The 923,180-nt window shown below is 42.0% G+C and overlaps 47 protein-coding genes, 8 long non-coding RNA genes and 5 other non-coding genes across 123 annotated transcripts; 32 read left to right on the top strand and 28 right to left on the bottom strand.

Moving 5' to 3' along the window:
- The first annotated feature begins 11,555 nt into the window (after nt 1-11,555).
- Nucleotides 11,556-21,161, top strand: LOC135488605 (nascent polypeptide-associated complex subunit alpha, muscle-specific form-like). Its single transcript, XM_064773250.1, has 12 exons — nt 11,556-11,606; nt 14,106-14,162; nt 14,998-15,243; nt 16,580-16,816; nt 16,971-16,988; nt 17,347-17,565; nt 18,037-18,285; nt 18,792-18,866; nt 19,215-19,454; nt 19,799-19,816; nt 20,442-20,678; nt 21,097-21,161. Exons 3-12 carry the CDS (start codon nt 15,021-15,023, stop codon nt 21,159-21,161), a joined length of 1,581 nt encoding a protein of 526 aa, XP_064629320.1. The 5' UTR covers nt 11,556-11,606; nt 14,106-14,162; nt 14,998-15,020.
- Nucleotides 21,162-28,760: 7,599 nt separating this feature from the next.
- On the top strand, nt 28,761-37,853 carry LOC135488604 (collagen alpha-1(I) chain-like). Its single transcript, XM_064773248.1, has 16 exons — nt 28,761-28,994; nt 29,799-30,062; nt 30,622-30,639; nt 31,052-31,288; nt 31,738-31,974; nt 32,353-32,367; nt 32,713-32,931; nt 33,282-33,305; nt 33,482-33,511; nt 33,893-34,217; nt 34,479-34,729; nt 35,092-35,514; nt 35,786-35,804; nt 36,137-36,201; nt 36,379-36,403; nt 37,833-37,853. Exons 1-12 carry the CDS (start codon nt 28,889-28,891, stop codon nt 35,316-35,318), a joined length of 1,953 nt encoding a protein of 650 aa, XP_064629318.1. The 5' UTR covers nt 28,761-28,888; the 3' UTR covers nt 35,319-35,514; nt 35,786-35,804; nt 36,137-36,201; nt 36,379-36,403; nt 37,833-37,853.
- A 188-nt stretch (nt 37,854-38,041) lies between these two features.
- LOC135488849 (uncharacterized) lies at nt 38,042-38,954 on the top strand. Its single transcript, XR_010447055.1, has 3 exons — nt 38,042-38,132; nt 38,389-38,472; nt 38,709-38,954. It is a non-coding gene; the product is annotated as an uncharacterized LOC135488849 (long non-coding RNA).
- Nucleotides 38,955-42,898: 3,944 nt separating this feature from the next.
- LOC135488603 (FMRFamide receptor-like) lies at nt 42,899-44,960 on the bottom strand. The gene has a single exon (XM_064773247.1). It carries the CDS (start codon nt 44,958-44,960, stop codon nt 43,854-43,856), a length of 1,107 nt encoding a protein of 368 aa, XP_064629317.1. The 3' UTR covers nt 42,899-43,853.
- Nucleotides 44,961-60,793: 15,833 nt separating this feature from the next.
- On the top strand, nt 60,794-67,325 carry LOC135487832 (uncharacterized). Of its 2 annotated transcripts, XM_064771927.1 has the most exons (8): nt 60,794-61,075; nt 61,307-61,901; nt 62,164-62,338; nt 62,639-62,827; nt 63,845-64,089; nt 64,369-64,584; nt 65,957-66,146; nt 66,980-67,325. In XM_064771927.1, exons 2-8 carry the CDS (start codon nt 61,694-61,696, stop codon nt 67,137-67,139), a joined length of 1,383 nt encoding a protein of 460 aa, XP_064627997.1. In that variant the 5' UTR covers nt 60,794-61,075; nt 61,307-61,693; the 3' UTR covers nt 67,140-67,325. The 2 variants fall into 2 exon arrangements, with proteins under 2 accessions (XP_064627997.1, XP_064627998.1); XM_064771928.1 differs by having other exon boundaries at nt 60,794-61,901.
- A 50,000-nt stretch (nt 67,326-117,325) lies between these two features.
- Nucleotides 117,326-140,312, bottom strand: LOC135488602 (zonadhesin-like). The gene is made up of 45 exons (XM_064773246.1): nt 140,302-140,312; nt 138,597-138,715; nt 137,948-138,058; nt 137,388-137,609; nt 137,025-137,171; nt 136,490-136,661; nt 136,224-136,369; nt 135,658-135,919; nt 135,174-135,358; nt 134,764-135,000; nt 134,083-134,394; nt 133,685-133,891; nt 133,131-133,433; nt 132,632-132,781; nt 132,285-132,383; nt 131,739-132,020; nt 131,233-131,465; nt 130,714-130,906; nt 130,223-130,405; nt 129,446-129,857; nt 128,937-129,286; nt 128,488-128,718; nt 128,068-128,088; nt 127,690-127,858; nt 127,227-127,402; nt 126,621-126,882; nt 126,151-126,434; nt 125,528-125,767; nt 125,009-125,161; nt 124,119-124,287; nt 123,613-123,791; nt 123,120-123,275; nt 122,551-122,723; nt 122,166-122,346; nt 121,565-121,801; nt 121,212-121,376; nt 120,721-120,975; nt 120,238-120,477; nt 119,765-119,926; nt 119,249-119,416; nt 118,745-118,978; nt 118,401-118,583; nt 117,962-118,234; nt 117,529-117,675; nt 117,326-117,339 (listed from the first exon to the last, which is right to left on the bottom strand). The coding sequence occupies exons 1-45, from the start codon at nt 140,310-140,312 to the stop codon at nt 117,326-117,328; spliced, it is 8,808 nt and encodes a 2,935-aa protein (XP_064629316.1).
- Nucleotides 140,313-153,657: 13,345 nt separating this feature from the next.
- LOC135488689 (uncharacterized) lies at nt 153,658-158,909 on the top strand. Its single transcript, XM_064773366.1, has 4 exons — nt 153,658-153,808; nt 154,900-155,174; nt 155,590-157,144; nt 157,400-158,909. Exons 1-4 carry the CDS (start codon nt 153,733-153,735, stop codon nt 157,807-157,809), a joined length of 2,316 nt encoding a protein of 771 aa, XP_064629436.1. The 5' UTR covers nt 153,658-153,732; the 3' UTR covers nt 157,810-158,909.
- On the bottom strand, nt 158,858-189,549 carry LOC135488688 (mediator of RNA polymerase II transcription subunit 14-like). The gene is made up of 28 exons (XM_064773364.1): nt 189,477-189,549; nt 188,516-188,669; nt 188,066-188,092; nt 187,714-187,914; nt 186,780-186,858; nt 186,127-186,385; nt 185,556-185,663; nt 184,894-185,026; nt 184,361-184,529; nt 183,817-183,925; nt 183,381-183,509; nt 182,701-182,942; nt 182,125-182,364; nt 181,308-181,513; nt 180,983-181,094; nt 180,698-180,746; nt 180,190-180,330; nt 164,125-164,216; nt 163,677-163,904; nt 163,193-163,387; nt 162,857-163,084; nt 162,183-162,429; nt 161,831-162,031; nt 161,319-161,545; nt 160,981-161,104; nt 160,681-160,850; nt 160,425-160,547; nt 158,858-160,212 (listed from the first exon to the last, which is right to left on the bottom strand). Exons 2-28 carry the CDS (start codon nt 188,650-188,652, stop codon nt 159,958-159,960), a joined length of 4,431 nt encoding a protein of 1,476 aa, XP_064629434.1. The 5' UTR covers nt 188,653-188,669; nt 189,477-189,549; the 3' UTR covers nt 158,858-159,957.
- Nucleotides 165,577-178,157, top strand: LOC135488690 (FMRFamide receptor-like). 6 transcript variants are annotated; one of them, XM_064773371.1, is made up of 3 exons: nt 165,577-165,601; nt 166,523-166,621; nt 174,623-178,157. In XM_064773371.1, the coding sequence occupies exon 3, from the start codon at nt 174,972-174,974 to the stop codon at nt 176,565-176,567; it is 1,596 nt and encodes a 531-aa protein (XP_064629441.1). In that variant the 5' UTR covers nt 165,577-165,601; nt 166,523-166,621; nt 174,623-174,971; the 3' UTR covers nt 176,568-178,157. The 6 variants fall into 6 exon arrangements, with proteins under 6 accessions (XP_064629441.1, XP_064629438.1, XP_064629437.1 ...); XM_064773368.1 differs by having other exon boundaries at nt 165,577-165,854; XM_064773367.1 differs by having other exon boundaries at nt 165,577-166,168.
- A 6,008-nt stretch (nt 189,550-195,557) lies between the features above and the next one.
- On the top strand, nt 195,558-199,516 carry LOC135488691 (ATP synthase subunit O, mitochondrial-like). Its single transcript, XM_064773373.1, has 8 exons — nt 195,558-195,604; nt 196,291-196,335; nt 196,758-196,868; nt 197,233-197,305; nt 197,648-197,707; nt 198,120-198,232; nt 198,555-198,641; nt 198,827-199,516. The coding sequence occupies exons 1-8, from the start codon at nt 195,578-195,580 to the stop codon at nt 198,938-198,940; spliced, it is 630 nt and encodes a 209-aa protein (XP_064629443.1). The 5' UTR covers nt 195,558-195,577; the 3' UTR covers nt 198,941-199,516.
- Nucleotides 199,517-200,575: 1,059 nt separating this feature from the next.
- On the bottom strand, nt 200,576-203,739 carry LOC135488190 (quinone oxidoreductase-like protein 1). The gene is made up of 7 exons (XM_064772680.1): nt 203,608-203,739; nt 202,894-203,095; nt 202,559-202,627; nt 202,132-202,377; nt 201,865-201,963; nt 201,407-201,540; nt 200,576-201,207 (listed from the first exon to the last, which is right to left on the bottom strand). The coding sequence occupies exons 1-7, from the start codon at nt 203,671-203,673 to the stop codon at nt 200,959-200,961; spliced, it is 1,065 nt and encodes a 354-aa protein (XP_064628750.1). The 5' UTR covers nt 203,674-203,739; the 3' UTR covers nt 200,576-200,958.
- A 220-nt stretch (nt 203,740-203,959) lies between these two features.
- LOC135487533 (intersectin-1-like) lies at nt 203,960-352,202 on the top strand. Of its 15 annotated transcripts, none has more exons than XR_010446869.1 (46): nt 203,960-204,348; nt 205,684-205,737; nt 205,981-206,137; nt 206,416-206,603; nt 207,398-207,505; nt 208,721-208,817; nt 209,252-209,364; nt 209,730-209,793; nt 210,065-210,288; nt 210,569-210,667; nt 211,424-211,438; nt 213,267-213,529; nt 214,333-214,482; nt 216,629-216,769; nt 217,022-217,109; nt 217,684-217,823; nt 218,055-218,241; nt 218,709-218,999; nt 219,510-219,622; nt 219,832-220,103; nt 220,457-220,637; nt 220,959-221,105; nt 221,478-221,504; nt 221,962-222,017; nt 222,308-222,411; nt 223,031-223,200; nt 223,531-223,776; nt 226,359-226,436; nt 227,243-227,270; nt 227,620-227,741; nt 228,129-228,242; nt 228,423-228,486; nt 228,770-228,967; nt 237,289-237,410; nt 238,131-238,237; nt 238,548-238,623; nt 238,894-239,001; nt 239,203-239,301; nt 239,520-239,759; nt 240,264-240,389; nt 240,508-240,632; nt 240,858-240,940; nt 243,600-243,686; nt 246,952-247,125; nt 247,562-250,273; nt 352,119-352,202. XR_010446869.1 is itself a non-coding variant. In XM_064771301.1 (45 exons), exons 2-45 carry the CDS (start codon nt 205,731-205,733, stop codon nt 247,744-247,746), a joined length of 5,577 nt encoding a protein of 1,858 aa, XP_064627371.1. In that variant the 5' UTR covers nt 203,960-204,348; nt 205,684-205,730; the 3' UTR covers nt 247,747-251,338. The 15 variants fall into 15 exon arrangements, 13 of the variants coding, with proteins under 13 accessions (XP_064627371.1, XP_064627364.1, XP_064627362.1 ...); XR_010446870.1 differs by lacking the exon at nt 352,119-352,202 and having other exon boundaries at nt 247,562-249,636; nt 249,884-251,338; XM_064771301.1 differs by lacking the exons at nt 223,531-223,776; nt 352,119-352,202 and adding an exon at nt 224,477-224,515 and having other exon boundaries at nt 247,562-251,338.
- On the bottom strand, nt 257,334-262,916 carry LOC135488402 (uncharacterized). The gene is made up of 10 exons (XM_064773003.1): nt 262,790-262,916; nt 262,312-262,494; nt 261,875-262,055; nt 261,430-261,499; nt 260,977-261,239; nt 260,145-260,467; nt 259,764-259,910; nt 258,900-259,339; nt 258,475-258,599; nt 257,334-257,985 (listed from the first exon to the last, which is right to left on the bottom strand). The coding sequence occupies exons 2-10, from the start codon at nt 262,489-262,491 to the stop codon at nt 257,843-257,845; spliced, it is 1,872 nt and encodes a 623-aa protein (XP_064629073.1). The 5' UTR covers nt 262,492-262,494; nt 262,790-262,916; the 3' UTR covers nt 257,334-257,842.
- LOC135488830 (uncharacterized) lies at nt 263,549-265,318 on the bottom strand. The gene is made up of 4 exons (XM_064773720.1): nt 265,264-265,318; nt 264,875-265,051; nt 264,580-264,684; nt 263,549-264,389 (listed from the first exon to the last, which is right to left on the bottom strand). The coding sequence occupies exons 1-4, from the start codon at nt 265,273-265,275 to the stop codon at nt 264,216-264,218; spliced, it is 468 nt and encodes a 155-aa protein (XP_064629790.1). The 5' UTR covers nt 265,276-265,318; the 3' UTR covers nt 263,549-264,215.
- LOC135488601 (neurofilament heavy polypeptide-like) lies at nt 265,585-267,280 on the bottom strand. Its single transcript, XM_064773245.1, has 6 exons — nt 267,269-267,280; nt 266,928-267,125; nt 266,529-266,603; nt 266,158-266,229; nt 265,700-265,885; nt 265,585-265,593 (listed from the first exon to the last, which is right to left on the bottom strand). The coding sequence occupies exons 1-6, from the start codon at nt 267,278-267,280 to the stop codon at nt 265,585-265,587; spliced, it is 552 nt and encodes a 183-aa protein (XP_064629315.1).
- Nucleotides 267,393-268,622, bottom strand: LOC135487449 (uncharacterized). Its single transcript, XR_010446851.1, has 4 exons — nt 268,481-268,622; nt 268,193-268,274; nt 267,852-267,977; nt 267,393-267,457 (listed from the first exon to the last, which is right to left on the bottom strand). It is a non-coding gene; the product is annotated as an uncharacterized LOC135487449 (long non-coding RNA).
- On the bottom strand, nt 270,667-271,450 carry LOC135488225 (uncharacterized). Its single transcript, XR_010446943.1, has 3 exons — nt 271,410-271,450; nt 271,096-271,190; nt 270,667-270,731 (listed from the first exon to the last, which is right to left on the bottom strand). It is a non-coding gene; the product is annotated as an uncharacterized LOC135488225 (long non-coding RNA).
- Nucleotides 276,992-281,051, bottom strand: LOC135488094 (uncharacterized). 2 transcript variants are annotated; one of them, XM_064772531.1, is made up of 4 exons: nt 281,023-281,051; nt 279,740-280,301; nt 279,132-279,464; nt 276,992-278,243 (listed from the first exon to the last, which is right to left on the bottom strand). In XM_064772531.1, exons 2-4 carry the CDS (start codon nt 280,208-280,210, stop codon nt 277,827-277,829), a joined length of 1,221 nt encoding a protein of 406 aa, XP_064628601.1. In that variant the 5' UTR covers nt 280,211-280,301; nt 281,023-281,051; the 3' UTR covers nt 276,992-277,826. The 2 variants fall into 2 exon arrangements, with proteins under 2 accessions (XP_064628601.1, XP_064628602.1); XM_064772532.1 differs by lacking the exon at nt 281,023-281,051 and adding an exon at nt 280,839-280,857.
- On the top strand, nt 282,125-311,262 carry LOC135488680 (uncharacterized). Of its 15 annotated transcripts, none has more exons than XM_064773346.1 (5): nt 282,125-282,213; nt 282,536-284,335; nt 284,606-285,085; nt 299,144-299,475; nt 300,319-300,406. In XM_064773346.1, exons 2-4 carry the CDS (start codon nt 282,566-282,568, stop codon nt 299,441-299,443), a joined length of 2,550 nt encoding a protein of 849 aa, XP_064629416.1. In that variant the 5' UTR covers nt 282,125-282,213; nt 282,536-282,565; the 3' UTR covers nt 299,444-299,475; nt 300,319-300,406. The 15 variants fall into 15 exon arrangements, with proteins under 15 accessions (XP_064629416.1, XP_064629425.1, XP_064629424.1 ...); XM_064773355.1 differs by lacking the exons at nt 299,144-299,475; nt 300,319-300,406 and adding exons at nt 296,176-296,357; nt 297,972-298,453; XM_064773354.1 differs by lacking the exons at nt 299,144-299,475; nt 300,319-300,406 and adding exons at nt 296,176-296,357; nt 297,969-298,453.
- Nucleotides 304,348-310,090, top strand: LOC135487677 (zinc finger protein 660-like). The gene is made up of 5 exons (XM_064771714.1): nt 304,348-305,307; nt 306,503-306,521; nt 306,901-307,029; nt 309,489-309,826; nt 309,968-310,090. The coding sequence occupies exons 1-4, from the start codon at nt 304,829-304,831 to the stop codon at nt 309,795-309,797; spliced, it is 936 nt and encodes a 311-aa protein (XP_064627784.1). The 5' UTR covers nt 304,348-304,828; the 3' UTR covers nt 309,798-309,826; nt 309,968-310,090.
- LOC135488048 (ankyrin repeat domain-containing protein 29-like) lies at nt 312,755-323,121 on the top strand. Its single transcript, XM_064772433.1, has 16 exons — nt 312,755-312,977; nt 313,958-314,175; nt 314,689-314,787; nt 314,903-315,001; nt 315,486-315,584; nt 316,060-316,158; nt 316,582-316,680; nt 317,897-317,995; nt 318,659-318,757; nt 319,324-319,422; nt 319,683-319,781; nt 320,591-320,689; nt 320,995-321,093; nt 321,871-321,960; nt 322,304-322,371; nt 322,643-323,121. The coding sequence occupies exons 1-16, from the start codon at nt 312,968-312,970 to the stop codon at nt 322,650-322,652; spliced, it is 1,485 nt and encodes a 494-aa protein (XP_064628503.1). The 5' UTR covers nt 312,755-312,967; the 3' UTR covers nt 322,653-323,121.
- On the bottom strand, nt 327,696-338,558 carry LOC135488032 (low density lipoprotein receptor adapter protein 1-B-like). The gene is made up of 8 exons (XM_064772401.1): nt 338,149-338,558; nt 334,208-334,368; nt 331,475-331,587; nt 331,021-331,135; nt 329,972-330,076; nt 329,548-329,716; nt 329,187-329,332; nt 327,696-328,785 (listed from the first exon to the last, which is right to left on the bottom strand). Exons 1-8 carry the CDS (start codon nt 338,222-338,224, stop codon nt 328,600-328,602), a joined length of 1,071 nt encoding a protein of 356 aa, XP_064628471.1. The 5' UTR covers nt 338,225-338,558; the 3' UTR covers nt 327,696-328,599.
- Nucleotides 339,201-347,774, bottom strand: LOC135488070 (kinesin-like protein KIF25). Its single transcript, XM_064772468.1, has 13 exons — nt 347,648-347,774; nt 346,468-346,710; nt 345,953-346,141; nt 345,427-345,565; nt 344,859-344,962; nt 344,437-344,568; nt 344,004-344,131; nt 343,532-343,681; nt 342,953-343,114; nt 342,349-342,539; nt 341,355-341,558; nt 340,473-340,628; nt 339,201-340,021 (listed from the first exon to the last, which is right to left on the bottom strand). Exons 2-13 carry the CDS (start codon nt 346,537-346,539, stop codon nt 339,777-339,779), a joined length of 1,872 nt encoding a protein of 623 aa, XP_064628538.1. The 5' UTR covers nt 346,540-346,710; nt 347,648-347,774; the 3' UTR covers nt 339,201-339,776.
- On the bottom strand, nt 351,051-354,118 carry LOC135487534 (cystatin-A-like). The gene is made up of 3 exons (XM_064771306.1): nt 353,906-354,118; nt 353,362-353,463; nt 351,051-352,734 (listed from the first exon to the last, which is right to left on the bottom strand). The coding sequence occupies exons 1-3, from the start codon at nt 354,047-354,049 to the stop codon at nt 352,615-352,617; spliced, it is 366 nt and encodes a 121-aa protein (XP_064627376.1). The 5' UTR covers nt 354,050-354,118; the 3' UTR covers nt 351,051-352,614.
- A 10,747-nt stretch (nt 354,119-364,865) lies between these two features.
- On the top strand, nt 364,866-403,751 carry LOC135488768 (uncharacterized). Its single transcript, XM_064773564.1, has 9 exons — nt 364,866-364,921; nt 373,972-374,144; nt 374,685-374,843; nt 375,353-375,544; nt 396,387-396,530; nt 397,249-397,389; nt 397,585-397,737; nt 398,040-398,206; nt 400,299-403,751. The coding sequence occupies exons 2-8, from the start codon at nt 373,979-373,981 to the stop codon at nt 398,198-398,200; spliced, it is 1,116 nt and encodes a 371-aa protein (XP_064629634.1). The 5' UTR covers nt 364,866-364,921; nt 373,972-373,978; the 3' UTR covers nt 398,201-398,206; nt 400,299-403,751.
- A 1,215-nt stretch (nt 403,752-404,966) lies between these two features.
- On the top strand, nt 404,967-410,360 carry LOC135488766 (uncharacterized). Its single transcript, XM_064773563.1, has 7 exons — nt 404,967-405,004; nt 405,352-406,121; nt 406,470-406,595; nt 406,929-407,113; nt 407,556-407,811; nt 408,251-408,366; nt 409,104-410,360. The coding sequence occupies exons 2-7, from the start codon at nt 405,426-405,428 to the stop codon at nt 409,288-409,290; spliced, it is 1,566 nt and encodes a 521-aa protein (XP_064629633.1). The 5' UTR covers nt 404,967-405,004; nt 405,352-405,425; the 3' UTR covers nt 409,291-410,360.
- Nucleotides 410,311-412,171, bottom strand: LOC135488769 (transcription initiation factor TFIID subunit 13-like). The gene is made up of 4 exons (XM_064773565.1): nt 412,136-412,171; nt 411,674-411,740; nt 411,267-411,364; nt 410,311-411,029 (listed from the first exon to the last, which is right to left on the bottom strand). The coding sequence occupies exons 1-4, from the start codon at nt 412,163-412,165 to the stop codon at nt 410,853-410,855; spliced, it is 372 nt and encodes a 123-aa protein (XP_064629635.1). The 5' UTR covers nt 412,166-412,171; the 3' UTR covers nt 410,311-410,852.
- A 2,922-nt stretch (nt 412,172-415,093) lies between these two features.
- Nucleotides 415,094-419,352, bottom strand: LOC135488015 (dnaJ homolog subfamily B member 13-like). Its single transcript, XM_064772376.1, has 7 exons — nt 419,218-419,352; nt 418,301-418,407; nt 417,811-417,972; nt 417,400-417,557; nt 416,518-416,650; nt 416,043-416,214; nt 415,094-415,754 (listed from the first exon to the last, which is right to left on the bottom strand). The coding sequence occupies exons 1-7, from the start codon at nt 419,283-419,285 to the stop codon at nt 415,601-415,603; spliced, it is 954 nt and encodes a 317-aa protein (XP_064628446.1). The 5' UTR covers nt 419,286-419,352; the 3' UTR covers nt 415,094-415,600.
- A 290-nt stretch (nt 419,353-419,642) lies between these two features.
- Nucleotides 419,643-448,596, top strand: LOC135487496 (cilia- and flagella-associated protein 47-like). 2 transcript variants are annotated; one of them, XM_064771211.1, is made up of 47 exons: nt 419,643-419,889; nt 420,419-420,573; nt 420,824-421,078; nt 421,394-421,622; nt 421,930-422,096; nt 422,347-422,492; nt 424,659-424,919; nt 425,081-425,239; nt 425,513-425,735; nt 426,019-426,171; nt 426,371-426,474; nt 426,876-427,159; nt 427,587-427,944; nt 428,200-428,453; nt 428,686-428,895; nt 428,987-429,235; nt 429,449-429,730; nt 430,287-430,485; nt 430,724-430,922; nt 431,386-431,477; nt 431,894-432,123; nt 432,450-432,621; nt 434,160-434,406; nt 434,628-434,828; nt 434,976-435,198; nt 435,371-435,664; nt 435,854-436,102; nt 436,374-436,637; nt 436,850-437,138; nt 437,398-437,912; nt 438,142-438,247; nt 438,450-438,652; nt 438,911-439,054; nt 439,560-439,678; nt 440,278-440,332; nt 440,785-440,933; nt 441,457-441,601; nt 441,910-442,085; nt 442,308-442,415; nt 442,705-442,921; nt 444,899-445,055; nt 445,294-445,525; nt 445,836-446,104; nt 446,438-446,609; nt 446,921-447,082; nt 447,277-447,445; nt 447,616-448,596. In XM_064771211.1, the coding sequence occupies exons 1-47, from the start codon at nt 419,740-419,742 to the stop codon at nt 447,835-447,837; spliced, it is 9,618 nt and encodes a 3,205-aa protein (XP_064627281.1). In that variant the 5' UTR covers nt 419,643-419,739; the 3' UTR covers nt 447,838-448,596. The 2 variants fall into 2 exon arrangements, with proteins under 2 accessions (XP_064627281.1, XP_064627283.1); XM_064771213.1 differs by lacking the exon at nt 438,911-439,054.
- A 680-nt stretch (nt 448,597-449,276) lies between these two features.
- Nucleotides 449,277-451,971, bottom strand: LOC135488244 (ankyrin repeat and SOCS box protein 9-like). Its single transcript, XM_064772770.1, has 4 exons — nt 451,823-451,971; nt 451,491-451,649; nt 451,123-451,223; nt 449,277-450,777 (listed from the first exon to the last, which is right to left on the bottom strand). The coding sequence occupies exons 1-4, from the start codon at nt 451,823-451,825 to the stop codon at nt 449,823-449,825; spliced, it is 1,218 nt and encodes a 405-aa protein (XP_064628840.1). The 5' UTR covers nt 451,826-451,971; the 3' UTR covers nt 449,277-449,822.
- Nucleotides 451,972-452,045: 74 nt separating this feature from the next.
- On the top strand, nt 452,046-460,990 carry LOC135488030 (nucleolar protein dao-5-like). Its single transcript, XM_064772399.1, has 6 exons — nt 452,046-452,168; nt 454,928-455,061; nt 455,647-455,828; nt 456,122-458,868; nt 459,143-459,226; nt 459,432-460,990. The coding sequence occupies exons 1-6, from the start codon at nt 452,061-452,063 to the stop codon at nt 459,585-459,587; spliced, it is 3,411 nt and encodes a 1,136-aa protein (XP_064628469.1). The 5' UTR covers nt 452,046-452,060; the 3' UTR covers nt 459,588-460,990.
- On the top strand, nt 452,995-454,089 carry LOC135487676 (uncharacterized). Its single transcript, XM_064771713.1, has 2 exons — nt 452,995-453,746; nt 453,798-454,089. The coding sequence occupies exons 1-2, from the start codon at nt 453,122-453,124 to the stop codon at nt 453,977-453,979; spliced, it is 807 nt and encodes a 268-aa protein (XP_064627783.1). The 5' UTR covers nt 452,995-453,121; the 3' UTR covers nt 453,980-454,089.
- A 4,343-nt stretch (nt 460,991-465,333) lies between the features above and the next one.
- Nucleotides 465,334-501,767, top strand: LOC135488780 (AT-rich interactive domain-containing protein 1B-like). 9 transcript variants are annotated; one of them, XM_064773607.1, is made up of 20 exons: nt 465,334-465,609; nt 465,929-466,415; nt 471,256-471,489; nt 472,329-472,607; nt 473,704-473,769; nt 480,495-480,554; nt 484,367-484,541; nt 486,494-486,586; nt 487,552-487,686; nt 487,992-489,278; nt 489,567-489,745; nt 491,107-491,262; nt 492,686-492,883; nt 493,069-493,291; nt 493,864-494,500; nt 494,697-495,118; nt 496,132-496,212; nt 497,313-497,506; nt 497,617-497,740; nt 498,084-501,767. In XM_064773607.1, exons 2-20 carry the CDS (start codon nt 465,948-465,950, stop codon nt 500,489-500,491), a joined length of 7,419 nt encoding a protein of 2,472 aa, XP_064629677.1. In that variant the 5' UTR covers nt 465,334-465,609; nt 465,929-465,947; the 3' UTR covers nt 500,492-501,767. The 9 variants fall into 9 exon arrangements, with proteins under 9 accessions (XP_064629677.1, XP_064629676.1, XP_064629669.1 ...); XM_064773606.1 differs by having other exon boundaries at nt 465,926-466,415; XM_064773599.1 differs by having other exon boundaries at nt 465,334-466,415; nt 471,256-471,477.
- A 1,986-nt stretch (nt 501,768-503,753) lies between these two features.
- Nucleotides 503,754-503,872, top strand: LOC135488861 (5S ribosomal RNA). The gene has a single exon (XR_010447070.1). It is a non-coding gene; the product is annotated as a 5S ribosomal RNA (ribosomal RNA).
- A 422-nt stretch (nt 503,873-504,294) lies between these two features.
- LOC135488852 (U5 spliceosomal RNA) lies at nt 504,295-504,416 on the top strand. The gene has a single exon (XR_010447059.1). It is a non-coding gene; the product is annotated as a U5 spliceosomal RNA (small nuclear RNA).
- An 849-nt stretch (nt 504,417-505,265) lies between these two features.
- Nucleotides 505,266-505,384, top strand: LOC135488860 (5S ribosomal RNA). The gene has a single exon (XR_010447069.1). It is a non-coding gene; the product is annotated as a 5S ribosomal RNA (ribosomal RNA).
- A 422-nt stretch (nt 505,385-505,806) lies between these two features.
- On the top strand, nt 505,807-505,926 carry LOC135488853 (U5 spliceosomal RNA). Its single transcript, XR_010447060.1, has one exon. It is a non-coding gene; the product is annotated as a U5 spliceosomal RNA (small nuclear RNA).
- Nucleotides 505,927-506,440: 514 nt separating this feature from the next.
- On the top strand, nt 506,441-506,559 carry LOC135488851 (5S ribosomal RNA). The gene has a single exon (XR_010447058.1). It is a non-coding gene; the product is annotated as a 5S ribosomal RNA (ribosomal RNA).
- A 3,074-nt stretch (nt 506,560-509,633) lies between these two features.
- LOC135487853 (uncharacterized) lies at nt 509,634-513,265 on the top strand. The gene is made up of 2 exons (XR_010446894.1): nt 509,634-510,052; nt 510,250-513,265. It is a non-coding gene; the product is annotated as an uncharacterized LOC135487853 (long non-coding RNA).
- A 2,483-nt stretch (nt 513,266-515,748) lies between these two features.
- On the bottom strand, nt 515,749-522,780 carry LOC135487852 (uncharacterized). The gene is made up of 3 exons (XR_010446893.1): nt 522,240-522,780; nt 520,420-520,560; nt 515,749-516,366 (listed from the first exon to the last, which is right to left on the bottom strand). It is a non-coding gene; the product is annotated as an uncharacterized LOC135487852 (long non-coding RNA).
- Nucleotides 522,781-531,379: 8,599 nt separating this feature from the next.
- On the bottom strand, nt 531,380-636,825 carry LOC135487789 (potassium voltage-gated channel subfamily KQT member 1-like). 2 transcript variants are annotated; one of them, XR_010446887.1, is made up of 16 exons: nt 636,736-636,825; nt 634,893-635,383; nt 593,950-594,040; nt 592,454-592,580; nt 582,984-583,062; nt 578,794-578,890; nt 574,977-575,120; nt 565,442-565,552; nt 561,744-561,839; nt 558,873-559,110; nt 558,472-558,607; nt 555,899-555,974; nt 555,607-555,701; nt 555,004-555,106; nt 533,632-536,727; nt 531,380-533,548 (listed from the first exon to the last, which is right to left on the bottom strand). XR_010446887.1 is itself a non-coding variant. In XM_064771871.1 (15 exons), the coding sequence occupies exons 2-15, from the start codon at nt 635,252-635,254 to the stop codon at nt 536,608-536,610; spliced, it is 1,875 nt and encodes a 624-aa protein (XP_064627941.1). In that variant the 5' UTR covers nt 635,255-635,383; nt 636,736-636,825; the 3' UTR covers nt 531,380-536,607. The 2 variants fall into 2 exon arrangements, 1 of the variants encoding a protein (XP_064627941.1); XM_064771871.1 differs by having other exon boundaries at nt 531,380-536,727.
- An 899-nt stretch (nt 636,826-637,724) lies between these two features.
- LOC135488483 (uncharacterized) lies at nt 637,725-640,785 on the bottom strand. Its single transcript, XR_010446988.1, has 2 exons — nt 640,583-640,785; nt 637,725-638,286 (listed from the first exon to the last, which is right to left on the bottom strand). It is a non-coding gene; the product is annotated as an uncharacterized LOC135488483 (long non-coding RNA).
- A 4,519-nt stretch (nt 640,786-645,304) lies between these two features.
- On the bottom strand, nt 645,305-659,336 carry LOC135487515 (src substrate cortactin-like). Of its 3 annotated transcripts, none has more exons than XM_064771267.1 (16): nt 659,307-659,336; nt 657,549-657,629; nt 657,149-657,222; nt 656,877-657,006; nt 655,495-655,605; nt 654,505-654,559; nt 653,390-653,500; nt 652,969-653,079; nt 652,490-652,600; nt 651,320-651,430; nt 650,838-650,948; nt 650,230-650,463; nt 649,826-649,974; nt 648,983-649,346; nt 648,488-648,543; nt 645,305-648,026 (listed from the first exon to the last, which is right to left on the bottom strand). In XM_064771267.1, the coding sequence occupies exons 2-16, from the start codon at nt 657,627-657,629 to the stop codon at nt 647,946-647,948; spliced, it is 1,890 nt and encodes a 629-aa protein (XP_064627337.1). In that variant the 5' UTR covers nt 659,307-659,336; the 3' UTR covers nt 645,305-647,945. The 3 variants fall into 3 exon arrangements, with proteins under 3 accessions (XP_064627337.1, XP_064627336.1, XP_064627338.1); XM_064771266.1 differs by having other exon boundaries at nt 659,281-659,322; XM_064771268.1 differs by lacking the exon at nt 652,490-652,600 and having other exon boundaries at nt 659,281-659,322.
- Nucleotides 659,337-662,503: 3,167 nt separating this feature from the next.
- LOC135488332 (CTP synthase 1-like) lies at nt 662,504-670,620 on the bottom strand. Of its 2 annotated transcripts, none has more exons than XM_064772904.1 (11): nt 670,555-670,620; nt 668,879-669,076; nt 668,303-668,473; nt 667,889-668,106; nt 667,386-667,708; nt 666,635-666,767; nt 666,387-666,475; nt 666,097-666,191; nt 665,621-665,827; nt 665,143-665,295; nt 662,504-663,241 (listed from the first exon to the last, which is right to left on the bottom strand). In XM_064772904.1, the coding sequence occupies exons 2-11, from the start codon at nt 669,042-669,044 to the stop codon at nt 663,033-663,035; spliced, it is 1,764 nt and encodes a 587-aa protein (XP_064628974.1). In that variant the 5' UTR covers nt 669,045-669,076; nt 670,555-670,620; the 3' UTR covers nt 662,504-663,032. The 2 variants fall into 2 exon arrangements, with proteins under 2 accessions (XP_064628974.1, XP_064628975.1); XM_064772905.1 differs by lacking the exon at nt 670,555-670,620 and adding an exon at nt 670,488-670,548.
- A 2,064-nt stretch (nt 670,621-672,684) lies between these two features.
- LOC135488410 (cystatin-B-like) lies at nt 672,685-675,909 on the top strand. Its single transcript, XM_064773015.1, has 3 exons — nt 672,685-673,053; nt 673,474-673,575; nt 674,319-675,909. The coding sequence occupies exons 1-3, from the start codon at nt 672,985-672,987 to the stop codon at nt 674,463-674,465; spliced, it is 318 nt and encodes a 105-aa protein (XP_064629085.1). The 5' UTR covers nt 672,685-672,984; the 3' UTR covers nt 674,466-675,909.
- A 1,855-nt stretch (nt 675,910-677,764) lies between these two features.
- LOC135488600 (uncharacterized) lies at nt 677,765-682,421 on the bottom strand. The gene is made up of 7 exons (XM_064773244.1): nt 682,193-682,421; nt 681,522-681,653; nt 680,968-681,096; nt 680,665-680,784; nt 679,676-680,338; nt 679,039-679,185; nt 677,765-678,235 (listed from the first exon to the last, which is right to left on the bottom strand). The coding sequence occupies exons 1-7, from the start codon at nt 682,419-682,421 to the stop codon at nt 678,198-678,200; spliced, it is 1,458 nt and encodes a 485-aa protein (XP_064629314.1). The 3' UTR covers nt 677,765-678,197.
- A 1,076-nt stretch (nt 682,422-683,497) lies between these two features.
- LOC135488652 (ras-related and estrogen-regulated growth inhibitor-like) lies at nt 683,498-697,252 on the top strand. Its single transcript, XM_064773306.1, has 5 exons — nt 683,498-683,616; nt 688,587-688,643; nt 690,414-690,490; nt 692,702-693,541; nt 694,903-697,252. The coding sequence occupies exons 1-4, from the start codon at nt 683,556-683,558 to the stop codon at nt 693,140-693,142; spliced, it is 636 nt and encodes a 211-aa protein (XP_064629376.1). The 5' UTR covers nt 683,498-683,555; the 3' UTR covers nt 693,143-693,541; nt 694,903-697,252.
- Nucleotides 697,253-699,383: 2,131 nt separating this feature from the next.
- LOC135488712 (ensconsin-like) lies at nt 699,384-749,888 on the top strand. Its single transcript, XM_064773420.1, has 18 exons — nt 699,384-699,429; nt 709,622-709,885; nt 711,585-711,656; nt 713,795-713,830; nt 717,101-717,336; nt 718,459-718,732; nt 728,519-728,674; nt 729,392-729,571; nt 734,029-734,202; nt 735,993-736,177; nt 736,652-736,693; nt 738,598-738,636; nt 741,031-741,368; nt 741,841-742,021; nt 742,381-742,542; nt 743,871-744,529; nt 744,731-745,031; nt 746,663-749,888. Exons 1-18 carry the CDS (start codon nt 699,384-699,386, stop codon nt 747,002-747,004), a joined length of 3,687 nt encoding a protein of 1,228 aa, XP_064629490.1. The 3' UTR covers nt 747,005-749,888.
- Nucleotides 749,889-776,077: 26,189 nt separating this feature from the next.
- LOC135487426 (transmembrane protein 216-like) lies at nt 776,078-778,941 on the bottom strand. The gene is made up of 6 exons (XM_064771064.1): nt 778,923-778,941; nt 778,298-778,314; nt 777,840-777,933; nt 777,401-777,493; nt 776,932-777,133; nt 776,078-776,656 (listed from the first exon to the last, which is right to left on the bottom strand). Exons 1-6 carry the CDS (start codon nt 778,939-778,941, stop codon nt 776,641-776,643), a joined length of 441 nt encoding a protein of 146 aa, XP_064627134.1. The 3' UTR covers nt 776,078-776,640.
- Nucleotides 778,942-779,291: 350 nt separating this feature from the next.
- On the top strand, nt 779,292-792,506 carry LOC135487425 (staphylococcal nuclease domain-containing protein 1-like). The gene is made up of 19 exons (XM_064771063.1): nt 779,292-779,429; nt 779,964-780,122; nt 780,684-780,807; nt 781,042-781,123; nt 781,540-781,703; nt 781,973-782,070; nt 782,530-782,685; nt 783,067-783,173; nt 783,386-783,565; nt 784,025-784,133; nt 784,315-784,397; nt 785,054-785,237; nt 785,489-785,743; nt 786,440-786,628; nt 786,837-787,096; nt 787,301-787,367; nt 787,713-787,820; nt 788,160-788,408; nt 788,623-792,506. Exons 1-19 carry the CDS (start codon nt 779,376-779,378, stop codon nt 788,686-788,688), a joined length of 2,694 nt encoding a protein of 897 aa, XP_064627133.1. The 5' UTR covers nt 779,292-779,375; the 3' UTR covers nt 788,689-792,506.
- A 2,362-nt stretch (nt 792,507-794,868) lies between these two features.
- LOC135488031 (methylosome protein WDR77-like) lies at nt 794,869-800,150 on the bottom strand. Its single transcript, XM_064772400.1, has 9 exons — nt 799,985-800,150; nt 799,391-799,576; nt 798,755-798,896; nt 798,453-798,502; nt 798,103-798,173; nt 797,248-797,302; nt 796,926-797,106; nt 796,545-796,616; nt 794,869-796,219 (listed from the first exon to the last, which is right to left on the bottom strand). The coding sequence occupies exons 1-9, from the start codon at nt 800,064-800,066 to the stop codon at nt 795,988-795,990; spliced, it is 1,071 nt and encodes a 356-aa protein (XP_064628470.1). The 5' UTR covers nt 800,067-800,150; the 3' UTR covers nt 794,869-795,987.
- Nucleotides 800,151-800,359: 209 nt separating this feature from the next.
- On the top strand, nt 800,360-805,042 carry LOC135488647 (proton-transporting V-type ATPase complex assembly regulator TMEM9-like). Of its 4 annotated transcripts, none has more exons than XM_064773297.1 (6): nt 800,360-800,514; nt 801,188-801,318; nt 801,658-801,757; nt 801,849-801,971; nt 803,214-803,252; nt 804,268-805,042. In XM_064773297.1, the coding sequence occupies exons 1-6, from the start codon at nt 800,449-800,451 to the stop codon at nt 804,436-804,438; spliced, it is 630 nt and encodes a 209-aa protein (XP_064629367.1). In that variant the 5' UTR covers nt 800,360-800,448; the 3' UTR covers nt 804,439-805,042. The 4 variants fall into 4 exon arrangements, with proteins under 4 accessions (XP_064629367.1, XP_064629366.1, XP_064629369.1 ...); XM_064773296.1 differs by having other exon boundaries at nt 801,849-801,980; XM_064773299.1 differs by lacking the exon at nt 803,214-803,252 and having other exon boundaries at nt 800,361-800,514.
- A 1,141-nt stretch (nt 805,043-806,183) lies between these two features.
- LOC135488286 (guanine nucleotide-binding protein subunit beta-like protein 1) lies at nt 806,184-808,239 on the bottom strand. Its single transcript, XM_064772830.1, has 3 exons — nt 808,052-808,239; nt 807,445-807,607; nt 806,184-807,176 (listed from the first exon to the last, which is right to left on the bottom strand). Exons 1-3 carry the CDS (start codon nt 808,169-808,171, stop codon nt 806,518-806,520), a joined length of 942 nt encoding a protein of 313 aa, XP_064628900.1. The 5' UTR covers nt 808,172-808,239; the 3' UTR covers nt 806,184-806,517.
- A 1,212-nt stretch (nt 808,240-809,451) lies between these two features.
- Nucleotides 809,452-812,492, top strand: LOC135488284 (uncharacterized). Its single transcript, XM_064772829.1, has 7 exons — nt 809,452-809,850; nt 810,191-810,231; nt 810,738-810,881; nt 811,387-811,499; nt 811,874-811,964; nt 812,166-812,222; nt 812,410-812,492. Coding segments are annotated over exons 1-7 (528 nt in total). The 5' UTR covers nt 809,452-809,848; the 3' UTR covers nt 812,490-812,492.
- A 6-nt stretch (nt 812,493-812,498) lies between these two features.
- LOC135488285 (uncharacterized) lies at nt 812,499-817,248 on the bottom strand. Its single transcript, XR_010446945.1, has 3 exons — nt 817,072-817,248; nt 814,356-814,548; nt 812,499-813,366 (listed from the first exon to the last, which is right to left on the bottom strand). It is a non-coding gene; the product is annotated as an uncharacterized LOC135488285 (long non-coding RNA).
- A 1,016-nt stretch (nt 817,249-818,264) lies between these two features.
- Nucleotides 818,265-820,484, bottom strand: LOC135488836 (uncharacterized). Its single transcript, XR_010447052.1, has 3 exons — nt 820,427-820,484; nt 819,130-819,192; nt 818,265-818,573 (listed from the first exon to the last, which is right to left on the bottom strand). It is a non-coding gene; the product is annotated as an uncharacterized LOC135488836 (long non-coding RNA).
- Nucleotides 820,485-822,476: 1,992 nt separating this feature from the next.
- LOC135488179 (cysteine and histidine-rich domain-containing protein 1-like) lies at nt 822,477-826,996 on the bottom strand. The gene is made up of 9 exons (XM_064772665.1): nt 826,878-826,996; nt 826,248-826,354; nt 825,769-825,849; nt 825,312-825,468; nt 824,988-825,040; nt 824,443-824,513; nt 824,076-824,178; nt 823,549-823,743; nt 822,477-823,015 (listed from the first exon to the last, which is right to left on the bottom strand). Exons 1-9 carry the CDS (start codon nt 826,945-826,947, stop codon nt 822,908-822,910), a joined length of 945 nt encoding a protein of 314 aa, XP_064628735.1. The 5' UTR covers nt 826,948-826,996; the 3' UTR covers nt 822,477-822,907.
- Nucleotides 826,997-827,134: 138 nt separating this feature from the next.
- On the top strand, nt 827,135-833,432 carry LOC135487652 (ATPase family gene 2 protein homolog A-like). The gene is made up of 12 exons (XM_064771681.1): nt 827,135-827,497; nt 828,047-828,979; nt 829,162-829,291; nt 829,554-829,610; nt 829,860-829,983; nt 830,562-830,696; nt 830,940-831,191; nt 831,431-831,640; nt 831,915-832,048; nt 832,197-832,323; nt 832,637-832,801; nt 833,126-833,432. The coding sequence occupies exons 1-12, from the start codon at nt 827,218-827,220 to the stop codon at nt 833,300-833,302; spliced, it is 2,724 nt and encodes a 907-aa protein (XP_064627751.1). The 5' UTR covers nt 827,135-827,217; the 3' UTR covers nt 833,303-833,432.
- A 7,078-nt stretch (nt 833,433-840,510) lies between these two features.
- LOC135487591 (protein quaking-A-like) lies at nt 840,511-917,508 on the top strand. 13 transcript variants are annotated; one of them, XM_064771513.1, is made up of 10 exons: nt 840,511-840,856; nt 846,528-846,664; nt 852,014-852,130; nt 855,762-855,905; nt 885,848-885,980; nt 886,621-886,755; nt 891,541-891,840; nt 893,746-893,801; nt 895,496-895,584; nt 899,741-917,508. In XM_064771513.1, the coding sequence occupies exons 1-9, from the start codon at nt 840,565-840,567 to the stop codon at nt 895,535-895,537; spliced, it is 1,356 nt and encodes a 451-aa protein (XP_064627583.1). In that variant the 5' UTR covers nt 840,511-840,564; the 3' UTR covers nt 895,538-895,584; nt 899,741-917,508. The 13 variants fall into 13 exon arrangements, with proteins under 13 accessions (XP_064627583.1, XP_064627579.1, XP_064627584.1 ...); XM_064771509.1 differs by lacking the exon at nt 893,746-893,801 and adding an exon at nt 892,314-892,370; XM_064771514.1 differs by lacking the exon at nt 899,741-917,508 and adding an exon at nt 896,121-896,209.
- Nucleotides 917,509-919,423: 1,915 nt separating this feature from the next.
- Nucleotides 919,424-922,536, top strand: LOC135487970 (uncharacterized). The gene is made up of 7 exons (XM_064772294.1): nt 919,424-919,500; nt 920,056-920,189; nt 920,468-920,532; nt 921,073-921,110; nt 921,448-921,527; nt 921,731-921,793; nt 921,982-922,536. The coding sequence occupies exons 1-7, from the start codon at nt 919,437-919,439 to the stop codon at nt 922,084-922,086; spliced, it is 549 nt and encodes a 182-aa protein (XP_064628364.1). The 5' UTR covers nt 919,424-919,436; the 3' UTR covers nt 922,087-922,536.
- The last annotated feature ends 644 nt before the right edge of the window (nt 922,537-923,180 follow it).

The following is a 923,180-nucleotide window of genomic DNA, read 5'->3' as shown; positions in this document are numbered from 1 at the left end:
CCTCGTTTATAGAGACAGCTGGATTAATTATCGAGGACAAATTCGTAGCAAACATCAGCATGTTAACAAGAGATAAGTTGGCATAGTTGATTTCATTTAGAAGAGATAGTAGATGAGATGTACCTGTTAATTATCACCAAAATATGCTTATGCATTTTCAAGATTTTTAGCAGTCGTTTGCTATTGTATAGAAAAAGGTCTGTCCACGATATTGTATTGAAACATGATTGTCTTTCGTTTTTACATGACACAGACCCCATTTTCGGATATCAACTTTCAATTTACAATCATTTTACAGGTGTGAAAACTACGAAGACACCTGGGGGATCAAAAACAACCAAGAAACCTCCACCAGGTATGTGCTGTGAAGAAAATAATGTTTCTGCTTCAATCAACGGCCATTTTAATAACTGCCTCACACCTGTATCTGAAATGTTCCAGATAGTGCTAATCAGTTCAAGCCCAAAGTTAGACACTGTTACATTTTAGTCAATTTATACCTTTAATTATGTACCTCGTTTATAGAGACAGCTGGATTAATTATCGAGGACAAATTCGTAGCAAACATCAGCACGTTAACAAGAGATAAGTTGGCATAGTTGATTTCATTTAGAAGAGATAGTAGATGAGATGTACCTGTTAATTATCACCAAAATATGCTTATGCATTTTCAAGATTTTTAGCAGTCGTTTGCTATTGTATAGAAAAAGGTCTGTCCACGATATTGTATTGAAACATGATTGTCTTTCGTTTTTACATGACACAGACCCCATTTTCGGATATCAACTTTCAATTTACAATCATTTTACAGGTGTGAAAACTACGAAGACACCTGGGGGATCAAAAACAACCACGAAACCTCCACCAGGTATGTGCTGTGAAGAAAATAATGTTTCTGCTTCAATCAACGGCCATTTTAATAACTGCCTCACACCTGTATCTGAAATGTTCCAGATAGTGCTAATCAGTTCAAGCCGAAAGTTAGACACTGTTACATTTTAGTCAATTGATACCTTTAATTATGTACCTCGTTTATAGAGACAGCTGGATTAATTTTCGAGGACAAATTCGTAGCAAACATCAGCATGTTAACAAGAGATAAGTTGGCATAGTTGATTTCATTTAGAAGAGATAGTAGATGAGATGTACCTGTTAATTATCACCAAAATATGCTTATGCATTTTCAAGATTTTTAGCAGTCGTTTGCTATTGTATAGAAAAAGGTCTGTCCACGATATTGTATTGAAACATGATTGTCTTTCGTTTTTACATGACACAGACCCCATTTTCGGATATCAACTTTCAATTTACAATCATTTTACAGGTGTGAAAACTACGAAGACACCTGGGGGATCAAAAACAACCACGAAACCTCCACCAGGTATGTGCTGTGAAGAAAATAATGTTTCTGCTTCAATCAACGGCCATTTTAATAACTGCCTCACACCTGTATCTGAAATGTTCCAGATAGTGCTAATCAGTTCAAGCCCAAAGTTAGACACTGTTACATTTTAGTCAATTTATACCTTTAATTATGTACCTCGTTTATAGAGACAGCTGGATTAATTATCGAGGACAAATTCGTAGCAAACATCAGCACGTTAACAAGAGATAAGTTGGCATAGTTGATTTCATTTAGAAGAGATAGTATATGAGATGTACCTGTTAATTATCACCAAAATATGCTTATGCATTTTCAAGATTTTTAGCAGTCGTTTGCTATTGTATAGAAAAAGGTCTGTCCGCGATATTGTATTGAAACATGATTGTCTTTCGTTTTTACATGACAAAGACCCCATTTTCGGATCTCAACTTTCAATTTACAATCATTTTACAGGTGTGAAAACTACGAAGACACCTGGGGGATCAAAAACAACCAAGAAACCTCCACCAGGTATGTGCTATGAAGAAAATAATGTTTCTGCTTCAATCAACGGCCATTTTAATAACTGCCTCACACCTGTATCTGAAATGTTCCAGATAGTGCAAATTAGTTCAAGCCGAAAGTTAAACACTGTTACATTTTAGTCAATTTATACCTTTAATTATGTACCTCGTTTATAGAGACAGCTGGATTAATTATCGAGGACAAATTCGTAGCAAACATCAGCACGTTAACAAGAGATAAGTTGGCATAGTTGATTTCATTTAGAAGAGATAGTAGATGAGATGTACCTGTTAATTATCACCAAAATATGCTTATACATTTTCAAGATTTTTAGCAGTCGTTTGCTATTGTATAGAAAAAGGTCTGTCAACGATATTGTATTGAAACATGCTTGTCTTTCGTTTTTACATGACACAGACCCCATTTTCGGATATCAACTTTCAATTTACAATCATTTTACAGGCGTGAAAACTACGAAGACACCTGGGCTACCAACAACCAAGAAACCTCCACCAGGTATGTGCTGTGAAGAAAATAATGTTTCTGCTTCAATCAACGGCCATTTTAATAACTGCCTCACACCTGTATCTGAAATGTTCCAGATAGTGTAAATTAGTTCAAGACGAAAGTTAAACACTGTTACATTTTAGTCAATTTATACCTTTAATTATGTACCTCGTTTATAGAGACAGCTGGATTAATTATCGAGGACAAATTCGTAGCAAACATCAGCATGTTAACAAGAGATAAGTTGGCATAGTTGATTTCATTTAGAAGGGATAGTAGATGAGATGTACCTGTTAATTATCACCAAAATATGCTTATGCATTTTCAAGATTTTTAGCAGTCGTTTGCTATTGTATAGAAAAAGGTCTGTCCACGATATTGTATTGAAACATGATTGTCTTTCGTTTTTACATGACACAGACCCCATTTTCGGATATCAACTTTCAATTTACAATCATTTTACAGGTGTGAAAACTACGAAGACACCTGGGGGATCAAAAACAACCACGAAACCTCCACCAGGTATGTGCTGTGAAGAAAATAATGTTTCTGCTTCAATCAACGGCCATTTTAATAACTGCCTCACACCTGTATCTGAAATGTTCCAGATAGTGCTAATCAGTTCAAGCCCAAAGTTAGACACTGTTACATTTTAGTCAATTGATACCTTTAATTATGTACCTCGTTTATAGAGACAGCTGGATTAATTTTCGAGGACAAATTCGTAGCAAACATCAGCATGTTAACAAGAGATAAGTTGGCATAGTTGATTTCATTTAGAAGAGATAGTAGATGAGATGTACCTGTTAATTATCACCAAAATATGCTTATGCATTTTCAAGATTTTTAGCAGTCGTTTGCTATTGTATAGAAAAAGGTCTGTCCACGATATTGTATTGAAACATGATTGTCTTTCGTTTTTACATGACACAGACCCCATTTTCGGATATCAACTTTCAATTTACAATCATTTTACAGGTGTGAAAACTACGAAGACACCTGGGGGATCAAAAACAACCACGAAACCTCCACCAGGTATGTGCTGTGAAGAAAATAATGTTTCTGCTTCAATCAACGGCCATTTTAATAACTGCCTCACACCTGTATCTGAAATGTTCCAGATAGTGCTAATCAGTTCAAGCCCAAAGTTAGACACTGTTACATTTTAGTCAATTTATACCTTTAATTATGTACCTCGTTTATAGAGACAGCTGGATTAATTATCGAGGACAAATTCGTAGCAAACATCAGCACGTTAACAAGAGATAAGTTGGCATAGTTGATTTCATTTAGAAGAGATAGTATATGAGATGTACCTGTTAATTATCACCAAAATATGCTTATGCATTTTCAAGATTTTTAGCAGTCGTTTGCTATTGTATAGAAAAAGGTCTGTCCGCGATATTGTATTGAAACATGATTGTCTTTCGTTTTTACATGACAAAGACCCCATTTTCGGATCTCAACTTTCAATTTACAATCATTTTACAGGTGTGAAAACTACGAAGACACCTGGGGGATCAAAAACAACCAAGAAACCTCCACCAGGTATGTGCTATGAAGAAAATAATGTTTCTGCTTCAATCAACGGCCATTTTAATAACTGCCTCACACCTGTATCTGAAATGTTCCAGATAGTGCAAATTAGTTCAAGCCGAAAGTTAAACACTGTTACATTTTAGTCAATTTATACCTTTAATTATGTACCTCGTTTATAGAGACAGCTGGATTAATTATCGAGGACAAATTCGTAGCAAACATCAGCACGTTAACAAGAGATAAGTTGGCATAGTTGATTTCATTTAGAAGAGATAGTAGATGAGATGTACCTGTTAATTATCACCAAAATATGCTTATACATTTTCAAGATTTTTAGCAGTCGTTTGCTATTGTATAGAAAAAGGTCTGTCAACGATATTGTATTGAAACATGCTTGTCTTTCGTTTTTACATGACACAGACCCCATTTTCGGATATCAACTTTCAATTTACAATCATTTTACAGGCGTGAAAACTACGAAGACACCTGGGCTACCAACAACCAAGAAACCTCCACCAGGTATGTGCTGTGAAGAAAATAATGTTTCTGCTTCAATCAACGGCCATTTTAATAACTGCCTCACACCTGTATCTGAAATGTTCCAGATAGTGTAAATTAGTTCAAGACGAAAGTTAAACACTGTTACATTTTAGTCAATTTATACCTTTAATTATGTACCTCGTTTATAGAGACAGCTGGATTAATTATCGAGGACAAATTCGTAGCAAACATCAGCATGTTAACAAGAGATAAGTTGGCATAGTTGATTTCATTTAGAAGGGATAGTAGATGAGATGTACCTGTTAATTATCACCAAAATATGCTTATGCATTTTCAAGATTTTTAGCAGTCGTTTGCTATTGTATAGAAAAAGGTCTGTCCACGATATTGTATTGAAACATGATTGTCTTTCGTTTTTACATGACACAGACCCCATTTTCGGATATCAACTTTCAATTTACAATCATTTTACAGGTGTGAAAACTACGAAGACACCTGGGGGATCAAAAACAACCACGAAACCTCCACCAGGTATGTGCTGTGAAGAAAATAATGTTTCTGCTTCAATCAACGGCCATTTTAATAACTGCCTCACACCTGTATCTGAAATGTTCCAGATAGTGCAAATTAGTTCAAGCCGAAAGTTAAACACTGTTACATTTTAGTCAATTTATACCTTTAATTATGTACCTCGTTTATAGAGACAGCTGGATTAATTATCGAGGACAACTTCGTAGCAAACATCAGCACGTTAACAAGAGATAAGAGGGCATAGTTGATTTCATTTAGAAGAGATAGTAGATGAGATGTACCTGTTAATTATCACCAAAATATGCTTATGCATTTTCAAGATTTTTAGCAGTCGTTTGCTATTGTATAGAAAAGGTCTGTCCACGATATTGTATTGAAACATGATTGTCTTTTGTTTTTACATGACACAGACCCCATTTTCGGATATCAACTTTCAATTTACAATCATTTTACAGGTGTGAAAACTACGAAGACACCTGGGCTACCAACAACCAAGAAACCTCCACCAGGTATGTGCTGTGAAGAAAATAATGTTTCTGCTTCAATCAACGGCCATTTTAATAACTGCCTCACACCTGTATGTGAAATGTTCCAGATATTGCAAATTAGTTGAAGACGAAAGTTAAACACTGTTACATTTTAGTCAATTTATACCTTTAATTATGAACCTCGTTTATAGAAACAGCTGGATTAATTATCGAGGACAAATTCGTAGCAAACATCAGCTCGTTAACAAGAGATAAGTTGGCATAGTTGATTTCATTTAGAAGAGATAGTAGATGAGATGTACCTGTTAATTATCACCAAAATATGCTTATGCATTTTCAAGATTTTTAGCAGTCGTTTGCTATTGTATAGAAAAAGGTCTGTCCACGATATTGTATTGAAACATGATTGTCTTTCGTTTTTACATGACACAGACCCCATTTTCGGATATCAACTTTCAATTTACAATCATTTTACAGGCGTGAAAACTACGAAGACACCTGGGCTACCAACAACCAAGAAACCTCCACCAGGTATGTGCTGTGAAGAAAATAATGTTTCTGCTTCAATCAACGGCCATTTTAATAACTGCCTCACACCTGTATCTGAAATGTTCCAGATAGTGCTAATCAGTTCAAGCCCAAAGTTAGACACTGTTACATTTTAGTCAATTTATACCTTTAATTATGTACCTCGTTTATAGAGACAGCTGGATTAATTATCGAGGACAAATTCGTAGCAAACATCAGCACGTTAACAAGAGATAAGTTGGCATAGTTGATTTCATTTAGAAGAGATAGTAGATGAGATGTACCTGTTAAATATCACCAAAATATGCTTATGCATTTTCAAGATTTTTAGCAGTCGTTTGCTATTGTATAGAAAAAGGTCTGTCCACGATATTGTATTGAAACATGATTGTCTTTCGTTTTTACATGACACAGACCCCATTTTCGGATATCAACTTTCAATTTACAATCATTTTACAGGCGGGAAAACTACGGGGACACCTGGACTACCAACAACCAAGAAACCTCCACCAGGTATGTGCTGTGAAGAAAATAATGTTTCTGCTTCAATCAACGGCCATTTTAATAACTGCCTCACACCGGTATCTGAAATGTTCCAGATAGTGCAAATTAGTTGAAGACGAAAGTTAAACACTGTTACATTTTAGTCAATTTATACCTTTAATTATGTACCTCGTTTATAGAGACAGCTGGATTAATTATCGAGGACAAATTCGTAGCAAACATCAGCACGTTAACAAGAGATAAGAGGGCATAGTTGATTTCATTTAGAAGAGATAGTAGATGAGATGTACCTGTTAATTATCACCAAAATATGCTTATGCATTTTCAAGATTTTTAGCAGTCGTTTGCTATTGTATAGAAAAAGGTCTGTCCACGATATTGTATTGAAACATGAATGTCTTTCGTTTTTACATGACACAGACCCCATTTTCGGATATCAACTTTCAATTTACAATCATTTTACAGGTGTGAAAACTACGAAGACACCTGGGGGATCAAAAACAACCACGAAACCTCCACCAGGTATGTGCTGTGAAGAAAATAATGTTTCTGCTTCAATCAACGGCCATTTTAATAACTGCCTCACACCTGTATCTGAAATGTTCCAGATAGTGCTAATCAGTTCAAGCCGAAATTTAGACACTGTTACATTTTAGTCAATTTATACCTTTAATTATGTACCTCGTTTATAGAGACAGCTGGATTAATTATCGAGGACAAATTCGTAGCAAACATCAGCACGTTAACAAGAGATAAGTTGGCATAGTTGATTTCATTTAGAAGAGATAGAAGATGAGATGTACCTGTTAAATATCACCAAAATATGCTTATGCATTTTCAAGATTTTTAGCAGTCGTTTGCTATTGTATAGAAAAAGGTCTGTCCACGATATTGTATTGAAACATGATTGTCTTTCGTTTTTACATGACACAGACCCCATTTTCGGATATCAACTTTTAATTTACAATCATTTTACAGGTGTGAAAACTACGAAGACACCTGGGCTACCAACAACCAAGAAACCTCCACCAGGTATGTGCTGTGAAGAAAATAATGTTTCTGCTTCAATCAACGGCCATTTTAATAACTGCCTCACACCTGTATCTGAAATGTTCCAGATAGTGCTAATCAGTTCAAGCCGAAAGTTAGACACTGTTACATTTCAGTCAATTTATACCTTTAATTATGTACCTCGTTTATAGAGACAGCTGGATTAATTATCGAGGACAAATTCGTAGCAAACATCAGCACGTTAACAAGAGATAAGTTGGCATAGTTGATTTCATTTAGAAGAGATAGTAGATGAGATGTACCTGTTAATTATCACCAAAATATGCTTATGCATTTTCAAGATTTTTAGCAGTCGTTTGCTATTGTATAGAAAAAGGTCTGTCCACGATATTGTATTGAAACATGATTGTCTTTCGTTTTTACATGAAACTGACCTCATTTTCGGATATCAACTTTCAATTTACAATCATTTTACAGGTGTGAAAACTACGAAGACACCTGGGGGATCAAAAACAACCAAGAAACCTCCACCAGGTATGTGCTGTGAAGAAAATAATGTTTCTGCTTCAATCAACGGCCATTTTAATAACTGCCTCACACCTGTATCTGAAATGTTCCAGATAATGCTAATCAGTTCAAGCCGAAAGCTAGACACTGTTACATTTTAGTCAATTGATACCTTTAATTATGTACCTCGTTTATAGAGACAGCTGGATTAATTATCGAGGACAAATTCGTAGCAAACATCAGCATGTTAACAAGAGATAAGTTGGCATAGTTGATTTCATTTAGAAGGGATAGTAGATGAGATGTTCCTGTTAATTATCACCAAAATATGCTTATGCAGTTTCAAGATTTTTAGCAGTCGTTTGCTATTGTATAGAAAAAGGTCTGTCCACGATATTGTATTGAAACATGATTGTCTTTCGTTTTTACATGACACAGACCCCATTTTCGGATATCAACTTTCAATTTACAATCATTTTACAGGCGTGAAAACTACGAAGACACCTGGGCTACCAACAACCAAGAAACCTCCACCAGGTATGTGCTGTGAAGAAAATAATGTTTCTGCTTAAATCAACGGCCATTTTAATAACTGCCTCACACCTGTATCTGAAATGTTCTAGATAGTGCTAATCAGTTCAAGCCGAAAGTTAGACACTGTTACATTTAAGTCAATTTATACCTTTAATTATGTATCTCGTTTATAGAGACAGCTGGATTAATTATCGAGGACAAATTCGTAGCAAACATCAGCTCGTTAACAAGCGATAAGTTGGCGTAGTTGATTTCATTTAGAAGAGATAGTAGATGAGATGTACCTGTTAATTATCACCAAAATATGCTTATGCATTTTCAAGATTTTTAGCAGTCGTTTGCTATTGTATAGAAAAAGGTCTGTCCACGATATTGTATTGAAACATGATTGTCTTTCGTTTTTACATGACACAGACCCCATTTTCGGATATCAACTTTCAATTTACAATCATTTTACAGGTGTGAAAACTACGAAGACACCTGGGCTACCAACAACCAAGAAACCTCCACCAGGTATGTGCTGTGAAGAAAATAATGTGTCTGCTTCAATCAACGGCCATTTTAATAACTGCCTCACACCTGTATCTGAAATGGTCCAGATAGTGCTAATCAGTTCAAGCCGAAAGTTAAACACTGTTACATTTTAGTCAATTTATACCTTTAATTATGTACCTCGTTTATAGAGACAGCTGGATTAATTATCGAGGACAAATTCGTAGCAAACATCAGCACGTTAACAAGAGATAAGAGGGCATAGTTGATTTCATTTAGAAGAGATAGTAGATGAGATGTACCTGTTAATTATCACCAAAATATGCTTATGCATTTTCAAGATTTTTAGCAGTCGTTTGCTATTGTATAGAAAAGGTCTGTCCACTATATTGTATTGAAACATGATTGTCTTTTGTTTTTACATGACACAGACCCCATTTTCGGATATCAACTTTCAATTTACAATCATTTTACAGGTGTGAAAACTACGAAGACACCTGGGGGATCAAAAACAACCAAGAAACCTCCACCAGGTATGTGCTGTGAAGAAAATAATGTTTCTGCTTCAATCAACGGCCATTTTAATAACTGCCTCACACCTGTATCTGAAATGTTCCAGATAGTGCTAATCAGTTCAAGCCGAAAGCTAGACACTGTTACATTTTAGTCAATTTATACCTTTAATTATGTACCTCGTTTATAGAGACAGCTGGATTAAGTATCGAGGACAAATTCGTAGCAAACATCAGCATGTTAACAAGAGATAAGTTGGCATAGTTGATTTCATTTAGAAGGGATAGTAGATGAGATGTTCCTGTTAATTATCACCAAAAAATGCTTATGCAGTTTCAAGATTTTTAGCAGTCGTTTGCTATTGTATAGAAAAAGGTCTGTCCACGATATTGTATTGAAACATGATTGTCTTTCGTTTTTACATGACACAGACCCCATTTTCGGATATCAACTTTCAATTTACAATCATTTTACAGGCGTGAAAACTACGAAGACACCTGGGCTACCAACAACCAAGAAACCCCCACCAGGTATGTGCTGTGAAGAAAATAATGTTTCTGCTTCAATCAACGGCCATTTTAATAACTGCCTCACACCTGTATCTGAAATGTTCCAGATAGTGCTAATCAGTTCAAGCCCAAAGTTAGACACTGTTACATTTTAGTCAATTTATACCTTTAATTATGTACCTCGTTTATAGAGACAGCTGGATTAATTATCGAGGACAAATTCGTAGCAAACATCAGCACGTTAACAAGAGATAAGTTGGCATAGTTGATTTCATTTAGAAGAGATAGTAGATGAGATGTACCTGTTAATTATCACCAAAATATGCTTATGCATTTTCAAGATTTTTAGCAGTCGTTTGCTATTGTATAGAAAAAGGTCTGTCCACGATATTGTATTGAAACATGATTGTCTTTCGTTTTTACATGACACAGACCCCATTTTCGGATATCAACTTTCAATTTACAATCATTTTACAGGCGTGAAAACTACGAAGACACCTGGGCTACCAACAACCAAGAAACCTCCACCAGGTATGTGCTGTGAAGAAAAAAATGTTTCTGCTTCACTCAACGGCCATTTTAATAACTGCCTCACACCTGTATCTGAAATGTTCCAGATAGTGCAAATTAGTTCAAGCCGAAGGTTAAACACTGTTACATTTTAGTCAATTTATACCTTTAATTATGTACCTCGTTTATAGAGACAGCTGGATTAATTATCGAGGACAAATTCGTAGCAAACATCAGCATGTTAACAAGAGATAAGTTGGCATAGTTGATTTCATTTAGAAGGGATAGTAGATGAGATGTACCTGTTAATTATCACCAAAATATGCTTATGCAGTTTCAAGATTTTTAGCAGTCGTTTGCTATTGTATAGAAAAAGGTCTGTCCACGATATTGTATTGAAACATGATTGTCTTTCGTTTTTACATGACACTGACCTCATTTTCGGATATCAACTTTCAATTTACAATCATTTTACAGGCGTGAAAACTACGAAGACACCTGGGCTACCAACAACCAAGAAACCTCCACAAGGTATGTGCTGTGAAGAAAATAATGTTTCTGCTTCAATCAACGGCCATTTTAATAACTGCCTCACACCTGTATCTGAAATGTTCCAGATAGTGCTAATCAGTTCAAGCCTAAAGTTAGACACTGTTACATTTTAGTCAATTTATACCTTTAATTATGTACCTCGTTTATAGAGACAGCTGGATTAATTATCGAGGACAAATTCGTAGCAAACATCAGCATGTTAACAAGAGATAAGTTGGCATAGTTGATTTCATTTAGAAGAGATAGTAGATGAGATGTACCTGTTAATTATCACCAAAATATGCTTATGCATTTTCAAGATTTTTAGCAGTCGTTTGCTATTGTATAGAAAAAGGTCTGTCCACGATATTGTATTGAAACATGAATGTCTTTCGTTTTTACATGACACAGACCCCATTTTCGGATATCAACTTTCAATTTACAATCATTTTACAGGTGTGAAAACTACGAAGACACCTGGGGGATCAAAAACAACCACGAAACCTCCACCAGGTATGTGCTGTGAAGAAAATAATGTTTCTGCTTCAATCAACGGCCATTTTGATAACTGCCTCACACCTGTATCTGAAATGTTCCAGATAGTGCAAATTAGTTCAAGCCGAAAGTTAAACACTGTTACATTTTAGTCAATTTATACCTTTAATTATGTACCTCGTTTATAGAGACAGCTGGATTAATTATCGAGGACAAATTCGTAGCAAACATCAGCACGTTAACAAGAGATATGTTGGCATAGTTGATTTCATTTAGAAGAGATAGTAGATGAGATGTACCTGTTAATTATCACCAAAATATGCTTATGCATTTTCAAGATTTTTAGCAGTCGTTTGCTATTGTATAGAAAAAGGTCTGTCCACGATATTGTATTGAAACATGATTGTCTTTCGTTTTTACATGACACAGACCCCATTTTCGGATATCAACTTTCAATTTACAATCATTTTACAGGCGTGAAAACTACGAAGACACCTGGGCTACCAACAACCAAGAAACCTCCACCAGGTATGTGCTGTGAAGAAAATAATGTTTCTGCTTAAATCAACGGCCATTTTAATAACTGCCTCACACCTGTATCTGAAATGTTCCAGATAGTGCTAATCAGTTCAAGCCGAAAGTTAGACACTGTTACATTTAAGTCAATTTATACCTTTAATTATGTATCTCGTTTATAGAGACAGCTGGATTAATTATCGAGGACAAATTCGTAGCAAACATCAGCTCGTTAACAAGCGATAAGTTGGCGTAGTTGATTTCATTTAGAAGAGATAGTAGATGAGATGTACCTGTTAATTATCACCAAAATATGCTTATGCAGTTTCAAGATTTTTAGCAGTCGTTTGCTATTGTATAGAAAAAGGTCTGTCCACGATATTGTATTGAAACATGATTGTCTTTCGTTTTTACATGACACAGACCCCATTTTCGGATATCAACTTTCAATTTACAATCATTTTACAGGCGTGAAAACTACGAAGACACCTGGGGGATCAAAAACAACCAAGAAACCTCCACAAGGTATGTGCTGTGAAGAAAATAATGTTTCTGCTTCAATCAACGGCCATTTTAATAACTGCCTCACACCTGTATCTGAAATGTTCCAGATAGTGCTAATCAGTTCAAGCCGAAAGTTAGACACTGTTACATTTTAGTCAATTTATACCTTTAATTATGTACCTCGTTTATAGAGACAGCTGGATTAATTATCGAGGACAAATTCGTAGCAAACATCAGCATGTTAACAAGAGATAAGTTGGCATAGTTGATTTCATTTAGAAGGGATAGTAGATGAGATGTACCTGTTAGTTATCACCAAAATATGCTTATGCAGTTTCAAGATTTTTAGCAGTCGTTTGCTATTGTATAGAAAAAGGTCTGTCCACGATATTGTATTGAAACATGATTGTCTTTCGTTTTTACATGACACAGACCCCATTTTCGGATATCAACTTTCAATTTACAATCATTTTACAGGCGGGAAAACTACGAAGACACCTGGGCTACCAACAACCAAGAAACCTCCACCAGGTATGTGCTGTGAAGAAAATAATGTTTCTGCTTCAATCAACGGCCATTTTAATAACTGCCTCACACCTGTATCTGAAATGTTCCAGATGGTGCAAATAAGTTCAAGCCGAAAGTTAAACACTGTTACATTTTAGTCAATTTATACCTTTAATTATGTACCTCGTTTATAGAGACAGCTGGATTAATTATCGAGGACAAATTCGTAGCAAACATCAGCACGTTAACAAGAGATAAGTTGGCATAGTTGATTTCATTTAGAAGAGATAGTAGATGAGATGTACCTGTTAATTATCACCAAAATATGCTTATGCAGTTTCAAGATTTTTAGCAGTCGTTTGCTATTGTATAGAAAAAGGTCTGTCCACGATATTGTATTGAAACATGATTGTCTTTCGTTTTTACATGACACAGACCCCATTTTCGGATATCAACTTTCAATTTACAATCATTTTACAGGTGTGAAAACTACGAAGACACCTGGGCTACCAACAACCAAGAAACCTCCACCAGGTATGTGCTGTGAAGAAAATAATGTTTCTGCTTCAATCAACGGCCATTTTAATAACTGCCTCACACCTGTATCTGAAATGTTCCAGATAGTGCAAATTAGTTCAAGCCGAAAGTTAAACACTGTTACATTTTAGTCAATTTATACCTTTAATTATGTACCTCGTTTTTAGAGACAGCTGGATTAATTATCGAGGACAAATTCGTAGCAAACATCAGCACGTTAACAAGAGATAAGTTGGCATAGTTGATTTCATTTAGAAGAGATAGTAGATGAGATGTACCTGTTAATTATCACCAAAATATGCTTATGCAGTTTCAAGATTTTTAGCAGTCGTTTGCTATTGTATAGAAAAAGGTCTGTCCACGATATTGTATTGAAACATGAATGTCTTTCGTTTTTACATGACACAGACCCCATTTTCGGATATCAACTTTCAATTTACAATCATTTTACAGGTGTGAAAACTACGAAGACACCTGGGGGATCAAAAACAACCACGAAACCTCCACCAGGTATGTGCTGTGAAGAAAATAATGTTTCTGCTTCAATCAACGGCCATTTTAATAACTGCCTCACACCTGTATCTGAAATGTTCCAGATAGTGCTAATCAGTTCAAGCCGAAAGTTAAACACTGTTACATTTTAGTCAATTTATACCTTTAATTATGTACCTCGTTTATAGAGACAGCTGGATTAATTATCGAGGACAAATTCGTAGCAAACATCAGCACGTTAACAAGAGATAAGTTGGCATAGTTGATTTCATTTAGAAGAGATAGTAGATGAGATGTACCTGTTAATTATCACCAAAATATGCTTATGCATTTTCAAGATTTTTAGCAGTCGTTTGCTATTGTATAGAAAAAGGTCTGTCCACGATATTGTATTGAAACATGATTGTCTTTCGTTTTTACATGACACAGACCCCATTTTCGGATATCAACTTTCAATTTACAATCATTTTACAGGTGTGAAAACTACGAAGACACCTGGGCTACCAACAACCAAGAAACCTCCACCAGGTATGTGCTGTGAAGAAAATAATGTTTCTGCTTCAATCAACGGCCATTTTAATAACTGCCTCACACCTGTATCTGAAATGTTCCAGATAGTGCTAATCAGTTCAAGCCGAAAGTTAGACACTGTTACATTATAGTCAATTTATACCTTTAATTATGTACCTCGTTTATAGAGACAGCTGGATTAATTATCGAGGACAAATTCGTAGCAAACATCAGCATGTTAACAAGAGATAAGTTGGCATAGTTGATTTCATTTAGAAGAGATAGTAGATGAGATGTACCTGTTAATTGTCACCAAAATATGCTTATGCATTTTCTCTTTTAGTTCAATGTCCGAAAGGCTCCTACATGACACCAGGTGGCAAATGTTGCGAGAATGGGAAGGTTCTCGTAAAGGGGACATGCTGTCAACCTGGTACTGAACCGACTGCAGATGGAAAGAAGTGCTGTCCAAAGGGACAAAAGATCGTGGAAGGGAAATGTTGTCCACCTGGTAATGAAGTAGCAAATGGGAAATGTATGCCTCCGGGAACGCCGAAACCACCAAGACCAACCACGACACCAACACCTGGTAAATATTGGGTTGATCGTTGATAGTATGTTCCTTATAAAGTTGGTTTTATATACGGATACATTTAGGAAGGACTAATAATTCCCGAACATTTTCTCAACAGGGCCCGGTTGTTCAAAAGAAGAAATACATTTTTAAAGATAACTTAACGTTAAAATTCCTAACTTGGCGTTAAGATAACGTCAAGTTTTATTTTGAGTTGTTCAAACAATATTAGCCTAACATTGGCGTTATCTTTAACGTTAGATTTAACTTACCTAAAACCCTAAGTTAAATCTAATGTTATCTTTAACTTGGCGTTAGCACTGCGCTTCTTTGCTTCGGGTGCCTTCCTAGAGGTTATAGGAGATACATTTGGTGTTGACAAGGCAACAGTTTCAAGGGTGGTTCACCATGTGGCTGATCTTCTCCACAACATGTCTGCTGACTTCATCAGGTGGCCTGACCATGAGGAAATGAAGCGTATAAAGAGGGTTTTTTTGAGATTGCCCATTTTCCAAAAGTCCTTGGATGCATTGATGGCACCCTTCTTGCACAAACACCAATTGCAGAGATGGTAGCTGCAATCTCGACCCACTTTGCATCTTTGATCCTCTTTGTTACATCCTGGCTGAACCTGGCGCGAAGCAGGCCAATCTCACCTAGCACCAAGTCAGCCAATACGGTTTTCTCTTGAGTGGAAAAGTTCGGTCCTCTTGTCTTTCGGTCTTTTTTTATGTTTTGCCCTTGAGCAAGAATTTCTGCTGGACTGAATGGAAGCCATCTTGGATTTGCAGTGATCCCAATGAATTGTGGGTGATTACCTATACCTACCATAGCAACTAACATCAGTGAACCAAAATGCAATATTTGCTAACATTAGCGTTAGTTTACCCTAACGTTGTTTTGAACAACCCAAATTTAACGCCAAGTTAGCTAACGCCAAGTTAAGGAATTTAACGTTGATATTTAACTTAACATCAATGAAATTTAACTTCTTTTGAACAACCGGGCCCAGGTCTAAGATCCCTCACGAACCAACATTAAGATCGAGGCATAGATCATATTCTGAGGGTGCTAATAAAATGCATCAGGACATGCACACACATTTTCTACAGGTATCTGTGCGAACCTATTGCCTTTCTTTGCTACAGGAACTGTGCCTCGGTACTGGTGCAACAATAATTCCTTCTACTCACTCTAAAAACTGACAGGTAGCGGTAACCGTGAGGTAAACTGCAAGATGCACCAAGCTTGTTTAATCTTTCTCAGTTGAACTCGCAAGAAAAATGTAAATGTAAAAAACTACCAGGCTTTCATAAAAATAGTCAACTAACGTCCACTCATCTTTTTTCAGTGTGTCCAAAGGGTGAATACAAAACACCTTCCGGTAAATGCTGCCCGAGTGGGACTGAGCTAAGTAAGGGAAAGTGTTGTCCACCAAATACTGAGCCCGTGTCAGGGAACAAGTGTTGCCCAAAGGGGAATGAGTTGATACAAGGGCAATGTTGTCAACCAGGAATGAAGGTGGAAGGTGGAAAGTGTGTCAAACCACCCGGAACACCAAGGCCACCCGTCACTCCCAAACCTCCAAGTAAGTACATTTGTTTGCATTGGTAAAAATCATTCAAAGAAAGATATAACTGTATAACGCATTTGTGCACAACAGATTGGTTTTATTTTAAATTCATATTAATCAATAATTTCTAATTTGTGAATTAAGACCATTTCTCTTTCACTATTTGCAGCCACACTTCCACCAAAGCGTAAGTTTAAAGCGGCCTTTTTTTATCCATTTTTCATCACCATGACCACAACACTGAACTTCGAACAATTCTATTCAGAAAAAGGAACCGAATTTTAAAAGAAAGCTTAGATCAGAAAATGTGATTTGTCAGTGAACACCAGAAAGATGGCAAAGGCACACCATACTAAACAAAAATCATGTTCGAGATCCTCAAGCGGAGTTAAGTCATTGAAACAATACATTGAAATTGATGTAGACGTCCCTGTTTTTTCTGAGTGAACGAAATGTCAATACCTTTTGCTTTGAGATTTTGATATTGTGTTGTTCCGCGTGCATTACTAACCTGTACGCCAACCCTCTGGTATTACATTGTTTAGCATGTGCAAAGGGCTCATACAAGACAAAGCAAGGGAAATGTTGCAAAGATGGACAAGAATTCACCAATGGTTTGTGTTGCAAGAAGGGGCAAGTAGGATCGGGCAACACATGTTGTCCAAAGGGAACTGTCGCACAGCAGGGAAAGTGCTGTAAAGCTGGTCAAAGCGGATCGTGCACCACCGGGCATACACCTGCACCAACCACTACGACTAGGGAACGTAAGTTACATTCGGTAAAAGAGACTTGCAGCAAGTTAACAATTGATGCCTGTATTGCATATCCGTATCATTATTACGTTAATGGTATTTTCACATCTTAATTGCACATTTCCGATCCGTCATATGCGATAGGGACAGTGATTAACATGCAAGTGAGTTTCGTGTAAGAATCATTCATTTCACCATTCAACGTTGTGCAGGATGTGAACATGTCATTCGTAAAATCGATAGGGATACGTAACATGGGTGTGAATTTTGAACTTGCTAAAAGTCCATATGTCCAGGTTTTACTCCTTAACGTCTACACAAGGTCATGTTTTATCACATGTTTCCATACCCAGCATGAGACAGCAACGATTTATTGAGAACTGGTCTTGATCATATTAATCATCAGAAGCGACTATCTTTAGCCAACAATGTCACTTCGCTCAGACTTAAAACATCGATGATAAAAACAAAAATTTTCTGCAGCCGGCTGCGGGAAGGGAAACTACAAAACAGAGGAAGGAATTTGCTGCAAAGAAGGAACGTTCTTTTCCAATGGGAGGTGTTGTCCTAAAGGCCAAGTGTCGACTGGAAACAAATGCTGTCCATCAGGGACGATTCTGGTGCAGGGGCAATGCTGTCAGCCTGGGCAAACTGTCGCTGGAGGAAAGTGCTCAAAACCGTCAACTCCCGCCCCAACCACCACAAGCAAACCCACTCCACCACCAATAAAAAGTAAGTAGGATGAATATAGAACGTTTTGTGTCTGATATAAAAACTTCGCTGGTTAATGAACATACTTTTGCCATTGCTTGTTCGAGACATTGGTGCAGCAGTTTTCTTATTTATCAACTCTTTCCCACACCATTATAACGAAACGTAGTCCACAACCTATAACAAACAAGTAAACTAGAGAATATTAATTTGTGGGTTTAAAGTCGTAGTTTGTGGGAGTATGACGCCAGTCGTTCAAGAAATTGATATCGCACCTTTATTAAAGTAACCTTTAAAGGACGGCTCTGCTAAGACGGCCCATTTGATTTGTCATTTCATCCTTAACGAAAACTTGGCTCGATAGTTGAAGATGAAGATATAGTTTTTTATGACCTAACACTATGATTTTGTAGTGGATTTTGTGAATAACCTCGATTTGTTTTATTGGAAAGGAAGCTTCGTTGTGACTATTAGTTTAAAATGCTGTACGTCATATCAACCCCCGTACCCAACTTTTGTAATTGCAGCAACACCTAGAGAGAACATCCCCACAGGAAAGCCACCTCCGACTACATCAGCGCCAACAAAACCAGTTCCAACTCGTAAGAACTTTGAATCTTTCAATTTTAGATCCCTATATTGTTACAGGCTACAGAATAAGTCGTCATCAGCTTGATCTTCCTTTATGCTCTCAATTAGATACTACAATGAACGATGTTTCGCAATATCTAATTCAACGAATAGTGTTTCGCTACTTATACTTCAGCCAATAACTCCTTCGCTATTTTTAGTCACATCAAAATTAGCTCTAGGCTGCTGAGGTTTCGCAAAACGTAAAGAGACTTATTTTACTATCTCAGGGTGAACAAGTTTAAAGGTACAATGTACATGTACTTTCATCAAATCGCTACTAGCGTATCTTGTTGATAACTAGTTCCTTCAATTTTCAGAATGTCCAAAGAGTCATTACAAAACCGGAGGTATATGTTGCCCAACCGGTATGGAGTCAATACAGGGGAAATGCTGCCCACCGAACACGTTACCGACAACCGATAAGAACAAGTGTTGTCCAAAGGGGACCAAGCTGACACAAGGGAAATGCTGTCCACCTGGGAACAAGGTGTCCGGCGGGAAATGTGAGGTACCGCCAACTCAAGCGCCAGTAGTGACACCCAAACCAACTCCCCCAAGTGAGTTAGAATTCCTCTGCAACACACTCCGTAACCAAAACAATCCAAAGGAAGAACTAACTTCGGCTCTGGCGACTTTGTCGTTTCATAATTCACGAAAGGTGAAAGGATAAAGGGCTCGTGGGTCAAATTGCGTGCATGTTCACATCACCACCGATATTATTGGTTGATAAGTAAAAGCTTACCAGATTACAGTGTCTGTGTTTAAATCGAAATCAGTTGAAAAATACCCCGTCAAATATAGTTTATTAGAATATGAACATTTTTCGATTTGTCACATATTTTGTTACATTAAGTATGACATGAAGTACACAAATCATAGAGAAGTTTATTTTCATCCACAGTTCCACCACCCACGCCAAGTAAGTAATATATATTTGATAGAGTTAAGTGCCAGACGTTCCTTTATCCATCGCAAGACGTTTATTTTCCAGGGACTCTCAGAACCCTTGTGACATATATCGGCCAAAAGTCATAAACCACTAAGAAAGGCACTCTGCGAAACAACCATCAAGCCTTGGCTACTTTCTAACATATATTTATTCCTTGATAACACAGCAGTCCAAAACCCTATCAAGGTTTCACACAAGACCAGGAAGGTACAGCTTTGTTGTAACATATATTGTGTGCGGCTCAACTGCAAATGTTCTCAATTCTCGGGCTTCCCATCCTTGTTAATAGAAACCCTAGCAAGACTAACTAACTCCATCACATGCGTGTCCACTTTGTTATGTGACCTCATGGCTTATTCCCATTATTAGCACAGGGGGCATTACAATGGCGTGCAGTCTAAAACTACACAATTATCTACCTGACTGAAATAGTTTAGAGTAAAACAAATGAGATGAAAAAAAGTATATCAAACCGACTTGCTGGCGACATTACTACTGCGTCTGCAAAGCCGCACAGCACTTATACACAACTCTGCTGACAAATGTTAAATCGGGAAGGTTCGAATCAGCAATCTCCAATTTGCTGTCCTTTTAGCATGTCGAAAGGGATACTATAGAACCAAAGGAATATGTTGCCCAGAGGGTACAGTTGTAACGAAGGGAATATGCTGCCAACCAAATTACTACAAGGCTGCTGATAACAAGTGTTGTCCAAAGGGAACCAAACTGACCAGCGGACAGTGTTGTCAACCCGGTCAAACGGTATCAAGTGGAAAATGTGTAACTCCACCAACTCCAAAACCAACGGAAAAGCCAAAGCCACCTCCACCAGGTATGCATACTTTGAATCAACACCAAATTACATAAGGGTAGATGGTTTTTGTTTGAATCAATATCGCCAATATATTATATTGCTCAGAGCTATTGGTTCTGCTGTAGAAGTAGAAAATGTCCCCTTAGGAAAAGTACCCAGCCCGATTGTTTTCGGACGGATTATGGTAATTGTTCTACAGAGGCAATCACTGTCAGAGATTTAAAGTGTGTACCCTAATCCTTTGTTCCCGGGACATTCTATCTTTGGACTTTCCAAAATTCTACACCGGTAACACACAAATACTTGCTACCAAAACCACTGACCAAAGCCACCAGTCACTATTACCATGTATACAATGATATGATATGGCAGGCTTACCCCGACTGTTATTTGAAACATATGACCTGATTTTCGTTTGTCTATTTTAACTTTGTAGTTACGACACCTGGTGAGTACGAATTTTATCTATTGAAGTATGTCAGACACGACCTCTTCTCATAAATCTATGTCTCACTTTAAGTCAATTCAGAGTTTATTTTCGGCTGATTTTGCCTACATTTCTTTCACTTACAGCATGCGCCAGTGGAACCTATAAAACAAATGGAATTTGCTGTAAGACGGGCACTGTGTTCTCAAACGGCAAATGTTGTCCCAAGGGCACGGTTGCCACCGGGAACAAGTGCTGCGCTACGGGTATGGTCCTGATTCAAGGGAAATGTTGCAAACCTGGCCAAGTCGTTTCTAAAGGAACGTGCACAAGTGGGACTCCCCCGCCCTGCTATACTGGAAAACCACCGACACGTAAGTTGGTACACTTTATGTCACGATAGGTATCTGTTTACTAGGAATAAGGAACAGCTAATAACGTACCGAATAATAGAGAGAAATAAAAGAGGAGGGAACATGTAGAGAGAAGGAGGGGACCTTTATTTCATGTCCACGTCTAGTCAGACGGTTGAGTAAGCAGAAGGGTACATGTAGAGAGAAGGAGGGGACCTTTATTTCATGTCCACGTCTAGTCAGACGGTTGAGTAAGCAGAAGGGTACATGTAGAGAGAAGGAGGGGACCTTTATTTCATGTCCACGTCTAGTCAGACGGTTGAGTAAGCAGAAGGGTACATGTAGAGAGGAGGGGACCCTTATTTCATGTCCACGTCTAGTCAGACGGTTGAGTAAGCAGAAGGGTACATGTAGAGAGAAGGGGGGGACCTTTATTTCATGTCCACGTCTAGTCAGATGGTTGAGTAAGCAGAAGGGTACATATAGAGAGAAGGAGGGGACCTTTATTTCATGTCCTCGTCTAATCAGTGAATTGAGTAAGCAGGAGGGAACATGTAGAGAGAAGGAGGGGACCTTTATTTCATGTCCACGTCTAGTCAGACGGTTGAGTAAGCAGAAGGGTACATGTAGAGAGAAGGAGGGGACCCTTATTTCATGTCCATGTCTAGTCAGACGGTTGAGTAAGCAGAAGGGTACATGTAGAGAGAAGGAGGGGACCCTTATTTCATGTCCACGTCTAGTCAGACGGTTGAGTAAGCAGAAGGGTACATGTAGAGAGAAGGGGGGACCTTTATTTCATGTCAACGTCTAATCAGTGAATTGAGTAAGCAGAAGGGTACATGTAGAGAGAAGGAGGGGACCTTTATTTCATGTCCACGTCTAGTCAGATGGTTGAGTAAGCAGAAGGGTACATGTAGAGAGAAGGAGGGGACCCTTATTTCATGTCCACGTCTAGTCAGACGGTTGAGTAAGCAGAAGGGTACATGTAGAGAGAAGGAGGGGACCTTTATTTCATGTCCACGTCTAGTCAGACGGTTGAGTAAGCAGAAGGGTACATGTAGAGAGAAGGAGGGGACCTTTATTTCATGTCCACGTCTAGTCAGACGGTTGAGTAAGCAGAAGGGTACATGTAGAGAGAAGGAGGGGACCCTTATTTCATGTCCACGTCTAGTCAGACGGTTGAGTAAGCAGAAGGGTACATGTAGAGAGAAGGAGGGGACCTTTATTTCATGTCCACGTCTAGTCAGACGGTTGAGTAAGCAGAAGGGTACATGTAGAGAGAAGGAGGGGACCCTTATTTCATGTTAACGTCTAGTCAGACGGTTGAGTAATCAGGAGGGAACATGTAGAGAGAAGGAAGGGATCTTTATTTCATGTCCACGTCTAGTCAGACGGTTGAGTAAGCAGAAGGGAACTTGTAGAGAGAAGGAGGGGACCTTTATTTCATGTCCACGTCTAGTCAGATGGTTAAGTAAGCAGAAGGGAACTTGTAGAGAGAAGGAGGGGGACCCTTATTTCATGTCCACGTCTAGTCAGACGGTTGAGTAAGCAGAAGGGTACATGTAGAGAGAAGGAGGGGACCTTTATTTCATGTTAACGTCTAGTCAGACGGTTGAGTAAGCAGAAGGGTACATGTAGAGAGAAGGAGGGGACCTTTATTTCATGTCAACGTCTAGTCAGACGGTTGAGTAAGCAGAAGGGTACATGTAGAGAGAAGGATGGGACCTTTATTTCATGTCCATGTCTAGTCAGACGGTTGAGTAAGCAGAAGGGTACATGTAGAGAGAAGGAGGGGACCCTTATTTCATGTCCACGTCTAGTCAGACGGTTGAGTAAGCAGAAGGGTACATGTAGAGAGAAGGAGGGGACCCTTATTTCATGTCCACGTCTAGTCAGACGGTTGAGTAAGCAGAAGGGTACATGTAGAGAGAAGGAGGGGACCTTTATTTCATGTTAACGTCTAGTCAGACGGTTGAGTAAGCAGGAGGGAACATGTAGAGAGAAGGAGGGGACCTTTATTTCATATCCATGTCTAGTCAGACGGTTGAGTAAGCAGAAGGGTACATGTAGAGAGAAGGAGGGGACCTTTATTTCATGTCCATGTCTAGTCAGACGGTTGAGTAAGCAGAAGGGTACATGTAGAGAGAAGGAGGGGACCCTTATTTCATGTTAACGTCTAGTCAGACGGTTGAGTAAGCAGGAGGGAACATGTAGAGAGAAGGAAGGGATCTTTATTTCATGTCCACGTCTAGTCAGACGGTTGAGTAAGCAGAAGGGAACTTGTAGAGATGAAATGGCCAGGGCCATTGTGCTCACCTCATGTGGAGGAAAGATGGATAAAGAGCATGGTCTTGTGTCATGTAGTGTTAGGTTTGATGTAGGTCCAAGCAATTACAATTTCCCCAAAATGGCCAATTTACAGTACATTCGACCTCTGTGACCTTGAAAAGTAGGTCAAATCAAAGAAGACCCGGGTGACACATTGAATGGTTGTTAGAATTAGATGTACCTATGATATAAAATTGGTGCCAATCAGGCAAGTCATTACTAGGAATAATGGCATTTTGAAGAATTTAGGATTTGGCCCCCTCCCTGGAGGCCAAACGGCAAATCAGATCGCACCAAACTTCGGTACCTGAGATCACCTGACCAAGGGGTACATGTGTACTTAATTTGTGATCAATAGTTATTGCAGTTAAGAAACGTGCCATAGTTACGGCCCGACGGCGAATTTACGCCATTTGACCCCTGTGACCTTGACAAGAAGGTCAAATTAAAAACCTGTGTGACATATACTGTATGGTGGTTAGATGTACCCATGATATTAAATTGGTGGCAATCGGGCAAGAAGTTAAGGAATAATCACATTTTTAAGGTTTTTGGATTTTGCCCCCTGGTGGTCAAGTGGTGAATCATATTGGACCAAACTTCGGTCCCTGAGATCACCTGACTAAGGGGTAAATGTGTACCAAATTTGGTATCAATAGTCATTGCAGTTTAGAAACGTGCCATCATTACATCCTAACGGCCAATTTACACCATTTGACCTCTGTGACCTTGAAAAGGAGGTCAAATCAAAAACCCGGAGGATATATGATGCACCTTTGCTAGAAGTACCTACCATATTTTTTTCAAAATTTCCCGACTACTATTAAGGGAGATATTGCATATTTTCACTTTTAACGTTTGGCCCCCTGGTGGCCAAACCATGAAACGAATCGGACCGAAACTTGGTCTCCCAGGTGTCATTACATAAGGGTACATGTGTACCAAGTTTCAACTCAATAGCTCTAACAGTTACGAAACGTGCCCTGCTAACGGACGACGGACGACGACGACGACGACGACGACGACGACGACGCCGACGACGACGACGACGCCGACGACGACGGACGACGGACGCCACGGTATGGGATAAGCTCACCTCTGCTAAGAGGTGAGCTAAAAAGGAGGGGACCTTTATTTCATGTCCACGTCTAGTCAGATGGTTAAGTAAGCAGAAGGGAACTTGTAGAGAAAAGGAGGGGACCTTTATTTCATGTCCACGTCTAGGCAGATGGTTGAGTAAGCGGAAGGGAACATGTAGAGAGAAGGAGGGGACCTTTATTTCATGTCCACGTCTAGTCAGACGGTTGAGTAAGCAGAAGGGAACTTGTAGAGAGAAGGATGGGACCTTTATTTCATGTTAACATCTAATCAGTCAATTGAGTAAGCAGGAGAGAACATGTAGAGAGAAGGATGGGACCTTTATTTCATGTCCACGTCTAGTCAGACGGTTGAGTAAGCAGAAGGGTACATGTAGAGAGAAGGAGGGGACCCTTATTTCATGTCCATGTCTAGTCAGACGGTTGAGTAAGCAGAAGGGTACATGTAGAGAAAAGGAGGGGACCTTTATTTCATGTCCACGTCTAGTCAGACGGTTGAGTAAGCAGAAGGGTACATGTAGAGAGAAGGAGGGGACCCTTATTTCATGTCCATGTCTAGTCAGACGGTTGAGTAAGCAGAAGGGTACATGTAGAGAGAAGGAGGGGACCTTTATTTCATGTTAACGTCTAGTCAGACGGTTGAGTAAGCAGAAGGGTACATGTAGAGAGAAGGATGGGACCTTTATTTCATGTCCATGTCTAGTCAGACGGTTGAGTAAGCAGAAGGGTACATGTAGAGAGTAGGAGGAGACCTTTATTTCATGTCCATGTCTAGTCAGACGGTTGAGTAAGCAGAAGGGTACATGTAGAGAGAAGGATGGGACCTTTATTTCATGTCCACGTCTAGTCAGACGGTTGAGTAAGCAGAAGGGTACATGTAGAGAGTAGGAGGAGACCTTTATTTCATGTCCATGTCTAGTCAGACGGTTGAGTAAGCAGAAGGGTACATGTAGAGAGAAGGAGGGGACCCTTATTTCATGTCCATGTCTAGTCAGACGGTTGAGTAAGCAGAAGGGTACATGTAGAGAGAAGGAGGGGACCTTTATTTCATGTCCACGTCTAGTCAGACGGTTGAGTAAGCAGAAGGGTACATGTAGAGAGAAGGAGGGGACCCTTATTTCATGTCCATGTCTAGTCAGACGGTTGAGTAAGCAGAAGGGTACATGTAGAGAGAAGGAGGGGACCTTTATTTCATGTCCACGTCTAGTCAGACGGTTGAGTAAGCAGAAGGGTACATGTAGAGAAAAGGAGGGGACCTTTATTTCATGTCAACGTCTAGTCAGACGGTTGAGTAAGCAGAAGGGTACATGTAGAGAGAAGGAGGGGACCTTTATTTCATGTCCACGTCTAGTCAGACGGTTGAGTAAGCAGAAGGGTACATGTAGAGAGAAGGAGGGGACCCTTATTTCATGTCCATGTCTAGTCAGACATTCGAGTAAGCAGGAGGGAACATGTAGAGAGTAGGAGGAGACCTTTATTTCATGTCCACGTCTAGTCAGACGGTTGAGTAAGCAGGAGGGAACATGTAGAGAGAAGGAGGGGACCTTTATTTCATGTCCACGTCTAGTCAGACGGTTGAGTAAGCAGAAGGGTACATGTAGAGAGGAGGGGACCCTTATTTCATGTCCATGTCTAGTCAGACGGTTGAGTAAGCAGAAGGGTACATGTAGAGAAAAGGAGGGGACCTTTATTTCATGTCAACGTCTATTCAGACGGTTGAGTAAGCAGAAGGGTACATGTAGAGAGAAGGAGGGGACCTTTATTTCATGTCCACGTCTAGTCAGACGGTTGAGTAAGCAGAAGGGAACTTGTAGAGAGAAGGAGGGGACCTTTATTTCATGTCAACGTCTTGTCAGACGGCTGAGTAAGCAGAAGGGTACATGTAGAGAAAATGAAATGGCCAGGGCCATTGTGCTCACCTCATGTGGAGGAAAGATGGATAAAGAGCATGGTATTGTGTCATGTAGTGTTAGGTTTGATGTAGGTCCAAGCAATTATAATTTCCCCAAAATGGCCAATTTACATAACATTCGACCTCTGTGACCTTGAAAAGTAGGTCAAATCAAAGAAGACCCGGGTGACACATTGAATGGTTGTTAGAATTAGATGTACCTATGATATAAAATTGGTGCCAATCGGGCAAGTCATTACTAGGAATAATGGCATTTTGAAGAATTTAGGATTTGGCCCCCTCCCTGGAGGCCAAACGGCAAATCAGATCGCACCAAACTTCGGTACCTGAGATCACCTGACCAAGGGGTACATGTGTACTTAATTTTTGATCAATAGTCATTGCAGTTAAGAAACGTGCCATAGTTACGGCCTGACGGCGAATTTACGCCATTTGACCTTTGTGACCTTGACAAGAAGGTCAAATTAAAAACCTGTGTGACATATACTGTATGGTGGTTAGATGTGCCCATGATATCAAATTGGTGGCAATCGGGCAAGAAGTTAAGGAATAATCACATTTTTAAGGTTTTTGGATTTTGCCCCCTGGTGGTCAAGTGGTGAATCATATTGGACCAAACTTCGGTCCCTGAGATCACCTGACTAAGGGGTAAATGTGTACCAAATTTGGTATCAATAGTCATTGCAGTTTAGAAACGTGCCATCGTTACATCCTAACGGCCAATTTACACCATTTGACCTCTGTGACCTTGAAAAGGAGGTCAAATCAAAAACCCGGAGGATATATGATGCACCTTTGCTAGAAGTACCTACCATATTTTTTTCAAAATTTCCCGACTACTATTAAGGGAGATATTGCATATTTTCACTTTTAACGTTTGGCCCCCTGGTGGCCAAACCATGAAACGAATCGGACCGAAACTTGGTCTCCAAGGTGTCATTACATAAGGGTACATGTGCACCAAGTTTCAACTCAATAGCTCTAACAGTTACGAAACGTGCCCTGCTAACGGACGACGGACGACGACGGACGACGACGACGACGACGACGACGACGACGACGACGACGACGACGACGACGACGGACGACGGACGCCACGGTATGGGATAAGCTCACCTCTGCTAAGAGGTGAGCTAAAAAGGAGGGGACCTTTATTTCATGTCAACGTCTATTCAGACATTCGAGTAAGCAGGAGGGAACATGTAGAGAGTAGGAGGGGACCTTTATTTCATGTTAACGTCTAGTCAGACGGTTGAGTAAGCAGAAGGGTACATGTAGAGAGAAGGATGGGACCTTTATTTCATGTCAACGTCTATTCAGACATTCGAGTAAGCAGGAGGGAACATGTAGAGAGAAGGAGGGGACCTTTATTTCATGTCAACGTCTAGTCAGACATTCGAGTAAGCAGAAGGGTACATGTAGAGAGAAGGAGGGGACCTTTATTTCATGTCAACGTCTAGTCAGACATTCGAGTAAGCAGAAGGGTACATGTAGAGAGAAGGAGGGGACCTTTATTTCATGTCAACGTCTTGTCAGACGGTCGAGTAAGCAGAAGGGTACATGTTTGAGGGTTCAGACATGACAGACAGATTTGGATATACATGTATACTCCGAAAGTGATTGAAATTGCAATGTCCATACCTAAAATTGTAGTTATCTGTCGACGATATTTAATGACCAGTAATTCAATTTTACAGCCAAACCAACTCGTAAGTATGATATTCGAAAAAACGAATCATTCCTATTGAAAATTCATTCAAGTTAATATAGGATGCCTGCTGCCTTTCGCAGTGAACTGGATCTCAATAAATCACACTGATTATGTCTTAACATAGGCAGTGCTGATACAGACAATCCAATGTACACTTACCAGGTCCTGAAGAACGAATTTTCAAAATATTTTTTTTTAAATCAAAGACCAGAATAAATTCGTACAATGTCTGTGCATGTCTAACTCTTTCATCTTTATCCTTGTAGCCGGTTGTCCCAAGGGTACATACAAGACAAAGGAAGGAAAGTGCTGCAAGACTGGCGAAGTATTTTCAAATGGAAGATGCTGCCCCAAGGGCCAAGTGGCTTCTGGTAATAAATGCTGTCCTCTAGGGACTACAATGATCGAAGGGAAATGCTGCAAACCAGGACAGGTTGTCAAGGATGGAAAGTGCGGTCCGTCGACTCCCTCTAACGTTGGTTCCACTCCCGGTCCTACAGAAACACGTGAGTTGCATACAAAACTAACAACCCAGAAAAGAAGCCATGAAGAAAACATTGTTGGCACTTTAACATCTGTGACATGATCTGTAGTGTATTGAACATAATGTATGTTCGCCGATTTTTTAAATATCACAGAGATCAAAGACGATAATTGATGAATGCGGTTTACAGCAGAGTATGGTATATCTAGTTGGTCATGTATCTGTTACATTTCGGTGCACCCCTTCATTATGTAACAGACATTTCAAAAAACGTTCAAGTGTTCCTTTTTTTATTTCATGTGCCTTTAAAAAATATTCACATGAGCCGATGGATTGTGCTTTCTTAATGTCCAACCGTATAAACCGCATTTTGGAAATGTCAATCGCGAGCTGTTGCCCACCCAAAGTATGTCTCATGCCGACTTACCGGCAGTGAACATCGGTCCTGAAGTCTCATTTATTGCTGGCATAGGTCCTCCATCAAAGTGGCAACCACACAAATTCTCATAAGGTTCAGATCGCCATAGCCTGACTATCAGATGCGCCGGAAATCTCCACCGTAACATGAAAGCCTCGGTGGTTCACCGGTTAGTATGCTGGACTTATGATCTGATGGTCACGGGTTCGACTCCCCGTGAATCCACTACATTTTTCTCTTTTTTCTCTTCATTTTCTTGTCATTTATTTATTCATGTGTCCATGAAGTTCATAACGTTTTCGCGATTATTATTTTCGTGAATCAAGGTCATCTGTGAAATAAGCGAGAATATGACACCCGTGAAATTAGCATGGTAGTTTACAGTATCAAAAGCCTTTTCTTCTTCAGCAAGGAAAACAACCACCAAGATACCTGGTTGTCCAAAGGGTCTTTACAAGATTGGCGGGACCTGTTGTCCACAAGGAATGGTGCCAGTAAAAGGAGGGTGTTGCCTACCAGCTCATTTCAAGGCCTCGGCTACAAAATGCTGCCCAGATGGAACCAAGCTGATTGAAGGCCAATGCTGTCCGCCTGGTATGAAGGTATCTGGAGGAAAATGTTCACAACCACCGATACCAGCGCCTACAGTGACAGCAGCACCAACACCCATAAGTGAGTACATTGTATAGTGACAAGTTTGACATTTCCACTTGCTCTCTTTTGACATATTTATGTTTCATGCCCCTGTCATTGCCTTTCGAAGTAAACAAATTCTTCGGAGAAGTACGATGATCGTCGCTAACGAACTAACCAATCGTTCAACAGTGTTTATGTCCAATGCAGTGCATACTTCGTGTTTATGACTAAAAAACATGGAGTATCAGATTTGTATATTGATCTTTACGAGACTTTGACAACCGCTATCAACATTCTAATCGTAAAGGATCTGCCCATACTAAAGGTGCTTTTTATTTGTATAAATTTATGTAAAGACAATGTTATCCCATGCGTGAGTCGAGTGCATTCAAAATAAATTGATTTATGCATTAACATGTGTGCAGTAATGATGCCGGTATTGTTTACTTTATATGAAAAAATTTTATTCACAAAACGACATTTGTTTACCACAGTAAACAAAACAGTGGTAAGGGCTTAGGTCAACAGGAAGGCAGCCCTCGGCCAGTATCGTAAGCGAGTTGATCTTATGACCCCCGTTTTTTCCTGATTCCAGCCACTCCGAGTCAGCCTGGTATGTACAGATTGTCAGCATTATACTTAATACTTTCATCTTAATGTGAAACGGAAGGAGGGCGATTATGACACAAAATCGTGTGTTCGGTATTTCAAAAAGGAGAGGCAACAACTTGGTTCACATCGTGTCAGATGGATTTTTTAAGCTACCTCATGGACTACTGCAAATCGCCCAATTTGCGTTATCAATGTATTTCTACAACCAGGCTGAAAATTATTCATTTTTGTGATGACAGGCCATAATGAACACACCAGAATCTCTTAATGCAGGGTGGGAAGGAAAAGTACTTTTCAATCAAATACGCTTCTAATCTAACGTTTATAACGGTTTTGTCTCAATACAACCGATGTACTCATTCGAACTACCACTAGGGCAATCATCATGTCTACAGATATTTCCTCTTTTTCAGAATGTCCTACGGGACAGTACAAAATTGGCAATACCTGCTGTCCAAAGGGACAGGTACTCAATCAAGGAAAGTGCTGCCCTCCAGATCACTTCGTTGCCTCTAGTACAAAGTGCTGCCCAAAGGGAACCAAGTTCATGAGTGGAAAATGCTGCCCGCAAGGCCAAAAAGTATCTGGCGGAAAATGTGTCACACCACCAGACCGCGTAACAACAGTGAAACCAACAATACCGTCAAACGGTACGTTGACAATCTGTCATTGAGTCCTAACTCTTTGGATTTTACTACAGTAATATCAACGGTTTCACGATCGTGCCCAGATCGTTTAGAATTAATCGTTTCTTGTAAATCAAGTGCTCAACAGGCGTTATCAATATTGACACTGTGAAGGCCTGCTGCTAGGGTACTTCCCCGCTGCGCTGTGATTACAGCAAAAGGGAAATTACGGTCGGTCCAAGTGGGGTTTTCTTCGTTACAGAAGTATCACCAAAATAAAGCTATTCATAACCGCTGCATAGCCAGTCCCAGCGGAAGAGGATTTGGCGTAAGGCTAGCAACCTCAACGCGTAAAACGAATTCTTGCAACAGACATTCTGCAAACAACAACAATCTGATAGTGTGTCTGGTGAGAAGGCTCATGATGCTCCGTGAACAAGGCTTTACCAAACATATACACCAATTCTCTGCAGAATGTCCACCTGGCCATAAGAAGGCACCTGGTACTACCACCTGCTGCAAGATAGGCACAGTGTTCAGCAATGGAAGATGTTGCCCAAAAGGCTATATCGCGAGTGGCAACAAATGCTGTCCAACGGGAATGATACTTGTCCAAGGGAAATGCTGCAAGAAGGGACAGGTTGTCTCCGGTGGGAAGTGCACTGTGCCTCCGACGCCAGCGCCTCCCCCGGTAACAACTACAAAAAAAGGTAAATTAACATGCGTGCTCTTTTTAAATCAGGTCAAGAAGAACATAAGCAGTAAACTTCTCTAGACTACTTTCCGGGTTCTTCATCAGTCGTCTCCGATGCACCAAGTGGTAACTGAACTCAAGTTTAATCAGACAGACAACTCCATCAGTGATGCTGAAGCGCTTTCAAACAGACCCTTGAAGAGTTGTGACGGAGTCGCATTCAACCGATAGACGACCAACCAACAGGCATAAACAGGCAGAATCGGATCAACTCCGAGGACAACGAGTAGATAAAGAGCATCAGCATATAGTTGCTCAGTTCCAAGCAAATCCAACACGTGTTCCATAATTGAAGCTTTTTTCTTGACTTAGTACCTTTATTCTATTATTTCAGTGGAACCACCAAACGGTAAGCGAATTGGTATCTACAGCCATGCACCATAATCCTTCAGCAAATGTTTGCTTGGAATGGGAACTCAGGGCACAATAATCATGCTACAGCTGGTGTAATCTTTATATCATGTAGTCGGAAGCCATTATTTTACTCTTCCTGGCCGATTTTTAGGTATAAATGTGCCGATGCCATTCTATCCTGCATTGAGCATCGCCATTAACGCAGACCGATGGCACCACAACATTGGGACGATCTTTCTTATCGGCCTGCCGAATTTTAGCAAATTTTGATACGCAGTGGTTATCAAAACTCTGATATCCATTTAAATTTAAACCAATGATTGTGTGTTTGCCTGTTCAGAATGCCCAAAGGGCACACAAAAGTCAAATGGACAGTGCTGCCCACGAGGTTTTATTGGTGCAGGAAGCAAGTGCTGTCCAAAAGGGAAGATCCTGGTTCAGGGAAAATGTTGTTCGCCAGGTCAAGTCGTGTCGAGTGGGAAGTGTTCAGCACCACCTACACCAGCACCTGAAGTGCCAAAGACTACCAATCCAGCGCGAAGGACTACTCCGCCTAGAGGTAAAATCAGCCCACGATTACTGCGTGCGAGTTCTTTCAAAATTGTGGCCCCTGCCGCAAGTAATGATATGCTCCTACCTTTGGCTTCAGGTAACCTTGAACTGTTCATTGCTGCCAGCAGAAATGATTGTACCGAGATCTGGTTGTTTTAAAACAATGGCAAGATGTCTATCTATAAAGCCTCACTGCAAAAATTGCTATCCGGAACTGGGATGGCATGCTCGCAACGTAAAGAATAATTGATCCCCTTACATGTAGAAAGGCAGTATGGTTTTGCCCTATTGGGAATATTATTGCGGTACAATAACATCAAGCATTACTTTCTTTTTTTGTCCTTTCACGTCTTGTAGGAGGAGGAGTAACAACTCGGCCAGGTAAGTTAAGAAAGACTTAGGTAGTCTTTAACTCATACAGTAACAGTAACTAACAGACTATGCGGCTCACTAATATTGAAATATAATTTTAATATTTTTATGCTAATGACAGCAGTCTCAATACGCCCTACAAAAACTGTCACTATCTGTCTACAACGATTTTTCATGTATTTCAGCCTGTCCCAGTGGTCCAGGTGGTCCAATTAGTAAGTTATAAACACGAGTATTATGCCTTCGCCATCTCTTGATTAAGATAAAAACTTCAAATTCATTGTTAGTAACAAAACGCAATATGATGCTATTGCCGTGTAGTTGCCAAAACAAGCAATCGAACTTATCTAGGAACCGGTGTAAAAGTAAAAAGTGTCCCCCCTGGAAAAAGTGTCCGGCCCTATTGTATTCTGCAATATGGTTCTATAGAGACCCTGACAGTCAATAGCTCAGAGATTGAAGCGCATAATAGAATCCTTTGTTCCCGGACATTTTATCCTAGGACATTTTAAACTTCTACACCGGCAGTGAGGCAAAGTTCTTTGCGTTTAGTATCTTAGTCTTTGCATGTTCTTACATTTGGTGTTTTTTTTTAGATGGCGGTAAACGCACCGTGCGTCTTGACCTGATATTTATCCTGGACACATCATCATCAAACGGACAATCCGGCTTTGGCCGGTCCCGCCAGTATATCTTGATGCTCTTACGTTTGTTTATCCTGGGACCCTCCGGCCTCAGACTTAAGGTCATCTACTACACCAAGCACGTGCATGTGTTGACCTTCGACGTGGAGACCAAGGTTAAAATGTACATGAACGAGGTCATGTCTATACCGTATATGGGAGGAAGGATTGACATCTTAAAGATCTTTCTGAAGGTCAAGGTTGAATTCACTACATTCTTTAGGAAGGACATAAAGAGGTTGGTAATATCAAATTAATGAGTCTTGTTATTGTCAACTAATATTGTCAATATGGCTGCAGCCTATACATCAAACGCCAGGTACGTTCGTCTATAATTTGAAATTTAAACTTGAATGTTCAACTTATATGAATAGTTAATGAATGAAAAAGCAACAGCTTCTGATAGAGTATTGTTCACGCCATTTGTCACCATGCTCCCTTGCAATGTTTCTCTATCACAAGATACATCATGTAACCTCGTAAACACTGACCATTGTAGGTTTCTATTCTTGTGTGGAGGATTCAAGGTGGAGAAGTCCCAACAGAGCCAGCTGACAATCATAATCAAGACTGAACTCATCCTCAAGTTCAAGATTCAGGTGCACTACTTTGCCGTGGGAGTGACTGCAAAGACTGATATGGTGTTCTGGAAGACCGTCATCAGTGTCAAGCACGTGGTTACCTTCATCAAGATTGAGTTGTCGTGGGTCATACATTGGTTTGTGACCCATTCCCTCAAGATCACCGGAGGTATGGGTTGGGTCAGTTCAATGAAGTGAAAGCATCAAGTTTTACTATCATTTCATACGTATTGATAACCTCTATTACAACATGTGGATAGAATAATGAATATCATGATAGTTTTATTCCAATTTAAATGCAGTATAATTATTTCATTTCAACTCTATATATGGCGACTCAACCAGGAAGCCACGAACTCTCCGTTTTTTCATCAGCGGAAAAAGTGCCACTAAAAGTAACTCTTAATTTGATTAAAACGAATGATGACACCAACTTTTGTTGGCATTATCAACTGTAGTGATGACCCTTAGTTAGTTTCATAGCCTGATCAACTGGTAACATAAACTCTAATCATCTTCCTCATTTTACAGGCGCGGCAGGAGTTGGTAAGATAAAAAGACAACACAACCATGAAGCTCCTGTCCTATCTGCTTCATGGTTCCTTGCAGCGCCGTATGCTTGTACGGTGCTGCTTCTCACCGACTGTATCGAAAATTCTGCGTATCTCGCGAGTGTATCGAAAATACTGCGTAAACGCGTAATAAACAACCGCGTGATTTTTCGCGTAGGATTTCGGAAGGCTTGGCGAAGAAGATGACCCACCAATATCGCAAGGAATTACAAATGTAGGTGAGTTGTAGCCCAATTGAGATTTGTAACTACGACTGAGATGTGATTAAGATATGATTTTTTTCAGATCATTTGGTTACCAGTCTGCATCTAATTTGAAGTGTTTGTAATACTTTTTGTTCCAGACCCATTGATCCTAAAAACCGAACAGCAGTTTCCTTGAGGTAAATACTGACACACAAAGAATACAGACGATAGCAATAAAAACATTCAATGCTTTGCCTGATTGAGTTGACGATAAACTGAGTTATCACATCTGTATCACTTTTTTCATTTTGCGCCCCGAATGTTGATACAAAGTCGTTGCTGCTTCGTGAATGAAGAAACTTAAGGAATATTGTCAATTCCAAAATATCACCGCTCTCGATACCGAAAAGAGCTGAGTCAACGTGACAACTAGATGTTGCTTATTTTTTATTTTGATTCATTTTACAGTGAAATACAGGACAGAACTGTAAGTTTTTATATTGGATGCATGGTGACAATATTAAAAATCTTTCAATCGTCTTTACTTGAATATGTTGAAGCAGACTTAATTAATTCACCCAAGCGGCTGGACTATATATTGTACTGCGTTGCCATATTGATTAGGGTTTAGTAATATTTTCTTGATAGGATTGATCAGAGACCCTCGATATTATTTAAAACAACAGAGAATGTGGGATGAAAAAATAATCTTCCTTTGTTATCTATGATCCAACGGACTTTCATAGTTATACATGCTTAAATGAGTCGCCTAAGTACGACAAAAACTATATTGTCACTTCATTTATTGCACTTTTGCAGTATTATACGTTAAGGAGATTGTATAGGATTCAAGTTTCGTTACCAAAATCGAACACGTTATACATGTAAGTAAAATTCCCAACAGACTATCTACCAGTGCGACTGAAATATAATCCCTCCTCCATAAACACAAGTACAACTATTTCATAATTCTTCGTTATTTATTCTGGGGTTCATAATTCGAAAGAGAAAATGCCCGTAGATTACGATAATATAGAAACGTTGTATGCATTTACTTGCAGGGGGTTCTCTATTGAGAAGGATTTTGTAAGTACATCTATCACATATGACGTATATACGAAAGCCCAGAAGGCTCATTCGACAAAACTTACTTCGACAAAACTCACTTCAACAAAGACTTCAACAAAATTGATTTCGACAAAACTCACTTCGACAAAATCGACCAATCAAATCGTGTTTTACATACCTACCTATGTGTTTTACATAGGTAGGCCAGAGGTCGGTATTTAGGTCATAGTTGCTATTATGGCGGTCAAGGATCCACCCAACACGAGGGTATCAATCTCTGATGAGCAAAACTCGTTCGTATTTATTTTCTGCTATACTACATTTCTTGTAGACATGTATCTTATATAGACGGATGCTTTATGTGTATGGTAGCATATCATGATACATACAAACAGATATCCGTGCCGTGATTTTACAGTAATGACAGCGTCTTACAATTACCGCAGGCCGTTTGGCCAGGCCCTTACTCATAAAACTCATTTATAAGTAGTGTACTTAACAAGCTCTTCTACCTTTAGTGACTCGCGGTTTCGGAAAATAAATACGAACGAGTTTTGCTCATCAGAGATTCATACCCTCGTGTTGGGTGGATCCTTGACCGCCATGATAGCTACTATGACCTAGATACCCACCTCTGGCCTACCTATGTAAAACACATAGGTAGGTATGTAAAACACGATTTGATTGGTCGATTTTGTCGAAGTGAGTTTTGTCGACATCAATTTTGTCGAAGTGAATTTTGGCGAAGTCAATTTTGTCGAAGTGAGTTTTGTCGAAGTGAGTTTTGTCGAAATCAATTTTGTCGAAGTGAATTTTGGCGAAGTCAATTTTGTCGAAGTGAGTTTTGTCGAAGTGAGTTTTGTCGAAGTGAGTTTTGTCGAAATCAATTTTGTCGAAGTGAATTTTGGCGAAGTCAATTTTGTCGAAGTGAGTTTTGTCGAAGTGAGTTTTGTCGAAGTGAGTTTTGTCGAAGTGAGTTTTGTCGAAATCAATTTTGTCGAAGTCTTTGTTGAAGTGAGTTTTGTCGAAGTCAATTTTGTCGAAGTAAGTTTTGTCGAATGAGCCTTCTGGGCTTTCGTACGTATATCACGTATAACAAGTGAAACAATAACTTCATTTAATGAGCGCTCACTGGCCAGCCCCTGAAGTTGGATGCCTAAGCATCAGCAAGTAATTCAGAGTACGTATCCCCACGACTTACACACAATCAAATATTTTTTGGCCTCATCACCCTGCCTTAAATATCTATGTCTAAGCATAGTAAAAAAACGAATGGCACTAACAGAGAGGACATGTGTAGAGGTGTCACAAAATAAATGAGAACATTTCTAATTTACATTCTGTCCCTATTTTGCCCAATTTCTAAAGACGAAGACACAATGGTACTTTGTATATCAAGCTAAATCGAAACCATATGCACGCATGTTTGTATATTTTATTTTAATAGGACATGGTATTCGGACATTAGTGTAAGTTAGGCTGACCATATTCAATCTGTTTGAGTCAGAATCAAAGACATGAACTGCTAACAACCAAATCAATGAGAAGTGCTAAATTTTAGGATTCAATTCAAAGAGATGATGGCAAATATCTTTCAAATGATTTGACACTTATTGGTCTTGACTCTTATCGAATCAATATTTTTCTTTCTTTCAGAACATCTTCGTAACAAAGATGCATTCTATGATCGGCCTATAATCGGATCGGGATTGGAATCGTTCAATTAGATACTGTGCATACGTAGTTGGTAAGCATTTCATACCATACTCTGTAACGTTTACTTGATAAGCATTTGGTGCTTATATAAACACAAAATAAATCTGAAAACGGGTAGTTTATTTCACCGCTCTTCGTGTTTTTATTTCACCAACCTTAATAGGATGAAAAGATGCCAAAGGCTTTTCAAGATTCGATTCAAAGAGTCTGAGGTCATGTAAATCTTAAATGAGCTGAAACGTTCACGTGGGCTTCCTTCCCTGCTTCACGTTTTATCCTTTTTACAGCACGGTTTCTTTATTATGATGCACTTGATCAGGATATCAGCATCAGAATCAGATCTTTAAATCAAATACTGTTAGAAACAGTTGGTAAGTTATCATAATTCAACCATTCCCTCGACCTATGAGAAAACCATTGAACAGTCATCTGTGTCGCGAAGAAATGAAATGCCGACGAATCTGAAGCCATATGTCCGTGCTCAAGTGGGGAGGAAGAAAAAAGTAGATTTCGTGGAAGGAGAACAGCCTAAATTCAACTTAACCCACCAGAAACCCAGCAATACACAAAGTAGATTGATGTGATGAAACATGTGTTTGCATTTCAGATCTGGACTGACGTTCACCATACAAGAGATGTCGGTCGGCACTGTGGTCGAGATCGATGGTCTTGGCATTGCTGCCACTGGATCATTTTGTGTGCGAGTCAGGACCAGCTGTGTACTGATCTATCTTGGCATCGGTTCCATCGGCAAGTTGTGTGCTGGTCTCTGCCGTGGCATTGCTGCCTCCGAATCCTGCTGTCCGACGGAACGAATTGATTCGAACTGCTATAACATATAATTTCGTATAAACTGTTTGTATTGTACTGTTTGTTTGTTCTAAAATACATTGTTCAAATTACACTTGCAGCGTTATTTTTACTTTTGTGTTTCTTACGAGACCCGTGTAGTATAGCCCCAAATCTCACCGCGTCACACTATTGCTGTGAAGATTTCGATTGAAGAAGTAGCCTGGGCCCGGCTGTTCAAAACGAAGCTTTGCCACCAACTTGACACTAACTTCAACTTGGTGTTACCATTTCAGTTAAGTCCATTGGACTGAACACGTTACATTTGGCTAACTTGTTTTGAACAACTGAACCGAGGCTCGCTGGTGAAATGCGCATGTAACGATGGGGAAAATGGTAAAACCCGTCAGTACAGTAGTCTTATAGGTCGATTTGGCGAAGGTGGGTACTACACGGGTTGTATTCAGAAATTGGAATTTGGGTTTTCGCTTCAATTTAGGGTCCTAACTTGAGTATCCCTTCAAACATTATTCGATCATTCCTCACAGTCATGGGGTTGGTTCATGAATGGAACAGTTCCAGAACTGTTTGGGCCTAGAAGTGTTCAACTGTACTGATAGATCTAGACACTTCCAACAATACAATATGAAATGGCCAGGGCCATTGTGCTCACCTCATGTGGAGGAAAGATGGATAAAGAGCATGGTATTGTGTCATGTAGTGTTAGGTTTGATGTAGGTCCAAGCAATTACAATTTCCCCAAAATGGCCAATTTACAGTACATTCGACCTCTGTGACCTTGAAAAGTAGGTCAAATCAAAGAAGACCCGGGTGACACATTGAATGGTTGTTAGAATTAGATGTACCTATGATATAAAATTGGTGCCAATCGGGCAAGTCATTACTAGGAATAATGGCATTTTGAAGAATTTAGGATTTGGCCCCCTCCCTGGCTCAGGCCAAACGGCAAATCAGATCGCACCAAACTTCGGTACCTGAGATCACCTGACCAAGGGGTACATGTGTACTTAATTTGTGATCAATAGTCATTGCAGTTAAGAAATGTGCCATAGTTACGGCCTGACGGCGAATTTACGCCATTTGACCTCTGTGACCTTGACAAGAAGGTCAAATTAAAAACCTGTGTGACATATACTGTATGGTGGTTAGATGTACCCATGATATCAAATTGGTGGCAATCGGGCAAGAAGTTAAGGAATAATCACATTTTTAAGGTTTTTGGATTTTGCCCCCTGGTGGTCAAGTGGTGAATCATATTGGACCAAACTTCGGTCCCTGAGATCACCTGACTAAGGGGTAGATGTGTACCAAATTTGGTATCAATAGTCATTGCAGTTTAGAAACGTGCCATCGTTACATCCTAACGGCCAATTTACACCATTTGACCTCTGTGACCTTGAAAAGGAGGTCAAATCAAAAACCCGGAGGATATATGATGCACCTTTGCTAGAAGTACCTACCATATTTTTTTCAAAATTTCCCGACTACTATCAAGGGAGATATTGCATATTTTCACTTTTAACGTTTGGCCCCCTGGTGGCCAAACCATGAAACGAATTGGACCGAAACTTGGTCTCCAAGGTGTCATTACATAAGGGTACATGTGTACCAAGTTTCAACTCAATAGCTCTAACAGTTACGAAACGTGCCCTGCTAACGGACGACGGACGACGACGGACGACGACGACGACGACGACGACGACGACGACGACGGACGACGGACGCCACGGTATGGGATAAGCTCACCTCTGCTAAGAGGTGAGCTAAAAAGGGAATGTTCTGTCACTGTTCCAACCAACATCCCATTTTGATGGAACCTTACCTAAAATGATTACATGACGGTTATTAGCAGACACACACTCGTCAAATGGGGATTATCCACCAAATACATAATGAAAAAAAATAATAATCCCTATTTAACTGATTAACTCCCCTGCCAAAGTCAATGATACAACATCTGGCACTTTCGGAATTTTAGAACTGTTCTGTTCAGAGGACAACTTTATTAGGGACAGTTCCATACAATTTGACCTCCGTAATCAGGACACTTCTCTATTAAGGACAGCATAAGTCAGTCCCAAGGGTGTCCGTAATAGAGATGTTTTTCTGAACTAGTCATATCGATACATCAGTCTGGTGGTTTAGGCCATCTAATGTCTCCTGCCTTCAGTAGGTTTTGACCGGCAGAATAGTTGGAAAACCTCGCGTCTAAACTGCGTCCCACTCACGCAATAGAGGAGAAAGTTTATTGAATTATTAACAAAACTTAGTAAGCTTGTGATCGTATAGCCAAGTACGTATCGGGCAAAAAGTTTGTTTGAGGAGAGAAGCGAATTTTTTATCAGACTATAAACTATGAAATTCAGAGAAATTGGCAAAGTAAGAAGAATGAACATTACACTGACTGTGATCAACATGCGCGTCATACTAGTCAACTTGGCTGAAGAGGCAGACAAATCTTTGCCTTTGTTCTGAAGCTGCTTGCGCCTTTTCTGTCCTCCGACGATATGGTATAAAATAGCACAGTTACTGAGAATGATACCTGCAAACGGTAGACCTGAGTAAACTGAAAGGTCCATCCAATACCAAATATTAAAAAAGAACCAGGCATGAGTTTCGGTTTTAGAGACACACTGTGCTATGGATTCGTTATAATGTAGACTACTGAGTGTATGCGAATTCAGGATGGATAATAGTGATATCAATACTGCGAGCACAATACAAGTATTTCTGCCGGTGCAAATGAGCTTAGCCTTTAGGGGATAAGACACAGATATCCACCTCTCAATAGTTAAAAGAGTAATATTCCAACTCGCAGAGTGGCGAAATAAGTACGTGAAGAAGTTAACCCCTGGACAGGATGATGGTGTCATGTTTGATACGTTGATACCGAAGGTTTTCCTCACCCACCAACCAAGTGCTCCTACCCATAAGACGCCAGTATCTACGAGAGCTAGACTAACCAGTAATATTCTGGTTGACGAATTCCCAAAGTGCCTCAGAAGCAAAACCAATATAATTAATGCGTTGAAGGTTGTCCCTGCGATGATTATAATAGGTGTGACATATATCCAGAGAAGATCTTGAAGCCTCCATTCCCAGAAATTATGCAGCATGAAGTCTTCGAACGATGTTGTGGCGAAGGTTGTGCCATTAGTGGATTCAAGTAATTGGTCGCCAGCAGTGACACTGGCATGACTTAACGTCGTCATCACTTTTATAGAGCAGATCCGAATCACCAGTTTGGCTTAACGAATTGAGACTTGAAGAAAAATTAACATATCCTAACCTAACTTATCAAATTATCATAACTTGTTCACACTCTTGAGAGAATAAAAGGTCGAATCCATGTGTTCTGTGGGCATGACGTGCTTTCAGTCATAAATACTATGCTTATCACAGGGTACTTGACTGCTTGCAGGTAGGCCAAACTACATTACACTGCATCACTGATTTTTGAACGATTTCATCAAAACTTATGATATTTACCACGTTAAGACCCTCTCGATAACAACCTCGTACTCAAGTTCTATTTAATGAAGCGAAATGTGCTGTTCCGATCAGCGTGACTACACTGATTCATGATTTAAATTTCAGGAGTGCTAGAGTAATCACCGATAAAAATGTGCACATGCCAAATTGCAGAATACGATATCATCCACATAAAAATGCCTGCGGTAACGTCATGTAAAGCGTTTGTGTTTGCCTTGATATTAATGGTTAACAAATTATGAAGGTAATAGGATACTTAGAGGTAAACATGCCCAACACAAATCATATGATTGGTAACGATGAGTTTTATGAGATAATGATACGGTTCTGATGTTCTGATGCTCAAATATATAAATGCATACAACGTGTTGATGCACTGATACAACTACAACACTATACTCCACTTTTCGAAATGGACATAGGAACCAATGAACATCATGATTAAATCCTGTCAACTTTATTTTAGAAACATAAAAACAAATATTACACGATCGAATGGATATTAAACATTCTCCGAATAGGTACAAATTATAGACATTGTTAGGCAGTGCATTTATCCCTGTCTATCCAGAATGAACTAGATCCCAACTGTTTCAAAAAATATTCACAAAGATCAACAGTTTCCTTTTTCAAAACTATGATACAGGTTTTAAAGCCGGCGGCATCCTGGAGATTCAAGTCCCTGGCCACAGCCACCATGTAGCAAGTCAAAAAAATCGTCAGCGTGAAGGGCCGAAAAAAGTGGTAGAACGCTATGGACTAAAAGAGCCAGCAGTTGCATACCAAACGAGTCATTGTAACTCAACTAGCTGATATGCACCGAGTTGCAATGAACGCTTTGTGGTAAGCCCTCGTTGCACAAGACATGTAGTGCCTTTATTCGAGTTTTTGCGTTCCATATTTCTCCATCTAGTCATCAGTAGAAAAACGAATGTGCGATAATAGTGGATATGAGACCAGTTTTAATTAAACTTAGTTAGTTGTTATGTCGAAGGTTTGTGAGTGTTAGACTGTTATCTTGGCTAACAAATAACCAAATAAACCATTGAACTTTTACAATTTCACTCTTGCACGACACTCAATCCATTTGTAATCCATGAGTATCAATTTTCCTAGTTGTTCGCTGGTCAAAGGAACGTTGGCTCTCCACTCCACCCCTTCGACCAAAGAACATTCGGAAAACCTTGCGACGACTTGCAAGATCAGAAAGGCTCCCTTAGTCCGATTATTCGTCTAGAATGGCAGCTCAGTATTTGGTACTGGGACTATCTTGCCAAACTTCGCATCGTATTAATTCCCTTTTTTATCTCGAACGCCATCACGGAGGAGGTGACTGATATAATTATCATCATGTCAAGATCTAGCTAAAGATCTAGCCTGCCGAAACAAACCTTCTTTTCTATTCGAGATACAATAATGTCACTGTTAACAGCGAGGTACACATCATATACTAGTCACTTCTTGTTTGCAAACGGCTGGACCTGCTATGGGTTTGCGAACTCTTTCTGCCATTACCACTTTTTCGACATCGGAACATTTGGAAAACCTCGCGACGAAATTGTGTACCACTTAAGCAATAAAGTAGGAAATTTATAGTGTTATTAACGTAACTAAGTAAGTTTGTAACCGTATAGCTAAGGACATATTGGGCAATCTGCTTCTGTGTAACAAATGAAACTATGAGCTGACCATAAACGATGAAATGTACAGAGACGGGCAAGGTTAGAAGAATGAATACGACACTAACTATGGTCAACATGCGCGTCATACTTGTCAATTTGGCTGCACTGGCAACAGAATGGTCGCCCGAATTCTGTAGCTTGTTGCGCATTTTTTGTCCTTGGAGAACCTGATATAGAATAGAACAATTGCAGTAAGATATGGCAAGGAAAGGCAGGCCCGAAAACGCCATCAAGTCGATCCAGTACCATTTCATTAGCCAGAAGCTTTTGTATAATGTCCCATCTCTGATATAACATTCAACATTCTTTGTGTCAAGTATTTCATAAAAGAAGAGAATATGAGAGTTGAGGGCGGATATAACTACAACTGATATAGAGAGGGCTATGTAAGTGTTTTTCCTTGTACACAACATCTTTGCTCTTAGGGGATGGGTCACCGATATCCACCTCTCTATCGTTATTAAGGTTATGCCCCAGCTGGAAAAGTGACGGAAGAAGTAAATGAAGAACACATCAATAGGGCAGAATACCGACAGCGCATATGGAAAGTCTAAATTGAACGTCTTTTCCCCCCACCTACGAACAAGTTTTGTTAGTAATACACCAGTATCTGCCACCGCAAGAGAGATTAATAAAATTCTCGTGGATGATTTTCCAAACTGTCTCTGAATCACGACCACTATTGTCATTCCATTAAACATGGTTCCTAATATGACTAAAACAGGCGGGGCAAACTTCCAGAGAATTAATTGAAGCTTCCATTCCCAAAAATCAAAGTAAAATAAAGACTGGCCTCGTCTTGTTGCCGAGAAGGTTGTTGTGCCAGGACGGATTTCTGGCAGTCCCAAGGCGGTGCCGGGAACAATGGTCTCCATGATGATGACAATTTACAATGTATGTGTTGAGCTTTCCCCAACTGACTTCCAGTGAATGTTCAAAAGAGACTTATAAGCCAGGTGAGACAGAAGAAATCTGAAGAAGAACTTCATCATATGAATTACGAAGGTAAACCAAATTCCCTAAAGATGACAAAAACAAAACTCATCATGTTCAAGTGTTTTGTGAGTTGACTGACTTTTGAGTGAGATATTCGAACCTACTAAAACCCACCAGAAGTGTTGAAGGTGCACCATCGCGATTCATCGTGTCCTGCTGGCACTTCTGGACAAGCACTGATTGGTGACTGACGTGGGTGGGTTGGAGTATGATCCGCTCTTGATCCAATGCCTCTCTGATGACTGCCGATGACGATGAGTGTTCAACAGCTGACATTTACGTCACAAGCGTTTCCTGTAGGCCAGCGCCCGCCCGCCACACATCAGGCCACTCACAGCAACCCAACGATTAACCCTTTTAACTGCATCATTGAGTTGCAATGAATCACATTTGTGCGACTGGCATTTGAATCCATGGCAAGTCTTCCTTTATATTTTAGTGCATTTAGTTCAAAAGACGGCTGTGGCTAAATTGAAATATGGAAAATAACAAAATACGGATAATGACAGGGCTGTCAATTGTCCATGCAGAAAAGACTACGGTTTGGCCTTCGGAAAGCTGAATACCCTGCAATATATGTACATGAATTTCCATTTCCTGTGGAAATGTCATTTTATTAGTTCATACCTACCCAGGTCAGACTTTTGCATGTGTACTCCATTCGGACACACCCGAGGAAGAAATAATCTATTTATAATAGAAATCTCTTAGCTAGTTCGCTTAGCTACACCTAGGCGGCGCCCCTATACAGCCTCTGCCTCGTGTGAGCCTCCAACACGAGTACTTATTACTCGAGCGCACCGAGTAAGTCCCGTTGCTGTGGGGACAGGCAGGGCGGGTACTCTGACCTGGGTAGGTATGAACTAATAAAATGACATTTCCACAGGAAATGGAAATTTTATGTCGTTCATACTCTACCCAGGTCAAACTTTTGCATCGAATACCAACAACCAAAGGAAGGAGGGTAAACGGTGACTTACCATGTAGTGAAGTGAACTGTCTCCAAGCTGCGCAGCAGAACCCAACGGGTGAGACCAGGGGACCCAGAGAAAGAATGCTTGGGGAAAACCCGGGCTCGAGGTCAACAGGCCCTTTGAGAACAAAGGGAAGCATAATGGGAAAACCCATCCCCTCCTAGACGGGGACAAAACCACCTCAATGCGGTAGAAGCTCAGCACATATCGTCAAGAGACACAATGTGGAAAAAAATTTATTATTATTATTTTTTTCACAAGAAGGAGAGCACGCCCCAGAATAACATGGAGCGGCCTCACTGACTAACTCTCAAAAGTCCTAGGCGGCTGAACCCTAGGACAGCTGGACGGGGCGAACGCGCGGGCCCGAAGACCCGGCGACAGTCTATAGAACAACCCCCCCCCCCCCCCCGCTTAAAAAGGAGGGAGGACAAGACAGCCAGCAGGAGAGAAAATCGACGAGTGGTCTAGGCAGGGAAACACCTAGACCACGTGCTGAGCAGCGACAACTGGACCAAGAGACAGCATACCGTCTGTTAACCTGGAACAATCGCGCATATAATACTGGGAGAATGTAGAGTGAGAACTCCACGTAGCCGCATCTAAAACCTCGTTCAGCGCCACTCCCTTATACTCGGCCCACGAAGTAGAAATGGCCCGAATCTCGTGGGCCGTAGTGGCGCCTAGGCGACGAAGCTCTGGAGAAACGAGTGTCATAGAATAAGCCATCCGGATGGTGGCCAACAACCATCTGGCGACCGTGGCTGCAGCTATCTCCCTAGTAAACCCCTCTCTATAAGACAAAAAGAGGCGCTTCCTGCCTAGGCGAACAGCAGGCTCCTTTGTCTTATTAGAATAGAACTTCAATGCCCGAACAGGACAGAGAGTTCTGTCCGGGAGGTCTCTAGAGACCGTAGCGGATAACGAGGGGATAAAAACCGGGCGCCTGGAGGTGTGCGGCGCCTGGTTTTTAGCCAGAAAGCCTGGGACAAATTCTAGGACCGCGCCCCTCTCAGTGAAAGCCAATTTATCAAAGGCTAAAGCATGGAGCTCAGACTGCCGCTGTGCCGTGGCCAAAGCCACCAGGAAAACGGTCTTAAAGGTCAGATGTTTAAAATCTGCCTGATGCATGGGTTCAAATTGAAATTTCATGAGAGCCCTTAAGACCACCGAGAGGTCCCACTTGGGAGAGAGCTGAATGGAGCGAGGACGCTCCAAAGACATATTGCGAAGCAACGATGAAACAGCGTCATCCCAAGACGGTTGCCACGATTCAGTCAGCTTTAAGGTGACCGAAACGGCGGAGCGATAACCCTTCACTCCCTGAACCGAAAACTTCCGGACCGAGAATAGAAAATTCAAAAAGTCGAGGAAGTTGGGAAGAGAGGGAGCGACCGGAGAAACTCCGTGCTCCCGACACCAGTCTCGAAAGACAGCCCACTTGCTATTGTATGAATCAAGGGTAGACTGTCTCTGAGGTTGGGCGACTTTACGGATAACGTCTTCCGAAAAGCCTCTCTCTCGGAGGAAATACCCGACAGCCTCCAGGCGTGAAGCCTGTAAAAAGAAGGGTCTTGATGATAGACCCGGCCGATCGGGTGATAAAGCAGACGGTCCCACGCCGGCAGGCGGCGGGGGTGATCCGTCAGCAGCTCAAGCAGAACCGGGAACCAGGCCTGGTTCGGCCAGCACGGTGCTATCAGACAAAGTCTGACCCGTGAACTGGCCACCTTGTTGAGTACCGGTAGCAACAGAGGGGTTGGCGGGTATGCATAAGCATTGAGGCCGTCCCAGGAGGCCAACAGGCTGTCCACTCCCAAGGCCTCCCCGTCCGGGAGGGGTGAGTAGTACAGGGGGAACCTCTTGTTCAACCGAGTCGCAAACAAGTCCACGACCGGAGCATCCCACAGGGCCCCCAGACGAGAGACCACCTCGCGATGGAGGGTCCACTCTGTCTGGACCAGACGGTCCGACCTGGAAAGGGCGTCGGCCAAGATATTTCTCTTGCCGGGGATGTGACGGGGAAGGAGCTGGATATCCAAGCGGCGAAGAAGCTGCAGGAGCTCCCAAGTGAGACGGCACAATGTGTCGGATCTCGTCCCCCCTGTCTCCGAATATAAGCGACCACCGTCGAATTGTCGGAGAAAAGAGAAACCCTGTGACCCCTCAGATGAGACGTGAAGGCCCTCACGGCCAGGATGACAGCCTGCATCTCGAGGATATTGATCGAGAGACGCGCATCCTCCTCTGACCACGTGCCCTTGGTGGTCAGATCCCCTTCGTTCAAATGGGCGCCCCAACCATAAAGGGAAGCGTCCGTGAACAGGGACATCTGGGGCGACGGAGGGCTGAGCTGCACTCCGCGGAGGAGCTCCGTCTCCGAACCCCAGAAACTCCACACCTCCCCCAGGAGAGACCCCGGGATAAATATCCGCTGGTCGAGGGAGTCCGTGAATGGACGAGGGAGTCCGTGAATGGACGCCAACTCGACAGCAGGAGGAGCTGGAGTGGGCGCATATACAGGCGGCCGAAAGGAACCTGGTCCGCTGCCGAATTGAGCAGCCCCAGCAGCGACAGAAACTGTCCGGCTGTGGCGCTGTCCTGACGGCGAAAAATCCCGACCAAGGACCGAATCTTGCGAATTCGGTCCGGAGGGGGGGACATCAGGCCCTCTCGTGTGCGAAATCGCACCCCCACGAAGACATAATCCTGAGCTGCGTCCAGCTCGGATTTGTCCCAATTTATCAACCACCCTGCCTGTCCGGTTGTGACGAGCAGAAACTTTGCCTGCTTTCCCAGACGGCGATGAGCCTGGTGCCGTAGCAGCCAGTCGTCGAGATAGCAATGGAGCTTTAAGCCCATGGCGTGAAAAGGCGCGGCAAACGCCTTGACGACTGTTGTGAAAATCAGCGGAGCAGAAGCCAGGCCGAAAGGAAGGGCCTGAAACTGATAAACCTTTCCTTCGAAGAAAAAACGAAGGAAAGGCTGAAACTCTGGATGGACCGGGACGTGTAAATACGCAACCTGAAGGTCCAGAGAGATAGCCCAATCGTTGGGCTGCACCGCGACCGCTACTGACCTGGTTGTCTCCATCTTGAAGCTGGGGACCCGGAGGAACCGATTCAAGGTGGACAGGTCGATGACCAGTCTCCACTTCCCCGACTTCTTGGGGACCAAGAAGACGTGGCTGTAAAAGCCCGGGGACGAATGGTTGTCCACCAGCCTCACTGCCTGCTTCTTGAGAAGAGACAGGACCTCCGATCGAAGGGCAAGCGCCCTGATGGGGTCTACTGGCGGGGACACCGGGGTGGGGGTCGACCTCATAGGGGGGGGGACGGGAAAAGTCCAATCGGACACCGTGTCGGAGCATATCCGGCACGGGGGAGTCTTTTTGACACCACCGGTCCCAAAAGTCTGCGAAGTGTCGCAGTCTGCCACACACGACGCCAACTGTGGGGGCGCCACCTGGAGGCGCAGGAGGAAGGACTAAAGAGTCACTTGCGCTTGCCCCCGCGACCCTTCTCTTGGAAGGGATGCTTGGGCTGCCCGCCGCCCCCGCCCCTGCCTGAGGAGCGGTGGCGCTTATTGGAGCGGCGAGAGGGAGCCGCAGCTTCTGCCTGCCCTTGGGGACGAAAGGAGGAGGAGCCACGTGAGGACGAGGGCCCACGAGGAGCCGACGAACCTCGGGGGCGTCGAGACCCCACCTGTTGTCCCCTGCCCGCGGCCTGTGAATAGGAACGCGGACGGGGGGGGCAGCCTGGGGAGTCGAGACTGACTCCATCAGGCGATCAGACTGTGCCTGAGCACCCATGGTGTCAGGCAGGGAGTCATGAAACAAGAAAGGGCCGCTCAATGGAGCGGTCCTTAATGCCCCCCGCAGAAACTGTGACCTGACCGTGCTCAACCCCCCCCCCCCCCCCCCCCCCCCGATGAGCAGGTTGCGGCGTTTTAGCACGCCGTTAGCCGCCTGCTTAGCAGCCAGATCACAGGCATGCTGCAGGGACTGCTGGAGGGACATCGCGAGAATACGCTGTTCCTCCGAGGCATCCGTGGCTAGAGACCTGGTAAGGGCACACAGAGTCAGGTCGGCGTAGGATAACACCGCCTGGGTCTCCTTAGCCAGGGCCTCGTCATTCTTCGCATCCTTTAAGGCCGAAGAAGAGAGGACTTTAGGGGGTACCAAACCCGAAAGTTGGATGTCGTCCTTGAGGGGCGACAGTGAAACCGGGTCGGTTCCCGACGGTGAGACCCGATAATAATCGGATCTATAGGACAGGCTTGGAGGGGAAGCGGTCGTGAATCGCTTCCCAGCCTGAGTCCAGGCACCCGGTCCCGTAGACGGGAGCGTCGAGACCAGGGCGCGCTGGTGACCCCCGAAAGAAGGTGCTGTATCCCTGAGAGCCGTATCCAACCATGTGGAGGCTCTAATCAGGGCCGGAGACGCGGGCAATTCCTGGAAAGCCCGGTCAGGGACCGCATCCGACTCCTGCTCGGAGGCGTCGCCGAACAAGTCGAACGGCACCTTACCGAGGGCGGGGTTGACCGTCGGGAGAGGACATGTGTCTTGCGGCACAAATTGCCGAACAAGAGCGCGCAAGTCGCGCATACCCGCGACAATGGCGGAGTCCTCACCCCCAGAGGGGGGGTCAGCCTGAGAGGCCGAAAAAGACTGTGAGTCGCTAAACTCACAGTCCATTGGCTGATGACTCAAATCAAAAGCCACCGGCCTCTCGGCCGGGCGAGCCGAGGACCTGTCATGGAGGTTGGAAACCTCCATGCGGTCCGTCAGGCACCTAAGCAACTGCCGTTGATCCTCCGTGAGAGAGGAAGCAAGAGGCAGAGGCTCAGAGCTCAAATCGGACTCCCGTGGGGCAGACACGGGAGGGGGGGAGGGGGGCATGCCTGACCGGCAGCCACACCCGTCAACCCCGACATACCCGACAGAGCAGGGTGGGGTCGGACCGGGGAAATAGTCGGTCTGACGGCACCCATAACGGGGGGGGGGCACCAAGGCCCCTCGCCCGTGAATAGTGGTCGATCACTGACCCCCTGCCCACACCGGGCAGGACACCTCCGGATGCGGTGAACGGCGGCAAAGACGGGAAGGTAAAAAACCGGTCTTGCCCCGCCAGGGGACATCCGAAGAGACGACCGACTCACAGAGTGAGGGTCGGACGGACGAGCCCGCCCCAAAGCGAAGGGGTGGCGGATCCCCGGAGTGGCCGTGGACTCAACCGTGGCGCTGGCAGAGCCGCTGGCAAGGGCAGCGGCCGCAACCCCGTCGCAAACCTAGGAGAGGGACGGGGGAGCACACCTGAAATTACAGGCGGCTCACCGGGGGCGACGCTGCTCACCAACCCATGACAGGAGGGGGCGTCGGCGGGGGGATCGGGACGTAAAATGTCCAGAGTCCCACCCGGAGCCCTGGAAAGGGGGCAGGGCTAACCCTGAGGAGTGTCCCTGAATCAGGGTCACCAACACTCAAACCCAAGGCCTCCCCAGGGGGCACACCCCCAAAAGAGGGGTGCCCGGCCTGGGGGGAGGGGTCGGGAGGGGTCGAAACCCCCCCAGAGCCCCGTGGACCTCGCCGCTTAGCGGGGGTCCGTGAGGAGGGCGAGGGAGAGGGAGTCAAAGACCCCCTTCCCTTTGAGGGCCGTGCTCCTCTCCTCACCTTCTTCATCTTCTTGCCGGCGGTGCCGGGAGAAGAGGAAGGCATCCCGGGGGCGAAAGGGTCCGGCCCAATGGGGCGGAACTACCCGCACCCCGACACGGGGAAGAACCGGGCCGGGGACTATGAATCCCCGATACACCCGTAAACGGACCTCGGAAACCCGCCCTGAAGGGCAGGAGGTCCAAAACAAAGGGAGGAACACCCAAAGAAGAAAGAAAGGACGGCAATAACGATGTCATTACGCCGAAATTTCTAACAGAAAAACCACAAAAGTATAAAAACGAACGGTCACGTGACCAACAGCCCGGGAAAACGGAGAAAAAATTTCTTGGGAGACGGCAGAAAAAGCACGCTCCAAAAGCAGAAATCGAGGGAGGATGGTAAAAGAACGATCTCACCCGTCTCCTAGAGATAATAAGCTTCCCGAAGGTGTCCCGGGGTGTCCTTCTCGAACGTAGGATCGACCAAAATTTGGTGAAAACAACGTAGAAAAACTCGGAACAGTGTGCAACAATGTGCCGAGGAAAAAGTACTGATTATGGCGGCTCACACGAGGCAGAGGCTGTATAGGGGCGCCGCCTAGGTGTAGCTAAGCGAACTAGCTAAGAGATTTCTATTGTAAATAGATTATTTCTTCCTCGGGTGTGTCCGAATGGAGTACACATGCAAAAGTCTGACCTGGGTAGAGTATGAACGACATAAAATGTCACCATAGATACCGTTCTGTAGAGAATGACCTGCGAGTCTACCTTCCGATTGCAGTAATATGTCCGAATCATCCGAGCCATCTCCAGCTAGCGTCACCGGTCATTAACACCATATCATCATCATAGCTAATGAGAATAAAATATGACAACTTTTTAATCTGAGCACTTATCTTTCTCAAATTTCTCTTGCTGCGAGATTAGGCCCTACGGCGATGTTAGTTCAAATGTAAAATATACATTGATGCTAATAAAAAAACCTGTTTGTGTAATGTTGTGAAGGTAACAAATCGTCATGCTTCTAAAAAAATTGCCTAACTCAATTTTTGGAGTTAGATATCTGCCTATCTCAACTCCCAACCACGTGATACACCTTCTGTAAAAATGCAATCTCATTGGCAATATATTGGTGTCCAAAATACATTGAACGTAAATCTGCCTGACTCAGAATCTGAGTTAGACAATTTTACCTGGCAGAGGCAATTTGAGCAGGTTCCAATTCTCTGACAGTCTGCCTCATGCTGGAGCTGAATTACCGTGGTTACTGGCAATGCGTGTGATACCCATTATCAACAGCAAATTTAGCATTTTTGCATTTGATTCACTGTGTCACAAATGAATTAAGTTACTTTGTCAAAGAGGGGAAAAATGCCTAAGTCACTGATTCTGACAATAATTTTGCCTATCTCAGGCTGTGATATTGCCTAAGTCATATGAAAATTGCCTGAAAGTCACTAGGGGCTGTTATGTAATAAAAGTTCATGTTCATTACATTTGCCTTTTTATTGTATTCATATAAAATATTCACGAATAAATATTGATTTATTAGTATATGGGATTGCTTTTTTCGTTTTTCTCAAAACATGGACAAATGTGAAAGGCAATTTGTTTATGAGTGGAATTTGACATCAGTCATGTTTGCATCAATCACGCTACTGCAATGAATACTTTTCGCTGCAGTGCAGTTTGGCCGAATGAAACACTGCACTTGGAAACATTCGCCCACATGTCAAGGGAAAAAATGAGCAGGGGACTGATGGCTATCGATATGCGTACAGACGCAGATGGCAATTGGGGCTCTGGCGTACGTGTGTACGAGGGGAGAGAAGTACTGATAAATCAGAAAATCGCGCGTAGGTATACCTGATGAACAACCACTAACCCAAACATATTGTAACAAAATGTTTTGTGCTGGAACTTGTTGAATGGATCCCAAGGAACATTGCATCAAGAGTTTAATAAAATCTATGAGCAGGGGAAATGCCCTAAAACTGTCTATTGCGTTTTTCAAGACCTTCTATTACAAATTCAAATATACATGTACTGCTAACTTTTTTTCCCAGTGACTTTAGACCCTTTAAACATATTACCAATAGATAGAAATATGACAGCTGCTATTCCGATAGGTCTGTTTTGAAAAGCGTATGACGCGGCTGTTAAGTTCAAATGACGTATGTCAAAATTGTACAAAATCCATCAAATTTGGCGTTTTGATACCAAGTAATGTAGTCTTTCTGGCACTTTCACCCAGCCTATCTGACTAAGAGACGCCATATTCCTTACTATCTGTAATACATTTATAGGGACTAAAACCTTAAGATCTCAAGATCGGAATGCACAATGAGACGTAAGGACTACAGGCCGTATTGGAGTACTGCACTGGACAACCTACACAAGCAACTGTGTGAAGCAAGAGAGATAATGGAGAATCACCCATCAGACCAAAATGTTGCCAAACATAACCAAGCTAAAGCACTTTTCAACCGGGAAATGTTGCAGCAAATGCGCACTAGCTGGAGTGAGAAAACTGCTTCCCTAAACATGGAGAAAGACTAACAAAAACTTTGGCAACTAACCAAAACTCTGAATGATGACAACTGGAAAAGAGCCAAAATCACTCTACAAACTGAGCGAGGCCTAGTGACTGGTAAAGCAGCTGCAAACGCCCTCGTTCACAGCTATCAACAGGAGAGTGAAACCAAAGTCACCAGGGAGAGAACAAAAGAGGTGAGAGAGAAAACGGAAGAAATCAAAAGGAAAACATCTAAGCCAGACGCATGCATGACTGAATCCATTTCCCTCCAAGAACTGGAATCAGCCCTAGGAAAACTAAAGATGAAGAAAGCCCCAGGCCCTGATGAGATTACCAATGATATGCTAAAAAACCTCGGATCCGGAGCCAAGAACGTACTCCTCCAGATATTCAATCACAGCTGGAAGACTGGTCGAGTACCAACCAAATGGAAAGAGGCCAACATCACTCCTATACACAAGAAAGGCAAAGACAAGAAAAGCCCGAAGAGCTACAGACCTATAAGCCTACTTAGTTGTGTCAGTAAGCTGATGGAGCGAATCGTCAACAAAAGACTTATTTGGTATCTAGAGAGCAAATCACTCCTTAACCACACCCAGTCTGGATACAGGCAACACAGAAGCACTGAAGACCAGCTCGCCTACCTAGAACAAGACATCGAAAATGCCTTCCAAGAGAAGAAACACGTCATTGCTGTCTTCTTCGATCTTTCGAAGGCTATTGACAAGGTCTGGAAAGAAGGGCTTCTCCTGAAGTTACTTGAGATAGGAATCCAAGGGAAAATGCACAACTGGCTACGAAACTTCCTACACAACCGCAGCGCAAGAGTGAAAATTGATGGTACCACCAGCAACCTCGTGAATTTGAGAGAAGGCGTTCCACAAGGAGGAGGTATCTCACCCACCCTTTTTTTGGTGTACATAGATACCATCACAGCATCCTTTGAAGAACACATTGGCAACACACTCCATGCAGACAACCTTGCAGCTTGGACTGCCTGCCGATATGTATCAACAGCCATCAAGAGATCTCAGACCATGGTAAACCAAGTGGAACTCTGGGCGAAAAAGTGGTTCGTTGATGTCAACATTGCTAAGATGGCCAGCATCCTTTTCTCATTATCAACCAAGAAGGAAGAAATCAACCTTCACATGGGAACACAACCAATACCCCAAGTGGAATCAACTGTCTTCCTAGGAGGAACCATAGACAAGCGCCTGACATGGAACCCACACATCCAAGGAATCCAGGAAAAGGCTATCAAGAAATTATCACTGGTGAAAAAGCTGGCAGGAACGACTTGGGGAGCCACGACCAAAATCCTCAGACAAGTATATATAGGGGCAGTAAGACCAATCATGGAGTACGCCTCTGCCACATGGGTAACTGCATCTGACACTACCAAAGCAAAGCTGGACAAAGTGCAAAATATGGGCCTTAGAATCATCCTTGGAGGAATGCGAAGCACACCAATTAGGGACATGGAGAAAACAGCTGCCATTCAACCCCTAGAGTTAAGAAGAGAATACAGGACTCTGACACAGGGAGCAAAAAGTAACCGGTTGAAGACCCATTCCCTAAACCACGTGCTCCGAAAAGAACCGATGACGAGGCTGAAACGCAAGAGCATCAACACCATCACGAAGGCCCTGCAAAAGGAACACCAGGACATACTGGAAAGCGAACCTGATCTATTCGAAGACCTCACAATCTCCAACTGGTCAAGGGAACGTAATCTTCCAGAGATAGAGCTCCATGTTCCAAGCCTCGAGCAAAAAGGATCCGCAAGGCCAGAAGTCCAGAAGGCATTCACCCTCGAGATGATAGACAGAAAGTATCCCCATAGTACCTGGACACACGTCTATACAGATGGCTCATCTCAGAATGCAGTTAGCAATGGAGGAAGTGGTGTTTTTATCAACTTTAAAGACAGAAGCTCCCACTCCATATCCGTACCATCCGGCATTCTCTGCTCAAACTACAGAGCTGAGAAGCAAGTCCTAACCTCTGATCACCACCCAAGAAGATGTAGGAGACAATCTCGTCCTGCTGACCGACTCTCTGTCCGCATTACAGACCCTTATGGCTGCAACATCAGACCAACTGACGGAGAATCTACTGAAGAACCTAAGTAGTCTTCTTCAAGAAAGAAGAGTAGTCCTCCAATGGATACCAGCTCACGTAGGAGTACCAGGAAATGAACGAGCAGATCAATTGGCGAAGGAAGGTAGCAAGCAGCACCAAACAAAAACCAGAATGGCCTACCGGGAATCAAAAACATTACTCAAGACGAAGCTGAAAAACCAATGGAGAGACGACACTGACGGGTACCAGCCATGGAAAGACAGCATCCACCAACTCTCCATCTATCGACTCCGTACAGGGCACTGCAAACTCTACCAGCACCTGAAGAGACTTGGGCTCCATCCAACTGCTTCCTGCAAATGTGGACTCGGCGACCAAACGCCAAGGCACATTCTGCAGGACTGTCCCTTGATGAAAAGAAGACAGGAATTTTGGCCGGAGCCATTGTCACTGAAGACTAAGCTATGGGGAACAGCCGAAGACCTGCAACAAACAGCCGATTTTATTGGGCGCACGACTTGAGGTTATAATGGTTATGAAAATCTGAACGCAGAAGAAGAAGAAGGAATGCACAATGAAAATTAGAACGTCTTTGAAGGACGAGAGCGCTATTTCCCAGACGCATGATCAAGGAATACGAGACTCGGAACCTGGATTTGGCACGTACGGCCCAGAGTTCAGGATCTGGGGTTGATAAGAGGACTCATGTCAAATGTGTTACAAACATGATTTTTATTAGCTTCCATGTATTTTTGATATGACGTAATCGCGTTAATGGCATTGCCGCCCAGGGCCAGATCTCGCAGCCATAGCAATTTGGGGGTAAATAAGAGCTCAGCTCGCGATTTAAAACTTGGCATATCATATTCCCACCAGCAGTGTGATGATGACATGTATTGATGGCTCGTCATGCTAGGTGGATGCGGCTGAGAGGACATCGTTTCTGCAAGGAAGACTTGCAGGCCTTTCTCTACAGTATGATCCCATGGTGACATTCATGTACAACTGATCACTGGTATCTAGAGGCTGTTCATCTTAGGCATACAGTAGTCTTTACTGCAAGGACAACCAACAGCCCTGTCAAGTCTCCATGTTCTCGTTTACTTTTTTTTCATACTTCGATTTAGCCACAGCCGTCTTTTGAAGTAAATGCACAATCATATTTAAGGAAGACTGCGTATGAATTCAGATGCCAGTCGCACACATGTGATTCATTGCAACTCAATGATGCAGCTTAAAGAGTTAATCATTGGGTTGGAGTGAGTGGCTTGATATGTGACGGGACTAGGCCTACAGGAACAAATATTGACGTCAGCTGTAGAATAGTCATCGTCAACAGAGGGGCTGATCATATCCTCCTCAGCCACAACAGTCGCCGAAGGAGAGTTTGTCCAGAAGTGTCAGCAAGACGTGATGAATCACTTGGAATATACCTTCGGGACTTCTGTTGGAATTTAAGTATCAAAGCAGGCTCAAATATCTAACCCAAAAGTCTATCAACACACAAAAGACTTGTCTTGAGCGTTGAGACTGTTTTGTTCTTGTCAGTTTTACGAGGATTGTTGGGACTACTTCAGTAATCCATGATAAAGACAGTTCTAAGATTTCAATCTGTTAATTTGGGAAATTCGTGGCTCGTTCTCGGTACGCTTTATGTCCAGGAGGTAAGACTTCTGATATAGTTTGGGTCTGATAAACAAGGAGGTTCGTGGTTTTCTTTAAATAATTAGGTTTATAGCGCGGCCCTTCCATTAACAGGCGTTTTAGCCTCTTTTGAACATCGATCACTACTGAGATATATCGTATTTACAAGACAACATGCTTAAAAACTCAGTCACGGAAATACAATGCATACACTGTCTATCGAGTTTACACATTTCTTGGACCACAAAAAATCAGAACCATCGCACTTGATCGGGACTTTTAAACGCACGATTCAAAGGCTTTATTATAAACCATCCGACAAATGTTTAAAGCAGTTATTTTAATCTTTCCTTAAACATAGCGGGAGTATGGTCACACTCATGACATCCATTTTTCCTTCAGTGCCAAATGCCTCTTTTTCGGAGGAGGCTTTTGAACCACCGGAAATTTTTCATGGGCCCACTGTCGAAACAATAAGAGGAGATTCCATATCGTTCAATGATTTCATGACCAGCAACTTTTGGGAATGGTGGCTACAGGCTGTTCTCTGGAAATACATCCCCCCAATTTTGCTCGTCTTGGGGATTATCTTTAATGGATTAACAATTCTGGTCTTGATTCGGAGGCAATTCGGGAACGCATCGACACGAATTTTGCTAATTGTTCTTGCTTTGGCAGATACTGCGGTACTTTTAACCTGGCTGGTTCTGAGATGGGTGGAAAAAATATTGGACAACCGAAAACTTCCATATCTGATTCCTGAACTCTGCCCACTACACAGATTTCTGATGAATTTTTCGCGTCAGTTTGCAAGCTGGACTGTCACCTTATTAACATCCGAGAGATGGATATCTGTGTCTTACCCTATAAAAGCGAGGGTTATATGTACAAGGAAATATGTGTACATCGTTCTATCTGTATTAATTTTAATCCTTTCCGCTTTGAATTCACACATTCTCTTTTTCTTCCAATTTCCTGTTGGAGAATATGGAGTTTGCGAGTTTGATGCTGAATCGTCCCCTATGTATGCGACATTCTGGCGGCATATTTGGTACTGGTTGGATTTTTTCTTCTATTCAGGGCTACCTTTCGCTGTCATAGCTTACTGTAACTGTTCAATTCTATACCAAGTCATCCAAGGCCACAGCGCACGGAAAAAGCTTCAAAGTCAAGTTGAAAGTCAAGATTGCCGCACAGCCCAGCTGACAGGTATGACCCGCATGTTAACGACAGTCAGTGTTGTGTTCGTTCTTCTAACCTTGCCCGTTTCTGTACATTTTATCGTGTATGGTCAGCTCATACGTACATTTACCACAAAGAAACAGACAGCACAATACGTACTTAGTTATACTGTCACAAACTTACTAAGTTACGTTAATAACACAATTAATTTCCTTCTTTATTGCGTGAGTGGAACACGGTTTCGACGCGAGGTTTTCCGAATGTTCTTTGGTCGAAGGGGTGGAGAAGACAGCCAAAGTTCCTTGGGCCAACGAACGTCGAGCAAAACTAATGCTTTTTCACAAAGGGATTGAGTGTGGTCTTCATACTCCTTGAAAGAGCAAGATGACAAAATATCTGAGATGAATTGCTTGTTTGCTGGTTTGGTTGCCACGTGAGCGACTTACACACACAAACCACTGATATAACAACCAAAAAGTTTATATCTGGTATCATACAGACTACTTAAGTTAGCACATTCAGTTTTGCTACTGATGACCAGATGGAGAAAGTAAACAGCACAAATCTAGAACGAAATCACACTCACAAACGAGCATGTTACATTTTGTTTTCATTCTAAAATGTTATTCTAAACAACAACAATAACAACAAAGGCAATATGTGTTGTGTAAACAATAGCTGTCCACGAAGTAGGTTACGTCATTGCAATCAGTGACTCGCTTGGTGTGTAACTGTGGGCTCTCTTATGTCACACCGTTCCACAATCTGGCCCAACATACTGGCGATTTGTGTGACTTGCCACATTGTGTTTGTTGCCAGAGACAGAAATCACCAGTATGCCGCTGGCTTTACAATGTTCTTCGGCCGAATGGGTTGAAGAGGAGAACTAATGTTCCTTGGGGAAGCGAACATCCAGGAAAACTTTCTTCGTCATGCTAGCAAGAGTGAGATGTTAAAAAGCCAATTAAGGTATCAATGAAACCTAATGCATGATGGATGGTGGTTTTCGTTGGGAGATGCTCAGAGATCAAATGTATCTCATGCCAGGATCTAATGTGGTTTGCCTACGGCTCACAAACACCTTGGGCATAACAACCAACTAACTTTCAAATTAAATCTCACGATCACTTTATTCCTCAAGAAGTCCGCTGGGACCTTAACTCAGTTTGGGTGTCTGTTTCAAGCTCAAAGCCTCGCCATGTTTGAGTAAAGGGCTTCTGGATGGCCAACATGCCACAATGCTGCTTGGGGAAAGCGGCGATTGGTGAAAATGATCAGCGGAAAAGGGCTTGTTGTGCCGTCCTTGTCGAACATCCATCGATAAATAATTCTAAATTTGTCGATGGACATTACACAAGAATAGTGCCAGCCCAAAATAAAGAAGATGATGAGAGAGACGAGCAGCAGAATATCCATCCCGAGATCAGGTTATTATCACTCCAATCAATCGTTGTTTGAAACAAATAAGGAAGGTTGCGTGAACTCTGCAAACCTGAACAATCTATGACATTTTGCCTAAAGGCCTATTATAGAAAGTCGGCCAATACAGTTCGTTATGTGGGTCATCCGAGCCTTTTTAGCTTTGTACAGTATATGTCTTTTCTACTGGCTATATTCCAAGGGGACCCATGACTAAATACCAATCAACTATATTGGCCCAGATATTTTCAATCAATATGCAAGCTCTAATTATTTGAATTTTCAGGGTTGTACAGGATATCACAACTTTGCTCCAAGATTGGGCACGGATATTTCAGAGGCTAAGGAAATACATGAAGTCTTCAAAGTATGATGTCTATGTTCCCAGGATAAATACTTGAGGTGAAGCACTAAATGCTCAATGTGTTCAAGGCGACTGGTTGGATCTGGATATTTCACTGATTATGAATGGAAGTGTCAAATGGCAGGACTTGATATCGAGGTGAAGAGATTTTGGGATTTTTACGTCTGATGACATGATAAACTCTCTCGACATGCAAATGCGCATTGTTTAACAAAAGGCATGTCATCAGTCTCCAACTGGAACATACGGTCAATAATTATTTCACTCGTGTTTGCTCAAGACGAAATGACCCGTTTTAATGTAATATATAAGAGCGAACAGTCAACATTGAAAAACAATGGCTAATTCTCTTTATATGTTATTTTCCAGAGTGACTCTGCTAAATCCCAAATAAGGACACCTAGCCATATAGTGACAAGTTTAAAGGAGAGAAAGGTTCAGAAAGTAGTGGCAATTTTTTAGTTCAGTCATGAAGGCCTAGTTCCAGAGGCCTAATTATATGTTGGTGAACTTTCAGGTCATCACGTGAGAGGAAAGTCCTACAATCTCACAGTACATCGGCGCTATTACTGTTTATACTTGTAATATTGTTCTGCGAAGTCAGGCCTGCTCCTGAATCCTTAGTCCAATATAGTAACTATTTCAACCCATGAACTGGTAATGAATAAATCAAGCTTTTAAGAGACCTCGGATGTCCAACACATCATTTGTTACACTCATTACTTTCAAAGCCTTGGAAATTCATAAAACGTCCCAATGGCAAAAAGAGCATATGAAACATTTGGAGTAAAGGACACATCTCTGTCTAATGAGAAAGATAAACTATTGGATTCGAAAGGAGATGCACTTTCTGGTTCTTTGAAGACAGCTCAAGGCCTGACGATATGGACGGCAGTGATGTTCGTCGTTGGGGATATTGCTGGTACTGGTATTCTAGCGTTGCCAAAAGCCATTGTGGATTGTGGTAAGAAACTTCACGGATTAAGTTCGCTAGTGCTGAAGAAATAACAATTTTAAAACTGAAAACTTTAGAATTATATGAAGCTTGAACAACCTGTATTTGTCAATGGACAATTTAATACTAGCAGTCAAACATCATCTCCGCGAACCGATATCTGTGGGTATTCGAGGAAACATCATAGGTACAACCCTGCAGAGTACTGAGATCGAGTGCAAAGAATATGACCTCTTGTTGCTGATAATCATGTGAACATCTGCCATTTCAGGGGGTCCACTTGGTATAGTAATGTTGTTCAGTATGTGCACTGTAGCAGCGTACACCGGGGTCACACTGGGGTGGAGCTGGGAGATGCTGGAGGATCGATATGAGGAGTACCGTCTTTTACACGTCCAAGACCCCTTCGCAGCAATTGGTTATAGGGCTATGGGAAACTTTGGAAGGTGAGAACTTACTAGGCCTGTGTTTGGATTGTGGTATTCTCAGGCCTTACTGATTTATCCTTGTTTTGAAAGATTTTGTGAGCGTCAGCAGCTTCTCATCAAAGCTTGGAGGGGGTGTTTTGAGCTGATATGGTGAAAGTGCCCCACTTCCTAATATCACATTCTGTATTCGGATTCTGTTGGCAGCAGCCACCTTGGTACCGATATAGTGGCTGGGAAGCCCAAGTAAGAAGTGGTATTAACATTAATAGTAATATACATTTTCTATCACCTGCCCCTACAGTTCATGATTACTTTCAGATATTTGGTGAGGGTCGCTAACTACATGTCAATTTTTGGATGTGGAGTCATTTTCCTCTTACTATCAGCGGAGATGGTGGAGGGCCTCCTGAGTGTTCCACTCCCTAATATCACTTTCTGTGTTTGGATGTTGGTGGTGGCAGCCATACTGGTTCCAATCTCATGGTTGGGGACGCCGAAGGACATGTGGTAGGCTCTTTTTGCAACATCTGTTTTAATGACACTCTCAAAAGGGTTAAAATTTAAATGTTATATGTACGTGTTGACTAGCCTAGGCATAAAAGTCTCCTTCTCCACACGTGTTCCCATTTGCTCACCTAACTATTATCATAGAACGGACTACACGTACACATTGAATAAACTTCACTCCTTTTCTATAAATGTTGCCCCCTACTTACTCAACTGACACAACAAACGTTAACAGGGGATAAAGGTCCCCTACTTCTCTATGCATTTTCCCCACTGCTAATGCAACTGACTGACTTTACTAACCCATGGAATATATGTGAACCCCTTCTCGATACATGTCCCCCTCTGCTTACTGAACTGACAGACTAGACGTCTACATGGAATTAAGGTCCCCATCCGTCTCCATACATGTTCTCCTCCGCTTACTCAACTGACGTAACATGCAGGCGAAATAAAAGACCGATCCTTCTCCATACACAGACTCTTCCTCTTGCTCAACTGACAAACCAGATGTGCACATGGAAATAATGTGCGACTTTTATTCTAAGTGCACGTCTTGTGTGTCAGTTGAGCAGGCTGAGGGGAACACGTATGAAGAAGGTGGGGACATTAGTTCTATGAGAACATCTACTCCCTCTGCTAGGTAAGCAGAGAAGAACATATGTAGAGAAGGAAGGGACCCTTTTCTGCATGTGAATGACTAGTCTGTCAGTTGCGTAAGCAGAAGATGTGTGGAGAAGTTGGAGAAAGTCAAGACTGTCAGTTGAGTAAGCAGAGAATGTGTGAAGAAGGCAGATAACTTTATTCCATTGGAATGTCTAGTCAGTCAGTTAAGGAAACAGAAGGGAACCGGCTTGGAGAAGGCAGACCTTTATTCTATGGAAACGTCTAATACGTCAGTTGAGTAAACTGAAGGGAACATGTGGGGAGAAGGTGGAGGCTTTATTCCCGGTGCTTGTTTGAAAAGGCCCCATCTTCCCTGGAGTAAGTCTGATCTAACAAAACCCTCTTTTCCAGGCCTGTTGCGATTGGAGCCACGATGTCGTCTGGTATTGCATGCATCCTAATATTTGCCAACCTTGTGATACTGATACCAGAAACTGTCCCCAACATCAAACACAGTCCAATCAAAGTGGAGGGAGTCTTCATGGCATTTGGGACAATCACCTTTGCATTTTGTGGACACACAGTCTTTCCCACAATTCAACATGACATGCTGGATAGAAGTAAATTTGCAAATGTAATTATACTGGGGTATGTAGGTAAGTATGATTTTTCCAACCGAACAGTTAGAGTCGAGTCGATGATGTTAACGGTCGTTCTCTCTCTCTCTTTCTCATGAGAGAGTAGAGGCTGAATTCATTTTCAGCGATGTAATAGGTACATGATACAGCTATACTAAAACCAAATATAAGTCACAAAATCACAACTGGAAAGCTTTTCACAACCACTTGGTCAATGTTATAATTCAAACCTTTTGATTTGAAATACTGACGAGGTCCATATCAGTAGCCCACACATCAGAACCAATATTTTTCCAGGAATGATGACCATGTTCGCACCAATGGTAATATCGGCCTTTTATATCCTCGGAGACTTAACAAGTGATAACGTACTCGTCACAATTGAAGCAATAGACAAGAGCTGGATCACATACACAGTGCAAGTCCTCTTCCTATTTCATTTACTGTCAGCATTCAATATCGTGCTCAACCCCCTGTGGCAGGGACTGGAACACATTTGTCATTTTAAAAATGGTGAGTACAATAGGTTATTTGCATTTCTTCCTAAAGAAACCAGCCAAGCAAACTCTGGTTATCTTTACATCAGTCACATATAGTGCCATTAAAAGTCATTATTGTCTGTAAAAAAATATTTCAATGTGACTACCATATACGTTTTTTGCAGAGCTTCAGGTATTTGCAAACTATATTTTAAGTTTAAGAGGCCTATAGGGAACCAGATAGATTTGGTATTAAAAGAATCATCCTACGAACCCTGATGATTGGAGTCATACTGTATATCTGTTCCACGTTTCGGCCTGATCTTGTCTCAAAGACATAGCATTTATGAGATGTGTTTTGCATATGGACAGACGAACTGACAATGGACATGACGTGATTGTTAACACTCCTTACCCTAAAATTTGTTACCTTTCAGAATTCGGTATCAAAAGAATCATCCTACGAACCCTGATGATTGGAGTCGTACAGTATATACGTTCTACGTTTCGGCCTGATCTTGTCTCGAAGACATAGCATTTATGAGATGTGTTTTGCATATGGACAGACGAACTGACAATGGACATGACGTGATTGTTAACACTCCTTACCCTAAAATTTGTTACCTTTCAGAATTCGGAATCAAAATAATCATCCTACGAACCCTGATGATTGGAGTCGTACAGCATATACATTCTACGTTTCGGCCTGATCTTGTCTCGAAGACATTGCATTTATGAGATGTGTTTTGCATATAGACAGACGAACTGACAATGGACATGACGTGATTGTTAACACTCCTTACCCTAACATTTGTTACCTTTCAGAATTCGGTATCAAAATAGTCATCCTACGAACCCTGATGATTGGAGTCGTACAGTAAATACATTCTACGTTTCGGCCTGATCTTGTCTCGAAGACATTGCATTCATGAGATGTGTTTTGCATATGGACAGATGAACTGACAATGGACATGACGTGATTGTTGACACTCCTTACCCTGAAAATTGTTACCTTTCAGAATTCGGTATTAAAAGAATCATCCTACGAACCCTGATGATTGGAGTCGTACAGTATATACATTCTACGTTTCGGCCTGATCTTGTCTCGAAGACATAGCATTCATGAGATGTGTTTTGCATATGGACAGACGAACTGACAATGGACAAGCCGGATTGTTAACACTCCTTACCCTGAAAATTGTTACTTTTCAGAATTTGGTATCAAAAGAATCATTCTGCGAACCCTGATGATTGGAGTCGTACAGTATATACATTCTACGTTTCGGCCTGATCTTGTCTCGAAGACATTGCATTCATGAGATGTGTTTTGCATATGGACAGACGAACTGACAATGGACATGACGCGATTGTTAACACTCCTTACCCTGAAAATTGTTACCTTTCAGAATTTGGTATTAAAAGAATCATCCTACGAACTCTGATGATTGGAGTCGTACTGTTTGTAGCAGAATCCGTCCCACGATTCGGCCCGATCATGTCCCTAGTGGGTGGAACTTGCCTGAACCTTATGGTCTTTATACTTCCACCAATATTTTACGAGCTGCTGTGTAGAGGAGATGGGGAGTTCCCAAAAGTGTAAGTAGCATTTTTATGAATGAAGCTCAAAATTTAGCATTCTAGATTTGATATGATTTGGCAGAATTGAAATGATAAAAGCTTAGTTTTTTAAAGAATTTAAACCTAATTTTTAAAACGCTTACATCTGTTTTTGGGGACATTTAAGTAAGACTAGTGTGTAGATTTTTCAAATGGCTAGACTGATTTGGTCACACATAGGTCCATCGGCCAGTTTTGATATAGAGCTAATAATTGAAAATCTATTGAACAGAGTGTACACCTTTTTTTAACCATTTTAACCCTGTTGAATCAATTCCCCCGACTGATGATGAATCAGGCCTGTCCTGGGAAAGGAAAAAGTTATTAATCTTTAAAGTTGGGAAAACTGTGTGGTTGGAGTCCCTCAACGAAATTGTGTTGCGTTAATCTGGCAATAAGGTTCTTGATGTATGATTTGCATCAAATATAGTAGAATGATATAGAAAAAGTGCACTCAGTGCTGATATGTCTATGGATTGCGAACAAATAGACAAATATGCATTGGTTGATTTTAAGCCTGCACCACAGAGTAACCTATGATTTTAGGGCATATTAGGTCATATCATCCACATCACCAGACGGACAAAGTTCATTTCAAAAAGTTACCAAGGAGTGCACATTTTGGCTATTTTCTCGTGACGCTGCCAGGTCCCAGGACTCGGGTAACACTATCCAGAGCAGGCGGCTCCATCAGTTGGAAGGCCTGGTAAGATTATCAGCAATCTCAGGAATTGATTCTCCAGGGTGATCTTGACTATTTGAATGTATTTGAATTTGAATATTTGAATTTAGTTCTTTTATAACCATTTCAGGAATATCCCACTCCACATGCATGTCATCCATATAGAGATTATAGTGGTAGGAATCATCGCTGGTGCAGCTTCATGCTATTCAGCCATCAATGAGATCGTTGCGCCAGGAACATTTATACCACCGTGTTATCTCAATGCAACTGCTGCAAAGGAGTTATAGCCCAGAGGAGCCGACTACCACAGTGCAAATTGGTTCCTGTTCAGACATGTGTCTGTTATACATCATTTTGTTTAATAGTGTTAACTTCCTCATGTGACATGTATTAAGTGAACTTTATTTCTTGAAAAGAGGAATTCAATTACCGATTTATTTTAGTGGTTCAATCCTTCTGCCAAATCAACTGAACTTTCATTGTTTGTGTGTTTTCTTATTAGATGTTCGGGATCATCTTATTTTACCAAAAAAAATTGAATCTGGGCTCACTCCTCAATAAAAAATCGGATATCCTATGCTGATTATACCGTTTCAGGATATCACAGTGGACAAGCTTACAACTTGTAGCAGAGAAAACAAACAATAAAACGAAAACATTTTACACAAACTTGTCAACATTCATTTTTATTTACTATGGAACAAGCCTCCGCGAAAAAATTACATTCGGATTCTGGACTAGCCCGACACTGCCAGCAGTTTCAGGCTAGCTAAACAAAATAGATGTACTCGTAACAAAAGACTTGCATTCTTGCTTTACACTAATACAAACGTTCACCCACCTAGATGTATCAATTTAAATTTTGTGAATGGACTTTTGAATAACTGTATTAACACTGATTTTATGTGGCTGTGAATGTGAATTAGGTGAAACATCCAAGATGGGATTAAGGTGAGCAGGTGAAGCTCAGTTTGAATCCCCATAACATCACAATGTCCTTGGTTGCAATCCGACTTTGTTTAATTTTCAAGATGGCCACCTGGCGGCCATATTGGTAGATGGATTTGACTGAAAATCAGGGATGTTGTAGAGAGTACATAGATATACAATCACATGAAATTTGGTTGCAATCCGACTTTGTTTAATTTTCAAGATGGCCACCTGGCGGCCATATTTGAAGTCTGAGCGGGACACATTTTTGGGGTAGGATAGTCCCTAGATACAAGTCCTCACAAGTTTAGAGGCTTCTAGCTCAAATAGAAACAAAATATGCCACCTATCGGCGATTTAGTGAACTTTGACCTCTGTGACCTTGAAAAGTAGGTCAAATCAAAAACCCGGGTGATATGTCATTTACCTTAATATTAGATACACCCACCATAAAAATTTCGTCGCTCTACGTACAACCATTAGCTTCAAAAAGGCAAAAAACCAATTTCAAAGATGGCCGCCTGGAGGCCAGAAAGTAATGAGGTCATATCGCGAAAATAAGAAAAATATGTGTGGGCATATTGCCCAAAGCTACCATCACACCAAGTTTTAGCCATATAGCCCTAGCGATGACGAAACGTGCTCCACTAACGGACGACGAAGGACACTGACAGCGACGACGACGGACGACGGACGCCACGGTATTGTATCAGCTCACCAGAGGTGAGCTAAAAAGCGACCACTAACTGAAAGCATAAAGTGCACAGCAGCAACGATTTGGAACTTATGTAGAACATGCAATCTGAAACTGTTTGTACATGCTGTTATTCTTAAGCTGATTATACAAGGAATCTGTCCGTGTTGTTATTCACAGAAAAGTCAAATCCGACCTTCACACTTGACAGTTGTTCTTGAAATGATTCACAATTACGTAATGAATCCTTGAAATCCTTTCGTAGTATTTTCAAATCTGCTTATGTCTTTGACTTCAGTGATATACCTGAAAGGAGAGAGAAGTAGGCCAACATCAAGTTGTTTGATAGAAGATCTTGAAAATTGGTTCACTCTATCCAGTGTTAAGATATGTTTTTAAGAGATGGGACTTGGGACTTTGGACTTGGAACATGGTTCACTAACCACCTGTTCACTGTAAAAGTGTCAATTTAGTGCCTTGCACAGTCTTACATTGATGGCACCATTAATGCACTGATGGTTCTTTGGGGAGGGGAGTTGCTGGCTTCTGTGGCTTTATTTAAGAAAATGTTCTGTCAGAAACTCAAGGTTAGTTCTGCATGGAAATGGTTCATGCTAATGAAGTAGGCCACCCACCCTTGCATTAATGAGGTCGGTGATGGAATCTTTCGGGTGTTGATTGGTCACCAGGCCATCACATTTTGATGTGGTGCTGATGAAGAACATTTCCTTTGTCAACAGCCTTAGGAACTGAAATTAAACAAAGAATACTTTAAGGCATACACTGTTCTTGTACATTGTATTTACTTGTGCACAGAAATAAACAGTGCCCCTGTGCCGTAACCAGAAATGTTGAAATGTCAAAACTCAGCAATCAATTGTGGAAAAAACCGAGACAAGGCTTTCAAAACAGACATTTCTCTGCCAAGTCAGACACCATGATTAGTAGAGGGTTTATGTTGGTAATGATCAGAATACCTTGTAGAAATACTTGATGAATTCCGTCTTGGTATCATCTCTGAGGTCACCAGTGATGATATGCCCATAGCAGTGGAGCAACAGAAGCATGAAGTTCCCAATGTTCTCCAACCTGTCAAGACGAATCCACAAAATCTTACTCTCGAACTGATAGAAAAATGAATTCCTGAAAGCATTGTTGGTGAAGTCATTTAATGGAATGTCAGAGGCAAGAAGCAGAGTGATGTCTGGTCCATGGAATGTCTTTCGAAGCAGTTGTAAGATGTGGAGGCCATAGTTGTACTTCAGAGCGTCCTCTCGAGACAGCTGTTCAAGTCTGATTGGAGTCAACTGGCCACCATTCGTGGACCATTGGGCGTCTTTTACATCCATGAATGGTTTTGTATTATCAGCACCTGCGTGAAAAAAGGAAACTTCGATAAAATAACCAGTGTCATTGCATGTTTCCATGCTTGTTTTTCAATCAGCTTGCTCAAATTAATTGAACTGTATTTGAATGTTTACATTTTTGCAAAATCAAAAACTCTTAAGACATAATAAATATTTGGCTTTGCAGCCATATTTCATACCTACCCTAGGTAAAAAATGTCGAAGTGTGAAGAATAATACAGAAAACAGTTGAGAAGATTATCAGAAAATCTATGTGATTCTTCTATTCAAAGCAATGATATTTTGGCCAGAACCTCGTTAAGCAGGCAACTTAGACAGCCGCTCACTCATTCATGCACCCCAAACCCAATCAAAGGTCATACGGGAGCAACTTTTTTGATTTGCCAATACTCGCTCTAGATATTTTATACCTAGGACTGCATTTGGCAGGCATCCTCCTGTCACCTCCAGAAGATGTTCAATAGCCTTGGTCTGTTTCAAACAGTGTGAGCTGGCAAGCGTGTCTGCTACGGTAAGCTGGGCTAGAAATTGGCTCTGGAATAAGATAAGTACCTCGTTTTCAACTTTTTGTCTATGGTATTGTGTTGAAAGTTGAAATAAAAAACTTAATTTTGATTGAAAGTAAGATTATTAAAGTAAGCCCACCTGTGTCCAACTGCAAGTCAAAAATATCACATCACGTTACTTTCATCAGCAATGTATGTCATATTATCACGGCAAGAAATCAACAGAAGCATGACGGTAGTATATTACCCTTTAATTCATGTGGAATCTAATAGATGGCCGTTTGGCCATAAAATCCTCAACCACTAACAGAATAATTTACGATAGGGCAGAAGTTAAAGCCAATCGCACCTCATCTGAGAATTCTGCCAAATCTTCTGCCAACTCCTCTCTTAGCTGAGCCTCATTGTGAAGGATCACGTCTCGCACGATCCCAAGCTTATCCCGCCAGAACTTCTTGTAATACTCTGCCTCGATCCTATGCTGGGTTTCCATCTGTTCCTTCTCGACTTCTTTCTCCATCCTCTTATCAAAAGTCTGAAACTCTTTCTCCAATTTTTCCAGAATTTTCTGATCAGAAATCATAGCTTTTTTTGCTTCCTGCGAATCCTTGAACACTTTTCTCTGTTTCTCCAACTTTGCCTCTAATCTTTTCAACTCTTGCTCCACATGTCTGGTCTTTTCTTCCTCTAGGTCAGCTTTCATGAATCTGGAAAAAAGATAAGAAAAAAGATTTGACACAGGTAGTAACCTATGTACATTTGTTGTACATCACCAACCCAATCTCTAAACATCTCCTAACGCAAGTTTAGATTCACAGAGAAGTCCTATTTGAGTCTTTACCCAAGTTTCTCCAGTAGTCTGTCCTTGATACTGGTCTCACGTTGTAGAAACTTCTCCTGCTTTATCTCGAAGTCACCTTCCAGACCTTGGATGTGGTCTTGGTAATAAGCAGCACATTTTTCATGCGAATCTTGTGCCATTTCTTGATAATTCTGAAAAGATGATCAAAACAACCACGTAAGTTACTGGTTTCAAGGCCTTATCCCCAAGTTACCCCACCCGCAACCCAGGACTCCAAACATCGGCATCACCACAAAGGGTAAAGTGACAAACATAAAACATGTAGCTCAAAATATCTTTTTTTAAATCGGGGAAGGGTCTTAATGCCAAAATTATAATGGCGATAACGACTTGCAACCACCCATACAGAAAAGTATGGCCCTACCTTAAGTAGCTCCTTGGGTATCTTCATTCCCTTCATCACATCGAAAAGCTGTCTCAGTTGTTTAGAATGTAATGACAAGTGCGCATACTCCTGTCTTGAATCTGTCTCCTTCTTCAAGTCCCGGTCGAACTGACGACGCAAACATTCCGACATCATATCAAAATTCTGAAGACATTCTAGTTTCTTTGCGACCAAAGCCGCTGTTCTTTTCTCATTTTTATCAGCATCTTGAGGAGAAGTCAAGATCTCCAACATCTCCTGCAATGCAAAAAAGTTTGTTCAAATTGAATATTCATCAGACATATTTGCCAAGCAATCCACTACAATAAATCAAGAATTCTCTCATAAATCAAATCAGAATCCGTAAATATTCATCTACAGACCTCCTCAAATGCTGTGTTCAGTTTATTCCGGTCCAACTGCCTGACTGTCGCCAGCTTAGCAAGTCCATCAGCACTGAGTAAGCGACGCTCCTCAGCAATCTTGGCATCAACCAGCATGGCCTCATGGGCATGAAACAGACGAAGAACGGTGGTGGTGCTACTTTCTGCGATATCAACTGGCAAGGTCTGAAATAAGTAGAATTCTGTATTTGAAGAGCATCTGTTCAATTCAGAGGCTATACTGTTTTGCAAAGTGCAGTCACCACCAAATAGTATATTCAGTAATGTTTGATTAAAGTGGGCTTGATTGTACAGAACACAATAAATTTTGAACAATTCCTATCAAATAGCTATCTCCTATTTGAAATGGTACTATTTACACTACTTTTATTTAGCCATTTGTCATACGTCAACTAACTTTCATAGCTTCTTTGAGGAGGTCTGCCGCAATCTGCGTGGTGGTATCAAGAGTCTGTATCTCAAGGGGCTGGAGGAACTTGCTCAGGGAGACTTCACAGCTTGTCTCATGCTGTCTCAGTTGGAGTTTGTGGAGAAGCTCACACTAAGACGAAAAGAAAGCTCACATGAACCTTTTACTTTTAAGGAAATCAAACTTTATTTATCTCTGTTCTCATTCTAAATTCAGCGCAGGTTATGTGCTATACATCATGATATGAGAAGGACACCATTGCATCCTTCACAGATCTCAACAATCTTAATTTTAAAACGTCTTGTAGAGATCATTAGTGCATCATGTACGGAATGGTGGTTCATTCATTCCATCAAATGAAATGAAACAGCCAGAATAAAATGAAATCAGGAAAAAAAAATTGGGGAAATGAAAGTCAGCTCATCATGTTCACTGGAAATATCCACAGCACAACTCACTTTCTCGAGCACACTTTGCTTCTGTAGCTGTTTCTGTTGGTTCAGATTCTCTCGTATTGTGTTCATCATGTTGCGATGGGTCTGCTTCAGCCGGTTCAAGTCCTCCTCACTCATGCCAGTGCCCTCGAGCGACAGTATTCTGTCATATCTGGCTTGATGCTCATTTATCAACTGAAAACAGTAACACCAGTTGTACCAAGAATCACTAGAGATTGGTCTTTATCAGTTCTGATTGTATTGGCTATCCGTTATGGCTTGGCACAGGCATCATCACATGATGGTCCCAAAGCCAGGGAATTGTTAAACCTCTTTGCGCCAGCAAAGCATTCAAGGGATCCTGTAAGAATGGTCAGTGGTATTTTATATTTAGCCAACATCTTAAAGTCTTCTACAGAAAATATAAACTGCCTTGCATCAGTCTGTTATATTCATTACACCAAGTCACGAACTCAGGGAACCCCCACCACCATCCGTGGAATTAAGCAGTGTTATTTTTCTTAGGAAGTGACTATTTGGCAAGCCCGGCTTACCAAACAGCGACTTTTTCTTGTCCTGAATGGAAAGCCGAACTCATTAATATTAAAGTAAAGTCTCCAGCTCGCCAAACAGGGTAGATTTTTTACCTGTTTGGCAAGCCCAACTATCCGAACAGGGTGGCTTTTTAGTACTGTTTGGCAAGCGGCTCTCCAAACAGATCAAAAAAAGATGCCTGTTCGGCGAGCGGCTTGCCAAATAGACTCGGTCTTTTTCTTAATCAATTCCAGAAGGAACAATACCACAGCAGTATGGATGAGATCTGCACCATTTGACCTGTAAATATGGCTCCATTCCGGCAACAAACCCCAATAAGTCCAAGTTAAACAACGGTACAATTGTTAATGATGGCTATCTCATGATTCTCCCACAGGTAATTACACCATGTTGACTTAAGTCAGGTCAGGAGTGGTTACGATGCCAGCTCAGAAATCCATGACATTGTTTACATAAGAGATTGACGACATCATCAGTTGCACCGCTGAGGGCAAATTCCTTCCACCAAAATATCCCTAAAATACAGGACCCAGCCCGGCCGAAATTGCTACAAGCGTTTTCTTCCAAGCACATCCACTTAGTTCCACGACAGACAACCATTTTTTATTGCAAAGATGAGTGATATTCATCATGTGATATTTTATCTTTTTTTGTAGTTGTATCAGTTATGAGAAGATGGCTTCACTGCTACGTTTGATATTATCTAACATTCCAGCGACAACCTCTGCAGACAAGCCATTTTCGCACAATAAACATTTCAAGTCTCCACTAAAAATGCTTGCGTGCAGCACACTTCAGAAGTTCCTCACATCACCTGACAACTCCAGCCGTCATCAAATAAACTACCCAATTTACAGGTTGTTTGCAAAGCAAATGACACATAATTTCCTTAATAAAAACTGCTATTAATGTTTGGAACACATCATTATCATATTCTACCCTCTCCTAGCAACGGATAATTAAATGGGCACATGTGCAATTAATCTAGCCATAGGATACTAGTAGGTCAAATGTGACCGGCTCTTTTGAATGTAGGATCATAGACTGATCCAGATGGCCTAGTGGTTCAGGCATCCCGCCTCGTGAGCGGAAGGTCGAAGATTCGAGTCCTGCTGCAGCCTCTTTCTGATGCAGCTGATTGGTTGGCCGTCAGCTAGTTTACATACTGCCTTCTAGCCAGGCGCCTGACATTGGAGATAGGAGTGAGGTGTCTCATAAGCCAAAGCTGGCTGGCCCTTTCATTAGGGGTGACACTCTAATAAACAAACTTTACTTTAGGGTCAAAGACAGACAATGAATTATGTATGGGCCGACTCTGCACAAAATTAAAATGATGCGAGATACATGACATTCGTTCAAGTACTGGCTGTAATAAAGACTTCAATTCAGAACCCAGCATTCTACACAGGCGTCACACAAATCCCACATTAAAAATTAAAAACTACAGTAGTAGTAAACGAAGATACTTAATTTATATAGTGCTCTTTTCAGAAGAATGATTTCCGTTTAAGTGCACTTATAACAGTAACTATTTATACTAAATTATTCAACACATTTGTCAAAAAATCACCAATGCATCCGACATCAGCTTGTTGATTGGGTACACTGTTAGGATCATAACATCCACCTAGAATGAAAGTAATTTGGAACGATATAATATCAATATCATTAAAAAACCATAAGCATATTATCAACGTACGACGGCGGTTTAGAGCCTGAAATGATTACCTTTTTGATTTGAAAGCTTTTTAGGTTACATGACAACATCTCTTTATGAGTCACTGACGTGAAATATTGCAATTTTCATAATGCATCCACCGTTACATCTAAAAGCGATAACACATTATCTGATTATAAAACCAGTAACTCTAATCACTCGGTTACTAAGCTCTGGCAACTTGCCTGTTACTAACAGAATGAGTAAATACAGTTTTGGTCCCAGTTTACATGTGTATACACTTATAATGAACAAGTCACCATGAATGAAAAATCCACCATCATTTGGACTTCATCAACAGTCAGGGCTGTTTACTCTATTAGAAGCCACTCGTAATGTCCATATCAATTTACGTCTGCACACAGAACAGATCGCATGACGTGAAGGGGGAGTTCTGACCATCGTGAGAGGCCAAGTTAGTATAAAGGTTTAGAAAAATCGACACACTTTTGCTTAAGTATTGGATACTTTTATTTCAATGTTTGTTCCAGTGACTTTCTAAATGAAGGAGAGTATTTATTTTGAATAGAAAAGTTACACTTGTAAACTGGTGAATGACTTTAAACTTTGGATGACACATTATAACTTTCATTGGAAGAGGATTTGAATTTTTGAATAGCACAGAGACACATTCATTGGGAAAGGACTTTCAAGTGTCCATCACCAAAGTGACACTTTCATTTATAGGAGCACTTATGTACAATGTTCGATGTGAAAGGACTTATTATTTGAATTTTGATAACATTGTGACAATTTCTAATGGAGAGCACATTGAAGTTTGAATAACACAAGAACATTTCAAAAGCGGAGAGAGTTTTAGGGTGAATACAGGTTACATTTTCATTGGGCGAAGGCATTGATCTTCAAATACCTCTGCAATGAGAGACTGGTGCCTTTATATCAGAATCACAGGAGTTTTAATTTCCATCTCGACTCATTCAGTGCGACAGGGTTTCCGAGTTTGGTAAGCAGTGGACACTTTATTTAGAACTTGGGGCGTAATCAGGACTCAGGGAGTGAGCTTTTAAGTTGAGGTATTCTTTCAAATACTTGTAAAACAAAATACTTTCAATGGAGATGTTTCACTGTCGAAGCACCACCATGATGTTAGAAAACCTTGACGAGGACTCTTCAGTCATCACAGAAGATGGGATACCAAAGGAAAACCTTGTGGGTATTAAACATGATGATTATTATGACGCCATCATCAACGATGACGCAGAAACTGTAGAATCTGTTCTTAGCTCCGCATCAGGGGAAAACTTGGACACGTTTCTCAATGGAAAATTCAAGTATAACCGTTCAGATTTAAAGAAAACTTCATATTACAGAGGTCAGCCTTCTGACATTCTCCTCACACAGATAATCGTTCTTCGTCCTCTAAGTTTGGCTGTAGTATATAAATCAAAGAAAGTCGTCAACGTTCTGCTCCAACATGGAGTTGACCTCTTCCTCAGGGATTCCTTCAGAAACAGCATTATACATGTGATAATAACAACCTGCTACCTTTATCGCGATAGCACAGACACCTGCCTCGAAATCTACAACACCATACTAAACAAGTTACAAAATGATTCCGAGAGGAAAAAACTTCTATCGATGGAGAATGTGCGCTCATTGACACCGCTAGAGGTCGCAATGAAATTACGCTGCTATGAACTTTTCAAAGCAATACTTTACACAGACGGCGTCTACAGGAAGCTCATTGCCAGGGAAGGGAAGGTGATTTACAACAGATTTGACTTTTCCGAGTATGCATCAACGAGTGAAAAGTTCATGATGAGCCCTATTCGATTCCTAAACTATATTCAAGTGGACGAATTAGAAGAACTAGAGAATCATGGGATACTTCAGCTGCCGCCGATGCAAATTTGGATTCGTCATACGATTTCTCAGCAGTTTCTTTGCCTAATAGGCTGGATGCTGTTCCGGTTGATTTTACCCATCGCATTCGTTGTCATCGATATAAAATTTGAGCAATTGTTTGGCCGGGACCGTTGTCTCGGTAACAACACGACACCCATACAGCTACAAATATTAGCAGATAATCATAACGCACCACTCTTGTTGCAACAACGGATTGCTTACGGGGTGATAAATGGGATCAATTCATTTGGGGTTATATTCATGGATATCATGGAATTGATCAGCAACGTGAGACTGCCTGAACATCTCAAACAAATGTTGCACCCGGTCAAAAAGGATTCCGTAGCTGCAGTGACCACGAGCTCCTTTCGGTTCAGTCAATTTTTTCTAGCAATGCTCGGCATTGTCATAGTAGTGGCCCAAGCCTTCCCGGACATGTTTGAGCTATACACAACCATGAGTATCGTCATAACAATCCAACGCTTCTTCATCTTCTATTCAATACTTTACTTCACACAAGGAATACCCTATATTGGATTCTTTATAATCGGCCTCCAGAAGATGTTGTACGCCATGAGTACATTTCTCCTGCTGTTCGTCGCATTCCTACTCCTCTTCTGGTCCATGTTCAAGGGAGTCACTTACGCCTTCTGTACGAGTGGGCCGTTCCTCGAATGCCGCAGCCAAGGATTCCAAACTTTCTATCTTAACTTCTTAGTCATGTTGAACATGGTTGCGATAAATGACCATACGTGTTCACAAACAGGCTACGTTATGTTATACGTCGTCCACATCTCTTACATCTTCCTGATCAGTATCCTAATGTTGAACTACCTAATAGCTGTCATGAGTTCCGTCTACAGTAACTTAGCACAACATTCGTGTGTTCTAACGCTACTCTACCAGTTACACTATGCTAATATAATAAACGTGCGCTTGAGGATGCTTGCAAGCTTCTTCCATTGGAAGAAATTATACAAAAGAAGTGACAAACTGATCATTAACGTAAAGGAGTTTGAACCAACATTTAAAACAGTTGAAACAAAGTGTGCCTGTAGCAGAGTGCAGCTGACAGCAAGGACAACACAAAATTCTACGGCTAAGGAAACGTGAGAAAATTTGAGACTTTAAGAGTTCAAAGCTGACTGGCTAAGTGATAAACCCTACTAGCTGGGAAGACTTAAGGATGCCAAAGCTCTTCAAGAACATTCTTTGGAAATGATAAACCCTACCAGCTGGGAAGACTTAAGGATGCCAAAGCTCTTCAAGAACATTCTTTGGAAATGATAAACCCTACCAGCTGGGAAGACTTAAGGATGCCAAAGCTCTTCAAGAACATTCTTTGGAAATGATAAACCCTACTAGCTGGGAAGACTTAAGGATGCCAAAGCTCTTCAAGAACATTCTTTGGAAATGATAAACCCTACTAGCTGGGAAGACTTAAGGATGCCAAAGCTCTTCAAGAACATTCTTTGGAAATGATAAACCCTACTAGCTGGGAAGACTTAAGGATGCCAAAGCTCTTCAAGAACATTCTTTGGAAATGATAAACCCTACTAGCTGGGAAGACTTAAGGATGCCAAAGCTCTTCAAGAACATTCTTTGGAAATGATAAACCCTACTAGCTGGGAAGACTTAAGGATGCCAAAGCTCTTCAAGAACATTCTTTGGAAATGATAAACCCTACTAGCTGGGAAGACTTAAGGATGCCAAAGCTCTTCAAGAACATTCTTTGGAAATGATAAACCCTACTAGCTGGGAAGACATAAGGATGCCAAAGCTCTTCAAGAACATTCTTTGGAAATGATAAACCCTACTAGCTGAGAAGACTTAAGGATGCCAAAGCTCTTCAAGAACATTCTTTGGAAATGATAAACCCTACCAGCTGGGAAGACTTAAGGATGCAAAAGCTCTTCAAGAACATTCTTTGGAAATGATAAACCCTACCAGCTGGGAAGACTTAAGGATGCCAAAGCTCTTCAAGAACATTCTTTGGAAATGATAAACCCTACTAGCTGGGAAGACTTAAGGATGCCAAAGCTCTTCAAGAACATTCTTTGGAAATGATAAACCCTACTAGCTGGGAAGACTTAAGGATGCCAAAGCTCTTCAAGAACATTCTTTGGAAATGATAAACCCTACCAGCTGGGAAGACTTAAGGATGCCAAAGCTCTTCAAGAACATTCTTTGGAAATGATAAACCCTACCAGCTGGGAAGACTTAAGGATGCCAAAGCTCTTCAAGAACATTCTTTGGAAATGATAAACCCTACTAGCTGGGAAGACTTAAGGATGCCAAAGCTCTTCAAGAACATTCTTTGGAAATGATAAACCCTACTAGCTGGGAAGACTTAAGGATGCCAAAGCTCTTCAAGAACATTCTTTGGAAATGATAAACCCTACTAGCTGGGAAGACTTAAGGATGCCAAAGCTCTTCAAGAACATTCTTTGGAAATGATAAACCCTACTAGCTGGGAAGACTTAAGGATGCCAAAGCTCTTCAAGAACATTCTTTGGAAATGATAAACCCTACTAGCTGGGAAGACTTAAGGATGCCAAAGCTATTCAAGAACATTCTTTGGAAATTCTTTCTGCTGCTTACTTAACAGTGCTGGGGTTAGGGATCAGAATTGGAATGACTGCATTTGCACCATTTGTTAAAATGAAAATCTCTATACCATAAACCCACAACGCCCAAAGCCGTAAGACTAATGGACATGATTATTATGATGATGGTGATGATGATGAAATCAAACTGGTTGGGCAGTGGGCACTGCAATATCAGTTGAGACTTTGGTTGTCAACAGGACCATTGAAACAGGATTCAGCTGTATTCCTGAATAAATATTTACCATCCAGATAGTACCCGATGCCTGTGTTTATTCAGCTCGATATCTGTTGTCAAGGGGATACCGATATTTTCCACTGAAAGGGTACATTTTGATTACACGTACTATGTCGCTGCGACATGTGTCGAACCCTTGATTGATGAGAATAGTTAGGCAAACACACTGCCTTTTCTTATGGAGGGTGTGTTCATGAGGACATGATTAATCCACGATATTAGGCGCAACGCATTATTTTGTTCACCAGCCTCTTTTTGTGTCATTTGGAACTACTTTACAACTGGGGAGCATCATTATACATACACACAACACTACTTGATCATGCCTTGTAGGACACATTGTAAAACAGGCACGGTTCTCCTGAAGAAATCAGCCAAAATCTGTTTTCTTTCAACATGTTTGTCTATGTACTCAATGTTTATTGTGGAAAAGTAGTACTTCATGCTTCCTGCTGTGATAGTCATAGTGGACTGGTCATACTCTAGACAGCCAGTACAGTAAACCACCAAATATTTTGAAGTATTTCATTTTTCAAATATATTTATGCAAACAATATCCATTCAGGTAAATTAAAATTGCGAAAACTTACCTTTTGATTTGAAGAGAACAAAACATATGTTGTAGTCGGCCAAAGTTTGAATTGTGAAAATTAGATTCTTTGGACAAAGGCATGAAAATTTTAAGATTTCCAGTAAATGATTAAATGGGAAGCCAATTGACATTTGCTCACCACTTTGCTATGAGCATGGAAGACATTCTCTATCTCCTCCTGCTGGGTCTGAATCTCATCCTTCATCTCCGCCACCAACTTTTCACGTGCAGACGTCTGACTCTGAAGTAACTCCTTCAACTTAGGTCTCGCCGTGTCCAGGACCTCATCTTGGCGCTTTCTTGCCCGTCTCAAGATGGCGGTGAATATGTGTGTAAGTTTGTCTGGGATCTCAGAGCTGGTGCCCACCTGAGGAAAGGAAGTAAGACTCGGACTTAGTGGGAGACCTTTTGATTTGAAGAGGGAATGTAGATGGTGCAAAGTTCATGAAAATAAAACGTTTTCAAAGATTTGAATGATGAGGACTGAAAAGACGAAATGCTGCCATGATTTCTGTTAAGAAATTGATTGCGGCAAATTTGTCACGCTACAGATGAAAAAATTTCTAAGTCCAAATATTTTTTTCACTTCTTTTTTTCTGCTCAAAATGAAGAAAGTACATCATCAGCCCCCAAAAAAATTTGGCTTTGAAAATTTTTCAGAATTTTGAACTTTTGAAAAAGTTGTGAGTGGGCGTGTTACCGGGGTTCCACGTTATACAGTAATCCCTAACCTTGATATCAAGAACAGTTCTGAGAATTTCCTCAATCTGATGAAGAGTTGCCCTGACTCCCATCAGGTGGCTCTGGGCATCTTGATCAGCCTGCGATCCAAGATTCCACTCCGACTTCTTCACATCCCACTTCTTCCAAACTTTCTGGACATCCGCATGGTAATTCTTCAACACTGATGCCTTGTCTTCATACGGTAGTGGCACAGTCTTCAGAATCTGCCTGCCAATGTCTTCTAACTCTTCCTAAATGTAAAGATGATTAAATGTCAATAATTTTAAAATGTCACTCTTCTATAAAAACAAGACATAACTTTTTAGTGTCAGCACTGTATTTTGCATATTTTTTTATTATTTCACTGTCCAAAATCAGGTGCTCTGAAAGATAGCTTTGAACGACCTTATATATATGCAAAGTTTGCATTCCCCTCAAACATTTTGAACATTTCTGATGCATACATACACTTCTTCCTGTAAATAGATCAGAAAGCCTATTGTCTTATAACAGACATAAATTTGGAGAAAAATCTGTTAAAATTGACGAAAGATGAAAATGACCAAAACATTTTTTGTGGAAACACGACCAAGACGTGTGGACCTTAAAGTTGGTGATGTTGGTTTCTTACCCTGTAAAGCTTCCTGACGCTCTGCATAAGGATATTCTCCACAGCGACTCCATCATTCTGTAACATCAGCCTCTTGACCTTCTCAAGGTCAATGAACTCATCACCAGTCTCAACTGTGCCGTCAGTGGTGATCGTCAGCTCTTTAATCTCACTCAAGTCAGATGACGACGCCAGGCAGAGCTCCTCACCCTCATACACGGTATCCAATCGGCTGATAGGTTTGCTTGGCGGAGGTTGGGAGGAAACTCCCTGGAGATAGTTCTCACATGTCTTGGTGATGTCTGAGGCATCAGGACAAGGGAAACCTGCTACTCTCATAGATTCCATCCCACTTTCTGGAATTCCATCAGCAAGGGACACTTCTACATTTCCACTATCATCACCTCCCTGGGAGACATTTGGACTAGCATCCTCATCTCGTGGTTCAGGATTTTCTGGCCGTTCCTCCGGGCATATCGTCCACGTATCCTCCATCTTCTTCTGCAACATCTCACGTAGGCGGTCGCTCAGCGCAGCATACCTAACACTGATAATATTCACATCGTTTGTTTTGCTTTCATCACAACCATGCTGGTTCAGTAAGGCTACTAACTCCGCTTCTTCCTCTTTTAGAGACAATGGCAAATCAGATGCCAGCATTTTCCATTCCAATTGTTGGTAGAGCAAGTTTGAGATCTTCTTATCCAAATCAGCATATAACGGTATTGGCATCGCCACAGCACTTTCGGCAGGCAACTTTAACTGTTTAGCTTGCGCAATGTGAAGATTCCTCATCGCTTTCTTCTCCTTTCGTCTCGTATTAATCATCCATTTGTGAAGCTTTTCTAACGCCCCCTGCTGGCGTGTCTGGAACTCAACAAGATCGCTCCACAGTTTGCCCAACACCTCTTTATATGCCTTCACCTTTTCCTCATCACTTGTCAAACCGCTCAGTTTCTGGTCCATCATCTCTAAAGTATTCACACAATCTTGAATCAGTGCCAATTTCTGCCGCTCGTAATTCTGGAAGTACCGGTCGACCAGTTTTGTTTCGTGTTTTTGCAGTTCATGCTCAGCTCTGACAGCCTCAAAGACCTGCTTCTCAGCAAGTGCCTGAGCTATGGCTTTTTTGTCCTTCATAATCTTTTTCTCCTTTCCCAACTGGTCGGGATGGAGCAAGAACCAGGATGGATTGGAATCATCACCGCGCAGTAACTTCTTCATAGCTTCTTCAGAAGTTTTCACTGATCTATCCAACTGCTCTGTTTCCTTTGTGATGGACACTTCAAACAGTGAATCAGACTCAAGCAACTCGATTACATGCCTCATCAGTGGAATCAGCTCCTGTCGGTCCTCACCTCCAACCATTTTAACAACTCCTTTGTAAAAATCCCTCATATAAACAGCCGAATCGGACATCAAAGACCTCGCAAAGTCCTTCCAGAGCTTTGCTTCAAGTCTCGCACTATTCAAAAGAGCATTCGCTTTCTTAATTCGCTCCAGACAACGAAGGACCTCTTCCAACATACGACTGTGAATTTTCTCAAGGGCATCAGCTCGCATTTTCTCCCGACGCTCTGTCTCTTCTGTTTTCTCTCCTTCTGTAGGGACCAGATCATCATTAAACCAACGCCCTAATTTTACCTCATACTTCTCAAAGACCTCCACCAGGTGGCAATGTGCATCAACAAGACCTTGCGTCTCTTCCTCCACTCGGTCATCATGCTCAGTAAACAAACTCAATACGTCTGCCGGTAACATGACAACAAGGTCCTCTAAAACTTCCCGATACTCATCTCTGTCTTTCAGTGCTAGGTCCTTGAGGACTGCGATCTTCCTTGCCAGACCACCGCACTCCAACCCCAGCCAAAGGGGTGTAATGGACTCCTGTTGATACATCACACTCAGCGACAACTCAAATTCGAAACTCAGCAACTTTGCCTGAATATCTATAAGCTCTTCTCCGATCTTCCCATTTCTCATGACTTCATCCTCCAAAGCATCCTGGACCCCAGGTGACGGTTTGTGCCGGCTGAGGTCAGACGAACTGATGGTGACTGGCACCACTGTCTTGAACTTCTTGTCCCATTCTACGCCAACCACTGGACTCAACTCCCCAGATTTCAAATCTACCACTTTCTCACCAATCATAATTGGGATCAAACCTGAAGAGAAAGGATTCATGAGTGACAAAGGCACGCGTTCCTGCTAGAAAGATTGGGAATTTGTAGCAGAAAGGTCTTACCAAATAACATTCAACAACACAAGTTTCTTGGATGCTAGAACACATACTATTTCAAAATGCCGCTCTGGACTCCTTGCTCCTCAAGACCCCTTCAGTGGCTCAAAACAAATGGAAGGTGACCAGAGCTCAGGACAAAACAATCAAACTCAGGCAGTCTTAGGCACCCTTCCGACAAAGATATCTACCATGTCCATTAGTAACTACTACTAAGAATAAGACAACAGCGGTAAGGAACAGCGCTCCACAGATCAGTCTCAGAGAATTGAATTTACTGGCCAATCTAACCCAGCGGCCTCTTACACATACCTCTACCCTCAGGGTCCTCCACAGTACCCCCAAGCGGTTTCATGTCCTCCCCATCCTCAGTTGCCATCACACCAAGGATTGGCACTGCCTGACCAGAACCAGTCGTGTCTACCATCCAACTGCCCAGCAGCACTGGGAGACTCTCTCCTGAATCTGGGCACTCATAATATCCTGGGGGAAAAAATGTCGATATACATGGTAATAGTATGTCACTATAGTCAAGACCATATAGATTTCAATCACCCGATCGAGAAGACGCTCTATTACATTGTTGGCAGCCTTGAAAGTTTTACCATGATATTGCTGCCTGGGAGGTCCTAGTTGATGGTGAGGATTCTGAGGAAGCGAAATTCCTATTTCTTCAGCCTTATGATCAATTCCTTATTTGGGGTTCTCTGTACAAGAGTGCCCAAGCTCGGGCAGGCTTACTATATCCCAATTGTGCAACAAACATATCAGGGGACTAGAAACCTGAAACAAAGTGGCTGGCATTGGAAGTTTTGGCCCTACTTGGCGCCAAGGTAGAAACTGAAGTGACACCTCAGAGTAAGAACGACCGCGATTGCTCTTTAAATGTGAGACATATACCTGGTGAGCCTCCATTCTGTGCGATGCCAGTGAACTCCTCCACTTGTGTTTTGACATGATAATCCATCTGGATCAACTCTTTCCATGACAAGGCCCAAGCTTGCTGCCAATCATCAACAGCTTGGTTCAGGGCGTGCAGGTTCAGTTTCGGGTTTGTGGCTGTGAAAGAAACAATGCAAATTGTGGAACTGGGCAGATGTCATCTTGAATGCTAAGTCAAGCACCAATTCCTCATGGTTTTCTTAGGCAGCATAGACTTTCACGAGTAGAGTCTATTTACCACTTTACAAATATGTAATAATGACACAATACTACACGCTTGAGCTTGTAGGGAAGTTCCCCTAAGCTCAGTCGGTCCAGTGCTTGCTGTGTCAACCTCAGGGTTGTGCGTTCGAATCCTTTACAGACCTAGTTGTTCTCAAATGTTACAAAGAGCTAATAAGTAAGTTGACACCTAACAATCAGTATTAATCAACAAGGGCTATCCAGATGCTAAAAGTCACTCAGATCATAACCTAAGGCAGATAACATACCCAGTGTCTCCTGGTAAGTGAGCCTCATTTTCTCCAACAAGTCTGTCTCGCGAGACATGACCGTAGAGTCCAGTAGTGTCTGATAACCACCACTAGATGGCTTCACCTTGCCGTCTCGTAGAACCGCTCCTCTGATCAAGTGATGTTGGTCGGATGGAGAGCTGATGTATCTGTCACCGAGGAGCAGAGGACAGCGCTGTCTCACACCACAGAGAGGAATTACTTCACCTGTGAAACAAAGAAATATAAATCGTGAATGGAATTCGAAAGTTTTTACATTTCTTTACATTACAAAATGTTTCAACGTGTTCAAGGTGGGTTGCTTCTTCTGAAGTCTAAGAATGATGAAGGGAAGTTTTGGATTGCTAATGAATAAATGCGCACAATGTCTGCAGTTGCTAGCTGAATCAAGCACGGTCAATACGGATCATGCCCAACCTCACAAGCTCCCCTCACCTAACCCGTCAAGAAAGATAACTAATCCGCAAACTATCCTCCAGTTAATGTAGGAAACTAGTGTTTTTGACAAATTCCTTCTTCTATAATCACGCACCAGTTTTGTTATCAATAGTAACACCAATGATCGGAGCAGGCTGCTTGGTCACAGGGTCAATCATCATCGACCCAATGTCAATATTCGTAGGAAGACCAATGACAGGATCGTTGTAGCATCTGCCAATGGCGTACTTGACTCCAGTCTCGGGATGAATCGTCACAGCCAGTAGCGGTACGGGGAGGTTTGAGGTTGGGTCGTAGAATGGTTGCCTGTATTTGATTTGTTCCTTGTCTTTTAGGGGTTGCAGCCTCACAGGAACCAAACGCTTGGATTTCGGGTGTCGCGGATAAGGCACAAAAGGTAGTAATGGTTCTTGGTATGGAACATCTGGAATCAACAGGAAAGGCACAAAAGGTATTAATGGTTCTTGGTATAGAACATCTGGAATCAACAGGAAAGGCACAAAAGGTATTAATGGTTCTTGGTATAGAACATCTGGAATCAACAGGAAAGGCACAAAAGGTATTAATGCTTCTTGGTATAGAACATCTGGAATCAACAGGAAAGGCACAAAAGGTATTAATGCTTCTTGGTATAGAACATCTGGAATCAACAGGAAAGGCACAAAAGGTAGTAATGCTTCTTGGTATAGAACATCTGGAATCAACAGGAAAGGCACAAAAGGTATTAATGGTTCTTGGTATAGAACATCTGGAATCAACAGGAAAGGCACAAAAGGTATTAATGCTTCTTGGTATAGAACATCTGGAATCAACAGAAAAGGCACAGAAGGTATTAATGGTTCTTGGTATAGAACATCTGGAATCAACAGGAAAGGCACAAAAGGTATTAATGGTTCTTGGTATAGAACATCTGGAATCAACAGGAAAGGCACAAAAGGTAGTAATGCTTCTTGGTATAGAACATCTGGAATCAACAGGAAAGGCGCAGAAGGTATTAATGGTTCTTGGTATAGAACATCTGGAATCAACAGGAAAGGCACAAAAGGTATTAATGGTTCTTGGTATAGAACATCTGGAATCAACAGGAAAGGCACAAAAGGTAGTAATGCTTCTTGGTATAGAACATCTGGAATCAACAGGAAAGGCACAGAAGGTATTAATGCTTCTCAATATTAAAACACAAGAAATCAACAGATAAGTAGCTAAACTGGCTTAAACACGTTGACACAGTATCGGTTGCAATTTCTTGAGATGAACACACCTGTTTTACATGGAATATGTGGCACCAGCTTGCCCGTCTGGGGATCATATGCGACACTGCCCTGCAGCTGATGAAGGAAACCCGTCCCAGTGTGGAAGAAGTAGTCATCAGGAACATCAACTATCTGGCCTTCACCTGCTCTCATCTTAGTCCCTGGCAGTGGAATGATCAGCCCGGTCCTTGGGTCCAGTTTTAAAAGGTCTGGGGCTATGATGTGGTCATCAGGAGCTGGAAAATCAATTACTTCACAAATGAAACTCGTGAGTACAAGACTTGTGACCTTAGACAAGTCACTATGTTATGCCGGTTTAAATGAGTTGAAAACTGACATTCCATGAAACTGGCACCAATGCCAAGGCTAGCAAAATATCTTCCTACCAAGGGAGAAATATGAAGCCTGTGGTCAACTCTCCACTCTGAATAGTAGAAGTAAAACTGGATACCGTCACTGTAGTTTACAACAATGTCCATCGGTCCCTATTGTCTGGCATTAGGCGCAGCCACTCGACTTATTACCCCAACTGGCAACCAACCTCTGTGACATGCAAAGACAAAAGACAGGTGCAAGGTATTCCAGTTTATGTACAGCTCTTACCTAGCATATCATTCTTTCCCATAGCTCGCCCGTCAGTCGGATCTACCATCATGTTACCCTCCTCCTTGTCCAAGACCGCCCACTGCCCAAGCCTCCTGCACTCCTCCACCACCTCAACCTCCATCTGCTCAAGTAGCAGGCCAATCCTCCCCTCCATCGTCTTCATCATATCTGACTCAGTCTCCCCAGAGCGCCTCTTGTTTTCTGTGTAAGCTTTCACAAGCTGCTTTATCTCTGTCAGTTTGGTTTCAAACGTGACCTAATAGATTGAAATCCAAATAGTATGTGTCAAGACAACAAGCCAAATTAGGATGCGGCGGAGTTGGTTTCTTTGATTTTTGTTTCTGATCGTTTTCACCTTCACATTCAAATACCATGGGACTTAACCAGTGCAATTGGAAATGAAATGTACAAGCAACGTAATACAGGGCATAGGCAATAAAGGCAAAGAGAAACGTCATCAAAGCTCTGTTCAAACCTACCTTATGCTGCCTCCTCTTCACCCTCTCCTGTTCCACAATCTTGGCCCAGTTCTCCACCATCCCCAAGTACTTCCTCCCCAGGGCCTTCCTTCTCTCTAATTCCTGTTGCTCATCCTGCGTTGGGTCCAATCCACCAGAATCTGACCCATCCGTAGCTTCAAAGACTGGTTCCTCCTCTCGTTCTTTGGTGAGAACATCATGCTTCTTGGCAGTTACTTTTTTCAAAAAATTTGCCGACTGCAGAATCTTCTCATAGGTTGCTTTCATCTAAAATTAAAAGAACAAACTTATGACCTACTCAGGATGCGGGCTGAGACTTAACCGACGAGCTGCTCTTCCAACCCACACTCCTTCAACCCGCACGTAGACTCTTCCAACCCACACATATTGATCCAAGAACAAAAGTTACCAGTACATGTACATCAAGCTTGAACGTGGTATTCAAAGAAATGTACTGACCTCATAATTTAGGAGTTGCACAGTCTGGGTGACGCCACAAGATTGCTGCATCAGTGTCTTATGAACAGGAGTAGGGTCAAATGATACCAGATCAACCACATCATCATAATCCCATTGCCTGCCAGTTGTGTCATCAACTACAAAGAATGGGGGAAAAGTTAGGACATCATATACTTTAAACCATACATACTGCTATAAACTCATAATTATACAGATTGACAGTAGCTTTGATATGATGTCAGTTAGTGATGCTCAGATGAACTATATAACACATGGTCTAAATGTGGATGGTCATTCATAAAACTGATCACCTTACCATTATTTCCTGACCCAGTAGCTGTGCTTTGTCCATAGAGTTTCGGGTGATATTTCTTCACCGCATGAACTGTTGATCCCATTCCAGTGTGACTTGTGATGTCAGAAGATAGGGGCCTCTTTCTGAAGGATGGCGTACCACGTGATGACTTGGTCCAGCCGAACAGGTGCATGAGAGTCTGTGGAAATGATATACAGTGGAACCTGGTCAGCGACAACCCCAGTAATGCGACCACTCCGCTAGGTCGACCAAGAATCGTCGGTCTCGAATGGCTTCCTCGCCAACTAGCATTACAAGGCCCCCGGTAACACGACCAGCCTGGTACCCAGACCACGACCACTGGATTGGGCGGTCCCAATGACCAAATTCACCCCTCTAACCCGACCAATGGGCCTAACTGCCGTAATCGGTCGCAACCACATCTCCAAATAACCTGGCAATTAACACCTCGGCGCAAAGCTCCCTCTTGATTATAATAACACCACAGACAGTGAAAATTTTTCAGGGATTGGGAGTTGGGAAAGTGCGTAACCTCTCTATCAGCGGGGTGATCCCATCTTTGGCCAAGATGAGTCATTCACAAGCTAAACATGTTGCCTACTTGGATGTGTTTTCAGCTTTCCCTGGCACTGGCACTAGGCACATATACACTCATTCGCAGATTGTGCCAGTCAGAGTTAAGTGTTTTCCCCATGTCACAAGGAATGATCAACCCCACACGAGAGTGACAGCCATGATAGAATATCTAACATCGACTCACATATCCCATGACAATTGCAGCAAAGGCCCCTACAAAGGCAATGGTAAGACGAGCGATGAACTTCCAGTCAGGAGACCTGACAATGTCCTCTCTGATGTGGATGCCCAGCTGGATGAGGTTACCCCTGGTAAGCGGGAAGAACGGTCCTACTGCTGGACACCGGCCACCTCGGGGTGTGACAACTACATACTGAAAAGATTCAACAAGAGGGTTGAATATTAGAGGGTTTGTACATCATTCTGCATACCTTTGATAAAATCCCTGCAAAAATAAGTCACACATGTATCTCAACTGACTAACATTGGGTATTTCATCATCATCATCATCATCATCATCATCATCATCATCATCATCATCATTATCATCATTGGGACAGCACAACATATCAACTTCTCTTCCCTTGTTTAATCATGCAACAAAAACAAATCCTACAAAACTTCTGGAAAAAACTTACCAGTTTCTTTGCCTTGTTATCATTCATATGGAAGACATACGTGCCAGCCGCGATGAACCTGTAGGCAAACAACGAGGGTGGATCATCATCCTTGGTCAGGATATCAGCGAGCATCTTGAAGCTGCCGTCATCGAAGCCTGGACCGGTGTTATACAAGCTACCTCTGTCATAGACAGGGAAGTGATCCTTCGTCACAGAAAACAACAACGAATCTCCTAACTTCAGGCAGACGCACGGCGACTGAATCCCAAGACTGATATCTGTGTCATCCTTCGCCAAAAGATGTCGCTGGGAACCTGTTTCATTCCTATCGTCTGCTTCGAATTCATTCCAAACTCCACTTGAACTATTTTGAGTTTTTGAGTTGCTCTGGAGATAACCTTTGACCTTCTGAGGGTCAGGGTTGTATACACCAATGAAGTATGATGAAGTTGCGTCAACGAGGTAGACTGGGGACGAGGTATTGTCATGCTGTTTGCAATGCTTGCCAGAGATGGATAATGGAGAATTAACCACTGGAAGCAGGTCACTCACGCTGATCACAAACTGTAAGAAACAAATGTTTTAGTAATAGAATGATTCCACTGGCCGCAAAAATCTCATTTTACCTTAGTTTCCACTGCAACTGGAAGCCACAGCGGTTGCACAAGCATTGGATTAATTTCAACGTTAGTTTCTGCCAATTGTAACCGACCATGCTTGAGGAAACCCCGTACCCAACCCTTAAAGATGGAGCCAATGCTCACCTTATTTGAAGCATCATGTTCGTTGACCCTGATGATAGGTTCCTCTGGTACCTCCCCACAGTGGAAAGTGATGGCGTCTCGCTGGTTCCACTGACAATCGTCGTCACATATGTCTTCCAGAGACTGCGCCTTGCACAGACAGATACCAAGGTCAGTGTCGTAGCTCAGGAAGTCTTCGGCTGAGTCACAAGACTGGAAAGAAAGACAACATATTGAGAAATGAGGCACTTTTATGCCAAAAGATTTGTGAAATTCTACTCTGCTACTTTTTCTGTACAAACAAGCAATTATCTTTTGCTTTGATGAGGCCAATGCTTTAAACTTCCAGGTTTTTGCGGTCTCTTATTTTCACGAATCATACCTTTGTTTGACAATATTGTATCATCTGCTCCGATGAGAGACACAGTCCATCCTCAACCCTGACCGTGCCATCATCACAGTGGTCATAGATGATCCGGATGCAGTCTTTTCCATCTTCAGATGCAGGCTCCTCATATCCAGGTTTGCAGGGGCACTTCCGATCGCTGAGCTAAAAACAGCAATACTGGTCAATTCAAGTCAAAAAGCTACCTAGAATCCCAACGCCCAAGAAATTAGGAAGTCCTTTCCAAAAGAGGAATGGTCTTTTTGGGACACCAGGATTGCCCCAAAAAGAAACAGGATGCAAGAATGACCAAACCACCGGCATTCGCTTCTTTCAGTGACAATAGTGTTTTATTTGACTACACTGATATCAAAACCGAACTCAGCACCTTCAATGTTTGTTCTTAAACCAAAATTTCAAAGAACTTTCAATTCCCAACTTGGAAACTTACATTGTCACCTCAAACATTCCTCACCTGGAAATACCTGCCAGCTCCCACACACAGACAGGTCATCGATCCGTAACCTGGTTGTTCAGCCTCCTCCCCACAGAGGAGACAGGACGTCTGCCCCTCTAGAGGATTGAAATACTCATCCAGGCATGGTATACAGGACTCTATACTCTCAGCGTAGCTTTTGACGTTGAACGTCCCTGCTGGGCAAGGCTGGGGAACGAGGGTCTTCTCAACGCAGAAGGAACCTACAACAAAATGATGGCAGGAAATAGGAGTATCAGTTCAGAGGAGTTCTGCCTCTCTGGAGAACTCGAGCTACTCATCCAGGCATGGCTTTTGCCGACGGTCAGGTTCATCATGGAATGAACTTATGAGAGACCTCAACAAACTCTCTGGGAAGACATTTTCGATCAGCACTAATCAGTAAACTAGTGACTACCAGGGCTCACGGGTCGTTGCCTCTTGGTGAAAGAACACATTTGAAGAGCAGGAAGGCAAAAGGGGAGAACACAAAGGCAATTGCCTTCATTGCTTCCATGATCCATGAATTTCAAACCCTAGACTTGATGAAAGTGAACAAAACTTTCAACCAAGATATTCAAACAGGACTTCAATACCTACCAGGAGGGCAAGGATAAGCGTTGGTTGAACTGACACCGCCCGTCTCATTCAATATCGGCACATCACTCGTAGCCCTTGCCCGGCACAACCGTCCTGCTCGGCATGGACGACACTGCTGTCTGTCCGTGTCATTTCCATAGAAACCGGCCTGACATGGGTCGCATGTGTTGTCAAATGTCGACCGCGGTGAGCCGTCGTATTCTTTGTAACCGAGTGGACAGATCACAGGAGATATGGACCCTGAGGAGACAAGGACATGGTAAAGTAGCCAAGTATCGTGATCATGTAAGCTTCGTACTTCAAACCAAATACAGAATTCACCCCCATGAGTTCACCCGAGCAGAAAATTCTAACTGCATGTACTTCAAACGTAGAGGGATAATTATTCCTGTTATCAAGTGTAAACCAAATGTCCAAAATGTGCTTTACCTGGACGAGTGGCACCGCATGGTGGACCAACACAGAAATGTCCAGGTGGACAAGGAGTGGGATAACTTGATCCAACCTGACAGTAATATCCTGGGGGACACGGCTCCTGCGTCTTTGATCTGTTACAGTAGTATCCGGCGAGACAAATGGTTTGATTTGCTGACCCTAGGGGGCAGTATTGACCTTCCTCACACTGTATCCCAGCCACGGTAAAGTTCGTATCCGGACAGTAGTATCCAGGTGGGCAGATGTGACAGTCAGTTACATTACGAGCTTCAATTGTGTCCCTGAAATATAAAGAATATTTGGTTGAAGACATGTATCTGAAAGAGAGCTTAAACAATGACTGACAGGCTCCTTTTAGTGCCAAACATCAAATAGACTTTCAGTCTGTAGCTTCTCATTTGACAAGGTATAGAGCTGTAAATCACCTCAGTGGAACCCAGCCAGACAGGGCTCTGTACAATGTGTCAAATGTAAGACCAACCTACCTGTAGGTTCCTGGTGGACAGGGTATAGGGCTATAAGCTGCCACAGGGCAGTAAAACCCAGCCGGACACGGGCTAACATTGAACTCAGACATGGCATCGCTATGGCACCAGAACCCAGCAGGACACGGCCGACACCATGTGGCATTCTCGGCCCCTTCATAATGATTGTAGCTAGTCTCCCGGCAAGGCTCAACGGTACTGTTGCCAGGGCAATAGTGGCCAGGGTAACACATCTTCGGTACAATGACCCCATCGGGACAGATACGTCCTGGTGGGCAGTAGATACATTCATCAATGGACATGGCGCCCTCTATATCGATGACCTTGATTCCAGTGCAGGTCATGGGGACGATAGTTCCTAGGTGGAGATACAATGAAGAATACCATTCCATGATACAAATGTATGACTCAAATTCCCTAAACTGATTCTAATACACATACACTTGCCTATGGGCCAATTTACATTCTGAGAGGTTGTTCTACAGCATATCTGCCAACATCCACAAAAATACTGAACCCTTTCAGCATTACTTAACTCATACTACATGTCTTCCTGCACCCTTCACAGGGATTCATCGAAAATCCACTTCCTCACTCTTACCTACGGGGCAGTAGAACCCTCTTGGACAGAGTCCTCCAATCGTGCGACTGATACCATACGGCTCTGGTACCGAGTTCATCCTAAGGCACCAGTATCCCGCAGAGCAGTTGGCGATCACCTGTCCATCCATGCAAAACCGACCTAAAATAGTGAGAGGGCTGAAGATAAAGTGCACGGGTAAAGTGCACGGTCTTTTAAAGAATATTACTTTACAGAAAGTGTACGTCTTCAAACACTATCAAATCAATGACATCCTGTGCATTACATTTGTAGGCCACTGAGTGGCATCAAATGCCATTACTGAGAATGACACAGTAGAATCAAGATAAGATTATCGTGTGGTGAAACTTGCACTGGTCAAAGGAATAAGGGCTTCTGCCTGAATTTTGGAGTGAATGGTGCTTGACCAGCTGCATGGTGGCATTTCTGGCCATGGGTGATGTGACATGTGTGGAGCCATCATCAGATTCACATGGAAGGTACATGGAATAATAAACAGAAACCTCGGCCGCAGACTTTACCTGTGGGACACTCCTCACACTGTGAAGCTGCCTGCAACCCATATGTTGTCTCCTTGGTATAGGTACCGTTCGGACAATAGGTTGGCTCAGGCGAACCGTCCGGGCAGTACGAGTGGGCCGGACATGGGACAGGTTCTAGGATATTTGCGGGGCAGTGATAGCCTGCTGGGCAGGGGAGGCACATGTCACCACCTTCACTAGGCTGGAATGTCCCTAGAATTGAAGTTGTGAAAGAAGATTCATTGGAAACTCTTAAAATGTTTGGGTATGATATTGCTCTGAGCAAATGGAGAAAATGCAAAATACTACATGTACGAGTGGTTCAGTTGAGCTTACCTGGTCGACAAGGTGTAGGCCTCTCAGATCCCTTGGTGCAGAAATGACCAGCAGGACAAGGGAAGCCTTTAGGATCAGGCATAGCAACTCTAGCCAGCACTGGACAGTAAAAGCGTTCATCGCATTTGCCAGATGATGTCTGCAGGCCTTCTCCGTAGCAGTAATAACCACCGAGGCACGGTTTACAGTCGCGTTCCTCAGCGCCACCTGTCAGAGGTTGCTGGGTTCCTCGAGGACACACGGTGGCATTCACGGATCCTTCAATATGTGAAAAGATTGTATTATATTTATAGTTAGACACATACACTGCAGATTATCAACATGATGGAAGAAGAAAGTGCATCAGAGTTAATTGTTCTAGTATCAGAGTTGTCTCAAAGTCTATCCAGAGCTGAAGGGCACTTTCCCTACACACGGTTTACAGTTGCGTTCCTCAGTGCCACCTGTCAGATGTTGCTGGGTTCCTCGAGGACATGCGGTGGCATTCACGGATCCTTCCATATGTGAAAAGATTGTATTATATTTATAGTTAGACACATACACTGCAGATTATCAACATGATGAAAGAGAAAGTGCATCAGAGTTAATTGTTCCAGTATCAGAGTTGTATCAAAGTCTATCCGTGCTGAAGGGTACTGTCCCAACTTTTAAGATGCACACTCCAGTTTTAAAGACAGTACACTCTTACCTTGTAAGCAGTAGTGGCCAGCAGGACAAGGCATGTTGACCCCATCATTCGGATCTGCTTCAGTAGCTGCCTGCACACAGAGAAAGCCAGCTTTACACTCGCCACTGGGATCAGTCAGGCCAGTCTGGCCGCAGTAGTGACCGGCCGGGCAAGGGAGGCACTGCTCTGAGAAGCGGAGGCCCTCTCTTGGGTTGTAGGAACCTGGGATGCAAAGTCAAACAATGGAATTAACACAGAACTGGAGAGTCTCTGTACTAAAATCGAGACTGGCAGGATGAGCTCAAAAGGCAGTCGCAAACTGAAGACACTTTATGTATCATAGATCATTACTGACCCAAGAGATGCTGCAAGAACTTACCAATAGGGCATGGTGCCCCAAGATCCTGCGTGCCGGGTGGGCAATAGTGCCCCGTTGGACAAGGTAGAGATGCATTCATGGCCAAGTCGGGGCATGTCTGGCCAATGGGACATACCAGACAAGAAGCTGCAAGGGAAGACAGGAAAGATTCTGTACACATTGGACACCCAGGCATTATTAAGTTTCTAGCCCGTTGGTCAGAGAACAGCAAGAGTATTACTGTAAGAATATTTAAATCACTGTGGTCGAGTCTCTGGACACACCAATGAACCTAGGGCAGCCCAAACCTCAGACTTGGAACTTAAAGCAAGTGGTAAAACAACAAGCTGTCAGGTTTGCTCAATTTTAGACAGATAACAGCCGATATTTCACTTGAGTACACATCCTGTCAAGAACCTGAACACATGATATCTAAGACAAGTAACTCACAGTATCCAAGAGAGGGTGCATATCTGCCCTTCGGACAAGGTAAAGCCTCTACTCCTCCGGCGAGACAGTAGTGCCCCTTGGGACAGATGAATCCCTTCCTGCCGTCAGTGGGCTTGGGGACGTCTGATCCATTCAGACAGATATAGCCAGCATGACATGGAAGGCTGTAACCTGAAGAAAAATGTGGCAACAAATACTTCTTCATAGCAGAACATGAAACGATTGCAGTCATCTGACACGTAACACTGCAAAATTTGTTGCTGAATAGAAGCTGTTCACTTGCTCAATGAATAAGTTTAAATTCATCACATTCACAGGCGGCTTAGTCACTTTGATGGCCATTATTCCAAGGATATGCCAGCAGCCAGTCACAGAGAGTTGTCAACCATTGATTTCAAAATGATGGTGAATGAAATAAGAACCAAGGTTATACCTAATCTGGAGGTTTCCGCAGTGCAGTACCTCCCGGGCCGACACAGGTCACAGTCTGTTTCATTCTTGGCCCCCTTGCCCAGGGTCATGGTACCATCAGGGCAGGCAATAGGGAGAGGACTGCCTGTTGGGCAGTAGCTGCCTGCTGGGCAGAGAGTGGACATGGGGCGGGAGGTTTCATCACCACCTGGGCAGTAGTACCTAGATGGAGGATATTTTCACATTATCCCAAGATTTGACTGGAATTTGAATCCTTGGGTCAATCACTGAGCCAAATGTAACACTCAAAACACGCAAGATTGCATGTTGCAGAGCAACCATAGAATGTGTGACCTCTCCATCTTCACTTCTTTTATTAACCTGAATTCCAAGGACCTTAATCTCCAAACATTCCTCAAAGCATTGCTCAACCTTCAACATAGCTCAGAAGATTAGGGTTGACAACTCAAATGGTCTCCAGCAAACAAATGTAATAGCTCACCCTGCATCACAAAGCCCTTCTGGCTCTTCCAATCCCGGGGAACCACAGTAGTATCCAGGCAAACATGGCTGGCAAGCATAGCGATGGTACTGGCCAGTCTTGGGGTTGAATGTACCAGGCCAGCAGGGAAATTCCTGAGCCTCCTTGGTGCCTTCTGGACAATAAAAGCCCTTGGGACAGGAGTTGTTCCGGAGGGAGGATACAGGTACCAATGAATTGTCACAAAAATAACCTGAAGAAGAAGAGAACAACTTTCACTTCTGCGAAAAGACTGTGAACAAACTTACCGTACCTTGCAGCAGCGGTAGTCGTATGACATCCCTTGCACAGCCCACATCAGCCATTTGTCACAAGCATGTTATCTTTGACGGCCTCGAGGTCAGCACGTAAGATGTCCAGCAGATTTGTGTAGCGAGATCTTGTCAGGTTCCTATTCCGTGTGTGTATTGGTTAGATTTTGGATACTCTTCCTGCCAATGTGCCACAAACATGCACGCATGTCCCCGGCACTTTCCCTCATTCCAAATACCGATCGTAACATACCTGTCATAAAACAGGAGACGCACTCACCCATTGGGCAAATCTTGCACTGAAACGACCCTTGTTCATTCTGATAGAAGCCATTGTTGCATGTCTCTGGTAGGGCGCTTCCCTCAAGGCAGTAGTGTCCAGTGGGACAAATGTGCTCAAATGGGATGGATGAGTTTTGACCAGGTGGACAGAAGAAGCCTGAAAGAGACAATAAACTAGTCACAGAGAGAAGAAAAGTGTCATACAAACAGGTTACTTTAGTTGCTGTGATCAGCAACGCAGTCACAACATGACGAATAATAATGTAACCAATCAGCGGCCGCATTCCAACCACAATCGCTGGAACAAAAGACACTAGTTTGTGTGCCGCTTTAGAGGAGCAAATGCAGTATGAGAAGGAGCTCTTACCACCACCAACTTGCTCGCTCCAAAAGGTTACACATTAAACAAGATGGTTTTCCAGTACATCTTTTCTACTCACCTCTTTTACACTTTCCAGTAACACGCGATGCTCCAAGAACCTCACAATAAAACCCAGCATCACATATACTGCATTCTTGTTGTGACCTCAAGCCCTCTCTTGGTCCATAGGTCCCCGACAAACAAGCACTTGGGTGTGGACTTACTTCAATACAGTGGTGACCCCTGGGACAACGTATCTGTCTTGGGGACGTGGACCCTAAGGGACAGTACCAGCCAGGCTCACATGGCCCAGCAACTGCTGCCAGGCCCGATACATCACAGTAGTAACCTGGAGTACACTTGAGTGGGGTGTGTGACCCCGATGGGCAGTACGTCCCAGGACCACATTTACCACCAGTACCATCCGATGGCTGCAAAGGAACACGAACACATGTTATCATATCATTTCAAAAAACAAAAAAGTTAACATGTATTACAGATCTGTCTGTGATTATCTTTATTGACCAGTCTCCTTTGGCTCTGGTAGCATAGTAGTATTTACCCAGGCTGATGAGGTCCAATCACCATTGGATGCTAGCGCCTAGGAAGAGGAAAAACTGATATAATGCCATGGGCAGACTGGACTCTTCAAGCAATTGACAATTTGGCTGCAAGTTTTCAAAAGAAGTTGAATCAAACTAACCTCAGGAGAAAAAGCACCCAATTTGCAATACCATCCGCCAGAGCAGTTAGCTGTTGGGACAACAGCCCCAGGTCCGACGCAGTATGTTCCAGGGTCACATGGCAAGCATGAGGCGACATTCGGTTGCCTGAATCTGTCGTTGTAAGTCCCCGGAGTACAAGGTGTCTGCCTTGGTTCTCTTGTACCAATTAGACAGTAATGACCTTCTGGACATGGAAACTCCGTGAAATCGGACGTGTTGGCATAACAGAAGTACCCAGATGGGCACCGAAGGCAATGACCTTGACCTGTCAAGTTTTGGTAACTCCCAGCTGGACATTTCAATGGTAGCGGTGATCCTTGAGGGCAGTAGTGGCCAACAGGGCAGACGTCAGCTTTTGTCTCATTTGTTCCATCAATGCTGCAACCTGTGATGTTTGCTGCGAGTGGGTTGGCTTTTTTTGCACCAGAGATGCAGAAGTATCCAACACTGCAATCACCAGTGGTTGCTGTCAAACCAGGCCCTGAAGAAAAACATGATCTTATACTTCAATAAATTCTGAGAAAAAGCATATCTATGAACCACTCTCCCATACCATTGCTCCCATTCGGATTCACCAGTTCTACGCCTTTGACACTACTTTTTGAAACATTCCATGTACATTTATGTGTTTGATAAAACCTGGTCAACATCAGCTCAAATTTCCTCAAACCTTGACCCAAGCCGACCATTCAACTTACTTTCACAAAACTTTCCCCCATCACATTCAGTGCATTCCTCTCTTGTGACCAGACGCCGCTTGGCACCATAGGTGCCCCTTGGGCAAGGCCGCCAGTTGTAACCAGTCTCATCCGGGCACCAATACCCCTGCGGGCACAACCGAGTCGTAGTTTCATGTTTGCCGGCGACGACGAAATCAGGGAGGCAGTAGTAGCCAGCAGGACAGGTATGGCAGATGTCTTCTCCGGTATCGTTCGTGAAGAAGCCAGGCAAGCAGGCCTTTGGGATGTGGGAACCTTGTGGGCAGTGTCTACCAACTGGGCAGATGATTTTAGAAGAGGAGTCGGACCCAAGGGGGCAGTAGAAACCTTGAAGGGATATAAGACACATCAGACAACACTTTTGTCAACATATCTGCATCTATTTCCTGAAATCTTTACCCTTTCCCACATGACATTCTCGAATGATGGCTCCTGCATTCAAATTCAATCTCTAGCAGGAGCAGATGAGAAGACAGAGTCACAGCAGAGGGTTTGAATTCTCCATACCTGGTTGACAAGATCCAACTGGTTCCACCAGTCCGCTATCATTACAGAACAGCCCAGGGGCACACTTCTCACACTGCTCCACCCTGTAGAGACCACGCCTATAGCTGAAAGTTCCAGGCAAGCAAGGGTGCGGATCAGCACTTCCGGTCGGGCAGAAATGACCCTGAGGACAGATGATCTCCTCCTGTCTCTTGGAGCCCACAGGGCAGTAGAAACGTTGGTGGCACTTCCCAACGACACTCGTCAAGGCTGAAAATGGAATGATGTGCTTGACATCAGATGCGCATTCATGGTGCCAGTCAACCAGAGGGTAGACATCTTTTTCTAGCTGGTTCCTGACCAATCCCCACTTTCGGTCACCTTGAAGATTCGGCCGAGGTGGCTAATTTTGATGTGGTCTGACATCATGGACTGCCCCCCTCCCCCCGCACCTGGCAATCATCTCTGCCTGTGGTGTAACGTCCTTCTTGACTTCTTTTTGCAATTACGACCCTGAATCTCATCTATTAGTAGCACACCTTGCTGACACTAAGGAGCTTCTATGTACAGAGCATTTTGGCTCAAGCCCCAATTGGACTTGAGCCACAACTACAAGCTTAACGACACAGGCCTTTTAACTGTAGCACCCTACTACTTGGACAGAGGCATAACTGGCCAGACAAGAAATGGAATTCTCCACATCAAAGGTGTTCATGATAGTTGCTCCCCTTCAATAAAGTTATCATCAAACGTTACATACCTGTCTTGTTACAGAAATATCCTGCAGTGCAATTGTTACATTGGCGGCCGTCTGAGAGTCCTTTCTCATTACTGAATGTGCCTTCAGGACAGGGGACTGGCCAGGCAGTTCTCTGGGGGCAGAAGAAACCGGCAGGGCAGACATCTCCAAGGTACGGCCCTGAAGAGCAAGAGAGAAATTCCTGTTCCACTCTATGTGTCTAAGGTAAAGGTGTCTCCCAGCTGGATCTCACTCCAGGAGATCAACAGCAAAATAGGGAGGGCACCAGTTTTCCTGGGAGGGTCGGCATCTATGCTTCTCACAACTTGATTCAGATGTGGTCAAAGATGGCAAAGGCAGGCCATTGGAGCCAACTGTCATGACACACAACAAACCTCACAGTCACAAGAGCAAACGCTGTGGAAGAAATACTGAAATACCTTGTTTAGGTTTCAGGGACTTGACTCCTTGGCGACAGTAGAATCCAGGGGGACATTCCTTGTAAGGTGCAACCAAGCCAAGTTCGTCGCAGACCAGGCCTCCTGGGCAAGGAATACAGTCTGTACGCTTCTGAGCACCTGTGAAAACACAAACAATTCAGAGCTGACACCTGTCGTTTCGACACAAGGAGCAATGCAAGAAGCAGGACTTCATTGGCACAGATAACGACAGGCAAATTTAATCAACCTACCTGTAATGTTGTAGAAAGTCCCAAGAGGACACGGGAACTGCTGAGCGTGTTGGGTTTTCTCTAGACAGTAGTACCCCATTGGACAAGAGTAATTCCCATAGAATGACACAGGCACCAAAGTAGCATTACAGGAGAAGCCGCGAGGACAGTTTTTACACTGTGAGCTGGTCATGGTATCCTGAAAATATGAGGTGAAGTTTACTTTTAGAAAACAAGTTATATTAAAGATTTCACCCGCAGCTGGTTCATGATATCCATTGAAATTAACACTGAAGCAACACTAAGCTCAAGGTCATTATAAATGTGACTTTATCTGATTGGACTTCACTACTAGCTCTCCTACATCACTTGCTGTGGCCTTACCTGATAAAATCCTGAAAGACATGCTTTAGGCTCTGCACTTCCAACGGGGCAGTGGTGAGCTAATGGACACGAGTAGTTGCTCGGCTTATGATCTTGCTGTCCTGGAGGGCAGTAGTAACCTTTGGAACACTTCCCAGTGGGCCGTGTCAGGCCCTCACCATCGCAGTATTTGCCTGTGAAGGAGAAGATGGACAACAATCCACTCATAACCTTTTGGAGACCCTTCTTAATCGACATGGCCAAATTCTATTCCAGTTCAAGACTGATAAGTGTTTTGGTTCTCATCCTATAGCATGTTGGGTTGCTTAGACACACTGATTGCTGCTACCTACCAAAGTTTCAAATACTTGGATTTGCCTCAGCAGACAACCCTCAAAATAAAGCAACAAAATTTGAAAGATCTCCAACTCACCTTTTGTGCAAATCTTACAGTTTGTTGCAACGCTTGCACCTGTATAATCAAGATAGTACCCAGGAGGGCAGGCGATGCCAACCTTACTTCCCTTGGGACAATAGAAGCCGTGTGGACAAATGTTTCCCGTTTTCCCATCTGTTGGGTTGTTGACGGTGGCACTTCCAAGACAGAAATAACCTGGAAAGGAACAAGTTATCTTAAGACCAGAAGTTTCAAGTACTAGATGACTTGCAAGACTTAATGGCAGACCACTCGGGAAAATCTTTCCTAGTCATGATTTTCTTGGTTTGTCAAGTATGTGTTCAACTTACCAAAATCATATCTAAAATTTGCACCTTACCTTGGCTGCATAGAGCTGTAGGCTTACTCAGACCATCTCTATCACAGTACCAGCCCCCATCACAGGGCACAGGCCTCTCACTCCCAACAGGACAGTAGAACCCACTAGGACATTCACCACCTTGAGTTGGGTCAGTTGGCATTGGGCCCATGGCACCTTTACTGCAGTACCACCCAGCACTGAAAAGAGTCGAGAATATCATACCAGACATCAATGTCATCAAATGTGATCCAATTCCAAGCGATGCTACTGATCGAAGCTAATTTTCAAATGCTGATTTTGCCATGAGAGGTAATTTGGAGTTGTATTTCATGAAGTTTTGGTGATGGCCCTCACTTCCTAATTGGCAGAAACCTGCTCACCTGCAGTTCCCAGTCACAGAAGACAAGCCAGTTCCTTGGCAGTACTTCCCCGGCGCACAAGACAAGCAGCTCGTGACATTCAATTGTGTCGTGATCGGATTGAAAGTCCCTGCAGGGCATGGATACTGATGAGCTTCACTGGTCCCAACAGGACAGTAGAAACCACTAGGGCAAGGGCTGCGGAGGTACTGGGTGCTGTTACCCTGGCAGTAGAACCCTGGGACGCAAGGCTTGCAATGGCCGTGACCTTCCTGGTCTTGATAGGTTCCCGGCGAGCAGCCGACCGGTGCCGAGCTGCCTTCTGGGCACATGGAACCTTGGGGACATATACCGCCAAAACCTGGAAATAGCAATAGCTTTTGTGATGATACAAATCCACATTCAACCATGAAGTTCAAAGTCAGGAATGCCCTCGACTAGCACTGCCATTATCAGATGTTAAAATGACAAAAGAAATGATAGACATCGAAACCACCAGACTACCAAAGAGACTCGACCTGAGCCCTAGCTGGCTTTGACTGGTGTCATATGGATGTAACTCACAGAAACAAACCTACCCGAATGCTGCCCTTTCACATGGCAGATCCTCTCACTCATATTCCAGTTCCTCTTCTGATCTTGCAGAACATGAGGTGTTGGCGTATCGACTCCTGTCTCACAGAAATATCCCTCCCGGCACTTCCCAGACATAGCAGTAGCGCCCTCTTTGATGCAGTAGTAACCACCGTCACATTGGGTACACTGCTTGGACTGAAACAAAATTCATGGGATACTTTGAGGAAAATGACGACAAAAATTATGTTACGGCATGTCTACAATATGTGTGACATGAAAAAAGAACATGAGTGACGACCTTTACTCTTTTTTAAAACTTACCATATGACATCCACTACGTGTGCCATAGGTTCCCTTTGGACAAGGTTGAATGTTCAACCCTGTGCCCAGTGGACAGTAATAACCACGTGGACAGGTAAATTTCCCAATAACGGCGGTTGAATTCACTGGCAAGCAGTAAAACCTGAAAATGTCAAATTGTAACAATCATGCAAAAGTTAAAAAAGTGCTCATTTTTTAGTCCTTCATTCTCAATAAAACCAGTTGCACTTGCACAGTCCTCTTCCTAGGTGTAGTCCTGTATTCCTATAAAGTTCTGCACACTCACCCCATTGGACATGTCAAGCACTGCCAGAGGCCTGTCGCATTAGTGTAAGACCCTGGAGGACACGACTTTGGCCAGTCGGAGCCTTCTGGACAGTGGAACCAGGCTGGGCAGACAACAGATGCTGGCTTGAATGAACCTAGAGAAAACAGAGACAGAAAGTTGACAAACTGGTTCCAAGAGCTTCTTTGACACCACTCTGCATTACCACTAAGTCATCAAGCAATGACTGTTCATATGACAGAAAACCTACACATCATAATCATATCAGCTGACTGCAGTAGCAGTCTGATACTAAGAAACAAGCTGATTTTATAACTTTACCTTGAGGGCAGTAGTAACCTTGTTGACAGAGACCCTCCGGCTGTCTGAGCCCTGTCTTCTGGCAGTACCACCCACGTGGGCATGGCTTGCATTGTCTAGATGTATATAACCTTGTAGTGTTCGACCACGTTCCTCTTGGACAAGGACTGCCAACTTGACTTCCAACCGGGCAGTAACTCCCAGCAGGACAAGGTTTGTCGTATGGTACAACAGAGCCAGTCGGACAGAAGAAGCCTGCCTTACATCTTGTGAGAGGAACAGTCATTGCCAAGTCATTGCAGTACCAACCTAAAATCGAAAATGAACGACAAAGTACCTAAACAAACAATGAGATATCAAGTCTCGGAATGTTCTTTTAGAAGTCATCAATGCTTACCCTTGGTACACGGCTTGCATTCTGCTGGTCTCTCAAGCCCTGTGAGGTTAGAGAATGACCCTCTAGGACAAGGGACCGGTTCTGATGTTTGTTGAGGACAATAATACCCAGCTGGGCATATATCAGCCATGGCACCTTGTCTTGGCTTTGATGTCTTTGCACCTGATCGACAGTAGAAGCCAGCATCACAGGGAAGAGAGGGGAACTTCACTCCTCCTTGGGGGCAGTAGTAGCCACCTGAATGGAAAATCTTACATTAGTAAAGGCCTGAATTCTCCAATATGTGTTAATTTATCCATTGGACTAATGCTTTTATCAACTTAATCAGCAGAATTTGATGAAGGATCATCCATAGTTTTTCTTGAAACTCTGTGGTACAATCAACGCCTCTCACATCTCACATCAGGGCAACTCCAACCACATTTCTTATGTTCTTGTCTAAATTTACTTAGATGCAAGGATCTTGCAATGTCGCAACTGATTTGCACCAAATCCTACATTCATTAGTATGGTTCTGTGGCGGATTTCTGCTCACCTAAGCAAGAAAGACACTCCCTCTCCTCCCGAATCCCTCTCCCGTTGTAATAAGTGCCAGCAGGACATGGGTAATCATCTGGAGACTTGGTACCATTCAGGCAGTAATGACCTTGAGGACATGGCGCCATTGTAACATTCACCACGTTACCATAGTAACTATGACAGGTATAACCAGCCGGGCAGAATTTGCATGATTCTTGTCGCACTTCATCTTGGTACGTTCCACCTGAACAACTTTTAGGAGCGCTGGATCCAGCAACACAGACCTTCCAGATTGGACACTCATATTTGCTAGGATTGGCAACAACTTGGTTTGGTGGGCAGAAATAACCTGGAAATAAAAAGTTCATTTAGTTTGATGAGTCAAAGTCAAAAATAGCAATAATTATAAACATTGAAGTCAGAGACTAGGCTGGGTGCACACAAACACTCCAAGGGGAAGTGTAGGCAGAGGGAAACACAGCAAGGAGTATGTACAACATCACTTACCAGCCTGACAGTATCCCACAGGTCGAGCCAACCCAGAGTCATTGCAGTATTTCCCCGCAGGGCATACCAGACACCAAGTTTGGTTCTGGCCACCCCTGCTGGGCTGGTAGGTACCAGGAGGGCAAGCTATCTCTGCACCACTGCCTTCTGGACAGTAATAACCAGGTCTACAAATATCACCTGAAAAATACAAAGTCAAATGACAAAGCCTTTTTGCGAGGACTTGCTGAGAATATGCAGTTTATTGGCAACATTGACGACTGTTCGACGAAGTGGTCCAAAAGGAGTACGATATGAAACGTTAACCAACCTCCAGTTCCAGTAGGTCTCTTTGCTGTTGAGTTCCAGGTACAGTAGTAGCCAGCAGAGCATTCTCCAGTGGGCACAGCAAGTCCGGGCTTGTCACAGTATTTACCAGGTTCACATGGTAGAGGGCGTGGGCTTCCTTGAGGACAGTACTGGCCTAGAATGAAGCACACATTGAAAGTTCAAGGGTACCGAAAACGATAGGGAGATGGTATTCAGGAACTGATCCAGAGTGGGTTAAAAACATGTTTTTGAAATATGAGAGCAGCCTGATCACAATATAGGCAATATTACCTGGTTGACATTTGCCACCTGTTGGTGAGGTCGGTCTTTGAGAATCGGCAGCTAACGTGCAGTACCACCCTTGGTCACAGGGGCCAGTGGTGTTGACATTGCCCAGGCCAGCACAGTATAACCCAGGTGGACACTGCATGCATGCAGTGACAGTATACTGGCCTGAAACAGGAAAATATTACTTGAAAATGTGATGTGTCAACATACTGACATGTAAATTGGACATATGTTGTAAGGGGGGAGACGGAAAGCAAAATAATTCAAGGCAAAGAAAGCTACCATTTAGTCAGAGTAGTTTTTAGTACAAAGTCCCCCAAACAAAACTCATCAGCTTATGAACTTGTTGCACATACCGGTTAGGTTGTTGAATGACCCCTTCGGACATTTATACTGCTTGCCATACTCTGTTCCATTAGGGCAAAAGTGCCCTTCAGGGCAATAGTTCGGCAGATATTCTGTGGAGTTTTCTAGACAGAAGTAACCTGGTGGGCAGGTCTTGCAAGCCACTTGACCAATCTCATCCTGAAAGACATATTTTTTTACTCATTGGAGCGAAAAAATGTAAAAGAAATACAAGTTCTTATTTTGCACTTTTGTACTCTACTGAGGACAGTTGTACTGTCTCAAAGCCCCTTTACAATCATTCCCCAGCTTTATTCAGAAACATTTCAGCAGAAACCAGGGAGCCCGCATTCGGTGCAAACCTGGGCTTTTTCTGGTCAGCTAAAAGTACCGAGTGGCACTGGCTGAGCCTAATTGAACCAAGTCTCTTCAGTCTCTATTTAGGTTCTCAAGCAACTCCGAATGTAAACTGGCGCACAACAGGGTTGTTAGTCTCACTCAAATTTACCTGGTAGGTTCCTGCTGGACAACACTGTGGCCTCCCACTACCTCGAGGACAGAAATACCCCACAGGGCAAACAGCACCTTCTCTAGAATGGTTGCCAGTTGGGGACGAGACATCTACGCCCAGTGTACAAAAAAAGCCAGGGGCACATTCACCAACTGGAGCGGTCAGGTTCGTCCCATCACAAAACATCCCAGCGGTACACTGTTGGCACTGCGAGGCTTGGCTCAGGCTCACGGCATTGCTGAATGTTCCCTGCGGACATGGCGACCAGTTGCGGCCTGTGCCGTCGGGGCAGAAATAGCCCGGAGGACAGGGGAAGAATCCTGGCACTCGTTTCCCTATAAGAAATTAATACAAACTTATTAGAAGAGGAGATAGCAGTCATAGAAATGGAGTGCATGCAAGCTGCAAGAAGACGAGCGTAGACCCCGAGGACAGCTCCTAGCAGTCATAGAGGAAATCAAGTCAAGGGAGCTGTCCTCAGGGTCTACGCTCATCTTCTTGCAGTTTGCATGCACTCCATTTCTATGACTGCTTTAGAGGAAATCCCCTCCAAGCAAGAGCAAACGCAGAGAGAGAGAGTTCACATTCATTTACAAGTTTGTTGGAAGACATTTTCTGAAATGACTGTTGAAATAGCACTCACCTTTGAATTCTTGAGGTACACAGTAAAATCCTTCTGGGCAGGTGACACAGACATGACTGCCAGTGGAGTTGGTGAAGGTGCCAGGCTTGCAGGGCAATGGCTCCTGGCTACCACTTGGGCAGTGGAAGCCAAGGGGACAGACGGTGTTGTTGGGGTTTGGCAGGACATCTCCTCCAGGGCAGTAGTAGCCTGGATGACAATCAGCACTGGGCCAAATCAAACCTAACGACAGAAAGAACAAACATGGGCAATCCTAGCAGATGTGAATAAGAGTGAGCCATTTTTTATCTTCGGTGAAAGGTAAACAGACTAAGGGCTGGCGGAATATAGTCTTCACCACAATCAGTCAGAGTTTACCATCATTCCTTAATGGTAAAGATTCTGTTGCTCAACGAATGTACCAAAGGTTACTCCAGAAGTCCTTGAGAATGGTGTAAGATCCACCGAAAACAACCTACAGAGATCACATCCCACAGTAAAGGAAATGAAGAGGCCAAGATATGGTTTGAAGGGTAGGGAGTGACAGAAGGCAAGGCCAGCTGATTATCAAAGGGCCCTCATGCTCTGGATACAATAGCCCAAGAGTGGGCACTGCCCAAACATGTTCGAGATAGTTCCCACTCACCTGAATCGTTGCAGTATTTTCCAGGATCACATGAGACGCAAAGCGACTGGTTGTACCTTCCTGTAGTATTACTGTACGTGCCCACAGGACAGGGGAGAGGTCGTGGTGAGGCACGTGGACAATATTGCCCAGCGGGACAAATCACAGCAGTGGTAGTGTGGGAGCCTATCAGGCAGTAGTAGCTGAAAGTATAAACATCATATTGCTATTTGCAGCCAAATGTAGCCGCATGGCTGAATTTGAACGCCTTCCACGATCTCGTTTTTTGTACAGACTCAACTAAAGCGGTGTTAGATTGTCCCACCTCATTATTTGCTTGTTCAAGAAAAAAACTTTGCCTTCCCAAAAAAGCAATGTATACGCAAAATATCTTACCCAAGTCCGCAGTATTCATCAGGCAATGCCAGCCCTGCCCTGGTACAAACAAGTCCAGCCAAACAACGAGTACACTCTGACAGGTTGCTTAGTCCTGTCATGTTGTTGAAGGTGCCTTTCGGACAAGGTCTTGGTGAGGTCGTTCCAACGGGGCAATAGTGACCTGTGGGGCAGATATCAGCATCTTCACCTGAAAAGGGTAGTGGGAAATGGATGAGTTTGTGAATACATCTGTTCTAGTATATCATTCTAGCTAGTTTGATTCACATATTGCACTTCCAAGCCAATAGCTCTGGTAGATTCTCTGTAGATACATGTGCATGATGCCAAAAGCTTGGGTTAACAACTTTGCTACGAGACATTCCTAGAAGTTATTTATTTGGCTACAGCTTTCTACAGCTTTCTACAGCTTCATTGACAGCAACAACGCAGCAATACCATACATCATATTACATTATGTCATAAGACCAGTGCGCCAGTCAGCAGATGTATTTGTCTAACATCCATTTACCTTGATATGGAGTCGAGGAATTGGCCGATATTCTACAGAAGTATCCTGGAGCACACTTCCCTTTTGGTTCAAGCATGCCTTCCTCAGGACAATAAAAGCCACCAAGGCACAGAGTGCAGTCTTCAGATTTCTGAACACCTGTCCTGTTATTGAATGAGCCAACAGGACATGGGTACTCCTCTGCGAATTGAGTTCCATTCGGACAAAAGTAACCACGAGGACAGATTATCAACAACCTGTTTGGTTCAACATTGCCAGTGTTATCACAGTAGTAGCCAGCTTGGCATATCACGCAAGATGACTTTAACTCGTGTGGTTGGTACGTTCCATTCGGACAGCGTATTGGGGTGGCGCTACCGGGAAGACACATGTGGCCAATAGGACACCTGAAATTCAATAGAAGTGATGCCTTCAGCTTTGAAACAACTCTTGGATCTATACTGCTCTTCAAGGTCTGCTAGTGTTAGACACCAGCAACAAATTCTGAGGTCTGTTGATGTGACAATCTGAGCCGCCACTCTCAAGTTGGCAAGTGTGGTCTAGGCATCAAAGTCCACTAGTCAAGTATCTTCGCACTTGGCATAAACAGAAGCAGTTTGACAGACCAAATCTACTATAAATGTAACTCACCTAAATCTGTAAGGAGTTGAGATGTTCTGCCCCGCAGGGCAGTAATATCCTTCCACACACAGACTCTCAGGCTCCACCCGTCCTGTCCCTGGACAGTACATCCCTGGGGTGCACTGAATACAATCGGACTGGCTCGTCTTTCCAGATTCATTCAGGAATGTGCCTGTTGGACATGGGATTCCAGCTTGGCTTCCCCTAGGACAGTAGTGACCTTGCGGGCAGATGTCTCCTGTTGTCTTGTCTTGTGGGTTTGGTTGTGATGCATTTAGAGCGCAGAAATATCCTAGAATATGAAATGGCCAGGGCCATTGTGCTCACCTCATGTGGAGGAAAGATGGATGAAGAGCATGGTATTTGTCATGTAGTGTTAGGTTTGATGTAGGTCCAAGCAATTACAATTTCCCCAAAATGGCCAATTTACAGTACATTTGACCTCTGTGACCTTGAAAAGTAGGTCAATCAAAAAGACCCGGGTGACACATTGAATGGTTGTTAGAATTAGAGTTAGCAGGGGAGAACGGAGAATTATAAGAAGACCGTGGGAATTTTCCAAGATTTCCCACCAGTATCTTATCTGAACCCAATTCCAATAATCCCGCACACCTAATTCCAAGAATTACACATTACAGTGCCACTCATAAGAAAGGTTTTACAATTACTATACAACAGTACACACAATTGATCAAATTTAAAGGAAGTGATGTACAGAAAAAGTGAAGGACTTTTTAGTAGAATGAAATATTCAGGGCAGTATTCAACTTCAACTTCTTAGCCTAGGGGACAAAAGGCTCTCGGAGGGGAGCACCACCTTGCATCCCAAATCTGCATGAAAACACATTCATCTGAGGGGGGAATGGGAGGCTCTCGCAGGGGAGCACCACCTTGCACCCCAAATATGCATGAAACATTCATCTGAGGGGAATGGGAAAGATCAGTAAGGGTGATGTAAAGGTAAGGGTGATGATGGAAAGAGTGATGATGGCAAGGGTGACGTAAAGGGTAATGTCGTGTTGATGCTGGTGATGGTAAGGGGGGGGCATTGGTACGTTAGGGTCATTATGAGAGGTGAGCTAACAAAATAAAGATAAGACTACAGTGGGTAGCTCAAAAATATGGAATCGGAAAATAATTGGTTTTCATCAAGGAAGGTTAAGAGGGAGCTCAGGGTTTCAGCAAGTATTACGTTACCTAGGGGGTCATGTGTACAAAGTTTCAAGTTCTTAGCACTAGCGGTTAAGAAACGTACCACAGGATACGACGACGGACGACGAACACAGGGCTATTATATAGACTCCCCTAACGGTCAGCCAATAAAATGTGGTCATGAATATATTGAGAATACGAAACGAAACGTGCCCTGCTAACGGACGACGACGGACGACGACGACGAAGGACAACGCACGCCACGCCAAAGCAAAACGAGAGGTGAGCTAAAATGAAATAATTCAGTTTTAAGGCTTATCAAGTGCAATGTTAATGTAGTGGTCCCTTATAAGTGACCTCTTCTTCTTCTGAGTTTTCTCTCATATAAAATCTATCACCAAATGTGCACACTATATAGACCCAGAACCTCTGATCTGGTTCATGTGGCTGAAACACAACTTTCGTCCCTCTAGGTTTTCAATAGGTTACACACATGCACAGCGTGTCATGGTGGGCCCAATCATTTCAACCAAGATGGGTGGAAACTACCAGCGGCGGTTACAGACCTTTGTGGCAGAGAGATTCGATAAAGTTTAAATGGATTCACGTACCTGGTTCACAGAGACCAGTTGGTCGCGATAGGCCAGTAGTGTTACAGTACTTCCCAGGGTCACACGAGATAGGCTTGCGAGACCCCTTGGGACAGAATAATCCTTGATGACATCTGCCTCCCATGGTCGTTGGCTTGCCACTGCTGGTGTTACCAGAACAAAACCAACCTAAAAGAACAGCATAGAACAACTTTACAATGTTCTCACGAAGTCATTTTATACATCATTCAGTAATAACACTATGACACTCCGAACTCAAAGGCTTTACAATTACATATAAGTTAAAGTTTCAACGATCTGTGTTTATAGTCTGATATCAACTATGGAAGAGGTTATATGATCTAACCACTTTAACCAAAGTCTACTCTGAAAACCTTCAGTGGAATTCAGACGAGTTGTTCTTTCAGTGATACAACCTGAGCATTTCTGACTGGTTACCATTCATACACCTGGGTGGAGTGTGGCAAGATAGGAAAACTGAACTATCTGGTGTCTCATGCGGCTGGGGGATCCAGCCATGGACCGCCAGACCACTAGCCAGAGACCTGAGCCACTGGACTACTGTGGCTCCTTCAAATAGGCAACACAGGTAATCAATCAGGCTCTATCATTGACCAAACCAATAGCATTTCAGAATCAAACCTTACCTGGGTCACATAGTCCAGTTGGTGAATCAAGCCCTGCTTGGGCACAGTACATCCCTGGTGTACATGGTATACAATCCTCCACACTCCGACCCCTTGTATCATTCAAGTACGTTCCTTTAGGACATGGGAACTCATTCCAAAATCTCGTGCCAACCGGGCAAAAATACCCAGGAGGGCAAGGAAGGTATCCAGTTGACCCATTTGGACAGTGGAATCCGGTCGGGCAATTTAAACACTCTGCAAGCCCTGTCTGGTTGCTGTAGGTTCCATGCTCACAAGGGATAGGTTTATCGCTGCCCTGAGGACAGGCATGACCCAGCGGGCAGATACCTCCATGTCCAGAGAGTCCACCTGAAAAAGACAGATGCTTGGCATCAATTATGACTGAAGTCTGCCTTGGTAGATACATAATCTGATGGATGTTAAAGCAAATTTTTTATATCAATGCTGGTTTGGCAGTAATTATTCAATTATCAACATTTTTTGAAAATTGTCTCATTGACATGGGAGACAATGTCCCAAAGCTACCATCACACCAAGTTTTAGCCATCTAGCCCGAGCGGTGACGAAACAGGCTCCGCTAACGGATGATGACGACGGACGATGGACGTCACGGTATCGTACAAGCTCCCCAGAGGTGAGCTAAAAAGCAAGTTTCATAGGACCCTCTGTACATTCTCCAACAAAGACTTTAGCGCCAACTTCAATCTCACCTTTTGCCACACAAGTTGCCTCATCACCACTATAGTACCCTGGTGCTGGTCGGTCAACTCCGTACACAGAAAAATGTCCCTCCGAGCAGACGGCATACGGTTTAATTGCTGCCAACTCCTCACAGTACATTCCTCCTGGGCATTGTTGGCACTCTGTCACGTTGCCGAGGCCAGTCTCATTGTTGAAGGTCCCTCGAGGGCAGGGCTGCCAGTCTGTCTCTGTACCACCGGGGCAGTAGTATCCAACTGGGCACGGTCCCGTCAGCTCTCCTTTTACACAATACCTATTTAATAGAACATGTACATGTGCAAGTGCAAATGACAAGGTACAGTAGCAGAGGAAATGCACACAAGAACCTCTCTATAGATTCATGCACTTGATTGGGAACAACGTTTACATGACGTAGTGTTGGCCGTCGTCACGTCACCATACATTTTACATTACTGTAACGTGACGAGACGCGACGTTTTCGTAAACGTTGGTCCCAATCAAGTGCATGGATCTATAGTAAAGCCACCATTTGGGCAGAAGATGCAATCCTTCTAATCCTTCTAATGGTTTCAGAAGTCAATGGTAACTGAATTTATCAATTCTCGACCAAAAGCAGAGTCCTCTTTCAATGGTCTCCTCCTAAAAGATGTGTACTGTATACTTACATGCCAACGGGACAAGCCGTGCAATTCTCAGCTCTAGTATAATTCGTGTACGTCCCAAGTCCGCAAGGGTAAGGCAACGGTGAACCCTCTGGACAGTGGTGGTATAGGGGACAGACGTAGCCCACAGGATTGGATTGATTCTGACCAGGGGGGCAGTAGAACCCTGGGCTGCATGGTCCGCTGGTTTCATTAAGCCCCTCAACATCGCAATACATGCCCTCCATGCAAGGTACACACTGGCTCTTGTTTTCCATCCCAATGTACGAATTGTATGTGCTCTGAAAATAAAATTGACAACACAGTTATCATTGAGCAGAGAACTAAAGTCTGTATTCATCTCAAATGCACCTGACTTGACTCTTTTGATTAGTTCAATTGACAATCGAGAGGAGTCGTCATCCAAAAAAGGTTGATGCCATTCGTTTGATGCCATTCTTGATCAACAGCATGACGCCCTTTACCAAATGATACCAGCCTTGCTGCACTGCACTCGATTGTAACATAATTGTTGTAAAATATGGTGGCATCTCACATCATCTATGAAGGTGTTGAAAGTTGATGTAGGAGAAAAACTGCATAACTTACAACAGGGCAAGGGACTGGGGTCGAAGATCCAACGGGACAGTAATGCCCAACAGGACAGAAATGTTGTCTTCTTGAAGCGGATCCATTGCCACAATAATACCCAGCGGAACACAACCCCTCATTGTCTTCCAGGCCAAACTGCTCACAGTAGTGTCCAGCATCACAGGGATGGCAGTCTGACTGCCGCTTCAGGCCCAGTGTGGGCCCATAGCTTCCTGGGGGACACTTCAGAGGCTCCGATGTTCCTCTACGGCAGTAGTGACCTGTTGAAGATGACAGATGGTTCATGTAAGAATCAAACTGTTAAATGCTTTGAATCATATCATATGTTTTTGTGATTGATACTCTTAGCTGCCAATACAACAGATATGAGATATGATTCAAAGTTTAAGTGCAAGGGTGTGATAAAATAACTGACCTTTTGGGCAAATATCCGCCAAATCTGTCTGATTTGGTGTGATAGACTCGGCATAACTCTTGCAAAAGTATCCCTTTGAGCAGTACTGATCTGGGGCAGTAAGTCCTGGCTTCGTGCAGGCCCGACCCCCAAGGCAAGGACTGCACTCGTCGGGGGAACTAAGCCCGGTAAGATTACTGTAGGTTCCTTCAGGACATGGATATTGGTCCATGAACTCTGTACCTGTAAATATGATTTTTTAAGATTCTTCTACAAAATACATGAATTTTTCCAACTTTTCCCATGGTATCTTTCACTGTGCTCAAAGTGCTTTTAGGGAATTCTTTTTATCCGGGTCTCCACAGAAATCAATCTTGGGTTTTAAGGAGCTGCTATATACAAAGCACTCATTCGAACTCGACCAGTAGGGGAACCAAGCGGCCACTCGGCCAGGAGTAGAACCTACAACTAGTGATCATGAGGCTGACACTCTTCTGTTGTCACAATCATTGTAAGAATCAAAGTTAACACACACTTACCGTTAGGGCAATAATATCCAGGAGGACATAGGACAGTATCATTTATGATGACAATTCCAGACCCGTTATCGCAAAAATAGCCCTGAGGACATACATCACATCCAGCTTCCCCTGTCCTGTCCTGGAAGCTGCCGCTGGGACAGAGGATGGGCTTGCTTGAGTGTCCAGGGCAGAAATGACCTCTTGGACATTGGCGCTCCACTGGATGAACTTTACCCTCTGGACAGTAGGAGCCAGCGCTGCAGTTACCTGTTCAAAAAATAGAATCAGAAAACCTACATGCTTAGAAACTAATACTTTATTATATTCTCTCCCGTCTCCAATGAAAATCTGATGGATTCCACTTTCTGATGTTCCATGATGTTCTGAGTAAGAGCTCTTAACATTAGCATTGAATTGGTACATGTACATCTGTAGGCAAGAGGCAACATTTATCAAAGATCTAAGAACTTAGACACAATCTGCACACATCAGCATTTTGTTACGCTGCTCGTATTTTGAAAATGATGACATGCAGCAGAAAATGATATTGTTCTTCTTTTCATACTGATTTGCATTTTACAGTACTCGAGATGAAGGAGTCCTCCTCCTACCTGAAGGTTGCGACATGTTGTAGGCAACACAATATTCTCCTCCAGGACACGGAAGGCAATCAACCCTCTCGTCATGACCATCCCCATTGGTATATGTCCCCGGCAAACAAGGCACAGGCAGTTGGGTTCCGGAGGGGCAGAAATAACCAGCAGGGCAGATAAAACCAGTGTCACCATCAGTGGGAGTCATGTTATAGGCTCTGCCTGTGCAGTAGAAGCCAGCGCTGCAGTTGCCTGTCGGTGCAGCAAGTCCAGTTGTGTTGCAGTAGTTGCCTGGTGGGCAAGGCAAGGGGCCTGACGAACCTATCATGAAATAATGTGTAGATAGTTTCTGCCAACTCGGAGAAAGTATTGATACATATTATAACAGGATGCATTTAAGAAGTCACTACAACAATTGACCTTATTGGGTGTGAATTTGGTCAAATTAGTAGAGGATCTAAAGAGATGCAAACAAAATTACATCATCATCAGTATTGTTTCGTTTTGGCCTGAACATGGCCTCCGCCAATTTAGGAAGAGATAGTCAATTGAAAGTATGTTTCTGTACGGAAACCAGGTCATTAATGAAACCAAACTGAAAAGTGAACAACTTTTGACAAGACAGAATATCTCACCCTCGGGACAGAAGTGGCCAATAGGGCAGACAGCTCCATGGTGCGTATCATTAGGTTCCAGCGCTCCGCCAGTGCAGTACCATCCCACGCTACAGTTCCCAGTAGGCGATGTGCTAGCATTCTGACCACAGTAAGCACCAGCTGGGCAGGCAAGGCAGGAGCTGTCCATCATGCCGTAGGGAAGAGGGTTATACGTTCCAGGCAGACAGGGATATTCAGTGCCGTATTTTGTTCCAGCAGGACAGAAGTACCCAGGTGGGCAACCAAACTTGATGAAGTCGGAAGTATTCCTCGGACAGTAATAACTTTGCGGGCAAGTCAGGCAGCGCCACATTCCCTCGATTGGTGCGTATGTCCCTGGTTCACAAGGCAGAGGGGCAGCAGTACCACTTGGGCAATAGTGACCAACAGGACAGATGTCACCTCCACCCTTGTAAGTTGGATACTCTGGACAGTCGCATGAAGCTGATGTCACGTTATGTTGTACATTAGCCTTAACTGACTGTGGTTTCTCCAAAACAGAGGCATCCGTGTTCAATACTAGAGGTGCCTCAGTGGTAGTTGAATGATGTGCCAAACTAGGTACGTCGGGAACGATGACCTTAACTGGATTTGGACGATCCACTCCCGAAGTGCAAAAATGACCTGTAATGTAAAAGTGATGCTTTGCGTTTGAGCAAAACTTACAACCCAAGACAGCGGTTACTTACTTACCTAAGAGAATCTTGGAAAGAACCGTAACTCAACCGATCTGACGATAAAAAAAGCTATCCCTAGCCCAACTCACGATTTACCAAACATCATCTGGAAAAGAACCCACATGATTGCTGATCTCCTTGTTTTTCCCACACACCAGGGCCTGGTTGGTCAAAACCAGTCTTGTCAGTAAGACTGGTGTTAAACTTGGCATCAAGTCTAATGACCTTATCTGATGAAGATAACGCCAAGTTAAATTATTGTTTTGAACAGCCAGCCCCAGCTTTGAAAACTCACCTTTTGTACAGTTTCCAGTTGGTCTGATGAGGTGTTCACCTTCGCAGTACTTTCCACCAGGACAGGGTGTGCACTGTGTGATGCTTGATGCCATCGGCTGGTCATTGTAGGTACCACTGGGACACGCTTTCCAATCACGACCAGTGCCTGAAACACCTCGGACAATTAAACAACAGAAGATGGCAAGTCAAGGCATCTCTTTCATTACTCATTTCTCATGTCTCATGTCTCATGTCTTTCACTGAATACTAGCATTGGGCAACCCGATTAGACAAACTTGTTTGTAAAGACACACAGCATATTTTGTTGCGATTCTTAATGTTCCTTGCCTCTATGCAGAGAACACCAGAAGAAGCCGCACACCATCAAGTTTAAGTTATCAAACGAAACCATATGTTTGGGACTTTACTTTTACCAGGAGGAAGAAGCTCACCTGGTGGACAATAGTACCCTCGAGGACAGGGCAAGGCATTACGCGAGGCATTCTGTAGAACAACTGGCAAACAGTAATACCCAGCTGGACATGTCTCACAATCTGAAGCTCCTGTCTCATTGGTAAACATCCCTGATTGACATGGCTGGTAGATGTGACTGCCGTTTGGACAATGCATGGCTCCAGGGCAGAGAAACTCTTCAGGGTTTGGGACAGATGCTCCACTTGGGCAGTAGTAGCCGCCCCAACACTGGGCACTGAAGTGGGTCATTCCTGCAACAAAATTGAAATGAAAGAAATCCAAACTCTGTTCTTGAAACTGCAAGGGACCGTCCATTAAGTACATAGACAGCTGTACCACCATGACATGAACCAAGACCAACAACTCTTTTAAACAACATATATCAAAAGACTAACACAAGGATTTTATGATACCAACCTTCGTTTGGACAATAGAATCCCGGTGTACAACTCTTGCACTCTTTACTGTCCTTCAAGTTCACAGCATTCGAGAAAGTCCCGTTTGGACATGGAGTAGGTGAAGGACTTCCTTCGGGGCAGTATGATCCAGGCGAACATCGGACATGGTCTGGATGCTTTGAGCCACTTGGACAGTAGTAACCTGGAAAGGATGTAATCAACGTTTTCACTTGTGCAGGAGTCTTAACAACTCGATTACAAACAATACTGGGGACATTACCGCAAGACAAATTTACGTATAAAAGAAAACTTCCAATTTAGAACCTGGCACTCAAACCACTTAATGCCACTGATCATACTGACCTGGTTGGCATAATGGGCCTGGGCTTTCCATCCCAACATCAGGACAATAATGTCCACCAATACAACTGTAGCAGTCCTCTCTCCCCTTGGCCCTTGTCTCATTCCTGTATGACCCGGGTGGGCAGGGGTATGGGTTGATGGTCCCCTCAGGGCAGAAGTGGCCTCGTGGACAAGTGTCAGCCATCTCTCCCATAGCTGGCCGAGAATCATTGGCTCCCTGCTTGCAGTAGAAGCCTGGAAGAGTGAAGCAAAATACATGGTTGCGGCTCCTTACTTGTTGACACCAATGACAGATGAACAGGCTTAGGATTCTGGGCAAGCGACTCTGCGTAGCTGTCCCATACTCTCTTCAACAACTATCTTGCTCTCTTAGCAACAGCTTACTACTTATGCCAATGTCACATGAACATTTTGGTACAAATAATAGCTGGTAGATATTGGTTAGACTTGTGTATCATATGTCTTATACACTTTAATCAGACGACAACAAACTCCTTTACTGACCTGGCTCACACTTTTCCATGGGCTGATCAAGTCCCGGCATACCACAGGAGAAGCCTGCTGGACAAGGCAGACAGTCATGGAGACTAGACCTCCTGGTCATGTTACTGTACGTTCCGTTCGGACATGGGAAGTTGTAGGCGTAGCCTGTACCAGCAGGACAGTAATGACCTGAAACATGCAAAGTAAATCACGTAATAGTACCATAAGTGTTACACCCATTACCTTTGCTGCCCTTCATTTCAGCTGGTATATACTCTTAATGGGTTTTAATTGAAAAAACAAGATGAGGAACAGCTTGGATTGTTTAAATTACAATGCAAAAACACTGACCAGTTCCCATGACGCTTGAGACCTATGATTCCTTCTGAAATCCTGCAAGTCAATCCCACACACAAAGCACTGATGCACCACCCTCCATGACAAGGAAAAGAGAATTCTGCCTTTATTTGAGGTAGGTAGGCATAGCTGCGGAGAGTGAACTCAAAGGAGAAACTGACCAAATTTCTTCCCACTCACCCGATGGGCACTCGGCATTCTCATACAGAACTACTGGTTCATTGGTTGGGTCGCACACAAAGCCAGGTGGACAGGTCTTACACTGACGCTGACTCGTCTCATCCTGGTAAGTGCCGGCAGGACAGCGCTTCGGAGCAGCGCTACCTTTTGGGCAGAAGTAGCCTGGAACAGAAGATTAAGAGGTGATTATGCTATAACTGACTGGCTGTGAGAATGGTGCCCTGGATAATGGAAATTATCCGGTGTGGGGACAATAGCTGAAAGAGTAAAACATCACGTACATAGCACCTCTGAGCTTGTTTCATCAATTCCTGGTTAAATGTTCCTCATCTCACAGAGAGGGTCTTTCTCTTTGATAGCAAAGGCTGTTTATAATTATGAGTTCCTTATTCCAACTCAAATTTCAAAATCAAATCAATAACTCTATAGTCCATTATCGGGAGACGTAATGACTAAAACCTTTGACCACATACCATGTTCGCATGCAAACACATTTGGCATAGGACTCGCCTGACCTGATGGGCAGTAATGACCTTCTTGACACAACCCAGTAGGTTGAACATTGCCAAGACCAGAGCAGTAAGACCCCGGCTCACATGGCAGGCAATCTGACACGTTTCCTTTGCTGGTTTCGTTGTTGTAGGTTCCAGCTGGGCAGAGGGTAGGGTGGTAACTTGCTTCAGGACAGTAGGCGCCAGCTGGACAGGGAAACTCTGTAAAACATGAGACTATTAAAAACTCCGAGTCTCAAATTGCTTCAGTTCCTATAACTAAGAACAAATATTTCCAAATATTGTTTTGAATGCACAAGATTGATAGGACAGCTGTAGCACTACTGGTTCCCTTCCTGAACCTGAGTGTTACGAAATGACTGGGGTCCGAGGCCTGTTGTCAGCCTGCAGAATGGTCCCAGGCTTCTGTGTGGAACTTGTACTAAACCCAGTTTCTGTACTCACTTCTACTCCCAGTGCAGTAATAGCCCTCCTCACACTGTCCCGAGGGTTCCTTGAGATAGTCTGCCTCACAGTGATACCCTGGCGTACATGGGACCGGATGACCTGATCCGGTCGGGCAGAAGAAACCCTTCTCACAGTGACCACCCATGGTCTTGTTATTAGGAGTGTCTATGGTGGAGCCTTGGGTACAGTAATAGCCACCAGCACAGTCACCAGTTGGGGCAGAGAGGCTAGGTTTTTCACAGTATTTTCCAGCTGAAAAAAGATATATTTTCTGCTTGAAAACACACAGGTGTGGTGAAGTGGAATCGGATCACGATGTGTTCAATATCTGACAGAGATAACTTATAACATTGAGCAAGTCATGATGATGACTATGATACTGTTGATATTTAACTGAGCAAGGTCAGGCCCAGGTTGCCTCACGTGGTCCGAGCCAGTGAGGATGATGAATATGCAGGCATGAGCAGGACAACACATCCGGCACTAACCAGGACAGGCCTGACAGTCCTCCACACTCTTTCTCATTGTGAGGTCACTGAACGTGCCAGGGGGACATGGGTACTCGCGTGGGTCCTTTGTCCCTATTGGGCAATAGTATCCCACCTCACATGGATTCTCCTCATAGTCTAACACATCACCATCACAGAAATAACCTGAAAAAAATACACTGGTTTAGGGTATAGCAGGGCAAATTCATCGCATCACAAGTGGATACAGTTGAGTTGTAAATGTACAAGAGCTTTTATCCTCCTACCCAGTCTACCCAGGAGCAAAACTGAATGCACTACATGGAGAAGTCAAAGCAACCTCAAAAGTGACTTCAAAACCTGTACCAACTTACCTGCAGGGCAAGTTTTACACTCTGCGAATCCTAGGTCATTGGCGTATGTCCCTGGAGGACATCCCTCCATTTCTGTGTTGTTGGCTGAATTAGGGCAGTAGTTCCCTTTGAAACAGAGCACGCTTTTACCAGTCAGCATCATTTGACGGCAATGTTTTGGGAGCTGTTTGAGAACCTGGCTGACGGGGTATTTGGTATCGTCATGCCCGAGGCAGGCGTGCCCTGGTCCACACAAACCTGGATAGAAAGAAATTGGTATAATCCTTGAAGAAGGCCCACCATGCTCTTCATAATACCCAGGACTGAACACACTGGGCGAATCATGAACGCAACTGTCCAATTGCAAAACTCAACATCAACTTGCCGAGTTCCAAGCAGACTTTCAGGACTTGGAGATGTAACAATCACTCAATCCTCGAGGAGTCTCAACCCTATTCCTTGCACCAACTCATCAGGTAAGTCACACCACTTTTACTCCCAAGTTCCTGAGTACCTGTACAGAGAAAATCAGATTGCCACCAAAAAGAAGCGCTGTTCTAAATACCTGAAGGTTCCGAAAGATGTACGCCGTCACAGTACATCCCAGGAGTACACCGCCTACAGTCTTTCTCCTTCACCAAGCCCGTCTCGTTACCAAATGTCCCCGGTGGGCACGGCCGAATGTCGATGCCAGTTGCCTTAGGGCAGTAGAAGCCTATTGGACAGATTTCACTCTCACCGATTTTGACACAGAAGTGACCTGCTGGGCAAGAGTGGCACTCGACCGAGTGGGTGGTGTTGGCCTGGAACAAGATTCTCAATTCGTAATTGGGATTATTTATGTTTCTCTACTACAGGTAATTGCGAAAATATATGGCTGCCCAAACAGCACTACACTCGAGCTCCAAATGAAAGGACGAAATGGGAACTGGCTGCCCAAACAGCATTACACTCGAGCTTCCAATGGAAGGAAGAATAGTTCACCAGACATAATCAGCTTCACTTACATAACTGTTGTTTCTGCATGGTACTGGCAAGGCTGCTCCTTTCGGACAGAAATGGCCTGTCGGACATGAAGTATTCTTAGGTTTCTCCTTGACAGTCCCCTCGGGACAGAAGTAGCCAGGATGACATGGGCCACTTGGACGAGAGGCTCCGGATTCATTGCAGTAGCTACCCGCTGGGCAGAGGTAGCATTGGTCTTGAGTGGTTAGTCGCAATTGGTTGGACCATGTACCTGGGTATTATAAAGAAAGAGGAGTAATTGGTGTACAATATTTTTAGGCATCTTCGAGCAAGTCTCAAAACACATCCAAACATATATCCACTACCCCATTGAGAGATCGTTCATTGTATTTGTAAGCTGATTGATATGTAATCAAGCAACAACCAAGTTCACAAGCTTTCCTCCTCTACAACAGGCACGCACCTAATCTCAACACTTAGTTTCAATCGATTTCATAAATTCATACATTTTCTATCTCGACAGACTATAAATATACACTACATAAAATGTAAGGTATCTCAGTCCTCATCCATGATGTCCCTCATGACAACATGATCATAACATCCTTACCTGCAGAGCAATTCTTTGGTTCATAACTTCCAGCAGGGCAGTAGCTTCCCCGCGGACATGGCTTCTCGTCTGGTTGAGTAGAGCGGGCAGGGCAGTAGAACCCAGGCCAACATGGACCACTTGGAGCAGATAAGGCAGCAGCACCGCAGTAGTAACCTGGAGAAGATCGTTTGATGGAACAGTGGGGAACTATAATAGACTCTCAAAGCTACAGTAAGACAACATGGACAAACCACCTGAACTTTTTTGTAGTCACACGAGAATGACAGCCTTGATGGACTGCCACAAAAGTTCTGAATATCACTTTGAAACCCATGCTGTGCAACTATTTGCTCATGTCAACTGCCTCCCTTATAGTGTATATCAAGTTTTGACCAATCATTACGCCTCTTCTTATCTAGGATGTCGCTCCTTGAGCTTTGTCAGCAGGGCCCATTACTTCAACTAACCATAAAAAAGATAAAGTGAAGCCACATACTTCATGTCTGCCTACCTTTTGGACATTCCAAACAGTCCATCAAGGCTGTCATTCTCGTGTAATTAGAGAAGAAACCCTTGGGACATTTCACTGGTGCAGTTGACTGGCGTGGACAGAAGAACCCCATTGGACATTCACCTCCAGTCGCACCATCTTTAGGCTGAGGAACTGTGGCACCTCCAGTGCAATAGAAACTGCAAAAACAAAATGACACTGAACTCTTGAAGGAAAATAACATCCACACTATTTAAACAAGGGAGGCAGCTTGGCTGGGAGGCCTCTAGGTGCACAAAAGGCTCAAGTGATTTTGATGGCCACTATCTTAGATTCTTTATGGCATAAAATCTTAGCAACGCTTTTATTTCTGCACTTGGAACGAAAGAAAACTTCAACCTGAATCCATCAACCTTTAAATTCTGGCACCAAAAGCAGAATTTTTTTATCGCCAATAAATGAAAATGAGCAAATTTGCAAACGTTCAGCTTCAAAAATGTCAAGATCAACAGAAGGTAGATGCTTACCCTTCATCGCATGAGGTGTTGACATTCGACTGCCCCGTCTCATTACAGTAGAATCCTCCAGGGCAGATTGTACACTGCGACTTAGAGCGGAGACCAACGTGAGGGTTAAACGTTCCTGGCGGGCATTTATACTGATACGGCCTCCTGGTCTTGGCTGGGCAGTAGTGGCCTACAATCATGAGCAATGAGATAAAACTGATGATACGTTTAGAATTGCAGATTCGTGATTGATATATACAGGGCTACAGCCTTACATGTAGGTAACATCTCATAGTCTTCATCAACTTCACCACAAAAGCTCTGAATATCACTTTGAAACCCATGCTGTGCAACTATTTGCTCATGTCCCCTGCCTCCTTTATAGTGTATATCAAGTTTAGACACATCATTGCCCCTCTTCTAATCTAGGATTTCGCTCCTTGAGCTTTGTCAGCAGGGCTCGGTTCTTCAACTAAGTTGTGTCACTTACGCTGGCATTAACGTAACTTGGCATTAAGTATAAGGACTTAACTGAAGGAGATAACGGCAAATAAAGTTAACACCAACGTTAGAGACAAAACTTATTTTGAATAACTAGGCCCTGTTCTTTTCCTAGTTATAATAAATAACTGAGTCACTTATAAAGCGCTGTTCCATGGTAGTCCTTGCTCACAGCGCTCCCTCCCCAAAAGCTCTCACAAACAGCCATGTCTTTATAGCTCGTTTGAATTGTTCAGTGTCCTCAGAGTCTCGAATGTGGCATGGAAGAGTGTTCCATAACCGCGGTCCATAGGTTTTGAAACTGCGGTCACCAAATAACTTTTTTGGTTCTCGGAACCTCTAGTTCTATGAAGGAAGTGGACCGGGTCCTGCGAGGAGCAGGAGTTATCACTCTACAAAATGTGACAGACCTGGAGGACATATGGTGTTGTTGGACAGATGTAGATGTCTTCCACAGTAGTAACCAGGAGGACACCGTTTGCATCCCCTTTGACCCATCTCATCTTGGTAATATCCCGCTGAACAGCGCCAGGGATGAGCCTTGCCACGCGGACAACCATTCCCTGAAATGATGACAACAAATCTTGAAATCTTAGATGGAAGTAACAAATGTTAGAAACGTTTTGAAATGAGCAATGAGAGGAATAGGTGTTGTTCTACCCACAACATCCTCAGAATCAGAAAAAAAAGACTCATTCTGGCTCACCTTGTGCCTGTCAGGTCATGCAAAAGGACAAATCTAAGTGAGAAATAAGAGTACCATTTGATCGAATCTTCCTCCTTTTAATGGACTCCTCCTCTCTGGCAAGAAGCTGCGTTACCAGGCAAAAGAACTTACATCAAATTGTCCCAGAGTGCAACAAAAATTGACGAAGACAAACAGAGAAAAGTACATCCACACATTGCCCACTTCTAGGGTTAACACTTACCAATGGGGCAAATGAATTTCAAGGGATCTTTCTGCACCATGGATGCTGGACAATAGTATCCCATCTGACACAGCCCCGATGTCTCCACATTACCGTATCCTTCACAATAGTGTCCCTTTGGGCAAGTCACACACTCTGCTGGACTCTGCGCCCCGGTGTAGTTGAGGAAGGTCCCAGCCGGGCAGAGGTGACCGACAGATTCTTTCTTCCCGCAGAACTTCCCAGCAGGACATGGAAACGCTAAACATGAATAGGAACCGGAGCAGATTTTAAAGGTGACAATCAGGCATGTCAAGAGAGCCAGGGCCCTTCCTGTGAAGAGTAAACCTGTGAATGCACAGAAGGACCCAGTGCCATGGTGTCGCGTGAGAAGATGCTAGCTGGGTCGATTTCTTTTTCAATTACAGTACAGACAATGCAGTAGCCGGGTATGACTACAAAGAAATAAGATCAGGAATATTCAGCTCCCGTGATTCGTGAAAGCTTGACCTCCCATCTTCGGTTAAAGTATCACAACTATCAGTGATATTGGCATGGTAAAATCCTGCGACCACCAAGGCACACTTGCTTTTTGTCAGAAACCACAAAAACTGACTGCAAAGATCAACGAGTTACAATGTTACCTGTTGAATTTCCACGACTCCCGTTAACATTCCATGAGCCGAGCTGACAGTTATATCCAGGAAGGCACTCATCCTTAGGACTCTGCATAGCGGAGGTCGAACATGCCCAGCCAGGGGTGCAGGGGAATGGCTTCGAGCTGCCTCGTGGACAGTAACTGCCTGGCTCACATTGGCTCCCCGTTTTCGTTTTGTTTGGGAAAGCCGATGTTGCTGCTAGGTGACAGTAGTGGCCGGCTTCACACTCGCCTGTAGGCTTGATGGCTGCTTCTTTATCACAATAGTGACTGAAAGAAAGAATTCTACATACAGGAACCTCTCAAAGTGGACAACACATTCTCTATAAGAGACAGTGGGTTTGGTCCAAAATGGGTCATGTCTATGCAATTTGACCTCTATAATAAGGACAACCCTTTTAACGACTCTATCTGTTGTAAATACTCATGAGTGAATGACAGTTCTAATATACTAACCCAGGGGGACAATCCAGACAGTACTGCCACTGGTGCATCCCAGTGAGGTTGTTAAACGTGCCAGGAACACAGGGTTCATGCTCCCCTCCTTTAGTTCCCTGAGGGCAGTAATGACCTACAGGGCAGATCACAGGGCTGGTGGTGTTCTCCCCGCAGTGGAAACCCTTCAGGCACGTCTTACATTCAGACTGACCACAGAGGTCCTGGTACGTCCCAGGCGGACAGGGGTCCGGGGAACTGGAAGCTGTGAGACATTTGTGACCTAGGAATATAACACAATAGGTATTGAGATCAACCAACAGAAACAAGTGAGAAATCAGAATTAACACTGGACATAACTCAACTCTCGGGAGATGTGCAAGGTTGAGGCTCTCTCTTGCAACGGATGAAAATCAATCTATTTTTGTCGCAAATCAATCTACATATAACATTAGCGAATAGGGTGACGGTATCCTAGCACTATGGTGTCTTCATCACAACAGGAGTAATGTTGGGCACAGCTAGGCATATCATATAAGGAACAGGGGTGGGGTGTATCATTTCACAGGCCACAGAATCGGACAATCGAGGAATACTTGTATTGCAGGAAGATATCACTTAACAAACCTGAAGGACAAATGTCGCCATACGAAGCATTGGAAGGTTTGACGCTTGGTGATCTCCCGGTGCAGTAGTATCCCTGCAGACAATCAGGGCCTGGCCCGGTCATATTCTTCCAAGGACAGGCTTTACCAGGTGGACAAGCCTCACATTTATCTAGGCTGCCATAACCTTTACGGAAACTGAAACGAACAAGGTGAGAAGCTTGCAATGAACGAAAAATGAAGGACATTTTTATCATGGAGACCATACCTGTCTATCCTGCCCTAAAAAGCACAAGCTTCTCAAGATCTACCCTCACAACACATCTGTGCAAATTTGGTACCGATTTTCTCTAAGGGCAAGACAGATGTTCCAGTAACAGACACAGAGTCACGAGGCCAATCAAGCCAATTCCCACCTAACAGTAGTATCACACAATAAATTTAAACTACCTGCATAGACGTGATGATATGAGCTTATTCCTTACCCATAAGTTCCATGTGGACAGGGTATTGGTGCCCGACTTCCCTCCGGACAGTAGAAGCCCTTCGGACAGATTCCATAGTCAGGGTTATCATCGTCTCCAGGAGTGGGGATCGTAGACCTCCGTCTCGACCAGTAGCCAGCATGCATTAGTCCAGTCGCATTGACCAAACCTGGAATAGTAGCAAATACGTTTACGGTGTCAAAACACCATACATTGGACCGCCTGGTCAATCAGAGTCACACCAGAAGTTACAGCATGAACCATCCTTCTCTGGTCTCACTTTCTTGTGCTTAGATACACTTGCTTTTAACAGTCCGACCTGACCGAATTGTTTTCAGTACCCAATACCCCCGTGAAAAAGAATTCAATCCATCTTACCTGGCCCCTGGCAGTACCACCCTGTTGGACAAGGTACACATTCTGAGCCATAAACAAGGCCAAGGCTTCTGCCAAGAGTTCCAGAGGGACATGGTGATGGCGATCTGGTTGGGATGTTCTTGGTACTTGCAGGGCAAAAATGACCTAGATTGTAGAAGATAGAGGGGTGAGAGAGGAATATGTATATTGAGGGGTGGATTAAATCCCAGTGAACCCAGGAACTATGTCTAAGGCCTAGTTTCAAAACCATTCAGCCTCAAGAGTATCCCCATGATTAAGTGTCTCACGCAAGGACACAGAGACACAACATAGGCCGTCTGTCCCACGCCCTTAGGGTTCAGTGCCTGGTACCCCTAAACTCTGCTCTCCAATGAAGTGTGGTAATCAAGTACTGAGAGACACAGTCATGTGTTCACTTACCTCGAGGACAGATCACTGGATCCCTCCCAGGATAACACAAGAATCGAGCAGGACACAGGATACAGTTCTTCAAGCCTGTGTAATTGGCATGGTAGCCAGCTGAGCAGGGCCTTGGTTTGGTCGTTCCCAGCGGGCAGTAGTACTTCTTTGGGCACACGTCTCCAGTTGTGTCGTTGATAGGGTTGGGTCGCCATGCTCCCTCTTTGCAGAAGTAACCAGCATCACACAGACCTGAAAAGACAACGATATTACCTAAAGATTTAGATAAAATGCAAATACAATGCCACATGAGACCAGGTAGTCCAGTAGCAAACCAACCAGGCTATGAGGCATTCCAGTGAGCCAATATAGCAGTTGTAGACATTGATGTGGCCAACAGTCTAAATCTGAGAGGATGGTGCTAAGAAAAGTTTATCAGCCTCTTAGAACTTCAAGGGGTTTTCACTCACCAGTGGGTCTTTCCAATCCTGTTGTGTTACAGTATTGTCCAGGATTACACACCTTACAGCTATTCTCCTCCGAAACGCCTCTGAAGTATGCATTGTAGGTCCCCTTCGGACACGGTATCATCATCAGCGCCCCCTCTGGGCAGAAGTGACCAGGTTGGCACTGATCACCCCAAAGGATCAGCGTGCGGTTGCCCTCAGTGTTGTTGTTGAATACAGGTTCATCCGCCAAAGCATTGAGGAAGCAGATATGGCCAGCGAGACATTTCCCGGTTGGAGCAGTGGCCCCGCGGTCACGACAGAAGTGGCCACGTGGGCAGGCGGTGCAGTTATCGAGTGAGGTTGCATGAGATCTGGATGAAAATAAATCAGAGCTGATGAAACAACCTCGAAACTCTGACATAACGGTGCTTGATACTCAACAGATATCAGACCATTAACCGCAACCCTTACCTTTGTTTTCTTCCCCAAAATCCTACAGGAAACAACCATCAATCATATTGACAACTTACATGCCAGAGAAAGTACCAGGAGGACAGTCACTCGCCACCACGCTACCATTCCCGCAGTACTTTCCCTTCGGACACGGAAAGTGATCAGACATCATCATCGTGGGGCAGTAGTACCCTGGCTCACACGTGAGGCATGCCGATGCTGTGTCATACGGCATGTAAGTCCCCTGCTCACACTCCTTGGGTTCCTTGGATCCGTTGGGACTGTAGAAGCCTGGCTGCGTCACCATCTGTCGCAGAGTCTTGGCGCCCCCGGGGCAATAGTATCCACCCCAACACTTGCCACTCGGCTCCCCGCCGGCTATCTTATTGCAAAAGTACCCCGGATCACACTCCATGCAGTCATAGTGATTGGTGGCACCGGTTCTGTTGCCATACGTTCCTGGAGGACATGGGCGTACATATGCTGCTCCTAAAAGATGGAGGGACACACATATTAACTGTGATGTGCTATGGAGCCAAAGTTTGTCTATTTGAGCTACAATCATTACCTAGATTATCTCTTCAAAGGAAAATATTTGTTTTGAATCATTTTCACAGGACAAGAGAGAAGAGCAAGATACATTTATAATCCAAGAAACTTCAAGTGGATCTTTTGTCTATGCCTGATTTCAATTCAGACATATTGGGAACCAGCAGGTGGGAGACTGGCTGTCATCAATCGAAAGCCCAACGCTGCTTAACTTCCCGCTCTGGGGCCAATGCCACAAAAGAAATCATCTAGGGCCAGCAGGTCAAACCGTGCCTACAGCAGGGGGAACAGGACAATCTACACACCTGCAGTACAGAATCCACCAGCCGGACAAGGTTCTCCAGTCACACCGTCATCAGGTCTCGAGTTATTTGCACCTTTATAGCAGACATAGCCAGGGTTGCAGAGGCCACGGGGCTGGAGGAGGCCGGGGGAGTCACAGTACCATCCACCATCACAAGGGGTACATGTGTCTGCACTGATGATATCTGGAAGAGAGGTATTCAAGTGTCACTTCAGGGCTACATAAAAGGTGATTACCAACTATATTATTTGGAATGCCCAGTCACCTTGGTTTTGACCTGCATTTTAGCTCCTCTCTCGACACTATTTGGACTGAGATCCAGGGACTGAAATATTGTTCAGTGTTAATTTCATCATGACTAGTAGACTGGTACAGCCTTTACAAACTGTGAACACCAAGCCGTGAGACAACCCTGTCGTGCATACGTGATGCTCCCAGACAAGGGAAGTAAAGAAATTACGAAATTTCCGACAAATCAGCTAGAGTACTCACTGGACCTATTTCCATAGCTCCCGGGCAAACAAGGCATAGGTTTAGGTGATCCATCTGAGCAGTAAAACCCTCTTGGACAATTGTGTGGGTCGGCTGTACCAAGTGGACAATAGTAACCTCTTGGGCACACTTTGCAATCTGTGACCTTTTGGGTGCCTGTCATGTCTGTGTACGTCCCATTAGGACAAGGCACCTGAAATGAGAATGCAGTAGAACTCAAAGAGCATTCCAAAGTGCTCAAAACAGCAAGTCGACCCTACTTTTCTGGTATCTTTTCATAACAATATAAACCACTCGCAACAGTATCAGGAAGCTGCTCATACAGTGCTCTCTAATCAGTTGAGCTTGATCTGAAAGACTAATGCCACCATCAGACCAGGGATTAACCCGCGCCCCTCACATCGTAAGTCAGACACTGGCAATAGGGATGGTACAACAAATACACAATCCTTGTGAAATGCCACCATGGTGATGACGACAGTCTTTCTTTTGTCATAACCAAATTGGTTTTAAATCTACCTGTCTTGGCCCATAAGATCCAATCATCAAGTTTCCATATCCAGTGGTTGCGTTCCTGTATGGGCTCAGGAAGGGACTGGGGCAGTAGAAGCCCTTCTCACAGAGACCCGAGATGTACCAGGACTTCTCCAGGCAGTAGGCCCCTTGCGGACAGGGATGGCAGTCTTCCATGTCCCCTGCTCCAGGCTCAGGTCTGATTGTACCCAGGGGGCATGCAAGCTCTATGGCAGATCCTGAAGAAGAAATTTTCCAAATAACATAATGAAAGCTCATGCTGAAGCACAGAAAGATAGGCCTACCGTCAAGTTGCTACTGTGAACATCTCATGTATTATGACTAAGATAACCCTGACATCACAAGAATTTACAGTCTAAAGAAATGAATCGAATCAAAATGTCAAGTTAGTTATTTTGAAGAAATTGGAGAAAAGGGACCACCTACATCAACTTTCTAAAGTCTATTTGCTGTCAACCATTCTCAGTTTTAAACTTTCCATCACACCTTACCATTTGGACAGAACCGGCCCTTCTGACACAGTCTCGACTCATTCAGCCACCGCAGTCCCTCTCGACAATAGCTCCCTTTCGGACAATACATCTTCGCCCTCATGATAGCATCAGAGGTCTGATTACTCTCACAGTAATAACCCGGTGGACAAGGGAAGCACGTCTTCTGGCCGATGGGGGAGTAGAACCGATATCCACATGGTGTGGGGTCATAGGTGCCCTCAGCACACCAGTGCCCCCCTAGACAGTCAAAACAACTGGACTCCCGTTTCCCAGATTGACCTGAAACAGATGCGCATGATACAATGTGATGGACTCGACATTTCAGAGGCATAACTTAACAAGTTCTTGAATCAAGAACCCATTTGGTCCAACTTCCCAAAGGAAAGTGTGGTGGCTCAATGGAACTGGAAAAGTGTTGGACTTATGTTCAAAAGGTCACGTGGTTAAGTTACTGTCATTCACCTAGCCTCAAATGGCCAAGTTGAGCACAGTATGTGCTTAATGGTTAATCTTCTCCATCAATCCTTGTAAGATTCAACTTACCTGGTCCTATCAAAGACCCATTGGGTGCTACACCGAATGGCATGTAGGTCCCAGCCGGACAGGGGGCAGGCTTCACCACTCCAACTTCACAGAACTGACCTGAAACAACAGAGGCAAAACATAAATTTACAGCTGAACAAATCTAGAAAACCAAACACGTATATTGTGATGCTTTATTTATTGGTTTTTACAATTCGTCGAAAGCTTTTCCAACGATTGAAGATTGAAAACTACAACCAAACCCATCTGCACAGAAGATCAAAGTCAGTGAAGACAAAAGCATTAATGTTGAATATCTTCAAAGACCATACCGAAAATCCCCAATTACTTCCATACGCATACCTTACCTATTTTACATATCTTGCAATCTGAATCGTTCTTCATACTGAACTCGTCATTGTAAGTGCCATTCGGACAAGGGAACTCGTACGCCAGCTTGGTGCCTGGGGGACAGTAGTAACCGGGTGGACAAGGACCGGATGGAGCACCGCCACCGCCTGGAAGGAAGAGGAAGGATCAGTGTTGGATATTCCAACGGTATCTTGCTTTATCTAGCGGAATCAAATCCAAAGGAGTCCACCACAAACTCACAGACACTCAACCAAACCAATCAATACAGAGCAGAGACTAATCCCAATGGGCTAATGGTTGAGGCATCCACCTCATGAACGGAAGGTCAAAGGTTCGAGGCCCCCCTGGAAACCTCTTAGGGTACAAACTGCCTCCAGGTGCCTGGCATTAGACATAGGAGTTTGGAAGTAAAGAGTGTCTCATAAGCCAAAGCTGGTTGGCCCTTTCATTAGAGGTGACACTATAATAAACAAACTTTACTTTTTTATAACTTACCTTCGCAAAAGAACCTCTCATCACAGATGGTGCACTGCTCCGCCTTCCAAAGATTCGACTTTCGAGTATAGGTTCCGGCAGGACAAGGGAATCGATTAGGGGAGGGCGAGCCTTCAGGGCAGTAGTGGCCGGTCGCACAGGGTTGGGGACCGTTGTAGTTCAGACCAGTGCCCCATGAGCAGTACGTGCCAGGGGGGCATGGATCACAGTCCTCCGAGCTCGTGGCGTTAGTAGATTCTGTGTACGCTCCGGGCGGACATTTATACTGCCAAGGGACTATCGTGCCGGGTGGACAGAAATGACCTAAAATAACAAAGAAGTATTTTCAAGGGTGAACAAACAGGTTTGGCCATATTTAAGTTGACAATACTAATATCAATAAATGCTATAATCAAGAATTTCACTGTAGTTCTAATATCACACCTAGTGCCGGGCCGATCGCAGGGCATCATGAAACATACTGCACCAGATTTGTCCTTGTAACACATTGCAGAAACTTTTTCTTGAATGAATAATTTGACGTTACGCAAACAACTTCAAATCACACATCTCACCTTCAATACAAGGCTCCGTCACTTCGTCCAACCCGACTTCTGGGCAAGCCCATCCCGCCGTACACTGGAGACAACTGAGAGGGTGGCCCATGGCCTCAAAGGGGTTGAACGTGCCCGGGACGCAGGGAATCGGTTTCACACTGGGTTGATTCGGGAAACCCCAAGGGCAGAAGTGGCCGGAAGGACAAACTTCGCACTGTGAATCATCTGTAAGAAAACATGGTTAGTCATGACAAAGATCTGTAATTTTTTGCGTTTATTTCTGCAAAGGTCTTATTTCTAAACTTGAACAAGACCTGACTGAACTCACTGAATTCTAAGGTAGACTGGGCGGGAAGCATTGATTTCACAAATTCATAACTACTTGGTAGCAAATATGGAAATTCTAATGAACTTACTAACGAGTCCTACTCTGTCGCTCCATGTTCCCAGTGGACATGAATGAACAAAGCCACTTGGTTGACCCTCCTTGCAATAGAAGCCTGGGGGACATTTGATACCCTCGTCGGATGTCCCCTCGAGGCAGTAATGTCCCTCCAGGCAGTCCTCGCAATCATCCTCATTTGTCAGGCCCTCACTGGTGTTGTAGGTTCCAGCAGGACAGGGGTGCTGGTAGGCCGAGGCTGTGCCATTTGGACAATAGAAGCCTGCCGGGCACAGGAATGTGTCGTTCTTGTAATCAATCATTCCACGGATCGGGCAGAAGTAACCTAAAAGAAAACAGAAGTGTTGGATTTGTTTCTATACCAGCTGCCGTAACCCTCCTCCATCCATCAATCGTTTTAACGCCCTTGGCTGAGCACTCCCAGTTCTATCTGGTTGTGAAGTGCCCTGTCAATGCCTCTCTCACTTAAGGCTCACCACTGAAGTAGTCTCATCCTCTGTCCAAGAGTCTCACTAATGACTAAAGCTCATCCCGCTTCTCAACCAACAGGTGTATTTGCACAGCCTCCAAATCTCCCAGAACATCTCCTGACAAAACCAACCAGTCCATGTACAGTCAACTGGAAACGAGGAGTGATTACAAGTGGGTTATAAATATACACAGAACGTCGCAAAAGCAGAAGCGTGTAACCTACCTTCAGGACACTCGAGACAAAACTCTGGATCAGCCGAGCCATTGTAAGGATTGTATGTGCCAGCAGGACAAGGGATCCACTCCTTCCCATCACACCAGCCTCCCATCATACACTCCCCATCGATTGGCTCGCTCTCGTTGGAGCCACCCGCACAAATAAAACCGGGGTTGCACCACTCGCAGATTACAGAAGAACCGTTGGAGAAGGCTCCAGGTGGACACTCTTGTTTCCGACTTCCTTTAAAAGAGAACAATATCGAGCGTGACTTTATGACATCCTGTGTCACTGATCATTCCAACAATTCATCGGCATCAGCGTCACTTTCCTGAAATTTGGGTACGGGACATCATGTCTTGGCCATCAAGTACTCACAGAATGCAGAATTAGGATTGAAGGAAATCGAAACGAACCTTCAGGGGAGGGACAGAAATATCCACTCTCGCACTCTGTACACTCCTGGGACCCTGCATCACTGTACGTCCCCAACGGGCAGTTGAGGGGACTCGAGGCGGTCGTGGTGCAATAATACCCAGCTGGACACTGCTTACAGTACTTCTGGTTGCCGAGGGAATAGTAGCCAACCCCGCACGGTTTACTGAAGTTGAATAAGACATTACATGATTGGAAATTAAGCTGTTTGCAAAACAAATCATTTACTTGCAACTTTCAAACAAAATGCATCAAAAAACAACTTTAAAACCAAGTGCATTAAAAACCAAGGCCTAAAAAAGATGCAATGTAGTATGTCCCAAAGATGATGCCGACCTATTACATACATGTATTTGAAATTTCAACTAAAGTTGGTTTCCTTTATCATCAAACAAATGTCCCAGGTTTTATAAGACGATACACATAATAAAAGGAACCAATAGCTATCCCAGCATTCGCTCTCACCTGCTGTTAGTGAATTTGTCTGGACATTCATATCCAGCCAAACACGGGGTACATCTGGTCGCATTCCCGGGGGAGTATGTCCCATCTGGGCAAAGATACTTGAGGGCACTTGCGGTGTCTGGGCAAGCGTATCCTGGTGGGCAGGGGGTACATGCCAGTGCTTCAGCTTCAGCAAATGATCCATTCTCACACTTCTTCGGCTTGGCACTCTTGGAATCTGCGCAGGAATAGCCAGCTGGGCAGCTGATACATTTCTTATAACCTGGAACAGAACTTACAGAAATACTAAACCGTTTTATGTCTGCAAAACAAAAATCCTGTTTGCGTTTGCCTCCAGAACTGTGGTGACCATTAAACTTAAGTAACCCAATCCCTTCCACCAACTCTCTGCATAAGATCACCTCACCCAGCAGAGAGGACTTGAGCCTGGCTTACATCACTCCTCAAACTGATGGATTCACTTGGTAAAAGCTGACTCTGAAGAGGAACTGGTCAACTAGGATGTCAGGTTCAATCAAAACTCTTAATACAGTAAGGGAGTTCTCCTGGAACAGTAAACACCTTACCTGGCATAGAGTACTGGCCCGGCTTGCATGCAACGATACCTGATCCATCCTTACTCTTACACACCTTCCCAGCAGGACAGACAGTACACTCTGTCTGGTTACCAGCCGAGTAGGACCCATCTTTACAATCAACTTCCTTCGGAATCCTGACATGGAAAGGGAAAGTGATATCAACAAGTTACCTGAAAGTTCAACACTTCTCTGAAATTATTTTCAAGACTTGGAGCAATCAAGCTTACCAGAAGTCGACAGAGGATATCACTTACGTTATGTTAGGACAGAATTTTCCGGCAGGACAACTTGTGCAGATGACCGCCCCGTATTTAGAATACGACCCAGGCAGACATCTTGTTTTCTTGCTTGGATCAGTCCGGCTGTGACATTCATATCCAGCTGGGCAAGTGGTACATTCCCTCTGGCCGGCTTTAGCCGAGGACCCTGCAATCAACGTCGATGTCAGTGGTGCTTTGTATAAGTCAAATTCAGTTTTATTTTCTCAGTAGCATCTCTCTGAAGTGGCTGATTTACTTTCTTTGACTCAAAACCAATCCAAACATCATATCAGGATTGAAAGGTCAGGGAGGCTTTCCTTCACCTTGCTCCCCTTTGAAACCAATTCAAACATTACCTCAGGATTGAAAGGTCAGGGAGGCTTTCCTTCACCTTGCTCCCCTTTGAAACCAATTCAAACATTACCTCAGGATTGAAAGGTCAGGGAGGCTTTCCTTCACCTTGTTCTCCTTAGAACAGCATACGAATTGGTTTGCAACTCAGGCAAGAAAACCTTATGATTTCACAAACCTGGAGAGCAAAGTATCGGTTCCATTGACGTAGATGGACAGCCATGTCCTGCAGGACACTGCTTGCACTCTGTGGCAGTTGGGTCAGTGTTGTACCAGCCCTCCTTACAAGGCTTAGGGAGACTGCTCTTGTCCTTGCAGACATGGCCTGGAAGGAGTGAAAGGAGTGGGAGCAGCATGACAGTTTTAGATCATGATCGTCTATTGTGATCAGAGATTTTAGTTCTAAATTGGTTGTTTCTATTCAATTTGACCTCAGTTATCATGACACCTCTCTAATTCAAAGGAAAGCAATGGTTATTCCCGAGGGTCTCTGTAATTGCGAATGTAAGAGAAGTTTCACTGAATTTTCCTCATTTCTTACCTGGTGGACAGCGTCTACAAGCCGAGTTCGGATCATTCTTCAATGAGTAGGTCCCATCCGGACAAGCGACTGCTTCTTTCTTATTGGCGCAGAGCTTACCGGCTGGGCAGTCAAGACATTTGTCCTCTCCCGCAGGAGCATAGTTACCATCAAGACAGGGGCGGGGCACCGTGGATTCCTTGGGACAGAAGTGGCCAGCAGGACATTTCTGACAGATTGTCACTGGAATAGCATCAATAATTGCACATATGACAATGAAATATCACCCCATTTCTAAATCTCCTTCAAAAGGATTAAATATGCTTGAATTCTCATCAAACTATAGCTCAACTTCCAGCGTTGTCTGATATCGATGAAGTGCATGATATTCCTTATTTAGCAACAAAACAAATGAATCACATGGTCTGCTCCCAGCCTCAAATAGTTTGTGAAAAAGCTTATAACCTAACAGTGGAACTTTAGAAGTATTCTGGAGCCAGCCTTTCCAGATATCCTGACGCAGTTTAGGCCTTGTCTCCTTTATCTGTCTGAACTATTTGAATCATGAAGGATCCACTTACCACCCAACGGACTGAATTCCCCCGGTCCACAAGGCTCTGGCGCCCCCGAGATGCACTTCTTCCCGCCAGGACATGGCAAACACTTAGCGCCATCTTTGTCAGCAGTATGACCTGAAAATATCACAAGTTAGTGGCTTGATTGAAACCATTGATCTAGTAGATTCGATTGTTTCAGGTTTGTCAAAGGCAGCAATCTGAGGACAGGTAAGATAATTTATTTGAGCTGATGATGGTAGCATGATTGCTGGTATCATCAAATAACAGCATGGTTAGGCAAATGAAACCATAATATCATGATAAGAAGGTTTTCATCAACAAATTCAGGGCTCAAGATAACCAGGAAAAGTGTGTTTTGAAGCATGAAGTATGGCCCAGGATCCTCAAATTGAAAATCGATACGAGTTAAAAACCGTTATAGGACTTTTGAGAGTTTGTCATAGTTCAGTTTGACTTCCCATCTGGAAAGTTTAGCTCAAGTCTTGCAGACTCAAGTGAGGATATTCAGTTCACCTTGATCTTTGATCATAAAATCTTCCAACAGAAAACACTCGACAAGCTTCCTCGACTTCCAATTTGGCATTCTCTATTTCTTTCTAAAGAAGTCCCCATCCATTAAAGCTTGTGGTGTAATTGTAAGCTGTTTCCCTACCTGCTGGACAGTCAAAAGCATCCTTGCCATCCGGACAGATCTTCCCAATGGGACATGGTTTACACTCTGACCAGCCTTCTAGGGAATAAGTGTGTTTCTTGCAGGGCTCAGGGTCTTTCCTGTGTGAGAATGTAACTTTTTTTAAATCAGACTTTTAAATGCATTATCTTATCTTCCACAGAATTGTTGATTTTATATTGAGATCAACACATCTATTTCAGCAAGTTAGACCTGAACAGACACTTAACTAAGTGATAATCAGGGTGCCTTTTTGGGCAATTCTAGGCCTTGTCAGTAAAGCCTATTAACAAAAAGTGGGGAGAAAGTGAAAGATAACATTTTATAAGCTTGCATTTGACGTCCTAACTTCAAATCAATCATAAAGATAAGGGAGGTCGGGTTGTTTTCAATTGCAACATGCCCTCTTAAGTTATTCCAATACACAATACCACTGCTGCAGAGCATCTAAACAAGTTGAAAGTATTCCATTGACTAAATCTGATGGTTATGTAGTGGTGGCATCATTCCTACTAGCCCAGGCTAGAGGGAAATTCCCTTTAGCTCAGTCGGTAGAGTGATGGCCTTATAAGCGAGAGGTCCCCGGTTCAATCCCTGGTTGGACCTTGATGTTTTTCCTCTGTTACATTTGGCGCCCAACGTGGTAAAAGGGTACTAATAATTTGTTTAGATGCTGGTGTGTCTTTGGATAATGAATTAACCCTTTGAATCACGGAAGAACCCGGTTGTGAGGACACAACTCTCCCGAACAGGGGGAGTATGTAGTGGTGGCATCATTCCTACTAGCCCAGGCTAGAGGGAAATTCCCTTTAGCTCAGTCGGTAGAGTGATGGCCTTATAAGCAAGAGGTCCCGGGTTCAATCCCCGGTTGGACCTTGATGTTTTTCCTGTTATGAGAAATTTCTTGACAAATTGCTGAGGATTTCAAGCTTACTGTTGATCTGTGCAACTCTGGCCAGCAGGACAAGGCAGACAAGTTGTGCGGGAGTAGTCTGTGAATTGACCTGAAATATAGAAAACTAGTCAGCTGCAGTGGAACGTCCCTTAGCTGACACCTCAGCATGCTCAGTCTGTATTTTAAAATGAAATGGTCCAGGAACCATGTGCTCAACTCTGGTAATGTTATTGCATGTCATTTGCAGTGGATTTGGGGAGAACAGTTTTGGTCATTGATATCAATTTTGCGATCTTGGAGGAAGTGATGTGGTAGGGCAGCTTTCTTTCCTGGGGCAGTTTATATCAATATTCCATCACAAAACTGAGCTAAAAATGGTTTCCAAGATGGCCGCTTGCCAAATTAAAAGAAAAAGAGGAGCTTTGCTCGGTCCATCTGATTGAAAAAACATCAGGGTTGCCCGTGAATCAAACATTGGCCTCCTTAATCTCATCACTCTTATCCTTGGTTAGTAACAGAGTGCCGATGCGAGCGAATAATTGAATGGTCACTGTTTTGGGACTGATGATATTGCTTCATTTTGAGCAGAAAAAAAACAAGTGAAAAAAATCTTTGGATCCCAAATTGGTCATTTCAGTTGAATTGGATCACTGCAATCAGAACACCTCTCAATTAAGGACAACATTTTTCAGTCACTTGTTGGTCTCCAGTTTCCTCCTCCGGTAGGCCTACTTACATTTCAATCGCCTATACTGAATAGAGAGATTTCCCTCAACTTTTCTGCTTACTTACCCTGTTTGCATGGTGTACACTTTTCTGATTTGGGCTTACTAAATTGCCCCCTGGCACAAGGGCGGGGCAATTGCTTGGAGCTCGGACAATATCTTCCAGGTGGGCAGTCTTGGCAGAAGGTAGCTCCTGAAGTGGAAAACTACTAATGAGCAAGAGTATATTCCCACCGATATATCAGCGACTATCGTACAGACTTCATCTTCATTGCCGATCCGATGCAGTGGGAAAGGATGCAGACACACAGCACCACTTTATCAGCATCGATATTTTGTCACTACGAGTATGAAATAGACTTTGTAGCCAAAATAGCCCAGGATAATTCGGGAAACCCCAATATCTATCTTATTGTCATTTTTTCATACCGTTTCGTCATTTTCTTTTAAAACGTATCCAGAGGCTGCCCTATATTCGTAATTTATCAGAGGCAAATATTTTCATTTTCATAATTTATTAAAAATAAATATCTGAATTATTCAATTATCGCACGACTTCCACATATTTCACATGACATAGGCCGGTGGACATGCCTGGGCCAGGACACACCATGTTGTTTGATGTCAAGACATGCTCATATGGGAATACTAATTAGCCACAGTAATTTTTACTTTTATTCTTTAATTGACTAAATTTTATTAGATTTGATAAGAACTCAATTAAAACCATTCCCTAAATTAGTTTTCATCAGGGACTTTGAATAAAAAGCTCTAGTAATTCTTACTAAAACATTATCATGCAAATAATATTGGGATCACAATCAATCAACTAGTTGTGATTTTATTCCAATCTAAGACTATTGTGTCCGTTGATTGAATAGGACCCGAGTATGACAAGTAATTGCTGTCAATTACCTTAATTGAGTAATCGACACGTGGACAATGAGGGTGGTTTGAACTGGTTCGTCCAGGTAACCTCGACCCTATCCGCCGCGCAGCGGAGGGTCGAGGAGGCCTCGTTGATTTACCCGAGGCGAGCCGTGCATAGTGGATGGACTGTTAATACCGAGCGCGCTGCGGGTATTCCTTGGCTCGAGGTTGCCCATCTTTTGTGAGAAACAGCTGACCAGACACCGGAAGCCGACGCCCCCAAATTGAGTTCATGACGAACAAAATGCCGTCGAGCACCAGTCTCTGTTATGAGTTATGAGTTATGAGTGAATGGAGGAGACATGTGGCGTTACATATGATGGGAATTGATTGGCAGAGATCGATACACACTGACAGGGTGTGCTGAGTTAATCCGTATAAAAAAATATAATCCAAACATGCCAATGATATCAAACTATCACTAGTGTAATATTTATTATCATAGGTACCTTTATGACCTGGTTTCATTTTCATTGTTGTGAAAAACTGAATGAACGGCTATATCAAGTTGTACATAGGTCTCACTCCACAGTTTTATTTTAAAATCCATCAGACGTGACGTCAAACCAGCGTCTGGTGTGACCAGCAGGGAATCACCTAGATGTATGATGAGACCGAACTACTGGCACCAGATACCCATACCTGCACCGGGATGGAGGCATAATTTAGCCTTCTAAAGCACGTTCAGTGCATTTAGTTTCATTATCAGTAGGTGGTGCCACCTTTGATACTCCCATAATTCCTGCTAGGTGCCCAAGAATGTGGCCAAAAATTTCTCGAGTTCAAGTTCGCGCCACATATTATATACTCCGTGGGAAAAATTTTCTGGCACATACACTAACCACCATGAGATAGGCATACATTTAAATTTTAGAAAAAAAACACTGATGTCAAAACTGCGCAAAGCGGTGTTCATCCGTTGAACCAGGAATACCCCAAAACGCACGAGTCATTTTGACGGGACAACGCACCCTGTGCCACGCTCTGTGTCATCAGTGACATCACTACACGCCCCAGTCGCATCATGATATCATTGCCCCAACACATTTTGGTTGATAGGAGGCAAGTATCTGTTGCTCAGTCTACCTCACTAAAGCTGTTCTGCATAATAAACTGACTCGATTGGTAGACATAACACGGCCAATTCAAAGGAACCTTAGAGTAACCAGACTGAAATGACAGACGGTAGACACACCAGGCACGTTGATTATGTAAAACCCCTCCTTTTCCATACATGTTCCCCTCTGCTAACTTAACTCGTGAACTGACAGCGCATTAGCGCCACACATTTTACCAAGAGAAAGGGGTGAAAGTGGCAACGGGAATAGGGCCTTCGGGTTTGCCGTGTCGTGTGGCAAAAAAGGCTTGTCTCCTACCTCGTCTTGCCGCAAATGTTCCACGTGGACAGATAGAACATTTTTCTTTCCCGCCTGAACTGTATTTACCAGCTTGACAAGGCTTCGCAGTTCCTTGGGGACATTCAAATCCGGCAGGGCATCTGTCACACACCGTGCGCCCTGAAAAGTAGGATCGCGACGGTCAGACGAAAATATATTTTCCTATCGACCGACCTCATTTTAATTACATTCATCAAACGCCCGGTCCAAACGTCCGAAAAAAATCATTCCACTTTTAGCCGGGTAGAGACTATCATAAATCATGCCAAGACATCGGCCAACTGTTCATCATGGCCCAGGTGTTTTCCAACCAAGCTAGAAGCCAAACAACGTATATATAACTTATCGAAGGTTGGTCTACTCATCGCCGACGTAAAGACGGTGAATGTCTTCCGTCGTAACGTCTCCTGGTCTATTTTACAGTAAGCCTGACTGGTTGAGGTCAGATCTCCTTGTCCAATGACGTGACTAAAGTAATCCATGACTTCATATCAGAGTCGTGATCATCTGCACCCGGATTTTTCATCCACAGGACAGAATCACTTCTTCACTTACCCACTTGAACTGTGTAATACCCGTCCTCACACTTGATCTTATCGCCCCTCCCGGGATGAGGACAGTAGCGTCCCCTGGGACAGATCAAGCAACCCACTGCGGACCCCTCACTGGAGTAGAACCCATCTGGGCACTCGGTCGGTGCAGAGGATCCCTTGTATTTACATGCATATCCAGACGGACACTTCTGACATTGTTTGCTGCCACTTTTTCGCTCGAATTCTCCACTGCTGCAGACCTGATGAAGTAAAAGTTATGCGAGGTATAAAAAATACAGTAATGAAGCTAAGTGCGCTTCGAGGGGAACATGTGTAGCGCATGAGGAACGGTGACTTTTACTCCATGTGGACGTTTGGTCTGTCAGTTGAGTAAGCAGAAGGGAACATGTATGGAGAATGCGATGGGACCTCAGACTATCTGCATACGTCTAGTCTGTCAGAAGAATAAGCATCGGACCCAAGGCATGGGACCTTTATTCCATGTGGACATCTAGTTGTCCGTTGAGTAAGCAGAGGTGAACATGTATGGAGAAGGAGGGGACTCGGCATCCATTTTCGACATGGAAACCAATGACCAACAATTACTGTACCACGTCCATGCAAAAGGAGAGAGTCTTGCGAGTACGCGGCTTTTCTCTTGGCCCATTGGTTTCTCTCGCCATGCACCTTAAACCGCCAACGAGCAAGTGTGGGACTAACTCAAGTGGGGACTATATCTTCTTTCTTTCATTCAAGTAAGTATCATATGCGTCTTTATGTTAAACGTTGTACCTTGCAGTCTGAAGATGTCTTTGAAGATGGTTTGTTGTTGAAATGTCCTGGAGAACATTGAGCTGGTGGGGAATCGCCACCTCTGCAACTGAAGAATAAGACAACCTGTTTCCCTCGCATTTTGCATAAATTTGTTGTAAAATTGAAATGTGTACAATGTACATTTCGGTTAAGTGTCAAAAGAGTGGAACCAAGATTTATAAGACGAGCTTAATTTCTGTTACAACATATTATTTCTATTTTTGTTGTTTCCAGCGTTTTTGTAACAGATGATTGCCAAAATGGTTGACGCACCGGCAATTTGGGAGGTGTTTTGTTGGAATATTGGAAACGATGATGTGGACACCCGTCAAATCTTGGTCGGCCAATAAAGCGGAATATCACGAGTTGAAAGTTAAAATAACAAAATGAGAATTGCAAATTGAATGAAAACACGCCAGGCTTATTTACTCGTGGTATTAGCTAACTATGACAACAGTGTATGCCATTTTACTATCAAATCATGAAATAGTTCTCAGCCAGTTGTTTTTGTGGAGCTGATAATCACAGCACTAGTACAAAAAAGACTTAAACGTGTGGGTCTAACCACCCAGTCGGGAGAGTAACAGGCTGGTGACGCCATCACGGTTATTGGCAATAAAATTCGCGGAGACGAAGTAGTTTTCTGTTCTTTCCAGGGCCCTGTTGCTCAATCGGCCTTAGAAGTAACGTTGGTGTAAAGTCCAAACGCAACTATTGTGAATGGAATTTACTGAACAAGGTAACGCTCAGTTGAGCTAACGCTGGCGTTGGTCTCTAACGCCGATTGAGCACCTGGTTCCAGGATACTTACTAATGTCCTTCCTTGCAATCTTGGCAAGTCCTGTCCCAGTATTTCCCCGGAGGACACGTCCTACTGCAGTCACTGGCACAGTCGCAGAAAGAATCTGATTAAACAAGAAAAAAGGATGACCCTCATGGTCTAACGTGTACTCAATGTTCAGCAACTGTACAGAGCTCTACTCGATTCGCATTTGATCCGACTCACATATCGTTACCCTAGCTTGAGGCCTGTACATTCCTTCTCAAGCCCAACTCCTTGGGGAGCTGCCTATCTGGACAGAGGTGGCATGACGCCCTCCTGGATATGGGAAAAAAACGGCAGGGTATTTTTTTTCGTCCAAAGCCCATGAGTTTTTTCAAGACCAGTGTTTTACATGCATATACATGTAGACATTCGTCTACCAACATAGGCTTGAGATTCACAATCATGAGTCGCTTGTGCTGTGCCAACAGCAGCATGCGTTGGCAATGTGTCTTGTCCGTCCACCTTCGAGAGAACAGCCGCAACACCCCACAGTCTTTTAAAGGTATTACATATATTGGCAATCTGGTCTCGCCGATTTAGTTAGTCTCTATAAACCTACCTTCCGCTGTCGAAATCCCAGAAGTCGCCAGAATGATGACAACCACACAAACAATCATCTCGAATCACACACGAATTCGGTCAGTGGCCATCATCTTGGGGAAAGCGGTCGTCAAATAAATTACTTATCACGGACACAGTTTTCAACAAGATGTTCAAGAGCACTTTAGCACGAAGGTCCCGGGTGAACGTCTTGTGCATTTCTCTGCCTGTTTCTTAGCAACGTTTTAACAGAAACGTTTGGTCTCCTGTTCGATTTTTCAGGATGTTATTCTTTGCCTCCGGTTTGTGTGCAGTTTGATTTAGTCCATCAACTAACATTGGCACAGGTAAAACAAGTAGGTTTTGGCTCGCGAATTGAGATATGTTAAAGACACATGAAAACGGCATAATAGATAAAGGCAATGTTTTTGTAGTTTGTGAGGTGTGGCGGGTATGTGCGTGCGTGTGTGGAGAGGGGAGGGGCTATTGAATAATCAAAGTAGGTGTTTTGGTATTTTCGGGATCATGCTCGAAATAAGACCTCTCCCTTGTATGCCGTGCTTCAATCAATTGATCAATGAAGAGAACAAAACGTGGGTCTTAAGAAGTGTATATTCTTGATGACGAACCCGAGCCATCACTGATGCTTTCAGAACACAACCAAAATAACTGAAATGAAACCTGTTTGTCGAATCAAGTCAACGTAAACACGGAACGGAATGTACAAAAAATTTCTAACTTTGAAAGTGAAATAAAAACTTGTAACAAAATGCATAACATAAAAATGAACTTGGCCCAAAAATAAAGAATGCAATTTTAGCAGCTTAACATTGTCTCTAACACGGTCACCTCCTCCCTTCTTTTAAATCACGAAAGGACTTCATTGTGTGACTGTGACAACTCTGATCGGGAAACAAAACCCGTTGCCATAACCACAACTTGGTTGGCTACACTTGTACAATCGAGTCCTTGTAATCACCATCATCATAATAATCATAATCATCATCATCAGTAACATGTCCAAGGGGCACAATGTCACACTGTTGGCTAACGTCCTTGACCAGAATCCGAGTCGGGCCAGTAAGACCCTTGGCTAAGGCATCAGTGAGACCCTGGAGAGCGCCCACCAATGTTGCAATGGCCGGCTGATTCGCAAAGTTCAATGTCAAATCTCCTGTCTCTGGCTGGTCTGGTGGTGCAGTGCTTCGTCCATCCATACCCAGGGGGTCAGGACAATGCTGCACCTCTGCGTCCTTGGTCTGGAGCGAAGAAACCACCTCGGTTCTGCAGGTTGGTTGGTTTTCGCCAGAATTTCGCAGAACAACGGAGCCATCTTTGAATATGACCCAGTCTAAGTCAACTTGGCCAGCAGTCCGAGGTGTATCTATAAACTTTCCGGGGAGTCGCGGATTTCGTTTTGTGCTGAACAGTTTTAAAGGGGTGGGGTCAGGCAGAAAAACGGAGTTATCTTCCTCAAGGAAAAGGTTGGCTTGGTCTGCATTGAACGGTGTGTCTTCTTGATGAGTTAGCACGCCCAGCCTCTTTGTCGTCAAAGCGAACGGAGTATGATTGCATAACGAGATTGCAGGACTTCGGGTTGGGAAACTGGCACCGTACCAACCTAACTCCAGGCCAAGGTCGAACGTCGTTTCAAGTTGTTTAGTGTCCTTGCAAGTAAGGACTTGAAATGGTTCTCTTTTCGGCTGCGGACTACTTTTCGTATCGATGCGGAGAGTTGGCGCGCTGCCGGCGCACGCCCTGGTACTCCAGTTCTTCATGCTAGAACTGCTCATCATTTTATCAACCAAAATGGCTGATCCAACAGATGCCTCCAAGTTACAAAGACTTCCTGCCAAACCCATGGTGCTCAACTTATCAAAGATGCTACCCGCACTACCAAAAGGCCGTTCGGACTTTACTGTTGACGTCTTAGAAATGTCCGAATCGGAAGCAGACGACAACCCAAGAATGACCTTCTTCGCCAATGCATTGTCATGGGTCAACTTAAACTTCGCCACCTTCCGGTCCATGCTGGCCTTGCCGTCTTGATTGTTATTTATTTCTTTGGCCAATGTCTCGGACGCGGATTTTGTTGTGCCTGTTTCGACAGATCCTGCAGTTGTACCGAATGGTGACGTCTTCGACGAAAGTTTGTTATTTGGTGTTGATTGTGTTATGTTTGTATCCTTTGTAATGATCTTCTGCCAAGAGCCATCATCAAAGTACGCCGCCATCATGGAATCTGCCTGGTCAGCTGACGCCATCTTGGATTCCTCTGTTTGTTCGTCTGCGTTGTTGTCGGCCATGTTGGTTTCCGCATTTTCAGAGGATGCGTGCACTTGAATAGTTTCATTCAGGTCCACTTCGTGGTCGGGACTTGTGATAATAATCTCTGGAATGAGCGTGCGTGTTTCACTTTCACTGGAGCATGTGGAGTTGTTGTTGACGTTTCGTGACTGAAAACGGAAAGCACAAGTTTGGGTGAATCCTGATGTCGTAACTGTAATTGCACTTTTAATTAATTGACCGTGTGATCGCCACAAGGAATGCCCCTCCTCATGCGCACATGTGGACATTCACACAATCCTATAAAGAGGAGCCCTATCAATTGCTCACTGAACACGTCCACCATAACTCTGATTCATAGAACGAATGTTCAGTCAGATCGACTGACTACTCACCAATGACCGTGGATGAAGCGCAGCCATGACCCTTGCCCTTTCGAGAGCATCTCCTTCATTCCTGATTTCCACTACCGATGTCCTAAAAGGTGAAAGATGACGAAATTATTAACAAGCAAATACAAAATGTAATGTTGTGAACAACCGGCTGAGATAAAAACTAAAATCTTTCGACGGTCAAAGGCTGTGGAGCTTAAATGGATGGACCAGGTTCTCTCAAAACACGAAGGATGAAACGTGAAGACAACAAGTCACGTAGTTATATTCTGTGGCCGTCTGTGACCATACCGTCTCGGCGATTTTTGTATCTGAGCGCTTAAGTTCGGTAGGGGGAGAATAGACCACTTCCTCTCAGGGAGAGGCGTCAGGGTGGAGAGTTTCCTGGTGGGGAGAGGTGTGATGACGCCAGTGGTTGCGGCCTTGGCCTTGAGGGGCATGATGGGAGAGCACACGCGCAGGTAATCCTCGTTCGTGTACTTCATCAAGTAGGAAGCTGGCACGTATCCTACTTCGCCGTCATATCTGAAATTACAAGTGAAACATTGATTACGGCCATTTTACATCAAATTTTACATCCCAGAAGACAGTTAATTACCAGGGTCGACTCCCAACAACGACCATAACCTCGTATTTACCAAGGGACGCACGACGAATTCAGGTAGACTTACCGAACTTTACCTTCCTAGTTAAGGTGGACTCAAAGCATCTAAACGAAGATAGACTCACGAACTCTGTTAATTACCACGGACGGTTAACTCCCAAACGACCAATCCGGACCCAGTGAATTCCCTCGGCATCTTATAGAAGGTGTCGCCAATGCTGCTAAGAGATGGAGACAGATAGTGCTGACGCCACACCAATTGAGGACCTGGCCCAGGATAGTGTAAGCTGGAGGAAGTTTGTGGCCATCTGTAGGTTGCATAGTCGACTAATGATGATGAACAAGACAATATGGTGCTCACCTTGCAATCCACCATCCGGTCATCCGTTTCTGCATGACCATCAGCGTCACCCCAGCCTCAAAACTCAACTCATCATCGTTCTGACTCGTATAGCACTGCACCGAGATGAACAGATCGCCTGACGAAACAACAAAATATCACAGTCAGGTCATTCTATCTTCCAGGGCCAATCGGGGTTGATTGATACGAGAATGGGAGGTGGGCGTGTACATCTTGGGAAGAAGATATCTCAATTGCAGACTTTTCTAAAGAAGCAGACCCATACGTCCCTGTCGTGTGACCATTGATATTGAAGGGAGACTAAGAGAGGTAAGAAATATACAAGTATGAGAAGCACTTAACAGCGACTTCGAGACACAGTAGGACACCTGGTTCCTGCCTATAGTCTCCCTTTAATGATAAATTCCCACCTACCATCCACATTGATACACTCCTCATACTCCTTCACGTCGTCGAGCTGTTCCAAAAAAGAACCCGGTACCCAACCCGTCTGTCCGCTTGGTACCTCGGCAATCCACCAACCACACGAATTCTTCTCCACGACCTTGAGAATGTCACCTTCTTCGAAGGTCACCTGCCCGTCAAGGTCAGCTGTGAACCCGTTCAGTGCCTTGTATTGCTGGGCAATCATCCCTTGCGGTAGTTCTGGAGGCGGGTCAAATATTGCTGCAAATGCAAAGTTGATATCATCAGACCTTTTCTATGATAATCAACAAAGAGGAGATCACGTTATGGGATCGACGGATTGTAAAGACTTACTTAATCGCCGAGCCGTCCTTTTCTTCCGTGAGAATTTCTGTATCATCTTTTTCAACTTGTTTACTCTCTCTGGTTTCTTACTGAAATAAAGAATAAAAATACAGCAGGGCCGGGAATTGACCAGTGAAACCTTATGGAGTGCTGCGCAAGTTAGAAGGACGAGCCGTTTGTGGATCGAGTCCGTCGTGGTATGTGCAGCCTCGCGTCGGATCATTTCTTCCTCGTTTGAAACAAGGAGAAGCATGCTGATGACCCGTGTAGGCCTCTGCAGAATGGAAATAACGAGAAGTCTCTGACTTACAGAAGGCACTGCGGGGGTTCGATGTCTTCAAACTTGGGTTGGAAGAAGAATAGTAGGAATGGATGCTTGGTGATGGGATTCTTCATGCTAATAAGCTGGTTGCAGTATTGCTCAAAATGAACCTGCTGCTGCATCGCGAATTGCCGCAGCTCATTTCTTTCGAAAAACTTTCGACCTGAAAGGGAAGGGTCATCTTATACCAGCTGTCTGGTTGTGACTTTGTCCTCATTTGACGGGTTAAGCATCACATCTATGTCTAACGCATAGATTTAAATATGAGTTGGTTGCTGTGCATTTATCACAACAGGGTTCATGATTGGCTTAGTAGGGGGATCATTTCCACCGCCAACAAAAAGTATAGTTTTCTGTTTGAAAAGAACTCTTTATATTTCTCATACATGTAATTGAACGATTTTATGAGGCTAATTCTCTAGCGGGTTGATATACTTTTATGCTGGTCCTGGTAGAGGCATTTTAAATTCGCTTGCAGTGGGAGGCAAATATCTCCAACGTGCATAAAACTTGAATGGTATCTGGAGTATCTTTGCCCAAGCAAAACCTACTTGGAAAGTTCGGTATAACTCGGTCTTTCCCTCTTAGAAGTCCGGCTTCAAGTGGAAATAGGTCCACAAGTTCCGTCTGCAAATTGAAAAAAAAGTGCACACAGGGTAGTTTGATAGCGGAATAAAGAGCTACTACATGTAGATACTAATTTGCTCTCAAAATCGTTTATGTTTCGCTAGTCATAGTGTTGCTAAACCTCTCTCTTTTCCCCTGTTCGTTAATGCATTTGGGCGTTATACACGTACAAGTTAAAGCTGTCCTTGTGGCTTTCATATAAAATCCTACATATCGCTCCTAGTTTTCATTGCAAGCAGTCTTTTGGGAAGGAAACACTTTATAAGAGACTGTCACCAGCACGGTCCTCCAAGTGCTCGTAATCTTTACGCAAATTAACACTCACATGGAATTCAAAGAAATCTGAATATGACCTATAAATGATGTGACCAGTTCCATCAGACCACTTGACTTTGAACATGTACACCTGCAAGATAGCATACGGCATCTAAAGTGAATGATAGCCCGACTTACGCCAACATTTCGGCATCTCGATCCTTTTCAAATAAGCTTATAAATACTCTAGAATACTTTTCGATGGTATTGTTACGTCTTTAAAGTTTACGGTTGTCACGCTCTAAATTGACGACTTGGGCATTACATGTTACAGTGTTTCGTTTATCACATGGCATCGTTGCCACTGAGCAAGTAACAGAAGGAAAAATAATCTAAACGTGTATATTGTCTGACTTACGTAATGTTTGTTGGGGAGGTATCTCTTCTGGATTCCAGTAAGCGTCACGGACCGAATGAACCGATCAGGCCGGTCCCTCCGGGGCGGCATGTCCAGTGATAGGACTCCCTTGTCTGTGTGAGTTAGAAAGAGGGAAACGATGAAAACGCATGGTATAGTGACACTCGGCTTGACGTATACGTAAATGTTGCACGTTCCGATTCGAAACGTTCCTAATCTAGCGCGCTGTTGAAAACACCGACGAAAAAGCGATAAATGAGACACACTAAGCTGTCGTTCAGGCTTCTTTTTGGACTTCGAAAATACTGAAATGACGAATTCTGCTAACTCAATGGCTCTCCTTGTAGAAGTTGCAAGTTACACTGTAATTGGTAAAACATACCCAAATGCATAGATGCAAGATCTGCGGAAGTGCTGAAATCTTGCCATGTGTGGGAGGTGGATTTTTCACGCGTATTCAATTTAAGTCACCCTGTCGTTATTGGAACTGATCATTTATTTTTAAAAGTGTAACTAGAATCACTTATAACCTATAAATGAACTGAAACTTGACATGAGTTTTGAATTTTAACTTCAAAGTGAGACTTAAGATCAGCCGTCAGGTCAGCGAATGGGTTCACAATAGAGAGTGGACACCCTGGGCGGTGCATTGCGTCATCCATTGCGTCATCCTATATAATATTTATTTTAGTTTATACTATTCTGTAAGTGCAAGCTCTAGTGAGCTCGCACAACTGTTTGACAGTCCTGGCTGCTCCACCGTGCTGACAATATGATGAGCGAGATGAGACAGTCACAGCCAGGTCGAATCAGTCCTGGCTGCTCCATCGTGTTGACAATATCGTGAGAGAGATGAGTTGGTCACAGCCAGGCCAAATCAGTCTTTGCGGCACCACCGTGTTGACAACATGGTGAGAGAGATGAGACAGTCACAGCCAGGCCAAATCAGCCTTTGCGGCACCACCGTGTTGGCAACATGATGAGAGAGATGAGACGGTCACAGCCAGGCCGAATCAGCCCATGCTGCTCCACCGTGTTGACAGCATGGTGAGAGAGACGAGACAGTCACAGCCAGGCCAAGTCAGTTTTTGCTGCTCTGCCAAGTTGTCAGCATGGTGAGAGAGATGAGACGGTCACAGCCAGGCCAAATCAGTCCGAGCTGCTCCACTGTGTTGACATTATGGTAAGAGAGAGATGAGACGGTCACAGCTAGGCAAAATCAGTCCTGGCTGCTCCACCGTGTTGCCAACATGGTGAGAGAGATGAGACCGTCACAGCCAGGCCGAATCAACCCTTGCTGCTCCACCGTGTTGGCAACATAATGAGAGAGATGAGACAGTCACAGCCAGGCCGAATCAGTCCTGGCTGCTCCACCGTGTTTGCAACATGATGAGAGAGATGAGACAGTCACAGCCAGGCCACATCAGTCTTGGCTGCTCTGCCAAGTTGTCAACATGGTGAGAGAGATGAGACAGTCACAGCCAGGCCGAATCAGTCCTGGCTGCTCCACCGTGTTTGCAACATGATGAGAGAGATGAGACGGTCACAGGCAGGCCACATCAGTCTTGGCTGCTCTGCCAAGTTGTCAACATGATGAGAGAGATGTGACGGTCACAGCCAGGCCACATCAGTCTTGGCTGCTCTGCCAAGTTGTCAACATGATGAGAGAGATGAGAGAGTCACAGCCAGGCCGAATCAGTCCTGGCTGCTCCACCGTGTTGACAACATGATGAGAGAGATGAGAACACGTCTTCTTGACGTTGTGATAAAAAGATCACTCATACAGGCATGAAATGTGCTGATGTAATGTTTGAAATAAGGGTGTCTTCAGGATGAATTTCCAACTTGGAGGAGACTGTCTTTATGTGGGTGTTGTCTCAGGACTGGGTTGGCTGTTCTCTTCATAATATTCGGTCATTGTCTTCCCATTACTTGGGAGAGATTGTCCTCATTTTGGATGGAGAAATGTGTCTACAGGAAGGATTCACAACATGGAGGTGACTGTCCTCACCTGAGCCTTTTCTCCGGCCTGGGTTAGTGGTGCTCACAATAGCTGAAGACAGGAGTCTTCGTATTCCTCGGGAGAGATTGTCCTCGTCCATATTAGATAAAGATGTCTTAAAGCAGGATTGATAACTTGGATGAGAGTCTCCCACTCCATGTTGTCTCAAGATCTGGAGGAGCCGACACATGAGGTTTTTCTGCTAGGAGAGGTTCTACTGGTATTGACTCTTCCAGCTGGTTATCAATCAATAACTAAGCACGACACTCAGAGATGGCCTTAATACAGGTTCACCCATTATCAAGTTAACGAGAGCAAGATAGGTATATATATATTAGTACCTGACCTGAACCGAGTCCAGGTTGGAGTATGTGTGTAGGAGTGCCAGTGATTTCTCCAGAGAATCACACTCCATCCGATCCTGTTGCAATTGTATAAGCAAATGATGGTTTCTATAGATGTATATTCGGCCAATAGCTGCACGGAGAGTGAGGAGGACGACACAGCAGAAGCAAGAGGTATGTACTGAAACTTTGATTATCAAAACGTAAGTAGCTTTCCCCTCACTGTGTTCGTTAAAGAATGTCTCATGCTAACTGGACTGGGTTGGTGGTGCTCTCAGTAATGGAGTACAGCGGGCCTTGTCTTCATTTGGAGAGATTGTCCTCATTCTGGCGATCGGTGTCTTCAGGATGAATTTTCAACTTGGAGGAGACTGTCTTTATGTGGGTGTTGTCTCAGGACTGGGTTGGCTGTGCTGTTCATGATATTCGGTCATTGTCTTCCCATTAATGCCTGTCCTCACTTGAGTGTTGTCTCTATATTGGACTGGTGACAGGAGTCCTCATATTCATTGGGGGAGACTGTCATCTGTCGTATTTGAGGCTGCCTTTGGGAAGGATTCCCAACATGGTGGTGCCTGTCCTAACCTGAGAGTGTTGTCTCATGATTTGGTTGGTGGTGCTCTCAATGGAGGACATGAGTTTTTGTCTTCCTTGGGAGTGGGAGAGATTATCTTAGGTGTCTTCAAACAGGGTTAACCTTTGGAGAAGACTGTCGTCTTTTCATGTTTGAGGCAGGTAATTCAGGTAGGATTTCCAACAGTAGCTGCCTATCCTAACCTGAGAGATTAGCTTAGGTGTCTTCAAGCAGGGTTGACATTTGGAGGAGACTGTCCTCTCTCATAAAATAAACATAATATATATATAGGCAGGTGTCTTCAGGAAGGATTCACATTTTGGAGGTGACTGTGCTTACTTGAGAGAGTTGTCTCAGGCTTGGGTTGGTGGTGCTCTCAATGATGGAGGAAAGTAGTCCTCAACATTGGGAGACTGTCCTTATGGAGGCTGGAGACAGGTGTCTTCAGGAAAGATTCCCAGCTTAGAGGTGACTGTCCTCATGTTGTCTGAGGCTTGGGCTGATGGTGCTTTCAATAATGGAGGAGAAAAGTCCTCATATTCCCGGGCTTATAACTGCTTGATGCGGATGTGGAGAAGTGGCAGGAAGTAGTTTAGCAATATTTCACAGCCCAGAAAAGGTACATTTTTGTGCAATACATGTAACTGAATGAGGGAGAAGGAACCTTTTAACAGAATGATCTTCACTCCAGAACTCAATAACATGGCACTGTACCAAAAGTCAGAGAAGCCAGGCAAACTCACAATAAGATGTGATGAGCTCCAAGGGTTGACCCTCAAAGAAATCATTTCCGAGCTGACAACATGTGTCCACTGCAGTGACCACTCCTCACACATCTTCCTGCTTCCGTGTGGCCACAGCATGTGTAGCGATTGTCTGGAGGATTTCAAGACGACGGACCAGTCGAGAGATGCAGAGATATGGGTGCCTTGCCCTGGGATGTGTGACTACACTATTGTAGTGAAGGTACATTTGTTCAATGAGTCTTCTTTCATATCATCTCTCAACATTCCGATACGAACACAAGTGATGAGTAATACCAGATCAGAGACAGTGACCGTATGAGGGAAGTCCGAGTCTTCTTTTCTGTTACAGTATTTACCTAATCCATGATAGTCCGTCAGACAACCTTTACCCTGTTTATTGATATGATGGGAGATGGTACGTTAAAACTCGTACAAGCCAAAGATTACCATGTACCATCCAATGAACTGAAAGGCTTTCGTAGTCCTAGAAACCCCCCAATAACACACCCTATATGCACCTAGCAATCTGGGCATGGAACAGGCCAAGGACGAAAGACAACACTTTGTCCAGCTCATATTTTTCTTTGATCGACTGAAAAAATCTTATTTTAAAAACCTCTCCTTCCTTGTTTCAGGGAGGCCATCTCGACCAGGCCATCCACAAGCTCAAGGGAGTGGGACTGCTGACTATGCTCTCTCAGAATGAACGGTCATGTGAAGAACACAGCAGAGCAGACTATGCTTCTCCCACCTCACCACGATCGTCTGCTTCAAATAAATCACCCGCACAATTCATCTGCAGCAACTGCGACGTCAGTTTGTGCCGCTCATGTGCCCAGCAGCACTGCATCCCACATCCCTGGGAACACAGGATACAAAGGTTGGATGATTATCTTGCCGAGTCCACACGAGAAGCTTTCAGGTGTCCGAAACATGGAGAGAGGTTTTCCATATATTGTACGGTTTGTGAGCAGCCTGTGTGCCATGTCTGTTGTGCAATGAGCCACGCAGGACACAAGCTGAAGGAGTTGTCAAGCGGGGTTGACATCAGAGGAGCTGTCAAGAATACGCTGGGTCTGTTAGAGGAGATTGTGACGTCTGCTGACAGGGTGAGGGAGGTGGTGAAGGATGCAAAGATGGCTTGGGAGGAGCAGCAAGTTGAGGCCGTAAACACCATCAGAGCAGAGGAACAGAGAGTGGTAGACGCAGTGGAGAAAACTGCAGATCGTCTTGTCGAGGTAGTCACAAAGGTTTCATCAGGTGCCATGGAAACCATTGATAACACAGACAACAACATCACAGGGAAGCAGAAGATGGCCAAATTAATGGAAAACATCCTGTCGTCTGCTCTGGAGTCAGATTCAGACGACATCATGTCAATATTCAAATTTTACATCGAGAATGAGAAGGTTTTTGAAAGTGGGGTGCCAGTGCTGGAAAAAGGGAAAGCAACAATTTGTTTTGTTCCAGCGAACACTGATGGGCAGAATATATTAGGGCATGTTGAGCACGAGAATGGCAAAACTGACACAGCAAGTATCGCGACGAAGGAGCGGCTCAATTCTGATACTGCGAGACGTATCTCCATGACATCAGGGAGCGAGGCACCAGAGTTACCCGAGTTTGAAGAAGCCGATGAGGACACCAGGGAACAGGGCCAACAATTCACCTTACGTGAAGTCCACAAAGTACCACTCTTGATCGACTATGTGAAGACATCGGAGCTGGTGGTCAGTCCATGCCCATCCAGAGTCATAGCAGCAGGGGACGGTTGCTTTATAATTCGAGAACGCTGCTCGAACACAATCATCGAACTCTCCCCAAACAAATGGGAACCAAACGCATACAGCATCACAAAGGTGTTTCGTGGATGTGATAAATATTTCCTCCAAGACCCCATAGACATTGCGCTCCATGGCGGTCATATCTTCGCACTCGATCGAGCCGTTACCCGGCAATGTTTGGTTGTTTTTGACAGAACAGGGCGAGGCAAGCAAGTGTTGAAATTTGACCGGAAACCCAACACGATATGCTGTAGCGGGGGGACTCTCTATGTCGGCTTCTTTAGTAAGGTCTGCTGCTACACGATCAAGCCTAAACCAGATGGTCCAGGGTTGTTTGACTTCACCTTGTTTCGTACTGTCAGAGTTGATGGGAAGTGGCCGTGGCATATTACAGCAAACAGTGATGGTAAGTTTGACAGTTTCTAGGCTAACGCCAAGTGAATTTGGTAAAAGTACAGCTTGTTTAAGGCGAGTTCCTGAGAGTGCATTAGCATGATGAGCAAATTTTTCCAACAGGTATTCAGATATCAGATCCAATATTCAGGTGCAAATATAGTTCTGTTGGTTCAGCTTTATTTTCTCAACACAACAATTTGACACCAGCCATCAGGATAATCATGAAAAAATTGTCAATTTTGAAAACTCTGCGCTCTTTTTTCAGGGATGGTCGTGGTCAACCTCCAAGGTAGAGAACTAGCCTGCCTACACAACGTCAAAAAGGACCATATTCAAACAGTCAAGGAAACACAAATGGAGATGCGAGGAATAAGTTTCCGGGGATCAACACTCCTCGTGACGGACAGAACTGGTTCCCGGATCCTTTCATTAGAGATTAAAGACGACGTGCCTGGGCTTGACGGGGCAAGGGTGGTTCTGGATCGTGGAGACGGTGTGAAGAATCCTGTTGGTCTGGCGACAGGTATGAACGGTCAGGTCATGGTCGGCCAGGAGAACGGGGAGCTCCGCATGTACAATACAACCTCTCTATTGCGGACACCCATGGAACTGGGCCAAGGTGTCCCCAATAGAGAGGTGTCCGCAATAGAGAGGTTATGCCAAATCGTCCAATAGGTGGATTTGAAGTTCCCGCCTTGCAGGTCTTGGTTTTCTCTGTGTGGACATCTAGCGTAGAAACTTTAAACCTGTTGGCTGATCGGTATTTGCTTGTGATGTTGCGTTGAATGACGTGAGCTACTTTGGAACTCAGAGAGTGAATAATCTCTCTAGTAAAAGGTGCCCCTTTTATTGCAAAATCTCCTTGACATGTAATAATGTGTGAAAAAACACCATAATTTCTGTCCATCAGCCACCTTTAACTAATGATAAATTTTTTCTAATTTCTCTACTAACGCATATTCGCCGTAACACTGACAAAACCGTGTGGATTTATGACCCGTTGACACAATAGGCCTATGTGATTAGTTGAAAAGATGAGTAAACAAATGCCGCGGCTTTATTAGGATACAAAAACACAATGCCATGGGGTAATTACGTTGATTAATTACGCAAATATCACACCTGTCGGGCCTACTTGACTCTCCAAGCGCACGTGGGAAACCATTGTTTTTGCCTACTCTCCGTAATTGGGAGGAAATTGGACCAAAAATTGGCCATCGCCCTGTCCGCAATTCGGAGTAGAGAGGTGTCCGCCGTACAGAGGTTTTTGTTATTGGAAATGACTTAGAAAAAAATCGATACTGGCCGGACGTGTCCGTAATGTAGAGGTGTCCGCCTGGCAGAGGTGTCCGAGAAGGGAGGTTCTACTGTATGTGGCTCGATAGAGACACGCACAAACCAGCTCACTGAACATTTTCGAAACATGCAACCAATTCCTAGATCAGTCAATTGTGATCTTTTGTCAACTTTTTAAGTACGCTCCAAACTATGTGTCGTAATATCGGGTTGACCACTAAAATTGAGTAAACTATTGACATGAAATTACAAATATTCAAGAGTCACTGTCACCGAGTTATCATATGAATCTTTGCCGCATAGAGTATTAATCTGTAATGCATTCCTCACATATTTAGACATAATACTTTCCAAATTTCATGTCAGAAAAAGCAATGTCAGACAGAATAGGATGTTGGAAAATGATAAGAACTTGTATTCTTCATGATTTGTATACTTTAATTTAGCATTATGCTACAGCAACTGTAAAATTCCATTTATAGTAATGCATACAAAAATATTTACAAACACTTGACATTATTTACAAGTTTTTAACATGAAGGAGCCAAAGGTGTAACCAGTTGAGGTCAGAGGGGAAACGTCTCTTATTTCAAATTGTCAAGGATAAACCTTCCAATTTGACAAGACGCAGCCAAAGATGGTCAGGATGCAAATGGCTACCCTTTAGGAAAAAACCTCTGAACCCGACCAGGAAAAGTCCTTAAAACTCAAATTCACTTTTAAGACCATCAATTGATTTGTTTTTTATTTGGAAAATGACACCTCTCTGGATATCCCAGATACACCTACCAATGAGGGGCTGAGCCATCTCTCCCTGCATAGCCCCAGGCTGCACCTGGAATTCTGAACTGACACAAAGTATTTATCAAATTCATCAGCGGTCCACCATCTTGCTTACCTTGGTTATCATCAACAGAGACCTGGTTGAAATTTGATGCAGATGTAGGCAGCAATGTGCACAGCAATGTACAAATTGCTGTGTGCTCTGCTGGACAAACAAGATGGCCGCCAACTGCTGAATACAATTACAATGAGCAGAAAACCATCTTCATGCACAGATCTGTCTTGAATACATTTAGAATTAATCCCTGGTGCAGCTCACATCACCAGAATGTCTTTGAATTCACATCACTGGCTTTATGAGAAATCCTAATTCCATCCAATGTATTTATATGGTTTGTGACAGAAGACTCATGCTGTATGGTTTGATTCTGGCGCCTAACCCTTCAAAGACTGAGGACCTTCGTCATTTAAACAGACTGGGCCACTCGACATGGACTTTTGCCTAAAATGGCTTTAGCAACTGGCTTCTCAGAGAGAGAAATAAGTCTATTTTGGTCCCTATGTCCTGAATACTGCTACATGCAGATAACAGTATACTTGTCAGGACAAGAACCTCCACAAATTCGTTCATACATCAGTTACATCATCATTCAAAGGACCTCATGGATCAGTATAAATCTGGGCCAACATTGAGTAAATGACCTTGTCATCATGTCCTCGGTCGTTAAAGGGTTGATACTACGTTCACATGGGTATGACCAGGTTTGCTAACAGTTCTCGCACAGAAGGGTAAAGTGAACATTCGTTGGGTTGGACGTTGTACTCGGAGAATCTCTTCAGCATGTTACTGATGGCCTGGTTGGCTGGTGGTTGTGCTTGGACCGAGCGATGTTCCGCCAGTGTAGTCGTATTGGTGTTTGTGTCGTAGAGTAGTGGTACGATCACCGATTGGGCTTCGCCAGTTTGCATCATGGGGCCTCCAAGTCGGGTCAACTGGATCTGAAAGATTCAGTCAAGTGATGACATAACGTAGATACATCACAATGTAGCATGGTAATGCAAATGTAAACAATAGATAGGATAACGTCTGCTCACATTTCATCGGAGATATATGACTCAATGCCTTCAGCAGTGCCAAGAGCACATGAAATTCTGCTTGAAGAGGCAACCCTGCCTATCACTTTCAAACTTTACGACAGCTTGCTACTTACCATGATGAGTATCTTGTTCATCTTGGTGAGGATGGCGGGCGTGCCGGGAGGTGCGATCAACGTTGAAGCTGGGGAGATAGTCAGACACCACTGCAGCGTCCACTTGAGAGTGTGGTCAGGCCCCTGGCAAACACAACAATATCAAACATTACTACTTAAACTATCAAATGTGACCAGTTACAGCAAAGCCGGGCATATGTCACTCTTGGACAGAGGAAAAAGCACTTTGGCAGAAATGGTTTTCTCCTAAACTTACCAGTTCAAGCCTGAGCAGTTGCACACAATCCTTGAGGGTCCTGTAGGGTGCCGCGAGCAGACGACAGAATGCACTCAATGCATTGATCTTGTACGGAGGACAGACGACACGATTCTCGAAGAACTGCTCAATGGCACGGAGCTCTTCAGGGGTCCACTGGTCGTTGAAATCTGAAAAGAAAATGTTTTCGTAATGGAGCTAGGAAAACTACGAGGTTTTCCCCCCATACATGTGGTACATAAACCCAACAAATCCATCAAGTATTGGTCTAGTGGTCAATATGCTTTTGATAATTCTTACCTGGCATTGGTGAGACCTTGAAGTGCAACATCTGGAAAGTGTTCGTGTTGAGACTTGCTCTGAACTGGAGACTCTCGCCCTTAAACATGATGACACCAGGCTCATTACATGGCAAGGATTGCAGCTGAAACGAAAGGAGTCTTGCCATCAGATTATTCAAGCATAACCCAAACCCAGTGGGCTGGGGCAGCGATGGAGTTGTTTTCTCATGCGGATTCCAAAACACTTGTTTTTCACAAATTACTGTATGACAGAGTTCTCACTAGAGAACACAAGATTCTGGATAAATCACCTTAAAATGATTTTGTGATTAAACACTACGAGATGATAATTCTCACCCCATCTTCTGTTTGTATATTACGCTGTATATGTCTCCTCATGAACACGCATCCCATGAACTTCTCCAGCGGGCAGCAGATCGGTGGGCCAGTGCCAGGGCTGCCCGGCAGCATCGCAGGCGACAGGATCTTGTTAAGAGCGTCATGGGAGAGTAATGTTGGAAACGATGCTGCCCATGAACGCTGTGGTAGGACCCTGGAGGGCGTTTGGTGACTGGGCATACTGACTGAAAGAAACACATCAAAATATTGACACAACTGCTTCATGTTTGATCAAATTCTAAACCATTCCCTGGGGCAGGTACAATGAACTATCGAGTGAAACATGACTGTGAAAAAGACTCGAACAGACATAGAATAAAACTTCCACTATTCAGCTTTGGCCGATTACAAATTTGTTTATTTTTGAGATTTTTATATCGCTAATCAAATCAAACTTATTTATCCATGAAAGTAAAATATTTGCAAAATGTTGGCAGTTTATGTACGACAACGTATATTTGTTCACTTACACGGTGGCCTCACACTCTCGCCGTCCTTATTCTGTGGGTTTAGTGGCGAATGGAGAGCTGGGTGTCCTGGAGACATGGCGTTGTACTTAGAGGCGGGCGATGGGTGGGGCACTGAGGCCGGTGAACCAGGCCATGTACGCTGACCTGGGCTGGGCATGGTCAGGTTGGAACTTGGGTATGGTGATCCACTCTCTGCCATACCTAGAAGGAAAGAGAATTTTTAGGGACCAGTTGAAATCTGATTACCTTCTCCTTCAGTCATGTCCATTGGACTTAACGCCGGGTCAAGTTAACGCAAGCGTTGATGAAGAAACATTTTTTGATCAACCGAGCGCTGATAATCAGTACTTACCTCCATGTGATGGTGGATTCATGAAAGGATTAGCTGGCGATTGCATATGATACATCTGAGGCGATGGTGTTGGCACGAACCCAGGTGACGGTACATGGAGGTTGGCGGTACCGGGCGAGCCTGAGGTCAGGATGTTGCCAGGAGATGGCGTTCCCATCATGGCCGGGGAGGGTGTGGGAGCGACGCCGGCCATGGAGGGAGGAGACGCCAGCGGGAAGCCAGCTGCGGCAGGAGAGTTGGCGTAACCCTGCAAGTAGACGGATAAGGGATCAAAATCAGCAGGTACATGTACATTATAGAAAGCAAAAAAGTCTGCAATTGTAAAATGTGGACCATCCATCCCCCTTACTTGGGCAATGAACACGTTTTGAATGTGAGCAGGTGACATCAAGCCACAATGATTACAAGCCTCATTCTTCTGCTACTTCTGCAGCTTTCGCTCTGCACCTGGAGCTGATTTTCTCCTGGGAGTATTCCTCCGCCAAGACGGGATGAGCGTTTTTGCATGCCACTACGGTTCAGGCGCCAATTGGGTTTGCTGGCCGAGTGACTCCGACTTAGGCCAGAGGTAGAGTCAATGCTAGCTGCTCATGTTTCTCACTGATTGGTACCGACATATATATCGCTTTGAGGGTTCCAATGACGAGGGTGACACTCTTGCGGTAAGCACCTACCTGTGAGATCCTGGTGGAACTAGCAGGAGAAGCTGGAGTATGTGGGTTAGATGGGGGAGTCATGGGACTATGGAACTTCCGCGATGCCGGTGACCCAAGGTGAGGCTGCGGCATGAAATCGATAGCGTCCATACCGATGGGCGATGGTGGGTTGTCATCTTCGACTGTTGATCTCCGGCGGGCGAGGGCAGCTGTGACCGTCTCGTCGACAAACATATTGAGGAAAGTCTGTAATAATAACAAAACAAATCTTGATCATTTCAGCCATATCTTCAAGCACCTCATCTAGAGTAAACCCGTTAACTTCTACCGCACTACGCTTACAGTTTTTCTTACCTTCAAGCCTGGAGTCGGGCCGAACCCCTCGACAACTTTACTGGTGTCAAAGAGACTGTAGGCGCCATCTCTGATTGCCACAATCTTGCTCCCGCGACAGTGAACATCGATGCAATAACAGTTCCTAAATGCGATCCTGATATGAGTTGGTGACTGTGGGATGATGGTGAAACTTGGAACTGGCTGGTTCAATTTCTGAACAGAAAGAAGAAACATGACAGTACAGTGGATTCTCCCTTTGCGGACACCTCTCTAATAAGGACACCTCCTCTATCAAGGATATTAGTTTTGGTCCCAAATTAATCATTTCCAGTCAACTTGACCGTGTCTATAATTTGAATGCCTCTTTAGGGACAGCACTTCTCAGTCCAGAGGCTGTCATTTATTTTAGAGTTGAGCTCCACTGGCCAGGCCAATGAGGCAGTTGTCTCTACAATAAAGACCCACGGGTTTAAGAGGTGTGAGTGGCTGAAGGATTACTTACTGGTCCTAGGCCTAACATCGGTACGGAGCTCAGCTTGGATATGGCAGTGAGAGGCGCAACAGTGTCACTAAGGACCTGCACCAGTTGGGTGATGGAGTGATGACAGTTGAAGTCATCCTGATGATGAGTGGTCACCATGGAGTGGCAGTTGCTGCTGATTGGCATTGGGCCGTGGGTTCCAAAGGAGAGTTGGAACTGGTTGTCGGTGGACTTCCATTGTATTGACACCTGAAATATTACGAAAACAATCAGATTTGAGAGGAATGGATGAATTACAATGTCAGAATATAAATTTTATGGAAGTGAATAAGATTTAAAATCAACACTGGCAGGTACGCAGATATACAGAGAGTGAATCACCCCTGAGGGAGAAAATAAATGTCTAGACGTTTCCCAAAGACACATCTGCTGGAAAGTGGAGAGGGGTTTGTAGGAAATGCACCCATACCGTGTGTGACTTATTTGGTCCATAACCAATCACGATTCTCTTAAACGTGTACGATTTGACTTCGATGAGATTTGCTAATCCAGACTTTGAATCTGAAAGTAGATGATTGAGAAGACAATGAAAAAGCAAGTCAAAATTATGTGCCTTTAAAAATAAGTTCACCAATCTAAGCATTTTACTTTTGTTTCTGAAATTTAAAAGATGAAAAAAGACAAACAATACAAAAGTCCCTGTTGGTCTTTTTTTCAAGGAAGGATTTTAAGGTCATTGTTATATATACATTTGTAAGTCTCCAAATTCAGGCACCCAATGTAATTTGCACAACTCCAGGTCATCTTAAGGTCAAACACCACATGAATCTCAATACACCAGTTTATGATCAAATTAGGCTTACACTCTGTTAAATTGATCGTGTTTGTGCCATGGATGTTCCTGGTGATTTAGTGGTCTAATTTGAATGATAATATTATGATCGAGTGTTAAAGGTGTTGGAACATTATTTTGTATTCAGAAGGAGTCTCTTTGGTGACATTATCTTCTAACATTTTGATTCCTCGGCATACAAATTGGCATCCTCGAGGTAATTTTAAGGGGAGGTTATGCTGGCAGCCATGAAGTGTTTTGGTGACGGCAGAATTTGAACAGTTCAAGATTAGCTCACCTCCCTTTCACCCCTAACCCTATGAAAAGCCAACCCTTTGAAACAAATCTGGAAAACCCCGCTGTAAACCTGGATTTGACTAGTGGTTTCCAACTTGGAGGTGTTTGGCGGTAATGGTTAACCCCTTGGGGTTATGCATATTATGCCACAGCATGATTATAAGTGAATTCATCATTCATGAGATTGATATTTAATCAGGTGCTACATGTAGTGATGCAGCAACACATTCATGGTAAATATCAGCATAAATGGCAATCTCTCTCCACATTACACTCCAAATGATGAGCAAACTGCTCATTTCAATAAGTTCATTCACTCTTCTTATTCAAGATTTGATATGAAGTCTGTTCAATCACATTCTATCTCAGACATAATAATAATGATAATAATAATACGAGTCTTATATAGCGCAGTATCCAACCATTAACTGGCCGCTCAAAGCGCTTGATAGGCCTCTTTAAAAAGGTCAGACATCACACCAGTTTCCTGGTCTGCTTCATCACATGAATAAAGAATCACTTCTGGGATCATTACCACTGCTACATTTGTGTATTTCAAGCCTCGATCAAGTTACACTCTTATACATCACCAGATCTGTCTGGTGCCATGCTACGCGGTAAAACAGGAATAATCAAAAGTCAGAGTGAATTCTGCGCTGCCACGTGGGGAACCTTAATTCCAAATTCTCCCTCTGATGATACATCATTTATTCATGTCCCGGGAGTAAAATTCAGGAATAATTGGACGAGGATTCGGATGAGTGAACAAGTGCTGTTCGAACTGTTCATGAACTGGTCTCTGCGTCAACAAGTACAAGTAAGTTGTGATGTAGTCATGCCAACGTGATGTTGGTGACGCGGCCACTGATTGGTTCATCGCAATCATTCATCATGTTGTCATGGCTACGTCACTGGTCGCAGCGACTGATATTGGTTGTTTGCAAAGTGTTTTGAAATGAAATAAGGAATTTGTTATCGTACAAGTTTCTTTTCGTTTTTTTGCACCGACTTCCATAGAACATCATTCTATTCAGGAATGTTCTGGGAAGCCAGAACAGGCCAAAAGTCAGGTGGGATTTTCTGGATAAACGCCCTAAAGCCAAAATTGCTAATCGGTAAAAGGGATGGGGCTCTTTAACAGGACGTCATGACGAGGTACCGGTTCATTCAGAGCCCAGGAGGAGAATTCATTATTGATTGGAGCAGGATGAATCAGCTTCATGGATCATTTCTCTCACTGCAACACTTGGCACCGGTAGCTCAAGTGGATTAACATCGTCTCGTCTGATGACATCACGTGTGGGTGGCGTGGGATTAATACTGTAAATCATGCCAACTTTGCTACTTGTGAAAAATAAAATGTCTTTCAATAGACCAATAAGAGGTATCAATCATCAACAATTTTTCCATTGTGATGAAAGGACTTCTTTCCAAATGTAAATCATCTTTCTCTGTCTCGGTGGTAAAGTCACCCAAAGGTGGCAGAGTCAGCATGTTATGTAGTATTGTAGCATCAGTGTGGAGGCAGCCAACAAGTAATTGGATGAAACAACCATTAATTTTTTTCTTCACATTCACATTTTACGGCGTGCGGAGTTCACACAAACGTCAGCTTTACAATGTGTCTAATTAGAAACTTCGGTTGGCTGGTGCTGACACGTGGGTCCCTTATGCTCTCCATACCGCTATGAGCTTATGTTGATGAATTACAAGTTTCAATTTCGACTTGTTATTTCAGATTAGATTTATGATCAGCAGGATCTAGACACAATTCTCCTCATTGTTCGCGGCTAACGTCAAAGTGAAGGTTATGGACTGACATCAGTTTGATTATGCAGTAAGTTGAAAGTGTTTTCTTTTTTTAGTGTGATACCTGGTTCATTTCCAAATTTGCAGCTTATACATGCTTCCCGAAATTGGTGGCTTGCATTGGCACTAACTTTTTCCCCCTTGTCCGTCATTAAACGCATTCAAGTGTGTTGGTCAACCATGACTATCTCCTTTGTCCCTCCACCATAAGGCCTAGTTTCCCCTTATGACATTGGACACTCAGCGCCCCATTTCTGGAAAGGTGTTTACCCTCATGTATGCTCCGGTCCACAGGCATTCCACTTGTTCAAAACAAGAAGAAAGTTTGAACTATTGGCTAAAGTGTAATGCCTGTGGAAGGCAAAAACTGCAAATGTGGAGATGAACAGTCAAATTGAGTTCATTTTTGGTTGCCCTTTTGGCAGAAACCTGGTATTCTAAGAACAGTTTTAAGTACTGTGACTGTGGGAATGAATGTGTTATGTTTTAGTTCACCGGTGAGGTAAGCAAGCAGTACAGTAGCCAGGCAATAAGAATCAGTGCATCGCCTAGAATGCCAATATTTCATAGAAATTCTAAGATATGTAAAAATAACCTCAGCAAACGTCGTAAATTAACAATCTATTGAACGGATCTGTGCATCAATCAATCTCTGTGAAAGCATTAAGAAAACCCCATGAATTCTCAATTTTAATTGCCAATCGACATTTAATTTACCAAGTGTTTAACCCTCTTTCTACCGAACTAGCCGAAGGGCGTCACATTTGCACCCAAATCTTTCCAAATTCATGTTGAGTGCCACTCTCCTTGTGCAACACCCTCAATGGCTTCACATGGTTCAAGCCATATACCTCCAATATGCCCTGTGCAAGACTCATCGTATAAATCTTGTCGCAACGCTAAAATTGTCACGTCACATCACTCTGCTGAGAGACCTTATGTCCCGGAAGCTGGCCACGAACGTTTTGCGTGATGCAGATGGCATCATTTTGAAAACAAATACAGTAGAACCTCTCTATTAAGGACACCCTTGGGACTGACGAGTGCTGTCCTTGATAGAGAGGTATCCTGATTAGAGAGGTCAAATTGAATGGAAACCGCCAATTTGGAACCAAACCTAGTGTCCTTAATTGAGAGGTTGTCCTTAATAGAGAGGTGTCCGCTAAGGGAGGTTCCACTGTACAGTAGAACCTCTCTATTAAGGACACCCTCGGGACTGACAAGTGCTGTCCTTGATAGAGAGGTGTCCTGATTAGAGAGGTCAAATTGAATGGAAACCGCCAATTTGGAACCAAACCTAGTGTCCTTAATTGAGAGGTTGTCCTTAATAGAGAGGTGTCCGCTAAGGGAGGTTCCACTGTACATGCATCCACTAGATACGGCTCAGTAACAAGAGGGTTGAGAGTACCACCATCATCTTGTCAATCGTGGTAATATTATTCAGTTCATTCAGTTGAGATGTAAATTTTATTCTAGTAGCTGAATACATCTCCATTTCTGACAAAAGGTTGGATCAGGTTGATGTTGTTGTCGTTGTCCTTAGAAATCAGATCATCTTCTCCTGAAGAGGAGGTCTGGGGGATATAATATTCTACCATACACTCCAAATGATTTTAGTCTCCATAGCCAAACTCCTCAATTTGTCAAAGAACAACAGTGTAACTGTAAGACTCGTTTTTCTCTCTCATCCTGACCTCATGGTCTTATAATCCCGTCAATTGTAGTGAGTTGGACTAAATTATCAAATACTCTTACTATTGAATTTTTGTATAAGCCTAATGATGGTAATGTATTTAGGACGTCATATGTTTTGCTGCCTATAAACTAATGAATTACTCAGCTCATCAGCAAACAACTATATTATGTAATATAAATAATTCCAACAACCACTGTCAATAACTTGCTTGTGCTAATTGTCATCGGATATTGGATAATCATACTGAACCAGACCGAATCGATTAAAAACAGTCATTGTCATACAGAGGTATAGATTCCACAAAACAGGTTCATGTTCTGTAGACTATGAAATAGCAGTGAAGCCAGAAGTTGGTTAATTTGCTAAGCTCTCACTGGCAACAGATAAAATAATTTCCAATGCAAAAATGGTTAATGCAATAGTTGGAATTTTCACACTTTTTTAGGTTCACGTTGACTGGAAAAAAAATGCTAACCCAAATTTTGTTGGCAAATTTCATGACCTGTGATCAAAACTTGAAAAAAAACGGTGCCAAAATCATTGAAAGTTAACAGCTTTAACATCAGGTAGTCCAATATAAGTTTATGTGAAATCATTAAAGTCGGATGTACTTGATTAATACCTCAGCTAGACAAAAGAGGGAGTACATGATAGATAACAGCTTGTTGACGCTGATAATTTTAGAGCCAATGATTGAAGAGAATGCTTATTTGGTACCACTTGTTGACTTGAAGGTGCTCCTTAATTCCTTATAAGCACGTCATTAGTATATGTGTAAACCATGTTATTATGCAGTAAACAAGCAAGGGATACCTCATCTGTCACTTGGGAAACCGAATGCCAAAAAAAACAAAACATAAGATAGATGATGATCAATCCGACAGGCTTTGTTTATGTATTCCCTCCAGTTCCTTACCATTGCTTAATTTGTCTGGTTAGTAATCAGTGCTCATCAACACCACAAAGGTTTCAGACTTTCCAAGTTAGCAAGTAGGAAATTTGGGGCAATACCGTGCCTCGCAAAAGGACATCAGTGTTTTCCCTCCTGTTTTCAAAGCAGCGTGTTAAACTTTTTTTGAAATGACTGGGTTTATGGACATATTCATGATTATTGGATGAGTTATTTATTAGGTACATGGGTTTACCATTAGCAACAACGCATACCCATTGACCGTTTGACATTTCGACAGAAACTACCTGAGAATCGATTGACCGATAAGTCAATAGTTTTCTAAGATGTTAGAAAATCATTGATCACCCAAAAGGCACCAACCAAATCAGTGACCAAATTTTGATAATGTCTCAAAGAGAGACACTGAAAGTCTTATAATAATGAAATGGGCCATTTCTTCTTCAAAATCAACATGTCTATTGCACTGGTAAAGTCAATGCATCTTCCTGTGGAAATATCATGATATTTTACCTAATCCCCAAAATGATTTTGAAATTACATCCTAAATCATACTGATAAAACCTCCATCCAATAGTAGAGCCTCCCAAATAACACCCCAGATACCACTGAACGGAACCAACAAGGCATGAACGTTAGTTGCTACAGCACTTACCGCAGCTGTCCCAAGTGTGTGGAAGTAATTCATTCCAAGTTGATTACAGCAAATAATGTCGATTTGGTATGGTTAAAACAGCCCATTTCGAAGGCGAACAGCACGCTCGGATCATTGTGCAGATTGTGCAAATAATTCGAGGAAAATAAGGTCGTGGTGTCCACGGTCTGTCCAGGTAATTGAAAGGACACCACCCTGGCAAGGATGGATCTGTGATGACAGTGACAGTCGCTGTGGTCTTGTTGCTTAGACTCTTGGCTAGTGGTCAGGTAGACCCCGGTTCAAGCCACTGCACAGGACCTAGGATCTGGCCACTCACTGCAGGAGTAGGATGTTGCCTAATAGAGTTTTGCAAAAGCATCATTTTCAGATTTTGCATCCATATTTTCTGCGAATGGGCAAATTTTCCGATGATCAAACATGTTCATGCTCCAAAAAAAAAAATTTGCAAGTGTATTTCCTTCGATGAAAAAATCTCAGGCTTACAAAATAAAGGGGTTTACAGTATGCTATGCTTAGGCAAGTATACTGGGGGTTGTTAATAGCCGATGAACAGATTGTATTCCAATTAGTCATCTAGACTTCATAACTTTGGTATAGCCATCAGAAAACTCTGGTTTAGAAGCAACAGTTGTTATCATGCATAGTCCTGTCAGAATAAATAATGTTCTATGTTAACCCTCAGCCACCAAAGCTTTTTGGCGCTTGTGAATTCACTTCATGAAACCCAACACTTCATATTTTGTGCCATCTAAAATCTCTTTTTGTCATGCTTATTTTTTCATTCAATTCAATGATGGGAACAACTACTTACAGAGGAAGCTATCTGGGCAGTGGACAGCTTTGTTTTAATGGTCTCCTTTTAATGCATGAGGGTTGGAAATTTTGCAGAAATATATTGAATGGAAGTAAAGGGTGTGTCTCATGAGCCGAGGCTGGCTTGCCCCTTTAATTTCATTTTAGTTAGGAGGGACACTGGTATAGACAAACTTCACTTCTCCTTGTACATTGGTGTGGCAAGCTCTTTTAATTCGTGTCAAGAAGTGACCTGTCTATTGAAGACATAAAAGTTCACTGCAGGGTCATAATCTCTTCACTATCAAAGTTATGAACCCTTGGCCAAAGCCAAACCTAATCCATCATGCATCTTATAAGGCAAGCAAGCAGGTGCAACAAGAGGCCCAATGGTCTCCCGCTCAGCTGAAACGCGTTGAATATGCCATTTTCCAACACAGAGTCCAGTATTAGTGTGACGAGGTCTTTCAAAGGAGAGGGAGTGGGGGAGTGATCATGTCTACAGTGAAGTCATGAAAGTTCACCTTATCCCTGCAGGGTCATCAGCTTTTCACAATCAAGTTGATGAACCCTCGACCGACGCCAATCAGCTGCTCACCTAATGATCTTGATGGCAACCATCAGCCACAACAAAGAGGAGTTGAGCATAATACGTGATGAGCTTGGTAAGGTTTAACGTGATTGCCCTTGGCTTTGACTATGATTAGGCCAATCACTTTCAATTACTAGTCATTTCTTGTCAGCGCAAAGTATCCATCTTACATGCGTATTGCTTTCAAGTGCATGCTTTTGTTTAGGCCCAACAAGCTACGTGTGTAAAGGCCTGACGTCCTGTGGGGCAGAGGCCACGCTGCAAAATGTGCCTTCATGTGGTCATTTAAACCGCTGACAAGAAACATGCAATGCAATTTCATTGGCCTAAAGCCGTGTTGCGCTCTCTGAATCTTTGGTAGGTGTAAAAACATGTTTTCCTCATCAATAGGCATTGGCATTTAGCTCATCATTCATGCAACTCTCCGATGTTTACCTCATCAATGCACTCTTATGAGAGCCGCTAAATATCTCAATCCTAGGTGAGAGGGGTTTGGCATAACAAGAATTGTAGCTTAGCTGAAACATGAGGATAAACACATTTGTTGAGGATATTGGGCAGCAAGATATTGGAGGATGAAGTAGGAAAGTTTAAAGCTCTCCCTATTGGGGAATTGGGGAAAATGTTGTCAAGCAGTGCAAACTTTATGTTTTTAACACTCATAACAGCAGAGACTGTTCGTGGTGCAAACAATAGTTATGTTTTTAATGTGATTAGCAATCTTTATGCAAAAATTCATTTTTCATAAACAGTTTGATAAGCCTCAGCGCATACTACACCACAAGTGTAATGACCGACATCCGAAAGCTTGACGTATCCATGGCAACAACAGGACAGAGGATGATTGGCACCTTTGGTGGTCATTGGTCTAAATTGACATAATTGCTATTCATTATTCATACAGGTATGACTGACACAATCTCTTTGTTACTGCCTAAGTCTTTACCGCAGAACAATAACAACAACACTGACAGGCTGGTCCTTATAAAACATTAGCAGACAAGCTAGCGACCTACAGTAATTGTGTCACATTTTACTTGTTTATCATCATTGCTAGCATCAAATTAATTTTCTTGAAAGCTTTTCACACTTGTTTAGCCAAGCGAAAACATATTGGCATTATTATCAACACATTCAAATTCTTGGGAATGAAATTTTTTCCCCCTTCCATACGAAAACAATGGGTGTTATGAATAAAGACTAGCAAATGCTTTTACTCCGGTTTTGTACAGGAAGGCCTAGTGTAAATGTACATGGAGATTTAGATAAAAGCATTTGCTAGTCTTTATTCATATCAGTATCACCCAATGTCACAGATATCCATAAACTATGAAAGTATTTTTACTTTCCCTTGCATCAGATAACAAGAGGGCTGGTAGACCGAAACTCAGCTGATATTGGAAGCAGTTTAAGGTGCATGACAGGTTTGGGTGTGGACGTGGCCTCATCATAATGAAAATTGGTTTCATCAGGAAAATGGGACAGATTCCGAGGGGTAATTTACGTGGCCTGCAAATAAGCCATTGCTGCAATCTGTGATCATGGTCGCATGTGGCAAAAATCACTCATTAGTGGTGGTCATCGCACGTGACTGCAACAAGGATTGGTGATCACAGTGATCTGCAATCAATACCAAAGTCAGCGTTTACAAATTTTACCCGCAAGTGAGGGATCTTTCTGTTGCACAGACAGCAGCAGTTACAAGCTTTGCATGGTGCTTTATGTTCCATTTTTCTTTTATTTTGTGATTTACTGGATTACCTGTTAGCTGATGGCATTCAAAATCAGACGAAGATGAGCTAAAAATATCTTGACTATCTACGTTAAAATCTGAGTTTCCTTCTCCCCATCTTTCTTTTCTTTCCTCTCGTTAGCTACAAATGTCCAAATCAAAACTATTACCAGACATAATAGCACTCTAATAAATCTTTCATGAACTCATTTCCCCCAATCATATTGACCTGTCGCCCTTGGCGAGGTGCATCGTCTGATGATTGAGCTTGCGTGACTTAATATCATTATAACTGTCCTGCCTCATGGTACACAACAGAAGTCAAAACAACAAAAGTCAAAACAATACAAACAAGACAGTCATACCTTACTATCAATTAGCCACAGACAATCAGAGGCGCTAACTCAACCCTTTCATTTAGACGACCCAGCACAACATTACCCTGATTGCACGCTAATTGTCCGATACCATTAAAATATTTACCCTTACTATGAACACTCCCCTTGTGATGAGCTCATTCTAGGGACATCTGTCAGAATACAGGAGCAGACATAACAAGCGTGATAGACGACAGGAACCATACAGATCAGTCCACAAATGTCCATTGAATCGACACATGTCACCGAGTCAACAAACAACCACGAGCTGATCCACAGACTTCGGATTCATTCGGTCCAGTGAAAGCGGAATTAGTGTCGATCATTTGGTGACTGTTGGTTCAATTCAGATTAGCTGGTAGATTTAATACCACTTTTTTATGTAGTCGGCCATTTCTGCCAATCTTTTTTAGCAGGGGATTTATATTTGTACAGTCATCAGAGCAGTTTTTTTGATGGACTAAACGTGTTTAGCTGGTGCCTGGATGAAAGTGGATGAAAGTGAAGTTTATTTGACTGTGAAGTTACAAACATAACGTGACGTCACTTTCCTGAGTCATGTGGACTGAGCCTGGACTTGGTGTGTACATGTACAATGTCAAATGTTTTAGACCACTTTGTCATTTTGGATTCGCTTTTTGAAGGATTGAAGTGAAAAAATGGTGTGCAAATAAAAATTCAGCAAAACCACCAGATTATCCATTTGGTGCCAGCTGACTGACTTGTGATCGCGATCTATTATATAAATCAACCGAATTAAATTTGATTGTAACTTGTTTTGACAGATTATGAAATTTTCACTATAAAAATCAATAAACAATTTTAGATTGTATAATTATAAAATATTGCGGCATCTGGCATGCTGAGTCTGAGCAGAGTCAGACCATCCAAATATCATCAGCCAAACTTAATTTGGACATTTTGAAGCAATACTGTCCATGACTTGCAGAATTGAAAGGATTTAATTTGTGCTATATTTCATCTTTCAGAGTATTCCAACATCCCAATCTCAAGGAATATATCCATAATCTTCCAGATACTAAACACCGCAGGCACTCAAGACATTCCTAAACAGTACTACCAATAGTAGATATCCTGCTAAAAGTTGGACAATCCTGTTGGACAATCGAACATTCAGTGATCAGCACCTCTGCTTTATTACAGAACAATCTTTTTTCAGATTTCATTTTTCAGAGAGGTTATTCAAATTAAAATCAGTTACATGTATCATTCCAAAGATTATAGGCATATTTTTATGCTTTATCATTTCAGAAAGTAACTGAAGAAGAAGAAGAAGAAGGCACTGACAAGACTGGCAACTGACCAGTCACAGAACTGATAAGTTTGGCAGTGTGGCGATCACACCTTCCATTAGTGAGATATAGTCAGACAGGAAAGATAGATCACATTCTCTCACAGACTGGCAAAACAGGACACCATATCGGCAATCAACTGGCCATCAACTTGCAGACAGCTGTTGCTCAAGTCATCTGACTATTGGCATTCAGATAGCTTTTATTGATGCAAAGTACTTGATCAATGTTTGTGACAAATGGCGCGGTTTATGTGACGATTCTCACTTTTGTTGAGATTTTTGTGTTCGATTTAGATTGCAGCCACGATGACTAGCTTAACATCGGCGGGATATGAACAGGGCTTTGGGAACTACACCATGCTCGGCATGGCGGATACAGACACAACAGTTACGCCTGTTGTGTTCAGTGAATATGATGGTGGAACCAACCCAGGTGACCTTACCACCACAGGAATACCAAAGCCCCAAGGGAACCCGACCGCCAGAGCTCGATTCATTGAATTTGTGGTAGTAGGCATAATACAAACGATATTCTGTTGCATTGGACTGATACTGAACACACTGTCGTCCATCGTGTGGTGGAGGGAAGGTGCAAGAAACGTCACCATTTATCTCCTAAGGATCCTATCGCTTGTCGATAACTGCTTTCTTCTCATTGTCTTGCTGTACCATAGCATACCGGTTATTTTCAACTACTTTCAAATCCTACCAGACCACTTCAAGGCCCTGATGGCGGCCATCCCCTATACTTGGCCGCTTCTATGGACAACAAAAACTCTTGCTGTTTGGTGTATTGTCGTCATGTCCATAGTGCGCTATAATATTGTCTGCAAACCACTCAACACGTCTGTTCGTTTCTCAATGCGACGTGTCACACAGTACTTGGTCGGTCTATTCCTTGTGCTCATTCTATGGAACGTGCCTCGCTGGTTTGAAATTAAAATTTTGAAAGTGACGATCACAACCAATGTGACTCTAACCAATGAAACACAACTCAATGAGACACAATTCAAAGAGATGCAAACCAACTACACGATAGAACGCCCGGAATGGACCGACATGGCCAATGATGCAGTTTATCAGATTGTGTACCACTCTATCCTGACCATCTTCATCATCTACGCCCTCCCAATGACCATCATCTTGTACTGTAGCATACGCCTCATCCGTATCCTAAGAGAGGCCGACATGTATCGAAAAAAACTCGTTGTCAACTCGGTGCAGATATCTCACAATGTCACGAAAATGTTACTAACTGTCATTGTGTTGTTTGTGATCTGTGAGACACCAGAATTTATCAATTCCATGCTTTACTTAATTGTGACAGTTGATCCAAATGGGGCGCTGAGTGCATTAGAGAAATCAGAACCTCACCACTTTGAAATTCTCAGGGCATTCAGTGATCTTGCATTTACTGTCAATTCATCTGTTAACTTCTTCATATATTACTTGATGGCCAGGAAATTCCGTAAACTTGTGAAAGAAGTGATATGCTGTGAGCCTAAGAATAATCCTAGACGTACAACAAGCTTTACAACACAGCGTACCATGAGTGTCTCGTGCAATAGTAGCGTAGGCAGTTTCAGCATCGCTGCAGAAAGCCCAATGCCTCCCAGGAACACAGGGCACTCGTCCACACAATCGTCCACCGAACAAGTGACCAAACTCGGCAATGATAACAGCGACGGCAATGACGAACGGCAATACAAAGGGACAAACCAACTCACTATTCCTAAAGCAAGTCAGCCGAAGATGTCGCTGACAGCTGGAAACGGAGACGTTCTTCCTCGGCCGCCCTTGACGAGGAATCATACGATAGATGAAACAGAAATGGGGGTGCTGATCAACGAAAACTACACCAACGTCGAAGTCGAAATGAACACTAATAGTTTAAGCGAGTGAGACTGTTTTAACATGTACCTACAGTGGCTGCTTTTACCCTGTTTTTACAGTTTCATAAAAAAATATAACTATTTTTGACAATATAGTCGCATGTAACATCTCATCACTTCACTGTGTACGATAAGGAAAGGGAGAACAATGAGGAACAGGCGCGATTTATCCGCCGCGTGGCGCTGCAATCGATCATACCAAAACTCTCCATTTCCAATGCATTATCATGTTATTTCTGAGCCCGAAAACGATCGCTTATTTTTTCGACCGATTTCGGCGACGTTTGCATCTTCCTTTTTGAAATCTATTGAGCTATCAGTTTCTTAAGATAATTTTGCGGAAACTATGCGCGATGCCAGTTATTGGGCACGTTTTCTGTTGTTGAAATCCTGTGCAAAAATGTACGCAATGGTTTCCCGTGATTGACCTCATGCGACGTCAACAGACCAGAAAATGACGTCATGGCGTCAGAAGGTACGATCGATTGTGGCGCCGCCACTGGCATTTATCTTAACGCCGGTTCCTCATTATTAGGAAGAACAGCCATCCTTATACGTACACGGATTAAACTCTGTAGAAAGAAAGAGGACGAACTTTGTGTACATTTCTATCCGCATACTGAAAGGATCCGTGACAAGTCCTTGATCTTAACCTCCCTATTGCTTCGATACGGACTGATCCGCAGGAAGGGCATTGCACACATGTAAGTCTATAACTCATGCAAAATGACGAATGCACCATGTTAATGACATTTGACTTCTGGTCTCATTTTATTGTTCCCCACAAACAAGCCTCAATATCGAATGGCATGACAGGAAAGGTTCACAGGGGAGAAGGGGTAATCTGATTTTGGTCATTTGAATGGTGAAGTTCCCATCAGGCTAATGAAATAGAAACGAGGCCGTAATTGACTTCTAGTCAATCAGATGGATTCCAGCTAAGAGAATAAAATAGATCAAGTGATGACAAGTGACGGTTGAAGAGATCAGCAGATGTCAAGCACAGAAGTCAACAGGTTTTCTGCTGTTCACAGTGTTATTACAGATTTGGCCTCCGGCAAATAGATCAAATAAACAACATACAACTGCGCAGTATTTTTTAGATAATTGGGAGATTTGCAAATTTGCAAAGAGCACAAATTCTATTCCGGAGCTGCATGTCCAGCAGCATGGACAAATAATGGCTAGTCTTTTTCTTGTAAGTGCACATTACTGTTAAGTGGTGGAATGGACAACATCACTTCCATGCTTTGAATGTTTATATTTATTCTAACATGGTCATCTTGGTTGTGGCGTAGCTGGTATTTACTTTGCATCCATACATTTTTCTCAATGCTAATGTCGTAAAGATCGTGTAGAGATGAGTAATTCGTTTGTCCTTGTCTTGAAACAAAGCAAGATGACATCAGTTCGTTGTAAGATTGATTTGGCATGAAACGGATGCCGTGTACACTTAGAGTTAGATATTATATAAAAATATTAAATGTGAATACCTATGCTGTGTAACTCTCAGGTTACAAACTATGTGTTTTAATATTGTTTACATGTAACTCTATAACGAGTTTTATTGTCCCGGTAAACTATACACACTACAAAGATATACTGAATGAATAAATTATTTTCATCATATTCACAACATTGTTGATTATCATTTATAAACAAAAACCAATTATCTTAATCAATCAGCAGACTAATTCTGCTGATCAAAAAGTCAAGTTAGCCGTGCATCATTTCACTCTGCCAGAAATAGCCTGAAATTATGCTAGATCACTTTCAGGATAATGAGGCAAGTCAATCGGATTAATCATATGGTGAGACAACAATAAGGGTCATGTAAGATGGGGATGGAATATCCGGGAAACCATTATTAGCACCTAGCACGAGAGATAAGTGTTGACGTGTGGGTTCTAAGCCTTCCTGAACCCAATATTCCAAGCGAGGTGCAAACAAGAGGCTGATGACTTTACATCCTAGTCTACATCTAATGATGAGGAGAGTGAAACACTAACTGAATACTCCGACTCCGTTGAGTACTCCGAATCGTCACTCACGTCATCACGTCTTTTCAATGAAAATACGACAAGTTGTTGCTAATAATATGACCTATGGCAACAATTACAGCTTGATCGGAGTATCTAAGCAAGTTTCCGGTTCTAAGGTATCTAAGCAAGTTTTTTCAGTTCGTTATGACCAAATGACCCCTTTCATTTTAATAGTTCTTGCACAACCAAGGTTTAAGGCCACACAATCTAATTACAAGTTCTCTTGTTGGACCAGAAACACACAATCATTTGGTTTGGACTTACAGAATATGCTACTTTGCAGGCTGCCATGTTAAGAGTTAACCTGTCATCCCCTGGTAATCTGTTTCTGCAAGGGGACACGACCCTTTCACTACCAGGGCCGTTAACATGGCTGTATTGGAATCAGCCAAACAGGATGTGAGACTGAGAGGTCAGCATATTTCATGTATCTACTGTGGAACTACTGGACTGACAGGGCCAGCAGGGACTGCGAAGTCTACTGTGGAACTACTGGACTGACAGGGTCAGCAGGGACAGCGAAGTCTACTGTGGAACTACTGGACTGACAGGGTCAGCAGGGACTGCGAAGTCTACTGTGGAACTACTGGACTGACAGGGTCAGCAGGGACAGCGAAGTCTACTGTGGAACTACTGGACTGACAGGGTCAGCAGGGACAGCGAAGTCTACTGTGGAACTACTGGACTGACAGGGTCAGCAGGGGCAGCGAAGTCTACTGTGGAACTACTGGACTGACAGGGTCAGCAGGGACTGCGAAGTCTACTGTGGAACTACTGGACTGACAGGGTCAGCAGGGACAGTGAAGTCTACTGTGGAACTACTGGACTGACAGGGTCAGCAGGGACAGCGAAGTCTACTGTGGAACTACTGGACTGACAGGGTCAGCAGGGACAGCGAAGTCACCCAGACATTCAAAAGGGGACCACAGGAAGTTTATTATTCATAGGTTGACAAATTGGTTATCTTCGGGTGACAAATTAGCAGCCTATCTAGGGGAGCATGTCAAAATTAGGGAGGAGGTTGACGAAAATGGCATCATCTGTTGGTCTCTTTGATAAAAAACCTGTTGATGCTAGAACACTTCTAGAGGGAGAGTCCAGGTAGTGACAAACTGTGTTTTTTTTTTTGCCTTCAATACAATTTTGACATGGTCCCGTGGGAGCATTGGATAGCTTTTATGCAAATATATCAAAGGACACTAGCCGATTTATGCTAATGGTATTAGCCATTGTGAATAATGGTGTTTACTGGCAGCCCGAGTCATAATAGCTTACTCCGCTAGCGCTAGCTACTACAACTCATCTACCACGTTTCATGTGTACCCAGTAATGTGTCACGTGGGGCATTGTTGTATTGTGGAAGATTCCACTTTCCTTCATGCATGCACTGCCCCTATTGGCTCCACATATAACTACACCTTGTAATGTATGAACAATAGGCAACAATGCATCAGTCAGAGGAAGCCATTGAGAGCCACAATGAACCAACAACAAAAAACGTTTCAGTCAAATTTCAAATTTTGGCTCCTTCCTCGAATGAATAGACAGGCAAGCAGGCAGCTTCAGGCAATAACAAAGTGCGGGACTTACCCCTGAGGATGTCAGCAAACTCTGTGACGACACCATAGAGATGACCGATTGCCGTCCAGTCATCCTGGAAGTCCTGTACGACCTTGTTGAGGTTGTCCGAGCCCGTCAGCTCGTACTGGAGGTAAACTCGGTGCACTGCACCTGGAAGCAAAACCACATAAAGTGAAAATTAGGGGCGCTTCTTCTGAAAGCACTAAACAACTACTGTAACAAACATCTATACTCTCCACAGAGGGACTCAACAGTCTCAGTAACGAAGAGTTGTTTGTACAGTATTACCGTTTATCTTTTATACCCTAAACATTTTGAAAAAACATCCTCCACAGATTTTGCATGCATTTATTTCTTCGAAAGGGTGCATTTTTCAACGATAAAACAAGGGTCACAATACTAACAGACCGTCTACCTGTACTGCAGTCTTATTGAGAACCAGGATGACCCACTCAAAGACAGCCAGATCCCAGTAGATAAAGACAGAATGAACCAACATGATAACAAGTCTTCTTACCTTGCTCCTTGAAGTTAGTGCTCTGGATCGGCGATGAGCTGAAGATGAGCTGAAATTAGGAAAACAACATGTGAGGAGTCGGGGAAGATGGAGAAAATTGTTTCAAATGTAACTTTCTCGAGTGATCTTCTTAGGCCTGGGCACTCAAATTCTACATTGTGTACCTGGCACTACACCAATGTGAGGAGCACTGCTCTCACGGTACTTTAGGTATGAGGCACTCAAAGACAAAAACAACTTTCATATCACGAAGTGTTTTTCTGTCCGAATTGTTATAATACATACCTCCACCATCCAAACTCGAATTCCTTTCCGCTGTACCCGGAATTTACATGAGAGTAAGTTGCGCCGTAATTTTCTGTTAGTTGCGAGATCAATATCAGTGCACGCTGGCATACTGCAAAAGAGTGGTGATGACATATCAAAGCTGACATCAGTTGTATTACAGGAGGTAACTCCAGATACATACGTGGGAGAGAAGAATTTATTTTTGCACATCAATATTATCAGGGTTTTTATCTTCAACTTGAAGTTATATCATTCAGTTAAGCCCATTATATTCAACAGCAAGCTCAAGGTAGCACCAGACTAGGCCCAATAATCCACTTACTCTAATAAAGTTAGTGCAAGACAAGCTCCCTCTCCATCCACCTGGATGCCTTGGTGCGAGAGGCCCTTGTTCCCGAGCTCCTTCGTCAGCGCAATAAATGGAATCCTCTCCTCACAAAGAGCCAAGATGTGAGTCAACTCTGGCACGAAGCATGACGTGAACTTCATCTGCTTGACATGTGGTTCACCAGCACCACCAAGATACAACTGAAAACACGAAGCATGAATTGTTTATTACCTTCAGTAAGAAAGCATTTAGAGTCTGATCGCTAACATTGGCTTCCTGTGCAACAGCGCATCAAGTACAAGGTTCTCCTTCTTACTTACAAGTGTCTTCACCAACTTGCTCCCCAATACCTTTCAGAACTTCTCTCCGTTCATACCGTTTCTCGAACTCTGCGCTCTTCATCGGCCATTCTTCTGTCTATCCCAAAGGCCAATGTCATGTCAGTCGGTGGTAGAGCATTTTCAATTGGAGCCCCTCAGCTGTGGAACAAACTTCCTTCAACTGTTAGGAACTGCAGCTCTCTGTTATCTTTCAAGGGACAACTTAAACATTTGCTTTTTAAAGAGGCCTATCAAGCGCTTTGAGCGGCCAGTTAATGGTTGGATACTGCGCTATATAAGACTCGTATTATTATTATTATTATAACAGAAGGGTTGACCAAAGGCACCACCATTTTGGCCAAGACTGGAAATCCTTAAGCAATAAGAACACTTTTAAATCGCAGCGAGTCTCAATTGGTTCTTTGATTTCCAGAGAACAGACTCCCACCATGAACTAGGCATCCACTTCATTCTGAAACATTGTGACACACCTTTCTTTTCCTGAGCACCAAACTGTTACTTGGACTTTCCACCTCTTCTTGTATTTTGGTATAAGGTCCGTGTGTCAAGGCGTACGTGTCCATCTCGACCATGTGACCAGCACGCAGGTACATCTGGGGAAGAGTATCGAGATTCTCCCCCTGGGCACCCTCAAAGAGAGTTGGGTGCACCTCAAGAAGAAAATACCGGAATCTGACTGACTTGTTCTCCCCCTGAGAGGCCTCAACAACCTGTAGGAAAAAGAAGAGGAAAAAGAATTTAGAACCGCATGCAAGTTAGAGATACCAATAGGATATTAGACATGAATTATACATGACTGTATAAATCTGCAGACAAGGGTATATGTAACCCCATGTGCTCTCTGGGCCACCAGGGGGTCCTCAGTAAGGAGGATAAGTGCAAGTGTGATAAACATTTTGGGCCTCGGGGCACCTAAGGATCATTGTCACCTCCATAGAGAGCTGAGACAGAGGCACACTTAAGAGTCACTGTGACAGAAGGATATCCTGACTGCATTTGGTGAACTAGAAATTTAACAAATAGAGCCCAAACCTCTTCCAACCTACCACATAATACTCTGTCTGCTTGCCAAGCCTCACAAACAGTTTACACCTGCCCAGCTTCTCAAGTGGATGCCCCTGCTCCATCGAGGTGATAGGAAGCGTCTCAGAACACGTCGCAGGAAGATGCTGGACTGCTTTTTCACAGCGGCGTATTGCCAGCCACAGCCGTAGCTGGGTGATTAACCCTGGCAGCTCTCTCTTGTCTGTGTTAAGGCAGTCTTCTATGTCCAAAGCATAGGGACAGTCTACAAAGACAGAAAGTGGATAAAGGTGTTACAAAAGTCTTAACATCTCCTGCTGCATTTAACTCTAGATAGAAGTGGACCTAGCACAGCACCTTGCCAAACACATGCCGGCCCATACTCTTAGTTAAAGCAGTTGGTCCCCTATTGTAAGGTTTGAGTTGATGGAGGATCGCTGTCAAAGAATGCTGGTAGAGCTTGGCCTGTTCTTGGCACACAAGCTGGCATGGTGCCCTCAGGTGGTCAAGTGACATTTAAACACAACCATGCCACTGGCAAAACCACTCACCCCTTGGTCAAGTCACCTCAAACAGAGAATCTTAGTCGACATTGGTATTGCAATACTTTTGGTACTTTTCTACATATTTTGATCAAATGACCTTAAACCAGTTGCTACAAGCAGAAACCCACCACGAGGTGAATCATTCATTAACTGCGTACCTGGGTACTGTCCGACCGAGGCGAGATATGTGCCTCTTTGTATGTCAACAGCAATGCGGAGCATCTCCGAGGAAACGACAGGCTGAAGGAATGGAATGTACATCACACATGGGATCTCTTTGATTTCACCTGAAACATTTGAATCAACATTTGAAAGGAAATCGCTCACAGAGCACAATTTGATCCAACTCTTTGACCTCTGTAGTCAAGATACAGCTCACCAGAGGACTGGCTGGCTATTCCCGAAGTTGGTTCTCATTGAGCCTGAATAGGCCTTCTGATGTTACCTCAAAAAGGCAAAAAGAAAATGATTGATCATCTTGTATTTCTGACATGACAGATTAACGTTTGGGTAAAATGACACATATTGTGGAAATTTACTGCACGTTTCGAGTCCTTAATGAAAGGTTAATGAAGTAACTCCACCAATACTCACAGGTTCCGTCAATGAGATCTTTAAAATCTTTCAGCAGATCTTTCAACCTCGCCTGACTTCGCACCTCTATCGTCTGAATCAGTAACTTCTCAATTGACAAATGGTCACTCTGAAAAAGGTTTCACGAACATAAAATAAGGATGTCATTGAGCATACAAGCAATATTGTGCGACATGCAATTATCTGAAGTTCTTCTTCTTCAGTGTTCGCTCTGCACCTGGAGGTGATTTTCTCCAGGGAGGATTCCTCCTACAACTTACAAGACGGGATGAGCGTTTTACGCGTGTCTATGCAAAGGCACCAACTGGGTTTACTGGCCGAGTGCCTCTTGCCTTCGGTCAGAGGGTCAGAGAGTCCATTGCAAGCGGTCATATTTCTCACTTGGAGGGGTCTTTTGTTTGCCCCGATACAAGGAACCTCAGTTTAAAGTCTCTAATTCCTTGAAAGCACAGTGCAGGATGGAAACCAGGGCCTAATGCTTGGTGGTCACCGGACGAAGAAAAGGAGGTTCTACGTATCCTTAAAAGAACCAAGAGGCACTTACCTTAATAGCTTTATTCACCCTAACACTGTCCTCTTCCAGAAGACTAGGCATATGTGTGGCCTGCAGTGGCTTAGTTGGGTCGTGATCGTCCATGTGCACCTGCAATTTATGAACTTTCGGGACTTGTTCAAAAGGCTTCGCATCTCGATTCTTCCCTCCACTCATATCCCTGAAAATAACACCAGGATTTCTAGCTGTAGCAGACCAAAAAGAGACTGAGCCAGGATGTCTCAATGTGTTCAAATATTTGCCAGTTGTAAATTTTGAGATGGAACCAAAGTTACTTATGCATCTTCTGGTGGTTAAAAAATGGTCAAATAAGCCCCGAAACAACTTAAAAGTACATCTGACATCAAGTTAGCCTCATGATTGTGCAAAAATAGGCCGTTTTTTGGCGCAAGAGACCAATGTTTGACACGAACGTCATGAAATCACAGTAAAATGAGCCCAATTTAAGGAAAGTATTCTGTTACCCAAATTATTTCATTGAGAGACCTGAATCGAAGAAGCTGTTTGGATATGCTCAAACTTACCTCCAGTATGAAAGCACAAGACTTCGTCCCGCTGAATAGTCATCTATCCTGACGTATTCGCCAAGTCGTTCCCGCAGTAACCGCTGGGCCTGGGAGTGTAGCACCTCTAGTTGCAGGGATTGGCAAAAGGAATCTTGGAAATAGTCAAGGATGTAACAGTCGTTTTGGATGAAAGATCTGATGGAATGAGTTTACAATCCCAGATAATGGCCCCTAAAGAGGTCTTCCATTGACAATATAATGCTTCATTTCCGGTTGGGGATTGTAAATTTTAACCGATCCGTTCAGCGAAGCACCAAGATTGAGCAACATAAGATAGGATAGGAAAAATCTATTCAATATTGCTGCCTTGGTGGTCATCTTGGGGAGATGGGATGGAATACTGGTTATTGAAAACTCCATCCCAAGCTGGGCACAGCCCACCAGGTACATTTCAGTCAGCCTTAGCACTTGTGAGATTAAGAAATGGAAACCAAAGTTAAAAGTACATTGCAACAGCTATGCCGGCCACACTGCATGATAACTTTGTGATAATAAGCCCAGAGCAAAACAAGGACAAGCATTACAGCTCTTGTCTTGGTGAAACATTTCGTTCTTTGCCTAAAACAAGTGTATGAAGTCATTTGCCATCGAGACTGAATGTACTGACAGTAAAAGGATACGTAGGCAGTTGTACATGTCGTGAAGTGGTTTGTCACACTCTAGAAGTCTTGACTGAACAAGCTGGTGGATGTAGTGGACTTGAAGCGAATGCACCAAGGCTTTACCATCTGAAGAAAGAAGATTATAAAAGTTTTAAACCCCCGACTCTTGAACCCTGGGTTCAAGGAATGATGCAACCAGGTAGCTTCCAGTTCTATTGCATACTACCATCATGATAATGCATGGCATATGTACTATGGAATCTCTCACTGTGACACTCGAACAGCAAATGACAAGGTGACCTCTTTATCTCTGGACCTTATATACCCAGGTGGGGGTCAAGATTAGCTAAGCATTCAATACCATTTGGTCAGAGGTCAGGGAAAGGAGCATCAATGACCTCAGACAATTGTCCGAAATCTTGGAGAGCTGGTGTCTCCCCTGTCCACGCTGAGGGATAGCTGTCAGGCTATTAAGGTGGAAAATCCCTTTAGTTTCTACTTGGCTTGAGAACTGTATGGTGAGTACTGTTTTTTCAGAAATTTCAAAGAATCACGAAAATAAAACAGCTGTCTTTTGTACCATCCTCACCTCCAGTTTCATGATCCTCTACAAGTATATCAATATCTAACAGTCTCCATGGTATCGACGGTCCATCCCCCATCAACGTCAAGGTCACCTCAAACTCGTGATTCACATGGAATTTCACACGGCCATTCTCGATTTTCAAGCGACTGAGTTGTGGAGGGAGGTCAGTCGTGACAAGTCGATGCTGGATGATCTGGCCCAGACGTTTCAGCGTCTGCCATTTCTCAGAGGGCGTGATCGGGTCGGGCGGCACAATCCTTTCCTGGCGATGAAAATAACAAGAAAATGAATGAAATACATTGTACAACCTTAAAGCAACAAACTTTGACATGTCACAATTTTAGGTTGATTTTGTATTGAATGATATTGGGGAAGAGCAATCGAAAACAAACGGCTGCAAGTTCTTTTTTTATCCATATCAAGGGCTCAATCAATGGGGTACCAGCTAAACTATGATCGCCACTAGGTGGCAGTGACATTACATCAATTTTGTTTGAGGTTTGACATCATTTTTCAAAACCCACATAACCAGGTAAAATTCAGCGCTACCTATGGCCTATGGGGATGCCAATACCCTACACACCATGCATGAAATAAATCACAGCTTCTTCTCATTTATGAGACCACAAATTGGGCCTGAGATTTGAAATACTTACCCTGATACAGGTCGGTAGTCTTGGATACGTTCCCGTGGTGAGCACATCAATAGCACAAGGCAGTGAGAAATTAGGAAGTCTACAAGGGATGAAGTATAAAACTAGATATCAGAACAGGTGTGGAAAGAGGTGTCTACAGATTTTAATGAAACTGGGGGAGAATTTGATTAGCCCAACAGGACAAGGTGAGGTAGACTGATACAGCAGATTGGCCAAATACATACATGTATATCCACAGCTTGCACCATAAAACTACTCCAAAGTTGCTGACTAAATAGAAGAGATGTTTACCAGCTCAACAAAACGACAGGACAATTCAGACAGCCAGAACACCAGAAAACCACTCGCAAAATTTGATTTCACAGAGTCGATACTGGGTATTACTGTGAGAGTGAATAGGACTGACCTCATTTTTGGCCGAATATGATGGCCTCATTGTAAAGCATGTCAAAACATGATGTCTACAATCGGGGAATCCCCATTTAATTGAGAATAGATGGGAAAACCTTCACATGTAGGAAGTATTTCTATCAATATGATTTCTTTTAACAATGTTCAATGTTTAAGACAAAGAAGCCAATAAAAAAAAAAGTGTTTTGGAGAGATGTTATTTCAGATATAGATCTGTCACAATTTAACAGAAACAAGAAATGTTCCCAATTGTACAAGACATATTATAATGATTAGGTAATAATTGGGATACATATGGCCAATGGTCGCAACTCAAAGACTTCGAACCAAAGGACGAAATTGAAAAAGAAACATTTATACACTGTACCTCATTGATACTTTCAAAAAGATCTGAAAAGCTGGGATTTTTTAACTGGCATTAAACTAAAGGATTAGATTGTGATGCTCACAAGACTAAATGTTGCTTATTTATTCAAAAAAGATAATGCATTTTAAACTAACAAATTCATTTTATCGATCATACCTTCCATGAACAAGAGTCTCCCTAGCCATTTTAGCAAACATGTCGGCAGTATCCACGAACAACATGGCCTGTTGGTCGAGGAAGGCGGAAATTGCTCCACATTTGTCAACCTTCCCAGCACTGTTGGCCCACTTCACCAGTCCGAGCAATCGCACAAAGAGCTGCCTGGTTCGACTCGCAAACTGAACAATCTCAATTTTCCTGAAAGAGAATTCAAGCAATTTTGAATACACATAATATTGATATTCATAGATATCATATTCATTACAGACATAACATCCTCGCCAACTGTAGTTTGATATTCAAAGAAATACTGGTTATTAATGACAACGATTATAAAACGAAGACTTACCTTTCCATATCTGTTTTTCTTGGCAGGCTGGAAGTATGACAAAAATAGATTCTTAAAATTTCAAACTAACTTGTCACAAGACAATGATGCATTGATGACCGAAATTATCACTTCTATTAGAAGGCAACTTCCAGGTCCTAAAAATGTGTCATATCAGTGAAACGTGGTCTCCTTTTTTAGCAGGAAAAGAGCATTTTTTAGCAAAGCATCCCCTTTTAAAGGTATCACTATCGGCAATAATCAAACTAAGTTGTTTGTGTGGAACAATTACATTTTTTTTGTATTCTGATAAAGATTTATCCACCAATGAAACATAACTGTCAACAGTCCAACCTTAGCAGGCTTACATTAACAAATTTGGCTGTTCAAAGGCAGTTTGTTGCAATAACAATGTTCTTTCATAACCATCAACGTTCAAAATGTTCTTGAAGAGGGTGAGCATCTACTTACAGTTCTGACAAAACAGACAACTCATGGTACGTCCTCTGAACAATGTAATCGATGAGGGTGGAGAGCGGTAGAGTGTTAGCCCCCTGCATCGGGGCTGCAGGCACCATGGCCATCTGGTGATTATCAATAGGAGCCATTTTCAAAGCTGCTTTACCTGAAAAGAAAACCCTCATTAGTTTTAGAGATCTTACTCGAAATGGATTTTGACAAAGACAAACTGGAACCCCCAACAAAACAAATACGCACACGCAGAACACTTCAGAAGGTCAAAGCGAAGATAACTTTACTTTGACCATTAAGCCAATGGCATTATCATGATGTGATCCTGTATCCTATCCTTCTCGGAAAGCCTCGAGGAGGATACAGAATCTCGGGGGAAGATACAGGGAAGGATACAGAAAAAAACATGTAAATTAAATAGCCTCTACTGCCTAGCCCTTCCATGTAGGGGCTGGGCTGTTCACGATTACAGAATACAGTACAGACAGAGTAGAGTGGGCCTACAGTACACCCGGCACACTGTCCATCTCATCTGCATGAGGCTACCAGTACGGGATCTGGAACTGGTTCTGCTGGAGTGCTGGCTGCTTCTATCGCATGAGCTCCATCAATCAATCATTCACATGATCCAGTCACCTGGGCTAACCAGCATCCGCTTTTGGTAACAGAAAAAGCGTGTTCGTTCAAGGACTAAGGAGCTAATGGTTTCAGTTTCTTTCGAGTGGAACTAAACATCGACCCCAGACAAAAAACCCGTCAACTCAAGACATTGAAAGTGAAAAGGATACCATACAAAAATGTACACTTTCATGCACAGCAAAATGTACATTGAAAATGGAAAATGAAGTATGCAAATTCAATCGAGAATAAGACATATTATACAGCTTTTACGTCCTAAAATACAAATAGCCATAATCAACAAACTAAACTTTACTATGTGTATCAACAAAGTTGAACTTACCCCAATAATAGCGCCGTAAAGCTACATCTTGTGAAGAAAAAAATTCAGATATGATACTCCTCCACCATCTTTGATTACATGGATCATGATTGGTCACTTTCCGATAGGTGGCGCTGGCCAAAATCAAAGACCATACAAGGAAGACCATACAATGAAGACCATACAACAAAGACCAATTACTGACAGAATATACTTTAGCTTGGGACCAATTCCGCCACATAAAATCAACTACCTTGTGTACTCTTTACGTTCATAGCTGATGGAATGTAAAATTGACAATTAGGGTGAGGCTAGATCAATAGCTCGTTCGATTTCTAGCGCCGCGCCACGGTAAGCACCAGATCTTGGGCCTTGAAGCGCATGCCCAGTATGAATCGAACCCGAATTCCCTGGCGCCAGGCCCCATTCAATAGCAAACAAGTACTGACAATGAATTTGAGGGCTCCTTTTCAAAATTACGCTGTAGACGGATTGATCAAATAAAGCATTGTTATATAGATATTGATGTCTTTTTGGTGGCACGTTCTGCATGAGAGAAAGGACTTTGGGATGCTTCACCAGGCTTCTAATTAAATATGACTGTGGTCCCAAGTAGTACTCAAGTTGTACTAAAAGAGTTGTCTGGTAGATATTGGGAACTACCACACTTGTTTCCCAGAAGTAGTGTCTCACTGCTTGAAGGGATTTGGGTCATATTTTCCCTAAACAGCTTCTCTTCATAGGGTTCTGCGACTCTTTACACTGGGCTAGGAAATTATTCCAGGCCTAACTCTGGTCCCCGAAGTTGCTATTAGGCTGCTTGCAGGGGGATTTCTGCTCAGGCATCATGCAGTAAAAACAAAAAAATCGCTGTATGGTGGGAGAGATGAGAGTCACAGCCAGGGCGAATCAGTCCTGTTCATCATGCCCGGAATCAGTATGTGCTTCAGTTTGAAAAGATTGGGTGCCGGGTATGATAATGATAACGATGAAAATGTTGACATCTGCACATGGATGATTAGAAAACAAGATACGGAAGAAGGAAAAAGAAAAAAACTGGGCCAGATTCACCGGGAGTCGAACCCGTGACCAGCCGATCCACAGTCAAACACTCTTAGCGCGGAACCGTAAAGGCTTTCATGGTAAAATGGCGATTTTATTTGCCTCTTACTAGCATTGTACCCGTGGCGCAGGCAGGTTCAAATGGGCTATACCTTGAATAGATTGAATTGCAATGAAAATATAATGCAATATTAAAGGAGCAATATCGAAGAGACAAATTAAACCAACCATTTGTCCACAGACTCGGACCCTGTGGCGTGCTGTATGCGTGCATATAAAAGTAAATCAATTGGTCCGAATGAGATGATGAGGCAATGTGAATATACCTCGTTCCTTAGTCAGCAATATGCCCCTTTTTATACGGAGATGAAGGAGAACCCAGATAGGCCTTCACATGTCGGCCTCCAAATGGCTCGGACCAATTGCACTATCACTACTAAAACTTTAAAATGCGTGCTCCTCCTACATGTAGCATGATCTCGGGCAAGGCACTTAGTCGACAGGCAAGCTAGAAGTTCAGCACCGTGAGCAGCTCCTTGATAAGGCCATGCCAAGTTCAGAGTGCCTCTTCAGATACATCAAGTTATGAAAGCTGTGGTGAGCACATAAACATACCATTGTAACCTTAATTTGAAAATCCCTTCATAATCAAGGGCTAGCTCTGGCTAATACAGTACCAATATACGATAGACCATCAATTTGACCCCAGCTCCTTACTGCGGGAAAACCCAAGTCCAGCAACCAAAAGTATCAAAATACATTTTTGTTTACATTTGAACTGCACACATGCGTTTGTTTACAATTTCTTTCCCGCGAAATCTCGAAGATCAGGTGACCTACAATCGTGGATTGAAAATAACATTAACCTTGGTTCAGCAGGTCAACACGTGTACAGGCTGTTCCAATCATCCCCCTACAGCCAGCCGTTCAACAGGTAGTGTTAGTCACCCCACAGGGAGTGCAGGTGATTCATTAATCCCCTGCATAACTGAACATCAATGGCTTGGCTTCCGTGAGTGATAAGGAGAATTGACCGTGTCCGATTAAAAATCCCTCATTACTGCTCCGCTGAAGTAAATTTCCGAAAATAAACATGACGTTGCATCAGGATAACATATCACCTGCAAACGTGCAAAATTTCGAGACGAAACACGACCCCCAAATGGCACTTTAGCGAGCCGCCTTATAGTATTATGATATAGATATGCGGTATGCAAACGAGCGCGCCGCAATTGTGACAAGGTCGCGCAGGTGGCAAAGTGATTTGCCGAAATAGTTCCAAGTTATCGTATATCTCGATAGTTGTACAGATTTTTCTCAGCATATCATGTTTATATACCTCAGTGATATAAAACATTATCTTTGCAGTTGATTTAACCTTTGAATTGCCTTTTTTAAAAGTTTTTGAAAATCGAGGTCAGCAGGGTCAGAGTCAATCTATTTTAAAAGACTCGGGCAGGGTCAAAAGAAATAGTTGTTGGCGCCGATGATGTGAGCAATATGTCGGATTTCCGCTCCACCCGTGAGATTTGCTCTCGTCACTTCACGAGCACATTGAACTGCTAGTGAACCGTGCTCTCAGTGAATATGTACCGGCTACCGCTCTCTCCGATTGGCGTTAGAAGTTGGAACTAGATATGATTGGACCAGCAGTAGATATACGTCAACGACTGGCTATCCCTTTAACCATCCAGCTAGACACCAGTGGTTTTCAATATCCTCCGCCTCTCGATATGTCGAAGGAGTAATATGTTAAGAGCAAGCTCTAGTGAACTCGCACAACTGTATGTCCTAGCAGACGATTTTTAAATACATGATCTCCGCTCCCACACCTGCACTTCAGTGGCGCCGGTGTGAATAAATCTACTTGTGTGAATGGTCAATGGCTCATGACGTCACGAGGAAGGAAACAATCATGTCGTAACTGTGGGTGCGGCGCGTCATGAATGCAGGATCGGCCAACGCGCGGCCCATATGGAATGCGACAAAACTGTACCGGAACCAGAATTGTCATGGGCCTGCACAAATTTTTTCAGATTCGATGGACATGATGGCTATATGAATTTTGTTTACACTTTACATACAGTGTATACATACTTCACCGTTGTGTGAGTGATTAAACATTTTTAACATGTACTGTTTTGTCTGCGGCTTGCACAATAGTTTAGCTCTCGCAAGTTTATTTGACTTCACCTACTCATTCTGCATTATTACATGATTTACGGTAAATAAACTTATTTTGAATTCAATTGAATTGCTGGAGCATTTTTTACCCCCCCCCCCCCCCCCCCCCATAAGTCCTGCTGATACATTGGTTCTAGTTCTTCGATATGCCGCTAGGGTTCCGTCCTTGGATGTCAGCCTAACGGCCGCGTCGGAAGCAATGAAAAATCACTATACGGATCTCATGTTCTTTTCAAGAAAACAAAAAAAATTCTGATTGCCGGCCAGAGTCCTCTATTAAAACTTGTGTACATTACTTGTACATTGTTGTGCATATGTTTTGGTAAAAAAAGTACACCTTGGACCAATCAATCTGCACAAAATTTTATATATGTCAAGAAGAACCCTTTGCCAATAGCATAGCATAATATGTAAAGAGCAATCTCTAGTGAACTCACACAACTGTTTGACATGGGGGAGCCCCCAAACCCCCGTCCTTCTGACATATATAGCCAGTACATTGGGGGATGAGTCCCCCAAACCCCCTCCCCGTTCTCTGAAAGTGACAGGTTTTAGTCAGTACATTGGGGGGAAGGCCCCCCCCCAACCCCCCCCCCCATTGGACTCTAAAAATAGAATTCCTTGGAGACGCTGAACAATAAGGCCCCATAAAGAAATAGTCCCCGCCCCGGTAGCTGTCTCATATCTGCTGAAAGAAGCAGCTCTTTGTGGTGAAATAATAATTGAATGCATGTCATGACACCCAGGAGCTTTTTCTCATTTCTGAAACAGTTGCATGGTTGGAATGAATTGCCAAATCAGTCCGTCAAATCTCTATGCAATGAAAATTGAAATGTCACAACTGTCTCCACCGACGTTGTCCTGTATGTCCTAGCAGACGATTTTTAAATAAATGATGGGATTGATATACCATTGAAATGAATTATTTCTTCAATGATATGAAAGTTGAAAACCCTCTGACATGTCTGAGAACAAAAATGCAGAGGCAAGACACATCATGCATGTCATGACAACCAGGAGCTTTTTCTCATTTCTGAAACAGTTGCATGGTTGGAATGAATTTCCAAATCAGTCCGTCAAATCTCTATCCAAATGGAACTTTAAGACCACTCTATAATTGTGCAGTAGTGTTAAAACTGACTTTTTTGAAGTAAAGTACGTAAATCGAGAAGAAGAGGACGTTTGCTTTGGTCTGCAATAAAATGTCACATCTGTCTCCGCCGACGTTGTCCTGTACATATGTCCTAGCAGACGATTTTTAAAATCATGATGTCCCACACCCGCACTACAGTGGCGCCGGTGTGAATAAATCTACTTGCGTGAATGGTCAATGGCTCATGACGTCATGAAATAATTGCGTCACGAGGAAGGAAACAATGGGAATCATGGTAACTGTGGTTGCGGTGCGTCGTGAAAGCAGGATCGGCAAGCGCGGCCCGTATGGAATGCAACAAACTGTACCGGAACCGGAACTGTCATGGGTCTGCACAAATTTTTTCAGATTCGATGGACATGATGGATATATGAATTTTGTTTACACTTTATACATACACGTAACCATTACACTCACTACGTTGTGTGAGTTAATAAAGTTTTTAAAAATTCCAATACCGATTGCCTGAGAAAAAAAGATTTCCGTACACCATATCCATCAAAACGTCACTGGCGCATTGATATGGCCCTGTCAAAGTACAAGTTCTAAACTGACCAGTGAGACCACATTTTCTTAAATATATATTATCAAAAAGCATATTTCTGTGATAGCCTGACTCTGTAGATTAAGAATCAACCACAGATTGAGAATTAATTCCACTTTGGTCCATCCCGGCCATGTATTTACCACAACTTCACATCAAAATGTCAGGGTCTCATCTCTCTCACGATCCGGGACCATGCATCCTGAGATTCCGTTTTTTGATACCTCCTATATCGAGAGGCGGCCGAGTATATATATACAAAACCACTGGTGGATGGGGACCGTGATGCGCAGTCTTCCTCAGCTAAAGTCTCGTGTAGCCTATAACGCTCGCCGAGAAAAAGGAATATATAGGGCCTAGGCACCATGTCAAACACCGTTGGTGAAGTTATAGGAATGAGGCGATGATCGGCCACGCACGTATATATTTGTACCTGCCCGGCAGCCCACGAGTCCATTATCTTGGCCGCGGGATCTCCTTTTCCAAACACGTTCCCTTCCGTTTCTTGGCTTACTAACCAGCCCCCTCCCGTCATATCGCACCTACGCATCTCATTAAAAAGCTTTTCTGCGAAGCGCTACTATAGTTAACGTGTATACGTATCGAATGTGTCAACAATGTTTCTCATGTCCATGGATTCGATTCAAATGGCTTAAATTTGACTTAAAATGACCGCCAAAAGAGACCAACGCGCGACTGTTTTTTAATCAAACTTCAATTTGAGGGGGCCGTGGAACCCGAAGACACATTATTGAGGAATGTATGCTTTTATGGGGTACCAGTGTCTACCTCTTGGCAGTCAATATCATGCCAGTTAAAAAGGAAGGGTAATGATGGTTGAGGGTTGGGGTTAGGGTACCATCAAAGGGGTACCTCCCCCCACCCCCCAACCTAAAGGCGCTGCGCGCTTACTCCTGCACTGATAATAATATGGGAATAGCTCCGTCAGCATAGGCCATGCCCCCCCCCCTCCAGCTCTCGAATACCAGGGTCACCAAAGTCTCAAACTCGCCCCAGTGCCGAAATTGAAATTGTAAGGAACGAAATCAGCGCCTCTAGTGTCAAGATTGCCAAAGTGTAACATTCCCGCGCAATCTTTCTCCGCCACGTGCTGGTTTGTTATTTTGACGAAAGGTGGCCGGTTTGGCAAATCCATCATCCGGGTAGTTTGTGGTCAAGATGGCTTCGTTTCGATATGCCCAGGCTGTAAGCTCTAATTTTGTTAGAAATTTGCACATTAGGCGCAGAAAATTCACGACTTACTCTGTTGATCCAATTATTCAATATATACAGATTATGTCCTATCCATCGATTTGCTATGACTGAAGCAATAGGTCATACAATGAATGATGACTGAAACTTCGGGTCCCTCTGGCCGTGTACAAAATGTACATGATGTACATGATGTACATGCAGTGCATATCACAATGTTGACATGTGAAAAATTCCAAGGTCAAATCATGAAATCGAGTGAACCATTATCTTTTATCCATGATTAGGCCTATGCGAATGTAGACATAATTCAGGGTCCAACATATGGCTTCCTGCACCTGGGCCTGGCCCTGCATCAGTTCAGTCACTGGGTGATATGAATAAAGGCTAGCAAATGCTTTTACTTCAATTTGTACAGAAAGGCCAAGTGTAAATGTACATGGAGTTTTAGATAAAAGCATTCACTACTCTTTATTCATATCACCCACTGAGTGAAGACGTCTGGTCGCGGTGATTCATTTTGATCATGAATAAAATCATCTCACCGAATCATTTCATGCTGACCAGCTACACTTCTGACTGGTACATGGTACGATGTAAATTATTTTTGTCATCAATGATTGACATGTCACTTGTCAGCAAAAATGATGTCTCTCTTTAATAATGATTATCATTTTTAGGTCCGCCAGCTCAGTACATCGTCCGTACGGAACAAACTCGCTTCAGTAAGTATGATTAACAGATTTTGAAAGAGGCATGATGGCAATTTGGAATTGTAAGTTATCAGAGCTGACCATCAGTAGGACACAAGAATTCTGTAATATCTTGCAGTTGGCAGTGTTACTGAAGGTGGAGACCAGAGTCCCTTGAAGAAACTTGGGGTATCGCTGTCTTTAGAGAGGGCACCTTATCAGGTTACATCAGAAAGGGGTACAACACCCAATCTCCAACAGTCCAAGAGGACATGTGCACCTGCTGATGCTAATTTAACATTGTTCCATTGCTCATCTCTGACACTACACTACAGCTAAATTTCCACCCGTTGCAGTATCATCTATAAAAGCCCTCCCAAAGGGATCAGTGTAGCATCATTCATAGCATGCAATATACATGTAGGACTGATTAAAATTCTTAACTTTCTACATAGGCTCCAATTCAACTGTTTGGTCTGGAGGGACGATATGCCCATGCGTTGTATTCAGCTGCGTCGAAGGAAAAGAAGCTAGATGTAGTGGAAAAGGATTTGAAAAATATTCAGGTTTGTAATATGCTTGTCATGCTGTACTCACAACTCAATGTACTCTTCTAGTACTACTTTCTACATCTTAAGTTCTTTTCCTCGGTGTATTTGATATTAGTGAGTAATATGCCTGTTGATATATTTGACTCTACTTCAATTCTTCTGTTTGTGGTTTGCTAACAAAGTGAGTGACTTGTTATCATATTTTTTACATTGGGTCTTGTACATTAAGAAAATTTGACCTTATTATTGTCCATGCAGCGTGCGTGTCCACAGGTAAAGGAGATTGATTCATTTGCTAGGGTGGTCAACATTTCCTGGTTGCCAAATTATAATCAATTGGGTCCCCTATGGTAAAGATATTTTCATGTTTTTTTTCCAGGGCTTGCTGATGACCAAACCCCAAATTAAAGACTTTCTTCTTGATCCAACTCTCAAGAAACAAGAAAAAATTAGTAAATATGAAAGCCAAAAAGATTGCAGATGATATTTAGTATTCTTTTATGCTTGGTGCAATGGAAGAGCTCTTCTCCATTTGTTCTATAAATCTTGGGTTGAAAAGCTAGTCTCTCGTTTGGTCAATAAAACGCTTGGAGCTTATATATTGAATGAGTAATGTCCTGTAAGCTATTTAGTTGTGAATATTATGAAAATAGATAACGTCAACAGCACCTGTGTAAGGAATGAATCTGATCTGTTTCTGATTGTAACACTAAAGAAGTATAGAAACCTTTTAAAATATCACAAATTTGTTTGTTGGTGTTTTTTTCTTCAAAGTTAGCATTCATCTTTTTTAGGTGCGCTTGGTGAAATCCTCAAATCGCAGAACAGCAGCAATCTAACTGTTAACTTCTTTGGTAAGTATTTTCATGATGGAGTATGCTAGCGAGATCAACTTGGACCACTAAGACTGCAAATTCATTCCGACAAAATCTACTGTGAGTCTCTAAAATTGTATTAATTTCTGAAGGTTTGAACTTATATTGCTCATACAACTCCTTCTCAGTTCATGTCCTTGAAAAAATTTTTGATCTTGATCCTCTTGGGCCGAAGTTACATAGACCTCATTCGTTCATTTACCACGAGTCACTTTCCGGGTTTTTCTTTCATTCCTCGGTGAATGCACACCACAAGGCCGTGCTTTTACAGGGGAACGAAAGCAAAAGCGGGAAAATGAGTCCTGGGAAATGAACGAATGAGGTCTATGTAACTTCAGCCTTGTGTGTTGATACATCATTCTTGATGAAGTTTAATTGCTTGATTTTCCAGGAGCCCTGACCGAGAATGGCAGGTTACTGAAAATGAACAGCATGATCAATGCATTCAGCAAACTCATGGGTGCACACAGGGGAGAGGTCTTCGCTACGGTCACCACCGCTAAGGTACGTTCTCAGTCAACTGACAAATGTTGTATATCATTTTGAATGTTATTTTGTGCGCTATCAGCCCATGCAAGTAACTCGGTATCTGTTTTTTCACCCCAAGTTTTGTTAAAGCAGGTCACAATTTGTATATTAAATGACAGCTAAACAACTTTGCGATAGTTGTCTGAATTCCTAATGCAGATTTTGAAAACAGATTTGGCCATTCAAGAATGATTTGAATTTCACTGATGTTTGCCTTGAAATTATCAAATGAATGGTTCCATGCTTTATGAACGTTGATGATTTTCTATTCATTCTGTCATTCTTCTCTTATTTTCAGGCTTTGGATGCTAAGCAGGTGAAGGAATTGGAAACGTCTCTCCAGGGATTCCTTAGTAAAGGTCAATCACTGCAAATGGAAACAAAAGTAAGAAACCTCTGTGATTTTGTTTAATCAAAGAAGAACATTTCAAACTTGTAGCAGAAAAAGCCTGTGTCGCAGTGTGAAAAGCCTGTGCTGGGAATAGAAGAGCCCACATTTCGAAATGAAATTGAAAGCACTGCATGTTCGATTTCTGAAAAGTCTAAGCTGATAAATTTTCTCTTTTCCAGGTTGATGCATCAATCATTGGTGGTATGGTGGTTAGCATCGGTGATAAATACATCGACATGTCCATGCAGTCCAAGATCAAGACTTACACCAACCTCATCAAGGAGGCGGTTTAATTACTATGGACATTAGGAAATATTTATCAGTTTGTAAAAAAAGTGTGGAATTTACTTGTACATAGAATTAGATGAAAATGTGCTTGATTAAGACCAACTAGAACTTTGCCACATACATCATTCAATATGGGAAAACTTTGCTGTTGGACAGGGCCAATGCGACAGGAATCCATGTTGCACACTCCCAAATCTCTCGGGACAGATTAAACACATCAATATTCCGTGTATACGAGACTTGACGTTTACTCTGTGTTGTCTTTCCTCGGTTTGTGCATGTGGGAAATCAAACTGACCTCGGACTTATTAGATTTAAGGATGTTCTAATTGCAGAAATCTGTTTGATATGCTGTAAGTTATCTGACTTAGGTTGTATCAATTACAGATCAAGCGAGGGATCGTCCTTATAAATTTGCTTGTGTGCAATCTGGATCCCCGATGTATGGTTTCAAGTTCACCACAATGGGCTGATGCACAAGCCATCATTTGAAACAACAGTGTACCATCAACATCAAGCCTACTAAATGTATCACAGTTAAAATAACTTTATTTCTAACAATAAAGATTTGTGGAAAAAATGTTGGCCTTTGCTTTTGTATCTCACTCCATCTTGCCTGATAAAATTGAATGATTGCTTTTTTGGTCGGATGCAGTAAATCTTTGTAAGTTTCGACCCACTGTCATATTGTGCTTTTTAACCTATTCGATTCTTCTTTGCCATTTACTCTGCACTTGGAGGCACTATTCTCCTCTGAGAATTTCCTCCTCCAAGGCAGGACGAGCGTATTTTACGTGACACTACAGTCAGTTGCCAGTTGGGTTTATTGGCCTGGCGACTCCAGCTTCGTCCCGTTGTAGAGTCTTTTGCCTGCCCTGGCATAGACACCAAGTACAGGGAACGTGGGTCATACGTTTCGATCTTAGGGCTGCGAAGAACTAGGTTGTGCTGGTGGTTTGAAAGAGGGAGGATTCTCCAAGAAGTCCACCTCTGATTTGTAAAGTGATGATCTTATTTCCCGCATTAACAGTGATTTGCTTGGATATGCAACTGGCATTTTGGAAGAGGAGACAAGGAAAGAAAGACGTGTCAAAAACTATGAAGAACCCACTGGAATAACTTCAAACGCCCCATCAGTAGTCACAAAATTGTCGAGACATCCAATCCTCAATCAACAGCCCAAGAGAGATGAGAATTGAGATGTGTTCTTGTACTGTTGACATCATAGGCATCAAGTTACAGGAGTGAGCATCAATCTCACTTTTACTCCTGGTTGTCAATCCTGTTGGTTGCATGTACTGGGTTGTCCTCTGCATTTGCACCACGTCTCTGTGCAATAGTTGGTCATCGTTCGGGCAGTGGGCATGTCCTGAAGAACATGGCTTGTTGTCTCATCCCATGAAAGAGCACGAGTCAGTGTTTCCTGTTCGGTATGATCAAAAACTCATAACTTCAAAGTAAGTATATGTAATGAGTTTTTGGTATGATGGAATAGGTGTTGGCACAATCTGTTGAATCAATCAGACGGTTGTACCTAGCCAACATCATGATGTACGAAGACAGGACAGTCACTAGACTCTTCGGGAAGGCAATGACAAGAAGTGCAGAATATAGATAAAGAGAAAACTGAGATTGGATATCATATTTATATTTATATTTACATTGTGTAAAGCTATACAAATGCAACATTACAAGTAACAATGGTTCTGTAAACTCTCCAGAGCCGACACAGTACATTGGCAAGTTATCTGACAGTGACTTCTACAGGGAATGATGTGAACTTTATTGCAATACAGAAATTACTAATACGAAGATGTCAAACTAGAATAAGTCCTGGATACAAATTTCATGTCATCAATGTAGATTTGATAGGATCAAGACAGGCAACACTTAAGCAAACTTTTACCTCAAAATACATGTACATGCAAAGAATTAGCATAATCATTCCTGCTTTCTTTCATATCCATATTTAGAGAATCATCACGAATACAGCACCGTCAATATATGAAATCTGTCTTTTGTCTTAAATTTCCATGACGACCTTCCCCACTCGAATATCCGACAGTCTCTTCAACTCCTCCACAGCAAATTCCATTGACACTGTCCTAACAATATTAGGCCTCAGCGTCCCCTTCTCTAATCTGTTCATGATGTCCTTGAGGATATGTTGATAGCGCCCTTGTTGCCCCAGTGATAACGTCCACGCCTGATGGAACAGGTAAGAGATGTTGGCGCTCTTCAAGTAGAGGAGCTGGGAATCAGGTGGGTCAATCTAAAAGACAAAGAATTCAATTTCAAGAATATGAAACACTGGCTTGTTCCACGAGACGATACATAAATCATCAGCAATAATCACGTTGTTACAATGTTTGCCCGAGCCATGAAAAGGTACACTCCTTGCTGTGCCATCTACAGGGATTATTGAAAAAAATCTGCTACCTCATTGATTAGTCTCCTGCTGTTCAAGTTACCTGTAAATCTGCCTGAGAAGTGACCCATCTTCCTCCAACCGCAAGACTAGATATCACCTCGTGTTTGAGTGGGACAGGGAAATCATGGGTCTCCACGTCGATGTTCTCATCCTCTTCATTAGTAAACAGTTTTACTAAAAAGACAAACAGAGAGACATCATTTATAGCTGTCCACGTCGCCTCCAGAGTCACTTTTCTTTAGAAGGCACATCCTTTGAGAGATGTGTAATCAAGATTCTGTGTACCTGGTGCCTATGCAGCGGCAGGCTGATAACCTCATACAAGTGCGTAAAAAATTAGTAGCCAGAGACGAAGTCCTTCACCCTGCTCGAAGACAGAGTCACTGTGTCCATGAGCCTAACCAGAGTGGCATGCAATAATAACTATTCACAATTAAGAGAGAACAAAGAAATAGGGTTGATAGAAAAAGAGGCTTGGTAGTGTCCTGTTGTTCTCACCTCCATTGTCGATGATACAATCGACACCAATGCCACCAGTTTCCTCCATTACTCCACTCAATATCACACCACCTTTAGCACTTGTTTCTATAACTTGAGCTGAAACAAGGGACAATTAGCAGAATAAGAAAAGTTGTAAGAAACAATGGGGGCGATAGGCTTTCTGTACTGCATATTGATAATGATATGTCAAGCAAAAGAGTTGTTCTCATTCCAGGAAAAAAGGTTCTACAAGAACTTAACCTAGAACCTAACGAACTATCTTACCCAATGGTGGTTGGATACCCTCAAGGTACAGCCTCTCCTCTGCAGTGCTTGCTGTTGACAACACCTTGGCTCCCCAACTCTGGGCCAGCTGGATGGCCACGCTTGAAGATGACGACGCACCATCTAGGATGAGGATAGTGTCACCACTGCAGATACGTGCCATGTAATGAAGAGCTGTGTAGGCCTTCACAGCATCACCAACACAGGCTGCTGCATCCAGGTAGCTTACACCAGAGGACTTTTTTACTGAAAGACATCAATGAAATCAGTTGTACAAGCAGTATTAGGCTTTCAATGACATATTTTTAGGAAAAAGTTTATTTTTCTTGAGGTCATTAGCATCTTCACGAAAACACAACCCAAAAATACAAATAAAACTCAACTATCACCAGGCAATTTGAAAAGACATTTCTGCAAGTTTACTTACTGACATTGTATTCATTGATAGCTACAAAATCCGCACAGCCAGGATAGGGAGAGTCCAAGGGAAGTATACCTGAAAAAGACACTGTCAGGTTAGAATTAGGAAATCCAGATCTATATCAATCAAGACATTTTAAAGTGTACAATGATTAGCCTATGCTTCCTAATTCACTCTCTAGCACCCCCAATGGATTGAATTGAAGGGAACTCTTGATTACTTTCAGTACTATTTACATGTATTGACAAATTCCAAGACCAGGTACAGAAAGTACTCACGAGTTGACAGCCCTGTCAAAATAACACTGTCAAAATGTCAACGAGTTTTATGACACAACGTACCCACAACATCATCTCCAGTCTTCAGTGACGTCACCGCCTCACCAACATGAGTGACAATTCCAGCGACTTCATGACCAACGGGGTGCTGTGATCTGGGCGCCTTCTTGAATAGACTTGATAGCACTTTACCACTGACCAGGGAGAGGCCACAGGCTTTCACTTGTACCAAGACACTGTTGTCATCAAGAGTGGGCATTGGCAGCTGAAAGTCAAAATACAATATGCATACATTTCATAGCTGAGCATTTATTTTATGAGTGCACAAGTGTTTGTGTTAGGGTTTAAGTCCAGGTTTTAAAAGATATAGTCATCATCGTCAACGACCTCTGTCTCATACCATCGCCAAATTTTCAGACTGACCTCCCTAATATTGGACCCTTGAACATATTTCCAGTTATGCTCTGGATGGTGGACAGACAGCTGTGGTCATGTGGAATGAGACTGTTGACCGCGAGCTGTCAGTCAATTGCAAGTAACGTCAGAAGGCAAATTATTGTTGCATCCTGAATCATCCTGCTTATTGTCGCCATTTACATTGCGACGTTATTCCTAATGAAATTTTTACAATATGTCGTTACTTTTGGCAAGTTGTGTTTTAGTATTTTGACTTTTTTTGTTTTGAGCAATTTTCTCACTGTCTTCTCTTTGCATATCCACACAGAATTTCATATTTGTTTTTGCAATGATTGAGCCTAAATGAATATAGTTCATTACATCTTCATGCATAGTAATGTTTCCTTCTTCTCCATTGTGAGAAAGTTCTCTAAATATCCCCCTCATCCTCAAAATTTGGGAAGAAATTATCAGCTGGGTTGAGTTAACATCCTAAACTAACCCAAACCATGTCAGGACATGGTTTGGGTTGTAAATAAATCAAGATGCGTAACTTCGGATAACTCACTAAAGTTGATCGATGTATTTTAAGGCTTCAAACTCAATAGTGTGTTATATTTGATTAAATTTAATATTTTAAGGTTGTTTATTTTGAGATAAAAACGATTATTAGAACTTTTAAAATATACGAAACTGGGGTTTGCGTTACACGCCCCTTTCCCACAATGCACCGCTGACAGCAAATTTCCTGCCAAATTTTTATCGATTTCGAATCACAAAGTGCTTTTATTAACACATTTAGCATTAATAAATTAATATCATAATTTGAGATATAAAAGAGCATATTTCAAGGCATCTACTTATCATCAGTTCATCTTCTGTGCCATCCCATAGACACTGAACTTCGACAAACAAGGGACCCATTTCACAGACAGATTTTTTTGCAGCCCAGGAATCAGGATCTGTGTGTATATTATGTAGGCCTACATGCTTATGTACATTGGGCGGATTGACAGGACCTCTTTTTCTTGAGCATGTGACTGGATTCAAGCAAAAATGAAGATGATTCACTTGAGAGCGCTTGCGATGATGTTGTACTGATCCAGTTTTAGTCACAAACAGGTTAGTTTGAGTGTTGTTTTTGTGATGGATACGTCATCAGTCATCATACATTACATGGATAACCGGCACCAACCAGACTACGGTACAGGCTATGGCCTATACAGTTCGGAAAAACCAGAAGGGGCAGAAGATACCCCTCTACCTTCTTTTACTTACCGTACTGTTTTACACAATAACAGACCTGTTTTTCCTACCCAACCACAATGCCAAAAGAAGTGTGATCTTGCAGTGGCCAATGTATTCTGCCATGGCAACTTTGAGGTTTCTGAATTGAGCAATGTTGCTACATTCTGCAATTTGCAGGACGCACTTGTCAGATGTGGCAACATTGCTGGATAACCCGGTTTTGTCTAATGACTTGGACATCCGTCTTCTGAAACTTTCGTCAGTTTTGTAGCCATTATTGCAGACAACAAGGTCATGGTTGGAGCACCAAAGTCTTAATCAGTAGGTTGTGGGTTCAACTGTTCCACCAGGTATGTTTGCCACTGCCAGGGCAAGCAAAAGATCTCACCAAATAGCGAGAAACCTGACGAGTTTGCAATGTACACCCATGGTCAACCCTTTAACATAACTGATTTCTAAATCTAATGCTGTGCGATCGAAATGAGGGATGTATCGGTTCTAAGATTATTCAGCATTGTGGAAACTTGAATATATTGTTCTTCACTCTTGAAATAGCTGTATCATTTTCATATTTGGTGATGCTGTTTTATCAGACAGACAAGTATCTTCAGTAAAGTCCAGTAGAAATTCTTTAGTTCTCATATAAAAGCTATTGTGAAAGGTCAATTGTCCTACAGAGAACCAGGCATCTTTTTCTTGGGAGTACTTGCCCTTCTTGCAATTGTGTAGAAAACCTCAGGTCAACCTCAGATATAGTAACTTAGCCTTGATTCTTTGCCACACACTTCAAACCTGGGCAGGAAATTTATCGGGATAATGTACATGGTAGCAGCTGTTGACCTATTTCTGATATCAGTATGACAAGAAAACACTTCCGGTTGTCCTGCAGTGGATGGCCTTTATTAACCTTGTTTACTGCTACAGAGTGCATCAGCTTGGTAAATGTAAATGTAACCAGGCACTGAAAAAAAATCAATTTATACGGAACTTTGCCATCCTGACTCTTTTGGTTTTAAAACCTCTTTAAATACAGAGCGTAAACCCATGAATTTGTTGGATACACTTTCTGTTGGCAGTCTTTAGTCTATTTCAAGCAAACTTTGACTAAGGATAAGGTAAGCTTGTGTGTTTCTGTCACTACTCATGAACTCGCTCATGAAATGGTAGGTTTTTGACTGCACTTGTATACAAGGAATATTACTTTTTCAGATACGCATACATTATTCTGTAAAGTGTCACAAGATATCCAAACTACAATGTCAGGTAAGTTTTTACCGAGTTAGTTTCTTGTATGTGGTCAATACTTTGTTTGCTTAATTTTGATGGAGTATGATGCAATCCCGAAAAAAATTTGTATACATGTACAAGAAGCGATTAAATGATAAAATTTGCCTCACAGTGCAGCCATGTAAATGCCATATTGCTAATAATGATAAAGTGGGGTTACTGGATTTGAAAGAATAGTTCAAAACTACGTTTCTCAAAAAGTGTTTGTCCATTTTTCAGGTGGGCCGAATTCTTGGCATATTACGCCAGAGGAGCGGGCGAAATTCGATGGCGAGTTCCTCCAACTGAAGCCTGTGAATGGAGTCATCAGAGGAGACCAAGCAAAAGGATTTCTGCTGCAGTCGAAGCTACCGCCTCAAATTCTTGGACAGATATGGTAAGTTCAAAGTTGGAAGATCCCTCGTGGTCTTCAAGTTGGTTTTCTGTTTACTCGTGAAAATTGTATAGAAGTCATTGGTCATGAAGTCAGGCCAGGGCAATTTACGAAAACAGAGAAATGTGTCCGGCGTCTAATTTGGACTTTTACTCTATGCTCATGACCTGATTAGCTCGATATACCTGCCTGAAAAATGCAATAAGAGCTGTCACTGGTTCCAAGTGCTGTGGTAAATTTGGGTCAATGTTGTCAAAAGTGTAATCATTTCCATATTACAGGGGCCTTGCTGATTTAAATGCTGATGGTATGATGGACAAGAAGGAGTTCTCAATTGCCATGTATCTCATTCAAAAGAAGCTGCAGGGATACGAAATCCCTAAAGTCTTGCCGGCAAGTCTCAAGGCTGATCCTTCACCCCCTATGGGCAACTTCAGAACCACTTCTCCAGCACAACAGCAAGCATTTGGTAAGTATTGTTAAGAAATTCTTGAGAAGGAAATCTGGTAGTGGTTTCAAGACTAAATTCCTGTGTTCAATTGAGCCCAACCCAAGTTACCATATTTAGTGTGATTTTTTGCAATCTTTTTTGAATCTATAACTTGGTGTAATTCTTTCTTGATTTTTTTAACAATTTTTTTGTAATGTTGTGTAAACCAGGTGTAATTCTTGATGCACATTCTTATTTGAATGTGGTATTATAGTGTTACACGCAGTCATACTAAATGAGAACCAACTGAGAGCCCTTGTTGAGGGGCTGAGAGTTGTGTGTGCTTGTAACTTCTTCCCATCACAAATTCTTTGAATGATGTTAACATAATGTGTCCTAAATTTAAGTTAAAATATCGTGGTCATCTTCCTTCCTAAAGTATATTGGGCTGCGATCTATTAAGGACACCCTCAGGACAGACAAATGCTGTCCTTAGTAGAGTGATGTCCTGATTAGAGAGGTCAAAGTAAGAAATAAGTGATTTGGGACTGAAACTAGTGTCCCTAATAGAGACGGTGTCCTTAATAGAGAGGTATCCGCTGAGGGAGATTCCACAGTATAGGAAGAGAAACACATTACCGGTACTCAACCAGGGCTCGGGTACTCAATCGATGTTAATGATAACGTGGCGTTTGGAACCCAGTACTGTCAAATATTGTTTGAGAAAAATGGGTTGGTCGTTTTCTTCTGGTTTGTAGATTCTGTCGTATTTCTTTACACATTCATGTAGCTCGCTTCACACTTGTTTACATAATGTTTGTCACCATCACTAGGATCTCCGTCAAACTGGGTCAACGACTTCTCGGCTGTTGGCCCGCCAGTTTCACGTAGACGGGGTAACTCTCACAGCCCTATGGCTCGTGAACGCCCTGCCACAATTTGTAAGTAGCACTTACCAATCTCTCTTGGTAACTCCATGCTTATAATTCCTATTGTTTATTTGCAGTTATTCTGGATGGAAATTGAGTATAGTTGCAGTTGTCTCAGTCCTCTAATGAATTTCGATGGTGAAAATGCTAATTTTATGCAGGTTCTGTCCATGAGGTAGCAGAATACCGTTAACATAAAAAGCCCGGTGGCGCAGTGGAAGAGACTTGTGATCCGAAGGTCATTGGTTCAAAGCTCGGAAAGTGCCACTCTAGTGTTTCAGCTGAAGAGTTTTGCCATTTCAACTGCAAGTACACTCAGTTTTCGATCCGATAAAGAGTCCATAATTTTCTACCATTCATCATGTTCATTCCAGTTATTCGCTTTCACTTCAATTATTTTTGAAGCTTTTTCATCCAGTTCGTCTGCTGCCTCTTTATTCCTTTGTAAATTCAGCTGCAGATTTCATTTGTTCCGTGTCGTTTCCTCTAGTGCTCCATCTGTTGTGTTTCACTGATTCATACAGACGCAGACACACATACAGATGTACAGCACTGAACACAACATCCTTGTACATGACTCACAGCAACCCTCAGAGTTGCAGAAATGCTACTTACTCATTTCCACCTTTGATTTGATACCTATTATTCCAAGCAGTGTGTTTTGCTGTAATGACATGCTTATACCTATCATTACCAACAAGAAAATCCAGTATCTTTGTGTATATCACTAAAAAAAACCTTTTTACTCTGTACAATGTATGTATTTCTAGTTTGAGTTATCCTGTTAAAAAGTCTAATCAAATCTAACTTTCCACTCTGTTGGTTCGTTGCTCAGCACTGTCAGCAGGAAATTACTGACAGTAAAAATTTCATGTGTAAGTTCTGGAAAATGTCTAAAATTAAATTTGAAAGGCTCAGTTTCTGTTTGTTAGATGCAAACTTTTGCATTGTTGTATGATTTGGTGTTCAAATTTGCGATGCTGTTTGATATTGATAAGCCTTGTTTTAAACTTTTAACTTCCATAAAGGATATATATGTCACTTTTGAAATCTTTTCTTCTTTCAAAATATGGCAAAATATTGGAAAGAATTTTCATGCTGATTTATTTTAGATTTCAGATATTTTCCACTGATTGGCCAATGTATATGTAACTGCATGTACTGCAACATGTATGAACTATTTTTTCTGTTCTATCAGTTCTCAGTTCTTGTCTTTGCGTCTTACAGGTTCGATGCAAGGTGGCGCATTTAATGCAGTTCCTGCTGCCGATGTGAAGGCTCGGGCCGGTTCATTCAACACACCGATACCAGTCTCTACTGCACAGTAAGCGATTTCGATTTGAGTTGACAGTATTCTCTTCGTATTGCTGTTAAAAAGTGCTGTAAAGATCTTGGCATGAAATAGCTCGGCGTGCAGACCTGTATTGTTTATTGCTGCAATGAGCGATAAAGAGATTGCTGGTGTGCCAAGTCTGCAGGAAAAATTGGTTGTCACTGTGACGTACAAATAAAATCAAACTGATTCGATATTTGCATGCTGTCGTTGTGGTAATAAATGATTTGTTTGCTGACACCTTGCAGACCAGCAAGTCAGAAATGTGATGTCATTTGCTGGCTCAGTGAGCAGTTAGGGTTTGAGTTTGGAATCTTGAGCAGTTCCTGATCTGATTCATCGGGGGTACAGGTGTAAAACTCTCAAGTAAAGTTCCTTACTATCTTCCCCACAGTTAACAAATATTATGACATCTTATTTTTCAGGTCGATTTCGTCGGCTTCTAGTGATGCGGCTTGGGCCATTCCCCAGCAAACACGGTTGAGGTACATCCAGATATTCAATACTCACGATCCGATGCGGAGAGGATTCATTCTTGGTAAGTCAATCAATTTCAAAGATGTGCATGTACTGTTACTGTAAGTGTAAATGTACCTTTTATTTTGGCATTTTTCAACCCTTGATGATATTCTTTATGGCCACCCGACTGATTTTGAGGTATATTCAATTTCGGAGATTTTTAGATCTGCTGCAGAATTTCAGGAAAATGTTTACTTTGCAGTGTTCTAAACCCTACTTACTGTATGAAGGAGCTATCAGTCATCTCTGACGTCGACACTTGAAAAGTTCAATCCTCTTTACTTATTCTTGGTTTTCACCTGGTCTTTGATTTAGATCGATATGGGGAAGGCCAAGGGGGCCAGGGTGAGACTAAAGGGTTTATGGTTCTGCTTGTATTTCCAGGTGCTGAAGCTCGAGGTTTCTTGTTGCAGTCACGGTTACCTCAACAGGTGTTGGCACAGATCTGGTAAGTGGCTGGAACCTTAATTAACAAATCAATTTAGATAATTAATAGGCCTGATGGTAATTCACCTCTTTCCTGATCAGCACTCTTGGGGGTGGAGATCTGCTGTGGAGAAACAAAATGGCCAACTCTTTTGGTCTGCCTTTGATGTTCCAACATCATGTTCTGAAATTTGTAAACTAGCACAACAAATGATCAAAATCATTTTCTAACACAGATAATTCAAGTGCTAATATATAGTACTGCCATGCTGAACTTTCTGTCATCTTTCCAGGAATCTCTCGGATATTGACAATGATGGCAAGCTTACAACAGACGAGTTCTGTGTAGCAATGTACCTAGTAGAGCTGGCCAAGGCAGGTCAGCCGTTGCCTGCGACTCTTCCCCCGAACATTGTACCCCCTGCCTACAGACGGGAGCGCAAGGTCAGCCTGACAAGTCCTGGACCTGGAGGAGTGGGAATGATGGCCATGCCTGCACAGTCAGCACCCCAGATGAGTAAGTTGGTGTCATTACACTTCATTTTTCATGCACAGGGAAGTCCCTGACAACTTTGATATCGTACCCCTTGCCAGGTGTGGGGATAGTGTTTCTGACCAGTGCCCATCAGTTTCCACCTAGGTGGAGTTTGTCAAGAGAACTCCCTAAGGTCTCCCTGTGAGGTTTGAGCCAGGGACCTTTGACCGCTAGCCGGGATTCCGAGTCACTCGTCCACAGCGGCTCCTTGCCCTCACTCCAGTGACAATCCTGTTGTAATTCCCACGCTTTCTTCTTCCAGTTCCAGGCGCCCAACAGAAAGATGCATTTGGTGACCTGGTGGGAGGAGGGTTCGGCAGCAGTCCTCAGCAACAGCAGGAGCCAACGAAAGAGGAAATAGGTCAGTGACTCCGCTGCTGAGTGAAAGTATACTGGGCAGTGACAGTTGTGCCTTTCCTCGGCATGGCATGGGAGCATCTATCAATACTAATTACAGCAGCCTGGTTAATCTTATCCTTTGTCTATAGACCACTCCAATTTGGTGTCCCTCAAAAAAGCACACTCATGCTGGTATGGTCGCTATGCCAGGTTTGGTTTGGTCAGACATTGGGAGCAGAAGGTCATATATAGAAACCTCTGGGTTGCATTCGTCAGACAAGCTACTTTCTGGTTAGAAATCATTTCCCCTGGCTATACATATACATGCATGTCTTTTGAAAATTCTTTTCGGCGCTCCACTTATCATACGCATCGTCATGTGGCTTGGATCCAGTTATTAGAAAAGTTAGAATATGTTTTAAACAGATAAGTTGCTGTTAGCTCACTCTAATCAGTTACTCACTGACACATTAGTGCTCAATGTTGCCTGACTTTATTTTGAATGTACTATTTACCCCTTTTATTTAAAGAGGTTTTTCTTTACAAACTTGCATGAAAAATATCTTGTCTACTGGAATAACATAGGTGATCTAGTTCAGTTGAGGGATATTGATGCCCTGCTTGTCAGACTAATGTAAGAGGGCCTTGATTATACCATGATTGGTTAGCAAAATGAGGTATGAATGAAAAAGATTTCGGCCAAAAAGGGAGAGGCACGGCCTCATGAAGATGCGGTTGGTATCAGTGCATGTTATCTGAAGCTTTATTCTGTTTCTAGGTGGTGCAATGCAATGTGAGTATGGAGATAGGAGATAAAGTCCTGTCAAGCAGGCACATCAAGTTTTACCAAAAGATCGTATTCTTCTATTAGAGTGCAGCACTTGACAAGTTCAAAAGATACGACACAGAAAACAAAAAGTGTTTTCATTTTTTACGTCGGATTCCCTTACTGAATTTGTGTGACTTTGCGTGCGTGAAGTGGCTTGATGCTATCAAGTGCTACACTCTCATGGGGGAATAACGGCCATTCAATAATCCTCCCACCATTGTACGTGCGTAGATGAGTTCCAAATTTTGAACGAGGAGAAAAATATGGGCTTCATCCTACCAAGGCCTGTAAGTGTAAAAACTGCACAGTTTTCTACTAATGAAACCAATTAATGTCTGAGCCTTACTTCATTTCTGATTTGGGATTCATCTACGGTTCGTTAACCGTTTGTCATAATAACAGTCGTGATTGTGGGTGGTCTTTTTCAGCTCTTGTTATACACCTTTTGGCACTGACCTCCCACTCTCGTGTTTTCTAGCCTTCTCTTCCCCGTGTGTGCACTGTTTTCTAGTCTTATTACATTTTCATTGTAGTCTGATCATCATATTAGCCTGCTTTATATCCATCTGGTTCAAAAGTGTCGTTCCGATGACTAAGTCTTATTTCCATAGAATAGAATGGCTCTTGGTAATATGGCATAGAAAACCATTTATACACTTATTTATGGCTGGCTGTCACATACAACATATCAGATTCTTTCTTTGATGTCGTTGTTCATCACTTATCAAATAATGGTCGCCTTCGGTGTGGCAGACTTCACAAATTCACAAGTTACTGACCGATGGTTAATAAGATATTATCGCACCAAGTCTAACTGTTATTTGCTCTCTTGTTAAGGCACTTCCAACTTTACTGTGTTTTTGTACTTTTTGTTGAGTACCCTGTATATGGCACACATAATCAATTAGGCAATTGCACAATTAGGCAATTGCACAATTAGGCAATTGCACAATTAGGCAATTGCACAATTAGGCAATTGCACCATTGGGCAATTGCGAGGATTTCCCTTACAGTCATTACATGCTTGTTGTTCAAACACATGACCAGTAGGTTTGATCCGTTGATTAACAGACACCAAAGATGTATAACCCTTGCTGACATTCTGTGAGAATGTTGCGCTGCACAGCGGTGATCCTTGAATCCGTGTAATACCTGGATGAGCCTGCTTTGTCTGAAGTGAGAATGATTCAGTTTAACTCTATGACACGTACAATACTCAACCAAGTAGGCTATTGGGAATTTGCCCTTTGGTCTTGCCGATACATGCTCCTTTTCAATGCGGGCTAAAGGAATGTAGTACACAACCCTCTTTCCCCTTGACGGGCTCTCTGTAGTGAGTGAGTGATGCATGATTAACTTGTAGTGTAGTAATAGTTTTGTCTGGTGTAGATAGGTTTTACCCATTCTGGGTCATGCTAGTTACCGACCACTGCTGACTATACCGACAACTGCAGACAACTGAAAATTTATGTTAGACGGGAATTTATGTGTTTTTGCAGGATGCAGATTCTTGAATTGAAGCAATTTCCTTAATGACCTCCAGTACCACACATGATTTTCAGGTTGGCTCAAGGCCAGCTGCCATGTTTTGTTGCCACAGCTGTTCGACCTCGGTGGTTAATTTTGACGTGAATGCTTGATCGTCTGATGTCATTGAATTAGGCCCCCACCTGGTACCCAAAACTGTTGTGACATGATATCTTTCTAGATGTCGTTCCGCCGTTTCATCCCCTGAAATCCTTAATAGGACTGCTAGTACCACTAAGTAACTTTATAAATTGTTTCTTTTCAGTCACTTTTGAGGACAAACGTCGCGAAAACTTTGCAAAAGGCCAAGCCGAGTTAGAAAAGCGTCAGGCAATGCTCCGTGAACAGCAGAAAGCTGAATCGGAAGCGCGGTTGGCGGCCGAACGTGCTGAGCAAGAGAAACGCGAGAGATTACGGCAAGACCAGGAGCGGAAGAAACAGCAGGAGTTAGAGAAGCAACTCCAGAGGCAACGAGAGATTGAGCAGGAGCGTGAGGAGCATCGGAGGAAGGCCTTGGAGCAGAGAGAGGTGAGAGCTTTGCTCAAACATCTTGCTAAAGAACGGTTGTGGTCGAAAGGGTCTGCTATCACACACACGAACCCGTATTTGATACCTGACTTTGACCTTGGGCAAGTCTGAATGAGACATGAAACAATAGTTATAGACCCCACATACAATAGTTATAGACCCCAAATGTGGGGTCTATATTGAGATTACTAGGAGAAGGTACTAGGCTTCTGCATTCTTCCCAGGTTATATTATGGAGGTAGTCCAGCAAAACTGCTATTTCAACGGAAAAACTGTCAACCCTGTCCCATCAAACTAAACTCGATCTAGTGCACCTGGCAAAGATTTTTTCGAAATTCGGATAATTTTGATGACTTTGAAGCGTTTTTATGTGCCGATTTTCTGATTTGCTTTCAAATCTCCGACGCGATTCTGTCAATCACACGTACATTAGCATAAGCTCCGCCCCGTCATATCCTCATGCATCATGGCGGCGGTATCTCTTTGTCGAAGTGGCGAGCTGTCGAGTATTTTGAGCAAAGAACGACGGTTGAATGTAGGAATAAAATAAAGGAATAGCCTTAAATGCTTATCGATGATCCATCCTGCCCATCTGAAAAGGTTAGGGTGCCGTTTAAATGTTATTGAGCGTGTGATTTTGAGAAAGCGCGAGCGTGTTTGCCGGGAAATAGATCATCCGCGAAACGGAATAGACTTCACTCCTCCATACGTGTACTGTGTGGGCCCGTGGGGGCTATCAAATTTGCTGACAAGCAAATTTCAAATTTCTAGTTCTTTATGTCTTAACAAATTTTTCTCCTCAGGCTGCCCGTAGGGAATTGGAGCGTCAACGTCAAATGGAATGGGAGCGACAGCGTCTGGAGCAGCTTGTCGCAGAAAGGAATCGTGAACAAGAACAGGTTTCTCAGCTCAAGAACTTGTTGTCAAACTACTCATGTGAGATGGAAACCATGGTATGTACTCGGGCAAAAGTCTCCGTCCACGGATAGCTGATGGTGATTAATCATGAACGTCCCGTCCATGGGCCGTCCACGGATAGCTGATGGAGAATCTCCATCAGATATCCGTGGATGGGCGTCCGTGGATGGAACGTCCATGGGCCGTCAGTGGATAGTTGAATAGTAGAATCTATCATGTTCCATCATAGATTCTATGACGGAAGAAAGTTAAGCTTGGTCAGTTTTTCTCCTTATTTTCCGTAAGTTTGATTAGTGACGCTGTATCTTGTTAATGCTCCAATGCTTTACATATCGTTTTTTGCCAATCCTGTGAGTTCCGTTTGGGGATTGGTTCTATGGGCCGTCCATGGATAGCTGATGGAGAATCTCCATCAGATATCCGTGGATGGGCGTCCGTGGATGGAACGTCCATGGGCCGTCAGTGGATAGTTGAATAGTAGAATCTATCATGTTCCATCATAGATTCTATGACGGAAGAAAGTTAAGCTTGGTCAATTTTTCTCCTTATTTTCCGTAAGTTTGATTAGTGACGCTGTATCTTGTTAATGCTCCAATGCTTTACATATCGTTTTTTGCCAATCCTGCGAGTTCCGTTTGGGGGTTAGTATTCAGATTCTTTGCGGGGATATCAGTCATTTGTCTGGGGCACGGATAGCTGTAGCTATGTAGGGGGTGGGGGGAGGTGGCAGTCATCAGTTTCATCTCCCCCTGACGAATCAACTTGGAGTCCTCCTGATCGCATCCACTCAAATAGTCAGTTTGATAATAATGCATATAGTCGATAATTAAGAAGTAACATAACATGGTATGTAAGGTTGTTGTTTTTTTATTACTATTTCAGACATGGCATACATGTATGTTTGAGAACATCGAATCATGTACACTGTCACATTTAAGCCAATATAATCAGCTCTTCCGCATTATAATCAATGTTACGAATTCAAAATGCTTCTTCTTCGTCATAACATTTATGCCTAACCAATTCGTTCAGTTCTAGTTCACTTTCTATTATGGTTGGCTTTGGTCTCACTGACCACCTGATGACCTGAACCGTAATAGGTTTGGCTTTGCTAGACAATTGGTAAGTTTGTCTGAATGCAAAACCAAAGGACCTAGTGAGGCACGCCCCCTAACACTATTACTGCATGAAAATGGTCCGTAACTAATTCCAAGTCTCGATTACTGTAGTCTCATTAAATCTTAACATGTTATTGTGTTCAAACATTTTATAACTATGTACATGCAAAAGCAAATGTATGAGGATAATGCAGCAACCATGAATTAGAAAATTGGAAGCTGGAGTTGTAAAAGTTATTGTGTCTCAGAGACTATTGCTTGACTTGGAATTAGTCGTGGTCTCAATAGTGTTACTTATAAGTTAGCAATATCAAATACATGTACATGCAAGTGTTTATGCAAATATGAGTACGGAGTAGTTAACACCTGGTGCCAAAATGAAGAAATGTACAACTCTCACAGCTAATTTTAAACTGATGAACTGCAAAAAATTAGGCAGATAATCAAAATAAAATCAGTTGTGAAACGATGCCATTCACTAAGTATGTCTCAGGTGGTAATGAAATACACAGGACAAGGACAAAGTATACTTATAAGGGATGTTTAAGTGATCACATTTCATCCAATCAGGAGGGAGCAATATTGTTTCACTCTGACACTAGTGGAACTATGATGGAACTCACAGCATAGAATCTACCACGGAAGTCCCATGAACGTTCCATCCATGGAAGCCCCATGAACGTTCCACCCATGGCCCATCAGTGGATAGACCAGTTGTTAAACGTTGTTTGCGATAATCATGAACTATCCATCCATGGGCTCCATGGATGGAACGTTCATGGGCCATCAGCTATCCGTGGACGGAAACTTTTGCCTGTGACACCTCGTGGCTTGTAAAGTAACAGCTTCTTCGTTGCTATGGTGTAAAGGTTGTGATTTTTGTCAGTAATCTTGAGAGTTTCATGCCTAATTTAGTTGGGAAACTGTTAGCGAAGAAGTAAACTTCCCCACAAACGGGTGATTTTTCAGGAGAAGAGTAAGAAACCCATGAAACACCCTCAGACTCTGAAATAGTGTTAGAAACCAATAAACACTTTCGAAATACATTTGATTGTTATTTCAGGAGGACAAGAAAAAGGATATTGGTATCAAAGCAAACCAAGCAAGAACTAGTGTGACAGAAATCACATCGGCAATCGAGAGGATGCGACAATCACGAGATATCAAGCTGTCAGACATTGAGAGGTTACAGTTAGAAATACAGGTAGGTTGGACAAACCTTGTGCGTAAAAGGACTTGAGCTCAGCTCAGTCAAGACTTTGGTGGTACCACTATCAAAGAATGGCGATGAAATTCTTTCCAAAGAAAGGTCAGTGGTTTTCAGTCCTATCAAATATTTGTCATCCTTGGGCCCATTTACAGCAGATTCACCATGTAACGCCAGATTCACTATGTAACACTAAGTGCTTGTAGCAGCTGACAATTGGGGAGAATTTGTCAAAATTTGTCCTTTCAGGAATACAATCAGAAGTTGATAAAACACCAACAGGAGAAGGAAGAGCTGACCATCAAGGCACAGACACAGACACAGAGTAACCCCATCAGTAAGTAGGCTCAGATGCAGAGTAACCCCATCAGTAAGTAGGCTCAGATGCAGAGTAACCCCATCAGTAAGTAGGCTCAGATGCAGAGTAACCCATCAGTAAGTAGGCTCAGATGCAGAGTAACCCCATCAGTAAGTAGGCTCAGATGCAGAGTAACCCCATCAGTAAGTAGGCTCAGATGCAGAGTAACCCCATCAGTAAGTAGGCTCAGATGCAGAGTAACCCCATCAGTAAGTAGGCTCAGATGCAGAGTAATCCCATCAGTAAGTAGGCTCAGATGCAGAGTAATCCCATCAGTAAGTAGGCTCAGACACAGACACAGAGTAACCCCATCAGTAAGTAGGCTCAGATGCAGAGTAACCCCATCAGTAAGTAGGCTCAGATGCAGAGTAACCCCATCAGTAAGTAGGCTCAGATGCATAGTAACCCCATCAGTAAGTAGGCTCAGACACAGAGTAACCTAATCAGTATGATGTCAGTCAATAGATGAGAGGGGAGCTTGATATTCTCATTACATCACTGCAAGGTGTTGTAGATAATGTGCCTTTGAAAAAATGACTATGTTGTCTTTCAGGCGATACATATAAAACCGTAATGCACAGTCATGGAAACAAGAAGTTGTCTATAGAGAGTATGAAGATGCATTTAGAACAGCTCGAAAAAGATACGGCTCAGAAAATTGAGGAGATCGACTTGAGCAATAACGTTATCAATGTAAGTAAACCACTTGAAGTAGGTGAAAAAACTGCATGAAAAGTTTGTGGTTCTAAAGGTATCAGGATATTTCCTTTCATCATGAACAAATTGTTACAAGATTTAATCGGCAGAGAGAGCATGCACAGGCCTGGACAAACCTCAAGAAGCATCTTTGAATCCTGTCACCTTTGAATCATTCAATCAAAAACAGGACACTTGACAAGTAATCTTGTTTTTCATCTTTTGTAGGATTTGAATAAGGAGATAAGCACTGTGAGAGAGAACATCCAGAAACTGAAACTGAAAATGCAAGAGAAGCAGAGAGCTGCCAAGGAAAAACCGATGAAGCCTCCAACACCTGCGACGCCCCCTGTGGCTGTGGCACCTGTCAGTGTGCAGGCACAGGTCCAGAAGATCAATAGCGAGGCAAAGGCTGGTGGGTGTCAAATTACTGTAGACCCTCCCTATTAAGGACACCCTGGGACTAATCTATGCTGTCGTTGATAGAGAGGTGTCCTGATTACATCAAATTAGGTCACATTGAATGGAAAGGACTGGTTTGGGACCAAAACCAGTGTCCCTAGAGAGCGTGTGCTTGATGAAGATGTGTCAGCTGAGATAGGCTCTACTGTAGTGTTCTTTTCTCTCAACACTTGCTCCTATACCAGGTCCAGAAGGTGTTGGAGGTGAACAGGGTATTTGCCTGCAATGACAGCATGACCAGCTGTTTGGAGAGAACCAGCAGGTTGAAAGTCAGCAAACTTTATCACTACTGAGCAATTGTCTAGCGATAAAAATTATAAAAGAAGGCAATGCACTATAACTAATGATTTTATTGGCGGTTTACGATAAAAAGCATGCTGATTTCTTGTTATGCACAGCCTCACTTTACTTATTCTCTAGCACCTGCCAAGAATTCCAACAACTGGTTTGATGCTTTCAACAGCGGAGGAGGAGGAGATCTGTTCAGCAACACAAATAACGTGGACTTCTTCGCGAATACAACAACAACAACAGCAACGACCGAGGACAAAAGCGACAGTTGGGCCGACTTCATGACGATGCCGAATTCTACGGCGAGTCAGCCGGTCGTGCAGTCACAGGGGATCTGGTCCGACTCGTTCAATACGACTGTCAAGACATCACCGACTGCAGCCCCAACAACTACTACTGCTACAACTAGCTTTGATGCCTGTAAGTTCATTTTGTGCCGTTTAGTTGAAATCTGTTCTAGACAGATTGTGTATTTCATCTGTGGGGAACAGGAGTGGGGGCAGCGTTGTTTAGTATGTCCAGGACTAGGCTTGTACCTGTGATCACTCGCTTTGAACTGTGCACTGAGCTATTTTCTGATAGGGCAAAATGTAAAAGCACTATGGTCTTTGCCATCCTTTGAGCAAAGTATGACTGACTGAGTATAAGCCACTTAACTAGTACCCGTGATGTTTTTCTGGACAAGTTCTCAGGACGTCTGCAGCTTTACTCATCTTCTCATCCAAATTGCATTTCATGGAATGCGTTGTGAAACTGCACCAGAAATCTCTTGAGCTGGTACTACAGAAAGTTGATGTGAGATCTGGTATTGAACTCGGATTGTTCTTGTCACACAGTGTCTGTGTCCTTGTGAGTTTTTCTTAGTTTTGTTCAAATCTGACTGTCTTGTACTGTCATCTTTGACTGATGGTTTTCAACATTTCCCTTCAGTTTCCAATGATGTTCAACCCAAGACGACAAGTTGTAGTAAATTCCGCGCTCTCTATCCTTTCGATTCACGTAATCTGGATGAGTTGTCTTTACAAGTGGGTGATATCGTCATGGTAAGTAGAATTTGCTCGGCTGTGTGTATGATAATGTCAAAAGAAATCATTTTGGACATCTAATTCGAGTTGTCTGGGCATGATTTTTCTAATGGATTTTTTTTAAACGTTCATACTTGTCATCAGAATTTCACGATTCATAATTTTTATCTACCGCTGAGGCAATTGTGAAATTCTGTTTTATTTTAGCTTTAATCTCTTCACTTTAGGTAATGAATGATCAAGCAGGTGCGGAGCCTGGCTGGATGGGTGGAGAAATGAATGGAAAGTCCGGTTGGTTCCCAGAGGCTTATGTTGAAAAAATAGAAGACGATAATTTAGACACCGGAAAAATATCCTTTACTGATGCCAAAGCTGATGATAAGTTCGCTGCGTTTGGTGATGATGGGGATACGCAATTTACGTTTAATACTGGAGGCAGTGCTGTAATAAGTCCTCAAGGAGCTGATAATGTGTTCGCTGATGATAAGTTTCCTTTAAGGTAAGAGCGAAGACTTGAGGTGTCAACTGCACCACGGGGAGATGGAGCTCATCTCACTTATCTCACGTAGCAAAATTGTTCAGTACATGTAGTGGGAATTAAGCTCGGAAAGTAAAAAGTAATGGCGATGATGAAGAAAAAGTAGCAAATTGCTGTAAAGTGGCTAATTTTCAAGCCACTCGGTCTTTAGGATTTTCAAAAAATTTCTGAAAAAATAAATTTTCAAATTTTTTGTTTAATCGGTTTTTCAAATCAAATCTTGGCTATTTGCAATATCTGCAAAAAAATTTTTCGTTGTTTGCAGTATCATTGATATCTTTAAAGTGATCGATTTCGCAAATCCTGTTTTTCAGTGGTGCTGTTGAAGATGAATCTACTGATGATGTGGTCTCTCCCGCAATCGTGACGTCACCCGCGGCAGTCATGTCACCTGACGAAACCGCTGCTCTCTCCCTAACTCAGTCAGAACAGTCCTCGTTTACCTCAGTGGTCCCGACGAGCGTTACTTCAGCACCGTCGCCCACCCCTGGGCAGGTGAGTTATAAGGCGTTAGCATCAGGGATGTCAAATATTTGATTTTTCGGACATTTTCCTGTTACTGAATGCTAACTTTGATGGCTGGATTGGAAAAATCTCTGTCGCAACAGTCTGTGTTGACCTTTGAATTTTCAAAATTCGACCAAAAATAAGTATTTTAGAGGTAGATTTTGGCAAATGAGTGCTGTTAAAGGGTGAGATTTTTGCAAAGGAAGTTTTTGTAGACTTCTTGCCTTTGCTCATGGGCATCATGGACCTCTTTAAAGTATGTTCTGGTATGAGAAAGCCTGACCTTTATAACCTGTTTCTTTTATGCAGGGTCAGGCTGCCCCTGAAGGCCTGCAAGCCCAGGCAGTGTATCCCTGGAGAGCTAAGAAAGACAACCATTTGACCTTCAACAAGGGTGACGTGATCACAGTCAAAGAGCAACAAGACATATGGTGGTCAGGGGAACTCAATGGCAAGGTAAGCATGGATAAAAATCAATGAAGAAGCTGAGTTTTGATGACTTGTAGATGGCACAGTGAGTCTTGTACCTTTTCAAGGTCCGTGCGAATATTCTAATGACAATGCCAATAGCTTATAAACTTGTGGCTTTTGTTGTTCATTTCAAATAACGTCATGTAGGACATAACGATGCAGTCAGCTAACAGAGCTAGCAAATGACATCACTATGACGGTATGGCTCTCACGAGCCGTGATATCTGTCACCGTCTTGATGGGTTAGATTTATTTTCGGTGTCATGGCTGGTGCTCAACCACTTGTCATATTCACACACTGACAGAAATATCTGGTCATTGTAGTGAAGTGCTCAAGTAATTGTGTTCTGTTATTAGGGAAAAAGTGTAAAACAGAAAGAAAAGGTACAGTATGTTATTAGCTAGTAATCAGCTTATCAGGAAGCTCATTTTGTAGAGACAGACAAGGCATTTTAGAAGAATTGCATCCCTAATAAACTTCTATTTCAGATTTTTTGTCCATGTTTTCAATTTATCTTGTTCAAATGCTTATTCAAATCATTTAGTTATAAATGGTCTTCTTAAAACATCGAAAAAGAGTTACAATATTCAAGGCATTCAGTCTCCTTTTCCATTGAATTTTTCGACCTCATTTCCTGGTGATTTAAACATTTATTCAGCTTGCATCAACATCCAGTTCACATTCTTGAACAAAATCACTATGGATCAAGTCATATTGAGGTAGTGAGTTTGTGATTCTCCTGGAGTGTACTGCTGGTTGACCAAAGTCCAGATAGAGTTATGATTATACTGTAGTTATAGATTTCAAAAGAATTGAGTTTTGCGATATTCCATTTTTCAGACTGGATGGTTTCCCAAGTCATATGTGAAATTGATTGGAGGTTCCACAAAAGTTGGGTAAGAACACTTCCCATTAAGTTCCACTTTTCCTTGTTTTTTCTATACTTCAGTTGCCATGTCGTTTGAATGAGACATAAAGCTGAGGTTCCTTGTATCAGGTGCTGGCTTGAGTAAAGCTCTAAGTTAGAAACATGAGTACCTTGTGATAGACGCTTCTCGCTGAAAATGGGCCACTAGTCAAATCACTCCAATTGGCATCCAGGAAAAAGGTGGCACAAAAGAACAGGGACACGCTTTCATATATTTCAGGTTTGAATTTTAAGTGATTTTATCTTACATTATTTCAGTTCAAGATCTGAGACACCTGTATCTATGCAGTCAAGTATAACAGACAGTGCCAAAAACTCACCGTCGCTGGAGAGGAAACCAGTGGAACCCTCTGGAGCCGCCGGTCAGTATTTCTTCATAATTTCTTCAATTGTTACTTGTCATGAAATCATTCACAAAATTTCATCATGAACTTGGCCTTCTTAAACATTTGTGCCACAATTTATGCTCTGTTCACAGGCATTGGAGGTGGTCACACGAATAAAACTACTGTTGAACTATTGGTTAAAGTCCATTGCCTGTGGAAAATGAACATTGAATTGCAAACCTGGTGCGGTGTTGAATTTCAAGCTGTTACTGAACATTATGGTATGTGCTGTTGCTGGTAATACAGTGGAACCTCAGATAGGCTACATATCCACAGAAAGCGTTTTTTTGTCCTTTTCCGATTATTTATAGAGATTTAGGCAATAGATAGTTATAGAAAGTGTTTATTGTCCTTTTCAGGTTATTTAGGGAGATTCAGGCATTAGATAGTAATAGAAAGTGTTTATTGTCCTTTTCAGATTATTTAGGGAGATTCAGGCAGTAGATAGTTATAGAAAGTGTTTATTGTCCTTTTCAGATTATTTAGGGAGATTCAGGCAGTAGATAGTTATAGAAAGTGTTTATTGTCCTTTTCAGATTATTTAGGGAGATTCAGGCAGTAGATAGTTATAGAAACTGTTTATTGTCCTTTTCAGATTATTTTGTCGCACTGTACAGTTACACGTCGACGGAGTCGGGTGATCTGACATTCAACCAAGGCGACGTCATCCAGATCACAAAACAAGATGGCGATTGGTGGACGGGAACGTTGAATAATAATTCCGGCATGTTCCCTGCGAATTATGTGAAAAAAATGGAAACACAGGTAGGACCACCTTTTCCAAATTTGAAAATGTTTTTCTGTGTTTACATGTATGGGCATTCAGATTCCTATTGTTTGATTTGTTAACTCATTTTGTGATGTTCATTACATTGCAATTTTAGCCAAGTTATTTTTTCTTTTCTTCACGTGGCTTAAAGTTTGTGTTACAAATTTTGAACACGGAAGGAAAGTATATAACACAGTCTAGATGATAATAATGATTCTCGTATACTTTCATCTACAGTAAGGTCTCGCTCCCATAGTTAGAGGCCTTGCCCAAAGTCAAACTACTAATAATTTTCTCTACAAAGTTTAGTTGTCTTTCGATTGCAGTCCCCCGAAAGCATACGTTCGTCTGTCAGTTTTACTCCCCAAATCAGCATAGACTCGTCTGTCGATTTGACGAGTCCCGACGATTCATTCAGCACCTATGACATCGTGCCACGAATTTTACGGACCCAAAGTGCCGACGCTTCCCTCCAGCGCCAAGAGAGCAATGAATCGATCCCGTGCTCGAATCAGGCGCGGTCAAAAAGTTTACAACTGGACGTCGTCCCTGAAATCGTTCTCCCGATAAACGTAGGGGGAAATACTATTTGATTCTGTAGACTCCCAATGATTCCATCCACATGGTGCTGGGAGTAGTTTGGCAGAATTTTACGCATTGGGCAACCTGGCATTTTTGAAAAGATTTTCCTGACCCTTAAACTACGAAGTGAACCCTTCTTAGGCTAGTTGAAATTTCCTTCCCCCTCTCACTGGACGTAGTTTCGTGAGCACTTTTATTCCTGGTAAGCTTGACTCCCTGAACTGACCCCATGAACCCTTTCTCAAAGGTAGACCCTAACCCTTTCCTATCTGATTCATCTCGGACTTTGTTATCATTTGATTATAGACACCAAGAAGTCTTCTTGTCTATGCCTTCATTTTTCGCATTTTACATGTTTTATTTCATATCCTTTTAAACTTTAGTTAGGTCTTCTTCTGTTTTCATAAGTCGTTGCTGGTGGTTTACATTTTACCCGATGAAAACAATGCAAATTAACACTTGTGGTGTATTTAAAAAAACAATGCCATGTGTGTGAAAATCATTCCTTGTATAATGATATCAATATCAAAAAATATTATAAGAAAAAAAAATTGGAATTTTTTGGTAATTCTTGAAGATAAAAACTAAACAACTGAACGTACGTGTTTGACAAAGGAAGGTGTGTGATACATCCACCTGCATGAGGCCTTCAGTGTTTCTAACGTGATGCTTTTGTGGTGTTCCCAATAGGTGTCTCCCCCTCCCTCTAGCTTGAGTGACGATATCAAGGTTCGTGCCACATCTCATTTCCGTGTTGCTGCAATATAATGTTCATCTTTGCTTGTCACACGATTTTGTAGCCTCAGTTACCTGCTATAAAGATATATGTTCAATTTTTTTCTCCCTCAAACCAAGCGATTTCTTCTTCATCATTGTGAAATCGAAAGGGTAAACCTTTATTACAAATAGGCTTAATCTTGAAATAACTACTACTGGCAATTGGATAAAAAAAAGTTGCGAGCTTTTCTTTAAGTTTAAGATCTGAGGCTACAGTTTCTGCACCAGTGTGTGAACCTAAATCACTTCTTGTTGTGACATGTTGCCCTGGGCCCGGTTGCTCATTTGACAGACAGACAAACGCCAATGTTAGCTCAACTAAGCGTTATCTCCTTCGGTAAATTTCCTTTACAATAGTAGCATTGGGACTTGAGGCCTACATTACTGCTTACCCCAATTGAGCAACTAGGCCCTGGCTTAACCTTTCTATTTATTTACCCTGTGATCCTCTGTCGGGACTGAGGAATTGAGGAAATATTAAAACTTGTAATCGACGATTTAGAATTCGCACAGTTTGTTACTTTAAACCATTAAATTTTTGCCGAGCTAAAAGTTAGTGAATTTGCTCATTTTCAGTTAGCAATAGACTAAATATCACGTTTGCTGCCGAAATTTAATTGATAACGTTAAATGCATTTCAGTGGCACTTTTCAAGTTTGCGTGAGCAAAAGTCGCTCACGAAAATGTCACGATAGCGATGGACGAGAGATTGATATTTCCTCAGATTTTCACTCCTTGCCCTTGATTAATGCAACCTTCCTTTCCAGTTCCTTAGAAAAAATGACAAACATTCTCTGATACAAAATTTCCAATTTGATGAAAAATAAATATGATTTATCAAATTACAGTAGAACCTCTTTATCTTTATTAAGGACACCCTCAGGAATAACTAGTGCTGTCCTTGATAGAGAGGTGTCCTGATCAGAGAGGTCAAATTGAATGGAAACTACCAATTCGGGAACAAAACTAGTATCCTTAATAGAGAGGGTGTCTTTAATAGAGAGGTGTCCGCTAAGGGAGGTTTTACTGTAAGATTATAAAGTTCAATTTGTTCACTGGATTGAAATTTACTGATTTTGTGTAAACACCAAAAATTTCCTGACTTCTGTTATGTGGGGTGGTTGGCTAACCCAAAGTAACAAGTGTATCACCACTAACCGTTGAGGGCCTTTTGAAATAGCATTCCGCGAAGTTACTATTTATAGCTCACAAGGTCATTTGCATAAGATATTGATGACGTTTTAGTCACGTGACAGTCGGACATCGACACTTATTTCTACGCATTTGAGCTTATTTCAAAGTCAATTATCTTTGACCCTGCATTGTTTTTAGCATGAATGATACCATAGAGTCAGAGAAAGAAATATTCAGAACAATTATGTAGTATTTCCAACACTCCGACATGTGCCAGATTGAATCTAACTGCCCTAGTTAGAAAGCCTGAATCCATTACGAAACCACATGTTTGTCCGACATTGCCTGTAATTCAGCGATGGGGAAATAGAGGGCAGTAGCTGCAGTAACGTCATCTTCGCGGGATGCTATTGCATTTCTTCTCATTTACCCCGTTGCCCACTTTTTATTTGCCCCATCCTTCGCCTGACATATTTTTATTTCATTTAATTTTCTAACCATACTAATGCATGTCTTTGCACCGTTTTCTTGCTGTCTTGTGTACATGTGCGACACGCCTCCTCTGTCTTGCTGCCTGGATGTTTGTGGTTGCCATGGTCCCACCTTGATGTTTTTGGTTGCCATGGTCACGCCTTGATGTGTGTGGTTGCCGTGGTAACAGGATGAGAAGCCCAAGCCAGTGGACTTGCCGCCTATCCCTGCGCCTGCCATTCCTGCACTTCCACCATTATTTGAACAAGTAGGCAACTCATGTTTTTGATAATTACACAGGGTGGCCCAAAGAAATACCCCAGATAACGGAGAGAAAACAACATCTTGTCACTTTTAACTGTTTTTGAGTATTTTTCTCGTTAGACTTAGAAATAAAAATTGGAGAAGAAAGAAATCCTTGAAGCAGTCTGATCAGTTTGTTGATATGTTTGGGCCACCTCTGTATTAGTTCAGATCGGTTGACAATAGTGTAGTGTATGTATCATAACATGGAAAATTATTTAGAGTTCTTTAGTTGTTGAGTTGAATATGCTGAGGATAGATTCAATCTAAATCATGACAACTTTGAACACTTAAGTCATGTCATGTCATGCGGACAGAGTTCAGGGGTAGGGCACCCTCCGTCTAAAAGCTGTGTGAGAAGACGATGAATACTGAACATTTTTGGGGCCAATAGTTGCTTGCGTTTTGTAAAGCTTCAGGAAGGGCTGTTTCATTTGTTAACCCGCTTATTTTGTTTGAGACACATGATTGGCCAAGTACTGATTGCAATGCATTCGAAATCCGATCTGCCATGTTAGAATCACATTTGCCATTTTCTTGTTGTTAAACTTTGCAGTACAGCTGGTGCTCTTTACTTGGCTAACCATCCTCTTTTATTTGGTACTGGTGAAATATTAATAACATTGCCGAATTCAGTACAATCCTCTTCACTAATGGTGTGGGCATTAGCTTGGTTTAAGTTAGACAGTTACTAGCGTGGTCCAGGGTTTTGTTACAAGAGATTTGTTGAATGAGAATATGTGGAGTTGATACGTTTTGTTTCTCTTACAGCCGGGAGTGAAGTTAACGAAAAAACCTGGTGAGTTTCATGAAAACTTTGACTGTTTTTCTTCCTTAGACAGAAGCATCTCGCCTTCACCACTCGAGTATTCTGGGTGGACCCTTGCTTATCCACAGGAGATGATACAACCAGTCACTTTTTGACTCGTTTTCTGTCAAAACGCAAATCACGCTCCTCGAACTATAGGTCTTAGTCAGGGTCCGAGCTTTTGATGTATTTTTCGTATTGGTCTGGGCTATTCTGAAACAGAAAGTAAAATAGTTGCCAGCAACATCTAGATTTTGTGTAAATTGGGCGTAAAAAAATACAAGGATTTCGCGAAATCTTTGCAATTTTTAATGCAAAACTGAAAACTGTCCTCTTTCAGAAATAGCAACTGTGATAGCAGCATATACGGCAACAGGACAGGAACAGCTCTCGCTCGTACCTGGTCAGCTGATCAATGTGCGCAAGAAAAGTCCGAGCGGATGGTGGGAAGGAGAATTGCAGGTGGGTGATATATCAAGCATTCGAGAGCTCATTGTCACCTTATTCACGCAAATTTCAAGTGATAAATTCGGACACAATTTACGCATTTAAGGGCTGTCCCCACACTCGCCCTCACTTTGGAATCGATGTCAAAGGCAAACAAGGACCTGACAGAAACCACCCTGTCACAAAGCCACAACTGTTTAATGAAAAATGTTTGGCTGGTAAAGGATCTGACTGTTGTTTTGGGGGGAAAAGTGAAAGAAAAAAATTGTCTTTTGAAAAAAAGATTTTGTGACTTTCCTGATTATAGAGGTCTAGAAGTATTTAGAGATCACTGAAGACTTTTATTTCAGGTTGAACTTCTCTGAGAATCTATTAATCCTAGGGTGGCATTTGTTATTTCAGGCTCGAGGTCAAAAGAGAAAAATCGGCTGGTTCCCTGCTGACTATGTCAAGATGTTGGGGTCGTCTAGCGCCAGATCTTCACCTGCTGCTGGTCTCGGAGACGCGTTACAATTGGTAAGATATGTGATTGGAAAACTTGATAATTGTCAGAAATTTGGTCAAAAGTCTATCTGACTCTTTGAAGTGGACAAGTCTTGTATGTCCAAATTGTCCTAGTCACTCGAGCCTGATGTGTGCACAATTCTGTAGTGGCTAATGGATAATGATTAATTGCAAATTTCTATTTTGTTCCAGAATGAGAAAAGATCCCTGACCCCACAGCCACAGTCAACATTACTGGCATCACCACAGCCAACAGGTAGGTGGGAAGTTTTCCAAACCCGGAGATTATATATGCATCTTGACACACGAGGCTCATGATTTGAGTCCCAGGCTTACTAGCTCTATAAGGGACTACCTGCTATTAAGGTGATGCCATCTAGCCATATTTTTCCTTTTGTTGATGTATTATGCCAATACTAAACTAGTAAACTGTGTTACTGTAACTGTCATGATCCAAAAGCACAAGTAAAGGCCACAATATGTATCCTTGGGCAAAACACTTACTGACAATGCGTTTTGTTTGTTGTGATTACTTCCAGCTGAACAAGTGATGTCCTTGTACCCGTACACTGCACAGAATCCAGACGAGTTATCATTCCAGAAGGATTCGATCATTGTCATTTTAAATAAGGACGACGCTGATTGGTGGAAAGGAGAAATAAATGGAACGACGGGGATGTTTCCGTCGAATTACGTCAAACCGTTGAACGAGGTGGCTGTGTCACCTGCACCGCTCTGTAAGTACAATTAAATGACTTAATCAGCTTTTTAGGACAGGGAGTCTTCATGGTGAATCTGCCCACTCTCCCCTAAAATAGGTAGTTTCCGTTGTGTCGTCTTTGGAATATTGAATTTTAGGAAAGTAGCAGATCGGAGACTTAGGTGTGGTATTTTCTGAGTGAGTGATGCGACCATTTTTTTCTCACCAGTGAAGCGGCACTGTTTTTTGTCGGGATTTTTTTTCAGCTACAGCTCAAATTCACTCCATTTTGCTGGTCAACATGGTCATCACAAGTTTTCATAGTACAGTAGAACCTCCCTTAGCGGACACCTCTCTATTAAGGACACCCTCTCTATAAAGGACACTGGTTTTGGTCCCAAATTGGGTGTTTCCATTCAATTTGACCTCTCTAATCAGGACACCTCCCTATTAAGGACAGCACTTGTCAGTCCCGAGGGTGTCCTTAATAGAAAGGTTCTACTGTACTTCTATGATGGGTACATTGACTTCTATAGGAGCCATTGCAGCTGGGTATGCTCTGAATTCTGGACCTCACAAATTTGGGGCAAATTGTGTTGTTCTAGAAAACAGCGAGAAGTTATTTTGTAATAATGATTAGTTGTGAGGATTACGCGATAAAAATTATCAAATATTTCCTCACCCAGGTTTTGGTGATCTTGCAACCGTTTTAGCTCTCCTTTTTTTCTTCCGATAGAATTAGAATATTGAAAGCTTTTAGACTTTGCTTGTTGTAAACCTTTAGAGGTCACCCACGTGAATAACCTTGACGATTTTTATTTGCGCGAATCAAAATTGGTAGTAAAAATTTGCCAAAATAATACACGTCAGACTTGGATCCTTTCGTCTCTCGATTTCATCTTCAACAATGGAGTCTGGCAAGTCTAATGTTGCATCTAGCCTGTTCGATATGGCGAACCAGTGTGACCCAGATACCCGTAGACTCCCACCCAAGCGAAATTATAGCGCCCTCTCGTATGCTAGACTGATGCCTTGCTCTCTTTTTCTCTCTTTCTTAGGAACAGCGACGGTGCATGTGGTTGTCCATGTCTGTCCACCGACCCACGCCCACACACAGGTCTCCAGTGCCAGATTCCCACCTAGAGTTCATGTCATATCAAGCTTGCCAGAAAAGCTCCTAAATTATCCATATAGCATATTATTGCATATAAAGCATATTTATATAGAATTGTCATTTCTCATCTATAGAGAATGTATGGCCATCGAACTCTGTGGCAGTTAACGTTATCTATATAGAATGTCGGGATTTTCTATATACAAAGTCTAGCTACTGTGCCAATCAAACAGCCTAATCGTGTCAGCAATGTACGCCATCAAAGCTTAATTGTATCGACGCAGTAATATCATTATCATGACTGCCAAAGCATGACATGTACTAATTGTGAAGCAGAATTCTGGCCAGCTTGATTCTTACTTGGAAATGTTATCCTCCTCAAGTTTGTCAACTTGAGTTGGAAAATATGTTTAGTTTGTGATTAGTTTTCAAAAACTGGCACCTTATTTGCTCTCTTTGTCAGATAAAAACTTGCATGCGCCATATTTATAAATGTGTGTGCCTCCTTCTCAGAAGGACTAAGAGTTGTGTCGCCAAGGACAAAAAAGAAAACTTTGTTCGAATCGAGCAAAACTTCATTCACCTATTGAACACTTTTGGATCGGATTTCAAACACTTACCCAGTTGGAAAATCTGAATAAAGTGTTGGTTAATAACCTGGCAACTATCCTTAGTCCTCTGGTTTGTGTGTGCGATGCATCCCTCTTAGGCTTTGAGGTGATGGTGATATGGTTTGAATCCAAAATTGAACGTCTCTTGAAGTGGTTTTAAAGTAATATCAAATATCTGGACAATCGCAATTCACTATCTTTCCAGTGATTTCTACTAATGCATGGATAGTTTGTGCGCACTGACTTACACTGTTAGAATAGTAACAAATGTTAAAAATTTTTTGTGGCTTTTGCTGAAATTTACTGAAAGTTAAAATCACCGCAGCTTTACACACCTTCAGCATATCAAAACATTTAATCACATGCATAATTTGGATCATTTGGAGAACTTTTAAGTACACTGCCTTTTTCAAAAGTCAAAACAAATGCACACTAATTTGTTCAGCTAGTGGTCATAGTTCAATACATGCTGTCGAAATTGGTGGCTTGCATTGGAACTAACTTTTTCCCCCTTGTCCGTCATTAAAGGCATTCAAGTGTGTTGGTCAACCATGACTATCTCCTTTGTCCCTCCACCATAAGGCCTAGTTTCCCCTTATGACATCACTATTTCGGACAATCAGCGCCCCATTTCTGGAAAGGTGTATAAACGCTGCAATTTGCAGATTAAAATTTTTTTTTTTTTCTGTGAAATTGGTTAAATACAGAGTAGTCATGACTGATAGTCCAACCAAGTGCATCCCTGGGCATGATTGCCATGACTGATAGTCCAACCAAGCGCATCCCTGGGCATGATTGCCATGACTGATAGTCCAATCAAGCGCATCCCTGGGCATGATTGCCATGACTGATAGTCTAACCAAGCGCATCCCTGGGCATGATTGCCATGACTGATAGTCTAACCAAGCGCATCCCTGGGCATGATTGCCATGACTGATAGTCCAACCAAGCGCATCCCTGGGCATGATTGCCATGACTGATAGTCCAATCAAGCGCATCCCTGGGCATGATTGCCATGACTGATAGTCTAACCAAGCGCATCCCTGGGCATGATTGCCATGACTGATAGTCTAACCAAGCACATCCCTGGGCATGATTGCCATGACTGATAGTCCAACCAAGCGCATCCCTGGGCATGATTGCCATGACTGATAGTCCAATCAAGCGCATCCCTGGGCATGATTGCCATGACTGATAGTCCAACCAAGCGCATCCCTGGGCATGATTGCCATGACTGATAGTCCAACCAAGCACATCCCTGGGCATGATTGCTTTAATGAATGTTACTGTCTTCTGTTAACTAATACTGGTTCTGTTACTTGACGTTGACAAACCTCAGAGTACAGGTACCTAATTTTACCAACTTTCTTTGATTCTACTGGTTGCAGAAAAAACATTCCACCATTTTACCAATTTATTAAAATTGTTTTTTTCCTTTTCAATGTTACTGATTTGGTGTTAAAGTTGATAATCCAATTAGATTTATTCTATATTACCTAGTTATCCAGCATGGTATTGTCTCTCGGAGAATGATGACATTGGCCGTTGGACATTCCCAAGCTTTTGCTCCATACTTCTAAAATAATCGCCTTACCTGTAAGTTATAATGCCCTTAAAAGCTATTTAGCAGCAGACGTCTAATTCTTAAGACCATTTGTAAAAAATTTCATAATACAAACATTCTTAATCTCCATGCTGCTAAAATTTCTAGATATGCTGGTTAACCCTGAAATATTCTTCCCAGATAACAAAATTGTTCTAATTCCCTGCTATATTGTAGCCCTGCATGGCCATGTTTTCTGTGACTTATGAGTGCATACCTGGTGAATGTCCCCGTCCTTTTAGTTTTTCATCCATGGAAATATTTACTAAAACCATTTAAGTACCATTGTATAATCACTCTTACTAATATTGTACTTAATTTATCTGAAACTGTTGACAGGCTATGGCTGGCCTTGTTACTGTGCCCCTAGTCTTTGGGCATATTTCTTGGCCATGTTAAGGCCCCTTGAGAATACTATCAGTCAGTTTATTAACAGGTATTGAGGAAAAATACTAATGTCAAGAATCAGAAGTTTTGAGTTGGGTTGGGAGAATTTATAGTGATTGTACAGGGTTTCTAAATTTTCATCTTTGAAACGAGAGCAAATAAGGTCAACAGATTCTTTGTAAAATACATTTCAGTTTTTACCAATGGGTGTCTCAGAAAAAAGCGATTGTTGGGTTTTCCCGAGGTGTCTAGTGTCATAAATCGCTGTAATCAACACATTTTGTTGAACGTTATTGAAGTAAAGCGAAAAGTTTACGTTTTAATTCTGAACAACTTATTCTGGGACAAACTTTGGTTCTTGCTGATGGATTGTAGATGAGTTTTCAAAGTTTTCAATCCAGACTGGGTGAACTTGGATATTACAGGACTGTGGTCGATATAAGTGTTTGAAAACTTCATGTGCCAGCTATGATATTGTAGTCCTGTTGCCATGAGAGGGTTAATATTTCTCATTTTCAGGAGTGGTAATATGCATAGTTTGGACGGGAGACGTGTGTGTGGTCGTGGGTCGATGGAAAAGATGGACAGGTCATGCAACCGTCGCCTCGAATCCGTGAATTTTTTTCCACAGTTGATTTCATGTTTTGTTTTTTATGTTGTGTAGCTTTCTTGCTGCCAAACCCACATTCAACACTAGGCCCTTTATCTGTGCATATTACCAATCCATGTGGCACTATTAACCCATTACAGGCAAGGGATGGAGCAGAAATGTCAACAAATGTGACTTGCTCTACCAAAACTAGGCGCTTGTCGCATCTGAACTCGACAGGTTGATACGGACTTGTTGTTCATTTCCCTATTGTAGACCTTTTGTGAAATCTATTACAAACTGATTTGGTCACATTTCACAAAAGGTCTACAATAGGGAAATGAACAACAAGTCCGTATCAACCTGTCAAGTTCAGATGCGACAAGCGCCTAGTTTTGGTAGAGCGGGTCACAAATATCAAAAAGTAAGACAGAAAATTTTGGTAACTTTTGGAAAAAGTAAGCCTTCGTCGCTTCATCAAATCAATAGAAACCGTTTAAAAAAGAATCTCTCGAGCATAAACTTTTTGTCGATTTTCAAGCTTTTTCTGACTTCACCCTTGAGGCCTGAACAAAAATGCTTCTCCCTATCAACTGTAAACTGAAACTCTTATAACCTGTTTGTACACGCACTGTCAGTTATTTCCCTATAAAGTCATTGCTGTATTGAAAAAACAATTTTTCCTTTCCATTAGACGACCTATGTAGTGTTCTCGACTGCCCATTTCAGTCTGGTCGCAGTGGTCCGCCCCATGACCTGATTTTGTTCTATGTCTAGTCATATGTGTATCTGGATGTGTACCTGCCAAACTGGTGTGACTGTTCCATACTCATTTCTGATGCAAACCATAAGTGCATTTATCAACAATATTCTTTAAGTTGCATTAGAGTGCTGAACAGTGATGAAAAGATGGATTTAACTCAAGAGTTAGGTTTTTTGAGTCTCCTATGTTCTCATAGTGAACTACAAAAAACTGGCATTCGAGTTTTATACATCATTTTCATTACCATTACTATTAATGATGTTGTTATTTCGAACTATAAAATGAAGTCTAAACTATGGTTTACACGAAAAGTTTACATGAGTAACAAGCACAAATATGATGTTGAAGCTATCAACTACAGTAGAACATCTCTATTAAGGACACCCTCGGGACTGACAAATGCTGTCCTTGATAGAGAGGTGTCCTGATAAGAGAGGTCAAATTGAATGGAAAGTACCAATTTGGGACCAAAACTAGTGTCCTTGATAGAGAGGTTGTCCCTAACAGAGAGGTGTCCGCTAAGGAAAGTTCCACTGTACTGTCGCACGAAATCCACTTTAGACTTGTTAGACTGAACATTGGCAGTATAGACTACTGTGGTACAAAATGGTAGGTCTGTAGACTATAGTTTAGACTATAGTTTAGACAGAGCATTTACTTGTATCGGTTTGTTGTTAGACTTCCAATGCACAAAAGTTAGGTCTAAACTAAAGTCAAGACCAAACAATTACAAGATACTATGTACGTCAATACTATGTCTCAGATCAAGTCTTGACTATCTGGTTACAAACTTGGCAATTACCACAGCACGAATCAAAAAAAGTGTGTAATGTGTTAACTCTAGAATACAAAACATGATGCCATATGTAAATATTTGGACTCTGTCCATTTGTGTTCAGTTATTCAGTATATAATCTCTGATGCATTTCTGTCATTAAGTATAGCTCAAAACTGTTAGACATGTGACACTTGTTGTTTCAGAATCAATCCATATTTATAAGTGATCGAAATAGGGCACCAGTTAACAGTCTAACAAAAATAACGGTATTACCTTAACAGGGACTATAGGCAGGAGATGGGGGTCAAATTGGAGGATTGGATGACTGATATGCACACTTAAGTTACTTGTTCGTGTTTAATTCAGCGATAATTACTTCTCTTGTACGAGCACGAACACTTTCATTGTGCTGTCAGGTAGCAGAGACCCCTATTGTCAACTTTGTGTAACATCTGACCTACCTGGTTCCTGCCTATGGCCTCCCTTTAACGTATTGAGTCCGTACCACCTGTAACCTGCACTGTTGATACAAATCTGAGCACATGAAGGTTGTGTAGATGAATATCATGAATGTTAGATGTGACAATCAGTGTTTTTATACGATGCAACTTCGACAGTGATGATGATAGATATAAGGCCAGTAGAATATTATCCACCGTGTTACATGTAGCATCAATGAGAAAGACAATATTCCAAATATATGTCGTGCACTTTTCAACAGTTCAGTTGCTCGACTGTACCTTTGATGTAATCGTGGACACTTGATGTACAACTATTGAACCTGAGGCATAAGAAGCTGACTGCTTGTGTATCAAAAATACTTGTTGCTCTGAAATAGTAGGTTATCATCTGCCATTTAGTTAATCTATAATATCAAATTGAGAAGACAGATAAGTCAAGAACATTGCCATTTTATGGTTGATTCCAAAATATTGGGTGTCATGATATGGCACTTAGCATGTTTTGGGATAGAACTCTTCAATAGCATTCCGCGAAGATGACGTCACTGCAGCTGCTGCCCTCTATTTCCCCATCGCTGAATTACAGGCAATGTCGGACAAACATGCGGTTTCGTAATGGATTCAGGCTTTCTAACTAGGGCAGTTAGATTCAATCTGGCACATGTCCGAGTGTTGGAAATACTACATAATTGTTCTGAATATTTCTCTCTCTGACTCTATGGTATCATTCATGCTAAAAACAATGCAGGGTCAAAGATAATTGACTTTGAAATAAGCTCAAATGTGTAGAATTAAGTGTCGATGTCCGACTGTCACGTGACTAAAACGTCATCAATATCTTATTCAAATGACCTTGTGAGCTATAAATAGTAACGTCGCGGAATGCTATTTGGGGTAAAAATGCACTCTTGCAGAAAAACACTGGCTGTGGTCCGGTAATGTTTACTACCCAAGCCAATATAAAAAAAGCAATGTGAATTTGGTTGTGTGGATTTTATTTTCAAGGGAGTTCGTCGAAATAGCGTTCATTGAAAGATTTCTCCAGTGCTGAAATGAGTGAGAAGACTGTCGGCCAATGATTCTCTCCTTTTTTTTGTTTTTGTTGTATTTGAGTATCCAGTTGTTTGAATTCAAGCATAATCATATTCACCTCAAGCTATGATGAGATGCCAGTATAAACAGATGTAGATAATACAGGTTCTGCAGTTCGTTATTATGAAATCTTTAGATATACGCTACTGTATGTATTAGGTGTCATGTAAATGTGATGTCAAATTATTGTCATAATAAAATATGTGGATTATGTATATAAGATGATCACTTTTCTATTTCACTGAAGATCAGTGGAGTCATTCTTGCTTAAAGTGGTGCAAAATAAGAAGGAGATCAAGAAGTTTGTCTCAGGATGAATCATCTCTTGAATTTGAATAATACAGCGATTCTGTCAGCTATTTCGTCTTGGTCTCCATTCAATGGTACCCCCCCCCCCCCTAGTAAAATGTGGTGCCATCTATCAAATTGGAGGCAAATGTAATGATAACACATACATTGGTGAGAGCGGCCGGAAATATGCTCTCTGTCAGGGGAACGTAGCAAGTCCTAAAGTTGGCCTTGTATCACCAAGGGACAGGAGATTAAAATCGACAGAGTCGATACCAGCTCTTGGAGCCATGAATGATGGAGAGAAGGAGTCTGTATTCAGAATAGTCAATGAAAGCTAGGAACAAAAGCCTCCAACTTGTTCACATATGACCAGATCTTAAAGGAGGAAAGTCTTGAAATAGTGTCGGACCAGATCTTTAGTCCAGATCTTTTGTCCAAGAACCACAGAAGTGGACATCAGAGTGATTGTGTACGGATGAAATATTTACAATAGGTTCATCTTTGCTTGTGATGAAATCAAATGCCAGCTTAAATCAAGAGTTAATAAAGGCTAGTCTTTATTAATTCTTGCTTAAATCTATATCATCACCAAGCTATGAAGCTTTTCAGATCTGCGAAAGTATCTTTCGTTGATTTCAAGTCCTTGATGTTGGTGTCGTCTGCTTTCAGGGGATGCTGATCCTGACGTCTTGCTCGCAACGTCACCCATGGAAAAGAAGCGCCAGAATCACATCCAAGAGTTGATAAATACGGAGGAGTCTTATGTTGAGGATATGTCGTTTGTTTTAGAAGTAAGTACTACAGACGCGTTGATGGATTCCACATCACATGTTCCTCTGTAGTTTGTGACACGCCTTGCCTCCCATCGTCCCGAAAATTATGACCTGACGTTACAATGTGTAGATAACGAAAAAGATTATGGTGTCAAAATGAAACTTACTAAACACAGTTTTGATCTCGATGTGATATACATTTGTAATAGGAAAATAGAAGGGTTAACTTGTGACCTTCCATGTATAAGCCTCATAGCCTAGTGGTTAACACTGCTGGCTACCACGCAATAGGGCCCAGGTTAGCTCCCGGGGAGAACCCAGGATTGTATTTCTGGATGAACCGGCGTGGCTTTCAAGGAACTAAAATTCCTGGCTCTTCACAACACGTACATTAACGTATGAAATAGTCGAGGGTCGGTCGGATGAGACTACAAGCCGTGGTCCCTTGTACCTGAGTATCTATGCCAGGGCAAGTAAAAGATCCCACATAGGTGGACTGTAGCCTATAGTGGACTCCATACCTCCGGCAAAAATCCAATAGGGTTACGACGCCGGTAATGATGATGAATGATGATGAATAAAGGTTTAAAATTGTCACCATTGATTTTTCCGATTTTTTTTCCTTCAAGATTCTCAAACGTTCTCGCTCACTCTAGCCACTGTAGCGGTCCTGGATAGAAATCTTTCGGCTAGCAGAGAGTGTCCAGTGAACAACTTGCAAATTTATGACATTTTCAGGTGTTTTATGAGCCTCTGGCCGAAAGCAAGACACTGACGGATGATGAACTTCAGATGGTGTTCGTCAACTGGAAGGAACTCATTGTGTGCAATATGAAACTGCTCAAGTAAGCATTGGAGTCGGAATAGACATCATTATGAAATCTTTGAAAATTTACACATGGGCCTCCTTTGCTTCCCAAGTCATTAGTTGACATTCCTACTTAACGTCAAGAGGTAAAGAGCATGCATTTTAAGACCCCATTTTCTTGTTGAGATCCCTCAAAACAGTAAAATTTTGTTGATATTACAAATGTAACTTCACTGCACAGTTGCTCCCTGTCCTTTTCAAATACTGACAGGAGCACCAACCCCCCCCCCCCCTCCCAACTCGACTAAAAAGCATGTTTTTCATTGTGTTTCTGTTTATGATTTCAGGGGTCTTCGTGTGAGGAAAAAGATGATAGGAGAAGGACAGGCAATAACTGTGATAGGGGATATTCTCTGTGAAAGTGTAAGTACTTTCTTGTTCTAGCTCTTGGAGAGAAGGGCTCTGCCTGAAAAAGGCAGGGTGTAGTGCCCTGCTTAAAGTTGAAACGCATCAGTCACTTTTGAAAAAGGGCAAAATGAAAATTTGGAAAAGACCGAGTGCTTCACCCTACTAAAACTCTTTGGCTGAAGCACTACTCTGTTGTGATGCTTCCCTTCCTCGGAGCAGGACTTTCACATCCTCACCCACCAGATCTTCTATTGTTGATTGATGCATATTCGTTCCCGATTTCAGCTTCCCCATTTGACGCCATATATTCGCTTCTGCAGCTGTCAGTTGAAGGCTGCTGCTCTCCTACAGCACAGGAATGATTCAAACCCGAATTTCAAGGAAGTATGCAAGGTAGGGTGGTGCAGTGTCAGGAAAGTATAGAGCAAGGTTGTTGCAGGTTTAAACATTCCATGAGTAATATGGGACATGAGAAATACTTGAGGGTAAAGAACAAGTATGGCTTACCATCTGAAGTCATTTGCTGGAAGGAGTATGAGTTGGCATTCGGTGCTGGCGGAATAAACATGATCATTTTATTCCTGTTGATTTCAGCGCTGCGTGACGGACCCGAGGACGAAAGGAATGCCATTGAGCAGCTTCCTGCTGAAGCCTATGCAACGAATCTGTAAATATCCCCTCATGATATCCAAGGTAAGATAGCATTCATATCCTGTCATTTTGTTCTTTAGTGATGGATCAGGACATCTGGGACTCCCTTTGTTTGGCTTATTGGACATTCCCATTGTTTGTACCAAGAAAAATGCTATGGTGACTTGGGAAACCCTGCAGCAACTTAAAGCTATATTCGTCATTCAGTATAACACAAAAAATATAATTGACATAACCAGTGCCATGGCTGTTTTTTCCAGATTTTGGAATATACACCCGATTCTCACCCAGATCACCAGAATTTAGTGGACGCACTCACGAAGGCTGAAGAGTTATGCAGTCAAGTCAATGAAGGCGTCCGAGAGAAAGACAACTCAGATAAGCTCGAGTGGATTCAGCTGCACGTGCTGTGTGAAGGTCTACCCGAGAAACTCAGTTTTAATGCGGTCACAAACACGCTAGGTCCGAGGAAGTTTGTGTATTCTGGGACGTTATATAAGGTAGGGTTCTCTCACTTCTGAAATCACTCCTTTGTCCTTCAACAGTTTGACTTTCCATTCCAGTGAGCCCTACACTAGTGCACTGCACAGAGATATGAGTGCTCTACACCAGTGCACTGCACAGAGATATGAGTGCTCTACACCAGTGCACTGCACAGAGATATGAGTGCCCTACACTAGTGCACTGCAAAGAGATGTGAGTGCTCTACACCAGTGCACTGCACAGAGATATGAGTGCTCTACACCAGTGCACTGCACAGAGATAAGGAAGAATACAGAGACTCGCACGCTTAAAATTGGCACTCACTTCATTTTGATGGAGTTCTAATAGCTTTAGGATTTCAAGTTCTAGCCTAAATGGTGGTGAAAAGACTAATTCCTTGGGAAGTGTTTTGATGATTTTAAAAGTTGCACTTTTACATTGTTTTTCATGCCTATCACGATTGAGGCCAGTAGACGCAGTTCTAGGATGACTAAATCGAGATGGAATTTTGTATTTTTCAGAATAAAAGTGGGAAGCAGCTTGTGGCGTTTTTGTTCAACGATTTTCTCCTCTTGTGTGTACCGATTGGGAACACCACATCGACCTTCAGCTTTGATTCCAAGGTCAAATACAGGATGTACAAAAATGTAAGTTGCTTGAAAAATGTTTGGGTACTAGGGCATCTTTGGTAATTTTTGCTGAATCAAATAAATTATCATTATAAATTAAAAAAATTATTGAAAATTTTTTGTCATATATTTTCAGCCGATATTCCTTAATGAGGTTACGGTACGTTTCCCCAGCGAGACAGAGACGAGTGACGGGACACATTTTCTCCTCTCGCATATAGACCGCGTCTACAGCTTGAAGGCACCTTCTACTTCAGAAAGGTAAGCTGGAGTTTTTGTGGCCTTTAATTTTTTGCTATTCGTGAAAATTTCAGGTAAAAAAGACTTCTTATTTTGGTGGATTACAGATTGTCTTTCTGTTTTTCAGAACTTTTAAGAAGATTTCTTTCTGTTTTTCCAGAATTTTTTTTTTTAATTTCAATTTTTTATTTTTCACAAATCGAGAATATTCGTATCAGTTTTTGACTTCATTCTTTCTATTTCCAGAGATACTTGGGTGAAAAAAATTGACGAGCAATCGAAGAATTATCTATCAGTTGAAAGAAAAAAGAGAGAAAGAGCACATTCTTGTAAGTAGAAATGAAAAAATCGTAGGATTTAAAAAAATGTTTTTGGTTTGAAATCTGTATCAAATGTTTTAAAAGTCCATACCAGCAATTACCAATGTAGATGCTCATCGAAACTAAAATCCTGTTGACAAAATTTCAACTAAGCATTTCAAATTCACGAATGTTTGATTTTCTTTAGTGAAATTAGATATGGTACCTGATGGCCGACTTCTGTTGGTTGTCCAAGAGGCCTCAGATCTTATCGTGGCGAATAACAAGGGTAAGGCGCGATGCCAGCGCTGTGAGGCCTGCTGTCATTGCGGCATACTGGGAGACGGGCGCGTTTTGTCTGACTTCCCCGGTCCAGGGATCTCAAGCTCCTCATCTGCAGGAACTTCAAGCAGGAGGGCTATTTTGATGAAATTTATGATAGATGTACAGTTTACACTACAGGGTGGCCCAGAATTATTTTCCCGTGCACAGTAGAATTCTATTGTGTATCCGTTGTGTGAGGGAAAATAATTCTGGGCCACCCTGTAGAATCTGCAACAAATTAAAAATTAAGAAAACACTGAGCAATTATTACTCACTATTGTAACCTTCACCATTCTAAACCCAAATTAAATCAATTAAGGTCTGATAGATCCTTTGACTGAAGTTTGAGGTCCGAAAGATCCTGGGTCTGAGGTTTGAGGTCCGAACGATCCTAGGTCTGAGGTTTGTCTGTGTAAAGCAGCCTTCCCGCTTCCTGTCACCCAATGTTTCGATCTATTCCTCGCAAATTCATAATATTTTCTTCTTCATTTAGGAATATGTTTCATTAAAGGGAGGCAGCCATTTTCATTTCATCATTTTATCAAAATATTTCTTTCTGTGTAAATGTCTATATAATTACGCAGTCCTTTTCATGGAATTCCCAGTTGACTCAAATGTGTTATAATTTTGATTGAGATAGGGTAATGATGTAATTTCAGTTCGTGCTGAATTCCTTTTGTGTTGCGAACATTGCTTACATACACTATGGTCTCAAAGTTAACCGGCCTTCCTTTCTACGCCAAGATGATTATGCCATAAACAGGCATCTCATGAGGCTAGCTCAAGTAGGGAAGGACAGTTGAGCAGACCACAGCCATAAACAGGCATCTCATGAAGGTAGCTCAAGTAGGGAAGGACAGTTGAGCAGGCCACAGCCACAAACAGGCATCTCATGAAGGTAGCTCAAGTAGGGAAGAACAGTTGAGCAGACCACAGCCATAAACAGGCATCTCATGAAGGTAGCTCAAGTAGGGAAGGACAGTTGAGCAGACCACAGCCATAAACAGGCATCTCATGAGGCTAGCTCAAGTAGGGAAGGACAGTTGAGCAGGCCACAGCCATAAACAGGCATCTCATGAGGGTAGCTCAAGTAGGGAAGGACAGTTGAGCAGACCACAGCCATAAACAGGCATCTCATGAGGCTAGCTCAAGTAGGGAAGGACAGTTGAGCAGGCCACAGCCATAAACAGGCATCTCATGAAGGTAGCTCAAGTAGGGAAGGACAGTTGAGCAGACCACAGCCATAAACAGGCATCTCATGAGGGTAGCTCAAGTAGGGAAGGACAGTTGAGCAGGCCACAGCCATAAACAGGCATCTCATGAGGGTAGCTCAAGTAGGGAAGGACAGTTGAGCAGGCCACAGCCATAAACAGGCATCTCATGATGGTAGCTCAAGTAGGGAAGGACAGTTGAGCAGGCCACAGCCATAAACAGGCATCTCATGAGGCTAGCTCAAGTAGGGAAGGACAGTTGAGCAGGCCACAGCCATAAACAGGCATCTCATGATGGTAGCTCAAGTAGGGAAGGACAGTTGAGCAGGCCACAGCCATAAACAGGCATCTCATGAGGGTAGCTCAAGTAGGGAAGGACAGTTGAGCAGGCCACAGCCATAAACAGGCATCTCATGAGGGTAGCTCATGTAGGGAAGGACAGTTGACCAGGCCACAGCATTTGTGAATATTCAATAACATCTTCAAATGAATATCATGGCTGTACCAAGTGTGGAAAGCTTGGGGAGGTACCCCTAGAAATGTTTGCTCTCTGAAGCGGGGTGCGAACCAGGCAGGAGAATTGTGGATGTGATGCGATGATCCAAGTGTACAGTGGCTTTCTGCTAAAAAATCACAATTTCTATAACATGCACAGAGTTCAGAGCTGACTACAGTCTATCACAAGCCTGTCATCTTGCGACGTCTTACAGTCACTGACAAAGATTTTGCGTTAGCAAGCCCTGCACTTCTAGCCGTGCCTGTCACATCAATTCATTGCTAGCTCTGCAGCCTGCTGTGATCAAGGAACCAGTCGCAGCATTAGAATGCTTGTTTCAGTCCATTGTATTACAAAGTGTGCACCCAGCTTTGGCCGGTTGATAGTATTTTTGATCTTGTAAACCACGTAGTATCCAATCGTACAGATAAAATTGTGACGGGCCAAAAGAGACTCGCCCAAACATTTTCTCAAACAACCTTAATTCACCAAAACAAAAGATTTCAGCAGGTCTTTTTTGAGCCACAGCATGTGTTCATTCCAACTGGCCATCGTGAACCGAGTGATTCTATGTGCTGATAAATTTGGATAAAAATGCAATGAATATTTATTATTTTCGCTCCGTTTGATCTGTTTTTTCTGCTTGGTTTGGCTGTAGTGGCCAAGAGCGTCCAGGCGAAGGGCGTCGGCCGTCTGCTAGTAATAGTCATGGAGGGCATACATCTCATTCCTAGTGACGATAATGGTAAGGTTCAAGGTCATGCAATATCAAGTTTCTGACATACAGAGCTGACAATGACGTTGTTTCTTCCACAGATCTGACATTTTCCAAGTTCTGACATTTTCCAAGTTTTGACATTTTCCATGTTTTGACATTTTCCATGTTTTGACATTTTCCATGTTTTGACATTTTCCATGTTTTGACATTTTCCATGTTCTGTCATTTTCCGAGTTTTGACATTTTACCAAAGTCTTTTCGGTACAGTATGTGAAAATGTATGATGTCATGAAATTTTAGCCCATATGGGACAACAAATAGTTCCCTCCCAAGAGAGCATCTGGGTTACCAATGTCTAAATGAAAAACAAATTCTAGACCAAAATTAGTAAATGTCAGGTATTCAACAGTGTTTGGGTGAGGAACGAATCTGATTTTGTCAGCGCTGCATTCTGGAAACTTGATGGTCGGCCTTGGTTTTCATGACCTGTATAGCAGCACCATCTCATCACTCACGTTAAACCTTAGGGACATCCAGTAGCCAAGACAAACTCTTGCTGTTTGCCAGGGGTGTAGGGAGCTTTTTTTGATGGGGGGGGGCACAAAAGGCTCTCTTTGAAATTTTTCAACTAAAACCATTGTCAAAAACACATTTTTGGGTGAGTTCAGGGAGGGGAATCCCCCCCCTGAACTCACCCAAACAACCTTGACCTTCCCAACGTTTTTTGCCTTAGTATTTGAATTTGAAATCTGGCCTCGTGAATTTGTCTTGGGTCAACTGAATGCCGCTTTTTAAAGCTTTTTTTCACACCGTATATAACTATCCTCCACTTCTCGTTTTGTCTGCAGTGCAAATACATGAAGCTTTATGCATGATTGTAAATATGGTGCTGGTACCCATTCCTTCTGGTATTCAATGGTCACACCTGCCCAAGGTACCAGGAGCCAAATTGACATGTCACGGTCTGTCCTATCATTGGGCCTTTTTGGAACCATTTCACCCCATTCCAGATGAATCATCAACTAGTTCAAGTATTTGCACTGAAGATGAAGAGCTTGCTGATCTCAAACTAGATTCTTATCCTCTGTCCGCCCTGTTTCAGCTTGACTGCCATAACATTGCATAATGACTGCAGTTTTTGTCAGATTGTGCCTTATTTGCGTATTTTCCAGCGTCGGTTTCGGGAGCACCACGCCACATCACTGGCCACCTTTTGATCCATCCTGAGGAAATGTTCTTGACTGATCGCATGAATAATGCATTGTAACTTCATATCACCAAGAAGTAGATATCACTGTTGAAATTTCTCTTTTGACATATCACTTTTGAAAGCACTAACGGTGTTCCTAAATCATTTTATACCCAAAACACTTCTGATGGAATCAAAATTAACCCCCAGTTCAGATATATTTGTGCCTTAAAGCCAAAGTGTGTCTTTGTAAGTCAACAGTCAGGACTCACTTCCTCCGGGTGGATTTCTGCTGCTTTCGCCCTCAAATTCACTTGGTTGATTGACTTCCGTGTTTATTGCCTTTAATGCTTTCCTTTCCGTGGTCAGTGAGGAAAATCCCGGCCATTGGTCGTCTGCTCGTGGTGGTTTTGGACGGGATCGATCTGATGCCATGTCAACGTAATGCAAGTGGTATGCGTTTTACTATTTTAAATGCATGTTGGGGCACGTTTTTTGGCGGAGAGGGTGGGTTGCTTAATAATCTGCTAATATCACCTGAAAAGTTCACTGCAATGATCTTCCAAGTTATCTTCTAAACTTTGCTGAAAAGATCTACAAAGATGTTTGCGAAAATTATCTGCCAAGAAGTTCCTGATGTGATCTGCCTAGAAGTTGGCTGAAATAACTTCAAAGTGATTTGCTGACCTTAAACCCATGGCACAGCTGTTTTCATCGACTGATTTTGACTTTAATGAGCTTCTTATGATCAGTTAAGCCAGGCGCACACCTGCGACTTGTGATATGTTGCAGTGACCAGATTGGCTGGGATGTGATCATAGTCAAATCGAACTTGTGATATGTTGCAGTGACCAGATTGGCTGGGATGTGATCATAGTCAAATCGAACTTGTGATATGTTGCAGTGACCAGATTGGCTGGGATGTGATCATAGTCAAATCGAACTTGAGATATGTTGCAGTGACCAGATTGGCTGGGATGTGATCATAGTCAAATCGAACTGTTTGACTTTTTACTCATCTCCTTGTAAATGGTGAGTGATTTAATGCGAGGTGTGCCCCCTGGATATATCGTCTAATAAAATTTGAGATCCGGTCACTGAACATTCTGTTAACCTTGTAGATAGAATCCTATCCTCACCATTTGATAAAAACAACTTTCATGACAAACATGTTTTAGAAGGGTGCTCCAGCCACTAATCCAGGCACTTCCATTCGGTCGATAGATTGTTAGAGTCAAATGTGCTATTTTATACTCTTTGACAGAGCAGCTGGTCTGGTTAGTTTAGTTAATGGGTGATATGAATAAAGACTAGCAAATGCTTTTACTTCAATTTTGTACAGAAAGGCCTAGTGTAAATGTACATGGAGATTAAGATAAAAGCATTTGCTAGTCTTTATTCATATCACCCAATATGTGACTCGCTCTGCCAAAACTAGGCGCTTGTCGCATCTGAACTCGACAGGTTGATACGGACTTGTTGTTCATTTCCCTATTGTAGACCTTTTGTGAAATCTATTACAAACTGATTTGGTTACATTTCACAAAAGGTCTACAATAGGGAAATGAACAACAAGTCCGTATCAACCTGTCGAGTTCAGATGCGACAAGCGCCTAGTTTTGGTAGAGCGGGTCACATATGATCCTTATTAACCTGAATTATGTAAGGAAGGGAGGTACACTTATAACACTTTTACAATTATAGCTTATGTGTCTATTAACTGTGTACAACCAGCTGTTTTTAACACTGTAGGGGCTATAATTGAATTGAGGTTATAATTGTACTATTTGACCTTTTATAAATAACAGAGAAACAAACTTCCCAGGGCTGAAGGAATGTATTAATTACCCTGGTCTGTTTCTATTCTTGTTTGGAATTAAGCAGTTTGAGTTTGGCATAATACATTATAAAGTAGTGTGATAAAAAAACACTTTTTGTAATTATAAGTTGAACCTTGGTCTCTGCTCAAATTTCTATCATATCTGTTACATATATTACTGCTGGCGTTATTGGTAAATATATGTACACTTGCATGATGTAATTAAAAAAACAAGTCACTGAACACATAAAAACCAAATTAAAATTTTTTGATGTGACTTTCAGGAAAAAGTGACCCATACTGTGAGGTGAGTATGGGCTCCCAGGAACACAGGACGAAGGTCATCAGTGCGACTCTCAACCCCAAGTGGAACTCATCCATGCAATTCACAATCAAGGACGTCGAACAAGATGTACTCTGTATATCGGTGTTTGACAGGGACCTGTTCACTCCCAATGGTAAGCTCTGCGTCTTCTTTTGCAGTCACTCATGTGAGGCACCCTCCGTGAAGGCAGAAACTGTGATGTCGTGCTTGACATAATTTCATTTGGAGCTCTTCCAGAGTAATTTATACAATCTTGACTGATGTTTCATTATTTTGCATACCCATGACTTCACACCGCCCAGAGGTCGCCTGCCATTCATGCTCGACATAATCTCATTTGGAGCTCTTCCAGAGCAATTCATATAATTCATACAATCTTGACTGATGTTTCATTATTTTGCATACCCATGACTTCACACTGACCAGAGGTCGCCTGCCATGGTTTTGTAAGTTGTGGTGGAAACCCGACATTTTGGGAGAAATCTGGCAATATCACAAATTGTTTACTTTTATTTAATACTACTGTCATGTTTACTTTTATCATATATTGCTTTTCTCTTTACTCCTAGATTTCCTTGGTAGGACCGAGATCCGTCTGGTCGATATCCAACAGGAGACGAAGGAAAAGCGAGGACCGATTACGAAGCGATTACGTCTCCATGAAGTCGATAGTGGAGAAGTCTCTGTAAAGTTAGATCTGCAGCTATACGCTAACAACGATAACAATCACCCAACCGATTTCTTGAAATTCTGAAACCAGGATATCAGCGAGACTTGAATTGGCAAAGATCGTAATCGTTTCACTGGGGTAGAATCTTTGCCAGTTTAAACACATGCTATGTTACCACTCTCACTCTAGCAAAAAAAGAAATTCGACATGCTCACAAGAGATTAAATGTGTTTGTAAGCAGACAAGCAATCTTTTTGTCACTCATCTCATCACAGCAAAGGGGATAAAAATTGTGTGTCTGCAATGCACTTTTGCTGCTAAGATAAAAATGATGTCAAAATGTCATTGTGAATATTCCATTGTAAATCCATTGTAAATTTCCACAAGTCTGCAGGCACTAGTATCAAGTGGTAACAGAACTTTGATTTGTTTTATAGTGATCTATTGTTAATCATGTTGATAGTGAAGTGATTTCTGTGGTTTTTAACCTCTTCACGTACTTAACTAACAACTTTGGCCGGAATTATATTGGATTCACTTTGTCACTTGTCATGATTCCCTTGTCACAAGTTAACTGAATTAGGCTTGAAAACGTGACGTAAGTGTGAAAAGTGACATCGTGAATCACATGTAGCCTGCTGATTTGAAATGACTTGTTCGTTTTCATGTCACGGGTGAAAAGTGAAGAATGACACGTTATGAAAATGTGAACGTCATAAAATCGCAGTACACTTAATCCCTTCACAAATGAGCAATAAAAATCGCTGCCATGACCATCACAAACAAGCAATTATCGTCGCATGCAATTTTAATCACAGGTACAGTGATTTAAATTCTTCATGGTGCTTTGGACAACTGGTTGCTGAACAGAAAGGAAGAACTTCTGGGACATGACCTCATGATCGGTTTCTGAATACGGGTAACTGACTGTCACAGTAAGAATAGGTCACACATTCACTCTAACAAGTTGACATTTCTTTGTAAACTCTGCCACAAAACACAATAGATTATAGTTCAATCATGTCTGTTTCAAGTAGATTACTCTGTGTGAAGGAATTGTAAAATAAATAGATTGTGTTGTATTTATTTTTATGGGACTTTTCTTCATTTTGGTGCTGTATGCAGTTTTAACATCTCATCATTGTGTAAATAGATATACAGTAATATATCCTTGACAGTAATGTCATTGTAACTGTTGTATATTTTCGTATTCTGATTGCGTACTCTGAAAGTATAACTCCTCAATGACTCGAGTTTGAATTATAGTGCCTCATTGTAGCCAGCTTTAAAGGCCTATGCTGTTCGTTAACAATTTGAAATTTGTAATTGAATCTGAAAATTGCCAATTCCGTAAATACAAACTGAATATAATTTTCAACATTGCCATTGTGTAGACAGGTTTACAAATACTATAAATACCATGTTTCAGCATATCAGTATGCATAATAACTGCACTATGGCATTGTGTATAACTGCATTTCTATTTTCCTAACCCTCTATCAAATGTGAACGGCATCCCCCTTTAATTGCCACTTTACACACTATTGTCATAATGGAGTCGCTTGTAGAATTTAGAGATCATGTTAAGTGCTTATTTTTGGAGTTAGTTTGCTTATAAATCTTTGATTGAAATTCACGGTGACTATAACCATTCCACACGTCAATCTATGATACTAAAGCAGACCCTGCTGATCATGTAGTTGGCTATTTAGAATGGAATTAACTGATGTCAAAATTGTTGACTGATAAACTTTGCCATTGATAAAGAGAGTACGTGTAACTATTGATGTTACTCAACATTTGCCATAACATTTTCAATTACAGTAGAACCTCTCTATTAAGGACACCCTTGGGACTGACAAGTGCTGACTTCAGTAGAGAGGTGTCCTGATTAGAGAGGTCAAATTGAATGGAAACAACCAATTTGGGACCCAAACTAGTGTCCTTAATAGAGAGGTTGTCCTTAGTAGAGAGGTGTCTGCTAAGGGAGGTTCTACTGTATATAGTGTACTTGAATATTCAAAAATGATGTTCTCGTTAACGTTCCAGAACCAAAAACAAAATGGAAAAAAAATTTACGAATATACAGTACAACCTCTCTACTAAGGACACCCTCGGGACTGACAAGTGTTGTCCTTAATAGAGAGGTGTCCTGATTAGAGAGGTCAAATTGAATGGAAAGAACCAATTTGGGACCAAAACTAGTGTCCTTAATAGAGAGGTGTCCGCTAAGGGAGGTTCCACTGTATATACATGTATATAGTGTACTTGAATATTCAAAAATGATGTTCTCGTTAACGTTCCAGAACCAAAAACAAAATGGAAAAAAAATTTACGAATAGACTATAACTGATGTGATATTCTCTCTTTATACTGTGGTATACATGTTGTATTGTACATTTCAGCATATCTCTCTCAACATATCTGCTGTTGTGTGTCAATAGTGTCCATGTTAGAATAAGACGATGATGGTATTGATCAGCTGTTTAGAAGTGCATCATGTTGATTTCTTCAAAGGATTGTGTGTATTCCCTGATTTAAGGTCTTTGAATGATTCGTAGGGTACTCATTTGAAACTTGAACTCAAACTTGAAAATTTCCAATAGTGTAAGTACAATAGAACCTCTCACCCTCGGGACTGACAAGTGCTGTCCTTAATAGAGAGGTGTCCTGATTAGAGAGGTCAAATTGAATGGAAACAACCAATTTGGGACCAAAACTAGTGTCCTTAATAGAGAGGTGTCCGCTAACAGAGGTTCCACTGTATGCACTGAAGATAAATTTCAGCAATGCCATTGTCTAGACAGATATACAAATACTATACATACCAAGTTTCAGTGAATTTGCATGCATAATAACTGCACTCCGGCATTGTGTATTTTCTACATGTATTTTGCTGATTAACCAGTAGATACAATGAACACTCATGGCATTCCCCTTTAAAGTGGTTGAAAGATGAGATTGGACAGTTTTCTTTGCTTATACAGCCAAAAGTGATGATTTGTGTTGATAGATTATTTTGAGAATGCCGGTGGATGATATTTTTGGCCATAAAGTGATTATGTTTGATTGCCTCAACATTCTAATGTTATATGTATACATGTATATATACCTTGTAGAATTAGAAGTCATGTTTGTAGACTGTAGTTATGTAGTGAAGTTGATAACATCCCAGTCTTGAAAAACACATCCTGAGGAAACCAGGAGGTGATGTTTGCTACCTGGTCCCCTCACACACAGTTAGGGATCATCTCGGAATTTCTTGATGCCATGAAAGATGACATTTTCTCATTTCTCTGGCCCCCTCCCCTTCTCTGAAATGATGCGAGAAAAAACCTGATGTCTGGCATCAAAATATTGTCTCAAGGATGCCAAGAGTATGAAAGGAGAACGAAGTTTGGCAGGGACAAGGCCAACACCACCCCCTACCCTTAGACAAAAAGTCCTCTCCATTTTGAGATGATCCCTTAAAATCATTGACAGTACAGCAACCTTTACACTCCCCTGTAGTGGTTTTATACTAGCCCTTGTCACAATTGCTGGGGGAGCAAGACTTTTGTGCTATCATAACCACTGGCTCAGGAGTGTTAGCAAGCTTTGGATGATATGAGCTTTGATTATGAAGGATTAGATGTCTGTAACATGCTCAATAAAAATAACCAGGAGATATTGTGAATTTTGTGTCTGTTGATATGTAATTGTCAAGTTTAACTTGTGAGTTAGCATGACTACAGGTTGTCCCAAAACATCTTCATGGCCATATCTCATGGGAACTCTTTGTGGGCTGCCTGACTTACCATGTTATCATATCTGACATCCAAGTCGATTGCCACACTTGTTATCCTCTGTGGACATGTTACATTCAGTTGAGACCAGGTACACACCCAGTAGAACATGGCACATCCAGTCCAGGCATGTGACATGCTGTGCAGACATGGTACACGCTGGAAAAACATGTCACACCCTACAGAGAGACATGTCACACCCTGTAGAAGCACACCGCACACCCTGTGTAGAGAAATGGAACATCCAGCAGAGACATGGCACACCCTGTAGAGAGATGATATAGCCTGTAGAGACACCGCACAACCCATAGAGAAATGATATATAAAACAGAGACATGGCACACCCTGTAGAGACACCACACATCCCATACAGAAATTACATATAAAACAGAGACACGGCACACCCTGTAGAGACACCACACATCCCGTAGAGAAATGATACATCCAACAGAGACACGGCACACCCTGTAGAGACACCCTGTAGAGACACCACACATCCCATAGAGAAATGATACATCCAACAGAGACACAGCACACCCTGTAGAGACACCACACATTCCGTAGAGAAATGATACATCCAACAGAGACACGGCACACCCTGTAGAGACACCCTGTAGAGAGACACCACACATCCCGTAGAGAAATGATACATCCAACAGAGACATGGCACACCCTGTAGAGACACCATACATCCTAAAGAGAAATGATACATCCAACAGAGACATGGCACACCCTGTAGAGAAACCATACATCCCATGGAGAAATGATACATGCAACAGAGATATGGCACACCCTGTAGAGACACCACACATCCTTTAGAGAAATGATACATCCAACAGAGACATGGCACACCCTGTAGAGACACCACACATCCTATAGAGAAATGATACATCCAACAGAGACATGGCACACCCTGTAGAGACACCACACATCCCATAGAAAAATGATACATCCAACAGAGACATGGCACACCCTGTAGAGACACCACACATCCCATAGAGAAATGATACATCCAACAGAGACATGGCACACCCTGTAGAGAAACCACACATCCTATAGAGAAATGATACATCCAACAGAGATATGGCACACCCTGTAGAGACACCACACATCCTATAGAGAAATGATACATCCAACAGAGATATGGCACACCCTGTAGAAACACCACACATCCCATAGAGAAATGATACATCCAACAGAGACATGGCACACCCTGTAGAGAAACCATACATCCTATAGAGAAATGATACATCCAACAGAGATATGGCACACCCTGTAGAGACACCACACATCCCATAGAGAAATGATACATCCAACAGAGACATGGCACATCCAGTAGAGACTGCTCACCACCAACAGGTTGTGAAAGACATCGGGACATTCCGCCTGCTATTCCTACACTCCGGATGCAGTGGACCGGCCTCGTTCGTAAGGAGACCAATTAGGATGACGTATTTGGCTGCCCAGGGAGTCTAGCTATTCCAGCCCCAAGTTTAGAAAGACAAGGGACTATTCCTCCTGCAACACATCCCATAGAGAAATGATACATCCAACAGAGATTCCTCCTGCAACACCTCCAAATTGTGAGAAAAATGGGACTATTTATCCTGTTACACCAGCTACTGTTTGTACAGGACAGGTGAGTAATGGGTGGCACACCCGAGGCTAATGTTCATGACATTCATAGTTGCGGCAGGTGTAGCAGGTGGAATAGTCCCCTGTCTTTCGCCACTTGATCTCCTGTATTTCACAACTTGGTCCCTGTCTCTCACAACCTGCAGCTGGTGATAGTGTCTGGTCTTTCACAACCGGTCGCTGGTGTAGCAGGAGATATATAATCATCCGTCTTTCACAGCTTGCGGCTGGTGAAGACAGAGGTATAGTCGCTGGTCTTTAGCTTGCAGCTAGTGAAGCAGGAGGACTAGTCTCCTGTCATTCAAAACTCCAGCTCAAAACTCCAGCCTATGGAGAGATTGTACACCATGCAAAGCATGGTACTCTTATGTAGAGAAATGGGACATCCAATAGAGACTGCTCACCAACCACTGGTTGTGAAAGACCAGGGAGTAATCCTCCTGCAACAGCCGCAAGTTATGAAATAATAAGACTATTCCTCATGTTACACTAGCCAAGGGTTGTGAAAGACAGGGTACTCAGGATAGCAAGAATGGGTTGCCCACTGGGAACTAATAAGCTGCACCAGCAGCTGTCATGGGGGACGCACGTCTCTACAGGGTTATCTCCCCTGTCTTTAACAACCTATGGATGTTGTTTCAGGAGGAGCAGTTCCATGTCTTCCATACATCACGGTTGGTGAAGCAGAAGGAATAGTCTCCTGTCTTTCGCAACTTGGTACCCTGTCGTAACAACACGGTCCTCTGTCTCTCGCAACGTCTTTCACAATCTCTGGGTGGTGTAGCATGCAGTAAGTATAATCCCTCGTCCTTGCGGCTAGTAACGGAGATAGTGGAATAGTCGCCGGTCTTCCACTGCAGCTGATGTGGCAGGAGGACTAGTCCCCTGTCCTTCATAAGATACGACTGGTGAAGCAGCAAGGTACACCCTAAAGAGAGACTATACATCCCATAGAGACATAGCACAACCTGTCAGGACATGGTACACCTTGTAAATTGCCATCTAGGAGACACGGTACACCTTAAACTGAGACTGTACACCCTGCAGAAACATGGCACTCTCTTGGACATCATGTAGAGACTGGTGAAGCAGCATCGTACACCCTATGGAGAGATTGTACACCATTCAGAAGCATCATACTCTAAGCCACTGGTTGTGAAAGACAACGGACTATTCCTCCTGAAACTGCCGCAATTTGTGAAAAAACTGGGACTATTCCTCCTGCTACACCAGCCACTGGTTGTGAAAGACACGAGACCCAGGATAGCAAGTATGGGTCGCCCACTGGAGACAGAAGGGGTGTACGATCTCACCACAGGAGGCAACTTTCTACAGGTTTTACTCCCGTCTTCAACAACTCGTAGAAGGTGTCCATATCTTTCATTATTGGCAGCTGGGGTAGCACGAGGAGCAAACGGTCTCACAACTTGCAGCTGGTGACACAAGAAGTATAGTCCTAGGTATAATCCTTCGTCTTTCACAACGTGTGGCTGGTGTAGCAGGAGGACTAGCCCCCTGTCCATCACAACGTGTGGCTGGTGTAGTTGGAGGACTTCTCTCCTGTCTTTCACAACTTGTGTCTGGTGTAGCAGGAGAAATAGACCCCTGTCTTTCAAAACTTGTGGCTGGTGTAGCAGGAGGACTAGTCCTCTGGCTTTCACATCTTATGGTTTTTGTAGCAGGAGAAACAGTCCGATGTCTTTCGAAACTTGTGGCTGGTGTAGCAGGAGGACAAGTCCTCTGGCTTTCACATCTTATGGCTTTTGTAGCAGGAGAAACAGTCCGATGTCTAATGAAACTTGTGGCTGGTGTAGCAGGAGGACTAGTCCTCTGGCTTTCATATCTTGTGGCTTTTGTAACAGGAGGAACAGTCCCCTGTCTTTCACAACTTGTGGCTGATGTAACAAGAGAACGAGTCCCCTGTCTTTCACAACTTGTGGCTGGTGTAACAAGAGAACTAGTCCCCTGCCTTTCACAACTTGTGGCCGGTGTAGCAGAAGGACTAGTTCCCCATCTTTCACATCTTGTGGCTGGTGTAGCAGGAGGACGAGCACCCTGTCCATCACAACTTGTGGCTGGTGTAGATGGAGGACTTGTCTCCTGTCTTTCACAATTTGTGTCAGGTGTAGCAAGGGGACTTGCCCCCTGTCCATCACAACGTATGGCTTGTGCAGATAGAGGACTTGTCTCCTGTCTTTCACAACTTTTGACGGTGTAGCAGGAGGAATAGTCCCCAGTCTTTCACAGCTTGTGGTTGGTGTAGCAGGAGTAATAGTCGCCTGCCTTTCAAAGCATGTGGCTGGTGTAACAAGAGAACTAGTCCCCTGCCTTTCACAACCTGTGGCTGGTGTAACAGGAGGAATAGTCCCTGCCTTTCACAACTTGTGGCTGGTGTAACAGGAGGAATAGTCCCCTGCCTTTCACAACTTGTGGCTGGTGTAACAGGAGGAATAGTCCCCTGCCTTTCACAACTTGTGGCTGGTGTAACAGGAGGAATAGTCCCCTGTCTTTCACATCTTGTGGCTTTTGTAGCAGGAGGAACAGTCCCCTGTCTTTCACAACTTGTGACTGGTGTAGCAGGAGGTCTAGTCCCGTGCCTTTCACAACTTGTAGTTGGTGTAACAAGAGAACTGGCCCCCTGCCTTTCCAAACTTGTGGTTGGTGTAACAAGAGAACTAGTCCTCTGCCTTGCACAACTTGTGGCTGGTGTAACAGGAGGAATCGTCCTTGTGGTTCGTGTAACAAGGTAACTAGTCCTCTGCCTTTCACAACATGTGGCTGGTGTAGCACGAGGCATAGTCCTCTGGCTTTCACAACTTGTGGCTTGTGTAGCAGGAGGAATAGTCCCCTGTCTTTCTCAGCTTGTGGCTGGTGTAGCAGGAGGACTAGTCCCCTGTCTTCCACATCTTGTGGCTGGGGTAGCAGGAGGAATAGTCCCCTGTCTTTCTCAGCTTGTGGCTGGTGTAGCAGGAGGACTAGCCCCCTGTCCATCACAACGTGTGGCTGGTGTAGTTGGAGGACTTCTCTCCTGTCTTTCACAGCTTGTGTCTGGTGTAGCAGGAGAAATAGTCCCCTGTCTCTCAAAACTTATGGCTGGTGTAGCAGGAGGACTAGTCCTCTGGCTTTCATATCTTGTGGCTTTTGTAGCAGGAGGAACAATCCCCTGTCTTTCACAACTTGTGGCTGGTGTAACAAGAGAACTTGTCCCCTGCCTTTCACAACTTGTGGCTGGTGTAACAGGAGGAATAGTCCCCTGTCTTTCACAACTTGTGGCTGGTGTAGCAGGAGGAATAGTCCCCTGTCTTTCACAACTTGTGGCTGGTGTAGCAGGAAGAATAGTCCCGTCTTTCACAACTTGTGGCTGGTGTAGCAGGAGTAATAGTCCCCTGTCTTTCACAATTTGTGGCTGGTGTAACAAGAGAACTAGTCCCCTGCCTTTCACAACTTGTGGCTGGTGTAACAGGAGGAATAGTCCCCTGTCTTTCACAACTTGTGGCTGGTGTAGCAGGAGGACTAGTTCCCCATCTTTCACATCGTGTGGCTGGTGTAGCAGGAGGACTTGTCTCCTGTCTTTCACAATTTGTGTCAGGTGTAGCAAGGGGACTTGCCCCCTGTCCATCACAGCGTATGGCTTGTGCAGATAGAGGACTTGTCTCCTGTCTTTCACAACTTGTGACGGTGTAACAGGAGGAATAGTCCCCAGTCTTTCACAGCTTGTGGCTGGTGTAACAGGAGTAATAGTCCCCTGTCTTTCAAAGCCTGTGCCTGGTGTAACAAGAGAACTAGTCCCCTGCCATTCACAAGCTGTGGCTGGTGTAACAGGAGCATTAGTCCCTGCCTTTCACAACTTGTGGCTAGTGTAACAGGAGGAATAGTCCCCTGCCTTTCACAACTTGTGGCTGGTGTAACAGAAGGAATAGTCCCCCTGCCTTTCACAACTTGTGGCTGGTGTAGCAGGAGGAATAGTCCCCTATCTTTCACAGCTTGTGGTTGGTGGAGCAGGAGGAATAGTCCCCTGTCTTTCAAAGCCTGTGCCTGGTGTAACAAGAGAACTAGTCCCCTGCCTTTCACAACTTGTGGCTGGTGTAACAGGAGAACTAGTCCCGACTTTAACAATTTGTGGCTGCCTGACAGAAACTCTTCACTTTACATTCACCTGCCAATAACTCCCACGACCCATCCATTTCATATTAAGGTGAAAATGAAATGATTCAGTGTTAGTTTTTTAGTATATAATTTTTCCAAATTTTTTCCTTTGTAAGCACATTGATAGTAACGAACACTATACACATTGAACCAAGCACTCCATATGAATTATGCTTCCAAATAAGGAAATACAAATGCAATTAATCTCATTCACCCAATTTGTTCCAGGTCAGCTTTTCTTCCAAAAAATCTATATTGTCTATCTGCAACTATCGTTCTGACAAGTCCAAAGTTCATAAGCTTGAAGCACAATTCCTATTGCAAGTACAGTAGAGTAAAATGATATGACATTAGAAGTTTACTCATTGAAAATAATTCTCTGGAGTCAAACACTGCAAATGAAGAGGTTACACAACACACAGCAGAAATCCCTTTCCCGGTTCATGGTAAATTGGGGAATCAATTTGCCAGGGTGATAAGACATGAAGTTCACTTTCAGTATCTAGGTCGAACAATAGTTCCTCCTCCAGAATAGCACATCATTTTCCGTTCTTGATGATTACAGGAAAATCCTTGCTGCCGATTGCAGCTCAAAATATCGTTTGTTGGACGCTCTAGTCCACGATTGCATACACACCCACTTTCTGTTGTGATATTCGTTTCACTTGCAGCAGTAGCAGTATGAGTTTCTTCGCATGATTTCCAAATCCAAGCTCATTTTGTAGCTCGGCAGACAAGATGTCTTCGCCACAACCAGCTGAAAAAGAGACAAAGTACAGTTAGAGACTTAGGCCGAAGTTACATAGACCTCATTCGTTCATTTCCCAGGACTCATTTTCCCCTTTTGCTTTCGTTCCCCTGTAAAAGCACGGCCTTGTGGCGTGCATTCACCGAGGAATGAAAGAAAAACCCGGAAAGTGACTCGTGGTTAATGAACGAATGAGGTCTATGTAACTTTGGCCTAAAATAGTTGGAGTTGCAAGCATCTAATAAGCCAACTCTGGCAGGCCCTTTTATTGGGGTGACACTCTAATAAACCCACTCTATTTTGAGAGTACAGTTAGAACCTCTTTATAAAGGACACCCTTGGGACTGACAGATGCTGTCCCTGATAGAGAGGTGTCCCGGCTACAGAGGTCAAATTGAAAAGAAATACCCAGTCTGGGACCAAAACCCGTGTCCTCAAAGAGAAGATGTCCTGCTAACAGAGGCGTCTGCTGAAGGAGGTTCCACAGCATATCCTTACCTTCTGATTTATCTCGTATGAACGTATTGACTTTGTGGATACATTTATTGATGGTTTCTAAGCTGACTGTGTTCTGCAGATAGTCCGGCTGCTGGTCGTACTCATCTTGTGTGATGAATGCAATCCTGCAAAAGTCCACAATGAAAATAATTGGCACGAGAACTGGATCTAAACCAGAAAGATTTATGTGGATACCAAGGAGTATTGCAGTGAGAATGAAGGAATTGTTTTCAATTCAACTTTTGAACAATGCCATATATTGTTGCGGATTTCAGTCACTGACTCAAATATGTCATCGATTGGTTAACAAATTTTGCATATATCCACATATCTGAGAGTAAAGGTCAACTAAGAGCAAAGAAATATCACGCATGGACAGACAGGGCTTTTAGAGATAGAAAAGTTCAAATACATGTACCACTGACCTTTTTGGAAGAACTCGCTTTCTCCCTCCTGGTCCAAGGTTCAACTGACCAACATCGCAATCTTTCTGCTCAACATGACAAGGGGCTGCCACCTCGTTAATTTCATGTAAACCGCTCGTTCCTTGCTGACGCGGCAACTTTGGGCTTGGCACTGCAACCTCAGCCCTCGGGTCTGGCATGACAACTTCGGGTGTAGGGATATTATCCAATTCTGCATCGCAGAACATCCTGCGAGCAGTCTCGGTGTAAAATCTTGGCGGCGTTGGCATGACCACGTCATTATTGTTATACTTTTTCATTGACTCTGGAGGTGTTGGGTTGACATTAAATGCAGCAGGTGTTACAGGTGCTGCCTGAGAGTCGGGTATCGCTGATGTTAGATGCTCAGGGGAAGTGTTCTGTGTTGGTGCTGGAACTGGAGGTTTTTCACTAAGATTCATCTGAAAGTTTGACAAAACATCATTATTTTTGTTATAAGGCGTGTTGGAACCACCTATTGCCAATCAGTGAACTGAAATGTATATTACAACCATCGATACTATTTAATCATGTGCGAGGCAATTTCAGCATTGCAATACATGGCTTCATGCTCTGCGCACAGCACTTATCACTAATCCATACAATCTCGCTCGTTCACCAGGCGTCACACTGTACATAAGCATAGCTTGCATGTACGGTAGTTGTTACGTGTCAGGTCTTGTGTAGGGTTTGCCAAGATTAGGTTCGCGGCAAGTAGTGACATCTGGTGTTTTCAAAGCTATCTTTAACTTGCTTAGCTACGGCACGGTTTGTCAATGCCTGTGCTCTGCCTTTTACAGGCAAACCACAAAAGTGATTATCTAGGATGTGAGGCTTTAATCTTACATTTCTAAATCTAAAATTGCACGTCATTTCTGGAGTATCAGGGTTAACCAAGTTGTCCATCACTTGTGATGAGTAGTGGCTCTGGTCCTGAGGTCTTTGCAAGCTTGCAGATTCCTGGTAGCGGGTTGAGCTTACCTGAGTAGAAACCTGTAATAAGACAATACTGTAAAGTCAGAAATATTCGCAGCTGTTATCATCATCATCATCTTACCCGCATCGTAACCCTATTGGATTTTTGTCAGAGGTATGGAGTCCACTATATGCTACTGTCCATCTATGTGGGATCTTTTACTTGCCAGGCATAGCCACTCAGGTATAAGGGACCATGGCTTTCGTTGCTACCACTTTACCTACAAAAAAAGAAAGTAAAAACACACTCACCCCAGCACCAGATCTGCAAGCAAAAATCTTCGGCGATTCTGGTACGGCCAGTCCATCACGACTTGAACTCATCTGAGGAGCTCCCGGAGACAGTCCAAGACACTCCATCTTCGGGACACATGACTCCTGATTTTGTTTTCGGCTATACCGCTGAAGGCTTGGGGTCAAAAAGTTTGGCAACTCAGGGTTGGTAAGGTGTGGCGAAGATTTGACAACGAACGTCTCATCCATTGATGGATGCCGCTTCTTGTTCGAATTGAACATTTCTTTCAAGCGAGGTGTGGTGAAGACGGGTGGTGCTGGGCTGGCAAACTGATCTGCACCTAAAACAGAGATTCATTCCAAACTTTTTATGATGATCAAAATGCTGTATTGGTCCAACGAATCGGCTAGGTGGTGCGGTCATTCATGTACCTTTTCAAGGCTGATTAGGAGGTACCTTTTTATACCAGGAAACTGAGATGAAACGGCCAAGGCAAAACCAATCTCATCTCAGAAAATGATATTGGTTTCGTCACTGATTCCAGCCACCCAGTTTTTCACTCATATCAAAAGGAAATCAAAATATGTTAAGCAAAGAGTTGTTCATTGATATGATATGGTTAACAGCCATCAGCCACAGAAAACATTTCTCCTAACTGTAAAGTGGAACATGGTCCCAAAAAGTGGAAACAGGCCAGAGGATGTGTAAAATTTCCCCCAAAGGTGTAAGAGTAGACAGCCCAAAATAGCACCCTAATAGAGATGTGTCTGTTGAGGAAGGTTCCACTGTAATCTATCAGTATGTATGCGAGCAAGTCAGCCAAAGAAGAATTGAAACCAAAAGCCATACCTGTCATGCAGAAGGGTGACTCACACATGCGGAGACCTATACCTGGAGTAACAAGGACACCTGATTCCTGATCAAAAGGCGTCACCAGATCATCAGATTTGCCCATTTTCTTCCCTGGTATGATCGGATGTTTGAAAACTTGTGTCCGGCTGTCGATTTCATCCCTTGAGCCGCGTTTATTCAGAAAGGCGAGCGTTGACTGACTGATGCCAAACTCGGCCAGAGATGGCATTTTATCCAACCTATCATTGGCGGTAGATGGGCTGAAAGTTTAGAAGATAAGCTTTAAAATATTTTCATATAACAAATTTAGTTTCAAGGACTTTTTCGAAATTAGAAAATACTATTGAGTTGAGATCTAAGCGTCAACTTGGACATAATATATAAATTTTCTCTCAGCTGAAGTCGGGTTCAAAGGGTTAACAACTGAACAACTAAGCTAGTCCTACCGACCTGTTTCTGAGTGTATCTCCAGATTCTTCTGGTTCAGGTTGATTCTCTTTGTCCTCACTATCCGATCCCGCTAAAATAAAACAAAACCATCAATGAGGAATTTCAAGAATCAATACTCCAGGCCTACGTCACATAATCTAAACGTTTTAATGCTTTGCTCTGTAATCTGGCCTAAAACATTTCATTCTGTGCTACATATCAAGACTGCAAATGTAAAAGCCACTGAATCCATATGGTATTTTTGAGTAAATCCAACTTTTCTGCTGCAACTCTTCTGGTTTTTGCAGTAAAAGTGGTGTCTCATTGCTAATGCATGATGAGGTGGTGCGGATTTTTCTTTGACATGGTAAGAGTACTGTCCGCTTCGATTCAGCGATTGTAGCCCTTCTTGTGAAAATATCAGGCTTGCAAAAATAAAGGGGTCTACAGTAATATGCAAGTCTACCTTTCCTATTACTAGTGCTATTGGCAGCACGATATGGTGTGTATCCATATTTCTGGAGATGTTGCTCAATCCTTTCCATTGTCTCTTTCTTCTTGGCCACAAGTTTTCCACAGGCATCGAGAAGGTTATTGAAATCAGCCGCGGATTCCTGCATCCCAGCGAGGTGACCACGAGCTTCGCCCTGAACAAACAGACGGTAATAAATTATATACCACGCTCAAGTCAAAGCGCCCCTCTGGACTCCTCAAAAAGCAAAGTTTTTAAGAGTCTATTGAATTTGTCAAGGTTTGTCTCTGCTTGAAGGGCTTGGGGCAGTTTGTTCCAAAAGGAGTCTTAACGCAAAACAAGATACATGCATTTTCCAATTAAACTGAAAAAGCATTGGAAAATTTTGGACAATTTGAACCAAAGCAATTTATCAATAAACATTGACTTACTGCTAATTTCTTGACATCTCGCTGAGTCTCTTTCAACACCAATCTGGCAGTATCATCATCAAACGGAGGTGGGTTATCAAGCAATTGTTGAAGATGGGGTGGTTCCTTAGTGAGCAGAATGGTCAAACTTCGCAGCTGACCAAATATGTTTGGATTCTTTCGTTGCCTGCTTTGATCCATGATCTGTCAAATAAATCCACATTCACAGAAAAACTCTCAAATCAAAGTCAAGATTCAGAAAATTGATGTGGGACAGGCGGATAATAAGTACCATATTCATTGTTGTGGTGTGATGTGGTTTGTTTTTAAAGAAACCACATGGCGCCACCAGAACGTATATGGTACATTCAAGACCTGTGATGAGATATCAAAGCCAGGCGTCCGAAAACAGAACCGACACTGTCATGTCACTGTAGTGTATAAAACTAATGTCTATAACCGGACGAAAAAATTATCGCATTGTACAAGGCCTCCTTACCTCTGGGTGATAAAACTGCCCCGTAGCTAGTTCATGTAGTGCTAATATAATACAATGGACACTTATTCGCACCCAAACTAGATCTTATGTTCAAGAAAATCAGGAAAAATTAGGAAAACAAAAATTGAATTTTCCGGTTTCTATTTTTGGTGTTGTTGTGTTCGGACAGTTTCCGTAGCAGCCGTGAAGACATTGTCTTCGGCGAGGGTCACTATTCCGACATCAAGATGTTCCATTTCTAACTGGATGCACTGAATATACACATGTGCCTCCTCCCCGTGTCTGTACACTTCATGCCTATCTTCAGTACACATTGAATGGTCCCAGGACATTGTCACAACCATGGCCAAGTTATCCTCGGACCAAGACCAGAACCAAAGATAGGTTGTGGGCACGAAGACAGGTTGTGTCATCTTTTCAGTGGCCCATAAGGTTGTGCTTCATTCCCTATGTCCAAAGAAAAGTCACAGAAACAAATTTCCTCCCACCGTTTTGTAGGATGGACATGGAGACAATAACACGAAGAGTAATCCGACACTTCATTTTGATATCATAGATAAGGACAGCAAACTTATTTTTGTTAAACAATAATTTAATATGAAATCTCTTGAACAAGTTTTACATCAAATTTAACATGTGAGTATAACAACTTAGTAAGGTTCTTTTTACATATCTTATCACAGTTTGAGCCCAGAGGGACTGAGAAAACAGAAACAAACCCTCAATGGACTCCAATACATCACATTTGGTTGCTGATTAACAAATAAGATATTCAGAATCCACAAATTACAGCAGTGAGAACAGACTAAAGTAAAATGCTTACGAAATACTTTCTCGATAAATATCACATCAATAAATTGTTGTCATCAAATCTGCCACCTCAGAAGGACAGTACCCTTCTCTGATATAGCTACATTCAACCATTCTTCTACTATACATGACAAGATTGAACCATTACTTAATGATGTTGACAACTGAGTCATTGGAAATTCCTGTTCTATGCTACTGTGGCTTTCAAATGACTAACACAGACAGACAAGAACTCTACTAGAAACTTTCTGCCCTGATTACAGGACAAATTGAATAGAAATCACCACCCTGGGACAAAAATCAGTCTCTTGGTTAGAAAGTTTGTTCCCTGGCAGAGGTGACAACTAAGCTAAGGGAGGTTCCCCTGTACTTATACTGTTCAGATATGAAATTTTCCCTTCCGAAACAGTAAAAAAGAAACTGCACTGCACTATTAGGTTTCCTACTATAGCAATCACACGTCACAACACAAGCCAAGTAAATCTAGTTTGTGTCTAAACTTGCAATATCGATGCCACACACCATCTCCACTACCAATCACACAAGTTCTTCTCATCCACTGAGCATGACAAGGTAACTCTGACCATCAACTACACTTCCAGCCAGGTTCTATACCTCAGTCCTCCATATCAAATCCAAACACGTTATCAGAATCAAACCACGACAGGTTCTCCTGCTTTTTGTTTTCTTTGAGTGCCTGGATCTTGCGTCTCTCATGCGGTGAAGACTTGAAGAACTTTCCAGGCCCTTTGTTGGGAGTCTTACGGATATTGCCAGAGGCCTTTGTTATCTGAAATAGAGATATTGATTGCGAGAGTTCCCGTTCACAGCATTTCCTTACATAGCAGTTGGTGGGGAAATAACTGGCCACCCGGACATGAGCAGTCCATTCTTGGGAGCATCTTTTGCCCTCAAGGATGGACTGCTCATGCCAGGGTGGTCAATTAGGATTTAAAAGTCCAAATTGACCTGAAGCTTACCCTTTTCTTCTTTGATCCATCATCACTATAGAAGGAATCAATCTGCTCATCCCCTGGATAATTAGCTTCTTTCTCAACGCCTGCTTTTGCTATCTCTGCCTTGTTCTGCAATGAAAATTCCATACTTGCATGTATGCCAAGGTAATATTTTGAGGTAAAATAATTGAAGGATGACCAAGCTAAGAGAACTTATAGTATGACAACGTGATGCACTGGACTGGAAGAAAGACCAAAGAGCTGATCTGCCTTGTTGTGGACAGAACCGAATGGTGTCACATCATTAACAGCTTCTTACCTTCTTCTGCCATGAAGACCCACGAGGGACAGGCTTCATTGGCACAACCGGAGCCTTGGAGCTTGGAGCAACCACTAGAGACTGGCGCGCCTTGGGTGATGGACGGAGGTGAAGTGGAAGTGCTGACTGCTTAGCTTGCGGTGTCTTGATCTTCAATCTTGTTTCAATTTCATCAATCTGATTATTCAATGCGTAAAATTAATGCAATTGTCCCATTTGAGACTGAAATTTGACCATCCTATCTCTATCTGACAAATTATATAGATGGCAGGAGTTTTATGTATAGTATCTTTGCGACACTCTCCTATACCAATGGTCCTGGGGAGAATCCCTGTACAGGATAGAGACTTATGCAGAAGGAACTTAAACTAACGTATCATTAAACTTACATCAACTTCCATAAGTTCGGAAGAGGACGATTCCGACCCAGAGTTGTCATCTTCTGATCCAGCAAACATGACCCGACGTTTCTTAGAGACTGCAGACTCAGGCTGCCTGAGGATACTTCTCTGAGGAGTCCTGTACTGTGGGGTCATTGAGCCCATAGTCGGAGTTTTCTGTGAAAATAATAGACAACATTTTATTGTAAATACAGGGGTGATAACTTTAAATAATCAGCTGCGTAAAATTCACCAGATTTGTAAGCCATACAATCAATTATTTAAAACACATAAAAGATACTTTCAGTCAGCAGGTCCACAGAACTGGACTCATGTGATCTGAAAATCAAAGAGTGAGGGTTGTTGGATGAACTGACCAGGACAGTTCGGCCCTGACTACCAACATTCGTGGTCAGCAGTGACTGAATAAGCCAGGTCTGCATACCTTAATTACTGGGGTCCGTGGAACCTCTTGTACCCTTGGCTTCTCCGAACGAGCAGGCCTAATCTCTTTGATGACGACAGCTTCATCTTCCTTGGTTTTGGACCACTCCATTTTTTGTTCTTTCAGAACATCAGTTTCTTGTTGAAGGTTTTCGAGCAGTTTGGAGAGTTTGGCAAATTCTTCATCCTACAGATAATTTGAACAAGATGTTTTAAGAGAATCTAAGGAGGACATGTACACTACATGTCCAACTCTGTTCCAAAGATGTCACAAAAACTGCTGGTCATGCCAAGCTGGACCTAAGTTTGTAAGGGCAGTGGAGGCACAACATCTGAAAAGTTAGCAGACCATCAGTGGACAAGGATTTAGAAGTTTGGCGATAGTCAGTTTGTAATAAATTGTTTGATAGTGTTCAACACCGGTTCAGGAAATTAGATTTTTCATGTATTTGCACTTACCTTTTCTTTCAGGTCTAAACTCAGCCTGCTGATTGTCAATTTTTCTTCCTCGTGAAGATTTGCACTCTTCTCCTTGAACAAAACAATGAGCAAAACATGACAAACTGGAGTTTAATGTCTAAGCTACCTTAGCTTTTTAAATTACTGGTATGATTTGAACAGTTTAAATTCATTTGGTCAAAAATGTGCCATGCTTGGATATTGACCTCAAAGACCAAAGAAATTACCCTTCCCTACCACATTTTAAAGTGAGACGCCACTTAGTTTCTTAATCTATGTTACGTAATTGACTGGATTATTTTAAGAAGGGAACTTAATTCCTGAAAGATAAATTGTATAACAAGTGTTCAAAGCTGCAAAAAGACTGTTACCTTTTCTTCCTGAGTTGTCTCGAGGCTTGTTTTCAATGCTTCAATTTGGTCTCTCAGTACCGCTATCTCATCATCCTGCAATTAAATTGTAATGTTGCAGGAATTCATATAAAGTTTTGTAAGGGGACTGTCAGCCACAGATGAAAGACTGTAACTCCTTCAAGTCGAAACTTTACATTGTATCAGTACATTGTACTTTTTATATATTTATCAAACTCAGTGAAATACTAGTGCACTATTGGAGTGAACTTAACTTATGGAAGTGTGAGACATCTTTTTTCACTGTCACAGTCCACTCATTATATTGACATGGAAGCCATTTTTCGGCCTCCCATAGCCTAAATCTGGATTGATATCAATCATATCCAACAACCTCATCTATTTTTGAATTATACTCACATGTTGTTTGTTTGATTTTTTTTCGATCTTCGTTTTGATCTGTTCCAATTCCTTGTCTTTCTGCTCAACAATCTTCTGGTTGTCCTGTTTATATTTCTGTAAAGTGGCCATCATTTCTCCCATCTGTGCCTCAAACTCATTGCTAGCTTTCTCTTTGTCCTTCACAGCTTGGTTTGTCGTCTTCTTCAGTTCGTTTGTCTGAAAATTGAAAAGTTTAGCTACATATTCTCTCTACAGTACTGTAAGCTTTGAATTGTTTTGAGCAAATCTGTCTGTTGAATAAAGTATGATAACATTATAGACATAGTGATTGGTTCTTTCAAAATCGAATCACAACATACCTCTTTTCTCATCTTTTCAACTTCTCCATTATTCTCTTTCAGAGAGGACTCAGTTTCTTTGATCTTGTCTTGAAGTTCTTCCCTGGCTTCAGCAGCCTTCTCTAACTCATCTCTCAAGGCATGTATCTCATCCTCTAACTTAGAGAAGGCTTTTGTTGATGATGTGAGCTTTCCCTTGGTGGTCTTCAACTGGAAGACAAATGATTGAAAATGTTAGGAAATATTGCTGCCGACCAGACCACCTCTTCCGTGCAACTCTGTCAGCTTGTTTCTTTCAAAACTACATGTAGTTTCATCCAATATTCCATTCACTAAACACTTTAATAAGACAAAGAATGTTTGACTGACAGCCCTCCTAGCTTTCATCTTGATGTTTTAGAAAAGAAATGGCAAGGGTAAGGACACTTGAATTTATGAATAACAGTAGAACCTCTCTATCAAGGACATCCTTTGGACTGAAAAATGTTGTCCTTAAAAGGGAGGCATCCTGATTACAGATTTCAAAATGTATTGAAACCCAATTGGGACCGAATCCCCTGTCCCTCATAGAGAGGGTGTCCTGCAAAGGGAGGTGCTACTGTACCTCTTTCTCCAGTTCCTTAATCTTCTTATTCTTCTCTGTTATTTCTGACTTGAGATTCTTGACCTGTGCATCCAAGGTTTCTGCCCGTTTCTGTTTGCTGCTCAGTTCATCCTGCAGGTTTTTAGTCTGAAAGAAAGGAGGAGCCATTGTTCAATCACACAAAAGTGTTGATGTTAGCCATCCTTTTTCTGGCTCATCATGGGAATTAGCAGATATTGTAACTGTTTGGTGAAGACATTGTCAAATCACACAGAAATGTTCAAATAGGCTATCAATATTTAGGCTTATTATCGGATGATATCAAACCTCATGCTTAGCTGTGACTCTCATACTGAACTTACAGTAGATGCTCCTTGTTCAAGAAGACAGACTGCATTTTCCTCCTTCTCTCTGTTGGCATATTCCAATCTTTCAACTTCTTCCCTAAAATCCAAACAGCTTGTCATTATTTTTAGGATAAATGTTTTGGTGAAATCCTTTTTAGTCGCAATTTCACAAATAAAACGATTGCGAATATTTCAGGGTTGACAGTAATGCATTCATATTTTCAGTTCAGGTAGGTGGGGAACATAGAAAAGCTAATAGAAGCCCTTAAGTCCCGCACAGACACTGTGAGACAGCACACTCACTTCAGTCCAACAACTTGTTGTTTTGACTCTGCCAACTGCTCATTCAAAACATCCTCTTTCTTAGACAGCTTCTCAATGTCCTTCTTCAGTTTCGTGTTCTCTTTCTTCGAGGTTGCAAACTCCTTTTTGACGGCTGAATGCTCATCTCTCAAGTCCTCAATCTGCTGATTCAGCTGAAGGTGTTCATCACTAGATCATTCAAAGATAATGAAATGGAAAAATTCACTTAACCCATATCATTATCTAGGGGGTTTGCTTGACATAACACGATGATGCCACAGTTGTTGTACTTAGTAATAGGCTTGGGCCCTTGAGTGATCCTTAGCTCGGTGCTCTTCTTACTTCTAGTTCCACAATGCTTTTAGCATCCATGCTACAAAGCTATCAACTCAAGATGGCAAAAAGTTTCAAAAACTATCAAAAGTGAAGGCGCAAGTCATGCTAGACATAAACTTGGTTCTGATGCATGTGAGGTGGTCCAACACATTCTTATGCTCATCTTTGACACGTGCTACAGCTGATGACTAGATCATAGTAAGACAGTTTAAAGCGTGCATTACCTTTCCGTGTTTAGTTTTGCTTTCAACTGATCCAACTTCTCGTATGATGCTTTCTCTCTGTGTAAGGCATCCTTCAACTCGTCTTTCAGCTGATGTATCTCAGACTAGCAAAGAGGAAAGATTGTTGGAAATTGTGTTGAGATTAACAAAGCTAAGTTCGATAGTGGCTACAGCAAGGCAATAGGGAGGACTGAACTGTACATGTTATTTTGCTACGGAACAAAGACATAACACAAGTATGTACCTTGGTAAAATTCCAAAAACTAGATCAAAATATACCTCACTAAGATGAGAGGGGTCTGGGATGAAGTTCCCATCGACATAAGGTGATGTACCCAATTGGCTTGATATTGTGAGGCTGAGTGTATAGCCATCGATACTAACATACCTCCCTTTCCTGTAAAAGGTCAGCTTTAGCTTGGATGCTACTGTTGAGGACATCTTGCTGACTGGACAAGGTTATGATTTGTTCATTCAAAGCATCAATAGTTGCCTGAAACAAATAATGCCACATGAGACATAAAGAAATGACCTCCACATTGCAAGGGTAGAACACCTGTGATGATGCTGAAATTTTGAATTAGAATAGGAAATTGGTGAATTGGATCACAAGAGGAAATGATCTGACAGGGAGCGAACCAATGACTTCCGAGGTGCTAATGTTAATTTACAAACATCAGTCGGGCCACAACGTACCAATCTGACAGTCTACGAATCATCCTGCAATATGGGAGCACTTATGTAAAGGATTTACAGGAGACTATGTTACCTGCAAACAACTATTCTTTGAGTCCATATCCACCCGTTCCTTCTCGTTTACAGCTTGTTCACCACAAAGGGACGAGTACTTTTCATCAAGGTCCGATAGCTCTTTTTCAAGTCTTTCCTGAAATACAGTATGAAACAGATAACATTTCCGTTTTACGTTGAGCCGCAATGAGGAACAAGGTTTTTATGAATCTCTATAGGTGGCACAGTGAGTCACATACCTTTTCAGAGCCCGGACAGAGTTTGTAACAAGGCCAGAAGCTATGCCTACCAACAGTAACTTTGCCAGTGACACAAGCATCAAAACGGATTCATCATGAGGCATCGTCTGCAAGACTTCACGCAGGACATTTCATCTTAAACAACATAGTTGTTTTTCTAGTATCCATATAAGCCCTGAAAAGGATGTGACTCATTGTGCCTCCTCGTCCTAGCAGATTCGACTGGCCACTGTGCCAATTTATCAGAGAACTTGATCATCTTTCATGGTACTTACACAAACAGACTGCAGCTCTTTCTTTTGATCCTGTGCCTCGGTTCTTTCCAAGATTAGCATATCTAGAGAAAAAGAGGAAATAGTAATTTAAAACACAGTTAATTGATTGTTGCTGAACCAGAATCGCATTCGAATTATTTATAATTATAACAGCAGCAAGTTTTTGTACTTTACCTTTTGAGCTTTTGAGTTCTTCAATAAAAGCCTGGGCCTTCTTCAGCTTCATATCAAGTTCCTCTACTTGTAACATCTCCTTCTCTAATTCCGCTCCCGTTTGTGCATGTGTTTCTTTTAGAGATTTCACCTTCTCAATATACAGTTTCTCTGTTTCATGAAAGTTCTTGGCCATCTTGTCTTTGCTAGTGATGGCCTCAAGGAGCTTGGTCTCAGTGTTTCTCAATTCAGTTTCAAGATTAATTTTTGATTCCTGAAAAAAACGGTTTAAATTAGACTTAAGTTGGTTACCATGAGCGGACAATATTACATTTGTGGCTGTATCTTCTTGAGGTGAAGTAAAGACCACGGTTCTCCACAATCCTTTTCGTCCCAACCCTGCTCCTGGACAAATTCAGGACCTGCACAAAAAGTTAGCACCCAGATCCATTTACCGGTATTGAGTTGGAAAGGGCTTTTCTGTTGAAACATTCGGACATATTGAACAGCCGGATATATAACCTTCTTCTTTGAGAGTTGTTATAAGTACATTCGCCAGTCATGTTATGAAGTCGCTGAGTAGACACCAGCTTGTTCTAGGAGTTCATCAGACAAGTAAGACGAGAAAGTTGACTCACCCTAACTTCTCCAAGTTCAGTAGTTACTTCATCAATGTGTTCTTTCTGTTTAGATGCCAGAGCTGAGGCTTCATTGAACTTTTGCCCAAGAACACCTGTGGAACAAATGATTGCATTGACTGTATGTATTCTGACTTTATCTCAAAGTAAACGACTGATTTGAAAAGGACATTGCAAATCATTTACATATTAAATTGTATTGATTAATTTTTAATTATGAGCCCTCAAAACGACCCAAATATAAGACCTTATTGGACATCCAAACATAGCAGTACAAAATGATGCTACACATCATATGACCTAAGTAGACTTACTATGCTCTGTGACCATTTCCTGAATATGGGCTTGGTTTTCCTTCATTTCTTTTCTAATGACAGCAATTTCTTGCTCTTTTTCTTGAAAACTTTGTTGGAGATTTTTGAGCTGCAATCGAATTTAAAACAAATAACAACTACGAAAACAACAATTTCTACTACATTATGTACATACAAGATTTTCCAACTGATGACACCTATTTTTGTGTTTCTGAGGGACACGTCAACTTCAACCCTATGATCTGATTCTGATAAACAAAATCTTCTGTCACTCTACGAACCATTGCTTCAGCTTCATTCAACCTCGCCTCATAGTCTGCCGACATTTTAGCTTTGTCCTCTTGTTCCATTTGTACTGAAATAAGAAATCGTAAACATTTACTATAAATACAACGGCACTAGATTAAGTGTCAACAACTCAAGGCTAATTAATTGCGGCACCTCCACATACTGCTGAAGACACAGCACTTGTCTCAAAAATTCAATTTTAAATTCGAGCACTGAAAATATTTAGTTGAGAGCTAAGCGTCCACTAGGTGTTATAAGCTCTGGGTAGCAATATTTGAACTCTTGTTTGAATGCTCTTGATGAGTTAAAATGAGCATTTTATGGAAATTGTGAAAGGTGTGCTGCATGAAAGATTGAAAGGTCAAGATTATTCACTCACATTTGTTGATCAAATTGTTGTGATGTTCTTTTGACTTGATATCCAGTAATGTAAACCTTTTTGACAAATCCTGAAATAAAAAAGAAAAGATAAAATAATGCCCAGATCCGCTCCATGTTTTGAAAAGCCTTAGCTGATTCAATTATCGCCCAAACTTTTCCCCCACCCCCTTTCTCTCAAAGTTTGTAGTGCAGATCCAGGAATTGGAAAAAGGGAAAGTGCCTTGAAAAAGAAGGGATACCATGCTGGTTTAATTCAGTTTAAAATTACATAAACTTGTTTCACTGCTGGATGATTCATTTCATATCAGTACTCCAGAGGTACAAATAAATGACAACAGAATTGTTTTTCCTCTCTGTTACCTCTAAGTTTTTCACATTTTCCTTCTCATTAGTTCTGAGCTGTACCCTCTCGTTATCACAGTTCTGTAGCTTTTTCTCGACCTTGGATGTGTGTTCCTTCAAGAGGTTACAAATGTCTCGTGTGGCATTGATTCTGTATAATTTAAACAAGCAATAATGAATTTATATTTCATACTTTTCAACTCATTGGGACTTAACAAGCTATGATCAAAACACACGAGGAGTTGTCTGTCGTAGCAGGAATGAATGAAATTGACTTGAGGCATTTGCGAGTACAGAGGGACTGCCATTGCTTTTAAGTGCTATGAGTTGAAAAGAGATGAAACAAACCCGATGTCTAGTATCATCATTTTATTTGGAGGATGCCAGAAGTTTGAAGACAACACTTTGGCAGGGAAATGGCCAACCCGATTTCTGACCATCTGATAGAAAAATCTTACTTCTGGACAATTTCCTCTCGATTATCTAGCTCTTCCTTCAGCTTCATACCAAGACTTTCATTGTTCATCTAAAAACAAATGGCCAGGATTATTATAAGAACAAATGATTCTCTATTTCAATAAAGTAGTCCTTTGACATGGAATTTTCATGAACATAACTAAAGGTTTCTTTTTGCCAGTGAGAAGGAAGGGGGAAGACGATAGTAGTTACCTTTAGGACCAGGGATTGAAATATTTACCAGAAATTATTTGAACATAACATTATGTTTTTCATTAATTTACCTGTAGTTCCAGGACGGTCTTTCTCAACGAGTCTATGCTCACCCCTGATTCTTGAATTTTCCTATCCTGCAAGATTGAAGAAGCGCATCATGCAAGTTTTTTACCACTAACAGGAAAAGGCTGCTCATGTACAACATGTCAAACGATGCCTTATTACTCAAGACTACATGAATGGGGCCGGTGTGCCAAGCCCCTTGATTTTTTCAATATATTCTGAAATGTCGTTCAAAGTTTTCATATTAGTGGGACTTTGGAGGGGTCCTTGTGATACTGATCATTGTGTAGTCATTGAATTTTATCTGTTTTCTGTCAAACTACATAAACTCACTTCTAAATCTATCACACTGAAAAGATTTTAATTTGAAACTTCTAAAAACCACACCTTTTGTTTGATTTCAATCTCTGTCTGGACTTTCCACTTCCTTATCTTCTCTGCCTCGTTGTGAAGCTTTGAGTGGAGATCAGACAAGCGATCCGATGCCGTCTTCTCGTTCATTGTGGAGTTCTGGCTCATTTCATGCTCTGAAATTGTACATGTGGTTGTGTCAAAAATAATCTTGGACCAGCCTGCTTGAGGAAGAAGAGCAATAGCTAACTTCCAGCTGGAATGTCACAATTGTTGTCAGAGGAAACGATATTACTATTAGCATCCGTATAATGCTTCGCTAAAACTTCTCAAAGAGGCCCAGGGTATATAGTCTGGAGGGGTTTCCCTGAGTTAGTAGCATTAGTTTGATCAGTTGTCTATCCAATTATCAAAATGAGGTGTTCCACCATACCTTTTTGTTTTTGAGATAACGGAGCAAAGAATGTTGCTGATGCATTGGCCTGCCTTTGTGGCACTTCTTGGGTTCTCTGTTTTGTCTGGAAAAAATATTGAGACAATTGAAAAACATCATAACTAATTTTATTCATTTTATATAGTAATAGTATTTAATAGTTAATCACTGAAGCAAATAAGTTGAGTTTAAGCTAATTTCTAAATTTCAAAGAATGTTTAAAGATTTGGTATGCTAGTGGTATCAGATAGATCATTGTAAGATCAGACACAGACAACAGAACACACAGATGATAATAGATATTGATAACCCATTTTCTAATTGATGAAGAATTTCACAAACTCACCTGATCATAAGAAAAGAAGTTCGCATTGTTCTCTACAGAGTTGGTTAGTGGCTTGAAGAATGGTTGCCTCTCAGCTTGTCCCTGCAGCTGTTGCATTTGCATCCTGGTGTTGGTATCTTCTTGGACACTTAGGAAAGATAATAACCTGCAAATTAATAAATAAAAGAATCCAATGCAATGGCAGCGATAACCATTTATAAAAATCACCAGGCTTTGCCTTTATCATCATAGGGTCAGACTCTAGTCAGAAAGTCCCTCCTTCTTAAAATCTTGTTGTAACATTTACGTTTCAATTTGTCATGCACTGACAACAACGTCATGATCCATGCCTTCCTTTTCCGCGATTTAAAATATTCGACTCCAAATAATAAGTTACGGTAGGCTAGCTATCTATTCGTATTTCATGATTTGCATGGGCCATGGCCATAGCATGATGACACCGCCTGAGTGCAAGTCATGATTGACATTAGATGTACCAAGGCCTATAATGGCTGCACGTTCACTCATGCATGTCATACAAAAAAACACATTTGACATTGGATTGTTGATCATCATGATAATATACGCTGCTCAGTCAGTCACTCACAGTGCATTGGCCATTGTATAAAATGCACGGCCTGCAGCTAGCCTGAAGGCCGAAAATCTCGACATTTTTAAAGCATTTTCACAGCAGTGATGCATAAATACTAATATAATGTTGACTCACGACAATCTTAACCCTGCAATCAACACAGTAGGTGACAATTTATCAACTTGATTGAGCTGTTTTATTGGTTTTTATTTAAGCGTTTTTCAAAGCTGCCGCCCGTCCGGCTCCATTTTTCCGTCGTCTGCTATTTCGTTGTGGTCGTTGCCGAAGTCCTCAGTAGCCGGGACGACAAAGGACGCCCCGAAGACAAAAATACATTATCTCCCACAAGGGACAATTTATTTTAGAATGGGTTCAGGGATGGTTTGGGCGGAAGGGATATGGAGAGATATGCACTATCACTATCAGATAAATGATGTGAGCATCTGATGGAAAATCATCGAGTGGCGCATAGCTCAAAATGTGGTCTGAAACCAAGTATCCCGTTAGTGAAACAAGACCCATCCAAGACCTATGTGGGTGGATTTAGCATAAAGGCAGATACCCTACACTTCCGAGGCAGTGGACTGGCCTCTTCCCTCACCCTATGAGACAGTATGATTGGATGACAAAAAGGACTTCCCGGGAGTCTAAGATACCCTTGCTGACCTATATAGCAGTAGCTAAAGTCATCTGTAAGGCTCATCATTCCCAATGCCTTGTCTGAGCTAAGCTTTGATGGAAATCGACCTGATAGAGATTACACTCAGGATGCTGTGGTATTGGCCCCTACCCTCCCCTTGAAGAAGAGGAACAGGAATATGAATATGATGACAAAATTGCTGCATCTGGAGGCTAGATAGGGTTGGGGATAGGCTACACCTATCATTCAGCAAGGAACTTGGACAATGTTTCATAGTTGTGAAGTGTCTCCTACATGTACTAGAATCTTACCAAAAAGTCATTGACATTGGTAATAACATGCACAATATCTGTTTCACATTCAAGATAATGGTTTTTCTCTGGCATGAATACGCATCTGTCTTCAGAGAGACTTTCATAATGTTACCAGGCAAGGTAATGCATACTTCTTGTCAACTAAATTGGTGTGGATATGAACATCGAAATACTTTTTTCAAATATACCTTCTAAATGGTTCGTCTTCATGATCATATTCCATATATTGAGCCTGGTATTGAGGGTTTTCAACAAGTTACATAAGAAAATTGGCATACCATGTTCCCGTTTTGTCCAATTTGATCCGTCCTCAAATAGCTTACAGACCTAAAAAGAGAGTATTTTCTCCTGTTTGAGGACAAGTCTTCATCTTGGCTCCTTCATAAGCCAATGAGGTTTTTACAAAGTTACAAGTCCGACTACAACACGACATTGGTCTGAAATGTTCTGTAAACATGACTTCTTTCATGTTTGGTCCAGTTTGATCGATCCGCAAACAATTTACCACAAGTTTTGCAAGAGAATGTTTTTTCTCCCGTATGAATACGCATGTCCATGTGCGTCTTCATCCTCCACGCAATCCTGAATGAACTTCCACAGTATTTACAAACAAATGGTTTCTCTCCAGTGTGGATCAATAAATGCTGTTTTAGATAGTACGGACAGGAAAGAACTTTCCCACAAAATGTGCAAGTTGATGGTTGGTCCTCACCTACTTCTAAAGTTTTAGGAAAATCAGTCAAATCAAGTGGCCTATTTGAGTCCACTGAAGTATCTTGACATGATTTATCGGTATTTTTTTCCAGATATGAAGAATGAATGGCTGTTCTCTCAGCCTCACAACACATGGCTTGTGAAGTGTTGACTTTTCCGGAGTGCTGTTTGCTTTGTCGGAGAATTTTGGACTTCGATGCATGAGAACAGCACTGAAATATGATAGAATACGAATCTTGTTAACCGCTGAATTTTACTTGCCGGCGGATATGGACAAGGGAGTCATTGTATTAGACCACCAGCCACATCGAGCAGCAGGCCAAGGACCAGCAGTCAGTGCAGTGGCCCCAGGCCTGCAGTCTTCAGGTGTTCATTTCCAAAAACAGAACACACACGACAAACAAATCTGTGCTACATAAAATGTGTCTCAAGAACAACAAATAACAACATGTTTACTTTTAGCTGGTATTCTTAATACTTCTTCACACCTAAAGGCAGTACACATCTACACTACTATATACATGTTGTCAACAATAATAGAGATTTCATATGAACTCAGTGAAAGTTCCTAATAAATTACCCCTACAAATACAATACACCAAAATATTACTTTCCTTTTTCCCCATTTTTAAAAACAATATATTGGTAATATTATGCCAGTCAGTTCTTTCACTCATTGCATGCAGACTATTCAGTTGGCATTAACTTTTCTGACTAGTACAATAGAATTTATTTTCAAGAGATGATCCAATAGTTCTTCATCAATATTCATTGTTGCAGCAAAGTTGACATTTCAACAATGCCATGGTGGAGACTGATCCCCATAAAAATTAAATCAATATAACACCTGAAAACATTTCAAGTGTCATATGGAACTTGGGATACAGGCACTGAGGCAGTATCAACACCCAGCATGGGGCTGAGCAGATCGAAATCCTAAGGAGACTATAGGCAGGAGCTAGAGGATCAAACTGGTAGTCTTCAGGTGACCAGTATGCAGTGAGGGGGGTTCCGTTCGATACAGCAATAATCGTTTTCCTCGTACGACTGTGAATAGTTGCGCTGTGAGATAGGAGAGACCTCTATTGGAAACTTTCTGTCCTACCTGTTGCCTGGTTAGAGGTAAAGTAAACACAGTCCACCATCTTGTCAAAAAAGTTCCTAAATGCCAGCCAATACATCATCCTCCAAATCAGCATAAATTTGTGACAGTACTTACTAATGTTTCATAACAGTACACATAAATGCTATTTGATTTTAAATGCGCTCTAAAATGCTTTCATCCTACTAATTTCACAAATATCAAGTGTCTTCTTCATTAGAGAAGTTTGAAGCACCATCCTGGTCCTGTTCCTGCTTACATGTAATTGCTAAGTACGGATTCTCCCTCTGGGCCAGCGTCTGAAATGAATCTCGTTCGTTGGCAAAGTTCGAAGCACCGTCTGTTGGATTATTGAGGAATTCTCCTCGCATAAATTCACGTTTGATTGCAGCTGTGGGATTTTCGCCTTGAGGGATCGAGACCTTGTGGAGTTTCGAGTGGTAGATCTCAAAGCATGGATCATTGCAGAAAGCGGGTTGTCTTGGACAAGCTGGGCAGTAAAAGCGAGTGTCTTTTCTTCTCCCATGACTGTAGCACAAATGACAACGTCGACGGGGGCGTAGGATTTTTTCGGTAGCTGGAATCTGTTCTCTCGAATGGACCACCAGATTTGTACCCTGAAACACAAAAGAGCGTTTTTGAATTTTGGGAAAAGTTTATCTACTGATTCTTTAACCAACTGAAAAAATGATTCTGCCGAAATCATGGTCCCAACCTATCTGGAGGTGTTTCAAGGTACTACAAAATGGTAACCCCAATAACGTTTCACGTACACAATGTCAGCACAACAAGATACATGTAGCTAAAGCTGGGAGCACACCAGAGGCAAATGTCTGTGTGATTATCTCGCGGAAGTTTTTAAAATCCGATACATTGGAACATCCCTTTCACGCACACCTCTCTACTATGAACAACCCAAGGACACTAGTTTTGGACCCAAATTTTTTCTTTCCACTCAATTTGATGGCTCTAGCACTGACTGTCTCGTGTGTATCTCAAACATCCCAGACACAGAAGAAAAACTGCTCTAATCAGGACACCTCTCTAGGACAGCACTTGTCAGTCCCGAGGGTGCCCTAAAGAGTATTCATAAAGATCCTAATGTTTTGTAAGTTAGCATCAGTGGCAATGTGTAACTAACTCTTAGGCAACACAATGCCACAAATAAACATTCTTGTTTGATAAGAGATTTTGACAATTGCATATCCCTCTGCAACATGAACTTGCAGACATTTACCACTTCTGCTGGGAGCTTGAAGCATCATGCCACATCATATGGAATTTGAAAGCTGTACACTTGACTGGATGCAATGAAAACCTTACACACAAACAAAACATTATGAACGAAAATTAATAAGAGCACTTTACTATGCGAGTATTGAAGCAACTGCCAGTAACCTTAGAACATACAGTTGATTGCGACATTTTCTCTTCCACCAAGAGACAATGTCACAATCACCTGTACGTTTTTAACATGCCGTTTGTGGGACGCTCTAATTACTCACCTCAGCAGGGATGACTCCATCCCCAACCGGATGTGAACAGTAGGCAGTGTCAGTGTTAGTCTTTAAAACCATGGCAACAGGGACTGGATCGGACTCCTCCCTTTCACCGGGATCCTGTCTATCATTTTGGTAATAGCTATTATTCGATTCCGACATTGACATATCGGATTCAAAACTTGTGTCACCTGACTCAGTTTTGAAGACCTTGCAGGAGGAATCGCTGTCTTTTTCTGGCCGGGGTTGTCGTCGTTTTTGGCTTCGTATGTGTTGTTTGCTCTCCGAGTGTATGACAATGGATGAGGTTTCTGCGTCACGGACCTCCCATGAATCGGACTGAAATATAGAAAAGGACATTTAGACAATTTAAGGATGTGCTGATGTCCTGTCAACTGTATCCCTACCCAATGGCTCTTTTTGACATTAGTTTTAACTGGTTAATTCGGAGCGCCTAACCCAAACTCAAACCACAACCTTAACTTTGACCTTTCATTTCAATGGAAGACAACGAAAGACACATTTGATAGAAACAAGGATGCATATTGCAGAACACAAAGCAACATTTTGAGTGCTGTAGATACCACAGATGATACAGATTATAGATTGAGCACCTGAGGACTGCTGCCATTTTTCCCAGATTGTTCATCATCATTTTCCATCTTCATTTGAACACCAGTCGACGTTTCTTCTGGCACGATTGACGCCAAATTCGCCATTCCATGATTACTACTAGCGACACTAGGTGAGGAACGCGTCTTCAACTGTTGCTGAGTCACAATCAACTTTGACTGAACATGTGCGAGGTCCGATTTTAGCTGAAATATTGTGTTGTCTTTAGCGGTGACTTCAAGTTGCGTCCTTGTTAACCTATTTTTCAAAACCGTCATTTCTGATCGTAATTTTTCCACGTCTCCCAGCGTCGCATTGGTTTCATATCGAACTCTTGCCTGTGTCTCTTTCACCGCTAGTTTTGCCTGATAAGTGTCCAATAATGAAGTCAATTCTGTCCATGTATTGAGGAGAATTTGTCCCTTGAGATTCAAGTTGACTTTCAAGTCAATGAGTTGCTCTTCGAGCGACATTATGCTGAAGGTGTTCTTGTTCAATAAGGTCTGAAGAAATGCTGATGATTTTCACTCAAATCATTTGATATTTGTGATCAACTCATGTCATCTGAAAAGACAGAATTACAGTTATCAGACTATTGAGTTCTGTAGAACAGATGTAGGGAAAATCAGAAGATAATTTATAGATATATTCACTGCCAAAATTAAGCCATCACATACTCATGTCTTTCCACCTCCGGGACGATTTCAACAAAGACAAATCAGGGCCCAAACAAAACAATTGGGCACGTTTAAAAAGCCGAAGCCAAGATAAATAGACTTTGGACAATGCCCTAAACCACTCAGGCCCTCTGTTACAGGTGAAACGCATGACTTAATGTCAGCATGGACAAGCACAAGTTTATACGAGCATTTCTTAGATAATTTGATGAAAGTCTACCTCACGCTCGACCTGTGATGGATTAGTAAGTCGTGTGGTGATTCAAAATAAGTTTACCTCCAATCCAGTATTTATTCAAACGACCAAACAACAATAATGAACACTATCATTAACAAGCTTGGAATGAAGCATGCAGAATAATCAGAATGAAATGTACATGATCATGATGAAACATAGGCCTACATTGCATTGCTGATTGCATACCACTACTGGGGGTACTACTACCATGACTACCAGGAGTACTCATTAGAGCAGGGTCAGGGAGTCCACAGCAGTTTTTACCACACCCCAGTCAAGTTCAGTGTCTTAAAATGTTAAATTCGGAGTTATTAGACAACATATAGAGTCTGAATGGATCAGAAACTGATTTCGGTCACTGAACACTTACAAGATAAATGTGATAGGCAAATGCTTGCTCATTACAATGCATTACGCATTAAAGATCAACGAAAGGGAATTGGGAAGTGTCAATTTATGTCAAAACTACTGAGTGTTACAAATAAAGTTGTTTCAGAGTGCAGAGCACAAAGAAGGGTGCCCTTCCAATCCAAATACACTAACTTTTAGCATGAATGTGAGGACGTTTAAAAGAAAATGAAGAAATGTAGGCACGCTAGCAAGTCTGGGATGAAGTTGGCAGAAACCCCATTTGACCTCCATTATATAAAACCGAACGCTACCAGTGGTCTTGTCAACATAATATAGTCTCTACCACAGGCCCTTGAGTACAATTTTTCTCTATGCTAGCCTAGTTCCTGGGCTTATACCCCTATTTTACGCCTATTTTACGCCTTCTACCCCGATTATAAAGACATGTACTCAAGGGCCTGTGGTCTCTACCTATACTTTATAATACTTCTCTACTTCTCTTCTCTTTTTTTTTTTTTATAGTACATAGAGGGCAGTTTAGTTTGTTTTGGCATCCGCATATATACCAAATCTACGCATCACATGCAGTAACGTAATTAGGTAGCCATTTTGGAAGTCAACCCATGCTCTTGACCATACTGACGTTGTGAAGTAAGTGCCAAGTGTAGATAATTTCATGTCACTACACTTTGTCGTGACTGCCATTGCTGCACCAACGACAATGTGCCATGTGCCTGTGCAAAAATGTACGCAATGGGTTCCCGTGATCGACCTCATGCGACGTCAACAGACCAGAAAATGACGTCATGGCGTCAGAAGGTACGATCGATTGTGGCGCCGCCACTGGCGTTCCTCATTCCAATGGCATCATTTGCTGTGATGACGTCATCATCTGCTTGGCCTCACTGCTTGGCCTCTACTGGATAATTTCGCTGGATAGGCCTATGGAGATACATTGTTTCAAGTAAAACTGCATGGCCCGTTCAATACCAAGCCTCTATTTACTTTTCACTGACCAGTCTATTCCCCGAGTTAATTATCGCACCACTTATTTTGGAACATTTAGTATGATCCCAGTGTTTCATCATTTCCCAACTCCCCCACGGATCGCGGAAACGAACCGATTTTGTTAGCGGTGAAAGTCTACGAATCTCGACCGCCCCCGTATTTCTACCTCATTTAGTCAACACTGATGACTCATTCCGCTAAAGTAAGGGCGAGAATATAAAAATTAAATAACAGAGAACCTCTAGAATATACGCCTTTGCGTAGATTTCCATGCAAAAAGGGTGAAAATCGATGATTTGGTAACACTCCTGCATCATTGTTCCTGCAGTCTTTTAAAAATCTTTATCCGTTTGGCGGCGCCACTGTCAATCAATAAAATTGGCAAGCATGTTACATAAGCTATAATATGCTTTCAGGCTGGGCCCTGGTGTTTGGGACCAGAACCGTGCTGTTACAAACAATGAAAATGATGTGATCTTTTCATTAAATATAATTTTTTATCCTCTTTCGCTTCCCTGTTCCAGGATGTGAGATAATCAAAACCACCAGTCAATATGGATGAACCGAATTCACAGCTAATGGAAATGGAATCCGAAATGGATGAAAACAAGTCTGGTACTGTGTTCGAAGGGCAAGGCGAGTGTGAAGAGGACTTCTCCGATTACGGAAATCCCGACATGGAGGGGGATGAGGAGGAGGGGGGTGAATTTGATGAAGAGGAAAATGGAGAAGACCATGAGGAAAATCCAAAGTTACCAACCTTTGGAGAAGGACATCTGGAGTTCGACAAAGTCGCCGAGTCTAATTTTGGTGGGGAAACTGAAAATCCAGAAGGTGGATTCAGTCAGTCCGAAATCAAGCAAGAGCTTTCAGACTATGATGATGAGAACGCAGAGTTTGAGGCTGAGCACCTGGAATCGATTGATGAAAATCCGATGTTAGACAATGCAGGCTCGGAGGGTGAGCATTCAGAATTTGAAGGCAAAGATTCAGATGTTCCGGTTGAAAACCCAGACCTTGAGCATGAGCACCTTGGCATTCAGGGTGAGCACTCAGACATTGATGGTGAAAATCCAGATGCTGACGGTGAAAATCTTGACTTGGAAGGTGAACATTCAGACTTTGTTGGTCGACAATTTAAAGTTGCTGGTCGCGACGATCATGAGATGGAAGGGTCAGACTTCGAAGAGGGTGAGCATCCTGAGCTGGAAGATGAAGACGAAGAGGGTGAATATGAGGAAGGGGTATATCCAGGGATGGACGATGAGGACTCGAGACTAGAAGGGGACGAAAATCTTTCTGGAAAGGAGGAGGAGGAGGATTCATCAAAAGTAGACAAGACTTCTCCGCTATACATTGACAGGCAACGATCGGCAAATATTCTGAAACAGATTGCAGAATTTGAGTCCGAAGCTGTGAATAAAACTGCTGAAAGTGATGAGACAGCTGCGATAGGAACTTCTGGTTATGACATTGATAATTCCAATATGGCGCAAATTTCTCCGAAGCGTGAACCTCAAGCGGACACTGTTGTGGAGGAAACAAATGCTTCTAGTCCGAGTGTTGATGCATTTTCAATTAGGAAATCCTTAGACTTGACTCGGTCGCTGAGTACCGTAGAATGGTCGTCAAGTGCCAGTCCTTCCAAACGAGATTTAGCTAGCTCCCCTCCAGGCCTTGGTCGTGATGACGACCCTAGGCCGACTAAGCGTTTAAAAATGCAGACTATGAGAACTGAATTAGACTTGAAAGGTTCCATGATGACAAGGACTTGGACTGAATTGACTAATCTTCTAAACGACTATCAGGCTGAGTTATATCAGCGTGAGGACACGCTGACGTCGTTTGAAAATTGTGACGAGAAGGCAGTTCTGGAAGAAATGTCAGCGTTGAAGGATGACCTTGGATCCAAAGATAGAGTATTGTCAAAGTGTCAGGAGGAATTGCGCACAAAAACTGAAAGACTAAAAACTGTGGAAGCTGAGTTGATAATGAAAACCGACGAATTGACAAAAGTTAAACAAGAGTTAACGACACGAAATGCTCAGGTTAAAAAGTTTGAATTCGATGTGCGATATTTGAAAAATGAGCATGTGGTGAAGGACAATTTGTTAAAGAAGGTTCAGGATCAGATGGTGCGCGAAACTCGTGAGATGGCAGCGCAGATTCAAGGTCTGCGGGAATCAATGGAGATGGAGAAGCGACTTGCGCAGTCGTATAAAGACATGGCGGAACGGGAGAGGAAAAAACGTGAGAATGTGGAGAACAGGTGTCGTCTGCTGATGTCCCAGTCTGGAGGGAAGGTGCAGCCCAGCATACCAATGGTGAGTGTGATATGCTGATGAACATATGAAACTTAGGTTGTGGACACTCACAGGGGCACTGGTTCCAGTGACCAGTTTCAATCTCAAACTAGTGCACAGGGTGGGTTGTCTGTCCTTGTAAAGGACCTTTTCCTCTTCTAAATCATTACAGAAATTTCAACATATCGAGCATCTCTTGTACAGTTGAATTCTCTGAAATTGCATTGAGGGATTACTTCTGCATGTAATTTCAGTTGAAAGCAAAATTAAACTGCTTGGTTTCTTTTCCAGAGTGCATCCGATGATGGCGACGTGATAGTCATCGAGGACGATGAACCCAAACGGGCAAATATCCGGGCCGACATCCGACATTCTAGACCAGCCGGGTCAGGCATCTCATCTTTCCGCCAAGCCTCTCCATCTTCCAGTCTTGCGAGTTTAGGACATTTAAGCGCTGCAACTGGTGTGCGGCGGCAGTCACCTGTTTCTAGTGCTCATGGTTCAAGTATAGGTGGCGCTCAAACTTCATTCATGTCAAGTGACAGTCTCGCTTCAAAAACTCTTAGTTCCTCGTCTATGTTACATGACAGTACACGTTCATTTGCCAGTGATCATAAAACTACAGCGCCTGTGATTTCTAACGTGGAATCGCTCCAAGGACATTCTCTTAGTAGTCCGACGAGGTTTGAAGACTCGATAATGAATCCATTACGCAGTACGCCAGAACGGCAAGATAGTTTTGGCGAAGGTTCAAGTATGGAAATGTCACAGGTGGGTAAAGATACCTTTCTTTATTTCGTTGTCCAGAGAATGAATGGTCTTGGCCAGAAACTACAATGTCATGTAAACTACGTGGCTTGGCAGGACAGCATAAGCATGCCTCTGGCAGGCAGTTATCATGTGGGTTGGGGGCCCTCCCAGAGAATATCTTGAAATCTCGTTGGTCTTAGATGGGATTTAAGACCAAGCTGAAGCTGTGTGCATGCCGGGACTTGGGATCTTCACTAAAAAGAAATATTGAAATCTGCGTCCTCTTAGGCCGAAGTTACATAGACCTCATTCGTTCATTTCCCAGGACTCATTTTCCCCTTTTGCTTTCATTCCTCGGTGAATGCACGGCCTTGTGGCGTGCATTCACCGTGCATTCACCGAGGAATGAAAGAAAAACCCGGAAAGTGACTCGTGGTAAATGAACGAATGAGGTCTATGTAACTTCGGCCTTAGGCAAATCCTGAAGATTCATGAATTGAGATGTGGTTGGTCGTCGTAAGCAATGCCCGACTTTCAGTTCAGTGTTGGTGATCTAACTTGTAAGGATTTGATAAACTTGTATCGGCCATGACATTCATTCCTTGGACAACTTTTCTCTATGAATGAAAGACACACAAACCAAAAAAAGATCTTCTGCCTAATTTTAATAGGATAAAGGTGCTTGCATCTTCTGGGAGTGAAGTTTGTAAAGAATAGGTATTTGGGTGTAGTACAAAAAGCTCCTAACGATGTGACTGCTGATGTCTTGCTGTCCTTGAATCCGGACTGGCTTACAGGTGATGGAATAGTCATTTCAGAACAACTGAACAGCCAAGCGTCTGAGCGATCGGCACTCTCCTGGAAGAAAAGAGATGCTGAGGGTGTAAAGTTTTGTCCTGATCTGATGATGCGATGTAATAATACTACAGGCTTGGCAACTGAGAACTGTATTTTCTGTTCGTTTAATTATCCTTACGTCAGTGTTTTGTTGAGCGATGTGAAATGTATGGCATCACCCATGTGTTGTGGGGTCGTGGTCAAGTTGTTTGCTGACAAATCTAAGTACTTTTCCTTACCTTTCCCTACTGAGATTGTCACTGATGGTGGAAGTTGTTTCCTGAAGAAAATCATCCCATCCAGATACCTTTCCTTACTTGTTTCAATTATAGACTTTGCAAGCACCACTTCAGTAGATCAGATCATGTCACTACACTTTGACGATATCAAGTGTGGACATTTAACAGTAGAACGGGGTGATTCCACAGTCTGGTATTTTGTCCAATGGGGGGGGATGAGCCAAAAACTGAGTTCAAGGTATCAAATGTTCTTTGGTTGCAAAACCCATGAGCTAAACAACAGAACCGACATGTAAAAATGGAATAGTCTTGTGCAGTATGTTTACTATATATAAGATAGCCTGTACATTTGTCTTCTCGATTGGGAAGTAAACTTCAACAAGGTGGGGGATGATTCCTTTAAAAAAGTTGGACAATATTGTATTGACGAGAGAAGTCTGATATAAATGAAGAACATAGTGTCTTTCATTCATAAAAAATGCATGTTGATTTAGATTGTACCATATACTTGATGTTTCATAAATTGTTGTGCATAGAGCAGATCCTTTTTGAATTAAAGACACAAAATCATCAGCCATGATCCTTTTGCAAATATGGCAAACTCTAAAGTTACATAACATGACTTTCAGGCCACATGGCAAACCACCATGTCTGGTCATCACGGACATTTTCCCTGGGTGGCTGGCTTCTTTTGACATGGGACAGGGTTCTCCACTGTATCATGGATGAGATCGTGAATTGGGCCCCACTTGGGTCTGCCAATAATGTCCTAAAAGGGTTACAGGAAAATTCGTCCCCGGATAATTCGTCCCCGGAAAATTCGTCCCCGCAAATTCGTCCCCGGAAAATTCGTCCCCGAGGATAATTCGTCCCCGAGGATAATTCGTCCCCGGAAAATTTGTCCCCGAGGATAATTCGTCCCTGGAAAGTTCGTCCCCGAGGATAATTCGTCCCCAGAATATTTTACAAAGTTGAAAGTTTCTGACTTTACTTTCTAGGACTCTTAGTCTTGTCGAAAATAACTAATACTTTCGATTTTTCTCATTCAGTGTAACATCCCTCTTTACTACCATACTAGCCAGTTACCTACCCCACTATTTTTATAGTAGGTGGAAGTAGGCAGGCGAAATATTTTATTGAGAATTTAGAGCTTTTCTTTCATTCTGACCAGTAAAAATACTTATTCGAAAAAAAAAATTATTTCGCCTGCCTACCTCTACCTACTATGAAAAGAGTGGAGTAGGTAACTAGCTAGTAGGGTAGTAAAGAGAGATATAATGAATGAGAAAAGTCGAAAGTAGTAAGTAGTAGTTATTACTAGAAACTAATGTCAGAAACTTTCAACTTTTGTTTAATTTTCCGGGGACGAATTATCTTCGATGACGAATTTCCCAGGGATGAATTATCCTAGTGGACATATTTTCCGGGGATGAAATTTTCCTCGGGGACGAATTTTCCAGGGACGAATTATCCTCGGGGACGAATTCTCCAGGGACGAATTATCCTCGGGGACGAATTATCCGGGGACGAATTTTCCTCGGGGACGAATTTTCCGGGGACGAATTTTCCTAGGGACGAATTTTCCGGGGACGAGTTTTCCGGGGATGAATTTTCCGGGGACGAATTTTCCTAGAGCCCCTAAAAGTCATGTGTATTCAACAGGAAAACGTGCTCACTACATGCACTATAGTACATGTGTATAAACCTTTCTTGCCATTCATGCAATGTATGAGACATCATTTCTTTAGTTTGTTTTTTGACAAGTTTAAACCTCTAAGGAAGGGAGATTTAGATGATCTCTCTCCATGCCGATTAGTACAGAGGCTGTTACCATCTTACTGTTGAGTTATCGTGCCATTACTGTGAAAGTTGTCCTGTCTACCATGTCAACTCCTAGTTTATTTAGTCCTTGTGGACATTGAAAATTGAAACCATGGCCAGTGGCAGTGATGTGGCAGCATCTTAGCCTATCAATGAATACATGTTGTAGGTCCCTCAGCAGTCTTTGCCTATGTGGAGGTGCCACCATGACAAGTACTCAAGCGGCATGACCTGCCTTCATTCCTTAGTGTAGATAATGGATAAACGCTTGTGAATCTAGCCACAGTCATCAGTTTGGACTGCTTTGGAATGTGGATTTGACAGCTAATGTAGTCTGTTGCAAAGCAGGAGTCGATTGTGAACTGGCAATAATGTGCTGTGCTCTCTTCCTGAAGTGAAATAAATGATCGAGGGGCAGAGAGATACATGTATAACTGAATCTCAAGGTTCCATGGGCACAGTAAAAATTGCTTTCTCTAGTTCAGGGTTTGAAAAATCAACCTTTCATCGAGGAGAACTCCAGTTCTGTTGTGGTAATTAGATGAGGCTTTTATTGCTCCTTGATGCCCAGGGCCCAGCTTCTCAACCGGCACCGTCGTTAGCTGTGGTACATATGTGGTAGCACTTGCCGACGTTACAGCTTACACCGATTGAGCATCTTGGCCCTGGTAAATTTTTCAAGCCCTGAACTAGGACTTGATACATCTTGTTCAGAGCAGTTGTACCAACACAACTTGGGGAAACTGTGAATATTGCTTTATTTTCAGACTTGTTCTTCCCCCAGTTGACCCATTTAGGACCGAGTAGATTGTGAAGCATTCTAAGTATAAAGATGGAATGGCAGTTGCCACCAATCGTATCCGTGTTCCTCTGTCATGTTGTTTGCGCATGTAAATGATCATACTCACACTCGCCCTGAATGGGTCCCCCTTCCATTTGTTTTCAGGTTAGGGAAGCATGCCTTACAATTTCAGGTCAAGTTTTTCATGCAGTTATAGGAGCAGCCCATGCACTGGACCTTCCCTCAGGAAAACAGATTCAAGTTGTTCCAGTATGATTTCTTGTGCAGTACTTTCATTTTTCAAAACTCAGACCTCGAGAAGGCAGAGTCAACTTCCCAGAATGATGCTCTCAAACTAGAGAGATATGGATCCGTAGAAATGAGACATTCTTTGATTTCTACAATAAATGTCTGGCAGTATCGGCAAGTAATGAAGCGATGATGAGAATTGTCAATATTGTTCTCGACATTGTGTCCTCTGTGATTGATTGCCATTGAAGATGATGCAGGTGTCATACGATAAAAACTGGTGTTTCACTGGTTTTGGAAGTCACCTGAAGTCAGCCAGTAGTGGGATTTTATCTTTGTTAGGCAGGGTAGTGGCCCCATGCCCAAGTTCTGGTCCACCAAATAGGCAAACCGCTTCTTTTCCTGAAGTAACATCTGGAGACTGTCCAAAGTTTCATGGACTTTTAGTTTGGCTGCCTCACAAAAAGTATCCTGTGCTAACAGCCTCCTCCCTCTCCTTCCAGGTGGCAGCACCTGACAGAAACGAGAACGGGGCAAACGTTTGTCCCATTTGCCAACAAATGCTCCCTGACCCATCGGAGCTCACACGTCATATTGTAAACTCCCATACCCAAGTTCATGACTCTGGCAAACAGTTTGAGTGTGTTTACTGTAAGAAGCGGTTCTCCACGCCGGATTATCTCCACGTGCATATCCGTATTCATACCGGAGAACAGCGCTATACGTGCCGACTTGGATGCGGCAGGAAGTTCCATTTTAATTCAGCGCGCCACCGGCACGAGAAAATGAAGGCTTGTCAGTTGGGTTTGCGAGCAATGTCCCAGTCCAGTGGATTCAGATATCAACCAGATAGCAGTCAGAATTGTTAGAACATATTGTGAGAACATTCAAGTTGTGATAGCTCTAGTCTCGTTCCCCCAAATTTGTTCTTCTAAAAAGCTATGGTCCACACCCTATAAACGGCAAAGTTTTAGTGAATTATATTTCGAATTCACGACATGAATGAGGAGGATTTATAATATAACTCTACAAGATATCTCCAAGGAAGTGATAAATGGTGGTTGATCGACAGGTGGTTCTGGTTGTTGGAGATGAATAAAATAGTATATTCGCAATTACATGTTGTGTGTTGTCATTTGCCCTTGGCCTTGCAGCCAGGAGATAGATAGAACAGTAGACATTCGGGATTGGAGCTTGTCGGGTTTGCGTTCTCGTCGGTCCACAGTAAAGTGTGTCCTTTGTCTACTTGCAGTTGCAACAACAAATGATTGAACGCAACAAGGACAGGATGTGCACTATTTGTTGGCGGCCGTTTGAAACACCCGAGGATCTAAAAATACACCTTTTGCGCAATCACACCGAACAAGCACACGGTGAAAAAATATTCGAGTGTACTTGGTGCAAGAAAAAATTCTCTAAGTTTGAGTATTTGCAGAAACACAAGACCGTTCACACTGGAGAAAAACGTTACCCTTGTCGATTTTGTGGGAAAAAGTTTCCGTTTAATTCGTCAAGGCATCGTCATGAGAAGACTGGATCTTGTTTTAGTGGTGTTCCTCTAAATACAGGAACTGGTGTTCCTCTGAATACTGGAATCGGTGTTCCTCTCAGTTTTTGCGGTGGTGTTTCTCTGTGTACTGGTGCTGGTGTTTCATCCGGTTCGGATAGGCCTATTTATTCTGGGAGACTTGGCGATGGAATCGGCACTGGTTATCCAAGTTCTGGTTTAAATTTGTTAGATTTTAGTTCTCGTATTGTGCCATCTGGTCATGTTGCCACGTCAACTGTCGAATATCCACCGAGTGTTCAAGCTTTGGGAGAGTCGGTTGAAACAAGAAGTGTTAGTCTGAGCAGTGCAGGTGGAACAATTGAAGTTAAAGAGGATAGAGAGTAAAGGATTCTCTCGACATTATTACATCGTCTTGGTTGCTTCGGACATTCTAATCCAAGGCTCCTATTCATCATCTGTCAGCCACGAGTAATTCCAGTACACATACAATACAATATCCGGACTGTTTCCTGACACAGGTTTTAACTTTCATTCATAGTACAGTAAAACCTAGCTATTTTAGGACACCCTCAGGGTTGACCAGGGCTGTCCTTATATGATAGGTGTCCTGATAGGTCAAATTAAATTGAAACGACCACTTTGGGACCACAACAAATGTCCTTGAAAGAGAGGTTGTTCCTAATAGGGAGGTATCTGCTAACGGTGGTTCCACTGTTGCTGCAAATTGATATTTTGCTGTCATTCTTTCAGATTTTGTTGATCGGTATAAAATTGATGTTTTCCCAATTAGAATATCTTTGGAAATTTAGATGATACTAAATAGATGGCCAAACCTGATGCTGTAGGGGTGATCGTGCCTGTGGTTACCCGGGTACTGAAGAAACTTTCCATTTCACCTTGCGCAACCTGACACCAGTTCTCTTTCTTGCAGTATGTGTCAGGCGTGAAGCGTGCAGCCCAACGTGAACCAAGAACCCAAAACCTCGGTCAAACGTCTGGTTTTGGTAACTGGCCGCTGGCGGGTCGATCGATGGGTCACCAGTGTCCCATTTGTAATAAACGTTTCGTTACGCCGAGCAAACTGGCGCGGCATATCCAGTCACATACAGGAGAACGACCTCATGTCTGTAAATACTGTAACAAAGCTTTCCGCCAGAAATCCCATCTTCATACTCATGTAGTATCTGTGCACACTTCAGAAATACAGGCTAACTTAATTATTCAGACGGACTAAAGACAAGAATGGCAATACTGTGCGCTCCGGTTTAAGGTCTTACCACGTACAACTGTTACAGGTGAAAATAGGCCTGATTGAGGTGCCCCACAGCTAGCTTGAAGCTACACACAGTTTGTTGGATTGAAGCATTGCATACAGTGTTGCTTGAATACTGTTGAAAGTCGGTTACTTTAACCAAGCATCTTCGAGATCAAATCACAAACAAATATGCTTTTGTGTCTTGTTTGATAAAAATGTATGTGTAATTGAGATTGTTGGTATTGTAAGTTTCAAGAAATGTGTAATAAATCTCCAGTGATCTTATCAGTTGAGTCCTGTTCTACTTAGTTGGGAATATTTGGGAAATTTTCAATCCGGTCATGCAGAAAGGTTTCATCTGGCTAGCACTTGTCCTTCACAGATTGATAATATAAAGTAAAGTTTGTTTATTATAGTGTTACACCGAATGAAAGGGCCATACAGCTTTGGCTAATGGAACTCTTTACTACCAAACTGCAATATCTGCACTTGGCAAGAAGTAGTTTGTACACTGTATTAAACTAGCTGGTGTCTAACCATTCAGCCGCATCGGAAAGAGGTTACCTGCTAGCCTCGAACCTGCGACCTCTCGCTCACGAGGCAGATAATTCAAGCAAGAGGACATCGGGACCAGTATTAATAATGCATAAGATTGATAATAATACAGCAGCCACACCCGAGGATCAACAACTTTCTGAAACCGGATTCAGCTATAACTGGTACTGACTACCTCTATTCCCTTGACATTCCTAGATCTGTGTTGCCCTTAGTACTACTGACAGAGGTCTCTCTCTCTCTCTTTGCAGTCACTGCAAGAAGCCTCAAGTCCTGTGCGGGGCATGGTCATACATTCATGTTCCCACTGTCCCAAGGTGTTTCCAAGTCGTGGGACACTTTCTGCACATCTCCGTGTCCACACAGGAGAGAAACCATTTGTGTGTTCTATCTGTGGGAAGGCTTTCAGACAGAAGGGCCACCTGCGCTCTCATATGTTTACAGTGCATAGTGACCTGTCTTCACTACCCTCCGGAAACCTGCCAAATCAGTGATCTTCGACCAAAGGTACCAACAGCTGTATACTTGGTATTCAACTTGTCCCTTGCAAGATCATTATTTAGTATTCAACTCTCCCCAAGCAAACCCTGAGCGCCGAGTACTGATTTTGGTTTCTTTCTATCTTTGCAGCCTCTGCTGGAAACCCAAAACCCTGTTCGAGGCAAGGTCATACACTCCTGTTCCTTCTGCCCCAAGGTGTTTCAAAATCGGAGCTTACTCAGTGCACATATTCGTGTCCACACTGGCGAGAAACCATTTGTGTGTTCTACTTGTGGGAAGGCCTTCAGACAGAAAGGCCACCTGCGCACTCATATAATTACAGTGCATAGTGACCTGTCCTTACCACCCTCTGGGAACCTGCCTTATCAATAATAATTATATGACTAAAAAGGTTCTGTATTGGGAATGCTCTGTACCCTATCTCGGTCAGTATTCAACTCGCCCCAAGCTAAACCTGAGTGCCGAGTACTGATTGAGATTTCTCTCTCTCTTTGCAGTCTTTACCGGAAACCTCTAGTCCTGTTCGAGGCAAGGTCATCCACTCCTGTTCCTTCTGCCCCAAGGTGTTTCCCAAGCGGAGTTTACTCTCAACTCATATCCGCGTCCACACTGGAGAAAAACCTTTCGTGTGTTCAATTTGTGGGAAGGCCTTCAGACAGAAAGGCCACCTGCGCACTCATATAATTACAGTGCATTGTGACTTGTCTTCACTACCCTCCAGAAACCAGCCAGATCAGTGACATGCTACTTAAGAAGTACTGACAGCAAATTAAAGCAGTACCCAGTATTCAACTCGCCCCAAGCAAACCCTAAGTGCCAAGTACTGATTGAGGTTTTTCTCTCTCTTTGCAGTCCTTGCTGGAAACCTCAAGTCCTCTCCGAGGCATGGTCATACACTCCTGTTCCTTCTGCCCCAAGGTGTTTCCGAATCGGGGCTTACTCTCTGCACATATACGTGTCCACACTGGAGAAAAACCCTTTGTGTGTTCTACTTGTGGGAAGGCCTTCAGACAGAAAGGCCACCTGCGCTCTCATATAGTTACAGTGCATAGTGACCTATCTTCTCTACCCTCTGGGAACCTGCCAAACTAGTGACATGCAACTCATCCAGTCCTGTGTTCAAAATGCTCTTTGCCTTAACCTCCCTTGTATCCAATTCACCCCAAGCAAAAACTGGATACCAAGTTCTGACTGAGGTTTCTCTCTCTCTTTGCAGTCTTTGCTGGAAGCCTCAAGTCCTCTCCAAGGCATGGTTGTACACTCCTGTACCTTTTGTCCCAAGGTGTTTCCAAATCGTGGGAAACTTTCCGCTCATCTCCGTGTCCACACAGGAGAGAAACCATTTGTTTGTTCTATCTGTGGGAAGGCTTTCAGACAGAAAGGTCACCTAGGGACTCATATGGTCGTGCATAGTGACCTGTCTTCTTTATCCTCTTGGAACCTGCCAAACTAGTGACATGTAACTCATGCGGTCCAGTATTCAGAATGCTCGACCTTAACCTCCCTAGTATCTAATTCACCCCAAGCAAAAACTGGATTACCAAGTTAAGTACTGACTGAGGTTTCTCTCTCTCTTTGCAGTCCTTGCTGGAAACCTCAAGTCCTGTTGGAGGCATGGTCGTACACTCCTGTACCTTTTGTCCCAAGGTGTTTCCGAATCGTGGGAAACTTTCCGCTCATCTCCGTGTCCACACAGGAGAGAAACCATTTGTTTGTTCTATCTGTGGGAAGGCTTTCAGACAGAAGGGCCACATGCGCACTCATATATTTACAGTGCATAGTGAGATACCTTTACTACCCACGGATAACCAGCCAGATCAGTGAGAGGCAACCTCAAAAATAACCAATAGCCGGGGCAGTGTACCCAGTATTCAACTTGCCCCACACAAAACCCTAGTGCGAGTTCTGACCGAGGTTTCTCTCTCTCTTTGCAGTCACTGCTAGAAGCCTCGAGTCCCGGCCAAGGCATGATACATTCATGTTCTCTCTGTCCCAAGGTGTTTCCGACACGCTGGAAACTTTCTGCGCATCTCCGTGTCCACACAGGAGAGAAACCATTTGTTTTGTTCTATCTGTGGGAAGGCTTTCAGACAGAAGGGCCACCTGCGCACTCATATATTTACAGTGCATAGTGAGATACCTTTACTACCCACGGATAACCAGCCAGATCAGTGAGAAGCAACCTCAAAAATTACCAATAGCCGGGGCAGTGTACCCAGTATTCAACCTGCCCCACACAAAACCCTAGTGCGAGTTCTGACCGAGGTTTCTCTCTCTCTTTGCAGTCACTGCTAGAAGCCTCGAGTCCCGGCCAAGGCATGATACATTCATGTTCCCTCTGTCCCAAGGTGTTTCCGACACGCTGGAAACTTTCTGCGCATCTCCGCGTCCATACTGGAGAGAAACCCTTCGTTTGTTCCATCTGTGAAAAGGCGTTCAGACAGAAAGGTCACCTGCGCACTCATATGGTTGTGCACAGTGACATGCCTTCGTTGCTGAATCAGTGACTTATAAGAACATGTTGAGCCCAGTAAAATATTATACCTACAGACCACTTGTAATTTGTATGCAATGGAATTGTAATTTCTATCAACTGGTTGTACGAAATCATGTTATGGCAGTGGCTGTAATTTTTGCAGTGGTCTTGGTGCATGTCAGACCTGGCTGATGAGATCGTCCCATTTCATGTACGAAGGATCTTGAGGGGACATGCTTAGCAACCGGCCCCACTTGACTCTGAAAGTCATTCTCGCCTTCCCTTGCCTAAATACTTGTACCTCTCTCTTTGCAGCCCCCAAGAGAGACTGGTATAGCAGGCCTGACCATTCATTCATGCCCAATATGTCACAAGATTTTCCCAGCGCGCTGGCATCTCTCCGTTCATCTTCGTGTCCATACAGGAGAAAAGCCATATAGATGTCACATCTGTGACAAGGCGTTTAGACAGAAAGGTCACCTGCAGGGTCATATGGTCGTGCACAGTGACATCCATAGAAACCCTCCAAATCAGTGACCTGCATGTATAGTGGCTTGCCTATTGTTACTATTGTCACAAATCAGTGACTTAGTGCACTTGTATTGTTGTGTATAATGACTTGGCTATCTCTAGAAGTCACCAAAGCAGAAACTTACAAATGTACAGTGACTTGCCTATTGCTGAAGTGGAAACACCACGAATCTGCGACTTGCACACTTGATTATTCATGGGCAATATTTGCAGTGGTCGTTGTGAATGGCAGGCCTGGCAGATTTAGGTATTCTTGCGGAAGCAGCAGGATCCACTGGATTTTCCAATGCGTTCTCTTGCAGCACCGAGCCGCATTTCTGCCCTTTTCCTAAATCCTTGTCACTCTCTCTTTGCAGTCCCTGAGAGAGACTGGTATGCCAGGCCTGTCCGCCCACTCATGCCCAATATGTAGCAAGGCTTTCCCAACGCGCTGGAGACTATCCGTTCACCTTCGTATCCATACAGGCGAAAAGCCGTTCATTTGTCAAATATGTGACAAGGCTTTCAGGCAGAAGCCTCATCTAAAAACACACATGATGTTAGTACACCAACAAACAATTTGATAAGTTTGAACAGTTTCTTAAGTTTGGTCTTTGGCGAGGGTGCTCTTGTCTACCAGAAAATTTGCAAAAACATAATTTTAAGATTTAACATCAATTGTGCTGCATTTAGGAGTTGGACGATTAGAATAACCTATTTTCTGAAATGAATGCGTCTGAGTTTGTCTTGGCTATTCACAAGGATGCAGAATATATGCAAATGTTGCATGAAGTGGAGGAGTCTTCTTACGAACAGGATACTGGAACGTCTACAAAACATGTCGTTATTGTTTCTCAAGTGCGGCTATATTTCATTGCGTGCTAGCGCTTGGCAGCTACTCAGTGCTGCTGTTAAAAATTACACATTGATAAACGTTTTTAGCTCACCTCTTAGCAGAGGTGAGCTTATCCCATACCGTGGCGTCCGTCGTCCGTCGTCCGTCGTCGTCGTCGTCGTCGTCGTCGTCGTCGTCCGTCGTCCGTTAGCAGGGCACGTTTCGTAACTGTTAGAGCTATTGAGTTGAAACTTGGTACACATGTACCCTTATGTAATGACACCTTGGAGACTAAGTTTCGGTCCGATTTGTTACATGGTTTGGCCACCAGGGGGCCAAACGTTAAAAGTGAAAATGTGCAATATCTCCCTTAATAGTAGTCGGGAAATTTTGAAAAAAATATGGTAGGTACTTCTAGCAAAGGTGCATCATATATCCTCCGGGTTTTTGATTTGACCTCCTTTTCAAGGTCACAGAGGTCAAATGGTGTAAATTGGCCGTTAGGATGTAACGATGGCACATTTCTAAACTGCAATGACTATTGATACCAAATTTGGTACACATTTACCCCTTAGTCAGGTGATCTTAGGGACCAAAGTTTGGTCCAATATGATTCACCACTTGACCACCAGGGGGCAAAATCCAAAAACCTTAAAAATGTGATTATTCCTTAACTTCTTGCCCGATTGCCACCAATTTGATATCATGGGTACATCTAACCACCATACAGTATATGTCACACAGGTTTTCAATTTGACCTTCTTGTCAAGGTCACAGAGGTCAAATGACGTAAATTCGCCGTCAGGCCGTAACTATGGCACGTTTCTTAACTGCAATGACTATTGATCACAAATTAAGTACACATGTACCCCTTGGTCAGGTGATCTCAGGTACCGAAGTTTGGTGCGATCTGATTTGCCGTTTGGCCTCCAGGGAGGGGGCCAAATCCTAAATTCATCAAAATGCCATTATTCCTAGTAATGACTTGCCCGATTGGCACCAATTTTATATCATAGGTACATCTAATTCTAACAACCATTCAATGTGTCACCCGGGTCTTCTTTGATTTGACCTACTTTTCAAGGTCACAGAGGTCGAATGTACTGTAAATTGGCCATTTTGGGGAAATTGTAATTGCTTGGACCTACATCAAACCTAACACTACATGACACAATACCATGCTCTTTATCCATCTTTCCTCCACATGAGGTGAGCACAATGGCCCTGGCCATTTCATTAATAACATGCTGTAAAAAACTTTCGATAAGCATCCAAATAAGACCATAAATTAAGTGTTACTATCTATAGACTGACAGCGTGTCCTCTATCTTTCAGCAGCTGTCACAGCAGACTAATGTAGGCACCCCATGGATTCCCACTTCGAACTTCCATACCATCTTCTTGTGTCATTTGTGCGATAAAATCTTTCCGACCCGACGGCGATTATCGGATCACGTCCGTGTCCATACTGGAGAACGACCATACCGCTGTGACATCTGTGGAAAATGCTTCAAACAGAAGACGCATCTTCGCACGCATAGTGGTCTCGTTCATGGTGTGGAGAGTAAATAGTTCAAACCCTCTCAGTACGGCAAATTCAGCCCACACAAAATGGAGGAGTCATACAAAATTGAGAACCAAATCTTTTGGCCAGGGACACGACCAAGATCAACAGTTTGATTGTCGGCAGTAGTCCCTGTCATCTGAAAATTCATTTTGACGTATTTGTATCAAAGAGATAATAATCTGATTTGATGTTCCTCTCTCTTTGCAGTCTGCCCCAGTTCATACGGCTTTCCCCAACCTCCATTCGTGCCACATGTGCCATAAAGTCTTCCCGACACGCTGGAGGCTCGTGGACCATGTTCGCGTCCACACCGGAGAACGTCCTTATTCTTGTCCCATTTGTGGGAAAGGTTTCAAGCAGAGGCCTCATCTTAGAACGCACGTTGCACTCGTTCACAAAAGTTCTTTGCCAAAGACTTAATTTGATGTTTTTGGTCTTGGTTAATCTGGGCTCCCAATGACATTGCATTTCATGCTACACCTGCAGGAAATAGCAGTCTAAGAACCTGGAGGGCCTACTCTGGGTTGTGATAGTAGGTTGATGTGGTAGTCCTACTCTCACTGCTTGAATTGACCGCCATTCAATCTAAATGTAGTGAAATCACCGGAGAAATCACACATTTAAGTTACTATTAGACTTTTTCATTGTGTCTCCTATACAAACCAAGAGAAATTTTGTGATCGGCAAAAATAAAAATTTGAAAATCGCAAAAGAGGCATGGAGATTTGGCAGTTTTCAGTACCATTTCTCACCTGAGCTTTTACAAGAGGTGCAGCATAATGGCTCATCATTCTTCTATTCGTCTGTGTCCTTGTCCGCTAATAGACAATAATTGGCATACCGACTGGTCCTACTTCCTAAAGCATTAAACCTTCTGTCTTTATTTGGAGAATAACTATCCAAATATTGTCCGACTGCTAAGCGTTTGCCTCTCTCTTTCCAGTCACCTCGACCCATGGTAACGGTCGGACGGACATCTGGTGGTGCCGAGATACAGGAAGACATTGAATTTCCGAATCCCAAGTTCGATCAGATCACCGGCACCACCTATTATGAGTGTCCGGAATGTCATAAGGGCTTCCCAAATCGGTCGCGTTATCGTATCCATTGGCGAGTACATACGGGCGCCCGCCCATTCAGATGTAACCATTGTTCGAAGACTTATCGTCAATCGGCACATCTAAGTACCCATATTGTCACTGCTCATCCAGAATTGTGCTGCCTTCCTGAAGTACAGAATTGAGTTGTGGGAATGGGATGTCTTTCATGACAAAGGTAGATTTCCTGTTTGTGCATTTGGAACTACTCGAAAGATCCAAAAGTCCATGCACAGCGATTGTTTGACAGCGTGTGAACGGACATTATTTGTGTAGGTTGGTTGGATTATGGTCGGTAAAATGCAGAAAAAGTTTGTTGGCCTCAAGTCTTTGGTGATGGGAACTCCTCTTGTTGTTCTCTATTGAACAATTTTTGTGTTCGATTATTATCAAAAATGTCAAGTTTTATATCAAGATTTGTATTTTTTATCAAGTTCACCAGTACAGATTATCAGAGTAATCCATAGTACTGTTAAGACTCATCATGATTATCTGTTGCGTTTATAGTTCTTTTCGGAATTATATTTTCTTATGTTTTATGTCCGTTTTGTGAAAGGATTTTTCCGAGCTTTTAGTTCCCAATTGCAGTGTATGATTATCAAAAATGTAAAGTTTTATTTCAAGATTTGTATTTTTTATCAAGTTCACCAGTACAGATTATCAGGGTAATCCATGGTACTGTTAAGACTCATCATGATTATCTGTTGCGTTTATAGTTCTTTTCGGAATTATATTTTCTTATGTTTTATGTCCGTTTTGTGAAAGGATTTTTCCGAGCTTTTAGTTCCCATTTGCAGTGTATGAAGGTGTATCATGGCCTCGTACTCCAGGGTTGGAGTTTTCCTTTAGTCTCAAATGAAAATACAGAGCTGCCAGACGGCGGTTGTTATACCAGTGATTCTAATCAAAATATGTTAACCAAGTTATCTTTTCATAGTCGGCCACATCCAGTGTTAGCCATTGACAAAATATTACAATCACCCCAGCCTTCTACTCAGACTGTTCCTCTCTCTAATTGCAGTTGTCGAGTCCTCCTGAAGTTGGATTGAAACGCATTGAGCCCGGGGACACGAGCACTGACTCGGTTGTAAAGTCTTTGCTATCGCGAGGGTACACTGTGTATGAGTGTACGCTATGTTCAAAAACGTTTACGACGCGCACTAAGTGGAAGGTGCATTTTCGAACGCATACTGGGGAGAAACCTTATGATTGTGAATTTTGTGGGAAGCTGTTTCGTCAGTCGGCCCATCTCACTTCTCATGTGGTGTCCGTTCATCCGGAAGAGTATCTGGAGAGTAAACGGAAGTCCTTGGGTTGAGCAGGAAGGGGTTGCATCTGTTGGCACATCTCAGTTGTGGTCCCCGTTTGTCGTGATCGTTGAATTCAGAGTTCTGTGTTACTTGGGAGGGATTGCGGTAGTCTGTGCTTCTCGGTTTTCATATGTTGTCCGTTCATCCTGAGGAGTGTTTCTAGAGTGAGTTCTCTCATGTGAGTGGCATGATTGGGTGGGTGTGTGTTAGAAATAGAAGACAAGTCAGACTGCAGGAACAGATAGAGTCAGAAGGCTGGGGTGCGGGACGAAGATGTGTTTCTTTTATGCGTAATTTTTCATACCAAATCATTTTTTGCCTTGCGTTGTTCACAAGCTGAGATGTTTTTAGGTCAATCATAAATTGTGAGGTTGTTTTATCAGAAGCAGGAAATATATGTTTTCTTCAACACAGCAAACTTTGTCAGTGAGGATGGTCATTGCGAAGATGATATCTGTGCAAGTCACTGTTCTCTGTTGACCATCTGAAATTATCACATTCCGAAGTCCTCACTCAGATGTTGAGACTAATATAGAATAAGGACATTTTTACATGCTTGTGATGAAGTAATCTTGAATGCTGTCAACAGACATCGTAGATAATACTTTTGTAAAGCATTTACTGTATGTGTTGTCCTAGTCTAAGGTGCTCAATTGGTGTTTGAGCCAAATGCCAGCGTTAACTAATCTCACAGTGTTTTTCCTTCGGTAAATTTCATTTTACTAGAAGTTATATTTAAAACACGGACATTCCTGTTACACCAGTTGAGCAACTCGGCCCAGATATCAAAGTCAGACGTTTTGATAATAAAAATCGTGTACTTGAGAATTTTTTTGTTGCTTTTTTCCCATCAAGTGTCCTCGGAACTGGTTCTTATCCCTGTCTTGGCAGTATATTGTCACTGCCTGATCAAAATAGGAGAACAATATCATACTCCCCATATTGGAGATGTCTAACTTACCAATGGAGAAATTTCCTATATTAGTCTTGTAGTTGACTTGCTTTGGACCCATCACTAAAGTTAAGCAATGCAGATGGCCGGTAAGTTGGTGAATAGGTGACTGAGAAACTGTTTGTCCTGTACTATTTTTCCTTATGGACAAGCACAATCATTTGAGAACAAGGATTTTGCCAACATTTCTGACACTTTATTTTATTATTCTGGCAGATGTTGCAAGAGTCCCGAACTACCAACCAAATTGAAAATCAAATCCGACACTCCAATCCTGGTGCTGCCGATCTGATGCTGATCTCCGAGACGTCTGATGCTTGCCCCGTCAAAATATTCCGAGCTGCTACTAATGTTCCTCGAACTTGGAAACAAACGAAGGCTCATATTTGTGAAGTCTGTGGAAAGGATTTTACATTGAACCCTGGAGACCTTTCTCGACATCGGCGCATTCACACCAACATTCGGCCGTACTCTTGCGATATCTGTGGTCGGTGTTTCCGTATGAAACACCATGTGACCAGGCACAAGGTCTCAAAACATCCAGAATGTTTTGGGGATAACAATTGATGATGTGATGTATCCCAAGTGGGGAGATTGGTGTAACATTGTCCAACTTCCAGGTTTGAAGCTCTGTGCTTTCAACTAGCCTCAAGGGTCAAGTGAGACAAAGTATGTGATCTCCATGGTTTCTACAGAAAGATTTTTGGATCCGGCTCGAGACTGAATGTAAAGCACTTTGAGATAGTTCAGTTGTGCAGTGTAAAGTGCTACATAAGACCTTGCATTTCATTTTAAAACAATTCAGTTGTCATGGTTCCAGTACCGCTCTGCCCCTGGACTGAGCTTCATTATCATACGGTATGTCAATTGTCATGTCCGTTTGCAACTGCAGATTTCAGCTATGGCTGTCCAAAACCAAAACCCTGGTCTTCCTGTCCTATTATGTTGTCAGTTCCCCACTTTTAAAGTGCCTGATATCAGTATATTTGATTGAATCTTATGGTTGTTCATCTTTGTTTTACAGTGGGAATCTCGGTCAGCCCAACACGGTTTAACCCAAACAGACCTGGACAGAAACGAACAAAATTCGGACGTTCATCACTCTTCAGGCCTAATGAACGACTCGAGAGACATCTATTCACAGTATTCGAATCCTGGGCAAAGAAATTACGACATTGAATTTCGAAAATACCCTTGCAATTTGTGCAATAAGCGCTTCTCGCAGCGTCTTAATTTAGCACGTCATATGCGAGTTCACTCGGGGGAGAGACCTTTCGCCTGTCCGCAGTGTGGGAAAGACTTCCGTGAGAAACATCATGTGACCAACCACTTGGCTTGTAAACATAATATCATTAGGTCTGCGCGGCATGGATTTGCTGAATACATAGGCCCAGGAGGTGACGTTGGTCATGATGGTGTGGCCCAGGGAGGTCACGTAGGCAGTCCGAATCAAAGTTGAAAGTGCCAAATGTATTTTTGACTGTAAAGGACATATCATGATATAACGAGGTCTTTGATCAGTTGGCTAGTGCATTGAATTATTATTGGGTGTTTCTGTCATGAGTGTTCATACTGAGTGCTTAGGCCCAGGGACTCCAGATGCATAGCTCATCTAGCGGAGCTGTCAAAATGTCTTCTTTTTCTTTCTTCAAGGTTTTTTGAGAGGATCGATTTTTCTGTTTCACGGGATTTGATGGCTTGGTGTCTATGATGTGTAGAGTATGGTTCAAAATAGAAACTACAAATAAGGTATAAAACAATAACATGACAGTAATTCTTCTCTCATCTCTCATTTCCAGTCGAGATATGACTATCGCATGGGCAATAAAATGGCTGCCGTTGGACAACAATTACCCCAAAACTTGTCCGGCTGTAATTTAGGGTCGAGGTCGAACCCAGGAACATCCTTAAGTCATACAAATGCAGGCAATTTAGTGGATTGGAGGCACCAGTTCACTTGTCAAGTGTGCAAGAAACCTTTCCGCTCGCGTGAAAATGTTGTCCGTCATATGAGGCTCCATACAGGAGAAAAACCACATGCCTGCCTGGAGTGTGGCCAACGCTTCCGTGAAAAACATCATCTGAAAAATCACTTCGTTGCAAAGCATCAGCCTCAAATGCAACTGCAAATGCAGGAGGGACTTTATTGAAGGACTTGGATGTGTTAGAGGATAAGGCCTTAAGACTAATATTAGTCTGTTCCATTGTTAAGACCTTGGATTTGAATATGATTTTATCGTGATATTGGTTAAGACTTTTGTAAACATAAGATTTTATCAAAATGGTTTCAACTCGTGCTTCATGCCATTGCATTCTTTAGCCTTCTTTTCAGCTTCAGTCCATTAGGCTGTCTGGTCTCTTTTAGGGGCTAAACTCCATGGAATAGGGCCACAGAGTTAAAAAAATTGATTCAGTTCCAATCTCCCTTGCAGAACCGATTCTCTGGACTTCACCTTCCCTTCCAAGATGCGACGGAAATGGATTCAATGCCAGACTGGCCCCCAGGGACTTCAGTCCGCGTTTTAGATGAACCCACCGACAGACGACAGCGCATTCATCCTTGCAATGTGTGTGGAAAGGAATTTCGGGCCGCATCTCTTCTTCTTCGTCATTCCCGTGTTCATAGCGGAGAAAAACCATTCGAATGCCGCCATTGTGGAAAGACGTTCACACAGAAAGTTCACTTGGATACCCATATCTTTTGTTCGTGCAGTGCTTTTAAGGAACAAAGAGACATGCTAGCATGTGATCCAAAGAAAAATATTAGTTTTCACCCTGAACCCAAATAAAGAAGATTCAAAACTTGCAGGAGAAAAATTCAAAGCGATTGAAACCCGATTGTTCTCTCGGAAACTCTTGTGCTCTGTCCATGTTGTGCCTTGAAGGCTCAGCAAAGGCACTTTTTTTAGACATGATACATTGTAACACGATTGCAAGATGATTGAAATAGTAGCTTGGATGGGTTCCATTCCATTGCAAAGACTCCTGAAGGTGTTTTAAAAGCTTTTGTTGTGGTACCTTCAAAGTCATTTGAACAACGGGCACTTTGTCAGTCTTGAGAAGAAGGGCACACTTCAAATGAAAATCAATGAAAAAAATGTGTTTTGAAGAAATCTCAAGGCAAAGGAAAAGTTTTACATTACAGTTGCTTATTTCAGTTTCCTCCGGATAGCGATCAGTGCACTCTCATATCCTCCTTGGGCGGTTTGTGTGGCAGACAGGCTTGAGTCAAGTCCACCCCAAGATTTTTCTCCAGTGCAGAAGTGTTTATGTCATACTCTGTTTCCCCTGCTAAAAATCCTTCGTCCGGGTATAATTTCTCAGTGGCATGTCTCCTTTCTCTCTTCCAGTTTATTCAGAACGCACCTGGGCCTGGGCCTGGGCCTCGAATTTTCATGAGGGAGGGTGCCGCAAGTTCTACATACCACAATCGCCAGTCGGCAGATCAATTGACATTGGCACAGCCTCTTCCAAGTACCTCTCTCGGACTATCGGTATCCGAGCCCAAGACTAAACTCGGACTATCGGTATCCGAGTTGAAGCCTAAACGTTACGTTTGTGAGACGTGCGGCAAGTCATTCTTACGGCCGGCAGAACTTGTAAGGCACACGCGGACACACACCGGGGAGAAACCGTACGAGTGCGAATATTGTGGCTGGAGATTCACGCTCAAGGCGAACATGAAGAATCATCTGATCATGAAACATTGCGATATGTTGATTAAAAACAAGGGACCAGCGACTCATTTGTAGAGGAGACTGTTTTATCTAGCTGCTCAGTTCGCTCTGATAATGGTGTCACACAGTGTGGAAATCGAGGATCTTTGACCGGCAATCCAAAGATCTGTGTTTCGAATCTTGACTCTTCCATGCTACTTTCATTCTTCTCTAGCTGCTGGTCTATTTTCTTGTGTCATCAACCATCACTGATAGGTTGTCAATTCTTTTCTGATTCTGTAGGGGTTAAAAAGGAGTTCCTTTGTCACAGGCTGATTGTGGCAGGATGCTAGTTGGGAGTTTGGCTGACGGTAGAAAGTGACATCTAATTGCAGTGAAAATCCATGCACATACTAAATGAGGTCGAGTACATTTGTTGTGTTGAACAGGATGCATTTTTCTCAATACTGTCAACAGCCAAATGTTCACAAAGCTTAAAGTTATTGAATAAGCTCATTTTCAATTGGCCGTAGAGTGAATATTGCATTTTCGACCAAACTATTTGATTGCTTTTCTAAGTTAGTCTGTCTACTTCACATCGTACCATCAGACCATATTCAAGCATAACCATACTTGGAATCAATTCTCTTCGTTCTCAACACTGGAGTGACCCGTATCAATTTCATTTAATTCCAGACCTTGTTTCACGGCGATGGACAACTTTGTCTTGATAACTCTTTGCCGTGGAATGGTGGACTCAAGGACTACAGCTGGACGACAAGGGACACCCCGACCGTCACTGACAAACGGCCACCGGGACTTATCAGTTTCACAAGAAGACAGACGAGGCGATTTCATTGCACTGTTTGTGATCGGGCCTTCGTTCGCCCCGCTGAATTGGAAAGACATACACGCTCCCATACTGGCTACAAGCCATTTCCATGTGGCCAATGTGATTTGAAATTCTCTGTTAAATCATCTCTCAAAAGACACATGATCACAGTCCACCATATGTTTCTTGATGACTCAGGTGTGCCTTGTCTGTTACCCAATTAGCGGATGTTTCAAGAGTACAGTAGGCCTATCTCATCTTCTTTGGAACAACTGATAAGTGAAATGTTACCACTTGGTTGTGAACTTCGGTGGATCATTGGGTTTAGATTAAGGATTTTGTTTCAAGGCCTGTTTCCACCCAAGCCTTTCCCGCTCCAGTCGCCTCCATGGGAAAACTATTTGAGTTTCTTTAGATGCTCTTCAACCATTTTAGCACGTAATTTTAAATGCCAGATATTTGCTGGAGTCGAAAGTAGGTTTGCCCTGGTGGCTGCTGCTACAGGGAATTACTCTTTTAGTGTCAGATCATTATTTTTTCATTGGCGGTTGGGTGTTTGATTCACCAACACGATCTGTGATTTTAGCCAATGGCTTTCAGAGCACAATTTGCCTGCCACAGTTGTCAGAAAAGGTTTTTGTTTGAATTGAAATCATATTCTGCAATCCTGGAGCATTCGGGCCATGCAAGGCACAATTTTGGAGCGATTTTGTGGATTTCTTTTCAGGAATGGGCAAATGGTTGTTTCATCAAGAGTGTACGGATAATGATTCCAGTGTTAGACTATACCGACCAGTTTTGACCGGTTCATTTGATTACTCCTCCCTGATTGTTCCTACTCTTCATCTTGCAGTACCACCAACCTGATATGAACGCCACAGATAGGGAGCCAACCAGTTTACTAGGTGGTCTGCTGAGTGTGAAGCAGTATCTCCGCGATCGACCCAAGCCATTACAGCAAAAGTTTCGGCCGAGACGCCATGTTTGTTCGTTTTGTGACCATGCGTTTATGCGACCGACGGAGCTCGCTCGTCACATACGTATTCATACAGGAGAGAAACCATATGAATGTTCTCAGTGCGGGAAAGCGTTTGCACAAAAAGGACAACTGAGGAATCACTATGCTAGGAATCATTTAATCTTTGATGCCGACTAACACATGGCTGCTACCCTTCAGTATTTTCAGCATTTAGTCCTGAAATTTTTTTCGAAAATTGTAAAATAGTACTGAAGGAAACCCAAAATTTCCTTCAAGGTACTGATGTTTTTGTCAATAGTACTGAAGAAGAGGTATTTTTGGAAACAGTTCCCGAGAGCCCTCACGGAAGGTTGGCAGCTCTGCTAATACCTTTACCGTAGAGTTACATTTACCGTAGAGCTACATTTACCGTAGAGCTGGTTCATGGTCAGTCTTTGCATTTTCTTCAGTGTGTGTCATTGAAAAGACCATGAAGGAAATCCTCTCAATGCTAATACATGTAGTTCTGCAATGTGTTCCTTACAGTCAATTTAAAATTTTTGCTCGCTGCTGTTTTGATGTCGAACTGTTTTGGATAGAAAAACCTAGAATGAAGACTGTGATATATTAGCAGTTGGTAAATCATACATACTAATATTCTCTCTGAATAGCCCAAGCCACAAAGGTTATTAAGCATGGAACTTGGAAGGAAGTACATACTGCGAGGTTTCTCAATCAAATCTTGTGATGGTTTCATTTGGTCAACTTATTCCCTTTAATCATTATATCGTTCCAGTATCAAATATCTACACAGTCCTCTCAGTCTAAGCATGGTCATCGTCAACAAAGTACTGGAACGCATAGCTTCCAGACCGAGTCCCTCCCGTCTTCAAATCTGCACCAGTCTTTCGGATCGGGAGAACGTAAGCCGTACCCCAAGCGCCATGCGTGCCCACACTGCGGGCGCGGGTTCCGGCGCCCGGCCGAGTTGGAGCGACACATTCGTATCCACACAGGAGAGAAACCTTATAGGTGTCGCTACTGTGATCATAGGTTTAATCAAAAGTCGCATCTGAATTGGCATTGCGTGAAAAATCATGCGGACAAACTCCAGCTATTGTAGAAAAAAGTTGCACTGGGACTGACCGTCACTTGTTTTAAGAAAAGACATCGCTTTTTGACCAAAAGTCAAATTTGTGTTGGGTGCATCGAATCCAAATTGTTTGATTTTCACTCTTGTCCAGTTTTATTGCAGGGGTAACCCCTTTTGAATGTTCAGTGTTGCATTTTTATGCCAGATGCTTTGCTTATTATCTTCTTCACCATATATTGTAGAATCTCTCTATTAAGGACACCATTGGGAATGATAAATGCTTAATAGAGAGGTGTCCTGATTACATAGGTTAAATTGTAGCAAAACGACCTATTTTGGACCAAAATTACTGTTCCTAATAGAGAGGGTGCACTGCTTACAGAGGTGTCTGGTAAGGGTGGTTCCACTGATTTGATAGCAGTGCTATTTAATAGCAGTGCTATCAGTTCTCTTTAGTTCGATGTTTATTTCAATCTGCTAACGTGTTAATTATTTGAACAGAAAAAACTTGTGATTGATATTAATCTGGCAGAACGCTTTCTGGGATATTTAATTGAAGATGATTATAATATAATGAATAAAGAAACATTTTTGTACACTTTGTTATAAAATGACTTGCTTCTGTTCGTGTTGGACCTGTCCGAAGGAAACAGGATATTTGGTGATCAGACTCGCAACTGTGAGACCACTGATATTGATGTTGATACAGTAACGTGACTCCCAACTATCCAGTTAATTCACGATGTATGTGACCCACATCACTTGTATCCTGGGGTATACTGCGAGACCTCTTGTTGCCTGTAGTGCAGGGACACTATTGTTGATTACTGGTATGCAGTTGAAGCCTGGAATGAAGCCACTGTTGTGTTGTTAAGAATGCAGTGAGACCACTGTTTTGCAGTTGTCGACTGCAGAGACCCATGTTGTGCAGTTGAAGACTGCAGTGAGATGACTGTTGTGTGGATAAAGACTGCAGTGAAACCACTGTATTGCAGTTAAAGACTGCAGTGAGACCATTTTTTTGCAGTTGAAGACTGCAGTGAGACCACTGTTGGGCAGTCGAGACTACCTTGAGACCAGTTTTGCAGTCGAAGAGAGACCACTGTTGTGGAGTTAAGACTGCAGAGAGACTACTGTTGTGAAGTCGAAGACTGCACTGTTGCCATTGTTGTGTAGTGAGACCTATATTGTGCAGTTGAAGACGGCCGTTGGACCTCTGTTTTGAAGTTGAAGACTGCAGTGAGACCAGAATTGTCTCTCTCTTCATCCCAACAGTTGAACCAGCTTAGAACAGCACAATTACACAACATGGACCCCTAAACATAGTTCCCCACCTTGCCATTATTCGCCCTTAAATCTGTTCATGACGTTTCAATTGGTATCATTGCAGATGGGCACCCCGCGTATGACTTCAAAAGTTCAAATCGGCAGCGACGAATTCACCGTGAAAGTTTGCTCGTTCTGTAACAAGATTTTCTCATCGTCGACCGATCTCAGGCGGCACATGATGATTCACACTGGAGAAAAACCATTCAAGTGCGACCGCTGCGGTGACCGATTCCGCCAGAACGGCCATCTCCAGATTCACATTGCTCAGATACATAAAGAAGGCAAACCGGAGACGTGCGAGACATGTGGCAAACAGTCCTTTAATAAGTACTTTATGAATAAGCATAGGAAGATATATGGAATGCTGTAGGCTGAAAACGTGTCTGGATTTTAAAATCGGTACGCTAATCGGGTTAAAGGGTGTCACCTGTGTTGCCTTGCTACAATTTTGTCCTTGTATCTCCTTAGGTGAGAGCAGCCTTGAGCATTAACAGCCACCACTAAACCCCCAACGCTAAACCTAATCTCTTCTTCTTCCAGGGCTTGCTGCTGTCTGCTCGCCAATCTCACACATCCACTGAAAAGACAAACTTGCCCTTCTGTGACATATGCTCCAGGCAGTTCCAAAGCCCGTCCCATCTCCGTGTACACATGCGTACACACACTGATGAACGTCCATTCGTGTGTGGAGTCTGTCACAAGAGGTTTAGACAGCAGCAGCATCTCAAAAGACATTCACTTAGCCACCTCCATGGGACACTCCAAGGATATCAACCAAACTTTTGAAAGTAAACCTCCTGCTTTTCTATTGGAAGTCTCTCTCTCTCTAATCGAAATCATCTACCTCATCTACTTTCTGATAGAAATCTTGCTTCTTATTAATAGAAATTATCAACTTTCAAATCAAGAACTTTTCAATCAAGAATTCACCACCCTCGATCTTGGCCTGTGACTTTTTTGCTCCCAAAGCAGAGGAGGTTCTTGTAATGTTATGACATTAAGTCGTTTGATTTCATCTCTCATTTCCAGTGGTCTGGGCCTACAGTCAGTACATCATTTACACGATAAAACACATTTGGAACAGGTTTGCCATGATTACTTCTCCTGTCCCTTACTCCCAGTTATTGGGCCATATGAATAAAGACTAGCAAATGCTTTTATCTAAAACTCCATGTACATTTACACTTGGCCTTTCTCTACAAAATTGAAGTAAAAGCATTTGCTAGTCTTTATTCATATCACCCATTGTCATACGTGTCACATCCTCTTTTAGGAGGAGTGCTGTGTCCTAGTCACAACCTTTTCTAGGATAGTCACAAATCCGGTGGAGTCACCACAAAAGAGAAATTTGGCCTTGGTATATTTATAGGGATTTCTCTAACCTGTGTTCATATTCTCTTATCATTTCAGGGTCTTCCACAGCCATGCGGAGTGCCTGACCTCCCAGGGTCTGAGCGGAGCATAGGCCACATGTGCGAGGTCTGTCACCAGCCATTCCAGAGCCCCTCCCATCTGAGGTCCCACATGCGCAGACATACCGATGAGAGACCGTTTTCGTGCGAAGTCTGTCACAGAGGGTTTAAGCATCTGCATCATTTGAAGAGACATGCCTTAGTGCACAGTTTGGAGCAGAATATGTGATTAGGGACAATTGCATGCAGAGTCCAGACCTCACTCCCACTCTAAAGCAGGAAACAAATCAATAATTTTCATTTTTAAAAAACCAAGAGTGTCTCGAGTTAAAGCAGATTCAGCATTTATGAATTGCTTTTTGTTCAAAATAAATTTACTCATTCAACAATGTTTTCACGTTTTGTTGTTTTATATCAGATGGGAATTGAATTTTTTGCCGAGTCAGCACTTATTTATACGTCCTAGTTGTGTAGGGCCAATATTGACACCAATAATCCGGTCCAGAATTCATGTGTCTGGTTCCACCAGTTCATTGAATTCCTGCTATTCTGTGTTGCTAATGTTTAAAAAGACTTGGAAGGGCCACACCTGGTGGAAATTGTGCTCTCTTATATAGGAGACAGGTTGGCCTATCTTCAGGAAAGACGCCTGCCTTGGAGGAGACTGTCCTCACTTGCGTGTTGTCCCTGGATCTGGAATAGTGTTGTCCCACTAGAATAGCTGATACAAAGAGGACAAGGACAATACGATGAAGCTTTCAAGGAGTTTCTCAATCAGAGCACTTGAGACTGCATCCGCCCTAGATCTGACCATTCCATAGCCTAGAGTAGCACTTTAGTAGAACTACGCCATCGCCATCTTCAGGGCAAGGTAGGAACTGAAAATAACGTGAAAATACCGTTTGGTCTTTTCAGTTCTTCCCTTGCCCTGAAGATGGCGATGGCGTAGTTCTTTCATGAAGTCCATGAGACTCCGATAACCAGATCAGAGGGGGATTCATGGATGGTTCAGTTGGGGCAATGGCTGTCTCAGGTGTTACATTTGTTAAGCTCTCCTTGGCAGCTACCTTGGTGCTACAACTGTTGCGCTCCTTGTTCTCTCTTTGAGATCTAACACTTGTGGAATAGTCAGATAGGGATAGTCAGATAGTCTCAGCGACTTCATGGAAGAACTACGCCATCGCCATCTTCAGGGCAAGGTAGGAACTGAAAATACCGTGAAAATACCGTTTGGTCTTTTCAGTTCCTATGTTGTCCTGAAGATGGCGATGGCGTAGTTCTTCCATGAAGTCCATTATACTCCGATTACCACCTCAAACATACGAAATATGGGCTTAACTAACATTTGTATGTCCGGTCAATCGTCTGTGGTGCCACTTGTTGTATTAATGCAACAGTAACAATAGTTGCTGATAGATTGGCTCGTGGGTCTAGTGGTACGATTCTCGCTTTGAATGCGAGAGGTCCTGCGCACACAACTTTCGGGCAAGCTCTTTGTTAAACGTCTGTGCTGCTACAGGTCGGTTGTATCAATTTTACACTGCAGGGGGCCCCATTCTCCCTGAATGCATTCAATCTTCCAATGAAGGATAATCTTTTCCACGTTTTTATTTCCGCTGCTGTTATCGACACTAGCTTGCAATTAATATCTCGATCATTTATCAGCGATTTCAAAAACTATTTAAATTTACATCAATCAATTATTTGATTTGGAAGGACATCCTGCCACTGATGCATAAATATAGCCTGATAATTATAGCCGTGATGTCAGCGAACAATCAGACATGAAAAGAGCGGAAAAACATGTTTGGCCTACTTCCATCAGTTAGTTCCAATCTTGACCCTAGAGGCGCTGATCTACCTTACCAGAATTCTCAAAGCGCCGAATGCGATCAAAAGGAAAACCACCCAAGAACTTAGTGAGTTCATAATATTGGAGTCTAATATATTTATTCGTCTCCGGCCATGCAGACTGGGCACTCGTTTCGATCTGCTTCGATCTGCAGCATCGAACATAGGAGTATACCCACCATTGTGTTTTGAGACGTCCCCCTCGCCTTGCCCATCCTCTTTTTGGCGGGAATTATCCATTTCAGCTTCCACGTGTCCTAGGTAGTAAGTTACGGATATGCAGTCGGGTAAGTGGCGTTGGTGGTTTACCATTTCTTGTGACAGAAGATTTTGAGTATCGGAATTAACATCTTTGATTTACTGTCATGGTTTTAAAGGGACAATATAGGCTGGCAAGATAAAGTTACACAAAGTGGCCAGTAGGGGTCTCTCAAATCTCACAGTACGTCGAAATGATTCACGCTTGTACGAGTAATATATTTAGTGCTGAATCTGACATGACCCAGGGCCCTTTACTGTGTATATTAGTCAACTGAGATGGCCAAATTAGCCCCTCTGTTCCGGCCTGCCTATAGTCCCCCTTTAAGTACATTGAAGTAGATTATTGCATTGGACGTGTCCTGTTCTGTGTCATTCTCCAACCATAGGCCCCTGAATGCTAATTAGCGGCCTATGCTCCAACCAAAGCAGCGATAATATTCAAGCACCATTAAGCCTCATCACACTACTATCACTGTGCAAGGAGTTGGCCCTATGGTTCTGTCCATTTTCATGCTCCTTTCATTGCTGAAAGAGTCATCCCTTGCTGATAGTTATTCTCATGATTGATCCCCCTCACTGGTAGTGTCATCTATTCCTAGTGCTGTTTTTCTGAAAATACACTAGAACCTCTTTATTAAGGACACCCTCGAGACTGACAAATGCTGTCCTTAATATAGAGGTGTCCTGATTAGAGAGGTCAAATTGAATGGAAACAACCAATTTGGGACCAAAACTAGTGTCCTTAATAGAAAGGTTGTCCTTAATAGAGAGGTGACTGCTAGGGAGGTTCCACTGTATTTATATATAAGCTTCAGTTTTCCTGATGATAAGGTTCACTTTTCCTGAAGATAAGTGTTTAACCTTTCCCGATACACCGTAGGCCTACTACTAGGTTTTCTGTTTTCCTGATGATAAGCTTTTGATAATTTTTCCTGATGATAAGCTTCTCTTATGTTTCAAAATTGATTGCCCTTATTGCTGATCCTTATCTAATGATATTTTTCAGGTAAAAGCTGCGATGGAGTCCCTCCGATACCTCCAGTACGAAGGGGTCCCCCATCCACCACCATCAACCAAAACACTTCTGACAGAGGAACGGGGAATTTTCAAAATATCCACTGTGAGGAAATGACAGTCAATCAAAAGATAATTAACAATCACAACTTCTTCACGAACAATACAAATGGTGTAGAATATGTTTCGGATACAGGTAAAAAACTTGAGGTGAGAAATCTTTTTCATATCATAAACCCAATCAAAAGGTTGAGGTATCATTGAGCTGTTTTTTTCCTTTGAATTGCGATGTACCATCCTCTGCCTGAAGACGGAGTCACAAGGTCAATAAACACAATTAATGCCTAACCGTAATGACACTCGTCCCTCACCCTGATGGGCGGAGTATTTCTTCATCGGATCTTCAGATGGAGCTCTTATTCCAGGCCAAACTTTTGGGCTCTAGGGTTTGGGCCGACATTTAACCCTACAAATCCCTGTCGCGATCTTAGTGCAGAGGCCTGCTAGTGCAGTGTTAAGTCCTTTTAATCAGTACGCCTATTTTCCTAAGAATCTTCAGGGTCGTATTTTACTTTTTGGTCCGGGCGACGGAGGGGGGGGGCAGAACACCACCTTTGGAATAGGGAATAGGGACTCAATCTCCATGAAAAACAGATTTATTGGCGATGTCTGGAGTGGCAGTTGCCCCCTGCTTAATACGGCCTTGATCTTCTTTTTGTTCAGGTTGACTTCACCCCTTTAATGAGTGCAGCTGGGAAGGGAAATCTGGATTTGGTGAATAAAGACATTAGGAGTGGTGCCGAGGTCAACTACGAGAATAGGGTGAGGAACTTTTAAATATCGTACTTGTCATATTTACTGGTATCGTTGCGTTTTCTTCTGACACGGTCTTTCTGGGTTAGTTACTCATTTGTAACTTGTGCAGTTTCTATTTCAGCGGGGATTGACAGCTCTGATGGCAGCTGCTCAGAATGGTTGCCAGCCAGTCGTGGAGAGATTGTTGAGCTTAGGTGCTGAGGTTAACCACCAAGATCAGGTAATAACCATCCTGAGAGCAAACACTTTGGGCCGAATTTACGAAGGGTGTTTAAGAGTTAGACGCGTGTAAATTCTACATAATCAGTTTCAGGGCCTAATGCGGTTTTCATGTAGAAACCCTGCATGGCCCTGACTCTGTCTATTCAGACATTAAACGCTGTTTTAAGCTAAACACCCTTTGTAAATTCGGCCCTTTAAGTTTTTTCATTGAAAAAATATTTTTCACAATATTTATTTTCACGAATCTGAGTTATTCGCATAACCCGCAAAAATATAATGCCGACAAAAATGTTGCATTTTACTTATACAGCATAACTGATGACCACAAGGCTTTGACTTTCATCTATATGGCCTTCTCAACTTGACTATTTCTCTGTGTTATTGCTAAAATTGACCAGATAATTTGGCAGAAAGTATTGCACTTCAGGCGCAGGGTCCAAAATCAGAATTACATGTACATGTACTTTCGTTGCCATTTTTAGATTGGGTTCACGGCATTGCTGTTAGCTGTCCAGAATGATCACCTAGGTGTGGTGGATAGGTTGATAAAGCACGGTGCAAATGTCAATCACCGAGAGAAGGTAAAGTAGCCCTTTGCATTGTTATTTTTTAAATATGAAGAATCCTGTGACTGACATTTTCCATTTCTCTAGTGAATCAGCCAGAGAGGTTATGAATTACTTTCAGTATCTGTCATGTTGTGTGTTACTCATATACAGTAGAACCTCTCTAATAAAGACACCCTCAGGACTAAAAAGTGCTGTCCTTATTAGAGAGATGTCCTGATTAGAGAGGTCATATTGAATGGAAACAACCAATTTGGGACCAAAATAGTGTCCTTAGTGGAGAGGTTGTCCCTAATAGAGAGGTATCCGCTAAGAGAGGTTCTACTGTAATAATGCTGGAGATTTTATTTTTCAGTTCATTTTCTATGGGTGCCAGCAGTTTGATAAGGAATGCTAGTAGAATATCATGACTAAGTTGTTGTTTTTGTACTGAAAGTTTTTGAAATAAGAAAGGTATTCTTTTTTTAATGACTTTGTTTTTTCTTTCAAGCGTGGATTTACAGCTCTGATGATTGCCACACAGAATGGTCTTCTCAAGGTGGTGAAGGAATTGCTAAAGTATGGAGCGGACATTGATCATCAAAACCAGGTAAGACTGTTATAATTTTCTTTCATAAACGTGGATCTGCCTGAAAGATATTTGGGGAGGGCATTTAAAGATGTCCTACCGAAATTCATATTTTTTTATCCCACTCTACAATCAAAAAGGGTACTTAAGTTCCAGTAGAGAGGAGCACCACATCTATATACATATACATATACATATGATGATATGGGGTCAGAGCACCAGAGACACCCACCCTTGAAAATGTTTTTAAATAGTTCTAATTACTTTAGGATTTCAAGTTCTAGTCAAGGTGGTGCCTGTGTGGTCAACCCTTAACACCCAAGGCAAAATATCTGACACTATCTGTGGATAACTTTGAAATGTTTGTTAGTTTCTTGGACCTATGTGCATTTTGATAAATCAACGGTTATTCAAGTTCAAATTGAAACTTTTTGACTTCTTCAGGATGGTTTTACGGGATTAATGAGTGCATCTCAGCAAGGACACCTGGATGTGGTTGCCTTGTTATTAAAATTAGGTGCTCTGGTCAATCTTGCTGATCAGGTAAGCTGCTAATTCTTGCCCATGTGATTACATTGATTTTAGTAGAGTTGTGTAGCGGACTGGGCTCTTTTTCAATGGAGCTTTTTCAGGCTTTCAACCCCTTATTTCCGATACCTAAAATCGGTGTGCGATATTTCTTCATGTCCCCCAACATGAAGGGCAACATTTTATCTTTTATCGAAGGTCTTCGCAAACTTTGCCTGGTTCATTTGATCAATTTTTAATACTTTTTGGTGGCCCAAAGCGGTGTGGCCACGTACTGGCTTTTTGACGATAATAAATTTCACATGACGTCACGTGCCACGTAACTTTGTCACATCATGACTTGTAGTATTGTTTGACGTCAACTTTAGTGGAGTAAGCTATTATTGATGCAAGGGAAGGCCAAACTTTTGAATCTCACAAACCAGATTTTGTAATGCCTCCCTCTCCTGAGATGTCTCAAGCCAATAATATTCACAGAATCTCGCTTAAAACTAGCATTCCTATCTATATTTCAGCTTGGTCCTATCACAGAGTGACGCTGTGCTAAAATAATATAAGTAAATAGGTCCTAGTGTTTGTTTTTATGTTGTTGGTTGTTTGGCTTGTTTGTGTCTTGAGGATTGGTTCTTTAGAGTCTATTAATACTATATTTCACTCAAATAACTTTTAACCATTTCTGGACATGTTTATTCGGAAATTCTCTTCTGTTGCCCTTGTAATTACACTTGTTAATTCATAACATATCCAATTCTAGTATCCTTATTTCTAATTGTTTTAGGATTTAGTAGTACATGTATTTCTAATATCCCAGTGTGCTTTCCATCTATGCAATATGCTAATCCTTTGTTTTTTCAGTTATCGATTGAAACTTGTTGCTTTTAAAATGAACAAGTTATGTCTGGCTGCCTGAGATATGTTGTTTTACACTCATGTAATTGCATACCATGTTTTCAAATATAAAATGAGCCAACATGCTTGTCTCTCAAGTGATATCTGGCTTTTAAAACTGCGACAAAGGACTACGAGAGTCTTGTAAAAACCTGGCGAAACTCAAAAGGCCCCTCTTAAACGGGACTGCCTGGATTGGTATTGCAGAAGAGGACTGGGCCATGCTTTTGAGTTAGTTTTTGTTAGCAAAGATAGGCATCTTTGGTTGACATTAAGCAGTGACGAAAACATTTACTAGATGAAAAACATTAGAACTAAACATTTCTTTTCCTTTTGACTTCAGAATGGCTCCACTTCACTGATGAGCGCTGCCATGAATGGCCACTTCGGAGCTGTAGACAAACTAATCAAGTTTGGTGCAGAAGTGAACTCTGCAAATCAGGTGAGACATCCAGGATGATAATTCCATTCTCCTAAATGATATGATTGCTTTTCTTAAATCACAAGCAATAGCATGACAGTCCCTTTCCAGACAGGGACAGGAACTCAATTGATAATCAATAGGCTGCATGCTACATACCGTCCCTGGAGATAAGTCAGGTTTAATTTGATTTCTAAAAGGTCCGAGTCCGAGTCCGAGTCCGAAAGTTCTGCTTGAACAGAATGTTGTTCACAATTACAGCTACTTCTTATTCTTCAGCGTTCGCTCTGCATTTGGAGGTGTTATTCAATCTCCACAGAGTATCCGTCCGCAATGACGGAATGAGCGTTTTAACGTGCCTCTACAGTTAGGCACTAACTTGGTTTAATGTTCCAGTGTCTATCTCTCAGCCAGAGGCGGAGTCCACCCAAGTTATGTTTCTCACTTGGTGGTGTCTTTGGCTTGACCTGGCATGGAGACCATAGACAAGGAACCTCATTCAAGCATGACAAGTCTCATTTGCAACAGTATGCTGGTTCATCCCCAATACAATTTTGGGTTCTCCCCCGAGGATCAAACCCAGGCCCTTTCGCATGGCAGCCAGTAGTGCCAGCCACTAGGGCTGGTATGAGACTCCTCACAATGACAACTAAAATTCAGCCCCTTGTGTTTCTACTATTTCAGCGAGGATTTACAGCACTTCTTGTTGCCGCGCAAAATGGTCACTTGGTCGCTGTCTTCAGGTTGATCTCATCTGGCGCTCATGTGAACCACCAAGATCAGGTAACTATTTTAAGTATGAGATATTATGTCATTCATGAACATGGAAGCAGCCACATGTTATATGTGTTTGGGGTATGAAATACTCTGACCGACTCAATACTTCCTTGCCCATTTATGTTGGGCTGGCCAATCTCACCAGAAACAACCACATGACAAAATTTGTGTGACGTCGCAAGGTGGTCTATTTTACATCATACTGACCTATGTAGGGGCGTGGTGACATTTCTGATGCAATGTCCGCCTGTCAGAAAGAGAGACGGTCTATCTTGGATTTTACTCCTAATGGCTTTATTTTTGTGAACATGGCCCACATTTCATTGCCGCCAAGACATTTATCCCTTGTATGGCCAATTTAAATGCCAGATGTACTTAATGTATTTATCCCTTGTATGGCCAATTTAAATGCCAGATGTACTTAATGTATTTATCCCTTGTATGGCCAATTTAAATGCCAGATGTACTTAATGTATTTATCCCTTGTATGGCCAATTTAAATGCCAGATGTACTTTATGTAGCAATATTTCAATATTCTTTTTTACGATGCAATGTTGTTTTCATTTTCAAGGTTGGGTTTACTGCACTGATGATTGCTGGCCAAAACGGTCATGTAGATGTTGTCGAAGGATTGATGCAATGCGACGTCGACGTGAATCTCCAAGAAAAGGTAGGCAAGTGATTATACATGTTCACAAATTACTTACATGTGAAAAAACATTTACAGCATGTCAGGAGGAAATAACGTATTTTGAATCGAACATGACCCAGTCTCCTGCTCCTGAAGATGACCATTTGACCCCCCTTGTTCCTGCCTATAGTCGCCCTTTATGTTTAATGGTGTACCAGTACTAAAAAAGATTGGAGCTGATGATTTAAGTGAAAGTGAATCAAGTTCACTCTTGACCAAGGCTCTTGACTGTTTTTCAGCGTGGATTCACTGCACTGATGATTGCTACGCAGAATGGCCACTTGAAAGTGGTGCAGGTACTTCTTGAAAACGGAGCCTACGTCAATCGCCAAAACAAGGTAGAGTTAAATTATATTTCTTTCCTTGCATGTGAGACTGCTTAGGGAGCGTCCATTAAGTACGTACGCACGAAAAATGCCAATTTTGAGACCCCCCCTCCCCCCCCCCTGTATGCACCTTGTACGCATTGCCTCATACCCCCCCCCTCGCCCTGTACGAGCGTACGCCTATAGAACCTTGAATTCCCTAGCAGACGAACAGACATAGTACCTCATTTTGCTACATTGTGGCGCCACAATCGGATTGGCGTCGTATTGGCAAGTCGACTGCGCAATTTTTCTCCGACGGCGACACGCATTACCGGGAAATTAAACGGCGCTGGAAATTGCTAAAACATCATAGTCGGGTAACATCCGAACCCAGAAGCGTATGAGTTCACACATCTTGTGAAGAACAAGTATGATTATCCAAGTAAGAATAAGACAGAGGAGAAAATTATTATGATAATATTTATTTTTTATTTGTTCAAAAAATGGTTCTTGGGTTGCGTACGTACGCAAGACCATTAACCCCCCTCCCCCCCTGTACGCATAGTGTATGGATTTCATAGACCCCCCTCCCCCCTCAGTGCGTACGTACTTAATGGATGCTCCCTTACATCTTTGCAATTTACGAAATCACTGGTGTCACTCTGTGTTGTCATTGCTATTAGATTTTCATGATTTGCCCTGGGGAATGTTGGATGATCTATAACTTCTTAAGGTGGACACTTGTGATGGTGTTTTGTATCATGTGATAAAAATTTAATTCGTGTTCTTTTTGTCAAGAAAATGACTACATTCTAGAATGCTATCTCTCACATTTCCAGAATGGGTCTACGGCACTCGTGATCGGTTCACAGAATGGCCATCGCAACGTAGTGCGGAAATTACTCGAAGTCGGGGCACATGTGGACCACCAAAATCAGGTTCGTTAAAGAGATAGTATAAGTTCAGTACATTGTACCTGTTTTGTTGGGATTCATTGTTGATTCTGCATTACATGTACAGTGGAACCTCCCTTAGCGGACACCTCTCTATTAAGGACAACCTCTCTAGTATTAAGGACACTAGTTCTGGTCCCAAATTGGCTGTTTTCATTCAATTTGACCTCTCTAATCAGGACACCTCTATATTAAGGACAGCACTTGTCAGTCCCGAGGGTTTCCTTAATAGAGAGGTTCTACTGTATATGCTACCGATTCCCCAATCAGTAGTATTTTTGCTGTTTCAGGATGGTTTTACCGCTCTGATGAGTGCGTCATGGAATGGTCACATTGGTGTTGTTGAAGAACTATTGAAGCACGGTCCGAAGGTTAATCATCAGGACAAGGTAGGCAAAATGAGTAGCTCACGTCGAAAGAGAGTAATATTCTAAAATACCTTGGTACCGTAAAGTCAACTTTTAAATGGAAAATGCATAAGCCTCGTTCTGAGAGTGGAGTGTTTTGGACACGCAACCAAGATGCTCTACCAAAGTTCCCTCGGGTTGCACTAAAATGTGGAACCATGCACACAGCTCACTTCAGAAGTTTGAGGCTCTCAAAACACTGCTTCAAACACAAATCAGCCAAGGAAGCATCAACCACCCTAAGTTTTTTAATGAGCACTACACATATTTGCTGAGAAAAACGCTCCAAATAGCCCATTTGCGCGGATTTTAGCGTCACTTGAGCGAGCCGATCCGGACTTCCTATACGGGCTGCCGTAACATAATGTAAACAACGGCGCTACCGGCGCTCCGGGCAGGCGATGGATGGAATTTGCCAAATTCGCACATATTCAAGTTATTTCGTGGCCTATCTTTTTAAGTTTGAGGTATTTTAGAATAGAAATTGAACCCTCGGCTTCGGACCTTGGTTGAGTTACCAAGACACTCTCGGGTGCAGCTAAAATTTCGTCCAAACCCTCGCCTGTCGGCTCGGGTTTGGACTGTATTTTAGCTCCACCCTCGAGTGTCTTGGTAACTCAACCAAGGTCCTCCGCCTCGGGTTCAATTCCTTAAGTCAAGTAACTGACATTTTCATAGTTTTGAGAGAAATACACTAGTAGTTATTAAAACAATTGACCATCCTTGTGTTAGTGATGTTCTGCAATTTTGTATTTACAGAATGGCAACACCGCCCTTGCCTATGCCGCTTGGAGAGGACACATTAGCGTTGTGAAACACCTTGTCAGCAATGGTGCCATCCCGAACAAGGTATGATCATCGCACAAATCTAGCTTCTATTGGGATCCGATACTGAAGGAGAACCTCTCTATTAAGAACACCCATGGGACTGCAGACAAGTGCCGTCCTTAATAGATAGATGTCTTGATTACTGAGGTCACGTTGTATTGTGTAGTTAAATTATCTTGTACTCAGATTTCAAAGTATCACTGCTTTCTGGCCCATTGGCCTTTTTACCCTAAAAATGCTTTTCAGCCAGCCCCCCCCCCCCCCCATGAATGGGTAACCCTATATAAAGCTTTTAAGTTTCAACACAATTTATTCTCTGGCTTTTGCCCATCCAAGTTTTCAAAAGTATGTCTTTCTTTTCCAGAAACCTGTGAACATTGCCCATTTAAAGGGACACAAAGAGGTGGAGTACTATCTGATTAGTCTCTCGAGGTAATTATGAAGACACAAAAATACTGATCAAAATCAGGATACTTTAATCGATCATTAGTCAGTCAATCAATCAATCATGAGCCCAACATCACCTCCCACGATAGCCCCTCTTCAGACCCCCAGACAAAACAATTGATCACACATTACTGCATTTTAAATGTCTTTGGCGATAAATTTCCAAAGATAGAGCTTCCCGAATTCATGCAGAAAAGTTAGTTACTCCTCATCCCGTAGTTCATATGGCCCTTTTCAAGCACCGGTTCTTTTTCAGGGCCCAGTGATGGCTGTAGTGTTATCCTCAGCAAGATGGAGTTACACTCTGTGCCCAGTGGACCAGCCTTGTCCTGTTACCCAAGGTGATGCGATTTGAAAGACTAAATTGAGTGCCTCAGGAGTCTAGATGGAGTCAATTTGTTAATTGGTCTGTGAATGAACATAAGAAAGTGCCTCTAAATTGTGGACAATGAGACACCCGCCGTCTGCTAACATGACAGTCTCTAAGTGTTTACAATTATTTCATTCCATGAAGTTACCGAATGATTTTGATAGGAATCAGACACATTTATCATCCTGCGCTGGCTGACCAGATGCCTTAGACTTGGAATATTATTTTCTAGTGAACAAGAATCGTCTTGTAATACCAATACAGTCAGTATTTCTTTTGAAGCCTTCCTGTATTATTTGTGAATTCTTGTTTTGGAGCGTTCAAAAAATTATGTCGAATTTTCGGAGAGCTTTGTTTGGGGAGGGGGGGGGGGGGGACTGACTGATGTTGCTTGAACCTAGGTTATGACCTCAATTTTATTCCTTAAGTAATTTTGAGGTTGATCTCACTCACACTGATGGCTTTTAGGCAGCTGTACAGAATTGTTGTCAAGTTGTGTAAATACGAAATATAACCAAGGATAGTAGTGAGACTGCTGCACACTGCTGTAGATGCCAAGTAATAATAATAATAATAAATTACAATGTATTAGAGTAGCTTTCATGCAGTGAAACTGTGCAGAACATCTTGGCATACTTGACAGTAATTGTTTATGTTTAACTTGCCTCGGATACTGCTCTAAGTATCCATTACTATTTTTGTATTATCAAGAAATAAAGTTTTTAATAAGTTTTACCTGATTCTTATCTCAATTCCTGCTGGCCAGTTGGGTTCGAACACCAGCCTTGTCGCAATTGTGTCCTTTGCAGGTCAAACTGGAGTGGTGCACTGAATCAGGAGCTTGTGGATACTCTAGTGAATAAATGGACTCTGTTGTCATGAAGGCAGTATTTCAGATGTGACTTGCTTACCGAGTCGTCTTCATGCCTCAAGGGCACCATCTTAACCCTCATTGTATTGACATTGCTCAGTTTCCAGACAACGCGGGTCAATATGGTGGAAGCCGCTGGAAGTTCAGAATGAAAGGGCATATGAGGCAGCTTCTCTGTTAATGTTTCCCCATGTCAGACCAAGCTGCTCCATCTCCTCTACCATATGGTGCCTAGGTCTCTCTGGATGACCTTGGTTTCTTTTCTCGCCAGCTTTCCATCGGAATGCTCGCCTTGGGAGAGGGCCCGGTCGCACTCAGCACACATGCCCAAGCCATCTCCAGCGACGTCTTTGAACCCTATTGGCGATTGGTGTGCACCCTGTTCTTTGGAGTTGGTCCAAGTCACTGATCCTATTGGGTCAAAAGATACTGTAGATTCTTGCAAGACATTTGTTTTGAAAGGTGTCCAGGCATTGTGTGAGTCGGTACTGTATGGTAGAGGAGGTGGAGCTGGTCAAATGTGAAACAGAAACAAAATTGGAAGTTTTGTTGATCTGCTTGCATGCCAATTGGAATGGGAGCAATTCAAGAAGGTGTCCCCTTCAGACATGGGGAGGTGAAAGTGGGGCTGTATTTGGATGTTCAGTTTTCGTATTGCAGTTGGAAATCCTTCTGGTGACAGAAATAAGACACCTGATCACAATGTTTCACATGTGTCCAGCTATTTACTGGCCACATCTAAAGATAGTGTAATGGAATCGGGGAGGCTGACCACTGCCATCATTGCAAACTGATTTCTAAGACTTTACTCGTGTTTATCCCAATTTCTACCACAACCCTCTACTAGAGATACCAGAGAATGACACCACCAACATCTAGTGACACCAAAGGAAGGTTCACAACAAAATAAACACTCGAAAAAATAATTATTATGCAACAAAAGAAGTTTATTAGGATACTACTCAACTTATTGATAACATGTGATATATGAAAAGAGAATGTGACGTGTGACTGTATTGTCTTCTTCAGATCTTGCACTTAAATAATTGTAGTAAGGGGAAGAGACATGCTAGAAAGACAATTGAAGCACTGATCGTTGGGCTGTGTATCCGTGGACTATTCACTGGTTGAGATGATCCCTGTTCCAAGTTTGCTTGTGACGCGCCACACACAAAATCAGCCTTTGTTTGGCTTATTCGAAGTTCGCATTGGTTGTACAAGAGAACAAGGGAAAAAATGTCACAAATACATAAGTTCAGAGTCTATGGATAGACAACCTTTAACACCACAAGTCACTTCTTCAAAGGGCTTCTGGTGTTATGTAACACACAAACTGTAAACCTGAGCTGGGTTCAAAACAGGAAAATAATTTTAAGGTTTGCAGTTGGTGCTTCAATGTGCATGTCAAAGTCCTTTTTGGGGGGATTTTGTGGTACATAAATGTGAATTTTGTGTCATTTATTCTTTCTTATAGTTATACCCCTTTATAATCATTATTCTTTGCTGGTTTTCGTTTTGTAGAAATATTCTAAGTAACATTATGTTGTACATGATTATGAGTAGTAACAGCCATGAATACTTGGACAGAAAATAATTCATAATGCATAAAAACAACATGGACATGATAAGATAAAAATATCTGCATACACTTTCTTTTACAATTTAGAAAGCTTGTTGAAAAGAATCCACGACAGCATGTCCCAGAGAAGACCAGGCGATTTCGACAAAAATATTTGACACAAGCCATAAGAATGTGAATAATGAAAATCTACTTGGGCCACAGGCACTCTTTTGGGACATACTGTAGCAATATTCACCATAAAACACAATACACTATGAAGTATTAGCCTTCCAGTCAAATGAAAGAAGCGTTTCATAACGAACCAGCAGATGGCAGTTAGTAAGTAACAAACAATAGCATTAAACTGCTAGGCATTTAAAAAAGGCCACTGGCAGGGTTAAAATTGTATTCTCTTCCACAGGTTTTCATCATTCAAATTGATACAGAAATTATTCATGCTTGTTCATTTTTGAGATATGCGAAAAATTCTAAAAAATTAATTTCGCAATTTTCATTGTTGCATATTCAGTGATATTACAAAGTTCATCGTGCATATTTGCAAAAAGAAATGCTCGTGAAATTCTGCATCATCAGATCTTATTTAGTTTGAACCATAACCGACTGTGTTACACAGTTTACATTCAAAGAAAAACCTAGTGCCAATAATGTTTTATTAACAGGAAATAATGCCCTCTTCTCTCTACATGTACCTATGTTGTCAGACATCGAAAGAAATACATGAAAACACAAAATGATCTTGATTCAGTCAGCTGAACTGGGTCGATATAACACTGACTGACCAAAATGAAAGACAAAGTGAACCAAATGAGTATTTTAAAAATACAGGACTACACATGAAGAGTTGAGATGAAAAAGCCACTACCGTAAATCCACTTCAGGTCTTTTCAAGTGAATGCAACTTTTCTGCTGTTGCTCCAAGGCAGACGTTACATAGAGCTTCACGCTTCACTCCTCACGCATCATGCTTCACGGTTCACTCGTGAACCGAAGAATTAACAAGGTATTTCAATGAGCCCTGTGACATAGGAAAAAATGAGGGCCTCAGTTGAAATGCCTTGGAAATTCTTCGGTTCACGAGTGAACCGTGAAGCATGAGGCGTGAGGAGTGAAGCTCTATGTAACGTCTGCCTAATGGTTTTTCTATTAAATACGACATCTTATTTAATGAATTTCAATGGGACTTTGCACGTTTGTGAGAAAAAGCTTTTTGGCATTCTGTTCAAGGGTACAGTGAGCTTTATTTCACCAAAATTATTGCAATGTTTTTCAAAATGGATTATAGCGACATTTTCATCTTAACTTTTCCATATTTTACTAAGTTCATCGTCTAATGTAGTCTTTATAAGGCGTCAATAAAATTACTTGAATTTGACTTCTATAACCAAGTGCGACCACTGATATGCCAAGCAGATAGAACTTTCATGCTACAGCATCATTATAAATTACAATTAACATACAATTTTGAAATTAAGAGCAAAATTTCCAAAATTTGTTGGTCCCAACATGGGACAATTTGATCTTCAAATCTACGAGTATGAATATTTGCTTCTGAACACCACTTTTTACCAGACGATATTTTCTAATCTACAACCCTGGTTTGATCAACTGTATCAGCCAAATTACTATGGTCAAAGTTGCCAGTTTTGTTAAGTTCCTTAGATTACAACTGCCCTTATACAGCACATAAGTTATCATTGAACACATTTCAAATATCGCAACAATGGTGGATGATAGATATTATTCTGTTGCTGAAGGTTATAAAATGCCTTATTGCTCGAAGAAAAAGTATTTTATTATCATCCAATAGGTGGCGGTGATGATCAACTTGGTCAAACCACTCAAGTACATGTGCAGTGCATTTGCAACAATGTGATATAAGAAATTTTTTGGAACATTCTGCAACTTTTCCACCAGAGAACTTCAGTTCAACTTCTAGTCCTCTTGTAATCAAAACCCCATTTCAACCCCGTTCATAATTAGCAAAACGATGTGATTTATTTATGCAGGCACCAATCTGGCAGTCTATCAACTAACACTGTAAATCACATTTAAACAGTAGGCACATGACAATGCAATTTTAAGCTTTTAAACCGGTCATCCTAAATTGCGTCAAATGACGACCAGTGGCGTCCAACACGAAATAATAGGGTGTATATGGTTAAAAATGTTTTCAAGCTCCTAAAATACTTTCAATAAACAAGATTTAGAAGTTTGGTGGAGTTTGCAAACCTAGTTTTTGAATAATCATCCATCATCTCCATGTGCCAACCTGATGCCAGATCCCGATTCCGCTTTTTCTGTAAACCCAAGGAACAGCAGCTAAAACCAACATGGCGTCCAGTACTTTTGCTGGACGCATACCAAGATCGTTTTCTGGTGATGATTATTCAAAAACTAGGTTTGCAAACTCCACCAAACTTCTAAATCTTGTTTATTGAAAGTATTTTAGGAGCTTGAAAACATTTTTAACCATATACACCCTATTATTTCGCGTTGGACGCCACTGGTCGCCACTGGACGCAAAATAGGATGACCCTTTTAAACAAATAACATGAATAGCTCAAAGCCGACAACAGTGGGCAACATTCTGCAGACAATCTTAAAGCGGGTTACAAAGATGACAAAACAAAGGTAAACTGAAAATTGAAAAGTTGGTTTTACTTTTTGACGCATCCGTCATGTAGGAATTTTTTAACCACCTTCACCCTGAAGTATTTTAATGGCAAGAAAAGAATAAGTGATTGTGATATTTGTGATACATCCTGTACCAATACATAACAGAGATCCCGTCTCAAGAGTAATTCACTCTCATCTATAAATATATTTTGAACCTTCACATAACACTTCGTGGTTTTGAAATCTGATAGGCATTCATCTTAAACTGGGCATGTCTTCATATCATGATCACACTCACAATGCCTGCACCATACAAAACAGTTTCTAGGTCCGAGCTCCCAAAAACATTGAGAAATCACTTTCAATGATCCGGACATGGAAAAATTGTAAGAGAAGTCTATCACTTGTGACAAGCTAAATGGCAGAGAATCTGGCAATGTTTTTCTCCATGCGATACCAAAAAGTTTAAAATTTCACAGGTCTTAGAGCTAGCTCAGCTGTAAGAATTCCTTCCAGCTTCAATGTTCACTGGTTAGTTCAGCTGAGTTTTTCACCATCAACCACTTTGGTACGGTAGTCCTTTCGAACCAATGCGAGGATGAAACAAATTTTTTCCACAAATCAGAAAAGTACACTTGATTGTGACGTCCTATGATTCTGCGACACAAGCGTCAATTTCAGAGCAATAAATAAAGCAGATTTGTACTTGTTCTACCGAATCACGAATGTTCCTCCATCTGAGACTAAATCCCGAATGTTCCATCTTTCACCATTCTATAAACTAAGCAGATCTTCTAAAGATTTTTGCCGTGAGAATTCCTCTCGACTTTTCTTGCCATCGAGGAACATGTGTACGTCTGCGTCAATGTCTATTTCTCTCAGATCTGTGCTAAACACGTACGTGTCATCTCGAGTACCCCACGCAGAACTTGAAAAACTATCACCCTCGTCGTCGAAACTCTGGAAGAAGAAGAATTCATATAGGTCAATAGGTGAGAAATTACCCAATGAGTTCTTTTATCCAAACGGCTTCAACAGATCTCTGTGTAAAGATTATCATGGGACTAATTTTGCAATCTATGATTTTTCCTTACTTAGCAAAGTTTTCATCATTTTCTCCAATACTAGAGTAGGGTAGACTGATTTCCAATAGATGGCAGCACCAGAAATCAAATTTAACTTTTCTCAGTAAAGAGATTTTTACAGTAGCGCTAAGCACACAAGCGATTTACGTCGCTGTGGCCTGCGATTATAATCATGAGAGCAGGTCACAGCATTTGAATTGCTCATATGCGGGGCACTTCAGAGTGTTGAACCCACAACTTCCGGCAGCTCCAACCATTTTGATCCAACCTACTTACCACCCAGTTTTTACGAGCTGAACTCATGTCCGTTCGATTTCCATTTTGAAGACTACTACTGTGACTACTACTACTGGCACTGGGAGACGCTATGGCTGGGATCGGACGATTATTGCTGGCACGCGGGCTGTTGATATTTATCAAACCTGGAAGGGGAAAACACACATTTGATACAGGAATACAGTATCAAAGACAAAGATTAGTCGCTTTTGACAGATTTAGGACATCATCTGGTTGACTACAACTATCTATTTAGGTGTTTTCGCAGCAATTCTGAAACGCCATAAATAGCAGTGCTTGGTCAAGAGACGGGGATTTCAACACCTAATGATGTCATAGTCACGACCACCAATCAACATACCTTCTGCTCCATGCGACGACCCAACAGGCATCGATAATAAATCGGCAGTCTGACCGTTATGCTGGCCGTTTGTCTGCGGCAAACTCGTCTGACGTGACGGACTCATTGAAACATGATGCGATGGACTATCAGCTGTCCGACATGACACGAGGGAGAAGCTTTGCTTCTTCTGAAAGATGAGAATTAACAGTATCATCTTTTACAAAAAACAAAGTCGAAGTTGAAGCCATAAACTACTGACTTTGCTATGATATTTCTGCAATCACAGCACCCCACAAAATTCGCAAAAAAACCCACCATGCACGGTAAGTGTTTTAAAGTTAAATCCATATCAACCATTTTAAAATTGTCTTCTGAGCAGGAAATGCTTTGAAGTTCTATGCCGTTCGTTTTTTAAATTTGGGCACCTACTCCCATTGCATACCTTTTCTTTGTTCTGTCCATCTTTCCACTGTTTCAACTTGGAGTCTTCGTATTTTTCAAAGGCAAGGTTGAAGGCTTGTGCCACAGTCAGAGTGACTGCTTGGGCCTAAAAGAGGAACAGACTGGATTAGACATTGGCACCCTTCAGACAAATGAAGCTGTTAAACGCAGCAAGTACAAGCTTTCCCCCTCCCAGTTAATCGTGTGCCTTGTGGCATGGTCCGTACAGCAGACTTTCGTATGACTCAGACTGTCACTGCCTACCAGCTAAGGATCAGCTGATTTCCAGGTCAGATTATATTTCCAGCTCTAATTGTGCAGCTGCAAAAACAACCTAACCTCAGGTGACAACAAGGTGTCAGAGCATGGATATCTAAATGTCATCTATACCTAAGTGTACTCTATAGTGTATATTAAAAGTTGCTTTCCTATTAAACTACTATTGCCAACTACTGCTTTGTTGTTCATGTAATATCAAAATCAATGGTTTAAACCTGTCCCAGGGTCGGCAGGGAGTCAAGTTATGGTGCCAATCCCTAACGATCTCCCTTCAATTCTAATTCACACTTAATGATCATGGAATCGAACAGCCCACCCCAATCGATGCGAGCCAATCCAAACGACAAAAGATGCAAAGCAACCCATTCTGAATACACAACAGAGATCTAGGGTTATGGAGACGAAGGCCAGGTGTTCACATCATGACTAGTGCTGTAGTTTCTGTGGTTTTGTAATGGCTGTACTCTTAAAAGCAGTTGATATTGACGAGGGGTCCACTTTCAACAGTTGCGTTTGAAGCATTTAGAACCAGGGTTGATGCAGTGGGAATGTTTGCAGGCTTATTTATTGGGTTTCCATCCGACTATCGCGGCATCCCGAAACAGACCATTCCTCTTCAATAAGCAATCAAAACCTACCGATATCACCATTCCTTGGCATCATTTTTGTTATGATACAATAAATTTTGGGAAAACATACGCATTTTTAATTTCTTTTTTCACCAGCCAAGTAAGTTTTTACGGTTTACTGTCTTCTACAACATATACCTACCATCTTTTTCTTGGCACAAAGATACGCATGGCATTCCATGGTTTCATTTATCGTGTTCCTGGCAATGAAGGCAAACACCTTCTCGTGAAGGCTGTCGGCTGTGCAGAATCGAATCCTGAATTGAGACATATGAGTTATTTCAGAGTGATAGATTGCTATTGATAACCTGATTGTAGTAATTGCTTCAGATCGAATGGCTATTAGGACATGGATGCCAATGCCAGGCATCAAGTTTTGAAATAAACAAGATGTTTCCTGCTAAACACCTGCGACAATGGCAGTAGCGAAGAAGCATGACAGCAGCAACTCAGACATCATTATTTACAAGTGACGATTTTAGCGGTGGCATCAGCAGGGTCAAGGTCATGGACGCCGTCACTGTACATTCCTACAGGTCGGGCACACACACACAGCAGAAGGGAGAGTGTTACTCCTGCCTCTAATTATTCCTCACCTATCGATAGTTAAGTCCATCTCGGACCGCTTTGTGATCAGGTCCACCATTTTGATGCCACTTGGGCTGACCACCAGCGCCACCTTCTTCAGTTTCCGGTTCTGTGACTTGGCCTGTGAGAAAGAGAAACAATGGAAAACATAAGACATTTCTCAGATGAAAATGTCTTAATTAGGCAATCAATCGCCAAAAAAATATTGTGTTTCACAGAAGAAAGTACAGTGGAACCTCCCTTAGTGAACACCTCTCTATTAAGGACACTAGTTTTGGACCCAAATTGGTTGTTTCCATTCAATTTGACCTCTCTAATCAGGACACCTCAGTCACGAGGGTGTCCTTGATAGAGAGGTTTTATTGTTCTACTCTCAATTACCCCTGTCTAAACCATGTTTACCCTACAACTACAAAACTCAAAGTTCAATTTTCATAAATGCCCAGTGAAAAATCTACCTGTTCTGGAGCAAAAAACACCCTATTATTCAATATTACTAGTCGACCACCAACCAGGTCAAATTGACAAATCATGGAAGACTTAATAAGGAGATAATGAAAACATCCTCTGACCTGGTACAGAGTTGAATGATATATATACGTATGAATTATGAATGAACAAGCCTATTTTTGTGCATAATGTACCAATAACTATAATTGCATTCTATTACATGGAACACTGGTATTCTGTATGACCATGAATATGTAAAATGTACCAGGCAAAATCAGAGAAGGCAGCAAAGGTTTAAGGCACATGCTCGCTCCACCCTTGGGGCCTCAATTGGCCCCAAAACCCGGTTTGTATCTATTGTACATGGTAACATTATGGAAAATGATTTAAAACATAATGGAAAATGATGGAAAACATAATGGAAAATGGTGGAAAACATAATGGAAAATGGTGGATAACATCATGGAAAATGATGGAAAACAAAACTATCAACTTGCAGTAAATACTACTGCTAGGGCACTGGCATAACAAAGGGACAGGGTTTATTTATTGCAATCGGACAAAGCCACCCAGGGTAGTTCACGCTATTGACAAGCAGATTGACGACTCAATAGATGACCACCAAGAGAGTGACATTATCAATCATAACAAAATAGAACGGACCTCTATTCATAACTGTCTGATTGTCATGGTCCATATGGATCCTGCACTGGGTTATACACAAATCCACTATTAGAACATCCATGCGCTCGCAGCATGACCGGCTGAAATAACCCAAGAGACGTCATGGCAGCCAGGCTATTTTAGAGCATCAACAATGGTTGATGCATCAATGTGGAAAGATCGCACCTGAGCCGCAATGATATCGGCAGTAACAGTTACAAAGTATTGATAAAACGTAATGGAAAAATACTTGGGATTGGACTTTTAAGAATGATGATGAGCTGCATAGTACACCCCCCCCCCCCCCCCCCCATTCCCCCTCTCATACAGGTTTTATGGAACAGAGATTCGCCTCTGTAGTTGGGAGAGGTTTCCAGTGGATGTTTGGTCATATAAGATAATCAGTGCACAACCATTTCTAAGCTTCACTACATTCCCATCACGCTGGAAAGATACTTGGAACTTGACATTATTTGGCATAAATCAGCTGCAAAGCACGGCCAACATGAATAAACGGGTTATAAATGGATACAATGTGATAGCAGCAGGCATGCCAGGCACCTGACTAAATTATCATAATTTTCAAGCACAAACGTGTGTTCCAATTTATGTCAATGGTGTAATGAAAAGCCCCAATGACGAATTATGCAAAATGGGATGACTTTATTGGCTACACATCAGATGCGAATGCTAACTGTTGCAGATTGCTCAAATTCAGAAGCTTCAAGTCGTCACCAGTCACTCATTTTATAGAATCTTTAGAATGACTAGCAAATTACCCATCATGCAGGCAGGTCGAAGTGGGCGAGACCTTGAATTGCTTGAATTCATGGATTAAGTTCAAACTAACGGCCTTAACCGAAAAACCACATTGATCGGACATGAATACACAAATGACAAACGACTAGCCCACTAGACACAGCTGACTAATTGCCCAACCTCTGTTTACCAAAATATTTGCATTCGGAATCAGATAGGCTTGAAATACATTGTACCACTCAGGCCCCATGGAAATAAAGTAGAAAACAAGTGAGGCAAAGCACGCCATTCAAAGGGCAGGAATCCCATGAATTTTTCTCGTGGAGGGCTATAGAATGCAGAATAGATTATTACCAGCTACAATCACAATCTACAACCAGGACAAGTTAACAGTTTACTTTCTAAGTGTCCAAGGTCATAAATTTGCATAGTTCTAGGTTGTTCGCCAACCTGGTGTCGTGTAAAGGGTTAACTACTGATCGCACCAACCAGCTGATCTGTACTAAGGACCTTTTAGCATATTTTCGTTGTCCTGGACAACACAACCATTGCCCATCAAAATCAATGTCAATGAAGAGCAGTCATGAATGGTAGCCTGTAGTTTGGTGGATGAATTGCACCGTTGTGAAGCATACATCTGGGTTTGGAGAATATCACATTATCAGAGAGGCAAGGAATAGTAATGGATGTGCAAAGTGCAGTGACAATGCAATCGTACAAATGTATGGAAACTTGCAATCGGTCAACAATTTTTTTTGAATGACACTCTTTTTTGAACATGTCGGTTCCTAAGCAGTGCTCTTCTAAAATGTGTCTACTGACAGTCATGTTCAAATCAGCAAGGGAAGACACTGAAATAGAATACCCACCATCGACACGACCCGCTTCACGGCCCCCGAACTTGTTCCCTCTCCATAGCTGTCGCCTTCCTTAGTGAGCTCCTCGACTAGCGTTGACCCGAGGTACTTGAGATAGAACGTCACGCCCTCTTTGATCGGCTCCTTATTCTCACCCCAACCTTCACCGAGTTCTGAAATGACATCAAGGATGAATGCATGAGAAGGATACTTGAGATGTTCATCTGGGACTAACCTTTTAAAACACAAACCAGCTTCTAAAATTGTCACTTGTGAAATAGGTGTATGTACTCATCAGCAACTACCGAACTTTAGTGCAAACACACAACTGATGACGACATTGATAACAAAAACTACTTATGCAAAATTCTTTTATTCTTTTACCTAAAAGGCTTTATGCTACAAACTAATTTAAAAGACGATTCAATTTCAAATGTTGAAATCAGCCTGAGAAGGAGATGCAGGGGATGCTGACTTTTTTGTGACCCGTTTTGAAAACAACAATAACCAAATTTTTTTAAAGGTTTAGGAATACCTATGTTTTTCTTCGGTTTTACCAGACTTTTTCATAATTGTTTTTCATCGAATATAATCCTTAAGTTCCAGACAGAAAATTATGGATTATATTCTATATGCATTTATAAATCAAACAAACAAACCACAGATTTTTAAAAATCATGATCACGTTCTTCCCAGCTGGAACCCGGGTGGCGTGATTCAAAATGGCCTGTTGTCTCCAAGGCACTGAATGAAAATATTATGAAAAGCCAAACCTCATAAATATTATTGAGATCACCATAATGGGATAAAGAGCAAAGAAAAGTTTGGGCAGCGTTCTAACTGAATTTGGGTGTATTGTTTTCATAGTCCGCTATTGAGTGACCTGTGGCACGGATTTAGAGCAGCACAGCAAACCCGCTATTAAATCGGGACAAAATTCGAAGCCAACATCTAGATAATTGCCTTTTATTCAGAGAGACACTGATTACTTGTTGATCAAATTGTAGTAGTTCAAGTTTTAGGCAAAACTGAATTGTAGCTTCAGACTGAAAATGCATCCATACTTGGGCTGAACTGTCATCCGAAGAAAGACATCTGAAGTCCTGACAGTTTAGGGAGGTTTTCTTTAAATGCCAGGTATCAAAGATTATTGGGTCAGGAATGCCGTTTATAAGTTCATAGTAAAATAACTTGACCCACAAATCGGTCAATCGGCATAAAATTGAATGGAATTGGTAGTTTGATTGATAATGAAAAATTGACTTTTCGGCATTGTTAAGTACTTTTGATACGGTCATAAATATAGACACATGTACATGTAGTACTCATGTTGTTAAATAACTTGAATGGAATGTACATACACAACCGGCATGATAATGATATGGGCATTGATATGGTGTGGGAAATGTGACATGTTCTTGTATTAATGACCTTACATGTACATCAGCGATCATACACTTCTGAAACATGTAAAGAATCACAACCAACTCAAAAACAAGATAGGCCGATCTCAAAAGCTTGGTGGTCAAGATGATGCAATTTATAATTGAGTTGTTTGTCCCCTCGGTGCGAATTACACAAGAATACTTCAAAACCTGGTGTGTGGTAGCCTAATTACATGCTTTATGCAACCAAATGTCTTGTTCATAAAAGAGTGCCAAGAGACATTGTTTCAATTTCGAACATTGACCACATGTCCTGTCAGTGTACCCTGGATGCCGGCAGCAGTTCAGACTTTGACCTGATCACTTGATCACCTCATCCCATCAGAATATTGACAGACTGAAACTGGATACCATGAATGGATTCTGTTTAAATTATTGTGTTTTTATTAGGTTGGGATTACCTTATTAGCATTAGGAGTCTAATTATGGCAGCTCTTAAATACTGTGCAAAACATGGACTTTGGACAGTCGGGACAATTTCCAAACTTGGCTGAGTTTCCATGACATACTTTTTTCCTAGCCTATAATGACATCAGGGATTCAGACTGTATGGCATGTCTGGTGCTACAGCTCACTCACAACGCTTCCAACTAAATACTTTTTTTGAACTGCATAACCCATCCACATCCAAGGTACATGTGCACATTAACCAGCTTTGCAAAGTCATGCACTTTATTGAGAAAAGTCTTTCGCTCTGATGGACATTCAGCCAAGGCAGCATGACCAAGTCTAAATAGAGGACCAAAATGGATTTACGCATAGAAGATCTACATATTCTTATAAATGCCCCTGAAGGAAGTTCCGGTATCCAATGCATGTGTAATCTTGACAAATTAGGGCTTCCGCTCTGTGCATGAGATATGGAGGCCAATGCGAGCAGAGACCTTGGTAATTTAAGATGGTATGTGTGGTGGGTCTTTAATACGCTTGACACAATTCTATTTGACAGGTACAATGCATGTGGGCCTCCAGTATGACGGGAATGTTAGCAAAAGCCATTAGAAGTACGATGTATAGGCCTGCATAGCCCTTCTTTTGCCAACATTGGGTTTACACTTGAAACATTTACAAGTACCCTACCTGAAATGTTGTGTAGGTAGACAGAGTAGGGCTTGTATTGACATTCTGAACATGAAATATGTACACCTGCAGGTACAAAATGTAACAAATCACAGAGCTCTACATAGATGGGTACAGGAGGTATAGGCCTACACTGTGTTACTTGTTAGTAAGTCCTGCATACAGGCCTTACTGATCAGATGAGACCTGAATGGGAACTACAGAAGGGAATAACTCAGAACTGGATGAGTTTGCAAGAAGAGTGCCTTTGACATTCTAATCTAGTGATATTGAGCAGACAAATTAAGTACTCCTTCAGGAATTTGGTGCTGGTCATGGCGGTGATGGGGCTGGGGGTGGGAGCTCGGCGGGCCCTCAGCGACCCAGACAAGAATAGGTTTGAAAGCAAACTATTAACAGAGAACGCAGCCAACATCAACCTAAATAAATGAATCAATTCCAAATGAACTTACTAATATGGGAAGAAGGTTGACCTGATGAACGTCCAAAACGCATTTTGAAGTGATCTGTTGAGTTAGTGTTCCCAATTTCAATCAAAATAAACCAAGTTTTGTTGACTGTCCAGTGCCAGTGCAGTCTCAGCTGTGAAGTGGTTGTCGACGAGATTTACATATCTATACCACAATTTGGATCTGATGTTTAAGATTGAGACTATCACGTGAGGCCCATTCACAAATCATGAAGGGCAACATGAACTCTTGGCTCAAAAAAATTCTAAAGAAATAATATGCTTAATTTGGGATTAACAGTAGGGCGCCTGGGCTTAAGCCTATCAGACGGCAGGATATTTTTAGGAAAAATAATATCTCATAGAAATTATAAAAGGAGAATCATGTGGTTTCAAACAGCAACAATCCAATATGTAGTCATAGAGTTAAATAGGCCCCAGGCCTACACCAAATTATTTTGTTATTCATCATACATAAATAGGGCCAAATAGCAGGTGTAATCATGTGTGCAGCAAGTGATATGAGCATGCACAAATCGGTGTCAGTGAAGTAACACTAACACTAACAGTAATGTTTTTGCACGATAGTGAGAAGATTGAGCATTACATCCCAACGTTTTGATGGGAATTAACGTCATGACTTAAATGCCAATATAAGTTATAACGCATAAGAGGAGTTACAATATAGCACAACGCTAAAGGGGACGTGACCTCAGCCCAGGAGCATGAGGGAAGCCAACACAAAACCTGTGTCGAATAATAAATACCAACTATGAATTTGTGCTCACTTTTTTCTCCTCATGCGAGCACAAATTCGTACAAGCATTTTTTCGATAGAGGTTTTGACTAGCACCACACGCTTCTGTGAACTTGACACTGACACTACTGACACTAGTGACACTGAGTGATAGTGAGGTTGAGAGGCCACCACATCGACCATGTTTCCTCTAGAACTCTTTTTCAAACAACTTAGTACTTACTCTTGTGATTCGACCGTCCAAATGGTATTTTAAATCCCTCTGAACGTGACTTTACCGTTCTTAGAATAGAGGCCATGCCTGCAAAACACACCAGCTGGCAAAATTCTTTCCTAGAAGCTCTGAGTAGGCCACAATTGGCCTAACAAAAGTTGGCACTTATCCACATAATGCACAGCACAGCACACCATGCATTTTTTGCATGGAAAGCAGTGTCAGGACGCACCCTCCTCTTCAATTGCTGCAAAAAACAATTAATCCTCCACAATTTCTAACCAGCGTCGGTGATTATGATCAGTAGTAATAAAATATTCTTTCTAGACAGTCTATGTGATTATATTCGCACTTCTTTTGGAGAAATCGGAGTTTATCTTCGCGCTGACAGTGACTGATCGACAAATTTGAGTCAGGCCACAAACACTCTGAGGCGGAAGTGATGTCATGGGTGTATGGTCTAATGTTTACAACACTGACAGTTCAAGGGTTGCGAATTACAGAAGTAATTGATAGTTTTCTAATCAACTGTGATCTTTATAAACCATCTATATGGTGTAAAGAGTCTTTAACATATACTTTTTTAATACTTTCAATTTCCTAGAAGTTTTCTAGTAGTGGCATAATTATTGAATTAGCAAAATTAGGTCAAGTGCAGATAGCGGTCCAGACAAAATCAATTTGCCTTGATTGGTCCTGAATTTATTTACCACAATTTATTTCTTATTTCATCCTTACTTTGCAGGATAACTGGCACAGATATGCACATATATCCTTGTATAACCTCATGAAATTGGACTTTGGACTGTCACAACTTTCTCTTAATGTCTTGGAGATTGCACTTCTCAGGGTGAGGTACTACTCATGGCTTCTCTGTAGCTATCCTTGGGCAAGGCCCTTAACTACAATTGGCATACTGGACAATTAAGCCTCATGTAGGGCCTAGACATCAAAGCTCTGGCTGAAATCTCCCACATGTCATTCACAAAATACCATTCACAAAATAACACAAGTATATCATAAACTTCTTCAGATTTATTTTTCAACTAAAAGCTAAGTACAAGTATGTAAATAAATATCCCCCCCCAAACCAATTGCAAGTTGCAATAAAAGTTGAACACAATAGATCAATAATTTATGAATGGCAGTTTAGATTGAACACAATGGTAAATGAGTAAATCTAGTTAAATGAGAGGTTTTCAATCCCTGAACATATGAAACCATTCTAACATACACATAGAGCTCCCTTTAACATAAAGTTAACACCACAACTTTCTCCAACAACATAACAGTGGTGTTTACCCCTTCGAAGACATCATGAAGAACATTCTAACTATTCTAGAGACTGACCATTAGGCATTACCCTTCGCTACTGCAGAGTTTCGGCAGTGAACCCCTGGCTTGCACTCGTAAGGAAAAGTTTCATTTTAGAACAGCTAGCACTACCCTGTAAATCTTCATGAAATTTAGTGCACTCCAGTGCTGCCATCTGCCACCAAAGAGGTAAACGATGGAAATTTGGGAAAATTTAGCAGTACGGATTACTACGGGCCAGTAGTATGAAGGGTACGAACCCGGTATACACTGTGTGCAAGAGCGAAAACGAGATAATGGTTTATATCCTCAAAGAGTTCATCTCAGTCAAAATGTAATACTCTGGGAACAGGTCTTGTCGGCGTGGCTGGATTTGATTTCGACCTTGGCGAACTCCTTCCAACTCCCTCACCATGTCCTCGCTCCGATCCTGGTTGGATTTTCCGTTTCGGTGGCCCCCTCTGAACTTGTCTCGCCCGCTGTCCGAAGCCCAAGCATTGGTGTGTCTCAGTGATGTAACGCTGCGACGGAGAGACGCACAGAAGCACCAACAGTTTGGCATCACCACCTGAAAAGCACAATTTTGGATGAGTTGATTTGCCTTTATGGGATACAGTATGAAGAATCGTCTCACCATCCGAGTTGCACCACTCAAATAACTATGCCTGACTTGCCACAAATACACAAAAAGGTCACTCTCCATGCAGATCAAAAGATACTGTGTTTATGCTATTAAGCAAGTGGAGCCTTGTCTATCACACAAAGGCCTATTGCATGTAAAACAGGCCTTTTGCACTGGTGCCCCTCAACTGGCTTAATGGCCTTGAAACAGTATCTCTCTACCACACACTGCCATTACAGCATGTCAATACAGGTGTGAGAAAATACCAGAATGAATAAACCAATTAGTATTGGTCAGACCCCAATCAACTGACACATGACTGACAGACACACCAGTACCATGTGTACCATGTGTATTGTCTGTATTTCTCTGCATGAATTCATCAAATTTGACTTGCCTATAGAATCCTGGAGTAGGTGAGTGATTTTACTGTTCCTGTATGGGACATGCTGTCTGTGTTCAGCCAGGGCACCCAGCACGTCTGCTAGTGCTGACAAGCTCTTGTTGATGTTGGACGTTTCTCTCAGGGCGGCACCAGTCACTCCTGACATACCTTATAAAACAGACGAATGAGGGACTTTTGAAAACACTATCATGGTTATTCCACAACCTTTTTGGATTGATGATCATTGTATTTCATAGTCAAGCTCTTGTTTGCTTTGTTTCTATAGACAGTAGCAAGTTATGATCAGCTTAAAGTGGTCTAAGATGTGGTGTGGTCTTAGACGTAGAGTTGTCTGAGATGTAGATTGGTCGAAGACGTAGAGTTGTCTAAGACGTAGATTGATCTTAGACGTAGAGTTGTCTAAGATGTAGATTGGTCGAAGACGTAGAGTTGTCTAAGATGTAGATTGGTCGAAGACGTAGAGTTGTCTAAGACGTAGATTGATCTTAGACGTAGAGTTGTCTAAGATGTAGATTGGTCGAAGACGTAGAGTTGTCTAAGACGTAGATTGATCTTAGACGTAGAGTTGTCTAAAATGTAGATTGGTCTAAGATGATGCCTCAAGAGAGGCAACCCCCAATCTGGTCTAAGATATAGCAATATATGTTGGAAATGTCTCAACTGGTATAAGATAGTCTGAAACTTGTTGGAAATGTCCTAACTCGTCTCGGACAATGTCTTCCTGATTTGGGACGTCGGAGATGGATGTCTCACTTGCTGGAGAGAAAACGAACACAAGAATTCCCAGCCGAATTTGGAAATTAAAGAACCAGGTTTCGCCAGAAAACCAGGTTAAAAGATAAACAGGCCTTTTATTTTTGCTTAAACACTCACCGACACATTCACTCCCAGCGAGATCTACCAGCTGCAGCTTCGTCTTGATGACCGCATTAGAGCCAGACAGTGACATGGTGGACGGAGAGGGCGAGCGTGACTTCAGGCTCGCCACAGGTATCGAACTGCCGGATACGCCAAAGTTTGGAAGCCGTGGCTCTGGTAGCAGGCGCCTTGGACGTTCTTTTGATGGAGATGGAGGCACTGGAAAAATTTATTTCATGTAATTCTGACATGTTTGTAGACATAGCGAAACACTCTGTACGCTGACTGTATACATGTTTGTAGACATAAAGAAACGCTCTGTACGCTGACTGTATACATGTTTGTAGACATAGCGAAACACTCTGTACGCTGACTGTATACATGTTTGTAGACATAAAGAAACGCTCTGTACGCTGACTGTATACATGTTTGTAGACATAGCGAAACACTCTGTACCCTGACTGTATACATGTTTGTAGACATAGCGAAACACTCTGTACACTGACTGTACACATGTTTGTAGACATAGAGAAATGCTCTGTACGCTGACTGTACACGTTTGTAGACATAGAGAAACGCTCTGTACGCTGACTGTATACATGTTTGTAGACATAGAGAAACGCTCTGTACGCTGACTGTACACATGTTTGTAGACATAGCGAAACACTCTGTACCCTGACTGTATACATGTTTGTAGACATAGCGAAACACTCTGTACACTGACTGTACACATGTTTGTAGACATAGAGAAACGCTCTGTACGCTGACTGTACACATGTTTGTAGACATAGAGATACACTCTGTACACTGACTGTACACATGTTTGTAGACATAGTGAAACACTCTGTATGGTGACTGTATACATGTTTTTAGACATAGAGATACACTCTGTATGGGTGACTGTATCAAATTGCTTCAAGTGCATGGACAAGTGGATGGATAGTCTAATAGTGTTTCCAAAAGAGTTTAGCCTTCCGAATAGAATTTTCATGTGAATACCGATGCTCACCCAAAAATCCATCTGAAGTTTGGACCGTCCTAGGAGATGGTGGAGCCGATGAGGAGAGGGTTAAAGTGATGCTGAGGATTACAATGAGGTGCGATCGGCTAGAATGATCGTGAATCAAGGTGGTGGTCTCCCGACGAGTCCGCAAGCCATGTTTGACCAACTCCATCACACCGACAACATCGTGGACTGGCCTGAATTGAAAGAAACGTAACTTTGATATCAGAGGGTAAAAGCAATTCTCTGCTTAAGTCGGTTAGTGCTAGTTCTCAAGAGAACTCGTCAACTTTCCCATATGAAGCACTAAGCACTGTAGGGTTAAGTGCCTTGCTATAAGGCCCGAAGAAAAACGGCAGTGATCCTTCCGAGAACCCACGACCTCTTGATTACAAGTCCAGTGCTCAAACCACTGTGCCATAGATCTCCTAGAAATGTATTGATAACCCTTGATCATGCACTGCCACCGTTTAGAGATGTACAAAAAACAAATGTCTTTTACGACCAGTCTTTTAGTTTGACACCTTTCACAGATGGTAGGGCCTGCCTGTGCCTTGTTCCCGATCTTCATCAAAACTGCTAAATGACAACACTTTTACATGTAACTCACTTGATAGAGACAGTTGGCATGCACATGGCTCCATCGCTACCAGTGACAATCTCATGTTTGGTAGTTAGATCTTCACTCAGTAAGTCTTGCACATCGTTATTGTAGACCTCAACGACTGACATCTCGACTGAGAAATCGTGTTCTGATTTCTCTCCAATTAATCTGAAATTAAAAAGAGCAGTGATATAGTGACACGCTACTTCTATCAAACCAAAAATCTGCAACTATCCATGTCATCAATGAGACAATGAGAAACTCTTTCTGAAGATCTGAACCTGCCAAATGTGAGACAACAAATTACTCAAAAAAAGTTAGGACCTGTCAATAAATATATCCATAGCCATTTGCTTTAAAGCTCTTGAACAGGTTTTTGATGATGGGACAAGTTCGGAAAACTTTCATTTATCAAGTGGATATCATTCAACATCAATTTTCTTGCCTTCCTTTTCTGCATGAAGGCATAAAAAGTACACAATGTACTGGTGTGATGTGGGGTATGACGACAGTTCTGTGTGGACCAATAGTTTTACCTTTGGAAAGAACTCAAACATGTGCACATACATCTTCTGAATGTATTACCTGAACAATTCTCTCGTGGCACGAGGTATCACACCTTCATCACGACATGGTTCAGTAGACAGGGTATACATCTCATTGCGGTGACTGCCTAGCATGGTGTGCGTCTTACCACTACCAGTTTGACCATATGCCATGATACACACATTATACCTAGAAATATTACAAGATGGGATTATGGCATTGATAGGTGAAGTGTCGTCTGGGTCAAATGCTTTCAGTCATAGTGTCTTACATCTGCAACTTCGGATTGATTACTAATGAATTTGCATAGACCACTGGGAATCAGAATTACAAAATGGCTCACTTATATATTTTTGGTTATATGAATAAGAAGTATGGAGAAAACGGCAGGTTGTGTTACTGGTCCAGCTAGGACTCCAGGACTTTTGAAAGACTGTCTACGCGAAGGCAGGTTGAGGAGGTTGAATATAGCTGAGAGGGAGATATTTTGATCCTCTGCGGAAGAACTTACCCATCGAGAAGCGAAGTCAGCAATGGCTGCACCTCTCCAAAAACTGAATCCTGTCCCTCAATTGGAGCAAACACTCGATCGTATTCAAAGATTCGGTTTCCTCGCGACGATCTCAAGCAGACGTTCTCCTGAAAGATGTGATCAAGCAGAGACACCTATAAATAGCATGTCAGAGATTTACAAATTCCAGTTGGGTTAGAATATGTCATATTACGGGTTATGAGTATGTATGTTGCCATTGGAGTGCAAAAGACCTGCTATACTTATGTCTTAGAGACGGTGAATCTCTTTGATAATGTAGGTTTCCTCCTGGTCGCCCGTTATCCTCCTGCAGTACAACTAATCCATATATTATCTAAAGAACCAATATTGAGCAAAGTTTGCACACATTCCTGACTGAATATTTAAAGAGACGATTGCTTTCACTACTTACATCATCCACTGGACCAACAATAACTTCAGATAACGTCCCAGGCCTTCCCAACTCCGCTGTTTCCTGGCCACCCCCATCAAAATCCAACAAAGGACGAATCCGGCAGTGTACCCTGATATTGCCTCGTAATTCCTAAATTGACAAAAAATCATAAAAGTTTCAACTATCAAAACTGTTCTAAGGTCCATAGGCAGGTAGTCCAAATGATTCTGCACTCATTTTTGGTAAGACCACACTCTGGTTGCTAGGGAGAAGAGTGTGGGGAGGGGTGCAAGGGGGAAATGTCCTCCAGAAGTCATCAAAAAACTTGTTTTTGTACTTTTCTTGTACGCCTATGAAACTAGGTCACTGACCAACAACTCGAGGGTAAAGGACAAAGGTATCCAGCTCATCGCAAACAAATGACGTTAACGTTAACTCACCACTAAAGCATTATGGAGTTGTTTCCTTCTTCTCTTCTCCACCAGATGTCTCTCATTGGCTACATGTACATTTTTCTCGGCGTCTAAGAGCATTTGTTGAAGATCTTAAGAATAGATTTCAAGGTTAACTATCACTGTAGTATATTTTAAATGCCAGAATTTGCTTACTTAGCATCGACTAAAAATAATGTTCATATAGATCCCTCTACAACTGTTGCAAACAAAAACACCACCAATACCCCTTTGAGGCCTTTGAAGCAGCCATGAGGTCAGCAGAAGTTTGAAATTTTTTTCAAGATTGTGCATCCGGTTACGCATGCACATGAATAAGTATCCCTTGGTTATAGCTTGCCGTGGTTTCTCATCAATGCACACGCATTACCGGATGAAAAATTGGGAAATTTTCTTCTGACTTCTGCCAACTGTGGTGTTGATTCAAAGGCCTCAAAGGAGCAATGTGACTGAGTTCTAGGGCTTACTCTCAGGTGTTTGACTGAATCATTGGGTTACCAACAAGCCATGAGACAACTCATGAGAGTGTGAAACATCCCTGATAAGGTCTACCAACCTGAAATATTTGTTTTCTGCAGAGCAAATACATGCCGATACTTCTCCATCTCGTTCAAAACTTTCCCGCATTCTGCAGACACCATCTTTGGAGTGTTTTGAACAATCACTCTCAATTCATCAAGCTCTCGTCTCAGAAGCTGCAACAAAAACATTTTAAAGATAATTATAAAGTTTCAAGATATGTGTGATCCGTACACGAAATGTGGCAAACTGCTCCACCATTACTGATCACTTCTTGGCTTTTTGGATTTGCCTCATTTTCTGCCCGCTGCATGCCTTAAAACATATCACAGACTGAGTACTGTGGCATAGGAGGCATGCACTCCCTAAAAGGCTCCAGGATTTTCTAAGTTTTGCGGGACATTGCTGCGCATGTGCAGCACGCATGTACAATTTTAAGACGTCAGCCGATATGGGAGGCAGTTGGTAGCACCCTCGTCTTTGGCGAGAGAATGATAGAAATGTAATGACAATGTAAGATGAAAGATGTACAGTATCCCATTATCATTTTGAGGTTTTCATACCTTAGTTGTTTGCATGAGAGCCAATATTGTGCACCGCATCACCTTTCGTTGATCCAGTTCCTGTTCATTCCGACTCCTCACTAGGTACCGCTCTTCTTGCAACTTGTTTACAGAACCCCGCATCTGAGCGAGCTTGAGATGAAGCATGGCATTCTCTGTCTCCAGGCAGCAAATTCTTTCATCTTTGGCCTTAAATAAAGTATTGTAGTGTAAGCATTTGTTATTCATTCAATTACAGAAGAGCACGCATTATCACTATCAGTCTCCAGGCAGCAAATTCTTTCATATTTTGCCAGAAGTAAAGTACAATGTATTGCATTGTAGTATTGGGCAATTTGCAATTCATTTAACTTTAATAATACACCCAACCTTCCAGGGCCCACAGTTTCAAGTTGTTTTTTGTTGTTGAAGAAATTACCAATATCCAAAAATAACGATATTCAACAAAGGTATAGAATGAATCAAAGATAGAATAACTTGATAATGCATTAATGGTTAGATTACTATCAGCTTACCCGGATTTGTACTTCACATTTTGTCAACCTCTCTCGGAGCAAGCCAGAGATGTCAAGACAGGTTGGCGGCATTTCTGCTCTAGAGTAATTGTTTTCAAAAACAAAATCGATCTTGAGATCTGAATCCGATGAATTCCTTAAGAAGAAGAAAAACTTGGCTCTCGTTCAGTTCCAGCTGAATGTTACACCCTCCTTTACATCTTCCCTTCTCAGAATGGTACCCAGTACCTTTTATAAAGACAGCTGAAATTATGATTGTATAAATTTACTTGGGAGTCGGCTGGGCTTTTGAACTGCCCACCACCTAACAAGAGAACACGTCAGGAGGCCTAGCGGACTTCGGAGAATGCTATATAAAAGCCCTTGTGACCCTCTTTCCCAGGACCAGGTGAAACGCATGCTTGGTCAGAGCCAGGCCTTGTCTTTTAAGGCGCGCATTTGCGCGCCCGCGCCATAACGCGCCTCAAATCGGAATGAGGCGCGCTAACAAATGCGCGCCTACCAACAAAAATTGTTCAATTTTCACGCACCTCGTAGTAACAATGTATTGTACGCAGAGATATCTGTTAGCCATTGTATACACTAATTTCCAAACCCCCCCATTTCAATCATCCCGTGATCTTTTAGCCAATGAGATCGTAGCTTTCATTAAACAGCCTATTCGCATGCAAACATGGCGGATGTTAGTCCACAGCATTGTTGCGATAAGTGCTCGCCTACCCCACCAAAAGAAATTTGAGGTGAGTACTTTTCTGCTCGCCTGCTATATTTTAAGGCCAAGGCCTGCAGAGCCCAAACAAATTTCTATGAAAAGGTTGATAATAAACTAAAGGACCCAGCCTTGGTGTTTGATGGTCAAAACTGGAATGCCGGAGGCGGAGGGATCAGATGTGCACAACCAGATTTGGTAGCGCAGAACCAGAGCAGAGGGACCACGCTCACAGACAGGGAAGTCAGTCTGTCATTCTTTCTCATGTTCTTGGAAAACTATGATGACTAGACTGTGTGACTGGCAAGTCTCGGCATCTTGTCTCTGGTTGGCTCTGCTCTCACAGCTCTGCTCTGTGGCCATGCATCATCATGCTGGCCCGCGCTTGGCCTTGGGACTCCGGCTTTCCGACTCTTGAGTCTTTCAATTCATGTCTGTGCGGTTGCCATTCACATTTTATTTTGATGTTACCTTCCTCAGCTAACACACAAAACTATTTCTCATTGGTCTAGGCATACTTGGAAAACAACAGCCCTCAACATGTGGAGGAAATCGACCAATTTAAAAGGTAAAACCACAAAAATTGAAAAACTATTTTTTCTTACTTTTCACCCCTTCTCTTAACTGACATGACTAAAGAGTACTAAAGGAGTTATAAGTTAATTATTAATCCGCCATGGAGTTGGCCGACAAAATTGCTTTTTTGTACTTTTCAGTAATTTACAAATGTTTTTTTATTCAAATTCTTAAAGAAACTGTCATCATACACCAGTTCATACCTATTACAGTAATTTTAAGGGCTATTTAAAATCAACACGCACCGGCCGTAGTTCGAACTCTTTGGTTGCTAACTCTGCCTCGTCAAATCCTTAGTGATATGTAAACTAATCATGAAATGAGCACAAGGAATCATGTCTAATTGTAGAAATTCACCTTTATAGTCAATTTATCCGATTGATTTCCTTAAATGCTGCTATTGTAAAACTGTTTTGCATTTAAAGTGTAAGTCATTCCTTTGACATCGATTGACTTTTAACTTATATACCATTAGATGTCCCTTACCTTGACTTCATCTTGTAACCATGTCTGAGCCACAGTATCATTCACTTGTTGCTTTTGACCTTTACAATACTGTTTTTACTTCATCAGGTTTGGGATTTAACTGATGACATGATAAAGAAGGTCCCATAAAAACAGTAGGCCTACTCCTACTTATGGCTATGCTACCCTATGCTGGGTGCCAAAAGCTGCAAAAGAAGACCAGCCTTCAAACAACGATGTTGACATAGGTCAATCAGGTAATTAGCCATACAGACAGTGGCCCCTGCACAGAAACTGTTTAGATAGTAGTATCAAGCATCTCATGAGAGCAAACCCAGATCAGTTTCTCTGAAACCCCTCCTTTGAAGTTATTTGGTTATGATTGTGCTTTTTTGCTTGCAGTTCCCTTGAGCATTTTAAAGACTAATGATGGCTGACAGGAACAAAAAAGAAGATCCCAAGTCATTCCTTGAAGTGAACTTAATACCTCAAGTTGTGCGTAGCATAATTTGCGGACTAATGGTCGAGAGGCCTGAGGACCACATGGCCTACATCCGAGAAAAACTTCAAATTATTAAAGACAAGGGGAGGTCTGCTGTTGATTGGGAATCTTTTGTTCATGAAGTGCATCCATATCGAGATCCTCTGAGGCTGGAATTGATACATGACTTTTCAAAGTATTACTTGGAGCATCTTGAGAGGGAGAAAGAGCGCGAGTTGTTAGGCGAGCGAACCAAGAGTAGTCTGTACGAACCAGATGTCTTTAAACTTACGGAGACGGCTGAAGAGTCGGCTAATGAGACCGAGTAGGTTTAAGGAATGGAAACTGAACTGGAAGTACCGTTATTGGTTGTCTCACCAAAACGCTTCACTAAAATATTGGCCAAACCCGGAGGAACTGGAGTAATTGGTTGGCTCTCCAAAACCAGTGTAGAGCTAACATGTTGATCAAAACTGAGGTTGAGCCACATTTTTGGTCCAACCGAGCGGTTTTGGTGAAAATAATGTGATTTGAAATGCTTTTTGACTGCTTCCATAATATTATTGTGCACCAACCAAAGCGGTTTTGGTTGTTTGACCATAACGAGGCTCTGTAAACTGCGATTCATTATCAATCGAAGTGTTTTAGAATACAATGTTTGCTGAAATGATGGTAGTTTTTGTCAAAAAATAATGTCAAAGACAGAGTAATATTTAAGGCCAAAATGTATGGGAGTTATCAAGGGTGGAATGAACTCTGGGATTAATATGAGTGTGTGCACTAAAATGGTTGAGAGACAACTGTACATGACATTCAAAGATGATTAGGGCTTTCGGAGTTGAACAGTATTTAATTCATTTTAACAACCAGTGATATGTTTACCTTCTTGTCATCATTTTATGAATTATTCATATGTTTAACTCATGTCAAATGTAATGTTCCATGTTTTGTGAGCCATTTTCTTGCCAAATCTGTCTTTATTGTGTTAGAAAATCTGATATGCATGGGGCAAAGAAGAAATAAAGACAAGCCTTTGTTTATTCTCGACAATTCTGAACGTGCAAGTAACTTTTATCATATACTTTTATACTTAAATCTCCCATATGTCAAGCACAACTTTATTTTGCCAAATCCTGACTTTTGGTGCTTGTTCTTATCCAAGGGCTTATAAAGGCTTTTCGCTGGAATTTTAAAGGGGGATAAGTCAGAGAAATCCATGTTCCAAGGGCCAGCGATAGCTGCTGTTGGGATGAGAGTAGTGACTTCGGGGGGGGGGGGGGGGGTATTAGAAACAAAGTTGAGGAGTGATATCTGATTTCTGCTAGCCTCTTAGTGCCCAGAGGCTTCTCCAGAAGAAGATTGGCCCTGCGCTATGAGTGATTTAAACAGTATAAAATCATGGCTGTATTTTCCCTTTAACAGAACATAAATTTACACCTCACCAATATAATGCATTGTACAAGTAACATGTAACTATTGCCCTGATATAGGCTTTGCTGTGAGTGATATCGATATATTTTTTAACATTATCATAACAATAGATGATATGAAAATTGAATGTGTTGCGTTTTTATTTTGCTTGTCTACACAGCTGTGCCACAGGCTGTTTGCATGAGCCATTTGTTTGGGGCACTTCCATCAAAACATACAGCAAATTATTTTGGAATGGTTTGATAGTAGAGACTAGGTTGTGACAATGTCTTCACGGCCAGGACCGATTGTGTAGTAGTTTTCGTCACTTTGCTATAGAAAAATATAACGTTTTGTATGGAATGATCATCTTCAAAGTGAGTTTCCCCTGTCCTGAAGTTCCACTGCCATCCAATGAGGACATTTGAGGATGACATGTGAATCGAGGAATAGCCAGTTGGCAATGCACGACGCAACTGATGCCTTAACTTTGACCTTTGATCTGTTTGTAGACTGGCCACTTCTCAACCGGTAAAGGGCTACTGTTGAACCCGAGATACATCATACAGCAGGGGAGATCTTGTGCTGTCCAGATGTTCGAATAATGTTAAAGGATGTCCGAGTTATGTCTCAACTGGTTCAGGCTGTCATCCCAACTGGTTATAAAGAGGTCTCGAAACTGATATCGAAACTGGTTAAAGAAGTCCCAGTTGGCTCAGGCGCATATCTCAACTTGTCTGAGCCGATGTCTCGGAGGCATTTGATGTCTGAAACAGCTTTTTCAGTCACCCTACACTGGCACCAAGTACGTTCCTCACCTGTAGACGCCGAGGTTCACTGTATTGAAAATGACAATATCTGTGGGGTATTGCCATTACAGGTGACAAGGAGTGGTACCATGAGTACATCTACCACTAAGAAAAATTTGGAAATGAGGAAATATTCATATCAAATATATCTTTATTTTCTCAATAGAAGTTTATATTATGCAAAACAATTTGACAGCAATCTCCACCAAAGACTGCAAATTGTGAAAACAATGCAGTTTGGTTAATATAAAAACAAGTTTACACATGTCATGTATAACTGGATAGTATTGTACAACTCAACTGAAGTACAGAGTTAAAAACTTAGCAATAAACTTTGGCCAAGATTCCCAATCAGAGTCAGGCCAAAACAAAGACACTACCCCTAGCATGCCACCAGCAGTCAATACCAAAGTCAAAGGGAAAAGGAGACCGAGTTACCGCCAATCGAGCGTGCCCCCATAAACACAGTCACAGACTGCCCCAAAAGATGGCGGATCAGGATGAATGAAATATGTGCATAAACATTCTGAAAACATTGGTGTGTACTTTCTAGTGGATGTTTACTACTATCCTTTACCTCCAACACCAGGTAGCATCTCACCTTATTTGTCTTTACTAACTCTGATTGAAAAAATAGGCCGACTAAAGTATATGATACATATAACAATACAAATGAAAGAAAACATCAAGGGTTACAGTCATTCCACTCACCAAAATATGCTCTTTTTAAATAGAAGAGCAAACCCCCTCCCACCTGTATAATAAAACATTTACATTGACTAGAACAGTATACCACTGTTGTAATAACTAAAATGAATAAAGAGCCACATGGACTTGTAAACTGAAACAACAGATCATTTTCTGATAATTCAAATTCATGAAAAACCAGCCACACCATGAATCTCATTGAGCTGCCAATGACAGGTGTTGAATACTGTTATCACAATATTTTCACCTTTGAAAATACATGTACATGAAAGGGAGACAATAACTTCAAACTGTATTATCTAATTACTGATTTCCTAAGTATCTTTCGGCTTAAAATTATGGAAGATCTTGTCGATACATATGTAGACTTTATTATGTTGTAGTTCTCAAAGGAAACATTGATCGCGTCACTAAGGGGTAACTAAGGCTAACCAAAAAAGTGTAGCTAATTAAACCTTGTAGTGAAGTGTTTTTCAGATTGATCTGGCCAAAGGTACAGTAGAACCTCTCTATTAAGGACACCCTCGGGACTGACAAGTGCTGTCCTTAATAGAGAGGTGTCCTGATTAGAGAGGTCAAATTGAATGGAAACAACCAATTTGGGACCAAAACTAGCATCCTTGATAGAGAGGTTGTCCTTAGTAGAGAGGTGTACGCTAACAGAGGTTCCACTGTACTTGGCCGATCTCTTGTCATTAAACTGTAATTGTATTGTCACACAGCCCTGGACAACAGGTGTTGGCTGACACAGTGAAATTATTGAATTCTGTATTCATTGTACACGTATTGTACATTAACAATGTTAAAAAAATTCATGTTAAATTCATGTTACAATACAAGACAATTATCATATTTCCAATCATTGGTTTTTTTTATATCAATATTTCACATCACACTATCTTTTTGCATTTGAATTCAGGCCAAATATACTAGCTAATCAGGGATAGAAAACCCAACATTTCCAGGCTGATACTGAGGCAATAGATGCATCAATTTTCTACGCTTTTCACTTTCTCCACGCTAATCAGTTGAGGCCCTTCATTGAGATAAGGGAGAGGTTTGAAGATTCTGATGATGATAAACTTCACGGGATTCCAACTGACTTGAATCTAAAATTGATAGAAACATAGATTGTGAAAAACATTCACGAAATGCACGACAGTTCAATCATATCGATCTTTGGACTGAAAATGGTTACAATCATTCTGTTCTTTGGACTAAGCTCCTTAACAACTTTATTTCAAGGTAACTAAGCTGTTTGCTAACATCATGACTTCTATATCTGTCTCAGCGAATAGTAGCAGATATGGGATACGTATGTCTGTATCAGATCTTACTTCAGCCTGTTCTGAAAAGTGGCACTCTCATGGGGTAGCGGACTTTTGATAAATCCCATTAGATGGACCCGCTGGCAAACCTTTTCAATGCCCATGTAAACATAGCAGGAATGACAACGCCAACTGCTGATGGTGTCATCAACCAACACTAACAGCGCCAGCTAATTACGCCCCAGTGACGCAATTAATCTTCAAACACATTTTTGTTTCACTGCGTGTGGTTGTTTCACCTTTTTTTTTCTTTTTCTGACATTAAAACAGACCTCCTAATGAGTCAAGAAAAAGTACAAGAATGACTGCACCCCCTAGCAGATTCGGTTAGCCTCTAACTCATTCGACATCGGGTCATGTATGTCAGGCCAAGCAAAGTATTTTAGGTGTAGCTGTTGTTTCTCATACCTTGATGTCATAGTTTGTGCCAGCCACAACTTGCGTCTTGTATTGAATTGGTTCATACATACTGTATGTCTTACCAGCTTTGGCTTGAACGTCTGACTTCATCTGGAATGCATAAAGGAAAACTTTATTTATTATAGAACTATTCTAAATGATCTGACAGGCCAAGCCTTCTAGTAAGACATTGAATTGGCAATGAAAACCAAGAAGATAGGCAATAAGCAAACTCTATTCGATACATTTATTCAGTTAGGCCTAATAGCTTGATGACACTGACACTAGTGACAGGCTTTGTCATTTTGTGTTTACAACATTATTGATAATTTCTAGGTAGGCCAACACTAACAGCAAGCCTCTTACTCAGAGTCTTAGTTGACAAAGCTATAAAGTACACTCTTAGTTTACAAAGCTATAAAGTACAAGTACTACAACTTGTACAAGTAACCATGATGGGGAGGGGCCATGCAGCCCACACATACAATACATGCGTAACACATACATAACATACACACTGCACACACTGACACAGTAACCAGTAACTACTTACTTCTTCTGCCAAATCATTTGTATATTCATCGATTGCTTTCCACTCATTGAAACCACCCAGCAGCCGTTCATCTCCAGAACATGAACTAATCATGTAAACTGCAAACAACAACAAAATCACACCAAGTTGCTTTGAAATCGACATTTTGTTTGCCGAAAAACACACACTATACTAATAAAACGAAGCGAAACTCCTTTTGTAGTTGTTGTTGTCGCCCAGTTTTTAGTTGTTGTTGTCGCCCAGTTTTTGGACTTTGCACATATTCCAGCAAAGCCATTGTGATGACCCATGCCGCTATCGCCATCTGCCGATCAATGAAAGTACTATCTCTAATATGTAAAGAGCAATCTCTAGTGAACTCACACAACTGTCCTTCTGACATATATAGCCAGTACATTGGGGGATGAGTCCCCCAAACCCCCTCCCCCGTTCTCTGAAAGTGACAGGTTTTAGTCAGTACATTGGGGGGAAGCCCCCCCCCCATTGGACTCTAAAAATAGAATTCCTTGGAGACGCTGAACAATAAGGCCCCATAAAGAAATAGTCCCCGCCCCGGTAGCTGTCTCATATCTGCTGAAAGAAGCAGCTCTTTGTGGTGAAATAATAATTGAATGCATGTCATGACACCCAGGAGCTTTTTCTCATTTCTGAAACAGTTGCATGGTTGGAATGAATTTCCAAATCAGTCCGTCAAATCTCTATGCAATGAAAATTGAAATGTCACAACTGTCTCCACCGACGTTGTCCTGTATGTCCTAGCAGACGATTTTTAAATAAATGATGTGATTGGTATACTTGTAGATTGGAATGAATTATTTCTTCAATGATATGAAAGTTGAAAACCCTCTGACATGTCTAAGTACAAAAATGCAGAGGCAAGACACATCATGCATGTCATGACACCCAGGAGCTTTTTCTCATTTCTGAAACAGTTGCATGGTTGGAATGAATTTCCAAATCAGTCCGTCAAATCTCTATCCAAATGGAACTTTAAGACCACTCTATATTTGTGCAGTAGTGTTAAAACTGACTTTTTGAAGTAAAGTACGTAAATCGAGAAGAAGAGGACGTTTACTTCGTCTGCAATGAAATGTCACAACTGTCTCCGCCGACGTTGTTGTCCTGTATGTTCTAGCAGACGATTTTTAGATACACTTCAAGACAGTGGCGCCGGTGTGAATAAATCTACTTGCGTGATTGGTCAATGGCTCATGACGTCATGAAATAATTGCGTCAACAACGGGAATCATGGTAACTGTGGTTGCGGTCGTCGTGAAAGCAGGATCGGCCAGCGCGGCCCGTATGGAATGCAACAAACTGTACCGGAACCGGAACTGTCATGGGTCTGCACAATTTTTTTAAGATTCGATGGACATGATGGATATATGAATTTTGTTTAGACTTTATATACACACGTAACCATTACACTCACTACGTTGTGTGAGTTAATATGTGAAGAGCGAGCTCTAGTGAACTCACACAACTGTTTGACATGGGGAGCCCCCCCCCCCCCAAACCCCGTCCTTCTGACATATTTAGTCAGTACATTGGGGGATGAGTCCCCCAAACCCCCTCCCCCGTTCTCTGCGACGTCGTAATTGTGGGTGCGGTGCGTCATGAATGCAGGATCGGCCAACGCGCGACCCATATGGAATGCGACAAACTGTAGAGCTTTCTACGGATCGGTAATTAGCGCGGGCATCGATAGATAGCGCAAGCAGGGAAGGGATCCAGGGTTTCCCCTCAGACAGTGAGCCCGGGAATCCGTTAGTCACTCACTGTGAGCACAAGATTGATGTGGTCGTCGTCTGCTATTTGTGCTAACACAGACGACTCACGAGCAGGAAGACGTTTTTTTATGCTTTGCGGTCGTGAGCTGAAATAAGAGGAATAGAATATGAGAAAATTATGAAGTTTTGTATTTTTTGGGAATTTTCCCCCCAAATTTTTGGGTGTGGCCACAGTGCATGACCAGCCATAACTCTCAGCTAGACAGGCGGAGCAGCATAAGCTCAATTCATCTGAGCGCACCCAACGTACGCGCAAACGGACCACTTTCAATCGCTCGGTGCGCAAACTTGAACTTGAATTTTAAAAAAATTGCCATGTGTGAATACTGCTGGCTATGAACTTCAACAGCGTTGAATTTGGCTGTGCTCCTGGTATGACAGACCGGTTTTGGGAACACAAGCGTTAAGTTGTGTTGACGCCAAGTCGAAGTACTGGTTCAACATTGGTGAGTTCAGTATTTCTCCACAGCTTTTTCTCCCCAAATTTTGCGACTATTGTCTGATACAATGTACAATCCTATCTTATCTTTTCATTTTCATTTCTTGCAGACGCCAGACACGTTGTCCTGTCTAGTACACCCAATGCTGCCCAACCGGTTTATCACAAGATACGACGTGAGCACCACCATGGTGAGTTATTTTTCTCTATCGAAACTTCCTTGATCGCACATACATGTACATGTATTCTTTTGAGACTTCTCATCTCTGCAGCAGTGGCGGATCCAGAAATTTGGGAAAGAAGCGGGGGGGGGGACGCTGCCCCACCAATGAGAACTCATGATAGAGCCGAAGGTGCAATCCTGAAAATGAGGGGGAGGGCTCTTGAGGAGAGGTGCCCTAAAATATCAAAGAGGGATGACTCATGCGGGACCCCTAAATCCGCCACTGCTGTTCTGAATATTTCCACACTCGGCTCAGCTGACCTTTGAAAGGAGGACACTGGCCCATACCCTATCTATGGTACTACACTGTATATCGTTCTGGCAGCAAGAAAATGAGACGAATGTCATGTCTGCCATGTTTTATGACGTCACACGCCACGTGCTTGGCGCAATGTGTCACGTGCTCATAACACATTCTATCTCTGAACCAATCAGCCCTTGATACTGTGACATGTGATATGTATGATGAGGACCTTGACCCATAAAAACGCTAACGGCCAAATTAGAAAAGACGGAAAGGATGAAGTGGCGAGGGTTCCGAGTTCGAACCCGCTCGAGGAATATTTTTTTATTTTTTCTTTCTCTGTGACCTGTCTCGTCAATGAACTTGTGTTTGTGCAGTCAAGTGAGACCTGTCGGTGGGTGTTTATCATGTTTCAAGTGCAGTTTGTCTTTTGGTGGTCGGGCGTTTGTGTTTTCTATCTTTGTCGTTTGGGTTTTTATGCATGCATGTCAGCTTTAAGTATGTTTTCGCGTGGTCACGAAGATGATAAATGTGAATAATGACACCAATGCATTGGCCCTGCGGTCACGTGGTGGCTTTCAAAGATATCCTTGTGGCGTCGGTAGGAAGCTGCTGAAAGCCGCAGCAAACCAGCAGCAAACAAAAGACTTAGGCTTCTTAAAATCTCTTTCGGGGCAGTAATAATCTCGTCACCATTGAGTTTTACCTATAGCTCCTATACAAGTATAAAGATGGTGTGCGAAGATAAATTTCGGCCATTTTGTTACCATTTTAATATCTAACTGTATGCGCGTGCTTAATCGCCCGCCCACGAATTTTTTTCCTGAACCTGTCGGGCAGTACAGTGTACATTTGTACACAGGTTCTCAGCCTATCAGAATCCGATAAATCTGTGTCGTCATCGGGGCGTCATCATGAAACTTAGAAGTAAGCTTGTATTGTTTGAAACATACAGTATCAAAATATACTGGAGGAAGACCATACACACGAGGCAGTATCGAAAGACAAGTCTCATTGCAGAGAAACATATTCCTGCTGGAGGAAGACCATTCACATGAGACAAGTCTCATTGTATATTCATGCTCAATAAATGATATCTGAAGGACTATCCCTTGGATCTTGGAGATGGGCTATTGTTATTGTCCTTTCTGTAGGTATGTTGCAGGCAGCAGAAATAACTAAAATATCTAAAATCTAAATAACAATGGAAAAGAAACGCGTTATAAAAATAAAATATAAAGAGTAAAAAAGAAAAAGAAAATGTTGTCCACAACCGGATTCGAACTCTCGACCTTTGGATGGAACATCGTATTCTGCCATTTCTGACGAGCGCTCTACCAACTGCTCTAAAGTTTCTAAGACTTCTGACATCATGTATTTGTCGAAATCTGATTGGCTGAATGTCCCTGTACAAATGTACACTATAGTGCCCAAAAGGTTCAGGAAAAAAATCGCTACCCGCCCTTTTCAGATAGACAGTAGCCCATATATATCACTTCGATCTATCTACCGTAGCGGTCATGGCCAATTCTTTTTTCTTTCAGAAGCCCCGACGTCCTTTGTACTTTCAAGAAATGGTTGGGTTTGGTCAAGGGACTGGTATTGGATCTGATATATTATCATTGTTGTCACACCTTTTCGCTAAATATAAGGTCATGAAAATGCTTGGTATTGTTCCTTCTGAGGTGTTACCCAACGTTAATGACGCCTGTCTGTATATAAGTGGTACATACTTGACACACATATGGCGAAGGATGAGCCAGTTATTTTCGAGTTTGTTCTTTGGGTGCATCTCGTTCCTCGGGTTGCATTGCGCCCGCGACCCCATAGGAGTTCCTGGTCTTGTCTCTTCGCCCCCAACCCCGATAAACTCTATGTACCGTGAACGAATGCTCATCAGGTCGACAGTTATTTGACGACGTAAATCCATCCATATTAACTGGCGCTGCGGCTGCGCTCAATAGACTCCGTTGGGGAGTCTGAGCCTGATAGGGTGTACCAGTCCAGCCGGTTATGTACGGTTGGTATGCTCTATGATATGGATCTCCAGCCACCTGTCAGCTAGGGGCAGACCCCAGTGTCTCAACCCTGGGTCTCAGAGGCGGTAACTTCTAGTCAGGCAGCGCGCTATGTCTGGTTAGGCGACATGGGTTACCAGGGCATCCACAGCCAAAATGGTTTGCACATGGAGGTCATCGCGACCGACTTGTGAGGGGGAAGAAGTGATGTCCATGGCGGTTTCAAATTGATCTGACGACCCCCGCGTCTTCTGGACAGGGAGGGGTTCATGTGGCCAAATCCTGTCAGCTGAATCCTATCCGTTAGCATCATTCGCGGTACATGGAAACCAAGGGTATGGAACCCTTTTTTGTCTTGTCTTTTTTCTCTGAGGATTTCAATGATGATATATATATTTAGATCCACAGGTATGGTCGGTAGGCCTATATGTGGCGACTCGCCACATGAACATTTAAAAATTTTTTTTCGAGCATTGTTAAAAGTTATGAGAATAAATTTCTTCTTTGGACGTGTTTTTTTTTACCAGAATGACAATCAAAAAGTTTGTCACTGGAGAATTTCCCCATCCCCCACCCCAGCCCTAGAATAATATACAGACTAAATAGTATCTTTGGACTGTACTGGTAATATAGGTCAGTCACGAAAAATAACATATATATTGGACTGTACTGGTAATATAGGTCAGTCACGAAGAATAGAATATGTATTGGACTGTACTGGTAATATAGGTCAGTCACGAAAAATGAAATATATATTGGACTGCACTGGTAATATAGGTCGGTCACGAAGAATAGAATGATATTGGACTGTACTGGTAATAGAGGTCAGTCAAAAAAAAAGAAATATATATTGGACTGTACTGGTAATATAGGTCAGTCACGAAAATATCTGAAAGTCTGTGCCCCATTGTTGACGAATATAATATCGTGAGGACTTTATCAATAGTCACGGTCCCTGGCCCCTCCCACATAAAAATCATTAGCAAGGTCACTGCAGGCAATAGCTTCAGCATTGTTCTTGTATAAACATGTCTTAAACATTATAAACGGCCCTATTTGTGTGGTTACATTGGGTTCTTGCTGGGGTAATGATGTCCATGTCCGATTCTGCGTTTTGTGGACTTGTAAATCAGTCCAGCAGTGACATTGCGTTTTGTGGACATGTAAGTCTGTCCCGCAGTACCAAGTTTCACCCCAGCAATTACCAATAAGACCTGCATGTGACCTTAAAGTAAATACTGTAGCTATGCAAGTGTGGTCGAGACAAAACGCGATGTATGCATTGGAAGAAGGAAATCTGCGAAGAGTAGCTGGAACTGTCTGTCCAGCTCTCGTTTATGAAACAATGGGCGATTTGAAGGACGTCTCCTGAACAGATCGCCCATTGTTCACTGAAGCAGCATTCGAATTGTCTCCAATTTTTTCAGGTGGATTGCACCATCTCGTGTGGTTTCGCTGTCCCGTCCCAAGAATCGAGCCAACGCGACCGAGGCCACTTCTGAGAGATAAATATTCAGGATGCCAGATTTGTGGAACACAATTGAGGTAAATGAGATAAAACTCGATAAGCTGGCTACAGTTAATGAAATGAGGCTTTAGGTCCGTCATTATGTGACTGATATTGGGACAAACCCGAGGCGGGTTGACCACCATTGCCGGACAATTCAATTTAATTGATTCATCTTATTAGTGCCAATGAGGCTGTCACAGACATAATCATGTGTATAGACATATTACTGATATTCTATAATAGAAGATTTAAAAAAACAAACGTCATGAAAAATTATCTAATACTTCAATTTCTTAAATTGTATATTTCAATGTTTCTTGGTATCTAAATCTTCCCTTTCTATTCCAGGCCAGTAGTCAAGAGCCATGATCAGGGAACAGCAGTTCCCAACGGAATTTACCCTTTTCTTGTTGTAATTCATGCTGTTGGCTCCGAATGGGTTGACACTCGCCTGTTTTCGACCCTGAAAATTAAACATCGAACATTGTTACTCTGTTAAAAGTGAACCTTGCAAGATATGTGCTTATTCCTGAAATCAATAGCACTTCATGTATGTACTCTCTGATCCAGAATATTGCTATTTCTTGTTCCGTTTTCAATGTGGCAATCCATTTACCGTATCTGAGCTATTTCACAGCACAAGAAGTGCAACATTACAACAATGGAGCTATTTCTTGATCACAGTAAAATGTGTTTCTACATTGTTTTACTCAAATGATGCATGGATGAGCCTTATTGACATATTTGTTTTCAGGAGGAATTGGTTGTAGGTTTTGTTTCTTTTTTCTTAAGGCAGGCCTAATTGAACAGAAGGCCAATATTTTAGGTAGGATATTATTTATACCATAGGCCCATATCAGTTTTGTGATCAATTTCCTCTTGAAGACAATAAACGTCAATCGAGTCTCTGCACCATTTTGATTGGGCGGTTTTGGGCTAAAATACAGTACAAGAGAATGCTCCATTGGTGTTAACAGAATATGTCATTGTTTTGGTCAGCAATCAGTTCTTGCCACCTTGAAAGCGGTCACGGTTACTTACGACTTGTACATTGTTCAATTGTTATTATGCTATTGTCATTGTCATTTGCCTTTGCCCCCCCCCATCCTTATCGACACTCACAGTGCACCACCCTCCATCCCATGCCCCGCATGCGCACTGACCCAACATCTGATCCCTTGACACGCTTGCTCAAGCGGCTCAAGCGGCTCAAGCGGCGTCAGCAGTATCAACGTATTGTATTCCAAGTTTTGCATTATTCATATGTATGTACTTGCCAAATAAATGTTGTCATATCATAACCTTCGTCTCTTGTCCTTCGGTCAATAAGTGTGCGGATCACTCCCAACAAGTTCGATTAACACACTACACTATCTTCACGTGCAACAATTTACGGTCAGCCTTTTCTGATTCCGCATGCCGGCCACTAATTCTAAGTTTTGTAGTATATATTATATGCTTGCCCAATAAAAGTTGCCATATCATCAGGCTTTATCTCTTGTCCTTCGGTCTCTCAGCGTGGGGGACATTCTCGAAAAGTTAGATTTATGCACTTACCAAACGACACCAAATGCACCTTCCTCACCAAAATACCTCACGCCTGCGGACAGGGACGAAATAGCCCAGAATCTGTACCGTAACTTAACTTGCATCCCGTTTCAGTCCAGAATGAGATAGCCAACTTGTATGTAAGCAGTTGACGATCGAGAAGAAGAGACAGTTTTTCCAAGCCTTGCGGAGACCAACGTCTATGTATGACGACAGTTCTGAAGAGCTCTGTCTGGTTTCCTATATCTGTATAGTCATCATGGTATCAATGATTGAGCCGATTTACGAATATCGCGTAACTGAACTTAAGCAGGATTTCATGACACCACAGATCTTTCATACATCTTCGCTCGTGAGGGCTTGCGAAATCTGCCCAGATAAAAAATGTTTACTGACAAAGTCCCATTACTCCACTACTCACGGAAAATAACTGGCGCTCTATGTGTGTATCTATGTGTCCCTGGAGTAAGAAGGATGTGACATTACTAGTACCCCCCCCCCATCCCCCATTCCCCCTCTCATACAGGTTTTATGGCACAGAGATTCGCCCCTGTAGATGGGCATTTTATTTCTTTAAATAAATCATAAGCGTCACATTTGCTCCTAGCTCTGTTCACCATCCCAAATAACAATATTGCCAATTGGGTCGGACAATCACGAAAAACCCCAAATATTATACATTTCTTCCTGAATAATTCTTACAGTGACCATTCTCCCATGAAAGACAGTTGGTTACGCTACACAAAAATCACAAAAAAAACGCGGGTCAACCATTGAACTTTTGAGATATGTTGAATTTTGCACAAATCAGCGAAAAACGCACCAACTGGCACTGGACGGCATTTCAACACGGGGCCGACGCACATCCCAAGTTCAGTGTACACATACGTCGGCAACAACAGTGAATGCATAGTTTCTTGTTAGCCGCCTATTGAGTAGCGCTCTATGTTTCAGAAACTCCCAAAAAAACATGTCTTTGCCAAAACAACTGCTGAATCAACACTGCCATACTGTGAGGACCGAGAAATTAATGATTTTATAGAACTACGGTTAGTGCTTGGCCGCGCATGAATACAAAATACCCTCCCTAATGAGACCTAACCTATTGTAAGCTTACATGGCTCCCTTAAAATAGATTTTAACACATGTCCAGAATGTTTATGAACATGATGTTTAGTGCTGGCTCATTGTTGTTGAGTCCAACCAGTGTGAGATCTCTATTCAGCAGTGTCTTTGTTCTTGGACACTTCTCTTTATGGTGTTTAATTACATATTTTGAAGGGGAAGAATATGTTTGATAGTATGACTATCTCCTGGTCTCCTCCTTCAATGGGCTTTCGGAATGGCGCAGTATTAACTATGGTTGATGTTATGAATATGTCTGAAGTCTTCATAGTCTTTAGCGCTATCGCATGTCACCAGTGTGATGGAGTTTGAACTCTCTCCGATTGAGTAGGTTTTCTCCCGTTGAAACGGTTTTCCTCCTACAGGACATTCCAGACGCTATGACCTATTGCTTGGAATGTAAAATAAATATTTGAAATAAGAACCTGTTTTTATTTTGTTTTTCCTCTGAACCTACCCTAACGGCAAGGTCACTTACAGAAACTTTTGAAAACGAGGTGTATATTCCTAACCATCCCACATTTTGGGAGTGGTGCAACAATCCTGTGACCCTATAACAATAGTGAGATTTCGCTATCCCGTTCAGAGGACAAATTCACCGAGAATGACCATCTTTTGAGTATGATATCACTTATTGGGTGGTCTTCCCATTCTTCAAAACGTCACCCGTACACCCCCCCCCCCCCCCCCCCCCCCACTCCCCGATTAAGGGGGCCATTACTTGTACCCCCTATTATTGGAATTGCCATTAAATTTTGACCCCCCCCCTCATCTCTGGGACGATGTGACAATCAGACGTGAAAGGAGGACACTTTTGATTGACATTCACTGCTCCCAAGTCGGCATGGCCTATGAGACGCCCCCTCCTCTCTTAGATTGGTACCAACTTGCCCCATCAGATGGCATTGGCGCATACTGCGCCCGGTAATTACACTCCGGATGCAGTGGATGAGTCCGGTGTGCAGATATAGGAAGAGCAGTACGTAGTCAGGGCACTCGCAAAGAGAGAATCGACGTCCGTACCCAACCTCGCCGTCCCCAGTAGCCCTTCTCATATTAGAATGTAGCCAGGGGAAAGAGAGATCATTCTGTTCAGTCCTATCAAAAACTTATTCGGCCCCTACTTCAAAGAAATGGACGCGTTGTCACTTCTTTGAGCCTGCATGAGACCCCTTCCCCCGACTTTACACTGCCCTCAACCACTGACAGCTCTTTTTCCAATACCACTGGAAATTCAGCATGCTCTTTTTCTGCCATGTGGATAATGCTTCTACTTCCAGAGACACCATCAGAAGATCTTATAAAAATATATCACAATCACTTCTGCTTTGATATTCCGAGACAACACTATATACCAACACGGGCAGCGCTTACACCTCCCGGGACCCTCCCCCTCTCAAACGTGGGTAACCCTCATCACAACCAGTTCCATTTCTAGACTGCCAGGACAGAAACAATGGAAACATCGCTATCATATCCAGTTCTATTCCGATAGGGCCTACCATCCTGACTCTCATGCGTTTGCACTATCGAGATCAGTGATTTAGCGCGATCTCAAAACATTGTGGGTCAAGATGTTCCTATACTGGCAGAGACAGTATAACAGTTACCATGGAGCATGCAACCTCCAAATTATCAAAACCATTTCTATTTACAACAATACAGCCGTTCGAGGACATCTGAATCTATTCCAACCAGTTCTGCATGTATCTCTAGACTGGTAGAGAAAATATACCAGTGGGAAACCTCGAATGTACCCCACCCAGTTCCATTTTTAAATCAAGTAGTAGGAAGTTAGAAGACATTGTCACAACCTGGCCTGCCAATGATCAGACCTGCCGAGGACAACACCCGGGGACAAAGCTAAATCCATCCATCAACTTATTTTTAGGAAGCACCCCCAAACGTCACCTTACACTAACCCCCCACTAACCCACCACCCCATCAACCACCCCGACACGGTTAAGGGGCAGCAATTAAACCCACGTGGTGCAATTATCATATTATCATACTCCAACTGGATTTTACTGGATTCTGGCTAGATCATATCATGACGTCAGACTGTGGGAGTATACACAAGAACAAGTTGGGAAAGTTCTTTGTTTATTTGGGAAAGAAAGTGAGTACAAAGTCAAGATTTTTTGTCGAATTGGTCTCATTTTGTTCTGGTAGTGTTTATTTATCTGTTGTGAAGTTTTCGAAGTGGTGTTCGTTGTAGTTTTTGAGAAAAAGAGAAGTTTATCGGCCGCTGCATCTACAGTAGATACATTGTCTCATTGTGTTGGCATAGCGACCCGAACAACTGTACATTATACTGTTTATTTGGGTAGTGGATGACCCGGTGTTCGGCAGTTTTACATGTACATTTGAGGGTTGACCAGGTTTCACCCCCGTTTCACCTATTTCAACCCTGAAGCAATTAAAACTCCGTCAAACTGCAGTAAATGCCCATTTCAAGGGTAGGAGTCATTTTCTGGAAAATAAAAAACTGAATCCCATCCTTGAAATTAGCTGTCACTTTGTTTTTGAATGAGTTCTAATTGCTTTTGAGATTTTTAAAGGGACAATGTAGGCAGCAGCTAGGTAGGCAAGATGAAAATAGATCAAGTCGCCGATAGGGGTCTCTCACATCTCACAGTAAGTCGAAATTGTTAAGGAAATATTATTCGTCATCCCATAATGTCCATCAGATACCATGAAGTAATAAGTTTTCAGCGCTCCCTGGATTTGTCCCTGAATCCAGGCAAAATTCAGTATGAATTAGGATAAAAAATTTAAAGGTTTAATGATTGTCCTACCTGTCCTGGTGTCATGAACTTGAGTTGGTCTGTTGACCTAATTTTGTTGATAAGTTATGCTGATTTTCTAATAACTAATCAACACGATTGGTGTTCCACTAATAGCTCACCAGCAACACAATTATTATACCGGCTGAAATTGCTGGCAGAAAAAATCTTGCTGTATCCAATTTGTTAGAGTTGTGATGACTTTTTCCTAACACAAACATAGGGTCTTAACAAGTTCTATAAACATGATAAACAAAGTTGTGATGACCTGGAAATTTCAGTTTATTAAAGTTACCTTACAAAACACTACCAACTTCTCAGGTAGAAACAAGTATGGTTAGAGTAGGCCTGTAGATTCTTTGATATATTGGAACCTCTCTATTAAGGACACCAGTTTTGGTCCCAAATTGGTTTTCTTCATTGAATTTGACCTCTCTAATCAGGACATCTCTATTAAGGGCAGCACTTGTCAGTCCACAGGGTGTCTAGAAATGTTCTACTGTACTTGCTAGAAACCATTGCTAGCAGGCGTTTACACTTCTGACATCTTCATGATTTGTGGTGAAACCATTTCTCTTGGCACTCTAAAAAGTTCAATGAGATTGACCTGCACCAGGTGTAGTGATTTAGAAAGTGTAGGTAAATGAAAAGGAGGAAAGAGCTTTCCTGGCTTGGTGTGTAAATTTTAAAGGGACAAGTTGGGCGTGTGTTTTTCTTAAGAATGGTTTCCAGAATGGAGTGTACTGTAATGACAGGCCTCTGAAATTCACAGGCCAGTGTCCAAAGCTGCTTTGCAACACTGGTGAAAATCCTTTAGAAATCATCATTAGTGTGATACTACAAGTGGCAGCGCATGGTGGCAAGCAGGGTTACTATCCTCCTGGCCAGGTAAATCTCACGCCTATGTTGTCCCTTTAAATGGGGTAAACATTTCTTAATGGATTTCCATTATCATTTCGTGTAATTGAAATTTAGACAACCAATCACGGACACTCAACCACTTCAGGCATCTCCCGAAAGTGTCTTTTGAAGAATGAAACGCTGCCTGGGACCCTTAGTTTTAAAATTCTCAGCAAAATAAAATGTTTGAGATTTTGTCAAGACTCAGATTTGACTCCCTGTCAAGAAAGTCTAGCTTGAGAGTCTCACTGTCATCTTCAAGGAAATCAGGTTTCAGGGAGAACTGACAAAAATGTCAAGCTACTTCAGTTTAGTCAGACAGTCGGACTAGAAATATCTCTAACATTTGTCTAACATAAAATTCCTGCAACATCAAAATGGATCTTGAATGATGTTTCCTGAGTGCATTGTATTCTGTGATTTTTACTTAAAAATTCCCAGAAAAATTCGGGTTGCTTTTGTGTTGTTGTTGAAGTGGAAAATCTTTGCTGTATTTGGGTTGATATGGCTCTTCACTCATTGCAGCCAACATACTTGAAACTTTGATCGTAGAGTCTGCTTCTCAAGAGTCTAAGCCAGATTTCTGCTCGAATTGAGTTAAAACAGACTATGCTCTAGGCAAAGTTGATGAAAACCAATTGGGTATGCCGGTTGATGAATTTTGCGCCCATAAATAATGACAGGTGCCCCTTTGTGCAGACGTCTCCCCTGATTCCCTGATAAATTATTCCCTTTGGGTGTTTAGACCGAGGACAGACCGTCGGGACAAAATGTCTTTGTGCAAGAAGTCTGGTGGTGATAGTTCCTCACCCAAAACTAATTTTCGGCATTCCCTGCCTGCGTATCAGGAGATTTTGACGTATTCAAAATTTTTTTAAAAAGAGTAAAATCTTGTGTTATAATCCTCATTTCAACAAAAAATTATAACTGCTAGAAATTGGGCTTGTTTTATTATTTGAGCAGAATTTTCATCAAAATCATCCAGATACGTCTCGCAGTATCCTCCTGAGAATTTTATTAGCGCTTGACAGCAGCAATAATCATTACGATCTCAGCGTGATCTCAGCGAAGCCTGAGTCGCCGTAGGGGACGTTTATGAGAACAATGGACCTCTCCTCCTCAGCTTCCTGTGTTCTGAGGAAATACCGTATGATTCACAAAAGCAGAAATTATTGTTCTTGTCTGATTACGGTATCTCAGTCCATCCTGGATGAATCATTGTTGTGATGTTCTTATTTTGGAGATTTCACTTTTAATTTGTTCGAATTGTGATAAAATTGACAGTAATAGGACTTTTAAAAATGGTGAAGAACTTTCATTTTTCAAAATGTTAAGACTACCTGTGCCTACCAACTAACTACCTTGCTGTGTAGTGTTTTCATTGGAATTGTCTGATATTTTCATTAGAAACATTCAGGTCCATATTTCACAGTTATCATAACTCATTTTGAGCTAATTCCATGCCATGACTATGATAACAATGCTTTCTCACATAACCATCTGCAGACGCTTAGATATTTGAGCCTTCAGTCGCAGTGGCAGCCATCTGGGTCCTTGTGGCGACTGCTTGATCCTAACCTTTTCAATCTGATCCATCGACATTGAATTCCACTCTCGTACTATGCAGGGGAGATGTGAATCTGAGGGGCAGGGTTACCAGTCGTTTATAGTCAGCCTCGGCCCCTTGGGCATTGTTACTGTGATTGAGCACACCTCCCTTCAGATCTACAGCCCATAAATGTGAAGTTGCGGCGATGCCCTCCCCTCGCATGAGCAGAACACTGACCGCATATATACAGAGAATCATTGTACGTCACATCTTGTTTGGGACCAAGGTTGACTCAAACTTAAAACTTGTATTCATCATTACAGATCTGGGCCCAGGTGTTCCTTCAGAATAAAGCTTGTTGCTAGGCAACCGGGAAGCTTCATCTGCTGTGATATAATCATCCCAAAACTAAAAGGAGGGAAACACAGGTAAGAGGAAGACAAAATTAGTCTAGTCATGTCTTAAGTGCTGTAATTGTGCTACTCTATACACTGTGCCTTGGGTATGACGCTTGTGTGGTGGCTCATGGAATCGGAGGTTGGAAGGAGTTCAACATGCTGCAGCATGAAGAGGGGTGCTCCTGAGGTGTCATTCAGACGAGGGGGCTCTTTAAGTCTCATTCAGACGAGGGGGTGCTTTATGTTTCATTCAGACGAGGGGGCTCTTTAAGTCTCATTCAAAGGAGGGGGTTGCTTTATGTCTCATTCAGACGAGGGGGGGGGTTCCTCAAGTCTCATTCAGACGAGGGGCTCTTTGAGTCTCATTCAAAGGAGGGGCCTCTTTAAGTCTCATTCAGATGAGGGGGCTCCTTACGTCTTATTAAACAAGGGGGCTCTTTAAGTTTCATTCAAGTGTATATGTTAGTCTTGATATGGACACTTAGCATCTTGTCGTCGTCGCTATGTCACAGACAGGTCATAGCAACAAAAATCGCTAGTCTTTTCTGGTCTTTCCCTTAGCATCACTGTAGTCTGGATAATTTCATAAAAACAGTTAGTTGTTTTGATAGCCTGCAAACTGTCCAAACAAACTGCCCAATCTGTTTTCTGTCATTATTGATAGAGAGAAACAATAGAACTAAGTCCTACTCTTTATTGCTCATTCTTTTCCATTGGTTGTGGTCATGTGATGATGTCTTTTTTTGTGCATGCAATATCCTCATCTGATGAAGGACGAGAATCTCGGGATATCGCCACATTCGCTCTGACGTTGTTTGCAGAGTTAACCCTTTAACCGCCAACGAGGCTTTTACGCACAGTTTTTGCTATTGATGGGGTCCCTCGTGGAGACAGTTCGTCTGGGGATGAAGACATGCACCCCTTCTGAGAAATCCTGGGAAGTTCGGCGTTTTAAGGGTTAAACTGTGCAGATTTGGGGCTGGAGATGCATGCGAAAATTTCCTCATACACAGTTATCTAGCACGCTATTCCCGAGACACTTCTCCTTTATATCAAGATGCTGTTGAAGGGGAAACGTTGGACTTCAGCATTTCATCTCTCAATAGGCCTATTGTGTAAAAGTAATTGGTTGGGAAAAGGTTAGAGGAAATTATATTGTTAGAATGTCTCGTGGAAGTCATTAGTCGCTTTTAGGCACCTCCTACTCAAAACCCACGCACCAAGAGCCAAGTGCACAAAGGCCTAGGAACTCATTTCCTGAATTTCCTAGAACTTGTCTCCATGACAATCTGTGAACCAGTTTTATCTGGTTATTAGTTGGTTTGTGTTCATGCTTCGATTGTGACCTGCATTATTGCCAACGAGATCAAACTATTTGTCTGTAGGCTATTCGTTGCCGAATCGAGGAATTTGTGTAGTTTTTTTATAAGGTAAGTTTTTGATAGTTTTGCTGCTGGTCCTCAACGTTTGCATCAATGAGTAGATCTATCAGTACCCTTCGAATATAATGTCCTAACTTGTCACTTGAACAAAAACCATCCGTCAATTCACATCGTAACCCCACTGATGAGCCTATGCGATGCAAAATAAATGAGGCGAAACGCGTCTGGAGGTCTATTTAAAAGTATCTATGCTTTAAGGAACTGTACACAGTGCCGCCTGTTCCCATATTTTCATACCTAACTTGTCACTAATGTCAGCTCTGATTCCATCTCGACTCGAACTGTTTTTACGTTGGTGAGGGACAGACCACAGTATATGCTTGTTTGGCCTCGCTTGTCCACAGCTTTGTAGCAGACACAATGCAGGTTAAAATAGAGTGATTTTGTTGTGATTGAACCGGCACTTTTCACCCACATAGAGATGTTTGCAGCTGAACTTGTCGCTTGGCATGAACTTTTTACATATGTTGAGAATGTAGTTCATGTCTGTAAAAAGTTCATACCACCATCAGAATAACAGAATAGTGTGTAAATTAGATACAATCAACTGTGCATTAAGGTCTTATGTTATCTGGCATACTTGGGTTGAGATGGACCTGGTGTAATATTGCAGAATCAGGCAAAAACTGTCATGCACTACATAAAGTGTTGACTTGGCCTTTGACCCGTGCTGTCAATATTCATTATGTACTTGTGTTTTTTACGGGCCGTACTTTAAAAAAGATATGCAGCCCGGTTTCTGCAGTCTAACTAACCCTGGAAAATCAAAATCCTGAACTTCGGGCATTTGCAAATCTAGGTTCCGAGTCATCTTGTGTTCCTGAATTCGGAGTCCCTTGATATGGTCAACCCGGTAGGCTGTAATGAGTGAAAAACGTTTGTTTTCCATGCCTGCTTTACGATCTTTTGCTTGTTGTCACATCGCCTTAGTAGAGATATGGTGTTTGAAATATACGGTGGCTGGGAAAGGACATGGTTTTTTTATTTTCAATGACGATGTTTATTTTTTATCTCAGGCGCCTGACTTACTAACTCAGGCGCCTGACTTACTATCTCAGGCGCCTGACTTACTATCTCGGGCGCCTGACTTACTAACTCGGGCGCCTGACTTACTAACTCGGGCGCCTGACTTACTAACTCAGGCGCCTGACTTACGAAAACGAGGCTGGTGAGCTCACTAAGCTGGATGCCATCGTTAAGGAACTGTTCGGTCTTGCGCTGAATCAGAAGGAAATCCTCGCTGTTCTCAAAGAGCGGTTCGGCATTAGGATTAGTGCAAGGCATCTAAGACGCGTCCTTGCTAAGTGACCCTTCTTCTTCTGCGACGCCTTTATGTCAAAATGTAAAATGCCCAGTATCGCGTGCACTGATCAACCAGCCTCGTTTTCGTATGTCAGGCGCCTGAGTTAATAACTCAGGCGCCTGAGTTAGTAAGTCAGGCGCCTGAGATAGTAAGTCAGGCGCCTGAGATAGTAAGTCAGGCGCCTGAGTTAGTAAGTCAGGCGCCTGAGTTAGTAGGTCAGGCGCCTGAGTTAGTAATTCAGGCACCTGAGTTAGTAAGTCAGGCGCCTGAGTTAGTAAGTCAGGCGCCTGAGTTAGTAAGTCAGGCGCCTGAGTTAGTAAGTCAGGCGCCTGAGATAGTAAGTCAGGCGCCTGAGTTAGTAAGTCAGGCGCCTGAGATAAAAAATAAACATCGTCATTGAAAATAAAAATCACCATGTCCTTTCCCAGCCACCGTAGAAATAAGTCAAAACCCAGTGTTATATCTTTTACATCCAAATGTATGATTCTTTATAGTTTGTTGGAAGAATTGGTGTATCTTCATTCAGCTAAATCATCTACTTGGTGCTACAGTGTTCTTTAGTAAGAAAGTCTATATGTAAACCATTACAGCACATTGCAGCAACTGCAAAAGCAGTTGTAAAATGAATGTGTTATGTATTTGAAGCCTCAATGCCTCAAGTCCATAGGGAGGGCAAAGAGGCAAACTTGCTGATATAACTGTAGTTGCACCAATTAAGTACACAAGTCTCCCTCATGAATTCTTTCTCAGATGCCACAAAAAAATCAATGCCTTGGTGAAGTTGTTGTGTTGCTAATGCAGCGGACGTGATGGATTGGGATTTCTTGTGATGTTGTAGGCTACAGTGAAGCTATCAGGAGAGTGTTATCATTTAGCGATCTCTACATGTTTAAGAACAGCTCATCAGCAACATCGGTGGTGAGTGGTAGGAGAATCTTCCACCTAGGCCCCTCAGTCAGTGAGATAGCAATAATGGGCTTGACGTATCCTTTCCACACACTTAACGCCGATGGACTTTCTGTCTTCTACAGGTCTTGGTACATCAGAGATAACAGCAAATCTAGGCTAAACTCTATTGCCTTGGGTGTGGTCTAACTGATTCTAAAGAACACAACAGATAATATGACAGTACCATAACACATAAAACCTTGTTGCTGTATAAGAGAATTTACTTATAAGAACTAGCTATGGCCTATTAATATGGGATCGTACTTACCATGGGCGAGAATGGGCTCTGTGGTACATATTTAGCAGCGGCTAATGGTCTTTTCATTTTGGGAATGAGTCGGGGAAGTGCTATTCGTATTATTCGATGGTTGCGATAGCCAGGGGATCAATTTGAGAAGTATATATGTAGCCTTGTCCTTCAGGAGAGGATGGTGAGAATTGCTCCGTGTACCAAATATGAAAATACTGGGCGGTTCACCACAATTTCCTCAAATCTTTCATCAGTAATAGTAGGGGTTTACAGAGTTAACTTTAGTTTACATTGACTGCTGCCAAAGGGTGAAAGTGGAACCAGAAGTTCTGACATGGCAGTGGCATCTATGATAGAAATAATACGTGGCTTTTATGGTTGCTATATAGTCTACCTCAGAAACCAAGCTACCAGTACTAACTGAGATCATAGTTCTTGGAAGATGGTCTCATCTCAACACCTTTAACGTGGGTTAACATCCGATACAAGTTGTGTACATAAATCCTAGCGGTAATGCTATTACTACCTCGCTGCTTGAGAATTCTATTATCGTTCACCAGTCAGAATCCACTTTGAGCTGGCGTGTCATAATGGATATGCTACTGATGCTACTGCTCTAGCTTGTCATTATTTAATTGGATTTTGGAAGCTTTGGTGCTTACGCAGTGTTGGCCTGTGCTCCTTCCCCAAGCGGATATATTCTAAAAAGTTTGTGGTGTTCTATATAGTGGATTTTGGTAGGATTGTTCACGTCGATCTTTGGAAGTTTCTGACAGGTTTCTAATATTCTGGGTTAACACTTGTAAAAAAAAAGGTGAGTTTGTTACAGACTTTGTATATAATCTATGTTCTATCGTCAGACAGCTCCTCAATTTACCACTAGTTCAGAGTTTGATGAGTTTTTTTAGGACTTTTACCATTGTGGTGTTGTATTAGACATAAAACACTTTCGTCAGTAGTAAATGGTTGCCTGAATTGCCTCAGGTTCGCCGTAAATGGTGACTGAAATGATGACCTCAAGATACAGTCGAACCTTGGAAAATGATCCACTAAACCATTTGTTTACCAACTCGGTTCCACTGCATTTGTAAAACGAATGTACCGTACGTAGATCTGTTTCCTTCTCATAAAGTTGTGATATTTCCCTTCCTTTGATCTGCTTCCAATCGAACATTCAAACTCAATCCTGTCAGAAACATTCAAATTGCGTATTCTTGGTATTTGTGTACTCCCTGTAAAATTCAAAGAGAAACCCAAATCCTCTATGATATAGTCGTTTGGTATTTACACTCGAGTGATTTCTGTGTTGTTCAGTGGCATTTAAATCTCTAACGCTTCTGTTGCGAATCTGATTCTACCTTTGAAATAAACTAAAAATGTTGTTGTCAAGTTTCCGCATTCCTGTAAATGTAGTTGTGTCTTCCTTTCACTTTAGGTTGAAATGGATTGCAGATTTCAGAAAGATGAACAGTTTCTGTTAATTAGAGGTGTCAGAATAATCAAAATGTGCACCGGCGTGACTGGACTCGAGTTTGATGAGAAACATACCAGATTCTTGCAAGGTTTTAGTCGTTTCTTTCTTTCTTCTTGCAGAGCAATCATGTTGCGCCCTCTTATATTGTGTCTGGTTCTATGCGTCATCCTAGAGTTAGCGTTTGCTGAGGACAGCCTTAATCGGGAGGAACGGGGTGCCCGGGGACGCCAACGAAAAAAACAAAAAAAAGATCGGGCTGACCGGGGTGACCGAGACCGTAGTAGAAAAAGTGGTAAGGCCAGACCAATTTGATTTTTAATAGTATCGATGTTGTGACAGTGATCTATTTTAAAATGTTTAGTGACCTTTAGAAAGGCCATTGTGAGGTTGTCGAATGCACTGAATTGTTTATTTCTTGGCACTGCCGGTGCATTTGGGTGAAGGACAGCCTGTATGTTTGGCAACATCACCCTATGCAATCGCCAGAGCAGAGAAGCTTGTTGAACTCCTCAGTGCAGTGGTGTGATTTGTGGCTGGATTTCTTGTTGTCATGGGCGGCTTTACATGCAAATGTAGGGCCGTCTGCTGTGAGATACTTCACAATGGCAGAAAAGTAAACTCTTGCTCCAGCTCCTATTTGTTTGGCATTAATTTTGTTTCCCTTTCTAAAATGGTATTGACAATCCTCTTCGAAAACACCAACCAAGTAGTACAATTTCTGCTGATATCGTCTGCTGATGATATCCTGCTGATAATATCTGTCTTGTTGTACAAGTTTTGTTGCAGGCTTAGTAGAAATTTTCAACACTTCAAATGAATATCCATATTTCAGGTTGCAAATATGAGAAGCCAACTGTCAGTGCCGCGTCGTGGGGACCCTGCGTTGATGGCAAGAAGTCAAGAAATGCTACATTGGTGAAAGCCAGGCGTGGCCGGACGTGTGAACCATCCAAAATATTTGAAAAACCCTGCACAGCATCGAGACAAAAAGGTATGAATTGTAAAATCAGCTGTTGGTTTCGTAGTACTCGGACACATTTTAAGTCAATGATGAAGATACACGCCGTGATAAAAAGAGATCACTCAAACAATCCAGGTGTGAAAAAATTTGCCCGGCAAAGGGTGCGTTTACGTGTTTACGCCCAACCAACCCACTGCTGCGTTCATCTTTACGAGAACACAAACTTTGCACCAACAAGAAGTGGGGTAAGCCCGATTTTTAAAGCGAAAACTGCCTGACTCACAAATAAAAACACTGTCGCTGTAGGCAGATTATACGTGACTCAACATGACACCCGCAAATATCCGAAAATCCAATTCTCACCTCGCTGAAATGGGAGTGGATTGAACTTGCTCACTGCTCTTGCCTGCCTGTCGTAAGGGGCATGGAAGTGCATACCCTTCTTTGGGAGTGCCCCTCCCCGTGATCAGCATGATGATTTGGCCTAGTTCAACAAGCCAAATGAGAACCAATAAATTGCTCATTCTTTATGTTTTCAGTTGAAAAATGCCGGTACAAAAAGAAGGACACAGCTTGGTCAACTTGCATTAATGGTAAAAAGACCAAGGTTCTTGCACTCCTTCCCACTTCTGGAACGAGTTGTAACGCGACTAAGACGATTACTAAAGACTGTCGAGTAAGAGCTGGACGGCAAGGTCGGGATTCATCTGCAGTGGCCTTGACTGAAAAAGGTGAGCTACTTTCGAATTCTATCTTTGGAGACTGTCTGTATTACCTGTTTGTGAGACCATCCTTTGCAAATTGGTACCAAAGATGCAGCGCTGTAACACAGTGACCATCTTATTACACCATATTTCGCCCCATATTATGCCATTCACTTTTCTACATAAACATGGTGGTAGTTCAGGACGGGACCAACATGCATCTGATCTGTTGATGTGTTACACGACCTTAAAGGGAACTGGAACCGCCAAGCGATTTATATTCAACTTTTCGACTTTCACCGCCCGAGAAAGTCAAACTTCCAACTTCCTATTCGAGTTCAGGATTTGTAGCTCCGCCCCCAGTGCCCGAGCATGCGCAGTTCAATTTGTTATCATTGAGAATCATGTGAGAATCACGTGAGTCATGCGATCTTTCATTCATGAGTTTTTGTAGTAAATTCCATAGTAGTGACGTCACTCAATGATTGACAGCTTGGCGCAACGTTTCATTCTAGCCTCGTTCTGATCACCCGATACGCGGGAAATGAAAACGAGGTCATATGAACTGGCTTGGCGGTTTCAGTTCCCTTTAAGTGCATTCGTTGTTCATATTTATTGTTTGTTTGTATTGTTTGTTTCATTTAATTCCAGGTTTGTTTGGCGTGTCTGCTATAAAATATGCCTGTGAATTCTAGATTGTGCAAAAGAAATACATTTGGGTTGATTTTCAGCAGCAACAAGTATAGCACTACTTGATGTTATACAAGATGCAGCTCCAGATATTCGATCTCAAAAGCTTTGTTTTCAAAATTGTCATGTTTTTCATTTCGTTTTAAATCCTGAGTTCCAGCTCATATTCCGTGTGGATTATATTGATATGTCAGGCAATGTCATGTGCAGCAGGTTGGCATTTCATTCCAGTCCCAGAGATTTGGAAAAGCTGGATTTGAAATGTGGGCGAAGAGAGTTCAGGTGCCTTGAAATCCGCGCCAGAACAAGAGATTATGTTGATGGCTGTGTTGTTGTGTTCGTCTAACGAATGTGGCAATTGGCTTACCAGAAAATCGTTCCCATTGTCTATCAAGTCTTTGAGGAGATTATAGTTTTCATTATTTTCAAAATTGCTGTTGCCATATTGCTATTTTTGCCTTTTATCAAAAAGTTGCGGATGTTTGCCCGTCAATTGTTTGGGATGTTGCTTGTGTACGATGACAGCGACAGAATCTGTTGCTGTTGAACCAAAAGTGACATTTGATGAGCAAGGCATGCTGTTGAACCAAAAGTGACATTTGATGAGCAAGGCATGCTGTTGAACCAAAAGTGACATTAGATGAGCAAGGCATTAGTGATAAATGACAATGACGGTGTAGAACTATGCAAAGTTCAATGCAAAGGTTGTGCAATCACACAGACAACTTCACCCTTCTGAATAACAACAGTACACTGATCTTTACAGTCTCAAGTGTCATGCAGTGAAAGTTTTATGGTTCAGACCTGCATAGTTATTGCGTGAGACAAAATAAACCCAGCTATTACCGGTTTGACCTGCAGACAAGCAATCTTTTAATCACTCATTGCAGGTCACAGTAATACAAGTCTATCATCTGCTAGGCGCTTTAATCTTTCCAAGCATCAGGTTAGATGTATATATGATGACGAAGCTTTTCCTCAAGATGGATGATGTTTGCTTGGCAAGATCACACCTTGGTGTAAATTATTAAGCAAGGTACAGGGAAACTCCATCAAATATGACTCTTATTTTGTTTGATCTGTTTACAAGTCTGGCATATAGTTATTCTTGGCATCACCTCCCTGTATATGCTTTAAAAACAACTACTTGTGGTTTATTTATCGGCAATGTAGTCTTCCCCTCAGGTGCCTCTTTAGGACCTGGCTTAAACTTTCTTTCAGGAAAGAGTGTGTCGTTTATTCGCAATCTCACTTTAAAGGTGCAAGTTTTTGTTTTGGGAAAGTTGTGTCAAGAAGACTGACTTGGATGCCTTATTGGTGTCTAAGCAGTATTGGTACCAGAACACCTTCTAAAGTGCCCACGGAAGTGATTTCTCGATCAAGCTGTTCTGGTAATGTAATTTTGTTCAGTTGGATGATGGTTACAGAATCGTCCCCTACAAGTGTGTAAACCAAGAAATTATTACGAGGATGTAAAACATTACCAAAAAGACTCTCTATTTGCAAAAATCTGCGAATATAAAATGCCTTTGAGAATTTGGCGGTTGAAAGTATGGCTAAAGTTTACAAGATGAGCCATGATCAGTATATAAATTGAAAGCTGGCCTTCATCCCTGCAAGTGTTGACTGCAGTCTGTGACACCCTCCTGCCTCTCGTAAATTGTGTTTACAAATCCTGCAGCCGAGGTGGTGTCTTACCTTTGGTTCACCTCTAGCTGTTGAAAACCATCCTGCAAAAAACCTGGAGTACTTTAGGACTAAAGCAATTCCCGCTTGTATTAGAACTCTGTTTGGTGTATATCAACGCTTGTATGATACAATTGCTGATGGAGTTCTCCGTCAAAAGCTGGTGCCACTAGAATCAGAAGTGGCATCCAAACATGCAATATGGAATTCTGTCATTCTCTGAAATGGCAATGAACGCAAAACCCACAACTTTCCTCCGACATTCTAAACCTTGTCTCACTTTCTTCCCAGCATCGTCTTATGATTACCAATGTTGCAAAATACATCAGACCAGGCAAAGTCAGCTCTGTGACTTTTATAAATGCGTTTAGCGGCAAGGTGTGGTAATAGGATTGGGAAGACCTAAAGCGAGCTCTTTTCATCTTATTAGATGGGGTTTTTTCTATGTCGGACTTACAGCTGAGGTTTCTATCGTGCTTTGAGCTAAACCACCTTTTAGATAAGAAGTTTGACTTGATGTGAAAAAGGATTTGATCTCGTTGTTGTAAATAAGGGATGAGGTGAATGTCTGGTTCATGATCAGGTAGTATAAATCTGTAACTAGCTTGGGGACTCCTCATTGTTCTGTGATTGCCACATCATATAAGACTGCCTGTTAGGTGGGTTAAATTGGAAGAAGATGCTCATGAGACAGAATCGTTACAGCCTGCTGCATACATACGACTATCTGGCCTCATTATTTACTACTGCTGTGCCCAAAATGTCAGGTGTGTGCATAAATGCTGCAATGTACATCATTAGGAGCTGCTCCAAATGCAATCTGACCTCCTCTGCTTTATCTTCTATCCACCAGTCATGCCCATCATAATCTCCACAAAACATGAAAGCCAACTCCTGACAATTACTATTCATGATTAATTAATTCCGTCTCTTTGGTATATTCTACTCCTATTCAACGTTCCTGGATAGTCCCCGCTACTTCTCCTCGCCGCTTGTCGTAGAGATCCTCCTCGATAATTACAGCCGTGAATCGGCAATGTGAATCCATTCAAAACCTGGCGCAGAATCGCATTATGTCATTTACAAAGACGCGATTCTGCCATTATCAAAGATGCCATATCAGGCGTGTTGAATTGCTAGGAAAGAGCAACGCAAATAGATACTGTGATGCTTGTGTGCGTCAGTATTGAATTGTGTTTTAAATCTGACTGTTTTGCTAAAAATAAACAAGACATCATGTAGAGGATGAAAAGATTCCTAATAAACGTGGCATGGTGACCTATGACATTATTGTAAAACTTAACAGAGAAATGAATAAAAGTGATAGCCGGCCTTTGATTCTGTGGTTCCAGTGCTGTAAAAGAGATTTTGATGAAAAATAAAATAAAGTTTTCTATTATAGCGCTTTGTCAAACATTCTCGAAGCTCTTGACATTATTCCCCTGCCTAATCCAGAAACTTTCTTTAGAAACCAGGGTGCGCATGTGCTACACTTGGCCATTAGGCTACCAACAAGTGTGGCATTGGCCGGGACTTGAACCCACAACCTTCTGATCACAAGTCAAATGCTCTTCCACTGCACTGTGCCACCGCACTCTCCAAAAAGTCACAGAGAGTGTTTCGGTGATTTGGCCTTCTGCATTATTGTCCAAAGTTTTCAAAAGTGATCATCTGCTGAACTTCAAAACTGGACAAAAAATTGAATACTCTGCAAAATGTTAGTCAGAGACGGCAGAACAAGATTGTCCTGACTCAAATGATGAGATGGGATTTTTGTGAGTCACTTTGAAAAAAGAGCCTCGGGCAGTAAATTTCACGGTTAAAATGCAATGCTTGTTATAGCAAATGGTGTGGAACATGCATTCTTTACTGATGTGACCTGACTTAATCCTTCTCGATTCTCTGTACGACATCAAAATTGAAATGAAGTAGTGTCAACAGAAAATCTGGAAGTACATATCACAGCTGAGACACCCATTTTGGGGGTGAACCAGTGTAACTTTTGCAGCGAGGAAATTACAAACGTAAAGGGCTTGGTTCTCTCAGGATGGGGTCCTGGTTCCCTGATTTTCTGTTTGTCCACTGCCAAATAACTCTTTATTCATCATCATATTGGTCCCCAGTGACTAGGGTATGGTTACAAGTGTCGATTGAACAAGTGAATAAGGCAGAAATGTTGATGGCTTGGGTGACGAGAGGTATTGGTGGCTTCTGGTAATCAATCAAATAGATTGGATCAAATGGTCGTTACATTAGCGTAACTCAGTTGGGACCATTTCTGTGCGGGTTGCAAAAGCAATGATTTTGTGGACATGTGTCTGAATGTGTTGGCCTCTCTGACATACCAAGTGACGCATATCTCTATCAGACTTTGCCCACATCAAAAATGAAATGTATTGGGAAATATATTGGTGTATGCCTCACCCAGCATTCCATGTCTATGCAACGCTACTTTGGATACATTTTTTTTCGGAAATAAACTCTGTTGGGACCAGTCTGGTATCTGGGACTAGTCTGGTTTCTGAGGCCCACTGTGTGGCAGAACTGCAAGGAAATGAGTCTGTGGATGTGTTTGAATATGTTAGCCTCTAATTGGAACTGGGTAGAGACAAGTAGTTCAGATGGAGCAAACCTTGCTGAACTGTTGGTTACTGACACAGGCAGCAATCCCTATCATATCAAGCCACATTGGAAACACTTTTGTAACTGCTTGGATTTAAATCTGAAGTTGTGTCTCAATGTATTGACCTCAGACACACCCAGTGATGGCTCTATCCAGCCTTGTCAATGAGAAATCCAGTTGGGACCACTTCTGTTGGGGAGGTTGACTAGTTAGAAATACTGTGACGGACATGTTCTGTGACCATGTCGAAATGGTTTGGTTTACGTCCTACCCAGTGACACACGTCTCTATCAGCGAAAGTCTGCTTCAAAAATAAATCTGTTGGGAGTGCATTTCCAATTTTCAGCTGACTGAGTAGGGTAGCGGGACGGAAGGGAATGGTCCATTGCATGCATCTAGATGTGTTTGCCTCTAAATACCTCAGTCGTGCCTGTCTCCTAGCAGGTCTTTGAAAGACAGAGCCGGCAGTTATGATTCTATCATCCTCCCCATGTTTTCAGTTTTCCCAAGCAAAACTTTCCTCTGTGGCCTGCTTATTTCTACAAAATGAACCTTATTTCTACTGATCCAATGTAAAGCAGACAAAATCATTGTCCGGACAGGAGCCCTCTTCATCATGGATAGTGATTATCATGAAACGAAAAACCTAATCCATAAACCCATCGCAGGAACCACGTATCCCTGTGACATCCAAAAGATTTGGTTTAATTGAATTCCGCTTAAAACATAATACCAGGGATACACGTTATGAATGAAAACTGAAGCAAACTCAGCGTTAATGGTTATTACTAATTTTCCAAAAGTGGCCCCTGGCTCGCGTGCAAGGATCATCTGCGACGGGAATAATAACTTTTATCGGTTTTTCTGGAATTGAATATCCATATCTGCGCCGATTGCGAGCGGATGAATTTGATTGCGGCGTTTTGTCCTCGTTTGATTTGATTTAGTGGAAAATTGATAATTTGTGTCAGAGGAGTCTTGGTTGGTGATTCGTGTAAGACTTGGCGTGCAGTCGACGAAACGGGAAAAGATGCCGCCGTGTGATAAAGTTTGCCTTGTCTGTTTTCTTCAGAACTCAGGGCCATGACTATCTTTTTTTTGGTGGGTGGTGAGTTCATTTCAAGACTTCCCTTTGGCTTTATGCAGCCAGTATGCATGAAAAACACTCTTTCAGTGATTGAAATCGGGGAAGGGGGGCATTATCTACCCCATCCGTGATATCTGAGTTTCTATCATCTCAGTCATCTCTGTCAGTTGCTTGCTCTGCTATTTGGTGCATTTGGCTTTAGAAGCAGAAACTTATGAAAAGACTGGTTGGTGCATTCAAAGACCATGGACACTGCACTTCAACCTTGCCAGGGCCGGAGATATTGCAGATATTCCTGCAGCACTAAGAAACACGTAACTCATCAGTCAGCAGCCTAGCATTTGGCCAAAATGTACCACTGCTGGTTGTATAAAATGAATAGGAATATTCCGTATTTCTGTTGTGGATTTGATCTAAAAAACGTGTTGCTCATTCAGGCCAGAATCCCTTGAACCCGCCTCTCAACACAGGCAATTATCTAGTCAAATATTGAACCGAAGTCCCTGGAGAAATCGTCTTTCTGACCCGACCCTCGTCTTCTTTTGTGCAATTCTAATTTGAATCTTGAAGTGGGCCTCCTGTTGCCGGAGATGGCATTGCTCTTTTCTAATGCGCTGCTGACTCAGTCGGAGATTATTGGCGGCTCAGATGAAGCCATATTAACCCATCAATACTTTAAGGAATTAGGATGAGTGATGCTTGTCAAGACTGAAAAACGATTATTTGCTGATCAAAGTATCAGAGCAGATCAAAGTTCAGACCAGGTGGAGTGGGGCAGTTACGTCATGGCGCTTTTCATTTCTGGAGAGAAAACAAAACCTTTTCATTTCTGGAGAGAGAGCAAAACTTATTTCAGTAGATAAGACTGGGACTCCTTCAAGCTAATTGACTGATGAGGTCATATCACCCTAGGTACATCTTGCGACACAGTACAGAAAGGAACCAAACCAGTGCCCCGAAAAAAACTTCAAGAACCATTTAATTAGCGCTAGTATGAAATTTGCCTGAAGCAATGCCAATCAGTCCTTAAAACCATCTGAAACTCCTAATTAGTGCTAAGTGCTGGTGTGTGCCTCAGCAGTGTACACCCAAGGCGCTACTGAGCCATTGTGTATATGCACCTGTGAAATGAAGATGTCTTGTTACCAGGGCAGTCTTGTTACCAGGGCTGTCGGTAAGGATTTGACTAGGTGGGATTCGGTCTGGTATAGCCGGCAAAGCGGACCACGGAAGCACCTAAAGTTGTGTTGCGGACATGACGTCTGCCCCCTCCTGAAATTTTAGAAATTAGATGGTCTGAGATGTGATTCAGCGCTATTCTTTCAAAGTTAGAATGGTTCTGGAAGCGTATTTTCTTAATATGATAAATGTATTTACAAAATTGTTAAAAACGGCCACATCCTGATGTGAAAGTGCAATTTTTTTCTGTGGGCAATAATAAATTCTCAAAATATGCATGGTCCCAAATCCAGCTCTTGCATTTGATCTCATTATATTGTATTTATGGAGTTTTATTCCAGTGTTTCTACCGGTACTAGGTTTTCAGCTACTAGTTTTACTCAATGCGCGGCTATTAGCAACGGGCCATTAGCAACAGCCCTGTGTTACCTGAGCTTTGCCAAGTTCCAGAATAGCAGCATCAAATTCTTAAGGAAAAGGAGCAGTAGCGCAGTGGAGTTTCATGTAGTTCTTATCAAGTGTCTACATCAATGCATACTGGAAGACTACATCATCAAGACAACATTCTGTAGAAATACGTGCCCAAATTGGAAAGTAGGTTTGTAGAACTGCGGTAATGGTGGATAGCAATACCACACCTCAGTCCCAGTGTTGACTTCAGTAATTGATCAAACAAACTTTTCACAATACGAGAAAAACAGACTCTGTTTTTCCCAACGCAATCATAAACAATGAACATGATATGAAAATTATGGCAGCGACTATGATGTTGTAGGATTTCATCAATTATTTCATAATGTTATTACGAAAAAGAAGGCCGAACTGAAGAAAACCATCTCTCATTCCCGAAAGTATTGGATTTCCGCAGTGGTCATGGCAACGGAAACCTGGAAAGAAATAAATAAATAAAAGAAGAGTAATGGTGAAAATAACTGAATATCCTATTATGTTATGGCCTATCCAATGGGTTAGGAAAACAACAAATCTTGATTAGCCACCACGAGTTTTTGGTGCATGTTACTCCTGCTCGGGAAGATTACAGGGGAGGAACTTCTTTTAATCAAGAAATGCCCAGCCTCGTGTGCTGAAGAAGGCATGAGCATTAACTTTGTGCCTTTCTGAATATTTGCAGTGAAATGGTGTCTTGAAAAATTTGTAAAAAATATGTTCTCAGTGGTTGTACAATGGATCACCTCCATTAGTGGACACCTCTTTAAGCAGGAAACCTTCTGTATTAGGCAGTGACTTGGGTCCAAAATGAGTTGTGTGTAATTTGACCTCTGTAATCAGTGGCGCTTGAAATTGTGTTGGCACAAGAAAAAGAATTTTCATTTGTGGTGGAATGAATTTTGATATTGCCGTTGAGCAACAGCGCATTTCAAATCCTGCGAAGTCGGATAAGAGGCCCAATTCTGTCTTCCAAAAGATCAGGCTCACTTTATTGCCTGTTAAAAACGAAAACAGCCTACAGTGGTCGTAGAATGAAATTTGATCCCCGTACAAAAACCAGGCAGTCACCTTCTCAGTATTCAGACGGATTTCAAACCCAGGGAAGTCGGGAAGTGTGGAGGTGTAAACCGCACTGTAATGATCGTTGTGACTGATATCCTTATTGATATTCTAAGCCAAGTTTTTTCTAAACGTTTGATGTGATATGTCATCAGGCGTGGACACCTGCCCCATGGAGATGTGTCTTTGTATCCGAGGAGACGGGAGGTTTGATCTTATCATTATGACATCAATAGGGGTGCTTTTACATCTTCTTCAGTTTGGGTTAGCAAATCTTCAAAGTGTGGAAAGTGGCTTTGACTTTCCAAAGATCAGTTCTAAACTATAGAGAATATTGGAAACCTATCAGTAACCCATACATTTTTTCATTATAGAAGTTATGTCTTTCAGTTAATCCCAATTTGTTAACGTTATAACTTAAAACAACTATGTCAAGTTATCATGGCTTTGAACAACCTTGCAGAGATCAACCTGCCCGCATGGTGGGTTATACGATAGTTTGTATCTTCTAGCACCTGTGATCTACTCCAAATATCATGGAGAAGAAGTTCCAAAATGGCAGCAAGTGTTGGCAGTCATATGATGACGTAATTACGTGACAGTGCTGGAGACTAACAGAATCAAATTTTTTCTCTGAAGAACAGTTCACTTTTGACACACACTGTACTAATGGCAGTCCATTACTTCCTGGGATCTCAGTTTGCTTCCTGGACAGTCATTTGTTGATTAGTTCCTTCTCTCTTCATAGTAAAAACACAATACACATATAGTAATAGCTTACGCATGTGTACCGGGCGCATTATGTATGTTATGATTATTTGTATCGAGACACGAGGCTGTGTCTTCGTATCGTGTCTTCACACGCTTTTGCGTTAGAATCGTCATGGCAACCCACATCCCTGGTTCAGAATAACTCGTAATCCTCAACATGTTGGGTTTATGTTCCTTCTTCATGGCTTCACGTTATCTCATCTCTCGTCAGTGCTTCCAACTCTGTGTACATGTTCTAACTCGGGTTTTAGTCGACATGTACAAGTTTCTTTTGTTGACTTACTCAGGTGCGGCCATTTTGTTTTTGTCTCCCTTGGTGCAACATACTTGAAGTTGGCCCAAAAGTGTATTTCGGCCACTGTTCCTGACATCATGGCTTCATGTTTTCTCTCATCAGTGCTTCCAACTCTGTGTACATGTTCTAACTCAAGTTTTAGTCGACATGTAAGTGTATCTTTTGTTGACTTACTCAGGTGCGGCCATTTTGTTTGCTTCCTTGGTTTAACATACTTTACACTATTTATATTACTTGGATTACAAAATCTTCATCCAAAAAAACATGGGGGGATGAAGTCAAATGCAAAGTCAAAGTCAAATATACAACAAGGAAAGGAAGGAGAAAAGTTGTTTTTCGAACTCGAAAGTGGAAGTAAGTTGTCAGCTTGCCTGTTGCTCATAAAAGCAGAAAGAGCAGAAAATCTGCTCAACAATATCTAGTTTTCAAACAATGAAACATTGTTACAAGTGAGCAGAGAGAGAATACAACATAGTGCCATAATAAAAAGATATTTTAACAGATTCCTTTGAAGATTACGTCAACATGGAGTGCTGACAGCAGTTCCTGAGGGAGGAAATTGAAATGGTGTCATACTTCTAGTTGTTGAAAAAAAGATGAATTTGGGAAAGCTGGATAATAACATTGGAGTTATCATCCTTCCATTGCAGGCCTTGTATTGTTGAATTCACTCAACATGATTGATGTGATGGAAATAATTGATATCGGGCAAGTCACTTTATTGTTTTTCTTGAATTTCAGATGCCATATTGCCAAAAAAGATAATAAATGTTTTTGGTGTAATACATTGGTGCTTGAAATCTTCTTATCTCGGCAACCCGTCGGCAACATAAAACTACACCAAATTGACCTTATCGGCAGAGTAGGCCAAACTGGAATGAGAATTTGAATACCGGCAATTTTTTGCTGTGGCAGGAAAAACTTCAACACCAAAACCAAACTAATGACAATGAACAAGTTTTGCATGTTGAACAATGGAACATTTCTGGTGCACTGTGAGTTGTTGACAAGGTGTTCTATATGTTCATTCGCTCATCAAACAAACAACTTGTGAGGGGGGGGGGGGTTTCAAAGTTAGTATTCCAAATAAATTAAGTGTTAAGAAATCTGCTGTAAAATCATAGTAAATTGCAAATATGTGCGTGTGGTGGTGGTGGTGGTGGTGGTGGTGGTGGGGGGGGGATTAGTTGTCATAATCCCTCTTCCCCGAATATGCAGGGATATGAGATCAAAAGATGGAATGTTGGATTTTCTAGTCAAATTTGTGCATTCCATTGCATATCACTCTGCATGTCATTTTCCTCTTCTGCTCGATTGAAATGAATTAGGGGATGGGGATCACACTGGCAGTCATATTGATTTCAGTTAAGCTTCATCGGAGGTACTTAACTGTTGGACTTCCTAGGCGAAATGTACACAGTTTGTTGGTTCGGCAATGCAATGGGTTGTGAAAAGAGTGCACAGGGAAACGATTCCTGTCGAGTGAACCATCTAGTTAACCCTTAAACTTCTCGTCTGACAAACCTGACCGTAGGATTTATTAGAAGTTTGTCTGTTCCTCCCTGCTAATAGCAATAACCAAGGGTAAAAGCACTTGCTTTGGCTGCAGGATTAGGCGCTGTATGGTTTTGTGATAAGGATGGCTGTCTATCCAAAGATTAGCCATCATCAGAATTGAAACGCTGGCTTTAATATGAGGTTTCAAGCATAAAAATCAAAGGTCATACACAACAGCATAAGTTCCATGTTAGATAAATCACTTGGAGAGGCTCTGAACGCTATGATTCACGAGACATCGACTCGTGTTTCAGAGAACTTGAGATAGTGACGTCTGGCGCGTGCAGATCATGTCAGGTTCATCCTAATCTGGTACACAGAAGATATCGGAAGATATTGAGATCCTAACAGATGGCTTCTTTGATAATCAGCTGATTTACTGCAACCCATGCTCAGCCTGTGATGAATATCTGAATTCCAAACACTGAGAAATCCCAAATGAAATTTCTATGTTTTATGTTTACTGTTTGATGAAAACAACAACAGAGATCTGACTTAAGTTTAACCAAGTCTAACCCAAAAATCCTTCAAAAGAACTGGTTGAGCTGCTCATTAAGCACTTGTTGACCAGTGGAATGGTGGTCGGAGCGCAAGGCTTGTGATCAGGTCATGGGTTTGACTCTCGAAAGGATCACCTGAGCCGTTCTGACCACAAGGCTTGTGATCAGGTCATGGGTTTGACTCTTGAAAGGATCACATGAGCCGTTCTGACCACAAGGCTTGTGATCAGGTCATGGGTTTGACTCTCGAAAGGATCACCTGAGCCGTTCTGACCACAAGGCTTGTGATCAGGTCATGGGTTTGACTCTCGAAAGGATCACCTTAGCCGTTCTGACCACAAGGCTTGTGATCAGGTCATGGGTTTGACTCTCGCAAGGATCACCTGAGCCGTTCTGACCACAAGGCTTGTGATCAGGTCATGGGTTTGACTCTTGAAAGGATCACCTGAGCCGTTCTGACCACAAGGCTTGTGATCAGGTCATGGGTTTGACTCTTGAAAGGATCACCTGAGCCGTTCTGACCACAAGGCTAGTGATCAGGTCATGGGTTTGACTCTCGAAAGGATCACCTGAGCCGTTCTGACCACAAGGCTTGTGATCAGGTCATGGGTTTGACTCTTGAAAGGATCACCTGAGCCGTTCTGACCACAAGGCTAGTGATCAGGTCATGGGTTTGACTCTCGAAAGGATCACCTGAGCCATTCTGACACAAGGCTTGTGATCAGGTCATGGGTTTGACTCTTGAAAGGATCACCTGAGCCGTTCTGACCACAAGGCTAGTGATCAGGTCATGGGTTTGACTCTCGAAAGGATCACTTGAGCCGTTCTGACCACAAGGCTTGTGATCAGGTCATGGGTTTGACTCTTGAAAGGATCACCTGAGCCGTTCTGACCACAAGGCTTGTGATCAGGTCATGGGTTTGACTCTCGAAAGGATCACCTGAGCCGTTCTGACCACTGACTTCATGTATTTTTCCTGGGTGGAATAAGGCAGGTTAAAGACATGCCAACATTTGTCAAGTCTGCCGAAAAGACATGGTTGACATCCCACTCCAACAAGGGACCAAATAAGCCAGGCACTTTTACTAATGGATGTCAACAACATAATATGTCTCTCAGGAATACTTCCGGAAGGGATGCTGCCAAATTGGCAAATTTCATGTTGTTGTTACACGAAAGGGAAGTTACCTTAGGAACCTCATCATCTTACATTAGTTAATGGAACTTCTCAATTGCCCATGCTTGTTTTCAGCACTTCCCAGTTTGTTGCGGCTGTAAACCAATGCGTGTACATTGTATCTACTCCTATGCACAGCAAGCACCTTTGCACCCAGAGTTGATGCAACATGTGAACACAAATCGGAAAGATATTTGCCCACAAGACGTTCTTCCAAAGTGTAAAGTACACTGACCAGGATCTATAATCGGCAGCAATATCTAATATGAAAACGAATGGCGTTTAGTAAAACGATCGTGGTGTGGTAGTGTTTTTTCTCTCTTAAACGAACAAGATGAAAGAGCATTTGGTTTCACATCATTGTCTGTGAAGGTGTCATCTGCACTGTCGACTGCATCGTGCGAGCACGATTTCTAATACTGGACAGCTGTCAGAGACGTGAGAATAGTGCCCCACTGAGACCATTGCAGACCTTTCTAAGAATATCACAGGAGGAGTGTTCTTCATAACGGTATATATTGATCATGATTTGCTGCTGGTCAGTTGGCTGGAAATGTTTGGTTTGTGTTTAGCTGTTTTTGACTGATATAACACCAACGAATCCCTGCATGGTTATGCGTTTGCTACACAATTTGGCGATGTGGGAGTTTTCTATAGACATGTATAGCTGGCCTTGAATATGCCCGATTGGCAGCTCTAAATTTGCTTTTGGGACCAGCTCTCTTGATTAGACTCCTGTGTGCTATATTATGATGATGATCTATTGCATTCTGTTTGAGTCCACTCCATCACAATGTGAAAGCGGGATCCCCATAGACTCATCAATAATCACGAGGACTTTGCCTATTGTGAACACTCAACCTCAGGCAGGTGCCAATGCCTGGGTCACTGCCATCGAAACTGAACATACTGGCAACCTCTGGGTGATTCTGCCTTAGAATTTCCATCCAGGTTCTCTTTATGAGCATTTGATATCTTTATGTGCTTCTATTCTGTGACTCCTAGCTTGTGTCATGAATCTTTAAGGAAGAGATGGTGCACTGGCGTAGACTTAGAGCAGTTGGCCATTCATCCTTGGTCTCACAGCGCGCATCGAAGTGGCACATTTTCAACCTTGCGGGAAATTCCTTCATGGTTCCAATTCAATGCACTTGTTTTTGAGGTTCCTTGCAGAATGAATTGATAAATTTTTAATGACACTAAGACGTGGTCGTCCCCTTAATGCGGTGATGAAGTGATGGTCGCGGCATTAGCGGGGATTATATTGATCACTGTGGAAGCGTCCAATAATCTTGACCATGTGGTTCTGACATTGATGGTGTTTTATAATCTCATTAGAAATTCAAGTGACATTAATGGTTGCTGCTGAAGAGATGATAAATTTCTATGCCCCAAATTCGTGGTTTTTCATCTTTTTCATTTGCGGGTCTGTCTTTATTTGATGTGTGTTGGTTGTAAAAGAGGATATAATGTTGTTTGGAAGTGCGCTGGGAACTGAATATCCTTGCTTTGGAGTAGATGCTTACATCTGTTCTATTTTGTATCTGGTATGACGTGATGCTTGTCTGATTAAAAGTCTGCTCTGCATTAGAGACCACAATTGATTTTTAGCTCACCTCTTAGCAGAGGTGAGCTTATCCCATACCGTGGCGTCCGTCGTCCGTCGTCGTCGTCGTCGTCGTCGTCGTCGTCGTCGTCGTCGTCGTCGTCGTCGTCGTCGTCGTCGTCCGTCGTCCGTTAGCAGGGCACGTTTCGTAACTGTTAGAGCTATTGAGTTGAAACTTGGTACACATGTACCCTTATGTAATGACACCTTGGAGACCAAGTTTCGGTCCGATTCATTTCATGGTTTGGCCACCAGGGGGCCAAACGTTAAAAGTGAAAATATGCAATATCTCCCTTAATAGTAGTCGGGAAATTTTGAAAAAAATATGGTAGGTACTTCTAGCAAAGGTGCATCATATATCCTCCGGGTTTTTGATTTGACCTCCTTTTCAAGGTCACAGAGGTCAAATGGTGTAAATTGGCCGTTAGGATGTAACGATGGCACGTTTCTAAACTGCAATGACTATTGATACCAAATTTGATACACATTTACCCCTTAGTCAGGTGATCTCAGGGACCGAAGTTTGGTCCAATATGATTCACCACTTGACCACCAGGGGGCAAAATCCAAAAACCTTAAAAATGTGATTATTCCTTAACTTCTTGCCCGATTGCCACCAATTTGATATCATGGGTACATCTAACCACCATACAGTATATGTCACACAGGTTTTTAATTTGACCTTCTTGTCAAGGTCACAGAGGTCAAATGGCGTAACTTCGCCGTCAGGCCGTAACTATGGCACGTTTCTTAACTGCAATGACTATTGATCACAAATTAAGTACACATGTACCCCTTGGTCAGGTGATCTCAGGTACCGAAGTTTGGTGCGATCTGATTTGCCGTTTGGCCTCCAGGGAGGGGGCCAAATCCTAAATTCTTCAAAATGCCATTATTCCTAATAATGACTTGCCCGATTGGCACCAATTTTATATCATAGGTACATCTAATTCTAACAACCATTCAATGTGTCACCCGGGTCTTCTTTGATTTGACCTACTTTTCAAGGTCACAGAGGTCGAATGTACTGTAAATTGGCCATTTTGGGGAAATTGTAATTGCTTGGACCTACATCAAACCTAACACTACATGACACAATACCATGCTCTTTATCCATCTTTCCTCCACATGAGGTGAGCACAATGGCCCTGGCCATTTCATTTAAGCCTTTTAGCAGTTAAATTGTCAATATTTGACCGCGACGCATCAAATACTGCGTGCGGTTGTGAATCTGAAATTTAGATTTTGTTATTCCGGACAGTCGGGCAAGTAAATGGTGAAAAATAAACTGGTAGTTGACCGCGGAAATTTTTTGATAATCGACAAATTAGACAGACTTTGATATTTCCACTCTTTTCAGCCAACTGGCAGAAAAAACTCAAAACACGCCCCCTATTACCCAATTAGCAAAATTCGAAATTAATTTTTTCATCAAATAATTTCTTTATATCTGTAGACTTGCCACAGCAAATATTTTTTCAATACCTCTCCAAATATGTACTTGAGAGTTAAAAACATGCACTCGTCTAATTGATAGGCCTCACCCCTCCAACCTATGAATATTCATTAGTGGTCTTTTCTCATTAACGTCTGGGGGTTAACTGCTGACATCTTTTTACAATAATCAAATTTTTTGAGGCTGGTGAGTTAACCTTGAAGTTGTTTTGGCAAAATTGAACATTGCTTTGAACTCCTCGCTCCTACATGTAAATTCAGTCATACAGCAATGATTGTTGTCGGCCAGAAACTGCAGCGATATCCACTTGTGATGCCAAAAGCAGACACTGCAAATAGATAGGCGTCAGAATGCAACTAGTTTTATCTAAGCCATTTCCGACTTGGAAATAACTCAACCAAGCCGTTCCTCGCCAAAGAATATTTATTGGTTTTCTGCGATCTAATCGTTAGAATCATTGAATCAGAAAACAGAACGTCTTGAGCGCAGATAAGTGCCATTACAAACCTAATATCTAATTTCAACATTTTAATATTGTCGAGACGTTGCCTGAATTGATTTATGAATGCTACGGCTCCCGGAGGCTGAGAATTTATCGGAGACACTGATGTAAACATGCCAATGATATTGAATTTTATGGCTTGATATGATTTAAATCACCATGAAATCTTAAAAGTATTATACGATTTGAAATCAAGGTTGGAAGGGCTAGTTGTTGCTGTTGAGGGAACATAGGTTTCTTGTTTTGCATTTACTGTACTGCTGTATGTAACTGCTGATGGTTTGATAGTTCACATAAAGGGAAAGTACTCTCTGTGACAACGTAGTGCACATAAAAAATATTGATTTAAATGTCATTTCTTTTTTGATGACTAGTTTGTCATCATTTTGTCACGAAATTGAAGAGAGTTCTATCATTTCCTTCACCCTTTCGCTAGAGGAAATTACTATTACTAGAGGCCTTGAACCAATTTGTCATCTTTTTTGGTCACGAAATCTAATAGAGTTCTATCATTTCCTTTGCCCTTTTGTTAGAGGAAATTACTCTATCAGTAGTGGTGAGATCAAAGTGCTAGTTAGGGACAATGTGTAAGGAACCAACAGATGTGTTCAGCAATGAAATAGTATTGTTGTCGATTGCAATATCTCTCAGCTGTTCTAACAACATGGTTTTAGCTCCATTCATTGGGTAGGAGAAATGACAAAGCAGTATAACTAACACAGATGTCTTCTTTTTCGGTTTTCTATTCACACTGTATATAGTTTCTGCCTACAATTTTTCATCTTCTGTCATACATAGGTAAAAGATTCAACACAGTAAGGGAGTGAGTTGGTTACAGTTGTTGTTTTTTCACGTTTCTGTTTTCAGACAGAATCATGTCATGCTTTGTGTTTTGCTTTGTCAGCCAGTTCCAGCGTTCTTTTGCTTCTTTTGACTTGGGAAGAAAGGATGACAAGGTTAAAAAAGAAGCTAACTTTGTCATTGATATACGAGTTTCCCGTTAGCTTTCAAAGTATGTAGCTCCTTTAATGCTTTTTGTGCAATCTTCCATCGGTTCTGACGCACTATGCACACTGTTGTGGAAGGAACAAGAATTTGGTGACAGCTAAATTGTCACCAAACTGAAAAAAATGTGAAAATTTCAATTTCTTAATTTTTTGGGGAAATCTCAAAATAAAGACGCATATAAGTTCGGCGGTTTACAGTTGATGAAGAACCATTAGATCTTCACCCAGTGATATTCTTGTGATAAATGGTTGCTGTCTATGTCTAGCAATGCTTGGCATTCAGCAGATATGATGAAGACACAACAAAAGGATAAGAAAGATGAAGACATCGATGTTCATCTTTCTTTTAGTTTGTCTTAGGCTGTGTACCTTGATCAACCTTAGCTTCTCTTTGTATTCTGTGAGTCATCACCCTGTCTGTTGCTTCATTGTAAAGCTAATAGCTGAATGCTAATGCTAAGGCTAACTCGCTATATTATTATCCATTAGGTATAAGCCATGCTATTAGCGGAGAGCGAGAGGAATGAAGCTCGCACCCAGACGAGGTGGGCAGCTGGGGAATGCTATATTAGCGATATTAGCCTCGGTAGCTATAGCATTGTCCATGTATAATTGTTAATGTTAACCCATGCTGGCCGGTGACATACTTTAAGGCTGTTAGAGAGAAAGAGCAAGCTCCCCAAAAAGATTGGTTTTAATCAAATCCTCTGTTGTTATACATTCCAAAGGTCAGGCCAAATTTTTTCTGCTGTCACTTTAGAATATATGACGTAGGTAGAACAGATGAGAAACTCCCAGGGATTTTCTTCTCCGTCAATAACAGGAGATTGTACTAAATTATATTTTCTTTGTCCTCCTTTGAGATTTCCTGACATAATTAGCCTGATCCCAATCTTGAGTTGCTCATATCTGATGGCGTAGTCGGCTCTTTGATACCCTGATGTTGCCGATATTGTCACAATCCCCGAGAGAGTACACGCCACAAAGCTCAAAGTCTGAACTGATCGTACCCTGAATGGTGTATCCGTCTAGCAGTTTCCGAGAATGCCCAAGAAAGCCCCCCCCCCCCAGGCTAATTAAAACTATCAGCTAGAAAGGTTTCCAGAAGTTGTTTGTACAATTGTATGTGACCAAAATTGTGCAACGTGTCCTTACCAGATTGGCGTCAATGTTCTGGAGGGGATATTTTGCCTTTATCCATGTCGGCAATTGATCTCAAATTGGATTTCCTGTCATGTCCCAACTGTAATGAAAATAGATTTATTTCTTTGATTATGTGAGCGTCAAGGTTGGGGAGTTGTTTGAAAGATTCTGACCGGTTTATGCCTGGGAGTGGTTTTGTCTCTTGTCTGTCACTGATTTAGACCCCTCTTCCGTAACATTCTGATCAGGCCTATTCTAAATGACTTCTTGATAATAGCCTTAGATTGCAATTCATATTTATGGCAGAGAGGGATTGGTTGGAAAGTTAGAATAAGACTGTTTGCATTCATGTATATGTAGTGCACTTTACATTCCTGATGAAGGGCCATTGGCATCGTCCTGGCGTGCTCTGGGGGATGTTGAGAAAACCTTGGAACTCGAACAGGAAACAAAGTGGCTTGGAAGGGATTTGAACTGGTGACCTCTGTCTGAAGTCAGGCACTCTCACTACACAGCAACCACACTCCCATGTAGACTTACACCTTCGAAAGTCACCTCAACAGAAAACTTGTAACAATGTAGGGTTAATATAGGACGCGAATCCCCAGGCGATCATTTGAGAATTGGGGTTCGTCTTCTCAAAGAACAACATCGGCTAATCTGCTCACCTAGCTGCCTTTATCATCTCTACAGGGAACTGGGGAAATGACGCGCAGATCTGAGGCGCCAGTCAGATTACAATGATGGGACGCTTTGAACAACGTGATGCCAGCTCCCAAGTGTCTCTGCGGCAAACCATCTGAACCTGTCTGATGACTGACAACCAGACATGAGGAGTAGAGCAGCCCCCCCCCCCCCCCCCCGAGATAGACAGGTCAAGTTGACAAGGAACCTGCTTAATTGAACTTTAAGATGATAAAAATTACAAGTCTGGTGATTTAATTTGATATAGTGGTTACGAGCTGCTGTTGTCAATTTCCAGTGGCCCATGTATGGCTGGTATATCCATTTGAATCACCACGCTGATTACTGCCTTTTGGGAAAGAGGTGTTGTGACAGTCAGTACCAGGTTTTCTCTGAATTCGATTCCATTAGTTGACTTTATGTTTCTGGATTCAAACTTGCGCAGTGTGTGTTGTATCCTGGCTGAGTTCTGCAGCCCTTGAATGCCACTGGGGTAGATAATTTTCTTTATCATGAGTGAAAACTGTTCTCTGTTTCTTCATATAATCGAGTGTGGTTCAACAATTCTGTGATAATCTGACATACCTGTTATGGCGGCTATGTCCATGGAGACGCCGGTAACTTAGTTGCTGAAGCAAGACAAATTAATCAGAATGGTATGTGCGCCTGGCTCGATATATAAATGGAAAATAGCTCACGTTAGTTGCAAATAATCAGAGGCTGGGTGAACCAGGGGTGACTAATTCAGAGATTCTCCAGAGAATGACTTTTACTCTTGCAACACGGAACCCATGTATATCCTTCCAAGTGAGGCAGCTATCAGAAGGGAGATTTTTCTGATGAAGCCTGCCTGCAGTCATCTCTGTAAAGAACAGCACCTGCGAAGGATGGTTAGGTCGATTTTATCATCAAGACTGCAGTGGCTGTCTCAAGAATGCGTAGAAAGTGCAGTAAGGTTTCAAAGGGGGCGAGGACCTTACACCCATCTCAGCTCCAGATGGGTCTGTTCCTGCTGCAATGGAGCCAATGATTACTCAATCTCGATCAATGAACTGGAATGGCCTGATGGCATGGGGCTACGATTCCATGTATTGATCCAAAAGAGATGGAAATGAAGCCGTAAGGGTTCACCAACTGTAACGGAATACCAATTTTGAGAAGTTACCAGAGATGGTGCAAACAGCATGGTTACTACTGAAATAGTCTGGTCCTCGGTAGTTCCTCATCAGATCACTCATAGGTCTCATATCACTCTTTTTACTTTCAGGTCATTTTTCTTCTCACCAAGTATAGCCACTTCTTACTTCATTTTTCACAAAGTAACAAAATAGTTTGTTGATGTCCAATCCGATTCTTTTCACCATCAAGTCACCTCTTCAATTTCTTTATACTTTCAGCTTGCAAGTACACAAAGGGTGACTGGTCTGAATGTGTTGATGGTAAGAGGACACGGACAAATACGAGGAAGCCAACCAGTGAGGCATCATGTCCAGCTCAGCAAGTAATCGAGAAAAACTGCAAATCAAAAAAGCCGAAGAAAGGTTCGTTTTCAAAGTGAATTTGCCTCTCAGTAAAGGAAGAAATGATGTTTTTGTCAGTCAAGGTTAATTCTCCATTTGAATTTATTCTTGATTTGGCCTTAAATTCAAGATGGCCGACATAATCCAAAATGGCTGCCAGAGAGCCACAGCCCTTGTAGGGTTAAAAGCTGCTTGCTGTAGGTTGACCAGTCGATGCTGAACTAATGCTGATCTTGTCTGTTCATCGGTTCATGAAATGAGATGCCTCAACTGTTGCATAGCGCAGAAACTGAGTCATGCGAATCTTCGTAGTCAAGTGAACTCGTTGGGAAAATCGACAGATTCTTGTCTCAAGTTGTGAAAAAGATGGATGAGTTTGTGTGTTCAATAAAAGAAAAACTTGGGTTAAGCAAATTGAGTGTGAGGGGATGACTTGGTTCAGAAATGCACTATTCACCAGAGTTTGATCATGTTCGTGTGTCTAAGATATACAGCTAGGGATGTTCGTTTTGGTTAAAGGGACAACTTGGGCATGGGATTGAGCGGGCCAGGAGGATGATACCCCTTCTCACCACCATGCACCGCCACATGTAGCATTATACTAAAACTGATCTCTTAGGTGATGTTTGCTTGTGTGGCAAGGTTTGTTGCCATGGATTGAAAGAGTTGAAAATCACCCTCAACTGTGTGACTTTATCATTTGCCGTCAGACTAAAGTAACAATCCTTTCTTTCTCTAGCCATCTGTAAATACGAGCCTGATGGTCAGGGTTGGGGCCCATGTACGAGTGGACAGAAAGTTAGAACCTTGGTCTTAAAGCCTGGAAGTCCAACTGACTGTGCCGCTACCAAGGCACTCAGAAAGAGGTGCAAACTCAGAGGTATGTTCGCATGATCAACGAAATGGAACAAGTTTAAAATCCTCGATTACAGCCGAAAAAGATCATCAATTGACAAAATAAGTGCCATTGTTCAAAAGATTTATAGTTGAATGCGATCAATTATGTCATTTCCGATCAGGGATTGCGTTTGTGGTGAAATATTTTCAAATGAGACTATTGGGTTTCTTTTGATAGAATGCAAGTACCAGAAGGGCAGTATTGGCGAGTGCAACCAGGAGACACAGATGTTGAATAGGACCGATGTTTTAAAAAGCAAGGCCGATGCTTCCTGCCCACCCACCAAACTGGTTGAGGTGCCTTGCAGCAGACCCAACTCTCGTCCCAAGAGTGAGTATTTCAGATTACCCCATATCGCTTGGGAGTTGATAATGAACATTCAGCATTTTCAGTCAGCTGTAAAAATTTAATTGATTATGATGCTCCTGTCTTGACGACTAGCTGCCGTTTTCCACAGTGAGGAGACAAGGCATTTGCTTGCAAGTGTAACTTACTCACTTACAAGAGTGCTGTTGTAGAAGTAAGGTTTTGCCGGTTTACCAAAAGTGTGAGGGAAGTTCACCATTGTCTTCTGTCTTGATCATGCTATAAAAACTTAAAAGAAACCTTGCACTGATGTTGTTACCTTGTAGTGTGCGAGTATGGACCGTGGGAGAAGTATGGTCCCTGCTTGAACGGTGTCAAGAAGAAAATTAGGGAAATCACGCTCGGACAGGGGAACCAGCGATGTGAGAAGAAGGCGGTGAAGATAATGGCGTGTGAGGACTCTGAGCAGGCGGGGGATGGCAACTAGTAGATGGTAAGTCAGTCTTAACACTGTTTAAAGGAGTTCGCTGTCCATTATTATTGGTGTTCCAGGAAAATAGAAATGCAGTTATACACAATGCCATAGTGCAGTTATGAATGAATGAATTGAATGAATGAATGAATGAATTGAAAAACTTATATTGGGCGCCTTTCCGTGGTCCACCACGCTCAAGGCGCCACCCCCCCCTAAATAGTCCTCAAACAAGGTAGTTTTGAGTTGCCTCTTAAATGATGTTTCTGGTAGAGCCCTGACGGAAACAGGAAGTTTGTTCCACAGGTATGGGCCACAGCATGAGAAGCTGCGGTCACCATACCTGGACTTACTTCTTTTGATTTTAAGCGCCTTGAACGTGGTGGACCTCGTACAGCCGCTTGTCGCCACCAGCAAATCTGACAGGTACATCGGACCCCCACTGCTCACTACTGTCTTGTGTACAAGAGTCAGAATTTTGTAAACGACTCTTGCCTTGACAGGAAGCCAATGGAGCTCGCGGAGCAGTGGGGTGATGCTGTCAAATTTCCTGCGGCGACAAACAAGCCTAGCAGCAGAATTTAGCACACGTTGCAAAGGAGCCAGGGTCTTATCTGGTAGACCATAGAGTATGGCATTGTTAGTGTTATTATGCATGCAAATTCACTGAAACTTGGTATGTATAGTATTTGTATATCTGTCGACACAACGGCAGTACTGAAATCTATAATTAGTACGTATTTACGCAATTAGAAATTTTCAAATTCGTTTACAAATTTCAAATTTTAACAAATGCCGTGGGCCTTTAATATCTCTGTTTAGAACAATGAGGTGATCTCTCCATGCACAAGCTGAGGGTTCGCATGTACGACACTTGTACACTCCATGTAAGCTTTCTATAATTGGTGCAGAGTGTAAAAGTTTGTTTATTATAGTGTCACCCCTAATGAAAGGGCCAGCCAGCTTTTTGGCTTATGAGACACTCTTCACTTCCAAACTCCTATCTCTAATGCCAGGCGCCTGGCGAGAAGGCAGTTTGTACCCTATATTTAACTAGCTGGCGGCTACCCAACTGGCCGGATCGGAAAGAGGTTACCAGCGGGCCTCGAACCTTCGACCTTCCGTTCACGAGGCGGGCGCCTTAACCACTAGGCCATCGAGATCGGTGTATGCGGTGTGGTGTTTGAGTGTTGTGCAATTTGAGAAAATGTGGAAGTTTGCAGTGGCTGTGGTTCATTACAATAGTGTCGCGTCCACTACATAAAACGCCGGTGTTGGTCCGGGGTTTTTGCGCTTACACCTGTTAATTTTCCCCTCGAAAAACGCCGGCGCTAGAAAACGCCGGTGTTTTCTTGTCACGGCGATGGATTCAGGGCTAAATGGGGGCTAAATTAAGCACGGCGTTTTAAGTAGTGTAATCACAAAAACTCCGGTGTTAGTTAGTTCGCCACCTGGCGACAGGCAGCGTGGTTACCACTGCGCATGCATCAAAAGGTAACAGTACAGATAAACCATGCTATCTGTCGCCGTGTTAAGTAACTACTTTGTATGTAGTGTAAGTCCTCGCCGTGTCTTCTCCGGGCTTTTTCTGGTTCGGAGTATCCCGGGGTTTCTTCTTCTTCTTCTTCTTCTTCTTCTTCTTCTTCAGCGTTCGCTCTGCACTTGGAGGGGTCATTCTCCTAGGAGTAATCCTCCTCCAAGGCGGGATGAGCGTATCCTGCGTGCCACTACGGTTAGGCGCCAATTGGGTTTATTGGCCTAGTGGTCCGACTTTGGCGAGAGAGATAGAGTCCACGCAAGCTACTCATGTTTCTCACTTGGTGGGGTCTTAGCTTGCCCTGGCATAGACACCAGGTACAAGGAACCTCGGTTTTGAGTCTCATTCGAAGGACTGTGAAGAGCCAGGAATTTTAGTTCCTTGAAAGCCACGCCGGTTCATCCAGACATACGATCATGGATTCTCCCGGGGATCGAACCCGGGCCCTATTGCGTGGTGGCCAGCAGTGTAAACCACTAGGCCATGAGGCTCCTTATCCCCGGGGTTTAAAAACGCCGGCGTTTCCATGTAGTGGACGTACTACTATTATTTGCTAATTTTTCTGTTCTTTTTCAGGTAATATAGGAGGGAGCCACTATGCAAGGCTTGAAGGGAGGGAGTTAGTGGATCAGTGACTGTTCAGGTGAAGTGGTGAAAGTCTAGTGGTTGGAGACAAGAGGTGAACAATTTGTGTGGAGTGGCGTGATTGAATTTGTGGCGAAATATCATGCCATTTCATATATTAGGCATTTAGTTCCGAATTTTATCATTTGAAGATTTGTTTTGAAGAAGGGTTTTAGCGGATGAACTTTTTCCTTCTTGACATTTTAGTTTAAGAAAGACAATTTCCAATGTAATGCCCACCTAGTTTTGCTTTAGTATAAACTGGGTTCCTTAAAGGCTCAGTCACTCTGTATGTTGACCCTCTCCAGTTATAGAGCAAAATTTCAAATTTTTAGCCTGTTGACTGTGCCTTTAATGGTAAATTTTAGATTTAGTTTTGAGACTATACTTATAATTTTATCGACAATCTGACTCTTAATATTGAAATTATTCATTTCTCTTCTTAGATTTATGGAGGAATTATCGAACGATACAATCACTTTTATATGGTTAGTGATCTCAAATTATAGAATCGAATATTCAATACAAATGTTCTTTTTCATACAACGAAAAATATGGATTCTTTTGTTTTGGTGATTAATGGGATGTTATGTTTAGCAGAGTTTTTTAAGTGGAGTTGTCGAAGCTGAATCGAGACAAGTTTACATTGCAGCAAAATTGCTTCTACTTGAAACTGTTAAATTGTTCTTCCCAAAATTTGACACCAACTAAATATTGGGTTGAAAAATTGATAGCTTGACACCTTAACATAATATGCCATTCTTCTTGAGTCATCATCATCAGTGTCTTATTATCATAAATGTATACACCTGGATTGCTATAGGAATTGTTTTAAAAAGTGTTTAAAAGTTGTCACAAATAATGTCATGTAGCCAAATTCCCTGTAGAATTTGTTTATAGATTTTGTACACGGTGTGTGTAGTTACAATGCTTCCTGCAGTCAGTGTCCAGTTAAGTAGAACAATGGGGAATGTGCGCTGAATACAGACCTCCTGTGATTGGTGCAATTGTGCCATGGTCTACTTAATTTGGGACAGACTGGAGAATTCACGCATCATCATTAATCTGCTCTGAAGGTCTGGTTAGTGTGTAAACAGATACCATGTCGACCCAGTCCTACCTGGGCCAACGTTCCAGGGGTCACAGAGAAGAGTTCCTTGACCTTGATGACCTTCAGACCTTGGCAAACACGTTATACCATTAATGTCCTTACATTAATCGACTTGACTTGGTTTTCGAACAACAATGCTTTTATGTAAACATTATCGTGCAGTAAAATTGTTTGTCGCTTGGAATCGTAAACGTGTATGAAAATATATGATCATGAAATAGTTCTAATTGTTTGATAGCTGTCGGTAATTATGATGTCTCTTTTGTATAAACTTCAAGTGATATTTTGTCTTGCCAGTGACAAAGGGTTAACTGGATTATCTACAACGCCAAATTTCCACTAATACGATATCAGGAGGTCCGGGTCTTTACGCAAGGGAAATTGTAAATCTACTACTTTTGCTGAAACTACAAGGAAATTATTCTAAATTTGATGTTGAGGAACTTCTTGATAGACCTGAAGTGAATTTAGCGCTTCCGAATTATTATATGATGAAAAATAACTTATCAGATATGGTGCTTCCAATAATAATGAGAGTGCAAATCTCTACAGCGTGTCCCAAAAACCCTTCTGGTGTATTACTGGAAATATGGCTTCATACTCGATTTATGATAAAATGTATAATGCTTGGTGCTTGGTGAGAGAAAAAAATTGATCATATGAAATTTCACTACTCAAAAAATCGAGTTAAGCTTGTGTTCATGTGTGGGATAAAGAAAAAGGAATATAGTCTTTATGTTGAAATTCTAGAAAAACACAAAGATGAGTCCGATTTCATCTCTTGGCACTTTCAGGATTCGAGTAAAGGACATGAAAAGTGTTCACAAAAGTTGAGATCAATTTGTAAAAACCGGTTGACACTCAGAGTTAAGTTGAGCAATGCCGGTACGGGTATTTACATCCAGAATCAGGTATTGGAGAAGAATGAAATCGGAATCATGTGTGTTTGATATTGTGTTATTGCAGAATGTTTTCTCTCAGTCTTTTTGTACCGCGTATGATCATGCGTTATATCGTGTCTTCTTTATTTCAATACCGTGTGTTCTGCCCTCATGGATGGCGCATCACGCAGGCTGACATAAATTTTAGACTCCGAGGCTTGTATCCACGATATCGTTTTGCCGTTACTATTTGCCATTTTCACAGGCATATGTGGTCTGTCCGTGTAACTTACGTCAGAATTATACCTGTGAAAACCTCACAGTTTTCCACTCTGGTCGCTGTAGTGGATACAGGCCTTTTGGGGTCGTTTCACCACAATTTACCATGAAGCTCTTTAATGTTCTAATGGTATTTTGACTGTAATAAACCATTACGAATGATGCTTGGGTGATCTGCTATCCATGACATGAAAAGGTAGGACCTTGAAAAACCTGTATGAAAGAAACTTAAGATGGGATATATTCACTTAGAGGGGAAAAGTAGGCATCTCCTCGGTTCAGCTTACAAACTCCTAAGCCATTGCAGCATTTTTTGGATGAAGAGAGAACTTAAGTATTGGCCAACGATGCCTACAAAGTACTATCTTAGTCAATATTTTGTGTCTTTGAAACTGTACAAATTATGTGTAACTGTCATTTAACCATCATATTGTAGAATTATAGGTGTTGTACCTGTTGTACTTAAACGGAAAATTATGTGAAAATTGAGTGGTTCATCATGTATCTCCTTTGAAATTGTTATCTGTGAACTGTGGAAAATAAGATGTCTGGAATGAGGGTCCGGGGCCGAGGCTGAATTGAGGTTAATTGCCCCTTACACTTCTTTGTCTGAAGGTGACTTGCCTGTGCTCTTGCTAGATTCTTTGTACTGCAAAATATGTTTTACAATTGAGGAACTTAGGGCTGGGGATTCGTAAATTTGAGCTAGCAAGGCATTTTAAAGGTGACATCTACAATCATACCTCGGATCTAGAACTAGAATCTCATTTTATTTCACAATTGAAAATCATGTATTCTTTCACTTTCAGAGGCTCATTTTCATAACTTGCAAAAGATAGGTGAAAATTCAATTTTCTTTTGTTTGCATAAGTTCTGTGAAATTTTAAAAAAGGAAATAATTTGAAGGGGATTTCATCATTTCACAACTCTTTGAATTTGCCTCACATTCGTCAAATATATTTGAATGCATTCTTTTTCTTTGTCCAAATTCATTTAGAGATAAGTGGCAGAAATGAATGTTATCACTGCCTGTTACATTCTTATCGCATTTTCTGAAGCTGCACCTCTGAAATGCCACACTTTAGGAAACTTTCATGTTTTTCTACTTGGCAATAAAACAATTTATTACTCCAATCTCTTCTTTGTGTTCTTGATTTGTGTGCCCGTCTCAGGCGTGTTGAAAATTCACGCAGTTCTGATCAGATGAAGATCAAACACCAGGCAAACTGACAAGTGTTGTCAAGGGGGATTTTGATCTTAACACCTTCAGCGCCCAAACAACGTAGATCTGCGTGGCCAAAATCTCCCCTCTGAGCTGGTTATCGGATCCCATGGACTTCATGAAAGAACTACGCCATCGCCATCTTCAGGGCACAGTTGGAACTGAAAAGACCGTCGCTGCCGTAGTTCAGAAAGAACTACGCCATCGCCATCTTCAGGGCAATGTAGGTACTGTGTCTTTTCAGTGCCAACCTTGCCCTGAAGATGGCGATGGCGTAGTTCTTTCATGAAGTCCATGAGACTCCGATAACCAGCTCAAAGGGGAGGGGGGTTTGAGCCACGTAGATCTACGTGGTTCGGCGCTGAAGGTGTTAATGTGCTCAATGGGTATTATCAGATATTCATCTGGTATTATGGTGGTGACAATGAGGAGGTTTTCGCGTGACCAAACAGATCAAGATCAATTTGGTCAGGTCTGCTTTGATGTGGTTGAGTAAGGAACCCTTGATCTCTGGACTAGGATCAATCTAAATCTACAGATTTTCATCAGTTTGGTGGTGTTGAATTGCACATCAGGGGGATCCTGCAAATCGGAAGTAGGCCTACTTGTATGTCAAATTGACATGTGACTAATGTCTGTTAGCACATACTCTTCGAAGTCAGCCTACAATTTTTATAGCATAATTGTGACAGCAACTGTCATCAGCTTGGTCATCGGCCTCGTAAAACAGCCACCCTGACCCTTTTCCTTGGATTGAGCTAACTTCTCTCTGATACGTCATTCCAGTACATGCATCATAATCTACCGACTTGGTCAAAGCATCTCACAATTCGCAGCCTTGTCTACGAGCTTCTTTCCACAACATTTCAGACATGGGCCTCGTAACTAACATCTCATTGTGCAGGTAAAGCTCAATGAAACTGCAGATTTTTCATCTCAAAATTATTGTACAGTTCCAACTTGATATATAAAACATTCTTATGCATCTGTTTTTGACATTTCATCTAGGATTATATAAAAAACAACTTGAGCGGAATGTAAAAATGAAAATCTATATCAAAATTAGGTCAAGTGCAAGTGCTGCCGTCTGCGAAACGCCTTTAAAACTAAATTATTTACCTTAGTAACAAAATGGCGGCAGCTGTTCACAAAAATCAGGGAAAATGTGAGTTTTTGTTGTTGTTTACTGATCAATTTAAGATATATTTTGTCTATGAATAGGGTTGAAAAGTTAATATAAAGCATACTGCTCATCTACATCATAGAAATCACATGGTCCATGATTGAATAAATATGTAAAAATACTTTGAAACAAGTCACGACCCTAAACTAAAGTAAGTAGACAGTATGATACATGTTGTAGGCTACTACTTGGGCCCTATTTATATTAGTAATAGTGTAGCCTATACTGCTACAGGGATCGTACAAATTGATATGCTTCCAACAATCTAATAAGTAATCAAAAACAACCCGTAATAGCACTTCTGATAAGTATTCCTCTTGCAACTTCAGGTTAAAATCTGAGTGAATAAGACTTAGGGCCTAAGGCTAAGACTAGAGTAAGACTGAGTGTACCGCCACACAAGATGTCAAGTGGGGTGTCATCACGACCGCTGAGGGAGCGCAGTCTCCATGAGATGCTCCAAGCCGTACAGGTCGCCCACAGAAAGGACATCTATGACTTCTCAGGGGGACATCTGAATGAGTCGAAACTGCACAGACCTCCAGAGGAATCGTCAAGGCGATCATGGGACAATTCCAAAAAGAGACCTGAGTCACTGCTCCCTCGGAGTCAATTACCAAAACCTAAAGTTGATCGCCTCCAACCCGACAGGATGCATAACACATTATTGAGCTTCAGTATTGGAACTCATGGTACTATCCCGATTACACCAAAAACTAAACAATCAGGGACGCTGTCTTCAATCGGGTCAAAACAGAAAAGAAAAGATTCTTACCTCAGTGATAATGTTTTAGTCGAGGAGGTTCGTTTGCCAGAGATTATGTTACCAACGCCTCGATTTCATGAATCGGTTTCTATGTCGCAAGATGATTGTGATGATTTAAACAAACCGGTGTCGCAGGGTGCGCTGCGCGATCGTAACTTAGCCAAGTTGAAACATCAGTTTGTCTCTAGTCATTTATCTGGTGTGACAAAACGAGACCAGTTCAATAAATTCCAGGACTTTGAAAGTAAGATTCTGCGAAAGCAGGATGCCATGGAACAAAACGTATTGTCGGGGATCAAAGCAGTTGAACACTTAGAAAATAAATTAAAAGAGGTGAGTACTCGATTCTACTTGGACAAATGTGGAGTATGGCCTCACCCACACAGACTTTCTTTGGCTATCACTAGTGTCAGCATGGGTATGGTTAATATTTTGTTTGAACAATTATCGTAACCACCCAATCATGAATCTGAAAGAAGTACAGTACATACAAAGCATCTTTTTGGTAAAAATTTTGTTGTTGTCAAGTTTAGAATAATTTGTCTTCGTTTTTGAGGTTATAGACAAGTTTGCTTTCAAGTCAAGATTGGCTAGTGTTTGTTCATTGTGTTGATAGTGATGTCTCATTGGTTTTCTTCCAATTTCAGACCAGTTCTGTAATCCTTCTTTTTTACATTTCAGGAACTAAGATGCTTAGATTGCAACAACTTCGGCCCCAATTTCCATCGGCTTCAAATCTACAGTGACGTGTTCGATGATCTGAATTCAGATTCTCCGGCTTTTGGTTACATCTTAAGAAAAATCAAGGTTGCACCAATTTCTCCGAGTGAAAAATGATGTCCTGAAATTTCGAATCAGATTCACTTCAGCTCAGACATGTTTCTGTCTGGTATCTGTCCAGTTCTTTGGATTTGGAAGAGGCAGTGTATGATAACCTATTTGGTTTGACACAGGAGCACCAGAAAAAAATGTACACTAATTTCTGGCAGATTTATGCCCAGTTTTCCATGATTAGAGTTGACCTTTTTTTCTCACATCCATTTTTAGGAGATAAAATCAAACATATACCAGTTTGCCAATTACAATTTTATACCAATTCAGATGTAGCTTTACAATTTTGTTTCCCCTCTTGTTTTTCAGAAGGAGTATGACGGTTATATCTCCTACCTACTGGACTCTAATCCACCACAGCATAAGATCCTGCAAGATCAGATAGAGCAGCTGACTGCTAAGGGGACGTCTCGACCTGGCCTTGTTCAGGAACGGCGGAGGATATTGATGGAGAAGGAGAGACAAGCAGAGGAGCTATTAGATTTAAATTCCAGGTAAGAGGGAGTACAGTGGGGGTATTGGTTGAGTAGTGGACTTCTGACTGAGAGGTTGTGTCTTCATATTCCCTTCTGGGGCACTTAGTTCTTTCCCCAATTCAGAGGTTATATGATTGCTTAGCTGCACCTAAACATGCCTGGAAGACTCTGGGATGATGAAGCACATTGAGCAAAGACCTATCCATGGAAAAGTGCTGTGAAATCGGACTTTTGGCCAGGAGTGGAGCAGTTAGAATGTGCAATGCAACTAAGTAAGAACTTTCCAACTGGAGTGCAGTCACAGGTGACCTGGACATCACTAGTCGATTGACATCATTAAATGACATTATTTCACTGCAAAAACAGCAAACTTATTTACAGCTTGTATATGTTGACTGCCATAACTGAAGATATTTAAAAATTTCTTGCTTAAAGTTTAAAGTGTTTGATTTTTTCCCAGATTACGACAAGAAATTGCAGAAGAAAGGCTAATCGCGTCTCTACCGTCTGAACCTGAAGAGAAACCAGATTCATATGCCAGGGTCGCATATCGGGAAGAACCGCCAGAGATGACCATCTCTGAGAAAATTGAGGATACGAAGTCAAAGATATGGGCGAGACTTGATGAGATCGCGGCCATACAGCACAACCTTCGCGAACATTACGTCCCGGCAAATGTCTGCTCTCAACTTGAACAGTGCCTCAAGGAAACGGAGGTAACTTTATTGTTGACAGCGGCTGTGTCTGTATTCCAGCAGGGTATTTTAAGAAGGGACTTTATTACCAAAGGTGGCAGCTCTTACCACAATGAGCATGTTTAATTACTAGCGCAAATAAGCGCCACTGTGTTCTATTTGGTATTGGGGCCTCATCTCGCGCCAGGCCAAAGTTAGTGACCCTCGGAGTGGGTTACTTCCACCTGAACTGGCCGGCGGATGTGATTTTTGAGAAAATATGGCCGACGATTCTGCATGTTGGCTTTGCGATGTCTACAAATTTGTTTTATTGCACCGCACTGCGGTTCTTTGGCAAAAACAGAATAGGCAATGGTAGAACTTGATGTTAAGATGTGAAAAATGTGGCAAATAAGATTAGTGAGTAGTTCTTGTATATGACCTGTTCGTCCAACTGATTTTTGTTTTTCGATTTCGGCAGGTTGAAAATCAGAAACGCTTGAAGAAGATTGAGCTGATTGAGAAGAATGCCCATGACATGGAAAAAGAGCTAGAGGCTGCTCTCGAGGAGGCTGACACGAGTGACGCTGATGAACAGTAAGTCTAATAAGATATTTTGACGTTTTCCTTCCAAAGTTCCGAATTGGTAATAGTGCATCTGAAAAAGTTGTAAAATGGTGATAGGAAACTTGTCGCAGTGTACTGTCACAAGAGGAAAAGTACCACAGAAGTTGTGATCAGAAAGATTGTTGCTGTGCATCCCCCCTCAGTCCACCTCGTGTGTGTGTGTGTGGGGGGGGGGTGTTGATTCAGTCGTTATGTGTATTGATGCATGGTTATTTCTGTGATCAGAATACAAGAGTCGGAGAAAGCCTTGGTGATGGTGAGTTGTGTTCACGAATGTTGGTTTTCAGAAAATGTGTCAATTTTTACCTTTTCTGCAGTTACATTGTGTTCTTATCTATTATTTTCTAGCTCTCTTAATTTTTTGTGTGCTTTGAAAACGAAGAAGCACTTGTGGTTTAGCATGATTTTGATGTTATTTTTGTTCTTGCAGTCTTATCAATTGAAACAGTTCAGGACGTTTCCTATGAGAGTTGTCCTCTGAAGAGAACTGTTCTAAATTCCTGCTAATCAGACCTATTACATGATTACTTTATTATCATGACATACCGTCCACTGACCCTAGGATTTGGAGTTTTTAGAACTGTTCTCTTCAAAGTAGAACTCTATCAGTGATAAGCCCTTTATTTTTCTGCTAACATCGCCGATTCAACGCCTTCCTCTACTGTCTTTTATCCAATGTTTGCTTATTGATACTTCTTAAATTGTAGGCGAGTGTGGAAACGTTTATTGTCGCGGCCAGCCGAGAGTCCCCGATCGCAAACGATGCGATCAGGAGGTGGTACTGTCAGTGTGAGTACTATCTCCACGTATGACCGTGATCGTTATGAGGATCCCATGGAGGAAGAGGAGGACGATGATGATCAGTCTGGGAAGTGGAACTGGTACATATCATAGGATGGGTACATCCCATGGAATTATGACGATTCAGGGACGAAGGATTACAGACATTTTCCAATCCATTGTTGTGATAGATAGACACTGATTTTCAATACTTGAAAAAATTTTGGGCATCTTTTTTGAAAAATATTGCGTAGTTTCCATTAGTCAATCGAGCCAAACCTCAAGGTTACAAAATGTGTCATAATTGAAGTGGTAAATTTGTATTTTGTAGGGTTGTGAGGATTTAAAAAATGGAGTTTTCATCTCCATTGTTGTGGTGATTGGCACCCATTTTTTCCCCGATGTCTTGGGAAATGTTTGGAGGAACATTTGGATAATTTTCCAGAGCACTCCAAGGTTGGTATTCATTATTCTAGAACAGAGTGTACATTTTGTGTGGTAAGTATTTGGTAATGTAGTGTAACGTTGATACTTAATCACTAAATACGTGATATGTCTCGTGAATAGGCGAGTTTTTGGCTTTTGGATTGTTCTTAAATTGAATTATTCATTGAAAAATAAGTAACTTTTCCACAATGATTGTGGTGACAATGCTAGTTGTGAAAATTATGAAAATTAATTTTTGTGGTAAGGACACTTCAAATTTTACTCTGGGACCATTACCAGTAACCTACCCCTAGCTGGGTGCGAGTCTAAGTGCGACTCATCTATGGGGATTCTATGATGTACCCAGCACAATGCAGTGCACTGCAATGCTCCCTATTTTCTGGTGTCATCTGAGCCAAGTTTTCGAAGTGGGTATTCCTGATAGTTGTCCATTGCGATTCCGTCCATTATTTATATTTCTTTAAAATTTGAATTTTGGCCGGGTTGTATGTTTGTTGTTGGTACATACTGTAGCACAAGTTCTTTGCAAAAAAAGTAACAACTTTCCAGGCTTGTTAGCCTTTAATATTCCGTCCAGCAATATATTTTTGTATGCTGAATGAATCCAGGGCTAGCGGTGCGACATGCCTAGAAGGCATGTCAGGTGTCTCCCTAAAATTGTCGCAAATAAATAATGTCCATACTAGATTTAAAAAAGATGTTTTCTTTAATAATTGTTGTGAATAAAATTACTGTGATATTTACATGAACTTTTCTTTTGAATTGATGCACAAATCCTGACAGTAAAGTTACATGTTTGACAGTTGTTCTATGAATATTCTTCAGGGCCCTGTTGCTCAATTAGCGATATGTTAACAAGGTGTTTGTAAATTGAGGAACTGGGCCCAGGTAGGCAGGGACAGGTCAGATTTTCTTGCCCTCGCAAGAATTGAGCATGTCTATTTTGTACCCACAAGAAGTACTGGACCAGTCTATTTTGCACTTGCAAGTACTGAACCAATCTACTTTGTACTCGAATCTATTTCCATCTTGCACCTCTCAATCCTATTCTCCCTGGGATATAGGCAAGGTACACGAATTCAGTCCAATCATGGTCTTTCTCCATTTACATGAACAGACCAGGGGAAAGGCGTGCCCTCTGATATTTTTCCAAATTCCAGCAGACCGACAACTTCATCCACTATTGAATACAGTCCATGTATGACCTTCAAAGGTTATCTGACAGCACCTCACTTTGTCTGTACATATTTAATTTCATCAAAGGCTTTCCTGGCCTTTCGAAGTTCCTCGTTCATCATCAAAAGTTCCTTCACTCGCGAATATTTCTTGGGGTCTTTTCGTATCAGGAAGATAATGTCCTCGACTGCAATCTTACCGGGCCGTCCAACATCCATAGCTTTCTTTGTCTAGAGAGAGAAGAAAGAATCAAATCATGTGACAATAATGTATCGCTTTCATAATCTTGAGGGAGAACATGGAAACAATAATTGTCCCAACTTTGCAAGATCAAATGGGTCATTGTCACTTTACTTAATGAAGTCTCATTGTTGATTTCATGCTCGGTCCCAAATGGTGCAAGCTTCAAGGATACCTTCCCCCCACACTCGCGTATACACCCACTCATGGATGTTGAATAAACTCACTGTTTCAGTGATGTACTCAATCACAAGATCCTCCAGCAGGTCCACAGATTCTGTGTAGGGGTTCTGGTCATCACCAAATCCATACATCATGCAGCGCACTGAAAGAGGGACAGAATTTTTAAGAAAATGTAGAAAAAAATCAGTAACTGGTGGTCAATCAAATCAAATACTGTGTAGTTATTCACTTCTGGGGTCAAATTGACCAAAGTATACAGAATAAGGCTGAGCTATCAAAGGTTAGGGAGGACATTTCACACTAGTTTTGCTATTCCTGGCATCGAATGACCTGGGTACAAGGAAAAAAGTAAATCCCTGAGGTCACCAACATTATCAGGTAGCAAACCCTGTTTTGACCTGTCTCCTTATCATAACTGGACCATGCCGCCCTCTTCTCCACACATACTTACATTCTTTAGAAAACAACTTCTTTCGTTTCTCCAGGGGAGTGTCTTCTTCCACATCATCTTCGTCGAACTAAAATGGACAATGAAAGTAGAATTCACTGCACGGCACACTGACAGTGGCACTGCGACCGTCAGCAAACTTCGCCATGTCTGCTTTACCTGTACCACACTTTGATTTTTGTATACAAATGGAAAGGGACATGTCATGACGACTGCAAAGACTGATTGGGACCGAATTGAGAGCAAGGACAATATTTGATTCCAACATTACAACAGAAAAGAGATGGCGCCACTGAGAAAAAAGAAAAATCTAAGCACATTTGGACGAATCTTTCTACAACTACACAAGATGTACGTTATTAAAGTATATATTGGTATTCTTGAGCAATTTCTACAAATTTTGGAGGGTACGGATTCCATAAATAACCCTGGGAATAGCAAGAAATTATGACTTTGTGGACCAACCTGATCCAAAATCTGTTCTGCTTCCGCCATCTTGAAAAATTGACCTCACATTCGTCCTTGAACTTTGACCTAAATAACCTTCTGTACACGTTTTTGTCTTTCGTTACATCACAACATCCTATCATTCTGTAATGTCAGTTAGCGCAGTTATGTCGTCTCCTGATTCTGTTGAGAAGAAAGTGGCAGCAGCAGCAGCAGCCCCTTCGAGTGAAAAACCGAAGTTAAAACCATGTTGTGCTTGTCCAGAAACCAAAAAACCCAGAGATGCATGGTATGGAATATGACTTGCATTAATTCATTTGACCATTATGTGGATGTCCATAGGCCATGTAGGCCTACAATACATAACATAGCCCTACATGTGTGTATATCCTATCATGTATGTTTGATGTTATATGAAAAATACTAGCATATGTTGATTGCAGTGTTATGGTGATGTACAAAACCATGCCAAAAGCCACTGACACTCACTCGATCATGAGTTTTGAGAGTTATTGCCAAGTTTGATACACAATATTATTAGACATCAGCTGATATAAGAAATATTCTTTATTGTCTGGTTGTAGATTAACCATAAAGATATTGGCTTGATTTTCAGCATAATCGAAAAAGGAGAGGCAGCTTGCAGTGCTGAGATAGAAGCCCACAAGAAGTGTATGAGAGATCTTGGCTTCAATATATGATGATCTGAAAGAAACGTCCAATAAAAGGTAAATTATCGTGTTTTGAATTCATTTCAAGACAAAGGATCAAGGCAACCTGGCCAGGTAGAGACACTGGCCTGGAATTTTATTGGGTGACAAGGAGCGACTGATGAAGACCCAATTCGTTGTTTCACAGGCTTGATTGATGCGACTAAATAAGTTGGCAAAGAAGAGAATCTTCATTCATTAGCTTGCATGATAAGACAGCTAGGTTGACGAGAGTGAGAAGAAAGACCAAAGGTGCTCTCTAATGACAGTTGGTGACATCCACCCCAGTAATAGGATTATCAAAAGTAAACCTGTTGACGTCTCCATTTGGAAAGCTGTCGATATTTCTGATCCTGGAGTGATAGTGCTACAAGGTTATCGATTTCATGACTGGTAACATTTTGGACTCATTTGAGTAAATCATACATTTTCTGAAATCTTCTCACAATTGCGGTGTTTATCTTTAAGAAATATTTTCCATCTTTTCAGATCTGTGATGACAACTAGTATTACTATCTATTCGATGACATGTGGGATTTAAAATGGATTCATTCAGACTTGGTAACACATAACTCATTTGTTTAGTGCACCTTGGAGACCGACTTATTGGACATATTGAATTGTGATATAATCATGCTCATCTACACTTTTGATAAAGCTGGATTCCCTGGTTTTAGTATTTGAAATATTCTTGATTCTCATGTACAAGTTGTACAAGGATTTCCTGACAAAACAGTTGCATGTTAATACATGGAAGTCCAATGTGTAGCAAGTGGGCTATAGACTTGCTTACCGGCTCCAGAGCATCTGGTGGATGTGAGGGAATTAAAAAAAAGAGCTTTCACCTTCATTTATAGTATATGTCATTGTTTTTTTGCTTGGTTGTACTTTAAACTGATATTTCCCAAAACTTTTAGTTGTCTATTATACTTGATCTCCTGATTTCCTTTGGTTTGATCCCATTTGAAGTGTGTAGATATGGAATTTTAACGGTATGCTTATGCAATTAGCAACTAAATAAAGATTTGATAGCACACATCTCAAAATTGTCCGTTCTGTCTATTGTTGATGTGATTGAGTAACATACGTATCAGAGTTGGCAGATATTAGATGTCACCACCAGTCCTGGGACAACCTGTAAAGGAGTTTCAAAGGAGGATAATTTGTCCTCATAATGGTCCCCTGACGACTCGCCCACGACTTGTTTATCACCAGACTCTGTGCTTCTGTGAGAAAGATCTGTCCCCAACTGTGTAGGTCTTTCTCAATTCACCACCCACTGTTACCTTCTGATTGGCGGTTTTGAGACTGCCCCTCCCCATGGCGATCTCACCCTGACTGTTCTAAAGCTGTCCTCTGCATAATCTCTGCAGCAACTCTCCCTGGACTGAAAGTGCCGAGGACAGTTTGAGGATTGTGGTGTCTGTGTCACAACCTATGTCATCGTCCTTGACCAGTACCCCACCATAATTGATGGAATAGGAATGTGGTAGTGGCTGATTTAATCTTCTAGGAGGTACAGTCACTCGGGTAGCTTTTCAGGACTGATGAGATGATCAATTTCGAAAGCAAATTAACCACAAACAAGTGAAACAGCCATGGCAAAACCAATTGTGTCCCGGGTGATCCTCTGCGATGTTGTGACTTCATTTACCGACTCCGTTGGTTTGTTTCACAGTTATGGTGTTGTTACTATGTTCACACAGGCCTTCAACAGGTACACGTACATGACTTGTGCCATCTGCTGGGATTTATCAAAAGTCTGCTGCCCCATTCAGTTTACAGGATCGAGAGAATGGTACAAGAGCGATGTCACACCCACAAAAGAGAGGTGCAGACGACATGGTCTCTGGCATTCAAGACATGCAATAACTAGGGTTGTGCACCGTCCATACTTCATCCCCAAAACAATTTGTAACTCTTTCGATGTGTATAGATTGCAACTGATATGGTAAACTCACTTAAGTCATGTTTTGCGGAGACATCACAAATGCCAACTGCATACAACTGGTTGAACTGAATAGGTTGGTTTGATACCAAACACTTGAGGTTTTTACGTCAGCTGGGTCGCACTTGGAGGGGCTTGAAGTCAAAGGGGCTTTATAACCAGATAAGAAAGGGTTAACTTTAACTTGCGTTGCCGATGAGAATCGAGGGACAAAGTCACAACCAGGAAGGAGATGAAGCTGATAGGGACAAAAGTTTCAGTTACCAAGATATGCAGAGACAATACTTAGATAGAAAAGAAGCAAAATATATATTTTTTTCAATATATTTTATTCAATATTTCTTCATATATATATACAAAATACAATATACACACATAATGATGGACAACTTTCAATTCTGTCAAGTTTTGTGCTCCATGATTGATTTGTAAGAGGACTCTACTGTCAAATTACGAATTTATTGGATTGGGCATGGCGTTAAAATGTCCCATTTCCATTTAATTGTGCCAAAATAAGGCATAGGTGTTTTATCTTGCCTAACCTTTCACATTACCTTTCATTTCCATGTCGAACTTGATTCCTATACCGATTGAACTTGTTTTGAAAATTCTGCATTAAAAACCAAAGAGATGTTATGGTACAATGCACCTTTTCTAGTGTTTTAGGGTTAACACTGCAATTTTAAAACCAAATGGTTTGGGCATTTAAAAATACTATAGAGATGAGAATTAGGAAATCTTAGGGCATGATGGACGGAATTTATAGAAATAAGTATTTGAAAGAGACAATAGTCTCAGTCCATTTTATTATCACCCTCACTCCGTCTATGGGAGTAATGCAAGTTTGATTAGCTCCTTTTTCTCTGGTGATAGACTTTTTGGGAAAACGATATCAAATGTGATGACGAGGTCTCCTTTCTGGGATGGGTCCTTTGAGATGGGCATGCCCTCATCGGGTACAACTTTTGTGAAGCCAGACCTGAAAGAGAAAGAAGATAATCGTAACTTTGTCTACAGGAGGTCATGGGTTTGACTCTCAGAGTCAGAAGGATCACTGCTGTTTCCTCTTCTTTCTGTCCTTAAGAAAGACACTTAACCTTAGATTGCTTTGTTCTTTGAATGTGACGTAAAACCAAGGCTCCTTGTACCTACTTTAAAACATTCCTGGATATACAAGGTTTATGTGATACAGAAGACAGATGATCAGCTCTAAAATAGTTTACATCTGATTATGAGCCCAAACTGTTTACTTTTTTGATCAACTTACGTGACAATATCTGTGATGGGTATGTGAAGTATCCTGTCGTCCAATGTGTGAATGTCAACGGTGCAGCCAGTCAGAGCCTTGCCAAGAGGAACCTGTGCTGTGTAGATGAGGTTGATGCCCTCCCGCCTGAATCGTTGGTGAACTTTATCTTTTACAATGAATACAATATCAGCTGGAAGGAAAAGAGAAGTGGTCAGCAACTTCCTTCATACTTTTGGGACCCGATTCATTTCATGTCTACTGGATACGGAACTTACCTTTAATGCACACCAGTAATGAGTAAACAGTTGACAATTTTGAGGAGTGCATGTTTGTTGTCCTTTTTCCAACCACTGTGAGGGTCATAGCCAGCTCATTGGTCTTTGAGGTAAAATTACACGTGTTTTGGTGACTTCAGTTTTATGTCTCGGTCACAGTATGTTGTATTTAGAAAAAGTGAATTGGCCAAGGTCACAAGCGATGTTGCGTTTCATACCTGGTACATTGTTGGGTCCCTGGTCTCCCTCCTCTGGGAATGTGATGCGTGTTCCAGGCCGCCATCCCTTCTTAACAGTAATGGTTAAGATCTTATCTCGGATGCTGGAAGTGTGTCCGTCATCATTCATCACCTGGGAAAATAGAAAGAAATATTGAGATCAATTATTGTGTTGCTCACTTTTCAAATTTCTTTTTTGAATTATGATAGGTTCTGGCTATAGGTTGTGATAAAACTAACTTCTGTTTCCTTGAATATTTAGGAGGAGCAAAAAAAGGATTGGTCCCAGGTTCGTACTTAATAAAGGGAACTGGAACCACCGAGCGATTTATTCAACTTTTCGACTTTCACCGCCCGAGAAAGTCAAACTTCCAACTTCCTATTCGAGTTCAGATTTGTAGCTCCGCCCCCAGTGCCCGAGCATGCGCAGTTCAATTTGTTATTATTGAGAATCATGTGAGAATCACGTGAGTCATGCGATCTTTCATTCATGAGTTTGCGTAGTAAATTCCATAGTAGTGACGTCACTCAATGATTGACAGCTAGGTGCCATGTTTCATTCATGCCTCGTTCTGATCACCCGATACGCGAGAAATGAAAACGAGGTCATACGAACTGGCTTGGCGGTTTCAGTTCCCTTTAATATGACTTTTGTTGATAATTTCAAAGAAAAGAGGCAGGACACGTGTCAGATGGCTTGATGCAGTGACAGGAGATGTTGTAGCAACTGGTCTTGGTGAAAACCTGATGGAAGGTGCCAAGGACAGAAGGAGGTCCCTTGCACTTTTAATGGCTTAAACCATCATGTTGCAGTTAGGTCAGAACTGTACCAAAGACAAAACTGGACACCTCGAAATAATCCTTCCCCAAAATCCAACTTACTCTTCTTGAAATTTTCATCTTTTTGGTGCAACCATGGAAGACCTCTTCCAGTGATAAAGCAAGTTCTCTTTCGATGGGCGCATCCTGTTTCTTGCTTCCTCGGCCGTGGAGACCGCCATAGCTCATGCTCATGTCACCATCAACTCGATCAAAGAATTCTGAAAACGTAACGAAGTGTAACACTAACAGTACGAGCAAATGGGTGATCAGCAGAAAGCCAGGTTTCGATGATATTTTCCCAAGCATACTTAATGACAAGAATCACCCAAACTTTTGGTTTGTTGTGGTGCTGAAAGCCACCTAAAGCTTCTCTTTTAAATACATCTAGTCCAGAGCCATTCATTCATGGGGATACCAGGTAAAAAAGAAAAATAAAGTTTGTTTGATTGGAAATTGCCAGATGAGTGGTACCTTGATACGGATTGTCGCCACCAAAGAAATCTCTGAAGACCTTCTCTGCATTGCCATGGAAACAGTAGCCTGAAGTCCATGCTCCGGCAGATCCACTTCCTTCCGGGACTCCGCCCTTCAGACCCTCCTCACCAAACTGATCATATGTGGCTCTTTTGCTAGCTGAAGAGAGAAATGGAAATTGCGATGAGAACAATCTTCTCAGCATACAGAGCGAAGGAAAAACAGGATTTTTTTATGGTTGCAAGACCCATGCACCAACCAAAACTCAAGGCAAAGACCCAATTTCTGAGCCACAATGCCTAAATGATGATGATGATGATGATGATGATGATGATGATAATGATGATGATGATGATTGACCGATCACTGCAGTCTTATAATGAAATTAACCCTTGTCATGCCTGTTGCTTGTATAATAGAGACCTTCAATCAGGTCGAACTCCATTTCGGTCCATTATCTGATTGACAGCTGTCAATTATAACTTACCATCGCTGAGCACATCATACGCTTCAGCAACCTGTTTGAATTTCTCATAGGTGTCTTGGTCACCAACATTTTTCTCTGGATGAAATTTTAGGGCCAATTTTCTGTACCTGTAAATAGTAAACAGTTTTATTCATTCATACATTGATTTAAAGATCAATTAGTCTGTTGACCAATATTTATGATGGACGGCACCCGAAGTCTACATGTACGTCACTCCCCCTAAGCACTGTCACTAATGCAGTTTACGACTTACGTGATGCTCGACCTCGGGTTAACCAAGGCTGGATATGATTGGACAGGAACATTGGGAAGACTTTTCTCCAACTTCTGTTCTACCCTATTGCGATGATCGTCTTCATCTGATAAGTTGCAAGCTTAACCAAAGCAAATATTTTCAGCCTTTCATAGGCCTAGGCCTACATAATAATAATACTAGGCCTAGGCGGCTACTACATGCCTATATAATAGACATGAAAACAAACCAGAGCCCAGAGACATACATGCTGACAAACACTGACTGTGTGCAGTGCATGTCATTTATATATGACATGCACTGCACTGTCACATGCATATATGCATGTGACAGCCACTGCCTGATGATCACTCAAACATTGTTCATATAGCCAGTAGGCTAGTATAGGCCTAGATCCATGCATTTGATTGGGAACAACGTTTACATAACATAGTGTTGGCCGTTGTCCCGTCACGATGCATTGCAGCTCTGACGGTTTTACATTACTGTAACGTGACGTGACGCAACGTCTTCGTAAACGCTGTTCCCAATCAAGTGCATGAATCTAGGCATAGGCCTAGTTACCAAGTACCATAGGCCTACCCATTCAATGCATTATAGGCCCATGGATTTTAAATTTACATGCCTCTCATGTAGTTAAAAAAGACCATTTTCAAAAACTTACGCTTTCTTGATATCTGCATCACATGCGCTTCTCGTCAGTTGTAGAATATTGTAGTAATCTTGACCCATTTTGGTTTTATTCAAACTTTTTGACAAGCAAAAAATTGTCTGCTTTATTTACATCGAATATGGCTGCTTGCTTAGCAACGCACTTCCAAACCATTTTGTAACGAGATTGCTGATTGGTAGGTGTTTTATAGCTGTTGATTCTATTAGTCGATAAGTATTTCATAAATTGCAAAATCGGTTATTGCCATTAAAGTAGTGAATAAAAACTATTTATGTACGCTTCATCTAAGATTGCTTCTCATAAGGCACTTTATAAAAATAGTTAAGAACCTAATTGACTACAAGTTTTATTTTCGAAACTGAAAGGGTAATCATCGAACAGGCAGTGTTCTAGGCAACTGAAAACAATATGGCCGCCTGAGCAAATTTTATGTGTGTATGTCATGTATTTTTACGAACAAACATTCCCAAAACTGGTAACTGAAATGTCGATTTGTTAAATTTAATCATCAGAATGGAAGGTGATATATCAGGCATTCGTATTATTCCATCGTCACTGGAATTTTTTGATAGTGAGGTGGATGTTGTGCACAGACAAACCGTGACAGTGAAAAATGTATCAAAATCCAGCAAAAGCATCCGTTTCTACGGTCCAAAAACAAAGGTAAGATGCTTTATTCACTTCATTTTAATGTAATTCTACGATCAGGTGTCATCTTCAAGATAAACTGTAGCACCATGTTGGTGTGATGTTGCTAACTATTCTTTTTGGAAGCCTGTCAAACTGTGACCCGTTTAAGTTAAGGTCCATGTTTTGTCTGTACTCAAGACTGTAGGCCTAGGCTAGTGTTGTTGCATATTGCAATGTGATTGTGAATGACACAGTCATTGAGTCAAAAACAAAAGAGTAACAACCTTATTTCATGTCTGGATGGATGAAACAAAAGAGCAGTCCATCCATTGTTACTGAAGAACACAAAAGCTGAAAGGATGACAGGGATCGGATAGGGTTGTTTTTTCTTTCTGACCAGCCTCCATTCACATCACTTGGCAATTTTGTACCATTCCTGGCATTGGCATTGCGTTCATCAGACTGTCTTGGGCCGGGCTTGTAGTTGTAGAGACAAGAGTTGGGCCGATACTTTTCACAGTGCGGAATTGGAATATGACCTCATTTCATTCTTTCCTTTCAGAATTTTTCCCTAAAGGTCAATAATCCAGAGAAGCCCGTTGCTCCAGGGTTGCAAGTCCAAGCATTTGTTGAGTATGAAACGAGCGAAGAGGCTGATTGTGTGGACAGACTTGTTGTCACAGTTGATGGAGATGTGATTGAAATACCTCTTCATGCGTAAGTCAATGACAAATCCTAATTGATTGAGGTCGGGCCGATGTAGATCATCAAGTTATTTCCTTTGTTTGATCCTAAACTTTAATGTTACGGTACTGAGAAATTGCAATTCTAACTCACTTCAATAATTGTCTCATCTCTGCAAAATACAGATATTGATTGACTACCATGGAAGTGCCCACTATGCCTGTATTTTGAAATGAAGTTGAATATTTTGAAGTAAACTTATTTTCGATTGTGCCTTTTTCAGTTACCCGTGTCAGCCTATTCTAACCATACAGGGCCCTGTCAACTTTGGAAATGTTGTTGCCTGCAGTAAAGTCATCTCAAAGGAAATATCCGTGATCAATCAAGGGTCAAAGTCTGGGGAGTTCAAGGTGAAATATTCCGGTGACATCCCGATCTCTGTGATCCCATCGAGCGGAAATGTCCCACCAAAGACGGCACAAATTATCAAAGTTGAATTTGTAACGAAGGAAAGTGGAAAAATTGATGAAGAAGCAAAGTAAGTATTAGTCATATATGTAGTTAGATTTAGACACGAAGAAATGTTTTCGGTATTTCACATTGGGCCAATTATGTTACTGTTAGAGGCTACAGCTGGTGCCTAACAGATACTCTACTAAAGTCATTTACACTCTAGTCATTTACATTTAAGTCTGTACTGGCACTTAGGTGTTCAAAAAAGTATTAGGGCAGTTTTCCCAAAAGAGTTTAAGGGATTTAACTGATTTTGGAACCAGGCTCCTTCCATCTGTCTTCCTATTTTTCAATATTTATGACCAGCATCTTACATGTAGTGTGACTTGCACTATTTCAGAGTCTACCTTGAGGGCCAGGAGACCACTGCTCTGCGGATCCTGGGCAACGTGGTCGAAAGAACATTGGAGTTGTTATCACCCCAGAATGAGGAGCTCATGGAGTGCATCAAGTTTGGAAATGCCTATTATGGTACCGACAGAACGGAAGCTGCCATTCTGTTCAATAATGGGCCAGAACCGGTCAATTTTGTGGCGGTGTTACAAGATGATGCCCCTGGACAAGACGTGGTAGGTCTTCTTTGGATTCCTATCCAATAGAGATAACTGTGGCAAAATGAAACTGCTAGTACCCCAGATCTGAACACCAAAGAGTTTCATTGCAAACTGACAAAATCCTTTTGAAAATCAAGGAATAAGATGTTACTTTTAATTCTAAAACCATTGGAATTACAGCAGAATTGTTTGTAAACTTGAAAAGACCTGGAGTGGATTTCGTGGCCTTTTTCATCTGACCTTGACATTAGATATAAATTTAGCTAACTCTGACTTATCCGTAACTAGTAAATATGACACAAGTCTTCCCTCCTTCTTCTAGGGCACCGACTTGACCAAGACGACTGCAGCAACCCTGTCTGATCAGCTCCGTCCAGATCAATACAAGGGCTTTAATAACCCATTGACTTCCTTGGTGACAGCTATACCCAACCAGGGCACACTTGCTCCTTATGAGAAGATACCCGTCTTTTTTAGGTTCAGTCCAAGGTAGGTAATTAGTTGTCCAAAATCAAATGTTGTCCATTCGTTCTAGGGATGGTGGAAGCCACGACTTCTGTAATAAAAAAATGCATCAGCTGTTCTTAGAATGTTGATAGGTGAAATGAAAATGATTCTTCTATATCAGTGTCAGAAGGTTCACTAAAGTAACCAGAAACATTTTCGGGATTACAGTGGATTGAAGTGTCTTTCATAACACATAATCACAGATTACCAAAAAGAACTGTTCTCTTTTCAGGTGGAACTCCTCAAAAAGTGGTTGGAAATGTCAGGGTGACCAACCGCCCCGGCAGGACTTCGCACTATTCATGCACCTCGAGATGATTGGATCTAGCAATGGATTCCAAAACAAGTCTGGCAATAAAACAAGAAGTAATATAGAAGGTAAGACTCTCTTGTTATTATGTTGTGGAAGTTAAAGAGTAAGGCAATTGCAGTTGAAATTCTTGACAGTGTTCTCCCCAACAATTTTTTTGGGCCGGGTGCTGTCGCCATATTTTGACACAATTGAGAATTCACTTCAGTTCTGTCCAGGTTGGCAGCAAAATCTGTCTGGGTGCTATAACAGTAAAACCATTACCAACTCTATGAATCTGTCTGGGTGCTAACTTTTTGGCTCACCGTAGGGGAGTCTATACGATACCGCAGTGTCCGTCGTCCGTCGTCGTCCGTCGTCGTCGTCGTCGTCGTCGTCGTCGTCGTCGTCGTCCGTCGTATCCTATTTCAAAAACAGTGGCACGTTTTTTAACCGCTAGGCCTATGAACTTAAAACTTTGTACACATGACCCCCTAGGTCAGATGACCCGTGACACTAAATTTTTGTCCGATCTGATTCTCTACTTGGCCACCAGGGGGCCAAATATGGATATCTAAAAAGTGTGATATCTCGCTTATTAGTGACTTGTTTTCGATAAAACTTTTGTGGTAGGTACTCATAGCAAGGATACATCATATATCTTACGGGTTTTTAATTTGATCTACTTTTCAAGGTCGCAGAGGTCAAATGGCGTGAATTGGCCGTTTGAGTGTAACTATGGCACGTTTCTCAACCACCAAAGCTATGAGCTTGAAACTTGGTACATATAACCCCCTATATCAGATAACCTCTGGTGCTGAATTTCAGCCTGATCTGATTTTTGACTTTGCCACCAGGGGGCCAAAACAGAAAAAGTAAGAAGTGCAATAGCCTGCTTATTAGCAAATTGTTTTTGATGAAATTTTTATGGCAGGGACCTCTAGCAAGGTTACCTCAGATGTTGCACGATTTTTCGGATTTGACCTACTTTTTAAGGTCGCAGAGGTCAAATGGCGTAAATTTGCTGTTTGAGTGTAACTATGGCACGTTTCTCAACCGCAAAAGTTATTAACTTGAAACTTTGAACAAATGACCCCCTAGGTCAGTTGACCTCTTACACTGAATTTTGGTTCGGTCTGATTATTGACTTGGCCACCAGGGGGCCTAAACTCAAAACTCAAAAAGTGTGATTTCTCGCTTATTACTGATTTGTTTTTGATAAAAGTTTCATGGTAGGTACTCCCAGCAAGGATACATCACATATCTTACGGGTTTTTGATTTGACCCACCTTTCAAGTTCACAGAGGTCAAAGTTGAAAACTTAACTGTTCTTGGTACGTTTTGTCGTTGTTCAATGTAAAGAGTTTTAATTTTGTGTAATGATGCATCTAAGAAGCCACTATTTGTATGCCAAGTTTCAGCCAGATCGGAATTCAAATATGGCCGAAATTGCATGTTTTGTGGGTTTTTCCTCGTATTGTGGCAATCCAAAGGTCGTGAGTTCAAACCCCGGTCAAGGACAGCCAAAAATATTTTTATTTTTCATCTTTTCCTTTTTTCTTTTCTGAGTTCTATCTTACATTTTCTTCATTTTTTGATTTATTTGGTGCCATAGATTTAATTAGGCGGCCATCTTGGAAATCGTTTTTTGCCAATTGCTGTAGTGTAACGAGTGATGAAATTGTTATGGTCAGGTGGATGTGTCTACATCACATATCACCCTGGTTTGTTATTTGACCTACCTGTCAGGGTCACTGAGGTCAAAGTTAAAAATATATTCACCGTGACCATTGTCATGGAGTGGCACGTTTCTTCACTATCATTTTCACCTAGACTCTACAAGCTTGGAACCACAAGTCTCGGATTCACCACTTGGCCAGGGCCGGCTCTGAACTGGTCACAGATGCATGTATAAATTATGAGAGGCCTACATACTGTAGCACTGTAACTGTCTACTAAAAATACTTACGGTGAGCACAATGGCCCCTGGCCGTTTCATTTGTCCGGGTGCTGAAATGGGGAAGATGATTCTGCCCGGGTGCTGCGCCGGGACAAAAAGCATAGTGGAGAACCCTGCTTGAAAATATACTTTACTGGTGAGACACTATCAAGATATTCATAACTGACCAAATTTCTGTGGGGAAATTGCGCCACATGAAATACACTGGCAGCTGCTAAAAAAAGGTGTCTCTGGATGCCACCATTTTGGTCCATCCATTCGAATCTGATTTTATATTTTATTTTCTGTTTTCAAGGCTCCTTCCTAGAGGTCGCTGTGACTGGCACAGCACTTCCCGTCCAGCTGAACTTCTCACCGCAGACAAAGTTAGATTTCGATGAATGCCCCGTCGGAGAACACGTCGATACATTGTGCATGATCAAGAATGAATCGGCCGTGCTACCGGCCTTGTTTCAGTTCCGACGGATTGCTCACTTCAGTATGCGGCCTCCAAATGGCACACTGCCCCCTGGTGGCTCACAAGAGATATTGTTTTCATTCACCCCGAACCAAGTGGGTAAGTAATTGCGTACACAGTGCCAAAATTTGACTTGTGCAGAGATGATTAGCTCCTGCCTGTCGTCCCCTTTACGGAAAATGTCCAGTAAGAACATTTATGACTTGAAATATCTGGTAATAAAAAGACCAAGGACAGATTCGACTTCTTTACAATTGCAGGAACCTTCAAGCCTAATCTCACCATGGATGTGATCGGCCAGGTGGCGGATAATCGCAATCCGTTCATGTCACATCTGGAGGTGATCCACTCGATGAACATACAGCTTCAAGGTCGTAGCGACCCTGTCACAGTCAAGAGGGCGCCAAAGTTTAATCCAGGTAAATTTTGATGCACTTCTTGTGTGAGAACTTGTTTTGTGCCACAACAGTTTGGTGCCGATTGGGTTTATTATTCCAGTGTCGTCTTTGGCAAGGGAGCCAGTTGCAAGTTACTGTGTTTCTCACTTGGGTTGGTCTTTTGCCTTCCCTGGCTTAAAAATCAGCATGCAAGGAATCACTCTTTGTATCTCATAAGTTAAAACAAGTATGACTTTTATATACTTTTGAGGACTTTTAATTTCCATAACTAAAAATACGTTATTTCTACTCCAGGCATAACTCCAAAGATCACAAATGAAGTTGGTCAATTCGTTGACACGACATTCGAAACTGCTGAAAAGAAGCCGCGAGCAGCCATTTTGAATTCTCTTGGGACGGAAATTCATAAAATTGAATCGGCCAAGAATGTGAAGACGTGGAATGATGCGGCGCTGGTATCTTTTCCGAATGACCGTGCGAAGAGCATCAGGCCTAGTGATAGGAAGGAAAATTATAAGTAAGTGGGATGATATGTGGAGCTGCTTCTTGTTGTGGACTAGTTTAGGGCATCACTTCAAACAAGCGTCATGGGTTCCCGGTGTGGTCCCTGCCACCTGTGGCTGTGTCCCCCCATGGTAATGCTAAGGTAACACGTTGCATGAGCATTTCCTTGATCACCCCAGAGTGTCTCTTTGTAAATGAAAGAGATGGCAAGCATTGTATCACCATTTCCCGACATTGTCTGCTGCCTTGGTGATCCAAATCGAGTGGTAACTTTAAGTTTTCATTACTTTTTCCAGGACAATCTTCACCGGCATGGAGCGACACACGTACGTGGACCCCGACTACGCTTACACAGACGGCGAGGAAGCGGCCAGAAAACTTCACAAAAAATACTACCAGTCGTTCATTGGTGATCGCCGTGAGAACAGGATTAATAAGCTGAAGGCAAAGTAAGTCAGAAACTCTTGATTATTGATGGGGACATCTCTCTAAAGTGCCTAAACTTTTGCATGAACCAGCGTTACATCAAGCGCCCTGAGCTATGTAAATTGCTGCGACCTTTGATCATGATTGCATGCAACAAAAACTGCTTGTTTATACTCGTTATTGTATCCCACTTTTCATGTTTTGACGATTTCCTTACTACAGGGAGTTTGAAGAAACCAACAATAAGACTGATATCGGCATCAAAACTGCTGCCGGAATCAAGCCGAAGAAACTGACACAAGATGAGATCAAGCCGGATCCGAGACGTAAGTCTTAACATTTTTCGGGATGTCAGATAGAAAGCGGACATTTGTGATCATGAATTTGATTGTCAATTGTCTCATCAGTGATTAGTGTCTCATCATTTGAATTATTGGTATACATTCCCTTCAAAGTAAAAATCGAGGTTATAAAGTTTTCGGTGGAGGGGATACTCAGTATTGGCTGCTATGATCCCATACATTCGGGAATTCCGTTTCATCTCAGACGAGTCCTGCAGTTAACTGTCATTGTGACACATTTGAGTCAGTATAACCTGTTATAAGAGTATAATCTGTTATTCTGATTCAGTATAACCTGTTATACTGATCATGAGCTCTTTCTCGTAGTCATGTAAAATTCAAACAATCAATCTGTTATTGCACCGTTTGCTCCTGTTTCTTTAAAGCGCCCACGCCCCCGAATGCGGGCTTCCGTCTGCTGAGCTCCAAGGAGTTATCAGAAGCAGAAGAGACGACGATGCAGAAGAACGTCCAAGATGGCCTCAATGCGATCCCCACCACCGATCGAGAGAAGCGAGAATGTAGCCGCATCCTCTCGCCGCAGGAGCTCCATCAGGTCGTGATCGGGCCGCCGACGCTGGAGTTCGATGACGTCTGCTTGAGATCAGTCAGCACGAAGAACGTCAACATTGTCAACAATCTGAACCAATACATTCATGTGGTGTTTGATGTGAGTACTGTACCTGAGACCTTCTTGGCTATGTGGGCAACTCTGTGGCCCTACCAATTCCAATCTTAGGTGAATCCAACTCTCAGGTTTTGGTGAAAGAATATCTGTGGGTTTCAAGGATGGAATATTCCTGTGCCTTCGGAGTCTGGTCCTTCAAGTAAAAGACTTAAAAACCTCTACTCTCCACCCCTGCTACTGCTAGCTTTATAACAGGGATGCTAACAGAGACCACCTAGGGTTAAGACATGTGGTGGACAAAACCTTTTATGGCCCCAAAGAAGTGAATGTACAAGAAGTTGTGCAATCCATATCTTCGATGAAGAGTGCTTCTTATCCCAAAACTACGCCATATACAATGTTGGTCATTCTTAGAAAAGTTATTTACCTAAATATTGATTTAACAGCAATAGATTCTTCCGTCTTTCAGGTTGATTGCCGCGAATTGCGCCAGACCAGTCCCCTGTCACAAGTGATCCCACCGCAATCAAAAGCGACGCTCCCCATAATCTTTGAGTCGAACATCAAGGGACTCTTCCAGCGTTCGTTGATGTACACCGTCAATTCTGCGTACCGACATCATGTGACCGTCCTTGCTAACGTCGTACCGGTTCACCTCTCGCTCGACAAAGATGAACTGGAAGTTTTCCCGTCGCCCGGCCAACCGGCAGAAGCAGGTTACAGAGGTGTCGTAACTTTGAAGAACCCATTGAATTATCCGGCAGAGTTTACATGGGCTCCAATCCTGGGGGAGCGGGGAACGGCTTTCTCTATCAGGCCTGCTACTGGTAAGAGTTTTTTTCAGTCAATAGAACATGCCTTAGAACCAGCAGTGTGATGGTAAACTGTGGAATTAGGTCAGTGGTCTTGGTGAACTGTTCCTGATGATAAATTTTACACGTCTTTGATGATCATTGGTGAGGATACTTTCTTGAGCATTCTCTTGACTGGCGGAGCTTATAACCCTTGATGACCAAGATGACCTTACAAAGATTGGCTGTATATCACAATGTGTCATCTTGTCGTTCTTCCTCCATTTCTAGGTGTGGTAGATGCGTTCCAGGACCTCCAGTGCGAGATCGTTTTCCATCCATCCTACCTTGCACCAGAGGATGGCATGTTTGCCCTACAAGTTCACGGCGGGAATCAACTCGCGCTAAAATGCTCGGCCAAGTTCGGCCCGACCACCGTCAAGTTCATTGACCGGCGCATCATGTTCGGTCAGGTTCCACTCCACCTGACGACGATCAAGGCAGCACATCTTCACAACAATAGCCAGAACCATGCTTACTTTGAGGTAAGGTGGACTGTTTTCAGTGGTGTCAAATTACCAATTTTAGGCAGATTTCAGACCTCTTCCTCATACTAAATGTTACATTTGATTACTGAAATGGAAAGATCTCTGTCTTACCTCTCTGTGGATCTTTGAATTTTCAAAATTGGACGAAAAATAATCATTAAAATATAACGATAACAGAGCTTTTTGTGCCATCTGATTATTGTTTAACCCATCTTTCTTACACTTCCAGGTTATTGAGCCAAACCCTTTCCCCGGTATGACCATTAGCCCGGTCCACGGGGTCGTTCCAGTTGGAGGCAATGCCGAGTTGAAGGTCTCCCTGACACCTAACGCTGTTATCAAGTTTGATACACGAGTAATGGTGTCGATTCGAGGCTGGAAGATCATTGAACTGAGGATGGGCGGCACGGTCGAACCTCCTGTTATTGATATTGATGAGGTGAGTACAGATTGCAGCTTAGTTTGTGGATTGAAAAAAGCATAATTCAAAGAAGGAAATGAGGAGAAAAAACTTTCAATTTCAATTTCAGAAAACTTTCAATCTAGGTGGAGTGTTCTGCGGCTCCCAAAAGACAACCACTTTCAACATCATCAATAAGACGACCACGAAAACCAAGATGGAGTTTGACCTGTCCAGATACAGCGACTTCTCTCTGGCGTTCCCTGGTCGTGAGACGGCAGATGATTACACGTTTCAGCTGCTGAATCCTGGTGTCTATTCGGTCACGATCAAGGGGGAAGAGTCGATCCCATGTGAGCTGACATTCTGCCCAACAGAGGTAAGGCCAAATAAAAAGAAATCATTGTATTTCAGTGATGAGACACTTCCGTTTTTTGGAGAATTTCTGTTTTATCCCTCCTTCCGAAATCCTTGCTGAAAGTGTTTCTCATCCTGGTGTGCACTGGGGATGTTGAGTAGAATCTTCCGCATGTGAAATATTGTTAGAATATTCGAATAATTTATCATTTATCTTTTTCATTTTTCCAACCAGGTCGCTTCCTATGACTTCAACCTGCCAGTCGTGATCAACCAGACAGTGGCACCCTCCCCATCGCCAACACCCTTCCCGCCTACACCAGCGCCCTCTAACAAGAACAGCATTGCCCACATAATCAACCCACGCCCTGTCCACGTGTCCATCTCCACACCGAGGAGAAAAGTGATTGCCACGGCGTTGAGGGAGCCGCTGCAGTTGTCACACCAAAGGATTGAATTCTCCCTTCCCGTCAACTATCTAGAAATTGCTGCCACCTCAGGCATTGGGACAAGTAAGGTGAGGAGAATTTAAAGTTTGAGCAAAGCTTAGTTTGGGAAAGACGTAAGCTTCTATGGAATCACCTCATGAAACTTCTAAGTTGAAAGTAGTGTGGCGGTACAGCGGCTCATGGCTGTGAAAGAGGGGTTGTAGGCCCGAGGCTTGGCCAATGCCACTTTGTACCTTCAACTGGCCTGAAATGACCTAGTGTGCACAGTATATGTGACCCGTTCCAACAAAAACAGTCTTATGTCGCTCTGAGCTTGTCAGGTTGAAACGGCCTGTTTGTTCTTTTCACTATTGTCTGCCCTTTGTGAAATCTGACGACATCAATTTCTTCTATTATCTCCTGGTGTCATCTAGTCTCATCTTATGTGCGACGTGCAACTGGTTTTGCTAGAACGGGTCGCATATGTGTGCTCCTTGGTGCGTACGGAGAGGTTTCTGGATTTGTCTGCGGAACGTATGTAAAGCAGTTTCGGGCAGTGCATACAATATAAGAAGTTATATTTCATTTCTTTTCTTTGAAGAAAAGCTATAAAAGTTCTTTAAAATCATCCATCTTTTCCTCCAGGGTACTCTTCTCGTGAACAATAGCGACAAACGTATTAAGTGGTCCATAGACCTGAGCAAGGCCAACAAGACCCTCGAAGACGGCATCTTCAAGTTCCTGCACTCGAGTGGTATGCCGTACCTGACCCATGGATTTGGTGGAGTGGAGGGCCATCTTGAGCCCGGGATCACCACGCAGCTTGGTGTGGCATTTTGTCCAAGTAAGTGGAATATAAAGTGTGTGTAGTGGACTTTTAAATGACCATGGGCAGGGTTAACTGGTTCAGCATCAGTCTTATCTAACATTTGGCTTGTCAAAGTGACTATATCATCAACTTGCATTGTTTTGAAGAACATGACCTGAATATTTTAAAAGTTTCATTGGGCTAGCATTGGAATATTCTTGATTTCCCTTAGTGGAATCACTCTTTCAATTTCGAACTCATTTTCTTTCTGCAGAAGGACCTGGAACATACTACAGCAAAGTCCCTGTCATCATCAATGATATGTACACAAACCCCTACGTCTACCTCGAGCTGACTGGTTATCTCAAGGCCCCAAAGATCTGGTTTGACCCCCTGGCTATTGTCCTGACCCCTGTGCCTCTCTGCACCACCGTCAGTGCCGAGTTCAATATTCTCACAGCTAACTACAGCAAGTAAGTACCTATATCTTATCTAGGCGATCTCTTATAAACTTAACTGTCATCTTGTTCCTCTCTTGATCCCCAGACCTTTGTCTGTTTGATGCACCAATTGGCCTTGGCCATGTGGCCAGTCTCTCATTGTTTCAGAGCCTGATGAGCATTTCTGGAGCACATGCGGCGGTTGCACTGGCACATTCTGCATTCAACCATATTTGTCCTCTTGAGATGGGCCTCAAGTCTGCAGTGGCCTGTTCTGAGACAAAAGATGGTGGTTGCCTCTCTTCTGTCCAAGTCTAGGAAGATGTTGCTTCTAAGGTTTCCACGTGTCACTTGCCAGGTGTATCTGTGGGCCTCTTTCAGGAGTTTCCTTGCTTCCCTGTGGAAGCTAAGGTCAGGGTCTTCCTCATGCTGTTGGCTCCTGCCCTTGTGACCTAATCCATTCATAGCATCTCACTGTTTTTGATCTCCATTCCAGAGTCAGCCACCTTGGTGTTGAGTACCCAGAGGTCGAGTGTGAAGATGGCAGTAAGATCACACCGCTTACCGTATCATTCCCAAATGGAAATGGTGAGATTTAATCCTTTAATTTCCAATAATACAAGAAGACATATTGATGCCACGTTGTGCATATTATTGCCATTTACATCATTTAACATGTATCCAAAAACTCATGAGTTTTTAACTATCTCAACCAATACTTGACTTGCCAAACTCAGCTCGACGCCGAACTGCAGCGCCACTCGCGGACAAAGATAAAACAACTCGACATTTTTTTCACCGGTTTTCTCGCTGCGCATGCGTACCAGCGTCATCTTTTGTTGATTTCCGCTGGTACGCATGCGCAGCGAGAAAACCGGTGAAAAAAATGTCGAGTTGTTCTATCTTTGTCCGCGAGTGGCGCTGCAGTTCGGCGTCGAGCTGAGTTTGGCAAGTCAAGTATTCAAGACTCATTCTAAAAAACCTGCTATGGTCGTTTCTTTCAGAGATCAAACCCTGCTGTAGTGACGATGGCCAGATTGAACCCTATCTCGTCTCCTGCAAAGTCAGCTTCTCCAGCACGAAACCCGTCTCTTTCTGCCAACCTCTGAAGCTTGTGGACGACCAGGGAAACAGTGCGACGATCGCCATCACGGCCACGGCCGACAACTGTCTACTGACATGTTACCCATTCATTGCCCAGCATCGTGGCGATCATCATATCATCTGTGAACAGGTTTGTTGTGTATAATTTTCGGTTCAAAGCAATGATTAATGAATTAATTTGTAGAAGCAATTGATTTGCTATTTGGTGTGAAGGCATGCATGCTTGACTAGCTGGGTTCCGTACTTGGAAATAACTTGCTAATGCTTACATTTATATACTGGTTAAAAAAAATCCCAGCAAGATAATTTTTTGGGGGGGAGGCTTTACTATCTGCAGCTTTGTACAGGACCTAAACCATCAAAATCTCATTCCTAAGTTGTGTTAGGACTACAAGACCTGTTGTCGACCTTGTAACCTTTTGATCTATTTAAAATAGTATTCTATTTCGCTTGTAGGGTCTGACATTGAGAGGTCGTAAGGCGGCGTCCAAGGAAAGTCTGAACGCTGGCGAAGCTATCTTCGTCCCCTGTACCTCCCCACAGCCAAGTCGACCCAGCACCAGCGCCACGAGCACAGGCGACTTCCAAGTGTCTTCATCGAGCTATGAGGACAGCCAGAGTGTCACAGGTGAGTTGAAAAGATATTTGGACTATCTGAACTAAGATTGAGAAGGCAGAAGATGAATAAGTAGACACTGAAATTGCCTGAAACTATTGAAATTTTCAAAACCTATCGACATGACCGATCTTTGGAAAGCTCTCAACCAGTCCTTTCTGATTGCATGATTTGTGACAGGATTGATATTTTAAGTGCAGGTGCTTCAATTTGCATCTTTCTCCCCACCGCTGCATCAGGAAATCTTATTAGCTTCATCTTCTCACATGATAATAAGAGTAAGTCACAGGTGCAGGTCGCAAATTAGACCCCTTATATCCTGCCTATAGTCCCCCTCTAAGTGGAACCAGTAATTAGGTGTTTAGTTTTCTCCGTACTGTACTCTTAAGTACCAACAAACAAGCGATGTTGTCACTGCGACCTGCAATTATTATCGCATGTGACAAGAATCTCTCGTTTGCAATGGTCACCACTGGTGACTGCAACAAGAATCGGTGATTGCTTTGATCTGCGATCAGCATCAAACCAGTAAGTACCGGTCTTGCAGAGAGTGCAGATGAGTGATTTTCTTATCACTCCTTGCAGCGATTATTGTCACAGGTCGCAGCGATAAAAATTGTTTTTGTGGGCACTTTATTATTGTTTTTTGCATGCCTACTGTTGATATATGAATGATATATTCTTTGATTAGGGTTGTTTAACAATAAGAAAAGTAAGTTATCATGTGTGGCTACTGAATTTTGGTGGTGTCTCATTATCACGTAGCCCACAGGCACCTTTCGTTTTGAATGGGTATATGGAGGTGGACATTATTCATTTATTGTTGTGTGTGACATGATCTAGCAAGGCTGAAATTTCTCTCCTCGGTCATTTTATGCAGAACAGTTGCATAGTGATCTGTCGGGGGCCGTATCATGTGCAGGTGCAGATCCAATGGAGCAATCCTGGCCCGGGCCACCCTAATTTCAGAAAAAAAATTCTGAAATTTCAGTAATTTCAGAAATTTCAGAAATTTCAACATTTCAACATTCTTTCATATTCTTTGCATTGAACATGAAATTCTGAAAAGTCAAAGCCAGCCCCCCCCCCCCACTTTTCTCTGAGTCTTAGATCGAACCCTTATCTGTAGCCAAAATGTGCAGGTAATTGGTGTATATTATTCTGCTGTCTGTGTTGAAATTTCAGCCCTGTATAGTTTGGATATGCATATCGTTTTGCTTTGTACATAGTTTATAATAAGAATGATTGAAACTTTTTAGTTTAGATGATAGAGTCTGTGGGATTAATGGGATGTATTTTTTTGCATGTACCAATTTCACAATTTTTCCGTTCATTACAGATTTTAGTATCATCATTATTAATATATCTCTGCATACATGTATAATCTGTTTCCACTATTGTAAGTTCGTTTTTGAGACACTGTGTAGTTATAAAGGTTCCCAGAGTATTGAAGATGAATGCAGAGAACTGTTCTGTTCAACCTTCTCAAATGTTTGCACCTTGGATTTTCAATACCACTTGGGCACTGAACGTGATTGCTCTTGTTCCAGAGTCGACCTACCCCAGTACACCTCGAGATGGCGCTCTGGTCAAGTTGCTTACGAGCTCTGCCGACCATGACAGCCAAGGTCGCAATAACATCCAATCCCGTTCCCTCGGCTCGGCGCTCTTCCCGGATGAGGACTCAGAGGAGGGTATCTTCCACACGGAGGTGTTATTAGCCGTACAGCGATGGTTTTCCTCGCATGGATGGCCCGGTGGTTCATTCCCCATCACCATACCATACGCTCTAAGAAGGTAAACAATGTTTCATCCTCTAGGAAAAAGTGCTGAATATCCTATATGACTCTTTAGGCCGTACCAATTTAATGCCTTGAAAAGCTGGCCCACTGACATGACTGACCAACCCCAAACCCACTGTCCAGCAAAAGTCACCTGTTGACAATTATAAAAATTATAAAAGTAAGCATTCTAAGTAAATATAAGCTCAAAATATAATGTTCTTATAACATTTTCAGTGGCCTTGGTATGAAAAATGGTGACGAAGGTTCAAAGAAGGCAAACAACAAGAAAGAGATGAAGACTATTTATGACATGATCGGAAATCTGCTTGGTAAACCACCGCCGGGAATCCCGCTCAACTCTCCGCTCCCGGCAGACGACAATGAACGTGTCAAACAGGTCTACTGGCAGCACAGCACACTACTCACTTTCCTTAAGTAGGTTTCAATCGAATTCAATACTTTGATTGATAATTGTGTTGGAGTTTGATAATCTTTTCAATATAGATCGAGAAACTTTTGATCTTGTGTAGAATTTCATAAAAATTGCTGTGCGTAGCTAATGAAATTTGTTCCCTTCTACAGGAGCCAAGGTGCATGTGTCTCGTCGATCAAACCAGAATACCTTATGGAACCGTATGACTATAAGGTCTGGCTGGGCGTTCAGCGGGAGACTGAGAAGGAGAAAAACAAGGATGGTCTCATCGACACCAGCGTGTTGACCTCGGAGGAACAGGAGATTGAAGATCAGTTGTTTGAGGCTGTTTCAAAACGTGCCTGGACGGATATTCTACTCCAGATATTGAAGGTAAGTCCACCAAGGAAGAGAGTTGCAGAGCCCCGTTTGGTGAGATAGTGACCCCTGAAACCTTGCAGGAGCCACAATGTATTGGTATTTGATTTGCCCAGGTCTTCATTCCTCTAAAACTATTTGATGTTTCATTTCTGTGCAAATAATCGACACTGTTCTTTCATTGCAGACACTGGTATTCTCCAAGATCACGCCTCGTCAGTTCAAGAACTTGTCCTTCCCGGACCGCACTATCTCGAGCCCTAACCTGAACCCAGACCCTCTCTGCAGCAACGTCTACAGCGTCCAGGAACGAATCCTCCTCTCTTGGCTCAACCATAACTACGAACACTTCAGGCAGCGGATCTGGGAGGACAGCGACAAGGGTGGAGTCCCGCCCTCACGTTGGATCGTCAACTTTGACTATGATCTTCTTGACGGTCTTGTTTTGGCTGCGGTTCTCGGAGCTCACTGTCCATTCCTGGTAAGGGTTGTTCCATCGACCTGAAAAATTGTTTCCTTTTTGCTGCAAGGCACAGTTTTAGGAGAGAGGTTTTAGACCTGTGTTCCTTGTGTAATTCTGGAGTTATTTGGAGATTGTGAAAAATATTGCTGATTGATACTAGCCTTAAGAAGCTGGCTCATCTTTCTTATTCCTTGCTTTATTTTCCAGATTTCTGATCTGAAGGACATGTACACTCATCCCTCAACGGCAGAGCAGTGCCTCCACAACGCCCTGAAAGTCTCCAACTCGATGAAGTATATCGGCATTGAGTACGACATCCAGGCAATCGACATCACCGATCCGAATCCTATCGCACTCATATTGCTGTGCGTGCACTTGTACCAGAGGATGCCGCAGTATATCCCGAAAACATCCGTAGAGTTTACCGGGGCCTTGCATTCATCTGTAATGAGACAGGTATGTCCATCTTCTGCGTGCTACCTTTTGAATTTTTCTTCACGTCAACTTTTCGACAGGAAACTTTCTTACTGTGCAGCACAATCATCTGTGTCGACAAAAAGAACAGATTTTCTGGTAAGAGTATGACTGCTCTTAGTTTTAAGTCCACTAGATGCAAATCTGGCCTCGTGATCTTGAATCCAGACTTTCTTCAATTCCACAAAAGTTTACTTGTATAAAAACCTCCCACCCACTTGCTGCCTTTGTGAACGAAATGCCATTCTTGCAGGTGCGCCTGAGTAACCCAAGTGGGAAATCCCTCATCTATCACGCCCTCATTGCCGGTCACGATGCCAGGGACTTTGACCTGCCCAAGGGTCGTGAAGTCACCGTTCCACCGAGAGGCCACTTGAACATGTCCGTTGAATTCACCAGTCGCTACCTGAGGCCGGCGGAAGCAGTCCTCCTAATGGTTGGACGAAGAAGTGGATCGGCCCTCGGGACAACGCTCGTGTTTAATTTGAAGACCATGATTGATAGTATTACACCAAAGGTAACATAACGGAGACAAAACGTTAGAGTTTTTTTATTAGATCTTTTGCGGGTGACTTCTCTCATTTATGACTAATTGTTAACAAAGATATGGTTATTACGCATTCTGATGAGCATATGAAGACTTACAATGGTCCGATTAGTCGTGTCGCAGCTGAAACTAATCTGTAGAACATAAGCTAATTGTGCACTCTCACTATTTGTTTCTTTCAGCATACTCTCAAATTTGATTCACACTGCTACGAGCTCCACAAAATCAACCTGGAAGTGACAAACCCCTTCGCGGAGCCTGGAACATTCCGAGTCGTCCTTGTAGAGGGCGCCATGGATAATCCTGTCGCTGGAGGCTCTGGAGCACCATTTTCTAAGTCAACTGAGAAGAAACTTAAGAATGTACGGTCACGAACGGATCATGGTCAGAAGCGGCCTAAGACGCCACCGTCGCCAAAGTCTCAGGAGGTGTTCCCGTATGAGAAGTCTCCGATGTTGAGCAAAAAAGAAGGTGAGAATGTTTGCTTGCTCATACTGAAAGTATGAATACCAGTGAAATTGTACCAAAGTGAAGTAAAATTGTACCAAAGTGAAGTAAAATTGTGCCAAAGTGAAGTAAAATTGTGCAAAGTGGGATAAAATTGTGCCAAAGTAAGGTGAAATTGTGCCAAAGTGGGATGAAATTGTGCCCAAGTAGGATGAAATTGTGCCAATCTCTTCCCCCAGAATTGATTTCCTTGACTGATGATGTAATCATGTTTCATCTGCAGATTCACCGGCCATGAAGTCTTTCCATGCTCCTCAATCACAGATCGAACTGGACGGAAACGGCACAGGAACTCTCGAAGTTCACTTCCTGCCGTTCAACACTGGAAAGCGTCAGTGTTCCATCATCTTCATCAGTGACGAAACGGGCGAGTTTCTATACTCCATCGAAGCAATGTCGCTCCTCCCAAAGGCTTGTTCGCTACCGTTCCGATCATCCGGTCATAGTTTCCGGATCTCGAGCGCTGCTGCCGCGGGAAGCGGGCGTGGCCAGTATGGCGGCGATGACAGCATCGTGTATTGGAAATGCGAGGTCAACCAGACACTGGATGAAACGATCAACGTCCCGATCTCCAACGCGGTCAGAGAAAAGGCTTTGTTGTTGGCGTCGCAACAGTTCATGACGGAGTCGGAGCTCCATCGCCGCCTGGTGACAGGGACTCTAAGCAGCACGACATTGACGACGAAGACTATGTCCATGTTGTCGGTCAAGCCAGGCCCTGGCAAAAAAACTAGCAAGGTCAGTTACAGTATTTGTCATGAAATATTTTATGTCTTTTCTCTCAACAAGAATTTCATGTTTTTAACCTGATGTCTGCCATCCCAATATTTTGGGTTTGGTATTCTATACACAACCTGAAACATGTGAATAATGCTTTTGCATGAGAGAGTGGGTGGAGGGAAAGTGTTTCATCGAAATGACTTAATTTTTTTAAATTGTAAAGTTTACTTTCAAACTCATATTTCAGAAGAAAGACTCGGATGCCAAGTCTATGAACTTCAAGGTTGAAGTGGACTCCAAGTATTTCAAGGGTCCAGAAACCATCCAGATGCCAGTAGCAAAGTCCGTTGATGGTAAGTCTGCTGTGGCTGCCCGAGATGTGGCAGGGAGAAGTGAGTAGGGCTACACTTAAAAGTTCGTTGGTATTTTATTTACTTACTTACTTAAGGTTATGACTGTGTAAGTAAAGTGCCTTGCCTTATGTCACAAATAGTGTGTCAGTGTTGAGTTACAAACGCACCATGATTCTAATCTTCCATGATTTGTTATTTTCAGATTTGGACCACAACAAAACAATCGAGATTCCGATCACGTTCAAATCCGACCAACCTGGTCATTACCCTTGTAATGTTATCCTGCGAGCCCAAGATGACATCAGGATCTATAAGATTGAATGCACAGTGGTCCCTGAAGGGAACCAGGCAAAGATTGAATTCCGTTCACCAGTTCATCAAACCGTCACCCAACAGATACCAATTGTAAGTAGTTATAAATCTATACGGAGTGTGTCATATTTTGTGGCAGGAAAAAATACCACTTTATATTGTCATTTGGTGATAGGCTGTTATGTTTTCTGAGGTTTTTTTTTTAATGTATATCAAATGATAAGTGCAACCTGTGCTTCAATTTTCCCCCTTCAAAACCTTGCATGGCTTTTGCATTTTGGCCTTCCTCAATTGATCCCTCACCCACCCCGCTCATGCATGCCTTGCTTCCAATGCCTTCCTTCATTACAGGTGAACCCAACCAACCATGACTGGCCTCTCGAGTCTAAGATCAGCGGTGAAGGCTTCCACGGCCCTCCCACCCTGCTTGCCAAGGCATACCAGACAACCAATTATCCTCTCATGTTTAAACCTGTCTATGAGAAGGAGGTCGAGGTAAGATGGCTCGAGTTTTTCCATGAACAAGTCTTGGCTCAAGGCACTTTGGCATCCCAGAGTCTTCTGCATGATGACAAAAAGCAGCTACTAAGACCCACTCAGTCAGTACAGTAGAACCTCTCTATTAAGGAAACCCTCGGGACTGACATATGCTGTCCTGAATTGAGAGGTGTCTTGAGTACAGAGGTCAAATTGAATGAAATTGCCAATTTTGGACCAGATCCAACATCCTCGATAGAGAGGATGGCCTTAGTAGGTCTGCTAAGGAGGTTCCACTGTTTTGATTTAGGTGATATTTTATGTCACTACTGCCAAGAGTGTGAGCACTTTTGAACATTGTACATGTATATCCACTGGGAGAGGCACATAGTTCAAATAATTGCCCAGAAATTTCATAGTCAGATTTCATTCGACATACGATTTTCTGACAGATTTCCAGAAAAAAATGAAAAGATTGGAATTCTATTTACAAATGTCTAACTCATCTATCATTCTATTGTAGGGTAAGCTTGACCTCATAAATGTTGCTGATGGGACAGCGCATAACTTTGACTTGGTGGGAAAAGCCAAGAAACCGTTAGCACTGGAGACCATCAAACTTGAGTGCGTCGCAAAGGAAAAGTGAGTAGATAATAGCTTCCGATACAGATACAGTTTGATTGGGCACTTTTTGTTCAGTCAGTGAGCTACCTTAAGAATACTTAAAGAATAAGACTTAAAGCGAACTGGAACCGCCGAGCGATTTATTCAACTTTTCGACTTTCACCGCCCGAGAAAGTCGAGTTCATATTTGTAGCTCCGCCCCCAGTGCCCGAGCATGCGCAGTTCAATTTGTTATTATTGAGAATCATGTGAGAATCACGTGAGTCATGCGATCTTTCATTCATGAATTTTCGTAGTAAATTCCATAGTAGTGACGTCACTGAATGATTGACAGCTAGGCGCCATGTTTCATTCATGCCTCGCTCTGATCACCCGATACGCGGGAAATGAAAACGAGATCATACGAACTGGCTTGGCGGTTCCAGTTCGCTTTAATATGATTTTGGTAGAAGAGCAGCAGCTGTACTGTACATCACGAGTTAAACATCATCATGTGATTGAGACAAATATCAACAGGAGTGGCGTGTTTAATTATCGTAGCTTACCTTGCGGTTCAATACTTTCCTAACATGTTAATTGCATCAGCACACTTTACACTTGGATATCTTTTGTTACAGAATAAGCCAGAGATTGAATGTGCCCAACATCACCAGGAAGAAACTGCATTACAGGGTAAGCTTTTGGTGTTCCTGTGGCACCTTCCATTCAGGAAATCATTCCCAGAAACAGTACCCCACAGCGATATCATCTGATGTAGTTGGTCTCTTGTTACGGAGAGAAAGTGAAAAGCCTATTATATATATAATAATGAGTCTTTTATATAGCGCAATTCCGTGACACTATAGTTCTCGCTCAAAGCGCTTTGGGATATCATATCATTACCCCGGTCTCCACAGAAATCAATCAGGGGTTTCAAGGAGCAACCAGAAGGTGCTCACTTGAACTCAACCAGTAGGGGAACTAAGCAGTGACTCGGCCGGGAGTCGAACCCACGACCTCCTGATCATGAGGCCCACTCTCTTCCACCGCGCTACCGCTACCCCTATTGTCTCATAGAAAGACTGAGTTCTCAGTACAAACCTCATGACCTCCTTTAAATCTTTTACTGGTAAATGTACCTTCAGGTGGAGTCAGATTTGGATTTTGTGGGTGGCGACGCCCACCTGACCGTCTGGCCTGGGCAGAGTGCGTTCTACACGATGATAGTTGCTCCTCGACGACGTGGCACTTACAAAGGTGTCATCAGCTTCATCGCCGGAAGAAATCCAATTGTGTAAGTTTACTTAACGTGGCGCTAGGGTTGGATCTGATTGAGGGTATGGCCAAAGCAGTCACTCAATGTGCATACCCCTTCTTTGGGCTTGACCCCTGGGGGGTTTTGTTACCCTGCTACCGATGTGGAAGGTGAATACCTTGCTACTTTTGTTTCTGTCTTGGGTAGGGTTGCCCAGCTGTCAGAATAGTGCGATGACACAGTAAAATCGTCAACGCCTGCGTCCTTAGAGGTCCCTGGTTTGATTCCCAGTTGTCCCAGTATACTCATGATACAGACAGGGTGACACTCCTTGACTGGTTGTGTCCTCTGGTTACCCGGTTTCCTCCTACAATACAAATCAACAGATAGTGTCTAAAGAGCCTATGATGAGCCAGAATTATAGCTCAAGTACTCTTGACTCAATTTTCCAAAGTACCTTGGATTCGGTCTTTCACAAAGGTGCCCTAGCTGTGCCAAGTATGTAACAAGGAATCTCTTATTACCGAATCACAACCTTAAAGTAATACTATATTTGTTCCAGTGAGGTAGACAGCGATGGTGATGAGATCCCAGAGCTGGACGAAGACAAAGTCGTGGATGATAACTATCGAGTTTGGTTTGCCCTTGAGGTGACCGTCAAGCCATCGCCCCCGGAGAAGACATTGGAGATCACATGTGCTTGTCAGGTAGGCCAATAACCAAAAAATTACAGAACCTTCCCTTATACAATTAGTTGATTTCTCTGTGATTCGAATCCCGCCTGTAGCTTACATGTTAGTAAGTATTAGTATTGTGTGCAGTATTGTAATGTTATGTGTTAAAAGTAGAAAACCATAAGCGAGTCAATGTTGGTCCTTCACTGAGTGTAGCACTGGGTCATCCTGGCCAGTACAACTGTTGAAAAATACCCATGTTAGAATGGAATTTCAGAGCGGTTTATTTTCACCAACTTTGGCCAAGCTTGTTTACTTATTGTAAACTGTTCCTTTTTCAGAAACGAGTGATTCTAGAAGTTGGTGTAAACAATCCCATCGAGAAAGAGCTCACCCTGGACGTTACAATTGAAGGCATGAACTTGACCGGCCGCAAGGTGGTCACACTGTCCCCGCGTGGACGGGCCACGTATGAACTCACATTCGCCCCAGCTATCATTGGGAAGTGTCATGGGAGGTGAGAGATAATTGATACGTTACTTGTAATGTTAAATTGGTTTACTTTAATGAGGAAATTCATTGCTGCAGGTGGCAGAACTATGCTGGCCATTCAATACAATACTGGTCTTTTCAGGTGTGAAATTTCACCTTCTCCCTGTTGGGACCTAGCCCTGATAGTCCTAGTCACGATTTTACCTCTTACCTGAGTATCACATAGAAACCCGGCTTTTTCTTTCAGTTTGGTATTTTATCATGAGCTAACTGGCGAGTTCTGGTATGAATTGGTGCTGATTGCCGAGCCGCCCATCCCCATCACCCTGGCAGACATGGAGTGTGAACTAGGAAGGTAAGAACACAAGAACGGACTTAACTGCCCCAATATGAGCAGTTTTTCTCGCTGGGACGTGCCATCAAGATTGCATGCAACAAAATCTTAGTATTCTGCGTGGTGGTCATCGCAGGTACCTGCAACAAGAAGTAGTGATCCCTGTGATCAAGATGCAACCCAGTGTCGGACAGAGCAGCACGACTGACTGACCTAAAATGAAGTTGTAGTCTCCCTTCTTGTTTTATATAACCGCCCCTCTCCCATGCCATGGCTGCATAATAGACCCTTTACACTGACACGTTTCCAGGTGGTCAAGACAACTGATTGAGCTAAAGAACCCGACCAGCGAAACCTTAGAGTTAGTGTCGACTATTTCCAACATGAACAACTTCAATCTCGAGAAGGACAACGAACAGCCGATCATCTTACGACCTCACGAAAATATCAAGATGCCCCTCAACTTCATGCCGTCGATGCTAGGAGAAGGGGACCAACAAGCCGTGGTGACTTTCTTGTGTGAACAGGTGAGAACTAAAAATTGATCAAAGTTGTAGATTCTTAAACTTCTAGCCTTATAGATAGATATGTTTGAGGCTCCTAAATCATGATTTGGTACAAATTGGGTAGCCTAACTTAGCATTGTCTGTCACACACACACCTGATAAGTGCAGTTGTTTCCTTCAAGTATTAGAATCACTTCCCTCGCTAATGTCACACACCCATGGATGCGGGTACTTTTGCTATCACAGTATAATATGAAGAATTGATGTGATCAACAACATTCTATAGTTACCTGAAAATGCCAATAGTTAAAGGAGTTGATCCAGAACTGTTGGTATTGGTTACCAAACACCACTAGGGCCAAGGGAAAACATACCAAAACAAAGGTGGCAGCTGAGGTTTTGGATGAAGTGGCAGCTTCTTAGAATATCCAACAATTCCTGCATATGGCAATTCCTACAGTTTCTATACTTACCGGCAATTCCTCAGGTTACCTGGCAATTCCTTTTATCATCACCAGTGTTTGCCCACATGAATATCTCGCCCAAATCCAGCTTCCACATTTCCTTGCCTTGACCACAGTTTCATATCTCTTTACCCATCTAGAAACAAGAGGTAGGGTTGACACCTCACCGCTCTATCAACCAGCCAAGTTCACTCAGCAAATAACTTAATCTCATTTTATAGTCACTTCACAGAAGCTGTTTGTATTCAAAACAAGTCTCAAGCAAAATTCAGACTCGGATGTATGACGATTTGGGTTCGACAGGCAATCAAAATCTGGATGTCGTCGTTAAGAATTTTGCTCACATCGGCGTCCATCACCGACATGAATAACTAGGCTTACGTCGTCGTCCAGATTTTGATCATGCTTCGGGCGCGGGTGGTCATGTGTTGGAGTATGAATTAGGCTTCAGGCTCATGGAGTGGTCACCTTCTGAAAGCACAAAACATGCCACCTCAGTTGGCTGTTTCAAAGGCCACTCTCATGCCATTTACATTAACACTCTAGTACCCTAATACTGTAGTAAGTGAGATGTTACTGACTGAACTTGGCTGAAGTTTTCTGCAAGGTTTTTTCCTGTCATTTTATGCACCATCTCATGCACTTATAAGAGATCAAAATGTCGATGCCACCGTGAAATCTGATGGTCCTCTTATTGGTTATGGTCTGTCGAGGCAATCTGAACAACCTTTCTTTCCATATTTCATTTCTTTCTGGTTTTCTTTCAGTGGGTATGCACCTTTCTTCTTCTCTGTCTTGCAGTTTTGCACAAAGTTCACAAAATGTAACAGAATTTTAAATTCGCCCAACTTTGTGTGTGATGGCTTTGATTATCCTTTAAATGTTGTGTCAGATACTGGTCCATTCGTTCTCTCTTTTTGTATCTCTCACTAAATGTAACTGGGTCGGGGCCGGACAACGGAAGGTGGATTGTGGTAATTTTAGCTTAGCGTATTGCAAGATAACACACAGGGGTTGTGCTCTCTAGCAAAAATATGCACGGCAAGCTTATGTCAAGTCATAAGAGAGATATCTAGCTTGTTCAATCTTGTACTTGTCCATTATCATACTTGAATGTCATATTGTCACATTAGCTGAAGTTGTGTCCTGACTAGCTTGTTTTGAGTTGTGTCCTGAGTGTCATAACAACCTTACTTACTTACTCACAGAATAAAAGTTGATGAAAATTACAATCGCCAGGGAAAAATTATACAATCCCTCATCATCAGGAGTCGAAACAGATCAAATCAAATTTTCATATAAACACCAAAATCTCTGGGACCTACAGTAACTCTATAAAGCTCTATAGCATTTGAGTTTTATGTCAGAATTGAAGTCATCTCTGTTATTTCATTTGTTTCTTACTCTAGGATATAACATTTCAAATTTTCGATGCTGCTCACTGTAGAACATCTTGTCGCATTCTCATATGATAACTGACCTATGCATTTTCCTTTTGGCATTGAATTCTGGTATCTATTCCATCAAATTTCAGCTTGGAGAGTGGATATTCCACGTGGCCGGGCGAGGCCTTGTCCCTCAACCCCAAGATCCTGTCAGTATCTACGCCGAGGCTGCCTCGAATACAACCATCATCATTCCGTTCAGGAATCCGCTGGATGTGCCCATCATTATTGATGTCTCTCTCTTGGGTAAGTGTGCTGAATTATGCTAGTCATACTTTATCATGAATACGGGATGCTAATGCTGGCTTATGTAAAGGAAGAATGAAAATAGTGAAGAAATCAATCACGCTGTCTTGACTGGGATTTGAACCACTGATCTTTGGGTTTTCAGTCCATTGCAATTGAACAATCCAATTTTATGTAATGATGCACCAGACCAAAATATCTGTCTGTCATATACTGAAATGGTTGACCAAACTTTCAGATAAAGACCAACAGAATGACATCGTCTTCAACAACGAGTTGCGAGAAGAATCCCCCTTCTGCCTTCTCCTCAAACAAAAACAAGAAATACGCGTCGGGCCGAAGTCAACGTTGGATATCCCAGTGTCCTTTGCACCAGATGAGATGAGGCTATATGAGGCGGTGTGTTCGTTGGCGGTACGGAGAGCAGACGGCAGGAGTTGGCAGTACGTGGCTGGCATCGATGACGATGAGTAAGTTGTACTCCTTCATTTGCTCTTTTGTTACAACAGTTGGGCACCGATTGGGGTTTAATCTTTAATCAGGGAATAGGAGTCTATCACAAGCTGTGAGTGTGAGTGTAAAGTGACACCACCATGTCTGTCTAGATGCACAGCACGGACCCTAGGACCCTAGGTCTGAGTTAGGGTTTGTGTTTTTGATATAGCTTTCTGCTTGGTCTGGGCTGTGCAGAAATAGAAAGCAAAATAGGGTCAGAAACAGGTTCTAAAGAATTAATGAGGCTTGCTTTTGTCTTATTTTGATATTTATACTCTTCAACAGGAGGCCACTTCCAAGAACTGAGAGTGGAGGAGTGAAGGAGCTCACATGGTTGTACCCAATAAACGGCATCCCAGAGGCCAACCCGGTCAAAGACAACCAGGCAGCGCTCATTGAGTGTCCGTCACGGGAGCGGGCCGAGGAGCGATTGGAAGTGGTGTTATCGGGGGTCGCTCCATGCTCCTCTGGTCCTCAGCGCGGTATCAAGACGCGAGCGGTCACGCCGAAAGACCAGGCATCCAAACCACCAGATGGCATTGTGGTGGCGGAGAGTAAGTACATCATTTTCTTCCTTTTTGGACGTATCACTCGAGATTGTTTGGGTATCCTGTCAATCCTTGGGTCTGTAAAGTAAAAGAGAAGTTAATTTTATTAGTGGACACCTCTCTATCAAGGACACCCTCTCTGATATGGACACTGCTGGTTTTGGTCCCAGACCTGTCATTTCCATTCAAAGTGGTCTCTGTAATCAGGACACCTCTCTACAAAGGACAGCTTAGGTCAGTCCCAAGGGTGTTCTTAATAGAGAGGTTCTACTTGCCGCAAAGTAAAACTCAATCAAGTGTAACAATAGCAAAATGTCACAATAAACTTGTCTTTTTCAGCTATCTCTGTGACCAACGAGTTCACCTTTGAGATTGTCTTCAGCAAGGAGGAGAATACTAACAACCTACAGAATGCGGTCGCCCTGTCCTTGGTCCGTCAACACCGTGATAAGGTGTCTGGCCTGGTTGTACTTGTCTTCAACATCGTATTTGCACCTAACACTCCAATGAGGTAAGTAGGGATGCCTTGTACACATGTTGTGTACATTGTTAGGCAAAGACTAACAATCTTGATTGTATTTAGCTGTGAGTTGGGCCCTTTCCTTGGAACAAGTAAGATAGCTGTGAAGTCTCCATTGTTTGCCAAAAGAAAGAGTCGAACCTCCAACCTCTTTGTTCAACTTCAGCGCTCGAACAGCAAGGCTATTGATCACCCTATGAAACCTGCCCTCTTATCCATGAAGGAAAGGTTGAACTTGCGTGAAGTGAATTAAACCAAATCATTGCTTTGAGAAAATCTTGACATGTGTGTTTCTCTTTCAGACATGATGTCCAGCTGCTAGTCAAAGCGGCTACCGGAGGAGTCTGGAGGTTCCCAGTCCGGTTTGTAGCTACGGAGCCTAAACCAGACGATACCATTGTCATCGAGGCCGTCGGACTAAACAAAGAGGTCGCCCTTGGTTTCAGACTGAATAGTCAAGAAAGGTGAGCAATTCGAGGTGAAGGTGAACCTTTCTGTGTGGTCAATTTTGTGGCAGTCATATGTGCCAACAGCCAAGCTTAAATCAGTATCCTCCGAATCTTAAAAAAAACAGTTTCTAATATTCCGAAAAAGTTACAAAAAAACCCTGAGAAATATCAAAAATGCTCTTTTAACAAAAAATCTGTTTCTCTTTCAGCCACCCGATCCCGTTCCGGGCATTCTACGTGGCCGGCAGCGATCCTGAGCTGACTGTATCTCCAATGTGTGGAGAGTTACTACCTTCTGGCAGCAACGGTACATTGATAACGGTCGGGTTCACACCGGCAATGTACGGCAAAGCATACCATGGGAGACTTGTGGTGCAGGTATGTTGGCGTAGTTTTTCAGTGAATAACTTATAGGGGGCGCAGTCACACGTACCTTTTCAGGGCTTGAGGGATTGCTGCAAGAAATTAAAGTTGATTGGGGAAATTTTTACGAAACGTCTCATGATTTGTAATAGGATTTTTTATACCTAAATATTTTCTTCTTTCAGACACAAGATATGCAATGGACTTATATAGTCAAGGGCATCCCACCAGGCTACATTGCACCCGAGGGGCGGTCAACGCCACCCATGAAAGGCCCACACCCAGACCCAAGGAGGCGGTCCGAGAGATATCATTTCATCCGCGAGAACTTGAAACTGAACACAACAGCTGTGTCATCACCCATTAAGGGTGCTTTGCTCTTGCCAGTCAGACCGAGGAACTGTTAGTGTTAGCCAACACAAAATTGACTTTGTGGACTCAAATTTTAAAACATGAAAGATGTATGTCATGGTTCTTGATATTTACTCTTATGGACCTGGAGACCTGGAGAATCAGGTTGTAAAATGAAAAAGATTTTTTTCTTTGGCCACATTTTCATTTGAAAACGAGTTTGCAAAAATTGTCTACATAACAAGTTTTTTTTCTGTTAAATTACATCCGTCCATATGAAAGGGTTAATATATTGGTAACCTTGACAATTGGTGTGTGTTTTTGTTGCAATTTTGGCATCTTTTATAGACTGTGATTGCCTAATAAAATGTGATATTGAAATGTTTCGTATTTTGTCGTGTATGACATAGAATAAATGTATGGCATGATTAGGGAGTAAGGAGTAAGGTATATGATTTGGAGCACCTGGCTTCTGCCCAAATAGTCCCTCTTCATAAAGCCTAACAGGATGAGTTCAACAGGAACATTTATAAAAAATTGTACTCAGTTTTGTGGACAAAATTATTCTAAACATATATTGAGCGTTTACAATACAGAAGTCATTGTATATTTCTCTACATTTATAGTTTATATTGGGAATAAATAAACTATTCATCTATATATTCACTCCGTCCATTGATTGAATGTGCACTGATTTCTACCTGATTGTCCAAAAACTTGTTTTGATGAATTCACTTTTGTAAATAGATATGTTTTGTTTCTTCAACTTACATGGTTGGTACTGTATAGATGTATTTTATGAAATAAATATAATTATGAGGAAAACATTACTTGCGGTTGAATTATCATTAGCATCATCATCATTTCCGGCATCATAACCCTATTGGATTTTGCCGGAAGTATAATCCTCTATAGGCCACCTACCACCTTTGTGGGATCTTTTACTTGCCTTGGCATAGACACTCGCGTAAGGGACCACAGCTTTTAGTCCCATCTGACAGACCCTAATTTTCATATTGAGCCTAAAACTTGTTGTGAAGATCTAGGGATTGTATTGTAGTTCCTCGAAAGCCACACCGCTTCGGCCAGAAATACAATCCTGGGTTCTCCCAAGATCAAACCCGGGTCGCAATTGTGTGGGAGCCAGCAGTGTTGACCACTGGGCTTCGAGGCCCCTCTGAATGATGGACATAGGAAGACGGTTGTCCCGGCAGCGTTGCTTATAGTTCCTGGAGTCTTTCTTGGGCAGAGCTAGTTTTCCAGGTTATGGGAGTCTTATTTGGGCTGACCTGGCTCTCCAGGTTGTGGGAGTCTTTTTGGCTGATCTGGCTTTCCAGGTAATGGCAGTCTTATTTGGGCTTCTCGCTCAAAAAGACAGCCAATCATTTGTAGTTTCTTTACAAAAATGAAACATTGTAACCAAAGAAGGGTTTTAGAATCAATAACAACAACAACAGATTTGTGACTGTAAATAAATATATATTTTGATGACTGATAAGAATATCAATGAGATAAATATACAATATAAATATAAAATGAGATTTTATATTTAGAAATGTGAAATGGAAAGGATTGATATATAAAACATGTTGAATCGCTAAAAATATTCGTAATCACAATTCACCCTACCATCACAAATTCAAAGAGAACACTTTAACCTTATGATACCTATATAGACATGCACGTGAAGACATGATTTCACCAGAAAACCCTGCAAAAAGCCCAGGGGCACACTTTGAAAAATACACATAAAAAATTAAGGAGACAGAAAATCTTGGCACAATCACATTTAAAACTGTCTCATTTCTGAGGGTGGATTCAAGTAGCCTTAGCCGTATTAACACAGATACGAAAACATGAAAATAAGACAAGTAAATAGAATATCATGTGTAAATATATCAGCAAGTTCAGATCATTGCTAGGCCTACAGTGGCTGAGTAATGCAGCATGAAATTAGTCACCATGGTTACAGCAGAAGCAACCACCAAACTGAAAGCACTTTCACTCATTATCAAAAATCACCAGGGCTTTTAAAAGCTGCTCAAAGAAAACGCATGAGCACATAGTCCTTCATCACTTTAGGGAGCGGCAACTTATCAACTTTAAACATCACCTTATGGTTCAGGTGACGCCGCAGGAAGCGACGACAAAGATTTTTCAGCGTGCTGGGGTTCTTTTCAATATAATCCAACCACGACACCAAATCCATCCAATCATTTTTCAAATTATCTGGACAAGAATGGCGGCTTAGTTCAATCCGGACATTTCCGGCTAACCGGAGTTTGCTACCACGGACGGGCCGTACCGGAGTTGTTAAAGTCCGTGTGAAATTCTGTTGGACATCTTGGTCTATCCCATGATCCAACATCAAAACGACGCACTCCCAGAATTTTTTGATCTCGTCTGTCGTCTGAAAGAATAATGTTCCATCGTCTTCAGGTTTTCGATACAGGTGGTATAACGGTACACACTGTATTGTACGATGATAAACACCGTCTGCCCTCGCACCGCTATTCAGCAGCAGACGAATCATCTCTGGTTCCCGCATCCGGCAAGCCTGCTCTAAAGGAAGTATGTTCATGACCAAACCAGGGTGGAAAGACCAATGGTTTGTTTCCATGCCCTCGTGGCGTAACAGTGCTTCTAAACAGCGCACAATTGCGTCAACATCACGACAGGTCCGTAGTTTTTTATCCTCTTCATTCAGTGACATGAAAATTAGCGAAATGGGTATTAAAGCGCCATAAGATAATGAGTTTACTTTAGGACTGTATTCCAAAAGTAATTCTATCATCTCAGCTTGTTTGTTGAAGCAAGCAATATGGAGTGCTGTCCACTCATTCCCCGGTGTTCTGGCATTGATATTTGTGCCGTGTTGCAGCAAAAGGCGGGCGGTATCCATGTGCCGCTTGTACACAGCAGCATGCAACTCAGACAGTTGGATGTGTCCTTCTGTTAGGGAGATACTTTCGTGTTGGAGAAGTAGAGCAAGAATTCTGAAAGGGTATAAGAAGCTATCTTATCTTTTGTGTATCAGTATATGAGGAAGGTATGTTCATAGGTACCGGGAGTGGAAAGATGTTCCCCATTTTCAAGCAATGCATTATTGTAGTCAAAGCAGTGTAAAGCAAAAATAAGACATTGCTTTTGCAAGATTTCTGACAAAGCCTTTTTGTCCCAATCTCCCATTTATAAATAACCTACCTTGAAAATTCTTAAAAGTTGATTAAAGTTATGTGAGTTTTTTAACACTTTTGTCGACGACTGATAGACTGATTTACCGATTAATTGGTGTAAGAAGTGAATTGAGCACCCCTATAGTCCTATAGGAGAAAACTTACTCATTATGGCCATGGTAAGCAGCGCAGTAGAGCGGAGATGGTTTGATCTGATCCTGTCTCTGATTCACGTCACAGTCTCCCCCACACAACAGTTCAACAACCTGGAAGCAACAAAATCCGAATTTATAGAATTAAGGAGTGTTATTTAAACATCCATGCCTTTTATAATCATCTTAATAATGATCAAACAGTGAAGGGGTGAACATTTAAATTTACGGGTGAGATGTTTTGGACTAACAGGACCATGCACTCTGTCTAACTAACATGGTTCAAATACATTTTTCCTCTAAGTAAATTAGTTTCTCTTGTACTTTCAATATAAGTTTCACCAGCTGAGATTGTCCATATACGTTTTCTCTAATCTTCACCTTGTCATAATCTCCAGAGCAGATGGCTTGGTGTAATGACGGAGCCTTGATGACTTCTTCTGGTTCCATATATTTCGATAGGATACCAAACACATCGGACATCCTCGGGCTGGTCGTGATGTGCCATTCATCATCATGTCTGTCTGAACACTGTCGGGCCTACAAAGGAGTTGGAGTAAAACATTTGTGTGCAAGGTGGTCACAATTTAAGTTAAGGTAAACATAAACACACTTTTTTGAACACCCTGTATAACACTAACTGTCACACTCGCAGACAGCGTCACTGCAGTGTATAGTGCATCCAAATTTCCAAAATATTCAGCTTAATTTACCATTCTGATAGTCCAGATCTTATTTTTTGATGTAACTGCGACTAGCGGAAAATGGTCCACTAAGTGATGTCGCGTCCAGCTGGCCAGGGAAAGCTTGATTCGCAAAAATATAGTCAATTTTGTAATGTTGACATTTTGGATTGCAGACAGATTTTACATCCGGGCACTACGTGCACCTGTTCCAATTACGCATGCGTAGTAGTACTTCCGGTTTGAACAACACGTTTTTGAAGAAGCCATGGCCAGTTCAACGAAAGAAGATTCCACCGTTTTCCCACTGATTTATGCTTTCCTTAAAACTAAATGTAATGATGTGGCTGAGGTGTTCCGTAAACGAGTGCAGACAGTAAGTTTCGTGGTCATCGACGGGCCAGTTTAGTCATACTCTCACAAAACACAGACCCAAAGAAGTAATTTTTCAACACGTGCATCACTCCACTACTGCATGCATGAAGATCGATGATGATGTTTGAATGTTTCATGGCATGGACCTTTTCATTTCAAACTTTCAAAGAAGTTTGTTTTGACGCCAACCAGTCATATGTTTCACCTTGAACAAAGGGAACGAGTTTACAATCCCCGATCACACCCCAAAAAAAGGTCATCGGTTGACAACCAAGCACCACTGTTCAATGGATTTATAGTTGAATGCGATCAAACTACGTCATTTCCGATCGGGGATTCTAAAGTTTAGCCGAACAAAGGATCACTGTGTCTCTTGGCATTGTCCGAAGTCAGCTTCGGGCTTCTGACGTGTTCTGAGTGTGTGTGCGCGATGATAGATGGACGAATTCAAAGATTAAGAAGACGAATGAGTGCCAAAACAAATCAAATGCGCATACTCGGAGGGTATCCAGTCAAAATGGCCCCTGGTCAAAACGGCCCCGCTTTAAATAGAGTCAAAACGGCCCCGAGTCAAAACGGCCCCATGTCAAAACGGCCCTGGGTCAAAACGGCCCTTGGTAGTTTAGTGGTAGTAACCTATCTGAACTAGATAACTTTTTTTACTGCGTGCGTGTAACCAGTGGTAATGAGATAAGAAAGCAGATGTTATGCACTTTTAAAACTTAGAAGTTGCGTTATCTGGTTTTTGGCCTGTTCGCCCATATTATTGTTATTATTATTAATCTTCTCTACATTATTCTCGATATGTAGGGCTAATGTAGGTCTACACCATCGAACTTTATCGAACCAAAAGACCTCGAATTCGATCTTGACGAAACGCACATTCACGAAGACTTTTTGCGTGAAGACATTCGAGTAGACGGAAAGCGGCACATCATTTTCGCAACAACGCAGATGATCCAGTTGCTGACGGAGTCGAAAACTTGGTACATTGATGGTACATTCAAGGTCGTCAAGGAGCCCGTCACACAACTGCTCAGCGTCCATGCTTTCGTTCGACAAGGTGACGACATGAAACAAGTCCCGCTTATGTTCGTCTTGATGTCAGGAAAACGAAAGAAGGACTACCGAAAAGTGTTGAAGTCAATCAAGCGCCTGACACCAGATCGTTCCCTCAAGAAAATCGTCATTGACTTCGAGAGCGCGATGTGGAGAGCCATACCAACAGTGCTACCCGAGGTCAAGATACGAGGTTGTTCGTTCCACTGGGCCCAAAGCATCTGGCGCAAGATTCAAGAGATCGGTCTGGCACCAGCATACCTCCACGATGACGTCACGCACCAACTCTGCAAAGAACTACTCGCTTTGCCTTACCTCCCACACGAACACATTCGCCCACTCTTTGAAAAGCTTGCAAAACGTGCAACAACAGAAACCCTGGCGACGCTCGTGGACTACATTCGTAGAAACTGGATTGAGACGACACAATGGACCCCTAAAACGTGGAGTGTCTTCAACCAACCCGTTCGCACTAACAACGACTGCGAGGGTTGGCACGGTGCCCTGAATCGACACGCACGTCAGGGAAATATCACGTTCTACGTCTTGGTGAAGCTTCTCCACGAATAAGCAAGTCTCGTCGGGATCCAAGTCCGTCTTGTGCGTGCCGCCAAACTGAAACGTAGGCAACGAGCCCAATACCGCCAAATCGAGGGAAAACTCTTCGCAGTTTGGGAGGATTACATCAAAGGAAAGAAGAACGCCCGACAGCTGCTCCGTACGTGTTCACATCTCGTTGCCCCAAGTACGTAAAACGGTCAAATGGAATGTGCTTTGAACTTTTTCATGCGCTTGCTCTAGACTCTGTCGTCTAAGTCATGGAATGATGGTTACATTTTGGTAATAAAAACATATTGTTTTAAGATAACAAGTGCATATGAACAAGTGTGATATGGTTTTTATCTCTGGCTGTATTTTATATGTTTTGATTTGATTTGATGAACTGTAACAGTGACGACTGTATGTAAATGTTATCATTACCGGTATAATTGATAATAAACTACTAAGTATGAGTTAAAACGAAACAGGTATTCCGTATTGATTTGTCTTCAATTTGACTATGAATGATGATGCAATTCATGACTGCATGCCGACTAACCAGCGGTTCATATAGATCCTAAAGTCTTCTCATTTCTCATTTCTTTCTCATTTAGAAGTATGGATATACGACGGTTGATCGGCATGCCAAGCATGCAAACAGTACTAAGAATGAATAAAGACTACAAATTCTTGAGGTCTAGATCACAGGATCGAAGTTCCCACCCCTAAAAATACTTATCCCTAAACCGCCTCAACTATACACTCAACTATACCCGCCCACTTCACACGATACCCTACACTCTCCGCCGCTATAGGTGCCCATTTGACCCAGGGCTGTTTTGACTCTATTAAAGCGGGGGCCGTTTTGACCAGGGGCCGTTCTGACTGGTAAGCACTCGGAGCTACTCAGAAGGCCTGAGCTGACTTCGGACAATTCCTAGAGACATGGCGATCCTTTGTTCAAGATGAAACGCATAACTGGGCAGTGCCAAAACAAACTTCTTCGAAATCGTCTATTTGTTTTGGGCCGATTCGTCTTCTTAGAAAAGGCCTATTTGTTTTGTTTGGGCCCTGGATCATGGACCCCTGGTTCATCTTGTTGAGCGGCCATCTTCATTACCTTACAAATGATGCATTGACTGTTTTGCCTCTTTTCTCCAGTCTATGCCACCAAGTGGATCACCAAAGATAACAGACATTGTGGAAGATTGGAAGAAGAAAAACTCACCTATAAAGAGGAAGCTGGATGAAACAGATGCAACACCGCGAAAAAAAGCGAGGAAGGGTGACACGAGGTGAGTTCACTGTGTGCTTTCCGCAAGTAATTATTAATGCCTTTTCATGTCAGGCCTCTCAATTACATGATTCCTACACCGTATAATGGCGTAGGCCGTACAGGATGTCCCCAAATTAGGTGTGTTTTTTTTAAAGCGTTTTTTGACCCCTAACATAACCAAATCTCATCCAAATGGCCTAATTTTATAGTTTTACCCTAAAATTATGATTTTTCAGGTGTATGTGGTGATATCAGTCACTAACTTTGATTTTATGACGTCGCTGTTCAGGCAAATTGGCGCGATGAAATGTCCCCAAATTAAGCTAAAAAGCAAAAAAACATGTCCCCCAAAATAGGCTAAAAAAATACAGGGTGTAGAGGTCTCCACGTAATTGAAAGGCCTGCATGTAAGCAAAAACATTTCACTTGGTAAAACTAAAAGGTGCCTTTGTATCAGCCCAAGTCTCCGAACTTGTTCACAGAGTACCAGGAAAACCCTACAATGTGGGTTGAGTTTATGAAACTGAACCGTCAGAGACTGAAGAGAGAGGAAAATCATGCAAAAAAAGGTTTCGTGTACATGTTTTCATTTTTGATTTAACAGTGCAGTGACAACAAAGAAGGGGGTCAACAAACGCCCAGCGAGTTCAAGTGATTCCTCCTCGTCATCCGGCGATGATGCGCCAGCCAAACCCAAGACAACGCCTGGAGCCAAGGCTGCTGTGAAGCCTCCAGCAAAGAAGAAGAAGGCTGAGAGTAGCAGTGACTCGAGTGATTCTGATTCTGGTAAGTGGAGCAGGCGACGGGAAAAATTTATGAAATGAGGGGAAGAATCAACTTCCTGAGACACTGGAGCGGGAAATAATGTTATCTGGATTTGGATGGCAAAAAATGCTGCGTTGAGCTTCCTCTTCTTCTTCTCTCCCCCTTAGGGTAGGTCAATCGAAGTAGTTGCTCTCTTTGTGTCATTTCAAGGAGAGTTCTTTGAACTGGATGAAAATGGGGCCACCCCCTGCAGTGTTCTCTTTGTCTTAAAGCTTATATCTATATAGTTCAAATGAAATAATTTCTATTTGTAGATGATGAAGCCCCAAAGAAGGCCGCCCCAAAGCCAGCTACCAAGAAATGTGTATCAAGTAGCTCTGACTCTGACAGTGATGATGAGGCAAGTGGAGAGGAGGATATACCTTCTAAACCCAAGAAACCAGTCGCAGTGAATAACCGCCCAAGTAAAGCAGTTACACCGAAAAAGGCTGCATCATCTAGCTCGGAGGATTCAAGCTTGGACTCCAGTTCTGATGATGAAAAACCGGTTAAGAAAACGCCTGCAAAATCACCAGCTCTAGCTAAGAAAAACATCTCTGCAAAGAAGGACTCAAGCTCCAGTTCTGACGATTCGAGTTCAGAGGATGAGGCACCTAAAAAGGCTACACCAAAAGTAGCAGCTAAGAAGGCCAAACAAGCAAAGGAGGATTCCAGTTCAAGTTCTGATGACTCGAGTTCAGAGGATGAAAAGGCCACAAAAAAAACTCCTGCAAAGTCACCCGCAGTAGCTAAGAAAGCAACACCCGCTAAAAAGAAAGACTCTAGCTCAAGTTCTGATGATTCAAGTTCCGAAGACGACAAACCAGCAAAGAAAACTCCAGCTAAATCACCTGCGGTATCCAAGAAAGCCACTCCAGCCAAGAAGGACTCCAGTTCAAGTTCAGATGACTCTAGCTCTGAATCTGAAGATGAAAAACCAGCAAAGAAAACTCCAGCGAAATCACTCGCAGTATCCAAGAAAGCAACTCCAGCTAAGAAGGACTCCAGTTCAAGTTCAGATGACTCTAGCTCTGAATCCGAAGATGAAAAACCGGCAAAGAAAACTCCTGCAAAATCACCCGCAGTAGCCAAGAAAGCAACTCCAGCTAAGAAGGACTCCAGTTCAAGTTCAGATGACTCTAGCTCTGAATCGGAAGATGAAAAGCCAGCAAAGAAAACTCCAGCTAAAATTTTCGCAGTAGCCAAGAAAGCAACTCCAGCTAAGAAGGACTCGAGCTCAAGTTCCGATGATTCAAGTTCCGAAGACGACAAACCAGCAAAGAAAACTCCAGCTAAATCACCTGCAGTAGCCAAGAAAGCAACACCCGCTAAAAAGAAAGACTCTAGCTCAAGTTCAGATGATTCAAGTTCCGAAGACGACAAACCAGCAAAGAAAACTCCAGCAAAATCACCTGCAGTAGCTAAGAAAGCAACACCCGCTAAAAAGAAAGACTCTAGCTCAAGTTCAGATGACTCTAGCTCTGAATCTGAAGATGAAAAACCAGCAAAGAAAACTCCAGCTAAATCACCTGCAGTAGCCAAGAAAGCAACACCCGCTAAAAAGAAAGACTCTAGCTCAAGTTCCGATGATTCAAGTTCCGAAGACGACAAACCAGCTAAGAAAACTCCAGCTAAATCACCTGCAGTAGCCAAGAAAGCAACGCCCGCTAAAAAGAAAGACTCTAGCTCAAGTTCAGATGACTCTAGCTCTGAATCTGAAGATGAAAAACCAGCAAAGAAAACTCCTGCAAAATCACCCGCAGTATCCAAGAAAGCAGCTCCAGCTAAGAAGGACTCCAGTTCAAGTTCAGATGACTCTAGCTCTGAATCTGAAGATGAAAAACCAGCAAAGAAAACTCCTGCAAAATCACCCGCAGTAGCCAAGAAAGCAACTCCAGCTAAGAAGGACTCCAGTTCAAGTTCCGATGACTCTAGCTCTGAATCCGAAGATGAAAAACCAGCAAAGAAAACTCCAGCAAAATCACCCGCAGTAGCCAAGAAAGCAGCTCCAGCTAAGAAGGACTCCAGTTCAAGTTCAGATGACTCTAGCTCTGAATCCGAAGATGAAAAACCAGCAAAGAAAACTCCTGCAAAATCACCCGCAGCAGCCAAGAAAGCAGCTCCAGCCAAGAAGGACTCCAGCTCAAGTTCAGATTACTCTAGCTCTGAATCCGAAGATGAAAAACCAGCAAAGAAAACTCCTGCAAAATCACCTGCAGCAGCCAAGAAAGCAACTCCAGCTAAGAAGGACTCAAGTTCAAGTTCAGATGACTCTAGCTCTGAATCCGAAGATGAAGAACCAGCAAAGAAAACTCCTGCAAAATCACCCGCAGTAGCCAAGAAAGCAGCTCCAGCCAAGAAGGACTCCAGTTCAAGTTCAGATGACTCTAGCTCTGAATCCGAAGATGAAGAACCAGCAAAGAAAACTCCTGCAAAATCACCCGCAGTAGCCAAGAAAGCCACTCCAGCCAAGAAGGACTCCAGTTCAAGTTCAGATGACTCTAGCTCTGAATCTGAAAATGAAAAACCAGCAAAGAAAACTCCTGCAAAATCACCCGCAGTAGCCAAGAAAGCAACTCCAGCTAAGAAGGACTCCAGTTCAAGTTCAGATGACTCTAGCTCTGAATCCGAAGATGAAAAACCAGCAAAGAAAACTCCTGCAAAATCACCCGCAGTAGCCAAGAAAGCAACTCCAGCTAAGAAGGACTCCAGTTCAAGTTCAGATGACTCTAGCTCTGAATCCGAAGATGAAAAAAGCAAATCTCCTGTGAAAAAAGTAGCGAAAGTCACCTCTAAAAAAGAGGAGAGTTCAGACAGTTCTGATAGCTCGAGTGATGAAGACTCTAAATCAGCTCCTGTAAAAAATACCACAAAGGTTACGCCTATTGTTGTGAATGGTGTGAACGGTGTCTGTTCAAGTGAGACTGGATCTGATGCAGATGTGATAAAGACAAGCACGCCAGTTGTGAATGGTATCGATTCATTGAATAGTAAAACGAAATCTCATGAAAAGAAAAGATTGGTATGTATATTTTGTCTCTCCGTGACTAATTTTATGTCTCCGTGAATCGTTTTTGTTGGCAACGTTTCAGTTGATTTGCTTTCCAAAAAGACCGCTGTATTAGATGTATATAAATGTAAATGTTGATGTTCTTTCAGGCTACAGGTTACTTGTACATGTATGCTTGATGTTGGCATAGTCTTCTATTCACATAAAAACTGCAAATTTCAGTACTGACCCAAGAAAACCAAGTGAAAAAACATCTGTTTTATTTAAAATATATGTTTTGTTCTAGAACACATCAAGGCCATTCAGAAGAGTAAAAGAGGAGGAGGTTGATGTTGATCATAGATTAGCTGACAATTCTTTTGAAGCAAAGGTTAGTCCTCTATCCCCTACACCTAGCAGGAGTCCCCTTAGCATGTTGATTCCAATTGTGTGTAGATATTGAGCTCATTAGAAAAGTGATTACCTAAAAGTCAAGAGGTTAACCTTGTGGTTGAAGCTTTGCACTTTAAGAACAAACTCCCAACCAGAACACCTGGGAAGAATTCACTAAATCTTATGTGTCCTGTTTCTTTCAGGGTGGTGCATATGGCTCGTGGGGAGACAAAGCCAACCGAGACCTCAAACACACCAAGGGCAAATCGTTCCGGCACGAGAAGACGAAGAAGAAACGCGGCAGTTATCGAGGCGGCGAGATCGACATGAATTGTCACTCAATTAAGTTTGAAGACTAAAGACTGTTAATGAAAAACAAGTTATGGACTTTGAGTTAAATGTCATTGTACGAAGAAAATCTTTGGCGTGGTTCCTGTGATAGGTCTCTGCTGTTGAGTTGTTACAGGTCTTTCTGACTTGCGATTAGGAAGTCAAAAACCAAATTGGCACTTGACCAAGCTGCTGGGGTCGGCAGCCTCGGGCACCACAGGGGCAACTTGGTTGTTTTTTGGTGCCACCGTATTCAGCGTGGCACCCAAACAGACTGCTTACAGTAGTTGAAAAGCCCTGCTGTTGTCTGTAATGCTGTTGGAAATGGGTGCAAGACTCTTCTTCTGCGTTCAATGATGGTGGCCATCATACTCCTAATTCAGTGGTTGTCGTGAATTCGATCACTATGATTCTGGTTTCTTTGCGTGGCTGTGGTTCCTGATAAGATTCTTGAAGAACTTAAGAAGTTACATAATGACATCGTCAATAAATGTATTTCCATACCTGCCCAGGAGTCGAATCTCCACCAATTCAAAGAGGATTGTGTGGAGAATTAATTGTATATGAGTAGGAGTAGGATCTCACTGTATTCGTTGTCACATGTTCTTTTGCATTAAGTGTCTTTGGCTTTTACGTGTAAATCAAAGGTACTGTAAACTTGCTGTTATTCACTATTTCATTTTCGCCGTTTGATACCAGACGCAAATTACTTCAAATATTGAGAGTAATGTCTATTGGATTTTAGAAGATGGGGTGATAACGTAATTGCATGAAATTGAATAATTAGCTGGTTGAGATTTTATTTTTGAGCTTTACAATATACATGTGTGAACACGGGGAGATATTTTAACTTGTGTGTCAGTTGTGAAAACGTGATGACATAATAGTGACTTCTAAGAAGAACTTTTCTCTGAAATTTTTTTTACTGTGGTTTGACAGTAAATTGATTTCTTTTCTGTATTTCTAATTTGAAAGCTCAATTTGCTCTGAAGATTTTGATTATCAGGTGTCACAGACTTTCACAGTTCAAATTAAAAATGTCGAGTATAAGGCGAGAGAGAGAGAGAGGTGTTGTTTACATAAATTATTGTTTGTTAATCTGATGAATTGCAACATGCAATGTGATTTTACAAAGTGATGCATCTCAAATTGTGAGTGATATCTGTGTTGTAGCCTTTGGTTCACCTAGGTGACAATATCATTTGACAAGGACCCTATCGATGCAGGGTTCTTGAATCGAGCCCACTTTTTGCAAATGTTACTGAAAGTTGTAGTCATATTCGTCATGCTTTCACTGTGGCTAACTTGTATCTTGAAATGGCGTAGCTGTGGAGACCACCGCTTCCCCACTGTGATTGATTTGGCACCGGGGGTGTGGCCTGTGTGTTCAGCAAAGAATTTGTTCATTAAAGGAATAAAAGAATGAAAGTGATGTCTCCTTGACTTTATATTTTGTCTCCGTTGACTGCTCTGGGAATCTTGAAGCTGGGTTGATTTATCCAAAGTTCATGCTGTGATTAGTCACAAGGAGTCATTTCCAAAGAGCAGGCTACTAAGATTCAGGATGTCACTTTTCACCCTGTTCTTATGTCATGATTTCGTCAAGTGTTCGTCAGTTAACAAGTGACAATGTGAATCCAGTGAAAACTTGGCCTTGGTGACATCAGCCTGGGACATCACCTGGCATGACCCAGGTGATGATGACTGGATGCATCACCAGGGTCACAACTTGATAAATATAGGAGTATACTACACAACTAGAAGGAAGGAAAACCGTATAGTACAAGGTCTTTGGCACAGGCAAAACCCATTGGTACACCTCATCTAATGCAAATGTCACAACCTACCCAGATAAAAACTAACCAACGAGAAGGAAGGAAAACCGTATAGTACAAGGTCTTTGGCACAGGCAAAACCCATTGGTACACCTCATCTAATGCAAATGTCACAACCTACCCAGATAAAAACTAACCAAATAGGGACAACAATCTGTTGGGATATGGTCCTATAATTGCTTGTGACCAAAAAAAGGTACAGTGTTGAGTTGCACATTAGGTGTCCATCCAAACCTGTGAAAGTAGACTTGTCCCACCATTCTGGTTGTGACTTTGTCTAACATCACAACATTAAATGCGACAAAGACAATTTCACATCTAAGTGAAGAATATCATTTGGTCATGCCCATATGACATCACTTGCCATCTGATTGATCAATTATATCTTTTTTTCTGCAGTCTTTCTCCTCAAGTCCTTATTTTGTTGTCTCTGGTTGTGACATGATGAACAACTTATTCTGTTATCTTGACCAGGAAACACAACAGGTGGTATTCTAAAACTGGTCAGAATTACGAGCACAACAGGAGCCTGATCAACGCAATGAGGAAGAAGAAGACGAAAACTGTTCAGGTGCCATCACAATTGACGCAGGAGCCGTTGCAACTGATGCAAATTTGAAACCAGATCAGGAGCCGTCTCAGCTAATGACAAGATGCTCTATATAACACCAGACAGGAGCCATCACGACCGATACCGCTTGCTTACTTTAACTCGCTGTAGAACAGTGTACAATTCAGTTCCATTTTTCTCGACAGGTGGCGCAAGACACATTCTTACTTTTTTGGTTCGGCCTAGATTTATTTGAATGACTGTTGCGAGTTGCGTAGCACGACATATCACATCTTAAACTCTTTATTGGACTCGGGGTTCTTGATATAGCCTCATGTAAAAAAACGGCAAAAACCTTGGTGGTCTGGATGGTCATCCCGGGATGGTCATGTCAGTCCTCTCATGAAGACTGAAGAGTAATCTTTAGAATACGATAGTCTTTGGCTCAAACCCGTCCTGATGTGGTCCACTGTCACCCGACTGAACCGGCACTGAGCATAGTAGATAGCATTATTGTTGGTGCCGAAACGCGACGCCCGCCCGGCCGCCACGTGCTGGAGGGTGTGGTCAGTCGTCTGCCGAAAATAATGCGCCTCAGAGCCAAGTCAACGGTGGTTGTGTTAACCTTTCGACTACAGTCGCAAGATAGTCATTATAAAGAACATAGTACTTAATCTATTGTGTTATTTCTATAGATCAACTTGGCCATGGGCATAGGCCTATAAAAAGGGGGTTAATAAAAATGAAACCAATGATCACACTTTATCTTTTCTTCATTTTCCCCACGACATTATTTCGCGTGGAGTTTGTTCCTCATATTTGAAGCAAAGTAGGGAAAAAACTCTAACTTTCCTCTTATCGTATGGAAATAGGCCCATGAAAATGGGCCAACCTTATTGTACACAGTATATTATAGACTCAAATACAACGCTATACTCAGCCGACCTGCATAGTCGGGTGTGTTGTCGCGTCGCTGTCCTAGGAACTCAGCACACTCCCCGTGAAATATGCTTGTTAATGTTTCACTCGCTTTAACTTAATCATATTTAACTGTTTCTTTGAGTTAAACTGATAAAATTGACGTTGCTTCATTTTGTGAGCGCGTTTTTGCGGCGGTCTCTCGAGGCCCAATGCGCCTGGCCTTTGAGCCCCACGTCATCTGTTGGGGCAGGTGGAAACTACTTCCCGCATTTATCGCTTCTTGTGGATCGATGACTCGACTGTGTGGAGCGAATCCCTGTTCGTATGTGGCCATGTATCCAAGCACTACGCTAAGTATAACTCGGCATGGTTCAATATAGAACGGTTTGCAATGCGAGGTTCGTCAGCGTTGGGGTGAATTTGCGCGTACCTCCATGGTTGAGGTGATGCTTCAAAAAGTTTTTCTGAAACGAATCAAAATCATTGGCGCAGTTTTTGGTTTCTTCAGATGAAGTATTCCTTTCAGATAGAACAAAGATATTGTTTCATAGTCAAACTTTTAACTTAACTTCATGTAGCTTATAAGACATAGTTATGGCCGACGAATCTTCATCGATTCACGAAAGTAACTGGTTGTGACTTTGTCGTCGTTCCTGAATCTATAGTTTCTTTAAGTTGCTGACACATAAGTTACTTTTCATAGTTTAGAGACTAATATCAGGCAAAATAGCTGTCTATCACAATTTATGTCCTCAAGGAATATTTCAAGACGGCGGCACCGGCACGTGGCAGCAAGGCCACGCCTTTTCCCGCCAAAATAGCCCCGAGCGCTAGGAGGCTAGCCGATTATCTCGAAGGCCACCACGGTTGAGATGAGGAGCTAAGAGTACCGAGTAAAAATAACATCACATTACCCAAAGTGTCTTCAAAAAAGGAAAGAGATACATTTCAAGGTTGAATAGATTAAAAAACTGACGTCGACTCTTGCGAGGGAAATTCCGGCGCGCGCGTGTGTGTTGGGGTGGGGTTGGGGGTGGTGTGGGGGTGTTGCGGGTGGGTTGATGGGTGGGAGGGCCTTCGCACTGAACATCTTCCCTTCTTGTCCTACTCTCTGTCGGAGATCTGGTTGAACATTGCGCTGCTTCTCCGAACGTCCCAGTTGAATCTGGTGCTATAGTGAGAGTCGACACTTAGTCCTTAGGGTATGTAGGGCAGGAGCAAGGGTCAGTCAGTGGCAGATACTGGAATTACTCTGAGAAATAGGGCAGTACAATTAGATTATGAGGGTTTTTTGTTCTTGTATTGGTTTATACATTTTAGGTACTTATCATTTTTGATATTATAGAACTGGAAATCGTGGCCAATTCCACTTAAAACAATAGCATTGATCGAATAATGTTGTACATGTATTTTCATTTCGAAATAAAATGGAGGTTTCCTTGAAATCAATCTACATTTGCATTAGTTTGGGGCTTTTTAATTTGAACCATGGCTATAGAGACCCTATTGAGGAACTTGATAGGAACGAAATCCCAATAGCACGTGCTAATGTGTATGAAATAATTTCCCGCCGATTGTTGATTTGATCTCAGGTAAAAGTAGTTTCCTCGTAAACATGTGGCTTGGTAATCAGTTTTAGCAGACGACACTGGGCCTATGCATTATTGCCATCTGTCGTTTGCTAGAAGAAACGTGCCTCCACATGCCGGTTAACAGGGGAAGGCACTTTATAGAAGGAAGAGCCAGTTAATATCGCATTCAGTTCGCGAGACAAAATCAGAAAGGGTTACTGAACAATCTGGGCAAGATACTGGGATTCTTTTTCGGGAAGGGTCGAAGACCGAGGATATCAAAAATTCGCGGTCTTTGGCCCAGCCGTTTCACCAGTGTTGGACAAATACATTGCGTGTTCAGTAATATAACACTGCCCCGCATGTGACGTCAGTTAATAAACCTTCTGGCAAATTAATGCTGTTGAGTCATCTTGTGAACCTCCCACCTAGTGGACACATTATCAATTCTACATACTTCCATGGAGGTTCGTAGACACGGTAAACTACAGTCCGACGAAGAATATACTCTTATGATGAAGATAAGGCTTGAAACGAGTTGTTACATTTGTTTTAAAACGATATCAACGTTTTTATGATAAAATGTATCCGGGGGAGGTAAACGTAACAGCTAATTGAAAAAGCGGAATTGAAAAGAATGCCTCAGACACATCACAACCTATAACACTTCCTCATCCGCCATTAGGACGTAGTCCAAAATAGTATTTACATCACGAAAAACAATAAAAAATGTGAGGGAAATACAAGGTTTTTGCTACCGGTTGTTGTTTGTTTAGAAACCGTTGCATATATGTGCGATATAGTGTCATTTAGGGACTCCGGAAAATAGATAAACTTCGCGCATTAATTTAACCTGCTGGCCCTTGTGTTCCCGCTATTGATGTGTTCCATATAATAGCTTAGTGTATGATAAGAACATGCTACCAACAACCTAAGTTTCCCCTATTCTGACTTAGCCCATCTTTGTATCACGTGTGTACAGAGTGTGGAAAAGGGCTCGGAAATTGAAGTATGATATATTTCGGGTTTTCAAGGATTCTGTTATGTATTTTATGACTGGTTGCCTCTGGGTGTGTGCATGATTTTCCGAGTTCACCATGTCATTGTTAGCAACACGGAGCAGGATCTAAGCCAAACTGGAGCCGATCTACAAGTTCGACGCCTGGCGAAACTGGTAAGCTATTCTTTACAATGGCGACTATGAACTCAGATGAACATTCTGATAATTTACTTGTGAATAAGAAGATAAAAAGCGAGCCAAACCTTGGTCCTGAATCCAACATTATGGATTCAGTTCAAGATGGTGGACAGAAAAACATGATGAAGTCTGAACCGACCGCGAACGATGTGCCTCCAAATTTAGACGGCCCTTCTATGAAGTCTGAGATGAATGATTTCTCACAAAATATGGGAGATCAAAACATAGCTAATGATAGTTTTAATAGAATGAATGAAAATATGCCAAGTAGTCAAATGTCTAATTATAATAGCAGTTTTGTACGGGGGAACTACATGCCAGATCAACATGGCGGACCTGGTTCAGGAAATGCTGATATCAACTCGCAGAACAGTCCTTACAATCAGTTTGGTCCACAAGGCATGAGAACTGGCTATCCTCCATCTAGTAAAGGGCCTATGATGCCCAACAGACCGGGTATGAGTGGGGCAGGCATGAATATGATGCCTCCAAACTACTCGCACGGACCACAACAAAGATACATGAGCGGACAGAGCATATCGCAACAAGGAGGACCCACACCGACTCTAAACCAGTTGCTACAAAATTCCAGTTCGTCGCAACAGAGATATTCAAATTTCAACGACTACGTGAGTTCACAGAACAGTATGAATAACGATACCGTCGCGAACATGTCGTTTTCTGGTGGACAAAACTGGGGAGGACAGCGACCACAAATGTCTGGAAACTATCCGAATCCGATGCAGCCAGGGATGAGCAACAATCCGGCATTTCGGAACCAGGTATGTGGATTTTTGTCCTCTTTATCGCTGTTTTCAAATAAATAGACAATGTTTTGTTTACATTTGGCCATTATTGTGCTGTCAGTTTGCTATGAAGAATTAAAAACTCAACTCTTCATTAAAGAAATTTTGCATTTTGTAGAATAAAAAAACAATAGTTCATTTCACTCTTTATCATTCTGTTTAGTTTCTGAAGTCCACATGGCTTCTTATTTCTAGGATCTGACAGAGCATGGTCATTTCCAGGAAGTGGTAGTAATTACCTCATTGTCCTTGTTGCCTCAGGAGCACATACAGTTACCTGAACAGGCTTTATTTACTTTCACTCTCCACTGATAAGATTTAGTCTGCACTCAATAACCCCGCAACAAGGTATCTTGTTTTTGTTGTGTAGATCACATGGCTTCCTGAACATGCTTGGTGTATTGGAATTTTAAATTTGGTGGCAAAATTCAATGATCTGACAGCAGCTGGCTTATTTACGTTATTGGACTCTTTTGATTGGCTGATGGCGATTGTCAAGCATCGCAATCAATTAATCTCGTCTGTCAGGATTTCTTTTATTTATCTTGTTCAGGGTGATATAATGGAAAATGATTTAGGCTTGGTTGTTGATGGGGAATATCAGGGTACGAGGTCTAAATGATTGCTTGTGATTTATTTTGTGTTGGAATTTTATCTCATTAATATGCTAAGTGGGGTATGGGTTTTTGTCTGGGTTTTTCTTTGATTTGTAATGAGTAAAAATTAGAATGTTTGATTTTAAATATTTGTTTCATTGATGTTATTTTATTACATGTTTTAACAGTCTCCTAATATCATTATCATCATATAAATTATTTATACAACCTGCTTATAATAGTAGTTGGAAAGTCCTGCATCTTTTGTTCTTAGTCTTCCCCTTACGAACGATTTGGGTCATTCGACGTCATAACGTGGGACACCAACACTTGCAGAGAGATTATGCTGAATATTATGTCTGCTTAGGAGAATGCTACTGAGCTGGAACAAGGTTTCTTCTGTGTCAAACATCCTGGAACTGCTTGTGCAACGATGTCTGGTGAAGAATAGATGCAGATTCATGCATGTAACTCATTGGCCTGGTGATCTGGAAATTTGCTGTCAGTTGATTTTAATTTTAGCAGCAATGTATTGTATGATTGGTAATACATTGCATCTGTCAGTTACTGGCCATACTCCATCATGATGTTGTGCCAAGTTTCAGACTTGAGCATTCTTGGCCCATTCCCCATGAGAGAGTGGAGTATAGTATCTCTCTCAGGATAAAACTGTCATTGAACTCAATAGCCGAATTGTCTTTGTTGACGTCTACTCAATCATCTGCAAGGTTTAGTATTTACTAGCCCAGTCACAAAATATCGGAGTAAGAAGCTGATTGATGACTTGTAGTAGTTTGGTCACAGCTTTTGATTGGCTGGCGTAAATATCTTGAGTTCTCAATGGACGGACTTCACTCATCAATCTGTGTGACAAGGCAAGGGTGATCAATTTTGATTTGTATGTTGAACCTCGTGACTTTTGAGGATTACTATGGGGGGGGGGGGGGGCTAAAAATAGCTGAAAATTGATAACTTAATTTGCCACTGAGTGATAAGCTGATGATAGTGATTTAATGATACTGTGGAAAAAGCACCTGAGCAAGTTGAACATACTATCATAAAACTTCATGATAATCATAATCATATACCTCCTTGCTTTAAAAATATTTTTTCCCTTAGTAATAATAAAACAATCAAGTGCTCTTCCAGACCTCTCCTCCTCATGTTGGAGACTGACCTAGGTGTTCACGCGTGAAACAATAAAAAAGAGTGTAGCTTGAAAGATGGCCCTTCTATCCATCCAAGATGTCTCTTAGAGAGGTTCAGTCCAGCCTCGTGGGGACTGCAACAAGTGGCGATATTGATCTCCACAATCAAAGTGTCGTCTGCTCAAGTTTTGTTTACACTGGCACCAGTCATGCTGTATGCTAAATAGCCATGCGCTTATTCTATTGACACCTTGCAGATCCAGGAAATAAATTGGTTATTAGAATATAAATCAGCTGGATTGCCATCAGGTGCCTGTCAATTATGCGTGATTTTTTTCTTTGTTGTCGTTTTCATACTTGTCCTTATTGAACCAAGAAATACCGGTTTCCCCCTCTGACAATTGACATGTCTGAGTGATTTGTTGCGATTGCCTCGCAGTGATTACTAGAAATTATTCTCCAATGTCAAGGTCATCTGCTCACTGCTAATCCCTCTTGGGAGATTATGGTTCCTTTGCCTTTCCTAATTCCTGGAAGTATAGCTGTCAATGTTATCATGTTTTTGTATTGTGAGGGGTGACTTATTGAATTTGGTAACAATGTATCATTATGAATGAAATTGTGAACCTTTTTGATACTAGGGTGATAATAACAGCTTTGGATAGATTTAACTTAAAAAGGTAGATTCAAGCAATAAAATGTCTGTCAGAGGGAACGGGATGTGATATTTTGGTTTTTGGCCTGGGGCTCCGGTGTGAAGTCCCGGGTAATTGACTAATCAACAGGTTCTGCTAGCCTTTGTGCGGTTAATTTACCAAACTTTTTATTCTATTCATGATTTTTTAAGGCGCGTGTCATTTTCATGGTGAAAAAACTTGGTTTTGTGAAAACATCTGTTGGCTTTGACACAGAGTAGGCAAAGGATTATGAATTTATTGAGCGATTTAATTTTTTATTTTCAAAGGAAGTGCTGATGAGGCTGTTTTTCTGTGGTGGAATTCTCTGTTGAATATGTTTTCCTGTGTTTTGCATAAAAGGTAGTGGTCATATTTGTATCAAGTAAGTTATAATAGAAGATTGGAGTGTTCTGCTTGCTGTCCAATGAATGAAGCAGGTTTCTTTAAAAGTAAAACATGATGCTTCTTTAGCGCTTTCAGTACATGAAATCCGGCTGCGCTGCTCAATTTTTTAAGTCGAAGCGCTTCACATTATCAGCCCAGCTATTGAAATTCTGAGGACTGAACCAAAATTTGCTTTCTCAATGTTAATTGCCATACACTTAATTGGCATAAACCGGTGTCCTATCCTATGTTGCTATTGGCTTTCTCTGTATCCTATGCATACGCTGTAGGCCTTGGCTTTACATCATGGTTATGTGATACTTGTCGTCCTTGAGCACTGTAATTGAGCTTTATTGTCAGATTAGCCTTGCCTCTGATGCCCCTTGGATGTGCCTCCCATGGTTTGTTGTCATTCAGCCCCTATTTTTAGCCTACTTTTCTGGCTCATCTAAAAATAGGGTCTTTTCATATTTCATATGGCACCGTATCATAATGTTACGTAATATTACTCTTCATTAGGCCATGTAACCTTGAAAAGAAGTCACTAGGGTCAGTGTCAATAAATAGAGTCAAACAGATTGGATTTTATGAGGGGCTAGATAACTGCACATCATGACTTGCTGGTTGAGCTTTGTGTCATCCTCCTTTACAAGGGTCATTGTGCCGCTCCTGCTCCACTTCCGTTATGCTTATCATATAGGGTGGCAAAAGTAAAGGGATTCACAGTTATTGAAATGCCAGCATCCCATGGTCATGCCCCTCTCTTACCATGTTTCGAAGTCATGACTTCGAAAATTTGAACCTACAATGCCTGCCATTTCTACTCCGCAACAAGTTCTATCTCAACGTCGAACGAGCGAGCGTATAGAGTGTAGAGCCTGTAATCCAAGGGCATCTTCCAGTTTCCATGGCAATCGGTAGTCCTGGTAATGTTGCTGATAATTGAGCTAACGTTGAGCGCAGTAGGCAGAACTAGAGGGCCGCAGATCGTGAAGGGAGTTCTTTGGACTCTCTGCAGGGCTCGGCAAGAGTTGCAGATGGAAATTTTATATTCCCAGTGCCAAAAAAGTTCATGATGAAATGGCAAATGGACATTATCGTAGAATAAGCCCTCGAAATCTGTGGTGAAGTTTCGTCCAGTTTGTGTTTGACAAATGTGGCACGGTCTGCGCTGAGTTGAAAAAATACATTTGTAATTTGAAGGGAACTTTTAAAGTTCATATCACAAGAATATGGCTGTGATCTTGGGCAAGGCACTTCCCATATCATTGATGAATCTGCAGTCACAAGTTCATGATGTATAGGCATTGTCAATAGTGTTTAATGAGTTCAGTGATCACCGGTGCCCTGTTTAACCTCCCATCACTTTTCAATTATACAGTCAGTGACATTGAAATTAAGGTGATGTTCTAAACAGCTGAATACATTTTGAATTTGATGACCTGCAGGCAGATGGACAGATTATTATTGAAAATTGCATGTAAATATTGACAAGATTAAAATTGGTATTTGCGAAATTGGTTAAAGGTGACAGCATAGGGGTTGAGGACATCTAAGAAGATAAGGTCACAGAGGGTCAAATGTCATGATTGAGGTCAGCGACAGCCTCAAAATGGGCCAAAGACAAAAATGGAGGAGGTGAAAGAGTTTGATATTTGATGCATTACTACACAGATGTTGGGGGGGGGGGGGGGGTCACCCAAGCAAAACCTAACCCTTTCAGAGGCGCAATAATTCTACAACATTTACATATGAACAATCACTCAAAAGTTTTTCATTCCAGGTCTTTGTAGCATTTGATTGAATACACAAGGATATTTTTGTTTCAGAGGACTTCCCAAATCGTAATTTCAGTGTTTCCAAATCCTGTCATTTTCACTTTCTCTTTCAGTGGCCATTTTCAGAGATTCGTGTTGCAAGTCTACGTCCAAATTTTCCAGGCCTTTATGCTGAATTCGTGTCATTCGAACCAAGCCCCGTCTAATGTCATCTCCTTTCTCCCTTTTACCAGCAGCGACCAATATTCGACCCAAACCAACGACGCCCCGGGATGCCTCCTAACTACCCTCAGCAGCAGCAGGGCGGACCTGGGCCTTACGGCCCGGGCCAGCAGCAGTATCCAGGTGCTAACTCGTCCCGGTTCCCAAGCACGATGCAGCCGGGCCAACAACCAAATCGGCCGGGCCAGATCGGGATGCCAAATCAAATGCCTGGTCAGTCCTTTGGACAGCAGGTACGTGCTAAGGTACAAAATATCAACCCATTTATTCTATTCTTTTATGTTGTGTGTCTTCTCGTAGTGATGATATGTTAGCAGCAATGTTATCCCCCTCCCCTCTCCAAATTACACAATTCTGAGGCCACTGAAGTCTCCCACTTCTTGGTAAAAATCACGTATGTTGGGACTGATTGATAATCCGTTTGGTAGGTACCCCATTTCTCCCTTCCAAACTGAAATTGTCAATCATGCAGGCGTTGACATGGCAAGTAAACCACCATTTTTACTGGCACAAGATTTGCGGCGAAGCATGTCTCGTCTCATCTTTGCCTCCTTGTCTCCATGGATACAAGGAAGTTGGAGCCCTCACCTTCTCTCCATCTCAACTTGGGCAGAATAAATGTTCCGAAATTAAGGAAATGTACCCGTAATCTCCATATGGCCAAATTTACCTCCACATCTTTAGAATTGTAAAAGTTGCTTTTATGTTGTTGACGTTGTCATAATCCCCACAGTGAACTATACAGCAAAGTTTTGCAACTATTAGTAAAGTTTTTTAGGAGAAGAGCACTTGGTTTTTGCGTCACATGTAGTGACCATAAAAAGAACCTTGAGACAAAAATGATCTCACCGTAAATGGCAGCTAGGTTGAAATAGGGACATACCAGATAAGGCAGTGGTCACTTGTTAACTTCTTTCTAATGGACTTCTCGATGGTCAGAACTGAAATATGATTATGTACATCTTAAATTTGAAATCATTTGAGTTTTGATTGTGTTCTAAAGGTGAATTGAATCTGATTTAGTTTTATGCTGTTTAAATATGAAGTCATTACCCTAAAAGTAACCGCTATTTTATAATTGCAGTTGGGTTCACAGTTCAATCAACAGGCCTCGCAACAACCCTCATTCGGCCAGCCGTCGCAGTCCTTTATGCAGCAGACACCAAGTAGCCAGGCTCAGCCAGCGCCTGGCTCAGTCCCGACATCATCGCAACAGCCGAGCTCAGGGCTGTCGCGGTCATCCACTCCTGTGTCCCAAACGACATCTCCACCCCAGAACCAGTCAGCCTCTCAGAGCCCTGCTCAACAGTCCCACTTTATGCAACAGCCGCAGCAGAATCCGCAACCACTCAGTCCATCTCAGGTAAGGTATGATACTGCTGGGTGATTTTAAGCGGAACATCAGCAGTTGCACTTAATGTTGGGGTTAAAACTCTTGAGGGAAATCGCTGCAGTCAGTTCCCCGCATTGATAATTGGAATGAAATCACCGTCATCGAGTCCACCACTGTACCAACCTACTCCTTTTACATGCCACATGACATACAGGACTCCATCAAAAAAGGTCAAGGTCGGATTGTTTCGAATACAACATTTACTATGTTGAGATGTATCAGTGATGTATATTTGGTGACCCTATAATTTGAAAAAATTTGATATGCCCCCTCAAGATTTATGACTGAAAATTTATTATGTTGTCAGTTACCATATTTTGACATTAGCGAATGATGATTTTGAGCAAAAGATGTCTGGTTACACCTTGGAACACCCCTGCTGCAGTGGTGCATGTCCCCCCCCCCTTGACACAATTGGATGCTAATGAAAAATGTCACCTCTAGGTGGAGCTGACAAAACCCATTCACGGTTCGTGTAAACGTGGACGTGTTGATTGACACCTATTGGCTGATCAGCTTATAAGTACCTCCAGCTTAGTTGCAGGTGTTCGCATGAAAGGTTGTTCAAAGTTTTGACAAGTTTTGGCCAGCTTTGAACCTTAAAGCTTTTGAGTATAGCAAGATACTTACTTTAAATGTTTTCAGTATAAAACAAGGCTGCATATTTTGCCATCTTTGAATTTTACCATGGCATTGTGCAGTGACTTCAGAGTTATGTATATGCTTTTTTTGCGGAAGGAGATATTACCTAAAGTTAAAAGGGCTTGAATGTAAATGGGTGTCGGTATCTCTAAAAAAAGACCTAAAAATAATGAAATGGTCAAGACGTGATGTGACTGCTGTGGTCCGCTGATAATACCGTTGTGAATGACGATCTGTCAAACTTGTGTATCTTCCGTTTGATTGTCCTGTACGTCATGACGTCTGCGTGGTGTTGTGCGACGACATATTTCCCCTACGGCGACACCGTGTGTTGTGATGTCGTGGCCAAAATGACGTGTGGTTGTCAGGGGTGATGTATAGTATCTACTATAAAAATAACAAAATCTGCATGTTCTCTCTTCAGGGTTTTGGTAATGGTACGAGAAACCAAAATAAGCAAGTCGTCAATCAAGATGGTGATCTAGCGAATGTAAGTTTGTGTGTCTTGTCTTGGTGTTGGTTTCAAATGCCGTGTCGACCCAAGCAACCTGATGCACGCAGCCCGCAGCTTTAAAAAGAACGCAACTGACTACCAATTTCTGTTTACCTAATCTGTTGTGCTGTGGCCAATTTGCATTGCATGGATAGGAAAAAATCTGTCTTCATGATGGAAGATATCTCATTGGCGCCAAGGCAAATGGGGAGGGGATGAAGGCTATTGCCTCTATGAATTTCTCCCCCTGTGCCCTTGAAAGAAAGCAAGTCCAAAAATAGTAAAGAGAATCCTGACCAGCTGCATTCTCTTCCCCAAAATATTACTTCATTGAGGTAGAAAGCCATGCTTGATACAAAGTAATCTAGGCCCTCAAAATAAAAACATTGATGTCATATTCTTCTGCCATGTTCTGCAGTTAAAAAACAGTGCATGTTCATACTTCCTGGTCTGTAGTCATGTTCTTGGTAAAGGGACCATCCCAAAAATACTGTCATGCCAAAAAAGATGGAATTCTCACATGCAGGAGGAGGATGGGTTTTTGATCGCCTCGTACAAGAAGAAAGTCTCCACAAAGGGGATTTCAGTATTCTAGATTGATAATCTACAAAACGTGCAATTACTGTTGTGTGACCTGTGAATATCTATATCATATTGATGATTGTAATTGAGAAGTTTCCTGTGATTGGTTAAATGGGAATCACTGGGGTTGTCATGGTTAAGTTGCAGGTCGCGGCAACTGCAAAGAGCTTGAAATACTTCACATAGAAAAACAATTGTCTTTCTATGGAGAGCTTTATTTTGTATACGAGTTTGGTTTGAGTGCCTCTTTTATAATGAAAAAAAAAATTGAGCATTTATTGCTGAAAAAGTTTGTTGTGTTTACTGAACCCCTGTGTCGGAGATTGGACAGACATAGTACAATCGACCCAGGGTCGTTGCTAATATTTATGACACATTGATTGACTGTAAATGGCCTCGGCAACAGAATCACCTGATTGGTCGACCGTTGTGCCTCGTCTCCTAGTTTGTCTTTTCGATGTAGTATTTGTTGTGATGTTTTGAGATGGATGGTCCTCCGGATGAATGAAGCTGTCTCGGATATTGCTATTAGCGTGATCAATTGCACTGTGTTGTAGTTGGTATTCTACGTTGGTGACCGATGAGAGCCTTATTGCAGGATTTCGCATCATAATACTCTGCGGGAGACTTTTAACTGGCTTTACTTCATTGGTCTGATGTTATTCTGCAACTGAAAAAAGGGTTTGTGACTGACATATATTTACCACATTTTTCATATAGATTAAAGAGACCATCAGAAAATGCACAGTAAAGTGTAGTATTTTTGCCAACACCTTTTCAAGTACGTAATTTAAAAAAGACTTCTTGTGAACAATAAGGGCAGCAAAAATAAATGTGTCTGCAGTAAATACATTTGATATTCTGACAAACTTCAGCAATTTACTGTACGTCATCATAGAGCATCAAGGGTTAAAATTCAGATGATGCTCATGTTCTCATCAGCGAGGAAGGCCTATGTAGAACTGAAGTTTCGAACATGGGCTGTTCTGGGATGTCGTTCCATCACCTTTTGCGCACCCCATCCAGACAGCTGAACCCACCTTATCTCACATATTTCAGCCTGAAGTTCTCCCCACACAATACCCCTGCTTCACTTGAACAATTTTTGATTAGGTGTTAATTCCTGGTCCATGAATTGGAGAACTAGTCCGTGTCTCCCCGATGCATTCTTGCTATTGGCCAACCCGAAACACAACTATTGGCTGTTGTCTGCTAAGATACTCGATTCCTCCATTCTGTGTGTAGTCAGTCGTAGTTCTGAGCTAGAGATCTGGTGTTCAGTCCATGGTAGATATGGGGGACACGATGGGAGGAATTTATGTCTGGAAATGCACTGTTTCTATTCGGTTTGGTAGAACACATAGTCTCGTAGAGTGTACTGGTTGAAAGATTTGGAAGGAAACAGCCAAGATGTTTCTCAGTCGAAGGAAGACGAACCATATTTGATAAAAGAACTCGGGAAAAATATTTTTAATAGGTTTTGCAGAGGAACATTAGAAAGAGTTCAGATTTAAAAATCAACACATCATAGTATTCCAATATCAAACTCCAGAGGTTAATCATTGTAGGTTGAAATACCAATTTATGAGGCTGAATGGTGTACTATGGACATTGTTTTAAAGATGGTTAGGGCAGCCAATTTAAAGGCGAACTGTCTTCTTTGAACGATCAAACTTATCGTATCTGTTTGAAACGATCACAATTTGATAAATCTGCCTGATTTAGCATGATAACATGATTAAAAAACGTGCAAATATTCATTAAACTAATTAATTTTTTATCGGAAAGATAAATCCCGATGAATGGGAGACTATTGAGATGATTTAAATGATCCCCTGAGGTAGTTATATGTTTTCCTATAAAACCACCTCTTGTTTATTTTTCCCCAGTCGGGTTATTTTTGTCCTGGCTCATGTGAAGCCCACTCATTCACATGACTTCTTGGAACCACTTCCTGGAACCAATTACAACTACATTTGCATATTATCAGGTTTTCCCTGATGAAATTTTAGAATCACTATGCTCAGCTTTTACAAGCTGTTCCAGTGGAGATGACGCACCGTTTTATTGCCTACAGTATTGACTGGTAATGCATTGCGCAGCGGGAATTATTGAGCGCGGCTTATATATTTCCCATGATTATGTGTTGTGGAAAAAGACCATACTCGCTCTTCTCTGATCTGATTTACGGTGGGGCAAAAACTTTTTTGTTTGGTTTTATCAAATGAAGGTAGGAATATGCGTTATAAATTGTTATGAATTGGTTTTGTTTAAAAATTAATAGAAATGAAAAGTGGTGGGTTTTATAAACTGACCATGCCCATCACTCAAATGGGTAGATGAAAATATATCGACACCCTTACCCTAAACACTACAAATGATAATGTACTGTAATACAACAGCTTCGATAATATTTACCTCCTAAAGACATAATCATTGCCCTAAAAACAAGATAAGTACACCTAACCTATATTGTTAGGATCAATATTGAAAAGTGTTGCGCTAAAACTTGAAGTCTGCCCATGTCAAAGGGCTCATCTAACAAGATGTTATCCCTGATAGGAGGAATATCCCTGACTTGGATAGAAATTATACTTGTACCCATTTGTACTCCTATTCAGAGAGGAGCTATTGAGAGGTTCTAAGGTGTACTGCCCAAGGACACAAATAGGTGATGGTTTTCACCTTCTGAGAGCCAAAACCGAATTCCTCCAAGTATGAACCCAGCATCTATTTTCCTTGTCAGCTGGCGATTATTTGGACAAAGATGAGTGGTCAAGCCATTCTTGTGTGGCTATCACTGATCACTCGGTCATGAATGACATGGGTAAGACCTTCTAATTGAGGCTATCATGAAGAAACAATTCTATGCAGCATCTGCAATACCATGTAACATCTCAAACAATCAAAAGTTCAATTTGCCGTCCAAGGTCAAAGTTTATTCACCCTGGAGTTGAACTTGAATGGTATTCAGGGGCGGCTGTTCTAGGACACAAAATGACATTCAGCAATAAGTTTAAGGGTTCTTTTCAAAGGAATTAGCTGCTGGCAAATTTTTTGTCCGGGAAGACAAAGTCCAATCAGAACATTTATAATTTTCTGGTACAGCTTAGCTTGAAGTGAAAATATTTTTTTGACGATAATATGTAGATACAATTTCACCCCAACCTTGTCCTTGGGCCAATGTCACCCAATATTGGAGGGATGGACCTTTACTGCACTCTTGGCAAACATTGGAGCTAATTTTTAAAGTAAATATAAATCAGCAGACCTCGATTTAGTTCGAGAATATATGGTGAAAATGAAGCATAAAGCACTTCCTTTTTCTCTGCACCCTTTTGCACTCATCTTGCCTTGCTTCATATCAAGCATAACATAAATAGAATTAGAATCAAAAAAATTAAATTAAATCTAGAGTTTCAGAAATCTAAAATAAGTTTTCATAAATGTCCTTGCGATGATAACACTCTGCAGTAATCATATACCGGTACCCGATATTTCATTTAATATAATTCTTCTGTATGTGGAGAACAAAACCCGTCAGAAATACAATAGGAACAGAATATCCCTCCCTCTGTAGACAGAGTTATCGCAAGTTTCCAGGCAAATATCACAACGGCGTATTCGGCTAGGGAACTATTTCACCGACTATTGTCAACCTCCAGCCTGGTGGAAGATTACACCCGACAATGCCCTGGCGACATTATAACGAGAGCGTAATTTACGCTGGGAATTTGAAGCAGACGATGTTTTTGTAATTGATTCTGCCGCGGAACATAATTATGTCGTGGCATGGATGGAAATTTCTGTTTGAAAAGTATCGTCAGATTTGAAATTATTTGATGAAAATGTGCAGATTTAGTATTCGGTGTGAAGATTTGGTCAAAAATTCCCATGATTTGTGTTTAGTTTGCCCCGATTATGTCAATTTTGCGTGGTAATAGTGTATCCTTACACATTATTCAGCCTGTCTTTGTGGCAGCCATCACCCGGAGCTCTGGCACTACTTTTATGCAAATGAGTCTCCTAATGAATAATCCATTCTGCTGTGTGGCCTAAATAGATTGAACAATGAAACTGCTTCAGAGGCAGCTTCAATTACTTTTCAGGCTCAATGTGGGGTGGAAAAATTAGGAAGATTTCAGAAAATTGCTTTTGAAGCCCTTCGTTAATTTTCAGTTGAAAATCTGAATGAAAATGGTCAATTTTGTTGGTTTGGAACTCCTGTAAAAAGCTAGTCTGTATAGTGTTTGCCACATGTGTTGGCTGTGTTCACAGCGTACAATCCACTGTGTATGCTCATTGCCTATTCAGCGCTTAGAATATGTAAATGGCCTGGCTGTATGGTGTATAGGGGATGTGTGTTCAGCATACAGGCGAGGAGGTTCGGTTGGCAATTAGACGAGCGCAACTCCTGGCAAGAACACATGGCGCGATTACGAAGACAACTCCAGAAAACTTTCACATTTTGGTGAAAGTGGACAATTTTGGTGAGAATCATTCCGAATTGGGGATTCTTATGGGCGGTTGGTTGGAGAAAATCTAGTCATATGGCTTCAGTGTATTTTATAGGGAGGATTTAGTAGTTTTACATTGTGTGTTTGGCACGGTTAATTTCCCCTTTAAATTCTTGAAATTTTTTTGAGACACTGGTATTTGATAGATTTTAGATTTATGTAAATTTTATATTGACCCAAGTTCCCCAAGTGGACTTGGATATTTTGCTAGGATGAGCTCAACCTGTACGATATTATAATAAGATATTTAAAAATAGCACTTTGATTTATCACAGCAGAGAGCAGCAGATATGGAATTGCACTTTGATGGAACAGCCAAATCCTGAAAACAAAACTCCAAACTTTTTAAATGGCATTGATTCCAGGCAGGAGGAATTTCATGGAACTTTTTGGCTGTGCCGAATGCATTGTTCTGTTCTGGGTGGGTGAGCGGGGTTTGAATGGGGCTTTTGTGTTCACTGACCCTGATTGTTCCCAGCCTTATCCCCGAGCTTGGGGCCTTTTGTTTACTCAAGGCTGGGGACTCCCAGATTTGGCCACGTCCATGTGCTTAATTTTAACTCTTGGTATTATTTTTGACTGATTTTCTGATATTTTTGATTCTGATAAATTTTTTGGGTAAGTTTGTCCAACTTTCTGCCAAGTTTTTGGAGTTCTTTTGTTCGGTCTGAATTCAATAGTCCATTGGTTCAATTGTGTGTAGTAATACTTGGTACACATGTGTCCCAACTTGCATGGTCTATACATAGCCCACTAACTTTGAATAGTGTGGAAATTTGCTTTTGTGAAGCGTTCTGCTTGTATGGGGCCGAGTGTAGAGCGCTCTGTGCGGTATTTTGGCAGTGGAGCGCCAAGGGAGACCAACTCTGAGAGGGGACCTGGATCTGACCAGACTTTTGTCAACTGAAATCTCAGGTTGACAATTGAGGCCTGGGTAAGAATTGTTTGTTCCAAGAAATCTAGGTAAGCAGACTTCAGCAGTTTTTGAATGGTCCTGAAAGGCAGAGTTTTAGGCCTATGATCTCTTGTATTGTTATTTGCTGGGTGAGTTTGTTTCAAGCATACATAGGCCTAGTCTGGAAATGAATGAGGGTGGTTTTAATTCATGTTTCTATTCTTGGACAAAGCACTTTACTTGTCGGAGTTGACTTTGCTGAACTATTCATAGAAAAGTTGTCCATGACCAAGAGGGTTTGTTCCTTGGTCAATGCACTTAACTGACTTTATTTTGTTTCAGAGTTACGCTTTTCTGCCAAAATTTTCACTTTTCAGAAAGGGGTTCATGTCCTTGGGCAAGGTGCTCGGTCCCTTACAGTTTCGACTGAAGATGGAAAGTATCAGGGCCTTGGTATCTCAATGCAGAAGTCTTGATTCCACAAGAGTGGTCTACTATGCCGCTGTTTGGAAACTGGTGTTGAGGTCATAAGTGACAAGGATGGTGAAAGACTTATGGTTGTGTCAGCGATTTGTGTTGTACCTTTTCACCGTGCTGCGTTATTACAGTACACACAGTGAGGAAAATATGACACATGTGACAAACGAGTCTGTCACTGCCTTTACTGTCTGCAGCCCATTTAGTTAACCAATTTAAACTATAAACCATTCCTTCTCCTCTCTTGGCAGAAATCGAACGTCCCTTGTTATAGAGTACATCAAAACCATATAGATGGCAAAAGTGAAAAGGTAATTTATTTTTCTTCTATCCTGTTGTTCGACTTCTGTGTCTTTTCTCCCTAATGCTGCAAGACGGTGTCCCACATAGCCTACAGAACCAACCACACAGCTCTGATTCGGAACATGGTTGGTGAAGAGCCCCAGCTCGACATCACTACATCGCTATCTACCCCGGCTGGTTACCAGTAACCCACAAGATATCGTTAAAAGAGAAATGTCTCGAGGCCGGCCAGCACGTATGATAATTACAAAGTTCTTGTGAAGAGGGCGCTCAAATTAACTCTTGGAATTCTTCACTAACAGTTTGTAGAATGTTTCTGTACAAATTCTGATTCCTTCATGATCGCCCTCTATGTGTACTCTGTAAACATAATAAGTGCTGGCACAGCATTGTCCTGAGACACGCCTCTTTAACTGACAGAACTTCTGTCTTGAACCATACCTTGTGTAAGTGCCATGTGAGCTGAGCTGAGCCATGTTGTTCTGTGACAGGTTGTCGTCTGTACACAACCGCACCGCTGTCTTGAACACCTTCCCTACAACCTCTTCCTACACGATAGATTACACCACCCCTCTCTCTCTCAAACCATAGCTGGTTAACGTGGCACATCAACTGAGCCCCATCGCTACATCAGTTTAGCTTTATCACCAGTTCTCGTCAGATCAATACGGGAATGGAAACGCCAGCATGCATTCGCTCGTATGGTAGGGTAGGTTTCAGAGCGGGTTTGACGTCAAGTTTACAGTGAAGGGGTGTGTGAATACAGGGAGGTGCTGAATTGTTGGCGTTGGTTTTATCGAGGTTTTACAAATCACGAGACAAGTTGGGGAAACAAGTAAAGAGTTGAAGAACTAAGTTGCTTGATATTCAGAGAAAAGCTGGTTAATCCACATGATTCCCTTTTATCCCACGCAATATTCATCGAACCGTTTCAAAATAGCTCCATGCTTTATGTGTCCATTTCTTTTATGGTATAAGTATCAGTAACATTTATACATGTATACATGTACTTTTTGAAAATTAAGATGTCTGAACATTTGTTTTCGTCCGTGTTAAAGGGTAAATGATTGTTTCCCTTGCTAAATTTCCTTCCTTGAAAAATGTTCAGCAGAATCATATTATAACTCAAAGGGGACTTCACCTTGAAGAACCACATTTTCAAATTCCATTGGCCTCAAAGTGTAATCACATGCCAATCAGTTCATCCTGTGCATTTCCTAGAAATAGTTGAGTGGGAAAAAAGGAGAAAAGATTACTTTTACTATCAATGTATTAATGTCTATTTACTATACATAACAATCCTGCCTCTAACTCATTGAGGAAATACTATTGGCCCCCACGTGTTATTTTTTGGCTCCAGGCCAAATGGCGTACTCCGGTTTGGTAATGTCCTCGTTTGTTATTCAAATTATCAATATATTCTGCCAGGAATCAAGATTGACGGCTCCTTCTTCATCTTTTATTGATTCAACGGAGAAAACAATTTATGACTTCATTCATTAAAGTTGTAATTTGATACAAAAAGACGTGTGTATTTTGATCTTTTCTCTGCTAAATTTCTTGTTTTTGTTCAAAAGTTCTGATAGAGCAAGTGAAACCTGATGATTTCTTATTCTCTCAGAAGATAAAAAATGCAGGATGTCGAGTTTGAAATCTTTGTATTCTAGGTGAAAAATTCAAGGTGAAAACTAGGTTGATATGGTGAGAACCCTGTGTGGTGACAAAATGTCCCGATCCCCAAGGCTTTGACATCAGTCACACCCTCCCCGATGAGATTATGAGGTGGTACAAACCCCTGGGAGGCAACCCCTGCCACAGGGGTGGGGATGTGCTCTCACTTAAACCTGCCAATTGAAAGTTTCTGAGTTTACTAGAATCTAACAGTAATATAGTTAAACCTGAGCATTATGTATTTATACATGACCATGGGGCTGTGGGAGTGACGCATTGGAAACCTGTCACCTCGGAGGTCCCATGTTGAATCAGTCCAGGTATACTCGTGTGACAGAGAGAATGACTCTCTTCGTCAGTGTAGGTTTCCCCCGGGGTCTCCGGTTTCCTCCTACTTACATTACAATCGCCCGATATTGTTTATAGAACTATTAATGCTCTTGTTGACGCTCAGCTCTCAACTCAGAATTTTTTACACATGACCAACTCTGGGTAATATGGACTTAACAACAAGCTAATTAATTAGTTCGATTAGAGTCAAATTTAACGGCACCTGATTTTTACTGGAACTTGTTGGAATCAGATTTATGCTAAACACTGGTTTGTGACATCACACCGGTTTGCATAATTTGATTGATCTTATGTCCCAACATTGAGGTTGTTAGTGACTCGTTAACAAGTAATTAACAATTGCATATTTACACATTGTTAGATGGCAGTGAATGGGTTTTGAAAATATTGTCATTGAGTTGGTTTATGAGACTCTCGCGGAGGATTATCAAAAAATATTTATGTTTCGAGTAATAGTAGCATTTAATTCAGTCAAAACATGATTCATTAAAAAAGGTGGTAACATGTTGAGCATGTCTATTGAACTTCATGTTACCAGGTATTTAACAAAAAATGGGTATATTTTCAATTTTTGTTTCTTTTTTGTCCAACACACAGTAGTAATAATACACTGGGGAATTGAATTAAATGCAAGCTCTTTATGTGATTGTTTGTTCATTTGACTTGAGGTGTTTTTTTAATGTTGATGGGATTTATGGGGAAAGATTGTTCCGTTTGGTTGTTGTTTCATTCTCTTCTATATCAACCAAAATATTTAAGTTCTTAACTTCGGAAAAGTGACAAAACTTATGCGTAAAAGTTAGTGAAATAAAAAAACATCAACATTTCTTTAGTTCAGGTAATTTCCTATCAATTTTTCGTCTCGAAAGATCAAATTTTGTCCGGTCCAAAACTCCGTATGGCCACAATGAAACTCACACAACTCAACTCATGATTTGTATGGATGAAATTTTAGAATCTCTACAATAATTAAAGCCTGGCTTTGTCAGTCAATTGTTCAGTCAGATAAGGGTATTGGGAAGTTATTCTGACAAGTTTTTGCCTAATTTTATCATTTCCAACCCATTCGCAATAACTGCGCCAAAGAAAGTCCAACCCCTGTCTCTAATCCATAAGTATGAATTTTGTATGTTCCTTCTCTCCACCTAGACCAGCCATACAGCGCTAATGCATAGACGGCTTGCCATACACTCGTGGCCTATATAGAATTCTCTCTATCTCGAGCAAGCTGTACATTCAGGATATGGGGTTTATACACAGAGTGAACACATGGCGTTTTTGTTATCAATAGAGAATTTCACAAATGGGAAAAGGGCCACATTAGTGACAGTTGGCGAAATCCCGAACAGTGGAGGGATATTTTCAGGATATTTTCGGTGGTTTGGTGTAGTTTCATTTCATCGTATCAGAACTTTGAAAATAAAGATTTAGGGAGTTGTTTGTCAGTGTGAGTTGGTGGTGCCCTCTGGAGGTTGCAAATAATGTAATAGGACATCTTAGTGAAGTTTGTGTGCTCAGGATGTGGAGTCGATGTGAGAGATTACGAGCAGGATTGTCTCTGTTTTGTACTTTTGGGGGTAGGGGGCTTGGGTGTGGGGGGGGGGGGGGAACCTGACTGTAGAGCTCTGTGGCCAGTGATGTAAATGTCGGCATTGGTGTTGTTAACCCCTTGATGATCATCAGCTTTTTGAGACTGAGTACATAGCAAAGCGTTTCTGGACAGACCTTGTTCGGTGAAACGAATATTCTAATTCCACTTTTCCACATTTTGATATGACAATTCTCTTTATCGTTCCAGGAATTACCAACAAATGCTGATGATATAAATTCCGACTCAAATAGTTCTGGTGGAGCAAGAAGTACGCCTACCTCGACCGCACCTCAACACCTTTCCGTCGGTGTGCTACGACCTTCGAGGTCACCGTCAGTTGGGTCAACTGGTTCAAGGTCGAATACGCCGGCCTCGATTACTGGTAAGTATTGATAGGTGGCACCATTTCATTCACTTAAAACCTGGTTAATTGGTGATTTTGATCACATAGTGGCTAGTCAGGAAATTCTAGTTTATGTCTTGGTCCGCAGGGGGCACCTGTTGTATATTCAAATACACGGGTTTGTACATTGTTGCAATATGACATCTAAGAATGAAAGCTAACATTTGAACTAAATGGACAGGCCTCGCTGAGTGCCCAGTGGGATTTCAATAGATCTGCCATCAAATCTATCTGTCTATCACTCCCGAGTGTGAAATCCCGCATCGCGCATTAAAAAATTAAAAAGTTGCGCGCCTAAGATGCTGGTGAAGTTGTTGTCATTATCACCATGGTAACCATTATACAGATAGCTGCTCACTCGCCATAGCAACAGAGCGGAGCAAATCCTGTATTTCTGAGAAAGGTCCTGTAATTTCTTGCCGCGGCAATTCAGTCTCTGATTGGCTGATGCAAACTCCGTATTTTCCATCTGATGTTATAAAACGAGAAGTGTGGTTTTTGCCTGAGCTCAGCCAATGCTAAACAATGACTGTTTCTAGGCTTTCGTTCTAAACTGTATTTATCACGTGGGAGTTGTTAGCAACGATTCTCTCTCGTTGGCAGATCGTGTGCCTAGTGTAGCGACGAGAGCCCGATGCCTGGAGGCTCCGCGGGAAAATCAATACGGGCTTGTTATGTATTCGAGCTGCATAGAATAATCATTGTAGAGCCGGAGATATCAGCGCGGCCGGTATGGATCGTGGAAAACATCAACTACGCGTTCGCTGCAGCGTTGTTTTACGTTCTGCTAATTTGATAAAAATTTGTATTCGTTAACCCTCACTGCCCTATTTTAGTTCAAACAGAACGTCTTTGATATTTGAGTGAAATTCGATGCCCTTTTAGTTAGTACGTCGCTATAAATATACGAAAGGTCAAGGGTCAGGCAACTCGGTTTTTCTGTCGAAAATATACAGAAAATGTATTGACACGATTATTTCAACATGGCGCGGGGTTCATGAAATCGCCGTGATTTTCATATCATTGTCATCTTTCTTTAGAACAAGCTGTGTACATTTCTAATGGTTGTCTGACATCTTTTGGAACATGACTCTCATTTAAAGGAGATGTAGTGGTTGTCTTTGTGGGCCAGCAATGATCATTACATTGCAATGATACTAACATTGCAGAGTTCCTGTGAAGTGTGCGCTAAAAGTTCACTTAAATAGTTGGTAAAATGTTTGCGTACATTTTCCGATGCTTCCGCAGACAAGGGCCGAACAAAACAGCAACAACAAACTTGACTTTAGTGCATCTGCAGCAATTTGTCCCTATTGTTTCCATCCATTGTCATGGGTGTCTCATCATGGTGCTATTTTCATCTCGGTGACTGATGCCACAATCAGCATTGAAGGGTTAACGGGTTGGGTGAATCAGAACATTAGGAGGCACCCCTCAATCACACCTCGGCAACAGCGTTCTGTCAACTTTCAGACAATGCGTCGTCCTCGATCCTGTCCTCCAAGTCCACCGTTCCAGTTTCTGATTTTGGCCCACATGGTCAGATCATATGCCATAAATTATTTACAAGATATTTAGCCATAGATACACTGTATGAGTCAACAGTGCTTATTCATTGCAAATGTCATAGTCAAGTCTGTGGCTCGACTCTGTACAGCTCCAAGCGTCTTCTTAATATAGTATTTTTGGGGTTTTTCTTGTATTTCTGTTGATAGTCAATTATATTTTTGAGAACCCTTTTTGGTTTGTCTGTTGTAAAGGTGAAGGGTGAATCATGCTCCGACATCATGGAAGCTGCTGCCCCCTGCTCACATTGGCTTGAACTAGTTGTCTTCTGAGAGTTGGTTCGACTCTCTGAGAGTTGGGTTTGCTGCTGAGCATTTGAAAGGTTGTTGCATCTCTAACTTATTGATTTGATTGTATTGTTTCAGGTAATCAAGCGGGGAGTCCGATGCCCCCTCGTCCTCCTTCTAGTCATGTTGATGGACCTAACCAAATGAATCAAACACCGATGGCAAATCAAGGTGAGTCAATCAATCAATCATTCTAAAAGGCCTTGGTCACAGTATATCATTGTTTCCAATACAAAATACATTACGCCTCGTTTTGATCGGAGCGGTCTTGGTATCGTAACCAATGACCGCCTGGGTAGGTATAAAATTCTGAATTTTAGCAGACGAATTATCTTCACCAAGAAGCAACGACTCAGCCCCACAAAACAATGTCAAGAACACGAGATTTTGAAGTATTCCCCGATATTGGGATTTGTGAAGTAGGGAGGATACCCGAGGACTCTTTCGAGGTCGTCAGTCAGGATTACTGGGAATTCCCTTGCTGCGTGACGTCATCTTCACAAGCAACAATATGGCGGAGTTCCGGACACCAGGCTGGATCATTCTTTGACGAAAACGGAACATATATACCTTTCAAATCGTATTTAATTTGTTTAATTTTGAAACCTTTTAGAATAGAAATTAATACCTCGCTGTCGGTCATTGGTTGTATAATCAAGACCGCTCGGGTAGACCTCAAATTACGTCCAAAACCCTCGGCGAAGCGCCTCGGGTTTTGGACTGCATTTTCGGTCTACCCGAGCGGTCTTGATTATACAACCAATGACCGCCAGCGAGGTATTAATTCCTTAAATCAATCAATCAATCAATCAATACGGAGTCTTGTATAGCGCCAGATCCACCATGGAAATGGTGCTCAAGGCGCTGTTAAAAAGTTCACAAATGTCTACAAAAACAGGTGTCCCTTTAGTCTCTTTTTGTCCACAGACACTGATTCCCTGATGTTCCTTGGAAGTTCATTCCAGAGTCTGGGTGCACTGACTCTAAAGGCCTTGCAATCATAATACAGTGGAACCTTCCTTAGTGGACACCTCTCTATCAAGGACAACCTCTCTATAAAGGACACTACTTTGATATTAGAAACTGAAGTAATTGATTAGAAACTGAAATTAGATTTTCTAACTTTTCGCTTTCAGGTTTTGGTGGGCAGATGATGCCGCCCCCTGGTGGACATAATCAGATGAACTTTGGCGGTAAGATGCATCCCGGTATGATGCCTGGTCAGCAGATGGCGCCTTATTCCCAACATAATTCTCAATTTCCTCAGCAAGGTGAGCCCTGCTTAGAGCGTGATACTGTACTGGGTGTGTCCAAAAAAAGGAATCACAAAAGTTAGTGCTAAATACTGGTCAAAGTTGTTTGTTGTTGCTGAATTTACTGATAGTTCTCACCTTTATTGAAAAACAACGAGTAGTTTCAATTTCCTTAGTTTTTGTTTTCTTCTTTTATGGGACATACTTTATATCACATAGAATGCAGCATTTACAACCTCAGCAATGCAATACCGATTGAGCAACTGTGGTTTGTCACCTTTGGTAAGCTACGGCGCGGTTTACATATTCTGTTGTATTTTCAGGCAACTTTCCTCGGTCGCAGAGTCCAGGCGGCATGCAAGGTTACGGAGGACAACAAAATTCATTCAGCAATGCAAATCAAATGGGACCGAATCATATGTTTCCAGGAGGAATGGGAGGCAGTCGGAGCATGCCGCCCGGATATCCGGGAAATTCATTCAACCAAAGTGGCATGAACAGTATGGGCATGAACAACCAGTATGGAAATTTCAATAGTCATGGATATTCCGGATCTGGGCCTGGCCCAAATGGACCTATGCCGAATCAAATGAATTCTATGAACTCGTCGCATATGAATAATGTAGGATTGCACAATCAAGGTGGCATGCAGGATAGTGCTTCGTCTGGTTTACCTAGCTCGCAAAGCGTTCAAAGTGGACGTATACCAGGACATTCTGGAATGCCTAACAGTGGTGGACCTGGTATGCCCAGTAACGTCAGTGGACCGGGTATGCCCAGTAACAGTGGCCCGGGTATGCATATGAATAGCAGTGGCCCTGGTATGCCTAGTAGCAGTAGTGGCCCAGGTATGCATAGTAACAGTGGGCCAGGAATGTCTCATAGTGGTCCAGTTAGCAGTAATAGTGGTCCTGGTATACCAGGAAGCAGTAATGGTCCGGTTATGTCGGGCAGTGGTGCACCAGGAATGTCTGGTAGTGGTGGCCCTGGTATGCCTTCGAATGGCCCGAGTATGCCAGGTAGTGGTGGTCCTGGTGTGCCCATGAATGGCCCGAGCATGCCAGGAGCTGGCGGTCCAATGCCAGGACAAATGGGAATGCATGGACCAGGTGGAATGAGCGGGCAGCGGATGCCAGCTGAGGGCATGCCGGGAATGCCCGCGGCAAACACGGGCATGCCCAACAACCAAAGAATGCCGGGACCTGGTGGTATCAAAGGTGCGCAAGCTGCTGCAGACGCGGCCTTGCAAGCAGCAGCAACTCTTGCACACAGACAGCAATTCAGCCGGTCGCCAGGAATGGGACAACAGTCGCCACGCATGTTTACACCGCAACAGCAGCAGCAGCCAAACATGAACTTTAATTCGTCAAGTCAGAATCCGGGTGTGAATCAAGTCATGCCTAACCATATGTCGGGTGGCCAGATGCACACGTTGAATCAGCTCCAGGCGCAGGTGAACAGCGTTGATTCAGGGTCTCGGCCAACTCCGTCCACGACGCCGGTCCCCAACTGCATGTCTGTGTCATCGAGCGGTTCACCACTTACCAGTCATATGGAGCACTCTGGTGGAGAGAATTCGAATTCTGGCGATGCTCTCGGTAACATGTCTGGTGAGTTTTGGAATTAAAGTGAAGTTCAACACTAAATCATGTCGCTTTAAAATCTGAAGAAATGCTACTGTGATAATGGGCTGAAGGGCACTTCATCACTGGAAGAATTGTCCTTGGGGTGTTATCCCCTCAGTTCGTCCCAGTCCGCTGAAGGCTATTTTGTCCTCAAACCGTTTGTTTTCCTCAAGCTTGTACTCATTTTGAGGTTTTCATCTCAAAAATGTCAGTCCTTTTCTCATGATAAATGTTGTAATTTGCTTGATGCTGATTTGACATTCGCATTTTCAGTATCGTCTACGTCAGTTACGCAGAGCATCACGACACCTGTGACGAGTATCGGCGACATGCTGACCGCCACGACCCCGATGAGCGCCATCGCCGCCGAGCTCATGAACCACGACAGCAACTCGTCGCAGTCTACGTTAGTTATGGAGGACACTGGCGTCACTCAAGAAAAGGTCAAAAGGGTAGGTGCAGAGACTACAATCTTGCACATTTAGTGGTTGTTTATGAATTATGTATGCAAAAGGTGTCCTGCAACAATGAAAACTTGCTAACAAAAAGTGAAAATCTTCATGCCAGCTTCCTCAAAGTACTTTGATCACAATTACAAGACTTACGGTCTGCTTGAAGATTTGGGTGGTGTTTCGGACTGCAAATAAGTGGGGTCAGACCACGCTGATATTTCCAATCAGAAGCGGCAGAAGTGTTCGACCACACTGGTATTCCAAAATGGAATGGGTGATGATGACCTATCAAAGGAAATTGCAATACAAAAAATATGAAATCACCTTGCCAATTTGGTCACAGTTGTAATAACCATAAGAACTGCAATTGGATAATCTACCAGAAAAATCCATTCTGTCGGAGGCAAACTTGACGTCCAGATGATTGTAATTCTATACTGATCATACACTCTCCTCTTTGCATACATATTTCACAAATAGCCGCTTGTCTGTAATCACCATAACACTGTCTCTCGATCTTAACACATAGCTGCCGTAACAAACTCGATAGATGCTGCTCTCGTCAAAGCTATAACAAACTGCGCCAACTCAATGTACACTTACTTTCCGTGACAATGCGGAGCTCGGTTGGAAATACGCCCCCCCTTTTCTCCAGAAAAAATTATTGTATTGCCCTGACCAGAGCCTCCCCTTTGCCACAGAAAGCTTGCTGTTGAGAAAAATGGGGGCGAAACGACCCATTACTGTAAACTGTGAAATGTTCTTATTTTCTGAATGCACGATCCAATGTAAATTCAAACTAATGATTAACCGTTCAATTTTGGCAGCAAACACTGTATTAAACTGCGGCTAATTGAAAGTCAGCTTATTTGCCAACCTTTCATTTGACGAACATTTCACAGTTTACAGCATACATGTTGATAGTTAGAAACTTCTCAACCCTGGGACTGAGGTATGCAAGCTTCTGATGATGGTAGCTTTTGAGGGCAACTGCTTGCAAAATTTCAGATTTCTGGGTTTGAGACTTATGCTGCCACCTGGTTATAGGTAAGATAACTAAGTGTGCAGTGAAAGCTTTTGCCAGAACTAGCCGAAGACGAGACTGAATAAAATGCCCACAGTAACTTGATGGTGAGCTATAATCAGATTACCAAAGAAAGGTTTTCCCTGAATGTGAACAAAACGTGAGTTGAAAACCAAAGAAATGCAAAAACTTGTCATAAAATATATTCAGGGCATTTCATATTCTATTGAAATATTCCTCGACCTAAAATATTCTGGGTCCATCGTCTAACTTTGGCTGGTTCCTCTGTTATAACACTCTATCCTTGGGTGTTCTGTTCATTGGTTCAAACCTTCAGTTTCAGGATGCGCTGTCGGCCTCTCACCCGCCGACGCCAATCGCACCCTCGCCGGCCACTAGTATGACATCGTTCCCCGATGAATTGGAGAACATCAGTAGCCCGAGCTGGCCGGGTACTCCGGTAAGCACCACTGACCGCCATCAGATCACACATGTAGGTGACATTTTATAATGACCCCATCTCGATGTGCTGTAGCTGCCAGTTACAATGCTAGGAGCGCTACTGCTTGCTAATAAGTGATCAGTAATGAGGGTGTCAGGTGCGAGGTTAAAGAAAATCGGCCATGATTTAACTCTTTCAGGCTGAATTCGTTTACTAAAATAAACATTTTGGACCAGAATAGAAACTGAATACTGAAAAAATGTAAAGCGTGCCATTTCAATATTTTTGATTCGGTCCGAGATTGGGTAGTTTAGCCTGACCTGATTACCACCTAGACAACTCATTACTGATCGATTAGGTAGGTCTAACCATCTTTTGTTTCTTTCGTTAACCCTTTCAAGGCTTGAACCAGCCAAGCAGAGGCTTTGCTCATGCGTCAACGATAACATAAGTTTCTGCTGCGGATTTTAACCCAATGCTTGTTAACTTTGGTTAGATTTGTAAACTTAGAAACTCAGTCATTATATTGCCCTTATGCTTTGATAGAAATTAGGTTGTTTGTGATAATTTTTACCTGTTTGTCGTAGAAGCTTTCGTCTCATGTCTCTCACCTATGTATATGCACATTTTCACTTGAAATTTCCTTGTTTTCTCAATATGTTGAAATCTATTGATACTAAAAACTGATCATGTTTGTGCCTAATCTTGAAAGGTACACCCTTCAACAATGAGCTTTCTGAGTAAAATTGGAATAAGGACAATGTGTAGATGTCATTTTCAGACTCGAAACCATCAAAGTCATTGGCGACTTTCAGAATTCAATCAGAAATCGCTAGTTGCCCATTTTAGCTTGATTTTTGTTTAAATCATGAAAATAAATACTATACTAGTCATTTTTGATAAGCACAGAACAGTAGAAACCTAGCCTGCAACCAACTGACCAACAGTTTTCATCATGTGCAAAAAGTGATGTTGCTGATCTAGAGAGTGGGGCTCTAGTTTTGATTTTCCATCTGTAGATATGAATGACTTGTCAGCACATTTGATTTAAGTTAGCATGTGAATAACAGTAATAAAGTGACGTCTCTAGTTGTGATTGTTCATCAAATAAGTGAATATCTTATGATCTGCACAAGGTTTCATTTCTTGTGGCCATTACTTTCTCCAAGGTCTGCTTGTCACTGTTGAAGAAAGCCATATTCCTGATGTCTTGAGGTTGTCTGTTGATTCCTTATTGTACCCTTGAGGTCACCTTTATCACTTTGTTCAGAAGTTGGCCCAGAGATCAAACCTTGTGTCCATTTTCCTTCAGCACATAACTTTATTCCATCGGACACTACACCTACACCACAGGTTCGGTTCTTAGGTACAATTTCCGACACCTTAATCCACCCTGTGCTGAACTATTTGCCAGCCCCAAGCTTTCAATTTATCATTAGCGTCGTGGTTAACCTTTCTCATCTTCTCTCAACAGAAGAGCGGCAGTTTGACGGAGATCTCGCGTCTCTACGAAATGGGAGACGAACCAGACCGACGGGCATTCCTGGATCACTACCTTGCCTTCGTTGAAGAGAGGGGAGCACCCCTGAATGCCATCCCGACTATAAGCAAACAGCCGGTGGATCTATTCAAGATGTATCTTGCTGTGAAGGAGCGGGGAGGAGTGTTAGAGGTTGGTAGCCTGATCGTTTAGTTCAAGACTTGGTTGGTACTTTGGATGATTTGCAGTCGGTGCCGGTTATGGCTCTCGGAAAAAAATCATGGTGTCATGACTGCTATTCGACCGTTCTGAGCCACAAGACCAAAGTAGTCTCTGCTTCAATTCCCATAATTTCATTCTCTACCCTTACTCTTCAGGTCACAAAGGCCAAGAAGTGGAAAGAGATCAGTCTGGCCATCAACATGGGTGGCTCAGCCAGCGCCGCCTATACGTGTCGGAAGAACTACATGAAGCACATGCTGGCGACGGAATGTAAACTTGACCGGGGTAATTGTGACCCCGGGCCGATTCTCGCTCAGCTTGAACAAGTGGTGCAGTCAAACAAGAAGGAGGGTAAAAAGAGTCGAGTACCCTCTCCAGGTTGGTATTGGTGGAATTTAACTAAAGACTAATACAGTAGAACCTCTTTATTAAGGACACTGAGACTGACAAGTGCTGTCTTTAATAGAGGTGTGTCCTGATTAGAGAGGTGAAAATTTATTAGAAACAACCAATTTGGGACCAAAACTAGTGTCCTCAGTGGAGAGCACCGCAGAGGGAGGTTCCATTGTACCAAGAATGTGAATGTTTTCCCAGCTTTGTAAAGTCATTCATTGAAAAAGTACCAATTATACGAAACGTCTGAATAGACTGGAGTCGTTGCATTTGTTTATTTAAACCCACAATGTTTTCCCAGCTTGACAGTTTTGCTGTCGTCCAAATTTACTTGGTTTTCATGATGGAATTGTGTCAGTGCCTATATATTTGTGTAAAGTCAACTCCTTCAGTTGTTGTCCTGCTTCAATCCCTCACTGAAAAACAGTACTATATCAACCCTGTGCTATTTGAAATCGTGACTATTGGAAAGCAGCATGAACTGGTGTGAAATTGAACTTCGAAAGATAAAGTTTTGCTTTAGCCTCTATTGACCGTTCTTTCAATCCTTATTCCAGCGAGTTCCCACTCCCAGAATTCCCAAGATGCATTTCGTCCACCAAGTCTACCGAACACTCACATGGATCCATTCGCAGCTGGGGGGCAACGTCCGCCCTCGATGCCAAACGATATGGGCATGGCACCTCACATGGCTGGGCCACCAGGTCCAATGGGCATGATGCCAAACTCGAATATGCCTAACAGCGGCGAGTGTGTCAGTGTACAGGATCCGTTCTCCGATGATGCTGTATCTAATCAATTCCCACGTGCATCCATGGGACCTCAAATGCCGGGATTCCCAATGAATCAACAGCCTCCACAGTCACAGCAAGGTCCAACACCGCCCACGCAGGGGCCAAATATGGGCAACAACTTCATGTTTAATAATCGGACAAGTATGAATGCGGCCGCACCGCCCTATTCCAGTTCTGGTCCGCAGCAGATGAATTCGTATGGAAATGCCAATAACGCTTCTAGTCAAGGAGAACAATTCAGTGGGGAAGGCTTCCCTAATCGGCCGATGGGCCCCAATAACTTCCAGCAGCGGATGCCGACCCCCGAGGGATTCTCTGGACAGCCAGGCTATGGCAATAGGATGCCAAACCAGCAAAGTCAAGGACAATTCCCATTCAGACCTGCTTTTGACAGAGAAAGGTTTGTATACTACTCTCAGTTTGAATATCAAAAACACTTATTTGTCTCCCGACATCAAGGTGCAAAATTTAAATCTTGGGAAGTTGCTTTTGTCGCTGATCAGCCAGAATGAATGAGTCCGGCTTTTAATTTGCAACTTACAAATTCGGATATTAGTTATGAAAAATAATATGTTATATTTTATTCTCATCACCAGAATGGACCAGCAGATGATGCCAGGCCAATCTCTGAAGCCAACTCCACCACCATCCCAGGGCCCCATGCCCCCAACCAGCATGTCAAGTCAACCAAGCAACGAGCAGTTCCCCAATCGTTTCGGTTCACCACAAGTGCGGCCACCACAAGATATGAATCAACCTCAATTCTCTGGGCCGAACCAGCCAGCAAATTTCTCCGGACCACGACCGCCATTTTCAGGCCCTGGTGGCGACGGTTACCAACAGTTTCCAAATCAGCAGCCAACCAATCAACCGCCAGCAGCCGCGTCTCCCAATCTGCAAGGTCCGATGTTCCCAGGCGGGCAGAAGCCGCCCAATCAGCAACGAGATATGTTCAACGCAGCTCAGAAACGTTTCCCAGATTTTGAAAAGAAAGATGGCTACTCAGGTCCTCCTCCAGGTGGGTTTTGTGGCAGGTTCTAAACCAGGACTTTTTTCATTCTCGAAATATCATAACGAAATAACCAAGTAGGACTAGTTGAAGTGCTTGTGTTCAATAGTCATTTAACCAATCTAACATATAACACAAAATAGCTTGTTTTGTTCACTGGTGGCCCTTCAAGGACAAGAAATGGAAGGGAATGGGGGAAACTCTTTGAATTCATTGCCCAAGATGAAAGAAAAAAAGTTTTTTGGTCGATTTGAGGTGATTCTGAATATATCCAAAAACAAATGGGCCAATTACAGTTTACAAAAAACAAATACTCTGTCCTTGTTAGGGCCACCATATGTTTGTTTCTTGGCCATATTACATTGGAAAACTTAACCAAAATATTCTATGATTAACTGCGGGTGAATTTTGAACTTGATACCGGTATTGCTTTTGTCAGCTTATGCCTCAAAGGCTATCCTTGTTGTATTTGCCCCCTACCCCTCATTACTGCTATGCTTTGTTTTAAGTTGAGCCAGCTTTCATTTCAAACATTGCCTTATCTAGCGTTATGAATTTTGAACCAAATTTTGTTGATTTTAAATTAGAAGTGCTTTGCTTATTAAGTTTATTTTAGCTCGGTGTTCTCCACTGTGGGCCATACTGATGAGAAAAGTTTACTTTTGAGAGAAAATGTTGACTATCTTGTTGTTGAAATATGAACATTGGAAAAGAGGCTGTTTTTCTATGGACAGTTGCTAACAAGAAGGCTGCCATCTCTGTTACTGATGGAACTCTCTGTTACTGATGGAACTAAGTTACAACTCTTGGCAGTTGTGGCTTTCAACCAGGCAACTAAAGAATATCCTGTGGAGAACACTTGAGCTGTATTTGACCAGTTTGACTTCTATTCCACGCAGACAATCTATTCTCTACCTGGAATTAAATTCAAATTGACTGCAAACCCCCCTGCCCCCTCCCTGTCCTCACACCCAGATCCGGTAAAATAGATTAGTACGAAAGTGCTCTATTTGCCTTTTCAGCCTATAATCGCGTTGGATCGTATCCTTCGTACTCCTCCGGTCCCCGGCCCGGCATGATGGGTCCCATGGATTCCACCCCAGGTAGATACGGCACTCATTGGTGGCCTCTGTACAAATCCTATGTTCTGCTTGAGCTTGTTTGTCAGAATTTCAAACATTTCATGAGAATTGGTTCCTTCACTTTATATGTTCTGCAATAATTCCGCTTTTGCCCATTAAGATTGAGTTAAAAGCAAGCCTCTAAGTGCTAGTGGGTCAAGATTGGCAAGTGAGCTGTCAGTTTGGTTTCTAACGCCGTTGGGGTGAGCATTTGTTAATGGAATCTGCCTGAAAGCATGACAGAATGTGGTTCTAAGAATGTATAAAACAGTTTGAAATTCTGGCCAACATGATTTATGTTACATGCTGTGAAAAAATATCTTGGGGGGTAATGATGTCATCCAAATTACTTCGAGTAGTGGTGCGATGCACCTGGAAATTTGTTTACTTTGGGGCAGTCTTTATCAGAGAACTATAAAGTTTTGTTAGTTGAGTGTTAATCATTTATCCTAACGTGTGTGTGCTAAATAATTTGCTAATTGCCATGTTTAGCGTGTTCTTGTGCTTAACTTGTAGCAGTGCCTAACCCTTTTGCTGCTATTTAGAAATAAAATATTAATTCCTCCCCTCTAAACGTACTTACCAACTTGGAAACATTAGTTTGATCCATAAACTATAGGTGGCGACACTTTTGAATATCATTTTAGCGTGCAAATAGTTGTTAGCACAGCTAGCCATTGCTCTTCACCGGGCGCTGCAAAGAAAAAATTGCTTCTGCAGTGAAAGGGTTAACAGTGGTTGCGAAACAACACACCAGTAATACCAGTAAAATAAAATGTATCACGCTGTGATAAATATAGTTCTTTCCGCATCCACTAGATGGCTGAGTATCTAGTTCTTTCATGGGAGAAAATGTGTCATGATTGAATAATTATCATACCTGGCTTTGAATATTGGAGATAATGGTAATGATGTCAGACCTTTCAATGTTGGCCCCTTAGAGAAGCATTTTCTACAAAAAAAGTCTTCCTAAAGAGCATCCTCAGTCCATTGCAATGATCTGCCGGTTATTTGCGCTATGTGTGCATGTTCTGTTATCACTGGAGTTCTTTTTCTTATGCGTCCATATATTCACGCTTCAGGTCCAGAACAAGGCCGGTGGCCCCCACAGATGCCACCCAGGTATCCCAGCCAGCATAGTGGACCGCCTTTCTCAAGCGGGCCTCCAGGAATGATGCCCAATACCCCTAGTATGCCCCACGCCGCCTCGTTCCCACCAAGGAACCAACGTATGTCACCACATCGAGATAAAGGCTTTTCACCTGGAAAGATGCAAGTAAGTATTTGAGAGAAATACTGTGTTCCTTCAATAAAGCATGCACGAACAAGCAACGAAGACAAGAAAACACATTAGAAATCTAATCGGGTTATAATGTTAACTTTCAGCCGCAGCAGCACATGAGCGCCCAGTATCACCCGCAAAAGAAAGAAATCACATTCCCGCCAGAGAGCATCGAAGCTATCCAACCTCTACTCGGCAAGAGGAAGAAAATGACCTCAAAAGATATTGGTAAGTTGCTCTTGTTTGATTCCTCGGACCCTGTTCCTCAAACGGTGTCCATATTGTTCTGTTGGGCCAAAAGACAATCCCGTCTTTCCTGCTGGGTGCCTCTTGTGGTCAAGTTGGCAAACTTTGTGGAGTTATGGGGTCAGCCTTGGTTAATTTCGACTGACATGATGTCGGGAATATCAGAGGTGACTCTGTAAGTCGCCCAATGCTCCAGCCTGAGGCGCGCTTAATGTCTCATACATGGATACAAAACTGCTTTTGTTGAGTATTTCTCGTTAGTAGTAGAGGTAACATTGATGCTTTGTATCCTGGTAGCTAACTTTGTTTTTTTTTATGACTTCAGGTCCTGTCGAGGCGTGGCGTCTCATGATGGCACTGAAATCTGGGATGTTGGCTGAGTGCACATGGGCACTGGATACGTTGTCGGTGCTGCTTTATGACGATACGACCGTGGCGTACTTCGGCCTTGCAAAGATGCCCGGGCTCGTGGATTGTCTGATCGAGCATTTCCGGCAGTGTCTCATCCGCGTTTTCGATGGTGAATTCAGCGAGCTCGAAGTTGGATACGAAAAGGTTAAATCACGCGAGGAGAGAGTCAAGGAGCGATCGAATATGGAGCGAGCTGCTAAACGATTGGCTGAGGAAAAGTCTCGGCGGGAGAAACGACGGGAGAACGCGGAGGAATCAGATTTGAATGAGTTGAGTGAAATGAACGAGGATGAAGGTGCTACTGAGTGTCTAGAGGTGTTCAAGATGCCGGAGAACTTGGACCAACCGGGCAATTACACGCTTATTACCAAGAAAGGAAAGGAGGTTATTATTGAGGAACATTCCGTGAATGAGGACTTGATCTTAGATGACAAGTCCTGGGACGTGCATTCAGACTTTGAGAGTAGCGCAAAGTGGTGGGATTATGGCCGCGGTGATATGACCACGCATTTAGTGACGCGGATGGAGAGCCAGGAAACGAACAATGTACTTCGCAGAGCATTCTTTGGACCAAAAAATTGTGAATACTTAGACTCTGAAGCAGATAGCCCTGTCGTGAAGAAAAGCCTGCCAATAGCTGTCATGCAGGAACTTGACACAGTGCTCAATGCCTCAATAGACACTACCAGCGAGATAAAAACGGAACCAGTAGAGACTCCAGTGCTTGAAAGTGAAACTAAAAATACCTCAGAAAATTCAGAAATTGAAAAAGTGACAATAAAAATGGAACCGATGGACACTGAAGAAAGTGAAACCAATTGTTCCGATATGCCAACGTTAGAGAAGGAGTCTGAGTCCTCGAAGGAGACTGAATCCTTGAAGGAGGAGGATTGTGCGAATTTGGTCAAACAAGAGAACATCATCGAGACGGTGAAATCCGAGGAGAATGATTCTAGTGAAAGCAAGACTGAGGCGTCTGCTGAGAAATGCTCCAGTGTTGTGGAAAACGGTGAGGTAGTTTCTGACAACGCTGAAACAGTAGATGACAACGCTGAAAAAGTAGATGACGGTGCTGTAAAAACTGAATTTGACGAAACCGATGCTGCCGAAGTCAAGAGAGAGCCCTCTGGTGGTGAGGCGGGTAATGAAATTGTAGAGAAAAAAGTGGATTATTCAACCAAGTTAGAAATTCTCGTACCAGAAGTTGATCTCTCTTTCTGTAATGATAGCTTCTGCGGGGATGACACACCCGAAGTGACACCTGGTGGCCTCAAGCGGAAACGTAATGAGTACGAGGAGGAGTCATATCATCGCGACGAGCCGCCACTGTATATGACGACGGCGGGTGATGAGGAGATCGCCAAGCGATGCCTCTGCATCTCAAACATCTTCAGGAGTTTGTCGTTTGTGCCTGGCAACGATGCTGAACTCGCCAAACACAAAGGACTAATCTTCATTCTTGGCAAGCTTTTATTATTACATCACCGGCATCCTGTGCGGTCGCGCGTCCCAGCCAGGTTCGAGCGTGACGACATCGACTTGGATGATTTAGCCGATGTGACGTTCGGACAGGAGGAATGGTGGTGGAAACATCTGACCATGCTTCGCGAAAACACCATGGTGATCTTTGCCAACATGGCTGGACATTTGAACTTGGCCACATACCCAGAAGACCTTTGTCTGCCGCTGTTGGATGGTCTCCTTCATTGGGCTGTCTGCCCTTCATCTACTGCCCAAGACCCGTTCCCAAATCTGCCCACTGCGTCCGTCCTTTCACCGCATAGACTCATTCTTGAAACTCTTTGTAAACTGTGCATTCACGAAGCAAATGTTGACTTATTACTAGCCACGCCACCTTTCAGTCGCATTGTGAACTTGTTCAGCATACTAACCAAGCATCTCTCCGACAAAAAGGACCAAGTGTTGCGCGAGTTTGCGATCGTGTTACTATCATATCTGGTGCAAGGAGATTCGAGTGCTGCACGTGCCGTCGCGCTCCAACATCCTAGTGTCTCTTTACTGTTAGACTTTGTGGAAACTGCCGAACAGAGCGCGATGCAAGTGGCTAGCATGCATGGTGTGGATATGCTTCGCGGGAACCCGGACATGATGGGCACGAGTTTGGACATGTTACGGCGAGCCGCCATGACACTTCTTCATATAGCGCGCGTACCAGAGAACCGCAACTTCTTCATCCATAACCAGAGTCGTCTGTTAACACTAGTCCTGTCGCAGATCTTGGACCAGCATGTGGCCCAGATCTTGGCAGACGTTTTGTACGAGTGCTCGCGGTCTGATGATACGCCGCCCCAAATATCATAACTTCATGTACATGACACTTTTTTACTCGAGAATGAATGCTGTTGCTTTGTTGTGGGGGATGTGAGTTTGTTACGCCATTGATATAGTCATGAGAATATGTCTTGTCATTCACTTTCACATTCGTTCATGGATCACTTAGCTAGGACTATCTCTCCGTGAGTTTCTCTGGAATATCACGCCGATGGATTAGAATGCGACTTGATTAAACATAAAGTTTATAATTCATTTAGAAACGGGATAAATCAACCAAGTATCTGATTGGTGACATCAAATTGTTGACAGAATAAATCATGAACTTTGGCCGAAATTCATGAAATCAAAATTTCTCAATGGATTATATTTTGTGATTGCTGAGACTCGGAACCAAATGTAAAAATGGATAGCTTTTTGAGCATCACCTTGTACTATAGTTCATAGAACACTGGATGTTGGACAGAATTAACTAGAGATGAATTCACTATGTCTCTTTAGGGTTAGGAATCTAGTGATATCACATGGTTGCTATCTGGTGTTTACTTAAGCTACGGCCCTGGACCGGGTGGGAGCGATAAATGCAAATAGTTTGCAGCACGAGGCGTCATTCAGGGCAAGTGTGATATATAGGTTATTTAGCATTGGATGCATTTATGTGGGCAATTGCTGTGTGCTCAAGACTTTGGAAGTCTTACTCGAGACTGATTTGTACGATTTAGTGACATTTTCATACACGGCAACCAGGATTAAAGAGACTGTAAATAGACATGGATTTCTACTCGCTGGCACCAGATAATGGTGTCTGGTCGCTGACTTCATGATGTCATTCTTCAATCTCCACACCAGGGGTCGTTTTCTTCAAGAGCAGGGTCCATATTTTGTCAAGTAGAGAGTTCGCTGTGTCTTTATTTGGTGAGTTAGTAAAAGGTTGGGGTGAATTTTACTTTGCGTTCACTCTAAAACAAGAAATTCATGTATTCAAAACTTCATCTCAGATATAGCTTTGTTTCTCTTTTCCAATTATTGTGAGGGTCAATTCTGTCGGGCATTGTAGTGGGATTTCGTTAACTATGGGGAGAGAGAATGCTGTGTCCCTGGTTGTCTTTGCCTCTACCCCTGGTGTGTAGGTCGGTCATTTTTGTTACCAGAACAGAAAGATGTCACGAATGTATTTAGTTTCCGTAGTATTCTATAAAAGATTATCTTTGATATTATATTATTCGTGCAAATGCTTTATATCATATTCATGTCTGGATAAAATGAGGAAAAAAATAAATGTACATACAACATGGTTAAATATAAATTGGACTGCTTAAATTTATTCTCTCTAAACTTTTAAATTTTATGGGTGTTTTTCGCCTGCTGCCACCTGCCACCTTGTGTGATGAAGCAAAACAGATGGCAAAGATCACCCTGCTTATTCGGCAACAACCTTTCCGAGGCTCTCAACTTCTCAGAGGCCAGGCCTGCCACCTCAGAAAATCCAGGTGTGACTGAAGGCCACCTCTAAACTGTGCCTTTGTATGGAACTCTCCTCTCACTTGCAGCTTCCTTACTGTGGCAAGGCAATGCAAGGACCAAAGGATTTCAAACAGAAGTTGCATCTCTGGCTTCAGCGTTCAAATGAAAAGGAGAAATCGAACCATTCATCCATACTTCATTCTAGCGCTGAATGAAGTCCATTCTTTTAAATCTGACCTAGCAGCTACAAAAATGGACATAGAGCTGAAATAGTTTGTCACACATCTCCTCGTCAGTTCAGATCGGATGACCTCGAAACTTTCCTGAAAGTCGTGGTTGATATGCAGATGGTCCTCGCCGGGTTAAATGGGTAAACTTTGCAGCGATCTCGGGGAAATAGCATTTTTTGTTCTTTCTTTATATGGGCATACTCATCATAAGGGGCCATTTCAGCAGGTCTGAATTTGCATATGGGGCCATCTATTAAATCAAAAGTGTGGGATTATACGAAAATAAGCCGGGAAAGTATTGGGGCCACTATATGTTTAAAACATTCATCCATCTCCGCAATTTTCCCCCTTTATTTTGGTCGTACTCTTTCACCTTACATTGTTAATCATGTAATCGCTCTTAATTTTTCGAAGTTCCGTATGGGAGTTCATCACGTGATACAACTCACATAGGCCTAATAACAAAACTGCCTCACCCGACCCAAGCACTGGGCGCAAAGTAGCGCACAGCTCCCTATATGAATACCCGGGGCAAACATAAAATATGATATAAAATCCCGATTAACATTCCTTTACTGCAACTCGAGACCACTTTGAAGAGTGGTGGAGCACCCAGATTGTCCCAATCATCAAAATCAAGACGACATCACAACCCCCAGACATATAATTTCATTTCACCCAAATTGCCCGAACCCCACAGTAAGCCAATACCCTAAAACAACCCTCGCCACGGGTATTATGCTAGTGTTCCTAAAAAGAGTGGGAGAGATGAGGCAGTCACTACCAGTCAAATAGGGACTTGCTGTTCTCATCACGTTGCCAACATGATGGGAGAACTTCAAAGGCATCAACCAGAACAGTCATGCCAAAATGATGCGAGGGATGAGACATGCAGTCACAACAAGACGGAATCGAACCTGGCTGCTGTCCTGCCAAAACTGAGAGAGATGAGACAGTCACAACAAGACAGAATATAACCTGGCTGCTGTCCTGCCAAAACTGAGAGAGATGAGACAGTCACAACAAGACGGAATATAACCTGGCTGCTGTCCTGCCAAAACTCAAAGAGATGAGACAGTCACAACCAGACAGAATATAACCTGGCTGCTGTCCTGCCAAAACTGAGAGAGATGAGACAGTCTCAACAAGACAGAATATAACCTGGCTGCTGTCCTGCCAAAACTGAAAGAGATGAGACAGACAGAATATAACCTGGCTGCTGCCCTGCCAAAACTGAAAGAGATGAGACAGTCACAACAAGACGGAATCTCACCTGGCTGATGTCCTGCCAAAACTGAAAGAGATGAGACAGCCACAACAAGACGGAATCTCACCTGGCTGCCGAAACTAAGAGAGATGAGACAACAATACAGAATCCCACCTGCTGGCTGCTCCACTCTGCACTGTCTTGCTTACATGAAGTGAAGGGTGAGACAGTCACAACCAGACTGAATATGGACTAGATGCTCCATTGCCTTGCCAACACTGAGAGTAACAACAAGACAGAATCCGACAATTCGTGTCACAGGTATACTGTCAAAAATATAATTTCGTCACTGGCCTACTGTTATAAGTAGCCCAAAAAGTCCACCTCTCATGTCTACGACCATATCACGTTGAAAACACCGGTTCTCGTCCGATCACCGAAGTTAAGCAACGTCGAGCGTGGTTAGTACGTGGATGGGTGACCGCCTCGGAATACCACGTGTTGTAGACTTTTGGGGGTTTTTCGTAATTTTTGTCATTATTTTTCCAGTATCACTACAAGGTTGGGACGGCTATAGAACTGGCCAAAGGTCAAAGGTCAAAGTAAGATAACGTTAGCGTGTTCTTTTTTTTATATTTCACCGTCTGACTTTTACTCTAGAATCCGTAATTGGCATGGCCTGCACGGATGCGAGCCGAACATGATGCGATAACTGACGAGCTGAATAATATGCTGATCAGATCAGTAAAAAATTAAAGACGCAACATCATAACATTTTTGGCAATAGTGGCAATTTTTGGTCATTAATGGTTTTCTGCTTGCAACACCTTTCTTTTGTCTACAGACTCAAGAACTACTAGGCATCCCATTATCCAAAACCAAACACATGGTGTAGAACTTGGCAAACTCTATCCAACTCGGGCGAGACAACTTTACTCTGGTTTCTCTTCAATCCCACGCATAAATCTTTCGCCTTTTACTAAAGATTTCCGTGGAGAGGAACACTCTAATGAGTCTATAGACATTTTTTTATAGCCCTGCCAACGGCAGGGTAGTTAACACCAAAGAAAGACCGAGCCACCCAATCTCATACTTCAAAAGTGATAAACTAGTAATAGCCCCCACACGCGCACACACGCGAGCAACCAAGACGATCGGCACCAACCGCGCACCAAGCACAATTGTCTCAGACCTCGCATTTCAGGTGTATGGTCTCTTGAACAATAGTCTCTAGGAAAGGGCGGATAACAAATGTCACGATAATTCCACCAGGTCTGACAAGGACAGTCAAGTCGCATAGGTGGCACTACACAGTGGGGACGGGGTCCGTTTTCTCCCCCCCACCCCCCAAAGAAATGTAGTTCGCGTTTCCATGTTCATGAATGGGTCCAACCGGTTCCAAATACTATTTACTTTGACGCCCTGGTCTTAGTTTCCATGTGCAGAGGGATCTTTGGCGATTTTATGAGCTTAGAATCTGTGCCATGTGAAGCGGGTCTCAATCCCCAGTTTTGCCTCAATATGTAACATACCTTCCATCTGCCACGCGAGGTTGGGCGTGGTTGTGCGAGTGTCAATTATGCTCGTCACAATTCTAGACAAAAAAGCAAAAAAAATTATTTCACCGAATTCAGCCATGACTCCGGTGTAAATTAAACGTTCACAGTTAGCTCGAGATGTTTAGTTGCAAAGCAAATACACAGATGTCACTACTGACCATAATCCAGAATGTCGGTTGGCTTGAAAACTGCACGATTCCGAGCCTCCCAATTGGTAACCAGTGCTACAGTAGGCCCACTACTGTTAAAACGGTTGGATGATATGCTATCACAGGTATACTGTCGATAATATAATTTCGTCACTGGCCTACTGTTATAAGTAGCCCAAAAAGTCTACCTCTAATGTCTACGACCATATCACGTTGAAAACACCGGTTCTCGTCCGATCACCGAAGTTAAGCAACGTCGAGCGTGGTTAGTACGTGGATGGGTGACCGCCTCGGAATACCACGTGTTGTAGACTTTTGGGGTTATTCGTAATTTTTGTCATTATTCTTCCTGTATCACTACACGGTTGGGACGGCTTTAGAACTGGCCAAAGGTCAAAGGTCAAAGTAAGATAACGTTAGCGTGTTCTTTTTTATATTTCACCGTCTGACTTTTACTTTAGAATCCATAATTGGCATGGCCTATACGGATGCGAGCCGAACATGAGGCGATAACTGACAACGAGCTGAATAATATGCTGATCAGATCAGTAAAAATTTAAAGACGCAACATCATAACATTTTTGGCAATAGTGGCAATTGTTGGTAATTAATGGTTTTCTGCTTGCAACACCTTTCTTTTGTCTACAGACACAAGAACTACTAGGCACCCCATTATCCAAAACCAAACACATGATGTAGAACTTGGCAAACTCTATCCAACTCGGGCGAGACAACAACACTCTGGTTTCTCTTCAATCCCACGCATAAATCTTTCGCCTTTTACTAAAGATTTCCGTGGAGAGGAACACTCTAATGAGTCTATAGACATTTTTTATAGCCCTGCCAACGGCAGGGTAGTTAATACCAAAGAAAGACCGAGCCACCCAACCTCATACCTCAAAGTGATAAACTAGTAATCGCCCCCCACCCCCAGACACACGCGCACACACGCGAGCAACCAAGAGGATCGGCACCAACCGGCCTCAATATGTAACATACCTTCCATCTGCCACGCGAGGTTGGGCGTAGTTTGTGCGAGTGTCAATTATGCTCGTCACAATTCTAGGCCATATAGCGAAAAAATTATTTCACCGAATTCAGCCATGACTCCGGTGTAAATTTAACGTTCACAGTTAGCTCGAGATGTTTAGTTGCACAGCAAATACACAGATGTCACTACTGACTATGATCCAGAATGTCGGTTGGCTTGAAAACTGCACGATTCCGAGACTCCCAATTGGTAACCAGTTCTACAGTAGGCCCACTACTGTTAAAACGGTTGGATGATATGCTATCACAGGTATACTGTCGAAAATATAATTTCGTCACTGGCCTACTGTTATAAGTAGCCCAAAAACTCTTCTTCTTATGTCTACGACCATATCACGTTGAAAACACCGGTTCTCGTCCGATCACCGAAGTTAAGCAACGTCGAGCGTGGTTAGTACGTGGATGGGTGACCGCCTCGGAATACCACGTGTTGTAGACTTTTGGGGTTTTTCGTGATTTTTGTCATTATTCTTCCAGTATCACTACACGATTGGGACGACTTTAGAACTGGCCAAAGGTCGAAGTAAGATAACGTTAGCGTGTTCTTTTTTTATATTTCACCGTCTGACTTTTACTCTAGAATTCGTAATTGGCATGGCCTGTACGGATGCGAGCCGAACATGAGGCGATAACTGACAACGAGCTGAATAATACTAGTATGCTGATCAGAACATTAAAAATTTAAAGACGCAACATCATAACATTTTCGGCAATAGTGGCAAGGCTGCTTCACCTTGAGATAGCTTAGACGATCACAAACTGACCGAGTCTTGCCTGGCTCCTTCACCTTGCTGCTGACAGGGTGAGAGAGACGGACAGTCACAACAAGACGGCATTTGACTTGTCTGCTCCACTCTCTTGCCAATACCGTGAGAGAGCTGAGACGATCACATCCAGACCAAGCCTGGCCTGGCTGCTTCACCTTGCTGCTGACAGGGTGAGAGATACGAGACAGTCACAACAAGACGGCATTTGACCTGTCTGCTCCACTGTCTTGCCAACAGCGTTTAGGAGATGAGACACTTACAACCAGACCGAGCCTGGCCTGGCTGCTTCACCTTGCTGCTTACAGGGTGAGTGAGACGAGACAGTCACAACAAGACGGCATTGGACCAGTCTGCTCCACTGTGAAGGTGATGAGACGGTCACAACCAAGCCTTGCCTGGCACCTTCACCACAGCTGCATACAGGGTGAGAGACACGAGACAGTCACAACAAGACGGCATTGGACCAGGCTACTCCACTCTCTTGCCAACACCGTGAAAGAGCTGAGACACTTCCGAGCCTGGCATGGCATGGCTACTTTACCTTGTTGCAGACAGGGTGAGAGAGACAGCAAGACAATGGACAGCCATGTCAGATACTTGTTGTGACTACAGTGTTGACAAGAATGCCTCATTTCTCTCACATTGTCAGCAGGGCGTTGAAAGCAGCCAGGCTAGACTCGGTCTATGCTTCATCTTGCTGCAGACAGGGTAAGAGAGACGCGACAGTCACAACAAGACGGTATTGGCGCTGGCTACTCCACTCTCTTGCCAACACAGTGAGAGAGCTGAGACGATCACAACTAGACCGATCTTGGCATGGCTACTTCACCTTGCTGCGGACAGGATGAATGAGACAGCAAGACAATGAAGCAGCCATGTCGGATACTGTCTTATTGTGACTACAGTGTTGACAAGAATGCCTCTTCTCTCTCACATGGTCGGCAGGGCGATGAAAGAAGCCAAGCTAGACTCCGTCTATTCTTCACCTTGCTGCAGACAGGTTGAGAGAGACGAGACAGTCACAACAAGACGGTACTGGACCTTGCTGCTCCACTGTGAAGGAGATGAAACGGTCACAACCAGACCGAGCCTGACCTGGCATGGCTGCTATACCTTGCTGCTGACAGGGTGAGAGATACGAGACAGTCACCACAGGACGGGATCGATTCTTGCGGCCCACTGTCTTGCCAACGCTGTGAAAAGGTCGGTCCAAGTCTTGCCAGGCTGCTTCACCTTGTAAGTGACACGTGAAGCAGCCAGGCCAGACTTGGTCTGGTTGTTATCGTCTCATCTCTTTCACGGTGTTCGCAAGACAGTGGAGTCGCCAGGTCCATTGCATTGCCGCCCTGCTGTGACTGTCCTGTCTAGAGTAAGGTGAAGCAGCCAGGCCAGGCAAGGCTCGGTCTGGTTGTAAGTGTCTCATCTCTTTCACGGTGTTGGCAAGACAGTTGAGCTGCCAGGTCCAATGACGTCTTGTTGTGACTGTCTCGTCTCTCTCACCCTGTCTGCAGCAAGGTGAAGCAGCCAGGCCAGACTTGGTCTGGTTGTGATCGTGTCACCTCGCTCAGTGTTGGCAAGACAGTGGAGCAGCCAGGTTCAGTGCCGTCTTGTTGTGACTGTCTCGTCTCTCTCACTTTGATGATAAGATGGCGGAGCAGCCAGGTCTGATGCCGTCCTGTTGTGACTGTCTTATCTCTTTCACCTTGTCGGCAACACGGTGAAGCGGTCTGGATGTGACCGTCTCATCTCTTCTCAGAGTTAGGAGACAGTGGAACAGACAGGTCTGATTCTGTCTTGTTGTAACTGTCTCATCTCCTGTCCGTAACACGGTGAAGCAGCCAGGCCAGACTCTGCCTGGTTGTGACTGTCTCATTTCTCTCAGTGTTAGCAAGACAGTGGGGCAGCCAGGACTGATTCCGCCTTGTTGTGACTGTCCATCTAGTTCACATTGTCAGTGACGAGGTGAAGCAGCCAGGCCAGATTCGCGGTCTGGTTGTGGGCTAATTTGACCAACCTGATTGATACCGTCTCAGCTCACCCACTGTGACGACAATATGGTGAGGAGGCCCTACGTAGTCTGGTAGTGACTGACTCATCTCTCCCACTGTGTTGGAGACATTGGAGATGCCAGGTATGATTCATCCTGGCACCAGTGGTTTTCAATATACATGTACTCCGCCTCTCGATATGTCATTGTGTATGTAATTAGCAAATCGTTATACTCCAAATCCACGTATAGTAGATCGGGAGATTAGGACATAAAGTATTCTTGAGAACGGGACAATGGTCTTTGTAGCCATAAACCCCTGATCACTGAGTGACCAATTGGGCCCCATCATTCTCCTAGGCACTGGTTCAAATTTCACTCCATCTCTCGTACCACTCGCACTTACCGTCTGATTGCGACAGGTTGTGACATACCGACAGCGTTTGCCTCGGGTTAGGATTAAGCAAGACAAGTTTTAAAATGTAATAGTGGGTTTATTTGACTCAAAGTATAGAAGTGTTGGACGTAAAGTATCATAGAGAACGAGACATAGCCATAATTACATGAACAATAATTGAACAAGAGGATAGGATCCAAGGGGACTCTACCAACGTTATAAATCTAGCTCGGCCACGCCATCTCTCGGCATTATGTAGAACTAAGACGTGGCATTATCGTCTCCGACTGATTGCGACGTGTTGTGACATACCGATGACTCACACACCGTCTGTCTTGCGTTCTGAATGTGCAATACGCGTTCTGGCGACGTACATTTTACTTGGGTATATAAGGGAAGCATCGTCGGGAACACGCAATTTTCTTCTGAACGGATCCGTGAAGCATGTAGGAGATATTTTCTGGCGTCAGGGGCGAAAATACTGTCCGACCGCCCTGCCGTTGTGTTCGTTATGAAACCATTGCTTCGTTCTTTGAGGACTGTTTCGCAAAAGTTGAAGGGAACGTTTCTGATACTTAACCAAGTTCCTTGCTGATCTGTTTCGTTGGATCTAAGGGACGCTGTAGGCTACATGTGTCTGTGGAACGAAACTGTTGCTTACAACGGATGGTAGCACCCTTCTATTTCCAAAAACGAAAGGCAGCCGGGAGGATGCATACGCACGCGTGACGGGACCTGGGTGTGGTCAGCCCGAAAGATGGACCGAAGACATACGAATAAGGTAAAGCCATTTTTCATTCTCTCATGCAACATAATCAACTCCACGCTGTTTTAATGTTATCCAGAATCTTAGAATTTATACTGGACCCGAGTTTCTTTTTTATTTCAGCTCTCGTGTTTCCATTCATTGTAAAATTTCGCAATTCCAAATGTTGTTGCTCCAAATTATCGTATTAGACCATTGCTTTCCACTTTCAGACTTCAAAGACAAACCGCTTTCCGAGTCCGCGAGGGCCGTGGCACGTGTATTGCGCTCAAACAGACGACAGCTTGTGAATAGCAGACTACAATATCAGGTTCATCGAGTGCATATTTCAATTTTGGGTGAGGGCAGTCATCTAATTAATTTATTGGACATATCACTACGAAAATAACCGCGAAAATGTCATTAATGTCATAACTATGTCATAAAGATGGCGTTGCATCCTCCGCTGTCATAATTTCTTTCGTTTGGCCGTGATTGTTTGTGTCGTGTGGGCATATTTGGAAATACCCGTTTCGACTCGTCGAACTGGTTATCGCGACTATCTTACTCTTCCAGTTGGTTATCGGATCGTACTACACCTCATTATGCGGCGACACTTTCGCAAACTTTCCGACTAAACATATTCACCAGTTAATCCATCAAGTACTCCTCCCCTTGCATGACATACCCTGGGGACATACCCCGGGAACATATCTAATCAGCTTTTTTAGCTATCTATCGAAACTTGCAAGTAACGCCGATTGTGACAGGTTGTTACATACCGACTGCTCACACGGCGTTTGTCTGACTTTTTGATTGTACAAATGTTCTTTTTTCAATGTAATTAGTAGGATTAGTGGACTCGGAGAATAGAAGCTTAGGACCTTTTGTGTTCTAGTTTACGAGAATTTGGTCTTTATAGCCATAAATCCCTGAACAATCATTGAACAAAACATCCCGATTCTCACACTGACAAACAAGCGGAGCTCGGTTACGCCATCTCTCGACATTATGTAGAACTAAAATGTGAAGTGTCGTATGTTGTGACATACCGATTACTCATACAGCGTCTGTCTTATCAAGTGAATTATCTTGGGTTTATAAGGGAAAGCATCGTCAGGAACACGTATTCCTCTTCTAAATGGATTGGTGAAGTGTGCACCTCCTATTTTCTTGGGCAGTAGTCGGCGTCAGAGCGAAAATTCGCATGGCATACCATACTGGCAGCTTTAATGTTAGGTTAATGTTCGCTTCTCCGTCCCTGCACAGAAGGGTCAGAGAAGGAAACATTAACACCTGCTTTCTTCAGGATGTGCCTTTTACAATGTGATAGTCCATGAGTATCTTGTATCTTGTTCCCTGGCAATAACCGCAAACATTCAGTAGACTCCGGGGGTAGTCCATTTCGTCATCCTATTCATACTGCCTCAGTGAGGTGAGGAACGAGGCCGGTCCACTGCGTCCGAAGTGTCACCATCTGTAGCCTATATAGCTCCTCTCCTTTTGCCACATTGTCCCTGACTATCGCGGCCAACCTACTGACGATTCCCGAAGTGCATGGAACGACTGCTTCCGAGCTGAAATAGTAACTATCAGACAATTATTTCATCAGAACTATGTAAGTATTTAACCTCGATAGGTCAAAATGGGGAGAGGCAAGAGGAAGACCAAAAACATTCTAACTGAATGCCGCTCCGCTGAACCATGTCACAACCATACTTTCTTTTATGATTGAATATCACGCAACTGGCAGCCACATATGCATTTCTGAGGACAATTTCGGTGCCACGGACAAAGTCACAACCAGGTCATTATGCGGTGGTTATTGCAGGCGTTGTATTTCTGGCTTCATTCTTTGACGTTGCGTGGACAATGTCACAACCAGACCTCACATGCAGAGAAAATGGGGCGCAGTCATCAGGTTGGGATATTACCTTGGTTATTGCACAAGAGACCGACACACAATGTATAATTTCATACCGGAGCAAAGGGCGTGGACCACATTCCGGCCGTATTTTGAGGACTGCATCGAGATGAAGACATCCGCAGCCATCAGAGTAAAAAATTTTTGGACATTTTTCTCCCTGGCCAAAGGCACACCCAGTCTGTTTGTTTGGTTTCTGAGAGGTTTGTTTTGATCGTGACGCACTTGCGCCGGACTTGTCGACCTCCAGTCGCGTGCCTGCTGTCAATCAAGATCGCGAAGACGCAATCACTGCAGTCGCCCACACGAGAAAAACAAACACCATTCACCAGGCCAAGGACTTGAATAACTCATTAGAAAGATATATGCGGATTTGGCAGGACTTGTTTTGTGTCGTTTGGGCAGCGTCCAGCTGTCGGATGTGATTTCCAGGGACAATGCCCCTCGATCTTGCTGACCACAGGTGCAGCCACCATGTGAGAAACACGGCTATTGTGGTTACGTAAATCCCGTCCCAGAAGTTTTAAAACTGTGATAATCACCCCCATTGTGGCGACCAAGACAACCAGGGGATACCATTACTTGCTGTGGCATAACAAAGCCACACTAAAACCTCTGGAGTATTTCGGGAATCGGGCACGCGCCGTGCCATTTACCCGGCCAGTCCGCCTTTTGTCATCAACCGGTCGTCTGCTTGCGGTTAGTGGGCAGATGTCCAGAGAGTCACGCGCCTGGTCAGCGTTCACCCAGCCTCTGGCTTTGGAATCACAATGGTCAGCTTAATAGACAATTCCAAGATAGAAATTAAAGTAATGGACCGAGTTCCGGCCATTTTGATTAGCATTTTCAAATAATATGGTCAGGTTCAATCTGCGCCGGATGGCCCTCAGTGTATGGTATCACTGCAACCTCGTCAGCAGTTGAAACATGCCCAAACTGACTTAGTGTAAGAAGATAACGAAATAACCATAGCGACGAGATTGTCAAAGTCACAGACGGTAATTTCCCATCTTCTCATCTGATTGACTTCCGGTCACGAACAGACAACATCAGCTAACTTCCGCTGAAAGTCAACGAAAATGCTACTTATCAAATCGTCCTTTGAGAAATCAACCCGTGGATTGATTTCTCGAAGTTATGTCGAAGGACCGCTGATGAGCTCCAATGCACTGACGGGAACACAGGCTTCGCACTGTGATGCGCATTTCCAAAGCGGACATAATTTTTTCAAGCATATGGTATACATACAAAGTAATATGATCGCCTCATCACACTTGTCGACATAATACTGCCCGGAATATATAAGTGTTATACGGTTGAACTTACATCCTGCACTCAGCCATATTTCCTTTCAGAACGAACAAATGAGGAGCAATTAAAGTGCCAGGTAAAATAAACGAGTCCACATGTCGAACGAACGTTTAAGGTGAGGGCCAGATGTGCCCCATTACACCAAGTGTTCCTTACAACTGGGACCAATTTACGGCGCGAGCCCGTCAAAAAACGATAGCCTGTCGATACGTTTGACCCCGGTGATTCCCATGGTCCAGACATTCATAAATATTCAGATACTTACATCCTGTTTTACGAAGTTTATGCAAATGGACAAATAGCCGAGGGATCGCGTCACCATCTTCGAGTCCCAAGTGCCAGAAAACACAGTGCCTGCAATATCTCAGTTTTGGAACAAAACCCTATCGTCATAGCCGTCAGCAGAGGAGTCGTTTTTTCAAACATGCCAGGGCCATTATCGATCATTTTGACACTATTGAGGATTTATGTGTCAATTCCCCTAGATTAGGTCGGCGCCACATCACACTATCACTCCGCAAGAGTATGATCACCCCCTTACAAACCTCATGACCGCCTACAAGTATGAGGACGCTGGCGATGGCAGTAAAAACCTCGCCAAAAACAACAACATCTTATTTAATTTTATTAGATTTATTTCAACACTTGTACTACAAAAAGGTACACACCATACCAATACACCAGGAACATATTTACATTTATACACAGGAAATGAAACACAGAAACATGAAAGTTTGACCAATGCATTTTATGCTATTTATTAAAATTGCTGAAATCAAAACCGATGGTTAATTTTAAAGAACCCAAATGCAAAATTACATGACGAAATCTTTGAAACAAATCTAAATGACAGACTGCATTCATTTTCAAAATCGTTCAATAGTTTAAAATGTAATTCCTAAAATACGTTAGAAATAATTTAAGTTGCATTACATGCATAGAGAGATTATCAAATGGCTCATTACTAAGAAAATTTTAAAGTTAAAGTTATTTTAAGTTAATTGATATTTAAGCGCACTCAGAATGCTTCAAATGACGGGTTCGTATGCAACCACGAATGATCTAAAGGATTTTCCTCATCCTAAGTAAATACTAAAATTTAATTAACTGCACTAAAATGCTTATCATTTGATTATCAACGAAATAAAACAATACCTGGAAATGAAATGGATCAATATCAAACATGCATATGAAAATGTCAAATCATTATCAAAATTACAAAATTTCACGTCAAAGTGTCCTTTACAAAAAAGTCTTCTCTGAAAATAAATAGCACATTACAATATTTACAAAGTATGTACAATGTTTTCAACTCCGTCGTCGCATAAGCTCAAGGTCAAGTGAAATGAAAGGTCAGGGTCAAGGCCGAAGACAATTAAGGATGCAAAATCGGTTGGAAAGTTGTTGTTTCTAGCTTTTGGCTTGGTTTATTGCGTATGTGCATTGTGACTGTAGAATACACAAAAAGATTTTTCGTACAGATCAATTTATCGTTTATCAATGATATGATAAACTGATATTTTGCTATCTGGTAGCAGACGATAAAATCAAGGAGGAAATGATACCATGAGGTCCGCAGGTACGTTTTATCTGCGGTTTTCCGCTATAAATGCACCTGAAGGATTGTACAAATCTGGCTGCAGCCGGAGGGTTTGGGATATCTCGCGAGTTCTTTGTTTGCGAGATTTAAGGGGAAGCCATGTGTTTACCATCAACAAGATAGACGCTTGGCGCGTGGCTTCGAAGTGGATTAATCTGGGCAGGGCTGCTCAGGTGAACAAAATGCCAGGATTTGTTTAGCATGCTAGGTAAACAAAGAAAGCCCAATCTGATTTCTCCAGGTAATTCCTGGCCTCGGAAGCTAACGCTAAAGATAAATGCCGTGAGAGCATACTTCTGAGATCTTCAGACATTAGCAGTGTGGAGATGGTTCTTCAGTTTTTCTGTTCAAGTGGATTTCGTTTTCTGCATCGAGTTCCGCAACCAACTTTCCAAAGCTCAACAGGGGAAAAAAAGTAAATGTAGGAATTCAGATGAATTTGACCTTGAGTTAACAGGACACCCAGAAAGTATTATGAGACGAGAGTTGAAGTTTCGAGATCATTTTCATGGCAGAGTATATATCGCATAATGGCAACTCTTTGCTAGGTCGCGCCCAATTCAGTGGAAAGTTTCTTCCAATTGAAAGCTGCACATGAATAATAGTTTACCATGCGAGATTTCTATGAAATAAATAGCAACATTCAATATTATGTACAAAGACCGTTTGTTTTCAAAAACAAAACATGATATCCAAAATGGCGGATCGTCGACCGTCTGCCAAGTTGGCTAGCCTCGTTCAGGGCGATTGTTTTTTCCTGCACGTGGGTTATATTTGATATTGCGGTGCCGCGTGCAAAATGCCTCAATTTGTTTGAACTGAGTCGCCAACAGGCTTGTTTTAGTTTTCTTTTTATGGACGTGCATGGGAAAATGAGATTTCTTAAATACCAAAAACAAGAAAAAAAACACCAGAAAAAACTAAAGTATATTTAGTAAATTTGAAATTAATATCATAAAAAGTTTGGCCTCATTCGAATCCACTGCCAATAATTTCCCGTTGGGAACCATGGATACTAATAATAATTGAAAGAATATGTCACGACTATTAATAAAATATTACTGTTCCAAGAAGTCCATTGTGTTTACATCGCAATTATATGCATATATAATCAATGTCCTACTTTCCTTTCCGTTGGTAAACAATTCCATCATGAGTGAGCATGGTTCTCTTGTGGCGGCGCTCTCGCCGAACCAGGCAATTATTATTGCGAAATCAGCCAATACACAGCCTTGTTTTACGTTGTACCTTCCTAAAGATCTCGTCTTGTTTCTCTTCGTTCAGCGGATATTTTGTCACGAAAAGCCAACTTTTGGCAGAAGCAGACGAGAGTGACTTCCGAATGCTTCCGGAAATCTCCGAACAAAGGCAAACTTTCTCGTCATCACGACGACTCCTGTCACATGACCTCCAGTGTTGACGTTTGGACGCCAGCAGACGACTTCACGATTGACTAGTTGCCTGTCTTCCCAGGTGTGTCTGTTGATGGGGACCATGTGCGGGCATCTCGGACACCTGGAAAACACAAAGAAGAAAGCTAGTTAGCACAGTGTTGACATATTGCTAATGAAAGTTCATTTCGAGTTGAGATTTCTAGGTTTGTTAACCAGATCCTGGAAATTGTGAAAACGTTTGAGCATCTGAATAACCAGAAACGAAACAAGTGAAACGGATCGGTTTGAGCAAACGGGATGTGAAAGTTTTGACTTTCTTATGCCCCATGCATTATGCACACAATAAGCAAGAAGAACTTTGCAAGCAAATGGTTTCGTCGAAACGGGACAAATTGACTTAGCTGTGTAATTTGCTCATCCATATATATCAGTGGCGGGTAAACTTAGCCCGCTGCAATCAAGTCCGGCACAGCTGGATGACCTCACAACATGTTGATATACAATATACATGTAGATGTACTTGCATCGGAGTTTAGGAGGATGTGGGCGAGGTTGACCAGCTGTGTTGTTAAACATGCAGGTAAACTGATGAACATGCAGCAGGCATGTGCAGCAGCTTGCACTAATGATGCCTGCCCACATCTGATGCCAAAGATTTCACCTGGAATCGTGCATAAAATGCATTAACCCTCCATGAAACTTACTAAAATATTTTGTGTAATAGCATTACTTAGTACAGCCTATAATTATAGGCGAACAGTCCTGGTCTAGATTGAATATTATGTCTCCTCCTGCAGCGTTCATTCCTGCATCTCTAATTAAGAGGGTCCGATTGACGTTTAGCCAACGCTCACATTTACAAGGAGTTCTTTTTCCGTGTTAATCACGCGATACACTATATACCTGCGTGGTATCACTAAATGGACAGCGGAAACGTATTAGTCTGTTGATATTGGTGATTGGAAAGGAAATGCTGTCTGAACTCTAAGCTAGAACAGACTGCAGACGAGATTCAGCCGAATCGCGGTCTCAAGCTGTCTGAGCACATCGTAGTTCGTGGGCGTTGGCCACAGGAAGTATATAATTTATCTTCCCACTCAAGGTATAATCAAAAGCCAGAAAATGTCCGCCAGACATGTGCCGTGGGCGGTGTTGCACTCCAGACGCAGTGGCTTGGCTTTGCCCCACCACGACTAGGATTACCGATGGCGATCGGACTGCCTCAGAAGTCTAGAAAATGACTGCATGCATTATGTATCAAATTGTAACTGAAAGGTCTCTACGAATCCGAGTTAGATAGTCGCCACCTTCCAAGTTTTAAAGTTTCCGGGCTCTGCCGACGACAACAATTCTAAGGATGTTAGCAAACGCTTACTATCAACAAACTATACATGTTGGCCTCTATGATGATGCAATAATATAATTTAAGAGATCACCAAGAACTTGGTCTTCTGCTCGCTGCCATCTTGAGAAGAAACGGAAGTGAGACTGTCGGTCGTCTGCCAGGCACAATATCATGCTTGGCATCGGATCATCCAGAAATGGCAGAATCAGTTCCGAGAATCACATCAGCAACAAAAAAATTTATCATGTCCTCAAATTCCTGAGCCTTGTTTTGGGTGAATCATGTGGGGTCCGATACCAGAAACGCTTCTTTTATTAAATTTGGCTACAGTGACTTATTTGGCCTGGTGTAAACCCTGCATAATTTGGTTGTTTGATGACTTTGCGCATGACCTTTCAGCTTATGACGCCTACATGACGTCATCATTACATGGGATGCGTGCCGCCGTTTCATTGCAAGACCAATACTGGCTGTCTATCAAACTGGTTGCCGTTGGTAACTACTAATACTGGCCCCTTGGAAAGGTCAATTGGTCAAATGTCTGAATAGACGGATGACCTAATGGGCGGGTGGATGGATGGATACTGCAGAGTGTAGGCTTTAGCTTATAATAACTAGGTACTTCGCTTTAATTTTGAGATATATCGTCCGCACGATCTCAAATCATTGCGTACGGGACAATTACAATAAAAAGATGCAGGCACGCTGAGCAAAAGTGCTAGGCCAAAATATAATTCACGTTGGCGATTATGGTTGTGCAGGACATCAGTTTAGGGGTGAACCTTCCTCCCATATCAAGGGTTTTCAATACACCCCTCCCCTCCCTCTCGGAAAGTTCATGTTTATACATGACGGAGGAGGTCCTCCTATAAGGAGACTGACGAGGCCACCGAAACCACTGCGTCTGCAGTTTAGCAATCGTCGGCTGACGGTCTAAAATGTGTTAAATACAAGTACATGTTTTCTGATATTTTGATATTACAACATAGTGGGCGAGACAAATATATATGTAAGGCCTATTCATAATCGGGAGACAAGTCCGGTCTTGTTTGAAGCGAAAGTTTAACCTGACTCGTTAATATGCCATTAATGAATATCCTCACAGACAATTAATGAGCTTGATTATTTGCACAGGGATGGAAAAATAGGCCAACCTGCCAAGGGCCTTTGGACAGGACTGAACATGAATCTGGAACTACAAGTACACTATAGAGGATTGGTATATGAAATATGCATGCATTCACAGCTGACATAGGCCTACGGTGTATAACATGATTTTATCAGACTTACTATTCATGATGACTCATCGATTGCCAAAGTTGCAGACCTAAGCTACATTTCGCAATATCGGCGATTTTTTGTTTAACCGTCTAAAACACATCAAATTATTGTAGATAAATACAGCAGTAAATGCCAATGCCTTTGGCCTTCTACTTTTTCATTCCATCTAAAGGTCATTAAGTAATCCAATTTTATCTCCTTCTTATTTACTGGCCAACTTTCATTCGCGAAACCCATCATATCAGAAGGTTTTGTTTTTGTTGCTTTTAGTGTGGGTTTTTTTGTGAAGCTCGGTCGTTAGTGCCGAGTGTTGGCTTAACTTTCAGGATGATGTTCCCCAGAAACAAAAACCAGGGATCACGCACCTAAATACTTTACATGACATAACAGGTTATCAAGGATCCAACATATTTTCTGGCCCTGGATGCTGGGTCACGGAAGGGAGAAAGGGCAAGAGTTCACTCACTGCATGAAATCTCACGTAATATCATCACACGTTGTGCAAGGACAAGCCCTTTTTGCATGGGCAATGCGGTCAGCGCCGGGTTGTCCCCGTGAACTCTTCGGGGCACAGGGGCAGTATGTCATGAAAGTCATACCGACGCCAAATTTGAGTTCGGATTCTGTCATATTGTGACATTTTACGAAAGAAATATTTTGTTTAAAAATGGGTATAAATTGTTCATTCCTTTGTCACAAGTCACAGGGCCCGGGTAGCCTACACCTAGCCGTATCACCCGAAGCCCGAAGAGGTGTTCAAACCACTCGTCCATGAAGCATTGGCCCCACTCGGGTGAGAGAACGACGGGCTCGTCCGCCGCGAAGCACAACCTTGCACAGCCTTGAAAGGGAAGACAAGTCCGCACAATAGAGTTCACATCTCGAGGAGACGGGACAATGAGATTTGGGACACCCTTCTATGCACCTGATATTCTTGGGGTGAACTTTCACGAAGGGGGTCAGCCTATTTTTACACCTGATGAGTGTCATCTCTTAGACAAGCATTTCGGGTCACTGGAGGATAATGATGCTTTTTGTGGAAGTAAAAAATACACGAGGTCGTTTCTGTTCAGTCAACATTCTGTATTCTAGCGAGACCAGCTCCCAAAGATTTAAGATGCTAGCCTTGTTAGGGGCAACAAATCTAATAGTTCAACGAGGATGTCTGATGCTTGTTTCGAAATTCATCATGACTATAACTTCCTCATTAAATCATGTCTAGTGTCGAGTAGCCCGCCGCATCGTGATGACATCCCGTTTGATGATCACGCGCTGCTGATTCATGTCCAAAACATCGCTCATGTCCACCATAAATCATGAAATTGCATTTCGGTTTTGGAATTTAATCATGCAATGGGATTTCCGTGCATTTTCCTCCAACATCCTGATTATGGACGTGGGAGTTGAGGAAATTTCCGTGTGGGTTTCAAGGGTCACAAGCCCAATAGGGTTAAAGAAATATGTATGTTTGCCTTATTTTCTATATCACGTCATACTGACCAATATGTTGGTGTCGGATCAATCATATCAACCAGTTTTTAAACTTACTTTGCTATGATTATGCAATTCCTTGCTAAGATAAACCGATTCTCGTCTGCTTTGCTATTCTATCGTCTGCTGAGATGTCTGTGTGTCGCTTCCGCTTTGAGGTTTCAAGAGATCTTTTAGGCTTTGAGATTTTCATTAATTCTGAAAAATACAAATACATAAGAATACTTTAGCAACATATTCAACATCCTCGAATACCAGGGTGATTTGTATGCTTCTTCCCCGCACACATCATTCAGCACATTAGCTTGCATCATTCAGACAACGCGCGTCTGGGCGGAGGCTACGGAGGCAATATTAGCGCTGGAAGTTCAAGGCCCAGAAGCTCAGGATGCATTTTCACTTTCAGTGGCGTTAAGAAAAAATAGCACATGGGAATCATCAGCAGTTCTCTGACTTATTCTCTCATTTGTGGAGAGACAACAATTAGCCATTTTATCAGTATCACCAAGAGTCAGAAGCTGGGAAGAGATCGTCGTATAATCAGGAGTTTTTCAATACACTCCGCCTCTCGACGTTTAGGAGAGAAACCAGTTCAATAATCCTCACGAAATGATGGTTGCTTTTTTAGATATCGATGCAATCCACCCAACGCGATACTGGCCAAGTCCACCTCATTCCACAGGCAACACTTATCAAACAATACACTATTTGCTGTGATAATACCCCATATTGGACATGGTGTATTTGTTCTTGGCCTCGGGAACAAGTGCATGCAACACACAATACAATGGATTCGGAGATTATGATTTTGAGGTGACGGTTCCAAAACTTGATATTTCCACATCGGAAGATCAAAATGGATACGGACATCGACTTATTTTCCAGTTGGTTCTGATTATTATTCCCAACAGGAACGCTTTAAACTCAAAGAGAGTTGCTTTTCCACTGGCATGCTGGCGAAATCTAAGCCTAAAAGTGCCCAATATTTATGCACGAGCTTTCGCCAAAGCCACCGCGCTGCAACCATTTCCAGTAAAATAACGAGCCCCGCCCCTCTCTCATTCCGCTACGATATCCGGGTCATCTAGGCCTTACATGGCCTGGGATACGATATTTCTCTATCAATTTACTAGTGCAGGCCTACGGTTGTAGTAATACTATCAGACTATGAACGTACTATGAAAATTACGATAGGCCTGCTATTCGAGTAGACAAATTATGAAATAACCGGTTGACTCTGCAAATGGTTAACGATGTCAAGGCCTACACTAAAAGACGAAGGCTCACATTCCAACAGGAAGATGTTCCATCAACCTTCGTCTGATTGAACGCTGGAAAAGGAGTCACTAAAACTAGGTTGACCTATGCAAAGATTGGAGGAACATCCCCCACCGCGTCCCGCTATACACGTTGTAGACGTTGTTTGCGAGAGGATGGCTACATCATAACATTGAGACCCCGAATGCAATGTTTATGCAAAATAAGTCTGCAAAGACTTGCCATGATAGTCACATTTCCGAGGTTACTTCACTGGTGTTAGTCTTAACGTTGGTGCTTCTGTCTTTGTCGTTTGAGGAAAAAAGGTATAAGCGGAAAAAAGCATACCATGCATGTACTTGTAATAGTCCTATATAGTTGGTACAAGAAAGGAATTTTTCCAAGCTGCTGTGTGGAGTCCACCATTAAATAACCTTTCTAGGCCCGCTAATGATGCAGGAAATAGATACCTCTACATTTAGAACGAATACCCTGGTGATATGCTCCAACGCAACCGTTACCAACCTGCAGAAATAGTACATTTGTAAACTGTATATATTGTAAATCAAAAGTTTAACAGAAGAGACCAACTAAAAGTTCCATTTAATAGGTTAACTTACCAGTTACTTTGCTCTGCCTTAAACGTATTTTTCTAGGCGTTTTTTCTGAACTCTCTGGACGGATAAACGTTGAGGCATCCTGACTAGATGTGGAACTGTCCCTTAACTGGCTATCGCACGGTTTCTGCAAACTCTGAGTCAAAGGAATCATATCCTGGTTGTCCTGGTTTGAATATTTCGGGTATAAATCCCTTGGTTTGTGAAGGTAGCATGATGGGACATCGACTCCTCTCATTGCAACCCAATTGTATCTTCCAGTTGTTGTGGCCATTGGACCATTATCCGGGTCGAAGTTATAGAGCAATTTAGCTCTAGAACTTTCCTCCTCTAGAATTTTGTTAAACGTATTTTCAAACGAACATTTCGCATCCTTAATTGCATCCATATCTCCATCGTCCGCGAATAATTTCCGACATACTCTCGGGTTGGGTGTAACTCGTCCATAACTCGGCATTTTGACAACTTGTCTGCTCCAGTCCGTTTACTACGGCTTACTACAATGACTGCTCTGACCTCATCGCTTAAAGTTTCTCATAGTGCGAACAACAAGCGCTCACAACCAATCAGCACTTAAGCGAGCGGAAGAGCCCATTGCCATTGGCTACTGGTGCCGCGCTGCCGCTTTATTATGCGGGAGTGGTTTGGTTTCCTTTGTTACCTCGCCTCCAGGTGCATTGTTTACATGAAGGTCAGCCTGAGTCCCAGCTTACAATAACGTCTGCCAAGTTTCACGAGTTTTGTCGTGTTGATATTTCGGTACGGTGCATTCTTCGGTGGTGTAATAGTTATTTTACCATGCAGACTAATTCCTCAGTTAGCAATTTCGGACACTCATCAAACATGGTTTTAAAATGACGTCATCAGCAATCTTTGGAATGTCTAGTGATGGAAAATCATCCTATGATATTTTGAGAACTGATGGCAGTCTTTTGTATACGCTCCTAAAAAAAATATAGGTCATAACTTTAAGTTTGATCTGAAATTACTCAGAAGATGGATAAGATCAAGGATCACTGATAACAATTGTATTTTAAAGGATACGCTGTATTTACTGGTGGGACAGGAAAAAGAAAATCACAAAGCCGTAGCGCAGTTATTTTGCATGCAAATTTGCTGAAACTTGGTATTCATACTATTTGTATATCTGTTTAAACAACAGTATTATTGTAATTTATACTCAGTTCGCATTTACACAATTATTTTTCAAATTCGAGGTCAATTTTGAAATTTTTGAACGAACGAAGTACGGGTACATGCCTTTAAAGACCAATAATTCTAAACTGTAAATTGTTTTGAAAAGTAAGAATGGACCCCCCCCCCCCCGAGAGGCACAACAATGCAAGGATGAATAACATTCCTGAAATTGTATGAAATCCTGAAAGTTATTTTGATTGTTTGCTTGGATATTCTTGACTCTATCATTGATCTTTGTATTGTACATGGGGCACGTGAATTTTTAAACTGTGTCATAGATGGGGCAACAAAGTTTATACCCAAACGTCTCCTCGGCTAATATTATTGGATGAATTCTTTAGGACATCGAGAATGTGATAATACGATATATATTTTACGAGTTGACTCCGCAGGTGTACTTTTCCCCCCAAGTACCCGTCAGGTATATACGCAATGACACGGGTTTCTGTTTTGCTTCCTAAATGCAATATATTATTCATTAGCGAATTTGGAATAACATCCTTGTCCAGATGGAAAGAAAAAAAATCGGTTAACAAAAAAAACATTGTCAATATCGCAAGTGGTAATTTGACGCAACAAAGAAGCAAGGCGGTGAATGGGCATGAAATTGATGACGTAACAAAGTCAATGGCCCCCTGCGAAGTAAATGACAGATGGCCCCCGACCCCGAAAATAAAACGCCCCTTCGCGTCGTGAAGCGATAAAGAGTTACGTGAGACTAATTAGCGAGTTAATCAATCAACACCGTCACAGCGTCCTTCTTTTAAGAGGAGATTAGTTGATTTTTGTTCATGTTGTGATTTTTATTGTGAAGTTTGTTACGGGTGTGGCGACATTTTGTTGATCCTTTCAGATACAATGGCTGGGCTAATTGTGTTGATGAGTATATGTATGTGAATAGGTTGGATATAGTCAGCTGTGTGTTCTTTATTTTCAAATACACACATATACAGGATGCCCCCCCCCCCAAAAAAATGTATCTGCATGTAATGGGTTAAACGTTAGCTAAACAAATAGCAACTCCCGAGCGGTTTTCATGAGTTAAGGTGAATTTTAGATTGGCATAAAGGGCCGACCACGTTACAACCATGTATTCAATGCAAGAACTCATCGGATTGTAAACTGTAATGAATTCATTAAATGGAGTATGCTATCACTTTCGGACAAATGATACCATTTTGGATTCCTCCTTCATCAAGTTTAGGCAGACATTTTGACGCATTTGAAAGAACGACGTGTGAACATAGCTAATACATGCAAAGAAAATGTTATCAATGGGTAATAAAAATCCGTCAGATGATACGAAAAACAAACATACACCAATAAAGGACATTGTTGGAGACACTTCAATTAATGCACATGTGTTGTGGCTAATCTCAACTATACCAAAACAATGTATATCACAGTTTTATTCCCCTAATCCCAGGGCCCACTAATATTAATGCTATCAAGTATGTGCTTATGACAATTTATGACAGCTTTGACGACTACATATACGATAATTACCATTTAATGGGCTTATGTTGTGAGTGTGAACAACGCGGGCCAGAGGGGGTTAATCGCCTGTTGTCGTAATGTTTATAGTCTGTCAAAGTTTGGGTGGGACAAAGAAGGAACTACAAAGAACGGACTGGGAGGTCATCATCATCATTATCATATCGGCTGGGCTCACTATGAATACAAATTATGGGCGTTTATCCAGCTAGGGCAAGGGTCTACTTCGGCGCAGTGACAGTAGTGTGGTGATGCGGTCCTACTGTCTGCCTTGGAGCATGAGCAGGGGTATTTTCAGTGTCGAGTCCACTTCACGAGATGGCACTGTACGGAAAAAGCCTAAATGGTCTTGGAAAACTTGCCAGTTTTTGCCTCTATGTCTCGTTCTTGGTGATTGGTGTCAGATTCTGGCGAAGTGACCATTAGGCCCTATTAGGTTTTAATGAAATTCCATTTTTTTATCAGTGGCACCACACGGACCTGATTGACAGGGCGGGATCAATGCACAAGAAGCCGACAGCAACCTTTATCAGACGAAAGCAGATGACAGAAAAATCAACAATGAAAGTGGTCAGCGATTTGCACATTAAAATTGATAGACGACTGTTCCAAACTTTCTTTACGATCAATAGAAAACACACCAATTTCACCATGATTATATGATTTACGATGTAAATCATGATCTGACTGTTTTCAATCTTCGTGACAATTGCTCTTGCACGCGGGGTCCACAAGGCGTACTCATTGGTCAGGCGATGCCAAATCAGAAACTGTGGAAAGCAGACGACCACTGGTGTGACGTCAAGACGGAGGCTGTGCCACGCGCCCTGCGCACGCACGAGCCTCGCGTGAGCCAATTAACATTAAAACATAAAAAAGGAAAATCAGATGATTCGATCTTTATCTCATTTGTTATTTTTGTGATATCATGACTAATTTAACGCACGTAATGATCGTCCCAGGTGCAGCAGAGAGCGGTCGAACTTCTCGACCGGGTGCACCAGTGATCTAACAATAATCATTGCCTCGCCAGACGGCGCTCGAAGTACGCAGCGCACTATATGGACTGCCAATCGCACTATAGACTGCCAATCGCATTATAGACTGCCAATCGCACTAGAAAGCCTATCGCTGTTAGAACTCTGGGGAATTTCACACAATCCCCAACCAGTGGCGCCAGACTCAAACCAGAGCTGAGGTACTTGGGTATCATGTAGCACTTGTTGCATAAAACACCACATATATGTCGTTTCTTGAACTAAGGTGGCGGAGGGTCCATACCTTCCATCGATATAGCCATTTTTACGCTCTTGAAACTATTTGATACATCGAAAAACATAGTAGGACTATTCTTCAGCGGACACTTTTTCATGTTACACTGCATAATTCAAATTGTGTGGTGCGCAGAGATCAGCACGCGCAGGTTTTGTTGTTACACTCCTTGAACAAGGCCAAAATTATCCCAAGGCGCAGAGGAAGTTCATTGTGCGCATGCGAGGAAACTGGCACGCGACAACTCGTGGCGGTTATCCGTCACTCAAAATTCAAATCATCATTGTCAAATTGTCCTACAGACATGCAAGATCGCCTCCGACGTTATGAGAGACAATTAAACGTCTATTTAATGATAGATCTCCGACATTCTCTTAAAGCGGGTGAATTTGGTAAATCTCTCGGGACAATAGGCCAGGGGGTGTCGCAAGCTGTCGCGTGCCGGCACGCGACGCATTCATTCGAGTGGGGTCGAGGCCCCGACCCCAGCTGTTGTGTTGGGGTATAACTCAAACAAAAGGTACAATTGGAAATTTGTGATATTTTGAAAAGTGAAAATAGATTTTGTAACAACCTGTTGCAAGAAGACAATAGACGGATGCGCCATCGACACGCGTCTCCCCCACTTGAAATCGTATACATGTACTTGAAATGACTCCTAATTGGAAACACTGTGTCCTAAAATATGTTGCAGTTGTACTTTGAACATCCATGGTTCACCTTCCGGGGAAAAGAAGACGCGATGTCATTGGTAAGCCATGCATCACCAATCTTGCGACCATTGGCAAGTCACTTTTCAGTTTCACCTAAACTCCATCCTGAGCTTCAGGGCCTTTCACTCGGTACGGATGACCTTCTGTATCAATGCGGGAGAGGGGATGAGCGTGCAACTTTGACTTTTTTTCTAGCCTCGGGGTTAGTTTGACCGTGAGAGCGGGGCTTGATCCGTCCCACACTAAAGGCGCCTGACCCTGGTGTGCGAGGATCCCGAAACACAGCGACAAGTGGATCAATGGATCCCGATTAACCCGTCTTATCGATTATGTAGCGACCATAACATCATATTACACATTCCTAGCCTCATCTCAAAGATGGAATCGTCAGAACAACTAGCCCTAAATTAGCCATCTACTGGGAAAATATTTTTTCTCTGCCAAAGGGAATTTTGTACCGAATTTCCAGATTTCCTTATCGAGTGCCAATGCAATCATCTATTTCCTTCTTTTGATATGAGACATGGTATTCCCACAATAATATTTTCATGCAGATATCCGATATTTTATTACAAGGATGTTGTTCCAAGGAATACTTCCTGAGTCATTACAACTCATGGTGAGGTCTTCTCGGCTGGGCTCATTGGATTGGTGAAAGGAATAAACAACGTCCCCATGGTGATTTCTGAAGTCTAGCTAGAGCTCGTCTCTGGGTGTAGCTCCTATTTTCGTTAAACAAATTACTTCCCCACACTCATTTGTCTTATGACTTCAGCCCCCTTATTCCTTAGCCCTTATTGAATCAAGGTCTTAGCATTTCACAGACTTCAATATCCCTCATCTGACCTCATCCCAAGCAGCGATACCAGAAGAAGCTGTTATCAAAATGAAAGTCCGACATCATGAATATTATCACTTGTTCTTTAAAATCTGCCCGTCCTTGTTTTCATCCAACCTGGTCCGACCCTGACCCCACGCCCACCACCAGCAATTACAGAGAGATTATCATTTTATGATGCTAAATCCGCATAAAAAGACACCGGATCAAAAAGATGTCCCATAGTTCACCCGCATACCCCCAGCAGACGATTAGAAGAAGATGCAACCATTTTCTCTCTTCCTGATTGGTCGCAACAAAAGTTGATGACGTCACGATGTTCCGAAACCTTTGAAGGACGCCTGACCGAAGTGTCACCTCAATAACCCAGAGTTTCATGAATTTATCAAGCAATTTCACACATTGTTGTACATTTATTCACTTTCCATCCAAACGTTCTCAATACTTTTCCATTTTTAACAAAAACGGCCGCGCGAATATCCGGGATTTTCGTTGCAGCTTCAGACGACAGGTTGATTTCCCGCCAAAGCTCACCTGCTTCCGGAAGATTTCACCTTGATCAAAGAAACATCGTTCAACAATCTTTTTGACAAGAATCGGACCTGATTTTCCTGTAAATCACACAATACACCTGCAGATAATGATCATGATGGTGAACCATTGTCAAATATAGGATGCCCCATTTACGCTCAGTTGCCAGGAACAGGACCGGAAGTCCCACATTCGACCGACAGACAATTTGAGTATTTTGATATCTACTGAATCAAAAATACATCGCATTTGAATGGTTTTCAAATCCACTTTCTCAAGTGAACTTGTGTTTTCATTTCTTTGAGGTGAAATCTTTAAGTCCGAATTATCGAGTTGAAATTCCTTTAATTTTTCGGACCACTCACTGCTGCGAATAATTCGTTCTGTCACAACTACTCTTTTTCCCTCCTTCCATAATAATTCTTGAAGAGGTTCTTTCAGGTGGACAACATCGTCTGTTAACAGAGCTACTGGTGTTTATTCATGAACTGTCACAAGTTTTATTTTCCTAATCATAATAAAACCTGATTCGCCATCAGAGCAGAGGATGCGCTGAACTCTTGTAGAAGCTTCTGATGTGTGGGAAAAATATGTTTTACACCAAATCATAATAAAACGCTATTTTCTTTATTGTAACGGGTTATTACAAGCGTTCGTGCAGTGACCTTTTGAGTTGATTCTGTCTCTTCAAGGTAGAAGATGGTTGTATCCGAATTTTCAGGCATTCTTTGTTAAAGGCAAAGCAGAGGACTGTGTGATGTTAAGATGTTCCAACCTTGTCCGCTGGGCCCATTTTGCACATTCATAACCATTGATTCAGACCGGGAGGAGCAACTTTGGGGACGAGGAGGGCAATCAGAATGCTTTTGTCGCTGATCTTTGGTCTCAATCACGTTGGTCCCGACTTTGTTTACATTTATTGAAAAGTCTATGCATTATAATGCAGTATCAGATGGTCAACCTAGGGTGAACGTTCAAAACTATCGTCTGCAACGGAGTGATAAGATCGGGTGATTGGTCACGCAAGGACTTCCCACAGGGCGAGGGTCAAAATAATTGGAGGAGATTTTCTCAAGAAAAGAGACAGGATGGACGGAGTTTGATACCAAATTGTTTAATGATGAGTAAACTGGTGATCTGTGGACAGTGGACGAGGAGGATATTCCCATGCCAAGGAGACAGCGAGGGATTGTCGTCTGCGAGCGCGGTGTCCAGCTTCTCCTGCAACAAAAGGCAGACTGGACTGTCAGTACATGTAGTTACAAAAGGTAATCTTCCCGCTGGAATGCCGCTAATCCACCGAGAGCTCTCGTCTCGTTCCCGCCAAGATCCCGACGATCTGTACCGATGTTCGGAGAGTGACTTCACGTCACGAAAAGACGGAACTATCTCGGAAAGTCAAAAAATAGAACCTCTCTATTTTAATAACACGAACACAAGTTGTGAGCATGACGGGAGACGCGGCGGACGGGAGACCGTGGACCACCATATTGACCATCAATGTTTTGGCATTGCTTGGCCTTTCATACAACGCGCGTTGGTCGGCTTCGGAGGGAATGGGTCTTAGCGGAATGGTGAATCACGCGCGAGTTGTCCGCGAATGGTCCGCGAGTTGTCCGCCAACTAATGCACACATTAGTTAGGTGGGTCAGAAGCTGGAGGGTGATGATCCGCAATATTGTGATGCTGCTGGAGTTTCATTCAGAAGATCTGAAGAGGACATCCGACCTGGAAAATTTCACTTTTAATTCATATTAATTGCATACCGAAATGATTGGAACCTTCGCCAAAATAATAGTTAGAGGTGAATCGGAAGCGTCAGTAGCAATTTTCGAGAGCAGAATTATTGAGCTCACGACCCCCTGACCTCACTGGTTACAAAATAAAGCCTCTCTATACAATTATGTTTTAATGTGATTATACATTTTGTCACAAAATCGGACTTCCGTTCGGAAGCATGGCCGACCATCTGATTTTTCAACATTATGGCAACTAAGAGAATGGCTATTTTACTATGGGGTGGCTTTTTGTGGCGGGATCCTTTTTCGGTCAAGGCCGCAAGGGGTTCAGTGCCAGCAATATATATATAATCTCACCACATGCACAGGAAGTTGGGCTGGCGTTTTTGTTTCAATGTGCCTGTCTCCAGATATCGGACATTGACTTCCGCTGCTGTCCATGTCTCGTATAATTGAATCTCCGTCACAGCCTTCGACAGATGATCAAATCGTGGACATTTCGTGGTATCCTGTGCACCAAATTACGGATTGTACGTGGTGATGACAGGTTAGATTTCTGTTCACCTCAGTTCAACTTGGTCTTACCTCGAGCTCGGGACGCGGGTCCGGGAGAATGGAATGTCATTTGGAGGTCACGCATGTAATCCAACCATTATTATATCATTATATGAATAGCCCGAAGTTCTTTTTATTTAAAAAAGGTCGAAAAGTCACTGGTTACGCTGATGTTCGCGTAGCTGCGTGTGGCCTTTTCAATTTACTAATGTACAATAATTGCTGTGGACGTAAAAGACCAGGACCAGGCAAATATATATCCTATGCGTTCGGCCACCAATTGTGGCAATTGTCGTAGTGAATGTATATCCAATTCGTCCATCTATGATGTGATTTTGTCTTAGAGTCTATAAGTCTCCGGTTGTCCGATGTGATGTGACATTGTCCAAGTGGCTAATTCAACATGACCTCCTATGTGCTGTGACAATGTCTAAGGAACTTTATCTCCAATGTGCTGCGACACTGGCTGCCTTTATGCAACAATCCACAGGACCTCCAAAATACGCTGACATCATCTTTATGAGACAATTTACAGGATCTCAAATGTGGTAGGACTTTCACTCAGTAACTAAATCGCAACGACGTATAAAAAGCCCCATTGTTTTTGAGACGGCCTAGTGTCTGTATCTCCAAAATGTCAGATGGGCACCAGAATTTTCCATAAATCATTCTGCAGTCACTCGTGGGTGTGGCAGGAAAAAGCACCCTAACATTTAGACTCCCAACAAAGTGTCCTATCTTTAAGGCTTAAAGGGACTATAGTGCATGAACTCTCAAAAGACAATAAAGACACTAAGACATCACTGATTGATCATTTGGCTTCATTTATTTACAGTACAAGACATTTACATCATAATTACAGCAAAAAGTGCAATATTTGGCATTGATATAGAGGGTCAGCAGACATCTAAATATACTTCATGATCTGGTATCTGTTTTTAAAAGTGGGACTTGCTCAGACAGACCCCTTTTAACCCCGGGTAGACTAGAGTCTTTAATACATCTGTTACAGTATTTCCAAACAGAATTTGAAAGAGATTTTGGCAAAACAATGGTTCTGGTCGTAACTGTACATCGGGCATGTGAATGTCTACAATGAAACTACAGGTGGGTCATCATATAAACAAGTCAAAGCTTTGTAAGTAAAATATCTTCAGTGGTAACATAATCAGACCACTGGACTTCAAATTACCAAAACATTTCATTACCATGACTACCGACTCTGGTACTCGACAGTATTATCCTCATTTTAAGCTTAACCCCCCCATCCCATTTCTGAAACACCTATAAAGAATGTTATCTATATTATGCCTCCTAACATCTTCTAGTCATGCATCTGACACACTTGTGCATGTTTAGGTGCATAAAATCAAGTAACTGGCAGTAGAACCACATGTCATATGGCTGGTTTTAAAAAATTGATACTCAATGACAGTGGGGTTTCTATACACACATGTCAGCTATAATGATTATGTTGTGATTCACTTCAGTAGAAAATATGGGAATACATTCCGATTTTATTGCTCCTCAGGAATGCAAAGTGTCATGTAGTTGATATACTTGATAATCCTGTGCATATTTACATTGTGCTGATTAAATTATGTCCCCATACGCAAGGACCCCAGGCTAAATGAGAAGATTTTCTCAGGGTTTTTAACAGTTTTTGGCTACAGTCCAAATCACAATTGAGATCCCGTAAATTGGGCGTAATATACGCGAAACATTGGCGTGCAACTCGTACGTACGCTGCGCATCACTGACGCGAAGCAGGACAGATGTCATTTGTGACCTGGACTGTATTTCAAAGTTGAAGTTTGAGTTTACAGTCTGATATCAACAATGGTAGAAGTTAAATATTAAATGTTTTGGGAGAAAAAGATCTTGGAAGTAAGGAAGGTAGATACATTGTAGGTGAGAGACTTAAAGGGAACTGAAACCGCCAAGCCAGTTCGTATGACCTCGTTTTCATTTCCCGCGTATTGGGTGATCAGAACGAGGCATGAATGAAACATGGCGCCTAGCTGTCAATCATTGAGTGACGTCACTATTATGGAATTTACTACGAAAACTCATGAATGAAAGATCGCATGACTCACGTGATTCTCACATGATTCTCAATAATAACAAATTGAACTGCGCATGCTCGGGCACTGGGGGCGGAGCTACAAATCTGAACTCGAATAGGAAGTTGGAAGTTTGACTTTCTCGGGCGGTGAAAGTCGAAAAGTTGAATAAATCGCTCGGCGGTTCCAGTTCCCTTTAAGAAGATGATAATGGTTATCATTAGGTGGGTTAAATGGTAGCAGATTTCTCTCAACACACTCTTAATAAAAATGTTGAAATCGCATGATACCCTCAGTCTGACACAGAAAGTCGCCGATCAACGGCAAAAAATGCTAAACTGACTACCTCGCATATCTACCCTACTGTTTCATATAAATTTCTAGGCTAGGTGCAAACTTCTTCAAAATTGGTCTAGTTGGTACAAAATCCATGTATTTACATGTAAACCATCACTCATAAATGTAAATCATGACCTTACAAGTAGTTCTTCACAAGGGCAGTGTATTTTTTACAAGAATTATATAATTTGATTAACACATATATCACACTCAAATTGGTTTTATAAAAGGGAGGCATCCTAAATTCTACAGAAAATTTCCTAATGGCCGCCAAAACTGAAATAGAAAAATAATAAAAATTGTCGCAAATCGCTAAAAAAATGTTCCTGTCAAATATTGTTATCACCAAATTATTGGGTTCACAGTAACCTCAGACAACTAATTATCCATTTCTATATTTGGGTTATTTCCTGTTCGATGACTTTGGAAAATTACAAAAACTGCTAAGATATTCTACCAAGTTCGACCAATCATAATAGGTCTATCAATCCTCGCCATCAATACTCAGCCCGTTTGCCAATCTTAGTAACTTAATGAATAATGGCCCCTAATCTTGGCCTTATCCTGAAACCTGTAAAATATCAGACCCACTCTGACTATAGTCATCTCTACACCTTTGAATATATGCCCCTAATCTTGGCCTTATCCTGGAACCTGTAAAATATCAGACCCACTCTGACTATAGTCATCCCTACACCTTTGAATATATGCCTATCGACCGCCAACATCAGTGCTCAGTCTGGATAAGCCTATCATAACCAGACCTTCTGAAGAAGCCCCCGAACCGTTGGACATACCCTGCAGCTTGTCTGCACCTCTGTGAAACCACTCCCTTCAGCTTTGAGACACTCACACACGAGACAACAGGTGCAATAGAACTTGTGCGTCTGCGCTCGAGCTGTGGAGAGTCCGGTAATAAGGAATCTTTGCGACATTTCCGTTTTCGTTTCGTGAATTTCGTAAACTTTTTCAATGCCCAACATTTCTTTGTCTTCTTCTTCAACCAGTGGACATCACCAATTCCTGAAGATTTGATTTTTGATTTCCCCAAATTCCACCTCTTTCTGACGTTCTTGTTGAAAACATCCATGTCACCTGCTCCAATGATGATGTCGTCTGCTCCAACAATGTCGTCATCTGCTCCTACCATGATGTCGTCTGCTCCTACTATGATGCCGTCTGCTCCTACCATGTCGTCTGCTCCTACCATGTCGTCTGCTCCTACCATGTCGTCTGCTCCAACAACCAATGCTTCTTCAGTTATCAACCTCTTCCAACCAGGAGTTGAACACCTTGGAACCCGCAACTTCTTCAAGCGACCATAAAAACCCTTCCACCCCAACGTCGGGTACCACATGAACCGTTTAAGATGCTTTCGTCTCAAATGCCTCTCATCATTCAGGGCCTCAACTTTTGCACAATCGTAATGTTTACAATAACTTCGTTTTTGTACTGTCTCACTCATGATTGAGGGGTACGAAAATTTAACAGTTGGCATTGCAAAAGCTTAGGGGTAACAGAAACTATTCCTACTGACTTCAACGACAAAATCCTGGGAACACTGTATGACAGCGCACTAGGATTGCGTACAACCTGTTTAAGTAATCATCCATTCACTAAAACCTGCTTACAAATCCAACACATGTACTGTATTCGAATCCTGCTGTACGCCTTCAACGAAGAATCTTATCATTGGAAACAGAATGAAATTTGGGTCCACGAATTCTGTGCTGATTTTTCGCTTCTCAAATCACTTACTTCAGTTCTCAATACTTCAGTCCATAATATTCCTAGTGTGAGTCGATGCTTTCTACGTCTGCGGTATATTCCACTGAGAGGTTGATATTTCAGCACTGACGAAGCGATTCACGAATAGGCCTACTTGACCCAAGTTGCCAAAGCTTCAGAGCCTCTTCACTTCTCAAAAGAACTGAGCGACAAACCACATCATATCTCACCACAACCCACGGCCATTTCAAATCGCAGACAAGCAAACTCCTCTTTTTTGAATTATTCTAGGGTAATTGGACACATTCAGCAGCTGAGAAAATGCATTGCAAGTGTAAAATGCATTGGCCTGTTCTAGGAAGTGGGCTAACTAACAAAAGTCGGAGGTTAAGAAATCATTGGCCTAGAAATGTTACGACTCCTCAGACAGAATCAAAATAACATTCGTGGGAGGGAGGAAGCATAATTGGTTACAGGTCAAGTAAACCCTGTATCAAACCCTAATTTCAAATTCACCCAAAGTTTTCTCGAACATAAATGCCCCCCCCCCTGACCCCATTATTTCAAACAGCAAAAATTCACTGCATGTACCTTTCAGTTGTGAAAAGACTTAAAGGAGGAGTGTCTCCTGAAAATGCCAGCCAGCACTAATGAGAGTTCCTGTGTATAGAGGGCACTGAGAGTATGCATCCCAAAGTGTATCAAGTGTCTTTGCATGGGATTATCAAGAAACTGATTCTTGACCAATTGGTTATACCATAAAGCGCCATCTATGTTTTACCGTAAAAAATTACTTCACAGCAAACTTGGCTGCTGTTCACATCTATTTGCCCTGTGCATCCATTGACGTGATTAAAAACATCATATCTAAAAACACTGGAATGGCGTAAAAGTCACATGACAGTCTGTACAATGGTCACATGATCTCATATTTACAATATTTCACATTCTATAAAATGTTTTGAGTTTTGGTACAATCTATCTATGGTGTGTGTACATTTGTACAATTTTCGTAAAAAAGATATGACAGATTAAGTAGTATTTATATTCTTATATGGCAATGTTTCCTGTCCAGTAATGATATCATAGAATCATAATATGATTTTATCTATTCTGCAATAACTTCACCCATAATTGGTTAGTATTTTGACACATTTATGTCCATGGAACCTTTGTTTTTTACTTCATGAGCCTAAAAACAACATCTTGTGAATTTAGAATTGTTCAAGAAATCATTAGTCATGACATCAGTTTAGTTTATCATACTTTGGATCACTGCTAATTATACCTACTGGGACATAGGTAATTATTTTTTGGCAAATATGGGTTAAGTTCACCATTTTGATTAATCCACTCACCCTGCACAAAGCCATAACCATTTCAAATAGCATTTTCGAGAAAATCAATCTTTCATGATTTAACACCCACAGATTCATCCTTGGTTTTAAGTTTATCAGAGTTAAATCTATTTTCCACGATTTCTCTCCCAAAACCAATCTTTTACATTCTTGACTACAAACATGCAGCCACTCTTGTGCTGATCCATGAATCTGTCCTCATCTCATTGACAGCCACACCTCGACTCATTGCATAAGCCCCCTATTGATCAATCCGCACACTCACTCCGCAACTTGAGATCAAAACGATTCAGAAATGTCACATTCTGTAATCACAGTACCTTACAAAATTCTAAGCCTAGTCGCGTTTCGCATTTTGTGCTCAGAACAAGTCTATAAATCTACATCATCACTTGAATCTGCTTTTCAGCGGAAATAAATGACGTCATTCCTTTTTGGTTTTCTTGGCCAGAATTAGCAATCAATGTTTCAATTTTGAAGCTTCATATTCTGGAATCTCTCCTCACACTAGAGGGCTCCACTTGACCCCCCAAACTTGCCTCGGCTATACTTCCTCCTCCTTGGACCCCTCGTTGACTGTGACACTGACCGGGGTCTCCTTCCGTTTGACTAACGTATTCAACATGTAGAGGCACTGGTCCATCTTGTTATCTAGTTTGTTCACCTGAAAAATACGAAGAAATACAACATAAATAAAGTGTTCAACATGTCACCGAGTTTGATATTGATTGCCGGTTGCAACGACCACCGATTGTTGCTGCAGGCACCTGTGATGACCATTGCAAAATTTTGTCGCATGTGATCATGATCGCAGATCACAGCGACAAAAATCGCTTGTTGCGAGGCGCTGGATGCTGAGATCTCAAGCCCTGACACTGATACACAATCACTGACTCAGTCCAGCTGCTACTTTCGAAGAAGAACAGATTGGACACCACAAATTTGTAAACATCCATCCGAATGGACCAAACCTGGGGTTAAAATCACTTTTTTAAGGATTATTTTTTCCCCTCCTCCCTGGGGTGTGTACCAACTAAGGGACAGGGTGGAAATCTGCCCGAGGGTATCAACTTTAAACCCCTTCAAGGATGCAGGCTACATGGGCCAGCTTCCGCAAGAACAGACTGGACATCACAGATAAAGAATTCTGCAGCAAAACAAACATGGCCCTTCTTTGCATTTAACCTTGCCTGAGGAAAAAGTGTGTTTTTTGTAAAGATTTTTCGGCCATTTTTTAGCAGGTGATGATGCCATCTGTTTTTTCATTTCTTGCTTGCTAGAAACAGATTTTTTATAATCCATTGAGACAAAGCCTATTTTAAACCCCTCGTTTCAAAATTTCTTTGATTTCACAGAATTTTGATGAAAATGGTGGTATTTTTACCCGTCGAAAAAACTGTACATACTTTTGCACGCAAACCCTTAAAGGACAAGTGGTTTTGGGGAGGGATACTAAAGGTCTAAAAGTATAGGCCTACACCAGTACAAACACTAGTTATTACGGTATGATCAGGTTGGTATGATCGAAAGCTTTGGAGACTAATGTTGTACAGATAACACACTACTCATAACACATTAGCTGTTGATGATGCCAATAATATACAGACTGACAGTTATCATTTCGTAATTTCCATACTGGAAAATCTTATAGTGAACCGTGGTAGGAAAACAGTGGTGGAAACATATAACCTATTCAAATCATTTGAGCCGAAACAGCCAAACAGAAATGGCAGATAAATGCTCATACAAATGGGTTTCTTGTGGTCAAGGGGTTGGTATTTCATGCACGTCTGAGGTCCTTGTCACATTTCTATTACTCGTTCACACTTTTTATGCATTAAATACCCAAACATGCCGTCTTCTAGGTTTGGCATTTGAACCCGCTACACTGGGTTCGCATCGACAGGTATAACGGCTCCAATTGAAAACTCTACACAACATGTACAATCAAAATAACCTCGTTAATTGCTCAACCTAATTAAACTATCTCATTATCCAGGCAAGCACTGTCATGTTGATGCCCGGGCATCATTTTCATGCAACTAGGTTAAGTTGGATGGTTAAAAATAACCGGTTGTTGTTGTCAAGCCAAGCTCCAAGGCATATTGCCAATTAGACATGATTGCAAGTACGACTTTCCAACAAATGAGTCATACTTGATGTGAACTATCAGCGTAACAAGAATTGCTGGCAATTTGCGGAAAAAAGTTGACGATTACTCTACGCTTACTCATTCTGGCTTGGTGCCTAAACTTGCCTGGGTGAAATACTCAAACAACAAGTGGCCATATCTCTATCATGACTTTATTTCTGATGACACCATTTTTAGCTCATAGCAACTCCTACTTTATGCCTTCTCATGAGTTATTTCTTTGATATATTATTTAATATAATGAACTACCAATTAACACATCATTAAAGCAAATTAAACAACTGAATATATAAACTTTACATTAATTCTTTCACTGATGCTGTCATTAGACAAGAACCTGGATAATATTACTCAAGATAAAATTTCAACCAAGTCAACTGTGAGCAAGTGAGCATAGAAACTACAGTGGAACCCCTTTGAGTGGACACCTCTCTACTAACGACACTCTCTCTAGTAAAGACACTAGTTCTGGTCCCCGCCATTCAATTTTACCTCTCTAATAAGCACACCTCTCTCTGAAGGACACTACTTCTCAGTCCCAAGGGAGTTCTAAATATAGAGGTTCAACTGTATTAGGCCTTTGTATATAGTTACCCAATGCCTAACAAGAATTTATAGAGTTGGTAATTAGTTGGCGATATATGGTCGATTAAATGTGACAGGTCCATTAGCAGGTGTCAGGTAAAGTACCTGGGGTTGGTTACAAATAAGTCAGGCCGGGAGCTACGGCCCATTATTATAAACAAGGGAATTTTCGTGGCGCTCAATATTCCAGGAAGCAGACTTTTAATGATTTCACATCAATTACTTCCTGAGTGGGTGAATTTTTTAAGATAAAACCATAAGATTGATTATTTTCATGCGATTTGACCCCAGATAGTGAAAAAAACAACACTTGCGAAGAATTCCTGTTTACACTATCGGTCCAGGCAACTTGAGTTGAAATCAAATCATATTTCAAGCAAAGTTGACCCGAACCGGCAGTTGCCAACTATATGAATATTATGTACATGAATGCATTAGACATCTGATCAAGCCAAACTGAAACAAACTTTTCCAGAGTCCTCATCAACAGGTTGCCCAGGACACTGGTAACCGTGGTAATTGCTGCTGTAACTATGCTACTACCCTGATGAATTTCAGCCAAGTGATTGACCAAAACTATTAATTAGATTTGAAAAAGTAATGAGAAAGTGTGTCTATTTAAAGCGGCTGTATCCAAAGAAACAAGTGATATGAGTCAAATCTCCAACAAGTCACAAACGATACAAGTCAAATGCTTCTGCCAAATAAGTAAAGCCCCCCTCCCGCAAACAAGTGATTGTTGTTGCTGCAATCTGCAATAATAATTGCTTCTATCTGTGGCCAAAATTATCTCTTGTACATTGGTTGAACTGGTAATCACTGCGTTTGATATTGGTTGCAGGTTGCTTGATTCCTATCGCAGGCACCTGCGATGACCACTATAACTGAGCAATATTTTGTCGCATGCGATGTTGATCGTGGGTCGTAGCGTTTTAAATTTCACGTCTGCAGGAAGTGAGAACGACTCTTTTGGACCTATATAGGGGGAACTCCACACACTTCCCAGTTAGTGGCGCAATGTCAACCGAGTCAAAGCACAACAAATCCACGATAAACTGAAAACGCCCTCAGACACAAAATCAGGTCAATCAACTGCTAATATTTGATGGATACCAAGAAGGAAAAAGAGCACAAAAAATATCTTTGTAAATTTGCTCAGACACGGTCCCAAGAACGTGACAAGTTCAGCAAATATGCCCATCCAGCCGCAGGGTTACCAAAAGGCAAACTGGTTGAATGCTACAGTACATGCCAAAAGTAAATATCTGCATAGTTTTCACCACTGCTCAAAGGGAATTCTCTCTTTGTTTGCAGTGAGTGAGCAGTTGTTGCATAGCAGGGCAGGGAAAGGAGTTCATCACTGACACCCTTCCACCTGGATGGAGTGATATGCTTCCCCCTGCATTGGCACCAGTTGGAAATTGACTTTCACTTACAATTTGAAGGACAAAGCAGTGGTTAGGCGTCGTGCTCAAGAACACTGAGTGGAAAACATTGGATCCTTACGAGAGTCAAGCCCATATCCTCCTGATTACGGGCACAACACTCTAATCACTATCCCACCAATTCTCAGAATGCAAGGACATATGCCCAGCACCTTGCTTAAAATGGTAAGTGCATTTACTTTTGACATGCACTGTAGGTGGCGTAAAAAAGGTTCCATGGGAGAATTTGAGAGAGTCTGACTTCTTATTGAGGTTTTAAGATCACATCCCTCTAGGGTAAACCAGCGATACCAGGCTAATCTTGTGGGTTAAACTTGAAGAAGTGTTGCCCGTTTTTTTAAGGACAATTTATGGACATTGCAGAGATAAATCGGGTGTCTGTAAAGTCCTTACTAAAAAAGATCTTACAGATTTACTGCTCCAATTTTGGCCGGCAAATGAGTTGAGGGTAATTTTTTTGATTTGAATTCAGACACTTAGTTCTTACTCAGTGGGATATTCTGACTTTTATATAGATTTTACCTCAGAGTGGAAGGCACAGATGACAAAAGAACATACAGTTATACTGAAGAGCAGCCTACAGCCTATAGATGGGATCTAATATCTGAAGACAAGGGGGTTTCTTTTGTGTTTTCATTGCAATATCATACAAAACACTTCACAATAATTTATCTTTCCCCAAATGATGGCATTTAATGCATTTATCACTTGATCCTTCAGAGTTTTTACTGCAATAATCATATTGGCACATCAGCCTCTTCTTGAATTAGCATCAGTTAAGACGAGGATTGAGTTGCCAGGAAAAACATGTGAAATGGACCAGCCTAAAGTTGGCAACTTATTTCTTATTTCTTATCCAAGATTCTCATGACCGTTTTATTACTGTGGTTTGAGAGGGAAACATGCACTCGCAAAAATGTCAATCCTAAAGCTAAGACTACACGACGGCAAGAGCTGCTGGCAAATTTTGCTGACATCTTCACAGCGACATTGAATTGAACACCAATTCCTGCCCGAATTCCACCCGATATTTGTTCGTAAACAAGGGTGCTCTGTCACAGGAAAAGCCTTGACCTGGTCCAGCAAAACATTAGATTTAAGATAAAGATCTAATTTCATTCAAGAGAAAAACCCAATCCAACTTGTCAAATATACTTAAGATTTGCGGGTCGAGATTATTTTCCATCGAAATAAAAAACTCAGTAATCTTGAATTTGAGATTGACGCTTGAGGGTGCATTGTTCATGACAGGTCAATGCGACCTTGGGGTCATGAAAGTGAGGGATTTTATCCTGGAAACTAACAAACTCGCAGTTGGCGAGAAGTGCATACCAGTTTAAAGATGACTCTGTGAGAGGCATTTAGACTTAAATTCAACTTGGATTCAACTGTCGAGGGGGATGGTGTTCTGGTTCATGATAGAACGAGGTTAAAGTGTAAAGTTGGATGACCCATGCTCTACCGCCATGTATGACTGCCGACTACGGTTAGCATGTCCATGACTGGTGATTTGAGCATGGCTCTACGGTTAGCATGTCCATCATTGGTGATTTGAGCATGGCTCTATGGTTAGCATGTCCATCATTGGTGATTTGAGCATGGCTCTACGGTTAGCATGTCCATCATTGGTGATTTGAGCATGGCTCTACGGTTAGCATGTCCATCATTGGTGATTTGAGCATGGCTCTACCCACTCCTTCAGCTAACCACAGTCCCGTCCCAGTAAAAAGTCACACATTCTAAAGGACTTTAAATCTAAGGTTTATGAAACTGGAAGCAGTCCTAAAGTGGTTCCCAAGAGATTGACAGACAGCCATTCGAACAAGGACACATCTCTCGTAGCCCTTAGAAAGGTGTCCAGCAGTTCACAGAGGTTTACAATATCTGGTTCAAAACTTGGATAAAATATCCTGGTCTTCCATGGGAAATGGAGGAGTGGAGTTTCTGTGTTTGTTTTAAGTGTTTAATTAGAGTATTAAGTGAGTAATTGTGTCAAGTAAGATGTTTAGAGGAGCGTGGTAGGCCTAGTGGAATTTGATTGTGACAGGTCTGAGAGGGGACTGTCAATTATGCCAGAATGTCAGTCTTGAGAGTGGTAATGGCCATTGATGCATTCGCCAAGGATCAAGGCCCAGAGAATTCTTGACAATGCATGAAAGTGCTAGGTCAAGGAGACTAATAATCGCTCATCAAGGACAACTCACACAATTCAGTTCAGGCCAACTAACCCAGTTAAGTTTCCCGCCATTGGGTCACGTCACCCCAGGGTACACAACTCAATCTGAGAATAAAAGATAACTTTAATCAAAATGTAGGTCTCACCCAGTTATGGAGTAGGGCAAATTTAGCGCCAAAAATTACGATTATCCTCTGATTGGTTAGGTAGATCATTTGCATGAAACAACAAATAAGAAGGTAAAGTACTCGACCTGAAATAGTGACAGGCCTTGAAGGGATAACTTGGGCATGTTGTTGTTGTTTCGTACAAAAATTGTTTCCAGAAAGACTGTGACTTTTCCAAACAAAATCATTGAAAAATTATTCAACTGCAGTCAACATTTTACTAGAACCGTGTTCAGATTGTGCATTTTCAAAGCTCCAATCTGGGGCGATTAAACTCTATCTGACTTGATCATACGAAGTATTCCCACTGTGAATGGCCGTTAAGGTCAAGTTGATCCAGCTATGATGATGTTATTTCTTCAAACAAATTGAAATTCGTGACACATCAGGAAACGATTAGAATGATTAGAAGGAATCAAGAGGAGTCTGCATGGATGGTGATGCAGTAAAGGAGAAAACAAGAAGGGACGAGTAACAAATTCTTATTTGGCCAAGTTTTCCATCAATTTTCACGCTATGTTTACTTTTGCACATCGCGACCGCCAAAAGTAATGCTTCAATCGTATCCCAGCATCCTTCAGGAATCGCTTGAACTTGACCTTATCGCTTTACCTATTTTGTTTGTAAACATTCACGACCTTTGTTTGATTTTACAACACTCGTTGACGAGTTAAAAATAGGCAACCAGATTTAGTATCGCTAGGTTTAGTAGCGTTTGTCATGAGAATAAACTGGGTGGCCTTGAGTGCAACTACAATGAGATGGTGGCCTAGTGACCTCCAGATGAGGACAGTCACTTTTGTTGTCAAACTGTCATTATATGTTTGGAAGCTGTATCTGGTGACCTAAAGGGGACAGGTGGATTTTTGGCGGGAAGGAAAGCTGGATGGACTAGAAATTTTCCGTGGCAGTTACATTTGAAAATTGGTTTTTAGAAAATATATTTGATTTACCAAAATGGTTGAATGAACTGACAATAGAATATTGGTCAATTGGTTAGCCTCAACACAGGGCAATATATAGTGTCTGTCATCATTATCATTATAGTCATTTTAGCCTTGATGGTCCATTATCGGATTTTTGCTACAGTTCTGTAGAGAAGATGGAATAAATTATTACTTTCCGAGAAATATTGTAATAAAATGTTGATACGGTGTCAATTTTGCTCAATTCCACCAACCCAATACAACTTCCCGCCAACCCACGAAATGATGAAAGAAAATCCGAAAAGCGCTTTCCATTTGCATAGATCATTCTTTCCAAAGATATCACTTGAAATATAATTTTTGATACGGTGCCAATTTGGTTTATCTGGACCCTCCCATTACAACTTCCCGCTAAACCAGAACTAATCGTTATGCACTTATCACCACGCTTATCCTAGAGTACCAAAGATTGCATAAATCATTCCTTTCCAGGCTGTCACTTGAAATAAAGTCGTTGACATCATGCCAAATCTCACCCAGAAACGCCCACCATAACTTCCCGCCAAACCTGTATCTGGACCATCTTACTACGACCTAGTTTCATTTGGACCTCAGCCAAAATCTCAGTGGTTCTGTCAAAGATTTGAAGAGGTTTTTTTCCTGAGAAAGTGACTCCTGACATTCTCTTCCTGTAGTTTCTGAATAGCTGTTAGTCTTCATGTCTGGATCACCCTGCAATGGAAATTTCTTCTGCTGTTCTGCATTACCCTTACCAGGACATAGTCAATTTGAACCACAAAATTATCACACCTATTCAGCACAAAGTACAAGAGCTTTTTTTCTATATTTAATTTAAAGTTGTGTCTTGCTCAGCTGGTGTGGCTATGGTATCGCAAAAAGGTGATTTATCACCCCTTCTACTGAAGTACCTCAAATGTTTCAATGATCCTGAACTGTTGAGGGAAATTTTCTGCCTGACAATAGAGAATTAGCCAAAATGATTAATTATATTCCAATAAATGCCAACAGTCCATAATTTTCCACGCAATGGACCAGTGTTTGTCCTCAACAACTTCACAACAAGTGGTTGCCGAAAATCAGGTCAACATCATCCAATACACATACCACAACAAATGTGCCCAACTCAATTACACAAACTCATCACCCATTGGACAAAATTTCCCCGGCAATTTTTTTGTTGGAGTAATTTACTAGGGCATAGTAACCTGGCAGACTAATTTTCTTACAATTTTCTAGGCACCCCAGGGATGGAGTTTGTTCGGGCACTGGGGCAGTGACCTTAATAGTAAATTATCAAGGTCTTGGTATTCAACTCTCCCGGAGTGATATCATTGTAGGACATTGACCACAATATCTGTGTATTTTGCGCATAAAAAGTACAGATTCCTTTGGTCAAGTAGTTGCACGTCTGACTCAAAGAGGCAGGTTGATTTGAACCATTAGTGAAAATTTTAACACTTCACGATCTACAGGCAACTTTTGATCCTGAATGAGCATACCAGGGTCGATCACATGCTCCTCCCTTGCATGTGAAGCTGCTTTCAACTGAGGATGGACGATAACTTTGGCAAAAGAAATCCTACTATCATTATTGGTGTGAATGTGTAAGTGGTTAAACAGAGCACAAATGATTAAATGAAATGGCCAGGGCCATTGTGCTCACCTCATGTGGAGGAAAGATGGATAAAGAGCATGGTATTGTGTCATGTAGTGTTAGGTTTGATGTAGGTCCAAGCAATTACAATTTCCCCAAAATGGCCAATTTACAGTACATTTGACCTCTGTGACCTTGAAAAGTAGGTCAAATCAAAGAAGACCCGGGTGACACATTGAATGGTTGTTAGAATTAGATGTACCTATGATATAAAATTGGTGCCAATCAGGCAAGTAATACTAGGAATAATGGCATTTTGAAGAATTTACGATTTGGCCCCCTCCCTGGAGGCCAAACGGCAAATCAGATCGCACCAAACTTCGGTACCTGAGACCACCTGACCAAGGGGTACATGTGTACTTAATTTGTGATCAATAGTCATTGCAGTTAAGAAACGTGCCATAGTTACGGCCTGACGGCCAATTTACGCCATTTGACCTCTGTGACCTTGACAAGAAGGTCAAATTAAAAACCTGTGTGACATATATTGTATGGCGGTTAGATGTACCCATGATATCAAATTGGTGGCAATCGGGCAAGAAGTTAAGGAATAATCAAATTTTTAAGGTTTTTTGATTTTGCCCCCTGGTGGTCAAGTGGTGAATCATATTGGACCAAACTTCGGTCCCTGAGATTACCTGACTAAGGGGTAAATGTGTACCAAATTTGGGATCAATAGTCATTGCAGTTTAGAAACGTGCCATCGTTACATCCTAACGGCCAATTTACACTATTTGACCTCTGTGACCTTGAAAAGGAGGGCAAATCAAAAACCCGGAGGATATATGATGCACCTTTGCTAGAGGTACCTACCATATTTTTTTCAAAATTTCCCCACTACTATTAAGGGAGATATTGCATATTTTCACTTTTAACGTTTGGCCCCCTGGTGGCCAAACCATGAAACGAATCGAACCGAAACTTGGTCTCCAAGGTGTCATTACATAAGGGTACATGTGTACCAAGTTTCAACTCAATAGCTCTAACAGTTACGAAACGTGCCCTGCTAACGGACGACGGACGACGACGACGACGACGACGACGACGACGACGACGACGACGACGACGACGACGACGGACGACGGACGCCACGGTATGGGATAAGCTCACCTCTGCTAAGAGGTGAGCTAAAAATTTAGACTCCCTGAAATCAGTGCTCCAAAGTCCTTTCACAGACAAAATGACTCGCGTATCATAAAGGTTACTTATGAACGTCGCTTTTCATACACACTCATGAACACTCCATGGACTATCAACAAATTTCAAGAGAATACAAAATCTAAGTTGTTATTTGGATCAGCCAAAACACTAAATTTTGTATTTGGGAGTCTGTCCTTCCTAATTACATGGAGACAGAACACATCCCGCATCCTTTTTCACATCCCCTTCAGCCTCTTTCACAAAGGGGTCCAGGAAAAGGGGGTTATCAAGTTTTCAACCTGTTAGTGTTTACAAAGCAGCCTATGACCTCTAACCAAGCTTCACAATGATAAAGAAAACAATAGACCCTCATAGTCAACGGGTTATCAACTCGCTTTGTTTAATCAGAACTTGTTATCCCCAAATTTGGATCATGGGGGGTGGTCAAGCTGTGTGCTACAATCAAGATTATCTATTCAAAATCATAGATTTTTTACAGGTAGTCATGGAAAATCCTGAAAACTTTTGTTTTTGATTTTGCAGAATTCGGTTTAGCAAACAACAGTTGTGCAGTTGATGAGGGTCTATTACAGATTTAGAAATCCTAATAGTCATTACAGTCATATGAAAACCTCCAAAAACGCTAAAGACACATTACGTCACAGATAGGGCCTTTGAAGACATAACATAACATAACATAACATAACATAACATAACATAACATAACATAACATAACATAACATAACATAACATAATTTATTTCTCTCCAAAAAACCCTTTCGGGTATAAGAGGTTACATGATTTAACATTTACATATGGTGGACCAAGCTGATGAATTCTTTACAAAAACTATGAATATTGTCTAAGTTTACCCGGGAACATTTAGTCATAATGCGATGGAAAAATTCATGATAAAAAACCTGAGGTAATTCTTTTAAGTTTGGAAACAACCTTACTCGCATGTGACGGAAATACGGACACGTAATAAAATAATGAAGTTCGTCTCTTACACAAACCTGGTCACAAAGACCACAAATATTTTCTGCAGTTTCATTTCTATACATTCTGGTTACTGTTTCTGGGAATTTTATAGATCCAGTACGAAATTTACAAATACTGACCGTTTGATATAATGGTAATTTTTTAACATAGGGCTCCATATTCAGGTTTTGTTTGAACATTCTATAAATTGTACATCTGAAATCGTTATTTACCTCGTTATTTACCTCGTGAAGACAGCAAAAGCACATACAGTGCCACCTGCCGAAGATGAGGTGAACTAGAGAGTGCTTTTAAATGAAAACTTGCATTTATGGAACACCTGCCAAGTCTGTGAAAGCGAGCCAGTTTTCATATTACGTAAAATGATTAAATTTGAGCGACCCCTTTTTTTCTGTTAGCAACATGCGGAATGAAGTTAATAGGGAGGGATGCACAGGAAATTGACTTGTTGAGATGATGCAAATCACTGGGCGGGTTCAAAGCTGAGAGACGGGTGTTCTGTTTGGGTTTTTTAGAAACATGTGGAATGGGGCAGACACTAGACAAGTTGAGGTTACGCAAATCACGGCACAGGTTCAAAGGGCAGGACGGGTGTTCCCATTTTCTGTTAGCAACCTGCAGAAAACACCCCCAGCTGGGAATCTCAAACTTACTCAATGAAATTCAAGGACAATGTGTACGGAATTGAAAAAACTTTTTGACTTCCGCCTCATTTGAATACAATTGGTTTATGGGAATTGTGTGGCGTTTCTGACGTCTAGACAGGTTCTATTGTGGCGACTGTTATGAGTCATTGTGTCAGATTGAACAAGATGGTTCCAGCAGGGTCATCAGGCAGGTAACACCCCTTCCTGTTGCATCTCATTTCAACCTGCGGCAAATTGAACCCACACATTATTTTTACGTATCTGAGTATGAAACTTAACCCCCCTTTCTTGGGGGACCATTGATTTTGGTACCTCTTTCTAGGGGACTCATTCCAATCAAGTCACTTTGACCCAGCAGAACTTGAGAAACATCCCTCAACTGTCAAACTCTACAGAAAGTCGCCAGGAACAGGAGTTTCGAATCCTTGAACCTCAGTCACTGTCAGAGGACACACGTCATCCTCAACCCAAATCCTGCTGAATATTTTTGGAAGCTGCCTTTTGGCCCTGCGACCCACCTGACCCTCTCAAAGCCTCTTATCAGGATTAATGTCATTATCCATGTTTGGTGTCCGCATTATCATGAGGGCCAAAATCATCTTGAATAGGGCTAGGATCTTCCCGTCTAGGTAATCCTTCAGCCCCATGTCGGAGGTGTCAAGAATAGACCCAGGGCACTGTCTGATGGCTCCAGAAATTGGCGGACACTTTGTGCCCTTGTTTCAGAGACGCACCTGCGATTTACCTCCTGTCAAGACTGATTGGATTAGAGAGAGTTCCATCCACGATTCTTGTGGGAATGTTCCACATTTCTTTCGCTCTTGAAGGGTTCCGAGGTCCTTATTCTAGTTTTGCTTTTAACGATTCATGTTTGAGTCCGTCTGAGCTGAGATTATACAATTTGTGCTCAGGTTTATGTTTTATCATTGCAGTATCTGAAGACTTGAATTAAGCGACTTGAATCACATCACTGATATTCTGGCCAGGTTTGGAAATCAAACTCCCAGGTGAAACCTGATATATATATTTGGAAAAACAATTCAGCCAACAAGCAAGGGTTCAGGGTTGACTATTATTGTGTGGGAAACATGAGTAGCTTGCGACCTCTGACCAAAGACGGAGTCACTTGAACAATTTATCAATTTGTGCCTAACTGTAGTGGCACACAAAAATGCACATCCTGGCTTGGAGGAGAAAAACTCCTGGGAGAGCAAATGATACCTCCAAGTGCAGAGAAAAAGCTGAAGAAGAAGAATATCAAGTTTAAAAGCTGGATGCTATGATCCCTCAAGTGAGGATTTGCGCCTGAACCAACCAACATTTGAAACAGAAGTTCAGATGGCTGCCAAAACACTCCACCACCTTTCACAGATTATTTTTACAATTCGCCAAAACGAGATTTCCGATGCTGAAGGGTCTAAAGCATTGTGAAGTGGATCGGAAAGGAAGGGACTCATTGTGAGGAGGAAGGGACTAAAACCTGCTTCACTTGTTCAGGGGTATGAGGTCAGGTCAAGAGTGTTATTTTAGTCCGAATGCCCTGGGATGGAAGATGTGATCCTGTGAAAATACACCTGGTCCAATTCCTGTCAATTTCCTTTTTTCATTCTTTTTGGAATTAAACCACGTATCATCTTGAAATTTTGAAGCAATACTTTCTTTTTGACTTGATGTTCTTTACTACTTGGGTTTCAATTTGTGTTTTTTATAACATTTTGATTTTTGATAATTTTTTAAGAAAAAAAACCTTGAAATATCTTGGTATGGTTGTGCTGTTCGATATTCGTGTGATTGACAATGAAACTTTGAACACATATTATGACAAAAACTGGGCAAAATGTAAACAATTGAGCATTGCAAATAGAAAAATAGAATAAAAATCGCCAATTTTATTTGCAATACACTCCAAAACTTCACTTACATAATTACAACTTTATCTTGCCAATAAAAGCATCTGTCCCGAGACAAGTTGACTAATGATCTCATGGAAAATGTACAGTCAGATGTCAACAGAGCACAGAAATCTACAAACAAACTTTGAATGGAACCAACAATGGCAACTGTTGTGGTAACCCCTCCTGATATCAGCCCAGTTCTATTCATAGGAAACCGGTGTAAACACCAATAAAATTTGTTTTCACTCATGTTGATATTTTTATATATTTGATGGGCGGGAAGGCCACTCAGCGGCCGTAGTTACAACATAAATCACACACTTGACGCCAATGGCTTTGCACGCATCTGAACTTCTTTCGAGTATGGCCTGATTCGATGACCTCATACCATGTGGAGAAAACTGCTACTGTTTTTCACATTTTTCTGTTGTTAGGCATGTTTTTATTTTCTACAACACCACGTGGCTACCACCACTTCTCTTTTCAAAGCAGGCCTATTACGACAGAATTTCTTTTCACGAGACAAGCACCGCTGATCCTTGGCGACTTTACACTGAAATCACACCAGTTGAACAAAACTTATTCTTGCATTTGAAATTTGAATGTCTGAAGTATCATTAAATATTTACTTCGCCAAATTGGACAGCGCATGAGCATGCAAGAACAAGCCATTTGATGTAAAACACTGCCAAATTTTCCTTGCCATTTTTAGGCTCTTTATGATTGCAGTGCCTACCTTATGTGCAATAACCCTACAGGTTCCCAACTCGGAACTAGGTAATGTTGGTCTGAAAAGTGAATCAAATATGTACATACACCAAGCAAAAATGCCCCTTTTAACAAACAGTCCTGATTGGATTCACTTTTATACACCACAGGTCTATTTTCAAATAAATCATTTTGCATGAATAAGGACTAAATAACGAATATTGGTATAAATGTTCGAATCTAGAAGAACCAGCATAATTTACATATTGCATGATTATTTTCAGACAGCGACTGGGGTCAAATTAATCACTCCAACTCCATTATCCACAATTAGATAGTAGACACCCACATGCCTTGTAAAAATAATTATCATGACAATTATTCAACAGCTATACTAAGTACTTTCAACCTTGAGACTCGTTATTTAGTGCAAATTGAAATTCATAATTTGGAATAAGACCTGGAGTGTCAAATCATGCTGCTTGGCCTTCCATCCCACCTGATGAGTTGAACAGGCCTCATAAAACTTACACAGCATTGTTCGCTAAGTGTGAAAAGATGTGCAGAGTGTTTGAAAGAAGCTGAAAAGATACTGCCTAAGGGTTCTTAAGGAAGTTCCACACCTCAGCTTGCATGATGGCTCATCACCGACCAAGGATTCCGATGACAATGGCGGCCCATGAAACCGCAAGTGGATTCCGTTGTCTGTCAAGGTCATGAAACCTTTGTGGAGATGTCTTACTCAAATATCGGGTTAGGGACGCTGCGGTTTTAGAACGAAAATGAAAAGGGGTCTGAAAGCGAGCGAAAGGTGCAAGGGTCATCAAAATCTCATCAGGGCGATATCTGATTATGAGGTGTTGCAGACCTTGTGACAAACATCGAGATTCGGTTGGTAGCGGGAGGCAATGGAAGACATCGTTTGGCAAATCTTGTGCAATTGTGGCAAGAAAGTAAATCTGAGAGATGGATCCTAATATCTTGAAGAAATTGCCAATCTCGCACCAGAACAACAACAGTCAGTCGTGGCAAACAAAAGGAGTTCGCTTTCAATCTTCATGGTGAAGTGCTCTCCTGTTTAAAGTGGAAAGAAATCGAGTGCCGAGATAGCGAAAGGGATTTGAGAGTTGAACGGCTAGATTGGCACACTCGCCGCAAAAGTGACTATAGAATAAATGCAATTGAAATGGAAAGGATCTTGATGCTCAAGTGTCAAGGTTAAGTGTCCTTTCAAGAGGTCCTTCAGACATGGTGCAACATCTTTAGGTTGAATACCTTCAATAGGACAAATTCATCTTCGACCCCTCATCGGAGGCAAGTTTAACTGAGTAATCACATTATCGCAAATAAGGGAAATTTCACGTCTGATTTTTCCTCCCACTCAAAACGCAAAGCTTTTCCAAACCAGGAAGATTTCACGTCTGCTTTTTCCTCCCACTCAAAACGCAAAGCTTTTCCAAACCAGGAACACAACGACAATTTCTCTGGAGAAGGCCTGAAGTGGGTAAAACAGGTTCAATGGCTTTTTGAATAGAACCTGTCCAGTTCTCTTTTAAGTGTGCGGCCCAAGGTCAAGAACGGTCTTTGAGGAACACGGAAAGGGAGAACTGTCCGCATCTTTAGTGAATGCCCGACGGGGGAGTGACAAAGTTGTAAAGAACAAGTTCTAGTGTGTTTGGAGTGGTACCTGTCCGCCGTTGTGAAGGGCGTATCTCAGTGTCTCCCAAGGTCATGACAACTTAATGAAAGGGAATTTCCCTAACACGGCACAGAAATACTGTGGCAACCTGTAAATTCGGCTTTTCCTGTTACGCCAAGCCTAAAGGGGGTTAGGTCATCGTCAGGCCTTCAACAGCCTTTTTTGGGGAAAACCTGTTTAAAATTAATTGACCGGTGTCAAGTTACTTATAAGTGCTATTGATATTTTACAATTTGTCCTGGAATAAGAAAGGGAACAGTAGGAAAAGGAACTATCCTACACTTTTGGCCAGAGTTTGCTTGATGAATGGTGTAATTGAATGGGCAAAGAGGATGAGGGAACACTTCGTTCTCAGTCGATGGGGAGAAACCGCGTTCACACAATCGGACAGAGTGGCAAAGGGAATGATATTTTTAGTAACCGTTACCAGAAAAACTTTTGATTTCTTTAGCCAAACCCTGAGGGGAAGTTGGCTTGGAATTCTTTGTAAAGATCGAACAAGGTTGCTCTTTTGGTGTCTGGTTACCTTAAGATTAGTGGGGTCCAATTTCTGTCAAGGTCGTGAGGAAAAAAGGAATTTACAAGTGCTGCAGAATCTTAGCGAGGAGTTCCCACGGACAGGTAGGTGCTACTGATTGAGGACAGGTTCCCTTGCCACTGGGAAAGACTGCGCAAAGGCCAGGGCTGCCCCTTGTTGAAGACCCATCCTGGGGGCTGTACCTCATGCTGTGATACCAGGGAATACAAGACAAGACGAAATTTGTGACCCGCTCTACCAAAACTAGGCGCTTGTCGCATCTGAACTTGACAGGTTGATACGGACTTGTTGTTCATTTCCCTATTGTAGACCTTTGGTGAAATGAAACCAAATCAGTTTGTAATAGATTTCACAAAAGGTCTACAATAGGGAAATGAACAACAAGTCCGTATCAACCTGTCAAGTTCAGATGTGACAAGCGCCTAGTTTTGGTAGAGCGAGTCACATTTTGGAAAAATCTTGAGAAAGAAAGATGAAAATCTTGAAGAATCCTTAAAACTTTCATGTGGTAACTGCAAAAAAACTTTACTGGTCAAGTTATAGAGTCATAACTCCACGGTTTATAACAATACCATTTGAAGTTTGGTTACCAGGCGTGGCATTTTGATGGGATGCAAAGATCCACAACAAGTGCAGTGATTTTAGCGGCAATTGAGAATATCAATACCGTCTTTAATTCTATTATTCTACATGAAAGGTGCGTGACCTTCAGCAGACGGCCACAAGGATAACCCCCCCAGATTTGATACCAACGTCAGCAGGTCCCTCAGTTAATTATAATTATTGGCGGCATTTTGATTAGTAAATCAGCGCGTGGAAATCAGTTACCATGCCAGCATGACTTCGGCGACGAACATCTTTGCACAAGAATCGTCAACAATAGCGCACATTGTTGAGATAATCGGGCACAAAATGAGCTGCTGAGATTTTGACAATCTTGTATTTTCTTTTCAAATTCTTTCACTTTGATTTTAAAAGATTGGAATAAGTTAAGGACCGATTACTTGCCGTTACTAAGCCTGGTTGCTTCAACGTGGGCAGGGAATAGCACTTGGCTCGGATTTAGCCACCCGAAGTGCAATTGGGACCAAGTCGTACCATTCAAAATTCTTTGTAGAAGAAATTTATCATTGAACACGCAGATTAGGACCTGTTTAGTGTGGCTTCGAACTTGATGGGTGTATAGTACCCCCAGGTATATGGCACGGCTTAACCCGCCGGCCATGAGGGAATTCCTTTATGGCCCAGTGGTTGGCGCATTGGCCCCAGAGTGGAAGTTAAGCAACGTTGAGCGCGGTCAACCTTTGGATAGGTGACCGACGCGTACAATACAATGGGGTAAGTCACTTGGATGGAATTATCCATGCTGAAGTGTCCTACAATTCAAAATGCTTTTCTAAAGAGATTTTTCAGCGGAGCTATGGATGGACAAGGACCTGTAGCTTGCTGTAACTAAGCCAGAGTGGCTTCGAAAAGGATGGGGCATATGTCATTTGGATGGGGATTATTTCCCGCTGAAGTATGATTGGGTCCAGCCCTACGATTTAGAATTGTTTTCAAAGGTGATTCATCTTTGAGGTCATGAATAAAGTTGGGCCTGTAGCTTTAAACAATAAAGTATTGGCTTAATAATGGGCAGGGTAGTCAATTTGACCAGGATTATGCTCTGATGAGTGTGATGAGGACAAAGTCAGTAGCTATTATAAGATGGCCAAAGTGATGGGGCCAGCTGAACAAACATTAACAACCTGTTTGTACCATTCATGATATTTTAGGCAGGGAAGGCCATCAGAAAAAAGTCCAGAAACAAGCAGAAAGGTCAACCACGGTCAAGTAATCAAAAAGAACATGATTGTATCCAGGGAAGATACCTGTAACCAGATATCGTTGAAGTTTCACCAGCACAATGACAAGATACCCGATAGGCTTGAGGATTTCTGATCATAATGGATGAGTCATAAATATTTGTGGCGCAAGTATCATATTTTGATAAGGCAGATGTGAAATTCAATCAAATTGACACCCCACTGCCTCATTTCTATTTGGCTGTTCTGTTAAGTGGACACACAAGGCTGGAAATGACCAAATCGCAGGATTTCTGACATGACCCTTAGAAACTTTCCAGAATAGAGAAGCTATGGAATCATGTCAAAGAATCTTTTTTTAAATTGTCAATTAACTTACTTGGTTTTCTACCCGAGCTAATCTAGCACCAATAGTCATCTTCTGTTTGTCACGATCACTGGAATTATACCACGTCCCCGGCTTACCCAGTGTTTGGTCCAGCCTGAATATGAGGAGAAAACATAGAAATAAGGCTTTGGCTTGACACCTTGGACTTGGTGAAAATAACCCGCCATGAAAGTGACCATCCTTCGACAATCATGAAAATTCATACTGCCACAAAAATGTTTGTTCTACATTCGTTAGGCAATGAAGAGGCCCTGGTACGGGTATGAATAGAACATGAATTTAGGTTTTGCTTACAATTACAATCCAAGCGATTATTCATGACTCGCTGAATAGGTGTGAGAAGGCAAATTAAGTGACTTGCCAAAGGACACAAAAGACTTATCAGGCAACCTGTCACTCAAAACAATAGACCAACCTCAAAAAGGTAATAGACGTCTGCTGCCCTCTGCCAACCATGTGGAACCAGGATAGCAGAGCAAACAACTGAACTCTAATGCCATCTATCATTTCAATGAAAAACTACTCCACACCCAACTTCACCCATTAGCATTTTTGTTCACGAGGGTGGGTGTTGCTCTATACAAAGATGCTTACCGTCGCTGAAGCTCTTTTATTCGCACCATCATATTTAAATGACCCTGAGAATACTGTTCGATCACATCACGCACGTCGTAAGGTTTACGTGCTTGCTGGAAACAGATTGAAAAACCATGTTAGCAAATTTGGGGAAAAGGCAAAATCCTGTAAAATTTATGAAATTGAGACGGCAAGTATTGGAATTGAGACTGCAAATATTGGGACATAATTTCATCAAAAGAGTAATTTTTTCTATTTTTCATTTACTAATGTTAATGGGCCCAAAGGAAACTATCTTGAAACATTTTACCTGAAATTTTCTCCTAGCTACGAAATATCGTATTCGTCGAATGACTCGTATTGCTGTCCTGTCTGCCTCGGTCAGTCTGAAAAAGACAATAACAATGTCATAAGGATAACTACTAAGTCCAGGTACAATGATTACTGTTAGTGTTTAGAAACTTTCACCCAAAATCGTTCACTTGTTGAAGTCATCGCAGGTGCCTTCGACGAGAATCGATGATCATCACTGCAACCTGTAATCAATATCGAACCAAGCAATTACCGCTTTTACATGCAGAGAAGTGACCTCTTTATCACATATCGCAGCAATAACAGTCGCAGCGACAAAAATCGCTCATAAGGAAAGGAATTCAACAGAAACAGAGGTTAACAGTACTAACAGATAGATTGACATCTGGTTCCATCTCGTGAGAAAGTGCCACTATCACTGAAGTGACATCAAACAGTGACAATAAACACAAATCTATATTCTACATATCCATTTTTTCACTTTCAACTCTGGCCTAGAGACATTCCTAAAAGCCACTTGGAGTCTACCGATGCAATTTAAACATGAGCTAAGAATCACTTATCTATCGGCAGCACAGACAGTAAAGCGGCCAAAATTCTACCGGCACCTAATATTTACTGTAAACTGACAATTTTTCACGTTTGCTTTATTTTCACAGATTTTGCGAATAGTATTGATACGCTGAAAAAAAATCACCAAATAAGTTTTTGCAATTTGCCAAAAATTCCTTTTAAAAAAAATTATTCTGGTTTTTCCACTCAAAAAATTTCTTTTCATAATTTTTGGTTTCACGAATAAAGGTTATTCGAAAAACTTGCAAAAATAAAAACCGCAAAAAATTAGGCATTTTATCCCACAGTTGGTTTTATAATAATGGCACACGACTCACCGCATCGGAACTCTTCTGTACGGGAAAACCAAAACAAAAAGACAATAAAAAAGATGAGGGAAAAAGGCTGAAATTTCAATTGCTGTTAAGAATTAACGCCCGTTTCTGAAATGCTACATTCATACAACCGTCATGCTATGAGCATATGGAGACAAAGCCGGACCAGCACTCTAATGAAAAGAACAGTTTCTGATTGAAGATGGTGCACTACAAAATGTACATGCACGGGAAATGCACTGTGCAATGATGTGCTTATTGATCAAAACTTCAAAATCATTTTTAGAAAATAAAGTGCTTTTCAGAGAGAAATCTACTAAAAGTGCACAAATTTGAAAGAAAGGACAAATTTCATTAATAATAGTAACTTTTTATAATTGAAATGTGTGTCATGCACGTGTCTGCAATCAAAACAAAGTCTTATTGTGAAAGCGACAAAGAGACTGTCTGATCTACTGATAAGTGGCGCTACCTAGTGACAGTGTCACACAATGCTTACTCGTTGACCAACCCCGGCAGCATCAGATGATGGAACGCCTTGCTCATAGAGTATTTCAAGTCATCCTCCTGGTTGCTGAGGTTGGACAGAGATGGAGAGGTTGGGTTAGAGTTTCATTTGATTCGATTGGCTGCAACGAATTGTACAGGGTGTCCCCTACAGATAACTTTTTAGAGCTGATATGATATAATCTTGAATTGTTTGGATTTTACACAAAAAACACAACACACATAGGCTATAAAATCAAAATAATTCAAGAATATATCATAAGCGTTGTTATTTCAAAGCGAGGTGTTCTAGAACTAATTCTACCAGGTGAAACAGTCACTTGAGAGGAGCAAGCGTATGTGTGGATACCGTCAAAATATCGAGAAAACGTGCAGATAAATGACAGTAATTTCATTCAAATTGTAAAAATTGTGAAAATATATTGAAGTTTGAAATTAAATGGCAAATTGCAAACTTAGAAATGAAAAGTCAAAATAAACTTAAAATCGTGTTCATTGCACAACTGTATTTCTAAAAGTGTGTTGTTGTAGAGATTTCCAACAATGCATACATACACTAGGTCACTGAAAGTTGATAGAAAAGGTCAGATTATTATAACGATAATGATGAAAGAAAAACTGGATTATAAAGTCTTCTTCGGCTGAACTTGCAGTATCAAGGCAAGGAGCACACAGAGGTATATCCTTGTGAGATTATATCACAGAGGTCTTGCAACTTGGTCTGTCCAAGGATTCAAACTTTTTCCCGAATGCAAATGACTCCGGATACCAACTTTTTGTGACCATAGGTTATGTACAAATGCACAGAGATCTTCAAGAATCATAATTTGGTTAGCGTCATGCTTTTACTCATCACAAATTGTTTAGTTTTATGTACTAGCGACAGGTGGCAGCACTGCATTGTTGTTAGCGTTCTGGGTAGAACAAGTCTAGTAGGCCCGGGTGACACTTGTTGTGTTAGGCCCTACCATAATAAGAATCTCTCTGGTCACCTACTCCATGTCTTCAATTCCATCGACTCTTATTTCTTAATTCTTCTTAAGAAACGAAAGGGTTTCATGGGAACACACTCAAAATCTATACTGCAGCAGTAACATGCTTCAAACTTTCTTCTCTTTTGTCACAATGACTACGCACCGTGCTCCCCCCCCCATCCAACCTCACCCCCTTTACTTACTGTATGAGTTTCCTCGGCAGTGGTATGCGCTCTTGGCCGTTTTCATCCATATCGAGATCGGTGTCGTCCATGTCGTTATTATGACTCATCGTATTCCGTAACGTCAACGGATCTGACCGACTTTTTGACGGAGTAGCTGAAGAAAGAATAGAGAAGTTGTCACAATTTGTTGAGGAGAAATCAAATTGACCCGGGGGGGCAGTTTGCTGTTAAACCACAACTGTACCCACCAACGGTAGGAAGGTTTCCCTTCCCAGAAATCTGATTGGTCATAGTGCTTCGGCTTTGAGAATCGAAATCAAGTAACTATAATGTGTCCTCTAGAGCTTGACATTACAGGGTTGGGCATAAAAATAGATGCAGACCAACAGCATAATCTGCATTCCGCATTTTCTACATACCTGGTTGGTCGGGATAAAGGACCATGGCAGCATCGCTCTCCTTCCTATCACTGATATGATTATTATAACTCCCCGTAAAATCTAACTTCGTTTTGGAAAATTTGCGTCGTTTTATCACACTAGCGCGGCGGGCGACTTTGGTTAATGTATTGGCGGGATGCCTAGCCTCCTGGGTGTAAAGCTTCCACGTGGCTAGAGAATGAGAGCGCGCATCTGCTGCATAGCATCGCCACAAGCACTGGAAATAGAAAAGTCGATTTATAATTCTAATAGGCCTTAGTCACATGATATCAACGATATCAGTTGAAAATAGGTTTCCCTTCTTTTTTCGAAAGCAGCAGTGCTTGGTGTCAAAACAAAGGACTGCTAAGTTCATGGAAAAAGTTTTAAAATAGAACGTAATACTTCACCGTAGGTCCTTGGTGGTCAATAGCATTCCGCGAAGTTACTATTTATAGCTCACAAGGTCATTTGCATAAGATATTGATGACGTTTTAGTCACGTGACAGTTGGACATCGACACTTATTTCTACGCATTTGAGCCTATTTCAAAGTCAATTATCTTTGACCCTGCATTGTTTTTAGTATGAATGATACCATAGAGTCAGAGAGAGAAATATTGAGAACAATTATGTAGTATTTCCAACACTCGGACATGCGCCAGATTGAATCTAGCTGCCCTAGTTAGAAAGCCTGAATCCATTACGAAACCGCATGTTTGTCCGACATTGCCTGTAATTCAGCGATGGGAAAATAGAGGGCAGCAGCTGCAGTGACGTCATCTTCGCGGAATGCTATTCAAGACCGCTTGGATAGGCCTAAAATTCTAAGCCCAAGTTGGCTCTTTAGGTACTTTTTCCCTTCGCAGCGAGAGAAATTCTGTTCATAGAAAATACTGCCTCAAAAAGGGTTCTTCGGAACATTTTTATGCAACTCGGGATAGTAAATGACAATGAAAACCCATCAATAAATCCAAGCTAAATTACTCAATTCATCCTGATGAATCACCAGAGATATAAAATTCCATCAATTTTCCTGTAAACCCTTTCAATGTCATCATGAAATATTGCTCATCCCTCATTCTTTTGAGATTAATAAAGGTGGCGTGAAAAAGAGATGGTTATAATTCATTACACTTCGTGAAAAGGACTGCAAATAATCTCCATGATGACATTTTGTCGAAAATGAAAAAAATAACGGATGGGAGAACTGATTTTTATTTGAGGTAGGAACCTCTCAATATCATAATTTTGCAGGATTGAATCAAGAATAAAACCACAAGCATCCTTTCTAAGTATTTTTTCAGTGAAGTGCTAAGGTGAACTTGACCTTGATTTTTTGTCAATTTCAATTTATCAAAATTTGCCAAACTAGATCAAAGCGTTGAATGAGACAAAAATTCCTCAATTATTTTCCAAACTGTAAAAATGTTTTTAAAAGATCACGTCCTCGCATAAACCCCCATGGGAATATTCTTAATGAATCAACCGCCAAAGACAGATGATTAACTTGAATCTTTTTTTGAGCATTAATCAAATGATTAACACAGAATTTGAATAAAAAAAGATGATCAAGTTGATGGATTGCTGGAAACTCATGGTGATGAAGTGTCGTCAATATTGTAAAGATGGGTTGAACCACTACAACGCCTTTGAGAAGAATTCGAAAAATAACGTACTGGTTAAACAAGTTTTGATAATTGATACTGCCGCTTTTATGGGTACTAGAGACTTTCGCAGTCCAAACTGTATGCCTGTATTACGTATCCGTATCAGTTTCACATATGACATATTCACATCCTGCACAATGTTGATAGGTGAAATGAAAACGATTCTTTCGTGTCGTTTCTGGATCAAGTATTATTTGTAAGTAAATCAGTGTCCCGATCGAATATTGGGCATCGGGATTGTGCAAGATGTGGAAACAACTTTTAAACAATGATACGGATAATATGTAAATTGGACGTGAATTTTGAACTTGCACAAAGTCTCTATTATTGTACAGTTGAGAGTTGCTGTGTCGTGGTGAATGCAAAAAGTTAGTTAAATGGTTGTGCATAACGGCAGAGGCCCAAGTCTGGACTATGATGCCCTTGATGATGGTGATGATGATGATGATGATGATGATGATGATGATGATGAGTATTCTCTGCTGCATCCCAAAACCACAATGTTAAAACCATAAAACTAGGTGCATATGTCAACGTAAGAGCCACGTTGAAATAGTCGCTCGGTTCCCCGACTAGCGTACCTTATCAAAAATTGTGCTGACATAGCGTGCTATGTGCCATGATTGAGAGGGTTACCTCCTACAGCATATGAGCCTCTCAACTCAAAGGCAATTAATACAGTGACTCTGAAAGTCAGGAGCTATTTGGACAACGCCTTACCTTTCTTAGAACCATCGCTTAGAAATTTTCCCTAAAGACGATTTCCCTAAAGAAAATGCTCATATAATCACCTAGGTTTATCTATTAAAGTGGAACCTAGCTATTAAGGATGCCCTCGAGACTGACAAGTACTGTCCTTAATAGAGAGGTGACCTGATTATAGAGGTCAACTTCAATAGAAACAACTAATTTGGGACCAAAACAAGGGCCACGTTTAGCGCTGTATGTGCGGTCACTGGTTTCTACAGAAAGTTGTCTGGATTAGGGAGTGAATGAAGTACTTTGAGACAGTGCTGTTGAACACTATAAAGTGCTATGTAAGAACTTAAATTTCTTTTTTTTTAAAGTTACTTTTTGGTGGATGCCAGACAGCGTGATGATGCCTATGAGTTGATGCGACGTCAACACTCATCTCACTGATGGAAGTGCGGGGAGGGGGAGGGACGATGTGAATAATTCAACTTCAATGTTGAAATACGTACCTGTATTAAAGTAGCTGCCGCTGGTATCTGTCGATTAAAATGTTTTTGTCGCTGTTTCTGCTGCACTTTCAAGGCAAACCCTGAGCCAAGGATACCCTGCAAGAGAACGAAAGAAGACCAAGTAAGACACAACAAACAGATGAATCTCTTTGGGTCAAACATAGTCCGGGAGCCAAAGGCTGATATTTACCTGAACCTGGAAATGCCGGATGAAGTTTTTTTCTTTGCTGTTTTCACTAGTCTAGGGGATGCTCATCATGATTCAAGAGGGTGCCCGGTGATATCTCTTGAGCAATTTTCAAAATATGCAAATTAGGTCCGCCATTACTGAAATTCCGTTAATTGACTATATCTCAATTGATATGCATCATACCATAACGAAATTGGTGTCTATACCTAGGTTATCAGGGTCTACGAACACAATAAGCCCATCATTGCAGTAATCAAACGTTTTGAACGCATGCAAATTGTGCAAGTGAGGTCGGCCATTACCAAATTTCAGTTTTTTGGCAATATCGCGGGAAATATGCAGTATAATCTCATCAAATAAGTGTCCATTCCTAGATTATCAGGGTCTATCCAACCTGGACGAGATGGAGGAGGGTGAGACATCACACATCAGTCAGCTCTACCACAAAGAAGAGGGAAAAGCTCGAATTCAATCTGATGGCAAAGACAGGACTGGAATCCGTCAAAAGTTGGACGCGTACATCGATCCATTAGACCCGAAAGAACATCCCGATGGAATAGTGAACATTGCCAGTGGAAGGGTGGCTATACCTGCAGTGAATGTGCACGATGCAGTGTCCATTGGAGAAACGATGCTTGCAAACTTTGAGAAGGACTTGCCCAGTGGCTTTTATAACACCATATCAAAAAAGGTTACAACTATGGCCGTAGTGGACAAGTCTAAACAGGTTGCCGACACAAAAGCATATGATCTCAATGCAATATATGCTAGGGTTATTGCCTTGCTGGCAAGTGACCGTGACTTACACATAAAGGATGTTCTTTCGTATGAACTTGCTCCAGTGCCAACCTCAATGTTCAAGAAAGACGGGATGCGTATTGCAAAAGGCAAATCAGCACTGAAGAACTCCCTTCAAGTGGAGGTGTCCAGCAGGAATGCCGGAGATGCAGATGTAACCGTTATAGATGGCTCAGCGCTTTTATGGACAATTCATTGGCCGGCAGATGGTATTGTGGAAGATTATGTCACCAACGTTAAAAAGCGAGTTGCTTCATACCTGGTGAACAGTGATGTCTATCTGATCTTTGATAGATACGATGACTACAGTATAAAATCTGTCACAAGGGATGGCAGGGAGACTGGTGTCAGCCGTACACATCGCTTGTTGTTGACAACAAGACTACCTGCCCAGAAGGTTATCTTGTCAAATGTTGAAAACAAAAAACAGTTGATTAAAATCATCTGTAGTGATCTTACTGCAGACAGATTGTTTCACAATCGGAGCACTGAGAAACACAAGTTAGTTGTCACTGGAGAAGACCCGTGCCCCACTGAAATCAAGAAGGACGAAATCAGCATTAGATATGATCTGGAGACATATCACGAAGAAGCCGATATCATTATTGTGCAACAAGCGTTGAAGTGCGCAAGTGAAGCCAGGAGACTTGCAGTGGTAGCAGACGACACAGATGTGTTTGTTCTTCTGGTCCACCACTATGAGGAAGCAAAGCTGAAGCTACCAATGAGGATGGAATCACCTAGTAAAGGCAGGGCAGTACAACGGACAGTAGAAAGGCATCGCGACATCGTGAAGCAGCTCCTTCCTGCACATGCTATTTCCGGTTGTGACACTGTGGCATGTTGTTTTGGAGTAGGAAAGGGTTCTGTTGTCAAATCCCTGAGGGCTGGATATAAGCTGAACACCATTGGGATTGTAGATGCATCCTTTACTGACGTCATGGACCAAGCTAGCGCTTTCATGTCTGCCTGTTATGGTGTGAAGGACACAAAGGACATGTCACAAACCAGGCTATATGTACGGGGGAAAAAGAATGGCAAGGGGCATACATCCACACCAAACCTGTCTACGCTTCCACCTACAAGAGAGGCATTTAAAGAGAATGTGAAGAGAGCCCACTATCAAGCAATCCTGTGGCGAACCCTTGATACAAATGATTTACCCGAACTAAACCCAGAGGACTTCGGATGGAAGAAGGATACCAGCAACACAAGGCCAGCAACAAGTCATTAACACCAATTGCCATTCCAGATGATGTTAAACTCGCCCCTGATTACATAATGGAGATGATCCGTTGTGGTTGTAAGAGCAAGAACCCTTGTAGTTCAAAAAGGTGTAGTTGCGTGAACAGTCATGGCTCGGAGTGCACTATCTTTTGTGCATGTTACCCCATAGTATGCGCTAGAGTAAAGTAGTCTTACCATTTGCCACAACGGCATCTTATTTATGCATACCGGTACCTTAATGTTCAGCAACACATGCAATCGATACTGTTACAGTCTTACTTGAAAGACAGGCCTAGATAACCTATGATTGGACACTGGTTTTTGACATCTGCTTACATATTTCCTGAGATATTCCGAAAATCAAAATATCAGTAATGGCGGACCTAATTAGCATAATTAACGTCATTCGTCGACTGTAAGGCGTTAAAATAGAGTAGTGATGGACTTATCTTGTTCGTATACCCTGAAAACATGGGTGCCGACACAATTTTTATGATGATATCATTAATAATGTTTGAGTTATAGCCAATTAACGGAATTTCAGTAATGGCGCGCGGGCCTAATTAGCATAATTAACGTCATTAGTCGACTGTAAGGCGTTAAAATAGAGTAGTGATGGACTTATCTTGTTCAAATACCCTGAAAACATGGGTGCCGACACAATTTTTATGATGTTATCATTAATAATGTTTGAGTTATAGCCAATTAACGGAATTTCAGTAATGGCGGACCTAATTAGCATAATTAACGTCATTAGTCGACTGTAAGATGTTAAAATAGAGTAGTGATGGACTTATCTTGTTCGTATACCCTGAAAACATGGGTGCCGACACAATTTTTATGATGTTATCATTAATAATGTTTGAGTTATAGCCAATAAATGGAATTTCAGTAATGGCGGACCTAATTTGCATATTTTGAAAATTGCTCAAGGGATATTATCGGCCACCCTCTTGAATCTTGATGAGGACCCCCTATACTATTGAAAACAGCAAAGAAAAAAACTTCATCCGGCATTTCCACGTTCAACCCCATGGCTCCCGGACTAACAGGCAAATAGTGGAACACACTCTCTTTAACCTTTACTAAAATGGAACAGTTCTATGAGGGACACCCTTGGGACAGACAAGTGCTGTCTACAACAGAGAGGTGTCCTGATTAGAGAGGTCAAATTGAATGGAATTGAACAATTGGAGAACAAAATCAGTGTTTAAAAGAGAGGGTGTTGTGAGGTCAGACACATCGTACCTCGACCACGACGTGTTTGACACAACCAATTATCTCACACAAAGCTCGTTTTGCCACGTGATCAGAACTTTTTTTGACCTGAAAAAACTTTTCGGCACTGCAAGTGCGGTCATTGGCCTCAAATGACAGCAGCAAGTCCCACATTGGTGCCTGACGGGCTGGCATTACATCAAATGTGCTGGACAGGAGGAACAGACAGTAGAGATGAGAGGGATATCACTTAAATAATACTTACGGCTGGCAAGGCAAAGAAGGATATGGCAAAGACTGAGAAACATGAGGCCACGATTTTCCCCATCCACGTTTGGGGGACCGTGTCCCCGTAACCTATCGTAGTCACTGTGATCTGCAAAGGAATAATGTAAGGTGACAATTAGTTATTCATATATTCATAAACAGAACCATAGAACCAAATTCAAGATGGCTGCCATTGCCACCATCTTGGTTTGTTCCCAAAATAGCTGTCATCTGGAATATCAAGTAGCCTGGTAACCTAATTTCCTCTAAGCCCTGTGGTGTAATGCTTTTATGATATTTTGAAAATTTATTTCTACTGCACTTCAAAATAGACGGGAAAATTTGTTCTCAATATTATTAGCACAACCCTTCTACTGACACCCATCTTTACACAATAACAAAAGTGGTAAAAGTGTTGGTTTCCCAAAACATGTTATTGCAGCCGGGCAGTGGACACCAAAAAACAGACATTATAGGATTACTCAGGAATATATGAGAGCAGGTGATGACAGTGTCATCCCTTAATGGGTTTACGCCCGCTAGCGAGAGACCCGAGTGACATGTACCGCAAAACATGAAAAGTATTTTTTTAAATCAGATGATCAGATGGAGTGCTTTCTTCCAATCAACTTCTTTCTATAAATGTTGGTCACCGTCAATAGTTTTCTTCATGGATTTCAGAAGAACGCTACAACAATTTCATGATAAGCAGACTGACGAGCGTCTACCTGTGCTCCTGCTTAGCAGAGTCTTGATGCAAGTTATTAGTTGTGCTGATATTGGTAAATTTATTCATTAAATTAGTCAATCATTCGTGTTGGGTAGGCAACAGTGGAATGGCAACATACATAATTCCCATTTCCTGTGGAAATGTGATTTTATTAGTTCATACCTACCCAGGTCAGACTTTTGCATATGTACTCATATCGGATCTACCCGAGGAATTATTTAACTAATTACATTAGAAAATAACCAGCCAGTTCACAAGGCTACGTCCAGGCGGCGCCCCTGTACAGCCCATCAACCGTGCAAGCCGCCATATTGCCAGTACTTTTTACTCAAGCAACTCAAGTAAGTCCCGTTGCTGTGGGGACGGACGGGTGGGCAGTCTGACCTGGGTAGGTATGAACTAATAAAATCACATTTCCACAGGAAATGGGAATTTTATGTCGTTCATACTCTACCCAGGTCAGACTTTTGCATCGAATACCAACAACCTAAGGAAGGTGGGTAAACGTGACTTACCATGTAGCGACGTGAACTGTCTCCAAGCCGCATAGCAGAACCCAACGGGTGAGACCGGGATAACCAGACCAAAGAGAAATGGGGATGCTCATGGCTCAACGGTCAGGCCACCATATAAAAGAATAATGGAAAGGCCCTAAGGTTATCAACTACCCCCTAGAGTAAGGTAGCACATCGCATGGTACTTGCTCAGCACACACCTCGCCAAAAGAATGTGTGGACTTAAGAGGGTAACCACCCTCTGCGTGCGGGGACAACCCACAAAGTCTAGGCGGCTCAACCTAAGACATCCGGACGGGGCACATGCACAGGGGAACCACGTCCCGGCATGAATGTCCGCACCTCCCCCCCATCTTTAGAGGGAAGGACGGAGAATCCGGAGTGAGGAGTCCGGCGGGTAGGCTAGGCAGGGAGAACCTAGACTACGTGCTGAGCAGCGACGATCGGACCGAGAGACAGCATACCGTCAGTCATCACGGAACAATCGCGCATATAATGTTGGGAGAAAGTGGAGTGAGAACTCCACGTCGCCGCCTCCAAGACCTCGTTCAAGGCGACTCCCCTATATTCGGCCCATGAAGTCGAGATGGCACGAATCTCGTGGGCCGTCACGGAACCCAGGCGGCGAAGCTCCGGAGACTGAAGAGTCATGGAGTAGGCCTGCCGGATGGTGGCCACCAACCATCTGGCGACCGTGGCGGGCGCAATCTCCCGTGTGAATCCCTCGCGATAAGACAGAAAAAGACGCTTTCTGCCGAGACGGACGGCAGGGTCTTTGGTCTTATCGACATAGAACCTCAAGGCCCGGACGGGGCAGAGAGTTCTATCCGGGAGGTCTCGAGAGACCACCCTGGAAAGGGATGGAATAAGAACCGGGCGCCTGGAGGTGGAAGGCGCCTGGTTCTTCGCAATAAAGCCTGGGACAAATTCTAGGACCGCGCCCCTCTCATTGAAGGCTAGCTTGTCAAAAGCTAGGGCATGGAGCTCGGACCGTCTCTGGGCCGTAGCTAAGGCCACCAAGAAGACGGTCTTAAAGGTAAGATGCTTCCTATCTGCTAGGTGCAAGGGCTCGAATGGAAATCTCATAAGAGCCCGTAACACCACCGAGAGATCCCACTTGGGGACGCAATGTAAGGAGCGGGGACGCTCCAGAGACATGTTGCGAAGCAACGATGACAAGGCGTCGTCCCAAGCCGGTTGCCAGGAGCCTGTCAGTCTAAGGGTGACGGCAATGGCAGAGCGATAGCCCTTAACCCCCTGGACCGAAAACTTCCGAACCGTAAACAAAAAGTTTAGGAAATCGAGGAAGTTGGGAAGAGTGGGAGCGATCGGAGAAACTCCGTGCTCTCCGCACCAGTCTCGAAAGACGAGCCACTTACTGTCGTATGATGTAAGGGTAGACTGTCTCTGAGGCTGAGCGACTTTTCGGATAACGTCCTCCGAAAAGCCTCTCTCTCGGAGGAAATGCCCGATAGTCTCCAGGCGTGAAGCCTGTAGAAAGAAGGGTCCTGATGGTAGACCCGGCCTATCGGGTGATATAGCAGGCGGTCCCACTCCGGCAATCTGCGGGGGTGGTCCGTCAGGAGCTCCAGCAACACCGGGAACCAAGCTTGGTTCGGCCAACAAGGGGCGATCAGGCAAAGCCTGACGCGCGATGAGGCCACTTTGTTCAGAACCGGCAGCAACAGAGGGGTTGGCGGGAATGCATAAGCATTGAGGCCGTCCCAGGAGGCCGACAGGCTGTCTACTCCCAAGGCCTCGTCGTCCGGGAGAGGGGAGTAATACAGGGTGAATCTCTTGTTGAGGCGAGTGGCGAAAAGGTCCACAATCGGCGCATCCCACATCCCGGCCAGCCGGGACACAATCTCCTGATGGAGGGTCCACTCGGTCTGGACTAAGCGATCGGCTCTGGAGAGAGCATCCGCCAGGATGTTCCTCTTTCCGGGGATGTGACGGGGGAAGAGCTGGATGTCCAGCCGACGACAAAATTGTAGGAGGTCCCATGTCAGACGACACAGAGTGTCGGACCTCGTTCCCCCTTGTCTCCGAATATAGGCGACGACAGTCGAGTTGTCGGAGAACAGAGATACCCTGTGACCCCGTAACCGGGACGAAAAGGCCTTCACGGCTAGGATGACAGCCTGCATTTCGAGAATATTGATCGAAAGGCGAGACTCCTCCCCTGACCACGTGCCCTTGGTGGTCAGGTCGCCCTCGTTCAGGTGAGCCCCCCATCCGAAGAGGGAGGCGTCCGTGAAGAGGGACATCTGGGGGGGTAACGGACGGAGCTGCACCCCGCGGAGGAGCTCCGTCCCCGTCCCCCAGAACCTCCAAACGTCCTCCAGTAGCATGGAAGGGAGTGCTACTGCTCGATCGAGTGGGTCCGAGAAGGGGCGCCAACTCGAGAGTAGGAGGAGCTGGAGGGGGCGCATATACAGGCGACCGAGAGGAACCTGGTCCGCCGCCGAATTGAGCAGGCCCAGCAGGGACAGGAACTGTCTGGCTGTGGCGCTGTCTCGACGACGGAAAGCCCGAATCAGAGACCGGATCTTGGTGACCCGGTCCTGAGGTGGGGACATGAGGCCCTCTCTGGTACGGAAACGTACTCCCACGAAGACAAAATCCTGAGACGGGTCTAGCTCGGATTTTTCTAAGTTTGTTATCCACCCGGCCTGGGTCGCCGTCTTGAGCAAGAACCGAGTCTGCTTGAGAAGACGGGGACGGGATTGGCAACGCAGCAGCCAGTCGTCTAAGTAGCAATGGAGCTTGAAGCCCAAGGCGTGAAACGGGGCGGCGAACGCCCTGACGACGGTTGTGAAAATAAGCGGAGCGGAAGCCAGGCCGAAAGGCAAGGCCTGAAACTGATAAATTTTGCCTTCGAAGTAAAAGCGAAGGAAATGTTGAAAGTCTGGATGGACTGGGATGTGAAAATACGCATCCTGCAAGTCCATGGAGACGGCCCAATCGTCGGGCTGCACCGCTGTTGCCACTGACCTTGTTGTTTCCATCCTGAAACTGGGTACCCTGAGGAACCGGTTCAGGCTGGACAGGTCTATGACCAATCTCCATTTTCCCGACTTCTTCGGAACCAAGAAGATGTGGCTGTAAAAGCCCGGGGAGGAGTGGTCTTCCACCACCGTGACAGCCTCCTTCTGGAGGAGGGAGTTGACCTCGGACCGAAGGGCTTCGGCCCTGGCCGGGTCCACGGGGGGGGATACCGGGTGGGGAGTCGATGTCGTTGGGGGAGGATGGGCAAAATCGAGGCGAACCCCGTGCCGGAGCATGTCCGGGACTGGGGAGCCTTTTTGACACCATCCGACCCAAAAGGCTGCGAAATGGCGCAGTCGGCCCCCAACGACAGAGTCCGAGGGAGTGTCGCCTATTAGCGCCCGAGGAGAAGGTGACAAGTCACCGACGCCTGCCCCCGCGACCCTTCCGCTGTTGTGGCCGGAAGGGGCGCTTGGGCTGCCCGCCACCTCCGCCCTGACCTGAGGAGCGGTGGCGCTTATTGGAGGGGCGGGCTGGAGCCGCAGCTTCTGTCTGCCCTCGGGGACGAAAAGACCCGGAGGAGCCCTGCGAGGCCGAGGGCCCACGAGAGGCCGACGCACCCCGGGGGCGTCTAAACTCCGGCTGACGTCCCCGGCCCGCGGACCATGAAGAGGAACGCGGGCGGGGGGCCTGTCTGGGGGGAGGAGGGTCCCCCTCACGACTCTTATCCGACTCGCGCTGAGCCCCTAAGGTATCAGGCAGCGAATCGTGGAATAAGAAGGGACCGCCCAAAGGGGCGGTCCGCAAGGCCCCGCGCAGAAACTGGGCGCGGACCACACTCAGCCCCTCGATGAGGAGGTCCCGGCGCTTCAGCACCGCGTTGGCTGCTTGTTTGGCAGCTAAGTCACTGGCATGTTGCAGTGACTGCTGTAAGGACATAGCCAGGATGCGTTGCTCATCCGTGGCGTCCGCAGCCAACGACCTGGACAGGGCACAGAGCGTCAAGTCGGCGTACGATAACACCGACTGCGTCTCCTTGGCCAGGGCCTCATCGTTCTTGGCATCCCTCATAGGAGCAGACGTGAGGACTTTCGGAACGACCAACCCGGCGAGCTGCACATCATCCCTCAAGGGGATGAGTGAGACCGGGTCAGTCCCCGACGGCGATACTCTATAGTATTCTGGCCTATACGAAGGACTGTGAGGGGAAGTGGCCGTGAAGCGCTTCCCCGCCTTCGTCCAGGCTCCCGGTCCAGTCGACGGCAAAGTCGAGACCAGGGAGCGCTGGTGGCCCCCGCAGGACGGCGCCGTGTCCCTAAGCGTTGAATCGAGCCAATGAGAGGCTCTGATCAAGGCAGGGGAGGGGGGCAACTCATCGAGTGCCCGGTCCGGCACGGCAGCCAAGTCCGGCTCGTCGGCATCCCCGAAAAGATCGAAGGGAGCACGGCCGAGCGCGGGGTTGACCGGCGGGAGAGGACAATGCTCGGTCGGCACGAACTGCCGGACGAGCGCGCGAAGATCGCGCATCCCAGCCACAATGGTGGGGTCCTCTGTTCCAGAGGGGCAGTCAGCCTGAGGGGCCTGCCCGATGGAAGATTGCGACTCATCGAATTGATAGTCGACCTCCATGGGGACTTGGGGCAGCTCAAAGGCCACTGGTCTCCCGGCCTGCTGCTGAGGGGCCCTATCTGAGAGATTTTTGGTCTCCAGATGGGCAGCCCAACTCTGCAGGACCTGACGCTGCTGGGCCGTAAGGCCCGGTGCGATAGGCCGGGGATCCTGTCTGGACATACCTGGGGCAGGCAGGGATGGCGGGGGGCTACTCACCACAAAGGGGGTGGAGCTCAGACCCGCAGAGCCAGACAGGGAGGGACGGGGTCGCACCGGCGAAATCGTGGGGCGAACCCTCCCGACGTCCGGACAGACCCTAGGGTCTCTAGAACGGACGTAATGCCCCATTGTCGCACCCCTACCCCAGGGGGGTAGGTCACCTCCGTGCGAGACAAGAGGGGGCGGCAGAACAGGGGGGGTGACGCCCGAGTCTGCAGTAACCCACGGGGAGGCGGTCGACGTCCTCAGAAGGGGACGGAAATTGGGGTGAGCCGCCTGCCAGGCCTCATAACCCGATGGGATACGCCCCGTCGCCTCAGAGCGGCCAGATGTGACGGTGTGATCTGACGAGACAGTCACCACCGAAGACACTGCCGGAGGCACATCCAACCCGGAGGAGGACGGGGGACGACCCAATGCCGCAGCAGGGGGGTCCCGACGGGGGAGGGCGGAGGAAACCCGGCCAGGTGGGGGCTTAGACGTGACTAAGGACTCCACGGCCGGTAGCCGGAGGAGTTCCTGGATCAGGAGGTCTGCCTCCAGCGGGGTATGCTCCACGCCCAGGGGATCGGGACGCAAAGCGTCCAGAGTCCCGCTCACTTCGACCCCCTGTGAAAGGGGGGAGGAGCCAATCTCCCTAGGGGGCGCCCCGATGAGGGGGTCACCGGCGCTCAACCTAGGAGAGAACCCGGGGGGCACACCTCCGAATGGAGGGTGCCCGGCCCGAGCCCCGGAGTCGGGCGCCGAAACGGCGCCAGAGCTCCGGGGGCCTCGCCCCCGCTGAGAAGAAACAGCGGAGGGGGACTTAGAAGAGGCCGCACCAGACTTTCTGGGGCCTCTCCGGGTCGGCTTCTGCTTCTTCGACGGCCGAGGGGCCGGAGAAGCAGAAGGCAGCGTCCCGGCAGCGGACGAAACCGCAGTCGCCGAGTCCGACGGGGCGGACTGGCGAGCCGGGGACGAACCGGGACGGGGACTAATAATCCCCGATACACCGGCACCCGGGCACCTGAATACCCAGAAGGGTAACAGGCCCAATAAGAGGGCTGGAAAGCCCAATAAGGACAAGAAGGACGCTAACAAGAGCGGCAGAGCCAGCATCTTGAGAGGCCACACAAAGAAAGTGAACGATAAGAAAAACTTGGATTTATTTGGTCACGTGACCGGAGCCTGGAGCGAGAAAAATTTTTGGGAGAACGGCGAAGAAAAAGCGTTCTAAGTGACGAATTCAGAGAAAGATGGGTAAAGGAATGGTCTCACCCGCTTCCTGAAATCGGCAGCTCCAAAACGGACGTCCGGGGGAGGATCCTTCTCAATACTGTAGCGGGGGAATCAACGCAAACAGCAGCAGAAACTCGGTGCTTGTGATACAAGGCGCCGAGGAAAAAGTACTGGCAATATGGCGGCTTGCACGGTTGATGGGCTGTACAGGGGCGCCGCCTGGACGTAGCCTTGTGAACTGGCTGGTTATTTTCTAATGTAATTAGTTAAATAATTCCTCGGGTAGATCCGATATGAGTACATATGCAAAAGTCTGACCTGGGTAGAGTATGAACGACATAAAATCGTTGGAATTTGAGAATGTGTCGAAACAGTATGGTAGTTGTGAGATTGTATGGTAGTCGTGAGATTGTATGGTAGTCATGAGATTGTATGGTAGTTGTGCAATTGTATGGTAGTCGTGAGATTGTATGGTAGTCGTGAGATTGTTTTGTCGGTACCTGATGCTTTGCTTACGGCCCGGCCCCGACTCCATCAAAATGACAAATTTGACTATAATGAAATTGCAAGTAATATGACTGGATTTAGACAGGGTTGATTCCTGCAATGGCAGTTTCCACCTGGACAGCTCCCAAGCCACCAAACCACCCATCTCGTCACAATAGCCCTTCACCTCAACACGTCAAATAATAGAATGATTTTGGCCATCATTCTGAATTACGTGGACAGTCCTATTACCCCACCTCATGAACCGCTTTCACGTCCACCGCACATCATGTCGATTTGAGCGGAATGGTCATCGCAATTGCGGAAGAGAGTGACGTTTTATGTGCCGGTGTTACCAGAACTCCGCACCTCGATAAAAGTACACTGAGTAAATAAGGCTCGCTCAGTGGTGGGTATTTATAGCAGGTATGGGTTTTTCGCTGGGATTGGATTTTCATGTCCAGGGTATGTCCGTGCTTAAGATATAGATTATCCGGAACAAATTATCAAGGGCCCGGGCAAATTACCAATTACAGTCGATTTGATATTAGCTGGAGTTAACAGGACATCTAGCTCATGTGTCATCAGGCCAGGCAGGAGACAAGTGGGCCAGATTAAGTTTCACTAAGTGACCAACAGGTGTCTCTACTATCATGGAAATTACTGAGTCATATCATAACAGGACATCTAGCTCATGTGTCATCAGGCCAGGCAGGAGACAAGTGGGCCAGATTAAGTTTCACTAAGTGACCAACAGGTGTCTCTACTATCATGGAAATTACTGAGTCATATCATAACAGGACATCTAGCTCATGTGTCATCAGGCCAGGCAGGAGACAAGTGGGCCAGATTAAGTTTCACTAAGTGACCAACAGATGTCTCTACTACCATGGAAATTACTGAGTCATATCATGACAGAGACATGCTATCTGCTGTAGGCATTTGAGCTGAGCCAATCAGATTCATTGAATAACCAAAGTGAAGTTTCTTACAATGATAACAGTCAATCAGGTGCCAACACAGAAATCGATCAAAAAAGATGCATCAGTTCGGTATGGAGAATTTGCTGAAAGTTCTTTTTCACAAGCAGTGAAATTTGCCTGGTGTAAACTTTTCGTTCATTCACTTGAACTTCATCAGTATAACTAACATGGTTGAATGAGGTTGCCTCAGGTTACCTCTCGAGTGGAGCGAATCCATCCACATCCGATGGAACGAACAGGCCATGAACAGATCCACAGATTCGACAGCCCCAGAGGTCAGCTCATGTCACCGGGCAGCCTCAGTCAACCATGGTAGTTATACTGACGAAGTCCCTAGCGCATCGACAAAATATTTACCCCTCGTATGTTAAAAGACCTTTCACCAAATCATAGAAAGCGTGATGACGTGACAGGTGAGGTTATAACATTCATTGGGCGTTTGATGTGAGCCAATCAGTTTCATTATGTGGCCATGGTGACGTCCGATTTTCGCAAATGGGCAGACGGGTAATGGGTTTGTATATAATGTGGAAGCAACGTTAGTTAGTATCAAAGGTCGTCTGGGTATAAACGACTGATAGGACTCCGTAGATGGAGAGTAATGGTCAGGGTGTCTGAGTGTCTTCCTTTTGGTCACGATGCATCTTCCGCCATCACTAGACCAATTATTATGTTGACATGACTCTGTTGCAGGTCGCAGCAACTGAAGAACTGGCACTCGAAAATTGGACCGTTGACAGAATTTTTGCACCTGAAAAAGCCAAAACGAAATCGTAAACTTACCACTCCCCACCAGAGGGCGTCTGCATAGCTTGTGAAATCAGTGGCAGTACCATCTTCACCACCGGAATCTTTTTCAGCCAGGTAAACAAAGTAGGACGAGAATATCAAACCTAGAAATCCTATGTACAGCGTGGTTATAAGTTCCTGAAACGAGAGGAGAGCGAACTGAGCATGGTTGGATTACCACATTTGGAAATCAGTACTTTGATGAAAACGTTTGTGAGATACAACTCACCTTATCACTTAATGTAAAGAAACAATGTGCTGTGAGGGATTTTGTCTAAAGTCCATACGCGAATTGCGCATGAAAAAGTTGTACTTGAGTCATTTTTTGAGAATCTCATGTGAAAGAGGGGCGCACCCTTTCCTAAAATTTATGCGCATGGTCCCCTGTATCCGCACTGGATATGACGACTTCTCAATTCAATACCATGTCAGACGACTAATTTACGATTTCCTGAGATGCATTTTTTGCCAACCTCAGGCAAAGTTTGCACGCAGCAGGTGCACAACACAATCCGTCCTCATTCTCTCCAACACAATTGACAAGATTTTACAATTAATCTCACTTCAACTGGATCATGGCGCATGCTACAATCATTTCACATTCGATTATCAGTAAAGTCATTATGAATAGCCCACAGGGCAGCGCGAGAGTCTATCCCTATTTGATGAGACTGAATGTGAGGGGGCATATCATCAAACATCTCTTCGACGTTTTACTTTTCTTGTGCTATAAACAGTTTTTCATATCGGTCTGGCCAAACTTACTTAGTTAAACTCTGGAATGTGACCAGATCACATTTACCATAACATTGTGGTGTTACACAACAGAAGATTATCTTGGTACTAATCAAGTTTTAACACCCTGACACACAAGGGTCCAAATTTCGAAAGCCCTTTAACAAGCTCTATAGCCTGCAGTTATAAAGGGGTATTAATAAACAGAGAAACTGAGAAATGAAGAAATCGAGAACTTCCCATATCGAGTAGTTAGGCCTTAAAACCTATGTCTATAATGTACGGCATGAAAATAGACTAATATGCTAGCCTGGTACTGCGAAGTTGCACCCCCACTTCATATCTCATTTCTGCCTTGTTGAGTATTTAGCACAGTCCAGTCTCAATTAGCAAAGTCTGTATTTTAGATATACCCGGTCAACAGTAGATCGTAGTCCGACGTGAGAAATAAAGCATTTCATCTCCGATATTCTCGACTCTGTTGCCCTGCCAGACGCTACCCGCCTTACGAAACAAGCCTCGTCCCCAGGACCAAACAAGCAGGAGGGACGAGGTTACCAGGTCTAAAATTGCCCAACTAAAGTCTTGGTTGATTGGTTTTTAGTGGTTGTTTTCTTGGTTTTAACAGAGTCTTTCTATACAAGGGTCTGGTCACTGGTTTCAACATCAAAGACACCGCCCGTCTCGAACGACGTGCGGTGGGACAGCGCTCTCTCGGATCACGTGGTACACCCAAGCCAACTTTTTACGCCATATCCGCCATTTTGGTTCACTCGGAAAGTCATCGTCTCAATCTCTCTCACAAAAACATGTTTTTACTGCCTGAAGGATATCAAGAATCGCTTTGAGTTGCTAAAATCAAGACAGACTTTTATCTCACGGACAGTTAGGTATGTTTCAATTTGCGATTGTATAGAAAGACTCTGGTTTTAATAACCTAATACACAGTCGAAACTGTCCAAGCTAGGTCAGGATTTGCTACATGGCTATACGCCCCTTAATTGTTTTGAATTGATGCTACTTCATTTTGAACAAAACAAAATGGCTGTTGGCACACAAGTACTGATTTTGTGTAGCAATGCATTGGGAGACGAGGCCTAACTAGTCGATGGGGGAAGTTCTCAATTTCTTCATTTCTCTGTTTCTCTGTTTATTAATCACCGTTATAAAGGGGGTGGGGTGGGGGGGGGGGTGGGGGGTGGACTTATTGGGGTAAGATGTGGTAAAATGACTTGCCCAACTTGCACATGTTTAAACATAGAATGTTAATTTTAGAGTTGACCCCCAAGCAGTTAATCAGGCATTTACAGTACAACCTCTCTATTGCGGACACCCATGGGACTGGGCCAAGGTGTCCGCAATAGAGAGGTGTCCGCACTAGAGAGGTTATGCCAAATCGTCCCATAGGTGAATTTGAAGTTCCCGCCTTGCAGGTCTTGGTTTTCTCTGTGTCGACATCTAGCGTAGAAACTTTAAACCTGTTGGCTGATCAGTATTTGCTTGTGATGTTGCGTTGAATGACGTGAGCTACTTTGGAACTCAGAGCGTGAATAATCTCTCTAGTAAAAGGTGCCCCTTGTATTGCAAAATCTCCCCGACATGTCATAATGTGTGAAAAAACACCATAATTTCTGTCCATCAGCCACCTTTGATTAATAATTAATTTTTTCTAATTTCTCTACTAACGCATATTCGCCGCAACACTGACAAAACCGCGTGGATTTATGAGTGTCCGTTGACACAATACATGTACATGCAATAGGCCTATGTGATTAGTTGAAAAGATGAGTAAACAAATGCCACGGCTTAATTAGGATACAAAAACACAATGCCATGGGGTAATTACGTTGATTAATTACGCAAATATCACACCTGTCGGGCCTACTTGACTCTCCAAGCGCACGCGGGAAGCCATTGTTTTTGCCTACTGTCCGTAATTGGGAGGGAATTGGACCAAAAATTGGCTATCGCCCTGTCCGCAATTCGGAATAGAGAGGTGTCCGCCGTACAGAGGTTTTTGTTATTGGAAATGACTTAGAAAAAATCGGGACTGGCCGGACGTGTCCGTAATGTAGAGGTGTCCGCCTGGCAGAGGTGTCCGCTGAGGGAGGTTCTACTGTATTGGCCTTCACAATACCAACGATTTAGTGAGCAGGAAACATGGCAGATTTTATTACATTCTAAATCTGTCTTTATGAGAGGAAATTAATTAATTACGATTTTATATGTTTCTATAAAATGCATTGATTTTTTGCAGAAATTCCATAAAATGCAAAAAACCTTAAACACAAATGCGTAAGGTATACTGTCATTGATATCTTGCTTCATATTTTTCATCTGATCAGATCGAATTTCATTTGGGGATCAAGTACAACGACGACACAAGCTATTTAAGTAAATCTACCAACGAGCGCATATTTTGGCGGTATTTCTTGGTGATGCATACATTTCCCAACCTTCTACAAGGCACCACTTGAGCAAGCTGCTCGGTAAGTTGGAATGCGTGCCTTAACCCTATAACACCTGGAGGCGCCCTATGCCGCCCGCCGCCAATCCCCCTGGAGGCGCCCTATGACACCCGCACACCCATATTCAAATTTCGCGCGCTTAGCTACCGATCTCCTTCAGAGCGCCGCCTATTATTAATCTATGAAACTTAAGCTTTCAAATGCCCGGATGAACAATGGTGGTTGCTGTAGAAGTTTTTGAGATATTTGACGATTAAGTTTTTGTTTCTCTTCAAGCCAGTAAATTCAGGTTGGACATTTGAATTGCTGAAATGGATTGTTTGTTTGATTCCGATTTGGATGTACCCTATCTTATAGGGAATTTCATCTTCTTTTAAATAAACAGGACTTGTAATACATTATTTGGAAGTTCACCTATGTCATTTTGTAAAAAACTGGACCCATCGCAAAAAATGTGATTTCCAGGTAAAATCACGTCGGGGCCTAGTGGAATAAGCACTAGCGCTGGCAATGGCTCTAGGTGTTATAGGGTTAAATACACAAGTTCTCGGTAAGTTGGGGAACAGATTCTCCGGGGTGGGTAGGCATCCTGCGTCACGACCACTTACCTGTCTATGTATATACACTACAGAGCCTAGCAGTCGCCACGTACCCCCCTGGCGATCAACATGAAGCATACGTAAAATCTGAAGGAATCGTACTCCCCTGAAAATATAGACAGAAAGGGTTAATCTCATGTCATCAGGAAACACGTTCCGATTTCGTATCAGTTTATTTCCGTGCTACTGGGGTGGCGCACTGGATGAAATAATTTTGAAACAGACTTTAGAATCAGTCACCATTCTCAAGGAGCCTGATAGCCTGGTGGTTAAAACCGCTGGCTACCACGCAATGGAACTCGGATGCGTCCCAAGGGAGAACCAATGATCGTATTTCTGGATGAACGTGAGTAGATTGCGTGGACTCTACTTCGAACACGCTCATCCTGCCTTGGTCGAGGAATACTCCCTCGAGAATGACATCTCCAAGTGCAGAGTGAATGATGAAGAAGAGGATGAAGAAGAAGAAGTAACAACATAACTTTGCGAATTCTCCTAGACTAGTGAACATGGCAGCACCATTTTTAATCAAGATAATGACACCTGTTTGATCAATTCCCCGCGCTCCCAACGCGTGACCACAAAATGGCAATATTTTCGACGCGTGACCATGAAATGACCATAAGGGCACAAGTAATAAACTAAAGAAGTGAGACCCTTCCCCCTGGAATACAATTGGCAAACCCACGGGCTAACACACCAATCAAACTAATAGAAAGTTTGTGGCAAACAGCAGTCAGTCATTGGATGTTTCCTTTGAGACAGATGGTCTCAGTGACTAGGGCCAGGATGTTAAATTGTATCATACTTCTCTCTTCCTAATAAGCAATAGGTTGTGACATTTCAGTTAAATGTTCTCACACAAGAAAGTTGGCTAGACTGGATGGCGGCGGGGTGTCAAATCTATTGACTGTACTGTAGTTGGGTACAATCTAGACCCTCCCCTTCTTAAACTTTTGTCGAATGAAGAACACCACTGTTTGCAGATTGTATAAATCTCTTTTCTTGTTTAATTCTCATCCAAGCTGCTGACAGCTTCAGGATAGAAACATTTCCCAATATGCCTCGTACAAAAAAAGGTATTTTCGTCTTTATGAATACACCAAACTGGAGGGTGCAACGAATCGATGCAAAGTGCTGCAAAAAATCGATGCTAGACATGAATACCCTATAACTTGATACCCTTTAACACTTACCAATGAGGGACGATGTCCTATTAGTCTACCGATCTAATTAGGAAACTCATTAGAAAATCAGAAAGGGAAAAGTCGCCCATCAACTGACTTAGTGCGGCGGAAAATTACAACCTGCCAAAGTGTAAAATGGTGAGTTTGTCAGACAAGGCCAAGCAGAGGATACTTTTAAAACAATTTTGCCCAAAATTTTAGATGATCAACACACTGATAGGTTTTATGGTCACAATGAAACGAACAGGGGCCATTGTGCTCACTGGTTGAATGTGCTATAGTACGATTACAAAAATTCAAAGAGCCAATGCGTGACCTTAGCTTGGTCAAACCAAATACCTGGGTGACATGTCATACAATATGTGGCCATTAGATGCACACATGATATATAACATTCATGCCAATCAGGCCAGCAGTAAAGCAGTAAAGCAGTGCTAAAAGCACTTTAGAGGTTTTTGGATTTGGCCCCCTGCTGGACAGTCTGGGAATGACAAACGATGCATTCCTCTGTTGATCCTGGTGAGCCCTGACACACGACACACGAAAATATCGATTGGATGCCAGAGGAGAAATAGATTGCTAACTTCACTGACGATGACTGACAACAAAGCTAGCTACATCTGACAGCTAACCAGCTATGACACCAACTTGACAATAGCTACTGTAATAAAGCCAGTGATTTTACGTGTAGCTCAGATACCAGCATGTCAAGAACTCAGCAGCTTGTCCGAGTCAAAGACTGCCAAGGCGATGCATCATCTCCTTTGAAATTCATCTCATCAAAGCACTATCGAATTGGACAGGTCACTCAGGAAGGAAGGGCCATATTGCATCCTTCTTGCAAATGAGGCAAAGTTGAGATAATCACTCCAAACTGAATTGATTAATCTATAATCGAGCTATGCAAAGAGTTGCCAGCATGTTCAATAAACGAGACAACCTTTGGCCCTGTCTTGGTCTTGAGATGAGAAGAATTCTTTTCCGTTTTTAGATCAGTGTTGTCAAATGACCATGGAAGTCATTATGTGGCACTCATTAAAGAAGTACGTCGTCAGTGTTAATTGTATACACTGGTGCCTCAGGAAAATAAGAAGAAGCATAGCCCTAGTAGTTATCAAGCATTCAAATTTGCCGAAACTCTGTATCAGAAATTTGCAATTCCTTCATCCTGAAAGAGCTCTAATTGCTTTAGGTTTTTAAGTTCTAGCCAAAATGGTGATGCCTCTGGTCAACCCTCGTTTCGCAATCCACTACAGCGTTGACACCCAATGATAAATATACCCGCTGATTCAGTTTCTTCCCGCGACACTATTCAATGACCAAGTCATAAACACTCCGGAGCAACAGGATATCAACCAAATGAGTTATTGTATTTTTGATAACTCCAACAGGTTACTTGATGACCCTAAGAAGGTATATATTAAGAATAATCGATCAGGTGTAACAGACTGGACATCTATCCTACACCGAATCAATATTTCCATTTTCTTTACAGATCCGTGACACTATAGCCACGCTCTTCGTGACTGGGTGTCTCACTGGCTGCTATGATTATAACTCTAACCCATTAAACCCAGGGCTGCCTCACCAACCGGCATTTTTATCCATCTTATAAAGGAAGGCTATAGGCAAGACCTAGCGGGTCAAAGTTGTGGAATATTCAATGAAATTCATTTTCAATGGAACATCCCTTATCACCTTAGAATTGCCTGTCTTTAGAGAGATCATATGATTTTAACCCGCTGAATCCTAGCAAAACGGAAGCCATCTTTCTAAGATTCGAACCCACAACATCCTGACTATGAGACCGGCACTCAAACCTCTACGCCACGGACCCCTAGTGACAATATTTGACGACAGGCTTATGAAAACCACCAGAAAATATAATCTTCTTTTTATCAAAGAGATGGGAAGCAAAAGAGAGTTGGCTATATACTAATTAGTGATGAGAATCAATGGTGGAGAGTCTCCTTTAAAAAGTCATTCATGCCCCTGGCATGGGGAATCAAACCCACATGGTGGGGAGCATTAATGATCATCGGTTCTGGAAAAGTCGATCATAACACGTAGGAAGTATCCATCGCAGATCGATGCCGACATTTTTTCTAGCTAGTAACGTTCTCAATATGTCACAGTCACCTAATCGACCTACATTTGGATGGCGTCTCGGAGATTTCACCAAGGAGTATACTGTTTAATCAGACAACTTATTCCTTACGAGACCATCATGGGGGATGACAAACTCTTCACGAACATTGGTGTCAAGGTTGGGATTCTGGGTTGTAAATAACACCTTATGAGGTCAAGAAAGTTGCAGGCCTCTTGAATAAAGACTGTGATGCTGACAAACTTATCTAATTTCAATAACCAACAAAGAAGCCTAAAAGGTACACTATATTAATCCAATATTTCAAGCGAATGACATCTCCTGGTATAGTATCACCTATTGATTTCATTGATTTAGTCTACCTCAGCCAGAGAGTGAGATGAAATCACCACCGTCGACCAACTATCAAGTTGTAACTTTGCCTATACAGTAGAACATCTCTATTAAGGACACCCTCTGGACTGACAAGTGCTGTCCTTAATAGAGAGGTGTCCTGATTAGAGAGGTCAAATTGAATGGAAACCGCCAATTTGGGACCAAAACTAGTGTCCTTAATAGAGAGGTTGTCCTTAGTAGAGAGGTGTCTGCTAAGGGAGGTTCTACTGTATTATGAATGAAACAACCTTATGCCAGCAGGTGCTGCCACCTTGTGAGGTACTAATGAGCTAGCCAAACGAAGAAGACCGGGTGACATGAAAATTTCTATCAAGCTTGCTTGAAGGTTCAGAACCTGTCTTAGATGGATGAGTTCCATTTTGGACTGGTGCATTACAAACCAAAAGGGTGTGAAAGGAATCTTCTCGAAATTGAGTCCCATTTTGGACTGGTGCATTACAAACCAAAAGGTTGTCAAAGGACTCTTCTCGAAATCATACATGAGCGAGAAAATGCTTTGTGAGACTCACCTTATTGCGGAGGTTGCAAACACTTGTCCATTCGACCCAACAGAAAGAACAACGATCGAGGCTACCACTACTATAAGGTCTGAAAAGATAAAAGATGGTCAAATTGAAAGAAAACATCTTTACAGAATCCTGTACAAGCAAATGTCTTCTTTACAGAATCTTTATATAGGTAAACCTCATCTCCAACTGAGCATATGAATACACAGTATCGACCATAAGAGGCTTATTAGTGTTGTGAAAGAAGCTAATGTCGAAAAAATCCTCAATATCATTAGGTCGTTCTTTTCCTCTTCGATATTAACACTTGGAGAAGGGGTATATCGGTTGACTTCCTTGTTGGTGCACGTCACATTCCTTTTTACCAGTCTTCAGCCCCTTAGCAAAGCACTTTAGTACAAAGGCATCACCCCGAAATCTCCAGTATAGATTTAATACTTCTCCAAGTAAAAGTTGAACATCGGCTTCTGAGCACCCCAAGCCTTTGTTTCAGTTTCATAGTACAGTGAAACCTCTCTTAGCGGACACCCCTCTAATAAGGATACCCTCTCTATTAAGGACACTAGTTTGGGTTGAAAATTGGTTGTTTCCATCCAATTTGACCTCTCTAATCAGGATACCTCTCCAATTAGGACAGCGACAGCACTTTTCAGTTCAGAGGGTGTCCATAATGGAGTGTTTCTACTGCAATCTATCAACTGGTTTTATATCAGTGACACTAGAGTATCTATGATGGATGGATCCCCTCACTCCCAAACTCTTCCACGACAAAAGAGTCAATGAGAACCCAGGATATATTTTTTGACGGATTACATCCCGTTGGACTTGCCTTAATGCCTCAAAACCTTCCATCGCATAAAATCAACAATGTGGTGGTTCAGCGCAGAATAGTTCTAAGTGGTTTTTCTTTACTTTCACGCAGATAAATCACCTTTAATTGACAGCTGCTAATTGCTTATCGAATATTTCAACAGTCATCAATTAGGTTAAGCCTGTCAGAAATCTCAATAAAGTCCTTTTTTTGCATTAAAGTCTGTTCCAAGATTACTGTCGATGACGATGGAGAAGCGACAAGGTCTAGATGTCCGACTGATTTGCTCCAAACATCATCGGTTGGATACCGTACCTAACAAAGACACCCTGTTTGTGACCTTGCACAGTTCACTTTACTAATATTGCCACACTCTCTCATTGAAACAAAGAGCAATATTCCTTGCATGCTGTGCTCACACCAGATCAAGCAAAAGACCCAATCTAAGTAATGCAGTGGTCCAACAAGATTCCGTCCCCATGGTCAGGATTCGATGCAAATTCAACCTCGGAATCATGTCGAATCCGAAGTTAAAGATTTTCTTAACCGACAGCAAAAATCTGTTGAACTATGAAATAATTGATGATGAATCAGCGCTGAATGCTTGAAAAACAAAAGAATGGTGCGGAATGAATTCCTAGCGAATAAATGGGTTGTTGAGATGGTGCAGCAGAAAGAAACCGTTGGATCAAATAAGAAATTTCCGGGGCTTCTTTTATCTCATAAAGCTCTTATAATGTCTGCCTGGATCTGAAGGGTCATTTAGACGCCCACCTAAAAAAAAACACACTATTGTATCTTATCAGATATCTCCGAGGCTTCTTTTATTTCAAAAGTCGTCCCATTAGCTCATCTTCTGCCCTCTGGCAGACACATTACGTGGGCTTATTGGACTTTGAGCAATGGAACAAAACCAACCAAATGCCCATTTCCTTACAAGAAATGGCCATTTTGTTAGTTCATACTTACCTATGGAACACTTTTGCATGTTACTCCATTTGGGCTCAAACACAAGAGTATCCCTTTAATTTTCTAAAGGGAGAACTGAGTTAACAGCTCGGCCGCCAGGCGGCGCCCTGACCGATCCCGCGAGATCGCGCCGATCTCATGCCGCCATATTTAGTCTTTACTCTTGAGCGTTAATAAAGAGTATGTCCCGTTTGTGGGGACGGCGGGAGGGCCGTGTTCCATAGGTAAGTATGAACTAACAAAATGGCCATTTCTTGTAAGGAAATGGGCATTTTGTGTCATTCAAACTTACCTATGGAACACTTTTGCATCGAATCCCAGCAACCTATTGGAGGTGGGAAACGAGGACTTACCTAAGGCTGAGCTGTTGTTCCATCCAGGAGGCACCACCGGCATATTTGCTAAGGAGGACCGCCAGGGGAAAGAAATGGGGAGAACCGGAGGACCGGTATTTTGATCTCGGTATTACAATCATATTATAGAGAGTAATAGACCCATTCTCCGGAAAGCGCTAGAATTGCGTAATAAAACCATCTTCTTTCCGGCAACAGAGCTTAGAGCAAGTAAGGCATGTTGAAGGGTGTAGAATGAGTTATTGCTAAACAACAATAAGAAATTGCGTCCTTTCTAGTCTACTAGGGGTTGCCTGGATGTTGAAGATAGGGCATATCAAAAATGGCGCAAGATGCGCGTTTGACTCTTCAATCGGGCTTCCCCCCCTTTTTTTGATCTAGCCAGGATCAAACAACATGCCCCGCAGACACAATCGGGCCGATTGTGTGCATGCCATCTACGAGGGAAGAAACGTCTCGTAGGTAGAAACGAGAGAATGTGGAGTGATTACTCCAACATGCAGCGGAAACGACTTCTTGAAGAGCAACTCCTCGGTAGTTAGCCCAGGAGGTGGCTAGTGCTCTAACTTCGTGCGCTGAGATGTTAGCTAGCGCACGAAGATCAGAGGAAGTCTTCAAGGTGTTGTAGGAAAGACGAATAGTCTCCACAATCCACCTTGAAATAGTGGCGGCCGCTATCTCTCGTTTATTTCCCTCCTTATAGGACAAAAACAAACGCTCTCTCCCCTGGCGGATACCGGGAGGTTTTGTCCTATTTATGTAGAACTTTAGGGCCCTGACGGGACATAAAGTTCTGTCAGGAAGATCATAAGAGATCGTTCCTGACAGAGAGGGAATAGTAACCGGGGGCCGAGAGGCGGCCGGTCCCTGGTTCTTCGCCAGAAATCCTGGTATAAAAGCCAGGATAACCTCCCCTCCCTCTCTAAAAGCCAGCTTCTTAAAAGAAAGTGCATGGAGCTCTGATCTCCGTTGGGCGGTAGCCAAGGCTACTAGAAAGACCGTTTTGAGTGTCAGATATTTCATGGATGAAATAGACATGGGTTCAAAAGGATGCCTCATGAGCACCTTAAGGACAACAGAAAGGTCCCATTTAGGGGTGTTGTGAACCGGTCTAGGACGCTCTAATAACATTCCTCTGAAAAGAGGGGTTATTTGGTCCTCCCAACGAAGATCCCAGGTGCTTAAAACACGGAGGGTAGAAGCGATGGCGGACTTGTACCCTTTTATAGCCGTGACAGATAGTTGTCTTTCCGTGAATAATTCAATAAGGAAATCAACTAATCTGTATATAGAGGGAGAGATCGGATTAACTCCGTTCTCCCTGCACCAGGAAGTGAAGGTAGACCACTTTCCTTGATACACATCAAGGGTAGACCCCCTTTGAGGTGCGGACATGCGCTTGACAGCGATGTCCGAAAAGCCTCTCTGGTGGAGATGCAACTGGATAAGTTCCAGGCGTGAAACTTGAAAAATCCAGGGTTCTGGTGGTAGCATCTCCCCAGGGGGTGCCACAGGAGGTGCTTCCAAGTAGGAAGACTCCTGGGGTGATCTATCAGGAGCTCCAGCAAGGCTGGGAACCAGGCCTGATTTGGCCAGCAAGGTGCGATGAGAGTTATTCTCACCGGATGGCTGGTCAAGATCTTGTTCAGGACTGGTTGGATGAGAGGGAGGGGTGGAAACGCATATGCGTTCAGCCCGACCCAAGAGGCTGTAAGGCTGTCGACTTCCAGGGCCTCTTCGTCCGGAAGTGGAGAGTAATAGATGGGAAGGCGATTGTTCAGCCTGGTGGCGAACAGATCTACCTTCGGAGATTGCCAAAGGCGACAAAGGTCGTCTACAATCTCCTGATGGAGTGTCCACTCTGTCTGAACTAGCTTGTTCTGACGGGACAGGGCGTCGGCAAGGATGTTGCGATTGCCCGGTATGTGTCTGGCACATATCGATACTCCAAGGTCGGCACAAAGATGGTAAAGCTCCCAAGTTAGCTGGCAAAGAATGCCGGACTTTGTGCCTCCCTGTCTCCTGACATATGCTACTACTGTAGAATTGTCGGAGAACAGGGTTACTCTCCGATTCTTCAGGCGAAGGGAAAGAGCCCTCACGGCAAGAAGGACAGCCTTCATTTCCAATATATTTATTGGAAGAATGGTCTCCTCCCTTGTCCATAGACCTCTTATGGACATGTCCCCGTTGTTCAGATGTGCTCCCCACCCTAGTAGGGAAGCATCTGTGAACAGGGACACTTCTGGGGGCGGTGGAGCAAGATCTACACCGCTTTGGAGACGAGTCTCCGACTCCCAGAAGTTCCAGACGTTCTTGAGTAGGTATTGAGGTATCAATACCAACTTGTCTAATGGGTCCCTGTGGGGTTTCCATAGAGACATTAGAAACATCTGGATGGGACGCATATATAGACGGCCAAGGGGGATTTGGTCTGCTGCCGAATTCAGAAGTCCCAAAAGGCTCAAGCATCGCCTCGCGGGAGCTTGAGTCCTTCCTCTGAATTCTGTGACGAGATGAAGAATTTTCTTTATCCTGTCTAGGGGGGGGGCAGCATTTTCCCAATGGCCGTAAGGAACCGAACTCCAACGTAAACGAAGTCTTGGGATGGTATGAATTCTGACTTTGTTTCGTTGATAATCCAACCTGCGGAAACTAGTTTTTGCTTTAGAACCTGAAGTTGTTGCAGTAGTAGTTCCCGCGATTTGCAACGGAGTAGCCAATCGTCTAGGTAGTGATGGAGCTTGAACCCCATCACGTGAAAGGGAGCGACGAAGGCTGTGACTATCATCGTAAAAATTAGGGGTGCCGATGCCAGACCGAACGGCAGGGCCCTGAATTGATACGTCTCTCCTTCGTAATGGAATCGAAGGAAGTGTTGATAGTCTGGATGGATCGGTACTTGTAAGTACGCATCCATTAAATCCATCGATACCGCCCAATCGTTGGGCTGTATCGCCGTTGCTATAGACCTGGTGGTTTCCATCTTGAAATGAGGAACATTCAAGAAGGTGTTTAACCTGGAAAGGTCTATGATCAGCCTCCATGTCCCTGCTTTCTTGGGAACCAAGAAAACGTGGCTGTAAAAGCCGGGGGAGCATGGATCTTGAAGGACCTGGATAGCTTGCTTCTCCAGTAATGTCGCGACCTCTGCTCGGAGGGCAGAGGCCTTGACTGGGTCCTTCGGTGGCTGAACTGGGGTTGGATATATGGTAGTCGGGGGGGTACGGTTGAAATCTAGTTTCACTCCGTACCTCAACATGTTTGGGACTGGGGACCCCTTTGGGCACCAATCGTCCCAAATGTCTGCAAATTTTTGCAGACGGCCCCCGACTACCGGAGTCGGCTCCTTTTTGCGTCCGGGAGGAGAAAGGAGGGGGGAGTCACCTCTTCCGGCCAGCACCCCTTGGGCGAAAGGAGTGCTTAGTCGGACCGGATCCACCCTGGTTAGAGGAAGTATTTTTCCTCTTTCCAGTCCGGCGACCCTCCGCTTCCCGTCGGAAGGATCCAGCAGGAGCAGGCTGACTAGGCGGGGTAGGCCTAGGCAGGACCTGCCTGGCGTACGGGATTGAACCCGATGCCTGCTGGGGCCTCTCTATCTTTCTAGCGTTAGGTAGAGAGGTCTTGGCCCTCTGTGTCGCAGTGGGGGCATATAATTTGTCCCAATCTTTCTGTGCTTGAGCCGCCTCTTGTACAGAATCTGCGAACAGGAAAGAACCGTCCATAGGAGCGGTTCTTAAGGCCCCTTCCAGCTGGAGGGATCTGATGACATTGAGAGAGCCCAGTGCGGCGTCTCTACGGAGTAGGACGCTATTTGCTGCGGTCTTGGCGGACAGCGCAATAGCGTGCCTAATCGAATGTGACAAGGATGTCACAAGCGATTTTGTGTCATCAGATAGTGACTCATTATCTTTTAGGGATCTGGCTAGGGCCAGGTTAGTGTGCTCTGCGTAGGAGAGCACCGCTAACGTGTTTTTGGCCAGACCCTCTTGTGCTCTAAGGTCTCGGTAAGCCGAGGAGGAGGTCACCCTAGGCACGAGTTGGTCCAGCTGTACATCGTCCTTTAATATGGAAGTCGATGCTGCAGCTGGACAGCCGGCCGAGCTGACTCGATAATAGTCAGCGCGGTACTGCCTAACGGGAGGAAGTTGTGCCGTGAACAACTTCCCCGGTTTACACCAAGCTTCCGGTCCGACTGCCGGAAGGACAGGGATGGAAGTACGTTGGTGGGCGCCTTGTGAGTCTCTGATTGTACGCTCCAAAAGTTCAGAGACTGCTAACACCGACGGGGAGGGAGGAAGGAATTCAAGTGCCCGAGTGGAGCCTTGAGCAACCTGTGGATTGGGATCCACTTCCTGTCCCCAGAGTGAAAAGGTCGGTGTTGACAAGGCTGGCAGTTCCGGCGGGGTAGGGCACAGATCCTGCGGGAGGTACGCTCTGATCAAGGATCTGAGTGTCCTCATATCCGACAGGATACTGGCCTCCTCTGGTGACAGCTCCTCCTGATTGGGGGAGCGGTAGCCTGGCTGAGAACTCTCGTTCTCAGAAAATTCCTCTAAAATAGAGGAGTCGGATGGTGGGTATCCGATGGGACCAGGCGCACCAGAGGAACCGGAACCCTGCTCCAGATGGCTGAGTCTATCAGAAAGACCTGCTACCATCTGGATGAGCTGGGACAGTTGCTGTCCCGACTCGGGTTCCGGACCCGACGTGCGGCTTCTCTCAACGACGGGCGGTTGAGGCGAGGGTGAGCGCATAAGCGAACCCTGGAAGCCGTATGTGCGGGCGAATGGGTCTTCCGGAAGCGGAAGTTGCCCATATTCTGAACCAGAGTTCAGATGTCCTCTCTGCGTAGCTCGTTCCATGGGAACGACGCCTCTGCTACGAGGAGGGGGTGGCACTTCCGGTTGGTTCCACCCAAGAGGTTGGCCAACGTAGGAAGGTGCCTGCATTTCCGGTAGGACGAAGTCCGAAACCGGAAATGCCCGTAACTCCTTCGCCGGTATGGAGCTACCGGAAGCCCTTTTAGAAGGAGGTACGGAGGGCGGAAACGCTGTTACCGAAGACGCATGGCGTTTCGGAGGTGGCGTTATAAGGTCCGGCCCTACTCTACTGTGTCCGTGAGGACTGGGGTTATTTCGCAGTAAAGACTGAGAAAAACCCCCAGTAGAGTCTTCGGTTACTGAAAAACGGGAACCCGCGTCAGTAACCGGAACTGCAATCGGCGGACCGGAAGCAGGGTGCTCCCGCGGGTACAAAGGGCTTGTACTCGGGGGAGCGGACGACAGGGGAACCGGAAGGTTCCCTGAGGTCCGGGGTATATTAAACCCTTGGAGACTTATTGGATGTAAGTCTCCCTTGGGACCACATACATTAATAATGTCAGATCCCGCATCCTTCGCAGCCGCGGCCGGAACCGGAACTCGGCTGACGGAAGGGGTGGTGGCGGGAGGTTTGCTAGACCTCCGGGTTATATGCCCGGAAACGGAACCGGAAGAGGGTTTTGGCGTCTTCGCGGCCCGTTTCCCGCCACCAGACGCATTCCTTTGTGGTGAGACAAAGGATGCCGTCGGAGGGGTACGCCATATAAAAAATGGTACCAATGACAATAAAAACACTGGGAACCCCAAGTAGGCCAGAAAGGACGCAATAATTAATGGAAAGGAAAACATGCCTACTTGAATTAAACACTATTGCAATGGATCTGAGTCTTGTTTATTACAATAGAGCGGAGAATAGCCTACTTAACTCTACCCTACGAAGATCAAAATAATGGAGCCGGGTCGACTAAGCTAGCTAAGAAAATGTCTATAATTAAATAGACTGGACAATACTAATGCCAAGATTTAGTTTGGCGGTCTACTCCGTAGGTGAATGAACCCAAAAATCGTCTAGACTTGGCTGGTTGAATTTGGTTTTAAATCGAATTCACGGCAGCTTTGAAAAAACGATGTGCTTCGTAGAAGCACAAGAGTAAAGACTGAATATGGCGGCATGAGATCGGCGCGATCTCGCGGGATCGGTCAGGGCGCCGCCTGGCGGCCGAGCTGTTAACTCAGTTCTCCCTTTAGAAAATTAAAGGGATACTCTTGTGTTTGAGCCCAAATGGAGTAACATGCAAAAGTGTTCCATAGGTAAGTTTGAATGACACAAAATGGTACCTAGGTTTCTTTTTCCATTCATAAAACATAGCCTCTTCATCCTAGGGCCATGGTTACAGGGGGAGCAATCATTGCTTTCCCAGCTATGATAGTCTGATACCTACTCAGCTAACCCTATATGGTCCATGCCCTGTACATCCATCAACCCGGAAACTCAAATCCCTCCAAGGCAATATCAAAGGGCTTTTCTCACAATCATAATGGTATTGAATAGAGCAATCTTCTCTCTGTGCTTCACATTGTTTAAAACAACAATATGGCAAATGGTAATAGCCGGTAAAGAAGCTGGTAAAGAACATTTCCAATTTCACTAATGCAAGATGCTGCAGAGTGGGTTGCCCGATGGAAATGCTGCTTATAAGTTTTTACAATTAGGAACACGTCTTTGAAGAATTGGGAAGAGAAAGCTTCATCAAAAAACAAAGTAGGCGAAATACATCCGAGCAAGGATTTCTGCTTTTGAGTTCTAAAAGATTAGCTTTTTTGCATATTATTGCTGACCTGCATTTTTTATCAATCAAAGTGCCATGCGATAATCATTGCAATGAGCGATTAATATCACCCATTTCGGTTGTCGTTGGGTTCGATATTTATCATAGGTGGCGGTGTTGAATGATTCTTGTCACACAATGACCCAACCAATTTCTGCAGGGAACTGCAACAAAAATCACATGTCTGCGAGGTGCTGTAATTCCATCCTGTTGGCTGCGGAGGTGAGGTCCACCCTCTCTCGCAGGTCCTCCGAGCTGACAAGCCCTGACACGACATACCACCGGGCCACTTAACCCAGAGCTCCCCCAGTTGCAATACGTCATAATTTGTTCGACACCATGTCATTTATAACCTAACCGGAAATCCCAGAGGAGTATCTCATGATCATTAAAAATGGATGTGCCCTGCATCTACAATTATATCAAAATGACGATGATATTTCCTGAGTTTAGCTAAAAGAAGACGTTTTTTAGAGTAAAGATCATAATTAGCATGCATGTGTGATTCCATGTTCCGTATCCAGAGTGCACTTTCTCTTACCATTACCCACTTTCGTCTTCTAATGGAAAGTCAAAGAGAGTCATTTGTCAGGCTTTTCCAAAAAAATTATCCCTGCATGTTGAACAAAGAATTCAAAAACTCCGAACACAGAAGAAGAAGAAGAAGATAATCAATTAAATCACTCACCTATTATTGATATGGGTTTTCTTCCAAACTTTAACCGACCCCTGACACCGAGGTATTTACTTCGACAGCCGGCAGACCAAAGTCGTATCACATATTCAAGGCCAAAAAATACAACTAAAACTATTTCCTGGAAAGAAGAAGAAATATTGAAATTAGAATTGACACAGATTTGAAATGGAAATTGTTCGAAGCAGCTGGGTAAACTATTATGATTTCATGAACAAATATGATAAGTTTTCCAATAAATACCAAACTTCTAATGCACACTTCTCAAAACAGCAAAAATGGATATCGAATATTTTGTGACTATAAGCACTTTATTTTGCAAGGGACAAAATTTATCAACAACTCAAGCATGTTGACCTTGAACAAGGAAGTCAGCAGGTGCGGTCAACGCAGTAAACAAGTTAAGTTTGGTATATATCGCTAACCATGAAGCCTTCTAACCTCAAGGGAGAAATTAACCATGCAAACAAAGTTTCAGCCATCGTTGAAATTACTCTGCTAAGTTTAGCTGTGGACTAAATTGCCAGTTGAGTGGATTAGCCAGGGATGTGGCTGAACTTCCAATGATGTTCGCTACCGTTAGCCAAAATAAGGATAGCATGTTGCAGATTTCGAAATACGACCCATCACATCGAATCAGGTATCAAGGGATCACCCCCAAATTATTGGCCACAAAATTCAGCAAAAACTGTAGTTCTAATATTGAGTAATCATTGACAGTAGAAATTATAATTTTGGTCCACTTTCAGATTAACAAGAGGCCCAAGTCACTCGCACTCAGCTGAAATTTTGTCCAATGTAGATAGTTTACCATGGCAAGATGGTGGCCAAACGACAAGTGGAACTTGCCCAAAAGCAATCCCATCTGAGGCATTCAGGTGTGATAGTGACAGGGTTATAAGGCTTATTTCACTACATGGAGCTGTAACATTGCTTGGAAGCTATAAAAGCACCTGTAATAAAATGTCTCTTGAAAGTTTGCTATTTTCTCTGAATACCTCAGGCACCATTAGTGAAACATTGATGGGAGCTGTTATCAAAGTCAAACTTACACCTTCAGCTATCCGAATATGTCGATAAATCCACATGCCTCAAACATGACTTAATACCCATTTTGATGCAATGGGTAACGTATTGAACTTGTTAAAGATACATCGCAGAAACGAGATGCATTGAGGTGTTCAGACCATGACCCGACAGTCCTCATCCATCACAGCACTGTCACAGCATACTTCCCTTCATCAGTTCACGTCAGCTCATTCACAACTTTAGACAGCAATATCAATGTTTCCAAAACACATTAGCTCCACTACGTCGTACACAGGAGATCAGTGGCATAGTGGTTACAGTGCTGGGATCACAATCAGGAGGTCGTAAGTTCGACTCTCGGAAGGATTGCCACTGCGGCATCTTTTTGTCCTTGAGCGACACTTAATATGACAAATTTCTGCTTTTGCTTAGATTTTATGACAAATACTCAGCATACGTACCATCCAAAAAAGTGTCTCGTTGGCGAATGCAGCATATTGGTCTATTGTTGAGAGGACACTGAATATAAGGCAGATGAGCACCATCATAAACCTGTAAGATAGAACAGGAGTTCTATGAGTAAAGGTGTTGGCAACGGGGAGGGGGGGGCCTACCGGCCTTAGAGTGATCTGGAACGGTTATAACGGGAATGCAATTTGGACATATAAGTAAAACTGATCCATCATTATAATGTATTCAAATGTTGAGAGAGCAGAATGAATATTGTCTCTCTCAAATGCAAGATACGTCATTTTGCCAAAGGGACAATCACTGTTTACTATGGAATGTTCAAGTTACTAATACATTTTTGATAACCTGTAAAACAAAATCAATAGGTTCGAGATGAAGTGGGGCCATCTCAGAAGAAGCTATCATCTTCCTCAGTCTCCATGGCATGACGTCACGTCCTTTGTGATGGGTCTGAAGGACTTAATGAGGTCAGAGACACTAGAGAGTACAAATTTACCTTTGTCAATTGTGATGACGTCTGACCATCTGGTCGGAGAGAAAGCTGAACTCCAAGCAAACCCTAGTGCAACACACACAACTCCAAAAACAATTTGAATGGAGAAATTCAGTGCGTACAGTTATTGGTCATAACACAATTATATGAGATTTTCTTGCCTGAGGCCAACGGGTCTACACCCACCTTGGATTTCAGCTCAATACCTGATCAGCTCAAAAACCAATACTACAGTCAATACTTATCACACACAAGTGTTTTAGACAGTATATGATTACATACTTGTTGATTTCAGCATGATTTCTGCATGAGATTGCTCGGTTAGTGAGCCGAGTTGTGATGGGTGGAGAGGCTGCCCAACATGTCTCGAGGTGAAAGCAGCAAGAGATCTGCTAACGTGGCGATCTTGTATTTTGGTTCGGTGAAAGGTTGTTGTGTCGCTTTACCTCAAAAATTTAAAATTGGGATTTTAACGATACTATCAAAACTGCCCTGCTCAGCACTCACTGAGTCAACGGTAAATAAAGTATACTATGTATGAATCTAGGTCATTTGGCAGCCATTTTGGATTTTGGCGGCCATGTTGGATTTGTGGTAAAAATCCAGGGGTGCCCTGGGCTTTTTTGAAAGAGTACAGTATCAGAACCACATACCACTCAGAAAACCTTTACCAGAGAAAACGATTTTTCTTTGCCTCACCACTGTCTACATAATGGCAGTCTAAGATGTCCTTGGGCAAGCGCCTACACAAAACAGAACGAACAGAATGCTGAATGACGAATTATCCACACAAATCGTCGTGCAAATATTTCTCAAAGTACACAGAAATCGGCACCGCACGAATACGTTTCCATGACAACAGAAATCAAGCTCAAGTAACTTGGAAGTAAGTCTTTATAATACAAAGGCCTGGGAGATAGGAAAAGTTTTATTGTGAACACAGGCCTAGATAATTATCCTCATGATTGCTGCAAGCATATCTCTCAAACTTAAGTCTACCTAATTTCCCTCACAATATTGTGACTTAAGAAAGTTTGGCTGACTCGGCTTTGTGCGTTTGACTTAAACAAACTTGCGAACAAATGAGTCTAACCGGACTAACAATGATGAGAACAAGGCAGTGAACAAAGTTTCAATCCTCGTTTTTTTCTACTTGAAATCGAGGAACATTTCGAATCTGACCTCTATGGCCTTGAAAAGTCAGTAACAGTCAACCAGGTCAAGGTATTTAGATGATATGACAAGTATCTGACAATTCTACAGAGATTCTTTTCCACTAAATATCATAACCACAACTGACCTATTTACACTTGAAAGTAGGTCAAAATGACCTGGATATAATTTCAGCATATATGCACATGACCAACAGGTGCCTACTACCTGCTAGCAAGAACCATTCTCTAAAGAAATTCAAATGAGCAGAACATGTTTTAAAACAGAGTGGTCACGCACCCACCTAATGAGTAATTGCTAGTTTGAGTGTCGCAGGAAATGAATTAGCGCTAACAATCTACAAATTTTTACGATGAAATGATTGCTGCATTACCAATGGAACACTGGCAGTTGCTAGAGAACCATTCTTGCTGAATAACATCACAGATACAACTTCGCCAAGCGAAAAAGTAGACAGTTTGTTTCTCATAGTGACTAGCTTTGTTGTTTGTTTCAACCTGATAACGATAAACATGTAGTCAGCAGTTCTACTGTTGTTTTAGAGACATTGCAAGAATTCAACTTACCACACAGGTACTAAGATCAGACATCACAAGTAGACCACCCTATCCCTTGACAACTTGTATATAGCAGCTACATAAATCTTTGTTAGATTTACCGATGCAAAGGTATTTCATAACATCTTTCACTTCCAACACTGGATTTCATTCCGTTTTGAAAATAACCAGAAACCCCACATCCACTTTTTAGTTTATGATTACTTGCCTCTGCATTCATACAAGAGAATTAAAACTCTTTATACAAGAGGACTAAAATTCCTCATACAAAATGATAAGAATTCTTCATACAAAAGAATTAAAATCCTTCATACAAAAGTATTAAAATTCATCATACAAAATGATTAAAATTCTCCATACAAAAGTATTAAAATTCATCATACAAAATGATTAGAATTCTTCATACAAAAGAATTACAATTCTCCATACAAAAGTATTCAATTTCTTCATACAAAAGAATTAAAAGTGGGAGTTTGAACAACAATGTGAACCAGACTCGCATCCGGAGCTAATTCTCCAGTGAAAACTTCACAACAAACTTTACCTTTTCCCACCAATGTCTAATTGCTAGGGCAGCCAATATGTTAAAGCTAATCGTCCCGGCCATATGTCTACAACTAAAACTACAACATGTCTCGTGTTTCCAAGAAGTTGTGGCTATTTTGATGCCGATGTTTGACGTCATAGAATGTTTAGATTGCGATATACTCACTCGCCCTACATGATGATTCTTGTTCCTGCGGATCTGACAGATATTGAATCCAGCCGCTACAAGATAACGGCAGACACCTGCTGGAGAGTTGGAATGGTTCAAAGTACGAGAGTTCAATCATTTTGATCAGTCTGAGTAGTTGTTGAGCAAGCAACTCCAAATTTGATGCACCCCTCCGGTTATTTTTCTTTTATGAAAGCAACAGATCAGAGTCCATTTTGCCAAAAATGGCACCTGATTTTGTGTTTTTTGTCACACAGACAAAAAAGATTCTATTTTCCTCTCTATTTCTACTTTACATTCATCTGAAACTTGCCAGTACGGTGCAGTCCGTTCGGACCCTGAGTGGGGGAGCGTGCGTGCAGAACTGGAAGGTGGTTTCTAATCTCGATTGAACCTGTCTACCAGCCCGAGAGAGGCTTAGATATGGTGGATTATTAGAGATGGTACTTCATATCTGGGTTAAGAATTCTCACGTCAATCTGAGTTAAATATCTTGAGCTATCTGAAGAAGAATTGAAACCTTTCTAAAAACTGGCTTCACACATTCTATCCTGGGCTATAGCCGATATAAATTGCCTCAAAAAATGTAACAAGTTTTATATGTGAAGTAGTTACTACCATTTCGCCATCTCCTTCTCATCAAAAAGTTTAGAACCACAAGCAGACACTCTTTCGATTTGATTTCAAAACACCTCAGGGGGGTTTCAGGTGAATTAGATTCTAAGGTGAATGTGTATCGAGTGAGCTAACCGAGTTAACCGCATGGTGTGTGACCGGGCTGATACGGTTGAAGGAGATTCTGTCTGGCAGTTCTCGGTCAAGCAGTATTTGAGGTTATTCGTGTAGGCGTTCAGTCGGCACAGTTGTTGAGAATGATATCTGAGGGATGTCGTGTATTTGATTCTGGTATCCAAAGCTGGATCAGCGGGCGCAAAAAGAAGGAGGAAAACCTGGCCCATTCTCCTCTGATTTTAGAAAAAATCTTATTGTGTCTTGATCTACAAGTCAGTTTTCATCACGCAGACATATCTGGTTACTATACAGCGGCAGAGTGTGTATTTCTTTTTACTTGAGCCACGAGTAAATGCGATGTTTCTGCCTTTCAGAGAAAGCATTAAAAGCCTGCCTAGACGAGCATTTCTTTGGGAATGAGTTTTACCCTGGGGGCGTCAGTCATCATCATTGTACCTGTGTGGGTTCGATAGAGCTGTCTGTGGTCAAGCTCGGACGGTTAAGGTACCCGGGTACCTTACTAGGAATTGCATTGTAGGAAGCAACAAAACCCAAGGAACACACACCGATGGTGTTACAAGAAGATTCAAGAGATCCTAAACTTTTCACTTTATCTGCTTTACCCGTCATGCTCATTCAAAAGAACCTTACGTTTCTTCTGAAACTCGAGCATTCCGATAACATGAGAAATCTCAGCAGACGCATGATTGGAGATATTTACGTCTGATTGTGACTTGATTATTTTTATGTCTGATTGTTTTTTTGGACTACAAAGTGATTCACCTGAATATTGGCAGTTGCCTCGATTGATCAGAGACTTCATAGTGAGAGGTGGGTGGAGAATTCAAAAAGTACATTCAACTTATTGAACTGGCTGCACACATTCAATTTCATCTCTGTGTGCGAGTAGGGCAGTGCGTGTATGAGTCAGTGTTCTCCACAAGGCCAGTTGTCAGGGCGGCCTACCCTTCCTTGGAGGCCACCCGACCTTGCTCTTGAATTTTGTAGAGGGTTTCTATAGGGCCAAGCTACCTTAAATTGTTGGCCACCTTCCCTTGTGTTGCACACTGACAAAAAAATTGAATGTCCCATCCTCCCTTGTTAAAACTCTGTGGAGAATCCTGATGAATGTCTTAGAGAAACCAGCTGTGTAGACTTGCCAGACTGCTTGATTGCATGTTTCCAGGCCAAGTACACCCTTAGAAACAAACATCGATATCTTGTGATGGACTCAGTCTCTCTCATCAAAGGGTTTAGAATATTTGCAGAGGGTCTAAATGGACACACTGGTCTGCCCCCTCCACCCCCCCTCAGACTGATGAACCACAACACTTCAGAAATTGTGTTGAGCAATCTTCAACTGATTTTCTAACCCCAATACGTTCTATTATCCAGAGGCAACACACAATCATATCAGCAAGTACTTTTTTACGAGTTGTCACGACATCACAACAAAAATATTGCAGCATTATGATTGAAATAGAAGACAAGGGTAATTGATCTTGAGACTATGAATAGTTGCTTTGTTTTCTTGTGGGTGAGTCAACTTGTGCTAAGGATAACCGGGTTCTGACTTCAACCTGAAGTGATGGATTGATTCGAGTGGCTCTGCACAGTCAGTGTCTTTGTCACCTAAACCATTGCAAAACACTGATGTTTTTACGAGTTGTTATATTTGTACATGCAAAATGAGTAAATTGAGTTAGGTGGTTGAAAATTGTAACCACACCATTTGACAAGTTAGATGATACCTAACAAGACACAAATTTTTAGTTGACAGACGAGTTGACTGTTGGCATGATGTCATGAGTGATATCTGAATTGTGATGCGTCTTATCTGCTAGCTCTATTCACATATTTCCGTTTGCCCATGAGACATTTGAAAAGGTACACCTCGCTACGCCACCTAGAGGGAGTTCCCAAATATTCCATACCTAATTTTAAGCCCATGTCTCTTTGACAAGACCTGGCTTCATGCCAACAATGCAGAATATCGCGTTCGAGTTCTTTTTCAGAAAATGCGATTCTATTTTTAGTGCTGACTCGTCAATTTATTGGTTTTCCACGGAGGCAAAATCTGGAAATAAATCTCTGTCACAAACAGAGTCAGACACGTTTTCTTTGAGGAAAACTGACTCGATTAATAATGAAAATGGAAACAAACGAATCTATTATTTCATTTTGAGTGTTGAGTTACTGTAACGAACAAGTCAGTTTGGTTCCAGTGCATCACGTCAGCAGGTTTAGCACGGCTCGGATCGACTCGTCTGGCAAACCATTGCTTGCCAATTCCCCCCCCCAGCGAACAGTTTATCTTACTTCATGAAATCGCCATTTCATCATTTCCGTAATGTTCAATGCAATCAATTTCTCTTTAGAAATTGAATGGCTATGTCTGCACCCTTGGGCTGCGGTGTCAATCTCGCAATATGGTTGAACCAAGCGCCGTAACACGGTCGCTGCAGGATATAACGTGAAAGTAACTGGTCAATTGTCATACTCATTAATGGATATCCTGTAACGAGGAACAATCAACAGTCTACAATCGAGTACAACCCACTGCCCACAGAATGCAGAACAGCAAAAAAATAGTAGTAGTAGTAGTTAAGTGTTTATTGCTAGACCCTTTTGAATATTACATTCCTTTCAGGTGTCTAAACGATAATATGATTACAAGAGATAAGATGCGAGATTACAATGATTGGTTACATGTTGTGGGAATTTTTTTAAAACAATTACATTTAACAGTTTAAGAAGAACAAAAATAACAAAAATGACAAATATTTACAATAGCATAAAATAATGGGGTGACATGATGGTACAGAGATATTAGTTATTACACATGATGAGCGTTCAGCTTTTATACCTGTACTGTACTGTACTGTACTGCACTGTACTGTACCGTGAATTTTGTACTGTACTGTACTGTACCGTGAATTTTTGCAAGCGTTTTTTTTCTTGATTTTTGTGAATGCACTGTCGAACGGAAACTGACAGCACGGAAATTTCAATTGTTATGCATTAACCATTAAATTTCAGCAGCAAATAAACATGCTTCCTGAAATTGGTGGCTTGCATTGAAACTAACTTTTTCCCCCTTGTCCGTCATTAAAGGCATTCAAGTGTGTTGGTCAACCATGACTATCTCCTTTGTCCCTCCACCATAAGGCCTAGTTTCCCCTTATGACATCACTATTTCGGACACTCAGTGCCCCATTTCTGAAAAGGTGTACAGCCAATTGAAAATGGGCCAATTCACCAACTTCTAGAGTCAGGAAAATCTTACAGTTTACAATACTGGGAGTGCTTTTCTATGGCATCTTCAACCTGGGCAATATCATGGAATGGTGAACTCCAAAACGTTGGTTACGGCGCATGTCGCATTTGCAATGAAACTCTTCACTGCCGTTTCACGACTCTGCACACACCAGCCTTTCAGATAACATCGTTCTGTCGCTGTTTGCCCAGACTCTCAAACACTGATAAATATTGGTCCTAACACATAAATGTTTACAATTATGTAAATGGTAAATAAAAATCTCGCAAATGCGTTCATTTGTTGAACATTGGCTGGTCGTGTTACTGTTTCTGAGTTAGGTGTGTAGCAATGAATGGAATGGACTTCTAGTTGGCTCACCAATTACATGCAGTGTTGAGAATACTATGAACACCTCTGTTGTGCGGCAAACCATGGTGATAAGGTCATGATGAAGCTCATTTTGATGACCAGCATGGGGTCCGTGAATGGTATGATGGGTTCGATGATTTTGTTCGATGTCTTAACCCCTTACCACCATATTTTGTCCACACCTCCCAAGTGATAGATTTTTGTAGTTGCAACCAGGGACAGTTATTGCTGCGATGAAAAATCAATTGCTCGTCAGCGGATTAAAACTAGAAATCGCTGGTTTTGATATTCCTTGTTGGTTGTAGCAAAGACATATTTGTTGTAGACACTTGCAATGACTCAAATATGATCGGGGATTGATTGCCATAAATGACTGGTTTCGCCTAGGAGGGAGGAAGTCTCAATCACTGTGGTAAATTCTTTCGAAATGGTCAATCACATGGACATGATTGATAAATCTATAGGAAATTATGGATGGCCTACATCACACGCAACTCGGGCAGTTTTGTAATCGATGGGGCCACATTCGTTAGTGACAGGTAAAATTGATAATGACAATCAGTATTGATGACAATTGACTATTGATGATAAAAGGGTCTTGCCTAAATATCAGTTTTCTTTAATTTGGACGTTTATCAAAAGCCAATGTCTGCAAAAAATTAGTATTGTTGACATCGTGAACTGTTGGCCAAAAACAGAAACCACAAGTTCAGGTAAAGCTATTCAGGCCTAAGGCTATTTATTGTCAGGGGCCACCCTTGGGTATCCAGGGAGTGCTATGTGCTACAGATCATTTTGTTGCCATATCAATTAAAGCAGTCTTTCCTGGAAATATTGTCACAAATAGTTGTCCCGAAGAGCTGTGATAGTCATAATGGCCAGAATAGACCCCTTATCCAACCAAAAACATACAAGCAACTAATAGCTAGCACGATTGACTGGTCACAAGTATATACCAGGGTAATTGACTTTAGTCACTGGTAATACAGCTTAAATCATAATGGAGTCTGACTGATTTGATGAATCCCTGCCCTCAATTACTGGCACATGCACGCAAGGACTGAAAGGCCAGTTCAATCGATCTATTGGGGGTCAGAATCACTGTCATGCATTGCTGCCCCTGATCAATACCCCTGGAGAAGTCTCAAGTTTCATAATACAGGTCTATCAATGAAAGCATTACTGTGACTTGGTATCCGTCTGGAAAACCTAAGCCTAAAGCTCTGCATTTTTTCTACCCTCATCTACCCAAAAGTAACTATCAACATGCACTACAAACTTCAATGTGTTTATATTTGCATCCCTACAGAAACCTATTCCACCCTAATCCCCAAAAGACCTGAATTCCAGAATCCACAAAGCACAAAATACAGCAGCTTTTCTCATCAGCTTCAAGTATCACTTGAGCAGAAAATGTCCAATTCCTCATCATCCAAATGTGAGCAGCAAAACCAGTTGTACAAAACAAACTACAAACGGGATACTAATTGGGTGGGTTTTTTAATTCCTTTGAGTGTGTCTGTGATAGTTTAAGCTTGACTGATTGGTTACCTACTTTCTTAAAGAAGGAGTTGTGCTATCACACAATATCGCCTATGGGTACCAACAGACATCTTGTATACTGTAGACCGGTTATTATTTTCGACTGTTTCATTTATGATTTCGGAGGCAAACTAAAAATCTTGGCAGCAAACACAGTAGTTTTTCTAAACCCAACTGAAATTGAGCAAAATTGCCAACTTTGAGCTTCGTGAAAAATTTTGGGCAACAGAACAGCAACCTTAAACTAAAGGAATTTTTTTTGCTAGCTGAAGGTTCTGCTGATACTGTTTCTAGCATTGATTGGATGTCTGCATCATTTCTTACAGGATTTATTGTAGCATAATAACAGTGAGATCAAAAATAAATTCCTTTCATCATCCACTTTCACAGAAAAAGTCTCAACATTTGTATTGCTCATCAGTAAAACTGAAATGAAATCCTGATGATCCTTCGAGGCTAAGAAAAAGATTAACTTTAGATTAAGATATTATCGATTCTGTTGCTCAACTTTTGTTTCAAGTTGATGATACTGTGCCATCTCGTTCTGAAATGTGTTTTTGATCGGAGACAGAGAAATGCGGAACCATCCAAATCGTTTCTCTCATCGAGATAATAACCCAAACCAAAAATCTTTCGACCAAAACATGCCCAAGAGGGTTTGAATTATCAGCCAATAACCCAGCCCACACCTCAACAAATCTGATAATTCCACCAATTTGAATTCTCGTCTCCTGGGAAAAACACGAATTTTAGTTTTGTATTGAATAAATGTTGTTATAGGTTTTCGATTTCAATGACATGTTCCCCGTTGGCGTACACAGTCATTCATAATATATGACATTCATGTAAACAGTGATTAAGGAGATATATGTTTTGTAGCAAGTATAGATTATATCCATACTTGGTTGTAGGAACAAGTAACATGATAAATTGTAGCTGTCCTGAGACCATTTAAGTTCTTGTTTTGTAGACAATGAATTCCTCTCACCAATTCTTCCAGCAGAATAATGTTACTAATTATCAGAATATTGGCCAAAAAACACAGATTTTCCAAAATTTTATGAAAGAGTTCATGAAACATTCATGATGATTTGTATCATGATGTAAGAGGGAACTGGAGAACCAGGAGGAAACCTGCACTATCAGAGAGATCGAGTCGATCGCCCCCTCGATCAAACATTCAAATGAAAATGTCCAAAGACTGGAGTTGAACCCTCGATGTCAGAGGTGACAGGTGCTGAGGTTAATTTTGAACACCACTGTGCCACATGACAGTCCACGCTCAGATCCTTTGACTATAGGCGTTTTTACAAGGTGCGGGTTCAAGCCGGATCGAGACTAGTTCAGGTACCAGCCTGTTTATTTTCCCTCGTGTAAAAGCGAACCTACCGTCCTGAATCCTCCTGGTCCGAGGCGGGTTCCGATCGCCGGTCTCGGGTCGGTGCAGGCCGGTGCAGGCCGGTGGAGGAGGGTTTATTTATGCGTGTAAAAGCGAACCGGCTCCGAGCCGGTTTGCACACGGTACTCGCGTGACGTCATTCGCGGGAATAGCTGCCGTGTTCCTGGCATGAAATTTTCCGCAGAAAGAAACTGCTGTGAAATCTTCAATTTATTGAGAGCAAGAGCTTTCTTTCCATACAAATGCTGTGTACCAAAGCAAAAACTCTGCATCTCACCGGCGCCATCGTAAACCATTTTGTATTATTTGTTTTTGTGATATTTTCGTACCTCCACCGCCAGCAGATTGATCAGCGCCACCAATTGACAATGTTAGTGACGAACCAGCCTGGAGCCGGATCGAGGCCAGATCGTCGAACCGTCCCCGTGTAAAAGCGAAATGAACCGTCCTGATCCGAACACGCCTCGTGACGGTTCAGGAGGGTTGTCTTGAACCAGCACCGTGTAAAAAGGCCTTATGTTGAATGATAACAACAACTTTACTTTGTTTCGAACCAAAAACAATAAACACAAAGTGTTTTCGTCTGAAGGCAAAGTGTTGCAAACGCTAAATCAAAGAAATTATCGCATGAAAATAGTTCAGTTGAAATTTTACCTCCACAACAGTCTACCTACTAGTATTCTCACATAACAAACTTCTCACTTTGATAAATACCCAATAGATTAGTTTGGTTTTAAACAAAGGAATAAAGACACGTCGATTTCGTTTGAAATAAACGTGATGTAATGTCACTGCGACTAAAACGGAGAAATTATCACATCAAAGTGATGAAACGACTTTTTGAACAGACACAGAACGCAATCCATTCTGAATATCAAATTTCCAAGAAATCACAGAGATCAAACAAGCTTTAATCTTTTTATTAAAGGTAAACTTAGAATTATAATATTTGAGAAATAACAGTGCGTTATGATAAAATTCACTATATGAAAGAAAGGCTCACCAATTTTTGTTAATATATTTCTACGCAAAAAGACATTATTGGAGGACGTTACCATATGTCGATGACGTCACAAGCTCCAAATCACCCATTTGTGGGCGCTTTAAAAACTGTTAAAAGTGCTAGTTTGTCTTTAATAACAGTAACAGAATCGTCTGAACAAATGAAAGAATTATTTCTATCATGCGCCAGAGGGGAGCTGCGAATACCCTGGGTGAGAATTATGGCTTGATCTGTTAAGTCTTGTTGAAAGGGTGTTTGTTAGTTTGACATTGTCATGAAAGTTAGCAGCTGATTTGACTCCATTTGAGACATGTACATGACATGCCCTGCAGGTTGGCGGTAGTGACAGGGTTATAATGGTTCAAAATTTGGTTGGCTTTAACTGAATTGAAGGATTAGACAGACTGGTATCAGGTGCGAAGAACAACTCTCAATCACCCTGATCTCACTCCAAGACAAAAACAAGTCAGAACCCTTATTGTTCCCGATAGATATTTGTCAAATTAGGTCATATTTCAACTCAAGACCTGCGAAGATCTCATTGGAACACCCACATGGAGCACCAGATCTTGATTATATCCTGAAGAAATTACGGGATCAGGTGCGGGGAACAACTTCTAATGCCCTTGATGCCCACTCCAAGTCACAGGCCAATTAATTCCCGGACATCAACAATATTAGCGAAAGCAAAAATGTATTAAGTGAGCTCATATATTTTACATTAGGTGAAACTTCCCCTTGATATGAGTCCATATTGTAACAGTTGGTGTCCGGTTGGCCAACAAGGTTGTTTCTTGGTACTTTTTAAAGTGCATTGCTCTGTTCAAGTTCATACACAGTTTCGACCTGAGCACAATGCTGTGCTGGAATAATTTCTTGTCGAGAAAATTCTATGGTACAGAAGTCTCTACTGAAAGGCGGAGACTGATGATGTATTGTAAAGGGTTTCACAGCCCACAGTCAGTAAAGTATTAAATATCAGATTATGCGCACCACCAATGCAAAACAAGAGCCGTAATGGAGCGTATAGAGAGAAAATTGAACCAACTGTGCTGAAAAAAGTTGCCAGCATCTCATTTACCATGTTAGTCTCGCATTTAATGAGTCCACTAATGGTACAGTCTTTGTAGCATTTTGGTTTGCTTTCATTGAATCATGCTTGAATGCGAGTAGAATGTCATGTACCTTAGAGGTGTGACATGTATGGCAGGCAGGGAACAGGCGGGGTGTTGAGTTCAATGCAGGTTGTGGTGGGCCAGTTTGGTTTAAATGGTAAGAACAGTTTGGTCACCGAAAGATATGATTTTAATGAAACCAAAGCTCTGGCTGGAATGCCATAAACGTTTGCAGTAAAGGACAAGCACGAAGAGCAAGATTTACATGTCATGGCACATTTCACATGTCATGGCACATTTTACATGCCATGGCAATTGTAATAAATGTCATGGCAAGTTTCACATGTCATGGCACGTCTCACATGTCATGGCAAGTTTTACACAACAAGGCTTATGTTACATGCCATGGAAAGTTTGACATGTCATGGCAAGTATTACATGTCATGGCACGTGGCATATATCATGGAAAGTGCCATGTACCCTACCAACAAGCGATTTGCTGCGACCTGCAATTATAATCGCAGGTTAGAGGTACTTGAATTGCTCATTTGTGCTGCGCATTAGATGTTCACTCGCAATAAATTATCACATGTCATGAATCACTCTTTTACACACAAAACAGCACAACTTCATGACAAATGTCTTTTTTGGTTTTTAACAGAAATCTGATGTAGCTGCTGGACAATTATGATATATAAAGAGGGTTTCCATGGTAACACGAAGATGTAATTGTTCTAATTACTGGGTGCATGCAGCATCAGAAGAGGAGTCAAGTTGTCCGTCACAGGTGAAAATGTATAATGTGGATCTCAAAATATTTGCAACATTTCTACAAAAATTCCTACCGATTACTTGACTGTTGATCACACATTACTTACCTGAAAAGAGAAGACAATGAGGCTTATTAATCATCAAATAATGAGACAGTTTGATAAAAAGTCAACCAAGTATCAGATGAATGCCATCAAGAACTGATAATACTCTAGTTCCTTTGACGCTCATCGCAGTGATTATAATCGCAAAAATCACTCGCTGAACCTAGGTGGGTATTCAAGATTGTGAGACGCAACAACCACAACTAGAAAATGCTTTCATAATGAAAGAAAACCAGCATAATCTTGCCATTTCCCACCCGAGTAAAAAGCCAGTAATTTCCCGCTTAATAGTTGTATTCGAGACGTGCTTCCTTTCCGAATGCAAATTACAGCGAGTGCTGGGAGAATATCATAGGTGTTTATGACGATGTTCTCAGGTACGGAGCAAAGGGCTACCAACTAACATTACAACAGTTTTACGTCAAAGTCTTAGGAAAGTACCCAAGACATCTTTTGTCTCTACTCATAAACGTGAACGGAGAAAAAATCAATGCAGCCCCAGCCTCCGTCATGCAAACAACTGCACGAAACCCAGGACCCATTGACCCGAGCTCGCCCTAGGGTATAATCTTACCTGACAACGCAAATATTCGTCAACACGACATTGCAAAAAACAGGTTGGTGGAGATGGGTTTTTTCATTGAAAACAGGAAAGTAAGGGATAATCTTTAAATGGCTTGATGCCACGAGAGACGAAATTTTTCATCGTTACGCTAAATTAAAGTTACAGTAAACATGAAATTCCACGAAATTGAGTAACAAAATACCATGGAATAATTCGTAAGTTTAGAGATGCCACAAAAGTTACGGCATCTAAAGCATCGATTCCGATTACAGTGTGTGGCAGAAGGATCAGGTGACGAGAACCCGAGATTGTTACACAACCCGATGACATCTCCGATAATATCAATATCTGACATGTGGGAGAAGCCGGAGAATGTTGGATCATGTTTCAAACAATGGTTATATTTGTTCTAATCCGCAGCAGAGGAAGCCATGCAAGGCGAAAGCATATAGTTTGAACCCAAGTTACTTTTATCAGTTATAAGTGTTGCAAATATGCATATTTATGATAACTTCAAAATTAGAACTAAGGTGGCACCACTGAACACCCCTGGTGCGACGAATACAAAAGGACAAAAGATGTCTCCAGCTTAGCCAATGAGGAACCGGCGCGATTTATCCGCCGCGTGGCGCTGCAATCGATCATACCAAAACTCTCCATTTCCAATGCATTATCATGTTATTTCTGAGCCCGAAAACGATCGCTTATTTTCGACCGATTTCGGCGACGTTTGCATCTTCCTGTTTTAAATCTATTGAGCTATCAGTTTCTTAAGATAATTTTGCGGAAAATATGCGCGATGCCAGTTATTGGGCACGTTTTCTGTTGTTGAAATCCTGTGCAAAAATGTACGCAATGGTTTCCCGTGATTGACCTCATGCGACATAAATAGACCAGAAAATGACGTCATGGCGTCAGAAGGCACGATCGATTGTGGCGCCGCCACTGGCATTTATCTTAACGCCGGTTCCTCATTCCAAATTCCCAGCAGGGACCTAATATGCCCGAGGATGATTTGAGAAGGCATCATGGGCCCGATCAGGTCCGTGCCAAGTCAACAGTTAACCGTTCCCCATTCAATCAATTATTGATGAACTGCCAACACCCCCTACGGGGCCAAGTAAATCAGTAATGATACAGTGTTGAGTGGTATGGTCAAGCTGAATAGCATTGGTTTTGCCACTGGACTTAGCCTGATTACCACATCCATCCGCTACAGTCCTCGTCACAAATGACATCCGTCCTGCTTCCTGTCAGTGATGCGTAACGTACGCAGGAGTTGCGCGCCATGTGACACGCCAATGACGCTTCAGTGAGGGAGGAAGGTCATTAGACTGGAAGACCAGGTGACGATACCCTGACCTCACTGGACATCATGTCGACCATTGTCTCCAGCGTTGAAAATCTTTACCTCCGCTTCCAAAGCATTCCCATCATTTCCCAATTACTTCACATCAGCTCTGTGAACCCCCACAGCCTCTTCTTCCCCAGTTAGCAGGAGCACTGCTGGGACTCTGGATCATATTCAATCAATAACGTATAACGAAAACCCAAATTACTCTCCAGGGGCAATGAAATAGAATCTGACCAATTAATAATTACATAGGTCACACACCCCGCTTTGAAAGTAACCGATTCCTTCAAATATGTGCTCATGACAGAGAATTTGGTCACATTTGATATGGAGAGACATCAGAAGACATCACTTAAGACAATATTTCAAATTAAGGAATTGAACCCGAGGCGGAGGACCTTGGTTGAGTTACCAAGACACTCGAGGGTGGAGCTAAAATACAGTCCAAACCCTCGCCTGTCGGCGAGGGTTTGGACGAAATTTTAGCTCCACCCGAGAGCGCCGGTAGCGCCGTTGTTTACATTATGTTAGGCAACGTTACAGAAAATGAGACATGTACATTTTGTACAGCGCGCATAGGAAGTCCGCATCAGCTCGCTCAAGTGATGCTAAAATCCGCGCAAATGGGCTATTTGGAGCATTTTTCTCGGCAAATATGTGTAGTGCTCATTAAAAAACTTAGGGTGGTTGATGCTTCCTTGGCTGATTTGTGTTTGAAGCAGTGTTTTGAGAGTCTCAAACTTCTGAAGTGAGCTGAAATTCCGTACGGGGTGACGTGTGCATGGTTTCCACATTTTAGTGCAACCCGAGGGAACTTTGGTAGAGCATCTTGGTTGCGTGTCCAAAACACTCCACTCTCAGAACGAGGCTTATGCATTTTCCATTTAAAAGTTGACTTTACGGTACCAAGGTATTTTAGAATATGAAATTCGATAATTGTTGTTATATGAGAAAGGATAAGGATAATTTAACTTCACAAATTAAGGCCAGTTAAACACCCAATTTTGTAGCAGTTGAACTGAATTCAGATTTGGTTCTTCACTCTTTCTACCTGACTCCGAGCGAGTATGACTGAAAGGACCGATTAAAAAGGACCTTACTAGATTCCTGACAACCTGCAGGTGGCTAAAAATCATGCTCACAGATTTCAAGAGTCAATGAAAAAGAAATACAGCTACACTGTACTTCCAGCAGAATTCAACACATCCAACCTGTGCCAGATTCACTATCAATTTAATCCGTATGACATTTGAGTCTTCGATTGAAATTCCCGGTAGTCATATCACAGAGAAATTACCGTGATCAGGGCGGACACATGTACTTACTAATCTATCAGTCACAACCTGTTACAATACAATAGGTAGAACCTCTCTTTCAAGAACATCCCTCAATTGCTGTCCTTTATAGCGCAGCGTCCTTATAACAGAGGTCAAATTCCACAAAAGTGCATGATTTGGGACCAAAACCATGCAGCGTCCTTAATAGAGAGAGTGTCCTATTAACAGGTGTCCATTAAGGGAGGGTCCACTTTACATAATGATTGTTGGTATATGGTACCGCATAGAATATGTGCCACACCTATCAATTAGATATTGTAGAACTTCTCTATCAAGGACATCCTTGAAACTGACTAACGCTGTCCTTCATAGAGAGATGCCCTTATTGCACAAGTTAAATTGAATAGAAAAAACAAACTTGGGACAGAAATCGATGTCACCAACAGAGAGCAGGGTCTTGCTAACAGAGTTGTCCTTAAAGAGGGGTTTGACTGTACTTCTTAAGTGTGTTGGACATGGTCATTCCTCACGCGCCACACCTACAAGGTCACGCCAGTTGCAGAGTTGGGTGGACACGTTTAATGTAATCACACCCTAAGTATTATACGTACTATGACCAGCTTGTCAGGCAGGAACTATCTTCAACCACAATACCAGTGATCCATCACAAGAGATCGGTCCTTACTGTCATCTACAAGGTATTAAATGCCAATGAGTAATTTGATGCAATCACGATCTTGGCATTCAAAGCTATCAACATCCACATATCGCTGATCCAACAGAAATAATTTGTTATTGCTGACGTGCGGTGAGGCATTCAGATTGGTAGTTTCGTTTCGGAATATTCATGAAACTAGAGATAATATACACCACGGCTGTTTGATGTCACTCAGAATGGTCAACTTGGACATACACTGGGTTGGCAACACCAAGTTATCAGCTGGACATGACATCATGTTCCTTTCGTAGTACAAGACACCCCAATCACAAGAGTAGACTCCCAGAGTAAACCAAGGCTTGAAATTGTAATGACTACCCCATAAACAGAACTCGTCCTCACCTCCTCTATATCTTAAGTACAGACTGCCACTACACACCTCAGGTATTTCTATCTGATTAGATGCGAGCAAGGGCAATTTCCTGATAGAAACAGTCATATTGATAACATATTGAGAGGTTGAGCTATAGTGATACGATCGCCATTCATCGGAGCGAGACGCCAGACAATAAACACTATGCTCTGGATCAGTGAAATGCAAATGGGAAAGTGGCTTGCGGAATCGATACCGCACTGGAGGTATTGGTTGTCTTACCGAACGTCGCGAGGGTGCTGCTAAAATGTAGGCCGAAACTGAGGCGACTCGGTAAAGTTTTGGTTGAAATGACATCTCATCCGAGGTGGTGATTGGTAAGACAACCGATGTTGACAGCGAGGTATCAAATCCTATTGTAAAAAACTTCAAATAAAACATTGTAATGTGGTGTTAACCATCAAGTGAGTAAATGCCAACAGGAAAGAGAGAACAAAATAAATCGTGCGCGAAAATTTTGTTTTTACAGTATGGTTAATGCCAAAGTCCCTTCAAAAAAAGAACAAGGCCAAACTTTTTGAGCTAGAAATGTCATTGTCTTTGCTCCATAGAAATATCCAACTCATAGATTTTTTACTGTTGAGAAAATCTCACGCTTGACGCTAGCATTCTTATGATATTGAATTCCACTCTTGCAAGAGGATATCCTTTGCACCATCTGCATATCACTGTGTGTATCTTTACCATCAACAGGAGTGGGAATGAAAGACGCTGTTTATCTGCCCAGGGCGATGCATTTAGTGCTGCTACTGACAATTTTTTCCCTGAAACTGATCAATAAAATCTTCGTGCTTATCTCGTATCAAAGAAAATGACACTGAGAGAAGAAAAGAAGGATTTAAACATCAGCTGATTAAATTTATGAATTTAATGAAAAATTTTCATTCAAATGATGCATTTTGAAAAAGACTGCAAAAAAGTCAATTTCAAATTCGCACAGAGGAAGTGAGGAACTTAACCCTTTTAGATTTCTGTAAACCCCCTCTACAAAACTAAATCAAAAACTCTTTACAAAGTTGTTTTGGTTGATAAGTTAAAAACGACCCGTTCTGATCCATCATTATTTCAATAACATTATTTATTTCCATCTGTCGTAGAGAACTTTCTATCGGAACCTGTAACAGTGATGCACAGACGGCCACAGGTTGTGTGAACGCCCAAGCGGTCATTAAGACAACACTCGAGGTGATAAGGCACCTACATCTCATATTTTATTCATCTGAAAAGAATGACCAACAGTAGAATGACCAACGCAACGATTGGGACTCAACCCAGCCTCTGTGGTCTCAAGGATCAGCCCATCCATGCAATCAAGCAATCAGCTCACAGCAAAGTACTAACATTTCTGACTCCGCCACATTCGGGAGCCATTTTCATGACACAAAAATCACATCCTGTTGCCGTAGCACATAAAGCTGTCACCTGCTCCCTCCACTTAATTATCACTTTGGTGACTTTTCTTAAGACTATATCAAGAATCTGGCTGATTGCGATGCCTGGTCACTTAATACTTTCTTGAATAAGACATGAGCTGCAACAGAGGTTTAAACATGGTCTGGTGATTTGGTCTTGATGTATTGTGATGGGAAGACGTGGGTTCGATACTAACGTCTACGTGAGTCCCTGTCATAGTGGTCGGTAACTCCTCTCTCATCTCTATCCACCCTGCCTTCTTAGATAATAAATTCTCATTAGCAGTAAAAGGATCAGATCATATCCTATCTTCTCATGTCACAATTTCATTACTGCGTGTCATTTTTCATATCTTATCCACCGTCGAGTATAAGTGTAGATGGACATTAAGAGCAATGACCATGAATGTAAACTTTCTAGATTGTGTACTTAAAGAGTTATGGCTTATTCAGAAATCCAACTTGAGCTCAAGCTTCATATGACCAAGTAGTGACTGGACAAGGACTTGTACCCAACACCCTTGGATTTAAATTTCCTGTCTAGACACCACCCCGCACGACTTATTGCAGTCCTCATAACACAACAATTAGACAGCAACAGACTCCTTCCCCTTGAATTCAAATTGAAAATCTCAAGATGCCAGCACTCCTATTAATAGCTTTCAATCACAAACAAAAATCTGCCATTTCAAATCTCCGATTAAGCAGTCATAAATTATTGACATCAAGCAGATCTCACTGCCTTTGAAAATATCGATAAAAGAGCAGACGATAGGATAAATCATGTTGTTAACACTGCATGTCGGAAAACAAAGCAACATGTCGAAGTCTAAAGCGACTTATTTGAGAATTTAGCGACACGTCAGAGTTAAGGTGTGTTGCTAACTGTAACCTTGGGCGATAAGCTTCCGCACACTGCAGCGGACGCGATATCAAATCTAAATGGCTACCGAAGTATGAATATCTTGCGCGATGATAATAGCAAGCCATAGCGACAAAATGACAAGTGGATAGATATTTAAATTGGTGGTATTGTTGAAATTTAAATGGATAACAGACAAATTTGTTTGGAGAGGAGCTGGCATCTGAGATCTCCAACAGGAATTCAAAGGGAAGTCAGTTCTTGTCAAGTGGTTAGATATTCTTGGAAGGTTAATTGAAAATAAACACAAGTTTTTGAAAATTTGAAAAGGTTTTCTTTGATTTTTTCAGAAGTACAAAAAATGAGTTAGGCACTTATGATTTGTGTGACGATGCTAGATATCTGATGTGACAATGCTAATTGTAAATGTTATGCACAAATGCATATGACAATTACAATTTGATATTTTATTGCTGTCGCAAGCCCTCTATGTCCTGTTGCCATGAGATCGCATGTTGAATGCCCGGTAACGCTGGATATGAATTCGCATGTTGAAAATCACAACATCACACCAACTAAACACAGCCCAAAGGACGAAATTATATGTGGTCCTAAATGGCCTTGCCGTGATCAACCTTGCCTTTGTAGAATTAGTACCTTTGATTTCTATCCTGATTACAATGCGAGAGCAAACATTGACCTCGCTAATGTATTATTGCCACTTTCAATATAGAAATCAGAACAATAAAGCAAATATTTGCTCTCGATGCATAAAGGTGATATAAGCTCATGGCGGGCAAAGGCTATCTGTATAAAGCGAATCAACAGTGAGGCCAAGTACAAACATGGATAGTCAGATGTGGGGAGGTCATGATTTTGTTGTTTTACATTGGCTGTATGTGTGGATTTCATAAATTACTGATGCAACTCTCATGCATTCAAATTAAAGAGTTAGGAGGTGTTTTTTTAATTCAGAAATTTTCACATATCACAAAAATAAAACACAGTGTGAGCCACAATTTTTAAACTTGCAGCGATATCAAGTGGGATTCATGAGGTATCACCAAGTGATGATATTAGACCTGGAAACTACCTTGGAGGAATAAGATAAAGTCAAACTAGTTCACTTTCTCCTTAAGCTCACAGGCTGTGGATGATTCATTGGTATCACCATCATAATCACTATCACTGCACTTACTTGTGTAAGGATGATGATGATGATGATGATGAAGATTCATCTGTTAACACCATCATATTCATTAACTTCATACTTGTTTGAATAAGCTCTGTACACACTGACAACATTTTGGGAAACATGTTGGCCAACATGTTGTCCAGGTGCGATGTTATCGAAAATTTTGCCCTGTATACACATGACAACATTCGACAACATGTTGGGCAACTTGTTGTCGAATGTTTCCGAGAAATGAGGATTTTTGAGGGAATATTTTTGAGGGAAATTCATAAACAATGGAAGATTCCAAGAGAAGAAGATGTATTGTCGGTGGCTCTGCCATAATTTTACGTATCCTGATTGAAAGATGGCGAAGAAGACGTAAAGATGAGAAAAGAGTGTGGACAAGACCATGGATTTATATGAGACACCAGCATGGGGCAAATTTTGTAGCTATTTCTAGAATAGCAGCTTTCTTTTTGTTCTTGTCTTTATATTCCCTGGATGTTACATCCCATAAACAGGCACAACTTTCTCATACTGCAATAAGTTGTTCAACTTCACTCAGTAACCATTCCTTGCTTGAGGCTGCCATTTTGACTACATCACATGGCTTAAGGTAGATCATGTGATTTGTGGCCTATTTCTGATTGGATAAAACTCGACAACATCATTAGCATCTCGGCAACAAAATTGATTTTGTATTATTTCGACAACATTTGAGCAACATTTGGCCAACATGTTACCGAATGTTTCCGAACTGTACACACTGCCAACATTTTCGATAACATCGCACCTGGACAACATGTTGGCCAACATGTTTCCCAAAATGTTGTCAGTGTGTACAGATAGGAAGGATGATGATGATGATGAATTGTTTCAAGTTCGGTTTTCAGGAGAGAAGGTTATCTTTCCACAACAATGGTCAAGATATACAAAATAAGTTACTCATCACCACAAACCATTTATCCCCTATGAAAACACTTACCCTGACCGTATTGCCAGCAGAGAGACAGGACCCAGCCTCTGAATTCAATAGTAGATGGGCAGTCAACATGTTAATCGAAAACCCCTCCAGATTTCCCGATCAGATCAGAGAAACATCAATAAAACCCCTTGGCCTGACGATAATTTACTGAGAGAGTGTCATGGGTATTATTTGCCCACAGCTAGCAAACGGTTTGCTTGTGGTAACAAGAACTAATAGTAGTAACTGAGAGGTCAAGGTCAAAGAATAGAGAGTTTTGGCATACCTGTGTAACTGAATGGCATAAGCATAAAATACAGATACTGTAAACCTGTTCATTTTCACAGCCCTGAATATTTGCGTAATCATCCAATTAAGATTTTGCTTCTATTCATTTCCACAAATGGATGATTTTGCTTCATTTATTTCCACGAATGCATGCATTTTCCTGGGTGCAGCTTGAATCTGTACATGTATCCACACCAGACAGCATCCCTTCGTCATTGCCGACGTCATGCTAACATTTTGCGGCATCAATTTCAGAGCACTTAGGGCAACCTTTCAAGCCAAGCTAAGTGGCTAGCAAGAGAGCTGCTGTGTTCTTAATCAAAGTGGGCACAAACAGAGGCCATAAATAAGTCTATATCAGACTATACAGTTTATACTGTGATGTTTAATGGCATGGCACAGCTTTTCTGGCCATGGTATCAAATGGTTATCCTGCCATTAGAGATAGTGTCTGGTCACCTTAAAATGGGGCAGTTCTTCAGTATAGCCAGGGCGGCTCTAGGAAAATTCGTCCCCGGAAAACCCCTACCCGGAAAATTCGTCCCCTAGGAAAATTCGTCCCCGGATAATTTGTCCCCAAGGATAATTCGTCCCTGGAAAATTCGTCCCAGAGGAAAATTCGTCCCCAGACTATTTGTCCCCGAGGAAAATTCGTCCCTGGAAAATACCTCCCCAGAAAATTTAACAAAAGTTGAAAGCTTCTGACATTACTTTCTGGTAATAACTACTACTTACTACTTTCGACTTTTCTCATTCAGTGTTATATCTCTCTTTACTACCCTACTAGCTATTACCTACCCCACTATTTTCATAGTTGGTAGAGGTAGGCAGGCGAAATAATTTATATTTTTTTAAATAAGTATTTTTACTGGTCAGAATGAAAGAAAAGCTCTAAATTCTTCAATACAATATTTCGCCTGCCTACCTCTACCTACTATGAAAATAGTGGGGTAGGTAACTAGCTAGTAGGGTAGTAAAGAGAGATGTTACACTGAATGAGAAAAATCGAAAGTAGGTTATTACTACAGTCCATTCGACAAGAAAAAAGAGTCTTAGAAAGTAAAGTCAGAAACTTTCAACTTTGTAAAATTTTCTGGGGACGAATTATCCTCGGGGACAAATTTTCTGGGGACGAATTTTCCTGTAACCAGCCAGGGCTAAGGTGAAGGAAGCTAAGGCTGGGACAGCCTACGCGCGAGACCCACGCGCTGCCCTGCACCATTGAAGCTGCAGTACAAACCAATGGTTAGAACCATTAAGCAGTGTGCCCAGTACATGTATAAACAAATAATGACAAGAACGAGACAATTACAATCCAAACACAGACACAAAGCAATCACTGTCCTGATATCAACCAGTGGTTAATTTGAGATTGGTCTATTATCTTGTCCCTGAATCTGGGCATAGTCTGGACAGAGGAGACTGGGACAGTCTAAAACCATGTGGTGCTCTACAGGTCAAGGTGCATACCAACAGTAAACATCAATCTTAAAGTCGCCTCCTTTCAGAAAGATAGATCAGCGCACACACCCGTAGATCGGTATAGATGCACCAAGGACCATGACAAAGCCACACGGCACTGTCCAGAATCACCAAACAACAACAAGAACTAGTAAATTACAAGCCAACTCCAGCGCAAGTAATCGACTGGCCAATATCATTCAAGAGTACTCCCGAGATTGGTCAATTGATTTAACCCTGGATCATGGCAATGGCTAGCAGAAGGTGGTAAGGACAGTCTGCACAGGTAAGGTTGTGGTGAGGACCGTTCACCCATCCAAGTCCTGACCGAGCCATAAAACTGGGGGATACAGTAGAGGAGCTGGGCTTGTTAAAGCCGACAAGTGGAAACAGGCTGTCTCCTCAACTCATCCTCTCTTCCGCTGGTTGTCAATTACTGCGCTGTGAATAATCATTCGTTGACCAACGGCTCAAGGATGAATTGCACTAACGTTGTTGTTGCGTTAGTTAGGAAATGCATCTTCCAATAATGACTAATTCCTATCAGAACTTTCAGACGACAGCTCGATCAAGACGCGAGTGAGCTACGTGGTGTGTCTGTGATGGTCACGTTGTCCTCAAATATCATCATCGGCTAATTGACAGACAGCGGATGGGAACAGACATTTCCAATCGTCAGGTCAAGCAAGGTCCAGACGTTAAGTAGCAGGTATTGACAATTTTTAAAAGGACGGTCTGTCCACTTTCTGATCAGCTACCTGAGACAGGGTGAACCCTGTTAAGTCAGTTTTACATTAGATTCATTGGGTGAGGTAGCTCAGTGACAATGGAACAGAATAACAATCTGAGGATTTGTTCTGTCAGCTTTCTGTCATGTTGCACGCAGTCCAGCTACTGCTCAATCAGTTCACAGAGCGGGTAAATGACATCACATTTCTTACTTGGACACACTTGGGTGCTATTTGTATACCCCTGTCATGCTAAATCACATGATACAACAGGGAAATGACACAAAAAGTGTGCTCTAGAACACAAAATGTTTGCAAAATGTGCTGAGAGATCAGACTCAACGATAGTATGGCTCTTGCTTGATGGGATTGCCCGTAGCTACCACTAAAACAGAATATTCTGATACTGCCAGGCATCATATCTTTTGTGCTCACACTTTCTTCTATCCTCCGTGGCAATTTTCATCATCATTCCAACAAAATCATTGGCAGTTGCCGAGTGTTCTAGGAAATTCTCAAATCTTTAGTGCTATGGATGATGGAAGTCGACAACGAAAAACTTGCAATACAATTGCCGAGAGAGGAAAAAAGGCCTTCGCCAAAGTGCAAAGAAGTAAGATAAATGGTGCAGCTGTCTTAACTTTGATTTCACCATGACCCCTTTGCCCTCCTAATCAGATTACTGCAGCATTCCTCCAAGTCAGACAGTTCATCATACCACCTGGGAGAGACTTCGGCTTTACAGCTTGGCGAAACGAATCGTTCAAATAGGTTTGTTGAAATATGTGGTTATTACTCCTTGACCATTAAAGGGAACTGGAACCGCCGAGCGATTTATTCAACTTTTCGACTTTCACCGCCCGAGAAAGTCAAACTTCCAACTTCCTATTCGAGTTCAGATTTGTAGCTCCGCCCCCAGTGCCCGAGCATGCGCAGTTCAATTTGCTATTATTGAGAATCATGTGAGAATCACGTGAGTCATGCGATCTTTCATTCATGAGTTTTCGTAGTAAATTCCATAGTAGTGACGTCACTCAATGATTGACAGCTAGGCGCCATGTTTCATTCATGCCTCGTTCTGATCACCCGATACGCGGGAAATGAAAACGAGGTCATACGAACTGGCTTGGCGGTTTCAGTTCCCTTTAAGCTATTGAAAGTTGGTAGCTCATGCTACCCACTTTGTAAAACTTGCAGCATATGGCTAATGGTCACAAACAAGAGCCACTGCATTAAAGATAATGTTGATTCTGATGACCAAGCAATTCTTAGTCTCAAGAGGAATCCAGACGAGTGACAGTTGAGACGAGTGACAGACGAGGTGGAATGCACTCTAAGTGGTCAGAATTCTCATGACAATGTCGCTGTTGACTGCCGTGAGTTGAATCAACCCCAGACAAGATTCTGCCACCCGTGAGAATTGAGTTGGACGTCTTCAACCTGGTGAAACAATTTCAACGCATCATCGATTGAGGTAAAATAAATTTCACTCTAAAAGAAAAGAAGCAGCTTTTCTTTGTCTCAAGAGGAATCCACAGAAGTTAATTGCTAAATTGGCATGCACTATTAGCAGTTAGATTCAGATGACAACATTGCATGGTGTGAGTTGATTCAACCCAAGAAAAGTTCTTGCCACCTGTGGGAATTCTACCAACACAACCTGGTGAAATAAATCCCTAAAATGCCTACATTATTCGTGGAAACAAAGCAGCATTTTGCTTTCTTATGATGAATCCACTCAAAAAAGGGTTGGATTCCACTACAGTGGATAACCGAGGCAGTTTTTTGCTTTCAAACTAAGGCTTTCTGGTCAGTTTCAACAGTATATCAAAACTGATTAAACACCTTTGAAAACTACACGGTTTCTTGCTGTGTTGGAAACTACAGTTGTATTGTTGATGTAGTGAATTTTGTTGCCTATATCCAAATCTTTGCTGCCGCCACAGAGATGACACTGACTGCTGCAGCTGGCAGTCACCAATTTCCGTTGCTGGCAAAAAGTGATTCTTGTCGCTTAAAATCAAACTGGTTTGATTGTTCTTGTTAGAAGATAATCATATACTTAAATCAAGAAGTTACGGTGATGTCTGCGTTCGTGTAGCTAGTCACTAAGGCAGAACGAAAACGTACTTGGAATACGATTGGGGTGATCATCTTGCCCAATATTCATGACGGATATTGGCTATTTTCTCCTCAATCTATTTCGTGTCCAGATCCAAGAGTGTTTGATTTCGCCATCGGTAAAATGACAGTTAGGAGTACGGCCATTGAATGATGGACACGATCACAGTAGGGGCACGCTATGTGATTGATGTTCCTCGAGAATACGATGCAGATACCTATCGCTGAAGATGGCAATATCTAGCTCAGATCAAATCAACTTGGGGGTGACCTTTAAGACTGGTGGTGTTTTTACCTTCTCAGGCAGCACTCCTAACCTTACACATGGACGAAAGTCAAAATAACCAATTATGCAAAATATTGGCACAGCATTCTTCAACAGATTTTGTCAATTGTCAGACATTTTCGATTTCACAGCAGTCATGCATCACTAAGCAACTGATGGCGTTTAATCACTCATCGCAGTGATATTTATTGCATCTCTGTGTGGTGCTTTGTTTCAGCTTACGAAACTCCCACAGGTGGTAAGATCTCATCTGACTTGAATACCTGTGATAATTTGGTTAGGTGGGCAAACTCGTGATCATAATGAAATTGTAGTCAAAAACAGCTGGTCCATTAATCTAACTACTCTGCGCTTTCTTCGAAATATTTCTTTTGTCTATGTTTTTTTGCAATTTCTCAGCTTTGGTCTACCACCAGCATCCTTTCAAACTTCTTCTTTAGCATTTTAAAGGTGTTATTCTCCATGAAGTTGTCCTCTCCCAAGGTGGGATGAGCTACGGTTAAGCGTCAATTGGGTTTACTGTGGCCTGGTGATGATGTCTTCGGCTAGAGTAAGAGTCCAGATTTCATAACCTGAACACTGCTGCAGTGCCAAGAGGTGTGCAGCAATGCCTTCATATACGGTGATTATTGTGGTAGTGCAGTCACCTCGAAGACATTCATGAACATGACGCTTCCATATCACAAGACAAGACGACCCCTCGGGCACCATGCTGGGCCTCAATCAGGAGACAATAGCATCATACTGATTGCGACATTCGTAATAAATGAAGACAGGAAAGCTTCCGTGGTTCCAAGGCAACAACGCCACATTAGCCTTTTACCGCTTGCAGTATTGCGGTATCTTGTCAATTTCTTCATTGCTGCTCGTGGGTAGGACACATTTGAAACTTTTGCCACAAGTTGTGATGTCTCCACAGACTGTGATCAACTGCACGCATCTCTCCAAGACGCTTCTATACATGAACCTCCTGTATCAAAAGACCACCCGACCCCTTGGGCACCATGCTGGGCGCTGATCAGGAGACAATGGAATCATACTGATTGTGATTAGATAAAGATGGGGACGGGCCTTAGCTGTCAGGCAAAACCACCACATCAACCTTCTTAGCAAACAGTATTGCAGTCGGTATTGTCAATTACTGCTGCTCGTGGGTAGACACCTTTGAAACTAGAAGCTGTAAGTGTCACTAGCTGTGATGTCTTCTCTGACTGTGATCAACTGCACGCATCTCTGCAAGACGCTTCTATACATGAATCTCCCCTATCAAACAACGATCCCTTCGGCACCACGCTGGGCTCCGATCAGAACACAATGGAATCCTACAGATTGCGACATCATGAAAGGACCCAAGTCAGGAAGTGGTTGGCAAGCAACCACACCATACAAGACAACACCTTGCTGCTTGTCAATTTCCTTGCTTGCTGCTGGCAGTAATGAGTGAGGAGAAAGCTGTGATATATATTAGCTCAAGTGATTCTCATATTTTACCATCCTTTTTGCCAGTTTTTTTGGTCAGCTTATGTATTTTTGCTTCAACTGATCAGAACACCTTTCAAAACCGAGAAAAGATTTCAACAGCTTCTCATTAAAATGTTCACATCATTAAACAATATTGCACCAGGATGCATGCACTATCCTCAGAAAGACACACCGTTCCTCACAAGAAAACACCCCAGGCACTTGGCTGATACTAAATTAGGTATTATTGCCATCATTTTCTCAGCATCGTCTGAACGCTATGGTAACTTTTGCTTCATCGAGCAGAGAACGGAGCCAATGACACGAGAAGATGCTACTCCGTTAATAATGAATTTAACGAGCACTCCCAAGACGATACACAGTGATAATATTGAAATAAATTGCTCCCTCGCAGCGGAAATTTCCGTCTTTGGAACATCAAATCATAGATTTGACAATTATTTTATGCCAGGACTGCCGAAGATTAGAAATAGGGTTCATGAGGTAAAACAGAATCATACGTTAGCTTGATGAGACTTTTGTTCAACTCAGCATCGACTGAATAGAGTGGCATGCTGGTAAAGGTGGTCAGATCTCAATCCAATTAGGGTCAGGGGCTGTTGGCGTAGTGCAGTGGAAATAATGGCCCCTGTCAGCTTTTGTGAGCACTGATCTTAAGCTCCAATACTATGCAAAATTGGGGTGCAGAGAAATGTCATTTTTTAGCCATACGCTTCAAGGTCAACTTCTACAAACTGGCACCCTTATCTATTGTTATTGTCAAATACAACAACATGAAAACCGGACAACAGGTCATGTAACTTGATCCAATATCATATCAACAGCTAACCTGTTAAATAATTCACGAAATCATTTCAAACCATTTTCTCACTAATTTCCACCTGAAGTTTTCTCGTCGTCATGGTAACAGCACACATGCCTTTCTCTTCACATTTATAGCAACCCGCTATAATATTATACTTATAAATACGTAATTTGTCATTCATTGTATAATCCAGTTAGTGACCATACATGCTCTTTTCTAAAGAATTACATCAAAGACTACTGAAGCTGAAAAAGACTAATTATTTAGTCTGGGAATAAGGATTGACATTTAAACATATCTGTTTGTCCTTTTGTACTCTTTTGCCTAGTTTTCTACATTCTGTACTTGGGAGAGAGAGCAACATGTAACTGTTTGCTTGACATATATAGGTAAAAGTGACATAAAACAAGGATAAAAGTAGCCTTAATCTTCATCAACCAATCTAACTATCTTCTGAACCTACCATGTTCCCAAGAAATCAATGCCAATTGGCCTGTGCAGGCAATTTTCAGGTCATTGGCATGAGAGGCCCAGTATATAAAGTAATGGAATAGAGCTTGCCTTTCAAAAGCAATGATGAGTCTGATGAAATTGGTGTTCTGACATGACCAATACAAAACCTATTGACATGACCATTTATTTGAAAGGTTTCCATCAGTGCTTCTTGTTAGTGCCTTTTTTGTCAAGATTGGCTTTAATCCTGGGAACTTGTATCTTTTTTATAAGAAGACGCCCAACTTTCATTCCCTATTCAGAGGGCCAGACTGGGGGCATACATTAGTGGTACTTTGATGTACGTATCTTCATACCAATAATCCACTGACAGACGAACCCCGTTCCACCGATGAATAGAAAGAGGAGAAAGATGTCTTCCTCAATATTTATTAGATACGATGGTCATTCAACCCCTAAGACCGTTGAGGTTGGTCACGTCAAAGCGGGAAAGCTTGATTGGGAAATATTTGAGATGGGCGGGCGGAGACCAGTAATTGTCTGTGACCTGAGGTACTTGGTTACATCTTCAAACAGGTGATTTATGTCGCAGCCACAGGTGATAATTATCACTGCAATTCGTGACAAAAAGATTTCTCATCTGCCGGTAAAACTGGTAATCACTAGGTGAATCAAAGTTACTGAAGTCACTGAAGACTAAGCTGTGGGGCACCACCGAAGCTAGACCTCCAGCGAACAGCTGATTTTGTCGCAGCACATGACCTGAGGATATGTTGCAAAGGTCATGTAATGCCTGAACGCAGAAGAACAAGGTATATGCAGTGGTGACAGCCACTTGTTGCGAGCACCTGCGATGGCCTTGCAAACGAGATAGTTTTGTCTCATGCGACAATTGTCATAGGTTGCTGCCACAAAACTTTCTTGTTTGAAACTGCAAGGTGCTTCACCACCAGCACGTCACTCCTAGCCAATGACCCGTTTGAAGTGATGTATAGAAGAGGAGTCGCTATCATCCAAACGGAAAAAAACTTCCAATGGTCAGTCAACCGCCAAAACTGTTGAGGTTGGCTGTCTCAAAGCAGAAGCCGTCAATAATCCCACATGAAAGAGGTACATCGCACTCCAGTGGCTTCTGTATCCAACCCAAAGGGCTCCCGGTCAGGGAATCAAAAAAAAATTTGCTTATGATTATTCACATGTCCTTTATTCAGGTGGGTGGCTGGCCTGAACAGAGCTGGTTTTTGCTAACTGGCTATGATATTGGTCACAGGTCACCACATGGCACATGTCATAGGTCTAGGTCAGGCCCTGGATTGCATGAATGCACCAATAGGATAATATTCCTCCTATACCACTGAGGTTGGTCATGTTACGATTGTTGTCTCAACGTCAAAGATCGCATATCATTGGGAATGGGAGAGCAGCCAATAGTTACAGGCAATGGTTTCTGCATCCTGATGGTACAGGCTCGTTTCCTTATGACCACAGACACGACACTTATGACATGTTAGACATACTTCGCAAGACAAAACTGCAGAAGAACATAATTATTCTTTCTGTAGTTTTTTTTGAGCTGATCAACAAGTGGTAAATCTTTTCTAGTCACAAATGTGGTTTTAAATTCAAAATAATGCCTAGTCTTGCCACCTGATAAGAACCGGGTAAATGAGCACATCAGAAATGTTGCTGGGTCTCCCTAGGGATCGAAGATGCTGACATAAGGGTTGAGAAATTTGGTCCAGCAGGACGCCACAGCCCATTACGTTTGAGCCATGTGACTCTAAAAGCTATTACTGTTCATCACATTCACATTTCATTCCTGCTATGATAGCCACCGCACACGCAGACTGGATTATCGCGGTCGGGAAGCATCAGCGATAGGGCTATGAATATTAGATATTCAATAACCTGCCTAATGGGAGATACCAGCTGGTTTTGTGGTGACTTGATGGAGGCAGCTGAGAGCTCTCTAGCTGCTGTCCTAAACTGAAGGGAGGGTGAGCCGTTTCTTGTAGCACAAAGAAGAAAAGGCCTGTGAGATGATCCCCAAGAGGTTTTTAGATTTCTAGTCACTATCCATGAACTAAAGGGTGGAGGAGCCTTTTTCTGGTGGTACTCATCGTAAATGTCTGTGAGGTCAGGCCGCAGAGGTTTTCAGATTTCTAGTCACTGTCCTAAACTGAAGGGTGAATGAGCCTTTTTTTGGTGGTACACATCGGAAATGTCTGTGAGGTCAGGCCGCAAAGGTTTTTAGATTTCTAGTCACTGTCCTAAACTGAAGGGTGAATGAGCCTTTTTTTGGTGGTACACATCGGAAAATGTCTGTGAGGTCAGGCCGCAGAGGTTTTTAGATTTCTAGTCACTGTCCTAAACTGAAGGGTGGATGAGCCTTTTTTTGGTGGTACACATCGGAAAATGTCTGTGAGGTCAGGCCGCAGAGGTTTTTAGATTTCTAGTCACTGTCCTAAACTGAAGGGTGGATGAGCCTTTTTTTGGTGGTACACATCGGAAAATGTGTGTGAGGTCAGGCCGCAGAGGTTTTTAGTTTTCTTGTCACTGTCCTAAACTGAAGGGTGGATGAGCCTTTTTCTGGTGGTACACATCGGAAAATGTCTGTGAGGTCAGGCCGCAGAGGTTTTTAGATTTCTAGTCACTGTCCTAAACTGAAGGGTGGATGAGCCTTTTTCTGGTGGCACACATCGGAAAATGTCTGTGAGGTCAGGCCGCAGAGGTTTTTAGATTTCTAGTCACTGTCCTAAACTGAAGGGTGGATGAGCCTTTTTCTGGTGGTACACATCGGAAAATGTCTGTGAGGTCAGGTCGCAGAGGTTTTTAGATTTCTTGTCACTGTTCTATAGCTGGTGGGTGGATGAGCCTTTTTCTGGAAGAACACACAGGTAAATGGGAGATCAGGTGGCATCATGCCACAGAGGTTTTTAGACTGGATGAGTTGCCGAGCATGAAGCTCGGAGCTCCCAGAGAACATGATCTCGCAGAGGTCTTTAGAGGAGGAAAATTCTGTGAGAAACAGAAGAAGAAAATGTCTTGTTTAGTCACGTTTATCGGCAGAGAAGGAATGTTTATCACGCATCAAAGGGACACTTATTGAAGTCACTGCAATAAAAGTCCCATTTGTAGTTGCTTTACCAATCACAAATACGATCGCAACACATGCCAATTCAATTTCCCTCATCATAAGTTCAACTAAGTGTATTTTTCTTCCCACAGCCTTCTCCTTTGGTTGTGACTTCTCCCCTGGCAGTTATTGCGATAATTTCTGTCAAAATGGCAAACCTGGCAACTAATGTGAATATTTGCATTAAGTGACATGGCAAAACTACAGTTGTACCTTTGTGAGGTGCTTTTAGAGTTGACAGTTCCATTCAGTGGGTGGTTCAGCAATGCAAATGGAAATTGGCTGTGAAATATAGTGGCTATACTTTGTAATCTGGCTCATCAAAATGTTACAAATGATTTTTCCCCCTCAAAAGTGGGTATGTGTCAACATTATCATTCATGCAAAGCATTTTATGCCAGATTTATGAGGTAAGTGGTTGATATTTCATAGTATCTGCAGCGTAATGGATGGGGGCAGATCGGTTATCAACTAAACACGATTCATAGGTCAGGTAACATCAACACTGATTAAGCCATGTTTTTCCATCCATCAATTTATCCCCTGATTGAGTTAGTGAACCAGTTGCAAAATCACAGTAAAAATTGTATCGACTCTCGAAAAACTCTATACCGCATGTTGTTAAAAGCCAATAAAAGCGATGGATGAGGACTTGCCTTTTCTCAACTATGGATCCAATCCTCTGAAATCAATAGACATATTCACAAAAAGAAGTCAATATGGTGGCATTTATCGAGAGTATTTTTTGTTCTGATGACATGTTTTTTCAGTAAAATCCATACTTTTTTACAAAATGTCACCAAAGTACTGCACACATCGATGCATCATTGTATATTTGTGTTCAAAATGCTTCTTTGAACCGTGTTTTATTTTCGTCTTTACCTGAATATTTGTGGTGTGGCAACAAGAGAATACCAACATCCAGATGATTTATGATTGATCCCAATCTTAACATCACATAAACTACCAGCAATCGCATCAACAGATCACTCTGACGGTGGATTCATGACCTATCTTGCTAATGGTAAAGCTGTTGTAAATATGATTGGACAGGTTTTACGGCTATAAAGAATTGATTTGGAAATGGACCAGTTTTGAAGAATGAGCTTGGATGGCATTGAAGGCAATTGCCTCTGATGCCCTCTCCTGTTGCCTTGATGCCATACTGTGTCTTCCATAATTCGTCTATTGCCAATTTCCCTAATGTCAATTCCCCTGTTGCCAATTTGCCTAATGCTAATTCCCCTGTTGCCAATTTGCCTAATGCTAATTTGCCTAGGAAGTCAATTCGCCTATTGCCAATTCGCCAAGTGTCAATTTGACTATTGCCATTTGCCTTGATGACCAACTGGAGACAATAAGGCAAGCATCTATTTAATAATGATTCCATTCGGGAAACCTGCGTTAGTTCTTCCATTGAGTAATGTCCTTGGCTCAACCATTCCAGATTAACTTGCTGTCCTTGGAGAGGTGTCCTGATCACAGAGGTCAAATCATACAGTAACCACTCCTTTGGGTCCAAATCACTGTCCTTTATAGGGAAAGTGTCCTTCTAACAGAGGTGTCTGCTAAGGGAGGTTCCATCATATTGTAAAACTAAACAATCACAATACCAATGGCAATATTGGAGACAATTTGCTAAACGTTTCTAATCAATGCAACGTACTGCCAGCACAATTAATCCATAATTAATATCGGACAATGGTGATGTCACATTGGATTATGGTATGAAAAGAGTAATTACGATAATTCACCACGGTTACAGGGTAATTAGGATGACATTTTCAATTTGCAAGCTGCTGTACCTGCATTAGCTGAAATGCAAAAGTAATGGGCATAGCTGCTGTTTTCGCTAATCACAATTATGATGTACACCATCTTGACCAACAAGGTTTTTGCATCTTTTTCTAGTCAAGCCGACATTGTAGGGGGTACAGACCATGAGGTTCAGGATGGGTGTATACCAGTTGGCATGACTTGTTTTGTGCTAATAAACATATTTTTCACAAACACCAGTCCTGTAAAGTGTTATCTTCTACTAAATGGAAATAGACAAAGACAAGAGCCATGAGGCCAATAAACGCAATTGGTGCCTAACTGTAGTAGCAGGTAAAAATGCTTATCCTGCCTTGGAGGAGGAATACTCCCCGGAGAAAAACGAATCCAAGTGCAGAGCGAACTCTTAAGAAGATTTAAGAAGAAGAAAAACATCAAAGTCAATCAAACTGAAACGCATGGACACCACAGGTGCAAATTCTCAAAATCACAAAGTTCATTGATTGCGAAGATTTATCCTTGGCACGTTTTAATCAAAAATTTTAATGCTAAGTACTCGATCTTCATTAGAGATGCCAGCATTAGCACAACTAAGCTTTATCCCTGAGTATTTCATCGACAATAGAAGCGTTGGGACTGAATGTCGATGTTGCTAATGCCAATCAAGTTACCGGCCCAAGTACAAAGTGCTGGTGATAGAGGTAAAATGGGGTAAGGTAGCCCAAGGGTAACGTAGGACTACCTTTCCCCACTTATTACAAAAATCCAGCTCATACTGTAAACAGCTCAAACAGCGAACATCATGGCGCAATAGCATTTTAGAACAGTCGATATCTTAGCGGAAGCAAAATAAAGAGATTAGTCTCTAAGCCAGACAGAGCGCACTCATGGCTTCTAACAGCACTTCAGATGCTGCGGAAAAACACAAGAAGATTTCCGCAGCAATCAACAGGCAGAAGGCGGCCATAACCTTGTTACCAGCTATTCCAAATCAAAAATATCATGATGCTACAAAGAAGCAAAACAAAGTCATAAACTGCTAGTAATATCAATTGATATTTCGTTATTTATTCACTTGGAGCAAAACTCCCACAGAAGCTAATGAAAACATGCCAAGAATATGTGACTTCTCAAAACAAACCAGTAGAGAACTGGGTCTTCTGTATGGTATGTAGACATTATCTAGAACAGTTCCCACTGTTTTGATTTCATCAGGCATGCATCCAATGTGAGGAAGTCTATAGTCAATATTGCTATGAATATCCAGGTAATTTAAAATATTAGCTAGAGGATATCTTACAGCGATAGCACCTAGCATCAACACACAACAATACCACCATAAAAAGTAATACCAGTACATGTACCATTGTAGGAGGCCACAAGAAAAATCATAATAATTTTTTACAAAAATGTTGTGAGGTTCAAAGATACGCAAAGATGGGGATCTGTTATACATCAAAGTACCCTAATGTTTATTTTTCATCATTTTCCGCATCTTCCGAGCTGCTGATGAGAATCTCATATCAAAGTGCGTGGATGATGATGTCATTACCTAGTCCCCATGGTCAGGTTGTGCCGATGCTATAAGGCATTTTCAAGGCACTCGGCACACGAACGAATGAGCAAAAAGCATACACGTACCTCAGAACAGACAAATATTTTTAAAAGTATTTTCAGGACTTTTTCTGGTATTGCCTTTACAAAAGCAATACTTGACCAGAATCAAATACAGTAGAACCTCTCTATTAAGGACAGCCTTGTGACTGACAATTTATGCAGTCCTTAATTTAGAGGTGTCCAGATTAATGAGGTAAAATGCACTACAAATTACAATCTTGGAACCAAATGCAGTGTCCTTCAATAGACAGGGTGTCCACAGAGAGTGCGTCCTTACTGGAGAGAATATCCTTGATAGAGAGAGTTTCCGTCCAGAAGTGTCTGCTTTGGGACCTTCCATTGCAGCTTCAACATGTTCAAAGAGCATTTGTTTCAATCAAGAAGGATTCTCGTCACTACCACTGCAACAAAGGGCCGACGTTGTCTTAGTCGTCATCAGTACATCTTTCAAAATGTCATCTCGTGGGAGTCAAGAAAAGAATTCTGCCTGCATCATCACTGTTGTGACAATCAGTGGGAAGAGTTCTTTAATAAAAATACACACTTGGAAAAGTACAGGAAGCAGAAGAGATGCAGCGGCCAATGCCAACCCTCCCCCACCTCCCTCGGATCCCCCGCTTCATCAACTCATACCGTTCGCACGACAATATTTGTTGTCTCATCCATCACAGTGATGAGTGTCAACAACTTTGGGTGATCCACGTTAACGAAAAGAAGTAGCAACCAACTATGCTAACTACAGCCGCCATGTTTCATCTAATACTCATACTCACCTCGGAGGACAATATTTGCTGACTCATCAATCACAGCGACGAGCGTCATCAACCAAAAGTAATAAACACTATGTAGAGAAGTATCACTCCACACCTTTGAACCCAGGCCCTAGTTTGTCGTAAGCCAGCAGCAAAACCAACTCTGCTACCTTAACCAAATATGTTACCTACAGCCCCCCCCCCCCCTCCCCTCATACTCATCTCGGGAGGACAATATTTGCTGACTCATCGATCAAAGTAGCATTGATCATTTCATGTTGATGACACTTGTCGCTATGACAAGTGACATCAACATGAAATGATCACTGCTACTGAACAGAAACCATAACTCAGATCAGGTTTTGTGTAAATACTGCCAAAGAAGGTGGCTAAATTTACCTTTGCTTCCTTCAAAGTATCATTTTTAAACAACCAAACTCATTTCCTCGATTGGTTAAACATATTTTAAAATCGAAAAACCTTGGAAGACACTGGGTACACATGGAATGCCTAACAAACAACATTTCCTGTGAGATTTTGGCGACAAGACAGATGCCTCATCACACCTGAGGCGATGTCTGATATGCTGTCCCCCCTTCGGGCAAATCACACAGCAGGTGAAGGGACAATTATTGTATTTATTTGAAGTTGACTTTCAACGCTTTGGAATACAAATTTGGCAGTTCATACCGCTGAAATAATCTTGCATCAGCTACACATCAATCTGATAAAAATCATACCCAATACTTCTATCGAGTCGAGTGGAATCTTATAGAACTGACACATCAAATCTGTGATGCGGAATCATTTCTCGCCAGGAGCAATCCGTCTCACTCAGTCGGCTGGTCATTCTGCCAATCTTCTCCTGTCACTATCAGACACAGCATTCACCAGCATTCACCGATAAATCACAGTGATCTGATTTTATCGTGAGAACCTGCAATATTGACGCGGCTGACCGCCTTGTACCTAGCCAGCATCTCTGTCCAGCAAAATTTACATGCACTTGTCATTTACGAGGTCTTTTTGTTGTCAAGATACTGGCAAATGGCCTTGTCAAGAACTCTGAATAAAGAATAAATTATAAAAAGATGTGTCACTAACACCTTCTAGGTTTATTACCTGTAATATGTCATTATTGTAATGAATCATGTCTGCGATTATTGACTTTTTCGTATGCCTCGAGCAATCAGGGGTTAAGGTTGCTAATGAACTGTACGCTACGCTACATGTACCATGATAGCAGCTAGTAACAGAATATTGAAAATGCAAATTATCATACGACACGCCCGTGATCAAATTGGAATCAATTCCGTGCAATTTTGTTGCATCAGTGATCGGGAGTGTGTTACCAGTAATCAGAATAGCGTTAGCCACCTGTAGGTTACTTCATGTAGGCAGGACTGGAGGTTTCCCGCCACACTGCCTAAACCAGATCACCCAGCTTACCCAATGTCCTGGCCAGACGAATTGCTGGTGGGGTCAGTAATTGGAGATATCTGCCAGTGACAGGCCGAGCAAAAAATTACCACAAACAGCCATATTTACCAACCAGCCTTTCCTTCCCAACGGCTATCAATAAATGACTGAATAGTCCAGTTACCCTCCTGGGTTTACAGATGCAAACTGCAGGATTAAAAGTGTCTTGCCCAAGGATACTGAATCCATTCATGGAGAAGTATTTGCTTTCAGCTAACATGAAAGCCAAAAATTGCCAATCAAAATATTTCGTTTGCGGAACGCATTGAAAAAGTGCACCCAAAACAGTCAACAAAACCGTTCTGAATTCCAATCAGAAGTGGCCAAAAGTCATCAATAATTCACAATGCAACACTCGCCCTTTTTCAAATATCGTTTATCCCCGGGGGCGCCTAGTGACCTAAACATTCATCATGCTAATTGTCTACTCACGCGCCATAAAGTGCATGCTGCACCCGATGGATAAATTCCCGCACCGATAATTTTGTTATAGTTTGTTTTCACTGGCGAGGAAAATGCTGGCAAAAAAGCCGAACTGGGACGAGGCGCTACAAGACCCAACTGAGCTGGCGTCTGAACATTTTGGATGGAATTCCTTTACTCTGTTTTTGTCAGCATCATTCGTCATAAATTGAAAACTAAGTCGTCACCCTAAACAAACTAATTATGGAAGGAGTAATGTGATCAATTACCGTAAATACATGTAAATTAGGGATTAGCATGAATTCACATTTGATTCAGCCCTTGAGCCATCTTGACCACCAAGGTATTTGCACCTTATCAAGATTTATGGGTAAAGACCATGAGGTTCAAGATGCCCTTGATTGGTAAACCAGGCATACAGTGACATTTCTAGAAATGGCCTCCGAAGTTTACTACTTTGAATTCCAGAGGAAAAGGTCAGGAAAACACCCCAGCTTGCTTTCATTTGAGGATATTGTGTCTGTATCTTGCGGTGTTCCCTCATTTGCCTTCCGTTTGTTATGCATAATGTCACATCCTCCGAAGTAGGATCAGAAACACAACAGGTTTCATTCGTCGAGATCAGACCAAGGAAGCGTGGAGAATATGAAAACGGACATCAAAGAGCCAGAGCTGAGATGAAAACACAAAGCATGGATTAGATTATCCTATCATTCTCGGCAGACGTTACATTTTCATATGCTCAAGCGCTGCACATGACATTCACCATGTTGGGGCAACACAACTGATTTAACTCTGCAGGCAGTACATGCAGTAACCCACATTATTCAATGAAAATCCACTCAACAGAACACAAGGCAGTCCCTTGACCACATTTCAGCTTTATCACAGAACTTTCGGAGAAATCAAGAATCGATCTTCAATAAGGAGCTGAAAGCAAGCACCATGGTTCATTACAAAGACAATAAATATTATGAGAATTTTATCAGAAATCATTAGGCAGTTGAAAACAGACCATAGCTCCGTGGCCTGAGGGTGTTTAGCAATAAACGCCACGCGCAGGATATGAATCGTTAATGGCGGTAGTATAGTATCCAATAAGTAAGGTATAATAAATTCATTATAAAGGTACGTCGGAGTTTTGTTTGTATGATGACTAACTTCAATGTTAGTTTTAAGTGACACATGCTGCCATTGGTTGTTTTCATGGCATCCAGCAACTTATCTGAAAGCAAAAGGCGATAGGCCTGATCTCTGGCTTCCTTGAAAGGATTTTAAGGTGAACTCATGTACTTGTTCACAGGTATGAAAACATACAGAAACGAAGTCAGTTCAACTGAAAATATCTTTCAACTGACCCCAATCAGACACATTCAGACACTAAAATACTTGTTTATGTGGCACTGACGCAAACAAAGCAATCAGCATATTATCATTGTTTGCGAATAAGTAGACCCAATCTACATGTACCGGTACACTTATGCCTATTTAGGACTAGTTTTAGACGGTAAAATAAAGATAATATGCATAAAAGCTTTGGAACTAAATTTTCAGTAATAATGTTGTACATTGTAGACCAGTACACAATTGAAAATGTGGTGCAATCTCATTCACTCATTGTTTGGAAAATTTACGGATTGTCGATGTCTTTAAATTTCAAATACCATCTACGGAGAGCTAAAAGCGAAACTCCTAGTCAATCAACATCATGGACCTAACTTGCTGGGACCAAATGAAACCAGAAGTTTCAACAGAAAAACTAAAATGAAAGACGAGAAACAGAACAAACTTTTCAAAAGATCTGAATGTCTGGAAGAAACAGGCTCAACAAAATGTATGTAAACATGGGAATAATGGTGCTCCCTGTGGTACTCCACTAAATCATGCATGTTATTAGATGTACATGTACAATATGTAGCGTACTGCAAACCATTCTGAACCAACGAAGGTATACTGTCCATAACCCCCCTCATTGGTGTAATAGAGTCCAGGTTGGCAGAGTGGATCACCAACTTGATGGTCAAGATGACCATGTCGGAGTCACAGGAGCCTGAACTTAGGAAAATGCAACAACGTCATATCATTCTCTCTTTTCCTGTTAGTGTCAGCAATCCATGTAAGCCAATGACATGAATAGTCCCCTAAACCTGCAACAAAATATAATCTATATTTCGATTAAAAAATCCACTTACACTGTGAAATGATAGATGAAACACTTCCATCCTGTTGGTCGCTCCAAGAAGTTGTAAACCTTTGCCTGTAATGAAGTCTTAGCCGGGCCTCGACTACTACGGCAAGATAGATTGTAATGTGCGTCATAATTTTTATCCATAGGTTGAATTGACGGGCGGTACTCAGCCCATGTTTGTGAGTTCTGACTCGAACCGAAATCAGGTTCGACGGTTTGAACCGTCGCGCTAGAGTTGGTCCTTCCTTTTTGGTAATCTCTCATTTCCATGGTTACAATAGAGTCCCAACCTGGTTCCTGTTGTTGAGACTGGTCCCCTGTTAGCGGGGCAGATGAATCGGCACCCTCGTCATTCCCGACACTCATTTCAATTGACTCGAGTCATAGTGCTACATCAAGCAGATAGGGGGTGTTGGTGGTTGTTATTCCATGAATTGTTTAGAAACTTTATAAACTCCAGGTAAGCGACACTTTTAATCCAAATGGGTCAGAGACCTGAAATAAAGTGATAACAATTTGGGTCAGTTAAAATGAGCAGAAAATTAGGACAAAGAACTTTCTACGGCCCTCTGATATTGGAAGACCAACAGTGTAGGTTGTCACTGGCCCAATTTTGTTTGAATCCCACACAGGGCATTGCTTGCAGAACCAAGCCACAGAGGGTTGTAACATGTGCATCTTGGTGTAATGGCAAGCGGTGGAAACCTACCCCATTTTATTTTGTAACACCGTACATTTCTCAGCAAATCCATGAAATCACCAATGCCCAACTTCTGGCTGCTCAAGTCACCTAACAGGTGCCTTCAAGGGTAAGATTTTCGTTACTCAAAGATGACCCGACCAACTCGGGTTCATTCACAGATGGGAAGGCCATCATCCAAGCCTTCAATCCAAGCTTTGAAGATCTCAAGCGGTCCCTGGTTAGAACCCCACAGTCAGTGTTAGACTCAAAGCACGTCTCTTTGCCAAACCTGTCTTATCATTCTGATGTCGCCTTCTAAATACTTTCACTTTCACCTATTCTATCATCATGACTTAGCTACGGTCAACCACGCATGACCTAGTACTAGTATACAAGCCTATGAATGGCTGATAGTAAATGAATACAATGATCAGGTTTATATAATTAGTATGGGCTACTATTTTCATAGCAAAAATAAAATAATTGGGCCAATCATGAGGCCTAGAAATGACTCCTGAATGGAAGTGATTAATGAGAGGGAAATAAGTCTGCCATTACTGATTATTTGCCAACTATTTTAGACTCCCTTTATTAATTTATATTTGTACTGACATGCATGTACACAGTAGTATGATATACAGAGGAGCCCCCCTTAGCAGACACCTCTCTATTAAGGACACTAATTTTGGTCCCAAAATTGCACCTTCCATTCAATCAGACCTCTCTAATCAGGACACCTCTCTTTTAAGGACAGCACTGTACTTTTCAGTCCAAAGGGTGTCCTTTATAGAGAGGTGTCCGCTAAGAGAGGTTCTGCTATAATGATCTTTCTGTCTGTTTTATCAGATTTACGATTTTTATAGTCGTAACATGTTGATATTTCGACATGCGCATGCACCACAAGTATCTAAATAACGACATAAATTTTGCACAACATAAATATGATAAAAGTTTGTGGAAGTACAAGTGCAAAGTCTGCACTACAACAGTACAGTGTGTGATCTACAGTGTATCTCCTTACATAAAATACACTAACTTACATGAACCTCCCAACGCATCAGAAAGTCAATGATGACAGCGCTCAGAAAACTACTGCAAACTCCCTTTAACAGCACAAGAAAAACACAAGCACACCATATTTTACTTGACAAATATAATATCTTACCAGTGGTTAACTTTTCAACGAAAGTTTCACACACTTAGGAATGGAAAATTAGGTTCTAATCCACCACGAAATCACGGCACACTAACTTTCTCCGCCATTACTGTACACACATTGTGGATGTACACACATGAAACACTTGCAGGTGCTTGGCCACCTGGTGTTCAATTATGGAACTGAAATGTTTGTGATTTGAGGACAGTTTTTGCAGACGGAGTGGTTTTTTGGTCAAATGGAGGTTCCAGCTGAATTTATTAGCCTATTTTTATTGTTTTCTTACAAATCTGAACTCGTTCCTATGCATAGCTGATAATAGCTATCATCCACCAAATATCTGGACTCTTTTCAGAAACAGTAATGTCACAACTACTTCTCACTTGTCACAACCACACTCTCAATAAAACCTGCTTTACAATGTTGGTATTTTCCATGATGCAATTGCCGATAGGGACATCGGTTCGCCAAGAAAACCGAAGGAATTGAAGGATTCATTGAATTCATCAACACATCATTAGTTTTCAGTGAAGTTCAACTGTATTCCCAGATAAATCACTTTGGTATGTAGAGAGTAAGATTACAATTAACTCACGTTAAAGTTTAAGGTCTGGTGGTCGATATACTGTCGTCCACTGACCAAGTACCAGTCTCTAATGAGTGAATGGAGGAGACTGGTGGAAGAGTCTACCGAAAACTGGGGACAAATAGAGACTGCAGTGACCCTGTGGGAGAGGTCGGGTTTACAGGATGTCATCAGCTGGTTGGTCACTGTCACTAGTGTAGCTGGTTGTGACAGTTAAAAGCATTTGAGAAGACGGGCTAGATTTCTGTACATTCCTTCCTGCGGTGTCTCAGAAAAAGTACCCAACACGCCACAGGGGCGCTGCTGTTGCCCATTGGTTTTTGAAAGGCGTTATCACCCGGGAAAGACGTACCAAACTTTGTCCTGACTTAGGAATATCCCCTTCTGACGGTAGTACAAAGAACAACACCGATTGTGAAACTATCATTCTTTATTTGATATGTTTAGGACAAATTTAGATATTCAACGTCCTGATACATTGGTCAAATATCATGAAAAGGTTTTACAAAAAGATATTCTAACAACAATCTGTACGTGGGCACCACATGTGGGAACAGGTGGCGCTACAGTTAGGTAGGATTTCTATTCCAGTGAAGTAGTAGGAAATGTCCCTCTGGCAACAAGTCCTTCCCTGTTGGTTGGTGTACATCAACACCTAAGAGATTAATGCGCATAATACATGTATATTCATCAGTCCCCAGAACACTATATCTTAGGGTATTTAAAAATGTTACATGTACACTCATTCATCCTGGATTGTCCCTAATCTTTTGCGAAAACTCCCTACGGAATACTCTATCCTTGTTCATTCTGTTACATCCATACATCCTGATTTATAAGCACTCTAGGTCCAGAGTTACTGTTCGTCACCATGTAGGTCTAGTCACGATGCCGGTAGAAGTAGGACAGGTGGCTTGTATACATCGATGGGAGGATGCCGGGTTCAGCCGCGGGAAGGGAGTCGGTCCATCCCTCTGAAGATGAGAGAAAATATATCGATATAAGGGTTATGGAGTGTTAGTTCAAAACTTAGTCTAGCGCAACTGGGAGCAGACTTGCGAGAATAGAAACAATTATTCAATCGTCATTTGTATTTGATATGCCCCAACAATCAGTCTCCCCATCTAATATGTGAATTTGTTCTGCAGTACGTTATTTGCGACGCCAAATGATTGTATACGGATTGCATTTATTAGCCTGATGAGTCTATCGAACAGTCACCCAGTAAAAAGTATCATCATGGTTACATTTGATATTGTTTGAATGATTAACTCACTGTATTCAACCTGCGTTCATAGTTACCACTGTATGCCTCAGAGGGGGCAGAATGGTACTGTTTAGCCAAGAAGTCTCTCCAACAGCCACAAGTATCTCTTCGAAAACATCACAGTAACACGTTCGACCCAGGGAATCTGTCAGCTGGCTGACGAGTAGGTTGGGAATTGTGTATGATCAGTTCCCTCAAAGACACCCGAGACAGGGATTAAAATCTAATGTTTATAAGTTACCATTGTATGCCTTAGAGGGGGCGGAATGGTACAGCTTAGACAAGAAGTCTCTCCAACAGCCTCAATGAATATTGGATCAACGGCACACAGGGCCTCCCAGAGATACCGTCAATGACGAAATATGATTGTGCCTTCTGTAAGATTATTTTCTCCGCCAAACACGGGACTGAAGGATTAAAATCTTATAGGCTAACAAACGCAAACACTTTCAATGAACCCCCTACAAGAGACGAGTGGCTCTTCGTCTCCCCGACTTTGACACCCTACTACGAACATATCAATAGATCAGCCAGCGGTCCTTGGTGTCGCCGCGTGGGTTACGTCCAGTGAAATTGTTTGCAATTGTCAAGGAACCACGATCTGACATCCATAACCAGCGTATTCCCTATTCATGCCAGTTACAATCGGGTGCTACACCACAGTCGGGATAGTGGAGCCAAATGAATGATTGTTTAAATTAAAAGAATTTTTGAAAAATCATATGACAAGGTTTGGAAGTCAAAAGCCTTCCAGTTATGCACATACGTCCTGCCTTACTAAACTTACCTTGGAGGGAGACTCTCAGTGCTTTGACCACAGTAAAAGCTTCCCTTTGTTACGACACCAATCGCAATCTAAGTTTGAATAGAATTACCGAATCTACTTGCCTGGCAATAACATGCTGACTGCTTTTGGTCATGCCTCCTTACCTTCAAATCACAAGAGGCGCTATGCTTGCAAACAATAGACAAGAATGATCGCCAACCGCCTCAAAGTACAGGTATGTTGGATCCCACAGGCATGGGTCACCCAGTAAAAAGTATCATCATGGTTACATTTGATATTGTTTGAATGATTAACTCACTGTATTCAATCTGCGATCATTTCGCAGTTGAAGAATTAGTTACCACTGTATGTCTTAGAGAGGGCATAATGGTACTGTTTAGACAAGAAGTCTCTCCAACAGCCACAAGTATCTCTTCGAAAACATCCCAGTAACACGTTCGACCCAGGGAATCTGTCAGCTGGCTGACGAATAGGTTGGGAATTGTGTATGATCAGCTCTCTCAAAGACACCCGAGACAGGGATTAAAATTTTGTGTTTATAAGTTACCATTGTATGCCTTAGAGGGGGCGGAATGGTACTGCTTAGACAAGAAGTCTCTTCAACAGCCTCAATAAATATTGGATCAACGGCACACAGGGCCTCCCAGAGATACCGTCAATGACGAAATATGACTGGGCCTTCTGTAAGATTAGTTTCTCCGCCAAACACGGGACTGTAGGATTAAAAGCTTGTGTTTATAGGCTAACAAATGCAAACACTTTCAATGAACCCCCTACAAGAGACGAGTGGCTCTTCGTCTCCCCGACTTTGACACCCTACTACGAACATATCAATAGATCAGCCAGCGGACCTTGGTGTCGCCGCGTGGGTTACGTCCAGTGAAATTGTTTGCAATTGTCAAGGAACCACGATCTGACATCCATAACCAGCGTATTCCCTATTCATGCCAGTTGCAGTCGGGTGCTACACCACAGTCGGGATAGTGGAGCCAAATGAATGATTGTTTAAATTTAAAGCATTTTTGAAAAATCATATGACAAGGTTTGGAAGTCAAAAGCCTTCCAGTTTTGCACATAAGTCCTGCCTTACCGTGAATTTGCGACTGAAATTTCTAACTGCGCAGTTTATTCTTGGCTCGACTGCATGACTTTTACAGCAATAAAAACCTGTTGAAACCAATTCAAACAATTATCAATCATAGATACTGGGCCCTACCTTCTGCTGCAGCTCTTTTAACTTGATTTCCGAAATGTTGAGGGGAATTTTACCTTTGAAATCGGAAAAAGTTTTCCAGCGATGTTCTGCGCAGTTCACTCACACACCAACTGACTTGCGTTCAAATCAACCGAGACCGATCATGACCAAAGACAATACATTTGACGTCACACCATTCGGGCACTATTCCTCTACCCCGGGAAAGACAGGCCGGCGGCTTAGCGCCAACTTGTATTGTTATGTCATTAGACCAATTGGATCCACCAATATTTCGTGGTGTAAGCGCAGCTGCGCTTACACACGAAATATTGGTGGACCAATTGCACTTACACCACCACATTGCCGCGACAAATTGGTTCGGCAATCCATTGCCGATACAAATTGCAAAGGTGGGTCTGGGCTATTGCATAACATGCACATGAACGGAGCTATATGGCGATAGAAATATATACAAGCCAGGTTTCGCAAGCCTTTCGACGAGCTGCGAAGGGCAAAGTTTGTAAATGCATTTCATTGGCTATTTTCAAAAATTTAGCCGATTCCTCCTACAACATAGGACAAAAGATGATCTTGCACTTCGTATTTCGTCAGTCGTATAGCTGTCGAAACCTGCATATTGTCAAAATCACACACACTGACTTGAACTGACAATGACGTACATTGTGTATTCACCATTTCGGCCAAGGCCGTACGGTGTAGAGGAGGAAACCGTACTCATGGAAAACGTGCCCAGTCCTATTGTATTCTGACAGATTATGATATGGTTCTATCTGTGGAGGCCATTCCCGCCAAAGCTAAGAGAATCCTTCGCTCCCCGGACATTCTATCCAGGGACATTTTAAACTTCTACACCGTCACCGCAAGAAGTGTCTGTTGCACACCAGAAACAACCAACTCGGAATTCAGCTCTTGGAAGTTTATTTCATTAAAGAAACTACATGATATTTACAGCATGCATAGTCAAGGTCAAAGTGACTGACAGCCTCGCCACGTTCCTTTTATTGTATTCGCAATTCTTTTAAGTAGGCCTAATACTGGTACAATCTATAGGTGGGCTGGGGGTAAAGACGAAATTATTTACAAATCTTGGTAAATTAAAGCACCAGCTTCGACGGCATTTTCATTGGTTCCGTTGAATTCGTCATACCTGAAAACCTAGGGTAAGCCGTCAAAATTATACCCGTACGTGCAATAGATTCCGAGATATTGCAGGAAACGGGCCAGAAATGGCGGCCATATTGGATATCAAGATGGCGACCGCCAGGGGGCGTAAAAAATTAGGGTCTTAATCGATAAATGACCCCTAGGGGTTGTTCTACCACCCTGCCAAATGTCAAATTTTCCCCATTAAAATGCACAATTCTTGCCTTTTTGGGAGCTTAGCAGCTGGACTATCTCCGGCGACGTTGAAAGTAAGGGAACTGTAAATCTTGTGGCATATCTGATGCGCATCCGATGATGATAAAGGAACTGTTAAACACTTGGCATCCAATGACGGTATCATATATACATGTATATATATCTTAGTTTTATACATGTACTATGAAAGTGACGAAAAGAAGATGAGTGTCAAACGGATTACTCTGCCCATAGGAAAACAAACGGTAATACAAGAATACAAGATCACTTGCGCTTTGTCACTTGTGTTCATCAGTAAAAGTACCTGTGCTAAAATGTACTGGAAAGTAAAATCTGTATCACCGAACCTCACTGCAGGTGGATTGCACAAATCTTAAGACGAGCGTAAATGTATTTCTTGAACAAGTGTAAAGAATAATGAAACTTGGTTCAATGTATTTAGCCTCTTGTTTTCCCCTCCTGCCATGCCTGCAGACTGTAGTTCAGCCCATGTTGCCAAGCTGTGAAATTTGCTGCACCACCAGACCATTTTGTCTCAGTCACAGCCTAAGACACACTCCGTCTCAACTCACCCATGTCCTGCTGTGAAATGACCATTCTGTCTGAGTCACAGCATTGGTCCAGGATGTGTATCAGACAAAGACACACTTCCGTCACAACCTTGGACTAACTCGCTCCGTGATGCCTAGCTCGGACCCTTCGTGCACTACCTGACCATTCCGTCTCAGTCACAGTCTGGGACCAGGACATGTATTGGAGTTGTCTCAATTGAAAAGTGTACTTTGATTTATGAGTTACTCTGTTTTAATACAACTTCATATTTTGAAATGAACCTGTAATTTTTGCAACCATGTGATGTTCAGAAGATCAATGTAGAAGAAAATTGTAAAATATTATTCTTGCCTTTACTTTTCTGTGAGTCTTCAGTTGTAAGAGTTCTGTCAGGGGAAGGAGGTTGTGACAACTTCACAACCGATTACACAACACAAGTGTCATGGTCTTTCTGAGGACCAGGAGCACAAAGAGGCACAATTAGCTCTGTGACAGTCACAACCAGGGAGGAGACCTTACAAATTGTATCTTGCTTCGTCATTTGCCGCCAGATATCGCCGGGTGCTTTTCTGAACAAGGAAGTTGTTATACATGACAACCGGAGACCGACTTACCAAGGGCCAGCTCGTGTAAACATCTCCTGGATCTTGGTCTTTCCAACATCAGCACATATATTGTCCCTTGTCGTTATCAGAAGACTACCTAACACTCTCGCAGATAGCAAAATTTATGGGCCCCATATGGCTAATACATGGGCAAGTGTGGGCAGCCATATGGGTACCCGTGTGGGCAATTAATGTGGGTCCCAAGTGGGCAAATGTGGGCCCCACTTTTGCCCACCCAGACCCCATGTGGAATATGCACCCGTGTTTTCGGATGTGGACCATGTGGGCAAACTGGGCATATGTAGGTTTTACATGGATTTCCTTTTGGGTTCATTGAATGGCATTTTCTTATAAAATTATTTTCATATGATATGTGTCAACGGCTGTACATTGGCCTTTAGAGCTAATTCCTCTCTACAGTTTTACAGTGTAGGCCTAACCTCCAGCACGAGGTCGTGCTTCTGAATAAAAAACCCTAACTGCGCCAGTTTCTACCAGCAACCCCTGAGTGAAATGAGTTGGACACTCACCTCTCTGCAGGGTGTAAGGGGTAAAATATCTGGAGTGAGCCTTGATGTCTTCATTGGCAAACCACCACTAGCAACTTGTGAAAAGATTTAGGATCTGATGTTTCTGTGATGTTTTGTGCCCATGGTTTGCATTCTGAAACACTTGAATTAATTTTGAGTCTAGTAACCAGAATCAATCAATTAACTTACACTTCCTTTCCACTTGTTTGGTTGATATTACCCTAATCTTTATTTTCATTAATTGATTTTGGGCATAATAATTACAACGTAATTAATTAATTGACCTGAACAATCAGCCCAGGTTGCCCATGTGATAATTCCCATGTGTGCCCCCCATGTGACACATGACAGTAAGCCCACATCTGCCCACTTGGTCCCCATATGAAACCCACATGCAAAATGTGCCTATATTTGCCTATACGTAACATACATTGGACCCAAACATGGCATATGGGACCCGTATTACCCATTCAAATACCCATATTGGGCCCAAATTCTTTGCTATCTGGGCTAATTCAAAAGGACACTTTGAAATTGCACCCTATGCAACTCCTGCCCTGATAACAAACTTCTTGCAGAGCATGCAAAATTAATAAGGTTCAACCCAGTATCCTGGGTAGGCCTTCTGCGCTATCTGAGGTGGATGAATGAGGTGGATGAATCGTCCCCATTTTGTCCGTCTTAGTGAACTCACACAGCTGTTTGACATGGGGGAGCCCCCCCCCCCCCCACCCCCGTACTTCCGAAATGTTTCAGCCAGTGCATTGGGGGAGTCCCCCCCCCCCCCGTTTGCCGCACCCTGTTTAGCCAGTTGATTGAGGGGGGGCCTTTTTTTTGTGGACCCAACAGGAAGGTCCCGGAGTGCAGATCAAGATTTCTCATCTCTTCCCCTTATTGGCCTCGTAATTATCGGCCACTGGCAGAGTCCATTGCAAGCTTCTCATTTTGTGGGGTCTTTCGTCTGTCCTGGCATCTGGGTACAAGGAGTCTCAGCTTTAGGCCTCAATTGAAAACCGATGCAGTTTAGGATCGAGTCTCTTGCTCGAGGAATCAAAGATGGAACAGTGGCGTTCCTGCCCCGCTTCAATCCACAACCTCCTCATTAAGCACTATGCCACTGGACTTGACTGGTCTCCCATATTGTGATATCGACCCTCATAATCAATCAATCAATAAACAATGTCTTATAGAGCGCCAAACTCCAGGTAAACCTGCTCAAGGCGCTACCTCCCCACCAAGAAATGCTTCCTCGAACAGCCAGGATTTTAGGAGTCGTTTAAAAGCAAGCAGCGCGTCCGCCCCCCTGATGTGCTCCGGTAGGGCATTCCACAACCGGGGACCACATGATGAGAAGCAGCGGTCACCGAATCCTGTCTTTATCCGCATACACGCCAATGACGTGTCATTAGATGACCTGGTGACACGCTGCCTCTCAACATGTTTGAGGCTCAGGTATGCAGGTGCATAACCCCGGACCACCTTGAAACACATCAGGAGGACCTTGAAAATGACACGCTGCTTCACCGGGAGCCAGTACAAGTAAGTCATAAGTCAGAAAACACTTAGTGAAATTTATCGATAAAAGACCTGAAGTCAGTACCATCAAATGTACAAACGACAATATCTAATATCATGATTGGTTTAACAATAAAATGAACAAACAAGAAGACCTGCTGTAAAATACTTCATAGTTTATTGTTAAGTTATGGATATCTCAGCACACAGTATACCTCTTTCCCGCAACGTCATTTATACAGAAATATCATAATAGCATTCCGCGAAGTTACTATTTATAGCTCACAAGGTCATTTGCATAAGATATTGATGACGTTTTAGTCACGTGACAGTCGGACATCGACACTTATTTCTATGCATTTGAGCTTATTTCAAAGTCAATTATCTTTGACCCTGCATTGTTGTTAGCATGAATGATACCATAGAGTCAGAGAGAGAAATATTCAGAACAATTATGTAGTATTTCCAACACTCGGACATATGCTAGATTGAATCTAACTGCCCTAGTTAGAAAGCCTGAATCCATTACGAAACCGCATGTTTGTCCGACATTGCCTGTAATTCAGCAATGGGGAAATAGAGGGCAGCAGCGGCAGTGACCTCATCATCGCGGAATGCTATTCTGCATTATTTTTACTATGATTAGCACGCTGTCACATATCGCACATAACTGAGGACATGTTTTTAATATAAAACACATTGAAATCCAATCGTGAAAACAAATGCCTGTGGAAATTTGGCTGTTAACAGTATTTGCCAAGTCTCATTGCATTGACTTGAAATATAACTGAACTACTGCCATGCTCATTACCATCATTTCTAGCGGGCCATATAGAAACGACCTATGCATACACACAAAGGAACGTAGACGATCTATGAACGTACATGATCTATGCATAGACACAAAGGAACATACATGATCTATGAACGTACATGATCTATGCATACACACAAAGGAACGTACATGATCTATGAACGTACATGATCTATGCATACACACAAAGGAACGTACATGATCTATGAACGTACATGATCTATGCATACACACAAAGGAACGTACATGATCTATGAACGTACATGATCTATGCATGCACACAAAGGAACGTACATGTATCATTTAAACTGGGTGTATTCACCTCACCTGAAATTGACAAAATAAGGCCATCACACGGCGTTAAAGGAGAGATCTACGGTACATGAATAAACAAAGAGATCTCGACTCAAAATGACACCGATTACATGACTGGCATGTTATAGCACCACCTTTTGTATGAATTATCCAAAATAAAAAACGACATCGCATACACGTAAGGGCAAGGAATTACCACTTCACCAGGAGACGTTCTGCAACATCATTCGGTTGGCCACGGGTTTCTACAGCATCATTTGCGGCAATGACATAATGTCAAGCACTGTGTTATTTTCGGAGTACATTGCATCATGACGACGTCAGACCAAAATCTGGGTGTACCCGAGTCTTTGTTATTACATGTTACACCAAAACATTGGCCTAATGAAGAGAAGTGGTTAACCAAAGACTGAGGCAGCCATTCACTGCTGTGATCTGTACTTCAGGTCAATGCGAAGTCACGAATTCCAAATGAGTAATCTCAAAATAGGACTAGCCAACTATCATCAGGAATTTTTTCTTTTGTTCAGACTTGAACTTTGATACAATATGAAGAAAATCGACGAAAATTTTTAAAATAATGTACTAAATCTGCATTCTTCCCTTGAACCAGGACTTCTATGAAATTTTATGAAATATCATATGGCATATTACGATAAGCTTACCCACTTACGAAGGTAATATCAGGAGCGTTCCGATTAACTATTAATCTAACTTCTAATTCTAATTTATCGGTTTACAAAATTGAGCAGACACCTGATATACAAAAGCTGCAATTTACATGCGTAGAGACTGTCCACTCTTTTTATACAATTATATACACATACACAGAGGTGAAATACCAGCAGGTTCGCATTTCAAAACATTCAAGCTGACGGGTCAAATATGCTTTCCAAGTGAAGGCTGAAACAGATCACACAGAAATGAAGCCATTTCCCCCCAATGCACAATCGAAAACGAGGACATTCTACAGTATGGTACTTTTGATTGGGGAAATGGCTCTATTCAGTAGAAGATTTGAATGCACATCACGAATTTCCCAATGCTCAACATCGTCCTTACAAGGGTAAGAATATTTGACCAGTCAGCTTTAAGAGCTAGTTGCAGCAACATTGTTTTTGACCTGCAGTCTGCCATTCTTTCATCGACAACGAAGTATGCTACATGTGGGTCATGTCATCTTCGATTCCACCACCACCATCACTCTGTAAGTACATGTACGTGCCTTGGAAATGAATATCGGATCAGAGTATCTTGGATTTCAGCTACTATTTGAAATTTTACAGGTATATCACAAACACTTCCTAAAAATACTCATGCAGGTTTACAGTTTATCATTCAAATCCAGGGAATCTCAGTAAACTTTGTCTTCTTTATCTACATAAAATCCATGGAAGAAAGAGTTTCAGGAGGGGATGCAGCTCTCCTGATGGGGCCATACCTTCTACCCCAAATTTCTGGATCCTCCACAGAATGACAAAACAATTTGCTGCTAGTTCTTCATAAAGATTGAAATCATCTCACATTTCATGCAATTCACTATCACAATTGCATATTCATGAGTAGAAATTTTCATTCACAAATTTGGTAAGTCGCATTAATCTGCATGCATAATGTCCTGTAGAAATGGAATGTCCCTGGAATATCCCTAATAATGTCACTGTTCTTCTTTCTCACTCTTTTAACTCGACATAATTTGCAGGGAAGAGACCTCGTTTGCCATGGCATTCGCCAGACCACCATCCTTCATCAATCTGAATGGAAAAGAGGTTAGTCAGCAAAAATTGTCTGAGAAAGTGCAGCGAGAACAATGTGAGACCAATTATTCACTTCTTCCGGGTTCCCACTCAAAATAAATGACATTTTTAGTGTCTGCTTTTCATGACTTTCTTGGAGGAACTTCACAACAACAAATGTGATCATTTGAAAGGGGAAACATTTTAAAGTTGCTAGAAGATCAAATTTTATGAATGTTGATGCAAACCCGTACAGAGTGCGCAGAGGGAAGCAGTCACAATGCTTTGTTTCAGAATCAGCTTGTCGGACCGAGTTTGTAAAGAGTACAGTGTTTCAAAGAGAAGATTGCCACAGTTGATAAGACCTCCCTGTTTGATAACGGAGGTCTACGCAATTGGGCACAGAACAGTTAGGCACGACAGACATAGATCTATGTCATTATGTACCCACGGTGTTCTTTTATATAAGAAATACAAACCATTTCAATATTCGTTATCACATCTTCCGGATCAAACGTCAGCTCGTCTTCATCAGCTAAAAAAAACGTTTAAATAGATATTTTTTTTTTGTTGCTTTTTTAAGGGAACATTCTGTTGATTAGCTACATTAGTACAAATCTGCACAGTCATCTTGCACCCTGCAACAGGAACTTCCATCGCCACTTTGAACAGAAATGGGACAAAAACGAAAACATCATGTTGTATATTTCGACCATTGTTTCTGAGAATAACAATCGTTAAAGTCCTGAATCTTACAAAGCTCTATTTGATACACCCATGCTGGTAGAGACAGAACCAAGTCGATTTCGCACCAATGCAACTAACTTTTTTGTTACAGATGTGGAATCTGAACCGGTCAGTTTGCAATGACTCATCCAGGTAGCTTTCTTGTGCATAACACAGTAATGCATTGCAGGATGCACTAGGAGATCCTATCCATGTGGTGGTTCCACTGTTTTTCACCATTGACCTACCTGCTTGATAGTCATACAACGCTATCGCAGTCATTGAACTTGCAGCTTCAGCAGCTTCAACAATCTCTCCCTTCACATCCTGGTACATTTCATCATCATCCTCGTAATCCTGCTGCGGTACCGCCGGTGCTACATCAACCTCAGCATACGTATCTTCTGGCTCATAATCTGTCTGCAGGTATGCTGCATCTTCGTATTGTGGTTCCGGTTCGGGCGACGGTTGCCGCACTGGTTCTGGCTGCGGCACCACTTCAGGCAGACGTACAGGAGGCTGTCGCACTGGCTCTGGTGATGGTTCTCGGGGTGCTGGTTCTTCCTCTTCTTCTTCTTCTGGTTCTTGTTCAGCAAGTTTGGCTTGTCGTTCCTGAAGACATAACCCTCGATATTTAAAAAAATCAAAGCATCAAGATGTAAACTTGTGTGTCAGTAGATTTGTTTATAAGTAAGTACTTCATGCTCATCAATATTTCTGGAGATGCCGTTACGCGTTACAATTACATCTTCAAACAGAAAACTACAGGTGCTCGTTTTAACACGGTTCATTGCCAACAATTGCCTCTTCACATCAGCAACGGCCTGTCCCGTCAATGCATGCTCACCAGTCCAACTGGGCTGTTAGCACAGATTACAAAATGGTGATACTTCCCAGCTGAGAGGTGGCAATCAAGTATGGTAGAAGCAGCCCAAACACAGAGGCTTACAGATGAGTTCATTGTACATATCAAGTAGGCCTACCCTAATTTACATTACTGTACTATCAAAAGTGGTCTTCAGAAGCCAGCAGGTACCAAAGCATGCTGAAATACTCAATGTGAATTCATGAATTACAGATATATTGCAGACCTCTTCTCGTTTTTTCCATTCCTCCTTCTCTTTCTTCTCGACGGCTTGCCTCCTCGTTCGTTCCTCTTCTGCCTTCCTCTTCGCCTCCTCGTCAGCCCCTGCCGCCATGTTCTCAAACCTCGCCCGCAGGTTCTTAGCACCTTGTGAACCTACAGATACACAAATATTGCGACTGTTGAAAGGATAATCAAGGGTTACTGGTGCCACACCTCTAATTCAAATCTGGATTTGGTACCTCTTAGGTACTAACTGGCCTCGAATCTTTGAACTGACAAGATGGATTGACCACTAAGCCACTGCAATTAGTATGCTCCAGCCAACAACCAAATTGAGTACAAAAGAAAGATCCCATTGCTCTGAATTCAGTCTCATGTGCACCCAGGAATAAAGAAATAATGACTAACTTCCTTGTGGCTTTGCTGGCACATAATTCGTCCCGATCTTTCCCTGGTCTTCAAAGCCAGCTGCAGATTTATCCTGGCGATCCTTTTGAACGCCAAACTTGCCACCAAAACCCTTGCTTTGGTCTGTCTGCGAGGAGTGTAGATCTGTCGTCTGTCCTTCGCTCCATCCCTTGGAGGATTTATCCACCCTATCTGTTTGGACACCGTATTTACCACCAAAGCCTTTGGAATGATCTGAAAAAACGTCAACAGAGAAATTGTAAATTTTGGTGTTAATTTCAAGGGTGACTCACCCAGTGGTTAATGCAGCAAGCCCAAGATCGTTTCAAAAAGTAATGATCAAATGACCTGCAATGGGAGGATGGGTAAGGTGTCTGGTTCATTTTCCAAATAAATCATGAGTTTAATACCTAACAAGGACATTTCACACCACGTGTGGCCTAAAGCAAGTCACTTTATTTAAGACACCACATCTGACACCAATCGAATGCAATTTTGCATGTATTAAACACAGCGCCTTGTTTTGGTGCCAGCGGTCTCGCACTTCCCAGAGTAGGACTTGCTAGCAAGCCAATAAACGCTGAACAATAAGTGTTGATTTTGCCTACCTGTTTGAGATGAATGTTGCTGTAACTTTTCTGTGTTTTCGTATCCAACAGCAGACTTGTCTTGACGATCTTTCTGGACGCCATATTTACCACCAAAGCCCTTCGAATGATCTGAAATTGTGAAATATTAATCATGATTATGAACTATATTACCTTGTGGTTGTTTTCTTTTGTCAGTCAGTGTTGTCAGTCAGTGTGTTCGAAATGTAAACGTAAACATCCAGCCAAAGTCAACTAAGATTTGTACAAGAAAGATCTTTTTTATGTTGTGCTCCACAACATAAAAAAGATTTCTTACAGATTCTACTTCACCAGCACAATCATGGAGACCTAATTATGACAGAAGAGCAGCCAAAACTAGTGAAAAATCTCAATTTGGGGCAAAATTGAGTGTAAAATCTCAAAGTGACAGCCTTGAGTTAGGGCTCAGAGTGCCTGTCTAGGGTCATCAAACTTGTTGATTGGTGTATCACGATATTTACCAAGTTGTGACTCGTGCTGCTGTAACTTCTCCTGGTGTTCGTAACCAAGGGCGGACTTGTCGACACGATCTGATTGGACGCCATACTTCCCGCCAAATCCCTTTGCATAATCTACGAAAAGAAAAATATGAACGATCAGATTATCAAAAATATTGCAACATGAAAACATGGATTAAGATTCACACCTGAAATCCTGGCTGAAATCTAACTTCCCATAATACAGCCTGAAAATAGTGATAAAATTGATTGAAATGTCTCAAAAGGAATATCAGGTACGCCCTCACAAATTGTTATAGAGATACATGTTCACAGTGTTTTTCAGTTGCAATATCTCCTACAAAATCGCAAAGTTGGAATTTTGAAAATTTGAATGAAATAAAGAACTGGTTTCACGAACAAAGGTTTGATATCAAGACTATCATGAGTATGACGCCCGAACAAAATATTGCCAACAAAATGTGGCAATGGGTTAGCAGTCTTTGATGAATACCTGTAGGGCAGCCAACCGAGTACCTTTTTAAGGCCCGAGCGAACATCATAATGACAACAGCACTGATGATGTAATTGACGTCACACGACATCACGAAGTACGAGCACACAGTGCCAGCAAATCACAACGACGCATGGGATCTCACAAGACGTGATCGGTTTTGCCGTGGTCGTTTTACCATATACATCGCTTTTCTGGTGTCAAAACCGACCTCTTCATGAGGCCTGAAAAGGTACATGTGATGCACCCCCTAATGGATGCAGTTAGCAACTAGCTCATTAACAGAGACAGATTTACAAACAAAATTTAAGAAAACAAATATGGAGACAACATTGAGCAGTATACTGAGCCATGCTTGAACATTTTAAAAACAGATGATTTGGGTCATGGGATCGAATAGAAATTTCATTTCATTGCAAGTTTCTTTGGTTTTTTTCTTCAGAACTGGGTGTATGGGCATGCAAAAACAAAAGAAAGGATATTTCATTTGGCAAATCCTGAAATGGAAACATGCTGAGAATTCCATCAGACCTAAATTGCAGGCGAAATGGATTTAACATAAATTATCTCTATTACAACTCCTGTGAGTGACTTCACATTTAAAGCAACATGCAAGAAGGCCGTTGCAACAAGTGACAATACCGAAGCTGAGGAAAATAACGGCAGGGTTCCGCCATTACCTATCTGCGACTCGTGTTTCTCGAGCCTGACACGGTAATCCCAGCCGACAGCAGACTTGTCCTGTCTGTCCGTCTGAAGGCCGTACCGACCTCCGAAACCTTTTGAATAGTCTGAAATGCGTACAACTAGAGCGGTGAAAAAGGTGGACTTGCAAAATGGGTTAAAGGACAGGATACATTCCGAAAGAGGAATTCTACAGACTGAAACCTCATTTTTAGTTCCATTATATTCAATGAGGAAATTCAACTTAATGAGCATGAGCACAATTTCCTTTGATAAAGCTGTACCACAAAATGACTACAAAATGGCCCAATGAGGAATAGTGTCTTTTTGTTTGCAATTATTGGGTTATTTTTTTCCCAGTATTAGTAACACTTCACATCTACAGCAGCGAGGTACCAATTCCTCAAACTATGCCTACTTAACTTACATACTGGTAACAAGAAAAAAAAAATTTTCATAAAAATAATCATCTCACCTTTTTGTGACTCATGAGCTTCAAGCTTGGCCTGGTATTCCCAACCAGTGGCCGACTTATCCTGACGATCAGTCTGGACACCAAACTTGCCACCGAATCCTTTCGAGTGGTCTGCAAAAATGATGAGCAGCAAATTAGCAAATGGTAGCAAATTGGATAATTAGTCTATCGCCATTTGAAAATGAGCAAATTTGCGATCTTTTAGCATTGCCAAGATTTCATGGTTTATTATAGTATTTTCTAAGATGGTGCTGCTAATTTTAATCAAAAATGGAAAATCAAAAATGTTTTTTGGCTAGATCATGGAGATCTAACAAAATTTGAACAGAACTAAGGACACAGCATCTTCTTTTCAACAAGAGGGTATGCCCAGCATCCTGGATCCAACCTGCAAAGCTTGCCTAACTCAAAATGGACCTACCCTTTTGTGATTCATGCTCAGCCAGCTTTGCCTGGTAATCCCACGACTCGGCAGATTTATCAACGCGATCTTTTTGTACGCCATATTTACCGCCAAAGCCTTTCGAATGGTCTGGAAGAGGAAAGTAACAATAACTTGGTTTATTTTCTCCTTGACAAAGACTACAGGTCGAAACCGGTCAGAGTTAATTAGCATTTTTAATAATACTGTACAGTGAATGACTGCCTTACTGCACAAACTAACATGACAAAGACATGCCAGAAAGTCTACGGACTAGAAAAACTCCCCATAGCGCATGCAACGAAAATCGTCTGCTAGAACGCGAGTCTTACTGGATCTATACACTTCGGTCCGCCAGACCTCTTGGTCTAAACATAATGAACCAACTGGTCTCTGTAATTGAACACTGTGCATAATACTTACTTCCCGTAGTCGTCCCGATGGCGTTTAATGCACTATCTCTCCCATATTCATGATTTTATTATCATTTTTATATGCACTTTCGCATCATTTACTTTGTACCTGATCCGCCATCTTGTCAATCACATCACGTGACTTCGGACTCGGAGATACTCCGGAAACTCCCGAAGCGTAAACTCAACAGTGCCTTCACCTTTGACCCCTGCCCTCCGGCCAATCAATGACTTTGTTTATTTTAGATATCAACAAATAGACACGTGGACAGGGAGTCCTAGTTTTTAATGACGTCCGTCATCATCCTCACGTCTTCTGTTGTACTTGTATATAAACATATATTTCCTGTCTGTACATTAGACTTTGAAAAAGGATTCAAAATATCCGAAACGTCGCCTTTACAACGTTGTAGTGTTGTTTTTTTATCAATAAAGACATGCCAGAAAGAACAGCTCTATCTCTCCCCTGGACACTTAGCTTTCAGGATTTCCAAATATATTTGGGCTCTTGTTGCCTACGTCTCCCTTTAGGTCCATTATTTCCACAAACAGCACCCCAATACCCCTAAGCCCCTGTCTTTCTCAAGTAATCCTGGTAATACGATGTCTATGACATCAATTATAGCGCAAGCATGTCATTGTGTCTGGACTGCAGCCGCTTCTACAAGGCCTCCACCAACACAGGGGTGTAGCATACTCTACCTTTTTGTGACTCATGCTGTGCAGCTTTCTCCACGTGGTCCCAACCAACAGCAGCCTGGAAGTTTAAAGCAATTCATAATAAGAAGTAGATAAAACCTAGGTTACTAGTCATCTTAAGTGCCACACAAATGTGGGCCTAAAAAACATTGATACTCTAAGATTGTACTTGTTGCAGCCTTGATCAAACCCAGTGATAACTTCTTTTACCTGATCATTTCATCACTTATCGCTGTGACGTTTATCGCAATAACAATTGTTTGTTTTCGGGGTGCTTTAAACATTACGTACAAGTCCAAGTAAGCTCATTGAAAAAAACTTCAAAAATCTATTCTAAGCTATTTGGCAGAGGCTTCAGTTTGGACTATGAGCCCATATGTATGACAATGATGAAATGATTACTGGTCTACATTTAAACAAAAAGGGAGGACTGAGCCTGTCTTACAGCTAATGACAACAAAAGGATATCAAAGGGCTATCTGGACAAAGGACGTTCTCATAAGTAGAGAAACCTAGATCAATCAACCATTTAACGCCCATATATCAAATGCAAACCTTCTCATCACCAAAATTCAATGGAAAAGTATGTCAAGATAAACCCTTTAACCTGGGAATAAAACGCTGCAGGGGTAAAGATTTACCAAGAAAATCACAACAACAAGTGAACTAACTACACAGCCATAATTTCATTCGCCTAAATAAATTTCTACTACATTTGTTGTGTGAAGCAAAATAAGGCATTTCATCACAAAATTTCAAAATTTATCAGCGCCTGCCTGAGAGATAATATTCATCGCACTCGACAACTGTTGTGTGTTGTTGGACGCACCACATAAATGCTACTACGCAAAATCCAGGCCATCCCTTGCCAAAAAGTCCAGTTCAATTGAAAGAAAACAAGGCCAGATTCCACTTCTTATAACATACTTATTCCTTTCTAAATATTTTGCAGAGACTGGGGGAACCTTCTGAACTCCACAGCTCATATCATACCTTATCCTTGCGTCCTGTTTGTACACCATATTTTCCCCCAAACCCCTTGGCCGCATCTGTCTGACTCGCATGCTTAGCTAAACCCGCCTGGTAATCATGTCCCACAGCGCTCTGAAGATATCAATGGGGGATTAGTAGACACTGCTACAACCAAATTCCTAACACCAGCAGCAGTGTTTATGAAATGACCCATAAACTCCAGCAGTGTTGTGGTTAAATGCACAGGCATACAGCAGAAATGGCAGCATTGGATATCTCCTCCGTCCTATAAACACCAAAAGTGTTGAGAACACCAAAAGTGTTGAGGACACCAAAAGTGTTGAGAACACCAGACAGGTTGAGAACACCAAAAGTGTTGAGGACCCAAGCACTGTTAGGCATTGTATGGGCCAATCAGCCATGCTTCCAAAAACCACAATTTTATTTAGTCGAACAAACTCAAATGAATTGATGATGCAAACTGAAAATAAATGCCATGTAATAATGAAAACAATGTTTTTGAAGGGCGCGCTCTCGATTCAAACTCTACTGAATTGATACCGTTCATCCAGATCTACATGCCTCTACCAGCAGTGAAGAAATTTTGAACTTACATTTATCTACGTGAATGATAATGACAAGGAGGACAACACTAACTTGAAACCAATAGGCATACTCTAAACAAGCCATGCAACATGACAACATGGTAACTAGGGCTTGAAATTACACATCTGGAATCCATGGAAAAGGAATTGTACTGTTTTAGCAGTCTTTGGTGTTATTGATATTGACTAGTAGGTCATTTGTTTCCCAAATTGGCTAAAATCGAGCCAGTATAAATAACCATCAATAAATCTTAATATTATAACCAATCATGTCAAAATAGGTAAATAAAAATACACAACGACCCAAGCTAGAACTGGGACAGCATGATTTGGGCAAACTTCAAACTCAGCTCAAACATTCCATTCATGCAAGCAAATACCACAGTTCCTTCCCATGGCCATAAACCACCATTTTGATAAGGGGCAACTTTGTTCGACATACAACCTGTTTGTGCTAAGTTTTACAACTTATGGGTGAACTGGAAATAATTAATTTGGCCTGCATCTAATTCTAGATCACTGGACTAAAAAGTGACATGACCAATGAAAAAAGGACTTTAGTTCAGATATGGTTGCTAGTTAATAGGCCAATGTCAATTATTTATGTCACAACTTTCTGTTGCCGTTACTTTAACAGCGGCAGAGGTGGAGCAGCAACAAGGAACGACCTTGACATGAAAACTTTGGTTTCTCTATGTACCTATTGCAATGGTTGTATGAAAGACAAAATAGCTATTATGATAACAACCAAGCCACCTGGAAGGCAATCCCTTATAGCCGGAGCCTTGTCATACATACGTTGTCCATCCTATCCTTCTGAACTCCAAACTGTCCTCCATATCCATAGGATGCTTTGGGACCCGACTCCAGCTCCTTTTTCTTGAAGTCTTTGTCATCTTTCTTCACACCTTCTCTGAAGTCACCCATACTGAAATCCAAGTAAGGAAAATAAACAAACTGAATCGGCCTAGTAGTTTTTACACAGCAGCCCAAGAACAAGAACATTTCATATACTTCTGAAAATGTCTTTTGGTCGACAGATACAATCAAACCTGCACATCCAAACTTACTCAAAAGCCGCTTGATGTCCTGATCCCTCAACAGTTTTGGCTCCCCATCGCTGCTCCTTCTCAGACACATCATTCTGAAAATTAAATAACAAATATCTAATTGGGAAAGAGACCTAAAATGATACATATCATATCAAATTACAAACACAACAGCTCGAAAAATAGGAAATGCACCACCTTGTTTTTTTGGAACACTGTATGAAGCTGTTTTTGAAAATACAGTCAGGGTAATAGATATTTTGAAACATATTTTTCATTCTTGAACATCATTGTATGAGCCTTAATTTATTTTATCATTGATAATCAAGTATATTCTATAATCAATTCTGCAAGTATATTCTATAGTCAATTTTTCAGTTTTTGTCTTTTCATTTCATCATTTTTTTCTTTGGATTCATACCACAAAATCTGGATCAGTTTCCCAATCATCATCATCATCCTTATTCGATGAGACGGACACTTCAACGCCAGCTTTCCACATCTGCAAAGAAAAAAAATTACATGGGGGACCTTTCCTGTGTGTCAGTGATGTACCTCCACTCTCAAACGAAAAACTATTGAAATTGCTGAGAAAAACTTTAAAATCATCTTCATTAAGTTCATGCATTGAAAAATTCTCCTTTAGAGAAGGCAGACCATTGGTGTTCAAAATCTGGAACAGGGCGGGTGCACGATTGAATGGGGGTCTCCTGGCATTATGGAGATCTGTTTAGCAGGGGTGTTTCTGGAAGAAAATACTCCTGATCCCATCCCCTCTCCCACCTCACCATGCCACTGCCCTCTAAAACTATCTGCATCCTATACACAAACATTTCTACCCCTGCAACTGCAGCCAGCTGCCTCCCTCTAGTGTTAGTAAGCCCCCCTTTAGGAGGGGCTCTTAAGATACACGTGTGTGTGGGAGTATATACTGATTTGATGAGAAATAAAGAGAGTAACTATTGTATATCCTACAAACAATTTTTTTTGGTATTTTTCTGAATTAACTCCGTTGAGTTTACCGATTTCTCCGCGATCTTCCGGTGGTGGTTGCTATCCCATTGGTTGAAATTAATTTAAATTAATTTAAATCTTCATGGGAATTCGCTACATCATATGCCTAAGAAATTGGCCAATTATATTAATATTTTTATTAGAGAAATATCCGTCCTAAATAATGACAGAAAAGGGTGGTTTATTTCAATTTTGTGTCGACATGATCGAGGTCACGTGACATAAAAACAAAACAATCGCACACACCCGTCCAAAAAAGGCACTTTAAGAAAAACAAATACGTTTTTCCAGCTTAAAACCACACTGACGACTAAGTTATATTGGTCTTCTGCCCAAATCTGAAGTATCAAAATGAATCACAAACTAGAACTAGCTCTATTTAGCAAAAGTTGCGTGAAAAATTCGGGTGAGCGACATTCTGCACCCTAGCGGCCAATAATTAAACTACTTTCAGCCGTCTGCTCCGGTCTCGTTAGGGAGTTTTTCCCAAATGTACGCGATGATGACGTGCCCCATTAACAGGACGTAACATCTATTTTAAAATGCGTTTCCAAAGTGAATGCATGAGGACAACCTATTTGTGTCGTATATCACTGGAAACGCCCGATTCCCGTGAATAAGGACAATCACAATGTATTACATTACCAAAACAAAAATGTGTCGGAAGGAACTATATGGATGGTCCCATCGCACCCCCCCCTCCAGCAGTATGACACAGAAGGGCTAGTTGACTGTCCACCAGGGGGGTTTGGGGGGAGCTTCCCCCCAACGCACTGGTAAAAACCTATGTCGACGGAGGGGGGTTTGGGGGGTGTCCCCCCATTGTAACAGCTGTAGTTGTTAGAGCTTGCACTTAACATATGCTCGTAGGGGGGTTCGGGGGAGCTCCCCCGACCTAAAGGGGGGCTCACTAAGTCCTTGACTTTACATATTATTCACTGTACAAATGCACATATACATTTTGTACAGGAACTTTGTGGCATTTTTGACCACATCTTTCATGACATCAATCCCCATTAAACCGATAGTTTCCAATGCAACATGTGCAATGTCAATTTCAGCATAGTCCTGACATATAATAGCAGCCTGATAATCGATCTGAAATATTCAATTCTATCTGTGATGAGAGAAAATCATACTTTTGTGAGGTTTTTGAAGCACACACCCTCAAAATTAGTCACTTCCGGGTTGAGACTGTTGGTGCGTCGGTTTAGGGTACACTTTTTCAACCATTCCAGCAAGACCGATGAATAAAACCTCATCTTTGGATTAAGGTAAGTGAACAAATCAATTGAAATCAAACAGACTACTTATCGATTCATGATAACTCGAAGAGCCATTACTCTATCTTCGCTGATAGAATATTTTGGTCAGGCCAAATTTGTGGTCTTTCATTTTGCCGGTTGTGACTTTCTGCTAAAGACATGCTGTGACTTCCTATTCAGGGGGTCACTCATCCAATCTGCATGCAATTTCGTGTTCTGGCATGCTTGGCAAAGAATGCTCATTCTTGTCCACCTTGTGGGCCTGCAAAGCACACAATTGGCACCCATGCGAAACATGGAAAGCCCAATTTTGAACAGAGTTCACTCAATATCATAACGGCCCCAATTGCCCTAAAATTCATCTCTCAGCCCCGCTGAAGGGGTGTGCATTGGAGCTACTCCCTGCCTATCATAAGGAGTGCTGAAAAATCTTCATAGACACGGATGTGCATCCCCTTCCAAGATGGTGACCGCCTGGGAAAGGACGAAACTATTCTGCTCAAGCTTGATATCCTTGGGGTTCTGCATTCTGTTCCTGTGCTATGCAGCCAAGGATGAACATCTTCAACATCGACAACAATGGTCTAGCGATCTTGAGTGTAGGATTAGGTGGTATTCAGCAACATGGTTACATGAAGCAGGTTACATGTAGCATTCCAAGACATGTTCAGGCTAGCATCCTCTCATTTCACCAATTCCATGGCCGAAATTGTAAAACTTGTCAACAGCATGCAGTGATAAACTCTGGAGTATGTTTCTAAAACTGGCTAAGGTAAGGACAAAAATCAGCAAATGCACTATTGAATTTTGTAGAAAATTTTATTGGTTTGGAATTATATAGAACAAAATCACCCCACATGGTAAATGAAAATAACACGAAATGTAGATTACATAAACAGCACTGACAAAAAACCAATAATGTGAGATAATTCAGCACACACCATGATAGAAGGACATAACTCAACTCATGAGATCCATTCATTTTATGAAAGGGGTATTCTAAAATACCTTGGTACCGTAAAGTCAACTTTTAAATGGAAAATGCATAAGCCTCGTTCTGAGAGCGGAGTGTTTTGGACACGCAACCAAGATGCTCTACCAAAGTTCCCTCGGGTTGCACTAAAATGTGGAAACCATGCACACGTCACGTCAATGGAATTTCAGCTCACTTCAGAAGTTTGAGGCTCTCAAAACACTGCTTCAAACACAAATCAGTCAAGGAAGCATCAACCACCCTAAGTTTTTTAATGAGCACTACACATATTTGCCGAGAAAAACGCTCCAAACAGCCCATTTGCGCGGATTTTAGCATCACTTGAGCGAGCCGATGCGGACTTCCTATGCGCGCTGTACAAAATGTACATGTCTCATTTTCTGTAACGTTGCCGTAACATAATGTAAACAACGGCGCTACTGGCGCTCCGGCCGGGCCAGCGATGGATGGAATTTGCCAAATTCGCACATATTCAAGTTACTTTCGTGGCCTATCTTTTTAAGTTTGAGGCATTTTAGAATAGAAACTGAACCCGAGGCGGAGGACCTTGGTTGAGTTACCAAGACACTCTCGGGTGGAGCTAAAATTTCGTCCAAACCCTCGCCTGTTGGCTCGGGTTTGGACTGTATTTTAGCTCCACCCTCGAGTGTCTTGGTAGGCTCGGGTTTGGACTGTATTTTAGCTCCACCCTCGAGTGTCTTGGTAACTCAACCAAGGTCCTCCGCCTCGGGTTCAATTCCTTAACCCTGTTCGAAATTAGTGGTCCAGGAAATATAAATGCAGTTATCCACAATGCCGTAGGGCAGTTATCATTCATAAGATACTGCTGAAACTCAGTATCTATAGAATTCTTATATCTGCCTGCTCAACGGCATTGTTTACTATTATTTATAATTAGTACATATTTACATAATTTTCAATTTTCAAATTCAATAACAAATTTCAAGTTGGCGTAGGTCTTTAACACAAGTAAAACATGAATTCATATTCATACCCGTTAGTGGTTATTTTACTATTACAACTAGGTAAAGATAATCTCATATGTAGTTAGGATGGCCATCGGCACCTTAATAGCATTCCGCGAAGTTCCTATTTATAGCTCACAAGGTCATTTGAATAAGATATTGTTGACGTTTTAGTCACGCGACAGTCGGACATCGACACTTATTTCTACGCATTTGAGCATATTTCAAAGTCAATTATCTTTGACCCTGCATTGTTTTTAGCATGAATGATACCATAGAGTCAGAGAGAGAAATATTCAGAACAATTATGTAGTATTTCCAACACTCGGACATGTGCCAGATTGAATCTAACTGCCCTAGTTAGAAAGCCTGAATCCATTACGAAACAGCATGTTTGTCCGACATTGCCTGTAATTCAGCGATGGGGAAATAGAGGTCAGCAGCTGCAGTGACCTCATCTTCGCGGAATGCTATTGCTTTTTGCCTCTATTTTTTATGTCTGACCGACAATGCCTGACATTGGTGCAGATAGAGACACCAGTCCTCATCCTACAAGACTGTCCCCTGCACCCGGATTTACAACAGAAATCTTTCTAAATAGTTGATCAGACAAACATAAAATTAGCCAACAGTAACCATGTACAACCTAAAATATGGTCGCAAATATTTATAGGTTTACATTTTGACAATCCAGTAGAAAAAACAAACATAAGATATTTACATAAGACTATTATGACAGGAAGAATTTTAACCTTTACATAACATTATCAGATTGAAGAATATGAGAATATTAACATTGCCAAGAATGAAATAATATTCTTGATATTGATATTAAATTATTTAAAGAAGTAAATGCATTCTATGTCTGCACTCCTGAAAAATATTGAGTTGAGAGGCGTGCGTGAACTAGGACATTAATAACAGACCGTAACATTCCCTATTTCAGACCATGGGCACGAGGAACTTTGATTTGTTGTGGAGTGTGCCAAATTGAACGACCTTTTTACAATGTCAGGTACAAGTAAACCCAGCATATCGGACTCTCATATACCAAATACTCGCATATGTGACTCGCTCTACCAAAACTAGGCGCTTGTCGCATCTGAACTCGACAGGTTGATACGGACTTGTTGTTCATTTCCCTATTGTAGACCTTTTGTGAAATCTATTACAAAGTGATTTGGTCACATTTCACAAAAGGTCTACAATAGGGAAATGAACACTAGATTTCACAGAAGGTCTACAATAGGGAAATGAACAACAAGTCCGTATCAACCTGTCAAGTTCAGATGCGACAAGCGCCTAGTTTTGGTAGAGCGGGTCACATATTACGGACCAGTCTTCCAAGTCACGATAGGAAGCAGGATTTTCATGTACATGAGGAAGTTTACAAGATTTTCATACAGGCAGAATTACATAATCCTCTGCTGTGGGTTAAGTGCCACGCAAACATAGGATTTTGATCACAGCGACCTGTGACAATAATTGCTGCGACGTGCAACAAAAAGATCTCGTTGATATTGATTGCTTGCGGATTCTTATTGCAGGCACATGCAATGGCCACCGCAGAAGAGTGATTATTGTCGCACATGATTATTATCGCAGGTCGCAGTGACAAAAATCACTTGTTTGGGCGCTATAGTTGATACTGTAAGCCTACAAACATTTTAGGCGTCAGCCTCCATCTGGTCGTCAGATGAGATATCCGAGTCAGAAGAACACAGGGCGCTCCGTGGAGATAACTTGCACTCTTTGGCGATGAAGTTTTCAAGTTTTCCGCACGATGCGAGAAGGAGTCCGAGATATGGCGGAGATGGTTTCAGGGGTCTGGATATGTATTCGGGATGATACTGTACTGCCACGAAGTATGGGTGTGCTGAAAAATAGAATTATGACGTTAGGAATGGATAATCAGGTCATGGACCATCCTGACTCTCGTGCGTTTGCGTCACCACCATCGAGCTTGGCTGAGTGATTTAGCGATCTCAAAACATTGCGGGTCAAGATGGTCGACGACAGGCTTTACCTTTAAAGGCGGCTCAAGTTTTGGTCTTCATTTTCTGAGTACCCCAGCAGAAATAAATTCAGCATGTAGTTGAATGAACGGAGTCGTTATCAAAAAAGAGAATAAATCAATTAAGCCAGTACGACTAAGAGACGTGACTTGACCTGATGCATGCAAGCAAATATAGCTACAGCGAACTCATCCATTATTGATAGGAGTTAAGAAATTGCAACTGAACATGGAAGGAAGTTTATTGCAAGTGAGTTGAGAAGTGACCAACTACCAACAAACCAATACAACCAACAGTATGGGTCAAAATGAGTGTAAAATAATCGAGTTCTGAGCTGGGATGAGCGTCTGCTCGGACATTGTAAAATAATCGAGTTCTGAGCTGGGATGAGCGTCTGCTCGGACATTTTCTACCCTAAAAATTGATAGTTAATGTAGGAGAAAACCGGAGCTAAGCAAATACCATGTCCAGATTACCTCTAAGTCTTAAACTAGCCAATGCGTATTCGGCTGCCAAATGTGGGTAAGGCTTGGACTGTGTTTAGAGTTACGAATTGTTAAAAACTGCTATTCGTTGGAAAGCTATTTTTAAAGTTATAGTTTGATGTCTTACACAGCGCTTTTCAATGGACAGGCCCTTGCTCAAAGCCCTTTGTCATCCCAGGGGTTTTGGGGGGGGATAGGGGAGGGGCAGTACTTTCTGATGGAACCATTTGTGTTATGAAGTCTACACTCCTGTCTACAATATATTTGGTACGCCACCTACAGTTTCTTCCACCTCGAACGTCGCACGGCCTATTATCGCCATATTTAGCCAACATCATATCCTGTTATACCAGATTTTTAATGAAAACAACACCATACATAAACGGTGACAATACGACTCCTGTGGCAGATTTAGGACGTGCGACGTTACTGAATCCAAAAGATTTACCTATCAAAAGATTAAACAACTTGGAGAAAATTTACAAAGGAAACGCAAGCTCCTAATCGGAGCTGCTGTCTGCCCCGAGTGATAATTTTTCCAAGTGTTTTTCTAGCAGACCGCAGCTGGCAAGGATTAGGCCATAGTACGGAGGCGAAGGTTTCAAGAATCGTGACAGGTACTCCGGATGGGCCTGAATGGCTACAAAGTATGGAAGGTCTGAAATAGTATGTTTTTAATTTAGTCGATCATTCGAGGGAAAGGTTGGCGGGTGACGATAGAAAAAAGCTCTGAGTAAACATTCTTTTTGGGTTTGTATCTGTACTCTTCAATTTCTTTTATGGTTTGTAAATTGTACCCAATATGCTCTTGGACAGAAACCCTTTGTCTTGGCAATTTCAGGCCAGTTGAAAGTATACAGAGTTGCACTGGCCTGGCCTCGAACCCACAACCTTCTCATCAAAAGTTGCATGCCCTTCCACAGTGCCACTATGCTTCCTATAACCTTTTGAAAATACAGCATGGTTCCAAAGAAAACTATTCACTGTTCTCCCATGACAGCAAAAGACTTTCACAAACAAATATCGAAGGCCGCACCAAATGAAAAATTCAAAGAAAACATTCAAAGCGCAGTAGCTTTTAGCAGCAAACCTCGTTGAAATACCAGCACAGTATGATTCTTACATTTTCATCTCGCCGACCTCATACTACAATGCCATGCAATGTAGTACATCGCATTAGGACGTCACGAGACAGGTATTTAAGTGGGTCCTCTTAGCGTGCCTAAAGACCAACCAGATTGACACACTGTTCCTCGTTGCTAAATGGTCATACAAACCTGGGATTTCCATGATTTCCATTCTTTCCCCTTCGATATCCTGCCCAGCAAATTTCATGCCTTTGTCTTCCAACTGTTTGATGATATCCGGGTTAACTTCATATCGGTGACGATGGCGCTCCTCAATATAGTCCGGGTTGCCATAAAGAAGCCCTGAGAGATTAACCATAAAAATTGTATAACTGACATGCGAGAAGAATTTAACTGGCAGACGTTCTGTTTTGTTGAAACTTTAAAGTATATGGGTTAGGTGACTTGCTCAAGGACATCGAGACGAAACACTAAAGAGTGATGATCTAAACATGAAGACTTGAGTCAGCTGGAATATTACCTTCTTGAAACCAAGACCAAGAAATCAGATCTCCACAAATACATGTTTTTTTCCAGGTTTAGGGTAATTGATAGTTTTTGACAACTGCTCCTTTTAATGACGCCAACGAAGCCTCAGACGTGGAAAGAATCATACACAAAGACTTACTGAGTTTGGATTTGATTTCAGGTTTGAAGATGGTCTTGCGGAGACCAAGCCTCATCGTCCCCCCGAGATTGCCAGGATTGTGTTCAGGCATCTCTATCACAACGGGATGTTCGGTTTTTGGGTTGAATTCAGTGGAATGGGCATCAGTCCAGTTCAGTTCATTGCGGGCAAACTCGATCACAGCACACTGCAGGCCAAGACACACCCCTGTAAGAAAAGAACGGATAATCATTGGTGTTCAGCGATTGGGTTTTCTGTTAGCCAGGCCACAGACCATGTGGGCTGTCGAGATTATAAGTGGGGCGAGCCAGATCAACTGTATTCTGCATTTAGTCTTATGTCACCGAGGACATGACTTCTATAGTTGAGAACAATTTCAGCCAAATCATTCTCTGTTTTGGTGAGGTTAATTGACACATCCTCAAACGGCCATTTGAAATGTGTTTATATATGATGAAGAAAGAATGTTTGCTCACCTAGAAATGGCTTTCCGTTCTTCCGGGCGTGATTTATAGCCATTATTTTACCCTCTGTGCCTCGACTGCCAAAACCACCAGGAACTAAAATTCCACTGGAAGAGAGCAACAAATGAATATTAATATACTATATGAATCTACCACCGACAAAATGTATACCACTTACCCCAAACAATGGAACTACATGAGGCTGTTGAAAGGGAGTGATAGTGTACAATTGTACCTAGACTTAAAATACCAGGCTGAAATACTTGAATAAACGTTTTGAAATACAAGAATTTTCTACTTACTTGCTACTACACAACTGTTGCCAAGCCTCGTGATATCGGACCGGATCTTCCTTCTGTGTCGTCACCTCTAGATCTGCAGCTTCTATACACTGAATGGATAAAACAGTGGAATGAATAGAGGAACATCTGAGCTCTCGGGTAGGAAAATAAAATTTTCAAATTTTTGACCAAGGGGAGTAGGCCTTTTATCTTTGTACTAACTCTCACGATCTTGATCCAAAGGCCATGAAAAGAAGATGAAAACATACCTTGAGATTCAAGCGATGATTACACGCAAGGGCGGCGTGTTTGAGAGCTTTTATAACGGACGCGTAGGCATCCTCCAGTTTTGTGTATTTTCCAACCAGGGCAATTGTCACTTCTTTCAACATGCGGTCATATCTGGAAAACAAGGAAAAGATATTTCTCGTCTTATCTGAGTTTCAAAGTCGCTTTTTAACAAAGTGTGGAGTTAATCTTCTGATTTGTGAGGGCCCAGGGATCTTCTTCTTCTTCTTCTTCTTCAACGTTCGCTCTGCACTTGGAGGGGTCATTCTCCTAGGAGTAATGCTCCTCCAAGGCGGGATGAGCGTATCCTGCGTGCCACTACGGTTAGGCGCCAATTGGGTTTATTGGCCTAGTGGTCCGACTTTGGCGAGAGAGATAGAGTCCACGCAAGCTACTCATGTTTCTCACTTGGTGGGGTCTTAGCTTGCCCTGGCATAGACACCAGGTACAAGGAACCTCGGTTTTGAGTCTCATTCGAAGGACTGTGAAGAGCCAGGAATTTTAGTTCCTTGAAAGCCACTCCGGTTCATCCAGACATACGATCCTGGGTTCTCCCCGGGATCGAACCCGGGCCCTATTGCGTGGTGGCCAGCAGTGTAAACCACTAGGCCATGAGGCTCCCTGGCCCAGGGATCCCTTTGACACATTTAGAATTGACGCAAAACTGCTCAGCCAGTGACCATGGGCAAGTCACTTTAAATTCTTCAAGAATAATTAGAAACGTTTTCTCACCTGTCGGCCAAGTCTCGCCACTTGGCCAAGAATTTCCTTGGTTTCGCACTAGCCGAGCATTTTAAGTGTAACCGCTCGGTCAAGTAATCGACAACGTTCTGTTCCTCGAGCATAAGTGGCACACGATAAATAGACGATACATCATGGACACCGATGACCTGGCCCGGCTCGACGTGACAAAACATGGAAATCTTTTCCTTAACATTCTGCTGGAGTGCCGACTGGCTGCGGCACATGATGAGATCTGGCGCAATGCCGAGGCCACGGAGTTCCCGCACGCTGTTCTGAGTCGGTTTAGTTTTTTGTTCACCAGTGGTTTTAGGCTGGAAAGGAAGAGTCGAACTTCATAAGACCTGGTCTATGAAACAAAAGATTTGTAATAATTGGGCGTCTGAATGTCGTTGTGTCTTGATGGTCAAACACATTCAGAAAACCTACAATGTTTTGGTTATCCTGACAGACGAAAATATATTATCCAGGGAGTTTATTTTTCCCTTTCTCACCTCTGGGATCAAGCTCACATGCAGAGAACAGAAATTCTCCCGTTTCACTCTGAACTGGAACTGTCGGAACGCCTCGACAAACGGCATGCCTTCAATGTCGCCGATTGTCCCGCCGAGTTCTATCACGCACACATCCGGCTCTTTTAGGTCACCATCAACGGGAATCTTGGCGACATTTTCCACCCATTCTTGGATGGCATCAGTTATGTGAGGCACAACTGTAAACAGAGAGAAACAAACTGGAGGGCAACGTCGCTATATTCTTTTCATTTTCTTTTTTGTCGGCTCTTAAAGTGTACCAGTAAAACACCATACTCTGAATCCAAAGAAAAATATTACCACCATCTCAAGTTTCACCAGTGAAAGCTATGAGTCTTAGAAGTATTTGGATGCTGTACATCGACGCCAACCTACCTTGTACTGTTTTACCCAAGTAGTCTCCCTTCCTTTCCCTCGCAATGACCTGCTGGTATATCTTGCCTGTTGTGATGTTGTTATCGCGGTGGAGCTTCACGTCAAGGAAGCGCTCGTAGTTGCCAAGGTCAAGGTCAACCTCTCCGCCATCATCAAGGACAAACACTTCACCTGACAATCCAATTTATTTTGAAAATGAGACAACCATGATTTTTATTTTGAACATTGGGTTCTCGTAATGCTAAGTGACAGATGGCATTTCATATCAAGGTTAATTCACTGGGTTTATCTCTAAGCTCTAAAATAAGTTTTTAATCACATTTTTTTCTTCTTTAGGACTCCTAGATCTAGTCCTATGAAAAGTTTTATTCCCATATTCTTGACAGCATAGAGGGACACAACTTATCTTTTTGCCCTCTGTGCTGTATGTTGCTCAGGACAAATAATGGACTTCGAATACAATCTTAGAGAATTCTCAAGTTACCAAGGACTTTTTGGCCTAGGACATCATTCATAGAGCCCAAGATACAAACTGGACCTACATCTTATCTCATTCAGGAAACAGGCCATACCTACCGTGTTCATAGGGAGAGAAGGTCCCGGCATCAATGTTGATGTATGGATCAATCTTTATTGATGTGACTCGCACGCCGCATGATTTGAGGACTGTACCAATACTACTGGCGATGACACCCTTTCCGATTCCACTAATGACACCCCCTGTTACAAGGATGTACTTCATGGCTGTGCGTAACGCCAGACTGCTCAGCTACTCTATAAACAAAAGAAGAAAAAATAATGAGATACAGTACTAAATGGGTGTCGAAGTCAAGTGCAGTTTAGCCTAGGGCAATTCACAATCAATGTCACCAAAGGCCCAAACTGGCCGGGGCTAACCAATCTAACCAATTTCTGAAACCAAAATTTACCTGAAGTATCCTGAAAATCAAGCCGAAAAGCCTAAAACTCCTTTAAGAAACTCTGAAAAGCCACTCTATGTTATAGGAGACAAACGGGAACAGAAGTTGAGAGTAAATGAAAGCTTAGATCAGAAACTGAAACTCGGTAGAATCTGGGGACTTCCATTTAAAACAAAGTTGTTGCAAAATGTTAAGAAAGAAATCTTTTTGGGACGGCAGCCAAAATTGGGGTGAGCATTGACAAGAAACATTATCTGCCCTAACCCACTGCGTCAGTGACCTTTTGGACTTCGTTCCAGCCACACAGGACTTACCCAACACAAAACCCAAACAAACTTGTTCAATCTTATCAATTATTTTATGTTCCATTAGATTACACTGTACAATGGTTCTGAAAATCATGAGGTTTTGTCTGGCGTCTTCGACTGCAAAGACATTGTGTAAAGATCCGTTTACTTTTCCATACCCTGGCCTCGGCCTCGGGTCAGGTGGATCCTTTCTGTTTCCATGGTATGCTAAATTCTTCAAACTGTCTATTCCAAGTCCATTTCATCTGTCTGGCAAAATGAAAAACTTGCATGCAATAAAAATATCGAACTGAGTACGGGTACGGCAGCCGTATCCCCAATATGAAATTGAATTAAATGCCGAATTTTCATCGTTTACTGAACTTGAAAAGGCAAAAAGAATATATGAAGATGTAAACTTTTGCAAGATGTATACTCGGAGGTCTCGAACGATCGAGAAGTGCCTGAAACGGACGCCGAAGCGGCACTTTAATCCACAACTGCAGTTTGGCGAGCTGCCGTACGAATAGCCAAAAAATGTCTGCCGTACTATAAAAACCTAAACGGCAGTGACGTAACCGGAGGTGAATGCTTTTGCGCATGCTCAGATCACTGCCGTACGAATAGCCAAAAAATGTTCAGATACGGCTGCCGTACCCGTATCCTCGGCCTAAAAATATCGTGGAAGACTAAGACAAGTATCATCATGATATATAAAAACAATACAATCATAACAATGTGAATGCGATATGAGATTGTGCAAGAGCGCAATGTGGTCTGTTCATGCATGTCATGGTTGTACATAGTATACACGATTATGGTATAGGCCTACACGTAGACCATGTGGCATGCATTCAGTGTCACCGCAGGCGCAGCAAATGAATGGACTTTTAGAAACATACATTTTGCACATCACAAGTTTAGCTTTCTTTTTACAACAAAGCACAGGTTTTCATTGAGATTACAGTGGACTTATACCTCAATCTTACTGAATTGACAACACGCGATTCAGATAGATAATCGATGAGATATAATGAGATAATACCTCAGTTAACAAAAAAAGTGATGAGCTTGGAAAATTTTCCGCGAAAACCGACCATGTGAATTGGTGGAAAATACAAACTTGCCCCAGTACCGAAGCAAGGAACGAAATCAGCGCCTCTAGGTCTCACTAACCGGTGCGGAGGCCAGGCCTACCTGCCTCCAAAAATGACGCGACGTCATTTCATGCATACCCCTGTTCCAGCGGCTGTAGACTTAGCAGTATCTTACTTTCACAAAAACCTATACATTTCTGAATAGCTTGTCTCTTGTAGAATACATCTGGCAAAGTTTCAACGTCGTCTAGACATACAGTCATGAATAGGCTTTGTTACATCCTCGATGTGATTCTTACACGTATATTACATGAGGGATGTCGTAGTTCGTCAACAGATGACGCCACTGGCATTAGTTCATAACGCGGGAAATACGAATGCGCACACGTGTGGACTGACACTGACCCCCTCTGCTCAGAACCACTTCTGAAAACTTTTAACCAATCAGAAGTTGCAACTACTGCAGCGCCATCTCCAGACAAAATGACAGAACAATTTATAGCTGTAAAACCGAAGACGTTTCGGCTGTCCTCTCAATGGAGTCCTTGCGTGGATTAAAAGATGGGTCGGGGATGGAATCGGTTACACAGCATGCTCTGTAACAACCCAGAAGTATTAAGGTAGCATGAAGGGGTGGGCGTTTGTGGTTTCTGTGTGTGAGGGGTATAGTGGTGTTTGTTGACTGTGCTTTAAGAGAGACTGGGCATGATGCCAGTCTCTTTTTGTGCCAAACCATCCAATAGATTCTTTATCATCCATTTATTATGTTTTCATCATAATTCTTTTGTATTTCTGATGCAAGCATATAATGCTCCAGCATCATACTTGTTTTTCACAAGATGTGTGAACTCATACGCTTCTGGGTTCAAATGTTACCCGACTACAATGTTTTAGCAATTTCCCGCGCCGTTTAATTTCCCGGTAATGCGTGTCGCCGTCTGAGAAAAATTGCGCAGTCGACTTGCCAATACGAGGAGTTTAATGGTAATTAACTTGCAAAACACAACGGAATCTAGGGAATTCAAGGTTCTATAGGCGCACGCTCGTACGGGGGGGGGGGGAAGGGGGGATATGAGGCAATACGTACAAGGTGCATACAGGGGGAGGGGGGTCTCAAAATTGGCATTTTCGTGCGTACATACTTAATGGACGCTCCCTTAGCTTCTTTGAAGTAGAGACAAGACCACTAATGAATATTCATAGCCGGTTGGAGGGTCGAGGCCTATCAATTAGACGAGTGCATGTTTTTTACTCTCAAGTACATATTTGGAGAGGTATTGAAAAAATATTTGCTGTGGCAAGTCTACAGATATAAAGAAATTATTTGATGAAAAAATTCTAATTTTGCTAATTGGGTAATAGGGGGCGTGTTTTGAGTTTTTTCTGCCAGTTGGCTGAAAAGAGTGGAAATATCAAAGTCTGTCTAATTTGTCGATTATAAAAAAATTTCCGTGGTCAATCACCATTTTATTTTTCACCATTTACTTGCCCGACTGTCCGGAATAACATAATCTAAATTTCAGATTCACAACACCACGCGTTCTTTGATGCGTCGCGGTCAAACATTGACAATTTAACTGCTAAACGGCTTAAAAAATCAATTGTGGTCTTGTCTCAGTATTTTTTTCTTTTATCGTCTTAAGTTGCTAGTTTTTCCTAAAACAGATTCTTTCAATGAAAACTGGTAGAAAAAAGTTGTGAACTTACTGGATACACACACATCATGTGTTAAACCAGAGTAGCGCTTCGCAGAAAGAATTTATGGAATGGAATAAATGAAACGACCATTGCCAGGGGCCAGGTTAAGTTAGGAATTTTTATCCTGGTTAAAAAACATTCTACCTGTATAGTATACAGGTCAAACCAAAGTCGGTATGAAATGTGATGTAACATTGCTTGGAGTACCTACCATAAAAATATCATCGAAAACAGGTCACTAATACATGTAATAAGCGAGATATTTTTTTCGGTTTTTGACCTCCCGCAAGAAGAAGGACGTCACATGACATACATGTGATCAAATAGTTGATACATACTAGATTTACAAAGTGCAAATCGACGGCTGCGGCCAACTAAGAAATCCCGGGAAACGGCTCACTCACCCGAGTCATTCTCTCACAAAAACAACTTTAAACTTACTAACTAAAGGTATTAGGTGTGTGACTCTTATGTTAATAAAACAACTGAGGAGAGGAAATGCAGTAGGGAACTAATAAGAACGATAACAATCTTGATCATCTATTTCTGAATCGTACGGCCTTCGTCGAATCAGGAACGACGCGTCAACAAGTCTTGTGATTTCGTGATCTGTGCCAAATCAAAATCCTCCGCTTTTTCTTCTTGTTTTTGGCGGTTTATTTCCATTAAAAGTAGTAGAAATGATGAAGTGTGGCGGAACTGGTGAACAGCATGCTGCTGGAGAAGAGGAATGTAAAATAGTAGCAGAGGTACAGTCAAAAACATTATTTTTCTGTTGGTGAAGTGTGTGGTAAAAATGAGTGAAGAAAGTGAAGTGGTCATGGGACCCGGAAGCGCTAGATCGCCGAAGACACCAAGGCCTAAGACCACTGAAGATGGTGCAGGTGCAGGAGTGCGAGTATTCCCTTGTTCCGTGAACATGTGAGTGTGCGCATTTGTTGTGTTTGGGCCCTGGTTCGTCTTTGTCAAAAAGGTCCATGCTCACACTCGGTCCTCGGCCCACTTGGACATGACACGCCCGGCTGCCATTTTCCCCTTCATGCTCCTGGGGGAATAAATGGACTCGAGATAAGCGGGCCGGGTTTGCAATAAATCAACGCAGACAAGGTTTATTGTCGAGGTTGGTTGGTTGGTTGTACATACATGAACCTATGGCTTCATCATTTCAGCTCAAGGGAGATGTTGAGAAAAGAACGGGAAAATCCTATAGCACATTTGAAGCTGTGGCTGTGAAGACACAAGTTGTAGCAGGAACAAACTATTTCATCAAGGTCAGTTGAGTGCACGGTACTTTAAAACCCTCTATTGAGTCTTTATACCTACAAATTATTATGGACCAGGACGATGAAAACTTCCTTATTTTTTCTGGCAGGAAAAATTAGTTACACTTGTTGTTGATGACTAAAGAGTGTTTTTATGTGACATCATCACCTGCCATGCTGGAGGAACAGACAAAAGAAAGTTTGCTCAAATGTCCATGATTCAGTTAAGTCAGGCAATCACTGTTCTGCCCTCCAACATGGTTGACCTAAAAGAACACTCTATTAAGACAAACTGGAAGCCTGTTTGGAAGATATCAACAGCAACCTCTTCATGGACCTCCCACTTCTGAGTTGAGGCAAACCACCTCTTTGAGTAAATCTCGATTCAGACTGGGGCCACCTCTTAACAAGGCCATAGTACATCAAACTTGCGACTTCCTCCAATGGCCAGGCATCAGCATGGGTGTCTTAGCATAGCCTTGCTACAGTGACAAAGCTGTGAGGTGGATGTATAGTCCATTCATGGGTCTAGCCTAAAAGTGGAGTCGGTCAGTGTGAGGCTGCATTAGCCTGGAGAGGTGGTTGGCCTTAAGATTCTCAGCGAGGTTGCTACTAGTGCTAATGCTTGGAATCTGGATGAATTTGGAGAAAAATCAACCCAGATCGAGGGAAATTTGGATTACTCTTATGATAGTTCTTTTTTGAGGACGTACATGTACATTGATGTTGTTTTTCCTTGTCTCACACTACAGGTGCGCGTTGGCGATGGTGACTACATCCATTTGAGGGTTTTCAAACCTCTTCCATACACAGATGAACCCATTCAACTCATTGGCGTGCAGGAAGGCAAGTCCGAGTCCGACCCAATCGACTACTTCCAGGAAGAGAACAAGGCTTGAAGGATACTTCATCCATCTTCAGCTGTAAACCAAAAAATTTTTGCAGGCACTTTATATCATGGATTTTACAAATGACAGAGATTTGCGAAATTTGTTTCGCCTCAAAACGCTGAAAGGAACTTCGTAATCCAACAAAGAAACCCAGGAATTTTTGATTTTTTAAAGAAAGTTTTGTGACTCACATAGATAAAGGGGCGTAAATATTTGGATGTTTACAGTATTCATTCGTGGACCAATATGTCATTATAATGAAAATTATCCTCGTAGCCCTCTTCAGGGAATAGATACTTAGATGCATGTGAACTGTAATCTGGAGCTAGAATTGGGAAATACATTTTCAAAAACATTTTCTACTGATATCTGTTCTAAACTTTATAGCATTGCAATAGGTTTCGTGAACTCATCTTTTAAGTTTAAAAGTTTATAAAGGGCTTTCAGCCATAGTTGTTTCGTAGTATAGTGCGTGGAGCCTTCAATTTGGGGGGGGGGTTAAAAAATGTGTGTTTTACTGGTCATTTGCCACTTTCCACTAGTTGAGAGGGAGGGTTATTTCTGGTATTTTGATTGACTGCAAATCTTTGGATTTGTTTCAGTGGTAGCTATTGGCATAAAAAACACATAATTGGTTCCCTTTAAAATACTACACTGTGTCCTCAGAATTACACGTCCTTTTACAGGAGAGCGTTCATAGATTTGTCTTGAAGGATCGGATCATATACATTTTGTACACTTTTGCATTTCATCATGGGTAAAATGTTAAATATGAATGATTTGTTAAATATGAATGATTTGTTAAATATGCATGATTTCAATTGATGCAGAGGTTTTCACTGCCAAACCAGATTTCTCTACTGTCCGTTTTGTCTGGTGGCCCGCCAGGCTATAAAATGTGAAATTTATCATCACGACAGACCATAATCTTTGAAGCAGAAGTGATTTAAGGAATTGATACCGAACTAAAGGTTTTAGTTGTCTCGGCCTCGGTTTTTACCAACAATTTAACTGTTGCAGTTTTGGTGAGACTTTCAATACCAATAGTGAAGTATCAATTTTTATTCTACAACACCTCAATTTGCAATGCATAATCTGATTTCAAATGCTTTTTAAATGCTTCCATATTTTGCACCAACCCAAGCGATTTTGGTTGTTTAACCATAACCGCTGAATTCAAAACAAGGCTTCGTAGGCGCATAGTGCATTTACACAACAAGAATTTTCTATTAAAAAAGTCATCAATGTCTGATGGTCAGGTTGATATCTACAAAATTATCGACGTCGGGACGACATCATGTTGACGCTGGTCGATCTTGCAAGATGTCAGCCCGACATTCGCATATTTTAATACCTGTGTAATATTTTGTCTGTCCATGGAGATGTACTTCATCTTAATATTTAATGATCTACAATGAATAAATAAATTCTTGTGAATAATATAATGAATACAGATTGTTTCTTTGTCATTCTGTCTGATATTTACGATGGATGCAAAACTGTGTCAAAATGACTACTATGCTGCAGAGTTCAGGATTTCCCATTACGAATACCTACAATTTTAATCGCAAGTTACAATGATTGTTTGCTTGCGGTGTAGTCATCGGAGGGGAATCTGCGGTGAGAGTCGTGATTGCTGGGATTTGTGATCAATATAAAAGCCAGCGATTACCACTAACAAAGAGATCTTTTTGTTGCACTTGGCGGCGATTATAATTGAAACCGCTTGTTTACGCGGTGTTTGAGGGATACAGCAGATTAAGCCAAAGGCACTTCTGCATTATGTGAAAGAGACCACTCTTCCAACAGTGACCAGGTCGCCATTTTAGACCCACTTTTCATGGAGGGCACAAGGTACGCTTGCCAAAGTGTCCTGGGAATGAAAATCAGACCTGGTCGTGGACAAGCTGGCTATGATAAGGGTATGGCTGTTGAAACTAAGCAAATGACAAGGTCTTGTGAAAATCCAGCAAAAGGTGTGGTGGTGAAAGTGTCCTTGATGTGAAGTCTTGGCCATTTTAATGTCTTGTGAATGTCCTTCGGCATGAAGACCCGGTCAAGCCAATGATGTGACGAAAAGATATGGTTGTGAATGTGTCCTCTAAATAAAATACAGCCCAAAACGTGGTGTGGTTGTGACAGTGTCCTCAACAGTGTCCTCAACAGTCCATCTGGCAGTGATCAGGCCTGGCTGTGAAAGTGTCCTTGGCATGAAAGTCTGGCAATGACAAGGTTTGGTTGCGAAAGCGAACTTGGTATATATGAAAGCCGAGCAATGGACGAGGCGTAGTTGCAATCCCTAGCCAAGGACACTTTTACAAGGCCTGGTTGTGAAAGCGTCCTTGCCAAGTTAATGAAGTGCGAATAATGAAAACCGGGCAATGACCTGGTTGTAGAAGTGTCCTTCGTCTGAAAGCCCGATAATGGAAAGGCTTAGTGAGCGTCATTGGTATAAATGCCGGTGTGCAAGGGATAGTAGTCCTAGGGCCGATAGTCCGTGTAACAATAGCCCGCATTGCTCAATGTTGGTTAGGGTTAGCGGTACAATAATTGATCAAATACAATGTTACCGGACTATTACCCCAGGGGGACTATATCCGCTGTCACACCGGGCCTAGTTTTGAAAGTGCCCTCATTCCCGTATAGTGGGGCGACAGGACGAGGCCGGTCCACCGCACCCCGTGGTGTGCTTGGCAAGAGCAGTGCAAGCTTGCAGAGGATTTCTGGTCGACCGAGGTTTCGTCGCCATGTGGCCAATTTCGAGGAGACCTCACTAGCATTAAATTTCGACTGGTCATGACCGTAATCATGACAGAGTTGGGGAGAGGGGTGTTGGTCGTTCTTATTTCACCCATGCACGTTTCATGACTTGCGGGTCAATTGGAACCCCAAATCCACAACAATTAACATACGAGGTTCATAGTTCAGAAACCGCTTTAATTTCGATACATCGCGGAGATGGACCCTCAATGTGACGCATTGCTCAGCTTCCCGGCAGACAACGCGGGTATGAGCGGGGTGCGGCTGCGGGAAGCAATACCGCTGGAAGTTCAGCATCTGGATTGCACAAATTCGCGTCGTCTGTCCAGGGCCAAGACACGGTTTTCGAATGTGATGGCGTTCGCAGCTCTCCACTCAGGACGCAGTGGACCGGCCTAGTCCCTCACAATGAGTCAATATCAATATGACTTTTCTTGAAGGTTTAAATTCCGTTTTGACATATATGGAAATGAGCAGATTTCAAACATGAAAATGCGACTTGGCCTGCTTGGATGGTCAGACCAAGTTCTGGGGATGATAGTCAGACAAGAATGAAAAAAAGGTTACTTCATGTGCATTCGTTTAATGTTTCAGGCGGAATAACAAAGTGTTGAGCAACAAGGTGCGAAAAGCCTCAAAATACGGAGATGATTGAAGACGCCAGGAGAGCACAACGTTCCTACTGGTTTCTTGCCTATGCAGACCTGAAGAAGGCTCAACTGCAAATTACCTATTTTCACAAATGGCCGTTTATGAATGGACCACGAGGCCATTTCAGTTTTACTATAGGCCTATATTAAGCATCTTCAAATTAGTGTTCGATGTACAGTTATTACACTACTTCAGCTTGAGTAGAGCAAGTAAAAGCCACTGTCCGGCAAGTACGTGGTCGTTAGTGGGTTCAACTTCAACAGGTAGTTGGTTCAATTATTAGCTCCCGCCCGCCGGAATGTAGTCCTTTTGCCGATATCGGGAGTACCGTCAATCTCGGGAGGTGGGCTCTGGTCCTCTTGGAAGATCTGCAATGAGGATGAAGCAAAGCAATTAACAATAGGCTTCAATGCCGGCGAAACTGAAAGGTATAAAGCAGGACACTGATGCCGATCTACCGAGTGAATTGATGCCGACACCGAGTGGATTAAAACACCTTCAGCGCCGAACCACGTAGATCTACGTGGCCCAAATCCCTCTTTAAGCTGGTTATCGGAGTCTCATGGACTTCATGAAAGAACTACGCCATCGCCATCTTCAGGGCAAGGTAGGAACTGAAAAGACCAAACGGCATTTTCAGTTCCTACCGTGCCCTGAAGACGGCGATGGCGTAGTTCAGAACTTTAAATGGACTTCATGAAACTGCGCCATCGCCACTCCAGGGCAAGGCAGGAACTGAAAAGACCGTGAAAAGACAATGTGGTCTCAAAGGGGAGGGGGATTTGGGCCACGTAGAGCTACGTGGTTCGGCGCTGAAGGTGTGATTGATGTTCACCGTATGAAAACAAGAATGCCCATGGTGCCCAGAAAAGATGATCCGGCTGGTGAAAGTCTATATATAAACGAATAGCGGGCATGATTTTAAGGTTACAGGAATTAACCCCTCTCCTCAAACGGAAGTCATGTTGCTAAAGGATTTCCGCTCGAACGACAGGTTTTGGCCAATCAAAACCCCGTATGTGATCATGGTCGTGCCGTTTGCCGGCCAAACCAAGCATGATTGCTCTCTTCTTGGTCAATACCCGTCAGTCAGGAAGTCCCAGATAGGAAAGTGGCGAATACGAATGTCGTTCACACAGTCATCTTAACATGTAGGCTTACAACATCTTACCGGTATCTTCGATGCCTCCGGTATCTTTGATGCCTCCATTATTTATAATCTCTGCCATTTCGCCTCTGTACTGCGCGATCATCTGAAAATACCCCTGCATTTTGTTCGCCAGCTTCTTTTCTATCTTCTCCAAAAAGTCTCGCTGGTCTGAAATGAGGTATGAAAATATCAGATTGTATAGATTTCAACCCAAAATGCATTGCATTATTGCCTTAACATGGTTCGTAGACGTTCGTGAAAATGTTCTGGTCCCGGATGAAGTTCGATGAAATCATCTACGGGATGAATTAGAAAAAATCCACCATTTTCCCGATCTCCACAAATCGCCCAAAAGGTTTCAATGTATAGAAAACAATGCTGAACCCCAAAAACCAGTTTTGTTTTGATGCAAGGGTCAATAAAAACCCAACTTTGAAGGCCGACCAGTAGTTCGCCCCTCCAGAGCCCCCAAACATTTATAAATGGGCTATGGTCATTTAGATTGAAAAAAACCTATCGATTGCATGGACCTATACTCTAATCCTTTGCAGCCGAGAAAATTGAGGGGCGGAAGCCTATACCTAGACTGAAATTCGTTTGGAAGATTCGGGCGAGTCTTAAATTGTGGCTAGAAACCGGTAATATTTAGTCAACTTACTGGTATCTTTTTCATCAACGGTTTGCAGCTTTGTCGTCACTTCTTCCATTATTTCCTTTACCACCTCAATCTTCTTAACAAGATCCGTCACTCGATCCTCCAAGTCAGCCAACACTGTGCTTGTTCCAGGTACTGCTGTAGGCCTCCTGGAGAGTTTCTTGGCTGCTGCTTCTTTACCATTATCCTGGGCAACCTCGACAGACCTATCTCCGATGACAACATCCGGGGCCACGTCCTTTCGGTAAAATTCCAAAAAGTCGTCATCTGAGTGTGCAAGACCGTTTAAACAGGAATCGCGTTTCAGGATGCAATAGGGGGCGCCATCGTAGAACGTGGGAACAAACAAGAACGCTTTACATTCGTCAAAGTGTCGACACACTCTGGCGCATTCTTCTCTCAGGCTGTCTACACCAAGATCATACAAGTCGCCACTTTTTGGGATTTTTATTATGTCTTTTTCGATTCCGGGACAATCACCGACTAGTGAAATAAAACCGGCAAGGACGTGGTCTTTAGTCTGGTAATTAGTCACGTCGTTGTTCGAGACGGTGGGAAAAGGCGGAAACCTAAATTGCCTTTCGCGATCATCTGCGGCGTTGTCCATCTGGGAAGATGTTGCAGAGGATGCGTCATCAGAAGTGAGTTCTGGTCCTTTTGGAGTATCTGCAATGAGGACGAAGCAAATCTAACCCCTAGTGGCTCTAGATAGTTGAACAGAACATGGAGACGCGAAAGCGAGCGATTTGTGGAGCAATCTCGTTTGCGGTGATCAGGTATACCAGCGGCAATGATCTATGCTCACAAAGGCCTGCGATTAATATCCTTTATCGGTTTAACCGCAGTCGATCGAGAGATCAGATTTTAATAGACCGGGGGCGAGGGTGGGCAAGGATTTAAAGAGAGTCTGGTCGATTTCCGTGTCCGAGGTGTACAATACCTGCAATAATTCAAGAGACTGCCCCGGCCCTCGACCTCAAAACTGTACTTACCGGCAACTTCTTTCTTCAAAAGCTCCGCGATTTGACTCTTGATCCGCTCAAACTCCTTCAAATAGTCTTCTATTTGGTTCGTCAGCTCCACATTCAAGTTCTCCAAGTATTCTTGGAAGCCTGAAATGAAGCGCAAAAACACCTGAAGATTGTCCGAGTGATTGTGGGCAAGTAACCTTCGACTAGGTTCTTTCGGGTTAAAGGAACCACTTGGGCATGAGATATGGTTTTTCATACCAGTTGGACCACGACAGGAGGATTGAAAAATCATTGAACTGCAATAAACAACGAACAATGACTTACCGGGATCACTTTCAGCAAGACCACTTTCCTTCAACTTGTCCGACAAGTTTTCCTTCAACTCCTGTACCTCCTTGATCCCAGCCATTATGTCGGTCACGCGATTCCTCAAAGACGAGATATCCAGGTCTTCTGAAATATCAAGAGGCAATACAAGTCAGTCATATGCTTCCCCTCGCACACGTTACTGGTCCTTGGTGAAGGGTGGGCAAATTTTGAACGGTTGCGATTTCGGGGGCCGAGCAAAAAAACCGCGACTAGACTCTAAACAAAAGCTCACACAAAAATAAACTTGAGCGGTATAGCAACCTTTTAGTTCACGAGTTTCCTCCAGTTAGCAGGACTGAAGGAAGTAGGCCTGGCCACCTTGAAGTCCAATCAGTTATAAAACTTTTACTGCTATGGGATAGGACATTCTCGTAATTATCAAAGTCGCTATTTGCAGTTTACGTGTAACTACTTGATGTAACACAATTCATCATGAAGAACATTCTTGCCCCCCGAATTCGATGCAATTTCATAAAAGGAATTGACCAAAAGGCATTTTTTCAACTTACCGATGGAGTCCGTACTCGACGAAGAGGACACTAGCGCATTCTCGTTGCGCAGATCGAGAGGCAAAGCGAAGCCATTTCCAACCCAAACCACCAACAAAACGCAGATCGTACTCTTAAACCACATATTAGAATCTGAAGCAAAAAATATGAACGCGTCATTGACCCATCCAAGGCAAGGGTCGTTTCCAGATATTTACAATGCCGTGCAAAAAGGGTCATAGGGTCGTAGATATAATCATTATAGATGCAGCCATTTGGACTAGAACTTGAGTTACGCTTTTCATAACGAGAAGACTGCCAATTTCAAGGGTGGGAGGGAGTGGGAGGGAGTTTTTTGCTTTCCAGAGAACAGCCTCCCTGGTAAACTTAAAATCTTAAAAGATATTCGAACACCTTCAAAATGAAGAACCTTGGTTGTCTGGAAAACAAAGAACAGTCCCCCAAAATTGACATTCACTATGCCAATGGTATTATCACTCTGCCAATTGCTTAGGATTTCAAGTTCCAAGACGGGCGTGTTTGCAATTGTTCAAGTAAGGAGACAGCGAGCTTGACAAATTGAGGACATGCTGTGGGCGGAGGTTTGGGTCTAGTTGCGACACGGAAAAGTATTTCAATGGCCTCGGGGAAAGTAAAATAAGATCGACAAAATCGGGAAATGCCTTGCTTACCTTTCAGACTGTCCGAACGTCTTGAAACTCTGTCGAGAAATGTCTGACTGTGACCAGCGGAGGGCTTTTCATAGTACTCGGCGCTTACGTAAGTCAAGGCGAGTGAAAGAGACCAGTCAGTGATTCGGCGAAGCGACGTAATTCTGTACCCATAGGCTTGGATGAACTTGGTATTGCCATGGGTGACCTTCTGATGAATTCCGAATATGTAATTGTGTGAAAGTGACATGTTCTAATGTACTCTGATTTCACGAATCTGTTGATATGCATTACAGAGCCGATATCATCAAAAACATTAGAAACAAAAAGACTTTAAAACCAATGCATGTTAGCCCTTGGGTAGGCCTATATGATATGAATAAAGACTATCAACTGCTTTAACTTTAATTTTGTTCAGAAAGGCCACGTGTTGTTTGAGATAAAAGCATTATTCATATCGCCTCTTTAATAAAACTTTCGGGGCCCGGCCCACCCTCGAGCTCTCAAAGGTATACTGAAGTCCACAATTCGTTCATATGATAAATTCTAAAAATTCGTGCAAATAAGCCGGGTACGAATGCTCCTAAATCTCGTCACGTATTTTTAATCCATAAATTCTGACTTTTCTCGCTAATTGATCAACGAGATTTCCTCGTGCGGCCGCGATATGGTATCTTACAGTCATAGCGTTACCGGTTTCACCATCATTAATGGTACCAGGAATGTCCGCGATCAGTCTTCCAACCAGACCCTCCAGGCCAGATGCTCAAAATTTGTCCGCAGTAAGTTCATATAAGATTAAAAAAAAGGTGGAATGCTACAAAATCTGAGGTATTTTTCCAGGGAAATCAACTTAAAATTATATGTACTTGGGAGCATCCGCGATGAAGCATCAGACCAATAGCAACATTGTAACAGTAGTTAATATTTATAACCTCTTACGCTATAAAACCCGCCATTAAACCTGATTGCTACTGTTTATCACTATACATGTATGTATGTCATTTGATGCTGTTTCCTGTGAGTTGTAGAGCTGGGGTTCCGGTTCGTTCTTGAGCAGATGGTCTTTACAGACGACAAGCTCGTCCACAGACATAAAGGACAACGTGATGCAGGCGCTGAATATACAGAATAAAACATCGGAACAAGGTTTAGCTTTCTGAACCTCATCCACAGGCTGGAGAAATACAGCTGCCTCTGCACTGGTGTGCTATAACACCCTTCTCACGGGCAGGCGGGACGAGGTAGCGATCTAATCACGTGCTCGCAGACCAGATAAAACAGTTTCGGACGCTGGAAGCAACTCATAACGATGCAGATGTTCGCTCGGAGTTATATTACCCACAATTTCTCTGTTTTCCGTTGAGGTTTTTATAACATCCCGATGGTGAAAATGAATAGCGTGAAGCTTGTCGTGCTCGGCGACGACCACGTCGGAAAATCTGGTAAGACTTTCAATTTTGACCAACTTGCCATTTCCATTTTATGAATTCTTCGTTTCTTCATTTTGTGTCATATTGTCTATAGTATTGTTCAAATTGGACCGATTTGAAATGGAAGCTTGCTTTTTCAATGAATCATTCCAAAGGAATTGGTGAACACAACTTCGGCTGACGTACGTCAATGTACAATGATGAAAAACATTTAATGGTAATGCTTTAATAGTTTGGCTAACACAAATATGCCACCCAACCATTAGCGTTATAGGTACTTCATAACATCAAATACCACTAGCGTTTTTTCATTTTACCGAAGAACCCCTACGGGTACATTATTTGTGTTGGACGAAAAACATTTTCGAACGCTCAAACACCTTCATTTCTAAGAGCCAGTGTACACTATGCTGGTATCATGGATAACCGGAACATCTTCGTTTGACACTGATCAACGAACAGAACGTATTACACAAGTATTTCACAGGAATATAGCTTCAGTATACTGGAAGCTTAACTTGCTCAATGGAACATTCCTTGGCAGTGGTACAAATGCAACTTACCAAGCTTGTTAACATGCTGGGATAGCGCTGATATTATACCAACGCGATGGTTCGGCTTTCAAGCGCTGCTTCGCCTCAGCACAGATATTTGAAAGAAAGACTCTGATAGAAAAGTGTATCTGGAAGCGCAATCTGGGAGAAAACCACGGGGAAACATTGTAAAAACTGAAATATTTTAAACTTTGAGATTTTTGCATTGGCTTGGCTCTCCTGCTATGAAAATAGCTTCGTTTCTGCCGCGTTGGTATGACGCATTTGTATTTGGCAGAGGCGCTTCAAATGGCTAAACCTATTGAATGGAGGAGATAAGGAAAAGTATACTCCTGCAGGAGATAAAATGCTTTAAAAATAATTGGTCTAGCGCCCACAACTTCCTGAAATCAAAACCAAAACAGTTGACTGGGACTACCGTTATGTTCAGAATATAGAGACTGGTACACCCCGGACGCAGTGGATCGGTCTTGTCCTTCCCACCAAAGTAGACTGAATAGGATGTCAAATGTATTGCCTCGGGAGTCTAGGTGGTAGAAGTAGAAATAACTTCATTACAACTCGTATTACCTTGTGAACCGATCCTCTACCGAATGAATGGAACCCCTACCAACAAAGTTGAATTTTCGTGTTGTAATTAAATTCCGTTTCCTAACTTCTTAAGCAAGATATTATTGTTGCTAAGTACATGTACTGTCTAGCTTAAACCTTAGTCAAGTCCACTCTTTTCCCAGAATATTCTGCTTCTATCTTGGTCAAGAGTGGACTGACCAATTTCTCCCCCGTGGATCTCGATAGTAGTGACGGCAAACGCATGGGAGTCAGGATGTTTCTTTCCATCAGATAGCAGTATCAGGACATTTCACCAGTTTGCGTTTTCGTGTTCGAATTATCCTTCACCATAATACTGAAGTTTTATCTCAAGTTTGAAAATCCATGTGAAATACCTGTCGAAACCAAGTTTCAACCTAATCGCTCAATGCATTATCCACCCACACCTACACTAAGTTGCTATAATTCCAATCAACGGAACATGAAATCTTCGTCAGTCTCGCTCAAGAAGAGTGGCACTTTCAATTAATATTGAAGGTAAAACTGAGCGTAGCTGAGCAAGACTATTCTCACCTACCTGCTCGCCCGCGCTGCTCGTGCCATCAAAATAGTTCAGAATCTTGTCTGGCATTTCTCAGCTCATTAAAATCTTGTTTCTGATCCTTGAAAACATTGCCCAGGGTTGGGAATGGTATTTTCTGCATTTTAGACCAATTGGTTGAAATTGGAATGCAAGTCGAAATATTCAAGATCGTAACGCTCATCAGTAAACTCATCAGACTCGTGAGGAATCTGACTGTGTATTGGCTCCGGGATTGGGCAAGGTTTTTCATCTGAATTGCTTTCCCGAAACGAAAAAGACATCACCACGCCTCCAGGTGTGACATTCTTCTGCATTGTGTACCCATCAACGCACAAATATGCACTAGAAAACGAGGTTGTATTGGCAGACGATACCTTGAGACCAACAAGAAAGAAACGGACCATTTCACGTAGAGATTTACAGCTTTTCCTGTACATCCTTTACAAAATGTAAATCGTAAACATGTTTAGACATTTATTATTGTGTTGCACTTCGATGGAACTATTTATTTCTCGGCCTCTTCTGTTGGTGTTTGTTTACCAACATATCTGACCCTGGGAATTACAAATTGGCCATGCTTCGCCATTGGATAAACGCAAATGATATACTATATAGTGGTCAATGTTTCTTGGAACTGCATGTCTATTTCAAAACAAAAACAATTATCGTTCTTGAAATATGATGATTACATTGGGTAAAGGCATCTATTTACCCAAGGAAGCACATAACTGTATTGGTTTGCCTTTGAAAGATACTTGCTTACCTACCCCTCCAACACTGCAATAGGCAAAATGATGGTGCTGTTGGGTTCGTCATACTTATGATCCCTGACCACGTTTGGGCCACAAGATCCTTATGTATTAATTAGTAAAACTAGTAAATAGTTCATACCATAATACATATATACATGTATTAGCGCCGTGACGAAGCGCTTTTGGATATAAGCACGGAGAGGCGAACGAAAATCGTGTCCGAAACTGTCATGCCATGAAAACACACTGCGCCATGATCGAAATGCAGGGGCGTATTTCCGCAAGTACTCCCAATAAATGTGTTTTTCACGCATATTTTGGACGAGCATTTTGCAAAATACGGCCCTGAAATGTCAAGGCTGCTGATTGCGAAAGAGTCCTGTTTACTGTGCACCCGATGTATACGTTCATATTTGTTACTTACCGTTTTATTAAGTGTATCTAGGTAAATATTACCATTGGTGATTGGCAAATGTTTGATGGAAGCGATACGCTCGTGTTGATTAAACATATTTTGTGGTCAACGAGGCTGCGGGCACTCCAGGCGCGTGGATACGGACTCCGAATGACGAGACGGCGGGTCTGGGGAGAAATTATTTTCTAGTACTCTGAAAGCCTACAGCTGGAGGTTGTGGAAGATGAATGTTGCCATTCACCCATTCCCAAAAGCAAACATGGTGCCTTCTGATTTCATTTACGCTTTGTAGTAGGGTTTTTCGTAGCTGAAACACTTTCAAACCTTTCTTCCTGTGGGTAAAATGTTAGACAAAATGTTTTAAATTCTCTGCACACTCTCACTATTGTTCCCCATTGCTTCACCAAGCTATGCTTTCTAAGTAAGGATTAACCGTCAATAACAAAACAGGAAGTTATGAGAAATATTTTTAAAAGATCACGATCCTGCAAGTTTCTCCGAAGAAAATGCCGAAATGTATGAAATACCTTTCGGGTCTCTCCCACGGAGCCTTGCTGCGACCTTAACGAATGTGAAAGTATTCCACAGCTGGGAGTAACTCTGAGCTGCATGCAACATCTCATATTTTACGGAAAATTCCTGGTCTCGATATGGGAAACGATAATGAGAGTTAATGAACGTCTTCGGGGGGTTCATTATTGGTAAAAACAAGAATGCCTCAGAATTGGAAAACGTAAATTTAGGCAGAAATTGTAGTTAGAGAAAAACTTGGCTAAAGGTGAGAGTTGGGCGACTTTGCTCGACCCTCTCCTCGCTGAATCTTGGGTCAAAATATCAACTATACTTTGGGGGAGAAATAACTTATTTCTTAAAGGAGCCCATCCTAAACTTCAGGCCAACACTCGGCAATGACCGTCAATATCGTGTCCAAGGGGAGGAGCATACGGACTCTGGTATTCAAGGATGGAAGGAGGCATTCAGCGGTAAAAGTGCTCCCTCTGTCCACCTATTATTGGAGAGGGCAAAGTCAATTTGGAAAGGTCTGTTTCTAAGAAGGAATATGTTTTATTATTTTTGAGGATACGCTGTTATTCCCTCCTCTTCCAGCTCCGAATTCGTTCCAATTCGTCCAAATGTGGAAAACAGTTCGTCCTGCCATATCGTGACTTGATTGATATTGTCGTTAACTTGAACTGAAGGTGAGACCTTCTTTATTGCCAGTTTTCTTACGTATTCCTCAATTCATTGTTAACTGAAGCTATGTTGCTTGGAAACTTCCCTTTTCCAGATAAGAATGGTGCCCAAAATAATATCTTGCGAAGAATATTTTCTCCTCCACACATAGTTACACCTTCAGGAATATGATTGGCGTTTGTATGAAAGCGTTCGCCATTCTGAATGGCATTCCTTCCAGTTCCGCGAAAATATCGCAAGAATTTGCCAAAAATGTTGCCCATCTTTCATATTTTGATCAACTCTTTCTTCCGGAGATTTTACCTGAAAAGCTGACACCTGTTGTTTTTAATTTTGTGGTTTCTTTCTTGACACTCCGTGCAGCGAATCGCAAGCATTCTCAGGGCTGCTTATCAACTATCCACCCCAAGGTGACGGAACCTATGTACATTGTGACAGTGCACTACTACAGTGCAACATGCCAAATACAATATATTCTCTACAAATACATATTTTGGTTAATTGTACTTCACATGGAGTCCAATTTGCATTCCTTGTGGAAGCTTGGAGGCCAACTTGGCAACTGCCAGCAAATTAGCCATTTCGTAAAGTAAGGGTAAGGCCAAAGACCTCCCATCAAACAAGTTTGTTGGAATTTTACTGATATTTGAAGGAGCCTCTGGGTCATGGTTGGGGTATCAATCAATTTGGTCGTTCTTCTGTGTTGATATTTGCCGTGTTCTACTGTCTTTTAAAACAATAATCAGGGTTAATCTTGACAAGATCGACCCCCCCCCTCTCCCACGAAACGGGAGTCAATAGGCCTGTCTCATCGGGCTGTATGGTTTGGGCACCACCCTCAATTCGATAAACACAGAATGAGGACAGGAGATATTCTCATCGTACTTTTTTGCAAATATTCTAATCATGAAATTTCCTTTCTATCTTTATAGCGGTGACGGTCAGGTTTCTGACGAAGCGTTTCATCGGAGAATACGACTCGAATGCAGGTAAGATTCGTTCAAGTCTCAAAAAGGTTTACCCCACGTTATCCTCGCCAGAAAAAGCAGTAGATTCTTATAGAAAACTACATGTAAATGTAGTACAGGTAAGCCCCCAAGCAGGATGGACAAAACTGCAAAATGATGTTGCTTAAAAATAGAAAGGTATTCGACACATTCTGAGCGGTTGAATCTAAAACAAGGTAGTTCTTGTCCGACAAGTAGCTAAGCTAACACAGTGATTGAAGCTGGCTTCACCAAGATCGATTCAATCAATAGTGTATTTTCCAATGGAGAGAATACAAAATGAACTGGTGCTTCCTGCAATTTTGGGTTGAAGTGGATCAAAAGAGGTAGCAAGCATTCCTTCAAAATCATCATGTCGAAATTATTGCGCTGAAGATGTGGAGGATGTGCTGAAAGCATTCCTTTTATGGGAACTGTTATTTTTCTGTTGACAAGATTTCGGCATTCTCTAAGCAGATATATTATAGGATTTTTTGCTCTGCAAAGCCAACAGAGATTTTCATTACAGGATGTGGTCACCATTCTGTACGTTACACCAACACTCTGCACTAATCCGAGCTTTTCGAGGATGGTGGTCACAGGCAGGTTATGATATCAAATCGTGTATCAATAACTTTTAGTCGCGAAACTATTCGTTGCAATCTCCTTATCTCCCCTAGATGGCTACAGACCACGGGCAGATGGCATACCGGAACTAGCAACGGTAGCCTACTGGTAGCCAGATTGCATACTGATTTTTGTAATGACGAAGGAGTGCGAAATAATACTGATTCTTAGGATGATCGATCTCGAAGAAGCTGATTTCTCTAAGATAGAATATTCAGAGAATATACAGCAAAACCAAAGGATACCCCCCTTCTCAGTATTCACAGCAGAAGTAATTTCCTGGAAACCTTAGTGTGGTCTTCTTCAACTTGTCTCCTTAGGCATATTTCACTGTATGGATAGAGCATGTTTATATATCTTGTAAACCCATAGGCCTCCCTCGTCATTGCACCCAGTCTTGCAGGGAAGGTCGAAGATTAGCACTTGGTGCAAGCATACTTGATATCAAGTATATATCCCCGGGTATATATCACTTGTAATCCTAGAATTCGCACGTCTGAAAATACCAACCACTAGTTTGCCTGACGTACACTGTACTGCACAGTAGATTTTCATAATGTCTGATTCAGGGAAGCCAACTTGGAAACCATCAACCTTGCACTACATCGACCAACATTTCCGGGAAGGGAAAGCATATATCTGGGTCACGACCTGCTGTCCAGGCAAATCAGTTATTGACACTTTATAAACTATATCGATCGGCCTTCCTGATCAAATGGTGTGGCCGGATCCTGATAGCGATGCTGACATTGACATATACAATCAACGTTAGATGGTCCTGGTGAAAATCCTTTTAGCAGCCAGCTACCGCAGATTATGGCCAGCATTTATTTTAAGCCTTCACGTAAAAATTCCACAGGGACGCGAATGGACAAAGATATAAGGCTATACGTACCGTAAATGGTAAACCTCTGCTTATGATAGAGAACAGACTTCTTCCCTTGAAAGTTCTAGGCAAAATGGTTGTGCCTATGGTCAACCCTGAAGACCAGACGGGCGCGGTTTGAACGATTATGTCAATTCAGGAGTACGACATGCTCCATCAGGGTCACAGAGACCTGATGAGGATGAAATTTATCAACGCGGAAACAAAAGTCATCATATGATTTCCTATTTTCACCAGATGAACCATTTCTTTCTTTGCAGATCTTGTCTACAAGCAATGTCTGGCGATCAACGATTCTCATATAGAATTGGAAGTCCTCGACTCGGCGAATAAAAAGGTAAGTTGGTCATCGCATGGCGTCTTAGCTTCGTTCCCCTTGGAAGCATCCTGAGAAAAACTGGGGTAAATGTTGGCTTCTCCGGCCGTGCAAACGTGTGCTTGACTGGTTACTCCCTCGTGTGTTCGGAGTAACGAGCGGGAGTTGAAGCATGGCGAAGTCCGGATGTGATGCCCTTGAATGCCTGGTGGCCAATATTTAAAGGTCCACAACATCAAAAACCGTTATTTCTAAGAGTGTGTGTATCATAATAATCCATCCAATTGTGGTATGAAAATAGTGATCAAAAGATTGAACAAAATAAAAATAGTTCAGTAATTGCTTGAAGATGGAAACAACCTTATTGAAATATCTTCCCATGAACATTCCAAGCTTCTCACCAGCTGAAACCATTGCGGACCACCATCTAACAACCACCTGCGATCCATAAAAACTTGATGCACTTTTCATTTCCTCCCAATCTGAAGTATGAGAAATATGATGTTGGTATGTTTTTATTCGATATAGTACCTGATGTCCTGCCGAGTGAACAATGTGTTGGTATGTTTGTGGAATGTCATAATGGCTGATCGATAAGATCACTCTTGATTTGGTATCATCTTTTAGTATTCAGAGTGTATAGTTATACCGATATGAGAGTTCATCAAAATGCCACAAATTCGAGAACCAAATATGAAAAGGGTAAGAAAAAATTACTTCAGCACAGCAAATGATATGAATATATATTAAGTATAAGTGGCATAATGCTTCAAGCAACTAGGCCGAAACTTTTTTTCTGAAATATCGGCGCACTGCATCCTCATCAACCTTCACTGCTACCTGTACAGTTCATTGCCAATATCAAGGCATTGCTATGAAAAAAAGTATGGCAAAACTCCACTGGAAAGTAGAAAAAAGTATAATTTGCCCCTGGGTCAAAACCCGTCATTGCCTGACAAGTTTCAGGTCCGGGCATGGTTGAAAGACTTGCTTCATTTACCGAAAGAAACGTCATGTTTGTTTAGTTTTTTGTTTGGTTTACCTACTTTAAGTCTACGCCTGAGTCGGAGCTCTATTTTTGATACTGTTAGCTAAGAGAAACCAACCGAAAGCTGTTAGTTACCTCTCTGTGCCAAACTCCGCTGAGGGAAAAAAGCCAACAGTTTGATTGCCTAATCAAGGAAATCAACTTAACGCTTGTTTATTCGTAAACTCCCGGCCTGAGCCCACTCACTTTCGGGCGAGTGGGAAATCCCATCCAATAAATCAACAAATGTGTACACTTTTTACGCGAATGTTTTCAAGTGACTGAATATTCCTTGACTATACCAGGGCCAGTGGTCGTGATCCTAACTTCGCACACCTGAGCTCGGTTACTGCTGAGGGAAGGCCCATAAAGCTCAGGGTTGGGGAAGGTGGGGCAAAACACCCCCTTCGTCCACCGCCAGTCAGAAAATCTGCATTAAATATATGTTGCTGGGGTAGCCTTGGTGGGTTCGCTCCCTCTAACTTACAGCCCTTGACGTTTTCTCTTCGAACGCGGAACAAACGATTTGTTTGTACCAAATAAAAATTGTAGTTTTTTCGCCTCGGGGCTTCAGCTAGACTGAGGTGCTGTTCTCGACATTGCCTACAGCCCTCCCAAAATATACCTAAAGATGATATGTTTTTCAACAAGAATACCCAGCTACTAAAATTACACCACAAACAGCAGATTTGTCAGAACGAGATACCTGTATCTTACCTACAGTGGTTTTCCCACTCAAACTTCTTTATCCAGCAGTTCTACTCAAAGAATCAGCAGAAAAAACAATACGTGATGAGTGATGACGTCAATGCTTGGCTAAATTAGCCAGAGTTTCTAAATCAAGCCGAGGCGCTATAGATAACAACATTTTCTGATGCTCAAGACACATGTACAATACACATTGTATCTGCATCTTAACGACAACAACACAAATAACGAATTTCGAAGATTACACCAGAAGAGAAACGTTATAATATTTTCAGTATCAATAATTCTCTGTTCGTTTGAATTGATACATTCTTGCTTTTGCCTACTTTTACAAAGCCAATCAGCTAAGCTCTTACCACTTTTTAAAACAGCTGCCAACTGGAATATTTCTTCTAGATATGCCTTCACATTCTCTGAGACCCTCCCCTGAGGCCCCTCACTACATCTGAGCACTTTCTCTCTTGCAATTAACGTTTAATATCGCTTTATCTTTCCAGAACACCTCCATGCCCTCTGACGATGCCCTCAACTGGGCTGACGCCTTCGCTGTAGTCTACAGCATCTGCGACAAGAAGAGCTTCGACAGGGCGAGGACGCTGATCAGGGGCATACAAGAGTCAAGGTCACCCAGCCACGTTCCCGTGATTCTCATCGCTAATAAACTTGACCTTGAGCACACGCGACAGGTCATGGTCAACGACGGCATGAAATTATCAGACGAGGTCGGATGTCAGTTTGTTGAGGTGTCGGCTGCGGACGGGGTTGATGACATTGTCAATGCATTCCAGACGCTCATCCGGGAGGTGACTGCGCTGTCGCCGACGGCCAAACGCAGGAAGAATTCATTTGGGACCGTGTCCAAGGCCATATCGTCGTTCTTCAGCAGTAAGAACAAGAATCTGAACTCAAATTCAAAACGAAAGATGTACGCCTATTGAAAATGACGATCTTCGCAAAAGGAATAGTAATAAAATAACGTCTGCATGACGCAGTCACGTGTTGTTGTCCGATGTGACACGATGACACGATCAGGAGTCGCAGTTCATTGGCTAAACTGATCACATGACGCAGGGATACGCAATCCGATTAGACGCCACGGGCACGTGACCTATCTCTGCTGGCAGCAGATGGTAAAACAATTTAATTGATAGCATCGAGGGACTTTTTATCATTTTTCATGGCGGCACGTTTTTTAAAAAGGCGAAAGGAAAGTGAGTTTCATCATCACCAGAAATGACAGTTGATAGCTGGTAGATCATTACGACGAAAGATTAGGGGAACACTTTAGGAAGGAAAGATGCAGAAACCCAAGCGAGGAGAGCAGCATTCATAGACAGGTGAGACTAAAAGTTAAAAAAGTACAGGCGTAATTAACATGATTGAGTCACTTTTAATTAGCAGAAAAGGATGATATTCAGATGCAGGTTGGAGCGAATAGGAAAAGAAAGTTTGCCTTGTGATGTGAATGCATTGAGCATGAAACAGAACGTTCTCATAAGTCTGATCGTTACTGCTGTAAAACAGTATACGAACAGGTTTAAGGTTTAGTCAGAGTTGGCCCAAATTCATAAAGGGCGTTTAAGGGTTAGACATGTACAACTTCTCTCTAATCAGTTTCAGGGCCTATTCATATTCTGTGAAGATTCACATGAAGGGCCAGAATCTGTCTATTCAATAGTTAAACGTTGTTTTAAGCTAAACGCCCTTTATGAATTTGGCAGATTACTGTTATACAATCTGGTCAACGTTTTAGGGGAGATTACTACGCAACAAAACAATAATAATCCTCTTAAACTTCGCTTCGGTCAACAGTTTATTGCTCTGAAATCATACTTATTTACCAAAACAAGGCACTTAGCATGTAGATTGGTCAAATAGGTCGAACTGTTTAACAGTCTCTTGCACCGAGCAAGTTGCCAAATGAGAGTGCATTGATGGCAATACATAATCAGAATATGTACAGGGTCTGACGATTGGTAACTTCGGCTGGATGATAAGTCAAGAAAAAGCGTAGCTCGTAGTTAGCCAGATTCAATACTACACACAGTATCCTTCTGCGTACACAGACCTGTACATTCTACAGTTAAACTAAGTTGAAACTGACTGCGCATATGACCTTCACATTGGCAAGGTAGCTGTGGCGGGAAGGAAATCTCCGGAATTTTTCCCACAGGAGTTTTTTTGCCTTGGAAATAAACAAGTCGTCAAAGAGCCTTGTTTCACTCTTACCTGGTTGGTTTATTACAAGAATAAGCTCTCTGTAAAAATGTATACAGCCTTGAAAAAATTATATGTCTTCAGTTTTAACTTTCTGAACTGGCTGCTGATTCTGGCAGAGGCATTGACCCGAAGGCGGATGGAGTCTGCAATGCGAACAAAATTAGCAATGGCAACTTCTTAAACTTTAAATTAGCATAAACGGGAACCAGATCATATATCATTGAAATAATCCTGCCAAAATGTCAGTTCTCCAGTTTCTGGTTACTCCTTCAGGCGTTGCCAATGTGTCGCAACGCTCCTGGAGTTTCCAGTTAAAACGAAATTTTTGAATCGTACTCTTCACTGCCAAAATGTGCGAAAGGCATTTCTGTACACAGTCAGATCAGTCATTGAAATTTTCCCTTTGCAGAGTCCGAATGAGAATAAAATCAAATAATTGTCAAATAATTGACCATCTCTTTGCATTCTATCTTTGCAGGCTGGTGAATCTGCTTGCAGACAACCGGACATAACCACATGAGTAATACAAAGGAGAGGAGCAGAACCTAGCAATGATTACCAATGGCGAGGCCTGGAGATTGGAGAACCACGTACATGTAGGATATCCTTCTCCAAAAACCATAAGTTCTGCGGAAGGAACATACGTTGATTGGTCGACTTTGAGGCTTCTCCCCTGAGCGAAATTAACTATTGGACAGAAGACTTTGTTGTTAGGAACGTTATACTGTGATTCAAGTTCGAACTCTTTCAGGGGGGACTTAATATTTCGAATGACATTTGCTGTCTCCTCTCTCTGTATTAGAATAACAGTTGATGACTGCAAAGGTAGGATAGCGCTTTGCATTGATCTTCGAAGATGCCTATAATGATCGTATTACTAGGACTGTTCAAGCGGCTGGCTGGCTGGTTGGCTGACGTGAGAAGATTTACTCTACAACGATGCTCGTCGGCAGACATTCCCGAAGTGGCGAGACAGAACCCCTACTTTGACTATCTGTTACTCTCAATCAAAAGTCGGGCGATAACCTTGCATTACAAGAGCACTTTTTCTCGGTGTATATATATTTATGCTCAGAAGAGAACTACGTCACCAATCGGAAATGTTCTGCTGGAGCAGCCGGCCACCTGGTACACATCAATCATATTTGAAAACGATATTCACATGGGTTATAAAAATAAGAAGATACAAAGGGTACTTTCTGGTCATGGCTGCCTGAAGGTCCCTGGTGTTTTCTTTCAGAGCTGTGTCTCATCAATAGGGAGTTTTTGCAAATTCCCCGAACCGCCAACGCCAACGCCTTTCCCATGTTCAAGTTCCTACCACGATGTCGAGGAATTTGAATTTCGGGGAATTTGCTTAAAGTCACTAATATGAGGCTGACGTGAGATGAATGGTTGTCTTCGTTGTCGCTTATTGGCGACGTGGCAACATTAAACTGGCTTTGAAATCTGTACGTGCGACGAAGAACGAAGGTATGTGGTGTTATCAAGTCTTGTGCCAACTTATTTACGCGACACTTGTACATTATCGTTCATACTGAGTTGCAGGAGAAATCGGCGAAATTTTCAAAGCAAATCTTCAATAAAATACATTTACAAAATTCGTCCTTCCTCGTTCGTATCTCGCTTATAGTCTGATTTCAAACCCTTACGAACGACGAAGGCCGGAGGTCTAGATCTGAATGTATTTCATTGGCGATAACCTTTGAAGATTTAATCCATTCTTCTTATACTACCAAGTATGAACGTCCATTCGGAAATGTCCAATGTCGCGTAATTGCATAGAGCAGGATTGCTGACACTTGCTAAACCTGCCTCTTTAATATATTTTCACGACAAGAAAATGGTATTCTTCGGCAGATGCGAGGTTCAACAGCATACAAGCCCGTCCCCAGTTCAACCAGCGTCTACCCACTGATCATACAGAAATGTGAACCTAAAGGCGAGGTTGAATTAAGCCACCTTGTTTTCAAAGGAATCTCCGTCGTAAACGTCTGATGAAGTCAGTGTTTGTTTACAGAGAACGCAATCTGAGCTCAACCACAAATATTGGGGCAAGAATGGGGAATTCCCGTCATGATATGATTTCATGTATTTTGTTCCGTTCTCGGAACCTAATCAAGATTCACTGTCAGACTCCTGAGGCACTTCATTCGTCATTCTTTAGATGCTTCTTTCATCGGAAGGATGAAGCCGATTCACTTCCACCGGAATGTATCATTTGTCTTGCTTCTAAACCACATACCTCACTGCTTTTATGTCATGATGTTCCTTTGGCAGCGAAGTTGCCTCCTTAACTTAATATCACGAAGTAAAATCTCGGTACATATACTTCACTTCTATATGTCGAGAATGGCAGAATATCCTTAGTTTACACGACTCAAAGCTCACTGAAGTGTTTGACGAGGAGTTCCAATATGGAAATCTGATAATAGTTAAAAGCAGTTGACGCTGATAAAAGTAAAAGGTGTCTTATGGAGCACATTCTCTATACTCTAACGTCAATATATACTTAGATATCAAAGAGAAGACGATAACGATTCATTCACTTGCTTATGAGTGTACATGTGACGTTTGGGCAAGTGACTGGTGCCACTTTTTCCCCGACCCATATTCAGTTGAGTGCTCGTTTGTGGAGAGTCACCCAACTGCTGATCGAATGCCAAATATGCCGCCATTAAGATGTGAAAGATTTCATGATACCACACAACATTTGTGACTAAGATATTTTTATATTGTTGTATAGATTTCACCCTAAGTGCCAAAATACTATGTGCTACAGCTTGTTTATAGTTTTGTATTGTGATAATTTTCAAGAAAAAAATGAAAGAATGATAACAATGAAATATAATATAAATGAAATAAATACGTTGTTGTCGTTTATTTTTAAACCATTCATCAACTTTCGTGTGTTGCACTTTCTCCTCGGTAATATGAGATCACACTAGTTTTGATAAGACACTACGTCAAATGGATAAGAACTGGAAACTCTCGGACATTTGTCATGTTTCATCAGGGAAAGTTCTGCAAGATACATGTTATTGCTCTGGAATGGCGATAATGATTATCGTGCTGGAAGTGCGAAATTACATGTTCAGAGGATTACAAATCCTATTATTTAGAGATGTCATGCGGATTTTAAGGCAACGGGGAAGAAGTGAAGACCTGTTTGATGCATGAACAACCATCGAGTTGTACTCGGCTCGTGGCGAGGGTGTGTTCTTCTCAACTTCTCTGTTTTTAAATCCTGGTTCACGTAATGACCAGCCATTTCGAGTGTCAAGATTAACATTTCGTGATTGTAGCCCTGCCTCACTGAAATCGTTGGAGAAAGGTAAGATTCTTCATAACTGTCTTCATGTAGACATAAAGGTAACATCAATCCCGACCCATGGCAAGATTTTAAAAGTGTTTAACACCACGTAGATCTACGTGGTCCAAATCCCCTTCTTTGAGCTGGTTATCGGAGTCTCATGGACTTCATGAAAGAACTACGCCATCGCCATCTTCAGGGCAAGATAGGAACTGAAAAGACAAGAAGAGGTCTTTCCAGTTCCTACCTTGCCCTGAAGATGGCGATGGTGTAGTTCTTTCATGAAGTCCATGAGACTCCGATAACCAGCTCAAAGGGGAGGGGGATTTGGGCCACGAAGGTTCGGCGCTGAAGGTGTTAAGACAGCAACTGGGTTCTTTGAGGCGTCCCTTAAAGGGAACTGACACCGCCCATCGGTTTAGCCAACTTTTCGACTTTCACCGACAGACGCAAACGGGTGGTTTTTGTCGCAGGCAATCGAGCAATTCTCGCGGCATTACTCCTGTGGGGACGTTCTATGTGCGTACTAGGTAGTGTGGATTGGAAAAGGCAGGGGAGCCATGCAGGCGCGGGCTCAAGACATAATTAAATCTGCGAAAGGGTCCGTGAACATTCTGTATACATACATTTTCGTGATTTAAAAAAGAATCAATGCTGGGAGTTTCATCAAACTTTGCAGAAGTGTAGTCCTATATCTTTTCAATGTCATAAGTGAATTTGAAAACGTGCCATTGATTCTAATTTTTTTTATTAGCGTTTTCATGAGACATGTTAGAATTTGACACAATACGGGGCCGTGTTAATCCATGCCTGTGAGAAAATATATAGAAAAAGATCGCGTTCCTATTTCAAAATCGACCGAAATTCTGTTAGTTGATATCATTTAAAATCAAGCCAAAAATGTCTACTTTAATTGTCATCTTGCCATCCAGCTTGAGGCTTGCATGGGTACGACCATAATTAGTGAGTGTAATTATTCGGCAATTTTTTGCTGCCAACTCAGCTATTAATGAGGTAATCCCTGTCTATCAATTAACAAACAAGACCTTACGAAAAAGATCTCAAATTTACCTTGCTCATCATGATTTCCCTTCAAAATTCGGCCAATCCAGACCACTGCGTTGGGAGTGTTCTAATTCATTGCGGCGCATGCAGGTCCAGAGATCTTACGCTCCGGACGGAGTGGTCCGGACCAGCCTGGCCTCGTTCCTCACATGCATAAGAACACCAAATTAGGATGACGCATGTGAAGCCATAGGTTGTTGCCCTGGGTTCGTTGCTTATGTTTCATGTACCTAATATCTCCCTACTACTGCTACCGCAAGTGTCAAATGAAATTATTGCAAAACCTGACAACAGTGTCACACCAAGAATTAGTCACAACCTGGACTGTCCTCATGTCACAATCACCTGTTGGTTGGTTGTGACAATGTGACATCACAATATGGGCTTATCCATGATGAGGGAGTCATTGGATTGAGGGCCCTTAATGGGTTAATTCATTTGGAGGTGTATACAATTCAGAAATAGCACATTATTTGTCTCTTATTCGATATTTGGTCTTTTCACACGAAAATGGGTGGGTGTGCACATGACACATGGCACCATAATACGCATGCGCAATAGCTAAGTTTGCAAAATAGAAAATGGCGGACGGTGTCCCGTCGGAGACGGAGCTGGATTTACAACCAGGTAATTGGATGCCTTTCACTTACGGAAAAATGATATTAAATATCGGAAACGAAAGAAAGGATATTAAACTACATATTGCAATTCCTTGTTATCGCCCCATCGAAATATTTACTCTTTACGGAGGTTTTTTCCACGTCGGCAAATGGCGGAAATCAAGTTGTATGTGTTTTGACATTGAAAAATGCACTGCACAAATGTATGGGGAAAGTGGGCTGCATATATGCCAGAGCAGTCGGCAGAGGCAAATTATAGCAAGGAGGTCCAGGTGCTGTGGTGGGCATCTGGGCAATATTGCTGGTAATAATTGTTCCTTGTATGTTTATTGTGTAGAGTACTGACCCCATTTTTATAGTATAGTTTTATTTATATATTTTGTTTACGTTTCATTCATTCATCATGACTAATAGACTTCATGCCAGTCCCGACTTGGACCAGGTTCAACCTCGACCTTATCCGCCGTGCATTTTATTTCAGGGTCTTCGAACTGTTATCATGGTACCAACTAAGTACTTGCATTACATGTATGGTTTGGTTCAATTTCAAAGATAAGAAATGCAGAAAAATCAAAGTGCCTTGTCCTGCATTCTATTTCTAACTACAAATCTTTAGATTGCTTTCATTGACTCCCCACATTGCATGGACAAGATGATGAATGGACGTTGCCCAAGAGAATTTCAAAAAGTCTTCATAAATCATGTCAGAAAGAATGTGTCAAAATAACAATTTAGGTGGAGTTGAGTTGTTGTTGAAACAGAGAAATTAGAATGACATGAAACTAACTTTCCTTGAGAACCTACAATACAGTGTACCCTAATGCACATGTAAAGATGCGCCTGTGTCAGTGATTTGATTACTCATTGCAGTGTCAAGGGTGTGTTTAAAAAGAGGCTCCGATCTATCCCTATTTACCATAATACATACATGTACAGTACAATATGGCAACAGCTGTTCAGCTGAATCATGGTACATAGGTCAACTGATGGAGGCACTACAGACAATTAAGTACTGGCTACAGCCAGTGTTGTTGTTGCCTGTGTATGGAGGTATTGAGTATACTTCAGCCCACTGTCAGTGTCAGTGTTCTAGCCAGGTTTTGTCTCAAAGAGGGTGGGAATCTGCAAAACTTTGAACAGTATTTTTTCAAAGTGGGTTCTTCTCAAATTTAAAGGGGGTGCTCTAATAGAAAATGCATTAGAAATTTCAAATTTAAAGGGGGTGGTGAAAATTCAAAGGGGGTGGTAAATCATCCCAAAACTTTAAAGGCGGCGGTACCGCCCCCTTTAAGAGGCCTGGCTAGAACACTGAATGTCCATTGTCCACCTACGTTGGCTCTTTTTCTTAGCCTGGCTTAGACACTCGGCCTCGGATACAATTAAAAGTGACCGCAGCTTTTAGGCTCATCCAACAGACATTCTGTACACCCCAGTGACCGCACTGTATAAGGACTGTCTTTATCATCACTATCGTGTCTACAAAGTAGCCCTTTGGGTTCTTAGCTGCTGCTATTTCTTACAAATACTTTATACGACATTTGCATTGAGGGAGGTTTTGAAAGCTTCTGTCACCACACACACATACAAGATATCATTATAATTTTACAGAAAAGTTATCTACATTCCATTCTATCCAATATAAATCACTTGGTGCAAATGCAATGTCCTGAACAGTGTCTATTTGCATGTACCAAATGTTTGATGGTATAATGAAAATAAGTCGAATGTGAATAGATGGTAGAAATACTTCAGGCATGTCATGCAAATCTGTAGCATGAACTCATGCGACCTTGATGAGCATTCCTAATGTTCAATTAGTAAATCCAATTCAACTCGGGACCTTTGAAATTATTTGAGGTGGAGTGCATTCAAGAGGGCCTATCTGTTCTTTTGTGCAATAAGCTTAGGGAATGTCCCGATCTAAAGGTGAATGGCTCTCAACGAGGTTTAGCTATGCTTGGTATGCTTGTAGATACTCTACTCAAAACATTGTGTAGAGTTTACACTGGGGACTACTGCAGGTGTAGCGCCTTCGTCTAAGCAATACATCGGATAACTCTGGTGCTGAACTTTGAAAAAATTCAATCTAGTCAGGTATTTAGAATAATTGCAGATAAAATGGGTTCTGATCTGATAAAATAAGACGATGATGGGTTTGTTTTTGTGAGAACACCAGAGTTGGGTTAACACGTTATTTTACGATCTCCATCAATCATTGTCCCTGCCCACTAAGACACCTAAAATCTGAAAATGTTTTGCCCGTCGCCTGGCTTTCGGTAACCCAAAAGCTTCATTGTTTAACGGTGCTACACTGGAGGGGGGGGGGGGTCTCACCTAGAAAGAGGCAAATCGGTGACATTAGGGCCGTTTAGACGCTTTCCAAAAAGACCGCATTCCGATCCAATGCGATCGAACCCCATTCCAGACCGGATGTGGTCTCATTTTAATGTACCCGTTTAGACGCAAACACTAACAGCAATGAGGACTGATGTGGACTAATTTCTTTTGGTTCCACCAATAATCCGCAGGATGTCGCGGTGGCGTCACCGATTTAGCGCCACAATGCGGGTTATAATGGTACTAGGCAAGTTCGTTCTTATGGTAGCAGCTGTCTAGCTTCCGCTGAATGGATTGATCGCTCCAAATGTGTATGAGATCAAAAACAACCGTGTCCGTGAACTTATCCATCACCATATTGGAATAATGAAAATAAGCCAAGAGAAAATACTATAAAACTGACAATCAAAACGACATCAATTCCCGCGAAAATACACGTGTTTATAATGAAAGGAAGCATTGCCGTATCCAATACGCATGCGTGTAGGTAAAAAAATTAGTCCAGATGAGACCGCATTAGGCCCGATCGCGTTTAGACGACCAAATTTGATCCGGATGCATCCGGATTAGCCCCGATGGAACCAGCAAAAGAGGTGGACCACTTGGAAGACCCGATGGGACCACATGAGACCCGATCGGTTTGCGTTTACACCAGGGAAATTTAGACCGCATTCGGATTCGATCGGATCTCATCGGGCCTTTTTTCTGTCGTCTAAACGGCCCTAGTAATCTAATACCACCATTTTACCAATCTGAAGTACACCAGCACTCTTTCAAACACCAAATATCAGAAAGATATTGTCCATGCAGACCAAAGGTGATAATGTCCTCAGTCAGAGACATACTTTTATGGATTTTGGACAAATCTATTGTTTCAAAATCAAAATGAAGTCATTATAGTTTCACCTTCAAATGTGACATGTTTTTCATCAACAACGCCTGTAACAGCAACACCTCCGCATCAGCCTAACTGAACTAGCTCAGGTCCATAATCTTCCAATCATATGTGTATGAAATGAATTCATTGTTGAGCAGAACTGTGTGTCACTTTCCTCTCAGGATCGATAGTGACCTGAACTGCATCAGCCAATATCAATTTGTGCCACGCTAGAAATATTCTATCCATATTGATTCTGTTTGTTAAAAGATTCTTCGCAATCGATAACGATTGATGTGTGGCATTGTGTCTTTTCTCCATCAGCCGTAACGAGTACGTAATGTGCAAATTCAGTATTCGACATGTTGGAATAAAACAAGTATGATTTTGTTAAAGTTTCTCGCAAGCGAGCAATGATTTCTGCCTGTCAGCTTTGCGTGATAACGTGCTGCGCAGATAGCGATGCCATGGTGCATGCTACATGTACAGGATACAGGAATGTATTGATCTTCATGTCATCGCTACATTAGAGTCAGACTCTCCCTGAAGGAGGTCTAGGCTACCACTTGAAGCAACTCGGTCTGTCATATCCTTGCCTCCAGGGAATCATGACATCCAACACATTGTGGTTCTCAAGAAATATGTAAGTTATTGTAAGTCAAGATGTAGTCTGTTGGCTGTCGTCCATATCCTCACTTGCTTTCGCTACAGCAATCTTGGCAGGAAAGACGATCAGTTGTCACTTTGGATACCGGTACATTAGTACTTTCTTTAAAAAATATGACCGGGTCGTCCAACGCGGACCCAGTTCGGTTCCCATTCAACCGTTCCAAATTCTCGGAGTTTGTCATCATTCTCTCTTGATGAGGAAATCACAAAGTTGTGTTTCTCTGACTCTTGAGTGCGGTTTTGAAAACCAGTTGCAGCCCGCTTGCCAATCACAGTTGTGATTTTGTCATGGTGACATCGCACGTCACAGCAAGAGAAACGACTCATTTGCGGAGCACTTTACCAATAGGGCCCTTTGACATTTAGCTGTACGAGAAATATCGTGATTAGAAATGGCTTGCTATGGTGGCCTCACCTGGAAGCTGAATGAGTTGGTTTCCATGGCGATGACTAGGCCAAGTCGTAGATCTTTTGTAATATGTTGACTTAGTGATTGTTTCTATTGAAAATTGTCAACACAAGTCGATATTTGTTAGTGGGTTGTTGTAGCTGATGACGCTGTGATTTGGATGATTTTCTGTTTGAAATGGAAGTCACACACGCTGTACATGTACAGTGCCTGATCGGTCCCCTGCAATTTCAAGGGATTAGAGCACTGGTCATTGCCTTCTGTTGAGGCGGCTGCAATTTGCAAGGATCCATCCATACCGTGTTCTAGTTTACTCTGGAACTTGTCCTAGATGCTCTTGGAAAGTACATTTATCTATCAAACCAGTGCTGCACTCCACCATGTACTAACTTCGGTCAGTTGTATTTCTGTCACCGACTTACATCGTTTGGGACAAGCACTTGTTTCAAGTCTCTTTCCTGTCTTGCCCCTCTGCCTGATGACAGAATAGGGTGCATGTTCATGTATTTGGGTCTTTGGGAATGCTTTCATGCCCTTCCTTAACACCACCAGTAGGTATTGATTCTTGTAGTTTGATCCATGGTATGGACTGAGGTGAGCGCAGTTGTCTGTCCTTTCACCAGTCCTCATGATGAAAAGACTGCGCAGTGGCCTACTGCCAGTGCTAAATGAACTGTACGCAGTGGCCTATCATTATATTAGGCTACTGTTTCGTCCCGAATCGTTTGATTTGCTTTTCTAAATGCCAGGTAACAAGTAAGTAATGAGTTGTCCTGATTACACCTGAATGTAAACCTGTAGAATACTTTGGCCCACAAAAACATCTTGAAACCATGATGAAACAAAACTGCGCCTGGGAAAATTGATGTTGTAATCGTCTTGGCAGCAGGTAGAATGTACAATATGGCTGTGAAATTCTTTTCAATGATAATTTCATTTACCCTCAAGGATGGAGAGGTTTTCAATTTCAGATGGAAGGTTTCACTGTGGTGGGTATAACCGGGGGGGGGGGGGGGGGGGGGGGGATGATTGTGTCTGGATGACAGGTGAAGTAAGTAGGGGCGACTGTCCTCCTTAACCCTGGTGGGCAACCATTCTAGGAGAGCAATCTTTGAAATCACACGGTGAGGTAGTCTTGGCTTGTCATATGGAAAGTGGCAACCGGACTGGCGTCTGTCATTATGTTAAGCGCATAACTTGTAGAACGTTTGTAAAATCTGGTTGAAAAATTGAATCAATTTAAAAAACGAAATCTCCTTCCTCGGGTATGCGTTGATAAAACTTTATTATATTAGTTTGAAAATCTGGTCATGTTTACAAAGAGAAGGCTTGTCACCTGTGCAAATCACTATATTCCAGGGTAAAGCCTCTGTTCCTAGGCCCGTTTTTCCCTGATCTTGATCAATATGTTAATGCTCGATAACACCATGTGCTTCATCGATTTGTTGTTGCACTCTTTGCGTTATGGAGAAGGAGGATTTCCCAGGCCAGTTGGACACAGATTGACAGAGAACTAGGGGCAGGTTGAAGCGGTCTGCTTGAGTTTGGTGCTCACCGCACATGGGTGATTTCAGCAGTGTATGACGGTCATCCACTGCCATTGACTGCTGGTGATTTTGAACGATGTGCTCTCACTGCACACAGAACACTTAATAAAACTTGTCCACAGTATATTTGAGGGTGAATTTTTGGAAAATGTTGGCTTGCTTTGTCTTGGCCCTAGTATAGTCAGGTAGTTTGTCACTGCAAGCACATAATCTTTGTTGGAAATGTCCAAGGATGGGCCCGCATGGTATGATGTGCTGTAGACTGGTAGTAAACTGTTGCATGTTGTTAGAAAATCAATAGGTTCTAGTCTCCCCAGACTATGATGATAGGATTCGAAGTTGTCTGCGCACTATAATATGTAAATGAATGATATATTGTACACTTATTTGCTGAACCCCTCCTCGTGTACACATTTGAGTGGTGTAAAATAGTCTTCATATGAGGGTTCGGTCTCCACATGGGGCGAGATCAAGAGATTATATATTCATCTGATTAGGGGAAGTGGTTCTGCTGTGAGTGCTAATGAAGAAGCTTATCTTTTTCCCTTTCTCTGCGTCTTGAAAAACAAGGTTATGAGATTTTCAAGTCCCTTTAAAAACAAACTCTGACAGTCTTACGGATGGGACGGTCTGATTTTAATCTATAACTCTATGGAGATGGATGGTCCATTGGAAGTGATAGGTGCGTAACCTGTAGTGGACTCGAATTTTTCTGAGTCTGTTGTGCTGTACTTGAAACCTTGCACAGTCATACAGTTAAAATATTAAAAACTGGCTGTTTATCTTTAACTCTTGCTGCTTAAGAGTTAGAGTTTCCCTTTGGTTTTCTCCCAGAGATACATGTTCATGTATCGTATTGATTATTCAGTTTTGGCTAACATCCATGATACCATAAATACCAGTTATCTGATAATGTACATTAGTCCAGCTTCTGTCTAGAATTCTAATTGGAGGATCAGATGATGTATTTGAAAGCTGTGCGTGTATGCCATCACTTGTTAACCCTCGGGTACTGATAGCGGCAATGTGCATGTTGATCGCCAATCACTGTGAAATTGCTGTTCCGTACCCTAATGTGGAAGTACAACTGCCAATGGGGCATCCAATGTCCTTAAAAGTCAGGGTGATGTTATGATCGCCTGCCAAGTTCTTGCCTCCGGTTAATCAACACCTTATACTTTGCCTAAATTTGAGTTGTCCGAACACACAAGGGTTGACCTCATGTGGTCAAAGTCTCTGTCCTCTTCCCCAACCAAACACAATGCTCCTTCACGGGGACGCCCATCGAATTCAATTGTGAATCGAATGTTAACTTCATCGCATGTCAGTTATCACATTGAATTGACGCCACGCAAATACACCTTCTGCTGTCGTGCTTTGTCCTTCAGTTTGATCATGAAAACGCTCCAGGCGACATTGTGGGTTCAGTTGGGTATATCAATTGGAGACGGATGATAATGCAGTACTATGAGGTACCTGCGTGGCACGTGGATAAGCTGAGGGATAAAAAAAAAGAATCTTTCACATAAAGCAGGTTATTTTATATTTTGGCGTCACTGCCGTCATTGGGGAACAGCAGGGACGCATGTGTTGACAATACTATATGCAGGAACAATTGACATATGTTGAAAAGGAGTATGCTTGCTGATGATATTGACATCAGTGTATAAAAGATATATGATGATTTCCTGTACGGTGAAGGCTTTGAATAATAATTTTTTTCTGTTTGATTATCCAAGAGACTGTAGTGGGATTACTGCAGAAAGACAAGTTCATCTAGCTTTCTGTTATCACCTGTCTTTTTTATCGCATCTGCCATGTCTACTAAGATGAGTTTATTGTGAGACTTGGCTAACATGGCTAAGGGGTTGCATTTCTTGAGCTTCCAACATATTCATCTAAAACAGACATCCTCATTTTATTGTGCCAAGATGTAGACGTGTATTCTATTTCTTGTGCAGCTTCATCTTTAAATGATGAATTACTAGAAAGTATATCTGATGCCCTGAGCTATTCAGACGTTATTGTTTGGTGACTATATGGGAAATAATGGTCGTGTGCAGGGGTGGGGTTGCATGTGTTGCCCCGAAGACACCTGCCATAGTTCACGTTGACAATCTCCCCCAGCAGAGCGGGGTGTGATGTGTAGCGTGAGGATAATAGCATTGTGGAAACAGGTTGGGATCTTCTCAATGGAGATTGTCATCATCTCGGCCATGCACAAAGAACTCTTCAGCCACAGGGTTAGACACAATTGCATCTCTTGATGCTGAGATCTGTCAAATTTGGTTTGGAGAGTGCAGCCTGTCAGTCGCCACCCTTCCCATGCATCAAGCATTCTTCAGCCACAGAGTTCAAACACAAAGGTCCATTGATGTTAAGGTTTGTAAAATCTGCATTGGAGATTGTCACCTCCCTTGGTGCTATTGGGACAGACTTGGCACTGCACATGTGTACCATTTCTATTCACACACTTCCCAATGTTCGAATATCTTTTCACAACGTCTTTGTCTGCTGGTCGCCTTCTTGTTGAGGGGCTAAAACTGGTAAAGGAAATTATGGTGTTCTACGTACAGGTGCATTCGTATGCTTATGATGACGAGGAAATACTTTTGCGGGGTAAGCTTGTTTCTTTTGTCCGAAAGGATGTACACAGATTGCGGATGTAGACGGATGAGGCTGCAGTGTCAACCATGGCCCTGTTGCTTTGTCTTGAGCACTACTGTCGGTTTTGGTTGACATTTGTGGTGACACAGGCTGTCATAGTTTGGTGTCTTGTGAAAGGAGTATAGTGGCACCATCCTTAGCAGACACCTCTCTATTTTAAAATGACACCCTCTCTATTGAGGAGTGCAATTGTTTTTGAAGGGCCGAGTTGAACCTTGTGGGGGTAGACAATTGGACTTGGTTGGTAGAACAATGACATCAGTAACATCACTTAGTGGCATATTGTGCCTCATATCCACATTTTTGGCTGCTGATTATCCTTAGCAAAGCTACCTCTTTACTTTGTCTCTTAGCAGCCCTTCCTTGGATGCCAAAGGCTAAGAACTTTGAACCCTGTGGAGATATATTACAATGGACTTAGTTGGCCCATCATTGAGAGCTCTGCTGACTTCAATCAAGAACACCATGTGCCTCATATCCCCCTGTTGGCAGATGATTATCCTCAGACAAGGGTCACTTCAAAGGTCTTGGTTACATACTGGCTCTGGTGAATCAATACTTGCCCATATGATGCATAGGGACTGTGTGCTTACATGTAGTGTGAAACATCTTTCATCTTCTCTGCTCTCTTGACAAAGCATGGTTAACTCTCTTTCTCCATGTTCTCCTGCTGCATGTAGTCTTGTGTACCAGCTCTGCTAGCTCACCGGAGTACCAGAGAGGTTAGCCTGTATACCAACGCTGCCTAACTGCCAGTGTAAACCATGAGTGTAGCCCAAAGTCACCAGTATGGTAGCACTTGGGTTGTGTTTCAGGTAGAAACCTGGAAGGGTAGGGCAGAAAAGGGCAATGTCAGGAAAAGGCCAGGGTGGAGCACCCTGCTTAAATGGAAATGAATTGGCCGCTGATGAACAAAGGCATGGCAAGGAGAAAAGGCTGGGTGTCTAGCCTAACTAGAACTCTCTAGCTGAAACACTATCCAGCATCTTCACCAGTTGAGGCCTCGTACTGTAATAGGGACGACTGCTAGTCATTCTAGATACGAAACATTGCCAAGATCTCTAGATTCCGTGCTTTGGATGTGTTGAACGTAACTGTGACTGACAGAACAAGCCTGTGCACTCTTTAGTGATGATCCTTTTGATCCTTTGAACAGGTTCTAAATAACTCCCAAGAGAAGCGTTGTTTTTCTTCAGACTTGTGTCTGGTTCTGCTTTGTCTTCACCTCCATGGGTTTATTTTCTCAATCTCATGCCAGAGGTCTTTCTTTTGCTGTCTAAAGTTGATAGGAATTATTCATTGCTTATTTCCATCAACTTGATCAAATCATACAAGTCTTCATGTCGATGTTTACAGCATCAAAATGTCTTCATTCATATCGGCACTGACGTCTGCCAATAGAAGATTGTGGTGTTGGACTTGCAATTAGTTTAATATCCAACACGGACCCTTTGCATGTGACCATGGTCAGGTCACTTGATTACTATTACACGTCCTTTGAATGACCTATTCTCTTTGTACGAATGGCTTAATCTCCAAAAGATTCTCTTTTCTACTAGCTCCTGAGCCAAAACTTGAGCATCGCACGGAATACAACAAAGATACCTCACCACACTCTTCAGGTGACAAGATATAGTCAAACCATTTCAACCCTTGATTCTCTCCACTAAAAGTCTCTCTTTCCTACTTGCAGCTCCTGAACCAGAGCATCCCACGGAACACAATGCCCTGCCGCCACCAGACGTCATCATGACGGACTCCATGATAAATAGCTTCAACGAGAATAACACAGACGATGAACACAAACTGGATGAAGATGGGAAACCATTGGAAGCTGGGGACAGACCTGCTGGCACGATGCTCAGCATGGAGTACAGGACGCCGGAGAAGGGTTCTGGCAGTCAGGGTGGGAGCAGACCTGCTTCAGCGGGAAGTGCACACCTAAAAAGCCCTGGAAGTAAGTCAGGTCTTCGTTGAGAGTTTTGGCATTGTGGTGTTACCATCGTCATCCAGTTCACCTATTGTAACCTGGTACCTGTAACCTGTCATGTCCTTGAATGTCTTGCCAGGGCAAGCGTATCGCCCTACCTAAGGGAGTACCTTTCTGTGACAGGGTCTGCCTCCCTTCCTTAAGAGAAGGTCACTAGACCCTTGGTGCCAATAATCCCAAATCAAAGCAAACGACCCCCTGTGGTTGGACAGAACAAATGCTCGCAGAAGCAATTGTGGATGAAGAACTTGGCACCAACAGATTATTCCACCAGTTGCATTAGTAAGTAGATGGCTTCTTTTATTGCTATCGCTGGGGCAGTTATTGCTCATTAGGGCTGGAGCTTATCCCATTTATGGGACATTAGCTGCAAGCGGCAGTGGCACTCCCTCAGGACAACGCATCTTGCTTGGTATTGCCTCTTCGCTGCTCGTGAGAGGAGATATGAATACACTATCAAATGACCTGAGAGACCATGTCTGCAGGACTTGTGAGATCTGAAATCAACTCTTGAAATGTCGGAGGCTGTCGTCTGAGGGGGGAACTGGCCTCAGCAGAAACAGAAATGAGTGAAAAACTTCAAATCTCTTCATTTCATGGAGGTCACTTGCACTGCAGTTGTATCCCTTTCCCTTTCACCAACAAAGGCCTTGAAAGCCTCTGAATCTTTTACTTTTAGTCCTTGCTAAAAAAATCCGGATGGATCAGATTTCAGATCTCTAACCCAACAGACAATCTCAAGGTATCATTTGAAAAAAAGAACAGGACCGTCGCTATTTTGATCGATACATTGGACCACACATTGTCTATTGCCAGTTCCAAAGTATCAGGGTATAAATAGCAAACATATGTTCCTCAAGCTGATAGTTCTTGACATTAGGGTTGAAGTGCGCTGGGCAAACATTTGAATGTGGTCTCAATTATTGATCTTACACTCAAGGCTGTGTCATATGATTTTTCTTATCAATGTTCAAGTGGAAATGTCTTTTTGTGTGGGTTTGAGATTTTTGTGGTACGTTCCGGTCTTTGCCAACTTTGTCGCAACGGGTTGAGGAAAATCACACGTCCTTAAGTTTTACATACAGAGGTCACTAAGCGCCAACAAAAGTTTGCAAAATCTGCAAATAACACCAGTCTTATTCCGGGAGGTGAAAAGTTGTAATGGATGTTTTTTTTCTGTCATGTCTGTTAGATAGGCGGATTCACTTCCTCCTTGATAAGTGCAAAGTAAATAAACCTATCCTTTCTCATGATTGGGATGGTTTCTGAGAACTCTTCTTACCGTACGACACAGGTCAAGAGTTGGAACGCAGAGCATGGTGGCCATCATTGAAACGTTGAACTTGACCAAAGGATAGAAAATAATCTCTTTTGAGTTTCCTTGGTCAGTCACTCACTTGCTCACTCCTGCGACTTGACATTGTATTTAAACTGTGCCACCACATCCCTCCAGGCATTATGTTACGTTCCTGAGCCGCCTAGGATAGCTCCAACATCCTTCCAGCATCTCTGGTATCATCCCTTGGCATTCACCTCCAACATTCTCTGGTTAGTTTCATTGCTCTGATACTTGCTACCATACATAATCAAAAAGTTCAATGAAATAAATGCTGGAAATGAACTTTTGTTGGTGGTGTGCTGTCAAAAATCTCAATTTGTTTTCAAGTGCCTGATGTGACAGGGACAACAGGTTTCTACGGTGTAAGCCTGAATCAAATCCTTGCACTGAAAAACGGTGGTAGGTAGAAGTTTATCTTAGGATCCGTTTTTATCTCAAAATTAAATCAAATTTTCTTTTCAAGGTAAAGGTTTTCATTACTGCTCTATCATATTCTGAAGAAGATACTGTTTTTTCTCAAAGTCTTGGGGTCAAGGTCTAAATGCCATGGCCAACCGTTTGGTTATCCAGTGATTATTGAGCCCGGCATGTATATTGGTGGAGTACATCAGTGCATGTATTGATGTCAACTTCACATGATGACCTGTATGCAGTGTCTGTTTAATCAGTAATGGTAAAATGGCTTAGCCGACCTCCTGGAAGCTTATCCAGTGATTTTTGAGCCAAGGCATGGTACTGGTGGAGTACAACAGTGCTGCATGCATTTGATGTGTACTTTGCATGGTGACCTGTACACAGTGTCGGTTTCATTAGCAACAGCGCTAACTGTCATAGCCAACCTCTTGGCTTATTCAGTGATTATTGACCCCTGGCATGGTATATTGGTACAGTACATCAGTGTACATTATTGATTATACTATAGACAGCCAGAAGGCAGTGTATACTATGTTGACTGACGATGGTGACCGATGTTCATGCAGATGGTATGGTCTGTATTATTGTGATAGTGGTGTAAAAAGAAAATCAATTAAAAGTCTCCAGCTCCATTTCTCTATTTGCTTGATTTTATCTTTGCAAATATGTCAGGTTTTCCATCAGGTGGTGGAGCTACTTTATACCATTTATATTCAATATATGTACGATAGAACCTATCACTAGATATACATCTTACTGGAATCATGAATGTACAGGCCAATAGTGTGAGAAGCAACTGAAACCAGGTGGACATATTCTATTTATGTCTCATTATGATTATGATTATTGTCATAGGGGGACTCCCTTGGGACTGTAAAATGTTGTTCTTGAGAAGGAGGTATCTTGATTAGAGAGGTCAAATTGAATGGACTTGATCGATTTGTGACCAAAACCAGTTGAGAGATATTGTTGTGTGTTGCCTTCAGCTCAAGAGACTTGGGAGACTATAGTGTGTGACAGAGTAGGTAGATGGCACCACATGTGCTGCAGTAAGGGTTGACTGTACTTTTGCAGTCTGTGATCTGCTATAAACTGGTGTTCATGAAAAGCCCCTGGGTGGAAATTGATTCCATCGACTGAAAGGCAGAGGGTTTATTTACATGTTAGAAGCAATAGTTCATTCCAATTTCGGTATCTTCAGACATATATTAGATACAGATTGGGAAATTTTGGTTGTGTGAACTTCACAGACGAATTTATGAGTGGGCATGAATCGATAGACCTTATCTCAAAAAAGAAAATGGATCATTTGTAGATGAGCCACAGCTAATGGCAGTAATGGTTATTGGGGAATGTTCGGTCGATTTTCGATATCACATTGGGTTGGGAGCAACTTGAGGCTGTGTTGTCACGCGACTTAGTATCAGTGCTTGGGTTCCTTTATTGTGTACAAATGTTCTTGGTTGCGTAAACTGCCACAGAGGTATGAAATTACTGGGCCCTGTTTGATAAGGAGGCTGATTCTTAAAGTGTTAATAGCCCAATTTTGACATGTAAAATGCAAGAAAAATACTGACTAAGGTAGGCTGGTCATTCGACTTTGTATACCTTCGTTTAGATTTGAATGTTTGAACCAATGTGTGGTTCAAGTGACAGAATATCTCTCCTTACATCTTTACAAATCATTTCGAATCAGAAATAGGAGATGAATCATCGGGTAAAAATATATCGTATTGATTTATGATAGTCTGCTCGATCTAAATCTGATCAGCTGATGGGTTCGTCTGGCACATCTGGTAGTGATCTACACCTTTCTAAAGTGACTCATATCGAACATTGATTCTAACATAACGTTTCAGCTTGAAATCGAACTGTATAATAACTCTTATGAAACATAGTCTTTACATGACGAGAATTGAAGGGGTGCAACCGATAGCTGGAAGATGTCAAATCTGGCATTTTTGAATTGACTCACCCCTTCTGTTGAAATTAACGGAGTAAAAGTACTTATAAAATGGTATTAAAATGTTTGAATTTCTTCTTTAAAAACAAGAGAATTGATCTCCCTTAACTAAATGATGCAACATTGTTCTGAAAACCAATTAATAAATCATTTTCTTCAGGATCTGTTCTACAACATTCCGTGGATTACCTCTCAGGTTAGTTAGCTGGCTTATCGACAGGTGTCAGCACCTGTCAAGTTAGCTTTCAAAGCTTGGCCTTCTGACGGGACTGATTTTCATGGCTTGGCGTTTTAATAGGCGGGTACAGTTTCTAATATTGGATTTGTACGTAAAGGTTGCAGCGTTAACATTGCTTGAAATTCCTCTTTTTGCATTTCAGGTTTCCTGTGCTTTGCTGAAATTACCGAAAATAAATCTTTGCATCTCACATCTTTGGTACTGTTATTAAACCGCTAAATATTTTTGGCATTTCATTTTTGCGGATTTGACAAAAAAACGAGTTGGGGAAAATCAAAATCCTAAAAACGTTTTTTGATTGGAAAAACTACAGCATATGAGAAATTTCGTAATCTAAATGTAGAAATTTGCTTACACTGACAGGGCAGGGCATCCACTACATCTTGCTTGCCTGGTGATGATATTAAAGGTCAAGGCTGCTTCTGTCCATAAAGGGTTAAAATGTTATTGAGACAGTGTGTCTATCAATATCATATTGACTTATTTATGTATTGATCGGCAATGCTAATCAGCGTAATGGAAAAAGCTTGCAATCGGGGGACGGGTGAGCCAGTCAGGAAGTGGAGTCGCCATCGCAGATAATATTGGAAGTCGACCTCTATGTATTAGAGGCAGCCGGTCTGATTTGTGGTGGGTCGAGGTCGCATCCTAATGAGATTACATCCCAAGGAGATGGATTTGCCGCCAGAGGACTGTGGGCGAACATTTAGCTGAAACTTTCTTCACTTGGCATGCTGGCCCTAGGTGGTGATTGTCAACTGCGTCGCATACCTCAGCTTTTTCCCGGTCTCTGGGTGCACTTCCAGGGAACCACAATCCTCGATTGTACGCAATGTATCACAAGACCACTCATTCATGAAGACGTTGGCAATTTTTTGTGCATGTCGTGTAGTTGATGTGTCGTTTTTTCATCTGTGAACATTTCATGCCTATGTCTCCAGAAGAAAGGGTCAATCCATTGAGACAGACTCATCTTGATGCGATTTCTATTTCTATGCCTTTGCCTCCCTCGACCATGTTACATCCACACAATGATAAGGCTATAATGCCAGATCTTGCCATTGACATGATATACAGTAAAACCTCTCCATAAAGGACACCCTTTTGACTGACTAGTGCTGTCCTTAATGAGGTGGTCTGATTACATAGGTCAAATTGAATGCAAAAATATAACTTTGGGACCAAAAGTGAGTGTCCTTGATGGAGAGGGTGTCCTTTCTAAAGAGGGGTGTCCGCTAAGGGAGGTTGCACTCTTTACTGCGGATAACCCAAGTTGATGATAACAAAGCATTATTGCCTCCAACATCATAGAGCTTTCTGCATTATGCTGTCTAAGAAAAAAACAAGGACAATTCTACATGCCGTCAGTGCTTTGCTGCATGTAGGTGTATCTGATATCTTTAGTCAATATTGAGACCACTTGCTATAGTGCTAAGCTTGGAATATGATACATTACACAGTAGTCAATAATAAAAAATCTCATTCAGACAACCCACGCTCTCTCTTCATCCTATTCAAAGCTGCTTATTTTTTATTTTTAACCAATCTATAGCATTTGTAATCAATAACGTTATTTTCAGGAATGATAAATTGTACAAGAGCCTGTTAAACGCTGCATTACTTTCTCTCTCACCTGTGGCCATTGGCTTCCTCAAGTGCAAGATTCTAGGGGGGCAAGGTGTATAAGAAAATGTCAATACCAGGTGGCCACCTACTGAGAAGGAACTATCCAAATGTACAATGTCTGTACGTTTTGTTATGATAGGGACTTTTCAGCCCCAAACGTCCACATGAACACCTTTCCTTTTGTTTGCCTTCGTCATCAGGAGGTCAGATAATGAGATAGGCGTTCACTTTAGCATTTCGGGGATTTGCAAAAACTCCCTATTGTACATTCAGATACCTCTTCTGTTTAGCAGGCGGCTAATTGTGGATATCATAATATTTGAAAACCGAGAATTTTTGTTTGTTACTGCATATTCTTTGTAGGGTTAAGTAATTGCAATGCCCAGTAGATGATGCAGCCTGCAGACAGGTTATTCTGCTCCCAGTAGAGCTCTGTATGAAACCATGCGTGTAAGCGTTCATGGATTGCTTGCCCACCGAGATGGTTCGGATACTTTCTTCCATTCCGATCATTTCTACCGTATCATAATTGTGCAACATCCACGGTGTATTATGGATTATTTAAACATACACATTAGTGAGCTATAGAGTTATGGACTTGTCTTAAGTGGTAGAGATATGTGGATGAAACGCTATGTTAACATCACTGCTCCGGAATAACGTTTAGGAAAGTAGTCTGAATCCGATGGATGTATATTATAACTTAAGTTTTGGTGAGTTATTTTAAATTTCTCGACAGATTGGCTGTCACAGTGGCGTCATAGATAAGATTGATGCTTGACGATAGTGTAGCTGCCCGTTATCTGTGTGGCCATTGGTTACAGTTCCAATCAGCCCCTCATAAGATGGACTATGTAGACATGTTCATCGTATAAAGGACTGTCCCAGTATTGTTGGAGGTTTTTGAAATTCATCACGTCTTATGTCTACCATAATCATGCTTGGTGATAGACCATGTGTTATACTCATGATACTTCAAAGACATTTCCAGTCAATGAATTCTTATTTGTCTGTCGCTCATTTCTGATGAGTAGCTTTGAGCTTTGTCTCAAGGGTGGCGGATGATTACATTTGCATTGCAAATTGCTTTCCTATTTAGCCTATTCATCGGTTAATGAAATTATGCGTTATTAATGAAACTGCAGACACAAACGGTAAAGTTTTTGTGAAGCTGAAAGATGGCCAATCTTAGTGATTCTGAAGTATTGAGGCTAGAAGCTGAGCTCAACTGGGTACCGGCTGAACTATGACCGCCGCTACGTGTTGTGACTTTCACCAGAGTTCTGCATTGCTGTGACAGATGTCAATTTTGTCTTGAGATTTGATGTCATTTTGACGTATATCCTTGTGAAAGTCAGCGCTCCCGCTGCCAATTGGGGTGCTGACACCTTATTGAGAGTTCTGTCGAGGTTTTACTGAGCCAAGCGGATGACAGATCCTTGGCATTTTCATTGTCCTCCAGGCAGAGACTGTTTGGTGATATCTTTCTTGTAAGCTTTCCAGTAATAGGTTTTATGGTGATGTGCCCACATTAAAAGTATGTGGAGCATGGCAAGGTGCTGTTTTTTAGTGTCTAACGTGTTGTAGTGCCTGTATTTCCAGATGCCACTGCCAAATCAAAAGAGCGGGAAGAAAAAATAAGACAGATGCGCGAGAAACAGGCCAAGGAACGCCAGCTACGGTTGGAGGAGTTCCGAGAAGCACAGCGGGCCTCGCAAGAGAAGCGTGAGAAACAACAAGAGGAACGACGGCGGCGGATAGAAGAGTTGAAACGTCGGGATGAGGAGAGACGCGTCGCTGTCGAGGAGCGACGAAAGAAACTGTTAGAGGCGGAGAAGGTACGTTTGGTGTCGTGATGGCAGGATGTTTGCTGTCGTATTGAAAGTGACGAAAGGAGTCGCTGCTTTTTGTCACCTTTTGCTCCCAGGCTGTTGGTTTAATCACCTGTTAGACTTGCAATTCCTTGTGTATCAGAGAGGGCAGCTGGACTATCTCTGACAGCTTAGGTCTGCACTGGCGGGTCTCTGTGCTAGTATTGAGACCAGATGACGTCTCTACCTCGATAAAAAACTTGCGATCGCTGGCGCAAAAATGAGGCCTTTGTTGGCCGCTGCCCCCTCAAGTTTGACCGATAAAACATATATTCATAGCCAGGACTTGATAACTCCAGGGACCAATATTATTGGGTGATGGAAAATAAGAGAGTTTTCTGTGATATTGCCTGGTGCACTGGTCTGGATACCTGAACTATTATGTCCCGGTTATCTTTCAATGCATCTATTGGGGTATGCAGAATATTCAATATTACAAATAGCGACCCATCGTATCCTGAATGTCTTCACCTAACCTGGTCTAGAAACACCGAACAGATATTGTTTTCTGCGGGCAGAATTTAAGGTATTCTGTTATGAGATAAGTGGCATTCTTGTGGTTTGGGCAGGTGAGCTAGGAAGTGTCTTATCAGGATGTTACACCAGTCACTTCTCGGCTGGATTGTAACTTCTCTGTGCAACTGCAAGTACAAGCAAAGCAGTGCGTTAAAGAACTGTAACATCTTTAACCCTACATTGCGACTTAATTGAGTAATGGTCTTGCAAGGTTAAACTTGGATTTCTTTTGTAGCGCTTTCCCATGGCCTGATTCTTACTCGAAGGGTTTCACCATCCTGGAGTCCAGAGAACAGACTCCCACCCTCAAAATTGGCGTTCACTTCATTTTGAAAGAGTTCTGATGCTTCAGGATTTCAAGTTCTAGCCAAAATGGTGGTACCAGTGGTGAAACCTTAAGAGAAAACACTGCTATAGATGGAGTCACTAAGCCTATTACCTATCTCAGGCCACACTGTATTGGCATTGAATAAATAGAAACAAAATAATAGTTGATAAACCCAGTAGCTCCTATGATCAACTCTGACTCTGAGTGTTGCTTATTTGACGTGTTTTTGCATGCTCTGCTTTCAGGAGCGCCAAACCGTATTATTACGTAAATCTCAAGAACGTGACGCCAAACTGGAACATTTACGAACGACGAGAGGATCTGGCCGTATATTCGCCTTCGGGAGCCGGACTCCACGTGAAATTTGTGAGCCGCTAGATCGGTCTCGGAGATCATCATCACATACCAGTCTTGTCCGACGGCCATACGATTATGAAAGTGCACACGTACGATCGCACCGACGGGCGGCGTCAGCTTCAAGTGCATTGCGTCGACGATACACGGCGTCCGACAAGCATGGTATGTGGTGTTCTAACCTACTAATTTTCACCTTTTTCGCACAAGGCACATGATGTGGCGTACGTCTGGAGGTTTGTCATTGTACCTTGTACATGTTGTTTGTTCTTGAGACAGGTCCAATGGTGAAGTAAATTCAGCCTGTATTAATATATGAATAAGGTTAGGGCCTTTGATAGTTGAAATGATTTGAGATTATCATAGTTTTCATCAATCTCATCTCCATCTTGCATGAACCATGACGTTTTGTACAAAAGTTACAGCAATAATAGCAGTTTTGAGTATCGTCTGCTTGACATGGAACTAAAAACTGTATAGCGCATGTGTATCTCCCTTCATGCATGGGGTAGACTTGATACTATACGCATGCAGCTAGAAACTAAAGCATGAACATGATTTGCATGTGTTTTGAGCCAAATGGAATCCTGTCGTTATTTATGATAGTTGGTGAAAAAGGTATCCATTGCATGGGTTAGAATGGATCTCCCTTGCTTGGTGAAGGTTTGTGAGGATTCCTTGCGAACCCTACAGCCATAGAAATCCCTGCTTTATCTCAGACCTTTAAGTCTGAGCAGAACCCTGCAATCGTAGGCAACAAATTGTGAAGTGGCTTCAACAAAACATTTCTTTTACAAAAGAAGCATGAATATCGGTAATTACAGCATGAAATTGTTTCGTACGATCAGGAGTGGCCTAAAAATGTTGAAACTTTAAATTTATTTTTTACTAACTCCAAAAAATCTTCGTATCAAATTTTATTTTTTCGACTAACTCCAGCATTGTATTATAAAGTTGGTAGTCGAATACAAACTGGGTGATATTTTTGCCAAATCTCAATGACAAATTCTCGTGTGTGCCCAGTGAGTTACACCTAGGTATACGAGCTGTGTGCATCTTGTGCATTCAGTGCATACAGTGCATCATAACGTACTAAAAACAACATGTGCCTCACCCTGTGTTTTTGTCGTCCTGAGTTAACCCTATCCTTGGCACATGTTGATTGCACTTCTTCTACTAACTTCTTCAAACCATGCAGCTAGTGCCCTTCAAATCCTAAACGTTAACCATGACCATGACAAGCCTATGCCGTGTTTGATTGCTCATTCTTAAATCCGTAGTTCTAAAGAAGCTTTGTGGAAGTTAGTTAGGTATGAAAATGTACTTTTAACCAGCCTCATTGCAGCTAAACCATGATCTCTAAAATTTGCTTAAATTTTTTTGCCATTTTTTTTCCCCAATTTTGCGTGCATCCATTTTCCATAATGGTGAAAAAGACCATTGCTGAGCTACCATGAGGTTGAGCTTATCTTATGATATTTACACTTGAACATGTCTAGCAATGAAAGCGAGACTTCCCAGCGAGTTTTGGATCATTTAGGCATGTTGTGTGACTGCGTGTCTCCAAGGATTGTCCTAAAGTTGTCATCTCATTTCTCGAAAGGGTGAACTAACTCAATTTTACTTGCTGTCTCTGGATGGCATGACCACACGAGAAATCTTGGATAGATTTGAGAGGCTAATGCTATGTTCAAACAGAATCCAAATTGAACCTGAACTTGAACATAAAAGCTGGGATTTTAACGGTGGTTTGGGTCTAATCACGGAGCGAATGGAGATAATCCGTGACTGCACTTGTGAAGTAATGCACGCAGAGATAAATAGAATAAAATCCTTTGACCCTGGTTCGAATTTTTTTTGCAAGCGAAACATGACTTAACACTGGGTATATCCAGGCCACAAACATGGTTTTTCTCAAATATCTCAATATCTGTAAAGGCTATTGTCAAATCTGTGTTTGCGAGCACTGTTCTTGGACAATAGAAAGTATGTAACCATGGAGTCTTTCCTTTGTCAAATATTGGCTACTCGCAACCACTGAATAAAAAAATCTTCGGGAACCTAACGTGAATAATTTTCTGAGTCCTGGTAGAATATTTTACTGAAAACCATGGTAACCCTTGGAGTACCTGTCATACAAATCGAAAAATCTGCTGAGGTTTTGCCGAGCTTCATCAGTATGCGCCCAGTCATGTCGTATTTTGAGATAACGGCAGACGTGAGATGGGCGGGACTCTGATTCACTGATCCCTTGGGAAGATCGCTTTCTTGTTCTCGTTTGAAGACAGCAACCGAATCGTTGCTTTTCTGAATAACACTATATTCCATATCGAAACGTCTGGTGGCTGCAGCTCACCAGACTAATACTTAGGCTTGTCATTTCAATTCGTTGATGAGAGGATAGCATGAGAGATTTATTGGAAATATTCTGCTATATTGGTTACTGTAGAAGTCTACCTGAAAAGTGACGCTACATGTTAACTTATTGATCTGGTGACGACCGTAGTGTATTCTTCTCGCGGACTGTACGACTATAGGAGACTGTAGCAATCTCATAACTTGCAATCAACTGGATACAGGCGTATGTATTGCTAGCTACGAGACGCCCTAGATGCTCTGGAGCCAGATGAGGTGAAGCAATCTCGTTTTCGTTGTTGATTCGACTGGGATAGACCTGTTGGCCAGTATATCAATTAGCTCATTCAGTGTTGCAGTGTTGTTCTGGAATACTGTTTGGAAAAGACCCTTGGACTTGTTGCTAGGTTTTCGACGTAAGCCTGCACTTTGCTAGTCAGATGTTAACATTTCTGGACTGACAACAGTGTATTCTTTGTGGGACAAACTCTTCATACCGGAACTTTATTGGACACTTTTATTGACTGTTACCTGTCTGAAATCTTTTGGGAAGATTGCCAGGGGTATTTTGGGTCACCGCTGATTGGGGTTGTAAATTTTCTTGATACTTGATTTTAGAAAATCTTGAAAGTTCGGATTCAGCTTTTTAATCAGTACTACTGCTGAAGGAAGACATTAGAAAAAGACCCAAATTTGCTTTGCTGATCTGGTACACGATCAGCTTGAGAACATTTTGATTTCTCCCATAACATTGTTAGTCGTCTGCACATAACATTGTTAGTCCCCTCACACTTGACCTGTTCGTAATATTGAGGAACCAACTCCAAGGATCGAGACCGAATTACATGAAAGAGGAAATCTTCATAATTCATTCCTGTTCGTACTCCACCCCCTGGCGTAAGTCTCACTAGCTCTGCCGTGGCATTTGGGATGTCTTCATTTAGTCGGCTCAGTTTCTTATGACAAGGAAAGGATACTCCCCGCTGTAAGATCTAAAGCTATTGCAGACTCGAGGATAGGACACTTTTTCATCCTTTTCCATTAGGAATTTCCATTACTTACTGTGCAGGGTGCCTTTCAGTAGCTGAGAAGGGGATCCTCAGCCTGATGATTTTCTGCTCTTAGCTGTATTAACTTGACATATACGCAGGAGATCCCTATTCAGTGACCTGACTACAGCATTGATCCGTGAGGTCCTGCCAGATAATAGGCCAATCTTGCTTTTGTTGAAAGGCAGCGTTCATCAACTGTTGTATTTCAAGCAAAGCTATTACGGACAAGGAGAAAGGATACACCTCTGATTTGCATCTTTTAGGATTTTCCATCTCAAACCAATACCTGGACCCGTTTGCTAGAAAAGCGACAAGCCATCAAGGTGTTCTTCTGGTCTCAGCAATATCAAACCAACATTTACGAAGTATATCCTTAAACTGACCAGACTCCGATCATTGATCGGTGAGGTGCTCAGGTTGACAAGAGTTCAATCTTGGGTGATCATCAGGCAGTGTTCATCTCCTCGTTGATTACTCCTAGTTTTCATACGACTGAGTCGCATACAAAAGAACCTTGTCGGTTCAGTTGCATTGCACGGGACAGGGAGGTTGAGCTTGTCTGTTACGTGAGGTCGATCCTTAGACTTTTACCCTTGACGTTTTGATCATTGGTCGACAAGAGTTCATATGTACTGCAGTAGGTCCCAGTCACAATGAGTTCTGCAACGGGAATGTCTTCAATTTGATATTCAGTTCTGTGTTTCCATGGAAATTTCGTTCTGAGTCAGAGGAATACTGGTGGTACTGTTGATTGGTGGATACCAGACCTGATATATTTGACCAGTTCTATATTTTGGATACTGTTGGTTTCTCGACGACACAACAAAGTCTGACTTAGACAGTGCGCTATCAGGTTTATAATCCATTGATTCTGGTTGGGATTAAACCTATCATTTCACTGGACATAATCGACCATTGCAACCACATTTGACCGAAGACTACCTGTAGCTGTGTTCTTTTAAAGCTAGCACTTGAGTCATCAGTTGGACGTCCTCGGCAGATGATAATTCCTCATTCTCATTCTGGATATCAACTGGTGGCATCTGATTAAATCAGTCAGTTTGGATAATTTCTTTTCAAGAGGTGAATTATCTGTGGAGGGATAACGATGAATAAAATCGAGAAACTCGTACGTGCGTACACTTGGAATATTTCCCAGGATTCCCTGTCGAGTGTCGATGAGGACTTGGATGATGGTAAGATTTCATAACACGCGAGAAGTCGTTGAATAAAAAGTAAAGGCTTTTTCTGTGCAGATTTGCATCAGGGTAGGCCATATGTCTGCCTTGTATTGCAATTTGTGTTACAGTGAAAACATGGTTACCTCACCCAGATTTCATGTACTTTTCAAATGAAAAATCCTACACCACCATTTCATATATGTTTTGTGACTGGTTTTCACCTCTTATGTTAATATTATGATCTGATGCATAATGAAGTAACAGACATTTCCTGTTTCCTGTACTGTGTGGCCAATGTCTTCCCTCAATGCGGAAGTAAATGTGTCGTAGCTCAGAAATGATCACCCTTGGTGCCATCAGACATGACGTTTGTTAGAATTGCCTCGGGAATGATGTTGTGAGGTACCCATGTCCTCTGATCGGGCTCCATGTTGTTGGAGAGGCCTTTTGATAAAAGGTGAAAATTCTGAAAACTTTGACCGCCAATGCGGCACTGATTCTGCTTAGTATGATTGGCTGTGAAAAGGAGCAGTGACAGGTAGCAGGATGGGGAGTGCTCATCACTGTGGCATTATCAGTCCACTGATGATCTTGACTTCATTATTGAAGCCAGATGCCTTGTGCTATACATTACATTCTATTGAATTGTAGGAATGACCTGACGGCTTTGCTATGCGAGTCTTATCATATGACCAAGTCGTATCGTCAGACAGTTCCGTCTGGCTGCATGATACACTGGACATAAATCACCTATGGTGTGCTAAACAGCCATGGACGTGGCCGACTGTGTTGCAGTGGAGGAAATAAAAAAATAAAATCTATGAATAATCATTATCAAGCTTGTCCCTCGGGGTTCTAATCATTCCTCTGGGTTGCGTCAGTCTTGGATAAATTACAATCTTTGCGCGCCGGGAATCTAACAACTTGACGGGCGATGGATTGCCTCAGATATTCACTGGTGTGATCGTAAATCATCATTGGTGTGCTGAACCGCCATCCAGTTTATGTTCCTACAGCATGAGAGCACAAATAAAAAATCTCCGATTGCACCATTACCAGGCTTGTCACGGGGGTTCCAATCAGTGTTCTTGGATAACATCGGCGTGAGATAATGTATGAGCGTTTTTCCAGTGAGAGATTCGCGACTTGACCCCTACTGTGGATTGTTCCAGCCTCACAGAAAATGTACTACTCTGGCACACCAAGTATCTGCTGGACTTGACTGGGCTGCCTGAACCTGAGCAAAGTCCCCCGTTGAGAATTCATCATGTGCACAACTCGTTCGCATGCTAAGCATGCACCTCCGCCGCCATCTAATGTAGGCTCACCTCATTAATAAAATATTATTGGCGAATTAACTTCGTCTGAATCATGGGTAGGATGACTGGTGGACCTGTTGTGTTCACGTCTGATTCATCGGGGGAGACAATCTACGCAGTCCAATACATCAATATTCCATTAACCTTATGAGGTTTATCTGGAATGGGGGCAACTTTGCTTGAGAGATATTTTCAGTGTCAAGGATGATTTGCCACGAAATGAAACCGATGATATCAGGAATTGAAAATTCAGAATGTTGCAGTCCAATTTTTACGGAGCTGACCTCTCTTTAAGTTTAATATTGGTGAAAAATGGCAAAAAATCACAACAAATCTGCAACTTAGGTATTGTTATCTATGGCTATCAACGCAATTGATTAACTGTAGATCAAAAACCTCATCATCCAGTTGTATAGCTTTGAACAATTACGGGCTGCAGTCAAAACAGTTAATCCCATTGGAGCCAGCCATTCTGCCGACGGTGCAGAATAAATACATAGGCAAATACACAGGCAAATACACAGGCAAATACACATAAAAAGATATTTTGATGACGAACATGGAAGCCAGACGATACCATAGACAAGTTATGGATTCTGTATGCTGCCATTGACGGTTTTCGGCAGACGTTGCCCGTTTCAAAAGGAATTAATCATTGTCGGCGAGACTGGCGGGAATCGGCCTAATTCCTCTGAGATTGACTTGTTGACAAATTGCAAGTGGGCTATATGTTTGTGAGGGGAGAAGAAAATTGATAATGTTTGGTCTCTAAAAAAAGTTTATAGGTGGGCGTCAACAGGGGCTGATGTTTCAACGGCTCCACTTCAACAGCCCTTGCAGCAGATGTGTTGGTCCTGGAGCAGACGTTTCAAGAGGAATTCATCAGACTTGACGAGACATGAGGAATGAGTATTCCATTGCAGTGAGATTGAGTTGTCGACATGACAAGACTTGTAGAACAATTTGGACGGCTTCGGTTTGGAGACTAGATGACAATCCTGACTATCTATCTTGGTTGACGTGGCGTTATCTTCAATTTGCGTCTCTTGCACTTCCTCTCATCAACTCTAACCGGCTTCAGACAACCCCAGAAATTGTAAATAAGCATCAAAATAGAAATCAGTTCCTACATTTTATCTAATCTTCCGACCAAATTTCTTGATAATGTTTTCCATTCCAGGAGTACTTTCATTTGATAATTCAGCTCCAAAATTCTTGTTAATTTTCGTAACTTAATCAAAAGTGTGGTTGTCAAAGCCTGTGACGTTTGCTGTGCAACATTTGCGCTGAAATTTTTTTTGAAAAATATTGCACTAGTTCGTTTTTTGCTTGATTTTTGAAATTTTCGTTTTTCGGAATTATGGCTGATCTCAATTATCCAGTTCCAGTGAATAATATCAAATTTTTTTCAGTTTAGCTCGATTTTTAACTCAGACTTGGTCGGAGTACAGACAATACAGTTTTGGCAGGGAGGGGAATCAAGCTCTCGGGTATAGTTGTGGTAACTGGTGGTGTGTCTGCATATTCAGGCAAGGCGATCAGCGCCTCCATTGATGGTGATGATATAAAAGATGGTGATGATGTAAATTAGGAGCAAAGCCTTTCTGCGATGAAGCGCTAAATTTATAACCCTATCTGAAACGCAGCAGTACACCGCTGGTCAAAATACATTCGGAAGAAAAATTAACTTCTGCTGCGTAGAAACGATTCAACCAATAGCTCACTTAGCTCAATGCATCTGAAACACTGCACCAGCCACCATCGTTACTGCATTAGACATGGCTATTGATTTTATATTATTGCTCTCCATGTAGTATGTGATGCAGAGACATCCCTTCACACATTATCGGAGTTGAAGCTTCTGGAGAAAAATGATGCGAACTTCGATACTGATTGCATCACTATCATTGATTTTGTGTCACTTTGGATGAGCAGACCACTGCGCAGAATCTTATAACGATCGTGACATTTCGTGCCGGCAAAAAGTTGAAATTACGAAAATTGGTTTCCAGTTCGTCGATTTTGATTAATCATCGACGTAGTTTTGCACAACCAGCCACATTAGGGATAATTTGTCAAATTTGTGGCAAATATTTTCTGAATTCTAATGGCAAATTACAAGTGATAAACTGTAATGGGCCAGAGAGAAGTGATGCATTGTTTGGTTGTCAGGCCAAACCAGGATTGAGGGAAGGCTGTTGGTCATCGAGCAATGCCACAAAGCTATATAATCTTTGTGATTGCTCCTGAAGTTTGCCAGCCTACAATAGGCCAGCATCGCCATGAAATCATTCAGGAGATAGCTGAGCGATAGTTGTTCAAGGGGACAACATTTGCCTTCAACAGAAGATTAAAAAAATACCAAAGGATTCCAACCTCATGTGCAGAGAACATGATCGAGCCTGGGCAAGTGCACAAAGAGAGTGAAACCTTCACCAAAACAGGACATCTCAGCCTGCCAAGGGCCACAAGCTCCCTCTCTTGTATTCAGTATGTTCAGCAAACAAGTGTCTGGCCAACTGCACCATGTAATCCATTTATATGGAAATTCCCCCGAGTGTCCTGCATGTTCAGAACATGGTTGATCTATCACGCCCCAGACGACAGTGGTCTGGTAGGGTTGCCCGCAAGTGGTGGTGCTTGTTTTCTGCAGGCTGTCCGGGTTGTTGCGCTGGTTAGATTGAGAGGTATTAAACCATAGGTCTTGAATTAATTGAGATGAATGGTGAAATTGTGTGGTGCAATTTGAAGAGCTCAGCTACCAATGCTCAATCCACCAAAACCAAATGATGTATTCCCATTTAAACTGACTGAAACTCAAGTGTATAGGCCATAGGGACATCTTGGATACTCAGAGTGAAGTTTCAGGATAATGTTGTTCGGGTGTTTTTGAGTTAGTTTTGGGAGCTTGGTTTCATTCCTGTGCAACTTTTGATTTCAACCATTAAAGATTAAATATATTTGGGATCAGCCATAATTTTCATGCTATTTCAATATGAATTTGATATTTATTAAAACTAAGAAGTACAATCAGATTAAAGTCAAGTTGAAGAAGTTGTAGTCCAGTATACTGATGCAGGGATGGTCATTCAGGCCACGCCTTGATGTCACTGCACTGAATGTGTCCTTTGTTGAATTCACCATCACATTAGCATTTTTGCCAAAATTTTTGAAAAGACAATGTTTGATTCAAATTGGTACAGATGGTGGATGTTTGGGAATCTGATATGGATTTTAGTGGATGTAGAAATGTTGTGGCGGACTTGCCAGAAAGATAATGGTTTATTTTGAAACCTCTTGCTAAACTGCTTGTAATAGCTGCTTGAAAAAGGTTGATGTGATGATTGGTTCAACATGTTGCGGATTCGTACATCAGTCAAAAGGGTACCAACTATATATGGTTGGCGCCAACTGTCACTGGGGTATTGACCTGTTGTGACGGAGATATACGACATCATCCCCTAGTGAAAGTTCACCTATTGGAATGCCGATACCCTATTGAATCATTGTTTACTTGTATCGTGCTTGAGAGTTTCATGCGAGGTTTGACTGTAAAAAGTTTAATCTGTCCGTGATCTTTTAGAAAATTTCAGATTTTACTTTCTTTAGATTAAACCTGTTTGAAACTCCTTACTTCGTTCGTGTACAGTATCGTTTTGATACACTTTGTGTCTTAAACTTAGTTGAGACAATACTTGTAGCAACATCGAGTAGTAAATGCCTCCACTTTCCCAAAAGAAGTAAATTGTTTCACTGCTTTTAATTTAGGAGTAGATAATGTTTCATAATTTTCAAGTAGTATATGCCTGAAACTTCTTTTAAAAGAAGTAAATTCTTACACTGCTTAAAAAGTAGTAAATGCTACCACTGCCCACTAAATGCTTGTTTGTTGAGACTAATCCCCCTCTATTGTACATAGTTGTAAACAGACTCACTATTTGCCGTATAGTTCTATAGATAACTGCATTTAATGAGCATGTTTTTTCCCCAATTATGTAATTGCATTTATTCCGTTCTTGTGCATCATACTGTCATATCTCTTAGGCGCTAGTCAAGAAAACTTGGCCCAGTCAACCTCTTTGCCCTCTAAGAGACTCTCTGCATCGTGTATGACTCTGACACGAAAACGAAGTGTAGAAATTTCAACCTCGAATCTGGCCCATAGCGGATCAAGCCCACGAGAAAATTCAAGTTCACCTGGTAAGACATGGAGTGGCCAGCACCCCCTGGTGGGCTGTGGTGACTCGACGCGTGAATTGAAATGTGTCGAAATTGTAACCATAGAAATCTAACTCGTAGAATGAATACAGATCATAACAAAGTCACCACAATACAGTCATTTTAACATTTCTCAACCAAACTTTTGAAAACCTCTAAGACTTTCCTACCACCATCTGACAACATCCAGTCAGATTGGCATCTCCCATGCACCATCCCTCTCCTAGAAAATAACATGTTATCCTATTTAATTGTGTTGAGTTGCAGCTTTATCAGCATTAACCTGTGTGTTTTGTTGTCCAAACTTTCTTTGTCATTTACGTATCTTGATGTCCTGCTCCCACTTCATTCCTTCCTTTAATACCCTTGTGATATTCTTTGTGTTTTCCTGTTTTCTTTATTTCGCGCAGAAAAACATAGGCCTATTGCTCAAATCGACTATTATCCTGTAGGGATATTCCTATTCCTCACCACACTTATGTTCATTTCTCTTATAGTTGGTGGTACCAAGTTCAAGGAAAGAGCAGCGGTTAACCCCTTGGCTTCTTGACGAGTCCATGCCATGCTCATTTGGTGGCATTTCTAACTTTCAGGAGTGCAATTTGCCAGTGCTACTCCCCTTACAGGTCAAACTTTCCTGGGGGTGCAAACATCACGTGAACTTTTCATTTATGTTCTGACTACATTATTATCACACAGGGGATAGCATAACACCCTTGCCTCTACGTCGTCACTCTCTCCCCTCCAAAACGCCCGATCGGCTGATGATTTCACGTCACCGCAGTAGTTCCCTGCAGTCGGTAATGGCGTTAGGGCGACGTCAACGTAGTTACTCCCTGCAAACCGTTCGTAGAGTTAGTAACTGTGACAGTATCACAGGTAAGGGCGCCAAAGTCCTTGGATCTTATTTCTTCCTTCGGCCGAAGTGGTGATCTCGTTTCTTGTCAGAGAACTCTTTTATAATACTCGAGTGTCATCGATCTAAGACCGGTTGATTGTTTACTACAAATAGAACCAGGGGCCAATCAGGAACATGACATTTGACGTTTATCAAACCAGCCTTAGGAGAGTTGCCTCTGATAAGAAACAGATCACATATTTCATGGTCATGGCTTTATAAAGCTTTCCCATTTGACTATCCAATTTCTCAAAACCACTTGATTTCATTTGGTGATCAGGTTCTTCCCAAATTGCAAATCTCTCCGCTTATTTCCCCAATCTCTTTGATTCTCTCTAAGGTATTGTCATCATCCTGGCTTAGATCTTATGTTTCTCGGCAACGGGGATACTAGGGTGGTTGATCTTTTTTCTCGACACATTAACCAGTATCCCTTTGAGGTCTTGAGTCGGCTCTCTCCAAATCAGACAGCCATACACTATTGAGATCAGTGATGAACCGCTGTGAATTAGTTACTCGGACACTTGGCTCAAGAGGTCCCTGGTTCGAACCCCACAGACAGCTTGAGACTCCTGGCAGGTCTCTTTCCCTTTCTTGACTTAGTACTTCAACCAGGTGTAAAATGGGTGCCGGTCAGAAATGCTCAAGTTGTATACTGGATGAGTAGCTCATCTGAGTACTGCTGAAAGCCTTCAGGACTGTTGTGTTAAAGTGTGAAGCCAGATGATTAACTCCACTATAGTTAATATCGACTATAAATGTTAAAACTAAACATATCAGGTTGAAAACGTCAATGAAATTTCTCCAGTCTTACACTTTGATGTCGAGGATTGGAGAAATGATTCCACATTCGTCTCCCTCTGAATCACTGCCTTAATATTTAATCGAAGTGCCATGTCAGGCGTCTCTGTTGACATTTACGGATTCCCACACAAGTGATCCTGTTATCATGGAGACAGAACTTGTGGGCAATAAAGGTGCTTGCTATTAAAGGCAATAGTCACCAGGGCTTGAAATTCATGGAGGCAATGAAGGTAAATGCCTTCGTGCCCTACATCTTCCCCTTAGTGTTATTCCTTGAGGAATCCACAACCTTGATATCGTTTTCGAACGCCCGATAAAATCATCAAGCTCTGAAAATTCCATTCCATTTGTCAGTTTTGCAAACCCTTCAATCCTCTCCCCCCTCTATTGTTCATTTATGAACTCTGCATCTTTGCTTTAATGGACTGTCAGTCTCACCACAATGCAAACCCATGCACACACCTACCAATTCGTAGCATTATGAAAGTATATGTCAGTAAAAAAGTAACTGTCTCCGAAATTGACCATACTTTCATTTTGTTATTGGCAAAGTACATACACCTACTAACATGCTTTGTAATTAACAAACTGATTAACTCAATGTACAAAGAGGTAACCTTGCTTACTAAACAATCTGTGTTATTGTGAATAATGGAATTGAATATTGAACATTGGTCAGTTGACCAATATATGGTTGTCTAGTATTAGGTTGGTCAGATTGACCAACTTAAGTTTACCGTGGAGGTTTCACATTTCCCAATGGCTGACCCTGTCCATGTTACAACAATCATAAGTTTAGGACACTAAAAATATTTTAAGGCCCCCCCCTCCCATGTCAAGTCTGAGAACCTTGAACGTAGAACCTACTTTGTTATGCATGCAATCTTTCTTTTCAGCCTCTTGCTTTCAGTTAAACTTCATTCGGTTTTCAAACGTGCTGTTGACATAATTTGCATATACCTTAGGTCCAGCAGACGATTTTCTCCCTTGGTTTAAGCACGACAGTTAGAATTTGATATTTAGCAGCAGTTTAGTTCCCTATTGAAAGCCCCTGCCTTGAAGTACAAGATAACTCGAAAGTGATTTTGTCAACTATGATTGATTTGATCCGAATAAAAGTCCCCCTCACCCAAATATCGAGAACAGATATGATTTTTTCATGACGTTACACAGCACCTCACGACGAATTCAACTTTTCTTCGACTGCGCCTATTAAAGATTCGTGTCTTGATTTCGATTCGATTTAATGTACCCCTGTAATTTATGTTCCTGCACTGTCCGTACTTGCATCTTGCGCATACATACAGGGTTAGCCATTGGTGTGCGTTAGAAAGCAACTCCATGCATGTGTTAGATAGTGTTAGCTTCTTATCGATATTGCACAAAGCTTGTACAGATTAAACCGCCCCGTATAAAACGCCTTTTTCAAAAACATTGTGGGGATCCAATTTTGATCAAAGGTGATGGTATTGAGATAAAATGTGTTTTTCGCATTGGACATTTCTAATGGTGGTGTTAGGATTTTTCATAGCAGTTAGATTTTAAAATTAAGGACACGCTCAAGAAGCCCCTAGGATGTGTGTGTGTGTCATCAAAGGAGCAGTCTTTTGATGGTGATTGATTTGGTAGGCCTTAAGTGGGTGCAGTTTGAAATCACAGTGATACACATACATGTGCTGAAGTTGGGTGCTGAATGATACAGACGCCTGGTGGATGTGATGACGACTGACTTAGCAGTTGTGCCGACTTCTTTAACACAGGCGAGATATTTCTTGTGTTACCTTGTCATCCTTACATTGACTTTTAATGTGTAAATTATTCACCAAGTTCGACATTCTTTGTTTAAAAAGAGCTGAAGTTCAGTTAATTTCATAACAACAGTGTATAAAATGGATTTTGTGCTTTTGAACAACAGGCCCATATTTGATTAAATCATATATTAGTCAGTTGTTGTCCCTGCATTTCAGCTGATTTGAAGCAAAGAACTCTTCACTGCGAGTCCAGTTTAAACCACGCAACACCACTGCGAATTCACACCTGATAACGTTTTCGTGTTTCTAAATTTGTTTGTCCCGTTAGCATTTGCACATCCTACAAGTTTCTTGAGCTTGTCCTGTGAATTTCCTTCTTCACACTGTAAACCCCTCTTTAGCTGGCAGCCGTGTTAAAGAAACACTTAGTAGGAGTTAGTCGCACCTTAGTCGGTGTCATGTGTCCACGTTTGTAACCGTCGATAGAACTCACTTTTCAAACGCACAAGCAAAAGTTGATCAATCTCATGTTGTCATGCACAACTTCATGCAGTTGTAGACTTTTATGGAACACTACTTGTGCTGAAGTTTTTCACACACTAATTGAATGTGTACTTACTTTCAAATCCATTTTGTTGATGCAAAAGCCAAATCAGATTTGGTAAAATTTTTGAGAAAATTCACTTGGAGCAAATTTGGGCCCAGGTGCTCACTCACATTGGAGTCAGATGACAGCTTTTGCTCTGCTGAAAGGGTCATCTCCTTCAGTCAATTTCATTTACAATAGTTGCGTTAGTACTTGACGCCAACGTTACTTCTTATGCCAGTAGAGCAACTGGGAGCCAAGGCATAATGTTGCCGATGCTACTGGGGTTTACGGTTCATTGTGCGTTGATGATTGTGGACTTTCTCTTCCCCATTCTCTGTAGATCCTAGTCTTGTCCCATTTCCATTTTGAGGATATTTGTCCAGGGACCACCCGACTGTCCGTTGTGCGTTTGTCAGGAAGTGGTCTTCTCCAGGTGCATGATGGGACTTCCAGGTAACACTATCGTGGGTATTGCTGCTCTATGGCCAGACGGGTGATGCTCGGCAATTCTTCGAATGCTCATCTTCTTCTTTAATAGCGTCTTGCAGTGGCATCAAAGTTGTACTTCTGCTACTGTAACGGCTTGGGCTGTTGGTCAGCTTACACCCCCACAGTTTGAAGCAAAGGACTTTAAAGATACAAAATACACCATAACTAGGCCTCGATGAAAAGATTATAATCTTAGTTGTACAAAGTGACATTAATACTGCATGTGGTTTCCTATAAACATGACGAAAAGTTCGTGAAATGTTCGTGAAATCAGCTACAGTTGAACTTGAAAATTTGTTGTGAGGGATATTTTGGTGTAAAAAAATGTTTAGTATTACCTTTGGGCTGGGAACAAATCTTTTTGAAGTTTTGGTGATGAAATCATTATAAAAAGTTAATTGTCAGATTCACAGATATAACTATATCAAATAATGTGTTTTTGCCAAATTTTAAAGCTGAATGAATCCAGATATATTGTGTGCAGTGGGTCTCGAAGAATATCTGATATGAAAAAATTGTTGGTGCTTTTGAAATGAAACGTTGAGGTAGTATAAACGAAAAGTCTACATGAAGGGGATTGCTAGTTTCAGTTAAGGTGTTGCATTCGAGCTTTGTCGTGCGCTGCCCTAGCATCTGGCCACATTGCAGTAAGAGGCGCTGGGTTCTGGATGGTGAAGGGGCCAAGCGGAGGAGGCAAGGAACCTGGACTAATGCCACTATTTGCTCTTTTAATGCCATCTGATAGCCCTCGGAACCATCCAAGAAAACCGCCCATACCACCGCGCAACTCGTCCATCTTTTATAGTTTCACGGGCTGTACCACGTCGTCCACAAAGCAGCCAGTCGGAGACTGCGTCCAGTAATACCAGTGATAGCCCCGCTCGTAAGCCGCGACCGCGTAGCATAGCGGGGACTTTACCGTCTGCAAGTCCAACAGCCGAGACGCGTCAAGGCCGAAGCTCAGATAGGGGAAGGACAGGTACTTGATACTCTCATTGCACGCAGAAAGTTTTCTCGGCGAATGATGGAAGATGGTTTCCGTGGTTGGAAATTGGCACACGCGTCTCTGAATACTGGTCCCTATCACTCAGTACAAACAACTTTTGGTTGCATGTCAGACGATGACAGCAGTTGAGAGTGATCCTTTTATTGTCTTTGCCACATTATGATGTGATATACAAGTTTTTTCTGTCGACTGGGGCGTAAATGATTCATCCAGTTAAGATACTCGAAATTCAATTTCAAAACCATCTTCCATCATTCGAATTATAATGTTTTGTGCAGTATCCTTGTTGAGTCTGGTCACACAGTCAGTCAGTGAAGTTGCATCTGATATGTTGTTTAGAAGTCTTTTCTCCTCTTGCACTAACAAACGTAATCAAACTTGATTAGTTATTGTGAATTATTTAAATCTGTGCACCGTAAACAAGCAGTGGTATAAAGTGGAGTCGATGTGATATCTAGATATGCTGGAAAATCCTTATGAGACGAATAGGTTTGGTAGTATATCTATAGCTATCTTAATATTGCTATGTGTTGAGCCCCCTGCAAGCGAGCGATTTGTGTCTCTGTGATCTCTTACAACTATCGCTGAAGGAAGTTGGCTCGTCTATGGGTGAAAGTGGTAATTACAGGGATTGATACTGATTGCGACACCCTTGTACTGCTTGTGCCTGCGATTTACCACCGCAGTGATCGTGATCGCAGATCGCCCTGATAGAAATCACAGTGTCGCAGTGTCCATCCAGCATTTTGTCCGTAATGTCACCATTAAGCATTGTTGTCTCAATACAGACAATCTTATAAAGTTACATCCATCAGTAATTCGTATCAAAAGATAGGTGACATACTCTAGTCTTGGTTCCACTACAGGGTTTAGATCCGTTTCTATCGCATCCGCATCAGGTCCGAACTTAGCTTAGTCCGGACTAACGAATGTGGTGCAGTTCGACTACAGGATTGGTAAGTTAACAGGTACGGCTACAGGTGGCGCCACTCTATGCGCGTTAGGTGTTGTTTTGACAGAACCAACACTTCCGCTCATGCGCAATACGTTCACATTGACACGCCACCTGTAGCCGTACTTAGTAACTTGATCTTAATCCGGACTAATGCGGTTCCATTACAGGTAATTTCTGCTTTAGATCCGGGTCTATTCTAAGTTCGGCTTAAATCCGCTTGTCCTATCCGCACTTAATAAGACCGCTCTTAGTGAGAGCCGGACTTGTTTAGTCCGGACTAGCTGTAATGGAATCACAACTAATTCGGATGTAGTCCGCACTTTCCTGTAGTGGAACCGCAACTTATGTCTTGAATGCATAGCATGATCTTAGCCGTGTCTGCTAACGTCACTATGACGACTTTCTTGGTGATGTGTATTTGAACCCAAGCTGTCTACCTGCTTTGCAGAATGCAGTACGGGTGGTGTGGTTCCTGATCACCATCATAATCATATCATTATCATGTCATGTCCGGTTAGGGTGGTCAGCCTTGTTAGGGGATGCAAGGTTGAAAAGTGTCTACGGGATTAAGACCAAGCCTTCATTGCTGGTTGTCTAAACGAGACTGGATTTGGACCAAAAGTGGGTATTGACAATTGAGTGGTATTGACAATCGCTGTGATGAGAAATAAAAAGATCGCTTGTCTGCTGGTAAAACGGCTAACTGCTGGGTTTGATGTGGATTGCAGGTGCAAACAAGAGATTGTTGGTGCATTGTCGCAGCAATGAAAACTTAATCATTTTCAAACATTTCATGTCACTCCTCTAGCCACACGGTCAAGGTCGCAGGGTGCCGAGAAGCTGAAGGAGAAGGAGAAAGAGCGTGAACGCCAGGAGAAGGCCAAGAAGGAGAATGATGACAAAACGACCCCACCACCTCCTAAAGTCAACATGAAGACGCTCGATCGCCTGTCAGTGGCGAAGAAGCCGGCAAAGGAGGTCACTCCAACCAAGGTGAGAATATGCAAAATATGTTTGAGAATTCGAATGTTTTTTGCATCTCTTCAAGTTTAATGTTCTTTGATGCTGCCAGTTTCTGTCCTGGAAGAGGTCAAGGATTAAAGCGACTGATTTGCATGGTAACTGATTGATGCATCTGGCTCATAGGCGACCATCCATCATCCATACAACCTCCCCCCCTTGTGGTGGACGGGTTAAACGCTTTCTCAGAGAAGTAGCTTTGGACCTTCTGTAACGGTTGAACATCCTGGAAATGTTCAGTTCTACTTCTATGGTGTGGCGGTTGAGCGCAAATCAGGCAGTCTCAATCAACAAGAATTAATTTGCTACCCCTGACATTTCTTTGGAAATCCTTTTAACCCACAAGAAATGAAAAATACTTTGCATCTACCTGTTGCCTGTTTATTTGATCCAAATTTGGATTTGCAAACCCATCTTATTTTATCCTGTAATATCTTTATCACCCAGACTACCACTCAAAAGCACCACTTGGCCCTGGCACTAGACACCGTAAGATTTTCATTTGTCAACTCGCATCACCATTTTGACCAATTTGTTGTGTGTCCGCCTCGGTTTTTGTCAATGTTTTAACTCCATCTTTGTGGTAATTTAAAGGAAAACAGTTTGAACTGAAGTAAGAAGTGGTATAATTCATGTGAAAATTCCAACGTTTATGAAAAAACGTTGTGTTCTCTCCCTTATCATTCAAAGTCTCTGTGAAGACAAGGGATGTGACACTTTCAGATTTTTTAAGGGATTTCTGTTTTGTCCTCCTGAGAAGGGTCTGATTTGACAGCTAAGAAATGGGACGAACCATGCCTTGCCTCAGCTCTCTGGAGATCTTAAAAGTTTCTAAATTGGACCTTCAATGAGCATTTTAGAGGTATATTTGTGCAAGTAGAGGCAGTTCTCAGGACAACATTTTCTCATGGAAAATATTTCGGGTCTTTTTTGGTGCTCAGCAACACATCCAAAGTAGTTGGAGGTGGAGAGTGTTATGAAAGTGATAGTCCTAGCTGGTCAAAATTGTGGTGACCGCCCTTAGTTGTTGTTCGTTTTGCAATGTACCCCTTGTTTCATGTCCTTACGCAATGATGCATGCATGTTTTGTGAGCAAAGTGTTCATAACATTGGCCGAGAGTAGTGTGTAAGAATTTTTTATCTCGAATGTCATGTTTGACAGACATTTTTTCCGAACACTTCAAAGTTTAAAGTCATGTGCTTCTTTGCTTTTGTCAATTATGGTGCTGTCACAATATTTTGATTGTGGCAGGGTTGGCCATTATCAGTGTGTACAAGCATACCGGGCTATACACCCAAGGAGAAGTGCTGATCATATTCATATCAGCTATACACCAGCAGCATTAAAATATGCACTTGTTCACCCTGAATATCAAGGGATGGAACCATTGGACTGTTCTTCTCCGTATAGCAGGGTATGCGTGTGACACGCTCGTACACTGTGCTGATTGATGTGACCATTGCTATACAACCCTTCAGTGCTTCAGAACCACTGCTTCTTTTTCTTTGGGCGCATAACAAAAGTAAATGCGAAGCCAAAAGAGTCGAAAGGGTTCGTCTCTCTGCAGACCCCCCTCCCAAGAGTGGGAGCAGTTTGGAATTAATTTGTGTAGCGTACTAACTGGATTTCCTTGCTATTTAGCATGGCATCCCATGAATTCATTAATCTGTCGATGTATATCCTAAAAGTCAGATAATTTTTGATTGACTGAAGTGTTTTGTTTTTTCTGGGACGATTGGTCATAAAAATGTCACTGATCACATTTCTCATGGAATGAAATACCCAATATTTCTAAGAAAAGCTGTGGTAAATTAAAACAAACTGCTAACACCCATTGACATGTCCATCATGATTATTATTAATCTATAAAAAGCATAATTGATTAACATGATTAATCAATCAATCGGATCTAAATATGCAGCCCATTTATGAATATTTCAGTGGTCGGAAATTCGTATGATGCTTGTTTTTGTCAGCTCCTCTGAGTTTCGACGTCATCACACTAAAAGCAGCCATTTTGGTTGTAAAATTTAGGCCATTGACCCACGTGGTGCGGCTGTGGTAGGACCGGCAGTGAGGAGTGCCAACGTCAAGCAAGACGGTATCTGCATGAGGCACACTCTGTCAGCAGGGTCAAAAACCTGGATTTACATTCAGAATGTTACCACGATGATGTCAGTGTGAGGCCTCAGTATTTGCTACAAGATTCTGAAGTATTCTGCTGCTAAACAGTGTGTCCTGGAGTTACAAACAATGCTTGGATTCAGTCTGACCACTGAATCACACATAAATGGACTGCGTCACCCCTCCCTGTTCCAAAGCTTATGACTTACCTTTAGTTTCCCCGATCACAGCACCGCATGCTTCATTATTTGCTAAACATTGCTTACAGGGGCCCATGAAAGCTATGCCGGTACCTATACTCAAGAAGGTTAGTCGTTGTACAATCACAAATTTGCTTCTGCATGTGTTGAGGCTGCACCTCAAACAGGTTTCCATTTCCAATCCTAAATCGTAATCCTTAGTGACAAGGTTCCTTTAGTGTTTGCCTGATTTTTAGATTGACTTCTTATCCAACTACCTTTGGTGAAGATGTCTATGAGAATGATATAATCCAACTACCTTTGGTGAAGATGTCTATGAGAATGATAAGAGCTTAATGGGCAGAGGTTACAATACTTAGGACTCTATTCTATCCCTCCTTTCAAATGTCTCTGAAAAAAATTCTTTTCTCAATTTCGACTACCTTTGGTGTATTTCAATGGATTCCAAACTTTGAAGGGTTTCATATTTGGGCATCCTTGATTTCCATTACTGACTCCTTCCTAACTACCTTGTGTGAACATTTTCCTTTCTCAGGTTATGGTGTCAAGGGTTCTCTGGTTTCTTTTCTTCATCTTTATGAATCACATTGATGTGATTCGCTAAATCAAAAAACATAAAGTCAGGAATAAATAAATAAAACCACAACATCAACAAAAATCATTCATTGCTTTTGTTTATCTTGTATCTTCTTTTTGTTGTCAAATTGATTCATATCTGTGACACAAATCGCATGCTATGTTCAGATCACTCCCTCGTCTTCTAAAGTTTCAGGCAATTCTCTTTGTTGTTCTTAAAAGGTTTTGTATTAGAAATCGACTTACCGGTAATTCAGGATTTCATTTTGAACACACTAAGCAATTCTGAGATGTAATTTAATCTTCTCCTTTTGATCTGTGGAGAGCAGACCTCAGCTGTATTCTTTAAAGTTAGATTCCATAGAAATTAGATTTTGTAAAAAAAGCATTTAGTTCATTCGTTCATTAGACCTGTACGGTAGCTTCAGCAAACCCTCTTAAGCTGTGACTCTGTAAATAATCCGTTAAATTTGGTATATAAAATTTATTCTCAACATCTCGGTGCAGCCTCTAGTATAAAATAATGATGGCCTGACTTGCTTTGCATTGCATGTTCAACTTTTCTTTGCATTTACATTTTCTCATGGTTAGACTCTTCAAGGTTGGATTGCAATGTGGAAAAGATTTATAGAAAATATTAGAAAAATCACAAACTTTCCTACTTTCCTTGAAGGGTTTACTGTGTTTGATTTGCATCCCTTGGTCTCTGATTTCTCCTCAGCATGTAAAGTTTCCACGAGTTAAGTGGAGGGAGTCAGAAAATGCCGAGTGGTATTGTTCTGTTACATCAGTTAAGCGCTGGGCAACCAATCCATTTTAGTCAGTGCGACCTGCAGCCGGGCCATGATAACATGACGAGTGATTAAAATTCAACCAATAGGTGGCCACTTTCCGGCTACAAATGTCATGGCCACGTTGCATGTCCCAGCGCCTAAAATCGCTTGTTTGCGCAACACTGTTATTTGTGGCTGCAGTGATGACGATTGCCTATAAAACTGAAAATGATGAAAATCCCTCGCCAATTGAATGACACTTTATTCCTACTAATCAGCAATGTGTCCGTCAATAGCGCATACTAACTTGATGACTCAGCAGTTTTGAGTCAATTCTGCATTGTCCGGGAACCTGTATTATGAAATGTACTGGTCGCCTGGTGAAATGAAGTCGGCTTATATGGTTTGACGCTCTGTTGTGGTTGCTAAGAGATACAGTGACCAGTTCCTAGATTTCTGTGGGATAGGTTGAGGAGTGGGAGTTTAACCCTATCTAGTATCACTATGTTGGCAATGTCAGTCAAAAAGGTCCTCGATTATGTAAATCTGGGAACTGGTCACTAAATGCATGTGTTCTGTTGTCTTGAAACTTGACATTCATTGGAGTTGCATTGTGTTCCAACAGTTTTCCTACATGTCATGTTTTAGAAAAAATTGTGTCGGTGAAGATTACCAAGAGGCAATGCCCGTGTTACTACTTATTTGGAAAAGAATCCTTGAGAAATGTCAGAAAAGTTTGGGCATTCCTCTTACCTGAATCCGGGGCTCTAGGATTTGCTCAATACAATATACCACCTCTCAATTCAGTTGGCAACTAACTACCCATGTTGCCCTTCGAATATTTATGAGATCGTCTGCTTCAGTCTGGTTGACAACATTAACATAACTTCAACGAGATCTGAGTCAAAAAGCATGTTCCTTTAACCTGAGTGACTGGAAGCGCAAGACGTGTTTAGAAACTCATTAGGCGCGTCTGAATATTTCACGAGACGATCTGGAACGTGTGACGTCTAAATATTACATGAGATAATCGGAACATTTTGCTATGAATTAGGGTGTTGAAGAGTACAAGGATATACCTCTTGGTGATCTTCTTTCCCTATCAGTTTGCTACATATAACCCTAACAATCTATTCATTCTATTCCTTGCAGAAATCTGCTCCGACAGAAAAACGAGAATCTCCCATGCGTGAACTGCAGTCTCCTGCTATGGAGGAAAAGAAAGAGGAAGCCGCCAAGAAGGAGGACTTGGTGGAGAAGAAGGAGGAGAGGAAAGAGGAGAAGAAGAAGGAGAAAAAGGAGGAAAAGAAGGAGGAGAAAAAGGAGGAAAAGAGGGAGGAAAAGAAGGAGAAAAAGGAAGAGAAGAAAGAAGACAGCCAGAAGTCAAAAGAGGAGGAGTACAAGGCTAAGCTGGCTGAGAAGAGGAGGCAGGCGCGTGAGAAGGCGGAGAGAGAGGCACAGGAGGAGAGGGAGAGGCAAGAGGAGATCAGGTAGCTGCAAAACGCAACGAAAACCTTCAATGTTGTGCCTGTGATTTTCGCACTCGCAACACGATGCCACCGAGTCTGTAGACTGTTGTAGAGGTTTGGCTCATGAAGCAATTTCCTGCACAATTGTGCATTTTTGGAGCTGGTGGTCTTCAGTGATCTCCATTTTGCTCAAATCCTTGTGCATGCTAAATTTGGCCTTGGTTACGTGATCCAAAGTGATGATGGACTCCTGATGGTGCTGACAAGCCTTGTTTATACTGATGTTACTTTCACATCCAAATGCCTCAAATGGGATTGCATTCGGTCACATTCCACTCGTAGTTTGGCCACAATCTTGTCCATAACACACTGGTACCATATCTGATTTGAACAAAATATCAACTGAGTGGGGCCTCTTGTTCACTGACTGTCAGCTTTTGTGGCACATACCAACATTTCTCATTGTAAAATTTGAAAACTCTTTATTTTGTAGACTGAAAGAAGAAGAGCGGCAAAGGAAGGAGGAAGAGGAGGAACAGCGCCGTATGGAAGAGCAGCTGCGCATGATGGAGGAGGCTAGGAAAGCTGAGGAGGAGAGGTTACTCAAGGCCATCGAGGAACAGGAGCAGAAGGCCAAGGAAGAGGAAGAAAGGGCCGAGGCGGAGAAAAAAGCGGTAAGAGGCAGTAATCGGTACCAGATAGGTAACGTGTTCTGGCGGTTCAGGTGTTGTGACTCGTAATCTGAATATCGTGGTTTCGTTACTCAACACTTGACATGATACCTATGATCCTGGCAAGTCACTTATCTTCAGCCGCCGTGTTCTTTGAACGTGATTTAAAACAGATGTTACTGATGCTTTTATCGGGGAAGCAAATGCCCTACTCCCCTCCAAGTAAGAAATGCAAAGAGAAAAGCTACTGTCCACAGTGACCGCTTCAAAGAACTGTCATTAGCACTGCCATTGAGTAAGGTTTTATTGTCACCAGGAGTATATTTGTCCATGTCAACAGAGTGATGACTTTGTGTTTCCAGAAAGAGGAAGCAGAAATTAAGGCAAAAGAAGATGCAGAACGTCAGGAGAAGGAACGCATCGAGCGTATGAAGAAGGAAGAGGAGGAGCGGTCGGAGAGGAAGAAGCGACTCGAGATGATCATGAAACGGGTCAAGACAGACTCGCCTGAAACGGTACAAAAGGTGTGAGATGCCCCATTCCATTGGTCAGGCCGCTTTCTGTTGTAGTGCTGTAGATAGAGCGCTTTGTGTTGCTGGAGTGCTTTGGGTTGTAGTGCTTTGTGTTAAAGTGCTGTAGATAGAGCGCTTTGTGTTGCTGGAGTGCTTTGGGTTGTAGTGCTTTGTGTTAAAGTGCTGTAGATAGAGTGCTTTGTGTTGCTGGAGTGCTTTGTGTTAAAGTGCTGTAGATTGAGCGCTTTGTGTTGCTGGAGTGCTTTGGGTTGTAGTGCTTTGTGTTAAAGTGCTGTAGATAGAGCGCTTTGTGTTGCCAGAGTGCTTTGGGTTGTAGTGCCTTGTGTTAAAATGATGTAGATAGAGCGCTTTGTGTTGCTGGAGTGCTTTGGGTTGTAGTGCTTTGTGTTAAAGTGCTGTAGATAGAGTGCTTTGTGTTGCTGGAGTGCTTTGGGTTGTAGTGCTTTGTGTTGAAGTGATGTAGATAGAGCGCTTTGTGTTGCTAGAGTGCTTTGGGTTGTAGTGCTTTGTGTTAAAATGATGTAGATATAGTACTTTGGGTTATAGTGCTTTGTGTTAAAGTGATGTATTGTGTTATTGTAGATAGTGTTTCTGTATGTGTTAATAGAGAGTTTGAGATTGACCAACTCGGTGAGATTCACTGAGTCAAATGAAAATACTGCTTCTGAAGTAATGTATGCTATGTACATTTGCCTGAATTTATAGCATGCCTGACCTGCTTTGGTTTGTGATTAGCGCTGAAGCAAACTTCTTGTGAATTCTTTTTAGAAAAGTGACTGTATGTCACACAAATTTGGTGATCAGGCTGATTTAATGGCTAACTGTGGTGAAATACTTAAGTTTTTTACTCAGATTTGTGAATTGAGATTTTCTTCGTGTGAATATCGTAATGTGAGAGTTGTTGTGTCGACCTATGGAATCGGGTATACCACTCATTTCTTTTTCGATCGTTTTAGAAGCTACAGCTTTATTGCATTGCGTTTATTTCATGAGACAGATGTATATATTTGTTGGCTTGCTGAACGTCCGACGTTTTCCATTTCGTTTCTAAAAGTTCATTTTCACTGTGCCAAAATGGTATTCTTACTACTACGGCTTTGAAGATGAAGTTCAATCTTTGTGCCTATTAGAGAGCTGCTGAAGCTTCAAAGTTCAACAGAAAGAGTCCTCGCTTCAAGTTAAGAGGTCACTGTTGAGAAATAGAAGAAATGTTCAGAATTGGAATTAACTTCATTTTGTATCCATTGGAAGTTAGATAGTAGATGAGCAAAAGTAGCTGATCATTTTTCAATCTGACTAATCATTCAACAATATTTCAGGGAGAAGAGAAGCGCCCATTCAGTCCATCACCGCCAAGCAGGACACTCAGTCCTTCTCCTGCTGACGCCTCCCCCGAGGAGAAACCAGCAGCAGAGGAACCAGTGCCAGACGCGGCTGCCGTTATGTCCACATCAACGTCATCACTACCAGGCGACGACAAGCCAAAATTCAAATCGGCCCTTTTACAAAACATGCTCGAGAAACGCAGCAGTGGTGGTGAGGACATGGAAAGGAAATTCAAATCTCCTTTATTGGCGTCGATGATGTCGAAACGCACGGCGAAAAAAGACGACGAAGATAAATCTGGTGGATCTAGTCCCACGCATGAGTCTGAGCGGGCAAAAGATGGGTCAACGGAGGACTTGGAAGAGAAAGAGTCGCTAAAAAGTCCTGATGAGGACAAGGACGTTGATACCGCATTCGATAGTGCCACGGCCGCATCCAAGAAAGATGCGCCAAATCCTATTAGTGATAGTGACTCGTCGTCTAGCTTGTCCAATCAAATGTCCGAGACTGCTATAAATGACAGTGTAAACGCGACTGTGACGCCCCCTAGTGTGACTCTGCTAAACGGCGGGGGGGACGAGACCAAATCGGTGACTGTGAATGGAATAAAGGATGATTATGTAGTGGATAATCCTGCCGTCATAGATACTAGGTCAGTATGCTGTGCATTCCATGAGAAATTTCAATCTCTGTGACCCATGTTTATCGCTTGTCCCGGTTTCTGAAAAAGTGCTGTAATGTGTTAGCCGGTGTAGGTTAGCCCTTTCCTCTTAGTGCAGTTTTCCAAACGTAATGATAGATATGTTAAAGTGTTATAATATTTTCACCTCTCACTTGTAGCTTTTCCTTTCAGTCTTTCACATAAACTGAACCAATCAAGCCAGCCGCCCCTTGCAGACGACATGATTGGCTCGACCACATCCAATGACTTTGAGGAAGTTATCGATCTCTCCAATAGTAATATCGCCGCCGATATTCAACAAAACACGCAATTGGACGCGGATCTTCTCAATTCGAACATGGAGGCGCTGACGTCGACGACGGACCACCCGACGCCGTTGATCGCCTTCGAAGACAACGCTGCTTTCAAACAGGAGACGGCAGGTACTGATCTGAGATTTCTGGGTTTTGATGCGCCACCTGTGTCAGAAAAGGTAACATTGATGGTTTGTGCTTCGTGGTTTCCGCTGTGGTGTTCGCACAATGATTTTGTTGCGGTGGAATTGCTGTGACTGGGTCGGTGGATTTATCAGTTGGCAGAGGAGGCAGTTTTCAAAAACATTTTTAAGTATAATTTTGCATTCATTTGTTTTGTTTCCAATCAAATTTTGGGGAAAGTTCATCTTAATTGTGGAATAAGCATTTGGCTTCTTTAAATTTCTTCTATCCTGGGATTATCGAAAATATTGCAATTCAAATATTATCATATAAATCTATATAAACAAAATATCACATAATAATAAGTGCATTTAAAAAACCAGTATTCACAATATGAATTGGAACTTTAAACACTAACTGTTTGATATTATGTAATTTATAGCAAGCATGTCAAACGGGCTCAAGAATTAGCACCCTAATTTGGGATTAGGGCAAAAGTGTGCAGGCCTATTTAAACAAGAACAACATAAAGACCCTTGTATTTGCACTGACTACATAATTATTTTCCGAGGACTTTCTGATCTTTGTTATTTTCATTAAAGCCTGGGCTTCCCAGTGAGAATGTCGTGTGAGGTTTTAAGACCCATATGCCCTCATCGTACTGTGGGTAGAAATGTCCTTATTCTCACCACGGGGTGAATAAGGTTTGACCTTTTCACCAGTTAGGTGTTTCGGGCTTGGCCACAGAACATCAGATTTTGGGCTTCTAAAGAGGTCATTGTTGACAATAGGTTTACATTCAAAGTGCCAGTAATCAGATAAGTTTGACTGCCTCCTCAAAAACTGAAGTCTTGCATGGCTATTCTCGTCGAAGTCACATTGCCCATGTCTCGTAACGTAAGTACACATCACAGTCGTATTTGATGTAAACACAGTTGTAATGTTGTAAATTCAATTCCTGACTGACCACACTTCACAAAGCACAAGCTATCAAACGTTGCCCTTCTCTTCAATTTCATTTGCTTTTCTTGCTCAAGCATTTGGGATGTTGAGAGTTCTAGAGTTTAACCCTTTGGATGCACCTGTCTTTGATGAATCAATATTTAGTATTCAGTAGAACCTCTCTATTAAGGACACCCTTGGGACTGACTAGACCTGTCCTTATTGGAGAGGTGCCCTGATTAGAGAGGTTAAATTGAATGGAAACAACCAATTTGGGTTCAAGACTAGTGTCCTTAATAGAGGGGTGTCCTAAAGGGAGAGGTTGCTGCAAAGGAAGGCCCTACTATAGTAGTAATGCTTTGTTGTACTTCGTTTTGCCAGGTTCAAAATGTCAGTACCTGAAATTGCATGCCTGATTTCGACCCCTGCAATCGTGTCCGAGGACTTTGTTTAAATCAATCGTTAAGTTTTTCCATATCTTGTACATCAAAAGTCCAAGTTGTGGAGAGAAACTGGTCAGCATGAACATGACCTCGGGCCACTTCTGTTTGGACACACATTTGCACCGTCATGATTTTGGACAGTGTACCATAGCAAACAGCTTCTGTTAGCCGCCAAATTTGCATGCATTTCTTTCATTCATAACTGTAACAGGCCACTGTTACAAAAACCCCTCATTTGTGGGGCACTTAAAGTTTACAGTCATCCCAGCTTCTTATTCATCATCGATTCTGTTTTGTTTCAGATCTGTTGTCATGAAGAGCCATGTCTTTGTATGCAAGGGAAATCCAGCCCAATGAGGCCTAGTGTTATTGATTTGGAAAATGCTAACGCGCCCAATGACAATATGGCGTCGGACGCATCACATAATACTACACAGGCTGCTTGTGGCAATGCCTCGGACAGCAACCAGTTGCCCGAAATCGACATGCTTTGGGCGAACGTAGAAACTGTGATGCAACAGAAGGAAGGGAGCGTGTTGAGCTCCCTGGGCGTTCAAGGTCGGGCGTCTGACGCTACAACTCCAGACAGTACGAATGAAGAAGAGCAATTATGGCAAAAAGTCGAAGTGGGGAATTCATCTTAACAATTTCGAAACATAACAAGGATTCCGGGTTTTTTAATTGCCGTGAAAGTTCGGCCTCTTCTTCACGTTAGAGGATGTTACATCACAGTGTCTGAACCTTAGGCATTTTATCACGATTTGCTCAGGTATACTCAATGCTCATCAGCTTTACCTAACAACCTAATCGGCTGGTAGGGTTACAACTAATTTATAATACATTGTGTTAATGCGTTTTTATAGCCAGAATATTTGCCATATTTTTTCATATCAAAATGTTTTGTTACTAATATTATTACGCGAGTCTTTTTATACTGGTAATACTTTGCTGTTATCCAAATTTTATAATGGATCACGATGACCCAGATAAACAGTCCGATAAGGTAGCTTTTTTCTGGGTTATCCTGTATATCTGCTTTAAAGAAATTTCCATGCGGCCAAGCATTCCTGATGCAACTAGAATAAACCAAGTGAGGACTTTTATTTAGATAGTTTTTCACTTCAGAAAATATGTTGCCATGATCAAAACGTTGTACTCTAACTCAATTGAATAAGAAAAGAAAACATCAAAAGTTACCCTGTTTATTTTCACTTTAAATTTTTCAAAAAATGATTTTTCTATCAAAAGTTACTCTGTTTATTGTCACTTGTTTATGATTCCATTGAAAATTTGTCAAAAAACAATCCACTTGTAATTTTTCCAAAAAATGATTTTGCCATCAAAAGATACCCTGTATACTGTCACTTGTTTACAATTCCGAAGAAAATTTTTCAAAAAACAATTTTTCAAAGAAGTTTTTTTTAAAGAGTTTCAAAAAAAATTTTCGATTTTCCCCTCAGTTGGCCTCTGGGTTCTCGTTAGGTAAACTGAGCAGCAACGAGCACCTGACAAGTCACGTGATGCATTTCTATCTGCATTCTCTTGGAGGAGTACCCTTACCGAGGTCTACGCTTTAGAGTTGCTCCGTTCAAATGGAGGAGTACCCCCGTTAGTATAGGGCATTGTATCATCTGTGTAAGAGACGAGTACCTCCAAAATAGCTAATCATATGGGAAAGAAAAGAGTACCACTAATTATATAAGGTGGGTTCTCTTGTGCTTCTTGAGATTGAAAAGATCTCGACTCTTTTTCATGGTTGGGTACTCTCAGATATGCTTCATGTTATGCCTAATAGTAGGGTACTCTCCAGTTAGTTCATGGTACAGATAGGGTACTCTTTGATATCCTTCATGTTTGGGTACTCTCCATAATACCTACATAGTCTAGAGTACTCTCTAGTATGCCTAATAGTAGGGTACTCTTCTGGTGTGCTTCAAACGCTAACTCAATAAATGGATCTATATCATCGCTTGGAAATCGGTGTGCAAGGGTTAAGGATATGAAATTCTAGGATATGAAATTCTCAAGATTGGACTTGTATGCTTGAAGCTGACTCGCATGTACAGTGGGACACTATTTATTCAACAAGGATGTGTTAAAGCTGAACAAACTGAACTGCACATCCTGGTATCAGTTCGTGTATTTGATAAGTGTGTAAAGAGGAGTTCGTCTCAACCACCAGCGAGTGTGTGCAGATCTGAGGTGCACTTCTTGGTGTACTTTACCAAAAAATACCGACCAGAGCTTCAGGGGTGAAGTTGAGCCAGTTCAGCTTTAAGAGACTGCAATGGATGTGCATAATGTAAATAGACATAAGAATTGATGTGCATCTTCAGGCAGTTGCTGTATATACCATACTGTTTTATTCTGTGTCACACGAGAGGCTGTTGTTTCTGAAATGTGTGTGTATCAATGGATGGCTGTGTCTGCTTCTAATCGAATGCTGTAGAACATGCTAACTTTGCCACCCTGGGGGAACTTGGCAGCCACCTGAAATACCTGCTGAAGGGCGGTTGATGGTGTTATCGGAGAGTCTGTTGTGATGAAAGGACTTTCCAGATGATCATTTTGATGGCACCCCTTATCCGTCTGCCAGTAGATATTTCAAGTGGTGGTAGGCAATCTCTCCCCTCAGGTGGCAAAGTTGGCATGTTTTACAGTATTGTAAACCTTATTTTCTCTACTTGACAGATTTATGCCATATTCATGAGAAGGGGTTAACACAAACTATGTTCAGGTCAATGGTTTAGTTATTGCAAAATGCACCCATTTGTTTGGGCAATGAATACAAAGGGTTAACTGTAGCTGTGTAATTCTCAAAGAGACTAACTCGAAATGTATTATCGTTGGTTAATTTGGTCTTATTCATGATAATTTACGAGTATTTCTTGAGATTTTGATACAGCAGTGATTCAAGTGTTGTTTTCTAAACGTCTGGGGCGGGGTTGTCTACCGATAGCCATGAGATGATTCATTTAAGGTTTCATTTTCCCAAGCTTCAAATATATTGTTTTTGTGTCTGTAGATGTTTTAAATATTTGTGTCACTTGGTCACTTTTCCGAAATAAGTCAAAATGCCTCTTCATAGATATAACTGGGTTTTCCTGTTCATCCCGATGTATTGCAAGGTGTACAAGTTCATTCAAAAACCTTAGATCAATTAAAATATTTCCTGTATGTTATTGCTATTTACTATTTCGGAAACACCCTGTACGGTTTCCTGAAGTGGTACTCTCTCACACAATTATAACAAATAATTATGACTTTGTCAGGTAGATAATATTCACACTGGACTTTCTGTTGAGAATGCGTAATATACACTGATTGGAGAAATTATAACATTCTCGTTGACTGGGAGCAAATTTTGTTGAAAGAATTTGGATTGTTTGCGCTGCCCGTCAGATTGCTTCGTAGGTTTAAAATTTGGCTGATTTCACAAATGCGTTTTAGCCAAAACTGTATTTGTGACTCGCTCTACCAAAACTAGGTGCTTGTCGCATCTGAACTTGACAGGTTGATACGGACTTGTTGTTCATTTCCCTATTGTAGACCTTTTGTGAAATCTATTACAAACTGATTTGGTTACATTTCACCAAAGGTCTACAATAGGGAAATGAACAACAAGTTCGTATCAACCTGTCAAGTTCAGATGCGACAAGCGCCTAGTTTTGGTAGAGCGGGTCACATTTAGAGGTTGAATAGGCCATTTCAGTGCCTCTAACTGGAAGTAACCAATTGAAAAGTGACCAATTCTTAGCCGTTGTACCACCCACTTGGAGTATATCCTGAATTGGTCTGTCATATTTGCATTATGCTGATTTGGCTAAGATGCTTTCGTAAAAAAGGAGTGGACTTGTAGACTTTTCGCAAGGGCAGCGCAAGATTGTGACATTAAAATAGCGCACCAGATATTGTCTTCATAAATGAACAAATTTTAAGTAACAAATATCTAATCCTTGCATAATTTGAGACTGTCCTATATCAGTTTCTTGGATTTTGAGTTACACTTTCGTGTTAATTTGGTGCCGTTTTGGTGAATATATCCTCATATCCTGACGTACGTTCGATTCAAAGCGCCGATTGGCCCTCCTTCTTCTTCTCCTAATATATTCGTGATTTCATCGGAGGAAAAGTTGGGGGAACAATCAACTATTATATAGTAGACACTTTAATAATAATATTATTAATTTATATTTCTGTAGTGCTTTCCGTGGTATATAACCTTTCTCAAAGCGCTTTTGGGATTATCCCAAGCTATTGACTATAACACCAGGTTGAGTGTGGGTCTGTTTAACTTCAGCCCCGCCACAAATATCAACCTTTTCGCCCCCATTTCTTTGTTTTGACTTATCCAGGTAAAGCATTGGAAGAGTCTATTCCTGAAACTGGGGGTGTAGATGTTGGACCATGTGGTTTTGGGATCATGTCTAAATATCAGTTCCATGGCTCATTGCGGTTCATACATATCATGTAGGTAGAAAAAAGAAGAATTCCCAAGAAAAATCTTTATGGAACACCCTGTGTAGCACACCGGGATGAACAAACTACTTCAATCACAACTTAAATAACAACCACGAGATGCAATTGTCCATCTTTATTTTTACGTCTTATTCAAAGGCCACAAGTGCGTCGCTGTTGGGTTTTGAACCCATGGTGTTCAGAGGATAAGTCAGACCATTGGGTTTCTGTGGAAATTTGGTTCAAAGTTGGAGATCGGTTGTGATCTGTTCCGCATCGTAACCTGAGATGTTGGTCCATGAATCCAAATTCGTGAAATTGATGAAAGGGCATTGTTGGCTAAAGAATTATTTTTAGGTTTTTCACTTTTATGTTTATATGTTTTATACTTAATTTTCTACACTCAAACATCTGGGGAATAGAACAGTGACAAAATTGTGAAGGTAATTTGGTGATGGGTCTTTTAAATTTGACCTCTTAGAGTTAAAAGCAAAAAAGTTCTCTGTGGGGAACAAAATGTACATGTGGTTCAAGGGTACCATCTATAAAAATCTGTTTGATTTACATTTCTACTCAAAAATGATAACCTTTTTCCCTAAATCTTATTACTAGTTCCTATTATCTGCTTGGCTTATAAACTTGCAGCATACGGGCGATCAAATCAATCAAAAAAGGATTTTATCGTCCATGTGCCGTTGTTTTAGAAACCAATTCAGAAACAGACACAGGAAACCTTTGAGTGTAAATAGTCCTTCAATGGGTATGAAATAATCTTGTGATATGTGACGGCCAATTTATATTGTAGATGTATCGCTTATGGTTTATAATCATGTTGGAAATATTGGAGCTTTAATTCTGTGTCTCTCGAACGGTGTTAGCGGTTGCCGGAATGCTGGCATGTAGTCATTGGCTAAGTCCCTACCCAAGGCAAGTGCTAGGGTTGACAAATCATATGTTGTTTGCGAAATAACCCAGGCCTAGCCATGTACATCACCTCTTGTGTCTGATCAACTGCCATATGCTTTTCTCTCCACTTCATGTACTTCATGTTAACTTGGACTGGAATGGTCATGCATTCTGTACACATGGTTGTACATTTTGTGCAAACAGTGTACATTTTGTGCAGACATCTGTACATTTTGTGCAAACGGTGTACATTTTGTGCTGACATCTGTACATTTTGTGCAAACAGTGTACGTTTTGTGCAGACATCTGTACATTTTGGTCAAACGGTACATTTTGTGCAAACAGTGTACATTTTGTGATGGCCTTTTCGTCTCAGTCCCATTAAAGGTGGAATATGCTGATTATCTTCAGATCAGTTTGAGATGTTTGCATTACAGTATTACTAACACACCATGTGGACGATGGACCATTGCATCGAAGTTTTTCAAATGCTTAAGTAGATGTACTGAAATAGAGCTACAATTATTGCTATGAATAGGCAAACTACGGCGTTCATTCTATCAGTGAGCTATTGGCGGTTCTTTTTATCTCGTCCGTCATCGGACTGCCTAAATAGCTTTGGGGGAAAATAAAGTGCTACCATGTAGGTGCTAATCAAGACATGTACATTTGTGAAAGTGCATTACCCTGCTTTGCTATCTATAACATGAAATCTATACATATACTAAAGTCTCGTGAACAATACCATCGTATGCTTGGCATAATTTATTGTGGCATGATGCTGTAAAAACTATAAAGTTGGTGAATGAATTGAAAATATAAGAACATTTTACTTGGCTGGTAATCTTAGACTATAATATCATCTAATAGGCAGTTGTACTACATGTATAAGGGTGTGTTTACACGGAATGCCATTTCAAATGAATTTGATTTCACAACGCATGTGGTTTTTGCATTGTTTGGGTGTAAGATGGTATGAAATGACATAGCACTCTGAGCATGCATTGTCAGAGTCACAATCAGTGTACCCTATTATGAGGCTTCATTCCATGCTGTAAACTTTCCAGCGATGTGATTTCAAAACATACTCTAGTCATCGAGTCTTCAAAAAGCAAAGGAAGTGTTGAAAAGTGTATCTACAGTTTTGTATATCGGCTCCCAAGGGTTTGAGACCGGGTCCAGTTTGTTGTTCAATGAATTTAGGGTCTATACCAGATCTTCATGGAGAAAGGTGGTCTTCATGGCGGTGCTTGAACTGTGAAGAAAGTAGGGACGTCTTTACTGCACAGGAGCAGATGGCTAAGGGGATTACAGGGTTGGTCAAAATGTGTTAGTAAAGCTAAGTTACATGTTATGATGCAAATTTTGGGTTTGTCGTTAATTCAAAGTAACATGTTATCATAACAGAGGATGCAAATTTGGGGTTTGATGTTAATTTGTTGGAGACTCTGTTAATTGTATCTTCAGAGTGAATCCCAAGTTTTACAATGTTACTGGATCACCAGGGGCAACATGTGTTCTTGTGGAACATTTTTTGATCCACCCTGTATCTTGAGAAGATGGACAATAAGATTTACATGACTTGGCCAATGATTTGTAATATAGATAGTATGTCTGTCAGCTCCCTATGTTGATTTGAGGAAATAAACAAATGGAATAAACACCTGCTTATTTCCTTGTCAGTGCCATTGTGATATTTTTCAAGCTAAGGCTGTCCATTTGAAAATAGAACTTGAATATCAGAGTGAAATGGTTTGAACTTGAGGCAAATTTTGAACTTGTTGGGTCATTTTTGAACTGTTGCTCTTAAATTGGAGGAACTCCGGCCTTTTCATGGTTCAATCTAAAGTTAGACCTTTGTGGGTAATTCTTACTTTGGAGGTCACTTTTGGGCCTATTCATGGCTTAATCTAAGGTTTAGCCTTGGCTTGAAGAATGTCCTCAAACATCACTGGAGCTGTGGTGTAGTGTAATGGATATTGTATAATATAAGAGTAATGAATTGAGGTAGTTTTGACATGATTATGTGAACAGGGCAGTCGATGTTGCCATCTTGTCACCTGGTGTGGATTCTGGACACTCAAGGCTGTCAAAATATGGATTGAAATGACTACTGATAGTTTGACCCAATGTGATTTTTTTCAGAGGGGAAACTTTTGATTCTGAAAGTCAGGTGAGATGTTTTAGTTTTGTAAATGTTGCTGGTGTTACAATATGCCACAGTGTCCTAAGAACTGTGATTATAAAGCCTTATGTTGTAGTATATAAATTAATAGTAAAGTGGGAGAATTGACAAGAATGTGCTTGGCGGACGACATTGTGGAAATGAACATTTATATCGAAATTTTCTTATTTCTTCACATATTTCTATTCAAGACGCTGTAAAAGCTTGAGAAAGTTGTGAAGCATTTCGGTTCTGTATGGTCTTTGCAAATCCGGCCACTCTGTAAACTTGTTAAAATCTTTTTGGATCATCCGAAAATATGGAAACATTTGGAAACATCTATTTTGTGGCAGGTTGGTCCCCAAACTCTATTCAAGAGAATTAAGTAAACTGCGACATAAGCCGGTAGAGATGATAAATTTCTATTGGTGACTTGAATTTCAGGTCCAAGGACTCGTCTGTCGGATAGGCCATGTGGCATCAGGCTCAAGTCAGATTCTTGAAATGACGAAAATGTCCAAACTGGATTGTCTATAAGAGGTTACAGTGTCAGTACATCTTTTATTAAGAAATTCCTGTCCGTCTTAACTCCACAAAATGACATTTGCCGGTGTGTACGGAATCTCATTCGGGCTGCTGAACTCCAAATAACCCTAACGAGGAACTTGTAAACGATCGCTTATATTCTCTTAAAACTCCTTGTATGTGATATCATATGGTTTTTCCATCGTCCGTCTCAATATTCAAAATCATCAATACCTTCAATAGGTTTTTCGTAAACAATAGGTGGGGTTATTCATTGCCGTGAATGTGAGAAATGGTGTGACCAGGGTAGGTTCCCCATTTTTCACAGGGTTGACGTGGGAAAATATTTGCTATGGCTTGTACAAGGAAATCTTATTTCTTTCTTGAAGGGACGGGTTTAGGCGCGAGATGTTGGTTTCTCGTACGAAAATGGCTTCGAGCTGAGCTGTTGCTTCTCCAAACAGAATCATTGGAAAGTCCCTAAACTGGTCCATGACGAGAACGGAATGTACCTAAAGGCTCACCTGAAATTTTGCATGCTTTCTTCAAAACTGCCTCGCAACACTACTGAAAGTCTTTTAGAGATCAGCTTTAGTGTGGCGGTGCATGATGGTGAGCTTGGGTATTGTCATTCTTGGCACCAGAATCTGACGCCAAAGCTGTCCCTATTAACGTTCAGGCTAATTTTATCAATGTATACTGATCTATAAATGAAATGTTCCGAAACTCATTGTGAATAAACTGTGGTATGCAGCATTCTTGCTTTGCCATGAATTTCTGTGCTTCTAGTTTGTTGGATCACTAACAGAGGGTGCTCAGAGCTGTAGGTGTATCTGTTTGGGATTTGATAGAATGTTGGATTGTCTGAGAAAAAATATACTTGACGGAGTTTGCTTGGATGTCTGTCAAACTTGCTGCAATCTGTTGTTTTAACCTTCGCTGAAATGAGATCTGGAAGCAAAACTGGTGGGTGAGGTCATTTGTGGCTTTGTCTTGAATTTGAACAGGAGAGAAAACTTTGGGAGGGGTATGGCTCGGACAAAATAGACGTCTGCTCGTCAGTTTGGTCTATACAAGATTGTATTTTGTATTGTCGTTAATGTTGTCGGTGGATTTATTACTGGGCTTGCCTTAGCTGAAGAAGACAGCGCTGGTGCAACAACTAATTGCTTGTTAGGAATGTTAAATGCTGTCCGGTCTGACGAGAGTGAAAATGAAATTTCTATCAAATCACAAAGAGTTTTTCGGCAGAGTTCTTTGCCTCCATGTGTTGAAGATAATGCTTGATGGACTATGTGCATACAGAGTAATAAGTGATTGGCTCATGTTGCTGTAACATTTGTATCAAATGGCCTATGGATCTAACTTATAATTTTATGCCTTGTATTATTTATATAGCATTAAATTGAAAATGTGTGAAAAACAAACAATTGGTTTTGGTTTTTAGCTCAGCTGACAAAGTCAGCTGAGCTAGTCCAATGGCTATTTTAATGGTGGCCGTCCGTCCGTCAATCCGTCCATCTCCAAGCAAGTGGATTTACTAGCTCTTCTGTATTGGAGGTGACTGAGGGCTTCACTTCCCTCTAAAGGGACGATGTCACAACCTACTCCAGGTTGCCGAATTAGCACTACCTGGTCGAAGGACAATTCACAGGGCGTTGATTTGCAACTTTTCACCATTTTTAAGGTACCACCTATTCATGTGGACCAAGTCTTACCCAGAAACCTACTCCTTACGTAGCATGCGGTACCAACCCACCGGATTCAGGAGGTGTGTGCCTGGTCTCCGAATATCCTACACCCAATTCTGCCCGATTGGTTAATTGTGCTGCCCATTCGCACTAGGTTTAACCACCGTCATGCCCATTTGACATCGCCATTTCTCCGTCATCGGGTCAATCGATTTGGGGATCCAATTATCAATATCCCGCGAAGCCACGACGGTGGCAGATGGGCGAGAATGAGGCAAAATGGACCAAACAAACTCCGGCCCCAAATCCTGAAATGATGGTCATTACCGTCGAAAATGGATTGGGCGAGGTCTTCATGCCAGGTAAACATTAGGTGCAAGTGACTATTAGCTAATTCTGTTAAAGCAGCTAAATGGCCACAACGTCCTGCACATCGGAGGCAGCAAAGTGACGTCATCACACTTCCCAGGGACTATGACGTCGTCAGGCGTTGCGACGTGGTGACGTTGCCAAGGCAGAAACAAAGCAAAGTTCTCGAGAACCAAACTTGTTTTCGTTTTGCGCACTTCTTATTTTGCGAAAATGGGATGTAAGCAAACAAAAGTAAAGCCGTTTAAAGACCCGAATAAAAGCAAGAGGGAGAGCAAGGAGTCTTGCTCCAGTAGAGAGGAGAAGAGAGCCAAATTTGAGCTTGAGAAGGAGTTTGAGCGAAGCTGTAATTCCAGGGCTGGCAGCTGCTCGTCTCGGTCAAGCTGTTCAAGGATTCCCAGCGTGGATTCCGAGGGATTTCCTATCTGGGGACCTACCCCCTTAGCTAGTACCAGCACAACAACCTTTACAATCGAAGACCAGGAGGAGGCGAAACCACCAGCATTTGCAACATTATGCGACCTCAGGCCCGCGAAGCTGCCTCCAATGAAACGTGTCAGGCCAAGCGCAGCACGGGATACGGTACACGCATGCTTGGTGTACGGCATCGGGATGGAGAACCCCGGACCGTCAGATGCATACCGGGGACCAACACAAACACCCGATGAGATGGAGCTTGGTTTAGAATTTGAGACGATCTATCTTCCAACCGAGACAAAGCGACAAGTTCCAGCTGAGCCAGAAAGGGAAAGCTCCCCAGTTTGTGTATTTCGGCCAACTACGAGGAGGGGGCGCCCCGGTGCTACGAAGGGACCCAGGCCAGTAAAGCTTTTCGAGAGGCGACGTGAAGATCTCCACCAAGCCAGTAAGCCAGCTGATGATATTGTCGTGGTGGACATGGAGACGGAGGACTGGGACGCCGAAACCTCTAGGATTTTTTAATTGGTGAGGGAAAGGCAGCAATTTTTTTCTAGTAGGTCCTTAGTAGTTGCAGTGCGGGAACTGAGCAGGAAAAGGAAATGCCTACTATTATAGTGGTATTAAGGAAAGAACTGTTTTTAGAGGGTTAAGAACAGGGCAGGCAACCAGTCTAGGAGAAGGAAAACTCTGATAAACCCGTGCAGTAAATGTACGTATTCCATCACTCTCGGCAGTTTTACGACGATTTCGTCAACCCAGACCTGTTCTGACTGCTGTTACGACTCTTCCGTCCCCGTTATATGATTTCCGTCCCCGTTATAGGATGATGCTGTTACTACTATGAATGTTTCGACTGCTTTGACGACGCTTCCGTCCCCGTTATATGATGATGCTGTTACTACCATGAATGTTCCGACTGCTGTGACGACGCTTCCGTCCCCGTTATATGATGATGCTGTTACTACCATGAATGTTCCGACTGCTGTGATGACGCTTCCGTCCCCGTTATATGATGATGGTATTACTACCATGAATGTTTCGACTGCTGTGATGACGCTTCGGTCCCCGTTATATGATGATGCTGTTACTACCATGAATGTTCTGACTGCTGTGATGACGCTTCCGTCCCCGTTATAGGATGATGCTGTTACTACCATGAATGTTTCGACTGCTGTGACGACGCTTCCGTCCCCGTTATATGATGATGCTGTTACTACCATGAATGTTTCGACTGCTGTGACGACGCTTCCGTCCCCGTTATATGATGATGCTGTTACTACCATGAATGTTTCGACTGCTGTGACGACGCTTCCGTCCCCGTTATATGATGATGCTGTTACTACCATGAATGTTTCGACTGCTGTGATGACGCTTCCGTCCCCGTTATATGATGATGCTGTTACTACCATGAATGTTTCGACTGCTGTGATGACGCTTCCGTCCCCGTTATATGATGATGCTGTTACTACCATGAATGTTTCGACTGCTTTGACGACGCTTCCGTCCCCGTTATATGATGATGCTGTTACTACCATGAATGTTCCGACTGCTGTGATGACGTTTCCGTCCCCGTTATATGATGATGGTGTTACTACCATGAGTGTTTCGACTGCTGTGATGACGCTTCCGTCCCCGTTATATGATGATGATGTTACTACCATGAATGTTTCGACTGCTGTGATGACGCTTCCGTCCCCGTTATATGATGATGATGTTACTACCATGAATGTTTCGACTGCTGTGATGACGCTTCCGTCCCCGTTATATGATGATGCTGTTACTACAATGAATGTTTCGACTGCTGTGACGACGCTTCCGTCCCCGTTATAGGATGATGCTGTTACTACCATGAATGTTTCGACTGCTGTGATGACGCTTCCGTCCCCGTTATATGATGATGCTGATTTTATCAATGTATACTGATCTATAAATGAAATGTTCCGAAACTCATTGTGAATAAACTGTGGTATGCAGCATTCTTACTTTGCCATGAATTTCTGTGCTTCTAGTTTGTTGGATCACTAACAGAGGGTGCTCAGAGCTGTAGGTGTATCTGTTTGGGATTTGATAGAATGTTGGATTGTCTGAGAAAAAATATACTTGACGGAGTTTGCTTGGATGTCTGTCAAACTTGCTGCAATCTGTTGTTTCAACCTTCGCTGAAATGAGATCTGGAAGCAGAACTGGTGGGTGAGGTCATTTGTGGCTTTGTCTTGAATTTGAACAGGAGAGAAAACTTTGGGAGGGGTATGGCTCGGACAAAATAGACGTCTGCTCGTCAGCTTGGTCTATACAAGATTGTATTTTGTATTGTTAATGTTGTCGGTGGATTTATTACTGGGCTTGCCTTAGCGGAAGAAGACACCGCTGGTGCAACAACTTATTGCTTGTCAGGAATGTTAAATGCTGTCCGGTCTGACGAGAGTGAAAATGAAATTTCTATCAAATCACAAAGAGTTTTTCGGCAGAGTTCTTTGCCTCCATGTGTTGAAGATAATGCTTGATGGATTATGTGCATACAGAGTAATAAGTGATTGGCTCATGTTGCTGTAACATTTGTATCAAATGGCCTATGGATCTAACTTATAATTTTATGCCTTGTATTATTTATATAGCATTAAATTGAAAATGTGTGAAAAACAAACAATTGGTTTTGGTTTTTAGCTCAGCTGACTTTGTCAGCGGAGCTAGTCCAATGGCTATTTTAATGGTGGCCGTCCGTCCGTCAATCCGTCCATCTCCAAGCAAGTGGATTTACTAGCTCTTCTGTATTGGAGGTGACTGAGGGCTTCACTTCCCTCTTAAGGGACGATGTCACAACCTACTCCAGGTTGCTGAATTAGCACTACCTGGTCAAAGGACAATTCACAGGGCGTTGATTTGCAACTTTTCACCATTTTTAAGGTACCACCTGTTCATGTGGACCAAGTCTTATCCAGAAACCTACTCCTTACGTAGCATGCGGTACCAACCCACCGCAGATTCAGGAGGTGTGTGCGTGGTCTCCGAATATCCTACACCCAATTCTGCCTGATTGGTTAATTGTGCTGCCCATTCGCACTAGGTTTAACCACCGTCATGCCCATTTGACATCGCCATTTCTCCGTCATCGGGTCAATCGATTTCGGGATCCAATTATCAATATCCCGCGAAGCCACGACGGTGGCAGATGGGCGAGACTGAGGCAAAATAGACCAAACAAACTCCGACCCCAAATCCTGAAATGATGGTCATTACCGTCGAAAATGGATTGGGTGAGGTCTTCATGCCAGGTAAACATTAGGTGCAAGTGACTATTAGCTAATTCTGTTAAAGGTAAATGGCCACAACGTCCTGCACATCGGAGGCAGCAAAGTGACGTCATCACACTTCCCAGGGACTATGACGTCGTCAGGCGTTGCGACGTGGTGACGTTGCCAAGGCAGAAACAAAGCAAAGTTCTCGAGAACCAAACTTGTTTTCGTTTTGCGCACTTCTTATTTTGCGAAAATGGGATGTAAGCAAACAAAAGTAAAGCCGTTTAAAGACCCGAATAAAAGCAAGAGGGGGAGCAAGGAGTCTTGCTCCAGTAGAGAGGAGAAGAGAGCCAAATTTGAGCTTGAGAAGGAGTTTGAGCGAAGCTGTAATTCCAGGGCTGGCAGCTGCTCGTCTCGGTCAAGCTGTTCAAGGATTCCCAGCGTGGATTCCGAGGGATTTCCTATCTGGGGACCTACCCCCTTAGCTAGTACCAGCACAACAACCTTTACAATCGAAGACCGGGAGGAGGCGAAACCACCAGCATTTGCAACATTATGCGACCTCAGGCCCGCGAAGCTGCCTCCAATGAAACGTGTCAGGCCAAGCGCAGCACGGGATACGGTATACGCATGCTTGGTGTACGGTATCGGGATGGAGAACCCCGGACCGTCAGATGCAAGGGAACCAGCACAAACACCCGATGAGATGGAGCTTGGTTTAGAATTTGAGACGATCTATCTTCCAACCGAGACAAAGCGACAAGTTCCAGCTGAGCCAGAAAGGGAAAGCTCCCCAGTTTGTGTATTTCGGCCAACTACGAGGAGGGGGCGCCCCGGTGCTACGAAGGGACCCAGGCCAGTAAAGCTTTTCGAGAGGCGACGTGAAGATCTCCACCAAGCCAGTAAGCCAGCTGATGATATTGTCGTGGTGGACATGGAGACGGAGGACTGGGACGCCGAAACCTCTAGGCTTTTTTAATTGGTGAGGGAAAGGCAGCAATTTTTTTCTAGTAGGTCCTTAGTAGTTGCAGTGCGGGAACTGAGCAGGAAAAGGAAATGCCTACTATTATAGTGGTATTAAGGAAAGAACTGTTTTTAGAGGGTTAAGAACAGGGCAGGCAACCAGTCTAGGAGAAGGAAAACTCTGATAAACCCGTGCAGTAAATGTACGTATTCCATCACTCTCGGCAGTTTTACGACGCTTTCGTCAACCCAGACCTGTTCTGACTGCTGTTACGACTCTTCCGTCCCCGTTATATGATTTCCGTCCCCGTTATAGGATGATGCTGTTACTACCATGAATGTTTCGACTGCTTTGACGACGCTTCCGTCCCCGTTATATGATGATGCTGTTACTACCATGAATGTTCTGACTGCTGTGATGACGCTTCCGTCCCCGTTATATGATCATGGTGTTACTACCATGAATGTTTCGACTGCTGTGATGACGCTTCCGTCCCCGTTATGTGATGATGCTGTTACTACCATGAATGTTTCGACTGCTGTGATGACGCTTCCGTCCCCGTTATGTGATGATGCTGTTACTACCATGAATGTTTCGACTGCTGTGATGACGCTTCCGTCCCCGTTATGTGATGATGCTGTTACTACCATGAATGTTCCGACTGCTGTGATGACGCTTCCGTCCCCGTTATATGATGATGGTATTACTACCATGAATGTTCCGACTGCTGTGATGACGCTTCCGTCCCCGTTATATGATGATGCTGTCACTACCATGAATGTTTCGACTGCTTTGACGACGCTTCCGTCCCCGTTATATGATGATGATGTTACTACCATGAATGTTTCGACTGCTTTGACGACGCTTCCGTCCCCGTTATATGATGATGATGTTACTACCATGAATGTTTCGACTGCTGTGATGACGCTTCCGTCCCCGTTATATGATGATGCTGTTACTACAATGAATGTTTCGACTGCTGTGACGACGCTTTCGTCCCCGTTATATGATGATGCTGTTACTACCATGAATGTTTCGACTGCTGTGATGACGCTTCCGTCCCCGTTATATGATGATGCTGATTTTATCAATGTATACTGATCTATAAATGAAATGTTCCGAAACTCATTGTGAATAAACTGTGGTATGCAGCATTCTTACTTTGCCATGAATTTCTGTGCTTCTAGTTTGTTGGATCACTAACAGAGGGTGCTCAGAGCTGTAGGTGTATCTGTTTGGGATTTGATAGAATGTTGGATTGTCTGAGAAAAAATATACTTGACGGAGTTTGCTTGGATGTCTGTCAAACTTGCTGCAATCTGTTGTTTCAACCTTCGCTGAAATGAGATCTGGAAGCAGAACTGGTGGGTGAGGTCATTTGTGGCTTTGTCTTGAATTTGAACAGGAGAGAAAACTTTGGGAGGGGTATGGCTCTGACAAAATAGACGTCTGCTCGTCAGCTTGGTCTATACCGAAGATTGTATTTTGTATTGTTAATGTTGTCGGTGGATTTATTACTGGGCTTGCCTTAGCGGAAGAAGACACCGCTGGTGCAACAACTAATTGCTTGTCAGGAATGTTAAATGCTGTCCGGTCTGACGAGAGTGAAAATGAAATTTCTATCAAATCACAAAGAGTTTTTCGGCAGAGTTCTTTGCCTCCATGTGTTGAAGATAATGCTTGATGGACTATGTGCATACAGAGTAATAAGTGATTGGCTCATGTTGCTGTAACATTTGTATCAAATGGCCTATGGATCTAACTTATAATTTTATGCCTTGTATTATTTATATAGCATTAAATTGAAAACATGTGAAAAACAAACAATTGGTTTTGGTTTTTAGCTCAGCTGACTTTGTCAGCTGAGCTAGTCCAATGGCTATTTGAATGGTGGCCGTCCGTCCGTCAATCCGTCCATCTCCAAGCAAGTGGATTTACTAGCTCTTCTACTGTATTAGAGGGGACTGAGGGCTTCACTTCCCTCTTAAGGGACGATGTCACAACCTACTCCAGGTTGCCGGATTAGCACTAGCTGGTCGAAGGACAGGGCGTTAATTCGCAACTTCTCATCATTTTTAAGGTACTACCTATTCACGTGGACCAAGTCTTACCCAGAAACCTACTCCTTACGTAGCATGCGGTGGTACCAACCCACCACAGATTCAGGAGATGTGTTCGTGGTTTCCGAATATCCTACACCCAATTCTGCCCGATTGGTTAATTGTGCTGCCCATTCGCACAAGGTTTAACCACCGTCATGCCCATTTGACATCGCCATTTCTCCGTCATCGGGTCAATCGATTTGGGGATCCAATTATCAATATCCCGCGAAGCCACGACGGTGGCAGATGGGCGAGACTGAGGCAAAATGCACCAAACAAACTCCGGCCCCAAATCCTGAAATGATGGTCATTACCGTCGAAAATGGATTGGGTGAGGTCTTCATGCCAGGTAAACATTAGGTGCAAGTGACTATTAGCTATTCTGTTAAAGGTAAATGGCCACAACGTCCTGCACATCGGAGGCAGCAAAGTGACGTCATCACACTTCCTAGGGACTATGACGTCGTCAGGCGTTGCGACGTGGTGACGTTGCCAAGGCAGAAACAAAGCAAAGTTCTCGAGAACCAAACTTGTTTTCGTTTTGCGCACTTCTTATTTTGCGAAAATGGGATGTAAGCAAACAAAAGTAAAGCCGTTTAAAGACCCGAATAAAAGCAAGAGGGGGAGCAAGGAGTCTTGCTCCAGTAGAGAGGAGAAGAGAGCCAAATTTGAGCTTGAGAAGGAGTTTGAGCGAAGCTGTAATTCCAGGGCTGGCAGCTGCTCGTCTCGGTCAAGCTTTTCAAGGATTCCCAGCGTGGATTCCGAGGGATTTCCTATCTGGGGACCTACCCCCTTAGCTAGTACCAGCACAACAACCTTTACAATCGAAGACCGGGAGGAGGTGAAACCACCAGCATTTGCAACATTATGCGACCTCAGGCCCGCGAAGCTGCCTCCAATGAAACGTGTCAGGCCAAGCGCAGCACGGGATACGGTACACGCATGCTTTGTGTACGGCATCGGGATGGAGAACCCCGGACCGTCAGATGCAAGGGAATCAGCACAAACACCCGATGAGATGGAGCTTGGTTTAGAATTTGAGACGATCTATCTTCCAACCGAGACAAAGCGACAAGTTCCAGCTGAGCCAGAAAGGGAAAGCTCCCCAGTTTGTGTATTTCGGCCAACTACGAGGAGGGGGCGCCCCGGTGCTACGAAGGGACCCAGGCCAGTAAAGCTTTTCGAGAGGCGACGTGAAGATCTCCACCAAGCCAGTAAGCCAGCTGATGATATTGTCGTGGAGGACATGGAGACGGAGGACTGGGACGCCGAAACCTCTAGGATTTTTTAATTGGTGAGGGAAAGGCAGCAATTTTTTTCTAGTAGGTCCTTAGTAGTTGCAGTGCGGGAACTGAGCAGGAAAAGGAAATGCCTACTATTATAGTGGTATTAAGGAAAGAACTGTTTTTAGAGGGTTAAGAACAGGGCAGGCAACCAGTCTAGGAGAAGGAAAACTCTGATAAACCCGTGCAGTAAATGTACGTATTCCATCACTCTCGGCAGTTTTACGACGATTTCGTCAACCCAGACCTGTTCTGACTGCTGTTACGACTCTTCCGTCCCCGTTATATGATTTCCGTCCCCGTTATAGGATGATGCTGTTACTACCATGAATGTTTCGACTGCTTTGACGACGCTTCCGTCCCCGTTATATGATGATGCTGTTACTACCATGAATGTTCTGACTGCTGTGATGACGCTTCCGTCCCCGTTATATGATCATGGTGTTACTACCATGAATGTTTCGACTGCTGTGATGACGCTTCCGTCCCCGTTATGTGATGATGCTGTTACTACCATGAATGTTTCGACTGCTGTGATGACGCTTCTGTCCCCGTTATGTGATGATGCTGTTACTACCATGAATGTTTCGACTGCTGTGATGACGCTTCCGTCCCCGTTATGTGATGATGCTGTTACTACCATGAATGTTCCGACTGCTGTGATGACGCTTCCGTCCCCGTTATATGATGATGGTATTACTACCATGAATGTTCCGACTGCTGTGATGACGCTTCCGTCCCCGTTATATGATGATGCTGTTACTACCATGAATGTTTCGACTGCTGTGATGACGCTTCCGTCCCCGTTATATGATGATGCTGTTACTACCATGAATGTTTCGACTGCTGTAACGACGCTTCGGTCCCCGTTATATGATGATGCAGTTACTACCATGAATGTTTCGACTGCTGTGATGACGCTTCCGTCCCCGTTATATGATGATGCTGTTACTACCATGAATGTTTCGACTGCTGTAACGACGCTTCGGTCCCCGTTATATGATGATGCTGTTACTACCATGAATGTTCTGACTGCTGTGATGACGCTTCCGTCCCCGTTATAGGATGATGCTGTTACTACCATGTTTCGACTGCTGTGACGACGCTTCCGTCCCCGTTATATGATGATGCTGTTACTACCATGAATGTTTCGACTGCTGTGACGACGCTTCCGTCCCCGTTATATGATGATGCTGTTACTACCATGAATGTTTCGACTGCTGTGACGACGCTTCCGTCCCCGTTATATGATGATGCTGTTACTACCATGAATGTTTCGACTGCTGTGATGACGCTTCCGTCCCCGTTATATGATGATGGTGTTACTACCATGAATGTTTCAACTGCTTTGACGACGCTTCCGTCCCCGTTATATGATGATGCTGTTACTACCATGAATGTTTCGACTGCTTTGACGACGCTTCCGTCCCCGTTATATGATGATGGTGTTACTACCATGAATGTTTCGACTGCTGTGATGACACTTCCGTCCCCGTTATGTGATGATGCTGTTACTACCATGAATGTTTCGACTGCTTTGACGACGCTTCCGTCCCCGTTATATGATGATGATGTTACTACCATGAATGTTTCGACTGCTTTGACGACGCTTCCGTCCCCGTTATATGATGATGATGTTACTACCATGAATGTTTCGACTGCTGTGATGACGCTTCCGTCCCCGTTATATGATGATGCTGTTACTACAATGAATGTTTCGACTGCTGTGACGACGCTTTCGTCCCCGTTATATGATGATGCTGTTACTACCATGAATGTTTCGACTGCTGTGATGACGCTTCCGTCCCCGTTATATGATGATGCTGATTTTATCAATGTATACTGATCTATAAATGAAATGTTCCGAAACTCATTGTGAATAAACTGTGGTATGCAGCATTCTTGCTTTGCCATGAATTTCTGTGCTTCTAGTTTGTTGGATCACTAACAGAGGGTGCTCAGAGCTGTAGGTGTATCTGTTTGGGATTTGATAGAATGTTGGATTGTCTGAGAAAAAATATACTTGACGGAGTTTGCTTGGATGTCTGTCAAACTTGCTGCAATCTGTTGTTTCAACCTTCGCTGAAATGAGATCTGGAAGCAGAACTGGTGGGTGAGGTCATTTGTGGCTTTGTCTTGAATTTGAACAGGAGAGAAAACTTTGGGAGGGGTATGGCTCTGACAAAATAGACGTCTGCTCGTCAGCTTGGTCTATACAAGATTGTATTTTGTATTGTTAATGTTGTCGGTGGATTTATTACTGGGCTTGCCTTAGCGGAAGAAGACACCGCTGGTACAACAACTAATTGCTTGTCAGGAATGTTAAATGCTGTCCGGTCTGACGAGAGTGAAAATGAAATTTCTATCAAATCACAAAGAGTTTTTCGGCAGAGTTCTTTGCCTCCATGTGTTGAAGATAATGCTTGATGGACTATGTGCATACAGAGTAATAAGTGATTGGCTCATGTTGCTGTAACATTTGTATCAAATGGCCTATGGATCTAACTTATAATTTTATGCCTTGTATTATTTATATAGCATTAAATTGAAAATGTGTGAAAAACAAACAATTGGTTTTGGTGTTTAGCTCAGCTGACTTTGTCAGCTGAGCTAGTCCAATGGCTATTTGAATGGTGGCCGTCCGTCCGTCAATCCGTCCATCTCCAAGCAAGTGGATTTACTAGCTCTTCTATTGTATTAGAGGGGACTGAGGGCTTCACTTCCCTCTTAAGGGACGATGTCACAACCTACTCCAGGTTGCCGGATTAGCACTAGCTGGTCGAAGGACAGGGCGTTAATTCGCAACTTCTCATCATTTTTAAGGTACTACCTATTCACGTGGACCAAGTCTTACCCAGAAACCTACTCCTTACGTAGCATGCGGTGGTACCAACCCACCACAGATTCAGGAGATGTGTTCGTGGTTTCCGAATATCCTACACCCAATTCTGCCCGATTGGTTAATTGTGCTGCCCATTCGCACAAGGTTTAACCACCGTCATGCCCATTTGACATCGCCATTTCTCCGTCATCGGGTCAATCGATTTGGGGATCCAATTATCAATATCCCGCGAAGCCACGACGGTGGCAGATGGGCGAGACTGAGGCAAAATGCACCAAACAAACTCCGGCCCCAAATCCTGAAATGATGGTCATTACCGTCGAAAATGGATTGGGTGAGGTCTTCATGCCAGGTAAACATTAGGTGCAAGTGACTATTAGCTATTCTGTTAAAGGTAAATGGCCACAACGTCCTGCACATCGGAGGCAGCAAAGTGACGTCATCACACTTCCCAGGGACTATGACGTCGTCAGGCGTTGCGACGTGGTGACGTTGCCAAGGCAGAAACAAAGCAAAGTTCTCGCGAACCAAACTTGTTTTCGTTTTGCGCACTTCTTATTTTGCGAAAATGGGATGTAAGCAAACAAAAGTAAAGCCGTTTAAAGACCCGAATAAAAGCAAGAGGGGGAGCAAGGAGTCTTGCTCCAGTAGAGAGGAGAAGAGAGCCAAATTTGAGCTTGAGAAGGAGTTTGAGCGAAGCTGTAATTCCAGGGCTGGCAGCTGCTCGTCTCGGTCAAGCTGTTCAAGGATTCCCAGCGTGGATTCAGAGGGATTTCCTATCTGGGGACCTACCCCCTTAGCTAGTACCAGCACAACAACCTTTACAATCGAAGACCGGGAGGAGGTGAAACCACCAGCATTTGCAACATTATGCGACCTCAGGCCCGCGAAGCTGCCTCCAATGAAACGTGTCAGGCCAAGCGCAGCACGGGATACGGTATACGCATGCTTTGTGTACGGCATCGGGATGGAGAACCCCGGACCGTCAGATGCAAGGGAACCAGCACAAACACCCGATGAGATGGAGCTTGGTTTAGAATTTGAGACGATCTATCTTCCAACCGAGACAAAGCGACAAGTTCCAGCTGAGCCAGAAAGGGAAAGCTCCCCAGTTTGTGTATTTCGGCCAACTACGAGGAGGGGGCGCCCCGGTGCTACGAAGGGACCCAGGCCAGTAAAGCTTTTCGAGAGGCGACGTGAAGATCTCCACCAAGCCAGTAAGCCAGCTGATGATATTGTCGTGGAGGACATGGAGACGGAGGACTGGGACGCCGAAACCTCTAGGATTTTTTAATTGGTGAGGGAAAGGCAGCAATTTTTTTCTAGTAGGTCCTTAGTAGTTGCAGTGCGGGAACTGAGCAGGAAAAGGAAATGCCTACTATTATAGTGGTATTAAGGAAAGAACTGTTTTTAGAGGGTTAAGAACAGGGCAGGCAACCAGTCTAGGAGAAGGAAAACTCTGATAAACCCGTGCAGTAAATGTACGTATTCCATCACTCTCGGCAGTTTTACGACGATTTCGTCAACCCAGACCTGTTCTGACTGCTGTTACGACTCTTCCGTCCCCGTTATATGATTTCCGTCCCCGTTATAGGATGATGCTGTTACTACCATGAATGTTTCGACTGCTTTGACGACGCTTCCGTCCCCGTTATAAGATGATGCTGTTACTACCATGAATGTTCCGACTGCTGTGACGACGCTTCCGTCCCCGTTATATGATGATGCTGTTACTACCATGAATGTTCCGACTGCTGTGATGACGCTTCCGTCCCCGTTATATGATGATGGTATTACTACCATGAATGTTTCGACTGCTGTGATGACGCTTCCGTCCCCGTTATATGATGATGCTGTTACTACCATGAATGTTTCGACTGCTGTATCGACGCTTCGGTCCCCGTTATATGATGATGCTGTTACTACCATGAATGTTCTGACTGCTGTGATGACGCTTCCGTCCCCGTTATAGGATGATGCTGTTACTACCATGAATGTTTCGACTGCTGTGACGACGCTTCCGTCCCCGTTATATGATGATGCTGTTACTACCATGAATGTTTCGACTGCTGTGACGACGCTTCCGTCCCCGTTATATGATGATGCTGTTACTACCATGAATGTTTCGACTGCTGTGACGACGCTTCCATCCCCGTTATATGATGATGCTGTTACTACCATGAATGTTTCGACTGCTGTGATGACGCTTCCGTCCCCGTTATATGATGATGCTGTTACTACCATGAATGTTTCGACTGCTGTGACGACGCTTCCGTCCCCGTTATATGATGATGCTGTTACTACCATGAATGTTTCGACTGATGTGATGACGCTTCCGTCCCCGTTATATGATGATGCTGATTTTATCAATGTATACTGATCTATAAATGAAATGTTCCGAAACTTATTGTGAATAAACTGTGGTATGCAGCATTCTTGCTTTGCCATGAATTTCTGTGCTTCTAGTTTGTTGGATCACTAACAGAGGGTGCTCAGAGCTGTAGGTGTATCTGTTTGGGATTTGATAGAATGTTGGATTGTCTGAGAAAAAATATACTTGACGGAGTTTGCTTGGATGTCTGTCAAACTTGCTGCAATCTGTTGTTTCAACCTTCGCTGAAATGAGATCTGGAAGCAGAACTGGTGGGTGAGGTCATTTGTGGCTTTGTCTTGAATTTGAACAGGAGAGAAAACTTTGGGAGGGGTATGGCTCTGACAAAATAGACGTCTGCTCGTCAGCTTGGTCTATACAAGATTGTATTTTGTATTGTTAATGTTGTCGGTGGATTTATTACTGGGCTTGCCTTAGCGGAAGAAGACACCGCTGGTGCAACAACTAATTGCTTGTCAGGAATGTTAAATGCTGTCCGGTCTGACGAGAGTGAAAATGAAATTTCTATCAAATCACAAAGAGTTTTTCGGCAGAGTTCTTTGCCTCCATGTGTTGAAGATAATGCTTGATGGATTATGTGCATACAGAGTAATAAGTGATTGGCTCATGTTGCTGTAACATTTGTATCAAATGGCCTATGGATCTAACTTATAATTTTATGCCTTGTATTATTCATATAGCATTAAATTGAAAATGTGTGAAAAACAAACAATTGGTTTTGGTTTTTAGCTCAGCTGACTTTGTCAGCTGAGCTAGTCCAATGGCTATTTGAATGGTGGCCGTCCGTCCGTCAATCCGTCCATCTCCAAGCAAGTGGATATACTAGCTCTTCTACTGTATTAGAGGGGACTGAGGGCTTCACTTCCCTCTTAAGGGACGATGTCACAACCTACTCCAGGTTGCCGGATTAGCACTAGCTGGTCGAAGGACAGGGCGTTAATTCGCAACTTCTCATCATTTTTAAGGTACTACCTATTCACGTGGACCAAGTCTTACCCAGAAACCTACTCCTTACGTAGCATGCGGTGGTACCAACCCACCACAGATTCAGGAGATGTGTTCGTGGTTTCCGAATATCCTACACCCAATTCTGCCCGATTGGTTAATTGTGCTGCCCATTCGCACAAGGTTTAACCACCGTCATGCCCATTTGACATCGCCATTTCTCCGTCATCGGGTCAATCGATTTGGGGATCCAATTATCAATATCCCGCGAAGCCACGACGGTGGCAGATGGGCGAGACTGAGGCAAAATGCACCAAACAAACTCCGGCCCCAAATCCTGAAATGATGGTCATTACCGTCGAAAATGGATTGGGTGAGGTCTTCATGCCAGGTAAACATTAGGTGCAAGTGACTATTAGCTAATTCTATTAAAGGTAAATGGCCACAACGTCCTGCACATCGGAGGCAGCAAAGTGACGTCATCACACTTCCCAGGGACTATGACGTCGTCAGGCGTTGCGACGTGGTGACGTTGCCAAGGCAGAAACAAAGCAAAGTTCTCGAGAACCAAACTTGTTTTCGTTTTGCGCACTTCTCATTTTGCGAAAATGGGATGTAAGCAAACAAAAGTAAAGCCGTTTAAAGACCCGAATAAAAGCAAGAGGGGGAGCAAGGAGTCTTGCTCCAGTAGAGAGGAGAAGAGAGCCAAATTTGAGCTTGAGAAGGAGTTTGAGCGAAGCTGTAATTCCAGGGCTGGCAGCTGCTCGTCTCGGTCAAGCTGTTCAAGGATTCCCAGCGTGGATTCCGAGGGATTTCCTATCTTGGGACCTACCCCCTTAGCTAGTACCAGCACAACAACCTTTACAATCGAAGACCGGGAGGAGGCGAAACCACCAGCATTTGCAACATTATGCGACCTCAGGCCCGCGAAGCTGCCTCCAATGAAACGTGTCAGGCCAAGCGCAGCACGGGATACGGTATACGCATGCTTGGTGTACGGTATCGGGATGGAGAACCCCGGACCGTCAGATGCAAGGGAACCAGCACAAACACCCGATGAGATGGAGCTTGGTTTAGAATTTGAGACGATCTATCTTCCAACCGAGACAAAGCGACAAGTTCCAGCTGAGCCAGAAAGGGAAAGCTCCCCAGTTTGTGTATTTCGGCCAACTACGAGGAGGGGGCGCCCCGGTGCTACGAAGGGACCCAGGCCAGTAAAGCTTTTCGAGAGGCGACGTGAAGATCTCCACCAAGCCAGTAAGCCAGCTGATGATATTGTCGTGGAGGACATGGAGACGGAGGACTGGGACGCCGAAACCTCTAGGATTTTTTAATTGGTGAGGGAAAGGCAGCAATTTTTTTCTAGTAGGTCCTTAGTAGTTGCAGTGCGGGAACTGAGCAGGAAAAGGAAATGCCTACTATTATAGTGGTATTAAGGAAAGAACTGTTTTTAGAGGGTTAAGAACAGGGCAGGCAACCAGTCTAGGAGAAGGAAAACTCTGATAAACCCGTGCAGTAAATGAACGTATTCCATCACTCTCGGCAGTTTTACGACGATTTCGTCAACCCAGACCTGTTCTGACTGCTGTTACGACTCTTCCGTCCCCGTTATATGATTTCCGTCCCCGTTATAGGATGATGCTGTTACTACCATGAATGTTTCGACTGCTTTGACGACGCTTCCGTCCCCGTTATATGATGATGCTGTTACTACCATGAATGTTCCGACTGCTGTGATGACGCTTCCGTCCCCGTTATATGATGATGCTGTTTACCATGAATGTTTCGACTGCTGTGATGACGCTTCCGTCCCCGTTATATGATGATGCTGTTTACCATGAATGTTTCGACTGCTGTGATGACGCTTCCGTCCATGTTATATATGATGATGCTGTTACTACCATGAATGTTTCGACTGCTTTGATGACGCTTCCGTCCATGTTATATGATGATGCTGTTACTACCATGAATGTTTCGACTGCTGTGATGACGCTTCCGTCCATGTTATATATGATGATGCTGTTACTACCATGAATGTTTCGACTGCTTTGATGACGCTTCCGTCCCCGTTATATGATGATGGTGTTTCTACCATGAATGTTCCGACTGCTGTGATGACGCGTCCGTCCATGTTATATGATGATGCTGTTTACCATGAATGTTTCGACTGCTGTGATGACGCTTCCGTCCCCGTTATATGATGATGCTGTTACTACCATGAATGTTTCGACTGCTGTGATGACGCTTCCGTCCCCGTTATATGATGATGGTGTTACTACCATGAATGTTTCGACTGCTGTGATGACGCTTCCGTCCCCGTTATATGATGATGATGTTACTACCATGAATGTTTCGACTGCTGTGATGACGCTTCCGTCCCCGTTATATGATGATGGTGTTACTACCATGAATGTTTCGACTGCTGTGATGACGCTTCCGTCCCCGTTATATGATGATGCTGTTACTACCATGAATGTTTCGACTGCTGTGATGACGCTTCCGTCCCCGTTATATGATGATGGTGTTACTACTATGAATGTCTCGACTGCTGTGATGACGCTTTCGTGAAATGCCTTTATCATGATGAATTGGGTGATCTCATCGCATAATTAAAAATACTTTTATCATAAACATATCCCATTCAATCACCACTTATTTTAGTTCACCAACTGGCACACAGGGATAGCTGGCAAAGATAAACGGGTTTGCATTAAGTGTTTCAGCTGAGCGCCAGACCCTTGAGCCTCTTGTTGTAACGAATTGTGTTTTCTTCAAGTGTACGTGTGACCCGTCACAGCAAAACAAGGCGCATGTCGCACAGAAGATGACCCTTAATGACGACAGGAGACAATGGAAGAAACTGATGTATTCAGATTAGAGAACAGTGAAGTGAACAAACAGTCTGTCTCAACCTGCCAAGCTCGGAGCGACATCCACCTGGTTTTGCTGTGATGGGTCGTATATGGACGTAGTCTTAAGCGACAATCACCTTGAATGAGGTCCTGAAGATTGTGACCCGGAGTGTGGCACTGGTTATCAACTCTGTCAAAAGTACCACTGAAGGCGAGGTTCTCTGTCCCCAGCAAGTGGTCAGTGACACATGATGGACACCTCGCTATGGCTGAAGACAGTCACCAGGCCAATAGGATGATTGGATTAGTTAGGTTAAAGGGGGACCCATAATACTTAATCACAGCTGTTAAAGAAAGGTATTGTGAGAACCATAATTGAAGCAGTAGCATGGCAGGCTTGACACCGGGACAATGGACAAGGGATTAGACTGGATTAATGAAAAGGAGGTTCGGGCCACATGACTTAATGAGCAGAACCAGTTCTAACTGCCCTGTGCATTTTGAATCAGTGCGGGTTTGTCTTTGGACTGAAGTAAGTGTGGAAATTTGTGTCTCATTTTTCCTGAACAACTTGATCAAATTTATCTAAATTTGAGGAATCGAAATTTGAAGAACTGAAGCAGGAGATTCTTGAACCTTTCAACAGTTGAATATTTCTGTTCCCATTTTTCTCTTTGAATGAGTTTCTTCTGGATTTTTCCGCAGGCCAAGACTCGAGGTAGGTCAACTTGGATGTGAGCTACTCTAAGTTGGGCGAGTACAACTTCTTTCCACTTTCCAAATGATCAGAACAGATGCAGAGAAAACTAATCTTTCAAAGACCCACATGATGTGATGTCACATCATCAGCATATCTTTGAGCCAAGAATCAGACATCAGTTTCTTAAACTTTTCTGCTGATGCATGCCCGAAATGTTGATGTAGTTTCTTGGCGATCTTTTTCTTTGACTCTCAGTTTCGAACAGTTCAGGTACTTGATGTACTGATTCATCCTACATGTTTAGTGCAACACTTTTGACCGCGCCTTGGCCGGCAGTGATCACACTGAAGAAACCAGCCAAATCTGGTCAGCGGACTTCTTGTCTGAACAAGTTGTTTGAACGACCCTGTAAAGCTTTTGTGGTCAGGTAACACTGAAATCAAGAACTTGATTAAGAACTTGATGTTGACTTATCAGTGTTCTCTTGATACCACGTAAAATACAATTTCAAATGATGTTATAAATCAATCAATCAAAAACTTTTGGCAACCACTATCCCGCCTGTTGTGTCACACCGACTGTAACTAGCTGAAGAGGGAAGTAGGCTGTTATGGATGTCAGATAGTGGTCTCCCTGGCATCTGCTTGCAATTTTTGTTGACACTCCACCGTGATCCCAAGGACCTGGCTTTATCTAATGATACGTTCGCAGGGGGTGAGCGGGGGAAGGGTGGAAGAGCCAGTCACCCCCGTGGGAGCAAGATTCCTGAAAGGGTGTCTTTGGAAAGGGCAAGCATTTGTTCGCCATTAAACACAAGATGTTGATCCTTGTCTTGGGTGTCTTTGAGAGAACTGATCACACACAATTCCCTACCGACTCGTCAGCCACGCTGACAGATTAACTGGGTCGAACGTGTTGCTGAGATGACGGTTTTTGAAGAGATACTTGTGGCTGTTGGAGAGACTTCTTGTCTAAACAGTACCATTCTGCCCCCTCTAAGGCATACAGTGGTAACTAATAAACTGACTGCGAAATGAAAGCAAGTTGAACATGAGATGCTCATCATTCCGTCTCGGGTTGCAGAGAAAACTAATCTCGCAAGGACCCAAGAGTCCAGAGTAGTTCTCTAGTAATAGTGCAGATAGTGAGTCGACTGTGTTTCCTCCGTCTCTCTGTTCAGGAAAAAAAATGCTTCAGTCCTGGTTCAGTTAATCATGTTGCAGCTTTCAGCATCATTTCAGATATTTTGATTGCCATGGATCATTAAATGCCGATGGCCAACCTAGTCCACAAAGGCAAGACAACCGAGATAAGATCTCTGAGCCTCGAGTTTCTTAATGAGCACAAAATTGTGTTGGTTTCAAGAGAAGGTGAGAAGTAAGCTTTTAATCGTCCTCTAATATAGCAGACTGTGGTACCAGCGTCTGGCACTTGATACTAAGCTGCAATCTCTCTGATCAGACCAGTTTATGCTCTAGCCCTGTTTAAGTAATCATGTTGCATCTTTCAGCATTTTTCCAGAGCCTATTGAATCGTTGAATGCTGATGGCCCCACTTGCACACTCAAGGAAGACAGCCAAACCCAACGTGAGATCTTCGAGCATGAAGTTTACCCAGAGCACAGGTTTGTGCTGACAGATTCACACATTACAAAGTGTCAACCACTGTGCACCAAAGACACATGCATAATGCTTTCAGAAATCAGAAAAGACACTTTTTAAAGAGATATTTTTTGTTCTCTTATCTTTGCAACTGTTTCATGTTCTGTACTGTCAGGGTTACATGTATATCATTCCCCCTTACCACCATCACTAAATGTAAAAAACTGAACAATTGAGAAAAACAGGGAAACTGTATTTCAATTTTCGTTTTTATTACAATAAGTATAAACTATTTACAATAACTACATACATAATAAAAGGTCAGCATTGAAATCCACCTCAGGTAAATTGAAGGAACATTATGATCCCCTTCCACAGTCGTAATTCATCCCACTTGATAATGGGAACCAAAGGGCGGATACTTCTTTCCCATGATCCTTTCTTCAATGAGCATACTCAAATGAATTCAGAATCCAACTCACGGTACCACAAGCGTAAAAAGTACTTTGTTGTATAAAAGCAAGTAGCAATAAGACTTTGTATGATTGTCCATCGTACCTGGACCTTCTTTATTTAGAGGCAGACTTTCTAATCTGCTACAACTAAGTTCTTCATGCCTGATTTACAAAGCTAAAAGTAAGCGTACAATCTCATTTTTGAGCATATTCCTCGAGACCTAACGTGAAGATATGCACAGCTCAACTGGAAATTTGGCAGCTTGGGCAACGCTTGTGACAGTTTTTGAACAGCTTGGTTGAATTTCAGCACAATACCAACATAATCCTACAGTCTTCTATGAATAAGGACGGATAATTCTGTGATGGATTCTTTCAGTAGGGTGTTGCTCTGAAAAGGGAAAGTGAGAGATGGTTAGAATGTGAAAAAGAGTATGGGCGTCACCCAAATGCTTTATCTTACGTTATGGCCTATGCTTTATCACCTAAATGTAAATATAGGAGAGTGAGGCCAACTAAGGCCTACTTTGGAATGAGTTTACAATCCACGATCATTTGACGAAATATGTGCCATTGTTCAATGGATTTACAATTGAATACATGTTTTCTGTCTCTATCAGTATCAATTCAGTTGCTCATGTGAACTTTGAGCCACCTTTCACTTACCTTGCGAATGTCACAATAGCAACTATGGAGAAGATGAGCTCTAACCCGAGGAAAGTTAACTCGATGCCACATAGGATGACCTCAACCCGCAACACGTACGTCTGCCATAGTAACAAGTAGATGATGCCGATCAAGACGGGGATGCTGATTACGAGGGACAGGATAACGGCGACCATCCGCTCCGTCAAGTTGCCCTTTTGCCCTGCAAGAGTAAATGTGCAAAACATTCTAGGTATAATTTGAAATTGCATCAAAATCAGTACAGTCTTTTCCCTTTACTCTTACAACAATGGATCTGCACATTAGTGCATTTGTTACACCAGTACTTGTCACAAGAGAAGAGCAGGCAAGAGCATTCATCCAGTCTTTGAGTTCAATAACTATTTCTTTCACTCAATACTTCTCGAAGTTAGAGAAATTCATTGAGTTATGGGGACTGAGCAACAATTTTAACATTCGTATTACTTACCTAAGAATATCCTGATTATTTCAAGAATAGTAATCAGGAACAAGATAATGACCTCAGCCACAAGAATTCCATTTGCAAATGGCAGCATTTCTCCTGGAAATAGCAAAGATGAACATTATACCAAATGTTATCAATTATTTAATCCAGTCTGGTTATATTTAGTTTTAGACCACCTGCAAAAAAGGGAATGTGTGAGTACTTTCCAGAATTATATAAAAGAACCGTGGATATTTAGGTGAACTAAGAACTCCACATTTTCATGTGGGTATTCTTTAAAGATCATTGCTTTGCAAGAAGCAAGATAAGAACTTCTCTGTCGCTGGTGATTACCTCTATTGTGGTTTTAAATTGAGAAGCAAATTGCTTACAAATTAAACAATTTAATTAAATCAAATTTTTTAACCATTTGAAACTGAGAAGAAATAGACATGACGCTTACCTTTGTAAATATACAGGAGAATCTCCGCAATAAAGAAGAATCCAAAATACCAGGCATTGCAGTAGAGCAACACTTGATATGGGAGAGAAGAGCGCTGGAGATTGGTCAAGGAATAAAAATTGTAAGTCACAATACAACAATAACAGAAAGGTGCAGTCAGGTGAAAAAACTTTGCCCAAAAATTTGTATAAAATTAATTACACAGTACAGAAGTACAAAAGGTTCAATCTGGCTCCACTTGTTCTTCACATGCCTATCCCAAGCAGGGCTACTGAGAAGTGAAGGGCATGGAAGTAAGCTAACATAAGGCTAACTTCACCCTTCTATCTTTCATTAAATTTTCTTCTCCTTTAGTTGCTGTGACAGAGACCATCATCATGTCAAACAAGCTGCAAATGGGGAGTTTGCTCATCATCGAAGAAAACAGTGCCACATATTCTTTGATAAAAGAAGGATACAATGATATGAGACGTTCCTGAAAATAAGAAAAGAATACACAATTACAATTAATAAATTACAAAAATTACTACAACGAAGGAGGATCTAAAGCTATCGAATAGATAATTTACATCATTTGCCAGCTCTGTTAGCTGATTGGTCAATCATGTGCAAACCATACCACCATCGTCATATCCGGGACCAAAATTCTGACTTTTTATCCTAAGGGTCGTATTTACTATTATTGGTCCATTGCCATTGGCATTGGAATGGAGGGCCGAGGATCCACTGAGCCCTACCCCAACCCCCAAGCAGTCAATATGGGCATGGTAATCAATATCATTAAAAGAGGCTAAGTTACCAACCACCATAAGGACATGATGAGGGAACAGATCAAAGCCAGGATTAGAAAATACCATGTACATATTGTGCATTTTATAAATGAAATGTACAGGGAGCTTCAGTTGCTAATGTAAACACTCAACTTCAGGGGCAAATTACATTAGAACCAATAGAAAATCGTATACAAAAGTACACATCCATCGGTAGAGAAATACGAGGACTTTACATTGGAACGTAAATTGACCTCGGAAATTGAGGGGGGAAAGAGTTATTAAGGAAAAAGTGAAGGAAAATTGAGAAAACCTTTCACTGGACCAGCCATTTTGGAATTTTTGCTGCTGAAGGGAAAATATTGTAAAATATTCTTGTTTCAAATTTTTTTGTAATAATTAACTAATCGATAAATTTTATTTATTGTGTTCTATATGTTCCAAGTCATGAAAGTATTTTTGAAGTAGTTCTTTAAAGTTTCGATCATTTTAATTAGCCAATGGGCGATTGTGTTTACTGACGTCTCCGACACATTAGCCACATCATCGATGTCTTGAAAGTTTACTTTTCTTCAATTTTTAAAAAACTGTACATCGAAAAACAATCAAACTGCAGCAAAATTAACTTCATAACAATTTCCAACTAATACTTGAGCTATACGCATATTTGTTGAGGTTTTCGTTGAAAAAAAGAGCTTTTTCAGTCGCCGTTTCTGATTTCCCGAAAATCACGTGACTTCCTTTTCGTTCCTGGCAGTGTTGTTCGATGTCCACGATGTCTACTCCGGCTCTGAATGTCCACCGTGGGATAGTAAAACAGGTTTGTATTCCGCCGGTTTTCTCACCCATTGTACTGTTAATATCTTCTCCCAATTTTTACCGTGTTTCATCGCAATCCAACGTCTAGTTTGGTTGTCATTTACCTCAATATGGAGCAGCTCTGCATGTTCCACAGTTTTTAGTGTGTCACCCCGTATGTTCACGTTCAGTACACGTCATTCATATGATTATAAAGTCGGACAAATTTTCTGTCCTTATGTTCGTGTTTTGATACGACCAGGCGAGAAAGTTTTTGAATGCTGTTGAAGTTAGAATATTAGAACACTCCAATCCAATCCGTGCTACCACGAGCGTCGCGTGAACTGCATCAACGCGTAGATTCCGACTCGAACACCATCACATGTGTGTTGATCTGGGATGAGGCGAATTGCCGACATGAGCATCACCAAGGCCTTAGCTGTGTGTAACACACAAGGTTGTAATGAAATATCATATCATATGCCAGTCATGGGTGTTTTAATTTCCTTGATGAAGTCACCTGGAAATGTTCACTCCAGCTCCAATCCATTTTCAGGTGCTATCTGGAGATGCCTTGGTGATCAGAGGTCAACCCAAAGGAGGTCCACCACCAGAGAGGACTCTCTGCCTATCCAACGTCCAAGCCCCCAAACTAGCAAGGAGAGCTAACCCAGCTAGTGCTCCTGGAGGATCAACAGAGGCTACACTGGATGAGGTGAGATAAAATCATTAACATCCAAAGAGACTGCCTGATGCATAACTTAGAAAATAGACAACAGTGGCTATTTCTTGCATTTTTGTCTTGTGGAAATCTACAGTAGATTGGAAAATCAGAGGGCAGGATTGACAAAACCGTCTTTCAAACAATTTCATTCATATCGGACAAAATGCCTGAGAAATCTGCCACCTGCTCAAATTAGCTCCTTAGTAAGTGCTTGGTGTTGTCTATTGATAAAATAGCCATGAATTGTTAACAGTACTTACCAAAAATGAAATTGACCAGCTGATAATCAGCAAGTGTATTCAGAGTCCATGTTAACATGAGGCAGGCCTTTCAATTGCATGAAGTTTTAAAAACGGTTTTTGGTGCGTTAAAGGACAAACAATGCACCCAAATTAGTCAATGTTAGAGAATGCATACAATTACAAGAACAAAAAGCTGTGGCCAAATTGCAATTGAAAGGCCAGAGTATTGAGGTTTGTTTGTTCGAGGATCTCAATCCATTCTTGTCTGAATTTAAAAAAATCGAACTCATTGTATATTTCCTCATCACAGCCCTTTGCCTGGGAAGCTCGGGAGTACTTGAGGAAGAAAGTAATTGGCAAAGAAGTCTGTTTCACTGTAGAATACAAGCCACCGGGAACGGTCAGGGAATATGGATTTGTTTATCTTGGCAAAGGTAAGTTTTGAACATCGAGTTTTAAATCCAAGACCCTTGGAACAACAAATATTGACCTAGAGATTGGTGCAGGGTTGAAATTTTGTGAAAATTCGCTGACATTTTCTCCCAAGTTGCTGCTGATGGAAATTGGAATTCAAGATGATTCTGATGGAACTCTGCAGCCATCTGCTGATCAGTCTCTTTTTCCACAAAAAAACCCTTGACAAAGTGATTTTATGATTCCTTTTTCAGATACCAGTGCTGAGAATGTGACCGAGTCGCTGATTGCAGAGGGGTTCGTTGAAGTGAGAAGGCAAGGGCTCAATGCTACAGAGTGAGTATTCTAACGATTTATGCTCGTTCGGGATCATGGGCTTTCCAAAATCCCCACTGCTGTATGCTTGGCTTGAAAGGGTATTTACTGGAAGAGCAGTAGTTTCTTGATTAGTATGTTCTATCAATTTGTTTTCTTGATTTTTTTCATATTTCTGGTGAATCGCAAAATTGCTTGATATCCGAATATCCTTGCCCTGTATAGGCAGCAGATACAAGGAACTTGGGTTTTAAATCTCATTTGAAGGACTGTAAATGGCAATGAATTTTAGTTCTTAAAGCAAGACTGGTTCATCCAGAAATACAGTCCTTGCTTCTCTGTGGGCCTATTGTTTGGTAATCAGCAGTGCCTTTACCACTAGGCTGTGAGAGGCTCCTGGTCTTTTTATTCACAAGTCAATTTTTCTACATTTCTAGTGAACGTCAGAACCGCCTCATTCAGCTCGAAGATGCCGCCAAAGCGGCCCAGAAAGGAAAGTGGACCGATGAGAAAGAGAAGGAACAACACAGGAGAACGATCACGTGGATGTTGGATAATCCACGCAACTTTGTGGATTACCATAAACTAAAGCCAGTTGATGGTAAGTTAATTCTCTGTTCCTGGGATTATTCTACATGTTGCATTAGCAAGTTTCTGCCACTGGACAAAGTAGGATAGAATTATTGAAATTGGTAAGAAACTTTTCATAATAGATTACCTCTGAGCAAAACTTTGAATAATTGTCGCTTATCAAAAATACGGCCTCGCTGCAACACGGTTTTGTGTTGAGGATTATCTTCTATAGTGGTGTTTACTTGTAAACAAATTTATTGTTTTGAAGGATATAGCAAATTTGTTTTCTTATTTTAGCCGTTATCGAACATGTGCGCGACGGTTGCACAGTCCGAGCATTTGTCTTGGGGCAAAGAACATTTGAGTATGTCACAGTCATGCTCTCTGGGATCAAGGTAGGTAAACACTTCAGTAAAGTCACATCCAAAATTCGTCATTTCTGTTCAAATTGGACTCTGTCAATAAAGTTGGACTCTGTCAAAAAAGTTGGACTCTGTCAATAAAGTTGGACTCTGTCAATAAAGTTGGACTCTGTCAATAAAGTTGGACTCTGTCAATAAAGTTGCACTCTGTCAATAAAGTTGCACTCTGTCAATAAAGTTGCACTCTGTCAATAAAGTTGCACTCTGTCAATAAAGTTGCACTCTGTCAATAAAGTTGGCCTCTCTGTACATGTATCAGATTAAAGGCTGTCATGATTGTTACATTCCAAAGGGTTTATTTAATCAAACATTTTGAGTGTATTTGTATTTCTTAAGTCTTGGCAGTTGCAATCCCAACGGTTGCTCAGTCAGTACATTCCACTGTATTATTTCCTCATCCTCTTCCTAACGGCCCTGATTTGTATATTTCAGTGTCCAATGTACAAGCTTGTCGGGACAGAACAAGTACCGGAACCATTCGCAGAGGAAGCTAAATACTTCACAGAGAGTCGCCTCCTCCAGAGAGACGTCCAGATCAGATTTGAGGGGGTATCCAACCAGAATGTTCTTGGTACAATTATTCATCCAGTAAGTTGAAATTAATCAAAATTTCTTCGGTTCACTAAGGTCACGACCGATATCTGACTTGAGAAGGATGTCTGGAAACAAGGAGATTCCCTTACTCTTTTGGAATGACCCCAAGGGCAATGTTTGAAATATATATATATGTTTGTTGCATCCATTACTACGATGACAGACAGTACATACACCTCTCGACCTTACTCAACCAGTCAAGCTGCACTACTGAAAAAAATGTCCAGGAAAGGAATTGAAGCCGTGCACATCAGCTGTTTATGGTTTGGCAGTCAAAAGCATTGACCATTCTTCCACAGGGCTTAGCTCAATGAATTAGTAGAGTCTTCTAGCACCACATTCGCCGAACTATAACTTGCAAACTTTTCCTTGCAGAATGGGAATATTGCGGAGCTGTTGCTAAAAGAGGGATTGGGATACTGCGTTAATTGGAGTATGGGCGTCGTATCAGAAGGGGCTAGTGCACTCAGAGCTGCTGAGAAGTAAGTAGAGGGATTTAACAAGATTGGCATTAATCCTTCTAAGAAGACGCAAATAACATCTGAGGGAGGCTCTGATGTAGTTCTTCTTTTGATAAAATAGTTGAAGTTTATAAACTTGGATTGCTGCTTTGAGGCCTTTGACAAATGCTTGTATGTACTCCTTTATCCCTGTCATAAAAAAGGAACTTTATTTCAACTTGATCTATTTACAGATCCGCCAAAGACAATAAGAAGAGATATTGGAAAGATTTCGTACCCAATGAGGTCGTCGAGATCAAAGACAAGAACTTCACGGCAAAGGTTGTTGAAGTTGGCAACGGTGATTCAATGACTGTCAAGACAGCAGACGGCGCGTATAAGAAGATCTTCTTGGCTAGTGTAAGACCACCAAGGTGAGTTGTATTTCAAAATATTTTCCATTCATCTTCTTCCTCTTGTTGTTGTTGTTGTTGTTGTTCTTCTTCATTTGATCAATGGAGTCATTACAAGAAACTGTCGAGGAGTTGCTGTGGTGTAGTGGCTCAGACTCTTGACCAACAGTCAAGAGGTCCCTGGTTCACGTGTCTCCCTTCCAGCACCTTTACTCCCAGACCATGTCATCCTTCTGAAAGAACCCATAAATGAAATACAGTAGAACCTTCCTTAGTGGACACCTCTCTATTCAGTTTGACCTCTAATAACGACACCTCTCTATGAAGGACAGCTCTTGTCAGTCCCTAGGGTGTCCTTGATAGGGAGGATCTACTGTATTTTACAATTGATTGACTAGCATCCTGTATAGTAGAGAAGCATGTCAAACCTAACCCCAGAGTTTTAGTCGGGGCTGACCTCGTTTATCTCCTCAATTTCAGGATGCCGCAGGACGCAGCAAGTGATACCAAGAAAATCAGGCCGCTTTATGATATTCCATACATGTTTGAGGCTCGGGAGTTCCTCAGGAAAAGGCTCATTGGAAAAAAGGTAATTGTTAAGTGCTGGGTCAAAATCGGTATCTTGTCTTGAACATGTGCGTCATTTTTTTTTCATTGTGCAACTAAATCCTTTTTCCTCTGTGATGCTTCTCTGATTTAGCCTGTCAACCTTTTCCCCTCTTCTCTACATGAATCTTCTCACTCTGAAATCTTGTGTTGTTTGTTTGCAGGTAAACGTACAAGTTGACTACATTCAGAAGGCAAACCAGGGATTCCCAGAAAAGACATGCTGCACAGTAACCATTGGCGGAATGTAAGTACTGACTTTTCTTCATCAGGATTTTTGGTCCTTTTTTGGAAAGACAAATTTTTGTATGTTTGACAATACTATAGTCATACTTCCACCTATCAAATCTCCGTGTCTTTTGCGCTTACACCTATGAATTGCCGTGTCTAAATAGACCCGTGTGTCAAATCCCCGTGTCTATTAGCCCCATCGAGCTCGATGGGGCTAATCGGGGGCTAATTTAGACCCGTGTTCAACACAGGTTTTTTGATAGGTGGAATCTGAATAGCCCCGGCAATTGCAAGTTCTAAGATCCGGCGACAGATGGTGCGGTGTAGTTGCCTCGGTATTGCGCATGCGAAATTCCCCTCCAATGGGAAAGAAACACAGGAGAGCTCCCTACCTACAGCGCACCTGTCGCTGGGGCTATTAACCATTATCTAACACAACTGATAGGTGTAAGTGCGCCGCGGGTTTTTTGACACACGGCGAAGACACGGGTCTTAAAAAAACACGGGGTTTTATGATAGGTGGAACTACGACTTGTGTATCATAAGCTGCAGTTAAAACACCTTCGACTTGACTCAGCTTTTCTTGACCATATCTGAAACGTAGCTTGCTATGTCACAGATACTTATTAACTTATAGATACTCAAAATGACTGACTTCATCATTGTTTTCAGTAATGTTGCAGAAGCTCTGATTGGAAAAGGCTTAGCCAATGTTATAAAGTACAGCATCAATGACGACCAGCGGTCTGCCTTCTATGATGAGTTATTGGCCGCGGAGAACCACGCGTCTAAGAACATGCTGAAGTTACACAGCAAGAAGGATGCACCGATCCACAGGGTGGCTGACATCGCAGGGGTATGCATCGGGATCTATTTAGCTTTTGATTACAGAACAGAATTGTCTTTGTAACTAGCGTGTTCGGTTACTGGTGCTGTGACGGGAAAAGTGCTATACCTCTTTCCTTTTAGTGCACGCCCAGTGTACCCTGAAAGCAAAAATTCTCGAGCGAGGTACGATTAAAGTTTCACCACAGAAAAAATTTCTCTGCAATAAAAGGCATGAATCCCAACCTTATTATTCAGGATGTGAATATCTCTCTGTTTCAGGATGTTCCCAAAGCCAAGCAGTTCCTTCCTTTCCTACAAAGAGCTGGCAAATCACAAGCGACCGTCGAATACATCGCGAGCGGTTCACGCTTGCGGCTGTATCTACCAAGAGAGACGTGTCTTATTACTTTCCTGCTCTCAGGCATTGACTGCCCACGCGGCTCTCGGCCCGGCCCGGCAGGAACCAGTATTCCAGCAGAGCCTTACGGTGATCAGGCGACCATGTTCACAAAAGAGATGTGCATGCAGCGCGAGGTAGGGTGCAACTTCTTTTGTCAATCTGGCATTGACTGGGTGTTACCTCCTTCAGTTTAGCCCTTTATACTTAAACACCAAGTCAACACAGCCAGCATAAGTGACAAAAATTGCCCTGGGCTCTGATACCAGAGTGGTTGAGAGCTCTTGTCAAAGGTTCTGGGCTCTGGTACCAGAGTGGTTGGGAGCTCTTGTCAAAGGTTCTGGGCTCTGATACCAGAGTGGTTGGGAGCTCTTGTCAAAGGTTCTGGGCTCTGATACCAGAGTGGTTGAGAGCTCTTGTCAAAGGTTCTGGGCTCTGGTACCAGAGTGGTTGGGAGCTCTTGTCAAAGGTTCTGGGCTCTGGTACCAGAGTGGTTGAGAGCTCTTGTCAAAGGTTCTGGGCTCTAGTACCAGAGTGGTTGGGAGCTCTTGTCAAAGGTTCTGGGCTCTGATACCAGAGTGGTTGAGAGCTCTTGTCAAAGGTTCTGGGCTCTGATACCAGAGTGGTTGGGAGCTCTTGTCAAAGGTTCTTGACTACAGAGTTAGGATTTCTTATGCGTGAATGATGATGTTATTAGTAGCGTGATCTGTTTATAATTTGATCTCGAGGCAACATTTTTGTGCATTAAAGAGTAAAGAGTTTTAGGTTGTTGTCAAACACTTAGAGGAGACGGTCCCTCAAATCAATTTTCTAATTGTATCTATTTTTTGCAGGTTGAAGTGGAAGTAGAGGCTATTGACCGAGGTGGTAACTTCATTGGATGGATGACAGTCGATGATTCGAACATGTCCGTCAATCTTGTTGAGGAAGGCTTAGCAAAGGTTCATTTCACCGCAGAGAAAAGTTCACACTACAGAGCGCTAAGCACGGCACAGGAAAAAGCGAAAAATGTCAGAAAAAATGTAAGTTTAGTCGGAGTAGTCGGGCCCTTCAATGCCATAATGTTCACAAGATTACCAAAATTTGGGGGTTGGGTCTTTAAAAAGATTTTTAGATACGTGTTAGGCTTTGAAGTTTCAGGTGAATTATAACATTCTGTTTAACTGTTGCATTTTATGTATGAAACCCCCAACTTGCCCTGGCTGACCGGATTAACTTCCTTTTCTCCAGGTTTGGGAAAACTTCGAAGAACCAAAAGAAGTTGAAGTAAAAGAAGAAGTCACCGAGCGAAAAGTCAATCAAAAGAGCATAGTAGTAACCGAAGTTAAAAATGACGGTCACTTCTATGGACAGTATGTTGACAGTGGACCACAGTTGGAGAAACTGATGACTGATTTGCGCGTGGACTTTGAAACTACACCACCACTTCCCGGGGCCTACCAGGCGAAGCGAGGCGATGTTTGCGCATCGAAATTCACAGATGGACAGTGGTGAGTTTGACTTTTTTAGTAGCAGATTGTGTCATTTCGATTAAGAGGTCAGTCAAGACATGGCTATTTGAGAGATATTTTGAGGGTTGGCACTCAAATTTGGGCCAATTGGCAGTGTAAGCCAGCAGTGTTAAGTGGGTTATGTGGCTCCTAGATTGAGGTCAAGAAAATGTCCTTTATAATAGATTTTACATCAATTTTCAGGTATCGTGCCAAAGTGGAAAAAGTATCTGGCAGCCAAGTTTACGTCTTTTATATGGATTATGGAAATGTAAGTAATGTTGGTTCAGCCTTGGGACAGTGTGAATCACTGCCATTTTCATTACAGCACCATATTGGCCAAGTGAATTGGCTTCCCCTACATAGTTGACAAAGGTTCTGGCTAAGTCACATCACTGCCACCCAGCCCTGCAGTGATTCCGTGTCTTTGAGTATTAAGTGCAACGTCTTCTATCGCTGGAATAAACGACCATCACTGAAAATGACGTTCATGATATCTTGATTAGTTTCGGTGAAGACTATCTTAGAATCTTGCTCAAAGCTTTGAGGGTCTATTCAATGTAAGAACTTTTATATTCCAGTGCCAATGTCTTATAATGATTGTCTTTTCTTCCAGAGAGAGATCACAGACAATACCAAGCTGGCAGCTCTGCCGACTGCGTTTGTAGGCCTTGCACCACAGGCCCATGAATTCTTTATGGCGTGTATCAATCTGCCTTCGGAGGTAAACTGCTGATTTCATTTTAGAGTTCAATATGTATATGAAACATTTCTTGGTTGAAATTCTTCATAGTTCTGCTGTATTTTACACCGCAATCAACCAAACAGCCAACCAGCATGTCTTATAGGTTGGTAGATTCCCCTTGGGAGAATTTGCCATTCTGCATAGTTACTTAAGACTCTCTCCTGACTAAACCGACTTGCATGTTGAACTACATGTTTTTATTCAGGAAAAGTTCGAGATACATGTAAACATATCCTTGTAGCTTACCCCAGACAGCCATTTGGTTTGATGAGTTTTCCTACCTTCCTGCTTCAAAATTTTCTTTGTTTCTCTCGACAGGAGGAAGCCAAATTAGACGCAGTCTACGCCATTGAGGGTGAACTCCTAGACAAGCAATTCTTAGTGAATGTGGAATACAAAACTGGGAGTGTTGAATACGTCACGCTGTCACATTCAGACACGAAGGATGACATCGGCGAGAAGATGGTCAGTGAAGGCCTCATTTTGGTTGAGAATCGGCGGGAGAAACGTCTGGCGAAAGTTGTGGCGGATTATAAAGCGGCACAAGACAAGGCAAAGAGTCAAAGGGTGAGTGCTCGATTTTGGTAATATTCCCAGCACCCCAGATTTTGAGGAAGATTTTTCACAACAGGATATCATCATCTTGATAGCCCCTGATAATTGAAAAACTTTGAAGTTTGCATGAGGCGAAAATATCAGAAAAGTCTTCAGTTTTTGGTTTCATGGCTACATGCCCGCATCCATTTTTGCGACCCTTGACCATCTTTGTTTTCTGTTTCAGTTAAACCTCTGGCGCTACGGCGACTTCACTGATGACGATGCCAAGGAATTCGGTTTTGCCAAATGAGAGTGAGGCTCGGCAGGCAAACGAAACCAGCAACGCAAACACAAGTTGAATATAGGAAAAATTAATAAACAAAAATAAATGCGACGCAAACACAAGTGGAGGCTAGGATTTTCAAATTTTAAAAGAATTTGCAACTATTTTTCTTTTAAGATAAAATATATTATCTATCTAATAGTATATACATTATTGCATATTCACGACACGTGTCTTATTGTCAGCGCAACTTTGCTTCATACAGACTGCCCGTTAATGACATTAACATAATTAATTCTAAAAATCACATTAATCTGATTAAATTATGATAATCTGTTATCCCGAATTAGGTGTTTTTGTTTCCTATCATTATGATAGAAATCTGCTTGTTATGTTAATAATGTTATAAATTGTAAACCGCCCAATTTTCATGGGCTTTTAGTTTTGCCATTGTCACGATATCTTCAATTTGCAACAAATAAAAATTGTGGAGTGCTAGTTTATTGGGGTACAATAAGTCTCCTAATGTCTCAAATTGAAGAAAAAACTTGAGAAATTTTCCAGAATTGCAAAAGTTATAAACCGTGAAAGTTCACCAGTTCTATTTTTGTGTTATTCTGCCAATGGTGCATCTAATCTGGTTGCAGTTCATTTAGCCAGGCCTATTGTATTGGTGTTGATTTTACTTGGTTTTTTTCAGCAGGTTGCTTACAACAGTTACCAGGAATAAGTTTGTTGTCAAACAGTGCAAACCAAGGAGGATACCGCGGTGACGTCATATCACGTGATCACGACCCATATTACTGATCGTTATGGCCAATCAGATTCAGTCTACTGACACCACCAGCACTGAACATATCTCCACGTCTCACAGTCTGGTGCGCTCCTGTACACAAAAACACCAATAGACATGAAATATTGCAATACCTAGTATGTATTCTTCCTGTGTAAAATATAATTTACATAGCAGATTAACTTCCACGAATAAAAAAGACGTTTGGCGTGGCCAAAGTGCGGAATTAATGTCTCCGCTAAAATACACTACGAAATACACGAGGCAATGCACTACGCGATACATGGTAAAGATGCAGTTGAGTTTGTTATTGTTTTGACTTAGAAGCCCGCCCATATCATAATATATTCATGTATTCATGAAGTATGAACTCATTTCTGTCCCATACAACTCTAAGAACAGTCAATTTCTCCTTAAATCATCGCCGAAACCGCGATATCCGCAGGAAGATTTCGTTCCAGTGTCCGAAAATGCATGATCTTACAGGGGCGCTAACTCGACAAATAGAGGGGATCTGGGGGTTTTAGGTCATACAGGTCTCGAACTTGTAAAATCTGTAAACATGCCTCCAAATCCCATTATGATAATGAAGAGATTGCCCCATATCTGGGAGACTGTTTTGAAACCATTGCTAATTTTGGAAGATCGGTACCCGGCTATTTGGTTTTAAAAACCCTATTTTTCCCCATCAAAACAGCACTTTTCATTATTCAAATGATAACTTATTGTCTGAAGACTTATTTCATAGCAGAAAAGTACTAATAACTCTGATTTGATGCGAAAAATCTAACTTTATTTGATGACTTGATTTTACCTTGGCCGTGGATCGAGTTTGTTTACAATATGGAGCGCCATCTTGGAAAAGCCGTGACGTCACCGCGGTATCCTCCTTGAGTGCAAACTAACATTGCTACTCCTCTTGTCAAACAGATTTGAGAATTTGTTGTTTTGCGATATGTTCAGTGCTAAGATAAAAAGTTATTGACTCGATGGGTTGCCAACGATTTGAAGTCAAAGGTCTTGCAGGTATTTTGGTAGGCAGTATTTTTAGCCATGTTGGCTGTTGGTGAGAAAGGGTAAGAAAGCCATTCTGAAATGTGACAGTTCTAACATTCATTGTACTTAATTGGAAATTCTGTACCTATTTGGTGCCATGCATGCTTCAGTCCGATATGAACAAAACATTACACTGTCGGCAATCTATAGATCTACTTAAAAATGTACAGATAATTAAGTGCATGAATTTGTTAAGTGGACACTATATTTAAACCTTTTCCGTTTCTTTAATATCAAATTATTGCTACCTGTCTACCTTAGTACAATCTGTAGTACTAGTATGATAAATTGCAGTGTGATTATATACGACTATACATGGCATTAATATTGGTAGTGCTAATTCTTGACCATTCATATACTGTGATAGTGGCTATGCATTTGATTGTGTTATCGTCAATCTCTGATATGTCTGAATTCTATTTAGACTGGTCGCATCCAGGTGACTATCAACTGAGCAAGTCTTGTAGCATATAGTGCACAGATGAAAATCTGAAGAACGTTGATTTTCAAAATTAGCTTGTGATTATAGATTGAAGTCTTGATTTTGTTATTTTGTTTTGAAATGGTGGTGATGCTATGAAACAGTGGTGATACTGTTATGGTTGCAATGAATGTTGTTAATGGGTGGGTCTTGTGAAGCAATTTTTCTGATGAATTGGACACTGCGGTTGTTGGACCAATAGTGGCAGTGCTCATGTGCAGGAAGTTTAAATCTAGGCCGGAATCAAAAAAAGTGGGACAGGTTTGATGATTATTTATATAATGGTGCTTGACGATAGTGAAAACGAAATTGTCGAAAGATGATTGCAGAAACGGGTATTGGACATTTTTGAAATACTCATATTTCTCTTAATTTCGTTAGCCTTGTTCAAGTTTCCTGCTGAAGCACTCTCGAAGTTTTTGATGGAACATTTGTATCTGCGTCAGTTCTGCGGGTCATGCATCTGACAGAATGAAAATCATTATGCTGGTGGTGGTCATGTGCATTTCTTCTGTTTCCATATTGGTAACCCTTGACCCTGCAAGCTCTCTTGATACCAATAAAAATCAAAATTGGTATCGATTTCACTTTAAATTTCACGATAAGCTGTACACATAAAACCATCATCTGTGATTGTTTTGTGAATCCAAGTTCTTCCTCTTCTGAAACATGCAGTACATCCTCTTTAAGGGGACAAGCTGAAAAATCACTGAACTGTCCATGGGAAGGGAATGTACCTAGGCCTACCTGAAATTCGCAAGCCATGTCTGAAACCACCTTGAAACAGTACTTGTAGTGAAAATCAGAATATGTACCATTAGTGTGATGCAACAATAACAGGTGGCGGCTCATGGTAGTTAGCCGGGAATTATCCTCCTTAATCTCATGCCCGTGTTGTCCCTTTAACAAAAGGAGACCAAGTGTGTGACTCTCTTGGTTTGTTTTGCCATTTGACACCTCGAGCTCATTTTGATGGCAGACCGATAACAATGTTTTGGCCACATGCAACCTTGGTATACTTAAATTTTTCCTGGGCTTCAAGGCTTCTTCCAAATTTCACAAACGAATTCGAATTACACAATTTTGTGAACTATCTTCCAAGTATTTCAAAATACTTCTGCTGCGACATGTCCAGCATGGGTAACTTATTTATTTATTTAAATATTGTCGAGTAGCACTAGCAGTAATTTACCTCGCAGATGTTTTTATGGCGATTCTGTTTTTTTGCTCCAAATAAGTGCGACATTGTGTTCTTGCTTCTCTTCATATTGCATTTTCATCATCTGCTGTCATGAAAACCACCGCATGGAAATCATTGCTCAGGCAACCTGTCAATTTTAGGTGTCCATGTAATGTCCTTCAGAGAGAAATCTGATCCACTTCATTGCTCTTTTGTCTATGTTATACTATCTTACTATGTAATTTAATTGTTTTCCAATCATGATTTGCAGTAATCTGTATGAACTGATGTTGGATGCATATGTCAGCAATAAAGTCGCGCATGCATATTGTAAATCACACTTTTGATGTTCTTCATTCCCCTTCCCTATTTGGTGTTGTCTGTGGAGAGAAGTGACTTGACTAAATCCCTATTACTCCAGGTGGAGCATAGTTCACCAACAAGATTTTTCCCATTCCTCCTGACCTGGGCAGTTCTCTCAACTTGAGTCAAGTTAATCCCGATTGTCCCAGCCTCATGTTTTGGTGATAGTCGCAATGTGGACCTTGGAAAACTAAAGCGGCAGACTTCCCTTTAACAGTGGCGCCCTCTGAGATTCAAATATCACCATCCCCCTTTATATCGACATATTCCCATTTGGCAGTGTACCTCCTGTTTCACCAGCTATAGGTTGTGAGAGACTGAGGACAACGTCATGAAAGACGGGACCAAATTTTATCAGTGGACTATTTCACCTGCTACACCAGACAACAGTTGTGATCGACTAAGGACAGTACCTCCTGCTTCACCAAACAGGTTGTGAGAGATGGGGCATCATCGTAAAGGACAAGGGACCATCATGTAGAAATGAGTGGGCTATTTCACCTGTAACACTAGACACAGTTTGTAAAGGCTCCTGTTTCAGCTGCTGTTGTGAGAAACCGGGACCACCAGGTTGTAAAAGGCATTTGGTCAAGTTTTGAACGATGGGGGTACTCCTCCTGCTGCACCAGCCACGACCTGTGAAAGTCAGGGGACCACGGTGTGAGAGTCAGCTTTTATACCTCCAACCAACTGCTGTGAAAGACACAGACCAGGGGCTACTCGGATACCTCCTGGTCACCAGTCACAAGCTGCGAACGGTGGGGCCGGGGACCTAGTTGTGGGAGACAGGACATTTCAGTTGTGCAAGACAGGCGACAAGATTGTGAAAGACAGAGGATTATCCCTCCTGCTACACCATCAACAAGTTGTGAACGACAGAGGCGGGGACAGAGTACGATGTGACTTACAACAACAGCCACAATGGGAATTCCATACCAGGGGAATAGTTCTCCTGTAACACCCAGCGGCAGGTTGGGAACCTGTCATTCCTGACTTGTGGCTCAGCGGCCGGGACACACCCACGGCGCAGAGGCACAATCAACCCCCGAAGACAATTGAAGACAAGTAAATTACATGCGTCACATCTTTTAATGACCCGAGAAGTGAATGGGTACCTAGCTGGCAGAGATAGCCATCGTTGTGTACTCCCCAAGGAGTTGAGCTTGAACAGGGCAAAATTAGGGTGACATATGGCAAAGTACTTGTCTTTAGTGACCCCAGAAGGGCCTTGTGAGTAGGCCTACCTAGCTGGCAGAGATGGCCATGATTGTTGAGTCCTAGCGCTGAGAGACATCTCAATGGACTAAATAATTTCCTGAATGTTTGCATGAACAGGAATGTACGAGCCAAAAGGCAACATATGCTTTCACAAAGAATATTCTCTGAAGAGCAGGGTCTTCAGCCGTTCTTGGAACTGGCCACAGAACCACTCTGGCAGTGGAGAGTCAAGCAGGTTTCATATTCTGCTAGACTGCAAAAGTGCTACCGCCAAATGTGGCCAGGCCAAAAAGTCAGGTGCCTTTCCCTTCCTAGCTTCGTACACCTTGAACTGAATCCAGCTCTTGACTGGCAGCAAATGCAATTTTTGAACCACTTATGGGTTTATATGGTCTTCGCCATGGGATAATCATGTGAGCAGCACAATTCTGAACTAGTTGAAACTTGCAAAAAAGGTTGTCCCCCACAACGGCAAGGAGGCTGTCTGGACAGGACCAGTGTCTGCACACAGAGTTTTCTTGCACTAGTTGTTAGGCATTTCTTCACTTACCCGCCCATCAGATGAGACTATGCGTGTCAAAGGCCCAGATGTGCACAAACTATGGAGTCTGAATGCTTTGTATTGGAATGACCGGCAAGAAGATTTCAGAATCTGTCATAGCTTGGCACAGATAACCACCAACATATGCTTTGCATCCTTGTCAGTCAGTGGTGTCATAGCAACCAGCACCTGCAACAACGAGCGATGTAAGTGTTGGAGGTTGCTGGACAACTAGATTATGGTCATCAGTCTCATGAGTCTAGATATTGTGAATGACACAGCAAGCAACATTTTCCAGAAGGTTACTCAACACCTCCAGTGTCTTGTGTGTCTCGAGGCTTTTTCACTCTCCCAGCTGGTTATCAAAACCAAGGCTGTGTGGACCACCACACTTCACCTGGCATCCATGTGCCATACTTCAGTTTGACCTGTCAGAAAGTGTGGTGAAATGCACCGACTTGACAGAACTGTCAGGAGAGAAAGGAAATGATAATTTGAAATATGTCGCTTGACATTTATGAGCAATGCACTTTAATCTGAACGAAGTTCGTGAACAGACAAAGGAAGAAATGATATATAAAAAATTGACCAAAAAATTTATTCAGTGACAAAATATAAGCACACAACGCTACATTATGGCCAATTACAGAACACATCCATTGTGAGACTGGCCACAAAAACATGTCCTCATATAAGATCATGTCCAGGGAGAAAGTCCATCGATCAATTACACTTTTAAATTAAAGTCAACTCCTCTTACCTTTAACTTAATCACTCATCTTGATAGGAGTACAAAAGTTTTGAATTAAGCAGAAATACGTTTGAGGAACATAAATGCAAATGCGTTTAACAGAAAAAGGCTGATCCTTTGCAGTTTTTTTCAGTACTGTCCTTCATCAGCTGTTTTTAAAATGTAGCCCTTGTAACTTTTATTTTTACTTCTACATGATTTTTTCAGCCAACACTGGATCAATTTGGTAATGAAATATTCAATTGGCTCTTCTAAAATAGGCACAAATAAAACTACAGTAAAACCACCCCATTAAGAACACGCTTTGGATTGACAATTGCAGTCAGTGTCCTGACTACAGGGGTCATTTTGAATGAAAATGACAACACTTTGTGTCCTTGATAGAGCAAGTGTCCTGCTGACAGAGGTGTCTGCTAAGAGCGTTTGTTATCATTGTAGAAGCCTCAGGAAACGTTACAAAAAAGAGCATTGTAAACTGGGTAATGTTTGAAGAGCCAAAAGTTTGCGAATTGCTCATTTTTTATTCGGCAAAAAATAAATTCTTCATGTGGCCCGAAATGTAATGGTTAAATGCATTCGAGTTGAAAGTCTAGCAAGGGAGGAGACTGGTCTCTGTAGCCTAGGCTGGCAACCTTTCTAAATGAAGAAAACTCGGTCAGAATGGCCTTCTTGGCAGAGGAAAGCAGTCACGCAGAGTGGCAGTGGCCCTTAAAGGAAGAGAACCCCCACACTAGCCATCTAGCAATGGGCCAACATGCCACCCCAGAACTACGAAACACATCACAGAAACAACTTGGTTGCAGTGGCAGTGACATTGTCGAATGAATGAATGAATGAAGGTCAGTGTTCACATTCACCTTCTGAATTGTGAAAATCGCTCGACTTAAATGGCCGCAAACTTTACCCAGTTAACAGTATTGAAATCAGATTAGAATCACAAGCATCAAGAACTGACTGGAGTGTTGATCTCGGAGTCCATACTAGATGCAGACGCACTTCCATTAACTACGCCACCATTTTGCACTTCCATTTCAGACGTCTGCCCGCACTCTAGACACTCCCCAGTACCCATGTTGTGACACTTTACACTAGAGTCCCATCCACACGAATATAACTTCGATCCATCTGGCGACCATGTTATCCCGGTGACGAAATCTTTGTGACTATGCCTATAACTGAAATTAAAAATGTCACGGTATGAGAAATGAGAAAGAGGGGGATGTGTAGGTTAGTGGTGCAGGTATCAAAATTCTGATCCCAACATTACGGGTTCAATAAAAAGACACATGGCTTGTGGCCTTGGGCAATTCTCTTTCTTTATGTCAGAAGGCCTAGGCCAACTTCGGTCAATGTCATGAGCTACTGTGACCCCTTTGTTCCAGGTAAAACGCATGACTGGTCCAAACATCTTTGAAAAGGTCCATCGTTTTAATCTCTTACAGCAATGTCTACACATGTTTACGCCATAACAACGACAAACAAATAAAACCAGTAACTTACATGGGAGACCCTTGTGTGACATTCATAACAACTACGTTACAGTCTTCAGATCCACTTGCAAGCATATTTTCACTACAAAGAGAAAATATCAATTATTTTTTGGCATTTGTCTTTCAACATAACAATGAGAAAACCGGTCATACATCGAGAAATTAAGAGATTAGAGTATCTCACCTCCACCTGCACTCTGGAGAATCAAAATTGTGAACTCTGGCTTTACGTACCAGGGTGATCAGGCAAGGAACTGAACACTTCATTGGTCATTTTTGCTAAATGAACCTTTTCTACCTAAAACTATCTTGAAGCTTAAAGGATTAAAACTCATACATTTTCGAGCAGATTCTATCTTCATATGAACATTTCATTCTAAAACTATCTCACCTTGTTGGAGAAAACTCCATCCTCGTTATGTGTCGATTATGAGCCTTGGCCGATCCCAGACAGTTCCCAACATCCCGTAGGTCCACATATTTGATTTCGCCATCAGCACCACCAACCGCAAAGCAATTCTCATTCTTCGGTTGCCAGCATAGACAGGTTGGAGAAGTTTCTTTCAGAGCACCTGAAAAAGTGTTTTGAACTGTTTTATGACATACAGTACAACCTCTCTATTAAGGACACCCTTGGTCCTGTCCTTAATAAAGGCAATCCACCTGCCAGAATTAACATCATGGTCACGTTTGACAATTTAGAAAACACCTACCTAATCTTTTGGCTGGCAGGGCTTTTCTTGTATCCCATAGTATAACATTTCCATCCTGAAAGTAGAAAAGTGTAATTTCAAGAGAGTTTTCTGCCTCACAAAGACAAAAATATCCTTGGACAAAGAAAAATACTTAGTCATTCGAGATGCGGGGGTCGTGTGGCTAAAGGGGGCGTCTAGTGCTTTAGCATTGTTTAGTGCAGAAGCTTCACGATACTGCCGCTGGTTAGCCTTTGGGTAAAAAGGGAGCAGAAGTTCTAGAGCCTCCCTCTCCTTCATCAGGACTCCAGCATTGACGCACTGGGCTAGGATTCCTGCCGCCTATTATTAAAGGGAACTGGAACCGCCGAGCGATTTATTCAACTTTTCGACTTTCACCGCCCGAGAAAGTCAAACTTCCAACTTCCTATTCGAGTTCAGATTTGTAGCTCCGCCCCCAGTGCCCGAGCATGCGCAGTTCAATTTGTTATTATTGAGAATCATGTGAGAATCACGTGAGTCATGCGATCTTTCATTCATGAGTTTTCGTAGTAAATTCCATAGTAGTGACGTCACTCAATGATTGACAGCTAGGCGCCATGTTTCATTCATGCCTCGTTCTGATCACCCGATACGCGGGAAATGAAAACGTCATACGAACTGGCTTAACGGTTTCAGTTCCCTTTAACCTGGGCACAATTCAAGTAAATGCAACACCTTATATGACACATTCAAGTTGCTTAAATAATGATATGACACATTCAAGTTGCTTAAATAATGAGCTGAAGTCAACACCGGTACTCTTCACTCCTTATACTGATAGCTATAAAATCTTAGAGAGGGCGCCAAACAATGCAAATAGAACAAATTACTCACCCTTGAACAGGAGAGAAAAGTATCTGGCTGACTTGGATGTGACGAAAGAGAATTGACTACATCACTGTGACCTGGATGACGAAATAGAATATTGTCACCTTAAAAAATTACTCCAAAAACACTTTCTACTCCAGGGCAACGAAAAAACAAATATTACTTTTATCAAGAATTACTAAACACTGGTCTTTATCATTTCTTGCTTGTCCAAGATTATCTCAACTAAATGCCAAAGTGATAAAATGGATCAAGGACATAGTTGGGATGAAAAAACTATTTTAAAAACTCAATGCACTTTTCAATGTTTATTAGTCATCTGTAAACATTTGGCAAATTTTACAAGTAGTACCTACCTCGGAATGTGTACATGGCAAACATTTCAGCCATATCCCAAACTTTTATGCTGAAAAGAAATCATTTATATTTAACTCTTTCAAATGACTTCGCTTTATCTGGAGTTGTTGTCAAAAACCACAGGCAACTTGCAGAGGAATCAAAATATCATTTACAAAGAATGGCACTACTTAGTACCAAGCCATCAGAAACCAGCCCATCATGCTTAATTGTATTATTACCAATGCTCTTGTTGTTATTGTAAATTTCATCAGTATTCAACTGTGTAACTTTGGTGCTCTATATATAAATAAAATCTTACCATCCATCATAACTCGCCGAGATGAGCCAGGTTTGGTCAGCGTTGACTGCCAGCGATGTACAGACGTCATCATGGCTGCAAGAACTCCATAGTGGGTTGAACGTTTGATCACTAGCTGATACATCGTAAACGTCGATGGTACCTGTTGGAATAGAATAGAAGTGGAATGCAACTGACGTCAATAATGATATCATAAGCCAACAAACAGTGACTTCCTATAAGCTTGCCGTACATATTTTTGCTCACAGACATGACACAGTGGTCTCATTTAAGGATTTGAGACATCAACTGAAAATGATGATCTATCAGTTAAGGAGGACAACAAAGTAATGATTCTATTTGTAATGGCATGTTTGCCGCCGTGATTCTTCCGACATGCTCCTTCTGGTTTGGGCAGTGTCACCATCATTATCCCGCTTCAAGTCCTGGGTTGTGACATTGTCCTCATATTACCCTAAGATATTTTCTAAACAATACAATAATAAAAACAATTGTCCAACTTGTCAAGAAAATTACGAAGCATAATCAGATTAGATCAGAATTTTCAATCTGTTCCCCCAAATCCAGGCTGTGATACTGATAGTGTCCTAAATTATCTTCTCATGTTGCAACACTCTAAAGAGATGAGTATCTTACCAGAATCTGATATTGAAGCCATCGTCATGTCAGTTATCCATTTAGCATCCTTGAGTCCCGTCTTGGCCTGGGCAGCTGCCGTGAAGCTTTGGTAGTTTGGAGCCGTCTCTGCGTCCTTGAAGTACCAGAGTGATCCACTCCAATATCTGCTCACAAGATTAGAAGCCACGAGAAGGAGGCCACCATCTGAAAATAAAATGAAAAAGACCTGTTACAAGACCTGTGTAAACACTGTTACTGGGATCCAAAATCATAGCAAAAGTCAACTCAAAGTTTCCAGAGCAGCCTACCCTAACGTCCAGCAATGTCACATTGGCAGTGGAAAACCCTTGGCCTTTGGTTGGGGAGGCTTGGACTGGAGAAAAAGTGTAAATCGGCAACAAAAAGTGCAGCCTAATTCCTGGGTTTTCTGATGATTTTACTCGCACGATTTTTAAACAATTTTCCTCGGGTTCAAGTGTAAAATGGCCCAAACAGTGTAAAGAGGCCTTGCTAGGTGTAAAATTCCCCCCAACTTTGTAAGGGTAGGCAGCACTGGTTTTCTGAGACACCCTGTGATCAGGTGATTGTATTTTTATAGAATGGAAAAATCACCTTTATGGGCTTGGACTGCCTCCAAGTGGCAGTCAACGATTGCTGGTTGTGGTGGAGCAAGCATTGGAGACGCTACAACCATTCTATTCTGAAATTTATTAAGGGAATTTCGAGTTTTTGAGAGAAATAAAGACCACAATTCTCAGGACGTGAATTTTTCACGTTTTTCTTTTCAGACGCGGTAGATTGCAGCCTAAATATCGAGAAATTAACTAACTTGAATAAAATATGTTTTGGCAATGTAACCAAATATGATAGTGATTTAAATGATATAAATGATCCCTTTTTGTGATTTATGGTTGATTGATAGGACAGTAAGTAATTAATGAATGGTACTTTGGTCTGCAAACCACTTTTATGTCGTAAAACCCTTTTTTCACGCTTTACGGCACAAAAAAATTTAATGCGGAAGTGGGAATGATGTTGTGAAAATGCAGTCTTTTTCAGGGATATAAACGTTCAAAATGTGGAGTCAATTGCTTTTTCCCCTATCAGCCTTCTTCCTAGTGTTGTCTTTTAGTATTTGCACAGTAGGTATTGTCTTTGAGCTGTGTAGGATAGTCAAAAACTAAAGTCAAAGACGAAGTTTTGATTTCAGAAATCAAAATCTTATATCAGACAGAATGCAGAGGCATATCGATTATCGATTGCCGGATGTCTGACAGTGAACCTACTTTGTGGAAATGCAGTCTTGCTTTGATCCAATTGCTAATCAACTGGATCTGAGACACTGGATTTTGCAGGCTTATTTCTTAATTTTTAGTTACTGGATTGCACAACCTGGACTTTCCAATCTTGGACCCCCCCCCCCGGCCAGGCCCAGGCTTAGTTAGATAGAGCACTCGGGGTCTGCGGGTAAGCAAATGCGCAATATACGTGCATGCATGGCATGATGCACTGTCAAGATGTATGTGGCCTTTCAGTGCATATGCCTGTAGGCTGTATGGTTACCGGGCATCCATTATCATGATCTGATTGTAAAAAGATGTTTATTTTCCTGACCCAAGGTCACTATGACAAGGTGGTACAGGTACTTAGGACAAAGGATGAGGTGTACTGGCCCCTGGTCTTGTGTGGACCAATCTTTAACCAAATCAGAGGTCAACTGACCTTTTGAATCCTGAGAACATCAGGGGGACAAGGTGCCAGTATATTGACTGTGTTGATAAAAATGTCTCTTATTGGCGTTGGTGTGTTTTTCAGGGTCAAGAAGAAAAACCAGACCAAAATTTTGACGACAAAAGATGTAAATGTACATGTCCATCCCTTACTGTGGTCAATGAGACGGAAAATAATCGGAGAATATACATATCCACTGTGAAATCAGAAGATTGGTAAGTTTTCTAAAAGTTTTTGAAGATTCATTGGTGGGTGATTTAGTGTTCATTTCACTTTACCATGATTAATATAACATGAGAGGTCTCCCTTCATTCTCCAATCTGAAAATATTCACTTGTTTTAAATATGTCCCATCGTTATTTAACCCATAAGTGCGCACCTACAGCTTACGGCGTTAATTTTAAAAAAAAGAAAGATATGTTTTACTTGAGACGACTAACAGGAGGCAAAGACCCAGGAGGGCCACGAAGCCGCTATTGATGATGATGATGATGAATTACAATACAGATACTGATACACCCACTCATTATCTTTCCATTCCTTATCTTTTTCAGCAAATGTGAAAATGTGGTCAATCCTCTTCCGAAAAGAAGCAAGGAGTTCTGTCCTCTCTGCAAATGTAAATATGAAATCAGAAATACAACAACTATAAAGGTAAGTTTTTGATGTTTTTTTTTTTCAAGCAGTGTGTTAAAGTCGTAAATAGTCTTTTGTACCGTGATTAATGGTATTATCTTGATTTCAGGTTGTGGTGTTAATCATCATCTGCATTGTCTCATTACTGGTTGTCTACATGCTGTTCCTGCTGTGCTTGGATCCCTTGATGAACCGCCGCCCTAAGACTTATCAAGAACAACAAAATGAGGAGGTGAATTTGGTAATTATCTTTTGGCACGGGACTAACTCACTAAATACTGTCACATGGACCATTTCAGCACAGAAAAACATTTTATTCATTTCTATCCCATTGCAAGCCTTTCAATTACATGTACGTTCTTGGGGACACTCTTTGGGCATTATTCAGCTAATTCTTGTGACATTTTGGTCCTGCTAGCTTTCCAAATTGTGAGAAATTTCAGTGGCAAAAATTTGAAGTTTGTCTTTGAAATTGCTATCTCCAATAGAAACCTACATAATTTGGGGTTAATTTGGATTCGAAGTCTGAATTCGGACACTCGGAGTGTTCAAATTCAGAAACAATTTTGAAAGAAGACTTGTCAACGGTGACTTGGCAGATTTAACTATTTGACCTTCCCTTTGACCTTTTCTTGTGCTTGTGGTTTTGGGAACTGTCCCCTGTGCTGAAATGATCAATGTTCCCTCCTGTCCATGCTGTGACCAATCCTCCAAACTCCCTGGTCTGGTTATAAAATGACCTGTTGCGACGATTTTAATCTGGTAAAACAAAGACAATTGAAAGAAGAAAAGGAAGCCAGTCACATCAGCTGGACTTTGTGGTCTATTGAAACTGGAGTTGAAAAGGAGAACATAGTTACAGAATGGACATGGCATGCCCTCTTTTGCATTAAAACACTACTGTTCTACATTTACACATTCTATGGATGGAAGTCGACACAAGTTCCGATTTTTTGGGGATTTCCATTTTTTTCCCCGCTTAAAACGGGCTTGATTTAACAGCAGAAATAGAAACCCCACCTCTCTGAAAAATTTTGAATTTTCAAAATCGGACAAAAAATAACCATTTTAGAGGCATATTTTCAAGTTCCGATGACACATTTTCACATGAAAAAAAGTTTTCAGCTTTTTTGCTCTTGGCACTGTCATATCATTGAGAAGTGAGAACAATTGTCTCCATTCCATTATGTCAGTGCATGTTATTCTCTTCTAAAGACACTTTGTCTTTAGACTTCCATCCTTAGATGTTAACCTGATAATGCGATGTTCAATGGTAATGCCTCAAAGAATGAGGACATTGCCTTCTGGCAAAGCTGTCCTCCTTCGGTGCTCTCACTGCATGTATGTAAATAATGACAACTGTGACCTTACATTCTGATGACGAACCCAACACTATTTGAGCAATCTGAATTTCAATCTTAGACCTCCATAACTGTCCTCTTTGATACAAACATGATGAATTTTTTTTCGAAAGGAAAATCAAGCTCTCATGACATACATATCTGTCTCGGGCGTAAGTATTGGTGATTCATTCCACTTTTGCTTCGGCCTGGCCTCCATATCTTTGAACAGTACGGGTTAGTATGCTGAGATGATATGCTTTGACAAGGGAGTTATTCAGATTTGAGACCCCTGAATCATTGGGAAAGAGAAAAATGTTGAACATGGACTTGTATGTACTGTTCATGACAAAAGACCTGATTGAGTGAGACACATTTGGAGGCACCGTAATCATGGACTTGGTGGAGATAATGTATTTCGTGTATATTGTAAATAAAAAAGATTTGTAATAGGCAGACAAGTGAATGGTCTTGTCATATTTTTGTGCTTGGTTGCGGCTAAGCTGGTGTACAGTCATGGTTGCCTGGGTGATTTCCCTGATGTTTACTAGTGGAGGTCAAAATTGACAAGTATCTTTTGTTCTCAGTTTAGAATTACAGAGATTTCTTATTTAAGTTCAAAATTCAATTCAATTACAACCTCATTTAATTTTGATTTCTCTTATATTTTTGAGTAACATCTCATTTTTATTTCAATTATTTTGTCTTTCAAATTTAACTCCTTGGTGCCAAATGACATAGATCTACGTCTTTAACGCCCGACCAATAGTTGCATAATGACGTAGATATACGTCAGTAATCAGGAGGGGGGGTCCCATTGACTGTGGCACTGGTCTCTTTAAAGTGCTGTAAATGACACTAACTCTCTTTAAAGCGCTATAAGTGACACTAACTCCATCTGATGGACTAGTTCTGAACCATAGGAATTCTGATTTCCTTGCTTGACTTCCTCACCAGGGATTTAACGAAAGCCCACTCACTGTGCATAACTTATGGGAAAAGCAATACAGTTTTTGCACAAGATAACTCTACTTGTCCCAATCCTTTTGTGAACATAACTCATTTGCACAAAGCACCTTTCAATATACAGTAAGACTTGGAAGTGACCACACATAAAGTAAATGATATTCAACGCTCAAACAAGTCTGATTTCAATGACATTTTCCAAAACTATCGATCTCTCTTTAGGATGACCAGACCGTCACCCGAAGCACCCCTAGCACTGTCACGGGCGCCGTGGGCCGCAGTCGCAAGGCTAGTAATCTCGTCAATCGGGTCAAGGACACTCAAGAGAAGTGGAAAGGAACTGTGAAAGAACAGCGGAAACACATCTACGATACACATACTATGTTGAATTAGAAATATTGACTCTGTGAGGCTTAGACCTTATTGTAAAATTTACTGGTTCCCATTCTGTGAATGCAATCATGATTATAAATTTCGTTGTATAGTCGGATGTCGTTTCAAGTATTATGAGTTTACACCGTAATATATTACTGTACAACTAAAACTTTGCTTCATGGATAAATGTGTCCTAAAAGAAGACAAGTTTTGCTGGTGTATTAAAATTCCAGGCTTCTTGAGCCTTGTCTTTGTTTCCTTGTTAGGCCTGACTGTGTAGTGTCTTTCATTTTCATCAACATCAAAATTGTGCTTAAATTTCTGTAGTAGTTGTAACGAAAAACATTTCATGCCTAGTTCTGTCAATGTTTCTTTATCTGTGTCCTGACGACTTGAAATGCTTGGGAGGGTGGTACTGCAAGCAAAACTATGCTGGACTCCATTTACTTCCCAAGATCATCGCCAACAGCTAACTAAGTCTATTCTATGTTAATGCATTTTTCATATTATTTATTGAATATTAGAGAGATATCTGTATTGTATATAGATGCACAATAGACTTTTTTTGTACATTTGGTGTAAATTTGGTGTAAATAAAAATCTGATGTTAATTGTCGATTAATATTGTCTTTGTTTATCATCTTTTAACTATTGATGGCATTGTGTTTGTAAATCATTTCAAGATGAAATGATGAGATTTTTCTGTGAATGTTAGGGGCATCTTTGGTTCTGACATGTGTCCTTGATAGAGTTGTGTCCTGATTAAAAAGGTCCAATCAATAGAATGGACCAATATGGGACCAAAAGCAGTGTCCTTAGCAGAGGGGGTGTCTTGCTGATATGTGTTCCACTGTACAGTTAGTTCTCTGGCTGCATCTTGGATACCAGGAGCCAAATGTCAATCGTCGCTGGGAACTGCATCCTTGCTTTTCAGCCCAAGGAATATATCGTTCCATCAAAAACATCCCTAGCTCCACTACACCTAGTGATAGAATCCTTCCAAACCAGGTACTGGGTATACCATGTCTAAATTAGGGATGCACTGAATGAAAGTGTGGACCTGGCAGAAAATCAATAATCATCTATTTCAGAAATGATTAATTCTCCCTCTTAAAGGAAAGGCCGTGGAGGTGAAGGACTGAACTTGATCCGTGATACTTCATCAACTTGAGCTGTGATCAACATAGAGAATTGATGACTGATTGTGCAAGGTTATAACATGCAATGCCAATACTCATAGTCGTTCGGGTATCCTTAAGTGAGCCCGTTATCGGTTTTTTATATGTCCTAAGTAGGAATTTGGATTTAACAATTATCGTAGTCAAGGTGTCTGTTGAATAGAAGAGGTCACAACAGAATCAGTCCAGTAAGGGCACCCATCAGATGAGCAGTGTCCAGATTGAGTCAAAGTTCATTTTGCCATTTCAGGGATCACATGGGTGTGACGAGTTGCCATCTCTGTGGATGTCTTGCATGTCTTTGTGTGCTGTATAATGTCCCGATTCAAGACCAAGGCGTATAACTGTGTACTGATAGATCTGGCCGTGTACACTGATTGCCCCTTTTTAAAACTGGATGTGAATAGGAGATTCATTAGAACTACAGCGGATAGTTCAGGTTAGGTAAACTGTCCCAAGGAAAGCGATTTTTTTCACCTCTGTTTCCACAAGCTAGAAATGGTGATATTCAGAGTTGATAAAAGATTCCTACATCCATAGTTCAGTCTGAAGAACAAACCAATTTCGAGGCTATTTCAATTCAAGTAGAAATACTTTATTGGCAAAAAACGCACTGTGAGACATAACATGAAAAGTACCAATCATACGGTGTTAAGAGTTGGCCATATGTGCTGACATTTTGCTAGAACTTGAAATACAAAAGCAATCCGAACTTCTCCAAAATGAAGTGAAAGCCCATTTAAAACCTGGGAGACTGTTTTCTGGAAAACAAACAACAGACTTCCACACTTGAAACTGGCACTCACTTCGTTTTGAAGGAGTTCCACTTGCGCTCTAGCCAAAATGGTTGTGCTTATGGTCAACGCATAAATTTTGGTCGGTCAGAAATTTAATGATTGTCTTTTGTCACTCTCACAAATTATCTATAAATACTCCAGGCACTGACAGTTTGGTCAAGAGATGAAGCAAATAGGAGAAAATCATTACCAAAGTCCAATTTAGAAATACTTTCACGATGAAAACTGAGAACAGCCAATTGTTGTAATTTTTTCATCCCAAATATCCGGATATTGTGATCCCAACCACCTGTAGCAAATATTTTGGAATCTTGTCTTATTTTGATTGCATTAACTCCGGGATTGGTGATAGACAACGTCCTAAATGCGGTCAATTTATTATCCTTGGTTAAATTCCAAATCGCTATTTTATCATCAGCAGAACCCGAGATGCCTCGGTTGACTTTTTCAGAATAATCAAGCGCTGTCACAGTTTCTGAATGGCAGGAAAGTTTGTCAAGCTCTCTTGCCGACGGCTTTGAAATGTCCCACAATGCAATGCAACCATTTTCGTATCCAATCACAATGACTGAATTCTGATATACGAATTTTCCACACATACATAATCCATATCCTTTCTCTCCTGAATTTTTTACCAATAGTCTTGAAGCAATTTCCTTTTTGTTCAGGTAAATTATATCGACCTCGGAAGTTTCTGGCCCAGGAATCATCATGACTGATTCCTCATTGTAAATGCCTATTTCCATTGGTAAGAAGGTTCCCGAGTGGCAGTGGATCGTACCTGTAAAATAGGGAAGAAATCAAAAGAGGTTTCTTGTGATTTAAGGAGTACGTGTATATACCAAGCTGGAGGAATTGGTTGTCTCACTGCGTTGGTGGAGCTCCAATGTAGGCCAAATATCCCCGATTGCTCGCTTATAGTAACATGTTTGAGCAGCATTTTTTAAAAGATCTCAGGATTGACATTTCAAAATTATTTAATGATTTTAATGAAATCTATTCTCATACATTGTTGATTGTATTGGTGCATTCCAAAATACTTTATTTACCTTTTGAAACCAGTTTCTTGTCCTCAAATGTCCACATTTTGAGCGCTCCATCTCGGCAGTGAGTGATTATCTGATCTCTTATGGTTCTAATGGAAAGAATACTCTGTCCCTCACCACCGTCAAAAGTTTGATGGATTATTCGCCTTGATTTCAAGTCCCAAATCTGTGAACGGAAAAAAATAATTGTAATAATTTCAGGTTTAGCCTAGCTTTTCAGATTTGTTTACTGTGTTTACTGTAACTGTGTTTACTGGGGGCTAACCACAGAATAAAGTAAAGGAGTACCTCGCTATTAAGGACACCCTTGAGACTGACAAATGCTGTCCTTACTGTTACTCAGGTGTCCTAATTGTAGGTCAATTTCAATGGAAATAACCACTTTGGCACCAAATGCAGTGAGGGTATCCTCAATAGAGAGGTGTCTGCTAAGAGAGGTTCATCTGTACTGTAAGCTGTGAAATTTTTGCAAAGCTAAAATATTGCAAATTTGCTTAATGTCATGACAAAATAAAACAACACATTTTCATCCAAGCTGACATAAACATCGCAGTCGCTTTTTACAGCTAGCCATGTTGGAAAAATTGCCCAAGGTGACAGTCATTTTTACCTGCACTTTCCCGCCTTGCGTCCCAGTGATGATGAAGGGATCATAAGCGCAGACAGCTGTGACTTGGCTGCTGGTGCCACGAAGTATGAAGGCAGGGTCAGGAGGAGGTAGGGCAGTCATTATAGCTGCTGTTACACGACCTACGCGCTGTAGTTTGTTAGGAGACAAAACATGAAAAAACTGAAAAGTTTGCCGTTATTGTTTACTGCTGTGACGCCGACGTACCAAAACTTGTTGTAGTAGTCGTCTGTGAGTAAACCATCTGGTAGCGGGTCGTTTCGCTTCCTGACTTTTTCGCCCCAGTCGTTTCGCTCCAAATCGAAGTCGTTTCGCTCCCTGGGACTTTTTGGGGGGATTGAGAAAGTACCCCGGTACAATGAATTAAGATTTGTTGAAATTCATAGATAAACTCCACATGTACAATAATATTCACTGCATTTGTTGGAAAGTACAATTTAGTGTCAAAGTAGATGTGCTTTCCAGGGTTGTCCGTCAAATCTACAAAGAAGGAATCGTTTGGCCATTGCTGATCTTCGGCAGGTCACGTTATCACGAGTGAGATCAGGGTAAAGCCTCGTCTATCTTGTGGCGGCTTTCAATATTGACACATTTCTAATGGGCTTTTATGAATTTGTGATATTGGGCAGGTCATTAATTGTTTACATGTATTCATTGATGGTCTTTGAGGACTAAGTCACTTGTCCATTTTATTGATGAGTTCCATCCTGCACGAACGACCGAGCTCGAAAAAACAGTCAGTCGTATCCTCCTCACCTCGCACACGTTACTGACATAAGCTCGGTCACAGGTCCCTGAAGCCCAATTAGCGGGATTATCGGGCTATACAATGGGATATACCTCCTTTCCTGGCTTATCCAAATGTTTAGCTTGACAATCCCGCTAATTAGGTCTTTGAGCTCGGTCGTTAGTGCCGAATGTTAGCCTGAAGTTCAAAGTGATTTCCAAGTGGATTTTCATGCGCCTGTACGTGCTGACTGTGTGTATAGATGACGCTGACCAGTATGCCAATAATGCCTCATCGTGCAAGTGCTCATCCTTCTTCAAAATCAATGCCATATATACCCGTTGTGGATGGGTGGTCGATGGCACCACCCTTTAAAGACAGGTGGAGAAGTATCGGTGTAACAGTAGCAAATGATCTCGGGTAAAAAGCGTCCCGCGTTCAAAGTCAAAGAATTTCGCAATGAGCTTTTAATCCCTAATGTATATATTGAAGGTCACGGGTCACTATGGAACCACACCTCAACCTGTCACCATGCAATAGGGAAGGACACACTCTCGGGTGGAGGGGAGGGGTATACGGCCAAGACGTCGGAGCTGGGTAAAAACTAGGAAGCTTCCAGAAAACAAATCTAGATAAAACACGGTTCAGGCGCATCTTTTATTGACTGGTCCTTGTGCTGACACTGATTACCCTAGGTAATTAGCGGCTTGGTAATTGAGGACAAGTTTGATTTGCTATCTCAGGATAACAGTGGAGTAATTAGCACGGATTGAGTAACCACACAGTGGAGTAATTAGCACGGATTGAGTAACCACGCAATGCTTTTCCAAGCAACGCGACATCAATTACAGTCACAGTAATGATACTGATAGCGAGTGTCAATGATTACTCAACAGGCGTTGTCATATGCAAACATCTGCTACTTAAATGTTGTATGCCATCGTATATCAATCATTCTCTGCACGATTATCGCGGCATAGGACGCCTCTTCCGTTCGCACCAACCGCCTTTTGAATATTGTCTGTAGAAATCAGTGGGAAACATCAACGAAAATGTGAGTAGATAGCCCTTTAGATCCTGGAATATTTTTATGTTTTTCCCCGAATTTCCCTGGTGCCTTTCAGCAATTTTCACCCAAAAAGCACAAAGCACCATTACAAGCCAACTACTATGTCCATAATATTTCATCTAGATCTCTAACCGTAACTTGGCGGGGTGGTGCAATTTTGAAACCATGCCAGTCTCGGGTGAAGGAATTTTACAATACAGATTACAGTATATCATCACCCTTGGTTGGGGTGTGTGTGTGTGTGTGGGGGATCATATAAGCAAAATTTACATATACATGACGTCCATACATGACATCCAGTTATATGTTTTATATTTACTTGCAGGGACTCTCTTGAACAGATCTTTACAGAGGCGGAAATCAAAGGTAATTGTTCCTCATATTTCCCTTACCCTTGCTGAGAGGTGACGAGCCAGGGTGACGAGACAACGCATGTCGCAACACATCCGGGCACCAGTTGTTTTCAATATACCCCGCCTCTCGATACCTTTTCATATACGATGTATAGGAGTAAAAAAAATCAGATCTAAGGATGGTCGCAACAAGGCCCAGAGACGAAAGTAGGGGGATTTTCTCCGAGAGTGTAAAAATACAAGGATATCAAGTGAAGTGTGTTCACGATTTCTTGTTTTCTCCCAATCGATTTCTCTGTCCCAGACTCTGGTTTCCCGCAACTTAGTTCAGAAAGTACGATGGAAGCCGACTATTATGTCCATGAGTGTTGCGTCTGATGAAATTCGCGCAGAAGGTGGTACTTTGTCGCTAATAATCCTATGCGTTGCAAAGCCTGCTGAATGTTGCGGAGAGGTTTTATGTCTCTTTTCTCACATATTGAATATGTTTATTTTCATCTCCCATGTCATGCATTTCAGAAATTCGCGGCTCCTTCAACATATTTGACAAAAACGATGACGGATTCATATCCAAGGACGAAATTCGAGGAATTCTTGAAGGTTTTGGTGAATGTCCCACAAACGATGAACTAGACGCAATGGTGAAGACGGCGGACGTCGACGGTATGTAAATTTTACTTTAAAAAAACCGGTAAAAAATCGGCGCTATTTTGGAAGTATGTAAATTTTGGAAGTGCGTATTTCCCGAAAAGAAGAACGGCACCGCAAAGGGGATTACTAAGTCTGAAGTCTTAGTTTTCTGAAAGTGTAATTTTTGGCTCACCTGAGAGCCTTTACAATGACGCAGTGTCCGTCGTCCGTCGCCGTCCATCGTTAGACATGGGTGGTAAGTTTCGTTACCGCTGAGGCTATTGAACTCCAACTTAGTACACAATACTTAGGACACGGCGACCGCTTCTCAGAGACCGAGTCGCGACCTCATATGATTCACGGTTTGGCCACCAGGGGGTCAAAAAAAATAAATAGAAAAATAGAAATAGAAAAATATATGGTAGGTACTTCCAGCAATGATACATATCGTCTGCACTTTTGAAGGTCCTTTGTCACAGGTGAGCACTTGGTCCCTGGACCATTTCACACACAAATTTTGAGCATAATGTCATTTCAGGCGACGGCAAGTTTGGTTTCTATGACTTTGCCATTGCAATCTGCAATAAGTCCATGGGTCGACCCCCGACCGATGACGACGATAACACAGAGGACTTGAAAAGAGCTTTTGAAGTAAGTGTCCTAAGTTCAAGATAATTTTACATGAAATTAGGCTGAAAATCCTCGGTCACAAAATGAAGGTTATGCAAGCAACCCATGCTGGTTTGAACGATATGTGGCATTTCCTTGAACTCTCATAATTCTTTTTACGTTATATATTGTTATTCACAACCAATTTTTGGTCACAGTTCAACATACACTCGCGGGTAGAAATGGTAAAGGTAAAACTACAAACACTTTATATACATATATCATCGGTCTGTCAGTGGCACCATCCCGATAGACCTGCTTCGCGGCAGACTTGGATGGCAGTGGTGCAAGTGTGGTATCGTCTGCGAGTGCATATCAAATGAAAGAATCGTTTATCTAATTATATTGATTTTCAGATGTGCGACATCAGCAAGACCGGGTACTTGACGATAGCGGACATGTCCTATGTCTTTAAATGCATTGGCATGAAAGTTTCGATATACGACCGTAAGTTCAACTCCGTTTATACTCTTTACTCCCAGGTGCAGGCGTAGCACTCAGACAATAATAAATGACGTCACAACTCGATAAACCAATCGGATGCCAATAATATGTACTTGCCAGATTCATGAGATTGGTGATTTGCTTTTAAAACAGCGTAAGCTTGTGAACCATGTCAAGTTTATACCTCTTCTTTTCCCTTTACAGTGCTTGATTTGATGGCGGAAGCGGACTCAAACAATGACGACCAGATTAGCTTTGAAGGTAGGTCTAAAACACGTTTCACTTCCATAGTACGGACCATTCCTCCGTTGCGTGGCTGAACCCCCGTGGCTCTATACCCCGGGCCCGTGGCTCTATACCCAGTGACAGTAACGGACAGCACAGAGCCTGGTGAATTTGCTGGTACTTTATTGCCATGAAAGAAAACCCATATATCAATTATTTTCAGAATTTGTTGCCTGCCTGAAGACGGAAGATGTGGCTTTCTTCCGGTCTCCGAGAAAGGATAAAAGATCACCGGCATTCTAAACCCCGGACAGAGACTGTAATCGTGAAATTCGTTTTCGGATAGCTTCCGACCCTGCCACAGACACCCGAACCCAGACTGTATATAGTGGATCAGGTGAATACAACTCTTCTGAACTGGTCCCAGTACGATTTACGTCATTTGCTGGCTCTGTAGCTGGTTGGTCAGTTAAGTGCAACCGTACCATCTGCGTCATATCCGGGACCATTCTAAAGTGTTGTATAGGCTGACTGACCATAACCAGACTGCCATAACCAATATACATGATCGAAAAGATGCTGTAAATATTGTTTTAATAAAATTCTTATAAAAAATGACGTTTCCGTTCATTCTTTTTCGCCGTGATATGTACTGATAGAATACACGCTGCAAACGGTCGAAATGTTCATCCAGTTTATTTTCGCCCAATATTGCAAACATGTACACCTATTTTTCACACATCTTTCGAGTGCATCGAGAAATTGGATGCAAAAACAATAGAGAGAAATAATTTTTTGGCAACCAGTATGTAACCAATATGTAACCAAAATGTGTCCAAAAATCAAATATGGCATCCATCTTAAAAGGCCGCGACCCAATTAACGGAATTCAAGATGGCTGATTGGCAGCATTTTGAAGATTGGATCAAGTCAAAAATGGGGTCATCATCTTGCCCTCTATTCTCCGCTCTCTCAACTTTATATACACCTTGAAAGGTATAATAGTCAACATGAAAATGTTTTAAATAACAGGAAAATTGTGACTTTTCCATGCGGTCGTCTCCTCCAATTGAGAAGGGTGCCCCTCTGTTGGTGCCAACATCGAGGAATGAAGAATCGGTCTTCGATTCCCTTTACTCGTCCATCACCCTGAAGTCCCCAAGAAGAACTGACGTCGGTGCTGAAATTCAAGAAAAGAAAATTGTGTGGCGAAAGAATTGTGGAGCCTGGGTTGGATAGATAATAATTTTGCAGCATCATGAAAGGGCCAACCCAGAGGGGCAATACATATAACTTTCCTTTGGATGTAATTTACACCAAATTACCTTGATATATGATGACATACAAGTGACACAGATAATAAAGAAGACCGAAGAACACAAAATATTCTGGCGAATTTTGGATAAATCTTTCCAAATCTAATAGCTTTGACCAATTTATTGTTTACTTGGAAGCTTTGTTGGTGCCAATTTCCCCAATTAAGAGTTAACTAGTAAATATCCGCCATGCTGGTAGGTATAGGCTGAGACCTTTAATTGCATGAATATGGATTTAATTAAGATAAAATATCAAATAATAGCAGGTTTCGCAACTCCTACGAACGACGTCGTACGAATTATGAAGTCGAGGCTTTGTCAAGCATCCTGGCACCAGTTGTTTTCAATATACTCCGACCGCCTCTCGATATTTCCGACGTAGGTGTATGAAAGACCTTCTTCTCAGGACCGCGTCAAGTCGATATTAATAAGGTATGCTTCGTACATGTATATATACTTGGTCGTTTGTAGTTCTTCGTCACTGTTGCGAAGCCTGAGCTACTAAGTGAGGATTTTCCACGGGATGAAGCATAAAAACTACATTCTTTTCGGTTTTCGGTTTACTGTTAATACCTCGCGATTAATACGTCGCGAGCTGTAGCCTCACAAAAGAGTGCCATGCACTTTAAAGGATGTCAAAGAAGTGATATTTGATGCGACGAGTCTGCTGTGCATGTAACGCCGTCGTATTAGCAGAACCTTACTCTATTTCATCTATCATTTTATCATATAAATCATCTTCGACCTAATGATGGGCCAACAAAAAAGCTATGTCATGGATGATAAACGCATAATCAACTTTGGGCCCATGTGCTTGGTCAGTTGCTCATTGTCGAAATGTAGGCCTACTAACCGTATTTTTGAAGCCAGTAGAAACCCCGTAAGTCAAACAGATGATTTCGGTTCACGGGTGGTTTGCCGCGGCGCCTGATCCGCATGGACCGATGGTCTTGGGCGGGGTCCGTGTCGCGCGGGTGGCCCATGACCAGGGAGGCCAGAAAAGCAGCCAGGGAGAGGAAGAGCAGAGTCGAAGACGGTGATTTCATCTGAAATATCCAAATAAAACAGAAATCATACAAAAAGATTACGGGCTTTGGGAACTAAGGATATTTATTTGGTCATCATTTCATGTCGGAAATGACCACCAACGAAGTTGGATGCCATCGATGATGTTATAACAAATATAGTTAAGGTAGATCAGAGCCACCTGGTGGCAAGAAATGGAACACACCCTACCAGTGCCACATCGTATAGGAGTACAACATCGTAAGTCGACGTTATTGTCCGTCGTTTGGTTTGGTTCGGAAATTTCCGATGATTGCCGAAGTCATTGACCAAGGAGAGGGTTTGTCTTCATTTACATCAAGTTGTAATTGAATGAAGTTTTTTGAAGCGAGAACACGCAGCAGGTTGCCCCCCCCCCCCCTTCACCAACTCAAAAAACCTAGTTAACTATGACCACATCCTGCGCAGTACAAATTATTCCCGCCAAAAAACTTTCTCGCCCAGGAACCTGGTTTGTCTCAGCACCGATTGTGCCCGCGATTGTGGCGGTGTAACATCTGTGGTTGTTCCCCATGTGTCAGTGTTTCCAAACAATAGGCAGCTAGAGAGACCACGACTTTTCAATAGGGGGGATACACAGAAAAACTTGTCAATCTATTTTTGAGCGTTCCCAAACAATGAGGGGAAACACTGACACATGGGAAACACTCACATATATTACAGCGGTCCTCGATTCCGAAGTTGCATTATGATAATGAGCCAAACCAAACTAAAAACTAACACACACCGTACGGGTGCAGATTGCTCGAAAACACTCTTCTTTCCAATTTGATTGAAAGAAATCAGTTTCTGTAAATCTAGCCTTTTACCACAATGTAAAAATTGTTTTCTTTGAAACACGACCTCATGAATCTCAATCATCATATTGTATTGAGTTTTTTTATCACATTGACGACAGGTCGCCCAGTTGCGTTGGGATAATTGCTGGTCATAAGGCTTGTGGCGATGAAATCTGACCTGGTCAAAGCCACGATGCGAGGCTTCTGTACCATTTTTGTTAATCATATATCAAGTCGCGTTGTTGAAATTTGACTCTCCATCATTGCAGTGATAAAAAAACCGGAACGAAGACAAAATGACTGTTCTCGATCGATCAGGTATTATAGGGCCAGTATAAGGCCTAAACGGTCACTGTTTGACCGAACCCTTTTTTCTTCTCAAAGGAGAGATTTTGCAAAAACTGCCTTATTGTCAGAAAGTCACTAACAAATCGCCGAGGATATTAGTCAATGTTCGTGGCGGTCAATAATTGAGACCTGTCCAGTGGTTCACACCTAGACTCCTATGCACTCAATTTCGTCATCCCGATCGTCCTTCCTCTATATGCGACAGGACGAGGCCGGTCCACTGCGTCCAGAGTATATTCGCATCCAGCCTCTAGGTTCAGGCAGTTTAAGCAGTCATTCTGGCCACAGTATATCACACAACACCATATTCTGTATAACCCACCACTTATATACTATTGGTGTCGCCTGCAGGCGTTAGAAATACATGTAGGAAATCAACATAGTGGGACCAACAGTAAATGTATGCGAACGAACTGGGTACGTCGGCCGGGGCGCGGGCGGGGCCTAAGATTATAGAAATCCAGTTATATCCGTAATGCAAAAATCAGCTCAGAATTCCAACCGCTTCATGGTTTTTGGTAAATTTTTGCAAAATTCTGAGTCTGAACCAAGATTTGGGGTGAAAACATCAAAGTCTAGTTGATTGAGAAGGAATATCGTTTTCGTGATATTTTGAAGAATTACTGCCAAACCAGCATTGATATAAAAATTTCGCTTTAACATCTATCAGATTATGTATCTATCATCAATATCCCGGATTTTCAGCGTTATATCACGCACAGTTTGCGGATGCAGACCACTTAAAAAATACCTTGTACCCAGGTCTTACAGGCTTTTCAGTCCTATACATTCATGCTCATGGATGGTCATATGGGCCCTGGATCCAAGGCCCCTTTTTGGGTTTGATGGCAGAATTTTGCAAAAATTTACCAGATGTTTGAAAAACCATGAAGCGGTTGGAATTTTGAGCTGATTTTTGCATGCAGCATCTGTACGACATCAACAACTACATTGGCAGTCTTTTATTGGTTCTGCAGCAGAATACAAAAGTGGCGGATTAAAGCAGATATTGTCACAATCCGATAGTAGATCGACGAGTGACCCCCTTCTAAAAAAACCTTGCATGCAGGCTTTATTGGTATGAATAGAGAAAACATCCAATCGGTTGGGTATATAGCAGTTTTATTGAACCAGTTTTGCTGTGTGCATATGATATTCTCATTTTGTCGCGGCTTTTCTTGTTGGACCATCTCTCTCCACAAATGTGCATTAAATATTCCTACCACTAACTTCCCAACACAGCTTTATCAGACATGCCAAAGAATAGATGCCTGGACTTATGGGTTTAGGGGACAAGAAACAGAAAAACTGAGTTAGAAGATGATAGGCTCTATTTACCGGATAATGAAATTTAGAAAAAGGTGTAATCCAACCTACCTGTTGCGTTCGCTGCAGCGCTTGAAATTACAAATGAACAGTCTCCACCGAATTATATCAGTTTCCGAACCGTGCGCCAATGTCACCTCACTGTCCTGTTGATCAGCTATCAGCCGATGAAATTACCTTTGATCGATGGTAATCACTCCTCCGAAATGGAACACACAGTTTGCTAGGCGTTGGTTGACACGGAAGTGCGGGGGAGGGGGCGTGTTGATACTGCTGATTATGGGGCGCCACGGTCACATCACGTTGCAACGAGACTTTCTAGCCGATGCGATAATAGGATTGAGGCTATGCATTAGGCTGTGTGAGTGTTCCATCGATCTTCAAATAGAGAGGTTATGCTGCGATGTTCTGGGATAGGGTGACGTCGTGAAACACGAACAATGGTTATACCACCCTGCAATGTACTCCACCTCTCGGTATTTTAAACTTTTGTAATGAAAGAAAAGTTTAAGCCTGGAGTTGATTTTGAAAAGTTATAGTCATTACATAAAATTTTGCATTATTTCGCTGCGTCCAGGGTCGGTTTAAAGGGACAACATCTGCATGGCCTATAATGTTGGTTTTTCATAGAAAAATGGCTTCCAGTAGGACCGTGACTTCTCTAAACAGGACGAAAGAAAATCATTAAACTGCCGAAAACAATGCACTAGAACCCGGTATAACCATATGCCTGAAGTTTATTTGCTTTGGCCAAAACCTCTGGCGCCACTGGCGAAAATCATTATAAGAAGTCAGCATTAGTCGAATACAAGTGGTTGAGCATGGTGACAGGCACAGGGGTATTATCCGTCATTTTGCAATCAAATACCGCGCCAGTTGTCCCCTTAACGTTTTCGGTTGTACCCCAAATCTCAGTGATGAGAGGAAAACGCCATGACAAGATCACGGGGCGTTTGCCAAACAACAAGGGAAGCACTGAGGAAAAGGGTACGCCCGAATCGGTGGCACGAGCAAATTGGGGGTCCTTGCTTCCATGACTGCTCCATTTCAAATAATATGCCAATGTTGTATGTTGGGTCTGGGGGGGGGGGGGGGGGGGGTGGAAATCAAAGACATCCTAACATGTTTGGGTTGTGTAACCCATTATGCTTGGGGGCACAGTGTCTGCATCATTGCTAGACACCTCTGACCTACAGTATAGGCATCCTGAATCCTTATGGCCTTGCGGAATAAAACACATAAAATGCGCTTATTTTCTTTTATTCAAGCTTCCGTACCTTACATCTCAAAGAACATAGAAAATGTCCTGGGAATGTTGCACGAAGCGCTTCGACAGACATAGCTTTAGCCGTTGTTTTTTTCGCACGGTGCGAAGCTATTGCATATACGTTTGGGGGCCTGTTTACACCTGCCAAATTGTGTGCAACTATTGCACCATTCGCATGTTAATCCATCGCAGCAGTCTCCGTTATTGCAGTTCTGTTGAAGGCGCCGGCATTTAGCTTTAAATTTAGCGGATGTGGATTCCATGCCCGTGACTGTGCCTTGAGCATCTGAAAAGATAAAAGTAAAAATAATTCATTTGCAGGCTCCTCATTTGGCTAACCTATGCCACGGTGCTGCAGTCACCATCGTCCGGTCGCCATCCGCGTTAGGTGTCTGCCCTGCAGGGATCTTCATAATTGGAAAAGGTTTGGAATAAAATCGGAACTGGACCGACATGTCCGTAATGTGGAGGTGTTCGCCTGGCAGAGGTGTTCGCAGAGGGAGGTTCAACAAAAAACAACATTTAAATAAAGGTTACATAACGTGTCGCAGACGCAAGGTTATTTATTATAACTGCGTGGTTACATTGGCAACTCATAGAATTAAGGGACAAATATAGGCATACCATATGTTGGTTTTTTCATACGAAAATGGCTTCTACCATGACCCTGACTTTTCCAAACAAGATCATTGAAAAATCATTGAACGGCAATAAACAATGCACTAGGAAGAGCCATAGGCCAATTCACAAGCTATGTCCAAAACTGCCTCGCGCGCAACATCCCGCCCCGGTATAACGACGGATGGACTATAGCCTTGGCATTTATTGTTCTCATAACCTACCTGCAATCTGCATCACCACAGAAAGAATCACACAGACGGTAATCAGCATAGACTTCATAGTGCCTAAATAGAAATGAAAAACGGAGCAATTGTGAATAGCAAAGTTACCATGAGAACTGTGTACGCTCAAAGAGGTTGCAATCAGATAATTCAATATTTATCGTAGGAGGAGTTTCTATCTAAGAATCAATGCGCCACACTAACGACTACCTGGCTGCAACTGACTTGCTCTAGATCGAGGACTGAGCTGAGTGCGCTATCAAAACAAATACATGGATCACACGTGGGACCGACCGTAGAGCAATGGAAAGGGAACGTAGATGGAAAAGGAAGACGTGACCGGAACCGATGGCATCAGACAAAATATCTGGCGACTTTTTCCTTCCACGATATGATTATTGATTTAAGATTATTGCTGGTAGTCTAGGGTGAAATACATCCTTGAATACCAGAGTCAGTCGTGTGCTCCTCCCCTCGCACGCCTTCCTGAGCTCGGTCTTAAGTGCCGAGTGAAAGGCCCTGAAGCTCAAGATGAACTGCATGTTTATGTATATTACTCTCTCCGTATTATTCTATCTGGTGTAAAAGTCCAGTAAAAAATCAAGTTGATGTCAAAGTGTGTTTATAATGTACAGGATGCTAATAGCGCTTGACGTTTATGCCCCAACCGTTCTGGAGGAGCCAAGAAACACATATATACAATTAGACTCCCGGGACGGTCCATTACGTCATCCTGTCCACTCCGTGTCCGCAGTGCAATATACCATGCGCTCTACAATTGGCCTGGTGAGAGGTTGACCAAGTGAGTGGTACTGGCCAACCAAGCAGCTGCGGTTAATACATCTAATGACAGGTGATCCAACAGCATCCTGTCACACTACCGGCAAAGCACCGACACGCTATACCGGCACCTTCCAAACAAAAGTGTCTGCTCCGATGGATCAGCCACGGTTTTGTCACAGTCACGCCGCCAATACGTTGAAGAAATTCCAAGAAGATGTAAGGTTTTAATCTTTGGAGATCAGCCAAATATTTGTGGAGGAGGGAAGCAGGTAGCTTTGAGCGTATCCATCCTTGAAAAAGAGACATTAGGATTGATGTTCACCGCCGGTAAGTCGGCATGGACATCTACCCTTACAAGTGAAATAATTTGTGGGAACATGGATCCGAAAGAAAAAAAAAGGATAAGCTCATCACGCCTTGGAGTAGGAATACTCCCTGGGGAAAATAACCGCCAGGTGCAGAGCGAACGCAGAAGAAGAAGAAGAAAACAAATACATAAGATCAGTTCCCTTACCTGATAGTTTTAGCGAAATAGTTTCCAAAGTCGAAGATTGCCTCGGTGTGCTCCGTCGTGATATGAGGATTACACTGTCGAAGCTGGTTTATATTGGGGCGGGTTTCTTGATAAGTAGCTCAAGGGTCGATCGAATCCCCTTTGGAATTTCGGTCAGCCCGAAAGTACATTGTATTCATTTCAACTTTGGATGTATAGCCAATACAGTCGAGGTTCTATCCGAGAATATCAACACTTCGGAAGAATATACTGCTAGTCAGCCGATGTGCTGCAGTAGTTGTTCCGATTCTTCTTTGGCGCAACAATGAATGCCTTCGCGTTACAATATTAGCTCTGGAGCTAATAGACTACCAAATCGAGATACCTTGGTCTCATTTTTCTTGTCCAAAGAATCTCTGTCCACCGCTTCTCAAGTGATAGTTTTTGGTAAGCGGGTGATGGCATTATGATCGTCCGTTATTTTGGGCCACCCTATATTACAATGATTCAGATATCCCAACCGATTTACGATTAGTGACATTTGCTAGGAGCATTTCATCTAAACCTGAAATATTTAACCGGTGCACCTGTTAGTTAGTTCTAGAAACTATACCTCCGCCGAAGTCAGCATACCAAACTGGAACATACAATGTACTTTCAAAGATCCTGGCAAATAAAGCATCGTCTGATACACTTGCACTTTACAGGCCACTTGGTTCCACTTTCGCACGCTCCCTCATGATGGCGAGACCTGCGTTTGATCCTGGCTCACTAGAAAGCTAAAGAAGAGTACGTCCACCCCAAGTTGACTGATGCAGCCGAATGTTGCCTATCACACGCAGGGCACAATAATCAAATTCTTTAATACCCTGCTACCGACCAAAACAAAGTAAGAAAACATTCGTACCAGAATTTAGAAGGTGCTCAAGTTAATGTATGAAGAGCCCTTATAAAATCAGCTGCAAAAGTCTATGAGGGGCCGGGTGGCAACAGGGAGTACATGTATCAGTCTAGACGGCGATATTCCGGTGATGATATGTACTTTAATGGAAGTCAGTATGGCTGGAGTATTTCAAATAAACAGAGAGCTGTAACTGTGCATGCTAACCAAGATATGAACATCATGCTATGGTATATACAAATGAAAATGATACTGGATTGGAAAGAGCTAAACTTCACATTGCAATGAGAGAAGACATTGTCACAACAAGCCATGATAATGATTGAGACATTGTCACAACCAACCTCAATAACGATTGAGGCATTAACCACAATATTGGGTGATATGAATAAATACTAGCAAATGCTTTTACTCCGGTTTTGTACAGGAAGGCCTAGTGTAAATGTACATGGAGATTTAGATAAAAGCATTTGCTAGTCTTTATTCATATCACCCAATGACTGAGACACCATCATAACCAACTCCAGTAATGACTAAGCCCCTGTGACAACCAGCCACAAGAATGATTGACACGTTGTCACAAACAACCTCAATAGTGATGGAGACATTGGAACAACCAGCCACCATAATGACTGTCATAACCAACTATAGTAATGATTGAGCCACTGTCACAACCAAGTATAATAATGATTTGGACATTGTCACAACCAAGTATAATAATGATTTGGACATTGTCACAACCAATGTCCAATTCTAAAGTAAAAACAGCGCTGTCGTTTTAAAGTGTATCACTTTGTTGAGTGATCATGGCAGGAGTTTCTTTGGTTTCCAGTGATGAGGAACCTGCACAACAAAAACCTGCCAATAGGGGGCCCTGCAGGCAAGTGGACCATGGTTGTAACGAGAAAGCCTTTTCCCCGGGTCAATGATTATTGAATATTTCATCCCTTAATTACTCTACATGGGGAAATAGCACCAAAAATTTGGTTGTATTGGTCCTTGATTTTATTTTGATGAGTTTTAGGGAGAAAATCAACAAAACTTAATTCTAATGGAAAATGCACTGGAAGTGTACCTTTTAGTACTGGTGCTGTCATCTGGATTTTAGTTCTGCAGGTTCCTCATTGTGAGAATAACTAGGAGGACAACACATTTTACATATGACTCGAATATTTATTAGATGGATGACACTAATGATTAGGGTTACAAGCACTGTGAAGGGGCACACAAAAACACCATGCAGAATCCTACCAACTATTGGTAACCAAGAGGAATTGGCCGAAATTTATGTCTTTTCATGTTTTTTCAATTGAGGATAATGGTACGATGTCTAGTATTGGTCGCGACTTATGAACGGCAGTCATTCAGAACAGAAGGTTGTGCACACTTAATAAGTAAAGAAAGGCAATGCAGAACAATATTGTTATCACTTTGTCACTTGAAACTAATACTGTAAGCCAGAAACATTATATTTATGTTGTATTCAACTCCAGAATGACACATTTTCCAGAAATTCTGGTACATAATGGTAAATACACGAGGGGTAGGAAGGGTGATAGTCTGTAACATCATAAGTTATTTGAGAAACGAAGTGTAATATCCTATGCTGACAGTTCTAGACTCGGCCATTTTTCTGGTCCCAACTTCCGTAAGCTTATCTCGACTTTGGTCCCCATTAGGCTTAACTTACTTCTTGCTGGATCGATGACCTGAAATTGAGCAGGAATGGATACATTTGAAGTTAAATGACTTTGATTGGTGTCAAAGGCCCACAATATTCATGTCTCAGTACTCTCACTGTATTTTCATTATGCTCAGGTAAACAGAATATGAGCACTATCACAGTGCAATCATTATGCACGCTAACTTGCTAAAACCTGACATTTATAGTTTATGTACACCAGTCCACTCAATGGCATGGTTGAAATTTATTCAATACGTGTTTACACAATTGAAAATCTCCAAATTAAACTTCAATTTTCTAAATTTTGAACAAACTTAAAAACCCTTTAAAAATGTCAATTTCTTCATATTTGAACTTGGACTGAATTTGAGATGAGATTTGGAATACAGGGCACAGTATAGTACAGTACAGTACACATGCCAATAGATTATATTAGCCTAGATGAAGTGTAAAAACTAGTAATTAATTTCCGGGTCTGCTTTTTTTGATACAAACTTTACACAAGGTTTCTCTTTTCCTGACCTGAGAAATAGAACATTTGTGACACTCAGGACTTACCCCGCTGAGTATGAATATTTTCTCAAATATAGTCGTGCCTGCGTCAAATGTCAAATAAACTTTCAGGGAGACTCGATTAAGCTCGACGCTGCATTTTTCCGCGACTGGCGTCTTGGCGTAAAATGATATGCACACCTCGGTACCGGTCTGGTAAAAGTCGAAGCGGCAGCTTTGGACTTTCTTCGTAGATTCATCCTGAAAAAGACAAGATAGCAATAATTATTTCATGTTTCCAGAACCTGTCACATTGGAAATATTTTGTTGGGTCTTTAACCTCCCCTGGCATAGACACCAGGTATAAGGAACCTTGGTTTTATGTCTCATTCGAAGGACTGTGAAGAGCCAGGTATTTTATTCCTCGACAGCCACACCTGTTCATCCAGAAATACAATCCTGGGTTCTCCCCGAGATCCAACCTGGGCCCTTTTGCGTGTCAGCCAGCAGTGTTAACTACAAGGCTATGAGGCTCCTTTAAGAGGCACTCAAAATCACAGGCTGAAATATGAGGATGAAATATTGATACTTACGATCCTTTTGATCCAAACATGTTTGCCTTTTTTACAGCCAACCTGCTTCTGCCATTCTTCAAAGTCTGTTGTCCTTTTTGTACAACAAGACCAGTATTTTAGCCTGAAAAAAAGTAAGTCGTCATGTTGGTTGCAAAATGCACTTAAAGGCAACATCGCCTGCTCAATAAAACATCCCTTTATTTCCCGCGCCTCAGTCGGTATCACAGCGAACATGATGAAACGGTCTCAAAGTGGTGCACGACTCATCGTCACTATGGACTTTTTGCTCTTTCCTCATTTTTTTTGGTGCCAAGACATTTGCCTCAACCAACCTCTCAATTTCTTTTCATGGCCATAAAAACATCCGTTCACTAGTAAAACTTACCCTTCATGAAATATTGGTGAGCCAGGATGGTGGACACACACTTCAGTATCGCTCTTTTCATTTTCATATGTCTGGAGAGAAAAAAATCACACATGATAAATTCGAACTTTTTCTTATACCATGAAAGAACATGCAATAATGTCACATATCGCAACAAAAGTTATTGTCAATACTTCAAACATACTGTCCAGATAAAACGAAGTCTTACAGGAACTCTTTAAACTTCACTAGTGCCGGCCCAGCATCTATTCAGGAACACTATAATCTTTACCAATGCCACCCCAGCTTCTATTCAGGAACACTATAATCTTTACCAATGCCACCCCAGCTTCTATTCAGGAACACTATAATCTTCACTTGTGCCAGCCCAGCTTCTATTCAGGAACACTATAATCTTTACCAATGCCACCCCAGCTTCTATTCAGGAACACTATAATCTTCACTAGCGCCAGCCCAGCTTCTATTCAGGAACACTATTAACTTCATTCATGCTGGCCCGGCACCTTCACAAAATACTCCTCCTTAACTTGCCCACCAATACCTACCGCTTTGCAGCCTCCATTTTTACAAGTTGTTCCCACAGTGACAACTAATGAATCTGAAACAAAAGAACATAAGTCATACCTAAGACACAATAAAAAGGACAACCTGCTCATGTATGGTAAGATAGAATACTTGAAATTCTGAGGTCCTTTCAGTCTCATGAAAACCTTTCCCTTGGCCCATGATGAATTAAGTTCAGAACAAATGTTGGTGGTTAGTAGTATCACACAAAAGGTCTCGAAGAAGAAATGACAAGGCAACAAATTTAGTGAAATTTATGCATTCAAAGTAACTTACTTTTGAACACAAAGACAATGAATAATTACCTCCTTCACTTTTATCAACAAGTCCTATTTGTTTTAGCTTCTTCTCTAATGCCTGAATAGCTGATTTGGATACATTAGGCTCCAGTTTGATCATCGGCTCATCTTGTGGTGGACGGGGCTCCGGCTTTTTGGGCTTTCGTGACTCAACTGTGATAACCTAAAAAGAAATTTATTCAAAATCAAACATAACATTTATTCCAATTCCAAGCAACATATAAGCAGACAGCCTTTTATCCAGTCAGAATTTGATAGAGGTTCTCTACAATTAGAATATTTCCAGCAGAAATCCTCTTTTTGAAACACAAAGCGAGAACATCTTATTTTGATCTCTGTGTCATACTGCTGCTTGCATAACTTGCTCCCTCAGAAAGCTGGCATCTCCACAGGAAGGAAGATTGGCTGCAATGAAACTGTTCGTCTCTGCTGGTTCCATCAACCCATCAAATTTTATTCCTACCTCATCTGCCAAGGCAGGATCTGGCTTTTGCTTCTGTGGTTCTGGTGGTTTGACGTTATTATGAGAACCTCGAGTACACCCCTATTAAAGCAAGAACGAAGATCACATTTCATAAGTTTGAAAGCATAATGTTGCCCTGAAAAAGGAAATATTAAGATACATGACAATGTTGAATCTAAATTATTCTATTAGTTGTCTTCAAAAGTCCTCACCAATGCAATTGTGAAAGGATATCACAGACGTTTCATCTCTCAGTAATACTTTGTTTCCAATATCTTCAAACTTTGCTTTAAATTACTTCAGCAAGTTCTGACTTCTAGAACAGTAGAAAGAAGCTATATTGGCACCCTATTTATTTACAAATGTCATACTGCCATGTGTCATCTCCAGAGTGTGTTAAAACAAATGAAGCTTAGCAGAAGTTCTTCATGAAGTTTGTCATGGTTTCTGACAGGTACTTAATAGTGCGCCATACTTACAGGGAAGTTCAGGAACTCTGTGAAATCTGTAGATCGCTTTTTACAGCATGTCCAGCTTTTGTAAGCATCATGGAATTCAGGAACTCCAGGATGATATTGGCAGGAGTCTGAAAAGCACGATGAATTCATTTGATCGCTTACATATTTAGAATGAAAATCACGACTTTTTGTTATTCAAATAGGCCAATGGACCATGGACGATTTCGAAGAACTTTGTTTGGGTGCTGACCGGTCTCGTCATTGTCTGAAGTTGGCTTCGCCCGTCTGATGGATTCCAAGTGTGCACATTTTGTTTTGTTTGGGCCCTGGTTCATCTTTTGATAATAGGTCCAGTGCAAAAGTAGGTCTGAGATGACTGAGCACAAGTGTTAAACTGTCCAGTCCGTAGTTAGTTGGTGGTTTCCTTCAGCCATGTTACAAGTCGGATGAAGCCGTTCAGAGCTACAACGAACCAGCCACTAACAAAAGACTGTGTGGTGACTAGATTACTGACTCTTTAAAGTGGAATAGCCCATATCACATTTAGCCCAGCAAAGCTGAAATTCAAATTGAAATCAGCCTACTGAGAGAAATTTTGAAATGAAAGAAACCGAAATATATGGAAGCCATTAGACTGAATAACTTCATTACCATCTGTGTTTTCTTTGGGATCAAAATCTGACCCACAACCTTTGTTGTAACACTTCAATAACCCACTCATGATGCTGATTTCAAAAAATTGAATGTTCCTGCATGTCCTGTTCTAGAAATTCTTTGATGCAGTGCTGTCAGAAACACGAAAGGAGTACCCTCGGTGGGAGCCTCGTTTCCACGTAGATGACTCATACACATTCATACAACACTTCAGTGCATTAAATTTCAGGCCTACGAGGTTGGCAACATGGCTGCGACCACGAAAACGTGATTTTTCATTTTTTTCAACATTTTCTTATCTTTTACTAGTTTGTTGACGACTTGTAAAGAAATAGTCATGCCTCCAAAGTCGAAATGTGCAAGTAGAACAGACTGTCAACAGTGTAAAACATGTTCCTGCGTAATTGGCGTGAGAGATTTGAAGAAACACGCCAATTTGTGCAAAAATGATAGTGGAGCAGACAGCTTTTCTGAAGAAAGTGAAGAAGTAGGGTTGTCACTCGGCTCCACATCAGGATCGAGGAAGACTCCAGATGTGTCTCAGTTGTTATTGGAAGAGCAACATGGCTTCGTCAAAGGAAGGACTGTCTTCGCGGTTGTTGAAACCCTCGAAAATGGTATGGTTACTGGCAAACATGTCAATATGCACAGGACATGCGATTGTCATATTGACAATGCATGACTAAGCAAGAAGACCCTTCTTCTTGGACATTGAACCACAGGCCACTGAATCAATGGTCTAAGGGGTTAAAAGATTGTAAAATGTCCATGAAGGGTTAAAGTAGAAGGAGAAGGAATCTACAGAGGTCCTGTTAGGGATCAATACTGAATCCTTTCACAATGTTTTGATCCCTTACTGACACTTGATTTAGTGGCCTGTGATTGGACGCAGTCCATGAGTCATCTTTGACCATTATGCCCAGAGCAATTTACCTGTAAAATATTATTATTCAGCGGTAAACTTCAGTGGACGCTAGTTGTTGCTGGTGGATATTAGTTGACCCTGGTAAGAATGACCAAGCACCTTCGGGTCAGCTCCGCTCCTTTAAGATAAAAAAACCCAGAAGGATGTCATCAAAGTCTTTGGGATTCAAGGTAGTTTTTGATTCCTGTTGTTTGAATGACTCCGTTCTCTCGTTATTATTTTATCTTCCTTATAATCTCAGATGCCCACCTTCCCAAGTCATCGAAAGATTCGCTCATCACATTATCACCAGCGGCAATGAGACTTTGCAACATAAGTATAGGCTGTCCTATTGTTGTAAATGACAAACAAGTTTGCTATGCGTGGCCATGCAATTCTATTGCATTTGCCTCTGCCAGCATCCCTACCACCTGCATGGCCAAACTAGGAATCGCACAAGGAACTGTTGTAAAGATAGAAACCTTAACTGGATCAAAAATAATTGCTAATACTTTGACAATTTATCCTGTTTGCAACAAGACATTTATATTATCAAAATGTTTTGTTGATTTCATCCGTGGCAAATTTCACGGACGGTATTTCACAGCTGGAAATGTTCTGTCGGGAAAATATTTGGGACAGACGTATAAGTTGATTATTGCTAAGATTGTTGGCTGTGATGGTTCTGTGGTTGGTGTAAAGTCCGAGGAACTGGCTGCTGATATTAGTGCTGAGAACAGAAGTGCACAGACTACTGACATCCCATCGATAGTAGCTGATATGTCTTCCCTCTCACTGAATGAATCGAGGCAAGAAACATCCAGCGATATTCTGTTCGCATCAACTCCAAAGCCATGCAGTCGAAACATGCAGACATCTGAACAGACCCCAGAAGAGGATGTGATAAAGAAGGATTTGTCATTTGGCTTAAATGATTCTGTTTTGAACAGAAACTTCTCTACACCGAAGAAAGCACTGCAAATGTCCAGCGACAAAAGACAGTTGTTTTACACTCTGGAGAACAGGACTGTATTGAATATTACAACACATTTAGATGATGAGGATTTAGGAAGAAAAGGACAACCTATGGCCAAGGTCAATGTGGAAATGATCGGTGGTCTGGACAAGGAATTGGAAGCCATCATGGAGGTGATAAGTCTTCCCCTGGATCAACCAGGCTTGTTTCAAGCACATGGTAAGACATAAAAAGCTGAATAATTTCAAGTTTTTGCATTTTGTGTGTATCATGATAGAATCCGAGACAATATCTTTCAGCAGCACAGCTCATTTTGCTGTCACATCAATGGAACGAGTCACAAAACTGAAACATTTTGTTCCATTGAGTCCTAATTGATCATTCCATGTTTTGTTTTTCAGGTCTTCCTGCCCCAAAAGGTGTTCTCTTATATGGACCAACTGGGACTGGTAAATCACTCATCATCCGAGCTGTAGCAAATCAAGCCAAGGCACATGTGATATCAGTCAAGGGACCTGAAATATGGAGCAAGTAAGATATCAACTCCACTTGTAGTACATGTATAATATATTCAGAGAACAAATTGTTGTTGTACTTGTCTGCAAATTAATCGGGCATAGATTCCCGAGCTTTTTGGATGTTATAAAAAATCATGTTATCACTGCTACCGAAATAATGAGGATTTTGGAACGAGTGTTTTGTGCCTTGATATTTTTTGGCTGTGTTTGACATTTTAAGAAACTACGGTTATGATTGAATATTTGAAATTTCGGAAAATATTCTCTTGTTGCAGGTTTTATGGAGAGTCAGAAGCCAAACTTCGAGCGATCTTTCAAGAAGCAACCGAAAGGTACATAAATTTTTTTGTCACTTTGTTAAGTCAGCAACCAGTCAACAGAAATCTCGAAATTTTTGTTTTGTCCACTCTCACTTGCCATAAACTGCATTTGTAAAATATTTTTTTCGGAAGAATATTTTCAGTGTCAGATTACTTTAGAAACCCCGTAATTGATTTCAAATTTACCCCAGTAAAAAATTCTTCACAACTTCATCTCTGCGGTATTCCTAAATTAGGCCTGACTTTCATCGTCTTCTTCAGGGCGCCATCTTTGATTGTTATTGATGAACTGGACGCGATGTGTCCCAAGAGAGACAGTGTCCAAAGTGAGGCTGAGAAACGTGTCGTTGCCACACTGCTGACGCTTATGGATGGACTAGATATGGTATGAATAGAACCAAAATTTCTTTTATTAGAAAAACATAATCAGGCCGCCCGATTGTATGTAACTGCATAACTGTACTGCAGTGCAATTGAATTCTGTTGCAAGATTTCGTTTTCTACGACAAAATCTGTCTCAAACTGGACAATCATATTTTATATGAGCTCGGTTATCTGGATGTGTTTATAAAAGTTCTAGTCTCTCTCTTGTGTTTTTACTGATGACTATTGGCATTCAGAACAAAAATAGCAAACAAAAGAATAACCTGCCTGAAGTAGTGTTGCAGTGTATAACGAATTGGTCAGTTTGCAGTGAGGGTACCTAGTAATGCCCATGAGAGGTAAGATTCTCGGCCTCTGATTGTACAGTAGAACCTCTCTTAGCGGACACTTCTCTATTAAGGACAACCTCTCTATTAAGGACACTAGCTTTGGTCCCAAATTGGTTGTTTCCATTCAATTTGACCTCTCTAATCAGGACACCTCTCTATTAAGGACAGCACTTATCAGTCCCGAGGGTGTCCTTAATAGAGAGGTTCTACTGTAATTGTATGTCCTCAGGTCTTTAGAGTTTTGTTTTAGTCACATACGAGACATCATGTCCTTGTCCTTGCTGCCACCAACAAACCAGATGCTCTCGATCCCGCATTGAGGAGACCTGGTAGATTTGACCGTGAAATTGAAATTCCTGTGCCTTCAGTTAAACAGAGAAAAGAGGTAAGGAAGCAGTTCATTGGTACCGGACTTGTATTGTTCATTGCTACAGATTTTGGTATCAGTTTTGGATGTGTCAGTATGTCCAGATCTTAAAGACGATCCTAATTTCTCCTATTTTTAAACTGAAATAATTGGGCGTCTCCAGTTTGGTAGGCAATACACATTAATTTGCAGAGGCCAACTTGCTCTTTGCAAGGGGGCTGGTTCATAAAGACCGATTCTTTAACCAGCTCTCTTATCCAGATCTTACAGAAACTCCTGCTGCCGCTCCACACAAGTGTATCAGAAGAAGATATTGCTAGAATGGCAGAAAATGCCCATGGATTTGTTGGTGCCGACCTTGCTGCAGTCTGCAAAGAGGCCGGTCTACGTGCTGTGAAGCGGGAGATAGCACAAGCATCGGAGGCATTTACTGTCGAGAAGGACGACTTTCTGTACGCTTTGAAGGCTGTTCAGCCCAGTGCTATGAGGGAGGTTGCTATTGATGTACCAAAGGTAAAGATTAATGTGATGACATTTTATCACTTCAAGATAGGAGCGGCATATCTCGGTGTCTATTGCTGTTGGTCTTCAACCCAAACGGGCCAAGGCAGTGTAAAATTTCACCATCCAGGTTGGAAAAATACTCTGTACATAAAAACATTCTTGATGGACAGAACAGATACTACACTCTTACCCATATACCCATATTGGCAGCATATTTCTTTTATCAAGAGGAGTTGATTGTATTTCAGGTGTTATGGACTGACATTGGAGGACAAGCTAACTTGAAACTAAAGCTGAAACAGGCTGTGGAATGGCCCCTCAAGCATCCAGAGGCATTTGAGAGGATGGGCATCCAACCGCCTAAGGGCCTCCTCATGTACGGTCCACCTGGATGCTCCAAGACAATGATCGCAAAGGCGCTGGCTACAGAGAGTGGGCTCAACTTTATAGCTATAAAGGTGAGGCTTTTAGAAGATCTGTTTGAAATGGCCCGGTCTATTGGTAAAGGTGTTAAACTTTGTGGATTCAACACTGTTCTCAGCTTCTTCATTGGACTAAAAATGAAATTCCTTGTGCATGATGGTGGTTCATCCAGAAATACAATCCTGGGTTCTCCCAGGGATCGAACCCGGGGCCCATTGCGTGGTAGTCAGCAGTAGGCTATAGAGGCTCTACAATGCCATTCCTCATGCATTTTAAATCATGTCTTCATTTCCTTGAATTGCATTTCAGGGCCCCGAGTTATTCAGTAAATGGGTCGGCGAGTCTGAGAAGGCAGTGAGGGAAGTTTTCCGCAAGGCTCGGTCTGCGGCCCCATCTATTGTCTTCTTTGACGAAATTGATGCCTTGGCGGTCGAACGAGGCAGGTGAGTCTACACAATCAACAAAGTTTTCTATTTTCCTGAGCAACCAGTGAAATTGTGATCACGAACAGCACTACCCCATTGAGTGGATGCCCATGTTTCCTTCAGAGTATTCATCAACAATTTCATTTGAATTTTCCTTGTGTTTCAGTGGATCAGGTAGTCACAATGTTGCCGATCGTGTTCTAGCGCAGCTGCTCACAGAGATGGACGGCATTGAAAAGTTGAAGGATGTGACGATTATCGCAGCCACGAATAGACCGGACATGATTGACAAGGTGAGGGCAGGGGTGGCGTAGTGGAAGAGAGTCCGCCTCGTGATCAGGAGGTCGTGGGTTCGACTCTCGGCCGTGTCACTGCTTGGTTCCCAAACTGGTCGAGTTCAAATGAGCGCCTTCTGGTTGCTTCTTGAAACCCCTGATAGATTTCTGTGGAGACCGAGACTATTTATCATTAGACCGTACAAGAGAAACCCTGAAGCTTACGAGTTTCATTAGAAATACGTATTTCCTGTGTGCTGCTGTAGTAATTGCCAATGGGTTCCTAGGCCGAGTGACGCCGTCTTCAATGACACACTTGTCTCATTTATAGGCCTTGATGAGACCAGGCAGAATAGACCGCATTGTCTATGTTCCTCTGCCTGATGAGGAGACGCGGCGAGATATATTCAGAATCAAGTTCCGTGATATGCCCGTTGATGATGGAGTGGATTTGGAGGAACTTGTGGTGAAAACGGAGGGATATTCTGGTGCTGAGGTAAGATACTGTCCTTTATAGAGAGATGATGGCCAACTGAGGGCAGGCCTGGCTGGAGTGCACATCTCCAAGCAAAGCTATAGGGAACAGAGCCACATTTGCTTCACACTGCCACATTCTTGAGGACCGACAGTGTAAACGTTGAAACACAAAGAATAAAGAGGTGTCCGAATAACAGAGGTCAAATTGCATAGAAATAATCAATTTGGGACCAGACTCACTGTCCCTGATAGAGAGGATGGTCCTGCTTACAGAGGTGTCCGCTAATTGAGGTTCTACTGTAGATGTAACAGGATTTAAGACATCTTTATCTGTAATCTTTAGGTGACAGCGGTGTGCCATGAGGCAGCATTGTTTACTTTACAAGACGACATCAACGCAATCGCTATCAAGAGTGAGCATTTCCACCAAGCTCTGGCGGCGGTGTCACCCCGGACTTCACCACAAATGATGGCGTTCTATCAGGATTATCAGAGCAAATTTGGACTCAAAGCTGTATGATATGTTGTTTATGTTGTCCACTTTGGTTAAGAAAAATCATTTTTGAACGCCTGTGACTCCAATAGTTTTCCTTGTATGTCCAATTGAAATGTTTTAAATCATCTTTCAACTTTGTGAGCACAGTCCATGTGACAAACTTATGTCAGCTCCAATGGGACATACTTTTCAGTTGATCAACTCAATACTAAGCGGCAGCACCTGTAATTTACAACCGCTGTCTTTTCAGTTCATCAGCTTTACACTAGGTGGCAGCACCTTAAATTTACAACTCGCGACCTCCGGCACCTCCGTTGCATTTGCTATTTGTTACTTTATAGGCAGCAACCCCTGTCGCTGATTGGCAACAGCATTGTGCTATTGAGAAGTCCAGGATTTCTGGACATTCTACAGGATTATCAGCAGAGGTCTGCACATGGTGTGACCATCTCAATCTCCAGCAATAACAAGTGACGTCATACCTCTGTCTGGAGATTGCATCTACTCGGCTCTGTTTTCTCCAGCTCTGTTATAACTTCTATTTCACCTCGGGGTCTAGCTAATGACGAAAGTACCAAATCAAATTAGCTCCTTATGCAAAAGACTCTTAAAAATCAATCCAATATAATTTTGCCTTGTCTTCTTTGAATAAAACCATATATGTATATGGAATTAATGGCTTCGTCTTCTTCCCTAATAATTGCCCGAAAGCCGTCAAATCTAATGAGTTTCTGAGATTGAAAGCAATTTTCTTTGATGTTGCTTTCTAATTCCTCGAAGGTGTTTATCTTATTTTTTGATTCATCATGAATCTGCAGATGTACCACTCGCCAACAAGGTAAGAATTTTATGCTTTGCAATTCTTGGCATCAGTCATGTCATCCCTTCAGGTTACGCTTCTTTGTTGGAAAAGGTAATCTCAATGGCTTTTGAAGGGTTAGTGTCGAAGGTTTTGGTCAAAGGTATTTTGCTGAAAATAAGTCTAAGGTAAACTGATGGGTACCCTTCAGATTACCATTCACACTATAGATAATCTCAAATGTACTCCAAGGGTAAACCTCAAAAGCACTTGAAAGATATTTTGAAATGTATTTTGCTGGCTTTCCTTGTAATATAAGTGTTGACATTCCAGCACAACAGTCTTATCATCTGATCATTAGATTTGGTGTCTTTATAAGAGAGGTGTCTTTTGATGGAAGTAGTCCTCTTGGGGGGGGTTTTCTTTGATTAATTGCCAGCGATGATGACGCCTGGCGCCGCTGATCTCATCAGATCTGTCGCGTCAGATGACACTAGGTTTATTAATCGAACATGTAATGGGCTTGGTGAATAATTTGATACCACACATGCTGTTTGTCAATGGCTTGCCTGTCTTGCTGGCTTGGAATGTTTCAGAAAGGAAATTGGATTCTTGATTGTAGAACAATCAAAGGTGTGCAGGTGTATCCACAGATGTTGCAGAAATCGTTGTAAAAGACCATTGGACTCTGGCCAGTTGTTTCAATTGGTTTTATGAGGACAAGTTCATAACCAGGTGCCCAGGATGAAACCACTTTAAAAATGAGCTTCAGTAAGAAAGTCATCGAGGCACTCGTATGACAATGATTCCAGCGTAAGAATTAGCGCCGGCGCACCCTGAGGACGAAGACATCATATTTATAACGATTACAGAATCCCGTACAGAATACACAGTGTCACATAGTTAAAAATCGCATAAACTGCAAAGAAATTATGCATGTTGTTCGAGGATAGGTGCAATGTTTCCACTGCATTATTCCTCCTACCGCTTAGATGGAATTGCTGTCACAACAAATGGCAACATAATACAAGTTGGGAATACAAACGGTCCGAAAGAAGATGAAGCACCGATATTATGGGTTAAGATTTCTTAATAAAACATTGAGAATTGCGCTGAAAGTATTAATCGGTAAGAGATGGTTTATGGTACCGTTTGCTGCCCCAAAACACCTGAATCACGGCAATTCTGCCTTGTTATCGTTATTTTTTTTAAAAATGAGAAGCTGGACGGATAGTGTGATATCCATGGTGATGGACATGAGTCTCCAGATATCCGGAATGTAATGAGCTTATTTCGACCATGGAGTGGGCGGGAACCAGGGCGCAAATACCGCCGGTCTTTGTATTACATCGCAGGTTTTTATCTGAGAAACTTCTGACTATTTAGTGTACTCATTCCCCTGCAAACCACCGAATATCTGTCCACCCCCAATTAGATAAGAGTTCTTTGATAAAACATTAAAGGACAAGGTGGATTTTCCATATGCTTATTTGTCTTCTGTTTCACTAATTACATGTAGTAATTATGCTCTTTAACTCCGGTGGTCCTTTAGGAAGTGCGTCGACCGTATCAATCTGCACAGGGTGATATTCTATAGACTTGATGGTGGTTGCTTCTAACCTCATGAATGACAATTCCGCCCTGTTGTGTTTTTTTTGGATAAACCAGTTGCAGAGATCATAAGGATAACCATGGTGATCGGCATACGTTTCAGATATATGGCCGGAATGTATTTGGATCTCTTGATCATGGACATTTCCTTCCAGAGGGAGTTGGCAAGTTGACAGTACCACTTTACCATAAAGAAATAAACATAAAGGTCTCACTACACAGGCAGAACAGAAAAGTTCCCATCGCAGACTTTGTGAAGGAGGTTAATCATCAAAAATTCTACCATGGGCATCAAAGATTCCGTGAGGGAGAATCTTCATCATGGCATCGTTAATAGAAACACATCGTCGCATCTACCATGCAGACCGCCGTTGATTCAATGATGGCATCGGTTATTGAATATTTGACGGTCCGTCAAACTCGAATGGGTTTATACTTTAATGCTTACGCGCATTTTGATGGGATCCGCGCAACAGTCTCGGAAGAACAAATCTAGACTGTACATATCCCAACAGAAGCGTTTACATCGCCGCGATTTATATGCGATTGCCGTGGATAATCTGGCGTGAAATTGCAAATGGCGGCGATAATGCTGATGTGGAGATGGGTCTTATGGAAAGACCAGGGGATGTTATCTTCTATCGGTTGGTTCACCTATAGATACCAACACCATATAAAGAAGAAGTTGAATCGTCAATTTAGTAAATGTGCATCGAAAAGATAAATCATCCCATAGCATCGAATGTTACGGAAGTGCGATCTTTCGCGTTTAACCAATCGAGGTTGACGCTTGGTGATTGATGACTTCAAACAATCTCCCAATGAGAGTACCTCTAGCATTTGTTCCCTAGTCTAGCGCTAAGCTACAGTTAACAATGACGAGGCTTGGAGATTGGACTTCAAGAGAACTCACAACACCGCTTGATTGGCTATAACCTATGAAATGGAACGCTCAGTTTGCTGCTCATTTAAGTTTTGACTGCAAATTCCCGTCCCGGGAGAGATTTTTGACTCCCAAGAAAAAAATTTGAGAAGTATTCGAACGCAGGGACATTGGTTGCTATGTATAGGAGTGAAAAACGGAATCTCGGGGTGTTTTCTCCATTGAACCATACCATAATACGTCAGAATGCAATAGGGTACCGGCCGGACACTTTCTCTTAGCGGACATTTTCGAGTGCTACACCGGAATGGAGGCAACCGAATCGGGCTCCTCTGATTGGACGAGAAGGGCACTCGGAAAAACAAACCTTGATGTACCTGTTATTGAAAAAAATATTATTTACATGTATTTTAATTTGTTGATGCCACAGTGATGTCACAGTGAGTTGAAGCTCCTTCTATCGTGTCAGAAACATGAGTTTTTCAAACAATTAAAACTTTCTTTCGAGAAAATGGCCCTGACTAATAAACGCTTCCATTGATTTTTCTTTGTTTTGACGCGCAATTTTGCTGTTCATAAATCGGCCATGCAATTTCATTTTTGTTCACTCTCTTGACTCGGCGGTTGAATGGCACTCAAAAATTGTGTCAATAGTCAGCATTTGATCAGCACCACTACTGGAATGTATGATTTATCTATCTTTCGCATCAAACAAATTTCTATTTGAGGCTCCTGTGCACTTGTTACTTTTGATAAAATATTAGTCTGACCTTCATTAAAATTAAAACTGAACTCAGGCACGGTGGAAGTTTTGTTTCAAAATGGCCGCCACATATACAGGTCTCGGCCATCTTGAAATTTCGTTTCAGTTTCATAACTGGTCATATATGACGACATCTTGACCCTCAATGTATTGACATTGCTAAGCTTCCAGACAACGCGCGTCAATACCGCTGAAAGTGAGTATAGACGACATTCGGTTGAAGACTGACCAGCCAGATTAAATAGATTGCGACGACTCCCATGCACCTCATCCCCACCCAAACGGACTATATATAAAAGTGCAGAGCGGCGATTTATTTCTATGCTTAGCTGCGGCCTTTCTTCCACATCATTGGTTCCTGGGGCAGGTTCGTGACTTTGCCGACCAGCTTATCCGTTTATGTACGGACACGCGCAGGTTACAACCCGAGTCATTAAAATCGAACGATACGATTGCTGCTGACAAAATTAAGATGACTGATAAGACAGGGAGCATGACGATGAAACTGTGTTTGGTCAGTAGATAGCGTGCTGGATCATTATAGGACGGATCGCAATATGCTGGTGTGACTTGGAGTGTAAGGGGATTGAATCGTGGTGTCACAGCCAGAGCAGCTGCTAAGTAGACTCCAGACGCAGTAGATTGGGCTAAACGTGATGCAACAATATGTCCTCATGAGTTTGAACTGTGCAACAGGACTATATATACGCGATGCAAGACTGTTCCGCAAAGCAACAATGTCTTCATGAGTTTGAACTGCATGTGCAACAGGTCTATACGTTATGCAAGACTGTTGAAAAAGCAACAATGTCTTCATCATTAGGTGGAGCTGTTCAACCTGATTCCAGACGTCATCAAGATGATTTGGGGACGGACTTCAGGATTCGAGTAGAATTTTCGATTGTGTCCGGGAAAAGGACCAAAATTTGGCTCGATTTGGTGATGTGGTTTGACGTATGTCTCTCCACTGTGTGTTACCTTGTGAACTTCCGTAGCAGCCCAAAAGCTGAAACTCTTTGAAAAGTGTAAATACTCACCTTTCGAAGACACGAGATGGAAAATCGGTTTAAAATGCAATTGAATTTGTCATATGGAATTTGTGAGATAATGATTAAACTTAATGGGCAAATTCCCTTGTTGCAGAGCGACGCATAAACGTCTTAATTTCTGCCTCCATAAGAAGACATAGTGATGTCTTATCGTTGCCAATAGTTTAGTCGATATGCAAATTACAACTGAGATATAATTCAATTTCATTGCCTCCCAGGTACTGTGCTGGTGTTAAATGTCATACGGAAATCAATTTGTCATTGTCTAACTTGATTAGGTAATAAATGTGTTCCTCTGGGGCTGAATATGACGATCTCATCAGCAGTTTGGAGAAGACAGAGCAGGTGGTCCTAAAAAAAGTCAGGTTCCGAGTCAACAAGAGAACGTGCGTTGGCAAATTTCGAATGCATTCATTCTACTTGGGGACAACCAGTCTCCCCGGGCCAAGTCTGGAAGTGATACCGGGGGAAGAGGAATTCAAGACAATTGCAAGCAGTAGGGCCATTCAAACGCCAATTTAGTATCGATCTAGACTGGTTTGGTTCCGTTTAAACGGCCTTATAGTGTGGCGTTTCTCCCTACCCCCGAACCACATTAAGGAAGTTTGTGAGTATGCATGGCCGCTGGAAATTGACAATCATCGGGTTTTTTCGTGGTTTTTTGAAATTGAGGGACGAAAGGATCGATTATTGAAAGGCAATGACATAGCGAATGAACAGGGGAAGAGACAGACTGAGCGCGTACAGTAGGCCAGATGCAGTATATTATATGTTTTGCAAAACTTCAAAAGTGCTTCCTGCAAAAAGCCGCGCCCTTGCAGCTTATCTCAACTGTGAAATGCTTGCCAAACACCAAACCCGTCAGCCCAACTGTCGACAGGGAATTACAGAGTTTAAACTGAGGAGCTCCATGGGGGATGGAGCAATCAAAGACTGATTGGCAATTGCTAATTATTCATTAACAACTTTCATTATTCTCAACTAAAGCCTCTGGCGCATCCCAATATTGTGCCTATAATTGACTCAGCTGCCTTTTGTTTTCAAATAGTGAGCGGAAGGGCGTGACGGTGGTGGTCAAACAAGAGACAAACGTGTGTGGGCCCAGCCTATAGCCCGGCGTCGCGTATGTCGGTGTAGACGTAGAAAATGGTCCCTTGGAAGAAGTGTCCGCGAACCCTATTTTGCTCTCTGACAGATTACGGTATATAGTTCTATAGAAACCGTGACCGGCAATTCCTCGCAGTGGAATCCTTATTGTTCCCCCGGACATTCTATCCTAGGACATTTCAAACTTCTTTACCGGTAAGGAGTCCTGGCAAGAAAATCCAAAGCAAACGGTCATAAAAGTCTAGTTTTCGAAAAACAAAATAAAAACTACATAATTATGCGTCTGGTGTTTTCGGTTTGGGTGTTTCCCCTCATAAATTCGAAAGCTGACATACATGTTTCTGTGTCATGTTCCCCGTCATGGAAACACTGAGATATGGGGGACATTACTGAAGAACATCAGTTTGGGTTTGGGAACACCAGTAGGCTATATACTTGACCCGACGGTCTGGTCACGTGGACCTTGGCCCATGCAATGCCGCAACGGCTCTTGAAAAGGAGGTAGGAAGGACTAAGACTAGGCCTATATATATAAACCCTGAATTCAATTTTAGTGTCTGGACACACCATTTTTAGTCTGGACACACCATTTTGGCGCAAGAACATCTTTTTTTTAATGTGACACAAAAATAACGAGCCAAACGATATGATTTCACGACAGTCGATAAAAATCGAACACATACGGACCAAGTTAGAACTCGAAAGGGAGTATAAGGATTAGAATGTACCAATAGCAGGGGTGGACAAATTCACAGGTAACCAAGCGAGACTTTGTTCATTCCGACTAGCGTGGCAGCAACTAAGAATAAATTGGTCATTACAACGACATTGCGAATAATCAATAATTATGATGTGATTTGATCTTGTCTTACACAAGATATTGACAAAATGCACTCAACCGTGAAACCCACTTAACGTTCTGGAGAGGCTAACGCCCCTACCAATAAATCGACCCGTCAAGACCTGCGCAGTGGGGCGCACGTGTTCATAAACAAATTTCTTACATTTAGAGCGGAGAGAAAGTTGAGTGTCAGTAGTCTAACTTCTCTCAGGTAGTACAAGCGTTAGACCAAAATGGAGCTTCCTCAAATTCCGTCAATTCCTGCAATGATGGGGACTGATTCTAAACCACCATCAGTGGGCCTACCAAGCCATTCGTCACATAATCAACAAGGGCCAGGGGTTCCAAATATACAACATGTTCTTCACACTATGCCACAATTTCTACAACAGACTCACCAAACACAGGAACATGAAGTGACTCCTGATTATTTACAACAACTTTTGAAAGACAAGAAACTTTTGCAGGATTTGCAACCGAATCTTACGCAGCCTTTTACTCACATGGACAGACTTCTTGAAGACGGTAAGTCACTTTTTATTCTATCTCCTTTATAAATGTGGTAAAGTGCATGATTGATTGTGCAACGTCTTTCCAGAGAATGTCTCTTGAACAGAAAAGTTCATGAACTTTCTTTCCAACTTTCTTCAGTTTGCAATGGCCGATCAAAAAGCACTTCAAATACGGGTCAATATCTCTTCTCGTAAGGGAACTATTTCGTTTTAACTTCAACATTATTTTTGTTTATTATATGATTTATTATCAAGTGAAGTTTGAAGCCAAAAATGTGTGTCTAGATGGGCGTAAAAGAGGAAATTCCTTCACTGTGGTGTTCAGATTCTTTGCGAATGGGGCAGCCATCTTTGAAGACAAGTTCTAAAAATAGATCAGTTAAGCAAAACCAGGTGTGGATTTACCTTCACGGCTTCAGTGATGAATTTGCATACTGAGCTTCTTTATGTTTATTGGTATCTTCATGACTTTTGCTTTCTTCTAACTGCACTTCTTTATTCATTTGCATGAAAGTGCAGTACCACGCCCCCTTTGCCTCATAGAAGGGTGCATTGTCTGTCGTTAAGCTTTCGTGAATTCACCGGTATCTTCATTTGCTTAGTCTAGTCGGAAATTCATGGTTGTCATGTGAAAAAGATAATTCGGCCCCTTTTCCAACAATAGAAATTTTTCTCATTTCTGTCCCTCTAGAAAATATATGATCCTGGGCATCCATCCTATTCCTAGATGTCGACATGCCATCGAATCAAAGAATAGACTTTTGATCTCAGAATACTTCATTACTCGTGATAAAACTTGTTGTGACAACCTCAGACGGAACAATTGTACAACATTAATTGCGACCTCAACCACCAGATCACATATTTATGAACATTTTCATGCCTTGTTAATTTCCAATAACGGGAGCCAGCAGGGCGATGTTCATGTCATGATACGGCACAATACAAGACAAAAATCGTTCATTGGTTATCTCATTCTTGTCTTATGTTGTCTGTACCTACCATTGATGGCTTATGTAAATTTGCTCGTGGACAAAACACTTCAGAATCAGATTTTGCTCAATGTTGGGGTAATGTTGGGGTAAGGTGTGGGTGGTCTTCCATGTTGATCTTGGCCAGGGTGAGGTCAACAACACTATTTTCTCTTCCATATTTTGAGCGTGGTTTTCTCTTTCTATCAACAAATTGCAAATAAAAATTGGGAAGCGAAGCATAAAATAGAACAAATACACATACATCTCTTTTCTAATGGTGATCTCTCTCTGGACAGAAATGCTGTGCTGTATCAACAAATTTTTGTATTTGGTGTAATCTCTTGGTTACTAATACCAGCTGCTAATACAAAATAACACCAAATCCCTACCATTTGCCTGCCCTTATTCCCTCCCCTGATCTTTTTACGGGATCATCCCAGACATGCCAGATTGCTTTATTGGAAGTTGATCTATTGACACGAACTAATCCATTCTCATTTGTCACCTAGAGAGGATCACCATTTGATCCCAGCGGTTTTTCTCCACAAAATTGATGATAGAATTTATTGATTTTGGTTCCTGTTCCCTTGGCCCAGTAATAGCCGCACTTACACCACCTGAAAATGGACCACCAATCTTGGTTCGGGAACCAATGCCGCACCATCGAAAATCCACCAAGCGCTTACACCAGCGCTGCAGCTAGTTATAAAATCCGGCTACAGATGGCGCGCAAACAATAAGCAGAACGCGGAAAGCCTTGGCAGAAAGCGCCATTTCGAAAGCGCCGCCTGGAGCCGAACCATCTAACTAGCTAATTGCCGATCCATTTGCGCTTACACCACGACAAAGCCGAACTTTTAACAAGCCGGGCGAATTTGGACCATCAAGCTTGGTGGGACAAATTCGCTCGGCAATTTGTATCGGCAATGGATTGCCGAACCAATTTGTCGCGGCAATGTGGTGGTGTAAGTGCAATTGGTCCACCAATATTTCGTGGTGTAAGCGCAGCTATTGGGACTGTTCTCAGGTAATGAGGTAATTCAGTGTAATCTCATTGATATTGTAGTGACCCCGCCTAAGTTTTTAACTTTCTCCTTTGGCCAATTGACATGAATGTACAGGCCAGGGCCCAGGTAAACCAGTATATCCCAGACCAAAGTTTTTTTATCCATTTTCAATCAAATCATGATTAAACTCCCCTTTGACAGCATCTGCAGTGCAATATAAAATTCAAAAATTACAAAAACATGAAATTCTCATGCATAGAATTCCCATGCATCATTCATAGTAAACGCAACAAGTTGAAGCATTAACCCAGGCTAATTCAGTCCTGCTATTGTCTCCAGCATTTGCATTGGATGGTAACAGTGGCACTGTATGCCTCTTTTGTCCGCCCATTGATGGTACCTGTTTGGATGAAAAGGCACACTCCACACCAAACAGGTCATGGATGCACTTGGTCCAAATTTTCTTTGTATTTATATTTGAAAATGTTTGTATGGCTACAAGTTGCTAAGTCACCGGCCCTGACAAGTTCGAAAACACAATGTGCTTAGGAATTATGTGGGAATTGTCGTTACAGGTATTGGACAGAGCATAGAAAATTAGGGGGTATTATCCTGTGGGGGTTTAACTCCAGTAGGAATCTAATAGCTTTAATTGTTTATGGTTCACTACCAACTTGAATGCTGTTTGAACAAGTCTGTATGAATTCCACTGGTAATTAGATTGTTGGTAAATCACTAATTGCTTCAAGCATGTCAAGTTTAAAATAGAAGAGGGCGGGATGGCACACTTTTTGCAGACAGGCCTGGGCATCTTTTTGAAGTTGTTTTGTAGACCATGGTTCAGCGATCATGATGATGATGAGCATAACTCGCATTAAATACCTGGATTGGCCTTTGTGTTGGCCAAGTGTGGACCTATTTTAAAGTGATGAGGGTGGGGGCTTATATATAGGTATTTCATTCATGTCATTAGTTGTCCGTGGCGTACAAAGATGTGTTAAGCACCCACTTCTTTGGAAATACATGTAGAATAAAATTGAAAATAAAACTCTTCCTCCATTACCCATACATTGTACAGCATTTCTCAATCATGAAATAGCTTTAACACAGATTCTCTTTGATCTCAAAAGATTTTGACTTTGGAACATCAGCCATATTCAGGAAATTCGAATTCCCATTGATTTATATTATGACTAAGAAGTAAAACTTGTTGTTCTTATGTTTAGCTTCATGCCCCCCTGGTGTTGGCAGCTTACTGCATACACAGGTATTCTACGTAAAACACATTCAAAGTGTAGATTTACCTTCAGGCTCTTCACTTTGCTCCAAATACCACACAGATCCCATACACAAAGAAAAGTTGCCCGAGTTATTTTGGGGACATAAATCTCTGAAATCTTGAAGCCTGTTACCAATCATGTAGATGTTAGGACTACCATGTTTATACTGAAGTTGCACTGACTGACAGCAGCATGTGCCACATAAATGTAGTTGCATTCTCTTGTAATAGTAGGGGAATTTTATGCTCTGTACTGAAATCTCAAGCTCAGACATTTTTACTCCCCTCAATAGTTGAAGATCTCTATCCACTTTGGGATAGTAGTTGACACCGTACCACTCAGAGGAAGCTGTTGAAGGCCATTACAAACCAGTACCCAAAAAAGACCATGTGGTCGAATACCAGTTACAACATGGTCTTTTTTTCTCTTGTTGTTTCTAACTTTTGTTTTGGTTTAGAATGCCACCTAGATCTACAACTGGTGTGACTATGGTTTTCTATGGCGTACCCATGCTTGTCTGTCCAATCCAGATGTGGGCCAACCTCATGTGAAGTCCTTCTCTGTATAGTTTTCTTGCCACAATAACACTGCTTTCTATTGACGGCCTTTCTGAACATGTTTGATCAGTCAGGCTTTGGCAATGCACTAAGCCATGCACAGGAAAGCATATTGTTGTACACTTTCTTCACCATGTTCACTGAACACACAAAAATTCTATTATGATCATGCCAAGCATAGGCCTACATAATGTCTCAACAATATGATTACGAATTTGAGATGTGTGCATGTCTCGCATGCTCAATTCTAGGACATGGAGGGGGGGGGGGGGGCATTGGCATGCACCTCCTCTCAAGTCAAATGATCAGGTTCTCCAACAAACTAAATGTACGACAATGACAGTCACCTATCAGAAATCATAGTGCATGATAAACAGTGGGTTTTAAATTCCATCTTCTTTGGGCTTGCACCATAAACTAATGTCTAAATTGGTGCAACCTGTAGCTTACCTGACAAACCCTGGGGCGAAACATCAAAGAATGGTAATTTCATGTTTTCAAGGTCCGCAGAATTCCTTTGGTAAAGAACGCTCAAACTGTGTTGCCATCGATCAATAACTACTCAATCTCAAAGTCAAACTGAAACCTACTCCAGTTTAAAGTAACTAGGGGCGAGATGCCATTGCTTTGTGGAAATGAAGGAAGTAAACTTAACCTGCAGACATCTTGGCTGAGGATCCTCTTCAAGCGCATTCCTGGGATTCTGTTGAAGCCATTGCCGTTCTTCAGCTGATGGCATGGGTGGATTGGCTGTCAATGTTTGAAACATGGAGCACTCCATGGACTTTGGCGGCAGTGAATCTTACCCAGGCCTGTGAACTCGAGTTTCTTTGAAGATGGCACTATATTGTAGAATGAATGAAAAATCAGGGACGCGTACTGTAAACATTGTCCAACTTCCTTTATTACAAAAGAAACAACTCTAAGTGCAATTTTTGTGTGCCCTCCAGCTGACACTCTCCTTGACATGAATGACCAGGCACTGATCTATCCTTGTGTGTGTTTCTTGAGATGACAGGATACCTGCTATTAAACCATGATGAATTGGCAGTCAGTCATTCCTGCTACCTTGAAATCTGATCTGCTGGTCAGTTTACCTGAATGATCATTTTGTCATCCATTCTCTCATTCTTATTCTCATTCTCTCTCAACCTTTTCAACTTAGCTGTAAAGAGACCAAGTGTGTTGTATACACCTTTCAACCTCCCCCCCCCCCCCCCCCCGGCCCCCACACACACCAATAACACAATTACCATGATGTCGACTGCAGCAAATGATAATGACTTCATTGCATGCTGCTTGTCAAGACCAGAAAGTCATTTGTAAAGTAAATTTCTGGTAAAAGCAATATTTTGACAAGAGATTTCTAGCAGTGAACAGCAACCCAACCAGTGGGAATGTAACCCCTCTTCAATAATTCAAGGTGTTGTGGTTTCTGGTAAGAAGTGAACTTTGGTATTGATCTTGCGGTCCTACTATTGTTAGGGGTACGAGTCGATTGGTGGATACAGACTACTGCATTTGCTGTATTTGGGGAAATCTTTTTGAAGTGACATGCTACAGTGAGTTGATTTAGTGGAGAACTAGGTGAAGAAAAAGAAGTACCTCCTTATAATTTACCTATTGTGTTGCTTTTATTATGAACTTGTCCATTTTACCAAATAAGAATTGGAAATGTTAATATAAAAAGAAATAGAATAGAGGTGATGTTGTTAATTACATTAGTTTTGCAACCAATTTTCCTGGAATCAAAAGTATAGCATTTTCAGGTGCATCAGATTTCCGAATCCTTTTCCCGAGAATTGGAAGAATTTTCTCCAATATATTGGTATTTTTCTGATGGAAATCACCTTCTTCTCTTTGCAGAAATATTCAGAGTGCGGTTACGATTATTTCACATATGTCTTGCTAATATGGTGGAGGCAGTCGACCTACCAGAGCCCGCCGGTCCAGTGTGCACATTATCAGACAAAGTTTATATCCCAGTAAAGGAATTCCCAGATGTAAGTATACTTTTGTCGTTTGGGGATCAGACTTACTTTGTAACTGATTTAGTGTTCAAAAAGTTAGAGCTTTCCATTGGTCCCATGGTGGTTACTATTGGGGAATTAGCGGCTACATTTGGCCTCTCATCAAAGGTGAACTTGGGGACCAGTTCAGGCAGTGTAGGCTGGTAGGACTACATATCTTACAGGGGAGAAGACATAGAGCGGATAACCCTCCAGTGGAATTCCACCAGCCATTATCACTTCCTGACCAACCAGGATTTTATTTCAGTTCAATTTGAAGAATGAATTGATGTGATTGAACAGGAGTGGGGAATGGTGGTCAAGATGAATGAGTGGTTCCAGCAGAACTTAAGCATGACATGAAACGAAAATTTGTTCCATCTTTTCTAAGATCTTTGCTTCACTGCCAGCCTATACAGCCTCATGCATGTCATGTGTTCACTGCCACTGATGAGCTTGTACCATTGAATGATTCACTACCTCTTATCACTTGCGCTGTGATTCCAATGCTTTCTTTTGAACATGAAAAAACTCGCTGAGATCGATTGCAATTTAAGTCAAGTGATTGAAGCGTAGAAGGAATAACACAGTCAGTCATCAGGAAGCAGACAAGTTTTGAATCAATTGACCCAGTTACCCCAGATTTTGATCTAGTGCAGTATGAAACTTGATCAAATCGGGTCGTTCAGGAAGCATTACCGGTTATCAGTGAAAGCTGGATGAACTTCAGTCTTCTTCATACAAAAGAAGTGGGGAGTTCTTGTCTGACTGATGGATGTAAGCATTAGGGGTTTATTTCGTTACAATTTCTAAAAGGAATTGATTTCATTTGGGGAGTTTTTTTGCAAAATCTTGAAAAATGGTGATAAAGAAAACTGAAAAGATGCTTGAATTGAACAGCTTAAGTACTACAATGCAATAGACAATAATCAAATCAAATTATAAAATGTATCAGTATGTGTCACAGTCATTGTAAAATTGTCGGCCTACTCGAACACATTAAAAATCAAATTGCCTTGACTGCATGTGCTCCCAAGCCAACTGGAAATTCCTTAGGAAATGGTGCCATGTTTAGATGGGCGGGTTTCTTGTTTGTAAAGACAACTTCTGAATGGAAATGTATCATCCTATGTAGGCTATGGCAATACATGTTGCTATGCTCTGTTCCACTGAGATAACATTGCTTTACACTACATTTTGCTTTGTTTGCATAATTATGACTTGTGACTATGGCAAAGTTGGGGAAAGGATGTTTTCTGTGTCCGTATACCGTGTCAGCTCTATGTAAACCTGGCCCCAGTGACAAGAGCTCCAAACCTTGGCAGTGTTTGTTCAAGACAGAAGTTTCCTAAGTTCACTACACGATTGTGTACATTGCGGGTATGCTTCTGTGTACAAGATCGTGCACTTGTAAGTCAAGTTGGCAATTTCCGCTGTCTACTGTCACCAAGCCAATCTGTCACAACGCAATGTGATCTCACATCATCCCATTCAAACCAAACCGAACCTCATTCCGAAAAGTTTTTCCAATTTTCTGAAAGTGCTAAATTGGAATTGGTTCGTCACCACGAGACTCATGGTGTACCCTTGAGTGAATGAGAGGAAAATATTTTCATGTTGTCTCGATGGGGAATTGTCAGAGTTGCTTTTGGAGTAATTGTTGGTTACATGAGCTGGGAGTGATGTTGTTTCAGTCGAGAGGGTACAGTAGCTCTCTGGTAAGTGTATGATGTTCGAATTGGTTGTTATGAAGAGTACAAGTAGAGGGGCTTGTCTTCACGGCTGTAGACCATTGGAATGATAGCAAGTTCCAGTGTTATATACAAATGATACATGACATGACATGGCAGCACCCTTACAAAATGTATTATGAGGAATGTTGGAACTGTTGGAAGATGTCACAATCCACAATCTGCCTCAGTTGACAACAGACTCCAACTTTAGCAACCCTGTTTATCATTTAGATTAAGTCTTGATGATCCAAAACTACTTAATTTGTCTGAGAATCATGAATTAACTTGGCTAAACAATGAATAAATTAACCACATTCATGTAGATGCCTTAAAGAGTCTTCCCTAGTTCATCCTAAGACATTGACGAAAATGAAATTCTCCCATTACATTAGCGGTTAGCAGTTAAGTGTTCAATTCCATCAGACTTCAATCAATACCGCACAAAAAGACCAACCCAATTGAAACTGCGACAAAAAAACCCATTGAAACAGATGATGAATTTTCGATGAGGGATCGAGATACTATCTTACCAGTCAATCGCCATTGATGGCTTCTGTGATGATGATGATGGAACTAAGACAAATCAATACTGGTACAGGGAAGTCGTCAGTAAAGTGCTTTTATTTTTGTTGGAATATTTTCGATTGATGAACATTGCACTTGAGATTTTACAAAACGGTTTTACAATGGCAGCTGTTGCGCTGAATTGTGAATAATGCCACAAATATTGCCACATGTGCAGTGGCTTTTGATTTGAAGCTGTCTGACCTAACGGCATATCATATTGTTAGTCATGCAGATTTGTTGAAAATGCATATTTTCACAGTTTTAATATGGATAAAGGGCTTTTGTGTGATTTCTGAGGAAACAAGTTGTATAAAAAACAATTTTTTTCAACGTCAGCTAGAAACTTCCAAAACACTCGAGGAAGACACTAAAATGTCTTCTAAGGACAACCTGACATGCCATGCTTTTCCTCTCAAGTAAAAATTGACGAAAGATCACGCGAGTCTGTTGCTGATGTCCATCAATTGTGAGTGCAGTATTGGTCATGTCTCCCCGCAACATAATTCAATCACCACCTTGATAAGGGCTGTAGGTATGATCCTTACAAGGTTTGGCGCTGATATCAGCCTTCCATTACTTACCCTTTATCAAGCTGTTATTATACGTCTAGACAATCCGATAGTCCTGAGACTTCAATGTCCCTTGTTGCAATCACTCCTACAGATGATTCTCTTTTGAGCCGCTGGACAACAACAAGATGCATCCGATAATTAGTCTATCATAGCTGGCCTGAATAATCAGTGCATGGTGTATTGACACCCTTGAAGTTATTTATTGATGTTCGAACTAACTTGGTGCATAGACGGAATCGTCTTGATCTACATATAAATTTCTCCTTCGCTGACTCGAAATCATTCCTAATTTCCCCCACGACCAGGTCATATTCTATTATTCCGATGTGTGGCCCTGGAGACCCCTGCTCAGTTCGTATCCATGAACAGACTATCGGTTTGCTATCATTTTCATGTGCTGTTTATTCACCTTCCCAGCCTCCGCCTGACCACCTGCTCATAGACTGTACTTTCCCTTATCACAATTTGCTTCCTGTGACTCTCGTCCAAGGTGCTGTTAATTTCCCCTTTGGCCATGTCATACACAATTTAAGGACCTGCCCGTCCATGGACAATATATAAATGTTGACAGTGTGACAAGTATATATACATTTATTGATATCATGATATTCAATAAAGTCACCAAAAGATGACCAAGCATTGTCTCAAAAAGAAGTTTATAATGTGATCATCTCATCTTTGACACTCGGCCATTTAGGTTTCCTTCCGGAATAGTTCACTGTGTGTTATCGCCATGTCTTATAACAATATTTACATACACTTCCAAGCACTTGCTATCGAGTAGTTTGAGTAGTTTGACGTTTGAGTCATAAATCTCTATGTCATTCTCCTCCCCCTCATCGGCAAACCTTCTTCAGTTTGGTGTCATATTGGAGAGTATACGAGGATCTGCTCCCGGTATCATAGAAATGGGTTCTGAAAATACATGTGCCTTTGAGATTTCAAATCTAACATTATTTTTTGTCATCACATTCTGTAAACCTACGACCTATCTAGACTGTTGATCACATTGGTTCACCATGCAACTGAACATGTCTTCTGTTGGAAAGGCAAAAAATATTTCCAGAACTCCCACATGGATGCTGGTGATCTGGGGGCCAGGCTATCTTTCTCAAACGTGGAAACATGAAAATATGACATATGACAGAGACATTTATTTGCTCAAAATAATTGAAGTTGGAAAATTTGAAGAACTCATTGTTGTTTGATGTAAGGACGATTTCGGGAAGCTGAAGTACTGTGTAAAGTGTACCGCAACGCATATTGCTAACGCCTGACAGCTTTATTTGAGTAAAATGCAAGTAATTATTGCACGTAATGAGTTATCAGGACTTTGTTTGCGCTGTTCTTGAGTCGAGATGAGAAATATGAAAATTAATATTCAAGTGCCTATACAAGCTGTCATGATATCTTGTCGTGTGGCAGCTCCTTGGAATGTTGATGTTCCTGAATTTGCATCCCTACTTCATGACTGAATCTGTTGGGCTTTGATTTTGATGGTGATGCATGCCTCTTGTGGCTAGTCAGTCGCAACCATTCTGGTAAAATTGACATGTTTTCGTAAAAGCATGAATTAGTCACTGAATTTGTGGTACTGCTAGTGGGGAAATAACACCAAACACCAACAACATTGTCAACAAGAAAAGAAAGGTCTGATTTGGATTGCAAAAATGGGAGTAAAACATTTTCAATCAAAACAGCAAACTTAAAATTTACGTTTCACAAAATGAAAATGAATGACTACACAAGCAAAAACATGGTACCCATTACTCCGCATTATAGGCCATTGCATGCACAAATTGCCTTCCCTTGGTAGATCCAAAGCTGTTAGTTGCACTCCTGTGGGATTATGACTTGATGCCTGCCTTACACCACCCTATCCTCCAGCCGGCCATTACCTCACCTCCATAGCCAAGATTAAGCGCCATAAACCTGCCAATGATGTTTTGATTCATAGCTATTACCTCAATGCTATCTTACTGAGAAAACATTGTCTGCTGTTGATTTTTCTCTGATCTTCACACTCTGTGATTTCACACACTAGTGTTGGTAATTACTAAAAGAGTTTTAAAAATGATGTCATATTGGATGTAAAACGAGTTTATTCAACTGATCATAAAATTCAAAGGAACTGTGGAAATTGATTTGGTAATGGTTGAAGCTGATGCATTTTTGTTTTCAAATCATTGCTTTTCTGTTTTGCTGTCGGAATAATGCAGCCTTGACAAACACTTTGATGAAATTGGCAAGTCAAACTCGGCTTCACTGCCCCATCAGTCGTGCTGTCGAGAAAAATTGGCATTTGATTGATCATTTAAATCAAGGATCGGAAATAGCATGCAGACAATCCAATTTATTTTCCTTTACAGTTCGCTGACGACTTCACACCGTAATTGAATGAAAAATGTTCAAGGTGCATTCTATCATTTCTTTGGCAAATTCTCATATGTTTTCCTTCTTTCTCTTTGCAGTTCAATTTTGTAGGAAGATTGTTGGGACCCAGAGGAACTACCGCCAAATTTTTAGAACATGTTTTAAATGCAAAAATTATGGTCAGAGGACGAGGCTCAATGAGGGACAAGCGATTGGTAAGTATTCAGGGATTGAGTTGTCAGAAGTCGACTTTTGAGTTACCATCCTTGGATAGACAGTACATCCTATAACCTCGTTTGAAATACAGCAGACCGCCTCCTGAAAGCTTTGCCAGAGTTTACATACCTTCTGCATTTATCTTTGAAACTAAGTGCACAGGAGAAGTTTTTCTCCATGGTCTGATAATGCCAAAGATATAGCTGGTCAATCTCTGAAAAACCTATCAGAAGAAGCTACTGGCTCCTGATAAAGAATGTACTGGAACATCAGAAGATTCTGTGATGTTGTCCATAGCTTTATATGGAGAGAGATGGACTGGCCTTCTTTGCCAATATCAGGCTGGTCAGATTTCTTCGTAAATCTTAGCTGTTGATGGCTGCGTAAACAAGCTAGCTGACTATTTATGCTAGTTCAGCTATCGCTAATGCTATTGCTAGGCTGTTGCCTGAGTTGTTGGGTGTTTAACACAATTTGCGATGTTCTTCACATTCACAGCAAGCCTCAAGGTATTCTGTTCCATATGGAACTTTTTATTGTGAATTTACCTTTGCTGAGCTGAACACACGGGGTGTGCAAACATATTTTCTCTCTTACACTGAATTTAAAAAATATCAGATACTAAGTATCCAACAGTACAAGAAGATGCACTCAGTGTTCCATAGGTTTTGTTTTAACCAGAGGTGCCATGGAAGAAAAGCTGATGTGCCCACATCTTATTTTGCAAAGTTGAACTTAGAGCTCAGTTGTCCAATATCTGATGGTATAGCCCAACAAACTAAGAAGTGTCTTTGTCTGCTCTTATCTTACATCATCCTAAACAGTTTTATCAGTGTTGTGCATTCGCTCAGTTCACTCTCATTTTGATTGCCAAAGTTCAAGGGTAGAAAATGCATGATGATGGCATGATTTTTTTTACAAACTTTTCACTGTGGAAAGATTGCAAGAAGATTGCAATCCAATCACAAAGTTAATTGGAAAGAAACTCAATCCAATCTTCATTGCTTCCCCCAAGGTGCCAAGTTTGGCTTCAGATTTATTTCAGCATGAAATCTATCGTCAATTCACACCTTCATTTCACGATGAAACCACAATTTCATTGCTCATGTACGCCAGCTTGCATTGAATGTAACCTTACAGACTCAACTCCCTCAAGGAATGCAACATGGAAATTGATCTCTTAACCCAAGTTGCTTCTTTTGACAGACGGTAAAAGTCTGCTTTTGACGTGAGTCGGTTTGGGGTGACGCTATATTATACATATCATGCAGTCCCGTTGTGCAATAAGTCTCCTCATTGAGCATTCTATCGACTTTCATCTTGTGATGACTCGGCATTTTTCCTGCGGGAAATACAGACATCAATGCGCGATCTTCTGCGCTGGAGTATTGGGACGGCGGGATAATTAGCGATAGGCATTGAAGAAGACGGCCAGGCCAGATTTCACTACGATCTGACGAGGATTGCGCTAGCAAGATAGCGCTGACTTGAGTGGATTAGCTGTGTCATGCTCTTGCTAGATATATGATCCGGTCAACACCTCTTCATACAGGCTGTATTCGGTGTCAGTTTTGTATCTTGATCATGAGCAGTGCTTGAGCATGTCAATAAGGTGTCTTGAACAATGGTCTGTAAAATTTCTGATTGATACCCAATCAACAAGTTGATGAAAATAACTTTTCTTCGGCTTTCAATAACAAAGGCTGACTGAAAACTGAAAAAAAACACCAATGGTTAATGATAGTCTTTTGAATCTTGTGCTGCTGATGATACAGGTTGTCTCTTGATGCTGAAAAGATTACCCCACAACCTAGAATCACCCCAATTTAGTTGTTTGTACCTGAACATATTGGTTCTGGAACAGTAAAAGTAAGGAGGAAAAAGAGATTGTTTTGCAAGGTTTATTGCTCCCATCATCATCAAGCGCACTTATTTCTAAGGTTTGTTGACCTCTGGACATTATTGGACTCTCAACTCCGGACTCTCGTCCTACAAATAAGGCAAAAAGAAGGAAATTGACATGATTTTCTCCACCTTCATCCTGTCAGTAAATAGGCAAAATGAGGCAATTGTCATGATTTTCAACTCCCTGGAAATTTACGTGGTTTTTGGTCTGTCAGTCGCACACCTCTCTGTGACAGTTCTTAATAATGAACATGTCTGAACCAGATTGCTTGCTTGGCAGGGATTAGCTGGAGCTGTCAACTGAAGTAAATTTACACCTAGCGATTAGTAATCTTCCCTAGCATGTCAAGGTAGCTAAGTTGTAAAAAGATATCTCATTATGTGCAGTTTGAAGCAATTTTGCTAAGAGATGTTATTATCGACAGTCACTTTTTCAATCTTTTCAGATTCTACATAAAAATCTGATATTTGTGACATTTCTTGAATTGAAATGTCCATCTTTCTCGATTGTAACATTTTTTCTAAAAAAACCAAACCAGAATCCTTATTCTCAGAAATACTCACCACTTGTGGAAATATGGAAGTGATGTATTGCTTCCCTCTTCAATATTGTACGAAAAGAAAACATCATCACAGTAATTGCTATAAATAAGTAGATTTCTCCAAAGTATATTGCCGTATTGTCGAGATTGGATCTCTCGTCAAGATAGATAAATCGCCTCAATAAAGTATGAAACATTGTGACGAAACGTGCATTAGCTAATGAGAATCGTTTTCATCTAAGAATGCTCTTTCAATTGTCTGAGTCGTCAATGCTTTCTCTGAGCAACGTTTCTTTAAACTTGTCATTTGCCCTGTTAGTAGATGAAACCAACCTGGAAAACCGCAATGAATAATAGCGGTAAAATGACAACCGATAAAGAGCACTGAGAAATTTCTTGAAGGATAACCACTATCAATCTTATTCTTTTATTATGCGCTAACCTATAATATGTTCCATTTTTGCATGTTGAGGGTGGGGGCAAAATGGCAAAGGTCCTTGCGGTAATGTTGTCTTTATCTGGCTGGTGGTTTTATAGCAGAATTGTGAATGGCTGATGTTTTGTCAGGTTTTGAATGGAAAAATCCTGTCTTGAATAAAATTGTTGTTGGTGTTGTTGATGGTGAAGGAGTTCTTACAGTTCATGTCGGATGACAGATATTGGAAACCGATAACTGATAAAGAAGCTTTCAAATTAAGTTTAGTCTTATTGATGTTATGATTTTCAACATCACAGCAAGTTTTGTTTTGAACCACCTTCAGATGAGGTAGCAAAATATTCTCGAATTCTTTTTCTTCTGTGAAGTATTAAAGGATGCATGATTAGATTGAGTCTGTTTTGTCTCATAGTCATATATGGCTTTGGCATTTGAAGTTAGTTCCTTGGTCTGGTGGCAGCTTTTAACCTAAACTGACCAGTGCTTGAATTTAACCAGTACCACAAAGGCAAGGGCAGTCTGAAATCGTCTTTTACACTTCCATTACATCACCCCAGGCCAAATTGATGGCTCTAAAATTGGTCCTGACAATGTTTGAATTTGAGGCCTAAAACGCTGATTTTACCTTTCCCTCCCTTCTAAAGACCTGCCTTTCAGATGATGTTGAACCACATTAGAGCAAGTAGTTTGGATTTTCCAGTATATAAAAGTAAATTTCATCGTGTCATCACCTTCTTGTGATTTCAGGAGGAACAGTACAGGGGAAAGACACACTGGGAGCATCTCCAGGATGATCTACACGTCTTGCTCACCGTCGAGGACACTCACAACCGGTCAGAAATCTTGCTCAGGAGAGCCGCCAAAGCTATTAGGAAGTTCTTAGAAGTCATCGTAAGTCGACTCGATTATATTGCATGGTGTTGGCTTGTAGCTTCAGTTCTTACTTTCAGCTTTGTAGTTCATGTTTCAAGTTCATGTTTTTATGTTGGATTGTCACAAAAAGTGTTTGCTGAATCTTGAATTTCGGATACAGGAATAAATTGTTTTGAAAAGTAATTTTGATGCTTTGGCGACAGAAAGAAAGAAAAAAACAGTTTTGAGGACTTGTGTGTCCTTGTCTGATGACCTTAAGTACCAACTGAATAAATGTACATTCGATGATGAATTACCAAAGCCAAGTTGTAAAAAATAAATGAAAGCAAAAACTTTTTGTAATAGTCCTTAGCAAATGATTTCATTATCTTTGTTCTTTTTATAATAATTAATTTTTTTCAGGTTTTAAAAATACTTCATCTGAATTTCAAAAGGTCATTTGAAAGATCATTTGTTGAATTTTCAATTTTCCTTTTGAAGTCCTGTAGTTGCATGTGTATTGTTCTTTCAACCGGGGTGATTTATGTAGAGCAGTATGCAATAAATGTGGAAAGGATTCGAGTGGTGGCCCCTGAAGTTCAGCAAAGAATTTTCAAATCTTGTATCATAATAGTAGCCAAATTAAAAGTATTTTCGAGTGGCGGGCACTGACAGTGCCAATATTGAAAACATGAAATATTAATTTGCTGCGAATAGTTGATGAGTTCAGCTGTTCATTACGAGAGGATGGCAGCAATACTTCTTTGTAATTGAAATGAAATTGGAAGTCTTGAGGACCTTGCTTGAGCTGCTGTTACATTTAGGCTGTGATTTTATCTGGCAATTCATGTATGCTGTGGATTGCAGCAGCATCCGATGATAGTTTATAGTGCTGGCAGTGCATGGTGTTATCAATGACCAGTAGCCCCAACATTCTTGAGATGTAACCCATGATTTCAATAATTCTATACCCCTGTTGAAAGAACCTTGTCTTCTCTTGTGTTATGATTTCCATTTTTAGCTCACCTCTTAGCAGAGGTGAGCTTATCCCATACCGTGGCGTCCGTCGTCCGTCGTCGTCGTCGTCGTCGTCGTCGTCGTCGTCGTCGTCGTCGTCGTCGTCGTCGTCCGTCGTCCGTTAGCAGGGCACGTTTCGTAACTGTTAAAGCTATTGAGTTGAAACTTGGTACACATGTACCCTTATGTAATGACACCTTGGAGACCAAGTTTCGGTCCGATTCGTTTCATGGTTTGGCCACCAGGGGGCAAAACGTTAAAAGTGAAAATATGCAATATCTCCCTTAATAGTAGTCGGGAAATTTTGAAAAAAATATGGTAGGTACTTCTAGCAAAGGTGCATCATATATCCTCCGGGTTTTTGATTTGACCTCCTTTTCAAGGTCACAGAGGTCAAATGGTGTAAATTGGCCATTAGGATGTAACGATGGCACGTTTCTAAACTGCAATGACTATTGATACCAAATTTGGTACACATTTACCCCTTAGTCAGGTGATCTCAGGGACCGAAGTTTGGTCCAATATGATTCACCACTTGACCACCAGGGGGCAAAATCCAAAAACCTTAAAAATGTGATTATTCCTTAACTTCTTGCCCGATTGCCACCAATTTGATATCATGGGTACATCTAACCACCATACAGTATATGTCACACAGGTTTTTAATTTGACCTTCTTGTCAAGGTCACAGAGGTCAAATGGCGTAAATTCGCCGTCAGGCCGTAACTATGGCACGTTTCTTAACTGCAATGACTATTGATCACAAATTAAGTACACATGTACCCCTTGGTCAGGTGATCTCAGGTACCGAAGTTTGGTGCGATCTGATTTTCCGTTTGGCCTCCAGGGAGGGGGCCAAATCCTAAATTCTTCAAAATGCCATTATTCCTAGTAATGACTTGCCCGATTGGCACCAATTTTATATCATAGGTACATCTAATTCTAACAACCATTCAATGTGTCACCCGGGTCTTCTTTGATTTGACCTACTTTTCAAGGTCACAGAGGTCGAATGTACTGTAAATTGGCCATTTTGGGGAAATTGTAATTGCTTGGACCTACATCAAACCTAACACTACATGACACAATACCATGCTCTTTATCCATCTTTCCTCCACATGAGGTGAGCACAATGGCCCTGGCCATTTCATTCATGTTATTTTGTGATTTAGAAAAAAGTGAATTATTTAAATTCGGTGACCTTGTTAGATTTGATGCCATTTACTGCTTTAAGTTATTTTTTTTGGTTTATGCAGTATTTTTTGGGTAAATGGAAAATTTGTCTGCAGTGTCTTTGAACTATTGGAGATTTTGTTAAAGCTTGATATTTCAAACAGGGGATGTTCAGTTATGTGACATTAAGCAGATTTAGCCAACACCTTTGATGTTGTACTGGGTGTATCAAAATAAGCATAACACTTTGATTCACCAAGAACAGGAAACGTTCAGCTGTCAATTAGTTAAAATTTCTAGGTTATAAAAATGAAGAAGCGAGTATATAAACCTTGTTTTTTGGACATCCTGTATATTGTCATACCTTCCTCGATCTAGTTGCTAAGGTCTTAAAATCAACTATTTTTTCAGTGTGGAGGATTAACTTGTTATTGAACACAACATCCGAGAAAAAGTCTTTACGACATGTCAACGTTATTTTTTCTGTCGCTAGCTTTCTCGCAAGATGATGTCAGTTGATTAACTCCAGGAGCAAACACTCACATTTGACAAATGCTTTTACATTTCAACTGTAACAAGTACATGTCCTGTTGATGCTATTGTGTGCAAACAGTTGTCATAAAAGTGTACCATTGTGTATGGACAGATTTAACGGATATAGCACAAAGGTTGGAAAACTGATATGATATGATACTGCAAATTTATAGGAGATCCATGTCTTATAAGAAAGAAGTTTGTGAAAAGATGTGATCATGAATCATGCTTTGCCAGCATTGTCATGGCTGATCTGAGGCGATGGCTAGAAGCACATTCAGGGATTTCCAAAAGCTAAAACGTGTGATTGTCCAAACAAAAGTGTCGAATTCTGCATCCTCGAGATATGAGCCAATCAAAATGCTCTATTGTGGAGTTACTAATTCGCTCACAGAAGTGGGTGAATTGTGAAGATGGTTGAAGGCCACAAACCAAACACCAAAAATTTGAGGTGACATTTTGGGAAGCCCTTGGCCACAACGTGGTTGAAAAATGCTTCTGTGGCCGAAATTTAAAAAATATAATGAGAGGATGTTCGTGTTGGTATAAAAAGCCAGCAACACTTGCATCGTCTTCATGAAGTAAACATTGTTTCGATCATGTTCGCCGGAACCTCCCGCTGGTTGCGATGATCACAGCAAATTGAGTGTCCCGATGAAATTGTGTTAAGATGTCGTCTGCCAAGTCCAGATGCTGTGATCTTCCGGTGTAATTTTATTCATATGAGATTGTCTTCCGTTAAGAGTTATGTAGGTGTTCTTGATGGTGGGGCACAGGGTGTGAAATTTATTCATGGAAATTTCGAAGAATAATGAAATGTTTATATACACATGTGCCTCAATCTCAGTTGCCTACACACTCTGACACAACCTTCTACAAGATATCTCTCACTAATCTCTCCTAATTTATCAAAGGATTAAAGGAATCTTACCCACATTTCTCAATGCCCGTTGCGGGTGAATTCGGTAACTGTTCAGAAATAGACAGTTAATGGTAGGAATTGATACCATGCTCGAGTTCTTGGTTGTCTCACAAAACCTCTGTTGTCAAAGTGAGGCTGGTACATAATCTATCATAAAAAGTATACTGCTCAAAACAGACCTCCCCAATGCAGCTATGAGCTACATGGAGTTCATTGGACGTCATGGGCAATCATGTACACGGCCTGTTCAAGTATATGGGTATGCCTTTATTGAAAACTTGGATCTAGTTCAAGTCCAATATCAGAAGTAATATTGGTGTCCTTCAGAAACTCTCCCAAGTATTTCTGTGTGTATGATGCGAAACGTACCGAGTCGAGATAGTTGCTGAATTCATGCAGCTCTTGAAATTACCATAAGAAAATTGAAATTCATGTCAAGAGTGCCAGAGAGGAAAAGAAGTGCTCTCTTGGAGCGATTTACTTATTTGGGACAAAATGTGAAATATGCTTTGCATTTTATGAAGCATTGAAAACCATACACCTGACCTGCCTATAAAAAAAACCCCGGGGAATTTTTTAGTTAAACTCAAGTGCATCGTGCAGCTTCGTGTATTTTGTATTTTCATTGAAAGTGGGTCGGCCTCGGAAAGCACTGATTTTATTTGAATGGCTCATATTTAGTTCCCACCCTATTAGCCCCGATATTTTTTGTGGAGTTTAGGATATTCTTCTCGAACAAATGATTGAGTGTTTGTACTCTATTGAAGGAGGCTGAAAAAGGCAGTTGAAGAAATGTTGCTGGAAAGACTCGTAAAATCATAAAGCAAAATAATAAAGAGAAGAAAAAGGTTCCCTCCTGCATTTACATGAAGTGTCTGAATAGGTTCAAAGTCACAATAATAAATCATTGATCGTGTCTAGAATTGTCTTCTAAAATGCTTCTTGTAGAAAAAGTGTCATTCGTTTTCTTCATGACGGTATTGCCTTTCAAAATCATTATCAACCTTCGAATATGATACGAAAAAGTCTAAGTAGTTAGAGTGTGTTCACCCTCTCATCAGTCATGTTAACGTGCGTCAATCAGGAACACATTTACGGGGCATTAGCGGCCCAAATACCCTGGTTAAGCTAAGCTATCCCCTCGGGAGTATTCATTGGACGTTTCACAACGTAAATCCACATAATCTCGACGGTGATCACCCCGTCTCCAACAGACAAATAGCGCACGTATTAGCAACGCTGGTCGGATAATACCGCCGACTTACAATAGTGCGCTAACGCTGATGGCTGGATTTTTAGAAATTTGTCGCCAGCGTGCATGCCAGGAATGGTTATAAGTTGACGGTCAGTCGCTAGGATTGTGATGGAATATAGCACAGCTGAAGTCGCCATTCCGATGGGGACGTGAATGGCGCATCCTTGTATAAAAAGTCAATGAGAAGTTGAACAAGCTGTGGTCAATACTAGCTGTGGTGATCATGTAGCTCTTTTAAATAATCGATCGAGATTCAGCAGTCAGGCGGCAAGTCTATAAACTTCACCATCAGTAAGGCATAATGGTTCCAAGTGCTATGTCAGTGCCAACTTTCTCAAACTTTCCGCATCACTCACCTACATGTATATTGCCACTAAGTAATTGTTCATAGAATACCAAGAAAAAAAATGCACAAATCCGCGGCGACTGTGGATTTATGAACCACTCTCGCGACCGTATCCTCACAGTTTATGCTCTGCCTGATTTGGATGTTTAAACGCGCTCTAAAGTGTTTGTTGACATGGCCACGTTATCCTGATCGGAATACGAATAAAGGAAACAGAATGAGAAGAGGGTGTGCTGGTCGATGTTATCTGCCGTGATCTGTCAAATGATGGCTTATTAACGTCCTTAAGCATGCCCCCGAAATAGCTGATGGTTCCTGATGAATTCATTGAGACCAATTTATTTGTCGATGAAACACCGTAAACTGGGAAAAGTTGCTGAGTTGTGTCAACAGTAGTTGCTTGTGGATATAGTTTTCAAATTTTTTAATCTGGAGCTGTAAGTCTGTCTTGCTGTTGGTCCTAAGTTATGAGACATAGCTCTGTAGACCCTATTGGTGATCTGTGACAGCAGTTGGTCCAGCGGTAGAATTTTTCCGTTTTCTTGATTTGTCGTGGTAACTCTGGCATGCTGACAGGGAAATGCAATTAGGCTAGCCCTGGTGATGCTAATTTGAAGTGACCAGTCTGGCCTTTAGATTTCATTACTTTGGCCAGAGTACCAGCAGTGGCAAGAAATAGATGCTTCCTTTCGATGGAAGGGCTGAACGATTTACTGCTAGCTCACGATTGCTTGATCTGAAAAGGTCTTAACAGCTCAAAAAAAACCCCAGATGATGTGGTTGGTTTTATTACCGCCTCTGCGGTTGGGCTCATTCTTTGGCTGCCTTCACTATGATGTGCAATGCATATTAATGGTCCCAAAGGTACAACATCGGTATAAGTATTGATGTTATCTTGCAGTGAGGTTGTCACTATTTCTTAGATAAAAGATTCCCAGTGTCAGCTTATAGATGGAATTCTGAGGGGTTGTCTTAAACTGATAAATATCAGATATGAAAATTGCGATCGTAGGTCAAATATGGCTAAGGAATGTGCACTAAGAATAGTCATTAGAAGTGACTGTGAGAAATGGCTTCTCATCACATGAATGATGCTAACTATTTGACCATTTGTCTTGTGGTGCATGCTTCCCAAGCTGAAAATAAGGTTGGCCACTGTTGCAGGCTCTACCTTCCATCTCTCTTCAAAAAGGGCAGCTTGAAAAGTTAAAGCATTTAGTGGACACTGGAGTATTGCAAAGGTTGCCTGTCTGTTTTAATGACAGAGCTGACCTAACCCTGGTGAGCTTCCACCTACATCTATAGCAAACAACATCCTCCCTTGAGAAGTCTGACACTCAAAGACACTCATCCTTCCTTCATTTGGCCTATTCCACTCTCTTTGAAACAGCAAAGCTGACCAACACAGGAAATCTTCAAATAGCACACAACTCTGAGCCGTTGGGAAGTCTGGCCATCAAAGTACCCTGGCCTTCCTTCATTTACGCTGGTTATAAGAAATCAAACACTTGTACGAACTCCTACTCAGCGAACCCATTGGCTTGTGGCAGATACCATCTGATAAAAACAGATGGAGTGAAATGATAGCGCTACCACAAACGTTTGGTATTGAATGTGGCCAGCCTTTCAGGTTATGATTTGGTGATACTGATAGAAATGATGGTAATTTGCAGTAAGTTCGATAAGAAACTGCTTCTGCACTTTTTAGTCTCAGTTTAAAGTATCAACCTAGTCCATTTTGCGGTGTATTCAGACTGGAAATGGGGGCTTTCACTTCATCTTGAACCTAGAGCCCGTCACCTACAATTTCCTGTCTAGACACTGGATTCAGTTTTAATGAGCATGATACATCTTGCGCTTTCTATGAAATCTGGATCCTTCTTGTATAATGTTATTATTATTGGCAAGACTATGTCCTCCTGCTTTCCTTATTTATCAACATACCGTTCTTTCGTTCATTATGGATCAGTAGATATTGCACACTAGTTGATCTAGTCACAGTGGTTGGTTTAACAGCTTCATGCCTCGATAATATCTTTGATGTCGCATTAATGAGACGAGCTTGCGACAAAGCGAAACGTGTAATACCATTATGGATTACCTTACAGCTTTCTGGGTGGAGGATAACAGAATTCGTATTGATGATCATCTTCCACGGTATTGATGATCTAGTGTCCCTCGGGTATGCTTTGTCTGCAGCTTCCCGTAATGACATACGTTACTGTGAAAGATGCAACTGGTATTCCGCCAGACGTTTCATATTTCATGTTCACATTTCATGTTCTCAGAGGTTCTGTACAAGAGCTACTGGCGACATGTCTTGAGGAAGTGGCGAGAAAAATGAACTTGTAGGCAAAACGCTTTGATCTCGGTCCTCATTACCCCTCATTACTGCACGTTTCTTTAGTTAACGTGGCACTTGATTCGATCAGCCAAGAAAACCAAGTTTCCCACATGGTTGTTTGCAAGGAAATCTTCCAGACAAACAAACAAGATCAGAAATATTCTGAAATCTTTTGTGTACTCTGTTGAACGTAGCTTAGTCTCCTCAAGTAACTTTGTCTCAATGTTAATAGGAGGCCTCTTCCAGTGGTCCTGCGTACAGCACTGGGACCGGTATCTCGTTGGATGCTACAATCTGTGTCCCCACATAAGAGACTGTACCTCATATTATACTATCTACCCATCCAAGAAATCAATCGTATCTTCGTCTGGCCGATACATATTCACGTCATACACATGGATAACTCCTTTGGGTATTCTGTTCAGCCCGTGGTCTGTCATTCCGACAGTCACTTTCCCATCTATCTGAGTGCCGCTTCTCGAAGCCACATCCGCAGGCCGCACTTAGAAAATTGAATCTTATCATTATGCTACTTATTTTCTTCTATGGCCATGGGACCAATACAGGCAAATCTGTTTCGATCATGTTATGGGGAGTTTTTTATCATTCTTGCTTGGTCCCTCGATGGCCCGTAATGTAGCTTCTGCCTGGTTTTCCATAGTCACGGACCGATGATGAAGTGCCTAAGAAGTGAACACAAAAGTGTGATGGATTCAGAATGCATATTATGGCAATTCTGCACTCAATCAGTTTGGTGTCAAGCCCTTCTTCTGCTGTCACCTTTTACGACAACATAACTATAGACCGTAAATCCCTTTCCATTACCTGTATAAGAAGCCTATTTTGATCAATCATAGAGGGTTAAGAATACCTTCAGATTGTAATTACATGAAACTGAAAGGCATGCAAAAACGCAATCATGAAACAAGGTGGAATTAAATTATTGGAGTGGTGGAAGGAAATTTATGTCTCCGGTAATGGGAAGAAGGCATCGTTAGTTTGCCTTGGTTCCTCATCAGTCTTGCAAAGCACTCTCGAGGAATGCACCTGAGCTCGGAAAATCGAATTTAGTGTAGCTTTAAAAATATGACAAAAATGTGGATGTATTTGTCTTGTTTGGTGATATCTGTTCTTGTGCATGAGACAGGGAACATTGGTTTTAAGTGGTACTGCCATAGAATAGAGGAAAACGAGCCACAGCATCCTCACCTGTCTGATGTTGAAAACATTTCAGTCACTGCTGATGCTGATCTAATCTCTTGATCGATTTCTTGAAAAAGGTGCCCAAAATCTTTTTAACCGTGGCAGATTCTGCAAGCAGTGTTGTATTGCAATGGTGTAGACATTTCAGAGGGACTTTAGGCATCTGAAGCTGGTCTTTGGGGAAAACTATTCAATTATTTGGTAATAACGTGAGAACCTACGGGATTTCCTGGTGTTGTGCACTGGAGATTTAGCTTCTGTAGGCATAGGAGGAATGCTATGAGCTGTTAAGGTATAAGTTTGATGTATTAGTACCTAATCCGTTGTGAAACGACTTCTTTAGAGTTGAGACATTTCAGCTGTAATCTCCCCACTGCTCCACGCCCCATGAACTTGCTAAACAGTCAAGAATCGATCCCCCAGGCTTAGTATACCTTGCTGACAGTATGTTGATGCTGTCATTCTGACACTGAAACTGACACCGCTGCCCTATTGATGCGGAATATTGACATTGGCATTAGGATACTTTATCTCTCTGGATCTTTGACTGTATCTCCTACTTGGAGCTTGGAAATGGCAATCTTTCTGTTTCCATATTGGTAGCTGGCTTTGCAATCATTATCATAAGGCGCTGGCTTCTCCAAATCGACTGACCGTTTTTGAAAATGGGGAACATCAGTCTTTAGTTTCTGTTGGCTAAAGTCAACTTGTTTGGTTAGTAAGTTGCACTGGAGTGCTCTATCTTAAAATCAAATGCAGGTTGAGTGTAACACCAAATCCTGAAGAAAATTAAAAATATCTCAAGCCACTGAAATAGGTATGTGGTTTTGGCCAAGCAGGTATCCTGCCTTTGGGCAGATTTCGACATTGATTTTGCATTCATTCCGTGGGTTGTTTGGTATTTTTAGACCGGGAGAAGATACCAGCCTCTTGAGGAATGTTTCAGAGCCTGCGGTAATGCATCATGATTGTCATGGCTTACAAAAGAAACCATGGCAAAATACTCCCCAGGTGTGGGAAGCTATTTCGTATTTACCTTACTCCACCTGACAAAGATAAGTCAGGCAATTTCTGTTGAGTTGGCCATGATTGATGTTTGCTGCATCCAACTCCAGTGTCCGCCTACCTTGAGCACCTTTCCACCATCTAGGTCAAGGTGATGGTTGTTGTGTAGGTCTGGTTGAAGGTCATTACATTTCAAGGTGAAGGTTATTGTACAAACTCTGACCTTGACCATTCAAACCTTTAGCACTTGATGATGATAGAATCAAGGTCAAGGTCACTGAATATGAGAAATTGACCTTGTCCTTCTAGCCCGTGTGGCACTCATTACAATACTGAGGTCAAGGCTACTGCTTACAACAATAGACCTTGACCTCTGGGCAAGTGGTGGTTTTACATAATCGTGCTATTATCTGCTGCGAAACTGCCAGAGGTTCTTTCACCGTCGCATATTGGCATACCGACAACGCTGTAATACTGTCTTTCTTCTCCAATTCCTCGACATCAAAACTGGCTTCGATGATTTCCTTTTCCTGGCAGAGTTCTTGTCTATGTGATATCATGTGTTTGAAGTTGGCATTGGCCGTGTTGTCATTCCATGTTGCTTCTTTCTGCCGGTGTCCATTAGGGGAATTTGACGATGCCTACTCTTTGGATCAAAGTCATTACTTGGGCTAATGAAGATCCTCTCTATGCTCATTGGAGTTGAGATTATCGTTCTTCATGTACATTTCTTTATATGAAGAATTCATTAGAATGTGATCAGAAAATGTTATAGAATTACTTCATGTAATCATAGTTGGGCACTATCAGCATCAGTTGACTGAGATTTTCAAAGCAGTTCATGACTTGAGGAGTAGTTCGTCAAATTCTCATTTTTGAATGGCTTGAGGAATATTTGAGTTGTTCAATATCTTCATGTGCAATAGTCAATTAAACTGGCTATGGGAAAACTATTGACTGCTCCATATTGGACTGTAAGATATCTGAAATAATCATTTGCCTCATGATCAATTAATGCAGACGGATGTCCAGCTGCAACCAAACGATTGTGTATCGATTACTCTGGTTTGTTTCAGTATCTTTTTATGGCGGACGGCATTCACAAAATCGCCAGCATGCAGTTGTACGAGTTGCTTGACCATGCAAATGAAAAGAGTGGCCTGAGGAAATAAACAGCATCAGTTAAAATGTTAAAGAATATGATTGAGTGTGATTGACCTCCCTCTGGATGGCCATCCCATTTACGATCTGGCCATCTTCACCGGCCACTAAAGCAGTCAACCAAAAATACCATCAAGCAACGAGGACCCGCATTCTCGCGATGAGCCATCCAATCTTGCATCCACACTGGCAGGCTATTCTTGCATCTGACTGCTCAAATCATCACAATCGTCCGGCATGACATCCCATTATTCCTGATTTCTCTACGGTACCGCTAGAATTTCCTCGCCACAGTTTAGAAATTGGAAGACCAATACATATTGATTTCTATATGACTATATCCCACCTCAGTTAGTGGTCAAAATATCAACTACAACACTGGATTGACTGCTCCTGACAACAAATAATAGGCTATTTCCTCTTGAGGAAACATTTATGGTCAGCGATGCTGCTTTATTGACCAAATACTAAAGACATCATACTCGAGCGTATTTCTCCAAGACGTTTCCCACCGTTCAGTTCCTGTGTATATTGGCCATCTGCCCTGCCCAACCAAGTATCCCCACGTGGACCGAATTAAGCCATTGCTCCCATGGTTAGCCTGAGATTGAATACTAATAGGAATATGGCTGATTGGTAGAAGAAGTCATGAGCGTCTGCTCGAAAGACCATTTATATCATCAGAACCACCTCGCCGTGTAATGTACATGAGCGAGTTTTTGTCGTCTCGTCTGACAGCTACTGTAAAGATGATCCGCAAAAATAATCGGTGCCTATTTTCATGCGTGGCATGGCTTTACATATGGTTATTACTCTCCAGTGAGACTGATAGGAATGGAATATGTGACATCCATATTGAAGGATTTAGGTGTGTGGATATGGTCTACGGGTCGGAAAGGTTGACTTGCTGTGCTGATCGTGCGTCTCATTGTCACTAGCAATAGAACATTCCTTATCCAGTCAAGAATAAACAATGCCATGAAACCATTTTCAGAAACTTATCTGAGAATTGAGTTCCTTGTCGTGTCGTTTTGATGCTGAGCAGTCAATATGACCGACAATTGGCTGAAATGCCTCTTTCTGCTATAAAATATCATACTGACTTCGAAATGGGATTGATATTGAAAGCCTGGTTTGGAGTTTAAGAAGTCATGAAGAAAAAGAATGCTCAACTTTCGGCAATTCTGTTGACCATTTGACAGTTGGTTTTGATATATTTCAACTATCTTTTGTAGTAATACTTGTAGGTATGAGTTAATATCAATTGCTCATGCCAGTCCATGTGTTGGAAGCAGTCCAGTTGAAGACACTCTTCATGATGAATGAAAGAAGATTTTCTGATCATGTTCCTGCATCTTCACCCAGCCAGCACAGCCCGAACAAGTAACATAGATCGTGTATCTTGCCAGCTACATGGTTTGTTCGGCGTGTTTTTGTGGGAATGCGATCAGCCTTGTTCACAGTTGGCACCAGTTATCAAGCCTCATACCGGGAGGCACGCGATGGGAATGAACAGATTTCACCATCGATCTTCCTTTGATTTGATTCGGGTTTGTTGTGCAGTAAATAATTATTGGTGTGAGCATGGTGAGATATAGCCTGAAACTGTCAGTCAGTCTGCAATGTCCTTTCACTTAATAAGCTTCGCCTATGTCGATTTCTACCCCTGAGTCTGTGATCAGTGACAGAGCATAAAGCTTCAATGCCATCGCTTCATCCACCCACACTGTACTGTTTTTACGAGGCATTCCATGTTCCAATGATTTTAATTTAGGAGGAAATGGAAAAGGATTTACCTTTGTTGAAGTTTTTCCTTCAGTCGGTTCCATAGCAATTTGCAGATTTTCTACTTCTCAGTTCATAGCTGGATCTTCCTCATCCCACTGTTCAAGTCCTGTCTTGATCACTAGACCGGTTATCATTGAGCGAGGCACGAAAGGTTCCGATCAGTGATTACTGACTTCATGTTGGCTTGGCCTCTGGTGCTGGTGCTGGTCCAAGGTGGCTGATAGGTATTCTCATGATGAATGTTTGGAAAGGTTCAAACGTTGCTCATCTAGCATGGAGAGTTCAAAGATTCAATTGGCGATAGGACCTGACTAATCTTAACTTCTGCTTTGTGAGAGAGCCTTCAATTTTTCTGAAGTTGGAGTAACTTGATGTGAGATATCAAAAATGTGTAAGGAAGCTTGCTAATATGTTTATGGTAAATAACTGAAATTAGGTGTTTATTCTCGTCAACATGCTCAGGATGGCCTGGTTATGTCCTGCATTGTTGACCTTTGAGGATATGGCTGACTCTCTCAGACAGTGGTCTTCAAGTCTTGGATCTGTTCATGTTGCACTGTTCTCCCACACAATAGAGAGATCACCTATCTCTTAGATGTAACCGATACACTCCCGATCCACTCTCTGCACAATTAGCAGTCTCTGTTGCAGGATGGGAAGAATACCTGATTGTATGCAAGACTCCGCTTTGATAAAAGCCTCCCAGATCAATAAGTGACCTTTGGGTGCCTCTATCTCAGTTACCAAGTGATGGGCGATTTCCATGGTTCTTGCCAATACCTGAGGTACATGGTAAAATACCTGGGAATTGTTGCCAACCTTGCAAAAAGTGATAACAGCTCTAACAGTACATGGGAAATGCATTGCTCTAAAGACTGGTACAACTACTTTGAAAAATACACCAATGTTTTTGGTGCTATGACCTCGTTCAAGAGGGTAAATCACCAGACTCCTGATAAGTCATCAGCTCAACATGATTGATGATGCCAACTGCATGTATCAACATCTGGGTAGCCACATCCACATTACTTCTTGAGAAAGATGTTTAATTCCATGTAGAGCATTAATTTTGTTCTAAGACTGAATACATTTGGAGAAAAAACCTCACTGCAACAAGATTGAATGAGAAATCTTCAGTGGCAATCCTTCTTTCTGTCATACCATTACCTAAATTGCATTTTCCACTAAAATGTGCTCAGGATCATATCCGTCACCGGCACACGCTTCTTATCGGAAAATACTTAACCCACGCTGTCTTCCATTTTTCCACCTCGTTCCGAACGCCGAGCTCGTATTGACATCCTAAAATCTTCCCAGCAAAGTCTGGGAGTACCAGTAGATCATTGGAATTTATTTGGAATGTTCATAAATGCCCATATTCCAACTTTTAGTAAAATTTATAAAAGCTTTGACTCTTGTAGAAATACCAAGTGCATCCATAAAAAAACCCAATGTCATTGGAATTTGTTCATACGTAAGGTACTGTTATACTCGTAGCATCAGACGAAAAGAAATTAATTTCTTATTCGATGTTTTATAACATTACTTTCTTGATCATGACGAAATTTGTAAGAAGCTTTGGGCGAAATATTGTCATACTTGGATGTGGATGGAAATTTTGTGAATCTATGACTGTCAGTGTCTTCCTTGTCGTGTTCTAATTAGATGGTACTCAGCTTCCCTTTGATATTCGATTCTAAGATGGAGAATGTAATGCGATGCCGTCGGTGCAGTACTGTAGTGGAATTGGCACAATGATAACTAATTAGTGTCTTTTTGCCTGCACAATGCTTGAAGTACCCATCAGCATTTGAAAATTGCCTTAAATTACGTTTCGTACTGGTATATATGTGAATTTGTCTACTCAATTAAATATCTTGTTGTCATGTTATAAGGGTGATTACAGAAAGCTGAACGTTTTGATAGACTCTTTGACCTTTTGAGACGGTGTAATCTTTAAAAAATCCTTTGAGTAGGTTTTATGCTGTGTTACGATAAGTGTACCATAACCTAGGATACCATCCGAAGAAATGTATTTGCCGTGATTGTACACAAGTCGATATATGTATCAACATGGAGAGACATTTATAAGTCATTTATATTCCCCTATTTATTGGGAAGGCAAATTCTGTAGGGTGATTTTGGTTAGGAATTTGGCCATTGGCATGTTCAGTGGATATGTGAATTTATGGTTAGGTCTTTGGTTATGTCTTGAGTGTGAAGATAAGTTGCATGCTCAGACATCTTACGCATATCCTTTAAAACTTTGTTGTATGGTTATATATGAGAGAAATAAGTCCATTTAAGTTGAAAAATCACTATGTGATTAAAGCCTTGGCTAGATCTGCCTGAACAGAAGCACCATGGATGACTGGCTTAATGGCCTCTTTGGCATAACTCATGTCCTGTTCTGAGCAGATCATCCGTGGAACTGAGTACTGAACTTATAACTGGGATGACCATTAACTTGAAAAGTAGTCTGGTGATTGGTTGGTGTCTCCTGTTAAGTCTGTAGTCTTCTTTGGGAAATATGGCATCTCATAAAAATGTTGGTCGGGTCTATTTGGCAAGCCGCTCGCCGAACAGGCATCTTTTTTTGTCCTGTTTGGAGAGCCGCTTGCCAAACAGCACTAAAAAGCCACCCTGTTCTGCCAGCCGGGCTTGCCAAACAGGTAAAAAATCTACCCTGTTTGGCGAGCTGGAGACTTTACTTTAATATTAATGAGTTCGGCTCTCCATTCAGGACAAGAAAAAGTCGCTGTTTGGTAAGCCGGGCTTGCCAAGTAGTCACTTCCAAAAATGTTATGACTAGAAGAGGTCAATGTTAGATAGAAGTCATGGTTGTGATAGTTTGAGGTCATTCAGCTAATGCAAGAAATGATGATTTAACCAAACGAGTCTTATCTTACTCCAAACAATCATTTCTGCATTTTGCAAGTCTTTTGATGTTACTTCATAAAAGTGCATTGGAATTTTTCATTATTTTTCTTCCATGGTGCCCAGTTGTTTCAACTTTCAAGCAGTCCTCGATCGACGCTCTCTTTATCCTGTTTGTTGGGCCCATTTCCTCTACGGATCTCCTGTGTTTTCCTACGTCATATATTGATGGGCCGCTGCAGGAAGTGGATTGATGAGGCACTCGCTATGCCATTATCTCCTAGTGTTTCTCCGACGTGATCCGCCGCCGATCGGAGACACACTATGCCATCGGAGACTTACTTTGCTATGGCTGGACTTATGGGAGTTATTTTAGTTGTGATTTATCCCAAAGGGAATCGCCCGGCTCGAGTCTTGCTTCGGCTGGAACTTAGTGTTAATAAATTGCAGCTATGGCTAGCTATGCCAGCCATCCAGTCCTCTGGGGTGTGGTATTGAGTGATTGTTGTGATTTCTTTGCACTTGAGATGAGAATGTGAGCAAAAGTTCATGATAGTAGGAGATTGTTTTATCTTCAGCAATATTAGAGACAAAAACAATGGGAAAAAACCCAACTCAGATTTCCTCTAGCATTGTTATAAAGACATCTCGCGACATGTAATCCCACGCACTTGCCATTTTGGCTGTTTCCATGGCATTCCGACTATTGGCTATCCCTTGGTACTCTGCTATAAACCTTGCCATTGTCTATGACAGATTTAAAAACTAGCTTGAAAGACCATGCATGATATTGGTATCTTCTTGTAAAGGTGTTTCGATATAAGTTTCACTGAGAATTATCTGTTGTGATGTGAATGCAACGTGAGAGATTTCCCATTTGGTACTGCTAAGCACGCTGGGAATCGACACAGCCGCGATTCTTCTTTTCTTCATTGCAGTTTTATAGACATTCCTCGTCACTTGAGATCTCAGCGTAATATGAACACATTGGTCAACGAAACTCCTTTCGATGACACCACGCATATTTGCCTCTTGGGAATGTACCTATCGAAGATAGTGCTATGACACAAATGTAAAATGTGGTTATTTTCGTATATCATACAACGACAATATATCATTGATGTGTTTCATGGTATAAAGCAAAACAGCTCTAACTGTTATATCCAGTGTTTTGCAGTCAACTATGGCGAGACGCCGTTGTTGATCATTTGAAGAAGGTTTTGTTAAGGGTAAAATTCATTTCCTTAAAGACCCTCCCATGCTGCTCACCACACACTTCCAACATGTTAGGCTGGCTGTGCCCATGCAGAATTTGCTGTTGAAGTTAAACCGCTACACTAATTCTTTCATGTTGAACACCTTTGGTTACAGCTTTGACGAAAAAACAAAAAGACCCTACACCATGATCATTTGAAGGCAAAACCATCTGTCCCCATCATTGATAAATAAGTGTAGCGCTATTATGCTGCAGCTGCTAAGGTCGGGGCCATCTTCCTGCCAAGCGTTCATGATCAGTGTTAGAGAAACTAATGAGTTAGCAGCCTCTCCAATTCCACTGTCAGCTGTTGAGCTGTTTAACAAGAAAGCTACAGAATTTTTCAAGGTTCTGTCGCTGTAGTCTCACTGAAGGAGGAGCTTACATTACGCTTCAAAGACAAGCGTTAGTGTTAAAGTGCTCTTGCTCTAATGCAATAATTGTATGCATAAATGCGTTGATTAAGGAAGACAATGTTTTTCTGTGGTCTGTTCCTCATTGTCTTACGAAAGGAGTTTTTAGCACTAACAAATTGAATTGCTGAGCCACTCTTGCAAAAATTAGCAAATGTTCCAAAGTGTGTGTAACTTCATATTCAATTTCGGATTTTTACACTCGAGGAACGTACCACACCGAAACTGGTTATAGCCTCAGACCAACAAGTATTTCTCCAAGCCTCCTTTTATCAACGCTTCTAATGTTTCATCAACACTGCCATACAAATTAATACATCAAAGGCAGATCGACCAACGACAGATCTCGCTTCCATCCCACGGCGCTTGTGGATATCGTTCCCCTGATACTAAGTAGTGTTATAATGGAAAATCAAAAGAGACCAACTCACAATTTCTCCTGGGCAATTTTCGTTAAACCACAACTTGATGCAGCAAAACACTAAGCTGTGCTAATAGTGCTGCATTGTGACAGAAAATTGTCTCTGAGTGTTACGAACACGCTACCCAGACAGTGTTGTTGTTGGTAGTATTTTCGCTAATGCCACAATAGCCTTGTTCCTAATAATCACAAGGAAAGTCTGTGCTTTTTGCATCCCAAGCATCACAGCCAGGCAATTTTAAGTATCACCGCGTTGCCTAAGGGAGATTATCTTTTAATTGAATAGCCTTGTTTCCGATCCTTGGTGTAATGAATGAGTTAGCTTTTAGCGCGGTGTTGGACGGTTTGATGAAGCCCTAGTACTTAGTTTCCCCTCCTGGTTAAACCATGATTAACTTGTTGCGTGTCGACTGAGTGACATGACTACGAGTGTGACTGGAAGGGCAAGTGAAATGGAAGACTTACAATTGCCCTTTGGCTTTGATTTCGCAAGCTTGATAGAGCATGTTCACAGAGGCAATTGATCTTTTGATTTGTGTGTGGGTTTCTTGAGAGAAAAATGTAAACCGGCTTTGTCGAAGAGTGATTGATGATGGTCAACATCAGGTTTGTTTCCTTGCCTATTTGGCTACAGCTGATGGTGAAAGTCGCTTTGGGAGCGCACTTCTTTCCTTTAGCCTATCAGTGCAATTGGTGAAATAAATTTTTTTTGAAGTTAATGATCCCCCAAATAAAAAAAAACTTGAAATATTTCTATTGATTGCAAAGACGGATAACAGTACCTTTTAGGAATGAGAGGGTCATTAAGCTTTCTATTAGCAGATCAACTTGCTGCCGAGAAGAGTTGCACTCAGCTCTTCATCACTAATATCATCATGGTAGATCTCTTTCTGATGAGAAATTTCCTTTTAAATGTCCTTTACCGTTCTTTGTATTGGTGGTGGCAAAGCCTTGCGTCTTTGTAATGACATAAAACATTGCCTTCTTACAATGGATAGATAGATTATGACTTTCGTCCAGAAGTAATGAGATGGCCACACGCTAATCCGGTATCTCCGATTACCGTCACCAATAAATGACGGTAATTCTTTGTAAGTCATATCTCGCTTGCGTTGATGACCTGATGGAGCCAGAGCTGCAGCCTCTGGTTTCCGTGTAAATATCCTAATGGACTAATGGGTGACGGGATTTACGTATTCTTCATGCAACACCGAGCAGATCTGTCATATTAGAGCTGTTTGGGCGACTTTTAGAGAGATGCAAAGCTGTCTTTTGAAATATTGTGGCAGTTTCTACCATTTCAGCGTTAAGAAGCTTTTGATGGGCGAATTTATGGAATCAAATCATACTACCGCAATGTGCAGCAAGACTGGCTGTTCGGTTTGCAAGTTCTTGCAGTGATCCATCTTGAAGAAATCCATCTTGAACTACAAGGTGTTAGTACAATAGCCAATGTATGTTTGTCTTAATATTGATCTGGCCACTGCACTTGCAACGTGCTAGGATGGACGAAATCATGATAATTTACCTTCTTTAATATCAATATGGAGGAACAAGTGATTAAAAATCACCTTCCGCAACTCAACTCGATATGCAGGAAGCATTTGTAGGCATGGATGTGTAAGGGGAGAGGGATTGTACAGGCACACCTGGTGTTCAGTGCTGTTTGGAAAGTTCATGTGCAATGCCGCAGCAGAGCTAAAGTATTGGCAGATGAGAACTTGTCTCTCGCTGTTGTAACAAAACCAATAAAATATTCATCAGATTCATTGGGCAGATTCTACCAGTGGAATTCACTTATTGGTTGTGACATGTCGTATGTTTTTATAGTTTATGTTATGGACAGTACAAAGGTTCTGATTTGACGCAACGAATTTTCTCTGAAATAGAAGTTCAGGTTTTTGGCATACATGATATCAGATATCTGTATTTTCTGAAGTCTTGAATATTTGTGGCATTGTCAAAGAGGGTCTAACATTAGAAGTGGTAACATAGCTGCATGTGCAATTTCTGCAGTTTCGTTGGTAGATGTCTTGATCATTCGCCAACTGTGGCCACAAGAACTTCTTTGGCTTCTGTTAAAAATCATTGGAACCGACTGTGCGAAGCCTGCTGACTATTACCTGTGGTGTCAGGTTACCAGCTGATGCATGCTGCTGGCGGAAGCTGTGATATATAGTTTCTTCCCTACCAAGGTTTTTCTACCCGCTGAGATGCAACCTGTAAGAGAAGTTGTTTGCAATTCTTTTTCACCTTTACACCCACAGAGATAATGAATGGCCATTTCTGAAGCCATTCTAATTTGAACAGGATTGTGGAACCATTGGGTGAGGTGTAATGGTAGTTTGAACTGTCGAAAAGAAGAATGTATGATGGAGTACTGGATTTATCTGTAACTACCTTGCAGTTCATACGAAAAATCCTAACTTTTTTGTGGCTGCGTAACTCAGTTGTTAAGCATTTGGTCGCCGAAAAGCTGTAATATTTTGGCAACCCAATTCTTTTCTCCCCCACCTCAGCATCCATTCTGTGTTCCCTCCATAGCAGCACTGTCTGATAACCCAGAATAGCCTCTGTGGTATCGAGACCATTTGTCCTACGGCCTCAAAATATTGGCATGCTTATCGGTAATCCCGACGATCCTTTCACAACACCATTGGCATTTAGCAATCGATAAATGTATCGCAGGTGTCATCCATTCATTTACGGAAATGTGCCATTTTCCTTGACGATCCTACACATTGCCCGTAAATGGTGTTATTCGTCCGTGATATGGGGGAGGGATGCTAAGTGCATTTGTATCACGTTCAAGTGCTTCAGGCATTTCAATGTTTTTTTCTGGTGAAGATTTTGATTTCCATATTGTGAGAGCTTTGCTTCCATTGGAAAGGAATTGCTGTCGAGTTGAAGCATTTGCATTCCTTTTTCAAATGGCCAAAGCTGCATAATTGAAGAAAAGTCGAAAGTGACTTTAAGGCTTCAGTGATTGCAATCACAGAAGAAAGTGTCTGGTAACTTTAAGATCTCACAGAGCAGAGAAATAGTTTTAGTCTCACTGACTTAGCAAGTTCAAGAATTCTAAATTGTCATTTGCATGACCCATTGCACAGTAGTCCCAGTGTATATCATAATGCATTGGCCATATAACCAAGCCCCCCATTGTAAGGGTATGATCACATTGAGAATTTCCATACCCGGCTTATAAATGACCCAATGAGTCTTTTCAGCCAAACGTGTACTTATGCGTAACTTACAGGCTACAACTTGTTTTTCCCGTGACAATTACTTGCAAACCCTATTGACATGTTGACTATTAAATCCGATGGCCGTGCTTGAGTTGTTTCAAAATATTCCCTCCTATTACCATTACAATTAAAAGTACCCACACAAATTCAAACTAAAGCTAACTATATCAAGATCATCTGTGTTGAGCTACATGAGGGGCTGTAAAGTTTTGTGTGGAAACGGCTCTGATAGTTAAGGCAAGTTGTGGTGACACAGACTATAGCTACAACCCCTCTTCTTGATATTCTCCAAGTTTTGTCATGCTTCAAAACATATTATCAATCCCCATTGGTTTTCTAACACTTCTCTTCTTTTCATAAGTTGATTTAGGTGTATATTCATATTTATACGAATGTCGTCTTTGTTAACCCTTTCATACAATTATTTCAAGAGCCCTCGCTGTGTCTAATATGACATTTCATGAATGTGATTTATGTTCAAATAGAGTAAAGTGGAAATAGTTCAACATCTTATGAATATATTAGAAACGAGATAAAGTTTGAACGAAAGTTTTTATTACCAATTTGACCAAATGTGAGGGATATACATCAGTCTTGGCCTCAATGATAACATTTTTATCAGATGTTTACTCCATTCAATACTGTTTCCATTTTAATTCTGCTATGGACCATTTGGTACACCATAAAAAGACAAAATCCATTCAGATGATTTATTTCCCCAAATCTTTCGCGGCAGATAGCCTTACAGCGGATTCATATCCGACGCATGAGTTCATCGGCGGCCGGCACGCGATAAAAATTTGCTAAGCCTACTTCTTTATGCGGAGTCCAGATTTATATTGTTTGCAGACATTGTTTGTCGTGCGTCAAAGTATGAATTCGCCCTTAGCATCTGAATGTATCAACCCCAATTGTACGCTCTGGTGGGGACATCAAATTCATGGCCGCCTTAACTAGATGACATCAATGTCGATATAAAACATACATGTATCATGTTGACATGTTCGATCTGATTTGAGGTTATTGATGGGCTTGTCGTGCCATATTTTGCGTCCAATGAAATCCTCCCAGCTAGAACAATCGCTTTTGAAATCGGATCACGGTCGGAATCCGTACAAATTTGATGGTTATGTTTCAAGTTGTGATGAATGCGCTAGGTTTGTGCGGTGGTTATATTCCCGCTGGGCTCGTGTGTGACTGCTTGACCAGCAGACCAGAAAGAAGATATGAAATATGGTGATCCATTTGATATTTGGGGTAAATCGGCCACTTGTGATGCTCGTGATGTCCATGAAAGTCAATAATCATAAGGTTCAAGAGATTTTATCCATTAAAAAAGCTCCTTTGTCTATAATCGGATTCAGTCTCAAAAGTTGTGAAATTGCATTGAAAATTTAAATTTGTCGACTTCTTATTTGCTCATTCGTCATTTCATGCAAACAATTGAGACTCCAAAGTAGTTCCATCTACTTATAAATGTTTGTCTTTATCTAAAACATTTACCAAACAACAAGAGTATAGGCATCAATATGCGCAGCATTGTCTCGTAATCTTGCAATCAGTCTTCATAAGTAGTAGTATGCCACTTTAAAGTGATAAAACTATTATATGAAATGGACACTTCATGTTGTCTATTGTATACTTCTCATTTGGCCAATCGAGCTTTTGTTTTGATAATTAGCAGTACTTGGTGTTTTGCAATTTGTAAGTGGTTGTTTCAGAGAAAGTGTCTTGTTTTGAAAAATGAACATGATATCGTGTGCCATCTGTGATGTGATTCATCTGAAAGTATAGTTCATTTCAAGTTTGCCAAGTTTTTTTCCGAAGCCTTTATTTATCGTACTTGATATTCATATCAATTTCAAGTGCATGTATAAAAACCAGTTCATGACTCAGATTTGGATTAATGCAGATTATTTCGAGAGGCGATCCATTCCAAATCTCACCAATGAATGGAAAACATTTCAATAGGCTTGATATGATATACATCTTGGTCTTGTTGAATGTAGAGGGGCCTAAAGGGGTAAAGTTTCCTCATATAAGTGTGCTGTAACCACTTGAGGACAAAATGTCTTAGTCTTGACTGTGCACAAGTTGGATTAAACTGTGTGTACAGGAACTTAATAAGCTACATATCATCTATATCATGATCGCATATGAATTCATTGTGCGAAGTGTTCAAGAACCAATTCGATCATGTCAGGGTATTTTATAGCACACCCCATGGCCTCCCACAGAAGTCTGTTGTGTTGAGAAATTCCTCACTGTTGCTCCCACAATAGGGTTTGCACTTGTCTGCTTGTGGCCTATTTCTACTATCCTTTGGATGACATTAGTCAAAAGTCGCAAAAGGATTCCATACACTCAATGTATGGTTATTCTTTGTGAATAATAACTGTTCAGCGCTATTTATCCTGTCATTTTGCAGTACAAAAGCGTGAATTTGTGGTTGGATGGTGCCCATGTTTGGGGGTGGTGATGGTAGCTATAACTGGGGCAGAATTAAAACAAGTTCATGCCCCGTTAGTTTACATGTATTTTCATGCTGAGTTACCCACAAAGTTAAAGGTTGCCAAAAAAATGGGCTCTATTGAAGTGATTGTGTGTGAGAAAAGATGTGATAAAAAAGTGCTATGAAGTTGAAAATCAAAGAATGAGTATACATGTCCTGACTTGGTCCGACGCTGGTCTTCATCAAATTTTACAAGACCAAATGCTGACTATGCATCTCGGTCGTAGTTATTATATTCTCAGCCTTTCATAAAATATCAAACACAAACACTCCAGTCGATCATGTAAAAACAGCCAACTTCTGAAGAGGTTTAAACAATGGACTTCCAATCTTTTTTTCCCTCGAGAGCGCACTTGACTTAGTTCTCAAAAATTGAAATGTTATATACATTTGCACCGTGCTGCCCAAGCGGTGAAATCATTTCCAAATGAAGCTGTGAGGTTTCCTGATCTTGTGTCAGCTATTCCAAAGGTCTCTAACCCCGTAATCGGTTGTGTTGCGGTATATTGACTTGGTGTGAACCTCATAATGTGTGGTTACTTGGTCGGGTTACCAGAGGAGAAAATCACTCATCAATAGATTGATCACTTGTGCTACATATCTCACCATCAACTGCCGTTATCATCGGGCTTCAGTCGCACTTGGTCTCGAACCGCGCGGACGCCCGTCGTGATAAATGGACCGCAAAGGAGGCCCCCTGGACCACTGATGATTGATTTATTTCTGACCTTTATTGTGTGTTATCTTTGACTTGTTCAGTCATGAACAGTATTGACATGGCTGCCCCAGTTTTCCGGGTTGGGCGTAAGGTGTCTCACGTAAAGCAGCACCGCATTTGCGTCTTATGGATGAATCGTTAAAAATGGTCTTGTTTCTTTGTCGCCGAATTATTGATTGGCTATGTATTTATTCGCCGTATTGTCTCCAATCATAATGTTGTTTTCTTTACGAGGCAGAGCTGTCCAGTGTTACTGTTTGTGGTATGCTGTGCGTTGTCGGGTTACTGGCTGGTCTCTGAGTGGCAACAAATGTTTACTCCTCACCTGAAGTTTGTTGTCAAAGAATGACATAGACTACCAAGGCTAATGTCAAAGAATGATAGACAACCAATTCACCTTGAAAGCTTTCGTGGAGTTGTTATGATAATTGGTGACCATTACAAACCCTCCACCAGTTTCTGTGACCCGTACTTGGCCACTGTTGTGCCATTCGCCCTCACAGATAAGCCTTTCAAGGTAGACTTTGTCAAGCCAATAGCTTATCAAGTTGGTAAAAAGCTAATAAGCCATGAAGATGTCCATAGTGTCCTGCACTTACTCAGCAGGGGCAGAATCTGATTAGTGCCATCTTTCCCCCAGGCATGTCTCACTCTCAAACTTATAATCAGCGATCAGGCTTATTTTGCTCAAACACTCGGCTTTAGTGTCCTTCAAATCTTATTGCTCAAAATGGTTAGAAAATCTATAGAAAAGTCAATACGTAATCACCTATGAGACTTAGTCAATTCTTTCCTCAGAATGAATTACGTCTCATGCTGTGCTTTGGGGTTTTCATCTGGTTGGTCAATTTGAATAGAATTACTTCGGTATTGTCCAAAATACCAGTAGGCCTGTAGCAATATGCTTTAGCTAAGGCCTACGCATTTGGCTTTGGACTTGTTCAATCCTGTATGAGACGTTTAGGGACCTACAGAAGTCCTTGTGCTTCTAAATATTCTGTAGCCAACTCTTGAAACCTTTTGTAAACAGAAGTATTACACTATTCTTTAGCTATGGTTGGCAAAGTCGCAAATGTCGTCAAATATTACTCAGTTTGCAATAATTAAACTTTATTTATTTATTCTTTGTGGTATTTGATGATGTATGTTGGTTACTAACTATTGAATTTTCCAATTATGAGTGAGGACCCTTATCCCTTCATGGGAAAGGCATTGAGCACATGGTATTATATTCATGACAAAAGTATGTGTGTAAACATCAAACATTGCAATGACAACATTGTCAAAGTCTTCAAAAGTTGTATTTTATTTGGGTGTCTACATATGAGGCTCATATAAGATGTGCCCTTATCACTCCTAACCAAATTTTGATTTAAAAAAATGACATTTGGGGTTCTTTTAGGGTGACATTGTCACCTAAATTGGATATCAATACCATTTCTTGAGACAGTCACCTAAATTGGATAGTCCAGCTGACCAACAGAAAACATGGATGTTTTCTGAATGATCAAAAGGGCTCTGAAGGATATCTCAATACATGTGTAAGTCCTCCAGCTATCCACTTGCCTTACATAACCTGTAAAGTGTATGGCATTCTTGAGACACTCACATTATTCAACCAACCAGTATTTTTACTTGGGATTTGCTGTTTGTTTTTTCACTGTAATAACTTTGCCAACAGAATGTCTGATTGTTTGTCCCTTCTTCTGGCAGTGGCTTATTGACAAAAGCTCTCAATTGTGATTATAAACCATACGTCACCACAAGACCCACAATGAACACATACATCGTGTGTACATATATATACATCTGTAGCCTGCCCAGATTGGAACCGACTGTAGTTCCAATTCAACTCAACTAGATTTGAGATTCCCCTGTTTTGTATACAACTTGACATGTTGTTTTTTGTTCAAGTTGACCTGAGACAGACAGCCTGATCCTCTGTGAGCTTATGCCACCTGCTCCTCTGGTCAGTACAATTGGATTCCCTTGTTCTCGGTTTGTTGCCATGGAATGAGCCACCATCAAACAGGCTGGCTTTGCTTGCCTTGCTTGGACATTGCCTGTTTCATCGACTGAGAGAATTGACCAGAAACAATGGTTAATTGGTCATCGTTTGTTCGACTTATCAGCGACTCATATCAAATTACGTGGAAGGGATAGGACAGTATTACTGTGATGCTGTGGTATAAAGTGTCGACAAAATTACACTGAACGACAACAGAATGTGCCTTTTTTGCGGAGCATGAATTTGTGATTTGTGATCGTTCTCGAGTCTGCTCCAGAAAACATACCCTGCCTCCTGGGTCCATCAATTTTGGTTTCGATATCTCAGAGATTTGGTCTGTGTTTCCGACAAGTGTTTTTACTCGTCCCTTGGGCAATGAAAGAATACAGATTTCTGTATAAAGAATTGGTTTCTGATAAAATGATCCAGAACTTTTGATGTTCTTAATCATATTGGCGATGTGGTTTCGTCTAGTTTCTTCTCAAATAGCTGCAAAGCGTGTCTGGTTCTATTCTCCTGTACTTATCTCAGTGTTCGGGTTTGACTGGCCATACTAATATCTTTACGTGACAAGCGATTATAATCGCTGCAGTGACTGACAAAAAGATATCTCAACACTGGGTGAAACTGGTATAGTTGCTGTGTTTGATACTGATCGCCAGTTGTTGCGATCGCTGACTCATGTTGTCTCCGGCACCTCTGATGACCACTGCAAACCGGCGATTTGTGTCGCATGCGATTATGATCGCAGGGCACTTGCAATCTACATTGAAACGTATTGGTGCAGAGCACCGCTGTGATCGATTCAGCCTCACAAAGTCATCAGATTTGAAATCTCATTGGACGTCATCCAAAACACATTGTCTTTGAGGCATTTGAGTCAATACCGGTTGAGTTTGTCTTTGAGATTCTAGGATTATTGGCTTACCGGGTCAGTTATTTGACGACATTGTGAATACAAGATCGTGACCCTTTATCTCCCCGGAGCAGGAAGATGTCTGGCAATATTTTGAAATGAATTTAGAATCGAGAAATTGGTTTGATGGGATTAGTTGCGAGGCTGTATTGATTCTGATAAGAAAGCAACGTCTGGTTTCAAGGAACTCTTTGTCAATACTGTATTGACCGTCATTAAAGACACAAATGTGTTTTTACCCTCATGTTGGTAAGCTGTGTTAGCGTCTTGACACACAACGTTCCAAGATCGCACATTCCCTTTAACAAGCTCTTAGACTGCCTGTTACAAACTTGGAGATCAGACTTTTTGGGGTTAAGGTTCTTTGTGTCAGCATTTGGATTGATGGAATTCACGAGGAAAATTCCGAGAAACACAATCGGCTGTGGATAGAATTTTAAATCTTGAAACCCCATTGTTCAGTTCTGTTGAAAAAGTTCTTTAAAATAGCCTTTGGTGAGATTAAGAATAGCATAACTTGTGAAAAAGAGATTGAACTTTTCTGTGGGTGTCGAAATGTGATTGCATAACTGGATAACATGGCTGCGAGGGGGCTCTTGGTACCAAAAATAAGCCATGTTGTAGAGTGTTTTTGCCTATTCTAACTGTTCTGGGCCAGAAACCTTCAATTGCAAGCTTTCTTGTTGCTTCTGTGTGCAATGTAGGATTGATAAAAGCATGACATTAAGCGATCTAAAATCATTTTAAAAAGCATTTTGAAATCAACTTTCAAGGGTGGCCTTACAGAATGAAGATATAAATACATTGTATGTGAATGTTAAATTTTTTCAGTTTGTATGTTCTCAATAAACTTGTTACTGGTTGCCCAATACCCATTATGACGTACATCCATCTTGCCCAAATTGCCCTAATCCTAATCCCCCCAAGTTGTTATTCTGGGATAAATCCCTCTGCCCTATTTGTTGGTGACATATTTCAAATGAAAATCACCAATTGATTAGAACACAGAGAATTAATGGTGAAATGGTGGGACTCTAAAGGCTATTAGTCCAAGTTGAGCTTGATACATGTAGCGACTAAGCTACCCAATAATCAGATAATCGCTACAAGAAAATACCTTTGTAATGCTAAGCCTATTTTAGAGGCAAGTTACCATGACATGGCCAGAAGTTGTCCCAGCGGGCCTCTTCTATGCAGAACTATTTCTGGTTATTCGTTTTGGGGTGTCTAACCAATAAGACTAATAATAATATTTTGAACGCCTCCGAGCTTCATTGGGTGTGACTTTGGATTAAAATCGAACTTCAGATGTGGTTTCAAAGCTTTCATTAGTCTTGTTGAAACAATGTATTATTGGCGGGTATAGACCTATGGGAGTTTTACTCTGTTCCCATGGCCAAAGGATCAGATTACTGAAGTATTTAACCCTTTTAAGTTTAGTCACAACAAATTACAGTGAAATTACTGGAAAGAAGTGTCAGCATGTGGCTCAAATTCTATATATAGCCTACGCAAAGCTCTCGGGTGGTACATTTGTATAACCAAGATTGCAATGAAACCTATTGCATTACAAAGTATTCACGGTTTAAAAATTTCAATATGCAAATTCCCTTCTTTAAATTTACCTTTCACAAACATTTCTTACGTTGCTAAGAAATTGTTGCCCAAAGCCGCAACTAAAAATTAGATTTAGCGTTCGTTGCGTCTGATTTGCGTTCATCATTATCTCTAACCTATAAGAATTCATTTGAAATCCGAGCGCAATTGAATTACAAATTGCCTATAACCATAATACTAATGGAAGAATATTACTTTGCCCCGCAGCCTGCTGTGGCACAGTGAGGAAGCTGGTGTCGTCTTTATAATTGCTTGTTCAGAAAGATTGCGTGGACTGCTTTGGTGTTTGCAAAGGAAGTGAAAGCCGGGTTTCATCCTTCGCAAATATTTTTGAGAACAAACTTCATTCCTTTCAAACTATTTTTAAATGCAGTCTCTGCACCTTTCTATTGAGGACAACCTTTGGACTGACTAATGCTGTCCTCAATAGGGAGACTATTGATGTCAAATTAGCATCAGACCATTCTGAACAGTTAGGGAAGACACTGAATAATATTACCAGAAATTCCGATGTCATCAGAATATGAAATTCCTCGTCAGAATTCTGCTCGATATACTTGTATCTTAATGGCTTGCCTGAATTTGCGTGGCCATCTCAGATCTCCACCAGTGTTCTCGAGATTGAATGGCTGTCAAATATCTTCCGTAACGGAGTTCAAGATTACCCTCTCATCAGCGCAAGTGCCGGTCTGTTTTGCGGATGATTTCAAAATTTCCAATAGTTCATGGTTGAGGCTGCAGACTGCTTGAAATTGATCTGAATTACGGGGTTGTATTTTTGTAGACATTTTGGGGCATCTACTGTATCATGCGGATTCACCAAGTATGTTTCAAGTTGTGTAGATTGGATGAAACTGTGCATTGTTCATTCAAATGAGCAGATTTCCAGTCAATACAACATGAAACAAACTTACTGTGTACTGATTTTGTGTTTTGAGTACTCCGCACACGGTCAACTAAATCATAATGTGTGTAAAAGAACATCAGCTGAACTGATCGGATGGTCAAATTGAATAAACTGCATGACTACTCATTCGAAGAAGGTCTTTCTGATGCTTGGATGTTAAGATGTTTCTAGTTGACCGTGTGCTTGCATGGTTTCATGTACTTCACATGATGTTGTCCCTGTCATCGCCACAATTTGGCAACTATGGACACCTGTGGTGGTGGGTTTAGCTAGTTGCTTGTAGATGATTTTCATTCTGTCATAGTTATCCTGCATGTTACCTTTTCCCCGCCTTGTTTTTCTAGCCCGACGGTGAAGACCCGTGGAAGAAGATGCAGTTGATGGAGCTCGCCATTAACAATGGTACGTTACGTGCCGCTAATAAACTACAAGCAGCATGTGCGACCACAGCCAATTCATCATCAGGTGTTCCACTGCGTAAGTTGCCTAACCAACAACCTGTACTAACGTATCTAATCTGCAATTTCAGCCGGAGGGGCAGGATGAGTTAAAAAAACGCCAGCTCATGGAACTGGCGATTCTGAACGGAACTTACCGCGATACTAGCAAACCGTCGCCCGGTTCACAACAAGTTAACGTGACCCAGTCTCGTAAGTGCACTCCGCAAGCGTTTCTCTTGTCGGACGTGTTGGATTTTGTTGTTGGCATTGTGGCTTCTCTATGCATGCTTCGTGGCATCCGTTTATTCTAAGCTTAGATGCTTGTTTGCTCTCTGTGTCTATCTATTCGATGAGATGTATCGTCGCCCCTATTTTTATATCACGTTTGTGTCCTTCGGCATGCCACTTCCGATGTTTTCAATTTCACACCTCTCTGGATGGCCCTTTTTCTTCATTTACGGTCTGCTTTTAGTCACTGTTACTATTGCATCGCACATTTTTTTCACCGATTTTAAATCTTTGCATCTTAGTATAAATTTAGACGTGATTTCTTTATTGGTGTGTTGATTTAGTTTATACTGAGAAATGTGCGTTTTAGATCAGTTTTTGTGTCGTGTTTTTTTATTAGTTTAGAAATAGAACTGATATATTTCGCCCCTTATTTTGTTTGAATGTAGACCTCCCCGGTATGCCTGGCATGCTTCCCTTACACCTTCTGACAGACATGATGTCACAGGGAATGAATAAACCCACAAATGGCCAGGACGAACAGACGAACCAACTCCGGGGATCGCCTCATGGAAACCACAGATGTAAGAACCTTTTTCAAATCTCTCCAAAAACATTCGTGGTGAAAAAAAATTTCTCTCGAGATTTGAAAGCGTGACTATAATCTTTAGCCTATAAGGGAATCCGACTGACACACAACACGATTTAGAGTCTGACTTATGAATTTACTGCACTGCTGATAGCTTTTAAACACGTTGTAGTGATCCGATTATGATGGGCTTGGCTGCATTGATTTTTGGAATGGTCTTTGATTTGTCTTCCCAATTCCTGGTCGATTTTGGAATTGTTGCTAATGGAATTTCTCATAAGGAGTTGTGCGCTTGTTGAGCCTCTAGATTCAATATGGCAGGATTGATGACTCAATGACTTGTTGACTTCTAAACTGCCATGGTTCATCTGTTATGTATGATAAAGAAACAGATTTTGTTCGATCGGAAGCCAAAGTACCTCCACTCCAGCGATCACATCCCTGAGAGTGGCAACATTTTTTACTGAAATTGACATTTTGGTGTTCATCAGTTGATTGAGACCCGCAGACGTTGTTTGCCCTCATTGATGCCAAATGGGAAGGATCTGGCGTTCGATCATCGATGAAGAAACCTCGGCTGTTAATATCTCGTCCAACTTCCCGCATATGATACACTTTGTCATCTTGGTGTTAAATTGACAATCGAGGGAAGATTTACACTGACACCCCATCTGATGAGAACCGTGCCACGCCGGGCGCCTGTCAATGTCTCAAGAGAAACGCGATGAATTTATGGCAAAAATATTGACGGCAGATGGAGAAGAGGAATTCCAGCCAAATGAAATCAGTCGTCTCGGCATGTACTTGCAAATGAAGTCTTCTTCGCTGATCAGTCGATTTCTCGAGTGTGTTCCCTGTTTGGAAATCGCCGATGACATCTGTGTAGTCTATTGATCCTGCACTGCAACTCTAATAGGATAGGGAATCTTTGATTTTCTTGGCGCGTTGACCTCAACATTTACGAGGCGACCTTTGACGAGAATCTGATGACAGTCAATCATAGTATTACAGCGTTCATTGGTTCATTACTCGTATGTTCCACGCTGGCCGTGGAAAGTTGATTCGGTTGCCGTGCTCAGAGGTCGTAATCGACGGGAGACCCGAGGCGGTGTGGGAGTTATCGGATCGTGGAAGTACTTGGGGGAAGACGCTGGATGCTCCGGGGTCTTTAGCATGAGTGCTTCGTCAGATCAGTATTCAATAGTAATCAGCAATCAATACTTAGCTCCGTTCTCATGTCTCGTCTTAGCTAATAGGTTGTCTTGCTTTATGTCTAAGGAAACGTAGGGACTTTGTTAAAAGATGACTTATTTCTTGCGGCAGCTCACCATTATATCATACTGCTCTGCGGTAGAGTCGCCAACTATCTGAAAGTTGGAAGAAAAATACCAACTCTGATAGTTTGCAAATTGTTGAAAGGTCATCCTGAAACCTAATCCCCTCCTCCTAGCGTAGGTGAAGAAATACTTCTGGAATGTTTCTCTGGTGCTCTAGCTTGTCTCTGGAAGGTTTTACAACCCATTAGGAACAATCCTCTACACGTAGCTGATAGCAGCGGAGCATCTTGCCATCGGCTCTACATCAAGTTAGAAACCCACTCGTATCTTTCGTATGCGGATGATGCTTTGGAATTCTCATGTACCACAGTTTAGCTGATGGACTTGTCAAACAGTACCACGGTGGAATCTAAAGTCAATTTCTTGCTGTCCCATCACTATGATGATTCCTGGTTCTACCGTGCTCCTTGATCATCGCTGTTGAGGTATACGTCAAGCTCGGTGAGCATTCTGCATCCTGCCCAATCAGATGGAGTATAACATTCTAACCAATAGCATTGACCGTAACAAATAGCAACAACACTTTAATATGAGCAAAAAAACTAAACATAAACTTGAAAATTGTCGTGCAACATTTGGATTTTCAATATCCGGTGTTGGGCAGGTATTTGGTTGTTTAAGGACAAGACTGATGAAATACATGCCCTCCTTGAAACTCCTGGGAGTCATCCACTATACAGAAAAGGTGCAGTGTACTGTATGATGTACATTGTCAGTGCATAGCTCCTCCTCTGTGTAGTAGGTGGCACCACTGGTATTTCAAGGATGACCCATTTCCTCATAGATGTTGTCCTTTAATCTGCTGCTGTGGATTAGAGTAGGGTTTACCAATAAGATGCACAGATAACTTATCCCATACGATGCACATCTAGCGTTATGATGCACGTCTAACATGGTTTGTAATCTCCACCATACGCACTTGGACATGTACATTTCGATCACTCCGTGATTCAAACCATGTGATTCACTTGCGTTCATTTCATTCGCTGCTCTCTCTTCTATTGGCGTGAGAAAACATGCAAATATCAAAATTTCTAAAACTACAACTTTCTACATCGTCAAACTATTCTTGTCTTCGGCACTGCAGGTGCCTTGGCCTCACTTTCCTTTGCTTATGAATATCTTCAGTTATTACTCTTTAAATTTTAACGTGATTCTTTTTTTTGCTTCGATTTAAACTCGGTGCAATTTTGGTAAAGGTCTACTGATTTCTCTCACTTGGCAATTAAGTTCACCCATTTTAACAACTACTTATGCTTTATACATCTCAAAGATTAGCATACTCTCATACTTTCACACCAAAACTTGTGCAACCAATCTGCTTTCAAAACTAATTTTGTTCACAATGAATATTTAAGTGTCTTATGAGAAAGGCATGTTTACTTAAATATTAATAAGGCTGTTTATTAGCACCGGTCAGGTCATCAGAAAAACGGATTGAAATTCATAATATAGACTTCATTCAGTCGTATACATCCAAAATAGGCTGGTTGTATTCACAAGCAATGCAATACATCTTGTACTCGTTTTGTGTGCGAAAATCTTATCAGTGAAGTTAATGAGAATATTATCAACACATTTGGTTGTATTGTACTGCTTCACTGGTGATGTATTTATGATGATTGAACAATCAGGGTTGATTTCATTTTGGGAATATTTCATAGGTTGGCAAGAGAATGGAAAAATTGCTTGTCAGTTTGACCTCTGAAGGTCATCACAACCTCTGAAGGTCATCACAACTGACCTCTTAGGGTTGTCACTAACACTGCTATTGCACAATATCACACTACATTTTGGATTTCTTTGAGAAGTTTTTGAGATGATGTTTTTACAGACAAGAAGAGAAAACACTTGACTTAATGTTCATAACCAACATTGTTTTATTGTGTCGTCTAACTGGGGTTCATTAATCTAAAACATAACAAGTTCGTGAATTTTTTACCGCTTGCAAATTCTGATGCTTAAAAGTGCAAAGGCAGGAGTTTGAAACATGACATCTGCAGCTATGCCTTAATTACACCGTGGAAACGGCTTAAGGAGAATCTGCGTATGACGTGATGCGATAAGATCGTTGCCTGCTACATTCGTTTACGACGTGTCGCCAAGACCCGGGGCCGTGCCTTTGATACATCGGGAGAAAATTGAGGGAAAATGACTTTGACTCGAGTTGCATTTGGCGAATGAAACAGTCGTGGATCTTTGGTCTCACATGAAAGCTTTGATCTAACGTTGATTAAGTTTATCCTTAAGTCATGTGTAAATGGGGTTTATCTACATTTTAGGGCTCATAAGTGGAAGGGGGTATTCTGCACTTTCCGACTATGTTCATTTAATCAATGGTTTTGAACATCGGGAATTCAATCTTGTGGCGACTTGAAGTCAGATGATGGTCTGTTGCGCACTATCTGTACCGCTATATTTTATTGTTAGCGCTGTATAGATAGATGTATTGGGACTTTGATGTCAATTTGGGTTGAAACAGTCAAGTCTCTTTTTCATTTTCTGTAGAATATCATACCTACACAGCATGATTTACACGTTATTCCCACCCATAGCTCTTTTTAACGTATCATTACTTTTCGCATCAGTATCCCTAGATTCATTTAGTGTGATTTTTATTGTGCATGTGCATGGCCAGTGATATTAATTTTTGACCCATTATGTAATTGCTAATCAAATATTGCTAAATGTTGTTAAAATCTACTCATGGTGCTATTATTAACAAACTCGTTAAATTAAATGTCCTAGCACTTATTGAAATTTTTAAAAACCGCATGATGCAATAATAACGTTACTGAAAACCATTTTAACCAAAATATAACCAGGGATTTTAGAGCTTTCTAAAACCCAACCTGGTAACGAACGCAGTGGAAACGTGGAAAAAGTGGTTGGAGCGCCTCCAAGTGGACACAAGAGGAGGCTGATGGTAATATGTCGTACATGTGCAATGTGCAGATATCTGTACATAGATCGCATGGCAGGGCTTTCAAAAAACGAAAATTCAGAAATAAGGGTTTGACCTGAAGTTGAAGGGGACTGAAAGCCCTGTGTGGGTCATATCTTAGATGCACCTAATAGCTTAAAAATATAAAGTATCTTATTCATTTTAGCAAGACAGTAAAAGTCATCAGGTCGAATATTTCCCTCTCAATTCTTACTTTCATACTTTCGATAACAACAAACCTGTTAAAAGGTTTCTGAGCTGTTTCACTGATTTCACAAATCTCTTGTGGTATCTGTAGATCGGTGTTAATTCATTCGAATCTTCATACACAAGTAAATCTACAACTTTTCTGCTCTTATAATTCTCTAAATCATTCTTCAAGTAAAATTATGATAAGAATATTTCATTCTAGTAATGATATTGTAAATACGAAGATATTTCACTCTTGTTTATATTTGCGTCTTACTTAATAGTTTGTGTCAATCTTTCTTTCTAACAGCTGATGCCCCGAGGGTCTTCCCCCCTCAGCTTGCCGTCCCACAGATGCGATCTCCGCCAACACCCGCTGGTGCTCCCGTATTCTTTGCTCAACCCCCTACTCGTCTTCCAACGGGCGTACCGACGACAGGTGCCGGTCTCCTGAACCACCACGCGCCGACCGCCATGATGTCGCCAACAGAAGCAGCGATGATCTACCCGTACACACCAGAGTACCACCAATACGCACACGCTTTAACGGCAGCAGCGCCGACGGCTCTTTACGACTTTCACGGAGCTGCTGTTGACCAATCTGCAGCAGGTAGACCATTTTTCATACATTGCCACGTCCCCAACGCCCAACATATGAGGCATTATGGGGTAGCCGCCGCCGAAACGTCCTAACTGCTGAAAAAACCCAAAAGACTGTCCATGACGGGCTTGAGGAAAGCTTCATGCGTCCTTGCCCTTGTTTAAGTATTATATGTGATATAATGTATTCGCTTACATTATCAGTATTCATAGCTGCAATGGAATTGTACAATCAGTATTATTTTGCTATAGTGTTCAATTTATATATATATATTGAGGAACGTGTATTGGTGTTGGGAATCGGAACCGAATTTTCCGCATATCTGAACGACCTGCAAATATCTTTAGAAGAATTTTATGCATTTTTATTAAAGTTTGCAATGAAACTTGGCCAAGGCCACTTGGACTTTTAATTTTGCGGCCTGTCATTGTTGACCTTGTTTGAAATATATCTTAATATTTGCAATACTTTGATATATTTAGAAGCTGCCTTTTATTCGCGAGAGATGGGACATTTTCATGGACAGAGCATATTAAATAGTGAGCAGCCAATGTCTTTCATATGTTATTGACCGGGCCTGGCATGAATATGCTAATTAGGGCTAATTTAAATGATTTTGTTGAATGTTACTGTGAGAAAGCCAGAGATTTGTAAATACCCTTATGTTGAATCTGAAGGCCCGATTCCAGTTGAGCAGTTTCCCGCAGTGGTCTCCCCTGCCGCGAAACTGCATACGACCCCAGCAGTTATTTGGTAATAAACAAAAATGGTACTTCCATTTCCCACCAACTTCGCGAGCTGGTAATTTGAATTACCAAGTAACCCCTGGAGACGAGGGCAGTTTTACTGCGAGGTGACTGCAGCGGTAAAATGTTTTAGTGGATACGGCCTTTGAGCAGTGTGTAGTGAGAATAACGAACAGCTTTTTCTTAATTTTGGATTTTCTAACTGTAGCTCACTAAAAATATGTTGTTCCTGGTTGGTGGGTTATTGCTGAAGTGTCAGTTTCTCTCAAGTTTACCTGTGTGCTCAGCATACATCATGTGCATGATTTGCACTAGATACACAGTAATCTTAGAGAGAAATGAACGCTAATGGTGCATTTGTCAGTAACTTATCATTTGCTTACTGTTCATTTTGAAGTGTGGAATGCGAAACAAGCCGCCAGTATCCGGCATAATAATTGAAACTAAGGATAGATTTTTTTTGTCTGGTAATCCATAGTTTTTCAAATGTAACATGTTCAGCCTCATTTTAGACCAAAATATCATTTGGTTAATCGTGACCTTGGGTGAATCTGAGGTTTGACCTTGGCAAAGGTTGCGATAATTTGACCTTGACCTTTGAGATCATGTTTAACCTTCTGAATATTTCTGTTCTAAAAATGCCAACCAGCCATTGAGCAACATTGTCGGTATTTTTTTTCAAGTAAAATTTTAGTCCCATACAACTCCACTATTAGGCGTAACAAAAAATAACGTTGATCACAGTTTTTCTGCAAAACTTAAAATGTTTACCAAATAGAACAATGTGTCAGTCCAACATGGAGGAAGAAATGATGGTGTTGAGAGAAATTTATTCAAATTTTAAATTTGCTTGTTACATGATATTGTGGTGTAGAGTCAGATTATTGGACTATTACTACTGAAAAAGTCACGTGGGACCCTTGTACACATGCATCCTTCGTCTTGATCCTTGACGCTTCAGGGTGGTATCCTTAGTCCTTTTGAAAGACTTTATATTTAGATTAGTATTTCTCTTATTACAGCAATATTTCTTCCTCCTCTGAAGAAGCTGGTGTAACCTGAGTTTGTCACATAACAAGTAAAAAACAGTGGAATATGATTCAAATTGATATACTGGTCTGTATCAGCGCAACAGATTCACCAAGCACTTTCTTCTTGATATTTGTAGGGTTCAAAGGCTCTCCTTCCAGTTCCCTTCAAACCTCCATTTCACAAGAGATTCTGGTGAGTCTGTTGTTGCTCATTGCCGGTATATTAATTTGAATAACCTCAGTGGTGAGGTTAAGCGGACCATTGGTGTCTTGTGGAACTTTTGATACTAGGGTCTGATCCTGTAGTCCTTCCCATAAACTACCATGTGCAGTTGGACCAAATGATAACTAATAAGTCATAACAAGCCATTACTGTTGATATTTTAAATTAAGTGATTTTCAAGCCATGTTTTAATGGAATGTTTACACATATCTGCTCGGGCTTGAGCCATGCATTTTTGAACTACCGGTTTAGTTAATTAGTTATAACTAATTAATTAATTAATCTAACTTAAATAAACTAATTGATCGACTCAGCCTGAATTGAAAACCTAACTTCCTAACAGTTAGACCCTTCTGAAATTTAAAACGGGGATCATTGGTGCTGATTTAAAAACTCTCATAAAAACCTGTCTCCAATTTATCAGTTGATGACACAGAAAAGTTTGAAGTAAAAAACCCAATGTTGATAGTGTTTTATTCCAATCTGTTGGGCTGTTGGCATCCCCTGCGGAAAGTGGCCAATTAGTTTAACAATTGATAATGACATGGAATTGTTATAATGGAGACACTAATTGACTTAATTGGCTCATGTTGTACTTTGCGAGAGGCAACAAAATCGATTATGGTCTTTGATTTAAGGTGGCTGTGGGGGGTCGTTTCAATTCTGATTCAAGCGAAGGCATACCAGAATATCATTTACTTGTACTTTCTTTAAAATAATGGGTGTTTTGGGCATTTTGAAAGTTACATTCGAAAAAAGTTAGTTTTGATGTTATCGTTTAGACGTCGGCTCCTAGCGTCGTCTACTGACAATGACATATCTGTCGTAACTCCCCTCTTCTGTTTCTCTTCTATTAACAAGTGAACGAGGGACCAGAGATCTTACAGCATTCCTTTACGTACAAAATGCAGCAAAATAAAATGGCATTCCTAAGATACAAAAAACCCAGCTCCGCTTTCCCCCGAGTAATTGTGTCCGCATTAATTTCCCAGACTCCCGGTTATTCCCCATCCCTGTGGTTACTTTTCATCCAAACAATTCAGATCTGGATTAATTGTCAAAAGTGAAAGGGTAATTTCTTGAAGTTTTTATGCGGGCTTTGGGGATTTGTACTGTGGTACAGAAGGCACTCTCTGTATGGTCGCTAATCCATAGTTATCAATGTTTGGCCAATTTGCTCAAGAGCATGCAAGCAGGTAGCAAAATATCAATGACAGATTATTAAAACAGATGACAAATTGTCCAGTTCATCCTTAATACAGAATTGTTAGGGAAGCATTTTCAGCTTCATGCTCCTGTGTGAATCGGCAAAATAGAATCTTTCCATGTTCCTTTCAGCATTTCAAAATGCGTGCTCCTAAACAGGTGAAAATGAAACAAAAAGGACAACAGTTTGCATTTATGTAGCAGTATGGTGTGCATGTCCAAATGCAATGCATCTGATATGTACAATGGATGTATAACTGCAGTGCATGCATGGCATAAGTTCTGGATTCAAAATTGTGCTTGTTTCATTTTCTGCCACCAGGGGCGCTCTTTTGATGTGTTCTTAGGAATCTTCTCAGGTAACACCAGCTTGCTTCATGGATCTCTCCTCTGCTTGTTTGTATCCTATGATAATGACATATTTTGGTTTTGTGCTAAATATCTTTGCCTGTTTATAGGTGCTCACGCGGCGAAGGTTAGAAAACAAGTGTTGGGAGTAAGAGAGCATCCTTATCAAAGGGTGACCCTCCCATAGATTACAACACAGGTTAGTTTAACATCTTATAACATTACGTCACACTCCGAAGCTCATTACTGTTAGTCAGTTTTGGTAATTTTGAGGTGTTGGCCAGAATTTGGCTCCCCATTGGATAGAAAGTGTAAAAATCCAAATCATGGACTTTGAATATTTTTTTAGAGTCGACAGTGTATTCATCTTAAAAGTTACTGAGTACAGTTTGTATTGTATAACTGCTGTGCTATATTGGTCTTATAAGTGAGTGCCACCTATACGTGACTTTCCAAGATGAATACTCTGCTATCATGATTTGGTTCGACCTCCTACCTCAAAGTCTCCAAAGTGTCTTCAGTGATGGTCTTCGGTGTGTGGTTATCACTTTTAATGGCAGTGCAGTGGCTAAACTGGAATGTGCGTGTACTAATCTTACCCTAGGTCTAATTCTGTTTTCTACACACCCGTGTGACTCATAAGCATAGTACGTGTAGTACTGTAACTTCCCCATTGAACAGTGTTAGATTTTCAACAACAGGACCTCTCACAAACTTCTCTACATTGTCATGCAGCAAGACTCATGCTGACGCAGCAGCTCCACCGAAGCCGCCTCCTCCAGACTGGCAGCCCGGCACACTCGAGTAGCAAGGACAGCTCAAGTTGAACTTCTGAACAATTATGGGATAGAACTCGTTGAAAGACGATCCCTTATTATGACTTTGACTGCAGATATTGACACTTGTTCCAAACTGTTTTCAAATTGGCTTTCACATTGGAGTTTTCTGAGGATAGTTGTGAATTCTACTTGACTTTGGATGGAAGACTTTTCTCATCACGCAATATACAAAATGACATTTATACGCTGTTTACTTCTGCATTTCCTATTGCGAACACTGCTGTTGAGCATCATATCAAAGTGCTGATTCCAACGTGCGGAAATTGATATGTTCTAGTGCCATGATATAACAGCCTAAAACATCTTAAACGTAACAATAAGTAGAGTGTTAACAACAGTAAAGTAATGTACGACACATTCCAGTAACTTCTGCACTGCTATCTTTCATTATTTTAATAATTTTAGTTGTATTTTCAGGTCGATTTTGATTGCGTGTATTTTTCTTTAAAAACAGCTGAGTGTATTTCATTGTAGGATAGCGTGTGTTAGGCTTATATACTTAATTATGATAGCAACGTAATCAAAGTTACAAAATGTGTATTATAGTAATGAATTTGAGTTAAAATGAATGGTAGTGGGGACTGTGACTTAATCAACAAATAACGAAACTTAATCAAATAACGTAAATTATCGAAATGGTGCCAACTCTGGCTATTTTATTTTGCACAAAATGCTCAAAATGCTGTCCTGGGGACAGTTTCTAGTCAAAAAAAGAAGGGGATGGGAATTTGCGTACTTTTATATATGAATATCATTCATCTATCATGTTGTTGAAGTCGTACCATTGATCATCAGTCCATTTTATATACAGTTGGTGGTGTTTAGGTTACGTAGACTAGATGGTGAGGATATTATTGTTACGAATTGGTCACACGTCTTTAAGCTTCCGTTAACCCCTTGAGGCCTGGTTCGTGTTTTATTTTGCATTCTCTATAAAATAGGTCAAAACTAATCTTCTGGGGTTTACAGTATCATGTAGACAACCCAAAAACCTTGCGCAAGTTATCAACATATATGATTAACAAATAACGATTAGCAACTTTCTCTAGCTTGGTATGTTTCTATATTTGAATCCTGACTAACAAAATTGATGTTGCCTTTGATCCTGCCAAGAGCTTGTTACTGGTTCGTATAATTGTGACGATAATTTTGTAATTGCTGACTTCTGAAATTAATAGATCAAATTCTGTTTCTGCTGTTTTTAATCAAAAGAAGTTAACAGTCATTTCATGACCAAAGTTCAGTATTAAACTATTCTTATATGAAATTCCAAAATCTAACAAAATGTTTTCATGATAGTGTTTTAGCTGTCTACATAATTAACACAGATTTTATTCGCAGTCAGCTACGAGTCTTACTAATTTGCATAATATGTAAATAAGTTGTTATCTCCTCATTTGGAGTTTGATCCAAGTTTTATCTGTTATTAATTGACTTTTAAATCAGTCATTCCAACGAGCTTTCGAAGAGCTCTGTCAAAATGGCCATGTTAAGGTAGGCAGGCCTTAAGGGGTTAACGAGAGGCTCTTGTTAATTAGCGTTTAATTAGCGCAACTCAAGGAGTTGGTGAATATACAAAAAGAGATTTGCGACCAAGATATATATTTTACACACATCAGTTGTTCTATTTTTGTATAAATTTTAGATGTTTTTTGTTGTTGCTATTTTTATGTTGGAAATCTGCAAGATTTGTAGAGGCTGTCCAAGAAAGTATTTGTATTGAAGAGGTTTGGTGAAGAACCAACAAAAACCATTAAGGACATCAATAGATGGGTTTGCAAAAATCAATTTTGGCCATTTTGAAAAGGCCTTTTCACAGGCAGCGTTAGTTTACCATGACATAAAAGTCATGTTTTAAATCAAATCATCACCAAAAGCATTTAAAATATCATGAACATTGGAAGACATGGACAACTTCAAGTAAGTTGCTTGAATACGCTTGTCTGTTGTTACTTTTATACCATGGCAAACATACGTTGCCTGTAAAAAGGGATTTTCAAAATGACCCAAATTTATTTTCGCAAACCATCGATAGACTGCTGTATCAAGAAAGTGTATATTTTTGAGAATTATTCGAATGTAGTTCATTATAGGCCTTTAGTAAAGAGTTTGCACAAAACACATATGGAGTTGGCTATGGAAATTATTTTTGTATATTTCGGTCAGTTTAGTATCTATATTATAGTATACGATGTACGTATATATTTGCATGCAAGGAGGTTTTATTATTATCATAAGTTATTGGTTACACAGTATGTCTATATAATGCACTGGCATCCGGGAGGCTAGATGAACAATATGTGATCATGTCATCATATACAAATTTGCACTGCGGACAATAAAAGTCTTCAAAATATATGTATAAATAGAGAATTGTAGTTAATTCATTCTTACTCCTGTCAGACTTGATGTTTTTGACCTGGAGGGGGTTAATCCCCAAATCATCCATAATAATGCACTGAAATTATGCTAGCACAATAGTTGTTCACAAATTTCAGTTCTAAACTTGCACCCTTAACAAGAAAAATCTGAAATCTTTTTTTAAGTTTTAACAAAAATCTCCTCTTTAATATCGTTGGTTATGGTAATGCATTGTCTGTTAGAAATCTCTTGTCCGCTGTGTGCCGGGACGATTAACACAGGATCCTCTTGGACTCAGTTAACGTCCGCGGAAAAAACTAACTGCAATTGGTCCGTTTTAGAGTTGATGAGCCGAATTGACTAACGGAACTTTACTAACTTGTGCAAATTTGTGTATAAACAGTTATCATGCGCTTTAGAATAATACCGTAATTATATTGATCACACACAAAGTCATGGCTTTAATACAAAGTACTTGTCATCTGCATGCCTTGACATTAGCCTCTGCATGATAACTTAAAACAATCTAAAGACATTAAACTCTGCCTATAAGTAGTAGTCTTCTTGCGTTAGGCGTTCAAATCTTTATGCTAATTAAGTCCGTAATCTAGGTTTGCGTCCAATCTATCCACGTTGGTAATAATTATCACGTAATGTTGGAAGTGGCAGGGCCGCGTGAACAAAAATCGCAGCATTTTGACTGAATTTTGTGTCAAAAATGTTGTGAGTCTTTCCACATGGTGCCCACTGTCTTACCTGAGTATTTCTTTGGTCTTGGATACTTTCACCCTTGAACTTCTGATCAAAATCACCATCTGAATACGTACACTTTCGTACAAAGAACATATGAGTTGGTGTTATGTATTCAGGTGTGTGACTTCGAGCAGAAAAAAGACCAGAAAGTATCTGGACCCGTATCATCATAACTCAGACACTGTCTACAGTTATGTGGAAAGATTCCTTTTTCGTTCCATTCTGAAAGATAACTATCAAAAGCACATGTTTGTGTATGTTTATTCTTGTCCTTGTCTGGTGGTTGGCCCTAGCACTTCTAGAATTAATAACTATAGACCATATCTCTTTTATGTAAATGCATCTTTCATCGGCAAGTTAACTAACCAATACTTTTATTTTTTTCTTTCATTCACTGACTAGTAACCCAGCTGGCCACTAACAATCCCCAGTCACATCCCTTGGTGCATACGTTTTTGGACTGCACATGACATGCAACACCCGATTCTCTGGAGGAGCGTACGTGGTTTAACTAACTGGTGATTGTGATAGTGGAGCGTTCTTGTACATAACATGTGGACTCGAGAGATGTCAAACCGATGCCAGGAACGGACAGTTAAGTGCCGGTGCCTCTTCGTCTCTACATGCACTCATGCATACAACCGTATAGCATAATAAGTCCTTGGCCTCACGGCGATGTGGAGCTGAACTCCGGATACCCGGTTTGGAGAAAGATCGGGGGTCCATACGTCGCTGCCGATGAAGGTCTTTAACCCGTCACTGCTGATCACCTTAAGTGGTGTTATGCAATATTTTTTATGTTTTTGTAATTATAAAAAAGATCTGAATTTGTTACCTATATACATGACATATTTAGTAGTCGAACAGCCATACCAGTTTTTGTGTGGGTAGACGTGGATCTGGGGGCAATAAATGTCTTTAGTATTATGCCAAATAATGATATACCCCGCCGAGTAATTTCTATGGAAGGTACTGTAAGGTTTGTGCTTTTGTACTTAATGTATTTTTGTGTATATATAGGTTTAGTAGTAATACGATATTTGTGTTATTCTGTGCGTGTGAGATTTGATAGAGTAATTCGGCAGAGGATGTCTTGGATAATAACTATGCTTTGAAAATTGCTTTGTATCTTCAGTATGTTGTGGCATCAACAAACTAGTAATTATCATTGCGTATAATTCACTCACTTCTTATCGATTAGAATAATCATTGAGTCGTCGTGTTAACGAGTGACATTTCCTTTAACGTGTCTGGCGTTGCAACAAGGCGCCTCGCTCAAATTGCATCTGGCACTACAGGTTGACGGCAGCCTCCATGTAAGAAACGATGTGCATGCTAGTTTAATAAGACAGAGCTCCTCTGCCCTTTAGAATTTTTTTAGCTCAGCTTGTCACTCAAAAATTAAATTATTTGCTTGTGTGTCCATACTATCTAAGGTAAATCTACAAGTACAGCCAATTTGCTTTAAGCATGTCACTTAAGTGGTATAAGGGCATTCAATTCTCAGTCACAATGATCAATTTTACGATTCTGAATTCCCCCAAGGAGAAACACTATCTCAGTTAGGAGGCGGGCACAATTATTGTTAGCCTCATCTCTACTTGACTGGGTGTCTATTGTTACCTTTCCCTAATGATATTATTGGTTTCTATGGCGACTTGTTACTATGAAGTCCAGTTATGGAATCAACCACCTTTTACTTCCAATGAAAAGAGCAAATGTCAAATTGACTTGATCTTGTTATAGTTTTTAAAGGGATTATGCTATCTTTGTTTATTATTGTTAAAGGGACTATGATAGTCCTCCTTCTGCTCTGCCTTTCTGTACAGACCTGACAATACTCTGTGTATAGTTTTAGTTTAATTGGTCTCAAATACAACGACTTAGTCACATGCTAGTGTCTGTGTTGGTCACATGATAAGATGGCTCAGAATTGATAAAACCGCACAAAACTTCCAAAAAATAATGGCAAAAGATGGAAAATTTGAGAAATTGCCAAAATGCTTCCATAAAAGCCAATATCGTTTTATCATTATTTTTTATTTTAAAGAGTAGAAAGTTTGAATACTTGGACATAATTATCAGATATCATAGACTTCTCTCTGATCGAAGTTGAAGCAGAGGTCTACTGGTCTAACAAAGTGAAATATCATTGATTGACTAATGAGGTTCAGGTTGATATGCTTGACCTAATCTACTATAGAGAGATTCAGAGATGGTTCCAACAATGACACTGACATCAGAATTGCTCAAACAGAAACAAATCTGGTATCGCACAAAATCTGTGCTCTTGTGATGTAATGATGCCACACTTGAGGTGGACGTTAATTCGACCTTTGGCCAAAAGTGGCATTTTAGTTGGAGTATCCTGATGTCTAGTTGTCATATTTGGCACTTTCTGAACCTCTCTATTTTACTTATCCCACCTAACTGAAGGGTCGTTTTTTGGGCTTCAATAATACAGTCATCTGATGACTATTTAGTTTGCTATTGGGGTCAAATATTAAGAACAGTTTTGGCTGTTTTTCATCAGCCTTGCATTCTTCAGTCTGACAAATCACATGGAGCAAAGATCAAATGTTTACAATTACATGTAGGATTGACATATCAGTTTGAAAAAAAGTTTAAGTGTACATATCTATAATTTCGTCCAATCGTTTTATCCGAGAACAAACTTCAAATTTTTCGAAAGAACATATTCAAATGTCTGAAACACATATCGTTTATAGAGACATTAAAGCTGATGGGTCATACATATCCCAAGTTACTGCTTACGTGTTAGAGCTTGGAAAGTATGGACAGGTATGGACAGGTACTGTAAAATTTTAAATGTTAGCTTGAAATCTTTATTTGTTATCAGTAATTAATCATAATCATATCAAAAATTTATTCGCTCTTTTCGTCCTGGAGATGAAGTTCATCTTTCTGACTTTAAATTTCATATCAAAAGAATATTGTGGTTATTTTTGCTCAAAAATCCATCTTTTAACTGGAATTGTCAACTATTTATTTTGAACTGACGTGATGAGGGATCACACAGTGTACTTAAATGATCATTCTCAAGGGGGTGGGCGAATGTCCCCAGGACAGAAAAACAATTGATAAAGATATTATAAACCAGGGGTGAGAGAAGGAGCGCTCACAGGAGATTGATCCCAAAATGCAAATGGCAACTTCCCCACAAAAATATGTCAGTCTGGTCTAACCAGTTGTGATAGTAGTTGGTAGTCCTGCTTGGTAATGACGAACTGGAGCCGTTGACAAGAAGGCGTGGGATCATATAACGGTCGATGATTTGGACCTCGGGCGCTAATGTACATGTCGCTTGGTGTGCCTGTATTGTTGGAACGACTTCTGTGTTGAGCTTGTTGGCTTCATCTGTTGAAGGACACAGTAAAGTAACAAACACCCCCTGTATACAGTCTGGCTGAATATAACTTACTGCTTACTAAATCTCTTGCAACATGTTGGAATATTGAACTTTCAACTGCTTGAGAAAATTCTGCTTTTGTTTGGAACTGCTTCAGAATTATAAAGAATTCCCTTAGATTTTTGTCACGAGGAAAGGTGTTGAATTATAAACCTTAATTTGTCATCTAACTATTCTAGAAACCTGACGTCTGCTCTCACATATCTTGAGGCAGACGACACCTTGCAAGATGTGCATTGGTATATTATCTTTCAATTAGGTGAATCTTGCATGTTAAATCTTAAGGATAACATGACATGAAATTGATATTTTCAAATTGTGTTGGAATTGGATCTCCTGAGAAATAACCCCTCAGCCTGTCTGATTAAATACGTGACTCGAATTTTAAAGGGCTAAGGGGTCAAATTGGTTGGCTTCAGGTGATTAATATGTGTGTAATGGGACTTGGTCATGTACCAATTCAGTTGCTCTTTTGATACCAAGAATCTCCAACTCCGACATTACTTAATTCAGAAATGCATAATACAACAGTTTTCCCCCCAAAATCAGATCTTCTGATTCAATACTGTCAGGCGAAATATGTCGGTTTATCCAACGCATACAAAGTTCGTTCCAACAATCAGCCACCGTTGCGGATTGCTAACTACATTGGTGCTGATTTAGCCTGGGGTCCAGGATTGTCGATCGTTATGCGGGGAGCTTGGTGTACCCTACCCTCGGTGGCTCAGGTGTCGATAATGTGTCGTAGATGGTCCTTATAATGGTATTGTCCGCACCTATAAGTGTGACATTAAACCGAAGTATTAATATAGAATTTTGTAAAATGCTACATTTTGTGTACAGGTGAATATTATTCAAATGTTGCGTCTTGGAGGATTGAAATCTCATCTGACCGTATTTGTCATATGGGTAATAAGGGTTTGACCCGAGGGGTTGGGTTCCGCGTGAAAACTGGTATGGCTGTGTGTTATAATGTATAATGTTATTACAGTGGTTTCTATGTTTGGGAGACTATGAAACTGTTAATACAGTATTTTTTCATGACAATTTTTTGTACTCAGTAGCGTCTACTTAATAACTATTCGTGCGAACAAAAGAAATTCGGAACCGTTGACGATTTGCTATGCTACTGTCTTCTGAATTGTGTATTTTAACTTACAGTCTTCCAATATTGAAATGATATGTGGCAAGCGCCAGAGCCTGGTGCCGCCGGAATTCTTCTCAAAAACGTGTATTGAGAACTTGTAAAACTTTTGTATACGAACCATACTGTTTCCTTTTGACCTAGACTTTATGTAGAACCATATACACAGCATATTATCACTACGCTTAGTTAGTTTACTAGTTGATCTGCGGCAAGTGTTTTAGAACATTTCGGCTGAATCTGGATTGTTGACGAATTTGATGTTTATCTCTTCTTAGTCGGTAGAACATTTGCCGACTCTCCTTGACTTTTCTTGCATAATAATTGTAGTCTAAACATAATATAATCAAACCAAGTGCCTTTTAACTGCATGTACAACTTGTCGGTCTCTTAACCAATATGCAATGTGACACATTGAGGATATTTTTGTATCGTTTTCTAGTAGAGTGTCATATTTTCCTACGAATGCGTCGCTGACAAATCGCCCGATAATCAAGCATATTGCAGCTGACTAACCCTCGAATGTTCACCCCAATCAAGATTTACGGAAACCAATCGCGTCTTACTCTAATCTCCCTGTGTCAGTCGACGCCAGCATATAAGCAGCTTCTCCAGTTGGCCAATGAGAAGCCCGCATTCTCGAAGGTCGGTGCAGAAACTGTGTTGACAATGGTACCTGGAGTATGAGTAAGGCTGTACATGAACTCTTGGAAGGGTCGTTTAAGGACGGGAAGTGGAAAATATTTGAGAAAATCGACTGTTCTCAAAATCAGTGAAACCCATTGTAATCCATTACCAAGGGGTTAATAAACCAGTTTCACAATTTTGAAATTTTTTTCAATTTTCCACTGAAGTCAAGTTTTCTCCCTCCTGTGCTAAAACAGCCTGTCCTCTCAGTCTGATCCCACCGTTCTGGTAAATCTTGGTTGTTTTGAACTCTACTAAAGATTGAAGCGCTGCCGGCTGGTTTTCTTCCCGTGTGTGCTCGACCAGCCAGGACTAATTAACAACAAGCCTAATTAATCCCAACGATGCTCTGCAATTAACCAATCAAGGACTGTCGACGAAATTGACAAAAAATTTAATTTCAAATTTTAATTAAATTTTTTCGAAAAAAAAATTTTTTGTTTTGAATCCATTTGTTCTTTTTTCAGTCTTTTGAAATATTGCCTGATTTTTTGGCTTCAGTTATTTCACCATTTTCTATATGGATTCAATTCTGTTCTCTATAGATCTCAAATTCTCTCAACCAGTTGAATTTGGATTTTGAAAAGTCGATTGTTTCTCAGTCCTCGATTGGTACATCATTCTAATAACGCCAAAGTATTTGTTAGAGCGAGTTGTTGAAGTAACCATCATCTGTTCAAAACCGATATATAACTTTTGTATATTGACAACTTGGTTTTCAATAAAATGTTACGTTTAGAGAAGCTTCTAAGTCCTCATGTTACTAACCGAATCACTCACCTGCGCCTCATGTTGACCAGAATTCACTCACTAGAAAACTAACTCACGGTCGGCAAGCATACCAAGCTATATTACCGAATCTGACAATCTCTAGCATGCTCCAGGTGCATTGAAGGCATTGAAAGTGGTTCTGTAGTATAGCTTTGTATGTTTGGACAAACATACAATGCTATACTACGATTCTTAGTCCAACAGACTTGGCCAAAAACAAGATGTTGGAAGTGACATATTTCACCATGAATTCTGAAATGGAATGTTGTAGAATTGTCCTGCTCCGTAATATAGCTCGGTACGCTTTCCAACCGTGCTGCTAACTGCCGTCGGGTATCATCATTGCTTGCTCCCTCTAATAACTGATTTGTGAACTAATTACTAATTACGTTAGGTTCATCGAGGTCGTGCAAAGGATGAGGTCCAAAAATGGATGGATGATATCTATAGAAAATCATCAGGGGTGTGTGAATTTCCACTGAATGAGAATGAGATGAAAACACTAGGCTGGAGTTTGTGCACCGGAGAGCAACAGAAGCTCTGGTGATAAATCCAGTAAAATCCCAACCAAAATAGCTTGTCTACTCGTTTTTCACGTTCCCTAAGACGTCTGAATTTCTCATTTAAGATTTTATCAAGATTTCCCATTAACTCGTTTTCCTGCTTCACTGTGGGAGACTCCGTACGTCATTCAAGACCAAACAATGGTTATTCAAAAGACGTTCAAATCGATGTGTTATGGTGAATGAACACATTACTCGAGTAGTCATGTATTTCCGGTTTCCACTTCCTTTATCGAAAGTCCATTACAGAGTTACATATGCGTATAGCAGTGTTTTGGAAATATGATGCAATTCTGTCACGATTTCAAAAGCCATGGAAATTGCACTGTTGTAATGAGATATCAAATTGGTCAAAATTAACATAACAAGATCTCTGATTGGTCAGGTCGACAAATTGAACTGAACCAATCAGAATTCGCTTTACAAAATGACTTATAATTCAACTCAAAATGTCACCTTATCCACACACTCCCTGATCGTTTTTTGGCCCAAATTTTTATTTTAAACGACCGACATCGTATGTCGTGAGCATCCCATGATGATACCCCATGTGCCTGTAAATTGCAAATTAACATGCAATACCTTAGATAATACCTCTGGAATGCATATGAATAATCACGACACATGCTACATGCAATACTAATACTTATTCAGCACTGGCGACGAGGTTTGACACAGGTTTTCCATATCCAGGTGAAGCCGGTGGAATAAGCTGGTACACGGGCGACTTTACGTGGCACACGTGCGACTAACCAGAGCTGTTGTCCCAGCTGAAGAACGTCTTCGTTTCTGATTGTCGAAAGAGCTACCCGACTTCTTTGGCAATTGAGAGATCAGCTGTTGCAATAGCTTACTGTTACTTTCTTTAGTCGCCTGTGTGCCCACTGTTAGCCGTAGGGCTCGGCAGGCTTGTGGGAAAGCCAATCTTATTTTTAGTGGCAGATATTTTTATAAATAACAAATTGAATTTCAACAGTTGCGATTCTGATTTTCGGATCGCTGCCAGAGTTGAATACGATAAATTTGAAACTCTGGAGTCGTTTTATTAGTTTATTGAAAAAACATCCCACCGAGTTTGTTTGAGATCTGATGCTGCATCCAAATGAACTTTGGTTTTATCAACATTTTATTTGGGTGCTGCTGCAGCAAATCAAAAGATCTCATTAGTGGCAATAGTTTTAATTCTCGCTGCGGCATCGGCATCAATGTCTGTGGAAATTGAATTCTCGTCTGGCGGTATCATCTGTTGCTAAGTATAGGACCCAGAAATTGACTATACGATCTTGGAAGTCCCCAGGAACTTCATCAATGCGCTTCACTCGATATGGAAAACCTTTGCAAGTCAAACTAAAGCCGCCGTTGCTTGATAATGAATAACTCTGGTCAGCATGTGCAGGCAGTGTATATATTCCCTGAGCCCCATCTGGTGGTGACATTTTTCACCACCTTCCCCCTCCAGGTTTGCTGTCTTCGTTCCATTCCAGCGTGACTGATATTCGAACAGCTTAGATGTTTTCAGTGTGCTTTTGAAATCTGAACTGCCGTGGCTACCCAAAAAATTGAAAAAAACCATGCAAATCAGTGTCGTGAATCAAACTGATGAAAAACTACGTTGAACCTTTTTTAAGCCTGGTGGTTTCGAAGAGTTTTGTATTCAAAAACACGAGTTCGAGTCGTTGAGGAGTTAGAAGCTGTTCAATATTTGGTCTCCTGGACAGGAGATGAAGATTGATATGAAATGTGTCTTGGTATGGCCATGTTTTGTGTAGACATTTGACAATTAGCAGTATCAGTCTCGTAATATCTTGAACTATCCGTGGGTCACATTCGATCCCCCGTTCTTGATATTACGGACATCGACAGTAACACGAAGTATGCATGTGACTTTCACATGTACTCTGTTTCGACACATCACTCATGTCTACATAAAACCATGATGGCAAATCCCCTGATTTCTTGAATACTAAGGTCAATTATCAAGAGTTTCAAGTCCATTTGACAGGATCAATGACTTGGTCTTCTCAGGAGAAGAGGGTTTGATTTTGTCCCAACACTTGGTTGTTTGCATATTGATTACATCCAGGTTCATGTAGACGGTTGTTGGTCCTGTCAAAATTGATGATCTCTTCTTTACAATTGACGGCAGTATTCCTCCCCTCAAGGATTGTATCTTTGGAATGAAACTCACATGCACATGGCAAGGAAGGAGTGTCGCCCCATAACAGCGCTAAATCAGTGATCGTTTACGTTACCTCATTGTCTCTGGTTTACGGAATACATTTTCAATTATTTGTAAAAAGATCATTTTCATCGAAGATTTTGAAGACTACAGCTTAAAGTTGATACATTGAAAATGCTCAGAGGCTCTTGTTTCTTTGGTCTTAATAGACAGACCCTGGGAACGTGGTTCTGGAACCAAACAAATGAAACAAATGTCTTAATTAGAAATTCGATATTGTTTATTTGCCCTATTATTCGGTACTCGGCTTACGGACATTGTCAACTCCAAATACTGGGACAACCACTGAAAACATGCTCGATGGAAAAACAAATCAAAACGTGACGTGACCAGTTCATCAGTTTTGATCTATCGGCTAACAATGAATGGACAGTTACCGAGTGTTGATTGATCAATATTGCATTAAGGCAAGAAACTGTTTAGTAGTCATTGATGAAAGTTTGTGTGGTCCTTTCAGACGTCCGGGCATAATCGATCATTGTCGCGCTTGCTGCAATTTGTCGATTTCTCCGGTGCTGTTGATGAGACTGAAGATGTGACTTGCTCTTGCAAACGAGGCTAGTTACAGACGATTTGTCGCTGATCAAAGTTGTATTTCTTATTACCGTAATGGAAATTGTCAGAACTACTAATTGACGAAATGGCATGATTTCTTTGTTTATTGATTTGACGACATTTTGCTCGATTTCTTGTTTGATGAAAGGAACGAGAGCCATAAATGAATAAGCAATTGAAATGTACTGCTGTTAAACCAGAGACAATGAGACCCAACGCTTTCCTTCAATGCTTTGAGTGCAGTGCACACGGGCGACTTAGTCGAGAAAATTCATCAGAGCGACACATTTCCTTTGTGTCACTAAAATTGACATGACACGCCCATTGACAAATCAATAAGGTTGTTCTGATGCTGCGACTGTCGCTCGCGATTTAAGTTGCCCGTGTGCATCGCACGCTTGACGACAACAATACTAACTGGATACTCACAATGGACTTGCAAGAAGAGTTGAGGAATGCCGGCAAGAGAAGTACAGCTAAGAGGAGAGGACATCAGAAAAAAATGGCCCAAAATTGAAAAGTATGACATCACGGTAGACCGTGTTTGCTCTGTTTGATGTCTGGCTTATCAATACTCGGGATATTTTCAGTCGTTGAAATGCCTTTGTTTCAGTTTCATTTCAACACCTCCGTATTCAAGATCACAAGTAAGTTGACTTTCTCCAGATAGAAATTAGTATGGTCTTGTTAGATCACTGAGCATGACTTTGAACATTGCCGATCAACCAATGCTGGTGATCATTGCCGATCGACTAATACTGATGCCGATTCCTAATTAATCGGACATTACACGGCAATATGAGAAAGGTGTGTCCTTGCTATCGAATTGTGTATCGACCAATATCGTAAACTGCTGTGTGAACTTTCATCAGAACTATCTCGGAAAAGGAAAGATGACTGGGTAGGTGGTTGAAGACATACTTTATTTAGAACTCTTCGGACGTGCTTTCATCCGTCTGGCAGAGTGGAGGGCTACTGAGGTTGAGAGGTTGAACCTGACGCTTTGCTTTGCTGTTCAATATATTGCTCTTGATATCCAGTCCTGTAACTCAGTTTGTCTTAAAAGATATTGACCCTTTCCTCTGGTTGGATTACTCTTGGTCTCTGCTCAAAAGATTCGAATCTGTTGGTGATAATTTGGTTACAGATTTGAGAATGATTTTGAAACGCATCCATGATTAATAGCAAGTTCAAAATTTAAACAAGGCCACTGGATCTTTAAAGAAACCCAAGATTCGTACAGTATCTGACATCCTCCGATTCATATTTCCTGCCTCCCAATTTGATACTCAACTAGGCAGTATCATCCACCTGAGAAGACCCAATTCACCTATGATACTATAAAAGGTTATGCACACAACTTGTTGTCCTTCCCAGGTGAGGCTCTTTGGATCAATACCTCTTACATTCTTACCATAACACCTCCCATCACTCTTATTCAGTTCACCGCATGGTTCTATGACAATTTATCCAAAATCGTTGGTATGACTACAGATATAGTAAACATACCCACAATTATCAAGCCCCTTCTATCTAGGGGACAATAGTGTGATTTCTTGGGTTAGACTAATGGTATATACTCTGTTTCCTACAGTCACTGTCAGAAGTAAATGTTCACAACCTTTTGGGCTCTTGTATGAAAGTTCTGATGAAAGCGAATTTTTTCAGTAAATTTTCTTTTTTCTTGAATCTAATTTTTGAACGCGGCTGTTAGGTGTGCTTGTGAAAGAGTTTTAAAAAACCTACAATATGTTGTGATGGAAATCTTGTAACTTTTGTGCAATAGCCTAATAAGATGTTGTCATTTTCTTCTGACTGTCGCTGTATATGTTCCTGGTAATAGTGTACGTGTACTTTGATATCTCCATCGGATGGATTACAGATTCCTTGATATCGTGTTGCCGTGGGGCTGGGAGGAGGAGTGTCATGTTGTACAATAGGTGTCCCCAAGCATTAGAAAGAGACGCATTTCAACCCACTGCGGGCTGGAGGAAAATTGTGACACAAAAGTGAACAATTTTTGCTAGTTCTCGGCTAAGACAAATTTTGGTATTTTCTGAAACTTTTGAAGACAGTGTTTTTCTGTACTCCTAGGAACTGGCACTGTCATTCTAACATTTTGTGCATTTCAAACAAAGAGCATCCTACTCTGATAACAGCTGATTGCTCCAATGATATTGTCTCGGCCTTGTCTGGGTTACAAGTCATTGCGTTGATTGACTTTGGCCTGTTTTCAGGAGACGAATCAAGACGTTTGATTTTCTCTTTGGTGGCGAGGTGACTAGACAACTAGATGGGTACCTGTGTTCTCTCCTTGAGTCCGTACCTGGCTAACTTGAAAGAAATATCCAGTACATTTGTGCACGTTCTCGTCACAAGGTGATTCTGGTGTTCTCAGGATGAAATCTAAGTAAGGCAGTTCGGCCAAATTAGCAGCTAATCAACAAGTAATGTGTTGAAGTGATTGAGGAGTACCTTGCAATTCTTGACATGTGGGCGTACTGGGGGATATATTGCCTCATATCCCGTCAAAATAGAACCCAATTTTCATCTTCCCGACTCTTCTGGGAATGTTGAGCGCCGTACTGCTGCCATCTTCACCAAGTAATCAGCTTTTGTCAATTTCTGTCGAGTTGATTGACTGGTATTGTGTTGTGGGTTAACACCTTAAGCTCTGCGCACGCAATCGACAGAATGATGATGACAACGAAAACATTGCTTTGAGAATGTTTTCAGTGCCAGATGAATGGGCCCATGACAAGCTACTTTAAAAAGCAGCTTCAACGTCACAGACAAACAAATCTAACTCAAAGGAAATTTCCAACCTTAGTTATTCATCCCAGCCCAAGTTTACAAAATTCCCAATGCTTTTTGTTCAGGCTACCTACACTTTTAATAATCTAAAGCAGTTTCAGGCCTAATGAGATTGGAAACTACAGCTAATTGCCAATCAGACATTCTCAACAAATGAATCGGTCCCGATAAACCGATTCCAGTTTCAAAATTGGGATGAGTTCACCTCCGAATACATGAACATTAATTGGAGGCACTCATTGGGATCGAATCGTTAGCGGCTCGTTACGAGGAATCAGATTGATTCACCGCTAATGAAACTCATCCAGATATTGGTTGACTTTTGTTGGCGTCATGGAGCCGATTAACCCTCTGTGACAGAATAACTTTCGGTTGACATAGTTTGGATACCGAACTGGAGATATTGGTTATTTAACCAAATATCGCAAAATGGAGACCTCGATGACATCTCTCATTCAGTCAGTCTCACTTTGAGAAACGCATCATCTTGGATTTGTAAGCAAAACTATGTTATTAATTAGTAAATTAGTATAATCAACCAATCAATTAATTAGCAATCCGCCAGGGAATCCTCATCTATTCTAAATAGTGCGGCAGTTGCCTCATTTCCATTCTACTGGTTCAAGATGATGAGACAGAGATGCACAGTATGGCATCATTAAGCCTATACAAACTGTGTGCTTAGTTTTGACCGAGAATTTTCCCCGAAATAAAAATGGAAACCACACAACATCGAGTGTTATCATAAGACTGTGGGCATTTCTGTGCTAAGGATGAAAAATACCATTTGCATTGAGAAACAACAAAACGTTGTGAAATTATATCAAGAATGTCATCGCTAGAAATGCCTGAACACCTTCATGTTTTTATTTCTGGGAGATCGTAAAGTAAACACACAACTTTTCATGTCTTTGGAAGTTACAAGTTATGAGTTTCAAGCCAACTTTACTTGACCTAATCTCTCAATGCATTTTATGCTATTTTCTGTCTTGATTGTACATTTGCTTCGAGCCGTTTGACATTTGTACGTTTACTTGCAGTGATCAAACTACATGACTTCATATCATATCCCAACTTGGACAGTATGGGCTGTACTTTTCTACATAGTGTTACATAAAATGTACAGTTAATGTCACTAGTTTTACATGAAATAGCCTTTCAGTTTGTGTCACCATAACATGTCAGAATCAACTACACAATGTTTACAGTGAGATCACCGAATGCACTGCTGATTCCGTTTCATTCTCCATGGAACGGACCAGACTGTTGACTGAAGATGGTTGCAGGCTATCCTCTTGGCCCAGTATGTCTCTAAACAAATAGAACTCATATTCACATATGTTGCGCGAAATTCCTGTGTAGAAGCCAACTTCAGAATCTAGGTAAAATATCTCGACAGAAATCTGAGATGCGTTAAAAGACGTGACGTCTTCATATCGCCTTGGGTGTAAGATTCATTGGCGCTATTCTTCCACGTTTGCTGTAAAAATATCGCATGACAACGGCAGATTATTTTCCATGTTGAAATTAAACTGAAAAATCAATTTTCAAAACATCTCTTGATAGTTGTTGTGAGGTAATTGATGTTTTATGGATCGTGTTTCCGTCAGATGAAGCGTGAACTGCCTGCGTCTGCGAGATGATCACATTTTCAACTCCATACCGTTAATGAGAGAAATAGAACATGATTTGGTTCGACTAATTTTAGAATTTGAAATACTGGATGTTGGTAAATTGGCAGTGTTGGATTTGAATCTAAATGTCACTGTTTTGTTGTGAGTAATTCTATGAGTCTATGATTCTTCTTCAGTTGCAAAAGATAGCATTCAAACTTAAAATTTAGTAATATGTCCAAGAAAGGTACCTTCTATAATTCATTCACAAAAACTGACACTCGTAGAAAATGAAAAAAGATGAAATGTCCCAATAACAAAACACCGTCCTCCTGACAAAGTGTTAGTCTGTTTTGGCTTCAAAATACTTTTGCCGCAGTCTAATGTAGCTCATCCACCTTTACCTCCCAATGCTCCACTACCCAAAAGAAAACATCCCAGTCTTATCTTGGTCTTTTATAGTGCTTCTTATCTTCTAACGACACTGCATACCACGATAATCTACCAAGTCCAGCCAGGATAAAAAACCCACGATAAAAAATTCCCCCATAATTGGCTATGGCTTCCTGTTCGCCATTTCTCTGAAGTCCCCGCAGAAAAACACGCGGGTTTTCCCGTCGTCTTCAGCTAGATTAACTTGTTATCACGGCAGTGATGATCACGATGAAAAAACGTTGTGCGGCCATTGATCTTCAATCATATGATTGGCGATGGTTTCCTGCCACGTTTGCCTCATTATGATTTCCTCTTTTCGTCCCTGTTGTTCTGGCGTGGGGCCGCGGGCGGTGGTCAGATATGAAGGTGAAACATCCCAGATGGTTAGTCAAGATGTGTCACTTGGATTTTGTCAAGGTTTGTTGACGTTTGATTTTGTGATTGTTTCTTGGCTATTCTTGTGTGGGGCCGCGGACAGTGATGGTCCATGTCAGAATTCCCTGATGGTTTGTCAAAATGTGTCATCGTGATTTCTTGGAGGATGATGTGATGCTCTGTTTTGTTATTGTTTGTCTTTGAAGATGTTCATTGAGGCGTTCTCATTGGTTGATGGATTTCTTGGCATTTGTTGACAGCGTTTTTGTCATCGGTTAGCGTTTGTCCCTAGAATCGGTCAAGGATGTGTGTGAGGAAAGGTTCAGTTTTTTGCTATAGATACAAGTGACGAATATTTAGTTGTCAAATTCCCCTTGGAACCATAGGTGGACTGCACCTTTAACCAATCGTTAGAGTACCTGACATATATTCTTTAGAAATCTTAAGTCTGTGTTCTATGGAGTAAGATTTCATCTAATGCAGATATTATCACCAGATGGAGCAATTATAATCTTGTTCATTGAAGATTTCATGTCATCGAGATTCTTGCAATTTGAATCGCACCAGTCTAAACCAATATTAGAAACAAATGACTTTGACAAGTGTTTTTGAATCACACCAGTCTAAACCAATATTAGAAACAAATGACTTTGACAAGCGTTTTTGAATCACACCAGTCTAAACCAATATTAGAAACAAATGACTTTGACAAGCGTTTTTGAATCACACCAGTCTAAACCAATATTAGAAACAAATGACTTTGACAAGCGTTTTGAATCACACCAGTCTAAACCAATATTAGAAACAAATGACTTTGACAAGCGTTTTGAATCACACCAGTCTAAACCAATATTAGAAACAAATGACTTTGACAAGCGTTTTGAAAAGCTTCTATTGATGCTATCACAAGGGCAGTCATTTTGTTATTGGCTTTACACACAAATTTCCAATTTTAGAGCATTGCCTGCCCGACTTTACCCATGGATCACATTTTCAATAGTCCACATTGTCATTTAGTTCGAATTTCCAATCGATCTTTTCACGTCTCTCCGAAGAAAATCAATGGCTTCGTTACCTTACGAGCACTTAGCGAGTAAATAGCAAATAAAGCCGGTCTTTACTCCCAATTACTATACCATAGAGAGGCCACCTTGACTGATTGCTGCCTTGCCAGCTTTGCAATCAATTGGTGCGCAATGATGATGGCATTTTAAGACTTCTCAACGAAAACTGCCTCCAGCTCTATTTCTCACTATCTTGAATGCATTTTCAGAGGATGCATTGACGTTGATGCGTCTCTCCTGACAGGGTCGGAATTGATGAAATTTGAGATGTGCCAGTTCTTGTAAAAAAAGTTGAAGCGAAGCATAATTCACGAAGACAGAAGCATTGCATATAAATTATTTAGAATTTCAAAGGTTCGTTGAAAAAATTGAAAAGCTATAAAAATTTTACACGGCATGTTTTAGCGTAGCATAATTAAAGATTAATTCACGTTTGTGTGGATGTTATAGTGTGTTATATTCATGTCATGCTGCTTAAATTATTTTGTTCGCTTTACTAAGTTTGTTCGAAATGCTTGCCATACTGTAAACCCTGAAATATTTGTGTGCTTTTTATTTTCACTTTTTTGCATTGACAGATAATTGCAAAAATGTATGGTCGAGAAAAATGAAAATCTGACTGAAATTATTGCTATTGGGTTGGAATGACACTTTAATTGTTAAAAGAATGCAGAAATTGCAATTTTACAAGTCCGTAAAATAAAACGACCGCAAATATTTTTGGGTTTGCAGTATCATACACTTTGATTTCTGTGTTGTTTACTGATCTCAGTCTTCAATATGAATTAAAATACTCAAAAATTCTTTTTTTTATCCGAACTTGACATTATTTTTCATTTTTTTATGAAATTGTTGATAAAATCGAAAAAATATTATATTGGGATACGGATGTGTTGTTGCCCCGCATATACATGTAGAAGCTTTTATGTGCTAAGCGAGAAGTTAATGATAAACGTTTTAATTAAATTATCAATATGATTTAATTTAATTAGATATTAAGTTAATACTCAGGAAAGTGTAGCACCTAGAGCTGATCTCAAAACTATATCGCCTGAGGTTTAAAACATAAAAACAATACTCCTTACCATTTTTGGTAAAGATTTTAGCTGGAGTTGTATGCCATATTGATGCATCCGTCCGGCCCAAGACAGGCAGAGCCATCTCTTGGCCATTTCACTCAGCGGTGACTAGCAATTTCCTTTTTAAGCGCGTTGTTATGTAGCCACCATAGTCTGTTACACTTTTGCACGCTAATTTGAATTTTGGTGAGTGTGTTCATCTTTTGGCAATGCTCTTTTCCAAATTAATAACAACTTTTCATCAAATTTTCATCTCGTGATATTTTCTTCAAATTTCATCAGTTTTGTTTCCATTTTCAGCCATTTATGTCTGTAAAGAACAAGGTAAATCATCTACTTAGGAATGGGGTATAATCAGGCCTTGGCCTTATATAACCCTCAATACAAGTGAATAAATAAAAACATTGGCAGTAAAAATTAACACAATTTTCTCAGGGAGTGTAGCAACTTAACAAAAGTATCAAGGCTTACATGCAGTTCTCATCACTCGAGAAAGACCTTTTTAACCTCAATAAACCATATAATGTTTGCTACCAAATTACTCTGCTAATGTTTATCTCAGCCTACAGTTGGGGTAACTTTTAACTGTGGGAATTTGTGCATAATTCAAAATTTCACTTGCAAATTAATTTGGAATAGAGCATAGGCAGGTTTTGCTTTAAAAGTATTACAATTCCACACTTAACTCACTTGCAACTTATTTATTTGCCCAGCATAATGGTTTAAAAACTACTTAATTAGGTCATAGTTATCAATTAATTATTGTTAATTACTTGTGTGAATGAAAGGAGGTTACCATGGTTTCTAAATATTAATAAACTTAATTATTAGATTTTATCTTGAACAGGTTATTTAACTCAGGATCAGATTTTGATTTAATATTGATAATGATTAATGAAATGTAATTAACATAATTAATATTCAAAATATAAACCTCCCTGTCCCAGAGATCACGCAAGTACGAAAAATTATATTTCTATGAAAAACAGTTTGTAAATATCAAGAAATCCTATTATTAATTGCTCTTTAAAATATAATTAAGCTATTATTATTGTTCAGTAAGACGAGATGCTAAGATTTATTTATTATTGGCCTTAGGCTCTGTACTGAAGTAGCAATATACCTATGCAAAGAGTTTAAACTATGCAAGTTGCTCAAAAAGCTTTTTCTCAAAGTTTATGTTTTAGAATTTTTTTGTACAGATTCGCATGGATTTTTCCCTTGTACTCACTACTGTCTATTTATGCATGCATGATGAAGCAATGTTTAATGTCTTTTCAATTTCGTTATGAAATCCCAATTTCAGCCAAGATCTTGCCCGGACTTGAGCATTATGTAGCTTATGACCTGTGTACTATTATGTTATATGCAGATTAAGGAAATAAAATATTTTATATGATATTCAATCTTCTTGAGACATTATTTTCAAGTCTTTCTTGACACCTTTGGTGCCCAGTGAAGTTGATCTACGTCATTCATGCCCAAACTGTTGTGCCCAATGACGTCCATCTACAGGGGATCCCATTGACTTTAACTCCAGAAACCTCCAATAGAACCCCATCTCCTGCCTATAGTCCCCTGTTAACAGAAAATGTCAAGAGCTCTCCTGGGAATAGTCGGGTCACCAGGTCGAAAATTCTTCCTGTGGTGAATCTCCATTGAGAAATAGTATCCAGCTGGAGGAGTAAAGGAATCACTGGACCTGATAACCAGCTGGAAGAGTAAAAAATACGGGGCCTGATAACCAGCTGGAAGAGTCGTCTTACTGGGGGACTCCTCTAGACTCCTCTTCTTTCCACTTCTCAATGTATTTTTCCCCAGGGGTTCTCTGTTATCAGGACACCAGTTAACTAACCAGCCAAGTGATATGCTTGAATATTATCGCTGCTTTCAGTTGACCGGAGATGGGACTGATTCAGAGTACAGAGTTTGCATGGTCACGAACCCCTCGTCCATCCCCCTAACCGACGTGCTTCTCCGCTCGATCCTCAACGGGACACTTTTGAGTTCTGAGGCACAGGCACGTGGAAATAAGAGCTCAACAGCCCCCAAATCGACTGACCACCCCCCTCACAGACAACACACGTTGAAGTGCTGGAATCTGGTCGCAATTTGGCCACGACATAGGCCTACCCTGTGGCTGTGCCATGGTTTACAAATAACAGGGCCAGGGATGTTCAAGGGGCCTTATGGCGTACCTGTATATAATTCACCCATACTAGCGTCCGTTTACCATACTAGCGTCCGTCTCGCATCGCATCCCCCATGCTAATTCGTCAGAACACCCTGAGACATTTAATTAATAGGTAGCATTTGCCCGGAGACAGGCTTTGGTCCAAATCTGGTGTAACAGGTGCCCGATTGCTCGATCAAAGGAGAGATGAATGAGTGCTTTCCCAGCCCTCGTGGAGACGTTTCGGAGATGATTTTAAAGGGGGGCTATAGGTAGGATCAATGTGGTCAATTCGATCGCCATCATGTGACAAATGCAGCGGTAGGGGTTGTGTCCCGTATGATTCAGTCATAAAGCCAAAGCATGGAAACTTAATCTGATCTACCGGCGGCTCTGGGCTCCCTCATTCTTTGGAGACATAAACACATCGACGATCAGACTACACAAAGTCGCCAATAGGGGTCTCTCCCAACTCATATTGGCGCTTGTAGTACTTGGAATATATTCAATGCAGCTTATATGTCCTACTGGCTTCTGCTATTGTCCCCCTGTTAACCCAAGTGAACCCGGATATACTTCTGGCAGTAGGACAAACTGCACAGATGTTATTCAGCTTGTTTTGGGTCCCTTATGGATGACAACTCAATATCAGTTTGGGATATATTTTCACATTAACACGGATTTTGGGATGGGTCGTATATGACCATATATGTTCCATAAGACCCTCATTTGTTAACAGAAAACTCACCAGCCAAGGTCTGGCCATGGGTCCTAGATGTCCCCACGGGTCATAGAGGTAAATTTCACCGCCATGTAGAGCCGTCTGGTGATTTTTCTACTAACCATGAGGGTAATTTCTGATCCATTGGGCTTTCAAGGTAGCACAGGTGCTGTCCAACAACACTTCGCACCCAACAATCTCTCGCCAATCAACAATTCTTAATTTTATGACCGGCTTATTAGGGGTCACTTATGACCCCTGGGGCTCTCTAGGGTTAAGTTTTATCGACAGAGGTGATTGCTTGAATGAGCTCTGTTCGCCCTTTAAGTTTAATGTCATAGCTTCTCTTAGATGGCAGCACCGTCCAATGAGCAATTTTCGCATTGGTTCATTCTTTTCGCAACAGGTGGCCAATTCAATAACAAATCCAAAAGAATGGCGAATATGGTGAAGGAAAAGAAGTTGTGGATTCTTGTAAAAAGATTCGATTTACTCCCAGGTCTGTGCATTAAATGTTACATTGTTGCGTCCAGATGATAGAGTAGATGTTTGTGATGAGGCCAGTAGCTTTAGTTTGGTAAATAATGGCCAGGCGTTTGAAATTGGAAGGTGTGAATACTAAGACGTTTGAGAGAGATAAGTGACAGTTTTGGTGTTGTGTACTGGTATACATCAAGGGTATCTTGGGTATACATTGTAGCATTTGAGGCAAAAAGTGCTAATTATACTAGAAATTTAAAAATGTTTAAATTCACAATCCCTGATCAGAAATGACGTAGTTTGATCGCATTCAACTATAATTTAGTATAAATCCATTGAACGGTGGCACTTTGTTAGTCAACCGATGACTTTTTTTGGGCCGTGAATCGGGACTGTAAACTCGTTCCAAAAATTGCAGCTCTCCTTTCATACCCCAACACATTGAGTATATTCAATGTTGAATCAAACCTGACCTAGTCTCCTACCTGCGAATATAGTTCACCCGAAGATGGCCTTTCTGACCCCCTGGCTTCTGCCTATAGTCCCCCTTAAAAATCTTTTTCTCACTTTCCAGATAACTGTCAGGATGAAACTGATGTGTCCGAACAGCTGAAGTGCATTCAAATTCAGGATGATTATGATTCAGACACGGTTCAAAATGTTCTGAAAGACGCATTTCGCTTACAGGACAGTAATCTGGTTTTAAAGGCAAGTACATGTATCAGTTACAGATCTAGGGGGGGGGGGGCTCATGAGGGGGTCCATCTTTCCTTTGATGGATATTACATTTTTTGGGGCGGTTCTTCCGGAGAGGCCAATGTACTTCTAATGTCACCCTCAGACATGTCAGTTGTTTGGAAGTACATATCTGGCACCAAAATTTGCAAAGAATTCTTGGGAAGACCCCCCACATTTCCCTCATTTGCAAGACCACACCATCGTGAAATCCTGAATACCTGTGATAAATAACCTATCTATCATTTCAGCTTCGGAATCACAGACAATCACTCATACCTATCAATGGGAGAATCTTAGCGAATTCAAAGCTTTGGTGAGTACCAGGTCCTATCCTGTTAAACCAGCACATATCACATATCAATACTGCAAATTCCTTAAAAGTACGGCAAATTTCCAGATAGTCTATCAAATGGGTACTATGCTGTGCGATAAGGCAGAAAAAAACTTGAGAGTTAACTTTCTAATCAAGAAGAGTTTACAAAATAATCAGACGGACAAGTTAATAATCAGACGGACAAGTTAATAATCAGACGGACAAGTTAATAATCAGACGGACAAGTTAATAATCAGACGGACAAGTTAATAATCAGACGGACAAGCTACTATGTAAAGTGGACTGATTGTAGTGGACTGGTTGTCCTGTTGACAGGCAGAAATACTTCAGTTGTAATATAGAATCCATTGCTGGACAACTGACCAACTGCACCCGACGACCATAATCATGGATCACTTGCCCTCCTGGGAACAGGCGTAGAACCTTAAATCGATCACTGGATAGGATGCGGGTCGTCCTGCCAATCTCAAATCCAAAAGCATTTTGGAACTTATCCTTGTTTATCTCATTGTATTTCAGTCCATACATTCTGGAGGTTGTTCGTCTTCACCAACACAGTAAGTTGTCTTGAATGTGTACACCACATTTGACCAGTCTAGGAAGGCAGCTGTCTATAACTTTGATAAAGTTCTCTCAATATGAGAGAAAACGTGCACATCACCTCCAGCTATGTTTGAAATTCTAGGAAATTCGGGGCGAAAGAAGCTTTACTGGAGGACAGTTCAGGCACTTTCTCCCTCACCCTCACCTCCACTGGTGTCGAGCCTTAATGAGCAACATCCTGAAGTGTAACTCAACATGGATGTACATGTGTGTTCTTCAATTTCATTGATACTTGTCACTGGTCGTTATCCTGGTTGTATTTGCGTCGATTTTGAATTTGATATTTTTCAGTCACGCCACAACCCCGCAGTGACGAGATGACGTCTTATCACGAATCATGGAGAGTCAAGTTGCAGAATTATAACGACAGGGTAAGATTAAAGGATGACGTGGACACAATGTACACACAATTCGTTAAAGGATGACCTGGGTAATCTGCTTTGTGAAATCATTTTTTGGAATGTAAAGAAAATCTGCCAATTTCCCCGATAATTATCATCCCCGAGTCATATGCTAGACAATTCTCGGTAACGTTTCAATTCTCCAACACTGCAAAGTATTGTTTTTTTTCTAGATTGGGAAGCTCGAGGCAGAACTTCCACAGCTGGAGAAAAGAAGATCTGGAGGAATCGACAGGGTAATTATGCAAATCTTTAAAGGGACCATGCAGGCATGGGATTTTAGACTTGGTTGTTTCCATTCAAGTTACCTCTTTAATCAGGACACCTCTCTATAAGGACAGTCTCAAGGATGTCCTTAATGTAGAGGTTTTACTGGACTAAGATCGATAGCATGACTGAAAAGAGAATAATTTTTTTCTTGCAGGCCACTGAAGAATTTGACAAAAAGTTATCGTTTCTGCAGAAGAGGATTGACGAGGCGGAGATGACTGGATGGAAAGGGATGTTCCGGAAGGCACCTCTCTGGTGATGAGGCAGCAGGTGTACAAAGAACTTTCCTGTCATATTTAAAGGATCAAAGCTGTTGTATGTGATGTCTTCATGTGTTATACAAAGTTTCAGCAAATTTGCATGCATGATAACTGATATGGCATTGTGTATCAATGCATTTCTATTTTCGCGAGCCACCAGTAAATGTGAACAGTATACTCATTTTAAGAGATGTATAATTTGAAATGTGGAGGGTCTTTGACTGGTGAAGAGATTGTTTCTTTTGTGTATTTACTCAAAATATTGAAATAATAATGACAAGTGTTTGTATCATGACATCTGAAAAAATGTATTTATTTATTGGAGATTATAATTTTATGTTATGTATCAAATCTTATTGTGTTTTTTCTGAAAAAAGTTCTCCAATCAGTACTCAGTACAAAGTGTGGAAGAAGACACCTTGAAAATAACGTTTATAATGCCAGTCTCAGAAGACTGTGTATAAAAAGTTAATCTTGGCCGGAGTTGCATGTTATATACGAGTTAAAAGGCCTAGACTACTGAAAATGCCATTTTCAGTGTAAACCGAGGCGCAGTTGCCATGGTTGCAGACTTAAAGCCCACCTCAAGAGGAGTTCAGGCCAAGTCTGGAAGGTGCCAGACACCAGCGCATGTGCTCTGGAACTGGCCATTCCGTGACTGGCCACATGGTCGAATGGTGCATCAATGGAGGGCTTATCATAAAACCGCGAGATGCGAAATCTCGAGATCGCGAGATGAGTTATCATTATTTATTGCCCAAACATATTCTGGCTCGCTGGTGTCTGACAGGTACCATTTCCGACGTAGCCGTGAACATCTTTATTGGGGTCAAAGACAGTACCAAGGCATCTGTGCGGTTTGCGGCAGGCCTTGTCCACTTCCACATTTGGAATATTTTATGCGAATTTGAGTACGTTGTTGCAGAACAAGAGGTTTCGGCTTTCGTTCCTCCGATAGGAGAGTAGAGTAGCTTTAGTTTCATGTCAGCTATGAAATCTGAAAATTCAGCAGGGAAAAATCGGCCACAACGGAATTGGTTTGTGACAGTTTACCTGAATCGACAAGAAAGCATGAATAAGGATATCTCCCTAC

Source organism: Lineus longissimus, chromosome 5 (assembly GCF_910592395.1).
Source record: "Lineus longissimus chromosome 5, tnLinLong1.2, whole genome shotgun sequence".
NCBI lineage: Eukaryota > Metazoa > Nemertea > Pilidiophora > Heteronemertea > Lineidae > Lineus > Lineus longissimus.
The sequence above is the reverse complement of the archived record's forward strand: the minus strand, read 5'-3'. Positions and strand labels throughout refer to the sequence as shown.

Bases quoted from the DNA above. Each gene is read 5' to 3' on its own strand.
- LOC135488605 (XM_064773250.1), top strand. From the start codon at position 15,021: ATGACACCAGGTGGCAAATGTTGCGAGAATGGGAAGGTTCTCGTAAAG. The intron at 18,286-18,791 runs GTAAGTAGGATG...TTGTAATTGCAG, and splicing joins CACTCCACCACCAATAAAAA to CAACACCTAGAGAGAACATC. The intron at 18,867-19,214 runs GTAAGAACTTTG...TTCAATTTTCAG, and splicing joins AACAAAACCAGTTCCAACTC to AATGTCCAAAGAGTCATTAC.
- LOC135488604 (XM_064773248.1), top strand. From the start codon at position 28,889: ATGATCGAAGGGAAATGCTGCAAACCAGGACAGGTTGTCAAGGATGGA. The intron at 33,512-33,892 runs GTAAGTTATAAA...GTTTTTTTTTAG, and splicing joins TGGTCCAGGTGGTCCAATTA to ATGGCGGTAAACGCACCGTG. The intron at 34,730-35,091 runs GTATGGGTTGGG...CTCATTTTACAG, and splicing joins TTCCCTCAAGATCACCGGAG to GCGCGGCAGGAGTTGGTAAG.
- LOC135488603 (XM_064773247.1), bottom strand. From the start codon at position 44,960: ATGGAGACCATTGTTCCCGGCACCGCCTTGGGACTGCCAGAAATCCGT.
- LOC135487832 (XM_064771927.1), top strand. From the start codon at position 61,694: ATGGCAAAAAGAGCATATGAAACATTTGGAGTAAAGGACACATCTCTG. The intron at 62,828-63,844 runs GTAGGCTCTTTT...CCTCTTTTCCAG, and splicing joins GGGACGCCGAAGGACATGTG to GCCTGTTGCGATTGGAGCCA. The intron at 64,585-65,956 runs GTGAGTACAATA...GTTACCTTTCAG, and splicing joins CATTTGTCATTTTAAAAATG to AATTTGGTATTAAAAGAATC.
- LOC135488602 (XM_064773246.1), bottom strand. The intron at 127,859-128,067 runs GTAAGATGGATT...CTACTATTCCAG, and splicing joins GTGGTACTGCCAGGGGCCAG to GTTTGGTCAATGCGACTGGA. The intron at 123,792-124,118 runs GTAAGCATCTAC...TTGTTTTTGCAG, and splicing joins AACACCTCATGCGATGAAGG to TTTCTATTGCACTGGAGGTG.
- LOC135488689 (XM_064773366.1), top strand. From the start codon at position 153,733: ATGATGGTTTCTATAGATGTATATTCGGCCAATAGCTGCACGGAGAGT. The intron at 155,175-155,589 runs GTACATTTGTTC...TCCTTGTTTCAG, and splicing joins ACTACACTATTGTAGTGAAG to GGAGGCCATCTCGACCAGGC. The intron at 157,145-157,399 runs GTAAGTTTGACA...CTCTTTTTTCAG, and splicing joins TATTACAGCAAACAGTGATG to GGATGGTCGTGGTCAACCTC.
- LOC135488690 (XM_064773371.1), top strand. From the start codon at position 174,972: ATGACTAGCTTAACATCGGCGGGATATGAACAGGGCTTTGGGAACTAC.
- LOC135488688 (XM_064773364.1), bottom strand. From the start codon at position 188,652: ATGGCTCCTATTGATAATCACCAGATGGCCATGGTGCCTGCAGCCCCG. The intron at 185,664-186,126 runs GTGAGGATGGTA...TTCTTTCTTCAG, and splicing joins AGAGGATCATGAAACTGGAG to ATGGTAAAGCCTTGGTGCAT. The intron at 163,905-164,124 runs GTATGGGTGCAT...GTAATATTTCAG, and splicing joins GACCAAATAAGTCACACACG to GTGTCAATACAATGGAAGTC.
- LOC135488691 (XM_064773373.1), top strand. From the start codon at position 195,578: ATGGCTTCGTTTCGATATGCCCAGGCT. The intron at 196,336-196,757 runs GTAAGTATGATT...CTTTCTACATAG, and splicing joins TACGGAACAAACTCGCTTCA to GCTCCAATTCAACTGTTTGG. The intron at 197,708-198,119 runs GTAAGTATTTTC...TTGATTTTCCAG, and splicing joins TCTAACTGTTAACTTCTTTG to GAGCCCTGACCGAGAATGGC.
- LOC135488190 (XM_064772680.1), bottom strand. From the start codon at position 203,673: ATGAGGGGGATATTTAGAGAACTTTCTCACAATGGAGAAGAAGGAAAC. The intron at 201,964-202,131 runs GTAAGATAGTTC...CCCTTGTTTCAG, and splicing joins GGGTATCCAACCACCATTGG to CTCAAGTTATAGAAACAAGT. The intron at 201,541-201,864 runs GTGAGAACAACA...TTGTCTTTTTAG, and splicing joins TTGTATCATCGACAATGGAG to TAAAACTGTTTACTAATGAA.
- LOC135487533 (XM_064771292.1), top strand. The intron at 219,623-219,831 runs GTAAGTAGAATT...TCTTCACTTTAG, and splicing joins AAGTGGGTGATATCGTCATG to GTAATGAATGATCAAGCAGG. The intron at 228,243-228,422 runs GTAAGATATGTG...ATTTTGTTCCAG, and splicing joins TCGGAGACGCGTTACAATTG to AATGAGAAAAGATCCCTGAC.
- LOC135488402 (XM_064773003.1), bottom strand. From the start codon at position 262,491: ATGGATCAAAGCAGGCAACGAAAGAATCCAAACATATTTGGTCAGCTG. The intron at 262,056-262,311 runs GTAAGTCAATGT...CTGTTTGTTCAG, and splicing joins GAGATGTCAAGAAATTAGCA to GGCGAAGCTCGTGGTCACCT. The intron at 258,600-258,899 runs GTCAGTGGTACA...GGACTTTTGCAG, and splicing joins AAGCGAGTTCTTCCAAAAAG to GATTGCATTCATCACACAAG.
- LOC135488830 (XM_064773720.1), bottom strand. The intron at 264,685-264,874 runs GTAAGAAGCTGT...TTTTCATTGCAG, and splicing joins GGTCTTCATGGCAGAAGAAG to AACAAGGCAGAGATAGCAAA. The intron at 264,390-264,579 runs GTAAGCTTCAGG...TCTCTATTTCAG, and splicing joins ATGGATCAAAGAAGAAAAGG to ATAACAAAGGCCTCTGGCAA.
- LOC135488601 (XM_064773245.1), bottom strand. The intron at 266,230-266,528 runs GTAACAGTCTTT...GTTTTGTTCAAG, and splicing joins AGACAACTCAGGAAGAAAAG to GAGAAGAGTGCAAATCTTCA. The intron at 265,886-266,157 runs GTAAGTGCAAAT...AATTATCTGTAG, and splicing joins GTTTAGACCTGAAAGAAAAG to GATGAAGAATTTGCCAAACT.
- LOC135488094 (XM_064772531.1), bottom strand. From the start codon at position 280,210: ATGTCGCTCGAAGAGCAACTCATTGACTTGAAAGTCAACTTGAATCTC. The intron at 279,465-279,739 runs GTGCTCAATCTA...TCTATATTTCAG, and splicing joins AAAATGGCAGCAGTCCTCAG to TCCGATTCATGGGAGGTCCG. The intron at 278,244-279,131 runs GTGAGTAATTAG...TTTGTGTTTCAG, and splicing joins ATGGAGTCATCCCTGCTGAG to GGTACAAATCTGGTGGTCCA.
- LOC135488680 (XM_064773341.1), top strand. From the start codon at position 282,566: ATGGATGAACCGAATTCACAGCTAATGGAAATGGAATCCGAAATGGAT. The intron at 284,336-284,605 runs GTGAGTGTGATA...TTTCTTTTCCAG, and splicing joins TGCAGCCCAGCATACCAATG to AGTGCATCCGATGATGGCGA. The intron at 285,086-290,243 runs GTGGGTAAAGAT...GTCTACTTGCAG, and splicing joins CAAGTATGGAAATGTCACAG to TTGCAACAACAAATGATTGA.
- LOC135487677 (XM_064771714.1), top strand. From the start codon at position 304,829: ATGTCATACTCTGTTTCCCCTGCTAAAAATCCTTCGTCCGGGTATAAT. The intron at 307,030-309,488 runs GTTTGTTCGTTT...GTATCATTGCAG, and splicing joins AGTTTCGGCCGAGACGCCAT to ATGGGCACCCCGCGTATGAC.
- LOC135488048 (XM_064772433.1), top strand. The intron at 315,002-315,485 runs GTAATAACCATC...TGCCATTTTTAG, and splicing joins AGGTTAACCACCAAGATCAG to ATTGGGTTCACGGCATTGCT. The intron at 320,690-320,994 runs GTTCGTTAAAGA...TTGCTGTTTCAG, and splicing joins ATGTGGACCACCAAAATCAG to GATGGTTTTACCGCTCTGAT.
- LOC135488032 (XM_064772401.1), bottom strand. From the start codon at position 338,224: ATGGCCTCTATTCTAAGAACGGTAAAGTCACGTTCAGAGGGATTTAAA. The intron at 331,588-334,207 runs GTGGGTATTCTA...TCTTTCTCACAG, and splicing joins TGAAGCGGGTCGTGTCGATG to GCCAAGTCACAGAACCGGAA. The intron at 331,136-331,474 runs GTGAGGAATAAT...GTCTCAATTCAG, and splicing joins ATGGACTTAACTATCGATAG to GATTCGATTCTGCACAGCCG.
- LOC135488070 (XM_064772468.1), bottom strand. From the start codon at position 346,539: ATGCCGCCAACCTGTCTTGACATCTCTGGCTTGCTCCGAGAGAGGTTG. The intron at 341,559-342,348 runs GTGAGCATCGGT...AAATTTTTCCAG, and splicing joins AACTTCAGATGGATTTTTGG to TGCCTCCATCTCCATCAAAA. The intron at 340,629-341,354 runs GTGAGTGTTTAA...CTGTTTTATAAG, and splicing joins CGCTGGGAGTGAATGTGTCG to GTATGTCAGGAGTGACTGGT.
- LOC135487534 (XM_064771306.1), bottom strand. From the start codon at position 354,049: ATGTCGATTTCAAAGCAACTTGGTGTGATTTTGTTGTTGTTTGCAGTT. The intron at 353,464-353,905 runs GTAAGTAGTTAC...TATGCATTCCAG, and splicing joins CAAATGATTTGGCAGAAGAA to ATGAAGTCAGACGTTCAAGC. The intron at 352,735-353,361 runs GTATGAGAAACA...TATCAATTTTAG, and splicing joins GCACAAACTATGACATCAAG to ATTCAAGTCAGTTGGAATCC.
- LOC135488768 (XM_064773564.1), top strand. From the start codon at position 373,979: ATGTTGCGCCCTCTTATATTGTGTCTGGTTCTATGCGTCATCCTAGAG. The intron at 374,145-374,684 runs GTAAGGCCAGAC...TCCATATTTCAG, and splicing joins AGACCGTAGTAGAAAAAGTG to GTTGCAAATATGAGAAGCCA. The intron at 375,545-396,386 runs GTGAGCTACTTT...TTATACTTTCAG, and splicing joins AGTGGCCTTGACTGAAAAAG to CTTGCAAGTACACAAAGGGT.
- LOC135488766 (XM_064773563.1), top strand. From the start codon at position 405,426: ATGTCAAGTGGGGTGTCATCACGACCGCTGAGGGAGCGCAGTCTCCAT. The intron at 406,122-406,469 runs GTGAGTACTCGA...TTTACATTTCAG, and splicing joins TAGAAAATAAATTAAAAGAG to GAACTAAGATGCTTAGATTG. The intron at 406,596-406,928 runs GTTGCACCAATT...CTTGTTTTTCAG, and splicing joins ACATCTTAAGAAAAATCAAG to AAGGAGTATGACGGTTATAT.
- LOC135488769 (XM_064773565.1), bottom strand. From the start codon at position 412,165: ATGGCGGAAGCAGAACAGATTTTGGATCAG. The intron at 411,741-412,135 runs GTTGGTCCACAA...TGTCCATTTTAG, and splicing joins CAGAACAGATTTTGGATCAG to TTCGACGAAGATGATGTGGA. The intron at 411,030-411,266 runs GTGAGTTTATTC...TTCTCTCTCTAG, and splicing joins TTGAGTACATCACTGAAACA to ACAAAGAAAGCTATGGATGT.
- LOC135488015 (XM_064772376.1), bottom strand. From the start codon at position 419,285: ATGGGTCAAGATTACTACAATATTCTACAACTGACGAGAAGCGCATGT. The intron at 416,651-417,399 runs GTAAGTTGGATT...CTATTTTCCCAG, and splicing joins AGATGAAAATTTCAAGAAGA to GTGATGAATGATGACGGACA. The intron at 415,755-416,042 runs GTAAGTTGATCA...TTTCTCTTTCAG, and splicing joins CCCATCACAGATATTGTCAC to GTCTGGCTTCACAAAAGTTG.
- LOC135487496 (XM_064771211.1), top strand. From the start codon at position 419,740: ATGGAAGGTGATATATCAGGCATTCGTATTATTCCATCGTCACTGGAA. The intron at 442,922-444,898 runs GTGAGAACTAAA...ATCAAATTTCAG, and splicing joins TGACTTTCTTGTGTGAACAG to CTTGGAGAGTGGATATTCCA. The intron at 445,056-445,293 runs GTAAGTGTGCTG...CCAAACTTTCAG, and splicing joins TATTGATGTCTCTCTCTTGG to ATAAAGACCAACAGAATGAC.
- LOC135488244 (XM_064772770.1), bottom strand. The intron at 451,224-451,490 runs GTGAAGATTAGA...TGTTGCTTCCAG, and splicing joins GCTCTGGAGATTATGACAAG to GTTGTTGAACTGTTGTGTGG. The intron at 450,778-451,122 runs GTAAGTTTTCTC...ATACCCTTTCAG, and splicing joins GCTTACCATGGCCATAATGA to AATTCTTGCTCTACTTCTCC.
- LOC135488030 (XM_064772399.1), top strand. From the start codon at position 452,061: ATGGCCAGTTCAACGAAAGAAGATTCCACCGTTTTCCCACTGATTTAT. The intron at 455,829-456,121 runs GTAAGTGGAGCA...TTCTATTTGTAG, and splicing joins CTCGAGTGATTCTGATTCTG to ATGATGAAGCCCCAAAGAAG. The intron at 458,869-459,142 runs GTATGTATATTT...GTTTTGTTCTAG, and splicing joins CTCATGAAAAGAAAAGATTG to AACACATCAAGGCCATTCAG.
- LOC135487676 (XM_064771713.1), top strand. From the start codon at position 453,122: ATGATCCAGTTGCTGACGGAGTCGAAAACTTGGTACATTGATGGTACA. The intron at 453,747-453,797 runs GTCAGGGAAATA...TCCACGAATAAG, and splicing joins TGCCCTGAATCGACACGCAC to CAAGTCTCGTCGGGATCCAA.
- LOC135488780 (XM_064773598.1), top strand. From the start codon at position 465,627: ATGGCGACTATGAACTCAGATGAACATTCTGATAATTTACTTGTGAAT. The intron at 472,608-473,703 runs GTAAGGTATGAT...TTCTCTCTTCAG, and splicing joins AACCACTCAGTCCATCTCAG to GGTTTTGGTAATGGTACGAG. The intron at 489,746-491,106 runs GTAGGTGCAGAG...TCAAACCTTCAG, and splicing joins CTCAAGAAAAGGTCAAAAGG to TTTCAGGATGCGCTGTCGGC.
- LOC135487789 (XM_064771871.1), bottom strand. From the start codon at position 635,254: ATGAGTGTCGGGAATGACGAGGGTGCCGATTCATCTGCCCCGCTAACA. The intron at 594,041-634,892 runs GTAAGTGGATTT...TCTATCTTACAG, and splicing joins TTCATCTATCATTTCACAGT to GTTTATGATGGTGCTCATCT. The intron at 592,581-593,949 runs GTACGTATGCTG...TCTTCTTTCCAG, and splicing joins ACGAGACACTTTTTTGGATG to GAAATAGTTTTAGTTGTATT.
- LOC135487515 (XM_064771267.1), bottom strand. From the start codon at position 657,629: ATGTGGAAAGCTGGCGTTGAAGTGTCCGTCTCATCGAATAAGGATGAT. The intron at 653,080-653,389 runs GTAGGTCCATTT...TCATTTTTGCAG, and splicing joins TGAGCATGAATCACAAAAGG to ACCACTCGAAAGGATTCGGT. The intron at 650,464-650,837 runs GTAGGCAAAATC...ACGTTTTTTCAG, and splicing joins GCAACATTCATCTCAAACAG to ATCATTCCAAAGGCTTTGGT.
- LOC135488332 (XM_064772904.1), bottom strand. From the start codon at position 669,044: ATGAAGTACATCCTTGTAACAGGGGGTGTCATTAGTGGAATCGGAAAG. The intron at 666,476-666,634 runs GTATGTTTTCAT...TTATCCATTCAG, and splicing joins ATCATCGCTTGAATCTCAAG to TGTATAGAAGCTGCAGATCT. The intron at 665,828-666,096 runs GTGAGCAAACAT...CTTTTCTTACAG, and splicing joins GAACGGAAAGCCATTTCTAG to GGGTGTGTCTTGGCCTGCAG.
- LOC135488410 (XM_064773015.1), top strand. From the start codon at position 672,985: ATGATGAAGTGTGGCGGAACTGGTGAACAGCATGCTGCTGGAGAAGAG. The intron at 673,054-673,473 runs GTACAGTCAAAA...TCATCATTTCAG, and splicing joins AATGTAAAATAGTAGCAGAG to CTCAAGGGAGATGTTGAGAA. The intron at 673,576-674,318 runs GTCAGTTGAGTG...CTCACACTACAG, and splicing joins GAACAAACTATTTCATCAAG to GTGCGCGTTGGCGATGGTGA.
- LOC135488600 (XM_064773244.1), bottom strand. From the start codon at position 682,421: ATGTCACTTTCACACAATTACATATTCGGAATTCATCAGAAGGTCACC. The intron at 681,097-681,521 runs GTAAGTTGAAAA...TTGATATTTCAG, and splicing joins GTCGAGTACGGACTCCATCG to AAGACCTGGATATCTCGTCT. The intron at 680,339-680,664 runs GTAAGTACAGTT...TCCTCATTGCAG, and splicing joins TTTGAAGAAAGAAGTTGCCG to ATACTCCAAAAGGACCAGAA.
- LOC135488652 (XM_064773306.1), top strand. From the start codon at position 683,556: ATGGTGAAAATGAATAGCGTGAAGCTTGTCGTGCTCGGCGACGACCAC. The intron at 683,617-688,586 runs GTAAGACTTTCA...CTATCTTTATAG, and splicing joins CGACCACGTCGGAAAATCTG to CGGTGACGGTCAGGTTTCTG. The intron at 690,491-692,701 runs GTAAGTTGGTCA...TTATCTTTCCAG, and splicing joins TCGACTCGGCGAATAAAAAG to AACACCTCCATGCCCTCTGA.
- LOC135488712 (XM_064773420.1), top strand. From the start codon at position 699,384: ATGGCGGACGGTGTCCCGTCGGAGACGGAGCTGGATTTACAACCAG. The intron at 711,657-713,794 runs GTAGGTAGAAGT...CATTTTCTTCAG, and splicing joins CCTTGCACTGAAAAACGGTG to GATCTGTTCTACAACATTCC. The intron at 745,032-746,662 runs GTAACATTGATG...GTTTTGTTTCAG, and splicing joins CGCCACCTGTGTCAGAAAAG to ATCTGTTGTCATGAAGAGCC.
- LOC135487426 (XM_064771064.1), bottom strand. The intron at 777,494-777,839 runs GTAAGCGTCATG...TGCTATTTCCAG, and splicing joins TCTCCTGTATATTTACAAAG to GAGAAATGCTGCCATTTGCA. The intron at 777,134-777,400 runs GTAAGTAATACG...TTACTCTTGCAG, and splicing joins AATAATCAGGATATTCTTAG to GGCAAAAGGGCAACTTGACG.
- LOC135487425 (XM_064771063.1), top strand. From the start codon at position 779,376: ATGTCCACGATGTCTACTCCGGCTCTGAATGTCCACCGTGGGATAGTA. The intron at 779,430-779,963 runs GTTTGTATTCCG...ATCCATTTTCAG, and splicing joins ACCGTGGGATAGTAAAACAG to GTGCTATCTGGAGATGCCTT. The intron at 782,071-782,529 runs GTAGGTAAACAC...TGTATATTTCAG, and splicing joins TCATGCTCTCTGGGATCAAG to TGTCCAATGTACAAGCTTGT.
- LOC135488031 (XM_064772400.1), bottom strand. From the start codon at position 800,066: ATGGTTGTAGCGTCTCCAATGCTTGCTCCACCACAACCAGCAATCGTT. The intron at 798,503-798,754 runs GTAAGATTTTAT...ATTTCTTTTCAG, and splicing joins TCGGCGAGTTATGATGGATG to CATAAAAGTTTGGGATATGG. The intron at 798,174-798,452 runs GTAGGTACTACT...TTCGTCATCCAG, and splicing joins TGCCATGTACACATTCCGAG to GTCACAGTGATGTAGTCAAT.
- LOC135488647 (XM_064773296.1), top strand. From the start codon at position 800,449: ATGTGGAGTCAATTGCTTTTTCCCCTATCAGCCTTCTTCCTAGTGTTG. The intron at 800,515-801,187 runs GTAGGTATTGTC...TGTGTTTTTCAG, and splicing joins TGTCTTTTAGTATTTGCACA to GGTCAAGAAGAAAAACCAGA. The intron at 803,253-804,267 runs GTAAGTATTGGT...ATCTCTCTTTAG, and splicing joins CATACATATCTGTCTCGGGC to GATGACCAGACCGTCACCCG.
- LOC135488286 (XM_064772830.1), bottom strand. From the start codon at position 808,171: ATGACTGCCCTACCTCCTCCTGACCCTGCCTTCATACTTCGTGGCACC. The intron at 807,608-808,051 runs GTAAAAATGACT...TTCCGTTCACAG, and splicing joins CGCAAGGCGGGAAAGTGCAG to ATTTGGGACTTGAAATCAAG. The intron at 807,177-807,444 runs GTAAATAAAGTA...CCTATTTTACAG, and splicing joins CAAGAAACTGGTTTCAAAAG to GTACGATCCACTGCCACTCG.
- LOC135488284 (XM_064772829.1), top strand. The intron at 811,965-812,165 runs GTAAGTTCAACT...TTCCCTTTACAG, and splicing joins GAAAGTTTCGATATACGACC to TGCTTGATTTGATGGCGGAA. The intron at 812,223-812,409 runs GTAGGTCTAAAA...AATTATTTTCAG, and splicing joins CGACCAGATTAGCTTTGAAG to AATTTGTTGCCTGCCTGAAG.
- LOC135488179 (XM_064772665.1), bottom strand. From the start codon at position 826,947: ATGAGTGGGTTATTGAAGTGTTACAACAAAGGTTGTGGGTCAGATTTT. The intron at 824,514-824,987 runs GTAGGTATTGGT...TTTTCTCTCCAG, and splicing joins AAAATGGAGGCTGCAAAGCG to ACATATGAAAATGAAAAGAG. The intron at 824,179-824,442 runs GTAAGTTTTACT...ACTTTTTTTCAG, and splicing joins TCACCAATATTTCATGAAGG to GCTAAAATACTGGTCTTGTT.
- LOC135487652 (XM_064771681.1), top strand. From the start codon at position 827,218: ATGCCTCCAAAGTCGAAATGTGCAAGTAGAACAGACTGTCAACAGTGT. The intron at 827,498-828,046 runs GTATGGTTACTG...TTATAATCTCAG, and splicing joins TGTTGAAACCCTCGAAAATG to ATGCCCACCTTCCCAAGTCA. The intron at 829,292-829,553 runs GTAAGATATCAA...CTCTTGTTGCAG, and splicing joins GGACCTGAAATATGGAGCAA to GTTTTATGGAGAGTCAGAAG.
- LOC135487591 (XM_064771509.1), top strand. From the start codon at position 840,565: ATGGAGCTTCCTCAAATTCCGTCAATTCCTGCAATGATGGGGACTGAT. The intron at 855,906-885,847 runs GTAAGTCGACTC...TTGTTTTTCTAG, and splicing joins GGAAGTTCTTAGAAGTCATC to CCCGACGGTGAAGACCCGTG. The intron at 885,981-886,620 runs GTAAGTTGCCTA...GTTTGAATGTAG, and splicing joins ATCATCAGGTGTTCCACTGC to ACCTCCCCGGTATGCCTGGC.
- LOC135487970 (XM_064772294.1), top strand. From the start codon at position 919,437: ATGGCGAATATGGTGAAGGAAAAGAAGTTGTGGATTCTTGTAAAAAGA. The intron at 919,501-920,055 runs GTCTGTGCATTA...CTCACTTTCCAG, and splicing joins AAGATTCGATTTACTCCCAG to ATAACTGTCAGGATGAAACT. The intron at 921,794-921,981 runs GTAATTATGCAA...TTTTTCTTGCAG, and splicing joins GATCTGGAGGAATCGACAGG to GCCACTGAAGAATTTGACAA.